The sequence below is a fragment of the Peromyscus leucopus genome, chromosome 4 (assembly GCF_004664715.2).
Source record: "Peromyscus leucopus breed LL Stock chromosome 4, UCI_PerLeu_2.1, whole genome shotgun sequence".
NCBI lineage: Eukaryota > Metazoa > Chordata > Mammalia > Rodentia > Cricetidae > Peromyscus > Peromyscus leucopus.
The window spans coordinates 1,130,659-2,143,658 of record NC_051066.1 but is presented as its reverse complement, the minus strand read 5'-3'; the positions used below and the strand labels follow the sequence as shown (position 1 = coordinate 2,143,658).

The window sequence follows — 1,013,000 nt, the reverse complement described above, 5'->3', positions numbered from 1 at the left end:
TTTCATAGGTGCACATTTTCAGTAGTTTGAGGTTATATTCCTAAGGGTAGAATTGTTGAGTAACAGAGTAACAATGTTTTGCATTTTGACCAACCACCAGACTGTTTTGCCAAAGTGGCACACCATTTTACAATCTCACCAAATCCTTGTTTTTAAGGCTCTGATTTTTGTACAAAAGCATTCAATCATTCTGTCAGACCAAACCAGGAAAAGTAAGCTATAGTTCAGAGCTGTTCTATTCCATTTACTATGCAAAGCCAATCTTGGTGTTTGCAACTCTCAGCCCATTTGAGTATTCTTGCAGTGTTCACCTTTTCCTCCACCACTTTTTTTTCTTCTTTTTTTTTCTGGTTTATTTCTATCTATTACAAATGTATAAAAAATCTTCCATCAACGCTGCTGATAGCAACAGAACCTTGAGAAATATACCTTTGGTTTGCCTCAGAAAAGGAACACATATTATACTGTAAAGTTTATAAAATTGGTGCAAAACATTGTAATAATGTTACAATACCAGTTTTAAGAGTTCAGTGACTAATGGGGAGCCGATGGGATACATGCAGAACTGTGAAAGCGATCTCACTTAGCCAGCTGTACACGTAGACTGTAAATCTACATTCAGATCATTTCTGAACTAAGACTATCATCTCAGTTTATCTGTTGAGGTCAACCAGGAAACCCTAGAATATACCTTGATTTTTGCAAAAAAAAAAAACAAAATAGGGGGAGGGGTTTCTTCAGCATTTCAGTCCACGAGTAACAGTATCCTAACAGGCAAAGTGTTCTCTCACTGTCAACATAGAATGAACTGCTGCTGGAGGTCAACTTGGGCTTTAATTTGCATTAGCACTTACATGCATAGTAGTCCAAGTTGTTGACCTCATGACTTTAAAAAGTAACTCTAAAAAAGTAAAATGGCCCTTCTTGGAAGACTAAAGAAAGACATCCAGCCACAGTTGTAAAAAGTCTCATCAAAACAATATACCCTTTTATGAATTACGCCTCAATTTAAAAAAAAAAAAAAAAGTAGCCCCAAATAAGAAGCAGCTCTGAAAAAGAAAATATAACTTAAGATATTTGAAAAAAACAAGGTGAATACAGGTTCAAAAGTAATTAAGATATATTTTCTTGAGGCTATCTAGAATTAGGCTTTAAAGAATTCTACCATTTCAAGTTTACCACTAGTTACTAGATACCTATTTACAAACAAGATGTTTATCTTTTTTGTTCCTTTATCAAGAGAAAAATCTACCTTCAGACTATGAGGGTGGTTATGGGGAGGGACTAGAAAACAAGATTCAAACAATCCCATGCAAATATCACATTTTTCAAATGGAAGAACTCCAAACTGCACTAGAAGTTCCAATCACTAAGACACTTTCCATTGAAATGATTTAAGTACAACTACATGGCACCAAGGTTTAGGCCTAATATAGGCCTGAAAACCAAGTCCTTGTTTTCTGGAAGAAAGGCCTCAAAAGTCCCACTCAATTCCATATAACAATACTTCAAAGATCAATTAGGTTTTCCTTTCCTTAATATTTTTGTTTTTGACTTCTAATCCTAAAGACTAGATTAAAACTTAGCTCATTTCCCATAAGGCATTGCTTCCCTTTGCTCTATGAAAGAGTCCACCAAGACCTCTTCCTCAAAACCATCTAGCCCCAGCCTCCAGCCTTTGCTTGTGATGCATCTTTCTCAACATCCTGAAAAGGTAATGTAGGTAAAATATGCTCATAAACATTAAAACTAGTTATTAGAAAGACGTAACTAGCTTTATAATTTAAGTTTTAAAGCATAAATACTTGCAGCTTAATCTGCACTGACAATGATTGTCGAAGCCTAGAATTCAACATTTACAAATTCTCATTCACACACACAAGACACACTATTATCACACAACTTGTGTCTTGAGAGAATCTTCTGCTTTTTAAATCTTTGGCCTCCCAGTCAATCCCAAGTTCAACCAACTTTTCCGAGTTCTGGTAGTTACCTGGACCACTGAGGCATTGCCACAAAACTTCTTCTCTTTTGAAACATCCTTTTTCTCTAGATATTAGGATAGCTACACCAGCTTGTTTCTTCTGTGGTGTATGTTTGGTGTGGGATTATCTATTGCTTGATTTGTCATGGATGTGTTTAGCTTCTTTGGGTTGAATTTTCCCTTCTAGTGCTTTCTGTAGGGCTGGGTTTGTAGACAGGTATTGATTAAATCTGGTTTTATCCTGGAATATTTTGTTTACTCCACCTATGGTGATTAAGAGTTTTGCTGGGTATAATAGTCTGGGTTGGCATCCGTGGTCTCTTAGTGTCTGCATGAGATTTGTCCATGATCTTCTAGCTTTCATAGTCTCTGTTGAGTAGTCTGGTGTTATTCTGATGGGTTTACCTTTATATGTTACTTGGTCTTTTTCCTTTGCGGCTCTTAATATCTTTTCTTTGTTCTGTGTGTTTAGTGTTTTGATTATTATGTGGCGAGGGGACTTTTTTTTTGGATTTTTTTTTTTTTTTTTTTTTTTTAATTTTGAAAAGCTTTGGACTGGAGAGAAGGCTCAGAGGTTAAGAGCACTGGCTACTCTTCCGAAGGTCCTGAATTCAATTCCCTGCAACCACATGGTGGCTTACAACCATCTATAATAAGATCCAGTGCTCTCTTCTGGCATGCAGGCAGAACACTGTATACATAATAAATAAATCTTTTTTTAAAAAAAACCTTTAATATTTGATTGTATGTAATATTCTTTGTGTATTAAGTCTTTTGTATGTATATATCCACATAAAGCCCTTGGTCATTTTACAGTAGCCCTATGAGATAGACATTGTATCATTTTTCTCTTATAGAAACTGTATAACTAGGCTGAGCAAGAAAGGAGTGGAACAACCAGTGTACTAGTGCATAGTATAAATGGTGGAGGGTGAGGGTTTTTTTTCTTGTTTGTTCTTGGTGCTGGGGGATCAAACTCTGCACCTCTCACATGCTATGCGTGTGATGTTCCAGTAAGCTGTAACCCCAGCCCTAGGTCTATTATTCTAATTTGGGTTTTTCTTAACTTCAGATTGCATGTTTCATTGTCACAAATAAGAACAGCATTCAGGTGGTCACAGGTTTGAGACAAACCTGGGTTATATAACAAGACCTGTCCCCTTGATACAGTTTAAATGGTACTGGATACCCTTGCTCTAGTGTTTGTCCTGCTTCTTTAATAAACATTTGAATATGCACTGTGTGTCAGACTAAGAGCTAAGACAACAGCCATTAATGAAAAACAGAAAGGAGCATGGGTTTTAATTTATGTGATATTTAAAAACAAAAGGATAATACGTATTAAGTGGTAAAGTGCCATGGAGACTTGTAGAAATGAATGGAGATCATCAACTATTTTCACAAGGAAGTTTGTACTTTATTGTCTATAGAAATTGGAATTAGAGGCTGAAAGATGAAGGACCAAGAGTAGATGGCTTCTTGTGCTAACTGATAAAAATGGAATTTTAAAGCAAAACAAAATTAGTCCATAGTGTCTTAAGACAAAGACTAATTTAAGTCTCTAGATTATTATCAGAAGTAGGCATCAATTTCTGTAATGCTTCCGCATAATGGAGGCTGGAGAGGCTCTTATGGCCTGTCCATGGAGGCTGGAGAGAAGGAGTCTTACTGTATAGTGTTTAATAAACCTCATTCCTGCTGAGGGATTCAGTTAGTTTCAGTTTTGTTTTGTTTTTTTTTTTTAAATCAAATTATCTTAAGTGTGTGTGTGTGTTTTTTTTTTTTTTATCACCTCCTCAAAGAAATAAGTGGAACTTGTGGGCCTTCCAAATCTTTCTGACCCCAGAGTATTGGTAAAAGTTGTTAGACTCTGGGGTTATACTTAAGAGAGTTTTCACAGGCCTTCTGCTATTGTTGCACTATTCAGTTCAGAAATAGGATGAAGACTTAATCAGCATGAAAAACTAACGTAAAATACAAACTGTAAAAGAAACGTCTCAGCACTGAGGCATTAGATATTAAACAGTTATGTTTATCTTAGTAGAGATAAACATAACATTGAGACCTACCAATAACAGTATAATTTTTGTCTTGATTTCTGACAGTTACAGTACCTTGACCAAGTCACACCATCACACTCACATTTATTATCTGTAAAATAGCAATGTGAAGATTAAATTAGGACTCATTCATCATGACATTAACAAACAACATACTGCTAAAAATCAAATCTTGACTGTAATGGGAGCATCAGCAAGGGAAGCATTTCCTTTGACTCTAAGTGAAAATGGGCAAGTGGACCGTGAAGACTCCTGGAAGTAGAAGGGGAAGACCAAATGATCTGATCTTGTACAGATGCCAGGGTTACTAAATCAAATCCGGAAGGTATTGAAGTTTGTTTTCAGTAAAGGTCTAAGTTAGTGCTTACCCAACATGTCTCTTAGTTTAGTACCCTAAATCAGCATCTATTAGCCTGTATACATTTGCTTCTACAGGGGCTGGAGAGATGGCTCAGCAGTTAAGAGCATTGACGGCTCTTTCAGAAGTCCTGAGTTCAAATCCCAGCAACTACATAGTGGCTCACAGCCATCTTTAATGGGATCTGATGCCCTCTTTTTGGCATATAGGTATATATGCAGATAGAGCACCATATACATAAAATAAATCTTTTTTTTTTTTAAAATGCCTCTATGCTAAGACTCTGATTTGCTTCACTAACATGACCTTTACTATACCAGATGTTCAATGTGTATCCATTGAGTGGATGAATGAAAACATTTTTCTATTGGCTTTTCTGAAAACCATTTTAAAGTATTTTCAATCTGGTACTACGTATTCATTTAAATTAAAAAAATTTACATTTATGAATATTTTGCCTGATTGTTTTATGTATGTATACCACATATGTGCTTGGTACCCACAGAGGCCAGAAGACACGGGGTTCCCCTGGAACCAGAGTTACAGATGGTTATGAGCCACCATCTGTATGTTGGGAAGAGAACTTGGGTCATCTGCAGGAACCAAAAGTGCCCCTATTTTATCATTTTTGAAACAGGGACTTACTACATACCTAAGGCTGGCTTCAAACTTAGAGCAGGCCTTCTGTCATAGCATCCTGAGAGTTGGAACTATGAGTGAGGGCTGCTATATTCTTCACCACTATGTATTTATATTTGGACTTGTAAAATATATTCCCTGGATAATCTTTGTGTATTTTCTTGAGACAGAGTCTACCAATGTAACTCTGGCTGGCTTAAAACTCAGCAACTTAAGACCAGGCTGAAAGACCTGCCTGCTTCTAACTCTAGAGTGTTGGAATTAAATGCATGTACCACTGTACCTGGCTCCAAAATCGGGGTTTTTTTTTCCCAGTTATTTTATTTCATGTGCATTAATGTTTTTTGAGTCCCCCCAGAACTGTAGTTACAGACAGTTGTGAGCTGCCATGTGGGTGCTGGGAGTTGAACCCTGGTCCTCTGGAAGAGCAGACTGCTCTTAACTGCAGAGTCATCTCTCCAGCCCCTGACACTGTAATCTTAAAGCAGGAGACATAAATAAAAGGCAACAGAAAGTCCATAAGAGAATCTATCCTTATCAGTGTCATTAGCTGGTTAAGTGATTCTCCTTCTCTTGGGGTTGTTGTTTTCTTATGTTTAATATTACTGATGATTTCTTTTTTCTGGGTTTTTGTGTTTTTCCGTTTAATATTTAGGAATGGTGCAACTCTTGATAGGTGTTTTAGTTGAGCCTTAGAAGAGAAAATAGTATTTGGCATATGATGTATGCTCAGTTACTATATGTTCAATTAAAAATCCAAAGCACAGGGGGTGGAGCAGTGGCTCTACTCTTGCAGAGGACCTGGGTTCAGTCCCAGCACCCACATTATGGCTCAAAACCATCCTTAACTCCAGTTCCATGGGATCTGAAGCCCTCTCCTGGCCTTGGGTACTTGGGTACTGTATGTGGTGTACATACATACATACATATTGAGAAAAAAAGTACACATATAAAATAATCTTTAAAAAAAAATCCAGCTAGGCAGTGGTGGTGCACACCTTTAATCCCAGCACATGAGTGGTAGAGGCAGGCAGATCTCTGTGAGTTTGAAGCCAGCCTGGTCTACGGAATAAGTTCCAGGACAGCCAGGTCTGTTATATAGAAACTCTGTCTCGAAAAACCAAAACTGAAACAAAACACAAACAAAGCCTAAGCCAAAATTTGAGTTGTAAAGATTAAACACTTAGCTTTATTGATGTGATGAACATGAAGCTATAGGTTTTTTTTTTTTTTCTTTTCTTTTTTGTTGTTTGATGTTTTCCAAGACAGGGTTTCTCCAGAACTTACATGCTCTGTCGACCAGACTGGCCTTGTAAGGTGTGAGGGAAGATTGAGTTTCTAATGAAAGATATTTCCAAGCTGTAGAATTTCTGCTTTCCCTGCCTTGAATTTATCTCTTTTGTGTATTAATGTGAAATTCTGTTTGCTATAGTCTTCATAGTATTTAAATTTTTAGTATTGATGATTGTAGGGAAATATAGTTATGACACTTTCACAATAACCAAGTATTTTAACTTTATGTGTAAAGCATTACAAACTAAAGGCCAGAGTACTGTTGAGTTCTTCTTTGCTTTTGGAAGCCAAGATCTGAGTTGTAGTATGTGCCAAAGGCAGCCCTGTTGTAGGTAGGTGGGATTATTATAAAGAGAGTGTTTTATTTATTTGGAATCTGAACTATCTTGACCCAAATAGCACAGAATGCCCTTATTAGAATGAAAAGCCTAAATTACAAGTAGCAGGTGTCCTAATAAAATATTTTACAAGGTGTTAAAAAAAAAGTTTGTTTTTATTTTGTCTGTTTTTTTTTTTTTTTTAATAATAGAGAGTAATCGAATATCTAGCGTACATTTTATGTGAATCTTTGTGGTTTTTGTTTTCCAGGCATTTAAAAAATATTTAACCATTCATGAATTGAACCTCCTTCTTGAGTTATGGATGACAAGGCTTCTGTTGGAAAAATCAGTGTCTCCTCAGACTCAGTCTCTACTCTTAATAGTGAAGATTTTGTCTTGGTTTCCAGGCAAGGAGATGAGACACCATCCACAAATAATGGAAGTGATGACGAGAAGCCTGGACTCAAGGTAAGGCTTGACAGCCTAAATGTGCCTTGCTAAATCCAGTGCACAGCCTGGACTTCATAGGAAAAAGAGTAAGGTGGGGAAACAGAGGATTCATAGGTACACTTCCTAGTGGTGTTGAAGAGTTTTGTATGTACTTATTAGTTATTTTTTATTTTAAAGTTTTTATTTTGACTAGCTTCTCTTAAATTTGTCAGAACTCTTAGGGTATAAACGTTTTTAACTTCAGGACTGTTCTCTTTTTCCTATTCAATCAACAATGCTTATTTCTTTCAGGTTTGTGTGTACAGTGTAAGGACACCAACAGGTCAGCATTGCAATCCATAAAAACATAACATTTAGGCCAAAAAAACAGAGCTTTAAATACCTCACCTTTTGAGCACTCTGTTTATCTTTTCTCAACTAAATTAAGAACCATTATTTCTTTCAACATGCTCTGTTACTGTTCTGCTCTTCATGGATATAAATGGAAATATTACCTGTTGAAATTTTTCATTTAAAATACAAGTAATTTCAATATTCTAGTTTCTACTGTGTCTATTCATTCAACAAATACTTCTTGAAAACTTTCTGTGCCAAGTACTAGTAAAGTGGTGGTGAACAAGGCCCCTGCCTTCTTAGAGCCTGTATACTGAGAATACAGACAAATAAGAAAGTCGTGTGACAGTAAAGCCCTGGGGTTGTGGCTTGGTAGCATGTTGGCCTAGAATGCAAGAAGCTCCAGGTTTGCTTTCCAGTACCATAGAAAGTCAGGGATGTTGACACTTGACAGGGATCTCAGCACTTGTCTGTAGAGGCAGGAGGATTAACAATTAGAGGTTGTCCTCTGCTGAGCAGTAAGTTGGGGCCAACCTTCACTACATGGGAACCTGTTTTTAAAACTAATAATTTAAAACTTATGTAAATATGTTAAGAAAAAGGATATGTGGTAAGGAATGAAAGAGTTTTGTGGTTTTTTAACTGTTGCAAACTTTTGTCAAATTTCTAAAAAATTCTTTTAAAAATGTTTTTGTGTGTTTGTGTGCTAATGGCTAAGCTCATCCATGACTCGCTATGGGGAGTTGGAACTCATGGGAGTTGGTTCTTTCAGTACAACATGTGAGCAAATAAAGCAATATCTTTTGCTGGCCGAGCCATCGCTCCAGCACTTGAAAATATTTTTATTTTCTATCACTTGTAAATGCACAAGGGAATAAATAAGAAAACAGTTAAAATAACTCCAGTTCTAGGAGATCTTACCCTTTTCTGACTTCAATGAGCATCTGTAAAATGTAGCATGCATTCACACAGATGTACACATACATATAAAATATTTAAAATATTAATGACAGTTACTGTTTTAACGACCAGTATTGAGGCGCATTGAGTTCAATCCCCAGGACTTTTTTTTTTTTAAGAGAATTTTTTTTTAAAGGAAAGGAGAAAAAAATAATGCATTTGAAGTGAGCCCTGAATGAAATGAAGAAAACTATGGAGAAACTTTCCAAAGGCAGTACCAGATACAGAGACACTGAGGGCAGCAGATCCCAGCAAAGCCAGCAGAGTCAAGTGGAAGCCATGTGATTTGGGACGCGCAGGGCCACAAGATGGCTTGTTTCTTTTGGACTTTGTTCTAAACGTGAGGAGAATTTTTGAAAGTTTTGAATGGGGACATGATCTAATTTGCATTTTAAAAAGCTAACTGGCTGAGAGTGATGTCCTGCATAACAGCATGACCTACTCCCAGAAGCACTGGTGGCAATTATTAAAACAAAAATAAAAAATAGCATTTAAAGTCTCTGGAAATCTTTGAAAAGAAATGCAGCAAATGGGAAATCTTAGTCATGAAACTTGTAAGAATCTCACTTTACATTCCCCATCTTGTTCTCCCTCCTAACAGTCGGTAACTGTATCTGCTCTACAGACTGGCATAATCAAGAAGATGGCCTGGGAGGAATGGGATCAAAGAATGTGGTCAATACATACTGAATGAAAAAAATAGTAAAAAAAGAAAATAGGGGTCAGGAAGGTTATTGACCCTACTCCTAGTTCCTGAGCAGTGACTAAGATTTTTGCTTTAGGGAACTGCAAGCCATAAGACAGCTCTTCTCATCGTCTTTATTGTCAACAAATGTAAACAATAAGAATTCCAGAAGTAGCCGGGCGGTGGTGGCGCACGCCTTTAATCCCAGCACTCAGGAGGCAGAGGCAGGCGCATCTCCGTGAGTTCGAGGCCAGCCTGGGCTACCAAGTGAGTCCCAGGAAAGGCGCAAAAGCTACACAGAGAAACCCTGTCTCGAAAACCAAAAAAAAAAAAAAAAAAAAAAAAGAATTCCAGAAGTGGAGTCATCAGGATCCTATGTCAGTACAATATGTTGTCTACAGTGTCTGGTTTCCAACTACAAAAAAGATTGTGGAACATACATAGAAACAAAATATATATACACTGAAAAGAAGAAAAACAGGCAACAGAAATTTCTAGTCAGTGACCACTGAATTTAACATATGAAGCATTTCCAAGACAGCCAGAGCTACAGACAAACTGTATCTTAAAAAAGAAAAAGAGAGAAGCGTTTCAAAGTAGTCTTTATTGCTATGTCCAACAAATGATAGACTGTCATGCTTACAGAACAGATGGGTCCATGGCAGTGGCATCAAATACTATAGACAGTATTGATAAGGAGGGCTGGAGAGATGGCTCAGCAGTTAGGGTTCTTGCTGCTCTTCCAGAGCTCCCCAGTTAGATTCCCAGCACTCACATGGTGGCTCACAGCCATTAATGTCTGTAACATTAATTCCAGGAACTCTGCCAGCCTCTTCTGGCCTTTACCAGCACCAGACAGACATTCAGGCAAAACCACCCATAAGGAGCTAGATTGTTTTGAAGGAGCTAGCTGAAAATTCCATAATTAAAATGTATAATGAGCATAAATGTTCGGTAGCAGTATTCAGAATGGCCCCCAATGTAGCCCTTCCTTTTAACTTTTTTTCTGTGTTCATTATTTTATTACTTTTTAAAATATTTCTTGAATAAAGAGTAGTAATTACTTTGTTTTGTTATCAGTATGATTTTTTTTAATTCTTTTTTTTTTCTTTTTTTGGTTTTTCAAGATAGATTTTCTCTGTGTAGCTTTGCCCAGTCCTGGAACTCACTTTGTGCCTTTCCTGGCCTTGAATTTACAGAGATCCACCTGGCTCTGCCACCCGAGTGCTGGGATTAAAGGTGTGCACCACGCCGCCCGGCTCCTGTATGATTTTTTTTAGCATTGAGCAGTCTTGATTTTGCAGTTGTTTACTTCCTTTTTATGAGTAACTAATGATAAACCATTATGGCCTGGGGTATAGATTATTGAAAAAACAAAAAGAAAATCATTGGAATATAGCACTTCTCTTTCTCAGGCCTGACATACTCATGCTATCAGCTTTATTCACATGTCTCAGCACTTTAAAGGCCAATTCATATCAAACAAATGAGGGAGACTTCCCCAGAAATAGTGGAGACTTATTTATAGGAGTCATAAAATATATGTGAGCTTTTACTGTATTTCACATTTCTTTTAACTTTTGGAAGCAAGCACATTTTTCCTTAAAGCTATTAAACAGAAAACATTAATATTGTCATGTTTCTGAATGTTTTAGATGCATTGTACTTTTTCATGGAAAACTGAAAGAAGAGAGCAGCTGTAGCCTTTATTTGTTGATATCATTTGAGAGTGATGTCCAGCATAACATCTTTGCTGATACCTTGCTTCAGAACATGGACCCTCACTTGATGAGGCTGGCCTCTCACTTTGCTGATTGTGTGTATTTGTGACCCTTAGATTGTAGGGAATGGAAGTGAGCAGCAGCTGCAGAAAGAACTCGCAGATGTGCTAATGGACCCTCCCATGGATGACCAGCAAGGGGAAAGGTCACAGCCGGATGGTGAAGGAGATGGGCCGCTTTCTAATCAACTCTCAGCTTCATCCACCATTAACCCTGTGCCACTAGTAGGGCTTCAGAAACCCGAGATGAGTTTGCCAGTGAGACCTGGACAAGGAGGTTAGGATTACTGCATTGCTTGTGTAACTGAGGTTATTGTTTTGATATGGAGTGTGTTCTGTCCTGTACTAGATTCAAGAGCAACATGAAAACTATTGTAGGTTCTCTAAAAGCTCCGAATTCTGTGTCTAAGAAGTTGTCAGATACATAAAGAAGTTTCCTTTAACTGTTTGTTATATCAAAGAATGAAAACAGTAGTTACAAGATATTGAGAAGAAAGTCTTTTTTTTATTATTTTTATTTTTTATTTTTTTTTAGATGTCTTTCAGGAAATTTGTGATGAGTTCAAAGCCAGCCTTTAGTATAAAACTGTGTCTCAGAAAATCAGAAACAACCAAAATTTTCCAGGAAAGAAGACTGATTATCATGTTAGAAAATAGATGTTTGCTCCAGGCATGCATAACCAGTCAGAGAGCAAGCTGGAAATGGGAAAGAAGCCCAGGGCCAGAAGGGCCAGGAGAGCAGTTTATTAGATGGAAAGCAGGGATGCTAAGGGAGATCATGAAGGAGCTAGCTGTTGAGAAAGAACACGGCAGCTGCGATCAGAAGACAGATCAGGACTTGCAGAGTGTTGAATACTAAACCTATATTTGGCTTAGTTGTAAATTATAAAATCAAAACAAATTAGGAGATGGAAAGAGGAGTCAGATCTGATTCTCAGGTTACATTTTAGGTTTGGAATTAACATCAATACCTGGAAATCTTGGTGTTAACAAAGTTCTAGTGTAAGCTGCCTAGCTTCCATGGGTGTATGTATGTATGTATGTATGTATGTATTTATTTATTTATTTCCCCCTGGAATATGGCATACTGTCTTAATTAGTCCTTGATTTTTGAACCTAAATGTGTCTTTTGGATGTTTATTTGCTGTTCACATCAACACTATTTCAAAGAGGAGAAGCATATCCGTACACTTTGTTTCTTTCAGACTCTGAAGTGTCGAGTCCTTTCACACCAGTGGCTGATGAGGATAGTGTGGTTTTCAGTAAACTAACTTACTTAGGCTGTGCCTCAGTCAATGCTCCCCGGAGTGAAGTGGAAGCCTTGAGGATGATGTCCATCTTGAGAAGTCAGTGTCAGATTTCTCTGGATGTGACCCTCTCGGTGCCAAATGTATCTGAAGGAACTGTGAGGTAAGGCTGGCCTCTGACATGCTCTTGCACAAGGAAGCACTAGTAGGTAACATGCCATGTTCATAGACTCCTTAAATTGCAACCCTCCTGAAAAACAAATGCTCATTTGTACATGCTCTACATCTCAATCCTGTTTAGAATATTAGAAATTTAAATGGTTTGGAAATAATTGAAACATACTGACCATGAAAGAAAGATTTTTCCCTTCTTTTGTAAAATGAGAAACAAGAAGTCTAAGAAATGAGTATTGTTTATACTAATTCAAAGAAATAAAAATAACCAAGTCAGATGATTGTTACTAACCAGTTAAATACAGAATTGCTAATTCAGAAAGTATGTTTATTTCAGAAAAATAACATGAACTAAAAAACTCTTAATTTTACTTTCCTGTTGATAAGCAGTTAAAATCTTGGTTCATGTGTACTCTTTATAAAAGCTGAGGAAATAGCTGTGTTATCATGAGGATATGAATTCAAAGCATTATGGCACTTGCTCATAATCCCAGTTCTCTGGGGGGTGGAGTGGGCAGAGACAGAAGGATCCCTGGGGCTCACTGGCCAGTCTGTCTCTGTCTCTGTCTCTCTGTTGTTGTCTGTCTGTATCTCTCTCTGTTTCTGTGTGTTTGTCTGTCATCTGTCTTTGTGTGTCACTGTGTGTGTGTCTCACACAGAGTATAGATGTCTCCCAAGCAACAATACCAAGCTTTTCTTATCTTCACATGTAGTTACAAACACAAAAATCAGTCTTTGTGAATATATGTGTGCTCACCTTTGTATTGGGATAACAGAACCCTAGAGAAATGATTTAAAAAGGAAGTACTCATTTTGGCAAGTGGTTTCAGAGGTTTCAGTCCAAGGTCAGCTTCCCAGTGTCTCTAGGCCTGGTAAGATAATATATATCACAGCAAAAGGCCTTGGTAGAGGAAGGCTTCGTACCTCATGGCAGTCATTCTTCATTTGCTTTTATATTGTGAACCTTTTAACATGTCAGCAGTTTTGCTTAAGTTTTATTTATGATGGTACATAAACAGATTAGTAACCATTTCTTTTTTAAAATTTTTTATTTATTTATTTATCTGGTGCCCTAGAACTAGAATTACAGGCATTTGTGAGCTTCCATGTGGGTGCTGGGAATTGAACTCAGGACCTCTGGAAGAGCAGCCAATGCTCTTAACTCCTGAGCCATCTCTCCAGCCCAACTATTTCTTCTTATTTTCTTTCCTTTTTTTTTTTTCTTTTTTTCCCCTTTGGTCTTTAGAGACAAGGTTTCTTTGTGTTAACAGTCCAGGCTGTCCCCGAACTCACTGAGAGCTGCCTGCCTCTGCCTCCCAAGTGCTGGGATTAAAGGTGTGTGCCATCACTGCCTGGCCAGCCTAACTATTTCTAATGTTAGACATTTTAAGGGGTTTTTCTTTTAATGAGAAAAGTACTGATATTATCAGTTATTGTATAGGTATCTGAGTGCTTTATAAGTGGGTGGGCAATTGGCTGGATCTTTATTTCCTTAGAATACATTACTGATACATTCACTGGCTCAGAAGTTTCCCCATTGTTACTGCTTTTGTTAGTTTAGAAATAGTTGATCCATTTTATACTTTGAGAAGAGCTTTCTGTATTTTACAGTACCCTTAGAAACATGCTGGGTTTTCATAGTAGCAGCATAGCAGCTATATCTGGAAAGTAGTGTAGCAGAAGTTTTTCCGGTCCTACTCAGCTCCACCGTCCCATATCCACTTATAAAATAATCACTCAGAGGCTTATATTAATTACCAACTATATGGCCTATGGCAGGGTTTTTGCTAGCTAGTTCTTTCATCTTAAATTAACCCATTTCTATTTATCTATGTATCACCACATGTTCTGTGACTTTACCTGTGTCCCATTACATTTTGCTCCTTGGACGGCAGTTTGGCATCTCCCCTTGCTCTCCTATCTCCTTTCATTATCTCTCTTGGATTTTCCCAGCTGGCTCCATCCTACCCTGCCATAGGCCAGTGCAGCTTTATTTATCAACCAGTTAGAGCAACACATATTCACAGCATACAGAAAGACATCCCACAGCAGTAGGAAGCTAAATAGTTAATCTGAACATGTAATTTGTCTCTGAGCATCAGTTTCAAAATCTCAAATTCTAATTTTAATTGATTACTTTTAATGTGCATTTCAAAGTGAATGCTTATTCTAACAACTGAAATTATACTTTGTTCTATATTTTCCTTTTGTAAGGAAATGAGAAAACATATCTATCTTACCCCACATTCTCAGTGCCTTTGTGAAAATGTCTTTAACCTGGGTTAGAGCCCCTTTTGGGTTCTTCCATTTTGAACCAGGCTCCTAGGACATTTTCCCATTGATGGCTTTGCCCTGTAGTTCCTTCTTGACTTTCATAACTGTCTTTAGTCCTTTAACAGAGTCTAAAACATTGTAGCTATCACATAAATACTTGTGGAGTTAGTAGATTTGATTGAATGGTGTTTTTTTTATGTGTATTAACTATCATCTTTTGGATTTAATGTGTGTTTTTTTTGAACACTGGTTTTTGTGTTCAGTCATGCACTGTGATTTTTTTTTTAACTTTTATAAACAGAACATTCTTTTAAGAAGATAACCAGATACAAAGGTTTCACAGTCTGTTTAGTTAGTCTTAATTTATGTACTTGTTTTTTCTTTATTTTAGTTGCAGGCTATGAGAGTCATGTTTGCTGATGTTGATACCTTTCTATAGGCCTCTCCCAAACATACAAGTCTCAAACTGGGTACCATGGAATTATATGATCAATATCTTCAGCATCCGTATGTGACTTACATATCACAATTCAACATTAGCATGGCTAGCATACTAAAAGTGGCTTATGTGATCATCTTTCTGGATAGATGTCTTGAATCCTAATATAAATACAGTACAAGTTGCTCATAAGTAATCTTTTTTTTTTTTTTTGTCTGAACAGACTTTTAGATCCTCAGATCAACACTGAAATAGCTAACTACCCTATCTACAAGATCCTCTTCTGTGTCAGAGGGCATGATGGGACTCCTGAGAGTGACTGTTTTGCATTCACTGAAAGTCACTATAATGCAGAGCTTTTCAGGATACATGTCTTTCGCTGTGAAATACAAGAAGCCGTAAGTCTTTCTAAGAGAACTACAGATGAGATTTCACCATTGTCTCTGTTCCTGCAAGTTCTACAGGACAGGGAGATGCACAGTGGGTAAAATGCTTTCTGCACAATCAGTCATGAGGACCTGAGTCCATCCTCTGCATAGGTGGATCCTGGGGCTTGACAGCTAGCCATTCTAGTCTAAACAAGAGTTCCAGGTTCAATGAGAGACTCTTCTCCAAAAATTGAGAATAACCACAGACCTATGCACACACCAGTGAGCACACCCGTGAACTTTCACATACAGTGCTGTAAGAGGCCTGTTGGTGATAGGTTGATAGGGTAAGAATGTGGATCTAATCCAGACAGTGACACATTTGCAAGCTGTTCTGTTGTAAGTGGGTCCTAAACTTGTTAGAGCCATGCTTGTTATTAAAAGTATATTTACATACACTTTTTTCAGTTAGGCTTTTTTAAGTGTGTGTGTGTGTGTGTGTGTGTGTGTGTGTGTGTGTGTGTGTGTGTGTGTGTTTTAACTATCTCTGTTTTTTAAAAATCTCTCTGATGATTTTGTTTTAAAAACCTAACATTAGATAATTAACTGAAAAGGGTAGGTCAGGGAAAGACCAGTAATTACCTTCTCCCAAGCAAACAAACATTTACCCTCAAAAATAAGTAATTTCTATTTATTTTATATATTTATTATGATCACATTTCTGTACATGTTAAGTGTGGAATTCAGTTGACAACTTTGTGCATTGGTCCTCTCCTTACAGATCTGGCTCTGATTATTAGGCTGGCACATAAAGTCCCTTCATCTGCTTTGTCACCTCATCACCCCCAGAAGGGCTTTGTGTAAAGTTCAGACCTCCTCAGAGGACGCCTGATTGGTTTCTACTACTACCCAGATCAAGTTACAGAGCATGCCCAGCATTTGGGAATGATCCCTTTTGTTACACCCCTGTCACCCCAAAAAACCTAGCTGCTATTCTGAGCCATATCCCTGAAAGTTGATTATGCTTGTTTCATGTAAAGGATATTGTGTGACAAATGCTTTTGTGAGTCAGTGGTGGGAGAGAGTGTTTTCTGTCTTAACAATAACATCCAATCTCCTGACGTGTCTGCTTTTAGGTAAGCCGGATACTTTACAGTTTTGCCACTGCCTTCCGCCGTACTGCCAAGCAGACCCCACTCTCAGCCACTGCCATGCCGCAGACTCCGGACAGTGACATCTTTACCTTCTCTGTGTCTTTAGAAATAAAAGAAGATGATGGTAAAGGTTATTTTAGGTAGAGCATCTCACCTTATTTATTTTGTGAATTTATTTAGTACACTATTATCTGTGGTACATAAGAAACTTGTAGCTGGAAGGTTTCCTGTGTCCTGCCTGGATCGCAGTCAGGACAAATCTCTCTCAACCACTGGTCCCACAGCCGCTGGGACCCAAGTAAACACACAGGGGCTTATATTATTTATGAACTGCTTGGCCATTAGCTCAGGCTTATTACTGACTAGCTCTTACACTTAAATTAACCCATAATTCTTACCTATGTTTAGCCACATGACTTGGTACCTTTCTCAGTTCTGCCTTGTCATCTTGCTTCCTCTGTGTCTAGCTGGGACTCCTTACTTTGCCTTCCTCTTCCCAGAATTCTCCTTGTCTGCTTGCCCCACCTATACTTCCTGCCGGGCTACTGGCCAATCAGTGTTTTACTTATCAACCAATCAGAGAAACACATATTCACAGCATAAAGAATGACATTGCCCCATCATTTCCCCTTTTCTGTCTAAACAAAAGGAAGGTTTGAACTTTAACCTAGTAAAATTATATATATCAAGCAAGAATTACAGTTACAATATCTACTCTATTTGTATTTTGTAAAATTAAAGAAAATATCTATCCTATATTTGTGAGTCTAAAGCTTCATGTCTAATTTATCTTTTATCATAACCAAGGAAAATTATAACTATCTAGTCTTCAACTACATCAAAGACTTCAGAAGGATATAATATTACCTAAGTAAACATAAAGAGCAATTTAAGTAACTTCCAAAAATTTTAGAATGACAGAGACAGCTTGCTGCTTGGACAGTCACCCAAAGTTCTTCAATGTTGGGGCTTCCATTTTTCAGCCTACAGGCCTCGAGTCTCTCGGTCACTTCTATCTCTGTCCTGTAGAATGTCTGGCAGTTTCTTTTGTGAAGCAGGAACCTGAAGGAACATCTTGCCTTGCAAAGTTCAGTGGTCACCTTCCTATGGGTCCTGCATGTCCAGTTGATACATTTTGTCAAGCAGTCCAGGCAAGAACAGTTTCTTGCCCAAATGGCTATTTTGCCAAGAAGATAAATTCCATATGGAGTGTCTTTGACGCCCACCTTTCTCTTTGAACTAAATTGCTGCTGCCAGGAACAGAGGTGTCTCACTGTCCAGAAAGTCTTAAGTTTTTAAAACATTTTAAATTCCATATTCTGTAGGTCTTTGAAGTATTTGAAGATTACCTACCTAATTGAATTATATCTATGTATACCTAGAAAACTTAACTAACATGACTATAAGTGTGATTATCATAGATGACTAATTATTAATCGGTATTTTTTAATTGTGGCCATTTTGCAGTTCTTTGCCTCTCATGTCTGTAGTTTCCTTGTAAAGTACACTGGCCAGACTCAGATTCTTTCTGTCTAAAGTGATGGTTTCTTCATATAGCTCACATCAGAAAATGAATGCTCATAATTAATAGTTGCATGCACAAATCTCTTCTGTGATGTCTCATAAAATGGTTAAAATCAAATTATGAGGAAAATGCACGTGGCTGACTGGTTTTGTCTGAAACTGTTGTGTCTCTGTACTTTTCATGACATCTGGTAGAAATGACAATTTCATTTAACAAAAATACATCTTACATTGTTGTAATTACAAAGTAGCTTATAAAAGTTTACTCCTGGAAAACTTTCAAAACGATTGGTTGGTTGGCTAGCTGGTTCGTTGGTTTCTTGATTGATTGATGGATTGATTTGTTCTCATTTAACCTTCTGAGCAACTCAGATGAAATTGCGCGTCAGCCTCCCAAGTCTTGATCTTAGTTCCATAAGTTGTACAGTGGGAATTGAATGTAAAGTTTCGTTTGGGTAACATAGTCACAGGACAAGAAAGCCCCCGGTGTTCAGTTAAGTGATTTCCTACTAACTATACTGTCCATCTGCTTCCTGTAATGTATCCATTTGGTTAGTAACCTCAGAGACATTCTGTATGTACTGAGGCATGTCGTTCCAGGGCATATTAGGCAAGCACTCTACTGCTGAGCTGTATCTTACACAGCCTATTAGTGTTTCAAATTGCTGAGAGAGAGTATATTTGCTTACACTTAACCATCCTTAGACCATTAGAGACTAAGGTACATATAAGGGCAATTGAAAATTTGAGGCCTGTCTGCCAGAAATATTTAACAGATTGGAATGCAAAATATTTCCTTGAACATGGTTGTCATTTCTAAACTCTTTTGCTGGAATTTTTTGCTTTGTAATGAAAAGTGTTACAAAATATTGGATTGGCAAATACACAAATGCACATACATAAATACTACCTAAGTAGTATTTAGGTGATGAATACCTACCAGTTTTCAGCTACTCAATGTATTTTATCTACCAGTAGTTCCGTTGCCATTCGATAGTATTTTAAAGCAATAAGGTAGTTTAGACTTGCTCCCCAAAGGTGAGTTGCCACTGCTGCTGTCACCTGGGAGGACAGTGCAGCTAGAGAGTATGTGGGAGATTAGGTCATTGTTCTGGTAAAGAGGCATTTTAAGACTATTTTAATCTCTCTTAAGCTGGCATTTGTTAGCTAATCATTTTAATAACAGCAGCATTAGTATTGAGACCATAAGGTTATCACTACCTAAGGACAATAACTCGTCATGGTTAGACAATAATAATAATAAACTAGTTACCCTTTTTTCAATTTTGTTATTCATACTCACTTCTATTTTCTTTTTTGCTACTACTAATAAACCAGACAGAAAAGAATCAGAAATTTGAGATCTTTAAAATAATTGTTATGGTTTCTGACAGGAAAATTGTTTGCGACATTAATGAAATGTGTTGACCTTACAGTGCTGTTCCCAAGGACAAGGACAGGCAGTGCTTTAAACTTCGACAGGGAATAGATAAGAAGATTGTCATCTGTGTGCAGCAAACAGCTAACAAAGAACTTGCTATTGAAAGGTAAACATTTCTCTGTATGTTTATCTTAAATATGAATTTTGGCTTTTTATCTAGTGAAATAGTCATACACTGTATTAAAAATTCATTTGCAAAGTATTTTGACTTATTGGTAATTCTTTTTTGGTTTTTCAAGACAGGGTTTCTCTGTGTAGTTCTGGCTGTCCTGGAACTCGCTTTGTAGACCAGGCTGGCCTCGAATTACAGAGATCCACACTCCTCTGCCTCCTAGTGCTGGATTTAAAAGAGTGTGCCACCCTGCCCAACTCTTGGTAATTCTTTTGTACTTATTGTAGTGAGTGTTTCATTACTCTGAAATCACTCTTATAAATCTTCAGTTAATAGTGCTAATCTCCAGTAAATGGTAATAAAAGACAAATAAAGATGTCTCAATAAGAGACATCTTTAGCTCAGGTAAAGATGATGATTGTATTTTATTAGAATGCCCCTTTTCCACCCATAAGAAAATAATTTTTAAGTGACATAACTTAAAATATATGTGTATGCTGTTTGTTTTATCACAAGTTTATGTCAGTTCTTTTTTTTTTTCCCCAGGTGCTTTGGCCTTCTTCTTAGCCCAGGAAAAGATGTCCGAAATAGCGATATGCATTTGTTGGACTTGGTAAGGTTCTTGTTGTGTGTTGTTTTGGCGGTTGGTTTTATTAGCAGGTTACAAACTATTTCTGTTTCATTAATGTATCCGTTTACTTTATCACATTAGACTCAAAACATGTTTATTGTGGGATGTGGAAGAGATCATAAGCTGCTGTAGTTCAGGGTAACTCAAAATGTACAATTTTTGCAGTACTTTAGATTCCTGTATGGTTTTAGTATATAATTTGGAGACTTTTTCATTGAGTATCAAATATACATAAACTCTTAAAAATCAGTACAGTCCTTACCAAAATTATGTATTTTGAGATTCCTGGTTTTTTTTAAAAGCCTCAAGATGAGGATTAGCCCACTTTTATATTAAGGTTAATTTTACTCTTTTCTTTAGGAGTCTATGGGCAAAAGTTCAGATGGAAAGTCATATGTTATTACTGGAAGCTGGAATCCAAAGTCCCCACATTTTCAAGTTGTGAATGAAGAAACTCCTAAAGGTGGTGCAGTTTTAAGACTTACTTATTCCTACTTTACATGTATGGGTGTTTTGGCTACATGTATATCTGTATAACACATTCATACCTGATGCAGTCAGAGGTCAGAGAGGATGTCAAATCTCTTGAAACTGTAGATAATTACAGATAATTATGGGCTGCACTCTCGGTGGTGGGAACTAAACCTGGCTCCTCCCAAAGAGCAGCAAGTGCTCTTGACCACTGAGCCATTGGTCCAGACCACAGGTGACACTCCTTTTGTACTTGTTTGGGTTTTGTGGTTTTGTTTTGTTTTGTTTTGAAGACAGGGTTTCTCTGCTTATTTTTGGAGCCTGTCCTGAAACTCACTCTGTAGACCAGGCTGGCCTGGAACTCACAGAGATCCACCTGCCTCTGCCTCCTGAATGCTGGGATTAAAGGTGTGTGTCACCACCGCCCAGCAGGGTTTTAGGTTTTTAAGACGTGGACTCTGTGTAGTCCTGACTGTTCTGGAACTTGCTATGTAGACCAGGCTTATCTTAAACTCAAAGAAATCCTCTTGCCTGGCCTCCCAAGTGCTTAGATTAATGGTGCACACCGCCACACCTGGCTTGATGATAGAGATTTTTAACATACACATTATTAGGAAACTTTGGTGAAACAAATAATTTGAATAATTCTCGAGTTTCTTTTTAAATTTAACCTAAAAACAATATCACTTTTGCTTATTTATTTTCTTTTCCTTCCCTTCTCATTTTTCCTTCCATTTTATCATTACACGTACGTAAGTGAGCTAGGCAGTGGTGGCGCGCACCTTTAATCCCAGCATTCTGGAGGTAGCAACAAGCAGATAGCTGTGAAATTGAGGCCAGCTAGGGCAACATAGTAACAACCTCTTTTGGGTTTTTTTTTTTTTTTGTTTGGTTGGTTTTTTATTTAATTAACTTTTTTTCATTTATTTTACATACTGACCACAGTTTCCCCTCCCTCCTCTTCTCCCATTCCCTCCTCCCACTTCCATCTACCCCCTCCCCATCCACCCCTCCTCCATCTTCATTCAGAAAGAGGCAGGCCTCCCATGGGCTTGAACATAGCATGGCACATCAAGTTGAGGCTGGACTGAGCTCCTCACCCTGCAGCAAGGCTGGGCGAGGTAATCAGCATGGGGAACAGGTTCCCAAAAGCCAGTTAAGCACCAGGGACAGGTCCTGATCTCACTGCTTGGGGCTTACAAACAGACCAAGCTATGCAACAGTCACACACATGTAGAGGGCCTAGGTCGGTCCCATGCAGTCTCTCTAACTATTGGTCCAGAGTCCATGAAATTCCACAAGCTCAGGTGAGCTGTCTCTTTGGGTTCCCCCATCATGACCTTGATCCCCCTGGCTCATACAATCCCTCCTTCATTTCTTCATCAGGACTTTCGCAGCTTGGCCTAGTGCTTACCTGTGGATCTCTGCATCTACTTTCATCAGTTACTGGATAAAGGCTCTGTGATGACAGTTAGGGTCGTCACCAATCTGATTACAGTAGGTGACCAGTTCAGGCACTCTCTCCACTATTTTTAGAAGTTTTATCTAGGGTCGTCTTTGTGGATTCCTGTGGGTCTCCCTGGTACCAGGATTCTCCCTAACTTCAAAATGGGCTCCCCATCAAGATGTCTCTTTCCTTACTCTACTCCTCCATCCCGACCCTAACCTGCCTCCCATACCTGCACCCAACCCACCCAACCTGTTTCCTCAAGTTTCCATCCCTCTGTTTCCCCCACCCCTTTTACCCAGGAAATCTCTTCCCAGGGAAATCTAAGCATCCCTCTTTGGGTCCTTTTTGTTATATAGCCTCTCTGGGGCTGTGGATTGTAGGTTGGTTATCCTATATTTTACTCCTAATATCCTAATATGAGTGAGTACATACCATGGTTGTCTTTCTGGGTCTGGGTTACTTCACTCAGAATGATTTTTTTTTCTAGTTCCATCCATTTGCCTGCATGAGGTCATTGTTTCTTACAGCTAAGTAATACTCCATTGTGTAAATGTATCACATTTTCTTTATCCATTCTTTGGTTGAGGGCCATCTAGGTTGTTTCCATGTTCTATTATGAATAATGCTGCTGTGAACATAGTTGAGCATGTGTCCTTTATAGTATGATTGAGTATCCTTTAGGTATATGTCCAAGAGTGGTATAGCTGTGTCTTGAGGTAGGTTGATTCCCAATTTTCAGAGAAATGCCATACTGATTTCCAAAGTGGCTATACAAGTTTGCACTCTTAGCAGCAGTGGAGGAATGTTCCTCTTATTCCACATTCTCTCCAACATAAGCTGTCATCAATGTTTTTGATTTTAGCTATTCTGACAGGTGTAAATAGGATAGTATCTCAGATTCATTTTGATTTGCATTTTTCTGATGACTAAGGATATTGAACAATTCTTTAAGTGTATTTCAGCCATTTGAGATTCTTATGTTGAGAATTCTGTTTGGATCTATACCCCATTTTTAAATTGGATTATTTGATATTTTGATGTCTAGTTTCTTGAGGGTTTTTTTTTTTTTTTTTTTTTAATGTATTTTGGAGATCAGTCCTCTGTTAGATGTGGGGTTGGTGAAGATCTTTTCCCATTCTGTAGGCTGTTGTTTTGTCTTATTGACCGTGTCCTTTGCCCTTCAAAAGCTTCTCAGTTTCAGGTGGTCCCATTTATTAATTGTTGATCTCAGTGTCTATGCTACTGATTTTATATTCAGGAAGTGGCCTCCTGTGCTAATACATTCAAGGCTACTTCCTACTTTCTCTTCTATCAGGTTCAATGTATCTGGATTTATGTTGAGGTCTTTGAGCCACTTGGACTTGAGTTTTATACAGGGCTATAGATATGGATATTTTTGCATTTTTCTGCATGCCGACATCCACATTATGCCAGCACCATTTGTTGAAGATGCTTTCTTTTTTCCACTGTATAATTTTGGCATCTTTATCAAAAATCAGGTGTTCATATGTGTGTCAATTTTTGTCAGGGTCTTTGATTTGATTCCCTTGATCCGCATGTCTGTTTTTATGCCAATACCAAGCTATTTTTATTACTACCGCTATAGTAGAGCTTGAAGTCAGGGATGGTGATGCCTCCACAAGTTCCTTTATTGTACAGGACTGTTTTAACTATCCTGGGTTTTTCTTTTCTTTTTTTTTTTTCAGAGCTGAGGACCAAACCTAGGGTCTTGTGCTTGCTAGGCAAGTCCTCTACCACTGAGCTAAATCCCCAACCCCCAGGTTTTTCTTAAACAATTTACTTATTTTTATTTTATGTGCATTGGTGTTTTGCCTACATGTATGTCTATGTGAGGGTGCCCGATCCCCCTCGCCCCTTTTTTTTCACCTCCGGATCCTCTTAAACTGGAGTTATAGACAGTTGTGAGCTGCCATGTGGGTGCTGGGAATTGAACCTTGGTCCTCTGGAAGAGCAGCCAGTGATTCAAACCTCTGAACCATTTCTCTAGCCCCTATTTTTGGTTTTTTGTTTTTCCATATGAAGTTGAGTATTGTTCTTTCAAGGTCAGTGAAGAATTGTGTTGGGATTTTTATAGGGATTGCATTGAATCTGAAGGTTGCTTTTGGTAAGATTGCCATTTTTGTTATGTTAATGCTATCCATGAGCATGGGAGATAGATCTTTCCATTTTCTGCTATCTTCTTCAACTTCTTTCTTCAAAGACTTAAAGTTCTTGTCATGCAGGTCTTTCACTTGTTTCATTAGGGTTACCCCAAGATATATTATTTTTGGCTATTGTAAAGAGTATTGTTTCTCTGATTTCTTTCTTGGCTCATTTATCATTTGTATATAGGAGGGCTACTAATTTTGAGTTAATATTGTATCCCACTACATTATTGAAGGTGTTTATTAGTTGTAGAAATTTCCTGGTAGAAATTTTGGGGTCACTTATGTAGACCATCGTACCGTCTGCAAATAACAAATGTTTGACTTCTTCCTTTCCAGTTTGTATTCCCTTGATCTCCTTTTGTTGTCTTACTGCTTTAGCTAGAACTTTTGAGTACTATATTGAATAGATATGAAGAGAGTGGACAGCCTTGTCTTGTTCCTGATTTTATGGGGGATTGTTTTGAGTTTCTCTCCATTTAATTTGATGTTGGCTTGCTGTATATTACTTTTATTATGTTTAGGTATGTTCCTTGTATTCCTGATCTCTCTAGGACCTTTATCATGAAGGCGTGTTGGATTTTGTCAAAGGCTTTTTCAGCATCTAAAGAGATGAACATGTGGTTTTTTTCTTTGTTTATTTATATGGTTGATTATGTTGACAGCTTTTCATATGTTGAACCATCCTGCATCTCTGGGATGAAGCCTACTTGATCATGGTGGATGATTTTTTTAATGTGTTCTTAGATTTGATTTGCCAGTATTTATTGAGTGTTTTTGCATCAATGTTCATGAATGAAATTGGTCTGTAATTCTCTTTCTTTGTTGCATCTTTCTATGGTTTGGGTATCATGGTTGGGAGACTTTTAATGGCTGCTTCTATTTCCTAGGAGTTATAGTTCTATTTAAATTATTTATCTGGGCTTGATTTAGTTTGGGTATGTGGTACCTATCAAGAAAATTGTATATTTCTTTCAGATTTTCCAATTTTGTGGAGTACAGGTTTTTGAAGTAAGACCTGATGATTCTCTGGATTTCCTCAATATCTGTTGTTATATCTCCCTTTTCATTTCTGATTTTGTTAATTTGGGTATTCTCTCTCTGTCTTTTGGTTACTTTGGATAAGGGTTTGGCTATCTTGTTAATTTTCTCAAAGAAACAATTCTTTATTTTATTGATTCTTTGTATTGCTCTCTTTGTTTCTAATTTATTGATTTCAGCCTTGAGTTTGATTATTTCCTGTTGTCTGCTCCTCCTGAGTGAGTTAGTTTCTTTTTTTCTTTTTGTTCTAGAGCTTTCAGGTGTGCTGTTAAGTTGCTAGTGTAAGATTTCTCCAATTTCTTCTTTTTTTTTAGTTTTTCGAGCCGGGGTTTCTCTATGTGGTTTTGGTGCCTGTCCTGGATCTCACTCTGTAGATCAGACTGGCCTCGAACTCACAGAGATTTACCTGGCTCTGCCTCCTGAGTGCTGGGATTAAATGTGTGTGCCACCGCCTCCAGCTTCTCCAACTTCTTTATCTAGGCACTTAGTGCTATACTTTCCTCTTAGCACTGCTTTCATAATGTCCCATAAGTTTGGGTATGTTGTGCTTTCATTTTCATTGATTCTAGGAAGTCTTCAATTTTTTATTTCTTCCTTGACCCAGTGGTGATTCGGTTGAGTATTATTGAGTTTCCATGAGTTTGTAGGCTTTCTGTAATGTGTGTTGTTGTTGAACTCCAACTTTAACTCATGCTGATCTGTTAAGATACAGGGGGGTTATTCCAATTTTTTTTAAATCTGTTTAGACTTGCTTTGTGAGTGAGTATGTGGTCAAATTGAGAAAGGTTCCATGAGGTGCTGAGAAGAAGGTATATTCTTCTTTGTTTGAGTGGAATGTTCTGTAGGTATCTTTTAAGTCTATTTGAGTCATAACATCTGTTAGTTCCCTTATTTCTCTGTTAAGTTTCTGCTTGGCAGACCTGTCCATTGGTGAGAGTGGGGTGTTGAAGTCTCCCACTGTTAACATGTGAGGTTTGATATGTGATTTAAGCTTTAGTAGTGTTTCTTTTACAAATGTGTGTGCCCTTTTATTTGGAACACACATGTTCAGAATTGAGATTTCATCATGATGGGTTTTTCCTGTGATGAATATGAAATGTCCTTCTCCATCTCTTTTGATTAATTTTAGTTTGAAGTCTATTTTGTTAGATATTAGGATAGCTACACCAGTTTGCTTCTTAGGTCCACTTGATTGGAAAATCTTTTCCCAACCCTTTACTCTGAGGATATGTCTGTCTTTGAAGTTGAGGTGTTTTTCTTGTAGGCAGCAGCAGGATGGATCATGTTTTCATGTCCATTCTGTTAGTCTGTGTCTTTTTATAGGTGAATTGTGTCCATTAATATTAAGAGATATTAACGACAGTGATTGTTAATTCCTGGTTTTTTTTTTTTTTTTGGTATTGGACACCTGTTGTTATTTTTTTTTTAAGCCATTATTAACCAAATTTAAAATTTGAGACTGTAAAGGGTATGTGAAGGAGACTTAAGAGATATGTAGCACTTTGGCAGACACAGTCTGACTGTAACTTTTTCTGCTGGACTGTTGCCCCCTCTCATTGTACTTCTGCGACGCTGCCCAGGATCAGAATTCTGATGTGATGGTTGACCCTAAGATATCTGGAATACTTATAATTAAAACCAGTTACTTCTTCAGTGACTACATGAGCAAATATATTTCCACCTTTATTTCTTTCTTGTTTCTCTCCCTTTCTAGATAAAGTGCTGTTCATGACAACAGCTGTGGATCTGGTGATAACAGAGGTACAGGAGCCTGTTCGATTTCTCCTGGAGACGAAAGTTCGAGTTTGTTCACCTAATGAAAGGTTGTTTTGGCCCTTCAGCAAACGCAGCACTACTGAGAACTTCTTTCTGAAACTAAAGCAGGTACTTTGTCTCCTAGCTATTAAGAAAGTAGGATCACACCTCATGCTGATTGATCATTTATCGTTAGGTCTTTCAAAACAGTCATATGCCTTTTAAATGTATTAAAAGAACCATAATCTCTTAACTTCCGCTCACCTGCTGTAATTCTATACTCTTCCTTTTGTGACGATCCAGGGATCCATTTGTCCTCATCCAAAGGACATTCAGCATCTCTTGAATACATGTCCTTGTGCTTGTCTTTGTAAAATCATCTTCACTGCTCCTCTTCTAGTGTGCGGTTTTCACTGGCTAGAGGGCTCATCTTCCTCAGTCCACTACTGTGTCTGATGAAGGAATTTTTTATTTTTAGTTTTGAACATACATTTTTCATTTCTGGAATGTCTAGCTAGTTCTTTGGTGTGTTTTTCTTTTGTTTTAGTGGTTTTATTTTACCCTGAGAGTTTATTTGTTCTTTTTTGAGTATATTTTCTTTGAAACGCTTGCATAATATATTATCACTCCTTCAGAAATTACTGAATGATCTTAAGGAATGGTGAGTAATATCTTCCTCTTTATTTGTCTGTGTTGTAATTTCAGATTAATTATTTTTTATTTTTCTATTTTTCTTTTTTTTCCCAGAGCTGAAGACGGAACCCAGGCCTTGCACTTGCTAGGCAAGCACTCAACCACTGAGCTAAATCCCCAACCCAGTTTTTTTTTTTCTTTTTTGGTTTTTCGAGACAGGGTTTCTCTGTGTAGCTTTGCGCCTTTCCTGGAACTCGCTTTGGAGATTATTAAGAAATTTTATATTCATTTTACATACCAACTACAGGTCCCCCTCTCATCCCTCCTCCTGCCCCCCAGCCTTTTCCCCCTATGCACCTCCCATTCCCACCTCCTCCAAGGCAAGGTCTCCCATAAGGAGTCAGAAGAGCCTGGTACATTCAATTGAGGCAGGTCCAAGCCTTTCCTCCCTGAGCCAAGGCTGGGCAAGGTGTCCCACCATAGCATTGGGCTTCAAAAAGCCTGCCCATTCACCAGGGACAGAGCTTGATCCCACTGCCAGCTCCCCTCCCCCCCCCCAAACAGTTCAAGCTATACAACTGTCTCACCTATCCAGAGGGCCTAGTCCAGTCCAGTCCACAGCTTTTGGTCCACAGTTCATGGGTTTCCACTAGTTTGCTTGGCCGTCTGTACGTTTTCCCATCATGATCTCGATATCCCTCACTCATAGAATCCCTCTTCTCTCTCATTGATTGGACTCCTGGAGCTCGGCCTGGCGCCCGGCCGTGAATCTCTGCATCTGCTTCTTGCTTTTTCTTAGATGGCAGTTAACTTTGACAAGAGTCACTTGTTTTTCCTGTGATGGCAGTAGGTAAATATGGTATGTTCTTTAGCCTTCCTTGGCTCTCAATTTTCCCACGCATAGTGGTCCTTATTTTTAATCTCTTCATGGCTGCTTCTGCCATTGCAGCTGTCTCCTTGTCCCCTCCCTCTCGTTCTTCACATTCCTCCTGTCTTTCCTCTTCTCCTTTCTTCCTCCTTTATTATTCTTGTGGAGCAAGTAGTCTACCACTGACCTATACCATCAGCCTCTGTCTCCCCTATACTTTGCTATTCCAAATGTCTTGGAAGAAGTCATGGTCCCTGTTGACCTAAATTGCTAATCTGAGTTCTCATCTCTTTTTACCTTTCTGCAGCATTTGACACAGATGATCTCTTCTTTCTCCTTAAATACCTATTCCTCACTTCATTTGTAGGACATCTCCAACTTACCCTCACCCTCAAATACTCTACTTATCTGCCTTTAGTGTTGCAGTTTATGGCCTTTACCTAAATGTTTCTTAGTCCAAGAATTGTACGCTTTTATTCCTTGTGCTCCATATCCAGTGTTTGTGGAATCTGTTGACTCTCTGCACCTTATGTTAGCCGTCATTCATTGCCATCACTTTTCATCTATATTATGCTAACAACTCTTTTGTCATCTCTTTGTTTCCATCTTTGTCCCCTGTAGTCTGTTTTAAACATACCTGCTTTAGGTCAGATCATATAATTTTTTTTTTCCTATTTCAAACTCTATCCTTATTTTTTTAAAGCCAAAATTCTTTCTTTTCTTTTTCTTTTCTTTTAAAGCCAAAATCCTTATCAGACTGTAATCAATGGACTACCTTCTAGGTCCCAGTAGATATGTCTTTCTCATCGTTTTCTTGGCACACTGCTCTAGGCACATTCTTAAGGGCTCAGTCGTCAGCTTTTCCTTATCAACTACTCCTTGGAGTACTTTCCCCTGGCTCTTAGTGGCTAATGCTCATCTCCTCATCCTGTGAGCACTCAGATTCACTCAAATACTCACCCTGAGTACCCAGTTAATTTGCCTACTCTTATGCTGGTACTGCCAGTGTCTAGCAACACAGAGGTGTGTGTGTGTGTCTGTGTGTGTGTGTGTGTGTGTGTGTGTGTGTGTGTGAGAAAGAGAGAGAGATAACATGTATATAACTAGCTTTCATCTTTCCTGGTATACTATATACCATGTAATATATTATGGTTTTTAGCCATTCTATAATCTCTGCTAAGGCAATATTCACTGATTTATCCTGAAGACTTATAGTAGTTCTCAGTAGTTATTTTTATTTATTTTGGTATTTTTTGAATTGAATTTATGTACTTGTAACTTTGACTTTCTACTATACAAAATTAAATTATTATCAATGAAAGTATTATGTGTGGATTTTCTTTATATCCAGATTAGTTATGATGAGTACATTTAGTCAAAAACAAGCCGAGTCAGAGTAAGGGTTTCTTCCCAGCATTGTCTTAAGAGACAGAGTAACACTGAGTCTCTAGGATCAAGAAATTAGCATAAGATCAGCATCCTGGGTTTAACCAATGGCCAACTTTGACTTTGAGCAGATTTCTTCAACTGTGTGTCTCAAGTTTACTGACTTCTAAATTGGCCACAATAATAGAATCTTCCTCATCCTGTTACTGTGACATTAATGAGAAATCCTGTCAAGTTGGATTGAAAATTCTCAAGCCGGGCAGTGGTGGCGCATGCCTTTAGTCCCAGCACTCAGGAGGCAGAGGCAGGCGGATCTCTGTGAGTTAGAGGCCAGCCTGGGCTACCAAGTGAGTTCCAGGAAAGGCGCAAAGCTACACAGAGAAACCCTGTCTCGAAAAACAAAAAACAAAAAAAAGAAAGAAAATTCTCTCTGCCTTTTAGTTCAGAGGTACTATGACAAAATCAGAAAATCCTAAGTCATAAATGAGAACATTGTTTAACATTTATTTATTTATTTATTTATTTATTTATTTATTTATTTACTCATTTAGAAAGCCTCATTCAGTTAAGGGTGGCCTCGAACCCTCAATCCTTCCTCTGTTTTCTGAATGCTGAGAATTAAAGACCTATGCCACACTCAGCAACATTCATTGTTTAGATGGAACAGTAGCACCTAGGGAAGAACACTTCAAAAATTAAACCAATTCACAAGCATTACTGCACATTTAGGGAGTAAGGGGCAATAATTCTTTAAAATATATCTACAGTGGCTCTAGAAAGATGTCTCAGTGCTTAAGAGCAATGTCTGTACTTCCAGAGAACTTGGGTTCAATTCCTAGTACTCTCATGGTGGTTTACTACCATCTACAACTCCAGTTCCAGGGGATCTAACATCCTCTTTTGGTCTCTCAGCCACTTATGCACATGGTACATAGACATCCATGCAAGCAAAATACCCATATACATAAAGATAAATCATTTAAAAGTATCTAGTGCAAGAGGCAATAAATAATTTAATATTTAATTAATTAATAGAAACTAATTATATAATGTTATATAGTAAGAAAGAAACTTGTAAGTTTCTTTCACTAAAGTTGTAGTTTATTAGTCTTGTGTTAGAGGACATAAAAGAACTCCCCTGCTACTGGCATTTTTCTCGGAATTTCTTATTATCTTGGTTTAAGGACTGTGTGACCTACTAGGCTGGAGAAGGTAAGACTCATTTATTTTTAAAGACTGCGTGAGGGGTTGGGGATTTAGCTCAGTAGTAGAGCACTTGCCTAGCAAGCGCCAGGCCCTGGGTTCAATCCTCAGCTCTGAAAAAAAAAAAGAAAGAAAGACTGTGTGTGTTTTTAGGACTATTATGTTTCTAGTTGAGTATAAAATACCTCTTCATGGACATATTTGTTTTAATTCCATGAAAAGATTAAAATATATACCCTATGTTATTCTAGTACTTTTCACTTAACTTTTTAAGTTAGGCTATAAATGACGTATTCTTAGGCTAAATCAGCCAAAATTACACCTATGAAGTAGTTACTAGATTACTCTATGCTCCTCTGTTAAGGTTATAAACCAAACTTATGCTGAATTTCCCCTGTTTTCTTTGTGAAAAAATGGTATATACATGTAAAAGCTGAAAGGAGGGCAGTAACCTAATAATTTTCAATTTTATCTTTTATGGATAAGTCTTATTTTGTGTATGGGCCTGTGGATGTGGCAGAATGGGGAGTGGGAAAATGTAGGTAAAGAGTTGGGACATTCTGTTAGTTTTATGTAAAGTGTATTGAGTCTTTCTCTGTCCTATCTGCCAGCTCCAAAAAAAACTACACAGACACTTCTTATTTGTTATGAAAGCTCAGCCGATAGCTCAGGCTTGTTTCTCACTAGCTCATATAACTTAAATTAACCCATTTCTATTCATCTATGTGCTGCCACATGGCTTGTTATCTCATCACCTACATGCCATGCTTCCTCTGTGTCTCCTCGTGACTCTGTCTTCTTCCCAGCATTCTCTCTGCCCTGAAAATCCTGCCTAGCTATTGGCCATTCAGCTTTTTTATTAAACCAATCACAGTGACACAGCTTCACACTGTGTAAAGGAATATTCCATGACAGTAAAGTATAAAGTATTTAAATAATTTTTCATAGTTTTTTTTTCTTTTTTTGGTTTTTCGAGACAGGGTTTCTCTGTGTAGCTTTGCTCCTTTCCTGGAACTCACTTGGTAGCCCAGGCTGGCCTCTAACTCACAGAGATCCGCCTGCCTCTGCCTCCCGAGTGCTGGGATTAAAGCCAGGTGGTGGCGGTGGTGGCGGCGGCTGCTACACAGAGAAACCCTGTCTCGAAAAACGGAAAAAAAAAAAAAAAAAAAAAAAAAAAAAACAATTTTTCATAGTTTTAAGACACTTGCAAACAGTCTTAATCACACTCCTTATAACTTAGTAGCCTTCATTCATTCCTGTTATAAGTTTAGTGGCCAATTGCTGTCTGTCCTGTGTAACTTTCACAGCAATCCAGTGAGCTATTGTACTATTCTCACGGATGAGGAAACAGTTATCTAGAGATGTAAAATAGTATATTTTACAGAATGTGAACACAATGATGTTTTTGCCTTCTAAGTGCCAGCCACTATTCTTCCACAGAGACATGTTAGTTTCGTCTTTCTACTAAAAAGATTTTTTAGGATTTACTTAAATTAAGCAGTAATTTAAAGTTATAGTCCTTTTGACTTCTGCTCAGACAGATAAGAAAATAGAACTACCTAGCAGATTTTTTAAATATAGAATTTTTAAAAATACAGTCTTCCATTGGGTTGTTGGTTTTTTACTTTTTGTGGGCTTTTTTTTTTTGCACCATAAATATGAGGAAGCAATTATAGAAATGTTGGCGCACGCGTGCGTGTGCGTGTGTGTGTGTGTGTGTGTGTGTGTGTGTGTGTGTGTGTGTGTTCTGTATTTAAAACTTTCTTGTTTTTCTTTCACTAAAATTATCTGGTGATTCAGTAATTCCTTTTTAGGTTGGAAGCCTTCCCATCTGGGATTGTTTTATTAAGCTAGAATCATATTAGAAAAGAATCTTAAATTAGTAGGGAAAGAAAGACTGCATTCTTTAAGCTAAATGGTCAGATAACATTTACTAAAAAGGATCTAAATAATAAATATCCAATGGTGGCATAAAGTGAGTATAAACCAGATATTCTTGGCAGTATAAACTTGTGGGCCTAATCCTGCTAATTGTCCTCTCTGCTCCACACAGGGCTGTGGCCTGACACACATGCACATCACACATTCCCATAATAAATGAATAATCATAAGTTTTAAAGAGACAGAGAAAGGAGTTGAAGAGATGGGTCAGGGGTTAAGAGCACAGGTTGCTCTTAAAGATGTACCAGAGCTAACATTTGTAACTCCAGTTTCAGGGAATCCATCACCCTTTTCTGACTTCTGCAGGTAAAAAATTTTTAAAAAGTGAAAAGATAAATATTAAACTATAGAATTTGGGGGCTGGCAAGATACCTCATATTTGACTACTGAATGCCATGTAAAAAAGCCAAATGTGATCATATATGTCTGTAATCCCAGAACTCCCACAGCCAGAGGAGAGACAGAGACAGGAAATTAGTCCAGAAGCTGCAGGGGCAGCAGTGTGGCACAAACAACTAGATACCAGGATAGTAATTCCTCAGTGCTGCCCTTTGACGTCCACATGCATGCATGTTCACACTCACACATAGTAATAAATTACAGGCTTCTCACTGCCAAATAAGCTGTAAGGAATCTAATCTTGTATGTAATTGTTATTTTACAAATGAAGTTAATATTAGCTGAGAAACTTAAGTGATGCCACCAAAGTCATAGAGGTAATTAATTACTGTAACTAGAGCTGATAACCTGGGCCTTTTGTTCTCGTTTACTCTCTCTCTCTCTCTCTCTCTCTGTGTGTGTGTGTGTGTGTGTGTGTGTGTGTGTGTGTGTGTGTGTGTGTACATTGCATATGCAATAAATATCTACACATCTGCCAAATTTGGAGATTGAGGAGATGGTTTTGTGGGTAAGAGTGCCTACTGAACAAGCATGGGCATCTCAGTTGAATTCCTGTCACCCATGTAAATGGGTGGCTATGGCCCCACAATCCTAGAACCCAATTATTGAGGGGCCAAGGCAAGCCTGGCTGAGAAGGTGAGTTTCTAGTTCAGTGGATGATCCTGTTTCAAGGAAGTAAGGTGGAGAGGGATAGAGCAGTACAGCTATAAAGTCCTCTTCTGATCTCTGCATGTGCACTCTCTCTCTCTCTCTCTCTCCCTCCCCTCTCTCTCTCTCTCTCTCTCTCTCTCTCTCTCTCTCTCTCTCTCTCTCTCCCTCCTCTCTCTCTCTCTCTCTCTCTCTCTCTCTCTCTCTCTCTCACACACACACACACACACACACACACACACACTACACAGACACACACCACAGAATACTTCATAGATATACAGACACACATATAAAACAGACATACTACACAGTCATACATACCACTGAATACTACACACACATCACAGACACACATATACCACAGATGTACTACATAGACACACACCCACACCACAGACATACCACACAGCCACACATACACCACAGACACAGACATATATACTACATATTACATACATATGTACATCACAGACATACTATACACATAAAATAAAAAAATAATATCCCAACATTTTTTAAAAAATCTATTTTTAAAATGTTTATTTTATGTCTGTTGATGTTTGCCCTCATAGATGTCTGTATGCTACAGTATACCACTTGGGTGACTGGTGCCCAAAGAGGCCAGAAGAGGATGTCGGATCCCCTAGAACTGAAATTAGAGATCGATATGAGCCACCATATGGGTGTTAGGAAACAAAGTCGTGTCCTCTGGAAGAGCAGCCAGTGGTCTGCACTGCTGACCCATATTATCTCCAGCTCCTAGGATTCAGCATGTTTTAATATACTAGAGAGTTCTTTCACTGCTAATTTAGAAAATGCATGGTACCGGGTTTTTGCACAGCTTTCAGTAGCAGTGTGATCAGTTAAAGTGGGGTTCACTGGCTCTTCTCTTTTCCCCCTTTGTATGTAGCTGATAGTTCTTGGTATAATACATTTTGTAGATTCTAAGTATTGTGGGTTTTTTCTTTTCCTTTTTTCTCCGTACCCCTCTCCCATCTCTTTCTTTGGTGTGTATAGGCATTTTTAGTTTGTCACATCGTTTCTTTTTATGTACTTGAATTTATCAAGTTTTCCTTTTAAAACTTGTGAATTTGGTATCAAAATTGAAAAGTTAAAAATAACTTTCACATTTTCTATGACTTGCTGTCATGATGTTTCTAGAACAATGACTCATTAGTGTTTGGTGTAGTGATCCTGCTCTTCACTAAAATATGGGGCTGACTTTATCTCCCAAGGGCCATCCAGTTGTCCAGGAGAAATTCATTAACCATTATAACATCCAGTGATTTATGATGCTCCCTTTATCCTGTTTTCATGTAAGTTTGGCCCTCTTTGGGGATTTTTCCTTCCTGATCCATTGGTAATGCATTGATGTCAAAGACTTTATGTCTTTATATGTGGTGGGTCACTTTCCTTCTCTAAATACTCCGGTGTTTATGGACTTTCCTACATACTTTTGTTTATTTTTTAAATAAAGGTTAGAATCCACTAGGTTAGTTCTGGGAAAAGGTTACTTCTATTAAGGAGACATCATCTTACCCAGGAACAGGAGATGTCTTCATCTATCCATGTCTATTCTTTTGTCCTATCAGATTGATTTTTTTTATAATTATATAATTTATATATTATATACAATACATATATTGTAATTTATTTTTATTTATTTGAATGTATAATAACAGTTTAGAAACTTATATATTTAAATTATTCAATATTTATAAAAGATGTATTGCAAAATGTAAATTTAAAAGCTTTTAATTATAGAAAATTCAAACAGAAGTTTTTGGGGTTTTTTTCTTTTTTCTTTTTTTTTTTTTAAAGATTTATTTATTTATTAGGTATGCAGTGTTCTGCCTGCATGCCAGAAGAGGGCACTAGATCTCATTACAGATGGTTGTGAGCCACCATGTGGTTGCTGGGAATTGAACTCAGGACCTCTCGAAAAACAGCCAGTACTTTTAACCTCTGAGCCATCTCTCCAGCCCCCAGAAGTTTTTTAAGTAGTATAATGAATCCTGTACCCTTGAACAGCGAATATTTTCACATGCGATGTTATTAACTTACCAGCCTGATCCCATTCTCAACTCTGTATAACTTCACAAGGCATATTGTTGTTAAAGAGGACTTTCTAGGTGAATAATATTGGTTATCTTATTTTTGTAGTCTTGAAGAAACAAATGTTTACTTGTTTTTGTATTCTTTTAGTAGGTGTTGCTAATATTTGGAGTGTTTCAGATAGCAATTAAGTGATGTTTTAAAGAGCAATAAAGGCCAGGCACGTTGGTGCATGTCTTTAAACCTAGCACTTGGAAGGCAACAGCAGGTGGATCTCTGTTGGTGTCTTCAAACTAGCAGGCTGCACAGTGAGACTGTATTTGGTTTGATTTTCAGAGCAATTTAACAAACTTACATCAAAACAAAAGATTTAAATATTATTTCCCTACCAGGGAAGTTTATAATTCAGGATGAATATGTATCAAGGATTTTAATATAGTTCACTAATGAATTAACCAGTAAGATGATAAAACTTACTCTTAAGTATTTAAGATCTTGGGACTATGCAGTCCTTCTTTTTTAAAAAAAGTTACATTAAGATTACTAAGGTTAATATCCTATAGGTCACCTTTGGGTTGTCTTTTCTATTTGACAGAAATCATTTTCATATATCCTAGACACAAACCTGCAGGCTGCTATGTCACCTCACAGAACCAGAGTCTTTTATTAATTATGAGCAGCTAAATTAGAAACAAATATATTAGTCTAGAAAGCTAAGCAATCCTGGAGTCAGGTGTTAACTAATCAGACAGCCTCTGGTTGTCTGCTCTGCACGGTTACTGTTGGTGGGGTTTTGTTGTGCGTACTGTGTGGCTGTGCTCGGCCTCTCCTGGCGGAGACGCTTCTGCAGCAGGGACTGCTGGCCTTCAGGCTGACTCCTGTGTTAAACTGTGCTTCAGGGTGGGGTAATGTCTCTAAGGAAAAGCCAAGTGGAGACTGGGATGGTAGAGTCACTCTGGTGTTCCTGTACCTTGTGGAGGTCCTCGTCCTCCACTGTCTATCTGCTGTGCGTGCACCTTTCTGTGCCTTCAGCCTCGTTCTCCATATCTCACTTTAACCTTCTCCTCCAACTGGCAATAAATAAGAATGTTATGGTGTTGAAAATATGTATTATACTGACAGGATTGTATATGTATGTCTTACTTTTCTTTAATTAGGCCTTTGTAAATTGTTTACAGTGCTTGCCTAAAAGTAAAAACCAATGTGTAGGTTGATTTCACTTAGCAAAATTGTTGGGATTTTTATTGATGTCTTTTTGGCTGTTCATTCCCACTCATTGTCCTTTTCCTACCCTGAATTGTAGCTTTGGAGTTAAAAAATCTCCTGTGTACTATTTGGATTAACCAAGAGAAAAATAGGATTTTCTTAGAGCTAAATTTTTAGATTGTATGAACTGTTTTGATATGTGGTTTTAAGTAGGAAACCTGAAAAGACACCTTAAATTTATTGGAAAGACACAGAACAGTTAGCTTTCACATTAACTAAATATTGGTGATTATTTTAATGACAGATAAAACTATAAAACACTTAAAGTGTTCAATTTTTTTTAACAGGTTTTTTTGTGTTTGTCTGTCTGAGACAGGGTTTCTATGTAGCCCTGGCTAGCTTTGAACTCACAGAGATCCACTTGCTTCTGATTCCCACATGCTGGGATTAAAGGTGTGTACTATCATGCCAGGCCCAAGAGGTTTAAGTTTTGTTTTTTGGTTTTTTTTTTTTTGTCTTTCGAGACAGGGTTTCTCTGTGTAGCTCTGGCTGTCCTGGAACTCACTCTGTATACCAGGCTGGTCTCAAACTCACAGAGATCCACCTGCCTCTGCCTCCTGAGTGCTGGGAAAGGTTTACGTCTTAACATAAGCTTTTCTACTTGATAAAGTTTACATTTGATGTAGAATTCAAGAAAACACCATTTATTCTTACATTCAATACAAAATCAAAAGTGATAATTAAAACAAAGAAATTTGCTACATAATCTATTCTTTCTTTTGTTGTCAAGATAAAGCAGAAGGAGTGGAAGAATAATGCTGACACTTTATATGAAGTTGTGTGTTTGGAAAGTGAGTCAGAGAGAGAGCGGAGGAAAACTACAGCCAGTCCTTCAGCTCGCCTGCCACAGTCTGGATCCCAGAGCTCCATGATCCCCTCTCCTCCAGAAGATGATGAAGAAGAAGGTAAGTGTATATAGGTTGGTTTGTGTGTAGGGTAGAGGGCTGTCCACACTACTGCAGCTTCATCTTCATGGCGGCTGGTGGTGGGATGTGGTATTGGAGTTCATTCCATGAGCACTTGTGAGCATCCCCCAGACAAGCAACAAGGAGAGGCTGGAAATAGTTGACATTGGCCTGCCCCACCCCCCTCTCTCTGTGTATTTATTTTTGTGTGCACATGTGTTTTGTACTTGTATAACAGTGTACCTGTGAAGGTCAGGGGGCAACTTGGTTGGAATCTGTTCTTTCCTTTTACCCTGTGGGTTGCAGGGATTACCCTGAGGTCACCAAGCATAGCAGCAAGCACCTTTACCCAATGAGCCGCCTCACCAGCCCACATTTGGCATTCTTTAAGGTACTTGTAACCAGATTGGGGAAAATGAGATTTTATAATCTGGTCACTATTTAATGGCAATACACAGAAGTAGAGACTAGAGGAAGTCTCAGGCACAAAAGAGGAAAGCATTCCACAATGGTTGTCTAGCTCCTAACAGTACAAGGGCTTCATTTTTAATGAATGAAGCTGATGATGATAGTAGATCATTTGAGTTTGAATCTGTGAAGTTCATTCAAAATTTGTAAAAGTCATTTTTCACTGTAAGGAGTTTGTGGAACATCATAAGAGTAATTTTTGAGCTGGAATTGAAAGTGCAAAAACTCAGTGGCGATGAATGGGCTTCTCTGAACATTTCTGGCTAAGAAATCACATTAACAAAAATATAAAGGTGCAAGGAATGATTAACTTTGTTAAAAGAGATAAATACCTATGATCGTGTGTGCATTTTCAAGTTAGAGTAGGCACTGGCTTTTTAGGTACTCTTTTTTGGGATGGGGGCTGTAAGTCCCTCTGTCTTGTGGTTATTCACCTTATGTTCGGTTTTAGGACTATTAATGTCTAATGATTAAATGCTTATTGTGTGGTAGCAAGGTGCCTTATTCTCATAATCCTCACAGTAAGCCTAAAAAATAGAAATGATTATTGTGCTCATTTTTCACGTCAAGAAGTAAAATCAGAGAAAAGTACATTTCAGGCTACATGCATAGAAAATGGCAGTCATAATTTGAATCAAATTCATGTACTTACCGTCTGAGTTGAAGTCTGTTTTCATCTTCTGCATTTAGTTATCATAAATCACTGAAATGCAAAAAAGGCCCATGTATTTTTTTTTTTTTTTTTTTTGAAGTCAGGTGCAGTTTGACATTCCCCTGCCAAACCTCTCTCTCTCTTTCTATTAAATTTATTTATTTATTTATTTATTTATTTATTTATTTATTTATTTAATGTATGTGGGTGTTTTGTCTACATATATGTCTGCACACTAGAAGAGGGTATTAGATTCAGTGACCTACAAGTTATGGATGGTTCCTGAGGAAAATGTTTAATTTCCAGAGAGGTTTCTCACCCCTAAGACATCTGACAGGAAATAGAGCACTTACAAAACAATATTCTGAAACTTGAAATGACTTTGCATTCCCTTTCTCTACCTCTAACCTGTGTACGTGGGACTCTAATTACAAATTCCAGATTATTACTGTTGAGATTTGTTGAAGGGTTTAGAGCAGTAGGAGAGAATTGTGAAAGATAGATCTTCCTACTGCTTATGAAGGACTTAACACCCCATGTAAATGTTAGCACATTTTTCTTGACATTACACAGATTTCATTGTATGATTGGATCTCACCAGCAGCACCCAGCCCATTTTAGCACATCTTTTTGTCTTCTTCCCAGGTTGTATGATGGATGTTTTAATGAATGGGAAGTTGAGAAATTACAAAGTAGTGTCATTCTGGCATCCTAAAGAGTTTGGAAAAATTGACCTTAGTGTCTTGAGCTTTTTCTCTTCTTAATAATACAGAAATATCTCATTTATATTCAGTCTGTCTTTCCCTTATCTCACAATCAAAACTATGATAATATCCAAAATGTTACCATGTAGGAAGTTTAATAACAGGTGTCAAAGATCTATGAGCATTCAAGTCAGTGCTTTGTGGTAGTCCTCTCTTGAGCAGAGGTATATGGTGATGCTATCCTCACAGTTTTGCTGTGAAAATGTGTGAAGACAAGTGCTGCTACACCCACTGAGTGAGAATGTAAATTAGTACAACTGTTTGAGAAGGCAGTTGGTCAGGTACTTACTAAGTCCTAAAAAGTAATGGTGGTTTTAACTTAGGAAGTACATTTCTAGGCATATGACTAATAAAGCAGTGAAACAACTTTATCCTAAATACTGAAAGCAAAGCATTGAGAACCTTGCAGTGTCCAGAAAGAGGATTAAGTAGATAATAGCCATTGTCACCTTCTGTTTCTTAAGGTTTGGTGCTGGGTGTGACCCAGGGTCTCAGATTTTGTCTGTAACTGAGCTATGTCCTCAGCCTTACTTTACCACCTGCATATTTTATATTCTCTAAATTCTTGATTAAGTTTTATTATGTTTTTAGTGTGTATGGATATTTTACCTGCATGTATGTCTGTATACCATGTGCATTCTTGGTGTCCAAGGAGGACAGAAAAGGGCTTTAGATCCCCTGGAACTGGAGTTACAGATGGTTGTGAGCCACCATATGGGTGTTGGGAACTAAAACGAGGTTCTGGAAGAGTAGCTGCTGTTCTTAACCACTGTGCCATCTCTCTATCACCCTCTAAATTCTTAATTAGTTAATTTTAGTTATTTAAATTTTAAATTATTAATTTTGTCCTTTTTAATGTTCTGTTTTCTGTTATAAATTAATGTCATTCTGTGGAACATTTAGAAAGTTGTAACATCATGAAAGAACAGAAAAATATTTATGATAATTCATAATTCACTCAGGTAGTGACATTAATGTCTTAATGTGCTCCACTGCCATCTGCTTGGTGTTTTTAACAGATCATACTGGCAATTTAAGTCTCCATATTTTTATTATATCATGATGTAAACACAAACACTTGCATTCAGTTACATTGTATACATGTCATAATTCATTTTTTTAAATTAGTATGCAAAGTATTAGGCATCATTACAGCATTGTAAAATATTTAAATGTAAAAGTGGGGAAAGAGTGTTGGGGAGACGAACAGGAGAGAAGATTCAACAACAAAACTTCACTTACCACTACTCCTTTATTAGACTCTTAGGTAACTAAGTTTGTTGTTTACTATTTTAAATAAAACTGCTAAGTGTGTTTGTATATAAAACTATGTGCTTAGAAAAGGAGAAAGAACATTCCACATTTTGAGTTGTTTATTTTATAGATAAATGACTCTTTCCTATAATTGACATAATAAAGACTTAGATAGAAAGCAAAGGAGAATTAAACAGGTTATAAAAGCATTGTACCTTAGACAGGGTTCATACATTTATACATCAATACTAAGAACATATATTAATGACTTTATAATAATTTAAATATATAATAAGATAAATATATAATAAAAGTTTGCATTTGCTTTTTATATTCCCATTTTTTTATAAATATGAATTTTGCTTATTGCAGATAACGATGAACCTCTCTTGAGTGGATTTGGTGATGTGTCCAAAGAATGTGCAGAAAAAATTCTTGAAACATGGGGAGAACTACTGTCAAAATGGTGAGTTACAGAATTGGTCTGCTGTGCATCCGTCACTCTGATGTCATAGATAGGGAATCTTACCTAGTTCTGAATCTAGAACTGATACCAGAAATCTGCAAATAGAGCCTCATTCTAGAATCTAATAGACATTTATAAGGATAACATTGGAGATGTGGATCAGTTTGAGACTTAGCAGAAGCCTAGGAAAGTCTCATTGATAGAAAAATGTTCAGACATGGAATACAGAGGCGAGAGGGAGAGATCAGTCGGTCCTGGCAGTGAAGAAGATAGGACTGACTGGCTGGCAGATTATAACAACAAAGCTGTGTTGTAGCTGCCAACCCCATTCTCTAAGCCAGAGCTGCCTCACTTGCCAAGGTCTAACTGAAGGAGTATAAGGTCTCTGTACAATGACTTGCACAAAGGAGACTGCCCCACAAATCTACTTGAGGCTACAAAATCTATTTGTAAAAGTGTGCCCTCCACTAGAGAGGTAAGGAAAGTAATGGTCACAGGCCTGATTCTATGGTACTCTGAAATTAGATGCTGTCAGGAGTCCATTGGACTTAGAATTTAGACATCCTTACAGCCTCTGGTGTAAGAAATTCCTTAGGGTTTCAAAACAAATATGTGCTTCCAAAATGTAGCTATTGGGTGCTGTGCAGGAGGCAGATAAGGCCTGTCTTGTTTGCCTTTGTGAAGATACCAATCTGCATATTATCCAGGCCAAATGTTTATCAGTTACACCACCAGAAACGCCCTGTTAGCAGACCATGCACGTGGTGAACTTGCTTAAGAATCCACTATGATGGGATTCATCTTCACAATGTGTTTTCCTCTCTTCCAATTATTGGTAATTCCCAGTGTTAGATAATTTTCCCCATGGAGTTTAAAGGAATCTAAGCACAATTGGCAAGTAGAAAAATTGGGAACAGAAATCAGATATTGGCAGTTTTCCCATTGCCGTTTGTGTGAGAAATTTTAATATAAGTGTGAGGCAAAAAAAACATTGATGTAAGTCAGAGTACTTCTGTGAACAAAACAACAGTTCACCTTTTACAACAATTCTAAATAAATCTGTTAAATTGTTAAAAGGGAAAAAATTATACTCCCAGTGCTAATACCCAAAGATTAGAAAAGTTTAGAAGATGGTAACTCTGTGTGTGTTTGTGTGTGTGTGTGTGTGTGTGTTTTACATAGTAGAAACCTCAGGTAGAGTTTTTCTTTACCTCTGTTACATATGATACATGGAATGGCAAAGCAAAGTATCCCAAGCATGATATGGGTGCCTTGCTGTATCCATTATTTTTATGTTATATGTATGTCCCCAGGTGGTTTTTGTTTTGTTTTGTTTTGTTTTTGAGACAAGAGTTTCTCTTTGTGACAGCTCTGGCTGTCCTGGAACTCACTCTGTAGACCAGGATAACCTCGAACTCACAGAGATCACTTGCCTCTGCCTCCTGAGTGCTGGGACTAAAGACATGTGCTGCCACTGTCTAATTTATATGTTCCCAATTTAGGCTTAGTCTGGGAATATAATTCTGTAGTAGAATACTTGCCAGGCCATAATAAAATAAAAATCAGCCAAAATAAAACGTGGCTGATTCCCAAGATAGGCATGGTGGAACATGTCTACAGTCTTTGCATTGAGCTGTGGAGGCAGGAGGATTAAAACTTCAAGTCCAGCCTGGGCTATATAGCAAAATTGTGTCTAAAACCCAAGAATTTGGCTGGACATAGTGGCTCATGCCTTTAAATATCAGCACTCGCCAGGCATGGTGGCACATGCCTTTAATCTGAGCACTCAGGAGACAGAGGCAGACGGATTTATGTGAGTTTGAGGCCAGCCTAGTCTAGAGCGAGTTCTAGGACAGCCAGAGCTTTTATACAGAGAAACGCTGTCAATAAATAAATAAATAAATAAGTAAGTAAGTAAATAAACAAACAAACAAACAAACACATAAATAGTAAATACCAGCACTCAGGAGGTCGAGGATCTCTGTAAGTTTGAGACCAGCCTGGTCTACATAATGAATTCTAGGCCAGCCAGAGCTTTTATACAGAGAAACTCTGTAAATACATATAAACAAACAAACAAACAAATAAATAAATAGTAAATACCAGCACTCAGGAGGTTGAGGACCTTTGTGAGTTTGAGACTAGCCTGGTCTACATAATGAATTCTAAGCCAGTCAGGACCCTGTCTAAAAACAAACAAACAAAGAGTTTGACAACAGTGTTAGGAGGCACTACTCTTCAGCATGTTTACACAGAGTATATTGCCTTCAGGTGTTGATTAGCATAATTAGAGGTACTCTGGTGAAACATAGATGTAGTATCTTTTTTTCCTTGGTAGGATGTCTTGGAGGAAAAAGCTAAGTTTGAAAGTGCTCTGCTCACGTCTGTATTGCAGATGCTCTGGTTGTTGAGGTCATTAAAGTCCCCTATGGGCATCATACATTAGGCTTTTTCTTTTAGAAGTTTTGTCTGTTAAGTCTTTTCACTGTGTTTTTAGTAAAACTGTGTCTCAGCAGATTTCATGGCCCTAAGGGCCAGCACTACACATGATGATGCTCTCACAATGCTTTACACTTTGGACAAAACACTGTCTGCATTGGGAAATGTCAAATATGTACAAAGGAAAATGGCAGACCAAATCATTCATTGTCTTTAGACACGTGGCCTGCAATACATGAACTATGCAAAAGCCCTTGGCAATGTTTCTTCTTAAATTTTGATGTTATACTATCAAGAGTCATTCTTCTGATACACCTATCAGGTTCAGTTTCAGCTCAGTGAGTTTAGAGTGTGTGGACTGCCGATGCAGGAATTTTATATACATGAGATGTTTCTGGTCTAAACCAGCATTGAAATCAGTATTGACATAATTTAATAATAGCATATTTAAAGTCATCTCCACAGTCTTTACAGTCGAGAGCTCACTTTCTGTCCTGGAACCCACTCTATAGCCCAGGCTGGTCTGAAACTCACTGTGTAGACCAGGCTGGCTCTTTGAATTCTATGAATCCAGCACATTTTGTTTAATGTCTTTGTTTTGTTGTCACACTTTGTCCCTCATAACCAGCTGTCCTCCACTCTCTTAAGTGTGTTAACTGAGCTCCCGTTTGTGCTGTCCTCAGATGTGCTTCAATTGCTTCTGCTGTTGGAGTCCTGTCTTCAGATACGTGATAATCTGTCCTCTCCCACCCATCTCATCGTTTTTGTCTGTGCTCTGTGGATAGTAAGCATTGTAAGAGCATGGAATTCAGAAGTTTGTAAAATTACTAGTAGTCCTATTGTTAAAAATTTTAGATTTCAAGGTTGTAGTAATCCTAGTGTAAACATTTACCATACACCAAGCACAGTGCCAACTTGTATGCACTCATTCAACTATAATGACAGACTTCTGCTTTTTCACACACAGGTTAAGCATTCTAATATGCAGAGCCAGAACTTTTTAACATAACAAACAAGTCTGATCCTGAAGCTAGTTTATTTATAAAAGTAGATTTTCATACAGTATTAGTAAGTAAGTATCTTTGTGTGTCACTTTGCAGGCTCATTTGAATATGATTCTTGGAAGATAGGAGCACTGATGGCCTTAATATAAAATAGTATGCTAGTTATATGTAGAGTTAATATTGTCAACGGCTAAAGTCATTCTGAAAGAAATTTAAGTTAGGGTTACCAGAATTTTCTGTGAAGGACCAAATAGCAAATATTTAAGACATTGTTGCCCAATGACAGTCTGTCACAACTACTCACCTCTGCTACTGAAAATCAAAACAATCATAAATAGTAACCAGGAAAAACCTCATAATTGTATGTCAGTAAAAGTTTATTTACAGCCAGGCGGTGGTGGCGCACGCCTTTAATCCCAGCACTCGGGAGGCAGAGGCAGGCGGATCTCTGTGAGTTCGAGGCCAGCCTAGTCTACAGAGCAAGATCCAGGACAGGCACTCAAGCTACACAGAGAAACTGTCTTGAAAAACTAAAAATAATAATAATAGAGATACTTAGAGTGGTTTGCAGGTGCCATGTTACTGCTTCAGTTGTTATTATTACTGTGTCAGCTTCTCAGGTCTTTGTAAACCGTTTCCTTTTCATTAAGACATTTTCAGAGCATCTTCCTTTGATGAAGTAATGAATTGTGGCTTTATTTTTAGGCATCTCAACTTGAATGTGAGACCGAAGCAGTTGCCGTCCTTAGTGAGAAGTGGTGTCCCAGAAGCTCTTCGTGGAGAAGTCTGGCAGCTGCTAGCAGGCTGCCACAACAACGACCACTTAGTAGAAAAGTACCGAATTCTCATCACCAAGGTCAGAGAGGATATGAATTTCAGAGTGAACAGTCAAATGTTTTGTATTTTATCTTAAATAAGTGAAGTTCAGAGATGTTTCTTCTCTTGGCACAAAGACAAATGTATAAAGTTTACCTCCTCAGTTGAGTTTATCTCAGTGATAGGACATGTCTTCTAAACCCACTAAGTGTCTCAATCCTTTCAGCCTAGATTAACATTATGAGCCACGTTACTTGTGTTATGCAGTGTATACAAATATTTTGTATTGTTGGTGTGGGGGTTTTGTTTTTAATTCTCATATGGGTTTTTATTTATTTGGTTGTTTGGGGTTTTTTTTGTTTTGCTTTTTGTTGTTGTTTGTTTGCTTTTTAAAATGGGTCCTTGGCTTGTCTAGAACTCACAATGCAGCCAGACTGGCCTTGAACCTGTGACAGTCTGCCTACCTAAGGCTCCCAACTGATGGCATTATAAGCATGAACCTCCACACCAAGCTTTATTTTTTTTTTCATATTTTACCAAATATACTTTGGTAAAAAGGGTTTTTTTCAGTTTCTACACTTACAAGAAAATAGTTCTGTAGCATTACACTTAAATCTGCTGTGCCTCATTCCTCTAAGATAAAAAAACCTTTGTTTGCACAGTGTCCCCTGCTCAAGAAGAGGCATTCTTCAAAGTTTCACAAACAAAGCAAGAAAAAAAATATTCTATGTACAGCATACAAAGATGTAAAATGATTTCCTACAAGGTTAGGCAGCATTTGTGCCTTTTTGTACCCATAAACTAGGTTTGGTTTTAGTTTTCTCATAATTTTGAAGTGTTTATATGCTATTAAGTAGTTTGTCTAATAGGTAAATTTGAAGTCTGGGTTATGAATATGCATTTTCTCCAATAGCACTTTAAGTTTCTTAAAATTTCATTTACATCTTATTTATTTTGTTTGCATCTGTATTGATTTGTTTGGCATGCTAGTGCCCCAGTATATGTGTGGGTGGGGGCAGAGGAAAACTGGTAAGAGCCCATTCTCTTTATTCACTATGTGGAACCTGGGAGTTTTCGGACTGAGGCACCTTTAACCACTGAGCCATCTCACCTGCCCAACATGAGAACTTTTGGTATGACAAAAGGTAAAATCTTTGTAAGTAGCTGGATGGTGGTGGCGCACACCTTTAATCCCAGCACTTGGGAGGCAGAGGCAGGCGGATCTCTGAGTTTGAGGCCAGCCTGGTCTACAAAATGAGTTCCAGGACAGCTAGTTCTGTTACACAGAGAAACCTGTCTTGGAAAAAAAAAAAAAAAAAAATTTAAAAACAAAACAAAAAAACTTCGTTAAGAAAATATTTAAACCTTGTTAGGAGCATATATTATCTTTTTAAAACTGTTAACAAAACAATCTTATAGGAAAACAACATACAGAACGGAGATATGATCTCAAGAAAATGAATGTCTAACATAAACACAGTTGTGGGCTGAAGAAGCTAAATACAGGATCAGTTAAATGTCCTTTATTGAACTTGGCTGACAAATCACAGTGGGAGTCATAAAGGAGTGGTTCATTTCCTCAGGAGAACCCCAGGGTGTATGTCATCGGGTGTACAGCTTTTGAGACAGGTCCCTCCAAGGCTCGGGAAGCACTGCAGAAGACGGAGGTGGAAAGGCTGTAGGAGCCAGAGAGAAAGGGAATGGGGCAGGGTTTTCTCCAGGTACAGTGCGGCCAGCCGTGACACTCTTGAACTCTCTCAGTAGCTGAGGACATCTGCCTAAGACTTGCCCATGATCGTGCCTTTGAGTATTCATTCCATCTACAGAGGATCTAAAGCAGTTAAAGATCACAGTGGAAGGGAGACACATTTTCTTCAGTGGTATAAACACTAGTGGGTGGTCCATGCTCCTGAAAATAACCCTTCATTTGTGCTCCTGTAAGTAACCCTAGTTAAGCTTGTTGGTTCACAAGAAGAAAAATGTATACATAAAAGTACAAGAGAGTAGTAGTTGGGAAGAGGAAGGATGTCAACAGGAGTAGGAAGGGAGTATTTGTATGAAAATGCAATATGTGATAATGTCATTACATATAATTAGTACATGCTCATATACCTATAAAACAAAAGTATTGCAGTCAAAAAAATTTCCTTATAAAAGAACCTTAGATGCTGGGTCTTCCTGTGTTGTCTGGTTACATGGAAAAGTCATAAGCTACCAATCATGTTCCAAAAAAGTGTAGCATGTACCATTGCACATAGTCCATAAAGCTTGATAATAACAGGAGATAGTGTCCCTGGATTATATATTTATTACACTTTTACGGTTGTTTTATGGTTCTACTTAAAAAATCTTGAGTCTAGTGTCATTAGCTCGCTCCTGTAATCCTAGCACTAAGGATGTTTAGGCAGGAGGAACTCAAGTTCAGCCTTGGCTATAGAAACCCTATCTTAATCCCTACCTTGCATAAAAATAATAAAGCCTCAAAAAAAAAAAATGTTAAATGTTACCAAAGCATTTTCTGCATGGAGTCCAGAACATGCACTTTGGGTTTTTTGTTTGTTTCAATTTTTTGGTGTTTTTTTTTTTTTTTTTTTTTTTTTTTTTTTTTTTTTTCCTCTTTTGGTCTTTTTGAGACAGGGTTTCTCTGTGTAGCTTTGGTGCCTGTCCTGGAACTCACTCTGTAGCCCAGGCTGGCCTTGAACTCACAGAGATCCTCGTGGCTCTGCATCCCGAGTGCTGAGATTAAAAGCATGCACCACCACTGACTGCCCAGCTAATTTTTTTGGTTTTTGAGATAGGGTCTTACTGTGTAGCCTTGGCCAGCCTGAAACTTGCTGTATGGGCAAGGCTGGCCCTACAGAGATCTACCTGCTTCTGCCTCCCAAGTTCTAAGAATAAACCACTACACCAGCACAAGCAATTGTAGATTCCACTGGTCTTTGGTCCTGACCTCTAATACAGTTGTTTTAACAGAAGGCCAGGAAGTGATTCCCTCGGCCTGCCTCACTGATTGTTGCCTCATTTTTATGTTTGAATCTGGTAACACAAAAGCTGGAGTTGAGCATGAAGGGGAAACAAGACGTTTTCTGACTGCAGCTTCCAGAACCTTCCTCAGTCCCTCTGTCTTTGACTATATTTTATATTTTGTCAATGCCTCTTAGTGTTTCTTTTGATTCAATGTTTAGTATTCAAAATTTACAGCAAAACTTGTACAGTAAATGCATTTTGTAGTGAGAGACTAATGGATCAGCAGCACATCCTGATGTTCCTCCTTTCTACCCCCATGCTCCTTCTCAAACGTGTGTGTTCTTTTCTCTGCTGAGCTTTAGTTTCAGTTGTAAGACTTGCTGTGATTACAAGCTCGTATCCAGACCCAAAGCTAGCAGCAGTTGTGTATCACCAGTATTTTCTCTCTTAGTTGCTTGTGTAGTGGAAGCTGTGGGACCCAGCCACATCTTACAGGTCTAGAATAGAATGCACCAGTGACAGTGTTATCACTGAGCAGACTCTTTCCTTCTTAAAATATCTGTCTGGAATTTAATAGGCAAGGACTGAAATTGCAAGAATGTAGCTCTGGGCACCCAGCGCTGAAAGGCTGTCTGTCTGTTTAGCAGGAAGCACATGGAGTTAGGAAGCCTGAGCACTGGTTCAGTGTACTCACTCCTCCATTTATGAACTCAAATAAGGTTCTGTACCTTGGACCAGCCATTGTGGCATCAGATAAAAGCAGTTTCTGCATTTTGGGGTTCTGTATGCATAGATTTAATCATCAGTGATAGAAAATCTTTTTGAAAATTTCCTTCAATATCAATGATTTATAAACTGTTTTCTTATTATTTCCTAAACAATAAAACAGCAAGTATTTGCATAAAATTTACATTGTATTATGTATTGTAAGTAATTTACAAAGGATTGATGTGTACAGAAATATTGGGGTTTTGTTTCATTTTGGGTTTTTTTGTTTGTTTGTTTTTTAACAGAGCTTCTTTGTAATATAGTCCAGTCTGTCCTGGAACTCACTCTGTAGACCAGGCTGGCCTCAAAACTCACAGAGATCTGCCTGCCTCTGCTTCCTGATGCTGAGATTAAAGGCATGTGCCATCACTGCACAGCTTACAGGAATCTTGTGTATGTTGTATATAAATACTTCCTCCTCCCTCTGTGTTAAAGATTGAACCCAGGATCTTGGACATGGTACACAAGCACTCTACCATAGTCCCCAGTTCCCCACTGCATCTTTTTCTATAAGGGATTTGAGCATTTATGAACTTTAGATCCAATAGAGGTTCTGTGAACCCTTTGGATACTGAGAATTTGCTGTAGTATGTTTGAGTATTACTTCAAAATATAGGCTATGATTCTGCCATTTCAAAGTGGATACTCCTGCTGTATAAGAAATCATAGGGGCTGGAGAGAGATGGCTTATTTGCTCTTGTGGAGGACCTGGGTTTGGTTCCTAGCACCCACATGGCAACTCACAACTGTCTATAATTCCAGTTCCAGGGTATTAGATGCACACTTATATGCATAAAAATAAAAATGAATTAATTTCTCTTAGTAGAAAGATATTATGTTGTGAGTTACCTTTAAAATTCTATTTTCTGAAAAGAAGAGAGCCGTTGGTACTCTGGGGGCAGGGTGGTTATGAGGGAGGAGTGGGAGGAATTTGAACACCAAGTATAATGTTATGAAAACCATTATTTTGTACACTAAAAAGTATATAAATGAAATACAGGGGATACAAACTACCCTGTAGTGCTGCTTCCATATAGCAGTTGCTATAGTGGGCCTCTTTAAATTACTTGTGTAAATAAATATTCTGCATATCTTTGTGAAAATACTTCCATTCCATTTTCCATTGAGTGTCTGCATATCAAATCTGTCTAGGAAGTGCTAGGGTTTCCTGAATTCTAAAAAAGTGAGTATATTGGTTTGACCATTTTAAAATGGTTAGTATTGGGGATTTTTTTTTTTTTTCTGAGACAGATTTTTTCTGTGTAGTTTTGGTGCCTGTCCTGGATCTTGCTCTGTAGACCAGGCTGGCCTTGAACTCACAGAGATCCTCCTGGCTCTGCCTCCTCAATGCTGGTATTAAAGGCGTTCACCACTGCCACCACCACCACCACCACCACCACCACCACCACCACCACCGCTGCCGTCTGGCTTTTTTTTTTTTTTTTTTTTTTTTAAACCCACAGTGATATATCATTTAGCCTGGTATGGATTGAACATCCCTATCTAAACGCTTGCAATCAGAACTGTTTCTAATTTGGGGTTTTCTATTTGGTTATGGTGATGGTGATGTTTCTGATTGTCTTGGTTTGGTTTGTGTAGACTATCAATTAAACCACTATGATATAAAAATATAAGTGCTTTGAAACCTTAGGCTAGTGGAAGTTTTTCAGTGCTTGCTTCTAGGTCCTAGACTTTAAGAATAGGAATGCCTACCTTGTATTGTGTGTACACCAGCAGTTATCATTGCAGCTTTATTTGAAAGCTATGTAAACCTAAAAACAGAATTTCTGTTGTATTTGGCTTGTGTTGTTCATTCACTTAAAAGAAGAATTGTGTCTCTGTACCAGTCCTGAGAAAAGTAGGCAGTTAACTATAAACAAATAAAATTTCATGAGAGTTTTAGAATTCAGTTGACATTAAAGTTTTAGAATTCAGATGACATTAAAAGTTTCTTATCCAGCCAGGCAGTGGTGGTACACATCTTTAATCCCAGCACCCAGGAGGCAAAGGCAGGTTGGAGGCTAGCCTGGTCTACAGAGCAAGTTCTAGAACAGCCAAGGATACACAGAGAAACCCTGTCTAGAAAAACAAAACAAAATGTTTCTCATCCAAGCCTTCTGAAGTCACCCTGGAGGTTGATAATTGGGCACAAAGTCATGTTGCAGTGTTGAGGAGCACTCACTCACTGTTAGAGGTGAGGCATGCTGGGTGACTTCTGTGATGAGACTGAGATAAGGCCAGCAGCCAGCAGGGGCCAAATTCCACAAAGTGACATTAATGGTTTTGTGTAACCAGATAAAAAATTGAATCATTTCATTTCATATTTATTGTATAGCATTTTGTGTTTCCACTGCTGGCTGTACATACAGGGCAAGTGCTTTACTGGTTAGCTGTGTTTCCAATCCCAGCCGAAGCTCTACATTTAGGTTTAAAAGGCAGTGTAACTGGGCGTGGTGGTGCAGAGGCAGGCTGATTTTCGTGAGTTTGAGAGCAGCCTGGTTTATATAGTGAGACTTTGCCTCAAAAAAAAGCAAATAAATAAATGAAATAAAATAAAGTAAAAAACAAGATGTAAGATGATTTCATGTGTCTGACAAAAGGCAGGTTGTCTTGCTTCAAATCCTAACTCCACTGTTTCCTAGCTGCTGTTGGGCAATTTAATATTCCTGGGCTAAAATGGGATGATAATAGAACCTTGCTTGTATGATTGTTAGTATTAATAGGGTAAATAAGTGGAAGTACTCAGAATGATTCATAGTCATATTAAGTGTAAGTAGCTGCCTTGTTACTGTTATTAACTTGTTTGTTTATCATTTTAGTTTTAGAATATTATTTTGGTTCAGTGAAGCATGGCAAAAGATAATTGTGGCTTATTGTGGTCGTAGCAAAGAAAGTCTCCCCTTATTGCTGGGGACATGTTTCAAAACCTCCAGTGGTTGCTTAAAGCATTAGATAGTACCAGACTTGTAACTATTTTGTGTTTTCCATACCTTCAATAAAGTGTAACTTACAAAGCAGGCTTAGTAAGAGGTTCCCAATAGTAGGTATAATAAAATAGCTGTAACAGTACATTGTGATAAGTTCTATGGACATGGGCTGTCTCAAACTGCAGGATTCCCATTCAGTGCTTTCAGACACTGCAGCTCAGAAGACCACTCTGCTGTGTAAGAGACACTCGGAGGTAGAGCCCTCAGCACACCATGTGCTGTTGCATGAGTGTGGAGAGAGACCGGAGAAGTAGGAATAGGAATTAGTACCTCACATAGTCTTTGAGTGACAGTGGCTTACTATAGAAAGACACTGCTGCTCTCTGCTGAGGCTTGGCACTCTGTCAGTCTTGTGCTTCTGTGTGTTCTGAGGCCCTTGCTTTCCTGTGGTAGTGTTCACCATTCACCTTTCACTGAGTTGTGATCATAGACATCCTTTTGCCCACAATGAGAAAGCATGTATAAAGTAAGAATACAAGTTGGATCACATAGTGAGTGCTCTGTTCAGATGTGCAGATCTCCTGGGATTATTACAAATGCCATCATTTGTTTTCTTGTCCTCTGCTGGGAGTGTGGGGCTTTATTCAGGCAGAATTATGTCATTCGCATGGCACCCAATTCCTAGTTATTGAAAAGTACTTTTTATGACATCTGAAACAAAATGCTGTATGATTTCAGTTTGCATTGTATTTGATTGCACCCTAAGATTCAAAGACTTGTACCTGAATATCTGCAAGCTGCCTCAGGCTACCACTTGGGTGCAGCGCCTGACTAGCCTGAGGGAGAGGCAAAAGAGCAGCAACAGCGCTCCCTTTCTTACCACCAGTGCCCAATAAACGGTGAACGAAAACTGAGGCTGAACAGTTCAGTCGTCTTGTGCAGCCGAGTTAGAATTCCTCCACTGCCGTGTACTGTTAACACACTTCCTTTCCTTGATACTGTTCTTTGTTCTTGGGAAATGGTACACAAAAATAGGACTTTCCCCTCACCCTCTGGTCGTGTGCTTCAGCTCAACTCCTGACTCCTCCCTCTCTCCCCATCCCCTCCTCCTTTTCCTCCCTCCCCACCCATCCATCCTTGTATTTTTCTTGCTGGCAGTCTGGATCCTACTCATTTACCTAAGAGGGGGATTCCAGACAGACAGGAGACAGCTTTCAAACGCTGCACTGCTGGAAACTCAAGTCAGTGCCCACAGTGCAGTCTCAAAGCTCCAGAGATTCTCCCCGGCGATGAATTCTAATGAGTTGCCCGAGATGCTAGAGTGTGTGTAAGCACAGCCTTTCCCTTCCCTTCCCTTCCCCGTTTCTTCCTCTTCCCAAGCCCCTTCTCCCCCTGCTCCCCTCCTACTCTTTTATCCCTCCCTCTGTGCTGTAGTTCTGCCGCACAGGACTGAAGCACAATCCTGCCGTGCAAGGCTTTCTGTTTGGGGTTTATTGTGGCTTTTGTTTGGATTTCAGCATGCAGAATTACAGGTAACACTCTGAAATTGAGCTAAGCATTTAAATTCTATTAAGATGTTTTCAGAAGTAAGATAGTACATTGGATTTAATGAAGAAAATTAATCTTGGTTAATTTTTATCAATGGTAATTGTAGCCAAATGTTTTCAGGATTGCTATAAGGAGATTCTCCCACAACAGGTTAAATAAAAGAGAATGAGGGTAAATGGATCTATAATTGCATTCTTTTTTATGTTGATCTCGGAAGTATGGTATAACTACTCCTCTGGAGTAAATGCCCTTTTCGGAGGTGCTGCTGAGGGTAAAGGGGTGGGGGTGGCAGTCAGAGCTAGTAGTTCTTGGACTAGGACGTGGAATGCAAAATGTAAAATGTTCTCTCCTTTTCTTCTGTCAGCTCTTCAGAGGAGACTCATTACAACTCCTGCTGAAGCTCCTAGCCTTCCTCCCTCTGCCTCTCCCCCACCCTCACTTGGCCTGAAGACACTGTCCCCAATCCGCCGTACTCCCTTGGTGATATGTGCATGGTGAACATGGCAGTGTGGCCAGGTCTGGGTTGGCTCTCCCTGTTCCAGGAAGAATCTAAAGGGAAGTTGCACCGCAGCAGAGCAGGAACCTGGTGACTAGGGTTCCTGGCATTGTCACACACAGCCATGCACAGTTGACTGCAGTGACAATAGCTGCTTCTGGGAACTGGGCAGCATGAAGTGAGAGCCAGTTCCTGAGCGCGAGATGAACTCCACCTCGGATGGTGGTCAGAGCAGCCACCCTTTCTGTCTCCTTGCCCTGGGCTACTTGGAAACTGTCAGTTTTTGTCTTTTGGAAGCACTGACTGTTGTCTTTCTAACAATATTGATTATTTCTGGCAACATCATTGTGATTTTTGTGTTTCACTGTGCACCTCTGTTGAACCATCACACTACAAGTTATTTTATCCAGACAATGGCATATGCTGACCTCTTGGTTGGGGTAAGCTGCCTGGTCCCATCCTTGTCACTGCTCCACTACCCTCTTCCTATGGAGGAGGCCATGACTTGCCAAGTATTTGGCTTTGTAGTGTCAGTTCTGAAGAGTGTCTCCATGGCTTCTCTGGCCTGTATCAGCATTGATAGATATATTGCCATCACTAAGCCTTTAACCTATAATACGCTGGTTACTCCCTGGAGACTACGCCTTTGTATTTTTCTGATTTGGCTATATTCCACCCTGGTCTTCCTGCCTTCCTTCTTCCACTGGGGCAAACCTGGATATCATGGAGATGTGTTTCAGTGGTGTGCAGAGTCCTGGCATACCAATCCCTACTTCACATTGTTCATCGTGGTGATGCTGTATGCCCCAGCTGCCCTCATTGTCTGCTTCACATATTTCAACATCTTCCGCATCTGCCAGCAGCACACAAAAGAAATCACCGAAAGGCAAGCCCGATTCAGCAGCCAGAATGGGGAGACTGGGGAAGCCCAGACCTGTCCTGATAAGCGCTATGCCATGGTCCTATTCAGAATCACCAGTGTGTTTTATGTCCTCTGGTTGCCATACATCATCTACTTCCTGCTGGAGAGTTCTACTGGCTGCAGCAGCCGCCTTGCATCTTTCCTGACTACCTGGCTTGCTATTAGTAACAGTTTCTGCAACTGTATCATTTATAGTCTCTCCAACAGTGTTTTCCAACGAGGATTAAAGGGCCTCTCAGGGGCTGTGTGTACTTCTTGTGCAAGTCACACTTCAGCCAAGGACCCTTACACAGTTAGAAGCAAAGGACCCCTTCATGGATGTCATATCTGAGGGGCTCATGTATTTCAGTCACTTTGTCTGCAGAGAGGAAGGGTGGCTTTGATTTTTTTCCATTTCCCTTCTGTCTAGTTCAGTAGGGGATCTAGGACAGGATAATTTGACTCTGAGCAGCTGCAGACTATCCAGATACCTTCTCAGTTCTCAGAAGTTGTTTTCTAAATGAGATTTAAAATTAGAAGAATCAGAATCATGAAAAAAATCACTCTTGATGCAGTTTTTGAAATGTCATGGAAGTAACTACAGTTTCAGATTCAAAAGGAATAAAGCCATAGCTAACACCTCTCCCAGCTGGCGTGACTGAACCTGGGCATGAAAAGCATCAGCACTTAAAAAAAAAAAAAAAAATCACCATTTCTTTTCCCTTTTCTGGATTCTTCCAAGTATCTTGGAATTTATGTGCAGTTGATATCTTTTAACAGGGATATTAAAATAGACTGATGAACTAACAAGGATTTTCTTTATCTGTGCCAAAATATAACTGCACTGCAAGTTTCAGCACTCGTTTAGATAGTGAGATGTCTGGAGAGAAGTCTCCTTGGGATGAATAATGTGAACACTGAACATTACTTTTAGAGTTCTGAAATGAGCCGGGAAGTGCGGTCATACGGTTTGTGAGACACAGCGCTGTGACTCCATGCTTGTGAGCATTGTGTACGCATGCACAGAAGTGATGTGCAGTGCTTTTCTCTGTGCCTCTGTGTGTGTGGTTATTGAGAATATTGACATTGAGCTGAGTTTCTTTTATAACTAAATATTTCATCTAAATAAATAATAGATGGATAGCTGTCCATTGTAATGTGTAAGTGATTTTAGTATTTTCTATTCTTCTTATCCAGTCTTCCATAAGAACTGAATCGGCCCAGTGTTGAGTATACTGTCTACCTTTTAAATAGAATCAGCCAACATCACAGTCACCAATTCATTTTGGAAAACATTCTTTCAGTCCTATCAAGGAATCCTCTTTGAAGGGGAGGAGGAGAATTCTGGTTGGGTCAAGTCACCTACCTGTGGTCCTCTTTTTGGAAAAAGTCCTTTGTCATATAGTTATTGCCTCACTTTTGTCTGTTTTTCCAAAGCACGAGCAAAATGTATAGAATTTTATTGTTTAGAATTACTAGAATGCATTGTGTTGATACATAGTGTTACCTTTGTATTAAAAGTGACTGTCTTGAAAGCCAGAGAATTGTTTGTCTAAAAGGAGAGAGAGCTGTTAGCAACTGGGATCAGAGTCTCCTGGACTTTGTGCTAGTTTTCATTTAAATAGAAGGTATATTGCCCCCCGCCCCCCAGTCTTGTATTGCTCCTAGAGCCTTGTGCAAACAAAGCAAGTACTTTTTTTTATATTCACAGCTGAATTTATTTGTTTTGTTTTGCTTTTTAAGCCAGTGTTTCACTGTGTAGCCCTGGCCACCCTGGAACTCACTATCTGGACCAGGCTGGCCTTGAACTTACAGAGACCCACCTGTTTCTGCTGGAGTTAAAGATTCACCATGGCCAGCCCCTAACCAGCTTTATGTTTTAGACATTGATTTTATTTTAGCCTCAAATTATCCTCTGCTTTAAACTTTTTAAGTGACGGAGAATTATAAAAACTTCAGATTCCAAGTTCTAAAGGCAGGTGGATCTCTGTGAATTCAAAGTCAGCCTAATCTACATAGTGAGTTTCAGAATAGCCAGAGGTATATAGTGAGATCCTGTCTCAAAAAACAAAACAGATTCTGAGTACTTCCCCAAATCTTGCTTGTGCTTTATAGTTAGTATTAGCAAATGTAACTCAGCTCTTTCAGAATTTAGAGCTCACGTTGAAAATGCTGGGTTAGAAATAGCTTTATTACTGGGTGGTAGTGATGCACGCCTTTAATCCCAGCACTCAGGAGGCAGAGGCAGGCAGATCTCTGAGTTTGAGGCTACCCTGGTCAACATAGCAAGTTTCAGGACAGCCACAGGTACTCAGAGAAAAAAAAAAACAAACTTGGTTGTATTTCTGTTTCAAGCAGATTTTTTTTTTTTTCTGCTGGATTCCGAAAATCAGTCTGTAATGTTCTTTTCTCTTTGCATCACACAGCTGAAAGGTTAGCTCTGTAGGTGTGGTTTGGGTGTGTTTCATTTCCTTGTGAAGAAGTCTCCTGTAGTTCTCCCCCCTCGTGCTCCCATGTGCTGGAATTTCAAATGTGCCACCACACTAGCTTTGTTTTTCATACATGCTAGGAAGTTTAATCTTTTCAAATTTGTGTTGTGCTTATGAATTTTTAGTTCAGCAAACATGGAAATCTTGAAGATAGGTTTTATTAAAATGTATTAAATCAGTAGTAAGAGAAAATTTTTCCTTTTAGAAGAAGTTAAGCCCCTTTCACTCTTTGGTTCTGGGACTCCATTTTGTAACAGTGGGAAAGAACATTGTTCTGGTAATGCCAACAAAGGAAAACATGGCTTTTTAAGTAAGGTCTTTTTTTTTTTTTAACAGTTTGCTTAGTTTTGCAAGTAACAAGTTCTGGTTTTGTTTGGTTGGTTGGTTGGTTGTTTGGTTGGTTGTTTGGTTGGTTGGTTGGTTGTTTTTTCGAGACAGGGCTTCTCTGTTTAGTTTTGGTGCCTGTCCTGGATCTTACTCTGTAGACCAGGTTGGCTTTGAACTCACAGAGATCCTCCCTCTGGCTCTGCCTCCTGAGTGCTGGGATTAAAGACATGTGCCACCACCTTCCGGCTAAGTCCTGGTTTTATTAAAGGCATTTTTTTCAAAGTGGATCTATATTTCTCTTTGAAGCACTGAGTAAAGAAGACTCGAGTAGTCGCAGTGACTGTAAGGAAAACAGGTAGACCCTTTACGATGCTGGGAATTGTGGATGTCTTCCCAGTTCATCTTGGCTTCATTGTGCTGTGTGAACCTGTGATCTTCGATTCATTGTCTGCACTGCCTGTTTATTTCTAATTTGCTGTGTGGTCGTGGGGGTAAGAATAGATGAAGGGGCATAGTTACACAGTCTTCAGGGGCTGGGAGAATTCTCTACATGATAGATTTGAAGCATTTATGTTGAATCTTTTTATTCTGGCACATTTAATGCAACATTTGATGACATTTTATTTAAATACCAATCTCTCTAGTTCAAAGTGAGAAAAAATATGTATTTTTAGACTCAGATACCTCGGATAGCTCATTTAAGTCTGTGGTATGTGACTAGATCAGAATACATATATACTTTTAGAGATAGTGTTGAAGTTACTTCATAATAAAGTTTAAAGTAAGATCATACTCATTTAACTTGTAAATGAATTATGTGTTATGCGGTTATTTCAGTGAGGAAGTTTTGGTCTCTTAGAATTAGTTGCATGTGAGCCAGTGCCCACCTTAGAAAGAGCCCTGGACAGCCCACTTCTTCTCAGGTGGCTGCTGCTGCTGCTGCTTCTGCTGCTTCTGCTGCTTTTGCTGCTACTGCTGCTTCACAATCCTCTTTTGGACAGATTTCCTTTTAGCAGTATTGATGGATAAATTCTTTTTGAGTCATTTTATAATGGCTTTTCCTTTGTACTTAAATAGTTTATTTAATATTTTTAGGATTGGGAAACTTGAACTTCCATACTGTGAATGAACTGTCCATCTCCTTGAATGTAAAATGGCAGGTTTACCAGCTCATTCAGTAGAATGATTTGGGGAGGATTTTCTCAGCTTTTCAAAGGTTCCTTTGAATAAATGTGCACAGACTTTGTAGGAAATGTCTTAATTTCATTGACCATGTAATTCTGTATTAAAAAGATTTGTGAAATAAGTTATTGGCAAACCAGAGTTTATTGGTATACGAGCAGTTTGGGAGACATTTAAAGATGGGGGAATTGTGGCATTGTTATGTTATGGTTTTGCATAATATCTCTGTTTCAGGTTGAAGAAAACCCAATGTAAATATATTAAACTGTACATGTTGATACTATTTTTGTAGACTCTAGAAGTGAGGTAGCTATTTCTCTTTTGGGGGTGGGGTTCAAGACAGCATTTCTCTGTTTAGCCCTGACTGTCTTTATATACCAAGCTGGCCTCAAACTCAGAAATCTACCTGTCTTTGCCTTCCAAGTACTGGTATCAAAAATGTGCACCACCGCCGCCTGGCTGAGGTGGCTATTTCTTATGACTATAAATGGGTCACTGGGAATTCTTTAAAATTTGGTGATAAATGGACATCTGACACAGTAACAGTAAACTTAGAAGTGGGAGTGTGGAGACCTGGTGAGCTGGTTAGTAAAGCAGGGAGGGTAAAGGTGCTAGATAGAAGAAGTCCTTTCATCCCTTCCTAGGACTGAGTCAGATAACCTGAAGTGTTTCCTGAGTAAAAGTGACGCCTCTTGCTCATGTCTGCCATAGCTATATGTTTTGGTGTGCTTCCAAAAGTCATTCAATCAATCATGGAGGCTCACTGCTAGACCACTGCTCTGTGCTATTTAGCAATCCCAGACCTGAAGACCATATGAGCACTTGTTTACTTCATCTTATTCCTGAGAACTTAGTGAAGACAAGGGGCAGCATCCCTGATAGCTGCACCCCAGATCTAACACAGAACCTGCTCCAGAGCAGAAGGCTTAGTAAAAAACAGGATGAATGAATGACTTTTATCAGTCACCTGCCTCACTCCCTTCTGTCCTAACGTTCTGTATGATCTGGGCTACTCTAGACTCTTTAGAAATGATGCTGTTTCCTCTTTTCTTTTCCCTCCCCTCCCTCCCTCCCCCCCTCCCCCCCTCCCCCCTCCCTTCAATGAAAAGACTAGTGTGGGAATACTTTCTCAATAACTGTTCCTGAGGCTACCCTTGCCTGCCAATGTTGCCAAACTGATGTTCTCACAGCGTAGATGAAATAAATGCACATAGTCAGAACACACCTTGGCTCTAGAGCCAAATGAAAGAAGCTGTAAAAATCAGCTATAGGAGAGAATAGAGATGTTGGAACCTCTGTCTGGCTATAGGGTTTTACTCTGTAACTCCTTGTCAGTTTTCTAGCTCTGTCTTCTTTTTCCTGACACTGGTAGTTGTATATCTAGAAGGGGGCATTTCCAGTGAAGTGTCATCTCTGTCTTATAGAGCATTCTGGTCTTGAGACATTTCACATGGAAAATTCTGTAATTAGGTTTTTCAAGGAGCCTCAAAGAGTGAACTTACCAAGTGAATTTACCAAGACATCCTTATGAGGCACACAGCCTGTCTTTCATTTGGGGTAAGTTCACATAAGGGTAGTTCATTATTACAATAGGAAGTAATTGTAGTCTTTTCATGGGAGCGCATCATGACCTGCACCATGTGCAGATGGTTGCTTGATGGGAATTGAAGCTCATAATGCCTTTCTGTGATGTGAGGGATCACCTTTGCAGCCAGTGCTGACCTGCCTGTGCGGTTTTAAACCCCATGTTGGTTGCATCTAGCTCTTTTCATCAGATCCTTGCAAGTCTTACTAGCCTCGGAAACAGGATTTCCAAGGAGATTTTATGTCACTGATTTACTCGTCATCATATTACAGCTTTCTGTTTTGTGACACTCCAAAGAGCAGCGGGTTTCATTCAGCTTGTTTGTGGTTCACCTTGTCCTAGTCTTCACACACTGCCTACATGGAAAGCAAGGTATACGGAACCTCTTGGGGAATTTACAGTGTCTTTGGGCACTAGTGTTACCATGTGCAACAAAGAAGAAAGGAGGCAATAATGTAGGAAAGAACCTTGGAAATATTTGTTCTTATTTTGACATTTTACATGGGGCCCGAGCCAACTTCTCCCATGTATTGATAAGAACTCAGACAGCTGCTCCTAGTTTGCTGCCTTCTTCTAGTACACTTGCTTTTGCAAAGAGTTGGAATCTGATTTGACTGGGCCAGCACCTGAACATGCGCAGGTGCGTGTGTGCTTAAATCTAGGCATAAGGAGTAGAAGCAACAATGTACATGTAAACCTGAGGTTATTTGGTTTTAGGAGAATTTCATGAGCACCTTATTCAATCTGTCCAACACTATGAGGTTGTATAAGGAGTGTTTTGTTTTTTGATTTTTTGAGACAGGGTTTCTCTGTGTAGCCCTGGCTGTCCTGGAACTCACTTTGTAGACCAAGCAAGGCTCAAACTCAGAGATCCACTTGCCTCTGCCTCCCAAGTGCTGGGATTAAAGGTGTACACCACCGCATGCACCAGCGCCCAGCTTTTCACAAGAGCGCCTCATTTATCCACCATTGGCAATTTAAATACTCACAGCTTATAAGTGCAAGATCTCAGTTATACCCCAGGCTTTTCTGATAACAGTGCCCAGGTGGCTACCTCATTTACTTCTCAGAGGAACCTATCAGGTATTTGTTTTTAATTTCCTTCTTTTATTGGTCAGGAATGTTTACTCTTAGACAAGAACTTGAAAGTCACACAGAGTAAGTGAGAGCACTTTACTCACTGGGCCATCTTGCTTGCCTTCAGCATGCTTTTTGCGAATGGGTTGTCCTATATTGCCCAGACTGCCCTTGAAATCCTGCCTCAGTCATCTGAGTAACTGAGACTGTAAGTGTGCGCCCTGTTCCTGGCTGCTTCTCTTTTTCTATTACAACAATCAGAGAAGCTTCTTAGAAAGTAACAGAGCCCAAAACAAACAGAAATCAAAGGAAACAGAAGGATGTGGGTTTCCAAAGGAAAAAAGAAACATTTTAGTACTTGTAATTTAATGGATTAGGTTATATAAAAAGCCATAACTTGAGGTCTATAGGACTTGAACTCAGGTTTGTTATTATGTACTACTGTATGTTAATTGTGTATTTATTTTGTGTGCATTTGTGGGGCAGTGGTGGGAGTACAGTGGTCAAAAGGACAGCCTGGAGGAGTTAGTTCTCCTCTCTTACTGTTTTAGCCCCAAGAATTGAACTAGCATCAAACTTGGCAGCAACTTTCTCACAGAACTCAAGTTTTTTGGTTATTTTGTTGTTGGTGATGATTGGTTGGTTGGTTTTGAAATGGGGTCTCACCTAATAACTCTTTAACTACTTAGCTTACCTGAAACTCACTACATAGACCATGCTAGCCTGGAACTCACAAAGATCCACCTGCCTCTGACTCCTGAGCACTGGAGTTTAAAGGTCTGCAACACCATAATACCAGGCCCAGGATTTTGTTCTTAAAGTGATGCTCTATAAAATGTTTAACTTACACAACAAAAACTATGATGCTAAGCTGTTAACCTTACTAGGAGAGTATTTATTTGATAATGCAGTTTACTTGGTGGTAGAATGAAATTGAAAGAAGTGTTTAGAAGTATTTATAGTTACCAAAACATTTGTTTAGAATGTGACTCAGCACACAGTGTTGTGCCTTCTAATTTAACTCAAAACTTGCCACTCTTACCATCACCCACTGCTTTACTTGGAATGATTCTCTGCCTGTTCGCTTTTGTCAGTACAGTTTTTAATGTCTGGTCATTGGGTTCTCCAGAAGTATTGCTATGCAGGAGCATCAATAATAGCCAAGCAGGAAAAGGTTGACCATGTTGTTTGCATTTATGCCTTATCTATACATGATTTGGGGCAGTTTTACCAAACATTGGCCACTTTTCCTGTGGGAAACTTGATCCCTAAAAGGAAATGGACATAGCTAAAGGGCTACATGTCACATGGGACTTAGATTTATTTTTAGAATGGCATTATAATGCCATATTTGGTTTGAAACAATGTGACAGCGGTCCATTATTAAGTACAGAGTCATCTTTTCTGAAGCTGGCCACTTTCCTCTTGTATTATCTACAATAGATAGAACCATAGTGTCAGTGTGGTGCTTACATATTCATGCAGTTGATCCATCCATAAAGATCAGAAGTGCTTGTTGGCAGATATTTCTATAACAGGCTTGCTGAGTTTAGTTTCTATAGTTAAGACACTGTACAAGGTTGTCTTTTTGTTTTAATTTTGGGGAGGGTTGTTTGCTTTATTGGATGTTGGGGACATGAGTGAAGAGGCGGAGGCATTTGACGTTACTCTAATTGTTTGTCCTGAAATGGGTCTGTGCCCTGAAGACTGGTTTAAAACAAAATAAATCTAGCCAGCACAAGTATTTTTTTCTTGAGCTCTACAGTGTTTGGGTCAGTATGATTCATAGGCTAAAAGAAAAAACAAAATCCTATTCTATCATTTATATTTTAAGTGTCAGTTTTTCTATCTTATTTATCTTCATAAATTCATGTGATTACAATGAAGTAGGATGTTGATGACATACAATAGGTTGTTTTTGAATTGCTTACTTTGGTCACAGATCTGCTCCTCCCCAGACCAGGCACTAAGTCCCAAACAGGAAACCTTGCCAAATACATATTTTTCTGTTTTGGCTTCTCCCTCAAGATTGGAAGTAGGCCAGCAACATCAGTAGTAACCCTTCCCACTAGATATGAAATTGATGTACCAGGCCTATGTCTCCCACTTTCTTCCACACAGTGTGTCTTTCCTTTTTATAAACCCAGTGAGGCAAATAGATTAAGTTTTGTAAACACATACGTTTTATAAGTAAGGACCTCAAAGTTTAGCTTAGGTAAGTAGCCTGCCCAAGGTTATGAAAGTTAAGAGAGGCAGTGCACAGAGAGAACTGCCCAAGACAGGGTTTAAGTCCTGCCCGTTGTGCATTCTATCTTCTCTGCTCTTTGTCAAAAGCCCAAATCCAGAGGCCACACAATTGTGGCCAGGTTCTGAAGTACCTCAGTCACCCCTGTGTTCTAGGATAATGGAAATGGATTTCCAGGCTGCTCTGTGTTTTCTGTGATGGAGCTTTGGAAGGGAGACTTTGAAACATTAACTACTGAGTGTCTGTATAGTATTTTATGTTTTTAAATCTGTATAGCTCAATTTCCTGTCTCTCTTTGGTTCAGCTTTTAAATTCTGCTGTTAACTTTAAATTGTTGATAAAGTTATTGTCATCATGGGTACTTCTAACACCTCTCTGGGAACAGTTCTCCAAAATATGTGTGAAAAGCAATCTCTTTCGACAAATTGATTTCTACTATCCATCAAGTTTGATTTCTACCAAAATCCCCTCTATTTGTTGGTGTGGAAGAATAACACTGTAGCACAGAAATCCCATGGTTCCTAGTTGAAAGGCAAATAATGACTTGAAGAACAGTGATGCCAGCCAGTTCATTTGTATAGCTACATAAGGTGTATGTTGAATATTGAAAGCTCAAGTCATCAATAGAGGTGTTTGTTTTGTTTTAGTTTTTTATTGTTAATAAATGAGCCTATTAGTTACATTTATTTCTAGGATTCATATTTTGATGACAAAAAGATAATGGACACTGGGTCGCTTTCCATGGAGTGGAAATGCTTATAATTCTTAGAAGACAGTTTTTTACAAAGACATTAGTAATGTGGTAGTGAGCATCCTCAACACCGTGAAATGTAAAGGCCCTATAACAGGTGCTATGTTTTGCCCTTTCCCTCCCTCTCTTCCTTCCCTCCCTTCCCTCCCCCCCTCTCAACAGTCTCAAAGCATACTGGAGATACAACTTAGTGAGATGGGTCTTTGAGGACTAAGATAATTATGGCTTAAATACATTTCAGTAATTATGATTTAATGAAACTAAAGATGTATATTTAAGCCAAGCAGTGGTAGCACATACCTTTAATCCCAGCTCTGGGAGGCAGAGGCATGCGGATCTCTGAGTTCGAGGCCACCCTGGTCTGCAGAGTGAGTTCCAGGACAGCCAGGCTACACAGAGAAACCCTGTCTCAAAATACAAAAACAATCAAAAGCTATAGCTGACTTTTTAAAAGGAGCTGCAGACTGAAGGAACAGCTTAGCAGGTACCAGCATTTGATACACATGCCTGATGATCTGAGTTAGATCTGCAAAATCTGCTTTTAGAGCTGAGGCAGTCGTCTGTAATCTTCCAGCTCCTGTGGTGATGTGGATCGTAGAGACAGGAGAGTCAGCACAGCTCTCAGAGCAGCTAGGTTGGAGTTCACAGTGGTGGCAGAAATAGGGGACTCTGACTTAACAATGTAGAAAGCAAGAACTGACTCTCAGAAGTTGTCTTCTGAGTTCCACATTCATGCCATGCCACATCTTATATATACAAGTACACACACACAACAAGGATACACAACCAGTAAAATATGCTTTACTCATGAAAATACATTTTAAAGACAGGACATGGGGCAAGGCATGCTGGCACACCCAGAAGGCTGAGGCCAGCCTGAACTATATAGTGAGACCCTGTCTAATGAATAAATAATGTATTCGAGTGGGGTGCTTTTCTGTTTCATTAAGTGTTACATACACTTTTACAGCTTTTATAACGTTTGGAGTTATTCCTGAGAACTTTTTATTTGGGCAACAAACCACTTAGGAAATATAATCCTCTCTGCTCCTTATTTCACATGGCAGCCTTCCATGGCATTTCTTTTGTTTGGGCATTTTCTTTTTCTTCCTGCCATTCTTAGCTTTCTATTTTCCAACTTGAGTTTACAAAGAGTATGTTTTCAAAGGACTTCCTCCAGTTCCCAGTGCCTTATTAATCCTGAGAAGTTACTTAGTCATCCAATTCTCATAGTAAGCTATAAAAATAGACATCCAGAAAGATTAGAGTGTGGGACTACTATGATTTGAACTAATACACAATTTTGACCTGAGGACAAGGAAATACCATGTGTTATAATTTCCCGAAATTTTAATCCACATACGGTTTTTAAGGAGCTTTAAAATGTAAGGAGCTCAGATCCCACCCCCACATCAAGCATGGTGGGAGCCAAGGGATAAGAAATCACTAGAAATGAATCACACCTGGCCTCTAGATCTTGGTTATTAGTGACATCCTTAATGAAAGGAACAAGAACTATGTGGTGGTTTTAAGGGATACTGGTCAAGCATTTTGTATAATGTCCTTCAAGAAGTTGTCTGGTATTTTTCTTGTAAAGCTATGAATTTGAAGCGGGAAGATATAAAGTAAAAGCCATTCTTATACCATGAAGAGTGCCTACTAGCAGAATGATTTACCACTCTTAGTACTGATCTTGCTTGTCTACCCCCACCTCCCATTCCATCACTGTAGTGGAGTATTCCACTCTCACTTCCTTGATGACATAGTATGTACATAAGTTATTTGAAATTCTACCTGGGTGATTTATCTCTTTATTCTATTTATTTATTTATTTAATCCATCATTTATTTTTGTATATACAGATATTTTTGTATATACAGATATTTTTCTCATACTCAAGGCTATAACTCAATATTACCATATTTGTTAGTTGCTTAAATTATTTGGCTTAAGTCACTAGGAATGTTTTTCATTGGCTGTCAATATCCCTCTGACATACTTCCATCAGTACAGACATTCTGTTGTTGGTAGTGTTACTGGTATCAGTTGGTTGGCTTGGTTTGTGGTAGCAATAAAAATTAAGAAGTGTTTATGGGATTTTTTTTTGTCTGTTTCTTTTTTAAATTTTCTGGCAATAAAAATATTCCAGGTTTGTCTCCTGTGTTTTTCACCTCAATCTTAGAGTCACTCATTTATCCAAGTAGCTCTCCTTTTCTTAGCAAATGGTATTAAACTTGTAGAGTGGGGTGTGCTGTGTGATTTACCAAAGTAATTGTATGATGTGTAGGCTTGTCATTATTTGTAAGAGGTCCAGTTGTTGGATTACCTCACCAATGCTTGGTGCTTTCATTTTAGCCAGTCTAATGTGTCAGTGTGTGTGTGTGAAGTTTCTGAGCTACTTATATTGTCTTATTTTGTTGCTTAAAATATGAGACAAATATAACTATTTACAATATTTCATTTAAACTGTTACTACATTTGAATATACAGAAACATACAGATTTCTTGAGAATTGACTTTTGTAACTTGCAGCAAATACTGTTAACATTCATTACTATGTGAAAGATACATATTCAAAAGGAAGATCAAGTTATAGCAGACTCTGACAGTGTTTGGGGCACTGAGCATGTATAAACTTACTTGGCAGCAGCAAGTAGGTGTATTTAAAATCAGTACCCAAATCTTCTCTCTGGTCACATTGTCAAGGACAAGGATTTGTTTTTAGAATTTTGTGAGATTTTTAATATTATTATTCTGACAAGAATTTATTAAACTCATCATTATTAGAATTCAGGGGAGGAACATGTGGTTTGGCCTATGACAAATCAAATGGATTCATTCCAAGTTTCTCAGCATATTTTGTAAGATCAAATAGTTTAAGGCAGTGGTTCCCATAGGACTCCAGTTTGTTACCGTTTTTTGCAGGCTTCAGAAATTCATCCTGTGATTTTTCATTGTCTGGTCCCATGGTCAGTGGGAAGGGCAGTGGATACATGAAAACTGCTGGGGATGTTAGAGCCAGCAGGGCATTGGTATGCCTCATGGGTGACTGCTGGCATTAGTGACACCTATTTACCTTTTTGTTGATTCAAAGACCACTCTTCTCTTCTGGCAGAGGAAAAGAGGGGTTTCTCGTTAGGTGTTTGAACCCAGTGCTGTTTGGCAGTCTCACTCTGCATTCTTGTGTCATTTGCCCCTAGGAAACTCTGGTTAGGGGCCTTGGACCATGGCTGAAGAGATGGCTCAGAGGTTAAGAGCACTGACTGCTCTTCTAGAAGACCTGGGTTCCATTCCCAGCACCCACATGGCAGCTCAGAATAGTCTGTACCCAGCTCCACCACACATGAAAGGAATGTACATACAAAGCCTTGGACCTTTCCCACTTAGGAATGGGCATGAGCTTCATGCCAGAGGATAGATTAAGCATTACTTTATCTACTCAGGTTTTCTATCAGAAGCACTTTCACTCCTCCTTTGAAGTAAACTTGAATGTTTTTCTGAGGGAAACCAGTTTTTAGCAGCTCGTTTTCCTTTGTACACGAAAGTTCACCAGCCTCACCTCCTGCTGTGCGCAGGGAAGACAGCATGCGTGTGAGGAATGAAATGGCACTTTCCTTCTGTCTGGCCCACCCTCATTACACATTACACTTACAGAGGATTAGTCCCTGAAGAGGCAGTAAGTGCAGGCGTGAATATGTGTTTGACCTTAAGCACTTAAAGTACGTAAATAATGGGACCCTTTTGTACAATTCCAAATAGATAACTATCTTCTTAATGGCCCTGGGCCTCTCTTCCTCTGTTTCCACAGGAGTCTCCCCAAGACAGTGCTATCACACGGGATATTAACCGCACGTTTCCAGCTCATGACTACTTCAAGGACACAGGAGGAGATGGACAAGATTCCTTATATAAAATATGCAAGGTATTTCATATTAAAATATAAAAGTATTGGTTTTGAATAACAGTTCTGGTTCTTTGAAATTATGTAAAAGACAAACTACAAAATGTAATTTGGGCTTGTTTGGGGCTTTTATTTTTAGTTTTTTCTGTTTTTTGAAACAGGACCTTGTGTTGTCTAAGCTATATTCAGTCTCACTATACCAGAGGCTGGCCTTAAATTCCTGTTCCTCTTGCCTCCAGTTCCCAAATCATAGATTTATAGATGCATTCCACCATGCTGTCTACAAAGTATTATTTGTATTTGATTTTCAGAATTGGAAAAGAAAGATTAAGACAACAAAAATGAGTATCTGAAAGCCGTAGATAACACAATTTTAGAGTCATTAAAAATCAGGAAATAATGAGTCCAGAGAAATGACTCTCTTTAACAGCCCACACTGCTCTTCCAGAGGACCGGAGTTCAGTTCCCAGAACCTACACCTAGTAGGTCATCACTTCATAAACTCCAGCTACATGGGGTCCAATGCCTCTGGTTCTGCAAGCACCTGTATTCATGTAGGTCATGCTGTTATGCTAGAAGTCACTCTCAGCCAGTTAGAAGCAGGACATGCGAGGCTAGAAAGAAGGTAAGGACAGAAAATAGCATATTCTTGGTACAGTCTAGCCATCTCATTATGACCTCATAACTACTGGCCTGCACAGGACTGTCCGTGTCGGCAGCCAGTCATGGATAGGGCAAGGACCTTTGGAACCCTACTTTCTCCTACTGAACTGATGGATACTGAAAGATTCTGGGCGAGGGCAAGGACCTGTGGAACCCTACTTTCTCCTACTGAACTGATGGATACTGAAAGATTCTGGGCGAGCGTGAGTCCTCTTCAGTTGTGTGCCCACAGTGAGCCCTGCTGGTGAGCCCACCAGGCTCCAGTGGAGAGTTGCAAACCCATGGCCATACAGAATCCTAGTTCGAGCCAGTGGGTCACAAAACCAAAGAGAGACAAATATGGGAAAAGGATTTGTCAGGAGGAGAGTATTGACAGGTACAGGAGGAAGGTAAGGGGTTGGAAAGAAAGTCGTTAGCATGTATTATATACATGCTTGAAATTGTCCAAGGACAAATCTGATAAAGACTGTTTGAAAACCAGAAAGAGAAAAAGAATAACTGCAGCCAGTATAGCTAAATGTGACACTTACCAAGACCAAGTTCTCAGTGTTCAACAGACAGAGGAAAAACAGTTTCAAATTTGGTTTGTAAGGCTCCTGGGAGCCATGGAATGCTTATACACATTCTAGGTGCTGAAGTTGGCTCTGTGGATATGACTCAACAGTAGGATGTGCCAGTGCCCAGGTGGATATGTAGCACTGCTGCTTAATAAATAAGTGATGGTGAATATTCATTCTAAGATCTGTACCTGAACACCAGAAAAAGAACAGCCTATTCAGTTGTAATCTTTTTGTTTTGTTTTGTTTTTTCAAAGCAGGGTTTCTCTATGTAGCACTGGCTGTCCTGGAACTTGCTCTGTAGACCAGGCTGGCCTTGGAACTCACAGAGATCCACCTGCCTCTGCCTCCAGGTGCTGGGATTAAAGATGTGCGCCACCATGCCTGGCTGGTTGTAATCATTTTAAAAACAGATTTGTTCTATTGCACATCAGAACCACAGTGCTAAAAGGTTGGGACCAGACCTTTTCAGTCTTGTCCTGATTTCAGAGCCCGTCTTTGACCTTTTCCTTCTCATAATTAGTTTTTTGTCGTGTGTTCAGACAAGACATAAGACATGTTCTTAAGGAACTTTCACTTAGTTTTTTCTTTCCAATCTTATCAGCTGGCTTTAGGAGGGGCTAGAAATTAAAGGCTTTCCAGTGACATACTAGGTGATTTTAACTATTGAGGACAGTTAGACTTTAAAGAAGTTGTTCTTTAATTTCTCTATAATGCTCAAAGCTGTGATTCTATTGTAATCTTCTTAGGTCTTTTAGCCACTTGTGTCTTTTTTTTTTTTTTTTTTTTAATTTTACAACACTATTCAGTTCTACATAACAGCCACAGATTTCCTTGTTCTCCCCCTTCCTGCCCCCTCCCATTCCCCCCAGCCCACCCCCCTTTCCCACCTCCTCCAGATCAAGGCCACCCCCGAGGGCTGAGATCGACCTGATAGACTCAGTCCAGGCAGGTCCATTCCCCTCCTCCCAGATTGAGCCAAGCGTCCCTGCATAAGTCCCAGGTTTCAAACAGCTGTCTCATGCAGCTAGCCCAGGACCTGGTCCCACTGCCTAGATGGCTCCCAAACAGATCAAGCCAATCAACTGTCTCACCTATTCAGAGGGCCTGATCCAGTTGGGGGCCCCTCAGCCTTTGGTTCATAGTTCATGTGTTTCCATTCATTTGGCTATTTGTCCCTGTGCTTTATCCAACCTTGGTTTCAACAATTCTCGCTCATATAAACCCTCCTCTTTCTCGCTAATTAGACTCCCAGCGCTCCACCCAGGACCTAGCCATGGATGTCTGCATCCAGATTCCTCAGTACTTGGATGGGGTTTCTGGCACAACTATTAGAGTGTTTGGCCATCCCATCACCAGAGTAGGTCAGTCCCTAGCCACTTGTATCTTGTATCTCAGTTCTATCTTCCATACAGTTCCCCGCCATGTTGCAGAATTCCCAGAAATTATGCCAGTGTCCAACGCCTCTGCCTCACTTCTGTATCCAGTTTCCATGTCTCAGCCTCCTTGCAGCTCTCTGCCTTTGACTCTCCCTTCCTGGCTATCCTCCTACCTTTGAGCCTCACCAGTAACTTTGTCTTTTCTCTCTCTGACTGTCCACCCACAGAGACCTTCCCGTGGTACTCAGATGGAATTCTCCAGCTCTACGTGGCCCTTTGAAGTCCCCCTCACTCTCAGAGCAGAAGTTCTCAATTACTAGACAGATGTGCCAAATCTGTGTTAACGTGTTAAATCCTTGGTGCCAGTTGGTCTCTGTCAGAATCATGGAACAAAGTTGGTTTTTCGAGTTCACTTAAAAACATGTTTATTGTGAAAGCTTTCAAACACAGAAATTGATTATTGTGGTGAATTTCTGTGTATTCCCTTCACATCAGCTTCCTTCCATGTTGCTTCATCTGTCCATTAGTACTTCAAAATATATTGCTGCCTGTAAGGGAACCAGCCCTGAGCTGTCTTGGAATCCATGGTGTCAGCGAGGGTAGGAATTTTCTATCTGAGGGGTTTTAGGGAAAGAAAGCATTTACACTCTCTTGATGGTTTCTTTTCTGTATTCTCTCACGTTGTACTACTTCATTGCTCTCCTGTTCCCTTTCCCTGCACAGTTTCAGTACTCTAACAGCATCTCTCAGGCAATACAAAAGTCATAAAAAGTACATTCCATTTCTCCCATTATCTAAGAACACCTGCAGCCCTTACAGGAGCTACATATTCAAATTATCTTCTGTAGCCTTGACTAGTCAGAATTTATTTTTACAAATTGGGGTCAGGAATGAGTGCAAGGAATTAATCATTTGCCAGCTAGCAATAATTAGGCTGTCTTTGTATTTACAACCTAGTCAGACAGGACAGCTGTGTGTCCTTGTGAACAAGAGAGGGAATGTAAACCATAAGCAAGGCATCTGGTCTAATCTAAAGCTCTTTTGAAGGTTTATATCAGCTTGCAGTGCTCATCCATAAAATTAAAGGAATTTGAGGCATTCTGGCTCCCAGTTTATCTTAATATGAGCAGTGATCATAAGCAGTTTCTTAGTGGAATTCAATAGGTCCCGACTGTGTCAAAAGTTACCTAGCATCCTCCTGACAGTCCACAGATACAAATGCCCGGAAGATCGAGATGATTCCATGAGATAAACACATACTTTACAGGCAGTCAGGAATTTTCCCACAATCATATACATTATATCAAATACCAGAGAAAAGCATGTAAAGGTACAACAAAAGGAAAAGATATTCTGGAGTCTCGCAAGCCCTGCTTAAATGAGGTATACCCATCAGAGTGTTTTTCTTCTGATGGGCTGACATGTGCTATTCCTCTGTTATGTCTATTGGCTACCTACAAAAATAAAATTCAGAAATCTTGATTCAAAGTTAGACTATTGTCCATCTCAGCCCTCCAGTGGCAGCTCTATATCCAGACTTCCTTGAATGCCATCACAAAGCTGGCTGTGTCAGGGTCCCTCAAGACCCTCCTTTTAGCTGCTGCATCTCTTCTGATTGATGTCAGTCTTCCTTTCCCACCGTGTCACCGTGTCCCAGGTTGTTTGATGCAGTTGATGACCCTTAAAGTTGCATTTCTCTCTGTGTTTGCCCTCTTATGTTGTTGGCAGTTTTATAAAAACTTCCTTGAATTAGTCGCCCAGCCTCTGGGGTCTAGTCTGCTTTCATGTCTACTCCTAAATTTGTTTCTTGTTTACACCAAAATTAGCTCATTTGTGCAGCTTCCACAGAAATCTTGAGCACTACAGTCATAACACAGTGGAATAAAATAAAAACCCCTGAGTTCATTTTCTGCTTCTGGATAAGGGTAGGTGATGATTTGTAATATATCCTGGTTCATAACTTGCTCCTGCTTCACCAGATAACTTCTGGCTTTACAGGGCTTGGTTGATTTGTGGGAATTCCCTCACTGAAGTAGCACTGCTACTGAGCATATTACAGATGTTCCTTAAGTGTCAATGAACTAATGAAATGACTTGCCCTCCTTTTCTTCATTTTAGACCCTTGAATCTTATACTCCCACTGTCAAGTACCTTGTGTACTTTCAATACGTGTGTGCGTTCATTTGGTCCCTTATCAGCCTGAATATTATGTTCCTATAAGTAAATTTGTTGCAACTCTGTGGGTTTGGTCCCAGGTTTTGGCACCAAAATGTGAGTTTTGCAACTCTGGGGAAAGATATCCTGACTACTGGGGGAGTCAGGCAACACCTTGAGCTGCTTAGGACAGCTCTGACGGCTGGAGCTGCAAAGAGACAGCCCAACCCTAGAGGGCGAGGTATCCCAGACACCTCAAGCTGCTTAGGACAGCTCTGATGCTGGAGCTGCAAAGAGCTCAACCCTGGAAGGGAAGTTTTTCTGACAGCTCAGGAGAGTCAGACCTGGAACTGCTTCATCAGGAAAGGGTATCCTGACTGTTTAGGAATGTCAGGCCTGGAGCTGTCAAGAGCTCTGCAAGGAAAGGTATCCTGACTGTTCAGGAGAGTCAGGCTATACCTGGTGTGATGGGGGATGGTCTCCTGCAGGATATAGCAATCCTGCTCCTCTCCTGGAGAGCCGCTACAGCTGAACTTTGCTCAGCCCCCACTTAAGGGGGCGTCCCAGCAGCAGAGCTCTGCTTCTCGGTCTAAGATGTTGCTTCTTTTGCTTCACTCTGCAAAAGGGGAAACCCCTGCAGAAATGTAGCAGTCTCCTCTGGCAAAGAAAGGTGTTACTTTTTCAGCTCTCTCTTGCTCTGTCCCTGACTCAGCAAGGATCTTCTCTATGTCAGTGAATGAAGATCTTCACACCCAAAACTCTTTTGAGAAAGCGGTTTATTTGGGAAGGAGGAGTCCAGGAGAGTAGCTGCCTCTACCAGGGTGGAGAGAACAGCTGTCTTTTTTAACTGACCAGGAAGGGTGGTTTATATAGGATGTCCTGGGGGTGGAGTCAACCAGGGGTTGACTTGGGGCCCAGGATTCTACTGTCCTGCTCTGTGATTGGTTGGTTTCACAAGTCAGTTGGCCAGGGGCAGAGATGGCTCTGATTTGAGCCAAACTGTGTTTCTTTCACTGGCCTTACTTAGCTTTTTGACACTAATTTTGACTCTGATTCTAGGGACCAGCAATGTTTCTTTGGCACTAGTTCCAGAGTCAGGGCATGTTTCCTTGGTTCTGGGTTTGGGAATAAAGTGTTCATTTCTCTGGCTCAGGTCCCAAACCCACCCTGTATTTCTTTCCCTGGTCCTGGATTCCAGGGCCAGGGTTCTACTGTCCTGCTCTGTGATTGGTTGGTTTCACAAGTCAGTTGGCCAGGGGCAGAGATGGCTCTGATTTGAGCCAAACTGTGTTTCTTTCACTGGCCTTATCTGAGTCATCTTTCTGGGCTCCGGAGTCAGGGTGGGTTTCTTTAGCCAGCCCCTTTTCCCTACAGTTCCCCTCTGTTCTCTACCTATGGAGACTCCATGCATGTATATAAAGTTATTTAAGCTGTGCTGAGCTCTTTGCCTAAGAAGGGTGAGTGAGGACAGTAAGTCAACATCATATTAGTAGTGTATATAAATAATGTGCACAAGATCTAGCAAAACTGACAAACACAGGCCTCTGACTCTGTAACTGAGTCATGATGATACTAAATGCTTCCCAGAGAAGTTGCCTATCTGCAATGATAGTTTTCAACACACTCCTAGCAATTATTGGCTCTAACATTAATTTTTATTAACTTAAGGTGTGGAAAGAGAAGTGCCTCCTGGTGTTATAAACAGGTTCTTTCTAAAGCTCTCATTTTGTATCTTGTCTTTGAAAAAAGGATACGTTCTTCTTGTAGCCCTCTCATCAGACAAGCTGTGAGGAGCCGGAAAGCCTACTAAAACTACAGTGACTTCTACCTGAGTTTATGAAGATAGGATTATAAAGCTATGATGTCTCTAAAAGCTAATGATAAAGCACACACACACACACACACACACACACACACACAGACATCAAAGACCCTAGAAGGATGAAATGTTATCTAACCATAGGGACATCTGGCTGCCTGGACAATCACCCTAGGTTCTCCTGTAACACTGGGGCATCCAACCCTGGCCTACAGGCTTAGTATATCTGACAAGCATTTCTGAGAAGCAGGAATTTTGAAGGAATGTCCTACTTGTCTTGGCAAGTTTGGCAGTCGGTTTTTGTTGTTGTTGTTTTGGGTTTTTTTTTTTTTTCCGTCCTGCTTGTCCAGTTTGGACAGTATACTGTAAGCAGTTGAGGAAAGGACTGTTTCTTTGCCCACATGTCTAGCTTTTGCCATAAAGAAAGCAAACTCTATACAAAGGTTCTTCAATGCTCATCATCTTCTTTGAAGTAAATGGGTGCTGTCAGGAGCAGACATGTCTCACTGTCATGAAAAGTCTTATGTTAGTAAATATATTAAATGTCATAGTCTGTAGGTGTCATCTATGTAAATATATCTCTGTTTGACCTTGAAAACATACCTAAAATGACTACAAGTTTGATGATAATAGGTGACTACTAACCTGCATTTATTATCCTAAATAGTTTGTAGTGACAACTTTTGAGGACTAGAAATTTACATTATATTGTTCAAGGAGCTGCATAGGTACAATAGGTATAAGCTGCATAGGTATAAGAAAATTAATCTTAAATTCATATCAACATACAAAAATCTTAAATGAATAGAAACATATATACACTATAACAAAAATAACCTCAAATTTGTATCATTATACAAAAATTCATACCAATGTAAAATATTCAAGACTGGTTGTTGCTTTTTGGATTAAAGTAGATTTAATCTACCTTTTTATCCTATCATTTCCATACCCCCCTTTTTCTGTTTAGAACAAGATGCCTGAATCTAATCTCCTTTGTTTAGCATTTTTTTTTCTGACCATTTCCAATAACAACTTGTAACTAACCTCCTTAAATGATAACAAACATCCACCAAAATTTTTGGAATGTGGGCACTGTTCCCTAGACTGCTTCCTGTTGTCTGGGGGTGCTGGTATCTTTGGGGAAACCTTGAGAAAATTAGGATAATAATGAAGTCTTGGCTGGAGTGGTCCATGAGGTTGAACCATCTCAGCCAGCAGCCTTGAAGCTAGTTTGGGTGCTGAATTTTGAGGAGACTGTAACAGAGGCATTTTCAAATACTGGATTACCTGGGTCATCCGTTTTCGTTGGTGTCTGGTCGCCTTGTTCTGAAAATACATAAAATTTTAAAGGTAGTATCCATTACAGGTATGGAATGTGTCGCGTGCACAAGTCAGTTAAAGATTTTTTTTGTTTTATGTTTGAGCAGGTAAAATGCACATTTCTTGTAGTTCTTCTAGGTTTATTTTTTATGTCTGTAGCCAGGATTTCAGGGAGGTCTTTCCCAATCAAACCTGATGTTCTTTAATCTGGAATGAATTCACAGCTTCTCATTTCCTGTGGAAATAAGAGCATAACCTCTCCCCCAAAGCAACATACCTTTTGACCTAATTTTTGAAGTATATTTTTAAAATATCAAGACATTTTTAAAATATACAGGTTAGTTTAATCTAGCAGCTTTTATAATCCAGTGTCTCTTAGCAGCCAACAGCATTCAACAGAAATAAATTTGTCATACAGGCAATAGCATCATTACTTTATAGCAGTGGTCCTCAACCTTCCTAATGCTTCGACCCTTTAATACAGTTCATGTTAGGGTGATCCCCAACCATAAAATTATTTTCATTGCTACTCTTATGAATCATAATGTAAATAAGCAATATGCAACCCCAAGGGGTCATGACCCACAGGTTGAGAACCACTGCTTTATTGGCTTTCCCCCTTTCTACCATAGTTTACATGAGAACTACTAATGCTAATCACAAAAAACAGCTCAAGAGCAGCCAAGAAGGGACCATGGGGAATTGTAGATATCAGTGTTCTAGTCAAGATAATGTTCATAGGCAATGAGAGTAATCATCTACTGCCAAGGAAATTAAAAATAAGAATCCAGAGAAAGCCACAAAAGATTTTAGAGCCATTACTCTTATCAAAAAGCCTTTTATACAGGTTGAATAATATTAACTAATCAGTATCTCGTTGAATAACACATCATCTCATCTCTCAGGAGTCCTAGAGAAGATGGACACTTAAAATGTGGCCTAGTAAATGCTATAATAGCCATGTATGTTTAGCAAGTACCACAGAGTTACAGAGAAGAGGGTGATTCATTCTGGTTGAATTGGGACATTTTTTGGGTTTAGAGGAAGAATACATTTTTCAGGCAGAGAAGAGCATCCCAAGATGGTCACATGAACTTTTAGAACAGGAGCTGTTAGAATCTGATTTAATGCTCAACTCATTTTTGATGAATTTTCTCCTTGGCCACTGGAGGTAGCGTGGTGACAGCCCCTTTACTGTAAGGATGACACTGGGACTAGAGAGATAGATTAGCATCATTCTTTGGCCTTCAAAATGGCCCAGTGAAGCTTGGATAGCATCCTCTTACTTTCTGTCTTCAAGGTCCCAAAGAGCAGGCATGGCCCATGAATGAGTCATTCCTTCTTAGTTTTTTCAAGACAGGGTTCCTCTGTGTAACCCCAGCTGTCTTGGAACTCGCTCTGTAGTCCAGGCTGGCCTCAAATCAGAGATCTACCTGCTTCTGCCTCCCGAGTGCTGGGATTAAAGGCGTGCACCGCCCGGTGAATGAGTCATCCTCTAACCGTGGGTCTTTGTCCTTGCAGGCGTACTCCGTGTATGATGAGTCATCCTCTAACCGTGGGTCTTGTCCTTGCAGGCGTACTCCGTGTATGACGAGTCATCCTCTAACCGTGGGTCTTTGTCCTTGCAGGCGTACTCCGTGTATGACGAGTCATCCTCTAACCATGGGTCTTGTCCTTGCAGGCGTACTCCGTGTATGACGAGTCATCCTCTAACCGTGGGTCTTGTCCTTGCAGGCGTACTCCGTGTATGATGAGTCATCCTCTAACCGTGGGTCTTGTCCTTGCAGGCGTACTCCGTGTATGACGAGTCATCCTCTAACCGTGGGTCTTTGTCCTTGCAGGCGTACTCCGTGTATGATGAGTCATCCTCTAACCGTGGGTCTTGTCCTTGCAGGCGTACTCCGTGTATGACGAGTCATCCTCTAACCGTGGGTCTTGTCCTTGCAGGCGTACTCCGTGTATGATGAGTCATCCTCTAACCGTGGGTCTTGTCCTTGCAGGCGTACTCCGTGTATGATGAGTCATCCTCTAACCGTGGGTCTTGTCCTTGCAGGCGTACTCCGTGTATGACGAGTCATCCTCTAACCGTGGGTCTTGTCCTTGCAGGCGTACTCCGTGTATGACGAGTCATCCTCTAACCGTGGGTCTTGTCCTTGCAGGCGTACTCCGTGTATGATGAAGAGATCGGTTACTGCCAGGGCCAGTCCTTCCTTGCGGCTGTGCTGCTCCTCCACGTGAGTACTCGGGTCTCTGTCACGGCTGCACCAGCCTCTCCGGGCTTACGTGTGGCTAAGTAATGGCAGGTTAGATTTCCTTTCTATTTTTCAGAAGATAAGACAAACTTGAGTATTGGCTGACCTGTAGGGACATTTTGGTGTCTGTACAATAGCCACTGTCATTGAGACTGTTTGGAAGTTCATATGCTAGGAAGAGAGCAAGGCTTCCTTTAGTACCATTTTATTCATGCCTTCATTTAATAAAGACCTTTACTCTCCAGCTTTTTTTTAAATCCATAGAAATGTCAGAACTACGTTAAGCTGAATAGCCATATTTAGTAGTCTTAATTTGACTTCCAGTTACTGATTTGTTCTTTATCTTCATTTTCCATGTCCACAAACACAACTTACTATCTTTTAAAAAGAAAGTAGCAAACATTTGCGCTTGTGTCTTGTAAGGACCAGGGTATTCTACATCATAACTGTAATATCACATCCCATACTCACGTCCTGCCTGGCACACAGTCCACACTCAGAGCTCCATCCCAGCACATGTGTGCTACATTAGCTATTGGTTATTCTGCTGTACTAGGGATTGAACCCAGGAACACAAGCATGCTAGGTGAGTTTCTTACCTATGAGCTATATCCCCTGCCCATATGCGAATCCTTTATGGCCATTACTCTGTGATCCAGCAACGAATCAGATGCTGTATTTGTTTGTCTTTTGTCCTTACAGAACCACCCTATTGTCTTTGTTTCAAGCCATTGACTTTTTAAAAAAAATTTAAGTACATTGCCTCATAAAATATGTCACATTCTTAATTTGCCTAATCATTTTCTTATTATTTAACTTAAAAATATGTGGCAAGAATACTCCCCAGGTGGTATCAGCAGTTCTGACTGCTGCTGGAAATTTGAAGCTAAGAGTGAGCACAGGATAAACCTAGTGATTCCACCATCTGTAAACAGACAAGCATGCTTGCAGAGATTTTAATGGCTCCATACGGATAAAATGCAATGAACAGTGTAGGACTGTAACAGAGATCCTTGTTTAGATTAAAGGCTCCTCTTGGCAGATAACCAGTACAGCGCAGTGGACTCTGAAAACAAGAAAGGCTGCCACTCTCTTGTGTGCTTTTCAGTGTCAGTTCACCTTTTTCCTTGTTGTGTTGCAACAGAAGTATTTTAAAAGCATGAAATAGAGTAGACTACTGCTGTCCATGGGAATCATATAGTATGTAAAAGCTGAAGAACTTCAAATGCATGGAATTAAAAGAGGCATAGTGGGACTGCAGTGGGAGAGAGGGAAGACAAAGACCGTGTTAGAGAGGAGAACACGGGCCACAGGAAACCATGCAAGCCAGAGTAAAGCTTACATGTTTGCCTTGAGAGGGCAGGATGTCTTAGGAAGATTTTAAGCCATTTTGTAAAGATGGCCTTACAGGTCAAAAGAAAAGACTCTGTGTTCTTTACTGGGAGCTCAGCTTGGTGATGTCTATAGCAGGTACAGCAGAGTTACAGAGAAGAGCAAGGTTAGTTCTGGATGAATTAGAACATTGTGGGGAATTTGGAGTATATACTAATGCTAGGACATTAATAAACAGATCAGCTGTTTTTTTCTTTAACTTTGATTTATTATTTTAGACAGACTTTATGTCTCACTCTTACACACCTAAATGGTTCATCTATTTATTTGTTTATTGTAGTTTCACACAAAGAACATTTATTCCCATTTAATAATCACCACCCCTTGAAAATGTTTTCCTCAATCGCAGTCCTATTTAGAACTCCTGCTGCTTCCTGAGTGTTAAGTGTGTGTTTTCTTGCAAGAGAAATGGGCAACCCCACATCAGAAATACCACACAAATCAAACCTCTTCTCCCTAACATGTTCCTTTTACAACAAAAATCTCAGAAAATCTAGCATTTGCCCCAAACAGCTAGTCCTTCCCTATAAGATCTGCTATGCTTTGTCCTGTATTGCTTTTGCTGTGCCATTTTCTCACTGGGTCCCATGCTCTGCCGACCTCCAACATGATGTTCCGTGGTAGCTTACCCACTATCTTGACTTTTCTGAGGTTTGCTACTGTTACATGAAGCTTTAACATTGCCAGTGTTAGCCTTCTGTTTTGAAACTTAGACTGTCTCTCCATATTCTTGGAGGAATGTTCCTTAAAGCCAAAGAAGATGCTCTTAGTCCTAAGTGGTCATCTGTAGACAGACACGGAGGAGGGTCTGTGGTAATTCAGCACCACTGCTCTTACATGTTGAGTAATAGCATAGACTGGAGAATGTGAAAAGCTCTTCTAGAATAAGCTATTCTTTTGTTTTTAATACAAGCTACGTTTTAAGACTTATTTTTAATTTATGTGTATTTGTGTGCCTGCATGAGCTTATATGCATGATATACATGTAGGTGCTCACAGAGCCTAGAAGAAGACAGTGGATTCCCAGGAACTAGAGTTATAGATGTTTGTGAACCGCCATGTGGGTGGTAAGAAGCAACTGAGATCTTCTGCAAGAGTAGTCAGTGTTCCTAACCATTGAGCCATCTCTCCAGCCCCACAAACTATTTTTTACTATGATAGGAAAGGAAAAATAATTTGCTAGAATGACATTGTGGCAAAGGGAAGACAAATGTTTGAACAAAGGCCTCATTATTTCAGAAAGCTGACACATAGTGTGTACCAGCCTGTTTGTAGCCACCTCTAATTCTGTCCGCTGAGCAGAACCTGTTCTTGATTCACAAACTTCCCTGTCTTAGGTGCTCACCACTCCTTCTCCCAGTTGATAGTTCATTACACTCTTGCTATGGGGAAGGCAGTGGTAGCACAGAGTAGACCTCATTTAACATTCTTTGCCTGAGTAAATTAATGATATTAAATAAAATTTGAGTCCATATCCTGACAGTGAAGGGACAAGCTAGAGATACTGGAGTAATTGTTTTATATCCCACTCCTCCACTACCCATCTGTTACAGATGCCCGAAGAACAGGCATTCAGTGTTCTGGTCAAGATCATGTTTGACTATGGCCTCAGGGAACTTTTCAAGCAAAATTTTGAAGATCTACATTGCAAGTTCTACCAGTTGGAGCGCCTCATGCAGGTAAGGGAACTCAGACTGGGTTGGACAAATAGGTGCAAACTTAATGGCAGATGGATTGAGGAACAATGACTTTTATTTGTTCTGTTTCTCACTATGTGATAAGGATACAGAGATCCAACAGCACTGGGAATCCGATATGTTTAAGCTGAGTTTTCAGTTGTAGAAACAACCTAAGAACAAATTGTGTAGTCAGGCCCTTTTCTATAGCAAATGCAGGGAGGAAATGTTCCCCAAGGCTACAAAGGGAAACAGACTTTCCCAAAGCATGTCACAACTTAGAAATAAATGGTTTCCCAAATACTTGTCACTGTTCTAGGGAATTCCTCTTTCTTTCAACTAGTTTGTAGTATGGAAAATAACTGTTAAGTGTTCCAAGCACTTCAGAGAGATTTAGAAAAACACAAGTATATGACTTTTTGGGCTACTGCTGGAAGGTTTATTAGCCTCCTAAGAAATATAGGATAGCTGCATATGTGCCCAGGACTAATTAGCTTACTTTTCAGGAATACATTCCTGACCTGTACAACCACTTCCTGGATATCAGCCTCGAAGCACACATGTATGCCTCCCAGTGGTTTCTTACACTTTTCACTGCAAAATTCCCTCTCTACATGGTCTTTCATATCATCGACCTACTCTTATGTGAGGTATGTACTTAGAGTGTGTGTGTGTACTTCCACTATAAGCTCTGTCAAATCTCTTGTCCTCTGTTTTGTTTTGGTATTGCCAAATCCGGGCTGAGGTGGCTTTTCCTGAGGCCAGTGTCCTGCTCACCCTTGTCACAGAGGTTCTCTGCTAAGAAGAGACACATTAGACAGACGAGTTAGTGTTCGGTTGGCCCTGTGACACTGAGTGAATGAAATAGAGGTTTCTTTCTTGTAGCAAGAAATGGAGGAAGACAGAGGTCAGCAGTGCCCTGCCTTCTCAGAGTCTCCCCTTTAGAACTGCCTGTCCCTCCTTCTGAGGGACGTGTGCGTGTTTACTGTCTCCTGGGTCCAGAGAGCAGTTGTGGCCACCACTCCTAACTGCAGTCTTCTGTTTAATGACAGCCTTGCTGGAGGTCCCGCCCAGCCTCTCCATTGGGTAGGCTGAGTTACGTGACCATACCAGCTAATGACTTGATGACTTGAGGCTGGGTGGGGATTTACTGAAAGTAGAACATTGTCACTGAAAAGAAACAAGGCAGTGTGAAAAATGTCCTTAGCCATGACATGGGTTGAGATTTGAAAGGTGTATATGTGTTAAGAAAGAAAGAAACAACTACTTTTAAAAGAATGTGCTTATGGCAGACCTTCAGAAAATATGATAAAAGCAATTGAAGAAACTTGGATCCCCTGTTTGCACAGTTTAACTATATATGAAGTATTGATATGCATTCTTTCCCCTTTTTTGCTCCTGTGTGTATGTGGGGTTGCCATATTGAGAGTCACTGTGTTACGGCTCTAACATTTGGTCTGGAATCATGGGTTGTTTGGGAAAACCGTTCATTCTCTGAGTGTCGGAATAGGGCTGGAGTGGCTTTCCTTTAAGTGCCTTTCCTGGTGGCCCTGCAGCAACCGAGCAGAGCAGACACAGACACTACTGCTGTCTTGTCTCTTGTCTTTCAGGGAATAAGTGTCATTTTCAATGTCGCCCTTGGATTACTAAAGGTATGTCTTTTGGCGTCCTGCCCTATTCCATCGTGTCTGTGGTTTGCATCTCATGCTAAGTGGCCGTTGTGCTCTGTGGGTGTCTTTTCTTTCTTCAAGACTTCCAAGGATGACTTGCTATTGACCGACTTCGAGGGTGCCTTGAAGTTCTTCAGGGTTCAGCTCCCTAAAAGGTACCGCTCAGAAGAAAACGCAAAGAGGCTCATGGAGCTAGCCTGCAACACAAAGGTAAAATATTTGTATTAATTCATTCTTTGTTTTTCAATTAATGTCTCAGATTTTCTGATTAAATTGTTAATGCTTGTAATTTATATTTGACAGTTCACATTGAATGTCCTTTATCTTAAACGTTTGCACATGAGTGTTTAGGAACCAATTAGGGGCTTTCTATTGTGTTTTGTTCTGATAGGAGTGGCCTTGTTGCTATCTTTATTTTTACTGAACTGTCCAGGGGTTAGAACTCAAGTGTGCTTCGCAAATTCATGTGTATTTCGTATATAGTTGGTGATACAGCCTGAAGATAATTGTTTAAGTGTGCTTGTGTTTTGACTGTGATGTCACATGTAGTCAGATATAATGTGATGTCAGTAATAAAAATTTTTCAGATTTATTGAGCTTAGTGATATACACCTGTAGTCTCAGCCCTCGGGAGGCTGAGGCAGGAGGATCTTTAGTTTGAGGCCTGCCTGGGTTACATACATGAGCTCTCAGAAAACCTGATCTGCACAGCAAGACTAACTCACAAAACCAAGTGAAACAAAAACAAAACAGTATCAATTTTGATAGCATGCAGGATTTTCCATTTTCAAATTAAGGACTCACACCCCATAATAAGGACTTGTGCTTTTGTGTTGTATAGCTTGTACCTTTCTGTTTTCAAAACACCTTTATATACACTTGGCTTTCTGTATCTGTGGGTTTCCTGTCCATAGGCTCAACCAATTGTGGATTGAAGGTATTTGGGGGAAAATACATGGATTCAAAAACACAGATTATTTTTTCATTGTCATTATTCCCTAAATAGTACACCAATTAATATGCAGCATTTATATTGTGTTCAGGTGTTATTGGTAATCTGGAGGTCATTTCTCTCTGTATGGTAGAATACATGCAAGTACTTCACTACTTGATATAAAGGACTGAGCGTGCTCTGATTTTGGACCCAGCTCCTGTGGATCCTGGGGGATGACTGTATCTCACATCTTTGAGTTGAAGCTCATTGGCCCTGCTGGCCTGGGCTGTCGGAAGAATGTTACTGTCCAGTTTACAGACCAATGAGACAGAAGCCCTGCCAACACTGAGCTGGTTGGGGACAGAATTTTGTTTTCACAGTTTTCACTGTGCTAACTTCACCCTTTGACATTTGTTGTTGTGATTAGAAATTCTCTAAAAAGAAGTAAAAATATGTGGAGAAGCCTCATAATATAACTTAACATGGCTTTACAAGTTTTATGGGTTTTTATGGTTAAAATATAAACAATTGCAATGTACTCATGTTTTGATAAATTTGTATTTTTAAAGAGCAAATGCTGTGGTTGAGGAGGCTTGAATTCAGAATTTCAGGATAGAGACAGACGAAATAAAAATTGCATTTAGGTTCACATGAGGTACAGTGCAGAGTTTGATATCACCACTGCTGTAGAGCAGGCGCTGGACTCAGATCTGAATACAGAGCTGTTTTCCTCCTTCAAGGCTCTACTTTCTGGTCTGTAAAATAACATTAGCCTGGGTCATGTGTCAGACCAATTTAACAAAGATGACCCTTAGTTAATGCATAGGGAAGTGAAATAAAGTATGATCTAGAAAGTGTCCAAATACATGAATGAGAGAAACGTGAATGTAGGTGCTGTAAGAAAGTAGCTCAGTTAGTGTGTGTGAACCCACACATCCATATCCAAAGCACTGTGGAGCAGCAGCTGATCAGGATCTTAGTACTTACCCATAATCATGTGGGTGTGACTTTGTACCTTGAGGAGTCAGGTAAGGCTCAGAATGGCCTCCTGGTCATTAAAAAAAAAAAAAAAAATCCTATTAACATGAGAAAAGTAAGGCTATCTGAGATTGTTTACAATATGCCACATGCGCTGGGCTAAGTACTTTTATGTGTGGGTTAACCGTGATAGTATGTACATTGATTGATATAGTGCTAGGAATTAGTAAAGGTTCAAGAAGTGAGGACTGCTGCTGGGATTCACTCATCTCTGTTTCTTCAGACAGATAACAGGCACTGTATGGTCGCATGGGGATGGGTTTGTACAGGGCACTGAGCCAAGCAAGCTCTGACACAGAGTCAGTTATGTTCCTCATGGTTCAGCATGTGAGAAGGCCTCTCTTCTGCCCACATTCTTTCTACTTACCCTGTCCTTTCTTGATGATCCTGGGGACCGGGGACGGGAACATTGCTGCCACTCTTGCTTCCTATCTTCACACTCCACAGCCTGTCATTAAAGTGTGTCCTGACTTACTGCCTCACACCACTTCCTTTCTACAGTGGTCCTCTGTCTCTCTTTTCCCATCCCATTTTTCCCTTTAAAATTCTTACAGTCACCTTACCTTGCCCCAGGACTCAGGAGTCCTGCTGAGGCCCCAGGTCTGCTGCAGTCGTGTCCAAGGTCTTGACGGCTCTTGGATTCGATCTCCTGCTTCTTTCACTTACTTGTTGCTTAGACTTCCCTGTGTTCTTCCTTGTGTTCTCAGACATATTCTGAGTATGTTCACCCCTCTGCTCTTCACAGCAGCTAATTCTTCTGCTTATAACTCTTGTGCTAGCTGTGTGCATGGCTCCACCACTGCCTCATCCAGTCTTCCCCTCAGATACCAGAGATGTCTTCTCTAATCACAGTATCTAACAGCTTTCCCCACCCCTTATACCCACAATTTTCATCTGACCTCATTGAAATAGAGTTGACAGCAGAGGAGAGACTAGTTCTTGCTCACTGCTGAGTTCTGCACACTAAGTGTAGTGTCTGACAGACGAATACTGCTTGGCTGGCTGGCTTGCAAGCTGGCTATCTAGCTGGTAGAACATGCTGTTGAGTTTCCACTTACTCTTTTATAAACATTTGGACAAGTCTTAAAAAGAGGTTCCAGCTCTAAGTGTCATTAGTTGAAAACATGTTAGTAAATAGATACTTTCTTCCATAGTTCAGATAAAAGGTGGCTAATGTCCTTTTCCTTGACCATCCTTTTTAGTGAGTTCAGACTAACAATCTGCCTTCATAATATTGGTATACCATGTATATGTTGTTTAGGGTATGAAATTCCTCCCAGTCCTGGAGAAGTTTGCCTGTTTGGGGCATATTTTGGATGATTGCCCCATTTGTTCTTACTCTAGGTAAGGCTAATTTTTCTTGAAATTCATTCTGCAAGGGAAGCCTACAGCTTCACCAGGCTACAAGACATAAACCTTTTCTGCTAAAAGATGAAGTAAAGCATGCACAGGAATAATTCAGTCTTGCTGGTGTACTGAACACCAAGATGTATTGAGGAAAACAGAGGGGGTGGTAAAGTTATTGGCACAGTGGAACTGCAGGATATGGATGTAATCACTAGGAAATGCATCATGAGCCCTGTGTCCTATGCTGTACCTGTGGGAGGAGGCCTGAGGTGGCATAGGAAACAGACACACTGAGCTGTAGGGTTGAAGTCTCCTATAGACATGGAAGGGCTTTGTGCTAGGTAACTGGTGAGGTGTGGGAACTAGCTTGCAAACTTTTAAACTTTTTGGTGTATAATTTTAAAAGTTTGGCTCTGCCATTCACTGGTATCCTATTCTGTTGGGTTTTTTTTTTTTTATGTTTTTAAATTGTGGTTTACTGGGTTGTACCTACTGATTAGTGTGAGAACTGTGAACATTTTGTCTCAAGTGACTAGAAACAAATACTTGTGTGTTAATGTGTTTCAAAACTGTAATAATTCTGTGATTTCTGGTATATGGATAGTCATTTCTTAGAAGTGTTAGGGAGGGAGGATCTGAGGCCAGTGGAAGTCATGTGGCTTCCCAGGTAGTGTGGCGGTCAGGGAAGCTCCAGCCTCTGACCCTGTACTCCCGTGCTCTCCTTATTCCCCCTGTCCTTTCTGAAAAAGTGCACTGAGGATTAAGTTTGCTAAGGCAGTATCTGAAATGGCCACAAGATGGGTGTGTTGCTTAAAAAACTCCATGTTCTCTGGGGCCTGTGAGCCTTAATTTTCTCTCTATTTCTCCTGTGCCCATCCTTTTGGTTTCTTGGGCACTTGATGTCTTCCTTCTCTTTTTTTGTCTTCAGATGAGCTAACTCAGAACTGAAGGGTTTCGTCTCTTGAGAAGTTAGAGCCCATGGCTCTTAATGTTAAGCTTAGTGTGTTATCAAGGCTCACCAGCCAGTCCACCAATCCTGTCAGTTTGTTTATGAGTCAGTAGACAGAGAGAAAACTGTTCCCACTGCTATACAACATCCCCCTCGTGAGTTTCCTAGGAGCTCTGTGACACTTTCATACTCATGTGCCATGCATAATTTTTAAGAGTAAAGAAAGTGAGAAAAAGAGCTTCTAGGCCTTTTAATTTTTTATTCAAGAAATATGTAAGGGTTGGACATCTGCCTAGAATCTCGGGACTTGGAAGGCTGGAGGCAGGAGGATCCCCAGTTCCTGGCCAGCCTTAAATTGTGTAGATGTTGTTTGTTGTCAAGGGAAGGACAGAATAGGGTCTAAACAAGTGTGAGATGCAAAACTAGTTTAGATGAAGAGTCATTTGTGAGGTGGCTCAGCTAGTCTCTTAGATGAAGCCTCTGCTCTTTTATAACAGAATCCTGCCTAAGGCAAAGTGGAGCCTGTGAACCTTTGCATCCTGAGAATGTGGTATTTCAGACATGACATGAATGTGCAGGACTTGAGGCTGCCTGTAAGAGAAGATACTACTGCAGAAACCAGCGATGGCTGGACTACTGAGGTCTTAACTGGGGAGACAGAAACCCCTTTGGAATGCAGGATTTTCTCGTGAGCTAAAAGCAACACCAGTTTGTGCTTCCTTCTCTATCCAGACCATTTGTGTAGTGAACGTGTGGAGAAATCTGAAGGGTTATAGGATAGTGACCTCAATCTTTTTTTTTTTTTTTTTCTAATGTACTCACAGACTCTGAGAAAACAAAATGCTTCACATAGTGAGATGAATCCTCATGGTGACCTCTAAGGTCTGTTTAGAGATGCCTAGTGTGTAGAGGTGAATTGCCAATGCTGTCAGTAGGGGATGACCTGAAGATAAGAGCCCAGTAGATCCAGACTCTTAAAAGTGCTTGTGTTTTGCTGTAAATAAAGGACTGACCTGTCTCAGCATGGACACTTGCTCTCTGAACACAGTCCCCAAAGCTGTGGTACTCCCTAATGCTAGGTAAGACCACAGTGTTTTGTTCATGAGTGCATCCATTGTAGAACTAGATTTTAGTGAGGAAACGTGTGCCTTGTTTCTAGTGACTCTTTTGTCCGTAGCGTGCCCTACGTGCTGCTGGCTAGTGCAAGGCCAACAGCAAACATGCCTCCTCCTTTAACAAGCTAGGTTCCCTTTAGCTGTCGGCTCTTGGGGCCTTGGCTACTAATTTTTTCTTGTATTATAGAAAAGCATTCGGGTTAGATTCAGATGTCTGATTCTGTCTCATGATCTTTAAAGGAATCTGAATATGAGCTATTTGAACAAATAAAAAGCTCAGAACTTTAATATGTTTAATTACATCAGATATTTTAGAGGGCCGGCCTTGGGCCTCTGTCTGCTGTGTGATGCAGGGTAGACTGGACAGCAGTGTTGTAGCGAGAGAGAAAGAAGGATGCTGTGAGCAGCTGCTGTGCACAGGCTCGTCTGGCGCAGCCTGGCGTGCCTCCGTCATCAGATGCTAGTTCAGGTCAGTAACGAGCTGGCACAGAGACGGTAGGAAATAAGAGTCACCCAGACTGTGTTCTCGTGATGTTGCCCATGAACCTCATTTATGCATGCCACAACTGATAAAAAAAAAAAAAGTGAGGCAATACCCTCTGCCTTGTCCACCTCAGGAAACTGTTCTAAGGCGTAAATAAAGTAGCAGGTACAGAGGCACGCCCCTATCTCTCCCAAGCACTCTTGAGCTGGAAGGAGGGCCAGTGTCCAACTCCTTAAATTTACATCATCAATCCTACTCTGCATTAGGATCCCTCCTGCACCAGACCTCTTGTTTATTCCCCACAACCTACCAGGTCATTCAGACATTCAATCTTGTCATGCAGCTCTAACAGGCAGCCTAACTGAACTCCCTGTGGCTCCCATACCAGGTCACCTCCTACCCCTGGAAAACTTTCTTAAGGCATTCTGGAAACCTGCTCTTCTAAAGGACCAGGATAGTTCATGTTTTTCTGTGTAAAATAGACTTCATTTAAGTGATTTGATACATACTCGTTGTCTCAGTTAGGGTTTCTGTTGCTGTGGAGAGATGCCATGACCACAGCAACTCTTAGAAAGGAAAACATTCAATTAGGGATCACTTACAGTTTCAGACGTATAGCCCATTATCATCATGGTGGGAAGCAAAGCAGCATGCAGGCAGACATGGTGCTGGAGCTAAGAGTCCTTACATCTTGATCCAAAAGAAACAGGAGGTTAACTGTCTCACTGGGCTTAGCTTGAGCATCTGTGAGACCTCAAAGCCCACCTCCTCAGTGACAGACTTTCTGCAACAAAGCCACACCTAATGAGCCCTTTGGGGGCCATTTTTTTTCCAAACCACCACAGTGTATTCAGGAAGCTGCTGTGTTTCTTTCAGATAGGTTGCCAGATAATAATTGCAATAGCAAATAGCAGTTACTATTTATTGAAAAGGCTCCCTGTGTGCTGCACATAGAGTTTTTCTGTGATGAGAGCCTCCTAGACACACTCAGAAGCACTATTAGTATTTCACAGATGAGCGAGTCATCTGCCAAGATTGGAGCTGTGGTAGAGAGCTCACAGAGCACATCATTAGAACCCAGGTCAGCAGCCACCGTGACTCACCTCTCTCCATCTGCATGGGCCTTGACACCACTGTCTGCTCCAGAGGCTGACTGGGAGCCAGAATCACCGGACAGATAGCACATGTTTAAGAGTGCATTATCCAGTTCTCGTGACAGATGAATGGCTGAAGGAGAGCTGTTTGAACCACACTGGAACTTACACCAAGTACCAAGTCGGGGACACTGAGATGGCTCAGCAAGCCTGACAAGCCTGCGTTTGGGCCCCAGAATTCACACAAGGAAAGAACCAACCAACTCCTGAAGTTGTCCCCTGACCTACAAATGTGATGCATGGCACGTGTGGTAATGGCACACATACACCTATGTGTGCACACACAGAACAGTGTAAATAATTAATGTAAAAATAAAATTAAGAAAAGAACCAGTTGGCATGCCCTAGGTCTTCACCCTCTCCCTAATGTGGAGATTCTTACCTGAGGACCACAGCATTTACAGAGGTATTTACGGAGTATTTTGCTAAGGGGTAAGTATGACTCTACCCCTAAGAGAGAAGAGGGGTCATGTGCTCAGGAAACCCTGAGTAGGGCTACTCCTCAGAGCTCTACTCTGACTACAGTAGGTATGAACCTGCTTCACTTCAGTTACCACCCCACACTTAGACCAGGAGTTTGGTTTTTCTTGAAAGAAACTTAAAACAGGGCAAAGGTTCAGTTTCTACTTCAGTCTTGCTGAAGGATGACAGTACCTCCTTGTGTAAAGCTGTAATTTTGGAAGCCTTCTGATAGAAGTCAGCTAACATAAGCCTTCTGAGCGCTGGAGCAGAATTCCTAACTCATCTTTCCTTCCAAGTTTAACTATGAGAAATGTGTTGTGGATGTCTGAGTGGAGAGTGTGTTTCTTAAGTATTTTTATGACTACTGTATGACAGAAATGTCACAGTAGAGCTCTGTCTTGGCAGAATGTGTATGTTGGTATCTAGATATTCCTGCGTCACAAATGCTGTATAAAGAACATGGCCTGTAACAGACCCTGAAGGAGGGCCTGACTGAGCCCTATTCAAGTATTGCTCAGACACTGAGGTGCATGGCAAGCAGAACAGACATGGAGCACAGAGCAGGAAGGAAGCGGCACCTGAGTAACTGATCTTGACTAGGTTCCAGGAAGGAGCTGATACCTCACTGGACACCAAGGATGTGGAGTTTTCCAGTTTCAATCAAAGATAATAAAATCTGGAAATTAGCCTTTCAAAATGTGTGGTTATGAGGAAAGTGTTCATTCTTTCTTAGCTTTGCTTGAGAGTGAAACACTGAAGTACCCTGAAGGTGTATGAAGATGCTGTACAGGAGATGGTGTCTGCTCTTTCTTTAGAAGGAGCTCAAGAGAGCCTTTGTCTTGGCTGCCGTCATTTCTCTTTTGCCCAGACTGAGAAGAACACCCGTAGAAGAGCATGCTGCCCATGAGCCTCAATTATTTCCTGATAGAATTGGTTTATGAATTTACTGATCTCACAGATGTTTTATTTGGGTATGATTTTTGTTGGTTTGTTCTGGTGAATCACTTTAGGACCACAATAAAAGTTTAATGGGCATCTTTGTGGCGACTGTAGCCAGAGCCAAAGATTACACCTTGACCACCGGCTTTAGGATAGCAATGCCAGACTCCAGGAGCATAGCTCCAGTTGAGGCACATCTGCTAACAGACCATACAGAAGTCAGAGCCAGTGAGAAAGGATCCTCCAGGGTGCCTGAGCTGGGTCAAAGCTTGACCAGAAGGAAATGCAGGCGCTGCCACAGCGTGCTGCAGATGTGCACCTGCTCCCACTTCTGCATGGATTTCTTCATCGGCAGTTCCCTGGACCTATGGGCCAAGAACAGATTGGAAAATGAGACATTTGGTGCTGATAACTAGAGCTTTGAGAACAAAGAAGCACTATGCTTACTGAACATGTCTGCTTCATCATGCTGTCTGTTAGAGCTCGTAGTTTATATAATTTTTAAAACACAAGAAAATGGCTAGGCGTGGTGGTGCACAGCTTTAATCCCAGCAATATGGAGGCCCAGGTAAGCAGATCTTTGGGTTCAAGGCCAGTTCTAGGACAGCAAGGGCTGTTATATAGAAATTTCAAAACAAAAACAAAAAAACAGAATGAGTTAGCTTTTTAGAAGGAATTGAACAAAGGAGAGCTAAATCTTGAAGTTCACTCTTACTTAGGATTGAAGCAAAAGAAGTGCCTGCCAGTACACCAAGGACTGATAGGTATAGGAAGAAAGTAAAGATTCCCCAGAAGAAAGAGAAGTGGTTGGTCATGATAGAGCATGAAAATCTAGGGAGAAGGAGGGCTTGGGGAGAGAGAGAAGGAAGCATGGTAGTTTCAGAGCATCCTTTGTCTACAGCCTATGGATTACAGTAAGAAAGGACACAGTGGAACAGTGAGATCTGCTTCTAAGGCAAAGAGAAACATGCAAGACACATAGTGGAAAGAGAGAGGGCTTGGGCCTTGACTGGAACCCAGTAGCCAGGCCTTCAGGCCCAGACTTTACCGTCATCCCTTCTTGACATCTTTAGTCATAAGACAGAACCTCTTGATGCCTCAGATGAGGAAGTGGTGTACCTGGGGAGGGAAGGGCTCAGGTGTAAAGCATTTAGTGACACCGCTGGTGTGTGCTACAGAAAATGGTGGCTTATTATTATTACTAGGATCAAACAGACCCCAAAATTACATAGGCAAAGCCTGTAGGTGTTCCATAGTAGAGTTGTGTTATTATTAACTTGGGGGACCAAATATCCCTGATGGAGTCTTGGGCTTATATTTGTCTGTCAAGATTTGCATCCCAGTGTAGTGAGCACCATGTCCACAGTACTTGGGTCTGCCCAGGTCAGTAGCAGTGAGCACCTCCATCATCAGGTTCCTCATCTGTGCTGTGACTTCCTTGGCAGATTAGCCAGAAGAAGCTGAAGAAGTATGAGAAGGAGTACCACACCATGAGGGAGCAGCAGGCCCAACAGGAAGACCCCATCGAGCGGTTTGAGGTTCGTATACAGCCTTTACTTCATAAGCCGTAACTAGCTGTATTGAATCTTTTTTAAATTCAGTTCCACTGTTTCAAGGCTGGTTTTCAGAGCAAGTTTGCAAATGAGAAAATAACAGCTGTGCTGCTTCAAAGCAGCCGCCCAGGTTCCTTATTCTTTCCTCAGCCAGCCAGAGAGAGCTGCTGAACATGGCCACTTCAGTTAGTCGTGTGTGTCTTTGTGGAGACAGAAAATTAGAAATTGTTTATTAAGAAAAATGGATTGGCCGGTGATGGTGTACGCCTTTACAGGACTTGAGACTTTTTTGAAGCTTGACCCTTGATAAACTATCATTTCCATTCGATTTGTTTTTGATGTCCATAACCTACTTCTTTGCCTCCTACAGCGGGAGAATAGGCGGCTGCAAGAAGCCAACATGAGATTGGAACAGGAAAATGATGACTTGGCTCATGAGTTGGTCACCAGCAAGATTGCGTTGCGGAAGGACCTGGATAACGTAAGTGTGACAGATGTGAGGAGACAGCTGACGGCAGTGCCGCTGACGGCTGCGGTTTCCATCAGCCCTGCCCTCTCAGGGAGCGCCGCTGTGCTGCCCTGCCGTCCACCCTCCACATGTGCTCACAGAGCCTGCCTGTTCTCCCAGACATTGAGAGGTAGTAGAGGGCTGTTTGCTTGTTGGTTTGTTTGTTTGTGGGGAGGGCCTTACTAATTCTCATGCTGTTGGTTAGCAGCATTCATCAGAGCTTCCCAGAGTCCACACTAAGATGCACAGAGGTTTTGTTACATCTGCCGGCAGACACTCGAGTTTTGTCTGTCTCCCTCGTCCTGACAGAATGGCTCTCTGCTTTCTGTGTCACGAGCTTCCCTTTGAGGAAGTAGTCTTATTCATGGCGTAGGATTGGCAGACTTATTTTGTAGCAAGATAGTAATGTTTAAGGTCCTTTTTGCTGCTAGTTAATTCTACCATTGATACAAAAACAGTTCACAGATAAAAGGATGAACATGGTTGTTGTCTAATAAAAATTATTTACAAAAATTAGAGATAGGTTGAATATGGCCCCTGAACTACAGCTTTTCTAAGTCCCTGGATTTAATGGCCCAATACCCTGAGATGACTTCTTTGTTGGTTTGCCAAGATCCTAGCAATATACTTAGGCCTCTCACATTCATATATATATATTCTATCCTTAGAGAGAATATGAACTTTAGAAAGTCCTTAACATCCAAGTACATAAACAGTGTGCATGTCATATACTTCCTTGAAAACACACACTTTTGTTTCGCAGTCATTAAAACATTAAAGGAAAATATAGCAGTATCTGCTGATTCTTTTTCATTTTCTTCAGAAATTGAAAATTTCAGACAGACCTTGGCTGTAATCACCTAGTCTGCTTTCTGTCCACCTAGGACACTGAGGTCTAGGCAGGAGGGGTAATGGCTGTGGCCCAGGTAGAGTCGGGATTGCATAATTTGGCATACTGTTTAAAGAAAAAAAAAAGTGGACGCCTTTAATCCCAGCACTTGGGAAGCAGAGGCAGGCGGATCTCTGTGAGTTCTAGGCCAGCCTGGGCTACAGAGTGAGTTCCAAGACAGGCTCCAAAACTGCACAGAGAAACCAAAAAAAAAAAAAAAAAAAAGCTTGCAAAGAACAGTGGGTCAGAATCCCAGCTGCAGTGAGAACAGTTCATGGCCATTAGCTCCCTGGGACAGCACCTGGGCTCTCACTGCTATACTGCCACAGGCCTGCTTGTCAGGTGCACACAGTTGTCACTGCTCAGGCATTTCTGCCTGGAGAGGAGAGGGAGCTGGTGTTATGTGGACAGGGCAGCAGAGCTCACCTCACACTTGCTCACAGCTGTGGACGGTGCTGCAGAAAGGAAGTGAGAGGAAAGAATATTCCCAAAGGCACAGCAGTGGCAGGCTGACCAAAGGCTTAGGTGGGCATCAGCTCGAGCTGTGGCATTTTCTACTCTGTAAGAATCAGTGATAGTAGTCATCTAGTGGGGGGTGGTAAACTCTAGACTTACATTTTTGTTTTGGGGGGGGGGCGAGGCGGGGGGTTCTTTGTTTTTTTGAGACAGGGTTTCTCTGTGTAGCCCTGGGTGTCCTGGAACTCACTCTGTAGCCCAGGCTGGCCTCAAACTCACAGAGATCCACCTGCCTCTGCCTCCCTAGTGCTGAGCACCACTACCACTCAGCTGGACTTGGATTCTTAAGCCTGTCTCTAAGCAGTGTAAACCTGTTTTTCAGATGTCTTATCCTGGCACTGTAGTCAGAAAACCAGGCTACGCTCCTGAGACCTGAAGTAGAAACAATGAAAACTGTAGCAGTTTCTCCCTTGGCACCAGACACAGTTTACAGCACTTCACAGAACTCTGCTAATCTCTTATCTTACCTCTTCCAGGAAGGAAGTTGTTGGTTTTTTGTTGTTGTTTTTCCCCTTTTGAGACAGGATCTTACTATGGAGCTTAGAACAGGCTTAGAACTTTCTATATAAACCAAGCGGGTCTAGAACTCAAAAAGATCCATCTGCCTCTGCTCTCAAGTGCACCTTCACACTAGGCTAAGAATTGTATTTTTAATAATTATGAGGCTCAGAGGGTAAAGATATCCAGAAAGCTAGAGAGCTCTGGAACTCACTGGAATGCCTGAGATCTTTCCTGTGATCTCAGACTGTCTCCATAATAGATACAGAAACAGCCAAAGAGCTATGATCTGATGTTTTAACTACATCACAAGCACAAGCTAAAGAAGATGAGTGAGTCTGATCCGTAAGAGCTGGCATTTCTTTGGCGCTGCTGGGTGGTAGGCCTTGTTCCAGGCACTCTGTACAAAACAGCCAAGTGTCCAGGACCGCGGTCTCCTTCCACTGGTCATGAAGTGGAAGCAGCACAGGTTGTCCAGGGAGTTGCAGAGCCGTCGTCATGGTGAGACCCAGATGGCCTGAATCCAGTGCTTACACTCTAAGGAGGCTAACAGTCTGGCAATAGGAGCCCGTTCCAGCCCCCGCAGTTCTGAGCAGACACCCTTTCCCAGTTCATCTTCCCTGATTAGTGCCATCACTGAAGGGGATGTGAAGAAGTTGGGGTACTCTCACAGTCCTGTGACTTCAGTGGCTCAGTCTTTAAAAGAAGTTCATTCCTTTTGAATCTGTGCTCATACCTCTGTTGTGTTTGTTATCTGCCTCTTTGTGCTGTTTACAGCTGTGGAGAAATGTCTAGTCATTTAACTCCTCGGTGACCCCAGAAATCTTTCTCCTCTGTGCACTGGCGTGACAGTTGTAACATTGGGGTTTCGAGAAGAGGGAACCTATACAAGGTCCCTGACATGGGGCTGGTGGTACTGTCTCAGTCCCCTGTAGCACGATGCTCCTCTGCCTTAAGACAGTATGGCATCGGAGCAGAGAACAGCATGGGAGCGAGGCGCTGGGCCAGCCCATTACTAGACTTTGCTATAGGGCCTCAGCCCCCTTGTCAAACATCAGCTGACTGACTCTTCCTTAATTGGTCTAATTGACACTCTAGCTGTTCCATCCTTATTCCAGGACAGAAGCTTTATATATATATATATAAAATCTTAAAATGAAGTCATTTAAGTCATCTGGCTTTGTTCTTTTTAAAACTTACTGCCAAGTTCTAGAAATAGATGCCTTCTGGGATTTTAAGCCAGGTTTCATGGAATCTGTTGATTTGTGCAAGGCTTGACAGGTGAGCAGCAGCTGAGCCCTCAGCCTGTGGCATGTCACCTTTGTGTTAACATGCCTTCAGTTCCTGTCAGCACAAGACTTGCCCCTGTTTCACTCTGTTACTTTTACTCTGGTTGGTTTGGTTGGTTGGTTGGTTTTCAAGACAGGGTTTCTCTGTGTAGCCCTGGCTGTCCTGGAACTCACTCTACAGACCAGGCTGGCCTTGAACTCACAGAGATCCACCTGCCTCTGCCTCCCAAGTGTGCACCACCACTGCCTGGCTGGTGGTGTTTTCTTAATTTTACTTACCAGTTGTTGATCACTGATTTCTAGAAATACAGGTAATTTTGTGCCATACCTTGCCAAAATCTGATAGTCTAGTTGAGGTCTGTGGGGCTGTTTTTATTTTTCTTTTGAGTTTTCTGCATGCACACACACACACACACTGTTGTATCTGAATGAAGACTTCAGTTCTTCTGCCTTTTCTACTGCTGTACTTTCTAAGGTCTTTAGAGAGCAGGTGATATGGCTTCGTTTTGCTATTAGTTTTGGGGGCAACTTTGAGGAGCAGAGAAACCTTTACTCAGTTTTGTCATGATTCTGTTGAATTTTGCCACACACTTTTCTTGCATCTGTTATAATGGCAAGATATATTTTCTTAGTTTTGTTAACATGTTACATCATGATGTAAACTAACTTTACATTCCTATAAGTCCCAGTTGAGTTTCATCCTTGTTTTATAATAGTAAGAATTGAACATGGCGCTTCACACATGCCAGGCCAGCACTCTACCCTGAGCTGCAACTGAGCTCTTCTTATTTGTCTTGAGACAGGGGCCTTACTAAATTGTCCAAGTGGGCCTTGAACTTGTGATATAGTAAACTTGGTTGTGAGGCTTACAACTTACTTTTCAGGAAATTGTGAGCTGACTAGAGCCTGGAGTTCGGGTAGTTCTCATTCTTCTGTTCCCCCAAATGCTGGGATTAGAGGTGTGCACTGCTTAGCTGGCCTTGGTTTTGTGTGTGTCTGAAGAACTTTGTCCTTAGTGACCGAGGGTGTGGCACTGCAGCTGCTGCCATGCGTTCATACGTCTATAGCAGTGTTCCTTTTGCACCCCTGCCCTCACCTGATTGGTTGTTTATCAGTAAGGCTGGTCTTTCCAAACACCAGCTTTTGTTGTACTGTTCTGTTAATGTCTGTTTTGAGCTAATTTCTTTCTATTTTGTGGAGATTTAATCTATATATTTTGTACTATCTTACATGTTTTAAAGATTACCACAAACCTTTTTAAAAATCATCATTTAAAATTATGAAGCTGGGTAAGCACTGTCTTTATAAGGACAGCCCTGTTAGCTATTTACCTATTTTACTTCAAACTTACAGAGTTTTATGTAGTAGGAGCATCTACATGTGTCTCCATTGTCTCCTTCCTTGTGGAATGGCCACAGCAATCCTCACTGCTCTTATGTCTGTGTGTGCTGCATGGCAGGCATCTTTTCTACCCTCTCCTTTTAACACACCTTTTGTCTTTGTTATATCCAGATAGAAATTTGTTTTCTATCTTGCTTGCTTTTTCTTCTCTTTTGCTGCATCCTTTGTTTAATTAGGTATTTGCTTGGTCTTCCATCAGTCACATTATAGACTACTGTGACTTATCTTTTGCCCACAGCTTCTGCCACTTCAACCACCCAGGACCCTTAACCTTTTAGACATTCATTCTCTGATGTCTAAGACATTCTTCTGACAGAAGCCCCAGTGATAGGAGAATGTACATGGTTTCTACTTCCCTCCTAGGGACCAGTTGTTTCCCGGATGTTTTTCAGCTTTCTGATTACAGTGGAAGGGGAATCTGGAATATATATATATTATCCCCAGATGGTCTCATCTCAGCTGCTTATGTAAACAGTAACTGCAGCAAGTGGGGTCCCATCAGAGGACTGTGGCTATGGCAGTCCAGTAGCCTCAGCACACCTTCCCATCAGCACAGTGCTCAGAGTCAGCTAGAGTGGTGAAGCACTTGCTTTGGAGAGTCTAACTCTGCCACCTGGCTTGTGGGAGCTTAGGAGAGGACACCCCCACCCCCACCCTTGCTCCTGTAGAAGTAAAGCCTATAGCTGGATCATCTCTTCCCCTGGCTGACCCATGCTTGAAGTCAGCTTCACTGAGTCACCTCCTCCGTGCAGTGCTCAAGTGCTCTCAACCAGCTGTATTCTCCTTACTGTCTCCTTGTCTGATGTCTCCATTTTGCTTGTGACTGCCTCTTGGGTTTGCAATGGAGGAGGAAGTAGTGAACTGTCACCGGAAAGGGCAGCACGCACCTCTGTTTACGCCAGCACAGTCTGTAAGTAATCAACAGGCAACTGAGCGTGCTCATGTCATGCCTGTCTCAGTTACACATGGGAAGCCCAAGATTGGAATCAACACTGTTTAATGTCAGAGAAGCTTGGGAAGGTTGTCTAGGAACAGACCAGAGAAGACCATCCCCCTAGCTTTCTTGATTGGTGTCCAGCACGATAGACACTCTTCAGTTATCTGTGGAGGGATCAGAGTCAGGAAGCACATGTATTTCCCCCTGGGATTCACATCTCTACTCACCAGACATTTTGTGTGTGCTAGGAAAAAAGACTAGGGTGGAATATGGCCATTCAAAATGATACAGCGTGCCTGCAGGAAGCAGCCTTCTCTATTGAATAACTTTAGCAAGAACACATATGCAGGACTATTTAGATGCACAAGAGAAAACTGTATTAGAATTCACAGCTACCATTCCAGTGATCACTCTAGCCTAGGCACTATACTGATTGCATGTTATGCTGGAGAGCCTGGAGCTTAGAATGGGTCTCAGTAACTTATCCATGTGTCGAGAGTCACTCAACTATCAGATTTGAGACAAGTCAAAAGCTCAGTTCCTCACCACTGCGCTGTACTATCGCACACTTCAAGTAGTCTAGGTGTGACTTGAGCTATCATTCCTGTCTGGATTGGCTTTTCCTACTTTCTTAAAATGGAATACTGCCCTGTCAAATTCTGAGCTTAGTTGAGTGCTCAGTGATGGTTATCTCCTCAATGTTTCAGGCAGAGGAAAAGGGAGATGCACTGAATAAGGAGCTGCTGATGACCAAACAGAAGCTGATTGATGCAGAGGACGAGAAGAGGCGGTTAGAAGAGGAGTCTGCACAGGTGAGGGGATCCTTGCTCCATATACCTGCATTTTGCAAATACTGGTGGGTTCAGCTAGAACCTCTCAGCACTGGAGAACCTGGACAGTGGCTTTGCTTAATTTTCAAAGGCCTTTTTTATTCCCTCTCTAAAACATAATGGTTCTTAACAACTAAAGCATGAGTTAGTGTATCATTGAGGTGGGAGAGGCTCCTGTATATCAGCATGGAAAGCAAGGGGAGAGTGCTAGTGTCTGCGGGAGAGGGTGCATCTCAGAATGTTCAGTATTCCTGCTCTTGACCTCAGTGCCTCTGTCATACACTGTGAGAGCTGAGAGTGCTGTGGGACCCAAAACAAGCTCCTACCCCCTCCCTCTGCACATCTGCAGAACCTCCACAACTACTGTCTCAGACAGGACTGGCCAGGGTGAGCCTGACTAAGCTCAGAGGCCTGTATAACACTACCCTCTCTTCCTGAGGGTTTCCATCTGTGTGGCCTGCATTGTTTCTTGTACAGTGCTGAACTGACTTCGGCAGAAGCCTCACTGGAACTGAGCACCAGCGGTTTTTAAAGTGTTACTTTTCTCCTTCTATTGTCTTTAAATACAGAAGATTAGTGTTGTATTGAGAGGAGGAGAAGGTGGATGTGAGGGGAACTAAGCCTAGCCAGAGTTAGGTGAGGCACTTTTTGGAAGGCTCAGCACTATGCAGTTAGTAACCGAGCTTCCCTTTTCATTTCATGTGCACAGTTAAAGGAAATGTGCCGCCGGGAACTTGACAAGGCAGAATCAGAGATTAAAAAAAACAGCTCTATCATTGGTGACTATAAGCAGGTGAGTTCCTTTACCAGGGCCTGGGCTGGGTACATGGTGGGGAGACTGCACTCTCGCCTCAGTGCAGAAGCAAACTGGCATCAAGCCCCTGTTCATACCTCAGTCTCACTTGTGAACTAAGCAAGCCTGGGAAGATTTTCTTGTTGGGTTTCCACTAGGCATGCTTGGAAGAGTGCCAGTGTGTGTCTGAATGTCGGCAGATCACCCCTCCAAGGCTGGTACAATTTTACAAACACAGAACCATACTGAACTTGTCCCCTCTATACCTGGGATCTCACAGTGGCCTATAGAGAACTTGCCGGCCACTTCCCATCTGTGAGCGTGTCAACCTCACCTGTCCAATCACAGCGTATTCCAGCTGCTGCTAGAATAGAATTTATTCAAAGTCCAACTTATGTAGGTGACATTGAACCTTTTATTTTCCTTTAGATTTGTTCTCAATTGAGTGAAAGACTGGAGAAGCAACAGACAGCCAATAAAATGGAAATTGAAAAAATTCGGGTAAGACTTCTTGACTAAGCAGATTTCATACCCTCTAGTTCATATTATGGCCTATCCTTGACACACAGGTCCAAGTGAACCAGACTGAGCAGTCCAGATAAACTGCCTGTCACAGGCTTGGATCTGTTTCCTCTGGAAGGATTGAGAATGAGACCACATGTGCCTTGGCTTTAGACCTCACACTTGGACTCCTGTCATAAACATCATCGGGAAAGCTGCACCACGTGTGGCTTGAGGTGGAGATTCTTGCTTCACTGTTCTGCAGACTCTGGATGAGTTCAACCCCTCACACCACAGTTCACATTCTGTTGCATAGTCTTCCAGTCTTTCCTGGTCTTACGTTCCTGGTCTTAGTTTAAAATATAAAATTACATTCATCCCAATTAGGTGTTCTTTAAACATTTACATCTCTAAATTTGGGATATGGATGGGGGGGGGGGTGTATAATAGAATTTCCCAGTGGCAATCCTGTTTTGGTGAAATGTAAAATATTTGTGACTGTTTTACATACCTTTTTTTTATTTTTACTATTTTTAATAATAATTTTTTATATTTAAGTTGTGTTTATGGGGTAGGTAAGGTAAGTGCATCTGAGCACAGGTGCCTGTGGAGGCCAGAGGCATTGTATTACCCTAGAGCTGGAGTGGTGAGAAGTTGTGAGCCACCTGGTGTAGTGCTGGAATCAAGCTTGGTCCTCTGGAAGAGTATGCATGCTCCTAACTACTGAGCCCTTTTTCCAGCATCTACATCCAGATTTTGTGTCCTACTTCTGTGTACTAGTGTTAGTATTTACCCATTCTCCCGTGTTATCAGGCTCCCCTGAACAAGCACTGACTACCATATCCCACTGCTCCTAGTTGGATAGGTATCTCTCTATGCCCAGTGCGTGAAGGTCCTTGTACGTGAGCCTTTGTTCTCTTACCCCAGCACTCCTCACGGTGTACAGCAGGTCAAGAAGGGATATTCTTACTGCTTTTGGTATGGAACACCAACCAGGTAGTCTTCGAAGTAGGTTACTGACAGTTTCCCAAGAAAAACAGGCTTTTCTAGTACTCACAAGAGACACTGAGGCACGTGCAGTATCTGACAGGTACCATCTTTTGGGACTCTCTACTTTCTGTGTTCACTTCAGCAAAAGGTAGATGACTGTGACCGCTGCCGAGACTTCTTCAACAAAGAAGGGCGAGTGAAGGGCACCAGCTCAGTCAAGGGGGTTTCGGATGAGGACACGGATGAAGAAAAAGAGACACTCAAGAACCAGCTACGGGAGATGGAGCTGGAACTGGCACAGACCAAACTGCAGTTGGTAGAAGCCGAGTGCAAGATCCAGGTAACAGCAGAGCATGAAGGCACACACTCCCTTCGCAGTCCAGATTCCTGGTGTGGGCTAGAGACCCCAGAAATGACTTTTGTGGTTTCGATGTCATGTCCATTGCTTAAACTGTGACCACAGCCCTTCTGGGTAGAACACTATCCTTTTTACCTACCAGAGCATGTTGAACCATTTAGCCCGACCTAAGGATCTGGACTTTATCATAGTAAGAATTACCACCAAAGCTTCAGTCTTTCTAGTGGGACACAGAGCTAGTGTTTAAAAACTGTCGCTGCCCCACTCAGGCTGGGTTAGTAATCTCCCTAAACCTCAGGTTCCTGGTGTCCATATAGAAATAAGGATTCTAATCTTGTCGGGCTGTATTGAGTATAAAAATATCATGTAGGAAGGGCCATACGTGGGTATGGGGGCTTAACAAATGCAAACCTCTTTGTCCTAACCTATCACTTTTGTGACCTTGGGCATATTTCCTAATTTATATGAGTTTCCAGCCATCCTTATCACTGGGGCAGCATGAGTGGCAGGAACCTGGTTCAGGTCTAAAACTTCAGACCAGCTCTCCCATGTCACAGGCCATTAATGGACACATCTACTTCTGTCAGGTTCTGCCCTAGATTCTGGAGAGGGTTTGCAGGACTGCCCAGCACAATCAAAAAGTCATCACCAAGATAGCAGTATCTAAACTGTGGTCAGAGAATGGACAGAGCAGCCCCAGAAGGACTGGAGCAAAGAGCATTCTGGGCTGAGGGAGCAGCTCAGACCACAACCTAAGGGAGAAGAGGCCTGCCTAGTGAGGAATCCCAGGAAAGGGATGAAAACCAGGGCCAAGGCTAGTGGTGGAGAGCTTGTGGGTCTGGGCTGTAAGGCATCTCAAATGCCATACTGAGTGATTTGGATTCACAGGGGATTTAACTAGATGGTAGTATGCCTGACAGTGAGTGAATCAAGAAAGAGCTTTACTAGGAAAGCTCCCAGATACATAGGCACTGTACCCTGCCTCAGAATGAATGGATGGATGGAGCTCTTGGTTCAGCTGTTCAGAGGCTCACACTCACTGCTCTCTCTGTAGGACTTGGAACACCACTTGGGCCTTGCCCTCAGTGAGGTGCAGGCAGCCAAGAAGACCTGGTTTAACCGCACACTGAGCTCCATAAAGACAGCAACTGGAGTTCAAGGAAAAGAGACATGCTGAGAACAGCTGCTGCCTCCAGACACCTCCAGAAAACACACCACCTTTGGTTGCCTTCTTTGGCCAGATGTGATTCTGTGACATGTTCCAGGACCAGAATGTACCTAGGTCAGAGCTGTCTAGCATGTTGGTAGGTCAGTGGGCCAGGGCTCCTGCACCAGGCTGCCAACCTGACTGATGTTCTGGACATGCACCTGCCTCTTAGTGCTGTCCAGGCCTCTTGACGTATAGGAGCACCTCGCCCAGTCAGGAGTTAGGGCATCCTCCAATGTGTTTTTGTTTTATTTTCTAAACCCTTTATTTAAAAAAAAAAAAAAAAGAAGAAGAAGAAGAAGACACACACACCTTATCCTTTAGGCTGGGGGCAGGGGTTCAGTGCCGGCAGAAGCCTCCAGAGAGATGAGAAGCACTTTTGAGTATAAGAGTCTCGTAGTAATGGCTCAAGTCACCTAATTTTGTTAACCAGTACAGTGCACAGGTTTTGATTTGGCATTATTCACATTTCTGAGCAATTCTATGCAACTCTCATAGTCCTGGTTTTTTTTTTTTTTTTTTTTTTTTTTCTTTTTTGAAGCATTAGCTGCCAAAACGGCTTCAAAAGGCCGGAATGGGCCACATGACTGAGACTGAATCAATCATGATGTGGACAGCTCTTACTTTGTTTAATGTGTCATGTGTACATATATATGTGTGTGTGTGTGTGTGTATAAATACCTATATATAAATATATATATAAACACCTTTCCTAGTACCCTGCACTGACAGTGTTTAAATCCCAGGCTCAGCCAATAATCTGTACCACTGCCGTCTGTGGTTATGAGGCACTTCATGTTCTTCCTGCCATTGTGGAAGCTGGCGAGAGCTCCTTCACCTTTTAACATGAGGTGCACAAGTGAGGAAGACTGAGCTATGTGTCCAAATACGCACGAGAGTGCACACACTGTATGGTCCCTACCTTCCTGGCCTGTCTCTCCCAGAGCTGCAGGTGTGGATCTGCAGTATGGTCGGATGGGCTGTGGAGTCTCACTTCAAAGTTATGAGATGGTGGTTTCAGCACCTTTTTTAAAAACTAAAAAATGAAGCAAACCTTTTGACTTAATTTATGTGGTGATATGCTGACAAGCAGCCTCACGGGGGTTCACGTCCTTTCTACTGTGTGGAGGTGGCGTGGGTTTGTATATAAGGACACTTGAGTTGCTTTCTTTCCCTGTTGGTTTTACTAATGCTTGATGAGGTCATCTACAGTGGGGAGAAAACAAGTGGCCAACCCTCCCCCAGACCACCCCCCACCAATTCCTGTGTCTGTGTTGTTCAGTTACCACAACAGCTGTAAGCCCATCTAAAACTAGGTGTGTGGACATTGTGCTAGGGTAGTTTGTGCGTCGACTTTATGAACTGAAATATAAACCAGTAAAATTGTATTACTATTTCTTTTGTTTAACAGCATATTCATTAAATATTTTGGTACAAACAGCATTGCTTTGTACAAAGCTGTTTTATGATTGCGTGTTCCTTTCCCATGCTCCAACAGCAGTCAGGACTGCATGTGCTGTCACATGTGCACATCAGGCAGAGCTGAAAAGTGCCAACCACACGGGGGAAGAACACACAGGTACAGGTTGTGTTGTGTAAGAGATGAGTGCAGGTGGCCCTCCCTGAGAAGTACAGTGCTGTGGTTGACAAGTGAGATACCCCAGTGCTTAAAATCTAAGGAAGAAAGTAGAATTATGTTTGGAAAGATAAATCATCTCACCAGCTGGAGATGGGAGAAGAAACAGCAAGGGAAGGAACTGAAGAGCAGAGCACCCGGGGGCCTGGGATACTTGCTCAGCCATAGGGAAAGCAGTGATGATGTCTTCAACTGAGGTTCCTTACCCTCTCTGGCTGGTCCTTTCAGCATCTTTACATCCTGGGGATGCAGGTAGCCAGGTAGCATTCTTTATCTTCACTTCTCTGAATGTCAATGTTACTTTTCTAACCATGCTTCCCACTCCCCCCACTTGCCCAAACCTCCAGAACCACCATAAACTGTCTCAGAGTGGTCTCTGCCTGGCTTGCCTACATAACGGCTGATCCTTAGGCCCAGCCTGTGATAGGTGGTCTTGGAGAGGCCTGGATGGTGGCTCCAGAGCATAGTCGAGACCCTTTCAATGTTTACAGGGTGGAGGACATAGCTAGCTCCATACTTTTCCAGGCTCAAGGGTCCCATGTTCAGGAGTATATCTTGGCAGAAATCTCCATCTTAAAGCTACACCATCTGAGAAAGGAAACCCCATACACCAATCAATCTTAATGTATGGGCCTAAAGTAACTGATAAGGATCTTGAAATGGGGAAATAGCTTATAGGTATGGGACATGTTGCTGGACTGCTGAAGGGTCTGCAAAGGAGACAGACAAGGCAGGGAAACAACTCTGCAGCGACAGATAGGGATATGCTGTGTAGAAACGGGATCAAGGTATAGGAAGGAGAGAGAAAGCAGTAATCTGTAAGTCAGGTGGAGGTCCAGGCAAAGGAGCCTCAAAGTGGTGGGGAAACTACTGGAGATATTAAAGGCAGTTTGCATTTGGGGAAGTTTCCAACTGATCCTTTAGGGGGTTTAAAAAAATGGAAAAAGAAAGTAGGGTGTGAGCAGGGGTGACAGACTAGAAAGAGAACAAGAAAAGGAGTCAGTGAAACTTCATGACACAGAAACACTAGGAAGATAAATTGGCTTTCAGTGTTTGGATCCTAGGTGGCTTTGGACAGAATGGTGGAGATGTCTGGAATGTACATTTGCTAAGGAGTGAGTCATCTGGTAGCACAAGCTTTGTCTACTGATGCTGTCCTGTGTGGCAGTATTCAGCACACAGGACAGGGGAGCACAGGCACATTCAGGGAATGTGCAGAGTACACAAGCACCAGACCCAGACAGGGGTCTAAGAACAGCCACACGATGGGGAAGAGTGGGGCAGGTGTCTCAAGTGAAGGTCTGTTAGTGAGATAGGAAGCAGTGTTGTTAAACTGTTGATGAGGCAGATCCAAAAAAGGAGTGTTGCAGTCGGGGTTACTGGGGTGTAGCAAGGGCAGGAGGAGGCAGACAAAATAGGCAAACAGTTAAGATAGCTAGGACAGAATGTGGACAGGCACTCAAGGGAATGAACAGGTCAAACAGTTAAGAGCTGGAAGGGCAGCTTGCTCTCTGTGCTCAAGGGTAGTAAGAAATACAATCTGCAGCCTGAAGGACAGACAACTTGGAGCAGGTCAGCCCCTTGTCAGCAAGAGCTCTAAAGTGCTAAGCCAAGTTGGAGAGGAAGAACACGCTAAGAGGAACGAAGAAAGGGAGAATCCACACAAACCCCAACTAAGCCCAGAACACCACCATGCCCAGGTGTAAATGACCCAAAAGCAACAAAAACCAGAGCCTTTGTGAAGGGGCGTTGTGGTAAGAGAGTCTCCTCACTATTCAGCGTGCCATATGCTAAAACACTGATCTCAGAATCACTGAGGGGAGGGGTCAAGGCATGAGCTGGAGCAGACAGGATTAAAGCCATACAAAATGACTGGGTGCAGGCTCAAAGAATAAAGGGCATAAGCACTAGGCTCTCTACCTTCCTATTTTATAGGTGACAAGGCCACACACCTGGACTGTTACCCTGTAGTTCTAACTCCCAGGGTGGGGAGGAGATCCATCATGCCTGCCTGCTGCTCAAGTGGTCGGTCTCTTCACTAGATGCACTTTACATGGAAATTAGGGACCATAACAAAGTACAGCACTGAACTCGTACCCACTCAACCTTTCTCTACCTGCCTCATGGGGGCTGCTGAGAGCTACCCACTGCTGGAGGCTCTTGACTCGAGTCACACCTTCTTCCTCCTCTACTCCTTCCCTTCCTGGTTCCCTAATAACCTTTTGCTGTGGGCTGAGCCCTGTGCCTGTTATAGGAAGGTACGCACCCTCAGGCCCAGAGAATGCAGTTACAGCAGAAACCGGCTGCCAAGTCCAAGCTGATGATGTGCAGAGAGAACATGGGGTCCTAAGTTATAAGGTGCTTCAGACACAACATCCAGTGCTACTGTCTACTTACCTAACTGGTGGGCCAGGGGTCACAGTTGTCTCCAGCAGGTTTCCCACAAGTGGCTGCTGGAGAAAGAACTTCACCACCTTTGGAGTCAAACTGCTTGCTGCTGCCCTGTTTCTGGTAATGCCCAAGTCTTGGCAACCCATGGGACAGTTGTAAGGGTTACGAATGAGGGATGTAAAAAGGTTTAGACTGCATGCTGATGCAATATGATATACTACTCAGCGCCAATTGAAAGTTTAACGGGGCAACAGACTATACAGGCCCTGGGCCCACAGCCCAAATCACTGGCTATCTCAGGACACACATACAAAATGAATCCCTCCGTGTGAAGTGAAAAATCTCTGAGATGAACAAGTTTGCCTTGCAGGCCCAGAAAGGGAGTGGGGCTTATAGTTCGTTCAGTTTTATTGATATGTCTCTTTGTGTTTAGTTAGGTATGTATGTATGTGCAGGTGCCCACAGAGTCCAGAAGAGGACAATGGATCCACTGGAGTTGGAATTACAGGCAACTATTGGTGGATGCTGGGAACTGAACCCAGACCCTCTGAAAAAAACAGTGAGCTCTTTTTAACCACTAAGCCATCTCTGCAGCTGGCACTGGAACTTTTCTTTTCAGCAGACTGAGTCCTGCACAGAATAGTTCAGGCCATTCCTATTTTACACATAGCATTTATTTTTATTCATCCAAATGGGAAAGAAATGCAACATGTCAAGGCATTACAAACCGCGGCAGCCAGACAAAGGGGTCTATCTATGGCAGAGTCCAACATATTCAACACAAAGGAGCCACAGTGTAGGTGCTGCTTGCAGGGCTCGGAGCAGCAGGGTCCCTTTGGATGAAGGCCGGGCATCTCTGGGCGAGGCACTGATGATAGTCCACACATGCAGGCTGCTGCTTCAACCACGCTGACACTTGTAAAGTCCAGAGTCTACATGTCACCACAGGCCCAGAAGGCATGGGGCAGTCCATGGTGCTTATGTTTCCAATGTTTAACATAGTATACATCTTGAAGTTATTGCCAAAGACTTTGCACTGCAAATTATACTATTTACACTGTGTACTTGGGAAAAACAGTAAATACAAATGGGTATTTTAAACAGACTCCTAAGCAGTAACTTGACCAACATCAGACTGGAGTAAGCTAAGCCTGGAGAAAAATGCCACCTGTAACTCTGCAATAGACAGGTTTTCTCCTCCTAGACCAGCAAAGTATTTGCCAGGGCCCTGGTGTGCTTCTTGAGGTCAGTACTCCCCCCAATTCCTGGGATGCAGAGCAAGTGCCTTGGACAGGCTGTGAGGATGTTCTGCCCCACCTGGCAGTTTCTACAACTGAGTGTGCTTTCCAGGAACAGGAATATGGATAGTTAAGCACCTCCACACCACCAGGGTGTGGCCTGTCGCTGGAAAGCTGCCATGTTAAGTGAGCTGGGAGCAGGGAGGGGGGGGGCAGCACTCCGAATCCTATTTAGGTGTCTTGTGAGAAGTGGATGCTCCCCAGTGGCACCAGGCTAGCCTGAGCAAAAAGATGAATGTTAGAGAAGGGACTGCATGCATCTGGTAGCAGCACTTTTGTCCTTGGGTCAAGTAACAGCAGAGTACATGTGGAATGTGGGCTTACCACATCTTCATAGATGAATACCATCACTACCTTGAGGGTCAGCTGGGACATGATTATGTCCAGGGAACAAATTTACTTAGATCCTGTGTCTTGATTTCTAACCCAGAATCTTATGTTTATGCCAACAGGAACCAAGTTCCTTGGCCAGAGTAAAAAGGTATGCTCAGTCAGGAAGGGTGGAGCTTATCCACCACTCGGAGGAAGGCAAGGAGCCAGAAACTGGAAATGCAACTTTCTAAGTTACAGGAAGAAACTTAAAGGCAGTCTTCCTAACTACCTTAAACTTCCTAATGCTGTCCTTACTCTTGACTCATTTCCTTGACCACTTAACAAGGAATGAAAACTTTTTTCTGGCTCCCAGTACAGAATAATTAGTTAGGGCAGAGTTTTGTTGTTGTTGTTGCTGTTTTTAATGTATTTTTAATTTTAACCATCTATTTCCCAAAGTAGGAAAACAAAGAGATGGCATTAAACTTATAACTGAATACTAGGACACATGATCAACAGGCATAGCTCTATCATTTACTGACAGCCAGAAGACAAGAACCACCCTATGAGGCTAGAGCACAGCACAGGACTTAGCTGCCAAATAAAAGGATATTCCTGGTATTAGCTATGGACAGAGTGCACACTCTTTAGCAAAGACAGAGCCAGTCTCCATCTACTGCATGCAAAAATCTCTCTTCCATGAACCTAGAAACTTCTCTAGAAATATGCAAGGTATGTTCCTTCTATCAGCCTCAGAGACATGACCAGGCAGCACAGCCCTACTTAGCAAAGGTTCTCAACCTGTGGGTCGAGACCAACTTGACAAACTATGTCCAAAAAAAAAAAAAAAAAAAAAAACTATTTACATTTTGACTAATAACAGTAGCAAAATTGCAGTTATGAAGTAGCAATGAAAATAATTTTATGGTTGAGGGGTCACCACAACATGAGGAACTGTATTAAAGGGTCTTAGCATTAATTAGGAAGGCTGAGAACCACTGCTCTAGAGGGAGCTAAGTAAGGCTCAAGACAGCCAGCATGTCTCCCAGGCACACCAACTGCAGATCACAAAACCTTACTGAGAACAAGCCGTTGTTGCTGGAACTGGGTTAAAAACTGCCCTGAAGTACGTACCTGGAGGAGAGAAGAGGGATTCCAAGGAGTACCCTCCAGGCCCAAGATTCACCTGTCCTCTAGAAGACTGCAAAGCCTGGCCTGAAAGGAGTCTGCATTCCATAGAGTTTCTTTACCCTGTGATTGGTTCTGAAGGGGGTGAGAATGGGAGTGGAGGGGATGACTGGTGTCCATCATTTTACCCTCACACACACAGGCCCCAAGCCAAAACTAGCCTGAATACAAAACAGATCAAGGCCAAAGAAACATTGTTAGTGACCTTTAGGCTTACAAGAAAGAAAAGGCCTACAGAATGATGAAATTGTCATGTGCTGTCATGTAAGAAAACCTTCCAATGCTCCAGCGGCCCTTTTCATCCTAATCCCAAGAGCTCCTCACCCCTTGACAGTCTAGTACACACTAAATGGAAAGGTGTAATTTATAGTTACAGGCATGGTCTACTATAATGAGAGTGACATTCCTCAATGTAGTGTGTCTGTGGCCACTTTACCCTCCTAAACTCATCTGTTGACTGCCCACCACCCGGAGCACAGTCCATGCCCCTCAGCCTGTCACCCAGCCTGTCCCAATCTAACCCAAGTACCTCTTGGCAACATAAAAGATGTGGCTCTGGTACAACCTCCTGACCAGATCATGCCATCCTCTAGGTCCAGCTCCACAGCTGCTGCCTCCCTTGGGCATTCCCCACTCAGTCTTCCTCTTCTAGGAGGTCCTGAGCCCTTCTGTTTCACTCTTTGGTCAGCAGTGTGCCTCCGTCACTTCCTGCTGACAGGATCTGCACCTTCCTTATCCTCAGTAATTGCCCAGGAGAGCTCAGGTGCTGCCACAGGACAGATGCAAAGGCTAAATAATCTTGACCGTCTTAAGGCCAGGGCTGGCTTCTGGCATAGTGTGTAAGTAAGGTGTGACAGAGCCACACTCACCAATGCCCAGATTTTCATTTTAACAGATGGGAAGTTGGCCATGGAGTTCTTATTACTCAAAGATTGTTAGGCTTGGTGTCCCAGATACCTTCTAAAACTCTGACCTAAGGCTTCCAAACAACTGCTACCTCCAGTTCTAGTCCCCAGCAGGGCTACAGAAGCCCATCTTGACCTGCTCACTGTAGAGTAGCAGCCTATTACCTGCAGGCCCTAATTTGAATACCTCCTCCCCCGCAAAGAAATTCTAGCACTGAAAAGAACACAGGAGACACATGGCTAGGTGGAGACTAACACAACTGAAACCCAGAGCAAATCCTTCAATAACCACATAGTTTCATCTGTCCTTAAGAACCTTTTTAAAGATCTCCTTTCCCACTGGCTAGAGGCTATACTCTAACTGAATCCCAAAAAGCAACTGACCCTTGCATAGGTTAAAATCTTAAAAATTGGAAAAAAAATCTAAATGAAAGCAAAAGACAGACCCCAGTAAAAGAGAATATCCAGTATATAGTTGTGATTGGCAAGCCCAACCTTGTAAAAAATGAAAGGGTACAGATGCCAAGTGGCTGGCTTCCAATCTGCCTGATGTCAAGATGATGCTTCTGCCTACAGCCCCAGTGCAGATCGACCTTATCTGCCTTAGTGGCTCTGAACTCTATCAGTACCTTTCAACTCAGAGGCAGCAACAGTCCCTGGTGGGATGGAAATTGTCTGCTTATGCAGATCAGCTGCAGGCCCTGCTCAGGGCAGCAGACAAGTCAAATAGGCCAACATCTCTGCTTGCTCTAGCTACTCCCTTCATCCTTATCTGGGCATAGCCTCTTCCTCCCTCTTCTTGTCAAACAGGATTATAGGTTCTTGGCTCTCTAGATGTACTTCCACAATTTTCTCACCACATCGAAGAGTGGTGATCACAAAGGGAACAGCACCCAGGGCTCTTCACAAAGTAGCTCTGAAAAGTACCTCCAACCTATTTCTCACCCTGGTAACCATTCCAGGCCCCATACCAAGGCATTCACAAGACCTAGAGGGCTGCACCTTTCTCAGCACACAGGCCTCCAATGCCAAAGTATGCTCCCAGACTCCCCTCACTGTTCTACGCTGTCCCAATCAGAGGCCTGGGTCACTTGGACCAGGGCTACTGCAATTGTGACTCAGCTCTATGACCTTCTATGCTGTTAGTCAATTCACAGTTGGTCTGTGAAACTGAAAATGGGCTTGCTAGACATCAGCCCTGAACCCAGGATTAGCATCCCTCTGAGGCGGTGGAGCAGAGCTGCTAGCTGTGGTCATCCCACTACAGAAGACAATTCTGATTCTGTTCAAACCTCCTGATGTTCGCCTCCCTTCTACCTGCCAGTGATCTTCCATCCTTCCTCAGCTCTCCTAAGCTGAAAACCTTGTCATGTCACAACCCCAGCCAAAGTAGAAGGTTACAGTGAACACTTTCCTCAAATCTAGCTCCAGAAAGGACCTATTCCCAATGTCACCCAGTCCTGTCAAAGGTGGTTCAAATGGACATCTGTGGCACATTTTCTTCTACACTATCCAAACTGTTGTTTTGTTTTGTTTTGGACAAGGTCTCATTAACATAGCCTAGGCTGGCCATGAACTCACAATCTTCCTCAAACACCACCAAACATAGCTCATAGCTTGAACATACGCTATCACCATACCACAGCGCTCACTTCTTCCTGTGTTTTTCTGAATCAGCTTCACCTGCCCTCAGGTGGTAACTTCATGTCACACTGCCCACCTGGCTGCTCATAGCTGTCGTTTCCTCTCTGGAACCACATACAAGTAAAATTCTTTAAAATAAATGGTAAGAGTGTCCATGCTTGGCCCAAGGCCATCCCTTCACTAGTCTTGACACATTGGTCCTTTGATCTTGTTTCCAAGTGACTTTAGCCCTTCTGGGTTTCTCAAGTGCACCCTCCGTAATTTGTTTTAACCTCCCAAAGAATGGCATCCATAATTTTTCTTAGTGTAGCCCAAATGGTATGAGAGATTTTACAAAGTGGAACCCTGCATTAAACTGCTCTGGAAAGTGCCACTGTGAGGATGACCCTTTGGTTAAGCACATGCAGACTGGCCAGCATTATCTGACAACCACCCACCCACCCCCCCCCAAAAAAATCACATTTCCAAAGCCTGGGATCGATCTCTCCAAGCAGCACCCACTAAGTCTGCACTTCTTTACATACAGTTTTGAGAACCACACTAGACTATAAATATTCCAGTGTACAGCTAACAAAAACCAGGCATCCTGGCTTAGAGCTGATTCACAATCCATTTCCAAAGGAACCAGGGAGAGCACGAGCTAAGACAGGAAAGGTAGATTGGTTTTGTTTGTTCTATTTTGTAAGGCACACACAGTCTAGTCCCACAGTCTAGATAAAGGGAAGTAGAATGTACCAGAGACAGAGGAAGGGACACTTCTGTGAAATGGCCCTGGGAAGCAGGGTGGTAAGGAGGGCACAGAGCCAGCTGAGCATAGAACAGTCAAGAGCATATGGGCTCTGTCGCCAAGCACTGTGTAACTGAGCAAAGTCACTTTACCTAAAGCCCTTTCCTACTAAGAGCAAACTTTTAGGTCCTTCAGTTGCAGGATTCAAAACCAATCTGCTAGCCCTTAGAACAGCACAAGAAATGTCATTTCCTCTGTGTGGCTCAATACTCACTAATTAGAAGCCACAGTATTTTACCACAAACAAGCAGGGTGGTTTGTAGAGACCTCTGCGTTTTGGTCCCTGTAGAACAATAATCCTCTAGGACTGGGAGCTAGAAATGGACCAAAGAATGGAAGAAGGCTCTGCAGTGCTCTGAGTCCTGTCCAGACCACAGCCTCACGTTTCTTCACATGCTTTGATGCTCTAGAACTTGGTTAAAATAAAATTCTTCCAATTCGTCTCCAAGATTGCAGCATAGCATACTTCCCTTGTCAGCTGTCAAAGATGACAAGAACATGGACAAGGTGGGATTCTGTACTCCGTTCCTATCTCTCTGTGTCCCTAAGCAACTGGCAATGAAGTTGGGAAGTGGTCTGTCTGCAAGCAGCAAGGTGAGAAACAGATATAGCCAGAGAACCCTGGCCCAAGGTGGAAGGAAGACTCACATTCCAAACTGGCAAGTGCTTAGCACTCACCATGGATCTTCTGATGGGTCACTGTCCCTTCTATACCTACGTAGGTCTACCTTCTACCCCAAACCTCTTCCTTCTACCCAGTGAGCCAAAACCTCCACCAGCTCCATCACCTTTCTCAGGCAGAGAGTATGTTCCAGAAAGAAGAGCTAATGAAAACAGGTACCACGGCTTCTTGATACTTCATCCAAACAAACAAAAAACCAAACCAAAACAAAAAAACAAGCTTTAGATACAAAAGCTTCCTCTGTTGGCACAGCCCATTGTCTTCTTTCTCTTCACGCTTTGTTAGAAATCCTTTTATCATCCATCACCCCCACAAAAAACAACCCAAACAAAAATTCCTGTTTTTCAAGATATATTGTCTGCTCTGGAGTGTGCTTAAGACAGGAGGCCTAGAATCCAGCTAGCCTTCACCTTTGCCTTATAATTTGCAGCTTGCTGAGCAGAAAGCAGCACTGGTACCAAACACAGAGAGGGTCCTTCTCTCCTGTCTCTAGCACCTAACCCTCCACATCAGATTCATGTCCACATCAGCACCTCCAGGAAGGCTGCCTGAGAATTAAGAATGTTCCAGTGCCACATACACTCACAATACCAATTCTGGCAATATTCCTTCCTCATTCCTGTTCTGGCTTCTTACATCTACTACACATGCCTCCCAAATAGTTCCTCCTGTCATTTTTTTTTTGGTAGAATTTTATAGGGTTGTCACATGAACATTGTAGGTGACATGTTGTGATGTCAAAATGTTGGGCAAGCCTAAGTCCTAAACAAAAACTGCCATTAACTGAATGACTTGGGACAAGGAAGGAGAAGATCCAACAAAGAAGGACAGCAATGTCCTAACTGCAACAAATGCTGACCCCATGTGCTGCTGTTGGTCTTCAGCAGCAGAGAGAGACAACTGTGGACCACTCCTCTCCAGTGAGAAGGAAGCTGTTAAGTCCACGCTACTGCCACCTGGGCATGGCAGTGGCGGTGTGTGTGTGTGTGTGTGTGTGTGTGTGTGTGTGTGTGTGTGTGTGTGTGTGTGTGCGCGCGCGTGCTTAAGAGCCTTTCTTCAATGCTGGCCAAATGAGATGAAGAACCTACCCATAGTCTCAGCTAAGGAGAAACATAGTAACTTTTACCAAGTAACACAAGTCTAATTTACTCCTTAAAGGTAATCCTTGTCCACACAGTTTTTTCTAAAATTCAACACCTCAGAATTCAATTTGTGTTTCCACTTAACTCACCTCCTACTAACAGCCTGGACCTCAACCTGTCCACCTTCCTTCTGAGGCTCCTTAGGTCTTTGCCAGCATGTATGAGCCAGTCCTTGCATGGTAGTTCAGAAGCAGCAACTTTACCATCACCCCATTTGTCCTTGTATTCAACAGAAACTTTCCAACTGTGTCCAGATAGGTAGACCAACAGGTAGAAACACAATAGACTAACGCTCTAAGAGTCTCAGACAGAAGGGGACCTCATGTGGTGTGAGTGCAGATGCTTTCCACTAATGTACCATGAGACAAGATACAGGGACTTCTCACGGAAGAATCTGAGTGAACAGCATCCTAGGTGCTTCCTTGGTCCTCCTTTTCTTTCCCGAGTTTATAATAACTTGTTCTCTAAAACCAAACACCACAAGCCTTTGAGACTAGATTCTGGCCACTATAGGTTATTACTAAATTGTGGGTAGAAAACCTGAAATCAGCAGGTAAATGTTCTAAGTTCAGCCTTTGTAAAAACTCTAAGCACCTGTAAATCCCAAACAAGTATCTACAAACCATGGCTGCAAGCTGGCTGGTGATTTAACTGCTGCAGCAAAAATATGAGCAAACCTGTCCTGCCAAGTCTGGCCTCAGGCTGGGGGCAGCCCAGGCCTATGAGCACAAAGTAGTAAGCCCAACTCACTCCTAAGCAGACCATGCACCTGCTGCTTAACCGGCAGGGCCTCACATCTATCCTTCTGTCTCAACCAGGGGAACAGCAGAGTCAGCATTCACAAGTACTTCCTGTGTACCAGGTACCATTAAAAGCTTTGAATATATGAGCTCATCAGATTCCCAAGCTCCACAGGAATAGGCTGGAGTGAGAGAAATCCTTTGGTCTGGATTCCACATGGCTTCTATCCTTTATCTCTATCTGTGCTGTAAAGCTTATATAACCCAATTCACATTATGGTTCTATTTTTAAAAACTTCCAAAGATCATTGCTTCAAACATTAATGGAAGCTGTTAGCTCCTAACTGAAATGACAGTGACATGGAAAGGATATCTATTTGTGCAACTAATCCAACACAAATCCTATGCTTAACAGCCTTTCTATAAGACACCATTAGGAGAAGGGGCTGAGTCTTAAACAAGGCTGCACTGTGTGCTGTTAAGTGCTACAGACACACACACCCGTGTTGAAGCTCATCTTAACTTCAGGTGCTTAGGTCTGCTGTTGTCACTGACACCCCATCCATCTCCCTCCCAAGCCTCCTAGTAACACTAAGGAACACTGACTGCATGGCATCAGATGTTGCAGAGAACAGGCATGAATGCCATGGTACCTTTGTGGTTCTTGGTGACTTGAGGCACTGGCATTAAAAGAGTAGAAATGAACGCAGACCATTCATAGAGCGGGCTGCTTTCAGATGTTACTTTGCTCACAATACCCCTGGGTTTACAGGCTCCAGACAGCTTGGGGAGAAAACATCTCTAGCGCATTTCCCTTAGTGCTGACTATTCTCCTCCATTCTAATCATTAGTGAAAAATAAGAATCAGGAAACTTACAGCAAGTGATTTATTATAATGGTAACACTCACCTGCCATTGAAAGAATGCAGTCAGTGTTTACATTGCCCACTGTGTTCTTGGCAGGACTACAGAGACAGCTGCCATGCGGGGCTGCAGTGTGTGCTGGGCATCCCACTTTCTGAACCAACATTTGCACAGAGCATGAGGAGTGTAACCAGAGCAGATTTCAGGCCCTCAAAAGTGCCGAGGAAATACGCTACTTGAGGAAATCTTCAAGTAACATCAAGTTTGTGGTGTTAGAAAGCCTACGATATTCAGTATTTTATAATTAAACTACTAGATAAATTAGTAACTTTTGCCACTGTTAATACACTATCTCCCAAAGGAGGGCATTTATTTACAACAAGGCCAATTCCACCAGCAAGGGAACTTTCAGACTTCAGACGCTCCCACTGGTCAGGGCCTCTTTCTCGGGATCCCAGAAAAGGACTTGGCATCAGCAGGCACAGGACTGCACTGCACTGCTCTGCCTTGTTCAGCCTTTAACAGAAGCCAACCTCATAAACTGCAGGTTCTGTATGGGTACAAAGTTGTCCCAGCAACCTTAATGCTAGAAACGAATAGAAATTGCTACAGAAAGAAATGTAAAACAAATTTTATTTTTATATATCTATCTATATAAATACAGCTTTAGCACAGAACATCTACTATAATGAGGTGTATTTATGGGGTATACTAAAGGAAGCAAATCCTTATTAAAGTATCTGACCTAACCCTCATACCATTTAAATGAATTCTGTTGAAGACTGACTACAGTGAGAAATATTCTAGCTACCTAACCTGAAAAAAACAGATTCCTTAAGTCGATTTGGTTTCAGTGGACTCAGTATCACCTTTCTGAGTCTTGCTCAAGTTGATTCTGCAAATAATTAGCTAAACCCAACCAATTACATATATTTCCCAGTTAATAGTTGTGTTTTTTTAACTTTTCTATTGCTTTTTTTTTCCTTTTTTTTTTTTTTTAAATGGCTTCTTGCTGTTGCTGTATTGGGGCATGCAACACAGGTCCGAGAAGGTTCTCTTCTTCAGAGATTGGCACTTATACCCTCAGCCTGTGTTGCAAGTACACACATGAATCCTATGGCACTGTTACCAATGTTACTGCTTCTGATATCCCAGTTCCTTGGCCAAAGTGCCCTTTCATTTTAATTCTTCTTAAAGTGTTCCTACCACTGAATTATTATATTCCAACAAGTGCCTCTGTATGTATAATTTACATAGACATAATGTAAATATAATATCCTAAATTTCTACCCACATACACTTGACTCAGTGAATGTGAAATGTTTCTCTTGAATAAAAAGCATTTACAAGAGTATTAAAACAAATGCTGAAAATTACTATTTTACATTTAGACCATAAAAATTTAAAGTTAATGCAGTGACATAAGACCTAAGAGATCAAATACATCATATGATTGTCATATATGCAGGTTGTGTTAATCGGTTATTGTTTTTTCTTTAATCAGAAAATAAAAGAGCTTACCTTTGTGAACTGAGATCACAGCTTACAGTCACTATATCTCAGCCTATCTTATACAAGTGATATGGCTACGGAGGTCCGAGGAGAACGAGAATAAAGTGAGATAAACGTGCTGAAAACTGCTTAAAAGTATTAACCTGAAATACACAGAGGGTCCAACACCAGTTTTAAAAATATATTAACGAGGTATTCCCAGCTCTTCAATTAATTATGGTGACTGATGCATGAATTTCAAACATTCACCCAATTAAAAAAAAAAAAAGAAATGGCTAATCCAAGCATGATCAGTATTTCATTCCCAAGGTTAACAATTTGAGATTATTACAAACAATATCAGGAGCTACTTAAACCCAACCCCTTACTTCGCCATACTATGCACCAAACCTCATCGGCATGAGGTATGTTGGAAATCTATGGAACCATTATGGGCACAAGAGATGGGGCACTCCTGCAGCCTTAAGGGACACAGGTTGCCAGCCACACCTCTGGTGAAGCGCCGGCCCCCACCAAGAGATATGGCTTAGGGAGGACACCTACCTGTCTCAGATAAATTATAATACTGCTAGCTGGACAGTCAAAAATGTCAGTGCTTGAATTATGTGCTACAAATGATTAAAAAATGCCAGAGGATAGCATAGTTCACACACAGATTCTAAGTTCTACATTAATTTGTAAACGCCCTGACCAGAGCTACACCAAAAGGATTACATCTAGATATTGCTACGTTTCCCAAAGGAGAGCTTTAAAACAGACATTGTGGCTTTGGACAAAGTATTGCTCTTCTTTAAAATTCTCAGTCATTATTTTCAAAAAGGGTTAGAGTGGTGGATCTGAAAGCTGGAAAGCCTCAGGGGTCACACATTGCTCTTAAGACCGAGATATAGAAATTGCCATTCAAGCCAGACAACCTGATGGTTCTAGAAGTCAGAGAAGAAATCTTGAGGGCCCAAGTGAATAATAAATGGTGCGACGCTCAGAGGCTGGCAATAGGGGCTGTCAATGAAAAAACCACCTACAGTGGAGAAAAGAGCAGAGAAGCAGAGCTTTATGTTAATTTCACACAATTGGACGAAGCTAAGAGCTTCATTTATATTTCTCTGCTCTTTCAGCTGTAAGTGGAATTTTCATTACAAAATGAAGGGTAGGAAGGGCAAAAGGTGGGAGGACACTTAATTCATTACAGATTTAAACAGCTGAACTTGCATGGTTACCACTTCTAACATAGGGTTGACAGCTCCATTGTTTTAAGTAAAGCAGAGAAATGTAAAAGTTTGCAGCAACTCGGCAGGTTTACAACATGGTTAGTAACTTCCAACAAACAACAAAATTAAGAAGAAAGGGGGAAGACTTGGTAGGAACCATTTGAAATGACGGCCATCATGTTGGAGAACAGCACAGCTCCCTCCTCCATCAGAGAGGGGGTGAGTTATGAAGCAGAGTCAGAGACTGCAAAAGTATTTTCTCAAGAGAAATCTCCAGAGAGATTCCAGCCTAGAGTCCAAATTTGATGATCAATTTCAAATAACAATACAACTGCAACTGCCAATTAATAGTGTTTCAAAAACAGAGGACCACTGTAAATATTTAATTAATAAAAACTGGACACTAGCAGCCATGCTTTTTCTTCTCAGTGATGGCTCTGTTTCATCCATAGGTCAGCAAAACAAATCAATGAACATGAGAACTCCCAGCTGAGAGGGCCCTGCTCGATTATGTCTTGCCACTAACACACATGATGAGAAGGACAAGTTCAAGCTATTTCCAGCAAGTGACAAGGTTTTATTAAAGTATCACCCACCACTAGTAGAAACACAGAGTCAAGGAAAAGAACAAACGATTATACACTATACGTCTGAGCAGTGATGCTGCACTTGTGCCTCCATGCCCATCTCGCCTTTGCTTCCAAAGGAGCCTGGCATGTAAAGTTAGTAAAGACCACTTAAAGTGATGGGCACTGCTTGGTTTTGAAAAGGAATTTAACAGAAAAGTAGTTATTTCCTACTGAGTCATTTTTAAGACACGGTGACTTATACATATCTGCAGAGGACTACCTGAATGGGGGTGAATACCTTAATGAAACCATTACCTTCTAGTAACATCATCAGCTTTCCAAACAAGGTGAGAATGCAAGTGAAGACTTGGGTCTGCACCCTTCACAGAACAGCACAATGTTACTGACTCAGTTTCCACCAGTGTAACCAGGTGTCTGAAAAGTAAATGCTGACCCATGGCTGAAACCTGTCACTTTTCACAGCAGCACTCAACAAGAACTGGGACAATCGGAGAGCGAGTTTTTATGGGGATCCTGTTGCTGCTTTAGATTCTGATATCATTGAAGAGGAAAGGAGACCCTTCAAGGAATCCCAGGAAACTGCTAATCGTCTATCTTCATGAAAAAGTCAAGGAGTGAAAGAGTCTTACAGAGTGAAGAAGGCCACAAGAACAAAAGAGGGTGAGTGATTAATTTATTTTTTTTAACTTGGAAATTCGTAAACTAAAATAATCACAATCCTCCTTCCCCATCTTTGGGTGCTGCCATCATTTTAAAAAGCAATGCTTGGATAACAGAATGTAACCTTATCATGGGAATGCTCTTGTACAACTGGAGTACCAAGAGCTTACAAAGTAAGTAGACTGAGTCAGACTAACAATCATCTCTGCTTTGTTTTAGCAGCTTGCTTACAAGTGAATGGGTTTCTAGGGCTAAGTTATTATTAGTTTGCAATTCCTTGAAATCTGATACCAAAACATATCAAAAATAATAAACTAACATTATTCAAACCCATATTTTATTGGCTTTAATTACACACTTCATTATTTACAAAGTTAAGGTTTAAATGAAAAGTTTCTACTGTATTTGGAAAAAAAAAAAATAACTACAGCCCAAATTAAAGAGCCCTGGGGCAAGCACATCAATCAGCTACGACTCAGTGGCTGCATCAGGAACCAGGCAGTACTCTGTGTTACAACAAAGCAGTTTATTTGTGATCAGTGTTGAGACTCTATACATCCTTCACAAATTTAACTTGACATAATCTGATACTCTCTGAGAACGTCAACTTTGAGCTGCTAGACTTACTTCCCTACAACAAAGGGGCTGGTATAAATTATTTCCAGGAATGAGGTACCGTTTCACAGAACTGGTTTCTTTTTGTTTGTTTTCAAGTTTTAGAGAACTGAATTTGCATTTGTTAAAATCAAAAAGTAGGAAAGATGTTCTTTACAAATAATTTTGATCAAGTATGTGTTCAAAGAAAGCAGGATAAAAAGGCTTTTTCTCTAACATTCTGCATTGTACTGTACTGTTGTTCAATAGGAATGAGCTTCTGTCATTTGCTAAAAGAATGAGTAGTGGGGAACAGGATATGTTGGGAATTTCATAACGGGTAACAGAACCATTCTCTTGGGCAAACCTACAGAGAAAAGAAACGGAGAGGACTCCAATAAAAATTTCAGGTTAAAAAAGTTCTTACAATAATTATCATTAACCATTTCCAGATTAGTCAGTCCATTTTATAAACACCATTTTGGAAGAGGCCCACAAATCCCTCACAAATCAATTGCTCTTCTATCTTATAAAAATGCCCGTATCACAGAATGACACTCAGAAATGACATCTGAGTGAGCAGGCACAATTTCTAAAGATCAAAATCAATGCTGGTAATTAACACTTTTGTCCTAAAGTGACTCTGGAAATGCATATAGCACATGACATATTAGGGAGAAATATGTCAAGATATAAGGCTTTCTGTGCGGCCTCAAACAGCTACCAACCAGCTGTTTATCTTCTCATGGGCTACCACTAATGTTGACATGGCAAATCTGGAAAGATTAATATTGTTTTCTTAATTTGTAATTAATACGTTCTTGTGGCCTCACAAACTCCTGCACACTAATTAGGATTTGAAATCTGCCCCTGTCTTTATACTGATGTTTAACCTAGGAGAAATCACAAAGCAGCAACAGCAGGTATTCAAGAGCACCAGATGATCAGAGGGAGATAACCCCACATGCAACAGCTTTACAAAGGCCAAAAGACATATTTACCTTACAGCCAAAATAAAGCATTGTTTTAGTAGATTTGCATCACAGTAACATTTAAAAACCAAATCTTTTATGTGAAAAATGGGGCATCAAATTACACCAGCTTTGGAAGTCAGTTATATGGCACATGAAAGAGAGGAGCCTACTGAGGCTCAAGAGGCCACAGGGTGAAGAATGTTAAGAATGGACCAGGAAAGAAAAATTAAAAAGACTGAGGAAAAACATGGATGTAACTGGAGTCTAAAAATCAAATTTTTTAAAGAAAAAGTCTTTAGCAACGCTTTACTATAATCATCGTTATTATTATTGACTGGCACACAGACTCAGAGCAGAAGCTCACAAAAGGCATAGGCAGAGCAGTAAGTCAAATGTGCTGTGTCTGGGTTAACAACTGACCCCATTCCGGAAGGATGAGGTGTTTGGGACATTCAAAAGATAGAGAAAGGGCAAACGTCAATGGTCAAACTGAAAAGAATCTGACAGTCTGAATTCAGAAAGAACTGTAGATAAAAATGTATTCTTGGACTAGTCCCCAACTCCCATATCTGGGATTGCTGTAGTTCAGTATATGGGGAAGACTGAGCCATATAAATGTACCAGAGAAAACAACCAGGCAAAGTACTTAAGACTAGGATCTGCACTTTGCCCAAACAAAACTTCCTACATGCGTTTGACCCATGCCAAACTATTCAAACTCTACACTTCAGCAGAGTGATGTCTAAGGACCTATAATTGTCATCAAAACAAAAATGGTAAAGCTGATGTGTGAAGAGAAAAGGCACAAGGTGAAGGTCCGAGCTCATGTAGAGGATTCATGCCACGAATAGCGATGCATGGAGGACCTTTGCTTTCCATGTGCATGCATGCCTGGTTTGGGGCTGTGTGGACAGGGACACACACACACACACACACACGCACGCACGCACGCACGCACGCACGCACGCACGCACTTATACACACTCTTTTGCTCTCTTGACAAGCATCATTGACAAGCATCCTGTAGATGGTGGCTGATTCTGTAACATACAGCACCTGAGTTACAAAAGTTGTCTAAGAGCATATCACTGACTCCAAACCTACTGCCTCCATTGCCACATAAACCTCATTCAAAAGTTATCCAAAGGGCCATTGGGGTTCATTCATATATCTGCTGCTTTTTTTTTTATTTTGAAAAGGAAAGAAGGGACAAGCCTAGGATTTTCTAGCATCAGCTACTGACTTCTGGAGAAGGAACAGTTAACATTGACAATAAACCCTATCATCTCTGTGGGACCAATGACACCTATCCATTCCCAAAACAAAATGTATAGCAAAGACTAACGGGTACAAATTTGAAGTGATGGCTTCATTCTCTTGACTCAAATCACCCACATTCATAAAATTCCATACAGAAACTAACAATGTGGCCATGTAACTGGCAGATGGTCAGGCTAAAAACTGGTGTGGCCCTTCAGTAGCCTTTGAATGGAGTATAGTTTTGCTATAAGAATTACTTTGAATATTTAATTTCCATATGGTCAGAAACAGGCAATAAGAACAAGCAGTTCTCCAATCAGGCAAAGCAGAGAGAAGAGCAACTTCAACCAAACCAAGAACCACAAGGTTGTGGCATTTGAGGGAATTTAAGTTGGGTCACCAGAATGAATAGATCTGAGATCCTCCGACTTGTTTATGGAAACCCCTGGTCACAAACTATGTTCTGGGTTGCTGTGACAGATGTGCTAAGAAGAGCAATCAGTAAGAAGGTGTACATACCATATGCAGGGGCAGCTGTGCTGTAACCATATGGTGTTCCATAACCTGGTGCAAAGAAGAAGAGAGTCATCAGTCCAGGCCTAACTGGAGCACCCTGGACTCTCAAAGGCCAGCAGCACCCCTACAGAGTAGTCCAGCTACTTCCTAGCTCTGCTCAGGTACAGAAGCCTCCCTCACACTATGATCTACAGAGATCTCTTTCACTTACCCTAACATCCTCCTCCTCTCTTGTTCTGTTCCTTTCTGTTCTCTCTTCACCCCTTTCTTTTCTTCCTGCCCTTCTCCTCTCTCCCACTCCCTCCATCTGCACGTCTATACTGTTCTCCAATTTATCTACTTGTCTGTATACTCCACTAAAGTGGCAGAGATCAAATTGTAGCTTTCTATCACCTAAACCTAGCAGAACAAACATTCATTAACCAAAATAATACTTAGAACCACCGCAATTACCAAATTCTCAAAGAAGGAACATGGAACTTTCCATAGTTCCTTTCAGAAAAAAAAAGTGCCAGAGCATGCTGCAGCCTCAAATGCCACTAAAGAGCATGTTTGGGTCAGGTCATGAGCCCAGTGACAAAATCCACAACTTAACAGTATCTGAATGCCAGGCCCCAACTCAAAGTCTCCCTGTAAAAGTTGGTAACTTGATACAATAGTGTCTCTTGCCTATGGAAAAAAAAATTGATTGTAGTTAAGCAAAAACTACTAAGAACACAACTGTTTCTGAACGAGTTAATTCTGGCATTAAATGCTCACATATCCTTAAGCAAAGATCATGTATTTTGCCATACTCCCATCTTTTAAGTGGGAAAATCCAAGCTTCTTTATGGTGTTACTGTAAGGTTTAGATACACCATGTTAATAAAAATTATAATTTCTCATCTTTCAGGGAAAAAAAATTCAAAAGCATATAAATAGGCAATGGTTTGGCCAAGTCCCAGGGGACACATTTTAACTGGTCTCTAACTACGACAAAGTCCCATCATGTTTGTGCACACTAGTAATCCCAGCACCATAGATGCTGAGGCAGGTCTAGGATTCATGCAGTAAGGTTCCAGGGCATCCTAAACTATCAATCAAAATCCTGTCTTTAAATACACAGAAACAAAGCAGGCTGGGCATAGTGGCCCACACCTTTAATCTCAGGGTTGAAAGGCAGAGACAGGTGGATCTCTGTAAATTCAAGTTCTATAACTTCACAAGTTCCAGGCCAGCCAGGGCGATAGTGAGACCCTGTCTCAAGGCACAACACAACATGAATGCTATATAAAGCCTTACTCAAATCTATATATTTTTTTTCTGTCATATCATATCAAGTCACAACTGTTTTAGAACAGCTTATGCTTATGCTGCTCAAAATGATTTATCCTTGAGACCGGCATCAAATATCAGCTCCCCAGGACTGATATCCCCTCCACTGTCCAACCCATGATGTTATACCTTCCCAATATTGCACTATGCTCAATCAAATGTCTGTTCCTGCCCCATCTGACCCTGAGTGCTCACTGGAGCAAAAGCCCTTTGCTCAGTTTTTATAAAGCACTAAAGTACATGCTAGACAGGTGCCACATCACTCTGCAGTTAAAATAGGAACAGTACAGTCACCATACTCACTAACTGTAGATTTCAAGAGGACACAACACAGCTAAGATAAACATAAGGAAAAGCAGAGAGTAGCCAAGGTCAAAGTAAAAATAAATGGTTTTAAAAGTCTGTATTTTCATATTTCATAAATGTATTCCAGGAAATGAGAGCTAGTTCCATAAGCTACAATGTCAAAGGTTTTATTGAAAGAGTTGAAACTACAACTAGTTAAGTTGGCCAGTGATCAGGCCACCAGGATTCTAACCCTGACCTTTAACTAGCAAGATGGCTGAGTTACATGAAGACTCTGATCATCCATGCTCCACACAGCAGATCAGTAGTCAGGGAAGTTAAAGTACATGTAAAAACACCTATGCCATCCCTGTGGACATAAGACACTCCACAAGTGACAGAAACACATCAAGATCCAAGTTAACCTTAACCCTTTCTTGCCCCCCCACACACAAAACAACTGGTTTGTTTTGTTTTTTTCAAGCTTCAGGAGGCAAGCCTTGTACAGAGGTCAAAGCAATGGCTTAAGACAGAAGAGCTGGCAACCAGGAAACACACACAATCCCTCTCAGCATCACTGTACTAAACACAGCTACATACTCCTCAGGTAGGAAGCAAATGACATAAGATCTGGCAATGACAGACATTACCAGACTGAGGCCCCAAAGAACATGCCATCAAAAAACAGACTTATCTCAATAAATACCCACTACTGAATAAGGCTAAGACTATTAATTTTCAATAAAGAAAGTAAGGCTCACAGAAAAGTATCTTAACGTTGGACGCAAACTGAATCAAAGTACATGTCCGCATTTCCTTTCACACCTATTTTCGTATTCTTCATCCCATGAAATGGCACAACTGCTCCCCTAGTTCATCAAGCTAAAAACCTGGACAGTACTCTCGAAACTTGACACTTCAGTCTAATTTACTCCACCTATGAACAATGTTGCTTCCTGTAAACTGTTCACATCTTGTCACCCATCTCCCCTCCCTGCATCTACTGGTTTTCAGTCTATTGTACACATCTACAATAGCCTTCAAGCTTGTGCCCTTATGCCTCTGTCTGTCCTTGCATCTACTCTTTACCCTATAGAAGGGTAATATTTACAAATAACATATAATTTTGCCCATTTCTCCTTAAAACCCTTGATGACTTTCCACTGTACTTAAGATTCTAAAACAAAATCCAAGCCTTGGACTCCAAGACTGGGTAACTCATCAACTTTAACTCACAATCCGCCCCACCCCAAGCTCTTCCCGCTGTTATTTGTACACTGTGCAAAAATATATCACTGTGATTGGTGTAATAAAAAGCTGACCAGCTAATAGCTAGGCAGGAGGTACAGGTGGGACTTCACAGCAGAGAGAGAACGCAGGGAAGAAGGAAGGAGGCGGCACGGCAAGCAGGATGTGCAGGAGGAAAGGTAATAGCTGTGCGCCCTGTGGCAGAGCGTAGATCACTAGAAATGGGTTAAGTTCTAAGAGCTAGTTAGGAACAAGCCTAAGCTATAGGCTTGTGCTTTCTTCACAAATAAGAAAAGGCTTCCATGTCATTGCTTAGGAGCTGGCAGGCCAGAGAAAGACATCCCACCACTCAGGTTTCCACCCAGTGTTTCTGCTTTACCAAAGGACCAAGTTCCCATCATTAGCACTTGTGCCAAGGGCCCTCCAAGCGCCAAGAAGAAACATGCAACTCTCACACCTCTTCTGCAGCTACCCTACCTACCTTCCCCTTCCTCCCCATTCCAGCAATTTTAGCCTCACTAACCAGGAGTTTAAAGTACCCATTCAGAATGTAAGTCACCTCACCTAGGAAAAGAAGCCAAAACTGTACAAAACATATTTTTGGGATGTTTAAGGCTCTCTGCATTTTAGGAGCCTCATTTCTCCACCCAGAAAGCCTACAACAGTGGTGAGTTTCTGCACATGGGATGTGCTCTTCCATCCCAGCCTTCTCAGTTCACACCTGCTCACTCTCCACACTCCAGTCCAGTGTCAGTTCTTCAGGGAAGCCTTGGTGGACCCACTGGACTAGACCGAGATACTCTGTTACTCCTGATTCTCAGGACATGATGCCCATATCCTCCCAGACTCATCTGTGTTAAGTTTTGTTACTTGCTGACTTTTGTTACTTTCCTTCCACACTATAAGCTCAACAACAGTAAAATCTGTGGTGTGTTACAAAGCAAGAGAACTCTGTAAGACTTATCCTCTAGGGATGCAACCAGAGTAAACTTGTAATTCCAAAGCCACATCGTTCATAAAAATTCCCAAATGGCAACAACATGCATAGTAAAGCAATTCTAGGGAATTCTTGGGGGTGTTCCCTAAAAAAAAAAAAAAAAAAAAAGACAGGCCCTAATATTCATACAAATTTCATCTTGGTCAAGTACAAATGGCTTGTCAAGTGAAAATTTTCACTGCTTCACCATCACAAAGAATGTCACTTTAACAAGCCAGCTGGACACTCATGGTTAAAACAACATACGGATATGAACAGAAGGCTGATAGTGGGCAGCTTTCTGGGTCTCCCTCAAGCCATGTGGTAAACTAAAAAGGCCAATAGCTTTGGGAATGTTAGCACCTGCATTAAAGTCCTTACTACGCTGCTTGTTCCACCCAGACCTGGTTGCCCTGCCTGGAAACTGACTTCCACCCGAGGAAACACTGAGGAGTAAGAAGTGAAGTAACTTACATGGAAATACCTGCCATACATACATACACACACACACACACACACACACACACACACACACACACACACACACACACACACATTCTCCTCTCTCTCTCTCTCTCTCTCTCTCTCTCTCTCTCTCTCTCTCTCTCTCTCTCTCTCTCTCTCTCTCTCCCTCTCTCTCCTCTCCCCGCCACCTTGTGTTGTATTTCTTTGACTGTTCTCAAATACTGAACTTCATAAGTGCTAATTTAGCCAGGATACACCCCTATTAAGAAGCCCCATAGCAATTCTGATAAACCAAGCATGACTGTGGTATCCGCCACAGAATACACCCTGCTCTGCTGTCCAAGCACCATAGTTTGTAGAACAGCTTTTAGATTCCTCTATCAAAATATGTTCCTTCATCCAAAGTCATCCACGCTTATCTCTCTTCGCCCTCCAAAAAGGCTCTAGTTAGTCAGCACATCCTTTGTTTTTGGGGGAGGGAGGAGACCAAAAAGAAAATACACACACACACACACACACACACACACACACACACACACTCCTCTTACACATGTGCAATATTTCCAGAGACCACAAACAACTTTGGAGTATGAGGAAATGCTGTTCTCCAGACCTGGAATCAAAAAGGCGTCTGACCTTTAGCAAGTGGCACTAACCTGGAGCTATGTAGCCAGGAGCTGCTGTGGCCCCCACGAACGCTCCCCTTGTCAGAGTTCCTCTTCCTCTGCCCCGAACTGCCTGAACTGCTGCAGATACTGCCGTATTCACAACACCCTTTGCCTGTAGTAACAACAATAATAATTTCATCATTGAAAGAATTGTCAGCCTCTCATTTGCTATGGAGCTTCAGGTGAGACAGTAAGCCATCTACAGGTAGAACTCCTCAGTGGACTATCTGCAAAACAGAAATGACATCTGTCTTAATGAGCTATTCTGAAGAACATACTGAACATATGAAAATACTGAGTGACTACGTCTCACTGGGCGGTGGTAGGGGGAGGTTACCCAGGAAAAACCTTCTACACACAAATTTGGGTCAAATTACATCCAAAGTCATTAGAGACACCTGACACATTGGTTTAAAAACATTGAATTTTCCACCCAGAGGTAAAAATATTCCAGCAATAAACTACCTTGAGTTAGCTGTGAACCTGAGTGGGGTTTGAAAAAAAAAGAACAGTCTAAGACAGACAGACCAAAGATGTCCCAGTCCCTTATCACTTCAAGAGGTCCTAGGCTTTCTTTGAGTTTGTTCCTTCTGCTTGTGTTTGCATGTACCAATCATTAAGTAAACACCACCTGAAACCTCCACCTGCTTCAAATGCCATGGAACATGGATGACATCCCATCATCTCTCTCAGGCAATCTCCACCATTAACTGTAAAATGAGGATGAGACCTACTTTGTTTTTCTTACATTAGAAGCAGCAGTGGGTATAAAACAGACATCAACACTAAAAGAAAAAAAAATGACAAGACTCCTAAAATATCACCTTTTCCCACATGAAACATTTCAGAAAAATCAAGCTGTGTCTAGTGTTAAATACTATATGCTTCTTTTTCAGTACAAAAATGCAATAAAAACTCAAACTAGACAGAAAGAGGGCGGGGGTGCACACAAAGTGTCAGCTAGAAACTACTGGATCCCTCCTGTGGTAGAAGCCCACAGCAGGTCATGCCAGGGGCTTCCTTCAGAACCACACCTCAGCTCTAAGCGGCTGTAAGAAACCTCCAAAATAGAATGGATGTGTACATAGAGAGCTATTTCTCTTTTTGCTGAAATTAGCCAAGCCATACACAAAACACTGATTCTTGGCTATAAAGCACACTGAACACATTAATTTTATGGTTTCTAAAAATGAATGGGTATTTTTCAAAAAAGACACAGTTGAGCTCAAAGTAACCATATTTGACTGTGGAGTGACTCCACACAGATCTAATTTATGTTACCACTAACTACATTATCTAATTAATATTTTAACCCAAGCTAAAGATTAAGTTTGTGTATGAGAGTGCTTCGTCTCTGCCCGTCTGTGTCTGTGTATATACATCACATGCATGACTGGTACCTGTGGAGGTCAAAAGAGGGCAAGTCCCCTGGACCTGGAGCCACCAAGTGGGTGCTGGGAACCAAACCCAAGTTGTCCTCAAGAACAAGTGCTCTTAACCACTGAGCCACTGCTCCAGACCCTGAATGTAGGCTTTGTAAATACTAAAATTTACTGATCAAGGTAGGATATCTCTGGTGGGAAAAGCAAACCAAGGTGGCAATGATCTTTCTATATAATCTAGAAAAATAATTGATCCTGTTTTTACTAAAGGAATTGAGAAAACCTTATTTTGTACATTTATACCTCTATAATTTAAAGATTTTACTTAATATTAATTTTAATTTTGTTATTTTCTCTGCTTATATTCTGAATCCTTAATTCTAAATAGTATTTATCATAATTGATAAAACAAATTTAAGTAAATACAAAACAAATGTCCAGATGGATGAAACATACAACAAAATGTCTCTGGCCTTTTGCCGCAGAAGCCCTGGTTTCAAAGGGCATCTATTCCTGTTCTCTTCTTCCTGACTGTGGGCATAATGAGTCAGCCACCTCCTCCTCCTCCTGTCATCATGCTGTCCCCACCCTAATGAAATATAGCCCTGAAATTGTGTCAGTGTCACCTGAGAAGCCCTCACCTACCATTTGAGAATGTTTGTGGAGAAGATGCTACGCCTGAATAAAAAAGGCACCACCAACAGATGTCCCTCTGGCCCCTGAATTACTCAGCTGCTAACTAGACAGCCTCAAATATCAATGCAAGAGACAAGACTCATCTTAACTAACCATGAATTAAAATCCCTTTTGTTTTTACTTTGTACCTATTTACAGACTCATTAGGCCCTAAGTTTCTTAAGCCCACCATCAGGACCACTGCTGAATATACAGAGAGCACCCTTACCCGCCCTCCCTCAGACATCAGCAGACTGCCCTGGAAAACTTAGGCAGCCAATCTCACTGTATAACAGTTTCAAGTTAGATACCAAACCAAGGATAACACATTTTGTACTACCTGGTAGAATTACCTACTCTTCTTTTTTGAAGCAGGAGACCCCTAAAAATACTTACAACCAAGGAAAGTACTATGTGCTCTAATGAAAGAACATATAGCATTGCTGAGTATAGAAGAGAAGGTGGGGGACAGGGGAGGGGGGCGGGGGCACTGCTGCTAAGACAACATAACATGCTCGGCTGTTTTTTTTTTTAAGATTTTTTTTTTTAAGATTTATTTATTTATTATGTATACAGTGTTTTGTTTGCATGTATCCCTGCAGGCCAGAAGAGGGAGCCAGATCTCATTACAGATGGTTGTGAGCCACCATGTGGTTGCTGGGAACTGAACTCAGGACCTCTGGAAGAACAGCCAGTACTCTAACCTCTGAGCCACCTCTCCAGCCCTCAGCTGTTTTTATATGACTCAGAAACTAAAGAAATCTCACAGGGTTCCCCAAATACTGGGTTAAACTCATCAACAGATGTGTAACACTGTTATCACTGTAAGTCTACATAGTTCAACCAGAAAAGGTTTCTTTAAAAACAGGTACCTACCCTATACCATACAGGGTGGCTGTGGGTTGTGGAAACCATGCCAGCCCTGCTTATCTTATAACGGAGTTAGATGGTGGTGAATTGGGAGGAGCTCTACCACTGGGGAAAGGCCATTTGCCATGTGCCAGCAATCTTACATAACTACAACTATTGTTAAGGCTGACACTATAGGAAAAAAGAGCTTGATAATGCCCTGTTCCTATCAGCCTGGGTGTACATCTGCTATAATCCTCAGAAAAAGCAAGAGAAAGTTTCTCACTGTCAGTCTTCCTTCCACAATCCCTATATTATCTCACCAGCTAGAAGTAGTTATGAAGGAAATTAATGATGACATCTAAGAGAGAGTGGAACTGAGCATAGTGGTGAGTGCCCAGCACTTAAAAGGCTGAGGCAGAACGATTGTAAATTGAAGACTGGCCTGAACTACAGAGTGAGAACTAGTCTCAAAGAATCGAACCACCCACCCAAAGCAAAGTTAAATGAAAGAAATAAATAGAAGAAAGATTTAACAGTGGGGAACTGAAGGAACAAGCAATCACTACCATGATTTTCTCAGTTGTTCTCTCTCTCTCTCTGTTTATCTTAAATTTCAGAGTACAGGACTGATAACATCCTGAGAAGCAAATGGGAACTGGCACCTAGGCAGCAATTTTCTCAGTACCAAATGGAGGCAGCCTGTGCCCAGAATTAAAGCAGCAGCAGCAACTTCCCTGACACCTGGAACTCTGTTATGCCACAGCCCTCTGACTTTCCTTCTTGTCTACATAGCAAGTACAACCTAGGAGTACTGCTGTCCCTTGGAGCACATTTCTTAGACTGATTTTTTTTCTATGCATCCACAAGGAAATTAAAGTTGTTTTTCCTATTTCATCATTTAAAAGGAAAAGAGGGACAAGTTTGGGGTTTGGTTTGTTCGTTTTGAAACTCACTATGTAGACCAGGCTGGCCTTGAACTCAAAGAGATCCATTTGCATATGCCTCCTGAGTACTGGGATTAAGGGCTATGGCACTGTGCCCAGCTGTAATTACCACTTTTAATTAGCAAACCAAGTATAGTGGTTTCACTATCACATTCTATACATACTTTGCTTTTCCTTAATCCTCCTCCCCTAACCTCCTTCTTCTCGAAGTGCCTTTGACAGGGAGCTTCATCTATTAATCATGTAACTACCTACAAGTTTCTTAGTTTCTTCCTCTGTAAAATGTGATGGTGTTCTACCCTCCTATAATGGATTTACCATATGTAAAAGAATCTAAATATGTTTCACTGAAGTTCAAATTATCTAAGCTCCTTTCATTAGTCTAAACATTTAACGTATTTGTTTCTATCACATAATATATAGACATTAGTGTCACCACCAGCACTCACTATGAGAAAGACAATGTGTTTTATATCTTACTCACGTTGTCACTTTTCCCTCAGAATTATGTAATTGAGACATAAAATATGTTTTAAAAAATGTCTCTGTGATAACAAAAATGAAAGGATGGATAATACATGTAACTAAGGGGCCATCTTTCCCAAATACCTTATAAAAATCCTAGGCCTCCAGTGGCATTGACATTCCCAAAGCAGTAGTCTATACAGACAACACAGTCATGTTTTGTGCTGCCCTGCCCACAGAGAGTCTCTCTCTGTCTCTGTCTGTCTCTCTCTCTGTGTCTCCCCTCCCCCTCAAACAAATAAAAAACAACTACCACCACACATAAGGGCAGGGTGATAACAGAGTAGATGAGTAGTTACAGACTGGGAGTGAGTAAGCTCCAGCAGGCAGGCAGTGACCTAAACTGGACAAATGTCCTTATCGCAAAGCCCAAATACCTCCATTCCTCACTGTACCAATAATGACTTCACTCTCCATAAAATTATGGGCAGAAACCAAAAAGCCCACTGAACAAAGAAGTAGTGTCTTGATGTGCATTACTTATAACCGATACCAAAGAGAAAGCTACCAAGACATTAAGAATAAACAATTTCACAAAGCTTAAGTAACACATAAGCAAATTTGAGGGCAGAAATCACAGGATCATCTCAATAGATGCAAAAAAAGGCTTTTTGACAAAGTCAACATCTCTTCATGATTTAAAAATAAATAAAATAAAATAAAATAAAAATTCCAGAAGAGGGCCAATGAAATGGCTTAGCAGGTAAGGGTAATTGCCACTGATCCTGATGAAGTGAGTTATCCTCAAGCCCACATAGTATAAAACAGAACCAATTCCTACAAGTTGTTCTAACTTCACATGCATGCCTTCACAGGTATGTATGCCTCACTCCTGTAACAAATAAATGAACATTTAAAAAAAGGAAAAAAAGCCCCCCAAAAACTAGGAATAGAAAGAAAAATGTTATATACAACAAACATATCTGACATTATACTAAATGTGAAAAAAAAATCATAAATGAGATGAGTGTCAATTTTTTCTATTGTTACTTAATATAGTGCTCAAAGTCCTACTTAGAGCAATCAGATAAGAAGTGGGGGACAGAAAAGAAGTCAAATTATTCCATTTGCAAATGATAAGATCCTATGCTTAAAAGACCCTAAAGACTTCACACAAAAAAGTTAAATCTAATAAACACTCAACAAAGTGGCAGAATATAAAAATTAACAAAAATTAGTAACTTTGATATATAAAAGTAACAAACTTGCCAAATTCATAACAGCTTCTAATCAAAATAACCAAAAATAAACCTAATGAGAGACCAACAATCTCTACAGTGAACTTTGAAACTGGATAGCTCATCTCAGATCATACTACAGAGCCATAGCAACAGCAACAGCATGGTACTACACAAACCAGCACACAGATCAAGGGAGTAAACTAGAAGATCTAGAAACAAGTCCACACAGCGACAGCCACTTATTGTTTGACAAAGGCATCAAAATACACATTGGGGCTGGAGAGGTGGCTCAGAGGTTAAGAGCACTAGCTGCTCTTCCAGAGGACCTGAGTTCAATTCCCAGCACCCACATGGTGGCTCACAACCATCTGTAAAGAGATCTGGCACCCTCTTCTGGCCTGTAGGGATATACACAGACAGAACACTGTATACATAATAAATAAATCTTTTAAAAAATAAACAAAAAAAAAAGCTACCACCTCATCCACAAAGACAAAAGATATCTACATGTAGAGGAAGGAAACTAAGACCCAGTCTCTCACCCAGACCAAAAAAACAAAAGTGCTAAGAGAAAACATGTGAAGATCTAGGCACAGGAAAGGGCTTTCTGAAAAAATTCCAAAAGCACTGGAGATAAACTCAAGAACCAACAAATAGAGTTGCTTCCACTACACAGCAAAGAAAACCACCATCAAATGACAGAGAAGACAGTCAGGAGCTGGGCAGTGGTGGCGCACACCTTTAATCCCAGTACTTGGGAGGCAGAGGCAGGTGGATCGCTGTGATTTTGAGGCTAGCAAGTTCCAGGAAAGGCACCAAAGCTACACAGAGAAACCCTGTATCAAAATACCAAAAAAAAAAAAAAAAAAGACCAAAAACAAAAAGAATAAATAAGTGAGAAATCTTGGCCATCAGACAGGGAATTATTGATAATTTGTAAAGAACTCCAAAATTTAAAATAAAAAATAAAAACCACTCAATAAATAGGCTAATGAACTGAATACAGCTCTCAGAGGAAAAATATAAATGGCCATAAATGGTTGAAATAATGTTCAATATATCCTTAAACATCAAAGAAAAACAAAGATAACTACACCAAGGTTCAATCTCACCCAAGTCAGAAGGCCTATTGTTGAGAAAACAGTGCTGGAGGTATAGATACATGGTGAAGTGTTTGCTTAGCACATCCAAGGCCCTTAGATTCACTCACCTGTATGGCCCCACCACCCTAACAACACACATAGAAACAACAAATTCTAGCAAGAATGTACATTAAAGATCCTTATTCATGGGGTCTAGAGAAATGGCTCAGTGGTTGGGAGAACTGGCTGCTTTCCAGAGGACCCAGGTTCAATTCCCAGCACCCAACTGTCTTGAACTCCAATTCCAGAGGATGCATAGCACCAGGCATACACATGGTGCACATATATGTGCATGCAGGAAAATATCCATGGACACAAAATAAGGATTTTATTAAAAAGAAGAATCTTTATTCGCTGCTGGTGGAAATGTAAATTTGATAGCCACTATGAAAATCATACAAAGGTTCCTCAAAAAACTAAAAACAGAACTATAGTATAACACAGCTATACCACTCCTTTGAGTATACTCCCAAAGGATTCTAAGTCTATACTACAAAGATAATTGCATACCCATATCTTTTGCTGTAATATCTACAATAGTCAAGGTACAGAATCAGCCTAGAAGTCCATGAACAGATAAATGGATTAAGAAAATATGATGCACACACGAGAAAGAGAGAGAAAGAGGGGGGAGGAGAGAGATTTTATTTAGCTATAAAGAAGATGAAATTATTTCCAGAAAAAAAAAAATGGATGGAAATAGAGATCATTATGTACAAAATAAGACCATTTGGGAGGAGAAAAGTACCAGCATTGGGTTAGAAGGGATTGGGACAGGGGAGAAGATAGTGGGTTGGGAGAACAAAGTACAATGACAAACATGTATAAAAACATCATAATGAGCCATGCTGTGGTGGTGCATACCTTTAATCCCAGCACTCAGGAGGCAGAGGCAGGTGGATCTCTGAGTTCAAGGCCAGAGAAATTTCCAGGACAGCCAAGGGTCACACAGAGAAACCCTGTCTCGAAAAACCAAAAAAGGAAAGTCACAATGAAACCCCTTACCTTACATGCCAATTAAAAATACGGTGGGGGTAGAGTAATGGTTCAGCGGTAAAGAGTGCTAACTGCCCTGAATTTGGTTCCCAGTATCTACCTCTGGTGCCTCGCCACTGCCTTGACCACCTGCAACTACAGTCAGCTTCAAGGGATCTTACACTCTAGTCTGGGCTCATAGGCACCCTCACCCATGTGACATACATTCAAAGAGACAAAGATAAATATGTAGCACTAATTGGTTTGGAACTCCATATGTAGACCAGGCTGGATCTATCTGCCTATCTTGATTCCCAAATGTGGGTTTAAAAAAAATAAGACTAAAGGAGACAGTAAAATGACAAATGAGGAAATTTAACTTAATATTACAATGGTTGCTTCACTCATACCTGAGGAATGATCTTCTTTTTCTTATTATTTGCAGCATTGGGTCCAGAAAACAGCTTCTCCAGGGCAGCTAATGCTGCACTTGCCTTGGCCACTTTCTTGTTTGGACCTGCACCTCTAAATTTCTGTCCATCTACTTCTACCTGAAATTAAAACCAGCACTTTACAGTTATCTTAGACAACTCCTTGTACGTGGTTTTAATTCAAAGACATCATAGGGCTGGAAAAATAGTTCAATGGTTAAGAGCACTTGATGTTCTTACAGAGGACCTGGGTTCAATTCTTAGCACTCACATGTGTGGCTCACAACCATCTGTAACTTCAGTTTCAGGGGATTCAACAAGCAATGATACACATACATACATGCAAGCAAAACATTAGTACACATAAAGTAAAATAAATCTAAAAAGGAAAAATTTTAAGAACAATCATAATACTGAAAGTCAGAAAGTGTTCTTAAAATAATAAAAGCTAAAATGCTTTTTCAAAGACTTATTTATTATGTATACAGTATTCTGCCTGCATATATCCCTGCAGCCAGAAGAGGGCACCAGATTGCATTATAGATGGTTGTGAGCCACCATGTGGTTGTTGGGAATTGAACTCAGGACCTCTGCAAGAGCAGCCAGTGCTCTTAACCACTGAGCCATCTTCCCAGCCCCTAAAATGCTTTACTATCAGTTCAAGAATATGTCTGTGAGATAAAAAATAAGGTGGGTATGTATCTAGGTACACACCTCCATTACAAAGCGCTTGTCATGGCTTCCACCAGTCTCTGAGATGAGTTCATACTTGAGACCTCTCCTTTTTTCATTGAGCTCCATTACAGGGTTTTTGCCACTTGCTGTGAGGATAGGACCCTGAGTTCTTACCTAAGACAGGGAAGATAGAGGTTCAATCAAGACTTCAAAACACTGAATTTCTTTTTAATATAATTATGCTAAAAGTAAACTCATTAATTCTATTTGAAGACATTTAAGGGCTAAAATGAATCACCTTTGTCCCCTCATGGCAAAACATTATCAAAGGTGATGAAACTCTGCAAGTGGTAATTATTGTAGTCATCTCAACAGCCTGCCTTTGAAGCAGTTCTGCCTTCATTCAAAAACCCAAGGCAACCTTGCTACTCAATCCACAGTAGTCCAGGGTCTGAACTGAACTGTTCATGTTCTGAGACTGTAGGTAACTAGCAAAGCAGATACAACAACTGGAATTTGCTTGATGCTTTGAGGTTCACTGTTTCCATCTTTAGGTGTGCAAGAAATAATTCTCAATTTTGGATGTGAGAGGCAAATGTTTCTATATGCCTCTCAGTCCCTCTAAACATATCTGAAGATAACTAATGTAAAAACAATAGGCTATAAACTATGGATTTTGAAGTATAAAAATAACAATACAAGTAGTCATTCCCTGGTTTCATCACTGTAAAACTGTGTATGTTACTAAGCAGGTGCCTGCTGGGAAAACATGGGAAAACAGACCATACTCTATTTTGTACTGCTGAGGTGAAATCTCCCTTTGAATTCATTCTCTAGTCCAAGCAAGCTAGAACTCAATGCTTTTTGTTGTTTTGTTTTGTTTTGTTTTTTTGTCTTTGTTTTTGTTTTTGAGACAGGTTTTCTCTGCATAGCTTTGGCTATACTGGAACTCACTCTGTAGACCAGGCTGGCCTTGAACTCAGAGATCTGCCTGCCTCAGCCTCCTGACTGCTAGGATAAAAGGTGTGCGCCACCACTGCCCAGTGGAACTCCAGTTTTATATTCTCATTCCTTCTAAGAGCTGGGATTACAGCCAACTACTGCCACATCCATCCACAAAGACCTACTTTTAAAGGCAATCAGGACAGTTTTCTTAAAATTGACATGCACACATGGCTTTAAAGGGATAAGTGCCACACCAATCATGAGTAAGCATCAAGGGAAAAAGGAGAATTAGCAAGTTAAAGGCCAAAGAGAAATATGGCAATATAGGGGTGGGGATATATTACAGCCTTATTAGAAGGATGGGTCCAAACTATCAAACCCTTTTTATGCATACAAATAAGCTTTATCTCCCCCACACACACACATACCAGCACACACAAATCACCCAATTTTGATCAACTGAACTATATTAAATGAAGAAATTAGAGGTCTCCACTTGATTACCATAAAGTGTAAACAGTACCCACTACCAAAACTCATGTAGGTGCTATGAGAGCAGCTCACACTGCTCTTTCCTTTACTAATTCCCTCCGTAATCTAGTCACCTGGACTTCATAATTTATAGGCTCTTCCTTGTCCTGGTAAACTTATCACTGTCAACAAAACAGTATGTGGTCCTTTCACTACCACCAGTAAATGAGCAATCCTCTGCTAGCAGACTCCCTACCGACCCTCTTCAGCAACTTAGGAGAACCTAGTGTCCTCCTCTGACTTTACGCTCCATCAGTGTTCTCCATACCAACTTGGCATTTCTCAGACATGTACTTGCAACTCCAGGTCATGACAGTTTGTCTTCTTTCAGCCCAGAATACCTGCTTCCCCCTACTCCTGGGATGGCAAAATTCCTCCTGCAGAACTGTTCTTGCTGCAGTATTCTAATTTTACATGGCTGTATGTGTATGTGCCAGGAACAACTACTTTTTCCTTTGAGATTCCACATTATTGCATTTATCTGGAGCACCTATTATGAATCTATCTTTCTGCTTTCTGCAGTGGTGCATCTTCAGGTTCTGGACACTGTGTTTGAAGCACCTGGAGCTAAAGTTACTGACAGGGATTTACAGACTTGAGTCTTTAACAATTACTTATTCTTACAACTAAGGGTGGAAAAGTTGATTTTGTTTTTTTTAATGTAAGGATATTTTTTTTTTTGGCTTTCCAAGTCTCCCCTCTGATATGCAGACGGTATTTTTTTTCTGCATGTCTGCTGTGTGTATGTGTGTCCTCATCCTCAATAAAATGCTTTCTTCCTTCAACTGCCTGCCATTCTATCTTTTGGGCTTGAAATTTCTTTGCTGCTATCTGCTGTCTACAGATTTTTCCTACTTTTTACTCTTTTAACTGGCAGAGAAAATAAACTTGACCAAGACTCCTAGACAATATCACTCTGGGGGCTCATCTCAGACTTCTGAAGTTGGTATCATTTTAAGACCTATCTTGGGATTTCTTTTGAGGACCAACTCATCAAGATGCTACCTCACACGACAAGCTCCAAAGATACATACCATCACCAAATAGCTTTCTTGTGCTCTGGATCATTGCCATCAGTTAAATTTTATCATAGTCCCTTAGATGACCCCTCTTTTGAAGCACTGTGACTGCTGCCCACATTGCCAACCCTTTGTCAGCTCGAAGAAGCTAAGAGGAGTTGTCCCCCTTAAACCCTCCCCCGCAGGAAGGGTAATGAGGACTAGGAGTTAGACTCCCTGTTAGGCAGACAGACAGGGAGAGGGGCCATGGCTAGGCAAGAGAGATGGCAAATTTTCAAGATGGCCAGCTTTTGACTTGAGACAAAAGCCTGGCAGCTTAAAACAAAGGCCTTGGTGGCTTTTGTCTCCCACCAGCAAGCCCCCTGTGATGGACAGGCTCAAGTTCAATACCTGCTCAGGACATGTCACACGACAGTCCTGGGCCAATCAACCATCTTGTCTTTCTTCTGACTAACCCTAAATTAAGGAAGGAAGACTCTACAGAGGCTTTAAAGTCCCTGGAGAAGAGACTGGGTTTCTCAGCTTTCTGAGTCCTCCCTCTGCTTTGCAGAGTCTTTTTCTCTGTGTGCTCTATGTCTGCTATGTATATGTGTTTCCTCACCCCCAACAAGCACCTTTCTTTAAAAAATAATAATAATAATAATAATAAAATAAAATAAAATAAATGTGGGTTCCTGCTATTATTCCAAAGCCCGTTCTTCAGAGAGAATGCAGCCAAGAGGAGCTCCTCCCAATGTACTATACAGACTCAGTACTTAGATTCATTCCATTCTATTATATGGGATCACTAGTTCACAGTCTAGGACTGACTCTGATTCTGAAATACACAGTGGGCAGTCTGCGCCCTCCTGCAAGGACGCACAAATTGAATAGTGAACTCATACATACCTTCATGTGCCCCAGCTTAGCATGCATGCACTTTAAAAATCTGTTTCCTCTACTACATCTTTTAGGTTTTTGTTCTTCATTTAGTACCGACAGTCTTGATATATTATAATTATCTTCTATGGCCAGTAGGCTACTTGAATTGGGGTATATATCTTTTTTTGCAGAGGTATGTTGATAGATGCTTTTTGAGTTTGATAAAAGAAGATCAAGATGTAAAGCTATGTTGAAACATGGCTGCCTTCCTAAGTATATTCAGAAATAAATCTGGGCACAATTAAGGTAAAAGAGCCAGATGGGCGCCGGGCGGTGGTGGCGCACGCCTTTAATCCCAGCACTTGGGAGGCAGAGCCAGGCGGATCTCTGTGTGTTCGAGGCCAGCCTGGACTACAAAGTGAGTTCCAGGAAAGGCGCAAAGCTACACAGAGAAACCCTGTCTCGAAAAACCAAAAAAAAAAAAAAAAGAGCCAGATGTTGTGGCAATACTCCTGTAATCCCAGCACTTAGAAAGTAGAAGCAGGAGGGTTACGAGTTCAGTGTCAACCTCAGCTATATAGGGAGTTGTTGGAGGCCAGCCTGGACTACTAGAAGCCCAGTCTCAAAAATAAACAAAACAAAAGCAACCAGAGAGCTCCAGCTGTGGCTCAGTGGTAGAGTGCTTGCCTAATATCTACAGGGTATAGGTTTGACACCCAGTACCACTCAAACTATTAGTAATATATGCCTCTATGAGACACCTGTTCTTTTCCACATCTCTAAGGTTTCCACAGCACTTGCACTACTTTATTCCAAAGAAGAAAAGAACACAAGTATACCTCTAAGGTACTGGAGGTCTCAGTTGTAGAATTTCCAGTATTATTGCTTGAGTTTGAAGACACTGTTTCATTTTTGCTTTCATTATCTGATTTTTCATCGGAGCTCATACATTCAATATCTGCATCAAAACCTGTTGGGTATCCCATTGCCTGTAAAACCTGTACAAATCCCATTAAAACACATTTATTCACTTACCAAAGATCAAAAAGGACAAATGAAATTCTGAGATAAAAAATCTTAGAATCTGTAACATTTAGTTTCCGGAAACACCTGTGAAGAACAAGATGACACTACACCTGTGAATCCTCAATTCAGTCCATTCCACCTACCAGGGTAGCATTGCATGAATACAGGAGAGCTGCCTTGGAGTACCAAGCTCAAAGATTCAGAAATGCAAGCCTAAAGTTACTGCTAGCTCACTTAATTTGGAGAACAATAAAGAAAAGATACAGCATGGTCAAGTTCAACCAATGGAAAAGGGCAAGAGGGACAGTAAAACAGCACTGTAAAAAGGAAATGAAATTAGAAAACAAAGAGACAATGAAATCTACTCCTATCACTCTCCTCTGCTCTTCAACCTCTCCATCTGCAGAGCAGGAAGATTGGATCAGCTGACCTCCAAATTCTATGACAATCATTGAGGAACTGGCCAACAAACAGAATCCAGAGTTATTTCTGTTACTGCTTTGTCCTGTTTGTATTTGGCTGGTCTTGTTTTGTGTTTTACCTTCAAACTGGTTTACCAGTAGAGCCACAATTTCCAGCTGTGTTTCTTATGCATCTCTCTTAAGGCTTCCTAGCTTTATGTCCTGGGGTTTCTCAGTTTTCTGAAATAAAGCTTTCACAATACTACCTATGTGGACCTGTGTTGCAAGGATGTGTGTGCATGCACGTGTACAGCATCTCTGACCTCTGCTTCCAGATCACACTACTTTTACAGTAAACATGACAATGAATTCACTAGAATCTTATTGAGTTTCTTTCAAAGCAGGTTAATATGAGTTACTGACTAAATCTTTTTTAAATTAAAGAGAGTGATAAGGATCAAGCCAAAGGCCTTGCCAGGCTACATACATGCTCACCACTGAGCTATTCTCTCAGCCTTAATTAAAGCAATATGCCCATGATATAGGAGTAGGGTCTAAAAGATCAGCTTTCAGTTGCTGGAGTATATAAGCAATGTCCTATTTCTTCTCCATTATACCAACTGTATTTAATAGGTGAATCAAAATGATGTTACAGTAACCAAGTTACCAAAAAAAAAAAAAAAAAAATTCTTCACAAAAAATGGCATCTATATAAAAGATTTTACCAATGTAGATAAACAGTAATACTCCAAAAAAAGAGGGGGCTTAAGCTAAACTCTGTACAAAGTGAACTGGAAATTAACTCATCCAATTCCTATATGGAGAATCTGCATTCTCACCATAAATAAATTCCTTGTGTTTATTTGGCAACCAAGTCAAAAACCCCTTTTAAAATCTTAAGTTCTAAAAGTACTCATACAGCACTAAGTACACTAACATCACTTGGCTAACCCATCAATATTTCATAAAGAAAACACCTGCTCCACTGAGCTCTGAAAATAATGCTCTCCCTGAGAAAGTTCACCCTGGACAAGAGCCATCAGTACAAAACTAACATTAATAATGCCCACCACGGGTCAAAGTTGAACTGACCAACAATAGGGCTTCTCCCCTCTAGTCAGAGGCACAGAGAGGGATGTGGCTTGGGATGAAGGCACTGGCCTAGATTCAAATCTCAGCATCACAGCAGGGGAGAGAATGTTTCTCAGTTTAACACAGACAACTGAAACCTCAATGCTAATTACTGAATACCACTTCCTGCTTTGCTCTTCTCGATTGTCCTAAGTCATTTATTTATTAACCCAAGTAAAGACAGCAATACAATTCAGGACATTTACAATGTTTAAAAGTGATGTATTATCTCTTAAGGGATACAGTATCCACTTTCAAGATAATTAGATACCTAATAACTTTTGTTGTTGTTGGTGGTGGTGGTGGTTGTTTTTCGAGACAGGGTTTCTCGGTATAGCTTTGTGCCTTCCCTGGAACTCACTCTGTAGCCCAGGTTGGCCTCGAACTTAAAGAGATCCCCCTGCCTCTGCCTCCCAAGTGCTGGGATTAAAGGCATGTGCCACCACTGCCCGGCTCTAATAACTATTTTTAAATAACAGGCTGGTGAGACGTCCAGCCCTTAAGAGCACTGGCTGATCTTGCAGAGGAGATGGGTTAAGTTTCCAACACCCAGGTGATGGTTCACAACCACCTGTAACTCCAGTTCCAGGAGACCCAGCACTTTTTTCTGACCACTACGAACATCAGCACACATACATACATGAAGGCAAAACACTTACACACATATAAAAATAAATAAATCTTTAAAATAGCTAATCAAAGGTAGAGATATAGCTCTGCAGTGGAGCTCTGGCCTGGCATACATGAAGCCCTTGTTTCAGTGTGGGTGGTGGTGTGGTGGTGCAGACACGCCAGGGTAGGGGCAGGGTTTGGCAGACAAGGGACAGGACTAGTAAGAAACTTCAAGTCATTCTCCATCACACACCTTCTCAGAGTACTAGAATAGACTAAAGAAGTCAGAAGTGAAGAGTTCTCAGATCTCTACAATTGGAAAGATTCTTCTGGACCAAAGTCTAGCTACAAATCTCTCTACCATTTTTTTTTTTTTTAAATTTTGAGACAGGGTTTCTCTGTGTAGCCGTGGCTGTCCCGGAACTCACTCTGTAGACCAGGGTGGCCTCGAACTCACAGAGATCCACCTGCTTCTGCAACTCAAGTACTGGGATTAAAGGTGTGGACCACCATACCCCAGCCGGACCACTTTTTAAATTAGGTTCCTCATTCTTAGTAGCCCAATTGCAGCAAGAATCCTGCTGGGGTTACACTGGTTTTGTTCCTATCTTATCATTCACAGTATCTGACCAAATCCTCTCATATCACACAATCTCACGTGTGATGTCCAATTGCCTTGGCCTGCCTTCAGAATGCATCCTGCTAGTCAGGGGCTAGAAAGATGGTTCAATAGTGAAATCTGTTTGCTGCACAATCATGAGAACCTGGGTTTGGATCACAGCACCCATGCAACAAGCAGGGCATCCTGTACATGCCCGTAATCTCAGTTCCATGTGGGGCAGAGACAAGAGGACCGGTGGGACTTGCTGGCTTCAAGCATAGTCCAGGTTCAGGGGTAGACCCCTGCCTCAAAGGAATAAAGCAGAAAGTGATAAAGAAGGGCATCCAAACGCACTCTTCTGTGTTGGATGCCCCACATACACATGTACACATTTTACAGTCGCGCGCACGTGCGCGCACACACGCGCGCGCGCACACACACACACACACACACACACACACAATTTTTTTTATAGAAAACAAATTCTGCTGGTTCTGTTTAGTCAGAAATCATGCTTTACCCCTGATATTTCTTCTTAGTAATTTCCCACCCATTCATCATTCTCTGATCCTGGCAATAAATTATGGAGTGAGAATTCAGTCCAGTTACATACTAAGATGTTTTCCTCACTACCACCCATTGCAATATTTCCTGTGTAAAATCCATTTTCACCTACTTAATAACTGTCCTGGTCTACTTTCTTCAGTAGAACCAAACTTTGTTTCAAATCAATGTTAAGACAAAACCAAGCAAAACTAGTACATCAAAGAAAATCAGCTTAAGTATCTAGAAAACATAGTCAAACATATTAAACACATCAACTGAGCTTAAAATTATCAAGATAATTCACTGAAACAAGGTAACCTGAAAGCAAGTTATGTATGTAACTGTGGCCCATTTTTTCCTGGAAGACAGTTGAGTCTGATACAGGTTAAGACTAAAAGAGATGAGCTACCCTCAAAGACTGGGCACTGGAAGTAAAAAGAAAATACTCCATAGTTCTGTGCTCAAAAGAAACTACGATTCATAGCTTCTGTAGGATGGAGATCTGGTCTCAGGTTCAGAACACCTAATGGATCTAAACACTTCTCTAAAAGGTCTTCACTCATCACCTTTACTCAGGGCCATTTAGAGGAAGAATCAGGCAGATCTCTGAGTTCGAGGCCAGCCTGGTCTATCGAGTGAGTTCTGGGGCCAGCCAGGGCTACACAGAGAAGACCTGTCATTTTTAAAAAAAAAAAAAAAAAAAGTCTTCACTCCTTGTCCCCCTCCACGTTGTCTTTTCTCCACACTAAAGCACAATTACTTTCATGACAGGAGCATGTTAAATGCACCCTGTCAGGGGCTCTCAGAAAAAAAGAGCTGCAGAAGGAGAGGGAAGCTGCAGCTGGGTAGCTGAGCCCAGCTCTCATGGCAGTGACAAATTCCTAGTTGGTTTGTTGTACTCTGACTTGGGAGAGATCTTTCTGAAGATCCTGTCCAAGGATCTACCTTCAGAAGGGCAGCACTGCCTCTGACTCATCTGTAAATAGGTGCACGACCTTCAGGGACTGCAATCTGGCATGTAAACTGATATATAATAGGATTCCCAATACATTTTTTAATGAAGTAATGAATTATTCATTAACTTTGGCCCAGTAATTCCATCTCTAGAATGTATCTTAGAGGATAATCAGACAAGGTCAAAAATATGCAAAGAAATAAACTAAGACATTCAAAACAAGTACTTTATGATAACTTGATAAAAATAAATTTTTCAGCCAGGTGGTGGTGGCGCACGCCTTTAATCCCAGCACTCGGGAGGCAGAGCCAGGCGGATCTCTGTGAGTTCGAGGCCAGCCTGGGCTACCAAGTGAGCTCCAGGAAAGGCGCAAAGCTACACAGAGAAACCTTGTCTCGAAAATCAAAAATAAATAAATAAATAAATAAATAAATAAATAAATAAATAAATTTTTCAGCCATCAGTTAATATTAGAACAATCTTCAATAGAAAAATAACTGTTTAGATGAGCAAAGCAACAGGGAACTACTTTATGTACAGATTTATACACAACATGTAGGTCCACTGCTCTTAGAGCCAATTTTTTTTGAGAATTCTTAAGTTTCTATTTCCAAAACCTAATATAAAACCAAATTATTTGCCAAATCCCAAGTGAATTCTCAGGTACTTGCCTATATTCATATACAGAAACATTAAATGGAATAATAAAGATTTAAAAACGCCCTGCATCAATTCAGCTTGGGTCTTGCCACCCAATTAGTACAAATTCCATGATTACATCAAACAGCTAAACTTCCTTGAATTTTGGAATTGCAAGTTTAAGTAAAAATAAAGCTTGGGAAAAAATAAACACCTTCTGCACTTAATGTAAAACCTGTTGCTGTTATTTCTAACTGTTGGAATTAAGGATGTTTCATTCATTCTCTAAACTACAACAAACATACATGACCAAAAAAAAAAAAAAAGAAAAGAAAAAGAAAAGCCAACTTTTGCAAAGCCAGGTATACAATAAAAACTACCTGAGAAGCTTGTATTGGCAAGATAGAGGATACAGGTACTTGCTGCCTAATCTGATGACCTGAGTTTGATCTGTAGATCTCATAAGTTAAAAATAGAGAACAGACTCCCGAAAGTTGTACTCTGAGAGTCACTCATACCATCACACATGTACACCCTCCCCAACACACACACACACACACACACATTAAAACTTAGAAACCTTAGGAAGAACTCTTTGCCTCAACACAGAAAGCAAACTCTAGAATATAGCTATCCAGTACACAAACTAGTATAAGACTGGGGAGACCCAAAACGAACCACAGGCTACTTCTGACTACATCTCCTTATCACACTGCTGAATAATTATAAGCCAAACAAACAAATTATCCACAGAGGGGTATCCAAAGCTTCAAAGCTGATTTACTCTGATATTTCATCTCCTCTGAGTGGATCAGCAATCTAATTGAGTGGTCATTCAAAACAGGCAAATCTCAACTCTTCTCATAGTTCAGATTTACTACTCAACTGCACATTCTACCCAAACTGCAATTAAAGACAGGAAGGAAGAAGGAAGAAGGAAGAAGGAAGAAGGAAGAAGGAAGAAGGAAGAAGGAAGAAGGAAGGAAGGAAGGAAGGAAGGAAGGAAGGAAGGAAGGAAGGAAGGAAGGAAGGGAGGAAGGAAGGAAGGGGAGAGAAAGAGAAAAAGCAAGAAAGTCATCTTCTTCTGAAACACTAATTATAAAAAGGATGTTAACTCACTCCTCTGACCCAATGCCACTGGGATTATAACTGATGCTTCAGATGTGTGCTTATATACCCTCAGAATGTAAAAAAGCAAAATGAAAAACTCTAAGTCTACAAGTCCACCATTTTTACTAAAAGTTAGGTTAAAATAATCCATCATGTATAATATTGTTATCACTGCATCAAATAAAAATAGCATCTAATTCACTGCGTTAAAAAAATGAACTACAAATTGCTATGAGGCTATTAGCATACAGTAAAAGGAGACAATCCATTAAGGATCACTGGTATCCTAGGTTGTAAAGATCTACCCAAGAAGAAATGCCCACCTGACGCTTAACAAACACAACTGTGACTCTCAAAAACCAACTGACTGTTCTTAGCCATAAACAGTTTACTTCACAAGCTTTTTGTCTTACTCACTACAGAATTTAGCTTTAAATTTTCAGTTCATTCTCAGGGTATTCAGCACAACTCATTTGCAATGGTTTGTTTTTGTCATCTTGACACAAACTTGGGTCATCTGGGAAAAGAGAACCTCTCAATTAAGAAAATGCCCCCATAAGATTGGCCTGTCTGCAAGTTTGTGGAGTATTTTTTTTTTTTAACTGATTGATGTGAGAGGGCCTAGCCCACTGGGGACAATGCCACCACGGGAGGCAATAAAAAAGCAGACAGAGAACGCCACAGGGAGCAAACCAGTTCAGCAGAATTCCTCCATAGCTTACTTATGCTTCAATTTTTCTTTCTAGGTTCCTGCGCTGTCTTCCCTACATGATGTATGTAAGATGTAAGCTGAAATAAACCTTTTCCTGCCCCCACTGATTTTGATTATGGTTTTTACACAGCAATAGAAAACAACTAAAGCAGTTATTAAACTCGTTTTTTTTTTAGTCTTAAGTCTTGGGTTCAATTTGTAGTCTCATTTTAAATTTATAAACAAAGCAGAATGGACTGTCTGGTATTTTTTATCACCTTGTTACTATTTTTCTGTATAGTTCTAATCACTAGCACACTATATACTTTGCATATATGCATTATCTGTAGCTCCATCCTAGCCACACTAAACTCCATAAACTCCATAAACTCTTTCCTTAGCATCTAGCATACTGCTTGTTCTACTTTAACACTATTTTAGCAAATGTAATATCCATGAAAACAGACTAATTCTATTTTATACCATATACTATTAAATGACAGAATAAAAATCAGTCTTCATTGTACATGCATGATCTGTGACATTTTGGCATTAGTCTACAATAAATCAAATTTATTGAGAGATTCATTATTTGGGGATTATCTATATGCATGATTATTCAAACATCATTATTATTCCCTATAAAAATATTCTCAAGAACAAAGCATCACTATGAACCATGTATAAATATTATCTTTGCCTCAGAAATGTGGCATACAATTTCTGTATTGTCTAAATTGCATACAATCAACACATATTATGTCACAACACTAACAAATGTGATGCATAAGTGAAAGAAGTTTCTATGTCACTGTCCTTAAAGCCTTACAGATATAGGTAAGCACTTTATCTGAACAAAACAAAGGGAGCACTGGCAAGTAAAAGAATACTGTACCTTCACTGCTACATGAAGTTTTGCTGTTTTCTTGGATGGTCCTGAGGCTTCATATGTTGTGCCATCCACATCTACAGACATTGTGAAGACTGGGGCATGGACTGGGCCAGACTGTGACAAAAGCTTATATTGTAGCCCAGGCCTGATCTGGTTTAATCTCATTAGCGCATTCATAAGGTCTATTGCTTTACTGTCCAGAACTATGAAAGAAAAAGAAAATAGATTAGAAATTAACTAGAAAGCCAATATATATATATTGTAGGCAAATGCAGGCAAAACATTCATTTATTATGTCTAATAATATAAATATGTTTTTAAATTTCTCATGTGTTTACAAAAATGAGAATTTTAAAATACAAATTCTCTCCATGAGTAGTCTTTAAATTTCTTATACTAATAGGCTGCTAAAAATAATGTCCCATTAATTTCTATTTGTCAGCATTGATGTCTTAAGCAATGAAACTCAAAGTTCAATTACCAATTTTGTCAACTTAGGTCTATTCTTAAAATTCTAATTCAAGTCAATGAAACTCTTCATTTATTATTTTCTGAAGCAATAAACCTTCTCTAGTTCCCACAATCAGAATAATGATTTACATACTTTTCCTTAAGTTTCGTTTCATCTTCTTATTGGGATCTTTATCATCCCCTAATCCATCTTCAAATGGCCTCTTTAGAGCTGAAGATCCAGCACCTACAAACAATGTTGAGATCTTCACTGTCAGTTAAAACAAGAATCCTTTTAATGTTTGAGTAGAAAAATCTCAAAAAGATCACACAAGTTTTTCAATGATCAATTAAAATGCCATAGTTATAATCTAGAATGTGCAATGATCTTTTGAAACCATTTATTATCATTTTTATAAATACCTATTCTACATTTATTCAGATATGTGTATGTCTATGCTAGTCTGGATGCTTCTATCCTCCTAAAATTCACATGCTGAATCTTAATCCCCTATGCAAAGATGTTGAGGGAAGTTGTGAGACACAACCCTAATGAACATTAGAGTTGTAAAATATGCCTGAAAAAGAGTGCCTCTTCCATAATAAGACATATAGCAAGTGCCATCTATTAAGAAGCAGAGGCAGGCACATCTGAGTTCAAGGCCAGCCTGGTCTACAGAGCAAGTTCCAGGACAGCCAGGGTTATACAGGGAAACCTTGTTTTTTTTTCTTTTTTTCTTTTTTTTTTTTTTCTTTAAGGAAAAAGAAGAAAGAGGAGGAGAAGAGGAAGAAAATGAAAAGAAAGAGACTATTACTAAGCGTTGGGCGGTGATAGCACATACCTTTGATCCCAGCACTCAGGAGACAGAGGCAGGCAGATCTCTCTAAGTCTGAGGCCAGCCTGGTCTACATAGTAAATTCCAGGACAACCGGGGCTATGTAGACCCTGTCTCAAAATACCAAAAAGAAAAAAGAAAAGGACCATTACCAGACAACCCAACATCTGTTCTCTTGGAGCACTGGGCCTAAACTTCCAGCTTGCATAACTGTAATTACAAGTTTTCCAGTCTAAGGTACTTTACTGCACAGACCAAACTAGAATGGCATATATTCACATCTGTTATAAAACTGAACAAAAAGCCTATCATCTACGTGTCAGATGATTAAAAGTAGCTAGTTGTTGTAGATTATTTTAGGATGTTTTACAATTGTTTATTCTGTGGAACATTTGCTTAATGATGCAAAGATATGTTGCATTCTTTTTTTGTTTTGTTTTGTTTTGTTTTTCCAGACAGGGTTTCTTCTCTATGTAGCTTTGCGCCTTTCCTGGAACTCACTTTGGAGACCAGGCTGGCTTCGAACTCACAGAGATCCAACTGGCTCTGCCTCCCAAGTGCTGGGAATAAAGGCGTGCGCCACCACCGCCCGGCCGTATTGCAATCTTTTTGCTGCATTTGTTTAATTCTGTAAAGCTGTGTTATTGTGCTTGCAAAAAACACCTGATGGTCTAATAAAGAGCAAAAACAACCAATTACATTTGGCATACCAATGTGAGGCTCAAATATCCCTAGGGCCTGAGAAAGCTGAAAAAAGAAATGAAAAGAGGCACGAGGCACTGATGTTCAGCCAGCAGCACTAAATAGAAACTAGAAACATCAAGCTAAGTAAAAACACTATGGCAACGTAAGTACCAGCTTGCTTAGGCTAGGAAGACTGAATGCAGTTCTCAGTCACAAACCTCCAACCAGGCTACAAGTTTTAGGCTTGGCTCTCACAAACCTAGAAGAAGGTAGAACAAGCCAAGAGAGCCAGGCTTAGCAGTCTAAAGGTGTAGCTTAGCAGTCTAAAGTTTGCCAGTGTGGTCAAAAAAGGCTAAAAGATATGCAGGAAAGCAGGTTCAGATGGAAAAAACCCTTAAAAAGGTTACCATGTGTTTAACAATGGCAGAGGCTTAAAAAAGAAAAGAAAAAAGGTATGGACAGTCATTGAAAGAAAGAATTTAAAAATAAAAAAAAGTCTTTAAAGAGAGAAGTAAAATAATAAAAAAAAGTAAACCACAAAGAGATGGGAAATACACAGGGAGTCTGGATCCTGTACAGTATTGTGTTGATTCTGAATGTTTTGATTGCTAACAAGCAAACAACAGCTGCTGAGAGACATGGAATTGAAAGAGGGACTGATGACATACACCAGCCTAGATATTTTAGGAATGCCTTAACTTTAAAATAGAAATCAAAAATGCTTTGGAGAAGAGGTTTTGCTTTTGTTTCCACAGGAAACAAGAGCTGTGGATTCATTCTGGCTTAATATAGATCAGGTTTGTTCAAGGGAGACCTCCTGAATCTTGACAGGTGATATCTATCAACAAAGGTTACTCCTGTTCTTCCCAGGACTTGGCCATTATCTCAAATCTTCTCTCTGGAACCCTAGAGATGTTTTGTCCACAGACAGCAGGAAGCAGTTTGGAGAACACAACGCCCACACTCCAAAGAGTAGGGTTATGGGAGGCAGCTGATTATTTGGTGGGTTATGGATGTTTGTTATCATTTAGGGGAATATAGTATATTGATACAAAGTTATTTTTGGTACACTGTATATATGTTTCTACTCTTGTTTAAGATATTGCACCTATGCAGTTCCTTTAAAAATGTAAGGTAAAAAATTCTAGTTTTTGAAAGCTATTATTATGAACTACTTAGGATAATCAAGAAACATGGGTCAGTAGTTAGTCATCTATAACAATAAAATTTGTAGATATGTTAGGTATGCTTTCAAGATCATACAGATTTTTTATGTATGTATTTTTAGACAGATAAATGGTTTTCAAACACTTCAAAGACCTACAGAATATGGCATTTAAAATGTTTTGTCAACCTAAGACTTTTTTCATGACAATGAGACACATCTGCTCCTGGCAGCACCAATTTACTGCAGAGAAGACAATAGGCACTGAAGAAACTCCTTATGGAGTTTGCTTTCACTGTGGCAAGGTTAACCACTGGGCAAAGAAACTGCTCTTGCCTTTAATTGCTGACAATGTGCTGTGCAGACTGGACATGCAGGACACAGAGGAAATCAACTGAACTTTGCCAATACAAGGCAGGACAGTCCTTCAAATTTCCTGCTTCACTGAAAAATTTGTCAGATGCTCTAGGCCTGTAGGCTGAAGATGGATGACCCAACATTGCAGAGGAACTTTAGGTGACTGTCCAGGCAGCCAACGGTCTCTATTGTTACATAATATTACATTTTTCTAGGTCTTTGATGGAGCTGCAGACTAGATAGTTATAGCTGCAGTTTTCCTTAGTTATGATAGAGTAAGTTAGGTGTAAAACTTTGGATTCACTAAGGATAGATAGTGCATTACTTTTTCTGAATATGCTAACTACTAATAGACAGAATATTGTAAAATTTGATTCTTTCCTGAAAACTGTTTTTGTTGTGTACAGTTTTACTATGTTGAAGTTGAAACTTTTTTATGCAGACAAAAAGGGAGAAATGTTGTAGAATATTATTTTAGGATGTGTTAATTTGTTTATGCTATGGAACATTTGTTTAATGATGCAAAGATGTGTTACATTCTTTTATGTTGAATTTGTTTAACTCTGTGAAGCTGTGCTACTTTGCCTGTCTAAAATACCTAATGGTATAATAAAGAGCTGAACAGCCCATAGTGAGGCAGGAGAAAGGATAGGCAGGGCTGGCAGGCCAAGAATAAATAGAAGAAGAAATCTGGGAGAAAAAGAAGAAAGAGCAAGAGAACAAGGAGAGGAGGATGCTAGGGACCAGCCACACAGCCAGCCACAGAGTAAGAGTGAAAATAAGATTAAGGAAGTAAAAGGAAAAAGCCCAGCAGCAAAAGATAGATGGGATAATTTAAGTTAAGGAAAGCTGACTAGAAGTAAGCCAAGTTAAAGCCGGACATTTATAATTAAGAATAAGCCTCCATGTGTGATTTATTTAGGAGTTGGGTGGCAGGCCCCCATAAAAGAGTAGAAAAAACAACCAACAATAGTTGGTTTAGAAGAACTGATCTACCTTTTCAAGTAGTTCTAAATTGCTTCTATAAATTGTCAATATATTAAAATCTTACACTTTTATAAATCTGATCATCGAATTATAAGTCTTTCACAAGATTTTATTTACAGTTTTCTATAAGGCTTTTTACCCACTATCACCTTCCTGCTTAATCAGAACACTGTGTAGTATTGCCTATTTGCATATACATTTTATGTGTCCTTAATTGCAGTTGGTGCAGGTCAAAGGTATTTTCTACTTGTCTTCTATTTTATAGAGTATTTTAACATGAGAGGTAGAAACAACATAATGGAAAGGAACCTAAAGAAAATAATACTAATAAAAGTGCTTTGCTGCCAAAGGTTCAAAGGAGAAAGAGAGGAAAGGTCATCAGCCTGCCAAAGTACATTAATGAATTCTGTCTTCAACTTAAAAATTAGTTCACAGGACTTGTCCTAAGAAAAACTATGCTCAAGATATTCATGCCACAAAATTTCTAGATAATTCTAGGAAAAATATGTAATAACAGTGAAATTCTGTATTTTCTCAATATCAAGATTTATTGTCCCTTGGCATAAACAGTTCAGCAATTGCTTGAGTCAATATTTTCCAGTCAGCTCAAACTTGATGTTCTCCAACAAGAAGCAATGTCTACCTAACGTTGCTGTTTTGTTTGCATACAACTATAAATATGTTAGTCTTCTAGAGTGAAATTTTTAAGAAATAGAAGCTTTAAAATAGGAACTATGTTTATTCAATCCTTTTTCCACTCATTATCCTATTATTAAAAGCAGCTCCCTGACTAGAAAGTATAAGCTGGTTAAATACATGGATTTAAGTATGCAAGCTACATGAGTAGAATTCTGTGGCTTCATTTTATCAGCCCTGCCACTGGAAAAGAACTCGAATACCTGGGGCTAATAAGGGAAAATATGGGCTTACATTTATAAAAAGCAAGTCTTATAACCTTCATGGTCTGGTAATGAGATCACTTCTGAGGTCTGGTACCATCCTTAGTTTTCATGTGTAACAACTTTATCCTCAGAAGCACTCAAAGCCAGTACCCCTTATTGTTCCCATTATAAACTCATACATGCATCTGTTCAATAACAAATATTTTCAGCATAATCTACACATAGGCAATTTTAAGTATTTAACATTTAAGGACAAACAGTACCTCTATTCTCTGTTTGCTTAGTCACGTATGATGGAGACTAATTACAACTTGCCATATAACAGTGAAGTAGGCACATACAGGAGTTCAGTACCTAGGACCCCAATTTAGTTTGGGTTATGTATACAGATTCACACACACATGCACATTTTAATAAGTGTACTTGGCAACCTAATTCCTTAACCTGAACATAGTATGTGTACACATGCATCTCAAAAACAATGCACTTAGAAATTTCAGAATGCCCTCACTCCACAAAATGCATTGGCAACATGTACTCCCATCTCTGAACAGTAGTTGAAATTTCTTCACCCCTAGTAGTAATCAAATCTAGAATACAAAGTAGAAAAGAAGGAAAAGAAACCCAGGTCAAAGGCACAGAAAATACTTTCCAAAATAAATAGTAAAAGAAAATTTCCGAAATTTAAGGGAAGGGATGCTATCACGGTACAAGAGGCATACAGAAAACAAAACAAGATGGAGACGGGGTAAGAGACAAAATGATAAAAATTCTAAATGTACAGAACAAAGAAAAGATATTAAAAGCTTCCAAAAAAAAAAAAAAGACCAAGTCACATATAAAGGCAGACTCATCAGAATAACACCTGATTTTTCAATATAGACTTTGAAAGCAAGAAAGACCTGGTCTGACATTCTATATGTTTTTGAATGACCACAGCTGTCAGCTCAAACTACTATACCCAACAAAACTTTCAATCATAACTGGAAGAGAAAGAAAAATGTTCGTGATAAAAACAAATTTGAGGAATTCATGTCTAGTAAGCCAATTCAACAGAAGATACTATAAGTAATACTTTGGTCTAAAGAGATTAAGCATACCCAAGAGAAGGAAGGAACAAAAAACCCCAGAACAGTTAACCATAAGAGGTCTGAAAAAAAAAAAAATCAATACAACCACAACAACAAAATAAAAAAAAATATTAATAAACACTGCTCAATAGTAACTCTAAATAGCAACAGTCTCAATTTTCCAATAAAAACAGACTAACAGCAGGATTAGAAAACAGGATGAGTCTTTTTGTTGCCTACAAGAAACACATCTCCTCATTAAAGACAGATACCACTTTAGGATAAAAGGACAGAAAGAGATATTCCAAGATATTATTCGAATTAATAAACAGGCTATTCTAATACCCAGCAAAATGGATTTCAAACCAAAACAAGACAGAACAGACAGGAAAAGGCAATTCACACTCATTAAAGGGAAAATTCAGCAACAGCACATTACAATTCATTACAATCCTAAACATTTACAAAACAAACAAAGGGGCACACAATTTTGTACAATAAATAATCTGAAACTCACAGGTTGATGCTAATACAGTGAAAGTGTACAACTCCAATAACCGCTCTTGCCGATAGGTTATCTGGACACAAACTAAACAGAGAAACTCTGGAGTTAAATGACATCATAAATGAAATGAACCTAACAGAATATTCTATGCAAACACTAAAGAATTTACTTTCTTCTCAGCAGCCCATGGAACTTTTTCCAAAAATGACCACAATATAAGTCTCAACAAATATAGGAAAACTAAATATCCTGCATCTTCTGGTCACAAGAGTATAAAGCTAAATTCCAACAACAATAGAAATGGCATAAAGCAGACAAACTCATGGAAACAAGGTACTAAATGAAAATTGGGTCAAGGGAGAAATCAAAAAGGAAATTTAAGCCAGGCAGGAGTAACACATGCCTTTAATCCCAGCACTAGGTAGACAAAGGCAGTCAGATCTCCAAGTTCAAGGCCAGCCTGGTCTATAGAGCAAGTTCTAGGACAACCAAGGGGGTGTAAAACTTCTTAAAATTGAATCAAAATAAAAACACAACATAACAACATACCAAAATCCATGCAACACAGTAAAGGCAGTCCTGATAAGAAGGTACTTGAATGCTTAAAAAAACAAAAACAAGAACACCCAAACAAAGTAGACAGGAAAAAATAACACAGGGCTGAAATTAATGAAATAGGAAAGAAAAACAACACAGAATCAATGATGTAAAGAGATGGTTCTTGGGGGGAAAAAAAACAACAAAATTGACAAACCTTTAGTCAAATTAACCAGGAAGGATCTAATCCAAATTGGATCCAAATTTAGAGAAGAGGGCTAGAGAGACAGCTCAGAGGTTAAGAGCATTAGTTGCTGTTGCAAAGGATCTGGATTTGTTTCCCAGCACCCACATGGTGGCCCACAATCATCCATAATTTCAATTCCAAAGGATCCAATGCCCTCCTCTGGCCTCCATGAACACCAGGCACATACATGGCACACAGATATACTTGCAGGCAAAGCACTCATACACAGCCAGGCGGTGGTGGCGCACGCCTTTAATCCTAGCACTCAAGAGACAGAGCCAGGCAGATCTCTGTGAGTTCAAGGCCAGCCTGGTCTACAGAAAAAAAGACCCAGGACAGGCACCAGAAACCTTGTCTTGGGGGGAAAAAAAACAAACACCACTTATACACATAATTTTTAATTGTAATTAGAAATGAAAGGGAGACATTACAACACAAAGTCAGTATTTCCAAAATCACAAAAGACTCAACAAAAGAAGAAAATGATAAGCCATCACCTCTGATAAATACAGTAAAAGTTCTCTATAATATTTGCAAGCTGAATGCAGGCATATATGAAAAGATCCATCAACCATAATTGAGTCAGCTTCATCCCAGAGATGTAGGTATGTTTCAACATATGTAAATCAATAAACGGAATCCACCATATAAACAGACTAAAGGACAGAAACCACATGATTATCAGAGGCAGAAAAGGCCTTTACCAAAATCTAATGTCCCTTCATGATAAAAGTCCTGAAGAGACTAGGGTTACAAGGGTCAAATCTCAACATAATAAAGGCAAATCCATAGCCAATATCATTCTAAACTAAAATCAGGAACAAAACAACTATCTTGTTTTAGTCTTAGCTAGAGCAGATAAACTGAAAATCAAGAAGATACAAATAAGAAAAAAAGTCAAAGTAAGTAACGGTATTGGCAGACAGTATGATTTTAAACATTAAAGATGCAACCAAGAAATTTCTACAGCTCATAAATACATTCTGAAAACTGGCAGGATACAACATTAACACACAAAACTCAGCAGCCTTCCTATATAGAAACAACAAACATGCCAAGAGAGAAATAAAACAGCATTCATATAGCACACACACACACAATCTCAGAATAACTATAAAAGTAAAGCATATAAAATAAAAACTTTAAGACATTAAAAAAGAAATCACAGACATTCCTAGAAAATGGAAAAACCATTTCAAGAACTCCCTGAAACTAACCAGATTCACTAAGCCTCTCTCTGCCAGAGTAAGAAGAACCCAGCTCAAAGAAGATTCTTGAACAAAAAGAGCTGCCTGGAAGAGGTTTAGACCAACTGAAACACCTAGAAAGACACTCTCCAACTTGCTGAGCTGCCTGCAGGCAGTGTGCTCCAGGCTCCCAGCTTTTGTGAGCTGTCACCTGTGCAAAGGTGGGCATTGGTGATGTAGCTGCCTCTGAGTCATTACTGATCCTGTAAGTAATCCCTCACCCACAGTAACCCCAATAAAACTCACTGGTTCACCAAGTTGGACTTTGGTGGTATCTGTAATTTGGTCTGTTTTGAGTTTCCTATCTGGGGTGAGAAGATGAATGTGTTTCATCTACCCAGGAAACATTTTGTCACACAATAAGTACAGGCAGACAAGTACAAACAGGTGGCCGTGAATTTCCCAATACATTTTTCTCATCCCCTATACTTTTGTTTCTCTTTCTTTGTACAAATCACTTGCAAACTTCAGAAAGTTCATCACACTGACCAGTGCACAGAGATAATGTCTCTTCTTAACTTATGGTTTATCTCCTCTTAGACCAGAAGCCTAAAGTATGGTTCTTAAGTCTATGCAGTAACAAAATCTAGCAACACAGGAAAATAAGCTGATCACTAATAAGAACAAACAAGATAGCAGGCTGATATCACTGATATTTTGGATAGAAGCAAATTAAGTTAAGAAAAGCAATAACTGGGATGACCAATGTTTAAGCTCCCTAAACAAGGTGCACACCACCAATGTTAACCCTCAACTCTAATTAAACAAAACAACAACAAAAACCTTTTCATACTCACCTTCTTTATCAGTAACCGACCAGGAATACTTCTGAAAAGGCTTACTAGATGGAAGGGGGTCCATCTCCAGCACTTTATAAATCTGGCCAAAGGCTGATAGTCTAAGTGCATGCTAAAGAATAAAACATTATATTTAATGAAATCTCAATAACCATTCTTGCTTATATGACATTTAACTCAAATGACATTCTTTACATACTGATGTTATTATACTGGTAAAATTCCGTAACTTAAACATACAAGAAATGTAACCACACAGAACAATTCAGAAATGGAAAATATGGTATCTTTCTAAGCAATCAGTGATACACCAGTTTCATACCTGTGCACTATGAGTGATTTCTTCTTTTTGCTGAGTGGTCATGTAGCTCAGAGCATCTGTTGGGTCTCGCTCACAAGGATCATGAAGGCCAGGACCCCCTTCGACAAAGGCAAGAAAAAATAAAAATTTAGAAATGAGTTTAAAACATAGCAAAATAACAAAGAGAGAAGAGAAAAAACTGTAGAACTAAGTTAAAAGTCTGCTCATATAAGTAGAGTATTAAGGACAATCTGTCATTTGCAGTGTTAGCACCTGTCATTTTTTACGGGAAGTCACCTAATACCAAAATGAGCCTTACTCCAAGAATTTACAACAACATGATGAAACTTTAAATAGATTACATATTTAATTTTTCTAAATTTAATAACAGACTTGCAATCAAAATGAACTTCATACTTTTCAAATAAGCATTTACATTTCCAGATTCAGACTTCTAGGTGAAGCAAATGCATAGCAGACACAGTATCTATTAGTACCCTTTATGTTAGTACATATAAAACACAAATTAGAACTATGGAAAAGCTTTATAGCACTCTTCCACACACAAACATTCGAGCTGCTAAAATTCCAAAGATCACAACTCCTACACATCATTTTCCTCTGCAGAGGACAAACATTTAGCATATGTTTAGATAAATTAACTAAAGTAAGACTTTTTTCTTATTCTTCTGCCTTGAGAGTTTGAAACCCTTACCAGGAAGTAGTATTCCAGATGCCAAACACTCCATAACTCGTCTCAAGGCCTCCCCAGCGCCCAAAGGTCTATTACAAGTACCTATAGACTTTTCACATATAAGCTCTAGTGGCTAGAAGATATTAAATTACAAATTAGTACATGCACCAAGTGTTAAAAGGATTCCAGTTAAATGTGAGCTGACATTTCTATCTAAGGGAAGCCAAAAAAGTGTAGACAATTTAATATTTAAGGTCCATTTAACTCTTCCCCCATGATTATCTACTCTAATGCAATCATTTCTTAAATCAAGGATTTTTAGATATATTCTGAAAATATTTGAGACAAAAACTTTATGGTTTTTTAGAAAGAAAATGAATAAATTATAGTCATATAATTCATTTAAGATTAACAAGTTTTAATATGAGCAATAGCTAATAAATAACCAAGGTAGCAACTGGTCTATCTAAATCCCACTTAAGTTAGGAAACACTCACATGATTTTAATCAATTTGCCCTTGCCTAAACAAACAAAATGATTCCAATATCCCTGTAGAAAATCCATTCCTCAATTGAAACACACTGATCATAGATAAGTTTTTTTTTAATGAATTCCAATTAGCAAATAATTTACTGGTTATCAAGCAAACCAAAAAATCAAGTTATGAGAAATAGCAAGTTATAGTTCAGAAAGGCAGGTTTTTAAGCACTCAACTATAAAAGTTGAGTTCCTTCAAATAGCCTTCTCCAAGAGCAACAATTATAATAAACAAAGAACTACACCACTGTATTAGATACACTGAAAATTATGAAGCTGCATAAATATTCATAATTGCTCATTATTTTATAAATGAACCCTTACAACTTTAAATTATTTTCATAAAATTGTAACTTATAGTCCTGACTGGATCAGGCATAATAACTTCCAAATTAAGTCAATGTTACAATATATGTTATGTCTCTAATTAGTAATTAATATCAGGCAAACACTGCACTTAACCTAATTGCTATTAAATACATTGCATTTAACCTAACACATTGGATCTGTGTCTACATTTCATGAGAATTACAAAGACACCAAAATGAGCCTTACTCCAAGACTCTCTATCAGAGTCTCCACAGAAATGTAGCAACACACTGAGGGCAATGGACCAGCCAAGAAGGTGATCAGCAGCAGCAAGTGATTCATGAGTGATCAATCATCAATCCAGAGTTAAAGCAAAACAGGACTTACTTCTAAAAGGTATAAAACCTTTAGATCGGGATTGTGTGTGTGTGTGTGTGTGTGTGTGTAGAGAGAGAAAGGGAGAGAGATTCGCAATTTTCATATACATATATCAAGTCTAAAACACAAATGACAAGACAAAAGAGACAAGTTATATGCATAAAAGAATTTATAAAATTGCATAATTAATTCTAGGGCAAAAAAAGACAATGTATGCCTTAATTAACTCAGAATACAGTCATTCTATAGTAACATCATTTCTAGAATTTCCTCTGCTATAGCTTCAGATTTGTTTTTAATCACTTTTAAGTACTTACCCATCCTTTCAATGGTGCCCATGTAGGTACTCTGTTGCACAAATCACGCAGAATTCGGAGGACAATTACACATGATTTTAATCCATTTGCCCTTGCCTAAAACAAACAAAATGATTCCAATATCCCTATAAAAATCCATTCCTAATTTGAAACACATTGATCATGGATACGTTTTTAAAAAATGAATACCAATTAGCAAATGATTTACTGGTTATCAAGCACAAGTTATGAAAAATAGCAAGTTCAGAAAGTCAAGTAAAAGGAATATAATATAAAAATTGTTTTTGTAAACTCATGGCAACCCTATTCCAGGCACTATCTTAACTTTCAGCCTTTCCTTGTTTAGATTTACAAGTGCCTATTACAAGGCACTATCCACTATTCAGACTAGTAAGCCAAAAAGAATAACATGATAACAAAACACCGAGACACAGCTCAGTGGATAAAGTGTTTCCTATGCAAGCATGGAGGCTTGAGTTCAACTCTCAGAACCTATGTTTTAAAAGCCAGGTGTGGTGGCACACACTTAGAATCTCAGCACTGGGGAAACAGCAGTGGAGGATGCCTGGGGCTTGCTGGCCAGTCAGTGTAGCCTACTTGGTGAGTTGCAGATCTCAGTGAGAGGCCCTTTTTCAAAAAAAGTAAGGTGGAATATTATTTTAAGGTGTGTTACCTTTTGTTTATGTTGCATATGTTTAACTCTGTGAAGCTGTGTTACTGTGCCTGTCTAAAATATCTGATGGTCTAATAAAGAGCTGAATGGCCAATAGCAAGGCAGGGGAAAGGATAGGCGGGGCTGGCAGGCAGAGAGAAGAAATAGAAAGAGAAATCTGGGGGGAAGAAGTAACCAGAGAAGGAGGAGAACTTTAGGGGTTAACCACCAAGCCACCCAGCTACACAGCCAGACAAGGAGTAAGAAGGAAAGACAAGGTATACAGAAATAGAGAAAGGAAAAAGCACTGAGGCCAAAGATAGACAGGAATAATTTAAAGTTAAAAGCTGGTAAGAAACAATCCAAGCTAAGGCTGAGCATTTGTAATTAAGTATAAGCCTCCATGTATGGTTTATTTGGGAGCTGGGTGGTAGGCCCCCCAAAAAGAACAAAAACAAACAACACATTTTGGAGCCCAATGTGGAGCTCAAATTTCCATAGGGCCTGAGAAAGCTTAAAGAAAAAAAAAAGAAATACAGCTTCTTTAAGAGTTTCTGCCAGACACTAAGCCCTTGAGCAGCTAGTATGTTAAGTAGGAACAAAAACTAAGTAAAAATGCTTGCCACAGAGCAAGATTCAGCATTCCAGAACTCTAGGAAAGTAGAATGCAGTTCTCAGTTACAAACCTCCGACCAGGCCTGTGAACTTTAGGCTTCACTTTCACAACCCGAGAAGCAGGCAGAGCCAGTTGAGAATCACTCATGGAGGATCCAAGTGTAGGTTAGCAGTTTAAAGGTTTGCTCTCATGGTTAAAAAATGCTAAAAGATATGCAGTAAAAGAAGTCCAGATGGAAAAAAGCTCTAAACAGGTTCCAGTGTGTTTTACAATGTGTGTAGGCTTAAGAAAGAAAGAATATGGGTATAAACAGTCATAAAAAGAAAGAGTTTAAAAATAAAGTCATTAAACTGAGAGTAAAAGAAAAAAGCCATGCGAGATGGGAAATAGACAGGGAGTCTGGATCCTGTATGTTATTGTGTTGAGTTTGAATTTTTTGATTGTTGAGAAGCAAAAGACAGGTGTTAAGAAACATGGGATTGTGAACTTGACTGCTAAACTGAACCAATCTAGATACTTTAGGAATGCCTTAAATAAAAAGAAGTAAAAAAATGTATTTGACAAATAGAAATCAAAAATGCTTTGGAGTTTTGTTCCCATGGGAGATGAAAGGTTGGGGATTTCTTCAGGAATGTTGATCAGGTGTGATCAAGGGAGACCTCCTGAATCTTGACAGGTGATATCTATTCAGCAAAGGTTACTGTTGGTCTTCCCACGACTTGGCCATTATCTCAAACTTTCTCAGGGACCCCTAAAGAAGATGCTTTTGCCCACAGCCAGCAAGAAACAGTCTAGAGAAAACTATGCCCACATTCCCAAGAGCTGGGGGGTATGGGTTTTTTTGATTATTTGGTGGGTTATGGATGTTTGATATCATTTAGAATATGGTATATTGATACAAATTTAAGTTTTGTTATATATATTTCTACTCTTATTTAAAGGACTTTTGTATATTGATGTAAATTTAGGGTCATTTTTGTTATAACATACTGTATATATGTTCCTACTCTTGTTTAAAGGATTTTTGTATATTGATACAAATTTAAGGTTATTTTTGTTACAACATATTGTATGCATGTTTCTATTTTTGTTTGAGGTATTGTGCCTATGCAGTTCATTTGGAAATACAGGGTGAAATTGTAGTTTTTGAAAATTACTATTATAAACTATATAGGATAATCAGGAACGTAAGTTAGTGGTTAGTCATTTATAATAACCAAAATTATAAATGTTAGGTATGCTTTCCAGATCATATAGATATATTTTGGATGGATGGATGAATGGATGGATGGATGGATGGATGGATGGATGGATGGATGGATGGATGGATGGATGGATGGATGGATAGATAGATAGATAGATAGATAGATAGATAGATAGATAGATAGGTCTTCAAACCTTTCAAAGACCTACAGAATATGGCATTTAAAATGTTTTGTTAACTTAGGGCTTTTCATGACAGTGAGACACATCTGTTTCTGAAGTACCAATTTACTTCAGAGATGATGGGCATCGAAGAAACTCCTTATGGAGTTTGCTTTCAATATGACAAGGCTAGCCATTTGGGCAAGAAGTTGCTCTTGCCTGAATTGCTGGACAGTATGTTGTATAAACTGGACATGCCTGACCCACAGAAAAGTGACTGCTGAACTTTTCAAAACAAGGGTGATAGCCCTTCCAGGGTTCCTGCTTCACAGAAGAAACTGCCAAACACAGAGGAAAGTGACTATTAAACTTTACCAATATAGGTGGGACAGTCTTTCAAATTTCCTGCTTCATTGAAAAGTCTGCCAGATACTATGGACCTGTAGGCTGAAGATGGATGCTCCAATGCTGCAGAGAAACTTTGGGTGACTATCCAGGCAGTCATATTTCTCTGTCATTTCTAGGGTTTTTGGAAGTTGTTTGCAATGTATTTATTGTTTACTCAAATAATATTATATCCTTCTGGGGTTTTTGATGGAGTTGAAGACTAGATACTTAAAAGTTGCAGTTTTTCTTAGATATGATAAAAAGTAAATTAAGTATAAAATTTTGGATTTACTAAGATAAGATAGATTATTGAATATTTTCTTAAATTTACCAGGCACAAATGAATTGGAATTCAGTACATTGTGAATGTAATCTTTACTTGACAATTTTTCTTATTGTATACAGTCTTACTATGTTAAAGTTAAAACCTTTCATTTTTGTTTAGAAAAAAAAAAGGTCAGAATGTTGAGGAATACTATTTTAAAGTATGTTACTTTTGTTTATGTTGCATTCATTTAACTCTGTGAAGTTGTGTTACAGAGCCTGTCTGAAAAAACTGACAGTCTAAAGAAGAGCTGAACGGAGGAGAGCAAGGCAGGAGAAAGGATAGGCAGGGCTGGCAGGCAGAGGGAAGATATAGAAGGAGAAATCTGGAGGGAAGAAGTAGCCAAAGAAGCAGGAAAACCCAAGAGCCAGTGGCCCAGCTACACAGCAAGCCACAGAGTAAGAAACAAAGGAAGTATACAGAAATAGAAAAGGAAAAGCCCAGAGACAAAAGATAGATGGGATAATTTAAGAAAAGCTGGGTAGAAATAAGCCAAGCTAAGGTCAGGCATTTATAATTAAGAATAAGCCTCCATGTGTGACTTATTTGGGAGCTGGGTGGTAGGCGCCCCAAAAAGGGCAAAAACAACAACAACACGGGTGGCTCCTGAGAAATGACACTGAGTTGACCTCTGGCGCGCGCACACACACACACCACAATTGAAGCTATTCTAGGTACTTTATCCAAAGGATCTAATTTATTCCAACAATAACTCTATGAGCTACAAAGTATCTCCGTTTATATAACACACAGAAAACATTAAGTGGAAGGTTTTCCAAATAAAATCAACACAGAACAGTAAGGAAATAACAAAATGCCAACCTGAAACCATTTGGCATGTCGAAGAGAAGCCAAGGCATTTAGGCATTTCTGCCTGTCCAGTAAGTCCGGAGGGTCTTTCATCATAACATTTTCTAGTAGCAAAATGGGATAAAGGAAAACAGATACAGTTTGAAAGGGGATTCTTAAGAAATTATCAATAAAAACCAAAAGAAAGCAGCATTTGTTATAAGACTCCAAAAATTTTCATAACTTGGTTTTTTGTTCTTTTTTAATTAAGTGCACATTATTTAAATAAACAGTCATCAAATTCTGTGAAAAAGTACAAGGAAAACTAGAAGAATTCATTCAGCAAAGGAATCAGTGACCACTGCTTCTTATAATCAATCAGGTATCTTATTAATGAACATGTATACCATCAATGAAAAAAATAAATACATAGCACTTTTTCATTTGGCAAGCTACAAAGAAGGGCATCTGGGAATAATAGCAATAAAAACTTTTTTTGTTTGTTTTTCATGACAGGGTTTCTCAGTGGAGCTTTGGAACCTGTCCTGGAACTCACTCTGTCCTAGACCAGGCTGGCCTCAAATTCATAGAGATCCGCCTGCCTCTGCCTCCCAAGTGCTGGGATTAAAGGTGTGTGCCACCACCATCCAGCAATTAAAAACTTTTTAATAGAAAAAAGTTTGATCACTGATCAGAGTCTAAAAAAGTTGGACCTCTTATGTAATAGTAAAGTTGGATAAGCTGAAAGTATACTGTGTGTGACCAAAAAAAGAAATTATTTGCTTCTATACAACCCCAGTCACTAAAATAACTACCACTAGAAACTTGACTCCACTAATGAGGATCTCAACAGTTACCTTGAAGTTCATTCAGTATTTATTTTTGGAGCCAAATTTTTAAAACTACAAATATAAAATAAACAGAAATGTATTTCATATTTATTGATCTCTTTTTCTTTAAGGCAACTCATAGACTGCTACATAACCATGGTCATTTCATTTGCCTTACATTTCACAATTGTTTGAGATGGTCAAAAGCAGCAAAAATGAAACATGGTAAACAATAAACCCACATACTTGAGATGTTACATGATACTAAATCTAAGTTTCTATCACCAAGTTCATTTCTACTAAGTATAGAGAAGCAGGTTTGTCAACTTTTCAAGTCTTGATGCATTATTTAAAAGCATAGTTCTACAAATGGATTCCTACAGAAGAATTGTCTAACCCTGAGTCAGATTCATCATTCTCTCTTAGGAACGCTTTTAAATATGCATCCTGCCAACATTTCTCAATATTCTCATTAAGAGTAGATATGCAGTATACAGCATGGTCCAAGAGATGTAAATATCTTTAAATGGTGCACAAGAACATGGACACTTTTTTGATTCCTTAGTTATCAGTGACTCTATAGAGGCAAATTTAGTGTTTATTCTACTAGTTAAAATATTTCTAAACCTGAAGGCATAATGCCCAACTAAAACCACAACTATAAAAGGAAGAACTGTGGGTTCCCTGTACTGCTGCAACACTAACCAATGAAGTGCTACACACTTACTTCCTGCCAAGTGAGCTACACAGCAGATGCCTGCATTGTTTCCTATTAATCACTGCCAGCAAAAACAACGCTGGGTCTCATTTCATTAATCTCTACTAACAAAAATCACAAGCTTCTAAAAGAATTATCAATGTGGAGTTGTTTATGAACCCAAACAAATATGGTACTCACAGGTGATCTAGCTCCTGAACTTGTGTTTACAGGGACAAACAATACAACTGAGTCACTTTAATGTTTTATCATCAAATTGTCAATGCAAGCATCTGTGTAAAGCTCATATAGAAGATAAAATATTTCTAAATGAGTTACTAGAGTACTCTTATTCTTTTGTTTTGCTTTTCGATACAGAGTTTCTGTGTGTAGCCCTGGGTGTCCTGGAACTCACTCTGCAGACCAGGCTGGCCTCAAACTCAAGAGATCCACCTGCCTCTGACTCCCGAGTGCTGGGATTAAAGGCGTGCACCACCACCGCCTGGTAAATTATTAGAATCTCTTGAAAGGTAAATATGACAAAGGTTGACTAACTGCTATGGAACATAATCCAAATTGGTTAATTTTTTTTTTGTTATAACTTCAATTTTTAAATGAACAGTAAAGAGTGTTAAGTTTTATTCTACCTATCCTTTTGAGTCAAAATGTCAGAAAGAGGATGACAAAGGAAGAGGGGCATAGGAAGGAAGAGGGGATAGATAGAGGTAAGATCTAAGAAGCCAGAACTCGTTGTTCATCTTGTCAAATGGCTAAAGATGGTAAGTACCTTATCCTAATTGTGACAGATATCTGCAATGGTGACAAGAGAAAGATATTTTTGATTTCTTTCATCTCAAAATGAGATTACTACTATAAACTCTTACTTTAAAAAAAATCAAAACCACAGCTTGCTACAGTCAACATTTGGAAACAGATTTTACTAAAAAAAAAAAGATGAAAAGGAAAAGCACTGAGAACTTGCAGCAGATTCTGCTCACATTGACATCAAAATGGCCATGTTTCTTCACACTCTGAGACTCAAAAGATCCAAAATGTTTTACTATTCATAAAGCTGGAAAGAGCAGAGGTGTAACAATACATTTTATTTTGAAAGATTTTTGTATTATGTGACACACAAGCATATGTCATTACAGCACTACTTATCAGCCCAGCTTGTCTATTTCCTTTCTATAGCTAGTCATATAGTTTTACATATTTTCACTGATTAAAAAAAAAAAAATTAATGTGGCAATCACAGAACTACTACTGGGAAAATAATGACCCTCCTGATAGAACCTCAAGTTTAATATTTCAGGACCTTAATACAGTTGTGTGTGTGTGTGTGTGTGTGTGTTTCAACTTTATTAGGTAAGCAGAGATTTTACTTTTAAAAAATATATTTGTCATTAATTAATTAAAAATAACAGAACTGCTGGGCTTGTGGTCTAAATACTTTTAATCCCAGCACCCTCAGAGACAAGTGGATGGTATCCAGATCAGCCTGGATTTCCAAGCCAGGGGTACATAAGAAAACCCTGTCTCCCTGTGCCCCCAAAACAAACAAAAAAACCTAAATAAATAAATAATAAAGTGCAGAACTATGATCCATTTCACTTGCTTTGTAGGAAACATAAATAGCACAAAATGGACAAGTATTAACAAAAATGCCAAATGCAAAGAAAAATACTGCTTTTAAAAATGTTTTTGTAGCCTGCCATCACCATGTATGTATGTATGTGCACTGGAACAACATTATATGCATCGATGGAAGCACTGGAAAGAGGCTGTCATTCGTAAACCTGCTGCCTGGTTGGAGGCTAGTTAGATCAGTGACCAGAAGACACTGCTCTGCAGTGTTTTCACACAATTTTTCTCAGTGCCTTACATGCAGACTATCTGCCCCGTTAACAAAACACTAGCCTGTAGAGGAGAAACAGGGAAAGCCAGAAATGACTGGCTGTGTTATGTGTCTAGACCCCACTCTTGAAAAGTAAAATAATTGAGCTGGGGTAGCATGGCAAGCTCCATGACAATCTGGACAAAGCCGAGCTCTCAGCTCATCCTGACAGAATTTTTTAGTATGTCTAAGGATATTCTTAAAATCTCCTTTCTCTCAATTCCTTAAAGCTTTCTGGAAAGACATTATGCTTGAACTATACTGTTCATGAAAAACATAAGGACATGGTAATATGAACAAACACATGTAGCAATAAGGTGGAACTGTCCCTTCCCTAGTTGAATTATGCCACCAATGCTATCTTTGTGACAGCAGAGCACCGGAAAGAAAATGACCATGTTTTCTCTGCACAGTACATACCTGGCACCTGGGGAAGGGAGGGAAATAAAGCCTGCAGCACAAGTATGGAACAATCTAATGTCATGACCCTAGCAGGAAACATACCAGTGAACCTCTGCCAAAAAAGAGTCAGAAATACACCCTGGCATCAACAGGTGAAAAAGAACTCACTTCTCTATCATGCTCTTGACTCTACTCAATACTAATGACAGAAAAGACTTGATTTTTCGCTATCTGCTTGGTTTAAAACCACAATGTAAACATAACTTTAAAAAATTTATCACCTCCCCCAATAGCAAACATATTTCTAGTTTAAAGTAACAAGCACCAAAGTTGAGGCTTTGTAATGGTCAGAAAGAAACAATCAGCTAAAGTGTACATGTAGCAACCCCAGGAAGGAAGAAGAAAGAGGATTCCATACTGGACTCTGTCAGGATAGCTGGCCAAAGTACAGTTACATTCCTGCTTATAACAGCAACAGCTACCTCCCTTTTAGGGCTACTGTGAGATTTTTTTTTCCTTAAATAAATCATATATGAGGATTATAACATGGAGGGCATAATATTGTAACAGAAATACATCTTCAGTAAATATTATTTAAGCCATGCAAGATGCTGCTTATTGTTAACTTTCCTTTTTTATACACTGGACTATATTTTCTCAGATAATATGCTGACTGAGAATTCCCTGTGAAGATTCATGTGTGGTACTCTCTGGTAATCTACCTCTGTATCAGGTATGATTCTAGGTGCTTAGGATAAAGGACAGGAATAGGAGGAGGTGGGGGAGAGGGGGAGATCTGCCATCCAAGGAATAGAGCTACACAATAATCCAGCTCAGAGTATACTGCATACTGACTAATACTGGATTTCAAGTGTGGTTTAAAGTTTAGCTATGTGGATGATTGTGGCAGGGGCAGCACACAGAAGGTTTAGGCAGAAGGATATCTGTGAGTTCAAGGTCAGCCTGGTATATCAAGCTGATGTATTTAGTGAGTTCCAGGGCAGACAGAGCTAGCAAGTCCTTGCCTCAAAAATAGATAGATAGGTGGATAGGTAGGTAGCTAGGTAGAAAAATAGATAGATGATAGATAGATAGATAGATAGATAGATAGATAGATAGATAGATAGACAGATAGATAGACAGATAAATGGATAGATAAATAAATAGATGAATGAAGAATGTATGTATGTTCAGCTATGTTAAGGTTCAACTGTCTAAACACAAGCTGGTGTATTTATTGATTTCCAGGGCAGACAGAGCTAGCAAGTCAGAGCTAGCAAGTCCTTGGAGAGAGAGAGAGAGAGAGAGAGAGAGACAGAGAGACAGAGAGACAGAGACAGAGAGACAGAGACAGGGAGGGAGGGAGAAAGAAAGAAAGAAAGAAAGAAAGAAAGAAAGAAAGAAAGAAAGAAAGAAAGAAAGAAAGAAAGAAAGAAAGAAAGAAAGAAAGAAAGAAAGAAAGAAAGAAAGAAAGAAAGAAAGAAAGAAAGAAAAGGAAAAGAAAGAAAAGAAAGAAGAAGGAAGAAGGAAGAAAAGAAAGAGAAAGAGAGAGGGGGAGGGAGGGGGAGGGAGGGAGGGGGAGGGAGGGAGATACATACATACATACATACATACATACATACATACATACATACATAGACAGACAGTTAGGCTATGTTAAGGTTCAACTGTCAGAACCTAATGTGATCACATCACTCTGTTGAGTAGGTAGGAGTGTTTAGTAAGCTGAGTGGTTTCTGAACTTCACTATTTAGAAGTTAGTTGCATATGCCACTGTATATGGAGTCTCTCACTGAACCCTGCAGACAACTTACTGTTTATTATCTTTATTTTGAAATTAAGAAGTATGCCCAATGTCACACAACGCTAATAGAATGAAAAACTGAACACACAGATGTTATACAGCAAGAGCTGTGCTTTTTCTCTTGTACTTTTGTTTTTTTAAAGGAAATACACAATACTAGGGAAATGGTCATTCTACAAGGCCTTCTAGTATTGGAGCATGCTAACACTGATAGCATAGAAGTCTTACTTGTGACAACATTTTTTTAAAAAGGATAATCTTTTATTCACTCTTGACAACTTACAAAATAAATGGTGGTTTGATGTGAATGGCTATCTATTTCTACACAGAAAATATTCTGTCTGTTCTCAACCTTCCTTTCCTCTCGTTTAGATTCTGTCAAAGTCATTTAGCAAAGTTAAGAAAGGGAAGAAATAGATGACTTGTGTATCTACTGCAAACTGTGTATTTGGGAGTGATAAATCAAGTCAGAATACTATGACAAAGTGTCTCGGGGTCATTGTTTAACTCTGAGAAAGAAAATGGACAGAAGGGAAGAGGACACTATCTGTCAGTGCCAGGTATCCCTGAAAACTCAATGTGCTTTGTGTTTCCAATCCTATGGAAATGGAAAGGGTTACATCAAGGCAAAGAGTAGTGTCTAGGTGAACAAACAGAACTGCATAATCCAGATTGCAGATGCTCAATTATGTTGGATGCTCCAAGTTGCCCAGGAATATAGACAAAAATATGACAAAGCCCAGATTAGACAAAATGAATAAGCTGTAAAATATCAAGTTGGTCAGCAGGGCTGGGATGTTAAGAACAGGAAAGCAAATCTTCCTGCCATTCAAAAAGAGAAGTAACATCTGTTAAACATCAGCTCCAAGCTAACCTAAGCTCACATATCAGCTAATGAGTCAGCACATGGAGGCCTTTAGATCATTAGTAACTCAAAACACCTTCAACAAACACTGCAATTCTGTTTGACACAAATCCCATTCTATGATTAACAGTGCTCCACAAAGGTATAATACACTCAAGAGCCTGTTTTCAGCTTCTCTGAAGCAAAATTAAGGTTGTTGTTTTTTTTAAAGCAACAGGATAAGCCTGAGGGAATCAACACTGACAGCTATACAAAAATCCCATGTGAGTACACAAAACTACAAGAGAAAAAGCTTTGTATTTTCCTGATACCTTCAAAGAGGTAACACAAGGAGCAGATCAAACAAACACCTCTCAATAGAAAAATAATGTTTACAGCCAGGTGAGAGCGGCGCACACCTTTAGTCCCAGCACTGGGGAAGCAGAGGCAGGCAGATTTCTGTAAGTTTGAGGCCAACCTGGTCTACAGGGAAAGTTCTAGAACAACCAAGGCTACACAGAGAAACCCTGTCTCAAAACATCAAAAGAAAATTAAAAAAAAAAATCTTTGAAAAATAATGTTTAGTATCACCTATGATTACAGCTCTACATAGAAATGGTTGGTTCTGTATGACAGGGTCAAGGAGAACACAGCTTACCAAAATTAACACATCTTGGTACACCAGAAACCAGAAATCCTAGATCTGATGTTAAAAAAAATTAAGCCATTTAAGAGACTGGTTCTTCCAAGGTGCTACAGACATGTTGCATAAGGGGTAAAGTATGAGTATTAAACCCAATTATAGATTGGATGTATTTTTATTTAAATTATGTCTCAAAAATGTATCTGATTTCTAAAAAATTTCTGATTTTAATCGACCACACAACCTAACCCACCCCTCACTCAAAAAAAAAATTTTTTTTTTTAAAAAGATGACCATCTATTTTAGTTCCAGGATTCTATGATTCATGTCTAGGAACTAAAATTCAAAAATCTACTTCACAGTTAAGTGTGCCTTTTTCTATACTAATCAACAGTTTGAAGTAAACTACAAAACTGACCTATACTACTTTTCACTTTAGTGGTACTTATGGTAAAGGGGTACGCAATGAGATTTGTTGAAATCTGACAAATGGAAAATGGCAAATACCCTACTGGCCCATATATACCATAGGCCTCTAAATTGTTACAACCGAGTGGCCAGTTGGTCAAAGGTCCAACACAGAAAAAGTATCATGTGGCATGTTTCTTTGAACAGTACTAAGAGTACAAAAAAAGCCAACTTGACAAGATTAAAAAAAAAAAAAAAAAAAAAAAAATGAAGCTCACCACACATATTTCATTACTTTTCAAAACTACCAACAGTTTTGGTATTTTAATACCAAATAACAGTTAAGGAATTTCTCATTCTACATTTATGAGCGTGACAGTGTCATATAGTGATTTTTTTTTTTTTGGACATACATCTTATTCAAAATGTAACAGAGTAAAAAGCTTCTCAAAAATTTACTGAAGGCAGGTGGTTGGCCCAAGCCTTTAATCCCAGCACTGAGGCAGTAGAGGCAGGCAGAGCTCTGTAAGTTCGAGGCCATCCAATTCCACATAGCGAATTTCAAGCCAACCAAAGCTATGCAGTAAGATCCTATCTCCAAAATAAAAATTTGCATGTGTATGTATGTGTGTGTGTTTATATATACACTCTCTGAAGATGAAAGATTATTGAGTAAAATATATTCACTAATTCTTTTTCATTATTCTATAAACCAAATCTACACACAAGTAACCAAAATTTTTAAGGGTATATAATTATTAGAAGTCAAACACAACATGCAAGTGAGTAATTTCAAAATAAGCAAGCAAATTTAAAAATAATTGTTTTGAACCACATTTAATCCTGAATCTGACCAGTAGGCCAGTATAATAGAACAGGTTAGCAGATACCAGTAACTTGAAGTTACACTAGACAAGGTAAAGCACTTCATCAAGATGTAAAAACATGAAAGCAGAGTTAAAGCAACACAGCACACAGGTCTCTGAAACTGAAAAATAGACTATGTAAAAACAAAACTTTAAAAATATCATGGGGTGGCATACACAAGCAAATGAAGTCTGTAACCTCCTAAATCTCAAGGATTAGTTAGTATAGTACAGAAAAGAGCTATTAAACAAAACAAAACATAGATATGTATGTATGTGTATATATATATACACACATGTACCTCCATCCTTCTTCTCCAATTCGTCCCTAATTAAAGGGGAAGTAAGTATCACCTTCAAAGTCAGTGTGGGTTCTTTCGTGTTCCGAATTATAATAGAAGCTTCACTTATACACTGTTCCACTTGGTATTTCTCTTCTGTCAGTTTCTGAAAGTCACCAAGATATCAAAAACACTCAATCATATTAAAATCCCTAAAAGGGAAAACTTGTGCTAAGTTCATGAATATTACTATTAGTATCACTAAGCCAAAGAGTAAATGAAATCCACAACTCTAACTAGTTCCTTACTTCAGGGATAACTTAAGCAAATCCATTTTCCATCCCTCAAAAAAGGACCATAATGTCTACCATGTAGACAATTATGAAACAATATTTAAAACCACTTTTTCTTCAATGTAAAATGTAACCAACAGCATTACAAGAGTATAATTATTCTTGAAATGATTCCTGTAAATTATTATACAGCAGTAGATAGCTTGAAATGCTCTCTAAAATTATAGCACTATTTACAGAACAATCAAAACTACTTGCCAAGGACTTATGAAATAGATTATACAAATTTCTTAAGTAAATCAAGAAAGTATGAAAGACTTACATTCACATGAAAGAATGAGTAGAAACAGTTGCCTCATATAATTACAATAGATCTCAGAAGTCATTCCACTGAGACTTATCATTATGAGATAATGCAAATGACATCCACAGGGAAATTTACATTGCTGCTTTTAACATACTTGGAGATAAACATACAATCCTAGGGCTTTCATAAAATAATCCAAATCATATATTAAATATTATTGGACATTAAATTATAACTAAATAAATCCTACAAGGCATTTCTTAATGATCAAGTTTAATATATATTAACTGACATAAAATGGGCTGAAGGAAATAATACAAGGTGTGTTCTAAAAGAACTTCATCATTTACATAAAATATAGTTTTAATATTAAGTACTTCCCAAAAAGTAAGAAAAAGAAAACTCATTATTACCCTAGTGTTGAACAGAAGAAGCCAAAGAAGGAAAAGACCTCACCATGAATGAAAGAACCAGAAGTGAAATAAACAAACACACACACACACACACACACACACACACACACACACACTTACATTCATTATGCCAATGGGGGAAAAATCATTAAAGTTATCTATTAAAGGGCTGGAGAGATGAGTTGGTTATAGAGTGCTTACCACACAAGCACAAAGACTCAAGTCTGATCCCAGCACCCACATAAAACAATAGACAGGGCTGGAGAGATGGCTCAGTGGTTAACAGCACTTGATGCTCTTGCAGAGGACCAGGGTTCAGCTCCCAGCACCCACATGGTGGCTCACGACCATCTGGAACTCCAGTTCCAGAGGACCTGATGCTCTCTTTTGGCTCCTTGGGCATCACATAATGGTGCACACAACACCAAATAAATATAAGTAACAGGCACAGTGGCACCTGCCTAGAAACCCTGAACTGGGGAAGTGGGTACAGATGAATCCCTGGGGCTTTATAGCCAGCCATCCTGCCTATCCTAATTAGGGAGCCCCAGGTCACACACCAAGATATTCTGTCTCAAAAACACGGTGAACAGTACTTGAGGAAGAGGAACACACCAAACTGTTATCTGATCTCCACATGCAAATGTGTGCATGTACGTGTACACACACACACACACACACACACACACACACACACACACACACACGAAGATACCTACTCAACCTGGAGAGATGGTTCAGTTGTTAAGGGTTGGCTGCTCTTCCTGGGTTCAATTCCCAGCACCTACAATACAACTCAGACCTGCCTGTAACTCCAGTTCCAGGAGACCTGACACCTTCACACAGACATAAATGCAAGCAAAGCACCAATGCACATAAATTTTTTAATTTTAAAATATCTATTGGAAGTCAAACTAAAATTGTCAATTATAAGACATATCCAAAGTAAATAAACATAGGAGTTTGGACTAGACTGACTTCAAAGATTACTGAGTTTGTCATCCTCTGCCTTCTTTGTTCAAAGAAGCTCTAAAATCACCCTGGAAAAGAGTACAGAGAAAAAAGGGTGTATTTCCACCTCAATTATATTAAGATAGTAAATAACCAAACTGTTCCTAGAGTAAGTATTCAGAAAAGGTATTTAGTCTGTAAGAAAGGAAGGTCCTATATCAGAGATTATTATTTCACACACACACACACACACACACACACACAAAACTACTAGAGTAGTAGGACATTTGTGAAGGTCACACTAAAAATTATTTCCTGAAATATTACAATAATTATGTATGCTTAGAGAGAAATGTGAGTACATTTGTATAATTTACTCTTAACATCAATGGGCAATTAAGATTACCACTTTCCAATGAAATGTACCTTCACCCAGATACAGAAAATTCATTGTTGGGAAGCTATAATTACTATGTTAAATTAAAATATGTGTCTCATAATATCCACACCCTAAGTGTTAAAGCCTCTTTCACCTCTTCTAATATAACCCTTCAAAGATCTCAGAATATTTGTCTTTTTAGTCCTCTCTAGACTAGAAAGCACAAAGTTCCTAAAATTTGAGATGGTCTGCATAATCTATACTCTCTCTTGGGATTTGTCCTTGAAGACTTACTAGATCAACAATAACATTTTAAAACTGTGGTACCCAAAAATAAAGATCACTTGAGAAAGAAACAATGCAGAGTTCAACAAGTGCAACCTACACAGAGAAAGCACTATTGTTTAGACTGTACTGTATCTTCAAAGCTAAAGAAATGGGATACACTGTCAGAGTAATAGTATAGCAGTGTACTCCTTTTTTCCAGCCTGGAATACCTGAGGATGAATATGACAAAACAAGCCTCACTAATAGAGAACAGGAACCTAGCTGATACTTTAGTCATTACTTCATTATAGACTCAAAAAGTAACAATGCTCATTGCACTAAAGTATAAAAGATAAATTCCTAAACAATAAAAACCTGGAACACACATGGTGGTACATGCCTTTAATCCCAGCACTCGGGAGGCAGAGCCAGGTGGATCTCTGTGAGTTCCAGGCCAGCCCGGGCTACAGAGTAAGTTCCAGGAAAGGTACAAAGCTACATGGAAAAACCCTGTCTCAAAAAAAAAAAACCTGTTAACACAATGTATTGTCATAAGCCAGGTCTGGTAGCACACACCTTTAATCCTAGCACTGAAAAGATAGAAGCAAGTGAATATCTGTGAGTTCAAGGGCCAGCCTGGTTTACAATCAGAGTTCTAGGTCATCTTGGTCTACACAAAGTACCAGGACAGCCAGGGCTATGTAGGAAGACCCTGCCTCTCCTCAAAAAAAAAAAAAAAACTAAAAAGTGTTATTAGCCCCAAATATGTTACTAAACTTACCCTATCAAAACCCTTTATCCTGTAATTCACTCAGCTTATCACTCTCCATCTTCAAATCTCACAATAGTTATAAAAGAAAGATGGAAAGAAGGGAGGGATGCTGGAAGGCAGGAAGAAACTAAATGCTTTTAACAGATTTAAAAAAAAAAAAAAAAAAACACTGCTCTGGGCTAGGGAAATGGCTCAGTGGTTCAGGTCTTCCAGAGGACCTGGGTTCAATTCCCAGCAACCGCATGGCAGCTCACAACTGTCTGTAACTGCAAGATCTAACACCCTCACATAGACATACATGCAGGCAAATTATCAATGCAAATAAAAGTAAATAAATTAGTAAAAGAAGAAAAACACTGTTCCACCAAAATTAAAAATAGAAGTCAAATATAGTCTTATTTAGGAAAGTATATTTTCAGAATATACTTTCCTAAATAAGAAAACAGAATAAAATAGTATCCCAAAAGTTTATAAGAGCCTTTAAAGTCAGAACTTGATCAACAGAGGCATAAAAAAGTTTTGAAGTTCAGTTACTATGTACATGTACAATATAGAGAAAGTGACCCAGTAATAAACTATAAACAAATTACATAACTAGGGGAAAAGGCCACTTTTACACAATAGAATATTACTCAACAAATACTAAGTTAAGTTATATCATTTGCAAGAACAAGGATGGAACCAGAAAGCATCATGTAGACAAAATAAGCCAGGGTCACAAAGACAAATAGTATGTGCAGTCTCTTATTTTTTTAAAGTTTTATTTATTTTCATTTAATGTGTATGAATATTTTGCTTATGTGTATGTTAGTCCACCACATGTGCAGTGCCCATGAAAGCCAGAAAAGGACATCAGATACCCTGGATAGTTGTGAGTCACCTTTGTGAGGGCTGGGAACTGAACTTGTGTCCTCTGCAAAATAGCAAGTGCTTTTAACCACTGAGCTAGTTCTCCAGACCCCACCTTTATGTTCTCTTTCTTATGAGAATCTAGACTTTAAAAAGGGGAAAGCAGGGTAGCAAGACAGCTAGCTCTAGTGGCTAAAGATGCTTGCTCCCAAAGCCTGATGACCTAAATTCCATCCTCAGAATCTACATTGTAGAGAGAACTAACTCTTGTATTTCCATAGCAAGTAAATAGTCAGGAGAAGCATTTGTTTGTTTGAAAGCAAAGGGAAGACATTTGCAAAGGAACAAGTAGAAGAACAGCAAAAGAAGGAAACAAATAAGTGAATAGGATCAAAGTACACGGTCCATATGCATCAGAATCACCCAATAAAATCTAATATTCTATACAATGAATATACACTGATTTTCCTATTTAATTTTTTTAAAACTTGCAAATTAAGCTGGGCAGTGGTGGCATACACCTTTAATCCCAGCACTCGGGAAGCAGAGGCAGACAGGTCTCTGTGGGTTTGAAGCCAGCCTGGTCTACAGAGTGAATTCCAGGACAGACAGGACTGTTTCACAGAGAAACCCTTGTGGTGATATTGTGTTCCCCAATATATTGTGCATCCTAATAAACTTATCTGGGGTCAGAGAACAAAACAGCCACTAGACATAGAGGCCAGAAAATGGTGGCACCCACACCTTTAATTCTAGCATTCTGGAGACAGAGATCCATACGGATCTCTGAGAGTTCAAAGCCACACTGGAAACAGCCAGGCATGGTGACTCACACCTTTAATCCCAGGAAGTGATGGCAGGAAGCAGAAAGGTATATAAGGCGTGAGGACTAGGAACTAGAGCCTGGTTAAGCTTGTAGGCTTTTAGTTCAGCTGAGATTCATTCTGGATTGAGGACTCAGAGGCTTCCAGTTTGAGGAAACAGGATCGGCTGAGAAGTTAGCGAGGTGAGGTTAGCTGTGGCCTGTTCTGTATCTCTGATCTTTCAGCGTTCACCCCAATGTTTTATTAATAAGATCTTTTAAGATTCATGTTACAAACTCTGTCTCGAAAACCAAAAAAAATAAATAAATAAACTCACTGGTTTTTTGTTTGTTTATTTGTTTTTTTTTTAAAGGCATCTGCCTTCATTTAGAAGAAATACAAATTTAAAAAGCAACAAAAGAGGGCTAGAGAGATGTCTCAGTGGTTTAGAGCACTGGCTGTTCTTTCAGAAGACCCAGGTTCAGTTCCCGGCACCAACATGTCAGTTCACAACTGTTGTTAATTCCAGTTCCAGGGGATCCAATGATGTCTTCTGAGCACCCATACACACAGGGAAAACACTCATACACATAAAATAAAAATATTTAATAATACATTATTCTTCAAAAATGAATGAATGAAGCAAGCAAGCATGGGTGGACAAGTGAGCTTTGACCAACTCAAAAGTTTAGACTTACGGGATGACATCTATTTCTGTGACACAGATATGAATACAACCTAAATTACCAAGAAGCTACAGGTAACACATAATTGAAATGAAAGACAATCTCAACTTCCTAATCATTGTTGAACACATCTCTGGGATAGGTGGCAAAGTAGGTCTTAAGGTAGCCAGAACCCAAGAGCAGGCCAGCATTAGAACTTTCTAAACCCAACCCAATGTGAAAAGAATCTGGAAACCTAAGTGACTTTCCATAAACTTAACAAATGAGTGACTTTAAATTAACTAGTTCTTAGGACCTGCAAGAGGGTTCAACAGTCAAAGGCTATCAAAGCATGCTAACTTGATAGCCTGAGTTCAGTCCCCAGAATCCACACAAAGGCAGAAGGGAACCGGCCCCACAAAGTTATCCTCCAGCTTCACATATTAACACACATATGCACAAATACACACACGCACAAAACAATAATAAATTAAAATTTTTAACCAAATCTTCCACTTTGTAAACATTTTTTAAGATCTATTTTTTTTTTATTACTTATGCAGTGTTTTGCCTGCATGTACACCTGCAAGCCAGAAGAGGGCACCAGATCTCATAATAGATGGCTATGAGTCACCATGTAGGATGCTGGGAACTGAACTCAAAACCTCTGGAAGAGCACTCAGTGCTCTTAACCTCTGAGACATCTCTCCAGCCTACAAATCTTCAAATCATTTTTACATTCAAAATAACTTTTAAAGTATCATTATGAAATTATCTACAGTTGTTTGGACACCGCACCCCCACTCCCACCCCCACCCCCCACCCCCACCTCCTGAGACAGGGTTTCTCTATGAATCCCTGGCTGTCCTGGAAATCACTCTGTAGACCAGGTTGTCCTTAAACATAGAGATACCCCTGCCTCCACCTCCTGAGTGCTGGGATTAAAGGCATGTGCCGCCACCACCTGGCTCCAAGAGTTTTATAATACTCAGAGACATACACAGTCTGGGGGTGGGGAGATGAAGAGTCTAAGCAAGACATGCCTGAAAGGTTTAAGATATTGGCCATGTGGTGGTGGCACACACCTTTAATTCCAGCACTTGGGAAGCAGAGGCAGATGGATTTCTGTGAGTTCGAGGCCAGCCTGGCCTACAGAGTGAGTTCTAGGATAGCTAGGACTGTTACACAGAGAAATCTTGTCTCGAAAAATCAAAAGACTGTATATTAATGTCCTTATTTTGGTAAATATATCCTGAGTATAAGTCACCAGAAATGTGCTTTAAGTGTGAGTTCCTCACTGACCAAATCATGCTAGCATTCTTTTTTTTATATACCTATCTTTATACCTGACTTACCAATTCTTGTTAATAGTCATCAAGATCACTGTTTCTCAACCCTTTACAAATTCTCAAATGCAGTTAAAAAGTACTTACCTGAATCTGAATAGGAAGGTTATCTTTGACTGTATTTAGCAGGGTTTCCGTGGGTTTGTCTTTGCACATTAAAACCAGCTCCAAGTCCATATCATCTTTAATCAGCAAGCCTTTTGCAACCAAGCCAATCCTCATTACACCACACAATGTCCGGCCACCTTGATCCCTACAAATAAAAAGCCTGTATTATTATTTCTATAACCTATTTCCCAAGCTACAATTAATCATCACTTGGCTTCCTGAATACCTACATAAATAAACTATTATGTACACCCAGACATCCAAAAATCTACAAATTAAACCTCAGATTTAAGGCTCTCACATTTAAAGTTACTTTTCCCTAAAGACTGAACAAGGATCATATGTCACACTATAGGTATTTTAATTCATTATGACATCTCTTACTCAAGAATCCCAAGAATACTGTAACCCCTCCAACATTTTTTCAACTGCTGTTTTTTAAACTTCTGTAATTTTTAGCAATAAACTAAAGAACCTATGAGAAAGACTGGGGTAAATGGCTCAGTGGGTGAAGTGCTTGCCATACAGCATGATGACCTGAAATCTAATCCCCAGCACCCACAAAAACACTGAGTGCAGGAACACTGGGGATGCAGCTGGTGGTTGGTGACTAGTGAGAGATGTTTTAAAACATTTTAAAGAATGTAGGAGAAAGAGAGAGACAGAGAAAGAAAACCCAACATCAATCTGTGGCCCCAACATGTGAAGCACACATGCCATGTACTCACACATGCACATACACACACCACAACACTATCCCAACACACATTATAAATAAAATTATTTTTTTAAAGTAACATGTCAATGCCTGAACTTAAACTCAGGAGAGCTGACCATAATACTCAGGCACTTTACATTCTGTGGTTGCTTCTCAAGGAAACTGTTACAATTAGAGATGGCAAGCAAGGTTTGATTTGGCTAGACTAGAGGGGTGCGGTTTAGAAGCAAGGAATCACCAGTTAGTCAGAAACAAGTGAAGTTGAGAATGAAATGAAGAAGAGAGTATATTGTGGTGCAAACTAGACAGGAAGTTAAAAATTAACTAGCTACTCAGTGCCTAAGCCATAGGAAAGATTCAATAAACAAAGATAGTGCAAGTTGAGATGGAGATAAGTGCAAGCAACTGTTAAGACTCTCTCAGTCATCTTGGGTTGTTCCTTACTCTACTGTCTCACCCTCTCTGGGTTCCTAATGTGTCCAGTCCAGTCTGCATAATCATCCTCAAAAATTTTGACTTCAAAATAGTGTTGTGGTGTGTGTATGTGCATGTGTGAGTACATGTTCAAGTTCTCAACTGGACTATTTGAATAACTCCTTCCTTATCAGCCTTACCTCTAGCACTTTTGATCTATTCCATGCAGAATACTATATAACCTCCCAAAACTGTTCTTTTGGATGACATCCCATGTATTTCCCTTCATGTCCCTCAGAACATTTCGACATTCAACACAGTAGTAGGCAGTCTAGAAGACCTTCCTGGCTTCCTGGTTTGCATCTTGGCTCTATTACTGTGTGAGAGGGTGCTGCAAGCCACAGGAAATCGTAATGGAATTCAGCTACTCTCACAAAAGCTACTACTTGGAAAAGCCAAGGACTTCTCCAAAGGTCAAGTCATGGCTTAAGAAGTCTTGGTGACCTTGCTCGACCAGGGGATTGCTATTGCTTGGGTTTATAACTGGATTCCTGGGAGACTTAGGAGGAACGTGGAGAACTTAGAGATGGAGAACGGAGAGGTTGGTAAGGAAGATTTTGACCAGAGAGAACGTATGGATGAGATGGAAGATGAGAAAGAGTCAGATGGGGAAGTACTAGCTGGGTGAGAACGAGATGAAAAGGACCTAAATGAGGCAGAATTAAGACAAGAGACTTGAGATAGAACTTAGAGGGAGCAGCAGATAAACATAGAGAGAAATCAGGCAAGGAAGGAGCTAGGCACAAGAACAGAACTGAAACTGCATAAATAGGATGTTATGCCAGAGGAATTAAAGCAAGTGGACTATAGAGCTCAGTGTGCTGAGATTCTATTTCCCAAAAACAGTCTTCACTGTTCACAGTTTCTCTCCTGAGCCCCTGGTAAGTATTAATATTAAGGCTGGTCCCTCTAATATTATACAAGAAGAGGGGATGAATTACACATACTTGATTTCTTTGAGCCTGCTTCCTTCTCCATAAAACAAGACTAAACCTTTTCTCATATAGCAATTCTCATAGAATTCAATGTAAGCAAGGAACTTTGTCAGAGGTTCAACATATATTAAAACCTCAGTAAATAATTTTCTTAAATGTTTCTTAAACAGTCCCTATGGCTATTTCACATCTAAACCTTTGCTGAGATTTTTGCTTTTGCCTTCACTGTTACCAAAACCCTACCAGATCCTCTGAGCCATTTCCAAATACTACCTCCTTAATAAAGTCTTCCTTTTTCTTCCCCCGCCCCTTTTCTCTCCCTACCCCTTTCTTTTAAGACAAGCTTTCTCTGTGTAGCCCTGGCTGGCCCTGTAGACCAGGCTAGCTTCAAATTCAGAGATCCACCTGCCTCTGCCTCCCAACTGCTAGGATTAAAGCTTTTTCTGATTACCAGAAACAACAACATTTTATCTCTCCCTCCTCTGTACTTTAATTATCTAGAGGAAACTGAAGCACAGATACAAAGAAAAAATGGATGAGATATAGCTGAATGGTAGAGTATTTGCCTCGAATGCTCAAGTCTACTCTTAAGTAAGGAAAACAGGAAGCAAGGGGAATCTGGAAGGCAGAGACTACTTTTGCCAACACACACACACACACACACACACACACACACACACACACACACACACACAGAGAGAGAGACAGAGACAGAGACAGAGACAGAGACAGGGGGAGGGAGGGAGTACAGAGTAATCTTCAAGTTAAAATTCATTAATGTCTCTGAGTTAACTCTCTTCATGAGCAAATATAAAATGGTGGAAATTTAATAAGCAAAATGTCAGCATAAAAAAGAGAAACAATAGTAACAGACTAGTTGGTTTATTGAAAGATAATATGAAAAATGATCTGGACTAGTAGGTAGCACACAGTAAATGTAAGTAGCCATTGTTAGCTCACTTCTTAAATTCTAAATCATAGCCATGAAATGTTTGATCTTACATCCCACATGGTTGAGCAGAGAAATTAATCCCTAATTCAGAAGTCCTGAACTTAAATAATGAATTTGAATTTAACAGTTACTGGAAAACAAGCAAACCAATACAATAAATTAGTTAGAACTGAGAAAACAGTTCTAACATTGCTAGTCATGTAAATTGTGAGACCTAGGGCCCTGGAGTCAGACTGTAAAAAGATAAACAAATCACAAACAACAGCTGTGCACAAGTGTCTGACACTAGACTGTGCTTAACAAAGTTCTGCCCATCTCACTGATTTTCATGCTCTTTGTAACACTTATAAACCAGGAGCCCAAATATGGGTGTACATAGAACACAGTTCTAAACCTAAAGACTTATCAGCCCCTGATTCATCATAGAGTAAGAAACAGATCTACTCTGTGCTCCTTGAGTCCCACCAAGAAATCACAGATAAGCACTCAACCTGGGGTTTTTCCACAAATGCAAAGACTTTACACAGACAAAAAGGAGTGTCCAAACATAAAGCTGTATTTTAAAGACTGAATGAAACTGTGGAGCACATATTCTTTCAAAAGCATTTAATTAAAGCATAGTAACTTCATCTAAATAAGCAAAATGTCTGAATGCTTTCTAAAACTATGTCAATCTCAAAAAAAAAATTAGAAGATCCATTTAAAAGGTACAAACTTCCATGAAATATATACTCAAAAATAATATAATAAAGAGTAGGAAGAGGCATGTTATAAAATATGTATAAAACCCTAATTTTTCAAAATTTTGAAAAAGCAATATAAATGCTACAATTTAAATCTGGAAACCATTAATGACTTAACTTGCATAGGAACTATAATATATACAACAAAGAGCCAAGTATAAGTATATAGGTCCCTAGTAATCCAGTCATTGGAAAATACCATTAATTAACATGAGCCCCAAATTAAAGAATTACCATTTTAAAGCATCTTATTTAAGAAAAACTGGATTTGTTACAAGAACCTACAAACTGAGACACAATCCAAATTGTACACATGTGTACAGTTACATGTAACAGCAGCTGCCATGCTCTTCAGCATGAAGCTCACTGCTTATCTTTGAGATGAAGAGGAAAAGCCTGCACTATCTTTCAGTACAGACCATCCATTCACCAATTTTCTCCTACTCTTCCTTGTCTACTTACCACAGTGATGTAAACAGAACTGAAAGCTGGAGGGAAATTCTGAAGCCTTTACTTTCCATTTATATAAGCCAAGACTAAAGTAATGTTTTTAAACCTATAATTATGGTATAACCGATCAAATAAACTTCATTTTCCAGAGTAGGTAGAGACTTACTCTAATCACAGTAACAGGGCTCAAAACAGTACCTCCAAACTGGCATGACATAGAATCTCATGATCTGACTGCAGGCAGCACTGTGGTTTCATCTTATGGATCGCTACTATTGCTACCTTACAACACTTCTCATGTAACTGTTAGAAGGCCAGGCTTCCATTAGTCCTTCCTTCTACAAATATACAAAATGAACATTAACATTATGTAACAATGTGCAACAAAGATATTGATATGTTCTGTGAATTAACAAGGTAAAGATAGTTAACGCTGCTAGTATATTTTCCTATATTCTTCTAGACCATGATTTCAAAATGTCTGACACAAATGGTATTTTTTGCTTTGTTTTGTTTTGAGACAGGTTCTCACTATGTAGCCCTGGCTGTCCTGGAACTCACTGTGTAGACCAGGCTGGTTTCAAAGTCACAGCGATCCAGCTGCCTCTGTCTCTAGAGTGCTGGAACTAAAGGCGTGCACCACCATAAAATGGTAATTTTATTACTTTCTTGAAATAGAAAACATTACTATTTTTTCTAGAACTTAGGAGGCTAAAACAACAGAGCAAATGACCTGTCATAACCTTCAAACATTGGTGTCCTCTCAAAAGGGGTCCTGAAGGACCATCTTCTTTTTTCATCTACTCATGGGTTTCCTATAGAATGTAACTCGGAAAAAAACGCCATGAAACATTGACTTCCTTGGTTATGCCACATATAACAAAATTCAAAGAACAGCAAGCACATCACCAACTCAACAAGACCCACAAGTTTTTTCTGAGCAAAGCTTGATAAAAGCTATTCGACACTCACTTGGAATAGTTTTCCACAGCCTCATCTTTCTTTACTTCTGTCTCCCCCTCAGTTTTTGTGCCTTTATTTGTTTCATCCAGCCAATCTGAGACATGTTTAAGAGCACATTCAACAGTAGACACCATATTTTGAACAGCTTCAAGTTCCTCCGGAGATGGATAGATTGTTGAATGTTTCACCATAACATGGCGATCGTCATTGGCAAAAGATCTAATAGATCTCTGTCAGAAGGGGGAGGAAAAAAACTTTAACAAAAGAAATGTCACCTTGAAAGAATAACAACATAAGTGTTTTAAGTCAACATAGCACCAACCACTGTAAAGCAGTTAATAAAATTATGCTCATGAATAGAAAGTCAAGTCCTATTTTATTAAACCATACCCAAAAATAGGAGTTATTTCACTCATATGATGATAGGGTTCAAATCAGTCACACTAAGCACTGTACACACTATGTCTTTTGGCTGAACCTGTGCTTTCTGATTACCCCTACCAAAAAAAAAAATCAAGCCATCATCCATATCAAATAGCACATGAGATTGTAGCCTCAAGAGTCTCTAGAAACTCTGTGGTGGTGGTGGTGCCACATGTCTTTAATCCCAGCACTCAGGAGGCAGAGGCAGGCAGATCTCTGTGAGTTTGAGGCCAGCCTGGTCTACAGGGTGAGTTCCAGGACAGCCAGGGCTGCACAGAGAAACCCTGTCTCAGAGAAGGAAAATGAATATCTAAAAATGAATAATGGTGATTCACACATGACACCTAGCCACCTCCCAAAGTGCTAGACATTCTCAGACCTTTAATTAAGACTGTATAATACAGTAACAATAGAAGATACAAATTTATAATGTGAATATGGAAAACCCTTCGGTAATGCTTAGTATTTGACATCAAATCGTTGGTGCAAGCCTTTAAACAAGAAGCAATCCAAATTTCATAATGGTGAAAATATGAATTCCAAAGCAATCAACTTCCCCAGCTAATTAACACATGTATTTCATTCACGATCAAAATCACGAAAGGCTTATCCAATAAGCTCCAGATAAACATGTTTAAGTATTAAGATAATTAGATCAGAAGAACTATAAAATAAAACAGAAAAATGATTGTTCAAATCTTAAAACTCAGAAGCAGCAATAAAAAAGAAAAATGATTAATCAAATTAATTAAAACACAAAATTTCTACATCAAACATCTACACTAAAATTTAAAAAAATAAAATAAACTATAAAAGAAAGTTTTATATGTATATATATATATGACATTAAGTCATAGGTCTATAAAGACTACAAGTAAAGCCAAACTAAATTCTGTTAGAAGCAGTTAATTCACAAGGAAGGCAACACAAGTCACACTGTTTTTTCTGTATTTCACCAAAAAAAAAAAAAAAAAAAAAAAAAAAACCAAGTTAACATTTTTCCCCCACCATTCTGAAATATTACAGAATTTCTTCTCTGTAAAAGCAAATTACCTGATTTTAGACCTTGGCAAAATACTTTTTAAAAGCAAATTAACACTTAAAGAAATACTACCATACTTACTAAACAATATATTTCAAAATACACTGGTAATTATTATTTTATGCTTTTTCTCCTAACTTACATCTTTTAAAACCTCTTACTTGAGGGAGAAAATTTACACAGTATCCTCTAGAACTACAATATGAAGGGGGAAACTCAGTAAATCTTATCCTAGGCACCAGCTGATAAAGGCACCTGCAACTAAGTGTCTTGAGTTTGATCCATAGCACTCACATAGAAAAGGAAGTGACCCATTTCTGTAAGCTGTCATCTGACCTACACATATATGCCACGGCATGCAAATTCACACGCACGCACGCACGCACGCACACACGCACGTGTGCACACACACACACACACACACACACACATAATACACAAAAATGTAATTTAAAAATTTAAAGACCAGCCTTTAATCCCAGCACTCGAGAGGCAGAGGCAGGTGGATCCCTGTGAGTTCGAGGCCTGCCTGGTCTATAGAGCAAGTTTCAGGACAGGCTTCAAAGCTACACAGAGAATCTCTGTCTTGAAACAAACAAAAAAATAAAATAAAATAAAATAAAACCAAGACACCAGAGATAATTACTTCATCTAACACCATGAATTCAAAGTCTGACCTCTCACAAAATCCAAGCTTCCTTGACATTCACTCTAACACTCCTTAGTATATTCAACAATTAATTCTATTATTTTAAAAGCATGTAAAAAGGAACCTTTAGAGTTAAAACATTCATGTTTTAGAAACTCCTCCACAATTCATGTGTACAAGTTATTTAATTTTCATGAGAAAAAAATCTGGACTTCATGTAAAAGTCTAGATAGAAATTATTTAAAGTTCAAGGTTACTGAGCTATAGTGATTTGTTAATGCCAGTTTTATTATAAGATACTATTTATAAACATTCCTACTCTTTGTATTTAGTGAGTTATGGTATACAGTAGCTTGGGCTCTAAAATGTGGTTTCTAATCATTTTTTTAAGATTTGTTTATTATTAATTTCATGTATGTGGGTGCTTTGCCAAACAGCATGTATGACTGTTCATCACACACATGCAGTACCCAAAGAAGCCAGAAGAGGGCATTGGATCCTCCAGAACCAGAGTTAGAAATGGTTGTCAGACACCATGTGCTTACTGAGAATCCAATCTAGGTTCACTGCAGGAAATGCTCTTAACCTCTCTCTGAGCCACCTCCCAGCTCCCTCTAATCTTTTCCAATGATTAAAAAAGTCTGACAACCTGAGTTTGATCCATAGGACCCACATAGTAGAAGGGAGAGATCAACTTCTCTTAAGTTGTCCTCTGACCTTCATACACACATCATGTTAAAAAAAAGTATAGTAACCATATTTATCTGAGGCACTGAAACCAAGACAACTGTTCACTAACTACCTTTACTGTTAACATTTCCAATTTTACACTACATAATCTTTTATAACTAAAAAAAATGAAAGAAATACCAGTCATTACTCACCATGGTTTCCTATGGTATTTTAACTTCTTTTTCCGATCCTTCTCTCTCTTTCTTGTCGTCTTCACTAGACACTGTTTTGTGTGACAATACCTCCTCATATGCCTGAATCCCCTGACTGCTCAGTGTCAAATATGAGCAAAGATGTTTGAAAATTGTTCTCTGGATTACACCTGCAAGAAAAAAAGAAAAACACCTTTTCAGCTTGTCTACAATTAGTTTCAAATCTAAAAGTGGAGCCCATAAACATAATCCATGTTGATTTCAAAGAAACAAACTTTACTGACAAAATTTGCCTAATTTCTTTTATTATTTATTTACTTATATTTATGAGTGTTTGTATCTCTGTGTTTATGTGGGTACTCAGGGAAGCCAGAAGATAATGTTGGATCCCTTGGAGTTAGAAGTAGTTCCAAGCCATGTGCTGTGGAATATTTAACTATGTAAAGATGTGTTACATTTGTTTATGTTGCAGAACATTACTTTAACTGTGTAAAGAAGGTGTGTTACATTTGTTTCTGCTGCCTTTGTTACCGATGTAAAGTTGTGTTGCATTTGTTTTACCTTGCCTTCATAAGGTACCTGATTGGTGTAATAAAAAGCTAAATGGCCAATAGCCAGGTAGACAAAGGATAGGCAGGGCTGACGGGTACAGAGAATAAACAGGAGGAAAAAAACTAGGCTTGAAAAGAACAAAGAGGAAGAAAGAAAGGGATGTGCCTGAGGCAAGAAGCCAGGCAGCCTCCAGCCAGACACTAGAAGCAGTGAAAGTTAAGATATACAGAAGGAAGAAAGGTAAAAAGCCCTGAAGCAAAAAGTAGAAAAAGAGAAACAAGTTCATTTAAGTTAAAAGACCTAGCCAGAAAGGAGCTTAAGCTAAGCAGAGCATTCATAACCACTAAGTCACTGTGTTGTGATTTGGGAGCTGGTTGGTGGCCCAAAAAAGCAAGCCTGGTACATACATGGATGCTAGAAATTGAACACAGGTCCTCTGGAAGAACACTACTTGTTCTTAACAACTATGTCATCTCTGGAGTCTCTTCCCCCCCCCTAAATAATTACATTATCTCAAACAAAACTGGCCTAGGTCTAGAAATCTAAGGGATATGGGCAGAAAAAAACAACCCTCCTGGTATTTACAGTGTGGTAACTGAATCCCTAGCCCTCCTTGACAAATGTATTTGCAAAGGCTGACAGACTCTCACTAAAGAGTCACTACCTAAAAAGGCAATACTGCTATAGGTGGCAACAATGCTTCAACTAACCAGATTTACAATAAAAAATTGATACTTTGTCAGACCTGCATGAAAATTCAATGAGTAGAGCATCTTAATCCATCATGATACTTTCCCACTTAATACTGCCATTAGGCTGACAGTACATGTTGGCATAATGTTTATCCTTTTAGTCTTTTGTTTTCAGGACTAAAATTCAGAATACCCTTCTGGCTCTGTGCCTTAACTCCTTAAAGAGACTGGGGGGGGGGGGGAGACAAAACCATAAACTCGAGCATTCCCTTGACCTGAAACCCCACTAGAGTTTGGCTTCATTTCTTCATTACTCCTGGATATCCACTCTCCACTCCCCTGGATTACCTGCCAGAAGCCTTAATAATCACTCTGCTACCCATGTTAGTTCAACCACATGACTGCCTCATCACTGCCTGTAAGTACCGCCCTCCAGGTCTTAAAGGCATATGTCTCCAATACTGGCTGTATCCCTGAACACACAGAAATCTACCTAGCTCTTCTAACCATCACGCTCTTGCTATGGCTCTAATAGCACTGACCCCATGGCAACTTTATTTATTAACATAAAATTAAAATCGCATTTCAGTACAAATAAAATATCACCATAGCAGTACTAAAACATTTCTTGGAAAGAGGTATCTCAAAAATGTTCTTTTCACTAAATCTTTAACATTCATATAAAATCCATGTAGTCTTCAGCACCTCCCATTCTAAACAATATCTTATTCTAAGGGAGTCAACCATTCATTATGTAGCTGTGAATCCAGTAGCTACAAAGATTGCTTTATGTTCAGTAAGAACTCAAAGTTCACAGGCTGGAGAGATGGCTCACCAAGTAAAAGCTAGGTTCACAACCAAAAACATATCTGAACAAACTGAAAGCAAAAAAAACAAGAACAACATGACAAGAATACTTCTGATGTTTCAACGGAACCCTGACTTGGTCAAGGTTTACACAGAGAACAACTCCTCTGCACACACAAGAACCTCTGACAACTTCACAGTATAACAACATATACAGTAATTCATAATAAAAGCAGTGTCTACAGATCTGGGGAGTGGCTATAAATGAACTCATAAATCTCTTTCAACTTCACACTGTTTACAAATGAACAGAATAAAAAATTAAAGTCGCACTACTAACCAGATACAAGGCATGTACATCATGTCTTACAGGCAGGTCCAACATGGGTCACATGCAGCCAGTGACAGCTACAATTACAGTCCAACACACAATTATAAGCTTACTTAAAACATTAAATTTTTGTGAACTTTTTTCATAACTCAACTGTGTGGGTTTTTTTTTTTTTTTCAAGCATGAACTTTGTAAATGACATCATCATGTCACAAAGTCAAAAGTTTGGGCACATTCGAAAAAATCTAAGTCATAGTCCAAGGCTTTTTGCCTCACTTTGTCAATCTAACTTTAAGAGGAAAAAAGGAGAAATGGGGTTAGGAGGGACGAGATGGCTTAGCAGATAAGGGCACTGGCTATTCTTCCAAAGGATCTGGGTTCAATTCCCAGCACCCATACAGCAGCTCTAGTTCCAGGGGATCCAGTGCACTCTTCTGGCCTCCATGGGCACCACATGTGATCACGATACATGCAAGAAAAACAAAGTAATTTTTTATATTTAAATAAATATAAAATAAATAAAACAAAGTTATATTTAGTACAATCTAAGCAGCCAGGGAGAAATAATGAAATGTTTTTCAGAGTTTATCTTTTTTTAAAAATAGTCAATTTAGTGGTTAAAATTCTGGCCTTGAAACTAAAAGTAAAAAATAAACTGCAAGCCAGTGAAGTAGTGCACTCCACTAACCCACTCAGCACTGAGGAGACAAAGAGGAGGCTGTGTGTGCAGGCATTCATGTGTGTCCACATGCATGTGGAAGCAAGGGGACAAATGCCCTTCCTTCAGATACTATCCATGTCCACATATTTTGTTGTTATTTGTGTTTTGGGGACCAGGGTTCTCCCCTTTGGAAATAGGGTCTTGGCCTGGAAATCACTAATTAAACTAGGCCGGCTGGCCAGGTGAGTTCAATCTCTGGGACCCACAGAGTAAAAGATTCTATCCCACAAGCTGTGCACACATGAACACATGCACATAGACTAAAAAATCCGGGAATGGTGGCACACACCTTTAATCCCAGCCCTGGAGAGGCAGAAGCCTGTGGATCTCTGAGTTGGAGGCCAGCCTTGTCTACAGAGAAAGCTACAAAAACCCTGTCTCAAAAGCTCTTCTCACTGCCCCAGGATAATATTTAGTGATTCACTGATAGATGTTCAACTCTATTTCTGTCACAAATCTTTGAATTTTAATAACCACAAAAGTGGTTCTAAAAGTCTGGCATGTTACTTTATATTCCTGTCCTCTACAGATCTCATTTTCTTTTCTATTTTAGATAACTACTCCTCACCAGGCCAGGACCTACAGTCTAACCTGACTGATTACCATTTTTTCACAGTTCCTCCTCCTTTTCAGACCCTCACTTTTATCTAATTTTACCTAATTCAAATTTTGCAATCTATCATTCGCAATTCACATCAGCAATTCCTTTCCTCACCTGACAAAATAGCAGCCCTGGTTAAATCCAATCCTCTTGGCTCCAAAGCCAGTAACCTTGGGCAGCTGAAAACAGGAGAGGCTCCAGTGTCAGCAGCAAGCTAATCTTCTTTTTTATCAACAGCTTTAACCTTCAAAGACTCACCAAGGAAGAGCTCCCTCAAATAAAGGTGGTGCTACACCCTTGGGGGGGGGGGGAATTTAAAATGCTAAATCTGTGGCTAGAGACCCAAGTACGAAGCTTAAAGAGGAGGAATTCAGATCCCTGCACCTGCATCAGGCAGCTCACCCCCACCTGTGAACTCCAGAGAATTCCAAGCCATCTATCTTCTGGCCTCCACAGGCACACACATATGCATGTGCACAAAAACACACACTTTTTTTTTTTTTTTTTTTTTTTAAGAAAATGCTGTTTCCTATTGTGATGTCCTGGCATTTGGAAAAACAAGATCCCTGGTGGTTACCAGCAACCTAAGGCTCTAGATGTGCTTCAGTGTTCAAGGACTGCCCAAGCTAAGAGGCAAATAAGAATCCTCATTAGGAAACCAAATTGTTCAACTTTTTCACTTTTTTTATTACATTTTTATTTACTTGGTGTAAAGGGGGAAAGGTGTGCATATGCCACTGGATACACGTGAAAGCCAAGAGTTGGTTCTCCCCTTCTACTATGTGGGTCTTGTATAGCTCAGCTTTCTCACTCTTGATTTCTTCACATCTTCTCTTGAACATGTAAACTTTTTTCCTACCTCCTTACATTTGACAAGTAACCCTGCTTCCTATTTCATGCAACATGCCCCTATACTAGTGCATTTTATTTTATTTTATTATTTGTTTGTTTATTCGTTCACTTGTTTATTGGTTTTTCAAGACAGGGTTTCTCTGTGTAGCTTTGAACCTTTCCTGGAACTCACTTTATAGACCAGGCTGGCCTCGAACTCACAGAGATCTGCCTGCCTCTGCCTCCCAAGTGCTGGGATTAAAGGTGTGTGCCACCACCGCCCAACTAGTGCATTTTATATCATGTATTTTTCTTTCTTTCCTAGTATTATGAATGAACCATTTCCACTCCTATATAATATAAACCTCTGAACTTCAACCCTACTAGTTCCTATCCCTTTGTGTCTACTCACAAGCCCTGTCATCTATATCATAATTCCCTCCATTCTATTGGACCACCTTCTATCAGCAGCCCCACATTATAGCTACACCCATCTTTAGAAAGAAATTTTCACAAGCTTTTGACCTCTTGCATGGCTATAGCTACAAACACGTTTTTTATGTTCCTCTTTTAAGGGCACAATTCTTTGGGCTTACATTTTTGGTTGACTTTTTTTTTTTTTCTTTTTCTCCTTCTATTTTCCTCTAAAATCCACCCCAGAGTACTGAAAACAGGCCTGGTCACAATCTCCTAGAATCTACATACTGTAAATGCTGTAAATGATTTCATTCTCTTAGTTGACATTTTCAGCAACAGGTGTTCCTTACTTGCTCCACTTTACTTCACTTGGCTTCCATCCAAGACACCAGTCTCTATTCTTGCCCAACTTTATAAATTACTGTATTTGGAGGGTCCAGGGATATAGAAATATAAAATTACAAACTTAAGGAATGGAAACTGACAGCCATCATTTTTGCTAACAAAAAAAAAAAAAAGGATTAACCTTTAACTGGGCCCTTCGATGTTTTACAATGGGCAGCTCTGTCAACAACCCAAATGTTAGTTTTTTACTAAAGATTGCCCTTTTGCAGCCCTGGGGTTAGCTATTCTTCAGTAACCCTCTCCCATTCACTACGGAAACCAAAGTTCACTTTTAATGAGTTCCACGTGACAACCTGCCTTGCCTTGTTTTATATTCCCCGCTATGGGAACCGAGCTGTCAGAAGTTGCAGGTTTGCCCCAGCTGGATCAGGCCCTCTGAATAGGTGAGACAGTTGATTGGCTTGATCAGTTTGGGAGGCAACTAGGCAGTGGGACCAAGTTCTGTGCTCATTGCATGAGTTGGCTGTTTGAAACCTGGAGCTTATGCAGGGACACTTGGCTCAGTCTGGGAGGAAGGGACTGGACCTGCCTGGACTGAGTCTACCAGGTTGATCGCAGTCCTCGGGGGAGGATTTACCCTGGAGGAGGTGGGAATTGGGGTGGGAATTGGGGGTAGGCTGGGGGTAAGGTGAGGGGGTGGGAGGGGGGAGAATAGGGGAACCCGTGGCTGATATGTAGAACTGAATGGTATTGTAAAATAAATAAAAAATAAAAATAAAAAAAGAAGTTGCATGTTTGGACAAACATCAATTAGCTGTATGAAGAAAGACTGCAGAGATATACAAATATTGTTTAGCTAAAACCCCCTAAAACCTTGTTAATAAAAATATTATAAACACCTAAAACAATTTGTCTCTAAAAGTTTAACTTCAAAACTGTAAAAATTCCTTTTCTATGTCTCATGTTTACCCTTTACTATAAAAAGACACTCATAGTCCCCCCTCCAACTGCCATAGCCTCAGAATTCCAACATTGACTGGGGTCTCAGCTAGCTGATAAGCTTTTGTACCCCCACAGTGTTTTATTTTTTAATTTTATTTTTTATTTTTCTGGAATAAAGTTTGCTTCTGGTTTAATAGACTTTGATAGTCTTTCCCCCTTTATTGCAAGACCCCAGCCCCAACACATTGTCTCCCTTTCTCTAAAACCTCTAAGTGTTGGAGTACCTCAGAACTCAGAAACTACACTCCTGTAGATGTCGTTAGTACACTACAGATTCCTAAATTTCTATCAACCCCCAAGTTCCAGACTCAAAGTCAAGTATAGAAACACAGAGACCTGGATGCCTAGTTTATTGTTTCAATCAACTATAAACATACACATAGCCCACTCCTCCAATCCCAACTACCCTTCCCCCCTCCCTCTTTTCCTCTTTCTCATCCCTCTACTCAAAAACTCCATCCCTCTAACTGCTCAGGCCAAACTCCTCTCTTCCATCAACAAATCCTTTCATCTTTAGCTTCTGGCTGTCTAAAATCTGATCAATCCTATCTTCCATAAGTCTGAACCAACAAAATCCTTCATCTGCACTATACTATTGGTTCCAACATGTCTTTTTTTTTTTTTTTTTTTTGGATTTTCGAGACAGGGTTTCTCTGCGTAGCTTTGCGCCTTTCCTGGAGCTCACTTGGTAGCCCAGGCTGGCCTCGAACTCACAGAGATCCGCCTGGCTCTGCCTCCCGAGTGCTGGGATTAAAGGCGTGCGCCACCACCGCCCGGCTTGGTTCCAACATGTCTTAAGTCCCTCCCATATAGTATTTATTCTCAGAAACAGCACAGAGTTGATTTTTAAAAATCTCAAATCTTTGCATGTCCTAGTAAGCACTTGTTCATAATTAAGGATATAAATCTCCAATGATCTGATCCCCACTTCTTGGCCTCTTCTGTCACTGTCTACACTCACTGTTAGATCCACACCAGAATATCTGCTTAAGGTCCACACTCTGGAACTTCTATCTTGCTAGTAGTAGTTTACCCTTCATATCCATGTAACTCCTTCCCCCATTGTTTCAAAAATGTGTTTCAGGAATGCATTCAAATTCCACATTATCACAAACCCAATTCCTTAATAGTCTACAGACAATAGAATACCCATCAAAATACACCTGCTGTATTATTCTCAAACAGATGTATCATTGGTACTTGAAAGCTTTACTGTTTACTTGTTTTCTATACCTATAACAGTTCCTGGTACAAAGGAAAAATTAGAATTTCTCTAAGTATTTTCTTATATGGCACTGCATTTAATGGCCACAACAGTCCTGAGAAGTAGTGAAAAAAAAGAACAAATGGTATAAATTTATTTTATAGCATGAAAGCACATGTTTGATGACTTTTCTACAATCACAGTGTGGTACTGGCAGAACCATCCATGCAACCAGTATGTCCAGATTCCTTCTGAGTTCACATCAATGTCTCCATGAGCATTTGAAAGAGCAAGGATTTAATTTTTGCACAATAATCTGTAAAAGTTCAACTTGACATCTTTTCCTTTAAACCACGCCCAAGCACGGAACAGCAACTCAACTGTGTGAACCACAGCAGCTGTTGATTTTCTTCTCACTGAAAGGCTGGGATACAAGTCATCAGACTATCTTTAGAATTTCCAGATCCTGTGAAAATTCCGACCAAAAGGAAAAAGGGGTGGGGTGGGGGTGTCAACAAACAGTTTAGTGTTTCCTGTCTCCTGCACCCAATGCAGCACACTTATCCCAGAAGGGTAAACCAACACCCTGGTAAACAAGCCAACAGAACTTAATTCTCAAAAACTCTTCTGCTGGTGTTCTGCAGAACAGCGTGACAAAGAAACTACCTGAAGATGGAATAAACACAAATATTTCTCTTAATTAGGCAGGTTGGCAAAAAATGACCTGAGAGCTGCAATCTAGTTCTCAATACCCAATAAGGTTAAAAAACTAGCAATTTAAAAGAAAATAGAAGTTTTGTTTGCACTTAGGCAAAGTATTTTTGCCATCAAAATAAAGTTTAAGTTACACAAAATTACTGAATATTACAAAATATATTAGACTCTTCAATAATCCAACAATTTCGAGCTCTTGCCAGCACTTACTCCCCTTTCCTGCATCCCTCATCAGGTTAGAAGCTGTGTATCTAGGTCAGAAAAGACAGGAACCTTTTCAGGGCAGCTCAGTATCTCTGGCTCATGTGTCAGTATTGTAGTTCAGCCCTTTCACAAACTCCTTCTAAAACAAATTCTGACATAAATCACAAGATTGATATTACTGATAATCTGCGAAAAGCCACAAGAAAAACAAACTTAAGTATTAGACTTAGAACATTAACAGAGATTATGAGCAAAAGAAAAATGGATGTCTACATAATTAATTAACATGAAAGCAACAGATTTATGGTCAGATTTCATTCTAGTTACATCTGAGGACTGAGCTAGTCTGCTGTCAACAAAACCTAACTTCTCTGCGTGAGTCTCAGCTCCTTCATTATAAAATTACAGAGTGGGATGCTAAGATGGCTCAGCAAGTAAAGGTGTTTGCAGACAGCCTGACAACATGGATCCATCTCTGGAACGTAGGGTGGAAGGACAGCAACAACTCCTCAGAGCTGCCTTCTGACCTCCACAGACATGAGCTAACATGCACGCACACACCCACATACATTTACAATAAATAAATGTCATTTTTAAGTTAGACTACACTCAGATTATTTTTTAGGCAGTTTTTTTAAACACAATCCTATGATAAATGACAACTCTCTAAGTACATCTAATAGGAACAGATTTAACTTATTCCTTAAAAGAATATGACTTTTCAACACAATCATATTTTTAAACATTTTACCAAAAAAACTAAGAAACAAACAACAGAGGAAACCTGAACATTATTTCAGAACCTGAACATTTTGGATTTCTAGAAAGTAAAAATGAGGGGCTGGAGAGACGGCTCAGCAGTTAAGAGCACTGACTGCTCTTCCAGAGGTCCTGAGTTCAACTCCCAGCACCCATATAACAGCTCACAACTGTAATTCCAGTTCTAGGGGATCTGACACCCACATGCAGGCAAAATACCAATGTACATAAAATAAAAATAAGTAATTTTTTAAAAAAGTAAAAATGAAATCATATGCGTCTCTTTGGGGGGAGGTGTTCATATCTTTTAGAGATGCATACCAAAGTATTTTACATATGAAATTTTATGAAGATCTGAGATTTTTCTTGAATTTTTTTTCTTTAAAATAACTGAGTAGTAAAGTAAAATATGCGCAAGACATACTGGCCCTAAGTTCTAAAATTGGATGATGGACGGGTTCCTCATACTTGGGGTTTGTTAGGTGCTTTTCATTAGCCTTAAATATATATTAGGCTCTCTAGACATAGGAAAAATGTTCATGTTTTTTTTTTTTTTTTCCCCCCAAGACAGGGTTTCTCTGTGTTGGTTTGATGCCTGTCCTGGACCCTGCTCTGTAGACCAGACTGGCGTTGAACTCAGAGAGATCTACCTGGCTCTGCCTCCCAAGTGCTGGGATTAAAGGTGTGTGCCACCACTGCCTGACCTATATTCATGCTTTTTAACACAAAGCCATAACCTCTGCTATGACACCAAGGTATAAATCTGTCCCAGCTGTTTTACAGACACCTGTTATGCTTTTTCTAAATGTGGATTTCAATACAATGGCAATGCTAATATCTCTAGAACTTTTATCTCCTTTGATAAACTAAAATTCATGTAAGCTTCAAGGAATCAAAGTCATAAGGCTTGGATTCACCTGTCAACAGGTCAAACAAAAAAGTTCCAAATATAAAGTTTTACTTAAAATTCCTGAATTTTAACTTCTGTCTCCTAGTCTGTATCTCAGCAAATTTCTACCTGGCTGACAGACACCATCCAGGGAACACCTGCAAACTGCAAGCTGCTGAGTGATATGAACCAGTCCAACCAATGTGACTGCTCCCTGTCCCTTCACCTGGATCAACTAATCACATGCTTCTGATAAATGCCCCATTGTTCAGCCTTTGACTAGCCTTTCAGCCTTCCTGGGCCCTGACAATCAATGCCCCAGTTCAGCTGGAAGTAGTTACAGAAGTTACATCGTCCTTCTCCTCATAACAGGCCAAAAAAGGCTAAGTCAAAAGAAAACTCCCTGATGTTAGGGACAAAATGGCTACTTATAATCTATAATGCCAATTGATATACAAGAAAAAAATGGGATCAAATTTATCAACAGGTAGATACATTAAGTAAAATGGTTCTACCACGATAGGACACTTGGCCTGCTTTATGCAAAACAAAAATATATCCATCACAGGACCGTGAGCCCTTTTGCTTCTGCTAATTACTATTGGCTCTTACATCACTGATACAGTAACTGAATGGTAATTCCTTTCTGGATACCATTAAGCTAATGGTTGTTAGGTCCAAATATAAACCAGTACCCATCATAGAGTCAAGGATTTGACCCAGGATAAAACTTCAGGGGTGAATGTTAGACCTGAACTTAACCTGTGAGCCCCACCTGCCTGAAGACCAGGTAACTTCCTGGGATTCTAAGAGTTGTAGTTCTTGAAAAAATAACAACAAAACCTCATGGGTACAGTGGCCTATGGAGTTTTATCCATACAAGCCCTGCCAACAGGCATCTCAGGGCCACATAGCTGGAAATTTTCCACATAGTGGTCCTGACCAAATTCCATCTTGGTCAGTATTTAAAATTTTGATAAAAGCTTGCTTAAATTTGGCCAAAATGGTAGAACTAGTTTTTCTGATGAATTTCAGGATTAACAGTGTGCATGAATGTTCTATTCAAAAGTTTTCAGCAGGGAGTACAGCTCAGTTAAACAGCTTGTCCATCACATACAAACAATCCAGCACCACAAAGGGGAAGAGGGTGGGGGGGGGAGACAGGGAGGGAGGTGGGAGAAGAACAAAGAGGAGAGACTGAGGCAGGCAAAGCAAAAAAGGGGTGGGTGGGAAGGGTTTTGTGATCAGAACTAAGATGAGCTATCTTGGGCCCTGCAAGGCAGATGGCACCTATCAAAAGGACATAGGATCAAGGCGGCAGAGGATGATAATGGTAACAGAACAAGTTTATGTTGTATCTTATCTTCCTTTCCTCTTAAAAATACACTGGACATATACTCTGTATTAAATAGTGCAGTTTCTAACAGTATGTTTAAATCTTACATGCCATTCAGAAGCTGTCTGAATTTATATGAAGAGAACCTGACTGATGAAGAAACTATAAAAGGAGGCAACATATGATGACCACAACACATGGAAAAGGTCAACTGCAAATGAAGAAGCTAATGAAAAAGTTTACAGATACAGAACTTGGACTTAAAAATGAGAATCAGACTCTTAAGAACATTTCAACATTTATTAAAAGTAGCCAGAGTAAATAAACCATAAGGATGAAGAAATGATCTTCACCCAAATGCTTCTTATCTGCTAAGTAAATGCTCTACCTCTAAACTATTTCACCAGCCCCAGTCACTTGTTCATACTGGTTTTTCCAGTATAAAGGCCCCTAATTTTTAGAAGTGTCACATGGGAATAAAATATAAAATGTCAAGTATCAGTTGACACTGAGAAAGAAAAAATAATCCCACCAGTCAAGTTTCAAGTCATCTCTAGCAAGTTCAGTTTTTCATATCCCTTATTTTCTCTAAGTACAATATATCTTTTAAGAGACTCCATCATGTGTGTGTAACTTCATTAAGATCAAGTGAAGTCTAGGAAAGCATATCAGAAATAAAAGGCACAATATTTCAACAATAACTGACTATATACAAAGATATTTGTTTGCTAATCTATAAGAAACACAAAGAACACACACACAAAAAAAAAAATGGGTTGTACGACCCTTACACAGGGGGCACATATCAGATATTTACATTATGATTCATAACAGTAGCAAAATTACAGTTATAAAGTAACAATGAAAATAACTTTATGGTTGAGGGTCACCACAATATGAGGAACTGTATTAAAGGGTCAAAGCTTTAGGAAGGTTGAAAACCACTGACCTAAATACTATTATCTAAGAAACAACACCAAGTGTTGATTCTCTGGATTCACATTATATCCCACTGAAAGGCAAAATATCTAATGAAATCATTCTCATCAAAGCAAATCTACATGACTCCTAATAAACAGTTGCCAGATAAATGTTAAAGCACACTTCAAATTACAATTAGCGACTTGTTAGGTTATTTTCCCTAAAGGCATCTGATTTAATGCTGAACTCTCCAAACAGTAAAATAAATGCATAAGTAGTGCCCATTCTTAAATTATTTTCCACTGTCCTTTACTGGCAATATCTAAAGACACTGGCACTTTAATATTGCAAGTCTATACTAGCTTCTCTGACACATCTTTGCATTTCAACTTTGTAAAGATTAATGAATCTTTGCCATATGGTGGTGGTGCACACCTTTAATCCCAGCACTTGGGAGGCAGAGGCAGGTAGATCTCTGTGAGTTCAAGGCCAGCCTGGTCTATAGAGTGAGTTCCAGGACAGTCAGGGTTACACAAAGAAACTCTGTCTTGAAAAACCCAAAGAAAAAAAGATTAACGAACCTTCATTTAAATGCATTTCTTGCTTGTCAGTCCTGATGCTTCAATGGCTTTAAACTATTTCCTGTGGCATAAAATTTTAACAGAGGAGGCAATTTTTATTCTTCACGCTTATGAAAGAAGCTTGGTTAGCATCCTCAGGTTGCAAACAATTTCCTGAAGAGGTTAAATAGTACCTTTAGATAACATTTCTAAATTCATCAACTAAAATAATTACTGTATTTTTCCTATGTCATCTTTAGAGCCTCCTTCCATGATGCATTGCTTCATCACAGATTCAATAGTAACTTCTTCCCTCTCTTTTTAACTACGGATTCTTAACATGGAATGTTTTCTTCATTGTTACTTACCTACAAAATGAATTAAATGAAATGTGAACTAGGAATGATATATAATATGCAATTTTAATTATGATATGAACAGACACTAAGTGAATCACATCATTATTTACAGTTAAAACAGCTTCAACAGTGTTACATTCCCAATCAGGTACAAAGATATGAAAATAAACTCTGATTAAAAATGTGTATCCCATATACATTCTGCTAGTGAGTAGAATTGTAATCCCCCATTTTCTAGGCACTGGGATGAACATTAATAAGCACTTAACTACATAACAATAACAGATTATGTATAAACACTTTAAATAATGTTTTCTGTATTCCTGGCATTATTGTACATACAGCATACATTACTTCATTTAATCTTCACAAAACTACAATTCACAGACCCAAACCTGGAGATTTTTAAAAGGATAGCTGGGATTTAGAGAGATGATTCAGTGGTTTTAAGAGCACTAACTGTTCTCCCATTAACCCTACCAGGGTTCAATTCCTATAACCGTACCAGGAAGCTCACAATTACCTGTTGTTCCAGCTTTGGAGGACCTGGTGCCCTCTTCTGGCTCCATAGGCACCAGGGTATGAACAGAAAAACAAATACACATAAATAAAACTAAAGCTTTAAAAAAAAAAAAAAAAAACCACTAAATTACCCACAATAGCCAGGCATGGTGAAATACATCCACCAATAATCCCAATACTTGTGAGGCTGAGATAAGGTTGCTAGTTCTTGACTAGTCAAAACTCAAAAAATAAAAAATAAAAAGTAATTACTCACATAAAAGTAAGAAAGTGGCAAAGTGATAATTCAAAGTTCTGTTGGAGAATGCTCAGCAGTTGCTGTTTGCAAAGGGCTCCTAAGCTACACAGAGAAACCTTGTTTCAAAAAAACAAACAAACAAAAAAACCCAAATAAAAAACTCAAGTAATTTTTAGAAAAACAACATTGGGACTGGAGAGCTCAGAGGTTAAGAGCATTGGCTGTTTTTCAAGAGGTCCTGAGTGCAATTCTGAGCAACCACAAGGCAGCTCACAACCATCTATAATGATATCTGATACCCCTATATATACAATACAGAGCGCTGTGTAGATAATGAATAAATCAACCTTTAAAAAAGAAAAAAACAACCTTAATACCAGGTAGTGGTGGCACAGGACTTTAATCCCAGCAGTGAGAGGCAAAGGCAGGTGGATCTCTGAGTTCAAGAGCAACCTGGTTGAACAAAGTGAGTTCTAGGACAGCCAGGACAGTTACACAGAGAAACGCTGTCTTGGGGGGGGGGGGGGGGAGACCTTAAAAACTTCCAAACTGCCGGGTGATGGTGGTGCAGGCCTTTAATCCCAGCACTCCGGAGGCAGAGACAGGTGAATCCTGTGAGTTTGAGGCCAGCCTGGGCTACAGAGCGAGCTCCAGGAAAGGCTCCAAAGCTACACAGAGAAACCCTGTCTTAAAAAAAAAAAAAAAAAAAAACACCCTTCCAAAATAAGGAGAAAACCCAATTTATTTTTCAAATGTATGTGTGTGTCCCCAGTACAATGCTTATCCTTTCAAACTAGAAAGTTGTAACTTTTAAAGTTCAAAAGCCCAAGACTTAGTGGAATTAAGTGCTTTGAATAAATTAAATGACTGAATAAATGTATTCTCCAGATGAGATATCTCAGCTAGAGGTACTAACTTATAAGCTAGGGAAAAAACAGTACTTGAAGATGGTACTGGAAGACACAAAAGTCTAGATGAGGTCCTCAACAGGCTCTCAAGGTTTTAAAATGAAAGAAGTGAGAAACAAGGAAGGAAAAAGAAACTGACAAGGACTTGGCAATAACATGTAGGGGTAGGAAAGAAGACAGAAGATAGACAACACAGCATCCTGAAAGCCAAGAGTACTTAAGGAGGTATCAGAGTACTCAACCACCAACTGCTACTTTTACATCAAACTAAATGAAGACTGAAAACAGACTATAAATGTAGGCATGCTGGTGCTACTCATGACCTTGTCAAGGGCATTTTAAGTTGAAAGGCAGAAAAAGCCTGATACAAACTGGCTTAAGAACAAGATAAAGAAAATCTCAAGTAGTCATACACTGTCATATTGCCAGTGGGACTATAAAATCACGCAATCATTTTTTTGGAAACCAGCCTGCCAGTTCTTCAAAACATCAAATATATTACATGACTGAGCAATTCTATTGCTAGGTATACATCCATAAGCATTTTTAAAATACATTTTAAAAAAATGTCAGGCAGTGGATCTCTGAGTTCGAGGCCAGCCTGGTTTAGAGTAAGTTCCTAGACAGCCAGGGCTACACAGAGAAACCCTGTCTCAAAAATAAATACATGTATAGATATTTTTCATAATAGCCATAATATGGAAACAAATCTAATGTTCATTAACTAATGACCAAGTAAGCAAAATGTGGTGTATCCATATAATGGAGTATTACCTGGCCATAAAAAATAACAAAGGGTTAAATAACATGGTATAGTATGAATGAGCTTTGAAAACCACTATGGTTTGAATGTTAAATGTGTTAGAATTCCTAGCCACTCCCCAGCTACACGACCACACAAGCGCTGTCCAGGAGCCAGGCAAGATGCTAGTCAGGATCATGTAATTTGCACGTAGCATGATCACACAATCTATGTGCATGCATGGCATAGCTACATAAGCCCATATGTGCATGTATGGGGGAACCTATAAAAGCGGGTTCATCTATTCCCTCTCCTCTCTCTTCCTGCACGGTCATTCCATAGGCCTATGCACACCCCTTCTGTTCCTTCCCCTTAATAAACTCTTATAGTAGGCTTCGTTGTGCCTCATGGCTTCTCTTGTAAACAGCGCTACTTAATAAGTAACAAAATGTCCTTCATAAAATCATATCTGAACACTTGGTCCCCAGCTAATGGCTCTGCTTGGGAAGGTTCTGGAAGCAGGCCTTAAGGTTTTATAGCCTGGTCTCGCTTCTGTTCACTCTGCATGGATGCAATGAGACCTGCCAGCTTCCTGCACCTGTGCACTATCTTCCCCACCATGATGGACTTCACTGCCATGGAACCATAAGCCAGAACTAATCCTTTCCCCTTCAGTACAACAAGAACATTAAACAAAAACATAATTAGGCAAAGAAACTAGACATAAAGACCATGTATTACATTATCTCACTTATACAAAATGTCCAGAACAGGTAAATCCTTATAGATGTGGCAAGTAGATCAGTGATTTCCAGGGACTGGGGGAAAAAAACGACAGAAATTGTTCAGGGCTTTTTAAGGAATAATAAAAATGTTCTAGAATCAGTGGAATGGATGTACAAGGATAGAATACATTAAAACACAGAATCATACCCTTGAATTTTTTGTTATATCATGTCTTAGTGTTCTGCTGTGAAGAGACACCATAACCACAGCAACTCTAATAATGGAAAGCAATTAATTGGGGCTTGCTTATAGTTTCAGAGGCTTAGTCCATCATCCTCAGGGTGGGGAGATGGTGGCATGCAGGCAGACATAGTAGCTGAGAGTTCTACAACCAGATCCTCAGGCAGCAAAAAGAGAGAGATCCTGGGCCTGACTTGAGCTTTTTACACACTTGACATACCAGAGTGATGCACTTGCTCCAACAGGCCACAACACCTAATCACTCTCAAGTAGCCTCTCAAGTATCACCATTCCCTAATGATCAAGCATTCAAATATATGAGACATTCGTATTCAAACCACCACATATGGATTACATTTCAGTAAAAAAAAAAAAAAAAAAAAAAAAAAGAATGATATCTGGCAGTTAAAATGAGGTCAATTGATTTAACATGAGTAAAATTACATTTATGTGTTTTAAAACAAAACCATGGTCATAGAGGAAAGTTGAAGAAAGGGATTCCTACACCACTATCTTGAGTATTTGGAAGGAGATGATAACATGTAGTACATAAGAATTTGATTTAATAAAAGCACAAGTAGTTCTATGGTTAAAAATGAGGGCGGACGGCCAGAAGTCACCCAAGTGCTGCCCAGGGCCCTCAGTACCACGTGGCCAAAAGCCACCAAGGGCCACTACAATGAACAAATATGTGATGGAAAGGTGAGAAAGGCAGATAAATGGAGCAGTACATGCACTAGGGAGAGAGAACTGGAGACATGATAATGGTGACAGGTCAGAGGACTAAGGTCCACATGCTATCATTGCCCAGTAGGGTTGGCAGGATGGTGTACAACAGCCTGGAGCTTATGCAGATGCAGACACAGCCCCCTAACCTGCCACCCAGTCTCAGGATTCCCCTGGCTCTGGTCAATGATGGAGGCCACAGTTAAGGAAAGGCTCACTTTCTGGACTGGACCTCCTCAAATGACCACCATGGTCAATGACACCACCCAATGTCACATAGGTGTTGGTGGTCTATGCTGTTGGCCCAGGCCAAAATGAAGCCTGAGATCCTGCCTGATGCCTTGGTGACCTCCTCAGGCTTTGCTGCCTCGGAGAGCCATGCTGATGTGAGTGGCCTATGGAGCCACCTGAGACCATGTTGAGGCTCATGATCCATGCAGCTGCTGAGATTCATGAGTGGGTCAGTGGTGGTGATACAGCCAAGGATCTTGCTTGATGTCTGTGGCCCATGTTACCACCAAAGCCTATGCAGATGCCTATAATAAGGACTGTGTCCTGAAGCAATGTTAATGTCTGCTCAGGCCACCTAATGGCTCTCCTCAGCTGATGACTTCTGACACAGATGCAAATGAAGACTCATCCGCCCTTGGGGGCTGGCCACTAGGAATTTGACCATGCTCTGGTGAACATATGGATCACACAAAACTTGTTGGGGGGGTAGTTTTTGGAGGGAAAGGTCAGAGGGGAAAAGGGGTGGACATGGGAAGATGGGGAGGTGAGCATGACCAGGGTTCATGATGTGAGATTCCCAAATAATCAGTTAAAAAAATAATTAAAAAATAAGAATAATGAGGGCAAAAACTGCATAGATACATAATGCTTCATTGTCTTTAGAGAAGTAGGGGGCAAGGTTGGATGGAAGTGAAGGTGTTAGTGATTTAAAAAGAAAGAAATACAAGTCCCTAGTGATGATGCATAGCTTTTCCTCATTGAAAAGAAAGGGGCAAGATGATCTTAAACTCAAGGCCAGGATGAGCTATACAATCTGGACTATATTTTGTTTGTTTGTTTGTTTGTTTGGATTTGTTTGTGTGTGTGGTTTTTTGTTTGTTTGTTTGTTTGTTTGTTTGTTAGAGACAGGGTTTCTCTGTGTTGTTTTGGTGCCTGTCCTGGATCTGGACTATATTGTAAGATGAAAAGAAAAAGAATCTTGCTGGGTGGTGGTATTTTTCTTTAATTAAAAGAATGATGAAATAAGGGATTGGAGAGATGGCTCAGTGGGTAAGAGCACTTGTTCTTGGAGAGGACACTGGTTCAGTTCCTGGGACTCACATGGTTGTTTAAAACCATAGATAACTCCAATTTCAGAGAATATACCACATTCTTTTAACCATCAGCAACAGGCACGCACGCGATGCACATACACACACACACACACACACACACACACACACACACACACACACACGGAGGCAAAACACTGAGACATAAATCTAAAACAGAAAACAAGAATTCATCAAAAAAGATACTGATAGAAAATGTGAGGTAAATAAAAGGAAATATTAGCACTAGGATTGATGTTGCACTGACTGTATAACATTTATAATTATTTCAGTTTCCTGCATGCTTAAGATTTTTCATAACAAAATCAGGGAGAATTATAGCAGTAATACACTGCACTGACTTATTTATAGAACTAGTTTCTATACATATATGCACTCAGGCTAACAGATTATATATGTTGCCCTAGCCTTACAGTGGAAACTCAAAAGAAATTCAACTAGTATAATTAAGTTGCTTCCTTTCTTTAGGCAGTAGTTTTCAAAGTGCTGAGTCTATTTTTCTAGTTTACCTGCTTCTTTTAAGTGACAACCATAAAACAGGCATAGCTTAATCCCAGCACACAGGAGGCAGAGGTTGGGTAAATCTTGATAAGTTCAAGTGAGTTTGAGGCCAACTTGTGCCAAATAGCAAATTCCAAGCCAGCCAGGGCTACATAGTGAGGATATCTCAAACAAGTAAACAAAGAGAAAGACAACAGTGAAGTACAACTAAAATATAAAATAAAGTACTTTCAATTTCATTCCTCTTTAAAACTAGTTTTTTGTTTGTTTGTTTGTTTGTTTGTTTGTTTGTTTCAGAGCTGAGGACCGAACCCAGGGCCTTGCACTTGCTAGGCAAGCGCTCTACCACTGAGCTAAATCCTCAACCCCTTAAAACTAGTTTTACAAAGAAAAATCTAAATCAGTTTTCTATTATCATAACCAGTCAACATCACAACAAAAAAAGAACTTGATGCTTTATGCTAATAACTTTCTTCACAAAGCAAACAGACATAACCAGAGACTCTAAAACTGGTCAAAAGCCTAAAACAAGAACACTTCTCAATAATAATAATAATAATAATAATAATAATAATAATAATAATATAAGCCTCTAGAGAGTGAAGATTCTTAGCAAAGATTACCAAGTAACTTCTTTGTGACACTGCTCAAATCCCAGGCTCATGCCCTTCCCATCCTCATCTACGTTTTTTTTTTTTTTTTTTTTTGGGGGGGGGGGGCGCTATGTGTGAGTCATGTAAAGTACATGCAAAGGCCAGTGCAGGACATTGGGTGCCCTACTCTATCTCTGTCTTACTGCCTTCAGACAAGTTCTCTCACTGAACTGGAAGGTCAGCATGTCACCTGGGCTGACTGGCCAGCAACCTCTCAGGATGCACCTGCCTTCATCTCCCAAGTGCTGGCACACACATTCATGTCCACCTTTTGACATGAGACTGGGCATTGGAGCCCAGGTCCTCATGCTTGCAGAGTAAAATACTCTTTGTCCATTGACCCATTTCCCTAGTCTGCCCTAGTATGTACTTAACATCTTCCTCCCCTTTTCTCAGGGGAGTAATATTACATGGAGTACTTCATCTAGGCAGTATTTTGCATCTGTTTAAGGGCTTAATTCTTATTTTTACTAGACATTCATGTTATTAATACAGGTAAATACAGATATCACATTACGGCCAGGATTCAAATGACCTGTCTTGTAACTAATTATAGCTGAGCTTTATTTAAACGACTTAAAGGTTATTTTAGGCAAATAAGGAGGTAATAACAGAATTTTCCATTCTTAGCCAATGGCAGGACAAAATTTACATGTAACTAACTTTTCCTTAATCTAGCTTTTCCTTTTTACTCAATATGCATATGTTAAAATAACAGGCTACAGAAAGCTAAGTGTTATGGTTTGAAAAAAAAAAAAAATGGCCCCTATAGGAAGTGTGGCTTTGTTAGAGTAGGTGTGGCCTTGTTGGAGGAAGTGTGTCACTGTAGAGAAAAGCTCTGAGGTCTCCTAAGCACAAACTAAGCTCTGTGGCATACAATTGCTTCTGCTGCCTGTGGATCTATAGATGTAGAACTAGAAATCTCAGCTCCTTCTCCAGCATCATGTCTGCCTACATGTCTGCCACAATGATAATGGACTAACCTCTGCAACTGTAAGCCACCACTCCAATTAAATATTTTCCTTTCTAAGAGTTGTTGTAGTCATGGTGTCTCTTCACAGCAATAAAAACCCTAACTAAGACACTAGGTAACTATATTCTTGCAAAACCATCCAAAGAATGCTAACCTGAATGATATAGACCTCAATCAAGCTTCAGGGAATTTATGATATAAATTACTAAAAATTTATTGAAAACCTATCAACCAAAAATTAACTATATCTTCAATAGAGTACACTGTTACTCTAAAAGATTATAGGTCATAAACCAGGTACAAAAAGAACAGTACTTGTGGATTTGGCTATAGCAGGGCCCTTGTCTAGCATGCACAAGGCCCTGAATTTGATCTTGGAGAACATATGGGCAGGGGGAAGGAATATGGTATTTGTCTGTCTGATCTATTCTCATTTATACCAAAACTAAAACTGTAAGGATAGCTAAAGGGCATTTTATTGTAAAGAAAAATAAAATAATGATTCTAGTAAAATTTAGCTACACTAAAGTCATCTTTTCTGAAATAAATTAAGGAAAAGAATCTCTAACAAGGGGCTAGAGAGATGACTCAGTGGTTAAGAGCACTGGCTGCTCTTCCAGAGGACCTAAGTTCAATTCCCAGCACCCACATGGCAGCTCATGGCTGTAACTCCAGTACATGCAGGCAAAATACCAATGCACATAAAATAAAAATAAATCTTTAAAAAAAAAAAAATCTCTAACAAGAGTCCCAAGAAAAGTAATCCAAAAATTTAAAAAGGAAAAAAAGAATAGGCCTATAAAATTTGGTATGTTAAAATGGAGATATCCAGGCATGGTGGCACACATCTTTAACCCCAGTACTCAGGAGACAGAGGCAGGTGGATCTCTGAGTTCAGGGCCAGTTGGTCTACATTACATAGTGAGTTCCAGGACAGCTATGGCTGCATAGTGAGGCACTGTCTCAAAAAGGAGTAGGGGATAGCCTGAAGTTTCCACACTATTTTCATTCTCTCAATTTATTTATTTATTTATTTATTTATTTATTTATTTATTTATTTATTTAGTATGTACACAGTGTTCTGCCTGAAGAGGGTGCCAGGTCTCATTACAGATGGTTGTGAGCCACCATGTGGTTGCTGGAAATTGAACTCAGGACCTCTGGAAGAGCAGCCAGTGCTCTTAACCTCTGAGCTCTCTCTCCAGCTCCTATTTTCTCATTAATAATCCACCTATACAAATAATATTCTGCAACAGCCCACAGCTTCTAATACCTAACTCAAGTTACCAAAAACTCTGCAGCACCACTCACAACACTTTAATACTAAGGAAAATCTTGGATGTGGTGGTAAATGCCATTACTTAAGAACCCAAAAGGCTGAGCCAAGAAGATCACTAGTTCAAACCAACCTGGACTACATAGACACAGTCTCAAAAAAAAAAAAAAAATTAAAAAGCTGGACATGCTGGCACACAACTTTAATTGTGGCACTTGGGAGGCAGAGGCAGGTGCATCTCTGTGAGTTTAAAGCCAGCTTGATCTACACAGCCAAGCCCTGTCTCCAATTTAAAAAAAAAAAAATGCAGAGTATGTCTTGGCTTCTTACACAAAGTTGAAACTATCTAGATAAACACCATATTTCACAAGAAATATACTAACTGTAAACCAGAACTTGGGAAGATCATCTAGAGTTCAAGGTCAGCCTGAGCTACACTGTAAGTTCCAGGTCATCTTGGGCAACAGTGTGAGAAAGAAACTGTCTCGAACAAGAGAGGAAGAGAAGAGAGACATTTACTAAAAGAAAGCATAACTGTTCTAGTTTTATTTCCTAATTTATTTTTATAATTATTTCCTTTACTTAGTTTATGTGTCACTTTATCTCCTAGAAGCAAGGCTTTATTACAAAGTATTACTTCTTTGAGTATAAGAAGCTGGTGGTCCCAAAAGAAAGTCTGACCAGAAGGACTAACAACAATTCTCTTTGAGTATAAGTATTTCATTAGCTGACATATCTAAAGAATTATATCAAAAAACAAAAAAAAATTAGAAGGGATGCTGTGCAATGGTCACTTCACATGCTTAAAAGGAAATTTCTTGTCCCACATTTCCAGTAAGAAAAACCTTGGAGGAATGGACTGAAGATAGAATCCCCATTCACTTAGGTCCCGAAATGCCTTTATAAAGGAGAGCCATGTGCTAATGTAAAACACCTTCCCTGTACTACTATTCATTGAAATCTGGGAGTCTACTCACTGTATTTTCCAGTCTATTTAATAAAACAGGCAACAAGTGTAAGAAGAATACAATTACAGAATCCCAAACAAAAGCGGGTTTCTAATGTTCTCATACAGGGACACATAAAAGAAAAAATTCCCTTGATTACAGTTTCCCAAAAAGGCATTATTTGAGGAGAAATTAAATAAAGCATAGTGGTAAAAAAAGTAAACAGGCTCTGAAGTCAGACAACTTAGGTTCAAATCCCTGCCTTGCTAACTGTGTAACTTTAGAAATGTAACTTCTGCAATCACCTCTAAAGAGGAAGAAAAATAAAAGCAGTACTCACACTTCACGGAGCTGCTATGTTTAAATTTTAAAAATAAAATTAGGTATTGCCATGATTTAAAGCTACTCAGCAGAATGCATGGTACACAACATTCAGTAAATGTAAGGCTGTTCTTATTAAAATTATAAAGTCTACCATGATCCTGCACAATTTCACAAAGCTAATCATCTATCAGTGAAGCACTAAAATACTTCCATATATTCTCTGATGCAGGCTATTTGTACACTGTGTGAAGATGTGTCGTTATGATTGGTGTAATAAAAAGCAGAATGGCCAATAGCTAGGCAGAAGAGGTTAGGCAGGACTTCCAGGCATAGAGGAACTCAAGATTAGAATCTGGCACAGGAAGGAGACACCAGTGAAACACTGAGTCAGTCAGAGGTACATTAATGGAAAAGAGGTTAAAAGAAAGAAAGAAACATAGATTAATAGAATCTGTTAATTTAAGTTATAGGAGCAAGTTGGGAACAAGCCTAAGCCAAAGGCCAACCTCTCATAATTAATAGTAAGTTTTGGTGTCATTATTGGGGAGCTGGTGGTCCCAAAAGAAAGTATGATCAGAAGGACTAACACCAATTCTCTTTGACCTAGTGTGATGTGACATGTTCTAGGAGATATACAAGTATATGAAGATTCCCCTACAGACAAACCAAAAGCCATCTATCCAATTGCCAGTAACATCAGACAGCTACATAAAAGAAGCATAACCTAGGTTCTGGTTATTTAATAAAATCACCATAGCCACCAACAGAATTGTACAAAAAAAAAAATTTCAGTATTGACTGTATAGAAATGATAGAGCTGATTTTCGAGAGAAAAAAATTACCCTAGCATTACTCATATGCACATGATTTAAAAAAAAATAATAATCCTTTAATCCCAGCACTCAGAAGGCAGAGCCAGGAGGATCTCTGTGAGTTCGAGGCCAGCCTGGTCTACAAAGTGAGATCCAGGACAGGCTCCAAAGCTATACAGAGAAACCCTGTCTCAAAGAAAAAAAAAAAAAAAAAAGAGCTGGGGATGGGGGAGTGGAGTGGCGCATACTTTAATCCCAGCACTTGAGGTGGAGACAGGTGGATCTCTGAGTTGGAGGCCAGCCTGGTCTACAGAGTGAGTTCAGGACAGTCAGAGCTACGCCAAGAAACCCTGTCTAGGGAGGAAAAAATTTTAAAAAAAGCTGAAATCCAATTAATCTAAAGATGTGAAACTACCTGTCCAATAAATTTTATATTTTTGGTTGTGAGCCTAGCCTTTAACGGCTGAGCCATCTCTCCAGCCCCTGTCCAATAAATTTTAATACATAAAATCAGAGCTTCATTAATTTACACATATACAACAGGAAAGCCACAGCAGACATTAAAGTCTGTCACAAAAACAACTCACTTTGGGGGGGGGGACCCACAACCACCACCATATACACACTCTGTCTTAGCTTGATTTCTTTTGCTGTAATAAAACAACTTACAATTCCAGGTTGAGTCTGAAGCAAGCTAATCATACCACATGCACAGAAGAGAGGGAGAAATGAACACATGTATGCTCACTTGCTTGCTTGGGCTCAGCCCAATTTCTCTACTGGAACAATTCAGTAACCCCTTGGCTAGGGAATGATGCCAGTGGGCTGAATCTTCTCACATCAATTAACTTAATCCACAAACATACTCACAGGCCAACCCAAGCAAGGTAGATGATCCCTCACTAAGATTCTGCTTCTGTCAAGTTGATAATTAAAACTGCCATACTCCAGAGAACAAATGCCTTACCACCAACCCTGATAACCTAGAGTTTGATCCTCAGAACACATATAGTGAAGAACCAACTTGCCATAGGTTTTCCTCTGAAGGAACAAACACCATACGCACAAACACACACACACACACACACACACACACACACACACACACACAGGTAAATAAATAAATAATGTGATTTATAAGTTAAAGTAACCCCAAAATAAATTCTACATATTATCATCTAGAAATCAGGTACAAGTTCACTAAGTTCAGGCTTAAAATACTACAGGTTTCAGAATGAGACTCTTTAAATGTTAGTAAAATTTTCCCAGCAGCCGGGTGGTGGTGGCACACACCTTTAAACCCAGCACTCAGGAGGTAGAGGCAGGAGGATCTTTGTGAGCTCAAGGCCAGCCTGGTCTACAGAGTGAGTTCTAGGACAGGCTCCAAAGCTACACAGAGAAACTCTGTCTCAAAAAAAAAAAAAAAAAAAAAATTCCCCAGCAAGGCTGGAGAGACTCTTCACCTGTTAAGAACACTGGCTGCAGGCCAGGAGTACACTCAGAGGCAGAATCTCTATGAGTTCAAGGTAAGCCTGTTCTACACTTCAAGTTCCAGGTGAGCCAGGGCTACATAAAGACCCTATCTCAAAGAAAGGAGGGGAAGGAAAGGGAAGGTAGGGAAGGAAAGGGGAGGGAGGGAGGGGGAGGGAGAGAGGGAAGGAAGGTGGGAGGGAGGGAGGGAGAAGCAAGCAAGCAAGCAAGCAAGCACTGGCTGCTCTTCTAAAGAACCTACCTGGATCCAACTACCAGCACCCACATGGTGGTTCACAACCATCTATAACTCCATTCTAGGGGACTGAATACCTATTCTGGCCTTCTTGTGCACCAGACATCCAAGTGATACATAGATACACATATAGACCAAACACTCAAGACACAATTTTTTTTTTATTTAAACAAAAGCCTATAATGGTAGCATGCACCTCTGACCCCAGCACTGGAGAGGCAGAGGCAGATATCTCTGAGTTCTAGGCCAGCCAAGAGACCTTGCCCTCAATAAATAAATAAATACATGCATGCATGCATACATATATACATACATACATACTAAAGTTTCTGCAGCAGTGGCAGTCATATTTATGCTTTTCTGCCATAAACATTTTCTTAATATGGAGCCACTGTCATGTTTTTCCTGGGTTACACTTAATCTCACTGATACATAAGTATTCTGACTTGACTTGTATTTGTATTTGTATCACAAACTTAGGCACAATAGCATACATCTTACATTTTATAACAGCATATGTCTTGGGAATGTGGCTTATAATTGAGATCAAAGACTCCTGAAAGGCAATGACATCTCTTTCTGGTACACCATTCTTTTAACAGGAGTAAAATAATAACACCTACATGCCTAGCAGTGAACCAGAAACCATGCACAAATTACTTTTTAAAAAAAATCATAAATGTGATTATTAATTATCCAAATTATTAAATATTTTAATAAATTACCCAATAACCTTTTCAGACATCAGACATACATATGGTTGAATATACATACATGCAGGCAAAACACTTATTTACATGCAAATAAATCTTTTCTACAAAGAAAGGCCAAGAAACCATCAAGGACTCCAAGGAACATCTAAGGTCACTGAGCTAGTAAAGGATTGTCCTGATTCAAATAAGATCTTCTAACCAAAGCCCATTTTATTTCCAGCTTTATTTTCTTGCTCAGATTTACTCTTCTCCTCTCTCTACTTGAGTCCTGCTTATTCTTCAAAACTGACACCTCACAAAAATCCTCTCCAATTCTTCTTTTGGACTTCTCTTTACACAAAAGTTCAATGAAAGTAAGGCCTACACACCTTTACTCCAGTTGTCTACCCCAAATTCAGCAATATGCTAGACCCAGAGTTATATATACAACACTATATCATAATGCTTCTTTGTTTTGTTTTTTAACTTTTTTTAAGATTTATTTATGTATAGGAGTGTTTTGCCTGCATGTAATACATGTGCACCACATGCATGCCTGGTACCTGTGATCAGAAGAGGGTGTCAGATTCCCTGGAATTAGAATTATCAATGGTTGTGAGTCACCATTTGGGTTGTGGGAACAAACCCAGGTTCTCTGTAAGAGCAGCAAATGAGCAGTGTCTCCCTCCAGTCCATTTTTTATTTTTTGAGATGAGGTCTCACCAGATAAGCCAGGCTCTTCTTGAACTCACTACGTGGCCCAAGTTGACCTCAAGCTAGCTTTGAAATTTCAATTCTTCCTGTCTCAATCCCACAAGAGCGGGGATTACAAGTATGTACTACTCCATTCAGTCCTATGTGGTTAAATATTAAAATCCTAAAATGGACAGTGGTGGCACATGCCTTTAATCCCAGTACTTGAGAGGCAGAGGCAGGCAAATCTGAGTTTGAGGTCAGGGCAGCCAGGGCTACACAGAGAAACACTGTCTTGGGGGGGCAGGGATCCTAACTAGGGGCTGTGAAGGTGAATCAGTCAATGAAAGTGCCTGCCACACAGGCTTAAGGATCCAAGTTCAGCTCCCCAGCAGTCACATAAAAAAACAAGAGTGATGGCACATTTCTATAACCCCCACCTTGGAGTGGAGGCAGCCAGTTTAGCTGAAACAATGAGTTCCAGATTAAGAGACTGTCCCAAAAAATAAGAATAAAGGAAGCCCCTTGACCTCCACACGTATGTACATACACACACATACACACATACACACCCTAATTACTGTTTTCAAGCCGCGCCAAAATCTAAAGAGCCCTCCATTTTCCTTATTATTATCAAGTCAATGAATTGGGGGAGGAACAAACAGAAACCCCAGAGGATGTGACTTTATGAAGCAAGTATCACTAGCCTATTTTCTAACAAATCACTTTTTCACTCTCATTTGTTCTCCTCCTGGTTAGCATTACCAATCAATGCTGATCACAAAATTCCCTTCCATTTCCAGAAGGTACTTAAAATTTTGGTTTTCTATATCCTATCTTTCCATGACTTTTGCCACAAGCACAGTAACTATCTTAACTGCTGGTGTAACAAAATATTGTGACAAAAACAATTTATGGGAGAGGGGGTTTATTTGGGTCACAGTTCCAAAAGGGATACAGTCCATCACAGCAAGGAAGGCATGGCAGCAGGAGTGTGAGGCCTGCAAGAGTAGGGCATCAGCAGTTCAGAAGCAGAGAAAGAGCAGGAAACGAGGACAGGACAGACTTCATAAAACCTCAAGGCAAGCTAGGCAGTGGTGGCACACACCTTTAATCCCAGCATTCTGGAGGCTAAAGCAGGCAGATCTCTGGGTTGGAGGCCAGCTTGGTCTACAGAGTGAATTCCAAGACAGCCAGGACTACACAGAGAAACCCTGTCTCAAATAAATAAATAAATAAATAAATAAATAAATAAATAAATAAATAAATAAATAAATAAATAAACAAATAAATTTATTGGGCTCTGCTGCCTTTAACTCCACTGGAACATAAGGTCATTAACAGGAGGAACTATGTCTATCTTGTTCACCACTGTATTCTAGTGCCTTGAACAGTGTCTGTCCCATGACAGAACTCTTAAGGATACAAAGTGAATAATTGCTTCTACTTCCATTATTGTATTAATGCTCTTTATTGGAAGCTTTTAAAAGTTTAATGTTTTACTAACTATACATATATATATACATATAAAAATCAATACACTTTTAGCAATTTGAGTACTGTCTACAGAACTACTTCCTAACTTCATACCAATCTGTCAAAATCCAATGCCAAAGGGACCCACAGTAAAAATGTCAATTCTCTCCAAAATTATCTATAAATTTACGGAAATTCCCAACATGTTTTTTATGTACATGGATGGATGGATGGATAGATGGACAGCCGGACAGACAGACAGATGGATAGACTATTAGAATAGCTAAAACAGTTTAGAAAAAGAACAAAATGGAACACTCCACCCCATTTAAGCATTATTGTATGGCTTTAGTAACAAAGATTACACAGTATTAAAAGTGACAAACATAAAGAGAACCCAGACACAGATACACAAAGCATACTGAAACAATTTTTTGCAAAAGTATAAAAGCAATTCAGTGGAGGAAGGATAGCTTTTTCAAAAAAAATGAAGCTGAAGGAACTAGGTATCTGTAAGACCAAAAAGAAACTTCAACCTATACCCTACACTTTATTTTAAAAAAAAAAAAAAAAAAAAAAAAACACCTCAAAATGCAGCATAGACTAAAAAGTAAAATTATAAACCTCTTTTTTTCATTTTTAGGGGAAAAACAAAAAACCAAAAAAATCCTTAGAACACACAGCTAGCAGACTTTTTTTTTTTGTTTGGTTGGGTTGTTTGTTTGTTTGTTTGTTTTTCTAGACAGGGTTTCTCTGTGTAGCTTTGGAGCCTATCCTGGATCTCACTCTGTAGCCCAGGCTGGCCTGGAACTCACAGAGATCCGCCTGCCTCTGCCTCCTGAGTGCTGGGATTAAAGGTGTGTGCCACCACCGCCCGGCGCTAGTAGACTTGTTTAACTTGAGAATCAAGACCCTGACAGGGAAGTCTCTCACAGATACCCTCATAGAGATTATAGCCTGTGTTTAAGATCAAGAGACAAGCTACAGGCTGGGAGAAAATTCCAAACCTCAAACCTAATAGAGGATTTTTCACTAGAATATATATATTTTTTTAATTCTCAAAATGAAACAGTAAAAGAGGCAATCCAACTAGAAAATTAGCAAAACTGCTCTTTAAAAACTATCAATTTTTCTGTTAAAATGTTAATGGCAAGCAAATATGTGTGAAAATGTGAAAAGACTGGATCATTTACACAGTGGTGGTGAACATATTTAAAAATACAACAAGATGGACGCCTTTAATCCCAGCACTCAGGAGGCAGAAGCAAATGAATCTCTGAGTTTGAGGCCAATTTAGTCTACAAAACAAGGACATCACAGAGAAACTGTCTTGAAAAACAAACAAAAAAACAGACTTGAAAAGATACAGAAGTGCCTTACGGAACCAACAATACTTTCATCCAACAATTCAGCACCTGCACTAACATTTACTCCAGAGACATAGAAAATTACGGCTATACAAAGGCATGTTCAAACAGCAACTTTATTAGTAGTAGCCAAACTGGAAACAGCCCAAACATTCTCCAACAGGTGAATGATTAAAAAAATTGTGATACATATCTACCTACATGGAAAACTACTTAGCTACTAACACATCATACAACTTGTATGAATCTTAAGGGAATTACATCGAGTTAAAAAAAAAAAAAAAAAAGGATAATCTTAAAAGCTGACATACTAAAGCAGCAGTTCTCAACCTTCCCAACACTGTGACCCTTTAATACAACTCTTCATGTTGTGGTGACTCCCAACCATAGAATCATTTCATTGACAGTTCATAACTGTAATTTTGCTACAGTTATGAATTGTAATATGAATATGATATGCAGGATATTTGATATCTGATGTTTGACCAAAAGGATCAAGACCCACAGGATGAGAGACAAAGGATTCCATTTATGTAACATTCTTGAAACATTACAAATATGGATTTATTATTTTTTACATAATAGCATGAGATGCTAATCTCAAAGTTAAAAGTTTTGTATTTCCCCTTTGAATGGACTGATAAACTTCTAGAACACTGATTCTTAGCCTCAGGTGCATATTGGGACTACTAAAACTCTATAAGGACTTAGGCACCATATCAGATCAATTAAATTAGAATCACTTAAGAAAAAAACTTAAGCATCTATGGTTTTCCAAACTCTCAGGTAATTCCAATCTATGAGTGAGAGTGAGTAGACTCCAGAGCTGCAGAGTACAGAATACTTTTTAAGCAAACCCTGAGCCAGATACTTAAAGTACTTGCCTTTATTGGTTACTTGAGAGGATGAGAAATGATGAGCTGGGCCCAGGAGGTCAGCCTACGCAATACTGGAGAGAGGTGGAGAGAGAGGAAAGAGAAAGGAGGCAGGGAGAATCTTCTATGGACATAAAAATGGAACTATTACTTTGGCTTATCAAAATCTTTCAAGCAGGAAGGATATTATACCCCATTTAATATTAACCTAAAATCAAAAAGACTTATGTTCTCACTAATCTGTGAATAATCTCACAAATTTAACAACCCACACACAAACCATTACCATAAAGTACAAAAGGAAGCATTTCAAGTACAGTGTTCTTTTTCATCTGCATGGGAAAAACAACAGTGGCAGCATGGAAAACAGGCCAGGAGGTAGTGGCACTCCCAGCACTTGGGAGGCAGAGACAGGTAGATCTCTGAGTTTGAAGCCAGCTTGGTCGACAGAGCAAGTTCCAGGACAACCAGCACTAATGAAGGACACACTGTCTCTGGGGAAAAACAAAATTAAAAAATAGCAGAACACTGAACAAACCTAAACAAACCACATACCAAAACTTAATTCAACACATCCAGGGAGCAGTGGGTAAATAATGAAATCTCATGGATTCTACAAGGATTTTAACAGGCAACACAGACACATCCTCTTGCCTTTAACTGTGCTTGTGACTTACTGAAAGTGTTTTTAATTTTTAAGTTTGTTTGTAATGGGGGGATCTAATCATGCTACATAAATTATTGAGATTGTCAGCCCAGGAAATTTAAATAAATGCTATAACATAACAAAAATCTGACAGTTACATGTCGATTAAAATATTGAAGTGATAAGGTCATTTTTAAATGCGTGATCTTCTTACAAGTACAGAAAAACCACAAATTATGGGGCTACAAACCACCAGTTTTTCTAAGGAAAAGCGTAGCTTATAAAATATTGGCTGACTGCCAGTACAAATGAATTTCTTCCTCAAGCTTTCTAAGCCACAATAGTCTTTCAACCATGACTATAACCATATTATTCAATCGAGAGGCAATGTTACTAGATGGCTTAAGTAAGCCAATGCTTGGCCTAAAACCATCTGTAAAAGCCTACAAATGCATCATTTTTGAAAAGAGATCTCAAATTTTTTAACATTACTATTTTACCACAATTTTATCAAGCAAGTAATTAAGTGCTTCGGTAACTTTTTTTAAAGTCAGTGTTAGGAGCCAATGAGATGGCTCAGTAGATACATATACTGTCAGACATGACAACTTTAAGTTCAATCAGAGACCTACATAGTGGAAAGAGAATCAACTACCAAAAGTTGTCCTCTGACTTCCACACATGTGCACGATCGGTCAATTAGATAGATAGATAGATAGATAGATAGATAGATAGATAGATAGACAGACAGACAGACAGCTGTAAAGAAAATCAGCTTTGGAATCTAGGTATCAATTGGTATTTTAAAAAGGGAGAATAACCATCCAACATCTCCCAACATACAGATAACCCATAAAAATTCCATTATAATCCAAATAGTTCCTTCAGTGTACTGCCTAAGTGGAAAGATAAAAGATTACCCTAAAAACAGAGCAGAATAGGTTTAATTCCCAGCTCTACTTTTGTTGTTCTTTGTCTGAAGTACCTTGGACAGCTAACCATTCCACAACTCAGTGTTGTCATTATTAAACAGAAACTTTTGTTTGTTTGGTTTTTGGTTTTTTCCAGACAAAGTTTCTCTTTGTAGCTTTGGAGCCTTTCCTGGAACTCACTTTGTAGACCAGGAGGGCCTCAAACTCAGAGATCCACCTGCCTCTGCCTCCCCAATGCTGGAATTAAAGGCGTTGCTACCCACCTCCTGGCAAATAGAAACTATTTGTCACTTCACGGTGAGATTATGATGCTTTAGAGATGCAATGTACATGAAGCAGGTAGCACAGTGCCTAAACATAGTAACAACATCCCACAGAGGCAAGAAAAGTTCCATTATTATGTTGAACAGAAAAATCAGGCTATCCAAAACATTAAGAAGCCTTCATGTCTTGTATAAATAGTATATTAAGAGGTAATACTGAGCCAGAAAATAACAGCTTCTATGTGAGTGTTTTCTAATGCCAGGCTGGGGCCGGAGAGATGGCTCATCAGTTAAAAACACTGGTTGTTCTTCCAGAGGTCCTGAGTTCAATTCCCAGGAACCACATGGTGGCTCACAACCATTTGTAATGAGATCTGGCGCCCTCTTTTGACCTGCAGGCAAGCATACATACAGGCAGAACACTGTATACATAATAAAAAAAAAATCTTTAGAGTAGCTCTAAAGCCAAGCTGTTTTTTAATCAACCTCCAAGATTGAAACATTCCATCCTGCAAGGAAGCTCTTTAAACAGGAAAAGTAAACAACTCAAAATAGCTTCACAAACTCTCTGAAACTGACCAGATTCACTAGGCCCCCTCCCTACCAGAGTAAGTAATAGAAGCTGAGAAAACCTCTCAGCCAAGGAAGTTGGGCTGCAAAGAAGACTGAGACCAGAGCAGCTGTCTAGGAATAGCAGAAACCAGCTGAGCTGCCGGGAAGAGGTGTAGACCGGTCACTTAGGAAGGACACTCTTCAACCTGTTGAGCTGCCTGCAAGCTGTACAATGTGCTCCAACTTTGTGAGCTGTCACCTGTGCACAGGTGGGCATTGGTGATGCAGCTGTCTGTGAGTCATTTCTGCTCCTGTAAGGGACCCCTCACCCACATTCCTGTAAGTAACCATAATAAACACTTATTGGTTTACCAAGCTGGACTTGGGTGGTATCTGTACTTTGGTCTATTTTGGGATCCCCATCTGAGGTGAGTAGACATATATGTGTGTCCCTTCAGGAAAAGTATTGTCACACAACATAGGCACTTTACAACATTTTTTAATCCTTTTAACAATTCAGTAAGGAAACATGTAAGCACAAGGTATCTTACAAAGCATTAGAACACAGTTTCTACAAAGGAAAATGTTAGCATGAAGATGTTTATTCTGTGTATTTCTTCCCACCAAAGAAAAATCTGAGTATTTTAATCCTACTGTAATGAGAATATACACATATATTTGGTTTTTCAAGACAAAATTTCTTCTTTGTGTAGTCCTGGCTGTCCTCAAACTCAGAGATCCACCTGCATCTGCCTCCCAAGTGCTGGGATTAAAGACATGTGCTACCACTGCCTGGCAAGACTATATATTTTAATATATACATATATATAAATTCATACCCATGTGATCTTAATCTTTCTCTCCCGTATATAGAATATCAATGTTATATGCTAAGGTTAAGGTTTTGAAAAGGCAAAAAATTAAAAAAAAATAAAAAAACCTCTGAAAACACTAGAAATAAGACAAGTGTGGTGATGCATACCTTTAACCTCAGCACTCAGGACGCAGAGGCAGGAGGCCAGCCTGGTCTGCATAGTGAATTCCAAACAAACCAGCCAAAGTAACATGGTGAGATCCTGTCTCAAAAAAGTTAATTAATTTTTTAAAATATACTAGAAATAAACTATACAAATCTTTTTAAAAATAGAATAGCAAAGACAGTACAAATGTAAATTACAACTTAACTTTGCAAGACTACTCTAATTCTATGAGTCTTCCTGTCTAATCTAACTAGAATCAGGACAACTGCCTTCTTTCTCTTCTTGTAGGTCACACAACAGAGAACACTACAACAGTCATCTTCTCCAAATATTATATACCTTCTCTCACCAACTAGACTAGAAACTGACAATAAGGAAATACTTTTTCATAATTCCTATCTCTAAGTAGTAATAATACAATATCTTATCTATAAAAAACATTCAAATATGTAATGGTCAATTCACATTTCAAAATTAAACTGTTCTGTGTATCAAGTAATAAGATGGTTTCTAAGATTAAGGTTTACATCCATTTCACAGTAACATCTAGATCTATTTATTATAGTAAATCTGGTCAATTTGTCTAAATCTGTGGTTTTCCAAGTGTAGTCCAAGTACCCTTCAAAGGCCCTCAAAACCCTACCAGGGATCTTGGTAGGTCAATATTAATTTTCACAGTAGTATAAAGGTACTATGCCTTTTTATTTTTATTTTTGTTTTTTGGGGTTTTGTTTTTTTTTTGAGACAGGGTTTCTCTGTGTAGCTTTGCACCTTTCCTGGGACTCACTTGGTAGCCCAGGCTGGCCTCGAACTCACAGAGATCCGCCTGGCTCTGCCTCCCAAGTGCTGGGATTAAAGGTGTGCGCCACCACCGCCCAGCTGCCTTTTTATTTTTAATTCATGAGAATTTTCCAGAATCTATACAATGTGTGAATATGATTTATGATGAAACATGTCACATTTAGAAGATAAATCTGAGCTGGAGAGATGGCTTAGCCATTAAAGGCTAGGCTCACAACCAAGACAGAAGATAAACCTAATTCAGTGTGCCAGCATTTTCCAAAATGAGCACACATGATTTTATATGTATGGATGCTAGGCATGGTGCCACAGGCCTATATTCCCAGCTACTCAGGAGACTAAAGCAGAAGTTCTTAATTTCAAGGGCTGCCTAAACTACAGAGTGAATTCAAGGCCAACTTGGGTAACAGACTTTATCTCAAAATAAAAGGTCAAAAAAATGACAGCTAGGGATATAGCTCAATGGTAGAAGAGTTACCTAGCATGCACATGGTCTTCGATCCAATCCCTAGCACCAAAAAAATATATAAATAAAAGAAATAATCAAAATGTATAACAGGAGAATAGATTTTAATACACTCAAGTGTGAAAAAGTCACTGATGCACTCACTATTCATATCTGATTTCTGGTTCCCTTAAAAAACTAATACCTAGGCTCAACTGTTATGATCACTAACTGCTCTTGCGGAAGATGTCGGTTCAGTTCCCAGGACCCACATGGTGACTCACAACTGCCTATAATTCCAGTTCCAGGGGATGACCTCTTCTGGAATCTATAGACTTCTGCAGGTATACATGATGGACATAAACTTCTGATGGCTCACATACACATAGTTTTTTTTTTTTTTAATAAATCTTAAAAGCCTGTCAAATACTAGAATAATATTTAAAATATTTAAAATCATCTGAAAAACTACCCTTTCCCAGCTACATATTTGTGTAAATTTTTCATCTTCACATACTTCACCCAGAACACAGTACAACAGACTACATTCATGTAGAAGTAGTTATCTTCTATTAAACTACATTAAATTAAAAATTAAAAAGCAACAGCTACTTTTCTCACTCAGTTTTCTTCTATCTTGGAAAATAACTATTAACATATCACCTAGGCTAACATAACATATAAGTTTCACTGGCATTTTAAAATTAGTAAAAGAGGGGGCTAGAAAGAGCTCAGCAGCTAAGAGTATTTGCTGCTGCTACCATGAGGACCTGAATTTAGATCCCAGTACCCACATCAAGAGGTTCACAACTGTAACTCCAGTTCTAGGGGATCTGACAGCCTCCACAGACATTATGTGCATACATGCACTCCTGAGTGCATACACACACACAAATGTTTTTAATTATTCTTTTAATAAAATGAATACAATTTCCCATAAATAATTTCTGGATACCAATAATTAATAGCACATATAAATAAGAGATCTTTAAGATGCTCAAATTTTTAAGATAAAAGGGTCCTGAGTTGGTTTTTTAAAAAAAGTTGAATCCAGACATGGTGATACATGAGAGGCAGTCAGAGCTCTGTGAGTTCAAGGCCAGCTTGATCTATACAGCAAATTCAAAGACAGCTAATGTGTGAAACCCTGTCTCCAAAAAAAATAAAAAATAAAAAAATAAATGAATATGTCAACACCATACAGGGCAGGTGATAAAAATTTTCAACTCATTTTGTAGTGAACAGTGTCCTCCTCCAATCAACCAAAAACTCTGATTTCCAGTGAAGGACTTTGGCATAAAACCACCATTCTCATCGATTCCCATTTCATAAAGAATAATCACTTAGCCATATGACCTGTTTTAAGTAATCAAGAAAACAATACAAAGACCAAACAGCACTTACTGAGCTCTGAGCAATGCCTGGCATTGTGCTATACTTATCTTAGTTCTCAAGACCCCTACAGAGAGCAGGAAACCGACTCAGCTTTACTTGCCAAAGGCCACACAGTTAATAAGCAGTGGAGTATGGACTTAAAATCAAGTCTGAATGACTCCAAAGTCCAGAGCTCTCTCTACTTTACTAGTTACCTTTATAGTATTCGACTTGAAATCAGTCCTTACTTACTCTCTATGTCCTTGAGCAAGCTACAACTTCTCTCAGCCAGCTTTCTCATCAACAAGATAAGAGGGTTATTCTAGTTGATCTCCAAAGTCCCCTCCACAGCTATATTCTTAGATTATGATTCATCTTAACTTCAACCCTACAGTTATAACGTAAAAAGGCCTTTGGTGTTTTTTTTCTGGACTAAATAAATTATTAAAAAAAAAATTAAAATAAAAAAAAAAAATCAAACAACGCCCGGGCGGTGGTGGCACATGCCTTTTAGCCCAGCACTCGGGAGGCAGAGCCAGGTGGATCTCTGTGAGTTTAAGGCCTACAAAGTGAGGCTACAAACTGGGCTACAGAGTGAGATCCAGGACAGGCACCAAAACTACACAGAGAAACCCTGTCTTGAAAAACCAAAAAAAAAAAAAAAAAAAAAAAAAAAGAAAAGAAAATAAAAAGAAAGAAAGAAAAAAAATTTTACAAATAATAACATTAGAGTGCCAGGCGATGGTGCCATACACCTTTAATCCCAGTACTCGAGAGGCAGAGGCAGTCGATCTCTTGTGAGTTCCAGGACAGCCTGGTCTATAGAGTAAGTTCCAACAGCCAGGGCTGTTACACAGAGGAACCCTGTCTAAAAACAACAACAACAATAACAAATAATAATAATAGAGTAATGAGTAAAATTGATAGGCTAGGATATAGCTTTCCATACTTCATCATTAACCATCATTATAAAATACATTAGCACTGAGTACATACTTTTCATTCATTCCAGACAACCAAACTTTTCTTCTTTTACATAACATTGGGTGTCCTTGGATCTGGAGAGATGGCTCAGCAGTTAAGAGCACTGGCTGTTCCTCGTAGAGGACCAGAGTTCAATTCCCAGCACTCATTATATGGCAAATAACAACTGTCTGTAATTCCAGTTCCAGGGGACCTGACAACCTCTTCAGGCCTCCGCATTCCACATGCACCAGGCACACATAAGGTATGCATAAATACATGAAGGCAAAACATAAAATGAAATAAATTTCAAGAAAAGGAAAACAAACAAACAAAAAAAAAGCTGGCCTTCTGATAGCTGACATAAGCACTTGTTAAGCATGATACAGTTTTCACCTCACTGAAGGACTGCTCTACCGGGCAAACACCTCATCATCAGCTTGGTTAACACCACCTATCCTTTGAAGTCAATGTACAATTATCAGTGTAGACGTGAAGACATTTGTCAAGAATTTCTGAGAAAAGGGTAAGCTGCAGGAAACTGTAAAACTGTCACATAACACTTCAATACACAAGTAGGGAAGAGGACACCGTACAAGTGAAATTTTACTAGTTTATGCAATGTTGAGGTCTAAGCTAACAAAATTTAGGCTTCTGTCTCTAACATCTACATTCCAAACACAATTTATTATGTGCCAGATACTGAGTGGAGCCCTTTAAAAAGATCTTTATTCCTACTCTGCAGAGTTGTGAGATACAATACTCATTTTAAAAGATAAAAGATAGGACAAATTAAAAAAGGGGGAGGCAGGATGTGGTTGTGCAAGCCTTTAATCCCAGCACTAGGGAGGCAGAGGCAGGTAGATCTCTGTGAGTTCGAGGCCAGCCTGGGCTACAGAATGAGTTCCAGGACAGGCTCCAAAGCTATACAGAGAAACCCTGTCTCAAGAAAATAATAATAATAATAATATATTTGAGATAGGGTTTCTCTGTGTAGCTTTGACTGTCCTGGAACTTTGTAGACCAGGCCGTCCCAGAACTCAGAGATCCACCTGCCCCTGCTTCCTGAGTGCTGGGATTAAATGCATGTGCCACCACTGCCTGGCTGACATTCATCATTCTTTTTGTCTATTTGCTAATTTATTTAAGTAGGATATTTATTAGACAGTGTCTCACTGTGTATCCCTTGTTGGTCTACAACCTGCTACTTAGGTCATGCTAGTCGCCGCTGCCACCACCACCTGGCAAAAATTTTTTTTTTTTTTAATGTGAATGATGAATGTCACACAGCTATTGTCAAAATAAAAATTTTTTAACAAATCTGACCAACTTCAAACCTGTCTGTACTCTACGTTTTTTTCTAGTTCCAAAGAAAAATGAAACTTCTTCCTACATCAAATTAGAAAAATGGTGTATAATATTTGAGACAAATTGTAAGAGCATTTTAAAATTTTTTTTTTTTTTTTTTTTTTTTTTTGGTCTGGAGCTGAGGACCAAACCCAGGGCCTTTTGCTTGCTAGGCAAGCGCTCTACCACTGAGCTAAATCCCCAACCCCCATTTTAAATTTTTTAAATAAAAGGTTTAAAAGCAAAAAAAAAAAAAAAAAAATCCATTTATGGCAATACCTACTGCTTGGATATGAGCAAAAGACACAAAGTTACAGTAAAAATCTATACTACTTTGGTTAAATATCAATACACTTAAATGCATGACATCTGCCAGACTGCTACTGCTGTAGCTCATGTTGTTATGCTAGCAAAATCCTTTTTAAAAAACTTCAATCAGAGGTGGCTCTGTGGTTGAGAGCACTTGTTGCTCTTACAGAGGGTCCCAAATCCAATTCCACACACATGATGGTTCACAACCATCCATAACTCCAATTCTAGGGCTTTCAACTCCTTCTAACTTCTGAAGGCACCATGCATGCACATGGTATACAGATACATGTGACTGCAAGTGTCTGTGGAGGCACTACACAGTTATAGGCAGTTGTAAGCCATTCCACATAGGAGCTGGAGATGAGCTCGGGTCCTCTGGAAAAATAACAATCACTAGTAATTGCTGATCCATCTCTCTAGCTCGGGGACTCTTTTAAACAAATAATTGTTTGTGCTGGGCAGTGGTGAAGTACAACTTTAATACCAGCACTAAAAGAGACAGAAAGCAGGAGGATCTCTGAGTTCAAGGCCAGCCTGGTCTACAGAGCAACAGCCAAGGCTACACAGGGAAACCCATAGATGGATGGATGGATGGATGGATGGATGGATGGATGGATGGATGGATGGATGGATGGACGGACGGATAAAATGTTGTTTCTATTCTTCACAGGAACTAACTACAACTTTTTGAGGGCTGAGGGATGGCTCAGTTGGTAAAGCACCTACCTTTCAAAAGCAAAGCTCTGAGTTTCATCCCCAAAACTCAAAGGAAAAAATGCCAGGAATGCTGGCACTTGCTTGTCATCTGAGCACTACAGAGAGAACTAGGCAGATCACTAAGGTTAACTGGCCAGCCAGTCCTGCCTAATTGGTGAGCTTCAGGCCTATAAGGAAGGAAGGTGCTAGATCTCCTGAGGATGCTGCCTAAGGCTGTCTATCCTCTAGCCTAATGACATGTAAGTATGTTCTTAAAGTGGGAAACCAGTTTCAATATTTATAGTAAGTCTACTCAAGAAATCAGTTTATAAATTTAAATATGTTAAAGATTCACTAAGAAATAAATGGGGGGATGGAGAATGTTTTTTCTGGGGGAGGGGGTTCAAGTCAGGGTTTCTCTGTGTAGCTTTGGAGCCTGTCCTGGAACTTACTCTGTACCCAGGCTGGCCTTGAACTCACAGGGAATCCGCCTGCCTCTGCCTCCCCAAGCGCTAGGATTAAAGGCGTGCACCACAAGCGGCAGGGAGGATAGAGAATTTCTGCAAACAAACCTCAGAAGCTACACTGCAATTTTTATATTAATGTCTAGCTGTTTCCTATTTTGTTTTCCCTCTTGGTCAGAGGGGTTCATTGGGCAGATAGATCATTTTACTGAGACACTACTTAATCCCCCATACAAGGCATCTCCTCCATTTTTTGTGAAAAGATACAACTTTCTGAGGCAAATCCATATGAATTTGAACACCAGAATTAAATGAATAAGGAGTTACTGAAACTTAAGTTTTCTCCTCTGGGGAAACATTTAAAAATAAAGCTGGAGATGTACACAATGCATATCTGCTATCAGCATTATCACGACTGACTCCTCTATAAAGTTTTTTGCAAGTATAAAACATTCACCGGCCGGGCGGTGGTGGCGCACGCCTTTGATCCCAGCACTCGGGAGGCAGAGGCAGGCGGAGCTCTGTGAGTTCGAGGCCAGCCTGGTCTCCAAAGCAAGTTCCAGGAAAGGCGCAAAGCTACACATAGAAACCCTGTCTTGAAAAACCAAAAAAAAAAAAAAAAAAAAAAAAAAAAAAATTCACTATTAAGCAGCAAATGGAGAACTTTCTTTATTCCTTAAAAGCATCAAACATGGGGGCTGGAGAGATGGCTCAGAGGTTAAGAGCACTGGCTGTTCTTCCAGAGGTTCTGAGTTCAATTCCCAGCAACCACATGGTGGTTCACAACCATCTGTAATGAGATCTGATGCCCTCTTCTGGCCATGCAGACACAGCACTGTATACATAATAAATAAATAAATCTCAAAAAAGAAAAAAAAAGCATCAAACATTAGCAGCAAAGCACCTGAGGCGGGTAACTTCTAATATAAACTTGCAACAGTCACCTTTAATTTGCAAGATTTGTTTGTTGCTTGGTTTTCTTCCTTTTTTCTCCCTCTTTTTTTTTTAGGATCTCACTGAGTAGCCCTAGCTGACCTGGACATGCTAAGCAGACCAACCTGACCCTAAACTCACAGAGCTCCACCTGCCTCTGTCTCCCATGTTCTGGAATTACAAGCATGTGCCATCACCCCAAGTTTTGTGGGTTTTTTTTTAATTCTAATGATTTAAATTACTTAATTTTCTTTTGCCTCAATATGATAGAAATGTTTTCAATCTACATAAGATAAAGATTGCTTGGCCTTGTGAATACCATTATGTGTTCATTTTAAATATTTTTCAGGAAAAAACTTATTGCTATTCAACATTATTGGTGCTAGTGGTGTAATCATTAAAGGTTTTCTATCCGAATTTCTAACTTTCTCTCTTTTTTTTTTTTTTTTTTTTTTTTTTTTTTTTGGTAAGTAAAGGAAATAGATTCATTAAAGAAAGGTAAGTAACTCCTGGAAGTGGGAAAGGTTTCAAGGGAGGAATACTCCTTCTTGGGTGAACCAAAAGCCTGGATGGGTGGTGGCACACACCTCTAATACCAGCACTCAGGAGGCTAAAGATGGTTGGTCTACAGAGTGAGTTCCAGGACAGCCAGGGCTACACAGAGAAACCCTGTCTTGAAGAACAAAAACTGAAGCCTAATGGAAAGTAAACCTGGAGCACACTTAACTCAAAGTCAAGAAATCCACTGCTTATGTTAGTCACATCTCTCTTGGGAAAGGCCTCAGGAGGATCATAAATTCCAGGCCAGCCCAGGCTACTTAAGTGAAACCCCAGGAAAGAAGAAAAGGGAAAAAAGGGAAGGGAGAAGGAGGAACAGAGAAGTGCAAATCTACCTCTTGCTGCTTCCTACCACTAGCTTGGTATGTGATTCTGGAGTAGTATATTAACCTCTCTGGAACAAAGACAGCTTTAAAAGTTCTCACAAAGAAAAAGGCTTAGGAGAAATGAATCATTCGGTAGGCTCAAGGTCATTCTTTAAAGCAAGTGTTCACCTAATAAACTCAATGATGCCTTTTCTATTTAAAAGTGCATTAACTATAAATATAAGGTATCATTAGTAGCCTATAAATAAAGTGTATATATTAATCAACATTATTTTGCAAAAAATTCCCTTGTTCTTATGAACATTTCCTACTACAAAGCTCAAAAGTACAGAAGTCTAAAAGCATCTTATTCTGTTCTTGAATGCACTTAGAACAGAAGCTAAATCCTTCTGGAATGTTTTAAGTATAGGTTGTTATAGAAATGTTTTGACAACCAACACCCTAACTACCATTAATTAGGTTAGATGGCCAATCCTCTCCCAGTGTGACTCTATGTCTTAAGGGATTTTAAAAGGGGAGATGGCTCAGAACATAAAGGCACTGCCACCAAGCCTGAGTTCCTGAGTTCCATCCCCTACCTATACTCCTATGTCCTCTGGTCTCCACATGGTTAAGGGCACCCATACACATGGTCACATATATAAATGAGTAAATATAATTTAGCCTATCGTTCAAACCTCTTAATTTGAATAAGCATCACCTTCATTTTGACAAAGTAGTCAAGGTTACTAGTTGGGACTCTCATCATCTGACTTCAAAGAGGTAAGACAGACACTGCTTAGGTATGTACAGCCAGTGAAGCAGCAATAAAGGAAGAGTTCAGAGTTTTATCAAGCCACTGAGAATATATAAACTGCTTTTACAGTTTGGAGCAACTTACCAATACACAGTGAAACAAGTTGAGCCACTAACTGCTCAGATGATTTAGCACAGCCTCCAAAATCAATTAGCTAGACTTGGAGATTTACAAAAGGTAAAGGTTGGGAATCTTAAATTCAGTTGAGATGTCAATAAAGCACATAAGTGGAAAATAGCACGTTGGCAGTGGGCTACGGAAGTCCAGAGTTCCAAGATAAAGAAAAGTTAGGCATTTAAAACCATGAGATCAGGCTCAATGGATGATTAAGAGCACTCACTGGCTGCTCTTCCAGAAGACCCTTGTTCAATTCCAAAGCCTCGTCTGACCTCTGCAGGCTTCTGCACACATGTGATTCTAATACATACACTTAGGAACACACACAAGTCTTTAAATATTCTAAATATTTTTCAAAAGAGAAATCAGATAGGAGCACCAAAGGAGGGAAAAGCGGAGACCCCCATGAGGTGGTCCAACAGAAAAAGGTAGGAGCAATGAATCAGGATGGAGGAGGGGCTGAGAAAAGGTCAAAGAGTAGAGAAAAAAAAAAGCATGAAACAGAAAGTATTTCAAGGCAAGCAAAGCATCCACCATGCCAAATGCTGCTACTGGTTAAAATAAAACTTAAACTTGTGGAGCTGGAGAGACAGCTCAGCAGTTAAGCGTCCTTGCTACTCTTTTTTTTTTTTTTAGTTGCTAGAAAGTGCTACATATTTTATTTATTTTGTTTCTTTTGTTTGGTTGGTTGGTTTTTTTTTGTTTTTTTGGGGTTTTTTTTGAGAGCATGCTACTCTTCCAGAGGCCCTGAGTGTGCTTCTCAGGCCTTAACTTACATTGTACTTAATTTTCCCTTTGAAAAATAAACATGATAGGGCTGGAGAGATGGCTCAGCAGTTAAGAGCACTGGATACTCTTCTAGAGGTTCTGAGTTCAATTCCTAGCAACCACAAGGTGGCTCACAACCATCTGTAATGAGATCTGGCACCCTCTTCTGGCCCGCAGGCATACATGCAGACAGAACACCATATATATAATAAATAAATAAATCTTAAAAAAAAAAGTTTGATCGCAGTCCTGGGGGAGGACTTGTCCTGGAGGAGGTGGGAATGGGGGTAGGCTGGAGGTAAGGGGAGGGGATGGGAGGGGGGGAGAATAAGGGAACCCATATGTAGAACTGAATGGTATTGTAAAATTTTATATATACATATATATATATATATATATATATATATATATATATATATATAAACTGAAAAAAAAAGTCGAGTTTACACTTCATTAAAAAAACAAACAAACAAACATGATAGCCAGGCATAGTGGTGCACACCTTTTATCCCAGCACTTGGGAAACAAAGGCAGGAAGATCTTCGTGAGTTCAAGGCCAGCCTGTTTACATAGTGAATTTCAGGACAGTCAGAAGATCTTCATGGCAAGATCCTGTCCTTAACAAAACAACAAAATAAAATATTTTATGATTCATAATTTTTTTTATTTTTAGATTTTTTTATTTTATGTGCCAGAGTGTTTTGCCTACATGTATATATGTTCCATATATGTGTGCCCAGTGCCTTCAGAATTCACAAAAGGACACTGGATGCCCCTGGGACTGCCCCTACATGTATATATGTTCCATATTATGTGTGCCCAGTGCCTTCAGAATTCACAAAAGGACACTGGATGCCCCTGGGACTGGAGTTACACAGATGGTTGTGAACCACCACGTGGGTGCTAGGAACCAAACTTGGATCCTCACCCTGCAACTTCTCTTAACCAATGAGCTTTCTCTCCATCACAACAATTTTCTTATTTTTTCATCTCCATTCTAGTTGTAAACTAGAAGATGTATTCCAATTTTAAACATAAAATCTGTAACAAATATAGCTGATTCTAAATAACTCCATAGTTATCTAAAAGCTAGTGGATAAAACACCATTTTAAAGACCTCACTATTAATTAATCCATGATATCTACTGGTCCATGCTAACCTTGGCATCCTAAGTTTATCCACAGCTCAAAAAACAACTGACAATGTACACACCAAGGGTCTATGTTTATTCTTCCCTGGCTTGCTAACATACATAAAAATTACACCATCTTTCCTTCTAGTTCACTAGCTTTGCTAACTAAAACTTAGTTATGAGAGTTGTTGTAAAGCTACCCAATATCTAAAACCTCATTAGGCTAAAATGTAGACTAAGCTGCACAAAAGTCAATATGTCAGTGCAATAACTGATGAGTTTTAAATCCTTCTAACTACAAACACATCTTTGAATGAACTCTCTAGTGGGGAATGGTAGCACACACTGGTCTGTAATGACAGCTTCTTGGGAAGCTGAAGTAGAGAATCCAAGTTCAAAGCCAGCTAGTCTATAAGCAACAAAACCCTGTTTCAAAAACAAAATCAAAAACTAGATGTGGTAGTTCATTCCTGTAATGCTAACAACTCAGGAGAGGCTGAGACAGGATAATTCAAGGTCATCCTGAGCTACACCGTGACCTCCAGGTCAGCTGGGGCTACGGAGTGAGACCTTGACTCACCACCAAAAAAAAAAAAAAAAAAAGGCATGGCCAGGGAGACTGTTCAGCAGGTAAAGGCCCTTGCCTCCAGATGACCTGAGAGCCCCAGACCCCCACATGGGAGGAGAGAAAAGACTTCCACAACTTGTCCTCTGACTTCTACACACACACACACACACACACACACACACACACACACACACACACACTCTGTGGTATAAGCACACACCACAAACACACAAAATGTAGTAACTTTTTAAAAAATGACTACCTCAAGGCGGGCGGCGGTGGTGGCACACGCCTTTAATCCCAGCACTCGGGAGGCAGAGCCAGGTGGATCTCTGTGAGTTCGAGACCAGCCTGGACTACCAAGTGAGTTCCAGGAAAAGGCGCAAAGCTACACAGAGAAACCCTGTCTCGAAAAAAAAAAAAAAAAAAAAGAGACTACCTCCATCTTATCTTTCAGAAACAAACCACTTACTGTAAGGTTACAGCCTAACTATACTAAAATATACTTTTTTTCAGTGAGGTAACTAAACATAACCAAAGTCACAGGCTATAATTCTGTTAGGTTGGTTAGTTGATTGGTTCATTAGTTTGTTGTTTTTGGTTTTTCGAGTCTGGGTTTCTCTGTGTAGTCCTGGCTGTCCTGGAACTTACTCTATAGACCAGGCTGGCCTTGAACTCAGAGATCCCCGTGCCTCTGTCTCCCAAGTGCTGGGATTAAAGTTGCTCACCACCACCACTGGCAAATTCTCACTTTTCAAATGGAAATGAACCATAAAGTCACATCATACAACACTGTGAATTTATTACTAATCTATTCAACCATACCCTTTCAAGTCATACTAAAGTTAACTTGAGAAAGCAGGTGTTTTATATTGTGTCATGTTAAAAAAAAGAACCTGAACATCAAATAAATAAGATTTAGAGCTTCTTCCTTCATGCAGCCACACATGTAAAAAAAAAAAAAAAAAAAAAAAAAAAAGTATTTTGCAAGGCAGGTATTGCACTTCCTAAATACAAGGTACCTAAAGGACTTGTAAGACAATAAATAATTCAAATTAGGGATGAAAGTGACCGGTCAGATCACTCACTATTCACTATTCAATGTAAGAGTCACTATTCAATGTAAGAGTCACTATTCAATGTAAAACTAAAAGCTAGATTAAAGAGTAACAGGATTCAGTCATAAACCATTTAATGGTTATATCACCATTAATCTGACCTTATTAATCTGTTTCAAGTGATATATAAATTAAATTTATACCTGTAAATAGTTTCCTAAAATTAGAGCATAAAGCTACTCATAGCTACCTGTCAGAAAGTTTTTCAATAGCTAAAATAATTTTGAAAAGCCAAATAAAAACAGAAGAGCAGTAAAATAGGTAACAAGTCCCAAACATGTCACATCTACTAGGCAGATCAGAAGGTACAGTAAGACTACTATCAAAGACAAGCGTTGCCACAGTCATGGCAAATTAATGTCTAATAAAGCAATTTGCTATTTACATGTTTGCAATGTTGATCCTGAGTACCATCTGGAGGTTCCTTATAACAAATAAACCAAGGACAATACTGAAAACGCCTTTAAATTTTTACAAATTGCTCCCCTTCAAGCAGAGTATACATTGTCCATCAATGAAGCTGAAGCTTCTACACACACACACACACACACACACACACACACACACACACTGTGGTATAAGCACACACCACAAACACACAAAATGTAGTAACTTTTTAAAAAATTGTCATGAAGACAATTCATACATTGTCTCATGGAGAGACAGCTCAGCAGGTAAGATCACACACATACCACTCTGCAGATGACCCAAGTTCAGTTGCCAGCACTCAGTCACAACTAATTCCAGCTCCAGTGGATCCAGTGCCCTCCTCTGGACTTTACAGGCAACTGCACTTATATGCACAAACCTTACACTCAGACACACACACACACACACACAATTAAAAAAATAAAGAAAAATATTTTTAATTTATTTTTTACGTGCATTGGTGTTTTGCCTGCATGTATATGTCTGTGTGAGGATGTTAGCTACCTGAAACTGGAGTTACAGACAGTTGTGAGCTGCCATGTGGGTGCTGGGAAATGAATCTGGTCCTCTGGAAGAGCTAGTGATCTTAACTGCAAAGCCATCTCTCCAGCACCAGAAAAGAAATTTTTTTTAAAAAAAATAAAAGGCTCTGAAGTTCGGCATGGTAGTGCATATCTTTGATCCCAGAACTCAGGAGGCAGAGGCAGGTAGATCTCTGAGTTTGAGGCCAGCTTGGTCTACGGAGCAAGTCCCAAGACAGCCAGAGTTATACAGAGAAAGTGTCTCAAAAAAGAAAAATCTCGCTGGGCAGTGGTGGCACACGAATTTAATCCCAGCACTTGGGAGGCCAAGTCAGGCGGATCTCTGTGAGTCTACAGAGTGAGATCCAGGATAGGCACCAAAACTACACAAAGAAACCCTGTCTCGAAGAAAAAAAAAGAAAGGAAAACCTCAATAAATCAGAATAAGAAAGCTTTATGGTACTTGCAGAAGCAATAGTTCTGTTTTTCTGTTCTGAACACTGAGAATCAATTTTCTGCAAAAAAGATATGAAAACATATATGTATTACTCATGATTTAAGAAGTACTGCTTCGCTAGGTGGTGGTGGTGGTGGTGGTGGTGGTGGCGGCGGCGGCGGCGGCAGCGGCAGCGGCAGCGGCAGCGGCGGCAGTGGCACACACCTTTAATCCCAGCACTCAGGAGACAGAAGCAGGTGGATCTCTGTGAGTTCAAGGCCAGCCTGGGCTACAGAGTGAGTTCCAGGAAAGACACAAAGCTACACTGAGAAACTCTGTCTCGAAAAACACACACACACACACACACACACACACACACACACACACACAAAGAAAAGAAAAGAAAAGAAAAGAAAAGAAAAGAAAGAAAGAAAGAAAGAAAGAAAGAAAGAAAAGAAAAAGAAGTACTGCTTCTAGAAATCATGTTTAGAAATAATCTTGGGCTTACACTATAACTCAATGTCTGTACAAGCTTCAGCTATATGACAGAATTCAAATATATATCAAATTCAGTATATTCAATTGCAGAGGTAATGGAAGAAAGCACACAGTAAAACAAGACAACAATGAATCAGAGACATCTCGGATATGCACACAATTCTCATCTCCAAGTTCCTTACAACAAACTTATCTAATAGCAAAATATCCCTACCCTCTCTCCTCTCCTCTCCTTTTCTCTCCCCCCACTCCTCCTCCTTCTTCCTCTCTCTCTCCTCTCTCTCCTCTCTCTCCTCTGTGTGTCTTCTCTCTCTCTCTCTCTCTCTCTCTCTCTCTCTCTCTCTCTCTCTCTCGGGTCTCTCTACATAGCTCTGGCTGCCCTAATATTTGACCAATCTAAAAACCACAAAGGTAAAAGGAATAAAGGAACCTATCTCCATATTAACAAAAGTCTAGTCTTCCCAAGAGATTTAAACTTATGACATGTGCCTTATATCCCAGTACTCAGGAAACAAAGGCAGGTGGATCGCTGTGAGATTGAGGCCAGCCAGGTATATATATATTAGGTTCAAAGACAGCCAGGGCTACATAGTGAGCCTTAGAGAAAAACAAACAAAAAGGACAAACTTGTTGCATATAAACAACTCAACACTCTTGGAAGATAAGGAGTCAAGTTTCTGGAAGAAAAATGAGCACAAAGAGATTAAGTGTCTTGTTCAGCCAGTCATCGGTGAAGATAAAACCAGAATTCAATTATTTAGCCTGCAAAGTCTAAATAACTTACCTTTCTTTAAAGTACCTACAAATTATCACAAGCTGTAGAATTTCACCCAATAAAATGTTTCATCAAAATACTATTTCAGAATTATTTTGAGCAAGGAAATATTGCTCGCCCAAAAACTAATAAAATGAACAGGATGGACTTAAAACTTATTCATATGGTGTAGGTGTGCTGGCTCATGTCTGTAAGCCAGCAGGCAGGAAGTTGTTTCTTGCGTTTGAAGCCAGCCTAGGTGACACAGAGATTTCTATGGGTATCTTAGGCTACAAACAGAGTAAGTCACTATCTCCATAAAGGGGAGGGGACTAAAGGAAAGAGTAGTGACCATATTATGAGATAATTTTCAAAGGTTACTCTAGTCATCTCATATCCTGCTGTTCAAATTCCCTGCCAAGAAGCAATAGGGACACATATGCTCCTTATAATTATATTCTATACATACATCAAATCCCAGCAAACACTAGGCAATGGAAACGCACATTTTTAATCCCAGGCCAGCCTGGTCTACAGAGTGAGATCCAGGACAGGCACCAAAACTACACAGAGAAAGGGGGGGGGGGGGGGGGTGTTTGCGCATGACAGGACTCAACAACCTCTGAGAGTTTCGATCAAAAGTATACTAAAATACATTTCCCTCCAAAAATAAAATCCTTTAACAATGTCTTCTGAATATCATTTACTTCCTGCATAAACAATGCAAATCTGGATTTTAAAAATGATTAACTTTTTAACTACCTATAGTTAAAATTCAAGCTACTTAAAAATTGGTGCTCTACTCCTCTCTTGCTATATCTAGGCAAGATTCTGAGTCCCACTTAAAACTGGTTACTTCAAAGTACAATGCCTACATGAAGATACTTCCCAAGTTGACAAATGAAAACCAATCAATCCAGGAAGTCCCCAAGTATCCAAAGCAGACCTTTTCTCTGAAATCATAACAGTACCATACTACATACTATATGAAGTACATGGAGTAGTAATTCAAGTTACTTCTATAACAAGATGAAATCTGCTTTTTAGCAAAATCTGACAAGACAGAAATTTCAGCTGTCAAGAGAATTCATTTTCCATGATTCTAGGAAACAGTGCTTACTATAAAACAGTCTCAAAGCAGTTTGCTTAATTCTTCCAAATCTCTCTCTCTCTCTCTCTCTCTCTCTCTCTCTCTCTCTCTCTCTCTCTCTCTCTCTCTCACACACACACACACACACACACACACACACACACACACACACACACACACACAGAGCTACAGAACACTAAAGGAGACAAGACACTGAAATGTCTGTGCTCAAACTCCTAAAGGTTAGTTCCCATATATCTGGCAGTCTGATGATGGCCTTTATGTCCACCCAACTCTAGAGGTATCTTCTAGATATATACCATCAAAGCAAGCCAAAATACCAAAGAACCTAAAGTCTACTTTACTCGGGGGAAAAAAGCTGACAATCCAACATCAGTTATTAACATTTTAAAGGTTAGAATCCAAAGACTCCATTTCTGCCACTTTTAGAAGCTAGATGTACATTTTTGTCAGCCTGTAGTATGGGACTCAGGTGTTACATCATCCAATACCTGAATACTATCCCATTAACCAGGAAGCATCAACGTATCCCTTCCTCTCTCAGTGCTCTTGATGCTACTGACCTCTGGGATCTGCTCTCTTGCAGCTCCACAAAGATATCTGCCATGCATCTGCTGCTATCCCATTTACTTTACCTCATGATGCTATATAGCTGTTTGTCTACTCATCAGTCAACAAAGCCAATCAAATACACACCACATACATCCCAAATGGACAGCAGGCATTCAGTTCTCCCTTAGTCCTTCCCATTCACTGTTCTGGAACTAAAAATCAGGTTTCATTATCTCTTTGATCCTAAAAGAATGAACTGTAAGATATGGCACACAATTGAATGTCCTCTATTTTCTGTTAATATCAGTCTAGGATCCACATCCTCTGTCCATTGTCACAAATGTCTAGTCCCTCTAAGCCTCAAAGTAATCCTTTCTAGTTTTTTTTCCTTCTACTCAACTTCTGCACTCTACCTTTTATTATCTCAGTGACCTAATAATTTTGGATCCTCTAATGTCTTAAAACTGTAAATATTCCAAGCTTTCCTCACACTTCTACACCTGAAATCTTCCAAACTCTTAGGTAACCTACTTCTGAACGCTCTCCAACAGTCATTTCCTGCCCTAAACACGAGTATCCGACTTCCCTCACCACATCAACCCCATACAGCTGTCCCTTTCTATGTCAGACATGCATCCAGACATCCCTACCAGGCCCTTCCTTCAGTATACGTTCTACTACAAAATACCCTTTCTCCCGCCGTTCTTCTCACTATCCCCTGCCTACTTCTCCCTCTACATCGCACTCCAGACCTATGCCACCTTCTACTGATTTCCCTCAAACACACCCCCTTCCATCTTCCTCCTCCTCCCCAACTTCTCTCCATACCTCCTGCCCTGGGAATATTTCCTTCCATATGTCCCTACACCTCACCTACAACTCCATAAACACCCCCCCTTCCCTTCTGCCCCACACACCTGTCCCTTTCCACGGTGCCAACCTCAAGGTTCCTCTTCTGCTGTTGCCTACCAGTGTTTCTCACACAAACACCCTCCATTTCACTTCTGCTACTACACACACCTCCTGCCTGGACACCTCTTTCCACCCAATCACCTAACCATTTCTCTCCGAAGCCCCTCAACTCAGTCCCTGTGCCAACCACCCCTCCCCCCATTAGCCTCCACCTCCTCTCCCATGAGTACAGGACAAACATCTGCCTTTCTCCTCTAGCTTGTCAATCCCTTCCGTCTCCCTCCATTCCTCTGGGCCAGACACCCATCAAGGGACTCATCTGGGCGCGCGCACACACGCGCGCGCGCACACACACACACACCCTCCTACCTGAACATTCTCAATTTCATCCGCCACTTGAGAGAACCCCCTCCCCAGACACCCCTTGCCCGCCACACTCCCCGCTACGGACCCCTCCTCCGCCATTTCCCTTCAGGCGGTCCGGTGGCCTTCCCACTCTCCGCCCGGTTCCCTGCCCCTTACATGCAGCCCTAACCGGGGCATCTGCTCCTTCCATTTCAGCCTAGAGGTGCCCATCTTCTCCCTCCCTCCACCATCTCACTTGCCCCTGCCCGCCCCAAATCCCCCTTCACACACGTCTGAACCCCAAAACGGAACGTCCTCCTTTCCTCTCAAGTCCAACCTAGGCCCCCACGGGCCCCCAGGCCTGCCCTTGAGGCCCTGGTCACCGTGGGGCCGGGTCCCTCAACCCTCCCTTCTCCCTAAATCTGCCCACACCCTGTGCCCGCCCCCCGAGCCTCTCCCCGATTCCTGCCCGCAACGTCCTCCAGCACCTGCCCTGCGCCCAGAGCCCTCCCACCTTCCCCGAGCTCGCGCCCCGCACGCTGCCCACGCCCTCGGGAGACTCGGGGCCGGGACTCGCGACCCCGACCCCGAAAGCAAGGAGACGGCCGCAGTCCTGACACGGACCGGCCAGGCACCGCAGCGGCGGCCACAATGCCCAAGCCGCGGGGCCAGGATTGCGCCGCGCTCCTCGCCTCGGCAGCCGCCGCCGCCGCTGCTAAGGACGCACAACAAACAATGCGGGGCCCGGGCCGGCTCCGCCAACCGCCTCAACCGCCGCCTCAACCGCCGCCCGCCCGGGATGGCCCGCCGCGCAGGCGCCGGCCCCGCCGCAGCCTACCCGCGCCGCCGCGCTCCGCCCGCGTCCGCTCCCCGCTCCCGCTCCGCCGCCGCCGCCACCTCGTCCGCCCGCGTCTCCGGCTCCTCAGCACAGCGGCGGCGGCTGCGGCGGCTGCTGCCCTGGTGGCGCTCGCGGATCCGAGATCGGCTTCGGCGGCGACCGCGGCGGCGGCGGCGGCGACCACGTGACGACGCCGAGCACGCCCATTGGCCGAGCTGGGGGAGGGCCCGCGGCTGCTGGGGAACGGAAAGCCCGCCCCCTCGCCCTCCGCGCGCCCCCCTGCACGCGCGCTCTGCCGCACCTGAGAGCTCCGGCCAGCGCCCGCCGCCGCCGCGCCGCCGCCGCCGCCGCCTGCGCCAACTGCGCACCTGGGAGCGCGCAGGGCGCTCCGACCCGCGGCCGCCGCCTGCACCTGCGAGACCGCTTACGTAAACTGCGTCCCGCCCACCTCGCGGCGCCTGGTTCGGGCGGCGGCCGCACCTGAGCCCCGCTGCGCCCGCAACGTAAGCGCTGCTGAGCGGAGGCCAGCTGCTGGAAAGAGGGAAAGGCGCGGAAACTTCGTAACTGCGGAATCTGAGAGCAGCTCCCGGCCGCAATAACGAGCCGGTCTTCCCAGGCTCCACGCCCGGGTGCGGGACGCTTCCCCAGCCTCAGCCTCTACGCAAACGGAGTAAGCGCCGCAATGCCTTCCCGGGTGGAGGAGGGGCAGGCTGTACCCTGGCTGGGTATAAGACTCGAATCCGTCCTAGGCTCCTCTCCCACTTGGCGGTTGTGTGACCTTGGCCAAGTTACAGAACCGCTCTGAGCCTCAGTTTCCACTTCCCAGAAACTAAAACAATAATTCCGATTTAAGAGCCGTTGAGCAGATGACATAAAACAATAGATATGAATTTAACTGGCACATAGCAAGCACGGAACAGAAATCAAAATCGCCTCTCCTCTATCCTTAACGGCCTGGGAAATGTTTTCCCTCCTTAGGGTTATGACAGACTAGCTGAAAACCTACCCACTTTGTTCCAGCAGTGGTACTGGATACAACTATTGGCTGGCATCTTCTTGGTGGCTAGCATTCTGCCAGCCAGATCAGACCTACTATGTATGTGCTGCGTGCTCTGTACTGTGCAGGGAGCTAGAATGCCCTGGAGAATGAGCCAAGGTCTTTAGCCTAAAGAAAATTCCTGACAAAGAACCTGACCACTTAATGCAAGAAGGCAGCAGGAGACTAACCTCCCACACCAGTCAGTCCCCCTGATGGTACTCTTCTCATCTTGTTACACAAATATTAACAGCTCTGGACTGGTAATGATACTCAGTGATAGGACTTGTTTGCCTGGAACGGACAGGATCCAGGGTTGCATCCACAACACCGTCCAAAAATATAACCGCTGTGCTTCATTCACAGAACAATGTGTCAATACTTAGTTGAAAAGCTTTAGCAGTATGGCCTTCAACTTCAGGGCATACACACTTACTTCCCTTTGCCCCTCCTTCGGGCCAACTTGATCCTTAGGTAACTACAAAACTGTCTTTTCCAGAGTATGCGCGGGTCTGTAACAACCTCTGAGCTTCCTTAAGTCCGTGCGAGGCCACAGACCACTATGTCTGATTGGCCTTCTGGAAGGCAGGTTGTTCAGTCAGCTCAAAACATACTCCCTCTGGAGCTCCTTGGCTGCCCAGCTTGCACATCACCCTGTTCAACAATGCATTGTAATGTCACTGAACTAGAGTCTTCCCTGGATCGTAAGCACCTTGAGGAAAGTTCATTCCTCTGTCTGAGTGAGTTGGGGAAGAGCACGTGCACAGAGGATGAGCTCATTAAAGCTGGGTTTTGCAGTATAAAAGGAAGTCTGCCAAGGGAGAAGAAATGCTGCAGTGTAAAGATCCAGGTTCACTGCACACTAGCTGTGTGACCTTGGCAAATCTAGGTCTTAGTGCTCTCCTCTGTCAAATCACACATAATTCTGCATACCTCGGAACACTGTTACAAAGAGTCAATGAGACTACATTTAAGGTATTCGGCCCTTAGAAATCCAACACTTAGAAATTGTATTACTTTTTTTAAAAATAGGAAGAGTATATGGCATTAAGGATTCAGTAGTATCTCTTATTTTGATTTTTATTGGGCTTATAACTCCAAACATTCATAACAAAAATGAGCAAATGAGACTAGGCTAGATGGCTCAGCAGGTAAAAGTGTTTGCTGCCCAGCCTGACAAACCTGAGTTAAATCCCAGAAGCTACATGGTATGAGAAAAGAAGCCCACAAGTCATCCTCTAACCTGCTTCCACAGAAATGCTGGCCACGTGTGCCTACACTCGTACATGACAGCACAAAAATAAAAAATAAAAATGTAAAAAATAAAGCAAGCAGGGCAGTGGTGGCGCACGCCTTTAATCTCAGCACTCAGAAGGCAGAGGCAGGTGGATCTCTGTGAGTTTGAGGCCAGCCTGATCTACAAAGTGAGTTCCAGGACAGCCAGAGCTGTTACACTGTGAAAACCTATCTCAAAATAAATAAATAGCTTTAAAAACAAGCAAATGGCAAAAGGTAAGGAGAGCATAAAAGTATGAATGTGGAGCTGGAAAGATGGCTTAGCTGTTAAGAGCACTGGCTGCTCTTCCGGAAAACCTGGGTTCAATTCCCAGCACCCAGATGGCAGCTCATAGCTGTCTGTACTCCTGTTCCAGTTGCCCTCATACAAACATACCTGCAGGCAAAACACCTATGTACATAAAATAAAAATAATTTATTTTTAAAAAGAATTTTTAAAAGTTCCCATGTAAAAGATGTCATCCTCTGTCCCTGACTTCACTCCATCAATACTTGCAAAGAAAATTCTGTCATGTCTCACATTATACATCCAGAGAAAGATTTAAGTTGTAGCAGGTGTGGTGCTGCCCACTTGTGACCCTAACATTTGGAAGGCCAACAAGGAAGGATCAGAAACTCAAAGTGTGAAACACTGTGAAACTCTGTCTTGAGAAGCCAAAAATAAGGGGGTGAAGTGTGGCTCAGCTGTAGAAAGCTTGCCTAGCATGCACAAAGTCCTGGGTCCCATCCCTGGAACTACATAAATCAAGCCTATAATATTAGCAAATGGCAGGAAGAGACAGGAGGGTCAAGATTTCAATGTCAGCCTCAGGTATAGAGCAAGATCAAGAGACTGAAGCCAGTTGAGACCTGGGTTTTTGTTCTTGTTCTTATTTTGTTGGGTTTCATGTTTTTTTAAAGAAAGAATGAAAAAGAAAATTACAAACAGCTCATGTATCTATAATCTGTATCTTAGATTTGCATAGAAAAAACATCAGAGCCGGGTGATGGTGGCGCACACCTTTGATCCCAGCACTCGGGAGGCAGAGACAGGCAGATCTCTGTGAGTTGGAGGCCAGCCTGGTCTCCAAGGCGAGTTCCAGGAAAGGCGCAAAGCTACACAGAGAAACCCTGTCTCAAATAAAAGAAAAAAGAAAAAACATCAGAAAGTTATTAAACATCAATCACTTCTGGGTTTGCCTAGAAAATAGAATTGGATGTGAAAGTGAAGGACTTTACTTCCACATTGCTTGAATTTTTAAGTATACATTTTAAAATTACATGTATGTATGTATATATGACTATGTGTGGGTATGTGCACATGAGTGGAGGTACCCATAAAGACCAGACATGTCAGATCCCTTGGAGTTGGAATTATAAGCAGTTGTGAGCCACCCAATGTGGTTGCTGGGAACCAAACTCAATCCTCTGCAAGAGCAGCACTGTTCTTAACCACTGAGCATCTCTTTAGGCCCTGCTTTAAACTTTTGAAGAATACAAACACATGTGTAATTCCTTAACAGTTTAAAGGATATCTGCACATCATAAAAACATGCATCTCAACCATAATTCTTTATTATTACTTTGAGGGTGGCTAGGAGGGTAGTTTTTTTATTTTGGTTTGATTTCATTGTTTGAGACAAAGTCTCATTATATAACCCAGGCTGGCCTTGATCTGAAGATCCTCCTGTCTCAGGCTCCCAAATGCTGAGGTTACCGGTCTGAGCCACAACTACTGGCTTAACATAAGTCAGTTTCCGAATACTTGGGATATTTTTATGGATTCTCATAAATTCCTTCTGTCTCCTTCCCTATTCCCAGTCACTAATCTATTTTCTGTCTCATATATACATTTATGTGTGATACAATTTTTTCCCTGTGGTACCAGGAATTAGACTCAGAGCCTCATTCATACTAGGTGCTCATCTTTTTTTTTTTTTTTTTGAGAGCTGAGGACTGAACCAAATCCCCAACCCTCATTCGTACTAGGTAAGCATAATGAAATCAGGGCTGGAGATGTAGCTCAGTTGGTACAGTGCTTGCCTAGAATACATGAAGCCCCCAGCTCCAGCTCAGTGCTACATAAACCAGCAGTGACAGTACATGCCTGTAAACCCAGGACTGGGAAGGCAGAGCAGAGGATTGAGAAGTTCAATATCATCCTCAGTTATATAGAGAGTTCAAAACTAGTCTGGGCTAATAAGACACTGTCTCAGAAAGTGAAACAAAGAAATCCACCATTTATGAAAAAAGAACAAAAGCATTACCTGCTTATCCCATCCAGTGGTAATGGTCACTGTTAATATAACCATTCACTAAATTGGTCCAGTCTTTTTCTGTGCATATAAATATTTATTGTTGTTGCTTGAGTTAGGTTTTCACTCTGTAGCACAGGCTGGCCTCAAACTCATGGGTAATCCTCATGCCTCAGACTCCCAAATGCATGAGCTACCATATCTGGCTTAAGATATATCTTTTACAAAGTAAGATTATTGTATACTGTCTGAATTGATATTTTTCATTTAGTACAAAGTGAATACATCGTTTTTATTGTTTCTTGGGGTTTGGGGGGTTTGGTTTGTTTGTTTGTTTGTTTGTTTGTTTGTTTCAAGACAGGGTTTCTCTGTGTAGCATTGGAGCCTATCCTGTAACTGGCTCTGAAGACCAGGCTGGCCTTGAACTCATGAACTCACAGAGATCTGCCTGTCTCTGCCTCCTGAGTGCTGGGATCAAAGACGTGCACCACCACTGCCCAGCTTTTTTATTGTTTGTTTTGTTGTTGTTGTTTGCTTGCTTGCTTTTTCAAATCTCTGCGTAGTTTTGGCACCTGTCCTGGATCTCACTCTGTAGCCCAGGCTGGCCTCAAACTCAGAGATCCGCCTGCCTCTGCCTTTGGAGTGCTGGGATTAAAGGCTTGTGCCACCACAGCCTGACTTTTTATTGTTTTTAATACAGAGTCTCACTATGTAATTCTAGCTGGCCTGAACTCACAGAAAACCACCTGCCTCTGCCTCCAAGTGCTGGGATGAGGGGCAGGTACTGCCACATCTGGCTGAATACATCCTTTTGTTTGTATGCTCTTCTTGTATTTTTCTGCGTAATACTATACGGTTTTTTTTTCCTTTCTTTCTTTTTTTTTTGTTTTTTGTTTTTGTTTTGTTTGTTTGTTTGTTTTTGGTTTTGGTTTTTCAAGACAGAATTTCTCTGCATAGCCCTGGCTGTCCTGGAACTCTCTCTGTAGACCAGACTAGCATCAAACTCAGACATCCACCTGCCTCTGCCTCCCAAGTACTGGGATCAAAGGTATGCACCACCACCAACCCGCTATAATGTTGTATTTTATGCATCATTTAATTAAACTACACTCCCTATAATGGGTATTACATCCTTCCCAGTATTTCCATTATTATAAACAGCGGGGAGATAGTTGACATGGTAACATCTTAAAGCTTAGCCTATTTAGAAATCACATCTAACTTCAAAGGCCAGCATTGCCTGTTTCAGCCATTCTTAGAACAAACATTAACAGAGATCTTATATGTGGAAGTCCCTAGAGATTTAAAAAAGAAAGAAAACAGTTATGCTGTCCCAGTCCTCATTGATCTGACACAGATAGATAGATAGATAGATAGATAGATAGATAGATAGATAGATAGATAGGTGTAGTTTTGAAAGGAGGAGTGGATGGACTCTGGTACACTGAAAGATGACACTGTGGCCAAGGGAAGAAATATCCAGAGCAGTGCTGTCCATACAATAGATGTGGCCATTTAAATTTAATGTATTTAAAAGTAAATATAATGTGGGGCTGGGGGATACCTCAGTGGGTAGAGTGCTTGCACCACATACAGAAAGCCCTGGGTTCAATCTCCAGCACTGCATAAAGTCAAACAATGTAGCCTATGTCTATAATCCCAGAACTTGGGGGGTGGAGGCAGAAAGATCAAAAGTTCAAAGTCATCCTTGGTTATATAGCAAGTTCCAGGCCAGCCTGGGCTACATGAGACCCTGTCAAAAAAAAAAAAAGAGAGAGAGAGATAAAATTTAAAACAGAGAAACATTAGACACAGTTAAAGCTCTCCAGAAGCAGGTTAGCACTGATCAAGAGCTCAATAACAACAAAGCAATAACAGTAACAGTCATACCTCACTTCCAAGCCCGTGTCCTGGCATCCCAAGCTGGTCTGGCCATCTCTCTTCTTCTTCCCCCACCACCCTGTCTTCCTTCTCTTCTTTTACAAAATCAGATACTGAACAACAGCCCGGTCTCTCTCTGGTGTCTGGTTGCCCCCCTTTCCTACTCCCTAAGGAACATCACGCCATAGCTTGTCCTCCTTTAATGTGGCCAGTCACTCTCTACTGGAAATTTTCCATTATTAAACAGTCCCTTCTATTGTTTGTTTGTTTGTTTTTTAATGAAACAAGATCTCCAGGCCATTCATGTGCATGCTACAGCTTGAGAAGCACTGGCCCAAATGCAACAAGGACAGACCAATCAAATGGAGCCTCCAGTTCCAAGGTAGGATTGCTGTTGCTGACAAGATGCTCCAAAATGGTAAATAACCCTTGGTACAGTCCAGGGGGGAAAAAACAAAAAAAAACAGGGTATAATCTTCATTCACTTTGCATAGCATTTGCCTCCCTGGAATAGTAAATCATGCTGGAATGGACTTTATTCACTTGAAAACTGGAATGAGCTGTCACTCCTAGATAATTACATAGTAAACTTTCCCCTACATAAGTATTCAAAAGTCATGCAGTGTTATGCACACACTGTACGACATCAAGCATCTTTGGTTTCCTCCTATCCCAATAAATGTTGCTACCCAGATTCAGCACAATATCTAGAAGCTACCCCCACGAATCCAGAACTACAGGCTATCATTCAGTGGCTACCTGTGACCCATTTGGATGTCTGCTATGCTTCTGTCAATTGTTCCTAACTGCTGAATCTTTCTCCTAAATCTAAACCCAAGTCAGTTTGTAGAACTTGTAGAAGTTATGTTAGCACTGATCTTGAATAAGCCATAGACAGTAGGCCCTATGTGAACAGAATTTATTGTTCTCTCTTCTCTTCACATTCCCTTAGAGAAGTGTCTTGCATTATTCATATATTATCTGTTGAATGAATGGGTTACAAAAATTCCCATTATTTTTTTTTTTCAAGACAGAATCTTTCTGTGTAACCCTGGCTATCCTGGAACTCCCTCTGTAGACCAGGCTAGCCTCAAGCTTAGAAATATGCCTGCCTCTGCCTTCCAAGTGCTGGAATTAAAGGTGTGCACCACCACACCTGTCTGCATGCCCTTTTTTGGATGACAAATCTCAAACTGATGTCGAGAGAGAAGAATCTACAAGAATAAACCAGGGACTTGGGATGAGGAAGCCTCTAGTTCTCCCAGAATTTGTTCTAACATCTGGATACATCTATTAGAGCCTGGCATGGTGGTGCACACCTGTAATCCAAGCCCTTGGGAGGTTGAGGCAGGAGGATTGCCACAAATTCAAAGGTAGCTTGGGCTACATACTGAGTTCAAGGTGAGCCTAAGATAAATGCCCAGATCCCCTGTCAAGTATTTCTAGAATTCAATTTTCAGTCTTCATTTTGGACCCAAGTGATTATCTAGACTTTAGATTCTAGAGTGCCAGTCTAATGTTAAATAGTGAGTCTTGGCTGGGCAGTGGTGGCCCCAGCACTGGGGAGGCAGAGGCAGATGAATCTCTATGAGTTCAAGGCCAGCCAGATCTACAAAGTGAGTTCCAGGACAATATCCAAAAGCTACACAGAGAAACCCTGACTCGAAAAACAAAACAAAACAAAAATAATAATAATAAAATAATTTTTTTAAAAAGTAAGTCTTATCTGGCTATGATTCTGTCCCTCCTTCCCTTCATTTTTTTCTTTTCTTTTCTTTTTCTTTTTTAAAAAGTCTCACTGTGTAGCCCTGGCTAGCCTGGACTCCCTATGTAGACCAGACTGGCATCAAACTCACAGAGATCCACTTGTCTCTGCCTCCTGCGTGGTGGGACTAGAGGCATGTGCACTATATCCAGCATCTCCCTTCCAGTATTGTCTAGATATCATTGGTTATTACACTTTGCACTTAATAGGTAAGAGCCAGCAAAGCTGCTAACCCTTGTAGAACAGCACAGTGGAATCTTCTGGACTAAAATGCAAATAGTCAGACTTTAAAAGGGTTCCTAAGGAATGATGGATTTCTGGGCCCATTTCCTGAGTGTCTCCTTGCATTTTACCTCAGTCCCATGACCACTCTGCAACACTGTCCTCCCTTCAATAAGGATTTCTACAAAAGAAGTGGTTGTGGGGTAGAATGGGATGCAGTATGGAATCACATAGAGAATATTTGCTCTCACTGTAAGCCAGCTGGTTGTGTAACTAACCCCTTCTGGTTTTAACTGTAAGAGTATTGCCAAGCGACTTGGTTTTTTGAGTGTGTTTTAATTAAAATCAGCCTATTAAGCATTAGTTTGTTTGTTTGTTTTAGGTATTTTCGAGACTGCGTTTCTCTGTGTAGTTTTGGTGCCTGTCCTGGATCTCACTCTGTAGCCCAGGCTGACTTCAAACTCACAGAGATCCACCTGGCTCTGCCTCCTGAGTGCTGGGATTAAAGGCGTACACCACCACCACCGCCCAGCATTGTTTGTTTGTTTTAAGGGAAGTTTTTCTTTCTGTTGGGAGAAACTCATAGTGTGGAAGAAAAAGAATTGGAAATGAGGTTTCTTTCAACAAAACATATAAAGTAGCTTTGACTTTGAAATCACATAAATGATTCATGCAAATATTTAAATCATTAAGTCTTATAAATTTTAAATATTCACTAAGCCAAACACAGTCCCAAATATGAACATAACATTATGTGAGATTTGTAACATGTCTACAAAGAAGAAGGCTCTACATGTCATTACACAGAACTGGACCATGCACCTTTTGGAGCAACAGTTTATCCACCAACATAAGCAGGAAATAACATAAACCAAGCCTGAACCTGGGATGTACAGCCAAGTTAGAAATCAAGGATGCACTCAAGAGCTAAACAAGGCCATTCTCAAAGGCATAAGGAATCAGTTTAAGGGAGCTGTCATCTGGCAAAGACTGGACAATGAGATTATGATAAAGAATATAACACATAACAGAAGACTTTGACCAGACTGTGGTGGTGCACACTTTTAATCCCAGCACTCAGGAGGCAGAGCCAGGCAGATCTCTGTGAGTTCGAGACCAGCCTGATCTACAAAGAGAGTTCCAGGACAGGCTCCGAAAGCTACACAGAGAAACCCTGTCTCCACAAGGGTTTGAGGTGAATGGCTCAGGGCTAGAGTCCTTACCTAGTGAGCAACAAGAGCTGGATTTCATCCACACACTGCAAAAAACAGCTTGTAGGGGTAGGGAGCTTAAGTATTTATGGGAGAAGAAGCCTAATAATAACAATGGTCTTTTATTCAATGCCCTGTAGTTTACAGAGAGTTTTCCTGTACCTCATCCCATCACTGACTGTATACAGATGTTCTTAGATTCTCTGAGAAACACAGCAGCCTCTTCATACAAATAAGGGCCGCAAGACTGGGCTTCTACACTGAGTGCCACTAAATAGGAAAGTTATGTCTTGGAAATTTAACAAAAACTGGAGAGGTTTGTGTAGCTGGAGTTTTCCTGCCTTGCCCACAGTCAGGACCAATCTCTGTTACCAGCCAGTCCCACAGCTGCTTAGACCCAACCAAGTAAACACAGAGACTTATATTGCTTACAAACTGTATGGCCGTGGCAGGCTTCTTGCTAACTGTTCTTATAGCTTAAATTAATCCATTTCCATAAACCTATACCTTGCCACGTGGCTCATGGCTTACCGGCATCTTCACATGCTTCTTGTAATGGCAGCAGCTGGCAGTGTCTCCCTCTGCCTTCCTGTTCTCTCAATTCTCCTCTCTGTTAGTCCCGCCTATACTTCCTGCCTGGCCACTGGCCAATCAGTGTTTTATTTATTGACCAATCAGAGCATTTGACATACAGACCATCCCACAGCAGGTTTGCTTTGCTTTGTTGGTTTATTGTGTGTCTGATCATGCAATATGAAGGTCAGAGGACAGCTTTTTTGTGAGTCAGTTCTGTCTTTCAACCATGTGGATCCTGAACTCAAACTCAGGTCATCAGGCTTGACAATGAACACCTTTACCTACTGAGCCATTTTGCAAGTTCCTTAAAGTTTTCCTTTTAAAAGAAAAGAAAGTTAATTTGTTTTGTTGCTGTTGTTGTTTTGTTTTGTTTTGAAACAAGGTTTCTTTGTGTAGTCCTGGCTGTCCAGCTCTGTGGACCACACTTGTCTCAAACTCACAGAGATCTGCCTGCCTTTGCCTCCAGAGTGCTGGGATTAAAGGCATGTGACACCACTGCCTGGCTAAAAATTACATTTTGAGGGGCTGGAAAATGACTCAGTGGTTAAGGGCACTTGGTGTGCATGCAAAAGACCTAGGTTCAGGTCCTAGAACCCACATGACAGCTCACAACCATAACTCAAGTTCCAGGGAACCTAATGCTTTCTTTTGGCCTCTGTGCATTCATATCCACACTCACACATAGAAATAAAAACAAAATAAATGTGTGTGTGTGTGTGTGTGTGTGTGTGTGTGTGTGAGAGAGAGAGAGAGAGAGAGAGAGAGAGAGAGAGAGAGAGAGAGAGAGAGAGAATGTGCTGTTTTCAGTAAATACATCTGAAATTGCATGACTTTTGCCTGACCCTTCCTGATATCTGGGGCTTCTCACAGCAATAAATATGAAAAGTCATAAAAAAAAAAAAATGAACCTAGGACTGACCCAGCATCTCTTTTATGCTCAGGTGGTCTAAGTAATCACCAGCTAGCCTAGATTCAAAAGGGTAGAAGATGGAACTCAAATAGGGGATTGTAATGATGCCCAGGCAGGAAGGAGACAAGCCCCACAAACAGGCATAACAATTGAGATATGCTGTCTCTCTCTTTCTCTCTCTCTCTCTTTTATCATACAGACTTTTTTTTTAAACATAAAAGCAGGTTATAATTCAAAAGTCCAGGGTTATTTGAAACTGGAAAATATTTTCTCTGTAGTAAAAATGGTTGGGCAGTGGTGGCACACAGCTTTAATCCCAGCACTCGAGAGGCAGAGCCAGGTGGATCTCTGTGAGTTCAAGGCCAGTTTTGTCTATAGAGCGAGATCCAGGACAGGCACCAAAACAACACAGGGAAGCCCTATCTTGAAAAACCCAAAAAAGAAAAAAAAATAGTAAAAATGATAATATTTCCCAATAAGCCATTTTAAGCCAAATAATAGCTAAATTATACATATAAATATTTATTAGATTCTGGGATACAGAAGAAACCTATCTTCATCTGTTCAGAAGACCAGATAAGCAAGATCAAACGAGCAACTCAGAAAGGTGAAGCCGCTCAGTGACTCTCTGAAACATTTAAGGGACAACATTGCCAGGTCCGCTGGTCCTGCCAACCCCTGGACACTGTTCTCCTTTGCAAAGATCACTTCTTCAAAACAGGTCACAGAAATTGCCCTTGCTGAGTTCCAACGAGTTTGAGTTTTTTTAAAAATAGCTCGTTCTTCAAGTGCAAAAAATAACATCTGAGACATTTGTTTAAGTGTGAAACACACCTTTGTCATGACTCAGTACATGCTGAACGGAAGTTTATTAAACTTTCCAAGAGGAAAAAAATCCTCTTGAAGTAAGGAAGCCTGAGAGATGACAGCTTGGGGAACAGGAAGAAGGGACCAAGAAGAAAAGACACAGGTGGAGCCGAGAGCAGAGCAGCCAGCAAATCTTGTCTCTGAGGTGCTCACATGCTCCTTCCACCTTGGATAACCTTGTCCTCCAGCAAGCAGGGTGTGAACTGATCCTGCCTGAGCCTCGTTCCAATGTCCTCCTGTGCGGCCTTCTCTGACTTCAGGCTCTTACTCATGTTCTCTCTCTCCTCAAAACACTCTGTATGCCACACATTTGTGTTTGGCACATTGTACTGAAATTGTCAGTTTACAGGTCTGCCTCCCAAACAGTCAGGGACACTAGGTGAGTCATCTGCGAACCCCTCTCCTGGCACAGAGCGGGTGCTAGGGGAGCATGCTGATAAGAGATGGGTCTCCATGCTTTAATCCTAGAAGTGAATGCATTCATCCTGAGCTTGGCCTCCATTTACAGACAATGGGAGCTCTGTTCCCTCTGCTACCTAAGGCCAGCTGCTGCCCTGTCCCCTGAGTCCAGGCCCATAATTCCTGCAGTTATCTGTCCTCATCCTGTATCATTGGTAATTTTATCTATCCTTTTTTTTCTTTTCTTATTTATTTATTAAGAAGATTAAACCTAGGCAAGTGCTCTAACACTAAGCTGTATCTGTAATCCATAATTTTCTCTTTCTAGTAAATTATTTCTGCCAATGTACAAATACTCTCTTCTCCTTCCCATCTCTTGAGTGCTGGGATTACAGGAATATGCTGCCATGCCCAGTTTATGTAATATTGGATTAAACCCAGGGTTTATCATGCATGCTAAGCGAGTGTCCAACCAACTAACTGAGCTACATCCCCAACCCAAATCGTTCTGTGCTTTCTTTCTTTCATTCGTTCGTTCATTCTTTCTTTCTTCCTTTCTTTTGTTTGTTTGGTTTTGGTTTTTTGAGACAAGGTTTCTGTGTGTAGTTTTGGTGCCTGTCCTGGATCTTGCTCTGTAGACCAGGCTGGCCTCAAACTCACAGAGATCCACCTGGCTCTGCCTCCCAATTGCTGGGATTAAAGGCGTGCGCCACCACCGCCCAGCCATTCTGTGCTTTCTAAGCACAAATACTTACACAGACTCATTTCTCTGCAGTTACCTTATTCTCTCAATCTATTTTGCTCCATTTAATCATATGAATTCCATCCACATTGCCATTTTGAAATGGCCAGTTCTGTCTCTGCCTCAGTTTACCTGGCTCCTCAGCAGTATTCAATGCCATCAGTCTCACCTGTTCTCTTTTGGAAACTCTTACTTCCAGGACTCAATGCAACCCCTGCCCCCTCAAGATTTCCACCTTGCAGGCCACTCCTTAGCCTGGGCCAGATCTCGCATCGCCACCTCTGCATATTGAAATAACCCAAGGAGCAGGCTTAGGGGATTTCCCCCACTATCAAAGCCCTTTCTGAGTCGTCTGTTTTGTCTACAACTTGATATAATTGTTGATTACACTCAAATTTCCTTTTTATTAAAAATTTTGTTTTGGCCAGGCAGTGGTGGCACACACCTTTAATCTCAGCACTTGGGAGGCAGAGGCCAATAGATCTCCGAGTTCGAGGCCAGCCTAGTCTACAAAATGAGTTCCAGGACAGGCAGGGATACACAAAAAAAAAAACCCTGTCTTAAAAAAACAAATTATTTTATATGTGTGGGCACTTTGCCTCCAAGTTTGTCTGTATGCCCTGTGCATGCAATGCCTGCAGAGGCCAGTAGAGGACGTTAGAGCCTTTGAAACTGGAGCTAAGAGATGACTGTGAACTGCCATGTGGGTGCTAGGAACAGAGCCCCAGTCTTCTACTAAAGTAACAAGTGCTTTAACCACTAAGCCACTCAGCTTTCTTTCTTAAATTTTATTTAATCATTTTAAATTGTGTGTGTGTGTGTGTGTGTGTGTGTGTGTGTGTGTAAATGTGAGCGCAGTGCCCACAGAGGCCAAGATCATCTAATCATCCTGGAGCTGGAATTAAAACTGAATGTGAACTGCCCAGTGTGAATGCTGGGAATCGAATTCCTGTCCTCTACTAGAGCAGTAGTGTCTCTTTACTGCTGAGTCAGCTCTCTCCCCCAATACTCAAATTTCAGTCCACACACTCAACATAGCTCCTGCTCCATGACCTGCTGCTTCCTGCTTTGGAGCACTAACAGGTATCTCACATTTACTATGTCCAAAGCCAAACTTGGGTACTTACTTACCTACCCTCTCTGCCACCACCTGAACCTGAGTAAAGAGCTCCACATTTCATCCAGGTGCTACGCCTTCATCTCACCTAATCTCACCTCTCCATACTACACACAGAAATTCAGGAAGTTTTGTTCCCTCTGCCCTCAGAGTACACCCAGACCCTGACCTTTGTTCACCACTTCCCCTACTACAAATGTTATCCAAGCAACAACCTCCTAATTGGTCCCCTGCTTTCAATCTGTATCATCCCAGCATCTAGAATGAACCTTAGAAACACAAGATCAAGGTCAGACTTGCACACACCTGCCAGTGGCTCTCTGGACACTTAAATACAATTCAGACTCATTGTTATGGTTTGCAAAGTCCACACACTCCGACTCCTGCCTCTCCCACCTCATCATCTTTCACTTTCTCTCTCCCCTGTACCCTGACCACACATGACTCCTTGCTATTTCTCAAACAGAAGATGCCTCATACTTCTGCCATAGGGCCTTTGAACTTCTTCTCTCTGCCCAGAACATTCTCCTTTCCACCTCCAAACATACTCGACTCCCTCCCTCCCTCCCTCCATTCAGACTTCTGCTCTGCTTTTATTTATTCAGAGCCCTCCTTTGAGTATAAATGCCACACCTGAAACAAACCTCTTTGGTCCCTTATGTGCTTCCTGTTCCTTCATAAGGACTTATGAATTGTACTTTATGTGATGCATTTATTTGCTTTTTATTGTGTGCTTCCACAAACCCCTAGATCTGTCAGCCCCACAAAAGTCTTGCTCTATCGATGTCCATCACAACTTTCTCCCCAGTGCCTAGAGGAGTGTCTGCTAGGCAGGACTATGTAATAATCACCTGTTGAATGCATGACCTGACTGACTGACTGAGTGGCTATTTTATGACTGCTAATGTGTGGGCCTGAGGAGACCTTGCAGGTTGTTACCTACCTTCATGGAACACTGCCCCGAGATGAGCCTGAAAAGTGATAGACCATTCAGAGAGAAGCAGAGAACACACTACTCCAGATCCCAGCCAACCTGCCAGAGCTGGTTGAAGGAGCATAGGAAAGCCTCACAAAGAACTGCCCAGCCAACACACAAAGTCCCCAGGCACAATAAAGCATGGCTTTAAGCACCTAGGTTTGAGGGTTGTTTTGTTACATGGCAAAGACAACTGATACAACTTGGCCTCCACCCTAAGTTCTGCTTCTCCAATTTTACCAGCTTCAGTTCAGCTCTGAAGATCACCTTCAGATGTAAACTCCCACTGGAGTAAGTACTTCATTCAGAGCTTTAGGGAAGATGATGTCATGCTTCCATTCTGTGGCTTACCATGCCCTCCGTGGCCCAATCTCTGCGGACATCCTTGGCCTCACCTCTGCACTCATTTGGCACCCTCTGAAAATTAGGCCCCTGCTAAGAGACACAGTTCTCAAACACTCTGTATCCGAATTACCCAGGGGAGCTTCAAAAATTCCAGCACTCAGGCTCCTCCCCCGGAGACTCAGATTTAATTGGCCTGAAATGGAACCCAGGCAGCAGCATTTTTAAAAAGCTCCCAAGTGGATGCTAATGTGTAGCCAGGGTTGGGAACCATTCAGCTAGAGATCCAAAAGTGTATTTCAAAACTGCTGACCTTGCCGTCAAGGAAATTCTAAGGCTTCAAGGAAATATCAAATTATCCCCTGTGCCTTTTTAGCATTAAGTAAGCAATATCATGTTCTAAGTTTTGGGAAATTGGTAATAGACTGTAGGAGAATGTTTCTTAATTATTTGAAACGGTAAATTATCAATATTTCATATCCTCAGTTTTAAGACTCATCCTTCTCATATCCTTGATGTTTCTGGAGCAGGCTTTATCTTATCACAAATGTGCACATCTAACATCTCTTACTTCCATAAAAAATGGTAGTGCTAAGTGTAGGCAAGCCTTATCACCAGTGGTGATCGCAACCAGGAAAGCATCTATGAGACACAGCTTTCTTTCTTCCTGTGTGCAAAGTGCTATGACCTTTGTGATCCCTATCGATCTTCCCTCAGTCGGCAAGGTTGAGATTTTAAACCTCATCATATATATAATAACTGCTATGACTTACTGAGCATTTATCACCATTCTAGGGACTTTGAAAATATCTCATTTAAATCTCAGGACAACCCAAAATGTGCTCCATGTTTTATATACAGAAGCTGAAGCCTGGAGATGTTGGGTAAGTGGCCCATGGCCACACAGCTAGGCAGCTTGGGGGGAGGGTGCCATGCTTGCTTCTCCAAACAAAGTGCAGATCCCTTAATGTAGCATCTGCTGCCTTTTTCAAACTTTCCGAACCCGTAAGGCAAAGACCATATAAATCTAAAGCTTCTGGCAGAGAAAGCTGGAAACTGGGACCTCAGTCTCTGTGCACTCACTGTGGGAGCACAGCATCTCTGATACTCCCAGGAACCTCTGTGAGGGCATTTGCAGCAACATGAATGGATTTTGCTGCTAAGCACTCCTTATCTTGCTTCAGGGTTTTCCTTGGGTATCATCTCTCATTCCTTTACATTTGTAGTCCTAGAAAGATTGTCAATCAAGATCCCCCCATCCTCCCTTGTGAAGGAGTGGCCCAGAGACACTAACCAGGCCCTTTACAGTCCATAAATATTTGAAGTTTGGCTTTGTTTTGTTGGATTGTTTGGTTGGTTTGTTTTGTTTTAGACAGGATCTCATGCAGCCAAGGCTGACCTCAAACTCAATATGCAAGGACGACCTTAACTTCTGGTCTTTCTGCCTCGTCACTCATGTACTGGGATTGCAGATGTGTGCCATCATGCCAGATTTATGTGGTATTAGGAATCTAATCCAAGGCTGGGAGCATGCTAGGCAAGCATCTACCAACTAAACTGAACCCCATCCATCAGGTCCTGTTTGTTTGTTTGTTTGGTTGGTTGGTTGGTGGGTTTTTTGTCTGGTTGGGGTCTTTTGGGAAAAGTTCTCACAGCTATCACAGGCTAATATGGAACTCACTACGTAACTCAAGCTGTTTTGAAACTATTGGCAATCCTCCTGCCTCAGCCTCCCAAATGCTGGATTTGTAGACATAAGTCACCATGCCTAGCTTACATTCTTTGTTTTTGTTTTTGTTTTTGTTTTTGTTTTTGTTTTTTTTTTTTTTTGGTTTTTTCGAGACAGGGTTTCTCTGTGTAGCTTTGCGCCTTTCCTGGAACTCGCTTTGGAGACCAGGCTGGCCTCGAACTCACAGAGATCCGCCTGCCTCTGCCTCCCGAGCACTGGGATTAAAGGCGTGCACCACCACCGCCCGGCCCATTCTTTGTTTTTTAATTAATTAATTTGCCTTTGGGTAGATGTGTTTGTGTGTGTGCATGTTCATGTGTGTGCACATATTTCTCTGGGTATGAGTACATGTATGTGCATGTATGCTAGGTATCTTTCTCCACCACCTTCTCCATTTCAATTTCTTTTGGGGGGGTAGGTTTCGAGACAGGGTTTCTCTGTGTAGCCCTCGCTGTCCCAGAACTCGCTCTGTAGATCAGGCTGGCCTCGAACTCTGAGAAATCTGCCTGCCTCTGCCTCCCAAGGGCTGGGATCAAAGGCTTGCGCCACCACACCCAGCTCCACTTGAGTTTTTCATACAGGTCTCTCAATTAACCTGAAGCTGACTGATTCAGCTAGCTTTGGCTGAATGGACTTAACAATCTCCCAGCCCCTTCTTTTCTTTATTGTAGTAAACTATGTAAAGTAATTATCATTTTAATTATTTATAAACATATTATTCAGTGGCATTAAGTAACTCATATTGTCATATCGAGAGGGAAGGTTTATTGTCTCAGTTTTGGAGGTCCTGGCTCAGGATCTAGCAGCCCCGCTGTTCTGAGATGGTAGTAAGGCCATATGCATCATGATAGAGTATTTGACTACTTACATCATGAGCCAGGAACAAAGAGAAAGGAACAGTGGCCAGTCCCACAATCCTCATTCACAGGCATGTTCTCAGTGACCTAAGGACCTCCCACAAGGCTGCTCCTACAGCTCCCAGCATCTTCTAGTAGCAACCCCACATCCCTATACTATGCCTTTAACCTGTGGGCATGTGAGGGACAGTTACCCTAACCACAGCAATACCTAAAACTTTTTGTAAAAAGTCTCCAATATTAATTCTGTGTCAATTAAATAGAGACTCCCTCTTCTTCTCTCTCCTCTGCTCTTAGAAACTTCTATCATATTTTTTTGTCTCTTCATCAAGTGGAGTCATATATTTCATTTACACTGGCTTATTTTCCCTTAACATAATGTTCTCTGGGCCCATTTGTGTTGAGGCATGTGTCAAGCTCACATTCCCTATTCCATGGCATGCATAGACCACATTTTGCATCTCCATTAATCTGTTGACAGATATTTGGGACTTTTCTACCTTTCGGGTCTTATAAATAATACTGCTATGAATAATGGTTTACATTCTGGCTCTAATTTTTCTGGAGTCCCTGGGTCATGTGGTAGCTCCATGGAACTTCTTGAATGTGTTGCCACAGTTGTTCTCGGTGGCCTCACCATGTTGTATTTCTACCAGCATCGAGTAAGGGCTCAGTAGTCCCCACATCATCACTGCTATTTTCTATTAAAATTTTAAGCTGCACTTTTATTTATTTTATGTGTATGTGTTAGGGGACATGTCACAGCACATGTATGGAAGTCAGAAGAAAACTTTCGGGAGTCAGTTCTTTTCTTCCACCACGTAGGTCCCAGATTGTGGTAGTTTGGCTGTAAGCGGGCCCCCATAATCTCACAGGGAGTGGCACTATTAGGAGGTGTGGCCTGGTTGAAGTACATATGACCTTGGTGGAGGAAGTGTGTCACTGTGGAAGCAGGCTTTGAGGTCTCATGTATGCTCAAGCCACACCCAGCGTCCCAGTTCACTTCCTGTTGCCTGAGGATCAAGATGTAGGACTCTCAGCTCCTTCTCCAGCACCATATCTGCCTGCATGTTGCCACGTCCCATCATGGTGATAATGGACTAATTCTCTGAAAATGTAAGTCACCCCAATTAAATGTTTTTCTTTCTAAGAGTTGCCACGGTCTGGGCTGGAGAGATGGCTCAGCCATTAAAGGCTAGGCTCACAACCAAAAATATAAGAATAGCCACGGTCATGGTGTCTCTTCACAGCAATAAAAACCCTAACTAAGACAAAAGTATTGAATTCAAGTCATCAGGCTTCACATGGAGCGACTGACGCTGAGCCATCTCACCAGCCCTATTTGCCATTTGTTAAATTTTTAAAAATTTATTTCATTTTACATGTGTATGAGTAAATATTATATATGTGTATGTATGTGTATATATATTTGTGTATATGTATATATTTGCCTGTATGTGTATATATGTACCACATGCATGCCTGATGCCCATGGAGGTCAGAAGAAAGCATTAGATCCTCTATAACTGGAGTCATGGATGGTTGTGGGACACCAAATGGGTTCTGGGAACCAAAGTAGGTCCTCTGCAAATGCAATAAATGCCCTTAACCCCTGAGCCACCTCTCCAGTGCCTGTTCTCCACCCCAGAACATACATAGCAGTGTCTCACTGTGGTTTCCACAATACTTCATTCGTTTTATGACGGGATAATATTCTATTTTATGAACAGTCTACACTTTGTTCTTCAACGATTGGGAGAGGCTTGGACTACTCTTGCTGTGGGGCTGTTGTGAATAATAAATACTACAGAGAGATTTCAGTTCACGTTCTCATGTGGCCAGCTCTGTTTATGTGTTTTCAGTTCCCCTGGGTGAACACCTACAAGTGACATTGCTAGGTCATATAGTAGCTGCGTCTTTTGAGGAACTAAGTAAGGCTTTTTTTTTTTTTTTTTTTTTTTTTTTTGACATGTGTGGGGGTTGAGACAGGGTTTCTCTATGTAGTCTTGTCTGTCCTGGAACTCACTCTGTAGACCAGGATGCCCTTGAACTCACAGAGATCTGCCTGCCTCTGCATCCTGCTGGGATAAAAGGCATGCAACACCACCACCCTGCAAGGGAGGCTATTCTTTTTTTTTTTTTTTTTTTGTTACACTGTGTTTATGTTTCTACTCTTTTTTTTTTGCATTTTTTTTGATATATATTTTTTTATTTTACAATATCATTCAGTTCTACATATCAGCCATGGGTTCCCATATTCTCCCCCCTCCCACACCCTCCCCTTACCCCCAGCCCACCCTCCATTCCCACCTCCTCCAGGACAAGTCCTCCCCCGAGGACTGTGATCAACTTGGTAGACTCAGTCCAGGGAGGTCCAGTCCCTTCCTCCCAGACTAAGCCAAGTGACCCTGCATAAGTTCCTGGTTTCAAACAGCCAACTCATGCAATGAGCACAGGACTTGGTCCCACTGCCTAGATGCCTAAGGGAGGCTATTCTTACCCTGTATTATAAATAAGGAAATGAGGCCCTGTGAAGTAGGTCTCTCCAAGCCATACAGCTGGGAAGTGTGGCTGGGCTTTGAGACTGCTCTGACTCTCTTAGGGAACCAATAGTATATGCCACTATCCTCTCTGGGGATAGCATTTCTTGTTCTAAAAACAAGCACTATGCCTGGAAATGTAGCCCAGTTGGTAGAGTACTTGTCTTGCATTCATAAAGTCCTGGATTTGACCTCTAGTATTACACCAATCAAGCATGGTAGTACACATCTGATCCCCACACTTAAGAAGTAAAGAGAGAAGGATCAGAAGTTCAATATTGTCCTCAGCTACATAGTGAGTTTGAGGCCAACCTAGGCTACATTAGACCCTGTCTCAAAATAAATAAATAAATAAAAATAAACATAAATAATTACTAAAAGTGTGTGATTTATCTTAATTTTGGCACCTGATAAATTAAGATCACCCTCAATCATCAATACAACAGTTTCACCATTATCCACCTGCTATTATTAATACTGTGGTGGTCTGAATGAAAATGGCCCCCATAGATCATAGCGGGTGGCACTACTAGGGATATGGCCCTGTAGGAGTAGGTGTGTCACTAGGGATGGGCTTTGAGGTTTCAAAAGTTCAAGCCAGGCCTAGTGGCTCACTGTCTGTTCCTGCTGTGCTCTGGGAGGTTTTTCTGTACACTGTGAATATGTGTTATTCCCATTGGCTAATAAATAAAGCTGTTTTGGCCTATGGCAAGAAAGCTTACAGCCAGGTGGGAAATCCAAGAGAGACAGAGAGAGAAGAAAGGCCGAGTGAGAGGGAGATGTGAGTGATCCAGTTACCCAAGAAAGAAGATGTGAAAGTACCAGTAAGCCATGAAGCCACATGGCAAGACATAGATGAACAGGAATGGGTTGAATTAAGTTGAAAGAGCTAGCTAATATAAGCTGGAGCCATAGACCATATAGCTTGTAACTAATACAAGCCTCTGTGTAATTATTTTATCAGTGGCTGTAGGACCACAGGTGGGAGAGATTTGTCTGGACCTTGGGGGCAGCGGGGACTGAAAAACTTTCAACAACATTGCTCCCTATGGATCCAGATGTAAAACTCTCCATTACCTCTCTAGCACCATGTCTGCCTGCATGCTGCCATGCTTCCCGCCATGATAATAGACTGTCTTAGGACTTCGGTTGCTGTGAAGAGACACCATCACCATGACCACTCTTAGAAAGGAAAACATTTAATTGGAGTAGTTTACAGTATCAGAGGTTTAGTCTATTATCATCATGGCAAGACATGGCAGTGTGCAGGTAGACATTATGCTGGAAAAGGAGCTGAGAATCCTACATCTTGGTCTGCAGGCAATAGGGAATGAACTATTTACTACACTGAGTGTAGCTTGAGCATAGGAGATCTCAAGGCCCACCCACACAGTGACATACTTCCTCCAACAAGGCCACACCTCCTAATAGTGCAACTCCCTATGAGGTTATGGGGGCTAATTCAAACCACATGGACTAAACCTCTGAACTGTAAGCCAGCCCTAAACATTTTCCTTTATAAGAGTTGCCGCCGGGCGGTGGTGGCGCACGCCTTTAATCCCAGCGCTCGGGAGGCAGAGCCAGGAGGATCTCTGTGAGTTCGAGGCCAGCCTGGGCTACCAAGTGAGTCCCAGGAAAGGCGCAAAGCTACACAGAGAAACCCTGTCTCGAAAAACCAAAAAAAAAAAAAAAAAAAAAAAAAAAAAAAAAGAGTTGCCGTGGTCGTGGTGTCTTTTCACAGCAGTAAAACCCAAATGGAGACAAAAATCTACCATTTTTTTCTGATATTTTACAGCCTCCAAATTTTAAAACTGGAAGGCTAGGCTGGAGAGATTGTTCAGCAGTTAAGAGACCTCATTGATCTTCCAGAAGATCCAGGTTTGACTTGCAGTACCCACATCAGACAGCTCACCAGTTCACAAACACTGGTAACTCCAGTTACAGAGGATCCGAGGCCTCTGGCCTCTGTGGGCACCTGCACTTGCCTGCACATACCCCCACCCCCACCCCCACATCACAACCACATACACATAATTTAAAAGTTTTTAAACACTTAAAAGGCATACATGCCGGGTGGTGGTGGCACACACCTTTAATCCCAGCACTCGAGAGGCAAGGACAGGCAGATCTCTGTGAGTTCAAGGCCAGCCTGTTTTACAAAGCTAGTTCCAGGACAGCCAGAGCTGTTACATAGAGGAAACCCTGTCTCAAAAACCAAAACAAAACAAAACAAAACAAAACCCTAGAAGGTCCATTGAAGGCTTCAGAGTTAGTGTCCAGGTTTGTGTTTTGTTTTATTTCTAAGTTGACCAATGCAACCTCTCCAAGACTCAGCTTGTGTGTGAAATAGAGACAATATTGGGAAACATCTGACAGAATCATCACAAGATAGCACTGATTAGGTGTGTAAGAGATCAGCAAACATCAGTATAAATGAACTTGTGAAAACATTGTGACACACATTTTACAGATTAGGAAACGGAGACTTAGTGTTGATGTGATTTAGTCATGGTTCTGCAGAGTTATCACAGGTAAGGCTTTTTCTTCTCTGCACTGTCCATTGTACCTGTGGACCGTTAGACACCTAAAACTTTTCAGTCCTGTGAACCCTGAGTGTACTCCTCTGGAGACCCCACTGATTCCCAGCTTACACCCTCTTTTCTCCCACATCAAACTGTGGGATGTCTCTTCCCTTGGTCACTGCATTTGAGTGCAGTTCTGGCTGCAGTGTAAGAGCATGGGCTTACAGACTACAACCCACAGCTCCAGGGAGACTGGCTACAGCAAGGACTCCAGCGAAGGAGAAATAGAAAAGATCTATATGAGCAAACTGGGGTGAGGGGGGTAATGGAGGGCAAGGGATGGGGGATGAGAACACAGGGGAACTGGTGGTTTGAACTAAAACAGGGACAGAGTGGGAGAGCGAGGAAAGAGATACCATGAATGAAGACATCATGGGAATAGGGAGAAACAGAGTGCTAGGGAGGTTCCCAGGGATCTACAAGGATGACCCCACCATAGACTACTGGCAATAGTGGAGAGGGTGCCTGAACTGGCCCACTCTGATGATCAGATGGCTGAGTACCCTAACTCTTGTATAGTATTAGAGGGACCAGCCTTAATATTATATATCCCAGGGGCTCAGGAGAGAGAACTACTAACGGCAAGGACTATTTTCAGGAAATAGAATCTCAGTACACTGAGCTCTATAGTCCACTTGCTTTAATTCCTCTGGCATAACATCCTATTTATGCAGCTTCAGTTTTGTTCTCATGCCTAGCTCCTTCCTTGCCTGATTTCTCTCTACACGTATCTAAGTTCTATCTTAATTCTCTCATCTTAATTCTGCCTCATCTAGGTCCTTTTCAGCTTGTTCTTACCCAGCTAGTACTTCCCCATCTGGCTCTGCTGTGGATATCGTTCTATATAAATAAAACACTGATGGCCAGTGACCAGACAGGAAGTATAGGCGGGACAAGGAGAGAGGAGAATTGGGGAAACAGGAAGAAGGAGGGAGAGAGACTGCAGCCACCACGAGGACAAGCAGCATGTAAAGATGCCGGTAAGCCACCAGCCACGTGGCAAGGTATAGATTTATAAAAATGGATTAATTTAAGATAAAAGAACAGTTAGCAAGAAGCCTGCCACGGCCATACAGTTTATAAGTATTATAAGCATCTGAGTGATTATTTTATAAGTGGATTGTGGGACTGTGGGGCTTGGGGAACCTGGAGAGAAGCCCTCCAGCAACAAATGGCGCCCAACAGCTCGAGTTTCCACCTTAAACCTGAGAATATTTAATAACCAATTCTAAACAGAGCCAAAAACAGGTTCCTGCTTCTTGTCTCATAAGGGCAGCTAGACACTGCAAAACACAGGTTTGAACACTGGCGGGTTCCTGGTGTTTGTGTTTGACCGGCAGTATGGCGGGAATGAGGCGTCTGCCAGAGGCACATTACGCTGTGTGGTAGATTTAGTCTTTACTAGTATTTAAAAAAAAAAAAAAAAAAAAGGTTTCTGGGCTACATGCTGCTTTGATAAAAGCTTAGACCCACTATTTCTGAGACTTGATGACTCACAGAACTGGCGGAAAACGCCATGTTGGTAAACTGAAATGGGCGGAGCCAGCAGCCACACCACCGTTTCAGTCTTAGAATGGTGCAGTTTAAAGCAATAGGCTCAAGGTAATATAAAAAATAAGCCATGTAAAGATGGCTACCACACAGAGAATCTGGATTATGTTCTCTTTGATATTTGTAACTGAAGAAAAACATTTGATTGCAAAAGCTGTTGAGTTATGCCAAAATGTATATTTTAAAGGTACCTTGACTTCAAAATTTGGATTTAAGGATATGTTGCTTTGGAAAAGAGGTTCTGCTTTTGTTTCCACAGAAGCCAGAGGCTGTGGATTTGTTCCAGATTAAGATACATCAGGTTTCACCAGCCAAGACCCCCTGAAAGGTCTCCGATGACACCATAGCCCAGATGATCCAACATCCAGAGTGGTTTCAAGGCAACTGGTTCACACAATACAGCCTCACTACAGCCTCACGGACTACCCCATAGGCCTAAAATTTTTTTTGCATCCCCATAAGATACAGCGCCCCCTCCAGCAGGAAGTAGTAAGAGATGCTACGCCCAAATTCCCAAATATACCAAGCTGGCTTTAGAGGTGGAATTGGCTCACTCCCCCTCTAAACCCAGACATATTGCTTTAAAAAAATGGTTAAGAGATTCTTGTGTCCCAAATCAGAAGAGCCCTCTGGTGTGGGACAGAGAAAAAACAATATTTTTATTTAAAACAGGTTGATTATAAATGTGATCTCTTTCTAAAAAAGAAAAGGGGATATGATATAGATATATAGGAGGATATAGAGATGATAAGATAAAAGGGTAGATTAATGAACCTACTTTTAAAGAACAACTTGTTTAAAATGTTTTGCATTGGTATAGATTTTAGTTTATGTTTAAAATGTTTTACATTGGTATAAATTTTAGTTTATTGATACAAACTTGAAGTTAATTTTGGTATACTGTATATATATATTTCCATTCTTGTTTGAGGTATTATGTTTAACTCATTTAAAATTGTAATGGATAATTAAAAATAGATTAGTAATTAGTCATCTATGATAATCATATTTGTAGCCATGTTAGTTAAGTCTTCTAGGTATACATAGATATATTTCAGATAGATAGGTAATCTTCAAACACTTCATAGACCTAGAGAATATGGCATTTAAATAACTTAAAATTCTGTTGACATGAGACACAATTGCTCCTGGCTGCACCCATTGATCCTGAGAGAATGTTGGGCTTCTAAGACATTTCCATTTGGAAGTTTGTCTTTTTGGCACAAAATGGCCTACTGGGCAAAGAACTGCCCTTGCCTTGATGGCTGACAGTACAAATATAATGCTGTCTTTTCTGGACAAGCGGGACACAAGGAAAGCGACCACTGTACTCTGCCAAGACAGGGTAAGATGGTCTCTCAGAATTCCTACTTCTGAAAATGGTCTGTCAGATACTCTAGGCCTGTAGCCAATTTGAATGCACCAACAATGCTGAGAAACATTAGGTGACTGTCCAGGCTGCCAGCTGTTTTGGTCTACTCTTGCAAGATTCCCAAAAGTTGCTTGCATCCATCTACCATTTCTCAGGTACTATTATGTTCCTTCTCAAGTCTTTGATGTGGTTGAAGACTAAATAGTTGTAATTTCCTCAGTTATGATAAAAGATAAGTTAGATATAAAACCTTAAACTCACAAATATAAGATAGATAGAACATCTTTAATATTGTAACTGTAATTTTTGCTCAATAATTGTTTTGTTATATGTACTTTTACCATGTTAAAGTTAAAACCTTCCTTTTTAAAAAAAAAACAAGAAAAGGGGAAGTGCTGTGGATATCGTTCTATATAAATAAAACACTGATGGCCAGTGACCAGACAGGAAGTATAGGCGGGACAAGGAGAGAGGAGAATTGGGGAAACAGGAAGAAGGAGGGAGAGAGACTGCAGCCACCTCGAGGACAAGCAGCATGTAAAGATGCCGGTAAGCCACCAGCCACGTGGCAAGGTATAGATTTATAAAAATGGGTTAATTTAAGATAAAAGAACAGTTAGTAAGAAGCCTGCCACTGCCATACAGTTTATAAGTATTATAAGCATCTGAGTGATTACTTTATATGTGGATTGTGGGACGGTGGGGCTTGGTGGCTGGAGAGAAGCCCTCCAGCGACATGGCTCTTCCTCATCTTCCATCTCATTCCTCTAGTCCTCTCTTCTAGCCCTTCAATCTAGTTCTTCCCCATCTCAGTTTGTTCCTCGCAAGTTCTTACCCATCTAGTTCTTCCATACTCTTTTCTCTTCTTCGTCCCCCACGTGCCCTGGAAGTCCTGGTATATATACACTTACAAGCAGTATTCCCTTAGCAGTGCAAAACCAGGCTTCCAGAGTCAAACAGCGGGGTGGTAAGAATCACATAGGGAGGCAGTAACTGTTAATTATCATTCGCAACCCCAAAGGGAAGTGACCAATGGGGAAATGAATTAACTAAAGGCTAAATTCAGGTAATATCTAAGAAGAGGGCTCTTATGTGCTCAACTATAGTCTTAAACATGATTAGTAGAAAATGTTAAGAATCTGTAAGTTGCTAGGTCAATGGGAGAAAATAAAACTTGTCTTCTTTTTTCCTGTGGCTCCTATCTGTCCAAGCTATCTGCCGTTTTTCTGCAGGGTGGGGGAAAGTGTGCTCGGTCGCTAGGCAACCTGTGTACAGCTAGATGCCTCTGGTGATAGTTAAAGGGAGATCTGGAACTAGAGGTAAGGTTTGGGAAAGGAGGAAGTAAAGCTTAATTGGCACATCCGCCAGGCCTTCTCAAACAGGTAGCCTGGATGGTTAAGTCTGTTCTTAGAGAGTACAGAGGTATCTCTGATAAGGTACTTTCCTCCAACTGGGAATGGACCTGGCCGGATGCTGCCAATGATGATAATTACAGGGAGGCTTGAACTGGGGTTCTGGCTGAGCATAGCTGTCAGCGCAGAAGGTTATCTAAACATTCCTAGAAGTGGTTAGGTAAGGAGTTAGAGGTCTATAAAGTTAGTAAGGTTGTAAGAAAGGAGGGTCCGAGCTAAACTGTGCAAAGCTATTAATTAACATCCACCTGACCTAAGCGGTGTCTCCTTGTGGAATTTGCCTTAAATCAGGAGACTTGCATGTGGACTGTTATTACTGCTAGTCCTTGAAAGTGGCCAAGGGAGATATCTGATTCCAGAGAAAGCCTTTCCTGAGGCTGTTCTCCAAATACCTGGAATGTGTATGTCCAGAGAGTGATCAGTCCACACTGTTAGCCCTTCTTAGGGAAAAGTCAATTGGGAAAGCTATGAAGGCACACATGATTTTCATAACAGAAGACAGCTGATATATAACAAGCCAAATAACACCAAAAACTTCTTGGAATTTGGATTCCTCTGGGGGAATTCCCTGATCCCTCCAGGTAGTGAATTTGCCATAACCAGCTAGTTCTTATGATATATTCCTACTGCCCACAGTACCTAACTACCATCATAGAGCCCTCATCCAGTGACTGATGGAAACAGATACAGAGATCCACAGCCGGGTGCCAGCAAGCTCCAGGAGTCCAGTCGCTGAGAGAAAGGAGGGATTGTATGAGCAATGAACATTGAGACCATGATGAGAAAAAGACAACTAGCCAAACTAGTGGAAACACATGAACTGTGGACTGTGGAATAGCTGAGGAGCCCCCATGGTACTGGTCTAGGCCCTCTGGATAGGCGAGACAGCTGTTTAGCTTGAACTGTTTAGGGGGTTCCCAGGCATTAGGATTGGGATTTGGGAGCCCAGTGCCTATGGTGGGACACTTTGTGCAGCCTTAGTGCAGGGGGAGGGGCTAGGACCTGCCTCAACTGAATGTACCAGGCTCTGCTGACTCCCCATGGGTGGCCTTGCCTTGGAGGAGGTGGGAATGGAGGGTGGGAGGAGGGAGGACAGGGAAATCTGTGGTTGGTATATAAAATGAATAGAAAATCTCTTAATAATAATTAAAAAATTCATTAAAAAAGAGAATGGGTTTAGCATTTACAGTTCAATCTTGATGCATCACTGAGGTAAATGGATTAATTCCTTGATTAACTTCTTCAAACCTCAACCAAGAGCAACTCTGAAGGTTTACTGAAGATTTGCATGTAAGAAACCTGCTATGGGCACCTCGTCTACCATACATGCTGAGTGGATGCTCATCTTTCCTTAGTCCTGTTAGCCATAGAAGCTGGCAAGAAGAAGCCAAGGCTTCCACAGGGCAAAGCTCAAAAGTGGAGTCTAGTGGGCTGAAAAGCAGCTTGGCAGCTGGAGTCAGAGCAAAGAGGACTCAGGGGTGGCAGAGATCAAAGGCTAAATTATGTAGATTATTCCTTTGTTCCTTGCAGTTTGCACTTGCCTTGGTGCCTCCTGGGGCAGGAGGGGAGGCAAACTCACACTGTAAGCACTCTAATGCACAAAACACATGCATATACATTTGGGCACCACTCTAGATGAACATGAATGTATGCTGCTACACCACAAGCACAAATATATACCACCACAGGCATATATGCTTGTTAACACGTGTGCACGTACACTTTAAACACAAACTCATCTTCATGCACAGGCAGTCATTCAGAAGATCATATGCACACATACAAATGTAAGCATACAACAATACAGGTTTTGCAAGCACATATGCATGCACGTGTGTGTTCACAACCACAAACCCACACAAATGCGTATACAAATGCTTGTCCACATGTGCAAGCACACCCTTTTCAATCCTCAGCTCTAAATAGAAGCATAAGCCGCAGCATATGTGCCTCTCTGTCGTTAGGCGACAGGAGGTTTCAGGAAGACAGTCTTGCAAAAGAATGCAGAGAAATTGGCAGGGGTTCCAGGCGCTGCAGGAAAGATTAAGGGATAGATGACATGGGGGGGGGCAGACAGGAAGTATGATGCTGTTTTAGGGAGAGAATACAACCTTGAAGCCATCAATCACCCACCCAAATCTACCAGAGGATTATACCAGCCCCTCTCCACTATGGCTGGTCAGCACCAAATAAGCTTCATTTGAAACAGTAAACACCTCTAACAGGTCAGGCCTCATTCTAAACCTGCTATATAAACTAACTAGTTTAACCTTCACCAATTAAGCAGATAGACAGTATTTTATGATTAATCTTTAGTATGGTAAAACCCAAAATGCCTACCCTCTTCAAAATGATGGGACACTCAGAATTTGACTTGATCTTCAACCTCTGAGTCAGTCCCTAGACTTGGTAGGTGCCACCCCAGATCCCCTGCTGACTGCCTCCCTTCTCTTTGACAGACTGCTGCTCTTTGCCTGTCTGTGACTTAGGTGTCCTTGCCCTCCAATCCCAGGCTGCACCCTCTGCTCTCACTTACTCACTTATACTATTTACACTAGAGAAAGTTAAAAAGTGATTGAGAGGCTGAGGGGTACAGATGGACAGGGGTCAAGTTCAAGACCTGCCTCACTGGGCTTTGTCCTTTGGCTCTGTTGAAGTGTAATTAATGGCTGACAAACTGGACATGTACAGCGAGGAGCAAAAGCGGTTCACACTGGGCATGGGGCAAGAGAGAGGAGGCTGTTTTAGGGAGAGGATTCCCTCCAGCTCAGGCTCTGGCATAAGAAAAAGCAACTTTCAAATGAGAAGTTCTTTTGTTTTAATTTTTAGATTTACTTAGTTTACTTCATGTGTGTGAATGTTCTGCCTACATGTGCGCCAAGCCTGTGCATGGTGAACCCCCAGGACTGGGACGGGTGATGTTCTGAGCCACCACATGGGTGCTGAGATTCGAACCCAGGTTATCTGCAAGAACAAGTGCTCTCAACCGCTAGACTATCTCTCCAGCCCTACAAATGAGGAGGTTGTAATGGCAAAAGTGCAAAGTTAGGGAGTGGGGAGCGTTGGAAAGAGAGAACGCTTAAGGCCAGTCTGCCCCGGGCCCAGCCTCTGGGCTCAATGCAGTCCTCCCAATCTGGGCCACTCCCAGGCTTCTCTCCTGTTGGTCCCTGGGGTGCAGGCTAGGGAGCCATTCCCAATAGACCAAGAGAGCAGGACTCTGTGGTCCTGAAGCTTTCTGAAGCCCATTTCTGCTACAGACACTTTCTCCATGCTCTCTTCTCCCTTCCTGACAACCTCTGGCTAGCCTGCTCTCACTCAGAGCCTCTGGCTAGCCTGCTCTCACTCAGAGTCTCTGGCTAACCAGTTGATTGAATTTTTTCATCTCAATTTTTTTTTTTTTTTTTTTTTTGGTTTTTCGAGACAGGGTTTCTCTGTGTAGTTTTTGGAGCCTGTCCTGGAACTTGCTTTGTAGACCAGGCTGGCCTCGAACTCACAGAGATCTGCCTGGCTCTTCAAATTTTTAATTATAATTTCTAGGCCAGTTTGACTAAAAACTTTTTAAAGGAACCAGACCAAATGTAAGTATCTATGCATATTTTAAAATTTAACAAGATATTACTCACATTTCCACATTCATAAATAAAGTTTTACAGTATTCTTTTAAACAATTCTTTGCTGTTGTTTCTTTTGTTAATATTCTGATCAGCCCCTTGAAATCCCACCCTGTGTCCTGACAGGAAAGCCTCATTCTAAGGAAAAACTCCTCCCCTTCCTCTCTCCTCTGCTTTTCTTCCCATAAGGGGTACACCTTGGACCTCTCTCTCTCTCTACCCTGTCTCTCTCTTTCCTGTCTTTCTCTTCATCTCTCTATTATAACAAACTTTCCACATGGATGCAGCATCTGGGTTGTGAATTACTGGCCGCTGCCACCATGCCCATGTGTCATGCATCTGCCCAGCATGTTTCCCTGCATGCGCAAGATACTCTCGGGTCCCCCCTCCCCCTCCCATGTACAATAACTCCTAACATCCTTACCCTTTAAAACAAATGTTTTTAGTTTATTTCATGTGGTTGGGTGTTCTGGCTGCATGTCTGTCTATGCCCCACTTGGGTGTCTAGCACCCACGTAGGCTGGAAGAGGTCTCCAGATCCTTAAAACTGGAGTCACAGACTGTTGTGAACCGCCATGTGGGTGCTAGAAAGTGAACCTGGGCCCTCTGCAAGAGGAGCAAGTGCTCTTAGCTGCAGAGCCATCTCTAGCACCCTGTTGTTATTTTCTTTCAAGGCAGGGTCTCTCTGTGTAGCCCTGACTGGATAACTCACCAGGTAGACCAGGCTGGCCTCAAGTTTGCACTGGATCATCTTGTCTCTGCCTCAGTAGTGCTGGTCCTACAGGCATAGGCCATCATGCCCGCCTTAAACAATTTTTTACTTTTGTATTTAAGGAAAAAAAAGTGCTGTGACAGGCATTTCTCAATCATACACCTGTATACAATTCCTTAATTTCCTTAAGATAGCTGAAGAATAGAAACATAGATCTTTAAATCAACTTTATTGATAAATTGCATAGTTTAAAGGGTTTTGACATCTAGCCAAAGAGCTCTTCAGAAAGACCAGACATAGTCAGCCTCAAATGTGCAGGCCACAGTGTTTCACCTGCCACACTGCTGCCAGGACATACTGTTCACTAGCAGATCTCTAAAGTTGACAGGCTAAAACAGAGCATCACAGTGCAGCTTTAATTTACCTTTTAATAATTAACGAGTTTGCACTTCGCATGTTTATTAGTCATTTGGGTCATTTCTACCTTCATGGATTTCTTTGTCCTTTCAACAAAACTTGAAGAAGAAGGAGGAGGAGGAGGAGGAGGAGGAGGAGGAGGAGGAGGAATTTCTTTTAGTCTATTGCTATGCTCTTTTTTCGGAACGTTTAGATTACACTATGAAGAAGAATCCAGCCACACTGGATCTTGGTGGATTTCGTTTTAGATAGTGGAGATTAGAAACAGAGATTACAGAGCAAGCTGGAAACAGAGATTGCAAGTATAGGAAACCAAACTAAGACCATGCTCACAGACTGCCTTTATTTATGAAACAGCAGACTAGGGGTGTGCCTATTTATTTGTTCATTTGTTTTCTTTATTATTGCATGTAGCCCAGACTGGGCTTGAACTCAATATATAGCAAAGGATGACCTTTAATTCCTCACCCTCCACCTGCCAATGCTGGGGTTTCCGGCACGTGGACCACACCAGTGTAGCCTCAGGAGGTAGAGCACTTCTCCAGTGCTCTTTGGATTCTCAAAACCCATAAGCAAAAATAAATAAACGGATAGCAGTAATCTCTCTGTTGTTAAATATTCTTTCATAAACATGATTTTTGTTGTTGGTTTTGGTTTATCAAGACAAGGTTTCTCTGTGTTGTCCTGGCTGGCCTTGAACTCACTGTGTAGATCAGGCTGGTCTTGAACTCAGAGATCCTCCTGCCTCTCCCTCTAGAGTGCTGGGATTGAAGGTGTGCACCACCACTCACCATCGCCTAACTATAAACATGATTTTAACATATCTTAATTTTTTAAAAATAAAAATTTCATGTGAGTGTTTTGCCTATATGTAGGTATGTGAACCACAAACACATCTGGTGCAAATGAAATTCAGAAGTGTGTGTCAGATCCCCTGGAATTGGAGTTACAGATGGTTGTGAGCCACCGTGTGGATGCTGGGAACCGAACCTGGGTCCTCTGCTAAAGCAGAAAGTGCTCTTAAATTCTGAGTTATCTCTCTGGCCCCCGTAAGGATATATTTAATAATTGCCCAAATTCGGACATTTAGTTCCCTTCTAATATTTGCTCTCATTAGTAACAGAGTAATAAGCATCTTTATCATCACTTTTTATTATTACCCTAGACATAAATTCCTAGGCTGGTACCTAGCAGAGATTAAGAACCTGACAAACATTTGAGGTTGCAGAACCAGGTTGAACCGACACATTAAACATGCACACACTGACACAAAAGCCGTCAGTCACTAAAGAAGTACAAATTAGAACCCAAAATTCCTCATCAGAATGTCTCCTGGGAATGGCTGGGTCAGAGCAGTCGGCCAGCAGCTAAGGTGTTTAATAAAGCCCCAGTTAATTAACAAGAGAAAGATTCCTCAGTGGTTTGCTTCACAGCAGAGGACAGCAAGAAGTGTGCTGGAGAGAGAGCCATACTTCACTGCAGACTTTTCAGAACCTTGGTAGTTAAGAGTCAGTGGACGAGCAGCTGGTTCTGACCCTGCCTAGGCTCCTGAAGGACGGCCAGAAGTCCCAGGTGTGCGATCCCCAGTCCTCCACACTCTGCAGCACATTGGCGTTTTCTCTTTGGTGAGTAACTGTCTGCTTCCACCTAGCATTCCACCACTTTAGAGCCAACAGACACCAGTTCAAGCATGCAAGAAAAAGGGTGTGAGAGTGAGTTGTCACCACACTGTTCAGGAAAAGAATAAGTGGATGATGCTTTAGCCAGCAAAAGAATCCAAGCCAACCTTACAAAGAATAAGGCGGCTGTTTGTTCTGAGATGAAAATAAAGTCCTACATGAATTTCCATTTTTTAAAACAACACAGGATGTGGAGATGGCTCACTGGGTAAAGCATTTGCTGCACAAGTGTGAGGATCTGAGTTAGGTGAAACCCCAGGACCAACACTCTGACTTCTACATATAAACTGTGGACCCATGTGTTCATACTTTCACACATGAACACACATGCACATGCACACCAGCAACAAAATACTATAGATTGGAGCTGAAGAGACCATTCTGTGGTTAAGGGTGCTTATTGTGTAATCATGAGGACTGAAGTTTGGATACCAGCATCCATGTAATAAACTTAATAACTTGCACACACCTGTAACTCCTGTGCTCAGGAAGGTTAAGACAGGCCGAAGCCTAGCTGAGAAAACAAGAGCCTCAGGATCAGGAAGAGATCCTGCCTCGAAGAAATAGTGGAGAGTGACAGGAGGACATCTGACACTCTCTTCTAGCCTGCATGCATATGCACACTCACACAAATAAATAAATCTTTAAAAATTATATGGCTGGCCGGTTGGTGGTGGTGCACACCTTTAATCCCAGCACTCGGGAGGCAGAGCCAGGTAGATCTATGTGAGTTCGAGGCCAGCCTAGTCTACAAAGCAAGTTCCAGGACAGGCTCCAAAGCTACGCAGAGAAACCCTGTCTCAAAAAACCAAAAAATAAACCCCCAAAACCAAAAAATGATATGGCTGAATGTATACACATATTTGTATGCATACACATGCACATGGTTGCACACATAGAGTTTTTATTCACAAGGGAAGATCAGCTACAGATACATCTGACCTCTGGAGAGAGAACTGTTGGGGAGGTGAAGAAATGATTTCACCTCTTGCCATCAGACCTGCAGGTTATCTCAATTTTTATAAATATATACTAATTTTGTACTTACAGGGAAAATAAAGCCCTGTGTTTAGCTGGGTCCCCAACTACCTTTCCTTCACAAAGCTTCCTTTCTGCAAACCATGTTTTCTTTCCAAACACATCACATCCATTATGTGGCTTGATTGCCACAATAGACCTGTAAAAGAGCCCCTTGTTCTTACTCCCATTTCATGCGTCTGATTACTCAGGTTCCTGAATTCTCGTCTTTGTTAAATTCATAAAGGAAAACAAAACATAACCAATGATTACAAAAATACTAAAAAATAGGCAACTCATATTTTGCCACTAACAGCATAAATCTGTACAAGCCTTCTGGGGAGCAATTTGACAATATGTATCAACATCCTTTAGACTCTGCATACCCTTTATTCTAGTGACTCTTTTGCTAGAAATGTATCCCAAGGACATAATTAGGATGTGCACAGAGTTTCAGCCGCAAGGATAATCATTTGGAAGATGCTCATGATAGTGAAAAATTAGAAACCACTTAAATATCCACGAATAGAAAATTACTTAAATAAATTATGTTCCATTCATATGAGAGTTACTATAAAGTCATTAAATGGTGGCAAAGAATCTCATTTAATGATGAGAAGCACAGTTCATGATACATTCTAGAAAGTAGGTCACCTACAGTTTGTATTATAGGAGTCCATTTTTGCTTAAAAAAAACCGCAAGCGTCAGTAGCAGCATGCATGGAAAACAGGTGAAGAGACTCAGGCTGTGAGTGCTGTTTATTCCTGGGAGTGGGGCTGACAGAACTTCTTACTCTTCCTCTTTTTCTTACTTGTGTTTCAGTATCTCCCCCTCCACACTAAATTCTTGCAATAAAAGTACATCTGTTGGAATAAGAAAAAAATGTGTATCTCAATATATTTAGCATGCCCTGGGTTTGTTTCCCAGTAACTCCTTCAAAATGTATGAGAGGGAGAGAAAGAGGGAGGGAGGGAGAGAGGGAGGGAGGGAGGGAGGGAGGGGGAGAGAGAGAGAGAGAGAGAGAGAGAGAGAGAGAGAGGGAGAGAGAGAACAAATTTTTAGAGTCAGCTCTCTCTTTCTACCTGGGTTCTGAGGCTCACATCTAGTTTCAGTCCCCAGGCCCATGCAGTAAGTCTTCACCCACTGAACCATCTTGCCAACCCTCCCCTCACCCCATATTAATTTTTAAAGCAAGATTTATCTCTTTCCCCTAAAGCAACTTTCGAGGTCCAGACTATGTGCTTCCCTCTCTCTCCTGGACTGAGGCCCCTCTACAATGTACTCTGTCCATTCTGTGAAGCCAGCCCATCCCAGAAGCCTGCCATGATCTGCATTGGCTTTAGGCTCCCTGACTTATAGCTCACAGTAAGCTTGCTGCCGGTGGTCATGAGACTCTTGCTTCCAAAGTCTGTTCCTCTCCCAGGAAAACTTATGGCATCTCCAAAGTGGCTGCTTGGTCTCTGGACCTTTAAATAGATCTGGCTGCTTCCACAGCAGGAATTTGGTTGCATGAAACCCCTCCCAGTGGTCCCTCCCAGTGGCCTTCATGCAAAGCTCTCCTGCTTCATGACCTCAGTTCATACTCGGCTGGCTGTTCCCTTGGCTCTTTCCCAAGATTTCTACCACCCTGTGGCTTGTCATGCCCCAACCACTTTGAGTTTATCTTTTGGTCATATCGATGCTCTGGGTCACAGCCAAGGTTTCTTCGGGCCTTCAACCTTGTATTAATCAATCATGTAAAGGTCAAAGCCGATGAGCCGATGAAAACCATGGCTCTTGTGTACTACACGTGAGCTGTATGCCAGACACATAGCATCAACATGCAATCCTTAGTCTGTAAAAGTGGTCATGACCACAGCTACCTTTTACTGCATCCTTTGGTGCCAGCTCCAATCGCACTCCACTCTGCACCTCCATTCCCCAGAGGATCAAAAAGGTTCAGAGAGGTAAGGTAAGCTGTCCAAGATTGCAGAGCTAATGAAGAAGCACTTCTAGGTAGACATCCAAGAGGAGCAAAACCGTCTGTTCACCTGAATGTTCCTAATGGCGCTGCTCACAATAGTCAAAAAGTGGAAATAACCCAATGCCCATCAACTGTCAAAGAGACGAAATGTGGTATGTCCATACAATAAAATATTACTCAGCCATAAAGAGGGAGGACTGACCTGTGCTATAAAAAGGATGAACCTTGAAAATACTACTCTGAGAAAACCAAACACAAAAAGGTCACAGTCACATTTTATGATATGAAACATGCAGGCAAACCATAGAGACTTCTAGAAAGCAGAGCCGTGGTTTTTTGAGCAGGGAGTTGGAGCAGTGAGTGCTGGTAGGTATAAGGTGTCTTTATTCTAGGAGGCCATGAGACAGCTCAGCAGGTAAAGGCATGTGCTGACAAGCCTGAGGCCAAAGTGTGATCTCTAGAACCCACATAGTAGAAAAAAAGAATTGGTTATCAGAAGTGGTCCTCCTACCTTCACAGGTACACTGTGTCCTGTTCTTGTATGTACAAACACGCATGCATGAGGTGCATGCTTTCGTGCACACACAGAGATTTGCAAATGGTATTGACGGCTTTACAACCTTGTCAATATGCTAAAACACTGAGTTCTTTAAGGAAGAATTGGATGACATTAAATTGTGCTTTGCTGTTTCAATGCTGGGGCCGAACCCCCAGGGCCTCACAAATATAAGCCAAGTGTTCTCCCTCTGAGCTACACCCTGGCCACAAACTAAGTAAGTAGCTGAGAATGTCCTTGAACTCCTGATCTTCTTTCTTCTAGCTCTGGAGCGCTGAGATTTGAGGCATGTGCCACCATTCTTTTTATTTGCTGCTGAAGATTGACTCAGCGCCCCATGCGATCTAAGCAAGCCGCTTACCAACTAACCCAGCCTGGGAATGTCTTTAAAGAGACAAAGCCAGTGCACACTCCTCGGGGTTCTGTGTATTGTCTCTTCTTGGGTGCCATCTTATTGACTCCCCACAACAGCCTGGGCTTTGTAGATGAGGAAACTGAGGCAGGAGGGTTAATCACTTGCCCAGAGTTGCACAGCTCAGGTGCTATTTGGAACAACCTTGACATGAGGCAAGCCTCTTGCTCCTCCCCATCAGACCCGGGGTCTTCCTGAGAGCGGTGGTCTTCTTCCATCTCCGGACTCAGCTTTTGCTGATGGGTTGCAGCCCTGTGCTGTCTTTGCCCTCTTGGCTGGCTTGCAGAGATATTGGCTTTTCACAAAAGCACAGCATCTGCGGTAAAATCTTCAGGCTGCCAGATGCTGCTTCACGCCCTCCCTGAGGTTGCCCAGACCAGACGAGGCAAGAACCACCTCAAATTGAGACAAAAAGCATTTGTGGTTTTAAAGGAAAGTCGTTAGAGACAACACTGATGTCCAAGGCCAAGGTTGCTTCAATTTTGTTTACTTAAAGTAGAAAGAAGACAGTCTCTGCTCCAGTGGGTGGTTCGGGACCAGCCCGCAGGAAGGAGAGGGGTTTTGTTGTTCTGTTTTGTTTTGTTTCCCGATGAGTACCCACTGCTAACCACAGGAGAGAGCAGGCGAGAGACAGAGGGAGGTACAGCCAGCGTCTTGAAGGCAGACATAACGGGAGGAGACAGGAGTGAGAATAGGTGTGGAGGCCAAGCTGGATGCAGGGCTGAGAGGAAGGATGGGAAGGCAGGAGGGGCTTGTGAGAAAGGGCCCTCCAGAGACTAAGGGTAGTGGGCTCACAACAGAGTAAGGCTGGGTCAAGACTCCTCCAATAGCCTCTTCCAGGGCCCTGAATCCAGCGTCACCCCTCTTCATTTCCCTTCACTTGAACCCAGTTTCTACTCCTCCAGTTTCTGAAAATACTTCCACAGCTCCCAGTGACTAGAGAAGAGACAGACATCCAGCAGAGGCATTCCAGGCTTCGGATGGTCAAGATGCTGGATACTAGGCTGAACCTTTTTTTCTGTCATGCAGGAGTGTTGAACCTAGGACCTTGCACATGTTAGGCAAGCTCTTTACCACTGAGCTACATTCTCAGGACCAGAAACCAACCTTCCCTAAATGAACTCTGCCTTCCCCTATTTTAAGTGTTCTCCTTTTCACAGATATGTGTTGACACTTCCTCAGATAGCACATTCTTTTTTTAAAATTGTATCTATTTTTAATCAACACAATTTTTTTTCTTTTTTTTTTTTTGAGAGATGGTTTCTCTGTGTAGTTCTAGCTGTTTTGGAACTCATTCTGTAGACCACACAGGCCTGAGAGATCCAGTTGCCTGAGTGCTAGGATTAAAGGTGTGAGCCACCTCAGACATCTTATCATTTCTTTGTGTTGGGGACCTTTGAAATCCCTGCTACTTACAGTGACATTGAAATGGCCCACTGTGCTCTCTCTGTCAGCCATCATCACCCCCTGAAGGTCACAAGTTCCTACTGCTTGCAGGACGGTTTTCCACAAATATGAAGCCCAGAGACTGGGGTGTAGATTGTCTGGTAGAGCCCAGACCTAGCATGTGTGAGACCTTGCCATCTCCAGAACTGTGGAACCCTGGACATGGAACCTGATACTGGCCATGGACTGGACACCCAGTAATTGCCAGAAATGCCAATCAAGTAGTTAGAAGTCAGTACACACTAGGGTGCATTCAGGAGTGGCTATCACTCTGTGGGGTTCCATTCCACTGAGGAAACAATACTGTTTGGTATTTGTCTCCATCTTTGACTGAAAGAAATTCTTGGGGGACTTTGTCCTGGTCCCAGGTCAGCCTGTCAGACAGCTGTGGCATGAGCCACAGACACTCACTGCAGCTTTAGAATAGGCAGAATGGGACCAGCAAGGCAGCAACAGTAGCCTCCAAGTTTATCTGAATGTGCTCCCTCCTCTTCCAGCCTCTCTTTTCCTCAGGCTTCTTCACTGGCAGTAAACTCCTACACATCCTGCGTGGCCCAGGGAACATTCTCCTCTGCTAGGCTTCTTCAGACGGGAGCTGTCCTCTCCAACTTCCACAGCTTCTACCTCCCTTAATTTTGCACAAGAGTGCCCAGCTCTCTGGTCTGCTGTCCTCTTGAACGGTGATGGACTATGCTCTTGTCTGTCTGTTCCATGGCCTTCAGGGTCTCTGTCTGGCTCACTGTGTCTCTTGCACCAGCAAATATATGCACCAGGAGTGGCTGCCCAGTGAACCACTGAATGAATAAGCAAAGATAAAATCAAATATTTATTGAGTGCTTACTGTGTGCCAGACTCAGCTCCAACCTCTTTACACATGACAGCTCTCCCTGTCCTTGTTTTTCATTTTGTTGCTGTTGTTTGTTTGTTGGTTTGCTTTGTTTTTTAGACAAGGTCTTGCTCTGTAGCCCAGGCTGGCCCCAAACTGCTCTGTAGCCCAGTCTGACTTCAAATTGCACTGTGTCCCAGGCTAGCCTCAAACTGCTTTTGCCACCTCTGCCTCTTGAGTGTTGGGATTTCAGGTGTGTGACACAATGCCCTGAGGGATGGCTTCTTTAATCTATATGGCAAGGCAAGTGCTTTGAGCATTGCCAAGATATGAAAGATGAAGCTAGACATGGTGACACATTCCGATGTCTGAAAGGCAGAGGCCTCAGGATTGGTTCAAGGTCATGTTTGGTTACACAGTGAGTTGGAAGCCAGCCTGTGCTACAAGATATCCTGTTTCAAAAGAGCAGCAACAAAGTACTTTTTGAAATCGCTGCCTTCTGTTTTTATTTCTGTGTCTGTGTCTGTATGTATATATGTGCCTTTGGAGGCCAGAAGATGTCAAACCTCCTGCAGCTGGAATGGAGGCAGTTGCCAACTCGGGTCCTCTGCAAGATCAGCAGTAGGTACTGAGCCGTCTTTCCAGCCTCTTGTTTATTTGCTTCTCATTGGCCTGGAGCTCATCAACTATGCTGGGCTGGCCAGTGAGCTCCAGGGATCCTTCTGTCTCTGCCTCCCCAACACTGGGATTACAAGTGCATGCTAATATGCCTAGCTTTTTTTTTTTTTTTTTTTTTTTTTTTTTTTTTTTTTTTTTTTTAAGAAGTGCGTGTGGCACCTGTATGCCATGTGGTTGCATGTGGAGGCTACAGGACAACTTGGTGGAGTTGGTTCCCTCTTTCCACCTGTATGTGGGGTCCAGGTTATGAAGCAAGTGCCTTTATCTACTGAACAACCTCACCAGCCCGTTCCTAGCTTTTTCTGTGTGTTTTAGGGAAGGAACTCAGGTCTATGCTTGAGTTACAAGCATTTGACTGACTGAGGCATCTGCCACCCTTGCCTCCAGCCCCACCCAGCTTCCGTTTCTTTCCCACAATCCCACTGTTCTTCACCTTACCCTGAGCCCAGTGGCACAGGATGATTTGGGTGGACAGTCTACAAAGCCGATTACAGAGCCGAACTTGGGGTTCAGATGGTCTACGCTTTCTCCATTCCCAGTCTAGACAGGATGGACCTCACCAATCAGACCTCGCTGTCCTCCTGGCAAGGGACAACCAAGAGCGACCACACATCAGACAAGTCTCATTTCATTCTTATCACAGCTTATGTGAAAAGGACCATTATGCACTTGTGGAGATGGAGAAACTGAGGCCCAGATGGGTTAAGAAACTCAACCAAAACCACAGCAAGTCATTGGTGAGGCAGGATGGAGGGTTTAGGTTTGGCTTCTCGGGTCCCAAGTGTTAGGGTGCAGCAGGCAAACAGGAGAGTGCAATGGAGTAAACCATAGCTCTACCAGGTTGTGCTGACCAGCTGTGCTGACCAGCTGTGCTGTTCCAGCTGTGCTGACCAGCTGTGCTGTTCCAGCTGTGATGTTCGCCTGCAGCCTGCTCACCTGGATGCACCTCACACCTCACCCAGGTACAGGCTGAGGGAACCACAACACACAGCTCACCCCAGACAGCCAGGCAAAGCCACAGTCAAGAGAGGACACAGCGGGGCAGGTAAGCCGTCGTCCCTTCCGGAGCTGCACACTGGACTCTGTCATGTACTCCCTGCGGTTTAGGCACCGCAAAGATGCTTGGTGGCAGCTCAGGGGATAGGCAAGGATTTTGTCATCCTCTGGAGTCCTGACAGAGCCGCAAAATTGTATTTGTCCTGTGAGGAAAGATACATGTCTACCCTAACCCACCCCTCAGTATAGACAAACATTTTGCCAGAAGCTCGGGGAAGCTCATGAGCGACCAGACTTCGGATGTTGGAGTTGGCTCCCAAGGAGGCTGGAGCCTTTATTCCATGAGGAAGTTTGGACTGAACAGATACTTCACCATGAACAGATACTCCACCACATGGCTGGGTGGGATGCACACAGCAAATGCAAAAGGTTTTTGAGAAATTAAAGACCTGAGGCTGCAATGCTTTTGCCTTTGCCACCTTTTTTTCAAACATTCTTGCTCCTGTGGCATCACTGCTGGGCCTGGGCCTGCTGTGGTAAAAGTGTGATGAGTGCTGTACCTAAAATAACAGTTTTAAGGAGGTATAATGCACAGACCATGCAGTTCACCCATCCAAAGGGCATGGCTTGGTGGATTTTAGTGTATTCTCAGAGTTGTTCTGATTCAGAACATTTTCAAAAATAAACTCTGTATCCATGAACAGTTGCTCTCAATTCCTTCTTTCTCCCAGCCTCTGGCAACCACGGATCTATTTTCTGTCTTCCTGGATTTACCTATTTAGGACACTTTATACAAAGAGAATCATATAATGTGTGATTTATAGAACTTCATGCTCTGAAGCCCTAACCCAGAACATCAGAACACGACCTTCTTTGAAAATAAGGTCCTAGACGATCCGATAGTTTAAGATGAGGTCTCTAGGCTGAGCCATAATCCATATGACTGATATTTATACTCAAAGAGGAAAACTAGATACAGAGATAGAAAGGAACAGTGTGTCAAGACGAAGCCAAGGAGCACCAGAGAGTGACAGCAACTGAGAGAAGCTCTGTAAGAAGGCTCAGCCTCAGAAGGAAGCAATCTGGCCAACACCTTCATCTTGAGTTCATAAGCTTCTCAAACTGTGGGACGATATGCTTTTGTAGTTTAAGCCACCCAGTTTGTGGTGCTGCCCTGTGGCAGCCCTGAGACACTAACGGACATGTTCTTCTGTGTCTGTCTTCTTTCACTGAGTATGTTTTCAGAGTTTATCCATATTGGAGCATGAATCAGCACTGTCCTTTTTGTGGGTGAGTAATATTCCACTATGGGGATATATTGCATTCATTTAGCCACATGACAGTTAACCAACTTTTGAGCAGTTTACAGTTTGGGGGCTCTTATGAGATAATTGCTGCCATGTACATCCATGTAAACGTTTTTGTTTTGTTTTGTTTTGGTTTTTCGAGACAGGGTTTCTCTGTGTAGTTTTGGTGCCTGTCCTGGATCTTGCTCTGTAGCCCAGTCTGGCCTCAAACTCACAGAGATCCGCCTGGCTCTGCCTCCCAAGTGCTGGGATTAAAGGCGAGAGAGCGCCACCACTGCCTGGCCATAAAAGTTTATATGGACATGTTTACTGAGCTCCAAGACTTGACTAAAATTACCAGCTAGAACTTGAAAGAACTGACCCTTTCATTTAGACTTTTGATTTTAAATTCAGAGACCATTCAAGTAAAACACACACACACACACACACACACACACACACACACACACACACACACGCGCACACACACACACACACACACACACGCTCATGTACACCCATTCATATATCGTCAAATTATTGGATTTAGAATCACCATGGAAACAGACCTCTGGGCCTTTCTGTGAGGGAGATCCTAGATTAGGTTAATTGAGGTCCCAGTGGCACCATCCCTTGGGCTGGGGTCCTGCTCTGAATGAAAAAGAGAAAGCAAGCTGAACACCACCGGCCATTTCTCTCTCTCCTGGATGCTGAAGTCACCATATGACCCAATAACTGCCTCATGTTCTTGCCGCCATGCCCTTTCGGTCATGGTGGACTATGCATTCAACAACTCCCTTCCCTCATTGAGTTGGTTTTATTAGTCATTTTGTCAGAGTAATAAGAAAAGTGATTAACACGCGCATGTCATATCGCCATAACAAATACTTCTTTGAGCCCATTGCCCTGTCAAAATGTAGCAGTTCAACAGAGAGTCAAACAGAAGTCCTATGACACTGAGGGACAGAGATGAAATTTCCAAAGAATAGAGTAAGTCAGGACCTTGATTTGAGTATTGAGGAATAAAACCATAACATTTAAAGGGGTACAAAGAGGTTAGTGAAGAGAAAATGACCCAGTCTTGGCCTTCTGAGTGTGGACACATCTTCTATGGATTGCTACACAATTTCTGGAAAGAAATGGCCTCTACCAGAAGGATAGCACACAAGTTACAGATGTGCACATGAGGAAAGCACATTTGACATCTCTGCAGGGCTCTGCTGGTGCAAGACTCTCACCGCCTGGTTCCTCTGGAGGGCCTGGAAGCTTACATAAGCAAAACTGCTTAGATCAGGGCGAGCACAGGAAGATTCGATTTCACCGTGTCTGTGAGCGAGCAGGATCAGAAGCTATTCTGAGCAGCCACAGAGGAAAAGTGCCAGAAATCATAAATAAAGCAGTCAAACCCGTCCAGCGGCCGGATCAAATGTGACATTCCCAAAGAATGTGTGAACAGGGCATCTTTGAAGCCACTGATTTTTCAAAAAAAAAAAAAAAAAGGGGGGGGGGGAGCAGAAAACACCTTAGTGGCAGGCAACAGTGGGAACCGTAGGGTTGACCCCAGACGATGTGGTCAGGAGGAGGCGAGAAGAACGCCAATTGGAAAGGCGAGGTTCTCAGCCGTCCGTTGAACAAACATTGATTCTGGACACCGTGCCTACTGTTGGTACTCACTGTTCTCTGGCCCCTCGCCCTTCATTTGTTCATCCTCCTGTTCCTTCCGTTCTTTCTGCTCCCTGGGTGTGCTGTGCTCACTGCTGCTCTCCTGGCTCTGGTGCCAACTCCAGAGGGCAGAAGTCTACCCTAGCTCATTCGCCTCACTTCCACAGGACAGCCCCCATCACATGGTCACTTCTTCCACAGGACAGCCCCCCATCACCTGGTCACTTCCACAGGACAGCCCCCATCACATGGTCACTTCCACAGGACAGCCCCCCATCACATGGTCACTTCTTCCACAGGACAGCCCCCATCACCTGGTCACTTCCACAGGACAGCCCCCCATCACATGGTCACTTCTTCCACAGGACAGCCCCCATCACCTGGTCACTTCCACAGGACAGCCCCCCATCACATGGTCACTTCCTTGCTTCTCCTTCAAACTCTTTTCATTCCATTGTCCAGAAACTACTTAAACGTTTTTGCCCAGGGGGCCTAGAAGATTCCATATACAGAGGTGCCCAGGCTCTTGAATAACACAGAGAGAGACACTTCTAATGTCCTCTCCTTCAGGACACTTCACTCTGTTCCAGGGGACTCCCCTCCTGGAGTGGCTTTGCCCCTAAATTCAACAGAGCTCACTCAGTTAACAAACAGAAGCATGTTTGGTCCCCATGCTCCTACCATTAAGGTGGCTGGCTCTCCCCACCCATCCTGCCTCCGCAATGAGAGGATTCAAGCTTAGGTCCCCAGTAAGTCAGGTCTGCCCCACAAAATGGCCAATGTGAAGTGTGGACAGTGCTCAGTCTACCTGCTGGCCATTGTGAGGAGTACAACGTGAGCAGTATCTTTTGTAGGCTGGGATGGCCTTGAATGCACTATGTAGCTGAAGATGACCGTGAACTTTTGATCTTCCTGCTCCCAACTCCTAAGCACAGGTTCTGGGATTAGGTACTCTGGATTACAGGTGTGCACCTACATGTCTGGTTTAATCATACTCACCAGGCAGGTGGTGGTGGTGCATGCCTTTAACCCCAGCACTCAGGAGGCCGAGGCAGGTGGATCTCTGTGAGTTCAAGGCCAGCCTGGTCTACAGAGTGAGTTCCAGGACAGGCTCCAAAGCCACACAGAGAAACTGTGTCTTGAAAAAACAAAAAACAAACAAACAAACAAAAGGTGTGTACCCCCACCACCTGGTGAGTATAATGTTTTTAAGGTCTGTCCATACTGTAGTATACACCAGCACTTTGCTCTGTTTTTCAGTCAAATAATATTCCTTTGTATAAACATACCACATTTTGTATATCAGCGACCAACAATTAAGTTCTTTCTACTTTTGATTATTACAAAAAATGCTTCTATGAACATACAAGTTTTTGTGTGGACACATTTCCACACTTCATGAGTAGAATTGCTGGATCATAGGGAAAATATGTCTAACTTTTGAGGAACTGCCAGTTTTCAAAAGTAATTGTTTCATCCTACATCTCCCCAGCCATGTAGGAAGGTCTCAATTCCTCCACAACTTGTTAAAATTTGATATTGTCTATCTTAGTTCAGCCATCCAAGTATGGGATATATATATATATACATACGTGTGTGTGTATGTATGTATGTATGTATATAATGGATATGTATGTGTGTATATGTATATGTATACATATATATAAGAGATGGTAAGCCAGGTGGTGGTGGCACATACCTTTAATCCCAGCACTCGGGAGGCAGAGCCAGGTGGATCTATGTGAGTTCGAGGCCAGCCTGGTCTACAGAGCTAGATCTAGGGTAGGCACCAAAGCTACACAGAGAAACCCTGACTCAAAAAACCAAAGAGAGAGAGACAGAGACAGAGAGAGAGTAAATGGAAAGATAGTGGATGATGGATGGGTGAATGAATAGATGACGGATGGACAGATGGTAGATACAGAGATGGTGGATGACTAGATGGTCACTGGATGAGTGATGGACTGATGGTAGATGATGGATATAGTATGACCGTAGGTACAGTTAATCCAATTGACATTTGTCTCGGCCTTTATGGAGCCCAGAATCAGACCTAATCCAGTGGTCATATTAATAGTGTATAGATAGTTCTGGTCCCTTGGTGATAGCTGATTGGACCAAAGGTAATTAAGGGACTCAAACAGAGTCTGTCAGATTGGATCCCTCAGGAATTCAGAAAAGTGACAGTGACATCAGTCTGGTTCTTCACCGAGTGATGACTTAGAGTCAAGTTTGCTTGAGGAAACAAAAGAAGGGAGGAAGAAAACGAGAGGATGAAGGAAGAAAGGAAACATGGGCGCATGGGAAGAATGGGGGAGCAAGGATGGTAGGGGGCCATGCCTCGTTTTAGTTTGACTGGTCTTCTTTTCTTGTGGCTGTGATGAAAACAACTTAGGGAAGAGTGGTTTCTTTTAGCTCACAGTTCACGGTGCGGTCCTCACGGTGGGGGTCACAGTGGCAAGGAGCTCTGCTCACGTCACACCTGCAGTCAGTCAAGACTGACGGATGCTTGCGCTCGGCTCTCTTTCACATCTTTATAAAGTCCCACTGATCTACACCCCCAGATCCATCTCCCTTACTCTTGACTTCCTTGTACTGGCTTCCCTTCATGTCTCTTGGCTACTGCCCTTGCAGAAACAGAGCCTCTGTTCTCTCTGAGGTTCATTCTCAAACCCTGAGAAAAGATGTGTCTGCTCAGTTGGTCGCCATTACCCCTGTGGGACCCGGCTCTCAAGAGGTGCTGCTGCTGTGGTGCCTATCTTTACATCACAGCATACCGTGGGTCAGAAGGGCCAGACAGGCAGTTTCTGTCCAGTAGGAGCTGTGAGTGTGGTAGCTCTTAGAATAATCCATCACCTTCCAACATAGATGGAGAAGAACCAAATGAGGCTGTGGAGGCGGATTTGCCTTGAAAAGCGCAGTGGGATGCCATGGCACAGAAAATCGTTACTTGTTGATGCCATTAACAAGACCATTATTGGGTCAACTAGGGGAAGTTCTGCTTTTCTGGAACACAAGGGCCAAAGGCAATGGTCACTGAGTGCCATGGCATTAGATCCCCAAGTCTACATCAGAGTGGTTGTTAGGACACTTCCTCTGCTTTCTCCCAGGGGTGGGCCTTGCTTCTTCTGGATTTCTCTGAACCTCTTCCTTGCTCTCACCAGAGCTGCTTTGGGCACTCAGGGTCCCTACCCACACACACAAAGCTCAGACCAGATTGCCTTTAGGTTCCCACGGCACTTTCACCTTAGGGTTACTCTTTCTGTGGACACAGTGTGCCAAAGGGTGGGGAAGCAGCTGGCCGCTCTTCCCACTGCTGCCCACAAACCCCAGTTCACACATTCCCGGCCCACAGAGAAGACTCTTCCTCTGTCCCTGTTCAAATCAACTGTGAAGGCACAGGCCACAAGCCATACCAGAACAATGATCCCAAGGCCACACTGCACCAGCATGGTCACCAGGAGCACACCTCTGAATGGATAGTGGTTGAGAGGAGTCACTGGGAGCCTCACAGACACCTCCGGTGATGTCCTTGATGGGGAGAGTAGGGACCTGTGTGACCAGCTTTCCTTTTCCCTGCTACTTCTTGTGGGACCCCAGAATGACCTTTCCCACAGTAATTCCATGGATTGGGACACGGAAAACTCAAATGATACTATGAAGGGTTGTGTACTGGGCTTAATCAAAATCAGGCCCTTCTGATATGTCTGATTCAGAAGGTATTAAAGAAGGTCCGGGAAGATGGCTCAATGGCAAAGTCCATGCCATGCAAGCATCACATCTGAGTCTGGATGCCCAGAGCCCACATAAAAGCCTGGCACAGTAGTGGAAGATATCCAGAGTCCACCTCTAGTCTCCACAGACACAAGCATTGGTAAGTGCTCTCTCACACACACGTACATACACAACACAACACACACACAAAACCATCCCTCAGAGCTTTGGCACAGGAGACAGTGCCTTGAGGGGTGCTACTCTCAATGAGAGTCTGAGTTTCATCAGGGTTGGTTTGGTTGTAAAACAGAAATTCATGGAGTGGCATGAGTCACTATGCATGTTTTCCTTCTTTGATACTCACTCTCCATCGTTCTAGAGGCAGTGTCCACTGCTTTTAGAGCCATTCTTTACCTCTTAGTCTCAGTGGGTTAGTGCCTGAGTCCAGTCCCTGGAGCCAGGGATACGTATTCAGCAATAACAGCAGCAGCAAACCCAATTGAACCTGGGTTTTTGTTTTTGATTTTATTTTTTATGCACGTGTGTGGGCATTCATGTGCCTGATTGTGTGTGTGCACTCATGGAGACCAGAGGTGAACTTGGGTGTCATCTTCAGGAATGTCTCTCATTGGCCTGGAGCTCATTGGCTGACCAGCAAACTCCGGGGACCCTTCTGCCTCCACTTCCCTAGCATTTGGATTACAAATTTGTATCTCTCCATTGGCATTTTGTGTTTTTGAATGTGTGAGTACATATGGGTCTGAATGTGTGTATGTGTGTGTGTGTGCTTACAGAGGCTGATGTTTTATCTTCTCCTATCACTCTGCACTTAATTTACTGAGGCAAAATCTCTCCCTGAACTGAACTTGCTACTTTGGCTAGACTAGTTAGTCAGCTTGCCCTTGTGACCCCATTTCCGAGTGATGTGGTTACAGTGAGCTGCCATGCCTCCCCAGCTTTTGCTCTTAAGTTCAAGGACAATTTTATTTTGAGGGGTTTTGAGGGCAAGCAAGCTATAAATCCTGGCAGCTGCCTGGAGGAGGGAGATGGAGAAGAGAAAGAAAGTAAGCCATGCCTTTTGTAGTGGAGATTGGCAAGAGGTCATGGCAGAATGAGAAGGACGCTTCAGAGAGCAGCGGAAAGCATGGGTAGCAGTGCCAAGTCATAGTTCTGAGTTCAGATGGCACCTAATCCCAGGCTCCTGTGTCCCAGTGTAAGCGACTGTATCAGGGGCTGTGGTCAGGACCAGACATTGAGACAGCTTATTGATCAAAGCACCCCAAAGCGTAGGAGTGGGCTAGTGCACAGAGGAAAGAGCCCCACAAAGCCCCAGATGGCTTGTCTGTGAGGAACAAGGACCAGAACTCCAGTCCATGTGCCATCGGCAAGCACTTTATCCAGCGAGCAATATTTCTAGCCCATGCTTGGTATTCATGTGGGTTAAAGTGTGGGTCCTATGGATAGAACCCAGGACCTCTTGCTTTCAAGGGGGCACTCTACCAACGGAGCCATGCTCCCAGCTCTTGATCTGGGTTTCTGTTGATGATGATAAAATCCTTACCACTAAGTCCATTGTCTTCATCTTTTAAAAAAGTTGTATAGTGTGTGGGGTCTGAGGACAGCCTTGGGTGTTAGTCTTTACATTCTACCTTATTTGAGATGCCATCTGTGGTGATTTGAATAAGGATGGGCCCATAGGTTCATAGATTTGAATGCTTTGTCACCAAGGAGTGGAACTGTTTGAGAAGGATTAGAAAGGTTAGCAGGTGTGGCCTTGGGGGAGGAAGCGTGTCACTGGGGTAGGCTTTGAGGTTTCAAAAGCCCAAACCACCCAAGTTCGTTCTCTCTCTCTCTCTCTCTCTCTCTCTCTCTCTCTGCTTGCAGATAGGAATGTAGCTCTCAGCTACTTCTCCAGCACCATGTCTACCTGCATGCCACTGTGCTCCCTGCTGTGATGATAATGGAATAAACCTCTGAAACTGTAAGTCAGCCCCCAGTTAAATGCTTTCTTTTGTAAGAGTTGCCTTGGTCATGGTGTCTCTTCAATAGAACAGTGACTAAGACACTGTCCTTTATTGCTTGCCACTGTGTGTGCCAGGATATCTGGCCCATGATCTCCCAAGTCTCTGTTTTCCATCTCACCAGAGAAGCACCAGGATTACTTACAGACATGTTCCACGATGTTGAGTTTCACAAAGCTGGTAAACCAAACTGAGGTCCTCATGCTTCTTTGGGGAATCACTTTATTCTCTAAGCTGTCCCTATAGCCTCCCTATTTTTATTTCTATCATCCCAGCTTGCAGATAAAGTTGAGGTTCAGAGAAGTTAGATAACTCTCCCCTGATCACACAGCAGATAAGATGCAGGGTCAAGCTCACAGAACCAGTACATCTGGGCAAAGCCCTGGAGAATTTGCTTCTCAAGACAGGTGAAAAAAGGAAGATGAAGGAAAGAAACGGATGAAGGCTAGAGACCCATGTTGCCTGTGAAATAAAGGGGCCTGTGAAAACTTCCCAGGGGTGGGTTGTCAAAGGAGCCTTTTCAAACAGGATAGCCCAAGGCTCCTTTGAAGTTGTGTGAATTTATCTCTTAAAAGCATCCCTATGGCTTGTCTAAGTCTCCCTCTGCTGCCTCATGCACAAATACCTTTCACTGTGGATTTGGGGGCAGGCGGGAGAGGTGTTGGCTGAGTCCCAGGTCTCAGTTAGAGCTGGGGAAGAAGGAAATATCAGGCCCAGGTCAGCAGCCAACCCAGACACTAAATGAATTTAACAGCTCCCATGCAAAGGGGAGGAGGGGTGTAAAACACAAGCCACCCCGAATCTCCAAAATACTGAGGAGAGCCTCGTCCTTCTACAGCGGATGAAATGTAGATTTCAGCAGATACATTTGAACTGGTTGGGGAGGAAGGTCCAGCTGATAAATATAGGGAGAGTACATTTTGGCTTAGGGACTCCCCCCCAAAAAAAAAAAACTTACTCCTCTGAGTCCCTGCAACTCTACCTGGGGCTGGAATCTGAGGACTACAGGGGGTGGGTTAATGACATTTGTAAGAAAGAGGTAAGGGAGGAGGGTCTTGGAACCTTTGGGACCAGAACATAAAGCCTCCTGTCAGAACTGGGTGTGAGGATAGTCAGATGAATTCTGGGGTCTGGATGTGACTCTGATCACCATGTGGCTCTTTGCTGTCATAGGTGGGAAGGGTCCCAGGGTGTGCCTGGCTCTGTCTGCAGACAGGCCTCCGCCTCTAAGAGTAGGGGGCAGGGAGCCAGGAAGGGCTTAGCAAAAGACTAGGAAGAAGGGAGGCGAGCAGCCTGGTAAACTGATGAGGAAAGGGCTGGAGCGGGAGGGCAGCCCAGGCCTCAGAGCCTGCAGAATGGCTCAGGCTGTGCCGAGCAGCCGCCAAGGCCAGGAGGAGGGGATAAAGGAAACAGGGAGGTTAACTTGGTCCGCTGCCCACTTGGGCAGTCTCAGAGGCACTTAAGTTCCCCACAGCAGCAGTCAGTTGCCAGAGGAGGGCCTGGTCTGGAGCAGGCCTGGCTCTGAGGGCCGTGGGCCTCCCCAGCCAGTTCCCACTCTCACCCTTTTCTCAGGTCAGCCTCTCCAAGGCTCAGAGTCCCTGAGGCCTCTCTTCTCTGTACTCCATGTCTGCAGTCACCAGGTTGCTTCCCTATTTTTCTCTGCAGAGTCCCAGACCTGGAATCCTTTGCCTCTAGTGTATCTCTCATATTCAGAGGACTCCCCACTGAACTCTTTTCTGCAGCCCCTGATGTGGAGTGTATGTAGAGCAGCTTAAGACTTGTGCCCTGCTCCTCCACTCACCCTCCAGGAGAGGGTGGTCCTCTGGGCTCAGAGCTTGTAGACATGTTCCCCAGAATTCTCAGGCACATGACCATGAACCGCTGCCGCTCTGAGGCTCTGCTTCCTTTACAGCCACATGTATTCCATTCTGCTCTGCCTCCTTACGGTGCTGGGAGGTGGTGGTCAGGCCTGGGCACAGCCTTGCTACCCTGGCCCTTCCACCATAGCAGCAAAGCTTCCGGCCCACTCACAGTGACGGCTTCTAAGAGTTAGGTTTAATATTGGAAGGAGAGGCCTCCACACACCTCACAACAACATCCAGAGGGCCTGGTGTGGAGCTGGGCCCCCAAACCGACCGACATCACGATGACTCACGCTGCCCATGGGACTTACGTCTCGTAGCTATGGCTCTCTAGACCTTGTAGGTGAGGACACTTGGCAAGGCAGAGCCAGATCATTCCTCACACCACTCCATGTACCCTGATTCTATCTGACTTCTAGCAGTCACCTCCCTGCCGGTCGGTCCTATCGTGCTCTGTGTTCCTGTGGTAACAGTTTATGGAGTGGTTCCCCACATGACTCGGCTTCCGTCTTCTTATGGCAGTCATCAAGTGGTCTCTGTCACCTCTCCTACTGGCCAGGCACTAGGGACCTCCGATGACACCTTTGTCCACTATGAAGCTTTCAGACACTGGTGATTATAAAGGCAATTGTTTCGCTTCAGGTTTGGTTGTTTTAAGCTTTGTGTGTAACACCACCCACACATCCACACGGACATGCACATGCACACACCAGTCCTCTTGCATCAGATGGAAACCTCTTTCCCTTTGGGCACCTGCTCTGGCTTCCAGGCTTTAAGTTGGGCTATGATAGGTTCAGCTAAAGTCCTGGTGGGCCAATGAAGGAAGTGGGTGGAAGCTTCCGCAGGGCCTGACCAAGGATTGGATTCTCAGCCCTCCTTAGGTCACTGGGTTTCCTCTCTAGACCAGCAATACCTTCCTTCCAGTTAACCCTCAGCTGGCCCCTCAGCTAGTCCCTTCAAGAGAGGGACCCTGCAAGCCTGAAGATCTCAAGCCCTTCTGCCCTCCAAAGCTGCTGCACTCAACCTCTGTGCCTCCTAGGAGCCAGGACCCAAGGAATCATCACCAGCACTGCCTCACCAGACCCCTGTCCGATGGCTCCGGGGCAGATGGCAGCTCACAGCTGAATAGACGTCTTATCAGGGAATGAAAGACAAATGAGCCCCTCCTCTTGAGGTCACCTCACACACTACCAAGAGCTCAGCAGCACCCTGGGCCCCTTTCCTCTATTTCTTAGCTGGGGAAAGAGGCTCACACTGCCATTGTCTGCAGAGGCCTGAGAGTGGAGAAGGTATTTCAGAGAGTTAATTTTTCCCCTTTCTTCCTTTCTTCCTTCCTTCCTTTCTTTCTTTCTTTCTTTCTTTCTTTCTTTCTTTCTTTCTTTCTTTCTTTCTTTCTTTTCTCTCTCTCTCTCTCTCTCTCTCTCTCTCTCTCTCTCTCTCTCTCTCTTTTTCAAGACAGGGTTTCTCTGTGTATCTTTGAGCCTTCCCTGGAACTCACTCTGTAGCCCAGGCTGGCCTTGAATTCACAGAGATCCACCTGCCTCTGCCTCCCGAGTGCTGGGGTTAAAGGTGTGCGCCACCACTGCCCGGCTCAGAGAGTTAATTTCCTCTAAGGAATTTTCCAGGTTTCTCAGCCTTGCTGGTCAATCCCACTAAACTAGTTTGACCTATCTTCCCTTGTGGGCAGAGTCTCTGTGTGGTGGGCCCCCAGGCTGAAGCCTCTTATCAGTATATCCAATGTATGATGTCTGCCTAGCCCAAGGCATCTTCCCAGAACCCAGCTGAGAAACCCAGAAACTGGGCTGAGTTTGTAGCCCAATTGGTAAGGTGTCTTTCTAGCATTCACAAGATACAGGTTTGATCCCCAGCAACTTATCAACTGGGTGTGGTGGTGCACATCTGTAACATCAGCACTTGGGAGGTGGAGACAGGAGTTCAAAGTCAGTCTGTCTCAAAAACAAAACAAATTTTAAAAAAATAGACAAACAAAAACCAGAAAGTGGGAGTCACCCTTGCCACTCTTTGCCACATCTTCTCGGTCACCTGATCCCTTGGTACCTAGACACAAGAATGCTCCTCGCTGATTTCTCTGTTCCAGTTCCTTCTCTGCACTTTCATAACAGTGGGTTCAGTACCCTTCACATCCTCCAATGGCTCCCTACCGAAAGAAAGGCATACATACAGATCACTCTGCTCAAATCCCAGGCTCCTGAGGCTGAGAAAATCAAATTGCTCAGTTGATAAACTGTGCCACATAGGCTTGAGAACCTAAATTTGATCCCTGAGTCCATGTAAGAAGCTGAGGATGGTGAAGTGCTTGTAATCCCAGCACCAGGGAGGCAGAGACAGGAGGGTCCCCAGGGCTTGCCTGACAGCCTGCCTAGTCTAACCACTCAGACTCAGTCTCCTCCAAGTCTGTACCCTGGGCCTCAGTTGACAATACTTGCTAGTCTTGGACCTCAGAGCACTATCCTGAGGGCTGTGAGCCTGAATCGGGGCTAAGCGGGAATGAGGGTGCTGTGGTAACTAGCAATGCTTGTCATGGCCACAGGAGTGGCAGAAGTGCAAGGCTTGCTTCCCTGCTCTCCTGGAGGGAGCGTTTCAAAACGTCCACGTTCCTGCAGGACTCTCCTCCTCATTGCTCAGGACTGGGACATGGAAATCCATGATCTAGGCTGTTATCACCACAATCTTCCCTAAACCTGCTGTCAGATTGGCCCCAGTTGACAGCCATCAAGCTGTCAAGACTGCACATTTTCCCACCCTTCTGCTGAGACTGAATGACCGTGACTATGTTTGCCTGGCCTTGCACTGTGCTGCTGACAGAATCAACCATTCATAATTAGCAGTAGCACCCTTTCACATCCAGACGTGTCCTGGTTTGCACTGTGCACACTTCACCTGTAAACTCAGCATGGATGACACTGAGAGCCCTTGTGTCGTGCTTAGAGATCTCCCCAGTGCCCTTCCTGTATCTGGACCCACAGGGATTGCTGGAGTGGAATGATTCAAGCCGTTGGGAGGAAAGAGAGCAGACAGAAGGGTGAGGTAGGGTAGAATGCGGGTCTCTGTGTTCAGAGGAAGGATAACCAGAGCAGAGAAGGGACTCAGCTTTCCAGTGCTGCAGTTCAGGTCTGCAGGGGAGGAACCATGACAGAGACAACCACAACCAACTTCAGCAAGAAGCCCAGACCCTGCCTGCCCGTCGCTGGCTCTGGAAACTAAACTTACAGCAACACAGAGGAAGTGGGCATCGAGGGGCTGGCGGAGGCCCAGGCTCAGCTGTTCCCACCCCTACCCAATCCCCTTCCAGTCTCCGAAGGGGTCTTCCTCAGGACCTCCTTTTCCAAAAAGTGTAACCCTTATAGCAGGTCTTCTCTGTCCTCCTCCGTATCATTCACCCTGGACAGACTGGCCATTCCTGTTCTACATGGGGACGGCACTATGTGACAGCCCTGCTCTCAGATGACCGTCCGTCCACCTAATGTCCACCCACCTCCATCCTGTGACTCTAACCCTAACCCTGACAGTAGGGACTTGAGGTCCCGCTGTTTACACAGGATGGGCCACCTTGGCCACATGTTCATGCCTCTCGGTGCCTCATCTGTAAAGACTGCCCTTGGCTGAATGACTGAGAAGCCACCAGCAGCCGCCTTGCTGCGTGTTAGGGGAGCGATGTATGAGTAGGCATGTGGAGGCTAGAACTGTCCCCAACTCACCATCGTGTCTATTATTAGTGCTCAGTTAGAATTTCCGCAAGAGCAGGAATCAGTCTTCTCATCACACCATGAGGAACCACGCAAAGTGCCAGGCACACAGTAAACAGCTACTGCACGAACATGTCTTCATTCTCATCTTGTTCCAAACAAGACCTGAGGCCAGGAGATGGCCTACACCATCAAAGCTTTGTTCCCAAGGGACTGACCTCTCCGTGATGTGAATCTCCTGCCCATGTGCCCTCATGGCTCCCAGCTTCCCACAGTGTCTGTTTGTCTCTAGTGAAAAGAAAGGCCTGCATCCATTGGAATGGAACTGAAACTCCCTTCAGGTGACTACAGTGGCCAGTCCTGCCCTTGGGATTAGGTCCCCTGGCTTGGGAAGGCCTGGAGGGATTTGAGAACCATATATGAACTGAATTCTGGGTGTGGATTGGGACTCCAGGGTTGTGTGCTCATGGCTATTCAGAGGTATTCTGGGTGCTGGCTGTCCATCCTGCCCGTGCCTCTGAGGGAGGACAAGGGAGCCACATTTTAGTTAAACCATCTATGCTCTCCATGCTAGCCCTGGGAGCCTGAATAATTGACAGTGTGGTCAGCAGCTGACCACTGACTTTCAAGGTGGTGTGAATCAATCTGGTCCACATTTACTGCCCAGTCCCAGGAGGCCCAGAGGTCAGGGGTGAGAAGCAGTGCCCCAGTCACACAGTGACACCCGAGAGTCAGTGGAATGGCTCATTCCCGCCATGCTCAGGAATATCTGCAATTTTAAAATAGGATCTCATGTAGCCTAAGCTGGCTTCTGATTCACTATGCAGCCAATAAATGACTTTAACTTTTGATCCTCCTGCCTCCACCTACCAAGTGATGGGGTTGCAGGCAAGTGTGACAAGGTTTACGCAGTGCTGGGGATTAAACCCCAGGCTTCTCTTATGCTAGACAAGCACTTTATCAAGTGAGCTTCATTCCCAGCCCCTTCCTGTGCCTGTGAGGAAGCTGGACTCAGTTCCTCATGGGGGACTGCACTGTGTCTACATTATAAGTGTGTCCACAGTGGGCTGTGGGAAGAAGAGTCTGATTTAAGGGTGTCTCTGGGACTGAGGTGCCCATGGGAGCTCTGAGAAAGTCCAGCAGTTGAACAATTGAGTCAGGAATGATAGAAAGTAGAAACTGGGGGACCCCAGTGGTCCCTGAAGACATGAGAAAGGATTAGTGTTGTCTAGGGTGGACAGTGATTAAGGAACAGAAACAGGCATTGGGAGGCCACCAGCTTCTCAGAGATGGACACAAGGAGGACTCAAGACCCCAAGGACAAAGAAGGAGCTGCCTGAGGAACAGAGCTGGTCAAGACAGAACGGGGAAGAGGAGTCAGAGCTAAAGAGAGTCGATGGGCGGCCCCAGGAGGGCAGTTTAAGGATGGCTGCTGAGTGTGGTGGGAAAAGCTGATTTTCTTCCTGAGAGGCCTCTTGAGACAGGGATGGGATGGAGTGATAACAGGCTCCCACATACGGACTTCCACAATGACATCCTGCATGAGGCCCTGGCTGTGATCAGGAGGAGCCTGGCTTTGACTGCTGGTACCAATGTGACAGGTAAGCCTCTTTTAGCCTAGTTCCTCCTGACTTCTCCAGTCTCAGCCACCACCTGCCTCTGGCTTCCCACTGCTGGAGTACAGAAACACCCACTTCGGATGCCATTTCCCCCAGCCAGTGGCTGACTCCTCCACAGAGAACAGTCACTCTCTCCTCTGTGCCTGTGTGGTCTCTTGTGGTTTGCCCATGTCTGTACAGTCACCTCTTCCCAGCTGCCAGCTACACCCACCTTGCACCCATCTCTGTGCCATCTCTGGGGGATTTGGGCTAGGAGCGAGACAGACAGAGGAGCCATGAGTAACCATGTTGCCTGTGGACAGGGCCATGGCCGGACCACGCAGGCAGCCCCCTCACTTACATTAGCTTCTTCTGCCTTGTGAAAGAGAAGCCTGCCTCAGTCCAGAGTGTTCACCGGAGATAACACCTGCTCCATGTGGCTTAGGGAGAGGTCCCCTTAATTAGTTGGAGGAAGAGGGCCTGGAATAGCAGGGCTACTCCAGTGGGTCCACACACACACACTTGAAAGGAGCTGAGAGGAGTTGGTGTCTAGAGGAAGGGGGAGAGAGGATGGGTTTATTCTCACACCAACAAGGGCCTCAGGAAGCAAGACAGGAACATTGTCAGGGAAGCAATCCTGGTCCACAGTCTGGAGGCCAAGGTGATGCTTTCCTTTTGGGCAACCCAGAGCCCTTTGCCATCAAGTGAAGCCTACAGATCCTTCCTCAGAATCATGCCTTTTAACTGCATAAAATCAAATGCCCATGGCCGAGAACAGCAGTTACGTTGATTCTGTCCATGGTCCCCTTGACTTTGAATGTTGGAAGAATGTAAAAAGATAGGAAGGGTATTTACTCAGAATCTCCCACAGGAAAGCCATGGGGACCTTGTAATTAGATAGAGCAAAAGACCCGTGTGGGGTTCAAGCTGGTAGAAAAGGGATTCCTGGTGAGTCCTACTTGAGACCCAAGGGGCAGCAGGGCCGGCTTGTGCAGGGCCTGCTGCCTGGGAGGGCTGGTTCCAGTGTCCCCGAGGGAGCCCTTTGGAAGGGAGTCAGGTGGCACCTGACAGGGAAACTGGACAAACAGGCTTGACAGGACCCAAAGCGCTAGGCCTGCCAAGGAGCCCGTGGGAGGCCAGTGCCTGCCAGACAGTCCCTGGGGCCCCTGCTGGCCGACAGCCTGGAAGACGACACAGTCCACCATTGTAACAGACTTTGAATGTCTGATGGACCTTGGGCCCTGGTGTCACTAAAGATTCAAGCCCTGGAGGGTATGTACACTTGGCCACCCAGTCCCAACGTCTTAGTCCCTAAATCAGATGCTAGTCAACTAGGGTGGTAATTTTTCAATAGCTGATCTATGTGTGTACACAATGGACCTCTGTGTGTATGCACGTGTGTGCGTGCGCGTGTGTATGCACACACTCATGCGTGTACGTGTTCAGAACTGAACTCGGCCATTTATCTCTTCTATGTCATTCTGCTGGGACCTAAAGCCTGCAGTTGCATTTACTGACACAGACTTCTGGTGAAAAATGGGATGAGAGGTTGTTCTAACTTTCAGCTAGGGCCATTGGTTCCCTAGGTTTGCCACAGCCATGCAACCTCATCTCCTGCCAGGGTGTGGGTCCCCACCCTACCTGTGTCAACTCTGCCACCTTGAGATCAAGCATAAAGACCTGGCTGGTGGATCACCCACCTGTGTTCTCCTCCTGGGATCACAGCCAGCTCCACTGAGTATGGCTGGCAGATGGAACACAGACAAAGGTGACCTGGGTCATTCGAGGCTCATAGCCCCCACCACCTGCTACCACCATGTAGTCCTCCAGATCCTCCTACGACCTGGACAGTTCTGTGGCTCTAGGGAGGTATGACCACAGAAAGGAAATCTGCATCCAAGAAACGTGCTGGGTCACTCTTTGGAGGGGACAGCCACCGATCACCTGCTTACGATTCATTCCTGGTGCCACTGAGATAGAGCTCTCTCCCAGCCACTGAGGTGACAGTGGCCCCTTAGAAAACAGCTACTCAACAGTGCATTCTGGACAAAACACCACCCAACCTAGTCAGTCTCAGTTGGTTTTTTATTTTTTATTTATTTATTTTTTTTAGCCACATGAAGAGCTAGGCAAGGAGATGTCCAGAGAGTCCTGTACCTGGGGGTATGTACAAACATGCATGAGCTGTACTCTGGAGGTTGTGTCTACAGGGACAGGTCTTTCTAGTTACCATTTTGCACAAACACCCAAACAAGGAGGGTGGCCAGATCCTTGTTTTTGATGGTCATCGGTGGAACACACATATATGCTACAGACCAATAAAATGCACTGGCCAAGTCCACTGAAAAATATGCTTGCTTCTGTGCGTTTTATAGCTTCCTGGACAACCAAAAGTATGGCCTTCTGAGCCCATGCTCTGGGAAGCCTCTGTGCAATGCTTCTCCTACCCTGTAGGCACAGCAGCGTGGAGGATTTGGCATTTGGTCCTTTGGAACCAAAGGCAGTCCTGCTGATAGCTTCCAGCTCAGTTGGGGCTGGTACAGGGAGAGCCGTGGGCGAGGGGAAAGCAGGGAGACCATGGGAGAGGGTGCTTCCCAGACTCCCAGGACAGTTTCTCTTCTCATTCTAGAGACAGAATTGATATCGGGGAAGCTACAGGGACAGGCTGGGGTGTGTTTTGCTCATATTCACTGCTGTAATTGCCACACCACACACCGGCTGCTCTCCCACCACAGACCACTGCCCAGCCCCAAATGGCTGAAAACATCCTACTTAATCAGGACAGACGTGTGACCACTGCTTCCTCGCTAGGTGGGTCATCTCTCTCTCTGAGCTCCATGACTTCAGGAGAACAGTTCGGGATCGTAATAAGGCGACAAAGCCTGGCACAAAGGAAGAGCCAGCAACGATTTGACTTGGTCTTGTCTTACTCCACCCCAGGCCCTGTTACAGTGCTTGACAGAGAGTCCTTCACTAATCCTCCTCAGCTTCGTCCAGGCCTTGCCCAAGTCTTCAGCTCCTCTAATTACTTATTTAAAGACTATCGATTCTTGGGCCGCTGCTGGGAGGCCTGGCGGAATCGCATGTCTCGTAAATAGCAAGAGAGCCGTGGCCTAGCGACTGGAGCTGCAGCCTGACATAACCAGGCAGGGGTTATTTTTGCCCGGGATGCTTGTGAAATATTCATGCACCAATTTAAATACCGACGATGTCAGAGCCGGAAAGGGCCAGTGAATCACATCAGCAGAGCCTGCCCTTGTCCATGAGGTGCAGCTGAGACCATGGCAGAGGGAAGAGTGCCCAGATGGGTAGGTGCAGGCTCAAGATGACAGACTCAGACAAAGCTGTGTAACCTAGAGAGGGTCCCTAAGGGATTTTTTCTGGGCCCTGAAAGAACAGACAGGAACTAGGAGGCTTAAGTGAGGTGGGCATCACATAGCACACAACAGGCCTACAAAACTGAATGGCCTGAGAGTCAGCATGTCTGTCTGTCTCATCCTGAGCTTCACCCTTTAAAAATTTCATAGGCCTGTAAAGTTATATGAGGTAACAGGTGAGCCAAGCGGTGGCTGTCAATGATAAGTGTGTTTCACTAGCATGTGGGATTTTTGCTTGTTTTGTTTTGAGCATGGTCTCTTGTAGCCCAAGCTCAATAAGCAGTCAAAGATGACCTTGAATATTTTTTGATGTTCCTGCCTCCACTTCCCAAGAGCTGGAATTACAAACCTACGCCACCATACTCTATGGCCAGTTTATGCAATTCGGAGAGTCAAACCCAGGACTTCATACATGCTACCCAAGCACCAGCTGAACTACACTCGCAGCCGACCAGCATGTGCTAACCTCTGCTCAGTGAAAACAGCTTAAACAGGCGAAACGCCCATGGTGAAAGGTGTCATCACCTGAGGCCAGAGATGTGCTGGAAACTGACATTGGGTGTGGGGCCTTATCTTTTTTCAAATTTGTTGATGACCTTGGAATAAACTCCTGCTGTGGCTGAATTCAAACCACCAGTATGGCATCAGTGATGCAGAGCTGAGAAGAGATGTGCACACCAGTGGACCTTACACATGTGGAAACAGGCACAGAGATTATCTGAGGATAACTGAATGAACAGGATGTTTAGGAACCTCTGAAGCTTCCTTCTAAATTACCTCCTTTTCCCCAGGGAATGGTGCTTTGTATAAGGCAGTGTTGGGCCACGTGTGTCCTCTACCCTAGCCCCAAACTTGTTCCAGCAGGTCACCAGAACGCCACCCGCCCTAAGGCTGGGACCTGTGCTGGGCAGATCCACTTTATCTTACTGATTTCTCCCATCCTCCCTGGGAAGTGAGCACTCAAACTGCCAATCTGAGAAGGCAGCTCAGCTGGGGAATTCCAGTGCTTCTAGAGTTGGGATTAAACCTAAATCTATGTGTCTGTCTAGAGTCCACTCCACTCAGGTACCTCTCCACCAAATGGCCTTCACCTGCCCATAGATAGACAGCTCAACCCATGTAGGGCTTTGTGTGGCCACCCACCAACATTCAGACATATCCACTTAAAACCCGGCCCTTTCTCTGCTTCACTAGTGGACATCCAACCACCTAGGATACCTCACAAAATAAACCTACAGCTCCCACCCCAGACCACTTTGATCAGAATCTCTGTGGACAGAGGCGATGTCTGAGTGAGTGGTGTTCACAGCTTTCCACAGGGCTCTGATGTGCAACTGACTCTAGAGACTCCTACTGTGCTCCGATAACTCTAGGTGGAATTTACCAGCTTCAGTGTGTCAGACCAAGGGCAAAGAGCGGATCCTGAAGTAATGACCTCCACATGACCCTTGCGAAGCTGGATGCGCACCGTAGGGTGTTCTTTCTAGGACCTGGGAAGGCCATACACTGGCTGAAACAGTGCAAATCAGCCGCCGTGTCCCTAAAGGGCCCCGCTGTTGGAAACTGAGGCAAAAGTGAGGAGGTTGGGGATTTATGAGGTAGATCCTCATCACTGGAAGCTCACCCTCAGAAGACATTAAGGTGGTTGTGGAAGGCTCTAAAGAGATCAGCAGCACTGGATGCTCTTACAAGGACCCTGTTCCATTCCCATACAGCATATGGTAGCTTACAAGCCCAGGGCATCTGATGACGACCTCTTCTGGCCTCTGTGGGCACTAGGACACTCATACACATTAAAAAATAAATAAATAAAATAAAAAATAAAATAAAATAAAAAACCAAAAACCAGAAAACAGAACACGAAGTCTTTACAGAAGCCCAAGTCAACCTCTCCCTGCTCTCAAGGCCCTTCCCAGTTGAGGTATGATTTCCCAATTCCCACTGACTGACTGATGGAGCCAAGAGGGCCCTCACCAGAACTGAGCCATACCAATGCCAAATCCTCCAAGGCTGCCCGCCAAGTATGCCTGTTTTCTTTATAAAGTCAGGCTCATCTTGGATACCTCCATGTCCCAGAACCAAGGCCACAGACATCAGAGGGCACTGGCCAGCCACGTAATGAAGCCATCACCACCTCACTCCCTCATTCATTCATTTGTTCCTTTACTACCTGTGCTGGTTTGAACAAGAACAGCCCCCATAGGCTCATACATTTGAATACTTAGTCACCACAGAGTGGAACTCTTTGAAAAGGTTAGAAGGATTAGGAGGCATGGATTTGGAGGAGGTGTGGCCTTGTTGAAGGACATGTGTCACTAGGGGAGGGCTTGGAGGTTTAAAAGGCCCAGGCCTAGACTCTCTCTCTCTCTCTGCATATGGGTCAGGATATAGAACTCCCCCAGTTACTGCTCCAGTGTCTGCCTGCCTGCCACCATGCTCCCCACCATGATGGTAATGGACTGGACCTCTGAAACTGTAAGCCAGCCCCCAGTTAAACACTTTCTTCTTAAAGAGTTGCCTCAATTGTAGTGTCTCTTCACAGAGACTAACAATACACAGTAGAACAGTGACTAACCTCATGTGTCTGAGAACTGCCGTTGAAGGTAGCTGTGGTGCTGGATGCTGTGGATGCAACCACCAGCAAAACCACAGCCCACCCCGGGGTATAGATTAGTGGTTTTGATGGTGGAACAGGCAGATGGTTCAGAGGACGGGCAGACACACAGCCACCAAGATGCTGAGCGGCTGTGGGGGGTTGAAAAGAGGAACCAGAAGACACATGGGATGCAGGGATTAGGAGGGGCTGTGGACAAGACTGGGTAGGGATACAGAAGCTCTATGGATGCGAGCTTCTGGGGGGTCCACAGCATTTCTATCTACTTCTTACATACTGGGGCAGCACATTGGGAAAGTTCAGCTTGGGGATCCGAATGACGGCTTATCAAGGTTTCTCCTGCGCTGTTTTGTGTCCACATACTGTAAGAATCCTGTCTCTGTTACATTTACTTGTTTGTCGTGGGTGAGCGGTACCAAGTAGAAGCCAGGGGACAACTGCTCAGAGCCGGCTTTCTCCTTGCACCAGGTGGGACCTCGGGCTTGAACTGAGGACATCGGGCTTGGCAGCAGCACATTTTAGATGACCCCCCTGACTCCTAGGATCATGCATTTGCATGCTTGCAGGGCTGGGGACTTTCCCCTCCTTCTCCCCCTTTTTTGGGATGCTGGCAATTGAACCCATGGCTTTGCACACACCAGACAAATGCTCTACCACTGGGCTCTACTCCTAGCGCTCTCCAAGCGTTTTTGAGGTAGAGGCCATTATTATGCCCGTTCACGACAGAGAAAATAGATGCTCAGAGAGGTAATGCAACTTGCCTGAAGAAACACATGTATCTTCACAAAGGCAGGATTAGAAACCGGGTCTTCTTCACTGGAAAACTTTTTCTTTTCTTTCTTTCTTTTTTTAATGATTTATTTTTATTTTGTGTGCATTGGTGTTTTGCCTGTGTGTATGTCTATGTGAGGGTGTCAGCTTCCTGGAACTGGAGTTACAGACAGTTGTGGGCTGCCCTGTGGGTGCTGGGGATTGAACCCAGGTCCTCTGGAAGAACAGCCAGTGCTCCTAACCGCTGAGCCACCTCTCCAGCCCCTGAAGAGGCATTCTTTTTCTTTTTTCTTTCTTTTTTTTTTTTTTTTTCTTCAAGACAGGGTTTCTCTATGTAGCTTTGGAGCCTGTCCTGGATCTTGCTCTGTAGCCCAGGCTGGCCTTGAACTCACAGAGATCCATCTGGCTCTGCCTCCTGAGTGCTGGGATTAAAGGTGTGTGCCACCAACGCCTGGCAGGCATTCTTATTTAGGACACTGTAGAGTCTGTTTATCCCTTGTCAGAAGATGTCAGGCCTGGGGTTAGAGGAAGGGACAGGACTTAACTGTGCACCATGCTATCCAGTCACACAGGCATGAGGTGAGTGTTATCACCCCTTGTTACCATTGAAGGACTCAGAGAAGGCCAGACTCTTGGCCGGGGTCATGGATGTGAAGGTGGCAAAACCCAGGAGTGCCCCCCCCCAGCATTCTTTGCCCTCACAGTGCTTCAGAGGACGGTGCCCAAGTATGACCTTCAACTGCCCTTGGCATTTGTGCTTGGGGGTCTCCAGGGCAGCCCCACCCAACAGTCCAGACACTACTTCCTCAGCCCAAGAAGGAAGTCTTTAAATGGTGTCAACGTCTTTGTCTTCATTTAGACAGCAGAGGGCAAAAAGCATAGGGAGAAGGAAATGGTTGTTTCCTGCTGGCCTCACACAAGTTTGGCTGAGTCAAATGCAGACCTCCCGGCTTCGGAACAGGATCAGCAGGCATCTTCAGGTGAGCCGGAAGTAACAGCAACGGTGGAGGGAATGTGCCTGGTTTTATGCTCTGGGGTTAGCCTCTCTTCCCACCCCATCTTGCTTATTGCCCATGTTCACTTTTTGAAAATATTACATTTGCCTATGTTGTGTGCACATGGGTACTTGTGTATGGGGCATACGTGTGGAGGTCAGAGGACAACTTGCAGAAGTAAGTTTTTTCCCTTCCACCATTTGGGTTCCAGACATTGAACTCAGATCATCAGGCCTGGCAGCAAGCACCTTTACCTGCTTAGCCATGCTGCAGCTTTCTCTCCCTCCCCATTAAAAAAATAAAATAAAATTATATATATAATCTCATATATCCCAGGCTGGCTTCCAACTCATTATGTAGCCCAGGATGACCTTGGATTTCTGAACTTCCTGCCTTTGCCTTCTAAGTGTTGGAATTACAGACGTGCACCACAATTCCTAGTTATGCAGTGCTGGAACCCGGGGCTTTTTGTGTGCTATGCAAGCGCTCTACCAAGCTACATCCTAAGTCCCCTGCCCATGATGGAAAGGCCACTTGTCTGACTTGTACAGCACTCAACAGTTTAGAAAGCACTCTCGAAAGGAACTCTGTGGTCCCAAAGTGATTTATGATTCTGAAGTGCTTTGGGGATTATAAAAAGCTAACCCACAAGCCTCCCCACTGCAGAGACATTGACAAAAGCCTTTGTAAGAATAACACAGTTGGTAGTTTAGCAAGTTCTGTGCAGCCTAACGTGATTCCCTCTCAAGAGAGGTCTTCCAAGGCCTCAAGCCCTGCTTCCAGGGGCATGCTGGCTCTTCACAGTGGCTCCACAACCCTGTGAATTGTTCTGAGTCTTATTTATGAACAAGGACACTAAGTCACAGTTGAGTGAAGCATCGCAGAGCTGGTCAGTGGAGGAGCTTGGGTTTGAGGCACCAACTTTTGGTAAGCTCTGTACCCATTTCCAGTTAAGGAAATGGTCAGGACAATGGCCCCTTCTGCCCTGCTCTCTGTGAGACTACACCCTGGTCTTCCTTTCCGGTCTCTGCTGAGTCATGGGAACAGGAATGATATGTCCTTGTTCCCTCTAACTCTGAGCTGAGATTGGGAGCTGGGTAACAAGAAGAGCTGACTTGGGCACACACCTTGTCCCTGCTGCCTCTGCCAAGACCATACATGGCAGCCACCCATACTTCACCTTCCCTTGTAGGCTTTTCCTCCTCACTCTGCCACCTGCCATGTACACAGAGACCTCCCATGTCACTGTACACAGGAGGGGGCACAGTAGAGCAGGATGTGGAGGCCTTGCTGATGACTGAATTCTGTCTTCTGAGGACAGCCCTCTAGAAAGAGCACAGAGAAGTCACAAAGTCCATTCCTTGGGGTGCTATACAGATGGGGAAACTGAGGGTTAGGAAGGTGAGGGGCAGGGACTAGAATTTCTCTCCATGCTCTTCCCATGGTCTAGACCTGGGGTCTGGCTTCTGATCCTACTCATTCATTCTATCAATCTGCCAATCAGTAACTGGGTGAGCGAGTGAATTAGTCAGTCAACAAACATTGCCTGAGTGTCCATTACCACTAGACCCTTGTCCTGCCTCTCAGGGACTTTACAGTTTAGACCTGTGCTGTTCAGTATGGTAGTCAATGGTCACATGTAGCCACTGAACACTTGACAGGTGACTAGCTTTTGAAGACTGTGTATAAAAAAGAAAGTAAGCTATGATAAGTTTTCTTTTTTCTTGATAACATAGACTATGTACATATGGTGTTGTTATTACATTATGACATTGGAGACGGGCAGAAGAGATGGCTCAGCAGTTCAGAGTGCACACTGCTCTTAATGAGGATCCAAGTTTGCTTCCTAGCACCCATGTAGAGCTGCTCACAAACACCTGTAACTCCAGCTCTGGGGGATCTGACGCCCTCTTCTGGCCTCCATAGGCTCCTGCACTCACATGTACACATGCACACACAGACACACACACACACAAACATATACACATATACAAATATGTTCACATACATACAAATACACACATATATGTAAATATCCATATACATCCATATACAAATATACACACATAAATACATGCACATACATATAAATATACACACATATGTGATAATATTTTATTTGTGATGTAACAAATAAAACTTATCTAGGGACAGAGTCGACACTAGATTAGACATAGAGGCCAGGCAGTGGTGGCACACACCCTTATTCCTATCACTTAGGAGGCAGAGATCCATCTGGATCTCTGTGAGTTCAAGGTCACACTGGGAACACAGCCAGGCAATGGTGGCACACACCTTTAATCCCAGCACTTGAGATCTAATGTCTTTGCTTGGGAAGTACACCACCTGTAATCCCAGGAAATGATGGCAGGAAGCAGAAAGGTGTATAAGGAGCAGGAACTAGAGGCTTTTAAGCAGTTCAAAGAGACTCTTAGGGGGTGAGAACTCAGAGGCTTTCAGTCTGAGGATTTGTGGAAACAGGATCAGCTGAGGAGTTGGCGAGGTGAGATTGGCTGTGGCTGCTCTGCTTCTCTGGCCTTTCAGTTTTTACCCCAATATCTGGCTCCAGGTTTTTTATTAATAAGATCATATAGCAATTCGTGTTACACACATACATAAATGCATACACATAATTTAAAAGACTTTAAAAAAAAGAAAGAAAGAAATGTAGCTGGGTGGTGGTGGCACATGACTTTAACCCCAGCACTGGGGAGGCAGAGGCAGGTGGATCTCTGTAAGTTCGAGGCCGGCCTGGTCTACAGAGTGATCTCCAGGACAGCCAGGGCTACACAGAGAAACCCTGTCTCAAAACATTAAAAAAAAAAAAAGAAAGGAAGGAAGGAAGGAAGGAAGAAAGAAATGCATTTGGATATTTGGGTTAAATAAAAATATCAAGATTAACTTCATCTGCTTGTTTTCTCTTCCAGTAAGTGGCTATAAAAAGTCAGAATTGAGCCGGGTGTGGTGGCGCACGCCTTTAATCCCAGCACTCGGGAGGCAGAGCCAGGAGGATCTCTGTGAGTTTGAGGCCAGCCTGGGCTACCAAGTGAGCTCCAGGAAAGGCGCAAAGCTACACAGAGAAACCCTGTCTCGAAAAAACCAAAAAAAAAAAAAAAAAAAAGTCAGAATTACTACAAGGCTTGGCTCAATCAGTCAGAGTGAACTTGAGTTCAGAACTCCCATGAAAACAAAGCTGGGCATGGTGGAGGCCCTTGGTGGAAGGTGAGAGGTTCACTGATTCCTGAGGTTCACTGATCAGCCAGCCCAGCTTATGCGGAGAGTTCTAGGCCAATGAAAGACCCTGTAACTCCAAAAGTAAATAAAAACAAGGTGAGGGGCTGGAGAGCTCAGTGGTTAAGAGTACTTGCTGCTCTTCCAGAGAACCTGATTTAGTTCCCAGAACCCAAATGGCAGCTCACAACCATCTGTAACTCCAGTTCTAAGGGATCCAGTATCCTCTTCTGACCTCCACAGGCACTGGGCATACACATGTGGTGTCCATACATATGTAGGCAAAACCCCCATACATATGAATAATAAAAATAAAAGCTGGGCATGGTAGTGGATGCCTTTAATCCCAACACTGGGAAGGTAGAGGCAGGTGGATCTGTGAGTTCAATGCCAGCCTGGTCTCCAGAGTGAGTTCCAGGATAGCCAGGGCTGTTACACAGAGAAATCCTGTCTCAAAAACCCCAATAATGATGATGATGATGATGAAGTTTAAAAGGTGAACCATGTCTGAAGCACAGTTATCTAAGGTGTTCCCGTATCTCCTATGTGCATACACATGTTCACCCACGTTCCCTCCACAAACACACATGTGTTCTTGTTTACCTGTGCTCACACACACAGTTAGACTGCCAGTTGTGGACCGGGCTCACACAATTACCCACGGCAGTACTGGAGCCCAGCAAAAGCCTGGAAGGACGCAAACTCCACCTGCTGCCTTGCGTGGCTCCAGAGCCCTTCCCTCGCTCTTCCTTCTCCATTTTCCTTCCTTCTATTTCCAGAGCTCAGGTGATGTTTTGTTGTACTCTAATAAAGCTTGCCTGAAGATCAGAGGACAGAGTCAGCCACAGAGTTAAACACAGAGGTCAGGCAGTGGTGGCACACGCCTTTAATCCCAGTTCTTGGGAAGGTTCTTGGGAAGCACACACACCATTAACCCCAGCACTAGGAAGGTTGAGATAGGAAGTGAAATGGCTGGGCGGAGAAAGGCATGTAAGGCGTGAGGAGACAGGAACTAGAGGCCTTTTGCTGAGGACTCAGAAGCATTCAGTCTGAGGATTCCTGGAGACAGAATTGGCTGAGGAGTTGGCGAGGTGAGAAGTGGCTGTGGCTTGTTCCTTTGTCTCTCTGGTCTTTCAGCATAAGACCATTTAGGATTTGTGCAACACAGAGCCCTAAGGCCAGATCTGTCCCATCCCCTCCAGAATTGTCCCTAAGGTCACTCACCTGAGCTCATCCCCAAACCCTGTCCATTCATGAGGGGAGGGAGGGGAAGTGCCAACTGGCCACCGCTAAGCACTTGCCAGTCAAGCAGACCACCATGGTCCTGGTCCTGTTTCCAGCTTTTTTGTTTGTTTGTTTGTTTTAGACAGGGTTTCTCTGTGTAGTTTTGTGCCTTTCCTGGATCTTGCTCTGTAGCCCAGGCTGGCCTCGAACTCACAAAGATCTGCTTGCCTCTGCCTCCCAAGTGCTGGGATTAAAGGCGAGTGCCACCACCGCCCGGCCCTGTTCCCAGCTTTAACCCACCACCTACAATATTGCCCAGACAAGTACACCTGCACCCCAGATCCTGCCAGGAAAGCACATGGAAGTAGGTTAATGGGAGGATCTGGTCAATGAATGATCCTAGACAGTCTTCTCTGAGGAGATGGGACTTGAGCTGAGGCCCTTGAGGCAGCAAGTGTAGGAGGTGGGGACAGATGGCCCAGGACAGTACCCAGCCACCTGAGAATTCCTCCTGGGTTACTACTCTCCCAGTTTAGAAACCGCGGGGAACAGCATACCCACAAAGGAACAGTGAGTGCAGAGGCGAAGAGCACTCAGCCCTGGAGAGAGCCCATGAGATGATCAGTGAGGGCATAGCTCAGATAGCTGGGTCTACAGCCAGAGGTGGCCTCCGGTAGTGAGCGGAAGCCAGAAGACAGGAGCTTGAAGGCCGTGAGAAGAAATATGTTCTTCACATGGAAGGCGTTAGGGAGCCATAGGTGTGTGGGTTGAAGAATGCTTAGTCTCAAGCTCTCTCTGGTGTTGGACAAGGATCGAGAGTCAGGACCTGAAGTTGGCTCTCTTTCCTCCTACAGTTGGCCTGTGGAGGCCCTTGGCCTCTCCAGCTCCTCTGTTCCCTGGCTGTGTGACCTTTTCCAGATGGCCTAGTTCTGTTTCCTCGTCTGTAAAATTGGCATGCCAGAAGTGATTGATTGAGAGTGTGGTGAAACATGGTGACATCACACTTTCAAAACACTCCGCACATAGTAGGTCTGCCAGTGGTCCTTCCGTTGCTGCCCCTTCCTGAGAGCCCCTTCACCCCAGGCAGCAGGCAGCCAGCTCGAGGAGCGCGCGCTTCCGCACTGCGGGGTATTTATAGCTGTGTGCTGTCAGCCGTTGTTGTTTCTCGGTTGCATATGTATTTTTACATTCCCCACCATCACACGTGGTTCCTCACAGTGGTTGAGAAGCAGCGGGGGAGGAGGGTGGGGCGGATGGATGCACAGAGCAGCAAGTGTAGGAGGTGGGGACAGATGGCCCAGGACAGTGCCCAGGGACCTGAGAACTCAGCCTGGGTTACTTCTCCCCCAGCTCAGAAACCATCAATGGCTCCCCAGTGCCCTCCCTAGAGTTCAGACTCCTCTGTGGTTCCAGGCTCACACCAGCCTCCTCACCACCACCATGGCTGCATTCTCTTTGCTCCCTTGATGGAAGTCATTTTCTTTTCTGAGTATTTAGGCTGCAGGGGCAAAGCCAGCTGGACTTAGCTCTGCAAGTCCCTGCTGAGTGACCCTGGGCATGTCCCTTGTCCTTTCTGAACCACAAAACCCCTAATTCCAGCCCTGTAATTATGGTGGAGATTATATGTAAATTCACTCAGCTGCCAACAAAGCCAGCCCCTAGGGCCTCTGCAACAGGTTGTTCCCTCTGCCTGGATCTCTGTCCCAATTCCCACTCTACCTCCATGCGGGGAAGTCATCTCTCCAGGCAGCCTCCAGGCTCAGTTCTGCAGGCAGGTCACCATCCCTGTCCTGGAGAGCACTGGGAGAGCTTTTGGCCTGTCTGAGGACAGCTGCTCCCTCAATACCAAGCCTCAGGGACACGGGCAATGCCCCCCAGGTCTCCAGCAGTGAGACTGGTCCAGGAGGGGACTCGGCTTCTCTCAGATACACTCAGAGCCATGACTTCAGAGTGAGGCCTTTGGTCTCAGCCCTCCACGCCACCCCTCCCCAGTTTCAGGCTCGTGACTTCTGAGCAATGCTCCACCCTGCTCCTTCTTGAAACTCTGAGCTCCCAGACTCCAGCTTCATCTGAGCCAGCCCCCGGTGTCCGAGCTCCAGGGTCCTGCTCTCCTTCCTGCCTGAAGTCAGGTCCTCAGAGCTGTACTACCCTGGTCCTGACTGAATGCAGTGGGTGGGGCTGGCCAGCCAGGGCACTGTTACTAGGCAACAGCCTGGCAAAGAATCTGGAAGACTCCTTGAGGGGAGAGACAAAGGGTCTTTTGCCTGGGAGCTAGAGGTGGAGGGAGTGGGTGGGAAGGGCAGTCTCATCTCTTCTCAGTTTCCTCCCCCATCCCCTCACCTGTCACTCACTTGCCTCCACTAGGACTCATTTGTTAGTCCATTGAAATCCTCATTTGTCCTCTGCCTGATGAGGTACAGATGCACCTCTCAGTGCTACATCTCAGGTTCCCTGTCTGTGGCATGTGTGCTCCCGTCCATGGCATGTGTGCTCCATCCGTGGCATGTGTGCTTCATCCGTGGCATGTGTACTACCGTCCATGGCATGTGTGCTCCCGTCCATGGCATGTGTGCTCCATCCGTGGCACATGTGCTCCCATCCATGGCATGTGTGCTCCATCTGTGGCATGTGTGCTTCATCCGTGGCATGTGTGCTCCATCTGTGGCATGTGTGCTCCATCCGTGGCATGTGTGCTCCATCCGTGGTATGTGTACTCCCGTCCGTGGCATGTGTGCTCCATCTGTGGCATGTGTGCTCTATCCCTGGCATGTGTGCTCCCGTCCATGGCATGTGTACTCCCGTCCATGGCATGTGTGCTCCATCCGTGGCATGTGTGCTTCATCCGTGGCATGTGTACTACCGTCCATGGCATGTGTGCTCCCGTCCATGGCATGTGTGCTCCATCCGTGGCATGTGTGCTCCATCCGTGGCATGTGTGCTCCATCCGTGGCATGTGTGCTCCCATCCATGGCATGTGTGCTCCATCCGTGGCATGTGTGCTCCCATCCATGGCATGTGTGCTCCATCTGTGGCATGTGTGCTCCCGTCCATGGCATGTGTGCTCCATCCGTGGCATGTGTGCTCCATCCGTGGCATGTGTGCTCCATCCGTGGCATGTGTGCTCCATCCGTGGCATGTGTGCTCCCATCCATGGCATGTGTGCTCCATCTGTGGCATGTGTGCTCCCGTCCATGGCATGTGTGCTCCATCCGTGGCATGTGTGCTCCATCCGTGGCATGTGTGCTCCATCCGTCGCATGTGTGCTCCATCCGTGACATGTGTACTCAGAGCCTGGCCTTGCTTCCATGGTGCTAACTTGTTTACAGTGCTTCCGTGGTATTTGTTCTGTGGGGACAGAGCCCATGAGCTCTCGGGCTGTCATGAGGGCCAAGCAAACTCTCAATGAACCTCAATCTGAGGATCCTGTCCTCATCCATGTCTGATCACTTTACAGGCCTGACAAGGGAGTAACCACGGGTGGGCTGAGGAACCCGGCACCACGAGTTCATGTTCTCATCTTCCTCTTAATGCTGCCTTCCCAGACAATGGAACTAATGCCTAGCCTTGCTTTTACAGTCTGTATAATGGGGTTGAGCAGCAGTGATTTTCATGGATGTGGCTCCTTCTAAGCACATGGTTGGCTAGAGACACAGGAACCATTGTTGTGACCAGTGTAGAGTGGGAACTGAGTCTTCCCAGGGCCACGAAATCCCATGCACCCCCCCATCCACTCCCATTTTTCTCTTCAGCTCTGCTTCCTCGTCTGCCTGCTGTTCCCTCCTCCGCTGTCTGCTCCTGCTGTCCCTCCTCCGGAAATAACTACATTCCTTATTTCTCCAGGAGCTTCAGGCACCAGCTGGCTGGCTCCCCAGGAAGACTCCCCAGGGGCACACTTTCAAAGACCTCCCCACTTTCCCCTGCTCCAGCCACACACCCCTGGACCCCCAACTACTTACAAAGGTCACACGAGCTGCTTGCAGCCCCCCCCCCCCCCCCCCCAGCCAGCCGGCTCCCTTGAGTATTATTCCCATCCTCCTCAAAGCCTCCATCCCTAGAGGCCAAGCCTGTGGGCTGCCTCCGCACTGTTTTTGCCTACAGTGCCTTGGGGCCCAGAGAGCACCCCCAGGAGAGACAGGCTTTGTTATACTGAAGACATCTGGCTGCGTCTCCCAGCACTTAGCTTGCACTGCACTCGGTTTCGTGGGCATGTTTGTTTAATGATGGGCTTCCTTGGTTGCCCCAATACGACTAGGCCTCCACAATCCCAAGCCGTGGCTGGGCAGGTAGATGGGTGGATACGTGGATGTGGATGGGTGGAGCATCTGGTCTTTGTTCTTCTTCAGATCTGGACAGAAGGTGGAAGAAAGAGTAGCAAGAGCTCTGGAAACAAGTAGGAGCCTCTTCCTAGGCCTCAGTTTCCACAGTAGTGTGGTGCTTACAGTGACTGTGCTTGGTGGCAGCTAGCTCTTGCCTGAGGTAAGGTTGGCCACTTCTCCAGACTCAGGGATCACCTGCCACTCTTTTTAGACTCCACTGGTGCCCAGGGCCTGCTCAGGAGACTACCAGTAGAGGCTCACCACAGGCTGGACAACACAGACCTGCCCCCCCACCCCCCCACCCCCAGGCCTGGGCTTGGATGCTATGGAGAAGAGCGCAGGATGACAGCTGATTGGCTAGTGCTGAAGTGAAGGTGAATTATCTGCCTCTGACCACCTCCTCACTTGAGGATGTCCAGACAGAACCCCAGATGCTCTCTCTCCTGAGGGACAGCAGGATCCCACGCCAGTGCCTAAGACAGAGAGCAGCAGCTGTCGCCATTCTCCAAGCCACCCTTGGCTCCCATTGGGTGGTTCTCCCAGCTAAGGAGCCCACTAAGGTATTTCTGGAAAAGTCATCTGAGTGCCCTGAGGTTCTGAGACGGACTTCCTGGCTGTCTGTGGGTTTGTCTCCTCCTATTCTGACTCAGCCAGGCCGCGCCTTCTCTCCCTCCACTAACCAGCCCTGCTCTGGCTCCAGTGGCCTCAGTTTCCCACAGGAGGCCTGGGCTCTATCTGAACAGGAAAAGGGCTCAGTCTGACAGGGAAGAGAATCAGACTCTGGCTTGGACTAAGAGAGGATCAGGGATCAGGCTCTACTTTGAACCAGAGTTGGGGATGTAGATCATGGCTCTGTCTACCTGGGTGGAGAATCAGGCTCCACTTTGAACCAGGATTAGGGATCAATCTGGGATCAGGATTAGGGTTTAGTTTGGGTCAGGAGTAGAGTGTAGGTCCTGTGGCCTCTGCCCTCAGAGAGGGCCTGGAAGGAACGGGGGCACATCGGCACACACCACAGGGGTCCTTGGAGGGGAGGGAGCCCGGCCGTTGTTGTTCCATATTGATCAGGCACTGGGCACCAGATGTCCCCAGCAGAAGTCCAACCCCAGGAGGCAGCCAACATTCCCAGCAGCTTCTCCCTAAAGACAGGCTCTGTTTCACTGTGTTCCCACCATCCCTCCCGGGGCTCTGTCTCACATCTGGGTTTCAGGGACACTGGGCACTCTGATAGGATAGAACCCCAGTTCCCAATATCCAACATGGGGCCTGTCCAGACAGAGAAGAGAATAGAAGAACATGGAGTAGGCTGGCCACTCAGCTTCCCTAAGAAGCCCAAGAGGGGGCAAGCCACCTGTCTGTGTTCACACAGCTGCAGATGGAAACCCCGACTGGCTGGGTCCTGCACATTCTTAACAGCAGGCAATGAGCTTATTAGAAAGCAAAGGCCTGAGGGGAGGAAAGCCCCTCCCTCCTCCCAGTTTCCAGAGCAGGAGCTGGGTACAGGCACAGGGCCCTGGCACCCACCAACTTTAGCCTCTCTGGCCAGCCCACCAGGCATGGTGCCCAGGAGAGGGAGAGGCATGCTGCTGGCGGAAAACCCTTCTTGGGTAATGAGGCCCAGCCTGTGGTTTGCAGGCCTTACAATGTGAATAATTCATTTGCAACCAAGTCTGGGAATTAGAAACCCATCCTGAATGATTTATTTAACAGGGGGCCACTGCTAGGGAGAGGGGAGGAGGGCTTTGAACTACAAAAGGAAGCACAAGTCTCCTAGCTGGATTTAAAGAGGCAGACAGGCCTGCCTTCCTACCCCAGCTCTGCCTCCTACCAGCTGTGTGATCGTGACTATGTGACTGGACTCTGTGCCTCGGTTTCAGTGGCTGTAAAATGGAGATCACAACAGAGTTATTGGAAAGACAGAGAGCACCTGCAATTATGTCTGGGTCATGTTTGTCGAGTGAATAAAGGAACACTTAGATATAACGATGGGACTCGACTTAACTCAGCATGTATGTTGTGGCCTGCCCCATGCCAAGAGATTACAAACACTATCCCAAATTAGGAAACAGAGTCAGGAAGGAGGCAGAGCTCCATGCCTGATGGCCCTGATGGAAGCTAGGGCCATCTGAGGCAGGTAAAGGCTAGTGGACAGCACCAAACTCCACGGCTGTCTTCTTCATCTCACCCAACTCCCCACTCTCCAAAAAACCACACTGTGGGCTCCACACGCAAGCTCTGGTGGGGCCAGGACAGCCTGGCATGAGCTGGGAGAGATGACGCCTCCTGCCTTTCTGAGCTGCCAGGCACTTGCTAAGGGGCTTTCCATGGGGCTTGTGTCCTTGGCCTTTGTACAGGAGGCCACTGTTCACTGTTGGGAACTCCCTGCCAGAGAGGGGAGGCAGGGGCTCAGGTACCAGGCTTGTGAACCTGACTCAGCCAGGAGGGCTTGGGTGGCATCAGGTGGCACAGCTGTATTCTGACTCAGTCTACACGAGGGGCAGAACACACTATGAGAGAGTAACTACATGTATGTGAGCATTTAGGTGTGGGGTGATTATGTGCATGTTTTGACACATGTATGTGAATGCGATTAGGTTTGTATATATGTGGGTACTCTGGGCTCAGTGTGTGGATGACTAGAACAGCTGGCCAGGTCAGCCTGTCTGTGTAGTGAGTGTATGTGGTTTGTGGGATCTTGAATTACATGTGTACAGGAGTTGGTGTGCCTGAGTTTGGAGAGTATTTTCTGTGTGTGTGTGTGTGTGTGTGTGTGTGTGTGTGTGTGTATGTGTGGTGTGTATAAGATGAGTGTGGTGTGATATAGGAGGTGTGTGTAGATGTGTGTGGTGTGTCGTGTGCATGTGAAGGTGTGTAGGCAGCCATGAATTGTGTAAAGAAGGGTCTTAGCAAATTTGACAGTCCAGTCTTCCAGTTCAGAACACTACAGGATGCCATGTGGTCCCAGCCCCCTGTAGGCCTCAGGAGCAGTGAGCTTAGGTGGACCTGATGCTGTCTGCTCAGTTCAGCTGAGGAGACCTGCCTGCAGGCCTGCCAGCACCTCTTTCCAGGTTAGTGAAATCTGGCTGGAATTATTTTCCCCTCGCATTTGGGCTTTCAGTCAGACTGAACAGGAACGGGTTTCCTATTTCAGTGTCTCCATTTGTTACTTGGTTTTTGTTTTCATAAAAAATTGAAAAGATTGTTCCGTTTAGATGCAAGCATAGATGTATCACTTTCCCCAAAGATTCCCTGCCACTCACCCCCTCTCCTCAGCCGGCCCCATCCTTGACCTCACACCATCTCACAGAGGCTTTCTGAACCCCCTTTTCAGATGGTGCCATCTGGATCCTGGAAAGACATCTCCTTCCCTCCCTCCAACTGCCTGTGAGCCACGATGTGCGCTTTGTTTCAGCTACACCACTCTGGGTCCTCTTCCTGGACCTCTGTGGCCTCCTTTGCTTGAGGTCACCTCAGCCTGGGTTCTCTGTCATCATGTCTGTCCCTCAGGCAAACTGCTTTAACTGATTCCCATCCACCTGTCGGACAGGACGCACTGCATTCTAGCAATTCTCTGTCCATCGCTTGCCCCTGCAGGACTGGGGTTGGGGGTTGGGGGTGGGGGAGAGGAGGAAAAGATGGTTCGGTGGTGGCCCGCACACAGGGAGTAGGGGTGGATATTAAGCGCCGCAGGTATGGGGCTCAGAATCACCTCCTAAGAGTTTAGTCGAAGGAGCCAGCTTAGACTGCAGCTAGAAGCTGGGTTCCTGGATCGAGCTGAGCCCGAATCCTGTACTGAACCCGGACCGGAGACATTTAGCCATGACTCCAGACGGAGTCTGAGATTCACCAACCCGAGGTCTTTCCACCAGGCCGAGCTAGGAGAGTCAATATCTTCACTTCTCCAAGTCCCCACTCCCAGACTGACAACACTGGGAGGTTGTGGCAGGATACAGAGGGGCTCTTGGGAAACGCCGCAGTCCCTTTCTCCCCCAACAGGAGCAGCGAGGCTGCTTGGATCTGACCCTGAGGCGACTTTGGTGAGTTACCCCGCGGCGAGCAGGGTAGAAAGGACAAGCCTGCAGCCCTCGACCTCTGCCTTCCTCCGTCCCCACTTCAGGAAGGTCAGACACCTTGGGCAAATCCGCCTGCAGGAGAGCTAGAAGGCACCTTGGGGAGGAGTGCAGCCTGCCCTGTCCTGGAGCGCCCTCTGGTGGCTGATCGGGGACCTGCAGTTTGTCCTTTGTGTTGATCATGTCCCTCAAAGTCAAGGCGCCAGCCCTCGCCCCTCCCGCCCCCACCCCCACCATCATGATTTACCTAGCTGAGGTCTTGGTTCTGCTCCTGCCTTCTCCATCTTCCCAGCCCCCGCAGGCATCCAACTGTTAGGTGTCCAGCCCTGTCTTAACTCAGACGTCTTCCAGTTTCTTTGTCCTACCCTGCAACGAATCTTCCACAATCATTCCTCAAGGAATTGACCACGTCGCTTCCAGCTTTATCCTCTACCCTGGCTCCCCCAACCCCGCCCCCCCGGACCAAATTTAACTTCTTTGGCACCTTCAAACTCTACACCAACAACCTCTCTCTTGACCCCATTCTTTTTGTTGTTGTTGTTTGTTTGTTTTTTCGAGACAGAGTTTCTGTATGCTTCCCTGGTTGCCCCGGAACTCACTCTGTAGACCAGGCTGGGCTTGAACTCACAGGGATCCACCTGCCTCTGCTTCCAAGTGCTGGGATTAAAGGCATGGGACACCACACCCTGGCTCTTGGCCCCCCATTGTCTTACTCTGCTCTCTGGCAATGCTGGTGGTCTCAGTCCTCCATCACTGACATTTGCCCAACTGGAATTTTAGCCTGCTGCTACTTCTTCACCTGGAAAACTCCTATTCACACTCCACAGTTCCAGTCCACTCTGGGAAATTGCCCCTAGAGTTCGTCTCTGTTCCTGGGGCTCCATGGACTCTGAGTCAGTGCCTTCCTGCTCTGTCAGTATGTCTGTCCTGTTCACCAGATAAGAAAGTGCTCTGCAGAAGTGAGGACGGAATGATCACTGGAGCCATGAAAGCCGGCAGAGGCTCTGGCCAAGTCTGCGATGGGGATCTGAACTCTTCTTTGGGGTGGTGACTCCAGAACCCAATCGTAAAACATCAGCAGGTGTCAATAGTCAGTCATGTGAGCTGGGGTGGGCACTCCTGGGAGCAGCCCTGGCCCTCGGCTTTGTCACATTCACTGGTGGGGAAGGAGGGGAGGGGAGGGGTGTGAGGTGGGGCAGGGGACTGCAGGCACAGGGCAGCTTGGCTTCGGTACCATGGACTGAGGAACTTGGCTTTGGCCGGAGAGTAACTAGGGGCTAAGAGGCAATAGACACAGTTTCCAGTTGGGTAAATCTCGCTGACAGTTGGCATAGAACCCATTCCCCCAGCTTGTGCTATTTGGGAATTTTTGGAGTCTTTTTGTTTTGGTTTGTTTTTCAGCTGAGGATGACCTTGATTTTCTAATCCTCCTGCCTCCACCTCAGAAGTGCTGGGATCACAGGTGTGTACCACCACACCATCTATACACTGGGAGTGGCAGCCAGGGCTTCAAGCCTGCTGAGTAAACATGCTTCCAACCAAACTGCCAACATGGCCCTCTACGGGGTCTTTGATGATCGTGAGACCAGAGGTGTCTCTGGCAGTTAGTGGGTCTTGGATTCGGAGTGATGTGTTTGTAGGACAGTAAACAGTTCACAGAGCTGGCCCACAGACCACCTAACTTGAGAATTTCCCAAGTGCCTTTCCTGTGGAGTGCTATTTAAAACAATAATTAAAAAAATTATCATGTTTATGGTTGTTTTGCCTGCATCCATGTCTGTGCACCATGTGTGTGCCTGGTGTCTGTGGAGACCGAGGAGGTCGTTGGATCCTCTAGAACTGGATTTCTAAATCTTTTATTGTGAGCTGCCATGTGAGTGCTGGGAATTGAACCCAGGTCCTCTAGAAGAGCAGCTAGTGCTTGTAACTGCTGAGCCATCTCTCCAGCCCCTGGAGTGCTATTTTTGATGGACAGTGTCCAGAGCCCCAAGTGGCTTGCTCAAGAATATCGAGTATTTTCCATAGTTATTACTACACATAGAGTGTGCTAGAAATACAACCACACAAAGTGAAGGAAGATGGCTCCTGTCCCTTTGGAAGCATACTGAATTGTTGTTATTTGGGGAAATTATATACCTACTACAGAAACACTTAGGCATTTGAACTGAATTATCTCTTGGCATCAGAAGCTGCTGTCACACTCCAGGGTTCTATGGAGAGGAGCAAGCTTATTCTTGCTTCATAAGATCCCCAGTGTAACCAATAAATATGTATTTCCAATTTGAAATACATGTGGCTTAAAGTTACTTTCTTCATTTTTAATTTAACCAGCACTTGTTTGGCAGTTTTAAACACCGAAGTCTTTAAACACAGCTAACTCGGAAGACAGTTCTCTGGTGAGGGTTTATTTATCTTTTTACTTGGAAGTTAATGTTGGTTCAGAGACGCCAAGTGACCCACCCAAGGTCACAGATCTGAAAAGTGGGTAACTGGGATTTGAATTAGTCCTTTGGCCGACCTTATTTCCCTCTCAAGTGTCAGTTCTACTGAGTTAACCACTGGTATCCAGCTCTTGCTCTTTGCTGTGTCCCTGAGCTCCTTGGTCTCCTATGGCAACCCATGCCTGTAGCTGGTTTGTCCACTGCAGACCTCACAGGACCACTAGGTGTCGCGGCAGCTGTGGGATGAGAGGCGGGGTGGGCTGGGGCTGGGTGAACCCATGCCTGTCTGACCGCCTAGATCCCCTCACAGCCCACCCCCACACCTGGGGACCAGCTATTTGACATTCCAGGTGCTGTCCAGATCCCTGGAGTGCAGCGCAAGTGCCCTGTAAGGTCAGAGGAAATAACTCCAGGTCATTTGGGGGGTTCAGGTGCGGATCTGTTTAGCTGTGTGCCCCCAAGTGGAACATGACTTCCCCAGGGGCTGGTGGGAGGAGTCCCAGGTCAAGTGAGAACTGGGATGGATGGGGTGGATGTCCCAGAAAATGAGGCGTGCCTCTGACCTTGGAGAGAAGGTTGCAGGGCAAAGGTGGGGTGGGGGGGCTGCCCACCTGGGCTCACTCAGGGCTTCAGTCTTTTTCTGAGCTCTGGGGACTCAGGGGCATTTTGGGCTGGTGATGCATGGTGACTGCTGGGTCCTGATACCCTGTGATGTTCATTGCCCCATCTGCTGTTTCTCCAAGGACATCCCAGAGACCCAGTGCTTTGTCAGACACAGCAGAGTCCAGGGCCTTCAGGGCAGAATTCCCCCTCTGCCAGAGGCTCATTTCAAGAAGACCTTTTCTTCCTTCCTTCCTTTCTTCCTTCCTTCCTTCCTTCCTTCCTTCCTTCCTTCCTTCCTTCCTTCCTTTCTTTCTTTCCTTCCTTCCCTCCCTCTTTTCCTCCCCCCTCCCTCCCTCCCTCCCTTCCTTCCTTTCTTTCTTTCTTTCCTTCCTTCCCTCCCTCTTTTCCTCCCCCCTCCCTCCCTCCCTCCCTTCCTTCCTTTCTTTCTTTCCTTCCTTCCCTCCCTCTTTTCCTCCCCCCTCCCTCCCTCCCTTCCTTTCTTTCTTTCTTTTTGGTTTTTCGATACAGGGTTTCTCTGTGTAGTTTTGGTGCCTGTCCTGGTTCTGGCTCTGTAGACCAGGCTGGCCTCGAACTCACAGAGATCCTCCTGGCTCTGCTGGGATTAAAGGCGTGCACCCCCCCCCTCCCCCCGGCTTAAGAAGAGCCTTTAAAAGGAGACTGCCCCACCGGGGTAGCAGGCCATGGAAGAAGGGTTGCTGTGGTATCTGGAGTTTTTTGTTTGTTTGTTTTTGTTTTTGTTTTTTAAGAATTTGGGAACTCCTGGTTCCACCCAGTGCAGTATGTGACTGTGAGGTTAGACAAAGAGAAGGACTTTCCAGGAAGGGGGTGGGGGCAGCAGCGGAGCACTATTTTCTTTGGAGCTGCCACTCAGCGGAAAGGTCCATCTTGGACTGCAGGGACATTATTAAAGTTGCAAACATCAGAGACAAAGATCAAGGGCAATGGGGAGTTAGAAAAGGCTCCGTTGGCTGGTGAGGGTGTGGGGAAGGTAGCAGAGAGTCAGGGAAGCACATGGTCCGGGGCTCAATGCCTACTTACATTTTTTTTACTGAGAGCCACAGGGTCAGGAGCCCCAGTGAGAGGAGGGGAGGGGCCTGCTAGCTCAGGTGTGGAAGGAGCAGGTTAGGAAAGGGCGGGTTGGGGCACTTCCGAGCAGAGGCGGGGCGGGAGAACCAAGGCCTGAAGGGGTAGCTGAGCACTTGGGAGAAGTGGGAGATGCCCCGGGAATCCTGACCGGCCCTTCTGGGGATTGGACTGCCTGGGAAGAGGCTTGTGCACTGAGACCCAGGGTCAGGCCCAGGGCCTTGTCTGGAGCTGAGGCCTCCAAAGGGGCTGGTGTCTGTGAGGGGGTGGTGGGTCAGACCCTCCGCGAGGATCCTACGGGGAGGAGCAGTGGGAGGCGGGGCGGAGGAGGACGGCAGGAGGAGGGGCCGGGCCTCTGTCCACCGCGTCAGTGCTGGTCGGAGGGACGAAGTGAAGGGGCTCGGAGCCCGCCGAGCAGAGGGTTCCCACAGGCGAGCAGAGCCCGCTGCCATGGCGCTGGTGGGGCCTGTGATCTGGAGCTCCAGACGAGATGTCCACCTCCTGTTGCTGCTGCTGCTGCTGCTGCTGCTGCCGCCCTGGGTCCCGGCTGGTGAGTGGCTGGGCCTGGGGGCTTTACCCCAGGCAAACACTGAAGGCCTGGCCTGAGAGTCTGGTAGCCAAGCTAGAGGGAACCGTGTCCCGGGCCCCAGAACGTGTGGATCCTGAGGTTGGGGGTGTTCTGGGACTCACTTGGAGTGTCCTGGCCACTTCATACTGAGGAGCCTATGCAAGCGGGGCCAGGAGGATCAGGGCTGATGTGATCTGCAGAAGCCCGTCTGGGAGACCTGGTGTGTTTGGTGTGGTATAGTTGGGGAAAGCTGAGGATCGTGGTGTAAGGTGTCCCTTGGGGAAAGCGTGCCGGGTTAGGTGGAAGCGAGTGAGTTTTGGAGAAGTTTCAGAGAACCCAAGCAATCACCATAGAGTCTGCTGGAGTCATGCGTGGAGCTAGGGTGCAGGTGGCATGTAAAGTTGCCAGATGGTGGCTCTTGGGGTTAGCCGGCCTATGGAAGTTCTGTCTGAGTGTAGAGTTGTGTACTAGCCGAACTGGCTCTAAGTTGTCTCACATGGTCAACTGGCTTTTCCTGGCAACTGGAGGTGGGGGTGGGGGGTGGGGGCTGGATCCCTCCCTTCTATGGGTCCTCTGTCTGCACTTGAGGGGCAACCCTAAGAGCTGTTCTGGGTCTTTGGGGTGGCTAGGGATTTGGGATCATGTGTGTGTCCCTGCAGCCTACCTCTGGCATTCCTCAGCTAGGCTGGAAAGGCTCCCTGAAGCCAGCCCAGGCAGCCAATGCTCTTTCGCCTTTGTCCAAGTGCATTCAGCACTGAGCCTGGAATTCCTGCTGGGGGGTCTGGAGGACGCTTTGGTTTGGTCACTATAGTTACGGGGGCAGCAGGGAGGGCCTGGGTTCCCTGCAGCTGGTGAACCCCACCTGTGGCTTTCCCTCTGCCTGCCCACTAAGCCTTTATTGCTTCCTCCTCTGGGCAGGAGGGAGAATGGGTATAGCGAGGGCCTCATTTTGTAGGGAAGAAACCAAATGAGGGTCAGAGAAGGAAGGGACTTAGAAGCTGGGTACCTGAAGCAAATGAGGATGGAGAAACCAGGCGACCCCAGGCTGTCTGTACATTAACGGCAGGAGGTTCTGGACTGTGCACTTTGGGTTTGTCCCACCTGTACTACACAGATGCTCATGACAGCTGCAGAGATGTTTGGCATGGACTAGGATACACACCACAACAGGAGACAGGTGTCCACAGGCACGTGCCAGGTCTCCCTGTGAACTCACTGGTAAACTTGCTGATCAACCTTGCAGGTATTGCCATGTGCATAGCACATGCCTGCGTACACCAGCAGACTGCACTGACATTCATGTGTTCACACAGGAGTGTTCATGCACGTGGACTTATAAGGTGGGCAAACAGCATATCAGAGGTGCAAAAGGGAATACCATGTCCTGTGTACCCCCTGCACCCCAATGGCCTCTCAGGGGCCGCCATTTCCCATGACTTCTGTGTGCAGAGCCCTTCTCCAGGGATCCCTGAAGCTGGAGGGGGCACTTACAAACACTAGTACCCAGGGTCGACTGAGGGAGTGGAGATGCCAGGGACTTTGTGACTCGAAAGCTAATTTCCATCCCAGAGAAGATGAAAGTTCTGGAGGCCCAGGACCAGACCTGATGCCCACTCCGGCCAGGCCCTGAGCCGGGCCCCTCCATCCCAGCCACTCTGCAGCAGAGGACTGCTGGTTGCTATGGAGAGGATGAGGCATCTTGGAGTACAAAGGGACACATTGGGTTGTTCCCACCCCCACCCCTTCCCTGAACACCCAGGGAGCACAGTTCACAAAGGGGAAGCCAGTCTTCCCCAAATCTGGCCCCTCCTCCAACTTGAGGGGCGGGGCATAGAGGAGAGAAGCAGGGGTGCCACACACTTCCAACCAATGAGGGGGTCTGCTGGCTACTGGGTGCTAGCCTCCTGCAAAGTTTGCTGATGGGTCACACCACCCATTATGTGGAAAGCATTTAATCCTCCCAGCAGCCAGTGAACCTCGTTCTCTACCCTCTGTTTACAGAACAGGTAAATGAAGCTCAGAGAAGGTCAGCAGCTTGTCTAGGGTCCCAAGAGCAGTGTGTGGTTGGGCCGTGCCACGAGGAGGTGGTTCTTTAGCTGGTTGGTTACAGCTCTTTGTACCTCTGTTAGATGGGGCCCATCGTTCCTTCCAAGGGTCATTTCCAGATTGGATGCACTAATGCTGCCTGTCTGCAATATAGGGGATGAAAGGACCCCCAAACATCAAGGAAATTGTATTATTATTTTAAATACATATTTTATAATTATTATTAGTGTGTGTGCGTGCGCGCACGTGCGTGTGTGTGCGCGTGTGTGCGTGTGTGCGCGCACGTGCGCGTGTGCGCGCGCGCGCGCGCGCGCGTGTGTGTGTGCGTGTGTGTGCGCGTGTGTGCGTGTGTGTGCGCGTGTGTGCGCGCGTGTGTGTGTGTGCGTGTGTGTGTGCGTGTGTGCGTGTGTGTGCGCGCGCGTGTGTGTGTGTGTGTGTGTGTGTGTGTGTGTGTGTGTTTATGAGCGCATGCCTGCGCGTGTGCAAACCCAAGTGTGGAGGTCAGAGGACAACTGTGGAGTTGGTTCTCTCCCTTCATCATCTTTACATGACTTCTGAGGATCAAGCTCAGGTCATCAGTCCTCCACAGCAAGTGCCTTTACCTGAAGAGACATTTCACTAGCCCTCAAGGGGATTTCAGATGGAAACATATTAATAGTTACCAGAGAAACTGTCCACAGCAGCCAGTACAAGTGACAAGTCTGATCCATCCCAGCTTGTGTTCTCACTCAGACCTGAGACCAGGGACTAGCAACTCCAGTATGCGCCAGTGCTGGGCACTGCATCGAAATACCTATCCTCACCACAACTGTTACTAAATTATGCCTTTTGACTTCGGGGTGAACATCTCTGAAAAAATGTATCCAAGCTTCCCTGTCTCCTGGGGTGTCTTTGCCTTTTCCTGATGAGTGGGTGTTGAGTGTCAGAGACCCCTTACTGCACTGTACCCCTTGAGGTGGCAGTTTTATGTGAACTTGACACAAGCTGGAGTCATCAGAGGAGGGAACCTCAATTGAGAAGATGCCTCCATGAGACTGGGCTGTAGGCGACCCTGTAGGGCATTTTCTTAGTTAATGGTCAAATGTGGGTGTGGCTCATTGTGGGTGTGGTCGCCCCTGGGCTGGTGGTCCCAGGGTCTACAAGAAAGCAGTCTGAGCAAGCCATGAAGAACAGGCGGGTAAGCAGCACCCTCCATGACCTCCACGTCAGCTCCTCCTCCAGGTTCCTGCCTTATTTGAGTTCCTGTCCTGACCTCCTTCAGTGATGATAAGCACGTGTGAGCTCTTTCCTTCTCTGCTTGCTTTGGTCATGGTGTTTCATGGCGGTGGTAGCAGCCCTGACTAGGACAGGCCCAGAGAAAGTAAGCGAACTCAGGTAGAGTGGGAGCGCCTGAGGGCCGGCTGAGGACTGGCACAGTGGCATGCCAACTGCTCGGCTCAGGGTGGGCAGGGTGCTGCTGTGGGGCTGCAACCCAGGGCTTTTGCATGTGCTACACAAGGGGGGTACCACGGAGCCACACATCGATCCTCTGGTGAGGGGAGGAGGGCTGGGGCCATGTTAGGTTCACAGTACTTGGGCCTGCAATTTCACAAGCTTCTGCATCTGCAGGTTTTCAGGCTCTTGGTGATGGGAAGCAGTTAGTTTTCTTAACAGTCTCTTTTTTCTACCTAGAACCAAATATACTAAGATGGCAAAAGATGCCTGGCCCTCGAACTCAGCGGTCACACTGGTGGCTGCCAACAATGACTGCATACATTTCCCTCATGCTCTCCTCTGGGTAGGGCAGGGTGCAGGTCGGAGGAAAGGGCCAGCATCCCGTGTCTGTGTCTGTTAATCTCTCCTCTGCCAGGTCAGCCCAGGCAGTCTGAGAGGTCAGGAGGGATTTGTAAAGATAAGCACTGGCCCCTTGTTGCCCTGGCGACAGACTCCGCCCCTCTAGCTAGGCCCTAGGGAGAGCCCTTCCCCTCCCTTTGCTCAATAGACCCTCTGGGCTTACTGTGGGCCGATGGGGCCACCCCGGAGTGCGGTAGGACTGGAAGTGATGAGTCTCTGGGTTATAAAAAAGACAGATAAAACTGTTGACACCTAGATACCTGTGGGACAGTGAATGAAGGTCCCGGCTGCTGCTCAGTCTCTGGGCCTCTTGCACCCTTCTGCTTCGTTCCTAGTTTTCTAACTGTGGGGCTGGTTCTGCCTTTCAGGGAGTTCTCAGAGTAGCAGTCTGCTGCCGGGCTCTCGGAGGACCCATAGAGGAGCAAAGCTCCTTCCCCTGATGCTGTGGCCACTAACAGAGGGCTCCGAGCTAGGGACTAAGCTCCAGCTTGGGGTGAGGGGTGAGGACCTGTGCCCCATGGGATCACAGTGGGAGCTGTTGGCAAGGGCCCAGTGGCAGGTGCTTCATAAGAGACCATATAACCACTCTCCTCTGGGGCCTTTTGGGCCAAGGGTCCCTGGCTGCTATGGCCACTGCCTCTCAAGGGGACTCACTGGGTGTCAAGGCTCCGTAACCCTGAATCTGTCTGCTGCTCCAAAACATGCTTTTTCCTAAAGGTGTTCCATCCACGTCCCACCTGACCATCTTCCCATCACCCATCCAGTCAGCTTCTTTCCCTCATCGGGTATCTGTGCTGGGGCATCCACTGACTTTCCCATCTGCTCAGTCACGGGAGCAGAAGCAGAGGCCACCCACTGCCTGTAAGCCCTCGGAGTAGCCCAGGCTCCCCCTTTGCCCAGCCCAAATGTTCGGGCTTGGCAGAGGCTGGGAATGGATGCCTGGGCTGGGACAGCTGGGAGCAGAGGGCCCTCTTGGCCAGAAAGTATCTCAGACTCCGGAACCTGACCCCCTGCCTGGCTCTGGAGGATGCCAGGCCCCAGTGTACAAGGAAGAACCCTGGGCACTTGAGGAGGCACTGCCTAGCCGCGTCTCCCTGGGTCCACTGTCCCCATGGCTTGCTGTCCTCCATCTTGGGCTGAGGAGCATGGGGATCTGGCCAGCAGCCGCCCTGCCCCATGGAATGTGGATGACGCCTGACAGGCTGCCAACCTTATCGGAGGGAGGGGGAGTCTTCTTGGAGTGGGGGAGGGGAAGGCACAGGCCTGATGCTGCTCACTGCTCAGGTCTGGTTAGTGTCTGCATGACAACCTGGGGGGAGGGTAGGTCCTGGAACTCCAGGTGGGGGTAGAAGGGCTCATGTCCCTCACATTTTTATCTGGCCCCTGAGGCTTTGAATCCTTCTGCCACCCAAAAGGAGGAGGCATTTACCCAAATTCTCATAGCTCACGGTTCTGGGCTGGGGTTTGGACCTGTTAGTGACAAGGCTTTGGGGCCAGGATGAAGTGAAGGAACAAGGCTCTCTGAACTTGGCTTCTAAATCAACACAGGATGCTCCAAGTGTATAGACCCTGGTCAGGTATTCAGTGAGTAGGTCAAGGTTGTTATACCTGCTCTGTCTTGGGTACTTTCGCAGGTATTTGCTTGTGGGGGATGAAGTGAGTGCTAGGGATCCTCTAGAAGTCCCAGGCCAGGAGGCAGGAAGGCGGGACCAAGGGTGGGTAGGGGTGAGAGAGGCAGAGGCAGGCCCTGCCTTTGAAGTCCATTCCTTCTCTGAGGCTGAGGTCGGACATCTCAGGTTTCAGTTGGGAATGGAGTTACCAGACCCCCAGCGGGGGCTTTGGGGGGGGGGATAGAAGCTGTCCCTCTGTCTCCTCCATCCCACTTCAGGCTGCTGAGAGGACACAGGCCTGCAGAATGGAAAGGCCTGGCGAACTACTCCCTGGCAGTGGGACCAACCTGGCATTGAGGTCTGTTCCTTGTGAACTTACTGTGTGATGTCAGCAAGTCTTTACTTCCTTGAGCTCTACTACATGTCTGTAAAGTGAACAAAGGACAGTCCGAGCTTCCTCGGGGTACTGCAGGAGTGGCCAGACAGCATGGGTACTATCTGTTATGTGATGGTATCACGCGGGAGCCGCTCATTCTCTCCTGTCTCTGCTCTCTACAACTAAAACCTGCCTGGGCCTGGGGGTGTAGCTCAGTCTGAAGAGTCTTTCACCAGGGAAGCCCTGGGTTTGACTCCCCAGCACTCCATCAACCTGGAGTGGTAATATATGCCTTTAATCCCAGCATTTGGGAGGCAGGAGGGAGGATCTGGAGTTTAAGGTCATCCTTGGAGACATAGCAAGTTCCAGACTGGATTGGACTCCAGAAGAGTGCTTCTAAAAACAAACACAAAATAAGTAAATAAAACCCCAGTCGCAGGTGTAGGTATCTGCATTTCTGATCAGCTTGTGGATGTGCACACAGGTCTTAAACACGAACAGAATTGTGTTACCTTTAGGTTGCTAACACTGGGGGAAGTGTGCATTATGCAGACCCTGCCCACATTGCCAAATTGTTTTCTTTTTCTACAGGGTTGGTTCCTTCAGAGACTCCAAGTGCCTGTGCCTCAGACCCGTGTGGTGCTGGAACCGAGTGCCAGGCTACAGAAAGTGGTAGCTATACCTGTGAGCCTGTAGGGCTTGGGGGCTGTGCTTCTCAGCCATGCCACCATGGTGCACTGTGTGTACCCCAGGGCCCAGACCCTAATGGCTTCCGCTGCTACTGTGTGCCTGGCTTCCAGGGTCCCTACTGTGAGCTGGACATCGATGAGTGTGCGTCCCGGCCCTGCCACCATGGGGCCACCTGCCGCAACCTGGCAGATCACTACGAGTGCCACTGCCCCCTGGGCTATGCAGGTAATGGGACAAGTCACCTTGGAGGGCTGGACTATGGAGTCCATCAGCTACTCACAGTGTGAGCATCTCTATTTGGCTTTGGCTCAAGTCTAGAGATGCCTCAGGCAGCTTTGGTACCCACTCTTGGGCTGACTGCTAAACTGATGTTTCTTGGGCTAACCTAGCAGGTAGGATTGGTTGGGCTAACCTGGCAGGTGGGATCTGTGTGTGTATGTTTGGTTGTTGGTATGGAGCCTGGCACATATAAGGTAACTGACAAATATTGCTTTTGTTCCTGCCACAGAACTGAGTTTGGTCCCAGTTGGAGGCTGGGAATGACCCTCAGGTAACCCTGGCAGGGCATACCTGCCTGGTTTGGCTTTCATGACGATGCCCAGATGGTATCTCTAGCATTTCCTCAGTCTAAACCTGTGTCAAGCTGTCACGTAGACCCTGTGGGACTCACGTGATGGACCCTGGTATGGCTCAGGATGTGTGGCTCTAGGCATCCTGAATCCGGATACTTTTTTTTTGTCTGTGATAAGGATGTGTCCCTAGCCATCCTTGTTGCCGAGAGTAGATTAATGTAGACACAGGTGCCCAGAAACATGGCTGGCATGGGTGAGGGAACACCTCCCTAGTCTCCTCCTCCCCACACTGCTGCTTTCTGGAGCTGCATGACGTCAGGAGGGACAGTTCGGCTGGGGACAGGTCCTCAAAGGACATTTAATTTAGTGCAGTCTGGAGTCCACAGTGTAGACACTGGGGGTTCCGTCAGCCCTGAATTTAGACACTGTGCTCAAACTGTGGGCAAATGGTATAGACTGGGGACCAAGTTCTAGGAAGGACATAGAGGGATGAGATGAACACTGGGTCCCTGTCTCTTTCCCTCCCAGTGTCTACATTTGTGCAAGTGAGACTGTGGGTCCCAGCTATCTGCACGTGTACGGTAGCTCTAAGGGCCCTGTGAGCACCTGCTGGTGTCATGTCTGTGCGTGTGTCAGCGGGTGTGTGAGCACTGCATGTGCAGGATGCCAGCGAAGATGATGTGAGCAGGGAGCTTTGTGTGACTCATTTCTCTCCTCCTCCTGCACAGAGCAGGGTGGGGGAGTTGGGATTCCAGGCAGCCTGGGCCTGGCTCTCCCTGGCACAGAGGCTGGGAGTGGGGCTAGAGGGTCATGGGAAGGAGGAGTCCTGAGACTTGCTTGCTGGGGAGTAGGAGGGCTCCAGCTGGAGGCAGCTGGCTCCTTAGCCCCCATGACAAAACCTACTTACGTGGCTGGAGAAACAAAAGGCCATGGAAATCTACACTGATAGGGTATGTCTCATAAACACCACACCTGGAGATTCTCCATCTTCCTCCATCTCCACTCCTATCTGGGAGGGCCAGTTTGTACTTAGAGTTCCCCAGAGGCATGGGAATTCCTGGGTGGAATCAGGGACTTCCAGTTTTAAAGCCAAAGCAAGATAGGAGTATGGTGATATTTTATTTGTACTGAAATGTAATTTTAATTTTATGTTAATAAAGTTGCCCTGGGGTCAGAGCTATTAGAGCCATAGCAAGAGCGTGGTGGTTAGAAGAGCTAGGTAGATTTCTGTGTGTTCAGGGATACAGCCAGTATTGGAGACATATGCCTTTAAGACCTGGAGGGCGGTACTTACAGGCAGTGATGAGGCAGTCATGTGGTTGGGTTTACAACCAATGAGAAGGTAGAACAGAAAGACTATTTAAACACAGACAAATAGGAAGTAGCTCTCTCGGGGGGAAGTTAGGAGCACTGCAGGAGGTAAGATTTTATCTCTGAGCTCTGACCTCTCAGCTTTCTCTTTTATATTGACTCTGTGTTTCTTATTTTAATAAGAGGATTGGTTACATCTACATAGGAGTTAGTGACCCTACTCCAGGGTGTCCTGTCCGGGGTGTCCCTTCCTTACATCCTTCTGAAAGCCACCAGTGAGTCTTCTGAACACACTGCTGAGCTGCTGTGTTGCTTACCCTTCTCATTGCTGTGGTTAAATACTTGACAAGAAGCAACTACAGGAAGGAAGGGTACATTCTGGCTCTTGTGGGGATGCTGTCTATCATGATGTGGAAGGCATGGCAGAAGCAGCATGAGCCATATGGTCATACTGTATCACCGGATGTTGGCGCTTAGCTTGCTTTCTTTGATTTTTCTGTTTTTATTCAAGCCAGGTCCCAGCCTTTCTTCCTCAGTTGAACCCTCCTATAAACTCCTTACAGATACAGCCAGAGATGTGTCTCCCAGGTGATTCCAAGTCTGGTCAAGGTGACTGTTATTACCGCTACCAACAACCTACATTTCTTTTGTGTGTGTGTGTGTGTGTGTGTGTGTGTGTTTTCTTCTTCTTCTTCTTCTTCTTCTTCTTCTTCTTCTTCTTCTTCTCCCCCCCCCAATGCTGTTTATTGAAGGAGGGAGGAGGTCTTAAATACAGGCTTACAGCACAATGGGAGAACCCCAGAGGGCAGAAGTTCGATACAGATGTTTTACAATCTTGCATCTAAGCAGTTAACGCCCATTATGCAGGGTACACAGACAAGGAACTTCCCTTAAGCATTCAGGAGGGTGAAACCCGGGAGGGAATTAGCATAGGGAGGATATCAAGGTCAAGGTTAGCAAGCAAGGCAACAGTTATCCAAAACGGGGGTCAGGGCCCTACAGGTCCCCCTTTTACTAATAAATGAGCTTCTGACTTAGGTTGCATGGGATATCAGCAGGTCACCTTACCCGTCATGGAGACGCCTGCCCAGGCCACACAGGTACTCTGTCTTAGGTTGGTGAGCAACCCCCAGGTATTACCTGTCTCTGAATACTCATTATCGTACAGGCTCAATCGTGTGTGAGCTGCAGAGTTAACTGCTGCCAAAGATCTCAAAGTGGTGCTGGGCTTGCAATCTGTGTGTTCAACACAGAAAAGACCAACAGAAGTCCTAACCCACCCATAGCCAGTAGGCTAAAGGCAACTGAGCCATTCCCTTCCTTAACGAGCCTTACTGCAAATTGGAGTCCTTGTAAGATGGTATCCCAAAGGCAAATGGATCTTGAGTTTATAAATTTATAATTTTAAAAGCCAATCAAAATGTATATAACTATTGAATTAAATTTATCTTAAATTTATCATGCCCAAATAGAATGAAAGATTAATTAACTGTGGTAGCTACTTTTGCTGCCAGGGTCTCCACTATGCTAGCTGTAGTAAGCAATTATGAAATGGTAATCCCAGAAACAGTAGCAGCGGTTTCAGAAACTATAACAGCAACAGCAGCAGAAACAATGTCAAATTCTCTTCTGGAGTGTGTGGGCATCCACTGACATGGATACAATTCCAGGAACATAAACCGCCAAGGTCCATTTTTCTTGATCCCAGCACGACTTAATCAGGCAGCTCTGAAAAAAAAAAAAAAAAAAAAAAACAACAACAACAACAACTAAGAACCATAAAGAAAAAACAGGCAGCTCACAAGGAGCATAACTAATGGTCTTATAATGGCTACATTTAGGCTGATAATTTTTTTTTTTCCGAGACAGGGTTTCTCTGTGTAGCTTTGCACTTTTCCTGGAGCTCACTTGGTAGCCCAGGCTGGCCTTGAACTCACAGAGATCCACCTGGCTCTGCCTCCCGAGTGCTGGGATTAAAGGCGTGCGCCACCAACGCCCGGCTAGGCTGATAAATTTTAAGGTATCTTCAAAGGGGGCTAAATGAATTTCAGGAGGCCAATAAATGTTGCACAGAGCCACTCCTGAAAAGTATGTGTTACACCAGCTTGAAGAGGATTGTGAAAATGAAAAAAAGGCTTAGCTGGCATGTAACTGTTAACAAATGGAGGTCAGTGACCTTCAGGGTTAATCTTAATCTCCAAGGTGTCTAAGATTTAATTTTTATCTATGTATATGTCATGTGTATGGGATGCTAGAAGAGGGATTGGAGTGAGGGAATGCTATGAATATTACCTGAGCATCCTCATGAAAGCCCGACCAGGCAGGGGCCTGCTCTTCTAGGTCAAGTGTGGGTGCTGGGAACAGAACTCTGGACTTCTGGAAGGGCAGGGAGTGCTCTTTACACTGAGCCTCAAGTCTGACCAGTCTGGAGGAGCAGGAGGTCTGATAAGTACTGGATGCTCTCATGCCTCTCACTTCTTCCCCTCTCCCCAGGTCCTGTCTCTTTTCCATCCTTCCCCCAGGGCATTGTGCCTCTACCTCAAGAGAGGTGCCACCAACTGTCATCAACCTGTCCTATCTCAGTCTTCAAAAAGCTGTTTCTGAAGAAGTCCCCCTCCCCACCCTCGCTCCCAGCACCCCAGAACAGACCCTGGCTCCTGTACTCAAAGGATCCAATTCTATCTCTTCTTGAGGTCACCATTATTTAAACACCAGCCGTTTCTGGGCCTACCCTGCTGTGAGGCCGCCAGGGCAAGAAGGTCCTCTTGTGGCTACCCAGCAGCACCTCCTCTGAATGAGAGAGCCACCGGCGTCCGGGTAACTGGAGCAGATTGGGACTGCTGGCTGGACCCGATTCGCCCCTCTAGATGTGGTTCCCGTGTCTCCCGCCCCTGTCCAGGCGTGACCTGCGAGGCCGAGGTAGATGAGTGCTCGTCAGCGCCCTGCCTGCACGGAGGCTCGTGCCTGGATGGTGTGGGCTCCTACCGCTGCGTGTGTGCGCCGGGTTACGCAGGCGCTAGCTGCCAGCTGGACGTGGACGAGTGCCAGAGCCAGCCGTGCGCGCATGGGGGCGTGTGTCACGACCTGGTCAACGGGTGAGCGCTCGGCGGGGTGACCTGGCTGCAGGGAGGGTGGGTTGCGAGATGGACACGCGCTCAGCTCCTGCCCCACTCACGCCAGTTTCCGGTGCGACTGCGCGGACACTGGCTACGAAGGTGCGCACTGCGAGCAGGAGGTGCTGGAGTGCTCGTCAGCGCCCTGTGCGCACAACGCATCCTGCCTCGACGGCCTCCGGAGCTTCCACTGCCTCTGCTGGCCAGGTGTGTGCGCGCCTGCGCCCCCCCCCCTCACCCGTTTTCTCTCGTGTGTGTGTGTGTGTGTGTGTGTGTGTGTGTGTGTGTGTGTGTTGGCCAATGTGGTGGGACAGGTATGAAGCCGTGTGCACACGTGAGTACAGTTTGGGCCCTGCACGTGTAACCTACATGCATGAATCTCAGTTCCCTGATCTGCAAACAGGGCTGCTAACAGCACCTGCCCTTTGGATTGTAGAGAGCAGTGACAGCATGCCTGGCACACAAGAAGGGTGTCTGAGTGTTAGTACATAGTATTCGCAGCAATTGGTAGCCGGCCATCACTGCCCCTACTGGCCCTCTGTCAACATCCGCATCCTGAGCTTGTGTCCCTGTCCCGCCCTGGGTTGGCTTGGGTCATCGAAGGGAGGTGCCTGGGCACTTTGCGATTCCTGATGTCTTCATAATACGCCCCAGGCTTCAGCGGAGAGCGGTGCGAAGTGGATGAGGATGAGTGTGCATCGGATCCCTGTCATAATGGCGGCCAGTGCTTGCAGCGCTCTGACCCAGCCTTGTATGGGGGTGTCCAGGCCACTTTCCCAGGAGCCTTCAGCTTCAGTCGCGCTGCTGGCTTCCTTTGCACCTGTCCTCTGGGCTTTGCTGGTGAGTTAACCTCTTGGAGAAGCACTCAGCCAGGGTCCAGGCCCCCAAGGATGTATCCAGCCTAGCCCATGGCCTGGTCCTGCCAGGTGCCACCTTGCCTGAGTCCATACTCCTCTCTTTTTCTCTGGGTCTCAATCTCCCCAGTTTTAAAATGGACTCTTGGTTTTTGTCTGCCTCTGGGGGTGCAGGCAGCAGCAACACCTGATCTTTTTATAGGGGATGACTGCAGTGTGGATGTGGACGAGTGTGCCTCAGGACCATGCCTCCATGGTGGCAGCTGCCAGGATCTGCCCAATGGTTTCCAGTGCTACTGCCAGGATGGATACACAGGTGCACAGGTGGGGTGGGCCTGGCGTGGAGGTGAGGCTGGGTGATATGGTCCCTTCTGACTGAATGTGAATTGACACATACAAGAAATGAGGCTGGAGGTGGATGTGGTGGTACAGGTGACAGCTGGGGTGTGTGTGCTGACCTGGAACCCCAGCTTTGTAAGTGGAAGGGGAGGGACTGGTCAGTTTGAATATAGTCAGGAGGGAAGCATGGAGTGGGTGGTACCAAGGTTGCAAGATGATCTCTTGCCCTGGGGAATGTTGGCTGATGGTTGATTGGTTGGTTGGTGACTTCAGCCCTGTAGATACTGAATGTCTGTGGAGCCAGGGCCAGCCTGGGAAACCAGGGACTAACCCAAGAGAGGGGCCTGGACTGGAGTCATTTTGGGGGTTCACATACAGCTGTCTGGTGGCTGAGGCTGCAGGCTTTCTGGGAGGAACAGCAGAGTGATGACCAGGAAGATGGCCCCTGAACCCTGCCATCAAATCCAAGTGGTCAGAGCCTCAGCCAAACCAGAAGAGAGACAGACCTGTGCAGAGGTGCATGCCTTTCGAAGGACAGGCTTTGTCTCTTGTGCCTGCCATCGGTGGCTGGGTGGGAAAGCTCTCGTTGCACCCAGGAACTGCACACAGACCTCCCCTCTCTGGTGTCCCTGCCCCCGCTGGAATGCGGGTAGCACTCCCCCACAGGCCAGCATTCCTGCCTGGCGCCCAACACGAGCTCCTTTCCCTGCAGGTCCCTGGAGGCAGATTCCTTTGCTTGGGGAAGGGGCTGGAGATACAGTCCCTCCCTTCTATCTTGACCACTTAAAAGATGTTAGAGCTTGCTAGGCATGGTGGTGCACACTTTTAACCCTAGCACTCTCAGGAGGCAGAGGCAGGCAGATCTCTGTGAGTTCAAGGCCATCCTAGTCTACAAAGTGAGTTTCAGGACAGCCAGAGCTACAGAGAGAAACTCTGTCTCCAAAACCCCAAAACAAACAAACAAACAAACAAGCTATGAGAGCTCAGTGGCCCACGCCCCTCTCCACTGTCCCATTGCCTGAGCCTTCTCTCCCACCCACATCCTCCCCCAGTGGCCCACTCCTCCATAGCCTCACAAGGTAGGGTTTACCATCTCCATCTCACAGCTACAGCGATGAAGCCTGGAGGGGGTGTGGCAGTGTCTGTGGGAACCCCGCTCCTTGCAGTGAGACAGTCAGTGGGTGGCAGGGAGGAGATCTCTGAGTTCAGACCCTAGCTCTGGTGGGGGCGTCCATTTGGCATTCCTGAGTTTTCTGGAAGGAGGTAGGCGGGCCCTGGAAGCTCCCTTCTTAAGCCTTGGTGACTGTGGGTCCTGGGCCCCTTTCTGGGGAGCCTATACTGTGCCTGGTGACTGTGAGGAGGAAGCTGTAGCTGTGTGGGCTGACTGATCCTGCCTGACTCCTCTGGGCCTGGGTCTCTCCAGCTGAGGTGTGGGGGTGAAGATGGCCTTGGCTTGTGCTGTGGAGGTTCTGGCTAATTGGGGTCGCACGTAGGCCTTTTGATCTTGGAGGGGAAGAGGAGGTGGCAGACCCTAGGGCAGAGGGACTGAGTGGGCCCTGGGGAGTGCTCAGTGTGCTCCAGGTGTATCATTCACTGTGGCTGGTCCATGTCTATAAAGGCTAGACCAAGTCCTTTCACTGGGTACCAAGGACAGATTCAGGCTTCAGAGGGGAATAGCTAAGTAAACAGATAGTCTCAACTCAGGGCTCTAGGGAGTTGTGTCTGAGTGATGGAGTGGTGGAGCAGTTTGGTTTGGGTCAGGTGTGAAGGAAAGCTCTGGGCCCTCTGAGGGCTTTGTAGGATGAGGAGGAGTTTCAAAATAGTAAGGGAAGTTGAGGCAGAACTTTTTAGAAAATACTTAGAGTAATGGCAAGTTTAAGGATTTCAGGGGGCAAGGTTGAGGCATGAGGGCCTGGTAGGGCCTAGCCTATGACAGTCTTGAATACCAAGGTGAGTGGCTGGGCCGTATGCCGAAAGACACCTTGGAAAGAGACCTCTGGTTACTTTGGAGATGGGTAGGGAGGAACTTCTGAAGGCAGCTGACCTGGAGGCTGCCAGATCAGCTCAAAAAGCTGGCAAGGGAAGAGGCGTGGGGTGGAAGGTAGAGTCAGGGGGTCAAACCCACAGGACTAATCAGGCATAGCCAGGGAAGGCCCGGGGAGTGCGGTCTATAGGGCCACGGGTCAGCATCACCAAGAGGCATGTGTGTTCTGGTCGGAGGCTCTGGCTCTGGCCTGGTGTACTGACTCTTGACTGATTTCTCCCCTTTAGGCCTGACATGTCAGGAAGATGTGGATGAATGCCAGTCAGAACCATGCCTGCATGGTGGGACCTGTAGTGACGTTGTAGCAGGCTATGTCTGCCAGTGCCCTGAGGCCTGGGGTGGACAGGACTGTTCTGTCCAGCTCACAGGCTGCCAGGACCACACCTGCCCACTGGCTGCCACCTGCATCCCCACCTTCAAGTCTGGACTCCACGGTTACGCCTGTCGCTGCCCACCTGGGACCTACGGGCCTTTCTGTGGCCAGAATACTACTTTCTCGGTCATATCCGGAAGTTCTGTGTGGGGATTGGTGCCAGCTGGTGACTCTCTGGGTCTGTTACTGACGTTTCGTACCACACTGTTTGCTGGGGCCCTGGCCACTCTCAAGGACACTCAGGTCAGCTTGGAGCTGGTACTGATGAGGGCCACACTCCAAGCCACACTTTGGAGACACGGCACCGCTGTGCTTGTCCTTACACTGCCAGACCTAGCCTTAAATGACGGCCGCTGGCACCAGGTGGAGGTGGCACTCCGCCTTGGAGCCCTGGAGCTTCGGCTCTGGCATGAGGGCTGCCCTGGCCAGCTCTGTGTGGTCGCTAGTCCCGTGGCTACAAGTCCCACAGCCTCAGTGGCCTCTGGGCCTCCTGGGCCCTACTCTATCCATCTGGGTGGCTGGGCCTTTGCAGGCTGCTTCCAGGATGTGCATGTGGAAGGGCGCCTTCTGCTGCCTGAGGAACTCAATGGAAATGTGCTGCTGGGTTGCAAGCGCAGGGAACCATGTCAACCTCTGCCCTGTGCCCATGGAGGAGCCTGCGTGGATCTGTGGACTCACTTCCGCTGCGACTGCCCAAGACCTTACCATGGGCCCACATGCACTGATGGTGAGGGTCAGCAGGTGGGGGGTAGCATCAGTGCTGGGCCCCTAACCTGCTGGTCTCACCCCAGGACTGTCTCTCCCTGCAGAGATTCCTGCTGCCACCTTTGGCCTGGACGGCACCATGAGCTCAGTCTCCTTCCTGCTCCATCAGCTGCGAGGCCCAAACCTCACTGTGTCCTTTTTTCTCCGCACTCGGCAGCCTGCTGGTCTGCTACTCCAGTTTGTCAATGATTCAGTGGCTAGCCTAACTGTGTCCCTGAGTGAGGGCCAGATCCGGACTGAGGTGCTGGGTCATCCTGCTGTGATCCTCCCTGGGCGCTGGGATGATGGGCTCCGCCACTTGGTGATGCTCAGTTTTGGTCCTGACCAGCTGCAGGACCTGGGCCAGCAGCTGTATGTGGGTGGGAAGCTCTACCTTGATGACGCCCAGCCCTGGGGCGGGCCCTTCCGGGGCTGTCTCCAGGACTTGCAACTCAACGGCCTCCGCCTCCCCTTCTTCTCTTCACCAATGGAGAACTTGAGTTGGCCCAGTGAACTGGATGCTGCTCAGTCCTCTAACCTCACCCAGGGCTGTGTCTCTGAGGACATGTGCAACGTGAGTGCGTGGGAGAAGGTCTTTAGCTAGAATCAGTGCTATGACAAGACAAACTGAGGCTCAGACAGTCATGTGACCTCTCACAATCCTGTCATTAGAGCGGAAGAGTGTAGCCCCTTCCTCCCTGTCCAGCTGTTCTTTCCGTGGCCCCGCGATCCCATTTGCGCCCGTCTGAGAAGACAGCCCGACCTTGACAGAGGAGGGCCTCAGCCTTTCTGTAGTTGGTGCTTGTGGGAAGAGGCGGCGAGGGCTGTGAGCAGAGAGAGCATCAGCTGAATAACCGAGTGCGAGCTAGGCTAGCCTCTTTCCCGCCTGGGCCCTCAGACCAAGTGGCTTCACCTCTCTTGGTCTAGTTTCCCATCTGCAATGTAGGAGTGATGACAAGCTCCCAAAACTTTGTGGTGAGGTGGTCAGGGGGGTGAGATGCTACTTTCCTGATTGCTCACTGGTATCCTGACTCTTCCACAGCCCAATCCCTGTTCCAATGGTGGAACTTGCCACGTCACCTGGAACGACTTCTCCTGCAGCTGCTCTGACAACTTCACAGGGCCCACCTGTGCCCAGCAGCTGTGGTGCCCCAGCCGGCCTTGCCTCCCACCTGCCACCTGTGAGGAGGTTCCCGATGGCTTTGTATGTGAGTTTGGGTGCAGAACACTGAAGTTGGTTAGATTCCTTAGGGTTTATGGGATGGTGGGCTGTGAACCAGGAGTGCCAACAACCCCAGTGTGGCGGGCCACTGCATTCTGAGGGACAGAGAGGGGTTTCCAAGGCAACTTCACAGAAGCCAGAGGAGAGGAAGGAACGTTAGGAAGTGGGGTGGCATGTATGAGGTTTTGAGGTTCTTAAGGATAGCAAAAACACAAGGTTAGGAAGATGCTGTAGAAGATGGATGGAGAAGTTGGTAGGGATTTGAAGCCTAGCTCAGAGACTAAAGGGTCCCACATTGCTCAGGCTAGCCTTGAAATCACTATATAGCAAAGAGTGATCTTGAACTTGTGATTGTAGTGCCTCAACTTCCCTAGTTTAGGGACATCAGGTAAGCATCCCCACACCCAATTTGTAGGGTGCCAAGGATGGAACCCAGGGCCTCCTACATGCTAGGCACTGTACCAACTCAGCTACATTGCCAGACTTACAGAGGGTTGTAAAGGGGAGAGGGATGTGACTGGACATGGGGAGCAGGCTGGACTTCGGAGGAGTTAATATTGTTGCTGTGTCCCAGGCTTTCAGGGTAGCAGGTGTTGTGGGTCCCCTTAGGCTTGCCCTGGAACTGATTCCCTCCAGATGGAGAATGCGTAAGGGGTAGAAAACGGAGGCTGCAGGTGACAGGTGCCTGCCCTGGTCAGTAGTTATGGACAGTGGACCCTACCACCTGCACGCCTGGGGGCCGGGTGGTGTGTGGAGAAGGTGGCAGGTCATTTCCCAGTGGCTCTAACTTCTGTAGGTGTGGCAGAGACTACGTTCCAAGAGGGCCCTCCTGCTGTGTTCAGCGGCCACAACGTGTCCTGGGCGCGGCCCCTGAGCGAGCTCACTCTGGCCTTCCGCACTCGCGACCCCGAGGCTGGGCTGCTGCGCGCCGCGGAGAGCGCCGACTCGGGTATCTGGCTGGCGCTGCACAACGGCTCGCTGGCAGCGGATGTGGCGGGCTCGGTGCTGCCCGCGCCCGGGCCGCGCGTGGCAGACGGCGCCTGGCACCACGTGCGTCTGGCCCGGGAGCTCCCACAAGCCACCGCCTCACGCTGGCTGCTGTGGCTGGACGGCGCGGCGACGCCTGTGGCTTTGCAGGGCCTGGGTGGCGACCTGGGCTTCCTGCAGGGCCCAGACGCCGTGCGCGTGCTGCTGGCTGAAAACTTCACAGGCTGCCTGGGCCGCGTGGCGCTCGGTGGCCTCCCGTTACCCTCTGCGCCTCCGCGACCAGGTGCGATCCCCGGAGCCCGCGAGCACTTCGTGGCCTGGCCTGGGTCACCAGCCATGCGCCTTGGATGCCGCGGTGCGCCCGTGTGCGCGTCCTCTCCCTGCCTGCACGGCGGTGCCTGCCGAGACCTCTTTGATGTCTTCGCCTGTGCCTGCGGCCCGGCCTGGGAGGGACCCCGCTGCGAGGCCCGCGCTGACCCTTGTCGCTCGTCGCCCTGTGTCCGGGGCCAATGCCACGCGCGCCCCGAAGGCCGCTTCGAGTGCCGCTGCCCTCCAGGCTTCGCTGGTCCTCGCTGCAGGTGCGGGTGGCAGGGGACAGAGGGATTAGGAGGGATGAGTTCTCCTTAGCCTCTGTTTGATGCTCAAAAAGATGATACACAGGTTAAAATACAGGCTAAATTTGAATTCAGAAAAAAACATTGTGGTTTGAGGAGAGTTAGGGGCATGATTTGGGGGCTTTGAAGCAAGCTGCCCTTAATGATACCCCGCCTCCCCCGCCAGAGCCTTTGAACTCTCCCCATTTCCTCCTAGGTCTAGAGCTGTCTAACCCTCTCAAGAAGTTTAGGAACTGTTTTGTCCTGCCCCGCCCTTTAATTTCAGCGCGTATCAAGGTCCTCAGCTCTTGTGGGTTGAGAAAGGAGCAGAACCACAGCCCTGTGTTCTGCTTCTGTCAGGGGGAGGGCTGTAGAGGGTGGGCCTGCATTCCCCGGATGAGAGCACCGTGGCCAGCTCCCAGCACCCTACCTCCACCCAGCCTTGCGCTTTCTCTGCAGGGTGCCTGTTCTGCCTCAGGGATGTAGCCTCAACTCCACCTGCAAGGATGGCGCCCCTTGTGAGGGTGGACCTCTAGGCACCAACTGCAGCTGCCAGGAGGGCCTTGCTGGCCTGAGGTGGGTCTGGGGACCAGGGTCCTGGAAGGTTGACTGGGAGGTTGCCCCTGGATTTCCCAGCCTGGGCAAGGGAAATGGGGTCTTTCTTGTCTTGGTTCTTCTGGGACTTCCAAGATGTCAGCAGGACAGTGGCTGTCTAGCCAATTCTTCCTTCCTTCCTTTTTTTCTTCCTTCCTTCCGTCTTCCTTTCTTTTTTCTTTTCTTTTTCTTTCTTTTTTTTTTTTTTTTTTTTTTTTTTGGACAGGGATTCTCTGTGTAGTCCTGACTGTCCTGGAACTCACTCTGTAGACCAGGCTGGCTTTGAACTCAGATTCACTTGTCTCTGCCTCCCAAGTGCTGGGATTAAAGGCATGTGCCGCCGCCGCTGCTGCCGCCGCCGCCGCCACCGCTGCCCCCCTACCTCCCAGCCAACCTAGTTTCTTACAGCCCTTTGTTCTCAGTGGACATGGCCAAGTTTTAACTTCTGGGCCTCCAAGAGGTGCAGCTGTCACCCCTCCCTGCCATGTGCTCTTCCTCACGTTCGTGGAATAAGAGCCCTCCTCAGTCACGAACATTGGGCTCAAGGCGAGTGGGGAGGTGATGGAAATCATCTTCAGCTCTGGTCACTTGGCAGAACTCAGCCATGCAGTGGCTGGATAGGCTTTGATGCTTGGGTGGAGGCAGGGTTGGGGTGGGGTGGGGTGGGGTGGGGAAACTAGGGGAATGGAGGGCAGCTGTGAGGGGTGGAGGTGGCTTTCTCAGCCTCTGTCTCTTCCAGGTGTCAGAGTCCTGACCTACCCTGTGAAGCCAACCCTTGCTTGAATGGAGGCACCTGCCAGGCAGTCAGTGGCATATCTGAATGCACTTGCAATGCAGGATTCTCTGGCCGGTTCTGTGAAGTGGTGGTGAGTGGTACCTAGGGGTGGGCTGCCAGGCCTATTTTGACCTTAGCGCGAGGTCAGTGGACAGGGAGGCTTTGGTCTTTGTGGACTTGGCACTGGACGGGCTTTGCTGAAGGTGTGGGGGGGACCCCATGAAGGATGTATTTTCACTTCAGGGAGAGCTTGGGGAGCCCACCAGCTATTAGGCACAGTCTGGGGCTTTTAGGTGGTATCTAGGGTAGTGGCAGTGGGGGCAGGTTGGGATCTGGGACTGGCTTCTGAGCCCACAGGATCATGGGGCTTATAGTCTCCTTGGGTTCCAGAGCAGTTTCTGAAGCAGATCCGGCACTCCAGGTATCCCTGCCCCAAGAAGGCTCAGCTGACAGAGCACTGGGCCTGTGGGGACCAGCACCGAGCCTTGGAGAGGCTCTGAGACCACAGTGGGTGCCGATACATGGTTTTCTGGAAGGGCAGCCCGGGGAGTGCCTTGATTCTTGTAGGCTCCCAGCAGGCTGGTTGTAAGCCAGGAGTCCCTTTTGCTTCTGGGAAGTGTTCCTTTCAAGTTGAACTTTTACAGGCTTTGCTTTGCTTCTCCACCTACCCACTATATACCACCCCCCACCCACCCAGGGAAAGGAAATGGCTTTACAGCTCCTGCTGAGGTGATAGAGAGGGCGAAGGTGTGAACTTTATAGTTTTGGGGCTCCCTTCTCCAGGCCTGAATGCTGGGGGTGGGGATGCAGGTGACAGCAGGCCGAGAAGCCTCCGAGACGGTGAGTCTGGATTGCGGGGATTCTGATTCCAGGACTTAAGAGCTCTAGGTATGAGGAATCTTTGATGGGCCACCGTGGGAGTCTGTGACTGGAGATGGGGAATGCTGCCCTCACCCCCAAACCAGGCTCAAGTCTGCCAGGAACAGGCTGTCAGAGCAACCCCTTGCAAGCAGGCAGGCAATCGTGAAGTCTCTCATCAGTGGGCTCTGCTTTCTGCTCCTGCTTTACTTCAGCTGACTGTTGTTGAATTTTGTGACACCCCCTAACTCCCACAAGCACGCCTGGAATGTCTACTGTGTACCCTCCTAGCCAGGGCTATGCAGCAGCCCTAGATTGGCCTGGACAGGTGGCTTCCTGGCTCCCGCCTGCACACCCGGGGGCTGCCTCTTGCACTGACTCTGGGAAGCCTACTTCTCTGAGTCTTCTTGTCTCTCATCTCTTGCAGAAAAGCCTGCCTCTGCCCCTGCCATTCCCACTGCTGGAGGTAGCAGTGCCTGCAGCCTGTGCCTGCCTCCTCCTCCTCCTCCTGGGCCTCCTCTCAGGGATCCTTGCTGCAAGAAAGCGCCGCCAGTCTGAGGGCACCTACAGCCCAAGTCAGCAGGAGGTGGCAGGGGCTCGTCTGGAGATGGACAGTGTCCTCAAGGTGCCACCAGAGGAAAGACTTATCTAGGCTGGTCTGGCTGCTGGTGCCATGCCCTAAAGGTCCTACAGGATCACTGCAGAACCTCTACCTGGAGGCTGGGGGAGACTATTTCCAGAGCTAGGACACCCACAAGATGTGCCACCATGGTTGGCAACCCTTGCCCTGTCCATCATGGATTCAGAAAATGGGGAACAACTCAGGGAAGCAGAGGAGGCTGTGGGAGTATGAATGTCTCTGACCTGCTGGGCTGTATATAGGAGGGTACATGTGGGTACCCATGGTATGACTGACAGGTGTATGTATGTGTGTATCTTTCTGTCTGTCTGGGGGAGAGGGAGAGAGAGAGAGAGAGGAGAATGAGGGGTGTGTGGCACATTGCACTGTGCTGTGACGGGGTGTGGGCATGCCCTGAGAGTCTACATGACTGTAGTGTGGCAAGTGATTTCACAGGGGAAGAGGCTGCTTCATGGCCGAGGACAACCTGGGTGCCTCTGAGACAAGGGAAGCCCAAGGCTGCACGCTCTCTAGCACTGGACAGGCCAGAGCTTGCCCAAGCTCCTAGACTTTGGTCTTGACATCTTGTCCAACCTCTAAGGGCAGCCTTTGTCCCAGAGAAGCTGGGGAATAGGGAAGGCTTCTTGGCTTCCAGAACAAAAGCCCTTTTGGGCAGATCTGGTGGACAGTGCCATGGCTAATACCCCCCGGGGCCTGTAGGGCAGGCCTGCGGGAACCAAGGAACAGCTGCCCTTGGCTGTCCCGCCTGCTGTGGGCATCTGCAGGCATGGAGCAACCTTTCTGCCCACCTCACAAGGCTATTCTGAGGATCCGAGAGACAAACAGGCAGAAACTCCAGAAGCTGTTTAAACTCCATCTGATGGAAAAGACTAACTGCCCTTTTGAGTACTGGAAAGTGCCCCATCTGCCTACAGCCAAAGGGGCTTCCTGGAACCCTCGCAAGGCCAGAGGGCAGAATGGAGATGTAGTTCTGTCCCTGCAGCTCTGCGGTTCTGCAGCACAGGCTGACCTATTGCCTGCAGTTCCATTGTCTGCGTATGGCTGTTAACTGAGGGAAAGCATGCCAAGGAAGGCCTCAACTGTGTGCCCACCAGTGCTCGGCAGAGGCGCATTGGCAGCTACTGCACTGTCCTCAGGCTGCAGGGTTACATCCTGTGGCTACACACTCAAGTGCACTTGACTTCTGACTCCACCCCCAGAGGGCACTGCCTGCAGATCCAGCCTCCTTTGGACTTCCCAGGGCCCTCTGTCATCCTTGCTGACCAGGCCAGTGCCTCCTAACTGGGGGCTCCATGTGTAAATGTCAGGGAACTTTTACACAGGAAGCTGGATGTCTCAGGTTTCAGTCACCTCCAGAAGGCACAGACTTGGGGGCACTGGGGTTCAGTAGAAGCTTTGATGAGACCCTGGATGTTGAGAGGCTTGCTTGGTCCTTACCCTGTAGCGGTGGCACCAACTTGCCCCTAGCTGTCTTGGTGTCCCTTGGAAGAGGGGAGGGGAAACGGGTGAACTGTTCCAGTTGCCAGATCCTAAGATGTTTCCTGCAGGACGCCAACAACGAGACATCGCAGCATCACCAGTGTGGGCCGCACAGTATCTATCCACTTGGGGGAAGAGGCTGTTCTTGTGGAGGTCTGGGGGAAGGGTGGAACTTGCTCCTTCCTGTAATCCTGCCCATCCCCAGTTCCCTCCCTGGCAGGGAAGGGGCAAGCTGATGGTGAAGATGGCCAAGTGCCTGCTCAGGCTTCTCCTCATTTGAAGGACTCAGGACCACAGCGTTCTCCCCAACTAAACATACAGTTCATCACTGGGTTCTCATTCTACGTTCAAGTTAAGTGACTGTGTGCACCAGCCCCAGTGGACCGCAGGCGTGTGTGGGTTCCCTGCTGCTTGACACCTTGTCACCGCACTGGCCCACTGGGGTGGGACTTGGAATTTTCTGGGATGGAAGGAGTGGAACTGAGACCTGTCCAGGAACACAAATGCCAGGAGGTCCCCATGACTCAGCTCCTCAGCAGCTGAGCCCCCCCCCCCCCAAGACAGAGCCCTGAGGGGTGCATTTCAGGCCTAGGCCTCAGGGGCCCAAGAGCAACCTCTCAGACAGAGAGCGTTCCCTAGAATGACAGGGGCCTCCAATGACCCCACCCCCTCGTTCCCATCAGAAACCCTGGGGTAGGCTGTCTGACCATTCACACATAGGAAATGAGAAATCAGGTCAAATGTGCACAATTTCCTGCATGTCTCTGATGGATGTTTTCTTAAAGATTTATTGAAAGGAATTAATTTTTAAGATTCATCAAATCAATAAGGTAAGAAGGAAAAGCAAGATCAAAGAAACAATAACAAAACATTTCATTATAACTTTGGTGACTTGGCCTCAGGAATTTCTGCACTAGCGAGAAGCTGGAGATGGCAGGGAAGGCTGGCTTCCAGGCCCCCACTCTCCCCAGGATTAGAGGCCATATTTATTCTCTCCATGGGGAATCTGGGGGGCCCTAAGGCCCACCTCATTCTGACCTAGGAGCCCAAACTGCTGTGCCTCCCCCTTTGTGGCAGGAAGCTTGTCCGTTGAGTTGGAATCTGGGTTATTGGTGCCCAGCTCTGCCCATAAAACTCCAAGTGGCAGGAGGCTGAGCCTGAGCTTTGACTGACATATGGGGGTGGCAGTGAGCTGAAGGCTACTAACACTCAGATTTGTGGGTTTCTCCTATAAATCGGAGTTGCTGGTGTTCCCAAGCCCTGTAAGGGCTGGCTGGAGCTGGGTTTGGAGCTTGGGTCCCCAGACCCCTCGCCCCCAGGAACAACTCAGGTTTGGTGGTTAGGAAAGAATATATTGCTAGAGAAGTTTGGAGACACCCATCAAGGAGAAACGCTAGCCCAGGAGTGGTCACTTCAGCCCCCCAACACCTGTGGTTCCACAACGCTGTGCTCACACGGGTGTCACTAACATGGGCCCTGTGGGGCACGGCCTGGCAGAGGAGGAGAGCTGGGCTTGAGAGAGGCCTTGAGTTTCCTGGCTCCTCCTGGGCTACTGGAGGGACGGCGGTAGGACACAGTTGGCCCAGTGGACCTCTAGTGCAAACGTTATACAGGGTGCCAAGGAGAGTGACAGGCAGCTCTCTTGGGATGGTACCACTCGCAGGACCAGACCTCAGAGATGGGCTGTGGAGGAGAGGGGCAGAGAGTCCCTTTGCCCCAGTGGAGCCTGGTCAGAAATGGGACATAGGGAGGCACAGTACTGGATGGTGGCACAGGCCTGCTCACTCGAAGGTCTCCCACTGCCTGCGGAGCTGCTCCACAGAGGCGGGGGCTGGGGCTGAGCTCGGGCTCACATCTTGCTTGGTTTTTCGTAGCAAATCCTCAAAGGGGTCTCTGGCCTGTACAGGAGCAGAGGGCTGCAGGGCTGGTTCTAGGCCCTGGGGAGGTCTGGGCGGCAGCAGTGGGGGTTCACCAGGCCTCAGGGCCAACCCCTGCTTGGCCTCAGCAGCCCTGGCACTTGAGCGGGCCAGAGGCAATGTTCGGATCCTGGAGGGGGCAACAGCTGGGGGACCAAGTGGCTGCAGGGGACTAGTGTGGGCACCCACGGGGATCTGGCCAAAGAGGTTGGGCATGGAGAGGGCAGACAGGTTGGGCTGAGACCTGTGAGGGGCATAGAAGCCAGAACCAGACAATAGGATGCTAGGTGCATATGCCGGCCTCAGGGACGCTGGAGGGGTCCCAAAAGGCCTGGCTGGTGCAGAGCCCAGGGGCAGGGCGGGCACTGCTACTGGCATGGACGGGACAAAGGGATTGAGTGGTGGTTGTGCAAAAGGGGTGGATGCCACTGTGGGGGGGAAGCTGAGCTGGGGGGTGAGTGGGGCAGCCACACTGGGAGTGGCAGGATGTGGTGGGATGGTGCTACCCGACCAGGCTGTGTTAAGTGGGTCCAGGAGGGCAAGCAGGGCATCACTGCCTGTGCCTGCAGCTCCCGGGGCTGGGCTGAGTGGCTGCAGAAGTTCTGTGGGGCCTTGAGGGACAGCACTGGGGAGCAGTCCTGGCAGTGGGGCTGGGCTCAGGGCAGCTTGTCTTTGCCGGTCCATCTGCAGCTGCTCAGAAGAGAAGTCACCAAGTGGGCCGCCAGCAGCCTGCAGCTTGGCTGTGCGGGCAGTGGGTGGTGGAGGTACGATGCCCAGCTCAGGGGTCTTCCTGCCTTGTGGCCGGGGAATGGTGATGCTGCCTGGAGTTTGGGTGGGGGCTTCCTCCTTGATGCTGGGGCTCAGGATCCCATCCTGGTTCTGGGGGTTGTGAGGCAGGGCTGGGGAAGTACCAAACACAGCTGAGGGCTTCTCAGGGGAGGTGGTGGAAGGCTTGCTGGGGATGGCCATGTCGTCCTGACCCAGACTCCAGAGCTTAGTATATGGATGAGCAAGCTTCAAAGCTGCAGCCATGCTAAGGCCCCTGTCACTTCTGCACAGGTCCAGCCTCTGTGGGGAAGGAGGGAGGGAGTGATGACCACAGGCTGGCCCTGGCAACAGCAGAAAGTACATGCCCATTCCCAACCCTTCCTGCATGCCAGGCACATGGCTCCTGGGACCAGGAGGAGTTGCAGGTACCCAGGCCTTATCTGGACTCCAAGTTCAGACCTGTCCCACAAAGAGAATCCAGAGGAATCTCTTGTCTTTTTACAAAAGCCTCTGCTTGAAAAATAGTTTCAGGAAAATGTTTCCATCTGTGGGACACCTAACAATGGCTTGGGCATTTTTGCTGTTTAGAGATTGTGGTATCTTTCATCACCCTCAAAATGGCTAGTGTGGCTCCAGGCCTGGTTGAAGGCACACAGACCAGAAGGGAGACTGGGTTTGAGTCCTGACTCTGCCTGCCACTTGTGGGCCACTTGACCCGGGCAAGTCACTTCTCCAGACTTCAGCGGCTTCATTCCCAGCAGGTGGGGAAATCTGTGGACCCCAGAGAGGGGAGGTGACTGATGGTCACACTGAGAGAACCAATCTAGAGCCCAGTTTGATCCAAGGAGCCCTGCAGCAGCAGCCTGACCTCTGAGATAAGAACAGAGGCCGCGCTAGTATCCTCCACCCCCCCCCACCCCCCGTTGCTGGTGGCATAGTGAGCTTCTTGAGATAGGGTGGGGTTGGAATGTTGTCTTCAGACAGGGTGAGGAGTAGGGGTGGTGGAGTGGTGTTTCCTCGATCTCTTCCACTGTGACTCAAAGGACCTACCTTATGAGCAGGAGGTACCCCACCAGCTACTAGGCTCTACCCCCACCATACCTGGTAGTCGAAGCTCCCTGGCTGTTCCCGAAAGTCTTTGGGGGCCCGGAGGTCCTCCAAGCTCTTGGCTTGGCCCAGTGGCTGCAGTGGTGCCTCCATGTCCAGGCTGCTGAAGACATCTTGTAGAAGGTCAATACTGGCAGCTCGGTCAGGTGGGGCAGGGATAGGACCCTGGGGCTCCCGCACTAACTGCTCTGGACTCTCATTCTCGTCGCCTTCTGCACTGTCTGATTCTTTCAACGTCCGGTATGGCTGTGGCCTGGGAGGAGACAAAGCCAGCTGGATTTTCCTCCAGGCAATCTATGAGAGGAGCAAATGGCTCTAGCCCCTGACCACGCCCAGGTCCAAGGACCAATGTTTTGCCATTCTTTGGGGGCTGGATTGGGTCTTGGTGCATGCCTGGTGCCCTGGGCAGGATGCCGTGGCTCTCACTTGCTCTGGGGAGACCCTGAAGTGCCCTAGGGCCCAAGGTCTTTGTATGTAACACATACAAACCAGGCAGGACTGGAGGGGCATTTGCAGGTGGGCACATGTATTCCTTTGTCCCATCTGCTCCCTGGATAGTGACCAATCTTAGTCTCAGAGTCAGGTCCAGAGCATGGCTAGCCAGAAGCCCTGGTTCCATCTCTTGCCATGGGAACCTGAGCGAGTCACTTGACCTCAGCTGAGTGTTGGTATGGTTCCATGAACAAGTACAGAGCGTATGCAGAGGCTGGTGACAACCACCCATGGCTGACAACTGCGCTCTATGAGTTCTGTATATCTGCAGACTGTAACCTTGTGGGTGAGCAGGGTGTAACAGCTGGTTCCTTTTGCTTTCCCACTGAGCCTCCGGGCACCGCGGATCTGTTGGGAGGCAGTGCCTGCCCTGACCTCCAGTGAGGTTAGCCAGTGCAGTGCCTGCCCCTCTAGGGTCAGGCTGGCTATGCACATGGTGCTGGTGAAGTGGTGGAGGGCTCCATCTGCTGGTTATATGCAGGCTGACACCTAAGGCCCATTGAAAGATTACAAGGGAGGCAGTCCCAGCGCCATCCCAGACTTTGCTGTTTGGGACTTAAACCCTACGTTGTAGATGAGGAAACTGAAGCTCCGACAAGTTTAGTAACTCGCTCTGTGCTTCACAGCACCTAGTAAGAATGGGAGCCAAGTTCAAAGTCTTCAAGGTCCTTCCAAAGTCTGACCAAGGAACTCAGGAGCCTTTCACCTAATGTGAGCACAGTGCAAAGGGAGGAGGAGCACTACTTCCCAAACACAGGGAATAGCTGTTTTAACCCTTTGTGTTGTGAATTAGAATGGAACAGCTCCCTTGTAAACACACAGGAGGCCCTGAACTGGCTCTAGGCCCAGGATAAAGAAGGGAATTTTAACCACTGCTTAAATAAGGAAACCCTGGGCTGCCTATGTCTCAGCACCTGTGCTTGTCCAACATGTAAGGACCTGGGTTCCATTCCAGCACCATGAAAGGGAGTAAAAGCATCAGTCAATCATTTAATTCGGAGGCTCTAGACAGTCACAAGGGAGGGAGAGGGACCCGAGGAGGCAGCTTTTCCTGACTTGAGGCCAACTCAGATGAGCATGTATTCTTTCAATAGCTTTCTCTGTTCTAATTAGTAATAGTTACATCAGCGGATACATTAGATCTGTGATCTCACAGACATTACTGCTGTGGAAAAGCTGATTCTTCAAACATTGAAAAGGACCAAAGAGGCCGGGTGGTGGTGGCACACGCCTTTAATCCCAGCACTCGGGAGGCAGAGGCAGGCAGATCTCTGTAAGTTCGAGGCCAGCCTGGGCTACGAAGTGAGTTCTAGGAAAGGCGCAAAGCTACACAGAGAAACCCTGTCTCGAAAAAACCAAACCAAACCAAACCAAAACAAAACAAAAAAACCCAACCAACCAAACAAACAAAAAACAAACAAACAACAACAACAAATGAAAGACAGTAATCTATTTGCTGGTTGTGGTGGCACATGCCAGTAGGATTTGCTGAAGGAGGCAGAGGCAGGAGGATCATGAGTTCGAGGCCAGCCTGGGCTACACATTTAAAAAGAAAAGAAAAGGACCAAAGAGAAAGAATGAATATACTGCAGAAGTGTGTGTGGCTCAGGTGTCTTGGACTAAGGGGGGCACTGCCATCACCCCAGTGATCTGGAGCATGGGAGGAGTGTGTGTGTGTGTGTGTGTGTGTGTGTGTGTGTGTGTGTGTGTGTGTGTGCGTGTGTGTCAGAAGGTCCGGGATGAAGCCACAGGGAGAAGACCTGATGTTGGGCACTTGAGGTTAGAGAAGAGAGGGGTGTGAAGGTCGGGGTGGAGGTGTAGGGAGACAAGGCCCTGGATGTGACGGGCCAGTAGCTAGCACTGTGGTAGGTTGTAGGCACATCCTGAGGCTCCTAGGAAGAGCATTTTTAAGGTGAGCTTTCTTTTCCTTTAAAAAAATTGTTGTTTGTAATTTGTATGTGGCTTAGGTTATAACATAATTAAGATATTAATCTTAAGAAATCCAGGGAGACCATAACATGTAAATACACATACCACACACACATTTTTTTCTGAGACAGGGTCTTGTATACAGCTCAGACTGGCCTGGAACTTGCTATGCGGCCCAGGCCAGCCTCAGACGCATGGTCCTTGTACCTCAGCTACAGGTGTGCGTCACCACGCGTGGCTGGCATGCTGGCATTAACATGCATTTCGTGTAACTCAAGTTGGCTTTTACCTGACATCTGCCTTCCTGTCTCCACAGCTTTCTACGGTGCACTGAGCAATGGATGACCACAGCCAGGCTTACTGTGGCCGCCAGTTCCATTACACACATGATTTCCCCTTGTAAGAAAAGGGCTGGTGCTTCCATCTCACCTGACACCTTTGTTGTCACAGCCTTGTGGGGCTGGCACGACAGGAGCCTGAGACAAGGCCTGTAGACAGGCACACACCCTGCACATTGGCACCCAGGAACTTTTCTCCCCATGGCAGCAAGCAGCCCCAGCCCCCCACCCCACCCCATACTCCCCCCTGCACCCAAAGAGTCACCAGGCTGAGCCCAAGGAGCTGGAAGGAGGAAGAGAGACCATTCAAAGGGAGCAGAGAAGAAAAAGCTTTCAGTGAAGCCGGTGCTCGGGGCCTCTTCCCGTCGGCATTCCTCATCAGAGGAGTCTTCAGAGAGAAAAACAGCATAGTGTCGGAAGGGCTTTACCAGGCTGGACAAGAGAGAAGAGAAGAGGCAGTCAGGGCACTGTGAGGATGGAAAGAAGCTCCAGGGCACCCACTGGGGTATGGAGGCTGGCTTCAAGCAGAGAGGAGGCTGGGTTTGCCATGTGCATCAAGAGCCTGGAACTCTCATCCAGGCATGTCAGACCTGACTACCCACTTCTAGTAGGTTAACCCTAAATGAACCATGATTCAGGCCCAGAGACACCCACTGCTCTCAGGGTGTTGCTGGATGAATGCTCCCTTCCCATCACATGTAATGCCAATGAAGAGAATTTTAAACCATGACACAGTTGCTATTTTTATGATTGGCCTCCCCAAACCTGTAGACTCCATCTCTACAGAGTCAATCAGCTGTGAGTTGGAAATGTTTAGGTGGCTGACGGGCAGTGGTGGCACACGCTTTTAATCCCAGCACTTGGGAAGCAGAGCCAGGTGGATCTCTGCGAGTTCAAGGCCAGTGTGGTCTACAGAGTGAGATCCAGGACAGGTACCAAAACTACACGGAGAAAACCTGTCTTGAAAAACCAAACCAGACCAAACCAAAACCAAACGAAAACCAAACCAAACTAAACAACAACAACAACAACAAAAAAAAAAAAAAAAAAAAAAAAAAAAAAAAAAAAAAAAAAGAAAGAAAGAAAGAAAGAAAAAGGGAGAAAGAAAGAAAAGAAAAGTTTAGGTGGTGGTGGTGGTGGTGCACACCTTTATTTCCAGCACTCAGGAGGCAGGTGGATCTCTGTGAGTTTTAGGCCAGTCTGGTCTACAGAGTGAGTCCCAGGATAGCCAAGGCTACACAGAGAAACCTTGTCTTGCAAAACAAAACAACCAACCAAACAAAGAAGATGTTTGGGAAGACTTGCATCTGTACTGAGCATGTGCAGTCCATTCCCATCATTGTTATTCCCTCAATTCAGCTCAACAGCTATCTATATAGCACGTACACTAGATTAGCTATAAAAGTAACCTAGAGGTAATCTAATTATATAGGAGAGTGTGTGGGGTTCTCTGCAAACACCATACCATTTCACAGAACAGGCACGAACACCCTGGATTTCAGCGTCTGGGACTGGTTTCCTGAGGATACTGCAGCCCTCGGCTGCTTGTGGACAACTGCACCAGAGCAAGACTGGAGAAGTGCTTAGATTCCAGTAACAGCAGGTGGGATTGTGGGTGACTCCACTTCCTGCTTCCTTTTCTTTCTCTGTAGCATGCATATCTCTACTTCAATAATAGGGGAAAAGTTAAGGAACCAGTGAGTTACATGGAAGCAAGCCCTGAGAAGACACGTTTCTGATGAGCTGCCCTCTCGGGAGTCTGTCTTGCATGCTTCTTCAGAGTCCTTTTCATCTGTGATATGGAAATTAAATATTCATTGTTATAAAAAATATATCTCCCTTGTCAGCCACCTGCGCTCTAGCTCTATAAACAAACACACACAGCCCAGAGAGCCCACACCTGGCCCCTAGCAATTATGTACAGACCAGCAGTGCCCATGAGAGGCCACAGGCTCAGGAGAGGAGAGCCCAAACTATGGCAGGTTCAAATTCTGGCCTGCCATGGATGCTGTCGCAGCTAACTCTGCCCTATCAGCATCTGGGCTTATTATGAAGATCCCCAAGAGGCAACAGTGAAGGTTTGGGGAGACAGGAGGAGACACAGGCTATCAGGAGGGCTCTGCTCTCACAACAGCCTTTCTGCACTTTCTAGACTGGAATTCCTTTCAGGTTTTATTTAGGGGAGGGCCCTGGGGTGGCCAGTGCTGTGATCCCATTGCTACAGCTAACCTGCTATTACTCCAAGTGGCTCCAGAGCCACCACAGGCTGAGCACTTCAGCTGTGCACCCTCGCTTCCCCCTTGTCCCCACAGGCTGGCCATTAGTTTTGTCCTCAGACTTCAGTGGAGGCTGTGGCTTCCTGGGGAAGCTACTGGCCCAGGGTCATGCACTAGGAGGAGGCAGGGCTACAGGGCTCTGCTGGCCTCCACTCCAGGCGGCCTGGATACCTAGGAGGAGATGCCTCAGCTCTTCCACAGCTGGAGAAGGACTGGTGGCAGATGGCGCTGACCTGGCACAGGACCAGGTCCCTGCTGCTTTCGCAGTCAACAAGGCTGAGTAGAAGGGGGAGGAGAAATACTCAGATGCTGGGGTAACCTGCTTGCTCTATTATCCCGCTCTCTACTGCTTCTCTCTACTGCCCCCCCTCTCGCTCTATTGCCTCTGCTTTCTCTCTCTTGCCCCCACTCTCTCTTGCCCACGCTCCCTCTATTGCTCCACTCTCTATTGCCTCTGCTTTCTCTCTCTTGCCCACGCTCTCTCTATTGCCCCACTCTCTCTATTGCCCCACTCTCTCTATTGCCCCCACTCTCTTTCTATTGCCCCTGCTCTCTCTCTACTGCCCCTGCTCTCTAGCAAGGGGTGGCATCCAGCTGGTGCGAGGCAGCAAGCCCAGCATTTCCACTCCACTCTGGGCAGCTTGAGGTGAATGGTGGGTATTGGTGGGTTGCAGGATCAAGCCCTGAGGTCCCTTCCCACCACTGGCCCACTTCAGCTGCAGAGAACTATCTCAAGCTGGTATCCTTTGTCACTCAGCTTTTGTGCCTGTGTATCCCCAGCACACAGACTGTTCTTTCATCTTGAAGACCTGACCCAAATGTCATCCCTAGGATGTCCCTAGATGTCATCCCAAATGTTCCCAACTCTCCCTGGCTGTGGTCTTGGTGCATCATGGAACTATTTCACAGTTCCTTTCCTGACTGAGCTTGAGGTCAGGGTTCTATCCCCCATTAGTGGTTGAAAGGATGAGAGCTGGCATGCGGGGGATCCCCTCCTCCTCCTTCTGGAACACCTAATCCTTCACACAGACCTTTCCATTACTTTAGAGCTCTGACAGATGTGCCCTTCTTTGGATCCCTCCCTGCCCTCTGAGATGCTTAGACATGGAGTCTACAGGACCCAGGGCAGAAACCTCAAGATAGGGTTCAGGTTAATGCCACAGCACTGGGAGAGCCCTGGGGTGCTGTGATGTCAATGCTGGAGGTAACTTGTTACCTGAAGTGGCTCTGAGCACAGCAACCTAGCATGCAGAACCAGAACACGAGCTTTATGGAGTCCATCTGTCTAGCCATCTCCTGATTTGTCTGAGCACCTATCTACCCAAGGGCCACTTCCTGCCTGTGCATAAGCAGATCTAGTGCTGGCCAGGCACTGGGGATTACTGAGGAAGGACAGAGAAGTGAGCAAATAACCAAGCCAGGAAGCAACTCGGGGGTTCTAGCTCAGGCTACCCTGAGGGTCACAGCATTGACAGTGGACAGGCACAAGAAGACATAAACCCTTACCTGGGTCACAAAAAACTAAGAGCTTGGTGACCCTCAGATGCACTGTGAGTGTCTGACAATCATGTAAAGCATGGGCCCCTTCCCTGGCACAGATCACATGGTGGCTGACCGCCACTAAGTCTGTCACATCCATAGAGAGCCAAGAGCCTTTGTCCTGGGCAGGACTGTGGTGCCATTAAAGTCCTGCAGTGCAGGGCTCTGACACCCAGGGCCTCCCACCAACTACGAATGCAGGAGAGGGAGCCCTACGTTGACCAGCTGGCTCTGTATGCCAGGCCGGCTTGGGTGCTCAGAGCACACCATTGCTTCTTGAGTGACAGGGCACTGGGGTGAAATGTGCCACGTGATTTGGTCAATCAGAGTTTTGTCATGTCCAGGCCACATGGATGGTGATTAACTCATCAAAGAACTCACATGCTGTCCGTAGTTTCTTACTAATTCTTCATGACAAAGAGGCCAAAGCTCAGAGAGGGCGAGTCTCTTGCCTGGGGTCACACAGCAGCTAAATGTGGGGCTGGAATGGCATCTGGATTTGCCCATCTCTGGGCACCACAGGGTCCTGCACCACCTGTTTCTTGGGACAATGAACCGAGAGGTCGGGGGCTTCCCTTCCACTTTTAATGAAAGGTGAGGTTTCAAAATAAACTTATTTAAATTCAGGGCTCATACTCTCCCATGAAAGGTACAGTCAGATATTTGTCAGGGATAAAGGATGAACCATCGAAAACGTCCAGGCTTAAATTTTTTATTAGCTTAAGGCAGAATATAAAAAAATGTACCTCTTCCCTCATTAACCCAATTCAGCTACTACCCTGCAGTCTGCCCCCCACCATTTGCCTGGATTTTATTACACACAAAGGGGCTGTCTGGGAAAAGGCAGGCCTGGCTGAACTTGGCTACCTAGCAAAGACTGTGATGTCACGGCACGAGAGAAAGGCTCTGTCCATCACGGCTTGGACCTATCATCCCCTGCTGCCCCTGCCCCGTCCACCACCCTGCAGTGCAGTTCCCATGTGGATGACTCCTGAGCCCTTTCTAATGTTTGGTTTAATGTGTCGCTGGTTAGCGCGCGTGTGTGACAGTGGTGACAGGCGAGGCTGTTCCTTTTTAAATACCATGTCAGAGACACGGCGTCAGGAAGCCGGGATGTGCTCCGTGCTCTCTGCTGCTCCAGGATCGCGCTGGCTTATTTTTTAATGAGGAAGATCTACATCTCGAGTTTTTTATGTGTCACATTGCATGGACAAATCAGCCGCACGTCACGCTGGCCCGAAATGAAGTGCTGACAAATGTAGATGTTTCCAATTTAATTGACATTTAAATGCACTTGAGATAAAGATGGGAAGAAATCAGCCAGGCCTCGGTCTCCTGAGGGAATGAAGGGACACCGTGACCATTTCAGAAGAATCATTTCACTCCAGCACAAAGGGTCTTCACTTTGTAAATGGCCTGGCTACTTTTGTCCCTTGCTGACACAGCCCTGGTGGGGTAACGTGTGTAGACAGGCACCAGAGAAGGCCAGCTTGTGCACTTTCTATCTCCTTTACCTTTCTTTCCAGACACCTTGGCAAAGTCACTTTACCTTCTTGGACCTTGAGTTCTCTGCAAATGGAGATGCTGCTGCCTTCCCAAAGGTCTGAGCAGAGAAGTAAAATATTCACCAAGGGCTTTGCATGGTGCCTAGCAAGTAGTGACTCCTCAAATCCTCAGCTGCTGTCCAATGCCCCTTCACAGGGTGATGCCAGGCACCTGTATCCTGGTCAGGGATGAAGAGATGGTTGCTACCTTCCAAGTGAGTGGTTCTCTGTTGGCTCTCTCAGCACTTGGGTGTCATCCAGCCAGCCTTAGAGTTTCCACATCTTTCCAACCCCAAGATAAAGGCCAGCCCCCGACCACAGGCTTGACAGTGGCTAAAAAAGCAGAAGGGGCTCTGAAAGTAAGGTGGGTACCTCTGGGAGCTGGCCTGGAACTGTTCCCAAAGAGCAAAGGAAGGGTTGTTGTGCTGAGGGGCAACTGAAGGCTGACACAGGAACTAGCTGCACAGGGAGAGGCCTTTGTACAGTTACATGAATATCTGCTGAGGATGAGGGTCATTGCCATCCGCAGCCACCATCAGAACAAGAGGTATTCTGCTGTCCACTCCTTTGGAGACTGGCTCTGCCAGGAGTCAGTGGGGGTCAGGGATACCCTTGGCTCATAGATCTTGGTTGAAGCTCCCTGGACAATGGTATAGACTCCATACTATCATCCCGAGCAGAGCAAGTGTGGCTTGATGGCCAGAGGTACCTCTGAAAAGCAGCAAGGATGGATGGGGTGTTCAGGAAAGGGTGGACCTGGGAGCAAGGGCCTCATAATAGCATAAGGACTGGTGGCTTGGGAAGGCTGAGTTGCTCTCTGGTCAGGAGCAGGAAGGTGGCCAGTCTCACTCTTGGGCTTGCTGGGCCATTTCTTTCCAGTCTCCACTACTGCACCCACATAGTTCTTCTTCTGTCCCTTCTTTCAGCAGAATTCTCTAATGCCCATATTGTAGGCCCAGACTTGCGGTCCAAGCATGGCCTGAGAAGTCCTTGCCAAGTTACCAGGTAGACACACACAAGAAGACTTTGCCACTCTCTGGGCTCTGTGCTGAAGAGAAGGTGGAAATGGGGAGAATCTGGAAGACATTGTGTGGACTCAGTCCTTCCCCCTCAGGACAGCTGCTGCCTGCCCGAAGGCCACAGCAGCAGTGGCAGAAGGAGCAGTGCTCACGGCAGTCCTAGGTATGGGACTAGACTCAGGGCAAGTTGTTCCATTTGCTGGAGGCCTGGTCCTTTGTGTTTGGGAGGGGCTCGCTGTCCTGGCTGGGCTCAGGGAGGTGAGCCAAGACTCGTGAGGGCCTGGGAATGCAAGCTACTAAGTCGGGGTAACATGGAATGTATAAGAGGCTGGGGTCTCAGGTAAGCTGGTAATGTCTTCAGAGGTGACTGAAAGCTTCCCCGAGGGAATAAACTCCCTGTGGTGACAGCACATGAGAACTGTCCTCCCTGTGTGGGGAGAGGGTATGGATGGGTAAGTGCAGCTTTCCTTGACTGTTGTGGGACCTCTGCACTCAGTCATGTGAAGAGATGCTGAAGCAAACAAGGGCCACTGCTGTCACCAGTCACCATCAGCCCAAGAGGGTGTTCTGTTGTCAGTGGGGGTAGAGACACCCCCAGTTTGGACAGTCTTGGATGTGGGCTCCTGATAGTTCCTGCTTTTCCAGTCCTGGCTCCCGCTCCTTATCTGGCTTCTAGCTTCTCTTTGTCTCTATCACCCAGAATCCACTGGGGAGGATGGGGAGTCAGGCCAGGGGCCTCTTGCTCTGCTAATTGGGTCTGTGACCTTCTGTGAAGGTGTTTGGACTTCTGGTTGCTCAGGCAGTGGGTATTGGCAGCCTTCCAGGGGGTAGCACCAAGACAGCTGCCCTGCCCCCTGGGGCCCAGGCCCAGCTGGCATCCTGGAGACTTGCTCTTGGGCTGGCAGTAGCTCATAGCTCTTCCAGGGTCAGAGAAGGCAAGGTGCAAACAGTCATACTCCATGTGAGGTAGACAGCTTCACGGTCACATTCCACACACAGCTGGTATACAGTAGGTGCCTGGCAGGGGTTTTTGGTTGTTTGTTGATACCTGCTTGATCTCCAGGACTAGTGGACTATGAACAACAGTATCTGCCTTTATCAATTCCCGTGGTCCACCATTTAGGAAACACCTTTGAGCAGAAGACTGGATAAGCACTGGTTTGGGAGTCAAAGTCAGAGCTGAAGAATATGCAACTCTTGCCCTGGAGAAGCTCAGATGTGTGTGTCCATGTCCACATGCACACTTCCATAAATAGGTGCCTGTGAGTGAGAATGGGATATCCAGAGTAATTTTAACAATGCAGGTCCACACAGGGCCTGGGGCATGGGAAGGGAAGTGTGTGGTCCTGGGAGAACACCAGGGTGTTGGAGGATTGAGACTGGCAGTTGCTGAAGAGGTGAGGGTGAGGGAAAGCCATATGTCCCCTAATTTAGGATCCAACTGTGGCTTTCCTGGATACTTTCAGATACGGTGTTACAAGGAGGTGGTAGAGAAGCCTTGGAGCCTCAGAGGTGGCGGGCTGGGATGCCACCTTGGGGAAGTCCACTTGTGCACCAGGCCTCTGTCCAAATGAGTGACTCCATCCTTGGGGTAGCTCTGGGCTGTGTAGGAGGGAAAAGGCTTGGCTGTTTTGATCCAGTACCAAGAATGTGAGGCATGTTCATAGTGCTACAGCAGCTTGTCTTCTGCCAGTAAAGGGGAGTAACCAGAGGAAGTGCTAAGTGTGCTGAGATGCGGACTCTGGGCACAGTCCTCAGCAAACGCTTCTGGCAATGGCTTCTCATCGCTTTTCATCTTCTGGGGCCTTGGTGCAAGGGCCACCGAGTACACTTGAGACAAATGCAGTCACACATGGCTGCCCTCGGCAGTGTGGGCTCCACTTGGGGCAGACTGTCGATGCAGCCAGTGCACCTGCAGCTTGCCCCATCTGGAGAATTCCCAGTGCTGCTGGCTGCCCAGGGGCTGGCGGTGTAGTTCTGTCAGGAGGAAAGGCAGTGTGGCTTCTGTCTGTTGAGTCATGCAGGACAGACATCTTACAGCACTGACAGGGGCACTGGGCTGGGCATCAGGAGGTAGAGCTGAAGGCCAGCTCTGCCACCAGCTAGCTGCGTCACCAAGGGCAGGGCCAGACCCTTCAACTTGGAGCCGTTTCTGTAGGACAAAGCTCATGTCCCCCATCTCCCAACTTCTCATGAGGATGCAATGAAATGTCACACGTAAAGTGCCTTGCACACGATTCTCAGTGAATTATAGTGTTGGGATTCATTTCTTATAGTGATACAGAATGAGAGAAAGCTCAGTGAGCAGGGGTATTACCCTGGCATTTTTCATATGAATGAAACCTTGGGAACAAACTCTAAAGGTATAGTATTGGGGTAGATTTAACTCCCCCCCCCCACACACACTGTAGTCACAAATGATAGAAGTTATCAAGACGTAAGTGACAAGTCCATACAGTTGGATATCACAGACCGAGAAATTCCAAAAATATAACTAGGCAAAGCCTGGAGGGGACTCTACACAAATATATTTGGTTTTTTGAGACAGGGTTTCTCTGTGTAGCCCTGGGTGCCATGGAACTCACTCTGTAGACCAGGCTGGCCTGGAACTCAGAGATATACCTGCCTCTGCCTCCTAAGTGCTAGGATTAAAGGCCTGTGCCAACAATACCCAGCTACTACAAATACTTATGTGTGGTTGAATCAAAGTAGTGTGATTCATAGTGAACTTTTCCCTTTCCTGGTCTCTAAGCTGTCTCTAAGGCTATTGCATTATTCTGACAAAATTTTTTACAAAGACCGATTTCATGTATCTGGTGGGAGTGGTGTCTAAATCTGGGCTCCTCTTTAGCACACAGGAACTTAAATGATAGGTTACTGCCAGCAGAATCTGCATGTAGAGACAAGCCACACAGTCCAGAGAGCTTGGAGGGCAGGTGATCAGGACAGAGCCCCTCATGTCCGCCACCATCTGCAAGTTCCTATCCTTAGGACCCAGAAGGTGGCCCTATTGCTGTACCATGAAGAGGAACTAGGGGCATACACAGGTGACATCCTTCTATACTCAGCCACTCAGTGAGGGCTGCTGCCCTGGTCCCACTGCAGCCTCCTCATGGGGAACCTGAGGGGTACCTGGAGGTCAATGTGCTCATTGGGCTCTTGGCTCAGTCTTAGTGTGGGGTCCTGTGGGTGTGTGTGATGCTGATCACAATACTCCCAGAGCTGTCCATGGACTTTGGCTGAGAAGCAAGTTGGATGGGGGATTCCCCAACACCTGGCAAGCTGGGTGGAAACACCTTGTGGCTTGACAACCAGGCATGCTCTGGCTGGAAACTGAGGCCACCTCTAACAAGGGGGGGGGCAGTGTGACCCCTTTTGCACTCACTGTAGGGGTTGAGGAGCTGCTGAGGCATAATCAGGTTTTGAATAACAAGGCTGGATGGTGGGGAAGCTTCCGTCATGAGCCTGGAGGTCCTACCAGTCGTGGCCCTGGGACTTTGGCTTTACGATAAAGCTGCAGCCTGAGCCTCACCTCTCCATCAAGAACCTGGATCAGCACTACCTACCCACTATGGTCCTAAAGGATGTGGTATTCAGTTCATGTTGCTTCTTTCTCCTTCCCCAAGTGGAAATGCTCAGGCTCCTGTGAGGATGGTTCTGTGACAGCAGATCTGAGGAGACCCATTTCCCAACTCCAGGTTCTAAGGAGCCTGGGAAGAGGGCTGGCAAGCTGGCCAAGTTGTTTTGGGATACAAAACTGGGTCTTTGGGCAAAGCCAGATTACAAAGGGCCCACATAGGTCTTATGCTAAGGAGGGCAGCAGTGTGCAATGGTGAGGATCAGGAGGCAGAACTTAACTGGCCCTGCTACCTCCCAACTGTGGGCCCCTGCCCAGGGGAAAGTGCTAGCACGCAGGATAGATCTGGGGCCCCAGTTGAATGTTTTGCTAACTAGCATCTAAAGGAGGCCTCTCCTGCTTTGAATAATAGGAGCTAATGCTTCTTAGAAAAAACAATGGGGGAGGAGCTAATGCTTCTTGGAGAGAAAGAACAGCTAATTACGTTGTTTTTCATTTTTGAATGTGTCTGTATAGTGTCTGTGTGCATGTGTATGTGTAGGTGTGCACACATGTGCGGAAGCCAGAAGCTGCATCCGACATCTTCCCCTATTGCTCTCTACCTTATAGTCTTGAGATGGTCTCTCACTGAACCCACAGCTCACTGTTGGCTAGAGTGGTTGACCAGTGTGCTCTGTCTTCATAGTGCTACAGTTACGGACATGCTCTACCACATCCAGCTTTTACCTGGGTGCTGGGGATCCAAACTCAGGTGCTAATAGTGACTGAGCCATCTCCCCAGCCCTTAACCTCATGCTAATTAGTGACTGGTGACTGAGAAACATAGACTGTTTCCCTAAAAAATCTCCTGAAGTGCTTATCCAAATGCCAAGAAATGGCCTTAAGGGGCTAGGAAACCTTAATTCATGAAGGAAATTTCATTTTGGGTAAATGTAAGTCAATAGATGAGTCATCATGGGAACTCCCTCTGAAGGCCTCTTAGCATGTGCCTAGTAGGGTTTCAAAGATGTCTGATGAAAGAACGGACATGAATGAACAGATGGAGCAATGGACAGAGGCATGTCAGCAGGAAAGGAAGAAATGGACTTGAGCCGAGAGCTGCCAGCTGCTGCTGGATCTTGGATCTCAGAGTTGCTCAGTTCTTAAGCGGCTCCATCATGCTAAACAGAGGTAACTACTGAATGTGCTGCTGATCTGAGGGCCAGGTAGGAAGAGGGGTCACCCTACAGTGAGGGCCAGGCAGGCAGGCAGGAAGAGGGGTCACCCTGCAGTGAGGGCCAGGCAGGCAGGCAGGAAGAGGGGTCACCCTGCAGTGAGGGCCAGGCAGGCAGGCAGGAAGAGGGGTCACCCTGCAGTGAGGGCCAGGCAGGCAGGCAGGAAGAGGGGTCATCGTTTCCCCACAACTCAAGGTCTCCAGGATCCCAGTGCACTTACACCCAGCAGACCAAGAACCAGGATTCAAAAAAAGTCAGAATGGACGACAGGTCCTGAGTCCACGTGTGCCCCTGGGACCACCCTCAACAAAGACCCACTGGACGCTCCTGCCTGCTGGCCCCTCTTCCCAACTCTCCCAACCCAAAGCCGACAGACTGGTGGCGCTGTTTTCCTTCCCTTCTAGAACAATATTTTATGAGGAATCTGTTTTATTAAAATATTTTCCGCTGGATGCTTCCTGTGTTTCAAGAAGTTGGTCTTGCCAGCTGGAGCTGGTGACAGCTGAGAGAAACACATCCACGTGCTGTTGTGACATGGCATTTGAAGTGGAGGAGCATGGGGGGTGTAGGGGGATGGCAGCGTGGAAGAGATGCAGGAAAATACCCGGGTGGCACCAGAAATGTCACTGGCACGATGGGAGCCCAGCCTCCCCTCTTCCTCATTAAGACAATGTGAAAAGAAACCCTAGGAATGACGTCTTAGGCACTCCCTGCTACCTCCTGGCCAGCTTGAGCTGTGCTGAGCGTTGCTCACAAACCAGTCTTTTAATTCCTGTCACCGTTGTTTGCCAGCCCCTGAACCAGCCCCCACACCCTTGTCCAGTTCATTGCAACCTGATGCTTTCTGGAAAGAAATCTAAGACAGGCACATTCCATGAAAATACTGAGGTGATACCAACAAGGCTAAGGCAATTAACAGAAGAGCTACCTTCTCAACACAATCGGCTCTCTGCACACACTAAAACAGCATAAATAAATGTGTTTGGCAAGTCCAATCTCTAATCAGGACACAAAGTGGGGAATGTGTTTCTGTAGGATATGGACTGCTGCTGGTCTGGTTTGAGAGAGATAGAGATAGAGACAGAGACAGAGACAGAGATAGATAGATAGATAGATAGATAGATAGAATGAGAATGAATGTGTGTGTGGTGCAAGAACATCCTGAGTTTATAACTCAATATCTACAGGTCCATGGCCTCTATCCCAGGACACTGTGTAAAAGGCCACAAGAGGTGGCTAATTCCTCCTCAAGAGAAATCTTTAGGGCAAGGGGAAAACCAGAGCCATGCAGCATTCTCACCACAAGGGGGCAGTCATAATCCATGGCAAGGGAGATGTCCCTCAATATTCTGACCATGGCAATGTGCAGAACCCAAGTTAAACCTGCCCCAACTTCAGGTGTCCCCTCTTCAAAATCTCACATATCCCAGCATCTCCAGAAACACATACATGCATACTCCTCTCTCTCTCTCTCCCTCTTCCCCATTCTTGTGTTCTCTGGGTAAAGACCATTCAAACTGGTTCTATAATAAAGCAGAGGATCAAGGGAGAACTGAAGTGCACCTAGGCTAGATCACAGCCTGACATTTTGGAATCTTTTCTTTGGCATCAGTTCTTTGTAAAGTGGGGCACACAAAGGACAGTGTTGTTGTTGTGTGTGTGTGTGTGTGTTTTTTCCTCAGCCCTCAAACAACCCTAGGCCAAGATGGATTCCTGAACATTCTAAAGATACCCCAGGAAGCTGTTGAGTAGTTGCCCAGTTGTCTGGACAGAGGCCAAGGACTATGTACACTGGGACAGGAGAAACAGCGTGGCCTTCTCCTGCTGGCTTGAGAGTTGAGGCTGTCTCCAGCTTTGACCCTGCAGGTTCAGTCACTCCATCTACCCAACAGCTGCAGGATGTGACCGAAGCTGGTGCTAGGCTGGGTCCTGGGGTGCCATGAGAAGCTGCAGGTCAGAGGGGATATTGAAGCCAAGTCCTAGTAGCACAGGTGCTATAGCCCAGGAGAGACCAAGGGTAAGGATGTCTTGTGTGTAACAAACTCAAATGACAGAGACTTCGAACCCCACCGGGCCTAAAATGACGGGGCCTTGCTAAGCAGGCAACCCCTTTGGTAAGGTAGCTTATTCTAACCTGTGGACTCTGCATCTTCAGTATGAGGGGCCTGGACCTTTGGAGTGTGACTGAGTGCTCTTTGGGCCTCACCAATCAAACATAGTCCAGGTTCTCTGTTGTGGGGGCCTCTTGATAATGTGACAACAGAGCCTCAGACTCTGACACCAAGGACCAAGCCCTGTCCCCCGTTTGGTCTCCTTGTGAAACACCTGCTCAGGGTTTCAAGGAGCCTCCAAGAGGAGGCTGGGACTGCATGCCTGGTCACCACTGGTTTCTTGGGGACAGAAAGGAGGTGGCAACAGTACTCACTGCTCAGGGCTTGAGACAGATGTCCTCCGGCCTTCCACAGTGATGTTGCTCTTCGGTCTCTTGACAACATGCGGACGAGGCGGTCGTACCTAAGGATGAGCATGGGGAAGTCCCCAAGAAGGAGTGATTTGGAAAGGCTCCACAAGTCCATTGTGAACATCTGGATAGTCAGGCCCAGAAGGCTTGGTTAGAGGTTCTACCGGTCTGGGCTTTCAGAGTCCTGCTTTATCACCGAAACACCACCATTTAACAGACAGCATATGGATCTGTTACCTGGAATTTAATGTGAAAGGCTTTCCTCACCCACAGACCCACTGGCTTCTCAGAGGGCTGAGTGAGGTGTGAACTACACGGGAGGTGGATCCCACAAAGCCCTTATAAGTATGTGGAACAAAGAGGTCCCACCCACGCCTGTTTTGGGGGTGAACATATTCAATATAATTTTGCAGCTAAATTATAGGATACTTATTTTCTTCTCTAAAGAGAAGGGGGAAGCAGGTGACAGCTCCAGAGAGTGCCCAGCCAAACCAGCCTGCTCCCGGGGCACCCCATGTCTGTCTTCCAGCAGGGCTCAACTGCATGCTTCACAAAGCACAGCTTAGGGTGTCAGTGGTGCAGGAGGGCAGCAGACACTGTAGATGGGTCATTCTGAGCTGCTACCTCTGAAAACCAAGATGAAGCCTCAGAGGAGACATGCCTCCTTCTTTGACACATTAGAGCCTGTGATGGATGTTAGGTCATGAATTTCTAGGTACTCTTAGGATGCGTCTCATTTGGTCCAATCATCATTATGTAGCTTTATGTGTGGTACTCTGACCACTTCCTCCAATGTCAAAAGGTTTGGGAAGAGAGGTGAGAATGCCCCTCTGTGGCTCTTATTGATCATGAAGACAAGCCAACATTGCAGCAGGCACAGGGGGCTTGCATTCCCTGCAACTGCAATGATACACCAGCCGAGCTCTGCTGACAGATGGAAGGAGAGCACACACTCCATTACCTACTGCCCTTTCCCCACCCTCCGCAACTGGTGGGTAACAGCACCATGGTGAGGAACAAGATCACAGAAGGTGGCTGCATACGAGACCAGTCTTGACAGAGTCTCAAGGAGCCCTCAGGTCTGCACACGTCTGACCAAACCAAAGATTTTCCTGTGGAGCGGCCAGTCTGAGCTCAGCCTCATTTGGCAAGTCCGAGATGTGGTAAAGGCCAAGAACATTCCACAAAACATACTGTCTTCTTCCACGGGGCTATTGTTAAGACTCAACCACAGCGTGGGGGGAACAGCTGGTGTGGACATGGTAAAGAGCAGGGGCTCCAGAAATGCTTGTCTGCTTCTTTGTGATCTAGATGCCCCCTATTATCAACAGCAGAAGGAAGAAGGGAGGGAGGGGGTGCAGGTACGAAGATAGACTGCAGATCGTCTTAATCCTTTCCGCCATCCCGTGAGGTGCCTGGTACATAGTGGAGCCTCAGAAAGATTTGTAGACAGGCCAGCATTACTGTCCGGAATCTAACAGCGGTAAATACTATTGTGGTTGTCATTGCTATTAGAATGGTGCCTGCCACCCAACAGACATTTGGTCAACATTTACTGAATAAATGGATGGCTGTATCTGCCTTCATTCTCATATGGAGCTGGTTTTCCCAGCAAGGCCCCTTGGATCCCTGAGACTATGACTGCAAAGGAGGAGAGTGCAGCTGGGTGGAAGAGGTCTTTTGCCTTTGCCGTGGACCTGGGGATTGCACTCAGAAAGGTCAGACATTATGGCCTGTCGGCTTGTCCTGCACAGGGCTGCTCCTTGCTACAATGAAGACAGGTTAAGAATGTGAACTTGCTACTGAAATGGAGGGATTAAGTTTGTGGCAACTTCAACTGAACTTGCAACGTGGTGAAACATGGGGAAAAAGAACAACAGAGCTAATTAGACGAGCTGAGCTGTCAGAGTGCTGCTGAATGGCTCAGCGCCAACAAACAAAAGGAATGGGTTGGCAATCAGCAGGATCGATGGAGGAGACTGCTTCATTAGGGATGATAAAACAGACAGAGGAGGGAGAGGGGGGGATGAGGGAGGGTGGGAAAGACACAACGGACCAGAGATAGTCACCCCCATGGTTACAGACCCACCCCGAGTCACACATACCTCACTGTTGTAGGATTATCATTACAGACAAACATTCAAATGCACCAGGGCCGGAAGACTATAGTGTGTATAGTTTCACAAACAGACACCCACAAAGGCATGCACAAGAGGTGAACACACACACACACACACACACACACACACACACACACACACACATACACACACACACACACACACACCATGAAGTGGCCGGCTGCAACCAGGCCTAGATACACACAGGGAATGGTTTAATCAAAGCTGAATCAAAAGACAATGCAGATAACCCCAGTGTGTTTTAACAGTACCATCCCTCTTTTGGGGGTGCTTAGGAAGGGTGATGGCTGGGTGGAGGGAAAAAGCGCTCCCATACACAACAGGGGCTGGTTCACCATTGCTAGGATCTCAACAGTGCCAGGGGAGAGAATGCTAAACAGGGCTCTCCAGCTCTGTTCAGGGGACTGGAGGGGAAAGTTGGGAAGCCAGCCAATTCCCCACCGGATTCAAAACCTGAGAAATCTAAGTCAGCAGGGTTAAGTGTGTATTGAATACAAAAGCACCAAGTACATTTGATTTTAATGGTGAGCAAGAAATAATAAATAAAGAGCTTATAAAGTGCTTCGCTTGTGGGTCCACAGCAGCCTGCCTCTCCCTGGTGGCTCCAGCCACTGTCCTTCATCTAGGAGACACCAGCATGATTTTCTTTTGCTCTTTCCTTCCCCTTATTAAGAAGACACCTCAGATCCTCTGGTCACAGCTGAGCTCCAGCCACAGCCGCCGAGTTCCAGGATCCCTGTTGTTAAGGCTGAGCGCCTACCACTGCATGGCCTCGCCACACTGGCCAGCAGCTTAGCCAGATGTCTACATCCAGGTGACCTAGTAGATCCTGACATGGAATCCTGTCAGGTTGTCATTTCTGTGGCCCTTAGGAGTTCTATGTCCCAGGTCTCTCTAGTTCCTTCCCACCAAGTGTGGACTGGTGTCCACTGGACAGGCTGACATGAATGAACAATAGTCTTTGTGGCCTGGGGATGTTGGGCCCCAGACAACATCTTCTAGCCTCCTAAACTGCCTCTCAGTGGCTCTGCTTGCAGAGGAGGGGAACCCTAAGAACATGGCCAGTCAATCACCTCTTGCCCTGCCTAGGGGCAGAGGCAGCTGCTACCCAGTCTTCTTTTGGGGTAACATTTGCTTGCTCAAGTTCTCAGATGCCTGGACACCCCACAATCTACCCAAGTCCCCACACTGGTAGGACCAGGATCCACTAGAGCTGTCTCTAGTACTTGAGTTTTTCTCAGAGACCCTCTTTGACCTGTTGGCTGTCTGGAGCCCAGGCCTCTAAGGCTGCCCCCAACCCAACTCCCCATCTGTGGCTGCTAAAAGCTGTCTGTTGAGAACTAGAGAAGAAGGTCTGGTCTCAAAGGCCAGCACAGTCTCTTATTATCTCTGTGGTCTTGTCTACAAACTAGGGAAATGACATCTGCCTTCTGTGGGCTGGAGCAAGGGCAGATGAGACAATATGGAGTACCCAGCTCAGTCCTAAGCACATTCAAAGGTATTTACAGTTCCTACCTCTTATCCCTGCCATGACAGAACTTTGCCCCAGAGACCTCACAGGAAACCCATCTGGCCAGTGCTCAGTTTTGTTTTTTTCCCAGCTGAAGTCTCTGCCCCAGGACTGCTGAGCTCATTTCATTTCCACAGACAGAAGCCAAGGGAACCTGGGACACCAGGACTGTTGAGTTCTACAATCTGGTGATCCTTGGTAAGGGTTAAGCTACTAAACATCTTCTCTAAAATGGGTGACCACAATGCTTAGCATACAGAGTACTTTGATGCTCAGCTGGGATGAGGTCCCCCAAAATGGTTTGGTGGCTTTAAAATCCTAGGCAAACAATGGCTTTTAATAAAATGTTAGGAAGAGTAAAAGCAGCTACTGTGTGCCCGGTTCTGTTCTGGATGCCCTCCAAAAATCCTCTGTGTTCATTTCTACACTATGAATGAGGGCCTGGTGTAAAAGAGGAGGGCAGGCTGGAGAGCTCTGGTCCTCGCCCAAATATCCATCCTCAGCATTCTGGCCCAGTCCTGATAATCCCAAATCCATATTGCTAAGGTTTGTACTGAAACATTTGCTGTACTATACAAGATTTGACCCGGATATACTTCTGGGTCAAATCTGGGTCCCCCAGAGCATGTCATTTTGATGTTTGTCCCTTCCTTCTGATGATGGGGGTAGAAAATTCCAGGCCCTTGGCAGCTGTGCCAACTGGGATTTGGGCGAATCACATTTTCATAGGGTCACAGGATGGGTCCATCACCTCACATGGCTAGAATGGTAGATTCCCAACTTACATCTCTCTTCTCTATCTCAAACCTCTAACTTCTGTACTCAGTGGGGAAGAAAGAAACAGAAGCACAGGATGTTGACATCCACCCAGACAGTAGCTACCCAGTGGATGCTGGGTGAGTACACCATGGATTCCAACAGACTTCTGGTTTAGCCTTGTCCCTGCAAAGGATGGTCTTTGTGCCTTCATCAGATGGATCTGGAGGGATGCACCAGGAAAGGCTGGCACTCTAGTTTTTCAGGAGCTCTGACTATAGCTGACCCTATGCTTGGGCATGGTTACCTTGGACAACAGACTGGAGACCTTTCCCTTGGGAAGTGGCCCCATCAAACCATTCAGTAGGTTTCTCTCGCACTGAGAAAGTTACATCCCAGGAGGGGAAGGTCTGTGTACACAGGAAAAGAAGCACATGGATGCTCAGCACTGATGCTGCAAGTCAAACTAAGGCTCTGTCATGTCAGTCAAGCACTCTGTCCCCAGGCACATCTCAAGCCCTTGGCATTTCTCTTTAAAATGTGGGCCTTTCTCCATGTCCTACTCTGTTCACAGTGGTTGACTGGTTAGGACTGTACATTGCTGTTCTACAAACCCTTCCTTAGTACTTTTTGTGGGCAGGTATCTCTCTTTGTGAAGCCTAGGAGGGGATAGCACCAGTCTCTAGCTATCTGGGCACTATGTTTTCAGCCCTTGGGAAGATACAGCAAATGTTTCCCAACCAAGACCTGGGGGGAATAAGACCCCTGCCGTCAGACTGTGGCTTCCTCTGTGAGGAAGAGGCATTTGCAGTGAGCCATTAGAGCTCAGTGGCTAGAAATACGACTCTCTCTGGGAGATTCACTTAAATGATGTGAAGCTGCACACAGCAGCCTGGCTACCCATGGCTACGGCCTGCAAGTCACTGAACTGATTTCAGAAAAAGGAGAGAGAAGCCCAGAAAAATGCAAGTTCTGGCTCATGCCACGCAGCGAGGGAAGCTGAAAACCCATTTCCCAGTTTCCTTGTGCCAGGCAGGAGAGTCCACACTCTAGGTTTAGTGAGGCCAGGGGAGAGGGACAGGCAGTGTTAGATGGGGAGGGCACACCATCGGCTACTCACGGGCCTTGAACGATGGATCTTGGGAGGCGGCAGCCGAGTGGGATGGAGTCTTTGTAGCTGCATTAAAGTGGAAACTTAAAACATCAGTTCACATTGAGATAGCTCCATGCAGCTCTACACATGGCCTGGGAAAAAGCCTCAAGGTACCCACATTAGAGCCTGGAGCCAACCAGGTACTCTTCTGCTCCTGACCCACACTCTCTCAGGCTTCCCTCTGCAGGCTTTTAGTTCTGGCCTCCTCTCTGGCCTGGATTGTCACAATTCTCTCTCAGTAGAATCCCTGTTCTGCTCTTTATTTTCTACTCAGGTCAAGGGGGACTTTATAAACTGATGCATGGCATCACACACCACACCACACACTTTAAAAACCATCAGTGGTTGCTCCTGTCCTAAGCTGGCATGCCTATGTTTTGCTAGTAGCACCATGTAGATCTTTCCCAAAGTTTACTCACACCCAATCTGGGAAAACTCCCATGTGGCCCTGGGCTCTTATTCACTTCCTATCTGCCTCTCAAAGAAGAGTGACTGCCCCAATTCTGATCATCCTGGCAAATGTGGTCTTGTCCTTCAAGGTCCTGCACAGGTCAAATGCTGTCTCCAGGGCTGTAAGTGCTCAGGGCCTCTGCTGACATGTGACTGGCTTATGGTGGAGTCTCTGGCCCATTACCCTCATGCTCTCATTTGAAACAGTCTATTCCTTTGCTGTGCCTGCAGTAGGTTGAATGGGACTTGGGGAGGGAGGAACCTGCTTACTAAATGTCTGGTGAACAAATACACTTTGAAGAACATGCTTGGCTTTTGCAGTTATGATGTGGATCAATAGAGGGCCAACTTTTCAGCTTTCCTCATGGAACTTTATCTCTAAAGCCAGACTTTGTCCTCTCAACAGCCCGACGACATATCTTGAACACGAGTAGGAAAAGGGGTGGGCAGAGCAAGGGCCAGAAAAGATCTGTACAAGTTCAAGACTGCAGACTCCCAGGAAGCCCTGCAGGCTTCTAGTTGGCTCTCCCCCATTCAATCACTTAGTTCACAAAGATACACCAACATTTGATAATGGCTACGCCGGCAATGGCCAGCACAGAAGCCAATGTCCATATATGTTGCGTCCAAATTAAGATGTGCTCAAAGTGTAAATACACACTAGATTTCAGTGACTTTAGAAAAGAATGTAAAACATCTCATTACTAATCTTTATACTGATTTCATGTTGAAATGCTAATATTTGTAGAACGTTGGGTACAATATGTTATTAAAATCAGCCCCACTTGTTCATTTTACTCTTTACATGCTTTACTCAGAATTCCCCATGTGATTCAAATGTGTGGCTCACATTACATTTTTTCCTCAGCAAGTACTGACTTGGGCCTCACTTGGCGTGGCCTCTGAACCAGACCCCTAGAAGGCAGAGCCTGTGTCACAGTCATCCCTGGAGCCTAAGGGCCTGAGGGTCTTGGTGGAGGCAGCACTCAGAGAGCAGGTATGAGTGGAAATGAACCGTGGCTTCCCAGATCCTCTATCATTAGCAGGACACGAGGGCTAAGCTGCCTGGTAGTTAGGTAGTTGGCTGCTCATTGAAAGCTGGGGATGTTGCCTAGAGAGATGGGCAGGGCTACTATGCTTCTTCCTCTTCATGGCCTACAGGGAGGATGTAGGGCAGAAGGGGACAGAGTGCCTAAGTCACCCCTGAGGAAGAAGAGGATGGGGAGGGTGCACGCCCCCCTCAGGCCACATCTCCTGCTTCTTTCATGCCTGGAGTTCTCCTGCTGCATAGCCATCTTGTCCTGTCCCACTGTCTTCACTGCATGTCATCATTGGCTACATTATTTCCATCCTTGTTGGTGGCAGAGTGCTCGGCAGGTGGCCTCTGGGATAAACCCCAGCTGCCCACTTTTCTCCAGGTTACTCCATGCTGTTACATAACCAGTCCAAGCTTCCCTGTTCCCATATAAGCACATGGGCAACAGCATCTCCCCCACAGGGTTTAGTGAGATACTGTATGTCCCTGCCTGTGGGCACCAGCAGCTGCCACCAGGAGCAGGTTTCCTCACTTTCAGTCTCTCTGTCTTCCAACCCATATTCTGCACCTAAAGAAATAAAAGTAAATTGCACGCCCAATCATGCCCCTTGCAGCTTACGTAATCTCAGTGGAAGGGGGGCCTCTCAAACTGGCCCCGGGAGATGCACTGCCCAAAGCGGAGCTGGGTTCTGCAGCCGTGAGTCTGGGAAATGCTGCGGGCTGTCCGGTTCCTTCTGGAGACTCACCATCTTTGTCGGCACACTCAGAGCTGCTATGTCTCGCACACACTCAACACCACCAAACAAACTCAAACTATGAGTGTCTTGAACAAAATTATGTCCTACATTCTTGAGGACATTCTTCCCTTCCTTGCAACACTCTCAGATATCCTGGGAAGTCCCAGGCTGTAGTGTTTCATTTGCCCCCTACATCCAACACACAAGCCTTCACCACCAGCGTATTCCTCCCTGTCATAAGACTGGGCACTTCATGGGTGCTCAGTGAGTGATACTGGCTTAAGGTTTCTACCACATGTAGCCCAGGCTCACCTTAAAGTTGCTCTATAGTTGAGGATGAGCATGTCCTTGTCTGGTCCTCCTCCTGTCTCTAGAGCCTCTACACATGGTTTTCTGCAACACCGAGGACTGGGCTCCCCATCCAGTGACAAGGGTATTAGTTCTGCAGGTTCTTGTAAATACCTTATTTTGCTGTGACTGTCATGAACCTGTGTTGGTTCTTTTACAACTGAACTTATAAAGGGGCAAGGCAGCAGCTTGGTGGCCACACTTAGCCCAGAAGCTGGCGGGACTAAAGCCAAGAAGGGATCATGTGAGTACAGATGTCCTGACATGACCAGATAGGTAAAAACAAAGCCCAACCTAAGCAACCAAGAACAGGATCCCTGCTGCCCCTCTGACATCACAAGTTCTCCCTGTAGGTAACCATCATTGAGAACAGAGATCCAGGTGAGTTGCACATGAGAGGCAGTTGTACACACTAATCTAAAGCACATAGCTGTGGGAACACGGGCCAGGGCCACCTTTCCAGGGTGGCTGCTAGGAGGAGAATGGAACACTCTCAGAGGTGTGCATTAAAGACCCCTGGGAGAGGGAGAAGGAAGGGGGTGGCAGCACCAATTATCAGGGCACTCTGCCAGAAGTGTGTGAGGCCCTGGGGACCTGTGCAGAAGCAGGCAGGCACCTGGAAGAGTGATAGGACTGATTACAGTGCTGAGCAGTCTCCCTTTGGCTTTGAATGCTAGAAGGCTTGATTTGTGGGTGCCTCCTGACCTCCCACAGAGGTCAGACTCCACCCAGGTTAGCTTGGTGACTTTGGTGAACCTTGGGCTTCAGTGTCCTCATCTATGAGCACTGTCAAGATAGGGCAGGAGGAAGCTTCTGCTCCTGGGGGACAAAGTGGCAGGGATGCTGGGCTATGGTGGCTGTAGTTGCCCAAATAAGCCAGGACAGATGCCCAGGTGACAAAGATGGGCATGTGGGAGGGGGGTGAAAATAGCCTGTAGTTCAGGTAGAAAGAGGGGATGAAGAAAACCAGGAAAAGACAAATGCAGGAAAACACAGTTTTCCAGAGGACAGCCTCAGTGGGAATAGATGAGCTGTGGCTCGAAGAGCCTACAGAGCTGGGCAGGATTAGTGACAGTCATCACCGTGAACTGGGGGCTCCCTGCTCCACTGACTGTGGCCCCCTGTAAGCAGCTTAGGGTACAGAGGCACAGCAGGGCCTGCTTACAAGGAACAGAAGTGAGAAGCAGAGACCCACTAAGTGTCCCCACTTGTATGGAACATGGTGCTGGGGCACAATGGGCTCAGGCCTCTGAATTTCAAGTTCACATTCTCATGGTCCACAATTGCAGGTGAGAAAGATTGTACCATGGAGCAGAGCATGGCTAGGCAGGGCAGAGCAATCACATCATATGTGCATCTTAGGACCCTAGTGATGGACATGCAGTTACACAGCCTTTGGGGATCATTGGCTAAGAGTTCTATTAATGGTGCACTTGGCACTTCCTGAGTGGCAGGAAGGGTGGGGGCTGAAGGTCTTGAAGGTCAGCTCAGCACACCTGCCTTGCTGAAGGCCACACAGGGAAGGGCTCTTCTCCTGGATGCTGATGGAACAGCTATGCAGGGCTAAGGCCTGGGGCCTCATGGAACAACAAGACAGTTCTCTTCAGCAGTGTATACTCTAGTGAGGTCTGACTTCCATCGGGGGAAATGTCTTTGTGGGCTAAGCCTTTGGGTTGGGAGGGGAGGACTCTCACCTCACAGCTCATCTGCTTCTGGGCAAGTTCAGAACTAGCTCTGTGCATGGGTGCGTGTTAGGTCTCAGCTAACCCCCCTGGAGCTGCGAACAACTCCTTTGTCAGAATACAGTTGTGGACACTCCTAGAGCACAGTTACAACCAGGGGGACTCAGGATGGGGTCCTGAGGATGAGACAAGGCCACTCAATTGCATATTCGTGTCATAATCTTAGGTCTTTCAAAAAAAATCCTGGGGACACAAGGACCTTGGCTTTCCAAGATGTGTGCTTCAATCAGGTTCTGCTGAAGGACATTATACTTCAGACATCTCTTTTATTTATGTTTTCCTTCAAGGAATTTCTACCTTGTTTCTACCTTTTGAGCCCCCTAGTTCTTAGTAAAGCAAGTTACAGGTTTAGTTCCAGTGTGGAGACAGGAAACAGAAGTCCAGAGAGGTTACATTACTGATATGAGGCCACACAGCACAAGAACTAAGGCAGGCACTCTCAGTCCACTGATTGATTCTTGTCCAACTGAGTTTCCCACGTCGTCCGGAACCCCCCTGTCCCATCTGTGTTAGGGATGTGTGCCTTAAGAGAAAACACAGACAAGAAGGTGACCAATATCTTTCCCTTTGTTTCCAAGAAAGGTAGGTGATTCATCAGAGAGTGGAGTCTACACTGTACCAGATGCAGGGACCTACGGGTGAACAGGACTAGAGTAGAGCAGTCAGTCACAAGGCAGGGGGAACACAGGGGTGCCACAGTCAGTGCAAGGGCAGAGGGGGCATTCTTCTACCAGATGTGGGTGGTAGAGAGTTTGGGTGCATGGTACAGGGAGCCACAGTGCTCCAGGAGCAGTACAGTGAGGCTGAATATATAGATGGGCAGCTTTGACTTGGAGGTGCTGGTGGAGTCAGAGACAAGAGGCTTTGAAAGCTGGACTAAAAAGGGTGGTTTTCTTCTAATCTAACGGGAGGGATGCAGTCAGGAACACAAGAAACCATACTGTTCTTGGAGCTTAAAATGGACAGGAAGCCAGGAAGATGATAAGATGCTCCTCTTTAGGCATGAAGGCCTGCCCAACTTCCAGCCCTGGGACCACTGGAAGAAGTGAACATAAGGAGGGAAAGCCTGAGAGTGTGATTGGCACAGAGGTCCCAGAGTACAGCAGGATTCCATGGCCTTTGTCAGCCTTGGCCTGGCCCTGGGTATTTCTCTGCCAGCTGTGTGGGGCCAGATAAGTCTTCATTGTTTGTGAAGCCCACGTTTACAAGGACAGCATCTGATTTGCAGTTAATTTGTTGATGCAGCAAAACACATTGTTTCTAAAAGGTCATGGGGGAAGTGGCATTGGAATATCAACTTAATTACCTGGGCAGCATGGATGAGCGGGCATCCTGCACATGGCTGTGGTGTGGAAAATGTTCATCTGCTGGCACTGAATTAGGGGGGGCGCAGATAGCTTAGTGCACATCCCGACACGTCTGGGGAGCATGTTAGGTGCATCCTGGATGTCCGGGGAGCAGTCTGTATGTGTCTCGGGCATTGCCTGTCCACCTGGCACATTTGCTACCTCAGAGAGCCCTCTACAAGGAGTGAGGGCTCCTGCCTTGGGTCACACAGGTGAGGGGAGTGGAGGCCTTGCCCAGGGACACACAGAACAGGAGAAGACAGGCCTACAGAAGAGGGTCACCATCTCAAGACAATTACTAGCTGCTGGGGATGGTGGTGGTTCTATGGTGTCTACATTGGGATAGAGGTCTATTTAGGAATGAATATGAAATCCCTCTATCCTTAATGGATGATCATCCTAAGACTAACCCTTCAATGTCCTCATGAGGTAAAAGTCACATTTCACTGTGGAGAAAACAGGGCCACAAAAGGAGATGAAATGTTAGTTAGGAGGTGGGGTAGTTCCTGAGGTCCAAGAGGATAAATGCTTTGATGAGACTCAAGGGTGGCGCATGCCAAGCTTGGGTGTGCAAGCAAGCGAGAGGGAGAAGCAACACTCCTGGGAAGACAGCTGGGGAGGAAGCTCTGGACCCAGAAAAGGTGGGCATGACCAGTGGGGAAGTTGCCTGAGAGAACTGGTCTCCTGGGCTGGTCCCAAAGGGACCTCAATCATTTCAGTGCAATTTGTGATCTGCATCGTTCCTTCCCCACCAGACCTCATCTGGGTCCAAAGAAGGGGCTGAGGGGAAGCTAGAAGGTACTGGGTTTCTCAGTTTGTCCTGGGAATGTGCTGGGAACAGAGTGGGTGTGAAAGAATTCACAATTACACTCTGTTGCTGTTTAACGAGGGAAGAGTTCACCTGGTTAATTTTCCTGGCTAGTATTCACATCAATACTCTGACCTGTGTGTGAAGCGGACCCTGTTGGGAGGGGAAGACAACGCTTTCTATGGCTTTACAAAGGGCCTCTGGGCCAGGAGCAAGGCTCTGCTACTCTTTGGGACTGGAAATGTGCTATTATGCAAGGTATGGAAATAAAAGAGGGCTTCTTTTGATATGCCTCCAAAAGGGAGTGTATTGAAGTGATATTTTTATGGAGTGTTTCCTTTGAAATGCCCAACCAGCTTCTCTGAGGCATGGCTCTCTTCTGTCCCCCGACTCCTGTCATTATTTCCAGTTCTCTTTGCCCAGCCACAACTGAGCTAATCCTGCTTGCTGGGGAGGATCAAATGCATGTCTCTGCTTCAGAGCTTCAGCCAGGCCAGCTGGAGCATACCAGGCCCTGGTGATGTGTTCTAGGTCTGAGTGGCTCAGCAGGGCAGGAGAATGAAGCCGGAGATCCTTGGTCCCAAAGCATTTGCAGAGGTAACGAGCTCTTGTCTGGTGGATATTCTTGCAAAAATGCTGAATAGGAGGAACTCTGACCTCACGGCTGAGGATGGAGCGGCCATCTGCTTGCTGAGAGTCCACTCACACAATATGATAGGAAGGGATTCATCCTGGAGAAGGGGGTGTGGGGCACTGTACTCCAGAGACCCTTTGAGAGCTAGGGGTACCCAGAACATGCCAATGGTGCTGACGAGCCTGGGATGAAGGCTCTGCCAGGGTCCTACTTTACAGGCAGGGAAACAGAAGTCTCTTACCTTCCATCCCAGCATACAGGAACACACCTGGGATGTGCTAAAGCCTCTGGCTGTCTGTTGCCTAGAGGGTGGTTTTCATATGCCCCAAAGCTTGCTGTCCTGAGGTGCCACCTGTGTGGGGGCTGAGAGGGTGTCCCGGGACTGAAGGTAGTTCTGAAGGAAAAGTGCAGCACCTGTGCAGGGCAAGTGGTCTCCAGAGAGGACCCAGGGCTTGCTGCCATACCCTGCCTTCCACACCTGCATGCTGCGCTGAAAGCCTCTCAGGCCGCCCTGAATAGCCGCACACTCTTTCCAATGTTGACAGGAGTAGTATTTTGTAGTGGTGCTGGTTAATTTGTAGTGGCATTTGTGGTTTGAAGCCTTGTCAAGATTCCTGATTACTTCCCGTGCAAGGAGCTCGGCTGACGGGGAAGTTCACATGCTGAACAAAAGCAGCCAGGCAGCTGGGAGGGAAGGCTGCTCTGTGGCTGGGTGACCCAGCCAGCTTGGGGGACAGCAGCAGGGGAGGGAGGAGGGCCAGACATGGGTCGGGGGAGGGGAGCCCTTTGTTTTCAGTTGGTGCAGGTGCAGGGCCTGAATAGGTGGCATCCCATTCGCCGTTGGAGGTCGGGTACCAGATGCGGCTGGTGGCTGGGCAGGGGCAGGGGGCTCTGCTGACTGTACCATTCTTTGCCTAAACAGACGCAGGAGGCAGGTGCCCTGCTGCTCCCTCCACTTGATGGCCATCTGGGATCCCATCAAGGGTGCCTGGGCGACATTGTCCAGGGGTCTCAATGGTGGTGAGGTGAGAAGGAAGACCTCCAGATGTTCTCTGATACCAACAGGGGCTGAGGGCTATTAGCACACGCTGTGTACCAGCCTGTGCTAGGAGCTTGGCAGACAACTGGTCTCAATATTGCTACAGAGAAGGTGATGCTGCCTTAAAAGGGAGAAACAGTGGGGCAGTGTGGCTCAGTGACTCCTCATAGCTAACAGGTGGCACAGATACAATGAAGCCCAGGTGTGGCCCTGAGTGCACACACTTTCCATGACACCCAACACACACAGAGCAGGGGAAAGCAGATGGTGACATATGCTGCTGGAGCCCAGGGCACGCTCCCCTCCATGATGCTGTTCCCTGACAGCCTGGAGCTCTCTGTACCCCCACGGGGAGGTCTGCTGAGAAGCTGCCTGCATTCCTCTAGGCCTGAGCCCTGCTTGGCCAGAGTCTGCCCAGTACATTAAGGGCCAGGGCCAGCTCAGCAAAAGGAAGACTCATTTATTATCTCTGGAATGGTGTCCACTCCACACAGCACAGCACCAGGAAATGAAAATAAAAGCTTCCTCCTGAGTTTGCAGTGGTCAAGATAGGAATACTCCACAACCTCTCACTTCCCAGCCCAAGAGAACATCCCTGTTTTTAGCAAGCTGTCAAGACCCAAGCCTTGCCCCCACGGCCTCACCTCTTAGCCCATCACAAGTAGCCTTCTTTTGCTATCCCTCAAAGCACCCGCTCCATCTTTCACATGCCTCTGTCCTCCCAACACACACTGGTCCTAAACCAGCCCTCACTCTCACCTACCTGATGGAGTCTTGCTACCCCTCAAGGCTGTTTTACCTTTCCTGAGTGCTCTCCACTCTCCCCACTCCAAAGAGTGGGGTGTCTTGTTTCCTTTCCTCCCTAAGAGGGAAGTCTTGTGTGTGTGTGTGTGTGTGTGTGTGTGTGTGTGGGCTCTCTCACATGGATACTTCTGATTCTTGGTACAGGCCTGGCGTATGGTAAGCGCAGAATGAATGTCCACCTATGAGTGAGTCGCTAGCTAGCATCAGACTCTTTCAGGGACCTGCATCAACTGGTTGTTATCCCCATCACTCAGGTTACTTTGTCCTCAACACGAGTAGTAACATTCCTGGCTTGCTTCTCATCAGGTACCCTAACCTGCCAGGCTGAGCCCAGGGCTAGTCCCCAAAGCAAGAGTCCCCCTCCCCTTTTGTGGAATGCAGATATTGAAGCATTAGGAAGCTTAGATGTGAAATATCCCAAATTTCCCCAGTGTGACTGTTAAAGAAAGGCAGTTGGGTTGCTAGACAGAGAAGTGGTTTTTTTTTTTTTTTTTTTTTCTTTTCCCTTCTCCAGGAACAAATGGATGGAGAAACTTGGTTTAAAATTCCTGGACCCTGGAATACATTCCTATCTGTGTCAAAGTCTACTATCCAGCGCCTCGGCAGAGTTTAAAATCCTAGCTAATAGGTTAACAACTGTTTTTCTTCAGCTTCAAATGAAGAATATCAGAAGGCTGGGGGAATATGCAGCTTTCCAATTTGTACGGACTGCACACAGCTCCCTGCAATGTGTGTTTGACAGGACTGACATTTTGTACCGCTGTGAGATGGGAAAACGTGTGACATTTTTATTCATGGTGGCGTACGCCCTTGTAATGATCAGCTCTGGTCGATGTGCTTACCGCAGCAGCCCCTGAGCCCTCGGAGAACAAACAGGAACCCGAGGTGCCAGCAGTTCGACTGCCTTATTAAACACCGCCAGGATCCTAACGAAGACCAACTGCTGGAAAATCTCACTGTCAAATCCTCAAGGACATTGTCAGCGCACAGCTAACTGCATATATTTTTCATTTAAAATACTGAAATCCAGCATTGTGCCATTACAACCAAGGGGAGGGGTGCCCACTCCAGTGGCCATTCTGTTAGCTACTTCTTCTGAGTTCCAGATGTTGGAGCCAGATGCCCAGTGGGGTTCACAGCTCAGAGTGGGGTGGCAGAGATGGACACAGACTCTGTGAAAACCCAGCCCTACCTTCACGGTGGGGACTCAAAGTTATAGGGTCCTGGGAAGAGTCACTCAGGACGTCAACTCACTGGCTCCCTTTGCAAGCCAAAGCGAATCTGCATAATTAGAAAATCCTTGGCCCAGTCAGCCATCTTCCTGGAGGTGCAACCCATTACATCCTGCAACTTGGTGCTAATCAGCCTTCTGCTTGGCGGCAGACCTCAAGACATCTGCAGGAACACACGGCCACAGTAGGTGTCATACTTTGGCAGAGAGGCTGTGTGTCAGGCTACCCACCTGCAATCTAACCAGTTGCCTCAAACCAAAGGCCTCAAGGTCACCAGGCAGGAGGACCCTCCTTCCCTGCAGTGGTCATTTCTAATGCTGATGCATGCTGATGGATGGAAGCCAGTCACCTGGCAACTCTTTGCAGCTCCTGCAACTGTTAAACTAGGTGATTTGGTTATGGCTGTACACTAATGTACTGGTACATTTATTTTGTAAATATGCATTATTTATACCAGTATCTCTATTTCCAGACTCCAGCACCTGATGCTACTTATTTATGGGATCCTTGGCATTAAAGACCCAACAAGCTACACTGTGCAGTTCCTACGGGTTTGCAAAAATGGCCAGTGGTTGGCTTGAAACAACCCATGTTCTTGATCCAGCAGCACGGGCTTACACTTTTAAAGGCATGCCTATAAAGCTATTTTAGCAGATGGTAAAGAGCTGGCCGTCCAAGGAGGGAGACTTTAACAGTCCATAGCCTAGGATGGCAGGAGGAAGCCATGGAGAGTTGGAGGAAAAGGGACATGACTGGGAGAACAAACAGGGCTTTAAGAACAGGAAAGCTACACCCATTTCATTGAAGGAGGCCTTGTAGCTTTCAGTTGGGCCTCTGCCCTGAGCTGCAGAGGAGGTACTCAGTAACTGCATAGCCTAGTGGATATTCCTCATCACAGGCTGTGCTGCAAGCCTCAGCCGAGGGTGTTGAGGAGAAATGCAGCCAGTGTCTAGATTTGTGTCACTCTACCTCAAACTCCAATAGCTCCCATGGAAGGCACTTAGCTGCCTGCTGTACTCTGGCCTGTGAGTCTCCTCATCTTCACTCATACAATCAGCATCCTTGCGTGAGCTCCCCAAGCTCTCACCTCAAATACAAGTGATATTGTTAGCGGTCTTTGTAACTTATGCCTGCCCCTGCTGTCCAGGTCCCAGTAGCCAATCCTCTGAATACAACCTGTTCCTGGCTCCAAGCCACTCATGAGGGTGCAATTTAAGCTCCCCCAAGGTTTGGGCACTGCCCAGCTCTTACCTGCTGGCCTCTGGTGCCCATGTTGGCCTCTATTTCCCTGAAGTCTCATTCTCCTGTCTGGACTGCTCACCCCCACTCTGGCTCTGTTCAGTCCATGGTGAGTATTATGGGGAGTCTTTCCAGATCCAGTGGGAATGTTCCCTCCTCTAAGATGCCTGCTCTGTTCTCCATGCCCTGCACTTGTGCTCATCAGTACTTCCTCTCTGTAGTGTTTGTGGACTGCCTCTCTCAGCCACTGAGTGCCAGGGAGGCAGGAAACATTTCATTCTCTGTGACCCAGGGGCCTTGACCCTGTCATGACTCAAATGCATCAGATGAGTGAAGGAGTGAGTTCATGAGGTCCGGAAAGAGTCACCTGTTGTGTTGTCAGGAAGACCAAGGCCTCAGACTGTCTGTTCGCTCATATGACAGGAGTGATGTATGCAGGAGACTGGCATGCAGTCTAGGATATAGGAAACTGCTAGTACCCCCATCTCTGCCAGGTGGGGGAGAGGACATGAGAACACCAGAGTCTCTGCTGAGCACATTGCCAGGCACCTGGTGAGCATTCAGAAATCCTCTGCATTATAGTAACTGGTGCTGAGACAAAGTAATGTCCCAAGTCAAGGCAGCAGGTGTGAGTCTGAGGCAGGAGAGGGAGAAATGCAGCAAAGTGAGCCAACCATGCCTGGGGAAGCAGGTGGAGTTGAAGAGGGCATGGGGAGAGGTGAGGAGAACCTAGACTCTGGCACTGGATGGGTAGGCCTAATTTTGTACCCTTGCCTTGCCGTTTACTGTATAACCTTGATCAGGTTGCTTGACCTCTCTAGGAAAAGCACTTGCATCCACTGTGCAGGGCTGTTGAAAAGGTTATGTGCCATCAGGCTTGGAGAGGCATGCTCCAGCTCAGCAGAGCCACACTATCATGAGAACTTCCTCGGTGCATTTGACCCCTTCTCACCTACATCTCTTGGTTGGTTCTGTGACTCCATTCTCAAGGCCATGGGCAGGTTAATAATTTCCCTGGTCTGGAGGCAGTGCCCAGATCAGGGATGAATGGGGGATATGTGATAGGCACACACTGTGGCCACTGGGCTGGACTTCCTGTCTAACCAAGGATACTGAATTGACTCTCTCATAGTTTATGTTTTATTTCCTTTTCCCTGCTGGTATAAACTTCCCACCTCTGGCCCTGAGAAGTCTAATCTGAGAAAATGCCTCCTTTGATCTCACTGAATTAGACTTCCCACTCCTGTCCTGGTTTTAATACCTCTCTGGCAGGGAGCTGGACTTGGAGCAGCTCCGACATAGACCCTTTAAGAATGATGTTTTAAGGTCCTGGTCAGTGTCTTGGCAAAGGCACTCTATTGTCACCCTGCTGAGTGGGGACAGGCTTGAGGACATGGGAACTGGGCACCAAAGGAAACATACTCCTGTTCTTGGCTCCTGCTCTATTGAACAGATAGGACTCGCTCAAGGCACAAGGTAGGTAGGCCTGCAGTTCCTTTTTCTCACTCACTTCCAGGCCACCCCCCAAATTTTCATGGGGAGCTTGTCTGTGCCAGACTCTTTGAGGTGCCAGGGATAGCCATGAAACCAACACCATCCCTTACTGAGTTACTACCAGGAAGCCGCTGGCAAGGACAAAGCTGGCTCCGAGTGGCCAGGAAGCACCAGGGACGGCTTGGTGGAGTGAGGGTGCTTGGGGAGGGCTGTGGGCGCTGTCGGGTATAGCAGAGGAAGGCATTCCTGGTGGCAGAGATGGCAGGAGCTGATTCATATTGGGGTTCTGACCTGGAGCCGATGTTCATAAAGAGCTGATAAATAAATGAATACAAGGTCTCCAGGGCTAGAGAGAAGGAAGGATTCAGCCCAGTGTAGGGTGAGGTTGACAGAGTCTTACAGGGCAGGCAGGAACTGGCCAGAAGTGGAGTGTGGCTGGGCCTTGAAGTCTGGTATGCTATTCTGATTATACAGGGAATCCAGGGTGGGGTGGGGAGCACAAGCTTGAGGGCTTATGTCAGTACTTGCAATGTTTTATAATGTCCCCTGGATGTAGAGGGGCAGTGGATTGACACCTTGGTGGAACAGGGAAGGGCAGGTTTTAGAAATCCAAGGGCAGAGTAAGCCACTCTAAAACAGAAACAAGTTAGACACAGACATCAGGAGGACTGGAGAGAGCTAGTGGCTAAGGGTGCTCACTGCTCTTGCTGAGGACCCAGGTTTGGTTCTTAGCACCCACAAGGCAGCTCACAACTGCCTACAACTCAAGTTTCAGAGGATTCAACACCCTCCTCTGACTTCTGCGGGCTCCTGTATGTACATGGTGCACACACATACACATAAAACTAAAAGAAAGTGATACTAGGAGATGTTGGAGCAAACAGAGTGCTGGAAGTGGCATGTACATCAGCCCCAGGGCTCTCCATCAGGGGATATCAGAAGGTCAGCACCTTGGAAGGGCACCATCTATGGGAAGGGAGGACCAAACACAGTTCCCAGGCACAAAGCCCATTCAGAGTTTCAATCAGTCAGACTGTTCAAATTTTATTCCTTCGTAGTTTTAGTTGGGTTTTTCTGGAGGTCGCACCTTGGGCTAATACAACAGTTTAAAAGGTAAGAGCTCTCCACTGTAAGCACTGGAGAAAACAAGTGGTGAGTACTCAGGACAGGGCAGGGAGTCTAGGACTTCACATGAAGTTACTGCCCATCCTAGAACGGCCTAAACAGCAGCTAAGTCTAGTTTCCCCATTGGAGGCTTCCCCATGCATCTAAGACACCGCTGGAAGAAGCTGCCCCGTTGGTCTTAGGTTAAGGAATCTTGTCTAGAGTGAGAGGGTTATTGAACACTACACTCAGGTTGTAGTGACATGCTCAAGTTGACTCTGAGGAAGTGATGGGTCCCCCATGAATTAGGTAGGGAAACAAGGCTGAGACCAAACCCGTTGCACTTTAAATAGCTACAGGACTGAGGGCTCTGTGAAGTAAGGGACCGAATTTACTGCCATGCCTGCTTTCACAGATATGGCACAGAGGAGCCATCAGTGGTACTTTCTGATCCATGGCCTAGGCTCTTGGCTTTTTCCCTCACTCCTGGCTGTGGACTGCTGCTGACCCTGCCACTGTCCATCCCAAGAAGCATGCCCACTCCTTTCACCTGGGACCTAACCTCCCTGGCACACATTGTGTTTCTTTTTTGAGACAAGAGTTTTTCTGTATAGTCCTGGCTGTCCTGGAACTCACTCTGTAGACCAGGCTGGCCTCAAACTCAGGGATCCTCCTGCCTCTGCCTCCCGAGTGCTGGGTTTAAAGCCGTGCGTCATCAGCCCCCCCCCCCCAATTTGGTGTTCTACTTAATGTTTGCCTTTGACTCTCTGCATCATAGGCTCCCTCAGCTCTGGCTATGAACTCTTCTCTGGAACAGAACAAGAGACAAGGACAATTTCCTACTGGGCGTCCTGCACATTATTAGATCTTGTCCTCTTCTCCACCTCCTAGCTCCCTGACAGGAGCTACCCCTAATTCATCTCTTAGGTGTGTGCATCCATGGGATTTATCCTCAGCATGTAGGGGACCCTCTGCCATGATAACTGCCTAGGAGATGGGCACAGAATCCAAGCTGGTTCAGTCAGTCAAGGTCATACCTTGTATGGAAGTTTTTCTTTTCATGCTGATCATATACCTAGAAGGGTGTGGACAGCACTGGTTTGCCAGCTTTCCACTGCATAGGAGAGCCTGTTGAGAATAGTACTTGAAAAAGTGGGGAAAGGCCTGGCTAACTTGATCTGATACCAGAATTGGACCATAATCACAGCAGATTGGGTAAACAACTTCTTTTTGGATTTTATATCTCTTGTGAGTCCATATATCCCAATTAATATAAATTCCCAATATATGTCCTTCCTTGGTCTTCAGAGCTGGACTGGCACCTAACCTGGCCAATACTAACCAACTTGTACATATATCCATACAGCTCTCCCTCTCACACACCAGGAAAGTACCCAGCATGCTTTTGTGATTAATGGTGGATTTGGCTTATGGTGTCTCTACCAGGTGTAGGATACCAGTATACTTGTCTTGGCACCAACTGAAGCACAGAAATGTGCTTAAGGAGACCCTTAAGGAGGGTCTGAGGTCTGGAAGGTAACCAGAAACAAAACTTTATTGTGGTCCAGCATCCTGAGATCCTGGACCACTGGCCCAGCTTCTACCCCGGATTAACAGTATGTACCCAGGAAGACACGTTCTCAGCAAAGCTGGGGAAGATCCAAGCTTCAGGCCATCATATGGCCTGAAATGAACTCTGACTTCTCGTCTGAGATGCACAGAGTTGGACAAGTCCTCATTATCTCCATGCCTGTCCTGTTCTCAGTAAGAGGGATAAACCCTGAGACCCCCTCCCCAACAAGATGGCCTGGTGGATCACATGGCAGTTGAAGCTGGAACAGAGGCCTCAGCTCAGCATGGCACCTGGGAGGTAGTGAGAAACTCAGTGCTACTGTTCTCCCTCAGCTGTTCTTGGACCAGCCAGGTGCCCAGTGTGTAAGACAGGTGCAACCTGATGCCCTAGCACACAGGTCCCAGAAGGAGGGTGGTGTTGGGGGAGATGGACTGTCACCTTGACCTTCTGTATCCATCCTTCACCTGTACACATTCCAGAGTCCACTAGGAGCTCTGCCCACACTGCTGAGTTCTCTACTACCTCTAGCTCTGGAAATGAGAGGAGTGCTTCTCAAGGAGGCAACATTGCATGCTGCAACAGAAATCTACTGACTTTCCACCCCAGCCTCCGAGTTTCCATAATCTGACCTCTCTTTATTATTATGATTGATTGACTGACTCATTAGAGCATGTATGTGTAGTGCATATGCATGCATGTGTGTAGGTGTGCACACCTGCCTGTGCATATGTGGAGGCCAGAGGTCAATGTCTGGCCTCAATTACTGTCCACCTTGTTTTTTTGAGACAAGGTCTCTCAGTGAATGTGGAATTGGGAGTTTTGGCTAGACTGGCTGGCCAGGAGGTCCATAGGGTCCACATGAATGGGCCCTACCCAGCCTTGGGCTTACACACACACATGCCTCACTAGCTTTTTTACAAGGGTATTGGTGATCAAATTTGGGTCGTTGCATTTGCATGGCCAGCACTTAAGCGACTGACCTACCCCCAACTTCCAAATATGTAGTTTTTGAGACAGTCTTCCTATGTGGCCTAGACTGGCTTCCAATGTGTGGCAACCTTTCTACCCCGGTGTCCCAAGTGCTGGGACTGCAGGCCTGGTATCTGCAGTTTGTATTCCATGTAACTCAGAGATGAGGGCCTCTCCCTCTGACAGCTCTCCCCTTCCCCCTCACATAGGTCCATGTGGCCTTGGGGTGCAGAGGAAGGGTGTCTCAGTCCTCTGACTTGTCCCCTACATCCTCCACAGGGCATTTACAATTGGCCTTAGGCCTCATAAAGACACAAACAGTACAATGCAACAGGATCCAAGTTCTTACCATTCAAAGCTGCCTCAACTTGGAAACAAATCCCTGTTTATGGAAAGGGAATTTGCAAATAGTTTTTGAGCACTATTGGAATATTCATTGTTTCTTCAAATGATCAGAATTGTAAGTATAGCAACTTAAAATGAAACCAAATAACTTGCTGTACACATAGGGAGAAGCCAAACAATAATAGTCAATTAATTACAACCCAATTTAAACATCTACAGCAATAATAAAAACTCTGCATGTTTACAGACTGCTAGCTCCATGCCAGGCCCTACTTTTGAGTGGGCCTACATGTGGACTTTTGAGAGGCTCATGTTCTCATGGGGAATGATCACAAGGCTATGTGAGAGAATGGTGTGTGCAGAGTCCTAGGGTAGAGTACAGAAATAACCACCTCTTCCTACAGGAGCCAGGAGGCTTACAAAGGGACCTGCTCTGGGTTTGAACACACAGAGGTGAAGGACCTCCTGGTTCAGGTCAAGGGGGAAGATGGAATCATCCAGGGGAGACTAGGAGCAGGGTAGTGAAATAAATGGCTGTCTGCAAGGCCATGTGGACGTTGCAACAGGGGTGTTGATCAGGAGACACAGTGTACTTGATTTGGCTTATTATCAAGGCTGTGAGAGAGGTGATGGAGAGGAGGGGACTGAGCAATGTTCAGGGCTGGTGTGTCAATCAGGTTCTGAGGTGGGAGATGAGGATTTGGAAGGAGTCTGGCAGGGAGTCTATGTTTGAATTGGGTATCTGTGTTTGAGGTATCAGAACATGGGACACTTCTGGATGTGTGTGTGAGGAATGGCTCAATTGCAGGGAATGATGTGTGACTTCTAATGGGCAGAAGGAACTTCTCAGGACATTCGGAGCCAAGGGTGTTGGGGGCATTTGCTGGCTGGGTAGTGTTTTCAGCTCAGCGTGAGACAGGCTCATGCTTCTGGCCATATTCCTAGAGCTGGTCTTGGGAGTCCAAATCTCTGTCACAGTTCACCAGATAGCTACCATGGTACTTGATGGAATTCTGGCTTAAACAGTTTTTAAAAAATGGTTATTAAGGGCTGGGCATAGTGGTCCATGATTTTGATCCCAGGCAGAGGCAGAAGGATCTCAGTGAGTTCAAGGCCAGCCTGGTCTATCTAGCAAGCAAGCTCCAGGATAGCCAGGGCTACATAGAGAGACCTTGTCTCAAAAAACAAAACAAAACAAAATTTAAATTATTTTATATGTATGGGTATTTTGCTTGCATGTATGTCTACGCACCATGTATATGCCCATGGAGGCCAGAAATGGGAGTTGGATCCTCTGGAACTGGAGGTACAGACTGTTGTGAGCCTCCATGTGGGTGCTGGGAATTGAACTCAGGTCCTTTAGAAAAGCAGCCAGTGATTTTAATCATTGAGCCATCACTCTAGCTCCTAAATAGCTTTTTAAACTTTACACTGCAGTAGTTCAGAATCCTTTGTTCAAATGGAAGGGGAAGAGAGGTACATTTCAAGATGTAGTTTTTGGAATCTATACATTGGAAAACAAGCAATTACTCAGTTCACAGATCAATGAATTGTGGAAACATGAAGCAAGTCTGGAAGATCTGAGAACTGGTCCTCCCACTCCACTTCTTTCTCAATGAGCCTTGGCAGCCTGCACTCAGAGCTAGTAGCAAGCATCCCTGGGCTCTAGCATCTGTCTAGTTCTCTAGCAGGGAGGGAGGGAGGGCTGCACATAGCTAAGAGCAGAGGTGCTGCTGGTTCAAGAGCAGACATGAGCACAGCCAGACTGGCTTCCTTGCCAGCTGATGGTCACGACTCAGCACAGATCTCCAAAGTACCCAGTGGCTGGGCCTTTTGACTAGATGCATGCAAAAGTTTCTATAGGAGGTGTGTGTGTGGAGGGGTGCCACCTCTGCTGACTCCTGTCATAGCATGGTGGTGGTCCCTGTGGGTGTTCCCACTCTGCTGGGGAGGACCCTGCTTCCTCTCCCCTTCTAAAGCCAGGGACAGGAAGGATTCCCATTCCCCATCCCAGAAAGCCTGTCTTCTCTGTCTTCTCACCCCTGCCTTAGGAGAAGAATTTCTCTGGGGGTCTGGGAAGGGAATGGACATGCCCCACCCTCCCTTCCAGGCCGATAGCTCCTTCTTGCTAGTGCTTTTGAACAGCTCTGCCACTGTCTACTTATCCGGTGAGGAGTAACTTAGTCCTTTAAACTCGGAAGCAATGTTTTAGCAACCATTTAGCCTCAGGACTTACATACCATTTTCCTTTGACTCTTTCTTTTTATTTTTTTATCTTTGTTTTCGAGACAGGGTTTCTCCATGTAGCTCTGGCTGTCCTGGAACTCGCTCTGTAGACCAGGCTGGCCTCAAACTCACAGAGATCTGCCTGCTTCCCGAGTGCTGGGATTAAAGGTGTGCTACCACCACCCAGCTCTTTATTTCTTTTGAGTCAGCATCCCATGTAGCTCAGGCTGGACTTGAACTCCTGCTCTTCTCACCTCTGTCCCCTCTCAAGTGCTGGGATTACAGGGGTGCAATATCTTGCCTAGCTTTAGTCTCTATTTAAAAGATTTGCATTTTAGGGGCTGGCAAGATGGTTCAGTGTATAAATGTGTTGCTGCCTAGCCTGATGACTTGTTTGATCTCCGGGACTCACATGGTGAGAAGGCGAGAACTAATTTCTGCAAGTGGTCTGCTGACCTACCCACCTACACACACGTTCTCTCTTTTTCTATTCATTATAGGCCCGTCTCTATCATTATGTCCTATAAGGGTGGAGGCTGGTTGCTTTCATGTACATAGAGACATAGTCCCAGCCTTGAAGAGGACAGTGGATAAGAAACTATCTCTTGTCCCTGACAGTAGCCATTCTTGCCACTGAGCTCCTCTCTTGCCAGCTGCTGCACCCCTGCTGAGGGTTTGCACAGGGCATCCTGCTGTCACCCTGCAGGCTGTGTCCACGGGGCTGTCCTGCCCAGGCACCAGTGCTGGTGTTGTAAGACCATTTTAACAGTTCTGGTTTTCACAGGCCAGCTAAGTGAACTTTTTGCTTGTTCTATTTTGTTTCACCTTATTTATTTATTTATTTATTTATTTATTTATTTATTTATTTATTTATTTATTTTTTGGTTTTTCGAGACAGGGTTTCTCTGTGTAGCTTTGCGCCTTTCCTGGAGCTCACTTGGTAGCCCAGGCTGGCCTCGAACTCACAGAGATCCGCCTGGCTCTGCCTCCCGAGTGCTGGGATTAAAGGCGTGCGCCACCAACGCCCGGCCTTTTAATTTTTTTTTTTTCCACCTTATTTATTTTTGAGATAGAGTGCCATATGTATCCCAGACTGGCTTCAAACTTGTGCTGTTCCCGCCTCAGCTTCCCAAGGCCCAAAATTATAGACATGTATTATCAATCCTAGCTCAGCTAAGAGGACTTAAAAAAAATCCACAGGACTGTGAGCCCAGGGTGAGGATATTTAGGAAGTTAGCAGGTATGATCTGGCTGGGTTTGAGTCTGGAGTGCCCACATTGGGGATGTGGCCTGGGCAGGTTCTTTCAGGTATTTGATCAGATATTTCAGCTCTTGATCCACAAAACAAGGCCAATGGTCCCTTCCTTCATGTAAGATATTGTGAGGTCTGTTCCTCTGCCCCTAAGAAGTGCATTGACATTCTCTAACATTACAGACATTTAGAAAAACAAGCTTGTCTAGGATGTTCAATCTGTGATTTTACAGATACCATCAATGAGGCTACAGTCTGGATGCACACCAGGTTCAAACTGTTTAGACAACAACAACAAGTAAAGAAAATACAAAAGAACATAGCAAACACTTGAAAACTGGAAGAAAGCACCTTAAACTCAGGCTGGCCAGAAGGAACTGTGCTCTTGTGACCAGTGGTCCATCAAAGAAGGCACTAAGGAAGGAATGAAGGACAACCTACCAGAGCTGGAAAGAGTTAAAAAAGGGGCAGGTCTGTGGTTTCTCTGCCTCCCACCCCCACCCCAGCTAATCTGTCACCTAATGAAGAAGGGGCCGGCACAAGTGAGCTAGCTGGCAGTTCACTTACAGCAAACTGATTAAGAATGTTCAACCAACAGCAGACTGTAGACCTTTCCAGAGAAAATAAATAAAGTGTAGACTGTATGCAAATGTGTTTGTCACTTTGACAGCACGTCTCAATTAAGGCATCTCGCGGCTGTGGGTAGGCTCTGTGGCTGCAGCTGGAAGGGAGAGCCTGCTGCATGGCTGATACTAGGGGCTTGACCTTAATCCGCATGCATGCATTAAAAAAAAAAAATCCTGCCTTCCTGTATACTTGCATAATGCTGGCAGCCACGTGAGGGAAGTGACAAACGGGGAAAGCCACTTTCATCCTCTCCAGTTTGCAGACCTGTGAAGGCACAGACAGCTCTTATTTCAACAGTTTGGGGTGGTTTTTTTTAATTGTTTATCCCCCTCCCGTGTGAGCACACACACTCTTATTCTGCATTTAGCTGAGAATGACATTAAAGCCTCTCTCTATTTCTTGCTGAAATGGGAAGAAGGCCTCTCTATTTCAAATAGGGCCTCTTTTTTTTGTGTGTTTTGAAAATGGAATGTTTAACACCATGAAATCCCTCTCCCCGCCCCCTCTTTCTCTGTAATGGGCTTCCAACTCCAGCGAGGGCTCCTTTCATGGGCAGGTTCGCATGTGCAGGAATGAGGACAAAGGAAAGCAGGAAGCTGACTCTGGAATGCCAGGCTGGTGACAACCAGGGCTGTGCTTTCAGCAAACATGGCTAGGAACTGGGGTGAGGATTGCTCCAACACGGCCTCAGCCCCAGAGGAGGCAGGTCTTCAGGGTACAGACAGCAGAGAATACAAGGAGTTAGTACTTCTGCTTTACAGTACATGCCAGTTTCCAGAATAGCCCTTCTAAGTGTAAAATTAGAAAAGCGGCAGATTTCCTCAATTAATGAGGTATGGACATACTATCCGAAAAGATGATTAGAATAGAATGATTTTCATGTTCCAGCCAGCCAGTGCTTTATAATGACCCACAGCAACAGTCTTGCTACTTCTCTTTTTCCTTTTACACTTCTATTTGTTTACTTTTTGTATGTGTTTGCTTACACATGTGGGGTATGTGCATGCAATGGCCCACATGTGGAGGTCAGAGGACAAACTGGGAGAAGAGTTGGTTTTCTCCTACCATGCAGTGGCTGGGGACTGAACTCAAACTGTCAGGTTTGGCTGCAGGTGTCTTTACCTGCTGAGCCATCTTGAGGGTCTGGTTCTCTTTATTTTTAAATAGCTCTGGGCTGGGTGGTGGCACATGCCTTTAATCCCAGCACTCGGGAGGCAGAGGCAGGCGGATCTCTGTGAGTTCGAGGCCAGCCTGGACTACCAAGTGAGTCCCAGGAAAGGCAGAAAGCTACACAGAGAAACCCTGTCTGGAAAAACAAAAACAAAAACAAAAAAAAAAAATAGCTCAATGCCTGATACATAGTAAGCACTTGATAAATGTCCCTCAAAACAAGAAAAGTTTTAAACGTAGGACTCTGGGCTCTTTCTGAGGTGGAATAGCAATTCTAGTTCCAGTAAATAAAACTCACACAGATTAGCTTTATCATACCTCATCTAGGCAATGGCTAAAGGATCAGGTGATTTAAGCTCAGTAGTACAAAAGCACTGGCTGAGCAAGTACTCAGTCCTTGGTTAGAGCCCCGGCACCAGAAAATCAACCAACCAACCAAACAACAACAATAAATCTTGGGAACTCTTGTTACAACCATACCTTGCTGACTGAGGCATGTTCCAGATACCAAATCAAACCAAAAGCATCAAACTAAACCACACACAGTACACATACCATGTTTATATTTGATCATTAGAGTGGTTGTTTGAAGAGAGGTAGGGAAGGGTACATTATCTTTTTAGTTGAAAATACAACCACAGGTAGGAAATGGATGAAAATTTCAATTTCTGTAAAGAGTGTATCACTTAAAAGGAAAGAAATAAAATCAAATGAATAGACAATTTTTTAAGCGCTCGGATCCTTGCAAGCTGTTGGGTACAGAGTTGGATCTCTAGACCCATAGCAAGGGTGTTTACTCTGGGAAGCTCAACTCCCAATATTGATTTTCAGGAAGTACATTAATAAAGAACCCCTAATTGATTTTTTTTTAAGCCTTTGCTTGTTGCCTTTTATTTAAAGGTGCAAAGAAGGGCCTGGGATGCCAAAGTGTTCTAATGAGATGCTTAGCTAACAGGCACCTTAAATGCAGTGTCTTGGAGTGGGGGAGGCAGCGGGCACAGTTAATGACTCCATTTAACAGTGGAGCTAGTGATGATCAATGCCATGCTGCCCCCACGTAGAGTTTTGAAAATTCACCTTCAAAACATGTTTGTGTCAAACACTTGGTGATGTGAAGAGCATGGAGTTGCTTTGCTGAAAGAGAGCTGGGGTGCGAACCCATGGCTGCTCATACTTCAGCTTCTGATAAACCCAAACCAAAACCTCAAAACAGCCCTGTGGAAGTGCACAGCACATACCTGCCCAAAGTGGACTGTGATTGGTCTCCGGTCTTCTCGAAGTCTGGGGTCCTTGGCCTCTGCCAGTGGGGATGGCACGGTCTTTGGCAGTGGCTCTTCTGCAGAGGAGGCACAGCCATTCTCAGCGATGTCCTGCAGGGAGAAGGAAGGTCTGGGGTTGGCACTGGGGTCCCAGCCCTTTGTCCTGTCACCTCATCCCCACAAGCCAGGAGGCCTGCTAAGAACTCTCTCCAGGCTTTCTAAGGCTGATTCCAGGGAGAGGTGGAGGAAATAGAAGCTAACTTGGCCTTCTGACATTGATGCACAAAAAAAAAAAAAAAAAAAAAAAAAAAAAAAAAACCAAAACCATCTACACAAAACTATAAACATAATAATTCAGTGGTGAAAAAACCTATCTCATTCTACATTCTTCTATGACTATTTTCATTTTCACATGTTCACTTTGTCTATATGTAGACATTTAAAAATTACTTGTAATCACAGCCCATGCATAATTTTATATCCAGTTTTTTCTCTAATATAAGTATCACCATGGTGCTACCTAGTCATTATAATAATTTCAATAGACACATAATATTTTCATTGAGCAGACATCTAATAACTCATCCCACAACTATTAGGTATTTGTTTTTTATTTTTCCTTTCTAAATGCTAGCAATAAATTTTTCTTTCCTTTTGTATTATTGCTTCTGTGGAAATCCCCAGGAATGAAGGCATGAGGTCAAACATATAAACACTTTTTAAGGCTTTTTATTCATTCTACCAAATTGCTTTCCAATTTACACCAACTCCCCATTATGGGTGTGCTATCGGTTCCACAGTACTTGTTAGCCATATCATTTAAAAATGTATTGCTAATTTAATAGGTGAAAAATTAGACCTCATTGTTGTTTCAATTTGCATTACTTTGATTATTTGTGACTGTCTGCTACTAATGGTGCTACCGATCACATTCATGACTTCTCCCTTCTCCTCATGTTTCTGGAAGGACCTATGGGTCTCTCTGACCTGCAGAGTAGCTACAGGATGAAGGAAAGCTTTAAAAACCTAAACATTTATATTTTATTTGTGTATCTGGGAAATGAAGTCAAATGGTTAGGTAAGAAAACCCCCCACGTGCAAAGGGTCAGCCATGACTTCTTTGACTGTGGCAGTCAGGGAGCACCGGTGTGAGCTAGTCAAAACATGGATGTGTCTCTTCCTGCAATAAGCATTATGTGTTTTATTGAGGACAAGAAAGTTAGTTAGGACAAGTCAGAGAATAAAGGTACAAATAAATAATTTAAATAAAATTTTTTCACCATATAAAAATAACTCACAGCCTGAATTAAACAACATCCAATTCTTTCAATTGTAGAAAAAATTGTACATTTTGGTCAGCAGATTATTCCTCAAATTCTGCATGTAAGAGATCATTGGCCACTCTTTCTCAACTGAACCGAGAGAATCATGAGACAGAAGGAAAGTGGTTACTTAGGATAATTATGTTTTTAAGGAGGAAACAAAGGTAAACTTCTGAACCTCAGTTTCCCTATCTGTAAACGGGTATATGGGAGCCAGGGATGAAAGGAGATAGGTAATATAACATAAATGCCTAGAACTTTATTAGCTACCCAATAAACTATTGGAATGAAACAGATAGCTTCTATACATGTGTGTATACAGGTGTGTGAGTGCATGTATAGTGTTATACATCAACTACCAACCTCCTGGCTTCCTTTCCTAAGGAATTAGCTGCTATTCAGTCAGTCCAGAAGAGTCTCTGCTTGGCCAGAAATACAGGAAGGTGATGATCTTTTGGCCTTACAAACAGGGCTTGGGTCATGTAGCCCTCATTGGATTGGCCAGTCTCAGCTAAGCTAAGGCTCAGTGATGAAAGGGACTACCGACAGAAGTCCAATTAGAAATGGGTTGTTTGGAAAGGGGCTGCCCTAAGGTGCCTGGGTCAAATGGAACAAAGTAAGGATGGGGGGGGGGTGTCTTTCCATGTCAGAGAGCAACAAAAGGGCAAAAGGGCATTTCGGTCATGTGTGGGCGCATCTAGAGGATTAACACGGGCGAGGGAGGCCAAGCTGTAACAAATTCATTTTTGGTCCAGGAAAACACTCCCATACCATGTGTGCCTCTCTCTCTCTCTCTCTCTCTCTCTCTCTCTCTCTCTCTCTCTCTCTCTCTCTCTCTCTCTGTCTCTCTCTCTCCTGTGTGTGTGCACTGAAAAAAAAATGGAGCTACAAGGTAACACGGTAGGAAAATATATTAACCAGGAAACTATAAAATACTTATTTTTAAAAGAAAACATGACAGTTTTGGGGAAAGTGTCTTAGTTGAAGCTTTAAGTAAAGACTGATGTCTTCTAGCTGTATCTGCTCCATCAACCAGCTTCCCCAATCTCTCAGATTCAGCCTCTGCAATGGTTTCTGCTTTGACAACAGGGAGATTCCCAGTTGTTCAGCACAGGGCTCCGGAGAATGGTTTAAATGAGATGAGCTATGAGGAGGCTTTGGGAGATCACAATGCAAAGGACACAATGCTTCCCTGTGTGGGGCACCTAACGCTGGTGGCTACCTTTCCAGACTATTGGCTTCCATTCTCACACTTCATTCTCACGATGATTATGAAATAAACAGGATGGAATTCATACTGGGGAACCTATTCAAGATCACAGAGCTACAAAGAGGAGGAACTTAAAATACGGACTTCTGACATTTAAATCTTATCTATTTATAACAACAGCTCAAGTGAAGGTATCTTGGACCTGAGGAGGCATATGTGATGCTGGGCCATCAAAAATGACTTCCTTTTCCTCCTTGGCAGTCCTTCTGGCTAAACTGATCACAGGCTGCCATGTCCTATGCCATCTACTGTGCCGCTCTCCAGACTGTGAGTTCCTTGGGATCTGAGTTTTCTTGAGTCTAGCACAGCTCTCCCATAAGTCTCTGTTAAGTTGAGCTAGCATTTGGAAGGTAAATGTGCCTTCATGTCTCAAAGTCACGTTTTGTTTAGTTAGAACATCCAGAGATGCCCGAGTTCCTGTACTTTCTCATGGCTCCCCATTGAGCTTTTAGCATCTTCACTATTTCTTCCATGTGGGGAAGGACAGGGAGCAGAGGGGAGGGAGGAGCAGGGGTCAAGAGAGCAATGAGAACAGTGCACATCCTCTTTTCCATCTAACAGCGGACATACTGCATGAGGAGGAGCCAACAGAGCAACTCTGCACTGCTTGATTGAAGAAACTGTGGCCCAAGAACTAACTGACATCAGCTAAGGGACTGGGATATGGGTACCCTGACACCTTCCTGAGAGGAAGACAAGTTGGAAGTTTACAAAAAAATACTTTGAGATATGAGTGCCCTGTGGACCACTAATTCCATTTCTAGAAATGTTTTCAAATGAAGAAACCTAGAAGAAACTCAGGTATCCAATAACAGCATTGATTAAGGTAAGTGTGTGTGTGTGTGTGTGTGTGTGTGTGTGTGTGTGTGTGTGTGTACAATGTGTATGCATGTGTGTAGTATGTGTGTATATGTGCATATGTGTGTGTATGTGTAGTATGTGTGTATATATGCCCATCCAACAAAATGTATGAATTACTTAAAACAAAATGTATGAACTACTTAAAATGGAGGGATCATTTTTAGAAGGCAGGGACATGTCCAGTGCACATCACAAGAAAATGCAGTTGGAAGGGACGTTGTTTCTCTCCTGACCTGCTGAATTCCCAAAAAATATGCATTTTGTTGGTTGGCAAATGGAAAACAAAAAGTTGACCTTTGGGTTTGGGGATTTAGCTCAGTGGTAGAGCCCTTGCCTAGCAAGCGAAAGGCCCTGGGTTTGGTCCTCAGCTCTGGAAAACAAAACAAAACAAAACAAAACAAAACAAAACAAACAAACAAAAAAACTTGACCTTCTAAATGTCACTTTTAAAAAGGGAAACAAGGGGATACAAGAGGGGTGGGCCAACTCCTTCCTGCAGGGTCCCACAGGAGGAAGAGAGAGCTACAACTCAAGGGGCTACCACAGGGAAGCAAATTCTGTCCAGGAGCCTCAAGGCTAAGAGCAGGGAGTGTTCCACCAAGCCCCATCGCTAGGCAGAGCAAAGGAGGCAGAGGAGAACTCTATTTCTGTCTCCTTCCCAGAGCTCCCAGGAAAAAAGAATCCTGACAGCTACCCTCTACCTCTCTGTGGAGAAGACAGGCATAGCACATGATGGATGAGCATACCGCTGTGGATGAGCATCCGTGAATAGGCAGGGGCATGAAGCCAGGGCCTGGTGAGCAGGGGAACAAAGTGCTATTAAGGCCTCCAAAGGAGCTGGGACAGGCTTCCTGAGGCAGAGGAGCAAGGCCAGGCCAGGCATTCACACCTGGAGTTGGAAGTAGGGCCCAGCACTCGCAGAACGGCTAGAGCACCCCTCTCTTTGCTGGGCAGGCTGAGGCTGGCAAGGACAGGGTGGCCTCAACCAAGAGAATATAGCTGTGTCAGAGCCATGTTCTGGAAAGATTCCTCTTGTGGCTGTGTGAGCAATTTAAAGGGAGGTGGTCCCATGGCAGCCATTTCTCAGTGTGTGTACACATCGCTGTTTGGGCAGACTGTCTGTTCTAGGAATGAACAAAGAAATGGAGAGGACACACTCTCATTTATGGAGCTGCTACCTAGTTCTCCTGTTACCACATCACCTCTTCTAAGACAGTTAATGGGTGAGGAAAAGAGAGAGGGCTGGTAACTCCCACCCTACACAACCATACTGAATCTTCTGGTTGGCCTCAGAAGCCCAAATGCCATATCCCCATGAGAGGGCATGGGGGTGGGGTGGGGTGTGTATGGCCAAGGCCAGAGCCTTCTCCTTTCCTCTTTGAGATTTGTGTTGTACTTGTCTTTTCCAGCCTAATTCCCACAACAGCAAATGTAAATTAAAATATGAATACTGGTATCAAACTAGTAGCCAAAATTGGAGTTGCAGTGATTGAGGTTGCAGCATATTTTCAAGTGTCTAAAGGCAGGGAGCCGACAGTTGTGTGATAAGGTGTGAAAATGTCTGTTCTGTAAGAGTCTACCTGTTCTCCCCACCCCCACAGGCTTGCTCATGCCCTTCACTGCACTTGCAAGTGTTTGGCTAGAAACTCAAGCCAACTGTGGGTGTGCTCTTTTAAGTCACAGAGATACTAAGCAAGCTCAATTTGTCACTTAAAGAACAGAGAAACGCCGGGCGTTGGTGGCGCACGCCTTTAATCCCAGCACTCGGGAGGCAGAGGCAGGCGGATCTCTGTGAGTTCGAGGCCAGCCTGGGCTACCAAGTGAGCTCCAGGAAAGGCGCAAAGCTACACAGAGAAACCCTGTCTCGAAAAACCAAAAAAAAAAAAAAAAAAAAAAAAGAACAGAGAAACTTTCCAAATGGCTATGAAATGGGCCCATTTGGCTAAAGTATTCTGATACTAAAGAAAAAAAAATTCAGGGATTCCTTAAGGGCACATAATGACATCCTTCTGTGTGTGTCTTAGCGCGCTCCCTACAGGTAAAGAGGTGTGCAGCCACTGGATTTAAGGTGGCATTCTCTGGACAGCCTGGACCAGGGAAGCAGAATGCAACTTGTTGATGTCCTTCCACAGTAAGGTCTGGTGAGGACATATGCCCAGGGAAGTGCCACTGTCCCCTCAGGAAGACATGCCATTTCTCCTTCCTATCTCTGAGCAGGCTGGACTTCAAAGGAGGCCAGGCTACTGCAGAACTTGGCCACTTTGTTCCATTTATCCAGAGAAATATGTTCTCCATCTTTCTTTTTTGTGCCTGAGCTGAAGCAGAGCAGATGCGGAATAAAGCCACACTATAGGATCTACGAACAATCACTTGCCAGTGGTCACAGATATCCTGAAAGCTATTTCAGAGGCTTTGAAAAATCTATAGCACAAATGAACAAGGGATGGGAAAGGGGCCCTGCTCAGTTGCATTAGAGATGGACCCTCCACACACCGTGGTGACCTCTCCTCAGGTCAGCCTCACATTCTCTATTTGCAATTCAAACCCAAGGCAAGAGCAAAGAGGGCAAGCTTGGGTTCTTGATTATATGTGTGAGGTCACCATTGTTATGCAGAGTTAGAGGGCCAGGTGGCAACCCAGCACATTGGAAAATTGGGTCTTTGCTGGCAACTGGCTCAATTTCATAGCAGAAACCAAACTTGTGATATCTGTGTCAGGTGCATCAAGGGAGTCATAGAGACAGGTTCCATGTAGCATGGAGGGGTGGGTGGAAGGGGGAGAAAAAAGCCAAGGAAATATTTTCCACTACAGTGAGATAGGTCAGGGGAAGCCAAATCCTAAATTAGCTCAAGAAAAAGAGCTAGAGATCACCAGAGACCAGGGGCCTATATATACTGAACAATGCTGGGGTTTCAATTACAAAACAGCTCTTCCAAGAACAACTGCAAAATATCAAGTCTGTGGAAACCTGTAAGAGCGAAGGGGGAAAAGTGAAAATTGAAAAGGGTGCACTAATAGATCTGTCAACAGCCCAATGGTGACAAGCCACATTTCTATAAAATGCCTTTACCATTTGTGTCACCTGAGATGCACTGACACTGTCTATAGAACATTATCTCCTGAAGCTATTCTTGAAAAGACTGGTGTGGGCTGGGGAGAGACAAGGAGAGGGAAAAAACCGGCTTTAGATTCTACAAAGGAAGGGAAAGGTGGAGTGTGTGGAAGGAACACGATCTAGATTGTGTAAATGAGCCTTTGGGCAAACACATGAAAAAAGCTGGGCTTTGCTGGCTGCTGCAGAAAGACGTGAGTAGTGGGAAAAGGCTCGAAGGGGAGTCCCTGGTTCCATGGTCAGCAGAAGCAACGAGACCCATGAAGCCATGTCTGGCGCCTGAGGAGGGACCCGTCTTTGCTTATTTCAGGCAGTATACTAACCAACCACAGCCTACAATCTAGACACTGGGGAGGGAAAAGCTCCCTCCTGGACACATCCAATGCAGGCCCACAAGACTGGGACAGGAGATGAAAAGGAATGATTAGTGACTCAAATAACATCTAGCTAAAGAATCCCACCTGCCAGTGTCTGCCAGGGTGAACAGACTGCCATGGGGGCTGCGCGAATTTGTGTTATAGGGTTTGTATCACAGGATGAGAACGTCAGCTGTTAAGAATTCACTGTCAGCCGAAGCTAGGAATTTTAAATGCTTACTCAGAGCAAATTATTTTCCAATTAAAAGAAAAGAATCAATTCTTTCGACCCATTTCAAATTAATAAGGATTTTTCTGACTTCATAAAGTTGAAACCACTTTCAATTAAAAAAAAAAAAAAAAACAACAACAAATTGCCAAGACAGTGGCACATTTAGGGATGTGGGGAAAATGATCCCAGACATCTTTTGTAAAAGAAAACACTTGTTTGGGAAAGCGGTGAGCAGCAGGGAATGGAAGTGTTCTGACAGTGGAGGTCAACAGATCTGAAATCTAATCCTGTTTCTGCTAGGCTCACACATTGTGGCCTTGGCAATTACTTCACTCACAGCTTTGTTCTATGGATTTGGGGTGACAGCTCCTAGTCTGGCCCACCTTTAACAAAGAGTGGCAATCATAGTATTGGAGGCCATGTTGTGACTGTAAAAAAACGCCCCCTGCTCTGATCACCTTGCTGTACTCCCCATGGACTCAGGTTGGGGAAATCCCAGCCACAGTGACTTCATATAATTTTTCTGATGAACCATAGAGCCTCTGTTTGCCTGCATGGGCCTTAAACAGAGGCTAGGCTGCTCTCACTCAGTGCCGTGTGGTGGGAGACCCACGACATTCTCTTCCTATTCACTCTTTGTGTTTGCGTAGGAACCATGTGTGTGCCAGAACCAGAGGGGTCCTTTCTCTGGACATGCATTTTGCTTTAAGTTATGACCAGTCCTAGGGCAGAAGGGGGTGGTGGGGAGGACACCTGCAAACCCCAGGCCTGGTAGAGCAGGACAGAGGACAGTGGTAACTCTGAACTGGGCTGCCTTTGTGGGTTTAAGCCCACAAAGAGTCTTAATGTTATTTGAAGACAGTTTTTTGTCTGTGAATATTTATAACAGTGTGAAACTCCCGGACAGCTGGTAATGCATTTTGAAGTGTGCTAACAACACTGTATCAAACAGCCCTCTATTGATCACATCCTACTTTTTTGTGGCCACGCATTTCATACATGGTGCTTATACATTTTGAATAAGAACTTCAAGTACCTTTTGCTTCAAGCGGTTTTTCACCTCTTTTATTCCCATTTTTGCATGATCTTTTGCCTGCATGAAAAATTAATTTAAGTTAAGATTCCCTTTCTGTTTCCAGCAGGGTCTATGCTTGATTTCAGTCCACCATGAATCACCTTCTCTGATTACTAGAAAAAGGAAGGAAAAATGGGATCATCAAGTTGAAAATACAATGGCTGTGAAAACAAATACAAAGGTAAAAGGTTAAAAAAAAATCCCTTAAAGGGGTTGCAGAGATTCCATTTTTGCATTTTGATGGCAGAGACTTTTTTCTTCTTTTCCTTCCCAGGCCTTTCTTCTGCTCTCTATAATTATTTACCTTGGCAGCGTGGTGACAGCTACCAGTAAAAGAACAGCAGCTCTACCAGCCACAGGACTCAGAACACCCATGACACCTCACCAGGGCAGGGCCTCAGGATCAATCTCCTCTCCAGGTTGAAGGGTTGAAACTCGACAGCAACTGCCAGCTTTTTATAGTGCCATTTCCTAAATTTCATTTTGGTGGACACTCTGGCTTCTACTTTCTGCCAGTTCTAATGTGTGTGTCTTTGCTGGTAGCCACCTGTCCTTTATAGTTGCCACTCTAAGCAGAGGAAACACTAACACAATTCAAAATGACAATAAAACAAAGCCCCTCTGCATGTGGCTCAGGGTCAAATGATCAAGGAGGAAAAAGCACAAGAACAAGCACTCGAGGCTTGTGAGGGATGGGGTGCCAGGGCTGATGGGTCTGCTCTCACTCTGTGTGGATCTGAGTCTCACATGCACTTCCTATAGGGCAGAGCCAAGAGAGAGGATGACGAATTCGGGACAGAATTGAGGGGGTTTCCCACCATGCACACAGTCATGGTTATAAACAGAGGTCCTCCCAACCCTCTGGTCTCCCTACTCCCTGTACATAACTATACTTGTAACCTGGCATGGAGAGGTTAGAAATGAGGGGGTGGTCTTCCCACCATGCACACAGTCATGATCATAAAACAGCAAAAAGCCAAGCAATTCTCAGAACATTGAGACTGCTAAGAAATGGCATCGCCACCCTTTGGTCACTTCTGCGATCTAGGCATTGATACACTTAAAAGTCATGTTGTGTTGGGTGTAGTGGTACATGTCTCTAATCCCAACACTTGGGAGGCAGAGACAGGGAGATCTCTGAGTCTGAGGCCAGTCTGGTCTACAGAGTGAGTTCCAGGACAGTCAGGGCTATACAGAAAAACCCTGTCTTGAAAAAAACGAACAAACCAAAACCAACCAAACAAAAAAGAGTCAGACTGAATGAAAGAACCCATCCATGGCTTCCAGACTGCCACCAGTACTTACAAACTTGTAGACAGTCTTCATGGCTGGGTTAGCTTTTGTTTTTACAGTATTCAGAATTGCTCCACTTCCTTTCTGTAATAAAAATGTCAATCAGTGATGTGGGCTGGAAGGAGAGTGGGCCAGCACCAACAAAGAGTGTTTCTCTTTAATTGAGCCAGGCAACATTTCCAGAGTGCGTGAGAAGAGAAGTAGGCCCAGGTGGTCACTGGTTGGGGTTAGTTAGGGCTATGGTAGACACGTGTGTGTGTGTGTGTGTGTGTGTGTGCGCGTGCGTGTGCGCGCGCATGTATGGGAACTGGAGAAGCAGCATGTGATAACTAGTCAAGGGAAGACAGTAGGTTCTATGTTCTGCTCAGTACCTGCCCCTGTACAGGCTATCTGAGGCAAGGGTTTCCTTATGGTTGCCAGTAGCTCTTTAAAGGATTTCTAGTTACCATAGATAGTGTTCAGTCATATACCATAACTGAATTATGTAGCTAACTTCAAGCTAGGGAAGAAAACAGAGTTCTGATCAACCAGGATCCCTGGCAATATGATTCATCCCTTTCCTTGGGGAGTATGGGAGGAATCTATGGAGGAAGGTTTTCTACTGCTTAGGAGGCAGCTAAGTGAACTCAAGTGCACAGTCCATTTCTAACTGCACCCTGGGCAGCATGTTGTAAGCTGTAAGGGCCCTGAGCCCAGGGAGGTCTATTTGAAGACCACCAGGCTTTGTGTATGGGTGAGAGACATACCAGGGCTCAAATGACATCTGGATGGTGGCAGCTGCACTGGAAGTTTGGAGACCAGAAGACTGGGGAGGTCTTCGGAGCAGAAAACATTTGACCTGGGCCATGGAGGATGAGTGGAGGTTGATGTGGAACATAGTAGAAATGAATATTTGTGGGAGTAGCAAAAGGAGTACAGAGCTGGGAGCTATGGGTGTACTCTGGGAGGGCAAGGGGTTCTTGACTCGTGGTGGAAATGGGGCTGGGGGGCCAGATGGGGTGGCTTGCACAGAGCCTGGAATGCTGAGCACAGGGTTTATGCTCTGGAGGACTTTTAATCAAATGTGTCACATAGTAGATGATAGTAATTATTGACTTTAACTTTTAGGACAACTTTTGGTAACTGCTTGCCTTAAAGATTTTGAGTTTTAGTGAAAAACATTACAGTTTGACCTATAAATCATTCTGTGTTGTAGGACAATAGAAAATTTTCACCCACTCATCTATTCCATGCTGCCTTCCAAAATTACTCAGAACTTTGTTTAAAGGGTCCTTTGGAGTACTGAAACTCCCTTTATCAATCAATCAACAGGTCCTTATTGCTTGCCTCTGATGTGCCAAGTGCTGTGTTTGGCCATCCAGGAACAAAGGCTGTCTTTCATGGGAGAGCTGCTTACTCTGGCCAACTGCAGCCACTTCCATGGGCCCTGCCTTGGCAGCAGCTGCGGTTGGCCCTGGAGCAGGAGAGAACACTTATCACATTATGCTGGAGTTGCCTGTTTACGTGCCTGCCTCCCTAACAAGGTGGGGAGCTCCCTCCGGGCAGTACCTGCCCCGATCTGGATTCCCAGAGGCTAGCTATCCCCAGCACACAGTAGGCCTTGAGTATATACTCAATTAGAAAGTCATGGAAAAGTCAGGTAAAATTTGACTTCTTTAGAGGCCACAGGAGCTCCAAGCACCTTTCCCAAATTCAACAAGACATTGTTCACAATAGCAGTAAGGGGGTGAAGAAAAGTCACCCAGGGATGCTTCTCCATTTTCCCAGGAGCCCTTGCTGTGAAAGACACTGCAGGGAGGGCACATCTTTGGCTTCCCTGTGATCATGACAACTGCCTGGCCATGGAAGGAAATGTTCTAGAACAATACTACACTCCGTGGGCCTTGGCTGGCCTGAACAGGAGGGCAACCTGTCCTGCCTTCTTCTCCCATTAAGGGAGACTGTCTCCTTCTAGTCTCTTCCATAGGATGGTGGTCTGGCATTAAGACAAAAGTATCTTCAGTTGAGAGAATGGCATACCCTGCATCCTGAGGCAGCTTTGAAGGTGGCCAAGGAGCAGAGGGCTACCAGGAGGCCACAGAGGACAGCAGGTGGCTTAGAATGGGACGTACTTACCCGGACTGTGGACAGCCACTGATGGTACAGCTTATCACTGCCTAGAGGAAGAGGAGTGAGAGAGGCCATCATTGACAGACGTCTTCACATTGCTCCATACAGACTGGAAGCTCACAATCTAGGAAAGGCCAGGAGGCCTCTGTGTCCCACTCTGCAGCATGTGGCAGTGAGTCAGACCGCAGGTTTTCATTCTCAGGGAGTTCTGTGTACCGGTGTCTACAGAGCAAAGCTCCTGCCTCTCTTCCACTGGCACAGCCTTGCACTCTGACCGAGAGGAACTGCTATCCCCTGCCATTTGTGCCAGAGTGAACTGAAAGGCAGCTAAAGTGTCACATCCTCTGGAGCTCCTTTCTCTTCTTTCCTCGATCTATCCATCTATCCATCTATTTTGAGAAAGAGTGTCATGTAGGTGGCCTCCAGCTTTCTATGTTACCTGAGATGACCTTGAACTTCTGATCCTCCTGGCATAATGCAAGGTTGTGTGGCATTGAGGCTTGAACCCAGGACACTATGCATGCTAGGTAAGCACTCTGTCTTACTTAGCCTTCTCCCTCCCTTTGAACAGCCCTCTAGCTCAGGTCACATCCATATTCTTTGATGCACCATGAGTCACCAGAGCTGACTATCACAGTGTAGGAACCCTGCTGGACATTTGCCTGGTGACATGTTTTGTGGGTGAGTCCTGTTCAGTGCATCTTGAGGGCCAAGGAGGTCTCAGCAGGAGACTTTTCAGCAATATACAGAATCCATCTTCTCCCAGAACCCCTTTCCCACAGTGCTCCTTCTGTAAGCTCGTGAGTAGTGCAGTGAGAGTCAACAGAGTGCTATTCCAACCACACATAACTCAGTCTCTCTCTCCTGCACTGGCTTAATTTGTGTTTGTCTTAGTCGTGCGTCTCTTTCCCTGAGGACCAAAGCTAGTACTCACATTGTTTACTCAGCTTGGGGTATGGTATTCAGGGACTGCTTGTCGACAATCTGCCATGACTGTCCAGAGACTTGGTAGAGAGACTTGCTTTAACAATTGTGGTGTAGGCTGGGTGGGTATGTAGTATCAGCAAGTAGATATGAAGTTGCCTCTGTGAGCTTGTGCATGCTGCCCAGGTCATCAGCACAACCCAGAATGGACAGGCTCAGGAGTAACATGGTATCATTATTTTGACTCCAAAGACAGAAACTACATGTACTGTCATCTCTGCCATCAAAGACTGAACCAGTGGTGTATGGGAAGAAGGCAGATTGGGACTAAGGAAGTGCTCATTACTGACACCTCTCAGCACCCCAGATGCTTCCACAAAAGAGAGAGAGAGAGAGACAGAGAAAGAGAGAGAGAGAGAGACAGAGAGAGAGAGAGAGAGAGAGAGAGAGACAGAGAGAGACAGAGAGAGGATGATCCCTCTGAGACTGGCCATCAAGCAACAATGCTCACATTTTATTCATTTGTCTGAGAAAGGATCTCACTGTATTGCCCAGGCTGGTCCCAATTCCTGGGTTCAAGTGATCCCCTCTCAGCCTCCCAATGCCTGGGACTACATATCATTGTACGTGGCTTGATGGTGTTCACATTACACAGAAACATGTGTTGAGCACTGACCCTACAGTAAGGACTGTTTCGGGGTACTATGCAACATTCTGAATGGCTCCCTTCCTTCTGTGAGGTAGTCTGTGGCACTGCCAGCGCACAAGTGGTAGAACACTGGCTGCAAAAGGGACATGAGTTGGCCCAGGCGCCACAGCTAGCAATGAGGCAGGGGCCTCATTTGAGTTCAGCTCCCTACTTCAGAATCTGGAAAGTGTCCCTTGTATCATGCTGGCCATGACACTCTGCCGGACTTTTCTACCCAGGGGAAGTAAGTACTCTGGGTGGGGTCAGAGGCTTCACATGGGCCAAACTACATGCACCCTGTCACAAAACAATGAGGAATTTCCCAACTTCCTCTTCTACAAGGTTGAAGGCAGTCTCCCCCTTCCCTCTCACAAAAATAAAAAAAGCCCATCTGTGTCAGGAACGCCACGGGCAGCATCTTACCGGCATACTCGCCCATGTTGATCTCCTCCTCAAAGACATCGCTGAAACCTTCGCCGGAATTGAGAAGGTCTAGTCGGCCATCAATAAACTGGAAAGAAAAAAAGCAAGCATACCATAGCTTGTCTGTAAACAAGGGAGTCATCCAATTGGGCAAAGTTGTTCAAGATGGGAAAGACCCTTTGAAAACCACAAGTCTCTTGAAAATGCTGGTTGTGTGTTTCTAACTCAGAAAACTGCAAGCCAAGGACCCGTCTGGCACCTGAAGCCTGTTTTACTGCCCCCACCCCCACCCCGCGCCGAGTCCTTTCCAGGCCCATCTCCTCCCTTCTCTCATTCTTAGTGCCCAAGGTGGAGAAAGGTGCAGAAATGCCTATTAGAGGCCTGGCACAGGCTCTGGGAGAGGCTGGGCACCTGTTTGAAGAGCTGCAACTGTGTGGCATTCTGAAGGAACTGCCTCATGGCTCCAGAGCGGTAGTGGGACACGAAGGCTTCCTCACTGAAGGTGATGGGTTCTTCCTGGGAAATGGAGAAGGAACATGATGGTAGAGACAGGCCCCTCCCTTCTGCAGGTTTCCACTGCCTATGCCTTTACACTGTACTAAAGAAGCCATGATTAGCACCAGTCATTCTAGATGATGGCTGAGGACGCTGTTTCAGGGAGGAAGAATCATACTCCAAGTCAGAGAGGACAGGAGGCAGGGCTGACAGGCAAGATCAGCTGTGCAGCTCTACTCACCCCCTTCCCTATTACTGTTGATCACAACCTGCACCAAGCTAGTGCTGTGCCTGCCAGTGTGATGATTTCCAAACTTTTCCTTCAATGTTTAGGGTGGAACCCTTAAGTCAGTCAGCACCTTGTGTTGAAGGGGCCCTGATAAGGCAGAGCTGAACCTTTCAGAGCTGGGTAGGGTTGTCACTGGGCATGGAGGTGCTTGGTGGCCTTTTCTCAGGTACCAACTGCAGAAAGTAGTTTTAAATTCATTTACAAATGATTATTATTTTTGTTGTTCTTGTTTTTTTGTTTTCTGAGACAGAGTTTCTCTGTGTAGCCCTGGTTGTACTGGAACTCACTCTGTAGACCAGGCTGGCCTTGAACTCTTGAGACCCACCTGCCTCTGCCTCCTAGTGCTGGGACTAAATGTGTGCACCACTGCTGCCTGGCTGGTTTTTGTTGTTGTTTCTTTTTTTTTCCCAGACAGGGTCTTGCTATGCAGTTCAGGCTGGTCTTCAACTTGTGAGCCTCCTACCTCAACTTTCTAAATGTTGGGATTACAGGTGTGTACCGCCATGCCTAGCTCACACTAACTTGACCTATAGCAAGTTATGATTTACATAATACTGGCTGATCAAAAATAAAACTTGCCACCTGCAAAAGTTTGTGTTTAAGCTATTTGATGAATAAGTTTTTGTCCACAAACTACATTTTGAGTCAAGAAAATGATGCCCCAAATTTTAAAACAAACAAACCACCCGGCCTTGTACAGTCAACACCTCACTCTCTTTGAGCTCATTTTCAGCACTTGTCTGTGCAGACATGTCTTTAATTTTGGTTTGCATTCCTGGTTCTGAAAGATCGCACTTTTACATCTCAAGCTGTGATAGGGCACTCCCTCCTTTCATGGACTTGGTGGCAACCACAAAGATGTTTGAAGCTCTGCTTTTATCCGTTTTAATGAGTTACGTGTTAAATTTACTGTCTGGCTCCTGTAAGTTCCAAGAATTCCTTTTGCTTCAGTCTAGCCAATATTAACTCAGATACTGGGGCAGCCTCACTGCTCAGGCTGCAAGGATGGCCCGGAAATGTGAGAATGGGGAAATACATTTTTCTGTAGTTAAACCCTCCCTTATTTCACAAAGGATTTGAGGCACTCTGTGCAAGCACCTGAGACAACAAATAAGAAAAATGATTGCTGAGAGGCACACATAGTGAAATGATTAAGAAACAGTTCTGGATGTGCTACTTCTCAGTTTCTGAACTTAAGTCACAGAATTATTCTGGAGCTCTTCCTGGTGGCTAAGGCAGGGCAGGAACCGCAAACTGTGTGGCACACGAGAGGAATAAGCCACTGACCAAAACCAAGTTCAGGTAGAACTCCATCCTCTGCAAGTCTTTCTCCTCGCTGTTGGGGCCACATTTGCTCTAGGATTTTACACACACTAACAACTTCTGACACATACCACCAGCCCAGAACCTCACTAGCCCTCTAACACCTGTCCATCCACATCATGCATGCATGCTCACGGCCTGCTCTCAGTTATGGACCCACATCTCCATTCAAATCAGTGTCTCCCTTTTTTGGTTGTCAGAGCCTCACTGATCCATAGCTGACCTGCCAGACTTCCAATGTCCTTCCTGTCCAGCCTGGGATGGATTATACACACTCAGTCATTGCTTACCACCCATGACCTTGGCATAGGCCCAGACTGCTGTGGTGGGGGTTTGCCTTCATGCTCTGTCCCATCTCATTCATTCTGGTCCCTATCAATTCTGGCCAAAGTTCAATCACGTCAGCATCCTACTCAGGAGTCCAGCTGCCCAGGTGCTGCCTTTATGTGATGACTAGATTTGTGTCCTTTCTACTGTGTTTCCTATGAGCAGATACACTCGTTTGCATAACTTTGCACACCACATATGTGTGACACATACCAGGGTCTCGTCGGAGATGAAGGAAACTCCTTGGCTAGGTGAGTAGCCCTTTGGACAGTTCTTCTGCGTCCCTTTGTGTCTGCTCCTCCACACCTGGTCACATGCTGTATTGTCCATAGCTGTCCTTGCTTTCTTTTCTTTCTCTCTGACTCAGGCCTGGGTGTGGCAACTACTCACCCTTTCTTGGTGCTACCAGATATCATTACCCTTAGACCTTAGGGTGTTAGAATAGTCTTTCCCAGAGTTGTCTTTGACAAGGAGCCTGTGAAGGCAAGTCTCTGCTGAACATATCTCCACATTCCCTGGGGACAGTGTAGAGCCTGGGCCTAGTTACAAGTGCAGGGATGTGAGTTACACAATCACAAAATGAGCTCAATCTTGGTTCTTGCCACAGGACCTGAGGCCTTGGTGTGGCACAGACCCTGTTGTGCCTTGGTAAAGAAGTCTGGGATACCATTTGGGGTGGGTGATTCTTAAGATCAGAGTGGAGGGTGTTAAAAGAGTTGCTCAGCTGAGCTGTCCACTTGTACCTGGAGCCTTGGCCCAGCATCACCAGGAGGATGCTTGATTAGAGTGATGAATTCAAGAAAGGTTGCAATTGGACTTGTATGTGAGGCTAGCCCACGGCAGAGTTAAGCTACAGGAGAGCAGAAAGAGTCTCATCTTCCAGTAGACAGGAATATTTTGGGTTTCTTGTCCACTCACTGGTAGTGATATCCCCCAGGATCAGAGGCCACAAAAACTGACAAAAGGCCACAGGCATGGATGGGAAACCCACAGGGAAATGTGGTAATGAGGGCTTTTTTTTTCCTTTTTTTTTTTTTTTTCCTGAAAAGATCTTAAAAAACATCAGTGGTGTCAGGAATGGAAGCAAATACTGCTAAAAGGTAATGGCACAGTCACCCAGAGCCAACCATGGAGGGCTCATTCTCTGGAGTGCCTCTCCTTCAAAATACCAACAATGGTCACACTTCACAAGTGGGCTCCTGTAGATGTGCCATAGACGTGTCTCAGATGGACAGCATGGAGGGTCTGTTTATCAAATCTTTAGGATGCAGAACACTAGCCTTTCAGACCACAAGCCTCTCTGGGAGATAAGCAGGACTCAGTGAAGGCTCCTTCCACAGGACAAGGGTAAACACACGGAGTTCTTCCCCTTCGCTTTGCATACCTGTGTCCTACAGCTGTTGTGGCTACCACTGCTCCACTCTTCAATAAATTATACAACAGTCTCTTGTTAATTCCCTCTTCTACAAAAATTACAAGCACTGCTGGTTTAGTTCTCTTCTTTGATTGATTAAACCTTTTGTCTTCTTAGGTGACATTCTAGGTGCTGGGGCAACTGCTGATGGCAATGTTAACTTTGGGGAGTCAGGCCGTGAACATTTGTACTTGGATGGCATTAGTAGAGAGTTTTCCATCTATGACCCCAAGGGTAGTAAAATACAGCTGTTCAACCCCATCAAGGACTCTGTTACAAAAAGACAAGTTTTCCCTCTTGGATTGTCTTCTCGACATATGGAATCAATCGAAAACTCCATCACTAATCAGTTGAATCTTTGTTAGCAGGTGAAGCCTGTGACTCCAAAGGTTTGAGTCTTTCAGAAATAATGGCTTCATCCACATAGCATCTTCAGTACTGGTGTAAAAACACGAGCCCCACCAGACTCTTCAAACAACTTTCTTTGTCCTGCTAACTCTAATGCCTCTGTTCCTTAACAAATTTAATTGTTATCAGATCCTAGTTTTACTATATGATTATAAGACAAGAGGAGCAGTCTCCTCTTTATAGACTTTTAAAATTAAAATCTTTTAAAATTAAAAACCCATTATTTTTTGGAAGATTCATCTAGATATTCAAACATTTAAAAAATAGCTCTCATAAGCTAGGTTCTGTGTAAGAAGAATAAAAATATAAAATACAGATCATAAAAATATCAGGTACAAGCCAGGCAGTGGTGGCGCATGCCTTTAATCCCAGCATTTGGGAGGCAGAGCTAGGAGGATCTCTGTGAGTTCAAGGCTAGCCTGGTCTACAGAGAGAGTTCCAGGACAGGATCCAAAGCTACACAGAGAAACCGTCTCAAAAAAACAAAAACAAATCAAAACAAAATGAAACAAAAATACCAGGTACAGGTGGGAAGCAGATGAAGGTATAGACCATATAAGAATGGGAGAACATTCTGTCCACAGCAACGCTATTTGTATGGGTTGTGGGGGAGAGGGCAGTGCTTCTGTGTGTGTGAAGGTATAAAAGGTTGACATCAGACATCCCCTCAATGACTCCTCACTTTATTTATTTATTTATTTATTTATTTATTTTGGTTTTTTGAGACAGGGTTTCTCTGTGTAGTTTTGGTGCCTGTCCTGGATCTCGCTCTGTAGACTAAAGCTGGCCTTGAACTCACAGAGATCCGCCTGGCTCTGCCTCCCAAGTGCTGTGATTAAAGGTGTGTGTCACCACTGTTTGGCTCCTCGCTTTATTTTTAAAGTAGCTTTAAAATTAAAAAAAAATTGTATTTGTGTATATGTGCAGGAGAAGTGAGTATGTGCAAAAGTGTGTGTAGGTCAGTGGACAACCTACAGTGGGAGTTGTTTCTCTCCTTCTAGTATGTGGGTCCTGGGGACTGAAACCAGATAATCAGCCCTGGTGGCAAATGCCTTTACCTGCTTAGCCATCTTGCTGGCCCCTCTCCACCTTACTTTCTGAGATACTGTCTCTTATCAAACCTGTAGCTTGCTGTTTCAACTACACTGGCTGGCCAGCAAGCTCTGAGGTCCTGCTGTATCTCCTCTCATCCCTGGGATGATAGGGATGTAGTCAGGCCCCATTTTTATGTAGGTGCTGGGAACCCGAACTCAGGTCCTCATGCTGTGCAGCGGGACTTCACCTGTTGAGCCAACATTTGGTATTTACATATGTTACACGTGCCTTACAAAGGAATCAGAGCCATGATACAGCATGGATGCCCCTTGATGACACTGTGAAACAAGACAACCAAGAAAACTGGTAACTATGAGTGATCAAATTCATAGACAGAAGACTACTCTTCTTCTGGGGCCAGGGGCAGCTGAGGAGCGGCTCAGTGGGTAGAGTGTTTCAGATTTACAAGATGACCAAGTCTGGGAGATGGATATGGTTGCACACTCTTGTAAATGTATTGAAGGGCATGGGACCGCACGTATGAAATGGTTAAGATGGGAAATTTTATGAAAAACTCCTTAATTTCAATTAAAAAAAAAAAAACAGCAGAACATGTCAGGGTACAAACATTTGCTTATTTGTATTGGCTTGAAAATCCCCCTAGGAGAAGGCCAGCTATTGCAGGGACAGACAGCTGCAGGGCGGGGTGGCACCGGGCACACCAGAGGACCGGGGTTGCTTTTGCTAAAGAGACCCCCACAAAACTTAAAGCTGTGGGTTTAGTCTCTGTAAGGCAACTCAACCTGGTTAAGAGTGAACATGTCCTGGAGTTAAAAGGCCTGTTCTTGAACCCTGACCTGACTGGCAGCCATGTTAACTTCTGGCAACTCAATCTGCCTTCCCTCACTGGTGGTAACAGTGCTACCTCACAGTGTCATTGTGAAGGTTAAAACAGAGGAGCACAGACGGATGCTTCCACAGTAGGTTTCCCACAGAGAATGGTCCTTCTTAAGAGCGATTGGTCTTGCCTGTGACAAACAGGGCCCAGTGTAAAATGAACATTCTTGAAAACAAAAATGCTGTTAAAATCTATTCCTTCCTCCCTGCCCTTCCCACTCCCCTCTCTCTTTCTTTCCAGATCTGTCATGGTGTTTGTTTGTATACAATAGTACACTGACATTCCAAGTAAAGAAGGAAATCAATGTTTGGTTATTAGCATGATTTTTGTTGTTCAATTTTACATCATGTAATATTGGTTTTAAAAATACTAACTTGGATGGGCATCATATTTCATAGCTGGTACATGCACCTGTATTTCTTTCTTTTAAAGATTTTATTTTTAGGGGTTGGGGATTTAGCTCAGTGGTAGAGCCCTTGCCTAGCAAGCACAAGGCCCTGGGTTGGGTCCTCAGCTCTAAAAAAAAAAAAAAGGAAAGAAAAAAAAGATTTTATTTTATTTTTAATTATGTGTATATACACATGACTGTGGGTGCTGGGAACTGAACTCAGGCCCTTTGGAAGAGCATTACACCCTTAACCACCAGGCAAAGCAATCTCGCCAGCTCCCATGTTCTTCTCATCAGTCAATGGAAATGTTGTACTAGATTAGCTCAACTGTTTTAATTTTATTTCTTGATGTATATATAGTCCACACATTTTCTGCCTTACTGATTAGAAAGGAAGAGAGGCCATGATCGCTCTGTCTCTTTCCTATCATTTGTGACAGCTCCTGAGTCACTCACGTCACTGAGAAACCCGTCCTGTTGCTGTGCTTGGAGCAAGTTCTGGTTCTAACCAGAGTGTGGCCATTGCTGATGGTGCCACTTACTCCACTGGAGACCTTTCTATATTTACTTAGTACATGCTTCGAGTCTTGCTGATCTCACATATCATGTGTGCTATGTGGCATGGTGATGTTACAGAACTGTGATGGCTATGCTTAGCTCCTTTGCTGTCCCCACTGTCCCATGGGACTTCACACAAAGCACACATTCACAGGGAAAGTATTAAGAATTATAATATGATGGCAGATTATCAAAGTGAGCACAAGCCTTGTGTGACTGCATAAGGTACAGGCTACCAAGATCATTCCTGCCCTCACCTGCCCCATCTCTTCTAGGTTAAGCCTTTGGTAGGTGGCTTTGCCTCCCTGACTTAGGATCTTAGCTGAAAGATCTTAGCTAGGTTTTTGGGTTTCTGAACTGCTGAGCACACACTCAAGATTCTTGTGCCTTCTACAGCCGCCTTTCCCTGGTTAGTGACACCTAATCTCTCTCCTCCACACTCATATATCCTCTTCCATAGTCTCGGGGCTTCAATTTTGTCACTTTCCTCAGAAAACCTTGCTAGGTGGCTCAGGTGAAGCGGCTCCAGTTCTTTCCCAGTGTCTCCACAAACACTCTCCATGGGCAGGTATGCTTTCCCAGCCCACTGCAAGCTCCTAGATAACCAGCTGTGCTTCTGCTCCAGAGAGGCGGATGGGAGAGTGTGACACACAGTTGGTTCCTGGCCCAGATGTGTTCTTGCTGCCCCCATGTATTACAACTAGCCATCATCTTATTTTTTTTTTTTTAAGATTTATTTATTTATTTATTTATTATGTATAGTGTTCTGTCTGTGTGTATCCCGGCAGGCCAGAAGAGGGCACCAGATCTCATTACAGATGGTTGGGAGCCACCATGTGGATGCTGGGAACTGAACTCAGGACCTCTGGAAGATCAGCCAGTACTCTTAACCTCTGAGACATCTCTCCAGCCCCCATCTTTAATGCAGGCATAATTACTTGCCTCATGGGATTGCTGGGGACCAGGCAGGGATAGGTGGAATCCTGCAGGTCAATCGGTCTCAACCTTAATAATCACCTGGGGGGCTTAAAACTTCCCAATCCTACAACTTTACAAACTACCTCCAGTGTAGAGGCTGAGAACTACTGGCAGAGGTGAGAGCAACCAGCCTAGACCAATCAACAGTCATTGTCTGAAACCTAAGAAAGCTGGAAAATCCCATCCTGGTTGCACTTAATTGAAATATTTCCAAATTCCCTGCTGGGTCTTCAACAGCCCTCCTAAGGCTAGAAAGACAGGCTGTGCTTGTCTGAAGGCCACTCCTCACAGGTCAGCTGGGCAGCTGCCAAGGGACCAATGTGACTTCCCCATGGTGTGTAGCATAGCTCCCAAATCCTCATTTACTGGAACACAGGGACAAAAGAAAGGTGGGAGGGGCAGTGGGTCCCCTTGCCATAACACTGGCAGTGTGAGCATAGAGAGAAGGGATCTATGTTGAGGTCTCATCTTTGCCAGCCAGCATGTCCCACCCTCGCCAAGGCCTTCACTTATCATTCCCATCTCATGAAGAAGGGACACCCACATGGAGAAGCCGTTAGTCCAAAGTCTCAGGGATCTCCAGTCTAATGACTCTCAGGCCCAAGTCCAAGCACTGCACACAATGGGATCATGAGGTGGACGTAGGAAGAAGGATCACTACATAGGCAATTAGATGACCCTGACAGGGCTGGGCCAAGCCATCCTTGGAATAACAGAATCAAGATAGTTTTCTGCAGCAAATGTGGAGTAGCTGAGGTACGTAGGGGGCTGACTCTCATTCCTGTAAATAAGCCTTAAACAAAGAATCAATGTCTCCTTGTGAAGCTGCCTTGCTATTCGGATGATTTTAAGTTAGGGCAAATGTGAGCGCTCAACCAGAGCTCCTCAGATGATTTGTGGGCCAGAGATGGCCGGGCTGCTGGTATTTGCCCATTCTGGCCACAGCTCCAGTATTGACAGAGGCCCCCTGCACACACTCACTAGATTATAGTAAAGACATTCAAATCACAGGAGCGTCAGCCCACGCCTCAGCTCATCTGTGCCAGGAGCCCCTTCCTTAACGGAGACAAACAGGGAGAAGTCAGGAAATTCTGATTAGCACAGGAACGCAGATGAGCAGGGAGGCCTGTGGAAGCCGAGGAGACACAATGAAGTTGTTCTTCGTGCATACTAGCTCAAGATTTTCTTCCCCTAAGACATGCAGATGGGAATCAGCTCTTGGAGGAAAGCAGGTGCAGTGATTAAAACCAACTACCGCTTGCTGAGCACTCCACCAGTGTTGGCTGGTTTTACATGCATTATCCTGCTTATCTTCTGTGGTAACCTGTGAGGTAGGTTTTATGATCACCTCCACTTCACAGTTAAGGAAATCAAGGCTCTGCTAGGTGAGGTTACCTGTCTGAAGTCACTGAGTTGGGCAGTGGCATGGCCAGTGTTTAGAGTCAAAATCTACCTTGATCTAGGCTCATGTAACATGATATTATTTCTCTTGCATTAAGAGACATAATAATAGGATTATATTTGTCACCTAGCTGCCAGTTGGAGCTGCTCTAGAGGCAATCCAAAGAGATAGACTATAGGGGAGCAATGCTAAATAGTCTATGGCTCCACTATGCCTGATGTAGCTGTTCACCTTGTGGAGCCTCTAACTTCTCACTGATACAGTGCAAACAGCAGTTTCTATCTGGTGCTCGAGTGGCAGAGTCATTATGTGGATTAAGGTGGCTCACTGCTGCAGCACAGTGATAGCTCTCCCAGGGTAAGAACCAAATGGGACACACAGGGATCTCAGGATCAAGTACTTAGTGGCTAGAACTCCCAAGCAGAGACAGAGTCAACTCAGGGTCACTGGGAGCCAGACCTGGGATAACACAGTGACCATTTCATTTTAATGCTTCCTTACACAGGGTAGATATGAAGGTCTGTCTTGGCGGGGTGGGAAAAGCATAGTTTGAGAAAGCCTACTAAAGAGATGATAGGTTTGAGGGCCTCATGGGTCTCTGGGAGAGAAGATCAATAGAGCAGCCAGTGCTGGCTGGAGTCATGCAAATCTGCAGCAGCTCACATATGAAAAGGCAAAGGGACATGGCAAATAAACAAAAGAAGCCCTCCCAAGTCATGCAAGGAGCAGCACTCGTCCCTTGGTGACACAGGCCTTGGAGGGGCTGTTACAACAGTATCCACAGTCTGAATCACAGGGCTTGTCTGTTACCCCCGGCTTCTTCATTCATTGTTACCCTCTCTTGGATGTTCTTCTCTGTCTAGTGTTGCCTGGTGCCCAGGAAGCAGGAAGCGTCTGGCTGTGAACAAACGGCAGCACTGTAAAGTGTAAAGAGCATGGGAACCACACCTGAGCTGGCCTCGCTTCCTTTCCTTGCCTAGGCCTCAGTTTCTTTCTCTGTAAAGTTGGGTGGCTGGACTCTTTAAGGAAGTTTCTAACACTGACATGTGTTGTTTCTACACATTGAGGGGGTAGCTCTCTGTGAAGTCTTTTTTGGCTCCACAGAGAAACAGAACACATCAGCACTCTGTGCAGATGCAGGAATGGAAGAAATTGGGAGACAGAGTGCAGGATCCCACCACCCATAGGGTCTGGAACTCAGGGCAGGTTCCTAAGTCCTCTGAGATGGGAGACCCTGCTTTCCAGCTTTGTGAGGATTATAAGTGACTCATGTGAGTGCTTAGCTGAGGGCACAACTCCTAAGTTCTGACATTCTTTGCCTGTTGCACACATTGATTCTACTGCAGGGAGCTGACTCCATGCATGTGATATGTACAATCTATATCCAGCATATGACAGGTTCTGGAAGCAAGACTAAACAAGAGCCAGGGAAAAAGGGACTATCACAAAAGCTGCTTGGAGTGTAAGCCTGCTTTGGGCCCTATGATGAGCCTTGGTTGAAGACTGGCTTCTTGTGGCAGCCCTATGGAGACAGGCTCTTCATCCCCATCCTTCAGAGAAAGAAGGTGTGCCTGGCCCAGGGCTACAGAATAGGAGGAGCCACAGGCCCAGATTTCTCCCATGGCACTGCAGAACTCTCAGAACATGCTCATTTGCCCAGACAGGGCTTTCTTCTGGGTTTCTGGGGACTCCAAGTGACTGCCAATAATCCTCCAAATGAAGCTACCCTTCTCTGTGTACTACAGTTACTACCTAGTTCAATGAGTCCAGTGTTTCTGGGTGCTGGGTTTGGATGATCTGGGGTCTCAACCTCAAAAGGGCTCAGTGCAGCCCAGAACTCCAGTGGAGAAGCAAGAGAGCCTCTCTAAGCCTGTTTCCTCAGGTGTACAAGGGAGAGATTCCTTACTTCATATCCAAGGTCTTAAATGACATGTTTGTCAAAGTGCTATTGTCTACAAGCATATGCAAGGGGCCAGTAATGTCTTTCATGACTCTCTTTTGAGGTTGGGCATCACATCAGAAGTAGGAACTCCAGCGCTCTCCCTGCTCTCCCTTCAACAAATATCTGTGATCAAGATGATCCTCCTGGAAAGCATGGGGAGGGGCCATACAGGTAGGAGGTAGTATGAAAGCAAAGCACCACTGAGGGAGGGGCAGGGATGGGCTAAGTGGAGTAGGATGAAAGGGTGTGAGCAGAGAGTGGGTAGGGCAGGAAGAGCAGGAGCTGGGGTCTGGGCTGTGCAAGCACATCATGCACAGGTGAGTGAGGGAGATGCTACTTGGCCCCTCCCTCATTGGGTACACTTTCTTGAGAGCTGGTGAGTCACGATGGTGGATGAAAGCTCCTCAGAAGACACAAAAAGGTCACTTCTCAGCATGATCTGACTACTTTTTCCCAAGCATTTCCCACCAGCTTGGGAAAGAGGCCTAGGTAGAATTTGCAGGAACTTCCTGAGTAAACCTTTGTTTACTTAGAGCCAACAGCCAACAACCAGTGCCTGCAGAACCAAGTGAAATTCAGATGTGGAGAGAAGCCTGATTGCCAACCATAGCTCCTCATTCCCTAAGTACCCTGTGCTCCAGTAACCAGAGCAAACTACAGTTCTCCAGACAGTTCCACTGACTTCTGCTCTTTCATGTGCTATGTCTGCTGGGGAGTTCTTTATGCCATTCAAGGCCTAACTCAAAGATCTAGCTGACTGGGGACATTTGCCATGGCCTTTGCTGGACCTCTTGTGGGTCCTGAGCACCCAAGCTCTTCACTGCAAGAGCATTTGTGGCTAGTCATGGCCTTGCCTAGCTGCCTGTCAGTCCCCCTGCCCCCTAGGTGTCTGATTCCCCTGAAAATCTCTAGCTCCCCGCACAGTACCAGGATAAGAGGGATGCTTGAAGAAGAGACCAAGAGAGTGCACAGCAGCCAGAGGCTGTGAGGAAGGCTAGGGAAGGAGGAAGGCAGGGAAAAAGAGGAGGTGGTGTATGCTGGGAGGGGTGGGCGGAGGAGGCAGGGAACCCTGGCTAATTAGACCACATGTGCAGAGCAGCATCTGGCTCCAAGTGCAGCAGTTTCCAGCGTTCCTGGAGTTGTCGTGGAGACGACCACATGACCTGCCCGGAGCTGAGGCTCTGGGGCAGCAATCCAGATGCACTCCTAACATATTCTGACAGAGAGCAGATGGGCAGCTATTTGCTGAGCCAAAAAATGCCAGCTCCACTCCCCTCCAGACCCTACATGCCCTCACTGATAATTTTCATTGTGTAAAGTCACTTTTTAAAAAATTTACTTAAATTTTTTTCTATTTTATGTGTATATATGTATGTATGTATGTATGCATGTGTATATGTGTATATGTGTATATGTGTATGAGTGTTTTTCCTGCATGGATGTCTCTACCCATGGAGGCCAGAAGAGGATGTTGAATCCTCTGGAATTGAATTAGACAATTGTTATAGATAATATAAAGCCACCATGTGGGTGCTGGAAATTGAACCAGAGTCCTCTGGAAGAACAGCCAGTGCTTCTGAGAGAGCCATCTCTAGCCCCAGTGTAAAGCTACTCTTATCTGCTCCTATCCACCAGTTCTCTCACATATCAGTGTGGGCACCACACTTGATACCCACCTCCCACTCCCACTTCCAGCCTGGTTCTGTGGCACAGGGGAGGAGCTGTCACCATCTTTAACAAAAGGGCCCTTGAAGTCAGGCTCCCCTGTTTCAAGACTGCTCCAACCTCCCAATTCAAAGTGTATAAGCTCCCCGCTCTGTGGTCTTACCCAACAGAATAGCAGCAATCCTTTGCAGTGTGTGGTGACTTGAGCTCCTATTCTACCTGCACTAGTCTTGGGCATGTTACTGGTTACAGTTTAATGCTTTGTGAAGTGGAGTTTGTAATATCCACCTTCACAGATCTACTTTAAAGGAACAGTGCAATAATAATGGAAGAACCCTGAAAATTATAAATTCCTGAATAAATGTTAAGCTATTCCTATAATGGTAATTTTTGAGTTGGATAAAAAATTTTAAAACTTAAAAAAATAATTGTTTTTTGAATAAAATCTCAAGCTTTCCATGTATATATTTGAGAAAGAGTCTCACTACATATCCCTGGCTGACCTATGTAGATCAGGCTGGTCATGAACTCACAGAGCTCTGCTCGTCTTCTCTTTCTTTCTTCTTTTTTCCCCCCAAGCACGGTTTCTCTGTATAGCCCTAGCTGTCCTAGAACTCAGAGATCTACCTGCCTCTGCCTCTTCAGTGCTAGGATTAAAGGTGTATGCCACCATACCTGACTTAGTATTATTTTTTTAAAATATTGATTGTATGTATGGTGTGCTTGTGTACATGTGAAGGTCAGAAGAAAACTTATGGGAGTTGGTTCTCTCCTTCTTTAATTTTTTTTTTTTTTTTCGAGACAGGGTTTCTCTGTGTAGCTTTGCGCCTTTCCTGGAACTCACTCTGTAGACCAGGCTGGCCTCGAACTCACAGAAATCCGCCTGGCTCTGCCTCCCGAGTGCTGGGATTAAAGGCGTGCGCCACCACCGCCCGGCGGTTCTCTCCTTATTACTCACTCCTGAGCATTGCACTCAGGTCATCAGGCTTGTTAGTAAGTGCCTTTACTTGCTGAGCCATCTCAACAGTTCAAACCTAAAAAAAAAAAAAATTTAAGCAGATACTCTCATCAGCTGAGAAGAAGGGAAATAACAAGGTCTGAAGAGTAGACACTATTGGCTGTGTGCATGCCGAATGTCTCTTAAGGTCTTTGGTAAGCTGGGAATCAGGCTGGGGATTAAATTTTGTTTATAGTGCTTATGAGTCAGGGAATTAAAAACCCTAGACCCTCAGTTTGCCCATCTGTGTAAGAAGAGTATTCACTCCTACCTCCTGTGAGCATATTCCTGTTGTAAACTGCCCAGCACCTGGGAGGCATTCGGTACACATTAGTTTCCCTGTTAATTGGATGGGGTCAAATGCAACTGAGGTTGGGTAGGACAGTGGGAAGCACAGGTTCAGCTAGATGGGGCTCAGTTTTCTCTTCTGAAAAAGCAAGGCAGTGAGAGGAGCTGCCTTGCCATGTTGTTGTTATATAGTTTCAAGGAAACAACATACATGGAAGGTTTAATATCACAGTTGTCCTTACAATCCTCCTTTTCCTTACTAGAGATACCCTACATGGTCCAGGAAAAGCCACAGCTTCTCTGTGGGTGTGGTCTGGGCACTGGTGCCACATCAACTAAAGGGAAACGTGTTTGGTTTTTGATTCTAGGAAATAAAGGAAGGAAGGAAGGAAGGATGCCACTGGTGAGGTGGGGGTGGGCTGTCGGAGGTCCCAGCCGGCTGCCTGAGTAGTGTGCAGCATGGCCCGTACAGGTGTCCAGGCTTGTTTATGAAGCACTGTGGGGTTCCTGCTGCCACACACTCGCCTGCCAATCGCAGGTGTGGAGAAGGCCTGGCTAAAAATGTCACCCAGCAGAGACTAATGATTGTTTTAAGTAAATATTAATTATGATTTACCCAGACAGTGCCAGAGTGGCATGCACACTTCTGTGTCTACACATGTTGTGAAGCAGTTGTTTAGGGAAATGGCTTCTGATACCACTCTACTGGGAAGCTGAAGGGCTTGTAGGCTATGACTACGTGTGGAGTCCTGTTTAAAATAATTGGTGGTGCCTTGATAAGCAGTGAGCAGGAATTTCCTATTGTGACAGATGATCTCCCCTGGACCATTCTATTGAAGCAAATTTCCCATAAACACTATCACAGTGCTATAGAGAACCCAGATTTGCTTTAAGGCCCAGAATGCTGGTAGGCAGATCTTGGACAAGTATGGCCTCAAGAGCCACCCACTTGTGGCTGGGTGGATCTCCATCAGTTTGAGGCCAGCCTGGTCTACAGAGCGAGATCCAGGACAGGCAACAAAACTACACAGAAAAACCCTGTCTCAAAAAACAAAAACAAACCAAACAAAAGAGCCCACTTGTAGGGGCTACTAATCTGCAATGATGCTCTAAGGACCCCATGTCCCCTTGGCCATGTTACCGGCCCCCACCCTTCTGTTTTCTCACTTGGGTGGGAAGTCAACATTTGTTGATCACTTTAAAATTTTTGCATCTGGTGGCCCATGCGCATTCACCCCAGGACGTTTTATTTACTCATGCTTGAGCCATGGCTTGGCCTCCACACAGCTGCTCATATGGTTTTGAGGTACTGCAATCCTGGGTAGGAAGTAGGGGCGATGGCAGTGGTGGCATATGTTGACAAGGGAAATGGTACTTGTGTGTGTTTCTTGTGTGCTAATGCCTTCCCAGACCTCCCCTCCATTTATTCTCCTCCTCCTCATCCTCCTCCTCCTCTTTTCTTTCAAGACAGGGTTTCTCTGCATAGCCCTGGCTGTCCTGGAAGTCGCTCTGTAAACCAGGCTGGCCTTAAACTCATAGAGATCACCTGCCTCAACCTCCTGAGTGCTGGTATTAAAGGTATGTGCCACCACTGCCCGGCTCAGGCATTTCTTTTGTATGTACTCAATTATTTAATCTTCACAACAACCCCATGAGATAGGTAGATACCATTGCTTTGCTCATTTGACAGCTGAGAAACTGAGCTACAGAAATATGAGGCATACAGGCATATTTGTTGATTCCTGTTCCACATGATGCTGCAAAAGAGCAGGTTCTCACAGATTCTTTTAAAGCCTGGGCTCTAGGCCCAGGGAGATATAGAAAGAATCAGTCCTACACAAGGCCAAGGCCCGTTGGGAAGCCCCAGGTTCTGACTTCCTAGAACTAGCCTTTGAACTCCTAGCTCTTGTCACCATGTACCAAGTCCCTTCAGAGATGGTTCTGAGAGGAGGGAACACTGCATTTGACCCTTTGAAACCTCGTATGGCCCAAACCCAGAGAACCAAACTGGACTTCATGCTGCAGAAACTATTATGATCACATTACTGAGCTTTTAAAAGGCCTTTAGGGATGATCAGGGGCATAAGTATTCAGGGAATGGGGTGAAACTCTGTGCCTGCGGATATGTGGTGTTTGGACTTCTGGCCATCTCTCTGCCAAGGCTAGCCCATGGAATAAAGACCAGCTTGGATGCTTTGGACTATATTGAATCACTACAACCATCCTTTATTCCTAATAATAAGGATGATAACGATGATGATAGATTTACTGAGAGCCTGCTAGTCATATTCCAACAGTATTTACTCTAGTTACCAGTAGACATGCTGAATGCTTTGGGGAAGGATCCCAATGTCTTCTTATCCCGAAATGTATAAAGATACAGTGCATTCATACATGCATAATATAAGTTTTCTTTTTTTTTAGTGCTGAGAGTTAAACTCAGGGCTCCTTATATACCAGGTGAAGGATCTACCACCAAGCCGTATTTCCAACAGAGCATGTGACAAAGCATGCATATGGAAATGTTGAATGGGTAATCTACATAGCAGGTATGCAGGTTTTCATTGTAATATTCTTGCCTGTATGTTACAGAAAAGACTTACTTTTGTGTGTTGTGTCTTCTAATTTCATTATAAAATTCTTAGGGGAAAACCCCATAGGGTGACAGTAAGGGCCAAAACTTCATCAGGGGAAGCATGGTAGCAGGATGGGTACTCCACAAGTGGAGGGGAGACCACACATAGCATTCTGCTAATCTAATTTACTTATTGCTAATGCAGTGATGGGGGCAGCATTAAAAGTGAGTTAGTTACAGGGTCATTAAGAAGCTCAGTAGCTGAAGCACTTGCTGTCAGCTCTGATGATCTGAATTTGATCCCTGGGACCTGCATGGTGGAAAGAGAAAATTGACTCTTGGAAGCTGTCTTCTGACTTCCACCTGTGTGAGGTGTGTCCCCCAAAAACAAATGCAATTTTTTAAAAAATGAGTTACAAACTATTTATTATATATCTACTATGAGCCAGGCCTTGTGTAAAAACTGCAATGATCATGACAAAGCCAGTCTAGGTCCCTTTCTAGAATGTGGGCAACCACATAAGTAAAAAAAGTATTTGTGACAGGCATGACAGGGTGCCTGGAGATCTGGAAATAAAGCTCTGAAAGGTCTGGTGACTTTGCCCAAGTCCCTGGAACGAGCAGGAGGGGGTGGGTTCCCAATCAGGCAAGTCTAATCTTCCCTGTCACCTGCCACCACCCTTCAAAAGGTCACCAACATCATTAGCCTCATTTGTTCTTGATGAGGAGCAGTTAGGAAAACTGACACCTGAAGATCACTTTCCAATCACATCCTTGTCATCCTTCCAATCCTGCCCATTGTCAGCTGAAGCTCAGAAGACTTCGGAAAGCAATGGTTGTGATGTCAGCTCTGTTGATTGACACTTTCACCTTTTAAGGGGTTGCTTCATTGACTGAATACAGCTCTGAAAGAGGACACTGGAAGCTTAGAGGTGGGAGTTAAGGCTGAGTTCCTTGTCTTCCCCTCCCTCTGGCCTTGGTTAGTTTAGAAGGAAGAGAAGAAAAGGTGCACAAAAGAAGTCTATGGATGTCAGTGTTTGGTCTGGCTGGTTCCATGATCTCCCTTTAGAAGCTGCCACAGAGTAACTGGTAGGTTGGCAGGAAACTGTCAAAAGATGATCCCAAGAAAGCCTGGAAAGAGTTTTATTTAGAAGTGATGACTGGAGAAGGCAGAGATCAGCTACATTAATTTTACTGGTGATATATTGCCTGGTTTCAGGATAGAAGCTCCCGAGCCTCCAAGTAGGAGCTGTTATTTGGGGCTTAAGAACACTGAACACTCTTGCTTTAGAAGAGATACAAAGTAACAACACCTGCAGCTGGGCTATCTTGTTCACCAAGGCTCTTACCCTGAGGCTCTCCTGCCCCTGCCCCAACTGTCCTAGGCTGGCCCAATAACCACAAATGCTTCCTCTTCCAGGCTCGCTTCTCCTGCTCCTGCTGTCTTGTCACCTGAGACTGAAATCACTTCAGCTTAAGTCCTATCCTGCCTTTGTGACAAGCTCTAAGACTGTTTTTAGGGCATGCCAGCCCTCAACATCCTTCCAACCACAACTCCTGCAAACTGCAAGTCTTCAGTTCTGCCAGCTCCCCAAGCTTCCTGTAAGCTGTACCCCATACTGTGCTAGAGTTCCTTGCTTCAGCTCACACCATTCCCTTTGTCTGGAATGCCCTTCCTGTTTTCTGTATCAGGTTAACCACCCCTCATCTTACAAGTGAAGTTTAGCATCATGGCCTCCACATGTCCTTTCCCCCACAGCCGCACACTTCTGGGTCTTCCACTGAGCTCTCATGAGCCCCAAGCTTACCTGTATCACATCAGGTACCTGTCTATTCCTGTTTTCACTCATGGACATGAGCACTTCGGTTACAGGGGTAAACTGTCTTACTGGGTCCAATGTTCCCTTCTCAGCACATACCTTGGTGTACAAAGTAGGAGTGAACACAGGCTGTGCTGAATGAACTGCCTATTCTTTTCTATGGAAGTCAGTCTCACGAAATGAAGTGGCTTTCGGTAAAGTGAAAGAACACCAACAGAGTTTACATGGTCCCTGAATTCCTCTTAGAGCAGACGGTGCCCCAGCCAGGCTGCAATTACAGACATGAGCACACACACATGCACACATCATTTTAAAAAATTTCACAGAATGCACTTATTGCGGATTTTTTTTTCTTATTGGAAACCTGTTTACAATCTTGTCCACTGTCAGTCTTAAATGTCACTCTCCAGAAAGATGGCTGCTGCCAGGAGGAATTTATTTTCAAATTGAATCACAGCATGTTCATGCAGGGAAGCGCCTCTTTTGAATCTCCAAATTGGAGGGAATTCAGGGAAGAAGGAAAAGTAAGGTGATTAGAATCTGCAGAGGCTGATTCTAGAGGAAAAATTACGAGGCTAAACTATGCGCGGGTGAGCTAAACAGCAGCTATTAGTGGTGGAGATGGAGGGGGTGGGGCGGAAACCACCACCTAGAATCCTACCAGAGTGATGAGCAGGCACAGCAAGGGCCAGGAGAGCAAAGTGGTGGGGAACAGCTGACACCACACAAGGCACGTGACACTTTTTTCTCTGTCCTCCCTGGGCAGGGCAGCTGGGTGCTGTGGACAATGGCCTCTCCAACCTCTGCCCGGCAGCCGTCACTATTTCTTCTCTAAAGGGACTAAACTGCAGTTCTGTGATACAGGAACAGGAGGTCAGGTTCTGCCAGCCACTCCACCACTAGTACAGGTTTATGAAGGTTTACCATAGGCATTCTTGGCTCTACTATTTAGAGGTGAAATGATCCGAGAAGGCTCTGTGCAGGTGGATCACTTAGGCTGAGTGGACTCTGCTTTTTTGTGGTGGCTTAGTAATGGATCATCAGCTTTTAGGTCATGTGGAACTCAGATCAACATCAGTTTTGTTTTGTTTTTGGAGATCTTACTTGTAGCTGAGGCTGGCCTGTAGCTCACCATGTAGCTCCAGTCTGGCCTTGAACTCTTGGCAATTCTCCTGCCTCAGCCTTCCTAGTGCTAGGATTATGGGTGTGAGCCACAGTGCCTGGTTCATTATCTTTATAATTATTTTTTAAGCACAACATTCTAGATAGTGTCCAGTCTGGACTCCTCATTTCTTACCTCCTTGGCCTGGCAAGCATGTACTCATGCTCCATGGCCCAGGCTTTGAGAAACTTACTGAACATCTGCAAGGCAGGGGAGATTTCATAATCTTCCTTTCACTGCTTTAGTAGGTAGATGCACAGAACCTATCTGGACCAGCATGGATCCAGAGGAGGCCAATCTATCTTACACTCAGATACAGAGTTAATGCCTGTGATCTGCTGGGAGAGCTTGCATATAGCAGCTTGCCAAGGGCAAGTCTGGGGGCTGCAAAAACCTCCTCAGGAAAATGACATATGTCCAAAAGTGGAGAGTAAGCTGAATGGGATGGCCAGAATGGCCAGGACACAAAGAGCAGCGTATGGATATAGGTCACAAAGGAACATGAAGCTGCCATTCTCCTAAGGCACCAGGGACTCTAAAACTTGGGTGGCCAGGGAGGAGGTGGGGGTGTAGATGACCACAGTTTGAAAGAATATCCTCTGGCCTCTGCTCTGCTAAGAAGGCAGGGTAGGAGCAGAGTTCCTGTTCAGCAGGCTGCCTAGGGAACCTGGTAATTGGGTGGAAAAGCAATGTGATCAAGAGTGATTTTAGGAGGTGGGAGATGACAGGTCACTATAGCCTGGATCCAGCAGACTGACCATCTCACTTGCTAGACAAGAGCCCTGGAGATGTGAGTAGGAGCGTGGGATTCACTGGTGCTACCTCCTTCCCAAGCCCAGCAGAGGTCTGGGCAGGGATTACATTTGAAGCACAGAGGAATCCCCAAAAGTAGGGGCTGGCACTCACATGTGCTCCATAGGGGCAAGCTGTCCTCTGAGCTCCCTTGTCCACTGCCCGGAGACCCCCAGGTTGCCCCACAAGAACAGTGAACAAATGCTCATCTAGAATATCCTGGACCTCACAGACTGTCTGTCTGAAAAGCATAGGGTCCCAGATGGGTCTGGGGTCTCAGATCCTGGGTAGCTTAATGCTTATACAACTAGCTCTGCCAGAGCTTGCCCTAGGACCCATCTACTGGGATTGATGCTCCCCATGAGGGGTGCTACGTGGCACTGCAGGTTCTGCTATGGGTTGGCCCGAGGCTCCTGGCTCTGTTACTATCCATGTAATGTAGGAGAGTCAGGAGTTTGCCTTGTGTGAAACGGGCTGATATAAGCCCACCACACATGGCTGTTGGGAAGACCAGGTGGGTATATGAAGTGCCTGACTCAGGACCAGACATACCACAGGGACCTGGGGGATGGCAGGTCTTCTGTCTTTCTTCAAGACACATTTCTTCTCAATTAAAAAAAAAAAATCATGCTTGTCTCTTAGGACTAAGTACCTAACTGGCTAGTGTCTTCTATCAATGGTTGCCACATCCAATAAGTGCTAGTAAATATTATATTATACATTTTACAATGTGGCTAAATCTGATCATAGTGACTTGGTTCTGTCTGAGTTGGCATCTCTGATCTCTTGGAAGCCTGCATTCCTATCTTAAAAGTTTCACATCCAGAATCCAAGGAGCTCATGCCAGGAAACTCTGGTCTTTGTGTTCCAAGCCCTTTAGTGAGCAGCTATCTAGCAGGTCACAAGGTGAAAGGGAGAGAGAGAGAGAGAGATGAGTTTGGACTGTAAACCCCACTCCCTGGCATGGACTGCCTAGGGAGAACCCACAAACCTCTCTGTGGGATGGATGGCAGACTCTGCCCTTGCATGAGTTCATGCTCAGGATATATGCATGGACACCATGCAGGATTCTTCCAGGAAGTTGTCTGATATTCTCCCTGCCTTCACTGTGGCTGCCTTCTAGCCACCAACATTTATTGAGCACCTTCTCTGGGTGCTGTACTATGTGCCAGAAAGGTGTGGTGAGCAGAAGCACTAAGTTTCGACTCTTCACGTGAGGGTCTCCCTGTTTGAGCCCTGACCACCTGGCCTGGCTTTCTACCTCTCTCCTTACAGTGTACACTCCAGCTGGACTAGCATTCATGGGGAGTGACTGGCAGGGCAGGCTCTAGCTTATCATGGTTCATTTGCCTGACTGTGAATCCTGCCCCCTCCCTGTGGCACAGTGGCTTGTACTAGCCTCACTATAGGTTATTGGTGTATGTCATGGTGTGACAGGATGACAGGAGCCCAGTGTAAGAGAGGTAGAGGCCACAGACCTGCCTCACTTTCTCTACTTCCACCTCAGCCTAGCACCTGGATAGGTGATGTTCCCTAGCTCATGCTCTTCCACTCCTTTTGAAACTCAGAGCTGGTCATGCCCACAGAAAAGTTGCATTTTGAAGCCTACATAAGACACAAGTCAGTGTAAGGTAAATGGCGGCTGCTATAACGATCTATAGTTTCTTGCCTGTGCCTGGGAACTCCCCTGAGCAGGAACTGTTCCCTTGCTTCTCAGGCTTCCCAGTGTGAGTGCAGGGCTCTTCAGCCTTGAGATGAGCGAATGTCAACTATTGGGGAAACTGCCTCTCATCAAGCTCTTCTGGTGCTGAAAGAGTTAAGCTGTGCTTGGGATTGTAAGCAAGCTCCATTTCTGCTCAGCACTATCACTGGGTGTGAGTCACAAGGCTTAGCAGGTGTGGGCAATAATTAAAGGCTTCAGCAATCTACCTGGGCAAGGTATTTTTGCCTCTTATTCCAAAGAGGAAACTCTCTCTATGGAGAGCAGAGGAGCTCATTAATGAGACTAATTAGGTGGAAAGGGGGTAGAGGCTGGCATCAGCTGCAGCTCGGAGGAGCAAATCATTAAGCTCTGTAATCTCCTCTGTGGAGCAGAGGCAGACCAGGCTCAGGATGTGTAGGGGCTCCCGCACCTGAGAACTCAAGCACATGCTTTGGAGGGCTGAAGGGCCTCACCCAGCCCCTGCCATGTTCCACTGGGAGACCCTGGCTCCCCCCCCCAACACACGAGAGAGAGAGAGAGAGAGAGAGAGAGAGAGAGAGAGAGAGAGAGAGAGATAGAGAACAAGCGAACATGGGACCCGAGAAGACTCTCTTCTGAGTGCTCCTACCTCTGAGGAGCATGTGCTGGTTTACAGCAAGGCTCCATGAATATTAGGAACTGATCAAAGAATCTTCTTAGCTTCCACAGATAAGCTCTAATGTCTAGGCTTCCAATTTTTTTTCTAGCCACCACCCTGTTAAGTCAGTCCAGGGGCTGAGTTTCTTTATGACTCTCCTCCTTGGTCTGGGGATAAGATGCTGACTCTTCCTACCACCATGTCAGTGGTCAGCACAACCAGGTATCACCAGTTCTCAGGCTGTGCTGGATGCATGGGGAACTACTAATGGGTGGGTGAGAATAGTTGGAATGGGCAGATTTGGGAGCTGCCACTTTTTCCTATTTGGCTTCATCCGGGTCACCCTTGATGCTCTAAGGCCCTCACTGGTAAGAGGAATAGAAGGTGATCAAGTGTGCAAGAAAGAGAAAACCATTTAAAGAAGGGGCTTGCTGTCTGTTACTGTGAGTTCAAATTGTGTAGGAGATGCTGAGCATCAGGGAAGTGGGCAAATAATTCCAAAGAAGTCTCCCACATGGGGCCTGAGGGACCCAAAGGGTGATGTGTCTTTGAATAAGGATTGAGACACGGAGCTCTCCAAGGGCTGGCACCAGGGGACATCTGCTTTGGGTTCCGCCATTTCCCCTGACTGAGAGGCAAGGAAGGAAGCAGCTGGCCAGTGCCCTGCCCTGGAGATTACCTGCAGCCACAGCCCCATAGGAACCTCAGCAAGTCGATGCCAATGAACCTCCACGTGTACAACTAGCCAGCCCTAGTACACATTAGTACCTATCCTCTCTGGCCCTCAACCCTCTGGGTACTGCTGACTGCCACTTTTCACATCGTGTGTCCATTTCACTCCACTGTGGATTCTGACTGTGGTTTCAGTGTGAAATGTCCCCTTTGGCTCATGTATCTGAACACTTGGTCTCTAGCCGGTGTGGCTATTTTAGAAGGATATGAACCTTTAGAGGTGGAGCCTTGATGGAGGAAGTGGGCTGGGCAGGGCAGTACCCTGAGGTTGATAGCTTGGTTCCAGTTCCTAGCTGCTCTCTGCTTTTTGACTATGGATGCAATGTGATCAGCTTCCTTCACACTCGTGTAGCCATCACTTCTCTAGCAAGATGGAAGGTTCCCCTCCCACTGTAGCCAAAGTAGGTCCTCTTGTCAGTTGCTTCAAGTAAGTAGGCACAGAAAAGAGGAAGGTAACTAATACAGCAACGAAGCTCACTTTCCCATTGGGGCCAACCAGGAGACTCCATCTTCTGGTCACAGGAGCTGGCCCAGTGTTACTCATGTTTGATTACGCAGGGCCAGCATCTCTTTTACAACAGACTGATGCATGACACAGAGGCCAGAGATTAACTTCAAGCTCAAAGACCACAAAGATCCTTCTCCCTTGATTGCTGAGCAAGATGATGTTTAAAAACAAAACAAATGGGTAAAGAAAAGCAAAGCCAACCAATGGCCAATCAATGAGAGGCTAGACAGTACCATTTGAGCTCTCAGATCTAGCCATGTTGGGAGAAAGAGATAGCTTGGACTTCTCAGGAAGAGACAGAGGACCTCTCCCAACTCTTTTTTTGTCAGTTTCTGTGGGGCTTCTACCATCTATAACCAAGAAAGGCAGTGAGGGTTCCAGGTTCAATTAAGCCTGTCCAGCCAACCTGTAGCTTGTCTATTTATACATACCCAGTATTATGGCTGCTACTACCCTGACTTGAAGCATTTCTCCCCCTTGTGCTTTTCAGTTAGGAGCCAAGGCCACACACAGTTCTTGGCTATTTCCTCACTGAACCACAGGCATCCAGAGGGCAGGACACAAGGCTGCTCTCTAACCTCAAAATGAACACAGGTGGCTTTCTTGGATGGAAATGACCTTTGGCCACTTTGTAGCCTGTTTTTCAAAGATTCCTTGGGGTATTCCTAATGTTTTTCTGTGTCTGAACAGGACCATCAAAATATAAACACATACACATCTTGCAAAATCAAGAGTTTCAACTTAAAACAATTCAAGAAAAGGGGTAGGGGATGAAAAGACCTGTTTCTTAAGGTTATGTAAGCACCAAGACTCCCAAAGAGAGCTTGATTACTGATACCCTGGGCCTTACGTTTTACACATACATTACCACCTCACATTGTAGTATGAAAAAAACCTGAGGCTCAGAGAGGACCAAAGAAGCTGCTTTCAACCATATAGTTTGACAAATGCCTCTCTATCCTCCAAGACTTAGCTCAAGTGTCCATGCTTGCCTTCCCAGAGTCCCCAATCCACAAAGAGCCAATGTTTCCACAAGTAATACTGCCAGCTAGAGGGTAAAATGCTACCACTCCCAAGTCAGGTGCTAACGCTAGTTAGTACTTCATGGTTTCATGTTCCACAGCTTCAGTTTCCTGTGGAAAACCATGGTCTAAAAACAGGAACAAATAATCCATGTGTTTTAGATTGCGTGTTGTTCTGAGTTGCATGAGGAAATCATATGCTTATTCTATTCTATCTTACCCACGTGTGAATCACCTCTGTCCAACGTATCTATACCATATAGGCTACCTGCCCATTAGTCACTTAGCTGTTCTTGAACTTCTGTCATGGTGTTACAGAGCTTGTGTTCAGATACCTAACATATGTCACTTCATCTTACTGTGCAGGTTTGTCACCCCACATCTCAAGGATGAGAGGACCACAGACAGTTGTTTTTGGAGAAGCATGATCATCACACAGCCTTTAGTACAGTCTTAGTTATATTCTACATTATTACTAGTTTTTGTTCATTTCTTCTGTGTCTAATTTACAGATTAAGCATAGTCACAGGTATATATGAATAGGAAGAAAACAGTCTACACATGAAGTTCATACTACCTTGTATGAACTAAGGGTGCTAGACTAGAGGGAGAATACTGAATTTCTCATTCATTCCAGATCCCACCTGCTGGCACAGCGATTGGCTCAGGGAAGAGCAGTGGATGCACACTCATGATTCAAACTGCTTCTACAGCGAGCCTGACTGTGCTTCCCCTCCCACCGCCTCCGTGACTGCTGACACCTCTGAGCCTCTTGCTCTCCCAGAGGGGGCCAGGTTGGGTAGCAGCACTGGTTACAAGACCAGAGGGAGCATGGACAATGGTAATAAATATGTAAAATCCAGAATTCATTATCTCTAGCTAATTCTAAATGCAACAGACACCATGTCCTCTGAGACAGAGTCCAGTGGAGTCTGGTTTATAGCAGACAATTTAGGAAGTGGGCCCAAACTGTTCAGTATAACTTACAAAATTATCCTTCTCTTGGTGACAAGATACCCACAAAGCTCACTGCTCTCTATCCATTCTGTGACCAAGGGGCCACCCCTAGCCTGCCTCTGTGGTAAATCCACAAGGACCATTCCTAAGGTCCCTGAGAGGTCCCCAAATGGCACTGGATGGGATCCTTTGGACACAAATCTGAAACCTGAGAGAAGAGGCTATGGTACTCTTCAAGTTAGCAGGACCTATTACTATAGAGTAAAATGCCCTTGGGGGACAGGGAAAGCATTCCATGAGCCAGAGCTGAAGTGAGCATCCTTCATGCTTGAAAACAGACCCCTTCATGTGGCACCTGCCTTCATCTTATCATCCCCAAAGAAAGAGAGCGAGAACCTGCAAAGCCACCGGGGAGAACTGGCTAATGCTTACAATTCGGCCAGGCAGGAGGTCTGCAGCGGCTCCCTCTAACCCTCATGCTCAAAACAGCTCCTACAGTGAAGGCTTCAAAGGTAGACAAGTGAAAAGAGATCCCCTCTGCCCTGTGCCTGTGAGAGGATGTCTTTCTACTCCCTGTCTACCCGTGCTCATAGGTGTGCACCCACACAGCCCCTGCAGGAGAGACCCAAGGGCTGGAAAGAAGGGACTGTGTTTGAGACCAAAGATGAAGGTCACACACTCGATCTGATGTTAGAGGTCTGGATCTGCTGCTCAAACTTCCTAGGATTAAAGGAGATATAAGGCAGAAAGCAGTACAGTACAGTTTGAGACCCTTAGCATAGCAGGGGCACATACAGGACACATGCCCTGCTGCGAATGCTAGCCATCACCACATGATATGGGTAGGTTCTCCACCAACTTCAGAAACAGCCAGAGAAATGACTCCAAAGGCACTGGACAAGGCCCCCAACCTCTTTTCCTGAGCACCCCTCCCTCAATTTCTCCCCTATTGACTCTACCCCTAGTGTATGAGCTCCAAACAGTTCTTTTCTATATGGTACTGAAGAGTCCAGCTAAGTCTTTTTCTTGTTAGTACAAAGGGGAAGACTGATTGTCATCAGTCACTAATACTTTAATAAAAATTAGTTCATTTGTGTCTAAGAGCAGTGAAGAACAGCAGTCCCACCAATTTTTTTTTTCTTTTCTTTTTTTTGGTTTTTCGAGACAGGGTTTCTCTGTGTAGTTTTGGTGCCTGTCCTGGATCGAGCTCTGTAGACCAGGCTGGCCTCGAACTCACAGAGATCCACCTGGCTCTGCTCCGAGAGCTGGGATTAAAGGCGTGCGCCACCACCGCCTGGTGTGTTTCTTTTTCTATTCCCCCAACCTCTTTTTCCTTTTTGAGGTAGATACATTCCTTATGATACACTGTAGTTTGTCTTCAAAGGACTTGAACTCTTATTTTTTGATATTTTATTTATTATGCATATGTGTGTGTATTGCTGCATATATATCTGTGCACCATGTGCATGTAATGCCTTATAAGCCAGAAGTGGGCATCAGATCCCCTGGGACTGGCATCACAGACAGTTATAAGATGTCATGTAGGTGCTGAGAATTGAACACAGGTACTCTGGAAGAGCCGCTAGTATTCTTAACCACTGAGCCATCTCCCCAGCCCTGGATTTGAACCCTTGGTCCTCCTGCCTCAACTTTCTGAGTTCTAGGATTACAGATCTATGCCACCACATGTAGCTTTGCTTCTTTCTCTTTTTGGTGGTGTATCCTAAACACTCCACCACTGTGTTGCAGACATCCAGTTCTTGTCTTCCTTTTTCTGGTTAAATGGTCAGATGGCTTGGGGGTGGAGCTCAGGCTGAGAAGGGTCTATTTCAAACACAGCAGAGTGTCAGTAAGATACCTGAAAACAGTCTCCTTGTGGGTTGAACAGCCATGGCTGACGGGTGGGTAGAAAGCTGAGGTAAACATGGTGGGTGAGGGGCTTCGAATGCAGTAGAACCTCTATCTGTTCCCATCCCACCAACATCTTAAACAGTGACTTAAATAAAAAACAGAGAAAAATCCTGGTCAAATTTGTAATGGAGTTCAGTAGCAGGAAGGTTAAAAATTCTCAGGAGACTGGAACAATTGGCTGAAACTAACAAGCTGAGATGTATTTGGGACAAATATAAATTCTTATACTTGGATTTTAAAAAAATCAACATTAGAAGTTCCTAGTGAAGGCCAACCTGTGTGAAAGCACTTTATCTGCTAGGTGTAAGAGGCAGAATTTCATGTTCAAAGCACACTCAACAATGGCCAATGTGCAATATTCGTCAAGACGAGTAGTGCAGGGCAACACTATATTAAGGTGGACAGAAAACCTTGGACAATGTTCATGTACAGTTAATTCCAACAGAAATATGTAAGTAAAGGGCTGAACACATGGCTCAGGGGTTAAGTGTACCTGCTGCTCTTGCAAAGGACCTGGGTATGGTTACCAGCACCCACGTGGTAATTCACAACTGTCTATAATGCCAGTTCCAAGGGATCTGACACCCTTTTCTGGCTCCTCATGAACCTGTACTCACGGAGTGTACACATAGACAAGCAGGTAGACACATAAATAAAATATAAAATATGTAAATATATCTAAGAAGGTGGTATATGCCTGTGATCCTAGCAATGAGGAGGCTGAGGCAGAAAGACCAATTAATGTGAGTTTGAAGACAACATGAGACCTTGTCTCCAACAAACAACAACAAAAGAAGGAAAATTACATTACCTATTACATACTAACAACTCAACAGGCAATTGAGAAAACTGAGTTTTATGTCCATTTCCCCCATATCAAACCTTAGAAACTGGTGTGCATTTCACTCTAGAGGCCATCCCTACTTTGACTAGCCACATTTTAATAGCTCTGTAGTCACACACAAACAGAGCTACTGTATGGGGCCTAGAGCTGCTCTGGAGACCACTTCTGGAACACTGGTATCTGAAGGAGGGACAGGGATCAACTAGAGACACCAAGTACTGTTGGTAAGACTGGGACAGTCAAAAGGATGACACTGGTGCTGTGGGGCTGTGGAGCATCACACAAGGACTACAGGACAAAAGCTGTGCTATTTTAGAGTCTTCCTGATACCAGAGATAGTGGATAACCAGGAGCCAGAGGATAAATATGCTGACAGGAAACAGGATGTCCTCTGAAGTCCCTATTAAAAGGCTTTCAGATACTAAGTGTAACCATGAAGTCAAAACATTGAGTCTAGCCAGGAAACCAGAGAGTACCCCCCTAAAGACACCTCCCAGCATTCTAGGACCGGACATCTGTGGATTCCCACTATCTCATGCCTTTGAGGAGCTTGCAAGTGAATGTGCTGAATAAATGGTGTTAACTTGCTGCCTCAGTGCTGAGCAGAAAGGTCCTCTGGCCCCTGTCCATTTGAAGCCCTGTATGTGGGCTCCTCTTGTGTCTCATGCAGAAAGGATACTCAACACTGCCATGTGAATACAGCAGCCAGAGCGCTTGGTCCCACAAACCTCTAGGGAAGCCCAGACCTCTCCAACACTCTGAGATTGTCTCCTCTTCCCCTGAATGTGTGCCAGTTGGCTCAGTAACAACAGGCCTCCTATCCTCACCCCAACCTGTTTCCATATAACTCCAGATTTGGATGAGGTCACCACTGAGCTGGTTGGCTGGGCTACTGACCCCATGGGCTGGCTTTTGCTACATGTGAAGGGCACATAAAACAGGATATGTTCAAGGGACTGCTTTGAAGCAAGAGATGGTGGTACATTCACCTGGGCAGGCCCTTCAGACAGCTTTCTTTTTCCCTCCATAGTATCCAGGTTTGGAGGGTACACCTAAAACTTGGTCATGCTTATCATAGTGGGGCTGTAGGCTTCATGGGAGAGCCTGGCACACAGTAAGGGCAAAAGAGGATTTAGGTGTGAGTATGGGGCTCACTGGATAGAAAGATTCACAAAAGAGGGGACAATTTCACCTGGGCTACTTAGAACAGAGAATAGGGAGGGATGATTTTTGGCAGTCTGCTGAGATAATTAAAAAGGGTATTCTAGACAAAAAGAGAACATGTTGACCAGTTCATGGTGTTCCTGTGCCAGAGTAATTGTACTGGGAGGAGAATGTGAAGGAAATGAAGAGAAGGGGATCTGGCTCTTGGATACCGGAGAACTGAGACACTGTCCCATAGGCACTGGAGACACAGGTGACTTTTAGTTTAAGACTTGTCAGGAGTAATTGTACATTTTTAAATGTGTAATTTTTTTTTGTTCTGCCTTCATTTAGTAAAACGAAGCATTGTAGAGCTGGCAAATCATCTCTGCATCCCAAAGACTGTGCGACATGTGATAATGACTGTGAAGCACAGCTAAGCCTGTTAGCAAGGATGACCAGGGAGCAAGAGCAGGACTGATGCATTCCCCTCCGCCATGGGCTCTTTCTTTGCGGATCATTAAGAGAGAAACCATTGGAACTGTGCTAGCTGGGTAGTGGGAGGGAACAGGTCGGGGAGAGCTGTGATACCCATGGAGAGATTAGTGAATGGGATTCAGACAAGAAAGCAGGACTCTGTGCTTACACCATGAGACTCCTGGGGAATAATGGTGACACCTGTGGCTACTGCTTCAGAAATGGCGGTGGCAGCCACAGACTTGCCAAATTCAGTTGAAGGCTGCAGGTAAACACAGGCCTGGGTGGGTGGGGGCTGCAGGGGAGGGAGCCCCCGTTGTCTGGCACAGAGTCTGGAGGAAGGCAGAACAGTTCTCATCATCCCCATGTCCCAACTGTGGGCAATGGGAGAGAGAGGGTAAGAACTCCATTTCCTTGGCATCCACCCCCATTATTTTGCTTAGTCTCTCCTCCCAGTAAACATCCAAAATTCTGAGGGGGTAGTGGCAGTGAGAGGACCTATCAGAATGCCAACATGGGTTACCCAGAGTGTGGCACCAACACACCAGGCATTCCTCACTTTGTTAACTTTCATAGATGTTTGACTCCTCTGTCCTAAAGATGTTCATAAAATGCCCATTCCAGGAAGCTGAGGCCTTAAACTGCTTGGTTCAAGTCTGGCACTTCTCAAGTATTTGTACATCTTGAAGAAATTTAGTCTGGGCCATGGATCTGATTTAGGAACCAAGAGTTGGACACTTTGGCCAGCAGTACCCTAAAAGGGCATGAGAAGCCACAGAGAGGCACGTGAAGGGGACTGAGGTTGAGGAAGCGAGGCAGGGACCTGTGGGCCCGAATACCCACTGTCACTTTCTTAGTGGTTTCCCGCTCTCCCCGACAGTAGTGCAGGAGAGCAGCAGACTTCCTAGACTCTATAACATACTGCTGGGGTTTCAGGGTGGGGGTGGAGGGTCTTCCCAGGCACTCAGACCTGGAAAACAGGGATGTGGGCAAGTAGCCGGAAGAAGCTTGGTGTTCCCTAGAATATGGCAGGGTACACTGCTCTGCATGGGCCAGGGATGCTGAGGGGCTCTACATGACCTTGGATATTTAGAATAGGTTGCAAACAAGAGTCTGGAACTGTCCCCTGTCACCCCCAAGCTTTCTGCTTTCTTTTTTTTGTTTTGTTTTTTTAATAGTTGTTTTTTTTTTTTTTTTCGAGACAGGGTTTCTCTGTGTAGCTTTGTTGCTTTGTCCTAGATATCGCTCTGTAGCCCAGGCTGGCCTTGAACTCACAGAGATCCTCCTGGCTCTGCCTTCTGAGTGCTGGGATTAAAGGTGTGCGCCACCACTGCCTGGCTATGTTTTTTTTTTTTTGCTTTCTGCTTTCTTAAGGCAACTAACTTTTTATATCAGTTATCCAAAGGAATTGGAACAGTGAGAGAGAGTGGGCCCTGGAGTAGATCTAACAGTTTAACTATTGGTTTGGCCCCTCACGGCAGCTTAGGGTCCTGTGCACAGAACTGCCCCCTTATCAGTGGTTCTCAACCTTCCTGACGCAACCCTTTAACCCAGTTCCTCATGTTGTGGTAATCCTCAACCGGAAAGTTATTTTGTTGCTATATCATAACTGTAATTTTGCTGTTATGAATCATAATGTAAATCTGCATATCTGATATGTGACCCCAGGGTATCTGGTATGTGACCCCAGAGGGGATGTGGCCCACAGGTTGAGAACTGATGTCTTAGATAAAACTGAATCTATGGAGTTGTCAGGGTGTGGGGGGTTGCACAGTTACACAGATAAGAAAATTGAGGTCACATGACCCTGGGGGGGGGTAGGTTTGACACAGTTTCCAAGAAATCAGGCCTAAGGCTGGAATCTAGGACTCCTGATAGGGAATCCTAAAGCCTCTGGGGCGATGGCTCAAAGTAACGGAGTAGTATGTCCTCAGGGTACAGCTAAGAATGGACTCAGCTGGATCAGTAAGCTACAGCCACCCAACTGAGGGAACAGCCTGGTAGGCCGTTTCCAGCCTCTGCACCACTGCCTTCTGCCAGGAGCCCTGCTCGATCCTGTAGGTATTCAGGGAACTCCTACTCATCCCACAGCACCTCTGACAAGCTTTCAGCTTTTGCTGTTTTGTATTCACTTGCCCATCTATTAATCCCATTATTGTCTCATTCTTCTTCTTCTTTTTTATAAATGTCTTTCTCTAACAGGGTTTGAGGATCTTGGGGACAAAGGGCGCTCTCTCTCTCTCTCTCTCTCTCTCTCTCTCTCTCTCTCCTAAGTCTTCAGCAATGAACAGCACTGATCATACACTGGGCATCAAAGGAATACCTGGTCTTAGTAAGGGGTTGGAAGAGCAAGAAATAGTCCCAGGAGAGTTAACTTCCTTAAGGTATCTCTTCCCTCCAAGCTCAGACATTCATATAGCCCACATGGCTGTCTCAACAGCACAGACAAAGGCTCCCTTTCCTTCTCAAATGTAATGATATGGCTGGGGATGTAGCTCAGTAAGTAGAGTGCTTGCCTAGCATGCCTGAGGCCCTGGGCTCCATCTCCGGCATCACATAAACCAGGTATGGTGATGCATACCTATAATCCCAGTGTGTGAAGTCAGGAAGATCAAAAGTTCAAGGCCACACTCCATTACACAGGAGTTTAAATCAGAGATCCTGTCCAAAAAACTAAAAGGAAAGAATAATCCATGGATGCTCAAAGTCACCACTCTCTTCTATCATGGGAGGAAGCTGAAGAAAAGGGGAGTGGGAAAATTACCAGGTCTACATGGTTTTAGACCACAAAAGCCCACAGATGAGTAGCTGGACAACAGGAGGACTCTGTTATCTTTAAAGATGGTCAGAAGCTCTGTCATTAGAGACTCTGGTAGGTCTTGCCCATCTCATTTTTCTGACTTCTCATACTGAACTATCTTGATGACCTGTGACATGTATAGAAAGTAACTCTCTGAGGTTCTTAAAGCGCTATTTTTCTATTGTTTTAATGGCCCCAATAAGGGCACCATTGTTCCTTAGTGGTATACACGCTTCATTCTAGTAATTAGCTGTCAGAGAGGACCCGACAGCAGGCTAATGTTGTCCGCTCCAATCATATTAATGAAATGCAATCCACTCAGATGTCCTGAATGCATATCTGTAATTGCATTAAGCAGAGAGACTGGGGACATCAGGATCAAACTTCAGTCTCTGAGCAGAGCGTTACGATCAAGCACATTAATCCATTACTTCTTCAGAATCTGACAGCCAATTAATATACCAGGCCTTCATACACCAGGCGAAGGATTGATGTCCCTGTCATGATTTTGTTTTTTTTTTTTTTTTTTTAGAAAAAAAAAACATTAAAATGACTGTTTGTACTCAGGGATGTCAAAGTAAATGCTGGGTGTAATGTTTCTAATCAAAATCAATTGTTCAAAGGTGGAAAGGTAAGAAGAAAACTTCAGGGAGCATTGTCATCACTTCCAAAAAAAGGAGATTTAATGTCTGAAAAGCCACACTGCTTTTCTTGGTATTTTAACAACAAAATAGCTAAAAGAGTCAGCATTCAAATAACAGCCATATCAAGCAATTTCTGAGCAGGACATGCCTAGTGTGGAGTCTTTTTCTTTTTTCTCTTAACACAAACAGGCCTTGATTTTAAGACTCTCAGTGGTATTTACAATGAAGCTTAAAAATATCCTGAGCAAAAGTCCCATCCTGAGTTCTTGCCTGACCTCACAGAACATGCTTTGTTAATTACCAAAGCTGCCTTCTGCAAACGAGAGCTTCTGCAGGACTGAATGGGGAAGCAAAGATGAGAATGAATACCCCTTCAGACCTGCACAAATGTCCTATGAATCAGACCCGTTTGGAAGAACTCTCAGGCTAGTGGTGCATTCTGGATGGAAATCCAGTTTAATTAAACACTGCTATGAGGATGCTACCATCTATGTGCTGGAGCAGAGAGAGAGAAAGCTGCCACAGCCCATTCCTTGCCCAGAGCCCTGGGCAGGCACAGTGTCTACCTGCAGCTCATGCTTGCTGAGATCACACTGCCTTGGTTGTCTGGGTTTCCCATGAATGGGGCCCAGGGTATCTGTGCTACCCTGACCACTTAGGCGCCACTTAGCCAGAGCCTAGTGTCTCTGCTATGTCCTGACCACTTAGGTGCCACCTAGCCAGGGCCTGGGTGTCTCTGCTACTTTCTTTTTTTTCTTCGAGACAGGGTTTCTCTGTGTAGCTCTGGCTGTCCTGGAACTCACTCTGTAGACCAGGCTCGCCTCAAACTCACAGAGATCCGCCTGCCTCTCTCTGCTACTTCCTAACCACTTAGGTGCCACCTAGTCAGCACTGCTGCTCACTTCTGTGAATAGGACTCTCCATCTAGTTGAGTGACAACATTCATCATGAGGTATGGTACCCTCCTAGAGAACTGGGTTTGTCATGTCTTCCGTAGGCTCCCCATCTTCCTTTGTGACAGCTTTTACCTTGCAGTGTGGGAGGTGTCTTTCTATACTGATGGCTTACCACCTACCACAGTACCTGGCACTTGGTAGTGCCCTGGAAGGCTTCCTGAATCCAACAAGGTGGATCCTTAAGTCCTTTGCTGTGAACTGCCAAGTAGCATCTCTATTCCCATGAGCAATGACCAAGAGTGTTGTGGGATCATTATTTAAGTTGGGGAAAGTGAGTGTGTGGAGTCTATCTTCTATGGTTAGCTAAATAAACTGCCTATTTTTAGTTTTATTTCCACAGTCTCATTTCCCTTTCACCTCAGTACAACAAAGCCTCATCCAAGGATGTCCCAGACCTTGGGGGAATGCAATGGACTTTGTATTACACAGCACAGACACTGCTGCAGTTGTCTGCTTGCGGAGAAAGCCTGTTGGTCTGAGTTCAGTCCCTTGAAGCCATGGTAGAAGGGAAGAACTGACTTCCAAAAGTTGTCCCCTGACCCATGCACTCACATCATACACACAATAAGTAAATGAAAGAAACTGCAGTTGTCACTTAGACCCCATGCCAGTAGAGAGAAAGGGTGTGATTACTGCACAAGGAACCTGAAGAGGACACTGGGGAAGGTGTTCAGGTGTAGGGCTTCTGTTAGAAATTTCATGTTGGGAACCAAGAGATGGCATAATTACATACAGACTTGTGTGGATAACCACTGGGCAATTCTGGCTACAAAGAAGAGCTGGTGGGGAAGGATGAAGGGAAACTTGAACCCCTACCATGTACCCCTGAAATATGCTAGCTTCACATAATCCTCTTCTTTAGTCCTTGTGACCATCCTTATAAGGTAGCAATTTTGATCTTTGCTTTATTGAGGAGCTTGAAGAGGTAAAGTAATTGTGTATTGATCATTGGCAGAGTTTGTCTTACGTTACCAACTGTTTAAGAATAGAGCTGGGATTTGGAACTAGACCTCCTGGGTCCTGAAGCTCATCTTGTTTGTCCATAGGGTATGTTCCTACTACAGGGTAAGCATTTTTCTCTTTGGAGAGAATTTTAACTCCTACCAAAGCAAGGCACGATTCATAATATCTGAGAGTCTGAGGAGCAGAAGGGACCAGGAAGCAGAGTGATGTGAGCAGGATGGTGTCATAGGAGGGGCCAGAGCTAGGGGACTATCAGGTCAGGGTTCATTTCCTGGTTTGAGCACTTGATAGATGCATAGATTTTGGCAAATTACTTAACCGTTCTCACCTTTGCCTGCTCACCTGAATCATTGGGCAAAGCCACATTCTATGAAGGGGAACAGCTCAGATGCTTAAACCTGGTGTCTGCTCTGGAGCCGTGACTGTTCCCTTCTTCCCAGCTCTTTCTGAGCACCAGGCAGTATGTTCATCACTTTTTAGATATTAACTCAATTAACATTCACAGCAAACCCAACAGACATATTATTATTCTCACTTTATAGTTGAGAAGACAGCACAATGAAATGGAAGACTACGATAGTCACTCAGGGCTGCTGAAAAGACCCTGCTGTTTACTGTTTGCATTCAAAGCCCATGTGCTTAACTACCATTTTCTCTTCAGAGCTGGTAACAGTGGTGGTCACTGATAGGGATGTGGCTAATTCCTCCTTTAGGACTCAGTCACTCTTCTGGGAAGTACTGCTAAGCAGAATTTAAACACCTTTGTTTTTCTTTCTTGAGAAAGGGTCTCACTGTGCTGCCCAGGCTGGTCTTCTGCCTCAATCTCTTGAGTATTGGGACTATAGTTCAACACCATGATACCCAGTTCCTGTTAATTACCTTTCTCCTATGTTCTAGACTAGGTTTCCTTCTTTATACTGTCAGTGCTTGGCACACAGCAAGCATCCTGAAACTGCCCAGTAGACTGATGGCAGACAAGTTTATGCTCACTCCAGCCACTCTGCCATATGAAGGGAGTGCCATCCAAAAGTTACTCATTTTTTCACAGGTTTCATCATTCTAATTATCTTGTTTCATTTTCTTTTCTTTCTTTTGTTTTTTTTTTTTTAGGGGGGGGGGGCGGGATTTCTCTGTGTAGCCCTGGCTGTCCTGGAACTCGCTCTGTAGGCCAGGCTGGCCTTGAACTCACAGAGATCTCCCTGCCTAAAGTTGTGTGCCACCACCACTTGGCTTATTTTGTTTTCAGACAGCTCATTCCATAGCTCAAGCTATCCTTGAACTCAGGACCCTTCTTCCCCAGCTTCCCCAATGCTGGGAGTACAGGTATACACTACCATACCTGGCTACTATATAGGTCAAGAGGTCCACTAGGAGTCTCTTCCTCAACTGCTTACCTTATTTTTAGACAGGGACTTTGTCTGAACCTAGAGCTCACGGATTTGGCTAGGTTTTCTAGCCAGCAAGCTCTGCTGCCCCAGCACTGAGATTATAGCCACTCACCATTGTGTCCAGATTTTTACAAGAGTTCTGTAAACTCAAGTCTTCATCTAAGTGAAGCAAGTACTTTTAACAACTGAACTATATCCTTAGTCTTTTATTGAAACAAATTTAAATTACCCCCCCCCCGGTGTGTGTGTGTATGTGTGTGTGTGTGCAGACCATATCATGTGTGTGTAGGTCAGAGGACAACTTTTGAAGTAAAGCACCTTTACCTGCTGGACCATGCTGCTGGCTTGCAATTTTTTTCCCTTATGTTTTTCCCTTTATTTTTGTTTTTCATGTTTGGGTGTTTTGCCTGCACGCATGCATGTGTGTGTACTATGTGCATGGAGGCCAGAAGAGGTTGTTGGAGCCCTGGGGCTGGAGTTACAGGCAGATTTAAGCTACCATGTGGGTGCTAGGAATTGAACTAAGGTCCTCTGGAGGAGCATCATGTGCCCTTAACCACCAAGCCATTTTTTCAGACCCCTGCAAACATTTTCAAACGTGCAATTCAAGGTGTTAAATAAGAACATGGTGTTGCACAACCATTACTACCATCTATCCCCATCAGTCCCTTTCCCTCTTTTAAAACTGAAATGCTTTTCTGGTTAAGCAATGAAACATTCCCGCCACAAACCAGCTCCAGAGGCTTATGACCTACAGCCACTGCTAACCCATAGTCTTCTGTCTATGTTTGTAATCTTGACTTGTCTTTTTGTGACTGCTCATTTCATAGGGTAGAATGTCCAAGTTCACCCACACTGTCACAAATTCCTTTCTCAAGCTATATAATGTTGCACTATGTGCATGTACTACATTTTTTTGCTTATCACTCATAGCTCTGGGACACCTGGGTGTCCATTACATTCAAATTTCATCATATGAGTGATGTTGCTATGAAAGTAAGTGTACAAATATATCTTCAAGACCTTACTTTCAGTTCTCCTGGGCATGCACTCAGAAGCAGAATTGCTGGACAATGCATGTTTTTGAGGAACTATCAAACTGTTTTTTTTTTTTTAATAGCAACTGTATTATCTTACATTCCTAACAATAGTAAACAAAAATTCCAATTCTGGGGACTGGAGAGGTGACTCAGTTGTTAAGAGTGCATACTGCTCTTGCAGAGGAGGACCTGAGCTCAGTCCCCATCATCCAAAAGTGACTCACAAACTGCCTGTGACTCTAGATGCTTCAGGCCTCCATGAACAACTGTACCATATGCTCTTGAACACACACACACACACACACACACACACACACACACACACACACACACAATATTGGATTAGTAGTTAGAAGGGATTTGGATTTAAGTCCTAGTCATACTGGCCACAATTCCCAAGCAACTACACACACACACACACACACACACACACACACACACACACACACACACACACACTAATACTATTCTTTAAAGGAATGAGGTAAAAAATGCTTTATAGTGAACTTTTCAATAGTAAAAGGTGCTCACTCTAAAATAACAATGAAAAGTATAGGAAGCAAATGCTGGCCAGTAGCAGTTGCTTGTTATTGAGTATTGTAGGAGGCACTTGACTGGAGCTGGTGTAATTCTGTATGACTGGCAGTGGAGGTTTGTTCACACCAGCACCACACCATGACATCACAATGACCACAACAGCATGAGGGCAGGGTTTTTTCAACTGTATTAGAATCTTCAGAGGCCATCAGCATGTATGCCATCTGTGATTGAAACACTGTAATTGATGCACTTTTCTTTTCAGGCTCATCCTCCCATTTGTATCTCTCATATCTTTTGCAGCCACTTCTGTAGCACTAGTGTGGGACTCACTGTTTTGACCTCCTCTGCTGCAGTCTTAATTCTTGCCTGTCTCCCTCTCACAACTGGTAACACTGCACTCACACTTCAAGGCCCAACAAAACATCCTCCCTGTGCTCCTTGCACCGCCTACCCCTCCTCCCCAGAGCAATGGACAGATCCTTTTAGGATGGCATCTTTACTTGCTTTTCAAACCCACTGAGAGAAAGTCCTGGAAGGCAGACTATGAATAACTTGTCTCTCTTCACCTCCTGCAAAGCCTGCAGAGAATGGGCACTCAAGGATGCAAAATAAATGCTCAGGAGGAGCCACTACAAAGGAATAAAAGACATTTTTAAAAACATACATTTAAAACATCCCAGGCTTACAGACTTAAAGACCTTTTGTTTCTCAGGACATAAATCCTAAGCAGCTGACCATAAATTCTTTGTGGATTTAAGAACATCATGTACTTTCTGCTCTACTGAATACAGAATCTGAGAAAGGCAGAGCCAGTGGGCCCCGAGAGGCCTGCTGACCCTTCTCTGGCATATTCGAGATGATGAGAGGAGGGGCCCACCTGGGGCCAGTCCGTCTGTGTTCAGAACAGCCTTTGTTACTCCAACCCGGTGGATCACCCAGGCAATTCCTCAGGGGCTTGCAGGTGACCTGCCACAATCCAAATGTCTCTTTTCCATTGCTGAGCTAGAGGAAACTTCTCCACCATGCTCCCAAAGGTTCTGACTGATATCCATGGTCCCACTGGCCACAGAACGCGTATTGAAAAGGGTTCAAGAAAACGGCAACGATGTAACACAAGATCTCCACCCCCAGCCTGCCTTTCAAAACCTGCCTGGCCAACACAGTTTACTCTTCACATGAAAAGATGAAGTATTGAGACAGCTACATATTTCTTCAAGATAACTGAAAGAACTTCGTGATAATTGGCATCAATATCCAACTTATGTTACCTAACATATTTTAGCAGCTACAACTCTCTGCATGATACATTCTAAATGGACAGCTCTATAGTGATTGGTAAATCACAATATGGATGAGTACAAATGCTTCTAGGAAACGGCCTTTATGAAAATACATGGTATTTTACACAGAACCCACATGACTTATACAGGTTGTTGGGATTGTACACAGATCTACCTTGGAAGAGATAATGCTCCCCTTACAGTGACATGGGCTGACTTTGTCTTCAAACAATGGATGTTGAGGGGGGAGTCACAAGCATCCTGGACATCTTCAGACATGGAGGCAACACAGCTTAAAAACAGTTAACACATCCCTACCAGAAGTCCTCACAAATTGAATCTTATTTAATTAGATATTGTATTTGGGTGGTGGCAGGGGGTGGGGGTGGGGGAATAAAACAAAATTCTTTCATTAACTAAACCAAACTCCCTTAAAGGCAACAATATGTTCCTCCCTGTCAGGACAGAATGGAATGAAATCTTTATTTTAATTGGGGTCAGATGAGGAGCCATTTGGCTTCGGATGCTTTGTTTATCAGCCCTGAGCTTTATGGCTGAACCGGAACGTGAAATATTCCATTACACAACCATTCCACTTAAAAGCCTACTTTCTCACATGTTAAATGCTGTAAATATAGCCCAAACTAGCTTTGAATTTAGAAATGGAATATTTAAAGATCCTCTAGTGACATGATGCTCCTGGGTGGCTTTGGGTCACAGATGCTATTCATTCTATCTGGCAGGGAGACCTCCATGGACAAAGGCCTCACGATCCATCCGGGAGAGCAGGTGGGAATGCTGTCCATAGGCTGATGCTCAGAGTGAGAGAGGGGTAGTTCCAGGAATAAGTACTACTTAAGCCTCTGTGAGGAGCAAAGAACGTCCTGTGTGAGAATTCTGACCCTATCACTTGTAAGTTGTGTGAGGCTAGGCAAGTTTCTGAGCCCTTCCCTACTTTGCAAACTTCATCCACACAGGAGAAAAATATAGTTTACACCTGATAGGGCTGCTGCAAGCATGACATGATGTAAGGTGCTTTGAGCTGAGCCTGGCACAGAGTGAGCACAATTTTTGAGCTGTTGTTGGTATGATTATTCACTCATATTCCCTCATTTATGATCACAATAATTTACCGAAATCAGGGTAGTTAAGTTCCTTTGGCAAATGAGGAGATTGTCTCAGGAGGGTAAGCTACTGATCCTGAGTCACACAGCCAGAAGCTCACATGGGTGGGAGCTGAACCCAGGTTTATTCTAAGTCTTTCCACTAAAAGATGTACTTTCGGGGAAAACAGAATAAATATATACTCAAACTTAAGAACCCGGACACAGTCCAAAACTTCTGCTTCTGTGTGCTTTTTAAAAAGGAAACATAACACACACACACACACACACACACACACACACACACACACACACACAGAGAGAGAGAGAGAGAGAGAGAGAGAGAGAGAGAGAGAGAGAGCATGCTAGGCTAGTACTCTATCCTAGAGCCCCATCTCCAATAGGAATCACAAAGAGTGTTTGCATATGGTAACCTGTCTTAGGGGAACAAGTGAATAGTGCTTTTAGTCATGAGCTTTTTTCCAAGAGGAAATTCCAAATAGCCCTCACAGCCTACGGAAAGATGACCCATGATCTGTGCAGCAAGGGACTGATGCAAAAGGCTGCATCTTTACTACCACCACAGATAACAACCACAACCAGCATATTAACTGGCTCACTATGTGTTTATAGGCAAAGTTCTAGGCTGGGAGCCATTTGACTTGATTATGTGTGATTTTTACTTCTTCCTCCCAAATGAATTCAATCCGAAAATATTAATATAGAAAAGTTAATTTTGTTTTAAAGTAACTAGTGTTGAGAGAGAGAGAGAGAGAGAGAGAGAGAGAGAGAGAGAGAGAGAGAGAGAGAGAGAGAGAGAAGGAGCTTTCATCTCCATCCTCAAACTTCATTTATTCAGTTTCCCCTAAAACATATTCACTCTGGAAACATCTTTTTATCTTTCAAGTTCTAGCATCAAAATCCATCTAGAGTCTCAGGATTCTTTTCAAGCACACTGGCAATGGGTTAAGGATGACATTATGTGACAGCTCCAGAATACCACAGGCAAATGGAGATGGGACTAATCAAGAAAACACCACCATGGCTACACTAGGCAAGGACAGAGCCAGGGCTGTACATGGCAAGGGTCCAAAAGGGAAACTGGAAAAGTAGCAGTAGTTGTGGAAAGAAACACATTTTTTTTTTAACTTCCATTTTCAGTGACGGTGCGATTGCACTTCCTACACCTGTCTGGAAAGACTCAAATGCCAGCATGTCTTTGAAATCAGTGTCCACTCACACTTATAGAAAATAAGACTGTTATAAATGAAATGCATTATTTATGGTTTGTAATTCCAAGCCAACATCCTCAAAGTTCCTTCTTTTCTTTCCCCATCTCTTGTGGAATGCTCTGCTCTGGAAACGCAGCAGGTACTCTGATTGGATGCCAATCTCTTGTCTTTACAGTTTGCATGTAATTGTGCCATGATCTTTTGACAAATTAAAAAAGAAAGAAAAGTAGGCATATACATGTAATTTGTGAATTGAGCATCTCCATTGAGGAAAAAAACCCCAAAACTCTTGTTTTACAAGTTATCTATTCTTAAAGTGAAGAAAGAAAGCATGAATATCTGAATATCAAAGAAGCAACAAAGGTAACCAAGAAGGGACTAGGTAAAATGTGAAGGGTTAATTGCATCTAAAAAAGTAGAAAAGAACAGAGGAAAAAGATTGATACACTGAGCTTCCAATTATCATCATGTTACTTCTAACACATTTTTTGAACTTGGAAAAAAATCACATAGAAAGAAGCCGAAGGAACTCAGAGCACAGCACCACCAGCTATATCTTTCAAATAGCTCCCATGTGTGCACACTGTTTATTCAAACACAAAATTAACATAAAATGCACAATTATGTCATGGCATACCACCACTGTCCTCAAAGCACAGTGAAGAACTGGAGAATGAGATTGTTTGCACTTGTTTGGCAGGGACATGGGTTCTGAGCAGAGGTTGCTCCCTGGAGGATCCCTGCTGAGACACACATAGCACACATGGGAGATCTGAAAATTGAGGATGTTCAACCACGCCTGAACATATATGAATGGGCTCTGGCTCCTATTGCCAAGCAGAAAGACAAACCAGAAACATCCAGGCAGGGTGTGTGTGTATGTGTGTATCTTTGTGTGTGTGTGTGTGTGTGTGTGTGTGTGTGTGTGTGTGTGTGTGTACGTACACAGGATAGATGATGCATCTTTCTAGGTAGCACATGAGCTGTAGGTAGGGTCACTCAGGTCTTACCTTCTAAAGTGCCACTAGATTCCTTACATGTAAAGTGGGGCCAGGAATCCTGGAAAGGGCAGCTGGGAGGAGGGCTTGGTCATGAAGCAGTGTCTTCTGCCACGTCCACTCCTGTGCTCACGACCCAGTTTCCTAGCCCTCTCTGGTGGCACACAAGGGATTGCTCTTGGGTGACAGCTACAAACATCTGCAAAGGTTCTCTTCAAGCTACAAGAGGCCTTCAGCCTTGCAAATGCAGTTGGGGCTACCCCAGCTGCAGACTGCAGCCTCCCCTGGATGACTCCTGTGCCTCCAGCATCTTTCACATTCCACTCTTCTCCTGGGCCAGCAGTTTCCCCTTCAAAGACTCAGCTTTGGAGTCCAGAACTGTCCTTATTATCATACTTCTCTGACAGCCCTAGAGGCCTGCACTGGCCCAGGCACATCACCTCCCTGCCATGTTGCCCTGGTTCTGGAAGACACCCCTCAGAGTCAAGATGTGACAGACTATCAATTCAGTGCTCCCAGCATTAGTGCTGACTGGTGCCCAGGCCAGCAGGGCAGATCGTACTGATCACAACTGTGTACACATGATGTACAGACAGAAACTAAACCAACACAAGGATTCATGGGACAGTAAGAGTGTGAAGTCAAGTGGACCTAGGACTGAGAATAGAGGGGAGAAAGGCTGCTGTGCAGCACTGTCCCTGTAATTGGAAGAATGCCATTTTTGTGAACAGGAGCTACCCAGGATGGGTACAGGAAGGACTGCCATCCTGTTTCAAAGGTGAGACAATGATGGTTCAGAGAAGGGAAGTCAACTCTGTGACAGCACACAGCAAAAGTGGGCCAGGGAGAGGTAACTCTAGCCTTCTGAACTCCATATCCAGAGCCTTCCCACCAGATGATGCTACTAGGCAAACAAAACAGCACAGCTTCATTTCTGTTCATGGTCCAGCCAACTATGCCAACTGTTGCCAAGGTCTGGGTGAGAGGACAGGGAGCAGATGGAGATACTTTCCACTAAGATGAGATCCCTCACAGTAGGAATTTTTAGAGGTGGGACATGTTGCTTCAGGAGTAAGCTCTCTGGCACTAGGGTCTTATAAGAGGCTGGAGAGCTTCAGGGAGGTGCCACAAGAAAGACTCAAGAGCATCCTTGTGGGCTTGAGAACATCTCATGGAAATGCTGTCTAGGACACAGTCATCTCAGGATAGGCTAGAAAGCAGGCTGTACAAAGATCCACTGCCCTCCTTCTGTTGACTGTGGAAGCCCTACATATTATGCCAGCTCTATTCAACCCCTACCTCTTCCATTTAACCACAAAGCCTTCTCAGATGCCTTCTCAACATGATCCTTCCACTATGACCCAATCACCATGTGTAGCGGGCTCTCTAGTTAAGTGCCCATGTAGCTAAGGCACTGGGGTTCATCCTCCTCTGATCTTGGAAGAGGTTTGGAAGGGGCCTTGGAAGACTACCTCACTATGCCAGGGCTGAATGACCTCCATCCCACGCTAAAGAGGGTGAAGTGCTCTGCATTGCTGGCTGGAGAGGGTTGAAGCCAGCAGTCAGTGGACAACTCTCATAGCAGAACAACTGTCTTTCAGGGCATGACTGGTTTTGGTCCTGGCCTGATCACTCATGAGCTCTGAACACCCTTGGTTTCTTCTATTGAGAAACATGGCTGATGTTAATATCCGTGTACACCCACTTATAGTTTGCTGTGAGTGCTATACCCAGCTTTGTGACGCCTGGGGCACCAACCCCACATCAGCTTGTAGTAGAGTGAGGCTGGAAGGGGGATGGCAGAGTGGAGGACTACAACCTAGCCCGGCAGGGGGTGGGGGCTGAGGGCCAGGGTCCACTATCTCCTGGCCCCTCAAACAAAACCCAGGAGTTATCAAGGCCTGGTGACTTGAGGTTTCTACTTTGCTTGTATGTGGAAGCAGTGTGCGGTCAATCATGCAGGAAACCAGAATCAGAGAGAAAAGCGACAAAGGGAGAGGGAGAAGAATATAGCGGATCCAGTGGGTCAAAGTGTTCCTGGAAAATAAAAGCCCCAAACAAGGAGCAGCAGAACAGCAAAAAGGCAAACAGACGATCAAAAGCAAGAGAACAAAATGCAGGCCAGGAAGTCAGTGCCAGAGAATTGATTAGTCAAACATATGAATCTCTCACGCTGAAGCAGAAATATCACAGCCTGACGCCTCACTGTGGAGCCCTCTTCTCATAATGGGAGACATGAAGAGGCCGAGGAATAAAGCAACTTTCATTTTTCCTCCATGAACGCAGAGGGCCAGGCCCCATGAGGACCTCGCCTTGTGCTGGCTTCGAGGGGAAGCATGGCCCCTAGCCACAGGGTGGGGTGCGAGTGAATGGGCTGGCACTTGGCTCACTTCACTTGAAAGCTCAGAGGCTGCTGTAGACGCCGATCTCAGGCAAGAACAGCATCCTGGGACTAGGACTCAAATGAGGAAAGGTGAGTGTCCTTCTCGGCATCATGGGGACTCGAGTTCCTTCGTGTCTCTTTTCAATGCTCCTTCCTTGCTGCATGGCTGCTGGCTAGTCTGGCAGCCAGCAGCGTGGGAGCATCACAGACCTCCCTCAATTGAGCTGGAACCCTATGCCTAGTAGAAATGCCTAACAGTGTGGGGTGGGCCTGAAAGCTGGGCACAGGCTTCCTGGCAAGGGTCAGAACTAGGTTTTCTGGAATAGCAGAGAAGGCATGTTACTGTATTTTGAAACATACCTGGTCTTCTGGACATGAGACATGAGTTTCCTAACTAATTTCTTTGCATTACAGTGAGCTGCAGGAATATGGACCATCCTAAGTCATCAGGACTGAAATGCCACCTGAGACCTACTTGTCTTGGCATCTGGGTGGCAAGGTGGGCTTTTTTGTTGACTTCACTCCCAGTGCAGCCCTCCTTCCCTCTCCACAGGGAGAAGGGCTTGGGCTGTGGAGTAAAGGATTTAACTTGGAAGTTCAAACCCACCACCACCTCACTGTGGTCAAAGTCCATTTCTATGTTCCCTGGACATACTGTGTGTTACTAGGAAATTCAGGTAGGAAGCACATTGTTAAAGGTGGCTGCCAATGGGCACATGAGACCAGAGAGAGTAAAAGCAACTAGAGGACTCTCAACAGACTACTGCTAGGCTGTGGTTTTCCTTATTTGCCTAGGAAGCCAATGGGGGCTCATGGGCAGAGGGTAACAGAGGTGGAGAATCTCTGGATTTGATCCATCTCATCTCTTTTACTGTCAGAGAAACAGAACCCCAAAGGGTGAGGCAACTTGTTTCCAGGTCACATAGAGAATGGAAGCAGTGCTTTGGGTTGATGCTGCTTCTAGCTGGTGCCAAAGTCAACATAATGAGCCCTGCCCTGGACCTAGGTAGAAGCTAGCTGGTTGCCTCACAGACAGGATGCCTGGGTCAGCGAGGCTGGATTCACAGAATATGCTGGCAGAACCTTATTTGTACTGCTTACTGTGATGCCTACTTGACATACATCTCAGGTAAGAATGCAAAACCTTCCATCTTCAAGGCAGACTTGCCCAACATCTGCTTTCAGAGGTGTTGGTTAGTTCCAGGTTAGTTCCAGAAGAAACTTAAAAACAGAATTCCTGTCTCTAGCCCTATAATTATTGGGAAAGTTAGGCTTTGTAAGCTGTGGGCTTGGCTTTCCCCTCCCTCTCTCTCTCTCTTTCTGTGTGTGTGTGTGTGTGTGTGTGTGTGTGTGTGTGTGTGTGTGTGCGCGCGCGCGCACGCGCGCGCGAGATCGTGACTTATTATGTTGGGGGACAAGGGTTTCATTAGAGTTCTGGCTCTGGTATTGTTGTCAGGCCTTAAATAGGGCACGAGGGTGTGTGCGTGTATGTGGGGCATCTGTGTGGAAGGGACAGGAGAGCCTGTTTGAGGTGTTGGAGCCTGATGAGATGGATGTGTGCACAGCAGAGTGAGGGCAGTGACAGTCCAGGATGTAGGGACTCAGGTGGAATCTGTAGGAATCCAGGTAGAAAAGGAATCAGCCTGGGATGGGAAGGACTGTCATGAGGGGTGGACAGTGGAGGAGGCCTAGCTCTGCACATCAGTGTTCAAGGAGGTCAAGGTAGGCATCTGGGTCAGGATGGTGACAAGGCAGGAGAGAAAAGTGGCTCCATATAAATAAGAAAGTCCATGAAGAAAAGAAGGCAGGATGTTTTTACCTTTGTACAACGTAGTCACTTTACAATAAGAAGAAACAGGAGTGACTCCTGGTTGGCCTAGAATTGGAGACACTGATGTGAAGCCAAGCTTTCAGTATGTGAAGACAAAAGTACATTGAGCTGTGAAATTCCTATGGTGGGCTGTTTGTGGGGGCTCTGACCACTGAAGGCTGGCATCAGCAATGCCAAGGAGTAGCAAGCACAGCACAAGTGGCCCCAGACTTGGCTGTTGAATAGCTCTCTTCTGGAAAAGGAACCCTGGCTCCTTGAAGGAAGAGTTGCCTCCAGGACTTAGGCAGGAAGTACACAGACAGACCTTAGGCATCTGGGCTGCTGGAACAGTCATGAGTCAATAGTTAGAACATCTACACTGTAGGACACCAGGGAAGACAGCCGGCTTGGACTCTTCAAAAATGCCAATGTCAAGAAAGACCAAGATAAAATAAAACAGAAGGGAAATGGGCTGGCTCCAGGTTAAAGGAAGCTAAGGAAATACTATAAGCAAATATAATGATCCTTTTCAGATTTATTTACTATCTACCTATCTTATCCTACCTATCTACCTATCTACCTATCTACCTATCTACCTATCTACCTATCTACCTATCTACCTATCTATCTATCTATCTATCTATCTATCTATCTATCTATCTAATCTATCTACCGATCTATCTATCTATCTATCTATCTATCTATCTATCTATCTATCTATCTATCTATCTATCCATCCATCCATCCATCCATCCATCCATCCATCCATCCATCCATCCATCCATCCATCTATCCATCCATCCATCCATCCATCCTCTATCAATCATTGTTTCGAGACAGGGTCTTACTACTAAGTATGTCTGGCTATCCTGGAACTCACTATTTGTAGACCAGGATGGTCTCAAACTCACAGAAATCCACCTGCCTCTGCCTTCCAAATGCTGGGAGTAAAGGTGTGTACTTAACTACCATACCCATCTTGAGCCCAGGTATAATTATTAAATTAAGAAGTTTGTTATGAAAGATACTTTGGAGCCCACCTGGAGACTGAATGTAGATCGTGCATTATTTACTTACATTGGACAACATTATTCTATCAACAAAATATTTTCTGAGAGTAACAATGGCCTTATGATTGCATCAGAGAGAAAGAGTGCCTTGATTCTTAGAAGACTGGAATGTCCAGGAGTTAAGTGTCATGTTGTTGCAAAGTATAGTCAACTGATTCAAAAACAAAACAAAAGGTACAGCATTTACATATTTAGGAAGACAATGTAAGGCACTAATTACCAAGGATTGCAAATGAAGAATAAATAGGTGTTCAATGTGTATTGTTTTCAACTCTCCCATAGCTTTGAATTTTTAAATAAATAAAGGAAAAGGAAAATGTTAACATTTTATTTTTAAGAGATGCTTACTTACTGTAATTTATGAATAAAATAAAATATGTGGAACTGTCCTAAATATTCTAGAAAAGACATGGGAGAATGGTAAGACATGACAAAACATGCTGGCATGATGCCATGTGCCCGCACACAGGGTGTGTGGACTTTTGTATTTGAGGGAAAAATGTCTGAGTCTAGAAAAGATGTATTTGTTAAAAACACTTGTAAGAAAACAGTTAATGTGGGAATTATATGAAAAACTTAGGTAAATAAGAATTTAAAACAGTAGGAAACAAAACAAAAACCCCAAAAGAACAGTAGATCAGTGGACATAGACAGTGTGAATAGTAGAAAAACAGATACTTGCCTAACAGTACGGAAAAAGTTGAATAAAATTAAATTTAAAAAGGAGAGTTAAAACAAAATTCTTTTGTTTTGCATGTGTACATGTGAGTGTAGAAACAGCAACAAGGAAAATTTAAGTTTATATCAAAAGGGGAACAGACAACCAAATTCAACAAAGGAATCATACAACCACTGGAGACTGATTATGGATAATGTGGTATAAGAAAAATATGCCCCAGGACAGCCAGGGCTACACAGAGAAACACTATCTAGAAAAAACAAAACCAAACAGACAAAACAACAACGACAACAACAACAACAAAATCCAAAACAAAAAAACAAAAACCCCACAAAATCATGATAAAAATTACATGAAAGAATGAAAATATTGTATTGATCACCTAAGTTTAATTACGTAAAAAGGCATAAGGTGATTTGGAAAGAAATGTGCTAAACCTAATACAGGTTGCCTGGGGGTGGGGTTGGGTATTGAGTGATCTCTTCCCCTCCTTACGCTTTTCTGTCTTTCACAAATGTTTTACAATGAATTACTTTTATCATCAGAATAAAAGCAACAATACATATTGTTATTTTTAGATGCTATCATAACCTGGCCTTTTGCCCCGGTATACATTCTTATGATTGCTCCTGTCATCACCACAAGAAGAGAAACTTCACAAGTGACTGGGTAGTCCTGAGTGGCATTAGGGATTCACCTATGTGGGATGGGTTTTAACTAGCATAAAGGACCCTGTAAGTAGGAACACTCAAAGGCAATTAGTTGGTAACAATATTATAAATAGAAAAGGAGCCAAATAAATGTTTCCTGGATATCATTAATTTAGTTGTAAAATAGATTCAGAGTTACTCTGATAACCCCACATAAAGGAGGCACTCATTATAAAGACAGCCATGTGTTAAACAAGAAAATGTAGATACAGAGATGGCTCTGCTGTATATAACCAAGATATTCCCACGGAGATTGCAGTTCTCAAAATATCACCCTCAAAAACAAAAGCTTCAGCTAGGAAAATAACCCCGGCACAATGCTAATCAAATTGATCATGCCTACTCGTTCCACATCCAGAATCCAGCTCTTCTCTGGATCTGGCTCTTTACACTCACTGCAGGCCCCTTCTGAGAAATTTCATCCTGTAAAGTGTACATGATGCCTCACAGGAACAATGACTGCCCGGAAGCTCCAGAGAACCCAGAGGAGTGGCCATGACCATGCCCTGTGGATCTTCCAAAGAAACTTGGGACTTGCTTTCAACAGACACACCTGTCTGTCACCTCTGGTTTGTTTCCCTGGAGTGAAAGCTCCTCTCCTTGGGGGGACCTGGGAGCACTTTACCCAACATTCTAGCCTGTCTCTATCAGGATCATCATTTTGCTCATATATCCCAGCATCCCCTTCAAGGACAAATGTTCCAGTCTCATTTCCCAGGCCAGCTCCAGGGGTCTCATCTCTGCTGAGACCACTGCCAGTGACTGCCTAGGGCATGGTCATGTGACTCAAAAGTAGTCAGTGACACAGGAGAAACCACCAGGAACAGCTGCTAGGAAGATAGTCATGTTGCCACTGGAAATGATGGGAGTGTGAAGCCTGTAAATGACACAGCCTCCTTGAGTCCTGGTAGCATGGCTGACAGGCTGGGTTGGAAGACCAAAGGACAGAATAGGGATCCTGATGTCACCAGGCAGGTGCTCGATTAGTCACGAAACTGATCTGATAACCTCCAGTGGCTGTGTCAAGACATAATAGAGCCTGCAGCATTACAGCCAAATCTCCATAGATTCCTCTATTTCGCCACCATTCGATGAAATTTGTCTGAATCAATGGCTCAGAGTGGTTAATGTAGACTATTAAGAATTAAAACAATGGCCGGGCGGTGGTGGCACACGCCTTTAATCCCAGCACTCGGGAGGCAGAGCCAGGCGGATCTCTGTGAGTTCGAGGCCAGCCTGGGCTACCAAGTGAGCTCCAGGAAAGGCGCAAAACTATGCAGAGAAACCCTGTCTCGAAAAACCAAAAAAAAAAAAAAAAAAAAAAAAAAAAAAAAAATTAAAACAATGACCTTGCTGCTAGTATTCTCATTTCTATGAGAACAGTCCACATTTTGTTCCCCTTCCACCCTTTACTATATAAACTACATTAAAATAAAAAGCAGAAAATAAGAGAAAGAACATTCAAAGGTGATTCTCCCACCCTAGCACAGGTCCAGCCTCCTCTTCCCACTGGTCAACAGAGATACAGGCCCTGCTGCCTACATTCCACTCTGGGCTTTGGAGAAAGTGCACTGTAGGCTCAAATTAATTTTAAAAATATCCCAAGAATAGAAGAAAATGTTTCCATTGGCTACTAGGTTTCCTGGAATATTGACAGGCAAGTTTTCAAATGCATATGGAATCTTCATTTTCCAATGAACCCATGGAAGACAGCCTCATGGTAAAAGGACTTTAGAGTCTAACTTGGCTTTCAACTTTGGTATTGACATTCATACTCCAATCATTGCAGGCTAGAATAAAAACTTATTTCAAAAAAAGATCAAGAGAGGGCCATGTAGCATTTAGGTGCTTAAGTTTTCTTCCAAGAGGCTCCTTGGCTGGGTGTGGTGGTACCTGCCTGTCATCTGAGCACTTAGGGGACTGAAGCAGGAGAATCACAAATTTGAGGTCAGCCTGGACTACAATAGCGAGATCTTATCTCAAACAAAAACACAAGAAATATATAGAAACAAGAACTCTTCCTCTACACCACCCAACCTGACTTCTTCCCTAGGAGACAATGCATCAGTAGAAAGGGCACAGGCTTAGGATCAGTCAGGCTAATGGCTCAGTTCAGCTACAGGCTACAAAGGCTCACACTAAATATCTGCATTTCAGTATCCTCACTGGTAATGGTTCTTAACTACGGGCTCCCTCATCTTTACCCTAGGACCAGTTTACTGATGGACTAAATGAGCACATGGGAAGCACCCAGACCAGTTCCTGACATGCAGGAAGGCACCAAATCCACCAGTACCCTCCCCATGCCAGTTCTTACCAGTCCTGCTAAGGTTAAAGCCAAAAGTTCTTACTGCACAATGCATAGGGTCCTCATGGCAGGAGGCCACAGCAATGGTACAGCCGGCTTTAAAAAGATGGCTAAATTATCCAACAATGGCAAACACATATAATAAACCTATCCCATGAGTGTTTTATTTGGTTTCAAGGTCCTGCTGAGCCCACATCCTGCTACCCCCTTAAGCCTGGTTTGCATGGCTTGCTCACACAGGGAAAATTGGTGGTGCCCTCTCTCCTACCAAGACTTGCTTCTTGTACCCTCTGCCCAAGGATGGCAATGTCACAAGGGCAAGGGAGCTGCACAATGCCCAGATATTTATGAAAATACACATGAGAAAGAGGGAGCGCTGTGTGGAGCGTGTCGTGTGGGCAGGCCTGGTGCATGGGAGCAATTAGAGCCAGTTTGCAACAACTCAGTGCTGCTCTATTCAATTGCTTAAAGAATTGCCATGGCAACAGCAGCCACACATAGTAAAGTGGCAGCAAGATGGAGCAAACACTTGAAAAAGCCTCTCTCGTTAACCCTCCTCCCTTCCCCAAAATGAATAAAGGGCCATCTTGCTTCTCTGAAATGGCTTTCCAATCAATGTCCATACTTCACACCAGAGTAGGTGACCAATGCCTATCTTCATTTTTGTCTTCTTGCCTTTTTTTTTTTTTGGTATTAATGATAACAACAGAAGCCCGGCTACCTTTTAATGAGCTCCTAATATGTCCCAGGCCCTGGGCTGGTGAAAATATCACTTAATGATTCCATCAGTTGGCATGTACTAAGTGTACACTGTATCTGCACTGGGGACACTCAAAGTCCTGGACACCATCCCTGAAGGCAAGAGAGATAGAACCACGGTAAAGCTGCTTGAGAGGGGCAGCTTTGGAGCCCAGCCTTAAACCAGCATCCCATGAGGACAGCTATGTGCTAGGGACACAGATGACTAGAAGTTTCCCTCAGAAAGTTCACCATCTAGTAGAGGAGAAGAATGCGGAGGTAGGGCATTCACTCAAGGCCTTGGCCACACATGAGACTACTCCAGGCTTTGGAAGGCTGAGAAGGAATGGAGGACTGTCTTCACCATTTAGAGAGGACTGTCTCCCAGCAGCTGATGGTGAGTCTGTTAGCTCTGTAGCCATGCAGGTGACAGCACAAGAAAGGGAATGCTTAGACTAAGCCCCAGCAGCATGCCCTGTGATGTGTAGAGGAACACTTTACACTCCTCCTGTAAGGACACCCCTCAAGACCACAAAGGTGGTACTTATTCATGGGTTGACTAAGATGAGGAATCAAAATTCAGATAACTGTGATTTGACAGATATAGAGACCTGAACCCAAGTCACTCTGGCTCAAACTCCTGTAGTGTTTACTATGCTGTAGCTTCTGACAGAAGGTGTTTCAGGTGCAGTTTAAGGTGGGACAGCAGAACTGAGAAGCTGAGAGCCCCGCTGTAGTCATAAAATAAACCATGGAAAAGGACCAGTGGAAACTTGAGCGGCTGTTGCTGAAGAGTTTTGAGCAAAGGGCTCTGCTCCCCTTTCTCTTGCCCAAAAAACTTGATCCCCAAGGAAGGGCTGGAATGTATTAACCTGGAAGCAATTCAATGTGTGAGATACCTGCAGGGGCCACTCAGGGTGTACTCCAAAGAACTGACATCATAGTGGCTAGTCACTGATCTCTCAGACTAGAAGTCTGAGTTCTTCTGAGGTGACCATAGTTGGGTTATGAGATTCCCTCATTAAGGGAACTCTAGCGGCCAGCTCTTCGTGCCCGAGGAAGCAGCAAGATAAAAGGTGGTGACAAGAAGATGCAGTGAGAAAAAAAAAGTGAAGGATCTGGTGGTATCATGAGGATGGAAACCACGCAGCCATCAGGTGCTGCCTTGGCATGGTCTCTCTCTCTCTCTCTTTTTTTTTGGTTTTCGAGACAGGGTTTCTCTGTGTAGCTTTGCGCCTTCCTGGAACTCACTTTGTAGACCAGGCTGGCCTTGAACTCACAGAGATCCACTTGCCTCTACCTCCCGAGTGCTGGGATTAAAGGCATGTGCCATCACCGCCCGGCTTGGCATGGTCTCTTAATGGCTACCTCAGACACACTGCTCCTTCTCAACATCTGTCTGGAGAAGGCCACTCATTTCAGCCTTGCCATGCAGCCTCTGAGACAGCTGTACATAGTAGGTATTCAAATAGTATTTAGATAAATGGATAAACCCCTCAAAATATGCTTCAAACACAGGGAAAGGAACCCAAATCCTCTTTCAGTTTTCTTGTGGGCTTGCTTCAGGGATAAAGCCAGGTATGCATCTAGAGCTAAAGGGTGAAGGCTCAGATTCCATTGTGGGTCCACAACGAATATAAACAAGCAAAGGGACTGAGGTGTAAGTCAATAAGTAGCAGAAAATACAGGCTAGATGTGCCCTGTCTTCAAATGTTTGGAGGCCACCAATCACCTGACAGACTAAACACATTAAGTGCCCGCCGAGTTTTCAATGCCTCACCCATGGGCAAACAGTCAGCCTTCTGATAAAGCAATGGGCAGACTCTGTCCCACTTCCATGAGAAACATCTCAGACTGATGGACGGCAGGCAGGAGTGGCTGTGATGGTGGTTGGCACCTGCCGTGGAAACCGAGGAACACAGCCAAATGTATGCCTCCAATTTAGCTACCTTGGAAGAGAAGGTTGGTGATTTCAGCCTAAAGTTTCCCACAGAGAATTATCCTGTAATTGAAACTGGGAAAAGGATAGACAACCAACAGTACCATACAGCTCATAATGCTTGGCCTCTCATAGACATTGGTTTACAGAGAGGAAATATTAGTTTTTGGTCTCATAGATAATAAATCTGATGCTCAGAAGAGGGGACATGTTTAGGTCACACTTTCCTGAGCTGCGGAGCCAGGATCTGAAGCCAGGCCAGTCTTCCACCTACCCATACGTATCTCTCAGGGTGGTGGCGAGGGTAGTTAGGTGGTGGGCAACCTTCAGAAAGAGCTCTGTGTCAGTGTATAGTGCTCACCATAGGAGAAACTTGGTCTGTTAGGGAGAATTCACCTGTAGCATGGCAGAAGTTCCACTGACCTTGGAGGGCATCTGTGGGAGCCATGCCACTATAGAAAGACTGTAAGAGAAGACACCATCAGAGCTGCAGTCACCAATTTATGTAAATACGTGGCACATAAATACCACCAGCCAAGGCATTTTCAGCAGGACCCCTCTCTAGCTGATCACCAATTCTCACCAGTTCACTGAACAATAGCCACAAGAGACACAGGACAAAAAGATTTAAGAACATGTGTCAAACACAGGCCAAAACAAGGAAGGCTGGACAGCACACCCTTCCCCTCAATGGGAAATCTCAGCATTAGGCCAATGAAGATGGGAAGTCTTCCAGGCTCACCCTGCTAGGGTCACTACCATTCTTTGTTTGACCCTTGTCTCTCTCTGCCCCCAACCATTACTCAACACATGCATGTACACCCCTCCCTCCTTGGATATCACAGAGAAAACTGAAGCCATCAGATTAGAATTCCCTCCTGTGTCTGTCTTTACCTAGTTGGCCATCCCTGTTGGCCTCCTTTGCCACTGACACCTTTTTAATCTTTAATTTTTTTTTTCACGTTTGTGTGTGTGTGTGTGCGCGTGCACGCGTGCGCGCATGTGTGTGTTGATCTGCATACATGCACACATGTGCACATCTGTATGGTACTCATGTAGAGGTCAGAGGACAATCTTTCATTGGCTTGGCCTTACCATGTAGGCCAGGCTAGCTGGCCCGTGAGCTCCCAGGTATCTACCTATCTTTGTCTCTGCCTCCTGTCTCATGACTGCTGGGATTTTTTGTGTGCCACCACGCCCAGCTTTTTATGTGTGTTCTGGGGATCTGAACTCCAGTCCTCATAGCACAAGGCAGTGATATACCAACTAAACCATCTTCCCAGCCATAGTTGTTAATACCCTCACACATGGGCTGAGGCATTCTCCTGGTTTTCTCTCACTTCTCTGGATGTACCTTGCTGGGTTTCTTGCCAATTCCTCTTTGCTAGGTTTCGGTGTGTACTTCTTTCTTGCTTTATGCACTCTGGTTGATTAGCATCCAGATGTTAGACACCTCTTAAACCTACTCTGCTCCATACTCAAAGTTGTCAAAGTGACAGCTCTTGGTTACACTAAACATGAATAAAGTTGATGTCCTGCCCTTCACGGTGGCTCTTCCTCCTCACCATGAGGACAGAAAAGCCTTACTCAGTCATTTGGGTTGGTCCTGCTTTGCTTTCCTCACTGGCTTCACTACTTCCCACCCTTGATTGTAGCTGGCATGCTCTGACCGGGGCTGGATAGCCACTCTATGTCTGGGGATCTCAGGTCCTCTTCCCTAATTCTAAGGTGATCACCCATCTTTCAGGTTGCCATGGGTATTGAAGGAGAAGACCTGGGAAAGTACCTGCCACCATGCCTAGTGCATAATAGGTATGAAAAGTGCTTCAAAATTAAGTGAGAATATCTAACTATTCAGAAAGAACATTCTAAGGAGCATGAGCACAGTGCTGGCTGACGAGACACATGACTGCACTCCACCTACCATGATGAAAGGGAGTGAAAGGCGGGAGTCATGATCTTAGTATCAAAGCCATTCCCTGCAAAGGAGAGGATTCCGCCAAAGATATTAAATTAGGGAACTAAGTTTCTCGTGTTATTCTCATTATGTTTCTAACACGCCGCCAAGATGATGGGACCATTCTTTTCTTGGGCAGCCTCTCTAGTTCACTGTTCTTCGGGAAAACCAATATTGTTTATTTTCCTCCGGCTGCTTGACAGAAACAGATGTAAAAGAAACAGCTACCACACATTTGTGGCTGGAACAACAACCATAATCTTCCTACATGCTCCCAAGCTACCAGAGCTCCTAGAACTTAAAAGTCACCCTCAGTGACCCCCTGACTGTCCCTGTCAGTCTACTCCCCAATTTTCTACCTTGATGGAGTTTCCCTCATGGTTACTATTGAGACAGTCTTGCTATATGGTCCAGGCTTTCCGAGTGTTTGTGGGATATAGGCATGCACTACCATATGGACAAGGCCCCTCTATCTTTTCAACCTGGCCTTCCAACCTTTTCAGTCTGGCCTCTTTGCTTTATGTCCATCATGTCAATCATGTCACTGATTCTTCCCAGGGCTGGTGAACAGGTTTTTTTTTTTTTTTTTTTTTTTTTTTTTTCCTTTCCTGGCCTCTGTCTTGGACTCATCTCATTTCAGACAGCTTTTGAGATGGGAATGTTCTGTATTTTTAACTCCTAAAGTCACTCCACCAATGGCTGATGGACACGGCAAGCTCTCTGTAAGGCATGGGAGGGATTCCTGCTGTTATCTTTCAGAAACACATGGTACTCACAGCCTAGTACAACACCTTAGGCTTAAAAAAGGTTTACACACACTGTTCTCTCTCAGAAGACTCCTTTTCCAAGACCCATTTCAAGTGGCCAGTTCCTCTTCTGGGAAGCTGCTCTTGATCGAGCCACACAAAACAAAACTGATCTCTTCTGCTCCAGCCTCTTCTTAGCCAGCACGTCCAGTGCAGACTCTTCTATTCCATACTGTGTTCCTTTTAAGCTCATGCATTCTACTGTCAAACAACTGATGACCAGTACTTTCAAACCAATAATGACACAGCAATGTATATGCCACCCTCATCTTTTGCCCTAATGCCCAAGCAAGGTAGTATGGCTTCCCCCTAAATACTACTGAACTCCTGGAGACAAATTCCAGATATGCTATTTAAGATTAAAAAACAAACAAACAAACAAACAAACAAACAAACTGTAAGGGACACTTTGCACAGTAGCAGTGTGGCAGCTTGAGACCTCCACCCAACTGAAGTGCTACCTGGGGAACAGCACTTTGTGGGTGCTTAACAAATGTTGAATAATAACAATGGACTTTTTCAATTTATAGAATACCATTGTAAACATTTCATCACTTCCCTATTGCTGAAAAATTCTAAGTTTAACAACATCTGCACAATAAAACTAAACCAAAATTCTGCTACTGGAAAGAACAAGTAACATATAGCAAGTTTTGGTAAACAGTAGACTTAGCCAAAAGAATGAGCAAGATAAAAATTTTGTACACCATGATTAAAAAAAAAAAGAAAAAAACTGAAGTCATTTTTCTTAGAAACAACAGAATGAAAATGGTCAAATGTAGCTCCTGATACTTCTCAGGTCTCCTAGCACATGCATCCACCCATGTGACAGGAGAGCATGGTAATCTGAAGCCACTTCATCGTTCCAGGGTTTAGTTTTTGGGAGACTCATGTATTCACAAAAGACAGAACCCAAGCCATGAGAAGCAGGCATGGATTCAGTTTCAGATTGTTTTAACTAGGGCTGCCATACAGCTACAGGATACACATTGTACCCCTACATGTAAACATTTTTTAAAGATAGCAGTTTGGAACATGAATGACAAATTAGAAAATGCCCACATGTCTATGTAGGAGTTTCTAGGCTCAGAAGACACAACCACTACCACTACCACCGTCCCTGTCACACAACAAAGCATAATAGGGGTAGAGGTATAGTTAGTATTTGAGGGGAAAAAATGACCGAGAATATTCCAGAATTTAAAGAAGACACAAGTACCAGGACTGAAAAGGCATTAAATACCAAGCAAGATAAAAATGCTTTCATTTCATTTCATAAAAATGCCTAGCAACAGGTGGTGGCACACACTTTTAATCCAGCACTCAGGAGGCAGAGGTAGGTGGATCTCTTGAGTTCAAGGCCAGCCTGGTCTACATAGTGAGTTCCAGGACAGCTAGGGCTACAAAAAGAAACCCTGTCTTGAAAAGCCATTTAAAAAAGAGCTTTCATATACTATAGTAAAACTGTAAAAATCAAGTGAGAAAGAAAATCTTAGAGAAAAGGTAAGTTTTTATAAAATGACAAATGGACTCATAACAGACTGCTCATCAATAATAAGCCTTCAAAGTATAAAAGAAAAACAACTAGTAATGTATAATTTCATACCCAGAAAAACTATCCTGTAGGCATAAGAGTTTCAGACACAGGAAGAACAAAAGGGTTTGCAGTTCTTCCAGAAAGAAATAGTAAGAAGTAATTTAACAAGGAAAGAAAAAAAAGCCCACAGGGAAGTAGTAGTGAGTACAAAGGTTGATAAATCATGGAATAACTGATCAACTACATCAGTATTTTGTTGGCTTTCTTCAAGTGAAATTAAAGGTACAGTAACAGTAAGATTAGTACATAAGTGAGTATAATATGTTAAAGTCTTTGCATTACTCAACAAGACACTAAATTTTAAAATGGTTAATTTATATGATTTTTATACATGTATTTTTTTAGTATTCTGTGATATTCCCCTCTTAAAAAATATACTCTCAGGAGGCAGAGCCTGGAGGATATCTGTGAGTTTGAGGCCAGCCTGGTCTACAGAGCAAGATCCAGGACAGGCACCAAAACTACACAGAGAAACCCTGTCTCGAAAAAAAAAAAAAAAGTTTTTGAATGGGGCTAAAATGTGTTTTCCCCCCATTATATAGATGTAGTATACTATAACATTTATAAATAGCTTGCACTAAGCTAAACTCATTTTCTTATCTGTTCTATAAAGTTATGTTCAAGATCATGTCTTGTGTTCTGCTTTAGTCATTTTCTCATCTGAATTGTTTCTCTTCCTTTGTTTCTCCTTCCTCATTTGAATTTTGATTTTTAAGAAATCTTCTCTGACAAAATTACATATTTACAGAAAAGTTGCAAGAACAAAAGGAAAAATTAGCCTTCACCTTTCACCCAGATTGCCATGCTCTGACACAACACAAAACTTCATCTTTTCCCTGGCAGAAATATGAGAGAACACTATAAAAACAGCAGCCCATTTGTCACTTAAGTGGGTAAGAAATATAAGGACTACATGAAAATGCCACTTCACCCTGAAGGTCTGGTTTACCCATGGGACTGGGTGGCAGAAGATTATCGCTTCTGAGTTTGTCATGGAATGAACACTGAGCTGGTAAGAGGGCTCCATGAGTAAAGGTGCTTGCCATTAAGCCTGGCAACCAAAGTTCAATCCCAGGGTCCATATGGTAGAAGAACAAGTTGTCCTCAGTCCTCTACACACATGCTGTGACACACTCCTCAAATAAACAAATGTAAACAAACAACCCCGAAGCACAGGTGGTGGACAGGATGGGTGTATCTCCTAATGCATAGATAATAGAGTTAACTGACAGATATTTCAGGAACATACACGTGTTTTTATGAATGAAATTTTAGTAAACTAAGTCAAATAAAGTTCATGTTATGCCCAAATTATTCTGACACTGATTCTCATGTCATCAAGACAATTGTTACAGTAAGTTGACACATTTCCTAAAGTCAAGAATGTTCTTACATAACTGGAGTGCAAAGATGAAAATCAGGAAATCATCAATAAGATGAAAATCTCATCTTCAGATCTGATTTGATTCAGAATTCACCAATTGTCCCCAAATGTCTTTTTATACCAAAGAAAATCTTGGCTCCCAGATTCCTTTCAGTCATCCTGCCTCCTGTGTGCTTTAATCTGGAATAGACCCTGAGCCTCCCTTTGTTGAGTGGCATTAACCTTTTGAAGAGTGCAGGCCAGCTATCTGGTAGAATGTCCCTCACTTCAGGTCAAACCTTCTGCTCATTCTCAATCTGTCACTGTTGCTAAAGCACCATTAATGACTGAAACCCTTCTGAATGTGATTCAAGGGTGGAGGTAGATCCTGTCTTTTATCATTGTACCCTTTGAAAAATCAAGTAAAATCTACATTGGGAAATTTAGAAAATGGAAGCTACCTAACTGCCCTGAGAAAGTCCCTACTTTCATGGGAAACAGAAACTACAAGGCATCAGAAAACTCAGCTACCATAGAAAGAAATCAACCTAACATATTGCTCCATATCATAGGACCTACTTATTCACCAGTCATCTTTAGAGGTCTTGCCATAAGTTCTAAAGACTTAAATGTATATTAATCAACAAAAAAGGAGCTAGGAAGACTGCAGCCTAGGACACAGCATGAATCAAAGATGCTGCATCTTAGATGTGGATAAATAATACAGAGTGTCATCTTCCCACATTCAGAAACAGCGATCATGTGCACAAGTTCATGCAGGACATCTCACGGTGGAAACTCAGAGTTACACACTAATATGTGAATGAACCATCTCATTTTGGCTTCCTTAGTCTCTATGGCAATGTGGGACTGTTTCATCTGCAGAGTGGAAAAGCATGAAGCCCTCCCCAGGGTGGGATGCACTCTGGTCTGGAAAGCATTTTCTATGGAGCCAAGCCCCGCGTCTGAATTGCAATTCTTCCACATATTGCTTTTGGCTGTCAAGAGCCTAGCTTTGTGTGCAATATATGGCAGGGGTGAAAGATAAGTTTCAGAAAACATTTGAAAAATGCTTTCATTCATTATAGTAGTAGGATTTTTTTTTTTTTTCCTAACTGAACTTTACTCTGATTAAAAAGAAAATGGTAAAACGGGCATGGCGGCTCACACTGCAATTCTAATACTCAAGAAGCCGAAGCAGGGGGATTGCAGGGAGTTCAAGGCCAGTTTGGGCTACTACAGGCTAGACTGAACTACATACAGTTCAAAGATACTGTTTCATAAAACAAGCATACGCAATTACTACTCCCTCCCCCCAAATGAGGGAGAGATAATAAATACACACCACATCAGGGCTGTGGAGCTTACAGGAACGTTCCAGGACCTGCTGGTATTCTGAGATTTAGAGCACAGCGGGAAGAGGTGGAATGGCAATGGGCCTGGCTTGCGCAGCCTGCAGAGATGACCTGCCATCAGCTGTGCTGCCCATGAGTTCAGCAAGATGGACCTCCTAGAGAGGGGGTGGTGCTGACTATGGCATCTTTGTGTGTGTGTGTGTGTGTGTGTGTGTGTGTGTGTCTTGTGGGGTGTCTCAATGAGTGAGGAGGACTCCAGCCAATTATGGAGGTATTGGAACAGAGTGCTTGATACTGCATTACAGAGGGACCACTGCAACACCCCACAACTGTTTAAAGCTGCAGGGGGCAATGCGTTGGTCCTAGAGAGGTTTGTAATTCTTTGTTCTTTGAAAGATCCATTAAGTAAGGGGCAAGGGATGAGAGTAAAGACTCAAAATAGTAAAGAATGTTAACACAATCAAGTTGAGTCACCTTACCATGTCCACAGCCACCCGGGGAATCCTAAAACTCAATACATTAAGGTCAATATTTTGGGATCCTTGTGAAGTCTGTCTGAAGTAGCTGAAATTGGAGAGTAGTGGGAGAGAATCTAGGTTTTAAGCATAATATTACAAAAGATGCAATATGGAAATGAATGTCTAATCTATTTTGTAGTGTCATTCAGTTTGTCTTAATTTGTAATGCAATTTATATTTATCAATGAGACTATGCAACTTAAGTGATGTAGCATAACAAGCTGGATACCTGTGAGCTTCATACTTAGCTAAAGAAACAAATATTCCCATCTCTTTACAGTGTCTTCATGATCCTCCTCCTCCTGCCACTCCTCTCACACCCCACCAACTCACTGTTTTTAATATTCTGTTTTATTCATGTGTCTGCACACACTTTTTGTATGTGTACACTGTGTGGGCGTGCATGCCTGTGAAGGCCAGAAGGAGGCATCAGTTCTCCTAGTTCGAGTTCCAGGTGGTTATGAGCTGCCTGACATGGGTGCTGGGAGCCAAACTCAGCTTTTCCACAAGAGCATCAGGTGCTCTTAGCTGTTGAGCTATCGCCCTAGACCCACCCTACCAACTCTAACAGTTTGGTTCCTCACTCCCTAAGGTTCATTCACATGTGTATGAAGCCTCAGGTCACTCACTCTGCCTTAAAGTCACCATCATAGTGCTTGTCTAGTAGCCATGCACATTAGAGCTGGAACACACTAATTATCCTGACCATCTACCACAACACACTGCCATAAAACACATATTTGAATTATTCTCAATGTTTGGAGAATATGAACATTTTCATGTCACCTAGCCAAAGTGAACAAGAATTTCAACTTTATAAGATAATGTCAAACTATTTTCCAAAATCATGGCTTACTTTACTTTTCTACTAGCAAGAGCTTTCATTGCTCCATATTTATCAAGCACTGACTCCCTGACCTTTCCTGATCTAATGTAGTGTTGCCTTAGTCTAGCACATCTTCCTCACTTTATGAATCATCCATGTTGCCTCTCCTGTGAAATATCCATTCATATCTCCTAATTAAAAAATTATTATTTTTTATGTGTCTGGGTGTTTGGCCTGCATGGGTGTCTATGCATCATGTGTATGCCTGGTGCTCTTGGAGGCCAGAAGAGGGTGTCGGAACCCCTGGAACTGGAGTTATAGATGGTGATGAGTAGCCATGTGGGTCCAAGGAACTGAACTTCTGTCCACTGGAAAAAGCAGCCAGTGCTCTTAACTGCTGAGCCATCTCTCTAGCTCAGATCTCTATTTTAGCTTTTGTTTATTCATACAAATCTTTATGTAATCTGAAAAGAGCTCCCTCGTTCTCTCTCTCCCTTCCTCCTCCTGACCCCACTGCACCTATGGTCTTGTAGTATATGACATAGGTTTTCTCTGGCTTTATGGATCAGAATGGTTTGTAAATGTCTCTCAGGAAAGTCAGACGGAGAGCCTGGCAGATGTCCCTCATGCTCCTCTTTCCCTCGGGTCCCACAAGGACAAGTGCTGCTGCCTTGACCTTAAAGCTGACCCCTTCTCATCACTTCCATTGGCCATAATGTCTCTCCTCACACCATGGGCAGCAAGTCAGCTCTCTGACTTTGATGCTATGCCCCCACAGCCCCACCCACACAGAGAAGCCAATAAATGCCTCAAGACTTAAACTGAATCATGCTGCTGCCATGTCTAAAGTCCCTCCACTGGTTTCTTCTGTGTTTAGATTAAAATCCGTGTATTTTCCCCAGGCATACAAGGTCCTTCATGATGGCTCACCTGCCTGCTCCTCTGCTTCCTGTGCCTCCAGTAGTTCTGTCTTGCATTGTCCCTCAGTCACACCAACACACTTCTGCCTTGGGTTTCTGTGCTTGCTCCAAGGTCTGCCTGGATATCTTCCTGTGTATTTCTTCTTAACATTCAGGTTAAGGCTCAGAAGCTCCACCTCTGAGAAGAGAACCAGGAAGCACTGCCCATTTCCCCCGGCTCCCTCTTAACTGTACCTTCCTCAGGTGTTCTGTTCTCCACAGCACTCAGCAGGGCTTGAAATAATCTTAAGTTTTCTGCTATGGCTTCCTCCACTACATGTTTGTTCCATGAGGGCACTTAATACCATCAAGAAAGACACTTTACCTTTTGTTGGATTTCTCAAGGAGAAATAGTAAAAATAGAAAGGGCCATTGCATTCTGGGATTTGGGTGGAGGCAGCAGAGTAGGAACGTTGTGGTCCAACCTCTTTAAAGCTCCACATAGAAAAGGAAGACCAGACAGCAAGTTCTGAGACTAAATGCTGCATACACAACAAAACTATATCAACAAGGACCCCAAACTTCAAGTGGGTGAGCACTTTGTACTGAACCACTGACAGACCCCCTCAGTGTTGGCATCCATGTCAACAAACCTGAGAGCAGCTCCCAGAAGTGCAAAGACATTAGCCTCTGCAGTGGCAAGAAGAGTAAGAGTTGGTGTGGTCTTGTTCTAGTAGCCCCAGGAGACCTCTGGCTTCCCGGGGGAAAGCATCAGGGCTTCCTTCCAGGAGTGAAAGCTCTGGTGCGGGGTCGGGGAAGGACCTATTGAGCAGCACACAGGCTAGAGAGAAGGGAGAAGCGGTTGTAGACCCAAACAATGAGACAAGCTGGAAAAAGCACAGGGCGGCTGCTGAGTTTTAAAGCTGTGAGATTTAGAAAGGCTGTCTTGAGCTCCAGTTCATTCTAAAATCAGGAAACTCAATTTTACATAAGACAATAAGACAAACAAAGAGAAAGCATCAAGGTTAAACCCTATACAAAATAATTATGAGAAAAAAAGAAAGAGGCCTGAATAATATCCCTATGGACCACAACAGCTTTCCTGAAAGATATAGCCACAAAACGGATTAAAACTATATCCTGAGCTGGAAAGACAGTTCAGGTTTAGAGCATGTGCTGCTTTTTCATGAGACCTGGGCTCCATGCCTAACATGTCAGCAGGCTCACACCACCTGTGACTCCAGCTCTGGGGTCTAACACCTCTACTCTCTAAGCTCGTGTGCACAAAGCCTCACACAACACACACACAAACACACACACACACACACACACACACACACACACACACACACACACACACACACAATTTTAAAATAGTAAAAATCAGGGGCTGGAGAGCTGTCTCAGTGGTCAAGAGCACTGGCTGCTCTTTCATATGATCTGGGTTCATTTCCCAGCACCCATATGGCAGCTCACAACTGTCAGCAACTTTAGTTCCTATAGATCCAACGCCTTCTTCTGGCCCCCATGGGCACTGCATGCACATGATACATAGAAATACATGCAGGCAAAACATCCATACACACATAATAAAAACAAAAATAATTTAAAAAGTATGTATCATGTTAAAACTAGCTAAAGATATGAGGTATGAAAGAACTACATATATCTTAATCATAAAAATTTAGAATTCCAAGAAGAAAAAAACTGAAGGATTAAAATTAGAGAAATATGCACTCATCAAGGAATGCCTTAAGAAAATCATTATTAATTTAAATAATTATATGAAATGCTACCAAGGAAAAAATTAGAATTTTAAAGAAAGTAGGAAATATTGAAGACAGGCAAAGAAGACTAAAAATATGGCTAGTTAAGACTCTGTGAAGTAAAAGAAAATAAAGCAACGTTAAAAACCTATGATTTAAAAAAAATCTTGAAGGAAAAGATATAAAATATTGTATGTTTTCCACATAATTAAAACTTATTTCAAATATTCTGAGGGGCTAATATAGCATACATGAGGCTGCAGAAACAGAGAGACCACTCCAGACAGTCTAGTCAATCTGCTGTGTGTGTGTGTGTGTGTGTGTGAAAGAGAGAGAGAGAGAGAGAGAGAGAGAGAGAGAGAGAGAGAGAGAGAGAGAGAGAGAGAACAACAACCATCTAGTAAGAAAGAACACTGACTAGAGAAAGAAAATTAAGATTACCATTAGACTTTAACACAATTGCCAGTCTCAGACACACTTAGAAAAATACTCCAAGGTCTTTCTGTTTCTGCAGCCTCATGTATGCTATATTAGCCCCTCAGGAAATATAAGCCATGGAGTTTCTAGCCGGAAAAATGACTCTATGCATAAATGGCACAGAAAGTTCTCATCCACATTTAACTTCTATGTTGGTTGACTTTTGTCAACTTGACACAGTCCTAGACATATGTTGGAAGAGGGAATCCTAACTGAGAAACTGCCTCCATCAGACTTTTCTTGATTAATGATTGATGTGGGAGGGCCCAGTACATTGTGCGTGGGGCCACCAACAGGAAACCTCCCCCCTGCTGGCTTTCATAATGCCAGAAGGAAGCTTATGTAGGATGTTGGAAGAGGGGAACCATCAACATCTTACCCAGCTGTGAACTCTGGGTAATGCCTGGCATGGCAAGCAGTGCCCACGGGTGCAATAGTGACACAACCCATCACTTCTGAGTGACGAGAAGCAGCCAGGACAGCGCAGACTAGGCAGACTAGCTTCAGTTTCTCTCCCAGCATCTATCTCTCCTGGACATTTTGGCTAGATCCTTTCTCCATATGCCTTTTTGCATCTCTTTCCATTTGACACACACCATGCTCACCATCTTCTCTCCTACCCATGTCTTCCTAGAACAGATGTTTCAAGGGCTGGATATAATTTAGTTTATTTTAGGGGTGTATGTATGGGGCTTTGTTATATTGTCCAGGCTGGCCTTGAATTCCCAGGCTCAAGGGAACTGCCTATCTCAGCTTCTGGAGTATGTTCAACTGCAGATGCACATACCCAGCTCAGGGACTTTATTTTGCTCACTATCGTATATCCAAGCATCAAGAAGAGGGTGTGTAGAGGAAGGCGGAAAACACTAGCTCCCAGTCGTTAACCTAAGTGATTTCAACTCTCCCTGCTTCAAGTTTTGTGTCTAGCACATCTGGAATAATACTATGCACATTTACCCAAGAAAATACAAACAAAGGAAAAACAGTAGAAACCATAAACACCAGGTGCCTTTCTCTCTTATGCTACTTTTGTTTGACATTGTCCATGAAGGGAAACACCAATCACTTCAGGATAAAAGCTCCCTTCAGAAACTAGATGATGATGACCTTTTAAGCTGGCAGCTGACTTGTTCAGGACAACCTCAAGCCCTATAGGCCATTGTTAATGCTGTAAAGATGAGAGTGAAATGCAGCGCAGTAGGAAAAATGGGCGTGGAAAGTCTAAGGCAAGTGGTGTATGAATTAATATCAGTGAGCTGTGACTGATAGGAACAGGGCTGAGTGGAGACCTGCCAGGTCACATTACTAGCAGGGACAAGCAAACCAAACATAAAATAATCTCCAGCTAAAGGCTTTCCAAACTCCCGCCACGCCTCCATGGAATGTGACTGCTGGTGAATTGGGCATTGCTGGATAAAAGGCTTCTTGTGAAGGGCAGGGAAGAACATGGACAAGGACTTTACATCTGCCATTGCATTTGATTCTCAAAGCAATTTCATGAGGGTGGCATTTTTAGCCCCACTTAGCAAATGAAAATCCTGTGGTTCATGGAGGAGGGTGCTCAAGGCTTCACAGCTTTTTAATGCTAGCTCTCCCAGAATGTCAATTTGTCTTTAACTGGTTCCAAATGGATTCCAGAACACATATAGAGTACTTCTCCAACAATGGGGTTACCCAGAGTATGTTTCACAAGTTTCCCCCACCTGCCTGCCTTGAGGAGATGACCACAGTACAATAGCAAATTGAACATCTACTTGCTGATCATCCCTAGGCAATAGACATCAGCAGATTCACTAAAGTCAATCAACACGTGCAAATTTCTGACATTTCTGTTTACTGCTAGGTAAGCCTTCCTCTTGTTTCATAATGAGGTATGAACAAGCTAGACATAGATCACTGAGGTCCCAATGAAGGTGTCTTTTTCTTCCTTATTGATAATTGAGGAAATGGTTCTGGAAGGTATGGTAACTTGTCTGGAGCCACACAGCTAGAAGAGGAGATAGAGTCTAGGTTTGCATCAAATCTACTGAAAACCCAAGGGGCTTCATTATGTTATTCACTGTGTACTAATTGCTAAGGAGGAGGGGGTCCATAAATAGCTAACTATCTGGTTGAGACATGTCCCTATGCTCCTGCTCTGCACTGTACAGATGGGGCCAACCCCTGCACATGGAGCTCCTTGTCTCTAGACAAGCTGGCTGCTCACCTGGTTTGGCCCAGGTGAAACATGGATGAGGCATGGAGGAGGACGTGCAGGAAGGGGAAGCTGGCATGCGGTCGCCCCACTCTCACCGCTGTATGGGCAGGCTGCCCAGCAATGGCTTGTCCCTGCCATTCAAGCACCTGTGGTGCAGTCCTCATGGCACCTTTGCCGCTATGCTAGGCCTTTCCTTGCCTCTACAGGTGCTACTTTTCCTGCGAGTTCCATCCCAACTGCATGCTTCAACCAAGTCAACTGGTCCTCATCCTTGGGAACACCACCATAGCCACTGATGGTCTCTAGGTCCCTTCTGCCATTTTGAGTCTCAGGTCCTCTGTAATATGTCCAGTCATTTCCTTGTATTATTACCCCTTTCTGTTGTCCTAGATAGAATCTGACAAGCTGACTAAGTTGCTGGACCTAGGGAACAAATGGCAGCCAATGGCCCTATGCTACAAAAGCCCAGTGATGGCTGGGACCTGGGTCTCAATGTCACCTGCTGGTCAAAATTCTCTTTTTGATCAGACAAGAAATTCTTTGGAAAAAGAATGAGCTTGCCTTTTTCTAAGATTCATAGTCAGGAATGAGGTAAGAACAACACATCTGGTGTCCTCATTCTACTGTCCACATCAGTTACAGTGGTGTTCCCCAAACCACTGGTAGGAGGTAAGAGCCAGGTGGAATATAGAGGTGCGGCAAGGGAAAGGCTTTGGGAAAGCACTGGGTTAAGCAAAATCAACCTTTTATCGTTCTTTCCTAAATAGCAGGGCTTCATTAAGACACACTGTAAATGTATAAAACAGTCATAGTAGGTGATGGGGACATTCAGTCCGAAGTCTGTGGGGTTAAAAGTCCATTAACCTCCAATTCTTCAAGGAACGCTGTTCTGGAGGTACTAGATCATGGCACTGGGATTAAACCCTTTTCTGTCTATGCCACGTTCCTCCGAGGCTCCTCGCCTCTGCATATGCTGCCTCCTTCCTGCTCCCAGGGATTTCATCCAGGTGCTGGCTTCCCTGGGAAGCTACCCTTCCTTGCCATCTCCCACAGTACTCCATTCTTGAAGTTACCTCCAGACTGCAGCTCTCTGCTCATTCCCCCCCACCCCCCGCACGGTGTCCTTAAAAAATAGTGACCATGTCTGATTTGTTAGAGAATGCCAGCTAGTATCTGAGGACAGGTTTGGTAGCTAGTCTGGGCCACTGGAGGGAGGATCACACATTTCCAGATTTTCAAATGCTTGTAGCATTTTTGACTATCAAGGTTTGATGATAATTGACTTAAAATTCATAAATTAAAATAAAAACTATTGTTACAGGGATCTTTAACAAATCAGAGTATTATAAATGCAGTTACTTTTATTACGGTGAAAATAACTGTTTAAAAAAAAAAATCCTAAAATTAGCTGAACCATCAAGAGCCATGGGCTGATGCTGTTGTGAGGAAGCTCACCACTAGGTGTCAGCACAGGACAGGAGGGAAACTCATGTTTTACCTATTCATCCAATTATCACTATAAATATCAAATATTTAAACAAAATAATAGACAATTAAAATTATTAAGGGAATGTTTTAAAAAATGACATAAAATTTGACTTTTCCCCTTTGCAGAATAGTTTGTAAATGGTGTTATTTTAACCTGTATTTGTCAAGAACCATTTACACAGATTAGAGGAACTGACTCCTGAGGAAAACCAGCTCAGTTTTCTCTGAAAGGCCCCCAAATTTGTATGTAACACAGACCACATGGTCATCCCCACCGTGGAGCACGTATAGGGTGAAGAGCGTGACCCCCAGACTCAGGCAGATGGAGGGGTTGGATCCTGGTTCTGCCATTCTGAAAAAGTGACATTTCCCAGCCTCGGATTCATGTCAGTAAAATGGGGCTATCTCATTTTATCCTCTGCTCAACAAATACCACAAACATCGTGGTCCCGTGGACACTATAAGCCAGGTTTGAAAAGAATAGCATGTCCTGCACCTCAGAAGCTCACAGCCTGGCTAAACATGCAAAGTCACAGGTGGTTCCAAACTGTCAAGTGTTATCACTGAAAATGAACTGGAAAGATTTCCTTTTCATATAATGAAACTGTTCGACTTAAACATGGTAAACTGTAACCACTTCTGCTTGTCTCTGCTTCCAATAAAGACAGAACACTATTGTTGTCACAGCCAATCCTGGGGCCAAGCTCTTCCTGCACACATAACCTAGAAGAGAATATGGACTGTGCATGATGACATCACACATGATCCTTTCCAGACCCTAAATGGCTCTAGTCAGCTACCATACAGTTGCTGGGCCAGGCCTTTGTTTTATGTTGACTTGCTTGTGTGTATGCCAGCTTATGTGTATATCCTCAGATGATGCTGTAGGTGACACATTTTCTCCCCTCACCCCACCAGGACTGGGTTATTCTGTGTAGCCCTGGCTGTCCTGGACTAACTCTATAGACCAGGCTGGCCTCGAACTCAGAAATCCACCTGCTTCTGCCTCTTGAATGCTGGCATTAAAGGTGTGTGCCACCACTGCCCGGCTATTATATATATTAACTAAATGGCTACACTAAAATATGACCACCACTACAAACATAGAAAGCAGGCACCAGCCATTCATCTGCTCACTAACAATCACTGGCTGAACATGTACTGATACTATGTGAGGGACACTAGGCCTGTTGAACCCACTGAAAGGAGCAACACAAGAGAGGAGCTAGGACCATCAAATGAGACCAAGTCAAGGCCGGCTGAGATCACCTGTAACGTGCCAGCTGTAGTGCACTTCTTCAAGTGTTCCTGTAGTATGGGGACTCCCTGTCCTTGGATCCATTGATGGGTGCACTTTGATGTTCAGTTAGGCTTGATCACAGCACTTAAACACATTTCCTGCCAGGCTGCATCTTCTCACACTTAGGGCTTACTCTTTTCAATTGGGCAGCGGTCTACTTCTAGAACAATGGCTCTCAGTTCACCTGGTACGTGTTGTGTGCCTCTGAGGTACCAACCTCCTGAGCTGTGCTAGTACCTGTGCTGTGGCTGATTTGGAGCCAGTGCTGAACCACAGTCACTTTCTCAATGGCAAAATCTCTCTCTCTCTCTTATAAAATAGGAAAAATGTTTCAATCATATTTTTTCTAATACATTTTAAAAACTGACTCTAATGAATGCCTTCATCTCGAACCTGCCTGTAAATGTTGGGAACAACCACACAGATGAACAAATAGCAAACGCTTATTAAAGAAAATCATTAAATGTGGGATTTCATTCAATTCTACTCTGTAGCATTTGAAATAAAAGATGTATTTCCCCTGCTAGCTCAAAAGTGAGGACTGGAACAGCCATAAGCTCTGTGCGCTGCATGGCTACAAGGCCCTGCTGTGCACACATGGACACCACTGTTCTAGAATGCAGCAGCCCCATCCTCTCTTCTTCCCACTTTACCTTCCTGTCACCCAGGAAAGGCCAACTTTTAGCCAATATCTTTATCAGCATTATTTTTCCCAATAATCATACAAGTAGGTGCTATTTCCATTTACAGATGAGAACTGTGAGAATCAAGAGGTGGAAGGGCTTTCAAATACATCCACCAGTAGATGATACAGTCAAGGCCATGCTTCCCCTCATGTGACCTCCTTAGCTCCCTAGAGCCACAGAGCTGCTGTAGTGACCCTGAAAACCCAGTGTTGGGAGCATCATTCTCTGCTCCATTCCCAGGACCAGTAGTTCAGAGGAAGAGGGTGGGGAGTGGGAGTGGGAGGGAGAGAGTGGAAGCTCTAGCTTTTGAGAGCAGGAACATTTCTGTAGTCCACTTTGGACTCCTATTCTTATTGAATCTGCGCAGCTCAGGCTGGAGGCTCTGGCTATAACTCCCAGACTACTTGTCCACACAAATGGGAAAACAAGATAATCTTCCACAAACTTTCCCTACAAATCTGGGCTACATAAAGGTACCACTCTGCATGCAATAAAAGCATGGGTTCTGTGACGAAAACAATTTGGTGGTTCCACAGGGGTTGAGGTGTGGATCAGTGGAGGAGCACTGCCAGTATGTATAAAGTTCTGGGTTCCACCTTAGCTCGACAAATCAAACAAAATGTTAAACTCTGAATTACCACAGAATGTAGCAAGTCTACCACGAGGTACAGCTCTTGTACACATGCCATAGAGTTATTCACAATGGCCAAGAGGTGAGACAATCCACCTTTCTGAAGCCCAGATTTGTAGGAAGAGTTTGTGAAAGGTCAATAGATGAAGGGAAAAACACAATGTGGTTTACCCATGCATGGACTATTACTCAGTCTTGAAAAGGGACAACATTTTGATATCTATTGCAACTTGGATGATCTTTGAATTGATGTCATATGAAATAACCCAGACACAGGGACAAACATAGTGCCATTCTACTTCTAGAAAACATCAATGAGTAATTCACAGATGGTAGATTAGAGGTTACTAAGGGCTGCAGGGGATAGAAATGGGAAGTTACTGGGTAATGAACATTCAGGATCAGTTGAGAGTGATAAGAGACTGAAAAAACATACAGTGGTGATGGCTGTGAAGCCCTGTGAATACAGCAACACCTGAGATGTGCAATTGGCAACGGTCAGAATAGCAAAGCTTACATTTTCTACAACTGAAAAAAAAAAAAAAGCTTGAAGACAGATTTAGGGGTCATTCCAGGATTCCTCATTCATAAGATGTATGGATAGTCACAGGGTCTGTGCATGGTCACATTCCAGTCTCAGTTTCCTCCTTTCTCATCTGTGCTGAGCATAGTGTCTTAAGGCTGCTCAAGTCCTTTCTGGCTCAAGATGGAAACATGGGAAATTAGTCACTGGCCTGTGAGTACTCTAGGAGTCCTCTGTATGCCACAGCCCATTAAGGATCCTGGGTATGTCCCATTCATGAGTCCCTCTCATATGAGTCAGCTGAAACTGGCATTTTCCCTACACTGGGACAAGTTGGCCCCATAGTCAGGCTCCTTCACACACTTGAATTTCTTCTACCCAGAAGGCTTAGGAATAAGAGCAACCCAAAGCTTTATTCACAGAGATGTTTGGTGGAGTATTAACTAAAGTACTAAAAGGTGGGAACAACCTAACAGCCTAGCAGGGGAGTGTGGCCAGGGCAATAATGCCTGTGGCATACTCAGTGACATGCTGTGTAAAATGTATATGATGCCACCAATGTGGGAGAAATAGACTTTAACTTTTAACCTGTTGAGCTCTGGACACCCTTTGCATCATGGGAAACAAGTAAATGTAATACACACAAATATTGGTGGGGTTGTGGTGATGTTTTAGTTTTTCTTTTCAAGAATAATTTTCTATTTTCCATCACTCTAAAAGTAAACATAAAATACAGGTTTCTTTTTGCAAACCCAGGAGATCAACAATGTTACTCAAGCAGGATTCTGATGCGTGTGGTGCAGTTCCAACCTGCTGCAACACAGCCTGGTGCATTCATGCTTGAAAGCCAAGCTATCAATCTGCCTTTATTTTAACTTCTGTGCCTTCGAGGGTTTTTAGATGGATAAATATGACTCAACAGAATCATGTGCAAAAACAAGGTGGATGACACAAGTGTCACTCATCGGAACCTATAATGGATTAGGAAAGTAGGATGGAACTGAGCTGACTGCTACATGTTCACACAGCGTGTTTATAGTGTTCACCCCAGCACTATGGGCAGGATCTGGGCTTCTGTCATCTCAGGGAAGGCAGGCCAGCGGGTTGGCCCTAAGAGGGCCATACTAGCTAACTGAATAAAGAGTACCTGTAATGTTCCACAAACAGAACAAGCAACTTCTCCAGGTGCCAATGTACCCAGGTTCTACTCTTTGAGCAGATATTTCCAAGATCCACAGTGGCCAAATATAGGAGATGTACCCTCACATGCACTGCCTCGAGGTGACTCCATGTAGAGAAGTTAAGAGAGTGCACAGAAGGAACAAATCTTTAAAACTGAGGCCAGTGAGTTTCAAAAGGGGTGGATCAGTTTTGCTCAGATTTCCTGATATCATTTTAAACAAAGAAGCAAGGTAGAATAATCTTTCTAAAAAGCATGCTTCTCCCTAGGAGGTAGAGAGGAGCCATTCAAGGCAAACTCAAGAACCACACTACTGTCCCACCCTGTGAAAGTTGCATTCTTCTACCAAGCAGATAATGGACCCTTGGCCTAGCAATTAAAATCATTTGTCTTTTATCCCCTTCTTGCCAAAAAGGACCCCAGCCCTAACTAGTTAATCCCCAATACACACTGCTGCTCTCAGAGTTGCCTGGCAACTACCAGGAGGCGTGTCAGAGAGCAAGAAAGGCCTAAATAAATGAGCTGGAGCCTGTGCTGTGCTTGACATGGATAAAGAGGTTCTCCGAACGGGGCTTCCTGGCTGCTTGTGGTTCTGTCATTTGAGTGGGAAGAACAAGTTGGCTTGGCCAACACTGTTAAATACCCTGGGCTTTGCCACTGATGTTTTCCAGGTAACTGAAAAGTGGGTCACATGCCCTTGTGATTTGCAGACACCTCCCCTCTTCCAGGGAGAAGCTACCTCTAGAGCCTCCCAACAGGACAGGGAGCAATGCATGCAAATGAAACACAGGCCCAGGGTCAACCCCTGTCTCCAACACTGCTCTATCCATTCATTTCTCACACCCATTCTTCTGTCCAATGGTCCAAAATACACTGGCTGACACCTACATTCTATGCCATGGCCTGTACTTGGCACACGAAACAAAAAGAATTATTAGGATGGAACACATAAGAAGTAGAACAAAAATAGGCAGGAGAGTGCAGTAGGAGGAACCTTGTCTTGGAGTCTCCTCCTGGCTCTCCTACATTTTGGGAAGTCATTGCCAAGGAGAGCCTTTGCCCCATCTGTAAGATGGGCAAGGCAAAGGTCAGGCAAATTGGGAAGATCATGGCTTGGAACCATGCCCTAGTTTGTGGGAAGCCACTGAGGAGGGATAGACAGAGTTGTTCTCTCATCTTCTCCCTTTTCAACTAGGGGAAGTCCCTTTGAAACAACTCACCTGGCCCTGAAAAGACTCACCTAGCCCAAGCTAGGCCCAATACGAAGCAGCCTCAGCAAGAGGGTCTTTCCTTTTCCTTTGGATGCAGATAAAACAAAGCTCAAAGGCACTCTGAATGTTTCCAGTAGGGAAAAACCGACAAAGGTTCTCAAGCGAGCTCTAAGCCACTGGCAAGAGCCTTTCAGACCAGGACTGGTCCCTCTACATGGGCAGGCAGGGATCAACTGGCCCTGCAGGAGCTGCATCGCAAATACTTCTGCCTAGAGAGGAATCCTAGTGAGGAACAGGAAACAGCCTAGCTGTTCCAGGGCTGACTGGCAGGCCCTGGGCTGGGCTTATTCAAGCTTCACTACAATCCTGCAAGGAGCAGGCTCCACATGGAAAGTAGCTGAGGCTCAGAGGTGTGAAAGAGCCCTAAGTCAGAGCTGCTTAGGAGCAGAGTAGAAAGTAGCAGCTCATATTTTCAGAGCAATGTAAGGGGTTACTCTGAGGCCACCAGTTTCCTACCACCACACAGCAGTTGTTCTGGGTGGGAGGCCACTACACCTGTTTGGACAGCAAGTAGCAAGGACAGGTGTGGCAGAGGGGCTGGCAGTGACTCCCAGGCTTTTCAGGTCCCTCTTCTCTGCAGGTTCTCTCTGCTCTCAGTCTTTTGCTCCTCCCCTCTGCCTCTTGGGTTCTGTTCTGTACCCAGCCACCCATTTCTTACCTCCTCAGCACCAAAGCCTTTAATACTCTTGGATCCTTTGACCCAGTAAATCCACACCAGGGAAAATGCTTAAGAAAAATCATTTAAACTACACATGAAGAGTTAGAAAAAGATGCTCTCATCAAGTGTGACTTAAAATTGGGGAATGTGAACAACAACCAATAAAAGCCAGCAACAGGATAATGAGTGGGCCTTGGCCCTGATTTCAGATCTCAGGAACTAGATAAAAATCTGTCAGTGTGCTTACATATTTACCTTTTTTGAAGCCTCCTAGGTAACTGTGGTCCACAGACTTTCATCAAATGACATTTGATAAGACATACTTTATAGGATGTGAAAAGCACTTACTCATACTAAAAGGCAAAAACAGACTAGTAAGTAGGATACTGGATTTGTCAAGGATAGCTCAACTGCTTAAAAGAAGTAAACAAAACATAGCAAAAATAAAACTCAAGACCCCAAACAAAATGAACCAAAAGCAAATAGAAGACAAGAGATAGGGTAGAAACCTGCTGACACACCACTTCGACTCTAGATGATGGGACCAGGGTGCTGCTTCTTTCTAGTTTTGTTTCTTTAAACATTTTAACCAAGAGCAGGTGCTATTTTATTTTATTCTCTCAGTGCAATGGCTAGAACTCAGGTCCTTGTGTATACTACGCAGGCTCTCTACCATTGAGCTATATATCTCCAACCTAACTATCTAGACCTAACTAGATAGATACGGTTCTATCTATCTATCTATCTATCTATCTATCTATCTATCTATCTATCTATCTATCTAGAATATGTATAGGTGTGCCTGTGTGCTTGAACGCTGTTCACATTCCCCAATTTTAAGTCTCACTGATAGTGTTGCTCATGAGGCTAGAAGAAGGTACCAGATCTTCTGGTGCTCAAATTACATACAGGTGGTTGTGAGTCACCTAATGGGTACCGGGACCTGAACTCAGGTCTTCTACAAGAACAGTTTATATTCTTAACTGCTGAGCCATCTTTTCAGCCCTAATTGGTACAATCTGATAAGCATACAAATGATTAAAATATGTATGACCGTGGGGGAAGCATTCCTGTCCTGTAGCACTGTCTGCTCCATACCTCAGATACCTAACATGCCATTCTTCTAGCCTTGCAGCAACTTTTCATGCTCACATGTACTCTGTAGCCATTTTAAACAATTTCTCCTTTTTTCTTTCTTTCTTTTTTGTTTGTTTGTTTGTTTGTTTTTTGAGACAGGGTTTCTCTGTGTAGTTTTGGTGCTTGTCTTGGATCTCGCTCTGTAGACCAGGCTGGCCTTGAACTCACAGAGATCCATCTGGCTCTGCCTCCCAAGTGCTGGGATTAAAGGTGTGTGCCATCACCATCTGGCCTCATTTTAAACAATTTTACATGAGGAATTGTGCTACTCCATTTTTCAGATGAGGAGAAACCATTAGAATTAAATTTACAGCTTAAAAACCACTTAGGTAACAAGGTGACCACTATCAGCACAACGCTTAATTGGGGAACCTCAGACCTTCATGGCTTCCCTCCTTGCTTTACAGACAAAAGCCACCCTTGCACAGATGAATGAGACTGAAAGCATGACAGTTCTGCCATATCTCATTGATTCTAAGATGAGAACTTCCCACTGAAACGTGGATGTATCTGATAATTGATGTCGTGCTCTCTCTTCTTTAACACCACAGCAAAGGTGCATTTACGACAAAGTGTATCTTGTGACCAAATGACAATTAGATTCAAGGAAATACGCCACACCTACAGCCAAACCTGTCATTAGTTTCAGATAATGCTTTAATGGCTATATAGTATGTATGATGTGGACTTACACAGATACAATGCCTCCTGTGAACTGTGCCAATTCATCTCCATAACAAATCCTACTGGTTATGAATACCATGGCATCAGGCTTTCCCCTTTCTTACCAGAGGTACCACGATCCTCTCTCAGCTTCTCAATCTCAGAAGCCACTTAACATTATATGCCATTTGTCTACTGTAGTTCATCTATTACTAGGTCAAGTCCTTTCTTCTACCATGGAACCTTCTCCTGCTTAAATCTGCAATCAGATGTATCACATCTCCACTCGGAACCTTATGATCCTACAGAGTAAAGTGCACACTCCCAGACCAGCACCCAAACCTCTGCCACATCTGGCTCAGTCCATCCTCCTCCAGACACAGCAGTATTGCCACCAAGTCATGGTATGCTCAACAGCCCACACTTGCAGCAGGGTGGGGTGCTTCTGTTCTGTTCTTTTAAGCCTCACTCAGCAGACCCCATGCAGGTCTTACCTTTCTTATGACACATTTTAGGGCTTGTGTGATGCTCACAGCAACAAGAAGTAATAGGCAAGAAGGCTTATTCACATTTTGAAGATGAAGAAAGTCAAAATTAACCTCATGGAGTGACTTGTTCAAGTTTTATACAGCTAAGAAGAATAGAGCCAGGCTTTAAACTCCTGAGTTTCTGCTTTTTAACCCAGAGCCTGTCATAGTCAATTCCAACCAAAACCACCTTTTCTGGGGGCTCATGTGTCCAGCTCATATCTAGCAATATGTACCTGGATTCTAGAAATGCATGTGACAACTGAGGTAAGTACCAGGGTGAAAATGTGTCCAGCTTGCTGGGTCCCACCAACTCTGGGAACTCTCCTTTTAAACAGAGGTGAGGACAATGTTTTCCCTAATGACACCAACTCTTAAAACTTGTTTGGTTTGTCTGGACCCAAGATCATATCTAGACAAGCAGGACACAGGAACTTGCTTTAAGCTGATAGGCATTAGTGGACCTGAAAGGGGGGAAACTAGAAATGGACTGTGTTGATCTAGATCAGTATGACTATACTTGGTCACTCACACAGTCTGCCTGGGCTACATATGCAGTCTGCTCAGCAAAGACACAGAGGTTGCCAGGGTAGAGAGATATCAGGAGGGACATCAGTGGGAAGCTTCCAGGGGAAGTAGGAAGAAGTGGTGGAACTGCCTTTGGTTTCAGGAAGAACCTGACCTCTTTGTACCCACATGACAACATCACCTCACAGGGCAGGCAGGTAAAATGAATGTCCAACCAGGCTCAGGGAGGTGGAAGGGCTAGGTAGGCAGCTAATGCTACTGCTCAGTCCCATCTGTGTGTTGCTGTCATTTATATCATGATTATATATATATATATATAGGAGCCACCAAAAAGTCAATCTCTAGGATGAGGGAACCCTTTGAAAGACAAGGGACAGCGAGGCATAGGACAAAATCATGAGCTTTGGGACTGTTGGTAAATCATTTCTCTTCCCTGAAGCCTTGGTGTCCTCATTTGGAAAGTGGAGCTGATTATCACTATCTCATAGTTGACTTTTGAGCCTTCACTGAGAGCTGGACAACCATGAAGGGCCTGGCTTGGGGTAAATAACATGGACACTCTCACACACTAAGAGGCTACTCACCGGCTCAATTTTCAGTGCATTCCGATAGCTGCCAAAGAAAGCAGCCTGGGCCTTGAGAAAGGCTCTGGCCACACCATCACCTGTGGTTGTAGAGACCTTCTTCAGCCTGTTCTTCAGGGAGGAGATCTGGTGGCAGGAGAAGGAAGACAGTGTGAGAGCAGGTCACAGAGGGACAGATTGCTAAGCCTGGCACCCAGAAAGCCTTACATAATTCCAGGAGGGGTCAATTTGGTAGGGAAAAAAATGTCCTCAGCATTAGGGCTTGCTGTGGTATGTTTCACACATCTCTAAATGCACATTCATTTAGAGAGTACAGTTTGGTGTCTAAGTGTACAACAATCACAACCATCTAATTCTAGAACATTTTTACCACCTCCAGAAGAAACCTCATGTCCCACCCTTGTCTTGACCATCTACCTGCCCTGCCCATGCTGCGTAAGTCATGTGCCTAGAATCACAGGACCAGATTCTTCCATGTATCACTGTTTTCTATAATATTATATATGAAGTCTTCATTCCTGTGGTTGAATAATATTCTACTGTATACCACATTTTATTTGTCAGTCTCTGCTTTGGGGTGATGAATACTGGGGCTATTATAAGGATTCATGGTATGGAGACAGCATTGGTTTGGAGGCAAGAACCTGAATAGCGAAAGTCTTCTGTTGCTGCATCTTGTGCAGTGAAGATCAGTTGAAAGGATCTGTGAAGTCACAGAGCACAATGCCAACACACAGTCAACCATTAAAATAAGGTTAACTGAGTAAAGGGAATACTGCTGTGAGGTTACTAGAAGGGTAGGTTATTTGCTTGGACTATATCAAGGTCAGAAGGGACAGGAACAAGTGCCTGGGGGCTAGCTGCTATAAAGTAAGAGACAATAGAACAGTTTTTATCTGAAAGTAGTTAGGCATCTGTCATAGCATGTGTGTGTGCATATGTGTGTGCATATGTGAGTGCACATACACTGCTCTGCTGTGCTTCCCTGTCTGGGACCACAGACTCAAAGGCCACAGGACTGAGAGCCCCTGAGGAGTGATGCATGTCCCTTGGCCCCAGGTAAGTTCTGCCATGGATTTTCAACTTGAGACAGAAGTATGAAAAAATACGCTTTACTAAAATGTTAAAAAAATATTACCTACTCCCCATCCCCCAAATAATAAAAACCTTGTCCCTCTTGAGGATGTGGGTGACATTTCCATCCTTTGAAACAGTACCTACACTGTCGCTCTTCTTCTGGTTCCTCAAAGGCCTTGGGCCACCTGTGCTGCGGATTATTCCTCACTTAACCTTCCCTGGCCTTTCCCTTTCATTCAGGAGGTGTTTAATTACCTTGGATTCACAAGCTGCACTTCAGGTGAGCCTCCCCTAATGGCCTCATTACCATCTTACACAAAGAAGGAGTCAGTGATGATAACTGAGCAAACAGAAAAGAGCTCCTTCCTGTCTGCCCCCGCTGGTCTGAAGCTAGCCAAGTGGTCCCAGGCTCCTAACACGCTGTGAGCACCTAGGCCAAGACTTCTGAAGACCTTGTTCATCTCGAGCCATGGAGAAGCTTTTGTCTTGACCTGACAGTACTTCAAACTTTGAAACTGCATGTCTATCTATGTGTATCTAATAGCTCAGAATTGCATTCTGTCTCTTAAATAAAAGCAAGGGAAGAAAATGGAAGGCTTAAATAACCCACCATCATACATCTAAAACTGAACTAGCCCTGAGTGTTCCTGGGGTGCTGGTGAAATCACTACATAGGGGCTTGTCAGGGGTAATTTGGGGTGAAAGAAGTGTCAATGAGGATGGCTTCCTCCTTTAATCACCTGTCACAGGAGGAAGACAGAAAAAAAAAAAAAAAGGGAAGAGGGCATAAGACTGCTCAACAGTTCCTCTCTACAGCAGCCCTCTTCCTCTGCAATCCATCTTGGGCACTGCAGTACCATCCAGCTGGCTCCTGAACCACAGGCCAGACTCTGTACCTCTTCATCCCTGCTCTTAGCTATACACATCTCATCAACACCACCCCGAACCTGCCCTCACCATTCAGTGTACATGACCTTGGCCCTGTGAGGTACAGCTCAATTCATTCTCTGGGTAAGCTGTCTGCTTTTACTTTCCTTTTAATGCCATCTACCCACAGCTGTCCTAGTAATATTGTGAATAACCAAATACAACCATTCTCATCCTGGCCAAATCTCTGGCTCCTGGGCCCTCTCCATCACCACCTTTGGAAGAGCTGTCCTGCTTGATCTTATACTGGACCCACTGATATGAAATCACTCTTCAGTCCAGCCCATGCATACAGCTATTGTCTCTTGTCCCTACCTGTCCTGTTGTAGACATCTGCTTACTCTTTGAAAGACTGTCCATATCTATATGACCAGGATTTATGAAATGATCACAGCTTTAAGATAAAGTGCTGTATGTTGGGAGTGGCAGAATTCCAAACCAACATGAAAAGATATTCCTCAAATACTTTCAAATAGCAATGGTGGCACAGGGAGTGGGGGTAGGATAGGGATGGGGATAGATGGGGTGGGGGACTCAAGTTGCAGAGCAGCATTTATAGCATGAATCATTTACTAACTCATGTAAATATATAAATGTGCAGTAAAAACCAGAAATGTCATGTACCAACCGTTAACTATGTAAGGATGCTTTCACTTTGTTTTATAAAATTGATTGTTTTGATTATCCTTTATAAAAAGGCATGTTATTTTCATAATAAAGAAGTAGAGTGAGGTATTTTTCTTTAATAGTCAAATTAGCCACTGCCTTGGGGTAAAGGAAAGGGAATCCAGATGTCCCCCCATCTGTGAATTCTCTTTTGACCACTAAGCTAGGCCTGTGGACCATGTATGTGGTTCTGCCATGGGCTGCTGTCTACCAAATCTCTTGCTAGCCCAGATCCCTCAGTGAAGCACTTCCTGAAGAATAAAAGAACAAGTGAATGAGCTTGGGAAGGGCAATACAGCAGCAGCTTTGCTTGGAATAATGTTGAGCTAGGACCACATTCTTCATGGCTAGGAGCTGATCTCAGTTGGAAAGGACCCAGGTTGGGGAGGAGGGGACAGACTGATACCCATCCACTGCACGAGATTTAGCTCAATGGCAAGGCAAACAAGCACCTACATATGGAATGAGTGGGAGGGAATACACAGGGAGTAAGTAGAATGACAGGGTGGCATTGCCCTCCCTCAGCCTACCCCTACATTGTGTCTTTGTGCTGGGTCCCTAGCCTCTGTCGTCTCTTGGCATCATCAGCTTCCCATTGACTCTTCAGGCTGCAGCACAGGGGTGCAGTCATCTTAGCTAAGGCCTGGGACTGGTGATTTGTCTTCCTACTTTTTCTACCTGTTGGACTTCAGTTCCCTTATACTGGCCATTCACAGACATTGTAGGAATTTGGGTAGAATGGCTATGAAGGGATGTAGTAGGCTACCCAGTATTTTGTTTTGTCATCAGTCCAAATGTTATCTTCCACCAGGACTACTAGAAATGTCCTTAAGCTGGTGTTTCCTTCTCCATTTTCTCCCAGGTCTAATCCATCTTTGAACTGCATAATCTTCAGAAAAGAAAAGAGTGAATCACGCTTCCTCTGAAATCTTCAGGGGCTCCCTGATGCTAATACAATAAGGTCCAACTTCCAAAGCCTTCTACAGCATTTTAGCAAGCCATGCTTTCAGCTTTGCCTTCTACTTGACTTGTAAGGCCTCACATCCTACTACTAATATTCTTTACTGAAACCTATAACAAAATCCCCAATATTAATTTTTTAAAAAGCTATCAAACTTCTGTGAGGCCCCTTATCAAATCCTGTAGATCATTCTCAGGGCTCACAAATCAATGTTGGTACCCAATGCTCAAGATGTGCTAGGATGGAGCTGCAGACAGTGGATGAGGTGAGCTCCTTCTAATCCAGCTCCCAACATTCAGTATGAATGAGCTCACTCCTAGTTAAAAAAGGGGTTCCACATCCTATATATAACCATCTATTATCTCATTTTTAAGCTTTTATTTATTTATTTTTTTAAACATGTCTATGTAGCCCTGGCTGTCCTAGAACTATGTAGACCTGGTAGGCCTGGAACTTACAGAGAGCTGCCTCTGCTCCACCCCCACCCCCCTTTAATTCTGGAATTAAAGGCATGTGATACATAAAGAGCTAAAGGAAGTTAGATGTGGTAACAACAGATTGCAGGTCTTTGTCCACTGAAGGGGGAGGATAACCCTTGCAACACCTAGCAGCACTTAACAACAGGTATGTCTCTTCATTTGGTTGTAACTTGTGGCCTAGGGGTGAGAGAGTTAATATGGCATACTATAATGTATAAAATGTCATATCCAAGATATTCTTAGCCAGTTTTTGCTAGCAAGGCCTGGGGCTGTGTCACTAAGATGAGGTTCTCCCACCTCCTTGGTTACTCTTGAGCTCTAGCTCCACTGTCTTCCCTTCCACCCCAGGACTTTTGCATAGACTACTTCCTATTTGGAGTGCTCTCACTTACCATTACCCTCTTAACTTACAATTTGGAAATTTCCAACTGAATTTTATACAATGATGGGAATGATCTATTTCCTGCTCAATGCTGTTCAAAAATAGATTGCTCAGAGTGCTTGAAATGTGTCTAGTACAACTGAAAAAGGTTGTATTTTACTTTATTCAATTTGAATTTAAATGGTCACATATGAATAGCAGATACCATACTGGATGGCATAGGGCCCTGTTCAAATGCTACATCTCAGTCTGATACCACAGACTAGATCAAGGTTCTCCTGCTATGTACTCCACTGTTCCTTCTCTCTACCACCACACAACAATGAGTAATGATGAATTTGACAACAGCCAATTCAGGCCTGTCTTTTCTAACAGACTGACCAAGGCCCTCTACAGTGTAGGCACAACACTTGACTAGAGATACAGTTCTTTTCAAGTTTGGCTCAAGGAGTTGTACTAACTGCTGCGTATATATGAATTGGAGTCCAGTGTTTGCTAGTTTGACAAATTAGACACCAGAAGGGACAGAGAGTCACATTTTCCCCCAAACAAACTGATTGTCCTCCTTTCTTGAATAAACTACACATTAAGACTTTGTTCCTAAATCCCTGGGGCATGGCTGGGTCCAGAGGGCAGAGTGACTTGCTTTCTCCTCTGCAGAGCTGGGGGGCTCACTTTGTCCTCTTTCCACTTAGTCGTAAAAATTGGCCTAGTCTATTTATTTATTGGTGAGTGTACTGGTTGAGGTCAGAGATCAATGCTAGGTGTCTTTCTTTATTGTCCTGTACCCTTTTATTGGTGTATATATGTGAGGGTGTCTTCATTGATGACTTTCCACCTTATTTTTCAAAGCAAGGTCTCTTGCTGAATCTACAACTCATGGATTTGGTTAGTTTAGCTAGCAAGCTTGCTTCAAGAAGCCCATCTCCACTATCTGCACCCTGAGTTTACAAGTGGTTCACTAAGACCTCCTGGATTTTATGTGGGTGCTGGGGATACAAACTCTGGCCCTTACATTTCTGAACAAGCACTTTAATCAGCTGAACCACCTCTCCAACCTGCTGTGGGATGGTCTTTCTGTACACTGTGAATATGTTTTATTACCATTGGTTAATAATAAAGAAGCTGCTTTGGCCTATAGCAAGGCAGAATAGAGCCAAGCAGGAATCCAAGCAGGAAATCCAATCCAACAGGTCAAAGAAGCGTGGAGCCCAGGGTCAGATGCCATCTAGCTGCCCAAGGAGCAACATGCCAGCAGACCAGTAAAATCATGGCCATGTGGCAATACATAGATCAATAGAAATGAGTTAATTTAAATGTAAGAGCTAGCCAGTAATAAGCCTGAGCCATTGGCCAAACATTTATAATTAATATTAAGTCTCTGAGTGATTATTTGGAAACAGCTATGGGACTGGGCAGGACAGAAAAAAGCCTCCATTTACAAATGTTGCCCAATGTGGGGCCCATACAGCCACATAAAACCCGAGAAAGCTTTAAAAAGGTTCTAATGCATAGAAAGGGAGCCAAACTGGGCTTCCTAGTCTCTCATGCCAGCCATAGTAACCAAGAAATGGAGCTGGCCACGAACTGCCATGAGCTAAGCCATGTGGTGGTTTTCTGCAGTCTCTCACAGGGGCTTCTCACAGAGAGGTTTCTCCTAGCACCTGCCTGCTGGCTTAAGCTATCAGCACAAGCTCCAGCAGTGTGCTTCAAGTCAGGTTAAGGTTTTTGCTTATACAGACAAAGGGTTAAAGACACACAATGGAAATGGATTCAGACAAAAGAAACCTCTCAACAGGTCACAGTATGTTTAAAAAATGTGCATAGGCTTGAGATATAGAAAAGAGAAGGTATAGACAGTCATAAAAAAAGATATATAGTTTAAAAATAATAAAGTCCTTAAAAAAGTAGTAAAGTAATATTTTAAAAAGCCACACAAAGATGGAGAATACACAGAGAGTCTATATATTATTGTGTTGTCTTTGGGATTTTTTTTAACTGCTACGAGACATTTGATTGTAGAGGCTGCTACATTAAAGCAACTTGTATATTTTGGAAATACCTTGATTCCAAGGTTGAAGTCAGAAGATATGTTACTTTGGAAAAGATGTTCTGCTTTTTGAACAAAAGGAAATAAGAGACTGGGCGATGGAGGCGCACACCTTTAAACCCAGTACTTGGGAGGCAGAGTCAGGTGGATCTCTGTGAGTTCGAGGCCAGCCTGGTCTACAGAGTGAGATCCAGGACAGGCACCAAAACTACACAGAGAAACCCTGCCTTGGAAAAACAAAACAAACAAACAAACAAACAAAAAAGAAAGATCATATTTGATTGAGGAAGACCCCCTGAAATCCTAACTACAGACAGGAGAAAATAAACCTAAAATAACTATAAGACACATAACATATATTTTACCTATCCAAACATAAAACAAAAAATTATCTTTGTACAATGCACAGTTTATATTTGTATTGATGCAGATATGTATGTTACTTTTAAAAGTCTATATATTTTCAGGACAAGGGGACCAGACACCAATAAAAATGGATGGCCCAGATGATCTAATGTTTAAATACACCTCTATTACAGTTTCCTCTGAGTTCTGCATCCAAAACAGCTTTAAGGATGGTGGCTGAGATGGACCAGATCACAAAATACCCCAGTCAGGATTTGATCATATTTCTAAATTTTCATAGGTCCCCATAAGATTACCAGTACCCCCAATAAACAGGAAGTATTCTAGAGAATTATGCCCAAATTCCCAAAATATTGTTTATGAATGTTCGTTTTCATTTAAGGGGGGTGGAGTTGGTTATAAATTGTTAGTGGTCATAGTCAATCCTTTGTAAAGAAGAAAGGGGCATATGATATAGAAATGATGGGGAAAAGGGTAGATTATTATGAAAAGAAGGGTAGATTATTGAATCTACTTAAATCCAAAAAACAACTGTTAGTCTTAAAATATTTTACATTGGTATGGATTTTAGCTTATTGATACAAATTTAATATCAATTTTGTTATAATGTATATTTATAGTCTTATTTAAGGTATTATGTTTATACAGCTCATTTAAAAATGTAAACTAAAAAATACAGATTAATAGTCAGTCATAGTCAAACTTATAGCCATAACAGTTAGGTTTTCTAGGTATACAAAGATATATTTCAATTAGATAGGTAATCTTCAAACACTTCAAAGACCTACAAAATATGGCATTTAAGATGTTTTAAGAACTTACAGTTTTCTCAACAGTGAGACACATCTGCTGGCAGTACCAATTACTTCAAAGAGGATGATGGACATCAAAGAAACTCCTTATGGAGTTTACTTTCAATGTGGCAAGGCTAGCCACTTGGGCAAGAAATTGCTCTTGCCTGGACTGCTTGACAATATGCTATACAAACATGCAGGACCCACAGGAAAGTGACCACTAAACTTTGCCAAAACAAGGTGGGATGGTCCTTCAGGCTCCTGCTTCACAGAAGAAATTACCGGACATTCTATAGGACGCAGAGAAGTGACTGATGAACTTTGCCAAAATAGGTGGGACAGTCCTTCAAATTTCCTGCTTCACCGAGAAGTCTGCCAGATACTCTAGGCCTATGGGCTGAAGATAGATGCTCCAATGTTACAGAACAACTTTGGGTGACCGTCCAGGCAGCCAAATGTCTCTGTCATTTCTAGAGTTTTGGAAGTTGCCTACAATGCACTTCCTGTTTACTGATGTAATAGTATATCCTTCTGGAGTCTTTGATGGAGTTGAAAACTAGATAGTTATAATTATATGATAATTATATAATTCATTATGATAAAAGGTAAATTCGATATGAAACTTTATACTCACAAAGATAGGATAGATGATAGAGTATTTTCTTTGATTTTGTCAAATAAAAATAGACTAGATATTGTAACTGATTCTTACTTGATAACTATTTTTGTTGTACATAATTTTACTATGTTAAGGTTAAAACCTTCCGTTTTAATTAGACAAAAAGGGGGAAAATCTGTGGGCTGGTCTTTCTGTACACTGTGAATATGTTTTATTACCATTGGTTTTATTACCACTGCTTTGGCCTATAGCAAGGCAGGATAGAGCCATGCAGAGATATAGGGAAAAGAAGGGCAGAGCCAGGGGCAGGTGCCAGCCAGCTGGCTGCCCAAGGAGCAGACCTGTAACACCATGGCCACATGGCAATACATAGATTGATAGAAATGGGTTAATTTAAATGTAAGACTTAGCTAGTAGTAAGCTTGAGCCATTGGCCAAACATTTATAATTAATACTAAGCCTCTGAGTGACAATTTGGAAACAGCTATGGGACCAGGTGGGACAGAAAAAAGCCTCTGTTTATATCAATCCATCCACCTTATTTTGAGACAGTCTTACACTGAACCTGTTTGGCTACACTGAATGGCCTCTAAGCTGCAGGGACCCTCCTAGCTCTCCTTCCCCAGCTCTCAGACTACTGGCATGCTGTTGTTTTTGGCTTCTTTTAAGTGGTTGGTGTGGATCCTAACTCAGGTTCTCACATTTTATCCACTGAGCTATTTCCTCAGCCCCTGGTTAATCTCTTTATTCCTGTTAGTTCTTGTCTCAAATCTGAAGCAGAAGTGTTAGCATGTGGAGGTAATCTCACAGCACTCTCTTTCCAGTGACAACTTCTGGAAGAACTATGGACCTGTCAAGAGAGAGACGGGAACTCCCTGCTATCTAGTAAACAACACAGCAAGTGTTTCCACGCTCAGCCTCAGATGAAGACCAGAAAAACTGAGTGAGCTCGATCTGTTATTCCCACTACATAGATGAGAAAACTGAGACTTAGGCCTCCATCTTATAGACAATCCAGTGGTGGGCAGAAGCCAGAGTCAAGCCTGGGTCTGTTCCATCCACAGACTATGTTAGCTTGTTAATTTTCACTGCTGCCAGGATCTCTTAGTGCAGCAAATTGCACTCGTCTGTGACACTGGCTTACTGTCTCCCAACCTAATACATCTCCATTACTGCTTCCTCTCATTCCCTGTTTTTCTATTTCTTTCTTGAGAATATGGTTGGACCTTGACCTCAGTTGGGTTTAATTGCATCTTCTGCATCCCATTTCCCCCACAAAGCTCTTGGTTCTCTGTGGGGGAGTGTAGGGCTATACTAGTTATGTGGAGCTCTGTGGTGGTACAGGTGATGACCCTGGAGATCCTGATCTCTGTTTCCTCCATCTCTCCTGACAACTCGCGGGCTACATGTAAGTCAGAATGTTAGACACAAGTGTCCTAATTCTAGCCAGCTTTTTGTCAGACAAAAGGATCAATTTTCATTATGTGAATGCTTATTTCACTATGCCATAATGGTTCTAGTGAGTATCCTATGGAAAAGTCTCAAATTCTTAGAATGCTATTCTTGGAATGAAAAATATAATTAAAAAACCAAAACCAAAAGATTCCTACTTTCACTAGCTACTAAAAATGTCCAGGAAGGGTCCAGTATGTCCACATGTACTCCAGCCTTTTTCCAAGAGAGAAACACACAGTAGCCAAGATGCTTGCACTTTCCTACTCTTCTACTCATTTGCAAAATCCACTTGCTCCAATCCTCCCGCCCCTTTTTTTGGTCCAGAGTAAGTAAAATTGTCTTTGTTTTTTCTATAAAACAATTCAGCTTTAACACCACACACACACACACACACACACACACACACACACACACACACACACACCGAAGCTAGAAAAATCTTATCCAAACTCAAAGTGGATCTGAGCTCAAAGTGACATATTAGTAGGTAGCCATTCAATAAAAAGATTAATTCTAACCAAATATGTGCAAGCATATGCATGTATGCTTTGGGGGAGTATTTTTAAAGCAGCCCCCCTCCAAACTCCTGGCAGTTCAGGATTAAAGGTCAGATTTAAACCATCACCATGCTTCACAATGCAATCTGTGCAGTGCTGCGTAATGAAATGGTTCAGTAAAGGTGCTTGTGAAAATTCTTTTAATTAGGTCTAAGACTTTTCAGTTGTCAACGTGAATAAACCAAGAAGCATTCTCTTGCAAATAGAACACACAAAATAAAATGTAAGTTACCTTTGAAAAAGCAGAGGTGCTTTCAAAAGGAAAGTTAGACACTTGTTTTTTTTTTTTAAACAACATAACCTCTATCACTTTTTAAAACTACCAACATTAACAACAAACAGACTAGGAAATAAAAGCAAAGGGGGACTCAGATTTCTCATGATCCAGGGCACTACTGCTCAGCCCTAATGAAAAGTGCTTAGAAGAAGACCCAGTTGACTACAAATGTTTGTCAAAAGACTGATGACTTTCTTCAAAAGCAAAATCTGCCTTACCAGTTCACTTTAATGACTGTAATACATCAGCCTATCTCTGGAGACCAGTGAATGTGCCACAACAGTACCTGCAAACTAAGTGACACCCACTAAGACCCTGCCTTAGTTCATTCCCACCCTTGTGTTGTAAGGCCCAAGGATGAGCTATCACTACAGGAGCATCCCTAAAACATGCTTTCACTTTTTTTTTTTTTTAAAGAATTGTTATACGGATCAAACATCAAGACTTTCAAAGCCCCTAGATGGTGCCTGGCATACAGTAGGTGCCTAATAGATAGTGGTTTTATTCTACATTAGCCCAACTCCAAAGCCAAAATTACCCAAGCCCCAATTTTAGCATCAAAAAAGAATAATGGGTTCACAATGAACATTTTCTAGGGCATCAATTACTGGAATGTCACTCATTATGCTGGGCTTAGTGGATTTATTTAGTGACCCAAACTCGGTGTGTATTTGGGATTTAATGAAGTGTTTGGTGTTTACCAAGATAAAAGCAGAGTTTGTCTCAGCAGTAAGACAGGGCTGAAGGGATATAGATTTCCATGTTTGGGGAGGCAGTCAGGCCAGATCCATGGTGTATAGCCAGATCACATGGGTATATCCACACAGAGTGAGGTATCTCCCAAGGGGATGTGGGCATCTCTACCTCCTCAGGGGAGGGAAGAAAACAGGAAGTAGGGTGGGGGTGGGAAGTGTGTGTAATAGATGTGTTTCACAGTGTCCCTGCTGTGATGAACAACTTGATCCACTTACAGTTCCAAACACATGATGCATAAAAGAGCTGACAGAAATTCAATTCTTGCAAAGAAAAGCATCTGCTCTCTAGTGGGAACGGCCAAATATTAAGCAGTTTTAAGGCAGGGCGAAGACCTGGAGGAGCACACTTCATTATCTACATAGCACAAGTAAGGAACGCAGAGGATTACAAAGCAAGCGGAGGAACCAGCATTCCAAGCATTAATTACCCGGGGTAAAATGATTCAAGTTAAATCTTTGTTTCAACAAATATTAAACCCAGCTGTGTTTATGTAGCAGTTGTGAAAAAGGAGGGAAAAAAAAAAAAGAAATCCATGTACAATATCTGTGAGCTCTGCCAGTTAATTGAATTCGCTGGCAGCACTTCCTCCATGGTGAGCCAAACATCCTCAAAGATAAAATGTAGCTTTAAACAGACCTGGGGAAAACGGAATCAAGAAATTTCAACCAATAAAACACAACTCTTTACTAGTATAAAAGTGAAGTAAAATTCAGTAATGAAAGGAAGGAAGTCTCTTAAACATTTACTGCATTCCAAAGCTCAGAGTTGTGGTTTACTGCTGAGGGCTCTTCTGATGTCCCACAGTGCTCCTGCCCCGGCGTCTTTAATGAAGCCCCATAAAGCCTTCGATTGTTGACAAATCATATACACACACCCTGGCCAAGGTGTGCTGGGTCATGATGCTCCTTTGCTTCCTGCTTGGAATGCATAAGTAGAGTGGACACTGGTGGTGGGCAGCCCAGTGCAGAACAAAGACAATTCCTTAAAATCTGAAAGGATGAAGGACTACATGCTGGACAGAGGTGACACCATGCATGCAACTGTCTCCCACACTCAAGTCATGTATTTGTTGATGTGGGACAGAGGGAAGCTTTGGCCAGATTTTGGGAAGCTGAGAAACAGTGAAAAGCAGGATCCCCTTAGGACTGGGACACATCATAGGGTGGAACTTGGCATACCACTGGCTTTTTAGTTCATTTCCCACTGACCCCATTTCAAGTCCAAACTTGTGCTTTTGACCAAACCTACCATTGGTCCTTCCTCTGCTTCTTGGGCTCACCTTTTGTCCTTCCTAAACGTCTCTTCTGACTGTGTTGGACTGTTGCAGGAGGAAGTTTCTTGGTCCTGCCCAGGCCCCTGGTCCGGACAAATCTCTCCCACCCACAGACCTGCAGCTGCTAATAAAATAATTACTCAGAGGCTTATATATTAATTACAAGCTGTTTGGTCTATGGCTCAGGCTTCTTAATAGCTAGCTCTTTTTTTTCTATTTTATTTTATTTTTAACATAATATAATTCAAAAGTCCAGAGTTATTTTAAACAGTAAAATATTTTCTCTGTAGAAAATAGTAAAAATGATAACATTTCCTAATAAGCTCTTTTAAGCCAAATGATAGCTGAATTATACATATAAATATTGGTTAGATTCTGGGATATAGAAGAAACCTACCTTCATCTGTTCAGAGAGCTATGTTTTACTTAAGTTGTGTAAGTGAAATTCCTATTCGTCTTTCCCTTCTCTGTTTGATTTACGACAGACATTTTTCTATAGACTAATCCATAATCTAAAAAGATTTTAGCCTCCCCTCCTGAAAGGACGGCCAGTATTTTCTTTCATTAGAAAGTACGGCCAGCATTTTCTTTCATTAGCTTGATACAGTACAAATTCTTATCCTAATAGTGAAATGTTTCACTAAAGCTTGCCCAGTGATTGGGCAACACAAAACTTATTATAAGTCAGAGTCATCCTAACTAAACAAGTGATGGACCTTTTTGATAAGAACTTTAAGTCTCTAAAGAAAGAAGTTGAAGAAGATATCAGAAAATGGAAAGATCTCCCATGCTCATGGATAGGCAGGATCAACATAGTAAAAATGGCAATCTTACCAGAAGCAATCTACAGATTCAATGCAATCCCCATCAAAATCTCAACACAATTCTTCACAGACTTGGAAGGAATAATACTCAACTTCATATAGAAAAACAAAAAACCCAGAATACTAAAAGAATCCTACCTGCCTCTAAGCTTATTTATTAACCAATGGTAGCAACACATATTCACAGCGTACAGAAAGCCCATCCACAGCAGACTGTGATGCTCTTCCCTAGCTCATCTTGCTCATGGATAGTTCCAGCACTCGGCCTCATCTTCCAGTTAACCGTGCCTTCTGCTGGCAGGATGGTGACTGCTTCTTAATTGTTTTTAGTGTGTCCAGTACACTGACCACACACCCAAACCTTTTGGCTGAACAAATAAAGGATGAAAATGTCCATTCCTAAACTGGTCACAGATCTACCCACTGGTGATGCTTTGACTAGACATGCCTTGGGCTCCTATAGACAGAGGCAAAGCTACTGGTATAAAATGAAAGTGGGCAGGATGGTGACAAGAGATGAGGCAGGAGAGGTCAGCAGACTGGACTCGAAAGAGCTATATGTAGCCCTTTAATTTCACACACAGAAAAGTGAGACACCATCATAGGACTGTTAATCAGGGAGTGGTACTTGTGTGCTGGAGTATGCCATCTTTGACAACATGGAGAGTGGGTTGCAACTGGAGAAGTAGGGATAAAACAAGCCACCCAGTTATCCACTAGCTTACACCAACCAGCTTGTGACCTCATGGACAAAAAAGAGTGGCATCTTAATCGTAAAACCTGGACCACAGTTAGTGCCCATTAAATGCCTGCTGCTAAATCAGTAAATGGTCCATTAGACAGTAGAGATCTGAAGGAGGACCCTGCAACACATGTTTTGCATGTGCATGGCTGGGATCATCCACAGAATGGAGCTCTTAGCATATCTCTAAGGGCTGGAGGAATCTTGGCTTCTAGAAAGACATGGCATTAAGAGACTCCAGGAAGACTTGAGATAAACATGAAATCTGTAAGCTGGCTTTAGATCAATAAGGATGAAATATTCTTGCTATATTTCTCCTCCCAAGTTCATAGCCAGGAACAATGCAATACTGTCAGTCAAACAGTATATTGAAAGTTTCATTGAAATTAGCAAAGTAGGAGGCATTAACTGTGCCAGCCTCACCTCCCTTTTCACATAAGGGTAGAGAAGCTAACAGAGCTACAATTATCAACTCACAAGTAAATGGTCACAGTAGCTACAGAAAATCAAGAGCCACCCTGCTCCAAAGTTACCCTTTGCTCAATTTCATAAAACATAAGGACTCAGCTGGCCCAAAAACTCAATATTGGAACCCTTTCTAAATTAATTTCTAAGGCCTCTTCTCTTTAACTTTATGAAGTCAAAACTTATGGTAAGAGAATGTGTGCATTTTGTAAGGGTAGTCTGATGAGTTTTGACAGTTTATACACCTCACCAAGATCAGGGACAGGCCACTTCCTCACCCCACTAACTGCCCCTGAGTTGTTTCTACCCAGGCTACATTGTCTATCTAGGCCATCTCTCTCTCTCCTTTACAATGTTCATGAATAAAACAATATCTATCTTCTTGACTCAGGTTTCTTTTCACTCAGTATAAAGAAATAAAGGCTACAACACTTTATCTATGTAAATCCCACATTCAGGCTGTAATCAGTGTCATGAGCAGTGATTACACTCATGAAAAAGCCTGCTAGATGTTGCTTTTCTTTCTCTTAGATGAGCACCTAGGAGTGGAGCTGCCTGGTATTGTGGTAGATCTGTGTTAGCTTCCTAGAAAACCATTAACTGTTTTCCTATGCCCATGAGCTGTGATAACAGCTCTAGGCAAGCTGCTCTACATCACAGATAATACTTCTGGTGCCAGGCCTGAAGAGATTGGCTCAGTAGCACTCGCTACTCAAGAGCACTGGCTGCTCTTGGAGAGGACCTGTGTTTGGTTCCTGGTATCCACATGGCAGCTCACACCTGTGTGTAACTCCAGTTCTAGGGTATTCAATGCCCTCTTCTGATCTTTGAAGACATACATGTAGGTAAAATACCTATACAAATAAAATAAAAATAAACCTAAAAACTAATTTAAAAAATACTTGTGGTGTCAGTCCTTAAAGTCAGCCTTACTGGGGTGTGACATACATGTTACAACTTATCACTTTCAGTGAATAGTTCTACAATTTGTGTGTATGTGTACTTGTGAGTGGGTGTGCACAAACTTTGAGCACAAGACAGTGGTCAACCTAGAGTGCTGTTCCTCAGAAGTCTACCTTTTTTGTTGTTGCTGTTGTTTGTATGTGTGCTTCACGAGACAGTCTCACTGAGTAGCTCTGGCTGGCCTGGATTTCACAGATATCCACCTCCACCACCACGCCTGGCCTACCTTGTTCTCTAATAGGGTCTCTCTGGGACCTGGGGCTTGCTGATTAGGCTATGCTGGCTGGGCAGTGAGCACCAGAGACCCTACCTCTTCACTGCTGGGATTCCAAGTGTGAGCTGCTACACCTGGTTTTTAAATTGGGTTCAAGGGGCTGGACTCAGGACCTCATGCTCGAGTGGCAAGGACTTTACCAACTGAGATAGCTCCCTAGCTCCTAGATCTATACAGCTTTTAAAGAGACAAATACTCACAAGTCTACCATGACAATCAAGACACAGAACAAGTACATCCCTTTGGGCAATAAAGTCCTGGAAATCTCCTCATCTGATGTCTACCTCTAACTACCTCTAACTGGGTCTATATCAGAATGTTTTACTAGTAGATCCTTTCACTAATCATAAAATAGTGGTGATATCTATTTTGTTGGGTAAATCAGTAGTTTCTTTTGATTGCTGAGTAGGATTCCATTTTATGAGCATACATTACTTGGTTATATGTTTGTCTGATGATGGACACAGGGATCTTTTTTTTTTAAATTGGGGGTAATTATGAACAAAGCTGCTTAAAGTGTTCAATCATCTGTGTGTATACAAGTTTTCATTTTCTTCAACAGATACCTACTAGTGTGTTTGGTCACAGAGTAAACATATGTACAAGATGTAGGGTTATAAGCTTTTATTTTAGCATACCAATGGGTACATAGTCATCCATCACTGTGGTATTAATTTGTACCCTCCACCTAATGATGCTACATATCTTTTCATGTACTTGTTGGCTAAGTGAACATTTTTGTGATGTTCTTCTTGCATCTTTTGTACACTTGAATTATTGGGCTCTCATATTACTGAGTCTTAGTGTTTCTTCACATATTTTGGACAGGACTCTTCCTTTAAAATTTTAAATTACATTTGCTTATTTTGTGTGTGTGTGTTGGGGCAGAGTGGTCACACATGTCGCAATGTATGTGTGAGGTCAGAGGACAACTTACAGGAACCAGTTTTCTCCTTCCACTGCTGTGGGATGGTCTGTATGTTAAATTGCTCTGATTGGTCAATAAATAAAACACTGATTGGCCAGTGGCCAGGCAGGAAGTATAGGCGGGACTAACAGAGAGGAGAATTGGAACAGGAACGCAGGGAGAGACACTGACAGCCCCCTCCATGACAAGCAGCATGTGAAGACACCAGTAAGCCACGAGCCATGTGGCAAGGTATAGATTTATGGAAATGGATTAATTTAAGATATAAGAACAGTTAGCAAGAAACCTGCCACTGCCATACAGTTTGTAAGCAATATAAGTCTCTGTGTTTACTTGGTTGGGTCTGAGCGGCTGTGGGACTGGCTGGTGTCAGAGGTTTGTCCTGACTGTGGGCAAGGCAGGAAAATTCTAGCTACATTCCACCATGTCTCTGGACAGGCTTAGGTTGGTAGGTTTGGAAGCAATTGCTTTATCTATTGAGCAAACTCACCTGGCCCAAAGCTTTATTTCTTTAATGACAAAACTGAAAATATTTTCTATGCCTATAGTTTGTCTCTTTATTAAATGCCAGTGTTTGTTGGAGGTAAGCATTTATCATCTTGAGGTCGACCTCATGATTTTCTTTTATGATGCTTGCCTTTTGTGAGCTAGCTAAAAAATCTTTGCCCACCTCACATTCATTTAGACTTTCATGCCTTCTTCTGCTTGCTTTGCCACTCTAGCTTCATCCACTGTGAGCTAGTATCTGCGTGAGGTGAAAGTCAAGGTCCTTTTTTGCATAACGACACCAGCTGTTTCAGCACATTTATTTAGGGGAAAGAGAACCCAGTCAAGACCAAGCTCCTGCTCATGGGAAGGTCTCCTTCTGAATTCTTCCTGAGTCTATGAGCTGTCTTGGTATGTCACTTTGTTCCAAGTCTCACAGGCAGGTAATGAAAGTCTTACAGCTTTAGCTTTCTTTTCAATACTGTCTTGGCTACTCTAGTTCTTTAGCATATTCACATATATACATGTTAGAATTAGCTTGTCAAGTTTTCCAAAAAAAAAAAAAAAAAAAAAAGCCATCTGGAATTTTGGTTGGGATTATATTGAATCTATAGATCAATTTAGGCAAATTAACATCTTAAAAATATTGAGTCTTCCAATCCAAAACATGGAATAGCTCTCCATTTATTTAGGTCTTTCAAAAATTTTTTTCTCAAATATTTTATAGCTTACAGCATACATTTTTTTTTTGTTGTTGTTAAATGTATTTTGTATTTTGCATGCTATTTTAAATGGCACTCTAAAAATCTTTTTCAATTGCTCATTTCAAGTATATAGGAATATATTTGAATTTTGTATAGTGACATTTTCCTGTGTCCCTCCTAAATCCATTTTTGAGACTCCTTAAGATTTTCTATATACAGGATCATGTTGTCTGAGTAACAACGTTTACTTACTTCATTGTGTGTATGTATAGGCCGAGGGTTGATATCCAGTATCTTCCTCAATTACTCTGGATGTTATTTCTTTTAAGCCAGAGTTTCTCACTGAACCTGAGGCTCATTCAACAAGGCTGGCTGGCCAGTCAACGTGCTCTAGGGATCTGCCTGTCCCTAGCCTTCCCTCAGCCTTGGGGTTAGAGATACACTCTTTGGCATCTGGGTTTTTAACATGGGTGCTGGGGTCAAACTCAGGTCCTCATGCTTGTGCAATAGGTACTGTGCCAAATGAGGCATCGCTCCAGCCCCTACCTAACTTTCTAATCTTCAGAGATTTCCTTCCTTCATTTCGTCTTAGTTAGCTAGCTTGAACCTTCAGTTTCCCCACCGGGCTTCATGTGAGTAGTCCTTCCTAGATGGTCCTCTTGCCTCTTGTCTTGACTTTTTCCTAAAATACGTGTGCTTTTTGCAGCTCTCTTGATCTAGTTTTCTCTTCTAGCCTTTTGATTGGGTAGGAACTCAAATTGATTTCCAAACTGTATTAAACTGATCACTGTGTTTTATTTTTTTATTTATTAGATTCAATTTATTAATATTTTGTTTAAAATTTCATCTTTATTTATAAGGCATGTCAGACTATAGTTTCATTTTAAAAATGTGTTTTATTTTGATCTCAGGGTAATGCTGACTTCATGAAATAAAACTGAAGGTTGTTCTTTTTACCTCAATGTTCTGAAAAACTTTATATATAATTATATTTGTCTTCAAAAGTTTTGATCACACATGCACTTGTTTTTAAACAGAATAATAACATTTACATCTTTTATTCTCAAGTCACTTTCTGGATTTATGCATTTGAAGGAATTTATGCATTTTATCTAAATTGCCAAAATTATAAGCATAAATATAGTTCTAATAACTTTATTTTATTTTATTTTATTTTATTTTTTTTGGTTTTTTCGAGACAGGGTTTCTCTATGTAGCTTTGCGCCTTCCCTGGAACTCACTTGGTAGACGAGGCTGGCCTCAAACTCACAGAGATCCGCCTGCCTCTGCCTCCCAAGTGCTGGGATTAAAGGCATGTGTCACCACCGCCCGGCTTGTTTTCTTTTTTAAAAAGAAGCATTTATTTTGGAATTTTGCAGATTATACAAAGTTGTGAAATAGTACAAATACCCATATCTGTTTCATCAGTTTTCCCCTTGATGTTTCTTATATTGTCACTGAAAGTTCATCCCAACAGGAGTCCAGTGCTGGTGCACTGCTCCAAGCTAAGCTCTCAGCCCCACTGTGACCCTGTGTCTCTCCCACTACTGGTCCTTTCTATCTCAGGACTCCACCCTACACCCCACTGTCACGCTCCCACCTCCTCTGTGAGTAACTGTTTCTCAGTCTTTGTCTTTTATGGCACTGACACACATTGGTCAGGTATTTTGGAAAATGTTCCAAAATTTAAGTATGTACATATTTGTTTCATAATTAGAATACATTTTGGAAAGAGCACCATCATATTACATCAGGTCACATGACAACCACACAACATCATTGTGATGCTAAACCTGTAGCCTGGGTGTTTCTTCATGAAGCTTAATATGGTTTTCTTTACAATCCGATTTTTAATTAATTTTTAGGTTTGTATATAGTACATGGGCTTCACTATGACATTTTCACATGCTGTTTTTATCTTTCCTGCCCATGGCCCTTCCCATCCACATGACCCCTCTTGCTGGGTCCCTTCCTCCCCTCAATAGCCCTCCTTTTGTTTTCATGTCATATTTCTCTATTATTTTCTGGGCAAACTATTTTTTAGAAGCAAATCACTCAAGAATACCCTCCTGGAAAGAAGAGCATCATCAGACAGTCTTTTATTTTCCTCTGTATGGAAGAGTGGTCTCTTCTCACCAACTCTCTTTTGATTAGTGACTACATGGTATATGTTTTTCATTCTTTTGCTTAAACATTTTTTAAAAATTTTATTTATGTGGCATGTCTGTGTGAGTGTATGTACACACTTGTGTGTATGGGTACTCATACAGGCCAGAAGAGGGCATTGGATCCCTTGGTGCTGGAGTTATAGATGTTTGTGAGCCACCTGATGTGGGTGATGGTGCTGTGATCCAAACTCTGGTTTTCATGATTGAGTTTCAAGCTCTCTTAACTGCTAAATCATCTCTCCCAGCCCCATTCTTTCAATTTTTAATCTTACTTTTAATGTCTAAAGAGAAATTCATGGGGATGAGGAAATGGTTTAATAAGCAAGCACGATGATGTAAGTTTGGATACCCAGCACCTAACTAAAAGTCAGGTGTGGCAACAGACATCTGTAACTGCAGTCCTGGGACTGAAGCAGAGAATAGTGATTCTCTGGAGTTCATTGGCCAGCCAGTCTAGCTGAATCAGTGAGCTTAAGGTTCAGTGACAGCCCTGTCTCAAAAAAATGAGAGAAAGAGAAAGGGCTAGAGAAAGAGTTCAGCAGTTAAAAACTGCTGCTGGCTACTCTTCCAGAGGACCTGGATTTGATTCCTAGCACCCACATGGTAACTTAACACATGTCCACAACTCTATTTCCAGGGGACCCAACACCCTCTTCTGGCCTCTTTGGGAACTGCAGCACATGTTATATAGACATACATGCAGGTAAAACCCACACACATTTAAAAAAAAAAAAACCTTTAAAAAAAGGTGGAAAGTCACTGAGGAAAGATAATCCACCAGCCTCCATGTGCATGCACATATAACTAGCACATGTACAAACATACACACCACATACACACAGTGGAACTTATATAGGTAGTGTACAACCAGAAGTAATTAACTATTTAAATGGAATATTTAGATGTGTGAGATGTGGTTCTGATCTGGAGTGTCATTCATACACTCATGTTTAGAGGACTTGTACACACACCCAATTCCAGGGACCAAGTTTATTTATCTTATTTATGTTTATACTAATTTTCCTCTTGTTACAGGGGACATGCCTGATTCTCAATGTATTTTGTACTTTTAAAGCAGCTTGCTTGCTAGTGCATGCTTTCACTGCCAGCACTCAGGAGACTGAAGCAGGAGAATCCCAAGTTCAAGATCTGCCTGGCTATGTAGCAAGATACTGTATTAGAAAATATAAGTAACCAGTCAACTGCCTGTGGCTAATGCAATCTCAGAGAACCTACAACCTCTACTTTACTAAACCAGCACAATCTCTAACCTCACTCTAAATAGTTATACTTATCCCACAGAGAAGGGAAGTTCTCACCTGTCATCAAAGTCTTTTCTTTGCAACACACAGAGACCATTATAGAAAACTACAACCAATCAAAATGCAGAGTTATAGAACACAGTCCCAACTGATAAATCTATAACACAACTGCTGCATCTAAGACTCAGGGATCATTACAGAAGACAGAGTGTGAAGACTGTAAGAGCCAGAGAGTCAGAGTTTGCTGTGAGAGTGTGTCTCCTAGAAATATCAGAGAAGCTACACACGTCAAGTCTCACCTATATGGCTGCCTAAACATGATCTGGACAAAAATGACACCAACAGATATGCTATAGTGAGAGGGAAACCTCATGAGACCTTAAACCTAGACAAAGCACTCTAGGCAACTGAAGAATGCTGAGAGAGGAAAAACAGTTTTCCTCTGGGGAGAGGACACTGACTGGTTAATTCAATACCAAATGGCCAGCCCTAAAAACATCCATATAAGTAACAGCATATAACCAAGCAGGATGTATTATAAATTTAGTGTACACAACACACACACACACACACACACACACAAATGGAAGAAAAAAAATTTGAAAGAAAGCAGGGGAGATATAAAAAAGAGATTAGAGGGAAGAAAGGGGAAGAAGGAATGATGTAATTATAATTTCAAAAAAGTCTATAACAAACTACAAGTATAATGACTAAACAGACAAAGCATGCTGACACTGATGCTGTGTTGTTGAGGGCTGGATCTTGTCCTTCTTTCTTAAGGAGGGTTAAATGTTATTTTGACAGGAGATTAAATTTTCCCCTTTTTCCAGGAAGTTAAATTTCTGGGAAATCAGGTCGAACCTTTGAAGGCTTTACAAACAGGTTTGTTTAAAACTTTTAAGGGAAGTTTATACACACACATAAGCAAGGACTCACATTATTTTTAAACCTGTGTTCAGTGTGATGAATCCTTCCCCTGTGACTGTCACCCGCTGCTCTACTTCCCCTGTGACTGTCACCCGCTGCTCTACTCCCCCTGTGACTGTCACCCGCTCCCGTACTTCCCCTGTGACTGTCACCCGCTCCTGTACTTCCCCTGTGACTGTCACCCGCTGCTCTACTCCCCCTGTGACTGTCACCCGCTCCCGTACTTCCCCTGTGACTGTCACCCGCTCCTGTACTTCCCCTGTGACTGTCACCCGCTGCTCTACTTCCCCTGTGACTGTCACCCGCTCCCGTACTTCCCCTGTGACTGTCACCCGCTGCTCTACTTCCCCTGTGACTGTCACCCGCTCCCGTACTTCCCCTGTGACTGTCACCCACTCCTGTACTTCCCCTGTGACTGTCACCCACTCCTGTACTTCCCCTGTGACTGTCACCCGCTCCTGTACTTCCCCTGTGACTGTCACCCGCTGCTCTACTTCCCCTGTGACTGTCACCCGCTGCCTGCTCCTCAGAAGCTTGCCCTTCTCACTTTGTTGGGAAGAGAAAAAAACATTTTGAAGAGCTGAGTTAGATGGGACTAAGTCTCGGCCTCCCAAGGGCACAAATGATCATCCCCAGAGAGTGTCACAATGACCTGCTCTTGCTGCTCAGAGCCTGAGACTGCCAGCCTACTCCAGCTCTCATCTTGCAGAGCTCATTGGGCATGGTACCATTCACAAGGGCAGATTGGTGTGTAACAGGTCTGTTATATAGTCTCCAACTCCTTTGCTCAGAAAGTGCCCCCTGCATGACAGTCTCACCCAAAACTTTCAATTATTTTCCCCTTAGATGGTGCTTATCAGATTTTCCTTTTATTAAAAAAAAAAACCCTTAAAAAAATCATTGGTCTCCCCCGCATCCCCACCTTTAACCATATGGTCTTATGTAGTTCACGCTAGCTTCAAACTTGCTATGTAGTTGAAGATATCTTGAACTTCTGGCCCTCCTGGGACTACAGACATATTTCACCATTTCTAGTTTGTATGGTGCTGGGGACTGAACACAGGGCTCTGATCACAGTCGGCAAACACCCTACCAACCGGGCTACATCCTCAGGACTGGGATTAAGAGCCTGGAGTAGGTTATGTCAAGGAAGATGTGGACTGGGAAAATGCTTAAGAGGTAGACTCTTTTAGGAGCTTTGGCAAAAAATACTATCAGGTCAACTGTGGACACATTAATACACTGAGAATAGTCTGTGCCAAATGCAGTAACATTGAACAGGACAGGATTTTCTACTTGTGAGACTCTGAAGCTCAGGTAACATTATAGAATCCAATCTATGATTTCCTTTGCATGCACAAGTACCTTTGTGGCTACCCCCTCCCCAACTCTGCAATCCTGAATGAGATGAGGGCCCAAAGCTGGAAACTGCCACTGTGGCCAGCATACAGAAGAGTGCCCCACTTGCCAGTGCTAAGCATATCAGGACCTGGAGGATATGAGTGGTCCCCCTACTGACCTGCAACTCATTATTTTAATGTGTATATCATTTGTGGAACATTGGCAACATGTAAGCATGTTGTCGGGTATCAGATGACTGTTTCCCATCTGCCATAATAATCCTAAGCACCTTCCTGGCAAATCTTTTTCAAGGTAGGAGACAGGCCAGAGAGAGAAAATAATTTACTCAAGTTACTTTCCTTCTTTAACAGCCACTTCATAAAAAGGCACTTTGCAATTTACCATCTTCAGGGAACCTACATAGTGAGGACATTTTTTTTGATAGCATCATTGAACAGTTAGTTACCTGTGACAACACTGAACCTGTTATCCTGTGACATATTAGGCCCTGTACCATACTGTCTCTCCACCTCACAGCACAAGCACTCAGGAGCCAGAAATCACACACATTACCCACCACATCATTTGGGAGGCTCTGGAGGTCATCAAAAGGGGTTTCCAGGGTGTTGGTGTCCACGTTCAAGATCACGACATCATCTAGGGCCATGTTTCTGACCTTCTGCAAGTAAAGAAAATACAGAGTCACTGGAACTGTCACCAGGACACAGGTTACTTCCTCCCGGTGTTTCCCCCCCCCCCCCAAGACAGGGTTTCTCTGTGTAGTTTTAGTGCCTTTCTTGGATCTTGCTCTGTAGACCAGGCTGGCCTCGAACTCACAGAGATCCGCCTGCCTCTGCCTCCCAAGTGCTGGGATTAAAGGTGTGCGCCACCACTGCCCAGGCCCCTCGGCATTCTTTAGAAAGAACAGTACCCCTGGATAAAGGCTTACTCTGCTACAGCCCCAGAAATACATGGCTCACTTTTGTTGCTCATTTAACTGCAAAAGTTCTCCAACTTGTATGATCACCCTCCAAATCTCAAGAGTGAAAGCCATTCACAGAGGTTAGGTAACATGTCCTGGGTCTAATAGCTAAGAAATTTGTTGTCATTTTCTTTATCTGTATCTATATATCTACATCTATCTATCTATCTATCTATCTATCTATCTATCTATCTATCTATCTGATATCGAAGATATTGCCTGACACTCTGACTCTAGCTTCTAGGACAGATCATGGTGCCTAAATAAACATTTCAAGGATCTTTCTAGCAGGAGGATGATCTGTTGGTCAGAGTCTCTCAGAGTTAATAAAAACATGCCAGGAAACAGATTCCTAGAATCTTTCCATGTAATGGTCAGTCTCTAACTTCTACTACTGACATTTTGAGGGGTAGGGGACAGTCCCTAAACCTATGTCTCATTTTATAAGCATCTACTAAGTACTTTCCATTGGTGGAGTACCAAGGAGGTCCAACAAGACTCCTGACTAATGCATTTCCTCTCTTCTGAAACCCACCACCCATTAACTACAGCTTTATCTGCAGGCTGGGTGCAACTGAGAAGGCGCTGCTAATAACACAGCTGCTCAGCACGTGTAAGAACTGCATCTTAACAAGCACAAGCCCTATTTTCAGAGGAGCACACTGAGACTCAGAGTGGACTTCAGGACTTAGCAGCCTTGCTGCACCCCATAGGCTAAATCCTTGGGTGTACCACAACAAGGTTACATGAAGGTCAACCACAATCATCTCTCCACTAAGGCCACATACGTTTCAGAGCCCACAATAGTCCGCCCCACTGGTATTTTATTTTCCACCAGGAGCTAGAAGGTGTGATGTTACCACCCATTTCAGAGACAAGAAATAAAGGCTTCATGAAGTGATGGAGTTGCTCAAGGTGGCACATCTAACTGTATGGCTTCATCTGTGAAACTAGAATAGATGTACCTTTCACTTCCTATCAGTTCCTCTAGTCCAGTGGTTCTCAACCTTTCCAACATTGTAACCCTTTAATACTTACTGTCCCTCATGTTGTGGTGACCCCCAACCATAAAATTATTTTCATTGCTACTTCAAAACTGTAATTTTGCTACTCTTATGAAGCATAATGTAAATACTGTTAGAGATTGAAGTCTGTCAAAGGAGTCATGGCCCACAGGTTGAGAATCAGTGCTCTAGGATGTTATGAAGATCAGAGGTCATATGTGCCCAGGGCTAGGCACTCAGTAGTTCTTAATACATGGTGGTTATTACTATTACTTTTTAAATTTTTTAATCTTCTGGTTTTTTGAGGCAGGGTTTCACTGTGTAGTCCTGGTTGTCCTGGAACTGACTCTGTAGACCAGGCTGGCCTCAAATCATTACTTTTTATTATGTGCTGTCAGAAAAGCTGCAGTGGCAATGGCCTATTGGTGGTAACAGTTTGGCTCTCACTTCAAAGTCTGATGATTGTCATCAGAGGCAGAATTAGAGTGGGGATGAGGGATACCAGGCTGCGGGTATTGAGCTGAAGACCACTGCAGCCCAGCATTTCTTGCCTTGCCTCATCCAACCTTCCCAATAGAAGGGACAGGAGGCAATGGCCACTGGAGAGTAGTCCTGGGGCTGAAAGGTCCTTTGAGCAGGTGTTGAGTGTAGATCAGAACTGGGCCTTGTTTCTGTGTTCCCAGAGTTGTCCCAGCAGCACAGACCAGCCCTTGTGGGCTCTCAGAGGCTGGCTGGAGCAGGCCTGTGATTTCCTTCCACTCCTGGCTGGAGGACTTGCCGGTTAAGCTGTGTGGAGTGTTTACTTTTTCAACAATGGCAGCAGACTGAAGAAGAGGAAAAACCCTGGCCTCCTTTCCTGACTTAGCAGGCCAGGGTCCCCTTAGTAACCAAACTGTCCCCATCACTGGGCTCCAGGCAGGAGCTGGTTGGGCAGTTTCCTCTCATGGGACAATGCTGCCCTGCTGGCGGCAAGGCCTCTTCTAAAGGGGCTGGCGTAGGCTCAAGGGGCTTCCTGAAGCTCAGAGTTCCCAAGGAAAGAATCACAGGCGGCTTGGCTGGAGGGTGCTCTCTGCCCAAAGGTTCAGGGCTATGGGGTGGGAGTGCTGGTGGAGAAGAACAGCTCCTGAGTGCTAATTCATTTCTCTTCAGCATCATATTGAGGAGAGCCTAGTATCTTCAAGGCAAGGATGGAGGCTCAGAGACTAAGCAAATTTCCCAGTGCCATACTGCTAGGGAGGGCAGCAAACCTGGCTGTGGAAGAGTCTGACCCCAACACCTATCTGAAGAGATTCCCAGACCCATGTGCTCAGGATTCACACTGAGCACACATGCAGGCAGGCAGGCACAGCTGACTCTCTCAGGGCCGCTTCCTCTTATGCAAAACCACACTTGCCTTTTGTAACATAAACATTACCTATGCCTACTATGCAGAAACGGAAAGACCCAAAGCTCAGAGAAGAAGCTTATTTTGGGGAGCCATCATTCTAAATTATTTCTTTTTGTGTTCCCTCCTCCCTAGCACCATTCTAAATCCTTCACAGGGCCCCTGCCTCCCTTGATTTTTCTCACTGATTACAGCATAAGCAATGCTCCACTTCATTAAAAGCTAAGTGACAGTTGCTAATTGTTCCAGAGTGTTCTGTTACATGGAGGCAAACTCAACCAAGGCCAGTTGGCTGAGTTACTTCAAGCATTTAAGACATTAATATATATGACATGGTCATGAAGTCTGAAGGCTGGAAGCTCTGTGCTTCAGGACAGATTCCTAGAAGTGGTTTTAGTTTCTACTCCTTAAGAAGTGTCCCTGGTGAATTCATCTTGGAGAGATATCTTTTCTTCCAATTATTTTAAAGCCATTTTATCCACAGCTTGTGTTTCCTACTCTAAGTGAAGAAAAATCAGCAAAGACACGAGCAGATGTCAAAATAGTCCTCCAAAAATCCTACCCAATTAGAACTCTTACGAGTACTGCAGCACACCGAGACAGCTCTCCGGTAGCTTGTCCCACCAACACATTCCCTCTCTTTTTAGTTACAGCATATGCCAAGGCTCCTGCCAGCTGCAAACCCCTCCCCCACCAGACTCCATAGGCTTCTCCTCAGAACGGGAAGAAGGGGGGGAAAAAGCACCAAACAACACTGACATATACACCAGCTTTCCAAATGGCATTTCTTACACAGAAACACAAAAACGGCAGCACCCCATCAATAGTGCTCATTAAAATATTAAAATGTTTTTCCTGCTTGCTTTGTCAGTCTTGGTTTGACCTGTCTTTGGGTCAGGAAAGGGACAACTTAAAGCACATGAGATGCTCAGAAGCAACTGAAAGGACATTACTTTCCTAAGAGTCACCTCTAGCTCTTCCATACCACGTGGGTAGCCTTAAGCACTGTACTGGGCATCACAAACCCTCCAGGTTCCCAGGTGAGAAAAAAGAAGAGGACAATACCAGCCCTATCTTCACTGTGCTGGCTATTTTTAAGTCAACTAGACACAAGCTAGAGCCACTGGAGAAGAATGAGTGACTTTCAATTAAGAAAATGTCTCCATACAATCGGGCTGCACACAAGTCTGTATTTTCTTATTTAGTGATTGATGGGGGAGGGTCCAGGCCAGCCCACTGTGGGTGGTGGGTACACCTCTGGACAGGTAGTCCTGGGTTCTGTAAGAAAGCAGACTGAGCAGTCTTGGGGAACAGGCTAGTAAGCAGCACCCCTCCATGATCTCTCCATTAGCTGCTACCTCCAGGTTCCTTCCCAGTTTGTGTTCCTGTCCTGAATTCCTTTGATGGTGAACTGCATGCAAGTGTAAGCCAAATAAACCCTTCCCTCCTCAACTTGCTTTTTGGTCATGGTATATTTAGCTGCAGCAATAGAAACCCTAAGACACCCACTGTAGTATTTAGAGATGTTAATGTGTGGTAAAGAGTTTCTGCATGATTTACATACAGAACTCGGTGGGCTCTAGGCTCAGGCACTCTGAGAGCCTGTTACATAGTGTGCTTTCTGGGACCTGGGCTTCCCACAGTCAGAACAACACATTGATCTAGGTTTACTCATGCAGTACTAGCTTACTTATTGATCCTTTGCCCTGTCTCTGGCTTTCCTACTTTAGTTCCTACCCCAACACTTGGCCCACAGCTGATTCTTAAATGAGTGAATGAATAAATGAACGAAGATGTGGGGTGGGGAGAGAGAATGAACAGAACCCAGAGGTGAGCAGCACAGATCCTACATCTAGTCTGAATTCTACCTAACCACACCAGCCACACCAATCTGGGCAAGTCAATCTTTCTGTGCCTGTTTCCATTCTTCTGGGTTCAGACAACAGACACTATACTAAGGTTGCTGTGAGTATTAGATGGGCTAACATTTTAAAAGTATTTAAGTAGAGCCTGGCTCACAGGAAATGCAAGGTAAGTGTTAAGTAAAAATTACTGCTCTTTTAGGGGTGATAGGAATGTGCCAAATCATTATGGTAGTGGCTTCAAAACTCAAAATTCATTGAACCATACACTTTAAATGGATGGTTTGTTGTGCATGAACTATACCTCAGTGTAGTTGATAAGCCCATCAGAATGATATCCAGAACACAGAATAAACTCAAAGTAGACCTGGAAAGGCAGGGGTGGGTGCATGACCGTGAATGAGTGTTAAGGACAAGGGGGCTCTTCCCAGGGTCACCCTGAAGACCTTTGGCTCCCTGTGCCCTTCATGTCAACATGAGAACTTTTAAAAATGTTTGCATCTTGTACCCTCTTAGGGTATGCCTAAATACCTAATGACCTGGAAGGGAACTGGGCAGTTATTGAAAAGGCAGGACTCACAGCAAGGCCATAAAATGAAGAGGAAATGATGGCTCTACACAGAATGGAGGGATGTAAATACCAGGAACAGATAGTGCTGGCCAACTTGGGGAGGCAACTGATTTCAAGTTGATGAGCAGGGCCCAGTTCTGTTCACCTCAGTCTCCTCTGACAGACTGCAATGGAGAACAGTATTTCTACACCAGGATGGAGGTGTTGGGTGGGTTGGGGAGCTGGTCACTGTGGTGAATCTTTTCTGTTGTCCTTGTACTAGGACCACCTCTGGGGCAGAGCCATACCTCAATGGTCTGCATGTCCAGTAGAGAGTTAGACACAGGTACATAATCCTTAGCTGGGGAAAGAGCAGACCAGCTGCAACTGGCTCCATTCTACCGAGAGTCCAGCCTTGCAGCAGATGTCAGTGCTAACCTACATGGACCATGCAAGCCCACTAAGAAAACTGGAATCTGCTCTAGGAAGTGTGGTGGGAATAACGATGATGCTGGCTGTGATAACAATCATGTAAAACTGCAATGATTAATTAACACAGGATGAATTCACAGTGGGCAGGGACAGCAGGCACTGACTCAGGAATAAAGATGGCAGGCCCTAGAATCAGACCACTTCATCCAAGCTTTGCCTTGGGACTGTGACTTCCAGCAAGTTCTCCTGAGCTGCAGTTTTCTCATCTATAAAGTGGGGGTGAAGCTGCGTGTCTGTGTTGTGTAGCTAGTGCAGCACGTTTGTGAGGAGTTCAGCACAGGGTCTGACTGCACTAAGGGCCAGCACAGGAGCTACTTCAGATAGTTTCTCTCCTTGTGATTTGACAGGCATGCCAATACAGGGTGAGAGTTCTGAGGAGATACAGTTAAACTTAATTTTCTAAGACTAGTAAGACTCTACTGTCATGATTTTGTGCTATTAAAACCAAGACTCCCATCAATCAGCCCCTTGTTTTCCTGATGCTGGCTCATGCTCTGAGGCCATATTACATGAATCTGAACTCTAATTCAGCCTCCATGCTGTGGGCAAGTCATTTAGCCCTGTATCTGTGGAACTAGCTGCTCAATGACAAAGTGATAACCCCGTCCAGGACAGTGGTTACCAGCAGGCAAGAGGAGACTCTGGCATAGAAAGGGCTTCTGGGGTTGTAATGCCATCTCTCCATCTGGGTGGTGGGAACACAGTGTATCCCCATCACCATGTACTTAGGATAGGTATACTTCCCCCTTTAAATCTTATACATTAGCAAAAAGTGGTGACATGGTCCTATCAGTTTGCTTTGGGAATCAAATAAGTAAATACGAATTATGATACGCAGGATAGTACCTGGCATATAATTAGCACTAGGTATTAAACTGTTCTTGCTATAAAATGAAACAATAATTTTATTAATAAAGATTTCATAGATTGTACACATTACCATCAGAAAACATGTAGGCAAAGACAGACACCTATAGGGTACAACTGCTTCTTTAGGCTGTCCTGCCTCCCTTTAGAGAGGTGTAAAGCAGAAGTTGACTGGGGTCCCACTGAGACACTTTCATGTTCTCAAGATAGCCTGGCATGAGACAACACCAGGATGGAAGAGGAGCAGCAGGAATAAGAGAGGCTGATCTGGATCTTAAGGGCCCAAGACAAGCTTTTTAAAACTAGTCGAATTCCATGTTTTTCATCTAATATAGGTAGGTCCATAGCCACTTGCTACATGTGACTGCAAGAGCATTTGGGTTTTGTTTGTTTGTTTGTTTTTTCGAGACAGGGTTTCTCTGTGTAGCTTTGGAGCCTGTCCTGGAACTCACTTTGTAGACCAGGCTGGACTTGAACTCAGAGATTCGCCTGGCTGCTGGTATTAAAGGCGTGCACCACCAACCGCCCAGCAAGAGCATTTAAAAAAAGAACAAACCAATATGTATTTTGTGCCTGTGTAGTCAGTCATGAGCAAAAGCCATTTTTCACCATCTACTCTGCACAGGCCCTCTGTGGCAGCACCAAACACGGAAATGATAACGGGCTGTGGTGAGGTGTGCAATATCCTCATAACCATGGGCACTATGCTTTGGGTTAAATAAAGCCTAGGCACATTCAGTTCACCTATCTGGGAAAGGGGTAACTGACCAGCCTCCTGACTCAGCTAAGACATCCTGTCAAGTAAGATTTCTCAATAGTAGGTAGCATTTCTTTCTTTTTTAAAATTTTGATGGTAGAGGATATAGTTAAAATTAAACCCAAGTGACATCAATATTTGATAACAAAACAAAGTTTGCTATCCAAATTTTATACTAAGTGACTACTTCTGGACTTCATGTAGTCAGTTTTCCTGCTAACTGTGTGCCTAGGGTTAAATGTGCAGGGCTGGCCAGTGCCAGAAGCTGTTATGCACTCTGCATCCATCACCTCTGCCTGAAGCTCACAGCAGCACAATGACAGTCACTAGTTGTGTCCTTGTGTGGCCCCTTTGTGTATATCCGCTTAATCTCAGACACCTCTTATAAGACAAAGAGGGACACTGAGGGTCACAGAGTGGAGATACATGGCTCAGAAGCATGGGGTCAGCTTTGAACCCAGTTGAACTGCAATCCCCTTGCAATCCCCACTACTTACTTTGACACAATGTTTCTTCTGACAAATACAATAAACCTCCAGACAGTTTTCTCTAGAATATTATACCCATTTGATGGATGAGGAAACCAAGGTTAAAGAGATGAAGTAATGTGCCTGTGTTGTTAGAACTGGTGTGTGTCAGAGAAAGAACATGCACGTGGGTTGCAGTATTCTTTGTACGACCCAGCACATATAAAATGTAGCCAAATGCATGCGCATACATATGAGCACATAACAAAGAACAGCTTGGAGAGCCGGTGGCCTCCTAACAGGAAAGCAAAGAAATGAAAGAGGCAAGTACGGATGGGAAGAGGAGAGGCAAATGGGATCCTAAGCTCTTTATTCTTCCTGAAATCTTGGGTATAAACAGGGGAAAAGTGACACTTTCCTTCCCTTCCTCTGCCCCAGAGGTCACCAAGCTGCCAAGTAGTTGATGAACGTGGTGGCTTTGCTTCCGAGTCAGGAGTCACTGATGGGCTCCTTCCTGCCCCACGAAATTAAAATCTAAGCCCGATGCTCAGAGAGACTTAAGAGCCCACTGGAATTTCCCAGCATGCTTTAAATAGAAACAGAAGCTTGGCAGGGGAAGGAAGAGGGGCAAAAACTAGCAGGTCAAGCCAAATCCACCCCATAAGGTAGTAAGCACTGACGCTCATTAACACGGCTAGAGATCCAGGCCAGCGCAGGGCCTCATCTCCAGTGGTGCCTCTTCTTCACACTGGTTAGCCGTTCACAAGAGCCTTTGGGCTATAAGGACACAAGGGCAATTAGACCATGATCTCTGAACTCTGGCCTCCTTGTGATGGGTCCTAGGGTAACCTTGACATGGAAGAGATATTGCCTCAGTGGAACATCCACATGTACCTGAAGCTTGTCTGCCTGGGTGGTCAGAAAGTCCCAAGATTGGTGTCCTGGCTTTTCATATGCTAGCCAGGTAGCTCTAGGCAAGGCACACAGCACTGGTTCCCTTCTGTGGGCTGGGAATCATAGTCCTTAACTCTAGGAGTGTGGGTAAGATGGTGGGAGGGGGTGTCACTGCCAAGTGCAGGTTTCCTTTAGAGTCAGCCAGCAGGCAGAACCAGCTCAATGTTGGTAGGCCTTCCTTTCTAAGCTGACTTCTGCCATTTCTTCTGATGCCACAATCTACAACTCCATCCTAATACAGCCTCTATCCAGCTGGAGTGGAGGGTGAGCCCTTCACACCTCTGATTCCACCACTGCTGGAGACTTGGTGTTTCCATGTGTAAAAAAATCAAGGAATTGACATTCTTTACTCTCTTTTTCTGTTGCTGGGGTTGGCGGAAGAGAGTACTTGATGAGACAGCCTGGCTCTTTGCGGCTTCCATACCTCCCGCTTTTCTAGGAACTCTTCCTGACTCCTGCTCCCATGACAAGGAGTAGTCTCCAAATCCAGAGATAAGTACAAGGAACAATAGGCTCAGGGATGCTTCCCATGGCTTCATATGTTCAATTACTAGCTCCTTAAAATCATGGTATTAATCCACCTTTTCCACACAGCCCTGTCACCTACAAAGTGCCTTAGAGATTTATAATGTGCTCTAATTTAAAATCTCCCAGTGTCCTTGTGGAATAGACATCCGGGTCTCACTTTTAAGAGTGACAGCTTGGGACTGTACCACACAGAGCCTGGGGTTCTTTATTATTAAACGACACAGCTGGTGCTGAGCACCTACTAGGTCACACATTTCTCTGCAGCTACCACAGACAGGTTGCTACATAGTTAAAGTAAGACCAGTATAACATTTTTGCTTTTGCATGTTAAAACATTTCATGCAGCGTAGTAACTTGGCTCAAATTCTTGTCTTTCACTGTGTGACTTTGGACAAGCTACATAACTTCTCTGTGCCTAAACTTAGTCACTTGGAAAATAGAGTTATCAATACCAGAACACAGATTTGTTAGGAAAATTATTAACAGTGAGTTTGTAATGTATGTGTTGCTTCAAAACAGTACCCATCAATTTGAAACAATGAGGCTTGAATTCAGAAGCTTCATCAGGAGTGTAAGAAGATATGGACTCCCTAATCCCAAAATGGTTCAGGGCCTCTCTACCATAAAACAAGACCTTATTCCTCCTACACAACTGCCACTGGCCATCATTCATTCATCACTAAGTACAGCAAACCCCAACTCCCATCTCCACCTGCCTTTTATTTGAAATGTCAATTTTTAAAGAGTGGAGAGGTTGGAGACCCAATTTAACAAGCACGCTGAAACATTGTTTATTGCCTCCATAAACATGGCTTAGTGAGAATTACGGACTTAATCAGAGGGAACTGATCTCCCATGAAAAGGAGCACTTGAAATTTCAGAACGGCACCTTCATCTCGAAAATCTCTTAACTTTGCAAACAGACTATAGGTGGTCTTAAATAATGGGCAGGTAAGGGATGGCCAGTGCTGCGACTTGTCTTGTGCAGGAGCCTCTGAGCCCTAAAGGTCCACAGCACTTTGAAGATGTAGGAAAAATAGCTGGAAATCACATTTAGGAGACATGACTCCAAAAATACAACAAGGCTCTGCTGGGTGGGAAAAAGGACCTTGCTAGATGTCAAGGGCTGCCCAGAGAGGATCCAGCACCACGACAAGGCTGTGTAGTAAGTAGGTGGGCCAGCCTAGCCTACCTCACCTCCTGTGTGCTTGAGGAAGCATGCGGCAAGAGAGGACTGGGGATCTGCTTTCTAGAGAAGAGGCGCTCTGTACACCTAAAAGGATGCTGCATAGCTTTTGTGGGGACTGTATTCCCTTTAAAACAACCATTTCCAAAGGATGGGATTGTGGGAACCTAACTTCCCAACATGAGGATCCATTAGTGCTGCTCTGATCATTCCAGTGAAGGTTTTCATAAGACATCCACCTTGTACAGAGCCTATCAGCCTGGCTGCCAGAGGCAGGAAAGGCAGCAGATATAAAATTTTATTATTTCAATGCCCCAGTAGCAGCCAGGAGGACTTAATGAAATTGCCAAGATTTACAATCTGAAACAGCTATTGCACAGACAGATATGGTTAAGGGAGTTGTGCCCTCTGACCTTTCAACCCTTTGATCCTCTCCCAGCAGGTGGCCCGAAGCCCCCCTCCTGGGCATCTTCCCTCTCTTCCGACACTGTTGGTCCTTGATGTACAATAAGCCTGACCCTACACAGGTAACTCACATGCTGATCGTAAGCAGTTGCTGCTAATGGAACACTCCAGACCTTGGACTGAAGTCTGGCCCTGAGGTGGGGGAAGAGGAGTGGGTAGACAGGGTCCAGTTGTGCTGAAAGATATCCCATGGTCATTGCTCAGCAACGGGTAATGATTGTCATTTCCAGAAACCGTCCTTAAAAGTGGAATTCTGTCCTCCTCCAGTTTGTATTTTTGAGTTGGGGAGGAGGGGGGCAAAAAAAACGAAAAACAAAACAAAACCCACAACAACCCACCTTTTAAAACTCAACTATAAATCTAAAAAAAGAAAGAAAGAAAGGAAGAAAGGAAGGAAGGATAAAAAATACAACCCTTAAGTCCTAAATGTATCTCTTAGAACTTCCCCCAACCATGTGCAGTAAATTTATACCAACGAAAATCAAAACAATTTTTGGAAACCTAAAATTGACTGTTTTCAGTTCCATGAAATTTCATTTAAAAAACCCCATATGCCAAAATGTCCAAATTCTCTTATTTTTAAAAAATTGGGATGACTTCCAAAAATCATAGCACTTCTCTCTCCTCTCCTCTCTCTCTCTCTCTCTCTCTCTCTCTTTCTTCTTCTTGTCTTCTAAAGCTAGAGATGGGTAGTGCAAATATGTACTTATCATGCTTCATAATTTAACCCAAATTGTCAGCACACACTGAAGAGAACCCTTCCCAGCACTGGCCACTAGACACTGGGGTTTGGCATGGCTGGAGAAGTATCCAGGAGCCCCTGCCTGGACCTCTTAGCTTCTTTTAGGTGCTGGTTTATGAAGCAAAGCATTTTAGCAGGGCATACTCTGTGGGGTATTGGTGGTTTCCAACAAGACTTAATGACACCACTGACCACACTTAAGGCCTTAAACCAATGCCCAGTTTCTACACAAACACAGAACGATGCTCCCAAGCTTTTATTGCCAAGGCCTATGGTTAATTACCATATAACCAAAGGGAGTATCCTTCTATAGCCTAAATCTTTCTGTTCAACTTTAATCTTGAGTTCAACTGAGAATCAAACAATAGGGAAAAAGAGGTTTACTGACTCCAGTTTTATTTATTTGTTTGTTTGTATTTATTTATTTATTTAGTACAGACAATTTATGGAGAAAGTAGTTAGCAAGGTAGGTGAGATGTAGTTATTCATCACAGCTGGGTCACTTTGTACAAACTATTAAAAACACTCGATAATAATATTTGCTACTGAGTGAGTGCTTGCTCATGTGCATAACACTTAATGGTCATCCTTTGGGTAGGTGCTTGCATTTAGCTGATGGGGTTCTGAAGGTACACAATGCCACTACAGTGACTTGACCCAGTTACAGAGACAAAATGTTGGAGCTGGGATTCAAATATGGCTCAACTACCGCTCCAAAATCTATAGTCCATCATGTTATTCTCAACAAAAGCAAAACACAAACCAAACAACACACAGTAATTTGTGTAGAAAATGCCAGATTTCAGCTTGCTTACACATTGCCCTGGCCCATTTAAATGCCTTCCGAATCAATTATTTTAGGTCATTAAGAGGAAGTTTAATTTGGCTGACAAACACCCCTACTGTGGTGACCTCACATATCACCAGTAAATGCCTGATGGTCACAAATTCGTACCATGAGCTGTTGAGCATGGTGTTAAACAGAACCACATGTGCCCAGATCCCAACTGGGATTTGCCTCGGCCAAGGGAACCTCTCTTCAATCATCACTGCCATCGAAACATTCCCATCAGGCTACACCCCAGTCACTCCCAAGGAGTTTATGAAAAGAAGTCCCCAGGCCCATGGGGCTGACCTCAGTTAAAAGTGACTCTAAGTGAATGACAATTTAGGAAAGTTAATCACTGTAAAACAAAGAGGATGAAAAGTGAGGCAAAGATTGTCTTGTGTAGATGAGTTCCTTAATTCTTTAAAGAATTTCTAGTCCACAGTCATGAAATACAGGTAGTTACTTCCATTTGATTTGCACCTATCATGTGATGGACACAGGAATCAATGTGGCTGTGATTGTGTACACATTTCCTCACTTGCTCCTCATTAAAAATGTCTGTGAAGTGAGGAACCTACTCATACAAGGGATGAATGTGAGCCTTAAAGAGTCACCTTAACGCAGCCAAAAGCTCTGTTAAAGTAGTGATCGGGAGGCTGAACTATGTGCACATTAGTAGATCCAAACTTCACCTACTATTTGTTTTCAAGAGGCGTCTCCAAGGAGGCCAGGATTAAGAGCATTTTGCACACAGGGGATGGACTGTGAAATGACTCATACCTTTCCTCTGTTAACCTGATTCTTATTTTAAACAAGAACCTGGTTAAAAGGAATCTTGTCCTAGGGGAAAAGAAAGTTGAACTCAGGGCCTGCAGGGCTCTTTCCACTCTGTTACAGGACTCCTGCAGCATATTTCTTATCTTCATCTGCCAAGAATTTGACTCATTTAAGCATCTCTTGGTAAGGGTTTATTAACTCACTGAGTTTCCTCTGAAGTCAGTTTTAATGTTGTTGAATAGACCTTATCTATAATAGCAGCCTAAGAGATGAAAAGAAAATTGGAAAACAAAAGCATTATCACCAGTGCCCAACAACTGCTCAGTTTCTCTAGTAGGACTGATGGTCAACCACACAAATTAGACTGAGAATGGCTGGATGGCAGGAGATGCTCACCTCTGCCAGAAGCACTTGATTATATAAAATATCACTAAGGCTTTAAATTGTTTTCTATGATCTGATCTCAACATAGGCCAAGTGGTATAGTAAAGGTAGAATGCCACTGTGAGGAAGAGAGAGCTTCCGGGGGAATCCCACCGACAGAACCAGACCTCCTTTGAGGCCCTGGGTAAGCAAAATTTGCATGCTTGTGTTCTGAATTTTTTATTTGATGATATTAATGGCATGTTAAGGAAAGTTGGTCAATACCAAACCACTGTGTAATTATTTCTTTCTTTACAAATAAACCAATCTCTAGGATTTCAATCATCTAAGCTTTGCCTCTTACATTTATACAATCCAACTATGAACACCCGATCCAATGCTTACAACAAGCTCTTCATGTGACAAGGCTTCGAGATGCCATTACATTTCTACAGATGAGACAAGGGGCTTTGGAGAGACAAGGAAGTGGGTCCCATCACTCTGGAAATAGAGCTTGTCTAAGGAGGTTGCTAGACTGTTACAGTGAGTCCTGTGATTTTCTTTCCCAGGACACCCAGAGTGAAGCTCTGAGATGGAAAAGGTCGGCCTAAGTGTGGAGCAGGGCCAGGCCTAGCACACACAGCCTTGTGGGACATGGCCCAGGGGAGCCGCTGTGGGTGGCCAGACCCATTGTTACAGAGAATCATTTTACCCACAGCCTGGCTCTTCCCTCTGCAAAGTGGCTATTTGTACTTTGCAGTAGGCTGAGCCATGTGCCCAAGGGAAAGGAGACACAGTCCTCAGTGTGTGATAACCCAAAGACTTGCAAAGTTCTAGCCTTTGCCTAACCCTCTCCCTCTCCTGCTCAAGTTCTCCCCATGAACCTGCAACTGTATTTACCAAATGAGTTTTTTTTTTCATGCAAACATTGCTTTCTTATTGCCCCAGCCATCAACTCCCAATGGAATTTCTCTATGATTGTGAGGATACACACAAGCCACCATTTATACTTGAACAGGATTATGGCTCGTAGTTTTATAAACTATACTGTGCCTCTGTCTACATGCAGAATTTTGTGAAGCAGTAGAATGCTTCAATGGTTAATAAACACCCACCATTACTCAGTACTAAATGGTTTAAAAATAAGTAAAATAAATAAATAAATATACACAAACAAAAGAATAAAGACTTGCTATCCCAGGAGAAACACAGAAAACTAGCTAAAATACTGCCAACTTAAACGGCAGACATTCAGGCTTTTTGTAGTGTGAAATAACCCAAAATATCTATTATTTCCCCAGTCTATAAGAGAATCGTATGATTTTGTGTCAAAGCCCAGAGGGAACCAAGACCTCCAATGCAGACACAGACTATGTGGCCTCCCCATTCCAGACACCAAGACGAGTTTAGAGTTGACAGTTTGATTCTGTCCTCAGAATGTTACCTTGGTGCATTTGCAGGAAGAACTAGGCTCCTAGGGCCCCATGGCCAAGCCATCCTAGAGAAACAACAATGGACAGAGAGACGATTCCTGGGAGCCTGGCTGTTTGTCCTGAGTACCCATCATATGCCTCTAGTGGTAGCTAGTAAGGAAAGCTGGCCAGGCAGATGCAGCTTGGTCCTGGATCTCATGTTCCCCATTCCTATTGCCTGGAACTATCACTATCTACATTTATAACTTCAAACCAGGTGAAGAATGGATATCTGATGCATAAAAGCACTTGAAGATAGAGAGTAACTGAGGTATGGTGGCTCATGACTATGATTCCAGCAGTTGAGAGGCTGTGGCAGGAGGACTGCTTCAAAATAGTAAAATAAAGTAAAAAGTAAAACACCAACAATAACAGCCAGGGAGGAGAGGACGACACTGAGTAACAGTGGTGTCTAAATCCTCCAAGCAAGGCATCACTGCAAAAGCCTCAACTGTAGCCTAGGAGCAAAGGAAACCATTCAGAAGCATGGGTTGGGGACGCTAACACATCTAAATTTTATACACAGGGTTTTGGTGTGTAATTTCCTCAAGAATTACCTTGATCTTTACAAAAATCAATTTATTAACAGTGTGAAGCAGTTTCCAAGCATTTTATATGGAAGGACTGTTTCTAATGGCCTACAAGGAGAAGGCCTGACCATGTCCCTTCCCTATTTACACTCTTCAATGACTCTCCATTGCCCTATAAAGTTCAGACTCTTTAATGCAGCTTACAAGGCCCTGGATGGCTGGCTTCCCCCTTTAGGCTCCTAGCATGGAACTCCTCATGGGGCCTGGGAAGTCCTGTTCTCCATTTGTAGGCACTGCAAATGTTGTGCCCTGTTTTCCTGGCTTTCCTGATCTACTGGTTGGGCTTCAGTCAATGCATCTCTTTATCTGAGAAGTGTGGCCTTCAGCCCTCCAGGCTAGGGTTTGTGCCTCTTACCACAGCTGACGTCAACCTAAATTCATCCATTAATTTCTACCTGTCTGCATCTATTCCAGGAGAACCTCCAAGAAGGTAGAGACTGGGCATGGTTACTATGAGATACGGACCCTGGAGCATAAGAGCCTTTCAACACCTTACTGTGGAAAGGGCCATGCACTGTGTCACTGCTACAGGCCAGACAATGGGACATGCTGGACACCTACAGGACTCAGAGCTCTCTCCTAGATGAAGAGAGTAAGATCCAGAGAGGTGAAGTATCACAAATGCCACATTCACTGGAAGCTCAAGAAATCCAGCACTTACACAGAACCATAATACACTGCCAGAACTTTTTAAGGAAAAAACAAAAACAAACATTAACAGTCAAATGCAAGGATGTGGTCAGGCAGGGGTCTGGAAGGATACTGACTGAATCTTACAAAGTGTTATTCCCAATCCTGAGACAGTGCAAACCAGGGGACATCAGGCAGGTGCAAGCCAATTTTGCTAAGGCTGTTTCTCTGGGGAACCTAAGAGTTTCCATATCATTATTTCAAAGCCACCAGCTTAGCAATATAAATGACTTTAAGGGCACGTTGAACAAAGAGAAGCAGCTATGGCTACTGACTCTATGGAGCACTTTATGTGCTGGGCACCACACTGTCTCACCAGATCTTTCAAATGATTCTATCCAGGGGACTCAGCCCTCATCCTCAGTTTGCAGGTGAGAAAACAAGAGGCTCATCAGTTGATATCCTCTCCCAAGGTCACCTGAGTAGGAAGTAGGAAAGCCAGACTCTAGGACCCACATTCTAAACATCCTGCCTCTGCATACAGACAACAGGGTCCCAATTACAGAATAGTCTGAGTCTGAGCCTCTCTTCAGAAACATGTCATTGTTATAACATTCCTTCCATCTTCCTGACCATCCTACCAACAAGAGTGTGACATAAAACACCTTCTAGATGTACCTCCTCCCCATGTCACTCTAAGGTTTGCACAGAGCACTGTTTTGAAGCATGTGAGGAAACTCTTCATTTACAAACAGGAGAAACACCATCTACGAGATGACCTGGCACCTGCTACCAGATATGGCACAGAAAAGGGACTGAATAAATGTGTCTTGAACTAAATTGAGATCAGTTGAATGAAAAGAAATAGTCAGTGAGTAATCTGGCCATGTTTTGGGATTTCCTAGCTGCCAACTAACATGATCATTCTCTCCAAGAAGCAGTTAGGCCTATGCCAATACCCTCGGCTATTCTGCTCATTTGCCACTAGCCTCCAATTGCTTAAATGAGAGAAAGAATATCAAGAGGCAGAAGGAAGGAGAGGAAAGAAGAACAGCTACAAACTTGTCACTTTGGAAGAAAAGTGGACTCTTTATAGTGACAAGGTTACCATTTAGCAAACAGCAATGGCATCTTGCTCGAACTTGAAGACTAGAAGTAGGTCTTTCCTCAAAATAACCTTCCTTCCCATGAGAATACTAGGTTATAATTTGTTTCTTTTTGTGCACAAATTTGAGTGTCATAAAAATGGTTAAAAAGTCTTCCTATGGTAGCTTTTTCTAAACTTTTATGAACATCTGCCACATTCATTTGAAGTTTAAAAAATCCTGGCACATATGCAAAGGCATAATAAGGTGCCTATAGCTTTCAAGAAAAAAAATAACAAGCCAGTCAAAAATAAGCCTTTTGCTGAATTGCCAGTAAGAAAACTAGTGTAGTGAGGAGCTGGGCCTCCCCAGCCCCTTCCTTATAGAGCTTCTCCGCCACCAGTTCACACTCACTAGGCATTGGAGACCTACAGGAAAATCTCAGAACAGGGCTGCAACACTGAAGGCCATATCAGAAGCACATGAGGCCCAGAAAGCAAGCACAAGAGGGCCCTGAGCCTGAACTGAAGTTCAGGAGACCCAGAAAAAGAATTTCAACATTTGGTGGTGGTGGTGGGGTGGGGGTAGGGGGTAACACCCACAGGAAACATTTCTGTTGTTATTGTTCAGAAAACTACCCCGAGACTGGAACAACTTGCGTTTTTGTTTTTCTTTTAGTACTGACCACACCAAGAGTTCAGCACAGCAGGGCCACTGCTTCTGAACCTTCTCACCCAAAACCCTTGAAAGACTGGACAGACAAGACTTGCACCTGTTCACCGAAGCGCTTCAAATTTCATCATATGCTGCACTGCATGCTTTACTAGAGAAAAGAGCTTGTTCTGTATTACTTAAAGTCAAATAAGGCTAAAAAATATTTTTAAGCCTCCCTTTTGAGTGTACACATGCATGTGCTCAATCATTTTCCACCTTATTCTTCTGAGATAGGGTCTCTATAAAAAAAAGATAGGCTGCAGACCAGCAAGCCCCCATGACCTCCAGGTTTCTGCATCCAATAGTGCTGGGGTTACATATAGGTGACAGTGGCCTGCCACTGCTTCTGAACCTTCTCACCCAAAAAGGCTGGACAGATAGCCATTTATGAACGATGATGGCACTGAGTGACTTGCAAACAGTGATGCCTGTAGGAGGGCTTTAAAATATGCTCAGTTACAGCTCCTTAAGCACTGACTTTGCCCTTCTCTGAAAGCTGTGGCTCAATCATCTACCTGGCACCCTACTGAAGAAGCTATGGACACCAAAGAAGATGATGCTGTCTTTGCTTCCATGGGATTCATGCTCAGAGGACACACTGGGACATGCAAACAAACAGCTATTGTGTAGAGTGAGAGATCCCACAAATGAAAGATGAACAAGATAGAACACTTCCTGGAAGAGTCAGAGAAGGGCAGGGCTACCTATGGGGATGTATAGGATCTATTTAGTCCAAGCACTGGCTCATGTGTTTTTACAGTGATGGGGCAGAAGGCTTGGCAGTGTGGAGAAGCCATGGGGAGCCTGGGGGCAATGCAGAATGAGAATGGAAGGTGTTCTGTAGTGACCATACCTGGCAACCCATACCATGAGGGGACTAAGGACTGGCCCCCTATTCCCAGACCTCCAAGACTGAGCACAATGCTTGGAACACACAAGGCCCTCATTTTGCTATCAAATCAGTGAATTGGGCTTTGTAAGAATCCAAGAAAGCCTAGGAAAAGAGCCAAGGAAGGCAGTGGGAAGGGAATGAGATTAGAGACACTTTATATAGAGACTTGTGAGTAATTATTGAGAATGCTTGGTGTGCCCCAACTCTGGGGCATCTGCAGGCAGTACCTTTCAAGGGACAGGGAATATCAGAAAGGAATTGGGTGCTCAGAATGTTTATCAGTGTGTTCATGCCCACACTGACATGTAAATAATAAAGTGTTGGGGAAAGAAATTCAGTGGGTATTTGAATTTGGACCTGAAATCCAGAGAGGGAGAGGCAGAGCAGAGCAGTGGTCATAACCACAGAGCAGCTTTGCTGACTTGGACTCAGCACTGAAAAGAAATCCTAAAGCAAGATGGCTGGAGAGCATGTGAAGAAGGAAAAGAAGCCAAGGCCAGATACTGTGGAGAATGCTGAAGGTACTGGGACACAAGGAGGTCTGGAAAAGCCTGGGATGGAGCAGACTGGAAGGCAGGAGGGAACTGAGGACACTGGTAGACCCAATAGTCTTCAGTGCTTTAAACTATAAAGCAGTTGGCATGCAAGGTCCATTAGAAAGGATTTACTTTTAATTTTTTTTGGTATGGGAGCTTTGAATAGATCCCCATACTTAAGAAAGGTAAAACACACAAGCAATTTCTTCAGTCTGATCTAAATACATCATCCAAGATAGTCCATAAACTGTGTACTGTATGTGCTTAGGGCTGGGTGATGACAGGGAGGGACTGTTAACAGAATGCAGGAGCCACATGGCCGTCCTGTCAAATTAGAAATTTGAGCAGATTTCTGTGGTCTATTTTGATCAAGATTCTCGATGTCAAACAAACAGGTTTTTCGATAACCAACTCATTTCATTTTCGTAAGCACAATAGCAGAGCGTGCAACAGTTAGTGGCGAAGCAGGTGGTCCTCGCTGATGTGAAATGAAAGGAGCAGAAGAGAAGTAGCACTTCCTTTAAGACATACTAAGCACCATGGCAGGCGTGGCTGGAGATTTCCCCTCAGGGCCCATACTGTGGCACACAGGCAAGCTGACCAGCCCCACCCTGCTCTGTCCTTTCCAAAGGAAGGACAGCCTGGAGGGCATGCACAAAAGCATAGGATGTTCATTGAAAGCACTGCTGTCTGACTGGTAGAGCCACACTGAGAGCAATCTGGCAGCAGACTCATAGCTCTGACCAACCATTTCTGCTTTAGGGATTCTGAACTAAGGAACTAATACAGATTAAAAAATGCAGATAAAGCCTTTATGCATAAAGATGTTTGCTCAAGTGCTATTTATAATAGTGAAATAAAAATCATCCAGCAACCTAAGTGCTCAATGGCAGGAAAGTGGTTAAGTTATAGGAATGACAGGGAACAAATGGAAAACTGCTGTTACTGAGGGTAGACAAAAAGGCAGGAATTCTCACACCACAACTCTGACAGGTAAAAACATAACATTATATGAAATACATATCTACAGAATAAAGACTAACTGGAAGAATAATAAAATGTTAACAGTAGTCCATTCTGGAATAATGGCAAAGCGGGTAATTTTAATTTTTTTCTTTGTAACTTCTAGAGACCATTTGCATCACATTTCCTACCATGAAAATGTAACACTGTTACAGTGATTCAGAATGAATGTCATTATGAAAAACAAAGCCTTTTCCTTTCCTTATCCAAACACCAATGGAACCTTTCCACCTACCTTCCTACCCTCCCTCTCATTCACCCAGGAAAAACCCACCATTTCCAATCACAGCAGAAAAGCCCAGAATACAGGAGTCAGTTGGAAGGGTCTAGGTTGATGGATGGAGTCTGTGCATCGGGAAGGACAAGGGGATGCACATGAGCAGTTGTATCAGCTGCTCCCGTACGCAGAGCTGCACATACTGAGATCCCATTTTTCTGCTACACAAAGTGAAACGGAAGCCCACATCAAGGACTGGGGAGGACAGAGCCCACTTACCTCCATTAGACTGAAATGGACTCCTATGAGGTAGGGCATGGGAGCACTGCAAAGAGAAACAGACACACAGCTGCTTTAATGTCTGTTGCTTCCGACAGAAAATTACAGATGGCTCACTATTTAGAGAAAAGCTGTTTTAATAAACGTATGCACAGTTACATTTCCTTTCACAACAAAAATCTTAATGTGACATTTTGTTTCCAAGCCTAGAAACGTCAAAGAATTTAAAAATGCAGGCAGCACTGGGAACGGCAGGGCTAGCAGGAAGAGCATCAACCTTGGTGTCAGGTACCACCCCAAACAGTAGTTAGGCAGCTTCCTGGCCTCAGTCACCTTATCTTTATAATGGGATTCTTGGCTCAACCCTAACTACTGCTACTAGACAGAGATAAACACACATAGTACAGAGGTCCTGATACTAATGGAACTCAACGATCATAAAGGAAAAAAAGTGAAGGTTGCATAGAGAGCACAATAGCTTTCAAAGAATCACCCCTCTGGCTATGTTCCACAATGAAGACACATGGCTGATGTTTGGGGGTGTTCAGCAAGCTCTGCATGCCACACCACACATGCAACTGTGCTACTGCACAACAGAGGCCACCACTGTCTGCGTCCTTTGCAGAGCAGAAACAAGTCCAGAGGTTCTAAAAATCTGGGTATTCTATAGTAGCTGGTCCTTCCTTCATTTTCTGAAGAGAGAGAGAGAGAGGGAGAGAGGGAGAGAGGGAGAGAGGGAGAGAGAACATATATTTCCCCCTGGTAATGATAGTGGTTATATGAAGTCACCTTTCTAGCTCACAAAATAACCTCCATTCTACAAAGGAGAAAATTGACCAAAAGAGGTGAAACCACTTATCTAATGCCACACAGCCAAGCAAGCAATAAGCCTTGGGCTGACTGTGACTTGTTCCCAGGTTGCTGAACACATCTTGTCTTCCTTGGGAAGAGGGAGGGCAGGAAGCAGGGAGAACAGGAATGATTGGCAACTTTCTTGGCTGTCTTTCCATGTATGTCATACATCCCACAACACCATTAGGGGCTAGTTTTCAATGAAATTAGAGGCAAAACCCTTGGCTTGGACTGAGCTGTCTGAGTACTTTCCTCAGGGACTGCTGTGGGAGTCACAGTGGAGGGACAAGGATTTACACAGTGGGTGTAGACCTGGGGGAAACAATGAGTCAGGGTGACTACAAACCAGGAGCTCATACTACAGCTGGAAATAGGAGGGGAGGCAACTAAGGCTCTTAGATATTAGATGCAAGCTTAAAAACCATTCAAACATTCAAAAAAGAAGAAAGGTTTCAATTCCCTCATTACAATTCAACAAATAAAATTCTTCAAGCAAAAACCATCCTTTGGAATACAAAATGTCTTCTTTACTACAGATCTCAGCAGTCATGTATCTCAGCAGCCTGGAAGACAGACTCAAATATTAGGTGCAGTCTGAGAACTATTCTTCTAGAAGACTTTGTATTTGATAATAGCCAAAGAAAGAACTGTACAAACAAACTACAGTGGAGAGACACAGAGTTGTCTTTTCTTCTAGCATCTTCTTCTATTTTCCCCCCTTCAAGGTACCTGTGGGGCACATGCAGCTTCTCTTTGCTTCCAGAGGCAAAGAAATGCCCTGCGATATTTTTGCCCCAAAACTGTAAGCCATTAGCTGCCAGCCCCACAGATGCTCCAGCTTCCCAGTGTGCCTGGTTTTGCTGCCTGAGCTTTCTCCAGTGTACACCAAAATGAATGTGTTTCTAATTAAGTAGCTTCAGAAACACGACAGCTTCAATGTCAAAAATACAAAGTCTGAACCTCGGCAGGAAGTCTTAAGACTGCAAATGTCTCATCTAGTGGAGCCTTGCCTAACATAATGAAAGGAAGCAGGAAGAGTGCAAAATTCCAAAAAGAAAAAAAAAAGGGGGACCACTCATTAACGTGTCCAGAGCACGGCCTGACACAGGGAGAGAAGCACAAGCCTACAATATTGAACTAAATCTTATTGACTTCCCAGGTCTTACATTTAAGCACATAACTGACCAGTGACTATGTGTTTCAAATAGAATTTCAGAACCCAAATCCCAACGAGTGAATTAGCAAACAGAAAGAGGGTCAAACAACTGTGAGAAAAGGGTGAAAATAATCCCAATAGCCAAAGCCCATGGTGTAACTTAACCACAGACTGTTCTCTAAAGAGGAAACATTCTCTAGAAACCGAAATGTGTACGTTTTAATGCCATGCTACTTTAGTGTACATGACAGCCTGACAGAGAAGGAGGAAGCCTTATGAAGGTGACTTAGAGATACCAGAAGGGACAGAGTAGGTCTCACTCTTTAACGCTGCTAGGTAGGCTTTGAGTAATTATGGCGTATTCTAGAAAAGCAGCTTGTAGCCAAGGACTGTTAGGCCTGCACAGTCTGTATTTAGACAACATTTAAAGCACACGCACTCTGAATCTGCGCAGCCCTGTGCTTTGCAGGAAAGCGAATCTGGACAAATAGCTTCATCTATTTTTTGTCTATTGTTATCATTTGCTTCCAACACCTCAAATGCTTCCCAGAATCTACATTTTTTTTGGCTCTGCAAATATGTAATTACAAATTCTAAGTGGGGGTAGGGGAAGAAAGAAAAAGGAAGCCGCCTCCTTAACATCTCAACGTGGCAAGTACATAAGTGGGTAATTCTAGGTATGTTCTGAATGTAATTTCTATTCTCTATGTAACTCAATTATTGCAGCTACTTATACATTTTCTTGGAGACCTTTTTCTTTGCCTTTTTACTATAAGAGGTAACTTTAGGAGGAAACCATCTATCCATGGTTAGACCATCTAACACAACTACTCTAATTTTTGGCTCATCCTTTCTAATATTAACCTAAACTAATGGTTTCATATCTTTGAAATTAATTTTATTTATTTTATTGTTTTCTCATTTTTTACACTAACATTTTCCGTATCACTCTATAACTGTTGTGATATTATTTTAAAGGCTACATAATATTCTACTTAGTGGGGTGGACCATAATTTATTGAATCTAATTCCTGGAATTAGACAATAAGTTGTTTCAAATTTTTCATTATTATTAGAAACATTGTAATGAAAACAAACAACTAACTTGAATTCCCAGACAGAGATTACTAATCAAAGGGCAGGACTGATTTTCATTTACCTTTTGCTATATCCTGGCCAGGTGTTTCCAAAAGGGCAGTTCCTGTATCATGGAGCTCTTTCAGGATTAATGCAAGCACTGGAGACATTTCATAAGGTGTCCAGCATGGAGCAGCACTGGTGGACGCTCAGTAAGTGACTGTGAAGTCCAAAGGGGTTCTCTCCAGACCTATGGTGGCTGGCACTCCTGTATTGCCTTTCCTCTCTCTCAGACAATGGTTTATCTCCTTTGTTCCTTCCTTTCCTCCTTCCCCCCCCCCCCCCATTGTTTGTGATAGTCTCACTGTATAGCTCAGGCTGGCCACAAACTCATGGGAATCTTTCTGTCTCAGGCACCTGAGTACTGGGATCACAGCTGTATGCAGGCCGTTATGCCCAGCTCAGACAATGTTTTCCTGTTCATCCAAGGTCCTGATGGACAGCTGGCAGGCCACCAGTGAGTGGATATTCCTGTCTCTTCTACACAGCAGCACTGTGGGCACACGTTCTTGGCACCTGTGCACTCCACTGGTCCGCAGAGTTTCAAGTCACTTTCTCACAGAGGCCCTTCCTTTTTTTCTTTCTCCCCAATATAATGGAGGAATTGGTGATTTGTTCCTTTCTAACCACTTAGAATGGCACATTTAAATGCTACTTTCTCACTCCTAGGCATACATTAAAAGGAAAAATATGGCCGGGCGGTGGTGGCGCACGCCTTTAATCCCAGCACTCGGGAGGCAGAGCCAGGCGGATCACTGTGAGTTCGAGGCCAGCCTGGGCTACCAAGTGAGCTCCAGGAAAGGCGCAAAACTACGCAGAGAAACCCTGTCTCGAAAAACCAAAGCCAAAAAAAAAAAAAAAAAAAAAACCAAAAAAAAAAAAAAACAAAAAAAAAAAACAAAAAAAGGAAAAATATGGCAAAATAAATTTGGTGACCTATTCCTAGAAATGTCCCATTGGGAGGCCTACTTATCTGAGTAGTCTTCTTTATCCAGGTCATCAGTGCCCATGAGCCCATCATGCGGGGCGTCCTCCTGGCTTTTTTGCTGCCATTTAGAACACATGGATACAAATGTTCTTGCTCACTAATGGCAACTGCACCCAGCTTCTATGCAACATTCATAGGTCTTCAGATTCCAAGGCAGATCTCAGTGCCATTTTCAAGATTGTTTAAATGGCAATTAATATAACACACTCAAAACCAACAACACCCATAATTAAATTAAAGCAATTGTAATATTGGCAGTTATGACCACGTACGTGCATAGGTGGGCACGACAACTGTGTCACAACTGCTGTGTGGCTGACAGAGGACTGTGGAATGCCACTGTTCATCTCTGAATAGCAGAACAGGGTACATCTACACTGGCCCTTTGTTCTCTGGGAATTACTGCACTACCTGACTTTCTCAGTTATATTCTGGGGGAGTGCAGCCTACTCTACTCTTTCTTCTTTGATTCCTTCGTTGCTGGTGCTAAGGCAATGACAATATAATGACCTTTACCTGACAGGTATCTTTATTTTGAATCCGAAGGGGGAAAGGAACTGATATTATTGAGTGACTATAAGTCAGCCACTTTCATGCACTGCATACACAATTCTCAGGGCAACTCTGCAAAACAGTGCCATTATCCTCATTCTTGGTAAGGAAACACCCTGAAAGGTGGAACAACTTGCCATGGTCACACAGCTGGGAAGCTCAAACCAGGATGTGCTCATGGTGTCATGCTGGGGCCTTCTCCATACTGAAGCCTTCAAGGCATGAGTACCCAAGAGGCTCTCCAACTGCCCTGGTATAGACTCGGGCCTGGGACAGACAGCATAGTTCATCTAGGTACATCCTTCTTCCCAGAACAGGCATGCACATAGACTGTAGACTTAGTAATCGTCCTGCTATCCCATTCATTATTACTGTACTTTCACAATTTGTTTAATTCCTTTCCCCCAGATAACCAGAGCCCTTTTAATTATGTTCCCCTGAGGTGAGCTGCTACTAATTGGAAATGAGGCAGGTGAAATAAAGGAACACTGGCTGCTCAAACACATAACACACAACTCCCCAGACAATGGGAGAGGGGTGGCTGGGGAGGAAAGCCCACTCCAGGTGAGCATGTCTGCCTAGACATCAGGAAGGAATACAGCCTGGGAAAACACAGGGATTTGGGAAGCCCACACTATTCCCCTGCAACCCTTGTAAACCACTGAGTCGGCCTCATCTTTTTCATGTGACACATCCACCTTTGCTCTCAGAACTATGCCACCTTCATACTGAATGCTCTTCTCTGGCAAAGGGAGGCTGCTCTCAGTTTGCTTTTTTTTGTTTGTTTGTTTAAGACAGGGTTTCTTTGTGTAGCTTTGCGCCTTTCCTGGAACTCGCTTTGTAGACCAGGCTGGCCTTGAACTCACAGAGATCCACCTGCCTCTATCTCCTGAGTGCTGGGAATAAAGGCGTGTGCCACCACAGCCCAGTCAGTTTGCTATTTTTAAAGGGCAAGACAATACCCGAAAGAGGCCTCACTCACTCAAGCTTTCCCTTTGTTGTTTTCAAAGAAACAAAAGAACTACAACTTGGCTTACAGTTTTAAATCCTGCTCTAAATAAAGAGGCCTAGCTTTATTAGAGAGGTTAAAGGACAAATGAATGGAGAATGGACCAGAACAGAGACCATAGCTCATCTTGTTGAAGAACATTAATCACTACAGCTCTGGTCTTCTGGAAGTAACAGGGTGATGGCTCTTCACCTACCATGGTGGCCAGGGTAGCACAGAGAACCCACAAGGGCAGCCACCATCAGCTGACCGTGTGCCATGAGTCAGTGTGAGGCTGAGGCCTGGCAGTATCTCCTACAGCCCTCATGACAATGAAGGATCATGAAAGCAGGCTCATTTTAGGAAGCTGAGGTCATACAGAGCAGACAGTAGCAGAAGTGAGATTGGAAACCACATGACCTAGATTGAGGTAGCACAGGTTCCTGTCCCAGGATACAAATATTGGTATTACTAATGGAGAGAAACAGGCAGAGGGAGGATGGCCTCCTCTAGCCTGAGGTAGTATCATGCCCCCAATCTCCATATCTCTACATAACTTTCTCCAATGCTCTTCCATCACAGGAACCCAATGGCCTCCAAGCTCTCAAGCATGTGCTGTCCCTCTGCTGCCACTTCTTAGGTCACCCTAGTGCTCTCACACCTTTCCTGTGACAAGCTTGGGCCTGGCTCCCCACTGGGGACAGATCTCATACAAATCCATATGTTAATGTCAGCAACAAGAAAACAGGACTGTTTCTTCGAGTGTACAGTGGTGTCGTGTGGAGAGTAGAGAGAACAGAGACAGCTGCAAAGTCCTGCACCGAGCTCATACCAGACACCAAAGGCTATGTGGGAATCCTCAAATCATCTAACTGATACTATTGTTTTATAGATTTAACAGGCATTCTCAGAAAATTCAACCACAGTCACTTTATGAACAGTGATACTACCCTAACCCTTACTTTCTATGGTCTCTTAAACTACTTAAGAATGACTTAACCCAGGGCTGGAGAGATGGCTCAGAGGTTAAAAGAACTGGCTGCTCCTCCAATGACCTGGGTTTAATTCCCAGGACCCACAGGGCAACTCACAACTGTCTGCAATTCCAGTTCCAGGGAATCTGACACCCTCACACAGACATACAGGCAGACAAAACAGCAATGCACATAAAATAAAAATTAAAAAAATGACTTAACCCTTATGCTACATTTAGCAATAATAAAAGGTTACCTTACTAACTAGAATTGACTGTTACTTTCACCTTTATATGTGTAACTGTGTGTATATACACTGTATGTGCACATATACACATGTATGTGTATGCCTAAAATTGTTGAGTGTCTTCCTCAATGCTTTCTACCTTATTCATTTAGGCAGGATCTCTCTCCTTTTTTTCTTTATTAAGAAATTTTCTACTCACTCTACATGCCACCTACAGATCCCATCTTCTCCCTCCTCCTACCCCCCAGCCCTCCCTCCCTCCCAAGCCACCACACATTCCCACAACCCCCAAATCAAGGTCTCCCATGGGAAGTCAGCAGAGCCCTAGGCAGGATCTCTCAATGGATTCCAGACTTTGCTAATTTGACCAATCAGCTTGAACCAGGATTCCCCAGTTTTTGTCCTCTTGGGGTTGGAGTTACAGGTGGTTCTCCATGCTTGTTGGGTGTTTATATGGGCTCTGGGGATCTGGACTCCAGTCTTCATGCTTGCATGGCAAATACTTGATCTGGCAAACAATCTCCTGATCCCTGATGTTCTTCTGAACAGTTATCTAAAGCAATTTATACAAAATATGTCCAATAGTCTCCAAAGTAAGACAAGAAATAGCTCAACCCCAGCACTCAGGAAGCAGAGGTAGGCAGGTCTCTGTGATTTCAAGGCCAGCCTGGTTTATAGAGTGAGTTCCAGAAGAGCTGAGCTACAAAGAGAGAACCCATCTCAGGAAAAAAAGAAAAGAAAAGAAAGAAATGGCTGCCAAGGGAACAGTAGACACCATAGTGATGTTAGTACCTGGGTTTATGCTATGACACACACTTGCTGATCGCCACACATTGAGTTCTGAGCCCTTTGGCTGCCAACCCAAAGAGAAAAACAGGATCAGAAGGCAATGTGTAGAATTTACAGAGGGAAATAAACTACAGTCAGCCCTCATATCAACGAATCCTACATTCAAAGATTTAACCAATTGTGGGTCAAAAATGTTACAAAACTAAAATTCTAGAAAGTTCTAAATGGAAAACTTGAATTTGCTGTAAATTGAGCGCTGCTGAGCCCAGGTGGATCAAGTGTGGTGTGCAGCACAGTCTGCTGTGGCCTCCTCAGCACAGACCCTGGTCTCTCTCTGGCGCTCAGGGTCTTGGCATTGTTTGGCTTGTAATCATTCCTGTGCTGTGCAGTTAGGTCTGCCTCTATACCACATATTTTTTTCTTGTTACCATCCCTCAACAATACAAAATAACAACTATTTACATGGCATTACATAAGGTATCATAAATAATCTAGAGATGGCTTAAAGTATGTGTAGAGCTACATACACATAAGCACCACAGTATAGGGAGATTTGAGCATCAGGAAAAGGAAAACCACTCTCTTTTGTAACTCTACTGTGTGGTGTTTTTCAAACATCTATCAGTCTCACTAAGTGAACATAACATTAGCATGTGTCAGACATAACACTGGGCTGGGAAAAGGGCAGGAAAAGAGACCCACCTGGTCCAGTCCCAGAGCCAGCAGCACATTAGATAAGCACATTACTGTCTGTAGACACACCTCGGCAGGGAGACTTGAGGTACAATGAGGAATCTGCCAAGAGCACCAAAGAAGACCTAACTTCATCTTTGCAGTGACTGCAAAAGGCTGGTCTTTATAAATTACAGAAGACGCTGTGCAACAGAGAGGTTAAGTAGTTTGGCAAAAGCCACAGCTGGAGAGGCATAGAATACAGCCTGAAATGTAGAACTAGTGCAAACGGCCATGGGTTAAGAAAGATTTCTAAGGGTAAAGGTATTAATCATCCTTCCTGGTTCCCAATCTGGTCTTCCCTGATTTGTGATCAGCAGAAGAGGAGGGGGCCCCAAGAGAAGATCATTAACAATTCCAGATTGGAAAAGGCAGAAGGGGGCCTATTTCCCATGTAAATGGCCTCTGATACTTGACAGTGGAGGCAGGCTCAGTGTGAGCCAAGCTCAGTGCTTGGTTGCTAGTGCAAGACATACATATTTCACCATCAGATCAGTGAAAATGGAGAGAGGGAGTGCAATGTGCCTCTTCAGCTCTCTGGGGTGGTCCATAGGGTGTATGTGTGGAGATGCTTTTTCAGAGTACCATGCCAGTGGTCGCAACTGAATGAATGTTCGTTACAAAGATAAGTCCCAGATGAAAACCTGACAGGTCAACATCAAAGCCTGAAGAACTCTGCTCTTTTGTGTCTTCTCAGACTACCGGAAGCAGGTAGACTCAGAAAGCATCAGGAAGGCCCCATGACTAAGACACAGTAGCAGGAGAAGTTAATCATAGAGGGAAGGGTCAGAAGATGGGGCTATCTGCAGCCACAGAGAATCCAATAAAAAGCAGGGCAGCCAGAGTTGGCTGCTAAAGGAAGTCTCAGATGGTAGCTACCAGCAGCCCATGAGACCCTGATAGAAATGCAGGAATGAACAAGGTACAAATTAAATAAGAAAAAGGGGCTTGGAGGCATCACCATCCCTGACCTCAAACTCTACTATAGAGCTATAGTAATAAAAACAGCTTGGTACTGGTATAAAAACCGACATACGGACCAATGGAATCGAATTGAAGACCCTGACATTAATCCATGCACATATGAACACCTGGTTTTTGACAAAGGAGCCAAAACTATACAATGGAACAAAGAAAGTATCTTCAACAAATGGTGCTGGCATAACTGGATGTCAATATGTAAAAGATTACAAATAGATCTGTATCTGTCACCATGCACAAAACTCAAGTCCAAGTGGATCAAAGACCTAAACATAAATCCAGTTACACTAAACTTAATAGAAAAGAAAATAGGAAGCACTCTTGAACGCATTGGCACCGGAGACCATTTCCTAAATAAAACACCAACAGCACAGACCTTGAGCACAACAATTAATAAATGGGACCTCTCGAAACTGAGAAGCTTTTGCAGGGCAAAAGACACAGTCAATAAGATGAAAAGACAGCCAACAGAATGGGAAAAGATCTTCACCAACCCCACATCTGACAGAGGATTGATCTCCACAATATATAAAGAACTCAAGAAACTAGACATCAAAGTACTGAACAGTCCAATTAAAAAATGGGCTAAAGAGCTAAACAGAGAATTCACAAAACAAGAACTACAAATGGCTGAAAGACATTTAAAGAAATGCTCAACATCCTTAATCATCAGAGAAATGCAAATCAAAACGACTCTGAGATACCACCTTACACCTGTTAGAATGGCTACGATCAAAAACACCAATTACAACCAATGTTGGAGAGGATGTGGAACAAAGGGAACACTCCTCCACTGTTGGTGGGAATGTAAACTTGTACAACCACTGTGGAAATCAGTATGGCGGTTTCTCAGAAAATTAGGAATCAAACTACCTCAAGACCCAGCCATCCCACTCTTGGGCATATACCCAAGGAATGCTGATTCATACCATAAAGATACATGGTCAGTTATGTTCATAGCAGCACTATTTGTAATAGCCAGAACATGGAAACAACCTAGATGCCCATCAACGGAAGAATGGATGAAAAAAATGTGGTACATATACACAATGGAATACTACTCAGCAGAGAAAAACAATGAAAGCATGCAATTTGCAGGCAAATGGATGGAACTAGAAAAAATCATCCTGAGTGAGGTAACCCAAACCCAGAAAGACAGTTATGGTATGTACTCACTCATAGGTGGATTCTAGATATAAAATAAAGAACAATCAGACCACAACCCATAGAACCATAGAGGCTATATATATAGCATGGAGGCCCCTAGGACGACTGTGGCATATAATAAATTTCAGTTTTACTCAATTATTGAAAAAAAATAGCCAAATGAATGGAAACACATGAACTATGAACCAAAGGCTGAGGGGCCCCCAGCTGGATCAGGCCCTCTGAATAGGTGAGACAGTTGATTGGCTTGATCAGTTTGGGAGGCAACTAGGCAGTGGGACCAAGTCCTGTGCTCATTGCATGAGTTGGCTGTTTGAAACCTGGAGCTTATGCAGGGACACTTGGCTCAGACTGGGAGGAAGGGACTGGACCTCCCTGGACTGAGTCTACCAGGTTGATCGCAGTCCTCGGGGAGGATTTGTCCTGGAGGAGGTGGGAATGGAGGGTAGGCTGAGGGTAAGGGGAGGGGGTGGGAGTGGGGAGAATAGGGGAACCCATGGCTGATATGTAGAACTGAATGGTATTGTAAAATAATATATATATATATATATATATTATAAAAAAATAAGAAAAAGGGGTTTATAGATAAATATATGCATACTAAAAAATACAAATGCAACTGGTAAACATCAGATTTCCTCTTGTGTTTTTGTAGCTCTAAGACATCCCACATGCCAGGATGCTTAGCAGCCAAAGACCTGTTTAGCCTAGCTTCTCAGATCCAATGTTTATGGGAGACACTCACAAGCACTGAGATCACTCAGAATCTAGAGCCATGCTAGTGCTTCTCCCATTGTCCCTGGTGCTAATCACTGTGGGGACAGAGCTATAAGTATCCCTAAAGCTCTGTCATAAAGCGCACTGATGCACTGCAGAAGCATCCCTCGTTCCCTTGTTCTGTGGCCAGTGATTCCTGCTCTCCCCTTGTTCCCAGTAACAGGCCAAATATCCTTGCTGTAGAGGCTGTAACATTGTGCCTCATCAGTCCCAGGGACAATCAATCACATCAGAACACGAAGGTAAGCGGAAGTCAAGAGTTCGCTGTTTCAGGACACTGGGGCCAGGGAGGAAGGTTCTGTCTCTTACTGTAGGCAGCAGGTGGGTGCTGGAAAAATGGGACTGGCAGGCTGTATCAAGAGGCTCAGTAAGGAAGCAAAAGACCACTGGGATGATTAGGAGGACACCTCAAAGCAAGGTGGGTGAGCCAACAAGCTCTACCATCCAGCCCTGGCAGGCACATTCCTTTGTTCTCTAACTCTGCTAGGGCTTGAGGAGGAGTTTCCATACCAAGCTTATGCTGAGGCTTAAATCCTCAATGTGGCAGTGTTTGGTGGTGGGGCCTACTGGTGATGGAAGAGCTATCATGAATAAATTAATGCCAGGTCTCAGGGAATTGGCTTGGTGACCTTTAGAGCAGGCTGTTAGAAGGTAAGGGTCCCTCTCCTGCTACTTTAACTGTGACCACTTTGCTGGTCTTGCCCTTGCCCCTCTGCTTTCCTGTTTTGTACCACAAATAGATGCTAGTGCAATGGAAGTTAGACTTCCAGAACTGCAAGACAAAACAAAACAAATCAAAAGAAATCTCTCTTCTCTTTATAAATTACCCAGTGTTGGCTGTTAAGAAGAAAGGGCCAAGAAAGACACTCTAAGAATCTTAGCAACATCAGGAAATAATGCTGCTGAGGCTGGTGACAGCAAACTTGCTGCACCCAGGCACCTGTGCCCGCAGGAAGCTCTGCAGGAACCACCATGCTGCTCATCTCTGTACAGCATGGCTCTTTGCTGCATTTCCTTTCCAAATGTTAAAAAATTATGACAAAAATATATTACCCTACTAAGAGCAATAAGAATGTATTAATATCAACTGCATTTGGATTTAGTGGTTTCAGTTATATTGTATACCTTGGATCTACATAGCAATTGAATACATGCACAGTCTAGTAAGATACTTGAAACATACTGTAAGTCACTCAATTATATACTTTCTTCTTTCTATAATTTATTACCATAGTAAAGTTTCTTCCTTTACTTTTATGTATGTATATTTGTGTGTGCCTGTATATACGGGAGCCTGTGGGGGCCAGAAGAGGGAGTCAGGTTCCTCTTGAAATAGATCTACAGGTGGCTGTGAGCAAAATGTGGATGCTAGGAACCAAACCTGGGTCCTCAGAAAGAAAAGCAAATGCTCTCAATTGCTGAGGCAGCTCTTTAGCACCAATTGCATATTTTTAAAAGGGTAAATTTTGACCAAAAAAAAAAAAAAAAAAAAGGCCGGGCGGTGGTGGCACACGCCTTTAATCCCAGCACTCGGGAGGCAGAGCCAGGCGAATCTCTGTGAGTTCGAGGCCAGCCTGGGCTACCAAGTGAGCTCCAGGACAGGCGCAAAGCTACACAGAGAAACCCTGTCTCAAAAAACCAAAAAAAAAAAAAAAAGGGTAAATTTTGTGACATACAAGTTCTCTTTAGACAGAAAAAAAAATCCTGAATGGATTATAGAAAAGTCAGTTTTCTTATACAGTCCACAGGATACTATGTACTAAAACCCATAGAATCTGTAGCAAAGACAAAAGGCTCCAGTCTCTTCCCTTTTGGCCTAGAGGATGGTTTACTCAGTCATGCAAAATGTTTTCTGAAGGCCACTGGCACTTTGTGTTTTGGTACCAATGAAGGAAGTGGTCATTTATCCTAGTGGAGGGCTCAGTGACCATCAGCACCTAAACTGTTTTTGCCCACTTGGCACCAGATTCTTCATGCAGAACAGAAAGATATACCTATATTGCAGGCAATGATTTTGAGGTGAAGGAAATGGGGCACACTCAGTTATTACCAAAGTTTAGATTCAGGACTTTAATTACAATCTTGATTTCTTCTCTATTAAAATCTCAGGAACAAGTTCAGTTAAATTTCTGTTGAGAATTTACTTAGAAATCTATAGTTTCCCTTTGTTCAACTAACACACTTTTGTGTGTGTGTGTGTGTGTGTGTGTGTGCGCGCGCGCACAAAACCTGACCGTCAGGCCCAATACAGACCCAACTTCTCTTGTCTGCCCAATTCTGAAATTCTGGTCTCTTTCCTCACCCATCATCTTTTCTTTGTGGACTCTTCACAGGTGATGCCTTTTTCTGAATCCTTTGCCACTTCTTACCTTAAAACAAGCAAACAAACCACTAAGCTCCATTCCCCATGTCTTGCTGGGATGCCCAATTTTTTTTGTGAAGTAGTGTTTTCTCAGATCCAAAACTGTCTGTGAGTTCTTATCTTCTTTTGCCTGGTGCCAAATACATAGTAAGCACTTATGAGTAGTTAATGTAACAAGGAGACACATAGCTTTTGTGTACATGCTAAAATTCTTTAATACCATCTATGTAGCCAAGAACTGGGCACACAGAAAGAGAATTTTAGCCACACCTGCCTATCTATTCTTCTTCCATCCTAGTTAAGTACTATGAATTTCAACTGGATTTTGTTGGAGAGGTCCCTCTTCATTCTCCCTCTCTCCCCTCTTTTACACACACACACACACACACACCACACACTTCAACATGACTAGCACAAAGTCATAATCTTACTGTTTAGGGAGGAGAACCTTTATGTTAGTAGTAATGACTATTCCCTCTGAGCAAGAGAGTCTGAGGGGCTCAGTGTTTTCAGAGGTAGTAAATAGGGAAGCTAGAGTCAAAGCCCTCCCCCCCAACCTTTTCTTTTTCTTTTTTCTTTTTTTGTCTCTGGTAACAAGACTATGAACTATTCCACTTAGTTACCACTAATTTATCCTCATGAAATTTCATGGCATCAATGATGACAACTAGAATAGACCCAGCCATGACTTGCTGGATGTTACTTTACTGTATCCATGTTGATGGCCTGTTACCCACACAGACTATGTAGTCAGACATACTCAACATTTTTTTTCCCCTTCTAAGTTTCCTAGATAGAACAGGAGATTCACAGGTGGGGGTTGATTCAGTACCCCACATGTAGCCCAGGTAGGTAGCCTAGTACTAGTCAGTATATTTCACAGAGAATCCATGCACCACTGCTCTGGGTCAAAGAATGAATTCTAGAACACTAGGAAATATGATGTATTTTACAAACTCAGATCCAAATTGTCTGACCCACACAGACTTCATTTGACTTTTCAGTTCAATCATATCAACTTGGCAATTGACCTGGCTGTCCTTTGGGGCGGAGAAGATGAACTTGTTTTCATTTGCCTTGAAAATATTTTATCACCAAAGTATGTAAACTAGAATATACCCAACACACAAATTCAGCTTAGAGCTGGTTTGTGGCACTTATTTCAGGCTATTTTTGAAGGAGGAAGGAAGGAAAAGTTAAGCCTATGGGCAACCCCATATGGCTTTTAATAGGACCCAATCAGCATGGTGCTCGCTACTTTTTAAATACTCTATAAACATTGTTGTGCAAACATATAGTTAAATAACAGCAACACAATACCTATAGTAAGTAAGATGTCAACAAGACTAGATGAAGTTTTTCATAAATCTTGGTGATAGCTACGGCTCATTCTCTGACATTTGAAGACACTAGTAAGCAAAGCTTTGGCATCAGAAGGCCTTGGCTTTCAAGTGAAGTCTCCATTATTTTATACATGAGTGACAATCTTAACCTCTCTGAGCTTCAATTTCCTCCCATATATAAGAGGGTCATATATACCTTACAGCTCAATTTTGAAATCCTATAATGGTGTTTAGAAAGGGCTCACCACACACACATTCTCCTTGGATGCTGGTACTGACCCTCATCAACAAGTTAATACTTCTGTTCCCAAATGGAAGGCTTTCTAGGATGGGCTAAACTCAAGAGATGCCATCAGCTAAGGTAGGCAACATTCTCATTCTCACTTTCAAAATAAAAAAAAAAAAATGATACAGATCTAAAGGAACCAGCAGCACATGTTTTTAAATATTCATAAGGGCTGGAAATGTCTTACTCCTTCCGTTTTCTCTGCCATCTGCTTTTGTTTCTTTTCTTTTCATTCTTATGCCACAGCTGCAAATGAAAACAACCATACAATAACTCAAGTTAAATACAAAAGTCAAAATAAAAACAATCTCATGGGTAAAAGAGAAAATGAGTTATAAAGTTTGTCTCTTAAGGCAGCAGAAGCAAGAGACACATCTGATATCAACTACACCCTCTAGAAACTAAAACTCATGTCCTGTGTCTGTGGTGATGGTGACAAGAGCAATCATCGTAAGTAAGTGGATGCTGGCTGTAGGACGTCTTTCTGTACTCTGTGAATATGTGTTGCTCTGATTGGTTGATAAATAAAGCTGCATTGGCCTATGTCAGGGCAGGATGGAGCCAGCTGGAAAAATCCAAGAGAGACAGTGGGAGGAGAAAGGAGAGTGAAGCAGATGCTGCCAGCCACCTCCAGGAGAAACAAGATGTAAAGTATGGTAAGCCATAAGCCACATGGCGAGGTATAGATTCATAGAAATGGGTTAATTTAAGATATAAGAGCTAGCTAGCAAGAAGCCTTCCATGGCCATAGTTTAAAAATAATATAAGCCTCTGTGTGTTTATTTGGGTCTGAGTGGCCACGGGACCAGGCAGAACACAGGAAATCTTCCAACTACAGATGCTCTATAAAACCTGATGATCATACCTGGGATTTACATAGCCACTACTCGAAATAGGTAAATTGTACCCATTTTCCATAAAAACACAATGTACATGAGAAGTTAAATAAGAAGAAACTTAAGATTTGAATCCAGATCTGTGTGAGCTCAAGCCCTAAGCTCTCTCTACTCCATTGCCCTCTGTCAAAATGGTTAAGGGACAGAAAAAAATTAATTTGGGAAATATTTAAGGAAAGCCATTTGTACTAAACTGATTTATTCAGATAATTAAAATTTGTGATTATAGCTCTAATTAAAGTTAACTCAGATAATTGGTTGCTGTATTTGTGAATGTGCAATTAGAGTATTCCACATAATTGCAGGGTGCTCAGCATCATCCTTTCATTTATTAACTGCATGCAAACTACAGCTTTGCTCTTCTAGCTTCTGTTTTACCAAAGTCTGTATACAGCTTCTGGGGTCCCAGGAGCCCAAGGAGCATGACCTGTGATGCTCACAGCAGGGGATAGGTTCACCCCATTTAACATGTCTTTGTCCAGAGGTCAATGAATATCTCCTCTTCAAGTGCCACGTGACAGGCTTGTATGGCCAGCACTGTTGTCCTGAAAACTACTAGCAGCATGTACCTGAAGAAAAACTGGCAGCAGTGGTCCTTATGTGTTAATTACACTTGTGAAGTCTATTATGCATAGAAAGGGCACCTGCTGGCAGTGAAAATGACTAGAGTCTGCCCTTCCTGTGTGGTGAGCAAATTGAGAGTTCATTTCTACAGGAGATAATAGTTTTCAGATTCCACTTGTGTATCCCCTGCAAGGGGATGTACTTGACATTTAGATCATCTGCAGAAGAACAACCCTCTCTCAAATTTACATGTTGTGTGTTCCCAGCCCTTTGCTTAAAATGCTAGTTATCCTTGTTGGCTCCAGCCACCAAGGATTCAGCTCAACCTGGTGACTTTCAAGTCAAGGATCTCAATATACTAAAGTAATTAAGACTGACTCAGTTTTCATGACATTTTTACTTTCTGCCCAGAGCAGTTACATCAGACTAAAATGATCAAGCTAAGCCTTGACTAGAGGGCCTGCCTTCTTCTTCTGTGGTCTTTCCTTTTATCACACGTTTATCTTACAATTACAAGCAGATGCCAATCTCCATTGGCCTGAAATCATCTTTGGTCAGATGTCACCGAGTTCTTTGTGAAAACAAAAGAATAGAAGAAAGACACATTGTACAAACATGAGGAGGACTCATTACAAAGCTATTTAGGCACCACAAAATGCAGAGCTCAAGGGTAGGTTTGGGATGGCAGACTCGAACCCTTCCTTAATAAGTCTTCTATTCCTATGCTAACATGCCTGTGGCTCAGCAGACTAAGACACAGTTTTTGAGTGTTGGAATGAGAGATGACATTGGAAAGAGGATCTGGGATAGTCTTCACTGAAAATTGAAAGGCAGAGAGCAAACCCTCTGTGCAAAGACAGGAAAGGCAGTGGCTAGAACAAACAACTGGCTATGATAAATAACTGGTTTTTGTTGTTGTTGTTTTTTCAAAAGAAAGTATTCAATTATAAAAAAAATCTATTTCATTATAGAAATAATGGAAAATATAATAAAACGCATGCTGAAATGGTCTCTTCTCCATCCGAAGTCATTGTTAAATATTTTGATGTTTCCAGATCTGAACTTTAGGAATATATATATATATATATATATATATATATATATATATATATATATATTTCTTGCTTTGTGATTGTGAGACCAGAATAACACAGGACACAGTGTAAATGCTGGGACAAGTTACTAAACCTTTTGAGGCCTTGGTTTACTGACCTGTGAAGTGGAGCTGATAATACCTGCTTTTCAGGACTGTAGGAGGATAGAGTGAGGTCACAGAGGTAAAAGAAACAGTCCAGTGACTGGGGTCTAGCAGGCTTACCATTGGCATCACAGAGGACATTTTACCTTTTACTCTCTGTTGGGTGGTTCGTGTGTGTGTGTGTGTGTGTGTGTGTGTGTGTGTGTGTGTGTGTGTGTGTGTGTGTTTGTGTGTTTGAAGGTCTTGCTATACAACCCTTGGGGGACTTGGTACTTGATATGTAACCCAGACTAGCAACCTTTGGATTTGAAGCAAACCTTCTGTCTCAGACTTCTGAGGACAAGGAATACATAGGTGTACACTATCACACACAACTTAAGCTTACAGTTTTAAAATAGCTAATAATTTAGCAATGAAACTTTCTAAATAATTAAATGCTGAAGCTGAACTTTTTGGCGAAGAGTCTCTGTCAATTCTTTGAGTGCTGCCATCTCTGAACCCCAAAGCCCACGCACTCCTGTCCAAACACAGTATTAAGCACTGCAAGCAGCTCCTTGTGCGACTCCAGGCTGCCTTTGAAAACACTCTGGGCTTCACTGAAGTGTGTGCGTGTGCGCGCGTACAGTTGGAAAAGTGTCTCTCTCCATGTGGAAGGCTAGAGGGAAAGGCCATGTGTCTGGAAGAGGCTTGCGCCTGTGAGGCTGTTATACATGGGGGTGGGTTCTCCATGCTCACCCTTCTGGGTCACTCTGTGAGGCTGTCTCTATCTTCCCCAACCTTCCCTTTCCCTTTCTCAGGTGTCTCACGCCTTTGCTTTCCTTCTAGCTCCTGTGCCCTCTTCTCTTTGATGGTTTCTTCAGTCCTACAATCTTTTGTCTAAACAGTGACAACAAACACTACCAAATGACAAACATGTTCTTTCCACTGATGGAGTTGTCATTGGAAAAACTAAGAACTGATTCATTTAGAATCTCAAAAAAGAATGACAAATAGGCAAAGGTCTGCCTGAGGAGCCAGGGCCTGCACATCTTCATAGGAAGAGGAGAAAGAGCAGGAAAGGGAGAAGAAATGCCCAATGTACCCCAGACAAGCCCCCACCCAGGTACAGATGCCAGCTTTGGATAGACTGTCCTCCCTCCTCTAGGGACAGAAGAGGAAAAGATAGAGGGTTGCACAAGAGTAACAGGCCTTGGATTTAGTCAGGCCACCTGGTCCCCCAGGCCTCAGCTGAGCAAGAAGCCTCGCCTCTGGCCTGACCATGATGGGTATAGAGAGGGTCAGGGCTGAGAGTAGAGGAGCAGGGAGAGCTGAGAACTGGCAGCACCATTTTCTAGCAGGCCTGCCTGCCTGCAGGGGCCCTTAGAATTCCCTTGCAGTGAGGGAGGGGCTTGGACCTGCCTCAGCTGAATGTTGCTAGGCTTTGCTGACCCCATGGGAAGCCGTATTTTTTCAGAGGAGGGGATGGGGAGTAGGCTGGGGGGGAAAACTGGGAGGGGGAAGCGGGTGGAAGGATGGGGGGGGAATCTGTGATTGGTATGTGTAATAAATAAAAAAATTTCTTAATTACAAAAAAAAAATGAATTCCCCTGCAGTATCTGTCAAAGGAGCAGATAGGAAGATGCTGGGGCACTCCCTTCTCATGCCTATCTTCAACAGCTCATCATCTAAGTAACTCGTGATGGAGACTGACTGACATCTTGGCCTTGACTAGATGTTGCAGTGTCTGCAATACAGTACAAATATTCATCACATTGAGAACTCCATGAAGGTCCTGTGCAAACAGGAAGGCAAGCAAATCCAGTAGGATCAGTGAAAAGAAGGACAGAGAGGCTACAAGGAGGTTAGGAGGAAGCTGTGGCCAAGACAGAAGGTATAAAAAAAACAGGAAGGAGAAAGGGGCAATGGAGGGGCTTTCAAATGGTTGCATGGTGTCAAGAGTCCCTCTGTTGTGTGGCTGACAGTGTGTTTCAGGTTAAAATGTACTTCAATACAAGCAAGTGTTTGGGAAGGATTGAGGAGGCCCTCTTCAGGTAAGGGCACAGATTCCTAGAGGCAAATCCAGATTGTCTAAGTTGTGCAGCCAGTCAATGACAGACTTGAGACAAGGAATTGGTGTTGTCCTCTTAGCTTAGCCCTCTCTGTGCTGTTTCATGGGTTTTTTGAGGGAGGGAGGTCACCTCTGTATAGATGACAAACACCAACAATGTGAGTGGGAGGGGCTACAGTGTGGGTTCCAAAGACAGAAAATGTCAGGGATGGAAAAGAGCTGAGGATGTCTAAACAGATGGGACACAGACTGCAGTAAGGAGACAGCAGTGACAGGGCAGTGAGGCAGGTTCCTAGATGCTGTGTTAGGAACCAAAGGAGGATCTGGCACCATGACATGGCTGTAGGGACACAAGCCTATGACCTTTACCTTGACCAGGAACTGGAGTAGTGGATGATGGAAAGAGCACAGCACTCATGGTCTCCTAGTGGACAGGAGACACACAGAACTTGCATAGAAGTAGGGTGCTGAAGGAGCCCTGGGGTCTGAAAACACTCCTGAGGAAAGCAGGGACCCCAAATAAGGTAACTCTATTACAAGGGCATCATACCTTGATCCTTCTGTTTAAAAACATACAACCCCTCCTAAGTGCTCTGTAAGGGATCAAAATGGAATCTAGACCGTGGTATCTGGAAGGCATTTTTAACGAAGAACAATTTCCAAAATAGAGCAAAGTGTAAAAAGACATGGCAAATACAATGTGGGCACAGTTCCTGATCAATCAAGAAACACTCTACAAGGGGCTGGAGGGATGGCTCAGCAATTAAGAGCACTGGCTGCTCGTGCAAAGGACCTAGGCTCAATTCCTCAGCACCCACATGATGGCTCACAACCATCTGTAACTCCAGTCTCAGGGGATCCAACACCCTCTTTTTCTGGCCTGGGCACTAATATGCATTCAGCCAAACACTCATACACATAAAATAAACAAATAAATAAAAATTTAAAAAAAAAAAAAGAAATGCCAGGATGATGGTGGTGGCACACATCTTGAATTCCACTTGGAGGCCAGCTGGTCTATAGAGTGAGTTCTAGGACAGCCAGGGCTACACAGAGAAACCCTGTCTTGAACTGACCCCCCACCCCCACCAAAAAAGGAAACAGCCTACAGTCTTAGAATTCTGTGCAACATCTAGCACAGAACTGGGAGAGAGTATGACTGAGAAAACCCACCAGGATCAGAAAGATCACCATATGAAGAAATGGGCTAGCTCACTCAGCACTGTGCTCATGAGCATGTCTCTGCTGTCCCTGAGCTATGTCTTTGCTGTACATGTGGCTTTCTTGGGAGGAGGCTGAACTTAAAACATCCAAAACAAAGTGACCACAAATACCTTTAGGCTTCTAGGACACAAGGTGGCTACCTAGAAAAGCCTTTTCAGAGAGAGTATTGAAAATAACAAACATTGCAGTTGACTGACCTCTATCATTCTGAATCAATGGCCTATCTCATGAAGTATCTGATCATTAGTAAGGGCTGTGGTCTCCAATGGAGGCTTTCTCCTGAAGCTCCAATTTCTGGCAGATACCAAGGGCCTTTCGACATATGCACATGACCCCTTATCAACATCTACTGACACGAGCTATTCCAAGACAATGCCTCTTAATACATTATACCTGAGAAAAACCATTCATAAGGAAAACAGATCCAAGTCATCAAATAAACTATCCTCTCCAGCACACTCCTGAAGGCAGTGAGGGGGCTCCAGCAGGTATTACGTCTCCCATGAGTCATCCACCCTTGTATGGTATGTTTCATCTCAAAAATATAATTATGACTAAATAACTTCATGTTGCAGACAAAGGAGAGTCTCAAGCCAATGATGTGCAGACACCAAGGCTTCTTTCCTTTCCTCCACTAATATATGTCCAACAGTGAATTCCTCAAAAGCTTCAGAGGGTTGTGTGGGTGCAGTGACACACTGATAATCCCAGCACTTAGGAAGCTGAGGCAGGAAGACTGCTGTGAGCTTGAGGCTGGTTTAGGATATACAGTAAAATCCTGTCTCAAAACAAAAAAGTAAACTAAAACAAAGAAATGATCAAAAAGAGGGAGGGAGGAGGAGGTCTGCAAGAAGGAAACAGAGAGAAAACGAAATCGGAAGGTTCAAACCACAGCTAAGGGCAAGTCTGGTGGGACATGCTAGCACATGGCTGAAACCCAAGGGATCTTGTAGATCCCAATGGTTCCTGTCACCAGTTTCCAATGTGTCTTAGTGGGAAAAAGCAAACAATTTCTTGGTGCTTGGCTTCTCTAAAGTGAGAAGTGCTAAAAGTATTAGCTACTCTCTTGATCCTTTCAGAAAGTCATGACATAAAGCACCTTGCTCTCAAGTGCTCCAAACCCAGTATCATTTAAACTACTTTTATTTTAGTGTTACCCATTGCAGTTACAAGTTAAAGCCTTTACAGTCTCAGGTCTTTCCTGGAAGAGGAAGCAGAGGACAGGGTCCTGGGCAGCCTTACCAGCAGTAGTCCAGCAAGTGCGGGGGCAGTACAGGAATGTACACATGCTGCCAGTACATGGGGTAGAGCATGGCAGCCGAGCCGTGGATGCAGGCAGTCAACTGCAAAAGAGGAGTAAAAAGTCAGGTCTCAAGGCAAAGCTGAGGGAGATGCTGTCAAAGTTGAGGACTCCAAGTCAGATGTGCCCACTCCAGTGCAATGCAGTGGACTTCCTCTTCAAAATATGCATTCCGTGCTCTGTTCCCTGATTATAAAGCTAACGTAAGGCTGAGGGTGCAGCTCAGTGGTAGTGGTAGTACTTGTCTGTACGTCTGAGATCCAGGTCCAATCCCCAGGACCCCCCCCCTCCCCACACACACACACACAAATGAATGAGTGAATAAAAGACTTTAAAGCACATGTACATTTAGAGTAGAAATTTGAGAAAATGAACGTGATAAAAGAATCAGCACTTTCTTAAGATTATTTAACATTTTAGGGTATTGTACATTTAAGCACTATAGAAACTAAAATGACTGTAAATATAATGCTTTTTCTCTTTTTATATTGGCATTATCTGATAGCATTTTTCCACATCCTTAAATAGTTTTAGGAAGCACCCCCTCACCATCTTCAGTGTTCTCCTCAAACCCATTCTGCCACTCTCTATCATGGAGTTATACACTTATATTTGGATATATGATTTCTGGGTGTAGATTCCAGAGCTAACTACGGCTTACAGATATATCACAGCACTCAGTAGGCAGAGGAATGTATAAGGATGTGTGTGAGTGTAACTGACAGGGCACAGGCTCACACAGTCTCACCAGGACTAAGCATGGTAATCAAGTTTAAACTTACTTCCATCTCACTTTTATTTTCACCCCCAGGATTAGCATGGAGGGTGAATATTTTTTGTCATGTTTCCTGACTCTATTTCTTAGGTCTGTTCCTTCCTTTCCTGATTTTTAAAAGGAGTGCTAGTATCTTTTAAATTGATTTATAAGCAAGCACTGAGGACTTGTAAAGAGCATCATCTGATGTGATGTTTTTGACAAGTTAGCCTTCACTTTCCTCAAGTCTCTGAGAGAAGAGGTTTGCATGACTGTGTAGACAAGCCCCACTCCTTGTCCAAGGAAAGACCTCTGAAATTTCTGCAAGCATTTAACTCCTGAATCTACCTGCAATTAATTTAAGCTTTATACCTGAGGTGAGAATCTACTTCTCCCACATAGTTGATTCATTGCTCCAGCATCCTTTGTGGCCTTCCCCTTCCCCACTTCTTTCAATAAGTTCTTATTTTGTATTCCCTCTCTTTATTCTTAAGAACTGGAGATGGCATACAAGGTAACTGATACAATTAAAAATGGATAGGTAAAGGTAATAAAAAGCAATACAACCTCTATAAAATTCAATATGGCAAAAGGGACAGGATGTAACCCTGCAGACCCAGCTACTAAGTGACAACAGCCAACAACATGTATTCCTGTCTTTTTTCCCTTACGTTTCTTTGGTTTCTAGGAAGCCTGTCACTATGAGGCCTTTAAGTTTTTTGGAAGCTGGTAACTGGCCTTTGCTGACAGAAGGACATTTATGTGGTGAAAGAGTTAAAAGAATCCCAGAAGTTAGTATAACACAACCAGCTTTAAACTGGATATGCTGCTGATGCTTCACAGTTGTGAAAGCTGTGTACTGAAGCTAGAGTGCTATGCTCCTCACCCACTCTTTTCTCCAGATGTCATTCTTTAAATCAGGTACATGTGAGGAGTAGATCAAGGCACCGAGGTCCCTAATCACCTGTCCTAGTTTATTCTGTAGGTTCTGATAGAGGCAGCTGCCATAATCAGTCTTTCTAGAGTTTTGGAAGGACGAATGTAGTTGGAAGCATGGAGTGGAGTGCAAACTACCTTTACTCTGATGGTACCCGCATGTCTGGCTGGAGGGTTACAAGAGCCTGAGCACCAGGGCTTTTGCTCATCTTTAACCAGAGCATTCTTACTGAAGTGCACATCACTTCTTGCTTGCAAGCCTTTAGGGCACAGCTGGAATAGAATGCCTGTGCCAGTCCTGGTCTATCTGAGAAGCAGCATCTCCAGCCAACTTTAACTGCCTCCCCAGCTTGCCCTTGGGACACACCATTTGCAGAAGTAAAAGGAATTATGGACCTCTTTCCATCTCTTATGCCATTTGACTCATCTCTCAAACCTACTGGGGTTTGTTCCCTCAGGCCTCTGAATGAGCTCTCCTCTCCTCTCTCAAGCCTTACCTTGACTCTGTTATTAAATGAACTGGAACAGACTGAAGCTTGTCCCCTGGCTGTGAAGTACACAAAGGCCCTCTTTTTTCATCTCCATACTTCTCAACTGTATGCATCTAAGTGCCTGTCAATGCAGTGTGCACCCTGAATAAACTAAAAACTAATGACCCGATTCCTATTTAGACTATATTTACAACATACAGATAGCTAGGAGCTTGGCTTACATTATGACTTGGCACATCCAGCATTTCATTAGTTTCACAAACTCACATTCCAAAACAAGGACAAGCTTAGACATACAAATATATCACTTTTGGAAAAACTGAGTCATCCATCCATCCATCCATCCACCCATCCACCCATCCATCTATCCAATCCTATGTGTAAACTATAGCTCTATTAAATAGATAAAAATTAAAGATAAAATTAATAGCTAAAATTAATTTTATAAATATATTTATAAACAAATAAGTGCTGCAAAATCTCTTTGGTACTAAGGTAACACCATCACATGAATTTGTTTGTAATTATCATTGTTATTCACTAGGATGGTTTTGTGTGAGGTGGGACTTTATTACCTGTTTCTTGTTTGCTTAAAGTATTTTGGGCCAAATCTTATCTCCAGGCATCATTTTACCATTACTCCTTAATCTCAAAATAAATCTACCAGATTAAATGATTAAGATTTTAAAACTAGCCGGGCGGTGGTGGCGCACGCCTTTAATCCCAGCACTCGGGAGGCAGAGCCAGGCGGATCTCTGTGAGTTCGAGGCCAGCCTGGGCTACCAAGTGAGTTCCAGGAAAGGCGCAAAACTACACAGAGAAACCCTGTCTCGAAAAAACCAAAAAAAAAAAAAAAAAAAAAAAAAAAAAAAAAAAAAAAAAAAAGATTTTAAAACTAGTTATCCTTCATTAAAAACAAACAAACAAACAAACAAACAAACAAACAAATCCAGAAGCTTTTAAGGTGCTCCATCATATCATCAGAGGTTTTCTAAGGCCAAGTCTCTACAATTTGGGTAAGACACATTCACCCATTTGATTAAGAAAACAAACAAAGTAAGCAGGTGATTGTTTGGCTCTTCTCCAAAATACAAAGTGATACCCATTCTGTGTACCATTAAGAACAGTGTCTAAGCTGACTGCAATGGGGGTCTCTGTATATCTACACTGATGCAGAAATGATATATAGAGTCCTAAACAGTATCACCAGACACATGTAGCAGTCTGAAGGACTACACTCATTCCCTATAGAGGATAAAATCTTATGTAATGAAAGTATACAATAAGGAATATAGTCAAAAAAGAGGTATTGTGAATATTTAATTAAAGTGCAAGTTAAAGAAAATGATTCTATCAAATATCTCACTTGGTGGGAGAATAGAGAGATAGTGTGTGTAAAATTTGCCCAAAGTCATTAGTCACAATGAATATTCATCAGAAGCCAATTATCAATCCCATTTAATGATACCCCAAAAGATTTTGCCCTGAAGCAGCAGAATAGTCTAAGGCTCCAGACAAAACCTGACAAATTATACAGCAACAGCCAGTCTAGCCAGGATACAAGCTGTAAAGTAAACTACTGGTGGATAGTGGCGGCACTTTCGCAAATTTTGTCCTCAATTAAAGGTGCACAAGGTCAATTACATCATGTAGCTTTATATATGGCTCCATTCATTTCCTGTGAGGCTGGGAAAAGGAAGAACAATGACGTGGGGAGGAATGAATGGGGAATGATCAATGGTACAGGTGAAGGAAATCGTAAGATACCAGCTGTCTTTTTTGTTTCCAGTTTAAGGTATTTCTCAGAGACAGTAGACAGACCGACAGTTAAATCATAGGATTTCAACCTTTCACTGTTTCTATGATAGCCTGTAATATAGGATTAAAAACAAGACCCCATTCTAAAGCAAAAATCCCTGTAATATATGCAGCAGACATTGTATTAGGGTGGAAGCCCATGGGAATCCTTGTTTTAGAGGTATGCTCATGTGTTTACCCAGGCACACACTACCATACTTTTACAGACAGGGGAACAGTCTTAGAGGCAAAATAACTCGCCCAAGGCCACAAGGTAACAAAGTGACAGAACTGGGACTCTCAAAGAGGTCCTGTCAGATGATAAAGTCTACTATTTCCACATCATGTAAATTATAAAGCATTTTTGTGCCTACCTGGTGCATTGCTGTCCAGAGGATTTCCTGTCAGCACTGCCCAATTACGTAAATCCTCATTTACCTTGCCACTAAGTGACCAAATACCTAGGGCAGAGTACCAGTAACTGGAAGTAATCATTCTTTCTTTTCTTTTTTTAAATGGGTAAAGGAACAGACAAACTTTATTACATGCCTGAGGCATGGGAATACTAAACTAGAAAAATAATCAGTTGAAAAACCACACATTTGATCACTTCCTGGGGATTAGTCAATTAACTAAGATGTCATGGTGACTTTAATCCTCAGGGAATTCTAGACAAGGAAGTAATAACTGCTAGTCAAAGAAAGGTTTACATGTTGGCCTGGACATATGGATCAGACTTGCTTTCTGTCATGTTCCTTCTCACACACTTACAAGGAAGTCTTCCACTAACTGTCTTGTTGATTTGAGCAAACTACTGCCTCTTCTGGGTCTTAATTTCCCCTATGTGAAAAGTTAGAGGCTGGCTGCAAGATCCCTGTGCCCCTTGCAGCTTTGACTCTAGAGGAACTTCCACCCTTTGACATGAAGGATGCCCCTCGTCTGTCCCTCTTGACCTTCTGCAGCTGTACTGGCTAAGCAGAAGTCAGCCAGGGTCTGTTTTCAAAGTCTATTTCTCACCTTTGCCGCCACAAGGATGCCTTCCCCAAAACTCTTGAACTAAGAAGTGCCACCTTTCCCTGCGGTGGAGAGCACAGCTTTCCTTCAGATCCCATCTCCTCTCAACATGTGGAGGTGCTCAGAGGATGATACTGGGAGGAGAACTGGAGCATGGCTCCAGCTGTAGCTCCACAAGGACAGGGACCACATTCAAACTGTTTCCTTATTTCCACATTGCCTGACACTGGCCAGGTGCTGGGAAAAGTGTTTGGGGGAACATGAGAATGCCCTGGCTTAACGTCAAAAAGAATGGTAGGCAAGCAAGGTCATCCGACATTCCGGCAAACTGCAGTCACTCAATAGATCACCACGGGAAACTGCACGTTAGAGAAAATATTGAGACTCCAGGATCTAAAGGCTGGCACAGGGGGATTGGATGCTTGCAGTCATTCTTCACATCCTTGAACTGAGAATGTTAAACAATCAGACTGACACCTGCTTCACAGGGTTACAGGCATCTGGATTTCCCCTCTGTGCTTAACAAAAACAAACTGATGAAATAGAGTAGAGAAAGAACTACAGACTTGTAACTTTAAAGTCGATGCATTTCAACAAGATTCATCTTATGCACAGTGGTTTAGAAAATGTTGTGTCTTGGGGAACTTATTAGGGTTCTCAGCTTGAGAACCAAGTTCTTTACTTACAATCTTTGTAGTTGTCAGAAGTTAGTGCTGTTGTGATTTTTGCTTTTAATTATAAATTGTTTTCAAGTGGGAAATCAACTGCAGAATCAGTAAAAAGTTTTCAGGTACTCTGTGAGTGAACCTTGTCATGTAAAGAAAAACCCTTAAATTATAAATGGTTTAACTATGTTCCATTTGCATTGACTATATGCAGGAGGAAGAGTGGGCTTTTCAAGTCAAGCAGCCTTCTGAGAGTTCAGATAGATGCTGAATGTGAGAAGAGAACAGCAAAGAATTTCCGCTTAGAAGAGGAGATGCCGTGCTCCTCTGTAGAGGACCAAGGAGAGGAATCTTTCTTCAAGTATTTCTCTTGTAGTCAGTGGAACTCAACTTAGCTCTCCTCCTCCATTATCTTTAGGGGAGGAAAACCAAAAACAAACAAATTCCAATGTGGTCAAGTAGAGTCAGGCTTCTAAGAACTCCATGAGTTGAGAAGCAGCTTCTTCAGGCATCTCGCTTAATCCCTTCTCTTTCCATTTTCTTTTTAAAGCTACCTCCTAGCTAGAGTAATTAGAGCAAGTTATTAATCAGAGTAAAAAGCTTTCCTGCCAAGATTTGACACTTCAAAACATCAAAGCAAATACAACTGCCAGAAAAAAGTGTTAGCTAACTAAGCTGAGGCAGAAACTACAGCAAGGTAAGTTACGTCGGGAAGAAGCCACCACAAGAGAGAAAAGCACTTCTTTTCATCTTTAAGGTGAAAAAGAAAAAGGGAAGGTTGCATGATTAATAACAAACCATGTAAAGATGGACAGCAAGTGTATGGCTGTGCCTCTATTCTGTGCCTATGACAGCCACTGCTGAATAAGGAGATGGCTTCAGGATCCCTCCTAATGTGCATCTGTCACCAGTGGATCAAAGCTGGTACTCAGGAAAAAAAAAATCAGTTGGCCATCTCATTGAGTGTAAGTGGATTTATATTCACTTTTAAATCTCATAAGATTATAGTTTATGTTTAATTAATGGATTTATAACATTGTTTTAATAATTTTTTCAAAGAAACCTAGCAAGCCAGACGTGATGGCACATGCCTTTAATCCCAGCACTTGGGAGGCAGAGGCAGGCGGATCTCTGAGTTCAAGGTCAGCCTGATCTACAGAGTGAATTACGGGACAGCCAGGGCTACACAGAGAAACCCTGTCTCAAAAAACAAAACAAAAGAAAACTAACATAACTAAATTGGGAGTCATGAGTACTATCATCAATGGGAAAAGAAGGAAGGACTGTGCGTGTGTGCGTGCGTGTGCATGTGCGTGTGTGAAATCCCGACCTTCCATGGACAGATGAAGACTCCCTTATGGCACAAATCCAAATTCAACCTTAGAAACTCAGAAAGACTAAGACAAAAACATTGTCACAACCATCTTCACACACGACTGTGTTTTGTTCATTCACCTCCCACAAGAGCCCTACAAGGTAGTTGTATTAAGGTCTCCATTTTGCAAATAAGGAAACTTGCCTATCGTCACAGAGCTGAGGACTGAGCTAGGATATGAACCCTGGGAAGCCAGGCTCCCAAGTCTGTGCTCCCTGCTCTCATGAATTTGCCTCTGATCTCTGATCTGTATTAATCGGACAATTACTGAGCATCCACTATGTGTACACACCATGCCCTCGAGCAAGTTAAAATAGACAGAGAAAGATCAAAATGCAAACAATCAACTTCAACACAAAAGCATTATGAAAGAGGTGCTATAATAGAGGTTCAAGTATGCCAGCATATACAGAAGGAATCCCTGATTCTGCCTGGGGCGAGCATTGGGCAGTGGAGACAGGCACATCAGAGCTTTCAGAGAGGCTGCTTATGTTCTTTCCTGTGGGAGGCCAGGTGAAACACCGAGCCATATGAATACAACAGCTCCTTGGGCCACTCAAGCTCTGTTGAATGAGCCTTCAGCCAGTGACTAAGTGACTAGTGAGAAGTGAGTAGAGATGCAAAACCTACATGTTGCTATGATTATTCTTTGTGGCTTGAGGAATTCACCATCACCAACATCAGTCATATACACAGTCTATAAAACTCTCCAGGATCTCTACCACCTTCTTTGCTTCTGAAAGTCAGATTGGGGGTCACTTTCTACAAAGATGAGATTCAGTGTCCAGTGGTATTCATGGAATGAGTAATACATGGCCAGTGCTAGGTTATAGTTTTGCCAGTCCCACTTTTAGACCAATTTGTCCATGGCTATGTGGCCTGAAAATGGCTCACAGGGATTAAGTGCACGGCAGAGGAAGAGGCAGAATCAGAACAAAACTACCCGCACTTGAAGTCTGATTCTCTCTCTTCCAACCTTGCTGTCCTTTTTCTGAGGAATAGTCTACCAACAGGATTGTCTGAGGCATCTAGCTAGGAGATTCAATATAGTCATAAAGCTAGCAAAAAAACAAACCTGTGACTTTCTTTTATGTTTGTAGAAATCCACGAATGCATGGCCTAATCTCACAGCACACCAAAGTGACCATACTTGCCACTTTCAAAACCATCAAAGGGGAATTATAAATCCTTGTCCCATTAACATTGTTGCTTCCCTAACGAATGCCTTTGAGATGTCTGCCAAAGTGGGCCCCATTTAGATATTTTCAAACATATTAAGAGGAAAGTGATTTTAATATTTACCATTTGTGTTTCTTGGGTGGTGGTATGGTGTAGGAGTCATAAGAAATGATCTCTTACTGCTAAAACCAAAAGAATATCCAGGGCTGGAAGATGGCTCAGCGAGTAAACTACTTACCACATAAGCTTGAGTATTTGAATTTGGACCCCTAGAACAAGCCGGTGAGGTGTGGCAGTGCACATGTGTGACCCCAGAGCTGGGGGCTCACTGGCCAGCCAACCTCATACCAACAACCAGTTTCAGGTTGGACTGCCCTGGCCCCACAATGTTATGAGATGCTGGATCATACTGAGTGATGCCCTTCTCTAGATCAACTAAGGTCACAACCAAAGCTTTTCAAAGAGAAGATCTTTCTAAGAACTTCTAAGTGCTAGTCTGTACTCACAACTGTCTTCTAGACACACATACAGTCTCTGATAAGTAGTTTTAAGCAGAGATGAGCCAGTGATGCATAACCACCAACAACGAATTACTATTGTTTCTGCCAGAGAGGAACAGTATGTTTCATGATCCCAAAAGGGGATGCATATCAATCAATGGGGAAATCTGAAAAAAGAAAAAAAAAAAACGAAAAATCCGAGGCTCTGCACTAGATTTTTTGAACCAAAGTGTTTGGAGATGCTATCTGTGAACCGCATTTTTAGCATGTTTTCTGAGTGTTTCTAACAGCATTTGGGAACTGCTAACAGTCTGAATCCTCTCTCTGGTCCAAAGCAGGTGTTCAGTGTTTATTCAAACTACAGAGGAAGTAGAAGAGGAGGACGAAAATCAGTGTGGAGACGGGCTGGCTGAAGTTGTATCAAAGGACCACAGATTCTACTGCTAATGCGCTGTATAGTATTACAGTCTCCTCAGCATCGAAAGGTTCTTTTTGCTCCCGTTACAGTTCAACATGAACAGGAGAAAACCAACTTACACATAATTAAATGAGAACAGTTCAAAAAGCAGTTAATTATATTTATGTTGAAAACCAACATAAATAAAACATAGCAATCTTTTCTCCTATCTCCTATCAGTGGAGGTTTCTTTCATTTAACAGTTTTTCATATTCTCTGAACCACAATAAAATTTTATGTAATGGAGATTAGAGAGGCTATGCCACTTGTGAGTTTGGCTGCCGAGTCTGTATTTCATGCCACTTCATTACATTTTGTTAAGGATTTCCCTCTCTACCAAAAGAATTAGCTTGCTTCTCACTCTTTGAATACTCTTCTTAGGTTGTCAGTGTGACTAGGTTAATCTCAACCCCACCCCTTCTCTCACAACATATAAAAGATGAACAGACAAAATGTTCAATTTATTTTATTTTTTAAATGGAACACTAAATTTAGTCTTAGACTTCACTATTTGGGAAGTTTCCAGTTACAAGGTCTTGGCTTCCCTTGAGCACAGTCTGAAACAAAATAATGCTGTTTGTTCCTAGGGCTGGAACATGCAGAGTGGAGTGTGCAGGCAAAGAGGCCCTGGCTCCAGTCCAGGGTTTCAAACCTCCTTAAACTGCCACTTCTTTGCTTCAAGGGCTACAGATAAGCAAACAGGATTAGTTTGTTCTAGTGCAGAAGAACCAGGAAAGTTCTGTATATGCTGGTAAGTCATCCAGTCACTGCCTGGGCTGACATGGCCATGGCAAGGTGGAATTCTTCCAAAAAGAAGTGAAATTAACGTAAATCTGAAAATCTGCCTTAGCTACAAACTGTCCTTTCTCAGGTCACCAGAGCAGATGGTGTGCTCAGACAATGGCCTGCTGTCTGCATGAAAGAGTGTGATAGGACAGGCATGGATGGGAAAGGACCCAGGACTTCTCCTGAACACTGAAACATCTACAAAGGCCAGGCTACGGGTGCTGGCAAGTAGACACAAGTATCACCTACCACTTGTCCAGGGCACTAGGACACAGGCTCCACCCAAGTCCTACGTTCTCTAGAAAAAAATGTGTGCTTATCTAGCTGGGCAGAAACTAAGAAATGATTTTTTGTTAGTCTTTTTTCTTTTTCTAAATGAGGTACAATCAGAAAAGTATTAATTGTTCTCATAGTTCTGGGAGCAATATAAATAATTACATGTGGAAACTCAATTACATATGGCTTTGCTCCCAATAGGGTTTCCTTCTTAAGCATTTGTTTAACCCATCATCTAGATAGGTTAAATAAATTCCTTAGTAAAGTAAACATGCCTTGTCATCAGTTAACTGGAGAGTCTGGGGTTTTGAAACTTCTTCAGCATGCCTAATTTAGAAAGGGGACAGGCAGGGATGAAATTTAGAACGGTGGAAAGAAGTGCAATCTATGACCCCTGAAGCCACTGTGCTGGCTCAGGGTCCTATAGGGCTTTGCTCAAGGCAGCTGGGGAGACTGGGCAGACATGGAGTCTAACAATGCACTGACAGTGGAAGAAGTAGGGGCAGTGGCTGAGAGAATGAGGTGTGCAACCCCGGTGCCCAGAGTGGTGCCATGAAATGTGAAGTGAAGAGCTTAGCTCTGTGCATGCGGAGGCAACACCAGGTACTCAGATCCATGGTGAGTGGAATCATGCCAAGAATGTTTCTGGGTGTACAGGTGTCATGAGGAAGTCATAACAAATGGAATGTTACCAAGGAGGCAGTATGAGGTAGTCAGAAGGGCTTGGAACCAGAAGTGGGCTTTAATACCATCTCTTTAGCTCATCTTAGACAGGGCATTTCAACTATTTGGTTGCCAATATTTTTGTCTGCAAAAAGAGAATAAAACCAAGTAGTTTCTGTGATTGTTACAAAAGCTAATGAGAATATGATAAACATAGATACCATAGACATATATACATGCAAATATGCCTGTAGATTTGTGAGCATGCACAAGACTGCCTGTTTACATGGCACTTCACAGAGTATATAATTCAGAAAGATGAACTTAAAAGAATCTTAAAGAAGTGCTAGAAAACCAAGGGTCTGCCTTATGAAGTACTGAGCATGGGTCTATATGAAGGTGTTCTAGACATTTATTCTGCACATGCCATCTGTGTGCTTCTCTGGTGGCCCTGGAGCTATACAAGAAACTCTGATTAGTATGTAGTCTGGCCTTAGTCTTCATCCAAATCAGCATCACCAACTCAACCAGTCACTTTATCTGCCAGCTCTTATCATTTTGGCTTTTTATAAACAGAGTTTTCTAATTTTCTTAGTGAGGTGGATACTCTTAACTTTTCTCCAGTTCTAGTGGTAGCTTCTACACAGGTTATAATGTGAAAGAGTCCTAATCAACATAACCTGGTGGCAAAGAATTTTGAAGGGGCTGAAATTCCCTTGTGCATATATATAGTCTCTGGCTGTTTCTTCCTTTCTAAAAGATTACTTCTACATATAGCATCATGGTCTATTTTGTGGCTCTCTCTAGTATACTGACTTCAGGCAAGTTTTTTTTTTTTTTTTTTTTTTTTTTTTTTTTTAACCTTCCCAGATGAACTGGCTGTTCTGTAAAATGAGAATAATTCTAAATACTTGGAGTGATGATGGTATTATAAGGTCTCATTTCTAGAAAGTTCCTATCTTTGACAGGATCGCTATCTGCAAGTATTTCCAAAAAGCAATGAGTTAAACTTGGATGTGAAAATATGGAAGAAAACCGGGATCTTTGTGTTCTAAGAAATCAGAGAACAAGATTTAGCTAAGACTTCCCTATTTATCATTTATAAAGGGAAACAATCAATAAACATTAACTGAGCAAAGAGAACAAAAACTTACATTTATCTTATACAGAATATCATAACGTTATTGACCGGGACACCCTGGGATACCTATTATCTGAACTAAGTAGTGTTAGGTTTGTCTCCAACACACAGTCTGTTTTACAGATGTACTCTGGAATGCTTGGTAGCCTTTATCTTTCAGATCCTCAATACCTCTGAGGAGCATCAAACTATATCTTACCAGGCAAATGGAGAAGATGGGGTTTGTTAGGGTATTACAGACACATCAGGTTAGACAAGAGGGTTCTTAGAATACCTGAAACAGCCTTCACATCTGTCTGGTCTTTGAGTTAAGTAAAAGCTCTGCTGTAGGAAGTCAGAGGCAACAATGGGAAGACCTTCAAATCCTGAATCTGGAGAGATAAAGGCTTGAACCCAACTCCTGTCTGATCAGCTCCTTCGACCCCAGAGACATTCCATATAACAGATGAGGATGCTGGATGCTACTGAGTGACTTCTGGCTGGGAGCAGAAACCTATCTCCTAGAAAGAGGGGAGTCTCATCATCAGTCACAGAGCTCAGACCTCAGCTACAATCAACTATCTGTAAATAACAACAACAACAACAACAACAACAACAACCCCACAATTGCTGCCCCTAAAAGTCAAAATAACACACGTTAGGAACCTTAGCAACAGTCCACTTCAATGTGTGTCCTTACCCTAAATCATACAACACAGAATTAATCTTCTTGTTTCTAAATAATCATTTCTTGGTTTTGACCTCTCATTAAAGCATTTAGCGATTTATCACGAACATACTACATGCCAGACCACCTTCTAAGAGTTTTGCAAGTATTAGCTCATTTTAATTTTACTAACATGAGGTCACTGGTGGCTCAAACAAAAGCCGTTTCAGAGCCGGGGGGTGGTGGCGCACGCCTTTAATCCCAGAACTTGGGAGGCAGAGCCATGCGGATCTCTGTGAGTTCGAGGCCAGCCTGGACTACCAAGTGAGTTCCAGGAAAGGCGCAAAGCTACACAGAGAAACCCTGTCTCGAAAAACCAAAAAACCAAAAAACCAAAAAAAAAAAAAAAAAAAAAAAAAAGCCGTTTCAGTAAAATGGCAAAGAGAGAATGAGAGCAGAGGGACTAGGGAAATAGATGACTTGAGGAATTTTGTTCTAAAGGAGAGAATATAAATGGGATGAAGTCTTTTTAAAGGTGGCATTTATTGATGTGGGTGTGCATGCATATGTACACGTAGAGAAGAGAACAACTTGCAGTAGTAGGGTCTTTCTTTCCACCACCACCACCACCACTACGTGGGTCTCAAGAGATTGAACTCAGGTCATCAGACTTGGCAGCAAGTGCCTTTTACCGTTGAGCCCTCTCCCTAGCCCATGCTTTGTCCTTACTGTTTGGGAGTCAACTATATCATGTTGGTATGCACTTTAGAAAGTGCCAGCAAAGGAGGAGAAACAAAGACTGGGTGAGGCTTATGCTTTCGCTTCTCTGTGGAGCACTTCCTTGAGGACAGCATAACATGGCACTAAGAAGTACCTTCTCAACAAGGTACTTGTTGAGAAATTAAAATAAATTAAAATAAAATCACAATCCCTTCCCCACTCCTCTCTACTCTCTCTTCTGCTCTTTTTTTTTTTTTTTTTTTTTTTTTTTTTTCAGGAAATCAGGATTGTTGTTTGATGTTGACTATTAAAATACTTTGTGGGACAAAGTCATCTGGACATGCAGAGCAACAAACAGTTTGTCCACAAGGGAGGGCACAGTAGACTGCAGACCTCAGTTGTTGACAGATATGGAGAGGCACCTGGACTCTCTTCTGGCTTCCATTAGATGGGTATAGAACTCTGGGTTAGGAGTTTGAGACACTACTTCACTATCTTCTCATTCCAGAGTTGTAAAATCCTAGGCACCACTGATTGTTAACCTTTGCATAGAAACTACTTTGTTTCTATCTCTTGGGCTTGGCTGCTTCTGCTTCTTCTTCTTCCTCTTCTTCTTCCTCTTCTTCTTCTTCTTTTTACAAACACTTTTTGAAATAGATCCACATATAAAAATAAGGACACCGTAAATCAAATTTTAAAGAAAACAACTTAAGATACCAAACTCTGCCACCTAACCCAGGGATCAGTAACCTACAGTGATAAGACCCAGTATGGCCTGCTGTTGGAAGTCAATCTAAGCATCAGCTTATTTATAGTAATGAGAAAGTTAGAGTCCAGCTGCAATGATGGCCACATGGCCTCTAACATGGTATCCAGTACTTGATACTCTGTTGAATAGACGGCTGGACCCTAATCCAGTTGAGGACTGAAGGGGGTTAGGGTACATCTCATCAATGGAGGGCTTCCTCGGTATGCTGAGTTCATTCACATTTAAACATCAATTCATTTGGAATTTATTCTTGCACAAATGAAACAGACACTGTCTCCTTTTCCTTCCCCAGGTAGACAGCTAATACTAAAATGTCTGTTTAATTTTGACAGACAGCCTCCTTTGTTACTCATAGTCTTTGTATACATGTGGGCTGTTTCTGGGCCTCTATTCTGTGCCATTACCATGCCTACATTCTCACAATGCAACCACTACCACAGCAGATCAGTGGATACAGCTTTACAGAAAGTTTTACTAAAGCAAGCTATCACAATCCATTCATTTTCTTCAAGTATGTATTTGGTTCTTTCTTTTGGCTTTTCCATATTCATTTTAGAAACAGCCTGTGATTCTGAAAAGATTCTGTCTCAAAAAAAAAAAAAAAAAAAAAGTGGACAGAGCTTAAAATAGAGACCCAAGGATATGCTCTGGACTCTAAACACAGGTGTATGTGAACACACATAAACACGAATTTATACCAGTGACTAAATGAAATCATATCAGTATTTACTATGAAGTGATTTCAATTTTCTGGAATGCTTACTTGAGAACTTTCATAATAAGATTAATTAGCCATACTTAGCCGGGTGGTGGTGGTGGTGGTGGTGCACACCTTTAATCCCAGCACTCGGGAGGCAGAGGCAGGTGGATCTCTGTGAGTTTGAGGCCAGCCTGGTCTACAGAGCTAGTCCAGGACAGGCTCCAAAGCTACAGAGAGACCCTGTCTCAAAAAACCAAAAAATACAAAAACAAAAAACCATACTTATCAGATGAAAAAATTAAAATGTAAATAAGAAAAATGATGTAAAACACACAATAAAAGTTATTATTAATACACAAAGGATTCACTCTAACTTATAAGAAAAACCTCAGGCTAGGCATAGTGCCCATACTTGACTCTCAGGCTGAAATAGGAGGATTGCCAGCCAATGAATTTGCGGCCAGTCTGGTTACATACATACACACATACATACATACATCAAGGCCAGTTTGTATTATAAAGCAACAATCCTATCTCAAACAGACAAAAACAGTGTTTGAGAGATCAGTTGGTGGATAAAGCACCTGCCATGTTAGTGTGAAGATTGGAGTTCAGATCTCCTAAACCCACACAGAAAAGCTGGGTGGGGTAGGAGCTCTCCAGTCATCTCAGTAGGGAGGAAGATAAGACAGGGAGTCCCTGGCTAAACAAGATGGCTGAAACATCAAGTGCCAGGTTCAATAAGAGACATTGCCTCAACATATGAGGTAGAGGATACCACCTAGCAACCACCTTGGGCCTCTACATGCACATGCACACACATGCATGGGCATCCACACATACACATTCACTTCAAAACATGCAAACACACAGATCACACAAGTTTTAAAAATCCAACAAAATAGAACAAATCATCAAAAACTCTTCAAGTTAAGTGGGAAAAGGTATTAACAAAATACGCACAGGAAATAAAATCATAGAAAATAGTTGCCTTGCCGGGCGGTGGTGGCGCACGCCTTTAATCCCAGAACTTGGGAGGCAGAGCCAGGGCGATCTCTGAGTTCGAGGCCAGCCTGGGCTACCAAGTGAGTTCCAGGAAAGGCGCAAAGCTACACAGAGAAACCCTGTCTCAAAAAAAAAAAAAAAAAAAAAAAAAAAGTTGCCTCTAACCAAAGATATCAAAATTAAAACTTACCATATCATTTCATGACTATTTTTATTGTAAGATTAAAATGTTGCACAAGCACATTGACAAAACATAAAAAGACAAGACAATTCTAGCAAAGGCTGTAGGGAAAGTGGCTCACTTGTATACAAATGACAACATTCCCTGTACAGAGGCCCAGCCCTTCTGGGGAAACAATCTGGCAGCCGCCAATTCCTGATGCTTATCAAAGCCTTTGACTAGAGGTCCCACTGCTTATCATATTTATTATTTACAAAGGCCCCATATACATGTGGGCTGTTCAATCAAAAGGAGCTCAAAGATGTTTGCTGCAGTATCAACTACTAGAGGATTTATTTATGAAAAACCTAAATGACCATCAAGAGAAGAAAACTTCAGTAAACCATGACTACATCCCTAAAATGGAATACGGTGCCAACATTTTAGAGAAATGACAAAAATAAGCTTATGTGGAGATAGGCACATTGTTCGTAATGCACAATCAAGAGGAAAACTATTTATAATTGATCATGAGACTGCAAGAATAAATGAAATGGGCTTTGACACTGTAAAGGCACTTGAATAATTAATGATGGTGATATATTACCATATGAGGGGAATGTGGCTGATTCGTTTTCCTAAAATTTTCTTTAATCTTACCGATACATCTCTCAATTAAAATTAGATGACTGCAAAGCCGTCTCGGGACGGTCTACTCACAGTGCTGAGCTTGCTACAGATGAGGAGGATCCGGCGCTCATACAGCATGCTGGCGTACAGATGCAACATGTTGTTCACATCCACAGCCACAAAATATTCTGTCAGATTTCTCTAGGAGAAAGAAGAAAGCAAGGCTTGTGGCTTATTTTGTTTGTTCTTATTACGAATAGTATCTCATAAAAGCAGGAGAAAGAGCAAATAATCAGAAGGCATAAGCTCTTCTTCCTTTGTCCCACTCTTTCTACCTGGGAGCCCAAGCTCCACTCATGTATGAAATCATGAAGTGCAAAGTTCAAAGAGGCCTTGGAGATGAGCACCCTGAACAAATGCACCCTTGTGTGGTGATTATGGGTTACAACTTGAGGTCATACATAGCACTGTGTTTGCTTTTCATGTTGCTCCAAAGGATGAGAAGCACAAGGAACCCTGCTATCTCAAAAATGAGGAGACTCAGTTTGAAGGAGATTCTCCAAGATCAAATGGTCTAATAAGCAACGAAGACAAGACTCTCCTCTGATCTTCTGACCCTAGGCCCGAGAACTTTTCCGAGATACTGTGCCATACATCCTGGCAAGACAAAGTGCCCAAGCTTCTGGCACAGGGCCTGCTTTTACCCAGTAGATCCTAGCACAAAAGCAGGGCCTTGACCTTTCTGCCAGTATCCATAGCATACACTCCCCAAAACGACTCTGCTAGAATTAAAACAATTTCAAAGACTTACAACTCCCAAGCATTTGACGCAAAGGGGTGTGTGTGTAGATAAAAAGCAGCAAGTTGTGACAAGTGCAGTGTTTTAACCAGCTTCTGTTTCTCCCCAGTAACCTGGGTTTTGTGGTGGTATTGTGTTTCCCAAAATATTGTACACTCTAATAAACTTATCTGGGGTCAGAGATCAGAACAGCCACAATATTAAACATAGAGGTTAGGCAGTAGTATTGGTGAAATTATTAAGGCCACTCAACGTAGTTAAAAGAGAGGTTTATTAGTGGTGTAACTTACAAATGAAGGGATAGGTAGGATGCAGGGTCTGGGGAAGACATAGTGCAGTCGGGCAGTGTTCTCTGGAGAACTGCTTGGTCTACCTCTAGCGTCCAGGGTCCAGGAACCAAGCAAGGGCAGCGCATCCGGATCTCGGGTCTTCAGGGCCCTCTCTTGGCCCCGCCTTGTAGACATGACAGTTACCGAAGCTTCGATGGGGGTTGGAACTTCCAGATCAAAGCTGGAATGGCTACCCACTACACAGTAGTAGCACATGCCTTTAATCCTAGCATTCCAGAGGCAGAGATCCACCCGGATTTCTGTGAGTTAAAGGCTACACTGGAAACAGCCAAGCATGGTGACTCATGCCTTTAATCCCAGGAAGTAATGGCAGGAGGCCGAAAGGTATTTAAGGTATGAGGACAAGGAACTGTAGCAGGTTAAGCTTTTAGGCTTTTGAGCAGCAGTTCAGCTGAGATTCATTCTGGATGAGGACTCAGAGGCTTCCAGTCTGAGGAAACAGGATCAGCTGAGGAATTGGCGAGGTGAGGAAGCTGTAGCTTGTTCTGCTTCTCTGATCTTCCAGCATTCATCCCAATACCTAGCTCCAGGTTTGTTTTTTATTAGTAAGACCTTTTAAGATTCGTGCTACAGGGTTTCATTCTTTTAATTAGCATTATGGATTGGGACTCTTCAAATTTCAGCAGGGAAATGGAGAGCTTTTCATTTCTACAACTCTTTCTACGTCCACCTGACATTAATAATATACAGGAATATGCTAATTTCTTCAACGTTACAGGTATTCAATGCTGTTCAATATAACTCTCAGGAAATGAAAGGAGGTATGGAATGCTGTTGCCACAAGTAGCAGTTTATCATGATTAAAGATCTACAACACATAATTTAAGTAAACTAGCAGATTTTATATGCAAAATGGCATAAAGTGCTTTTCAACAATATTATGGCTGAAGATAAACAAGAACAGGCATTTATCTCATGATTTATTACTGTTTGACCAGAGTATTAGGCTAACCATCAAAGTTCACAAATAAAGGGCAAGTGGATTGATAGTTCTATACACTGACTATTCCCTACATTGTGCCTCCTAGATATTGTTCACTCACTCACTCACTCACTTTCTTTTTCTTTCTTTCTTTTTTTTTTTTTTTCCCGAGACAGGGTTTCTCTGTGTAGCTTTTGTGCCTTTCCTGGATCTCGCTCTGTAGACCAGGCTGGCCTCGAACTCACAAAGATCCGCTTGCCTGTCTGCCTCCCGAGTGCTGGGATTAAAGGCATGCGCCACCACTGCCCGGTGTTCACTCACTTTCTACCAAGGCTTTACACAGGTCACCTTGCTTAACTTTAAATCCATTCCTTGAACTAGATGTCATTTTCTCTATTTAAAGATGTAAAACAGAGGCACAGAAAAGTGATATAATGTGACAAAGGTCACATGATAAGTGGACAACAGACTATTCAGTCTAGGGTTTAAAAATATAACACTTTAAAGTGTAAGTTAAAATATTATATTCAACAAAATATTGAGTGTAGGGGAAACAAGAGCAAATTGTTGCCCTATTTATAGAGGAATCCTTATATGCTAGGCCAAGTGTGCTTTATCTGTGTTCTTTGTATTCCTAATAACCTTTAGGCAGACACTGCCATGTCTACATGGAGAAACTACAGCTTAGAAAGCACCAGCTGCTTCTAAAGATCACCCAGTTAGAAAAGGGCAGAGCCAAGAGCAGGTCTCTCGAATCTGAAGCTTATCTGTTAACTGCCATACCAGACTGCCTCCTAACAAATTCCACGGAAAAATAAAAAGGAGCACCCGGGTGGATGGAGTGGGGAAGAAGCACGTCCCTGCCCAGTGGACTGAGGAGCGCTGAGCTAATGATGTCAGGGTGGGGCTTGTGCTGCAGACAGTGACACGGCAGAGCCCTGTCACAAACCAACAGGAGGCCCTCAGCTGAGCGTTTCAGAAAGAGCTTAACTGCTGATGAATTATACCAATTTTTCTTTTAGAAGAGGATGGAAGTAACAAGAAAATAGAAATGAGGAGCTTAAAGAAGGCCAGAAAGCCCATTAGCACTTTTGACAGATCCAAAGATAACTCTGAAGCCACCAAAACGTGGCCTCAAGAGTCTGCCAAGAAGCTTCACGCTGAGGAGAAATATGTTACACAGCTTGCCGTCCAAATAGGGAGACACAGCGTCAGAGACAAATCCTGTGCCTTATTTTGGTGGGAGAAAAAAAATCACAAGGATACTTTTGTGGAGGGGGAAGGGTGTGTTTCTGAAATAAGACACCATTTGACTGAGGCAGACCCCCATTCCCAGTCAAGATCGGAGTGACTCAGGTGCTTGATCCAAAAACTCTACACAGGTATGTTAAAAATATGTAACATTTAGCCAAATTCTTTCTAAACTGTCATGTACTTTTTTTGGTATTTCTCATCCCATCTGTGCTGATCACCAAGATATTTGTGTCTAAACAGAAGCTGTCTTTCTTATCTGCTTCCTCCCTGCCTCTTTCCTTCTGGGACGCCACCCGCCAGAGTGGGAGGGAGTGCCAACTGCCCCAACCCTGGAACTTCTTGGATGGGGAGCACCTGCAGGGCAGAGGGGCCCTGGTTCACTATTAGTTCCTGCCAAGCTTGGGCTCAGAGAAAGCTCCTTGGAGACAGGGAGCTCCCTCTTGCTGTTAAGTGTCCAATAGCTTGAGCTCCATGGTAAACCTCAACTTCTCAGACTTGCCCTGCCATTTCCCATCCCCAGGCCTTTACTTCCTCCCAGAATATTCTTCTCAGCTCTAAACATGTTCATTTATTTGACAAGACCCAGCCCAGTGTCACCTCCTCCTGGAAGAGTTCTTGGACTCCACTGCCAAACATTCCTTTGTGTTTCCATGGCAATTTGTCCCTATCTAATAGGGACTCAGATTTAAGTTTGTTTTTCTACTAGGCTGAGTACCTTTGAGTAAATTACAAATCCTAACACCTAGCAGTTTGTTGAAAGAATAAACCTACATGTGGAGGAAACAAGTAGCTGAAGACTACCTGTCCCTTGGCTCTGGTGTGAGCCAAGCACAGGAGAATGGTCCAACAGACAGTTTGGCATATCAGAAAGCAAAACAGCACCTGATAGAATATCAGGGTATGAGTCAGATGAGGTGACCAGTGACTTAGTGCTGGTAAAGGGCCCACAGAAAAGAAGGCAGGATCACATTTGTGTTTCATAAAGATCTCCTTGAGACTGGAGAGCTGGCTCAGCAGTTAAGAGGTCTGGATACTCTTCCAGAGGATCCAGGTTCAATTCCCAGCATCCACATGACAGCTCACAACTGTCTGTAACTCCAGTTTCAGAGGATCTGACAGCCTTTTCTGGCTTCTGTGGAACACACACACACACACACACACACACACACACATACACACACACACACCCTACACAGACATACAGACAGACAAAACAGCTACACATGTAAAACAAAAATTTTAAAAAGACCTCCCCAAAGCCCATGGAGGATGGGAGATCCTATTAACCACTTAACTGGTTACTGCCATATTCTGGGGCCAGAGGGGAGGATCCAAATATGTAAACAATTCAGAAGAAAGCTTTAGGGATACATGTGAAAAACACTCTTAACCACAGGACTTGACAAAGAATTAGATTTGGAGAAGGGAGAAGAAAGGCTCTCTGGGTCTATAGCCACTGCAAGGTTCTGTGCACTACATTTTCTGTTTATCAAAACAGTGTCTGTCTGTTTAACAGAGTGTCAATCCTCCTCAACAACCACCATTCCTGTTGAACATGGCATTTCTGCTGCCTGTTCCTCAGCTTTGGATCTTGGACCATTGCAACCCCATCACAGCTAAGCCTGAGTACCCATCCCGTCATCCTCTGCCAGTTATTGCTAGGCAATTCACATGCCAGGAAAGGAGAACCTTGCTTAGAAGACTGTTTCTGGGCTCTGGTCTTAGTTTATGTAGTGCCAGTGTGATTCTAAGCTTAAGGACACTCCTTTCCTTGCTTGGATTTTATTACACACCCTCCACCTCACCCATCCCTTGTAGGGCTGGACAGCAGGGATATGAAGGTGCCCATTTTCCAGTCTGGCCAGAAATCAAATCTAAGGAGGACTCCAGACAGCACAGCATGGAAGGTGAATTTCAGAGGAGGTATATGCTGCAGCAAGTTCTTGAACTTAGCTTCCATTTGTCATCTGTACAAAAAAAATGCTGGTGAAAGTCTCAATCCAGACAAAGAGGGGAGCAGCACCTGGCAAAGGCCATGCTCCTGAGGAGCACCTCCTAATAGCCATTCCTTCCTTGTTCCCTGTTGGCTCCAGCACCAGCCTAGGTGGCTAGGGACTTCACACTCACTGTGATCAGTGCCTGAGGTTATGAAGCAGGTGGAAGTCAGGGGTGGGGCTGGAATGGGTTAGGCCCAGGAGGGGATATCGTGTGGCTTAGAGAGAAAGCGTCTTAGGTTCAATACCATAGGGAAATAAGATAATCCTCAAACTAAAGAACTGCCTCTAAGCTGAGTACTCCTTGGAGCCTTCAAAGCAGATGCTATTCTGCGCCAGTCTGTCATTTGATTAGTTTTTGAGACTCTCCAGCAGGGTACAAGAATAAAGACTCACTGTACCCATTCTAGAGGCAGCTTCCCAGGCCAGAGGTTTGGTTATGTCAACGGGTCTCAGGTCCTAAAATAACTCTTACTCAAATGTTTTACAATATGATTTTTTTTCTTTATAAAGAGAGACAGGGTCTTGCTACATTGCCCAAACTGGTCCCAGATATTGAGCTTCAGGCACTCTCTTGACTGAGAGCTCTGAGTAGCTAAGTGTCCAGGTGTGCTGTGGCAACATGATGCCTAACTTTTTAATAGAAAGAAAACTTTAAATCCTTAAGTCATTTTTTTTTAAAGGATTTAAGTTACCTCAGTGGAACCAGATTCTTAAAAGGGATTTACAGATTTGGGGTTCTAAAATAATCTGCCCCCCCCCAAAAAAAATCCAAACTCATTTGAGCAGTCAAATGAGAGAAGCATATTACAGGAAAGAAAGCAGAGCCCCTGAGGTCAGCTTTATCCCTCTGTGCGAAGTAAAAGACCATTAGAATAAACAATTATCTGACAACTCATAGGAACAATCTTAGTACTTGATAATAGGCCCTCTTGTACCATTTCAACTTTGTTTGTTTTTGAAAGTCATGATGACTTACTTCATAAATCTTTTCTATACCATGGAGCATCTTTTGACAAGTAGAGTCTGGGCAATGTCGCATTTAACCACCCAGCTAAACACTTTTTTTGCATCATTAACCACTTGGTATGACACTGACCAGATAATTAAGACAGGTTTGTTTAATATTTCAAATTAAGGCCTATATGATTATCCATTAATCAAAAGTAAACCTCAAAACCTGGGTGTAAAACAAAAATATATCTTATGCAGCCAGCTTACAACATAATTATTACTACACATCTGCTCATGATCTGTGACTTTTTCTTAAATGCAGGTCACCTGTTTAAAATTTATAAAGATTTATACTCATTTAATTACTGACTGCATAAAATTTACTCCTACATGTGTTATCAAGATAGACACAAAAAACTCTGATGAGAAATTATATAGTAACCATATTTTTGTGTGAAAAGCAAGAAAATATTTTTACAAAGAAATTGGAGAAATAATGAGAATTAACTTCAACAAGGAGCCGAAAGTGGAAAGAATTAGTTTTCCACGTTTGCTTTTCCTTAACAACTTGTAGACAAATTGGTGCAAAAGCCAGCTGTAAGGAGCCATTCTTTTCCCTCTCCCAGGGCCGGCGCTTCGTTAGTTCATCCATCCATCCATCCATCCATCCATCCATCCATCCAATCAGTCATTAATAGCATATAGTTTTATGTCAAGCAACTATAAGCTCCAGGTACTAATCCTCTATCCTTAAAGGAGAGGTGGTATTAACCAGCTATCCATGCAATTAATCATACTGCTTACACTAATGATCTCATAGGGGAGTACAGGTGGCACTGGAGCCGGGACCCAGAAGCATCTCCACACTGGAGTTAGACTCACCCACATGTAAATTCTAGTTTTAGCTGGATAAGTGAATTTACAACTCTGGGTCTCCTTTCTTTTTCAGAGGGGCTAATAACCGTATCACTGGCTAGTGTAAGAGCTTAGGATGTAGCAAATGGTCCTTGGTCTGAGCCATAGTAGGTAATAAACAAATACTAGCTCTTCCTTCTTTATATTAACCCTTCTCTGATGTCAGAAAAACAGAATGCTGCTAGGCTCCATGTCCCAAAGGCCATGCGTCCTTCAGTGGCTTACTTTCTTAAATTTAGATTGACCCTTCCATGACAAGCACTGTGCCCCTGCACTCCACTCACCACACCAGTGATGACAGAGATCACCAAGCACCTTTTGTGGCTCCATGAGAAACATATCCCACGAAAAAGATGGGCATTAATTTGTACAACTAAGAAAGTCACCTAACATTCAGAAAGGACAAGCCACAAGGAATCATGTTCCTCAGCTCGCGGTCACACTGAGAGCTCAAGGATTTCAGAACTATAACACCCAGGAAACTAGAAGAAGTGAAAAGGCTCTGGTGGCACTCAGCACTGTCCTTGGAACTGAACATTTAAAGACTTCTTTTGCTCTTCATGTTTCTGTTTACTATTAGATAGGAATGCTGAGGTTCCAAGAAAACAAGAACCCAAGGGCCCAGGCTCGTGGGGCCCTGTGTCTGGCTATCTCTGAAACTCATGTTCTTTCCATGACAGCAGACTGTATCACATTAACAACCCCGTGGTTATTGCTTGTTTCAATTTGCAATGCAGCAATTTAGTTATTTTAAATTAATCCTTGAAAAATCACCAAGAGATTAAAATGCAAATTTCAACATGGCTAGAGCTCTATAGTGATTCTGTGTCAAACCTACACAAATTGGTCTCACAAAAGTTCAGTGTCTCCTGAGAGGAAAAGCTTCCTTGCTTTGTTGTGTATTTCAGATATAAAATATCATTTTTTCTCATGAATATCACAAGTCAACCCCAGGGGGTCAAACCTTAGAACCTGGGTCGCTACACCCCACTGACCTGCAGACTAAGGCTAGCAACCAGAGCCTATGAGCTCTGGGCTCTGCGCATGTAAAATGGGGCTCTCACAGAGTAGCTGCAGGGATTAAAATGGAATGGTGTGTGTTAGGAGACTGGCAGATTGGTACTACTATTCTGCTTAGAAACAAACAAGACCTGCCCTCTATTGGTTTGCAAAGGAGGATTTAGGGGACAATGGGTCATACACAGGGAATTGGTTCATTAGTGGCAAAACCAGCAGAGAAAAATCTAAATTTCAAAACTGGTGGGGGCAGGGGAGATAACATACAGTGCAGCCAGGAACTGGAGCCAGTGTCATGGAGAAGACAGTTTAAACAAATGTTCCTAACCCCAGCAGTTATGGTGCTGAAAATTAGGGAATTATAAAAATATTCAGCGACTTTAAAACCAAGCTCTTAAGGATTTCTTGGCCCTTTAAATAAACAGACGAGTCAGATCTAAGTAGCCATTTTTATCATATTATTTAGCATAGAAGAACAGGACAGTGCACCTAGCTATTACCTCAGAGAGAAACCCTCTAAGTTTCTCTTTTCTTTCCAATACTACCAAGGCAAGTCAAGTAAAAGCATTTTCAAAGTTATGAATCCTGAAGAATAGAAGAGAGGTGTCAATCTTCTGAACTCTAAAATGATGTTACTAATGAACTGGTTCTCAACCTGGGACCATTTTATTACTGAGGGCATATTGGGTATTTCCTAGAGACATTTCTGGCTATCATGGCTTGGGAGGGTGGTGGAGTGAGGAGCAGATTGATAACAATTATATAGTAAGTACTGCCCAAGAATGCTTAAAAAAAAAAAAAAATCCAACAATGTATAAGACAGACACAGGTAACAAAAGATTACCTGATCCAAGAAGACGTAAGAGTTGATGGAGGATGAAAGGATAAGCTGGAAACTAAGGTTGAGGTGGGTGAGTGGACATGGCAAAAAGTACCAAGCCCTGGCCGGGCAGTGGTGGTGCACGCCTTTAATCCCAGCACTCGGGAGGCAGAGGCAGGCGGATCTCTGTGAGTTTGAGGCCAGCCTGGTCTACAGAGTGAGATCCAGGAAAGGCACAAAGCAACACAGAGAAACCTTGTCTCGAAAAACAAACAAACAAACAAACAAACAAACAAACAAAAAAAGCACCAGGCCCAGCTTACACACAGAGCCTCTGGAAAAATCAGCAAGTGGAGTTGATCAACCTCTAAGGGTTAGGAAAGTACACAAATGAAAAGAAAGTGATTCATTCCCAAGATTCTTCTCTCAAGCCCCCAGCTCCTCAGCTGGCTTCCTGCACCTGTCCATCTGAACCAGCAGGGCCTGGGGATACCAGGTACAGCTGAGGATTGTTTAAAAGGCACCAGCAGCTCTGGAGGCTGACCTGAGAGGGTTGCTGGTATCCACTGACAAGCCTGGACACTGAAAGGAGAGCAGGAAGAGGAGGAAAAAGAATTAGAATTAATTTTTAAATCTGGAAATAAAAGTCTCACAGATGAGGTTTAAAAGAAGGAGGAGGAGGAGGAGGAGGAGAAGAAGAAGAAGATGGCCAAAGTAAGAAATTTGAAAGAAAAATTGTTGAAGAAATGTGTAAAAGAGAAATGTCTAAAAGAGAAATGTGGAAAACAGGACAGAAAATGAACATTAGTGGATCAATACAGGAGGTTTAAATCCTACCTGCCACAGAAAAGAGAATTGAAAATAAAAAAAAAAATTTAAAAAAATTAAAAAAAAAACAACAACAATGATGTGAGAACACTTGCAAGGTGTAAGGATGTGCATTTCCAAAGCAGATAAGATGATCAGTGACCAGGGCAACAGTTGGAAACAGACCCATTAAGGCATATCATTGTTCAATTTCAGAATATTAGAAGCTAATAGGTCATAAAAAATAATAGGGGTTGGGGATTTAGCTCAGTGGTAGAGCACTTGCCTAGCAAGCGCAAGGCCCTGGGTTCGGTCCTTGGCTCCGGAAAATAAAAAATAATTAAAAAAAAATAATAATAGGAATCAAATTAGCCAAACCTCCTAATCTACAAGAGTAAAAAGAAGCCAGTGAACATGCCTTCACATTTCTGAAAGGAGAGTGATTTGAAAACTAGAATTCCCCATTCATGCTATCCAATCACCCAAGTTCAAAACTATTGCCTCCAGCAACAAACACTCTCTCTCAGGACACTGCTGGAGAATGCTCTCACAGAATGAGGGAATATAACCAAGAAAGAGAAAGATGTTAAACCCAAGATCTCATATAAGACAAGTTGTACAAGAGAAGAAAGGAACCACAATTTAACCGCTAAAGATAGAGGAAGAAAAGGAGAAGAGAAATAAATGAGAGACAGTATTTTGTATGTATCTGGGTTTCTGGGAAGGGGTATCAAATTCTTATCTCACATAAGAAAATCAACAGGTGATATATGAAACAAAAGCATCTTGAGATGTAGCAACAGGGACATGTTAAAAATATAATGGGAGCTGGAGAGATGGTTCAGTGGTTAAGAACACTGGCTGTTATTCCAAAGGGCGTAAGATTTGGTTCCCAGCATCCATATGGTGGCTCACAACTGCCTGTGATTTCACTTGCAGAGCATCTGATGCCCTCTTATGGCCTCCTTGGGCACCCTTAGTGATATGAGACATACTCATACAGTAACACAAATGTACACATAAATAAAATCAAATCTTTAAAACGATGGAAAATACAACTGTTAAAAACTTGGAAGTAGCTGCTTCTGTGGAGTAAATATGGAATACTTGAGATTACAAGCCTTTATCAACTACTATGTGGTACCATATGACTTCTAAAATATTTGTACTTTTAAACAAAAATATTAGGGTTGGTTGTGTGGCTCAGTGGTACAGTGTTTGCCTAGCAGCTGTAAAGGTCTTTAAGTGGTGGGACCACAGACATACACACACATCAAACAGGACAGAATAGATAGATGTGAACAACTTTTAGGATAATTCAAACCAGCATCACTTTATATTTAAAAACAAAAGGAATCTAGCCAGGTGGTGGTGGCACACATCTTTAACCTCAGCACTCGGGAGGCAGAGGCAGGTGGATCTCTGTGAGTTCAATGCCAGCCTGGTCTACAAAGTGAGTTCCAGGACAGTCAGAGCTGTTACACAGAGAAACCCTGTATCAAACAACAACAACAAAAGTCTCCTGCACTCACAGATTCTCAGCCATAGTTATCCTGTAAAGTTACAGAGAAAATTCTGGGGAAAGAGTCATCAAACACTGGAGGGAGCACAGCATTAAGGTTGGGGAAGGGATGGTGATAATCACATTCTTTTTTTTTTTTTTTGGTGTTTTGGAGACGGTTTCTCTGTGTAACTTTGCGCCTTTCCTGGATCTCGCTCTGTAGACCAGGCTGGCCTCGAACTCACAGAGATCCGCCTGGCTCTGCCTCCCGAGTGCTGGGATTAAAGGTGTGTGCCGCCGCCGCCGCCGCCGCCGCCGCCGCCTGACTTAAACCTTTTCTATAAATAAGAACCTTGAACATGCCAATAAAGCAAATGGAAAACTGATGTGTGTACAGAGGTGACAGTAGAGACAGCAATGTGTTTATCTTCCCGTTATTCTCCATCCACAGTTTATCTTAACCAGTTTCCAAATTTATTAGTGATGTTTATGTATCTTTTTAAGTTTTTAATATACATTTTGATTAAAATATAATTCCATGATTTTCCTCCCTCCAGTCTCTCCCAATTCCCCACCCTCCAAATTATCTTTTCAAGTTCTTAAGAAGTCTTGATTTGCAATATTATTTTAATAAATTAAATTATTTTTTCTAGTTTTGGTTTATTTGTTGTTACTCTTTTTCTAATCTCTTGAACTGATGTTTTATGGGGCTTTAGAGAAAGCCTAGATCCTTGCACATATTGAGTAAGTGCTGTGCACTGAACTATATGCCCAGTACTTTAATTTCTTGAATTCAAACTCAACTTCATTGTTCTTACAAAAGCAATCAAGGCTAGGAATTATCCTCTTTGCAGTGTGTTTGGCCATATCATTTTAAACGGAAAGGAATTTTGGCACCTGTTACAATACAGATAAGCTTTAAAGGTGTTATGTTAAGTGGAATAAGCCAGACACAAAAGGACAAACAGTATAAAGAGGTAGTGGCGTGTAGAGGTAGTGGCCTTTAATTCCGGCACTCAGGAGGCACAGGCAGGTGCATCTCTGAATTAGAGGCCAGCACAGGCTACAGAGAGAGTTCTAGGACAGCCAGAGTTACACAGAGAAACCCTGTCTCAAAAACAAACCAACCAACCAACAAACAAAACCAACAGTATATCATTCCACTGATATGTGGTGCTTTCAAGTAGGCAGAAATCACAGTTAAATAATGGTTTTCATGCACTAATGGTTATTGGTTGCTGGGTCCACAGCTACAATTTTGCAAGATGAAAAATTCTGGAGACCAACAGAATGTGAACTACTGAACTGTATCCTCTGAAGTGGATAAAAGAGTCAATTTCATGCTATTTATGTTTTACCAAGTACTTTGCTGGTGGCTACTTTAGGCTTTATTCTACATTGTACGATTTATAATCACAGTAAAATATTTTGCAGGTGTGCCCCAAGGTAGAGAGGTCACTCAGCTTGTTTGGGGGCAAAGACGAACCTACAGATCTGTCACTTTAGCTCACTGCCTCTCAGCCCTTAGAAGGTGAGGTTGGGCGTCCTCCTACCTCACTTACTATCAAGTGAAGGACTTTCTGAGAAGTGAACACGTGTGTGTACTTACATACACCTGCCCTAATAAACATTTACATGGGAATTTCTTTGCTGAGAACATCTCATCTTGTAAGTGAAAGGAGAATCTGAGTCTCCACTGTGAAAGAACACCTGAGTTTCCTCAAATGGAGTATTATGCAGTGGACAACAATGATTCTTAACAATGAAAATGCTAAGATGCTCTTCTAATAGGCGATTTTAGCTATGTAAAAATATAAAAATGCCCTAAAAAGACTGGAAAGATTGGAATATCAACCATTAATAAGTGATTACTCTTGAGAAATATGAACACCTCTTCTTGTGTCTGTACGCTGTAGATATTTTCAATTTGCTTTTGCTATTAATAATCCATTTTTCTTTTTATATTTCTTTTAGTGATGTACTATAATTATATTTGAAAACATATTCTTTTGTTTTAAAACATAAGCAGTAAACAAATAAATGTAATGCTCCCTTTCCAAGTACTCACATTCTCAGGTATGCTGGGAAGCTCTCTGGTATCAGGCACAGTGAAGTAAGAATGCTGGAAAAGAAAAAAACACAAGCTGCATATTCTTTCAAGATGAGCTAACTAGCACTTGATTTTAAATTTAGGTAAATGTTGTGAAGCATCTTCCTTACTCAGATGAGGAAGCTGTGTTTTCTTGTAGTAAATATCCACATTATAGCTGCTTAAGCTAATGTTGGATCACACTAGGAGCATTAACTCATAAGCACAAGAGATGAATGTCTTTGGGGGACATGAATGAAAAACTCAAAGAAGCTGAAGTCTAAATTCCCATGTGATATTTGCAGATTTCTGAAAACCAAGAAGTGGACCATTTTGTAATTTATTGCTCAATAGGGCAATGGATTCTTAGAAACCAAATGACACTAGATTCACTCACTAGGTGACAGGATGTCCCCACCAATCCTATAATTCTATTTCAGCATCTGAGGTCCTATCAACCAATACTGTAGTCAAAATCTGCTCATATGATGCTCAGGACAGTCCAGACAAAGGTCACTCCATCTGAGATGGATACAGATGGCTGCCAAAGGAGGATGAGCTCCTCACTTACATTGTGATTGTCATGGAAGAGAGCTGGAGTGGGTGACCAAGACTTCAAAGACATGTAATGAAGCATCTCCATGTTTGTAATAAGCCTGTGTCTATTTCCAAGTTAAATGAAAACTGGCTGGTCTAATGCCACTTCTGCTGCTGATTTTAAAGGCTCAGAAGATAATGGTAAGTGGTAGGGGAAGGAGCCTCATGCTAGACAATTAAAGATGGATTGTGAAAGGCCAGGAAAGCAAGGTTCAGCTCAGCCATGGCCTGAGCTCAGATCTTGACCTCTCCCCTAACCCCTAGCTTCTGGGTAATGGGAGAGTACATAGGTTTCTAGAAAAATGAATTGTATAGTCTTTCTAGAATAAAGGGTCCTGGAGGCAAGCTGTTATGAATGATGGCAACAATAAGCTGCTTGTCTGACACTCAAAAGAAATTTACTGAGTATCTGCTTATGGAAAACTTGACATTAAATACTTTAATCACTTCTAATTTCCACAGTAAAATTTGAAGATAGATATTATCTCCATATTAAAAACAGACCAACTAATGTTCAGAGAGGCAAATAGTCTAGGATGACTATATGGAGGAACTAGGTTGGACCCAGAGTGGGGTAACTAACCACACCCTGGCCCTTTCTGCCACATCACTCTTATGTCTGTGCTTTCATTCACAAACATAAAGGAGCTTGAGTGAGCACTCCATAGATGAGGCATTTAGCACACAATAAGTGGTACTTTATTTACTTACTTACTGTTTTATTTATTTGGACATAGGGTTTCACTATGTAGCTCCAGCTGGTCTGGAACTTGGACACAGACTAGACTGGCTTTGGCCTGGCACCGATCCTCTTGCCTCTGCTTGCAGAATGTTGGCATTACAGGCATGCACTACCACACCCAGCTCAACAAATGGATTTTAATATGCAAGTATTATTGTTCAAACTACTAGTTTGCATATCTATTTTTCTTAATCACCTATATTAGCTACACAGGAACATTCTCTTGTAAAAAGTGGTTAAACAAACAAAGCCCAGGTTTGACATTTCACCAATATTTTAGTATTTCTATTACAAATGAGATGCTAGCCCTTCAAATAGAAATGCATTTTGGGAAGAAGACTATCTACTGAAGAGGGGGAATCAGCCTTTACAGATGCAATGGATTATAAAGAGTGAGCTGGCAAAACTCTAAACCAGCTAGTCCCCAGGCTGTCCTTGGAGATTCTGACTTGCTCCATTGCCCATGAAATGCTGGGGACCAGGGGAGGTCAGAAACATTCCTAGAATCCACTGGAATGAAACAGCTGCACACCCAAAAGTTCCTCCTGTCCCTGAGCTGGCTTATCCTTGAGGCATGACAGCATGCTGCCTGTGCAGACATTTGGGGAAGGAGTGGCAGCTGGTGACCTGGCCAGGCTGCCCCACAGCTACCTGTCGGATGTCATTACAGACTGAAGCAGTGAGATTCAAGCTGTTTAGGAAAAAAGACGGAGACAAAGGCAAGGCTGCTCTGCTTCAGTGATGACTGTGTCTAAAGCACACTCGCTTTTCTGGCAGTCCCTACTCCCCACAAGCAAATCCTCCATAAGTAAATTCCTTCCCTCTTTCCTGCTTCCCACCTCCCTCCCTGTCTCTGTCCCTTCCTCCTTTTAGCTCAGCATTGTAAAAGCTAGGCCATCATTTCTAAACCATATGATTTTGCATGCATACTTTTTCCTCTCTAAATCTTTCTTCTATGGCATGGGAATGTTAACACCTACACTGTGAACAATTTTAAGCACCAGAGGTGTGTATTTAGTATAAATTAGGAACATAAAATAGATTTGTTATTGTTGTCATTATTGACAATACTGTGGCTTTTGATAGCGTTCTGGTAAAACCCATCAGTTTACCTATAAAACCAGACACCTTTCTGATCCCTGAAACCAGCATTGTATCTGTTTCTTGAGAATCTGGAAGAGAAGACTCTCTAACCTGCCAGGGCTGTGGGATAGAGAGACAGGTCTGCATGATAGTGGGTGCTTGGCCAAAGGATGTCTACTACAGAATTCTGATAAAGAAAATGATAGCTTCCATCTAAAAGATCAAATAATTTAGTAACTGAATCATAGAAAAGATCCTATGCACTATCTGACAAATAAGGAAGCTGAGCCTGTATAGTTAGAGGTCATGTCTTAAGTCACTTCAAGCACTAGTAAAAGAGACAACTGGAACAGAAATTTCCCATCAGTTGGCTCAGAGTCTACCTTGGCACATTGCACCATGTGCAAGATGTATCTCAAAGCGCTCAAAGAAACAATGACTGCTGTAGGCCAGGAATTATACTGAGAACTCTCGCTCTGTCTTCAACGGATGGAGACTGGAAACCAGCTTACTCCCACAGGATGGAACTAAGACTCCAAGAGCATGCAAGATTAGGGCCAAAGAGAAGGCCTAATTCAGCCTGTGAGGTCAGGGGAGGATTTCTCAGGAAGCAGAATTGGTTTTGAAGGATGCATGAGTTAACAGGCAAAAAGGAGAGAGGTAATGTTGAACACTAAGGGTCCAGAATGGGCTTTGACTGTGATACAGAATAATATAAGTGGCCAAAGATGGGATGATGAGGCTAACAGCTCCAGCCATCCTATTCCTTGCATCTGTGACTAAGAATATGAGTGGTCATTTGGGAAGCATCTATTCTTCAGTGAATCTCAGAGAGAGGGATAATCCCACACTCCAGCCTGCCTTGAGTCCAGGGCTCACACTAAGTAAGAGTGTGGCTCTGGCCTCTTCTGAAGGGCCATACAGACATTCTTGCTTAGGGTGGCCACCATTCCGCCCCACTTACCACACTGAGATGAACAGACACTCCGGGGTCAGGAATGGGAAGTCGGTGCAGTGTTTCAAGAAGTTCATTCCACTGACTTTCCTGAAAAAAAGAAAAGGCCCAAGTAACAATAGCTGGACCTGCAGTAAGGTCTAGGTGCACAGAGAGACAGATGGAAGACACTGGCCCCAAGACAGAAATATATTTCATATTCAAGTAGGGCTGGATAAAGGACAGTGCTTATGGCTCAAAAATAAGAGCAAAACTGATCCTCCTACATCAAGTTTGACATTTTCTTTTTAGTCAGACACCTACCATGACCACCTTTTATGGATCTTATACCATAAGCTCTCAGCACATCTATCCCTTCAACTCCATAGCAACAACTTCTAAAGGCAAACAATCTGAGTTTCCAGGGCGGGGGTGGTTGGGAGAAATAACAATGACACTGTGGATCTTGTCTTCATCATCATTACCCTCAATTAATTTTATTGAGTGTTCACTGGGTACATGTAGCAGCCTCCAATTATGGAAAGTTAGAAATAAAGCAAGTTCACCAGCATGTGATACAGGACAGCAGTCCTGCATGTTAATTAGGGAAACTGAGCAGCTGAATAACATACAAAGCAACACAAATTATTCGATTCAAAACAGATTCGCCTTTAAGATGCTCAAAACAACAGCACTCACAAAACGATTCAAAAGCCACTTCTATCCCATGGAATTCTGTGTGTTAATAAAAGAAAGTCAAGTTTACATGGGCAGCCATGTCCTAACTACTGGATCCTCTAGCCCAACCACTTGGGAAATGTGAAGGTCTGAAGAGGGAAGCACTAGTCTCATATTGGACAATAGGCTGCACAGCCCAGGAGGAAGGCAAGATTGTTGTGTCCAAGTCTGCAGCCCTCTCTGCCTCTGGCAGGGAGCCTGAGATGAAAGGGATGAACTTAGTTTACAAGCTTGATTCAGTATGTACTCTGACAATCAAGTTTCTTAGAGGACATTTAAGCTTTAATGTGTTCGCACAGGGTTAGTTTTGCTTTGAAGCAGTCTCACACCTACAGAACAATTTTAGAAACGGTCAAAGGCCCCTTCATTTCCTCGACTGTTTGAGAATGAGTTGTTGGCATTATACCTCATCATCTGCATGTGTGCGCGCACACGCGCACATACACACACACACACACACACATGCACACACACGCACCTGCGCTTCCTCCAAACAACCTCGTTTAATCATCACAACCAGGAAATATGCCTCAGTACAGTACTGCCACCTAATCCTGTGCCTGCTGTGCTGCGTATATCCTCATGGCAATAAAATCAGTTGAGTGGCCTTCAGTAGAGCTGACTCTTGTGACTCCTTTTGTTGGAAAAATCCTTGTTTTTCCTAGATTTGTAGGACCTTGATTGCCCATTTTGCAGAATGAATTTCAACTGTCAGATGTTTCCTTGTGAATCTCAGCTTGCCATTTACTGAGGAAGTTTTCTTGCCTCTTGACTATTTCATCTCAGATCTCTATTGGACAACCTCTCCCCCGACATTGAAAAAGCATTTTGTAGCATGATATTTTATGTAAGTATTCCATCCCTCAAGCTTTGAATTTAGCTGTTTATTATTTATCTTACTACAAGTGCATTGCTTTCATTTGCTATCAGTATTTGTCTTGATGCTCCAGACTAAGGTAAATGGGAACCTCTTGGCCCTTATCCTTATTTTTGTGTCTTAAGCACATGTCCCCATCATATTTTGAATACTTTAAACTGGGGCACAAAAGACATTTTAGCATCATCTTACAGTTTTCCTACACGAGTCCTGGAAGTGGTCCATTTTTTAGAGAGCGAGGGCTCCTTTCCTTGGGGAGTATCTGCAGTCAGGTCTGGGAGCATGTGTGCTTATGCTTGTTGTCTTTTGGGAATGCTGACACCAGGCCTTCAGTGGTCAGAGCCACCAACTACCACACAGACAGGCCACCACATGCGCTTCACATCTCAATTCACTTTTCTCTTCGCACACTTAAAGCCTTAGATTCACAAGAATGTCTCCAATTCCAGGCCAACACAGGAGTTACTCCTGTTCCTTCTCTTTGCATACTGTGACTACACTGCACAAAGGTAAAAAAGTCTTGTCCTATCTTGGAGCTAGGTCTTCCTATCTCATGCTCTGGCACCAAGCACTAAGTCACTACTGCTGATTCCCTTCCTGTTTGGATCTCTGAAGATCCCCACTGAGTTCTCACATCTCACATCATGTCTACTCCCACTTTTCCCACATACACACCTTCATTTCCTTTGGCTCCAATACCCAAGCAGGCTGCCACCCAGCTCAGGTTTCCTGTCATTCCTTTTATGCAGATCCCCTTTCTGTCCTGTCCAGGATCTGACAACACAGGGGCCAGGAGGACCCACACAGAAATCCCTACACCCCATCTTGGACTACAACACTTGGTGACTTTCACTGGTTACACATATACCTTTCCAAATAGAAGCTTGCCTCATCCAACAATCCTGTAACTTCTGGATGGGAGAAGGCTGTTTTTAGGGAACAAACATACTGGGGTTTTGTTTGGATCTTGGTTTCCATGTGTTTATGATGTATGTATGTGTTCTTGTGTTTGCATGTGCACATGGACACCTCTGGCCAATGTCAGGCGTCTTCCTAGATTGGTCTCCACTTTATTTTTTTAAGACAAGGGCTCTCAGTAAATCCAGAGCTCATTTATTCAGCTAGGATTTATGTCTAATGGGTTCCAGGGATCTGCCTGCCCCTCTTCCTGAGTGCTTGGATTAGATGCAACAGCTGCTATGCTGGGTGCTGGAGATCCAAGTTAATGTCTTCATGCTTGCTGACCAGGGATACTGAAATCTGTTCTGATTGAGTGGTCAACATCTATTCATCAAGCCAATCGTAGACAAGAGTCCTTACTCTGTTTTATCATAATTCCTTTGGTCAGACAAACTCTATAGGTATGCTGAGTCAGGAAAAAATAGACTCCAGCCAACTAAGCCAGATGACTGATGTCAGCTTCCCATACAGCATAAGGCAGGGGCCTCAACAGCTCAGAGGACAAAAGCACTGGTCCCACAGGGTCATGCTCAGTTTATAGCACCCTCCTTTCCTTCCTTCCCTCCCTTCCCTCGCTTTAAAAAAAAACAAAAAACAAAAAAACAAACCTGAGCTCTCTGATGAAGAAGTCCCACCATCAGGGGAGCTCAGTGTGTTTATTTTACACAGTTGAACAGGGAGGGGAGGTTATTGCACACAGCTGAACCAAGGGGGCGATGTATTGGTGTACAGCCCAGTCAAGGAGGCAAGTTTAGCATTTCTGTACAGGAACAGTCTTCAGGCCAAAATCATCTGGGAGGATAAAGCTATGCTGGGTGTTTTCTACACATACTGTCAACATTTGCACTAGGACCAGGAAGGAAGGCTTTGCCATTTCCCATGGGCCCAAGGCACTGGGTCCTTGATATGGCCATGTCTGTGTCAACAACACACAATTCACTCAGGCTTTTGCACACCCGACGCTTTCTCCACTCCCCACACAGAAAACAGGTATGACAGAGAGAACAGTGCAAAAAGGCATTCAGCATTAAAAAAATAAATAAATAAAAATAAAAACAAAACAAAACAAAAGAAAGAAATATTAGGGAGTCACTTGCCCACAGAGAGAAAGAACTTCTGATCTTTAGCCTGCCCCTTGTAATCAATAATGGTGACATTTCAATCTCAAAAATAAAAATAAAAAAATAAATAAAAATAAAAAAGCCAAGTTATAATGCAGTAACCAGACTTCATGGAAGAATCCATGCCAGCCAGCCAGACCTCATCTAAGAATATAGAAAGCATTCAACATGTATAAAACCCTGTAACAATGCAGGATTTTTTCCCTCCTTTTTAACTTCTTTGAGATAAGGTCTCATGTAGCCCAGACTGGCTTCAAACTCACTTAACCAGCAAGTGAGCTGCAAGCTGCCTAAATCTCTATTTGTAGTTAGAGGATGGTTTTGAATTCCTGATCTCCTAGCTGCCTCTCGAATGCTAGGACTATGGGTATGAGCATTTTTAGATACATTTTAAAAAGAGTACTAGGTTGCACTGTTGTTTTCAAAACTAAATGGAGTATAAAGGTGGGTTACAAAAACATGAGTCAAGTCTCCAGTTCAGAGACAACGTGTTACATACTTTTATTTATTAACGTTATCTTTCAAATTGAGTGGAAACCTGAATGTCTGACCAAAGATAATGTGCAACAGAAATCGATGAACAGATCCCATGGCAGCCTGCTACCTCATTCATCAAAGTTCTTCTATGATAGAATTCCTGACCTGATGCTTCCTTTCACACTGAGTGTGATGAGTGAAAAGCCATTTCTATGAACCATTCCTGCCATCTGTTGTGACCTCTGGATTACATTTGCCACTGAGTACAACTCACTCAAAGAAAAGAGTTATCCATTGTATACTCAATTTCCACTTGCCACCCCTCAAACAGCATTTCCCAAAACATGTTTCAGGGAACTCTGCAAATCAGGATTCTGTTTGTCATGGATTAAAAAAGATTTGGGTTAAAATGAGAAAGAAAGCACCGAGTGACCAAGGTGCCCCACGGCAGGCTTTCTGAGAACCTACATTATATAATAAGTCACAAGGAGAAAAATTAAAACAAACACAGATTTGAGGCCCTTTATAAGCCCAATAATGTAGAACTGTAATTTTTTTAATAGAACATTTTCAGAACCAGGATACTATAGATAAATCAAAAGGAAAAATACTTATGGCATTTAACAATTATGCTATATATCACTTTAGCTTGGTTACTCAGTGCTTTCTTTCTCATTTTAACCCAAATCTTTTTTAATCCATGACAAACAGAATCCTCACTTGCAGAGTTCCCAAAGGTAATTAAGGTACAGCAGAACTGTTAAAGGAATTTTTCAGACCTTTACAAGAATTACTATAAAAATACCACAAAATTTTATCAAAATGGGGAGTGTAGCAACTGTTAAGTCACCTGTCAGTTAAGTGATCTGTAACATGACATACTTTGTGAACTTTCAGGATTGTTGGGAAAATTTGACGTTAACGCTGGGATCATGAGCAGTCTAGTTATTATTTCCTTACCTCAAAAGAAAAAAACAATGAAGAAACAACTAAAAATTTTAGCAATATTTATTTTGGGGATGAGGTAAGGCATACTAAGTGAGAAGTGATTTTCTTTTCCCCTCCACTATTTTCTTAATTTTCCAACCTTTCGAGGAAGGGCATGTATTACTTTTTTTTAATAAATGTTTTAGTGGAATATAAGACACACATTACTTTCATAATCATAAAAAGTTTACTTGTTAAAAACAATTATTTTTTAAAAATAATACCTGTTGTTTTGTCGTGTAATCTGCCAAGATGTTAAGAAGCTTATAAAACACCTCGAACCAGGGGAGGTAGCTGAGGAAGACAAAGAAACACAAGAAATGTTAGCATGCTAGTCAAAAGCCTGAATGAGAGCTTAACCAAACAAAACATTTCAGATTTTCTCTACATCCTCAAGATTAGTCATGACTGATATAAACCCAAACTGCTTAAATGTTAATTATTTCTGGGTTATAAAAACATGCCTGTGTGAGGCAGAACACTAAATGTCCATTATGAATTATTCCTGTGCCTCAAAACTAGGTTCATAGAGAGGAAATTCAAACTAGAGTCTGTAATCAAGTACCATGTTTGAGTAGTGAGGCCTCTCCCACCATTCCTATACTCTCTAGGAAAGTATCAATTCTATTTCTCATAACTGGACACACAGCAATGCACAGCATGCCCATTGTTGGCCTCTGTGTCCCACGTGCCCTGTACAACAAAAACAAATCACATTAGTCCATCAGACCTTCCACCTCTACTGTACCTGTGGTATACGGACTGTAGCATGAATAGATAACTCTGTCCCCTCTGCCATCTAGCAGGTCCTGACTACTGCTGCTCTTAATTCACAGGATGGTCTGCCAGCAGAGTTTATTTGTGAAATTGACCTCCTGTGTGGCTGTCAGAATGGCCTATCAAAAGTGGAAGTCTGGATGGGTCTTCCAGAGAGGGTAAAGCTGCACAGGCAGCCAGTGATGTGCAGCCTGAGGTTTCTTCCCCCCCAGCCCTTCTTGACTTCTTGGCACTCAACTCCTCTGATGACAAAAAAGACAAAGTGAACAGGTTGGTCTGGGGGTTAGGAGGTGGCAAGTGTGTGTAGTAGACCTGGGGACCCTGCACCCCCAGCAGCAAGGACATAAACATTTGTCTGAGAGGGCACCTGTGGGCCCAGATCCAGTACATTCCGACACAGGCGCCAAAGTCCAAGGAGGCTTGGTGTAACACCCAGTGTTAGGAGGCCACTTGGTAACCAAGTGAAGAGCAAAGTCAAGAAAGGGAAAGGAAAAGATTTAGGCCAGGCCAGGACGTCAGAGCCTCTTGTCCTCCCTAGGAGGACCCCCCCACCCCGCCCCACAGGTCAAAGAGTGTCTTCTGTAGTCTTATCAATCATGCCCAGCCTCTGTTCTTTCACTCTCCACACCAAGTGCCCAAAGTGGGGAGGGACAAGGGATTCTGAGAAGCTTAAGCCTCTCCAATGGAGGGCTGATTCCCAGCACCCTCTTTTTGTTTTTCCCCACTCTGATACCTGTTACTAATGAATAAATAATATTCATTATTATGAGTGAATAAAAGGAACTGACTCCCCCACCCCACCGCCCCTCCCCCCAAATCCAAATCTACATAGCACATTCAGTTACTGCAGTGGCATCCCATTCCTATAGGACCCAGAGTCCACACTCCTCAGGAGGGCTTTTGTGGCTCTCCCTTCTCAAGATCTTGCCTCACTCCTCTTGCCCCTACTTTTGTGCCCCAATTCTTTCTTTTCCATGGTGCTCATAAATACACTACTGTTACAATGTCCCCTCCTACAGCATAGCATTCAACAGCATGGTTTTTTTTTCAACAGACTACACAAACAGAGAAGGAAGCATACCTTCCTGTGCTGTATTATTGGGAAACACAAGCACATACATGCACATGCACATACACACACCTGCATATACACACTTAGATGAAGACTAGCAGATAGCAAGGGCCCTTAGAGCTATGAAAAAGCTAGTGAGACTTATCCCTACTCCAAGAAGTATACCCAGCCCCCACTTTAAATGCTTTGTTCTGTCTTAGGAAAACTCCCAAAACTACTGAGAACAGGCATGTGAGAAGCTTGCTGCTTGGTCTTCTCACTTTTACTTTGCTACGCAAATGGCGTTTGTTACTGATAGGCCTGGACCCAAGGCAGGGCCCAGATGTGACATCCTGCCCTGGAGAAGGGATCAGAACCCTGTACAGATTACTGCTGGACCACTGAGAGTAACAAATGAAGTGAGAGGTAATAGAGAGGACAGATAAAGTGCATAAGCTCCTATCTGTGACGTCTGTCTGAAGCCAGAACATGCTACTGTAAAATTTAAGTAGCTTATCAAAATATACTGATAAGCAACTTAACTTTTCACTTCTATGACAGTATTATCACTTATGTTAATACGTTTCCATCAGCTCTGGCAGCCACATATGGACTCTTCCAGAGCAAATGGCTGCTGCCACTCTCCACAGCACTAGCCCTGGCAGAGCAATGTAAACATTCAAGAGGGATTAGGCACAAGATAACATGCTCCCTTCCTCTTCTGCTAAATAAACCTTCATGAGCTAAAAGCCATTAGAGTAGAACAAGAAATGCACTCCCCCACCCCCAAGCAAACCATACAGATTAGAGGACTCTTAGTAAACAAATCCAACCTGGAAGAAAATACCACTAGGTAAAGCCAACAACTGGGAAGCAGAAAAGAGGAAAGGGACAAACAGGGGAGATGCAGAGGAAAGCAAAAACCAGCTCCTTTTATGAAGAATACAGGAAGCAGTACAGTAGGGCTGCCTGCTTCTCTCAGGCTTTGGAACTAGAGTGCATACTAAAGTAGTTTAGGACAACCAGTCAACTCACAGAGCCTGGCAGACACCCTGCAGCCTCAGTAGCCTCATCTGGTGAGGATTGTCTGGCTGACAGAGCCAGCCCACTTCACTCTACCAGCTTCTGCCTCATCAAACCAATTCCTCTGGTTATGGTGGGCAGAACCATTGGCCGTGGAGTGCTCGGTAGTTAGCTATCCGGAAGCCGGGCATTTCTCTCTCCTTCTGGCCTGACCAGATACAACTGTTCCCCACATGTTGTCCCCTGTGTGCTGACAGATGAATGTCTAGTGATGGCAGTGCTAGCTAGGGTTCTGAAACCAAGCTGCAGCTGTCTTCTCCTTTAAAGTGTCCAGCTTCCCCAGCTAGAAGGCCCACGTTCACAGCTGCGCTCTGTCTGTTGGCACTTCCTACCCTGCTTCATTAGTGCTTGCACCCAGCCGCACTACCCGGAGGCTGCAGGTGAAGACATGCAGCCCCCACTCCATCCTGTGCATGTCTGTCAGCAGAAGGTAAACACTGCTTCCCAGCTGACAAGTGCCCTATCAGATAGCTCCTCCCTGGCCACCTTCAGGGTCTCAAACTGTCAGGTTGGGTGCACTTGCACCGTCCTGCAGGAGAGCACCATGTGGTGGGCCCAGTCTGAGCACTGGGACTAAGATGACAAATGACTAGGAAGCTCTGGTCCAGAGAAGAGATGAAGAGATGAAGCTCTGGTCCAGGGGAGAGGGTGTCTACGTGGGAGAAGCCAGCTATCCTTCCCAAGCACTGCTATTTCAGACTTTTGGAGTGACAGAGAATCGTAATGGATCATTATCACGACCCCGTCAACAGAGAGGGAAAAAGCAGAGGAGACCTGCCTCACAGCTACCAGTCTGGGTCCACACACCTCTCCCAGTTCAGGTAGCTTGGTCCTCACGTCAATAGGGAAGCGCTGTTTTGTGGGAATCCACAGAAAATCTTAAAGAGTTGTAGTGCCACAGAAACCTCTCCATGTGGCCTGATGAGTATTGTGGGCATGGAGGCAGTGCAGCCTGGGTTCCAGACATCCCTTTAACAACAGCCCACTTCACAACCATCCTTAAATGGCCCCATGGTGCAGCAGCCATGGCCTGTATGGACATTAACCAACTAGCCTGAGTGTCAGCACAGGCTGGATGAAAACCTTCCACTTTTCAACATGTCAGCTGGATGAGCTGCTCCCTCCAGAACTGATCTTAAGAACTGAGTCTAAATGAAGTCAGACTCTCAGTCTTCTGATCTCCCTTCACTAAATGGATGGTTAGGATAGCCATCTTGCTGAGGGATGTGTGTGAGATATGTCTGCATCCAGCTAACCACTAGAAAGAGAGAGGGGGGAGGGGGAGAGGGAGAGAAAGGGGGAGGGGAAGGGGGAGGGAGAGGGGGAGGGGGAGGGAGAGCGAGAGGGGGAGGGGGAGGGAGAGGGAGGAGAGAGAATGGAAGCTGCAGTAGGATCCTGGAGCTCACGAGGGGAGAGAAAGTGACAACAGCAACAACAATAGTGCAGAAAGTTAAGCAGAGCAAAAAGAGCATCTGGAGTCAGTCAGCCCAGTGTGGGAGAGAGGAGGGCATCAGTGCAGGGCAGCCCGGTGCAGGAATCAATGAGAGGAGGGCATCAGTGCAGGGCAGCCAGAAACTATGCAAGCAGATGGATATGAGAAGGGTGTCTATGGTAGGAGGAGTTGACAGTTCCACCTAAAGTGTCAGTCTAAATAGAGTGAGGGAATGCAGCCATGTAGGAAGGAAGGTGTAGCAGAAGCCTGGTGACATACAAGGGAAGTGATCAAATAACTAAGCATACAATAGAAACCAAGGATCTTGATATCAGACATGTGAATTAGAAATATGGTTAGAGAAGAAAGAAGAATGAATCCTGGTTAGATATGATTGTGAAATAATGGCATAGAGAGATACAAATAAAAATACAAATGTGCACATTTAGATCACAACACACACACACACACACACACACACACACACACACACACACACACACACACACACAGTTTCTAGATTGAATGACAGAAAAGGCCTGTGACAAGAGATGCTTCAATTATAATGGGCACCTTCAGTGCCTAGATGTGGACTTCCAAAGAGCATTCTCTATTAAGAATGAGGGTTCTCTGAAGAAATGTCTGTTTCCAAGGCCGGAGCTAAGAAATACTTTGTGCCATAAGAAGCAAGGCAGTGTTCAACACATGGTCAGAACGTATCAACAGGACACAAAAGTTGGTGAGAGGGAGCTCCTCCTTACTGACAGAATCTGCGACAATCTGAACATCAAAGCACATAATAACAAAGGGATTATATGGAGTCCAGGCAGATAAAAATGACAAGTAGAATATTTGCTGAGTGATGGGGCTATTTGCACAGCCTGAGAGTAAGTCTTCTCAATCAAATTATCCATCACAGGGAAACAGACAGGAAAACCCTAAGGTTACAACCTTCACCAAATAACAGAACAGAACAAAATAGTGTGTCACCAGACAGATGCCACAGAAAACAGCACAACTTTATCACACCCTTGACGTGGAAGCGGAGCCTCATCTCAAGAAAGCATCAGATAAACAGCACAGAGAGCTATTCTCCAATACTAGAACCTGGCTGTCCTGTTCATAAAGGAGGAAACACTGAAGAACCAGGCCAGACTGAAGCACAGACAACTACTAATAGATGCAATGTTAATTCTGAACCCGATTTCTTAAAAACATGAATAGGAACTGTCCAAAGATTTCATTAACTTTTTCATTTTTATGACTAGCATAGTTATATAAAGGAAAATAATGTTTTTAATGCATAATAAGGTGTTTACTTTTATTAGTTATCACTTTAGCAATATATCTCAAATGGGTGGAAAAAAGCATCCCTTTGTGTTGAGCTTCCATTTTTTTTCTATAAGTTTGTTAGTATTTAAAACAATACACACAGAACAGTATCTTCCTCCATCAAAACCAGTGTAAGCACACCAACTAGAGTGTATACTGTAATAAGCATGGCCGAGACTGGGCACACAGCACTGAGAGAACAGTGCTGGCAGCTATACAAGCTGCTCTGTTTCTCAGAGGCTGGGTTCTGAATGAGCTGCAACCAATGCTGGGAAAGTGGGAAGCAGTGGGCACAACAATCAGTACAAACAGAAGAATACTTCTCACAGACAAGGGCTGGAGCAAGGACAATGGTGAAGGGCAGAGGGCAGGCAGGGCTGGACTCGGAAGGACTGAACTAATGGGCTTCATGGTTGCTGAGCACCTGAGATGGGGAGGAACCAAAGAGACAAGGAAAGAGAAGTAACATCCTGGTGATGAGTATTTAAAACTAGCAGAAAGTGGCTACTTCTCTCTTAGTAAACTCAGCTCTATCAGAACCAGTGTCTTATTTGCTTTCCTGAGAGGGAAATCTTAGCTAATGTAATCCAGTCATCCTTAAAACTTGAAAAAGATCAATAAAATACCCTGGCTCTAGTTTAGAAGAAAATAATAAAAGGAATTTATTGTAAAATTTTATCAAGTAAATACTTGGGGCATATTATATAGGAAGATAAAATAAAGTAACAACTGCCTGGCAAGACACCGGACATCTGGAGAGGTGAGTCAAGACTGAGGGCAGCGAGATGGAGCAGAGGCTCCCCACTGTCCCTGGTGAGTTTCTGAGGTGCTCTTGACTGCAATATCAGGGAGAGGACTTCTCTTCTTGCTTCCTATTCACAGATTTTGCCAGGATTCATCAATGGCAAAGTATGTTCTAATTAAGGTTATATGGAATTTGTGTTTAAAATTCTCATATTTAAAAAAAACAACAAAAAACAAAACCTCACATTATAGCTATGGTGGTGCATAGCTATAATCCCAGTGGAGGCAGGAGGATCAAGAGTTCAAGGCCAGCCTCAGCTACACAGCAAGTTCAAGACCAGTCTCATTTATGAGATCCTATTTCAAAGATAATATGATAAAAAGAAATGCTTAATAAATAAGCAATCCCACACTCTCAAATTCCAAAATAACAGGATAGTGTGGCTCATGCCGAGAAGACAGAGGAGTCCAACATCCTCACGTGAGTTCAGTTTTAATACTTCCTGCAATTTGAGAACAGTCTCTCAAAGACTTGGGGACTTCATTGATAAAAGAAGCAACTAGGGCTAGAGAGACAGCCCACTGGCTAGGAACACTGGCTGCTCTCCCAGAGAACCTGAGTTCAGTTCTCAGCAGCCAGGTTGGGTGGTTCACAACCACCTGTAATTCTAGCTCCAAAGGATCTGACTCCTGGACTCTGTGGGTATCTGCATTCACAGACATATACATACACATAATTTAAAAATAACAAAATAAATATTTTTAAAAGGAATAACCAACTACATTGCTCAACATTTTTTTAAGTGTTTGCACTGATAGCTAATTCTTGCCTGAGAAATTTTTACATGGCTCAGGCATTAACAGTGTGTAAAATAGGTGTACAAATCAAACATTTAGCAAGAAAAAATCATAAATTCATCTTTAATAAACAAGTAATTTTACCCTTTACTAAATATAAAAAGCAAATTTGCATACTAATCAGATGGCTGTGCTTGCCTATTTTCACATGAAAAATTAAATATTTCCTGACTAAATATTTGATACTATGGATAGAGCATCATTAATGTTTTTCAGAGTTTACCTTTTTTTTTATTTGTTTGAGACAGAGTCTTGCTATGTAGTGATGAATATTTTTACTTTATGATCGTGAGTGTGGAGAATGCTGCTTCACACAAATATTCAGTACAAAATGGCAGCTGCTTAAACAATTTTTAAAATAAAATATTCTAACACTATATAATCTGATGATATACTAGTCTGATAATTATTGATGGTAGGAAAATATTAAAAGTATTTTGCTTTCCATAACTAAGCCAATATGTTTCTATAAGAGCAGAAATGTTTGTGTAGACAGTGAAAACCCTGCAGTTTACAACATAATAGTTCTGAATCTGAGGTGAGGTGTTCTTGCACTATTGCTGGGTGGTATGACACATGTGCAGTGTGATACAGGCGAGCCTGTATACGTGATGGCAACACTCAAGTTATAGTATAAGAACCAGTAACTAACTAACTTACACACCTGACATACAATGGGAGTTCCCAGTCCAGAGTTTAAACCCCACTCCTGGACCTCTCTACTTATTGCTCTTGCTGATCTTCAACGTGGGGAGTTTTATTTTGAGCGCTGGTATTCTAGTCAGGGGTTCCTCAAGCATATTATAGGAGACCTCACATTCTATGTCAAGCAGAGTGAGTCAGAAAGCAGAACCATAGCAAGAGGAAAATAGTCACCAAGATGTGGTTGCCTCAACGGAAGTTCCCACTCTGTCCTTCTTGTGGGACCTAGCAGCTACTCCTGATCCTCTGCTCATGTCTGTCAGTGTAACTGACAGTGGATAACATTAGCTGTCCATGGAGTAAGTCATAACCTGCACTCAGGATGCGGGATCTCAAGAGCCCTTTTAGAGACACTGGACACCTGCTCAGCGCAGACAAATGAAGACCTGGCAGCGCCAGCCCAGGCAGCAAACAACCCAGAAAAACATGATAAAAACAAGCATAGTGACACAACAGCTACATCAAAAAGAAATGATTTCAATATCAAAGGACAAGAGAAGCCTTTGGGAAACTAAAGTTCTCAAATACTTTAAGGGAAAAAAAAAAGGCTTCTTTTCTGGTTATGCTGTGCAAGTCAAACATGAAGCATTATCAAGGCAGAGAAACCACAATCCCTTCCCTCAGAAACCCAGCTGACTCATGAATTATTCTGTCTAAGAATTAATTCATTGTTAAAATTAAAAACTAGATTTTGTTGAAGTAAATTTATTTTAAACTCTTAGATTCACCCTTCCTAGATAAAATTCTAAACTTTCCTCTACTTTTACTATGCATTTACGGCATCTGTAAAAATAAGCACATTTTAATCCAAAAACATGAAGATGTCTTGGGCTTCCCCTCGAAGACTACCCAGAGTTGACTCTACATGCTTGTCTTTCTCACTTCTCTATTAATGTCAACTTGCTGAATGGTGATTGTTTAACTCTTTGTGTGTGCTTGGCCATGCCAGCCATTCTATACGTCACAGTTTCCTGAGACAGAGAGCAATCATTGCTATAGTCACTACAAAGGCCAGGACCACTGGCACCACAGGATAACAGCCAGTCTGCTCTTGTTAGGAGGTGGAGACCCCAACTCAGTAGGCAACACTTTGGCTAGGAAAATAACCCAGGATTAAAAACCAAACATGCCAACACCCTGTTGGAATCCTGACAAACAATTAGAACATTGGTGAAAATGCTTAAAGTGGACCAAAGGAATAGCTACAAAAGTCTTCTTGCACCTTCCCCAGCTTCCCACACAAGTCAGTCCCATCAGTTACTCCTCACTGTCTTCCTGGGAAATCTAATTTTCCAAGTGCAGATGAGCCTTTAAAAGAATCATGTAGCAGGCAATGTTTCTGCCTCAGGCCTGCTCCTTTATTAACCCATATTTCTCCTGCTTTTTTCTCCAAATGTACTAAAGAGAAAAGCTCTGATAGGAGTGATCTCATCCACTTCTACACCTCTCATCCTTTCCCTTTTTCCCTGACAGTGGGTGGGGAAGGATAATACTTAGGCTCCAGGTGGACAGCCTTCCATAAGATACACCTCCTTCCCCATTATACCCAGCGCTAAAGTACTCTCAACTTTAGGCACAACAGAAACCAGCCATGGGTGCTGGCCTAAGTTCTCTAAACTCAGCTTTAGTGCTGAGCTGTGCACACTCCTCTCCAGGAGAGAAGCACACAGCTCTTTCCTGAGCTAAATGCTTTAGCTTCAGGGAAGATCTCTGTGGAGTTGGAAATGGCAGTGAAGCTCCAAGACCGGCATCACATGTTACAGGACATGCTTTGCAGTATGTGCCTGTGGTCTTGCATCTCAAGAGCTCACAAAGGGAACTCACACCAGCAGAGGATGCAGCAGCACTGGGTCAGTACCGTGATAGAGAGGATCACGAGGGGCAGAGCATAGGTCTCAGAGAAGTGGCACCACCAAGTGCACAGCAAAAAACTCACCAGCTGTGGCCCATGCTTGCTTCTCCTTCCCCATATGGGAAATGGGGATGTGATGCCCACCCTCAAATGGCTGTTTGGAAGCTACTACATAGCACAGTGTGGAAATATACTTCCAGCCATGCCTGGAGCAGCACTAACTTCCTTCACCCTGCTATTGTTGCACTCTTTCTGCTAATGAGACCAAAAGTCAAAGTAAGAGAAAAATTCACCCCCTTTGGGAGATCAAAGCCAGTCCTGCCCAACCTGATCTTTCTGCTTTGCTCACAGCTGCTAATCCTGAATTGTAAATTTATTATAGTATCCAGTTAAGCTCAAGAATCTCAGATTTATGCCCATAATTAACATCCCCATTGTGATAGCTATTATATGTATGCAGGAAAATATATTGTATGTACTGAATGAGTGCAAATATTAATTTGTATTAGGAAGTGAGCACACACCCCTTCTATGAAACACTCGTGTTTATATAGACTCACTGGAACATACACTTGGATTTGATTTTGAAAACAAGGCTCCTTTTTCTCTTGATGGGTACTCAATAATTGCTGCTTTTAGAGGGAGTGTTTGCTGTCTTCCTTTCTGTGGTAGCATGACTGTGATTGAGGGAGATTGCTCTGAAGGAAAGCATGGGGCACTATGCTGTTATCACTGGTGAAATGCTGCTATTGAGAGACCTTTGGGATAATATCACCTGCACTGACAGCGAGCTGTAATTCTCAGTATTTTCCACTGAGTCCACAGAAGGTGAGCACACAGGCCTTTCATCATGCTCCCAGGAGTTTATGGGGTGGCCCACTCCTGTACTCACACACCTGCAAGTTTTCCCATTCAGATCATCTGACTTTATGGCTAGAATTACAACTATAATATAATATAATGGTCCAGCGAGGTCCTAAGCCAGGCCCACCTCGCCAAAGCTTTCACAGCCTTAGAGAGACATATGCTTTCTCTACTATTAAAGCAAAGCAAAACAAAATAAAACAAAACAACCAACAACAACAAAAAAAACAAAAACAAAAAACAGAAAAAAAGGCAAAGGCAAGAAACAGTTCCATAAGAAGTCCTGTCCTACTTTCAGTAGTAAACAACCAAACTAATTATCCCATGGAAATGCTACTTGATATCATTTTACATGAAGTGAAAGCTAGTGGGTAAAGGGGGTGAGCACTTATCAAGTGCTAGGTGCCTTGATATAGTACTTGTTGTAGCTGATGTATGAGGATTGTCCTATTTTACAGATGATAAAACTGAGTCTCAGAAGTGGAACAACCTCCCTATGATGGCATGGCTACTAAAGCACAAAATTAGTCTAGTCTGAGTTTTCAGTTCTATTTGCTCCATACAACCTGAGGTGAGACATAGAATTCTTGCCTTGCGGTTCTCATTGCAACACCCTGATACAAAGCTTACCTCCCAAACCCCTCAGCTATAAAGTACCCTGAGCATCCAACTTTGGCTGCCTCTCAGCAATCCAGTATGTTTTCTTACTCTGCTAGCTCCAGGGATACCAGTCATGTGTCCACTCTTCCTTGCTTTAGGAATTAGAGTCCATGTTACATTGGAAACAAAAATATAAACAGCTCAATTTAAGATGCTTCAACCAAATGGGAATGATGGTGGACTGTATTTCAAGTTTCCAGTGCCTCATGTTGAGACCTAAATGTACATTTTAAAGAACTTACTAGAAAAGCCACAGGTTACATCACAGGTTCTTAGCTGTGTAGTCTTTTAAAATTTAAAGTCTGTGGATCTATGTGCATGCTTGTGGTGACCATTCAGGAAGCACTGGATTAAACAAGGCACCCGGTTTCCATGAACAGCACTCATTTAGTTCATCAGCACCATCATCTCTACTTGAACGCTCTCTCATTCCATCGCAAACCTCCCTATAAAAGTGTCTGGCTGTCTCTTAAAGGCATTTACACTCAATGCTCCAGTGCCTTTCCTTGGTGACTTTTTCCATATGCTCAACTTCTTTCAGGGAAATGGTTCTGTCTCAATTCAGAGAGCAGCACACCAATCAACATCAGCAGGCAGGTAAAGGGAGGAAGGAGAGGCAGGCACGAGGCAAGAACATGAGGTATAAAGGGAGCTGGTCCAATAAAACTAATGTTTTAGAAGGCAGAGAGTTTGAGGCCAAAAGAAAATGAACCTGGCACCTACCCCCAAGCAATCAGAAGGCTCTGAACTTGAATTTATAACTCAAACACTCTGGGACACATGCAACTTGAGACACACAACTGGTAGCACTACTGGGGATTTATGACTTATGACTTGTTCATATTTAATTTGTAACCAAACACTTCCCCTTCCTCTTAGCTACCTTAGAACTCTTGATTAACTCTTGTTTTCACAGGTCAGAGGTTAAATAAAGGAAGGGAAGCACTCTGGGGTGAGACTTCCCAGAGCACCACATCCAAGAGTGACCTTGTGCAAGGAACATTAAAATAAATGATAAGACCAGAGATTGGTACAGACCACTGATGTTCAAAGCCTCCTGGTGGACCCATGCAAAGAGAGTCGGCAACAAAGACAGGCAGGAAGCTGATCTGCTCTTAAGTTACTTCTAGTGACTCCTTGACTTTCTCACTAAGACAGTTCTCCTTAATGTTTTTGCAAATAACACTCAATGTTTTGAGGAAAGGTAAAGGAAGAGTTTTGTAAGCCAAGTAACCCTCCCTCTCTTGCTTCCCTCGACGACAGCAATCTGTCTCACCTACCAGACTATGCTACTCTGGAGAAAACCTCCACCTCTACCTAGCAGCAGTCCTGCACTGGGCAGGCGGAAGCAGAATTCTCCATGAAAGCACAGTAACCCTCAAGAAGAGAGCATAATCTGTTCAACTACAACTGCAAGATCTACCTAGCTTCAAGCACCTTTGCTGCTGTGTTGCTCATGATACACCAAAGAGATCAAAAATATCCATAAGGACTTCTATTTATTTAGGAATTTATTACATGCCAGGAGCTCACCAAGAATTTGCTTATTGACTTATTTCAAGTAGATGCCAGAAAATGGTTTAGGAAAGTTGAGGACAGAAAGGCTAGGTACTAGGTAACTTGCTGGAATCATATGAGCTCAAAGTTCAGGGTAAACCCCAAGTCAGCATGAGTTGCTATTCCAGCAGGTACTCATTCTCCAGAACAGTATAGTTGAGTGTCCTCTGGACAGCTCATACATGGTACACTTACTTCATTAGTGTTTCTAACTGTTGTTAAAATGGAACAATCATTGTCCAGCAGCAATCTTTCATTCATTTCCTAACATAATCCAGGTTCCTGAGCAGAGAGTTGAATGAGCACTAATGCTAAATTTCTGCATGTGAAACTATGGTGTGAAGTTAGCAATGTCTCGAGAGAGGTATAAAGTACCAACCCAGCCATTTTGTACCATAACCAGCGACAGCCACTTGGTGAAGCTGAGCTTTCCTCTATTGCACCCCTCAGCAGAAAAGATGAACCTAGACCTGAACAAGCTGAGGAACTAGGAATCCAGGACATGGTGAGCAGAAGTGGGATACCAAATTGCCATTAGTTACTCTCTGCAGTGACCATGACAGAACCCCTACCACTCAGCCAGTCCTCAGTTTTCAAATAGTCTTTGTGCTCAGGGATTGTTACTTTTAGAAGCCAGGAAAAGATGTTGGCAATATTACAAAAGCCTAAAATTGGCATTATAACCCGCCTCAAAACATGACTGTAATTTACAAAATTTAAAGAAGAAACACTAAAAACCTAACTTTTGGAAAAGGTTACTCAGTCAGCAAAATCCTTGGCAGAAACCAGTTCATTTAATATAATTTCTTAAAGTTCTACAGTATGAACGAGGAAGAAAGTTGCCTTTTAATGAGTAATTACTAAAATTTACAGGAACATCAGAAAATCAATATGTTTTAAACTTATTTTTATCTGTATTAAATCTTGTGACTTAATTTTCGGTAGCATATTATATAAATAGTAGTTATTTCTTCTAATTGTAAAACAAACACACACTTAAACATGTGCTAAGAGAAAATTTAAATAAATTGTATTTAATCCAGACAACAGAAAATTTTGGCTTGATTTTAGTCATATGAAAAAATTCTCATGAAATAAGACAGAAGAAAAAAGGTAGGGCACAGCCACTTTACTATGCACAGCCATGTACTCTCTCACAGAGATGAAATAAAACATTACTAGTATTTATTTCAAGGTAATGAACTATAGAAAACCTGTTCTTTGATTCATATTTTTTTTCTAAATCTATGGTTTTGTATTGAGCACATGGTATTTTAAAAGGTAAAAAGGAAAGCCTTTTTGATACCATGTTAATCACAATTGGAAACATCCCAAGTATACAATAAGAATGATTGCAATGAGCTATGATATTTCTAGGCCTAGCAAAGTATTTAGCATACAAAATATTTATAACATAGATATAAAAGCAGGCTCTATATTATGTACAAATGTTTTTTCATATTCTCCCAGTGTCCCACAACAAATATGTATCACTTTTTGGCTGGTAGTGAAGCTCAGTGGTAAAGGCCTTGGGTCCAATATCTAATACCAATAAACAAATAATTTTTATTAATTACTATATTAATTTTAAAAAGTCTCTTTGAAACAAACTCTTCCAGGCTTCCAACTTCCGGTGTTCTTGTTGGAGTTGGGGAGACAGTCCATAAGGGAGCAGAATGACAGCCAGTTTTCTTGCTCCATTAACATATCTTCACTTCTATGATGACCCAGTTCCCAGACAAGCCCCCATATGAAATGGTAACTGATGCTCTAATACTTACTCATATCCAAGCCTATTTTTTCTCTATACAACTTCTAACAGTTGTGGCTCTAGGGCAGAAGTAGTTAACTAAGCGTCTCATTGACTTTCCTTAGGGTTGGTAAAGCTGTCTGCAGTAACCCCCGCCCCCCAACACTCTTCTTGAGGAAAAAGAGGAAGAGGAGGAGGAGGAAGAAGAAGAGGAGGAAAAAGAAAGTAAACAATAATCAGGGTGAGAATCTACTTTTCCCTGTTATATTTGGAGGCCAAATCTGCAAAGCTGGACCATTTGTACCAGTGTTTAAGAAGCACCTATGGATGTCAGTTCAGAGCTGGACAGCTGGGAAAAAAAGAAAGAGAGAGAGAGAGAGAGAGAGAGAGAGAGAGAGAGAGAGAGAGGAGAGAGAGAGACAGAAAGAAAGAAAGAAAGAAAGAAAGAAAGGAAGAAAGGAAGAAAGAAAGAAAGAAAGAAAGAAAGAAAGAAAGAAAGAAAGAAAGAAAGAAAGCAATACAGAGCTGCCTTTCTCCCAGGAACTTTGAGTCTCCTGGGAGACAGACATGGGAATTGTTAACAGCAATGCAATATATACTGTGACCCAGCTGCCACCAGGAGCTGTGTGGACACCAAGGAAGGGCATTTCAACTAGATTGGTGGGGGGGGGGTAGCCACATCAGGAAGAAAAAAGCTGGATAAGTCAGAAAGACACTTCCATCTAGAAGATCAAAGTATGACAAAGACTCAAAAAGCTACAAATGTCTCACTTTCGGTGGGTGGGGGATAGGATGGTGCTTTGTGTGATGTTTCAGAGAATAAGGACGAGAGTGAAGGGAGGAATCTTGGTATAAGCATTAGGTCAGTCCACTTCTAAGAAGCCTTCCAGACTGAACTCTAAACTAAGTTCGGCTCTTTTCCTGAGAGAAGAGAGTCAGACAAAGCACAGAGCAGATGTCTAGAATCAGAAAGACTGAAGGCTTAGGGCACAGCAGTGGAAGTCCTGTGTGTGTGTGTGGGGGGGGGGTACAGGAGGGGCTCTGGTTTCTTTCATCACTGAGTATAGTTTTAAAAGGATTTGACTCTAGGAGACCAGACCTGAAACTGAGTACCATCAGCCAAGAGGTAGTTGGAACCTGCTAGTCAGAAGGCTGCCCGCCTCCCTCAAAAGCAGCAGATGCTATATGGCTCATGTGGAGACTGGGGGTGTGGAGTCACACACCCTAGAACAGGTGCGGTTTCCCCAGAGCTGTCACCTCCTCTCTCCCAGGCTGCCTCCCTTTGCAAAAGGACAACACTTCCTGTTTATATAAAAAGGTGGAAGTTTAGAATAAGTTAAGCAAAGTATCACAAAAGTGCTGTCAGAGTTCAAGGAATATATCAAGCATTGAAAATCGGTAGCTTCTGCTTTTATTATAAGGCCAGAGATGCCTACCTGCTCTCTCAGGAGAGAGAATGGTGCCCAACCATATTTGCAACAGCTTTTAAATGCCTGTAAAATGCTCAGTGCTGCAAGTATATAGGTATTCTTTATGATTTAACAGACCAGTGGGCTGAGCCAATGGGGATTTCTAAATTAATATTTATTCACTTAACCCAAGATAAAGATTTTATTTCAAAGACAGAATAAATGCAAAGGAAAAAAATTTTTAGGATGGGAGCACACATATATTACCATAAGTAAGGAATGACTGACTCTCTATAAGCTAATGTTACAAATACTTCCTAACTAACTGAAGAAATACCATAGATAGTACTTAGCTAACTAATTAGCTACGACTCAACCCTAGAGGATTTAGTATGCTATGGTGATGTGAAAGACAAGACCCTAAGAGCTTTAAAGATCATATGGATGTTGGCACATGTTACATGTTTCACATGTTACAGCTTAACTTTCATGGCTCTCAAGTAGAACAGCTCCAGCTAACTGAAAGACCAGCTTTACAGGAGGGGCCATTCAAGAGAAGGGAGGAAGGGTGCCTGGCCATCTCAGCCCATCAGGCATGGCCTCTCCCTAACTCGTGTGTGTGAGCTGGCTGTTCTCAGCTGTAGTTGACGGATGAAGAGTCCAAGGCTCCAGGTTAGGAATGACTTGCTCAAGGTCATCATCACACTAATAACAGACAGTGAGGGATCAAAGCAAAGGCTTAAGTTCTAAAGGTTATCATTCTTCTCGTTTAAAATCCACCTTTGACAGATATATGATGAAGCACATTCACTCTGTGTCTCTACATATCCTTAAATGAGTTAGCTGCATATGGCTGCATAAGAACCACCCTCAATCAAAATATATACTTCCAGGACCCCAGAATGTTCTCTTGTGCCCTACCCACACTATAGTCAGATCATCTGTTTTCCACCTGTCTTTCCCACCTTTGCTACCTTTAAAAAAAAAAAAACACTTCATTTTAACATAAAGGAAAATTCAGTCATCTGACAAAAGCACTCATGGGTGTAGCTGTCACAAGACAACCAGGACAGAGAAGACAGCCACTCCCAACAGGCTTAACTGTGCCATGCTAGTCAACCTCACCCTACTCTTGGTTCCTACACCCTCTTATCTGTTGCCTGATCCTTTAATTTTGCCTTTTTCAGAATGCTAGCAAAATGGGGAAATGTAGTACATAACTTTACTCTGGCTTCTAATGTGGTATTTTAAACCATAGTTTTTATTTTATTTTTTTTTTGCTTTGCTTATATTTTGCTATTTATTGTTACCAAAGAAGGACAAGTTTTAAAGGTAGCATAGTCCCATGGGCACATCATTTCTCACACTCATGGTGCAGGTACTCATTCACTCCACATGAGAGGATATTATAAGAATGTTTTCAATCCACTGATGCATTAGAATAGTAGGTTATCCACAACCTCACCATCTATGTTAAAATTAACACATGTGTAAAATAAGTCATCTCTGTCTTCACTGCGCATAAGAACTCTGTATCATGCTTTCTCTTAGCCCAGAGGCCTGGCCACAGTATGGGTGGTCTGTCCAGGTTTTGCTTCTCGATCAGAAAAGTAAAAACCCAAGTTTTTATGACCTGATTCAGTCAGGTGACAAAAAGTGTGAGAATAGTCAGCTGCTCTAAACTGTTAGACTCTCATTCTTAGGAAGAATGTGAGCACAGAGAATATAAGGAATCCCTCTGGACACATCCACAGAATCCAAGGGACATTCAAACAAGCCCACAAATAGTTAGCTGTCCCAAGTGAGTGGAAGCTCACTGATACTACTCTCTCCATCCTTTTCCCACTGTCTCCCACCAAGCAAGGTACAAAAAAGGGAGGAGGGTTCTCTTGCCTGGGAGAAAAGAACTGGAGGGTCTTCAATGACTATAACTGTCCTAAAGCTCAAGGTTACATCCGTATTGAATCTGCACAGCCTCATACTAACCAGGATTTAAAATGATGCCTGTTCATCTCTATCTTCTGCACAGTGTGATAACGTCTCTGATAAGACGGTTTTACACATTAATGGCTCATTTGGTCATCATGCATGCATTGATGATGGGGTCCTTTGGGGGAAGGGTATAGAAAAAGATGGGTGAATCAGACACAATCTCCAGTCTCAAGGATTTCAGTGTCTAGTGGGGAATCAGACCTGCAAGTCAGCAAGTAGCACACCTGAGATAAATGCTATGAAGAAAGCAACACAGGCCCCCAAGATCTCACTCACCAGTGTGATTCCATGTGCATGGGAGGCTATCAACCCCACCAATAGAAGTTGTAATTGTAAAATTAATGTGCTGGAGAGATGGCTCAGCATTTAAGAGCACTGGCTACTCTTCCAGAGACTCAGGTTCAGTTCTCAGCACCCACATGATGGCTCACAAACATCTCTAACTCCTGATCTGAGGATCCGATGCCTTCTTTTTCTGGCCTCTGGGGACACTGCAAACATGTGGTACACAAATATGCATGCAGACAAAATAACTCTATACATATTATATAAAAATAAATAAATACAAAAATCCTAAAATTTGAAATGGTCACATAGGAAAACTTGGCTTTTTATTTATCTTTTACTGGTGTGTGTGTGTGTGTGTGTGTGTGTGTGTGTGTGTGTGTGTGTGTTTGTGGGCGGGGCAGTACTGGGGACTGAACCCTGGACTTTGCAAATGCTAGGCACTCTACCATTCAGCTACATCTCCAGTCCATGTATATACAAGAGGATTGCAGAAGATCATCTACTTTATAGCTGAATAAAGACCACCAGAACCTTGAATCCAACAGTGGTCTCCACAAAAGGCTATCTGACTTTTATGAACAATTTTCTTCTACTTTTTTCTGTTAGTTTTTTTTTTTTTTTAAGGCACTTTTGTCTGGGTCCAGAATATAAAATCAGGAAATAAAATGGCAAGTCTTACAACTGTGAACTTCAATCAGCTCATTACAGACCAAAGAGACATATTTGAATGCACATTGCTACATTCATTTACCTATTCTGCCGAGCCGTTCAATTATACAATTGCAGATTTTGTATAAAAAAATACAGTATGTTTCTTTCAAAAGCTGGTATTTGGAGGAAAGTGATTAGAACAGCATGCTATGATACACTAATACAGAGGTTTCATTTAACGGACAATGGTGGTTTCTGAAATGCTCCCTGTACTTTAAATTACTGCACTTAGAATTCATGACTACAACATGTCTCAACTTTTTTCTTTACTGCTGTACAATATATTCCACTGCCACTGTGAATGCAAACAAAAAGCATTATCACAAGAGTTTTGTTAGTGTTTGTGATCTTTTAAAAAAAGAGCCATTTTTTAAAGGTGAGGAATGGGTACAGTAGGCGGTTCAGATTGCATGAATGCTGAGAAGGATAAAGCACCATAATCAAGGCGCAAAAACAGGACAAGAGAGAAAAGTGAAGCAAGAGGAAGTTTTAAGCCAAAATTTAAGGTCTCCTCAGAGGAACAGGACACAAAAGAGCGGGAGTTTATTCTAACCAGAAGCAGCTGTTGCAGTGGAATTAGAAAGCATTCCTAATGAATCAGCAGTTCTTGTAATACATACATCCCACTTTGAAATGTGAGGACTCTGAGATGAGAATTTCTTTTTGATATATTTTTTACAGAGACTCATTAGATAGAGAAGAGGCAAAGACTGAGCGCACTCCTCTCTAAATTATGTCAATTGTGTCAATCTTCTCTGTGTCAGTTATCAAGGTTAAATAGGCTGCATACTGGAAAAGAAGAAAAAACAGAGGAAAAGAAGCTTCTATCGGCCATACCCTCTGTGAATCACCCCAAGGAGACATCATCAAATGCTGTATAAAGGCTACCTCTTCCTTACCACCACCACATTATGGCCTGTTCTGTCTGAAAATAGAAATTAGAGCTATACAAACAAGAAAATGGTCCTTCCTTTTACATTAAGAGGGACCTCTAAATTCTAACCCAATGTAGATCTGCTTGCAGAGTGCATGTTGTACCCCAGATTTCCAGTTTTTCATTAGAAATTATGCATACATGCAGTTATTTCATACCCCCAGGTTCCATATTCCTTTTTCCCTGGACCATGCCTAAAAGAGGCTCTCTGCAAAAAATGGTGCACTTGACAGTCAGATGGAAAAATTCATTTAAGCTACATGTTCTGTATTATCTAGCCTACCAGGCTCTCTTCAATTTTTATTCGTCAGCCTCCCACTTCTTTCCTTCCACCCTCCCCTTCTGTTATAAGTTTCCAGGATTCCTGGAGCCTTAGTACAAAACCCAAGAAGCCAGGGAGAGACTTGTTGGCTTGTTGCTGAGAGACACAGAAAACACCAACAGTACCTAACCCTTAAACTTGAAAAGGAAAAGGAAAGAACACGATCCACAGAAACACTGCTTTTCACAAACTCTGAGGACTTTTTAGATACTCCTAACCAGAGTGAGAGAATGCAAAGGAGGAACAGAACTACAAATAATAGAAGCTGAGGACTAAGACAAATGCACTCTGTCATTACCATGCCAGACAGCAAAGGCAGAAATGAGCAGCATCTAAAATCTTGGGCCATTTGTGGAGTCAGTTGCCCTTCCCATACAGAACCAGATACCTCATGAGAAGAAGAGGTACAAAGAACAAGCCAAGGAATCACAAAGAGACCCTCTACAAACAGTGTTGTTTCAAATTCTCAGCTATTACAAGCCACAGGAAGTTCTTCATAGAATAGGTGAAATGTTAGAGATATATGTGAACCCAAGTCTGACACACTCTCACAGTACTTCCTCCCATGTGCATCACAAATCACAGGTGCGAATATGCTCCTTGGCCATATGACCTTGCCAGGACCTTTCCCTTGGCAATGAAGCCCTCACCAGGTTATCCTTTCATGACGAAGGCAGGAAAGTTACCTAATGCAATCTTAAAATCATGACTCACTGAGTAGAGACCATCTTGCTGGCTCAACTACAGGTCTGCATTCCTGCAGAAAGACATCCACACTCCTGCTGATCTGGCTCAGACCTTCATGGAACCTATGGTCAGCCTGGCTTTCTGTGCATAGTTTTGCTGTGTGTTTGCTGGACAACCACACTCACTTTGAAACATTCATTTGATGAGGAAGAATTAAATGTATAAAGAACTGGCAGAGGGAGGGACGTTCAGACACCTAAAATGCAGAAATGACTTCTGCACCAAGATATCCTCTTCAGAGATGCTTCTGATAGCAAAACTTATAAGTTTTTTTTTTAATGACAGTATGTATTTCACAAAGACTTGAATGAACGATAATTATAAAACCAAGCTCTACAGATTAAAACTTGGCAAGTTACTTAACGCCCCCTCTTTTTTTCTTTTCTATAAGATGGGGTTATTTATTCAAGCAGTGTCCTAATAGCACAGTGCACGTCATGAGCTCAACACAGCTTCCAGGCCGGAAGTAATCAATATACAGCAGCTGTAGTCACCCTTACTAGTGACTCCAACAGCAGACAGTCCCTAGGTAAAACAAGGGACTGTTCTGAGGGAGAAAATCAGGATATACAGAGAAGTTGGCAAATTAAGGGTATATGATCACAAATGTGACTTTAAGATACATACATATGTATATTATATATTACTACCAAATGAGTAAAAGGAAACACACAAGGATTTCTACCTTTGGAAGGGGGAATTCGAGGTTATTAGTTTTACTCTGTATGTGTATGCCTGTAATTCTAACACTCAGGAAGGTGAGCCAGGGAGATACTGAGTTCAAAGGCAGCCTGAACTTCTCAAAAAACGAAACAAAACATCAGAAAAACAAAGCTAATGATTTTCTTTTTACAGTATCAAAAGTTACATTTATTCAAGTAAGTTTCATTATGTCAACTGCTGGATTAATGTCTATGCTTACTAATCAAAATGCAGAGTTGGGGAGCACAGTCCCAATGGATATACATCTACATAACTCCCATACCTAAGGTTCAGGAAACATTGTAGAGGAGGGGACAGAAAGATTGTAAGATCCAGAGAATCACAAAGTTTGCTGAGATTGCCTCCTAGTAAACTCAGAAGCTATACCCATATGGTGTCACCAACATGACAGCCTAAACATGAGCTAAACATGGACAACAATAGACATACCCAAGTGAATGGGTACTAGACCACAAGGTCTCAAACATACACAAAGAACTATAGGCAATTAAGGAATGCTGAGAGTGGGAGAAAGTTTTCCCCAGGAAAGAGGGCACCAATTGGTTATCTAATGCCAAGAGGTTGGTCCTGAAAACATAATACAAGTAACATTATATAGACTCAGCAGGTTATATTCAGGAATACGTATATATATACATATACATGCATAGATGCATGTAACAACGATTAATGAAGAGTCCATGAATTGAAAGAGTGCAAGGAGAGGTCAACTTGGTGGAGGTAGTCCTCTGTCTATTTTATGTGGACTCCAGGGAGTGAACTCAGGTCACTAGGCTTGTGAGGCAAGTACCTTTACCACTGAGCCTTCTTACCTCAGGCATCCTTATTTAAAATAAATTTTTGTGGTCATTTGTTCTCTCTTCTGTTCCACTGCTGGATAAGCCCATCTTTGCATTGATACCACAATATTTTGTTTATGGCTTTATAGTAAGACTTTAAATGAGGTAATGTGTGTTATATAGATTGTTTATATCATAGCTCAGATCGGCCTTCAACTCACTGCAACTCTCTTGCCTCAACCTCCTGAGTGTTTGGTTTACTCCTTTTACAAATTATTTTACCATGCTGACATGTGAAACTGACTACTACTGCACATTTTACAACAGTGAGTCTTTGGTTCCAAAGGTACGCTGTATCTCATTCATTTATTGAGCTCTTCTTTGAACATAACTCATCAATGCTTGACTTGGGGAATATTGCTGACAACTCAATGCATATGTAACACAAAATAATCAAATAGATAATTAGCATTCCCACCTTCTCAAATATCTATCATTTCTTTATTTAAAATTTTTATTATCATTTATTTCTCTCTGTGTGGGCGTGAGCTTGCACACATATGTGTACCACAATAACTTGTGGAGGGTCTAGGGACAACTTGTGGAAGTCAGTTCTTTCCTTCTACCACGTGGGTCCTGAGGACTGAATTCAAGGTGTCAAGTTTGGAGGCAACTACTTTTACCCACCAAGTCATCTTACCAGCCCAGTTATTTGTCATTTTATGTGTTAAAATGCTTCCAACTCTTTCTTTCTAGTTATTTTGAAATATATTATCAATTGTTATAGGTTGAATTACCCAGTTGTGCTACAGAACACCAGAACAAACCCCTTCCCCATCTGACTGTGTTTTGGCATCTTTTATATAGCCTTTCTCAGCCCTCTCCAGCCTCCCCTTGTAGGCACTAGTGACCACTATATCATGTGTTTCTTGTAGGACATCTTTTTTTTTCTCCCATGAGTGAGTGACAGTGGTATCTGTCTGACTGTGCCTGACTTATCTCACTTAACCTGATTATCTCACTGTGCCATCCATGTTACAAGATTTCATTCTTTCTCAGTTCAATAATTTTATATATTCAAAGATGAGATACTTCTGAAAACTCTCCCAATTGCTATAATTAAATTCTAGACTCTTTATGTTCATAAACAATTATTTGCATGTGTATGGCCCATGAGCATGTGCACACGGATGTCCTCCAAGGCCCAGAGAAAGCATCAGATTCCTTGGAGCTAGAGTTACAGGTGCTTGTGAGCCTGCAGACAGACAAACTGCTGGCTGGGATCCACATTCTGATTCTCATGACAGCAGCAAGCACCCTTAATTGCTGAGTCATCTCTCCAGTACCATAAGCTTAAAATACTTGCTAGTTGAGTGAAAATTAAATACTCCAGAGGCAAAAATAAAATAGGAGGAAAAGGGGACTGTCCCCAACCCCTGCACTCCTCAAAACAACAAGAAACATGAAAAAGAGCAGAAAAGCCTAATGTATCCTAGTCAGATTTCCAGATGGACATAAAGAACAGAAGAGAAACAAATCAGACTACAAAGAATTAATAGCTCAGGAGATTCTAGAATTGCTGGACCAGAAATCTCTAGCAAGATTTAAAAAAATAAAACAAAACAAAACTCACACCAGAGACAAAACATTGAGAGAAGGACAAAAACTCAAATTAAAAACAGCAAAAGAGAGTACATGAAGCAGTTTAAGGGCTACAATTAGAATATGGCAAGTAAACAAGCAAATCAAACCCAGGAAGGAGCTCCCTTGACTAAAGAACACCTCTGGCCTGTCTTAGCATAGATATGTTAAAGTACTTGCTTTAAAATTAGGAGCATCAAAAGGAAGTTCAACATCTTTTTTTAAAACATTTAAAAATTACATTTATTTAGCCAGGCATGGTGGCACAGCCCTTTAATCTCAGTACCTAGGAGGCAGGGGCAGGTGGATATCTGTGAGTTTCAGATCAGTTTTATCTACAGGACTACCCAGAAAAACCCTGTTTTAAAAATATATATAATAACATACATATAAATTCCCACCATCTCAAAAATCTATCATTTCTTCTTTATTTAAAAATTGTATTATCTTCATTTATTTCATTTTATTATCTTATATATATTCCATATATATACATATACATATATACATATATACATACACACACACACACACACACACACACACACACACACACACACACACATATATATATATATATATATATATATATATAAACACATTTCTTTGTATGTGTGAGAAAGTCTGTTCATGTATGAGAGTGTGTTCATGTGCAGGCTCCTGCAGGGTCAGAGGACAACCTGCAGTAGTTGGTTGTCTCCTTCCACCATGTGGTCCTGGAAATGGAGCTCAGGCTGGCAGGCTTCAGGGCAATAAGCCTTCCCGGAGCTATCTCTCAGACCTCAAGAAAATTCACTACTTTTAGCTCTATTCAACATCACAGTAGTTACACCAAACCACAAACAGTCCAGACAAAGAAGTAAAAGTATAAAGAAGAAAGAGACCAGTTAAGAACACTGGCTGCTTCTTCCAGAGGACCCAAGTTCAATTCCCATCATCCACATGGCAGTTCACAACTGTCTGTAACTTCACTTCTAGGTGACCTGACACCCTCATACAGCCACACGTGCAAGCAAAACACTAATGCACATAAAATAAAAATAAATCCTTATTAAAAGGGCTGGAGAGAGATGGCTCAGAGGTTAAGAACACTGGCTGTTTCTTCCAGAGGTCCTGAGTTCAATTCCCAGCAACCACATGGTGGCTCACAACCATCTATAATGAGATCTGGTGCCCTCTTCTGGTGAGCAGGCATATATGCAGACAGAACAATATGTATAATAAATAAATCTTTTTAAAAAAAAAAGAATAAATTGTATTTTTTTACAAAGGGAGAATAGAACATGTAACTAAAATACATTTATAGAACCTATAAAAAATGATTAATAGAGGAAAAATAAGCCAAAGATGTGGGTCATCATGGAGAGTATTTTAAATGTCATCAAAATAAAACCTAAAAAAATTGACACCACGTTCAACTTAGCACTGTTGATTCACCTCAGAGAAGACTAATCAAAATGTCACCGGAATTTTATGAAAGTCAACAGGAGTTCAATTTGCATAGGAAGACAGAAAACCAAGAAAATCAAACTATTATCTGAAAAAAACAAGGTGAAGAAACTTCCTAGAAAGCTACATGGACTGTAGTTAGTTAACATAACAAGATATTGACACAGGGATAATCATATTAACTAATGCAGAATGTAAGACCCAGGCTTGGAGGAAATCTTGATGTATCACAGAGTTGGCACACAAACACACACACACACACACCAAAAAAAGGGGGGAGGGGACACTGGAGACGTGTTACAGCTGAACTTGATACCTAAATGAGAACAAAATATATAAAGCCAGATCCCATCTGTGTACTATCCATAACAAACAATTCCAGGTGGATTAAAATTTTAAATATGAAAAACAGAAACTTAAAACCTTTGTCACAATAGTGGACAAAGATATTACAAAAGATATATAACCTCATCTCTCTCATGAACAGAGACAAAATTCTAAAATACACCAAGTCCAGGTGGCGCACGCCTTTAATCCCAGCACTTGGGAGGCAGAGGCAGGCGGATCTCTGTGAGTTCGAGGCCTGCCTGGGCTACAGAGTGAGTTCCAGGATAGGCTCCAAAGCTACACAGAGAAACCCTGTCTTGAAAAAAAGACTCCAGAATAAAGGAGAAAGCCATGTTCACATCAACAGATGGACCAATATCTAGAACCACTTTAGAATTTTAAAACATTCTCAGTGAACTAGGATAGAAGGGAACTACTTCAACCTATAGGGCACCTCTGAAAAACAATCTATAGTTTATATTATTACACTTATATTATGCTGTTCTCTCTACAACTGGGAACAAGAAAAGGATATTGACTCTCAACACTTCTGTTCAGCATTCAGCATAGCACTTGAGGGCCAGAGTAACAGGAAAGAAATAAAAATGAAAGGCATAAAAATACAAAAGGAAAAATCATCACACACAGGAGGCATGAATCTAGGAAGTAGAACTCATAACTGACATTAGCAAGGTCACAGGATACAGGGTTGACACCCATGTATAAGGACTAACAAATACATGTGTAGCATAGGATAAACCCATAGTACACATTCACTACCATGGAGCCAAAGCAATCCAATGAGGAAAAGTGTTTACAAGAGTATTAAAATGTCTGGGTAATTACACAGGAAACAGTGAACATGTACCATTACCCCATACTACATAAAAATGTTAGTTTTAGATAGTTTGTTGACCTATATGTAAATTCAAAATTCTAAAGTTTGCAGAATCGAGAAAAAGAAAATATTTCAAGACACAAGGTTTTCTTAGAACAAAAAAAGACTAACAAGATAATACTGACAAACTTCATCAACCTGAAAAGTTCTGCTTATCAAAAGACACTTAAGAAAATTAATAGGGCTGGAGAGTGGTTACGGATATTTGCTGCTGTTCAGAGGACCTAGGTTTAGTTCCTAGCACCTACATGGCAGCTTACAACTGCCTATAACTCCAGTTCCAGGGGAACCAATGTCCTCTTCTAGCTGCCACAGTCTTCAGGCATGCACATGCTGCACAAATATATACACAGGCAAAACACTAACCAGTATAAAATAAAAATAAACCTTAAAAAACAAAAAGGAAAAAGAAAATGAATAAGCAATTTCTATTCTGGGAGAAAGTATTTCCCAACTGTAAGGACCTAGAACTCAAACACTAAAAATAATCAAAGATTGGACCAGCTCCTTCGTGTGCCAATAAACACATTTTTAAAATGCTCATTAGTCACCAGAGAAATGTAAATTAAAACCACAATGAGGCATAATGAATGGATAAGATAAAAAGCTGACAACACAAAAGGTAGGTATATGGAGCAACTGGAACTCTTAAAACACTGCTGATGGGAAGGTAAATAGTACTCTTTCATAAAAACGTCTGGAAATTTCTTATAAAACTAAATATACAACCAAGGTACATGATATGGAAATACCAGAGTAAACTCAACATTTTGTACAATATATACTAATTTTAAAATGACAAAAAAAACCCTCATCCTTTGAATTAGCAATTTATTTTGGTTTACCTAAGAAGAGTCAAAAAGCATAGCTACAGACAGCCTTGCATCAGAAAGTTCACCAAAGCTTTGCTCCTTAACAGTCAATAACTGGAATAGCCCAGCTGATGGTCTACAAGAACAATACACAGTGATGTAACCATGCAATGGACTGACATTCAGCAATAAAAAACGAACTGTTAATCCAATAGCATGGGTACATCTCAAAACAAATCCTGGCTAAAAACAGCCTTGTGTAAGAATACATAGGATTTCATTTATAAGAGGGAGAGATGCAGGAGGGACTGTGAAGACTGAGGGAACACCCTACAGGATAGTAACACTTCATGTCCAGATAATGATTTGGATCACAAAAGCATCCATGTTAGGCAAGACACAGAAATGACAGAATCAAGACTGTATTTCATTGTATATAACTTTTCTCTAGAAAGTAGGGGAAAGACTTGTTCAGAAAAGACTCAGCTGTTAGGTTATGAATAGCTCAGCAATCAATGAAGTGCTTACCCACATGCATGAAGTCCAAAGTTTAATTCTTTCATTTCTTAGGGTGGGGTTAATAAAAATATAAAATTCTAGTTAATATATAAATGACAGTTAAAAAGAAATATACTGTTTGTATTAGTTACTTTTCTGTTATTGCTATAAAATCCATGACCAAAAACAACTTGAAGAGTTTATTCTGGCTTAGGATTCCAGAAGACTATACATCCATAATGGCAATGGAAGGAGTGCAGCAAGAGCAGGAAACTGAGAGATCACATCTCAATCACACAGGAAGCAGACTAGGTTATAAACCTTTAAACTCTGCCATTAATGATGTGTTCCTTCAACAAGGCTACACCCTACTGGTTTTATAATATTTTCAAACAGTGCTACCAATCATGGACTAAGTGTACAAATACCTGAGGTTTTAGGGGATAATTATCATTTAAATCACAATGCTGATGTCTGCAACATGTTTTGAAATGCATAAAAAAAGGTGCATTGATGGATAGACAGGCATACAGTAGAGCAAGTGCAATAAAATCCTGGTTGTAAAGCCCAAGTGGTAGGAAGGGAAAAAAAATCACTAAGTGGAAAATGGTAACACAGACATCAAATTTCCTAGGTAAACAGGAGCAAACAGAAAGTGTAGGTAACAACACAGGGAAATGACACAGGGAGATCAGGGCTGATTCTACGTAGAAGGGTCTGGAAGATTTTCCTAAGCAGGTGACATTTGAGCACAGCCAGGGTGGACTAGATAGAATCAGGCAGTTGGAACACAGAGACCAGATTGCCCAGTTAACAATGAGTAAAATGAAGACACAGAATGAAATAACAGGGGTCAGATCACAAAGGTCCTTGTACTGCGGAGACTTCTCTGAAGTGAAGTTAAGAAAGGATTTGCGATCAAGGAGCTGATACTTTTAAAAAACTAGATGCTATGTTAAACACAAGTAGTGATGAGGCTGGGCTGTAGTTCCATAAGTTGCATACTTACCTAGCATGCACAAAGCCCTGGGTTCAACTCCCAGCACACATGCCTGTTGATTCCAGCACTTGGGAGGCAAAGGCAAGAGGATCAAAAGTTAAAGGTCCCCAAGGCCCACTTGGACATTCGGCAGGAACAGGTGGAAGACACCCAAAGGCCCACATGGCACCTCAAAGTACCATCTGGGCAGGAGCCATTACAATGAGCAAACATATGGTAGAGAAATAGGAAAGAAAGAGAGACAGAGCAGAGAGAGGTGGAACTATAGAAGTGAAGGTAGTGAGGAAAAGGCTGGTGTGGGTGGCCCCCGGGGCCACGGTGATGTTCGGCCGAGCTGGTGCTAAGGGCCATGTCTAGGTCTGTGGTTTTAAGGGCCATGTCTGGGTCTGTGGTTTAGCTGCAGCTGAGGTCTTTGTTGATGTCTGTGTCCTATGCTACCACTAGGGCCATGTAAATAAAGCAGGCACGTTGAAATCTGAGGGCTTTGCTGAGCTACCCTACCCTTTGCTGAGACTGGGAGAGCTGGCCCTGACCCTCATCATGGGCATGAGAGAGTTAACTTCAATCGGTATGGGCACAGTACAGCTGGCTCTGCCCCTCACATTAGGGTGTGGTCCTGGTGGAGGCCCAGACTGACCAACTCAGCTATCACCCAGGCCCACATCTAATACTTTGAGTAGGCCCACCTCAACATCTATCGCATCTATGATCTGTTGGAGTACATGAAGGGACTAGTCCTATGGAACTGTAGCTGCAGGATTTCCATGACTTGGGGCAACAGCAGGATGAATTTTGGTGAGGGTCCAATATTGATGGTGTATCAGAAATCAGAGGCCTTGAACCAGAACAACTCATTACAATGAACATTTATTTGCAAGGAAAGCTGTTTGGACAAATGAAGAGGTGATGGAGAGGTGGGAAAGATGGAGAAGCAGAGTGGGGTTTTTTTTTTTTGTTTTTTTTTTTTTTTACTATTTAATTTTTTTTTTTTTTAATTTGGGGGAAGGACGCTGCAAGGGTAAAGAGCAGATACGGAGGGACTGGGGAAAAGAATGGGATTTAGGTATATGATGTTAAATTCCCAAAGAATCAATAAAAAATTATGTTAAAAAAGTTAAAGGTCATCCTTAACTGAACTACACAGTAGTTTGCAACATGAGATAGGTGAGAGTTTCTCTGCTCTGGGAGGACTGCAGAAGAGGAACAGCAAAGAATGTGAGAGTCTGAAGATAGGGAGAAAGACTGCTACATGCTGTCTTCGAGGTACAACACAGCCACTACAGTCATTAACTCACAGCAGCAGTAGTTGCACTAGACCTGCATAAGACTGGGCTTGAACAGACAGAGGAGGGTCTAGTGGGACCTTATCCCACCTTGCTGAATGATTGGCTACTGATGTATTCAGTGGAAGAGGGAGTTGTTACCTTCAGTTGTGTACTGACTGGTGACTCAATCAGGCTCCAATGTATAGTTAAAAACAGGGTCATACAAACAGCCCTAGTTAAACTCAGACCATCACAAAACAAAACAGAAAGATGTGAACACGGCAAAGAGACTTGCAGGGAGAAGGGGGATTAACAAGGGTGAGAAGGAGATAATAGAAGGTAGGAAGTGAGTAATGAAAATGCACTGAATACATGTATGAAAATTTCAAAGAACAGATTAAAAGTAATGAACAATTTTTAAGAATACAGACAATAGGAACAAAAGAACTAAGCCTTGATGTCTTAAGTATTTCCTCATATGTAATGTGTTAACTACTCTCCTATAGAGCTAGAGTGACGCTGGCTTATGTAACCCACTTAGGAGAATGGAGAAAGGTCACTGAAATTCTTTTCTGTGCTACAGATGAAAAACAACATGAAAAAAAAATCTAGGGGGTTGTTCTCATTTCTTCTCTGTTGCTGTGATAAAACACTTTGACCAAAAGCAATTTAGGGGAGTCAAGGGTTTATATGGCCTATAATTCTAGGTCACAGTCCATCACTGAGGGAAGCCAAGTCAGGAACTCGAAGGCAGGCCTGCTTGCTATTCCACAAAGCATATATCTGACCAAGTAACTTACTTCATAGCCAAATAAGCATGGGAAAGAATCATGGAAGATGCTGCTTGATGGTTAGCAGGCAGACTTAGGCTCTGCTAGCTTTCTTATACAGTTTGGGACCACTTTGCCAAGGGAATGTTGCCACACACAGTGGTCTGGGCCCTCAAATATCAATTAATAATCAAGAAAATTCCCACAGGCCATTCTGATCTAGGGAACTCTCCAACTGAGATTCTTTCCCTGAATAATACAGCAAAAGCCAACCAGGACAGAGGTTAAGACTGGAAATAGGAATACTAATAGCACTAACTAACCATTAGGAAATGGTGTTGTCTTGGATGGGGGGGGTAATGTTGAGGTAGAAAGAAGTCATCAAATCCTAGATACATTTGAATATACAGTGAAGCTGAATTTGCTGATAGGTTGGAAACAAGTGTGTGAGCAGAAGACAGAAGTCAGGGGTAGCTTCAAGGCTTTTGTAATGATTAAAAGAAGAGATGGTGTTACCATTAATGAATGGGAAAGGCTGAGACAGAAATAGCTTTTGGGTATTAATTTTATAACTACTTTACAAATAAGTTAGACTCTATCATACGCAAACAATACATGTAATAATTATTTACATATGAAAGTTCTTTTCTGGGGCTAGAGAGATGGCTCAGTAGGTGAATGTCTGCCTCATAAGCAAGAGGACCCAAGTTTAGATTCTTAGGACCTCTATAAAGAGCAGCTACAACATGAATCTGTAACCCCTAGCACTGGAGGAGTTGTGCACATGGAGACAAGTGGGTAGCTGGAGAGTTTCCTGCCAGTCCTGGAGCCCACTTATAAAATAAACACACAGACAAGACTCATATATTTAAACTGTTTGGCCTAATGGCTCAGGTTTCTTGCTATCTAGTTCTTATATCTTAAATTAACCCATTTCTATAAATCTATACCTTGCCACCTGGCTCGTGGTTTACCAGTATCTTACATGTTGGTACTCATGGTGGCGGCTAGCAACGTCTCCTTACTCAGCCTTCCTGTTCCCAGAATTCTCTTCTCTGCTTGTTCCGTCTATACTTTCTGCCTGGCTACTGGCCAATCTGCATTTTATTTATACAGAGAGATATCCACGGCACAAGTGGATCCCCAGCACTTGCTGGCCTAAGCAACCTAGCTGAACTAATGAGCTATGGGTCCAGTGAAAGACCCTGTCTCAAAACCAAGGGACAGACCAACCAAGGAAAATACACGATGTCAATCCTTTGGCTCCACACAGACATGCACACATGTGCAAACATATGAACATACACCCCACCCACCCACCCACATGTTCCACACTCAAATCATGTAGTTCTCTTATAGATGGAAGACTAGGGATGAGAAGTGAACAAAGGAGACTTGCATTGCCCCACTGTTTATTTATTAATTAAATGTGTACTATTTTAGTTATGTACAAATAAACTGTTGATATGCTTACAAAGAGTAGTGGTTTGAAAGAAAATGGCTCCCAAAGGGAGTGACACTAATGGGAGGTGTGGCCTTGTTGGAGGAAGTGTGTCAATGTAGGGGTGGGCTTTGAGGTCTCCTATGCTCAAGCTATACACAGTGAGACAGTTCAGTTCTTGTTGCCTGTCAATCAAGATGTAGGACTCTGAGCTCCATCACTTTCAGCTCTCTGCCTGCCACCATGACAATAATGGGCTAAACCTCTGAACTGTAAGCCATCCCATTAAATGTTTTCCTTTATAAGAGCTGCTGTGGTCATGGTGTCACTTCACAGCAAGAAAACCCTAACTAAGACACACAGTATTTTTGAAACCTAAATTCTGGGGCAGAAAAAATTATGGGTAATTTTCCTTACATTTTTGGTGCTGTGTACTTATTTCAGAACTTAAACATATTCATGACTTAAAAAATAAATTTTAAACAACCATGTGCAAAATGTGAGCATATGAGGAAAACACAAAGAATCTATCCCTATAGTTGCATACAGATGGTAGGGTTATATGGGACTTTCTTCTTCTGTTTCTTTACAGCACCTTTTCAATTGGGCAAGAGGAACAGGGAGAGTAATGAGCACACACTGATTATATAATTGACAACAAGAAATGGAAGCCAAAGGAAAGTCAAATTTCCTGAAGCCTCCAATTGTCTTTTCTTTTAGATCTCACAGTGCCCAAGGCTTGGATTTTAACTGGATAAATGGATTCTTAATTAAGTGACCATCTGATTCTTTTTTTTCATGATGCCACTGGCTTGAGCAGTTTACTTTCAGGTATTTCACAGAAAAAAATGACCCTGGAATAAATACATAACTTGAAATTAACTTATAATGCCAGGATAACCAGCCTAGGCTCAGGCCCTGTTGGCTGTCAGTCAGTAGGTTGCCTACTGTTCTCCTGGAATTGACCTTGAGCCAGCTGGTCAATATAGAAAGAGCTGCCACTCCACAGCGCAGCAGGACTGAAGCTGTCAATGCCATCCTTTCTGCAACCCTTCCAGGGAGAAAGCTTAACTCAGCACACAGGTCTCCTGCCAGCTCAGTGGTTCTTCATGAAGCCACTTCAGCTTGCAGGAAGAACTTCTCTTTCCAGCTTTCATCCTGCCCCATCTCTGAGCACCAGTGCCCCAGTCTCCACAGCAAGAAGGTATGTGCTTCATTCCCATGCCTTTTGGGTGTAATTCTCATAATGACCAAGGATTAACTTTCACCTGGGATCCAGTCTTCTCCACAAACTCCATGCCTCAATTTTCTTGAGTCTCTGGGCATGGCCGGCATTGATTCTGCTTTGCTACATTCTGAACTTGACCCCAGAGAGCCAAAGGCAGGGGTTTTTAATTTTTCACACATTCCCATGTCCACTTCCCCATGTCCCTGTTAGGTTTTTGTAAACAGCCACCTTTGTTTAGAATCACAATGTTCTGTATCTTAGGCATGGCCCACTCTTCAACAACAGCCTAGTCATAAACCTCAACCCCTGCAGGGTCAATTCTGGCAAGCACAACACTGTGACCCAGATTTCTGTCTCCTAAAATCTGAGCACACTCATGAAAACTGGGAAATGTATGGCAAACTGACACAATTTCTAAGAAATGTGGAAAACCAAGACTTCCTCTAGAGAAAATGATCCAAAACTGTGCTGGAATAATGGGTGTGGGTGGATATTAAAAAGGCAAATTTTACTTTATTTTCATCAATAACTATGTGTCAGACATTTGCCTACACTAGTTGCAATTCAAAAAATTAAAAACTGCCACTACTGGTAAAGAATCTGATACTTAGCAAGGTCTAGTAACTTAGCATTCAGCAATTGTTAGATAGGACTCAAATTACACTCTTTCTGATTTCTAAGTTAATTCTCTTTTCACACCACACCGACGTCAAATCTCCAGTACACTGAAGGGCTGCCAAAGCTATCTTCACTCAACCATGTTAATATTACTCCATCACATGTTGTTTTCTCTTATTTTTATTTCATGTGTATGAACGTTTTGCCCAAATGCATGTCTACATATCACATGTATACCTGGTACTCAGAGAGGCCAGAAGATCCCCCAGAACTGGAGTTATTAACAATTGTGAGCCACCATGTGGGTGCTGAGAACCAAACCCAGGTTCCCAGCAAGAGCAGCAAGTACTCTTAACCACTGAGCCATCTCTCCAGCACTCAATTTAAAAAGCACATATCTCAATATATAAAAGTAAGAAAAGATAGTAACTAGTATTATGATGTAAGATTTTTTTTTTTTGCCTCATTCTGTCCTTTTATACCATCAACCAAATTTCTAACAAGGTACTACATAATAAGAATTTTGAGGGTCTTTTGTTCAGTTTTAGGAAACAGTCAATTGGGAAATCATTATCAGAGTCGGAATGCCAAATTCTGAAGGCTGAGTTCAACAAAACTATCTCTCTAGAGAATCCTTTCTGGTCACTTTCCAGCCAAGAAAAGATAACCCAAGTGTAGTTGCACTGCTGACTCAGCTAATGAAGTCTCACTGAAAAACCTTTAGCATCATACTAACTTGAGTTTTCAACAAGTTCTAGTCATTTGTATGTAATGGTGGGGGCCAACTTGTACCACATAAAAATCAAGCTAAAATATCTTAGAAGCAACCATCTCTCCCTCTAAGTAAGTAAGAATGTTTACATAAAAAGAATCAACAAATATGCATTAATATTCATAGGTCAAATTACTTGATTTGCCAATTTTATAACATGTACACCTATCAAAATATTACATCACAAATACATATAATTTTGCCAATTAAAATTAAATACACACACACATTTTTTATGCATGAATTTAGCAATGCCTTTTAACTCCACCACCACTAGGAAAATATTATTTTAAACTTCTGATTCCCATACAGTTTCTTCCTGACTCAGTATCTCAATACTTATTCATCACGAAAAGGAAACCATCAGACAGAAATGGCCTCAACTTTCCAACAGTATATTTATTAAGTGGTAAATACTATCAGAAACCTGAGCACTGGGCCTGAACATCAATGTTCTTATTCTAGCTCCATTCCTTTGTAAACTAACCCTTCTGTGCTTTTGTTCATTCATTTATAAGTTAGATAATTGTTCCAACTTGGTAGACTGGTGGGGAACATGGAAAAGCTAAGTGTATCTGGAGCATTTAGAGTGGTTCCTGAAGGTTGGCAAGATGGATCAGCAGGTAAAGAAGCTTATTGCTAAGACACTGGTCTGAGTTCCATCCTTGCATTCTACATGATAGAAGGTGAGAACCAATTCCTTCAAGTTCTCCTCTAGCTTCCACATACGCAGTATCCCACATCCATGCCCCTTCCCCATGTACACACACTAAACAAATATTTTTAAAGTTTTTAAACCAAGAATGGAGGCTGACACAAGGTAAGAAAATCATAAAGCTAACCAGTACTGCTACCATGGTGACACCTACATGCACCAGATACAAAAGATGTATGTACACAGATCTGTACCTCCCTTGGCTTCTGTATAAGAGGAAATGTTGTAGGTTTAAAACTGGGTTTAGAAAAGGATTTAACAAAACAAAATTAAATGCAGCCTGCTATAAGAAAAGTCAGATGACTAACTTATGAGACCAAAGTTCAAAAAATATTGAAATGCAGAGTTTAGATTATTCATCAATTCTACTTTGTAACTATTCCACTCTGCCCTCAAAATTTCTAATATTTAATTTGGCAGAAAGTTCTAGCTAAATAACTCAGCTCCTGTTACAACAGTGAAGCTCATATCTGACCAATGAGAAATCCCTGCAAAGCAAAAATGGGCCTTTAAAGGCCCCCAAACTACAAGTATGCATAACATCCTGGAAACTAAGGAAGAAGTACTTCTTTCTGAAGGTGGCAGGGAAAGTGTCACTGCCAAGAAGATGCCAATGGGGACATTCTGAAGGGACATATGCAGAGAGTTAACAAGGGACAGGCAATGCCTTGATGGTAAGAAAAAGTTAGAGCTGCTACTGGCAGGAAGTCTTTTGGACATGACAAAATCTGTTTAATGAAAAAAGAGAACATATTAAAACTATTTGGCATGTGGGTCTGAATCAAACAGTACAGCATGAAAGTGCACAGATCACCTGAGGACTCAAAGCAGAGTCCCTTTAAGTGGGGAGTTAGCATTCCAGCAGCTGTCAAGGAATCCCAATCCTTCAAATGTTATAAAGAGGTGATATGAAAGAAGTCTAAGGAGTCACCGTGGCTGTGTCAGATAAGAGATTGCACTCTGTTCACAACACCTGGAGTCACTTAAGAGACATCTGCTATCATCTGGGAATCAGAGATTAGAGCCCAGGACCACTGGCTCAGGTCAGCTCAGAACAGCATTTCCATTTCTCTATAGAGACTCCGAGAAGAGAGAGCACAGAGAGTACAGACTATAGGCTTTTCATCAGTCCCTAACATAAACTCCTCAGTAGGGCATTTAAAACTGCATTTAAAGATAAGTTGGGATAAAAGGGAAAGTAAGAATATTTTTTAAGCTAGACTACACAAATACACTACCCACTAGTCATTACATGTTAATTTAATTCTAACACTGAAGAGAGTGATTGTGGATAATGTATTGAGACAGGTGAAGAGCCCATGCAGAGTCACAGTCACACAGACAGAGCTGAGCAGCTGTGGCTCTAAAAACCTGTGAGCCTTTGCCACTATACCTTTTCATTTGTGTACAGGAGGTACGAGAACCCAAACCAGCGGCTTACAACACAGCCATCCAGAAAATTAATTAAAAATTAATGTACAATTAAAAGCACCTTGCCTGGCAGGTGTCCTGAAAGTGATCAATTTAAGGAGAGTTGCACAACACAGGGACACTTTAGAGTAGAGGACATTTGGCCAGCTGGTGGCAAGCAGTACCTCACCATTCTACAGGACACTCCAAGTCATTCTGGTAGGCTGGGGCAGGCATCCTCCTACACTGCAGCTGCCCTTGATCACAGACACCATCTCAGGCAGCAAGAGGCTGAGAAGGTGTACATGGCTCCCTCCAGGCCACTTTGTCCACCACTAGCCTATGGGGGTGGGAGACTAACATCAGAGGTGACCCTACTACGAGAGAAACAAGGTGTTCTGGCAAGAAAAAAATGACAGTTTCACACACTTTCCCAACCTGGTGTGTGTGTGTGTGTGTGTGTGTGTGTGTGTGTGTGTGTGTGTGTGTGTGTGTGACTGACTGTAGCTATGTAAGAGGGAGTGGCAAGAGGACAGTACATGACACATAGCCCACAGGTTGGTCACCAGAAGCAAATATTTCTTCATAAAAGATTTCACTTTTTCAAATTATTTTTTCATTAATTAAAAAATAAGTTTTGCTCAAAACTTACATTTTCTGGATTAGTAAGAAAAGTAAAAACACAAAGGAAGTGGCTCTGTGGCTTTAGCACCCTGAGCAGCAATGTGTCACCCTGGCTGGAAGTCTAAATCTTACACATAAAACACTACTTTGGTCAGAAAGACAGAACGCACACAGCTCTTTCAATTATTTATTCCTCCTCCATTCATTTATTCATTCATTCACTCCTTCAATCATTTACCCACACCAATGCCTGAACAAAGCAGGTAATAAATAAGCACATGATTATTTATTAGTAAACTACCTAAAACTGTTTTTAAGTTTGTTTGCTTGAATTAAACTTAACTGAAGAAGTCCAGTATCCCGACACTTACAGAGACCAGCAATGCTGAGACCAGGTGCCCAGAGGATGAGAACACTATCTAGATCTGAAAGCTGGGACTCAGGCTGCTCAGAACCATGCCGGATACAAGTTTGGTATGTGATCCTGGCTACTTCCCAGAACCCACAGTGGGTGGGGGTGTGTGTGGGGGAAGCACATTTTCAGCTGTCCCCTTCCTCAAGACAAGACAAGCAATCCTGGAGAGTAGTAGGAAAGTACAACATAAGGGCAAGGAAAATGACTTCTGCAATCATTGTTTTTCAGTTAGCATCCTCACAGATCTCTACTCCTGGGTTAAATTAGAGCTGATCAAGTAGAGAGTGAGCACATGGACAACACTTACCTTCAAAGAGGAAGGAACACTCACAATGCCTATTTGCTTTTAAAGGTTCCCAGACAGCAACAGTATTAAGCTCTCATTTTCAGCATTAGCAGAAAGAGTGTTCAAAGCCTTGAAAAGGAGGGGGAGTGAGGGAGCCTGCCGAGGCATCAAGGCTGCCTTGAAAGCTGGAGCCCGCTGCAGCCACAGTCCATCAGTTTCACGCCTGTGGTTTCCTTTCATTCTCAGTCAATTTAAATTACTAATAACCAGGAATCCTACATGACAAGACATCCATTAAAGACAACTACTAATAAAATCAAAACTAAATATCAAATCGGATCACGCTACAGCTTGCTCCTGGGTTATCATTTAAGCTTGCGTACAGTGAAACCTAATACAGTGGAGGCATTGCTCCAAAGAACAAGACTAATTGCCTTTTTGAGTTCTCCCAGGGAAGTTTTGTTAACAAACAGAAGCCACTTAAGATCTCTAGATACATACATTCTTGATGGGACAGGGAGTGAGAAAGGCCAGCCACCTTACAACACTTACACAAGCTGTCTGTATTAAGGGTATAATCTGGTTTGCAAGTCTGATGCAAATGACTTTGCCTTAGTGAGCATGACTATGTTTTACTTTGCCAGGTGCAATTACTTACCAAATTATTCTAAGATTAAATACTGGTCACAGTATCAACCAGGAAAACTCAGCAGTGCTGCACAATGCCATATATAAAGTTTAATGGAGGGACACCAGCCCCGTAGATGGGTGACTGTGCTCTCAGATCTTGACAGTTACTTTGGGAAAGTAATACCTCTCTTGTTTGTTTTGTTTTGAGCAGGATCTCAACATGAAGCCAAGGCAGCTTTAAACCTGCAGTCCTCCTGCCTCAGACTCCTGTACTGGGAGTATGGTATAAGCAATCATATTCAGGTAAAAAGACTCTCTGGGCCTTCCTAGAAAACTGAAGGACAAAGAGGAATTAAATATTAACCCTGACTGTAAAATCATGAGAGTAGAGGACTTCCTGGTGGCCTCTGTGGAACTTGGGCCTGGTGATGACTCCGGGATGCACACATTAAACAGGAATTCATTTCATCTGTAAAACTGCTGTGAAAGAAAATAATAAACCTAAGTCTGCAAAAAGAAAGCCACTGTCCAAAATCACAGCTTCTGAGTCAGATGGGGATTCAATCCTACATTTGTCTGGCAAAAATCTAAGTTCCTATTTTCCTCCACTAAGAAAAATATACGTATTTCTATGTGCATTCAAAATCTTAGTCCATCCCATAAAGAGGACATGGCACCATTACATGACTAGGCCCTATTTTAACTTGGGATTTTTATATTGTTTATTCTTATGTAACTGTGAATAGCCTGATAGGCGAAGGGACCACTGCAGGAGCCCTTTATACCTTCTCAGAGACTGCCTGAAGTGAACTCCAGTTCCCCCCAGCTGTTGCCAGAATACATGGTTCACTTCCTACCACCTTACTCCACGCTGCTGGAGTGTGTTGCTGGAGTGGCTCCTGTTCCTCCAGCATGTATGGTTCAAATTTTTTGCAGAGCAGCTACAGAGGCAGCTTTGGAAACAACTCTTAACAACTCTCCCATCTGGATTTCACAGCAGTACCTTCCTCCAGAACCCACAGGAGTCACAGTCAGCTCCTGTTTCTCTGGGATGCTAGCTGTCTTTTCATCTTGCTAGGTGTACATTATATTTGTCTGTCAGCAGGGAATGGTCTACATTCTGACAGATACATTTCATAAATGCCTTAAAAGCATTGTGAAGGGAAAAGGGAAATTCTTCTGGTTTGGGGTTCTGGCTATTTGCTCTTTGCAGTGGAGGTGTCAAGGGAATGAGATTTCCCAGGTAGATGTACTAATGTAAAATGCATTAGTGTTAAGGTGGGGGCTCCCAATCCACCCAGGGCCAAAGGGTTAATATAAAATGACAGAATTTAATGACTGCTATTATGGTTGCCAAGCAACACAGAGAAGGTGTGCCATAAAGGCCTAATTAATGAATGAGGTAGCAAGAGTTCCTGTTAAGTTGGTAAGCAGTTCACAGTTCACCATTGGTTGGCTCTGCCCAGATGGTAATGTTCTTAAGCTTTCTTAGCTCCACTGAGCAGCAACAAAATAATGTGATGATAGTCACAGTACTGGCTGAAGTCCTGACATCCTTTCCATACTCATGGCAGTTTCTCAAGGCAGAAACTATAGATTCCTGCAGATTCACACAGAAGAAGGTATGCTTGCATTTTGTTCCTCTGATGAGTCAGACCCACCAGACCGTGACAATGGCTCCTTTCTGTGTACCACTCTGCTGCAGTAACATTGAAAATAGTCAAAATTTGGGACCAAACCAGGTTGCCCATGGAACTAGAAGCTCCATTGGGGGGTGAGGGGAGGAAGGAAGGAAAGTTCTTTTCAAAGGCAAGTCCAGGTGACAGTGACAAGGACTCAGAGACCAAGAGCTAAGCCATGCACTCCACTGAGCCCTGCACTAGTGTTCCACATCACCTTGAGCTTTCCTAGCTCAGGGTTCAAAGTCTGTTCTGGATTCTAAGCCTTCTCCTCACTCCTGTCATGACTATGCTGTCACTGGTAGATGCTGATCAGGAAGATACCTGCTGCCAGGGTATATGCAGGTATCAAAACCCAGAGTGCTTCCTTAAATAACTATTACCTTAAATTCACTTTTTAAAAAAAGGGGGGTTGAAGAGATGGCTCAGTGGTTAAGAGCACTGACTGCTCTTCCAGAGGACCCAGGTTCAATTCCCAGCACCCACATGGCAGCTTACAATTGTCTGTAACTCCAGTTCCAGGGTACCTGACACCCTCACACAGACATACATACTCTAATGCACACAAAATAAAAATAAATTCTTTAAAGAAAAAAAAAAAAAAAGGAAATGAGACTCGGTTCAAAAATTAAGTGAGGGAGCCAGCCCTTGAACTCCTGTCTGTGCTTCTTCCTCACTCACTCTGCCACACGGCCTCAGTAACAGCTGCGGCTCATAAGTAAAGGCTTGTCCTAATTTAATTTCCATGCTGAAAATGGACAATTACTCTTTGTACATTGCCATGACCATCAATTAAACCCACAAAGTTTCTTTAAAGAGCACACCTACTACATTCAAACATAGCTCAGTATCATCATGTATTCCAACAAGAAGGTGTAATAGACTGGCAAGAGAGGAAAAATAGTTTTCTTCACCATAATCACCAGCTAAGTTTAGAAGAAAACAAGAGGGAGACAGGGGTAAAGGGACAGAAGAGGCAGCTGTCTCAGCCTGAAATCTAAGGGAAAGGCTCTTACTCTTCAATGGAGGAGGAGCTGTGCCTGCTGAGGGGGCAAAGGGGAGCCCCAAATGAACAAAGGTAAAGAGAAGAGTAAGAAAGATTGGTCTGAGACCAGCTAAAGTGTTCTCATTAATGGCCTGCAACTTCAAATATAATCAAAGTAGAGGCCTCAGCTCTGTCTAGCAAAGGATCAGAAGAATCGCTCTCTGATCCTTTCATTAACGGAAACCCATTCTTTTCACAAGGCTCAGCAACTCATACAAACACTCACTTTTTTTTTTTTTTTTAAACTACCAGGCTATTTATAATACATTCCAATGCTTTTCAGAAGAACCTTGGGAAGTCAACTTCATCACTGTCAACGTTTTCTCCTATGTGGAGCCATGATTATTTACAGATGACTCTCGTTTATCTATGGAGATGTTTGAAATCCAGGATCAACCTCCTGTTGCCACCCAGGATTTGGGTAGGCTGCCTGAGTTTGCTGTTTGAAGATTCATACATGGGGAACACCAACAACCCAGTGCTACTTTAGGCAAAATGCAATTACAAGAAGCAGCAGTTACTTTTGCCTAAAAGAAATAGCACTCATTCCCCCAACAAAGACTCCATGAGCATTTAAAAGGCAAAGTGTTAGAGATTTAAGTACAAAAATTAGGACCTCCAGGCAGTGATACTCCTTCCAAATGTACGGATTCCACTTCAAATGGCATCATCTCTACACCATGTCCCCTCCTCTCTGCCTTGACCACATAAGTTTCTTATCTTATCTATAACTGGGTCTTCAATAATGTCACCAGAGTGGTCTTCTCACATATAAATCCGACTATGATACTCTCTGACTGAAGATTTTCACTGACTTTTGGATCAAGATGCAAGTTTATCCCAATAGCATGTGAGACTCTTGATCCCTGGGGCTCTCAACCTCACTTCCTGTTATTCCTCAGAGTTCAAGTGGGTTCAGGTACACTGAATGGCTTGACACTCTGCAGAAGCCCTGGGCTCCCCTGGTGATAAGCCTCTTGTCTGTGTTATCTAACCCACCTAGAGTGATTTTCCTTATTATTACTCCAGTTCCAATTTGCCAGCCATGTTGGAGAATCTTCTTAATAGTCCTTCCCACTGTTACAAAGTGAGGCACACTGCCGCCTACAGGGCTTCAAGCTTTTACAGGCCTTCAAGTTTTAGCATGTTAAGATCACTGATTTGACCAAAGCTCCCATAACTACATCTAATCTCTGTATCTCTACTGTTAACTGTATAGTCAGGCTCAAGGTAGAATGCAGGCAACATTTTCGGAGCTGATGATCTGCCATTCCTGGTAAACAGACTATATCTACCATCAAACCTGCTCTTGTATGATCTTTGCTTCTGGTTAGAGTCTTAAGAAAATTCCAAGTTTTCCTCAGTTCATTACTCTTGAAGCTATTAGACTAGCCTCGTCTCTGTATTCTTAGCACTTGGTGCCCCCTCTCATTCTTTAGAGTCAACTAGGTTCTTCTAATTAACCTGCATTTCTCATCCTAACCCTCAGACACAGTCAGCCATACTATAAAACAAATGCCATCCATCAAGAAACACCAAAAGAGGGGACCCATGAGCACACACCTGTGGAATATCTAATCAGCCTCTAACCCAGCACACCTACATTTCCTAGTGAGCCTGCAGTAGGAATGTCACTCTTCAATGGCACTGAAAAGCAAACAGTGTGTACTCAATGCTACTGGCTCCAGGCCAAATCTGACTTCAACTCTGGTACAAAGAGTCAATCACTAGGCACGATGAGGGAAGAGGAGTAGGGAGGAAGGGGAAGTGGACAGACAGAGCATAAAACTGTGAAACGGAAAAAAGCAGAACCAGAAACATCTACTGAGCTTCCTTCAGAAGACAGGATGGGTTTATTCAAAACAAAAGCTAGACTGCAGACAGGAGGTGGCAGCATGGACTTGAGGTGTAAGCATCAGGAGGTGGCAGCATGGACTTGAGGTGTAAGCATCAGAGTGCCTCATCTCAGTACTGTGCTGCAGAATCTGGATCCTATCCTCTCAGATACAAAGAGGAGCAACTCATGCCTTACCCTAAAGGACAGTCTAATAATAAAAAGCTGAAGGAGAGCAACAATTCCCCCAAACTACCAAGCAGCAGATAAACACAAATTATCCCCAAGGGGTTTGACAGCACATACAAAACTGCCAAAACCCAAACTTAAAATTCAGATTTTGACTAGTATTTTCAATGGGCTTTTAATGACTCACAAGTATAAACTTAGCTTTATACGCCACCATTTTAAGATGGCTGAAAAAAGCCAGGAACAAATGCATCTTTTGAGAATTCTTAGCAAAGAGAAAATCAAAAGCAACTCTTTCTCATTTCTGAAGTCACTATTTCAACCCACTCTAACTTTACAGTCAAACATCCCTGGCATTGCAGCGCAACTCAGCACAAGACACCAATTATGCCACAAGCCTAATTGTCTAGCTTTAGCTAGAACTGAAAATTTAGAAGTCGAATATAAAACTCTTGTGACCCTTATTATATTCTTGCTCAAAAATCTTCACTATCAGTAGTGTAAATGCTAACGTCCAGTGATATTCAGAGACAGAATTTACAAAGCCTTTTTAAATGCTTGAAAGCAGAAAAGCCCAGGTCTCTGATGTGACAATGCTTTGCAAACTGACCTGGGAAAAAAAAAGTCCGCTTCTCTCCAGCATGCAAAGGCAGCTGCCTGGACCACAGGCTCTACAGTGTGCTTTGGAAGTGGTTCAGTATCGCCCTCCTCATAACTCAAACCCTGGTTTGTGTCTGTCTTTATAGGTCATTGTTGGCCAGATGGAAAATATTAAGAGAAAGATATTGCAACTGAAACAGCAGGCTGTAGTAGTGCTCAGTCGCAAGGCCCCAGTTAAGCACAAGCAGATCTGCAGGTGGGCTGTACCATGCTACAAACCAGCTCTGGTGCATCCTCTGCTCAGCAGCAGGAGGGCCCTGGCCAGCTGAGAGCCACCACTGTGCCAAACAGACTGTGCGGGCCTCACTGCTCAGATGCTTCCAGAGAAAGAGGAAGAATCGATGGGTTCCTTTGTAAACAACTTGCGCTTTTAGGCTGTGACCAACTTCAAAGGGGGAATTACTTAATCCAGTCACAAAGTATACTGCATACATCTTCAGGATGATTTCCTTTTGAGAAATGATGTGGTCACCTAAAATCTGGATTCTTGCAGGTAAATGCCAAACGGCAAAGGAAAGTTAAGCATGGCATTTAGTAAGTAGGAAATACTGCGCAAGTAGGAAATACTGCACAACGAAATGTAGCTACTATTCCCTGCTTAAACTAGTTTTCAGCAAAATTTTATTTCTTATATTTTTGGTTGTGAGCCTGGCCTTTAATGGCTAAGTCATCTCTCTAGAACAAAATCTGATTTCTTATGAGTGAATGTAGACTTCAACATCAAAGTTTGTGCTGTGTTATGATGTTCCTTCATGGGTCCATCTCTTTATATGAATGAGGCCTTGCTCAAGTGTGGGGCCTATCCACACATATTTGTGGATAATAAAAAGTTCAAGTTGCTACTAAATGGCTAGACTTTACAACAGAAATTCTTCTCAGAACTTTATGTGTAATTCTAATTTGCAAGAAAAGCCATTTTTACTAAGAAAAGCTCTCATTTTGAAATGATGTAGGTAGGGTAGCTACTATCATCAGGAAACACTTTACACCAAGAGTCAGGTACTGGTGAGATTATTAAGGACAAATCAGTAATAACTTACCTAAAATTAAATTTAAATATGAAAAAAGCATCCAGATTCTATGTTGCCCATCTCTATCATGTGAACATACTTTATCCATTTTGATCATAGCCATTTCCAAAATGCACTAGACCATGAAGTCCTTTGGGATAGGGATGATGCTCTTTATTCACAGCCTAACCCTCAAGCAGCCAGCACAAAACATGAAAGAGGAAGGCAGCAGAAGGCAGAGCCTCTGGCTTTGGCAGTGGCCCAGGTACAAGCACTCAGGCTAGGCAGTAGCCAATTTGTGCCGAACTGCCACAGAAAAGGAATAGTATGTTTAGGTAACTCTTGATAAAAGAAGAAAAATATAGCAAGTGAAGAAATTTCTAAGATTTACTTATTTTTATGTTAGTATTTTAACTGTGTGTGTGTGTGTGTGTGTGTGTGTGTGTGTGTGTGCATACAGTGCCTGTAGAAGCCAGAAGAAACTGCCAGATCCCCTGGAACTGGAGCTACTGGTGATTGTGAGTCACTATGTAGAAGAACCGAACCCAGGTCCCCTGCAAGAGAAACAAGTGCTCTTAGCCAATGAGCCATCTCTCCAGGCTCCTCAATATAGATTATCCAGAGTCCATAGAAAGAGTCCTTTGAAAATGCTTAGTGTCTATAAAACTTTGTAAGGACACTCAGAATAATTTGGAGGGAGAAAGTTCTAAGAAATTTTCACAGATCTGAAAATGTATCTTATCATCCAAAAAAAAAAAAAAAAAGTCCCATGAACTAATAAATTCTGGAAGGAATCTTAAGAAAACAAAGGTCCAAGGATCTGTGTTCAAGTCCCGCCAACAGAGCAATCACAGACCCTCATCAGATCACTGAACTCTGCATTGTCATCTGTCATTTGTCACGAGAACTGAGTAGGATGGTGAATGCTAAAAGTATTAAGCATGCTATGCTCCAAGTGAGTGAGGTACACAGCAATAAAATACAGATGGGCCGGCCGTACAAAACCACTGGAGGGAATCTAATGAGGGTAACAGCTGCTCTTATTTTTCCTAAAACTTTTTGGTTTTTTGATTGTCTAAGGGTAAAAACAGAAAATAGTGATTTTCCCTGCATATTTACAATGTAAGTTCATTTCTATCAAATTAAAGCTAATTTTAATTCATAGTTCAAGATGAATTTTTAGAAGTCACAGAAATTGAATGACATTCCCATATGCAAAGGAAAACAAAAGCAGTGCTGATGCCCCGACACTGGTGAAAAGTAAGAAGCACGGGCACTCAGACCCAGCCCTTCTGCCCGAGAAGAACCCTTCAAATCTGCCCAGCTATGTCCTTTGAAGCCATTTGCTTTTGGCATCATAATTACAAAATGGTGCAAGGGCTGTGAGATCACAAACAGATGATGACTCAAAGAAGAATAAACATCAAGAAACAATCTTTTTCTTGCCAAAGACCTTCTAAATGATAAGAGGAAAACACCATTGGGGGGGGGGACCCCGAAAACTCAGCATTCAGGTTTTCAATTATATGATTTAAAATGGCGACCCCAAGAAAATGCAAATAACTAGGAAAGAAACCTTTCTGTCAATCTAATAAAACAGGTGAAAATCACAACCCACAAAACACCAAAGGAAAAAAATCAAAGAATACATAGATAGATGTACTGTGTTTGTAGATGGGAAAAACTGAAGGAAAAAAAAAAACTAGTAAAACTTCAGCTTTCTCAAGTTGATTTATACATTCATGCCAGTATCATTTAAATACCACCAGGATAGATTTTAAAAATCAAGGATTCGAAGAGAAAAAAATTATAAAAGCAAAAGAACTAAAGTAGTTGACTGCTGGAAAACTCATGCTATTTGATTACAAGACTTGTTAAAGCCATGGTAATCAGTCTGGTAGTGATAGACAGAGGGCCATGGAACATGAAGGTCCTGAATCAGACTTCCACAGAGTCAATTTCTCCAAAAGTGCAAAGGTTATTTGACAGAGAGGAATCTTTCTAAGAAATGTTCCTAGGCTCGTGTGTGTGTGTGTGTGTGTGTGTGATGAACAGTGAATAGTTCAGCTTATACTTTACACCCTGCAAAAAAAAAAAACCCCGTGTGTGCACACACACCCACAAAACAAACCCTCAGAGCCAAGCATGGTGGTATACATGAGGTCAGCCTGGTCTACATAGTGAGCTCCAGGACAGGCAGGGCTACATAACAGAGAGACCCTGTCTCAAAACAGAACAAAATGCATTAGAATAGAGCTAAGGTTTGCAGATAACGCATAAAATGACAAAACCTTTAGGAAATGAAAGGGAGAGATCTTTGTGGTCTACAGTTAGGCAAAGAGATTCTAGATATGATATTTAAAAAATGCATTAAAAAAGTTAAGATTGAGAGTCACTGATATGGCTCGGCCAGTAATGGTGCTTGCCACCAAGTCTGATGACCTGAGTTTGATTTCTGGAAAATACTGAAGAAGGAGAGAACAAACCCTTGAAAGTGGTTCTGTGACCTCCAGAACAGAAAGTGGTTCTGTGACCCTTGAAAGTGGTTCTGTGACACACTCTAGCATGGGCATGTCTACTATTTTCCATTTTTGCTACTTTTCTGTTGCTGCGATAAAATACCACGACCAGAGTTTTCAATGAATTTATTTCGGCTTATGATTCCAGAGTGTGAAGAATCCATCATGGTGGAGAGAAGCATGACAGCAAGTGGCAGGGATGGTGCACAAGTAAGAATCTGAGAGCTGAGAGCATCTACAGCAAGCAGAAAGCAGAGATAGCAAAACGGAAATGGTGTGAAGCTTCTCAACTCCCAAAACCCCTCCTAGAAACGTACTTCTTCTAGCAAGGCGGAACCTCCCCATAACTTCTCCAAACAGTGCTACTGAATGAGCACCAAGTGTTCAAATGCCAGAGACTAAGGAGGAAATGTCTCATTTAAATCATCACATTCCAAACAATTATGTGTTTGTAGCTACATCATAATCTTCAACAGTCTCAATAAAAGTTTAAAAGTCCAAAGTCTCTTCTGAGGCTCAAGGCAATTTCTTAATTGTAGACACCATAAAGTCAAAAGGCAAATTATATGCTTTCAACATATAATGGCACAGAATATACATTACCATTCCAAAAGAGAAGATTTGGTCAAAGTAAGGAAATACTGAACTAAACCAAAACCAAAGCCCAGTAAGACAATCTCCAAATCCTAGAAGTCCATGTCCAGTGTCAAAGGGTATAGATGGCTCCATCCTTCCACCTTTGCTACTTGCAATATTCATCTTTCTTTTGGGTTGGTTCCACTCCCCTGTGTGCAGCTCTCTCCACAGCAAATATCACACATCTCTGGCATCTCCAATATCTTGAGTCTCCACTGCAACCCAGGCTTTCCTTTTACAGCTTTACACAATGACCTCTCAAAGTCTGTTATCCTCTCAGGTCTTTATGCATGAACTCCCCTGTCACACTCTACCTGGCCTCAATAACTTTCCTAGACTATGAAGGAAGAATCCCTGACCCCTTTACTCTTGCATCTAAAGCCGGCACCATATGGAGGGAAGATACTGCCAAGTTCAGCTTCCACTTGGGATGAACCCTGGCTCCTTTTGACATTACCAATATTTTTACTTTTTAATTCAGTTGATTTCTAGGAGTAGAAAACTCCTTAGGTTCTTTTATAAGTCAGAAGCTTAGCGGGATGGGGTCTTGCCTCTCGGCACCCTTTTTATTGTTCCAACACAGAGCAGGCAACTCCTTAATGGCACTAATCTAAACAACTATAACCTCTCTTCCAGCACATGTCTTGGCTATAACATTAAAGCTTCCTAGAAATCTTTTTTTTTTCTCCCAAGCTGTACTTCTCTTATTTCTTTCTGTCCCATTTGTTCTTTTATATTGTAGACCTGCATAAGTGTTATATCAGTAACAATAATGCTACAGAGTCAACATTCTGTTTTGAAATCTTCTCTACCAGAAAAATTAGCCTATTTTTAATTTAGCCCCAAGCAAGTTCTTAGGACATGGGCAAAAGGCAGACAGATTTTTTTCCCAAAGTATCACAGGAATGGCCTCTAGCCCAGTTCCTGATACTGTTCTCTGTGACCTCTTGAGTTTTGTCTCTGTGTGCATTGCTCTCAGCACTACTGTCTTTCAGGCTCCTGTTAGTAAGACACTAAGTTCTGCTGCTCATCACTCAATTACTTTTCAAGTCCTAAAGTTCCAAAGTGTTCCACACCTCTCCAAAAAACAACATAGTCAGGGTCTTACAGCAACAGCCCACTTTCTGGCACAATTTCTCCCACATACAAACATACACACAAAATCACAAAATAAGTGCTTTTTTTTTTAAAGATTGATATGTTGAGTCCATCAAAAATAAGACCTTTTGCTCTATAAAAATTTACTGCTTTCAATGAATAAAGATAAATACAAAGTCCAGAAGAAACAATTTTTAAATCATACCTCTGACAAAATACTTCTATCATAAATAAAGAACTCTTAAAATTTAATAAGGAAACAAAGCAAGCTTTTAAATGACAGCAAAACAAACAAACAAAAAAACCAGAAAAAAAAACAAAAAACAAAAAACCAAACTTCTGACTAGGCACTCTGCCAATACAAAGGGCAAATATGCACAGGTAACTAAGTCCCAAATAACAAGGCATCAGAAGTACAAAGCATCATATCTCAGCCAATGCTGCTGCATGTGGAGAATAGGTGACACAATCAAACAGGGGTGATATCAAATTCTCACAAGGATTCCAAACAGCTGAGATTCTTGCATTGCTGGTGCAAATCTAAGTCCAAAAGAACACAGCCCCACATCACACTCCTAGGCATTTACTCAAGAGAAACAAAAAAGAGGAGGAGAGATTCACATGAAAATCTGCTCCCAAAAGTTTAAAATAGCTTTGTATCCTTCTGCGGTCAATGGGTACATTGTGGTTTATAGTACTACAACCAAATATCCAGTTAGCACAAAGGTCAACCACTTGCACATATAGCAACATGGACAAGCCTCACATGTACTTTGCTATGTGCAACAAGATGATTCCACAAAGTAAGGATATCTGATTCATTGTAATGACATTTCAGAAAAGGCAAAACTATCAGAATGGTAATCTGTTGTCATCAAGAGTTCAGGGCAGAAGGGTCTGATTACAAAGAGCAGCATATGGGTATAGGGGTAGTGTTATTATTTTGATAATATTTACCAGGCTCTATGGATTTGTCAAAACTGTAAGTGGACAAAAGAGTAAGTTTTACTGTGTGTAATTAGAAACTAGACTCTGAGAGGAAAAGAACCCTCATTGTAGGCAAGTTTCACTGTGGGTTAGTCCCTTAACTCTCTGAACCTTGGTTTCTTCATCTGTATAATGGGCACAGCAGAGCCCCACATATAGTTAGAATGCAGATTCAACTACAGAATGCATGGGAAGCCCTGGACAAATACTAAGCTTTCAATAAATATGAGCTGTCATTAATTTTTATGCTTATTTTAGCAAGATTTTAAGCTACAGAAATACAGGATGTTGCATTCAATCAAAATGCAGAACCATTTAAAAATTATAATCTGATATTCTGAAATCAATAGAAGGCACCTAATCAGAGGGAACTCCCCTATGTAAAATAAAGTGGGAACAGAGTCATGACTCAGTAGTCAAACACTAGCCTATTATCCATGAGCACCTGGACTCAGTCACCAGTACTGTAAAAATAATGAATATAAATATGGAAGGAAGGAAGAAGAAAAACAGGCATGGCAATGCAGACCTGTTTGAAGGCTGAGGCGGGAAGATTGCAAGTTTGAGGCCCACCTAGGCTATATGACAAGACCTTGCCTCATTAAATCAATCCATCAGTCAATCCACAAACACTGATCATATATATAATCATCTAGAATTCCTTATTGAGGGTCAACATTACAGCTGATTGAAATCTCTGTGCCTGGTCTTCAGATCCCATACCAAGTAAAGGTGGAAAAAGTAGATGTTCCACATGTCACTGTCCTGTTGGAGTCTAGAGTTTCATACTCACCACCTGCCAACACCCAGATGGAGAAGCACATACAAGAGGAAAAAAAAATACAGATTCTAGAGTCAGAACTAGCTTCAAGTACTGACAAATAATCAGTGCCTATTCTGTGATACGTCCTTCTGCTCAATTGTTTTGCTTGATTATAAGACACAGGGTCTCCCTATGCAGCCAACAGTGGTCCAGAAATTGTGACTTTTCTCCACTGAGTTCCTAAGTACTAGAATTGCAGGTGTTTGCTCTATGCCCATCCTTCCTTTCCTTCCTATAAAATGAAGCTATGTGTCCCTGGAAGTGCTGTTGCAAGAGAGGGATGAGACAGAGTGCACAAATGCACAGAGCACTGGCTTCCTCCATGCAAAGTTATGCCTCAGTCCCTGATACTAACACACTCCAGAAGAGTCTTGGAAATAGAGCTTGGAAAAAGTATTACTTTTATTTCATTAGTCTTGCTAGATTTCAAAACCTGTATTGGGATAGATGGCTACAAGGCAACATCATGTTATTATTTGTCCCTCAGAACAATTCTTTGCAGGATACATTACTGTCCTTATTTTCACAGATTGGAAACAGTACTCCAAGAAAATGAGGATGTGCTCATGAGGTGGTAGGAAAAGAAGAGGTTGGACTTCATCCCTCAACCAAGGAACAAATGTCACTCACTTAAAGGCTTGGTGACTTTTCCAGTATTAACTAGCTGGTAAAAATTAAAATAATCCCTTTTCTATTACAACTATTTTATAATATATATGTTAAACAATTCTTCCAGGGACCACATTTCATTTTCAAAGTTTTTATTATCAACCAAGTATTCCAAATCACCAGAACATCCATATCTTAAAAAAAAAAAAAAAAAAAAAAAAAAAAAAAACCCAAAGTCATGGAGGCTAGCTACTTAGATTAGACCTTCTCCACACAGCAGTCTATTTAATGATGTGAAAGGCCCTGGTAATTAAAAAAGCCTTTGTGGAGTTTTCTAGAACTGAGTCATGAGTGTGGAAGAGTCAGTATTTACAGAGGGAGGGAAACTCGGCTGTATGAGAAGTCATACAGCTCACCGGGCTCTGAGTGAGGTGACAATGATAGCCTTTTCCTCTGCCAACCTAGTGGTGCTGCTACCTCAGGAGGCCAGGCAGGAATATTCTATCATGTTGCAAGGAACAATCCTGAGCCCCCTGAAAACCCAAGGGACAGCCATTACAAAGAAGATGATAACAGGACTGAGACAGTACACTTATCTACACTGAAAAATAAATGAGGATGTGTGTGTGTTTAATATCCCACCTAAAAGTCACAAAAATGCCAATAATCAAGTGCAATTTAAATTGCTGCTATGGTTGTGTGTTAGGAAAACAGAACCTGCTCTAACCCCCTAGTCATTGATTACAAATATGCTCATAAGAATATGGAAGAAAACGTTCAAGAAACATGAATCACAGCAATAAATGGCTAATAAGCTCACTGGACCTTCATAAGGTGGCTTTGACTTGATTTTTTTAAAGTTACAGAAGATCTGAGTCTTAGCATCATGGGTAACCAGTTGGTCCAATTCCTTCACATGTACACTGTGGTTGACCAAGTCAGGCGCCATGCTTAGTGTCATGTGGCTCATTAGCAGGGCACATAAGACTTAGATCAGGTCATTGAGCTACTAATCTTTTCTGTATAATACTCTGATGGCAATGTCCCTGCCTTAACTGATCACTGATACCATGAAATCAGCAACCTTAAAGTCAGCTACAGGATATCAGTGCAATTTATTCAATACTTTTAGACAAAATTTTTATTAAGTCTCATCTGGTTAGCTAGTGGAGTATAGTAATTAATCCTGTCTGAGTTACAATCAGTTTTTATGCTAGGTTGGAATTAATTTTGACATCTAATATGAAAAATATTTTTAGATTTTTTTTTTTCATTTGAACTTGAGTTGAACTTGGTCCTTAATGGGTAACTTAACTATGTAACTGAGTAGTTCGAATTATTTTTACTAAAAAAAAAAAAAAAAAAAAAAAAAAAAAAAAAAAAAAAAAAATCCTAGTTGTTTGGAGGAGAGAGCATAATGGAATCAAAGATTTTCATGTGCATCCCTTGATCTCTAAAATAGTGTTATATAACAACAGAAGGCCTCGCTTGCCTGCTCTACCCACAGAAGAATTTTTCAAAATCCATTCTTCCCAGAGGATTTTGCAGCCATCAGCAGCACTTCAAAGGAGGCAGGCAGTGGATATGCACAAATCACAAGCATCTCTCATTTTATGAAACATTTTGAAAACAATACTCTTGAATATAATGTACCTGACTCTCATAGCATCATTCCCACATCTCAGAACTGAGTGAAGAGATCATCATGTAGGAAATGCTGTTCAGGTTTAGTCACTTGCATTCTGAACTGTTGGTACCAACAAATGAAAATATTCTTCTGAGAAATTTATATGAGAAAATTCTGTCAAAGACCATTTAAAAGAGCCTACTAGTGCAACACTCTTAGTTGAGGAAACTTTACAGAAAAAATTAGAAATTGAAACAAGAGGAACAATACTCAAAATGTAAAACCCTGAGCATATTAACAGCTATCAGGGGACTCATAACGAGCATTTGGTAAGAGGATTTTAAGATTAATAGCCAAAATGACATTAAATTTAAGACATATTTAAATAACTGTCCATTTGCTTAGCGCAGATTCAACATAGCAAAATGAGTTGCTAAATATAACTTAAAACCCTAAACAACTGTTTTCTGATTTTCCTTTTCCAAAGTAAAAACCTGAAGACAAATAATCATCACAAGTCGGCACATTGCTGACATCTGGGTCAGATTACATCAAACACTGCCTTCCTGTTCAACATAGCACAAGAGAATTAAAAAAAAAAAAATCCTTAATTTAGAGCCATAAAGAATGAAAAACTGCCGAATCAACAGCTTCTGGGTATGTGTGGGTGCATTCACACACATGTTGTAATGTTTTTGTTTTGTTGTTTTTCATTTTTGATTTCAAGCATTTTCAATACATCTATGTGCTTTTCTCTTCCCCCTTTCACCATTCAGTGGCTGTGAAATGCTCCAAAAGCTTTCAGTGTATTAATGGAACAAGCCTCATATCTTTAAGTGCCAAAAAAACTGGCCACTGGTAAGAAACCATTTGAAGAACACCAGCAACTTTTGTTAAGGCTGTTGTTTTATAGTCAAATGCCATTCAGAGCAACTTGAACTGAACCTTTTTACTATCAAAGAGAGTAATTCACTGGACTGCCTGGGATTTGGCTGGCAGACCATCCCAATATTTATCTGGGTACAACTTTCACCTTTGGCTAGAAAATACTAACAGAGCTTGAAATTGACCAAAGTAAGAAAAGTAAATACTGCAAGACTTACTCTGTACTCTGAGGCTTTTAGTGAAATGATAGTGCCTACAATGCTTTTCTTCTATTGGATGTTCATGTGTGCCTTGGTATTCATGCATGTTCTAACAGCCAGCTGAGCTTTTAGCTAGAACATAATATGCAGCCTTCACCAGGATCCAGAAGTGTGTTAAGAACAAAGTATGAAAGACATAATCCAACTGCCTCTGATGCTGGCACTACTTTTCCTCAGCAGTTAGGAAAAGAGCTCCAAGGCATTTGGGGAGCTAATCTCAGTTTCAAATAATTACCTTGTCAATACTAAGCAAGCAATATGGGGGAGGGTGAGAGAAGCAAGTAACAAGTAAGGCCCTGATATTTATTCCAACTGTGAGGATTCTGGATTTTCTTATTAAAAATAAATGTTAAAGCATTTATCTTTCCTAACTTCTACAATTAACTTCTGAATAAAGAAAATTTCTAGATACAAATAAAACTAAGGGAGAAAGCAGATTTGAAAGCACCTGGAAGTGACGAACAGAGAAAGAAATGTGGTCACCAATGAAAAAACTCTCAGGCCAGCTTTGATAGCATCTGTAGCTGAAAGTTGTTCCAGGTTTTCGGGTTCTACTCTTCTGAGATGATGAACTTATACTACCTTTTTTTAAATGAAAGGCTTGTATCTGCCTTTGATGTGTGAAAGACACTCCCAGCTGGAGGAGAGCACAGGAAAGATCTCAAATATTTGCTTCAGCTGCAAAGAGCTATTAATGAAAGTTTAGAAAATGAAGTAGCATTAGGAGGAAATCTTTAGAAATAGATGACCTATCTCACCTTAAGAAATCTTAATGGAAAATGTTTCAATAAAATAAAATCTGACAAGTAATCTCTCTTGTACACACCTGAGTTCTCCACCCTCCTCCATCTAATCCAGAACACATTCTTAATCCTCTATTATGTTGGAGACAGAAAGGGGGCTTCAGAGAATTTGCTACTCACACAAAACACCAAGGGTGGAACTCACATACCAAATGCAGAGGCCACAAAACTCAACAGCATCAATCAGCAGCTCCAACAGGTGAGAATTTTACAATAAATTCTTAGGAAAACAAGAACTATGTGTGTAAGAATAGGAGCACTTTTGGTGAAATCTGGGCAGAAGGGGACCTCAACAGAGTTCCAAGATGTCTGCAATAACCTCTGGCCTCCTCTCCTTGTCAGAAGAGAAAGGAAAATAGAAAACCACCTTTCTTAACCACCTACCCATTGAATATTTTTTTAATGACACTCTATTTACTCTCAGCATAGTACATCGCAATAACAAAACAAGGATTCAATGACTTCATCAGGCTGCTTCCCTTCCCTCTCAATCAGCCTACAAAATAACTGCTTAACTGATTTCCTGGAATGATCAGGAAGACCATATAGGAAGCCAATTATCTCAGACCTTTTCTTAGGATTTTGAAAGAAGGAAGAACTGCAGAAAAGCACATGAGGAAAATACTAAATTCTTTCCTAGAAAAAAAAATATTGCTAACCCCTAAATTAGGTTTTTATATAACATGATTACATATATGTTAATGACTTACAAAGTAGGTCTCATTATCTTTATTTTACAGATGTGGGAAATGAAGATCAGACAAGTCAAGTGGTATGATGTGCTACATGGCTAATAAATCAGAACTTAGTTTTAACTGATGCATAATATTTGTACATATTTATAAATTACAGTATGATAATTAAATACATAAGTCAGAATGTGAATCTAGTTTTGGCTAAAACTAAAAGCTCTCTCTTTAGAATGTTGGATAATTAAACCTTCTGTGAGAAAAATAAGTGCTCTAAGTTACAGAAGAAGGAAAACTGCACCTACACCTGCATGTGTGCAGCATCTATCTGTGCATGTGTTAAAGGGCAGGTAAATACTGTAACTGAAAATAAGTTATCTCAGCAACTTTTCCTCATGAGGCACTTACAAAGTACTTAACTTTGGGACATGTACTTCTGCAGGACCTTTCTCTTGCAAGTAAATTCTTGTGTCCTCCTAGAAAATCCTATCATCTTTTTTCCTACAAAGTTTCCATATTCCTAGGCCAATGTGACATTCCTGTTTTCTCATCACACATGCCTGGCTGAAATCATGCCAAAACCTCAGCAGCTTTTTGAAGTGATAAGTCTGTTGGAGAATTTGTTTAAAAAAAATAACAATTTCAGCAACATAACTGTAAATAAATACTCTACTTCAACAACCAAACTTTTATACACTGATAAGGAGAAAAAAGATCAACCAACCATTCCATACAGATATCTCAAGATGACAACAGATAGCCAAGACAGCCTCCTGGCCCACCATCAGCATCTTAACAGTATTCAAATCAATGGCCAGTTTAAGACATGCTCCCTCTTTCAGCCCAGTTTGCCCATCTCAAAATTTCATGGAATGGATTTCAGACAATACAGTTTTCTGAATCCCAGAGAAGAACCAGAGGTGGTATTTGTTTCATGTCTCATACGTATGTAAGGCTTATTCTTATTCCTCTGATGGGAGCAGGAGAAATTGCTTAACCTACCGAGCTCCCCAGTTTCCTCAGTAAGGGGAGAAAATGGAAAGATATCTAGCTGCCCTTGATGGAAGCTCTACTTTGTCACAGAGCTGCACAGTGAGTGAGATCAACCCCAAAATGATCATCTCCTTTCAAGTTCTCACTTTTTACTGGAGCAATCCAACACTGAAGGATTTGTTCAAGCATTTCTGAGGGAGAAGGACAAGATGAGATCACCCCCACAAGAAAAGAAAAACCCTCCTCCCCCTGTCCCTTTTTTCTTGTCTTCAACAAGAAACTATCTCAAGATAATTGTGATGAGTCTGTCCCAGCCAGAACGCTTGGAAGACATGTTCAACATTCAATTAGGGCCAGCTCATTGCTTCTCCAGTGAAGGGGGATCACCCTGCCCTGGAGTTCAGTCTCCTCTCCACACACATAAACACAAGTGCATAACGCCCCAATGCTGTTGTCCCCTCAGCCTTCCAGCACTGCCAGTTGGCAAAGCCAAGCCAGGAAGTTGTCAATTCCAATTGCGTTTAGGCCATGTAGCCCTATTAAAGAAGGCTTGCTGGTAAAGGGGCATCCTCTGTTTCCAAAGCATGGGAAAAAAAAAAAAAAAAAAGGTTGTGCTTAGATTGGAGCTGGCAACTTACACTGACTAGAGTTTTCAAGGGGCTGTGAATGAGTTTAACAAAGGAGGTCTGTGGCTAGTTTCTGGCTGAAGTCCATGTCAACAGTTTTTAAGGTCACAGGCCACATTAACTAGCATTTATTCCCAGCAGACCCTGTTCTAAACACAAGCTGTAAGTAGTACAAATTTGGAATTTTTCTGTAATCCCTTGAGATATTCCTGAGCCTTCCACATGTTTCTGCTCAATTAAAAACAATTCTCACTTCTCAGTACAAGAGAGACCACACTTGCAATCTCAGACCATCCTTAGGGTAGATGAACAAAAAACTGGCAAATCAAAGGGTTTGAGTGGGGAAGGGAAGGAATTCAGCTGGATCACACTGAACAGTGCAGACAGCTCCCCGGGGGCTCGGTTTGTGAAAACATAAAGCGGGTTATTGACAGAAATCCTGCAGCCATAAAAAAGCAGGTCTGAGGCACACATTGGGAACAGGCTCCTCGTCATTTTACACAAACAAGACACAAACTTCTAAGAAAATTAAAAGGTCAGTTAGGTGGGTAGAGAATGGTGATGATGTACAGGGCAGATGCTGAACAACCCCACTGTGAATAGTGCAATGATTTCACAATTCAGATGAACTTTGAACATTCTGAAATCAAATGCTTCTTGAGATCAATGTGAGACTTTACTGCAATTTATAGGCAACCCCCCACTCCCACCCCTGGCAAAAAGGTGCTTTTTATCAACAGCACATTTTATAATGATAGCTTTAAATCTTTCTAGATCAGGGCATTGAGCACCAAAGAAGTACCATGTACTGTGTATGACATGTGTTGATAAATAAAAATTACAATCCTCCACATCATCGTGGGAAATACAAAACTAAGGCTCAGGAAGTGATGTGACTTGCTCATAGTCTTAGAGCTGGCAAACTCAAGTCTCTTCTATAGACTTAAGGGGAAACAGCATCACCTACAACTGTGCTGCTTCCCTCCCCTGGCATTCTGTACTTAGAATGGTGATATTTGAAAATAAAAATTTTCTGAATTAAAATATTTATAAATTATAGTAAAATGAGTGTTTAGATTGAAATGGACAGATGAAAACTTCCAGAAGAGCTACTTCCTTAAAGATACAAAAATTCAAAAAAAATTTTTGAATGCTCAAGAAATTACCTAACTATGCCCATTGTTAATATTTTAAATCTTTATTTTTATTTTATGTGTGTGTGTTCTATCTGCAGAGGCAAGAAGAGGGTGTGGGATCCCCTGGAATTGGAGTTACAGATGGTTGTGAGCTTCCATGTTTACGTTGAGAATTCAGATTCTCTGCAAGGCAGCAAATGGTCATAAATACTGAGCCATCTCTCCAGCCTGCTCGTGGCTAATACTTTAATGTTCAATGATCCAAGCCAATTTTCTTATATATTGCTTTATAAAATAGAGATCAGATAACATGCAAAAATCTGTCTCTTGCCTCCTCTTTTTTGTATAGCAATTATGTCCAAGATGTTTCCCATGTCATCAAATAATCATCTACAACAATTGTAATGGTTATTGGTATCTAATTTAACTATCTTTCTAATTCTATAGTGCTAAGCTTTTAAATTATAATTTTCATTCTGTACACTAAGCTAAGTACTCTCATAAATATGTTGATAAGTTATGTATAATATAAATGACATAAAAACTATGGCATATAGTCAGAGCACTACCCAAGCCTTTCTTGTAAATATATTGAGTTTTCCTAGAATATATTCCCAAAGGTAGGAAGATCTTTAAAAGGCTTTAACTATATATTTCTGCTTATACAGGAACACTGGACCATTTTATATACTGACCAAAAATTTAGGCGCTATCAAGTGTCCTCTTCAGATTGCTGTGACCAGGCTCATGTGCACTTGGTAGCATATACATGCCCATACACATCTCATCTATGATGTGCCAAGAATACAACTGTTCTATCTTGTTAGTCACTATTGCAATAAGTAGTGTCATGAAGAGCCATGACCCTTGACATATATATATATATATATATATATATATATATATATATATATACACACACACACATACAGGATCTCTAATTCTAGAGCACACAAATATGAGGAAATGGAGGCTCTGGAAGAGTTAGCAGAGAACTCAAAGCACACTTCCCAGTTAGAAAGCCTTGGATGCCTGGCTCTGACAGTGGGCCATACTTTTTAACGTCAGGCCGTCTGGCAACTCATTTGGCCTTTCAGTATGATCACCTGTTCGTCTAGCATTGTCTGCAAACAACAAATACAGATTAATCTTTAGGGAAGTAAAGAAAAGCAAAAATTAAGAATGAATTATAGAGAACAGTTTGACATTATTCCAATGAAGATCAAGATATATACAAAATTTCATGTGATGACAATTTAACCAGGACATCCATTCAATAATGTTCATGAAAGCTAAGAATTGTAAACAGTCCAAATGGTCTTTTATAACTAAATGCACAAACAATAAATGACATGACATATAAGATAGAACATTATATAAAAGAAAACTACCACAACATTGACAAATCTCAATAGTTAAGTGGGGGGTGGTGGTGAGGAAGATAGCTCAGGAGGTAAAAGCACTTTCTATGCAAGCCTGATGACCTGAGTTCAGACCTCAAAATTCACATAATAACCAGAATGACAGTGGTACACATCTGTAATCCTAGGACTCCAATATCAAGATCAGAATCAGAGACCAGAGAATCTGCCAGAAGCTCATGTGCCAACTAGCCTGAAATTCAGATACAGAAACAAGAAAACCCTGCCTCAACAAGGGAGAGACAAGAATCAATTCCATAAAGTTGTCCTCTGATCCGCACACACATTGGCATGCATGTGCAAACCCACCCCCCCACAATAATATGATTTTTAAAATAATAATTAAAAATAATTCTAAATAATGTAATGGAACTCATTCAGAGTTAAAACCAAAGCTATACTACATTTAGCAATTTATACCAAAGTAAAATTTTAATTTTGAGGTGTTAGCAATTACTTAAATGGTGATTATATAGGCATTTGCAGTGTTTAGTTATTTGGGGGGGGGTTGGTTGGGATTTTTTGAGGAGTGGATTTCTGAGGCAGGTTATCACTGTGTAGCCCGGGCTGGCCTAGAACTCACTATGTAGACCATGCTGGCCTCAAACTCAGAGACCTGCCTGCCTCTGCTCCTGAGTACATGTGCCACCATGCCCAGCCATTTGTCTGTGTGTGTGTGTGTGTGTGTGTGTGTGTGTGTGTGTGTGTGTGTGTGTGAAATCTACAGGTTATATTTCATAAATATCAATTGGTATTATCTTCAATTTGTCAATGAAAGAACAGAAATAAAGAATAAATGATAGATAAGCATAAGTTTCCCTTTCTCCTTTACCACTGCAAACCAATCTCAGCATCTTGTACATGCTAAGCAAGCACTTTACCAGGAAGCTCCATCTCTATACAGAAATCCTATTGGAAGATGTTTTAGTAGTGCTGATGTTCTTTACATCAAAATACAAGTACTGAATCTGAGGAAATGACAAGTTCAGGTGAGTCCCTGAGAGTTAAACTCTCTTCAAATAAAAAGACTTAGAATTTGTAATCTTTCAGAATATTAAAGAATACAAAAAAAAAAAGAAAAAAAATAATAAAGCAAGTATTGTATCTGTGGTCAGGACACAGTGGGCACCTTCATTCAAAAACAATGATCAGCTTTTTGTATATTTTCACATAGTTACAAAAAAGCTAAGTACAAAGTACTGAAATCTCCCTTTCAACACTAGTGTTCAAAATGGCCAACTACACAAAAGTCATAGTAGACAATCCCAGTTCAGTACGGGAGAGCAAACACATTCTCTAGTTTTCATGTTGGACTTGTTTTCACTGGCAGGAGTGGTCTAGTGTTTACTTCTTTGTTTGTTTTTAGACATCTAGAGATCTCTAGCCTTTCTGGAAGAAGAAGAATTTAAAACTAATAGCAATAGAAGGAAACCAGGCACCGCATGTCTCAGCCAACAAACTACAGGATGTTTGTTGAGTTCTCCCAACTTCTTTTTCTACCATACTTTAAAATGTTTTTGCTTTAAAAAAAAAATCAAGTATTTAGAGTCAACCATTTTTGGTGCATTTTGGGCTCATTAATACACACAAAGAACCAATTAAAATATCAGGCTGAATAAATGAACAAAAAGACAATTAACCCCCACATAAAAGGCTCTGCCCCACTTTACTTCAAAGGCATATGAAATAGAATGATCAGAAACCACAAATGATGCCTCCCTGGATTAATTTTGTAATATATATTGCTTGGTATTGTAGATAAGGGATTAGACATCACTATGTGACATTCCAACACTCAGGAACTGAGTTCAAGGACAACACCCTTCATTTTGCCTAAGATTGTTGATCGTTTCAAGTCCTATGAAAAGAAATAAAAATCTATTCGATTTCCAATGTTGACCATAACATAGGATTTCATTTTCTCTGAAATATTTTAGAGTTCCTTGTTTTGGCATAATGTCTTAAGATACATATAATGCTGTCTTTTCTAATGTAACATGTACCAGAGTATAACTACAATGGTCATATGCTACATTACTCTGCACTATGCAGCACTATTCACTCTAATAGAGTCCTTTGATGACACAAGCATAGAAAGTAAAATCCAGGAAAGTAAACTAAGCTGGTTGTTTCCCACTTGATTCATCTAAAGCTTTCTGTAGTTTTACATTTACTGTTTTCAAAAGCTACAAATTATTTTTCTATGTCAAGAGACAATAGACAAGAGATAGCTAATAGTTTACATTTATTGTTTTCCAAAGTTACAAATTATTTCTCATTGTCAAGAGATAAGAGATAGCTAATGGCTGACATGTTAAATTAAAAAATAGTCAAGGAGGTTTTCCCCCTATAAACATAAATACCAAATTATTCATTCAAATGACAAATAACACTATGACTGTGCTTTCAAAAAGAATATACATCTCAGCAAGAAATGTATTTTCAGATCACTAGGAACTTCTTCCCTTATAAAACAACAGCACAAAAATAAATTATGTAGTCTAAAACAGTCCCAAGAAAGATATTTAATGAGATGAAATGATGCATATCCTTTAGTAACTGAAGGAGCTCAATACACAACTATACCTATTGTATACACACCATTCAAAGAATTAAACACCTCAGTCACTATCTGAGTGGTGGGAGGACTTACTTTTCTGAGGGGTTCTAAATTCCTTGAGTGAACAAGTATAACCTACATACTTTCAAAAGTAACATCTTAGGGTCACTGTGATGGCTCACTGGATAAAGACACCTTTTGCCAGTTGATACTGGAATTCCATCCCTGGAACCGACATGGTGGAAGGAGAGAAGTGACTCCATAAAGTTGTGCTATGACACATGCATATCTCATGAACACCCACATACACCAATGCACGTGTACACACACAATAAATAAATGTAATAATTAATTTTAAAAACCAACATCTTAAAACTTAAGTGGCTCATAGTATAAGGTTAGAACTATGGGATCTTGTACACCTAAAGAGAGGTCTGCCCTTCCATCCTCTAGGAGAGAAGTCAGCCTTCCTATTACTTCTCAAACCAATCACTGACAGGGTCAGAGGATCTAAATCCAGACCTGCTCTGTGTTTGCAAATCTGTCTGCCCTTAAGAGTGCAGCTTAGATGCAAAGTGTGCTTTTAGGTGGACAACATAGGTTAAGCTACTTCTATCTTCTGTACAGCAAAAAGCAAAGATAAGGCCCAGAGAAAATAAAGCTGCCTTCCTGAGTTCAGTGGCCCCTCACTGCCCTGTAGGCTTCAGCAGCACCAAGGAAGCACAAGGAAAACAAGGAAGTAACAGTTCCTCGATTCTCTGTAGCTTGTTCCATCTCAGAAATGAACACTTTTGCTAGCAAAAGATATGGAGTGCCAACTCCTGCACCACTCTGGGCTCTGGTCACTTGAGGGAAGCCTGGGCTAGGAGGAGGAGATGGCCTGAGGCTGGCTGCCAGTGTCAGCTACTGCTGCTGCTACAGCAGAAGACACACCCGTCTTTCCCCATGGCCTGCAGTTGACTCCTACTTCAACAGCAGGCCACTGGGAGAGGAGGCTGCTTTTGTTTACTTTCCTTTCTTCTCTGCAAATGTGATTTTCTTTAAGCTGTACAGCTTGTCACTGCCAGTGAGTTGTGACTCACTAGAGGATTATGTTCTAAGTGAGACGGCATCTATATGGGAAAAGAATTGTATATCATTCTTAACCACTTCATTGTTTTATTTATTAAAATAAGGAAGTTATAATGTCCAACAAAATGATGATCTGATGAGAACCCACCACTACTCATTATTTCAAAATCCTGAGGGCTGAGGGAGGGCCCTGGCTTAGGAACCAGAACAACTGCAGACAATCCCAGAGACTGCACACCAGTGAAGTAATAGACTTGCCATGTCAACAGGGCCTCCTTTCTCCTAAACGATCACCCAGAAAAGACAACAGCATGCCATGCATCTTACTTTCAAAGGAAAGAATGTCAGAAGAAATCATACAGCTGGAAAGAGAACAGAAACACTGAAAGACAGAAGAATAGTCCTGTTGAAAACATGGAAACATCCAGGTTTCCAAGATACCTTTTACAACACTGGGGAAGAGAAGCTGAGGCTTCCCTGGCTTTGATGCCTGACTGCCCTAAAATGCCAGGCTATGAATTTCTGTACAGCAGAGTACCCTCAGGCCACACAACCATAAATAGCTTAAAACAGGAGATTCCATCTGCTTATGGATATTTCAGCAGCACCTGCTTTCAAGGTAAAAATCTGGGTGTTGTCCTTACAGTCTTCCTCCACAACTCCCTTTCCCAGCCCCAAACAATTATTTTAAACTAAAGCATCTCTTACACAACCCAAAAGGATATTTGCCACTGTAGGAGGCACCTGCCTGAGGAAATGGTCTCCCTTCACCTTTCTTTTCAACTGTACCTGTTGTTTAAAGAAGCCTGAAACAGCTAGAAGATGGAAGCCAAAGCTCAAAGCCAGACTCCTTGGTGTTTCTAGAGTTTTTCTCTGTGAAAACTGAGCTTTCCTGGATTTATGGTTTAAAAAAAAAAAAAGGCCAATACACACCATGGCTGTTCTGCCATTCGGTTAGAAAAGGCTGTTGAAGGAAGAGGATTCAGCCACGCCCTATTCAGGCTCATATGTCCATGTGCCGACATGCACAGAAAGGACAACCAGGACTTGGGAGCAGTAGTGAGAAGGCCAGTGGAAAGCAAGGTGTTATTCCCAGAATGGCAAGCACTTTTATCCTGGACTACCAATAGCAACAGCTATAATACCCACCTCAGTCCTCAATCTGATCTACTCTATAGGACTATATCTAAACTCTGGGCTGTGGTATAGGCCTCAAATCTAAATCATGTCCCACCAGCATTTCCTCAGTCAGACATTTTGATTATGAACAGATGAGCTTTGTTCTTTTATTTGATATACTCATATTTCAGAGCCTGGCACATCACTTCTCACTGAGTGAGGAGTTTTTCTCAGTTACCACCAGGCAAGTGTCCATCAGCAAAACTTAGAAGCACTGTCTAATTTGTGATCCTACATACATACACACACACACACACACACACACACACACACACACACACACATACACACTAATACTACATTTTATGCATAATGCCTTCTAACAGCAGAAGTGAAATGGGAGACAAATCTCAGTCAGTACAGTATATTTAGAGGCATGCTCACTTTTGGATTTGGTAAAGGACAAAAAGCTCAGCTTAACACAATACTGGGTGAATGTGAGATTTTCAAGAACTTGCAGACATAGACCTCAATATCTACTAGAGGAATTTGATATAAATAAACAGCAAAGACCAAGTGCTATGGAAGGCTCCTTCCAGATAAGAATACATCCTTAGAAACTTCACTAAATAAAGATCTGAAGAGTTAAACCAAAATTATTTTAGATGATACTTTGCTAAAAAGGTTATCTCTTGGGGCTGAAGACGTGGCTCTAATTAATAGCAATTGCTGCTCTTGCAGAGGAGTAAGAGTTCAGTTCCCAGCATACACTGGCTGGCTCAAAACCACTTGCAACTCCAACTCCAGTAGATCCAATTCTGGCTTCTGTAAGCATCTGCATGTGTGCATTCAAAACACACACACACACACACACACACACACACACACACACACACACACACACACCTTTAAAAAAAAAGGTTATTACTTCCCAAAACATACACTAAGTTCCAAGTATTTTTTTAATTAAGAAAAAATTTTTATTCATTTTACACACCAATCAAAGATTCCCCTCTTCCCTCCTATCACCCCTCCAGCCTCCTTCTCCCAACCCACCTCCTATTCCCTTCTACAAGAAGGTAAGGCTTACCATGGGGGAGGTACATTTAGTAGAGGCAGGTCCAAGCCCTTTGCCCTGCCTCAAGGCTGTCCCATCATAGGTAGCTGCTCCAAAAAGCCTGCTCATGCACTAGGGATGGATTCTGATCCTACTGCCAGCCCCCCCCCCCAAGCAAATCAAGCTACACAGCTGTGTTGCTATGCAGAGGGCCTAGTCCAGGTATAAGGACAAGGTATAAGGACAACTGAGTTTTCTCAAAAAGCTTAAATAAGATCTATAAATATAGTCAAGAAAACCAGAAAACTACTGTCTGTAGGGTCCTTTTATGAAGGCTAAAGAAATGTAATGATTATACTCTCTCCTCAACCCTAAAACAACTTCATGACTCAGAACTCTTGTATTCTTTCTGTAGACACCAAAGCAGAATTTGGTTAGAAATAGCACATTTCATTACATTTCTAGCCTTGATGAGGGATGTGGCATTTGGGAAATTGAGGGCCATGACTAATTGCAGTTCCAGGTCACTCTGTTTAATAACTTCAAAAGATTTCTGAGATCAATATGTGTAATGTAGCATACCCAAATGGCACAACCTAAAAATGTTACAATGACTTTTACAATGAAGAACAACAGATTTACTCATAACTGTTCTTTAAGTTGTTGTTTGAAATTTAGTATTAACAGCTGTGCGGTGGTAGTGCACACCTTTAATCCCAGCACTCAGGAGGCAGAGACAGATGAATCTCTAAGTTTGAGGCCAGCCTGGTCTACAGAGTGAGTTCCAGGGTTACACAGAGAAATCCTGTCTCAAAAATAGTAATAATAATAATAATAATAATAATAATAATAATAATAATAATAATATTAACTATCACCAAGCAACTTGTTAAATAATTATCTTGAGAAGAAAAATCCTTTGTGGCAAGAACTAGTCAATCATGGCAGGATATAATGCATTTGATGCTACTGTGACATGGGTATTAATGAGATTTGTTCATACTCCAGTACAACACACTTCTTTCAAGGCCAACTGAACTTTTTAAAGTTTTTTGTTTGTTTGTTTTGTTTTTTAAGAAGCACAGGCTATATAACAAAATTCTGTCTCAATCAAACAACACAGGGAGTGATGGCTCATGACTTTAATCCCAGCACTTGGGAGGAAGAGGCAGGAGGATCTCTGAGTTCAAGGCAGCCTGGTCTACAGAGCAAGTTCTGGGATAGCCAGGGCTACACAGAGAAACTCAAAAACAAAATCAAACCAACAAAAATCCTCAACCTTCATGGAGATGACATTCTAGCAAGAGGGACAAAAACTAAAATTAAATCCAGTAAAGTATATTTCCTAAAGACTATATTTCCTAAAGACTATCTAAGAGGCTTTGACTGTGGAGTTAAAATTTGGTGATATAGATAAACTAGTTCTTTGTAGACACAATGCCCCTTGCTCAAAACTGAATTTCTGGCAGACTCCAAGGAGCACTTACTGCTTTACAGTTGTAATTAGTATGAAATGACTTCCGTAATAGGAACCATGCTTCTACCAGTAAGTATTTTACTTCTGTTCTTTTAAATAATTAGAGTCATCCTTTCAACCACTACCTGTGGACAGCTGCTTCAAGACAGTAGGGAACCTGGTAAGACAGTGGATTCCATGATTGTGGGCTCACTGTCACACTTCTCTGCTGTGAAGTGAGTTCCTTGGTTAGAAACAATACTGTGTAGAATACCATGACAGTGGATAAGGCATTCTGTAAGTCCACAGGTAGTGGTTTTGGCAGAATAATTATGTGCAATAAAGGCAAATCCATAACCAGAACAAGTATCTACTTCAATAAGGACAAAGCATTATCTTTTCTATGGAGGAAGTGGTTCTATATAGTCAACATGCCACCAGGTAGCTGGCTGGTCACCCTAGGGAATAGTGCCATATCTGAGGCTCAGTGTTGGTCTCTGCTATTGGTAGATCTAGCAATCAACAGCAGCTGTAACCAGGTCAGTCTTGGTGAGTGGCAGTCCATGTTTTCAAGCCCATTCATAACAAGATCTCCGCCACTGTGGCCACTTTATTCATGAGCCCATTGGGCAATGACAGGGATGGCCAAGGGAAAGAGGCTAACTATCCAGAGAATGGGTGATCCTATCTACTTGACTACTAAACTCCTCCTCAGCTGAAGTCATCTTTTGATGAGCAGTTACATGAAACCAAATATCTTTGCCCATTTGGAGAAATCTATCCACATACTTCTTCTACAGATGTCTTTCACCAATTTTCCAATCATGTTCATTTCAAGTCCCTGACCATATAGCCAATCCATTTGCTACAGCCCATGAATCAGTGAACAATCGTACAACTGGCCATTACTCCTTCCAAATAAAAAGTATGACCATGTCTACTACCTGAAGTTCTGCCCACTATGAAGATTTCCCTTTGCTAGTATCTTTCAGAATTGTGCCAGAAAGGGGTCATAATGATACAGCTGTTCACTTTGGGTGGTGCATGCATAACACCAGTAAACCAGGCCCTAATCTTCTATTCCTCAGTTAATCTCTCATAAGGCACACCACATGAGGCTACAGGTGAATGCTTGGCAGCATACAGCATTGTAATAGAAATAGAAACCATGGGCATTTGGGCAACTTCTTCATGTAACTTTCTTGTGCCTTCAGGACCTGTGTGGGCCCAATCACATATATAACATTTCCATTTGATGATGGATTGCTACTGTGCAGGTCCTATTTTATGACTTGGTGGTTTAGATCATACCCAGCTCATAGTCACTCAGGCAACTCAGGTCACACAGGTAACCTGGTGGTCCACTGTCAAACATTCAGTTTCCATTAAGGCCCAGGAGCAAGCCAAGAGCTGTGTCTCAAAGGGAGAATAGTTGTCTGCAGATGATGATAGAGCTTTGCTCCAAAATCCCAATCTTCTGTGATTTACCTATAGGGGCCTGCCAAAGAATCAAAATAGCATCCTTGTCTGCCACTGACACCTCAAGTATCATTATGTCTGCTAGATCATATGGTCTAAGTGGTAGAGCAGCCAGCACAGCGGCCTAGACCTATTGAAGAGGCTTCTCCTGTTCCAGACTGCATGCAAAACTAGCAGCTTTCCATATACCAAGTCACTTGGTGTATGGGCCTGAGTAACACCCAAGTAAGGAATGTTCTGTCTCTAGAATCCAAACAAGCCAACTTAATGTTGTGCTTCTTTCTTGGTAGTGGGAGGGGCCATGTACAATAACTTATCCTTCACCTTACAAGGAACATCTTTGCATGCCCCACACCACTGGATCTTAAGATTTCACTGAGGTAGAAGGTTCTTGAATTTTGTTTGGATTTATTTCCCATTCTTTGATATGCAAATATGTTTTTTTGCACATCAAAGTCCAAAGTGGTTGCTACCTCCTCCTCACTTGGTCCAATCAGCATGATGTTGTTAATATAGTACAACAATGTGATATTTTGTGGGAGAGAGATGATCGAGATCCCTTCTGACACAGAGCTGGAGAGTTAATATATCCTAGATGTAAAACTGTAAAGGTTTACTGCTGGTCTTACCAACTGAAAGCAAATTGCTTCTGGTGGTCCTTATGGCCAGGTACTGAGAAAAGGCATTTGCTAGATCCATAGCTGCCTATCATGCACCACGAAATATGTTAATCTGCTGAAGTAGAAACACTATGTTTGGTACAGCAGCTGCAACTGGAGTCACTACTTGATTTGAGTTTTTGATAGTCAACTGCCATTCTCCATGATCCATCTGTCTTCTGCACTGGCCAGATAGGAGAATTAATGGGAGATGTAGTAAGAACCACCACCCCTGTATCTTTCAAGTCTTTGATGGTGGCACTAATTTCTGCAGTTCGTCCAGGGATGTGATAATGTTTTTGATTCACTATATTCCCTGGCAGAGGCAACTCTAAAGGCTTCCATTTAGCCTTTCCAACCATAATAGCCCTCACTACACAGGTCAGGGACCCAATGTCAGAATTCTGCCAACTTATAAATATATCTATCCCAATTACTTTCTGTGATGGGGAAATAACTACAGTGTGAGTTTGGGGACCCACAGGACCTACTGTGAATCAGACATCATCCAAAACTTCATTAATCACCTGACTTCCATAAGACCCTACTTTAACTGGAGGACCACAATGTTTCTTGGGATCTCCCAGTATCAGTGTTGATTCATTATCCAATAAACCCTGGAAAGTCTGATTGTTCCCTTTCCCCCAGTGTATGGTTACCCTTGTAAAAGGCCATAGGTCCCTCTGGGGAAGAACTGTAGAAAAGCTAACAGTAAAAACCTTACGTATTTTATCATGGTACATCCTCAGGAGAACCTGGCCACCCCTTCATTCAAGGGGTTCTGGATCTGCAAACCAGCTCAAGTTTGGAAATTCGTTCATAGGCCAAGATTCCCCTTTGTCATGATCCAACAGAGCCTTTCTTTCGTATGTGCGAGAATTTTTTCGCTTATGCAGATCCAACAAAAATACAATAAGCTTCTTATCTATTTCATGCTTGGAAATACCATGATTGATTAGTCAGTACCAAATGTCCATATAAGTCAGGCCACTAAAATATTCATTGTGCCTCTGCTGACAATTACAGGTCAGGCCATTATGAACATTGCTTTGTCTATGCTGCCCATTGCAATAACTACAATCACCTTGCCTTTGGTAATTCAGTACTACCTCCTGGCCCCTGCTACTTTGGGGCCCAATTAAACCCACTACATTTAATTCATCCAACTGAGCAGCAGCATCTCTAACCCTAAGGTCTGGCACAAGGAAAAGGGTGAAAACAAAGCTCTTCAAATGTACTGATGCCCTCTCACAATTTTACATCTTAAAGGATTAGTAAAGGGCATATCTTCTATGCCTTCCCTTTACACAGCATACCCACTCTAGCTTTGCAATTTTCCTGAGCCTTAAAATCCCCTCATTAACACTAAGTCCAGGGATATCAGGCATCTCCAACTCCTTTTCAGTAGACCATCTTTTGACAAACGCTTCAGCTAACCATTCAAACAGACTTCTGACATCCTACTTTTCTTTAACTATGCAAGCTTTCATATCAAACCTAAACGTTCTATGCAGCCTGATCCAGTTTTATATTCCTTTCACCACTATTCCATACCCTTAAAATCCATTCCCACATACATTTTTCCAGGCTTCTGTTTGAATGAATTCACAAACTCATTAAGCTCTTTAGTAGTGTAGCACATCTCCTTCCTAATGGACTACACTTTCTACCTACCCTCTTAAGAGCCTGCTTAGCCTCAAGTCCAGTTATAGGTCTAGAACAGTGGTTCTCAATCTTCCCAATGTTTTGACCCTTTAATACAGTTCCTCATGTCGTGGTGACCTTCAACCATAAAGTTATTTTCGTTGCTACTTTATAAACTGCAGTTTTGCTACTGTTGTGAATTAGAATGTAGATATTTTTGGAGACTGATGTTTGTCAAAGGGGTAGCAACCCACAGGTTGAGAGCCGTGGGTCTAGAGCAACTATTGGTGGGCCCTGAGGGACATCAGTCTTGTCTTGCCTGGCACCTTCTTCAGAGAAAGTCACTGCTGGTTTAGTAGATAATGAAGGATTAATTTCCTCAGTCAAGGGTGGAAAAGGCAATATTTCAGAGGGTGGAGGGTGGCAGTACGTCTTTTGCTGACGGTGGAGAGATTACTTCCTCAGATGAGATAAATCCTTGAGAATCTGAGGGTTCAAAGTTCTCAGCCTCAATAAGGTCCTCCTATGCATCCTCAGCCCAAGTTACAGGATCCCATTCTTTACTAATTAATACCCTTACTTTACCCTCCAGGCTGGGACTTGAAATTTTCACTGTAATTCAGCCAACCTTATAATGAGGGCTTCGGTTTGATTTTCTGCTGGAGAGAAGATTCTCTTCTAGGGCACACACAGAAAACTTTAGAATGTTTATGTGAATTTGGAGCCAGTCAATTTTATCACCAAGTTGATTGTTATCTTTCACCATATTCTGAGATGTTAGAAGTTAATTAATTTTTTTTTATTTTTTTTATTGAGGTGTAATTCATAAAAGGGTATATTGTTTTGATGAGACTTTTTACAACTGTGGCTGGATGTCTTTCTTTAGTCTTCCAAGAAGGGCCATTTTACTTTTTTTAGAGTTACTTTTTAAAGTCATGAGATCAACAACTTGGACTACTATGCATGTAAGTGCTAATGCAAATTAAAGCCCAAGTTGACCTCCAGCAGCAGTTCATTCTATGTTGACAGTGAGAGAACACTTTGCCTGTTAGGATACTGTTACTCGTGAACTGAAATGCTGAAGAAACCCCTCCCCCTATTTTGTTTTTTGCAAAAATCAAGGTATATTCTAGGGTTTCCTGGTTGACCTCAACAGATAACCTGAGATGATAGTCTTAGTTCAGAAATGATCTGAATGTAGATTTACAGTCTACGTGTACAGCTGGCTAAGTGAGATCGCTTTCACAGTTCTGCATGTATCCCATCGGCTCCCCATTAGTCACTGAACTCTTAAAACTGGTATTGTAACATTATCACAATGTTTTGTGCCAATTTTATAAACTTTACAGTGCAATATGTGTTCCTTTTCTGAGGCAAACCAAAGGTATATTTCTCAAGGTTCTGCTGCTATCAGCAGCGTTGATGGAGGATTTTTTATACATTTGTAATAGATAGAAATAAACCAGAAAAAAAAGAAGAAAAAAAAAAGTGGTGGAGGAAAAGGTGAACACTGCAAGAATACTCAAAAGGGCTGAGAGTTGCAAACGCCAAGAATGGCTTTGCATAGTAAATGGAATAGAACCGCTCTGAACTATAGCTTACTTTTCCTGGTTTGGTCTTACAGAATGATTGAATGCTTTTGTACAAAAATCAGAGCCTTAAAAACAAGGATTTGGTGAGATTGTAAAATGGTGTGCCACTTTGGAAAAACAGTTTGGTGGTTGGTCAAAATGCAAAACATTGTTACTCTGTTACTCAACAATTCTACCCTTAGGAATATATCCTCAAACTACTGAAAATGTGCACCTATGAAACATGTACATGAAGGTTTACAGCAGTGTGTTGCTAATAGTAAAAAAGTTAAAACAACTCAAATAGCTATCAAATACTGGAGAGAAATAAAATGTGGCTTATTCATACAATAGAATATTATTAAGACATAAAAATGAATGAGAAACTGACAGATTAAATGACTTTGGTGAACCTTCATAATTTCATTTGTAGATCTTTCCATTTCTAATTTATAAATACATTTGGGGTTATAAATTATAAATGTACTGCCTCCTGTCAACATTGTATACTTCTATTTGATGATTTCTTTGTCAAACATTATATGGAAATGTTTCCAAGTATTTTCTGTATTAACTGTGAATGAATAGAACAAAATAAATTGCCTGTGATGGAAAAAAATAAAATAAAATAAAGATTCAAAAAAAAAAAAGAAGTTAATTAATTTTATCATGGAGCTAATTCTTTTCCTTTGTCAATTTATCTAGAGATGCTAAGAGCAACCAACCAGCAGCATCATTTATCTTATTCTTCTACAAATTATCTAAAGTTTTATTTACAGAGTTACCAAATCTATTGCCTCTCATAATTGATAAATCAGGATAATCAAATGCATTCATCTCCTCAAGTTTGTAAAATAGTTTACATCATGGGCTTTCAGTGCTCTCTAAGCTCCCAGGAGAGGCTTCGACTGGAAAGGCTTCAAGAACTATCAATGTTGGCAAACTGGAAAGTCTATTCCAGATACTTACAAAAATTCATCCTTATACTTCTGTTGCTCTAGAACTATTCTTGGTACCTGGTATCTGTATTAGTCAGGGTTCTCCAGAAAAACAGAACTTATGGAATGAATCTATATATAATAGAAAGGGGATTTATTAAAATAGCTTACAGGCTGTGGTCCAGCTAGTCCAAAAATTGCTGTCTACCAACAGCAGATCCAAGAATCCAGTAGTTGTTCAGTCCACAAGGCTAGGTGTCTCAGCTGGTCTTCAGTATACACCAGAATCCAGTAGAAGTAGGCTCTAAGGCCAATGAAGGAATGGGCATAACAGTGAGAGTGAGGGCAAGCTGGCAAAGAGAGAGCTTCCTTCTTCCATGTCTCTACATAGGTTTCCAGTAGAAGGTGTGAGCCAGATTGAAGGTGTGTCTTCTCACTTCAAAGATCCAGAGTGGAAGTGGCTCCTCCTACTCCAAATGATTTAATTAAGAATCTCTCACAGGTGTGTCCAGCCACTTGGGTTTTAGTTAATTCCAGATGTAGTCACATTGACAACCAAAAATAGCCATCATACCTGGCTTCTCACAAACACAAAAACCCTGGTAGACATATAAAACTGAACACTAGAAACAAAGGAGTGTGGGTTTATTTATATACTTATTTGTTCATTTTTGGTGGTGGTGCTGGGGATCAAGTATAGGGTCTGTGCATCCAGGCAAGCCTTGCACCCTAAGCTGTACTCAGCTGTTCAATTCACAGTTTTAAAGAAGTGGTTCCCCATGCCCAGACATTTGCTGACGAATATGATAGTGCCAGAGTGTTTGGGTGTGCACACAAGAGCATATGTGTGTATACACACACAGATTCCAACTTGAAAAGAAAAAACGTAACTCCCCAAAATATGAGGAATAAACCCTCTCTTTGTTTTTGTTTTTGTCATTGTCTCACTATGTAGCCTTGGCTTGCCTAGAGCTCAGTATGTATACCAGGTTGGCCTCAAACTCAGAGATTCACCTGCTTCTGCTGGGATCAAGGTTTGCACCATCACAACCACCCAGGACAATCCTTTCTACCAAACTCAAGAACCAGGGCTAAGCATTCCCTCCTTCAAATTCACAATGTAAATATGCAGTATCTTGGCCAAGGCTTAAATACAACAGCCAGGAATGGAAAAGAAAATATGCCCACTAAATAATAACTAAAATAAAATAAAAAATAAAAATAAATTAATAAAAAGAGTTACACCCAGTCATAAGTAAACAACCATGACCATCCAAGTCTAGCTCCTGGGCAGGCAGCACATAGCATTGGCTACTCAAGAACAGCTATGCACAGTCATTGCTCCATAGCAGCCGGCCCCATCCCTCCTCGGGGCTCTGTGCAGCAGGCCTCTGGTGCACAAACCAGAAATGCTAAACTTGGTGATGAGGGGAGTTGACCTCACTAGCTAGGAACGAAAATGATGAGATCTGTTAGAAAAATGCAGAGTTGTGGTTCAGGCTGACAAGAGCAAAGGAACTTCATCAGTTGGGCCCTTTTCTCCTGGTATGGCTTTGGGGAGTGAGTTACCTTGGGAGGATCCTTTACTTGGTGAGAAGAAGAACAAAGTGCAGAGACTGTTACAGCAGAGAACCACCCCTTCTGGACACCACAGAGGGCTTGGCCTTTTAACCCTGGCTGGGCCCAAGCATGGGGCCCGGGTTTTGTCATGGGCACCTCCCTGCTGCTTGTACTGGCTGCTCCACAGCAGATAGAGGAAGGAGGCAGGCCCCCCAACACCTACTTAAGAGAGGCAGATGGAGAGGAGAATGTGTGGGATGCCTTTACCTCCCCCTCAGGAGGCGCCCAGCAGGAGTCCACAAAGCCAGCAGCTCCAAAATCGGATTTCCACACATCCTCCCATCCCAGAATGCCTTACCCCCTTGGCAGGAGGAAATAGAGCATTAAGCAAGTGTGGCTCTGGTTTGCAAAGGGATTTCAGAAGGCCTGAAGTCATCTTCTCACACTTCTGCACGTTTCTGGAACTTCTACAGAGGCAGCCAGGTTGAGAAGTTATTCAGACACTGACTCAAAGAGGGCAAGGGTTCTACTCTAAGGAGCACACAATCAGTGTCTGTAGGCTGTCCTGAGCTAGACACATACTTTATTAATAATCTTACATACACAAAATGTCCACAGGGAAGCCTAACAGACTAATTTCTGACAGCTCCAGATAACAGCAGGAGGGACTGAAGCCCTGCTGACTCTCCAGTTTCCACATACCACTCAGGAGCACTGAGGCCCTTCCCACCCAAGGGATGTGATGCAAATAAATAAATACAATTATCTGCAGGACTTCAAGTGAAAGAGCAACATCACAAAGTCCTTCTCCCCAAGATCACTGACTTGTGGGGAACAGATAGGACACCAAAACAACAGCTGGAAAACTTAATTACAGAAGGACTATGCAAAAGCTGACAACTGTTTCACAGAACCAACCAATGGCTGAAGCCCTTCTCCCTTACCTTAAGATACAGAAGCAGCTCTTGGCCCCTGAAGATAAGCGGCAGAACCCAAATCTCTGTTTGCTGTCAATGTCAGTGAGCACGAACGTGAAGTGCTGGCCAACTTGGCTAACTGTGAGGCTGCAGTGAAGACAGAACAAAGGGAGAAATGAATTTGTGCTAAGTTTCCAGATAAAGTATCTAATCGCCACAAGTCATTGAACCTGTTACATTTCCTTCGTGGACCTTTACAAATGAGCTTAAAATTTACACACTTCAAAAAAGCAGACAAGAAAGGAGAGGGAAATGAAAGAGAGGAAGCAAGGACAGAGCAGGGAAGGAAGAAGTGGAATGAGGAAAGAGGAAGGAGTGGGAAGAAAAGGAGAGAAAGGAGCCTATTCTAATGACCACTAGAAATCAAAATCAACAACACTTTCCAATGTCCCTGAGTTCCGGCCCCAGGTAGCTGTGTCAATCGGCTATCAGTGCTGAAAGAAGCACTCTATCATCCTCATGTAAAGAGGAAGAAAACGGAGACAAGCACTGCCTAAGGTACCATGAGGTTGGTGGTAAAGGGCTGTTTTTTAAAGCCTTTCTGTGACTCCAATGGCCACAGCACCAGCTCACTGTCACCGCTATGGTTATTTACATATCTAATGTACCACTTCAGTTATTCTCATGATAATCTTGGAATTTCAGTAATGTTCCCATTTTACAGAAAAGGACAGTCAAGAGTAGCTAGGGAACTCACTCAGGTTCAGTGAGTGCCAGGAGGAGCCATCATGAACACTGGAATGAAAAAGGGGCAGAGCTATGTGTTGTTCTCCTGGATTCCTGAACCTTTGATACTTTCTGAACTTTGAGGAACATATTTATTAGCTTAGAGGGCAGGAGTACCAAAACGTTAAGCTTGTTCAAGGGACTAAAAATTAAAGCAATGTTTCAAGACATTAAAAAGCCAAAAATTCTTGTATCAGTACAAAATAAGCTAACTACACATAAAAGCAATATAGAGTAGGAAATGTCTAATAAATAATTTAAAAGCATGTTAACAACCAGATTAATCTAAAACTATATTAAGTTACAAAATGCTTCAAAATGCACAATTTTTATTAGTTTACCTATATCTCATGCTTTTAAAAATGTAAACATTTCAAATTCTAATATGTTACACTAACATAATATTTAGAATTTGATAGTGAATTAATCCAAGGAATTCAGTGACTTGTATGTATCTTATACTATATTTATACAAAGTATACTTGAGTTGATAAGACACGGACTTTGTTAAAATATTCAAACTGATGTTAAGGTACCAATTGTCAGTAGAAATGAAAAATCATTCTTAACAGGCCTTTGCCAAAGGCAGGACTGTATTGTTTTTGGGTAAGCTATGAATTAAAATTTCAAATTTAAAATAGACTTTCTTTCTAAAGCTCCCTTATACAAGTCACAAAAGAAAAGTAAAATTAAAGAGATTTTCAGGGTATCCCAGCACAAAGGTCAAGGGCCTTGCCTAGTTATATTTAAGGAAACAATTCTATCCCTTAGAGAGTGCTTCATGCACAGGAAAATGGCTCCAAAAGACAAGGAAGTGTTCCACTCTCCTTATTTAACTAGGAAAGTGAACAAAAACAAGGTGGCAATTTCAAAGCCATGTGGTAATAAAGCAGGTGTAAGTAATGCTATCCCCACCTTATACAGGGGAAGGAACACATTTCCATAAAAGTTATAGAGCTGTCAAGGGGACACCAAATGCTACCTTCTTATGGCTGTTATGTTTTATCTATAAAGCTTGGATACTGTGTTACTATGGTGATTTTAATACTATGTTTTAAAGGGGGATTATATGATTAATTTTAACAAGGTTGAGAACTGAAGATGTGTGAGAAACAGGATTCTAGCTCACATAATTAAAGTGGTCCGGGAGGAAAGTATGCCTCAGTGGGGGAGGGAGAGCCTGTTTTTATTAAAATACTTAAAGCAACAGGTTTTGTAAGTCCAAGACACAAATAATGTCATGTTTCTGGGAGATGTTACTATGTGATCCTACCGAATGTGATTCATTATTTTGCTTTGGGTTTGACTTTAGTCCTCAAATGTGCAAAATGGAAACTAGAAAAGAAGGCTGTCAATAGGGCTGGATAAAAATCAAAACAAAACAGAACCCTAGGGAAGGGTCATGTATGCAAATCACTTCACCTGCAAGTGGGCTGTCATTAATTTTCTAACCCTCACATTGCCATTAAAAATGATTTTTTAAAAAAGTATGCATAATTACATTTTAAGCTCAAAGAAAGATTCATCGTTCACTGGCTTGCTGCAAAACCCAGCTCAGTCACTATTACCTGGGCTTTAACCTAGCAAGTTTCTTAAAACCAGCTTTCAGAGCCTCGATTTCTTCACATGGAATAATTATGAGAAGCTATCAACCCTAAGTATACTTTGGGAATCAGTAGGATAAAAGTTTATTTTTAAAAGGACAGTCCTTAGTAGGAATAATTAATAAAAGGTAAGAAGCAAGCTGCTCCCAACTGACTGAAGATAAAATTCACAGGAAGGTCATGATTTAGAGTCTCCCTGACCAACGCAGCTTTCTAACCCTGAGCACAAGTAGTTCTTTTGCCTCATTTCTTTCTTTCTGTAAGAGTAGTCCTCTAAGGGATCAAGTGATTCAAGTTTGCATTAAAATGAATGATTCTTTTTGGGATGTTGCAGTTTAGAAGGAGACACTTATTATTCTCAATTGAGTCACCTTTTTAATTCCTAGAAGGGTTGAAGTACAGGTCATCAAAAACACAAAAGCAGTCGACTCAATTTTTTTTTTCTCTCCCCTTGGACAACGTCCAATAAACTAAGTCTGTCAGGGGCAGTCAAATAGAGGTTAACTTGAAGGATTCTGAATCTCCATGGAATGTATCACTCACTCCACTAGCTGAGGACTAGTCTATGGGAGTATTCACTATTTTTTTCATTAAAAAAAAAAAATGACTCCGGGTCTTTTTCCTCAAAAGCTATAGTTTGTTTCCTTTTAATATCAGCATCCATTATTTCTATAAAAATCAGGTATTTCACAATGATTAAAGCAAAATAAACCATAGGAACCATGTGATCCAATTTTCTTGTTTTATGGGTGGGAAAACTGAGGCTTAGGGTTTTGTTTTGGTTTTCAAAGTAATTAGGACTAGGGCAAAAATCCAAGCCAACTTGTGGTTCAATGTCTTTCCATCCTGCCATGCTGCTCTAAACACAAGGCCAGCCTTCCCCTAGAAATCTCACCTCAGGTTAAGGAACTAAACTATGACAAGAATGTAGAGTTGTCTTGGCAAATGGACTGTGCTTCTTATTAAGCTCCAGAAAGGGAATCTCAGCACCTACAGAAATAAGCCCAGCTGACCAGAACCAGGATACTGATCACACTTACTTAGGTACACTTAGATGAACGTACAAAAAAGAACTAAGCCCAGACTGTGACCTTCATGCTATGCTCTAAATGCTCGCCAGCTGTTCAAGGTCCTTTTCACCCTATTTTGTTTAATATTGAAGTTGCTTACAGGTTCGGTGCAAGAACAGTACAAAATATGTGGATACACAGTTTTGAGTCTAGTCTTTCAGTAAGAAATGAGGTTTTTACATGTCAGTAAGCTTACTCATTTTGCACACTGAAATGCAACTACACAAAGTGATATAGTATGTGCTGGAAACACATGCTGTACAACAAAAACAGAGATCTTGCAACTCACACAGCTGACTACCTAAGTGGACAACAGCTTCTCAGGGATGACAACATTGATTCAAAGGATAAGAGGGAATGGCCACACCAGGCACAAGAAACTGGGTATTTCTAGCAAAGGAAAAAGCTGCACAAAGATCCTGAGGGTTGAAAGAAGCCAGGCACATGCAGGAATGAAAAGGATACCAGGAGCACCCTAAAGCACAAGAAACAAACAGCAGCCATCACATGAGTTGCTTCATAAAGCAAGCACCAGGCCATACAGAGTACCTCATACACAAGTCATGGTAAGATATTTGCTCTTCAAGGGGTGTCAAGATCATCATGGAGAAATCTTCAGAGGCAAATGAACCAAGCACACAGGAACTCACGAACTTTAGACCAACGACTGTGGAACCCGCATGGGATCAAACTAGGCCCTCTGCATATGGGAGACAGTTGTGTAGTTTGGTCTGTCTAAGGGGCCCCTGACAGTGGGATCAGAATCTATTCCTGGTGCATGAGCTGGCTTTCTGGATCCCATCATCTATGGATGACTTGTTCATCCTTGATGCAGGGAAGAAGGGCTTGGCCCTGCCTCAACTGAATGTACCAGGCTTTGCTGACTCCCCAAGGGAGGCCTTATCCTTTTGGAGGAGGGGATGGGGGACGGATGGAGGGGGAGGTTAAGGGGAAGCAGGAGGAGGGATGAGAAGAGATCTGTGGAAAAAGAATTAAATTTATGGGGGAAAAGGTATTTACTCTTTTAGGTGGGTATGGGGTGTTTGGAGTAATGAAAGGCCACTGAATAGTTCAAATCAAAAGAAAAGCATTCATTTCAAACATCTAAAAGAATGTCAAGTACAGGGTTGAATATACTACTTAGAAAGCCATGAGAATGTTTGAGTTGGAGGCATACATTCAAAAGTCATCTGAATATGGGTAGTGCTAAATACTACAGAAATGATGAGGTCACCCTAGGAAAAGAGCCCAGAGAGGCAGAAGAGCATCTTGGACTCATTCACAGAAATACTAGTGGAGACAGCAGATGGGAAAGGGGCCATCAAAGAAAGAGAGACCCAACAGGCAGAACAAAGAAGAGGGAAGGTCACATGTCCTGATGCATCAAAATGAGAAGGGAAAATGTCTATCACTGTTAATGACAGGAAGGCCTTGGGTGGCCTTGACAAGAACAGTTGTAGCTGAAAGACAAAAACAAGAGAGGCTGCAACGAGCTGAGGAATGAGTTGATGGGTATAGATAACTCTTTCCAGAACTAAAGAACCAAACAGTAGTTAGGTGGGAAGAGTCATTGTCGGGTACTGCTTTGGGGCAGGAGAAACACAAAAAATTGTTTTTAAGCCACTGAGAATAACACTAGAAAAAGAAGACGAAACAGTCAGAGCTGTGCTTTGTATAAAAATCCTAGATCTTGGCCGGGCGGTGGTGGCGCACGCCTTTAATCCCAGCACTCGGGAGGCAGAGCCAGGCGGATCTCTGTGAGTTCCAGGCCAGCCTGGGCTACCAAGTGAGTTCCAGGAAAGGCGCAAAGCTACACAGAGAAACCCTGTCTCGGAAAACCAAAAAAAAAAAAAAAAAAAATCCTAGATCTTCTACTCACAAGCTGTGTGAGAACATAAAAATTACTGTACCTCTCTGATCTCCTCTATAAAAATCAATCATCACACTACACAGTGGATTATAAATCAAGAATATAAGACAACTAGCACATAGAAGGTACACAACAAAAATGACCACGACTGTTACACAATTATAAAGTACATGTCTGGAAGTAAAACACTGTCACCCCTGCTTACTATAGCTTACTAACAAACACCTGAAGAACTGTCTATTGCCAAATTATCCTGTCCTTGAGAGTTTGTGGCCTGCTGGGCAGGAGCCAAGCTCTTATCAAACTGTATCTCCCATCCTGATGTTCCATGAACCACAAGCTTCCCTCCATACATACACTTCGGATTTGCCTGCGCCTCAAGCTTTTTACCATCCCTGCTCAGACAGCCAAGCATTGAGAACAACACTCTCCCAAGAGTTCTGGGCAGTAGGTTGCAGACTGTTAGAAACAGTGTAGCTCTTATCTACTCAAGAAAACCACCAAACATTTCTAAGAAAGAACAAAGATCTGCCCTGACTTTGTCTACATAAGCATTGATGAAGTAAATTATCAATAACCACAAAATTTAAACTTATCAAAACTGGAGGAATAGTAGAGAACTTCTCAGTTCACAGGAGGGACACAGCAAGTCAAGGGGAGCACCCAAAGGAAACCTACACTTCAATAGGCCTCCCCATGCCCTGATGCTGTAGAAATGACCATGAGCCACAGCCGAACCCATCATTTACATTAAACTAAAAGGACTGAAGTCTAGCATAATGAATATATGGAGCAGAAACAGAAGTATTGGAAGATCTACACTGATGCACTAACTCAGACAACGCTCTATCTGTATGGGAACCATTTTCTTCAGTTATTTAAATTTTCTACTTTTCTACAATAACTATATATTATTTTCAACATAAATTATTTTATGCTGTGTTACCTTAATGGCAGCAGTATGATAAATCAAAAAAAAAAAAAAGTTGCAGCAAAAAATGAAGGGCTTGAAAAGCAGTTCCCTCCACATACTAGAGGCAGAATCTTGAGCACATTACTGAACCTACCTGGGCCTCTGCGGCCCGCCTGCAGAATACTGAGCATAACACTACAAATCTCTATGTTTCCACATAAGAACAGAACACTGCACAGTGCCCAGCAATTACCAGATACAAGCTAAAGTGTCAAGTAACATCTGAGCCCCCTTTGCATCTGTGGTTGCATCTAAAACCATGAAACAGTGTCATTTCATTTTGTATACCTATCATTGGTGAGTACAGGTGTATTCACAGGAACTGAGTGAAGCTGACTTGAATTCTGAATAAGGCTAACTAAGCAAAGTAAGAAGAGGAAGAGTTTCCTGGCACCCAATGCATCACAGGCACTCTGACTCACTGAAGCTACTGTCAGCATCATGTGCAACAAGAGGCAACCACAGTATAGAATGGGGCGTGTCTCTCATTTACTCTGAGAAGTGATTTCATCAATAACAGGGAGCCTTTTTTGAGACAATACAGGAACTCATCGCTTACTTTACTACTTCTACCCCCAAAAGCTTCAGAACAGGAGTTGGTAGCAAGAACTCTGGACTGGAAATGAGTTCCTTCCCAGCATTGTGACTGTGGTTATGATAATAGGCAGGACCTTTTCTTCTGTGGATCTTGACTTTTTTCTGTAAAATGGGATGATGAGGCAGATGCTGCACTCTCAAGACCATGTAGGCCTCTCCCACACATTTTCAGAGCCTCCTGTGGCCAGAGCCCAATCTCTCACAGTACACGGCAGCCTCCCCAGCAGGCTCCATCTGCTCTGGCTGAACATCTCCAAGCTCACTCAGGGTTTTCTCCTCTGCTTTGTTCTGTGTGCATATGGGGTGTTAGGCTCACTTTTCCACTTACCTACTTCTTGCTGGCCTGGCAGACTCAACACAAGTCTCACCCACCATAACAAGTTCTCTCTGAGCACATTAGTCTTCTGTTACCTCCCCATCCTTTCAAACAGTGTTTAAAATGCCTTTACAGAATGTCTTGAACTAAACCCAAGACCATTTCTATATTCTGCATATAACCCAACATAATGAGACCGATCCTGGATAAGCCTTTGCTTTCATATCTATCACTTGGCCACTGTGGAAAGAGTAGGGGGGGACATAACCAGCCAGAGTAGCACATTGACTAGAATCAATTAGGTACCCAAGCTAATTTTCCTTTCTTACCCTTAGCCCTTGATTTCTCTATTTCTGGTGACTAGTCTTTCTCCACAAGGTGACCTACTGGGAGATGAAACCTAGGACAGACTATAAGCCTAGAAGGAACTTGGGCAAGTCGTAATTCCTCCATACTTAGACAGTTTCAAATGAAGAACATGTACTTGCTCTTATCTCTTACATCAGATGATAAAATGATATAATATGGGAGAAAGCCTCTCTTCTGCAGAGCTACTAGCATTATTATTTTTGATAAGTCTTAGTTTCAGAAAGAACAATCTTAAAACAGCACAAGAGATGGCAAGACGTCAGTATTGACAGATGATTTGATGATGACTGTGAAAGTCCCACTCCTGTTAACAGACTAGAATGTCAGAAAAGTTGTGTGACTGTTCCTTAGGGTGGAAAAGCACAAATCAGGAAGTCTTTTGTTTTGAGTGCAACCACCTGGGGCACTGCTCATCTCCCATGGCTGTCTATTCAAACAATTCCACAGACCCACCTGGGCAAACTTGTGGGCCTCAGAATCTGGACTCATCTACTTGACAGTGCTAACAACTAATTTTAAAAAAAAAATCCTGACATTAAAACCTCTGAATTTCTCATAAAGGAGTCTGATTGTGACGATCTCTTCTATATTGAAGTATGGCTGCCTAAAAGGTACAAAAGAAAAGAAAATGCCATCTCCCAAATAAAGTTGGAACTTCCTTGTTTTATGTGTTTGGGGCATGAGTTGAAGTTACCTTAAGAAATATAATACAACGTGAAGACAAACTATTACACACTGAATAACCTACATAATGTTGCAAAGGAAAAAATAAGGAATACCACTGGTATGAGTAATTTGCAGAAATGTGTTTTACAAGAAAAATGTTTTTCCAATAACAGTAAAGAAGCATCCGATGTTACAGGTAACAAAAGGAGCGGGTGCTTCAGAATTATCCCTGAAGGAGTTCTACTTTTCTTTTAATTAAGAACATAATCATCTAGATTGGCAGGCAAGCAGGGTGGTATGTACAGTGAAAATGAGAGATGTGTGTTTGAGTGTATACATGTGCATGCATACTGCATTAGGGTGGGGCATGTCTCTAATATTCGAGTACAAAGCCAATTAAAGAATATTTATCCAAACAGACCACCACTCTAACAAGCAATCCTGTCAAAATGTCTTCTTATATATTTTGTTAAACATTTAGCTACATTCAGCTTTAGTAATTTGTATAAATATGTCTTTTTATAATTTGTAATACAGTTCCTAAATGGCTGGGAATTTAATATATTGCTGATTCATACATATAAAATCTCAACAATACCCTACACCTCTTTCTACAGACAGAATGTTAAGAATGGCATGGCTTTTATTTTCTATAGCAGGTTTATAGAAGCAATAGGATAAGAAGGAAAGAAGGGACTCTCATTACAAAGACAGACCCTCTTAAAAATCAAAGCTATTCTGTTCTGAGCACCCACCTGCTACTATAATATCCTGGTACCAGGTTTTAAAAGCTCTGAGTCTGAAAGCAGACAATGGCTGATTGGCTTAAAAACAACACGTAAGAACAAGGGAGGGCACTGATGCTAAGTGGCTGGCAGCATTCCAGAGTTGTCCTTAGGACTCAAGACTCCTTCAGCTACCATCTCATCCCACACCATTCTTAGGCTTATGCCAATAAACCAGGATGATGGTATTACAATGTATAGAAAAGAACTCAGTAGCACACTACTCATATGTACTCTAAACCACCCAAATCCTTTAAATCATGCCTTATTTGTGGATGTTAAGAATACATGATAGAACCTTCCTGAAGATGGACATTTTACACAGCTTTCTTAGAATGTCTTATGAAATTCATTAGACATGCTTCATTCACTTTCCATAAGATCTCTAACACTAAAAGTGGAATTAAAAAAAAAAAAAGATTTTTACAGTTCCAGTTCAATTTCCCAAAAAAAAAAAACGAAAAGAGACAACAAGGGAGTGGACAAATGATCATAAAAATAATGCCTCACTGGAATGGAGGCCACAGCAAACAGCTCTTGAAAATAAGATAACACTCACCACCTTGCCATTTTACTAACATTTATAAGTTACAACTAAAGAAAGTTAAATGAAGCTTTTGAAAAATTGCTGCTATCATGCAGTGGATTATTTATCAAACAAAACGAGCCTCACAGCACTTCGGTTATCCTGGAGTTCTTATAGTTGTACCCTTCCCATAAGTCACTTCTCATGATATGAATACTAAGGACTGTTTAGAGGCTTGTTTATGTTTTAGTATTCATGCCTATAGAAAATGTTGATTTTCCAGAAACACTATACCATTGGTCACCTAAACCAAATGAAAAACATTATTTAGTAACGTATCTTTTAAGCAGTAAAATGCTTCTAAACAAGATAGGGCCATATCTATTTAAATTTGGAGTTGAAACCAAGGGAAAACAAACTATAAGGCCAGTTGTTCATTGTTTGTTTAAGCCAAACATATTAATACTTAAATACAAATTCAATAGTACTGAATTAAATACCAACCATTCTTAATTTAAACCATGGTTTAAATCTAATAACCAAAATAAAAAATTTAATGCCATACGAAATACATCTCAAAAACTATGCAACACATAGCTCTAAGATTTAAACTTTTTGATGGTGTCAATAAAATTCCCAGGAAAGAAGAACACTGCAACTCTCCTTGCCACAGAGGTACTTTAAACCACGGTTTAACAGACAGAATGTTAAGAGTGGCATAGCTTTTATTTTCTATAGCAGGTTTATCGATACTCTTTTTTTTTTTAACTAATAAAGTTTGAAAATCTGATACTACCTGTCCACATAGAAGGGGAAACAAAACTTGGTCAAAGTCTGTAGAACTTCCTGTGGAGAGAAAGAGAGATAATTTATACATCTAATGGGACCAATAAATCTAACATTAATCACAGAACACCATCTAGCAACTTTACCCTAAAGAAAGAGGAGACAGATGAAGAAATATGTGCTTTATCAATTACACAGGAGGAGGACCAGGCAGTCAATCATGAGAAATAATAAACATGATCAAACTTCATTAAAAATGAAAAATTAATCAAGAATCACACATGGGCAGGCAGCAGGAGCCACACAGGAAAGCTCCGAAGGGAGGGAGGTGCTTGGGTTGTCGAGTGTTAACACCCCTCCAGGGACCATCTCCAGCCTGACCATATGGATCAGAGTGAATAACACTGAGCCACATGGGTTTGGCCTGGCAGGGCCGCTGTTGCTGGCACTGTTTTTGACTGTTACCTAGGAACAGAGGGGGCCGGGATTAGACAACGCTTCCCCGCATCAATAGGCCAAATTACAGCAGAACAGAAATCCAATTTGAAAATAATCGTTTATGAACATTCTTAACTCCATTTTTAGAGTTTAAAACTTCATTTAGTTATTTTTCAAGAAGTTACCATTAGGGGCATAAAGTAATTTTAGAAATCAAACTGTGACCATTGTTTTTAGTTAAACATCATTACCATAATTAGACACACTTACCTGCTTATATAACTTATGAAATTCCAAAGCAAACTATTAGTGTGAATAAATGTTTTTACAAATGCTGAGGCACATCATGGCAAGCACTTATTCAGAAGAAAGGCACAGGAAGTAGTGACATCTCAAAAATTTATTTATAAAAGACATTAAGACAAGAACATTGGAACATGCAGCACAATACGGGGTGAGGAACTTTTCCTAATAGACACAATTTACATACACATACATGCACACAGCTAATCATATATATGAGTAATTAACTACTAGTTCTTCATAGAATTTTTTACGTCTTGACTTAATCTGACCACAGGCTTGGACAGCCCACAGTTGGTGCTCATCATAAGGTCACTGACCAGTGTTATAAATTTTTAAAAGTACTCCTTTCATGAATTTGATTTCCTTTTTAACTATCTAAAATCCCAACCTCAAGACAAAATGAAGAACACATTTTTTTGGTCATTGGGAAGCTGGTTCAAATTAAAACAAACCTGCCTGTTGCAAATACTAGTCCAAGTGATAAATTAAAGATCAGTTTACAAATGTAGTGCTTTTCTAACCAATAATAATGAATTATCAATGCTAACTGAATTGATGCTTCTCGCTTCATTTATTTTTAAAACCAGTTCTATCATTCAAGAAATAAACTACATCAATCTAATAACCCAGTCAGTGAAGCAGAAAGCACATGGAATTGCTCTGCCAGAGTGTGTTCTGCCAACACAATTCAATTGAGCATATATCCTAGCTTTAATATCACCTTGGATTGGGTCTACATATATCACAATACTGTTAAGGCATGTCATAAAAGAGTAATGACTGAAAAAGTGGCTAAGAGCATCAGCATGTTCTGAGAAGCATTACCTATCATTGGACATTCTATGTGGCATTCAGAAGTCTACCTTTTGTGGTTTTAAACTAGTAGTATATAGCTAAATTAAAGCACCATATAAGAATCAGTTTCTCAGTACATCTTATTATCACACAAATGCTGGAAAAGAGACTGTATAAAACACTGATTTTAGTGTAATTATAAAATACATTATCCACATACAAGACTCCCATGATACCATGTGGTAAATAATTCCTTCTACTCCAAATAATACCACAAAGCATATCTCAATTTAATACACATTCTTTAAAAGTCAGTACCATGTTCTCACTCATTGCCAACATCAGCAGCTACAAAGACAGTCATCTTTTACTGCTCAAAAGTTTCAGGTGCAGAAAGCACTTCTCTGCTCTATGCTGGAGTTGCACTGGCAAAAGGCCTCAAAGATTTTGAAAGAAAGGACCCCCATGGTTACTAGAAAGCATTGTGCTCTACAGCAGAGTCAAAGGAATCGAATATGCCCAACTTATTACTGACTACAATATAGAAACTACTTACTGCTTTCTTATGTCAGGAGTAATGACCAACCATGAATTTTTCAAATAATATTAGAACAAATATGGAAATGACCAATATAGGCTGAATATAACCCACCTCCCACGAGCTTTCCTTTTCACACCTCAAAACAGTAGGCATGGGAGATGAGGGAAGAGGAGATGTAGGAAAATGGCAGGCACGTGTTTGCATATTACCGTATGTTTCTTGATGTTTGTGGTGCCACAAGAGCTTGATATTTCAATTTAAGTCAAACAAGATGGTGGTGTGCTGTCAGAGGGGAAAAATGAGCATCTATCTGGTAAAAGGCATAATCACATGATTTCAATCAGAACTAAAAGATCTACTGAGTTTGGGGAGGGGACAACAAGAGAGAGGGGAAACAAGCAATATTCTTTGTAAATAAAAGCTGCCAAAATAAACCAATGTTCTCATAATGATGCTTTCATCATACATAAATATTCAGCTACCTTATCCTCTTTGTCCAAAGAAAAACATAATTATTCAAATATGGAAAGACCACTCTCCAAGGGAGGGGGAGTAAAACCTGATTTGAATATTTGAGCCTTCTAGTTATTGTAGAGCATTCCAGAATCTTTCAACACTAATTTTAATGGGGAAAACAATCACTGCCCAGTAACCAACCCCCTTTTCTCTCAAGAACCATGTCTAGCTGGGGAACTTGGTTTGTAGATGTCAATTTCACTGTTTTATCCCCCACACAAGCTCAATCAGCCAGCCAACCTTGGCTCAGCCTCCACTCTTGCACATAAAGGGGATCTTGGAAAGGCAGGGCAGCTGAGGAAATGTAAAGGTCTCATTTCAAAGGGGTGGGGGTTGGGGGGCTGTGTGCCAGTTCTCCAGATCAATTCCCAAGTTTATATTTTCACAAATCTTTTTATGGACAGTCTGATTTTTTAAATTTTTAATGAGAAAAAAAAAAGTGAATCTATAGTAGCCAGTCACTGCAGTTAAAGTGCAGGGCATGAACTAGATCCCAGGAGGAAACCAGTCCACCATGTCACCACTGGCTTTGGGACATTCGCCACCTGGTTCCATGTCCCCAGGTTCCAACTCTTTTCATAATCAAAACACTGCTGACATTATAAACCCCAGATGGGTTTTCTAAAATCCCTCCCAATCAATATATCCAACACGTAACTTATTGGAGACAACACTGAGCTCATTGATTAAGGTGAGTTCAGTAGCAAAGTTTTCAAAATAAATGAGACAAGAATACAGCATTCAACCCCTTTGTGTCAGCAGACAATTTATGAAACAGGCAATTTCCGAAATGCTTTTCTCTCTAACAAAATATATTCTATTTCATGTAGGAAGAAATAGAAACTGAGGAGGGGAAAACAAGGGAGAACAGTCACACAACCCTTTCAGTTTTGTACACATTAACCATCCAGCTGTATGGGAACAGGAAAGCAACATCCACAAAGCTCTGTCCATCAGGAGACTGAGTCAACAGCCAAGGCAAGATGAAACAACACAAGTCAGAAATGAACTCAGGACTCATCTTGGTCTACTCTGGGTTCATCTTACTGAATGGAAAGTCTCACCTCTGCTTAGAAAGCCCATTAAGGAAATTTTCTCCACTGTGGAGAAAGAGGGGTATATTCCAGCACTGAGACATTCTCTTTAAAACTTAATTAAGTTTTATATTTATAATACCCATTACAGAATACTATGTGGGAGTAAAGCTTTGAAGACTAAATTCAATGACTTTATCTGGAACTGTTAATCACACAGGTCTGACTGTGTCACTCTAAATCTGTGTCATGAAGAAGGGGTGTAGGCAATCCTGTAACAAACATCCTTTCCTAAGTCAAATACTTTGTTTTCATTGCTTCAATGAAATCTATAAACAAAAATAACTTTTATTTGGCAGATGAAAACAGCAGTCAGACATAGACATACATACCCCACAAATAAGTGCCATCTGAAAGATAAAAGTACAGGCTGGTTTTATGGTGTCTCCTGGAAGTACAGAATACTGAGAGATGAGGCATATCCTCCATAATTCAAAAGTTGGGGGATAAGGGAAGATGTGCAAGAAAACATCTAAGAAATACTGTGAATAAATGAATATATTTTAAAATGTATAAAACTACAATTAGCTTTTTAGTGCACCCTAAAAGCTAACAGAATAGTTGATAATTTTCCTTTGGGGGCAGAGGGATGGAGAGGAAAACAGCCAGTGGGAAGACAGAGAGACAGAGGTGGGTAGGAGTGAAGAAGAGGAAGGCAGCCAGTGGAGGGGGGGCGATAAAGGAGAGGAGGGCAGCCAGTGGATGGGGGGGATGAAGGAGAGGAGGGCAGCCAGTGGATGGGGGGGGTGATGAAGGAGAGGAGGGCAGCCAGTGGATGGGGGGGTGATGAAGGGGAGGAGGGCAGCCAGTGGATGGGGGGGGATGAAGGGGAGGAGGGCAGCCAGTGGATGGGGGGGATGAAGGAAAGGAGGGCAGCCAGTGGATGGGGGGGATGAAGGAGAGGAGGGCAGCCGGTGGATGGGGGGGTGTGAAGGTGAGGAGGGCAGCCAGTGGATGGGGGGGTGTGAAGGTGAGGAGGGCAGCCAGTGGATGGGGGGGTGTGAAGGTGAGGAGGGCAGCCAGTGGATGGGGGGGATGAAGGAAAGGAGGGCAGCCAGTGGATGGGGGGGGTGTGAAGGAGAGGAGGGCAGCCAGTGGATGGGGGGGATAAAGGGGAGGAGGGCAGCCGGTGGATGGGGGGGATGAAGGGGAGGAGGACAGCCAGTGGATGGGGGGGATGAAGGGGAGGAGGGCAGCAGGTGCAGTGGGGGGGAGGGTGAAGGAGAGGAGGGCAGCCAGTGAGTGGATGGGGGGGGATGAAGGAGAGGAGGGCAGCCAGTGGATGGGGGGGGATGAAGGAGAGGAGGGCAGCCAGTGGATGGGGGGGGATGAAGGGGAGGAGGGCAGCTGGTGGATGGGGGGATGAAGGAGAGGAGGGCAGCCAGTGGATGGGGGGGGGGGATGAAGGGGAGGAGGGCAGCCGGTGGATGGGGGGGGGATGAAGGAGAGGAGGGCAGCCAGTGGATGGGGGCGGGATAAAGGGGAGGAGGGCAGCCGGTGGATGGGGGGGGATGAAGGGGAGGAGGACAGCCAGTGGATGGGGGGGGATAAAGGGGAGGAGGGCAGCCGGTGGATGGGGGGGGATGAAGGAGAGGAGGGCAGCCGGTGGATGGGGGGGATGAAGGGGAGGAGGACAGCCGGTGGATGGGGGGGGGATGAAGGAGAGGAGGGCAGCCAGTGGATGGGGGGATGAAGGGGAGGAGGGCAGCCGGTGGATGGGGGGGATAAAGGGGAGGAGGGCAGCCGGTGGATGGGGGGGGTGAAGGAGAGGAGGGCAGCCGGTGGATGGGGGGGGATGAAGGAGAGGAGGACAGCCGGTGGATGGGGGGGGGATGAAGGAGAGGAGGGCAGCCAGTGGATGGGGGCGGGATAAAGGGGAGGAGGGCAGCCGGTGGATGGGGGGGGATGAAGGAGAGGAGGGCAGCCAGTGGATGGGGGGATGAAGGGAGGAGGACAGCCAGTGGATGGGGGGGATAAAGGGGAGGAGGGCAGCCGGTGGATGGGGGGGATGAAGGAGAGGAGGGCAGCCGGTGGATGGGGGGGATGAAGGGGAGGAGGACAGCCGGTGGATGGGGGGGGATGAAGGAGAGGAGGGCAGCCAGTGGATGGGGGGGATGAAGGGGAGGAGGGCAGCCGGTGGATGGGGGGATAAAGGGGAGGAGGGCAGCCGGTGGATGGGGGGGGTGAAGGAGAGGAGGGCAGCCGGTGGATGGGGGGGATGAAGGAGAGGAGGACAGCCGGTGGATGGGGGGGGATGAAGGAGAGGAGGGCAGCCAGTGGATGGGGGGGATGAAGGGGAGGAGGGCAGCCGGTGGATGGGGGGGATAAAGGGGAGGAGGGCAGCCGGTGGATGGGGGGGGGTGAAGGAGAGGAGGGCAGCCGGTGGATGGGGGGGGTGAAGGGGAAGAGGGCAGCCGGTGCAGTGGGGGGGAGGGTGAAGGAGAGGAGGGCAGCCAGTGGAAAAGCATTCCCTGGGCTTTTTATATCTAATTTATTTGTTGATTTCAAAATTGCAGGTATGTAACGAAAAGAAGCTCAAATTCCTAACACACTGTTTTTGTTTATTTATTTGTTTATTAATTTTGTTTATTTGTTTGTTTAGTGGCAGGAGGAAAAGCTGACCCCCAACTTCTGCAAGTGTGAGCAGTGCCACCGATACGGACAAAAAAAAAAAAAAAAGGCCTTTGGCTGGTGATCTCAAAACTCAAGTTGAAAGCTACAGAACACAAACAATCAAAACATACAAAAAGCTAACAAAATTTGTACTTTAAACCATTTCAAGTTAAATCCAGGGGCTCCAAGGGGAGCTAACAAAGGTTTCTAATGTTTACGATTAAGAAGGGTAAAGCAGAAATTCCTGGAAGCTTAATTAGCAACAAGTTCAAGGATGTTAATCAGAAGTTTCCTAAATGTGAAATCAGTAAATAAAATTGTATTCTTTCAATATAAGCATCAAATTAAATTCAAGATCCATATCATGGTTAAATCTCTGTTTTTCCTCTCCCAGTGAGAAAAAGAGACTTTGAATAAAGGGTTTTTCAGAATGGCCTTTCAACGCTGAACATAAAAGACAGGTCAATTTTGAACAATACTGCTCAAACATACTTTCTGCTAATTTTCTTTTAGGAATATTCAATATTTACTCCCAGCTTACTTTCTATAAATTTTAATTTTTAGTTATGCACATAATTATAATAATTTTAATTAAACCTAATATTTAGAATCAATGTGGTACTTCAAAGATAACATTACAATCAAGTAAATTAATCATACTCAGTATATCATATCAATTTTTTTCATAGACTCTTTTTTTTTAAAGTCATGCTGGGACCAAACCCAGGGCTTGGGGCATGCCAGGTAAGCACTCTACCACAGAATGACTTTCTGTTAAATCATCAAGGACTTTAACATACTACAAAGGAAAGTTCCATCAGCCAAAGACCCACTTCAAGAATCACTTTTACACATTAATCTCTATGCCCTCTCAAGTCCAAAATAAAAATACAGAATCTTGTGTTCTCTAACTTTTTAACAAATTTAGTTTATCATTTTTGTGATCTTTCCTTACTTCAAAATAATTCCCTACAGACAAGTTGTTCCGTGGTCACAAAATTATAAAGGGTTCTTTATCCCAAAACTTCATCTGATGAACTTTAAACCTCAGAGCAGAGTTGAAAACCAGAGAACTATAAAGCCAGTGTTAAATACCAATACAATTCTTAAGGTTGGTTTCAAATAGTTCCAAAGTGAACGAACAATTTGGTTACCATTTTATACAATTAACATTTGGTGATATCAGTAGTGCAGTTCCTTAGACTTCATATTACTCCTCTAAATTGTTTTTACCTAGATGGTTTTATATTCTTGTTATCTGAGCATGTGTGTTACCAACATTTCTAAAAGGAAAGGGAAGGGGCCTCAAGTCAGCCCATACCAAAGGAACAGGGTTCCTGCAGCAAAACTGCAGACAATTTCTGAGAAAGGGGGGAGGGGGAAAGGAAGAAGATGATAACTATGACAAAGAAGACAAGGAAAAAAGAGCACTGATAAAAATACTATTTTGTAAGCATATTAAAAGCTGTCAGCTTTTAAATATTTTAAATGCACACAAAAATGTGCACAGATGGGCATCTTTTCTGCTCACATTAGTCTAGGAAAAAAAATCTTTCATTATAAGCTCCAAGTCCTTGAATTTTTTAAACTTAATTGTGCCTCTATTTCTTAGAATTCACACCCCAAGGCCAAAGCTTTCCTGCCACCAGTCCTTCAAATCTGACTTGGACATTACACGGGAGGAGGCTCCAAGCCTCCCTGAGGTCTCACTCCTTTTACAACACACGAAAAAGCAGTCGATAATGGGCCCATGCTGAATTCACTGCTCCCTACGTCTCCTCTTGGGACACAAGCCTAGCAGATGTGATAAAAACTGTGTCAGAGAAGTGGCTCTAGTTTGTGCCTTAATGACAACTTAAACCTCTAAACCAATACAACCAAAAGATGAACAGAGCTGGCTGTTACCTCTCTCTGCTGCCAATCTTCCAATATCTTGGAACTAAATTAGCACCTCTCCCCACAACTTCCCCTGCACCCCTCAAAATCCATTCTCATTTTAAAGGATGAATGAGTTCAGGAAACACATTGATGGCACAGGTGTCTGGGTGCTGTGTGTGTGGATGTCCTATAATTAAGCCCTGACACATATTTCATAGAGTTTGTATTTTCTCAACGTATGATTGAGCATTTACATGTCATAAAAGACTGCCTAATAAACTCCTCTGATCAGCACCCCAGTAACCATATTCACATATATTGCTGGGAGACTTTACAGGCTCAAAAAAACAAAAACAAAAAAAACAAAAACAAAAACAAAAAAAACAAAAAAAACCCCTAAAGGTCTAAAGATTATTTTTAAATATGTTCAAACAGGAGGTGATATTCTGAGTTAATGAAACATTCTAATTAACAAAATTTACATAGGACAATTTCTTAAACCATGGGGGTTTACTTTTAACTTGCAAGAACTCTTTTGTCTTATCTAATGATATGGTACCATAAAAATCAATTTAAATGTGTACCTCTGATACCATTTTCTAAATTCTATAATTCAGCCTTCAGATGATGGGTCTTTTTACCCAGTCTCTTGAAAGCCCATTCAGCCACAATTGCATACCCACTTAATCAGCAATCATTGTTCTGGGATGTGGGACTTTGTTGTCAAGACAAGCACCAAAACCTTTAAAAAAAAATTTTTTTTTTTCCAGAACTGGCATAAGAAAAAAGTGATCTTTGTCAGACAAGGACAAATTTATGCAAATCTTTTATAAACATTCACAAACATTTATTTAGCTTTTGAAATGTTGGCCTCATTTGAGAGCATGAAAATGAGGGGGAAGTAGGAAAACGCAAAGGACAGCTTAGAAGCTGGCACACTACATAAATATTCAGAAGGAAGATTATAGGATTCATGTTAGGCTGTCTTAGGCTTCTCCAAAGTCCACATAGAATAGCAAAGAACAAAACTAACGAGAAGTGCAGCAGATGTTAGACAATGCATCGGCCTCTTTTCCTCTCTCACTTGGCTATACTTGGACGCTTTTATATTTCCTTTCAATATGGTTAGGTCATTCAAGGATTCTCCTATAGACTCTGTATTGTGGCTAGAGATCTATAAGCTGGGGGTCTGTCAGCTTTCCAAAAGTTTCCAATGAAAAGGCATTATGCAAATTCTACCTCTCTTACCCTCTTTCAGGGGGGAAAAAAGCCTCCAGTATGCAGTCATCAGAGTATTGGAAGCCCCAGCCTTCATTTCTGTATGGCTGTGTTTGCCTCAGGGCCACGCTGCTTGTTTTGACAGTGGATCCCCCTAGATAGTTGGGATTAGTCGAGCTTGTTTAGATAAACTTGAAATCAAGGCCTTCTCTAGGTAGACAGCTAGATGTAGCTACCGAGTTTCCAGCTGCCTCCTCCTTTCATCCCCAAACAACTGCAGATTCACAGTAGCTATCACAGCCACAGGCTATGTCACATACATAAGTACAAAATTAAAGGCTGCTAAAAGAAGCCTTTGTAAGTCTTAGTGCTAAAATAAGGAATCTGTACTGCTTGGTTTAGACAAATTATTCTAGGACTGCCAGTATGGAACTGAACCCATCAGTTAACAAGGCATGTTAATCAAGGCTTCTTCTGATGGACAGGATCATGGTTTGGTAATTCACCTAACCTCCACTTATTAGCTCTTGCATGAGGATAATAGCTGAAAATGTTGAAAGGAAATAGCAGCCTTTATTTATCTAGTGCCAGGGAATGGTAGACACCATCAACAAACACTGCGAGCAAAAAATGGGAATCAAAGTGTAAATATCAGACCTGCTTTGGAGAGAGTATTATTTAGCAACTGATTAGACAAGGTTCCAAGGCACAGTCACCTCTATTACATAACTAATATTTCCCACAACTTACAAGTTGTGAAAGGAAGAGTCAGGACTGAGGAGCAGACTGATAGCTTCCCGTTACAGAAGGCAAGTGATATGAAACACTACAAAATAAGGAAATTATGTAAGAAGTTTCCTAAAAGCTAACATTCAACATTTTAATCTTAAAAAAAATTCAGAAGGCTAGAAAAATATAAAAAAAGAAAGTAATTCAACCTCACATATGTTTTATTTATTCAGTTCCAACACATAGAAACGAGCATTTACCTGTGGCATCCTGAGATAAACCACAGGTAGCAACTGGACCAGCATAGGCTTGAACATTTTTTACAACTCTTCTGTGATACCACACAGTTTGTAAGTCCTTTCTCCCTCCCTCTTCAGTACTGTCAAGTCACACAAGGCAGCTTCCAATCAAATGGTTCACTGATCCCCATGCGTTCTCACCAGTCACCAGGTTACATTACTATTTCAAAGAAAAGCCCTCAAGTATTGAATCTATTCTGGAGCTACACTGTCAGGAGCTTAATTTCTTGGACAACTTAGAACCCAAAGAGCTGTTTAGGAACATACTACTTTTTTCTCTAAAGGGCCTACAGTAAATTTCAGGCCTTGGGAGTCAGTTACGTTTTCTATCACACAGTTTACTTTTATAATCCCTAAGGAGGTCAAAAGGAAATAATAATAAATTGAACCACACACACATACACACATACAAAGCAACAACAACATAGCCCCACAGCCAGGCAGCGTAGCACACATACTTGCAGTCCTAGCACTCAGGAAGCTGAGGCAGAAGGATCATCAACTTGAGAAAAACCGGAGCTACACAATAAGACACTGTCTCAAAACAAAACACACACACACACACACACCTACCAGAAACACTAGTCCCAATTTTCTAGTCAGAATCCTATCTGCTGATTGTAATGTGCAAACCTGAGCAAGATGCCTGCCATACAACATCAAAGAAAAGGAAGAGGAGGAGGAGGGAGAAGAGGAGGAGGAAATACATCACTAATATTATTCAGACTCAGCAGTATCCCAAACTCTAGGAATCCCTAGGACATTGGTTTTCAACCTGTGGGACATGACTCCTTTGGGGGTTGAATGATCCTTTCACAGGAGTCACACATCAGATATCTAGCATATCAGATATTTACATTACAATTCATAACAGTAGCAAAATTACAGTTACAAAGTATAAACAAAATAATTTGATGATGGGGGAGTCACCACAATATGAGGTGTGTGTTAAAGGGTCAAAGCATTGGGAAGATTGAAGACCACTGCCCTAGGAGATAAAAGGGCATTGCTAACAATACTGGTTCTGTGGCAAACCAGCAATCACATGTGATTATTCCTAAATGGCCAACTGTCAACCACATGCCTTTTTTACAGAAAATTTCTTAAACAACAAAAATGTAAGATCCTTTTCCAATACTCAGCATTCACAACTGTTTTGTGATCTGAACTCAGCACAGAAGCATTTATTCCTTTCCTTTAGTTACAATCTCTAGGTGAGGCCCATGACATTTCTAAGCAAACAAACAATTCCATGGTCTCTGAATTTGTCAGTAACTTTCCACTTGAGATTCATTTTGTTTGTAATATTTCTGAAAGCAGCATTAGAGGAGGGGAAGGTTTTCCTGGTGCTCCACTCACCACTCACTCCCACACTGTTACTTGTCGAACAGTCTGTTAGATTAGGAAAGAGGGTGGCCTTCTTCCTGACCCTATTTGTCTTCTGGCCCCCTCTCCAGCCCCTTTTTGTGAAATCTGTTTCCCAGGCCTTCCCCTTCCTTCTCTCTCTGCAGCCTCCTCCACCTACACTTTAGTTTCCACTATACTCACCAGGTAAATGCATCAATTGAACCCTCTCTTCAAGATGGACAACCTCCCCAGCTCTAGGCCTCTCTTACAATGCCTGTTCACCATTCTGTCTTGTGTTCTACAGGTACTCCAAGTTCAACATGTCAAAGATCCAGGCTCACAATCTATACTCCTATGCAGCTCTGACCTTTCACTCAATTAGAGTAAGAAAAGCTTTTTAGAATACCACTAATCCTTGCTGGGGGCAGATGGTCCATTTATGTGACTAAAACTCAAGCATTCACCATGGTTACTGGATTTCAAGATAACTTGTGAAGAAAAACCTTTGGGTCCCTGAAACCTTTCCAAGTGTTTGTAAACATGGCAGAGGGTGAAGCAACCTCTAAAATCAAGTATGCTTTAAGACTATCTTAGAAGTAAACAGCAATGTTTCCCAAAGAATGTCATTTCAACTTGCTACTGAACAGGCTATTTAGTAGCAAACAATGTGCTTCTAGAAGCCAGGGATGTGTCAGACTAGGTATTATGTGGCCTTTGTCCAAATGAAGTGGAAGATCTAGCTGGAGAGACAGAAGCTAATGAAATGAATGCTCACTCAAACTCACCCGAACAGGAGCTATGAGAGAAAACAACAGAAAGCTCTAGACAAAAATAGCAGAGACCTGAATTTAGATGTAAGGATCAAGAAGGACTTCTCAGAAAGTGAATGAGTGAGTGAAGTTTAAGGAGTGAGCAGGAATTCACCAGACAAGAATGGGAAAGGGACAGAAAAGGGAAGGCAAAAGCAGCAGCAGGAGCAAGAGACCTCAGCACAGGAACTTAAATGAAACCCAATACCAAGGGAGGGAACAGCAGGTAAAAATGAGTGGGTTGGCAGAGGACACAGCATGAGGGATCCTACATCCTAGAGAGGAGGCTGAATCTCATGATCATGCACTACGACTCACTAGAGGGGGTGAGACCTTTTGTATCCCACCTACACACGACTTTCCAACTCAAGTTCACTCTCAGCCCATCCAGGCTCTAGGCATGGGTTCTTCCTATTCCTGAGTTCCTACAAGAACCAGTAAAAATAGCTAGCAAACCAGAGACTTGAATTTATAGGAAATTCAAGCTTTAAAAGTTAAGATTTATTCATGGCATAGAAAAATGAAGAAAATGGAGATTATTCAAGCCAGTATAAATGTATTAGTAATTTCTATTGCTTATCATTTATGTCTAAGAATATGGATTATATAGATAATTTCAAAAATTAGATTCATGTAAATTTCTTCTGACTATGAAACCAGCCTACCCAAATTTCATTTCTCATATGCCAGTGGTCATCTGTTTTCTTGAGAGGGTTGAAGTGGCAATTAAAAAGAAACTAAGAGTGGAGTCTTATACTAAAAGTTCTACTATGTTCAGTGAGCCAATTACTAATCTCGTGCATATGTTATGGATGAATTTGACCTTGGATGTGAATAAAATTACCTTCATAATCACCTTATTTGATTAGCATTCTGTCTCCACAGTTTCAAACACAATGCTGTAGCATGCAGGAACAGCCCTCTACACCAGGTCACCTACCTTACTTCCCAGTTGCCACTGTGGAATCAAAGATTTGTGCTGAACAGTCTTAGGGAGGAGCGACTTGCTCCCCTTTCATACCTATGTTTCTGTGTACAGTGTGTTCTCTTTCACGTTTATGAGTCCTAGGTTAGATACTGTGGTGTATCAGAGCCTGAGAGGGGGGGGGGCAGGGAGGCAGGGAGGCAGGGAGGCTACAGCTTGTCTGGAGGACAAAGAAAGAATGCCTATGTCACCTATCTGACTGGAGGAGAAACTGGGAAAGTTAGAAGACTTAGTTTTCAATCACCTGACTCCAGGGTCCTCATCTAAACATTTATTTGTGTTTTAGGACTTCATACAATTTCAAGTATCATCAACTCCATAGGAAGCATCAAATCCTTCTCTGTGCTTTATTTCCCTGTGTAACAAATGGGGATTTCATAAACATGTTATTTATTTGTCCTACCTTGTTCAAATTCTGGGCTTACAGATCACAGCATGAACACTGTTTAGTTGTTATGTATAAAAAATTTGAGCTGGGCGGTGGTGGCGCACGCCTTTAACCCCAGCAGTCGGGAGGCAGAGGCAGGAGGATCTCTGTGAGTTCGAGGCCAGCCTGGGCTACAGAGTGAGTTCCAGGAAAGGCACAAAGCTACACAGAGAAACCTTGTCTTGAAAAACCAATAATAATAAAAAAAAATGAATCTTGGCCAGGGGGTGGTGGCACACCTTTAATCCCAACACTCAGGAGGCATAATTGGGCGGATCTCTGTGAGTTCGAGGACAGCCTGGTCTACAGAGCGAGATCCAAGACAGGCATCAACACAGAGAAACCCTGCTCGGGGGTGGGGGTAGGGGAATCTTAAAACATCCATGCACAGTACCAGGTCCAAGTCCAAGTTCAAGAGCCTGGGACATAAAGCAAACAAGCATCCCAGCTTCCTGCCTGGAGGAGGAAGATACCCCAGCAAGTGTTAAGGGTCTTGGGTTTTCTGACAGAAATATGGCCAAGGTAGGGGCTAGTAGAGATATGGCTCAGTAGTTAGGAGCATTGGCTACCCTTCTAGAGGAGCCACATCTACTTCCCAGCACCCACATGGAGGCTCAAAATCTTCTGTAACTCAAGTTTCAGAAAGTCTAACACTTTGTTATGGCCTCTATATGCACCAGGTACATGATATATGGATATACATGTGGGCAAAATATATATGTACATAAAATGATTTTCAAATTTTTTAAAATAAAATAAATAGGGTCACGGTAAAAAGAAAGTACTCTCGAGTGTAACTGGAGATACAAAAGAGGTGATTTGTAAACCACAACTTTTTAAAATGAGTCAGTATTTACCAGGCAAGCAGGCTGTGTAAGATTTTATGGATAAAAGCAATGTGAAATATTACATCTCATGTTTTTCAAGGTTGATAGGTTAATAAATAATCCTTAATAAATATTTTCTTCAAAGCCAATACCACACACACACACACACACACACACACACACACACACACACACAAACATCTCAATCATTTTATAAATTCCTTTCATTTCCATTCACCAACCCCTGCCCCATGTCCACAGTCTGGACCTTCCTATTATGTCACATTTAAAATCTGAAACTAACTGAAGTTGGTTAGAAATTAGAACAGCCAGAGGAATCTTTACCATACTCTATAGAAGCATTTCAAAATGAAAGGTAATATAGTAATTCAAAGCCCATGCACAACCAACAAGGACTCATTTGCAAGGAGAGTGGGACCTATGAATGAATTTCTGAGTTTTCAACGCCAGAGTCTTGACATGGAGATTTTATAACTGTAATGAAAATGTTAAACCACTTGAAACCCCTTCGTCACCATTTAAAAACCTTTTACATTTTTAGTACATCTCAGAATATAAATATTCAAGAATGGTTTCCCATTCATCTCTTCTTTCCTTGGCAAATCACTTGTGATCACCTTTATGACTTCAAAGTTCATTCTCAACAGTATAGGTTTATCAAGAAGGAATTTTCCAGATTCTTCTAGAGATCTGGAAATTTAGAGGCAAAGGTTGTCTACCATACTCAGCCTGAACAACTGATAAAGGCACTAAACAACATTAGCTTGCCAACCTTAAATCTACTTCTAATAACAATAGAGAATCTGCAGTTACTGGTTACAATTAGATGCTAGGCTGTTTTCTGGTTTTGTTTTTACTTCATGAACTTTGATTCATTAATCCTGACCCACATCCTCTAAGGTCTTTACTGTGACCATCTCTAGTTTACAAGTAAGGAAGTGAAATCTCAAAAGTGTATAAATGGTAGAGCTGCATCCACACTGCATGCTCTTAATCATCACGTCATGCTTCTGTACTCACATAGATCATATTATTCACCAAGCTCCTCATTTGTCTAACACTGGCCATAGCCATTTTTATGCCAAGAAATTTAGACTGACAAAAGAGACAGACACATAGACAACAGAATGTAAGGAGTAAATGTTTCAAGTGTTCTCCAAGCTGAGGCTGCCTTAGTAATAATTCAGTCAGGGCAAGTTTCTCAGGCAGTGTAACATAAACTGAGCAGAAGTGTTCCCAACCATAAAAACAATTTGCATAGAAATGCTAGGTAGGAAAAGAGCAAAGCATTCTGGAAATGGTGGAAGTATACATCTATAGTATTAGAGATAATAATAGGAGATAAGCACTGAAGTTGAATCAAGGTCAAATGTTTGGTGACTGACCTTCAAGCTTTGAAATACCTCCTGAAGTTATCAGCAACCAAAAAGAGGTCCAACTACAGAATTTGAGCATTGAAACACCTGCTTGTAATCCCAGAACTCAGAGGTGGAGGATTACAAGTTCAAGGCCAGCCTGGACTTCACAGTGGGCTGGTGACTCAAAACAAATACTAGGGAGAACACGATAATAGAAAATTTTACCCACAGAGGAGTGATGTGATCTGACTTAGGCTTTAGAACACTATCTAACCATCTTATAGACCAATGATTCTCAACCTTTCTGATGCTGTGTCCCTTTAATACAGTTTCTCATATTTTAGTGACCTCCCCACCATAAAATTATTTTTGTTGCTACTTCATAACTATTTACTAGTGTTATGAATCATAATGTAAGTATCTGTGTTTTCTGATGGTTGTAGGCAACCCCTGTGAAAGGCATTACAACCTACAGGTTGAGAACCATTGTTGTATAGGATAGACTTTGGGGTCACTGGGTTGCTAGATATTAGAAAGAATACACATGAGAAAAGCTGAGCGAATAAATGTAAAAGGAAATAGAAAACTTGGACAAACTAGAGAGCAGTTTAGGGATGAAAACAAACAAAGCTAAATGCAGACTTACAGGTGCATATACAAAGAGCAACACGAACCAATCACATGCAACTAAAAGCAAGACAGACTACAACTCTCAAAAGCAGAGTCAGTGAATTGTTGCAGCCAGTAAAGGTACAGGCTGTCAAGCTTGCCAGCCTGTGTTCCATCCGTTCTCTGGATGGAACACATGGTAGAAGGATAACTCTGACTCCCACAAGTTGTCTTCTAGCCTTCCCACACAGGTACATATATACAGAACAAACATATGTAATTAAATTTTTTTATTTAAAATTCATCAAAAAATAGACCTAGTTCACTGATAATCTTATTGGGTAATTTGCTAAAAATAGACCAACTGTCTATTAGTACTCTCAGACGCTTAAATTTTTAAAGGTTTATTTTATTTTATTGTTGTTATTATTGTATGTGTATGGGTGTTTTGCCTGTGTATATCCCTGTACACCATGTGGGTGCCTGGTACCCACAGAGGCCAGAAGAGGACATTGGCTCTCCTAGGACTAGAGTTACAGATGGCTGTGAGCTGTTATATGAATGCTGGGAATTGAACCTGAGTCCTCTGAAGAACAGCCAGTGCTTTTAATCATCAAGCCATCTATCCACCCCCATCACTTTCATTTTAATGGGCTTTTTGGGGAGGGAGATAAGAATAAAACCAAAAAAATACTTCTAATAACAATATATAAGAAAAGATTACATGGTGGCATGGCTATAATCCCAGCATGAGGTAGGAGACCACAGCTCCCAAGAGAACCTGGCAAAACTCTGTCTTAGTAAATAAAAATAAATGAATAAATCATATACAAAGCAGCAGATGCTTGATCTCAGTTCATTCATCCATCTTCAATTCAATGAATCATTTAGAGAGCTGTTGTAATACAATACACTAAAACAGTCACAGTGCAAACATGGGAACTAAGACCCTGCTCCAAGAAAAATCTGCAGCAAGGCACTATTGGAGCTATTGGGCTTACAGTCCCCTTCAGTCTGGGACTAGGCTAAAGGGATTGAGAATTTATATCTGTGTATACAAAAATTACAATTCCACCCACACTTCCAGAATGCCAAATATATACATGAAAAGTGACTGGGGCAGTTAGTGGAAAACCCCATAAATCAACAGCCAATCTTAGAAAGTACATATGTAACATGGATCTAAAAGAGTATTTCTTTAGGGCAGCTCTCTAATATTTTCACTTGGCACTTCTCTGTACTGTTCTTGATGACTGCTATCATCTAGGGCAGGGATGTAATTACATGGTGGTATCATCACTCATCATTTCCACCACCAGGCCAGGCCACCTCAATGAGTATCATTAACCTTTGGACATCAGTTACTTCTACAGCCTAATACTGACCACAGCTGTAGTCTATTGCTCTTTTCTTCCTACCTTCTTGGCACAGTGTCTGGTCCATGGTGTGCCAACTTACCAATCTCTATCTGCACAATTAAAACCTAGTCTCCTAGACTGATTTTACCATCAAAAATAGTGATGAAGAGGAAAAGGCAGAAAGCATAATTCCTTATTAGTAATGTTAGTGTTAAGACTGGGCTGTTCAATTGTTTTAAAGTGTATTCTACTTCGCTTGCCATCATGATTCAGCAAATCCTTTGGATGAAATGCAAATGAATCCACAGACAAATGATATCTAATGCCATAAAGAACTTGCCATTCCTAGCTACAAGGCAGGCAAATGGGTAGATTACTGGAGTCCCTAAGTGTAAGATCAACCAGTGAGATCCTGCTACAAAGACAGACAGAAAGGTTTCAAAAGTGAAAAGGAGGCCATGGAGGGAAGCGGGGAGGGCAAAAGGAGAACGGGGTAGGTCAGGAGGGCGGATCAACAAGAATTAATTTTGTTTTAAAATGTCATAATTAAAAGTAATACTGTGTATGCTGATTTAAAAAAAGTTTTCAAAATCACATGTAACTCATAATTCAAAATGAACCAAATCTGAATCCACTGCATCAGTGGGCAATAGTATAACCCAGTCTGGAGAAGAACTTCAAAAGCAAGAAAGCTCCGAAGTTTCAAGAAAAATGGGGTATGCCCAAGTCCAATTCCTTTTTCTCTGTGTGAGTCACAAACCCAAGTCTCAGTTCCAATATGAACTTCTGATTATGATTGTAATAGATGAGATGCCCTCTTTATGCTTCCTGCCTGGTAACAGGAAGAAATCAGAGTGTCACTTGTTTTGTATTTTGTGTAAAAATTATACATTGTGTTATATAAAGAAAAACAATAGGGCTATCTTTTTTAGTAAAAATTTTAGTTTTGCCGGGCAGTGGTGGCACACGCCTTTAATCCTAGCACTCGGGAGGCAGAGCCAGGCGGATCTCTGTTGAGTTCGAGGCCAGCCTGGGCTACCAAGTGAGTTCCAGGAAAGGCGCAAAGCTACACAGTGAAACCCTGTCTCGAAAAACCAAAAAAAAAAATTTTAGTTTAGTCTGGATTACATATACAATTATATTATATTTTCAATCAATACATTAAGAAATTCTTGAACAGAATATTTAGTCTCTAGTTTATCAAAGTAACATGAAACTTTTCATATGCTGATCTACATCAAAAGAATAAAGCAAGACAGCCCAGGCCAGCCAGAGACATTACAAGGAACAAATATGTGATGGAGATAGAAAAGATAGAAAAATGGAGTAGTGTGTGGCCTAGGGAGAGAATTGGAACTGAAGATGTGGTAGTGGTGACAGGTGAGAGAGTGGACTGAGGTCTACAAGCTGTCATTGGCCAGTAGGGTTGGCGAGATAATGTACAACCGCCTGGAGCTTCTGCAGACTCAGACTTAGCCCCCTAACCTGCAGCTCGGCCTTAGGATTCCCCTGGCTCTGGGTAATAACAGAGGCCAGAGATGAGGAAAGGCTCACTTTCTGGATTGAACCTCAAGGACCACCACAGCCGGCAATAACACCAGAGACCAAGTTGGTGTCGGTGGTCGATGCTACTGCCCATGGCCACAATGAAGCCTGTAATCCATGTGGACGTATACAGTCTGTGCCTCTGCTGATGCCTTGGTGACCTCCTCAGGGTTTGCTGCCTCAGAGAGCCATGCTGATGTGAGTGGCCAGTGGTAACCACTTGAGACCATGTTGAGGCTCGTGATCCATGCAGCTGCTGAGATTCATGAGTGGGTCAGTGGTTGAGATATGACCAAGGGCCTTGTTTGATGTCCAGATTGAGGCCTGAAGCGTGTTAATATCCGTGGGCAAGGGAGCTAGTTCCTGGCCCTCACTGGCACACGGCACTCTGTGCAGGAAGTGGCATGAGTGCAGGAGAGCTAGTCCAGCCCCATTCTGACCACCACCAAGGCTCTCCTCAGCTGATGGCTTTTCTGGCGCTGCTGTAGGCAGAGAAAAGACTCATCCTTCTTTGGGGTTCTGGCGACTAGCAATTTTGACCATGCTCCAATGAGTATATAGACAACACAAAATGGACTTTTTTTCTTTTTGTTTTTGAAGGAGGAGTCGAAGGCAAGGGGCAGATTATGGGAGGACTGTGAAGTGAGCTCAAACGGGGCACATGATGTGAGAATCCCAAATCAACAAAAATCCATAATTTTAAAAAAATGAAGCAATTACCAATAGGTAGTAGCAATGCTCATTCATTCATTCATTCATTCATTTGTTATTTGTTTATTTATTTGTTTTTGTTTTTGTTTTGAGACAGGGTTTCTTTGTGTAACCCTGGCTGTCCTGAAACTCGCTCTGCAGAGGCCTTTAACTCAGAGATCCACCTGCCTCTGCCTCCTGAGTGCTGAGATTAAAGGTGTGCACCACCACCATCCAACACAATAATACTCATTTATAAACTATCTCTATTGTCTTTCTAATCAGAATCTTTGAATCAATTTACCAAGGTTATCTGTGGATAACAAGAAACTTAGGAAGTGCTTTCTTCAGAGCATTTCTGCAACACAAGCATGAAAACTCATATTCAAACAATTACATACTACTTAAAGATGATGATTTCCATCACAATCAGGCCAAATTATGCAACATATTTGCATTCCTTTTTAGTATCAAGTTGATGTCTATTTTTTAAATTTGCTTAGTTGATTTTAGTGAAATTTTGAAATCACATAGGCCATCTGAAACCACAAAAGATCACTTTTTTATTTTTCCCAATACACCATGTTTCTACATGGCTTACATACAGTTGTAGAAGAAACACTGTTAGTTTCTATATAAGGATTTCCATAAAATTTTTATGGTTTCTATAAATGCATAAAAATTGCTGGCTTCATTATAACCTGTATTTCAGGGCCAGTGGAAAGAAAAATTACCTGTGATTCTAATAGCAATCTTCATAAAAAGGGGTGGGTAGGTGTACACAGACCTCTCCAGGGCACTAAGACACTATTTTATCATAATATACATGAGCTTGATGAAGTAACTTGTAGTATCCTCAACTCTAACAGCCATTCTTAGAAAAAATGGGCTATAAAAAGTTCAACTGTGAGAACAAATTAATAATTCTACATGTTTTATGATAAGAAATAATCACATTATGACCAGTGCACTTTAAAATCATGTATAATACCAGTTTCACTTGATATAGCAAAATGCTATTTAAGGAAATATCTGATAGGTTACTATACCTTTACTTCATACTATTCTATACCATATATCATAATTAGTACCAATTATGAATCTGAAAAATGCATATTGTTTTAAAACCAATAATGGGCTTTTGATGAAAGTATTATCATTTGCAAACATATAAATTTAACTATTATTTTCCATCTTATTTCAATTGGTATTTATTAAAATAGTACTAACACAATAAAGTTTTACCAATTATTCCCAAAATTATCAATGAACAGAGTAAACAAAATGATGAAAGTACAAATCCACCTAGTTGACTACAAAACTATGGTTTAATCTGTGATTCAAAGATAGTCATGGTTTTTCTTATTTCCAGTGTCAGACTAACATGCTAACTTTGAGAATGAGAGAACTGCATTACTATCATGCTTCTGTCCTAGAACAGGAATGTTCTACTGCTTATTGTTGGAGACTGAAAAGAAAAGACTTTTCCCATAACCCAAAGTAATTCAAAATCCATCAATTTCATAACCTTAACTATAAAAAAACTGCCTATTTATTACTTATGAGACAGAGAATTTTTTTCATCTCATACATAATCTGTTGGAAAATTTTTTTTCCAGAAGTACAAGACCCTTTTCATGTCAGAACCCTACCACTGTTGATGTTTTTAGTATTTAAACTAGTTAAGCTTTGAACAAAAGCAGATGAGTAAGTAATGTGAACTCTGAAAAGCCCTTGCTTTTCCCGTTTTTGTTGTTTGTTTTGCTGTTTTAAAAAGCACTGTACTTCTTCCAGGAATTAACAAAGCCTGTATTTTCAGGCTTACAGATAGCAGAATCACTAGATTTTAGTGAAATATTGAGTGCTACAGTGATTTAATGGTTTTTAAACCATAGATGTCATTGTGGTCTGACTGTGTCATAGACAACTTAAGGAAGGAAAAAATAATGGGGCACAGAGAAATCACTTTGTCAGTAATTACAATCAAGAGCCCTAAAATGTAGCTCAGGCTGCTCATTACTTCTTCTTTCTGTATCAAGACCCTTATTTACATTTCAGATTACATTTTTTATGAAACAGTAAGATCTATCAGAGCTGAGAGGACTGAAATAATGAGGGAAAAACATTTTAATAAAATGTGTTGGGTCTGCATTACTTCCGTGACAGAAAGAAAGGCTTCCTCTGTAGTGATGGATCATTTATTCTGCTTCTAAACGAGAAGCAAAAAGATGAAACTGATGAACTTTTACTGCCCATTTGTCTTTAGCAGACAATTAAGACAGAGAAGATCAAAATGGATTATCATACCATGCAGACAACTGGCCCAACAGTAATACATCTCCGAGAGCACAGATTTGTAACTCTCTTTTATCCCTCCCCTTTCTTCTTACTTCTTTTTCCACTCTAAAGGCAGTGCTAGCTTTGTGGCTCAAGGAGAGCCAAAAGGCTGGTCATCATTATTCAGTCACAGATGTCAATCTAACCTCCCTTTTTTCTCAGTTTCTAAAGCAGTGAGGCACAATAATTTGTGACAGATTCTTTTACTGTAAGGTACAAAGAACACACAGAATAAAACATCTAGCATCAGCCAGTGTCTCTGATCAAGTGTGCGGGTACATGGGAAATACACTGTATGTAAAAACAAGCTCTGGTAGTTTAGGCGAATAAGGAGTGAAAACTGAAGGGAGAGGGTATGGGAGGAGAGAACCGGGGTGTTCACACCCGCACAGTAATAAGTGCTATACTGGATGGTAAATTATCTTAAACATTCCTTAAGGACCACATCATAAATGTTTTAATATTTGAAATGCTGTACTTAAAGTTTACAAAAAATAGAAATATTTCTAAAAATCTTTTGTAATGGTATATGGGAGAGACATAATTTGAAAGATATAGATATAATGGAAGAGACAGATAATTTGGTTTATTCAAACAAAGGATAATGCAAAAAAAATAAGCCTATTAGAATATCAATGATTTTAAAAGGCAAATAAGAAATAAGCATTCTGATTCTCAAGTACATTTTGGGGAAGTTGGAAATAATATCTTCAAAAATCAAGTAGTGCCTTTATGTTTCATTTTCTGAGTTGTTTGGGGGTCAAGAAGGGAAATTATATACCTTAAGTTTGAGGAGATGCTAAATAAGACTGTGTTGTGCACATTCTTGCAGGTTTGCCTTGAGTCCACAAGTCTGGTTCTGTGTCACTCCTCCAAAATGAAGAAGCCTAATGCCTCTATCCTATGAGCACCTTTACAATAACTACACCTACTACTTCATAAATACCCACTCTAATTTCAATCATCCTAACTTTGACAGAGGAAATGTGTGCAAGGCCATCTATTGACAAAGGTAAAGGACTAAATTCACTACGCAGTTAACATCACATTAGTCAAATGGACTCGACCTGCAATGAAAGTGCAGAAAACAGTCTAGATTTCTCTATGGATACATCTATACATGTATAGTACATGCACATACACTCTCCTCAAACACATGAATACACACATGTACTCAGGAGAAATGAACACAGATGCTAAAACTCCAGATTGTTCCAGTAGTTTCTTCTTAGTAGTAAAAGACCAGAACAGTTTATATTTTCTTTGTGCTTCTTAAATTTTATTTTAATTTTTGCTTTACCTCTACTTTCTAGAGTTTTGTTACAAACTTATTACCTATGCAGTTTCTAAAGTTATGTACTTCGAAACTCATATTTTTCTTTTGGAAATTGTAAAGAACTCAGTTTGAAGGACTAGACCCAGATGGTAACCTTGCTAGTCTACGTTTTTTCCTACAGAATGGTCCCTCCCTGGATCATTCCAGTCAGAATTACAAAGGTTATTTACCTACTTAAAAGATTTAAAGAACACTCATTCCCTTAAGAGCTATAACCATCAGTAAATTACAAGCAACAGTTTTTTATCCTATAGCTATTACTTAAAGATGATTGGTAATTTTCTTGAAATCGTATAATCTTTGGATTATATTGTTTAATTGAAAGAACTTAATCTCATAGCAACTTAAAACATGATTAAAATTTTAACTCTACTAGTAGAAGATGAAGGAGAGGTGAGGTGAGATTTTAATTTATTTTTAAATCTTATTTTAATCTTGAGGTCAACACAAAGCAAACCAGTCCAACTCCTCCAGACTCTTCTATCCTAACACCTTGTTACAAAGCATGTCACTGCACTGGTTAGCTCATATTCCTAATCACACTGTCACCCCTGTTTCAAAAAGGCATATTAGACCTCTTGCTCTCTCTAGGACAGGCCTCAACATAAAGATGCTGCCACTGCCACTGCATGTTTCTTTTCCATTACACTTACCCTCACTCAAGGACTAGTAACAGAAAACCTTGAATGACTGCATTAGGAACATGCTTTGTATACAATATTCCATGTGTGAAAGTTTTGATAAAGTTGTCAAGGATAAAGTGTGATAGCATTGTTGTAAATGATGCTTTTTTAATATTTAAAAAGTATGTCAAATTACAAATTTAAACTAAAAATGCAATGAGCCAAATAAAGCTACAAAGTGTCTTCAGTATTCCTTGGGGTAGAAAATGGAGCCTTAATATATAACCTGGAACCAACTATAGAGGAGAGTGACATCAGAACTTAACACTTGTGCCATGGTTCCAGAGTGCTGGGACCCCCCCAAGCAGCCTTAGCACTCCCTCCCACAGTCAAAGTCACTTTCTCCCTGTAGGTGCCTTCTTATTCCAAGATGACAACAGGCAGGGTCACCTCCACTTAAAATTCCATGAAATGTCATAAAGCTTCTTCCTTTTTTGGTCAGACTGCCTGACTACTTAAATAGTATATTTAAAAAAAAAAAAAAAAAAAAAAAAAAAAAAAAAAACTTCAGTTCACAGGCAGCTCAGAAAGAATTTCCTACTGACCCACAGGCAGTGATACTCCTAATGTGAAATCTCTTGCTTAGTTGCTGTGCATGGCCTTCTGGAGGAAACACCCCAAATCTAGCAATAATATTTTCAATCCTACTTCACTGTGCTTTCCTTTTTGTCTTTGGTTCCTAATTACCACTTCTATTCCTTTCTAAATTTCATTTATCTCTTTCAGTAAAGAGAACAGTAATAATATGTTGAACAACTCTGAAATAAATTTTGTCATGTAAAAAATTAATTACGCATTCCAAACCTGGTCACTGTAGTCCTCCGGGAATTGCCTCTGCACCTCAGGATCTGTAAATAATTGACAGATAATATTAATTGGCTTTGGATTAGTGAGCAAGCAGAGGATCACACATTAATATTTGATCAGAAGATGATAGCAGCCCTGGCAGGGGATCCAAGGGGGCAGCTGAGGCTGCTATGTTGATGAGCACAAGGAAGGCCTCAGTAAGGCACTCCCACTGCCCTCCTCCAGAAATACAAAAAAGAAGAATTTTAAAGGCCTGATGCTACTGTTAACTTTAGACTATTACCTAATTCGAAAATCTTGCCAGCTGCAAACTACCCTCAATATACTTTTCCAAAGAAAATGAGTCTTAAACCTGCTTGACTTTTCTTCTCTAATCAGCAAGCCTTCTTTTCATCATTACAGATGCTGGCCTGGCCTTGAGTACCAGACACAGACCAGGAAGAAAGGGACAGCAAGGGAAAAATTCTTTCAAAGAACAAATGTAAAAGTCAGCACTTTGGAAAAATAGCGTTCCCCAAGTGCTTATGAAAACAAAGCTACAACTAGAGGAAGTTTCCCTCAAAACAAAATTAGTACTTTTGGTCTGTAAGTATAAAATCAAGTATTATAAGAAATGATTTTTACGGTGACATAATTGACTTGTGTAAAAACTATAAAAATACAAAAGTGAGTAGGGCAGTGATGGCGCATGCTTTTATCCCAGCACTCAGGAAGCAAAGGCAGACGTGGATCTCTGTGAGTTAGAGGCCAGCCTGGTCTACAGATCAAGCAGATCAAGTTCCAGGTCAGGCTCCAAAGCTACACAAGAGAAACCCTGTCTTGGGAAAAAAAAAAAAGTGGAAATACCTCTTCTGACCCACCTCTATAATATGGAGTTACTTAAGGGGATCACTTCATTCTTAAGTCATAATTGTAAGATAATACTATGTCTGTAAGCTAATATAGACATGTACTAAGTAAAAAAACTATTAGCACTCCAACTACAATCCATTAGGAAAGCATGCAATCTTCAATAAGAAAAAGATTTGGTTCCTCGGAGATATGCTGCAGGGGTGAGGGATATTTGGGAAATCACATCAATGCAAAAAGCAATGTTTGGTGATTTTCCTTCTAACAGTATCTCACAGTATGTACTGCTTTGCTTTTCATGTGTCTTTAAAAGCTACTAAAACACCAACTGACTTCTCTGTGAACATCAATCCTCACAAAGGTTCAAATCTCTCAAATCACAATTCTTCAGTGAGAAAAGACCAAAAATAAGTGATTGAGCCACTTACTACTTTTAAATTTTTGAAATATCTGTTTAAAAATCATGAAAGCTATTGGACACTTTTTTAAAATCTAAGCTTATCACAAAGAACAGAAATACTCACAAATACCAAAAATATTGTTTCCCATACAGGTGGTACATAATGCAGATCATTTTTGGCTCTTTGGGTGTTCTCTGCTTAGCTCTGCAACAGATGGCTACTATTACAAAAAACCACAACCAATCAAAAACCAGAGTTGTGGGTCCCAGTCCCTATAGAGACAACTCCCACACCTAAGACTAAAGGAACACTGTGGAAAAGTTGTAAGATCCAGAGAATCAGGAGTTTGCTGTGAGACTGTCTCCTAGTAACCTCAGAAGCTATATCCATACAGTCTCAACAACATGATTGCCTAAACAAGAACTGAACATGGACAACAGTAGACATGACGAAGTGAATGGGGGGAAAACCACAAGGCTCCAACTCTATACAAAAAAATGACACACAACTAAGGAAACCGGGAGTGGGAGGAATAGTGCCTTCCCCAGGGAAGAGCACAGCAATTGGTTGTCCAGTACTAAATGGTGAGCCTGAAAACACTCAAACAGGCAACACTGTACAGACCAAGCAGGTATATTCAGGAATGTACGTGTATATACATGGCCACATATGCATTTAACAACCATGAATTTGAAAGAGAACACGGAAGGGTAGGATTTGGAGGAAGGAAAGGGAATGAGGAAATGATGTAATTAAATATAATCTCAAAAATAAAAGAAATAATAAAAAATGAAATTAAAAAAAAAGACAAGTGGAAATCACCTTCTCTCTTTAACTTCACCTTCAACTACTAAGATGTGACTAATGTGATGTGTCTTGAGACCTGGGGAGCTCTAGAGTAATGCTCCCTCTGCAGCACCGTTGAGGACTGCCCTCCTGAGCCAGATAGAAAAGGTGTTGCCTGTCTTTGGTCTGCTGGCGTGAACTACACAAGGATTCTGCTCTCCTGAAACAGGTGGCCAGAAGGCAATAGCTATGCTGGCAGGCAAGATAAGGATAGTATCTCTTACCCAAAATGCTTGGGACCAGAGTGTTAAAGATTCGTGAGGTTTTCATATTTTTGGAATATTTGCATAGACTTCATGAGCTGAACATTCTTAAGCCAAAATGCCAACATCTGATGCTGGAGCATTTCAGATTCATACATGTTCAAACTGTGTGGGGCCAAAAAAAAAGAAAAGTTAGTATAAAGGTGTGACAGATAGCCCAACAAACCTGGTGGGTGGCAAAGCTAAAAAAGCAGTGACTATCATTCCTGAAACATATAAAACTACCTGACATTTTAGTCTAGAAACAAACCCAAAAGCAGCAGCTCTAAGTCGTTGAGACACACAATGAACCAGAGGGTGGGAAAGAGTCACTCACAACTTGCTCCTTTTCTCCCAAGTTACATGTGGTTAACATAACCCTTCAACTTAGAAAAAAATCATACATATGACCTCATATTAGATCCTTAAGAGCATGCCTTCTATCTTGCAGTAGTTTTTGCTTTGTGGGAATCACAAAACACCAGCAGAAATAAAAGCCACAGGCCTTATTTTTCTACCACCGTCTTGTGAGGAAATAAACACTAGGAATCAAAGTTTTAAATCTCTTTTTAAAACTTCTATTAATAAGAAAGCATATTAATAAGAAACGCATTGCTTTAAAATGGTATTTTAAATGATTTTTTTCATACATACAATATAACAGAATTAAGAAAGGAAAATAGATGGAAAAGATGAATCCAGTTAGAAACACTGAAAGTAAAGATGACTATGGCAGCCAGTAAAGCAGCCATCCCAACCACATTATAGTAAACATTGCTTCAATCGTTGGCAACATAAATGCCCAAAGGCATCCCTAAAGTGAGAGTCCCAGAATTTAACAGAACAATGTTCCAGGACAATACATTCACTATTGTTTACTACAATTCAAGCATGAGACTTTTGTTTGGTGTTCTTTACAGCCCCAGAGGTTTACAAAAACCAAACTTTATAAGTCCTTAACATACTCTAAAACAATACTTTTTTTTTAAGCCAATGCTTTTTAAGACCAAAGTCCAATATACAAAATTCCATTCAATTAGTTCAAAGATCCAGTGTGATAGTTAATAAAACTATGAAAGCCATTTTGTAAAATTTAAGACAGAGACTGCAAACAATTTATTTGAATTGTCTTAAAACATCCATTTTGCACAAGAGGCTGCAATCTTTTTTCACATTGAATTGATCAGGATGCCATAATGTCACCAAAATACCGACATTGGAAACATGTAAGTTAAAAAGGTCCAAAGACAATCTGCTTTTCTCAAGCAACACAGCACCCTCCTTACTAACAGCTTCAGCATGGCACATACAAAACATAGCACCCTGCAGTTAAGCAAACCGCCTTTAAATTTCTGTCTGGCAGCAATCCACTTGCATGTCTGTATGTTTTTACAAGTACTCTGTATTTCATTGCGTCAGCTGCATTTCTTTGAGTTTTAAATGGTCTGGGAGAATTTTATGAAATGTTCTATATATTTATATGGAAAATAATGTACACTGGAAAACAGCATCAGTCTTATATTTACATATCCATGTTTTATCCACCCTCCAGTGCTGTAACTCCTAATGTCCCAAAACACCTTCTCATTCAGAAGCTCACCACCAAATGCAGTGTCACCAGCCAGCTAACCTTTAAGGCTAAAATCAAAGCTGCAGATCAGAGTGCCACAGAAGAAGAGCACTAGTTAGCAATGTGCTGAGGTAGGTGGCCGTTAAGAATAGTAGTAAGTACATGTCAGGCCTTTTCCCTGAGAACTGTCTCTCAGACAGAAAATTAAGAACATAACAGCATACTCTTTTCTTTAACCTCCTGTCTTAGCATTTTTCTTCTGATTCAATTTTAAAAATCAATTATCTCATCTCCCAGGTAAATACTTTTCTTTGGTTGTTGTTGTTTTTAGACAAGGTTCCTGGCCATTCTGGAACTCACAATGTAGACCAGGCTGGCCTCAAAATCATAGAGATCCTCCTGCCTCTGCCTCCTGAGTGCTGGGCTCAAAGGTATTCTTCACCATAACCAACAGGAAAACACTTCTCAATTAAAATTAAAAAAATCTGTATTTAAAATACCTTGTCAACAATATGGATCATCTGATTAAGAGTCCACACATCTTTTAGGCAAAATGTCCTCAAAGAGGCTCTTGACAAGGTTCTACGTCACATCGTTGTAAAGGACACTGCCTTCTGGCAGCATGACCATCTCTAAGTCTGTCCTCACAACACCAATTCTCCTAATGGCCACAAGACAAAACTGTCACAGTGTAGGATTCTCAGCAGTACAGTATCATTCCAGCAGAGAACATGGCTGTCCTGAAAACAGAAACCTGCAGAAAGAAAGGCTGGCTTTCTTCAGTCTCAACAACCCATGTTTTCTAGTCATACTTTAAAATATTTAATAAGATATACCAGATCACCACAGGATGTTTAATTAATAAAATAAGAGTTTGGGCAAGACTCACTGGAAAGGTGCTATCAATTATTTTATACAGCTCCAAAATCCTTGCATTTGCCTTAGGCTTTAAGTTCCCAGAAAACCTGGTAGACAGAGTTTTTACAACTGAAATACAAAATAAATCATAAAAGTGCCATAGTTATGTATGAGATCTCGTTTGCACATTGGTGACTAGTATGTAAACATACACCCTCACACACAGATCATTCCAAATGATTTCTGGTTCTCTCTCCCTTACCCATGACTGACTACATTTCAAGAGGAAGTCATGGCATATTATCTAATTGATTATTGAAAAACATGCTGGCTTTATTTGGTATGAAATGTGTTATAACTGTATACTAACTAAATGTCACCAACTTCCATAACTGGGGCTCTCTGGGGGACTCTTAAAAGAAGCTGCCTACATGGCAGTTCACTTGAGAGCCTACACTTCTTTCACTTTGAACGTACTAGAGATCAAAGCAGAACAGGTTAGATTTAATGCCTGCTGAACTTATCCAATCTTTGTCTATAGGATGTTTCTGGCAATAAAAGACAAAATACTGAATACCTTTGGAATCTTACAATTTTAAAGGCCTACCCTTTAAAAATCAAAGCTTTAAACATCAACTATCAGCTATATAATCTCATTGTTTGATTTCATGGAGTTTAAGTATTATCTCCCTCTCCTACAACCATAAATGTTAATCCAAGCTATAATCAGATTTAATTTTCCAGATGAGAAGATGGGAATATGCTGCAAATAGGATAATCATACACTCGACTGTTCTTCCCCTAATGGCATTTTGCAATTTATACACCAGAACTGTAGGCTGAGAAAACAGCCTTTTGAGGGTTACCTCAGTCTTTCTCTAAATATGTTTAGAAGTAAACTTTACTTTCAAGACATTAATTCTTTGTATAATATGCAGCTAAAGTTTCCTGAGAATATGATTACAAACTAGACTGAGCCAAGTAAAAAGCTTCAAGGATGGATATTCTCATTAAACATATGAAAGCTACAAAAATTCAGCTGTGCTTACTTTATAACTACAAAATACTCAAACTGTTGGTTTAGCATTTAAGTGAACATAATCATTCTAGCAAGGCACTCGTTTCTATCACAGTTAAATCTTATCTATTAAAAAAAGTCACATTTTTAAAAGGAATGCTTCAAATATTTTACATAGTTTTAAATTCAGTTTTCCTTTTCTTGACAATAAAACAAGAACTTGTCTTATTTTTATATTTTAAGTTAAAAATTACTAATCCTAAAATGGAAATTTGGTACTAAAATCTCAGAAGAGTATAAATAAGCCCACTAATTAGAAAAACAACATTTCTAATTTCTTCAAATGAACCTTTATTTGATTTCTGTGTACCAAATGGAATTTATCACCTAGAAAAAAAAATCTACTCCATTATTTTGCCCTGAAACATAAAAACTGAACACAGAAAAACATTGAGTGGATTTTAAATCACAACTCAGTTCTAGCATTTCCTCCCAACACAGGAATTTCAAATCAATTACATACTATTTCATAGCAGTCAGACTGATAACATAGACACAACACAGTTGGCCACAGACATCTGTAATAAAAACACAAATGTTTCTCAATAAAGGACAAAAAACCCACCTCAGTGTGGTACATAATAAAGCATTCACATGCCGGCTGGATTCCTCCTCAGACTAACATACTTGCTCTTCCGACATACCCTGGTCTGACGTAGCTATTACTGTATAAACAGCAGACACTGACCTATTGTTTTCAGCTGTTGGGATTATGAATGTAGTACAGTTACCAATTAAGTGAATCAACAAGTCCTAATGCATCAGCTGTTCTGCAAATAATGAGTCCTTTGACATCACAGAGCAAAATCCAGAGAATTTTCATCTTGCCTTCTGGAAAAACGATAGAATATTTTAACCAGAAAATGCCACCACTTACTGATAAAGTATGTCTCATAACTAACTTCACTTATAAAAGGAATATAAGTCTGATCCTTAACCAAATTTACACCACATACATCCAAAGGGATGTTCTCATTTAAAGTTACCATTTCCCCTACTATACCCCAGTTTTCAACCAAGGCATTTAAATTAAAAGGTTATGGTTTGAAAGGTTGAGGGGGCCCCAGCTGGATCAGGCCCTCTGAATAGGCCAGACAGTTGATTGGCTTGATCAGTTTGGGGAGCAACTAGGCAGTGAGACCAAGTCCTGTGCTCATTGCATGAGTTGGCTGTTTGAAACCTGGAGCTTATGCAGGGACACTTGGCTCAGTCTGGGAGGAAGGGACTGGACCTGCCTGGACTGAGTCTACCAGGTTGATCGCAGTCCTTGGGGGAGGATTTGCCCTGGAGGAGGTGGGAATGGGGGGTAGGCTGGGGGTAAGGGGAGGGCGTGGGAGGGGGGAGAATAGGGGAACCCATGGCTGATATGTAGAACTGAATGGTATTGTAAAATAAAATATATATTAAAGAAAATAAATTTAAAAAAAAAAAAAAGGTTATGGTTTGTTTTTACTTAGAAATTAGGTCCAAACCCCCGAACTAAGATCAAATTGATCAATAATGCATGTAGACAAATATAACCTTTTAAATAGCTATAATTTCAGTTTCATGAAAGTTTTCTGTGAGTTACAATTTATTTTATCTTAAAATTAGATGTTGTTTTCTGCAGTATTGGGAATAGAACCTGGGGCCTCACATATGCAAAGCAAGTGCTCTACCACTGAGCTACAGCCTCAGCCTTATCCTGTTTTTTTTTTTTTTTTTTTGAACAAGTAACGGAAATGTCACATTTTTGTCTATGTGAGTAACTACTTTAGATTTAAACTACAGCTGTGCCTTTTATATTCCAAAGGTGGCATTACTGCATATGGTCTTTATAACTATATAACATCCGTGATTATGTGGGGGAAAAGAGAAAACGTAATTATTTATTCAAAACCCGCTATGTGTCAGCAGCACTGTGACAGACATGTTACACAAAATTTCTGTTTTTCATTTTTATAACAAAGTTATCCTCAGGGACTATCATGTCAGTTTTATTATAAAGAACGCAATAGGTTTGCCTAGGGTTTTACTAACTTGTCCAACATTTAAAAGCCAATATGCATTTGTGATACAAATACTCCATGTCCAGCCCAGGTGATGAACAAGTCCCTCAAGAGTTCAAGTTTAACAGAGCATAACTGGAGAACACAGTACTTAAAAAGCAGCTACCTTGGAACCCACTAAGTGCTAAAACAGGGATTAGCCTAGGGGCAGGGAGCCTTGTCCAAAAGAGAAGAGCAAAGCGTTCCTGTAGGAGAGGCAGAAAAGTGGGGGAGTGTAGGTCTAGACTGATAGTCAAGTCCATGATGCCATGCCTGCATTCTGAACACAGCACAGAACAGAGTCAAAATATTTGATGGAGTCAGGTCCCATGCTTTACTTAGCGTATTTCCCACAAAAATCTTTCCTGTTACAAATAACCAACAAACGGAGTAGAAAACAAAAAAGCGCTAATTAAATACTCTGTCTCTTCAAGTGGATAAAAAAAAGGCCTATTTCAAAACATCCAAAAGCCTTTGGCTGCCATGGGCTTCCTAAGATCATGCTGGCATGTGCTAAGAACACAATAAATATTAATTGCTGGGATATTGTTAACCCCAAAGGAGAAATAAGCAAGCATTATAAATGAGATGACTATAGATGTATAGGTGTGCCTCAAATTGGAAATACGGGTGTTCCTGAAGTAAACTTTTATAAACCCAATTAAAATGTTCCCATTGCCATCTATTACTTACCTAGAATGCTATAACTCTATTAGAAACTGGTTGTTCTAATGTCCGTATTTGCAGATCCTCAAGCTACCATTTCTTTGCCTCCTGGCATCTGTTTGCTAATGATCTGTAAACATCATGCACTAGGGACTCTCCTGATTTTCCGAACCCCTGAGGTGAATCTGTGTAAACTGAAGGCCCTTTCTGTTCATTTCTTTGCTTTTTAAGTTTGCAAACATGATTTCAGAAACAGAATCCCACTCAAAACATTTGCAGAACAATTATAAGACCACTAGCTACTACTTACTGGGTGCCCAGGTACACCAACCGTCACCCCAGACAGTTTAACCTACCTTGTTTAATCAAAGCAAGCCTACCCAGTTAGATGTCTACGTCCTATGAATACAAACTGTGAGGCTCACTGGGAGCAAACCCACAGTGAAGTAACAGAAGCAGGATTCGGCCTGGACCATCAGACACCAAGGAATCGAGCACGGGCTTTCTTCTTTGGCTTTATTTATTTACATCCCCTGTTGATCTGTCTTCTCATCATTATTATGACTCAACAATAAGAATACATGTGGACAAATAACTGCAAAATGCTGTCACAAAACAGGCCTTAGCAGAGTATAAATGAGATCTTTCCAATCCCTCTACTTAGACTCCTTTGCCAAGTTCAGGATATAAAGGAAATGATTCCAAAGAAATTAGCATTCAATTCTAACAAATATAATATTTAAGAGATGAACTCATGTGCAAAACTTACAAGAATTTTTAAAGTTAGAGGTTATCCTTGTATCATCAATGATAAAACTTTTTACTAAAAAGAATAAATAAGACCATGGAGGGGGGATGGTTTCCTGCTCAAAAAAAAAAAAAAAAAATTCTAAGGACCTCTAAATAACACCAAGAACCCAAGGTAAATAAAAGGTAAGTTATACCCTGCTAGCAGAGCTGTAACCAAGTTTTTCTTGGACACAGTAAATTATCTGTAATCCAAGCACTCAGGAGGCTAGGGAAGAAGGGTCGAGAATTTAAGGTCAGCTTGGCTACACAAAGAGCTCCAGGCCAGCCAAGCCAGCTAGTGAGATCATCTCAAAAAACCAAAGTGGAACAAATTTCTTAATGGCAGAATTCTCTGTCCCTGGGAAAACTGATGGGTGTCCTTAGCTATATCATAAGAGAAGTGATATCTATATCTATATCCACACCATAGATTTTTAAGCTAAAATATATGTAACAGTTTCCATTTATTCCAGAATGTTTCATCTTTTCCAGCTGAAGCTCTGAACACGTTAATTACCACCACTTCTTTATTCATTCTTCCCATTTGATTTTTGTGCCTCTAATAATTAATGTGACTATTCTAGGGAGCCCATGTAAGTGAAATCATGGAGTATTTGTCCTTTTGTAACTGTTTTGTTTAATGTGGCCTAATGACTTCAAGGTCTGTGTTATAGCATAGGTAATGATTTCCTTCCTTTTAAAAATGGACACCACTGTGCATCTATCGGCACATTGTCTGCCTCCTATCCCATCAATGGACCCTTGGTTTAATTTCCTTTTGCCTATTCTATATAACACACTATAAATATGGATGTACAAATATCTTTCTAGTGCCTGCCTTCTATGCTGCTGGGTATGAAAAACAGAATTCTACATTAAAAATTTTAACCAGCCATGGTGGCCCATGCCTCTAATCCCAGCACTCAGTAGACAGAGGCATGTAGATCTCTAAGTTTTGCGGCCTGCCTGGTCTATATAGCAAGTTCCAGGCCAGCTAGGGCTATATAGTGAGGCCCTGTCTCCAAACAAACAAAATAACAAACTTTTGAAGACCTCTACCCCTTTTCACATCATGGAAAAATCTTGATCTGTCTCATGTAAAACTGTTACAATCACGAGCTAAGAGATGGCTCAGCAGTTACAAGCACTGGCTACTCTTCTAGAGGACCAGGATTTGATTCTCAGCACCCACATGGCAACCTACAACCATCTGCAACACCAGTCCCAGGGGATCTGACACTCTCTTCTGGCCTCTATGCACCAGGCATGCATGTGATGCACAGATGTACATACAGAAAAAAACACCAATACACATAAAATAAATAACTTTTTAAAATTGTCATCAGTCTAGAATCTTAAGCCAAGCCATTAATGAGCAACCACCAACTTCTGTTTCTTAACTATCAATCCCTAAATCTAAACAACTGAATCAATTTCCTTTTCTAGAAAACACCATCATCTTTCTTCTCTTCCTCTCCTTCCAAACCAAAGCCTTTCAAACTATGTGCTTAGTATCACAAAGTATACATGTGTGCTTATACGAATCACTGTTTAACCACACTGGCACCTTCTTAAAAATTTAAACACAACTATGTTCACCATCAAAAGTACAACAGGGCCAGGCAGTAGTGGCACACCGGTGCCTTTAATCCCAGCACTCAAGGAGGCAGAGACAGGCAGATCTCTGTGAGTTCGAGGCCAACCTGGGCTACAGAGTGAGTTGCAGGAAAGGTGCAAAGTTACACAGAGAAACCCTGCCTTGAAAAACCAAAAAAAAAAAAAAAAAAAAGTACAATAGACTTTAAATAATGATGTCAAGGGACAAACATGCATATAAGTTTATGTGAGAAAGTAGCATGTTCACATGTGTTTAAGTGTATGCAAGCATGTAGCAAGCTCACATACATTGTTCCCAACCCTCAACTCCCTAGCCTCCTCTCCAAAGATGCCCTTCACATTCTTACTGCGATCTAATTCTGGCTATTTTGGGAGAAACTTCTATGGAAATTTCTTCTCTCTACCCCTCCCCTCACTGGCCTGGCAGTAAAGTATATGTCCTCTATTTCTTATTGCCACTTCCAGCTATTCTTTCTTACTCACCAAAACTCAAGCCTTTGCCCTCAGCTCACCAGGATATACCCCTGCACTACTATTTTGTTCTCATATACTAATCCCAAAATCATTCCTATTTCCCAGAACCTGTGGGTATTCACTCTGACACTATTTCCACCACAGCCATTGGTTTACTGTTTATAACTGTCCATCCAAATACCAGGACTTTCCATTCCTTGGCTTCCTCTCCTAACAATCTTGCCTCTATCCAACCTCATCCACCCAATCTGGTATGCTGAACATGAGATATTCCACATAGGCTTACGTGTTAAATGCTTCGTTCGGTTCATGCTTTTGTGAGGAAGTTCTGGAAAATTCACAAGGTGGGCCTATTTATGGGAACTAGGCCAATGGAGGTGTGCCTTTGAAGTTTACAATTGTTCCCTGGTTCCTGCCTCTCTTTTCTCAGAACTTCCTGTCCCTCATGAAGTGAACAGTCTCTATGTTCTCAACTCCATAATGTACTACCACCCTACAAAAAACATGGAGTCAACTAACTATGGACCAAATTTTCTGAACCCATAAGTCAAAAGGAACCCTTTGTCCTTTCGTTTTCTCATGCTTTGTCACAGCGACTAGAAAGGAAGTAGACATGCCCACATTCATACTTTAAACTTTATCATTACTGTACTCAAACTCCCAAGCAGCCTGTTGCAAACATCTGTCTCCAAGTATGCCCTACCAACTTCTATTTCTGGTTCAGTGTCCCTCAATCCCACATGAGTGTACACTCGCAATCTTTCACTGCCTTCTTCATCTCCTCAGATCCACGCTGTCTTCCGTCCCAACTTACATTTCACTGTCACAACACACATCCCTTAACACACATCCTCTTACTCTCTGTGCCTCTCACTTTGTTTTCCTTACTTGGCCAAACCCTAAGCTTTGTTAAATGCAGCTTATCACCTGCCTCTTTGTGGCTAACTATGGCTGGGGTAAATTTACAACGCCAATGACAATGTCACTTTACATTTATGAGCAACTGTGAGCTTCACCACAACTTGGTTAACTACGTAAATTCAAAAAGGGAGTTTTATATTTCTTAATCTCACTTAAATATGACAAGCAAAGCTAGTGATAGAAATGAATATGCTGGGTTGATTTTTATCACATGTGGGGAGCAGGAGGAATGAAAAGAGATGATTCACCTTTATTCAACAAAAAAGTACCGTGGATCCAAATAGATATCAGATCATCTGGCAAGTAAAAGAAGCAAGACAAAATCCAGGAAGCCAGGCAGCCAGCTTTCTTTGCATCTATCAAATACCAGATTTCACAGGGACACAAATCAAAACTTTCACCTAGCCCTCAAAATTTACCATCTCACACAGCAGCTTCCTAGTCTTCCCAAAGCTTAGGTTAGAAAGGACCATCTGGTGCATGCTTCTCCTAACAGCCACAGTTGGTAGGGAAAGAAGTGTCCCACTGAAGTCACTACTGAACTGGACTCGGAGAGGTACACGTGGACAAGCCAACAGAAATCACCTCATGATTCATCATAGAAATCCCATATAACTACTCTCAGATCTTTTTTATATAGTGTTACATTTACTATGATAATTTACATAACATAACTAGTATCAAGCAGCTAAATTTCAATTCTTTGTTCTCTTAAAAAATAGAAACAGCACAGCATTTTAAATTAATGATACGCTTCTGAATACAACCCTATCAGGCATTCTTAAGGAGGTGCTTAACATGGACATTGGTAATTTACCAAATAAATTTACTGTGATCAGTTCTATTATAAAAATTCACAGGGATTATTAATGAAAGCAAGCGTTAATTTACTATTTTTTACCCCTTCCTTTTCCAGCCATTTATTGGAACCTAACTCATAGAGAGTATCATTTTTAACAGTATTCTCTGAAAATGGTATAGGGCAACTACTGTGTAATTATCTCCCAGGCTGCAAATTTTCAGCATTTTGCATACTTTATAGTGTATTTTACATAAACTAAAGAGTGTAAACTCAATGGTCAAGTAAACAAAAAAGGTATTCTTTGGTTTCAAAACTTCATTAAGCATAATAAATTCAATTAGACACAGTATGAGATTTTTCTCAAAGCTATACAATAACACAATATTGTACTGTTCAAATATTTTCATTGTTATACAGGTTTTCACATTTCACTCTTAATAGGAACTGACTCAAAGAGATCTTGGAACAAAAGTATCCTAAGCAAGCAGCAGTTCCCAAAGTGTCATGCTAAAAAAACACCACTCCCCAATTCACACAATTCAAACAATCAAATCTCAGACAATCGCTTCTTTATCATCAGAATAACATGTACTACTTTTCTGTAAACAAGTGATGCTACCTTAAAAAAAAAAAAAAAAAAAAAACTAAATAAAGGGAAGCTAAAGATTCAATACCTGGCATAACATCAATACCAATAACATACTTTAAAAACCGACCAATTACATATTCACAGGATAATTGTTTTGTGAATCTAACAATGATGCAACTTTACTGAAAGCAAACACATTAAAGCTCCCTAAAGGAATTTCTAATGCTAAGAGTCTTCATTTAAAATTAAAACTAAAAACAATTTAACCTAGAAAAACCAACTCCTACTACAAAAAAGGGAGAGGGGGTATGGCTAGGCAGGAAATTAAATCATAATCTGAGTGAGGGTAGAAATAAAACAGTACCTTAATAACAAAAATACAAGCAGCTATATTGTTAAAAATTATTCCTTCAAGATATAATTTGCTCTCCTGAAGTGTCAAAGCAACTGATTTTATATAAGTTAAGCACTAACTACAGATGAACCTTCTGTCTTTAAATTAGCAGGCACCATTGACCAGCAGAAGCAGGATTCCTAACTAGATAATCAGTAAATGTGTAAAGTTGGACACCATCCCTCCAAGCACATTTGACCACACAGATGTCTCAATAAACAACATGACTGTAAACAACTGTAGCACACTGCACAGACCCACTTTGGAAATGATCAAAAAGTCAGTCATGGCAAACAGTCTTTATTCTGAAGATCAGGAATGACTTTTATTACACCGCCCTCTCCCCTACCTCCAAAAAAAGGAAGGATGGGGGTAGTTTTAACGTATGAAATCCCACTCACTAAGAGACCTTAAGCTAGGAGGAGACTAAAACATAAATGTAATTTAGCCTTTCAAAGCAATGTAGCAATCTGTACATACACTAAAACCAAGACTGCTACACCTCAAGAAGAGGAATGTTAGGACCATTTGTTCAAAAGGAATACAGGAAAAAGCAGGTTACCAAAGATCTCTGTGGCACTAGGCCCTTCATAGACTCCCCCAGCACACACACCGGCAACCATCATCCTTAACTTAGAGCTGCAGAGACCCAGCTTAAAGGATATTTGTTATCTCCATAGTTACCCAGCTTTTAAGGGACAGAACTAAGACTGAATGCCAAGTTCATAAGACTCCGAAGTCCAAACTTCTGCACCAAGCTCTCCCCACCCCACCCAAAATAGGCTTTAAGGACTAGCCAACGAAGTTAAATGCTACAGAAATATTGTTTTACAAATCTGTATATGATATCCTTCTAGAAACTAAGAACATTTGAAAATATGTGAGTCCATAAATATCAGAAAACGATTTGGAGCAGAAAAAAATGTCTGGCCTCCAACACTACCCTTGAGGCCGCTTAGTGATTCATTTCAATAGATTCTCATTATCTCTCTATGTGTGTTGTGTCTCTCTCTGTCTCTTTCTGTCTCTCTCTGTCTCTGTCTCTGTCTCTCTCTCAACAGGGTTTCCCTACATAGCTCTGGCAGTTCTGGAACTTACTATGTAGCCCAGGCTGTCCTCAAACTCACAGAAATCTGCCTGTCACTGCCTCCATGTGCTGGGAATAAAGGCGTGTGCCCACCATACCTGGCTCAACAGACTCTTAGGTGCAGCCAAATATCATATAATTTTGAGTTTACAAAAGAAGCACTTTAGGGGTTGGGGATTTAGCTCAGTGGTAGAGCGCTTGCCTAGCAAGCGCAAGGCCCTGGGTTCAGTCCTCAGCTCTGAAAAAAAAAAGCACTTTAGTAGTTTTGAAAGTGTGCTTTAGAATTCATGAAACTGTCACAATACCCAGTAGAAAGATAAAGGGGACAGAGTGGACACAATCAAGACAGAACAAGAAGCATTCTAAATTCGCGCCATAGCACCACCAGTCCCACTGATTCACCTTTTCAGGGGCAAAATTATAGATAGCCCTTGGGGTTTTTTTTTTAGTTACTAGGGGGTCAAACTCAGGGCCTAATACAGGTGCAGCAAGCACACTACCACTAAACTATACCTTGGTCCTGGTCCTCAGCATCATAGCTAACCTCAAAGCTGAAAGGAACAGGGTACTCTTGGCAGAATTGCATGGACTCCAGCAAGAGAACAGTGCTATACCCAGGATTACCCAACCTCACTTTATACTCCAATTTACTATGATCATCCCAGAGAGAACAGCACTGACATCTTAAAGATGAGATGCTCTCCAATGTCACAAACCAAGTTTCAGGAACAAGATTTATGATTAGTCTTTGTCCCTTGTGATTAGTTGTGCTATCAACTTCCCTAGAATAGCTTCTCTATGAAAAATTATTAACCTCTATACCAAAAAACAACAGGAAACCTAAGATTTGCGGTGGGATTTCAGCACCAAGATTACAAATACTGTGCATACAAATACTATGCACACACTGGAAGGCTTGAGGAAGAAGATCCTCCTATCTGAAGAGCTATAACTCCGTGCTAATTATCCACATCCACAGTTGAACTGAAATACAAGCTGGCCAGATGTTTACATTTTCTGTCTGTGTGTGCACATGCAAGTGTATGTGCGCACAAACATGCCACAGCTTAAGTGTGGACGTCAAAGGACAATTTGAATGAGTTGGTTCTCTCCTTCAACCATATAGGACCTGGGAATCAAACTCATGTCATCAGGCACCTTTTATCAGCTAAGCCATCTCACCAACCCCAGACTTTTAATATATTATAATTTTATATCCAAATGACTACTGTCTTTGGAATCTAATAACTTTAACAAGTCAATGTACTTACTTTAATGTTAAACTATTTTCAGAGTCCCCTTTGGAAATTTCCTTGAAAAAACTTTAGAATGTTGACTTAAGTTTTTCCTTTTCTTTTTCAGAGAAATGTAATGAGTACAGCCTTCTAGTACATGATTCGGCATTGCACACTAAAGGTCCTAAGAATGTGCCAACCCTTTGACCAGGTAATTCAATTTCTAGAAATATGCTATAAAGAAATGCTAATAAATGTGTATAATGATGGCCATTATAATCCTGTTTATAATAGCAAAAAAATTTATACAACCTATCTGTCTTAGAATAAATTGACTAAATAATGATACATCTACATAAGAAACTATAATATAGCCATTAAAATCATATTGCAGAACAAATGTTCCCAAATTATGGTCCCTAAGCCAGCAGAACATTACCCAAAAATGTCTATAAAAAATATAAATTATTAGTCTCACAGCAGAGCTACCTAAACTCTGGGCCTGGGGTCCAGCAGGCTACACTTTAACAAGTTCACCAAGTAATTCTCATGCACATTAATGTTTTAGGATGTTGCCAAATGATATTTAACAGCCACCTACTGAAACTATTTCTCCAGTCTAAAATTTTTTAAAGCTATTATTGCATAATTTTCCATCTTCTTTTAAAAAACTTACTTACTATAGAAACACATACATTCACACTAACACATACAGGCACCTTCACTATCTTAATTCTTACCGTCACAACAGAGCACAAACAAATATATGGATGAATCACAAACTCAATTTTTTGTTAGTTATAATTCAAAATTCAGAAACTGAATACTGTGGATTCAGATGACACAGTGGCCTGGATCCTTAAACTCAAAAGACAATGAAATTGAGACAACAAGAAGTGCTTGATATACATTGAACTAATAAATACATTTGTGATAACATTCATTCTCATCAAAATGTAGGGCTATCATCAGAAACTATTCTCATCTTTTGTGTAAGTTTGACAAGTAACTATCTAATACATGCTTATTTTACACTGAAACTTAGAAGATTTAAGGAAATAAATTCCTGCCAAGCATGTGGAATTAAAATACCATGAAAAGCAAGAAAGTGATTTTTCTAATCAGGTAGGTGGGCCAGCAAGATGGTGTGGGGGCCCCCAAAACAGCTTGACCACACAGCTGCCATGACAGACTTACAGGCCCAGACACAGCTTCTAGCAGGCAACACCTGGACCCAGGAAAAGCCATAAGCTGACCCCACCCAGTGGGGCCTGCATCTAAAATGAAATACCAGACATTCCAAACATTCCCTAAAACCTTAGACAAATGTCAGCCAATCAGGGTCCTAAACCCTGGAAATCTCCTCATCCCAACCTCTGCTATGATAAAAACCCCACTCTGCCTGGACTCTAGGCTCTCTGCTTTCACCGCTGCATTGGACACACAAAGAGACCAAGCTCAGAGCTTGAAAATAAAGGCTCTTTGCTTTTTGCTTTTACATATGGGATTTGGTCTCTGTGGTGGTCTTTTGGGGGTCCCCAAGATCTGGGCATAACAATGGCTCAGTGAGTAAAAGCGTTTGTCATGCTTCCAATGCAAACCTGACAATCTGAGTTTGACCTCTAGAACTCACCTTAGGGAGAATATGGAAATTGTCCTCTGTTCTCTACACATGCACCGTGGCATACGTCCCTTCCCCCATCAATAATAAAATAATTAAAAATTTTAACAATTGAGTGGACTCAGGACATCAGTACTATTCTATGTTAGCTACTACAGTAGAGTATCTTCAAAGATCACCAGCTAGTATCATCAAACTGAGTTTACGCCACTTCTTCAATAGGGCTGGCCTCTTGATTGGCTCTGAACAATAGGATGGAGCAGAAATCATACCGGATCCCTTCTGAGCCTAAGCCATTAGCAACTGACAGTTTCTGCTTCTGTCCTTTTATAACCTTGCTGCCATGGACTTCTGAATGAAGAAAGAGGCCATGTGGTCCCTGAGAGACCCAGAAAGATGCTACTGTTATAGTCACCTAGATGAAGTTAAGAGGCAACCAAGTGAAACCATCTTGGACATGCCAGCTTTTGATAAATAACTGACCCCACCAAACACAGCATGGAACAGAACTCTCAAGGGAAGCCAAAACAAAAACAAAAAAGAAAAAACATGAAAATAGTAAACAATTATGTGAAGTCAAAGATTTTTTGTTGTTGTTTCCCATACTTTACAGTGATCATCTTCTGTAGGACTGAAGTTTTTCATTTATAAATCAAGTAGTACAATGGTATTTTATACTCAAAACAATATATGTCTTCTCTTGTGAAATTAAAACAGTTAGGGCAACAATAGTGTCTTCATTGTTTCCCTATGTCAGTTCTAGACTTATATATAAGATTAGTCTTTTTGTTTTAAACTTTGTCCTACCGTTTTCATGTTGGTTACACCAGCCTGGGAAAATGAAGAAGCACAACAAGAAAAGGATATATAGCACAGGCACTATCTGCAAAGATGTGCACAATAGCAAGCAAAGCCATCAGAGCAGGCAACTCTTCAGGAATGATATTCTGACAACTTACTAAATTCTTCTATGAATATTATTCCAGGTGATTTTCTATACTTGTTTTTCAATTAACTTTGGTTATGTGTAGCTTACCTAAAAATATTTGTTTAATTAAAATTCTTCAGGAAAAGTATTTTCTTACATGTAAACAGACTGAAATATAGATAAAATAAGATTAGTGGAAGTATCTCCATGTTGAGAAAATTTTGTATTTTCAAACTAAATTTCATTCTAATTTTTCCAATACAAATACCATACTTATGAAATGAAAAAAAATATGTAACAAATAAAATCATCATTTGGCTCCTATTCTAAGAACATAGCATCTATTATTGGTCAGTCAGCAATGTCTGACAGAACTCAGTAATAAGACATGAAAACTAGACTATGACTTGACCATAACCTTTCTTTATGGTGGAATACAGAGAAGAATTGTATTATTTGAGCATTTGCCACTAAGGCCTACAGAACGGAGTAGCTGTAAGGAAAGGACTACTTAAGCTTGCATGAGATTTCATGAGACCTCATCAAGTCTAAGAGTCCCAAATAAACTACTTAGCAGGACTCTTTGGTGCCTTTTATAATTCACTGCTGTCTCTAGCTTTGTGAGGGACAGAACTCAGCTCCTTACCTAACAATACACAGAGCACAGGCACACAGAGTGCCATCCCAGTGGACACAATAACAGAGCAGCAACCACCAGCTCCAGCCCTTCCTGGCCTCCATTATCATAATTTATGCATCCTTGGAGACTATCTTATAAAACAACAATTAATACTGAGAAAGTCAACAACATCAAAGGTTTTGAACTGACCAGTGGCTTTAAAGAATTAAAGCTTATTTAGTTATGTTTATCAAATTGATATAAAAATATTCACTAAAAATGGAATTAGCTATCAGGGTAACACAAGGGTAAACTATTATTGTCTTAATCCTTAAATGCTCTCGCTCCTTTTGTCTGGGTCTGACTTTTGAGGACTTTATGTATAATCTGGGTATTTGTGTATCTGTACAGCATCTGATTTTACCTAGTAATACTAAAGACCATAAAACCTATGAAACATGATAAAATTTAGTAAGAGCAGTAATTTAAGGTATTAGAGAGTTTCATTATGACAGACACAATATAAAGTTAACATTATCATTACCATCATCATCACCATCATCATATACTTTATATAAGACAGATGTCCCCACATGAAATTCAACAATACTGTAGCTATGTTTTCAAGGTAGTAGAAAGGAAAGTGCTGTGACACACAACACACAAAAGTGAAAATTACTTTGGATTAGAAACAGACTATGTAACAGGGTAAAGTAGTTATCTCAAAAGATTTTTTATGCATGGCATTTATAACTAAGGAGGACACTAAAGCAAAATCATGTTTCTTTAGAAGCAAGCTCACTTCATTGCCCTAAATCCAACAGTGTTGCACAGAAGTAGCACTATCTCATGCTATACATATACGAGTGGCTTCCAAGTTGATTTTTAAGCTATTACCCAACATTAAGAAATAAGTTAAAATTCAGTCAGATATAGTAAATTGCCCACTAGTGGGCCACAATATACATATATACATATAGTTTCATACATATGGGGGGGGGGGACAACAAACAGTAAGCTCATGACATAAACTCACTGTAAAATTCTGCCTACACTACAAAGTCATTCTCACACCAACCTCACCAAGTAATATTCATTCATCTATTCATCCTTTTAACAAATATTTACCAAGTACTTACTGAGTGTCAAGTACTGTGCTAAGCACTTAGAACAACTCAGCCATAAACAGAGACCACAGAATGAAGACATTAACAGGGCAGTAAATGCAAAAAAAAGAAAAAGAAAAAAGAGAAAAGAAAAGAAAAAGGAAGGAGGGAGGGAGAGAGAGAGGGAGAGAGAGAGAGAGAGAGAGAAAGGAAGAAAGAAAGAGAGAGAGAGAGAGAGAGAGAGAGAGAGAAAGGAAGAAAGAAAGAGAGAGAGAGAGAGAGAGAGAGAGAGAGAGAGAGAGAGAAAGAAAGAAAGAAAGAAAGAAAGAAAGAAAGAAAGAAAGAAAGAAAGAAAGAAAGAAAGAAAGAGAGAGAGAAAGAAAGAAAGAAAAAAGCATGGCATGCCTCAGGAAAGGCTGTGGTCTCAGGGCTGGAGGCTTTCTGAAGGAGCTATCACAGGGTCACAGACCTCAAGGAGACAAAGAAATAGAATAAGCAAAAGCAGGCAGAAGTGATCTGTGCAGAGGGACCAGCAAGGACTAAGAAAGTTGCAGCCTCCTAGCAGGAAATTTTTGACAGATTAATTTTTTTAATATGTGTCCTACTACACACAGGAGAACTAGGAGTATTAAATAAGGCTGAAGAAGGAAGCTGCTAGTACCAAGCCATGCTTTTGTGGGCACAATAAAGACTCTGGCCTTCATTCAATTGTAAATGGAAGCCACAGAGATGTTTTCCACAGGAGTGGAAGGCAGAGTAGAGGATCTGTAGAAAACAGACTCAAACTGAGTGAGCAAGAACATAAGACAAGTAAGATGCCCACAGCAGTGTGACTGAGAAACAGCACAACTAAAGGCAACGGAGCTGGAAAGTACAAACCTGAGAAAGGACAGCAGAGTCAGATGTGAAGGTGAGTTTGAAGGGGAGGGAGCTCCCAGGGTTTGATACAAGAAACAAGACTGGGGTATAGTTGGGATCTTAAATGTCCCCAAGGGCCCATGATGTAAGTCTTGGTCCCCAGGCTGGCACTACTGGCAAGTGGTAGAACTTTACGATGAGGAGCTTGGTGAAATATAGGTCACAGAGGGCATTCTTCCTAAGGGCCTGGACCCTTTCTCTTTCTCTCTTACCATACACTCCCACAATATGTTACCTTGCCACAAGCTACCCAATTACACCCAAAATTGTGAGCAAAAGGTCAGATATCTGGTTATGTTAATTAACACAAACAGACTATGGAAGGAGTGAAATTTAGTTGAGTTTCAGGTATTTATGGGGAGATTCAGCAAGGGGATCAAGAAGTCCCTGATGCCACACAGCTAATAAATGGCAGAGATAGAACTGCAATCTGGCCACACTTACATGACACCAAAATCAAAATTCCTTCACAACACTGAGGTCAGCACAGGGATTGCCATGATGGTAAAGGGAATCCTATAGAGCAAAGGGTCACATTTACTGAATACCTACATGTGCTGGGTTCTTACAGTAACTCTCCTGGAGAAACTGAGGCCTGGAGGGGTGAGATGACTTACAGATGTTGACAAGATACTTATTATTTATGTGCCAAGTACTGTGCTAAGCACTCAGAACAGCTCAGCCGTTTAAAAAAAAAAAAAAAAAAAAAAAAAAAAAAAGAGTCCACAGAATAAAGACATTAAATGGGAGAAGTGCCAGAATTTAAACTCATGTTTTCTCAAGTTCAGAACTTATGCACTCAACCTTGAAACCATCCATCACATCTGAACACTCAGGTGCTGGCCACCAGCAGACTCAAAGTGCTTGAAGGTGAAACAGTATTCCACACACCTTTGAAGGCCCTAGCACAAAGCCTCAAGAGTTGTTAGTGAACACACTGTGAAGAAATAGTGTACTTCATTACTGTCAAATCCGTCTTCAGATTTGAAAATTACCAATGAGATACATAATATTTCTTTTACAATGTATTTAAAGTTTTAAGAAATACACTGGTAGCTTAAGAGCTGACAAGATAGAAAGCAAGGAGGAAATGTCAAAAGTTCTTCCATGAGTTTCTGTCTTAGCTGATATTTTCAGGCACTAGTACATCTCAAGAAGGGGTTTTCTCCATGTGGCTAAACAATCAGAAAGAACACAAAGGGGTAGGCAAGATAGCCCAGCTGGTAGAGGAGCTTGCCCATGGGCCTGACCAAATGAGCTCAATCCCTGGATCCCACCAGGTGGCAGAAGAGCTCCAACTAGTGAAGAGTTGTCCACTGACCTCCACATGCATACCATGACCCAGGCACAAACACACACCAAATAAATAAATACAAGCAGACATCAGTACTCTGGAATTTCAGTCAAGAGCAGAAGCATTACTAACCAGAAAGAATAAACACATTAGAAAGGCAATCCCAGGTATGTATTATAAGAAGGTATAACAAAGAAACCTGGGCTCCATTTGCCAAATAAATACTTCAACTTTTTAAAAATAGGCATTTGTTTGTTTTGAGACAGGGTCTCACTATGTAGCCCTGGTAGTCCTGAAACTTTCTATATAGACTAGGCTGGCCTCCAACTCAGAGATCTGCCTATCTCTGCATCTGGTTTATACCACCACACTCACACATTTTTAAGTGTACAAGAAGCAAGTGACCATAGTTTAACAGAATCTAAGATGCCAGTGACAGTAGACTGTTGGACGCTGGGGAAACACACACACACACACACACACACACACACACACACACACACACAGGGGGCAGGGGGAGGATAAGATGTTTGCTTAGTTTATATAGTACCTCCCCAAAAAGGTTAAAACAACAACAAATGAGTCGTTATATTTAGGCAAAATGAATTCTTGTTGTGTAAACTTAATGAATATTTATTGATAAAATTTAGAAAAGGTTTTATATGCACTCTAATAGAAACATTAAAAATAAAGGCATTCCTAAAATTTCTTCACGTTCCAAATGTCCAGGTTTTCCACACAGTTCTACAATCTGCCACTGATGGCACTAGTGATGCACTTTTTTTTTTTTTAACAACAGAAAGGACCAAAAAGTTCTGATATTGCCTTCAAGACTGTCCCAAGCTACAGATGCCTTTGTGTGACAAAGACTAAACCTCCTAGAGATTGTCAACAGAAGTCTTCAGTTGATGTTCCAGACACAGAGTCACTTATCAATGATCCTAAAATAACAGTGGCTGAAGCTATCTAATCATAACCACCAGGACAGACTTGCCCGCACTGAGCAATGACAGCAACAGCTGCCTGGCTTGCACAATCTTAAAATTTATCTAGCCAGGCAGTGGTGGTGTATGCCTTTAATCCCAGCATCTAGGAGGCAGAGGTAGTCAGATCTCTGTGAGTTCAAGGCCAGCCTGGTCTATAGAGCTAGTTCCAGGATAGCCAGTGTTACATAAAACAGAGAAATCCTGTTTCAAAAAAACAAAGCTCCTGCTGGGTGGCAGTGGCCTTTAATCCTAGCTCTCTGAGGCAGAGCCAAGCAGATCTCAGTGAGTTCAAGGACAACCTGGTCTATAGATTAAGATCCAGGACAGGCACCAAAACTACACAGAGAAACCCTGTCTCAAAAAAACAAACAAACAACCCCCTCCCCGAAAAAAAAGACTTATCTACTGTAAGATGCTTCCCAGTTTCTAACTACCTATGGGAGAAACATAATTAATTTTATCTAATACTGTGTTTTGACTAGAAAGGAAAATATGGGTGATAAAAATTTTCTGTCTCAACTTTTCTCTCAATTCTGCAGCAAATTAACCTGAGGTCTGCTGGCGTGAGCTTTCAGTGTCCTCTAGGAGGACAGTGGCTGAAGAAATGTGACTGCAAATGGCCCATGCCAACTCTCAGCCAAAGCTTTACAAACCAAACAAACACACCAGGTCTCTTTCTCCTGCAATGAGAAAGGCAATTCCCATAATGAGAACTGCTTTAGCCTAGGTCCTGAATGAGGGCCAAGGCTGACCCTAAAGACAGACAAAACCAAAATATACTAGGAGGAAGTAACAAACTTGTTTTTCATTGACTACTGAGATTTCCTGAGTAGACCCCTGGATTAGCTTTTGTTTCATTTATAAGGCAGCATAAAAGAGAAAGTTACCTAACACTGAAGATTCAAGGATAATCTATAGATTCTAAAAAACATATGCCCACATGTCTGGCTCAGAAAGGTTCTTCTAAACCTCTCTGCATGTTTTCCTCCCTGACTCTTGGCTACTGTATGGCACTCCCTCCCTCCCGTTAGCTTCCTGCACAGCTACACTATCAAACTACTCTTCACTCCACAGCCTATGCTACATCAAGCTTCTCAACACTAGCTCTCCTGCACATTTTACCTTTTACATAACAGATATGGTTCAAAGTACCATCTTCCCTAGGCTCCCACCTAGTCATTCCTCTTCTCCACTCAGCCCCATCTGCCACATCCCCAGAATCCTACAACTTTAACATAAGCATTTCACTACTATCAGCTATGAGGCTCAACTACACTGTCTTTGCTGGAAACATATCAAAAGATATTTGAGAATTCAAGGGCTTAGGCTAGGAGGTAGTATAGTGACAGAGTGCTTGCTTACCACCCAGGAGTCCCTGGGATATTCAAATCTCAGCACTATCACCAATAAAGAAGGAGGGAAGGAGGGAGGGAGGGAGGGAGGGAGGGAGGGAGGGAGGGAGGGAGGGAGGGAGGGAGGGAGGGAAGAAGTGGGGAGAGATCAATTTGATTGATTTGACTGACTGGTTGATCGATTGATTGATAGATCAACCAGCTGAGTTCAAACATTGGGGCTATAGCGTAGTAGTACGGAGTTTGCCTGGCATGTACAGGGCCTTGAGTTTGGTCCCTAGCATCATAAAAATTAAAATGTAAAAACTCCTCTCTCAAATTGATGTTGTTCCAAAGCAGTGCACAAACAGGCTGCAGAGTAGAAAAGTGTAACTATAGAAATGATTTCATGACTAAAAGCTGGGAGACAATTTTAAAATCTAGCAACAATGACCAATCAATCATATAGCATGAATTAAAAATTATACATAAATATATAGGGGCAGAAAGATGTCCAACTGTTGGTCTGCTAAGATGGCTCAGCAGACACAGGTGCTTGCTACCAAGCCCAACAACCTGAATTTGATCTCCAGGATCCACGCATTGTAGCTAGAGTTTTCCTTCCTTGCCCACAGTCAGGACAAATCTTTGTCACCCGCCAGTCCCACAGCCGCTCAGACCCAACCAAGTAAACACAGAGACTGATATTGCTTACAAACTATATGGCCGTGGCAGGCTTCTTGCTAACTCTTCTTATAGCTTAAATTAATCCATTTCCATAAATCTATACCTTGCCACGTGGCTGGTGGCTTACCAGTGTCTTCACATGCTGCTGGTCATGGCGGCGGCTGCAGTGTCTCTCCGCCTCAGCTGTCTGCTTCCCACAATTCTCCTCTCTCCTTGTCCCACCTACTTCCTGCCTGGCCACTGGCCAATCAGTGTTTTATTTATTGACCAATCAGAGCAATTTGACATACAGACCGTCCCACAGCACTTCCCCTTTCTTTTTTTTAAAAGGAAGGTTTTAACTTTTACACATCTCCAAAGTCAGCTTGGTATATTTGGGAATTTGGGCGTAGCTTCTCTTACTACTTCCTGCTGGAGGGGGGCGCTGTATCTTATGGGGACACAAAGAAAATTTTAGGATCATGGAGTAGTCCGTGAGACCGTATCGTCTGAGCCAAATTAGTCAGTTCATCATTTTTTACCCCAACAATAGTTCCTAGATGAGAAATGTCTCCAAATAATCTTTGAAAGTCATTAAGTGTCTGTAGTCTATCTCTCCATGATGGAGCATTGTCAGTTTTGATTTGTGCAGGTATACCCATGATGGCCATAACTTCTAGCAAATGAGTGATTACAGAATCAGCTTTTTCAGAACTCAAAGCAGTTGCCCATTGAAATCCTGAATAAGTATCGATAGTGTGGTGTACATATTTCAATTTTCCAAATTCTGCAAAGTGAAACATGTCCATCTGCCAGATTTCATTTCTCTGAGTACCCTTTGGGTTACATCCTGCTGGTAATGGCGTTTGATTGTAGAAGGAACAAGTAGGACATTTCTTTACTATTTCTTTGGCTTGTTGCCAGGTTATGGAAAAATCCTTTTTTAAACCTTTACTATTGACGTGATGTTTTTTATGAAATTCTGAGGCCTCCAGCACATTTCCTATCAATAATTTATCAATCTCATCATTGCCTTGTGCTAGAGGGCCTGGCAGACCAGTATGGGATCGAATGTGAGTTATATATAAAGGATGATTCCTTTTCCTGATTGTATTTTGTAATTGAATAAATAGTGAAGTTAATTCTGAAGCATCAGGGATAAATTCTGCAGTCTCAATATGTAACACCACTCTTTCAGCATACTGAGAGTCAGTTACTATGTTGAGAGGTTCTGAAAAATCCATTAATACCAACAAAATAGCATACAATTCTGATTTTTGAACTGAATTATACAGACTTTGAACCACTTTACTTAAATTTTCTGATTTGTAACCTGTCTTTCCTTCTTTGTTGGCATCTGTATAAAATGTACGAACTCCAGATATGGATTTTTGCCGTACAATTCGAGGCAAGATCCAATCAGCTCTCTTTATAAGATCAATTCTATTGCTTTTGGGATATTTGCTGTTAATTTCTCCCAAAAAATTACTGCAAGCTCTTTGCCAAGGTTCACTTTCTGTCCATAATTTTTCAATGTCTTCCTTAGTTAATGGTACGACAATTTCTTCTGGGTCTATGCCTGCTAATTGACGAAGTCTCAATTTTCCTTTGTAAATCAAGTCAGAGATTTTTTTCCACATAAGTTTTTAATTTTTTATTTGGTTTATTTGGTAAAAATATCCATTCCAATATAATATCTTCCCTCTGCATTAATATTCCAGTAGGAGAACGCCTAGAAGGTAAAATAACCAAAATGCAATCCAGCTTTGGATCAATACGATCCACGTGTCCTTCATGCACTTTCTTTTCTACCAAGGCCAATTCTTTCTCAGCTTCAGGTGATAATTCTCTTGGACTATTTAAGTCCTTGTCACCTTCTAAGGTTCTGAACACGAAACAAGGGACTACTGATTCTTGCCAAAACAAGTGTGGTTATGGCTTTATCAAAAGGCATCTTCTGAGACCAGGACAATATGGCCCCATCCCTGAAGTGGCCTTCGCATCCGGAAAAGGTACGGTGCCCTTTTCTTCGAAGGCAGCTTAACAGGCAGAGGGCCGATGGCTTCTGTTGTACAATGGAACAGCAGCTGAAAGCTCATGCCTCTCGAAAGTAGACTGGCATTTAATAGAGAGATGTGGAGAAGGGGATGCTAGGATGAAGCCATATATACACAGCCAAGAAGAATGGACAGCTGAATTTAAAAACTGTCGACAATTTCCAGAATTTAAAATCCTGAATCATGACAGGACACTAGTGGAATTCAGGTGTTTCTGGTACGTGGACTGCTCTCACCCAATGTGAGGTTGAACTGTTGACCTTGTGTACATCCTACATCACAAATGAGTCTGTCAGATACACTAAGCCTATAGGCTGAAGATAATGCCCCAACACTGCGGAGAAACCTCAGGTGACTGCCCAGGCAGCTGGCTGTTTCTGTCAACTCACAAATTTTTTGGAAGTTGCTTGCATGCACTTCCTGTTTTTATTTTTGTTAGCTAATATTATTCCCTTCTTGGGTCTCTGAGGGAGTTGAAGATTAGTTAGTTATGGTTGAAGATTAGTTAGTTATAGTTGAAAATTAATTAGGATAGAAAGTACATTAGATACATCTTGGATTTACCAAAATAGGATAGATAATGGAATTACTTTCTCTGATTTGTCAAATACCTGTTTAGGTATTTATTATTTGTATATATTGTATATAGTTATTGTACTTTTGTATATAGTTTTTCTTTTGTTAGTTATAACCTTTTGCTTTCTTTTTATTAAAATAGAAAAGGGGAGCCGGGCGGTGGTGGCGCACGCCTTTAATCCCAGCACTCGGGAGGCAGAGCCAGGCGGATCGCTGTGAGTTCGAGGCCAGCCTGGGCTACCAAGTGAGCTCCAGGAAAGGCGCAAAACTACGCAGAGAAACCCTGTCTCAAAAAAAACAAAAAAAAAAAGGAAAAAATAGAAAAGGGGAAATGTGGTGGTAATCTAATTGTACTGAAATGTGATTTTGATTGTATGTTAATAAAGTTGCCCGGGGGTCAGAGCTATTAGAGCCATAGCAAGAGTGTGGCGGTGGTGGCACACGCCTTTAATCCCATAGATCTCTGTGTGTTCAGGGATACAGCCAGCATTGGAGACATATGCCTTTAAGACCTAGGGGGCTGTACATTCAGACAGTGACAAGGCAGTCACGTGTTTGGGTTTACAACCAATGAGAAGGCAGAACAACATACTATAAAAAGACGGACAGACAGGAAATAGGTCTCTTTTCGGGAAGCTGGGACACCGCAGGCGGAAGGGTGAGATTTTAGCTCTGAGCTCTGACCTCTCGGCTTTCTCTTTTACATTGTTTCTGTGTTTCTTATTTAATAAGACATTCGGTTACATCGACAACGCATCCACATGATAAAAGGAAAGAAACCTAGCCCCATTTCTACACACATGCCTATTCACATACACTCTCCACTCTCCTCCCTCCCTCCCTCCTTCCCTCCCTCCCTCCCTCCCTCCCTCCCTCTCTCTCTCTCTCTCCCTCCCTCCCTCCCTCCCCCCACACGTAAGTAAATAAATAGTCTTATAATGTAATGGAAAATGTTTTCAGACATTGTAAAACGAAATCTAAACTCTTATAATGCATGGCAAATACTAGGGGAAAGACTTGGACACAGCACACAGGAAACTGAGGCAGGAGAACTGCCATGAGTTCAAAGCCATCTGAGCTACACAATGAGTACCAACACAGGTAGGTATACAGAAACACTATCTCAAAAGAAAAAGTTGAAAGAGAAGTATTTTCCACTTTATAAAAAGAGCTCACACCAGGCAGTGGTGGCGCACGCCTTTAATCCCAGCACTAGGGAGGCAGAGCCAGGCGGATCTCTGTGAGTTCGAGGTCAGCCTGGTCTACAGAATGAGTTCTAGGAAAGGCGCAAAGTTACACAGAGAAACCCTGTCTTGAAAAACCAAACCCCTTCCCCCCAAAAAAGAGCTCAAACTGAGTGTGATGGCACATGACTTTAGCCTCAGCACTCAGGAGGCAGAGGCAGAGGTATTTCTGTGAGTTCGAGGCCAACCTGGTCTACAGAGAGTTCTAGCACAGCCAGGGTAGTTATACAGAAACCCTGTCTTGAAACTCAAAAAAAAAAAAAAAAAAAAAGAAAAGAAAAGAAAAGAAAAAAAGAGCTCAACATGACTCAACAAATTATTATAAAAGAATTCACACACCATTTTTGTGTGTGTGTGTGTGTGTGTGTGTGTGTGTGTGTGTGTGTGTGTGTATGGGTTTTCAAAAGCCTTACACAGATACACTCACATGATACCTTCTTTGGACTCTATTATGCTTATATTCGCTGTGTACCTGCCATATAACAAAAGGATACCTGCTATCTCCAAGCCCAAACTCTGAAAAAGAAGGCTCAGAAGAGGGTCAGTTGGTGCCTAAGAAAATAGATTTTCTTGTGACCTTTTGGGCAATCTGATTAACCCCTTAGGCATTAGTTTCCTCACAAGGGGTTGGGATAATATTATCTTTCTCACAGAATGAGTGTTAAGTCTAGCTAGATTTCTATTCCCAGTGAAGAAGACCAGGATTTATATTGGTATTTACATTTCTAAAAATAGAACAGATGCATAAAGAAAAAAAAACTATTCAAGAATAACAAAGAATTCAAGTATACAATTCTATAAAGCCAGAAAAGAATCTACCAAAGAGGAATTCTGATCCTGGCATTTGATGTCATGTTTTTTCTGGGGTGATACAGAAGGGCAACCAACAGGCCAAATGATGATCAGGTTTCAAATCACAAGGTGAAAAGGAAAAAACTATAATATTTTGTAGGACCAAAATAGAGGAGGTCCCAGAGATTACTCCAAGTTGCAGACTAGGATCCCAAGTAATAACACTCCATGAGAATGGTGAAATGGAAACACACAAACCTCAGAGACAACCTATTTATGGCAGGGAGAGAGGGGAGGAGGAAAAGAGGGGGTAGAGGAAGGGAGGAGGAAGGGAGAGAGGAAGAGAAAAAGGAAGGGGGAGGTAGAGGGGAGATGGGGGATGGGAGGGAGATGGGTGGTATGGGGAGGGAGGAGATGGAGAGGGAGATTATTAGTATAACAAACAGCCTGAAAGCCAAAAGCAAATCCTCCCTAGAGGGGGATATTACCACCTTATGCCTTAAAATATATTTAAACTTTAGAATACATAATAATTGGCATGAAATAAAATATAACCTAGCAAACAAGGACAAAACAAGGTGACTAAAAACTAAAGGGTCTCACAGACCCTAAAAACACCTCAAAGGAGTTCAATTTAGTGGCATCAGATACAAACCTAAAGTAGCTTTCCTTAATACAAGAGGAGGGGGAGGGGATGGGGGGGGTAAATTCGGGCTTAGAAAAAAACAAAAACAACCAAGTTCTTCTTTGACCTGCACCATCTTCCTTTCTCTTCCACTCTCCTTTCTTCCTTCTAGGACAAGCCACAAAAACTAAATTTCTCTTCCTTAAAGGAATTAGTTCCACTTAGCAACCTGTAGACCTCTCAGATCTGCTATTTGAAGGACAGCAGACAGTGTGAATCTCTTCAACCTTTCCCCAAGCCTCTTAATAAAGTGTTTTGACACCAGACAAACTTCAAAAGGGATCCTGTATACACCTGGGAGGAAAAAGGGCAACCCTGGGAGGTCAAGCATCTGAAGAGATGATACTTGCTGTGTGTGTTGGTGTCACTTTTCTCATTCATGGGACAGAAAGAAAACAGCAGCTTCAGGGAGGAAGGGTTTATTTTGGCTCATGTTTTCTGGAAGTACAGTCCATCATAACAAAGATGCATGACTTCCCTGGGGGAGACCACCTCTCCTGCTCCCAGCTTTGCTCAGTTGCCTATAATTCCTTGTGTAGGTTGAGGCCTTATGGTTTTGCTTTTGTTTTTGTTTTTGTTTTACCCTGTCCACTTTGTCATGTCTACTGATGTCATCCTGGTTCATCTTTCTGCTCCCTCTTCCATAATGTTCTCTGAGACTTAGGTGTGAAAGTGTTATATAGATGTGTAGATTGGGACTGGGCTCTACAACTCCATATTTTGATTGGTTGTGGTTTTCTGTAGCAGTCTCCATCTGTTGCAAAGAGAAGTTCCCTTGATGAAGGGTAAAGGTTACATTTATCTGTAGGTATAAGGACAAATGTTTACAGATTATTGTTAAGAGATTATGCAGGGTTAGTTAATTAGTGGTTGTAGATTCTCCAATAACTATGGCTTTACTAGTGCTGAGTAGTTAGCTAGGTTTCCAGTACCAGGCATACTCTCCATCTTGTTTAAGGTGTTTTAAGTTCAATTAGAGAGCTGTTGGTATACCAAGTATACACTACTACTGCAATCTTAGGGTTATCATGACCTCCTGTTTGTTGATGTAGTTAATAGCATTATAGCTGGGTGAGACTGTTGGTTGTTTCCCTCCTTAGGAAGCCTGCATCATGCCTTCTGGTATCATGAAAGCTAGTCCTCAGGGAGGGGGCATTCAGGCCAGCTATAGCTCAAGGGTCTCTAGGCCCTATTTCTGAAGTACATGGTGTCTTCAGAAATGGGAACTGACAGTCCCCCTCTAAGGGTCAACCATGGGCAACAGCAATACGCTGTATATTTTGGAAGTCTTTTTGACAATTCTGGCAAACAATTCAAAAGAGGACTTCTCAAATTGGGTATTACAGTTGTTATTAGGTGATCCTTGGCTCTAGGAGAGAGCACCAGATGAGAAAACTTCATTAAAACTAGACAATAGACAGACAGACACATAGATAGGTAGGTAGGTAAGTAAATAGGTAGGTAGGTACATAGGTAGATAGACTATATATACAAACTATATACATTTATATAGTTTATATGTATTATAGGGTTTTTAAAGTCAATCGTATGATTCTTTATGGCTTTTTCAAATAAACTTAGTGTTATTTTGCCCTTTTCCTTCCTTCTTTTGTATTTACCTCATCCCTAGAGAGCCCCAGATTTCCCATTTCCCCATCAGATCCCTTGTATACTGCTTTACCTCCTCCCACCTTCTTCTGTATTTACCTCACTAAAGAGACCCTCATTTGACTCAATTTTAACATGAAAAAGGAGATAGGTAAGCTTCCAAATCAAAAGAAAATTTTAAAGATACTTAACATTTAAATGAGAACAACTGCACTATACTGTCTAGGGAGGCATTTAAATGGGAAGATGATAAACACAAGAAAGTGACTACTATTTAACTAAGACAGTAGTTATATTTAAAGGTACGAGTTGAGACTGAGATGAACCATAAAGAATAATATCCAACAGAAAGAAATGCAATGGCTCTACAGTGAGTACCAAGGTCCCAGTGAGAGAACCTGTCTCAAAAAGAAGAAACAATAACAAAACACACAAGTAGGCAGATCCTAAGAAATGCCACTCAAGGTTGAACTTCAGTCTCATCATGAACATGCATACACCCAGAAGAGAGGAAGGGAGGGAAAGAAATAAAAGTTTCTAGGTTTAAAAATGGAGGAGGAGGAGAAAATTCTGACATCTGACTCAATATGGATGAACCTAGAGCACACTATGCCAGAGGAGATAAGCCAGGCACAGAAACTGGAACCACATGGACTCATTTATGAATATTTTTAAAAAGTTGAACTTAGGCTGGAGTAGAGCACTTGCTTTCAGTGTGTAAGGCCCTGAGTTCAACTTCTGGTCAAAAAAAAAAAAAAAAAGTTGAACTTGAACTTGCATATAGAGTGGAATGGCAGTTACCAGAGGGGGAAGACATTATTGCTGGTCAAAGGATACAAAATTTCAGAGACATAAAAGTTTTGAGATATACGGCATTATATGTGTGGCATATATAATCATTAAGTACATTTAAAGATATCAACTTCAGCCGGGCGGTGGTGGCGCACACTCTCGGGAGGCAGACCAGGCAGATCTCTGAGTTTGAGGCCAGCCTGGTCTACAGAGTGAGATCCAGGACAGGCGCCAAAACTACATACCCTGTCTCAAAAAAAAAACAAACAAAAAAAAGATGTCGACTTCATTAGTGACCACAAAATGCAATTAAAAACAAAGTGAAAACCATGCATAATCACCAAAAAGACAGGAAAAAAATGAAAGAAAAAAAATTGTTTTAGAGTGCTGGGAATCAAACCTAAGGCCTCGTGCCTCTACCACTGAGGTGGATACACCCAGGCCTGAGAAGACTTTTAATAGAGTACTAGTGAGGACATGGAACAAGAGGCATTCACACACAGCAGATGGGAATGCAAACTGGTCCAACCACACTGGAAAACAGCTTGGCAATCTATGCTCAAGTTAAATATACATGTATGCTAGGACTCAGTAATTTCACTCATATGAACATACGTAGCTCAAAGACACACACATTCCCCAGAAATATTCATAAAAAGCTCTCTTTAGATCAACTGTGGTACAGTCACATAATTGCATACATAATTGCATACACTGAAGATGAATAAGCCACAGGTACACATACAGATGATCTCATAAAATATAATGTTGAACAACAGAAACTAAAAAAAGATACTCATGACTTAATTTACAAAACTATATAATTCCATTTATGTACATTCAGAAACAGGCAAGAATAATAGATGTCACTAAAGCCAAGATAACACACCCTTTACTCAGCTCTCTCCAAGGTGCATTCTCTTTCTGGTAAAGCCAAGACCCATGTTGGAGTGAGGCCCTCACATTTTCTAGCACAGTGCCAATACAGTCCACATCATGGCTCCCCTGTCATCTACCCCACCCCTCATCTTGTATGATGATGTGGTGACCATCACAGAGGATAAAAATCAGCTGGTGTCAATGCTGAACATTTTGAGCCTGTTTTGTTTGCAAAGTCAAGACTGGGAGCCTCATCTGCAATATAGGAACTGGTGAATCTGCCCTAGAAAATGTCCTGCCTGCTCCATGATGCTGCAGCAGCTGAGGGGAAGAAAGTGAAAGCAAAAAAATAACCGGAGGAGTCTGATGAGAATGTGGGTGTTGGTCCTTCTGACCATAGAAGCCTTTTTGGTAACATGCTCAGTAAAAAGCTAGACGCTGAAAACAAAGACCGGTTGTTTTTAGGGAGGACTTAGAAGCTGCTGAAAAGGAAGACACATAAGGAAGGTGTGTAAGGTGCTTAGTATATTCTGTTTCTTGGCCTGGATGGGAATCCACTAATATTATAAGTTTATGATATCATTGGGTTAAGTGATATCTTTATTTGCCTGTCTGCTTGTTCCTGTGCTTTATTTTATAGGAACAGTTATATGTATTTCATAAACAAAAAGTGATTAGTGTACTTAAATTTTTTAAAAAAAGGTTGGACATAGTGGCATACAATTTTAACCTCAGCAAATGGGAGGCAGAGGCAGGCTTCTGTCAGTTCAAGGCACCCAGGTCTACAAATCAAGGTCTGGGATAGCCAGGAACCTGACTCCAAAAAAAAATTTTTTTAAAGAAGAATGTTACATGTTTTAGTAGCCAATTTTCTTCTCCACCAACTCCTTTGGAATAGGGTTGGTGGTAAAATTCCCTTTAACAAAGAATGAACCTGGTAATTCCTAATCAGCAAGACACATTCTGTGTTTAAAAATCATAATGACATAAGCCAAGCATGGTGGCATACATCTTTAATGATTCAGCACTCAGGAGTCAAAGGCAAGTGGATCTCTATTAATGTGGGGCCAGCTAGGGCTATACAATAAGACCCTGTCTTAAAATAAGTAAACAAACTCATAATGAAGCAAGACAGAAAGCCAGGGAAAATTCTGAGAGAGGGAAAGAAACCCCTCATCCCAAGTCTGGTTGAGGCCTCTCACCAGCTGAATCAAGAATTCAAGCATAATTAACACCATTTGCTTGATGACTGCCCATAGAGATAATAATCCTTTTATGGGGGCCTAAGCATACTTGCCTCTTCTCCCTTCCCAGCTGCATACTTGCAATTTTCTAGACCTCTCACAAGAAACACCATTTACATCAAGTCATGTCTTAAACCCCTTGTGCAGCCTTTGTGACCCTTGTTTTATCAGATTAAAATCCTATGCAGAACACCTCTAGAACCTTTCTATAGCCTCATTTAGAGAGAAAGAAGGAGAAAATAGGGTGAGGAGATTCCTCAGAAAACTTCTGAGATGTAACTTCATATGGCTATGGCTAAGACAAGATGATTTGCCCTTGGGAAGCCCACACTTACCTTCTCTGAAAACCTCTCTATTAACCTCTGTGCTTAACTACACATTACAAATTTCTTTCTGTTTTTGTTAAAAACGTATTTATTATTACATGTATGTGTGTGTCTGATATGTATATGTGTGCCACAGCACACATGTGGTGGTCAGACACATACTTCAGGAGTCGGTTATCTCCTTCCACTGTGGGTACTGAGAATGAAACTCAGGTCATTCGGCTTGCATAGCAAGCATTTTACTGGCTGAGTTATCTCAACAGTCCCTATAACCTCATCTTAATAAACTACAACTCTGCTTCATACTGACTCCTCCTGCAATTCCTTTCTGTGGCAAAGTCAAGAATCCTGACTTCACTAGAGTAGAAGTCTCTAAAAAGAATCTTCAGGCTGCTTCAGTACTCTCCAGCTCATGCCCCACTATGTATGACAATAACAGACGGTTTTCAGAAAAGAGCAGAGAGTATCATCAGTTTCACTAGCAGTGAATATTCTGAGATTGCCTCCCTGTAATTTAACTATTTTATTATGTATACAGTGTTCTGTCTGCATATACACCTGCAGGCCAGAAGAGGGCACCAAATTTCATTACGGATGGTTGTGAGCCACCATGTGGTTGCTGGGAATTGAACTCAAAACCTCTGGAAGAACAGTCAGCGCTCTTAACCGCTGAGCCATCTCTCCAGCCCTGTAATTTAACTATTTTAACTAAAGGGAAAAACAAAAATCAAGTTTAAGAGAATTAGTGTCCATGAGTTGGCTCAAAGGATAAAAAAGCACCTAACACCAAGGCTGGGAGCTTCAATTAGACCCACATGGTATAGAGAACCGACTCTCACAACTTGTCCCCTGACCTCCTCATGTCAATTGCACACACATGCTCACACACATACACACAGAATTATAAATAAATGTAATAAGAAATTTACCATTCAGTTTTAAAAAAGATAATTTGTATTAATAACTCACATCCATGGTTCTAAAACCAATACTCAAGTCATATATACCTATTTGTGGGATTGTTTGTTTGTTTGTTTGTTTGTTTTCAAGACAGGGTTTCTCTGTGTAGCTTTGTGCCTTTCCTGGAACTCACTCTGTAGCCCAGGTTGGCCTCGAACTCACAGAGATGTGGTTGATACATTGTGCACCCCAATAACCTTATCTGGGGTCAGAGAACAGAACAGCCACTAGATATAGAGGCAAGAAAATGGTGACACACACGCCTTTAATCCTAGCATTCCAGAAGCAGAGATCTGTCTGGATCTCTGTGAGTTCAAAGCCACACTGGAAACAGCCATGCGTGGTAACAAGAGCCTTTAATCCCAGGAAGTGATGGCAGAAAGCAGTAAGGTATATAAGGCGTGAAAACCAGGAACTAGAGTCTAGTTAAGCTTTTAGGCTTCTAGCAGCAGTTCAAGTGAGATTCATTCTGGATGAGGATTCAGAGGCTTCTAGTCTGAGGAAACAGGATCAGCTGAGGAATTAGCAAGGTGAGGTGGCTGGGGCTTGTTCTGTCTCTCTGATCTTCCAGCATTCACCCCAATACCTGGACCCAGGTTTGTTTTTATTAATAAGACCTTTTAAGATTCATGCTACACAGAGATCCGCCTGCCTCTGCCTCCAGAGTGCTGGATGGGGTTAAAGGTGTGTGCCACCACTGCCCGGCCCCTATTTGTGTTTTATCACTACTGTTAAAGAATCAGCACTTGATTTTTATACCCTTTATACAAACTGAGATAATTAAAGTTCCTTTGCCAAGAAAAAAAATAGAATAAAGGCATTATCTACTCCAAAATTTAGCAAGTACCAAAAGAAACCAGTATATTTAATACATGTGCATCTCCACAGAATCACAAGGCATTGCTAAGCACGTATGTGTTTAAATTTTCTCTTCATCCACACAAACAATACGATAGGACTACTTTCTCCATTTCACAAATATGGAAATCAAGGCTTGGAGATGGCAAGGCTTAAAGGAATTTGCACAGTTCATATAGTAAGTAGGAGATGGGCCATTTTAGTCTGTGGATTGGATCTTTTGGTTCCATGCAAAATATTTTTCTCTTTGTATTTTTCATTTCTCTTATTTCTTTAACCTCTAAATTCTCAACCTAAAGACTATAAATTGCAAAGAATATGCACATGTGTACATACAGTCACATATATGAAGGCTTTTAAAGACCCCAAGTTGCATGCATCCACAAGCTCCCTGGGCAGCACTGCACCCAAAGGAGCTTAGGTTTGCTTGCTTGGGTTTACTTGGTAAGACAAAACGGACTCCTCAGTGACAGAGCAGCAATCCAAAGCGCTGCATATAGTAAGTCTACAAAGCAGTAACTGGATTAATTAGCCAGGGATTTGAGAAGCAGCTTGGAGCTAGGAAACCAAAACACTAAATTGTTTAAATACTTTGGCAAAAGATCAAGGTTTCTAGGCAGCACCGGGTCTCCTTCCTTCCTTGTCCATCCATGTTTTAGCAGACTTAACCTTTAAGTCTGAGGTAGTTTTTCACGATATATGAATGACATTGTCAAAATACAAAAAAAAAAAAAAAAAAAAAAAGAGAATTTAAAAAAATAAAAATACTGCAAGCTGTTACCAATTCTGCCAACATTCAAGAGCCCAGGCAACATTAATTACAAATCAACTGCTTAGGATATAAACAGCTCCTATCACTGGCTCACTCTCCCTCTAGAATAACTGCTTTACAGGAGAAAAAAGCGCAAATGTCCCTGCTATTATACTCCGTGAACTAATCAGGACAAAGAAATAAAATAAGATGGGAGGAAATGCAGCAAACAGAAACGTGAAAAAGGAATCCTAGCTAGATGAATGCCTGGAATGCTCCAGGGACAGCTTTGCATTTAGAAACAACAAAAAGGAAGTGTCAGGATAGGGACACTTGAATGGATTTCTGGTTTCCAGGAAGTAAGAATTTTTAGAATGCAACTGATTTTCCATACACACATGTGGCAACAAAATGATAAAAGAAAGCTCTGATTCACAAGCACGGTGGTGGAGAAGGGGGTCTGCTCTACCTTGAAAGTACTTTATATGGCTAAGCACCCTCACCATTCCCCAGTGCACACAAATTCAAGCACAAACTCAAAGATAAAAGGGGAGGAGAACCCTGGCAAGCTGTTGATTAACTATAAATTAGGGCAGCCATTAAGAAAACAACACAAACGTTCCTCAGAAAAATAAAGGAGCTACCATATGATCTAGTAATCCCACTTTGGGGTATATAGTCAAAGGAATATTCAAAAGATGTCTGCAGCCAGGCATGGTAGGTGGTGCATACTTGCAATCCCAGTATTTGGGAGGCTAAGGCAAGGTCTTCACAAGTGTGAGACCAGCACATCGAAGAGAGGCCACGAAAGTGAAATCCCATTGCCTGCACTCCCATATTCACTGCAGCATTATTCACAATAGTCAAGGTGCTGAAACAACTCAAGTGCCCACTGAGGGATATAAATGGATCTTAAAACATGGCCTTTTATGCTAGAAATTAGGGAAAACTGCTCAAGAGAATAGAATCTCTGCCCTGGGCAGAGATCTAACATTCCAGTTGGACCCAGCCAATCAAATCACCCAGGAAGGTAAGCTCACCTTAAGCCATGTTAAATCGGGAGAATAATTATTTTATTTAATGAGATACTGTACTTTTCCTTCCCAAAATCCCCACCCCACCAGTACAGTCCTTAGGAGTCACTAGGAGGGTCTGCCTACCTTTTGAACCCTGAGTCAGAAAGGCATCACTTTTCCTTTTTTTCTGTCTCTTTCTTTTGGATGCTGACCAAAACCTAAAATACACTCTAACGCTCCCCTCCCTGCCCTGTAGCTCCTTCTGTTCATGTATCTGACCTCCATTCTGGCTTAAATGATACAGAATTTTTTTCCCATCTCTCCTTTATTCTCCTCCTCCAGGCAACTGCAGAGATTCACAGCTGCCATGCCCTGAGTGTTTTCCTTTTAAACTCTTAATAAATTTTTCCTTGAGTTTTTGTTTGCATCCATTCTTAAATTCTTTTAATAATGAGACTAAGAACCTCAAGAAGGTACCCCAATTTCTCTGGTATCACACATACAATGAAATACTATTAAGTCTTTGTTTAAAGGGGTGGAGGAGGGATTCTGACACATAACATGGGTGAAACTTGAGATCATGTGACATATGCCAGGCATTGTGGGACAAATACAATTTCACTTTCATGGCATCTAAAATAAAGTTAAAAATCCCATTAGTAGAGAGTAGGATGAGAGTTCCCAGAAACTGAGGAGGGAATGACTAAGAAAAAGAAGGAAGTTTCAGTGGGATGGAAGAAATAAGCAAGAGGGACCTACTGACAGATGGCTACAGACAGCAACAACATAGTTCAAAACACCTAAGACAAGACTACACAAGCTCTGGCCAAGAACAAAATGATCTGATGTGATTAATGTCAATCTCCCTGATCCAATCATTCTACAATGCACACACTTACTGAAATATCACATGGTGTCAGTCTGTCCACCCACCTACCTACCTACCTACCGTCAATTAAAAACTAAATTTTAAAAGAAAACCAAAGAATCCTTCCAAAAGTCAAATTAATCTTGATCCTGCCCACAAACTACTTATTGTTCTCTCATTCTTTTTCTTGGGTATCTTTGAGTTTTCATCTTAATTTAAACAAAAGGTGGGGGAGGGTCAAATAATCTTTCTATAGAAAAAACGAATCTCAAAATGACCCTCCATGACACTTCACTCATTCCAGAGGCAAGGGGTGGGCAGCAGGTAGGGCAAGGTAGAAAAAGAGAATCTGCTTGCCTTTAGAGCGATCTCTGGGCTTCTATGAATGTAGAGTATTAACATGGAAACACATCAGGAGTTTTGGCACATGCATGTAATCTGAGTACTCAAGAGATAGCCGCAGAGGTATCATTACAAATTTGAAGAGACTTGGGCTAGAGCAGTGATTCTCAACCTGTGGGTCACAACCCCTTTGGGGGAGTCAAACGACTGCATATCAGATATTTACATTATGGTTCATAACAGTAGCAAAATTAGTTATGTAGTAGTAACAAAACAATTTTATGGTTGGGAGTCACCACAACATGAGGAACTGTATTAAAGGGTCACAGCATTAGGAAGGTTGAGAACCACTGGGCTAGAGAGTTCTAGACAAGCCTGTGTCACAAATGAGATACTCCTCTCAAAAAACAAAGTGGGACATGCTTCCAAGTCTAGCAAAGACAGTGTAGTAAAGAGCAGTCTGCTGAATCTCTAGCAGTTAAACAGAATGTACTTCACAGAATTGAGGGTTAAAAGTGCTGTGTGGACCGGCCAGCAGGCTGCATGATACACAGTAGCTGTTCAGTAGTTACTATTATTTCTCATTAGATTTGGACATTAGTATGTTAAGTTTCAAGGAGAAAACTATTTTTTTTGAACCAGAAATTTAATGACAATTACATAAGAGTATAGGGTACTATATGTTCATCTTTTTTCAAGGCCCTATGCTCACAGTACTCATGCCTCAATTGTGCAACTCCACAAAACACCTAAGACAATTAACAAGTCTAAAATATAAGCAGGTTAACAGTAGAGTGAGGTTCATGTAAAATTCCTAGGTATGGGTGTTCCATTTACTGAATTTGGCAGCCTATAAAGAAAAAATCATGTAAGTTTGTTTTCAAATAAAATTATGAAAAGGAAAAATTATGGTTAAAAATAAAAGGCCTAGTAGCTTCTGAAAAAGGAAGAGGAGAAAGAAGACATAATATTAAAATACCACACGAAAAATAGCCAAGAAGTTGGTGAAGTAAAATACATAATAATTTCAGTCTAAGTTTTAAGTATTTTATATTACAGGATTTTTTAAATGGCTTAATATCATATACCATTCAAGTTTGAGAAAACAATAAAATACTATCACAGGTAATGTAGCTTTAGTTTTCCTTCCTTGCCCACAGTCAGGACAAATCTTTGTCACCCGCCAGTCCCACAGCCGCTCAGACCCAACCAAGTAAACACAGAGACTTATATTGCTTACAAACTGTATGGCCGTGGCAGGCTTCTTGCTAACTGCTCTTATAGCTTAAATTAATCCATTTCCATAAATCTATACCTTGCCACATGGCTGGTGGCTTACCGGTGTCTTCACATGCTGCTGGTCATGGCGGCAGCTGGCAGTGTCTCCGCCTCAGCCTTCTGCTTCCCAGAATTCTCCTCTCTCCTTGTCCTACCTACTTCCTGCCTGGCCACTGGCCAATCAGTGTTTTATTTATTGACCAATCAGAGCAACAGATTTGACATACAGACCATCTGGGGGAGAGACACTGCAGCCACCATCAGGACAAGCAGCATGTGAAGACGCTGGTAAGCCACCAGCCACGTGGCAAGGTATAGATTTATAAAAATGGGTTAATTTAAGATAAAAGAACAGTTAACAAGAAGCCTGCCACGGCCATACAGTTTATAAGTGATATAAGCGTCTGAGTGATTATTTTATAAGTGGATTGTGGGACTGTGGGGCTTGGGGAACCTGGAGAGAAGCTCTCCAGCAACAGGTAACAAAGTTTTTAAGCAGATATAGACTTTTAAAGTAATTTTTAATACTATCTTACAAATAAAGTAGGAGTTGTTAACTCATGTTACAAAGTTGACAACATTTCTCCAAAAGAAGTTTTCTGTCATTTTACTACAGTGGCTAACTTGCAATATTGATGTTTCAGAATATTTACTACATAAAGCAGACTACAATATTTCTGTAATGTCCTACAGTTCCTTTACTATATATTTCTTAAAGCACTCTGAACATTTCATGCCATTAAATTTCTTATACAATTAAATTCTCAAAAATAATAAAATAGGCAGGAAAAGGTAACTCCATATAATTGATAAGAAAATTGAACATAGGAAAGGCATATGTTATGGGTTTGGAGTTGAAGTCTTGGTCTTAAGATGGAATGTAAACTGGCTTGTGCCAGTTAACATATTCTATGAAATTAACATAAGGGATGTAACAGTCATCTACATTCACAGACCACAGGATGTCATTGTTCAACAAAAGCACACTCCAATTAACATCCTCTTTGCCTGTTTCCCCAAAAGACTAAGCAACTTTCCAGAAAAACAAAAAAGGTCAAGAAGTTAAAGGTGAAAACAACTTCAAAATAATCTTATTATGGGGCTGAAGAGCTGGCTCAGCATAAGAACACTGACTGCTCTTACAGAGCACCCAGCACCCACTGGCAGCTCACAATCATCCCTAACTCCATTTCCAGGGAGCTCAACAACCTCTTCTGGCACCAGGCACACACATAATTCATATACATGCAACCAAATACTCATAAAAGAAAAACAAATAAAATCTTCTCAAACTATGTAAATAAAAATATTATATATTAGTTTTTCTGAAAATAGAAAAAAAACCCACACTACTTTAAAATTATTCATAAAGAAAGCTGCCAACAGTTTAGGAGCCCTGACTCTACTGATGTCTCTTCTATTCCAATCCTCACAGTCAGAACCTCTTTTAGTAAAGACCATTTAAGAGAAGGCAAAACTTATGAAAACTGAAAACCTGCTTAAACACATGGCCAGGAAGAACACTGTTGGTCTGCTTTGACTTCAGAGAGCATGATTTCAGGCAAGCAAAACTCACAAGCCAATTCAACTGAATTCTTCTGACAAGTCTCCTCTTTGCAATTACCTGAGCTAATTTACACTACAAAAACCAAAGATGTAGTAAAAGACTACACTCTATTTCCTTCCTTAAGCCTCTAGAGTGAGTCCCATTAATCCCATTTTAAAATAAGAATGATAATAACAGTAAGTAAGCTAAAGCTAACTCACATGATCTCTCACATCACTAACACTGGCACCTGAAAGACAACATGCACTTTCCACCAAAGCAACAGAGACAAAATATTGTTCCAACCTAGAGCCAAACATTCTAGAAATATTGAGCCATTATCTTTGGAGATATAGGCATTTCCTCTTGGAAGACATGAAATAAACCTAGAATCCAATTACCCATCCATTACTTACTACCTGTTTTACCTTGGGGCAACTTAGTATCATTGCCTCATTTTGTACGATCGACATCATCTCTAATGGGCCTAGAGAAGAGAAAAAAATCTACAACCAAGCACATGAACTCATGTATATCTATGTGTATATAAACATGCTCTCTATGTGTACACAGGTCAACAAATGTTAACTTAGACCTACCCACGCTCTCATCTACCCCTTGAACTCACTTCCATTTTCAATACAGTATTCATTTTTTATTCATAAAAGAAACGGTCTAAGACCACCAATGAGGTGGGAAGATCTGCCTAAAACTGCAGAGTACTGAACTTTATAAATGTATGCCCTGACTATGTGTACAATTATGAAATTTATGAAAAAAAACTTAACTAGGGACTAGAGTGATGGTTCAGTAATTAAGAACATTTGCTGCTCATGTAGAGGACCTAAGCTTGGTTCCCAGCACTCACAACCTCCGGTAACTCTGACTCCAGGAGATCCAAAGCTCTCTTCTGCCTTCCACAGGCACCTGCATATACAGTACACACACACACACACACACACACACACACACACACACACACACACACACACAGACAAAGATAGATAAATGAATAAATAAATGAACACATGAATAAATACATTTTTTAAGTTTAACTTAAAAATTAGGCACACTAAGAGATGAATAGATCAGTAGAACAGCTATATCCACATACTATATATACAAAGTCATACAAACGTGGTCTCTTTCTCTTGAAAGTGACAAACACTTGTATTTGAGACTGCAAGTAACTGTAGATAACAGAAACCACAGAAAATAAAACTACAGACACAAGAAAAGCAATGATATAACACACGAACTTGAGGAGCAGCTACAGACTCTACCAGTATTCTACAGGCCACTAAAAAAAGAGTTGTTGACAACAGCCATATCAAGAGTCACTAGGCATAATGGATCAAACCCAAATATTACAGGTCCTAAAGCCACATAAAATATTTCTTCCAAGTACCTACCTAAAAAGAAAATCTAACAATGTTTTGTTTTGTTTTGTTTTTTTCTAAACTCAGTTTCCTACCATAGTTGCAAGTAGAACCCCTGCTCAGAGCCCTCCTTGGAAATCTCATTCCAAAATAAAATCATGCCAACTGCCTTTAATGTTATCACCCAAACCATCTTACTGGTTCCTCAGATAGAGATTTTCATATGGGGGGGTTGGGGATTTAGCTCAGCGGTAGCATGCTTGCCTATCAAACGCAAGGCCCTGGGTTTGGTCCTCAGCTCCACTAAGAGAGAGAGAGAAAGAGAGAGAGAGAAAGAGAGAGAGAGAGAGAGAGAGAGAGAGAGAGAGAGAGATAGAGATATTGATTTTCATATGGGCAGTCCTTACCACATTAGGTAGAAACTGTCTTCTTCATGTTTATTCTTATACCCACAGCACCTGAGTGACCAGAAAGACCACTGGAAATAGACACAGAAAGTATCTGCTAGTAGTAGGAAGTCAAGCTTGAAAGATCACATAGACACTGCTTTGAACTAATATCAAGGTAAATGATCAGCAAAGAAAGTCAGTGAAGAAAAAAAATAAAGGACCTCCCTGGCTGGTAATGCAGGTGCAGGCTATCCTCATGAAGCCCACTACATTCTGATCCCTGTCCTCCACTATAAAATAGACCCCTCTACCTCCAACTCTGCCCTTCTTAAGCCAGTTTTATTGAAACTGCAATCCTTGAATTCAAGGCAGCTTAACCAAGAATATTAGACCATTCTTCAGCAGACAGAGGGAATCCACTAGGCACATTAAAAGCAAAAGAAAAACTAGAATATAGCACACATTACAAAGCATCTCATGTTAGATGGACAGTCCCATAATTACAGTTTCCTCACTCAAGTGGTCAAATTTCCCTATCTCTGTTTGTCAACTAATTGCTAAGGAAATAAAAAGTATTTGATATAATGTGACATTTTATTCTCATTCATCATCTAGTAATTGGGCATTCAAAGCATTCATGAAAGAGCAGCTCTATGGTTCATATTGCTCTTCTAAATCAAATAATGTAGATGCCTGTGAAGAGTTCCACCTTATAGCATATTCCCTCGTTCTTGTGCAAATACATGCTGTCTATCAACATATTAGCATTTCAATCACTCTTGCTTTTTCCATAACTGGAAGAAGGTATCTTCATTTATTCCTATTGAGCACCTACCATCTATAAATTATTTCTGAAGTTAAGCAGTAAAATTCAATTTAAATCTAAGTAAATGAGAAACCAGACTATTTTCAAAAATAAATGTAGGACTATGGTTCTAGCTACATCTTCCCAAATATTATAAATAAGTTTTCCAATTGTTAATCTACTTAAAGATTAAAATAATTTCTTCAGAATTATGTTGTTTTAATAAAGGGAAATGGAAAATAATTTTAAATTTTAATTTTAAGATCCAAGAATCAATTCATATTCCTGGAATAAATACATCCACCATTCTTTAAAAAAAATATATAATAAAATCTCCTTTAAGCATCCCTTTAAGGTGCTGACCATAAATGGTGTAAGTTGCCCTGGACATCATTAAAATGTAAAGTTAATGAGGATTCAGCTGAAAAACAGAAGGAATGTAACCTATTTTCAGGCAAAAGTTCTAACACAGCAATCAGAGGGAGAAGCTCTTTGATGTCTCTTTGTCTCTTCTCATTAATTTGTGTGTGTGTGTGTGTGTGTGTGTGTGTGTGTGTGTGTGTGTGTGTCTTAAAAAAAAAAAAAAAAAAAAAAAAAAAAACAAGCTTAAAGGGGAAAAAAAAAGCACCGAAGTTTAAACATGATAATTACAAAAGAACTCCAATGAGGTCCTTATAATATTTTTTTGCAGGACAAACACGAAGCAGCTACACATATATATGTGGAGATAATACCTACCTGGTAGAGCTGCTGTGATTGAAGTGCTCAACAGGATCACTGATGCATAGAAGGTCCTTTTCTGTCCCTCTAGTCCCCAGAGGCCTAGCAAAGTGCTGGTGCAAAAGCTGTACTTAGAGAGTAGCCATTATTATTACCACATATGATGCATTCTCTTTCTTGCTGCAAAATTTACTATATTAACCCTAACCCTCCTTCCAAGATTTATGCAACATTCAGCACCTCCTGTCGCTAGGCAGGTGGGGCTTATCCAAATAACCAGTATGGAGTAAACAGTCCCAAGTGACATTTTATCATGTGAACTGCCTGCACAGGTATAAATATTATATCCTCTCCAGTTTTATTGCCTCATTTTACAATTATACTACTAAAGAGCAAAATAGCATGCAGAATGTTAAGTGGCATTCTGCTGCCTGGAATTTCTTCCCAAGGCTCCATTCAGAATAACAAATGTAGACGCTATTTCATCTCTGCTCTATCTTAAAGAAAGTCATCACCTTTACTTGAAAACACGCAAGGATTTCTGCAACCTATTTTGTGCTAAGTAAAATCTTAACCCAAATGTGGTAATTACCAAGAAGGTATTCTGGTACCTTCCAGAAAGAGCTTGCCCTGCAGGAGTTACTGTTACACCAGCTCCACAATCCTAGTAACAATGTCTAGTCCAGGACAAAGGGACCAGTTCTTAAATAACACAAATATTTGGCATTTCTTTTCACCCAAACAAAGCAACAAACCTGTCAATTCAATAAACTAACTAGTTTAAATGTTAAGAGATAGGAATAACAAACGTTTCTCTGGTAATTTTCATTTTAAAGGCATTTCCACATAAATTATCTCATTTTCCCTGGTTCAGTTATTCCATAAATATGCATTAAGTCTTCCTACTACCCAGCACTACTCACAGCACAGTTAAGAACAGAGTGAGAGGCCCCTATCTTCGTGGGGCTAACAATCAGGTAGAAAAGCTCAGGCTAACTGATGACCACACAATGTAATCACTTCATTACAAGCCACAGTCAGTTCTGTAAGAGCAAACAGTTAAGAGAACAAGTTTATTTTAGGAAGCTCAAAAGGTTTCCTTGAGGATATGATATCCAAGATGAGATCAAAGAGAATGGGAGACTGATATGAAAAAAAAAAAAAATAGCAAGAGTGTCAGTACAATGATAGTTGATCTGGGAAGGAATGCCTTATTTGAAAGACATTAGGATACATCAGTCAAAATTTTCTGTAATGCTGAATGTGAACGGAGAACAGGAAGGAGGGGTCACCAGCATAAAGGCAGTAGATTTCAGAATGGTGGAGGGTTGTTTCTAATGTGATGCATACTGGAAGGGGGCCAGATCTGGGATTATTAATGGGCACAGACATTTCAGATGCCTCTGAGGCATCCAGAGTGGCTACAAAGCTCAGAGGAAAGGTGTGTACCCCATTTATTCAGCAAGCAATTCCTAAGAAACAATTTGAATTGTGTCCCATGCCCCTCATTAGGGATGAAGAAATGAACAAAATCCTGAGCAACCCCTTTTAAAAAACAAGTCAAATGGCAGGGATGTAGGAGTTCCTTGGCAATCAAAAGAAAGACAGACTTAGTTTTCTTGGACAATCAGGTAAGGCTATAAAAGGAAAATTATCTTGACAACAAGCAGCAATTCCTGAAATAGAATAAGAGAAAAGGCAATTTAAATACATCAAGATCGTCTAGAAATGGCAGTTAGTTCACAGTGGCTGTGAATGCAAATAGTGGCAGAAATGTCAAAGAAACCATGAAAACCAAATTTATATAATTAAAGATTATAAATTGATAAATTATTCCAACAAATTAGTTAAATGAAATGGACAAAGTACCAAAATTGACTCAAGAAGAAATAGAAATCTGAACTGATGTAGAACAAAGAAATTGAATTACTAACTTGAAAACTACCCACAGTGCACAGCAGGTCACTAAGAACTTCACACATTTGAAAGTCATCATAAACTCTTTCAAAACTCAGAGTACAAAAGAACAACTTCTCCACTCATCAGTGAAGCCAGTATTACACTAACACTAACAGCCAGCTATAGAACTGCAATTAACCCTCAACAATATACTAGCAGACAAAATCTAGCAATTCATAAGAAGGATAACATGCTATGACAAGTAACCTTCATCCTATGAATTCAAGGTTGGGTTAAAATTCAGAAGTAGATTAATAAACCACAAGAAGAGGATGAACAAAATCACAGGGCTCTCTCAGTAGACACAGAAGAGGCATTTCACAAAGTCCACATTGCTTCATGCTACAAACCAATGAGTAAACTAGGAAGAGAAAGGAACCTCAACAAACTGATGAGCAGTATCTACCAAAGCTTTCCCCACAAACAAAGGCCAGTTAGAACCAGTAAACTAGTTCAGCAAGAATCAAGCACATTTCTATACACCAGCAGATAAGACAAAAAGGAAATATTTAAACTTAATTAATTTAAATGTCAACAAAAGTAGCATGAATGTAGTGGATATCTGCTCTATTTATGACTTTTGAAGTACCTGCCCCTGGGCGTGGCCTCGGGACTATCCTTAAGACCTGAGACATACATACACGCCTCTTCTCTCGCTCACCGGCTTGGATGCTGGGATGGACTCTGGCAGAAAAATAGCATGGGACTGTACCTCAGCCTTTCAGGACCCTATAATAAATCCCCTGTTCGGCAGTGAGTCTTCCTAACAAATTATTTTACTCTTTAAGCAGACTCCATGGATTTCTCGTAATACATGGCTCCCACATGTGGGTGGGCCACCCCATAACCCTTGTCTACTCAGGCTAACTTAATAACCCCGCCTGCTAGCAGCAGCTTAGATCCCATCCACAGAGAACAAATATCCCTACTCTGCCAGACACATGCCACGGTCCCTCCTAAACGGTGCCTGTGTTCCAAGGCCTGGAGCTAGCTACACATGGCTGGCCCCAACCACTCACACGAGATCACTAATGCGGCTACTTGCTTTCCCACTCCAGCAACCAGCCTCCACAGGCTTGCATAGAGGTACCAGTCAGCACAAGAGCTCGCACTGCTGCGTCCAGGGCAGGGATTGAGGCCAAGCGCCAAACACGTTGTCCACCCACTCACCCAAGCCAAGGGAGCCTGCAGGTGCGTAGCATGTAAACCAGGTGGGGTTGCAGGGGGGCTGTTCCTTTACTTTTACAACTGTTTGGTGTAGCTGCTGCCAACTCCATCTTTTGAAACTCCCGCCACTATCGCCAACACCATTCTGCGCAGCTGCTGCCATTGTTCCTCATTTGTGGTGATCTTGGCAGCTGGAGTAAGTGTTTGATTCACAGGAGCTCATTCAGGAGCTAAGTCAGCTCCTACCAGACCTGCTTTAGAGCTACACCTGGAACACTTGCTGGCCAAACATCACTACTACTACACCCAGGTTAAGAGCCTGGGACATCTGAAACACCCAGGACACTTAGGACCATCTCTCAAGGATCTAATCTGAGGTAAATTACTTGATAATTTCACACCTTAAACTGATTAATAAAAAAATTCTTTTACAAATTTTAAGTATTTCTTACACCATGGTGGATAATATAACCATTCAGGAATTTAAAAACTTCTTTGCTTATACTATGAATGAAATTTTACAAGACATATACGACCATCCTGGTACATATAAAATTTTCTCCATAATGGTGATTAACATAGTAATTCATATCATGTCACTGAAAAACTGGTTTAATAATAACACCAAAAATGAGACATTAATGGGACTGATACAGACTTTGCAAAGTGGTAATGAGAACTTAAACAAAATGATTCTTTCTTTGGAATATGGTAATTTACCACAAGAACTTTAGTCCGCTAATAATAACTGGACAACCAGATTTAATTCTATTGATAATAAATGTGAATATCTAATGGATGAAACAGTAAATCTTAGCCGGGCAGTGGTGGCACATGCCTTTAATACCAGCACTTGGGAGGCAGAGGCAGGAGGATCTTTGTGAGTTCGAGGCCAGCCTGGTCTACAAAACTGAGTTCCAGGACAGCCAGGTCTGTTACAGAGAAACCTTGTCTTGAAAATACAAAAACAACAACAACAACAACAACAAAAACAGTAAATCTTCAGAGCAATCTTAATGCCATACAGATAATTTCTTTTTTTTTTTCTTTTTTTTTTTTTTTTGGTTTTTCGAGACAGGGTTTCTCTGTGTAGCTTTGCGCCTTTCCTGGAGCTCACTTGGTAGCCCAGGCTGGCCTCGAACTCACAGAGATCCGCCTGGCTCTGCCTCCCGAGTGCTGGGATTAAAGGCGTACGCCACCACCGCCCGGCCAAAGATTTATTTATTTATTATGTAGACAGGAGAGGGTGCCAGATCTCATTACAGATGGTTGTGAGCCACCATGTGGGTGCTGGGAATTGAACTCAGGACCTCTGGAAGAGCAGTCAGTGCTCTTAACCTCTGAGCCATCTCTCCAGCCCCCCAGATAATTTCTAAGGTGGAATAATCATCATTAATTGATAGAATAAAGTCTTTGGGATCATGTTTCTGATGAACATAAACAAATTGCTTGATTCCATGAAGTCACTAGAATCATTTACAGTACAGGAGGTACAGACTTTAGAAAAAGCTGTGGTTAATCGATTTCAAGCTTTGGAGGAAGGAGTCTGCTAGAACTGATAATAAGGGTGCTAACAAGCAGAAGGTCAAGGCTAAAGAGGTCATAACATTGCCAATGGCTTACAGAGTTAGAGATAACTTACCAAAGGTAACAGGTGATTCTCATGCTATAGTATACCCTATCAACATTTGCATAAAGCCAGCAAATGATAAACATCCTGAAAGATACATAAAATATATATGGTAGCCTATACATATGAGAGATATAAAGAACATCAAGGAAGCTGTAGTTACCTATGGTATACATTCAAAATATGTAAAATAGATGTTAAATACATGGTCTTCTAGAAAAAGAATCACGTCAAATAATTGGAATCAGTTAATATCAGCAGTGTTAGAATATAGCCAGCAATTACAATGGAAAAGCTGGTTGAGAGAAGAAGCTTAAGGCCCTTGAGCAGCAAGGTAAGATTAGAGGTTTTGATATCTCCCAACATCAAATTCTTGGTGAGGACTGTTTTTGCTGATATAGATGCACAATCTACCTATGATGAGCATACATTATCCATATGCCATACAGAAGCCTTAAATGCTTGGGAAAAGATTCCAGAACCAAGGAAGCCAACTGACCTATATACAAAGGTCTTCGAGGGTTCAAACAAACTGTTAACTGATTTTTTTACAAAGACTGACCAAGACTATAAACAATACAATATCAGACTAAGAATTATGACAAGTATTAACTTAATCTTTGGCTTTTGAAAATGTTAATATAGAATTAAAAGGGATACTGGTACCTTTAAAGATCAGATCAGCACACATAGACGAATAGATCCAACACACAAACAATACTGAGTATCTTAACTATTGTGATGAGGTTTGGATAGAAGAGGTGATTTCCAAAGGTGGAAGGAGGCCTCAAAGTACCAAATCTTTTAACTGTGGTACACCAGGCTGTATAAGAAGAAATTGTACACAGGGTGCCCTAGAAGCAATACTTCTAGAAATAACCCAAGCAAGAGACCCCAACCTTCTGGATTATGCAAAAGATGTGGCAAAAGCCAACATTGGACCAATGAATGCATATCAACAAGAGACATACAAGGCAACCCATTACCAGTGGGAAACATCTCAGGGGGCCTCTCTCACATGCCCCCAAATCGAATGTGGTCCAGTCATTTCCAGTCACTGTGGAGGACACTCCTCCCCAGGACAATTAAATAATCCAGTGCTTATTGTAAAGAACAATACTGCACTGGATGATAGAACAGCTTTGATAGATGGATCAAAAATTTCGAAAAACACCATAAAATGAATATTTTGGCAGACTTCAATAAATGAACAAAGACCAAAGCTTAGATAGAGTATGAATAACATTATTCTAGAAAGCTTAGTGAACACAGATGCGAATATGACAATATTTGTGTCAAAATCTGGCATCTAAATTTGCCTCTACAAGAAGTAGATGTTGAATTTCTAGGAATTGGAATCCTATCTCAAGTAAAACAAAGTACAAGATGGGTTGAATGCATAGGGTCAGAAGGACAGAGAGGAAGGCTGAAGCCATATGGGCTAATGTAGCAGTGAATCTTTGGGGCTGTGATCTATTACAGCAATGGAATACCCAGATTAAAATTCCTCCAATCTCAGAAGGAGAACATAGACCAATACATGTCTCTGGGAATAATATTATAGGACACTATAAAAAACAGCCACCAACCATTCAGGCTATACATAAAGAGAGCACAACTGCCATTGAACTATCAGAGGCACCAACAGCCCTACCTTTAAAATGGCTGATAAACCTGTCTGGGCTGGACAATGGCCTATGACACAAGAGAAACTACAAGCCTTAGAACAGCTATTCAGAAGCAGTTCAATGTTTAACATATTGAAGAATCTACCAGCCCTTGGAATTCTCCTGTATTTGTTATTAAAAAGAAATCTGGTAAATGGAGAATGCAGACAGATCTGACAGCCATTAATAAAATAATAGAGCCTATGGGCTCCTTACAGAATAGGATGCCCTTGCCCTCTCTGTTACCCAAAGAATGGCCTATTATAGTTATTCTATTATAATTATTGACTTAAAAGACTGGATTATTAACCATTCCTCTACAAGAAAAGGACAGAGAAAAAATTGCCTTCTCTGGAGAATATGGCATTTAAATGTTTTGATAACTTAGAATTTTGTTGACATGAGACACAATTGCTCCTGGCAGCACTAATCTACTTCCGAGAGAATGTTGGGCTTCTAAGACACTCTGTTTGGAACTTTGTCTTCTTCTTGGCACAAAATGGCCTTCTGGGCAAAGAACTGCCCTTGCCTTGACTGCTGACAGTATGATGCTGTCCTTTCCTCATGAGCAGGACACAAGGAAAAGTGATTACTGAACAGGTAAAATGGTCTTTCAAAATTCCTGCTTCTGAAAATGGTCTGTCTGATATTCTAGGCCTGTAGCCAAGATGGATGACCCAATGGTGCTGAGAATCGTTAGGTGACCGTCCAGGCTACCATCTGTCTCTGTCTATTCTCACAATTTTTTGGAAACTGCTTGCTTGTACTTCTTGTTTTCTCAGGTAATATTATTTTCCTTCTCAGGTCTTTCATGAGGTTGAAGACCAGATAGTTACAGAGCTAAGAACATTTCAGATAATAAAGTTAGATTCTTTAGGATAGGACAGCTATTGGAGTAATCTCTGTCACATGCCATTTACCTATGATCTGAACATTTCTAGATTTTAGTATGTATCTCTTATTTGATTGTTTTTGCTGGTTGTATTTCTATTTTTGTTTATGTTACTACCTTTCCCCTCTCCTGGACAATACTTGATAATCGTTCCTATTGTATACAGTTTTGTATTAGGTTAGAACTTTCTTATTTAGACAAAAGGAAGAGATGCAGTGGATATCTGTTCTATGACCTTGAAGCACCGCCCCTAGTGATATAGCAGGTAACTGTCCTACCTACCTATGACCTTGAAGTACTTGCCCCTGGAGCGTGGCCTCAGGGCTACGCTTAAGACCTGAGACACATATACGCTCTCTTGCTTGTGGGCTTGGATGTTGGGACGGACTCAAGCAGATGAATAGTGTGGGACTGTACCTGAGCCTTCCAGAACCCTACATAAATCTCATATTGTGCAGTGAGTCTTCCTTCCTAATAAATTCCTTTACCATTTAAGCAGACCCCATGGATTTCTCATAATACATGAATTTAATAAATACCCTTGTAAAGCTTCTATTCTAAGAACAAAATACAATAGGAAAAAAAATAAAGGTTACCTAAGCCAATTGTAAGACATCCTCAAAGAGCAGACCTGGCTAAGATGCAATGCTTCTTTCTAGAAATATTCTCTTATCTCCACTGAGTTCCAGCTGACCTTTCGTAGAAACTGACAACTAATTGATAGGAAAACTTATATGGAAAATAGCCCAACAATCTTGAAAATAACATAATAAGAATTCGCACAAATCAATTTCCTAATTTACTACAGAGATAATAATCAAGACAATGTAGCACCAGTAAAAAGACATGAACAGGATTGAGTCCAGAAAAAATTAATGATTGCTCATTATAATTGTCAATTAGTTGTTTTTTTGTTTTTTGTTTTTTTGTTTTTTTTTTTTTTAACAAAAGAGCCAAAATAATTCAATGGAGAAAGAACAGTCCTTACAACAGATGGTACTATGACAATTGTATATCAACATGCAAAAGAATGGTGTTAGACTTCTTCTTAAGGGTAGAGGGGAAGGAATAGGAGGCAGAAATCTCACACTGTAGCCTACACTGGCATGGAACTCATTATGTAGCTCAGGCAGTCCTCAACTTGCAGAGATTCTCCCTCCTCAGCCTTCCATCCTATGAGTACAACACATGACAACAAACCAAGCAGATTAGCTTCCTTCACAGTATACATGAAAATCAACTCAAAATGAATCACAACCCAAATATAAGCACCACAACTTCAAGAGTTTTTGGAAAAAAACACAAGTCTTCTAAACTTTAGGGTGAATATTGGTTTATCAGAAACAACACTCAAGTAGCAAAAGAAATCTTAAATAAAATACACTTCACTGGAATTAAAAAGTTTCTGTCTCAGATGACACTATTAAGAAAATGTTAACCTGCCAGGTGGGGGTGGCACATGCCTTTAATCCCAGCACTCAGGAGACAGAGTTAGGCAGATCTCTGAGTTCAAGGCCAGCCAGGCTACACAGAAAAACCCTATCTCAAAAAAACAAAATCAAAAAATTTAAAACCAAAAAAAAAAAAAAAAGTCAACCTACAAAATGGGAGAAAGTACTTGCAAACCATTTACCTAATAAAAGACTTGTATACAGAATATATCTTTCAAAACTCAAGCCAGAAGACTGGAGAGATGACTGCTCAGACATTACCATGTAAACATGAGGGCTCAAATTAAATCCCAGGCAACCACTCACATCAAAGCCAGGTGTATTGGGGTGTAGACGAATTTCTAAGTGGTCTTATTAAATAAAAAACACAGAGCCACCGGGCAGTGGTGGTGCACTCCTTTAATCCCAGCACTTGGGAGGCAGAGCCAGGAGGATCAAAAAAAAAGAAAAAAAAAACCACACAGAGCCAAATATAGGGGTGAAAGCCTTAGAGATCAGGGAAATAGAAATATCCACCAGTCAACCTTACCTCACCACATCACAGCTTCCCAAGTGTGCTACTTCCTGTCTATCTGTGCCATTATTGCCTTGCTGCTCTGCCCTCTCATTGGCTCTTAGCCCAGCTACCACACTTCCTTGTCACTGTCTGTCTGTACAGACCTCCAGGTCTCTATGGTTGGTGCTGAAATTAAAGGCATGTGTCACTACGTTTGACTCTCTTCCCTAGTGTGGCCTTGAACACACACACACACACACACACACACAGACCCTGCCTGCTAAGTGATAGAATTAAGGGTATGTGCTACCACTGTCTGACTTTTGTGTTTACCTAAAATGGCTTTCTATTTCCTCTGATCTCCAGGCAAACTTTATTTATTAACATACAAATAAAATATCACCACAATGGTGCACTCTTGTAATCTCAGTGCTGTAGAGGCAATGGGAGGATCATACCTGGGACTTGCTCCAGGTTCATGAGAGACCTTATCTAAAAAAAAGTAAGTTGAAAAGAGTTTGGAAACAATCTCTGACCACTACATGCATGCTCTCACATGCTGTGGGATGGTCTGTATGTCAAATTGCTCTGATTGGTCAATAAATAAAACACTAATTGGCCAGTGGCTAGGCAGGAAGTATAGGCGGGACTAACTGAGAGGAGAAAAGAAAGAACAGGAAGGCAGAAGGAGTCACTGCCAGCCACCGCCATGACAAGCAGCATGTGAAGATGCTAGTAAGCCACGAGCCACATGGCAAGGTATCAATTTATGGAAATGGATTAATTTAAGCTATAAGAACAGTTAGTAAGAAGACTGCCATGGCCATACAGTTTGTAAGCAACATAAGTCTCTGTGTTTACTTGGTTGGGTCTGAGCGGCTGTGGGACTGGCGGGTGACAAAGATTTGTCCTGACTGTGGGCAAGGCAGGAAAACTCTAGTTACACTCACACACGCACACACACACACACACACACACACACACACACACACACACACGTGTGCATGGTCACACTCATCCATACACATACACAAAAAGAAACCTCAAACCAGGCATGATAGCATACACTCATATTGTAGAATAATCTTTTTGTACACTGTGAAGAATGTGGGTTTAAGGTTTTGCTCATGCAGACAGAAAAGTTCACAGATACTCAGTAAAGCAGGTTCGGATGGAAAAAAAAATCCTCTAAATAGGTTATAAGACATTTAACAATGTGTGTGGGCTTAAAGAAAAAAAAAATGGGTATAGACAGCCATGGGGGAAAAATAGTTTAATAAAGTCTTTAAAGAAAGAGTAAATTTTTAAAAAAGGCCACATAAAGATGGAAAATACACAGGGAGTCTGGATCCTGTATGGCATATCTTGTTGACTCTGAATTTTTTAAATGCTAATGTACAAAAAAGCAATAGCAGCTGAGAGACACTGGATTATGGAAACTGCTAAATTAAACCAACCTATATATTTTAAAAAATGTCTTAGCTTCAAAATGGAAGTCAGACAATGTGTTGCATTGGGGGAGATGTTATGCTTTTGTTTCCACAGGAAATGAAAGGCTGTGGATTCCTTCTAGATTAAGAGAGATCAGATTGTTGACCGGAGGAGACCTCCTGAGTATCTTGGCTACAGACATGGGTGAGGAAACCAAAAAAGACTACAGGACAGGTGATGTGTAAACTGATCCCTTGACACAAGAATAGCTCTGAGATGAGATTAGACATGACAAATCTTGTTGGCTACAGAGTCCGAGTGACTTATTACATGCCATCCTTTCATATGGCATGAATAGAGATTTAAATTACAGTTTGATTATAGAGCCCAAACTTATAATGTTGGCAGATGCCTTTTATCTGCTCAAACATGAAACAAAAAAATCAACTTTAACTGACTTGTGCATACCACACATTCCATACTTGTGTTAATGTAGGTATGTGTGTTACCTTTAAAAGTTTGTGTTTTCAGAGCAAGGAGACCAGACAGCAATGAAAATAGGTAGCCCAGGTGATTCAATATCTCAGAGTGCCTCTGTTGCAGTTTCCTCAGAGTTATTTCCACATTCAGAACAACTTCAAGGCTGCTGACTGAGATGGTCCAGCCTCACAGACCACTCCAGCCAGGTCTTCAGATAAGCCTTGCACTTTTCCATTGCACAGAGACTAGACAACAAATAATACAGCTAACTCTCCCAGGACTTGACCATTATCCCAATTTTCCCAGGGTCTCCTAAAGATGTCAGTGCCCCCAGACAAGAGGAAAGAGTTTAGAGAACAAGATGCCCACAATTCCCAAAATGTGAGTGGATGGTTTTTGGTCATTGGTGGGTTATGGATGTTTGTCATTTGTTTAGGGGGGTTGGCTACAAGTTTGGTCATAGGAAAAGAAGCTAAATAAAGGAGTTAGATTCAAGGATCTCATTCTGATGGAAAAAAGGGGGGATTACATATAAAAATGATGAGATAAAAGGGTGGATTGTTGAGTCTACTTTTAAACAACCATTAGTCTCAAATATTTTATATTAGTACAGATTTTTGTATACTGATACAAATTTAGGGTTATTTTGTTATATTGTATATATGATTCTATTCTTGTTTAAGATATTGTACCTATGCAACTCATTTAAATATGTAAAGTTTTATTTCTTGAAAGATATTTAGGATAACAAAGAAAATACAGGTTAATAGTCATCTATAACAATCAAACGTATTATAGTAATGTTAGATATGTTTTCAAGGTCACACAAATATATTTTAGATAGATAGGTGATCTTCAAACACTAGAAAGACCTACAGAACATTGTATTTAAAATGTTTTGTTAACATAGGGCTTTTCATGACAATGAGACATGTCTCCTCCTGGCAGCACCAATTTATTTCAAGAAACTCCATATGGAGTTTGCTTTCAATGTGGCAAAACTAGCCATTTGGGCAAGAAACTGCTTGTCTTGATTGCTGACATTATGCTGTACAAACTGGAGAAACAGGACACAAAGGAAAAAGACTGTTAAACTTTGCCAACATAAAGCAGGACAGTCCTTCAAAATTTCTGCTTCCCAGAAAAGTCTGTCAGATATCCTAGGACAATAAGATCAAGCCAATCAATCTGGTCCTTCAGATTTTTGCCTAACTTCATGGAGAGGTGTGTGGAGGAAGAAGAGGCTGCCATGGACCATCCAACCCACACAGAGGACACCATATTCTCAGTAACTTTATGGAATAACTCTCAAGCAAATACTTACAAACCCTACACAATCATGTCATCTAAAAGACCACAGCAGTGTATGGAATGACACTCAGAACAAATCCTTTGATACATACTACCAGTATCTCCCTATAAACCTGCATTTGAATGGCATAATGCAGCTGGCAGTGCACACTTTTGAACCCAGCTCTCAGGAGGCAAAAGCAGGTGGATCTCTGTGAGTTGGAGGCCAGCTTGGCCTACAAAGTGAGTCTCTGGACAGCCAGCGCTGTTACCCAGAGAAACCCTGTCTTGAAAAATAAACAAATCTATCTTTAAAAAATCAAAAGCATAATACAACCTGTGGTGTTTTGAATCAGAATGGCCCCCATTGGCTCATATAGTTGAAGGATTAATCATCAGAGAGTGACACTCTTGGAGAAGGATTATGAGGTGTGGCCTTGTTGAAGGAAGTTTGTCACTGGGGGTAGGCTCTGAGATGTCAAAAGTCCACACCAGATATAGACTGTCTCTTCTTCCTGCTGCCTGCAGATCTGGATGTATTATTCCTAGCTACTTCTTCAGGACCTTTCTGCCTGCACAACACCATGATTTCCTCCATGATAATGGACTAAGTCCCCATTTAAAAGCTTTCTTTGGTAAGAGTTGCTTTTGTCATGGTGTCTCTTCACAGCGATAGAACAGTAACTACAACACAACCTAAAAGCATTCACTGAGCAGTTATACTGGCTTTTAAAAAAATCCCAAAGATGAATTATTTATTTTGTTTCATTGAAAATAATCAACAAAAATTTATTGAAAATAACCAGTAACCACCACATGATAGATTTGATTTCATGACTGTTGTGCAAAAGAGCAATAAAGAAGGAGAAAATATTTCATTTTAAACAATACTTTTGTAGGAAAAACAGAAATAAAACAAAACAAAGCCAAACAACCTTAAATGGAAAACACACAAATTATGAACTTTATTTAACTCACTCTACCCAATACTCAGATTTTAGGAGTCAAATCTCTCTGTGAAATCTTAAGAGATTTGACAGTATAAATGTTTAATGTTTAATGCTTGGGCTAATCAGTCTTTCCTTGTTGTGACAAGCTTATAATATAAAAGCTTGGAAGGTTTACTTGCATGATTTTGTGTTAACTTCAGCACTGACTGGTTTTGTTGCTATGTGTCATAACACAGCAGAACATCATGGTGTCAGGAGCTCTGGGGAAGAGGAGCTGCTCAACTTTGTGGTAGCCAGGAAGCAGAGAGGATGGGTTAGGAAAGAGGCAAACAGCACAAATCTTTCCAGGACACACCCTCAGTGATCTACTTCCTCTAAGTAATCCCACCCCAGCTGGGTGGTGGTGGTGGTGGTGGTGGTGGTGGTGGTGGTGGTGGTGGTGGTGCACACCTTTGATCCCAGCACTCAGGAGGCAGAAGCAGACAGATCTCTGTGAGTTGGAGGCCAGCCTGGTCTATATAGTGAGTTCCAGGAAAGTCAGCACTACACAGTGAAACCCTTTCTCAAAAAAAATCTCACACACACACACACACACACACACACACACACACACACACAGTAATCCTACCACCTCCTATCCTCTTCCAACACTTGCCAAAATAAAATCAAATGAATAATCCATCAGTGGATTATACCAGAGTCTTCATGATTGAATCCACCATCTGAGAAGCTTACCTTCAACACATGAACTTTGAGGAGGGGACTCCACATCTAAGCTATAACAATCTTCCCTTGCCCCCAAAGGTCATAGTCAATTCATAATACAAATTGCCTTTAGTTTGTTTCCAAGTTTCCCCAATTTTTTAGTTAACTACTGTTTAACAGTTCAAGGCCAAAATCTTTTATGAGGATCAATGTAAATTCTTAGCTATGAACCACTAAAAAAATCAACAATTAGGCCGGGCATTGGTGGCGCACGCCTTTAATCCCAGCACTCGGGAGGCAGAGCCAGGCGGATCTCTGTGAGTTCGAGGCCAGCCTGGGCTACCAAGTGAGCTCCAGGAAAGGCGCAAAGCTACACAGAGAAACCCTGTCTCGAAAAACCAAAACAAAAAAAAAAAAAATCAACAATTATATACAAATACAATGCTTCAGAAAGAAAGGTAAACAATCCCATTCTAAAAAGGGAAGAAAGAAGTTATGAAAAGAGGGACAAGACCAATGCAAGAATATGAAAAGTAGGACAAACATTAAATCCTATGCTCCACAGTGGGTGCCATTTGGCACACTCAGTGGTAGACCGTGAGATAAGTGGCTTATATCTTAAAATTACCCCCAGCCATCTCTGATGTCTTGTAGACTTCACCAAATCTTTGACTTCACACTTGCTGTCTCAGGGACAGCCCATAGGGAATTCTGACTATGCACTGCTTGGCCTCCTAGGCTTTTTTTTTTTTTTTAAATATAAATAGAATTTCTACAACCTCAATCTCTTGCATCATACATGGCTGCAAACCTAGTATCACGCAGGTAAGTCTGTCATCAGCTGGCACAGTGGCCACCCTTGGTCCTTGGTCTATGGCTGCTGCACCAGCCTCTGAGTGCCTCAGTGGCTAAGCACAGTGAAATGAATCCTTGGAAAAAAACTTCCTAAGCAGTTCAGAAAAGGCAGGATCCTCCCACCCCTACCCCAAGCAGTGTTCTCTCTTTTAGGGAAAGACTTTCAAAGGCATTTACAGCTGTACATTCTTATGGACCAGACAGGAAGATCCTTCCTCCCTCCTGAATTGCCTCAAGGCATCTTTGCTCCTATCCCAGCACACTGCAAATGTCTTCTTAAATGGCTTTAATCCCTCTAACAGCCACACCCTCCTTGTCTACAACTTTAAATGTGCTTCTTTTCCATTTTTCATTTTCTCATGTTTCATTTCAAAGGTTCTAGCTCATGGTTTGGTGGGTACTCCTTGGCCATGAGCCTGTGGTGGGGAGATCATCATGGCAGTGTGGAGTCTTCCTCCCAACAGCCACAGGAAGACAAGAGGAAGCTGAAAACAAGGTATGCCTTTTAAGGAAATGCCCCAGTGACCTACTTCCTCCAAGTTAGCCTACTCTCAAGTTTCTACTACTTCCCAATAACAGATCATTCCACTGATGATTTCAGAGCCTTCATAATCCAATCACTACGCAATGACTGGATCTCCCAGATGGGCACCAAGGTTTCATTCAATACATAAGTCTTTGGGGTGACACTTCATATCCAAACCATGCTTGTAGCTGCAAAGTTTTTCTCCAGCTCCTGCCAAGCCCCGGCAACTGCTCAGACCCAGCCAAGTAAACACACAGAGACTGATATTGCTTACAAACTGTATGGCTGCAGCAGGCTTCTTGTTATCTAGTTCTTTTATCTTAAATTAACCCATTTCTATTAATCTATACTTTGCCACGTGGCTCATGGCTTGCAAGTACCTTACATCTTTCTCATCATGGCAGCGGCTGGCAGTGTCTCTCTGCCTCAGCCTTCCACTTCCCAGAATTTTTATTTTTTTTTGCTTGTCCTGCCTATACTTCCTGCCTGGCTACTGGCCAATCAATGTTTTATTTATTAACCAATCAGAGCAACACATCTGACATACAGAACATCCCACAGCACCATGCCCATTTCAGATCATGCACACCTCTATAAGATGTCAGCTTCTCAACAAAATGCTTTCACTGAACTAAAACATTTCTCAGATTAAATGCATACCTTTCAATAATTATTACAATGTACCTAAATGAGCTGCTTTCTAGATGTGTTCACGGAAAACACATTAAGTATACATGCTCACCTTTAGGAACTGGCTCATGATGTCTAGGAAGGGAAAACCTAGAAGAAACAAACACTCTGCAGCAATAACTAATGCAGCAAAACAGCTTACAAATCAATTTTTGAGTTGTTATGCTGTCTAAACTTGAGCCTGATTGTTCTCAGCTGAGGAATAAACATCTCCTGTTGCTCTTAACAGGTGACAAGTAGTGAACCTTCACCCCAGCTCTCAGTCAACTCTTCCACCCTTAACTAATGATTACAACCTTTGCAGAGAGCTACTGCACATGACTACATCAGAGGCTTAATATTTTACCTGAGATCTTAAAATGTAAAATTCAAAATGCTCAGGACTCAAACAACGCACAAGCAAGCCGCAGATTTAATCAATGGAAGCAACTGGTTAACTGCCCAATCACTTTGTCTCTCCTCTTTGGTCTCTTGGTTAAGACTGTCTTTAACATAGGTAGCTGGATGGTTCTGGGAATTGCCACCACCCAGTGGTAATAAGCATAGCAGATGGGAAATAGAAGGTAATGAACTGTCATGGTTAATCTTGGTTGTCAAGTTGACTAGATCTGGAGTCAAATAAGAGACAAGTCTCTGGGCACATCTGTGAGATAGTTTCTTAATTAGGTTAATTGAAGTGAGAAGACACATCTTAAATGTGTGTGTCATCATCCAGCATCAGCCCAGATAGAAGGTCTGAGGGAAAAGCTTTTGCTTTTTGCCTACTTGCCTTCACATCTTGTTTGTGGGTTCACCTACTCTACTGCTGCCTCTGTGACTTCTGCTGACAGCTTCCACTGACATAAGAACCCAGCTTCTTCTGTCACCAATGGCATTAAGCATCAAACTGAAGAGCTGCTGGGTTCTCAGCCTCTCTAGCCTGAAAGCAAACATTACTAGACTACTCAAACCAGACCATGTAAGCCAATCTAATAAATCCCCCTTTAAAAGACATTCATTGTATTATTCCTGCTCCTCTAGAGAACCCTGGGTAATACATGAATGAATACTTAATATAATCTAAATCTCTTTTCTACCTTGCCAGAAAAAACAAGGATAAATACCTGGAGACACTCAAAAAGCACTTGAACCATAAAGTGACAGGTAAAAGTATCTTTAAAATGTGTAGTTATAACCTGAAGTTCTCTGTAAATGGGACTTTCAAAGGTCTTACAAACAAATGACAGTAACATCACATTACTCATTAAGATACAACAAACTCCCCTGAATGATAAATTCTCTAAAACAGAAATATCTTTAAATGTCTCTTCCTTAATTAGATTTTTTAACTCAGGATGGGGGACATGCTATGGCACAGGTATAAAGGTCAAAGGACAATGCTCAGGAGTTACTTCTCTTCTCTTCTCCTTCCACCATATGTGTCTCAAGAGATCAAACTCAAGTCACCAGTGCCTTTACCCATTGAACCATCTTGTCAGCCAAAATGTCTCCTTATTTAGTTAGCTACCTATTTGATAAGCTAGCCCATCTGGAAGAATTCAAACAGCAAGATTCCAAGACAAAGGACATCTAACAAAGTGTTTCAAAATAGCAGGTATGGAAGACAAGGTTAGACAGAAAAAGATAACAGGTCTAGAAGAGGTGGCATCTGACCTGAGTTTCAGTGGATAATGAAGTGAAGCAGGGGGATAACAGGAAAGAAAGAAAAAAAAATCAGGTGCTAAGACAGGAATACAAAGAGCCTGGAGAGATTCAAGTAAACAGCACAAGGCTAACAACAGGATGGGAGAGAAGACAGGTCAGGTAGGTCACAAAGGCCTGAGCTCCATGCTAACAAGTATTATGCCATATTATTGGGGTTAAGCAGAAGGATGGCACAATTGCATCTGTTTCAAACAAATTCTGAAAGCATGGTAGAAGACAGATGTGGCCGAAGGAAGCTAATTAAGTGACAGTTGTTAAAGGAAGAATAAGAAAGGCCAGAACTAAAGTAAAAGCAATGAAGTTGTGCATTAGAAGAAAAAAAAATCCAAGAAAATTAAATTTCTCCTCCTCTTCCTACCAGACAATCCTAAAGTCAAGGTACATGTCCACAGATGACAAGACATAGACATAGTGGTTCAGAGTGGAGTACAGACAGTGTTCCCATAAGAGGTGCCAACATGAAGAAGAATTCAAGTGGTGTGAAGAGGGTTCCTATGCTCAAGCAGCAATCTAATATAGGATGTTCCAGAACATAAGAATAACAAAACTGACTACTCAAGAGTGATCCAGTGTGGAGAATCAAAGCCCAACCAAGGAGAAGCAGACATCTAAAAGGAACAGCTACCAGACACAAGGTTTTGAAAGTGAAGTATGCACATAAGTTAACCCAGTGTAAGGTATCACAGCCCCTGAACTGTGTAGGGAGACTTTTCATACAGGGAACACTTGAATGTCCGATCCCAAGTAAGAGAGGCAGGGATCAACTTGGAAAAGGCAGATGTTTAAATGGACATCATCTGTTCCCTACCTCTCTGTCCACTGAGATGGCCTAGGAAGAGCCATATCCCAAAAGAAAAGCAGCACCCCTTATATCCAGATTTGGGGTCTTAAGTTGCATTCTCCACTAAAAGGAATTAGAGCTTCCTGAAGAAATGACAGGTTTCAGAGCTAAGGAAAAGATGAGCTAATAGCACTGTGCCAGAAAGCAAAGAAGTACACTCAAGGAATGAAAAGGACAGATAAAAACAGCACAACTTCCTAAGCCAGTGGTTCTCAACCTGTGGGTTGCAACCCATTTCTGGGGTCGAACAACCCTTTAACAAGGGTCCAGCATATCAGATACTTATATTACAATTCATAAAGTATTAAAATTACAGTTATAAAGTATCAGCAAAAATAATTTTATGGTTATTAAATATTAGATAAATAAAATTTAATGAGAAACACTGTGTGTGTATGAGAGAGAGACAGACAGACAGACAGACAGACAGACTGACTATTTGAGGTACTAGTGGGGAATGCAAAAACAGCTGCTGACAAAACCAAGGAACCAACTCTAACACTTGGGAGCCTGGGTGAAAAGACACAGATTGAGCAATTGTTAGCCTGGAGGTGACAGAAACCCACAGGTAACCATGCTCTCACCACATCCCATAAACAATCTGATGGCTTACAAAAGCATGTCTATGTAAAAAGAAAGCAGAAAAGGACCCAAAAGTAAAACAGAGGAGTGGGGACAAAGAGAGGGTGGGAGGAGGAGCAGCTAACAGGCAGTAAACACACACAACAGGGCACAGCAACAACAGCATACCAACCAGCCTTCTGCAACTTGAAAGGCCTTAGGGCATGTGACCAGAAAGGACAATGTGCATCACGGGAAGTCTAGAAATTACATCTGAACATTTGTCCATGGTATTTTCCTTTGCTACCAAAGACTAACAGTACAAACCTGACATTTTCTTTATGAACTAAAACAAGGGTATGGCATTTTCTGTTGTCTATCATAGTAAGTTATACATCAACATGACATAAATGAAACAGTTCCAGTGTTCTCCCAGTTATAAAACCACATATTGGTATCTACAAGTGTGTTTTCTTCACTTGTAGGATCTAGAATAATTAAGAATCTAAACAATTTAACAGTATTTGCATGGAGTAGTTTGAAAACAGTTTTATCCAATATGTATTGTTTCACTCAGTCCTCATAACATCCAGTGAGATAAGCAAGAAAGAGTACTTTGCGATATTTGATTACATTGTGTAAAGATTTGTCACTCTGATTAGTTTAATAAAAAGCTGAACGGTCAATACCTAGACAGGATTTATGGGCAGAGAGGACACTGGGAAGCAGAAGGTGGAGACTCCAGGAGACACAGAGCAAGCATGATGGGTACTACAGAGATGAGGTAATAACACCATGAGGCAGAAAGTAAATTAATAGAAATGGGTTAATTTAAGTTATAAAAGCTAGTTAGAAACAAGCCTAAGCTATCAACCAAGCTTTCATAATTAATAATAAGTCTCGGTGTCATTACTGCTGAGTCGACGGTCCCAACAAAAGAGTCCAACTACAGAACAGGCCTAAATTCACAGGTTAGCAAATAGGTTCAGAGAAGATAGATACTAACCAAAAATTTCACAACTAATAAGTACAAGAATTGAGTGGAATTCCAGTTTTCTGATTCCACAGTCCACGTATTTACTCATCCACTCACTCAAATATTTATTGAGCACTTCTCAGAAAACACTACCCAACATTTTGCGATGTTGCTGTAAAGACTAAATAAGAAAACACAGTATGAAACCAATATGAACATTAACAATTTTAAAAGCATCAACACTACATCCCCCACGTTAAAGATATTAGCCTATCTTACATCTTCCAAATGCAATATGTATGTAGAAAACATGCACAGAATTTGGTTGGAATATGTTGGAAATGCATTTTTTGGTGAAGCAGAGATGGCTGAGATAAAGTCAGACACATTAGGGAATGGATTGTGGAAGACTTTATGGAAAGCTAGACATTAGCCTGGGTGACAGAGGAACATAGAACGGCACAAGGAAGGGAAACGTGTGTTTCAGCTGTGAGTTTTAAGGACTGAACACACAACAGCATTAAGCATAGATCAGAAGATGGAGAAAAGCCAAATTGGAGGCTATAGGACCCAGCAAGGAAAGAGGACATACACTGGAGCAAAGTGAGAGAAGCCACTTCATTCATACTCATTCTACTGGGCAGTTTTATGTAGTCTCTCTCTGATATCTATGGAAACTGAGGCAATCTTCTCAGTACCTCAGAAGGAGAAACAAGTGTTAACCTATACCAATGCCCTAAGGTGGGGTTTTCAACCTACGGGTTGAGACCCCTTTGGGGGTCAAATGACCCTTTCACAGGGGTTGTATATTAGATGTCCTGCATATCAGATATTTACATTACAAGTCATAACAGTAGCAAAACTACAGTTATGAAGTAGCAAAGAAAATAAGTTTATGGTTGGGGGTTACCACAACATGAGGAACTGTATTAAAGGGTCACAGCATAAGAAAGGTTGAGAACCACTGCACTAAAAACAACTGAAGAACTCAGTCTCATCCCTGGGCCTTTGATTCTACAAGGGAATAACTCAGTGTAATTACTATTCTTATTCATCTATGGGGAGCCTACTTTAAAGTCATTAGATCATTGTTTCTCTTAATCTGAATAATTCTAAATAATTAAAGCTTTTACCAGTTACAAAATTCTCCACAGTGAGAGGGAACCTCCAACTTCAGATGCTTTATGCTTTAAGCAAAAACTAACACACATTAACAAGATTACCTGTTGTGATTAAATAAATACAAACTGTTTGCAAAGTTTGTAAATGGGTAAAACAGCAGAAAAGTAAAACTTACCACTTAGCACACACCTTATTTCCTAGCCTGTATAGGAGATGGAGTAATCCCTCCTTTGCCACAGCTTCTGGTCTCCCCAATGCATTGCCTGATAAACATTTACACTGCACTTTCTGCTGTTCAACCTCAACTATGTCTGCCTATAGAGTTAAAGAGCAGTGTGTGAGCGCATGCCTGCATCCTCTGCCTCACAGCTCCACACTACACTGAGTCTCAAAATACACTAGGCTGTGACAGTTGTAAGCAGTGAAATCTCAAGATGGCCCTTCTGTGGAAAACATACTCATTACATTTACAAGAAGCTCTTACATCTTTGGTTAAAGCTGCAATTAATTTTACAGAAGCATGAAGAGTCTACAAAGGATATCAGTGATACTACAAGAGAAGGGGAAAGTTTCTTCTGGCCTAAAACTGCAAAGTTCATGTCTAATTTGACATAAGAGTCAGACCACAGACTGACAATCTTGGGAAGGATCCTGACGGCAGTCCAGTTCTAAGCTTTCACCCCACTTCCAGACTAAAATCCCACGCAAGTCCCTGGCTGAAGCCCATATAATCTATTCTGCCACCTTCATTTCTTTAAGAAAACTTCACCCTCAAATATTCAAGTTTCAATTTGGCAGTTAATTTCAGGCTGCAGTTAAAAGGCACTAGCTGTCAGTCAGACCTCTCCCCCAGCCCCCTCCTGAAAAGAAAAACTGACAGATCACAGGAGCTTTCTTTTGTAAACCAATTCTGGAACTTTCATGCTTCTTATTTGTTAGGTTAAAGGTTAAATTGCTGACCTGTGCCCTCCTGCTTAGCAGCCTTCCCCTTTTTCTGTAAAGCTTTATTTGGGGGCTGTATTTACATGGATTAGTCCCCTTTCACGCTAAGAAGGAATCTGTTCACAGCCAAAGCCTTAGTTCTGGTTGTACAAAAAGCAGCCACAATTATTCACCACCAGACAATGACCATATTGTGGATTTACAAAAAACCCACCCCAGCCAGGGAAAGATCTGTTCTTACTGCACAAAACAATAGAAGAAAAATCTTATCAAGCATTCAAGAGAAAGCAAACAAAGCAAGCCCACTGTGAACTTGATGAAGATGTCAAGCTCCTTTAAAATATATATATATAACTCAACAAAGAGGGGTTTTCTTGTAAAATCTTGGGAGTGAGACTTTTTCTACTCTGAGTTTCCCTTTCTGGTTAAACACAGTCAGGAGCAGCAGACATTGACAGCCAAGACCAATAAATGCTGCCATTTTCTAAGTACACTTACAAACACTTTTTAAAATGCACAGTGCAGGGAGGCTTTCTTCTCCAAATATGTCCAGTGCAAATTCCAGGCAAAGTATTTTTCAACCACGTACTGAGCTACACAGGCACTTTCAGCAAAGCAAAATTTTTGTCTCAACCTCCAAGAAACACAGACTACTACTCCCCCAGCCCTAATTTACAAATACTTAATTAAAAAATAATAATTTAAACAAATTTTGGGATGCTAGACACAGTAACAGAGGGCTGTAGTTCTAACCGGAGGGAAGCTGAGGCACCTGTTTAATAGAATACATTCATAGAAATACTGAGTTTAATAAAGCCATAGCTCCGCCAAGTGTGATGTTAAGTGTCACTCGCACTGTCTCCTCGGATGGGTTTGAATGGTAGTCCCTCGACATAGAACAAACCTTCACCAGGAACACTTTATATCTAGAAGGTATACATCTCACAGCTGCTGCCCAAATCCAGCCCTGGGCCATAGCTGTCCAGCAAAACCTGACAGCGAATAAAAAAAGCCTTTTCTTCCATCAATAGGTCTTTAGGTAAATGCCTTCTATGCTCGTTAGACTAACATGACCCAAATCCTCCATCAGCAGGAATGTTCCTCACATAAAATAGTAAAATTAGAAGCAAACATTAAATGAAGACTAATAATTGTCATGATATAACTGTTTTTAAAGTATTACTTTGTTATTTTTTAATTTACTTTTATTTTGTGTACATGGCTGTTTTGCCTTCTTGCATGTCACTTGTATGTCTGGTGCCTGACAAGACCAGAAGAGTGTGTCAGATCCCCCAGGACTAGAATTACAAACAGTTATGAGCTGCCATGTGGGTGCTGGGAATTGAACCCAGGTCCTCAGCATGAACAGCCAACACTGATCCAACTCTCTAACCCCCAAATATTGCTACTTTAATTTACTTTTAAAAAATTAATACTTTTTTGCTTTGCTTTAGCTCATTTGGGCAGACAAAATGGCTCAGTCACCAAACCTGACAATCAGAGTTCTACACCTACCTGGCCCCCAAACCCACATGGTAGATGGACAGAACTGACTCTTACCAGATGTCCTCTAACCTCCAAACTTACATCAGCCATGCAGGCAAACACACACATGTATGTGAAAATAAATAAATGGTTTTTTTTAAGAGCTCACATTAGGTTTGCTATGGATTTGGACTGGAGTAAACACTGTAATGTCTAATATGGCTTACCTTTGCATGGCCTCTCCACTTTCCCACTTCCTTCCCCCAAAGGCAACAATAAAAATTTGACCAAATGGATGGAACTAGAAAAAATCATCCTGAGTGAGGTAACCCAAACCCAGAAAGACAGTTATGGTATGTACTCACTCATTGGTGGATTCTAGATATAAAATAAAGAACAATCAGACCACAACCCATAGAACCATAGAGGCTATATATATAGCATGGAGGTCCCTAGGACGACTGTGGCATATAATAAATTTCAGTTTTACTCAATTATTAAAAAAAAAATAGCCAAATGAATGGAAACACATGAACTATGAACCAAAGGCTGAGGGGCTCCCAGCTGGATCAGGCCCTCTGAATAGGTGAGACAGTTGATTGGCTTGATCAGTTTGGGAGGCATCTAGGCAGTGGGACCAAGTCCTGTGCTCATTGCATGAGTTGGCTGTCTGAAACCTGGAGCTTATGCAGGGACACTTGACTTAGTCTGGGAGGAAGGGACTGGACCTCCCTGGACTGAGTCTACCAAGTTGATCACAGTCCTCGGGGGAGGACTTGTCCTGGAGGAGGTGGGAATGGAGGGTGGGCTGGGGGTAAGGGGAGGGCGTGGGAGGGGGGAGAATAGGGGAACCCATGGCTGATATGTAGAACTGAATGATATTGTAAAATAAAAAATATATATCACAAAAAAAAAAAAAAATTTGACCAAAAAAGTCAAACTTAAGAATTATTAATCTGGCCGGGCAGTGGTGGCGCATGCCTTTAATCCCAGCACTGGGGAGGCAGAGGCAGGCGCATCTCCGTGAGTTCGAAGCCAGCCTGGGCTACCAAGTGAGTCCCAGGAAAGACGCAAAGCTACACAGAGAAACCCTGTCTCGAAAAATAAAAAAAATAAAAAAAAAAAAGAATTATTATCTGTCTCATGTCAAAGGGCACAGAACTTGATAAATAATAATAGAGAACCATTTGCTAAGACTAAATCTCTTCTGCAGCCATCAAATAATAAGGTTTCATGCTAAGCATTAAGGTCTAACTTTTCCTCATTTGAACTGTACACCAATAACAGCTACTTAACACAGGAATACTCAAAACTTAGAAATGGGACTTGATGTAGGTGAATTGTACTCTACCTCCTTTCAAAGTTTCCGCAATATTTTGTCTTTTTGTAGCATTTTCAATGGAGTAGCAAGTTCTATGGAAAACAGACAACTCTGGCCAATGGCCCGTGCTCAGAAGACAGCCAGCAATTAAGTATTTCCACGAAGGGCCAAAGTGCAGGGTCCCAGAAGTTTACTTATTTCCGAATTAGAAAATTTATGGTCCCAAGAAAATTAAGGTGGCATTACAAGGACACAAACACAAAGTAGGAAGTACTTAAACTCCTTACCAACTTCTAGGACAAGATTAGGGCACAAGCTACACTGAGAGGTGATTCAAATGGAAATGCTTGGCTGATGGTCTAACAATGATAAACTCCCTCAGAGTTAATGGCTTTTCCCTGAGAGATTCATCTTGCTTTTCAACCCAGAGGTATATTTTGGAGAAAAGGAAGAAACACATGGTGGGGCCTAGAGCAAAACCTTTTAAATTCTTTGTCATAAAAGCTGCAGAGTAAACTACATTTCCTTTACTAATCCTTCAGACACTTGTTAAACTCCAGTGTGCTGACAACTTTGCCACTGCAATCACATTTTGGTTGCTAACAAGTTAAAAGAAAAAAAAATATTGATTGTACTAAATTGTATTACCATCTTCCTTGAATATAGTAAGAATTTACACTGCCTTCACAAACTGTTGAAAGAGGCACTCCCTAGGGAGAAATAACTTGTGGCACCTTGCATAGCAAACTAAAGTTAAAAGCCCAGGCTAAAATAGCTCTTCACCACACTGTCAGAAGTCCCCCCCCCCTCTCTCTTCCTCTATCTCCTATCTATCTATCTATCTATCTATCTATCTATCTATCTATCTATCTATCTACCTATCTACCTATCTATCTATCTACCTATCTATCTATCTGAAGACACTAACTTTAAGTTCAAACTCTGGAAAATTTTTAATTAAGTATATAGAGGATATATATTTTTATTTAATATTTTTATTTTATAATTAACTTAATTTCACATATCAGCTACAGATTCACCCATCCTCCCTCCTCCCCCCCCCTGCCCCCCCCCAAAATCCATCCCTCCCTCTCTCCCCCATTCCCACCTCTTCCAAGGCAAGGTCTCCCCTGGGGAGTCAACCCAGCCTGACAGACTCAGCCAAGGCAGGTTCAGTCCCCTCCTCCCTACACCAAAGCTGAGCAAAGTGTCCCAGCATAGGCCCCAGGCTCCAAAAAGCTAGCCCATGCACCAAGGACAGGTCCGGGCTCCACTGCTTGGGGGCCTCCCAAACAGTTCAAGCTAATCAACTGTCTCACTTATCCAGAGGGCCTGCTCCAGTTCCATGGGGGCTCCTCAGTCATTGGTTCACAGTTCATGCATTTCCACTAGTTTGGCTATTTGTCCCTGTGCTTTTTCCAATCATGGTCTCAATATTTCTCGCTCATACAGTCCCTCCTCTCTCTCGCCAATTGGACTCCCGGAGCTCCACCTGGGGCTCGGCCTTGGATTCTGCATCCACTTCCATCAGACACTGGATGAGAGTTCTATCATGACAGCCAGGGTGTTCAACCATCCGATCACCAGAGCAGGTCAGCTCAGGCACTCTCTCGACCATTGCCAGTTGTCTACAGTGGAGGTATCTTTGTGGATTTCTTAGCACTCTGCTTCTTCCTATTTCCCTGGGGTCTTCATTCATATATATGTGTGTGTGTGTGTGTGTGTGTGTGTGTGTGTGTGTGTGTGTGTGTGTGTGTATACATGATATATATATATATATACAGAGAGAGAGAGAGAGAGAGAGAGAGAGAGAGAGAGAGAGAGAGAGAGAGAGAGTTGTTATTGTTGTTGTTGTTTGTTTTTCGAGACAGGGTTTCTCTGTGTAGTTTTGGTGCCTGTCCTAGATCTTACTCTGTAGACCAGACTGGCCTCCAACTCACAGAGATCCACCTGGCTTTGCCTCCTGAGTGCTGGGATTAAAGGCTTGCACCACCACTGCCCAGCCTATAGAGGATATTTTTTAAAATAGTTTTTCCATGCCATTGGAAATATATGAACAAAAAAGTTCTTGAAACAAAGAGTTTCAAACCTCTATAATCCTTCAAGCTATGAAAAATAATATAGCTGTACTTTTGTGTCAAGAGGCTGAAGACTGAAGAACAATGATTTGATCTGACATGGAGGAAAGAAAATTAACTAGGCACTGTTAATTACTCAGAGTTAGCCCTCTACTGAATCTTCAGGCAGCCCTACAAGATAACATTATCAAACTTACCTTTGCAAAGAGTAGGACTCCCACTAGCTGGAGAGCTTTAATTCAGATACAAGTCACTGCAACCACTGCTTTGCTACAGGATAGGGTAGGGAAACAACTTTTAGTGACACAAATTCCCATGATGCCAGACTACCAGGCTGTTTCCCAGAGGAGGCAGAAACAGTCTATAATGTAAGAAACACGAGCTGCTGCAGAGGCCTGGGTAAATGCCTCATTGTCCTCTGGAAAGTCTGAGGGACACATATTAAATGGAAGGAAAAGGTACTCCTCTCTGGGAAGGACAAATGTGAAGCACGTCTGCCTTTAAACTTTTCATCCTGAGCATATCTGCTTATAGAAAAGGCAGAATGATGTCACTGCAGAACTCCTGGCTCACACACATACCTTCCCTCCCTAGATCTATCCCATAAAAAAAGAGAATACTATAAATTAAGCAGCCATTCAGCCCACTAGAAATGAAATATTTATCAACAATAAAACTGCCAAGGCTCACATACCTATCCAGGCTCTCCAAGTTCAGCTAAAATGATATCAACTTACTCAATGAACCAAGAAATGTGTCCTAGTACCTACTATGTACCAATCACTGCTCTAGATGGTGGAGATATATTGGAAGCAACCTACCCTAAGGAGCTTACATTCTCAGACTGTGCCTGAATATACAGGGTCACCCCTTCATGCCAATCAAAACCTGACTGAAAGCCATCTGATTAATAAAAACAAATACATATTGCACCACAGCTCTGCAAATCTTTCCCTTGTGTCTTAGTTCAGGTCTCTACTCCTGTGATAAAATACTATGACCATAAACAACTTGGGAAGAAAAGGGTTTATTTCACTTGCAATTTCATATGACAGTCTGTTGCTGAAGAAAGTCAGGACAAAAGCTAAAGCAGGAACCCAGAGACAGGAACTGAAGCAGAGGCCATGGAGAAATGTTGCTTACTAACTTGCTCTTCAGGGCTCCCTAATTTCTTATAGAATCCAGGATCACCTGCCCAAGGGTGAAACTGCCCATAGTGAGCTGGGCCCTCCCACATCAACCATCAATCAAGAAGATGCCCTACAGACTTGTTTACAGGCCAAACCTATAGAAACATTTTCTCAATTAGAATTCCCTCTTCACAGCAGACCCTACCAGTGTCATGATGGCATAAAAGCATGCCAGCACATCCTGCCAGGACCCATCTAGAACAGTAAAAACACAGTACCTTACAATAAATATTGTCAAATGGATAAATTGTGATGCTTTTTGTGTATGGATACATGTTCACATGAGTGCCTAAGTGTGGACATGCACTTTCATGTAACTGCAGATATTCTTTCTCAGGCACCATTCACCTTATGCTTGAAACAGGATCTCTCATTGGGCTAGAACTCACTGATTTGGCCAGGCTAGCTGGCCAGGGAGTACCAGGGATCCACTTGTCTCCACCTTCCCCAGCATTTGGGATTATAAATATTTGCCAGCATCACCAGCCTTTCTTATGTGAGTTCTAGGGATTAAACTCAGGTCCTCATGCAGCAAGCACTTTACTGACAGAGATATCTCCCCTGATCCAAACTGTTAATTTTCTCTGCCAGTTAAAGAATTAAAAGGCAGGAAAAATCTCTAGTGCCACAGGTAGCAGCAGAGTAAATCTCAAACACCAGCAGACAGAATCAGCAGTTGAAGAAAGGCATTTATTGAGGGTAAGAAAACAACAATTTTTAAAAGTCTTCCAAAACAAGGGAACATGTGGCAGAGGTCAATTTTATATGGCTTATATTGGATCTATGAGAGAACTAAGAGTTAGACAGACTACCTGTTAGGAAGAGAGATGGGAAGAGGGGCCATGACTAGGTAATAAAAGTGGAGAATTTCCAAAAGGGCTAGCTTCTTCCTCACTCTCCTGACTTAAGACAAAAGCCCGAAAGCTTAAAACAAAGGCCTTGGTGGCTTTTAACTCCAACCAGCAGGCCCCCTGCTGATGGACAAGTTCAAGGTTGGACCAGGACATATTACACAGCAGCTGCTAGCCAATCAGCCATCCTATCTTTCTTCAGACTGACCAACCCTAAATTAGGGGCTTTAAAACCACTTGAGAAGAGATTGAAATTTTTGCCTTTTCAGAGTTTCCACTCTGCTTTGCAGAGTTTTTTCTCTGTGTCTGCTGCATGTGTTGTTTTCTTACCCTCAATAAATGCCTTCCTTCAACTGCTGATTCTGTCTGCTGGTGTTTGAGATTTACTCTGCTGCTACCTGTGGCACTAGAGATTTTTCCTGCCTTTTAATTCTTTAACTGGCAGAGAAAATTAACCCAATCAAGATCCCTAGATGGCATCATTTAGCTGAGCACTGATCCTGAAGAGGATCCAGAAGTCCAAATAAATCTGAGTCACCCAAAGCTCCATTCAATAAGGAAAAACTGGGACAGTTTGTTCCAGAGTCTACCCCAAGAATAAGGATCCTTTTACAAGCCTAAAATGGTCTTGTTGATACTGTTAGAAGCAAGAAAGATGCCTAGTGAAGATTCCCCAAAGCTCTAGCTCTGGAATTCCTTAGCTCAAAAATCCCAAAGCTCAACCTTCAAGAGTATGGAAGCAGAGGCCACCACAGGACTAGGTGATGCTTTCTTAGTTCAAAACCCCAGTGACCACTCCTTGTCTAGTTTGAAGGATCAAGCCAAATCCAACACACTTTGCCATAATGAGAGGTGTTCTGCCATGTTTTGTAGGGGTTTTCTCATATTTGAGCCTCAGAACAAACACTATGAAATGCTGTCATCGTATCTATTTTACAGTCTAGGAAACTAGCACAGTGGGTCTCAACCTTTCTAATGCTGCCCTTTCATACAGTTCCTCATGTTGTGATGACTCCAACCATAAAATTATTTTCATTGCTATTTCACAACCATAATTTTGCTTTTATTATAAACGTAAATATCTGATATGCAGAGTATCTGATATGTGACCCCTGTCATTTGACATTCCAAGGGGTCATGACCTACGGGTTGAGAACTGCTGAACTAGAGCACACTTACGTCATTTGCTCAAAATCAAGTAGAACATACTCTAAAACAAGTACCACACTGAACCCAGTTGTGGTTGTATTGTGTTCCCCAAAATATTGTGTACTCTAATAAATTTATCTGGGGTCAGAGAACAGACAGCCACTAGATACAAAGGCTAGAAAATGGTGGCACTCACACCTTTAATCCTAGCATTCCAGAGATAGAAATCCCTCTGGATCTCTGTGAGTTCAAGGCCACATTGGAAATAGCCAAGCATGGTGACACACGCCTTTAATCCCAGAAAGCCAGCCTTTAATCCCAGGGAGTGGTGGTAGAAAGCAAAAAGATATATAAGGCGTGAGGACCAGAAACTAGAAGATTTTGGCTGGTTAAGATTTTGGCCTGGTTAAGCATTTGGCTGGTTAAGCATTTGGCTGGTTAAGCATGTGGCTGGTTAAGCATGTGGCTGGTTAAGCATTCAGGCTTTGGAGCAACACAGTTCAGCTGGGACCCATTCGGATGAGGACGCAGGCCTCCAGTCTGAGGAGACAAGACCAGCTGAGGATCCGGCGAGGTGAGATAGCTGTGGCTTGTTCTGTCTCTCTCACCTACCAGCATGGACCCCAATAACTCGCCTCAGGTTTGACTTTATTAATAAGAACTTTTAAGATTCCTGCTACACCCAGTCAATCTCTAGAAACCTTTCTCAATCAGATTTCACCAATAATACTCTTGTGGGTATTTTTGCAGGATGGGGGTGGGTCTATTAACCAAAATATTTAAGTAGGAAGAGAAGATAAACTACATGACATACTTAGCTGATTTTCAACTTCACTGCAGACTATGAGAAAGACAGTATTTCTTCATTTTGGCCTGTGTAGAAAATCTTCCCAAATATTCATGTCACTTTTTCTTTCATAAGTACACTCAAACAAACAAAGGGAAATTTCCTTTAATGTTCAAGAAGCCAATTCCATCATTCTGAGTATCAGTGATTGCTGTGGATATCACTCTATGTAAATAAAACACTGATGGCCAATGACCAGGCAGGAGGTAGGTGGGACAAGGAGAGAGGAGAATTCTGGGAAGCGGAAGGCTGGGGAGGAGAGAGACTGCAGCCACCGCGAGGAGAAGAGCATGTAGAGACGCCGGTAAGCCACCAGCCACGTGGCAAGCTATAGATTTATAAAAATGGGTTAATTTAAGATAAAAGAACAGTTAGCGAGAAGCCTGCCATGGCCATACAGTTTATAAGTGATATAAGCGTCTGAGTGATTATTTTATAAGTGGATTGTGGGGCTGCGGGGCTTGGGGAACCTGGAGAGAAGCCCTCCAGCTACAAGTGATCATTATTTCCTAGCATACAACTGGGCTAAACATACACCAACTAGGACCCATGTTCCAGAAGTGGGCTATTGTAATAAGACTCTGATACCAGTTTATTTTCTTGGCATCTTGGTCTTTTCACAGGTAGATAGACAGTGTGAATAAGAACACTGGTGATGATGGCTGGATCACACAGTACTTGTTAAAAGTTTAAACATGATGCACAAATGGAAGGAAAAAACACACAGGTTGACCATTATAAATTATTATGCACTGAACTCAGAAGTAGTCTTCTGTTTTTCTGGAAAAGAAAATTTGTCAACCCAGGCAGTTTTCTCTCTCCATCATACTTTTCACTCAACAATTACTATTCTAATATTTGAATTCTTTCAAAAAGGAATCTATCAAAAGGAAGATTTAATTTCTTTATCACAACTGCCGAAGTTTGATTGGTTATTTTGGAAGTGTGAAGGATTTTTTGTTTTCTGTTTTAACTTGAGGATGATATTGCAAATTAAGTCACTACAAGAATGTATAGTTTATACCAATTTCCATGTTAGCCACTTTAGTATATATTATCTCTAATTTTAAAAAAAAAAAACAAGCATGCCAAGAAGAGAGATATAAGTCTTGTTTAAGCAATGACAACTTAGTATTCAGTTTAAATAACTTTTTCAATGTCAAACAATTGGTGAACAGAAGAAATCTGAACTCAAATCTCATTTCAAAACCTACAGAGTTGCCATTACATTTTTAGTACAAATTATCCCCAAATTTTTTAATGCCATTGTTATAATAAAGACAGTAATTAATTTGCATCTATGCTCTCTTCAAATGAGGTTCATGATAGCAAAAATTTCTACTAATTAAGAACATACCAAAGGAAAAAAACCCTAGATCTGGGGAGCAGCTTATTAAAGCCTCCTGCTGGGCAAAGGAGGCTCATGGTGGTCTCTTCAGTAAAGCTTGATTCTAATCAAAGCCTGAGCAGACTGTTTCCAACATAAAGAAGAAATGCAAAATACACTGTGAAATAGTACTACAAGTTCAAAGACAAGAATATTACTTCCTAAAGGTTTCTGTTCTTTCAAAGCCTTCTAAGCATCTAAAACATGAGGTCTAGGTCTGCTCTACAAAACTAGCATAGTTGCTACTCTACAGTCCAGCACAGAACTCAGTCTAAAGGAAATCTGTACAGGAAGGTGATGATGAGTTCAATCACAGCAGATTTGAGTCATGTGGGGCTCCTAGAAAACCAAGGAAGTTGAAGAGCAACCTTGTTTCTTTTTAGACAGGATCTCATTATGCAGCCCTCAAACTAGTGTCACTCCACCTGCTGCAGCCTCTAACATGCTAGAACCAGGGGACACTGTTCAAGAGTCACATTTCTAAACCCTGAAACCTTGCCTGAATTGTTTGAGTTTCAAATCTTTCCAAACTAAACTAAACACCTTGCTGCTTTTTGAAAAGAATATTTTGGATGCACATTTGCCTGATGCCTGCTGCAACAGTCATCTCTTTTGTCTGCCTAACATCCATTCCTCCCTTCACCAGACTTTCTTCTATGGAAATCCATAGGATTCAAATGGCACTGAATGGCTACCATGCCCATGTGTATATATGGACATGTGTATGCACACATTCACACTAATCACTAGGTTAACATCCCTTTAGCCAGGTGTAGTGGCACATATCTTGAGGTGGAAGAGGCAGGTGGATCTCTATGACTTCAAAGCCAACATGGTCTCCATAGCAAGTTCCAAGACAGCCAAGGCTACATAATGAGATCCTGTCAAAAGAAAAAAAAATTTCCAATGTAGTTCATAGGTGGGAACATGACCCAGATGGGACCTGTGACAAATCACAGACCTGGCTCTCAAGATATTAAGTAGGCAAAGTCTTAGTTTTCTTCAAGATGTTGTTCAAGTTTTTTTTTAAAGCAAATTTAAGCAATGATTTTTTTTTTTCTTATGGTTGCTACCTAACAACTGGTAGCTGAACAACTCAGATACCTGTTACAATCAGCCCTGAGATGATGGCTCAAAACACCATAAAACACTCTTACCATGTGGGTGGTAAAAGTAGTAGGATGTAAGTTGGGATTTCTTCATAGTTAACTTTATCGTTGCATAGGGACTCAATAAAGATGACAGAAAGAGGGAGGCAAATCTCTGAAAACACAAGTTGTAAGCCTAGATCTGGGGAAATCTGAAGCCATTTTAACCACTGGATTTGTCAGTGTGGAGCACTAATAAACTCCCTTTTAGAGTCAAAACAGATTTAATCTGAGTTCTGCCACTTAAATGAGAAGAATCCTGAACAAAACAATGATTTTAAATCATCACCATGATCAATAACTGTGGTGAGAAACCTAATACAAACAAATCCTCAGGCCATGACAGAGCACTTAGGGTATAAGCTAAGGGCACTTCTATGAATAAAAGATTTGAGTTTAAATGCAAGGATTCAGAAATCCACTTAAGCTATTTTTACTTACTTGCTATTCTCTAGGTCTTACTGATAACAGTTGCTGAATAGCAGAGTTTTCTACTTAGATAGGAACTCTTGCCCAACACAAGTAATTTACAGTAACTGTTAAAATAACAGTTCACATTTATAAAGAACTCTCCATGTCCCATGCAATGTGCGTTCCCATTAAAACACCTTAGCTGCATAGAGCAGGTACTATTTGTACCTCCTTTTTTATAGTTGAGAGAACATGGGCTCTGAAATTATAGGAAATTTGCTCTTAAAACAAAAACAACAACAAAGAATACCTCAAAAGCACACTCATAGCAATCTATTAAAAAAAAAATTTCAACACCTTCCCTGCCTGCATGGATTTTAACATTTAACAGATCAATGAACTCCTGGTCCACCTAAAAGTCCAAAGACCTAATACTGTTAATCACAAAAACAGCAAGAAAGTCCACTTTTGAGAATAAAGCAAATATTGTGAGACATAATTTATACCTAGATGGCCCCTAAAGTGCATACTTTAGGAACAAGAAAAAAAAGTCTGGAATCTGCTTCCCAAAAAGTAAGCATTAACTAAGAAAAGAAAATATATGGCTCATTTTCTGTTTCTTCCTAAGAAGAGCAATTCAAATTCCCTCAATATGACCAATTTGAAGTAGCAGCAATACAATAAAAAGTACCAGTTCCAAGCACAAATATACAATTAGTGTAAAATTCAAAATGTGATCTTGGTAGAAAAAGTAAATTAAGGGAGACACAAAAGGTTCTATTTAAACTGAGTGGCAGACACATGTGTTTTTATTTATTCTCCGCAGAGCATATATATGCATACATATATAATTTCTATTACAGCTTTAAAATTTTTCTTAAAGACTATATTCAAACTAGAATTCAAGCTCCAGCTCCATCATTTGGACAGGTCACTTCCTAGCATTGAGTTCTCTCATTCAACACTTGAGGACCAACAATCTGCCAGACACTCTTCTAAGGACTAAAATACAACAATCAAGCAAGATGTAACTTTGCCCTTGTGAAGCCCTAATTTGGACCTATATAATTGAGATAATGTTTATTTCACTGCATGGTGGGCAACCGGTTTTTTTGTTATTATAAACTATTGAGTTCAACTTTAAAGTAATAATCTTTACTATGACCATCTTAAAACAAAAAAGGGACAAGGCACATTGAAATGCTCAAAGCTCTTTGCCTGACTATAAAACCAATTAAAAACTACAATGACAAGTAGCTGTGGTGACACATGAACACCTGTAATCTCAGCATTTTGGAGGAGAAATTCTATCTCAAAACAGAAACAAATAAACAGCAACAAAACAGCCCAATGAGACACTCTAGGCCTGTATCTCAAACAAGACTTTGTGTTTGTTTTGTGCTTTGTTTGTTGCTGAGGTGTGTGCAAGGGCCCTTGGCCCAGAAGTTGACCTTGGATGTCACTCCTCCTAAACTGTCCACCTTTTTGCTTTGTTTTGTTTTGTTTTGGAGACAGGGTCTCTCACTAGGATGGATTCTAGACTAGGCTGGCTGGAAAGCAGGCCTCCACCTCCATAGCACTGGGACTACAAAAGAACACTACCACACTCAGGTTTTTTCACATGAGTGCTAAAGATGGAACTCATATCACCATGCTGAGCAGCAAGCACTTTTCCAGCTGAGCCATGTCCCCAGCTCCAGACAAAACTTTCTAACTACCATGTCAAGTACTGAATTCGAAAAATGTAGAATAAATGAGTGAATGATAATTTGTTCCTATGTGACTAAGAATCAAAGTCCATACCATAATACTCCATAGAGTAGATTAATTTTCACTGGAAGAAACAAAAACAAAAACAAAAAAAAAAAAGAAAAGTGGGAAAGAGTTAACTGTTTGGTGCCAACTTCTCAGAAATAGTAAAGCTTCTCTGTACATTATGAATAAAGCTATCTCTCTGCTGATTTTCTCTTCCCCAACATTAACATCACTTGTAACCACTGCATGTACATGTGCTATTAGGCAGTAACTGTAAGGAAGCTGCCACACAAATGAAGTTAAATGCATAATCTATACCTGTGAAGGGGCCCAGATTGTGCAAATTCATCTAAATTTCTTTAAACCTAAAGACCAGTTTAAAGAATTTCTTAAGATTAAAAATTTAAAAAGTCACAGTGGCTATGGCTTTGGCTCAGTTGGTAAAGTGCCCACCACATAAGCATACAGAACTGAGTTTGGATCTCCCACAACCACAGAAAAGCTGAGGATGGAAGTATGTGTCTATAATCCCAGCACTGGGGAGACAGAGAAAGGACACTCCCTGGAGCCCTCTGGCCCACCAGTCTAGTCAAACTGATAAGCTCCAGGCTTGGTGGGAGACCTTGTCTTAAAAAATAAATTAGAGGGGCTGGAGAGATGGCTCAGGGGTTAAGAGCACTGGCTGCTCCTCCAGAGGTCCTGAGTTCAATTCCCAGCAACCACGTGGTGGCTCACAACCATCTAAAATGAGATCTGGTGCCCTCTTCTGGCATACAGGCATACATGCAGACTAGAACACTGTGTATATAATAAATAAATAAATAAATAAATAAATAAATTAGAATAAACAACAATGACCTGACTTCTGGCCTCCACACACACATACACACGAGTGTACATACACATACGGGGCGGGGGTGGGGGGGGACTATATTAAGGAGAATAACTGGGGCATAATAAGGACGAAAAGACAGCTATCTTTATTACCTTTCTTTAAATTTTCTGCATTCACTAACTTTGTTATTAATGTAAGAATATGATGGTAACTTTAGGTGATCTCCCTCAAGAATATTTTAATCTAAAACTTGATTCTGAAAAGAGCTCCCACATGCTAGGTATTATGGGTGTGTGCTTATAATTCCAGCACTCCAAGATTGACAAAAGTTCAAATCCAGCCTAATCCTCATAGTGAGTTCCAGGGTAAACTACACAGCAAAACTCTGTCTTAGGGGAAAAAGGAAAAAAAAAAGCCAGGTGTTCAGTGGTGGTGGTGGTAGCACACACCTTTAATCCCAGAACTCTGGAGGAAGAGGCAGATGAATCTCTGTGAGTTTGAGTTCCAGGACAGCCAAGGCTACAAAGAAACCCTGTTTTAGAAGAAAGAAAAAAAGTTTCCATGCACTCACCAGAGCCCACATACACTCAAAAGCACCGTTTAAGTCAACTTTGTTTCCTTGTGTTTGTTGGTGGTAGTTTTGTTTGTTTGTCTGTTGCTTGTTTGTTTTTCCAGACAGGGTTACTCTCGGTAGCCCTGGCTATCCTGGAACCCACTCTGTAGACCAGGCTGGCCCTAAACTCAGAGATCTGCCTGCCTCTGCCTTCAGAATGCTGGGATTAAAGGCAGGTGACACCACCCGGTCCTTGTGGGGTTTTGTTTTGTTTAAATCTTTATTTATTTTAATTATGTAGCAGTGTATGTATGTACAACAGGGTATGTGGGTCAGATCCCCTGAAGGTGGAGCTATAAATAGTTGTGAGCTACCTGATATGGGTGCTAGAAACCAAACTTGAGTCCTTTGAAGAGCAGCAAACGATCTTAAACACTTGTGCTGGCTATTTTTATGTCAACTTGACACAAACTAAAGTCATTTGGGAAGAAGAAACCTCAAATGGAAAATGCCTCCGTAAGACTAGTCTGTAGGCAAGTCAATAGTGCATTTTCTTAATTAGTGACTGATATGGAAAGGTCCAGCCCATTGTGGGTGGTGTCACCCCTGGGCAGGCTATCCTGGGTTCTATAAGGAAGCAGGCTAAGCAAACCACTAAGTAAGCAGCACTCGCCATGGACTCTAAATCAGCTCTTGCCTCCAGGTTCCTACCCTGTTTTGAGATCTTGCCCTGACTTCCCTCAGTGGACTGTGATAGGGAACTGCAAACTGAAATAAACCCTTTCCTACCCAAGTTGCTTTTGTTATGGTGTTTTGTAGCAGGAATCTTCAAAGTTCTTATTAATAAAATCAAACCCAAGGCAAGTTATTGGGGTCCATGCTGGTAGATCAGAGAGACAGAACAAGCCACAGCTATCTCACCTCGCCGGATCCTCAGCTGGTCTTGTCTCCTCAGACTGGAGGCCTCTGAGTCCTCATCCGGAATGGGTCTCAGCTGAATTACTGCTCAAAAGCCTGAATGCTTAACCAGCCAAATGCTGAACCAGCCAAAAACTTCTAGCTTCTGGTCCACACGCCTTATATATCTTTCTGCTTTCTACCACCACTCCCTGGGATTAAAGGCTGGCTTTCTGGGATTAAAGGTGTGTGTCACCATGCTTGGCTATTTCCAATGTGGCCTTGAACTCACAGAGATCCAGAGGGATTTCTATCTCTGGAATGCTAGGATTAAAGGTGTGAGTGCCACCATTTTCTAGCCTTTGTATTTAGTGGCTGTCTGTTCTCTGACCCCAGATAAATTTATTAGAGTACACAATATTTTGGGGAACACAATACCACCACAGTGTTTTATCACAGCAAAAGAGCCATCACTCTAGCCTCCTAACCTTTTTTTTTTTTTGGTTTTTCGAGACAGGGTTTCTCTATGTAGCTTTGCGCCTTTCCTGGAACTCACTTGGTAGCCCAGGCTGGCCTCGAACTCACAGAGATCCGCCTGCCTCTGCCTCCCAAGTGCTGGGATTAAAGGCATGCGCCACCACCGCCCGGCTCTAACCTTTTTTAATCTCTAATAAAATGGAGCATCTGTTACTAACACAGATTCAGAGGGAGCTCCTAGACCATAATCATAGTGCAATGAAAGCTTAAGTTCCAAATCACAGACCTGGCTCTCAAAATATTAAGTTGGCAAAGTTTCAGTGTTCTTCACAATGTTGCTCAGACAAAAGTGTAGACGTTTATTTAAGAACAACTTTTAGCAAAGAGTTTTTTCTTAGGGTTGCTGCCTAACACCTGGGTAACTGAACAAGTCAGCTTCCAAAGCATTGTGACTAACACTGCTTTCACAAAATCCCAACAGCTTCTCAACTTTGACACCCTTAACTTTGAAAAGTGGCCATTGAGCTAATGCATTACAAATGCTGCAGGGGGGAGTGCACACAGAAGGAAGCTGATCTGCTGGGCAGCCCTGAAAACCCTGATGCTGCCACTCTCACAACACTAAGCATCTGCCCAGGCAGAGTAGGCACAGAAAGGCCAGCTGTAAAGAGATACTTATGTTGGAAATGCATTCCACAGTTTCTGCATACCTAGTGCCATCTGATCATGGGACCTCATAGGCTGACCACTTCTTGCAAGACAACCTTCTTCTGAGATCATTGGTCACACAGGCTGACTTCACCGCTGGGTGCTTCTGCGGTGTGGAATGCCTATCTTGGGAGCTTTATGGAAGGCCAATTAGAAAGCATTAAATATATAATAACAAGGCTGGGCGATGGTGGCTCACGCCTTTAATCCCAGCAATTGGGAGGCAGAGGCAGGAGGAACTCTGTGAGTTTGAGGGCAGACTGGTCTACAGAGCGAGATCCAGGACAGGAACCAAAACTACACAGAGAAATCTGTCTCAAAAAAACAAAACAAACAAACAAAAAAAAAAACAACAACCAAACTATATATATATGTGTGTGTGTGTGTGTGTGTGTGTGTGTGTGTGTGTGTGTGTATGTATACATATATATATACACACACATATATAATAACAAAACAAAAACAAAATATATACCAAAAATCTACTGAAAACCAGCCAATTTTCTGGATTTTATTTATTTGTTTAGAGGTTTTGGTTTTGTTTTTGAGGCAGGATCTAAAGAAACCCAGATTGGTGTCATATAGCCAAGGAATGACCTTGAACTCCTCATCTTTCTGTATAATACATGCCAATAATTCCAGCTCTTGTAATTATCAGCATGCATTATCATAACTGGATTTCAGTTTCTATCTTAAAAGGTCAAAATCTGATGCCTAAATGACAAGCATCAAAAGAGTCAATGTAAGTAAACAAACATAACATTTGGTACAATAGTTTATAACAAAGTGCTTTCATAAAACTATATTCATATTTTTAAGAAAGCCTTAATTGCTGGGTGGTGGGAGTGCACACCTTTAATCCCAGAACTTGAGAGGCAGAGGCAGGTAGATCTCTGGAGGCCAGCCTGATCTACAGAGCAAGTTTCAAGAAAGGCTCCAAAGCTACACAGAGAAATCCTGTCTCAAAAAAACAAAAACAAAAACAAAGAACAAAAAAGAAAGTCTTAATTGAGGGAGCAAGGAAGATACATATATAGAAGTTTATCTATACACACACACACACACACACACACACACACACGCTACAAGGAAATAAGTAAATCAAAATATTAATGACAGTTATTAAATGGTCATTTCTTTCTAACCTTCAAAATTTAAAAACTTCTATACATGCTCAAGAGCTAATCCTCTAAACAACGTTGCTAAAATTTTAGAGAATAGCCAAAAAACACACACACCAGAATAATCTGTCAATAAATAATAAATTCCTTGAGAAAAATTTTACTATATACATTTTTAACTTACAAGAATCTATCAGGATGGAAGCAAAAATTTTAAGAATGGAATTCTCACAGACATTTATAAAACAAAATGTACATTAAACCCTTCAATTAAAGACCCATAAAGTAGTCTCAGTGCTTTTTAGCCCACCTTCTCACAGCAGGGATTTAATCCCTCTAGAGGGGTGCAAACAAACTTCAAAGAGAAGATTAGGCCCAGACACTAGCACTGTGCAATGTAAGGTTTATATCTAAGTTTGCCCGGAAACACAGAGATGCAGATCTGAGGAACAAAGGTAGATTCTTTACAATCTAAAACAGCCAAATTAATGCCTAAAATAGTAACAGAAAAAAAGGAAAATACACCAAGTACTACTCATCAAGAAGGTTGTAGAAGAAAAAGGTGCCTGAAGCCAAATATTCAGCTACATTTCACTCACTAGGAATAGCAAAAGAAAATCTGACAAATTACCAAAGAGCACGTGTCCTTTTCCAGCTCAAGCTCAGTATCCCTGCAATGTTAAGATTCTTGATGTAGTTTCTATACTGTACTGGCAAACTACAAGCTCTTTCTATTCTCAGAGCACAGCACATGTGAGAGAATTAAAGGTTTTCACTGAAGTGCACACACGTAAGATAAGTCAATGGGAAAAAGACCTACCTGTCTTTAGAGATGAGGATATTTCTCTGAAGACATTGTCATTTGCCTGTTATTCGCTGATTTTAAATGAGGATTTGAAAGCCCTCATTACTTTATAAACTATTTTAAGTAGAGGTAAAGTGTAGCTTAGCAATTCAGCTTTGTCTTCTCAATTTTTACAAACCATGGATGAGAAATCAATTTAGAATTTAACTTTTCCAGATATTAACTAGTTTAAAACAAAAAACAAAAAAAACTTGTCTTTGGTAAATACTTAAATGTAAAAGTCAAAATCAAAATCTATTAAAAGAAATAATTGTATGGGTAAGACTGGAAAAATGTTGATTTTATACTATATTTAGACTAAGAAATTTGGATCAAAGATTCCACAGAGTGAAAAACAAGTCATAAAATAGAAGATATATGCAACACATATAACCAGATAGTATCCATAATGCATACTTCATGAGCCAACAATGAATGGTTACTTAAAAATGAGCAAGATGCTAGTCAGCCAGCCTAGCCAAAATGGCATATTCCAGGGTCAATGAAAGACCCAGCAGGACATCCAATGTCCTCCTGTGGCTTCCTCACACAGGTGAGTATATGAGTTCACACATCCACAAATTCACATGTACACACACAAAAAAATAAAAATATTTTTAAATGAGCAAAGGAAATGAATAGGTACCATATATAAACATATATATGTATGTATGTATATATAGACGTGTGTGTGTGTGTGTGTGTGTGTGTGTGTGTGTGTGTGTGTGTATACATATATGAGAGAGAGAAAGTATTCAAGACACCACATCAATAAGGTGTCAATATAACTGGTCACCAGAAAAATGCAAATAAAAACAACTGTTGGGTTGATGAAAATGAAATCTAACTATGCCAAGTACTGATAAAATTGTACAGCAGTGGGATCACCAAATACTACAGGTAAGAATGCAGAACAGCATGACTTGTTTTCACAAAGTTTGGTATGACAAAGGAATCAGATACATAATACAATCAATGGCAACATACGTCTACACCCACGAGAATGCATGTCTAAGAAAAATCACAGCAGCACTTGCAATAGCTACAACTGGCATGTGACTTCAACACTGCACCTTTACTGTAACAGAATGGACAAGGCTGGGTTTAAGAGCTCAGTAGTGGAATGTTTGTCTTGCCCTAGATTTGATGCCCAGCACCAGTAACAACAGCCACAACAACAAAGCTGTGGTACAATTCTATGAATACAACAGTGATGAAAACAAGTGATTTCAGTGACATATAACATGAAGGGTCCTTATAAACATAACTGAGCAAAAACATACCAAAACTACACAAAGAATAATTCTCCTTCTGTAAAATTGAGAAATGGATACAATTAAATTATTTTTTCAGGGAGTCATACACATGTAATAAAACAATGAACACAAAGGAATGACTATCATAAAAGGATAGTAGTCACCTCTAAACAAAGGGAGGGAGGGGGATCTGGGCTATGAACAAGGCCATCTCTAACATTTACAAGCCTAGCAAAGCAAAGGTACAAAGGAGATCTACAGACCATATAATCTAAAAATTTAAGTCTTAAAGTCAGATAGCTGGGTGTGCTAGTGCATGTCAGTAATCCTAGCACTTGGGAGGTAGGTGCAGGACAATCATGAGTTCAAAGTCATCTTCAGCTACACAGTGAATTTGAGGCCAGCCTAGGATACAAAAAAAAACCCATTTTAAAACAAAGCAAAAAAGTTATAAATCAAGCTTATAACTAATAGATATACTTTACTGTCTACCATGATAAATACACCTTTAAAACTAACTGGAAAAGCAGATTCACAGTGTGCATTTTTGGACTGCTTAGAGCTTGATGCAGAAAAGTAGTGGGAGAGGGAACACTGACTGCCAACTGCTCCTTCCACATCCCACAAGGCAAGAGACATTTCATATAAACATGATGTTACCTCACCCCAAGTCCAGCTGTTCCTGTTAACTGTCCCATACCCCACTCCCCATGTAGGAGCACCCTCACCCTAAAGCCTTGGGTTGAACACAGTCTACCCTCAGGAATACAAAACCTACAAAACAGACTCATACAGGCCCTGGAAACAAGCTCCATTTGGTAAGCCATTACCCTGGGCCATCTGGGTAAGCAATTCTAAGATCTTGGGTTCTCCTAAAACATTCTAAGGTGAAAGGGTTCAAGCATCAAGTGTCATGCTTTAATAGGCCCAGCAAACTTTGTGCCCTATGAAAAGAGGTATTGTGAAAGGAGGGCCAATGTGGAACTCCTAAGACATAGCATAGGACGAGGCCAGAGATCTCTGTTGCCTGGACTAGAATTGGCATAAAAGCACACAACATTCTTAATCTGAATAACAGTCATGTAGTCATTTGTGTTATATTATTTATTAACCCACACTTGTAAGTTTTATGCATTTTTATATAAATAATGGAGTAGCTATCATATGCTTGCTGATAAGATACACTAAGGGCACAAATCACATACACACATCCTGGATATAACCATGAAGACACAGTCAAACAGATACAAATCCAGAGATGAAAGAAAATATCTATATTTTTTAACATATGTCATTAGAAGCAAAGAATATAGCCATGACACTATTCTAGAATTAAAGAAACTAGCCGGGCGGTGGTGGCGCACGCCTTTAATCCCAGCACTCGGGAGGCAGAGCCAGGCGGATCGCTGTGAGTTCGAGGCCAGCCTGGGCTACCAAGTGAGCTCCAGGAAAGGCGCAAAACTACGCAGAGAAACCCTGTCTCAAAAAACCAAAAAAAAAAAAAAAAAAAAGAAAAAAAGAAAAAAAAAAGAATTAAAGAAACTAAACAGACATAAAAACTATTGAGTTCTATGACCCTGTATTAGATTGTGGACCAAAACATTCTTGAGAAAATTAATTCAATTTAAATATGACAACTGGCATTGCATCAGTGTTATTTCAACAACTGGACTAGGATTATAAAAGAAAAATGTCCTTATTCTTATCATTTCTACCCTTGAAATATTTAGGAGTAAAGGGCCACATCTGAAAAAAAGATTACATATGTAGTGACAAAGTAAATGTAACATGATGGTAATAATGGGCTCTAAAAAAAGGGGGGGCACATGCAGCAAACTGCTCTTGTAACTTCAAAATACTTTCAAGTAATGGGTTCACCTTCCATGTGCTGATATTACAAGCACACACCACCATGCCCAGCTATATAACCTTTAAATGCTGGAATATTTTGATATGTGGTCTACAGGTCTCTTTTGTAACCTTGTGAGGCTCTGTACCCCAGACAGCTAGAATAGCAAGCAGGATAAAGGCTCCACTGCTTATTCTTCCATCTCACTTTATAGCTTTCATTTTTTTGTTCATCTTTCAAAAAATAAATTTTAACTTTGGGGAAAATCCCAGAACACTACAGAGGGGAAACAGGTAACTACAGAAATAATAAAATGTTCATCCTTGAATGTATCTATCAGATCACAGCTGTCATCAAATGGGTACGAAATGAAGTCCACTCATGGAGAAGTGGCTACATGCACATCTGATTACTTGCTCCAAAGTCCAGTACTCTCCCTGCACAATAAGATATGGCTTAACATGGACCTTAACTTTCTACTTCCAGAACAACAATAAATTTAAAATATACTTCACATGGGGGGAATCTCATTTTAACAAATACTAGTGATGTGGTGCAAAGCCCTGAAGGTAACATGGAGAGATGCACGTAATACAAGTACTGCCCTTAAGAAGGCAACTTAGCAGTATAAAGTGGAATTGAAACAAGAATCCTAGATATCACACACAGTAGCTACATGGCGTTGGTGAGCTACTTTACAGCTAAGATTGTAGTTTCTCATTGTTATTATGGGGATGCCATTCAACTGTCTTTAAAGATTTCATAGTAAATGTTGACAATATAGATGCTCAGCTGATATCATATGCATAACAGAATAAAGGGCATTTGATCAAAAGTCATGCTGCATATAATTATAATATTAGAATAAAAATAAAGCAATAGAAAACAGTACCCCAGCACTCAGGAGGCAGGGCCAGGTGGATCTCTGTGAGTTCGAGGCCAGCCTGGTCTACAGAGTGAGATCCAGGACAGAGAAACCCTGTCTCCAAAAAAGAAAAAAGAAAACAGTACCAAAAGCATAAACCCAGTTAAGGGCATAACTAATTCAAGTAAATTCATTCCCTCTAAACACCAAATAGTATATGCAAATGTTTAGGTATGAGGACCAAGAGCTAACATTTGGCAAAAGGCACCAAGAAAAAGGGCACAAGGTTATTTTCTCATTAAGCAAAAAGGATTTTAGGTCAAGAAGTGTTCTACATAAGCCAAGTGGTGATGGCACAGGACTTTAATCCCAGCACTCGGGAGGCAGAGGCAGGTGGATCTCTGTGAGTTCAAGGCTAACCTCATCTACAGAGCAAGTTCCAGAACTACACAAAGAAACCCTGTCTCCAAAAAACAAAAAATTAGAAGAGATATACACAGCTTGTACAAGATGTCCTAACCTCATCTAAGATCCCACTGTTCAAGATACTTATGAAATCAAACTAAAAGATAAGGAGAAAGGAGTTTCCTTTAACTAGTCTCCAACCTTCTTTTAGCAATAGTTTTGCTAAAAATTCAGTCTATTTCAGTTTAGTGGCAAAGAATTCTCTTTCTATTAATTTGAATTCTATAGTCTATTTCCAAGCCTTTCCTGTTAGCAAGGCCTAAATAGTTGACTTCCAGAAATCTATGATATATAGACCAACACCCAATGATAAAAATAAACAAAACCCTATTTCAAGCCTGCTAAGGCAGTGGATTCCAATCAAAGTAATCACTATATTTTTATTCTCCAATCTTCCTAGGATGATTTGGGCATAAAAAACATGAGAAAAGGCACTTAAAAGAACTTAAAGACATGACATTATTTATCTATAAAGAAACATCATTATCAAAGTTAGATAAGTGGGTACCTGAAAGAGTGCCACCTGTCCTAGGATAGGCCACTTCCACATACACTTCAAATGTAGTCTCTGGGTTCTGCCTACAAAAAAAAAAAACAAAACATGATTACTGATGAGGATTGAGGCAACATTATGCAAAAGACATGGGATGCAGTGTATAGTAGATCTCATTTAAAGTCAGTAGCTCCACAACTAACTAGCTGTGAAAGTTTGGGCAGGCTATTTAAATCCTGAGCCATAACCTTCAAAGCATACAAGATAAAAACAGCAATCCCCAAGATGTGCAACTTAAAAAAAATACACAAAAGTGATCTGGACACAATGTCTGGATATAGTAAGTTAACCATGATTATGAATTGTCATGTATCATGTTTCTAACTTCCACAGCTGCATGTCCAAAGCTGCAAACATGATTTTTGAGGGAATTTCAGCTCAAAGCACCAACAGCATAAAGTAACACACTCTGCTACATTGTTAGATAAAACACACATATGACAAAAAGACTCCTTACAGCTTTTGAATAGCAGACAAGAGAAACAATCACCTCACTAGAAAACAGTGAACATGGGAAGCTAATCTAAATTTAAGATAGTGTGCCTGCACTGGCAATACCATATGTATGAATGTTCACTATTATATTCCTTTACCTTTTTAATGTCATGAGCATTCATAATAAATTCACGAAAGATCACAGTACTAACAGAATGTTTATAGTTGTTACTTCTGAGATATAAAAATATGTGATTATATTATCTCTTCTGGCTATAATGAAAAGGTAACTACTTTAAGACTGGATAAAAATCATTTAGCAAGCCAGGCACAGTGGTGCACGCCTTTAATCCAGTATTTGGAAGGCAGAGGCAGGTGGAGCTCTGAGTTTGAGGCCAACCAGATCTACATAGCAAGTTCTAGGCCAGCCAGGGCTACAGAGACCCTGCACCCAAAAAGAATTTAAAAAAATGTATTTAGCAAATAATATTATACTCTAACAGAGCAAGTGAGGGACCTGAGGAAAGACAGTCTGAAGAACTTGACTGTTTCCCTTAGCTGACTGGAAACATAGGCAACCCCAGAATTCATGCCATCCTTTCTCCAATTCCACGTTTCACTGACTAGATGATGACCTTTGATCTCCATACTTAACAGATCTTCAGCCCGCTACATTCTGAGATTGTAAATGGCAGCAACTTTTTTCTTTAGTAAAACATAAAATAACATTCATCCCATAAATACAAGCATCTTAAGAGTTGCTCTAATTCCTTAGCAGTAGAAAGAAAATGTTTTATGATTTGTGAAAGATCAGTTTTTTCCTGTAGAGAAACACAGGCTTTAGCTTTAAATAAGTGCCTTAAGTAGAGAGAGAGCTGACTATTCTAAAATTCAAGGTATTTAAATGTACTTAGTTAAATATAGTTACTGAAAAGAAGAGACTAAATCAGAGCATCTTACTTTTTAAAAAAAGGTAAACTTAAGTTTTAAGGGCTTAAAAAAATAAAATAAATAAAATAAAAAGCTTGCATTCTTTTTCCCACCAAGAGGGTAGAACATGACCTTCAAAGTTGACACCAAATGTGTGGGAAATACCACGTGGAAATATCCCTTCCAGTCAGAGACCTAGAGGTAGATCAGCTGACAAAGAGAGCACTTCTATTTCACAAATAATAGATGGTATAATGTGAAAAGCATTAGGAAGAATTCCTCCAAAAATCCAAAAACACCTTTCTTTTGCAAATGGCTAGATTTCATCTCAGAATGTTATTTCTATGGATTAAAACAGATTTCAAAATGAGTTCTACACAAAACTGGGAGTAGTAGCACACCCCTTTAATCAAGCAGATATCTGTGAGTTCGAGTCCAGCTTGGTCTACAAAATAAGTTCTAAAGCAGCCTACATGGAGAGTTACAGTTCTAGGGCTACACAGAGAATCTGACTCAAAAAGGAAAGTAAAACGTGTTCTACACAACCCTGGGCCCCTGTGGAGGCTCTTCATCAGAGCTCCCACACATTATTTTACTCAATTTCCACTTCTTCAGCTTTTTTTTTACATATTCTTAAAATTGAAATGATGAACATGAGCATGTCAAAGTACTACATTCAAATTCTAAAACAATTACACACCCATGCTGTAATCTGTGTCACAGGGCATTTGTAAAGGCCCATCTAAGGAAAAGAACGACCTAACTGGCTATTCTTGTTGCTTCTGGTCCTTCTTTCTTCCTGCAGCCTACTTCAAGCAGGCATCATGAACAACTTGCCATGGTCACCAATGACCTCCAAATGCACAGTTCTCAGTGATTGCTTTATTTTAACCTCATAGCAGCTTTTGGAAGAGCTGATCAGTTTGCCCTGCCCCTTCAAACACATTCTTCCTTTCCCTCCCAGGAGCTCACTCTTCTGGCTCTCTGTTTTCCTTACCGGTGCTTCTTTGCTAAACCCTCACGGAAGAGCGCCTGCTCTTGAACTGGTCAAGACTCTGCTGTCTACACTCATTACCTAGATGATCTCATTCAGTCTCATGGTTTTAATTACTGAGCAAATGCTGGCAAGCCCCTACAGTCTATCTTCAACCTGACTTCTTCCCTGATTCCAGATTTTTAAGCCTACTCAACACTTATGCTTAGGCATCTCAAACACATTTTAATTTAACATATGTTTTTATTTCCCAAACTTGTACCTCCTGAATGCTAACAGTTACTCAAACCAACTCAAACCAAAACTTACTGTTTCTGACCTCTTTATTTGTCACTGCCAACCAATCAGCAAGCTCTGTTGATTCCACTATCAGAACGTATCCAAAGGAAAGAGGAGATGGGAATTTAACATTTAACTCAGAGGTACCATGCCCAAGTGTTTTGCTCCCAGCACACAAAAAAATTAAATAAAAATCCAGAGTTGTGTACTTCTTGGTACCCTCAGTTAATGCATTACTCTCCTGATGTCTCCCTGCTCCAATCTTTCCTCCATGTGCTTATACCTCCATTTTGCATGCAAGAGTCCATTTATTTTAAAGTTCAGCTTGTGTCAGGCCTCCATGGAAAACTTCTCCAAAGCATCCAACAAATTCAAAGTCATACTTCAAGTTCTAGTGCTAGATGGGTGCAGAACAATACAGATGTATCTAACGCCATTAATCTGAGCACTTTAAAATGGTTAAAATGGAAGCTTTGTTATACGTATCATGCCATAATTTTTTTAATGGAGTTAAAAAGAAAGGGGGGTGTTGCACAAAAGCCTACATGACCTGGCCTCTACCTACCTGTCCAACTTCACTTCAGATCTCTCTCCTGGCTCACTAGACCCAGGTACACTGACCTTCTTTCTGCCTCCCAGACACATGAGCTCACCCCTATGTTAGGACTCTTCACACAGAACTTCACATAGTGGTTTTTCCTGTCACCCAAAACTCTGCTTGTACTTGGCCTCAGAAAGATCAATTCCATAATACTTTCCAGCACCTAATTTAATTCTCCACATTATACCAGTCCCAATACTAGTTATAGTTATCTTTTTCTCTTCCATACATAAGCTGTTAAAGAATAGGGGTTTTTGTCTCTCATATACATACCAAGTAAATATTAGTAAGGGACAAAGGAAGTAGAGACTAGTTTTCCAGGAGTCTAAAAGTGTACAATAAATGACAGATATGATCATCCAGTTCCACATGTTTCAATCTTTAGTACGGATTACAATTAATTAAGGACTAATTAAAAGACAGATTTCTGTCCCCACCAGAGTCTCTGAGGTAGAATCCCAGATTTCTCTCCCTAACAAATAACCAGCTCACAGTGGTTGTACTTGACTTGTGACCAATTTTGGAACCACTTATCTAGTTAAATGGAATTCTCCCAATAATTAGTGTATACACAAAAATGTACATAAAGTGAACAGTATACATCTCAATATCCTTCAATGGTATTCTTGTAATGAAAGACATGTTTCAAGGAAAAAGGCCATTTGTAGAAACAAGTATTCCTACCTCTCATCTCTCACTATCTGCGTCACTCTAATGAGTAATAAGCCCCAAAGATTCTCACTCAGTTCAGACAGTAGGCAGAGTTCTAATGCATGGAGCCAAAGATAATAACTGTCTGCCTGCCTGATTGTCTGTCTGTCTGTCTCTCTCCCTCTCTCAAAAAAAAAAAAAGAAAAGAAAAGAAAAGGAGAAAGAAGAAAAGCAGAAACTGACTACAATGATAAGAACAAACTGGTCTATAATTATAAGCTCTAGTCATGCTTACCCATGATGGTTTACATGTTGCCTTATGGAAGAAATGGTGACTAATGTTGTGACAAGTTATATAACATAACAAATATACATAAGTTATTTTAAGGGCCAGTGAAGCCAATGCAGATGGAGGCATTTTTTTATTTCTCTACAAATCAAAAAATAAATTAGAAAGTGCCTCCTCTAAATGCAAATTGCCAAGCATTCTTTTCTTAATATTCTCATTAAGCCTGTAAACAATAAAGGCGGTAGCAACTTACACAGGATCTCTGAGAGCACCTTGAGACCGCTTATTCCTCCAACACTCTTCAAGACACTCAGTATTTTTAACTACTTGGCTAAAGAAGCTGAAAATCCTATTTCTGTCCTATTAACACTCACTGCTAATTTAGAACACGTAATGATGCTGAGAATACCATGTTCAGAGCCAATTTTCCAATATGGACCCAAGTTTTCCCAGAGCCCTTTGTGATACATCTTAGCATATTACCATGGAAATGCCCTGGTTCTGCCATGATGCCCCATTACTAATTGCCTTTTACTCATATATATGCCCTCATCTGGAACCCTGCATACATGCCAAGCATATTCTTTGCCACTCACTAGAACCTCCCATGGTCTTGTACCATAAGCTTCAGCCATAAAGAACCCAGTCTCTAATCAAATCATGTTCCAATTCTAGTAACAGTATCTTTAATATACAACCACCATCACTTACTAATTATTTCTTGGACTTTGTGATCCTAAACAGTGTTTTTGCAGGACCTCATGTAATTTTCAACCTAACCCCTGTAGGTAATATTAGCCCTGGGTTGGAGATGAGGACCACTGGGGTCCACAAATGATACACAGGCTAAAGACAAGGCAAGGAAGCAGAAGGAGGAACTAACACCAGGCACTTTCCTGTTCTAGATTACTCAGCTGCTCTTCCCTTTTGCAAGGACTTATCTTCTCAGCCTTTTAAGAAGTTTCATATACCAAGACTCAGCTCACACCTCCCTATGCTGGCTAGTTTTATGTCAACTTGGCACAGCTAGAGTCACTAGAATGGAGAGAACCTCAACTGAGATGATGCCTCCATAAGATCAGGCTGTAGGCAAGCCTATAGGGCATTTTCTTAATTGGTAATGGGGGTGGGGGGGACATGCCCATTGTGGGTGGAGACACCTCTGGACATGTGGTCCTGGGTTCTATAAGAAAGCAGGCTGAGCAAGTCTTGGAGAGCAAGCCAGTAAGCAGTTCCCCTCCAAGGCCTCTGCACTGGCTCCTGCCTTCAGGTACCTGCCCTGTCTGAGTTCCTCTCCTGACTTTCTTCAGTGATGAACAGTGATGTAGAAACATAAGCCAAATAAAATCTTTCATCTCCAAGTTGATTTGGTCATGGTGTTTCAACACAGCAACAGACGCCCTAACTAGGACACTCTTTACACCTTGAAATTTACTGCCAGGTTGAAATGTTCCTCTGTGCTGTGTTTCCCACTCTCCAGGCTATTTGAATTCAACTTGGGTACAATTATGGTTACCTTTTAAGAATCCTGATGTCCATGCCATATACCTTAGACCCATGGTTCTCAACCTTCCTAACACTGCGACCTCATGTTGTGGTGACCCCACAACCATGAAATTATTTTCACTGCTACTTCATAACTATAATTTTGTTACTGTTATGAAACATAACATAAATATCTGATATGCAGGACATCTGAGACTCCTGTGAAAGGGTCAGTCACCCACAAAGGGATTGCGACCCACAAGAACCCTGCCTTAGACCAAATAAAATCCCCAAGCAGCTGAATTCTTTTTAACTACTCAGTTTATTCCAAAGTGCATCCAAGGCTCATAACCACTGCTGTGTTTCGATTAAGCATCTGTCTTCCCAACAGACTGGCAGCTCCGTGAGGGCACCAACTGTGTTTTCCCATAACCCTGTTCTGACACCTGGCACAATAAATATCTCCTGAATGAGTTTTCTTCCAGCCTGACAAGCAGTTTCCAGCCTCTCCTTCTCTGGCAGGAGGTGATTTACAGAAAACTCACTACTTTCACCGATTACTCTTTACAGATGTTTTCCTTTGGAGTTAAAGGTATCAATAAGTCACACATGCTGACAACAGCCACAGCTCTTATACAAGGAAAAGTGACAGACACAAACAGCTAAAATGTGTTTGAAAGAAAGGAAGCCTTTCCAGTTCTTGCTTCTGGGAGAATGAGGGCTGAGAAAAAGCCAAGAGAACATTTCTATTCACTACCTCTCCAGTGAACACAATTCTCAGTGATTCACAGGAAGAGCCTCGCTCAGTGCTCAGGGCCATGTTCTCAGAATGGTTAAGTACACTCAGCTTGAAGTCACAAGACAGACAAAAGCTTTGACAATATTCAGGCTGCAGGATGGCTTACTGGTTGTTTGCCCTCCCCACCCCACCCAAAGCATCAGGCTATTGATCATTCTACTGGATCATCAGCTTCCAATTAAGATCTGCTTTTCTTCAATTAGAACATATTAGGAGATTAAGAGAAAAATGTGACACTAACTCCTAACAAAATGAGTCTGGGCTGCATAGGGTAATGAGGCCACAGTGCTGAGCTTTTGTCCTTTAAGAGTACAATCCTGAAACAGTGTTCAGACCTCTCATGTCACTGCCTTCACAACTCCAAGCCAACTTTGACAGAGTGCTTCCTACAAATGGAGATGTGAAGGGCTAAGGTATGAAGCTCATACAACTGGCACTGTTTGAACCTGGATAACATGGTCAACAGGAATGGTATACACCAGGCTGGAGAGATGGCTCAAAGGTTAAGAGCACTGGTTGCTCTTCCAGAGGTCCTGAGTTCAATTCCCAGCAACCACATGGTAGCTCACAGCCATCTATAATGGGATCTGGTGCCTTCTTCTGTCTTGCATGCAGGCAGAATACTATGTACATAATAAATAAATAAATCTTAAAAAAAAAAAAAAGAAAAGAAATGGTATACACCTCAAAACTTCCTAGCAAACATCACCTAATAAACATAGATCCTGTTAAGCTAAACAAACAAGCAAAGGTAGTGTTAATATTCCCAACAAGTCTCCATTTGTTTCAGTGAACTCTGAAATTAAAGCCGTTTTTCCAGGCTGAAAATGCTGTATCAAAGGGTGCTTTCTACCCCATAACAAGTTAACACCTTCCTAGGAGAATGCAGTCATTGTTGAGACTTGTTAAGAGTGATTAACTTAGTTGTGCAATTATACAAACAAGCCGTTTCAAGACTTTACACTTCACTTTTCATTTCTAATAATATTCTCAGGATCACATTAGTAAAGATACACAGACACTGCCATGAAAGAAGTTACAAAGCTTTGCCTTCCATATGTCACTAGGGAAAGAGTCACCCTGGTAGCACAGAGTAGTGCTACCAGGGTGACTAGAAATTCAGCTGCATTCCAAACAGAAACAGGGGATGGGCATCCCTCAGCAAAATGCAGAGCTCTACTGTGTTCACAAATTCTCTCACAGGCCAAGCTTCCATGGGAAAAATCTAAGCATGTCAACAGTGGTAACAGCATATGCAAAGACAGTATTTCATTACCAATAAATACATTTTCCCTTTAATAATACAAAAATCAGGGCCAGTGAGATGGCTCAGCAGATAAAAGCACTTGCTGCACAAGTCTGGTGGCATGAATTTAATCCACAGAACACAGGTAAAGGCAGAAGGAAAGAAAGATTCCATAAAGTTGTCCTCTGGCCATATTTGTGCCATGGCATGTACACACACACACACACACACACACACACACACACACACACACACACACACACGCATACACGCACATACTAATAATTTTTTAAAATTTCCCCTTCCCTAACTCGTCTTCTTCTTTTTTTTTTTTTTTTTTTTGGGGGGGGGGTTTTCTCGAGACAGGGTTTCTCCGTGTAGTTATGGTGCCTGTCCTGGATCTTGCTCTGTAGACCAGGCTGGCCTCAAACTCACAGAGATCCAACTCCCGAGTGCTGGGATTAAAGGCATGCACCACCACCGCCCTTGTCCTCTTTTTAACAATTTAATACTAAAGCTATAAGGTAGGCAAAACAAAATGGACACCCATGCTGGTGACCCAGTGTGGGGAGTACCTGAGGAAGTGAGCAAAGGGATGTCAGCACATGAGCAGGCAGCACAGCCATGCCGAGGGGTGGCTTGGTATGGCAGGTAATCTAAGTAGATAAGGAAGGTATCTACTGAGGAACAGCTTGACCCAGAGAGTTAAAGCAGGGACAGAATGAGGAGTCACCAAATAAGGGCAGCCCAACCTATGGTGTCAGAGACAAAGACACTGGGGAGCATTCCAAGTATAAAGGCACCCCTGATTGGATATGAAAGCTCAAACAGGCATGAGCTCACCAGGTATGAGCTTGAGGGCTTGCCCATCATACCTGGCAGTCAGGGTCAAACTAGGCCAGTGGAAGGAAAGGAAAATAGAAAAACACCAAAAAGGAGGGCTGAGATCCCAAGAATAGGAGAGCATCCACATAGATTGCAAAAGAAGAGGTCTAACCTATATCTCTGACAAGAATGATGGCATGTGGATACCTTGCTTCTCATTGCTGAAATTAACAGTAAACAACATGACTCGCATGGAATTAGGCTTGCGTTTAGAGATATCAATGTGAGCTCAAGGTTTTCAATATATATATATATATATATATATATATATATAGTTAGTTAGTTAGTTAGTTAGTTAGTTAGTTAGTTAGTTAGAAAAATAAACTGTAAAAGACTTTTAATACACATGTATTTCTTGGTTCTGTTCTGCCTACTGAGACAGCCTGGAAGGATCAATACCCCAATAGAATGAGCACACTGTGTACCAAAACACTGGCTTCTAAATACAATCTAAAAAGAACCAGTGCTCTTCAAGAAAACAGCTGACTGCAGGACTAAGGAGACAAAGAACAAGATGAGCTTAGAATATCTTATTATACCAGAAAGTGTTCAAATGGAAAGGATGTATCAAAAAGGACAGAAGATGCCCTGAAAGGGCTTCAACTGGTCAAACTTTGGGTATCAGAATCAACAATATCAGTAATAATAGAGTCCAACCTACTAAATACAACAGAAAACCATATTGATATAAATGAAAGTTTAATGAAAAATCAGGTATTGACATTGCTTCAAAGGACCACATCACAAAATAGCAAATACAAAGAAAAGAGTAACTTTTCAGGGTAGAACTTGGTCAAAAATAACCTGAATGATGTCATCAAAGGGACAGGACTAGCCAATTCTAGGGACAGGACAAAGGGCTAGGATGCAATGAAAGGAGCAGAGGCAGAGGCAGCCTGATAAAACAAGGGTTCAAGCAGAGAACTATCAGGCCTGCAATCTGCAAAGTGTCCTGAAAACAAGGAAAGAATGAAGTTCTCTTGCCAGACGAAGGAAAAGAAGGAGACATGATAGCTAAAAGCAACATGTTTTTCTGAACTGCTATTGAGACAACTACTGAAACTTGAGTAGGGTCTAAGGATAACGTGTAATGATTTTGAGTTGAACTGTTGTTACACAGGACAATGACCTTGTTTAAAGGACAAGCACTCTGAAGTGTTCAGAGCTGGTGGGGCATCCCTTTTGCACCTCACTATAAACTGGTGCTTTTCTCTATTAAAAACTTCTATATATTATATTGACAACTTTTCTCTATATCTTAGTTGTTTTAAAAAAAAATTAACAGAAACCTTCATTAATAATAATTTCCCTGATGTGCTTAAAGAACTTTCTCAGGGTACTAATGTGTGGTTTGATTACTAAACATCACAAAACTTGGGTCCAAAATTCCAGGTAGATTCCTCCCTTTCAATGCAATTAGAACAAACCATTTCACCATTCAGTTTCTTCTCTGTCCAGAGGTAACACTGGTCCTGCTCACCAGAAAAATTCTTTTTTTTTTTTTTTTTTTTTTTTTTTGGTTTTTCGAGACAGGGTTTCTCTGTGTAGCTTTGCGCCTTTCCTGAGACTCACTTGGTAGCCCAGGCTGGCCTCGAACTCACAGAGATCCGCCTGCCTCTGCCTCCCGAGTGCTGGGATTAAAGGCGTGCGCCACCACCGCCCGGCCAGAAAAATTCTTTTAAGGATAACAACCAAGAAAAATAAGAAAATAGCTAGGTATAGTGGTGCATGCCTTTAATCCCAGCACTTGGGAGGCAGGTGGTTCCCTGTGAGTTCAAGGACAGCCTAGTCTATACAGTGAGTACCAAGACAGCCAAAGTTATGTAGAGACCCTTTCTCAAAAAAAGAAAAGGAAGAAAGATTAAGTGCTTTGTACACTAAATTGGCATAAAATCTATTAATTACTTATAAAAAATAATTCTCTTGGGTCAACAAGGTGGCTCAGTGGGTAGAGACATTTAAGTGGAGGCCTGACAACCTGAACCTACATTAAAAAATTTAGTTCCACTCCTCCACTGTTGGTGGGAATGCAAACTTGTACAACCACTGTGGAAATCAGTATGGCGGTTTCTCAGAAAATTGGGAATCGATCTACCTCAAGACCCAGCCATCCCACTCTTGGGCATATGCCCAAGGAATGCTCAATCATACCACAAAGATACATGCTCAACTATGTTCACAGCAGTACTATTTGTAATAGCCAGAACCTGGAAACAACGTAGATGTCCTTCAACTGAAGAATGGATTAAGAAAATGTGGTACATATACACAATGGAGTACTACTCAGCAGAGAAAAACAATGAAAGCATGCAATTTGCAGGCAAACTAGATGGATGGAACTAGAAAAAATCATCCTGAGTGAGGTAACCCAAACCCAGAAAGACAGTCATGGTATGTACTCACTCATAAGTGGATTCTAGATATAAAGCAAAGAACAATCAAACTGCAACCCACAGAACCAGGGAGGGTAAATAGCAGGGGGGAACCTAGAATGACTGTGGCTTATAGTAAGTTTTGGTTGTACTCAATTACTGGGCAAGCCTCAATGAAACATTTCACAATTAGGATAAGAATTTATATTGTATCAAGCTGATAATAGAAAAAAAAATTTTAAAAAGTGAAAAAAAATAAAAATAAAACTAGCAAGTCCTAAAAAAATAAAAAAAAAAAAAAGTTCAGTTCCTGAGAACCTACATTTTAAAAAGCCAATGCAGTTGGTGTGCATCTGTAATCCCAATTCCCATTTTGACATGGGAGACAAATACAGAAGCTTATGTGCCAGCTAACCTACAGTATACACAAACATGAGAAACCTGCCTCGAAACAAAATGTCAGAAAAGAAGTTGTCCTCTGACTTCAACAAGTGTTCTTTTCCCTTCCTTCCCCAACCTCTCTAATAAAAAAATAAAAGTATCTCTTCACCTTACCAATGATAGGTCTTGTAAGTAAATCTACATATTATTGTATATTTCAAAGACTCAAACTTATGCTTTCAAATACTACTACTAAATGCAATCCAGAAAATGAAAAATAATCCAAACAGAAACATTAGTGTAGGGAATGAGCAAACTGACTTTTAAGAACAAGGGACAGGGGCTGGAGAGATGGCTCATTAGTTAAGAGCACTGGCTGATCTTCCAGAGGACTCGGGTTCAATTCCTAGAAACCACATGGTGGCTCAAAACTGTCTATTACTCCAGTTCCAGGGCATCCAACACCTTCACATAGACACATATGCAGCCAAAACACCAACACACATAAAAATAAAAATCACTTAAAAAAAAAATAAATAAAGAGCCAGGCGGCAGTGGCATACACCTTTAATCCCAGCACTCCAGAGGCAGAGCCAGGTGGATCTCTGTGAGTTCGAGGCCAGCCTGGTCTACAGAGCAAGATCCAGGATAGGCACCAAAACTACACAGAGAAACCCTATCTCGGGAAAAAAAAAAAAAAGTTGTTAAAAAAAACAGGGAAAAAAAGAAAAAGAATAAGGGACAGACTGTGGCACTAGAGCAACATTTCACATTTTACCAAAACTAAAAGAAAGTCACTCAAATACAAAGGAAAAAATACCAAGCAAAGGCAATGTAAGAAAATCAATGGTCTCAGCCTCCAGCCCCAAGTCATGCTTAACTTGGGAGTCATAGGATTTTGAAGCTAACTGTCAAAGCCTGTCAGATACTGGGACCTATCATTTTCTCGGTTGTACAGTAAGGGAAACTGAGGCTAAAGAGTAAGCAGAGGGGACTGGAGACATGGCTCAGTGGCTAAGAGCTGCTCTTCCAGAGGACATGGTTCCAATTCCCAGTACCCACATGGCAGTTCACACTGTCTGTAACTCCAGTTCTGACACCTTCACACAGATATACATGCAGGCGAAACACCAATGAACAGAAAATTTAAAAATAAACTATTTAAAAAAAGAGTAAACAGAACTCCAACTAAAGGTTGATTTTCAGACTATACCTATGCCTTTCTGCCATACCATGCTACCATGCTACCTATCCCTAAGCCGCTTGGGGTTACTGAGAGCAAGGATACTGGAGGGACCTTAGATGGGCAGCAGGAAGCAGCAGATGCCTCTGAGAACCTCACCAAAAGCTTCACTGTCTCCCCAGAAAAGTGCTCTTAAAGTAAAATATTCGACAAACTATTTTCAGAGTTCGCAAGCTATTTACAGAAACGTGCAACAAGAACTACTTGTTTCACTGATGGCTTCCAGTCTGTCTTGCTTAAGCCTCAAGTCAAGCTTGTGAGAGTTATCACCCTAACTCCCATAAATAATGATGAACACTACACAAGAGCAGAAAGTTTCTAAATCATGCTAAGGATTAAACACAAATATATATCAATGACTGCTGTAAGTACTTCCATATGATCTTACTTATTCTTCCTTAAAGAGCCCATCATAATCTTTCTCACTTTATAGATGAGGCCACTGAAATAAAAGAAAGTTTAAAAAGCTGTCCCCTGGCTTGTAAAAGACAGAGATTAGGGAGCTAGAGAGATGGCTCAGTGGTTAAAAGAACTTACTGCTCCAGGGGACCTGAGTTCCATTCCCAGCAACTCACATGGTGACTCACAACTGTCTGTAACTTCAGTTCTAGGTGACTTGACACCCTCACACAGACATACATGCAGGCAAAACACCAATGCACATAAATAAAAGTAATTTTTTAAAAGACATATTGGAGCCCAAGCAGTGTGATTCCCAGACTCCATCCTCTTTTATTTTTTAAATTAACTAGATGCTTATAAGATACAATTGTACCTAAACAATTATACTTATTCTACTAGGCATATACCAGAATGCACACACTACAAATGCGTAGTTCTGAGTTTGGGCAGCTGCATATACCTAATGCAATCCCTACTTTCATTGATTTTTATTTCCAAGAAATATATATATTTGTAACACAAATCTTAAAAGATCTTATGAAATAAAAAACTCAGTGCCAGCTATTGGGGTAAATTCTGAAAGATCAGGGAAACAGAATAAGCCACAGCTAACCTCACCTCGCCAACTTCTCAGCGGATCCTGTTTCCTCAAACTGGAAGCCTCAGAGTCTTTATCCAAATGAATCTCAGAAGAATTGCTGCTAAAAGCCTCTAGTTCCTGGCCTTATATACCTTTCTGCTTCCTGCCATCACTTCGTTGGATTAAAGGCATGTGCCATCACATCTGGCTCTGTTCCTAGTGTGGCCTTGAACTGACAGAGATCCAGATGGATCTGTCTCCTGAATGCTAGGATTAAAGCTTTATGTGCCACCATTTTCTGGCCTCTATGTCTATCTAGTGGCTGTTCTGTTCTCTGACCCCAGATAAGTTTATTAGTGTACACAATATATTGGGGGACACAATATCACCACATATATTCCCTCCAAAAATGATAATGTCATTCCCTGAAGGCAACTATAAGGGCCTTCAGAACTGCTCAAAGTCCTGAGCAGTCAGACCTCCCACAGAACTGAGGACCCAGGTCAGAGAGATGGTTCAGATGTTAAAGATGTTGCTGCTCTTGGAGAGAACCTGAGTTCATTTCCTAACACCCTCAACAGGCAACTCACAATCAACTTTAACTCCAGCTCCAAGGGGATCTGATACATATGTCCTCCTTAGGTAACTACACTCATGTGTACATATCCAAATGCACATAAATACTTAACAATAATTAAAATAAATATTTTTAAAAGAATATAAAAAGACCCGATAACCAAAAGGATAAAATATACAGTATCTGACATTCAATCAAAACTTTTAGAGCATACAAAAAATTAGCAAAATACAACCCATAATAAAGATAGCAATTAGAATTAGCAAAAATAACTTTCAAATAGTTGATAACTGCATTCTACCTATTCAAAACCTTAAAAGATACAAGAATCAAAAATAGTCTAAACTACATTTCTAGAGATAAAAAACAAAAACAAAATATTAAACCAGGGCTAATGGTTCCAGCCTCTAATTCTAGCAACTAAGGAGATGAGACATTTCCCATTCAAGGCCTACCTGGGTAAGAATTCAAGACTACTCTGAGCAATTTGGTGAGATTCTGTCTCAAAATAAAATGAAAAGTAAAAAGACGGGCTGGAGAATCGGCTCAGTGATAGAGCACTTGATTTACACACTTAAAGTCTAACATTCAACCTCCGGTGTCCAAAAAAAAAAAAAAAAAAAGGGTGGGGGGACTAAATGAGATGAAAAATGTACTAAATAGAACTAACAACAGATTAGACTCTACAGAAGAAAAGACTGGTGGTCTTAAAATACAACAAGTAGCTGAGTATGGAAGTACATGCTTACAATCCCAGAACTCAAGAGGCTGAGGGAGTAGATGACCAGTGTTTGAGGCTGGACTATACAGTGAGTTGAGCCTGGCTTAGGCCACCAAAGGACGACTGTCTAGGCAAAGCAAAAGATGTAATAACAGAACCTACCTAAACTGAAATGGGAATGGAGGGAGGAGACTTAAAGGTAACCAAAACAGTTTCATTGACCCTGAGCCAACTGCATACCACCTAATATGCTGGATTCTCCAAACAAGAAAGGTAAAGTGAAAAAATATATATCTGGAGGAAATAATGACAAAAAACATTCTAAATTTGATGAAAACTGTAACTGCACATTCCGAAAGCTCAACCTTGAGCATGAAAACCCTGAAGAAAACAAAACATATCAGACACAAATTATTCAACACTAGAGATAGAGGTGACATATTAATGTATAAAAAGACACCAGGCATCATGTATAAGTGACATAAGACTGTAATCCCAGCACTAGGGATACTGAAGCAGGATGATCATTATGAATTTGAAACCAGTTTGGGCTACATAGTGAAAACATCTAAAAATATATAATAATAAATAATGTTAGATGTAAATATAGGAACTATACCAAGGAATAAACATGAGAAATGATAATTACACAGATCAAACAAAGAAGACCCATAAAGCCCTCAGTAGATGCAGATAGGCTCACCAAAGAATTCTACTAAACAAGGGAAGACTTAATGTCAACACAATATGAGATCTTTCCGAAAACAGAAAAAAAGGAACAAGTCTCAATATATTTACAAGACCTGTTTTACCCTCATCCAAAAAGCAGATATAGAATGATATGGAGGGACTAGAAGGTAAGCGAGATCAAAATGCATGATGGAAATTTCCAAAGAATTAATAATCATGTTATAAAAAAAATACAGATGTGTACTATACAGACTAACATCCCTCATATAGAATAACACAAAAACCTTAACAAAATATTAGTAAATAAAAATAATAGCCAATGAGTGAGATGGCTCAGCAGGTAAAGGCACTTGCTACCAAATCTGCATCTCATACACACACACACACACACACACACACACACACACACACACACACACAATATGTAACAAAATATTTTAATAAAAATTACATTTGCAGGCTGGAGAGATGGCTCGGAGGTTAAGAGCACTGACTGCTCTTCCAGAGGCCCTGAGTTCAATTCCCAGCACCCACATGGTAGCTCCCAACCATCTGTAATGAGATCTGGTGCCCTCTTCTGGCCTGCAGGCATACATGCAGGCAGAATACTGTATATGTAATAAATAAGTCAGTCTTTAAAAAAATTACATTATCAAATGAAATTCCACAATATTCATCCTGATAAGTGTAGTTTATTCCAGGAATGTAAGGCCAGCTCAGTATTTGAAAATCAATACCACCTAATATTGATTAGTACAATCCAATACTGATAGGCTAAATTAGAACAAAAAAAATTATCAATTGATGCAGGAAAAAGCATTTGACAAAATTCAAAATTATAATTTTTAAAACTTCAAAAACCTGAAAGGAACATTCCTCATCTTGATAAAGGACACCTATCAAAAACCTGCATTTGGAGCTGGAGAGATAGATAGCTCAGCAGGTAAAGAGCACACTGGCTGCTCTTTCAGAGATCCTGGGTTCAGTTTCTAGCACCCACATGGCAATTCACAACCATTTGTAACTACAGTTCCAAGGGATCCAACATCCTCTTAGGGCTTTTGTGGGCACTAGGCGTGTATATGGTACACAGTCATACATTCAAGCAAAAGATTCATATACATAAAATAAAATTAAAATTAAAAAAAAAAACCTACTGCAGTTAACATTATATTTAAAAGTAAAAGACTGAATCTGTTCCACAATTGGGAACAGCACAAGGGAAATCGCTCTTTCATTATATTGGAGAGCTTGCTCAAGATAATAAGGTAGAAGAGAAGGAAAGGAAAAGGAAGAATGGAGAGAGAGGAGGGAAGCGGTGAAGGGAGGGAGACAAGACTATCTCTGTAGACAACACAGTCCATGGCATTAAAGTTGAGATTATTTCATTTCCCTTTGCCTGCCTATAGTTCTTTCATTTCTGTCTAATCTTTCCAGAGTTCCTCCTAGCACTCCTTCCCCAAAGGTATCCAAAAGCCTACACCATCAAATTGCATTGTTAAAGGACTCCAAAATAACAAGCCACAGTGTGGGGAGGGGAGCACACTAATGGATTTGATTCCATCAAATCAAGAATCCGCTCAACCAGAGAGAAAACTGACTTAAAATTGGGACATTTTGTTTATCTGCTTACTTTTTTCCCCAGAACTTGGGGCAAACTCCAGCAATATTTGATTTTAACATTAGCTCATAGAACATCAATATTCTGCATGAACAGTTTGAGAATGGCTATAAATGCATCTATCTCTTAATAAAAAAAAAATGCAGGAACCCCTTTCCCTGTTTAAAAATAAAAGGCAACTGGACATCTGACAAACAAGTCATTCTTCTCTCCCCCAGAGTCCACCTGAGTCTCCGATACGGGGTGGCCCCAGGCCTGGTTCTAAAGCTCAGATCTGTGAGCTGCTTTCATGGGATCATCTAAGACACTTTGAGACTGAAGATTCCTGGCTTCCAATGACTCTGATACAGAGGCTCTGAAGTGGGACCTAGAAAAACTGCTAAAGGCCCTCAAGTGATTCTTGCGTATAACCAGCTAAGTCTGATACCCATTTAGTTAAATAACAGTGCTTAAAACTAACAGGGGACCAAGTAGAGAGAGCTCATGAAAAGGGAGGGAGATGAGAAAGCCAAATCAATTGTTTCCTGAAAGATCCAAAAAGCCTAGGGGCTATGGGGATGGATGTCAAGTAACTGTACAACCTTAACTTCTGAGTGTTGCAGCATCAATGCTCCATGACCCATCCTAGATACCTACTCCAGGTTCTGCTGCCTACAAAAAATACTAACAAAAGGGGAGAGAGAATCTTAATTTTTAATAAAATCTTCAGCTATGGCAAGTCTAAGTAAAGTCACAGCTATTCAAACCTATTCGTACAAGAAAGGAAATCTTAGTCCAAGTCCAGAGACCTTCAAGCTCAACTGGAAAACAAAAGATAAACTTGCCAAGAAACCCTTCAGAGCAGAGTTGCAGTAAAAGCTAAGAGTTTGCACTATAAAACAGCAAGAGGCACAGCTGAAGGGTGCAGGCTTGGATGATGGAAAATGCTTGCCTTGACTCTGGGCTGGCTGACAAGTCTAAATGTGAACAGGTGCAGTCTAGAACATGAGCTTAAGGACATCCCTCTATAGGAGCCAATGCCCTCAACTCTAAATTGCATTCTATCATTCTCAGTCTTTTACCTACTTATAAAGTATTAAGTAACATTTGAGGCATTAGTATGAAGATTTATGATTTATGTTAACTCCCCAAGTTCCTAATGGGTAAAAGTCCCACCAAACAGAACTACTTTTATTATTTTCCATGTCTAAATGGTTTTTTTTTTTTTTTTTTTTTTTTTGTGGTGGGTGGTGGTGGTGGTGGTGGTGGTATGGGGTTTTTCATTGGTTGTTTTTTGTTTGTTTTTTGTTGTTTTTTGTTTTGAGACAGGTTTTCATGTAGCCCAGGATCACCTCAAAGACCTTGAACTTCAGATCTTTTTTCCTCTACCTCCCAAGTGCTAGAATTATAGGCATGCACCATCATGCCCAGCTTATTTGATGCTGATTGAACCCAAAGCTTCACATTGGGATGGTCTAAATAAGAATGGCCCCCACAGGTTCATATATTTAAATGCTTAGTCACAAGGAGTGGATGGAACTCTTTGATAGGATTAAAAGGACTAGGAGGTGTGGCCTTGTTGGAGTAGGTGTGGCCTTGCTGGGAGGAGTGTGTCACTGGGGGTAGGCTTTAAGGTTTCAAAAGCCCTTGCCAGGACATCAACATGAGCAAAGTTCCTATGAACTCACAGAAACTGAAGCAGCATGCACAGGCCTGCAAAGTCTGCACTAGGTCCTCTGCATATGTTATGGCTTCTAGTTTAGTGCTTTTATGAGATTCCTGAGTGTGTGAAAAGAAGTGAGTCTCTGACTCTTGTGCCTTCTCTTGGCCTCTTTTCCTTCTGTTGGCTTGTCTTGTCCAACTTCAATGTGATGGTTTTTATATTATTTTATCTTGCTATATTTTATTATTTTCTCTTAGAAGCCTGTTCTTGTCTAATAAAAGAGAGAAAGGGATGCAGATGGGAAGAGAAGTAGGAGGAACTGGGAGGAGTAGAGGGTGGGGAAGCCATAATCAGGACATATTATGTAAGAAAAAAAAATCTATTTTAAATAAAAAGGGGACAGAGCCCATGCCAGGTCCACTTTTCTCTCTCTGTTTGCAGATCAGGATGTAGCTCTCAGCTACTTCTCCAGCACCATGCCTGCCTTCCCTTATGCTCCCTGCCATAATGGACTATGCCTCTGAAACTATAAGCAAGACCCCAATTAAATGCTTTCTTTTTTAAGAATTGCCTTGGTCATAGTGTCGCTTCACAGCAACAGAACAGTGACTAAGACACATATGCTAGGCAAGCACACTACCAACTATGATTTCCTCAGGCTAAATATTTCATAGCTTCAAATCCAAAAGGTTCAAAGAACATAATGAACAGATAACAAAGCAAACATACAAGACAAGTGTGTTTATTGTCAATTATACTGGTGAAAAACTAAGGTATGGGTCAATTAGAGTAACTGCCTGAAGTCAGGCTCTTAGGAGTGAGGCCACTGCAACTAGAATCCAGGCCACTGAACTCCAAAGTCCAGGCTCCTAGCTGACATGCTACAATCTAGGATGTTACTGCACAGTTTAAAACCAAAGCAAAAGCATAAATCCCCAATGTATTCAGAACTTTAAAAAACAAGATAATAACCAAAGCATGACATGCAAGACTATTTGCAGTTCATCCTCAGAGATCCTTCAACCTCATCTGCCCACCAACTCTACCATAGTCATTTTGAGCTTCCCATCAGACCTAATCTACTCACATGCCTTATACCTGCATTACCATCTATCAAACTATTTGAGAAGGGCTAGATCAATATTACTATCTACTGTGCTATTTCACTTGAAGATGTCTCTGTATTTTGTAGATGTTTTTATTTTATGTGTATGAGTATTTGCCTGTCTGTATGGATATGGAATATGAGTGCATTGCCTGGTGCCATAGAGGCCAGATGAGAGCATCAGATCCCTCAGAACTGGAGTTTCAGATGGTTGTGAGCCATGTTGGTGCCGGGAACCAAATCCAGGTCCCCCTGCAAGAGCAGCAAGTGATCTTAACTACTGAGCCATCTCTCCAACACAAATGTATTACACTTAAGTTTATATATTCACTCTCAATTTGCCTACATGACAATACTACAAGATAGAGTATCTGTAGGATTTTATGACAGTCATTAGAGATTTGTCAGTGGGGATAGGGATTTGTCCTAATGGATAAAGTGCTTGCTGGGCAAGTCTAAGGACCTATGTTCATTTCCCGAGCAGTCACCTAAAAGCAAGGCTAAGTGGCATACACTTGTAACCCCTCCCCAGTGCTGGGGGTGGGTGGGCAGACAAATGTGTCCTGGGGATTTCAGTCAGCCTAGGTGAAACTATACTCCAGGTTCTATAAGAAAAGCAATCTGAAAAAATAAGACAAAGAGCAATAAAAAAATTAATTAAAAAAGTAGCAGCATCAACCTCTGACCTTCTTCACATGTACATACATTGCAAGCACAAGTGCACGTACTTGTGTACATACACATGCATACTTGCAGGCACATGTACACACATATACACTGTCCTGTAGAAATTACAAGTCAAAAGTATCCAGGCAGTGATGGTGAATGTCTTTAATCCCAGCAACTCTGTGAGTTCAAGGCCAGCAAGTTTCAGGACAGCCAGAACTGCAGAGAAACCCTGTCTCAAAAAACCAAAAAGAAAAAAAGGTCAAAAGTAGCTTGCCTGTGGAAAGATAGTACAAACTCAAATACTTCCTTCAGAGTGTGTGTTCTTTCCTGCCATAAATATCTTCTATCTCTTAACAGTATCTTTCTCAGGATGCATCAAGGCCATTCATTGTTTGATAAGTTGGAGACACTTAAGAGATTTACTGAATGAGTGGGTAAGCAAGTAACAAATGCCTCCTCCTCTCTGACTCCCTCACAAAACCCAGTTGCTCTTTCCACATCCTCACAAAGCTCATTTCAAAGCTTTCTGATATGGCTTTCCAGGTGGGTCTGCTATGCTACCCACTTATACATGCACATGTGATATTACCCACTAATCTGGCAACCTTGCTTTGCTTCTTTCCCTGTATTCCCAAGCCCCTAACAAAGGGAATGGCTTTTAACAAGCACTCAGTAAGTTTGTTAACTGGATGAAAGTCCCTGAGGAGAGCAATGAGTAAGCAACCTATGATTCATATTAAAACTTCTTTTTCCTGGAGAAATAAACATTATTCAGAGCTGTGATATACTCAACCGTGCACTCTATAAATATTTCTAGGTTTCAACTATCATCTGAGGCATTTAAATTTAACTCATTCAACACATACTTATGAGTAATCTAAATACATACTGATAATGGCTCTTAAGGAGCTTATAGCCCAGTCAAGGAGACAAAACATAATAAAATATGAAGGTAAACAGACAACTATAACCTGCCATAAGGAAATACACAACTAACTGCCAAGTTATTGGTAAAGCTAAATGCTGTGGGTTTGCAAACTGTAGATACCATTTCAAGCGAAGCCCATGGTCCAGGGTATCTATGAATAGTCCACACAGAAAGAACAAGGTCCTTTCTGATCTGCAACAAAATAAGTAAAGTGAACAGTACATAGTGTTTTCTACATGAAGATATTTAACTCAGTTATGAAACCCCTGCTCAATCTGACATCCTTCTCCTGCCCTTGCAGCATTGAAAAAAAAAAAGTGCAATTTCTTTTCAAAATTTTTGGTGATAACTGTTTTCACTTGGTTCTTATTTTCAAGTTTTTACTGATAACAAACTTTCAAAACACTTCACAAAAGAGTCTTAAAAAGGTGGGACATGAAGTAAACATTTCAAGATTTGGCTAGGTAGAGTAGACAATCTGAGAAAGAGCTTGAGCAGAGCTGTGGACTCCCAGAGCTGTAGATACCCAGAGCTGAAGATACCTATGAAGATGTGGATACCCATGAGGATGTGGATACTCACAGCTGTGGATACCCAGAGATGTGCATGCCCATAAAGAAGCTGATGAGCAGAACCTAAATCAACCTGGCTACAAGTTGGAAAACCTAAGATGAAAATTCTACTGTGGCAATCAGTCAGCATTAAGTACCCTCTGACCCCATAGGAAACAACCATAAACAATGGATTTTCCCCATCTCCTCGAGTATATTGAGGAGGTTGCAAGAAAATGAGGAAAATTCAGAAAAACAAAGAGAAGAATGAAGCTAGTAGGATAACTAAAGCATAAAAACTAGGTTTCTATTGCTGTGACAAACATCAAGACCAAAATCAACTTGGGGAGAAAACGGTTTATTTTATCTTACAGCTTGAAGGCAAGTCAAGGCAAGAACTCAAGACAGGAATCTGGAGGCAGAAGCTGAAGCAGAGACCATGGAGGAATACTACTTGCCGGCTTGCTCTCCATGATTCATTCAATTTGCTTTTTTATACAAACCAGAACCACCTGCCCAGGGGTTGGCAGTACCCACAGTAGGCTGGACCAACCAACATTAATCATTACTCAAAAAAATGGCCCACAGACTTGCCTACAGGCCAACCTGATCAAGGCATTTTCTTCTCAGTTGGAGTTTCCTCTTCCCAGAAGATTTTGCTTGTGTCAAGTTGACAACAAAAACTAACTAGCAGAGGCTATTGTACAATCTAATGCAAGCATCATTCTCCGGCTCTGATAAGGCTCTATGAATACCAGCAAAACTAAGGTTCAGCCTAGGGTGGTAATGGTTAATTTTTTCACTGTCAGTTTGACTGGATTTAGAATCACCTAAGACAGTGGTTCTAAAGCTTCCTAATGCTGCTTCAATATAGTTCCTCATGTTGTGGTGACCCCCAACCATAAAATGATTTTCACTGCTACTTCATAACCATAATTTTGCTACTGTAATGAATCACAATGTAAATATCTGTGTTTTCCCATTGGTCTTAGGCGACCCCTGTGAAAAGGATCATTCGACCCCAAAGGGGTCACAACCCACAGGCTGAGGATCACTGACCTAAGAAATGAAAGGATTAACTGAGGAGAAAGATCTACCCTGCATGTGGGTAGCACTACCCATTGGGCTAAGGACACAGATGAGGTGAAGGAAAAAGGAAGCCAGCTAAGCACTGGCTTCCCCCTCTTCTCCGTTTCTTGATCCTCCACGAAGTGAAAGCCTCTTACATAAGCTCAGCTGTCATGACCTGTGTTGTGGGATATTTGTACACTGAGTGAAAATATACTGCTATGATTGGTTTGATAAAGAACTGAATGGCCAATAGCTAGGCAAGTGGTATAGGTGGGACTTCCAGGAAGAGAGAGGCAGTAGGAGAAGATAATTGGGTTGCAGGGAAGATGCCAACAAGACATGGAGGGAGTTGAACATACAGAAAGAAAGGTAAAGAGCCACATGGTAAAACACAGATTAATAAAAGCAGGTCAATTTAAGTTTTAAGAGCTAGTGGGACAAGTATAAGCTAAGGCCGAACATTCATAATTAATAATAAATCTCTAGGTCACTATTTGTGGACTGGCAGTCCAAAGATAATCCAACAAGAAAGCTTGCTACAGACCTGGTCTGCTCTATTATGCATTTCTCACCATGCTGGACTGAGGCTCTCTGAAATGACAAGCCAAAACCAATCCTTCCTCCTTACATCATTTCTGTCAGGTACTATGGTCACAGCAATGCAAAAGTAACCAATTCTAGTGGAAAGCATAACTACAAATTCTCTCCCACCATTTAAACAAGGACTATAAAAGTGATCAAGAAAGAAACCCATGTGTATTATCTTAACCGAAATAAAAACCACTAGTCTCAGCCAGGCAGTGCTGGTGCACACCTTTAATCCCAGCACTCTGGAGGCAGAGGGAGGTAGATTTCTGTGAGTTCAAGGCCAGCCTGGTATACAGAGCAAGTTCCAGCACATCCAGGACTACACAAAGAAATCCTGTCTCAAAAAACCAAAACCAAACAAATAAAAGCATTATGGGCAAAATCAGAAAAATCTTTCAAGTAACAAGACCACAGGAGGTTGCAAGATGGCTCAGCGGAAAAGGGTGCTTGCCACCAAGCCTCACAACCTGAGTTTGATCCCTGAGCCCCACATGGTAGGAGAGAACCAATTCCTGCAGATTGTCTTCTGACCTCCAAACACATGCCATAGCACACACAAATATACACATGCAACATACATATTTAATATACACACATACATACATCTGTAGAGATATATATGCACTATATCTGTGTGTATATATATATATATACATATATATAAATGTAATAATAAACAATACCATTAATAAAAGGCTCAAAAATAAAAGATGAGAGAATCAAACCTTCTAAGACTTCAGGTACTGAAATTATTAGATGTGGAAAATTAGATGTTTAATTAGCTTAAAGAAATAAAAGACTATGCCTGGCCAGTGGTGGTGCACGCCTTTAATCCCAGCACTTAGGAGGCAGAAGCAGGCGGATCTCTGTGAGTTCCAGGCCAGCCCAGGCTACAGAATGAGTTCCAGGAAAGACTTGAAGCTACACAAAGAAACTCTGTCTCAAAAAACAAACAAACAAACCAATAAATAAATAAATGACTGAAATGAACAAGGAGTAATAAACTATAACAAACCAAACAAAACTAAAACAACAAAATAGTTTCTCAAAATAAGAATTGTCCTAAGAACCAGGTTTATGAAAGATAAGATTTAAAACAATGCTGGTTTAATGATGTAGCTGCATCTCCACGTGTTCACATACAGGGACATATCTTGCTGGCAGCCAGACTTTGTAACGTAAGAGTAATCCACTTGGTATTGATTTTAGAGACACTGAATTGTTTACACTGATGGAATTTGGTTTTCCCCTCTACAAATTATGGTTGTACTCTCTCTGTCTTCATTCTTAAAATAAAAAAGATACTTTAGTTGGATATTACCAGAACACACGGTTGAGAGCTCTTAAACTTCTTTAAAAGAATTTTTAGAGTTTTACAGAAAGTTTAAATAAACTGGATATTTTAATTTATTTTGTTTTATTTTACAATACCATTCAGTTCTACATATCAGCCATGGGTTCCCCTATTCTCCCCCCTCCCACCAGCCCTCCCCTTACCCCCAGCACACCCTCCATTCCCACCTCCTCCAGGGCAAATCCTCCCCCAAGGACTGCGATCAACCTGGTAGACTCAGTCCAGGCAGGTCCAGTCCCTTCCTCCCAGACTGAGCCAAGTGTCCCTGCATAAGCTCCAGGTTTCAAACAGCCAACTCATGCAATGAGCAAAGGACTTGGTCCCACTGTCTAGTTGCCTCCCAAACTGATCAAGCCAATCAACTGTCTCACCTATTCAGAGGGCCTGATCCAGCTGGGGGCCCCTCAGCCTTTGGTTCATAGTTCATGTGTTTCCATTCATTTGGCTATTTTTTTTTCAATAATTCAGTAAAACCAAAATTTATTATAAGCCACAGTCGCCCTAGGGACCTCCATGCTATATATATATAGTCTCCATGGTTCTATGGGTTGTGGTCTGATTGTTCTTTATTTTATATCTAGGATCCACTTATGAGTGAGTACAGACCATGACTGTCTTTCTGGGTTTGGGTTACCTCACTCAGGATGATTTTTTCTAGTTCCATCCATTTGCCTGCAAATTGCATGCTTTCATTGTTTTTCTCTGCTGAGTAATACTCCATTGTGTATATATATGTACCACATTTTTTTCATCCATTCTTCCGTTGACGGGCATCTAGGTTGTTTCCAGGTTCTGGCTATTACAAATAGTGCTGCTATGAACATAGCTGAACATGTATCTTTATGGTATGAATCAGCATTCCTTGGGTATATGCCCAAGAGTGGGATGGCTGGGTCTTGAGGTAGTTCGATCCCTAATTTTCTGAGAAACCGCCATACTGATTTCCACAGTGGTTGTACAAGTTTACATTCCCACCAACAGTGGAGGACTGTTCCCTTTGCTCCACATCCTCTCCAACATTGACTGTCATTGGTGTTTTTGATCGTAGCCATTCTGACAGGTGTAAGGTGGTATCACAGAGTTGTTTTGATTTGCATTTCTCTGATGATTAAGGATGTTGAGCATTTCTTTAAATGTCTTTCAGCCATTTGTGATTCTTGTTTTGTGAATTCTCTGTTTAGCTCTTTAGCCCATTTTTTAATTGGACTGTTCAGTATTTTGATGTCTAGTTTCTTGAGTTCTTTATATACTGTGGAGATCAATTCTCTGTCAGATGTGGGGTTGGTGAAGATCTTTTCCCACTCTGTTGGCTGTCTTTTTTGTCTTATTGACTGTGTCTTTTGCCCTGCAGAAGCTTTTCAATTTTGAGAGGTCCCATTTATTAATTGTTGTGCTCAGGGTCTGTGCTGTTGATGTTTTATTTAGGAAATGGTCTCCGGTGCCAATGCGTTCAAGAGTGCTTCCTACTTTCTTTTCTATTAAGTTTAGTATCACTAGATTTATGTTCAGGTCTTTGATCCACTTGGACTTGAGTTTTGTGCATGGTGACAGATATGGATCTATTTGTAATCTTTTACATATTGACATCCAGTTATGCCAGCACCATTTGTTGAAGATACTTTCTTTTTTCCATTGTATAGTTTTGGCTCCTTTGTCAAAAACCAGGTGTTCATATGTGCATGGATTAATGTCAGGGTCTTCAATTCGATTCCATTGGTCCGTATGTCAGTTTTTATACCAGTACCAAGCTGTTTTTATTACTATAGCTCTATAGTAGAGTTTGAGGTCAGGGATGGTGATGCCTCCAAAGGTTGCTTTATCGTATAGGATTCTTTTAGCTATCCTGGGTCTTTTGTTTCTCCATATGAAGTTGAGTACTTTTCTTTCCAAGTCTGTGAAGAATTGTGTTGAGATTTTGATGGGGATTGCATTGAATCTGTAGATTGCTTTTGGTAAGATTGCCATTTTTACTATGTTAATCCTACCTATCCATGAGCATGGGAGATCCTTCCATTTTCTGATGATATCTTCTTCAATTTCTTTCTTTAGAGATTTAAAGTTCTTATCAAAAAGGTCCTTCACTTGTTTAGTTAGTGTTATCCCAAGGTATTTTATATTATTTGTGGCTATTGTAAAGGGTGATGTTTCTCTGACTTCTTTCTCGGCCCTTTTATCATTTGTGTATAGGAGGGCTTCTGATTTTTTTGAGTTGATCTTGTATCCTGCCACTTTACTGAAGGAGTTTATCAGCTGTAGGAGTTCCCTGGTAGAGTTTTTGGGGTCACTTATGTATACTATCATATCATCTGCAAATAGTGAAAGTTTGACTTCTTCCTTGCCAATTTGTATCCCTTTGATCTCCTTTTGGTGTCTTATTGCTCTAGCTAGAACTTCTAGTACTATCTTGAATAAATATGGGGAGAGTGGACAGCCTTGTCTTGTTCCTGAATTTAGTGGTATCGCTTTGAGTTTCTCTCCATTTAATTTGATGTTTGCTGTTGGCTTGCTATAAATTGCTTTTTATGTTTAGAAATGTTCCTTGTATTCCTGATCTTTCTAAGACCTTTATCATGAAGGGGTGTTGGATTTTGTCAAAGGCTTTTTCAGCATCTAAGGAGATGATCATGTGGTTTTTTTCTTTCAGTTTGTTTATATGGTGTATTACTTTGACTGATTTTCGTATGTTGAACCATCCTTGCATCCCTGGGATGAATCCTTAAACTGGATATTTTTAAGAAAAGGTTTTTAAAATACTTAAATTTATAAGGTTACAGGACATTTTAAAATGTAAAAGATATTTTATTATAATGCCTTTGTTAATATATGATCTTCATAAATAGGTAAATAACAAGCTAAAACTTAGGACCACAGCTAAACACCAGAGAGGGAGGTATCCCTATCTTGTGATGCAGCAAGACAATGACCTAAGCAGTCTGGCAAAGGGTCTCTTCTTACCTAAGTTCTATTCAACCTAACAGAGACCAATTTCAGAATGTACACCTAACCTCCTTGCTTTTACTAGAATTGTTAAGCTGTAGCTAGCTTGGTAAACTAAGTCATACAAAGAACTGCTCTATAATAATGTAGTATAAGAGTCAGGAAAGTTCCCAGTCTCTTTGTGGACTATATGAGTTAAAAGTCTTATCTTGAAGTGAGGCAGTGGTGGTGGTGCACGCCTTTAATCCCAGCACTCGGGAGGCAGAGCTAGGTGGATCTCCGTGAGTTCGAGGCCAGCCTGGGCTACAGAGTGAGTTCCAGGAAAGGCACAAAGCTACACAGAGAAACCCTGTCTCGAAAAAACAAAACAAAGTCTTATCTTGATATTAAAAGAACCTCAAATTGGAAATTGTTATTTTAAGGCTAAACTTAACAGGGATAAAGTCATAAAATCCTAATCTTATAAACAATTAAAGTTAATTAAGACATACAAGTTAATAGTCAAATTCTCTGATGTTCAGATGTAGCTTCTTATATGTTTTCAAAGTTAAGCCTAAAACAAATGACTACAAACAAGCAACATTTGTCTACTTTAAATATACTTAACAGATAATGGTTCTCAAACACTTCAGAGATCTGAGAATATGGTATTTAAAATGTTTAATAAAAAGTTTTTTGTGATAAAGAGACATGCTAGCTCCCAGGGGCATTCCTATCTCCTCCAAAGAAGTTGATGGGCACAGAAGAACTTCTACCTGGAGCTTGCTTTAAATGTGACAAAACTGGCCACTGGGTAAAAGACAACCCTTCATCTCAACTGCTGCCAGGACAATGACCAGACTGTGGACAATGGACAAGCAAGACATTGGGGAGTTGATTGCCCTGCTTTGCTTAGACAAGATAGGAAAGCCTGTCAAATCTTCTGGGCCTGGCAGCTTAAGATTGATGCTGTCCTGGGACCTCTGTCCCCAATGACCACAGAGGAACCTGGGGTAGCTGTCTCGGTAGCCAGTGATATATTGTGTACCCTAATAAAACTTGCATGAGGATCAGAGGGCAAAGCCAGCCACTGGATTAGATATAGAGGCCAGACGGTGGTGGCACACACCTTTACTAAGGAGGCAGGGCTCCTCTGGATCTCTGTGAGTTCAAGGCAACAGAGCCGGCAGTGCTGACACACACCTTTAATCCCAGTACCGGGAAGCACACATGCCTTTAATCCCAGGAAGTGATAGGAAAGCAGAGAAAGATATGTAAGGTATGAGGAAACAGGAAATAAAGCAGTTCAGCTGAGACCCTTTTGGATGAAGACTCAGAAGATTTCAGTCAGAGGATTTGTGGAGTTGGTGAGGTAATAGATGGTGGCTGTGGCTTGCTCTGCTTCTCCGATCTTTCAGCTTTTACCCCAATATCTGGCTCTGGATTTTTTATTAAAAGACCATCTAAGATTCGAACAATATCTGGCATCCAACCTGTGGGGCACAAATTCACCAAAAAGCCACTTGCCTGTGGCTCAGGCCAGAGCTACACACAGCCAGAATCTCCACCCCACCTGGGCTGCAGTCACTACCCTGCTGGGTAAGTTTCTGTTGCAGCCTCTCTGCAGCAAACTCCCCAGGCTCAATCTCTAAACACACCAGAATTAGCTGCTTTCACATGTTCCCCAGTGCAGAAAGCTGGCTTTTTGGCTTCTTTCCTCTCCTGGTGGGTTCTGGCTTTCCTTGGGCCCCTCCTCAGGCTGCTGCCACACCATCCTCTGAATTGTCATTATCAACAGATTTGGTGAGTTAATTGAGATTTCTTAAAGGGAGGAATTGGTTAAAAGAAAGTTTTTTCCCACATTAAAAAAATGGGAAACACTTTTACAATTAAAGAGTGTTTGGTCTCTGTTTAATAATACAATTGATGTTCTGAAAATGGAATAATTAAATGAGGGGAAAATTAATGTTGATGGGACAGATGTAAAGTCAATTGTAAATATTATTTGTTTGATCATTTTTGTTTTATCATTTAAAAAGTTGGTTAATATGAGTGCCAAGATAAGTTTAAAAAAAAAAAAAAAAAACTTGTTAAAACAGATCATAGAGATATTCAGACCCAGACAGAGAAATTTAAAGGTGAACCAATCTCAGCATTCCATTATAAGGTTACAGAGAAACAGCCTAAGGCTTTCCAACAGTCAACCTTAATTTATCCAGTAACCTTATAGGAACTGCCAAATGATACATATCCCCTAGATTGTGTAAGAGCTGAATGGATTCCAATGCAAATGTTAGATTTGAGGAGATTCAAAGGAGCGGTAGTCTCACATGGCGTGTATCACACCTTTTATGAAGCAGATGTTAAACTCTTGGTCAACTTGTAATAGAATTATCCCTCAAGACTGGAGAGATTTGGTTACAGCAGTTTTGGAGGCTGGTCCTCAGTTACAGTGGAGGACATGGTGGAAAGATGAGGCTACGACCATTGAACAACAAAGTAAGGCTAGATGTCTGGAAATCTCCCAAGACCAACTTCTTGGAGAGAGAGAGATTATGCTAATGTAGAAAGGCAATCTCTATCTGATGACCACACCCTGGCTTTATGCTGCCTGCGGCAGCCTTGAATATTTGAAAAAGAATTGAAGAAAGAGGAAAGAAAACTGAGTCATTTACTAATGTCATGCAGAATCCCCTAAAGATACCTTTGCCCCCAGACAGCAGAAAGTAATTTTAAGAACAGGACGCCCACATTCCCAAGAGGTGGGGGTGTGTGGTTTTTGGTAATTCAACAGGTTATGTATAACTGTCACTTTTTAGGGTGGTTGGTTACAAGTTGTTATTGTTAATGGTCAGGAAAAAGGCTAAACAGAGGAGATTAGATTTAGAGTTCTTATTTGAAAAAAAAGAAAAAGAAAAAAGAGAACACAAATGTAAGATAAAAGGTAGATTATTGAATCTACTCTGAAGAGAAAAAAAGATACAGATATGATAAAAGGTAGATTACTGAATCTACTCTGAAAAAAAAAAAGATATAGAAATATTGGATAAAGGGTAGATTATTGAATCTACTCTAAAAAGAAAAAAGAGAATTTGGATAAATTTTTAAAAAGTAGATTATTGAATCTACTTTTAGAAAGCAACTACTAGTTTTAAATATTTTACCCTGGATTGGATCTTTGTATATTGTATACAATGTATATATATTGATACAAATTTGAGATTGATTTTGTTAGAAAATACTGTACATATATTTCTAATCTTGTTCAAGGTATTGTACCAATATAGCTCATTTAACAATATAATGAAAATTGCTAGTCCTTGAAAGCTATTATTACCAACTAATTAGGATATAAAGAAATGCAAGTTAGTATTTAGTCATTACAATCGAACTTGTAGTCATATTTGGTGTTTTCAAGGTCAAACAGATATATTTTAGATAGACAGGTCATCTTCAAACACTTCAGAGATCTACAGAATATGGCATTTAAGATGTTTCAATAATAGATTTTTTTTTTTTTTTTTTTTTTTTGGTTTTTCGAGACAGGGTTTCTCTGTGTAGCTTTGCGCCTTTCCTGGAACTCGCTTTGGAGACCAGGCTGGCCTCGAACTCACAGAGATCCGCCTGCCTCTGCCTCCCGAGTGCTGGGATTAAAGGCGAGTGCTGGGATTAAAGGCGTGCGCCACCACCGCCCAGCTCAATAATAGATTTTTAAAAATAGATTTTTTTTTCTTTTTGACTATGAGACATGTCTGCTCCTGGCAGCACCAATATACTTCAAAGAAGATGATGGGCATCGAAGAAACTCCACATGGAGTTTACTTTCTTTGTGGCAAGTTAGCCACTGGGTAAGAAAATGTCCTTGTCTCAACTGCTGACAGTATGCTGTCCAAAATGGACAAGCAGGACACAAAAGAAAGGATGCCAAACCTTGCCAAGACAATGTAAGAAGGCCCTTTAGAAAATCCTGCTTTACAGATGAGTCTGTCAGATATGTCAGGCATGTAGGTCGAAGATGGATGCCCCAACGTTGCATAGAAATCTTGGGTGACTGTCGAGGCAGTCAGATGTTTCTGTTATATCTCACACTTTTTGGAAGTCACTTCTTTGCACTTCTTCCTTACTTAGTTAATATTATTTCCTGCTTAGGTCTCTGAGGGAGTTGAAGATTAGATAGTTATAGTTTTCCTTGTTATTCACTGAAGAGGTGTATAGTGTATAAGATTGAAAGACATCAAAAGGTATTTTTGGTTGATAATACTAGTTAGGATAGAACGTGAATTAGGTACACTTCGGACTCACAAAAATAGGACAGATAATGGAGTATTTTCTCTGAATCTGTCAAATATTAATGGACTGGACATTTTAATGTAATTCTTGACTATATTGTACTTATTGTGTATAGTTTTTCTTATATTAGTTATAACCTTATTTTATTATTTTAGACAAAAAAAAAAAAAGAGAGAGAGAAAATGTGATGATATATTGGGTACCCTAATAAACTTGTCTGAGGATTAGAGGACAGAGCCAGCCACTAGATTAGACATAGAGGTCAGGCAGTGGTGGCACACACTTTTAATCCCAGCACTTGAGATCTCAAGCCTTTGCTTGGGAAGCACACATGCTTTTAATCCCAGGAAGTAATATGGCAAGGCAGAGAAAGGTACATAAGCTATGAGGAAACACAAACTCACTCTCTTTAGGCTGAGGATTTCATAGAGGTAAGAACTAGTGGCTGGCTGCTCTCCTTCTCTGATCTTTCAGTTTTCACCCTGATATCTAGCTCTGGGTTTTTTATTAAAAGACCATCTAAGATTGAATTAACACCCTTCTTTCCAATCAGAAGAAATGTATCTTATCTTCTCCATGTATCTTATCTTCTCCTCCCGTGCTAGACTCATACAGATGCATACATGAGGGAGGATGCATGAGGATACAGCAGAACAGAGCTAATTAAAGCCCTAACACTGTCTGCCATGACCAAAAATGGGAGCTACGGAAATAGTACATATGAGAGTTTAACTCCAGGATTCACCTCTGAACCTACTGACAGTATATGAGAGCCTTCATTTTAGTCATCATGTCATGAGTATATAGACTTTCTCATTGTACTTTTAATTGGCATTTTCCTAGTGAATAATGATACTGAATAGTTTTTCATGTGCTTACTTGACATAATGTGCTTATCTTCCTTTATTACATGTCTATTCTGATCTTGGGTTGTTTGTCTTAGCAAGTCATAAAATATACAATTTATGTTTTACATGAAGGCAGCAGTAGAAATTGGAAGAGCTAATAAAATATGTAAGATTTTTAGAAATTTGTAAGCTTTCTTTTCATTTCCTTAATGGCATATTTTGAAAAGCAAAATATTTTAATTTTGTTAAGGCCCAAATTATTCTTTCATAGTTTACTTTTTGTGTCTACTTAAAGTAAATTTGAGGCTGAAGAGATGGCCCAGTGGTTAAGAACACTTGCTGACTTTGAAAAAAAAACAAGTTTAGTTCCCAGCACCCACATTGGGCAGCTCAGAACCACCTCCAGCTCCAGGAGATTCAATGCCCTCTTCTGGCCTCAGTGAACAGACACACACAAAGAAATAAATAAAAATGAAAATAAATATTTAAAAAAATATAAAGTTAGCAGTAGGTTAGAACAGGATAGAGGGATAAAAATATTACAGGGATGGGCTATCAAAAACAATGCTTTCTGCATTGACTTAGTAGATAAACAAGCACCTATTATCAAAACTAACTCTTTACTGGGCACTGGTAGCGAACGCCTTTAATCCCAGCACTTGGGAGGCAGAAGCAGGCAGAGCTCTGTGAGTTGGAGGCCAGCATGGTTTGCAAAGCGAGTTCCAGGACAATCAAGGCTACACCAAAAAACCCTGTCTCAAAAAAGAAAAAAAGGAAGACAGACAGACGGGGGGGGGGGGGGGGGGGGGGGGGGGGGGGGAGAAAGAAAGAAAAGAAAAGAAAAGAGAAACCAACTAAACAGACAAAAATCCTCTCTTCAAAGGGCATCAACAACCCACCATGAAACCAAGTTACCCTTCCTAAATTCCCATTTCCATTGAACAAGCACAACACTACTTAATTCTGTCCTTTCCCTTGGATTTCTTGGATTTAAACCTTTAATCTCACTTTGCTCTACTCAATCTTGAAATAATTTTCACAACTTCATCTTTTTCAACCATGCCAATCATGTCCAAATATCAACCTTCTCTTCCTGGGAACGGTGGCAGTCAACATTTATTAACGGCCTTACTATGTGGGAGCCCCTAAGCTATGTTCTCACTGTGTGCTGCATATCTTTCCCTAGAATGTCATTAGTTTACATTCAACCAAATCTATCCTTCTGGATCTCATGGCCAGTTCTTCCTTCTCATTTATCAGTTTCTATGAATGGTTCTTTAACACTTTTATTGAACTTTTCCTGGAGCAAGATAAACAAATGCTGGGCCTTGCTCCACCCCCTCCCCTAAGATAGGGCACCTATGACAGATCATGTACATGTCCACCAAAGTCCAACTTGGGGAACCAATGAATTTATTGGAATTTCTTACAAAGCATGGGTAACTAAAAAACATCTGTACTAATAAACGTCTCAGCCCAGCATAAATAATGACTTCTCCATAGCTGCATGGAGTCTTCCCTTCAGTTAACCTCCCACCCTCTGCATATGCTGCCAAGATGACGTGCAGCTGGAGTAGGACTGTATAAATCTGGTAGAGACATCTCAGGTGAGGGTCTGATGATCTTCACTACCCCTCTCCTATATGAGACAAGGTCAATGGGCCCAAGCTCGAGGCACTCTTGAGTAGTCACAGCTGCTTCTGATGGTAATAATGGTAGTTATGCTCAGAGAAGAGCATTCTACAACTCCCCAATGGGAAAGTGTGCTCTGTCTTCATTCACTCTAGCTTCCCATCTCTCTCCCACAGTCAATTAATTTAATGATTCTCCAGTGTACTTTCCAGAAATGCTGAAAGTTTTATTAGTAGATTAGGTCCAAAATGGCCTTTTCTCAATATGCATTTTAAAAATAAGGTAATATAATTTTGAATTTTCTTACTGTAAGTTGTTCTTAACCCACCCTCACCTGTTAGTTTCTATTCTGCAATACAATATAAAATAGCATCTGATTTAGAGAAAATGTTGTTTGAAGTTTAAAATATAAATATTTCATAACATTCCACAGAATACCATGACGCGGAGGTATTCTACCACCTGAGCATGCTTAAGCACCACTGAACTAATAATTTGCAACTTATATTCTTGCTAAAGTGTTCTTTCCTGTGCAATGTGAAACTTTTCCTAAAAAGAAGTCAGACCAAGGTGGAAAGGTCAGACCAATTTGCCTGAGAAAATATTAAGAAATGGGCCATCAGGACACCATAAATTTCTTCCTCCTTAATTCCAGGCCCTAACTACCCATCCTGTGGTGCCAACCAGCAGACAGGTAGACAGAAGCAACTTTCAGCGATGAGGGAAGAGTGGCTGGTTTTATATTCGGGTCACAGCAATCAAGATAACCTGGACTGCTCTTCCCAGTTAGACCAGCATGTTCTAGATCACCATACTCTGCTGATCCCCAGTATTTACTGCACAGATACAGCCTAACAACACAAGCCTTATAAAAAAAAAATGTAGAAACATAAATATTTATAATCCCAAAGAGAATTGCTAAAGCCAAATGATTTGCAGACTATCAGTCATATGGAACTATCACAAACACAAACAGAGGGAGTTAAACTTATGTACAGACTCCTGATTTAATGTTCTTAAAAACAAAACTCAGAGTTGGATATAAAGGTGTACACCTTTAATCCCAGCACTTAGAAAGCAGAGGCAGGTGGATCTCTGTGAGTCTGAGGCCAGCCTGGACTACAAAGCAAGTTCCAGGCCAACCTCAGCAATATAGTGAGGCCCTGTCTCAAACAAACAAATGAGTGAGATGACTCAGAAGGTAAAAGCATTCCGTGGCCAAACCTGATGATTTGAGTTTGATCTCCAGAACCCACAGGGTGGGACAAGAAAACTGATTCCAGAAAATAGTTCTCTGATCACTACACGTGTACCATCACAAGTGTGCACACACACACACACACACACACACACACACACACACACACACAAAACATACGTAAATGTTTTTAAAAATCAATATCAACTGGGTGTGGTGGCACACTTTAATCCCAGTATTTGAGAGGCAGTCAGATCTCTGTGAGTTTGAGGCCAGCCTGGTCTACAGAGCTAGTTCCAGAACAGCGATGGCAGTTATACAGAGAAACCCTATCTCAAAAAACTGAAGAAAAAAAAAAAGACATGATGTCTATTAGGATGTGCACTGTTCCCTACAGACCAAAGAAGTCTACCCTTCCTCCCACCTTCTATCTGCCAATTAGAGTCCTAAAGTCCCTTTGGTTCCCAACCCACCACCTGAAAACTAATTCCCAAACTATTTTCTTCAGTTCCTGTCTTAGTTTGAGTTTCTATAGCTGTGATCAAACACCATGACCAAAAGCAATTTGCAGAGGAAAGGGTTTATTTGGCTTACACTTCTATACTACAGTTCATCATCCAAGGCAGGAACTCGAGCAGGGCAGGAACCCAGAGGCAGGAGCTGATGCAGAGGTCATGGATCAAAGCTTACAGCTTGTTCAGCCTGCTTGCTTACAGAATCCAGAACCACCAGGCCAGGGATGATCCCACCCACAATGGGCTGGGCCCTCCCCCATAATCACTAACTAAAAAAATGTCCTACATGCTTACCTATAGTTTGATCTTACAGAGACATTTCTCAATTGGGGATCCCTCCTCTCAGATGATTCTAGCTTGTGCCAAGTTCATATAAAACTAACCAGCACAGTTTCCATCCTGCACATGAGCTTTAGGTCCAAGTTCTAACTCTAAAAGTTCTCCATGTATGACATTTAACAGAACCCAAATCAACCTAGCTATTTACTCCAGGAAAATTTCTCCCCAATGGCCCACATATCCTGGCATGTGTGTGGGGGGGGGTGCCATCCCCCAAAGGTAAAGTTGAGGGAAAATTTTGTCACCTTAAATATTGATGTCCATATAAATTATTAATCAATGTTGAGAAAGAAGGAATTTGTTACCTGTGCTCAGGAACTCGGTTTACTTTTTAAGCACTCCTACAAGTTTGATGTTTCGGTGTCTCCTGTACAACAACTAGAACTTGTGTTCCAGCAGACAAAGCAAATCAAAAGCTCAGGGACCAGGAGACAATGGAATCAACTCGGGGAGAGCCTCCATAAAATCACAAGCACCCGTTTCTCTCTGTTTCTCTCTCTTTGAGACAGAGTCTTTCTATTATGTAGCTCTGGCTGTCCTGGAACTCGCCATGTGGACCAGGCTGGCCTCAAACTCAAAGATCCAGCTGCCTCTGCCTCCCAAATGTTGGGATTAAAAGAGTGTGACACTATGCCCAGCCTCACACAGCACCATTTCAAGTTTGAGTGGGGAAACAATATGATAAAAGCAAATAATGTCAGAAGAAAAAAAGAAAATGATGATGACTAGAACTTCAGGAAGAGGGAAACAAAGGGAAGCATACTATGCTAAGAAATAAGATCCCCCAAGTCGATGTCAGACTTCACTGTTTTGCACAAATAAATGCAAACCTTTTTAAATATAGATCTAAAACTAGTAATAAAAGTAGGATGAGCATAATGTTAAATTCTAGATGAACTGTAACAAAGATCGCCAGGCCCTAATGTTAACATTCTTCTCCAAACAGGAAGAAAATGTTATTCTAATGACCTATATGCCCTAGTAGAATTAAGTTTGCTGTGGGATGTTCTTCCAATACGCTGTGAATATGTGTTCCTACCATTGGTTAATAAATAAGCTGCTTTTGCCTATGGCAAAGCAGCTTAGAGGCAAGCAGGAAATCCAAGCAGAGATACAGGAAGGAGAAAGCCTGGGTCAGAAGAGATGCTGAGTGCTGCTGGGGGAGCAAGATGTAATGGAACACAGGTAATGCCACAAAGCCACATGGCAAAACACAGATTAATAGAAATAGGTTGAATTAAGTTGTAAAAGTTAGCTAGCAAGAAGCCGGAGCCATAGACCAAACAGTTTTATAATTAATATTAAGCCTCTGAGTGTTTATTTTATAAGCTGCTGTGGGCCAGGCAGGACACAGGAAAACTTATGCCAACATAAGTTCTTATATTTAAATATTCACAACAACTATTCTATTTCTAGAGTTAACACAAGAAGCAGCATTGAAACTTTGGCTCTAGTCATACATCAAAATTTAAAGGATCATGGCACATGCCTATAATTTCAGCATTCACGGGGCAGAGGCAGGAAGATCATAAATGCAAGGCCAGTCTGTTCTCCATAAGTGAAACCCTGTCTCAAAACACCAAGATAAATAAATATCACATACAGTAAAAGTCTAGCTTAGAGAAGGTAGACCATCAAGCCTGGGTAAATTCTTCTCCTTGCCTTTCAAAGTACTGAGTCAAGAGACACTGCTAAAAGTTAGTGAAACAATAAAGACATCCTAAGTATAATTAACCAATATCATAATTAACATAATATAAATATAGAAAACAATGGACAAAGGCTGGAGATGATATGGTTCTTGAAGGCTCTGAGTTCAATCCCTAGGACCAAAGAAGAAAGAAAGAAAATACAAAGAGAAAAGTACTATAAAGGAACTCTATTTTCATTTCAGGGAATCAGTAGTTACTGTCTAAAATTAACAGAAAGCTTTATCTAGGGTTATGGGTGAATCAACAGAACTAAAAATAGGACCAGTAAACAGTGTTTGATCCAAATAAGACTGGAAAAGAGCAGGGTAGAGGGCTTGTCGTTCTTCATGGGATTAGAAAAGATTTGATTTGTTATCGTGTATTTAAAACTTTGATTTAAAAATTTTTAAGTCTTATGCTGTCCCAACCAGCTTCCAACTATGTAGCAGAGGATAACCTTGAACTTCTGGTCTTCCTGCCTTAATCTGTGTACTGAGATTACAGATATGCGTCACAGCACCTGGTTTATGCCATGATGCAGATCAAACCCAGGGCTTCCTGCATGCTAGGCAAGCACTCTACTGAGTTATATCCCCAGCCCATCAAAATACTTTTTAAGGTCTGACAAACACATCCTGTTGACAAAGCTATAAAGTTAACAGCACCCTCCGGTGACAGTGAGAGTGAACACAAATCATGTGGAAAAAGATTATCTAGCAAAACTACAGATTTGCTTTCTGTCCTTCAGCACTGGGGATCAAACCAAAAGTTTTGGGCATGCTAGCTAAGTTTTACCAATGAGCTACAATACCCCCAGCCCACTATTCCATCCTAAAAAGTACCATATATATATGAGTATTTATTTTTACAAGATTTGTAACTTAAATATCCTTCTGTATGAGACAGGTTGAATAAACCATGATCTATCTACTAAATGGAATACTATGCTGTCTATAGAGAAGGGTGGTTTCTACACACTGCTAAGAGTCATTTCTTTACAGGATGAGAAAAAGTCAAAGGGGGAAGTGGGCTGAGAATGCTACTACTCATCTGAAGGCCTGGCATAAAGATGCATGAATATACTACCTATTTGCCTTTCTTGATCAATTTTAGTGGAATGACAAATAAAAGTCTAAAATCAAACTGGTTACCTACAGAGAAAAGACACAAGGGAAACAGCGAAGGGATATGAGACTTTTATGAATATACCTGTTCTGTAGCTTTATCTTTGAAGCTAGCTATATTATATGCAACGACAAAACAAATTAAATTGTCTTTAAAAGCAATTCCAGCAGTTCCTTATGGAGCTGCAGCACATGGCTGTTAGGTCTGCCTTTCTAACCCAGATAAACTCAATTTGCCTTTTTCTTCTTTCTCCTTTTTTCTAATACTGGCCACAGCCTCTTACTCTTTCTCTCTGAAGCTACTTATTTATTCTCACTTCCACCATGTGGTTGCTCACAAATAGCATGGTTTTCTCTCTTCCTTTTCTCCATCTTCCTCATTGGGCAGGTTCTGAGATTTACAGCTTACCTGCCCTAGGGTTGTTCTTTTAAACTCTAATAAAATTATCCTTGAGCTTAAAAAATTAAAAAGCAACTCCCCCAAAATTTAAACTGTTTTAAGTCAACCATGTTTCTGTTTCAAGTTGATGACACAACCACAAAGAAATTATTTCTACTTGTTTAAAACAGTGATTTGACTATACATTCTTTATGAGGTATGCCCCATGGACGAAAACAAACAAAAAACCCTACCAAATTAAATAATAATAATGGACCTACAAGACAGCTCATTGGGTAAAAGCACTTTCTGAGAAATCTATGTAAAAAACTGAACACGAACTGAAACTAATCCCAGCCACAATATTCAGAGTCAAGCAGGAGGCAGCAACAGAACTGGCTGAAGCTCACCTATGCAGTGCTGGCAGAAGGAACTAGAGACCCTGCTCAAAATCAAGGCAGAAGGAGAGAACCAATTCCCAAAGGTTTTCTCTGTCCTCCACATGTGCACCACGGTACATGAATGCCCTCGGTTTCTTTTACTTTTTCTCTCCCTCCTCCTACCCATTTGTGGGGATGCAGGGGGAACAAGAATAAATCTATAATAATCGTCTTGAGAGACAACTCAGTGATTAAGAGCACTTACAGGCCTTATAGGATCCAAATTCAGTTCCCAACACCCATACTAGGCAGCTTATAATCACCTGTAATGCCAGTTCCAAGAGAGATGGCTCAGCACGTAAATATATACACTTTGTAAACCTGGTGACCTGAGTTCAATCCCTGGAACCTATATAAATGTAGAAGACACCTGACCCTGCAAAGTTGTCCTCTGACCTCCACATGCACACTGTGGCACACAACATATGCACAATAATAAATAGTATTAAAATAATAATTATTTTCAGCAGTCCTCCTGCTAGAGGCAATGCTAGGGCTGCTACTGAGTAGCCTGGGCATTACAGAAAAAGCTGAAGAGTTGTTAGAAATTTAGTATTCGAGTACAATGTTCGAGACTGAGATGAAAGGGTGATTAAGGTAAATAAAACTGTTGTATCTGGAATTGGGAAAGACTGCTATGAACATAGCAAACAATTTCACATTTCTATTATGTTAAAGCAGGTCTCAGTATGTAGCTCAGACTAGCCAGGAATTCATCATCCTCTGCATCAGCCTCTCAAGAGCTGGGCTAAAAGGTGTACAGCACCATGCCCAGAAATACTTTAGTGTACACACACACACACACACGCACACGCACACGCACACGCACACGCACACGCACACCTCCTAACCCCTGCCCAGTTTTGACTCTGGAAAAGCCTAGAAATGACTGACACAATAGCAAACCTTCCCACACTGAAAAACAAAACTAAAACCCAGACCAAGATGACTAAGGCCATTTCCCACCATAAGTAGGCAAGACTCTGAAGGAAAAAATGGTGGAATATAGGTCTGGAGCAAGAAACACTTAAAATGACTCAAACTCTTAGAAACTCATAGGACCTGGCAAAAGGACTTCAAGACTCCCACGGACACGGATGGGGGGGGGGGACGACACACACACACAAATTTAACATCAATGAGTATAATAATAAGTGTGATAGCTTAGGGGGCAGCAAATAAGATTACATAAATATATTTAAAGTGACACTCCCTCAATAAAAAAAAAATTAATTGCCTTCAGAAAATTAAAGGAAGCTGTATGAAACTCAGTAAGGCAAACAAACATCCATCCTGTCTTTCTGGTATGAACTGTATCTGGAGTCATTCAAAGGTTGAGATGGGAAAGGTTTTTTTTTTTTATTATAGAAGCATTCCAACTAACAGAAGAAGACATGACAGAAACAGAATATGGCATCTGACCACCTTAGCCAGTGAAACCAGGACAGAGAACCAGATATGTACTATCTGCTGCCTGGTAGAAGCAGCTCTTACCACTAAGTATTCTTGCCAAGAAAATGAACTTGAATCTCATCAAGTCACTCATTCTAATTAACAAGTTAGAGTAAATATAAAAGATAGGGGAATATATATAATAAATAAATCATGAGGATGCAATGGAAATTACATAGAACCAACAATCAATTTCTTTAAGAAATAAATTGCAGAGCCATGCATGGTGGCGCATGCCTTTAATCCCAGCACTTGGGAGGCAGAGGCAGGCAGATCTCTGTGAGCTTGAGTCCAGCCTTGTCTACATAGTGAGTTCCAGAACAGCCAGGGCTATATAGAGAGACCCTGTCTCCAAAAAGAAAAAAAAAAAGAAAAAAATTTGCAAAAAGTAAGAACAGAGATTTATGAGATACACAACCAGATACAGTGTATAACAGTGTATTCAAACAAATTTTAAGATGGGGGAGGGGCAAGATGGCATAGTAAATAAAGATGCTTGCCACTTGAACAAGCTTGAGCACTGAGTTCCATCTCTAGAACCCACATAAGCAAGGAGAGAACCAACTCCACAAAAGTGTCCTCTGACCTCCACACATACACCATATAAGCCATGGTGAACCCACACATCATACACTAATAATAAATAAAACTTAAACATTTTTATAAGCAAAAAAAAAAACCATGAAATTATGAATAGATATGTAATAATACTAAAAAAGTCTTGTAAATTTTTTAGGTGTGGCATTATTGCTTTAAAAGATCTTTCAGCTCTTTCAGTGACAGGGAAATATTTACAAATGAAATATGTCATTTGGAATTTGATTCAGAATAATCTAGGTGGAAGAGGGAGTTACAAACCATTACCCACAAATGAAACTAAAGCCATAACTTAATGGGTTGAAAGTGAGTGATGAGAGTGATTTGGGAGCTTACTAAGCTGCTCTATTTTTACAGATGTTTATTTTCCAATATAAAATCATTTTAAAAGTCTAAGCACCATGGAAAATGACTGAACAGTGATACAAGCTTTAAAAAAGTATAAATTATTCATGTCTTTTAGAAAATGGAATAAAAATGTCCAGTATTTATGAAAACATAAAATGTTTTAAGTATTGCAATTCTGATTATTTACATGCTCATCTGATCTCTTAGTAGACTATAGACTTTCCTTTCTCCCCAGTCAGCAAGAGAAATGATTTTCAGACATCAGAATCTCCAGCCTTCAAATAAATCCAGTAAAACATACCATACAACTTAACTGTCTCACTAAAGGAAGCAAATATGCTTTTTAAAAAAATACTGTAAAAAGAAACATATTTGCTTGCTTTCTTTTGACCTTTTTTAAACTTCAGGTTTTCAGATGACAGCAAGCTTTATTCTCAACAAGTAAGACTCTTGATAGCTGTCATTTACTAAACAATCAAACAACTTGAGTGGACATATGAATACCCTCAGGCTGGGAAAAGAGACTCAATTTAACACTGAGAATACTGTAAACAAGTTTTAAGCTGGTTAAGTCACGTAGATCTTTTGGGGTGTGGGGACGGGGGCAGATTGATGCTTCAGCAACATATTCCCCATCCCAGCTTCCCTCACACCAGAGTCCAAGCAGAGCTTCTTCTCTAGACCGGTTTCCTTCCTTCCATTTCTTCATGAGGCCTAATAAGTAAGATCAATGCAACATCCCTGAAACTTTTCCTGTGCTGACAGATCAAAAGGTGTTTCTTTCTGTTGCTCGCTCTTTCTAAATCTGCCATGAATATATTTCCTTCTTGAAGCTGGAACCAGCTCACTTTAAACCTTACTTGTCTACCAGAGCTCATACCTTCACTGTGGGGCTCTTAAAGACTCCTTCCTTTCTCTGATTGGTGGTGCACACCTTTAATACCAACACCTGGGAGGCAGAGGTAGGTGGATCTCCAAATTCAAGGCCAGCCTGGACTACAGAGTTCCAGGACAGCCAGGGCTACACAGAGAAACCCTGTCTCAAAAAATCAAACAAACAAACAAAAAAAAAAAAGACCAAAAATGCCTTTCTCGCTGCAGACCAAAATACCTTCTCCCAATTGTAACTTTTCACTTGTCTTCAGAAATGCAAACACATCATGCACCCCATTTAAAATATAACTTGGCTAAGTAAGTTTGCTGGATCATCTTCACCCTCTCTGGGGTTCACAATCTACCTAAAATCTCTCCGAAATTCACCCCTTTTCTTTCCACTGCCAAAACCTCAGATCAGGCCTTCACCTCCTACAGCACAAACTACTGTGTAGTTCCACAATCCATCAGCCTTCCTTTTCCCCACACATTCTTGTCAATAAAAACTAAGCAACACACCTGACATGTATCCACCTATAAACTCTAATGGTTCATTGCTATACTAATAAATTAGAAAATATAGAAGTTCTGAAAGTTGTCATTAAAATAATCTTAAGGTCTAATACATTTTCCTCGTGCTCCAATAGATCACCTTGCACAACCCAGAAATGCTACTGCTTGGCTACTGCTCTCTAACCTGCTGCTCTGCTGCTGGTAGTCTACCTAAAAGCCCCAGTGAGACCCTATTACAACTCTCCAATGGCACAAGCCTATTCTTTTTTCAAATGCACATCCTGTAATCTGTGTCCGTGACCGTGTGTGTGTGTGTGTGTGTGTGTGTGTGTGTGTGTGTGTGTGTGTGTGAGAGAGAGAGAGAGAGAGAGAGAGAGAGAGAGAGAGAGAGAGAGAGAGAGAGGAGAGAGGAGAGAGGAGAGAGGAGAGAGGGAGGGGAGAGAGGGGGCGGGAGAGAGAGAGAGAGAGAGAGAGAGAGAGAGAGAGAGAGAGAGAGAGAGATTCCTGTATTTCAGCTACACTGTCTGGAATGCCCTTGCTCATGACAGCTGTTGATCTGTATTTAATAGAACCAACATACAAATTCTTGAAATGTCACCTGTCTTTTCAACAGGAATAAATACATTTTGAAGACAATTTTTTTTCTTGCTTTTATTTGGAACATTCTTTTTTAAAAAATCTGTTTTCAGCTGAGTGTGGCAGTGCAGCACTCAGGAGGCAGAGGCAGGTGGATCTCTGAGTTGGAGGTTGGCCTGGTCTACAAAATGAGTTCTAGGACAGCCATGAATATAGAGAAATCCTGTCTCAAAAAAACAAAAACAACAAAAATCTGGCTTCTTGTAAAATCTTAAATGCACTAATAAAAATATATTCTGAGAAATGTGTTGTTGGGCAGTTTTGTTATTTGAGCATCACAGATTATAGACTTCTATGGGACTATCAATCGTGTATCCATCGCGTCCTTATATGGCACATGACTATACTTGGAATAAATAGGTATGAATTCAGTAAGAATAAAGGAGATCAACTTTGTTTTGTTTGTTTCTTCCTTATTTATCTTTCCATGTCCCAACAAAGTCCTCCTAAGCAAAAAAGGTATTGCAAATCCAGGGATTAGTTCTCAGAGGGCCATAAAAAAAGGTTAACCTTTGAAACTGCAACCAGCATTCCAGCCTGAATAAAAACATTTATTTACCTTCCCTTGTTCAACCTTTCTATCTGTCATACCACACTCTCCAAAATTGACTGCAAAGGCTAAGACTAGAAGCATAGAGTAGCACAAGCACATTGTTCAGAAAATTCATGAAAATTCAACAGGCTGGCCCAGGGCTCCTGTAACAGAAAACCCATTATCTAAGAAGGCTTTCTCCCACCATTCTAGGTCCTTCTACAGTCTACTGGGGCTGTGATGGAAGCACTATGCTGGAAAGGGAAGACATACAAAGAAAAGTCACATCTCAACCCCTGATGCCATCACAAAGCAGGGTCCAGGCTGTTTGGCTTTAAGTCACAAGAAGCAGCAAGTCTGCCTTGCACTTGGTAATGGGATCCCTTATAGAGCAGTCCAAAAACAGACCAGAGCAGAGCTATATATATGAAGCCAAACTGCCCACCCATGCTCATTCAAGCAGCCTCACTCCACTCAGTGGGACACATATACACAAAGAAACATGAAAGTAGGCATGGCCTAGGTAGGAAGAAGAGGTTCAGTGGGAGAAGAAATAGCAGTGGTGAGAAATATGATCAAAATACATCATGTACATGTATGAAATCTTTACAAAATGTAATTTTTAAAAAGAAGCAAGGCTGCTTCTCTGTACTTGACAACAATGAGATAAGCTATGTCCATTTGCAAGCCACAGGCTTCTATTTATTCTTCGAGAACCTCCTTTTTCTAAGTCTCCCCTTTCTTTCAGTTCAAGCCTCAACCTCTTCTGAGAAGCCTATCCTTCTACTTTGATTCTAAGTTTCCTACCAATTTCATTTGTACTAAATCAGAGCCACATGGAGATACCAATTTATATCAAGTGGCACAACTGCTTTGGAAAATTATTTTAAGAGTCATCAAATAAGATCTAGCAATTCTACTCAGGTATATATACTCGAGAGATAAAGCACATGCTCACACTAAATGTTTCTTTTTTAAAAAAATTTAATCCTAGCATGACTGGACACTGGACAGCCTGGAAATTGAACTTGGTTCCTCTGGAATGTCAGTCAGTGCTCTTAACCACTGAGCCATCTCTCTCCTCTACACTAAATGTTCATAATAACATTTTAATAGTGAAAAAGTAGAAACAACCCAAATATCTAACAACTGATGAACGAAGGAGTAAAATGTGGTATATGTACACAAATACTACCCACATGAAAATGCATGACTCACAAATACTATAACATAATCCTTGAAACCATTATGCAAAGGAACAGTAGCTAGACACACAAAGGGTTATATATTATTTCATATATATGAAATGCCCAGAATAGGTATATCTATAGTAACTGAAATTAGATTGGTGACTGCCTACAGTCAGAAAAGTCTGGGAGAATAGGGAGTGATTGCTAACAGTTTCTTTATAGGGTAACAAAATGCTCCAGAAATAGACCATGGTGGTCACTCATGACTCTGTAGACATGCCATTTACTTTAAAAGATTTTATAAGACCAGGGGTGGTGCTGCACACTTTTAATTCCAGCACTTAGGATGCAGATGCACATGGACCTCTGTGAGTTCAAGGCCAGTCTGATAAAACAGAGTTGCACACCAGCCTCGAGTACATAGAGAGACCCTGTCTCAAAAATAAATGTTATAGTATATGAATTCCACTTTAAGAAAGCAGTTTTGAAGCCGGGCGTTGGTGGCGCACGCCTTTAATCCCAGCACTCGGGAGGCAGAGCCAGGCGGATCTCTGTGAGTTCGAGGCCAGCCTGGGCTACCAAGTGAGCTCCAGGAAAGGCGCAAAGCTACACAGAGAAACCCTGTCTCGAAAAACCAAAAAAAAAAAAAAAAAAAAAAAAAAGAAAGCAGTTTTGAGATTCCCAAGACCTAGAAGTCCCAGTTTAAGCATACTCTAGCGCTAACTAACCTCACCTGAATCCTTTTTCACATCATCAGTTCCTAATATCTTCCCCAGGGTTCTCTTGCTTTGCCCTCTGCTTGAAATAGTCTTGCCCAAACTTGACATGACTAATACCTCTTTATCCTTCAATTCTGAGTTCAAACATCTCTACAGTGAAGCCAGCCGCCACCACTCTATCCAAAACAGGATAGCCACTTGGTATCATCTTCTCTTCAGCATCTCGATTGCTTTATAACACATCCACATTACTTTATGTGAATTTACACAATTTATCTATCAGGCCCATCAGACTGTTAGTACCACAAAAATAAGAACCATCTACTATCCCCACTATAATCCCTGATGTCTAACACAGTTCCTCACATCTAAGTAATATTTTTATTTCCCTAATAGGCCCGTCTTCATACATATTACTCCCTTGGTTAATATCACCACTGGCAATAGCACCATCACCACCCTTACCCCTTTAGGGCTCTTATTCATCTTGCAACTAAAACATTCTCTCCCTAAAGCCTTCTCTTGACACTCCCTCCCAGCCCCAGGGTAGCCAGCCTCACCTTCACGCCATCACCTAGTCATTACTGGCAGCCCTGCCACCACAGCAATTACATTGGATTATGCCTAGGTTTTGGGGGAGGGGCAGAGTGCTATTATTTTGTAGTTGTATCTACTACTTTAGAAAACTTCAGCACAAAAGAAAAACCTTCATTTTTGTACCCCTAGTACTTTGCATACTATCAGGCACAGTGCTACTATAATTGATAGCAGCTAACATTTATTAAATCCTTAATGTGTGCTTGACACTTGTTTCTGTAGTAAGAGGGTAACTGAATTAATGGATTCCTCCAATACCAACCTCAAGGAGGTCAGTCCAATGGGGACAGCAGAATAGCATATGGACAAATGCAGACACCACCACAGGGCCAAAGTTGTTGGCCTATCCCATTCCTATGCCTTCAAATCTTAAAGTATGCTTTTCTCAGAGTCCATTAATGTCAGGACTCTTCGAACTCACTTAAAATACTTCCTTCCATTACTTACAACCCACCTTTTGGACTTGGTGCCTGGAAGCAATTTCTAGGATGTCACCACAAGTAATATTAAACTGCCTCATGGTTTCCTACTGTGCATCAGCATTATCAGTTAAACTGTCCCATATTAACCACATTCCAGTCCACTGGGATCACTCAAACACTAAATAAGATTTAAACATACCTGTCCAAGAATGTCACTTACCCTGTTCCTTTTATGCCTCTAGGAAATACCTGCTTGGGCTGAGAGTTTAGGTCTCAAGTAAACTACCTGAATACTGGTGACTTCTTTCTTTTGTCACTTAGATATTTGGTTTTGTACAAGACACTGTGCCATTATTAAAATGAACACAGACTAAACAAACTCATTAGTAAAGATAACATTCTCCCCCAGACCAGGACAATTTGGCTTAGACTTATTGAATACAAAAACTTTTGAGAGTTATAACAGCAAACTGTTCTTCTGAATTCTATGTACATTTCAATTTGAGAACCTAATGTCTTAATTTAGTATCTTAATTCAGACCCTATTTATGATAAATTCTTCCTAAACAATCATGTTTGATACAAGGAACTGAAAAACAAATCTGATAGTCCTTGCTCTCAAGTTTGTGCCCCACTTAATATAAGCCAATTGAGGAACAAGACTTGGCACTGCCATTCTAATGAACAAGTAGTTACAGAAACACAGAGAGGCACCTCACCTGACCTAGGATGGGGGTGCAGACAATTTGAAGGAACTAGCATCTGATCTTAAGCCTATGGACTCCCACTCTCTCATGTAAAAACAATAGTTAATAAACAGCAACAGTGAAGAGTTGTAAGGGTTTTATAAAATGATTCACATTAAACATTACCATGGTGCCTGACACAGACTGCTTCAGCAGCCTCAGGTTGCCAAATCTCAACAAGCAGTAAATCACCTCCTGGACCCAATAACACACCTGCTTTATCACTAATCATACAGACACCAGCTTCATAATTACAGACAGTATCATTTTTCTAATCAACTTTTATTTTTATTTTATTGTGACATTATTAAGTCTTGCTCTCCATATGAACATCAAAACTGTGTTTTCTATTACCTGAAACATACATTTCTTTGACATTTCTGGCACAAAATACATCTCTGACATTCTTAACTATTTGATAAGATGTAAAACAACCACTAAGTTCTTAATATGGGCCTGGTTTAAAAAAACAAAACAAAACAAAAAACAAACAAAAAAAAACCCTTGTGCTTACTGCTCATAATGATCCTGCAGATCCCTTCCTTCTACCCTAGGAAAATCCAGATACACCGATACACTGTTTCATAGCATAAAAAAGAGCTGGAATTTGAACCCAGATCTGATGCTCACTGTCCTTGTAATGGCACAAGGCATTAGAGACAAACAAAAGAAAATACAGATTTCTTGGGGAAGTCTAGAAATTGCTCAGTCTGCCCCCACTCACCTACCCATCTACTTACTCAATAGGGTCTAAACACTTAGCTTCCACCTCAACCAGGTGAATACCTTGTTCTGCCTGACAGAACAGCCAATAGCAACCAAAGTTATTTTCTCCAATGACAAGGGTGGTACCCAAACTGATTGTTCTCCCACCACTTGTCCATCCATACTCCTAACTATGGACAGAAATCACACAATCAATACTCACTATAAATCACAACTACTTTTCATAACTTCTCTTTTCATACTCTTTCAGACTCACCACGGGTTAACATATTTCCCAGGCCCCCTTTTTTTTTCTGTTAACCACTCAGCAGTCAAGTTTGAAGATCAATAAGGCCATTCTTCATACTAATTTCACACTGAATGCAGTTTCATGCGCCTTGGTAAATTCCCTTGCTCAAGTGCTCAGATATTACAGTCATGTGTTCCACAAAACATACTTAAGAAACATCTTTGTCAACCTGCTACTGTCAAGAGTATGAGCAGATGACGACTAGTCAACTGAACTTCTGCTTGTTTATTTGAATGTTCACTCAAACACTTGATGCCTCCAGTTGGGCAAGTCTCTGAACTCTATGGAACAGGAAAGTAAACATCCTTGCACTTTCTCTGCAGCTCTGAGGTGACTTTAAGAAAGTTTCTGCGAGCTATTGACATCCAAGGTTATAGCTCTTACAGCTGAACTTAGCTTGGAGTGCCTTTTAATGTCAACAGTTCACAGACTACATCATTGTCCCTCCCCAGATTCTCAGACTCCTGCTTAGGTTATGTTCTAACCCCTCCTCCCTTTTCTATAAAAATAAAAGTCACCTTATACCTCCACATTCACTTTCTAAGCAAACTTTTCTAATTTCATTCAGCAGGTATCACAGAGCTTCTTTAACACATACTAGACATCTTTTGTAAATGAGAAACCTAACTGCTAGTGAATGAACTGCTGGGCAAGGGTCACACTTGCATGTGCATCACCTGGACATGAGAAACAATGTTTGAATAATTATTAGATTTTGCCCTTGAGGCCCTTCCTCTTTCAAACTTCCCTAGCACAATTCTCAAAATGCTGAAATAAACACATTCAACTGACTTTCCTATAAGAGGTTTATGGTGTCTTGTGAATGCTGTTTTCCCGAAAAGCCTATGCTGTAAACTTTCTTTGTAAATGTCCCTAAGCAATTCTATTAGTCATAGAGAAAAAGTGAACATTTGCTAATGATTAGAGAGATAAAGCATCTGGGCTGGGGGAGGGAGTGGCCAGAAGAGGTCTTGGCTGTGAGGAGAGATAGTCCAAAGCAACACACCCAAATTGGACCACATAAAAGTTGCACTTTCCAAAGTCAACTTGTAAGTCTAGGAGGAGGGCAACAATGTTTCCGTGGGTTGTGAAGTTACAAGTATCAACAATTTCACCAGAAAAGGAAGCCTCAAACAGGGACTCCAAGTGAATAAAGGAGTGAAGGAATGTGCCAGATTGGATTACAAAACCTTTTCAAAATCAGGTGCTCAGTTACAACCCAAAGGTATCGTCCTTCACAGCCTTTTGGCCCTTGCTTGTGTGGAGACTGAGATGAGAGAGAGAAGGAGCAAGGCAAAGGGCCTTCTCTGCAGGCCATCAAGCCCTCAAATCTACCAGAGCGCCCCCCCCCCCCCAAGAACCTCACACCACTTCTGTAATGGCTACAGGCCTCAAGCAGTCAGACTTCCACCTCTCAGGACCTGCCAACTCTCGGGGTCGCCACAAACACACACGTGTGGGGACTTGCTTCCGGAGACCTCCCCACTCTCAGCAGCTGTGTGACCGTTTTCTGAAGCTCGGTTCGTCCCGCGGAGGGAGCTACCTCGTCATGTCAGCGGTTCCCGCTCTCAGGTGAGGAGAGGACGTCTCATCACCCGCGCCCCTCCACCGCGCACGCACCCCGTTCCCGAGCCTCCCGCATCGCCATGGCAACCGTCCCCCTCCCCGCTTGACGCCTCCACGCGGGGCGCCCCTCCGGTCGGGGCAACAAGTCCCCCAGCGCGGCCCGCGGCCTGCAGCTCTAGCCCGGCCTCGCCTCCCCTGCGCCCGGCCCGGCCCGGCTCCGCCCGGCCGCACTCACTTGATCCTGGAGCCCATGGTCCCGGGGCCTCCTCATGGACCCGCGGGCCCGCTCGGCGCTGCGCTGCCCGCCCGCCCGCGGCCGACCGGCCTCCCTCCGGCGCTCTCCCCGCCCTTTCCTCCTCTCCCTCAGGCTGGGGCCCGCCCGCTCGAGGACAGCTCCCTCGCCGCCGCCTCCCGAGGTTAAAGTAGTCGCTCCTGCCGGGCGAACGCCATGGTCGCGTACCCGGCGCGCGCCGCCCCCTCCGTCTCTCACACCGCCGCCCCCTCCCACCCGCGCAGCCGGCCGCGGGGCCTGCTGGGAAGTGTAGTCCGTTCGCGTGAGGCGGGCCTGGGGGCTAGAAGCGCACAGCCAGACACTCATCTACCTGAGAGAGGCCTGAGGCTTCGCTGAGAAGAAAACTAGAGACTTCTGTCCCACTGCTCTCCGTCAGAATTCACCCAAAAGGCCCTGAAGAAACTTCCATCGTGACCCCTGAGGCCACTGACACAGCCTTCGTTCACGCCCCTGCGGAACCCTTTGACAGGCCAAAACTTGGGGTGTCTCAATTTAAAGGAAGCATTTGTCCTCCCCTCACATATGCTTTAACTCAGTAACCCACAGTGACTCCGCTTTCACTGTGTCAGGCTTCGGGTTCTTGGCTCCTGAATTTGAAGAATGAAGTTCATGGACCATGGAGTAAAGTTTAGCTTAAAAGAGTTTTTAAAACATCCATAGGTAGGAGCTTGAAAGAAAACAGAGCCTTGCCCATCCCAGGAAACGAGGTACTAACTAGCCTCATGCCAGCAGCTGGGGATGAGGTAGAGGTGTCTCCACTCAGTTCCCAAGTCTTGTCCTCACCTGTAACTTCTGGACAAAGGTAAGAGATAACAAGCAGCCAGGACTCTTCTGGTATTCCTGGCCTCCAGCAAGGACATTCTAGGAACTGACACAGTGTTGCCTCCTCAGACCAATGCCTTCCAGACAGATCTCTGTCACACCGTCTACTTCGTGCCCTGGTTTCCTCTTATCCTTTCCTGTTAAGACTGGTAACTCATACCCACAGGAAAGTTACCTAGAAAGATTATAGGACTTGTGATGATTAATATTTTCAACTTGACAGAATCTAGAAGCATATTTTGAGAATTCCTTCCCTGGGATATGAAAACAATATGTACCCTCTCCTTATAAGGCCCCAATAACAAACCAGCATGTAAGTCCACCAAAGTTCAACCTGAGGAACCAATGAGTTTATTGGACTTATAAAGCATGAGTGAGGGTTTCTAACAGGAGTAAGCTGCACTAGAAAGTGTCCACCCTAGCATGAATGGTAGCGTTCTCATAGACATATAATTTTCTTTAGATAACCTCCTATAATCTACTACAATCTATGTACTCTAATACCAGCCCCCACCCCCAGGCACAGAGGAGTGTGCAATCAGAGTAGATTGCATACAAATGGCTGGGAGGAGCAGGTGGATTCTCTGGTGTGGGGCCAATGGCCATCCCCAACCCTCCTTCTCTGAGGAACTGTTAACTGTCAACAGACTTACTCTTGACAACTTTCTGCAAGCAGGCATAGCTGATACAAAAATGAGGCTATTGTGCTGGGAGAATCAGGTTCTACAACCAATCTGCTAAGTAAAAAAAGTTCTGGGACTATCTATGAGGAAGTTTCTCGATCAGTTTAATTCAGGAGGGTGGTCCTATTCCATGGGCTGGATTAAGAGAGAAGAGGGAACTGCCAGGCAGCATTCCTGGCTCTGCTTCCTGACTGGATTCTTTGTGACCAGCTGCCTCCCTCTCCTGCTGCCGTGCCCTCCCCACATGTCATACTGTACCCTCAATCTGTTAGCTAAATTAAACCTTTCCTAAGTTGTTGGCAGTTTGGGGATTTTGTTTGTTTTGTTTTAAGACAGGGTCTCACGATCCAGCCCTGTTGGCCAGGAACGCAGAGATATGCCTGCCTCTGTTTCCTGAGTGCTGGGCTTTTAAATTGCTCTTGTCAGGTGCTTCATCAGAAGAAAAGCAACTAATACAGGACCTGTGGGGTGGCTCTGCAAGGGCCCCTGCTTCCTTTATTGGTCATTATAAGGGCTCCAGTACTGAAATTTTCTCTGATCACAACTGTCCCTGTCAGCAATTAACAAAATGGAAACTATTTGAAAGCCAGGATCATTAACCTACTACCTGTCCCTGCCGAACCCCTCCCCCTGAGACACTCACTTTCATAAACCCCAGTTTCATGGCCTCTAGGCCTGGAGGGCCCACAAAGGAAGCAATAATGACAGATCCGTTTAGTGAGGGCATGAGCATGCCCTTTATGAAAATTAGGCACAATATTCCCTAGGACGGGTTCATGCCAATCCTCATGATGCTCCTGGGAATTTGCCCTCCCCATTTGCAAAGAGGAAACTGAGGCATATTCACCAGGTGATACATTAACAACTAGTGAAGCCAAGATCAACAACAGTGCTGAGTGATTCCAGACACATGTCAGATCTAGTCATTCTTGAGAGTGGCACTTTCGGACACAAGTCAGAAGATGCCATAAGCTCACAGAGTCCCTTTTGATACTGGGCTTTTTCTTTCTCTTCCTTGCCTCCTTCAGTTTTCTCTTCTGAAATGCCGTTCACCCCTTCTACCATTTTAATCTTTATAAATCCATACAAATGTCTCCCTACTCTCCACTCATCTCATAGTCACTAGTAACATCCTAGGCTCCCAGCCAGGAAGAGAGTAAAGAAAACACAATGTAGAAAAACTCCTTCTTTGGGAGCACCTCCGGTTAAAAATAAGATCTCCCTTTTGTCTGTGCCTTGAGGTTGTTGAAAGGCAAAGGGTGAACTTTTTTGAATTAAAAAAAAAACCGAAATATCCAAACTGCCATTTTGAAATCAAAGTCTTTGCATCCAGACACCAACACCAACTAAACACCCCCAGGAGCAGTGTTCTGCTAGACAGGCAGCAGTGTTTATTCACCTTGTTTTCTATGAAACCTCTCCAAGGAGCAGTTGTTATCAAGATCTTCTCTGGAATGAGCAGTCAGTTCAAAAGCTCTGTGCAGGGGACTATAAATAAAACAAAGTTATCTGGTGGAGGGCAAAAGTTGGCTGCTTTTCAAAGAAGGTTGTAGCCATCCTGGCCACAAAAATGTCTGAGTGCCTACTGGGTGGTTGTGTGTGTATATGTGTGTGTTGTGTGGTGGAAGGGGAGGCAAAAGGTAGGGCTTATGTATCTGCCCAGGTGGCCTCTAGACAGCAGGGTGGTCTAGGGAAAGAACACAGAGTGGGAGTTGGGAGTCTGGCCTGTAGTACTGTTTGCAGCACTGTAAATTTAAGCAAATAATTGGCCAATGGTCTGTTTCCACTTCCTCCTCTATAAAATGGGTAGAAAGGATGAAGTGGTGCTCAAATCATAAGACAAGATGTGATGCAGGAGCCGACAGTGCAGGAACCTGAACCAGGCTACCTTGACTCCAATCTCACTTCTGCCTCTTACAACATATGTAAACTTGACTAGTTTTATCTAATCTCTCAATATCTTGGTTCTTTGTAAAACGAGGGTGATAATATCCTATAGTAAGTGAAGATGAGAAATAAATTAGTGACAATGAAGTATAAAGTGACTAGCATGTAGTAAGCACTCAAAAAGTATTGGCAACTAGTATGTACAAAACTCTAAGCACAGTTTAATGTTTATTTCACTTGTTAGTTTGATTATTTTCATTGCTGGGAAATAAACTCAGGGCCTTGTGCTTGTAAGCACTCTGTTCCCACGTTCTACCCCTAGCCCTGACATTCATTATTAATAATAATAAGCATAATAAGGGTTTGGAGGATAGTTCAGTTAGTAAACTGCTTGCTTTGCAAGCATGAGGACCTAAGTGTGATCTGCAGAATCCATGTTTTTAAAAAACAAACAAACTAACTAAATGTCAGGCATAGTAATGTGCCTGTAATCCCAGTGCTGGGGAGAAACACTTGTCCATTCCCTTAAGCTGGATATGTTCTAGGCCATTAGAGACCTTGTCTCAAGGAAAAGGTGGATTATGCCTAAGGATTGACTGTTGTTGGTTGTTTCTTACTCTTTTGGGGGGCCTGCCACCCAGCACCCAGATAAATCACACATGGAAGCTTATTCTTAATTATAAATTCCTGACCTTTAGCTTGGCTTGTTTCTTGCAAGCTTTTCTTAACTTATCCCATCTACTGTTTGCCTCTGGGCTTTTCTTATTTCTGTAATCTTACTTTCACTCTTACTCCACGTCTGGCTGTGTAGCTGGGTGCCTGGCCCCTGATGTCCTCCTCCTTCTCTGGCTCCTAGATCTCTCCTCCGAGATTTCGTCTTCTATATATTTTCTTTGCCTGCCAGCCCCTCCAATCCCTTCTCCTGCCTTGCTATTGGCCATTCAGCTCTTTATTAGACTATCAGGTGTTTTAGACAGGCACAGTACACAGCTTCACAGAGCTAAACAAATGCAACATGAACAAAAGTAATACACCTTAAAGTACTATTCCTCAACAAATCACACCTGAGGTTGCCCTCTACCTACCTACACACACACACACACACACACACACACACACACACACACACACACCTGCATACACACAAATATGTACACATGCTCACACACACAGAAACATAATAGTTCTGTACTTGGGTTCAGGAGCCCAGAATTTTTAACCCTCCTTTACTGTTTATATTCTGTTAGTTTCAATTCAATTCAACTGTAAAGGATAAAAATCAGAAATAACAGTAACTGAAACAAAAATAGAAACTTATTTCTCTTTCATGTAAGGACTGGAGATGAATATTATAGAGATAAGGTAACAATTCCAAATCATCAGAGCTCTAGGATTCCATCTTGCTGGTCTCTTTCTTATTCTTTTTTTTTTTTTTTTAAGTAATTGATGTATTCCTATTTTATGTGCATTGGTGTTTTGCCTGTGTGTATGTCTGTGTGAGGGTTCCCTGGAACTGGAGTTACAGACAGTTGTGAGCTGCCATGTGGGTGCTGGGGATTGAACCCGGGTCCTCTGGAAGAGCAGTCAGTGCTCTTAACCGCTAAGCCATCTCTCCAGCCCCTCTCTTTCTTATTCTACAAACACATCTTCCACTTCATCATCCAGGCTGGCTACTTGAACTTGAGCTATCAACCTGCAACCCAGAAGGAAGAACCTATATACCCCGAACTCTGACCTACAAACAACTTCCCAGGAGTTGCTCACAGCACTTCCATGTTTGTTCCTCTGCCCAGAACTTGATCATGAAACCTCATCTTACTGGGACATATGGTCTTTATTCCAGAGAGTCTTGTGCGCAGCTGAAGGCAGGAATAACATTTCCAAGAAACAAGGAGAGGCAGATATTGCAAGACAACCAGTGTTAGCCATGTTTGATTTTGTGACCTTGGACAAGACTTTGATCTTCTCTAGTCTGTATCCTCACACTCAAAGCAAAAGAATCAGGCCAGTCTCTTCCCAAAATAATTTCCATTTCTGAAATTCTATAATTCAGTGTCTCATTTTTTTCTATAATTCTTTTATCTAATGTCATTCAAATAAAATGAGATCTCCCTGCCAAGTACATGGCATAATCAATGGTTAGAATTAAAATCCTCTTCGGTTCCCAGCACCCACGGCTGTCTCTCCAGCCACCAAAAGAAAAAAAAAAAAAAAAAAGAATTAAAATCCTCCAGTGAGAAGAGGATTGGAAACATTGCCACCCAGACTGTTGTTAAAATGGGCTAAGTGAATGGAACACATAAGAAGTCACAGCACTGTGTGATTCCTCCTGCACTGATGTTCTGATACACCAAAGTTTCTAAACTTGCCTCAAAGCACCGTTGCCTGCTTAGGACTTATGTAGCTGTGTTAGTAGAGGACCTCCAAGCAGCTACCATGCATCCTAATTATACAGTATTAAATGGCAGAATAAATGTTCTGTGAGTCAGGGCTCTGTGATGTGTTGTTTCTAATAGGTTATTTTTTTCTGAAATCTGACGTAGTTAATGCATCATAATATATATGACTTTAAGTTGGGCATGGCTAGCACCTGTAATTCCAGTACTTAAGCTGAAGCCAGAGAATTGCTGCAAGTCTGAGGCCAGCCTGAACTACAGACTGAGACTTCATCTTGAAACACAAAACCATCATGTGGTGATATTTTATTTGTGCTCTAACAAATAAAGCTTGTCTGGGGATCAGAGGAAAAAACCAGCCACTATATTAAGCACAGAGGTCAGGAAGTGGTAGCACATGCCTTTAATCCTAGCATTCAGGAAGCAGAGATCCATTTGGATCTCTGTGAGTTCAAGGCTACACTGGGAACAGAGCCTTTAATCCCAGCACTAGTTAACCATAGAGGCCTGGAGGTCTGTACAGACAGACAGGAAGTGATAGAACTGGGCAGAAAGAGGAAGTGTTGTAGCTGAGCAGAGAGAGGAAGTAAGATGGCAGGGCACAGAAAGGTATATAGGCATGACTATACAGGAAGTAGCTCTCTCTTGGGCTAAGGATTTCCTGGCAGTAAGAACTTGTGGCTAGCTTGTTCTATCCCTCTGATCTTTCAGCTTTCACCAGTATCTGGCTCTGGGTTCTTTATCAATAAGACTATTTAGCAATTCTTGTTACACCATCACTTGAAAATGTGCACATCGGCTGGGTGGTGGTGGTGGTGGTGGTGGTGGTGGTGGTGGTGGTGGTGCATGCCTTTAATCCCAGCACTGAGGAGGCAGAGGCAGGCAGATCTCTGTGAGTTCCAGAAAAGGCTCCAAAGTTACACAGATAAACCCAGTCTTGGGAAAGAAAAAAGAAAAAAGAAAATGTGCACATCAGTAGTTTTTAGGTTAATCTCATCACTACTACCTAATTCTGGAACTCTTTTTCCCCATCCACCCAAAGAAACCCCATCCCCACTAGCAGTCACTCCCCTCCCAATCTTGCAACCAAGAGTTTATATCCTGCCTCTATAGACTGCTCTATTCCAGATACATTGTAGAGGTGGAATCATATGATGTTCGTCCTTTATGCCTTGCCTCTTGACTTCATGTAAGGTTTTCAAGGTCCATTTGTGTCATTGCATGGATGAGTAATTCTTTGTTGCCAAATAATGTCTTTTGGCTGGCTGTGCCACATTTTTTTGATCCACATATTGTCGATGGACATTTGGGTTGTTTTCTCTTTTTTGGGTATTATGGGTAATTAATGCTTCTGTGAACATTTGTGTACACAGTTTTGTGTGGACATATATTTTCAACTCTCCTGGGTGTTGTGGTTATATTCTGTAGAAAGAATCCACAGCTCATTAATAGGGGTGCTGCTCCCCTTCCCACAAAAGGAACTTGTGATATGCAGAATCAAAGTTAAACAAGTTTCTTTTTTTAATTTATTTATTTTTGTTTTATATGCGTTGCTGTTTTGCTTGTGTGTGTGTGTCTGTGTGAAGGTGTCAGATCTTAGAGTTACAGATATGTGTGAGCTGCCATGTGGGTTTTGAGAATTGAACCTGTGTCCTCTAGAAGAGCAATCAGTGCTCTTAAATGCTGAACCATCTCTCCAGCCCCTTAAATGGGTTTCTTAATTTTAGAATTTCTTTGCCTTTCATGTTTAGCCAAATACACTGTGACTCTCCTAAAAGGGGAATGCAGACAGGGTATACCAATAGCTCAGGGAACAGGCTCAGGAGTCAAGCAGACACAGGCTGTTAGTTGGTTGAACTTGGATAAAGTTGCTTAAATTCTCTGAACCTTGATTTCTTCTTTAACAAGGGGGTATGATGCCCATCTTGTAAAGATGAAATAGTGGAAGATTTGAACTTCTTGCTGTGTATTTGTTATTCAGTCAAGAGGAATGTTATTCTACTAAATTTTCCAATTGATAAAGACAAGAACCACATCAGGTTTATCAATATATGAATCTCAACATTGAGTACCAATCTCAGCATGCATGCAGTGTCCAATAAATATTTATTAAATGTGTAAATAAATGGTTTCAAAGCCCTCATTTGAGGCACTTCTCCTAATAACATCAAGTCATAGAACAAGGTTTAGAATTTCTTTTCCTTAAGTTTGAGCTTAGTGCTTACCCCAAAAGCCTAACCTAAGTTTGATCCCCCAGAATTCCTGGTGTAATGAAAACTGATTCCTGAGGGCTGGGGAGATGGCTCAGAGGTTAATAGCACTGGCTGCTCTTCCAGAGGACCCAGGTTCAATTCCCTGCACCCACATGGTAGCTCACAGCTGTTTGTAACTCCAGTTCTAGAGGATCTGGCACCTTCACACAGACATACATGCAAAACAATAATGCACATAAAAATAAATAAATCTTTTTTAAAAATCTTTTAAAAAAATCGATTCCCAAAAGTAGTCCTCTGACTTTCACATACACACTGTGGCACACATATGTGTACACACACACACACACACACACACACACACACACACAAAATCAAAATAATCAAGGACATGGGATATAGTTCAATAGATAGAGTGCTTGCCTAGTAAGTCAGAGACCCTAGATTTGATCTCTAATAAAATTGAGTGTCGTAGCACACACCTGTTCTACTATAACACATGAGACCCTGTTTCAAAATACCTACAGCCAAACCTGACAACTGAGTTGAATCCACCAGCCCCCCCACATGGTAGAAGCATAGCTGAAGGAGAGAACTGACTCCTGCAAGTTGTCTGCTGAAATCTACACATGCCTATCACTCACTCACACACACACACACACACACATACATACATATACACACACACACAAATTAATTAGTGCATTTGTTTACTCCTTTTATCCTTTTACAATTGTGGTAAAATATAGATACCATAAAATTGACTGACTTAACCATTTTTAATGTGTCATTCAGTAGATTTGGTGCTTTTGCACTGATGTAAACATCACTACCCCCATCTCCAGAAATGTGTCACCTCCCCAAACTGAAACTCTACCCACTAAACAAAATAATTCCACCTCCACTCACTTGCCTTCCCTTCCTGAAGTCCCAGGTGACATTTTTCTATTCTGTCCCTTTATGAACTAGTCTTTTCTTCTGTAAGTTTAAGTAGGTGACTGGTGTGTTTCACTTAACACAGTGTCTTCAAGGTTCATTTATCTCGAAGCACGTGTCAGCATGTTCTTTCTTAAAGCTCAATAAAATTTCATTATGTGCATGTATCACATTGTATTTATTCATGAATCAGTCCATGGACTCTGCTTTCAGTTGTTTTGGTTATATACCCAGAAGTGAAATGTCTGGATCATATGATAATTCTATTTTTAACTTTTTGAGGAAGTACCATACTGTTTCCCATAATAGCTGACTCAACCCTTAGTGCAACAAAGTTTGAATGCCTTCACATCCTCTCTAGTCCTTGTCATTTCTATGTTGCATGTGTGAAATAGAGGGAGTAAATTGGGTACCTCATTGTAGGCTCAATTTACACTTCTCTAACTACTAGTAACATTGAGTATCTTTTATGTATTTATTGGCCATTGTATATATATTTTCTTTGGAGAAATAAATGATTCAAATCATTTGCTCATTTGTAAATAAGGTTGCTCTGGGTTGTTTTTGTCCTTTTCTTTTTCTGAGACAGAGTCTCAGGTCACCCAGGCTGACCTCAAACTCAGAGATCTGCCTGCCTTATGATTACCACCTTCCACCTCCCTAATGCTAAGATCACAGGCATATGCAACCATGTGTGGTTTATGTGGTACGAGGGTCAAACCCAAGACTCAAGCATGCTACCATGAATATAATGGCAAGCACTCTACCAACTGTGCTACATCTCCAGTCTTTTCTTTTATGTTTGAGCTATAAGTGATTTTTCTATATTATGAATATGAGCTTCTTATGAGATATATGGCTTGTAGGTATTTTCTCTCATTCTATGTTGACTTTTTAACAGGATCCTTTATTGAAAAAAAACTTTATTTTTAAATTTTTGATGTAGTACAATTTATTTTTTCTTTTCTTGTCTGTGCCTTTGTAATCATGTACAATAAATCATTGCCAAATCTAGTGTCATGGAGTTTCTCCTCTGTTTTCATCTGAGAATTGTGTTGTTTTAGATCTTACATTTAGGTCTTTTGTCATCATGAATAAATGTTTGTATCAAGTGTAAGGTGGTAACTCTTTCTCTCTTTTCTTTTTTGCATTTATTTGTTGGGTGAGAGGGAAGTGGGAGGGGGAGGTATGCATGTCAGCACATTTGTGGAGGTCAGAGAACACTTGTGGAAGTCAGTTCTCTCCTTCTACCATGTGGGTCCCAGGAATTCAGCTCAGGTCATCAGGCCTATATTAAGCACCTTCATCTGCTGAGTCATTAACAGCCTGGGGTGGGGAACTTGGTCATTTATTTACTTATTTATTTACCTATTTATATTTAGACAAGGTCACTCTATCTAGCTGTGACTATCCTAGAACTCATGATATAGATTAAGCTGGCCTCGAACTCACAATAGATCTGCCTGCTTCTGCCTTTCAGTGCAGTGATTAAAGGTGCCTTTACACCTAGCTGGTTTTTGGATCTCAGGTAGATCAGTCAAGCACAGTGTAGCAGAATCTTCACACTATTCTCTCCTTTATTACTGAGCAGTTGGAAAGAGGTAAGCCATCTTTGCAAGGTAGTATAGCTGACCATAATACATCAACAATGATAGGACTGGAGAGCAGATGGCATCCTGGTCAGGACTTCTGGCCACATTAAAAAAAAAAAAAAAAAAAAAAAAAAAAAAAAAAGAGGGGGGAGGACCTCAAACAACTTCCACTTGGCATTTAAAAGAAGGCAAATCTAGTAATGGCTTGTGCTTTTAATCTCAGCACACAAGAGACAGGCAGGCAGATCTGAGTTGAAGGCCAGCCTGATCCACACAATGAGACGAAAGAAAGAAAGAAAGAAAGAAAGAAAGAAAGAAAGAAAGAAAGAAAGAAAGAAAGGAAGGAAGGAAGGAAGGAAGGAAGGAAGGAAGGAAGGAAGGAAGGAAGGAAGGAAGGAAGGAAAAGAAAGAAAAAGAAAAAACCTTGGCCTAGTGGTAGGATCATTGGTAGAGTCTATGCTTAGCATATGTGAAGCTCTGCATTCAGTCCCGTGTGTGTGTGTGTGTGTGTGTGTGTGTGTGTGTGTGTGTGTGTGTGTGTGTGTGATATAAGTATATATATATATATATTGACATATGTATATATATAGATATATATATATACATATACATATAGAGAGAATAAATAGCACATTATTTCCTGGCAGTGTTTTCAACTGCCTATCCATGGATTTAAACTGAGTGCTATTAGAGAAGCTAAGAGGTTGGGTTTTGGAGCCAGACTTCCTAGCTCTGTGTAGAATCTTGGAAAAATTGTTAAGCATTTTCTAACTCAACTCTCTCATTTGTAAAGTGAGGACAACAGTACCTTCCTCAGTGGGTCACTATGAAAATTAAATATATTACTACATGTGAAGTAAATACATTAGCCTTGCATTAACTTAAGCATATATAGTGGCTATATATTCTCTTTTTAACAACCAATTAATGAGTAAAAATCAAATCTGAAAAAAGCCAGAGAGAGCTGGTCAATTGACAAAAACCATTCACTCACTTACCAATTCCCTATGTACCAGGCCCTATGCTTTGTTCCCTGCAGAGGCCTATTCTCCCAGCCTAGTCAGTCAGGAAATTACCCATGGCTTACTGTGTGTATGACACCTTATACTTGGTGCTGGGGAATGGATATTATAAGTTTTATGGATTAGACACAGCACAGGATCTGGCCCCTTTGACTATCCCCAATGACTCACATTGAACACCTTGTAAGAGGACCCCTGAGTTCTTGAGCTTGCTCCCTGCCTTGACCCTGGCCTTAGATCTCTGGGTTCTGCTGTTTCCTAATCTGCCATTCTTTCTTCCACATTGTGTTCCTACAGCCCTAGGGTTGGATATATGTAGCTCTCTCAGCCAGACTTGACACTCCTCAACCTACTTTGGTGACTGATACACTTGTCAGGTGTTCTAGAATCCCCTGACTTAAAGCTGTTTCCATTTCTATCCAGTAACCCAATGATTTAGGCAAGACTTTTTCATCTTGTAACTGGTCATCTTCCATTTTGTAAATGGTCCATCCTAGGTTTTGTGTTCACCTGGATAGTTCAATGACCAGAGGATCTACATTTAAACTGTTAAAGTCAAAACCACTCTGTTTGCATATGCAGCAAAAATTCAGTCGTCTTTTTGAGTCATCAACACACTAAAAGGCCCAGATATTCCTACTGTCTCTACCATTACAACACCAAATTGACACATACTGCTTCTGTGTGTGATATGTGTGTTTGTGCTTGTATATGTATGTGTGTGTTCTTATGTGTGAATGTGGAGGCCAGAAATGGATGGCAGGTGTCTCCCTCAATTGTCTCCACCTAACGTTTTGAGACAAAGTTTCTCTTGACATAGAGCCCACCAACTCAGCTAGACTTACTGGCCAGCAAGCCCAAGGGATCCTCCTGTCTCCACCTTCCCAATGCTGGGATTATAGGTATTCACTGCAGTAGTTGGGTTTTTTTGGTTTGAGGAGGGGGTTGTTTTGTTTTGTTTTTTAACTCTTTGAGGGACTACTACCCAGCTCCCAAAAAAATACATGGAGACTTAGTCTTACTTATGGATGCCCACCCAGCCTTAGCTTGGCTTGTTTCTAGCCAGATTTTCTAACTTAAATTATCCTGTTTCTCTTTACATTTTGCCTCTGGGCTTCTTACCTTTCTTTATTCTATATATCTTTCTTTCCTTACTCCATGCATGGCTGTGTGACTGGGTGACTGGCCCCTGGCATCCTCTTCTCCTTTTCTCTATTTTCCCCTTTCCTCTTGAGCCTAGATTTCTCCTATTTCTTCTCTTTGCCTACTTCTCTCTCCTGCCTAGCCATTGGATGTTCAGCTCTTTATTAGACCAATCAGGTGTTTTAGGCAGGCAAAGTAACACTGCTTTACAGAGTTAAACAAATGCAACATAAAAGAATGCAACACATCTTTGTATCATTAAACAAATATTCTACATCTTAAACTAATATTCCACAACACACTGCCATACCCAACTTTTTACACAAATGCCGTGAATCAAACTCAGGTCTTCAGGCTTATACAGCAAGAATTTTACTGACAGAACCATCTTCTTAGCACCTACAAGTTGCTGCTTTTCTTTTCTTTTTCTTTTGGTTTTGGTTTTGGAGACAGGGTTTTCTCTGTGTAGCCCTGGCTGTCCTGGAACTAGATCTGTAGACTAGGTTGGCCTCAAACTCACAGAGATCTGCCAGTCTCCACCTCCCTACAAGTTGTTTCTTAAAAGTGACATCATTTTTAGATATGCATATTCCAGGCTGTTTCTCAGTACCTTTAAAGTGGTAGTAAAGGCCGGGTAGTGGTGGTGCACACCTTTAATACCAGCACTCAGAGGCAGAGCCAGGTGCATCTCTATGAGTTCAAGGCCAGCCTGGTCTACAGAGCAAGATCCAGGACATCCAGGGCTACACAGTGGAACCCTGTCTCAAAAAACCAAAAAAAAAAGTCGTAGTAAAGATTTGGACCTGTTGATTTGCATGGTTTTTCAGAGTTTCTAGCTCTACTGAATAATAACCTGTTTTTACAAATCACCTGTGAGCTAGTTTCCGTAGTGTAGTGGTTATCACGTTCACCTCACACAAATCACCTGTGGATGCCTACAAAAGAGCTAGTTTCAGTTTTTACAATACCCTGGAGAGGTTGGTACCATATACACACTGGCACACACTTTCAGGGAGGGATGTAATTTGCCCCCTACCTCTCACATGCAGCCAAAAGTGCTAAGGCCTGTGCTTAGGACTGGCTGATTTCCAAGCTGTCTCTTCTGAAGTAATTTATACCCAGTTTTCAAATTCAAACTCTCCACATTCTCTCTCCCTCTCCCCCCTCACTCTCTCTCTCCCTCTCTTCCCTCACACCCTCTTCAGCTAAAAATATCCTGAACAACATCCTTATTAGCTAATATGCATAAATTATTTTTTGCTTTTTGAACATAATTGGTTCATTCAAAGGAAAGGTTTCCACCTACTTGAAAAAGCCAAGTTGTTCAGTAAAGATCTGAAATCAGCAAACGCACTGCCTGTGGATTCCTCTCTGTCTTTGGCCTTGTGTCACTAGCCAGGTGGCACTGTAACAGAGTAGAAAACAAGTCTCCCTTCCTTCACCCACACCTACCACATTGGAGCTGGGGAGTTGGGGCAAGTCTCTTCCTGTATCCCAAGCATCAATCTTCTCAGCTGTTAACAAGAAGTATTTCTTCTGTAGGGTTTCTCTAAAGACAATGAGATCATTCCTGAGTCCTCACAGGGCAGATGTGGCCCCTAGAAAGTTGGGAGATAGCCAGGGCAAGGTGGTGCACACCTGTAATCCCAGCACTTGTGAGGCTGAGGCAGAAGGATAACAGAGCTCAAGGTCATCCCAAGCTACCTATCAAAACTCCATCTGAAAAAAAAAAAGTGATATTGCTCAGAAGCAGGAAAGGTAAGATAGTCTAGTGATTGAATACCTAGAGCTCAGGACCAGAACATGGCATGTATCAAGCCCTAGTTTTCTTACAATAAAGACAGAATCGCTGCAAAAGGCTTAATAACAAAAGGTGGCTACATTCCCAGCAAACCTCTCTACCTAGTGCTGCTCTAATAGCAGTCAGAGTAACTGAGTTCTGCTTCTAGGGTAAAAAATGCACAGACACTAGATTGGGCAAGCATGGGTGCTCTCTCTGGGTAGCTCAAACCCAACTTTTGGTCATGTGACTGATGACAATGTAATGGGCTCTTCATCCTTGAGTGCTAAGGAGGAAGTAACTCATGCATTATAACATATGAATATGATGTATTCTTTCTTTTTTCTTTTTTGAACAATGTGGACAGAGAGCCAGAAACACGTGTTGAGTCAAGCTTACAGCTGGTGCCTCCTCCCTTTTCCTGGCTCTGTCTACAGATAACAAACTTAGCCATTGCAGTTACCCAAGTTAGTCATGTTTCTACAATGTCACTTCAGCTCTGTTTGTATGTATGTGTGTGTTATTATCCTGGATGATAGCAGTTAACTGTGTATATTGTATAGTCAGCTTATTATGAGATGACCATGAATACCTCTACGTTACTGGTTTTCCAAGGATAAGCATGTGTTAGTGCACATGCGTACATTTGCATACATGGACATACATACATACATACAAGTGCATGATATAAAGTTATTATCATGCATATTTCTAGAAAGCTACATCATCCTGACCAGTTAGGCAAGGATTCCTTCTGTGGCTGAAGTCCAAACATTCTTCAACATCATCGTCTGAAAGAGGAGGTTGTGAGAAGCAGCCACTGGCACACTGATTACATGGAAAGGGGCTTGAAGGCAGATATAAGGGCCAAAGATTGTAAAATATCAGTGCAACCTGGTCTTAAAGAATTAGACTGATGTGAATTTAAATCCACCATGCTGATTTTGAGCAAACCTCTTCCTCATTTTAAAGCCTCAGTTTCTCCAGCTGTTACACATACTTCGCACAGTGCTGTGATGATAAATGAAGTGCAGGCTGGGCAGGGAATGAGTCACAGAGCCAGAGTCAGGGTGATCCTGGGTGCAGGGTGGCTCTTGTTCTGAGAAAAGAAGTGCAGGGTCAGACAGGAGGTGTCCCAGCTCACACACTGCAGGAATGTCCCTTCCAGTCACCTGAAGCCTGTAGAATAGGAAACGTGCAGAAATGTGTGGCTCTCCATCTGGTTAATGTTCGCCTGCATTTCCTGCTGGAGAGCATCACTTTTTTCACCTCACCTGGTTTGTTTACCCAAACAAGCTGCTCATTAACAACACAAACTGCATTTTCTGCAATTCTGTTGACAGCACAAATGTCTGCAGTCAGCTTGGGAGTTTGGTGGGAACTGCTACAGGATCCCTCCCGGCCTAGCTAGCAGAGCCTCTCAGGAAGAAAGTCAAGCCCTCCTGGGATCTCAGGGAGGAGGGCAGTCCAACACAAGACAGCTGGCTGGCAAGTACAAGCCAGAGGCTCCAGCCTGGTTGGAGACAGGGCCCTTTCTTCTGAGAAGCTGTGCTCTCTAGGAAACAAAGGTACTCAGGAGCTAAGGAGAGGGCTCAGTGTAAAGTGCTTGCCATGTAAGCATGAGAGCCTGGGTTCAACCCCTAGAATCCACCTAAAGACAGGTATGGTAGCACTCAGTTATAATCCCAAGGCTCCTACATCAAGATGGAAAGTTGAGACAGGAGAATCCCTGCGAGCTCTCAAGCCAGCTAGCCTTGTCTCAAACAAGGTAGAAGGTAAGGACAGACACTCAAGGTTCTCCTCTGACTCTATAAACATGCTCACTCTCACACACAGAAACATATACACATAGAGAAAGGTTGAAAAATAAAACTTTAAAAAAATGAAGGACACAGAAAGATATGTGAAGGTGAAAAATTAGGATCAGACATAGCAGATAGGATAAAACTCCAAACAGAAGGTACAGGATAGGCATGGCCAGGGCCCAATTGACAGTCCCTGAGGACCTCTTTCCTGGCCTCAGGAATTCAGCACCCCCACAATAAGAAATAGGTGAGAAAAATAATCGCCCTTTTAAAAAGATTTGTTTTATTTTTAGTTATGTGTATTTATATATGCCCATGTGGGGGTATGTTCATGTGTAGGTGGGTGCCCATAGAATCTAAAAGAAGGTGTCAGATTCCCTAGAGCTGAAGTTACTGGCAGTTGTGAGCATGGTTGCTGGCAACCCAGGTCCTCTGGAAGAATAGCAAGTGTTCTTAACTACCAAGTCATCTCTCCAGCCCTATGTCTTTCTTCTTAAGTTGGCCCTGAAAGCAAACCTCTGCTGCTTATCTCAGCTGCTCAGGAAGAAAGGCAAGGTTTTTAAATTTCTAAGTTAAATTGAATTTATTTCCCTTATTGTCCTCAGAATGCATCGCTTCTGCCCATTTCTCCTGAGGGTTTCCTGATGGCATAACAATTGGAGTTGAGGGATCTGGGAATGAAAAAGACACAGCCTCCTCTCATGCAATTTACAGTCCAGGGGAAGGTACTATTAATGCATAGGACAGGGACTGAGGAGGTTGCTCGTGAGTAAACACTTGCTATGACAGCATGAGGACCTGAGGATCCCAGTCCAAATACTTAATACCGATACAAAAATATAGGCTTGTGCATGTTACCACGGTGTTAGAAGGCAGAGACGGACAGATCCTGAGAGCTTACGTGCTGGCCAGCCTGGATGCAATGAATAGCTCAGGTTCAGTGAAAGACCCTGTCTTAAATGAATAAAGTAGAGAACAATAAAGGAAGACATGCAGCAGAGACAGGTGGATCTCTGTGTTTTCAAGTCCAACCTTGTCTACATAACAAGTTCCAGGACAGCCAGAGCTACAGACTAGAGAGGCCCTGTCTCAAAATAAATAAATAAATAAAATATAATAATAATAATAATTTACATGGCATGGGACCCTTTAACTGCCTTTAGAAATAGAGACCCAAAGAAATAGGAAAGGGGTCAGGTAGCAGGTAAAAGTGTTTGCTGTGCAAGTGTAAGGACCTGAGTTCAGATTCCCAGAACCCACACAGAGCCAGTAGTGCTAGTCTGTAACCCGGTGCTCCTACAGTAGAATGGGAAGCAGAAACAGGAGAATCCTCCCAAGCTTTCAGCCAGTTTGCCTGGTATATGCAGTGACAAACAGGAGACACTCCAGTCTCTAATGGTGGAAGGTGAGGACCAACAATCCTTCTGCCTTATCTCCATATGCATGCCAAGGCATGTTGTGCATGTCTGCATTCACATACACACAGACAAACACAGAGTTTAAAAACAAACAAAAAACCAGGGACATGTTGGTGGGTTATTCTTGGTTTGGGTATTTACCTCTTAGTAAGGTTTAAGGTGATAAAGTTGTGTAGCTAAAGAGTGGCAGGATACCATGGTGTATGTGCTGGTTCAGGATTTCAAGACAACAGAGCAAGTCATTGTGCTTGTTTTCATGGAAACTCAGAAGTACATAGAATTTGCTTTGTTTTTTTTGAAAAAGCCCAACTATAGTTGCTGGTGGATAGATATTCGTATTCTCTCTCTCTCTCTCTCTCTCTCTCTCTCTCTCTCTCTCTCTCTCTCTCCCTCCCTCCCTCCCTCCCTCCCTCCCTCTCCCTCTCTCTCTCTCTCTCTCTCTCTCTCTCTCTCTCTCTCTCTCTCTCTCTCACACACACACACACACATCATGTATATATATTTAAAAAGAAACAGAAGAAATGAGGATAGAGATCTTATCCAGGCTTAGTGAAGGTTCATGCTCAGTTTAACAATAAACCCCACAAAGAGTACCACACAGCAGCCTACCCACAAGGAGAACAGAATCCAGGCTTCTCTAAAATGATGCTAGCTCTCTCCATCTACTGAAGCCTGAAGCCCTCGCCCCACCCTCACAGCTTGTCTCTCCACAGTGAATGACACTGGTCATCGGTCCAAAGCCCCTGTGCCAAAGCTCAGGCAGGACAGAAAATGCTGGGGGGCGGGGAGGGGGCGTCCAAGGACCAAAGTAGCCTTCCTCTTCTTACTGGGGAATCAAATTCACTTTCTCTACTCCCCAAACAAGGGCTACACACTCTCTGGGACTTCCAGATCCAGCCCAAAGGCAAAGGGATGAGGCACTGACTAACAGAGATGTGCCAGGAGCTAGGTCAGTATTGAGATATGACCCAAACCTGTTCTTGTGCTACCTCATTCAGTCCTCTCACCTCACGAGGAAAGCACTCCATCATCTCTCTTCACAGACAGAAAAAGTAACAAGATTTTTTCTCATGTGTATGTGTGTGTGGTATGTGTACTCCCATGTGTGTGCTCACATGCATGTGTGCAGGTGTGCATGTACTACATGTGTGTGCTTATATGTGGAGACTTAAGACTAATATTGGGAGGCTTCCTCAATTTCTCGCCATCTTTTTTGTTGAGGTTGGGTTCCTTACCTGGGTTGAATCCATAGCTCTTCAATACAGCTTTTCTGGCCAGCTTGCTCAGGGGATCCCTGGCGTCCAGCTCAGAGTACTGAAATCACAGGTGGCCCAGCACACTCATCTGACACTCACATGGGTTCTGGGGAGCTGCACTCCTGTTCTCACACTTGTGCAAGCATCTTAACACTGAGTCGTCTCCCCAATCCTGAGGCACTAAAATTTGAGTGACTATGGATAACAGCACCAAGACACCACCCCGTCCCTTTTCACTCCTCACCTCTCCTGGTGAAGAGTTGACAGTCCTGACTCAGTGACTGTCAACACCTTAATGCACCAGGCATGATGCAAACATGATTTTATTTAATCTTCCCATGGACCACTGGGAGTGGGTAGTTTTAATCCCAATTTATAGAAGGAAACTAGGACTAAGAAAGATAAGAGAGACTCATCCAAACTTGTGGGTCAGAGATCTTGAACCCAAGACTTCAGAGATCTTGAACCCAAGCCTGCTTCTCTCCATATACTCAGTTCCCACTCCCAAATCAGGCAAGAGTTCAGAGCACTAGCTCCTTCTTCCTAACCCCCACTGTTCATGTGTCCCCTACATTGTGCTCACAGCTGGCTGATCTCTTCCACACACAGCTTGGGAAACTCATGGCATGTGGGAAAATACAACCAAGGTAGACTGTGATCCCTACAGTTGGAGGTGAGGATTAAAGTCCCTCAGTGCCAGGATTACTTTGCAGATTGAATGAGAGTCAATCTGGGTAATGGTAGACACATAGAGGCACTTAGGAACTCATTTTTTTTTTTTTTTTGCTTCCTTCCCCCAAATCATTCTCTCTAGACAGTGAGACCATATCAGCTTGTAAGAATCCATCTGGTTCCCATGGGCTCCCATTTCCATCCACCAACCAAGGTAAAATGACCCTCTGGGGCTGACACATTGCCATTGTTCCAGATTCTTCTAAGTATGTGGAGTGCTGTACATACCTCCAGTCCCATACAAATGATCACTAATGGCAGTAATTAACCACCCTGCCTTCATTTACTGCAAGTATGACACATTCTGACATGTCTCCCTAGGAAGGCAGGCCTCAGGCCACACAGACATAGGAACTCATTTTCCCATTAGGCATTTACTTCAGAAGAACTAATTTAGCCTCATTTCCAGGAGGCTACATTGCCTATATGTGCAGGGGTACAGGTTGCCTGGGGTATATTCTAGGCTTAAATAGGACCCAGTGTTCAAAAGGAAGACCCTCACCCCCAAGAATGCTGGACTGAAACCTGCAAGTGGGAAATAAGTCCACAGATAGTGAAAAATAAAGCAGGAAAGACAGTCCTACAGCCGTGGGTGTAGCCAGAGTGTGTGTTCAATGTGTTCAAGACCTTGGATTTGAAACCTATTTTATTCCTTTGCATTGTCATCATAACACTCTGGGCAAAAGCAACTCAGGGGAGGAAATGACTTAATTGGCTTACACTTTCAGGTCATAGTTCATCACTGAAGAAAGTTGGAGCAGGAACTTGAAGGAAAAAGTATGGGGAAACAAAATAATAGAGGAAAAGTGCTTCCTGGATCACTAGAGGGCTTGTAATTTGTTTCCCTTTTCATTCAGCACAGGACCATCTTTGGTCCTGCCCATCAATTAATAATCACTACAACCCCCAGCAGACATACCCACAGGCCAATCTGATTTAGACGATTCTGGGTCATAGTTTCTCTCTCAGGTGACTCTAGGTTGTGTCAAGTTAAAGCTAACTAGAACAATAACCAACAATGAAGAAAAAAAAAAACCATAACCAAAATGCACCTAACTACCTAGCTTGAGACAATGCAAGAAATACTCCACAAACAGGAGGCAATGGCTATGACTTAGAACAGGATAAACCAAGCCCAAACATTTTTAAGACTGCTGCTGAGCATTGTGTAGTCTTTTCAGATAACAATATGGTGTGAATGTTGAACTGCCTTTCACAAGTTCATGATCTTTGGTGCAATCATTTCCTCTCAGAGAATCTACCTGATATTAACAATTTATGATGAAGACAATATAAATGCACAAAGGAGTACTGAGGATATGGCTCAGTTGATAGAATCATTGCCTAGCATTCACAAAGACCTAGGTTCAATCTCCATCACTGTATAAACCAGGGGCAGTGGACATAGACCTGTAATCCTAGCACTCATGAGGTCAACAAAGGAGAATCAGAAGTTCAGGTCATCCTTGGCTATATAAAGAATTCAAAGCAAGCCTAGGATACATAGACCCTGTCTCAAAATATAAATAAATGCAGAAAGATAGTGATTGTAGCTTAGTGTATGTCTCAATTTCATTGAACACCTGTGGCATTGTCCTGAAATAAATGAGACCTCAAGATTTCAAAAGATAACCAAACCATGTCCTTTTTCTGGAAGTTGATATGACAAGATAGCAGGGGCTTGGGAATTAAAGAGAAGTACATTTTAACATTTGCATTTCTCTGTTTAGTACTGGGGATCACACCAAGGGCTTTGTTCATGCTAAGCACATACTCTGCCACTGAGCTACATTCCCAGCCTTTACCTGCATATGTTATTCCTATTTTCTCTTGTTCATTTGCTCATTCAGTCTGTAGATATTTATTTAAAAGCTCCTGTGTGTAAGCATAGAATTACTATATGACCTAGTAATTTTCAAATAATTAAAAACAGGAATTTGAACAATCACTCATATATAAATGTTCTTATCAGCATTGTCCATAGTATCCAAAATTGGAAACATGACCATCAGCTGATGGACATATATATGGAACATTAACCTGCTATAAAAATATTAAGTACAAATATGTGCTATACTGTAGAAGAATCTCATATATATTATGCTTAGTGAAATAAGCCAGACACAAATGGTCATGTATTGATTATATGATACCATTTTCATAAAATATCCAGAATGGGGAAAGAAAGAATATTAGTGCATAGTGCTTACCAGGGGTTAGGGCAGGTGAAAATGGCAAGGGGGGCCAAATAGGGGAGAGAATTCCTTCATGGGCACAAGGTCTTACTTGGGGAGGTAGAAATGCTTTGGACCTAAGAAATCATGGTTATACAACAGGACCAATGTGGTAAAATTCACTAAATGGTGTACTTTAAAATTGTTTATCTAGCCGGGCGGTGGTGGCGCACGCCTTTAATCCCAGCACTCGGGAGGCAGAGCCAGGCGGATCTCTGTGAGTTCAAGGCCAGCCTGGGCTACCAAGTGAGTCCCAGGAAAGGCGCAAAGCTACACAGAGAAACCCTGTCTCGGAAAAAAAAAATTGTTTATCTAGCCGGGCGGTGGTGGTGCATGCCTTTAATCCCAGCACTCTGGAGGCAGAGCCAGGCGGATCTCTGTGGGTTTGAGGCCAGCCTGGGCTACAGAGTGAGATCCAGGAAAGGCACAAAGCTACAAAGAGAAACCCTGTCTCGAAAAACCAAAAACAAACAAACAAACAATAAAATGGTTTATCTTGGGTTAGGCAAATTTCAATCCAATTGCAAATCTTAATTTCCCATGAGTTAGTACCAATCCTAAGAATGAGAAAAAAATTTCTGCCTCTTCAGACTTGGGCATGCAATTGGTAAGTAAATAAACATCAGTCAAAATAAGGCAGTCATGATACAGATAACTCAGAGTAAAGACTTAGACAAGATAGGCAGGGAAGGAGTATCTTAGCTCACATGTTCAGGGGAGGGCTTTCTGAGGAGGTTGCATTTAACAAGTTGAAGGAAGAAATGATGAGGTACCTGAGGGGGAGAACACTCCAGGCAGCAAGAACAGGCATGAAGTTTCAGGAGTAAGCATGAGCTTGAAGTGCCCTAGCTAACGTGGCTGTGATGGAAGCAGATGGAACGAAGAAGGAACTAAAAGAGGGAGAGTTCCAAGGCTGCCTGGAATGCTTTCTCTGAACAGTCTACCTTTGTAAAACTGGGACCAGATACCCACCTTATGGGACTAGGTGACTCAGTGAAAGTGCCTGTTGTGCAGGCCTGAGGCTGAGTTCAGTCCCTAGAAGCCACCACAGCAGGAGAGAACTGACTGCTACACGTTGTTCTCCAACTTCCATGAAGGTCTGTGGGGGGGGGGGGGAGTGTACAGCCATGTAGCTAGAGTTTTCCTGCCTTGCCCACGGTCAGGACAAATCTTTGTCACCAGCCAGTCCCACAGCCACTCAGACCCAACCAAGTAAACACAGAGACTTATATTGCTTACAAACTGTATGGCCATGGCAGGCTTCTTGCTAACTGTTCTTATAGTTTAAATTAATCCATTTCCATAAATCTATACCTTGCCATGTGGCTCATGGCTTATCAGCATCTTCACATGCTGCTTGTCATGGCGGTGGCTGGCAGTGACTCCTTCTGCCTTCCTGTTGTTTCTTTTTTCCTCTCTGTTAGTCCCACCTATACTTCCTGCCTAGCCACTGGCCAATCAGTGCTTTATTTATTGACCAATCATAGCAATTTGACATATAGACCATCCCACAGCACTTCCCCCTTTTCTTTTTTTTTTTTTTAAAAAAAAGAGGAAGGTTTTAACTTTTACACATCTCCAAAGCCAGCTTGGTATATTTGGGAATTTGGGCATAGCTTCTCTTACTACTTCCTGCTGGAGGGGGGCGCTGTATCTTATGGGGACACAAAGAAAATTTTAGGATTATAGAGTAGTCTGTGAGGGTGTATCGTCTGAGCCAGTTGCCTTGAAACGGTTCTGGATGTTGGATCATCTGGGTCTTGGTGTCATAGGAGACCTTTCAGGGGTTCTTGGTTGGTCAAACCTGATGTATCTTAATCTGGAACAAATCCATAGCCTCTGGCTTTCTGTGGAAACAAAAGCAGAGCTTCCTTTCCAAAGCAACATATCCTTACATCCAAATTTTGAAGTCAAGGTAGCTTTAAAATATACATTTTGGCATAACTCAACAGCTTTTGCAATCAAATGTTTTTCTTCAGTTACAAATATCAAAGAGAACATAATCCATATTCTCTGTGTAGTAGCCATCTTTAAGTGGCTTATTTTTTATATTACCTTGAGCCTATTGCTTTAAACTGCAGCATTCTGGCACTGTGGCTGCTGGCTCCGCCCACTTCAGCTTCCCAACATGGCAGTGGTACATTTTCTGCCAGCTCTGGGAGTCATCAACTCTCAGAAATAGTGGGTCTATGCTTCTATCAAAGCAGCGTGTAGCCCAGAAACCTCTTTTTTGTTTTGTACTAGCAAAGGCTAAACTCACGATACAGCTTAATGTGCCACTTGCAGAGGCCTCATTCCTGCCAAACTGCAGGTCGAGCACACACACCAGAAACCCGCCATAGTAGCTCAAACACGCAGGCTGCCACTAACTTGAGAGAAACAACTAAAAACTGTTTTTAGCTCCGTTTTAGAATCTTTTTTCTCAGGTTTTAGGTGGAAACTCTTGCCAACACATTGGGCGTCATCTTATTAAATAAGAAACACAGAACCAATGCAAAGAAGAAAGCCAAGAGGTCAGAGCTAAGAGCTAAAAACCTTACCCTTCCTCTCGCGGTGGTCCAACCTCTCTGAAAGAAAGCTACTTTCTGTCTTTTGTCTTTATATAGGCTTTCTGTTCTGCCTTCTCATTGGTTGTAAACCCAACCACATGACCGCCTCATCACTGCCTGTCTGTACAGACCTCCAGGTCTTCTATGGTTGGTATTGAGATTAAAGGCGTGTGTCTCCAATGCTGGCTGTATCCTTGAACACACAGAGGTCTACCTAGCTCTGCCTACCAAGTACTGGGATTAAAGGTGTGCACCACCACCGCCCAGTTTTCACTATGGCTTGCTAATGGCTCTGACCCCCAGGCAACTTTATTTATTAACATACAAATAAAATCCATTTCAGTACAAATAAAATATCACCATACATGCCAGGCGGTGGTGGCGCCCGCCTTTAATCCCAGCACTCGGGAGACAGAGGCAGGCGGATCTCTGTGAGTTCGAGGCCAGCCTGGACTACCAAGTGAGTCCCAGGAAAGGCGCAAAGCTACACAGAGAAACCCTGTCTCGAAAAAAAAAAAATTATCACCATACAGCCATGCTATACCTAGTTGACAGTGTTCCACAACAGAGACACATCTGTTTCCTTACAAAACAAGCTTGGGAACAGCATCACATTTGGTATGACTGGAGAAGGCAAGGCTGGACCATGGCTAACAGCTTTCACAGCCCTGGTCCCAGAGTTCCAATTTACATGGTTATCTTGGGACTGGAGGAAAGGGAGTGGCTGAAACACCGGAAACACTGTTAGGGCATCTGCACACTGGAAAGTCCAAGTTAAATAGTTTGATTTCTTTCAGTTTTTCTCAGAGAAAAAGAGGCAAAGGTGAGATGTTTATTTTCAAAGCAAGCAACATATTTCTTATGACAATATCTACTTAATGGCCCTGTCATGTCTAATAACTTAGGAGATAAAATACGTTCCTTTGATCTGAGCTAGTCAAGAAGAATGACAGCTGGCAGTCGGCACAAAAATTTCGTGCCTTGTCTAATTGTGTTGACTTCTCATTATTGGAAAGTCTCACAACCAGTAGATGACATTTTCTTTTAATTTTTCAAATTGTTAACCATTTCCTGGCTCCCAACCCCAATACCCACTTGGAGCTTTTTTTCTCATCTGAACCAATAAATCACCTAGGCCAAACCTTAATTAGTGTTTGTGATTTTTTTTCACCCATTCAGCAAAGGTCACAGAGCTCTGTACATGAGGCTTGACTTAACAGATAGAAAAGAGGGCTGGGGAGGTGCTCAGACAAGGCCCTGAGTTCAGACCTCAGAAGCCACATTTAAAAGCTAGGCATGGTGACACTTACAGTTCTAAAGCTGAAGTGGCAGAGATCACTGGCCAGCCAATCTGACCTACTTAGTGTACTCCAGGCCAGTGAGAGTCCCTGTCTCAAAAGATAAGGTAGATGGCAGCCAGCAAGATGACTCAGCGGGGCAAGGTTCTTGCTGCCAAGTCTGATGACCTGAGTTCAATCCACAGGACTCAGGGTAGAAGGAGAGAGCTAGCTAATGAAAACTGTCCTCTGGCCTTCACAGGTGTGCTGTGACACACATGCCCTGCCCAACACACACACACATAAATAAATAAGTAAATAAGTAAGTAAATAAATAAATAAATAAATAAATAAATGTGATTAAAAAAGGAAGGTGGATGCCTCCTGAGGAATGATGCTTGAAGCTGACTTCCATAGGTATGCATACATGTGTAAGCACATACACACTTAAATTCTACATGAAGACCTACACATACACACAATTTTTTAAAGTAATTAACTTAAAAAGTAGAAAGTAAAATAAAAATGAATCAGTCTTGGACCCTCTTGAGGACTCATTGTCTAGTAAGAAGAATGAATACTTAACCAGTTGCAATACTCTGATGGCACAGAATCTTAGCATCTTGGAGAAGTCACTTCCTTGCTTTGAGCCTCAATTTCTCCAGAGAAAAGCAGTTTCCACAAGGGGCAGTGGCTGGCAAACTAGAGGTGCCATCAGAATGACTTGGAGGTCTTGGTGAAATTCAGGCTGCTGGGCCACACAACTTGTTTCTGCAGGTCTAAGATGCGGACACACATCTCTAGGAAGGTTCCAGTGAATGCTGATGCTGTAGATGGTCCCTGTTTGAGACCTAAGCTCATATACTGATAGGGAGGGTGATTTAAGGCAAGGTGTGTAGAAAGCCCAGGGCAGCACCAGGCTAGGTTTTGCTCAGTAAGCAGTCTATCTATATAAAACCATAGACCTGGAAGGCACTGTGCACGGGAAAAAAAGCCTTCCTGCAAGAAAGCTCAACAACAGAGGTCTGAAGACAGAAGATGCTGTGGCTGTTCTGGAGTTAGCATGACCTCTACTCTGCTGAGGAAGTCTCTTCAGCTTTCCCCTCTTGAAGCAATTGTCTGTGCTCGCTCTCTCTCTCTCTCTCTCTCTCTCTCTCTCTCTCTCTCTCTCCCTCCCTCCCTCCCTCCCTCTCTCTCTCTCTTTCGCTCTCTGAGTCTGTGTGTGTGTGTGTGTGTGTGTGTGTGTGCGTGCGCGCTTGCGCGTGCGTTATTTATAGGAGTATTTATATCAGAATTGATGCTGGAAGAGAAGGGAGGCAGGGAAATTTTGTTATATTAGCTAATCCTATGGATGCTTGCTCTAAGTTACATTCAGCTGTAAAATTGAGCTACATTCCAGATAAATGGATTGTCACACATTCTCTCTCTCTCTCTCATTTACATATTTGTTTTTGGTTTGTTTGGTGGGTTTTTTTTGTTGTTTTGTTTTTTTGTTTGTTTGATTGCTTTTTTTTTTTTTTTTTGAGACAGAGTTTCTCTGTGTAATTTTGGAGCCTGTCCTGGATCTCACACTGTAGACCAGGCTGGCCTCAAACTCACAGAGATCTGCCTCCCAACTGCTGGGATTAAAGGCGTGCGCCCCCCAGCTTCATTTATATATTTGACTCACTTAATTGTTTTGGTTTTTGTTTTATTCTTTTTGAGACAGGTTTCTCTGTATAGCCCTGGCTGCCCTCGAAACTCACTTTGTAGACCAAGCTGGCCTCGAACTCACAGAGCTCTGCTTACCTCTCCCTCCCAAGTGCTGGGATTAAAGGAATGGGCCACCACACCCAGTTTACTCACTTGATTCTTATTCGAACTCCCTGACACTTGACTTCTTTCATCTTCATCTAATTCTCCAAAACAAATGATGTCACCATCCATCCTCTTCATTCCCATGTTATGGATGAGCTTAGTGAGTTATGCAGGGCCAGATGATTGACAGGTGATAGGGTTGCCACTCAAACCTAAGCCCCTACCCCAGGTTCTGGGCCACCAGCCACTGTGCCAAGATGCCTTCTGTGCTGCTGGGTTGTAACTTGCACACCAGCAACTTCTCTATGGAGAACAGTGTGGTGGCTCATCTCTTGAAGAGTGCTGCATGTTCGGCAGATTTAAATGGGATGATTCTCAGTGGAATACAAGCAATTTCTTTAAGTGAGTGACTTCTCTTGATCATATAGCTCCTGCGCTGTATGCAGCCCCATCTGGATGTGAAATCTAAGGTCTGGGGAGCCAGGTGGCATCAGGGACTTTCAATTGTATATGTACCTGGCTGGCTGATTCATCCAGATTACCTGAATTACCCTGAATAACATCAGTACCAACTGTGGTGATATTTTCTCTGTGTACCCCAATGAGGATCAAAGGAAAAAGCCAGTCACAATATTAAATATAGAAGTCAGGCAATGGTAGCACACACATTGAATCCTAGCATTCGGGAGGCAGAGATCCATTTGGATCTCTGTGACTTCAAGGCCACACTGGGGAACAGAGATAGGCATGGTGACACACACCTTTAATCCCAGCACTAACCATAAAGGACTGGAGGTCTGTACAGACAAGCAGAAAGTGATATAGCTGGATGGAGAAAAGTGAGATTGCAGAACAGAAAGGCATATAGGCATGGGTATACAGGAAGTAGTTATCTTTGGAGACTGAAGTGTCTGTAAGGTGAGGTTGGTTGTGGCTTTTCCTATTCCTCTACTCTCTCAGGTTTTTAACCCAATATCTGGCTCTGGGTTTTTTTTGTTTGTTTGTTTGTTTGTTTGTTTTTTACTAATAAGACCATTTAGCAATTAACATTACACTTGGCAGCCCAGCATTTGTGGCAAGAATTCACTAAAAAGCCTCTTGTGGCCTAGCAGGCTCCCAGCTCAGGTTAGAGCTACACGCAGCCAGATCTCCACCCCATGTGGGCTAAAGTCTCTTTGGCTTTTTCTCTCCTGGTGGGTGGTGGGCTCTTTCTGGATTCCCATCTTGAATTGCTACCTCACTAGGTAGCTGCTTTAAAACTCCCTCAGACTTCTACTGTTCTATGTAGTCAACAGACTTGGTAAGTCATTGAGGTATCTTAAATGGAGAAATTAGTCAAAAGAGATTTTTTTCCCCACACTGAAAAATGGGAAACATTTTTTACAATGGAAGGAATTGGTCTCTTTTTGATAAAACATTAGGTGGTCTGAAAATGGAACAACTAAATGAGTGGATAATTAATGTTGGGATTTACGTAATATCAATTATGAATATTATTTTGTTTGATCATTCTTATTTTAGCATTAAAAAGGTTGGGAGACGGGGCCGGCGGCGGATATACAGGCCCGGCGGTGGCGGCAGGGACATACAGGCCTGGTGGCGGTCTGCAAAGGTAGACAGGCCCAGCGATGGAGACAAGCAGACGCAGCTTGGAACAGGGACGCCTCTAACCCCAACACCTGGGGAAGAAGCTATCTCCGCAGGACGGAACCAGAACGAATCTGAACACTCCGTCTGAGGACAACCCAGGGCCCAGCTGCTGATCCTGCAAAACCCAACAACTTGGAGGTGTTGGTGAGACTACCCTGTTCAGCTGAAACCCATCTGGGAGAGGATTCAGATGCCTAAAGTTTAAAGTCTGAAGAAACAAGATCAGCTGAGGAGTTGACGAATGAAGAAAACGAGACCTGGGAACACAGAAGAAGGCGCCGCCCAGCCACCAAACCAGATCTCCAGAATCATAAGTATATACTTCACCGACTGAGATCAGCTGCTCCTGAAGAAACAGCCCAATAGCACCAATTTAACCAAGAACTCCTACTAAACCAATACTAAAAATTAGAACAAGAGAGGCACTCTCAGACACAGACACCAGCTGCACCGAGCAGAGGAAGATATGAGTAGACGCCAGTGCAAAAATATAGGCAACAACATAAAGACCTATATGGCAACATCAGAATGTAGTGATTCTACACCTGCAAGACCTGAACATACCAAGACAGAAGAAACAGAAGAAATCAACCCTAAAAATGACTTCAAGAAGATGATAGAGGCCCTTAAAGAAGAAATAAAACATTCCTTTAAAGAGGAAATAAAAACTTCCCTTAAAGAGGAAATGAAAAACTTCCTTAAAGAGGAAATAAAAACTTCCCTTAAAGAGGAAATGAAAAACTCCCTTAAAGAGGAAATAAAAACTTCCCTTAAAGAGGAAATGAAAAACACCATTAAAGAGGAAATTAAAAACTCCCTTAAAGAAATGGAAGAAAAAATGAACAAAAAAGGGAAGAAATCAAAGAAAGCCAAGAAAAAGCAATTAAACAGATGAAAGAAACATTCCAAGATCTGAAAAATGAATTTGAGACAATAAAGAAAACACATGCTGAGGGAATGCTGGAAATAGAAATCCTGACTAAACGAACAGGAACTACAGAAACAAGCATAACCAACCGATTGCAAGAGATGGAACAGAGAATCTCTGACACTGAAGACACAATAGAGAAAATAGATTCGTCAGTCAAAGAAAACACTAAAGACAAAAAAGTCGTAACAGAAAACGTCCAGGAAATTTGGGACACCATGAAAAGACCAAACCTAAGAATAATAGGGATAGAAGAAGGAGAAGAATACCAACTCAAAGGCACAGAAAATATATTCAACAAAATCATAGAAGAAAACTTTCCTAACCTAAAGAAAGAAATACCTATGAAGATACAAGAAGCTTACAGAACACCAAATAAGCTGGATCCAAAAAAAAAGTCCCCTTGCCACAATTATGTAATCAGAACACTAAACACACGGAACGAAGAAGAAATATTAAGAGCCGCAAAGGAAAAAGACCAAGTAACATATAAAGGCAAACCCATCAGAATAACACCAGACTTCTCAATAGAGACTATGAAAGCTAGAAGATCATGGACAAATCTTATGCAGACACTAAGAGACCATGGATGCCAACCCAGACTATTATACCCAGCAAAACTCTCAATCACCATAGGCGGAGTAAACAAAATATTTCAGGATAAAACCAGATTTAATCAATACCTGTCCACAAACCCAGCCCTACAGAAAGCACTAGAAGGGAAAATCCAACCCAAAGAAGCTAAACACATCCATGAAAAATCAAGCAATAGATAATCCCACACCAACATACATCAAAGAAGGACAACACAACACAACCACAAAAAATAACAGGAATTATCAATCACTGGCCATTAATATCCATCAATATCAATGGTCTCAACTCACCTATAAAAAGACACAGGCTAACAGAATGGATAAGAAAACAGGACCCATCCATCTGCTGCATCAAGAAACACACCTTAACTTCAAAGACAGACACTACCTCTGAGTAAAGGGCTGGAAAAAGGCTTCCCAAGAAAATGGACCTAAGAAACCAGCTGGTGTAGCTATCCTAATATCTAATAAAATAGACTTCAAACTAAAATCAATCAAAAGAGATCAGTATGGACATTACATATTTATCACGGGAAAAATCCACCAAGATGAAATCTCGATTCTAAACATTTATGCTCCAAATACAAAAGCACCCACATTCATAAAAGAAACATTACTAAAGTTTAAAACGCACATCAAACCCCACACATTAGTAGTGGGAGATTTTAACACACCACTCTCACCAAAAGACAGATCTACCCGACTGAAACTTAACAAAGAAATAAAGGACCTAGCAGATGTTATGACTCAAATAGACTTAATAGATATCTACAGAACATTCCATCCTAACACAAAAGAATATACCTTCTTCTCAGCACCCCATGGAACCTTCTCAAAAATTGACCACATGCTTGGACACAAAACAAATCTCAACAGATACAAAAAAATTGGAATAACCTCCTGTATTTTTATCAGACCACCATGCCTTAAAGTTAGACCTCAACAACAAAAATTATAGAAAACCCACAAACTCATGGAAATTGAATAATGCCCAACTGAAACATCAATAGGTCAAGGAAGAAATAAAGAAAGAAATTAAAGATTTTCTAGAATTCAATGAAAATGAAAGTACAATATACCCAAACTTATGGGACACTATGAAAGCAGTGCTAAGAGGAAAATTCATAGCTCTAAATGCACACATAAAGAAGATGAAGCAATCCCATACCAATGAATTAACAGCACAACTGAAAGCTCTAGAACAAAAAGAAACAAACTCACCCAGGAGAAATAGACGCCAGGAAATAATCAAATTGAGGGCTGAAATCAACGAAATAGAAACCAAGAGAACAATACAAAAAAAAAAAATCAATGAAACAAAGAGTTGGTTCTTTGAAAAAATCAACAAGATAGACAAACCCCTAGCCAAATTAACCAAAAGTCAAAGAGAGAGCACCCAAATTAACAAAATCAGAAATGAAAAGGGAGACATAACAACAGACAACGAGGAAATCCAGAGAATCATCAGATCATACTTCAAAAACCTGTACTCCACAAAAATGGAAAACCAGGAAGAAATGGACAATTTTCTGGATAAATACCACATACCAAAATTAAATCAAAACCAGATAAACCATTTAAATAGACCAATTACCCCTAAAGAAATAGAAACAGTCATCAAAAGTCTCCCAACCAAAAAAAGCCCAGGACCAGATGGTTTCAGTGCAGAATTTTACCAGACTTTCAAAGAAGAACTAATACCAATACTCTTCAAAGTGTTCCACACAACAGAAACAGAAGGAACACTATCGAACTCTTTTTATGAGGCTACAATTACCCTGATACCCAAACCACACAAAGATGCAACAAAGAAAGAGAACTACAGACCAATCTCCCTCATGAACATTGATGCAAAAATACTCAACAAAATATTGGCAAACCGAATCCAAGAATACATCAAAACAATTATCCATCATGACCAAGTAGGATTCATCCCAGGGATGCAAGGATGATTCAACATACAAAAATCAGTCAATGTAATACACCATATAAACAAACTGAAAGAAAAAAACCACATGATCATCTCATTAGATGCTGAAAAAACCTTTGACAAAATCCAACACCCCTTCATGATAAAGGTCTTAGAAAGATCAGGAATACAAGGAACATTTCTAAACATAATAAAAAGCAATTTATTACAAACCAACAGCAAACATCAAATTAAATGGAGAGAAACTCAAAGCGATACCACTAAATTCAGGAACAAGACAAGGCTGTCCACTCTCCCCATATTTATTCAAGATAGTACTAGAAGTTCTAGCTAGAGCAATAAGACACCAAAAGGAGATCAAAGGGATACAAATTGGCAAGGAAGAAGTCAAACTTTCACTATTTGCAGATGATATGATAGTATACATAAGTGACCCCAAAAACTCTACCAGGGAACTCCTACAGCTGATAAACTCCTTCAGTAAAGTGGCAGGATACAAGATCAACTCAAAAAAATCAGTAGCCCTCCTATACACAAATGATAAAAGGGCTGAGAAAGAAGTCAGAGAAACATCACCCTTTACAATAGCCACAAATAATATAAAATACCTTGGGATAACACTAACTAAACAAGTGAAGGACCTTTTTGATAAGAACTTTAAATCTCTAAAGAAAGAAATTGAAGAAGATATCATCAGAAAATGGAAGGATCTCCCATGCTCATGGATAGGTAGGATTAACATAGTAAAAATGGCAATCTTACCAAAAGCAATCTACAAATTCAGTGCAATCCCCATCAAAATCCCAGCACAATTCTTCACAGACTTGGAAAGAAAAGTACTCAACTTCATATGGAAAAACAAAAGACCCAGGATAGCTAAAAGAATCCTATATGATAAAGCAACCTTTGGAGGCATCACCATCCCTGACCTCAAACTCTACTATAGAGCTATAGTAATAAAAACAGCTTGGTACTGGTATAAAAACTGACATACGGACCAATGGAATCGAATTGAAGACCCTGACATTAATCCATGCACATATGAACACCTGGTTTTTGACAAAGGAGCCAAAACTATACAATGGAAAAAAGAAAGTACCTTCAACAAATGTTGCTGGCATAACTGGATGTCAATATGTAAAAGATTACAAATAGATCCATATCTGTCACCATGCACAAAACTCAAGTCCAAGTGGATCAAAGACCTGAACATAAATCTAGTGATACTAAACTTAATAGAAAAGAAAGTAGGAAGCACTCTTGAACGCATTGGCACCGGAGACAATTTCCTAAATAAAACACCAATAGCACAGACCCTGAGAACAACAATTAATAAATGGGACCTCTCAAAATTAAGAAGCTTTTGCAGGGCAAAAGACACAGTCAATAAGACAAAAAGACAGTCAACAGAATGGGAAAAGATCTTCACCAACCCCACATCTGACAGAAAATTGATCTCCACAGTATATAAAGAACTCAAGAAACTAGACATCAAAATACTGAACAGTCCAATAAAAAAATGGGCTAAAGAGCTAAACAGAGAATTCACAAAACAGGAATCACAAATGGCTGAAAGACATTTAAAGAAGTGCTCAACATCCTTAATCATCAGAGAAATGCAAATCAAAACGACTCTGAGATACCACCTTACACCTGTCAGAATGGCTACAATCAAAAACACCAGTGACAGTCAATGTTGGAGAGGATGTGGAGCAAAGGGAACAGTCCTCCACTGTTGGTGGGAATGTAAACTTGTACAACCACTGTGGAAATCAGTATGGTGGTTTCTCAGAAAATTAGGGATCGAACTACCTCAAGACCCAGCCATCCCACTCTTGGGCATATACCCAAGGAATGCTGATTCATACCATAAAGATACATGGTCAGCTATGTTCATAGCAGCACTATTTGTAATAGCCAGAACCTGGAAACAACCTAGATGCCCGTCAATGGATGAATGGATGAAAAGAATGTGGTACATGTATACAATGGAGTACTACTCAGCAGAGAAAAACAATGAAAGCATGCAATTTGCAGGCAAATGGATGGAACTAGAAAAAATCATCCTGAGTAACCCAAACCCAGAAAGATAGTCATGGTATGTACTCACTCATAAGTGGATCCTAGATATAAAATAAAGAACAATCAGACCACAACCCATAGAACCATGGAGGCTATATATATATAGCATGGAGGTCCCTAGGACGACTGTGGCTTATAATAAATTTCGGTTTTACTCTATTATTGAAAAAAAATAGCCAAATGAATGGAAACACATGAACTATGAACCAAAGGCTGAGGGGCCCCCAGCTGGATCAGGCCCTCTGAATAGGTGAGACAGTTGATTGGCTTGATCAGTTTGGGAGGCAACTAGGCAGTGGGACCAAGTCCTTTGCTCATTGCATGAGTTGGCTGTTTGAAACCTGGAGCTTATGCAGGGACACTTGGCTCAGTCTGGGAGGAAGGGACTGGACCTGCCTGGACTGAGTCTACCAGGTTGATCACAGTCCTTGGGGGAGGATTTGCCCTGGAGGAGGTGGGAATGGGGGGTGTGCTGGGGGTAAGGGGAGGGGGTGGGAGGGGGAGAATTGGGGAACCTGTGGCTGATGTAGAACTGAATGGTATTGTAAAATAAAATTAATTAATTAAAAAAAATTTAAAAAAAGGTTGGTCAATTTGAGGGCCAAGAGAAAAGTTTTAGAAAAACCTGTTAAAATGATTTATAGAGAAATTCAGACCCAGACAAAAGAATTTAAATGTAAACTTATCTCAGCATTGAATTATACATTTTCAGAGAAACAGCCTAAAGTTTCCGACAGCAAACATTAATCTACCTGGTAACCTTATAGGAACAGCCAAAAATGCTCAAGGCTATTTACAAGCTAACTGGACTTCAGTGGAAATATTAGATTTGAGGAGCTTTCAAGAAGCTATAGTATCATATGGTATGTATTCTCCATTTGTAAAGCAGATGTTAAACTTGTAATAGAATTATACCTCATGACTGGAAAGATTTGGTTATAGTAGTCCCAGAGGCTGAACCACAGTTACAGTGGAGAACTTCATGGAAAAGGAGTCTAAAACTATAGAACAACGATGTAGGGCTAGAGGTGTGGAAATTTCCCAGGATCAACTTCTTGGAGAAGGTTATTACACTGATATACAAAGACAATCTTTATATGATGACCACACCCAAATTCTATGCCACATGGCAGCCACGAATGTGTGGGACAGAATTGAAAAAACAGGGAAGAAAATTGAGTCATTTACAAAAGTTATACCGGGTCCAAAAGAAACCTTCATGAATTTCTTATAAAGGTTGTCTTCAGTAGTAAATAGAATGATACCAAATTCAAAAGCTAGACAGATAATAATTGAATACCTGGCTTTTGAGAATGCTAATGCAGCATGCAAAAGGGTAATTAGGCTGTTAAAGGTACAATCAGCACCCTTGGGGGAATGGATCCAGGATACAATTAATATTGAATCTCATGACCATGATGATACATGGATAGGAGAGGTGATTTCAAGAGGTCTGAGGAAAAATAATAATGTTAGATTTTTTAATTTCGGTAAACAAGGTCATTTGAAAAGGCAGTGTAAACAGGGTGTTCCTAGAAACAATGTTTATTCAAGGAACAATGGCAACAGAACTCCCCTCCCTTCTGGATTATGCAGAAGGTGTTGTAAAGGTAAACATTTGACTAATGAACGTAGATCAGCAAGGGACATACAAGGTAAACCTTTGCCTCTGCCATCAGGAAACTTCCCGAGGGGCCTCTCGAAGGCCCCCATGGCAAATTCAATTCAGTCCTTTTCTGTCATCATAGAAGAAACCCCTTCCCAGAGCAATTAAATAACCAAATGCCTATTGTAAAAAACCATACTGCTGGGGGTGATAGAAAAGCTATAACAGAGAGAACAGAAAGTTCAGGAGAAACCATAAAGCGAATTTTTGGCAAACTTCTATAAATGAACAAAGACCAAAATTAAAAATACAAATAAATGACTTTCTCATGAAGGGTCTTGTAGATACAGGTGCAGATGTAACAATAATTGCACCAGAATCTTGGCATCCAAATTGGCCTCTTCAGGAGGTAAATGTTCAGCTGTTAGGGATTGGAACATTATATCAAGTGAAACAGAGCTCAAGATGGGTCGAATGTATAGAGCCATAAGGACAGAGAGGAAAATTAAAGCCATATGTGGCTAATATAGCTATGAATTTATGGGACCATAATCTATTACAACAAAATACCCATATTAGCATTCCTCCAACCTCAGAAACAAACCATAAACTAACACATGTTTCTGAGAGAAATATTACAAGATATTATAAAGAACAGTCGCCACCATCCAGATTGTACATGAACAGGGCACAACAGCTGCTAATCTTTCAAAGACACCAACAGCTCTATCTTTAAAATGATTAACAAACAAGCCTGTATGGGTTCAGCAATGGCCTTAACAACAGAGAAACTGCAGGCCTTGTAAGAGCTGGTATGAGAGCAGTTAAATGCTCAGTATATTGAAGATTCAACCAGCCCTTGGAATTCTCCTGTGTTTGTTATTAAAAAGAAATCTGGTAAGTGGAGAATAGTAACTGACCTAAGAGAAATTAATAAGGTAATTCAGCCAATGGGTTCTCTACAATCTGGAATTTCTTTGCCGACTCTATTACCTAAAGGATGGCCTCTTACACTTATCAATTTAAAACACTGTTTCTTCTCAATACCCTTACAAGAAAAAGACAAAGATTTGCCTTCACAGTTCCTACTTATAATAATTCTCAGCCAATTAAGAGATATTAATGGAGGGTTCTCCCATAGGAAATGTTAAATAGCCCAACCTTGTGGCAATATTTTGTACAACAGCTGTTGTGCATAAACAATTTCCTAAATTTATCATTTATCATTACATGGACAATATTTTACTAACTGATTGAAATGCAGATACCTTAGAAAGAATGTTTGAAGAAGTAAAGAAAACTTTGCTTTGTTGGGGATTTCAAATTGCTCCTGAAAAGATACAAAGAGGAGATTCTATTAATTATTTAGGATATAAAATAGGTCTACAAAAAATTAGACCCCAAAAGGTGCAAATTAGGAGAGATCAATTATGGACTCTTAATGACTTTCAAAGATTTTTTGAGACATTTCCCATCTCTGGAAAAAAATGGGGTAAAAAATGATGAACTGAGTAATTTGTTCAAAACCTTAGAGGGTGACAAGGACTTAAATAGTTTCAAGAGAATTATCAACTGAAGTTGAGAGAGAATTGACCTTGGTGGACAAGAAAATACAGGATGCACATGTGGATCATTTTGATCCATAGCTTGATTGCATTTTGATTATTTTACCCTTTAAGCATTCTCCTACAGGAATTTTAATGCAGAGGAAAGATATTATATTAGAATGAATATTTCTACCAAATAAACAGAGTAAAAAATTAAAAACTAACATAGAGAAGATCTCTAGGTTGATTTTAAAAGGAAAATTGAGACTTTGTCAGTTGCTAGAAATAGACCCAGCAGAAATTGTAGTACCTTTAACTAAGGATGATATTAACAAATTGTGGGCAGAAAGTGAACCTTGGCAAAGAGCTTGCAGTAATTTTTGGGGAGAGATTAACAGCAAATATCCCAAAAGCGATAGAATTCAACTTAAAAGATAACTGATTGGATCCTGCCTCACATTGTATGGGAATCACCCATATCTGGAGCCCCTACATTTTATACAGATGCAAACAAACAAGGCAAGGCAGGTTACAAATCAGAAAATTTAAGTAAAGTGGTTCAAAGTCCTTATAATTTGGTTCAAAAATCGGAATTGTATGCTATTTTGATAGTAATGGATTTCTCAGAACCTGTCGACATAGTTACTGACTCTGAGTATGCTGAAAAGGTGAATGGTCTTACATATTAAGACTGCAGAATTTATCCCTGATGAGTCAGAATTAACTTTGTTATTTATTCAGTTACAAGAAATAACCAGGAATAGGAATCATCCCTTATATATAACTCCCATCTGATCCTATACGAGTATGCCAGGACCTCTAGCACAAGGTAATGTTGAGACCAATAAACTATTGATAGGAAATGTGCTGGAGGTCTCAGAATTTCATAAAAACATCATGTCAATAGTAAGGGTTTAGAAAAAGATTTTTCTGTGCCGGGCAGTGGTAGAACACACCTTTAATCCCAGCAATAGGGAGGCAGAGGCAGGCGGATCTTTGTGAGTTCGAGGCCAGCCTGGTCTACAGAGTGAGATCCAGGAAAGGCACAAAGCTACACAGAGAAACCCTGTCTCAAAAACCAAAACAAAACAACAACAACAAAAGATGTTTCCATAACCTGGCAACAAGCCAAGCAAATGTCCTACTTGTTCTTTTTACAATCAGACTCCACTACCAGCAGGATGTAACCCAAAGAGTACTCAGAGGAATGACATCTGACAGCTGGATATGTTTTATTTTGCAGAATTTGGAAAACTGAAATATGTAAACCACACCATTGATACCTACTCAGGATTTCAGTGGGCAACTGCTTGGAGTTCTGAAAAGGCTGATTCTATAATCACATTTGCTAGAACTTATGGCCATCATGGGTATACCTGTCAAAATTTAGACTAACAGTGCTCCAGCATATGTCTCTGGTAAAATGAAACAGTTTTTTTGCTTATTACAATAGAAAGCATATTACAGGTGTACCACACAATCTTTCAGGCCAAGCAGTCACAGAAAGATCAAATTCTGTGTGTTTAGGATATGCTAAATACACAGTAAAGGGTAACAAAAGCCCTCAGAAATAGATTACATAATGCTCTATTAACTTTGAATTTTCTCAATACTAATGAGAAAGGAACAACAACTGTGGAGAGACATTGGATAATAGAAAAAAAAACGACAGGATTAAATCAGCCTATTTACTTTAAAGGTGCGCTGACCTTAGAATGGAAACCAAGATATGTGTTACGTTGGTGACGAGGTTTTACATTTGTTTCTACAGGAGAAGAAAAGCTGTGGATACCATCAAAATTGATAAATGTTCAATATGAACAAGAGAGACCTCTTGATTAGATGAGGTGATCATTCATCAACCAACATGACCACCCAATTTAAATTAACTCATACCACTAACAAATTCTTTTCACTTGGTCAGATATAACTTGCAAAAAGGGAGCCTCACCAAAGTTAGACTTGGGGAGGGTTTTTGTTTTTGTTTTTCAGGAGAATGAAGGCTAAGGAATATGAAGAATACTGGACAAATGAGACATCTGAAGAAAAAGGACAAATCATCCAGAAAAAAAATGTCCTAAGAAAAAGAATAAATTGGCCTATTGGTATATCACATATAAAATTTCATAAGTCTTCCTAAATATTTGTTTCTGCTCTTCTCTACAGACACTTAACACAAATGGTCTTTATGTAATCCCAGTTCAATTAAAAATTAAAGCTGGCTTTGGAATTGGAGAATGGCTCTCTCCTTCTCTAAACCCAAGCAAGCATGCTTGTTAAAACAAAATGCAGCCAGGCAGTGGTGGCACATGCCTTTAATCCCAGCACTCAGGAGACAGAGCTAGGTGAAACTCTGTGAGTTTGAAGCCAGCCTGGTCTACAGAGTGCAATCCAGGACAGGCACCAAACTACACAGAGAAACCCTGTCTTGAAAAACCGAAAGAAAAAAAAAGAAAATGCAAAAATCTCTATATCATGTCAGAAGAGCCATCTGATATGGGACAGATGAAAACCAAAATTAATAGACTATTCTATTGCCACTAATCTCATAATTCTTTAGTTCTCTTTTGATTCTTTAAAACTTTTCTTAAGGTATAAATTTTATATCAAAATTTATAAGGTTAATATATATATATTTAAATTTTTGTCATGATATTAATGGCCATATAGGGTACTAACTAATTCTAGAAAAAAAGGCTTCATCTAGCTGCCTGTACCTGTTTTCATGTTTGAGTCTTTGTCAATTTTCTGCAGGGAATCATGACCAAGTCTAACAGCGACTTTGAAGTCTACAAAAAGATGATGGGACCCACAATGATGATTCCACATGGACAATAATAATACCACTAAACTGACAAACACCACCCAAAGATCGACTTTGGACTACACACTGCTCAGGACAATTTCAAGATCACTAGGTGAGATGATCCAGCCTCACAGTCTACTAGAGCAAGGACTTGAGACAAGCCCTGAACTTTTGCATTATGCAGAGACTGGACAACAAATGACACAGCTACCTCTCCCAGAACTTGACAATTAACCTATAATTTTTCTTTTCAGGATGCCTTAAAGATGCCTTTGCCCCCAGACAGCAGGAAGTAATTTTAAGACCATGAAATAGATATTCCCAAGAGGTGGTGTGGATGGTTTTTGGTCATTCTAAGGGTTTTGGATAATTGTCATTGTTTAGGATGGTTTGTTACAAGTTGTTATTGTTTTGGTTTTTTTTGTTGTTGTTGTTGTTGTGTCTTTTTGTTCGTTTGTTTGTTTGTTTTTTTGAGACAGGGTTTCTCTGTGTAGCTTTGCGCCTTTCCTGGATCTCACTTTGTAGACCAGGCTGGCCTCGAACTCACAGAGATCCACCTGCCTCTGCCTCCCGAGTGCTGGGATTAAAGGGGTGTGTGTGTGTGTGTGTGTGTGTGTGTGTGTGTGTGTGTGTGTGTCCCGGCTAACAAGTTGTTATTGTTAATGGTCAGGAAAAAGGCTAAACCAATGAAATTAAATTCAGGATTCTTGTTTGGAAAAAAGAGAGAATATAGATAAGAGGTAGATTATTGAATCTACTCTGAAAATAAAAAAAGAGAGAATATAGATATAATAAGATAAAAAGGTAGATTATTGAATCTACTTTTAAATATTTTACATTGGCGGTGGTGGCGCACGCTTTTAATCCCAGCACTCGGGAGGCAGAGCCAGGCGGATCTCTGTGAGTTCGAGGCCAGCCTGGGCTACCAAATGAGTTCCAGGAAAGGCGCAAAGCTACACAGAGAAACCCTGTCTCGAAAAACCAAAATAAATAAATAAATAAATAAATATTTTACATTGGATTGGATTTTTATATATTGTATACAAATTTATATATTGCTACAAATTTGAGATTGATTTATATAGATATGATAAGACAAAAAGGTAAATTATCAAATCTGCTTTTAAAAGGCAACTGCTAGTTTTAAATATTATACACTGGATTTGATTTTTATATATTGTATACAAATTATGTATATTGATATAAATTTGAAATTAATTTTGTTAGAATATATTGTACATATATTTCTAATGACATTCAAGTATTGTACCTATACAGTTCATTTAGCAATGTAATACAATTTGCTAATCCTTGAAAGTTATTATTGCCAACTATTTAGTATATAAAGAAATTAAAGTTAGTAGTTAGTCATTACAATTAAACTTGTAGTCAGATTAGGTATGTTTTCAAGGTCAAACAGAGATATATTTTAGATAGACAGGTCATCTTCAAACACTTCAGAGATTTACAGAATATGGCATTTAAGATGTCTTAATAACATAGATTTTTTTTCTTTCTTTTTTTTATTATGACAATGAGACATGTCTGCTCCTGGCAGCACCAATCTACTTCAGAGAAGATGATGGGCATTGAAGAAACTCCACATGGAGTTTACTTTCATTATGACAAAGGTTAGACACTAGGCAAGAAAGTGCCCTTGCCTTGACTGCTGACAGTATGCTGTCCAAAATGGACAAACAGGACACAAAACAAAGGACTGCTGATCCTTGCCAAGACAAGGTAGGAAGGCTCTTTAAAAAATCCTGCTTCACAAAAGAGTCTATCAGATATGACAAGCCTGTAGGCCAAAGATGATGCCCCAATGTTGCAGAGACACCTCGGGTGACTGTCCAGGCAGCTGGCTGTTTCTGTCATAACTCACATTTTTTGGAAGTCACTTGTTTGCACTTCCTGTCTTACTAGGTAATATTATTTCCTTCTTGGGTCTTTGAGGGAATTGAAGATTAGATAGTTATAGTTTTCCTTGTTAAGAAATTCAGAAAAGAAACTCACTAAAGAGGTGTAAAGTATGTAAATTTGAAAGACATCAAAAGATAGTTTGGGTTATGCAAATTAGGATGGAAGGTAAGTTAGATTCAATCCTTTGGATTCACAAAAATAGGATAGATAATGGAGTATTTTCTCTGAATTTGTCAAATGCAAATGAACTAGACATTGTTGATGTATTTATTGCTTGTATATATTGTATATAGTTGTATTTATATATATATAGTTTTTCTTATATTAGTTATAATTTTTTATTTTAGATCTTAAAAAGGGGGGAAATGTGGTGATATTTTCTCTGTGCACTCCAATAAAACTTATCTGAGGATCAGATGAAAAAGCCAGCCACAATATTAAATATAGAATTCAGGCAATGGCTTGACATACAGCTTGAATTCTAGCATTCGGGAAGCAGAGATCCATTTGGATCTCTGTGACTTCAAGGCCACACTGGGGAACAGTGACAGGCATGGTGACACACACCTTTAATCCCAGCACTAACCATAAAGGACTGGAGGTCTGTACAGACAAGCAGGAAGTGATATAGCTGGACAGAGAGAAGAAGTGAGATTGCAGAACAGAAAGGCATGTAGATGTGGGTATACAGGAAGTAGTTATCTTTGGAGACTGAAGTGTCTCTAAGGTGAGGTTGGCTGTGGCTTTTCCTATTCCTCTGATCTCTCAGGTTTTTAACCCAATATCTGGCTTTGGGTTTTTTTTTTTTTTTTTTAATTAATAAGACCATTTAGTAATTCTTGTTCCAACCACCTCTAGTTTTTCTTTGGGTGTGGTGTCAGGGAGTGCACTTTGGGGGTATGACTGAAAATCTCCAATGTCATTCCTCAGGAACCATCCACTTTGTTTATTTTACATTTTTACTTAGTTTGTGTTCATGCATGTGTGTCATACACACATATGCCAACGTGTGCATGTATGTGTGTGTGTTAAGGTCAGAGGACAACTTGTGGAATTCATTCTTTCCTTTTTGACTGGGCATTGAACTTAGTTCATTGGGCTTTGAAGCAGGTGCTTTTTTTTCCTTTTGTTTTTTTAACCTGTGAGCCTTCTCACTGGCCCCACCTTGTTTCTCAGGCTAGGCTGGCTGGCCAGTTAACCCTGGGATCCATCTGTCTCTGCCTCCCTAGTGCTGGGATTACCAACACATGCCACCATACTCACAATTTGTTTATGTTTTTAATTTTATTTACTAGGGATGGAGTACATTCGGGCAATGACAGAGGACAACTATGGGAGACAGTTCTCTTGTTCTACCCTACATAGTCAGTCCCTGGGATAAATTCCCAGGTCATCAGTTTTGGTAGCTAGTGCCCTATCCACAAAACCATCTCACTGGGCTCCATAACAATTGCTTTTGTTTTGTTGTTTTGTTTCTTTCTTTCTTTTTTTTTTTTTTTAAAGATTTATTTATTTATTATGTATACAGCATATATGACTGCAGGCCAGAAGAGGGCACCAGATCTCATTACAGATGGTTGTGAGCCACCATGTGGTTGCTGGGAATTGAACTCAGGACCTCTGGAAGAGCAGTCAGTGCTCTTAACCTCTGAGCCATCTCTCCAGCCCCCGTTGTTTTGTTTCTTAAAGCATGGGTTCTGGGCATGCAACTCAGACCTTTAGGCTTGCAAGGCAAGTGTTTTGCCAGTGGAACTATTCTTCTAGTCCTGCTTGTTGTTTTTGTTTTGTTTTGCTTTTAATTAATTTAACATTTAATTGTATTTTAATTGAAATAAAATTGCATCACTTCCCCCTCCTTTTCCTCCCTCTAGCCCTCCCACATACATTCTTTCCATGTTTCCTTCCTCCACTCTCAAGTTGATAGCCTCTTTTTCCTTGATTATTATTGTTGCATGCACACACATGTGTATGTGTGCACAAATATGTAAATACAACCTACTGAATCCACTTTTATCAACTGTATGTATATGGTTTTGGGGCTAGCCACTCTTCATTAGACAAACAACAAGCTGGCTCATCCCTGGAAGAGCCTACTTCTCCCTTTCCCAGCAGTCATTAGTTGCATGCAGTTCTTTGGGGTGGACTCCACAAATTTCCCCCTTCTACATTAGCATGTCCATTGATGCTGCCACTGTTCAGTCTTCTTTGTGAAGCCATCCCTAGTAGACACTGCTCCACACCTGACTTCATGGTGTTCTGGCTCTTACAATCTTTCTGCCCGGCTCTTCCTCAACATTTCCTGAGCCATAGATGCAGAAGCTGTGATGTAGGTATGTCCATTACAGCTGGGCTCCCCCCGGTCCATTGTGTCCACTTGTGGTTTTCTGTGATCATCTCCATTGCTGTAAAGAGAGGTTTCTTTGATAAGGAGTGGTAGCTACACTTCTCCAGGAAAGGTGGCTAAAGAACCTGTTTGTTTTTGTTGTTAAGGTCTTGCTATGTAGCCCCAGCTGGCCTTGATTTGAGACAATCCTCCAGCCTCAGCCTCTCAAGTACTATGATTACAGAAGTGTACCACCCTGACTGATCCCCTTATGGTTCTTGTTTCTCTCTCTCTCTCTGAAGCTTGGTCAGTAACATGACAGGCACACTGAATAAGGCATGCTGAGTATTAATAGGGTCAACACTTCAATGGCTGTTCTGGTTGCAGTGGCTCTGCTGTGTGCTCAGGGCAGAGGGAGCTGCCAGAAGCCCCTGTTAAGTGGATTCTGGTCCTGTCTTGATGCCCAGTGCAGCTGACCCCCAATCTGGCTCAGGATGCTGTATCTGGCTTTGCTACCAAGGAGCTATGGCCTAACTCTCTGAGAAGCCTTTCTGCCAATGTCTAAGCCCAAGCTTAGCTTGCTTCCCCAGGTGCGCTCTCCTGTCAGAACAGATTACCTGGGCTTGGCTGAGGAGGGAGCAGATCATGCTGAGTTAGTATTCTAAAGCAGCAAAGCCAGTTCTCTGCATGTCAGTGTCTCCCCCATGAGCCTCTTACTCTCTGTGTGCGGCTTTTTCTTCGAACATTGGATTTCTCACTGATCATTTCCTTATAAATGATAAAGTCTTGAGCTTTGAGCCCAACAGATCTGGGGTTGAATTCTAACTCTGTGTGACTTAATCACTTGAGTCTCAGTTTCCTCAACAGTAAGTGGAAATAAAAGAATGCATATGAAGATCAGCAGGGGTGGGTGTGTGTGGCTCAGGGTTTGCCTGGCATGCTCAGGGGGGAGATGGCCCTGGGTATATTACCACTACAAAATGAGAAAATGAGAAGAAACCAGGGAGGTGTGATAACCAGATGTAGTGCTGCAACCCAGATTGAGCCATGGGACAAAACAAGAGGGTGTTAATAGGAAAACAGATGAAATACAAAAAAAGTATAATTTAGATATAGTATAATATCAATATTAATTTCTTTTGGTAAATTATTTGGTTGCGATGTCAGGTGCTAATCTTAGGGGAAGCTGGGTGGAGTCTAGATGGGTTCTCTTTGTGTTACCTGCAACATAAATATCCAAAGTAAATGGGCAGGGGCAATTATGCATATAAAGCTCTGAACTCAGTATCCAGACCTAGTTAATTTCTTTTCAATGTAAGTGATTACTTTTGTCACAACGATGACCTTATTAATTCCATACAACAACCCCCAAGAGACAGCTCAGTTGTCAGCCTCAGGTGGCAAGCTTAGAAGGGTCCAAGTTCAAACCCCGCTGCAATTTAACTCTGACACCTACACTCACACACTCTCTGCTTCCCACCACCCAGGGCCGTCCACTAGGCCTGTAATGAGGGATGCTAAATAATAAGGAAGAAGGGAAAAAAGGGTACTACACGGAGAATTTAGACCTGGGAATTCTTGAGCTCCAGTGCTACTGCTGCTGCAGACCCCGGGAAGTTACTGAACCCCGAGAAGTCTCTGTATTTAATTACTTATTTGGAAGGGAATGCTCATGCATAACTGAGCTGGAAAGGGGATAACACATAAGAGAGCCTCAGTCGTTGCTAGTCCTTCCAGCAACATCGTCACTGCATTCAGCAACTGCCGAGCTGCAGGAACACAGCTCAGAGCTAACTCTGACCCCACCATTTATCTTCTCATCCCCCAGACAAGTCTCATCACATCTCTCAGTATCAGTTGTTTGAGTGTAAGCAAGTCCCTGCTTCATGGGCTGGGTGGGGGAAGTTCTTGCTATGCAAACATGAAGAGCGATGTTTGATCTTCAGAACCCACGTTAAAAAAGCTGATCTAGGCAGTGTACATTTGTAATCTCAGTGCTGGGGAGGCCAGCTCAGTCTGATGGCCAGGTAAGAGGCCTGTCTCAAAAACAAGATGTTTAGTACCTGAAGAAGGACATCTGAGGTTAACATCTAGCCACACACATGTACATACACAGTATGCTAACCTGTCTATACATGAACATGCACACACACACACACACACACACACACACACATACAATCTTTGCTTTAGGGTATTTCTGAGGGCACTAAGAGAAAAGCCCTCAATGCCTGGCATGTGCTAAGTTCTCAATGAATGACAGATACCATTTAACAAATATTTCAGAATATTTTTCTAGGAACATAGTCAGGCTGCACCTCTTGGCCTCTTAGAGGTGTGTGTCATGTCTTTGTTATAGATATACAACAGATAAGAACACCAGTAGCTAGTCTTGGTGGGTTATAAAGAGAAAAAAGGATATGAGGTTGTAAGGGGGTTGGGGGGGCAGTTCTGGAAGAAATTGGCGGAGGATGGGAGTGTGGGTGGGTATGATCAAACTACACTGTATACGCTTATGAAATTATCAAAGAATAGATAAATAAAAATGTTAAAGGGGCATGGGTCATGTCCAGGCAACAGTCCTTGCTGTCACTGGAGGACATGCTGACTCCTTTTGCCCATTGGACACAATGACCACAAACAAGTTGGCTCTGTTCCCTCAGTCAGAATCCCTTTGTGACCATATGAGCACAACATAGGAGTGAAGTAAACTCTTGTGTTAACAGCTGAAGTTAGAGGTTGCTTGTATTGTAGCAAAACCTTGCTTGCTCTGATCTGTACAGTAGTTGAACTTAATAACAATTAAAATTTTTTTACCTCCTATAATTCCAAAAGGAAGCTTAAAAAGTAATAGATCTGTCATCCTAACAAGACTGTGGTTTATATACATTTCATGAGATCAAGTACATTTACCTAAAGTCACACACTGGAAGCAACTGAGTCCAAACTTGAGCCCAGCCTGCTTATTTACAGCATGGCTCCCAGCCACAAGCTGCACCATTTGAGATGGAGTCAGGTTGGCAAGTTGGACCTTTGAGAGATTTCTGGGAAGGGAGCTGTGCTCAAGGGAAGTGGCGACAGGGCCGGCTCTCTTTGTTCTCTTTCCACCTCTGCCTCTCACATCTTGCTTTGCTTTTTCATGATCTTAATATCTGAAACCTCACACCAACCGTGTAAGTGATGTGGATGTTTTCAGGAAACATGTGCTGGGCATATGATCTTGGCTTAAGCTCTAGCGCTGTGTAAGATCTGATTTTTTTTTCCAACCAGACAGACTTTTCTGCCCTGCAGCTCTGTTGAGTGTTGTGTCTTCTCTGTGAGTTTACTTTAGAGTCTTATCTGATTTCTACATCTTATTCTTTCTGTAGCCCTAAATAATGCTATTTATTGTTACAAATTTTATTTGAAGTGAGATAGTAAAACCAACCTCCTCTGTCTAACCCAAAAGACAGAAATAGGGTAAAAGCCTTTTGCCAACACTGTAGTGTGGACCCAGATTATCAAGTTTCTAGTATTTTAATTATGTATTCAACAGCAGACATTTATTGAGCATGTGCTGTATACTGGGTTGGGGGCTGGAGATAATAGGAGTGAATATACTGTTGTATATGCTGTCAAGAAAGTAGTATGCTATCATATGGAAGAACATGTGATAACATTTGAAGAACCTGGGTTCCACTCTGTGTTTTGGCACTTGTTTTCACTCAGAAGATCCATGGTGATGGTATCAATGTTTGCCTCAAAGTACCACTGTGAGGTTTAAATGAGGTGATGCCTGGAAAGTGCAGTTCCTGGTGGATGGTAGATGTCGAACAGGGCCATTGTGATTAACGTGAATTCCAAGCATAGTAGGAGCTCAAGAAATGCTTTGCTGAAAGGATAGAAAGATGTATGGAAAAAGGAAGGATCTAGCCAGACTGACTTTGGTAAGAGTGAAGGTGAGGCTGCTGAGCTTAGCCCCAATCTCCTTCAACTGTAGAAAGTCCCCAAGGGTCTGGAGATCTTGAAGCCACCAAGGTGTTTTGGTCCCATCGTGTAGTATTAGGAGGCATGCTTCTAGCTAGCAGTCCTCACATGTACAAGCAAGCATTAACATCAGCACAATAGTGAGAAGCCAGCATGTGCAATGGCTAATGCAGAACATAGGGACAGGCAACCCTGCAGGGCACTGACTTCCTCTGTATGCTCAAGTTGGAATTTGCTCTAGGCTCTAATTCTAGAAAACAAGTTCCCAGGGGGTGATAGCTCAGTGTTACACCATGTGACTATTATGTGAAAGTCCTTGAGTCCCAGCACCAAAATATAAAAATTAAAATGGGGGCCAGATTCGATAGCCTTTAATCCCAGTACTTGGGAGGCAGAGGCAGGCAGATCTCTGTAAATTCAAGGCCAGTCTTATCCACATAGTGAGTTCCAGGACAGCCAGGGCTACACAGAGAGACCATATCTCAAAATAAAATAAAATAAGATAAAAACAGGGGTTGGAGTTGTAGCTCAGTTGGTAAAGTACCTGTCTCACACATACAGGGCTCTATCCCAGTAATCCATAGACGGTGCAGCAGTACTCACCTGTAATCCCAGCACTATGATGTGGAAATGAGAGTCCAGGGTCATCTTTGGCTGGATAACAAGTGTAAGGCCATGTCTAAGTGAACGCAGATCCTGTGTTAAAAAAAAAAAAAAAAAAAAAAAAAAAAAAAAAAAAAAAAAAAACAAAAAAACAAAAAAAACAAAACAAAACAAAAAAAACAAAAAAACAAAAAAAACAAAACAAAACAAAAAAAACAAAACAAAAAAAAACAAAACAAAACAAAAAAAAACACCTAAAATAATCTTCAGTCTGGGAATGGCTCAGTGGGTAAAGTACCTGTCACACAAGCATGAGGTCTATCACTGATGTAAAAGCCAAGTGGTTGTAGTAGCTGCCTGTGATCTTAACACTTGGAAGAGAAGGGGGTCCCTTGGGACAAGGTGGCTAGCTTAACCTAGCAGAATTGGTAAACTCTGGGTTCAATTGAGAGACCGCCTCAGTACATACAGTGGAGAGTGATTAAGGAAGACAACCAAACGTCAATTTCAGGCCTCCATATGCTTGCTCACACATATGTGCTCATACACATTGCACATGTTTAAAAAGAAGAAAAGAGCAACAAAATAAATAAATAAATAAATAAATAAATAAATAAATTGCTCAAAACCTAGCTTCTATTCAGCGGTGAGGCCATATGTGGGTAACTGTGATAGAGTCAGGCAGATCCAGGTTTTAAGATTTTTTTTGTTTTGTTTTGTTTTATTGGGAGGAAGCACTCTTGCCACAGCATGCATGTAGAGGTCAGAGGACAATTTTGTAGTGTTGATTCTCTCCTCCATCCTTACTTGGGTCTGGAGATTGAACTCAAGTCATCAGATTTGTTCTACAAGTGAATTTATACAGTGATCCATCTCACCAGCCCCAGCTCCAGGCTTACATCCCAGCACATCACCATCTCACCAGCCCCAGACCCAGGCTTACCTCCCAGCACATCACCATCACACCAGCCCCAGCCCCAGCCCCAGGCTTGTATCCTGGCACATCACCTTCTCTCTGGTTAAATATGACCATGTCAACCCTCTCAGCTTAGATTCCTTAGCTACCAAGCAGAGATGATACCCTGGTGAGTTATTATCCTCAGTTGACAGATTGGGAGATTGAGGCCCGAAGCTGGTGAAGGGCTGAACTAGCACAGTCTCCACCAATGCCCATTTGGTTCACAGCCCTCCACTTTAAATGCCTCTATAGTTGGGAAGACACAGGGAAGGGACTAACCTAATTTTAAAAACAAATTTGAATAATTAAATTTGACAGCAAAAAGCTCAATACTGGAAATACATCTCACCACGCCATTGCTGAATCTGTTTACTGTATTTTGAACCAACTTAGCTCATCTCGTTAGGCAATCCATCAGGAGTTTAAAACTTAAAACTGGCAGCAAAGGGCCACAGGGGCCTGTGTCACGCTTCTCATGAGGGTGGGAGTGAAGCCACCCTTACCTCTGAACTCACCTAGGGTCCTTGGAAGTCCAGAACAGCAGATAGAAGACACCAAGGCACTGAAGGCTTGAAGAAAGCTTGTATCTGAAGCCATTTATTTTCATAACAAGGACTTTTCATCTTCAAAGCCCTTTACAAGCCATAATTAATCTTCACAACACCTAGGTGAGCTGGGTGCACAGCATTACCTAGGTTTTATAGACCAGCGTAGCCCAGAGGAGGTTTTGAGATGGTGAATGACCCCTGGACACCTGACTCAGAAGGAGCGATTAAGCTGCCCCACCTCAGCCTGGCAGGCAGATCCTGTATTTCCCAACCCCAAACCAGACCTTCTCTATTAATCTTTGGAAAGTGTTTCCTGATGCCAAAGCAGGCTCTGGATGGAGGAGAAGACCTAGAGACAGGTACAGACAAAAATGTAAGCCCCGGTGTTATCACCATTTACATATGGTCGACTTTATTGCTATCATACATTGTTAGCCTGATTTAAATAACAATAAATAAGAACACTCATATTTCTATATGCACACTGAGCATTTCCAAGGCTCTTTCCCACACAATATCTCAGGTGATCTTTATGACAGTCATTTTGGTCCAGGTGTACTGACTGGATACCTATTCTGTACCAGGTTGAAGATATAGCAGAGATGAAGGCAGATGAGAGCCTGCTTTCAAGGCATGGTGCTTAGTAGTGGTGAGAGAAATGCCATTTTCTCTGGCATACCCCTTTTTTGAGACAGGGTCTCATGAAGCCTGGTCTAGCCTCAAACTTACCATGTAGCCAGAAATGACCTCAACTTCATCTTCCTGCTGCCCCCTCCTGAGAGCTGACATTACGAGCCTATGCCACCAGCACCACTTCTTCCTGTCCTCCTCCTCCTCCCCTCCTCCTCCTCCTTCTTCTCCTCCTCCTCCTCCCCTTCTAATGGATATTGGTTCAGAGGCTTAAGGCCATACAGTGAGCCCACAGAGGAATTTCCATCCCAGATTCGTTTGATTGTGCAGCTTGTGTTCAGCCAAGATGCTCATTACATCCCTGTTACAATGACAAAGACCTGGGAGAAAACCAGGGTCCCCACAGGGAAAGCGACAGACAATATGGAAAATACAGGAAAAATATCACACCAGTCAAATGGACTGGCTTGTTTTTACCTATGTAAGAAAAAAAAAAATAAGAACATGAGATTGTGTCCACAAATTTTGCAAATTATTGAAAGCAATGCTACGTGCTATATTTACATATATGTGAATAAAGGCACAGAAGAATGATTGAAAGTCCACACATTGGGTATACAGAACCGATGCTTTGGAAGTAAGGTCAGGGTTATGAATTAAAGCCAGACCAAAACCTTGGGGGCTAGGTGGGGACACCAGGTGCCATAAACCAAGGGCTTGGCTGATAGACTCCATGCATGGATTCGCCTTCCCAAAATCAATGCCAGTAAAGCACACGCTCTCTGCTCTTTTGCAGGCTATGGTTTCTGCCTTCAATCTCAGTGTTGAAATTGCCTTTCGAACTTGAACCAGCCAAAAAAAAAAAAAAAAAAAAAAAAAAAAAAAAAAAAAAAAAATTCTAAATGAAAAACAAGAATAAAAAGAGCAAAGTCTGAAACCAACTTGAGAAGTGAACAGTGTGCTTGGGCTGCACATGCGTGCGGAGAGCGTGTGACAGCCTTCGTGGAGCAGGCCCTTCCTCGGCCAGGCCTAGATGCTGGGCCAGCTCTGCCACCATGTCCCAGAAGCCGTAGGGCAGCAACGGAAGTCGTGTTTGGAGGTTCCCCACAGAAGCTTGTTTACCGACTCCTCAGAGCCACGCTTGCCTGCTTCCTCGTTGGTTTCCTGCCACTGCATGATCGATTCGTACAGATATATTTCGCTAGAAGTCGAGTGGTGCCAGGCAACCCGTGCCAAAGCAGTCTCATTTCCATGTGTGGTCTGGGTGGATTGGGAGAGGCTACAGGCAGAACCGCTCCGATTTCAGCAGCATGCTTGGAAGAGTATCTCATCCACCTGAGCCTCCCTAGAGTGGTCATCTGACCTAGTCCTTCCCCTGTTGGAACCCAGGGCGCCACATTACCTGCAATACAGACTGGGAACTCAGCCATGTGCAGGGCCACCAGGAATCTCTGTCTTGGGTGCTATGGTCCCTTCCCGCTGCTCTCCTGAGCACTTGCATCTCCATAATGCAACTCTCCTTTCAGTACTGCTTGAGCCAACCGGAATGCTCTGCCCTGCCTTGTCCCCACAGTTAATCCATACTCAGCTGGAGAGTCCAGCTGAACTGAACATCCCCACCTTCCCTTTCTCTGGTCCACCCAACTGGAAAGAATCAACACCCCAACCCCAACCCCCATGAGTTCTTATATGCACTGTGCTTATGACAGGAACTTGGGACAGGATGTTTCTTAAAATTCAAAATGTTCAGTTTATAAAAGATAGAAAAGACCAAATGCCATATTTTAGTTTATTTTTGAGATAAGGTCTCACTATGTAGCCCAGGTGGGCACCAAACTGAAAACATACCACCACCCCACTAATTTCTCCACAGTCTCACCAGAAAAATGATATTTTCTGTGTTTTGTGTATCTTTTGGGGAGAAATGTTTATTCAAATCCTCACTTTTTAATTAGTCTGAAAAATGATATTTTCTGTGTTTTGTGTATCTTTTGGGGAGAAATGTTTATTCAAATCCTCACTTTTTAATTAGTCTTTTCTTTCATTTTTAACTAAACTTTTTTTCTTTTTGTTTTTCAAGACAGGGTTTCTCTGTGTAGCTTTGCGCCTTTCCTGGAACTCGTTCTGTAGCCCAGGCTGGCCTCGAACTCACAGAGATCTGCCTGGCTCTGCCTCCCAAGTGCTGGGATTAAAGGCATGCACCACCACTACCACTACCACTACCGCTACCGCTGCCGCCGCCGCCACCACCACCACCACCACCACCACCACTGCCTGGCTCATTTTTAACTAAACTTCTGGTTGCAAGTACTGGAGGTTGAGCCTGGGGCCTCACGCACACCAGGCAATTGTTCTATTGCTGAGCTACATTTTCTAGTCTATTATTATTATTAATTATTACTACTACTATTTTATGTGCACATGTGTGTGAATATGGCAGGGCACACCCTTGTGTGTGCATGTGCAGAATCCAGAGCATCAGTGTCAGTGTCTTTCTCTTTTGCTCCCCACCTTGCTTTTTGAGACAAGGTCCCTCATTGAACCAAAGCTTGAAAAGCAGCTGAACTGGCTGGCTGGCTATCAAAATGAGTTCCCCAGCACTGGGGTTACAAGCACATACTATGAGGCCCAAAATTAAATGGGTGTTGGGCATTCAAATTCAGACCCTCGTGCTAGCAGATCAAACACTTCACTCCCCAGGCCATCTCCCCAGCCCTTACTTTGATATAGTGTGCTCCTAAGTTGACCAGGTTAGCCTCGAACTCACTCTACTGCTCGAGGCAGGCCTGGACCTTTCCATTCTCCTGCCTTTGCTTCTCAGTGAGGCTTGTACCACAAAGTCTGACTTAAAGTTTTCATTGCAGTTTAACATGCAGACAGCAAAATGACAGATCATGGAGAGTAAGAACAATGAGTCTATAGTGAACACATTCCCTTTCTTGCCTTGCTTCCCTTTTTCTCATGCACAGGCTGAGCTTAGGGAAGTAGAGGTGAGACAGAGAAAGTCCAGCCTGAGACAGAAGGCCCCTAGTCTAATAACAGAGACACAGAGCAAAGCACATCCAATCTGACCTAACATGTGCAGTGATGGATGTGGGGAAGAGCACAGTGTGGGCATGTAATTCTCCTCTCTCTCTCTCTCTCTCTCTCTCTCTCTCTCTCTCTCTCTCTCTCTCTCTCTCTCTCTCTCTCTCACACACACACACACACACACACACACACACACACACACACACACAAAGAGAGAGAGCTCAATCATGTACACCCTCTGAGTCCTCAGCCCTAAGAGTCCTCCTCAGCTGAGCCTTTCTTCTAGATGGGTATAGAGACGATCTGTGGTGCCAAAAACAGGCATGGAACCTGGCAGATATGGTGAGGCAGGCTGGTAACCATTTGTTTTCACCTGGTCCTCATGCCGCTGAGACATTAGAGCATCTCCATGATTAGCCCCCTGCTGCCAGCTGTGCAGTCTGGAAAAGAGAGGCAGGGGAGATCGTGAAGAACATTTGTGATTCCCTCTAATCTTTTTTTTTTTTTTTTTTTTTTTTTTTTTTTTTGGTTTTTCGAGACAGGGTTTCTCTGTGTAGCTTTGCGCCTTTCCTGGGACTCACTTGGTAGACCAGGCCGGCCTCGAACTCACAGAGATCCACCTGGCTCTGCCTCCCAAGTGCTGGGATTAAAGGCGTGCGCCACCACCGCCAGGCTGATTCCCTCTAATCTTTTGCCCAGTCATTCAGCCATCACTGGCCAGCCCTGACTTGCCCTGTGTAAGACCTGCCTATGTTCAGAGAGGCAGAGTTGAGGCAGGCAAGGTCCAGTCTGAGACAGGAGGCTCCTAGTCTACTAAGGGAGACACACAACAAGGCACCTCCAATGCAGTCTCACATGAGCAGTGATGGGAGTGTGGTACGGCACCGTGTGGGCATGTAATTCCTGTTTGGCTCAGGAAAGCCTGGACCAGGAGGTATTTCCAGAACTGAGTTGTGAGGGTCAGCATGAAGGCCAATAGAGTCTAGCTAAGCAAGAATGAAGAGAAGACACTATATACAAAAAGATACAACAGGTGGAAAGACCTAGAAGCTTACAAGAGCCTATCAGATCCAGAAAGCTGTGTTCAATATGGCTATGGCAGCGCGCGTGCTTGCGTGAGTGCGTGAGTGCATGAGTGAGTGCGTGCGTGCGTGCGTGCGTGCGTGTGTGTGTGTGTGTGTGTGTGTGTGTGTTTGGAGTAGGAATAGGAAGTGAGGCTAGAGAGAAAGGCAAGAGCCAGGTCACATCAGAAAGTCAAAATGAAGCTAAACACCAAGGCCTTGGTCTACAGGGATGAGGGGTTACTAAGGACCCTCACCACAATGTTTGAGTGTTTAGTTGTGTTCTCAAATGACCCCTACAGCTTTAAGCAAAAATAGGAGCAGGAGGGGTAGCAGAAGGCAATAAGGGTACCTGCTTCTCTCTGAGGACCACAAGAGCCAGCCAATCACCTGAGACATACAATCTTTTCTCCATGTAGACCTTCAGAGCTGGAGGAGAGGCAGCCCCCAAGCTGGCCGTTCTGGCCCCTGAATGTAGTCTTACCTTCCAGGTATCTGACTTAATCATAGTGAGGGTGTGAAGAAGGGACATAAGCCACCCCTCTCCTCTGGCAGGAAGGTCCAGAAGTAGAGCCCTATCACCCATCTGGTAACCATGTGTCTAGAGGAGTGTGGCAACCCCCAGTGGCCCTTCTACTCAGTTTTTGGGATGCTGCCTGAGTGTTGTCCTGTTGGGAAGGCCTCCACATCTGCTTCCGACTCACAGCAGGTTCCAGGCTCCTGTCCTGCACCATTGTCTTCTGGCTGTGTAAGTGTGGCATGTCACTACACCTCTTGGTTGCTTTCCTCACATGTAACACAAAGTTCTGCTATTCACCCTGGGGACCTGGGATGTTTCCCCAAAGATAATGTAAGGGTTTGGCTTAAAGTCAGACATTTATGGGCACCATCACCCTTGTATTCTCCAGTGGCCCTGGGTAGGCATTCTCCCTCCTTATGATAGTGGGCAAATTACCCATAGTGGACTGAGTCTCCCCACTGTGCTGTGGAAAGCCACCACAAGTAAAGGACTTCCCACAGAGTCTTGTAGGCACAAGGTCACAGGAGCAGTTTGTAGGTATATAGCAAGCCTGCTAGAGCACCTTGTTATTTGAGTTTCTCACAAGAACTTCAGTTTTGGAGCTCACCACTGAAGCCTGAGAGCCAGCTGCCCCCAGCCTTGACAGAGCACAATTTAAATTATACTACTACCAACTGTTGTTAGCCCATCTGTGATAGCCCAGATCTTGAGCTGTAGAGGTTGGCTAGACTCCTGCCATGGATAAACTGACTACTTTACTTCCTGCCTTCATTGCTGGCCAGACCAGTTCATACCACAGTCCTACTCACTCCACCCCAACACCAACCACCACTCCCCACCTCCCCATCCATGCTGGACTCAGGCTAAGGGTATCACACTGTTTGGGCCTCAGCTCCCTCCCTTGGATGTCCCAGCCTCTGACTTTTCCACTACCCTTGTTCTGAGGATCCAGCATGCCTTGAGTCAAGATTCAGTATGTCTTGGAAAGATTCTGAAGGTCAAGGCCAGCTGTGCCCTCTTAATGCTCTGCACCTTAAGAGCAGGACCTTCTCCAGCTTTCACTTTGTGGCCTGTCCTTCAAACATAGCTGTGAACAGCATCTCAACTATTGTAAACTGCTGTGTAGCTTGAGCAAATCTCATTGACTTTTCCCTTAGCATGGGCATCAGTTGCGAAGCGTGACTGCTAGCACTTCACAATCTATCCTACCAAGTCTATTTGAGGAGTGAGATGTGGATTGTGTTCAGTGAATTATTCAGCTAAGCTTCACACCTGAAGATGCTGAAAGTAACTGTGTGGGAGTGGGCCGTTCGTTTACTCAGTCAACAACCCCGGATCCTGTCTCTGTGCCAGAGAGGGCTGCCGAGGGAAGCACGCCGAAATCACTGCTGCTTATCGGCAAGCAGACGAGTTACTGGATTTTCCTAGGTAGATGATGTAAGCAAACTTCATGTCTCTAAGAGAAGAGCCAAGAGAAAAATTATTTCTCCTCTTCCAACAATTCCATATGATGCTTCCAGGTCTGGCAAAAGCATTCCCTCTGTTTAGAACCACCGAGTAGTTGCTTTCCAAAAGAATTCTAAAGTAGCAAACAGCCCTGTGGGAAAAAAAGTACAATGTCCTTCCTGAAGGCAGAGACCAGCTCACCAGCTAAAGGGAAGGGCAGGACATGATCGTCACAGTGTACCATGCTGACATTTGCAAGGCTCTCTATCCTCTGCTTACCATGATTTTTCTCTTGTGAAATTCTAGCACTGGTGGAGATTGTCTTTAAGAAGGAAGACCTAGCTGGGCAGTGGTGTGCACACCTTCTGTCTCAGCACTCTGGAGGTAGAGGTAGGTGGATCTCTGAGTTCGAGGCTAGCCTGGACTACAGAGTGAGTTCCAGGACAGCCAGAGCTACACCAAGAAACCCTGACTCAAAAAAAAAAAGAAAAAAGGAAAGAAAGAAAGAAAAGAAAAGAAAAAAGAAAGAGAGGAAAAGGAGGAGGAGTATAAGGAGGAGGAGGACAAGGAAGAGGAGGAGGACGAAGACAAGGAGGAGGAGGACAAGGAGAAGGAAGAAGACAAGGAGGAGGAGGAGGAGGACAAGGAGGAGAAGGATAAGGAGGAGGAGGACAAGGAGGACAAGGAGGAGGATAAGGAGGAGGAGGACAAGGAGGAGGAGGATCAGGAGGAGGAGGGCAGGAGGAGGAGGAGGACAAGGAGGACAAGGAGGCCGACAAGACCATCCTTGGCTACATATTAAGTTCAGAGCTATCCTGAGCTATGTGAAAGGGAAGGTGCAAGATGGGGGAATGAGAGAGGGAGGAAGGGAGGAAGACAGGACCCACTCTAAAATAGTCTTTACTAGTGATAGCCATTTCAGAATAGAATCTTATGGTCCCAGCCAGACTGCTCAACAGGTAAAAGCTCCTGCCAGGCTGAGTTTGATCCTCAGAACCCAAGTAAAGGTGAATGAGAGCACCGACTCCACAAGGTTATCACTGACCTCTGCATGCACACCATGCCATGCACTCCCTGAATGCACATTAGGTGCACATATATACAGTGAGAACAATAACAGATTTAAATAATCTCATGGGGCTGAAGACTTAACTCAGCGGTGGAAACCTTGTTCAATTCCATCTCTACCTAGCACCAGAAGAAATAAATCAACAGATTTTTCCCCAATACCTTTGTTTTTTTTTTTCTCTACCAAGGTAATACATGTCTATTTTTAACCATCCTAATGTTAATGGAATGTTTAAAAAATAAAAGTCACAGGTATTGCCCTCCCCAAAAATAACAGCTGCTAACAATATGGGACATATTCTCCAAGTCTTTTGCTATGAAAATATTAATAATGCACAGAAAAATCATAATGCTTGTTAGTATTCAAACACACAACACACTTTTTTAAAATTTAATACTATATTGAGGATGTCTTTCACAGCACTTACATAACCCACCTACTTTATTTTAAGGGAATTTATTTATTATTTGTATGTGTGTGTGTGTGTGTGTGTGTGTGTGTGTGTGTGTATGTGTGTGTGTGTGTGTATGTGTGTTGGGATGGGTGTGCACGCATGTGTGTACAGGTGCATGTAAAGGTCAGAGGTTGACTTGGGGTGTTCTCAATCACTCTCTACCTAATTTTTTAAGACAAGGTTTCTCACTGAACCCAGAAGTCACCAATTTGACTAGACTGGCTGGCCAGCGAGCCCCAGGGTCCTCCTGTCTGCCTTTGTGGTCCTGGTGCTGAGGATCCAAACTCAGGTCTTCGTGACTGTGAAACCTGTGCTTTACCAGTGAAGCCGTCTCCACAAGGCCCCAAGCCTTTGGTTGGTTGGCTTTTGCTTTTTGCAGGGCTTCACACGGGCCAGGCAAACCCTCTACTCCTGAGCTATGTCCTCCACCTTGCTTCATTGTTTTCCATAGGTACACACTAGCCCATTGCATGGATAAAAACAGTTCTCACCATTCCTCTTTGGGTGAATATTTGGGACACTGTCTAATTTTCCTTGTCAACAAATACCATTAGAAGGATTTTTTTCCTTTAGATTTATTTCTTTTTGTTTTGCATTTATGAGTGTTTTGCATACATGTGTGTTTGTGCACCACATGACTGCAGTGCCTGTGGAGGCCAGAAAAGGGGTCTGATCCTCTGGAACAGGAGTTAGCTGACGTGTGGGTGCTGGGAACAAGCCAGAGTCCTCCACAAGAACAATAAGTGCTCTTAATCACTGAGCCATCTCTCCAGCCCCCAAATGGAAAGATATGACTCTTGTCTCTTCACCCCAAATGTTCTTCACTTAAAGAGCTTAATGTAATTTCTGCCAAGGAGCTCCATAAATGTCTATTCAAGATGATCCCCTGCTAACTCTTCAGTTTCTGGGGGATGAAAGGGGTCACATCTGTGTGTTCAGGAGACTATCTCAGAGCCTCATTCACTGCCTGGAACTCACTAGATTCCAATAGATCACTTTCCATAAACAACTGAAGGAACCAACTGCTGGGTGGATCTGTGTACTCTTATGTTCCTGACTGTAGGGCACATTCCTAAAAGGAAAAATGTTGCATCAAAGGTTATGTGTGTTGGAGGTGGTTGGGTTCTGTTGTTGTTGTTTGTTTTTTGTTTTTCAAGAGATATTTTCACTGTGTAGTCCAGGTTGTCCTGGAACTCAATCTGTAGACCAGGCTGTCCTCGATCTGCCTGCCTCTGCCTTCCCAGTGCTGGAATTAAAGGCGTGCGCCACCACTGCCCAGCCCTAGTTTTATTCTTTAGCTCTCAACTTGTCTTCTGAAAACAGTGAGCCAGCATGAAGGGATGGAAGAACTGATCACATACCTCAAGAAAGACAATTTGGGGAACAAGAGGATACAGAGACCTAGTCCATCTAGTCCCATACTGCGTGCTGAGAAACCAGGGATGACTCTTCTGCACCTTGCCCTTAGAGAGTTCTCACCTGCTCCCCAGAGATAAAGAAGAGCACACATGCCCTGCTCCAGCTGGGGAAGACAGCCCCTCCCCAGCCCAGGCATGGCTACCCACTCTTTGCTGTATCCCACCTTGTCTCTGGCTCCTTGGCCTCCTAGCTGCCTGTCAGCTAGCAGTTAAACAGTCTCAGTGTGAACACCCCTGCCCTCTCCTCAAAGGCAAAGCAGGGGCAACACCCATCCTGACTAAATACTCGAAGAAATGCCTTACCTGCACAGGGTTGGACGCTCTGGCCCTGAACTAGGTTTGGTGTGAGCAGAAGCTGGAGGAGTTTGGAGTTTGACCCAGAGGTCCTCTTTGCTCCCATAATGAGTGCAGTCTGGTCACCTGAAGGATCGATTCATGCAGTTCCATATGTATATGTGTACCAAGAATGGAAGTTCTAGATGCATAAGCACCTCATGTCCTGTTCTACATGTATCTACCCCTAGTGGCTGAATGCAATGGGAAAATGAGTCTTTGTTTTAGTGGCAGGCAGCTGGAGTACATTTAAGCTGTACCCCTTCACTCATTCATAACTTTGAGCTGGAAGATTATTACATGCTAGACCCTCCTTGAGACTCTAGCAGCTAAAGTTTCTTTATATCTGACACTCTCCTGAACTTCATATTTTAGGAAGAAGAGGCAGAGAGTTAAAAAGAGGGCTCAGTGAGTGGGTGCTTGCTGACAGTCTGATTCCCAGAGTCCATGTGTCTTAGTCAGGGTTTCAGTTGCTATGAAAAGACACTATGACCATGGCAACTTTTATAAAGGAAAATACTTAATTTGGGTGGCTTATAGTTTCATAGATTTAGTCCATTATCATCATGGCAGGAAACATGGTGGTATGAAAGCAAGCAAGGTGCTGGAGAAGGAGCTGAGAGTTCTACATCTTAATCCTTGAGAAACAGGAAGTGAACTATGACACTGGGCACAGCTTGAGCACAGGAGAACTCAAAGCCCACCCCCACTGTGACACACTTCCTTCGACAAGACCACACCTAGTCCAACAAGGCCACACCTCCTAATAGTGCCACTCCCTTTGGAAGCCATTTTTTTCAAACCACCACACCATGTACAGGTAGGAGATAACCAATTCCACAAAATTATCCTCTGACTCCCACATGTGCATCATGACATTACCCTCTCCAAACATGTTTTAATTCAAAAAAATGAAAGAAGGAGCAAACCATCAGTGCATAAACAAATAAATGTACCAAATGGCATCCATGAGAAATATTTTTAACTGAATAACATAGGGAATAGGATAAAGAAGGGATGACCTGAAGGGCCAGACCCAGAGAGAGTGGACAAGTACCCACTCAAGCAGGGCTCTGTAGACTGTTGACTATCCATCCACTGCTCACTAACACACCCAACTGGCCAGTCAGTTACCAATCCTCTTCTGAGTACAAGGCCTGGGGACAAAGATGAGTAAGACACAATTCCCACACTCACAAGGTCCATAGCCTAGTGATTGGACATGGAGTAGGTGTACACATTTAAATAGGTACAAAGTTACAAGCAGAGGGACACTGGGAACTTGAAGCAGGGAGCATTTGATTCTAAGAGGAAGGGCGGGGAAGATTTACACACATGATATGTGGGCTGTGCCTTGAAGCCCTGAGCATAGCACAGGCACACTGAGGTGCTTACTATGAATTTGTTAAAGCAAGAAGGACCTGGAGATGCTTTTTAGTCAGTGTTACATGAAGCCCTGGGTTCATTCACCAGTACCACATAAACCAGCCATGGATGATTACACACGCCTATAATCCCAGCACTAGGAACACGGAGGCAAGCGAATAGACAGAAGTTCAATGTCAGCCTTAGCTACACAAAGAGTTCCAGCCAAACAAAGGCTACATAAGACCTGTGAAAAGAGAAAAAAAAAGTAAGTCTTTATCTAACACTTTGGAGGATGAGGCCAGAGACTCTAAAGTTCAAGGCTAGGTGCCAGGAAGATGACTTATTGAGTAAAAGCACCTACCTCCAAACATGGTGGTGACCTAAATTCAATCCTTGGGACCCACGTGATAGAAGGAAAGAACCAATTTCTCAATTTATCCCCTGACTTTTACATGTGCAGTTGGTATGTGTGTGACTCCACACATGCCCTGTAACACGAAAGAGAGGGGGGGGGAGGAGGGAGGGAGGGAGGGAGGGAGGGAGGGAGGGAGGGAGGGAGGGAAGAAAACCAGGTATGGTGGTACATGCTTATCCCAGTACTTGAGAGGCAGAAATAGTCTGAGTTCCAGGCCAGCCTGAGCTACATATTAAGTCCAAGCCAGCCAGAGTTACACAGTGAGACCCTGTCTCAAAAAAGATATTTTACTTATATATACACACACATATATAAAAATCCAAGCGCAAGGTCAATCTGGATTACTTAGAAAGTTTGAGGCCAGCCTGAGCTACATGTTAGGGAATGCTCTTTATTCAACCAGGCACAGAGATGTGTTATGTCTTTCCAACATACATACCTGTCTCCTGGACCATCTCTCTCTCTTTCCTCAGGGGAGCATTTGAATTTCCTGTTGTCACACCTCCAGTCTTTTTTCTTTCTACCAGATCATTCATTCATTAGCAAACATTTCTTGAGTCTTCTCTGTGCTGGATGTTGTACTCAGGGATGAATGTACCAAGGTAGATGAGACTTGGCACCTGGTCTTAGGAAGTTCAGCGTCTAAAGAAAAATGTAGACATTTAACACAGTGCATCATGAAAGGGCACGTGTGCACATACCTACGTATGCACTGGGGTCTTATGATTGAAAGTGATTTAACCAGTCTCTCTAGATACTGAAGAATGGACTAGAGTCTGAGGTCCTTGGGCACAGGGCTGTGATTCCAGCTACTTGGGAAGCTGAGGCAGGAAAATCAAAAGTTCAAGGCCAGTCTGGAATAAAAAGTTCAATGCTAGTCTGGACAACATAGTGAAACACTGTTTCAGAACATTTAAAAATGGGGGGTGAGAGGGTTGGAGAGATAGCTTAGTGGTTAGGAGCACAGTTTGCTCTTCCAGAAGACCTGAGTTCAGTTCCCAGTGCCCCATGTCAGGTGGTTCATAACCTCCCATAACTCCAGTTCTGGGGATCTAATGCATCTGGTCTATACAGGCAGCTGCATATATACACAAACCTACACACAGGCATAAACAAATATGAATTTAGAATTTTAGAAGATTTTTTAAAAGAGAACTGAGGGTACAGGCAATGGTAGAGTACTTTCCTAGCATGTGTGAGACCCTGAGTTTGGTCCCTAGCACCATTCAAAGAGAGTGGGAAAAGACTGCATCAGAGTTCATCAGTTGTATAAAACAGAAAGGGTATTATATGGGCAAGATGAATGGGGACAGTGGCCCATGACTCCCTAAAATGCAAAGCTCTCGGGGAGCTGAGTAGCAGGGGTCAGGTGAGACACTCACAACTATAAAGGGTTTTCAGGACCACCTTAAGGGATCTGGACTTTGTTCCAATGTCAATAGGCAGTAGCTTAGCAGAGGTCTATGGGTAGAGGGGAGGGAAGTTGGTTGTAGGAAGTGCCAGGCCACCAGTTCCAGCCAGATGACTTTGACAAATAATGTGACCTGTGCCTCAGTGTCTTCACCTATGACATGGGGCTGACAATGGTGGACACCTCATAGTGTGGCAAAGGGAGATACTCTAAGCCTTGAGGTCTAAGGAAAGCCCCTTGTAAGGAAACTTCACAGAAGGTAAAGCTTAGGGTAACAGATGTGATTATTACAAATAAAGTGTGACATCACAGAAGACAAGAGTGATATTAAGTGTATGTACAGTGCTGGGAGGAACTGTCACATTGTTCCTCAAAACTGGGCTGACTGTGTCTTGTCCTTGCCCAGAAGCCCTCACCTCCCTGTGAGCTGGAGAACAGACAACCCAGGTGATGGGAAGGATGGCTCCCTAAGCATCTCAGCCATAAACCTTGGACCAGGGATGGGCATCTTTGATGTGCAGCTACAAAGGCCTGGCTGTGCCTGCCTGGGATAGCCTCTTCTGCACAGGTGATGACACCCCAAGCCCTTCCCAAGGATGCCTTTAATAAAAGGATCATGGAATGCCCAGCTGTGTCTGCAAGGTCTCAAAGGCCAGTTTTGGGTGAGTCTGGTTAATGTGGCCACAGAAAAGACTCAGGACTTAAAGTGGCCACACCTGAGTCAGGAAGGATATCTCCTAAGGAATGATGTTAAGCTGGGGCCCGAGGCCTGAAGAGTAAACAGGCAACCGGAGGCTGGGTAAGGAAAAGCACAGAGCTGAAGGCAGAAGTGCAGAAGATGGAGGAGATGATACTGGAGGGAAGGCAGAGGTAACTTCAGGATGCACTTTCCCAGACAGAGTTACCACAAAGATCTGTAATGACTCAGTGGTCAGAGTCTCTCAGGACTAGAAAGTGAATTTCTATAGCTTATACATTGTGCATACTGTCACATCATACAAGAGCTCAGATCTGAGAACAGTGTATGTTGTGAATTGCAGTGTTATTACTATTATGTGCATGATCAGAAACAAAATGATTAATTATAGAAACAAAGACTTCTGATAATTTCCTACTATCATTCTGCAGCATGAAAATATTAATTTAGTACATCTTTGGTTTGTTTTGCATTAGAATGTCAGAAAAGGCACATGCCTTTTATCCCAATACTGAGGAGGCAAAGACAGAGTTCAGTGTTGTTTGGTCTGCAGAGTGGGTACCAGATCAGCCAGGACTACATAGTGAGACCCTGTCTCAAAACAAACAAATGAATGAATTGCTGTTTGAGGGCTAGTAAGATGATGTCTCAACCATTAAGAGCACTGTTGCTTGTGCAGATGACCTGAATTTAGTTCCTAGAATCCAACATGTTGGTTCACAACAATCTGTAACTCCAATTCCTTAGAATCCAAACCCTCTTCTGACCTCCAAAAGTCCCAGGCATGATTGTGGTGCACAGATACACATGCAGACAAAACACTCATACACAACAACAACAACAAATTTTAAGCTATGGTTTTATAAAAGGTTGCTATTTCAGAGAAGGGGAGATTGCTGAGTGGGTCAGAGCACTTGCTCTGCAAGCATAAGGACCCGGGTTCAAATCCCCATCACACATATAAAAAGCCAGGCTTGGTCATGTGTACCTATAACCTCAGAGTTGGAGAATGGAGATAGGCAGACCCCAAGAGCTCACTGGCCAGGCTGCCTAGCCAGTTGGTGAGCTGCTGATTCAAATGAGGGATCTTGTCTCAAAAAATAAAACTGAAGAAGTGACTCAGTGGTTAAGAGCATTGGCTGTTCTTCCTGAAGACCCAGGTTTGGTTCCCAGCACCACAGTTCTGGCAGCTCACAGTTCCAGATGATCCTGACGCCCTCTTCTGGCCTTTGTGGGCACCATGCACAGGAGTGGTACATAAACATTTATGTAAGCACAACACCCATGCACATAAAATTAATCAAAAATAGTAAGATGGAGAGTAGTTGAGGAAGACACCAGCATCAGCCTCTGGCCTCTTTGTGCATATCACACAAACACACACACACACACACACACACACACACACACACACACACACACATCATTTAATGAAATTTAGCTTGGATTTAGGACAGAATTTCCAATGATTTCTCACGTGACCTTAAAGACACTTTTGTCATTTTGTGCTATGTGCTATGTGAAGCAGTGTTTTCAGCACCAACAATTATAAAATCAAAATATCAATTGACTCTGAAAAATGTTCAAAATGTTTCACATCCTGCAGTATCAAATATTCAACTAAGAACTTATTCTTTAACTAAAAATAAACAAGCATATTCACAGGTGCAATTTTGCTTTCTTCTTTAATAAATGATAAAATTACACATATATCAAAGAACTGTTTTAAAATAAATATCTTGCTGGGTGGTGGTGCACACCTTTAATCCCAGCACTCAGGAGGCAGAGCCAGGCAGATCTCTGTGAGTTAGAGGCCAGCCTTGTCTACAGAGTGAGTTCCAGGAAAGGCTCCAAAGCTACACAAAGAAACCTTGTCTCAAAAAACCAAAAAAAAAATTGTCTTATGGTTTATTATCAGTTGATGTTTGACTTATACACCTGTATACCGGGTGAGGGTCAGAGAGTTAGTTCAGTGAATAAAGGTGCTGCTGCCAAGCCTAACAACCTGAGTTTGATCCCCAAGACCCACATAATGGAAGGAAGGAACTGACTCTAACCTTCATATACTTGCATGCACATACACACAAAAATAATAAAGTAAATAAGTAAATGTGAAATATTTTAATTAAATTTTTCTCAAGTGTAAGGGGAGCAGAAAATGCTTCAGAAGCCCTTCCTTAGAGTAAACCACTGAACATGATCACCTCTGTCTGCCACTGACTGTGGGGGCCCAGCCAAGGACATCTTCCCATTGACCAACCCACAGAGAATGCTCCCACTCAGGGAGGTGTCCTAGGTATAGATATAGTTTGTATATAAGCACAAGCTTTGAGAACAGACAATCTGGTCCTGAAGCCTGGCTTTTACAGCAGTCAGTTTACACATTTAAGAAAACCACTGCTTCCCCAGAGTCTCAGCTTCTTTACCTATGAAAGGGAATAGTCGCCAACTCTGAGTAGAAAAGCTGAGCTGGCCAGGCAGTGGTGGTGCACTCAGGAGGCAGAGGCGGCAGATCTCTGTGAGTTCAAGGCCAGCCTGGTCTACAGAGGGAGTTCCAGGACAGCCAGGGCTGTTACAGAGAGACTCCCTGTCTCAGGAAACAAACCAACAATAACCAAAAAAAAAAAAAAAAAAAATTAGAAAAGCTAAGCGGAGCCATGAAATCCCTGAGCTCTTTGCCTGGCTCAGAGTAAACATCAGCAAGTTCACCTGCCATGTCCATGGTCAAAAGCTGGCCATGCAGACAAAGACTGAAGGAAGTGGAGACTCCATACCCACCACTGGAGAACACACAGGGCACTTGTGAACAGGGTTTTTTTCAGAGGCCTGGCTGAGAACACTGAAGAGTCTAGATTGGCCAAGCCAAACTCTTCCCTTCCTTAAAATCTATCTTCACTTAAATTTTCTGTTCTTTGTGGGCTGTCAAGATGGGTCAGGGAGTGAGGTTGGAAGCTAGCAAACCCCAGGAGGCAAATAACTATGAGGCATCACTGCACCAGTCTTTGAGAACTAGTGGCTATTGCTCATGCTAGTTGTGGTTGATCAAATATGATACCCCTGCCCCCACAAGGAAAGTGGAATCTATGAATAAGAAATCTTTGGAAAAAGTCATTGCATATATAATTAAATTAAGACCTTGAGATGAGATCATCCTGAATTACACAAGCAAGTCATAAATAAGATAACAAGCATCCTTATCAGAGATAGACAAAGATGCAGGATGTGAGTGCCATGTGAGGATGGAAACAAAAATAGAAACTACCCAGGTATAAGCTGCACCTAAGGCCTCCAGAAGCTGAAGGAGGAATTCTTTTTAAAGAACCCTCTCCAGGTGGATCTCCATGAGTTCGAGGCCAGCCTAGTCTACAGAGCAAGTTCCGGGATAGCCAGGGCTACACAGAGGAACCCTATCTCAAAAAACAAAAGGAATCCTCTCTTGGGGCTAGGGACATAGCTCAATTGGTAGAGTGCTTGCCTAGCATGCACAAAGCCCTGTGTTCAATTCCCAGCATCCCATATACTGGGCATGGTAACATGTGCCTGTAATGTCAGAGCTCAGGAAGTAGAGACAGGAGGGTTCAAAAGTTCAAGGATTACCTGAAGCATTGCAAGTCAGAGGCCAGGCTGTCAAAATTAAATAGATAAACCTTTCCCTAAACACTCAGGGGGGTGAGACAGGAGGATCTCAAGTTTGAGACCATCTTGAGCTACATAAAACCAAGAGCTGGGGGTGCAGCTCAGTGGTAGATCTTTAAGCTCCCTCCATACACACACACACACACACACACACACACACACACACACACACACACACACAGAAAAAGGAAGGAAGGATGGGAGGATGGGAGGAAATAATTCTCCTTCGGGAAGTGGAGCTGTAGCAAAACCCTGGACTGGAGCCCTAGTTGTGTGTGTTGGGAATGGGGGGGGGCATTTGGACATACCCCAAACAGGAAAGTTCATTCCCATGTTTTGAGCCCCACATTGTGGTGATAAGCTACAACAGTCCCCAGCTCTGCCTACTCTTTGTCATAAGCTCTTTGGAGGAGCCTCACTGCCTCAAAGCTTGCTCCCTTAGGCCCCTGTGCCTACCGGTGGCTGCCAGAGCCATGTTACCAAAACACACAATTGTGTCACATTCTCGTCTGAAGCCTGTACTCTGTTCCAAGTGACAGAAAACCTAACCCAAACTGGCTTGAACAAAAAGAAATTTATTGGCTTGTGAAACCAACAGGGCCAGGGGCTAGGGCTGCCTTCATCTTGGCTGGATCTAGGGCTCAAACGATGTCACTGGGGCTCCTTTTGCTTCATTGCGCTGCCTTCTGTGGTGCTGGCTTTGGTCTCAGAATCTCCATGGTCCTGAAATGGTGACAGCAGCCCCAAAGCCTAAATTCTGTCAGATTAGAGACCCGCAGAAAGGATTAAAGACCTCTCCCAGGTCCTCAAGCCAAAGTTCTGTATCTGCTCCCATTGGGTGGACTCACCAACCCTCCTCCAATCACTGTAGCCACTAGAGTAGGGTGCACTGATTGGCTTAGGTCTGGGTGATGTGTTCCCTCCTGTATCATGGAGGTCTTACCTCTACCCAAAGCATGTGGACTGAGGGAAGAAGGGAGGAAGGAGTAAGACTTGACATAAAAAGCCTCACTTTTCACTTTTAAGCATAGCAAATACATTGGAAGCAATGCTAAAAACAGTAACAACCAAGTTGAAAAATAATCAACAATGTCTCTCCAGATGTTCCCTGACATTTATTGGTGGCCCCAGCCAACAGGATCGAGACACAAGTCTTTGGTCTCTACTCAACCACTCTGATTTGCTAAGCATATTGCTATGTTTGGCCATCTGCCTTTGCCCCACATGGGTACTTCTGCCTACATTTTTTTTCTCCTTCCCTTTACCCTTATCTGATTAGTTCTGACTTCCTTAAGAATTTACTCAACAGGAGTATTCATCTCCACTTTGGGCCTCAAAACATCTATTATGATCCTTAACTTGTTGGACTGAACTGACTGCTAATCACTCAATCTCCTCTGCTGGGGCATACACCCCATCAGAGCATGAATTCACTTAACTTTACTTAACAAACATATAAATCCTATTCCAAGAGCTGAACACCATTCTTGGCCTTTACAAATGTGAACTGTTTTAAGCTGGGCATGGTGACATATGCCTATAACCCTGTATTCAAGAAGATGAGGAAGGATTGTGAGTATGAGGCCAGATTGAGCTATATAGCAAGGCCCTATAAAATAAATAAGTCCTATGGTAAACATATGCAGTCAGTTCTGTTATTAAATGTGACATAAAGATGAGAAAGTGGCGCACAGAGATATTATAGGTAATTCACCAGTGCATTGCCCATGGAAAGCTCAGGGCTAAGCATAAGGTAGATTTTTTAATACATATCTTAGGGCTTGGGGTGTGGCTCAATGGTAGAATGCTGCCTAGCATGTACAAGGCCCGAGGTGTGATCCCAGCACTACACAAAACCAAAAATTTTAGTATTTTCAGGTTGCCTCTCCTAGTCATTTTCAATCCCATGGAGGTGTCCAAATCTTAGGAGTCACCCACTTTCCATAACTCATCTTCTGGGGCTTCTGAGACTGAAGACAGGATGTAGCCAAGGAACAATGCAAGCTAGCTTCTCTCTGGTTCTGTTGCTAGATCCACAGGTCCTGAGGAAGGAGCCTCAATATGCCCCCCCCCGTTAGTCTGTGAGATGTATGAGCCTGAGTGACACCAGGTAGCCACCTGCCTCTTTCACTCAGGGCTCCTAATCATCCCCTAGGTTTCCAAAGCCCAGCCTATAGGCCCCATCCCTACAGTCACGTGCCTTCCTGGACTCCTGAGGATTCTGGGATTCTGAGACTTCCTGAACACTACCTCCATTTGCCTCTGTCTGTGTCAAGCCACCTGCCTCTCTCCTCCTCACCTCTGAGAGGAGGGGCTGCCTCAATTTTCCTTCCTTCTTCATGGTCCCTTACTGTCTTCATTTCTCTCTCCTAGGCTTTCTCTCCCTGCCCTTCTCGACCACATCACCTGAGGCGTGTCTCCCTGTTTGTGTCCTTGGCATAGCTGTTGTCTATCTGTCTTTCACCTCAATTCGCTCCATTCTTGGTGACCTGGTATGTCCAGGAACGGAATGTTATATATGGTATGCTAACTGGTATGTCCAGGAATGGGCCTAGGATCTCTTGTTACCTTAACAAAGTGAAAGAATCCTTCTGTGGCAGGGCAGCTTCAGAGCCCCTCCACCCATTATATCCATCCTAAGAGTTACCCACTGGCTCCCATTGCTCCCTGGATCCCCCTTTCCCAACCCAAGGTGTAAGAACCCTCAGGGCCACATGGGCAGGGTATCTGTCTACTGCCCCAAAGACCAGGTCTCTGTGGCTTCTCTTAATGAACCAACCTTTAGTGACACATTCATTATTCCTGTTCAGTCTCTCTGAGTCAAAACTGATTAGTTACACTTACCATCGCAAAGATGTAATGATTTTATTGTTTATCTTCAATTTATTTTGATTAACATCTCCGTTCTTTTCATTGCAAGTGCAATTAGGTGCAATCTAACAGCGACTACTTTAATTTTGTTGAAATTAAGATGAATAAGTGACGGCTTATGGTGCTTTGTTTAACAAATAAATCATAGTTAAGAGGAGTGTATTAGTAATAAATGAAAAAAAGACAGCTTAATTAAAATGCACGGAGCCAGCCTCTTGATGTACATCCAAAAACCAAATCTGGATTCCAAAAATCAGAAGGAGCCGAGGGTTAGAAAGACCCTTGCTGCCTCTGGATAAGGCGATCAGAGGATGAAAGACGGGCTGATCCGGTTTTGAAGCTGCTGCTGAGTGTAAAGCAGGCAGAATATGATGGTCCTCCTGAGAAGGTCCCACTTTGTCACCAGAGGAGCCTGGGGAAAAGCAGGTGTGGGCTGGGGACTAGAGGCTTCATCACCACCTAAGAGACCCGAGGCAGTCCACATCCTGATTCTCTTCCGGAGACTACTACAAGCAGGGGACAGATTCCTGCCCCCCCATCTATGTGTATGGGGAGGGCCAGGTCGCCCAGCCTGGGGAGTCCCTGGCCTAGCCCAGACCCCAGGGCAAGTTAGCTCTCCTCCCCGCTGGGCTGAGAGGGACTTCCCCATCTCTTGATTTGGAAACAAAGTGCAGAAAGTCAGCCCTGGAAAGTTTCCCGTGTGAAGTTTAAAAGCGCTTGTGCCGAAGAGGCCGGCTTTGAAGCAGCTCGCGGGGCCCCTCGGCAGGCTCCTGCGAGTCAGAGGGCCGGCCTCGCCTCAGATCCGCCGTGCCTGCCTCCGCAGGGCTGGGAAATGGGAATTGTTTTTAAGTTGAAAAATTACTTGCGGAGCTAACTCCTTTACCACCGCCTTTCTTTTGTTCTCAGCTGTCTCCTTCTTCACTCTGCCTTCTTTTTCTTTTGCTTCTTCCTTTTAGCGAAAAGGAACCGCAGGCCTGGGTTCAAACCCTAATACAGACCGTGCGGGACTCGGGGTCAGGGGGCTCGCCTTTCTGGACCCTAGCAGTTTATCAGAAAAGGGAAGATAACTGTGCCCAAAAGGCAGGGATGCCGTGAAGGCTGGCAGAGGTTACTGCGCGAAGTGCCTGACACCTACTTACCTGGCACTTGAGGAAGAGCTCCCATGCTCTCTAAAGACCTTTCTGTCTGCTGCTGGCTACCTCTTCATAGGCAAGTCTCCTCCCCCGTAGCTCATTTGAGTCCTGCTTCCTTCTCAACCCTCTGCATGGAAGCTTTATTTTGTTCCCATCCTCTCAGCATGTGTTACTGAGTGTTTGCCTTGTACCAGGCATTGTACCACACCCTGGGGGTCTAGTATGTAAATCAATTCAAGGCAGGCCTACCCTCAGAGAACTTCCAGCCTCAAGCATTCCGTGAGACTTCCTCATACTGGTCATCGATGTCCTGTATTCCAAAGTGTCTATGATTGTTTTGTGAGGGCAGGAACAACACATAGCCTGTCACACAGCAGATGATTCACAGCCACTAGTTGTTCAACAGAGCTGTTTGAGGACAGCTCCTGTGTACCTGGTTGGATGACAAAAGGAACTAACCCTGGCTTTGTGCTCTTGGGAGGGTCACTTGGGTAAAGAAAGAGATGACAGTGCTTGAGATAGGGTGGTGGAAGACAAGAGACGGTAACCTTCAAGAAAGATGAAAAACAAATGGCATGTCTTGCTGGATCCGGCTTCTTCCAGCTCAGAAACAGGAAACTGGGACTGAAGTGGTTGGAGATTAATATTAATATTAACAAAGGCAGTTTCCATCACTGAGGTTCAGATTCCTCCATAAGATCCACAGGACCCGCTTCCTCAGCCTGGACCACTTCTCCAGCCTCACTCTCCCCCCACACGTGGATTTCTGGCCATGGCATTTCTGCCTCTGCCTAGAACACAGTTTTCACCCATTCCTTTAGCATGCCCTCTTCTCTCCCTCAGATCTCAGCTTTGATGACCACACCTCCTTCCAGATCAGTCCCCCAGGGTACTTGTTTCCACCACACTCACTCTGCTGTTACCATATGTATCCCTGCACTCTAGTCTGCCTCCCCAGCTAGGAGCCAGTGTAGATAGGCGGAAACCACACCTGCCTTGTGAGTTGCCATCCCTTCCACAGAACCTGAGTAAAAGCTAGGACAGACTGGAACCCTTCCATAAACTGGCACATTAGACGAACTACTAATAATCTAACTCGTAACACCAAAAAGAAAAGTGGCAATTGTTTCTGTTTCCTAATGAGGAAACAAGCTTGAGATGGTGTGACCTACCCAAGTAAGTCATCTCGAACTCACATCTGTTTGACTCTGAAGACGCACTCCATCTAGGAAGCACATCTTGGTGCCTAAAGGTCAATCAGAGGGCCTGGTAAGAAGGAACCTGCAGATGACACAGCCTGGGATATCAGACCCAGCTCTGGGGCATGCCGACCAAAATCTGGAGCAGGGGTTAAGAAACCACAGTTAGGATTCAGGAGGGGCTTTGGAGAGCCCAGAAGACACCCTTGGTGCTCCCTGCTAAATTGGTCTTAGGGTGCCCTGGTCGCCAAGCGGCTGCCACGGTGGCTGCTGCATTTACTAATGTGTGAGATTCAGGAGGGGATCCAGAGCCACTGGCACATCCTGCTTCCATACCCTGCTTCACAAGCCTCCCTCCTTGTTTATTAGCTTGTGTTAAAGATAATGAAACTGCAACTGAGGGGTTGGGTGACTTGTCCGAGGTCCCAGGGCAGGGAAATGACTTGAGTTGGATTTGGGGGACCTCTGTTCCAAACAGGGACAGGAAAGAACAGCCAGTCTTTCCGAGCAGAGGGAGAAAGGGGTAACGGGGGAGGGGGGCGTAGAAATGAGAGGGAGGGAGAAAACGGTGAGAATGAGCGAGGAGCGAGGGGTAAGAGAGGCAGCCCCACCTTGGGAAAGAGAGGCGCAGTGAGAAAGATCTAGGGACACAGGGAGGGTTCCAGGGAGGACAGGAGACGAAGAGATCGACAGACACCGGGGATGGATGGAGACAGAGGGAGGCGGGCCGAGCCAAACGGGAAGCGGGGACAGCGAAGCCGGTGACGGGGCGGGGGGTGGGGTGGGGTGGGGGGCGAGAAGCCCAGCGGGCGCGGGACGGCAGCGGGAGGGGGCCCAGGCCAGGACGCTGCGGCGCGGTCGCCTCCTCCCAGCGCTCCCTCCGGCCCGGCCGCCCCCGCCTGCACCCGCAGCCTAATGACCGCGGCCGGTCGGAGCACACTCGAGGCAGCCGTCAGCTGGCAGCGCGGGGATCGCGGGGATCGCGCGCCGCAGCCAGGGTGGCAGCTCCCGCGGCTCTGCGGGCCCTGATTGATTTGTCAGCCTAGGCGAGCCAGCCGCCACTCCGACCGCTGCGCCGCCCGGGCTCCCCGGCCGGCCCCTCAGGCTGGAGCGTCCCGCCGGCCCCAGGAGGGAGCCCCTGGTCCCTCGGCCCGCTCCCCGGCGCCCCTCCCCGCCCCCCTGCGGGCATCACCAGGCCCCGGGGCTGCCCTCCGCCCGGTCCCCCCCTCTGGGCACCGTGCCAGCCCTTCCAGTGCTCACCCTGCTGCTGCCCCGGAGTCCTGCACCGCCGCCCCCCGCGCCCCGGCCCTGGCCCGGGGCTGCCCGCAGAGCCGGCCACACCCGCTGCCGAGTGCTCGCCAAGGTAAGAGGAGCCGGGCCGGGAGGGCTGCTCACAGGACGCTGGGCTGAGCCACAGCGTGCACCCGCGGGTCGGCACAGAAGCTTCGGCTGCCACCCAGCCTGGAACCTGCGAGGGACCGCCAGGGACACCAGATGAATTGTGGATTGAGACCCTGGAAAAAACTGGGTGATAGTTACCAGTCTTCTAGTCCTGGGAGCGGAGGGTCTGACTTTCGGGTACGGAGCTCTAGCGTCCACCTCTTTTAAGGAATTCTCTTCCTCTCTCACCATCATCTCTCGGTTTCTGAAGTCACCATTTCTGAAGTCTCTTTAGAGACATGTTTCTTCTCCTTCCCCTAAGCAAGAAGTGGGTCTCTCTATTCTTTTTTCCCAACAAGCATATTTTCTCTCCCTCCCAGTTTAGAAGGTTTGTTTCCTCTTTCTCACTCTTCAGTTTAGAAAGAATTTCTCTCTGCCCACAATTTACAACCGTCTCTGTTGGCAGCACTCTCCCATGCTGAAGGCTAGGCGCTCTTCTCTGTTACCCCTTTACCCCACTTAATTAGATGTGCAGTTGGAGTATTTAACTCGGGGCAGGGGCCTGGTGTTTTTCTAGTGTGGGGGCAATGCAGAGAGACTTTTCACTCAAAGCCGGGTACCAGTCGTCCATCTCTGCCAGAACGGAGGCAGCTGCCCAGCCTCAGTCAGGTGCGCGAGCATTTGCGTCCAGGGGGCAAGAGGGAAAGACTTCGCCCTCAAACAAAGAATTAAGGCCAAGGGAGCCTGTTCTAGCACCTTCCAAGGGGTATCCTCTCAACCTCTGGACAGGGGGCTGCACCTACCTTCTCTCCTGCACCTTTAACTTTAAAGTAGTTTAATGAACACACAGAGAGAAATCATTTGTTTTTCACTGTGTGGTGAGCAGTCTACAAAGAAATAGGAAAGGAAGGAGAGAGCCTTATCTCTGATCCCCGCAATTAGTTCCCTGGGACGAGGGGGGGCAACCCGGGAGCCTCAGTTCTTCAGACACAAAAGCATTTAGATCGCTTTAGACCGGTTAATCCTGAGTCTGGCTCGGGTCTCTTTTGTTTCCCAACTCCATTGTGGGTTTTGTGCAGTTTCTCTCTGTTCGAGTGATTGACTAGCCAATGGATGGTAATTATCCAAATGTCCCCTCTGTCCTTTGACTGACTTTCTCTGTATTATGGGCAACTGTCATGCATTCTGTCATTCCATATCATATTACACGTATTATCATATGAAGTCCTCCCTCCTTTAAAGAAGGGAGCCTCGGCCCAGATGCTGCTGCTTTTAGAAGGAAGCCGCCCCCCCCCCTAATAATTTGTGCTGGGCACAGTTTGCAATACAGAGCAGGGGACTCCGGAGATGGGAGGTTCTGCAGGTAATTTTTTTTCCAGGCTGGAGGTAGGGGTGGTCTCTGGGGTTGAGGTTCTAAGGATTTGTGCTGGGAACTTTGGGTCATATCCCTAGAGCGATTTGAATGTATCTGTGGGTTCCCTTATGGAGAAACTTGGAAACAGTTTTCTGGGCTCTGAATATGAGAAAATTCGACACAAATGGTTCCTTTTGGGGTAACTAGATCATAGTGGCACATTCTCAGGAAATCAGCCCTTAGGATCCTGTGGCCCTTTACAGGACAAGTCCCTGGACTCTTGCCCAGTTTGCTGCCTAGCAGATTGGGGGTGCAAGAATCAGCTGTATATATTTCAAACCACCGCATGCTGATGCTAAAGCTCTGAGAAGGGACCAGCTTCTCGTGCAATGCCTTTGCACAGTAAACTTAGTGTCCCTTGGTGCAATTGTGTGTGCCATCACTTAAGAGAAAGGCAGGATTTATAACAAGGAGGCTTTGCACACAGAGACTCTGGGGTCCTCTGAATCTGTGGGCAGGACTAAGCCTTTCTTCAGCTAAAATGTGAAAAAAGTGTTTTATTATTGCAATGGATATAAAGTGCTGCCCAGATGTACAGCCTTGCAGTTAATTACCTTGTTCTTCATCAAATATATGAGCAATAAATTCTCCAGAAAGGAGGTCTTTCTCTGTCTCTCTGTCTCTGTCTCCATCTCTCTCTGTCTCTGTCTCTTTCTCTCTCTCTCTCTCTCTCTCTCTCTCTCTCTCTCTCTCTCTCTCTCTGTGTGTGTGTGTGTGTGTGTGTGTGTATGTAAATGGATGGATAGATGAATGCAGGAGAGAGAGCAACTCACTCTTTTTTAAGACCACAGAAAGAGACAGACTATTTTATGGGAAGCTTGATATACTGCCAAAGATGCTCTGAATTTTTCAATGATCAAATATACATGATCAAGCTGTGCATGTTAGGGTGTGAGGTGTGCTGATGGTCAATGGATATTGATCAGGCTGTTAAGTATTTCTGCTCAGTTTTAGAAATATAGATAGATCCCAGATGACTTAAAGAATTGGATAACTAAGAAACTAGCATTTGGTTGCTTGGGCAAAGGGAAATGGCTAGTCAATTGAAAAACATCCCTACCGTTGCTTAACACCCATCTGAAAAAAGAAAAGAAAAGAAAACCTTAGAAAATGGGAATCGCATTAGCAGACATGCTCAAGATGAAATAAAAATATTCCAAATATCTTACTTGGAGTCTGCCCAGAGCAATCACTTTAACCTGACCCAGCCTTGTTCACAGGCTCAGAATTTACATCTGTCTGTCTGTCCTGCATCTATATGTTACACACACACACACACACACACACACACACACACACACACAAAACACAATTTTGCAACCAGTTTTGACCCACATTGATGTACCAATGAAGAAATGGGGAGGGACCATTTCTGGGATAGGATCTAAAGTGCCCCACCCCTTCTGCTTAGGAACCACACTAACTGGCCACATAGATTTCCCCAATTAACTATTTTCTCATTAATCTAAAGATTTATTTAGAAAGGTGTGGAGGGCTGGAGGATGGAGATTTAAAGATAATCTCTAATTGGTTTGGAAAAATTTAGCCCATGACACCTAGAAACCCTCCCTTTTTCCTCTTTCATTTCCTCTCTCTTCCTCTCCTACTCCCTTTCTTTCCTATGTCTTTCTCTCATTTCGCCATCTAGAAATTAAAAGTGGACTTGAGAGGAAGGAGTTGCCTTGCATCAAACACTTAGGGAGAGGAGATGGGAGTGAAAATGAACTTTCAAATTTTTATTGTTATAAAATAGCAATCTTATTTATAACCATCCAATTATTTATTTTGTAAAATAATTATATTTAGGAAAATGAGCTCTCACCCAGACTGGAAAACCTAAGTATACAGACAGGACTGATAGTTGGGACTTGTTTTCATACCTTAAAAAGACAGATTTTCAGATTTTTTTTTTTTGTCTGTCTGCAAAACATTCTTTTCCAGCTATGAACCCTCACCAGAGGAGCTCAGACATCCCTATTGACAAATCCCCCCTTGAGATGGGACCAAAATTGGCCTCATGCCCCCTTTCTCTCTCTCTCTCTCTCTCTCTCTCTCTCTCTCTCTCTCTCTCTCTAAAAAAAAAAAAAAAAAGTTGATCCACCCTGAAATGGATGAATCAGCCTCGACTGGGTGGACATGCCCTTTCACCTCATTGTGTCTGACCTATCACTTAATTAATCTCTCCCAGATGCAGAGCTGTTGACAATACCAACGATAAGCAGTATTTGGAACAAAGCAGGAAGCTTTTAAAAGAACAAGCCACATTGAGGTTTGAGGCTCTTAAATATGTGTAAATCATCAGCTTTGGATCTGAATGTCAGAACTGCCCTGTTTGCTGGAAACTTCCTGTGTCTTTCTGTAGCCACTGATGTCTATGCAGATTCACTCTGTGCCTGTCTCTTCTGTTTCTGCCTTGCTTTATTCTGACTCTCCCTTTCTCTGGATCCATGGCTGGTTTCCTGAGAATTGTCTTTTTCTTCTTAGCCTTGTCTTGGGCTCTTCAGATCCTTTTTACACCATTAGGGCTATCAAGGTGGTCAGCGTCAGAGGCTTTGAGTGACAAAATATTGACTTCGTTGGCTAGTACCTACGAACGTTTGTGCTGGAGGCACCTCGGTGACATACAGAGGATAGTTCATTAATTCAACAACTTGATAAATGCTGCTTGAATTACTATATGGACAAAATGAAACAGGTTTATAAAAGATAATTTGAGGAATTCATATTTTTATTTGCTGAAAAGATTTTCATAAACAGATCCTGGAAACTGCTGGTTTTACTCATCTTTAACTATTCAATTGAGCTTCAGTTAATGGTAATATATGGTCTGGGACCCTTAGCGGGGCCTGACTGATGGGAGAGCTTTGTTGGATCTGGTGCAGGTGGCACTGTTTAATAAGCATGGGAAGAGTGGATAATGTACTGCTTGCAAAGAGAAGTAAATGCAAAATAGATCGCTCTAATTATGGCTGCCCCCAGAAATGGAGATGTAAGCTGAACCGGTCAACTGATAGGGACGTTCAAACAGACCCAATTGTGCACTGACTTTTTTTTCTTCTTCTTCCTTTTTTCTTATTTACTTTTGAGGGTGACACAGTGGTTTGAAAGTCAATTTGGATGAGCTCATCTGACTCCAAACAAGCACAAATTAAAAACCTGAGTCTGCTGACCTATCAATGTCTGCCTTAAGTGTCTAGGACCCCTTTATGAGAGGGTCAGCTTTAGTGCTAGTAGAGGACCCTCTGAACATTTCTTCCTACCAGAGATTCTCATAAGCTCATTGCAAACTAGCTTTCATATTTCATTGCAAAGTGTCATAGATTTTGTTTTTGTTTTTTTGTTGTTGTTTATTTTGTTTGAATCTTTTTACGCTTGAAAAAAAATGAGCCTATAGGAAATCAAAGTGTAAATACTTAAGCAAACAGAATTTCCCATATACCTGCAAGGGCTCTAATGATTTCCATTCATGCAAAGATAAAAAATGGGACATTAGTTGTTTTAATTAATGGAAGAATAAAAAAATGCTGGGGGGGTGCCTAGTGGCTGGGCTTCAGCAGAGGTATCTGTGGGAAATGACTCATTCCTCACTTAAAGAGACAATGGCAGCTTCTCTGGACAGCTAATCAGACCTGGGGAAAGTTGGGTTGGAGATGGGAAAGGGTCTTGCTAAGAGCTCTGGATAAGATGGTAGTCATGTTAGCCATTTACTCTCCCAAACTCATTATTCCTGTTGGAAAAATGCCTGGGCCCCGCACTAAAGAGAGAAGATGTCTGAACTCCCAAGGAAAGTGCATTTTGGGTTAAAGCCTAGTATGATCTGTGATGGTAAAACCATGTCAGAACTAGAGAGTCCAAAGCAGTGTCCCTCAGCTAGGGTGATAGAAAGGATGAGGTTGAATTGGTGTACTAGGTGTGGGGTGACTTGCACAGCAGCAAAGGTGTCAGGAAGTGGGTACAGCCTCTTGGACTTTGATGGGGGAATCCAGGGAGAAACCAGGTCCCAGAATCTTGAGGCAAAACCTCTTTCTGTTCTGTGGAAATATTTACCAAACCCACCTTCAGGCTAGTGAGCCATGGCTGGGCACCCAAATCTATTAATGCTGGTGTATGTGAAGCTCATAAAAGATTTATAGAGAAACTTGTGTTTAAAATGGAGTTTAGGGTGTCTTGCATTCTGAAAGGGAGGAAGAGATGCCTTTGAATAAAGAAAGGTTGGTGGGAACTATTTCCAGTATTAAATGGTGAGAGTGGAAGAGATGCCAGCCCCCTGGTGTTTCATCTACATCCTCCCCCATTGATAGGATCCCTACTTTCTCCAACAGAGTTCTCCTGATTCCTATTTAAGCAACTTTAGTTCCCTGTGTGAGAAACTCTCTCTCTCTCTCTCAATCTCTCTCTCTCTCTCTCTCTCTCTCTCTCTCTCTCTCTCTCTCTCTCACACACACACACACACACACACACACACACGTTCACACATGCTCACAAGTGCATACACACTTCACTCTGAAAGACTTGCAGAGCAGGGGTTAGCAAAATGTCCTAGGACTGGTTGTTATTGTGGACTAGATTAAAAAGAACTGACCCTCTAGGTAAAAGATGTAGTTGTAGCACATGAAATACAAGGCCTCTTGTTGCAATATTCACTTTCCTTTTTATTCCAGGGCAGGGTATACCTTTTTGTGGAAATTAGCTGGGGGGGCGGGGGATGCAATTAGCTATTGTGTATTTTGTTGCAATTATTCTTTAAGAATAATTTGATCTGACAGATTTATATTGTTGGCAATGTGATTTGAGGAAGGCTCAGATACAAACTTTCTACACCCTAATCATGATGGTAAATTGTTTTTGCTGAAGGTGAACAATCTCTGGCCTAGAATTCCTATTTCTCTTACCAGTTCCCCGTAATAAAATTGAACATTTTGTCACCACTTTGAGAAACACTGCCAAACACCTTAAAACACATGTCACATGCCAGCAGCCCCTCATTTCCCTCCTCCGGGAGTTTCTACATCTGGAACCATAATCACAGATAAAAACCTTGACAAAACTGCATCTGAGCACATTCCTCTCCACAGCTCTTACTTTCCCATAACGTTTAATACAATATTAATACCTGCTACCGAAAGTCAGCCGGGAGGAAAGGGCTGCCAACCTTCGCGTTTCCTGATGCATCATGTCCAAATCTGAAATTCACACTTCGTGTTTCATTTTAAGTTCAGTGCATTTAGCAGGGAGAAAGAGGGAGGGAGGGAGGGAGGAGGGAGGGAGGGAGGGAGGGAGGGAGGGAGGGAGGGAGAGAGAGAGAGAGAGAGAGAGAGAGAGAGAGAGAGAGAGAGAGAGAGAGACCTGGTAGGGAGAAGAGGAGAAGGAATCGGCTCCTAGCTGACCAAAGCAGTGAGCCTGTTTTATAAAGAGCCATCCCTGAGCAGATTAGCGGCTCCAGACAACCTCGCCCATCAATATAAAGCAGTCTCCCGCTTCCCAGAACAAGGCCTGCAAGCCTGGGGATGGAGGACATCATCGAAGGTGCAGGACTTTTCTACCACCCCTGTGACCCTAACTCCGCCTTTTCCTGGTGCTGCCTCCCCTCCACATTCCTTTGCCTGGCGGGGGAAATCATCATTTCACTTCTCTGCTCCATAAGCAAGAAGCAAAGATTAGAAAGAAGGCAAAAGCGCAGAAGTGTTCCCAAATGGGGTCTCCTGGGGGAACGTGGGGGTAACCTGGAGACTGATTTTCAGATGCTGGCGGATTTGTTCAGTTGATGCTCTCAAAACAGACCAGGCCTCCTCCTTGTTAAAATGTAAGCATCCATGTTTCTGAAATGAGTAACCAGCCTCAGTAACAGTAACCTCAGAGGGGGGGCGGGAGAGAGAGAGAGAGAGAGAGAGAGAGAGAGAGAGAGAGAGAGAGAGAGAGATTTTTTTTTCCTGAGCAAGACCCACTTTAGTTAGCAAGGAGTGTAATTTGCTGAATGGTACAAGCAAGCATAGAGAAGTTATGCTTTACACTGGGGACAGGGTCAACAGTGGCGGGCTACTGGTCCTGTGACTGCGGCCAACAGATTTAAGAAAACAGTTCTTTCGGCTGTGAGGCTGGGAAGAAATGTTGGCATAGCCTTTTACTCCCCCACAGTTGTTATTCGAGAGGTTTCCGGAACCCTAAACCCCAGCTCCATCCTCGGAGTTTTAGGCAATCTTTTAGTAGAACCCTAGCTGGGAACCCTAGGCAGGAGAGTATGGGGCTAAAGGGGCGGTTCCCCTGCTCCAAGCCTTTCCCGGATGGAGCCCCAGTCCGAGGTTTGCTCTATCTCCCTTTCCCTCCCGGGAGACTCCAAAGGCTGCAGAAATCTGGGCGCCTGCTCGCTCGCTTGTCAAAAAGCAAACTGTCTTCACATACTCCAAGAGTAACATCTCTGCCTAGGAAGAGGAAAGGAAGAGGCAAAATAAATAAAACCAGTTAATGTTGTAGTTAACTTGCAAATCAAGTAAATCTGTTGGTGCCGTATTTGAGAAATAAACCACGAGAGCGTCACAGCAAACACACACTTCTGAACGTCTTCATTTTGATTTAATGGTATATCAGCGTCAACTATCGCTTCCTCTGCTGGTACACTCGGCCTGATGCCGCGGGAGGAGGGTGCCCATGTTTATCACCGAGTGAGATGACTAATTACACCTTGTCAATCACCGGCTATGAAGACATAAAACCAGTGCGCACAATGAAATAGTTGCCTGCAGCGTCAATTAGTTGGCGATTCCGAGGGTATTTGCGTGGCTCTGGTTTGGCCGTCTCTAATAACGGGACGAAGCGCCGGGAACAGCTAGCAGATCAATCACCCTGGTTCCGCTGCAGCCCGCGCCCTCCTCCCTTCCATCCCTTTTCGGGCTTGGCTTCACTTCTCCCTGAGCAGGGCACTTCCTCCCTCCGCGGTCCCGGCTCGGTGGCGCCGCCAACCCCGGGAGCCCCGGGAAGTTTGCGCGCCACATCTCCGCAGCCAGCAGCCGGTAGCCCCGTAGCCTTTGGGGAGCGCTGGGGCTGGTGGCCCTTTTGTTGGAGAAGGCGTAGAAGGAGAGCTTTTGTTCTGAGTTAGTCACGGTGGCCGGCTGGAGGCTGCTACCTCATTATGCGCCGGGTCTGCTAGTCTGCGGGGAAGCAGATGGTAGGGAGGTAGGCAGCGGAGACAGTGGCCAGACCTGAATCCGGTTCACCTGTCACCTTCCACAAAACTCAGAGTACCAGGACCTGAGAATGCTTTACCCTTGACCGGGGGAGGGGGTCAAGAGGCCGCCCTTCTATGCATCTGTGAATGTTCCAGTTACCTGTGCTTGCCTGATTACCCCCACTCCACCCCCTGCCTCTCCCTTGGCTGCGGCTCCTCGCACTGTGTAAATGTCACTCACGTGTCAGGATCTGTGTTTACAGCCTGTTCCTTGCCTTGCTTAGTCTCCGAGGACAGGGTAAAGCAGTTGCCCGACGTCCCTCGGTGATTAGCAAAGTTAGCGGCCTCTGAACTCAGGGCCGGGGTGCCCAGATGCCGCCCCGCTGCGGCAGATGCTCTTGAGCCTCAATAAACTGACGTTTTCGCGTCCCAGCCGGATGCAGAGGGATAAATAGAGAAGCGCCCTGGGTGGCGGTCCCAACGGTCGGCCGGAAAGTTCAGGCCAAGGATTGATGGGGACTGCTGGTCAGAGAGGTAGGTCCCGAATGGTGTACATCTCTTTGTGAACATCTCATAGTTCCTTGTCCCCTGGGTAGTTCTTAACAAGGGTCACCAAGGACCCCCTCCCAAGCTACGAAGCAGCCCTTTGAGCCCAGCCAGCACCAAGGACACATATTCCAAGCTTGTTATAAAAGTTTCCTACCCTTTGAGCGACATCCTGATGAGCCCTGGTGGTTCCCAGATTCAATTTTTATTTCCTACTTTCTTTGAAAAAAGTGTCCCAGATGCCCCAGTATAACGTCCCTGCATATTCCGAGAGGTGGGCCAGGGTCTATGCAGTCATTGGTTTTGACTGTCTGAACATGTGCATTCCTGTCTTTAGATTGATAGTCTTTCCCTCAAGTTAGGGCATCTTTATATGTACAGTGTGTACTTGCAAACGTATAACTTGAAGAGTTTTTGCAAATATGCCTGATAGCAGCTCATTGAAGATTAAGTAGGCTTGCCTGAGTACACAAGCGTTAGTGCGTGTTCAGATGTCTCCTTGGATGCGATGTGCCCCTGTAGACACCCTGTGTACATTAGTGCTGGCTATGGTTTTGCCAACAACGATAAAATTAGTGCTAGCTGTATTTTTGCCAAAAAACTTGAGCACCACAAGTGTAACACTTATTCATGTGCAAAAGTTTTGAACAGTATGTGGAAAGTGTGACTTCATACTGACCCAACTGTGTGCCCTGTAAGATAAACTGCAGAGGTCCTGGCTTCCCATTGGTTGTGCCAGGTAGGCAGACTGGCATTTCAGACTACACCCCCCCCCCTTTTACAGGGAATGAAAGTAACTTGCAAATGAACCCCGAAGAAGAGTTTCTGTAACTGACTTGCCCTTTTTTCTTTTTTTCACTCAGAATCACTTTTTTACTTCCCTGTTCACCAGACACCTGGCCATTGCCCTGGGTTCAGCCAAGACACTCAGCCTGGGCTGGCCGTTGGGATTTGCTGGGCAGGCCGTGTTATTGCTGGTCCTTGTGCAACCCGGTGGCTGGGTGGACCCAGATACCATAGGGTACGCGCGCGCGCGCGCGCGCGCGCGCGCGCGGGCGGGGGGCTGTGCTAGTGGAATGGAGTGCCCCATAGGAAGAGAATGGTTCTGTGGTCTTTAAGAACTGCCAAGTGTATCCTAGAGTGAGAAGGTTTTGAATAGGAAAGGAAAAAGAGGGAGCAATTAAGGAATTTTCTGAGAGCCTACTATGTTCCAGGCATTTTCCATTCATTTCTTTCTTTCATCAGACCCAAACACCCAAAAGGAGGGGACCTTCTTGTTTCCCATTGAGAAAGTCAAACAGTGTTAAAGGAGGTTGAGTCACTTTCTTGGGATCACACTGCACATACAAGGGAGAGCTATGGACTCCTTGCTTCTTTTTTTGATTTCCTAAAGACTTCAACTCTTCCAGACTGGAGAGGCTAGGGGGAAATCCAGGAGCAACACGCCTGACGGCACAGTCCCTAGCTCGCTTGGAGAGAGGATTTGCTGCTGGCCCTCTACCCGTAGGAGTCATTGATCCCACGTTTCTTGCGCCTGGCCCCCAGGAGGCCTGCGCCGCGGCCCACATAGTCGGGAGAGCAGTGCCCCAGACCAAAGCAGAGCCGCGCGGGAAACAGCCAAAGGCTCTCAAAACTGTATTCTGGTCCTGTCTTCTCCACCCCCGATTCCAAAGGCAAAAGGGGAGAATGGAGACCTCCTCACGCATCCATTGGCTGCGTTTTCTTAGAATAGAGACCGCAGGAAAGGTTTAATTTTCCTTCCAGATGAAACACAGGAAACTGTTCGTAGCTTAGAAACTCCAAACCCCGCGCTCTCCCTTCTCCCTCCCTCCTGCCCCCTCTTCCAGCCTCGCCCACCAGCTCCCACCACCTCCTCTCTCCGTTCCTTTCCTCTTCTAGCCTCTCCCCTCCCTCTGGGTCTCCCGCCTTCCCGGAGCACGCGCTGCCAAGGCCTGGGGCGCCGGGCGGCCAATGGCACGGCGGCAGGACGTGATGTCAGGCGCGGCTGTAGAAAAGGCGCGGAGGCTTGCGCTGGCGCGGACTGCAGAACCGGGGCTGAGCCCGGCGCGCGCTGCGAGAGCGTAGCGCGCGGCTGGGCAGGCGGCCGACGGCTCCTCCTCCCACTCTGCTCCTCCTCCTTTTTCTCCTCCTCCACCTCCTCCGCCGCCGCCTCCTCCTCTTCTTCCTCCTCCTCTTCAATTCTCCCGGTGGCTCGGCTCAGCTCGCAGGCTTCGCAGAGACCCCTACACCAGTTCGCCTTTGGTTGGGAACACACCCCGAGGGGAAAGAGACATCCAGGCATCTGGGACGCCCCAGGCACCTGGCTGTTTCAGGGTGAACCCCGACTGCAGCCGCCGCCTCCCGAGGCAGAGTTTGCGCCCCTGATTTGCGCCCTCAGCGCCGGAGCCTAGCGAGCGATGCCCGCGGCGTAAAAGCGCCCGCAGCGGGCGCCGACCTCTGCCCTGGTCTCCTGCCCCCACCTCACCCTCTGCCCTTGTGACCCTGGCTTCGGCGCCGCCGCCCAGGCGCCCCACGATGTAGCTGCCCCCACGCCTCGGCGGGAGGCGTCCAGGCCCGCGGGGGCCCGGGGCCCGGAGCCTGGCCTGGGGGCGCAGCCGAGCTCGGGCGGGGCCGGGGCCGCGGTGGCGATGCACCGGGTCGGTTAACGCCGGGAGCGCCAGGCAGCTGAGGCGAGGGGCAAGCCCTTCCTCGGGGCAGCCGCGTCCCCGGTCCCGCCGCGATGCTGTTCCACAGTCTGTCGGGCCCCGAGGTGCACGGGGTCATCGACGAGATGGACCGCAGGGCCAAGAGCGAGGCTCCTGCCATCAGCTCCGCCATCGACCGCGGCGACACAGAGACGGTAGGCGTGCGGCTGTGGAGTTGGGGCTGGGAGCTGGGAGCTGGCGGGGCCGGCCAGCGCCTCTGCTCCCGAACTTTAAGGAGAGTCCTTCGAGACGCACGGGACCGAGGCTGGGGATCCTCTAATAGGGTGCGAGGTCCCGGGCGCCAGACTCAGCGGAAAACTGGCTGCTGGGGCGAAGGAGGGCGTCAAGGTTGAAACCCAGATCTGGACCCCGAGGGTGGAGGAGAACGTTGCTCTAGAAGTGGAAGCCCAAGGCCACTCTCTTCTCCCCTCGCCTGGCGCTCGGCTTCTCAGTCCTGATTCTTCACCACTCGGCTGCTGCGGCTGCGGCGGGCGCCTCAGGAAAAGGGAGGACCGGTGGGAGCCCTGTGGCTCTAGCTGATTTGCGTCGCTTTCAGTCTCCTGGCAGTCGGGCTCTCTCCCTAGCTCAGTTTCAGGGCCCTGGGATTTCTGGACTAGCAATTTTCGTTGATCGTGTCCCGGTGCTCCTAGCTGGCCAAATTTGGCCAGGCAGTGGTTTGGAGTTCAGGCTCTGGCCTGGCTTCTGCGGAAGGTTCTCTGTACCTGGCTCCGCCGTCCCGGCCCCAAATAGCCTCCCCCGGGGCCAGACTAGTAGACGCTGCCTAGGCAGCGGCTGCAGAGTGACCTTTAGAGACCGAGGAGGTGGGAAGCCTGGCCCAAGCTTCCCTTCTAGAGCGAGAGCCACAGCTCAGTGACCTCCCGATTTCCCCTGAGCAGCCCTTCTTTCTGGATACACCCCCGCTCCTCAATTTGGTCAGGAAAAGATTCGGATTGGGCCTGCCTTGCACCCTCTTGGAAGGTAGCCCTGTATCCCACTTAACCTTCTCCCAGGACCCAAGCGGGACCCAGCTGGTGGTGTAGTAGAAGAGCCAGAAGTTGCTGGACCTGCCCTGACTGAACCTCTGGTTTAAGGATCCAGGGACTGCTGAGGCTTAGGGCCAGGAACCCTGCTGCCTTTCTGAAGAGGAGTGTGTGTGCAGCAAGACTTTTAATACTCCCCTTACTTTATACTCCTTAGCTCTTTACTGGGGCCCAGCGCTTTTAATAAACAGTTTGAGGAGTTCCCTTGGAGAGCTTGGGGGAAGAGGCCCTTCTAGCCCAATACTTAAAAGCTGCGGGGACATTCCAGGGGTAAGGGCAGGAGGGCACGGACAGGGAGACCTAAGGCCTAAGAACAACTTAGAACTGGAAACTGGAGCTGCGGCTTGGGTCGGTGGTTGCCTGGAGCTGAGCTCTGTAGCTTGGACCTTTAGCTACTCTTACCCGGCCTGTTAGATGGAGAAAATGGGCTGCCCTTCCAGACTGCCCTCTAGGCGAATTTCGAGGCTAAGCCGGGCCAAGGAAGGAGCTCAGGGCGATTTTCTTGGTGGGAGCACAGCTGTAGGCTGCCGCTTACAGTGTTCTCCCTTCTCCTTTGGTAGACCATGCCATCCATCAGCAGTGACCGAGCCGCGTTGTGTGCTGGCTGTGGGGGCAAGATCTCTGACAGATACTACCTGCTGGCAGTGGACAAGCAGTGGCACATGCGCTGCCTCAAGTGCTGTGAATGCAAGCTCAACCTGGAGTCAGAACTCACCTGCTTCAGCAAGGATGGCAGCATCTACTGCAAAGAAGACTACTACAGGTAGCTCCTACCCAGACCCCGCTGGCCTTCAGGGACCTGAACCTCCCATTTCCTTTTCTTTCGCTCCCAGTAGAGGTTGCCCTACCCAAGACCCTCATTCTCCAAGCCAGCACCCACCAAATTAGGTAACAGCTTTCTACATTAGTAGTTTGGGGCACTCTTGGAAAGAATCATGAAGTACAGGAACAGAAAAGCTGCAGTGACCCTGCTCTCTGAGTTTAGGGCGTGTAAAAACTCAGCTTGGGTGTGTGTTGGGGGGGGGGGGAATCTTCACACTCCTTTCCTTTTGAAGTTTCTTGACTCAACCAGAAGGGATAGAAGGAAACACCCCAAAACTCTGGCAGCCTGGCTGATGTGAAGCCAAGTTGGAGGGAGAGCAGGATAGTGCAGCAGTTCTGAGTCTTTGGGGTTAGGGTGGTGAGAAAAGTTGGCCAGGGCTAAAGAGTAAGAACCCAGGTCCCTTTTTCACCTCCCCAGCTTTAGAGTTAGGGTCTATTTATGTATTCTCTCTGTATGTCTCTGTCTCTGTTTCTCTCTTTCCCCATCTCTGTTTCTTCCAAATTACAGCGATGTGTAGGATTCCCAGGTGCTGGTCTGGAGGGCAGGGGCAAAGGTTGAGGAAGGGGTAAGTGAGGGAGTTTCTCCCCATTCTAAGTAAAGTCTTTCCTAAGACTTGCTCAGATTCTGAATAAAGTAGAATTTCTTGTGGGTGTGAAAATGGTCAAGGCAAACTATTTCAGATAGGGCCAGGCCTGGGTTAAAATCTAGTTCCTTCTCTACTAATCCTCAGTCAAGTCCAGGCTGTCCATGTTGAGGAGGGGATCTCCCTCCCCAGTGGCAGCAGCACCCGGAGAACAGGGATATGGGGGGAGATACCCAACCATTTGTTCCCACAGCCCCTCCCTCTATGGTCCCCACAGGCGGTTCTCTGTGCAGCGCTGCGCCCGCTGCCACCTGGGCATCTCGGCCTCGGAGATGGTGATGCGTGCTCGGGACTTGGTTTATCACCTTAATTGCTTCACATGCACCACGTGTAACAAGATGCTGACCACCGGCGACCACTTCGGCATGAAGGACAGCCTGGTCTATTGTCGCTTGCACTTCGAGGCGCTACTGCAGGGCGAATACCCGGCACACTTCAACCATGCCGACGTGGCGGCGGCCGCAGCGGCGGCCGCAGCGGCTAAGAGTGCAGGATTGGGCGCAGCGGGGGCTAACCCGCTGGGTCTTCCCTACTACAACGGCGTGGGCACTGTGCAGAAAGGGAGGCCGAGAAAGCGCAAGAGTCCGGGCCCCGGGGCGGATCTGGCAGCCTACAATGCCGGTGAGTGCAAGACCGTCTGAAAGCCGTGGCCGCGTTGGGGGAAAGATTTCAATATGTTGGCTTACAGCGGGTACTCTGGCCCCCGGCTTTCCAGGCCCTATGCACCAGGATGCCTGGTAGAAGGAACTTTAGCCCTCTGGTTTCTGGTCGGTTCTCCTTCGACTGAAGCGCTAGGTGAGAACGCAGTAGTTCACTGGAATCCAGGTGCGGGACCTTGTCGCTGGGAAATTGTATTTTGGAAACGCCTTTGGTTTGCCTAACGCGCTTTGCTGTGCAGAAAGTGCGCGGAAAGAAAGCGAGGCGGCGCCGACACCAAACAGTCTCAGAGTGGCGCCGCGGCTGAGGTAGGAAGACTATCAGAGCTAGGCTGCGAGGGTCCCAAGAGAAAAGGCTGGCTGTGGCCAAGGGCACCATTGGGTTTGGCTTGCAGCCCGGTCATACGGAATGTCCCCAGGGCAGCAGGCTTAGAGCTGTTACTAGCAAAGGCTATGGGTCCTTCTGTCCAGCGGGATCCTGGGGCACCGGCAGTTCTCCGAGATTTCCCTGCCCCTCGTAGCAAGCAGCTTACGCCGCCGCCGGCCGCCGAAGGAGCAGGAATTGGCGAGTCCTCACTGTGGGCTGCAGGGGTCTCGATTCGCATTTCTTTGAAGTGCGGGCCTTTCCAGAGAGGCTCAGTCATACTCGCTCACCATCCCGGCTCTGGACAGTGGTGGAGGTTCTAAGGCCCCACAACATCTGCCCGAAAGTCCTCAGGGTTCGGGGAAGGTTTAGAACTCGCCTGACTTCCGAACTACTTTATTTGCAGTTATTTCCCCTCTAAAGTTTGTAACAGCAAAGCTGATGCTGAGATCTTTTTTCTTCCTCCTTTTCCCTCTAGTCTGAATCACAAATGGGGATGAGGGCAAAACCAAAACAAACCCAAGGCTGCAGAGCGCCTGCGGTGGGGAAGGAAGAAGTCGGGGCCCTCAGGATCTTAAATAGTCTGAACTGCTCAGGGAGGGAAAATGGGGGACCAGTGGAGTAGGTCCTTTTTCCGTTCCAACGAAATTGCTGGTTAGAGGGTCCTGGGACCGACTGGGGTGGGCGAATGCAACTCCCGGTTGGAAAAGTGGTAAAGTGGTGGTTGGTTCAACGATGTAAAATTTGTCGAAAGTACTGCTATAGACGCCGTTTCTTTGGAGCTTACATCCTCATCACTCAAGCCCTAAAAGAGTAGATCCGGCTCAGGCCGGTTTCTACCCAAACCCAGCGTCCTCTATCAGGCGCGTCAGCTCCCCTAAGAAAGCGTGTGGGTCTGCTCCAGGGTATCTGATGTGTGGGGAGTAGTCTGATTTTTTTTTTGGACACACAAGGTTAGCACCCGGTTGTGATTGTGCAAAAAGAGTGAGAGGTTTAGAGATTTAATTTTGCTTTTTGTTGCTCAGCCTTATCCTTCCCAGGAGGCAGCGGGAAGATGTGGCTGGTAGCTGGGTTCCGGAGAGGCTCCTCTGCTACTTCATTTTTCTCTTTGGCCCCCACACTCTTTCCTGTCTGTCCTTTCTGTACTTTTCTTTCTGCCTCTGTGTTTCTCAGTTTGTCTGTTCCTCTTGTGTGCGTGGGTCTCGGGCCTTGGCCCGCCTGGACTCTCAGTCCTGGGAGGAGCGGCGCTCGGCCCATAGGCGGTGGCTGTGCGGCTCACTTATTCGGGGCTCCCGGGACTAAGTTGGAAAGAGAAGGTAACTCTCTTTGCCTGCCGGGTCTAGCCAGGCTTCCCCAGATCTGAATTTTGCCTCCTTCTTCTTCTCCCGGCGATGGTGGGAGAGAAATGGCTGCAGCGTGCGCCGTGGGGCAACTGGGGCTGGACCGCGGGATGAATTCGGTGGGTGAGGCTGTGGGCTGTGTGTATGGGCAAGTGCGTGTGGAAGGGGAACGCATGCTTCTGATTGCGAGGACATCAGTTTGCTTGTGTAAGCGCCCCGCACCCAGGGGCCAGACACGCGGACACTTTACAAACCCGTGTCTTGCCGAGGGAAGTGGAACTGGGCGTTTTGTGGGAAGGGGCACAGCGGGGCCCCCGGGGCCCCGAGGCCCTAGTAGGGCGACCTAGGCTTTGGTTAGCCGGATCGGAAAGTCCTTCCGGGGCGGGAGCCGCGGCCGCCCTCCTCCCGCGGTCCGTCTGGTCCTGGCGTGCTACTCCTGCCTCAGAGGCGGGACACAAATTTTCCCGAACCCGGAGCCGGGCTGCAGGTCGGCCGGGGCGCGCGATCGGTGGCCGGAGGCCGCGAGGGGCCCCGGACGTGCACTTTGCGGCGCGGTTTGCGCGCTACGGCCGCGGGAGTCGCGAGTATATCCGTTGGCCGGCCCGGCCTCCCCAAGCCCCAGCTTTGTGTGTGTGTGTGTGTGTGTGTGTGTGTGTGTGTGTGTGTGTGTGTGTGTGTGTGTGTGTGTGTGTGTGTGTGTGTGTGTGCGCCTGGCGGCCTCCCCAAGCCCCAGCTTTGTGTGTGTGTGTGTGTGTGTGTGTGTGTGTGTGTGTGTGTGTGTGTGTGTGTGTGTGTGTGCGCCTGGCGGCGTAATTACTGATTTGATTCCAATCCATTATTTAGACAATTGAACCTACAGTCTCGTCTTTAGTAAAATGAGGCGAAGTCAGATTTGATTACAGGTTCAGTCCCAGCGACAAGAGCTCGAAACCCGATGGGTTAATAACAGATCACGAGTAAATTATTCATGATTTTACGAGCTCTTTAGCTCCATTGAATCGGCCTAATTGAGAGGAAAAAGGGGGGGGGAGAAAGCCCTGGTTCTCCCCCTCCTCTCAGTCCCTCGCTCCTCCCCAGACCCGATCTTGGGGAATCCCCACACGGCCCCGGGCTTTAGGGGTGCGAGTGAGGGGGGTCTGAGCACCGGCGCCTCCTCGGCTGTCTTGGCTCTTACAGCTTCAACCCCAGCCTTCACCGCCCGCAGGGCCTTGGCCTGGCCACCTTGGTCCGCTCCTCAGCTCTTCCTAGCAGGCGCGACTTCCTAGCCAATGGCCGCTTGGAAAAGTCTTCTCCTTAGGGTCCTTGTCTCCTTGAGCCCCAGGATTAGTTCTGTCACAATGATTCCCCACCACATATCCCCCTGTTTCCGGGACTCCCCATTCACTGCCCGCCCCCACCCCCCACCCCCGTTTCTTCCTCTATTTCCCTACTCCTTTCCCTTGGCTCTGTCCATCTTCCCGCCCCCACCCCTTCCATTCTCTAGTTTTCTACCCCTGTCATCTCTGCCCCCCCTCCCTCCCGCCCTCCCTCCTCTTGACACCACCTTCCCCCACAGTAGGCCGTGCTCAGGGCACCTCCCTTGGGCCTACAGGGCGCCAGGGTCCCCACGGAGCTCATTAACAGCAAAAGGCCCAGGTGGGGGCTGGGTAGAGGGATGAGCCCAGAGATTCCCCATGGGGGAGGTCTGCCCCACCCCGGCAGAACTGAGGACTAGGAGAAAGAAGAGGTTCCATTCCCTGAGCGGGTTTAGTGCTGCTAGCTAGCGGGAGTCATGGTCTGATCCCCTTTAAATCTTCGCTCTTGTTGTTCTGGGTGGGAACACTGGTTGGAGGAGGAAGGGGCATCGGAGGCTTTGGTACACGTGGATACAAACCCTGATACAGTGTCGCCCCTGGCTTACAGCTTCAAACTGAGAAGTTAGACCCAAATCGTCTGAGTTTTTCAGAGGCAGTGGCATTTGGGGCAAGGGGAGAGGCGGGTCCCCGGAGAGTGCGTCTTAGGTAGTTGTTGTCAGGATAGCTACTTAATTCTGAATTTGGGGCAAAATATTAGAAATGTTTCGAGCAGTATATAAACCTTAGATAAAATTTTATGATATTTTGGGCCCATGCAATCTTTGGGACATAGGATAATCAAAAACTATCTGTTGTTTATCAGAAATTCAAATCTAGCTGGGCACTATTTGCATTTATTTGCTAATTTTGACACCTCCATTCTAGGCGTGCACTATGGTGAAAGATACCTTCCCGGTTTCTTAAAGAGAGGCTGAATGGGGATCAACATGGGATGAAACAGGAGTTACTGAGGGATCCTGTGTGTCCACATCAGCTGAGCAGTTACTGACGCCCAAAGTTTCTAACCCCTTCCCAACCAAGAGCCCTCCCCAGGCCCCAGTAAAACCCCTAGGGTGGGGCAGGCTCCCTGAAGAGTCAGCCCTTATCTCTGTTCAAGCAGGAAGGGGGGGCGGGACTCCAGTGTTGACTCTGGGCTCAGCCCTTACTAGTGTGTGAGTGACTTCCTTTCCTTGGCTTTAGTTTTCTCACTTCTAAAATGGGGACAGTGACATATAGAAAGCCAGCGTGTAAGGTGTGCATCGAATGTATGTTGCTATCCTTCTTCAACTCCTTCCCCTTCCAGTAAGAGTCTACCTCCTGTGCTCCCCCTGAGGTGGCCAAACTTCTCTAACTCCCCCAACCCCATTTGCTTCTACAAAACTGGGAACAGCTTGCAGGACAGCGCTGAAGATTAAACCAGAAGATGCAGTTAGTGGTGCTGGAGGCCCTGAGCCCACACAGTTCTTTGGGGAGGGAGAGTTGATGGAAGCTGTCAGTCAGCAACTTCTGGGTGCTAGTGCCATTCAGTGCTAAGGGTTTTCCTTAGCGGGTGCTTGGAAAACAAGAGTGCAGGTCTGAACAAACCTGTCCGAAGCTCAGAGCTTGTGGGCTTCCCTTTGTGAGCCACAGTCTCAACATCGGTAAAAAGAGTTGCTTTAAGTGTCCAGCAGCTGTGGCCTTGCAAAGAAAGCCTTTTAGGGGCCAGCAAGCCAGCTCAGTGGGTCAAGGGGCTTGCTGCCAATTCTGTAGAACCTGAGTTCAACCCCCAGAACCACCCCCCACAATAAATACACATAAAAGAGAAAGAGAAAGCCTTTTAGTGCAGCATATGAAATCCCAAAAGCTATCAACAAGTCTCCGCTGTTGCCCTTCCCATTACTCTTGCAACAGGATGGTTTCTGGGTGTTTTGTTTTGTTTTCCAAGAACAGTGCTTGAATCCACTGTTTCCCAGGCAGGTCATATTTTCAGAGAGCTTCATTTTCTCCATATCGAAAATGGGGACATTATCCCCATTTAACGTTGTGTGTGCACAGAACTGGGTTCCCAGACTAGATGTGTTTGTCAGTGGTCGGTAAGGGTGTGGACTCAGAACTGGCGGACCAGGCAGAGTCAGGAAATTCACCTGCCGCTTCTGCGTCCCTTTCCCAGCGTTGAGCTGTAATGAGAACGATGCGGAACACCTGGATCGTGACCAGCCCTACCCCAGCAGCCAAAAGACAAAGCGCATGCGCACCTCCTTCAAGCACCACCAGCTTCGGACAATGAAGTCTTACTTTGCAATTAACCACAATCCCGATGCCAAGGACTTGAAGCAGCTCGCGCAAAAGACCGGTCTCACCAAGAGAGTTCTCCAGGTCAGCTGGGCCGGGGTGGGGGCGTCTGCAGCTGCCAGAGCCTGAGGCAGAGCCGCACACCCTGCAGGACTTTAGAAGAACCTTCTTCCTGTTTACCTTCAGCCTTCTTTTTCTACCTTGGTAGTCTGTCTTAGAATGTCAACCTTTTGGCTTGCTGTCACATATTCCCTGTTTTCATCTCTTTTTTTCTCTGTGTGGCCCTCTGTCTCCATACTTGATTTGTTTGTTTATTTATGATTGTAAACCATTCTTAGTTACCATCTATTACTGAAAGTTCTCCAACTTACTCATGTTTTAAGAGTTTCAAGTATTTCCAATGAATCCAGAGCCCTCCTTTGTCCCCACCCAAGAGACAGTTAGCGCCTCAAGTTGCTCCTCTCTTTCCTTTTGCCTTGGTTCATTCTTTTCTTTATTGGGTTTTCTTCTAGCAGCTCTAATTTGTCTTCTGGGTTGTTGTTGTGTATTTGTTTGTTTTATGTTGTCTGTCTCTCAGACTTTCCAGGAAGCAAGATTTGGTGGTGGTGTGGTGTGCCTGTAGACCTGCTGGTGCAGTGGCTTGTCAATGGCCTTTGAGGATGGGGAGAAGTGAGTTGGCACTTGTGGGTCCCATGGAATCAGGCTTACATAAGGGCACTTTTTTGATAGACAGGATCTGGAACTTTCGTGGGATTTCCGCACCCCTCAGGATGTTGAGAACTCTAGCCTGGGGCCCAGACTTGTGTGCCATGTTGGAACAACAAATTTAAAATTTTCTGCTCTTCTGAAGCTCATCCCCAGAGCTAGCCAAACCTCTTAAGTCCCCTGAACCTCAGTTTATTCTATGTAAAATACACACAAGAAGTCACCCACCCATGCCACAGGTGGGAGGTGCTGCTGAGGTGTTGTGGGTGACAACTGAATTAACATGCTCTATGCTCAATGGATGCTAGCTAAAAATAACATTAAGTTCATTATGTGGTCAACTCTATGAACAGACCTGGTTATTAGACCTGTTTCCCCATGATACAAGGCAGGACCCCCCCCCCAAGAGAGTTCAACCAAAACCCCAAACAAACAAAAATCTGAGAGGCTGTGTAACCTGAATGTGGTGCCACAGCGAGGACTGGTCATGGGATTGAAGTCCAGGCCACGGGGTGATCCACCCTTCAGCCTCAGGTCCTGGGATTGAAAGCTGAGAGGCTGACAAGTCAGAAGGGCTGCATAGCTTAAGAAAGTTTCAGTGAATCTGGCAGAAAGGAGAACAAAATGAAACAAAACTTGTGGGGTGGTAATGGTAGTGGTGGGCTGTGACTGAGATCTGGGCTGTAGGAGCACAGATCCCAGAGATCTGCAGCTCATGGTAGAGCCCAGAGCCCAGCACGCATTCAGCTTTGGGCTCCAGGACTAGGTGATGTAGCAGGGGAGCGGCAGAAATTTCAAAGGCGTACTGCTACTCTCCAAGTCCCTCACTGTTTGGGCCTTTTGTTCCCCAGGCCAGCTCACAGCAGTCATGGTTCAAGTTCCTTTGATCGTTTCCTTCAGACTTTTTGGTCTTGGGGCTAGGACAGGGGACCCTCCTTGGACACCTCTTGCTGCTCCCCTCCGCATGTCCTCTCTCCTTTAGTTCAGGGTCAGCCTGAACTGAGGACCCAAGACTTTTCTCTGGTTAGTAACTTCACTCTCTTTCCAGATTTTTTGTGGGCTAGTGGGAAATAGGCAAGATCTGGAGTTCAGAAAAACATGGACTCAGAAAGACCCCCTGGTTTATTTTACCTGCTGTGTGTCTTGGACAAATCAGTTACCTTCTCTGAGCCATAGCTTTTTCATCTGTAAAAAGGCCACCAAGTAGGGAACATCTCTCTTCCAGCTGTCTAGACTAAATGAAAGTTCACAGTTCAGTCTTAATACAGAGGAGTCTGATCATACTGGCCTTTGGAGGCAGGAGGCAGGCGGGGTTCCCTGGCTTAGGAGCATGTGGAATTCACAGCTTAGCTGTCTCTTACTCTTACTCTCTGACTATCTCCTGGCACTAGGTGCTAGGGCAATTGCATGAACTGGCCATGAAGCCTGTTGGATACAGAAGGACAAGGACACAGTCAGTTTCCCCTGGGTGTAATCAGTGTGTGTGTGTGTGTGTGTGTGTGTGTGTGTGTGTGTGTGTGTGTGTGTGTAAGGACACCAGGCACTCCATGTCAAGCATTAGGACTCCCCCTCCACACAGTGCAGATGAGTACATGATGGTCCCCAAAGCCACACTTTGCTGGTGACTGTCCAGCCAACTGCAGAGTATCCTCTCCTCTGAGCTACCCAGGCTCACTCAAGGCCTGCAGGTTGGGGGAAGGTCTCACTTCCTTCTAGGCCTCTCTCCATCTCCTGCATCCTTTCTGTTCCCTAAGAGCCTAACTGGTCATGACTGCAAAGCACCTTTCTGGCTGTGCATCTATGTCTCCTTCATCTTTTCTTGTCTGTTTACAGTTGAGGTTTTAAGACTTAGCAAGATGAAGTGACTTGCTGTGGGATACAGAACCGAGGACTGGCAGGGCAGGACTTGCTCCCTGTCACCCTGGCTGTCAATGGGATCTGGGCTGGGAGTGATTTGGGATGAGACAACTGGTGAGCAGCTCTGGGAGGTGATGGGCTGGCTCAGATCTCTCCCCACCCCCAGGGTTACCTGCTGTGGGGGGTTTAGTACTTTATTTCTTCCTCTCTGACTCTGACCTGTGAATCTGTAATCTGAAAAATAGCTTACACATGGAGGAATCCAACTTTAAAAGAACATTTTAAGTGCCAATGGCTCAAAACCATTTTTCCAATCACTAGTTAGTTGTCATTAGTGCAGGAGAGAATTCTGAGGGGTGCAGTGAGAACATGTATGGGGGGTCTGAGCTGGTGCAGGAAGTGGTGAAGGCTCCCCTGAAGAGATGGTGCTTTGTCTCTGAGCCTCTGGTTCCCATTTACAAAACGGTCATCGTCCTGTCTGACATTGGACAACTTCAGGATAGATTCAGACACACTGGGAGGGAGTTTCACAGGTGACTTGCCTTGAATCTTTTGTTTAATTTCTTACAGTCACAGGGATCCACATCAGGATCTTGTACATGCTAGGCAAGTGCTCTACCACAGTGCTATGAAGGAGAGGCCACCTCAGCCCACAGAGGTGGAGAAATTCCCCAAAGCCTCACAGCAATTCAGTGACAGACAGAGGCTACAGCTAAGAGCTCTTGAGTTCTATCCAGTGCTCATTGGTTTTAGTTCCTTGAAGAAACCTTTTTTTAAAAAGTTTACAAAATAATAGAACTATCATTCAAATCCATTTGACAAATTTCACAGAGCAGTGCCGCTGTGAAAACACAGGCCAGCGATTCATCCTTCTGAGGCTATGTGGTCAGGGCTAAGGATGGAGCTTAAGGACCCACATCTTAGTTCTGCCTCTTCCTGGTTGTGTCTTAGTCCCCTCACCTGTAAACTAGCACTAATAGTTCAAGCCTACCTCACAGGATTATTACAAGGACCATGAGTGAAGACGGAGCACTTAGAGAGCTCTGCTCAGACAGTGTCTGGCTTTATTACAGAGTAAGAATGACCACCATTATCATCTTCATGAACTGTAACACCAGAGGATATAATTGGGTTGCTCTTTGTTTCCAAAGCATGTTTTTTTTTTTTTTGAGACATGATCTAGTTCAGATTGGCCTTGAACAAGATATATAGCTAGGATGACCTTGAACTTCTGGTCCCTCCTTCCTCTACCTTTAGGCATGTGATACTTCATCTTGTTTATGCTGTGCTGGGGATCCAGCTCAGGTTTAATGCATGCTAGGCAAGTACTTTGTAGATTGAGCTAGGTCCCCAGATTTTGGGGGTGTCCTTTCTTATTTTGTAGCTCAGCCTGGCTTGGCACTCCCTCTACAGCCCCCAGACTGGCCTCAAACTCATGGCAATCCTCTTTACTCAGCTTCCTGTGTGCTAAGAGGCTGTAATTCTTTATCCCTTCTCTTTTGTTGTAAGGCATTTTCTTCAGAGCGTGGTGGAGTGGCTGTGTCATGCTCCCCCAGCCTACCTGGTTGACACTGGGTGCAACCATTGATGTGCTAAGAAATGTCATGGTATTTTTGAGTATGAGGCTTCACCTTTTGCATGAATTCCTTGGTGTTCCAGGATATTTGCTGGGGGTGTCCAGTGGGTCTCTTTTTGTCATCCAGGCTGTCCTGGAACTCATGATCTTGAAGTCCCTTTGCTTTTGCCTCCCAAGCCCTGGGATTGCAGGCAGACGCTATCACGCCTGTCTCTCCCAGCTTTTGTGATGAAAGCAATCCAGGGAAGGAGGTTAATGAGCAGAAAACAGCTCCTCCAACAGTTGGAGCCTGGACAAGGGGCACACACCACAGTGGTGTGTCATCACTCTCCTCGGACTTCTCAGGATCCATTCTGTGCCAGGCTGAGGCACTCATTCTCGGTGGTATTAGTTGTGTCCTAAACTTGGCCTTGCTGTCCCCAGAATGTAACCCCAGAGTTACTGTGTGTAGAATGAAGCTTGAGGCAGCTGACCAGCTAGGGCTCTGGCTTTAGGAAGATGAGTAGGTGGAGCAGATCATTTATGTCCTACTCACAGCTGCCCTGAGATCCCAGCCCATCCATACCACAAGAAGTCACAGAGATGTGGCCCGTTCCAACCCTCTTTCTGTGCAAGAAGGAAACTGAGGCAGACCCAGAGGAAAGGGACTAGTTGAAGTTCACTTGGGTGGTCAATGGCAGAGCCAGGCCTGGAATGCCCTTTCTACTGCCTAAGTTGCTTCATTCATTCATCCATCCATCTATCCATCCATCCATCCATCCATCCATCCATCCACCCACCCATCCATCCATCCATCCATCCATCCATCCATCCATCCATCCATCCATCCATTTACTTGCTGTCCTACTCAGGGTCACATGGTAGGGAGAGCATGGACTTTTTAGGGCAAACAGTCCTGCTTTCAATCAACTTAGCCACTGTATGATCATAGGTAAGTAACTTTTAAATCTATAAAATGGGACTAGTAATAGAAACCACATGCCTGCCTTGTCTCAGGCTTTAACCAGGGAGGGTACAGGATGGCAAGGTGCTAACGCAAGTCATGTTAGCATCATCATTTCTCATGTGAACCCCAGCAGCAGCATTGAATCTTCATTTTCTCTGTCATAGACTTAGGGTTGGACAGGGCCCCTGCCCTCAACATTCTTTGGGGAGGGGACTTTTTGAAATGCCTATAGTTGGATTTTGGTGAAGCCCCACCCAGAGTAGCCAGGTTTAGAGTTGACTTTAGATTTCCATTGAGCAGATTCCTAGTGCCTGGGATCCTGTAAAGCCGAGAAGGCAGCTGTGAAGATGGTGTCACTGTTTACACTCGAGCTGTTGGGGCAACGCCTGGGAAGCAGGGAGCAGGCGCCTGGGAAGCAGGGAGCAGGCGGCAGCTGAGCACTTCCAGCCTTCCCAAGGTCCTGGAACCCCTGAGGATGAACAGTGAACCCACTCCCAGGATCCAAAGGGCTCCACTCCAGTCCCGCCCACATGTGCAGGACGGGACAGTGGCTGGCCTTTCTCATTGCTTGGCCTTTATGTGACTGTGAGGCAGTCTCTCTTAGGCCTGTCTCCATCCATTCCCCAGCTTCTCCCTAGACCACACGAACAGTCTCCCACTGAAGACTCTCGAGAGCAAGCAGGGCAGGACCTGACTAGATGGGCAATGCTGAGGGTGGTCTTTGGAGCCTCACACTGATCTGCTAGCCCCCCCTCCCCATGACTGATAAGCTTCCTTTAGGCAGACAGCTGAGAAATGTGCTTTCTCCTTGAGGGGAATCCGTTCTAGGGAGCCAGCTTTGTTCCCCACTTCATGGGGAACATCTCTCTCCTTCCTGCCAGACTGAGCTGCTAATTGAGCCTGAATTGTGTCAGGATGTCTGGGGGGGGGGGGTGAGGCCACAGGCTTCTTGCTGCTGGGGTGGTCCTGAGGGTGAAGTCAGGAGCTGGCTCATCCCACCCCTGCCAGAGACACTGGGAAGACAGGCAGAGGCAGACACATCTGGAAACACGCAACTGGACAGCCTGGAGCCTTCAGAACCCCCAAGGTCCTTTGTTTTATGGGGAAGCATCTGGCCAGGGGTTCTCTTATGCAGAAGGAAGTGAAGGGGCCCTGCCTTTTGGACTGTTTTCCTTTGGGAGGAATAACTACCCTAATCCCCAATGGTGGCCTGGATTTCCTGCAACTCCTCTTGAGCACAGCATGGGCCCCTGGGTACCTCAGGGTCTCTGCATTGCTGTGGTCAGAGGGCTGGTGAGAATGTAGGTGAGTTTTGTGGGCATCTTTACTGACATGTACAGGTGTGTGTGTGTGTGTGTGTGTGTGTGTGTGTGTGTGTGTGTGTGTGATGTACTCTAGAAAAAGTGAAAGTAAACCTTCAGTCTGTCTTCCTGGTATTCTCTACACTTCAGGGCTTCTCCGGCTGAGAGCAAGCGGGGTCCTGGCCACCTTTTCCCTGGTTATTCGCTGCTGTTTCATTTCCGTGTTCTTCATGCCATTCTAGTGTTTTATGAAGACTGACCGTGGAACACTTAAAAACAGTGTGCTCGTAGGAACCTGTGGGGCACACTATCCACCCCCAGTCTTTCCATTTTATATGGCTCACTCTGGTTTGTGTTTTCAACGACAGATGGGACAAGAGCCACGTATTTAAAGAGTTTTTGTGGTTACATTGAAAAGTACAAGGAAACTGATAAAACGAATTTTAGTATTTATTGTTTAATCCAATATGTCCAAAATAGTTTATCTCAATATGAAATCAGTAATCTTTTCCCTTTTTTCTTTGTTTCTTGCTGGCTTGCTTGCTAAGTCTTCAAGTCTCTTGCATGCTGTCCATTCTACACTGGTGGCATTTTAAGGTTTCAGTCTCAGTACCATGACAAGGAGTTCAGCTCAGAAATGCCCTGGCAGGAAGAGCGACCCCATCATAGACACCAGGGAAAATAAAATTTAAATTTTATTTTGCAAGCAGAAAATGTGGCTGGGACATTCTAGACCTCAGGGGTGGGGGGTGGGGGTGGGGGTGGGGGTGGAGGGGGGCAGTAGAGTTGAGCAGCCCAGAGCTGCTTTCCCAGTTCCTCCCACCTTCCCCTAACCAGTCCCGCTCTGTGGGCCCACACAGGTCTGGTTTCAGAATGCCCGGGCCAAGTTCAGACGAAACCTTTTACGACAGGAAAACACGGGCGTGGACAAGACGTCGGATGCCACGCTGCAGACAGGGACGCCGTCGGGGCCCGCCTCGGAGCTGTCCAACGCCTCGCTCAGCCCCTCCAGCACCCCTACTACCCTCACAGACTTGACTAGCCCCACCCTGCCGACTGTGACGTCAGTCTTAACTTCTGTGCCTGGCAACCTGGAGGGCCACGAGCCCCACAGCCCTTCACAAACGACTCTTACCAACCTTTTCTAATGACTCGCCACCCCCTTCTCCCCAAGGCCCCACGATTTCTTTAAAAAAGAAATTATCTCTAGTTGAATTCCAAGTGTATTTTAAAAATAGAGGCTTTGAGCAACTAACTAACCACGTTTTAGGATCTCGCCTGGAAACAGAGGGAAAAAAAAAAGAATTGTGCGTCGGGCTAACGCATCGGTGTGTGCTGAGGAATTACTTGGGAGATACATGTGCAACACAACATTTGTGTCCCTGTACAGTTTTGTGGACTGAGCGAGGAAAACAAATAATTTAAGTTGGCTGAGAGCTTCCGTATTTTCAAAGACTGCCACGTGCCTTAGGAATACTGTTTTATCTTCATACTTCGGATGAATTGTTCGGGTTTTTTTCTCTCCCTCTTTTTTCTCTCTGTATATTTATGACCAGAGCAAAATGTAAAAAAGGAAAAAAAAAAACCAACAAAAAAAGTTTGTTACTTTGAATAGCCCTAAAAAGAAAAAGAAAAAAAAAATAAGGAAAAAAAGTCAACACCCCCTTCAAGAGTTGCTTTCTTGTTTTAGAATTTTAAGGTGGAAGTCTGTTCGGATATCAGAATTTGTAAAATCTAACCAGTAATAAAATCACTTATGGAAAAGACTTGGTGCTGGTACTGTTTTGTGTATGAGGATGGAGAGCTTTTCTGAAACCTAGGCCAATTCCAGGGTCTTCACCTCCCTAATGTTCTTGGCATCCTTTCTCTGTGTCAAGATTTGGACTGGGATGGCACTGCAAAGGCATTCTGGCCTTATACTTAAAGACTTAACATCAGAGAGAGAGAAGCCATCATGCTAATGCTGTGATCTGAGAGAGGGAGTGGAGAGAGACTGTTAACATTCACATATTCATTCATTCATTCATTCATTCATTCATTCATTCATTCAATCTGTAAGCACTAGAAGTCAGAGTCCCTTGCACCTGTCTCTTCTGCCCCTGGCAGGGGTGAGAATGCACTCAGTGCTGTGGGAGACCTCTTGAAAATGTGCAGCTTTCCCCTGGGAGAAGCCTCTGCCATCATTCAAGGGCAACCTAAGCCCCAGTGCTCCTGATCTCTGTCTGTCTCTGTCTCTCTCTTCTCCCTCTTCTTACACAGATTTTTTTTTTTTTTTTAATTTCCCCAAGAGTTGGGACTGGAGGGATGCCCCAGTGGTTAAGAGCACTGGCTGGTCTCATAGAGGACCAGCATTTGCTTTCCAGAACCCACATCAGACAGTTAACAACCTCCAGTAACTCCAGCTCCAGGGAATCCAATGCTTCTGGCCTCCCTGGGAACCTGCCCTCATATGAACATATTTACACTCACACACACATCCATGTAATTTAAAAATAGTAAAGGGGCTGGAGAGATGACCCAGTGGTTTGGAGTACTTGCTGCTCTTGCAGAGAACCTGGATTTGGTTCCCAGCACCACATGGTGGCTCACAACCGTCTGGAACTCCAGTTCTCATGGATCTAATGACCTCTTCTGACTCCAATCAGCACCAGGCACGTATGTGGTTCAGACATAGATACATGCAAAACAAAAAATAAAATGACTAAATCTAATAAAAATTAAAAAAAAATAACAGCTTCACTCAGGAGGCAGAAGCAGGTAGATCTCTGAGTTCGAGGCCAGCCTGGTCTACAAAGTGAGTTCCAGGACAGCCAGGGCTGTTACACAGAGAAACCCTGTCTCAAAAAACAAACAAACAAAAAAAAAAAAAAAACCCCAAACCTCACAAAAACAAAAACAAAAAATAACATCTTTACAAAAGCAAACAAATTTAGTTTTTCTACAGTAGCTTTAGGGAACTGGATGTCAGCAGTCACCTCATTGCCTCAATAACCCACTAGTTGGAAAACCCAGAGGGACACTGTAGCAGGGAAGACTGAGCAAGTCTGGGGGCTTTATCTTTCCTCCTTCTGTTGTCATGGTGGAAAGAGCAGAGGGAGGAGGCAGCGATGGCCAAGTGCTAGAAGCCTAGGCTGAGCTATTTGGATACATGTTTTAAAAAACCAAAGGCATGAAACCCTGCCTCAAAAAGCCAAAAACCAACCAAACAAACAAAAACAAAGGCACATACATCACTATTGTTACCATTATTTACTATCCAGTAAATAGGAATCTGGTGACGTTTATGAAAGCTTCTAGAAATAGAGCATGCCCACACCTGAACAAAACAGGTTGATTAATGTTTCCATGTGAACACACCCATGTTGCTGCTACCCCAGCCAAAACATTGAACATTATTACACCCTGAGTCTCTGCTGGTCCCTTCCCTGACCACTTCTTCCTCATAGCACCCATTCCCACTTCTCAGACTTGAGATTAGTTTTTTATTATTAAAATATGTATTTATTTATTGATAGTACTCCTATGGGTATTTTGCCTGCATGTATGTCTGTGCAACATGTGTATGCCTGATGCCCAGAGAGGTCAAAAGAGGGTGTTGGATCCCCTGGGACTGGAGTTATAGATAGTTGTAAGATGCCCTTTGGGTGCTGGGAATTGAACTCAGGTCCAGCCAATGCTCTTAACCACTGAGCCATCTCTCCAGCCCTTTAATTAGTTTTATTTGGTTTTGATCAACAAAGGAGACTCAGCAAGATTCTTTCACTTGCTTGCGGTCCCACAGCCAGTCCCAGACCCCCCACGCTTCACACATTCATGGTCACACATGCAGGCAAGAGCAGGGAGTGGCAAGGGGCATACCTTTTCTACTTGTGCATTCTCTACCGGATTGCACGAGGATGCCGTCAGAGGGCCAGGCCAATGGACCCCCAGGGATACATACCCAGATACATTCTCAGAGGACCCTACAGAGACAACCCACCCGCTAAGGTGTTTCTACCCAGACAGCACCTCATGAAGACTCAGACAGATGCTTGCAGACAGACATAAACAGGCCCAGACGCTCCCATGTAGACTCAGCCAGACACCAGACCACCCACACAGGGGGACCTGCACCCAACCCCAGACGTGCATGCACGTGAATGCAAGCAGTACTCATACACCTCCGCATAGCCCTGCTGTGCCCCTTGCTCAGGCCCGGGCAGAGCCTAGCCTGATTACGATCTCATCTGTCAGCACTGCCACCCAGATGGAGAGGGCCTGGGAATGGTGCCCCGGGGTCTCCCGCCCTGCTACAGGAGCAGGTTTAGAAGTCAGGTCTGCTATTGGGCCAGAGATGGGGACCCTGGAGTCAGGTGTGGGAGGAGTTCCTCTCAAGATCCAGAATCAAAGAGAGAGAAGGGGGATAACCAGCAAGGATACTAGAATAGAAAGACAATGATGGAGACACACAGGGTGGAGACAGAGATGCAGGGCAAGAGGGAAAGAGACACACACATGGGCAGCAGGGACAGAAAGGACAGCACCATGAAGAGATGGAGTCAAAGTGACAGAGAGGGACCAAGGGGAAGACAGGGAGACGGAAAGATTGAGACAGAGAAGGGCAGACTCAGAAATGGAGGGAGATCCCAGCACAGGCTCAGAGGCTGAATGAGGCCATTCCAAAGGATAGAACAGAAGACATGAGTCCCTAGGGCTGTTGAAGAGAGACCCAGAGAATGAGAAAGTGGAACCTAGGTCAGAGCAAGAAGAGCCAGGAAAAGCAGGTGGCTAACCACCGTGGCCCATGTGGCAGCCTCTGTCTGCGGACCATACATTTTGTGAATATGGGGTTGTCCTGAGATCCACATACAGGTTTATCACAGGCAGTCTGCAGGGGCCAAAGACTCCATCAAGGGCCTATCCTACTCTATCAGTCCCCGCCCACAGAGTAGGGAGGTCCAGGGGAGATGGAAGAGCAATCTTCTTAGCCCTGAGGACCATGAGTAAGGCACTTCACTACTTTGGCCCTTCCTACCTTCGTCTGTGGTTAGGATATTTATAGAGCTCTCTGTGACAGAACATGCACCCTCTCTGTCAGTGGTTGGCTAAATCCTAGGGAGGCCACAGTGGAGATGGCAGTCTAGTAGATGAAGGCTCTGAGTAGACAGTAGATGGATGATGGGGAAGGCCCTGGGAAGTAGGTTGTTCATTCATGGAAAGAACCACCCTGAGGCCTGTGGGGAAGCTTCTCTGCCTGCTAGGGTCGGGAGAGAGTGAGGCATGGAGAACACTGGAAGCCGAGCCAGTACCCTGGGGAGGCAATGAGACTGGAGTAGCTTCACAACCTACCCCCTTCTGGGCTAAAGTGCTGGTCATGTCAACAGGCCCTGCCCCTCCCAATTTCATGCTGAAGTTCCTGATATGGCCTGCAGGTATAACTGGGCATCTCCTGGCTCCCTCATCAGTTGAGGGCCCACCGAGGGCCTCCCTATGCTACCAGAACACCAGGACTCCAGGAGCAAGCAGGCCTTCAAACTGTCGCTTTTGTCTCCCTATATACCTTCGTTCTCTCTTTGGCACAGTGCCTAGGGACCCAGACATGGAGATGATTTGACTCACAGTGTCTCTTTTGGGCTCCTGGGCTCCCTGGAAGACAAATGAAGCAACAGCCAGGTGCTGACCAGCTTGAGAGATGCTGCCATTCCCTTTCACAGACCAGAAAGTTGAGCAGCAACATAAAACTTGGGGTCTGTTGGATATTCACAGCTTAGATGAATCCATCCCCTACCATACCAGGTACCATGGCTGGGGCATGTGGGCAGTTCAAACTCCTTCTAGCATCCTGCAGAAGCAGAGGAGGTACCAGGGGAGCAGGGGATGGGTTTTCAAGGTGGAGAGCTGTAAGAGGCTGTTTTCTCAGGATGCATGGGGGACTTGTTGAGTTTCAGGATCAGGCAACAGACTTCAAGTGCTTAAGGTGGCTGGAGGCCAGAGGAGGGTGCAGAAGAACCGCATGGACGTAGCTGCACAGGAGAGTTCCAGCTATATTGCTCCTAACAGCTGCTGTTGCAGCTTTCCCAAATAGTCAGAGTAGAAATGCAGTTCAATTGGCAGAGTGCTGACATAACATGTACCAAGCCCTGGATTCAATCCCCAGATGTGGTGGTGCATAGCATTCAAGAGGAAGAGCCAAGAGGATCTGGCGCTAAAGGTCATTCTCCATAGTGTTTTCAAATCCAGGCCTGACCTGAGACTCTTTCTCAAAAGAAACCATCAAAAACAAAAACAAAACAACAGCAGCAGCAACAAAACAAAACAAAACAAAACAAAAAAACAAGAAGTAAATGGTCTCCACCTCCTCCTGTGGATATCTTCTCCAGCAGGGGTATCTCACAGACCCAGAGGAGGGAGAATTCTCAGCATCTACAAAGTTAACCCGAGATCAAACATCCCCTAAGCATTCATTGAACAGTATCTATGCTGGTGCCATGTGTAACCATGAGAGCACAGATGCAGGCCAGAGAAAGGAAAGCATCCTGGGAGAAAGGTTCACTGACAAATTGGATAAGAGAGTAGGAAACTAACTCTGCACATGAGAGGAGGGAGCAACTGTGTGTGCAAAGGCCCTGAGATCCAGAGAGCTCAAGGCACTGTGTGACTGGAGCTTTCAGATCAAGGTCCAGGATGGTGGGAGGTGAGGTAGGAAACATGGCAGCATGCTTGGGTCATTATTCCAAGAGCACCAAAAAAGGTGTGAACTCTGAGTCAGGGCAGGAGGGGTGAGCTGAAGGGAGCCTTCAGCCAGCTAAGTCCTGGTAGATGTCCTAGTTAGGGTTCCTATTGCTATGATGAACACCATGACCAAAGCAACTTGGAGAGGAAAGGGTCTATTTAGCTCACACTTCTACATCATAGTCCATCACTGAAAAAAGAACAGGAACTCAAGCAGGGCAGGAACCTGGAGACAGGAACAGATGCAGAGACCATGGAGGGGTGCTACTTACTAGCTTACTCCCCATGCTTGCTCAGCCTGCTTTATAGAACCCTGGACCACGAGCCAGTGATGGTACCACCCACAATGGGTTGGGCCCTCCCTCATCAATGACTAATTAAGAAAATGCCCTACAGACTTGCCTAGAGCCTGATCTTATGGAGGCATTTTCTCAAATGAGGCTCCCTCCTCATTTTGTGTCAAACTGACACAAAACTACCAGCACAGAAGAGGTCAGAAGAGTTAGCTAGCTGTGAGGGAGGTAGAGGACAAAACAGAGTAGGATCATGCCTGGGCAGATGGGGTCATAGGACCCTCCACCCAGTGAGAGAAGACATTGGGAAGGACAAGGGTCCCCAGGCTTGGTAACTTGAGGTTTTTAATGCCTTTAAAAACATCAAGTATGGCTGGAGAGATGGCTCAGTGGTTAGGAGAACTGACTGCTCTTCCAGAGGTTCTAAGTTCAATTCCCAGTAACCACATGGTGGCTCACAACCATTCATAATGGGATCTGATGCTCTCTTCTGTCCTACAGCATTACATGCAAATAGGAGTGCTCATATATATAAATGAATAAATCTTTTTTTAAAAAAGACATCAAGTACAGGTCCATTTCTTCCTAATCCTTGGGTCCTCCCCCTCTTCCAAGAGGCTCCCAGGCAGGTGGGAGGCATGAAAGGCACCTGGGACACACTCTCCTGAGTCTAGCCCTCCTGAACAAGTTGATCACAGGCTGGATGTGGCTCCATGACAATCAGTCTTGCCCACATCTCTGATGCAGGGCTTGGGACCCGCACCAGTTTCTGGGCTGGAAGCCAGCCAGGTGCGCCAGACTGCACACTGTGTGGGCTCTGCCCCGGGGTCTTCCTCCTCATCTCCCTTTCCAAACTCCAGCCCAAATACCACTCCCTCACCCGCGGATCTTCCCTGTTTAGCACACCTGTCTACCTCAAAATACAGTGCCTACTTTACTGTCATTCCGCTTCGGACCAGCCAGTGTCCACCAGCCTCGTGTGTAAGGTGACAAGGTGAGGACAAGGCTGCGGACATAATTCAACTCTCCTCCTTCCAGCTGCTGAAAAGTTCAAAACTCCACGCCCCTCTTCATCTTTGCCCCCAGCACAATGCCTGGCGCATGGCAGGTCCTTAATAAATATGTCCTAAAGAGCTGAAGTATTCAGTGTTGGAGCCCAGCTTCGGAGGCAGACGCTACAGCAGATTCTGGGCAAAGCACCACCTCTCTGAGCTTCGGAAATCTGTGATGGGTTTGTGTGAAACCCAGGTAGTAACACCCGCTTCGCTTCGTAGTTTGTGGCCCCTGAAGAGTCTAACTATCCTGTAGCCACAGCATTTCGTGGAGAGTCTGGGCAGGTTCTTGCCTTGGAGCAGAGGCTGTTTTGTTTGCCATCTGTCAGCTAATACGCCTTTATGTGTCTTTGCTCCACGGAGAGAGGCGTGGGAGGCAGCCCACAGGAGGATGGCCTTGGTGGTTCTCAGACAGAGCCTGGTGGGGGTGGGCTTTGGGGCGGTTCAGGGCAGAGGGGGTGGCTGCAGTCCTGGAGCTGTCCCAGGAGGCAAGGCCCTGGGGACTGGGGAGGAGGCGGAAGCCGGAGCCGAGGAGGGATCCGGCGGAGTGAGGAGTGCTGACATCCTGTTGGGCGGAGGGGGGGGCAGGGGGCGCCCACCTTCGGACTGGCCAGCTCCGGAGAGAGCTAGACAAGCCCCGCGGGCGTCCGAGGTGGGACCTGGGGTCCCGCCCGGGAGCGTCGCAGTCGGGCGGAGGGCGCCCCCTCGCGGTGCACATCGGCATTGCCCGAATCGAGCGTCTCCTCGGTAGCCTAAGGTCCTCAGGGTGAAATTCTCCAGAGACATCAGAGAGACAGGAGATCCTTTGTAGGCTGGGGGTACTGTCGTCATCAAAGCTAGGGTGATCATTGTTAAGTGTCTGGGTGTACCAAATCCTGCAATAGGCGAAGTGGAGAGCTGGGACAGGACCGAAGCCCAGGGCCTCTGGGCTGGCACACAGATTCCAGCATGCCTGCCTTCCTTTTAGATCCCTTCATCAACAAAACCTCTGGGCCCCAGTGTGAGAGGCAACCTAAGAATGGAAGGAGTGAAGAGCTGTAAGCTATCATCCTTGGCCTGTGGACTCACTCTATTAGTGGCCTCCTTCTGAGTGGTGTGTGTGTGTGTGTGTGTGTGTGTGTGTGTGTGTGTGTGTGATAAAGGACCTGAATGTGTGAGAGTATTTGCATGTGTATGGGGGCAGTGTGTCCCCTAATATCTGTGCTTGTCATATGTAGAGTCTGTGTCGATCCAGGTCGGGTGCTCAGGTACAGATGGCCTGTTCATGTACACAGGTTGGGAGTGGGTGTATCGAGGCCATGAAGGGGGAGGCCACCCTTATCACCTTCCATCCAGCAGAGGGCTGGCTGAACCCTGTCTTGCCTCTTACTCTAGCACCAGGATCAACCCTTTCATCTCCCTATGCCCTCCATGTCCAGCACTCCAGGTTTCCTTTGAGAGATGAGAAATCAAGATTTAGAGGGTCTGATTTAAGGACCCTTGAGCAAAAATCATGGAGCACAGCTCTGTTCAGCCTCCTGGCCTTAGGCTGAATTCTTTCCTCTCCCAGGAGGGCCCTGGACACTCTCTGCCCAGCCTGAAGAAGGGGTGTGGACAGGTTTCAGGGCTGGGCTCTGTGGAGAGCAGTACACAAGAGACCCAGTGTCTGCCCTGCCTCCCCTCCTGGCCCAGCTCCTCTCAGAGGGGTGAGGGAGTGTCCAGCGTCAGACTGGGCAGAGAGGCATGTGACATTCCTGCTCACCAAGGGACCAGCCTGGGTATTGGACCCACTTGCCCATACCAGCCCTCAGATGACTCTTACTATGAAGCAAATCTCTGCCCGGCCTGGGGCTCTGGTGCCAGCTCTTAGCTGGCATTCACCCGGACCCAACGTGCTTCAGCTTGTCCTGCTCTGAGGAGGATGGATGAGTAATTGAGATCACGGTGATACCAACAGCATGTACTAATAGGAGCATGTTCATGGCTACTGTTTGCTGAGGTCTGACTGTGAGCCTTTGCTAGGCTCTTTATATAAGGTCTGGGAGGCAAGGAAACCCAATGTTAGGGTCTGAGACCAGCTGTGTGACTTTGGGCAAGTTGCTTAACATTGCTTTGCCTCCTTTCCTCCACTCTAAAATGACAATTTATTATATAAAAAATATTCAAACCAAGTGTAGTGGTGCATGACTCTAATCCTAGCACTCGGGAGGCAGAGGCAGGCAGTTCTCTGTTTGAAGCCAGCTTGGTCTATGTAGTGAATTACACATTTGCAAGATCCTGTCTTAAAAAAAGGGTAGAGGGGCTGGAGAGTTAAGAGCACAGGATACTCGTCCAGAGAAGGTTCAGTTCCCAGCACCCACATGGGCGCTAACAACTGTAACTCCAGGTCCAGAGAATCCAAGGCCCTCTCCTGGCCTACTGGGCACTGCACACGTGGTGCACAGACATACAAGCAGAACAAAACACCCTTGCACATCAAAATAAAAAAAAATATAAAAAATGAAATTAAAAAACATTAAAAACCCTTCCTTGGCATTGAGTAACACCAGCTCCTGTTTGGGGTCTCCTTGGTGGCTCATGGCAGCCGGGATGGTAGGTTTTGTTGTTGTCACTTGATGAAGAGGAAACCGGGACTGACCGCTTTGAAATGGTCTAAAACAAGGGACTGTCCAAGTTGAGTGTTGACCCTAGCCTGAACCCACTCTCGCAATGGCGCCTGTCTTTAGTATTGACGGGGCAGTTCCTAACTGGTAGGAACAACCCTCTGAGCCCAGAAAGGACTTTCCCATGAATCATTTGACTCGGTCCAGATCCTTAAGAAAGGTGTTTAAAGTCACCCACGCGCTTTCCCTCCCGTCCTGGCTTGCACCCCCTAGAGGACAATATCAGAAAATGATTTCCTTCTGGACTACAAACCAGAGTGAACTAATGAGTGAATGACACTGGACACCTGAGTCAGGGCAGAGGAATTAGGAGGAGCCACCCTGAAAAGCAAATGTCTGTGTTGGAATGGAAGGGGCAGGTGTAGCCCTCCCACACACACACATACACACCCACACAGCCACTCACAATCTAGATCTAGAGACACATGCTGGGTGTAATTTAGGAGCTTTGTAGTCATCTCTTTTAATCCTCAGAATATCTCCCGTAATTCTCAAAACTTGTTTAGTACAAATTAACAGTCAGCCTGGTTTTCCAGATAAAGAGCTTCGAGCCGGAGCCACGGAGCCCACGGAGCCCACAAGGTCATGCAGCTTGTTTAGCTGGCCGGGAACACTGGTCGTCCACATGCCTCTTCCAAAGTCAGGAGGGAACTGAGGAGGTGCGTGTGCAAAAACTGCAGGCCTGGTCCGGCTCTCCTTGGCTTCTAGAACCAGGAAAGGAGGCTTTAGGTGTAGCTCTGATGGCCCCTCACTTTCCTCTTGGCTCGCCCGGGGTCCCACAGCTCGCACCCCGGCTGCTCCAAGCAGGGCAGAGCATGCAGCGGGATAACTGAGTCGGCACTGCGTCCAGGGCGAGGCATTGGGTGACACAGGCAGGGTGGCCTGGAGCCAGATGAACACTGAGAGCCACTCTTGCAGTCTGGACACAGCCCCCACTCCTGGGGGGCCGAACCCAGGGGTTGCTGTGGCCTGCTGGATCCCCGGGGCTCCCTCAGAGCAAGCCAGGAACCGCCCTGCCACCGGGCCAGTGCGTTGTTTTTCCATCAACAAGCGGCTTACGTAAACTCCCGCCGCCGCGCCGCGCCGCCTCACTGCTATGCCAGCGCGGGGGAGGCGCCCTATCTGATCGGGGAGCCGCCAGTGCTGGGGTACCCTGCGTGCCCAGGCATAGGCCACCAGCGCTCAGGCAGGAGAATGAGGTCCCCTCCCCTACATCCACCCAGGGGACCACAACTTCACTCTGTGATTCCAGTGCCCTGTCCTGCACGGAAGACTCTTTCACCTGGCCCCAGGGAGGAGGACAGGTCCCTAGAGAGATGTGGGATGGCAGCCACCAGCTCCCGCCCTGCGCTCCTCCAGTGTGTCAGCGAGGGGAGCGGGGCAGTGGAGGAGGCAGATTGGCATCTGAGGGTGAAGACTAGAGCAACAATAAACAAAAATCCGCAACAAAGCAAAAACAAAACCACTTTTATCGAGAAAGCTTTCCAAAATTATAGAAAAGTTACTATAGACCCGTGAACCTTCACAAGCCTTCCTGGAGTCCCCAGTTGTGAAACTTTTGCCAACAACTTCTCCAAGGTACCTTCGAAGCAACAGCATAGTACTCTTTGCATTTTACAGATGGCAACACTGGTGTCGAGAGCCCTGAAGTAGCTTCTCCAAGAGACCGAGGGAAACTGGAATTTAGATTCATACCTCAGCTGAAAACAATTGACTCTGTGTTTTCTTAATTTTAGAATTACATTTATTTATTTTTGCGTGTGAGAGACATTTGGAGGTCAGAAGTCTGTTCCCACCTCCCACCTCGTGGGCTCAGGGATCAAACCTCCAGGTTCACAGGGCTTGGTGGCAAGCACCTTTATCGACTGAGATATTCAACACTCCCCTTCCCCCTCCCGCCCCCCCCCCCGCCTTTTGCTTTCTTTGTAATTTATTTTTTAAAGTTACATTCCCCACTTCCCATGGCTACCTATACACATAGTCCATGCAAATATACAGAACTTCCCTAGACATTCCTTACCAAGAACATTCTGTGCATTTTTCCACAGACATCCTCTGCGCATGAAAGTGCATCCCAAAGACATTTCACAAAAGGTCTTTGTTGTGTTGTTGTTGTTGAGTGTGCAAGACTCTGCACGTTGCCATAGAGATTTTCCATATCGGAAATTGAAAACAACGCCACTCTTTTAACCAGTGCATATTATTCCACTGAGCTGACACTTGGACACTGCCTTCTCCTCCCCAGGGCTTAGGACGCAGGCGGCTTCCAACCTATCATTAGCGTAAGCGGAGCCGTGGCCAATGTGTGCACTAGAACTGCACATGGGTGAGGATATTTGCATGGTGGATTCCTAGAGATGAAATTGTGGGTAAAGGGTATGCAGATTTTTAATTTACTCAGATATTGCCAAATCACTCCTCAGGGAGGTTGCCCCAGTGTTCCCTCCCACTTACAATGAATGGAAATGCCTGTTTCCCACACCCGTGCCAACACAGCATGCTATCAAACTTCTGATCTTTGTCAATCTGTTAGATAGAAAATGGTATCTTAGAGCTGTAATCTCATTTCTCCTGCTACAAGGAGGTTGACCGTGTTTTCATCTGACTAAGAATCATTTACGTTTCCTGGGAAATGTTTGTTTATCTCCTCTGCCTATCTTTTTAATTAGTTGTCCACCCCCCTTCCTAATACGTAGGAGCTCTTAAAATAACAGAGATAGCAACCCTTTGTCAATAACATATGATATGTCTGCAATGTATGGTGCCTTTGACTTGTTTATGTCATTTTCTCTTGTGGAAATAAAATAATTTTATGTGGCTAAATGTATCCATCTTTCCATTTTTAGACTCAGTTTTGCTTGGAATTCATTCCTAAAGGACTTTAGTGTAGGAATGGCTTTGAAAGTGCGTTCTCATTGTCTTTTTTCCAGAATTTGTGTTTGGTATAAAGTGTGAGGATGAGATTTAGCTATTTCTTTGGGTGGTGCTATCCTGTTGTTCCCCTACCATACTTACCTTTTTCCCTTTTTAATGCTGTGTGTGTGCGTGTGTGTGTGTGTGCGTGTGTGTGTGTGTGTGTGTGTGTGTGTGTGCAAAACACAAGCAAGCCAGAGACCTCAGGTTCAGAATCCTTCTGCTTCTACACTTCCCAAGCTGAGACTGCAAGTGGTCCCACCACATCTGTCCTTGAACTTCGTGTTTATGGAATTATACAGTGAGTACCCTAAGTGAATGGCTTCTTGCTCAGCACAGTCATGATGTGATTCCACATGGCTGCTCTTGGTGGTGTGTCATTTTTGCCCCTGTATAGTTCCTCAGTGTAGACGTCTACCACAATTCATTTATGTAGTCTTTCCCCACTGGGTGTGTAAGTTGCTTCCAGCTTGGGACCTATCTAGTTACTTTTATATTGTTGTGAAGAGAACACCATGACCAAGGAACTTAAAAAAGAAAGCATTTAGATGGCAGTTTGCTTACAGTTTTAGAAGGTTAATTCATGACCATCATGGCGGGAGCATGGTGGCAGGCTGGCAGACATGGTGCTTAGCTAAGAATTTATAATCTGGACAAACAGGCAGCAGGAACAGAGAGGGAGACCTCAAAGCCCACCCCCAGTGACACACCTCCTCCAACACACCTCTGAATCCTTCCTAAACAGTTCCATCAATAGGGAAACAAATTCAAACATATGACTCTATGGGGGCCATTGTCATTCAAACCACCACAGAACAACTTTGAACAAGGCTTTGGTGAGCATGTGCAGCAGATTTTAATGGCGATTACATGCACTCAGGCCTATATTCAGCTTTGAGATGGTTGGGTCATAGGATGCTTGTATGTTTAGGAGAGCAGCTACTTACTACTTTTGTTATACATTTGCAAAAATCAACAAGTGACTAAATATGCGTACAAACAGCACATGAGCCCTGAAGGCCTTCTCAAGGACACTTCTGGTCTCCTTTCCTTGTAGGTCAGAAGCCCTGACTCCATCTCCTGTCTCCCCTTCCTCCCTCCCTTCAATCAACCACCCACTGTGGACTCTGGGCACTGAACTGGGCCCTGTGAACACAGGTGACTTGAGTGGAAGGGAATGACTCATCATGTAAACATGATTAGGTTTCCATCTGCCCATTTGACTGTTTCCTCACTGGGGCAAGAAGCTACATGAACAGTTTGGAAAGTATGTTTGGTGTGGTCTATCTTAGGGACCATGAAATCCTCAGAATGTTTAGGACATGGGAACAGAGGGCAGTATCATAGATATAGGCAGATGCCCCTTGGTGTGTTCAAATGCACAGTCAACAATCACACTTGCTGGCTGGGAGCCATTTGTCTTACAGTTACAACAGAGAAATGATGATCTGGGCTTATTTGTGTGGATGTGTTTTATTCTGCATTGAGGTAAAACCCCTAGATGGCCTTGAACTTACTATAAAGCCCAGGATGACCTTGAATGACTGAACCTCCTACCTCTACCTTGAGATTACACCATACCCAGTTTTAATGCAAGAGGCAGCATCAGGGGAGCACTCTCATGGCACTGGACACTACACAGGGCACTTGATCAGTCTCCTCCCAAACTCTTGCAGTGATGCAGGGCAGAGAGTGGACTTAAGCATTAATGTAGGGAGTTAAGTAGCTCCCCAGCTAGCACAGGGTAGATGTGGAATTCAAACCCAAACTGATCTGTGAGATGCCTAGCCTGTGTTCTACATATCTAGTCTCCATTGCATCTTTCTCTGAGATCCCACAAATCATCATGTTCAAAGCTCCTGCTGGTGACTGGGAAGAGTGACTGAGGAAATCCTCTGGAAGCGGGCTTTGAGATCAACATAGAAAACCCACAGCATGCTTGTTTACTAGCAATGACTGAATAGAAAATGTCACCCTACTAAAATAAGATGGAATGTGAAAACTGTAAGAACTTAGTAATCTGTTGACCAAAGATGTGTAATCATGCTATGGAGAATGTGTAAATATGAATGGAGAACACACACACTCATACATATATATATATATACATAGAATAAAGACACACCTACATACACACACATAAACATATACATGCACATGCATAGACACACAAGTGTATATACACACATACATACCACATAGATATACACTCACACACACATAGGCACACCAGTACATATAATCACAGATACACATATAAACATCACACACACACAACACACACACACACACACAACACACACACACAAGAATCAATAGGGGATAGATCTGGGGGATGCAGCTTAGTTGATAGCTCCATGCATAAGGCCCTGGGTTCAATCTTAGCCTTGAATAAAACCAGGCATGGTGGCACACCTGTTATCACAGAGCTTTGGAGATGAGGCAGGAAGATTACAAGTTCAAGGCATTCTCAGCCAATAGTCAATCTAAGACCAGCCTTGGCTAACATAAAACCCTGATAAAAAGGAAAAAGAAAGGAAAATAACAGAGCAAGTTCATGGAAAGAAATCCAATGTCCTTCATTTTCCACATTTATTCACAGCATCAGTACATATCAGTTCCAATGAGGTTGCTCATGAAATCTGCCAGCTGATTCTAAAATTCTAAAAAGGTAAACACGAGAGGGTAGGAGCAATCTAAGATAGGACTGGCATGGTGCGACCTGGCAAATAATCTGCCTTGTTTGTAGAGCCTGGTTAATGACCCTAGCCTGGCGGTTAGTGTGCGTATGGACAAATGAACCACCAGAAGGAGCGGGGAGCCCACGGGAGAGCAGGGTTACACAGGATGCCATGATGACACTGCATCAGGGCTCCTCCAGGGAACTAGGCACAGTGACGTCCCAGTGCTTGGAAAACTGAGGCAGAAGGATCACCTGAGTTCAGGAGTTTGAGAGTAACCTGAAAAACATAATCATTTTTTTCCTAAAATAAAAAACAAAAAAAAAACCCACCTTTTTTGTGGAAGGTGGATAAGTCAAATGAAGTTTGGATCAGTAACTTTCCCTTCAGGAACTGAAATCAGCCCATCTTACACCATACACCATGTGAAGGATGACAAAACCAACCCCACAGGCATCCTCTGACCTCCACACATTTGTCTAGGGTGGCCTGGAGATCACAGACCCAGCTGCTTCTACCCTCTGAGTGCTGGAATCATAGGCATGCACCACCACACTTAGCTTTTTGTGTTTTGTTTTTAGTTTTGTTGAGATAGGGTCTTCCGTAGCCCAGTTGGCCTCTAACTCACTAAGCAGCTGAGGCTGGCCTTGCACTTGTAGAGTCCTCCTGCCTCCACCTCTCCAGTATTTAGGTTACAGGTGTGTGCCACCAAGACAAATTCTTTCATTTTCTTTTAAAATTCAATGTGTGCCGGTGGTGATGGCACACACCATTAATCCCAGCACTCGGGAGGCAGAGGCAGGCGGATCTCTGTGATTTTGAGCCAGCCTGGTCTACAGAGAGAGATCCAGGACAGGCACCAAAAACTACAAGGAGAAACTCTGTCTCGGGAAAAAAAAAACAAAAATAAATAATAATAAAATAAAATTCAGTGTGTGTGTGAGAGAGAGAGAAAGACAGAGACAGAGACAGAGAGACAGAGACAGAGAGATGGTACATGTGTGTTATGACAATTGTGTGGAGCTCAGAGGACAGTTTGTGAAGTTGATTCTCTTCGTCCACCTTCAGGCAGGTTCTGGGGCTTGAACTCAGGTTGTCAGGCTTGCACAGTGAGCACTTTTACTCACTGAACCACCTCACTGGCTCCACCTGGCTCTTAATTTTTAAAATGTTATATGCTGGGTGGGGAGACAGTTCAGTGGGTAAGAGTGCTTGCTCTGAAAGTGTGAGGACCTGAGTTCAATTCTCAGCACCCGCAGAAAAGCCAGGCATGGCTACAGAAGCCTGTAAGCCCAGCACCAAAGGGTGGAGGCAGTCAGCCTAGGTGGGCAAGCTTCCGGTTAGTGAGAGGCCTGTCTCAAGGTGGTAAGAGTAGTAGAGGAAGACAATATACTCTGGCTTCTGACAGGGTACACATGGGAATACACACCCACTCATCCTTGTACACGCAACACACACACACACACACACACATTGTGCGTTGAATTGCACCACCAACCCCCCGCCCCCCCCTACTCCATATGTTGAAGTTCTAACCATAAGAATCTGCAGATGTGGCTATATTTGGAAATAATGTCCTTCAGGTGAGAGGCCATTAGCGGAGGGGCTGGTCATTATGACTGTCCTTATAAGAAGAGGGCTATCTGGACACAGACACCAACAGAGGAGATGGCCACATCACACCAAAGGCAGAGATGGTCAAGGAACATGGAACTAATGGCCACTGGATGGTAGAAGAGGCCGGGAGGATCCTGCCTTGAATCTTAGAGGGAGCCTGATCCTGCTGACCATTGACCTTAGCAACTGACCTTCAGCCTCCAAACTGTGAGAGAACTCACTGCTGTAGTTTGAAGCCATTCAGTTTGGAATACTTTGTTAATGACACCTTAGGAAAGAAATATAAGTTGAAAGATGCTAAGTATAAAATCACATTATTTATCTAAAAATTAAAATACACATAGAAAATACATACATTGTTTCTAGATTTGAAAAAGTAGACTAGCTAGGCATAGTGGAGCACACCTTTAATCAGCACTCAAGAGTCAGAGGCAGGTGGATCTCTGTAAGTTCAAGACCAGCCTGGTTTCCATAGAGAATTCTAGACCAACCAGGGCTTCATAGTGAGAACCTGTCTCCAAAACAAACAACAAAAACAAAGTAGACCAGAGGATCCTCCGCCTGGTCACGGCTGGCTCTGTGCAGGAAAGGGACTGAATCTGGGGGAAGGGTGTAAAGGGACATCACTATGGAACCTTCGCCCTCTGAAAAAAAATGTGTCTAAGCAAAAATAACAAATATGCAACACTTATCAGGAGGCGCTAACATTTATGTATGTGCAATGTGCTTGCGTGTGCAGGTGTGTGTGTGCATGCCTGCAGAGGCCTGAGCTAGCCTCAGGTGTTGTTCCTCAGGTACTGCCCATCTTCCTTTTTTTGAGCAACTCAAGCTCAGGCATTCCAGAGGACAGTGGCCTCAAATAGGTCTGAGACTAGCTGGCCTCAGAGAGACGGATCTATCCTTGGAGCGGCCAATCCTCAGGGTCTGTCTGGGTTAGATGTCCTGGGACCTTAGCCCTGGGTCGGAGTGACCCTGGGAGCCCTCATTCTGGAAAGTGGGGGTGAGGACCCTAACCTATCCGCTAGTACACTATACTTCAGCACCTTCTCCAGGAGTGGCATCCAAGAATCCTGGGATCCAGTGGGTACTGTGCTTGATGCAAACCTTGAAATTTTAATAAAAAAATGACAAATGGTAATAGCAAATCCACACAGTACTGACACCTCTTGTGGGTGCGTTCTAAACTACTTTACATACTTAATTCATCCAGTGCTCTATGAATGGGTACCATTACGTCTCATTTTGGAGAGGTGTATGTGACCTACAGAATAGTTATGTCACATACCCAACACACACAGAGCTAAATGTCAGAACAAGCATTATGGCCAGGTAAGTCTTTCTCAAGATGGATGCTATCATCCCACCTCCCAGATGAGTAGACAGAGCCTTAGAGCAGACAAGGGCTCCAGCTGCCAGGCACAGCATAACCCAGTGATTTCTGCCTGGACTTACCCCCACTTCAATCAACCCTAGGTCCTTCTGGCCTAGGGGACAGCTGCAGAGCAGGATCTCAGTGCACCAGTACCCCAAGAAGGGTGGAGAGGTGGGCAGGGCCTGAATGAGCAGCCTCCAGGGGCTGAGAAGTGGGGCCTGAGATCTCCAGTGGGTTTAGAGATCACAGGGCTGACCCTGCCTTTCAAGCCAGGTGGACAGGTGAGTGAGGTCTGTGCTGAGCTAGGTCCCTGTGGCCATGTTTGTCCTCTTCCTCAGAGTACAGATCTCTGTGACTATACCAGGGATTGTTTAGATTTATCTGCAAAGAGCTGTGGTGATGGAGCCCTGCCAGAGAAATCAGGGAGGCTTCTGAACACCACCTCACACGTTCACCCACCCAGACTCACTATCACGCACTCTCCACACAGCACACCATCGGCCATTGTAGCCCAACAGAGGCCATCAGCTGCTGACAGATTCTAGGAACTGCGTAGGGAATCAAGAGTGGTAAGAAAGGGAACAGGGAAAGGAGCCAGGCATGGGCGTTTCGCGCCTTTAATCCTAGCACTGGCAGAGGCAGGCAGATCTCTATGAATTCGGAGCCAACCTTTAAACATAAACAAATAACAACAAAAACAGCCTCACAGGAGCCCATAATGATTACTCTAATGTTCAGCCAGTGTGTCAGCCACAGCCAACACGAAGGGGGGGGGGATAAAGGGATTTGGGTCTGGCTCTGCCTGTATGGACTGAACACACAGTGTGGCATTCCTTCCTCATGGGAGCTGCATGCAAGGATGTGTTGCAACAATTGGAGTTTGGAATCCTGCAAATTTATACTTCTCTCCCACCCCAAATCTCTCCCGAACCCAAGCGAAAGATTTATTTTTAGCAATCCGTCCTTATTGCATATTTTCCAAAGCACTCGGTTTAGTTTTTTTCAACACATTCCTTTTGTTATACAGAGTTCATTTCTTTGTGTTTTATCTAGCTAAGTGATGTAATTACAACAATACACACAACACAGGCAGCGCTGTTTGGGTACAGACATCCCTGACTCTGGTAGCGCAGCTCAGTCTGTGAGAGGAAAGGTTGGGCAGAGTGAGGAAGGTTCTAAAAGCTCAAACCATAGGCAGTCAGTGTATTTGGGCCTGAGACTGGAGGATAGCCATGAGTTCAGCAGGCCAATGGTGGTATCTTCCGCTGGACCTAGGTCACAAAGCTGCTGAGACCACAAGAAACCAAGTAGGTCTCTGCCCAACACATGAGGGTCCTCAATGATGGGGCTCCTGCTGCTGCCGGCACTGAGCCCTTGGTAACACTGTCTGCCTGTCGTTAGGTCGGTTACTTTTGCAGTGTTGAGAACTGAACTTAGAATTTTTCCCATGCCAAGTAAGAGCTCTACCATGAAACTCCACCCAAATCCTCTATATAAACTGTCATAGCTCTGGCCTCCAAGGGGTGATTCCCTATGTTACATAGGGACACACATCTGCAGGAATGTCAGGTGGCCTTCTGGAGACCATGGAAGCAACCTGGTATGACAATCTGCCCTGGCTCCTGCAGAGGTAGGAGGATCTCACAGCCTAGCCTGGGCTTTGGCAGGGGTAGGTTAAGCCAGCCTCACATCCATGGCTATGCAATTGCTCTAATTGGAGGCAAGAATGTCCAGCCCTCCATCTGGGCCCCCCTTCCTGTAACCTCATGATACATGCTCTTGACTCTTTTCTCATCATTAAAGTAAGGTACTCTTGATAGACTCATCATCTAATCATTAGTCATTAATACAAACAAAACTGCAATGAGCTACCACTTCAGACCAGAGCAGGTGTTGGGACAAGGAACCTCAGGTGATGCCGAAGACTGCAAACTGGTGCAAATCACTTTGGAAAGCAGTTTCTCCAAAAGTTCAGCACAGGGTTGGGAGGATAGCTCAGCAAGGGAATGCCCTTCCCCCACCAGCCTGATAACCTGAGTTCAAAACCTGGAACCTGAGATAGAAGGAGAGAACTAACTTCCTTAAGTTGTCCTTTGACCTCCACAAGTATGTGGCACGTGCTCACCCATGCTGCCAGACACAAATCATTACATTATTCTCTCTCTCTCTCTCTCTCTCTCTCTCTCTCTCTCTCTCTCTCTCTCTCTCACACACACACACACTACTATTACCACTACTACTAGCAATGACAATAATAATGCTGATAGATGGAATGATTTTTTAGGGAAGTTTAACAAAAAAACTACCATAGGACCCAGCCACTCCTTGGCATCTTCACCTAGGAGGAAGGAAAGCATTTTTCACACAAAGATTCCTATGATGGTGGTAGGAACTACATGGCTTATAATGCCTAGACCTGGAAGGGCCCATCACTGTGGATAGAGAAGCAAAATAGGATGGTATATGCACATAATGGAATATTACTTAGCCATGAAGAGGACCCAAGATTACCACTGCTGGATGGATGAGTCTTAACAGTGTTATGCTAAGTAAAGGGTGCTGGTTGATATGTTATTGCGTTTGTAAGAAGTTTCCAGAAAAGACAGATATTGAGACAGAAAGCATATTAGTGGTCACTTGGAGCTGAAGAAAGTGGGAAAGGGTCTGAGAAATCTTAAGGATGTTGAAGTCTTCTAAAACTGAGGGTTGGTGATGATGGTACTACTCAGAACAATTACTAAAATTCATTAAAATGTGTGAATTTTACAATGTGCAAAATATACCTCAGTGAGGCTTTTTAGAAAGATAAAATGTACACAGATAATAAAAAGTGTCAGCCTCACACAGCTGTGCAGGCCAGCTGCATACATCACCGTACATTGAGTGCTTACCACATGCCAGGCACCACAAGACAGTTGGATTAACAGACAGCCACGTCGAGGCAGTTCAGTTAGATCCCACTTTATGGGAGAGACACATAGAGATGTTAAGGGACTGACCCAAGGCTGCAGAGGGGAGGCAGGAGACCTGGCCTGTTAGGTCTACCTGCTGCCTTGGTAGTGCCACCCACTGGCAGAGTGACATTGATGGATTAGCTTCCACTTCTGCCCCTGTCCAGTGGGAGCAGCCATCAGGAGTCACACTCTCAGCTGGGAGGCCCAGTATGTCAATACTCTGGTCCTCTGCCCTCAAGTTGCCACAAGTGTTTTCAAATCTCTGTAATGGTGGCAGCGGGCAGAAGGCAGGATTTCCCACTCCCCACTTTTTGTTGAGATAGGTTCTTACTATGTAGCTCTGGCTGGTGTGGGACTTGGCATGTACACAAGGCTGGCCTCAAACTCACAGAGATCCACCTGCCTCTGCCTCCTGAGTTCTGGGTTAAAGGCGTGCGCCGCCGCTGTCGCCGCCGCCACCACCACCCAGTTGCTCCCCCTCTATTTTTGAGAACCCTCACACTGCCTGGGCTGAAAGCTGACCTTGCTCCTAGTCTCTAGGAAGTTGGATTGTTGGCTCCTCTGACCCTTCATTTTCTCTATAATAGGGCCACATCCTCTGCTCCTGATTGGTCAGTGCCCCTCAGGGGAGCCATGGAGCTTCTGTTCCTACCCAACTGGGCTCATTCTAGCCAATGATAACTTCTTCAGAAAGAAAGCAGAGTTGTAAAGGTATTTGTGTGTTCTATCTGGTCTCCTGAGCATCTGCCATCACCATTATAACACCCTCTGTATCCACTGCTCTTAAAATGAGAGTCACATGGATCAGACCTGGACTTGACCTAAAATCTGAGCCAAATCCAAGCAGTCCCAGAGAACCCTAGAAGAGCCCAGGCACAGTCTGCTGAGCACAAAGGCAATGTCATCAGACTTGCGGGCTGTTTGTTATACGACTTACTGAGGCAACAGAAAATAAAGAGCCCCAAACACCCCTCTTGTTACATGGTCTTACACCACTGCTTTCTCTTGCCTCTGTGGCTCCAGTGCCCAGGATGGGGGTCTTGGCTCTGAGGGGTGCCATCAAGGATTTGTTGACTATGCAAAATGTAGCTGTGGGCTGCTAGGTGTGCTGTGAGCTCCTTATCTCCTCTTTCAAGGTCACCTGCAGAAAGGTTCCTCCCAGGTAGGGGCTTCCTGTATCTCTCCACCTATGTAGGGACTCATGGAAGGGTCTCAAAGAAAGCTTAGCTTTGAGTCAGACACTATGGATGGCTAGAAGCCTCAAGCCTTGGAGAATCACAGTCCCTTAGACTATCCTTAAAGGGAAGGAGTGAGTGGATAAACATGCCAGCCTCCTTGGTCCTCAGCCTGGCTTCTCCAAAGCAGCCCCATCACAGACTACAAGCTAAGTCAAGCCTCAGCTGCATGCAGGCTCCTCCCTGAACGGTGCCCTCATCAGCTGCCTTCCTCTTTCCCCCTGACCTGTCTACTCTCTTTCTGCTTTGATCATCTCCCAAATTAACCAATCACTCAGTGTAACCAAATTATTTTGTTTGAATAGTAATGTAGCAACCTGTTGTTCTAACAGAGATACAATGTTTTCCCCATGGATACAGAACGTGCTCCCACCTCCATATAAGATATGGAAGGTAGCCTGTCTTCAGATGACAAAGTACAGATGGAGTAAAGTAGTTATTACAGGACCAACTGCAGCTGTCATCTTCTCAAGAGCCTGACTGGGAACTAGTGTCACACACACACACACACACACACACACACACACACGTGCCCCAAGAAATTCTGGGAAGAAGGCAAATTCCACACTAGGATCAGTCTACCTTGGATCCCAGCTTTGCTTGTACCAACCAGACCTTGGGGAAAGATGTTGCCTTCTTCAGGAGCCTCAGCATCCCTGTGTGGTCAGACAGCCTGTATGGCAGCCTCACCCACCTATGGGGAGGACAGGGCAGAGATGAAGGGGAAAACTCTCAGAAAGCTGCTAAGGCATATCCCAAGCCTGATGGAATGACAGAGGGGGCTGTGGGATCTGCAGCTGAGCTCAGATATGGGTGACTGAGGGAATCACTTTGCCTCCTTGGTTTTTCTGCCTGGAAAGTATAGATAATAACCTCCACTGGGGAGATCTCACATATTTGGTCTTAGGATCCCTTTCTCCTCCTCCTCCTCCTCCTCCTCCTCCTCCTCCTCCTCCTCCTCCTCCTCCTCCTCCTTCTTCTCATCCTCTTCCTTCTCCTTCTCCTTCTTCTTCCTCTTTTTTTCCTCTGGGGGTGGCGATTAAGACAGGGTCTCACTATGCAGCCCTGGCTGTCTTGGAACTAGCTCTGTAGACCAGGCTGGCCTCGAACTCATAGAGATCCACCTGCCTCTGCCTGCCGAGTGCTGGGATTAAAGGCATACACCACCATCATCTGGCCCTTTATATTCTTAAAATGGTTATGAATCAGTGTTCGTTAATATTACCTAATGTATTGATTATTAGCTAAGTGATACTTACTACGAAACACCAAAGCTAAAACTTAAAGTATTTATTGAGTTACTTAAAAAAAAAAAAAAAAAAAAAAGACTAAGAACCCATTAGCTGTTCACATAAAAACATAAAACATAAGAACCCATTAGCTGTTCACATAAAAACATAAAACATAAGAACCCATTAGCTGTTCACATAAAAACATAACCCATGTAAAGGTGAAAGGAGAGAATTGACCCCATGGAGCTGCCCTCTGACCTTCACACATGTGCTGTGTCGTGGGCCTCACTCTCCAATAATAACAAGTAAAGGAAAGTAATTTTAAAAACAGGATCTTGGGGCTTGAGAGATGACTCAATGGTTAAGAGCACTTCAGAACACTGGCTGCTCTTGCAGAGGACCTGAGCTCTGTTCCCAGCACCCACTTTACATCTCACAACCATCTGTAACTCCAGGTACAGGGCATCTAATGCCCCTTTCTTACTTTTGAGGGCTCCTGCACATACATGGTGCATATACATACACACATAAACATAAAATTAAGTCAATAAATATTTTTGTAAGTTCAACATAATCTTTATGAAAAATAATATATCCTTTTTTAAAAAGAAAAGTTTAATGAGAAACATGGCTTTCTTTGCATTTTTGAAACTTGCAGAGGTTTCTTGTTGGAAGAAAACTAGATTCTCCTACTGGCTTTGGCCTTTAGTCTGCTGTGATAAATTGTGTTGATTGAACTCTGTGCAAAACATCTGGTCTGGAAGAGGAAGAGCATTATCATAGTTTTAAACAAGATAATTGTTTGATCCTACATCACAACCTGATGAATAGGAGACTTCTTATCTATCTATCTATCTATCTATCTATCTATCTATCTATCTATCTATCTATTCATCTATCTATCTATCTATCTTTCTATCTATCTTTCTATCTATCTATCTATCTATCTTATTGAGACAGGGTTTTCTATGTAACAGTCTAGGCTGTCCTGGAACTAGCTCTGTAGACCAGGCTGGCCTCGAGCTCACAGAGATCCACCTGTCTCTGCCTCCCCTGAGTGCTGGGAATAAAGGTGTGTGCCATCCTGCCCAACAAGTAGGAGACTCTTAAAGAGGCTGGTTAAATGGAGGCTCCAGACCATACCAACCAAAAATTTTTGGTGCTGGAAATTAAACCCAGGGCCTCAAACATGCTAGATGAGTCCTATATTGCTGAGCAACATACCAGCCCCAGCTTGCTTGTGTATGTGTGTATACACATATGTGCATATGTGTTGAAGATTGCCTTTGTGTTGGCTCTTGTAGCAGAAGGGTTCCATGTACATACCCCGTGTGTTACCTAGCACATTAGGAAAAATTCTCAGCAGGTAAAGGTGCTCCAGACAAACCTGATGACCTGAGTCAATCCCGAGATCTATAGGTGTGTGCTTTTGGCATCTGACAGCAAGAAGGCTAGGGGCTGGGAGCAAAGTTGGTCCCAGATCAAGGGAAGCTCAACAAGGATAACTGGGTTGTGTGAATCCAAAGAATCAGGCCCAAAACCCAGAGCCACATCAGGGATGCTCCTCTGTTTGGTTTCTCTGGAGCCAGCACCCACCAGTGAGTCAACATTCAGGACCTGTGTTCAATATGCATTTCAAAACTGTTTTTCCAACAAAAGACCCAGGATAGCTAAAAGAATCCTATATGATAAAGCAACCTTTGGAGGCATCACCATCCCTGACCTCAAACTCTACTATAGAGCTATAGTAATAAAAACAGCTTGGTACTGGTATAAAAACTGACATACGGACCAATGGAATCGAATTGAAGACCCTGACATTAATCCATGCACATATGAACACCTGGTTTTTGACAAAGGAGCCAAAACTATACAATGGAAAAAAGAAAGTATCTTCAACAAATGGTGCTGGCATAACTGGATGTCAATATGTAAAAGATTACAAATAGATCCATATCTGTCACCATGCACAAAACTCAAGTCCAAGTGGACCAAAGACCTGAACATAAATCCAGTTACACTAAACTTAATAGAAAAGAAAGTAGGAAGCACTCTTGAACGCATTGGCACCAGAGACCATTTCCTAAATAAAACACCAACAGCACAGACCCTGAGCACAACAATTAATAAATGTGACCTCTCAAAATTGAGAAGCTTCTGCAGGGCAAAAGACACAGTCAATAAGACAAAAAGACAGCCAACAGAATGGGAAAAGATCTTCACCAACCCCACATCTGATAGAGGATTGATCTCCACAGTATATAAAGAACTCAAGAAACTAGACATCAAAATACTGAACAGTCCAATTAAAAAATGGGCTAAAGAGCTAAACAGAGAATTCACAAAACAGGAATCATAAATGGCTGAAAGACATTTAAAGAAGTGCTCAACATCCTTAATCATCAGAGAAATGCAAATCAAAACGACTCTGAGATACCACCTTACACCTGTCAGAATGGCTACGATCAAAAACACCAATGACAGTCAATGTTGGAGAGGATGTGGAGCAAAGGGAACAGTCCTCCACTGTTGGTGGGAATGTAAACTTGTACAGCCACTGTGGAAATCAGTGTGGCGGTTTCTCAGAAAATTAGGGATCGAACTACCTCAAGACCCAGCCATCCCACTCTTGGGCATATACCCAAGGAATGCTGATTCATACCATAAAGATACATGCTCAGCTATGTTCATAGCAGCACTATTTGTAATAGCCAGAACCTGGAAACAACCAAGATGCCTGTCAATGGAAGAATGGATGAAAAAAATGTGGTACATATACACAATGGAGTACTACTCAGCAGAGAAAAACAATGAAAGCATGCAATTTGCAGGCAAATGGATGGAACTAGAAAAAATCATCCTGAGTGAGGTAACCCAAACCCAGAAAGACAGTCATGGTATGTACTCACTCATAAGTGGATTCTAGATATAAAATAAAGAACAATCAGACCACAACCCATAGAACCATGGATATATATATATATATATATATATATATATATATATATATATATAGCATGGAGGTCCCTAGGACGACTGTGGCTTATAATAAACTTCGGTTTCACTCAATTATTGAAAAAAAATAGCCAAATGAATGGAAACACATGAACTATGAACCAAAGGCTGAGGGGCCCCCAGCTGGATCAGGCCCTCTGAATAGGTGAGACAGTTGATTGTCTTGATCAGTTTGGGAGGCAACTAAGCAGTGGGACCAAGTCCTGTGCTCATTGCATGAGTTGGCTGTTTGAAACCTGGAGCTTATGCAGGGACACTTGGCTCAATCTGGGAGGAAGGGACTGGACCTGCCTGGACTGAGTCAACCTGTGATCACAGTCCTTAGGGGAGGATTTGCCCTGGAGGAGGTGGGAATCGGGTGTCCACTGGGGGTAAGGGAAGGGGGTGGGAGGGGGAGAATAGGGGAACCCGTGGCTGATATGTAGAACTGAATGGTATTGTAAAATAAAATAAAATAAAATAAAAAAATCCAAAAAAAAAAAAAAAAACACCAAAAAAACTGTTTTTCCTTCAGCCTTGGAACTGATGTTGGGTTCTGGTCCTTTCTGAGTTTGCAGGAGAATGAGACCATCCACTTTAACTTCCCGTGGTGAAGTGTGTGACCAAGGAATAGCCAGAGCCCTTTTATCTGCTCTGTCCCACCAAAGAGCTGATATTGAAGTGGGGTCTTGAAGGATGAATAGGAGTTTGACCAGCAGAGAATGGACTTTCTAAGAAAAGTACATGTAAGGAAGGAATGTGGCTAATGCTGTGAGGTGAAAATACAGCTTTATCATGAGATGACTGGATCATCTAATTCAATGGATGGACTGATCCACATTGAACAGACTACTGGGGAGCAGGGGCACTGGTGGTCCCTTGCCTTTGAAGGACGAACTTTGTTCCTGGCCCTTCTCTTCTGTCTCTTTGTTCTTGGCATTAAGCAGCCTCCCTCCACTCCACCCTTCTGGCACGATGTTTGTCTGGTAGCAATTCCCTCTGAACTGAAATGTTCCCTCACCCACCACCCACCCTGAGGGAGGAGGGAGGTTAATCAGATTCAAGAAGCTGTAAATAAGCTGAAATTTATAAGAGGCACAAGGCCCCTCCCCGAGGTTGTAGACACAGTCCCTTTGAATCTGTGGTCGGTGCCCTGTGGGAAGGGAGCAGGTGCTGTCACAGGATGCTCTGTCCTTACCAAACAATGGAGCTAAGATAAATCCTCCTGTCTCAAGTCATTTCCGGAGTATTTTGTCACAGAGACAAGACAAGTTAGTTCGGCACACCTGAACCACACAGTGGGCAAAGCCATCTCACACATAGTACGTTTTAGAAGGTGCTGTCTGCCTCATCGACTTTACTAAACACTGCACTGAATCCGACAGCAGCACCATAGCATGGGTGTACTGTGGTGCTGTTATGGGGTCAGCAAACATAAAGATCTATCTGTGTCAGTTACCATTCTCACTGCTGAGAAAAAACACTGGACAAAAGCGAATTCACAAAAGAAGGGTTTAATTTGGCTCACAGTTTGAGGGTACAGTCCATCATGGTGGGGAAGGCATGGGGTAGCAGGTCACACTGTGACTCCAGTAAGGAAAGAGGGAGAGTTGAATCCAGATGCTCAACTGCCTTCCTCCTTTGCTTCCTTTTTATTCGCCCAGGACTCTGGTCCAAAGAATGGTGCCATCATGTGGGTCTTCCTTTCTCAGTCAACCCCCCCCCCAAAGTTCCCTCACAGACATACCCAGAAGTGTGTCTCCTAGATTATTTCAAATTCAGTCCATGAAGAGGAACATCACATCATCTGCATTTGCTTAGCGCCTATTGTATGCAAGACAGGGAATGTCTGTGTGTTTAAGATGATGGACCAGCTCTCCTTCCAGCTTCATGGTGGATCTTCTGTATGGCCTTGGCCAATCTTTCCTCCTTTCATGGGTCTAAGTTTCTCCATTGGTAACAAGTTCTGTTAGACTTGAAGGTGTTGGTGGCCATCACACTCTGCCCATGTGCTCTGACAACTACCAACTCTGGTCCTGGGCAAGCTCCTGCCCTCTCTAGACTCCAGTTTGCTCACCTGTAAAATGGGAGGTAGGGATGGCTTTTACCCCTGACCCACCGAGCATGTGCATTGTTCCCCAACCTTTTTGCCCAGCCCAGGCTCCAGGTCCCCAGCTCACTTAGCTTCCTTCACCAGCTCATCAGGATGCAACATACTTTAAATAGCATCTGCATGACTGGCTGTTTTTTTTTTTTTTTCTTCCCGGAGAAGCTTTCTACAAAGTGTGCCAAGTGGCAGCTGTCAGGGCCGAGGTGGCATTTCCCTCAGTGATGCTGACAGCAGCTGTCCCGGCACAGGCTGAACGGAATGGAAATGACATCATGTTTATTCAGGAAAGACGTTCCCAGACCCAGATCAGTGTCAGCAAGATGCTGGGATGCAAGGAGTGAACACTCGCCCGAGACCATCAGTCAGTGGGGTTCCTCCCCTGTTGCACATGTGCCTCATGTCACACACCTCACACACCAACGTGAGGCATGCACACTCCACCCTCCTACATTCAATACTTGAAGAGTTCCACATATACCAAACCCCTCACACACACACTAACATGAGTCACATGCCTCACACATACACATCACACATAAATACACATAGTTCATACCACATCCTCCCATGCTCAAGACTCAAGGACCTCCATATACACTACACCCCTCACACATGAACACATGAACACAAGCCATGTATCTCATGCATACATAGCAAGACAGCATACACTTTCCCACACTCAACACCATCAACCTCCACATACACTGCATGCCTCCCACCTCATGTATACATTCCCTCACAAATACACACAGCCTGACCCACATATCTCACACAGTATACCCCACACAAACACACAATGTAAACCACACACTTCACACCTCATACATCTGAAAAACACATGCCACACCCTCTATACTCAATATCCACACCAGCACAGGCCCCACACCTCACACACATACCCCTGACACACAGTCCACATACTTCACACATGCCAACATGAGCCATATACTTCACATAGCATCGCAACACACACACACACACACCATGCCACAAACATAGATCACCACAGGCCACAGCTCGCACATCACTCAAATGAGAAGCCCTAGGTAGTCAGTAACTCCTGTGGGCTGACCAGGTGTGGACTCTGCAGTGAGCAGAGTCTGAAGCTTCTAGAAAGCTCCTCTATAACCAAGCCATGGGGTCTTGCTGTCCCTCCCCTGCCTGTCCCCACCTCAGCTTGGATTTGTCCCCATATTCCCCAATGCACCCCAAAAGTCAACATGCCACTCCTGAGCTTAGACAAAGAACTGGTGGCTGTTATTTGTGGAGTGCCACTGTGTGCCAGGCACTTCCTTCCTTGGGTCATTGAGACTCCCCAGTGACTCCCAGGTACAGTCTCATTTCCATGTGGGGCGGTAGCACTTGAAGCTCCACTGTATTCATCCTGGCCTGAGCACCTCCGTCTCCCTGGACCAAATATATTCCAAGATGGGCTTCCTGGTCCCACATCTGTCCATGGGAGATGACCAGAGATCCAGGCTGGGCCTGGGGGCTCCTGGTGTGGGCCCCTGCTGCCAGATATTTGATCTCACCGTGAACCCAGAGATTGTGTCATTTACTGGAAAAACCTGTTTTAGTTGTGGTGTGGCCCAGCACTAGCACACACCTTTAATCCAAGAGCTTTCTGTTTGAATATTGTAAACAGAATTAAATAAAGTCTGTAGCTGGAGTTATCTCCAGTCCCACCCAGCAGCCATTCAGACTCAAATAAACACACAGACGCTTATATTATTTAAACTGTCTGGCCTAATGGCTCAGGCTTCTTGCTAGCTGTTCTTATATCTTAAATTAACCCATTTCTATAAATCTATACCTTGCCAAGTGGCTCGTGGCTTACTGGTACTTTACATTCTGTTCCCCACGGTGGCGGCTGGCAGCATCTCTCTCCCTCAGCCTTCTTTGACCCAGCATTCTCCTCTTCCTTCCTGCCTGGCTACTGGCCAATCAAGCGTTTTATTTATCAATCAATCACAGCAACATGTATTCACAGCACACAGGATATCCCACAGCAAAAGTCAATCTCAGGTCAAGAGGTAGAGCAAGCAACCTGTTGACAGGAAGTGAACATAGGATTATTTTTAAAAAATTATAGAGTAAGGAGGATGGCTAGAGAGATGCACAGGAGCTAAAGCAAGGAATATCCAGTCTGAGGAGTCTTGTTTGAGGTTGCAGAGGCGAAGAAGGAGGCTTCCGGGATGTCGGCAGAGGAGGAAGTTCAGCTGGGTGCTTTCTCTGCCTCTCTGAGCTAGCAGATTTTCACACCAGCATCTGGCTCTGAGTCTTTATTGGTAAAATCAAACCATTGATACTTTGTTAAAAGCAGCAATCACTGGTCATCCTTCCCCACTCTTCTTTTGCCAGCAGCTGAGAATAGTACAGAAGCACAGGACTTAGAGTCAGTCAGATCTGTGTTTGAATTCCAGCAATGCTGGACGTCCTCAGGCAAGTGACTGAATCTCTCTGAGCCTCAGTTTTTCTCATCTAAAAACTAGAGCTAGATGGAAGATCAGTATACTGCACAGGCTTATTGTGAGGGTTCAGTGATAGATTGTAAACACATGATGCACAAAGGAAGCAAGATTGGCAAAGCAATTACAGCAGCTAAAACTAGGGAAAGGGATTCATTATGCTATACTATTTTTGTGTATGTTTAAGATTTTCTAAAATAATGGGTTTTTTTTGTTGTTGTTTTCCTGCTGCCTTTCACAAAAGTTAGCTATGAGTATAAGTGGAGCCTGCTCTTGGGAGGTTAGGTGTGGGGATGGGACAGGTGTGGGGTGTGGGATGGACCAGGTGTGGGGGTGGCCCAGGTATGGGATTGGGCCAAGTGTGGGATGGACCAGGTGTGGGGTTGGGCCAGGTGTGGGGTGGACCAGGTGTGGGGTTGGGCCAGGTGTGGGTGTGGGCCAGGTGTGGGGATGGGACAGGTATGGGATGGACCGGGAGTGGGATGGACAAGGTGTGGGGTTGGGCCAGGTGTGGGGTTGGACAGGTGTGGGATGGACTAGGTGTGGGGTTGGACCAGGTGTGGGGTTGGGCCAGGTGTGGAGGTGGGCAAGGTGTGGGGTGGGCAAGGTGTGGGGGCGGGCAAGGTGTGGGGGCTTGCCAGAAGAAGATTGTGTCCTCCCCAGCCTGGAGAAGTCCCATGTTTTCCCTTAAGATATATGTAGCCCCTAATGGAAGAGCAGATGTAAGAACTCACAATTTGCCGGGCGGTGGTGGCGCATGCCTTTAATCCCAGCACTCGGAGGCAGAGCCAGGCGGATCTCTTGTGAGTTCAAGGCCAGCCTGGGCTACCAAGTGAGCTCCAGGAAAGGCGCAAAGCTACACAGAGAAACCCTGTCTCAAAAAAACAAAAACAAACAAACAAACAAACAAAAAGAACTCACAATTTGTCTTTAGGTCTGCTCTTTTCCTTAGGGCATTGTCCTCTTTGGTGATATCACTCTTGTGACCAGGCTGGGTCCTTCTATCACATTGCACCACAGTGAAGGTATGACATTTAGTTTCATTTCTTTGTTTTTATTTCTGTCTGATTTTCCTTCTTTCTTTTGAAAAAAGAAAAAAAGACTTATGAGGTATTATCCACATATTGGCCCTTGTGGGTTTTTTGTTGTTATTGTAATTTATTTTTTCATTTTGTTTGACAAAGGTTTCACATTTCCCAGGCTAACCTAAAACTGACTGTGTGCATGAGGATGACCTTGAACTCCTGATCCTCCGGCCTCACCTTCTAAGTAATAGCATTACAGGTTTGCATGTCCAAGCCTCATTGCTGCATTGTTTTGTTTTGTCATTGCTTGTTTGTTTTTTTGGTTTTGGTTTTTTGAGACAGGGTTTCTCTGTGTATCCCTGGCTGTCCCAGAACTAGCTCTGTAGACCAGGCTGGCCCCGGACTCATAGAGATCTGCCTGCTTTTGCCTCCTGAGTGTGGGGCAGTGGTGGCACATACCTTTAATCTCAGCACTCGGGAGGCTGAGGCAGGCAGATCTCTGTGAGTTCAAGGCCAGCCTGGGCTACAGAGTGAGTTCCAGGAAAGGAGCAAAGCTACACAGAGAAACCCTGTCTCCAGAAAGAAAAAAAAAAAAAAGAAAAGAAAAAAGCCTGTGCTACTACCGCCTGACTTTTTTTTTTTTTTTTTAAAGAAAAGAAAAAACCAAAAACCTGCCTTTCCTCAGCTGCCGCCAAGGTATCTGGCGACTAGCCACGGTGCCGGCAGTCCGCAACATGGTCTGTCTCCGAGCTCGCCTGCATCTACTCCACCCTCATCCTGCTCATCAACGAGGTGATGGTCACGGAGGACAAGATCAATGCCCTCACTAAAGCAGCTGGTGTCAATGTTGAACCTTTCTGGCCTGGCTTGTTTGCAAAGGCCCTGGCCAATGTCAAACATTGGAAACCTCATCTGCAAGGTAAGGAGCTGGTGGGCCTGCGCCAGCGGGCGGTCCTGCCCCTTGACTGCTGCTGCCCCAGCTGAGGAGAAGAAAGTAGAAGCAAGAAGGAAGAGTCTGAGGAGTCTGATGATGAAATGGGCTTTGGGCTTTTTTACAAACCTCTTTGGTTAACATGTCCAATAAAAGGGTGAACCTGTTAAAAAAAAAAAAAAAGGAAAAAAGAAAAACCAAAAACCAAAGACCAAGGACTTGCTACATCACTCTGGATGACCTGAAACTTGCTATGTAGCTTAGTCTGGTCTCAAATTCTTGATCCTCAGGCTTCAGCATTTCCAGTGTTGGGATGACAGGTGTGTTCTACCACACCCAGCTTGTAAGACTTCCATGAAAATATGTCTATTCAGATATTGTTTACTCAATCTTTAATTGAATATTTGGCTTCCTATTTTTGAGTGAAGCATTTTTAAAAATACATTTTGGAAACATACCCTTTATCAGATATATGACTTACAAATACTTTTTTCCATTTCATTTCCTTAAAATTTATATTTTAATTGCTATTAGTAATTACTATTTTACATATTCATGCTATGAGGAAAGGTGTGATAATTCAACATAGGCTCATCATCACCAAATAAGGGTCTCGAGTCTGTCTCCAGCATGACTTCGTGTGTGAAGCCTCAGAATTCCTCGCTCCTACTTCTGTATAAAGCAGATAACAGGTTACCATGAACTTTAATTGCCCCACTGTGCTATGGGGTACTAGAACTTAATGATCTATTATCCAACCTCCCTCACCTCTCCCCACCTGGCCAGCACCAGTACTCACCGCTTCACAGTCAGACTGTTTTCTGCCTCCTCATATGAGAAGGAACATGCTACATTTGTCTTATCTAATGTGATATAGCATCCTCCAGTTCTACACATTTGCTACAAATGGCAGAACGATATTCTTTTTATTGCAGCTAATGATATTTCATTGTATATACACATTTTCTTTATTTACCCATCCATTGATGGCACCCAGACTGACTCTAGATCTTGGCCATTGTGAACAAAGCAAGAGTGAACACAAGTGTGCCAGCGTCTCTTCCATTTGCTGGCACCAATAATTAGAAGCTGAATGGCTGGACCATGGGTGTTCTATTTTAGGTTTCTAGACACTTCTGTAGTATTGTCCATAGTGTCTGTAGGGAACCTTGGAAGTTGGCTCAAAACACCCCAAGACCAAGTTCTCAGCACAAAGGAGATTTTCCCCAGAGGGACAGAGGGCAGGGAATAAGAGACAAAGACAGCAGACAGAGGGTGAGGGAGAAGGGGAAGGGAACAAGAGAGAAGGGAAAGAGGTGTTTGTTCTGGAGGGACAGAGGACAGCCTCTGGATAGAGAGGATGTGGTCCTTAGGAAAATGGCGGTTTATAAAAGGTAAAGGGGATGTGGTCCTTAGGAAAAGGTAAAGGGAAACCCCGTCTTAGGACGAGGTGTTCAGTTTTCATTGGGCAGGTTAACTAGGTGAGCCACAGGGGGCTTCTGATTGCTGGACTAAAATGCTTTGATAGCTGGATCTTGTTAGTCAGCCTTAGGAGGAGGAAGTAGCCAAATAAGGGAATAGGCCTCCGTGGCAGCTTTAGGAATGTAACCTAAAGGTTTTTAGCAAGGCAGAGGGAACTGGGGAGAAGGAAAGGCCTGCTGGAGCCATGTTTGCCATACTCAAGCTGGCTAGAGTTCCTTCAGGGTCTGTACTAATGTCCACCCTCATCAGTGTGCACCCTCCCCTCCCCTTACACCCCTACCATAATTTTTTTTTTCTTTTGAGACAGGGTCCCATTACGTAGCTCTGGCTAGTGCTGGCTAGTTTGGAACTTGCTATGTAGACCAGGCTGGCCTCAAACTCATAGAGATTTACTCATCCATGCCTCCTGAGTTGATATTAAAGGCATGCGCCATCACACCCAGGCAACATTTTTTAATAATGGAGGTTCTTACTGGGACACTGTCTCACTGTCATTTGGACTTGCATTTCTGTGATGGCAAATAGGTCCTTGTAAACCCATTGGCATTTCATCTTCTGAGAAGTAGCACTGTGTCTCCTGAGGCTAGAGCTGGATTTCACCATGACCTTAGCTCTACTCAGTGCTTGAAATCTCCCTGGGAGACACCATGTCCTCACTATGTGACCTTGAGCAAGAAATGCAACCTCTCTTAGCTTCATTCACGTCCTTCTGCAAAGAAAGGGCTATGGTGCCCAACTCACTGCCTCACAAGGAGAAATGGCTACAGCAAGCAAATACAACTTTTGAAACATACTTTCCAATAAATATTGCAGTCAGGACCTTCCTTAAATCTACTTTAAAACTGTTGGAGCTGGGAAATAGTTTCCTTGATAAAGTACTTGCCATGCAAACAACAGGACCTGGGTTTGAATCCCAGCACCCACCAGAGTCAGGTTTGCATGTGCACATCTATGATCCCAGTACTGAGCATGTGCACATCTGTAATCCCAGTACTGAGCAGGTGCACATCTGTAATCCCAGTACTGAGCATGTGCACATCTGTAATCCCAGTACTGAGCAGGTGCACATCTGTAATCCCAGTACTGAGCATGTGCACATCTGTAATCCAGTACTGAGCAGGTGCACATCTGTAATCCCAGTACTGAGCAAGTGGGGAAGGAGGCCGTGGGCTCACTGGCCAGCCAGCTTAGTGTAGTAGTTCAAATGTAAGCGGCCCCCATAATTTCATAAAGAGTGACACTATTAGGAGGTGTGGCCTTGTTGAGAGTACTACATATGACCTTGGTGGAGGAAGTGTGTCACTGTGGAAGCAGGCTTTGAGGTCTCATATTTGCTCAAACCATGCCCAGCATCCCAGTTCACTTCCTGTTGCCTGAGGATCAAGATGTAGGACTCTCAGCTCCTTCTTCCAGCACCATGTCTGCCTGCATGTTGCCACGTCCCACCATGGTGATAATGGACTAATTCTCTGAAAATGTAAGTCACCCCAATTAAATGTTTTCCTTTCTAAGAGTTGCCACGGTCATGGTGTCTCTTCACAGCAACAGAAACCCTAACTAAGACAGAGTTGATACCGGGGCTGGGGTATTGTAATAGGCCTAACTGTCTTTTTGTTTGGAGGAATTTGGACTTTGACAATTGGGTTAGGAAAGCAGTCAAATGTAGCATGAATCTTAAATGATCTTATTAATAAGATCAAACCTGAGGCCAGTTATTGGGGTGAACACTGGAAGGTCAGAGAGACAGAACAAGCCACAGCCAACCTCACCTGGCCAACTTCTCAGCTGATCTTGTTTCCTCAGACTGGAAGCCTCTGTATCCTCATATCCGAATGGCTCTCAGCTGAACTGTGCTGGCTCAAAACCTAAAAAGCTTAACCAGCCAAATGCTTCTAATTTCTGGTCCTCACACCTTATATACCTTTCTACTTTCTACCTCCACTCCCTGGGATTAAAGCCTCCTTTCTGGGATTAAAGGCATGAGTCACCATGCCTGACTTGTATCCTTGAACTTGTGATTTCTGCTATGGAATGCTAGGATTAAAGGTGTGTGCTACCACTGGCCCATCTTCTATGTTTAATATTGTGGCTATTGTATCTCTGACCCCAGATAAGTTTATTAAGGTGTACAATATTTCGGGAACACAATACCACCACAGTGGAATGCTTTAAGCAGAGTTCAATAGGCCATACTAGGAACCTACAAGATAATGGTGCTGAGAATGATCTGAACTGTGGGGGCTGAATCAAGAGGTTTCAGAGGAGAAGAATTTTAGTATGCTGCCTAGAGATCATTCTTGTGATATTTTGATGAAGAATGTGACTGCTTTTTGTCCTTGTTCAAAAAGTCTGCCTGAGGCTAAAGTGAAGAGATTTGGATTAATTTGCTAGTTGAAGAAATCTCAAAACAGCCTAGTATTGACTCTGTTATGTGGTTATTACTGGTCACTCTTATACAAAATTATAATGAAAAGGAGCAAGCTAAGCAAATGAAAATACAAAATTCACAATTTGAGGAGAAGAGGAGCACCAGGAAGTGGAATAGAGCTAAATTCTGTGTTCCAGGAGATAAACAGATTAAGAAATGGAATAAAGGGAGTGGTGATCTCAGGGCAAGATCCCACCCAGCTATATTTCCAACTTGTGAAAAGAAATTAAAGAAAAGTTTAGAGCTGGTGTGGTGGTATATACCTTTAATCCCAGCACTTGGAAGGCAGAGGTAGGTGGATCTCTGAGTTTGAGGCCAGCCTCTACAGAGCAAGTTCCAAGACAGCCAAGCTTAGGCAGTGAAAGAAACCATCAAAACAAGTTGGTGAAGATGTAATTGAACAAGGAGGCCATATTTCAGTTCCAGCAAACAGCAGAACTTGGAAGCTTCAGCCACATGGTTCTGACTTTAAAGTCAGAAGATTATGGAATTTGCCACCAAAATTTGTGAGACCAAAATGAGCCATCTTAGAAATAAGACCAAATGTTTTCACCCTAAAATTAAGGCCTAAGATTTCTCCTTTTGAGAACAGGCCAGAAGTTACTGAGACCAGTCAGTTCAGATTCCAGAAACCAGGAAGTGTAAAAGTACAGAGTCACAAGGTAGTCAGGAGGTAATGGCTGCCAGACTATGGAATGTCCTCTCCCTGGCCCCCTAGGCAACTGCTTGACCATAGAATGTCCCAACCCTAGTTTCCATAGTGACTGTGTAATCACCAGATGCCCCATCTGGGGCAGCCAATGAAAAATGTGGTGGGCAACTACTTCCTTAGAAGGAAACTGAATTGTGATTTCTGGAATTCCTAGACACAAGCCAATCAGAATTGTACCTGTACTAGCACCCCTAAATGAACCTTGTGACTTTTCCCTTTAAAAGCTGAGCTTGCAGACAGGTGGCGCTCCTTCCAGCCTCCACTGTGTTGGATGTATTGGATGAAGTCCCTGCCTAGGCTTGTATTGCTTTTGGATATCCAGAATTAAACCTTGCTTTTGCATTCCATGCTTGTCTTTGGTGGTCTCTCTGGGGGTCACGATCTGGCACAACAAATTAAGATGTGTGGTCATGGTGTATCTTCAAGGCAATAGAAAACCTAACTAAGACAGCCAAATCAGAGAGCTCCAGAGGTTCAGTGAAAGAGCCTAACTCAAAAAAACAATCTGGAGAGCAATTGCTGCCCACTTCCAGCCTCTATGTGCACATGTGTTCATGCACACCTGCACGCAAATGCACGCACACAGCATGAACATATACACATACACGCACACAAGTTGCTAAGGTTTCATTATTTAGTGGAAAGTTGTTTAATGCAAACTATATGACATTAAATTACCTTATGCAAAATGACTGTTGACGTAAAGTTATTGTCATCTAGAATCTACAGAATGTAGCCCCATCAATCACTCCTGTTAGAACCTAGGCATTCAGTACTCCCAGTTTAGATGAACACACAGGCTCAACTCTGTCCCTATGGATCTCAACACTTTACCAAAATTAAAGCAAAGATGTTAATTTTTTTAAAAAAGGAATGAGTCCACAGCGACAACAGCAAACGTGGGAAATGGAGATTTATCTTTCTCTTGTCATGATGACTTCAGAAAGCTAAATGGGTGAGAGCGGGCTGGGTGGGCTAGCAGGTAGAGCAGGCCCCGTGTGGAGCACACTCCTGCAGAGCGGCAGGGCGGGGTGCAGGCCCCTGAGGGTTCCACCCTGGAACCCGCAGCTGGGATGAAGGGCTGGAGAGGTTGAAGGCAGAATGTCACCTGTAGGCCTGTATGTGATCACGGCCACTCGTCCCTCCAGCTCTGTCCCTTATCTAGTGCAGAAAACAGGCTGTGGCACTGTCCCCAGGCCAAAGAAAAACACCTGTCTCTTAACAGAGCAGAAGAGTCATCAGGGGAAGCTGAGGCCCCTGCCAGGCCTTGTGGTGTACTGTACGGAAGGTCTCCTCCTCCTGGCATTTGGAAGGTCTTCAACACAGCTGTGAAAACAGACTTCCAAGTCACGTGGCCACTTCCAACACCAGGCCAAGCATCTTCATTAACACTAGAAGATGCTTCTAGAGCAGCGGGCATCTGACAAGGATTGGAGACAAGAAATAAAGATGAAACTAAGGGGAAAACCTGACCTGGAGGAAGCAAAGCCAATGCAGGGGAAGCAAAGACTAAAGATGCTTTCCACAGGAAATCAGTAATTAGAAGAACAGAGATAAGACTGAAAGATTAAAATTAGCATGGGTGGCTGCAGAGATGGCTCAGTACTTACTGTCCAAGCAAGAAGACCAGAATTCGGATCTACATGAACACTGGATAGGTGTGGTGGCCTGCCTGTAATTCCAGCCTTGAAAGGTGGAGATGGTTGTCTAACTAGCTATATTGGCAAGATCTGTGTTTGAATGAAAGACCCCTAACTCCAGAAATAAAGTGGAGCCAGGCTGTGGTGGTGCATACCTTTAATCCCAGCACTCAGGAGCAGAGGCAGGCAGATCTCTGTGAGTTCGAGGACAGCCTGGTCTACAGAGCAAGATCTAGGACAGGCACTAAAACTACACAGAGAAATCCTGTCTCAAAAAAAACAAAAAAATAAAAAATAAAATAAGGCCGGGCGGTGTGGCGCACGCCTTTAATCCCAGTACTCGGGAGGCAGAGGCAGGCGGATCTCTGTGAGTTCGAGGCCAGCCTGGACTACCAAGTGAGTTCCAGGAAAAGACGCAAAGCTACACAGAGAAACACTGTCTCGAAAAACCAAAAAAATAATAATAATAATAATAATAATAATAATAATAATAATAATAAAATAAAGTGGAGGAGAGATCAAGGAAGAGTCCCAACATTAACCTCAGCCCTCCACATGCACACACTTGTGTGCCCAACACATATTCATGCTGTAACACACACACACACACACACACCCACACACACACACACACGAGGAAAAAAACCTAGCATTGTAAAAAATATTTGCCACAAAGCCTGGAACATACCTTCTAGAACTCAGAGCTAGATGAAAATGAACTAGAAATGTTACTGATGGTTGAGATCTTTATGTACCATCACAAGTCCTGGAAAAAAGTGTGTGTGTGGTTGGGGGGGGCAGCCATAAATAAATAACAAAAAATAAATAACAAAAATAGCAGCAGAGAAGTCTCACAGGTGCTTACACCAAGAGGAACCACCAAGTACCCAGCACACATACACTTAGACACGGCATGAAATACCCAGGTAGAGAGCAGATCCTTTCAGAGAGAAAGCTCAGTCTGCCAAGGCAGAATCGACATCAAGCTAGCAGCAGCCTTACTACCAGGAACACCAGCTTCCAAAAGAACATTAACATTCAGAAGGAAAGTGATTCTCAGTTTGGGTTCTCTTACCTTCGCATCGTTCAGATGCAAAGAAAGAGTATTTTGGTTTTGTTTTGTTTCGAGACAGGGTTTCTCTGTGTAGCCCTGGCTGTCGTGCAGCTGACTTTGTAGACCAGGCTGGCCTCAAACTCACTTGCCTCTGCCTCCCAAGTGCTTGGGATTAAAGGCGTGCGCCACCACACCTGGCTGAGAATATTAAGATTCAACAATTCACAGACCTCACTTTCCATGTGTCCCGTGATGGTTGGATTCTGCAATGTTCCTCACAAGCTTGGTCCCAGTGGTAATGCTGTTTGGGGAGGCTGTGGAGCCTTTAGCAGGTAGGGTCTACTCAGCTGAAGTAGGTAATCAGGGGTGGGCCTACTTCCTGAAGCTTATACGCAGCCTCCTTTCTGTCTTCTCTCTCCCTATGATAAAGAGCCCCTGCTGTTCTGATGCTCCAGCGCCGTGACTGGTGTGGCTTTGCCATGCCTGCCCCACCGAGATGAACCAACACTCGGAATTACGAGTCCCAGGTCTATCTGCCAGGTGTTTTGCTCACAATGATATAGGGGTAGTTAACACATGTTCCCTGCCCTCCCCCTTAGGATGGTATATTAAGATTTATGCCAGCAAAAATAAGTCAACAAAGAAAGAGTAAAATTGGACCCTGGAATGTCAGATCCAACCCAAGACTAGTGACCAGAAGTCCCAGGATGACATAAGAATCCAGGTTAGTGAACAGTCTGTCTATTCCAGAGAGAAGGGTTGGGGGTCCTGAAGGAGCTGGTGGTTTGACTGATTACGAAAGGAATAAGACATTTAAAATTTTTGAAAATATAATAAAGTGTGCAGTCAGGATGGCTCAAGTGATTAGCCCAAGTCTGATCTCCAGCCTCTGGCTTCCATGCCTGTACTGCAACATGCATGGATGCACACACGCACGTAGGTGGTGAGAGCGTGCACGCGCACACACAGATAGATAAATAAATAAAAATTTTAAAAAGAGAACGGAAATAAAGTGTGAAAGATAAAAAACAAAGGCATTTTAAAAGTTCAGGAAAGCAAAAATATGTAAGAAAATCATGGTTCAAAATCACAGTTCAGAGCAATTATACTAATGAACAAACCTGTGAAGTCAAGCAAACATGTGAAGGTCTAGGGGTCAGTGACCCCTAGAGATCTGAACTCAGATCCTCAGCAAGCACCTTACCTGCTGAGCCATGCTACCAGCTCCCATGGAGGATTAAAAAATAATGATTAAGCTTTAAACACACACATACACATGCACATGCACACACCCCTTTCAAAAGGGATTATTTAGCTGGGGTGGATGGCTGGAGCCTGTGATCCAAGACTCAGGATGCTGAGGGCAAGGAGAATTGTCATGAGTTCAAATTCAGTCTGAGTTACTTGGTGAGTTTCAGGAAAACTAGGCTACAGATTCAGACTCTGTCTTAAGGAAAAAGAAGCAAAGAGGGTATTTGACAGAGAAGAGGGACACCACTATGGCAATGGGAGCTGTGTGAGGACATCATGATCCCTGGGCTGCCAGGTGCTACCGCATAACTAATTCCCATCTTTGGAAATCTTCCCTCTGCTCTGAGAGCCCTCTGATTGGGGCAGATTCCTTCTCTCAGCCTCAGTTTTCTCTCCTGTAAAAGGGGACAGTGTTTTTACACTGCTAGCTTGTGGAGTGTCTCCAGGCTTGCCCCCCCATTCCACCCGACTTCTTTTCCTCCATCCTAGGCAGGTATGTGGAATCTGAGGTACAAGACTGGTTTAAAAAATCCAGTCGAAAAAGAAAAAAAAAAATCTCAGTTCCTGAGAAATAAACTTTACAGCACAGCAGTGAGGGGGTGTTTGCTCAGGTGTGTGTCAATGGTGTGTGTGTGTGTATGGGGGGTGCCTATGAGCATGGTGTGTATGTATATGGGCTTCTCAAAGGTGTGAGAATATGTATGTATGCTCATAGATACCTGTGAGCATGTGTGTGTGTGTGTGTGTGTGTGTGCAAGAGTGCCTGTGAGCATGGTGTACGTGTACATGGGCATCTGTGTATATGTGCATGCCCATGGACATCCATTAGCATGAGTGAGTGTGTGTGTCCATGATTGTGTGTACATAAGTGCCTGTGAGCACAGTGTGTTCTGGTGTGCTCGTGTGTGTGTGTGTGGTGTGTGTGTGTGTTGTGCATGGGTGCTGTGAGCATGTGAGGTGAGTGTGTGTATGTGTAATATCACTGCCTCTTTCATACTTGGGGAGGGAGTGTCAGATGGAGTCTGTCATGCTGCAAGCGTCTCACTGAAAGTGGAGGGCAAAAGGGTGACTGCTTAATGACTAGATGTTAAGTGTTCCAAACAATTATACATTTAGAATCCTAAGTTTTCAAAACTCAGCGCGCCGCGCCGTTCTGCAGATCTTGTTTATAACACATTCTGCTAAAATTATCCCGGTGCCTCCTGCGCTGCCTGTGGCACAGATGCTCCGGAACCTGAAGCTGTTTGCATTCCAGAGACTCCTGCCCAAGCTATTTGCGTTCGCCGTAAATGAAACGTGAAACGAGGAACCGCGGCTCAGAGGATTTTTATAAATATATGCCTAATCTTCACAGCGGGCACTGGGTTCAAGTTTTATTTACGTGTGTTTTTGCCTTCTAGGGCCCCAAGGGACTTGTTTTCCCTTGTTGTCTGCAAGGGCTTCTCTCTGTTGAAGCGGGGGGCAGGGTAGAGCCTGACTTGATGCCTGAGAACTGTGCCCACGTCCAGGAAGGTGGTCACAATCTCAAGCCTCATGCTGCCCCATCCGAGCAATGGGGACAGTCCTCATTCACACTGGGGATTATGCAAAATACTCAACAAGGCTGCCTCACTCATTCAAAGGACATTTACTGAGGCTAGATGGTTTTTGTTTTGTTTTGTTTCAAATGCCTGCTGCATGTTAGTTTGGGGATAGAGTGCTTTCAACAACACAGGCAATCAGATCAAGCACTCCAGGCGTTGGGAGATTTTGAGGACCCAGCACTGGGAGATTTTGAAATCTCCCAGGTGACTTCAATGTGAAATCGAGTCTGAGAACCACTGACCTAGATAAGTGGCTCTCAGACTTTTATGTGCAGAGCATTCCCCAGGGTTTGTTAAAGAATATCACACAGAGTAGGTGGGAGAGCAGTGTTGCTAAGCCACCGTATATCTAACAAGCCCTTGGGTGATGCTGTTGTGCTGGTGTGTGGACCACACTGAAGTCCAGCATCTGGGCACTGAGGAGAGTTCCTGGGGCGCACCATGTCACACCAGTTGGCGGCAGCTGCTGCCCGTGTGGCTCTGAGGAGAGGCACAGACAATTAGACAGATGGTGACAGTAATACACATTATGCAAGAAGTACAGGGACCTATGGAAGCTCGCCGAAGGGGAGGGGGTGGCAAATGACCAGGCTCTGAGGATTTGGGACAGCCTTCCTGGAACAGGCTAAGCTTTAGCCAATGGAAAGGGGAGGGGGACACAGGCAGAGGGAACAGCAAGTGCAAAGCAGTAGAGCAGTCATCAGAGAGACTGGAGATTCCAGGTGAAGACAGAGTAGGGCTGAGTCCAGAAGTGGATGGGGAGGCAGAGAAGCCTCCAGGGGTCGGGAGACACAGCTGACTGGCCCTGTGGGACCATCACTCATTTTACTTATCCCTCTACTCTCCAACCCACTGTCAGCAAACCTGCGCTGTAAGACGGACGATGCCTGCTGTGTGTGGCACTCGGGCCAGCTGCTGCGCTGGTAACCCTGCCCCAATCTCAGGCCTTCACAAGCTCTCAACTGTGTGTGGTTAGGGAAAAGGGGGAAAGACACACAGATCAGTGGGTCTGGGTAGGTTCTGATAGACCAGAATAAGACAACTGGGGCACAGGAGGTTGTGCCCACAGATGGAGGTCTAGGGAGTGTTCCTGCCAGGGGAGTTTAAAGGGTGACATGACTTCAACTTGTCAGGGAAGACAAAAAGGACAGCCTAGAGGTAGTTGACATGCCAGGAGAATGGTGGTCAAGCCCACCAAGGCTGCATGAAGGAGTCAGAAACCGGTTCTGCCCTTGACATCACTGATGCCCCAGTGCCTGGCACAAAGCTGGCACTAAAGTGTTGTTGAGTGACTGTTGGAGGTAGGCTGAGCTTATGGCCTCCCCAGTCCATGCATTGAAGCCCTTATGCCCTGTTTTGACCCTATATGGAGAATGGGCCTTTGGGAAAAAAATAAGTCATGGGGGTAGAAGAGGAGGACTCACATCCTCTCCTTCCCTGTCGATCATGATGTGAGCATATAACAATAGCCAGAAGGTGTTTGTCTACATTCCAGGAGGAGAGCCCTCCCCAGAGACTCAGTGATTCATACTTGACTAGGGATATCCCAGCCTCCAGAACCAAGGATATAAAGTTCCAAAGGCTGAACCCCCCAGTCTATGGCATTTTTGTTATGGCAGCCCAAGGAGACTAGTACAGGCAGGTTCTGGGGGCACAGGTGGTCCTGCAGGCCACCAGGGCTTAGTTCAGGTGACATCATGAGCTTTTAAGACATTTCTGTTAATTGGCAAATAGTAGCTTACCTCACCTGCTACTACCTCTAATGCCAGACCAGCTTGGGATATCTGGGATATCTATGCCTCTCTACCCTCCAGTTATTAAAGGGTTAATGTTCTATATACTAAGGGCAAAGCCACTGACTGTCATTCTCCCATGATCCAACATTAGATACTAGGAACTTCACCCCTGGCTGCTACTAGCATGAGCCCCCTGGAAAATGATCCACGTGAGGCTATCAAAGGTTGGCTGGGTTGGTGATGGTGGTGAGGGGTGAGTACTTAAGTGATGGACTAGAGCTAAAAGCCCCCCACCCACACCTCCCAAACTAGCCCAGTGGATGTTCTGTGTCTCATGCCCTACACTTGCCTCTAGGCTTCTGGTCCACTGCACCAGCCTGTCACCTGGCCTTTTCTTCTCCTGGATCAGCACGATCAGCCTGATTCACAAGGCCTCGCACACAACAAGCCAGTGAGCAGCACTCCTCCATGGTCTCTGCTGTAGTTCCTGCCTTCAGGTTCCTGCTGACCTCCTGCCTGGCTTTCCCTTCATGATGGGCTGTAACCTATAAGATGAAATAAACTCTTTCCAACCTGCTTTTGGTCATGTGTTTAGCATGGCTAGGACTGGCTTGCTCTCTGTGGCTTGCTCAGCTTGCTTACTTATCCAACTCAGGACCACTGGCCAACTTTGGCACTGCCCACAGTGGGCTGGGCCCTCCTATATCAATCATTAATCAATAAAATGCCCCACAGACATGCGCACAGTCCTTCTGAAGGAGGCAATTCCTCAAGTAAGGTTTCCTCTTCCCAGGTAACTTCAATTTGTGTCAAGTTAGCAAAAGTTAAGCAGCACAGCCCCTAACTGGCCCAGCTTCAGTACCTAATCATCTCATGACTGGTCAACAGTGGTTCATTGGTGGGCCGTGCTGACGGGTGTTTATGATGTAATCCTGTGAATGGAATGCTTGAGTGTGTGCACATCATGTTGTCTGTGTGCTGGAAGCTGGAAACATTTCCCAGAAGGAGAAGACGACAAGCCCTGGATATTAGAGATGTAGGTAACAAATAGTAAGTGTCAAGGAGTGTGTGCTTCATATCCAGGTCCTGCAGAGTCATTGAAGGTTCTGGAAGCATAATGTGGTATGTGGTGGGATTTAGGAAAGGTGGTTCTCATGGTGATGCAGAGAGTGGAGGAGGACAGGAGAAGCCACTGCAGTAGCAGACAGGAAGGAGGAGGCAGGCAGCAGAGATGACAGGACTGGGAGAATCTAGACAAGTCCTGTTCACGTCCCTGGGAGTTGTTGCGAGCAGATGAGCAGGGACCCTACAGAAGAGGGAGGAGACCTGCCTGTGTGATCTGACCAAGTGGTCCTGCGGTCACATCAAAGATCTGATGAGCCGAGCCACCTTTCTCTTCTTCTTCTTCTTCTTCTTCTTCTTCTTCTTCTTCTTCTTCTTCTTCTTCTTCTTCTTCTTCTTCTTCTTCTTCTCCTTCTTCTTTTTGGTTTTTTCGAGACAGGGTTTCTCTGTGTAGCTTTGCGCCTTCCTGGAACTCACTTGGTAGCCCAGGCTGACCTCAAACTCACAGAGATCCGCCTGGCTCTGCCTCCCGAGTGCTGGGATTAAAGGCGTGCGCCGCCGCCGCCGCCACCACCACCACCACCACCACCCGGCTCCCGAGCCACCTACTTATCAGGGTTTGCTGAGCTGCAACCTGTCTTGGGCATATGGTTTTGTCTGAACACAAGACCTATTCTTTGGTGGATCATTTTGCCTGTGAAGCCTAAAATGTCTACTGTGTTGTCCTTCCACAACCACGGATCTCCCTTTCCTCTCATTGCCGTTGTCCCCAGCCCGAGCCAGGGACCAGGCATCGCTTCTTCCACAGGGTAGGACACAGGCAGCCTTTGTATTTTTAATCTAAAAGTGAGTGCTGCCTGGCTGACCAGGACTCAGCAGGCAGTTTCAGCATCGTTACCAGGTTGTATCCCAGGGGCCTAGTGCAGACAGTGCCCTGCACATCTATTAGCCACGGTCCCCACCACCCCCACAGCACCTGGACCTGTGGAGGTGTGGGTGTCAAAGAATCTGCAGAAAGCTGAGGCTGCAGCAATGGAAGGGCTAGCAGGCTCTCTGTAAGCAGATCGTGACAGTACAGGTGTGAGGGGCCAAGGGCGGAGGGGAGAGCAGGGGGACATCAGTACACACACCCAGGCTACTGCCAAGTTCAGCCACAGTGGAAGGAGTAGCATCATTAGGAAGGACTATGGAGAGCAAGAGAAGGTGGGAGCATGGCTTTGGAGGACTCAAAGGCTGGGGTGAAGCCAAACTGGTGAAAGATGTTTTAGAATGAACGAAAGAGGCTTTGGTGTGTCTGGGAAAGAGACACAATCCGATCCCCACTGCTTAGTGACAGGATGAGGCTACCAGAGGAACAGATCATTCTGTGCTCATCCTGTGAGTTCATGAAGGAAGAAGGGCAGTTTTACAGCATGGATGCTGTGTGTCTGCAGCAAGCCAGGCATTAGGCATTCTCTTTGTATCTCAAAGCTCGTTACTAGAGTAAGGCGAACACATGACAACATGCACACATTTGAAGTGGACAGTTCAATAGCTTTGTACAAATTGAACAGGCACACATGTGTGCACATGCATATGCATACAGGTACACATAGACATACACACTTAATATCCACATGCATATATACGATGGATATATAAAATATATCCATGGATATATAAAATATATACACAAGCATGTGCAGACACACATGTAATACATATTTATATATATATGCACATGTAGACACACATCTGCACACATCAACACAGGAGCACATATTCACACACATAGACATACATATATGTGTATAAAGATGACATATATGAATATTCTATACATTTATTTGCATACATACACACAACACATACATCTACTGTATAGATATATGAGTGAATACACATATACATAAGCTCACACAGAGGTACACATGTGTACATATATACACGCATAGGCCACAGGTTATACATCCATGTATGAAGATACGAGGTAGGCACACATGAACAGCCCTATTTTGCTAGCAAAACCTAAGGGAAATTTTCCCCTGCTGGATCCAAGAAGTGGTCCTGCTGAGGAGGCCTGCTGGGCAAGAGTTATGGTGGTCCTCATCCCCTAGCCTACAGTGTTGGGGTCACCAGTCCCCATAACTTCAAATCCCTGCATTTTGCCAAGGACCAGAGGGAGGTTGGTGTGGATTTTCCCAAGCAGAGCCTCTGAATGGAAATGAAGCCTCGTGGGCACCCTGACTCAGCTTCCCAAGTTCTCACATGGGGGCTTGGGACCCATGAAAGCTGTGGGATTGTTTAGGACACTGAGCTTATGGTCAGTTGTTAACCACTGGGGTCAGGGTCTGTGTGAGCAAGGTGTATGTCAGCCAGGCTGTGTGAGCAGCTGGCTAGAGATGCGTGTTTGAATGTTTGGTCTTCATGTATGTGTCTGGGGTGCGTGTTTGTGTTTGTAGATACCGCACGAGAGCATGTGTTGATGTGGCCAAGGTTGTTTTATGTGTGCCTGTGAGTGAGCAAGCGTGTACCACACATGCGTGAGCTGTGCTGCCCCCTCTCTTTTATTACTTCCTCCTTGGGTTTGATGTTGTGGGTGAATAAAAATTTAAAGAGCTCTAAATTTTTTAAAAAGAGCCCTAAAGGAGTGGAGTGCCAGTGCGTGAGTCATTACTTGAAACACCTGTGAACCGTTGATTTTAATTGGGCCACAGCTGTCAGGTTGTGGAGTGGGAGGGATTGGTCCCTTGGCTGGTCTGACTTCAGCACCCTCCCCCTGTCAGTCCCTTTGTGTAGGTAGGAGACAGGAGCAGAAGGGCAGTGTGGTTCCTGAACCCTGGCCCTCAGCCTCCTAAAGGGCAGCAGGAAGAGGCTATGTGCCTGGGCAGGGAGCTGGCTTGGGCCCAGTTGGGTGGCAGTTTTTCTCCTTCCCTGCTTGGGGTAGCCAGGAATCACCCCCCGAGAACCTGTGACCATCCACTTACGCAGAAGCATCGGACTGTGACTGCTCCTAGCTGCAAACTCACCTGAGTAGGAAAACCAGCAGAAGACAATGACTCCTAGCACGGAGGTGTTCTCTCCTAAGCACTGGACATGCACAACCTCATTCCTCAGAGGACAGCCTACCCAAGTGGCACAGATGAACTCCGATCTAAGGCACAGGAGGGCTAAAGACTTTCCAAGGCCTCACAGCAACTGAACAGTCACAGTTATTTTAATCCGCACACTCAGTTATGTCCCCTCTACACATACTCACCCTTGGAGAGATTCCACACATTTGGGAAAAAAATTCTCAGCAGCTCACCATCCTACTCACAGCCACTATTAGACACGGAGTTTGTCCATACACAAGCATGCGTGTGCACACACAGACATACACACTCACACAACACTTGCCAATGTACTTCCTCCACCCATACACAAGCACACACTGGGCCATTCTGCCTCAGACATTCACCCCACGAACTTCCTTGAACACCCTTATGATATGTTGCTTGACACTCACTAATCACAAGCGTGGTGATCTGTGCCTGCTACAAGCTGTCCTCAGGCGCCCTCCAGGACACACCGGCTCCCCTTTCCTCAGACAGGAAGCACCCCCTTGTAGGTCTGCCTCACTAGGCAGCGCTCCTAAGAGCAGCTCCCCCAACCTGCTCCCGTGTGGCAGGGCTGTGTGTGTTTCTTGTAGCCACACAGTGGTCTGCATGCATGGGTACCTGGCAGGTTGGACAGGATTTGGTCATCCTCACACCTGCTGGTCCTCAGGAGCCGCAAGGAAATGACTGACCCCTGTCCCTCTGTCCTCGCCAATTCAATTTGCTGTATCCACACCAGTAGACATGTAAGCTGCAGGGCATGATGCATGCCCTGACATGCCTACCTTTCACCCTCGTTCAACAAATCACATGGAAGGAGAACTGTGTGATCCAGTCATAGGCTAATCGTATGTAGCTGGAGTTTTTCTCCAGTCCTGCCCAGCCCCACGGACCCTTCTGGTGTGGGACAGAGAAACATCAATATTGGTTCCTGGCTCTTGCCACCCTTCACCTGAGCAGTGACTCCTGTCTCAGTGCATCGGCACATGCCACTTGCTATAGGCACAATCACAATGTAGTTAATACAGACTGGAGGCCATCCCATAAGTTACAAGAGAAGCTGGGGTGTCATTCCATCCCTGTTTTGAGGGCCAAATAAGTCTATTCAGTGAGGAACACATCCACTCCACAAAGAAAATACATGCTGATAATCAGGGCTGCTCTCCTGATGATCCACCCAGAGACACTGCTGGCGAAAGGGGCATAGAATCAGACACAGACACAGTAGAACAGTGGTGGGGTAGCCAACTGCAAGGAGGTAACAGAGTACAGGAATAAGCCAGGGGGCCTTCCTGGAGGAGGAGTTCAGACAGCAAGGACTCAAGTCATACCACAGAGCATGGACCAGAGAAACACAATCCACACCACAGATGTCCCCGCTGCTCTGAACTCTCCATCTCTGGAAACCTGGCTTTCCTCTTCCTTA

General features: G+C 42.9%; 6 protein-coding genes, 1 long non-coding RNA gene and 1 pseudogene across 22 annotated transcripts; 5 read left to right on the top strand and 3 right to left on the bottom strand.

Annotated features, from left to right (window-relative positions):
* Positions 1-6,905: 6,905 nt before the first annotated feature.
* Positions 6,906-106,462, top strand: Rabgap1 (RAB GTPase activating protein 1). 2 transcript variants are annotated; one of them, XM_028887929.2, is made up of 25 exons: positions 6,906-7,122; positions 10,920-11,139; positions 12,068-12,272; positions 15,220-15,394; positions 16,501-16,658; positions 19,479-19,589; positions 20,142-20,208; positions 20,587-20,689; positions 27,068-27,237; positions 38,241-38,415; positions 41,926-42,019; positions 46,168-46,318; positions 69,350-69,463; positions 79,497-79,571; positions 82,535-82,660; positions 83,164-83,307; positions 84,268-84,309; positions 84,409-84,537; positions 94,195-94,287; positions 94,673-94,783; positions 101,048-101,152; positions 101,880-101,963; positions 102,393-102,464; positions 103,597-103,794; positions 104,867-106,462. In XM_028887929.2, the coding sequence occupies exons 1-25, from the start codon at positions 6,973-6,975 to the stop codon at positions 104,987-104,989; spliced, it is 3,195 nt and encodes a 1,064-aa protein (XP_028743762.1). In that variant the 5' UTR covers positions 6,906-6,972; the 3' UTR covers positions 104,990-106,462. The 2 variants fall into 2 exon arrangements, with proteins under 2 accessions (XP_028743762.1, XP_037060370.1); XM_037204475.1 differs by lacking the exons at positions 6,906-7,122; positions 10,920-11,139; positions 12,068-12,272; ... (7 more) ...; positions 41,926-42,019; positions 46,168-46,318 and adding an exon at positions 61,166-61,440.
* Positions 52,046-56,591, top strand: Gpr21 (G protein-coupled receptor 21). The gene is made up of 2 exons (XM_028887930.1): positions 52,046-54,472; positions 54,853-56,591. Exon 2 carries the CDS (start codon positions 55,188-55,190, stop codon positions 56,235-56,237), a length of 1,050 nt encoding a protein of 349 aa, XP_028743763.1. The 5' UTR covers positions 52,046-54,472; positions 54,853-55,187; the 3' UTR covers positions 56,238-56,591.
* A 10,074-nt stretch (positions 106,463-116,536) lies between the features above and the next one.
* On the bottom strand, positions 116,537-245,775 carry LOC114705793 (spermatid perinuclear RNA binding protein). 6 transcript variants are annotated; one of them, XR_005091289.1, is made up of 19 exons: positions 245,627-245,773; positions 192,134-192,303; positions 189,145-189,365; positions 183,880-184,045; positions 176,769-176,913; positions 168,109-168,200; positions 163,942-164,037; positions 162,421-162,532; positions 161,727-161,824; positions 161,405-161,516; positions 152,225-152,317; positions 151,624-151,823; positions 143,856-144,014; positions 139,700-139,834; positions 138,965-139,105; positions 130,867-130,990; positions 125,926-125,970; positions 120,130-120,263; positions 116,537-119,214 (listed from the first exon to the last, which is right to left on the bottom strand). XR_005091289.1 is itself a non-coding variant. In XM_037204473.1 (18 exons), exons 2-18 carry the CDS (start codon positions 192,134-192,136, stop codon positions 120,259-120,261), a joined length of 1,947 nt encoding a protein of 648 aa, XP_037060368.1. In that variant the 5' UTR covers positions 192,137-192,303; positions 245,627-245,773; the 3' UTR covers positions 119,593-120,258. The 6 variants fall into 6 exon arrangements, 5 of the variants coding, with proteins under 5 accessions (XP_037060368.1, XP_028743712.1, XP_028743711.1 ...); XM_037204473.1 differs by lacking the exon at positions 116,537-119,214 and having other exon boundaries at positions 119,593-120,263; XM_028887879.2 differs by lacking the exons at positions 116,537-119,214; positions 120,130-120,263 and adding an exon at positions 120,270-121,138 and having other exon boundaries at positions 245,627-245,774.
* An 82,685-nt stretch (positions 245,776-328,460) lies between these two features.
* Crb2 (crumbs cell polarity complex component 2) lies at positions 328,461-352,113 on the top strand. Its single transcript, XM_028887899.2, has 13 exons — positions 328,461-328,703; positions 335,178-335,501; positions 340,059-340,254; positions 340,340-340,479; positions 340,927-341,112; positions 341,329-341,442; positions 343,737-344,609; positions 344,692-345,200; positions 345,669-345,834; positions 346,645-347,413; positions 347,888-348,004; positions 348,762-348,888; positions 350,083-352,113. The coding sequence occupies exons 1-13, from the start codon at positions 328,604-328,606 to the stop codon at positions 350,305-350,307; spliced, it is 3,846 nt and encodes a 1,281-aa protein (XP_028743732.1). The 5' UTR covers positions 328,461-328,603; the 3' UTR covers positions 350,308-352,113.
* Positions 352,114-352,546: 433 nt separating this feature from the next.
* On the bottom strand, positions 352,547-859,744 carry Dennd1a (DENN domain containing 1A). Of its 9 annotated transcripts, XM_028887900.2 has the most exons (24): positions 859,504-859,738; positions 807,557-807,627; positions 714,190-714,233; positions 688,637-688,686; positions 678,306-678,425; positions 601,577-601,646; positions 596,223-596,303; positions 592,816-592,869; positions 579,505-579,615; positions 562,693-562,793; positions 540,191-540,236; positions 519,121-519,222; positions 494,821-494,946; positions 415,025-415,129; positions 414,614-414,701; positions 412,585-412,625; positions 410,482-410,553; positions 409,138-409,194; positions 400,928-401,059; positions 377,482-377,538; positions 371,919-372,007; positions 358,628-358,756; positions 355,560-355,818; positions 352,547-354,758 (listed from the first exon to the last, which is right to left on the bottom strand). In XM_028887900.2, exons 1-24 carry the CDS (start codon positions 859,518-859,520, stop codon positions 353,556-353,558), a joined length of 3,225 nt encoding a protein of 1,074 aa, XP_028743733.1. In that variant the 5' UTR covers positions 859,521-859,738; the 3' UTR covers positions 352,547-353,555. The 9 variants fall into 9 exon arrangements, with proteins under 9 accessions (XP_028743733.1, XP_028743735.1, XP_028743737.1 ...); XM_028887902.2 differs by lacking the exon at positions 377,482-377,538 and having other exon boundaries at positions 859,504-859,744; XM_028887904.2 differs by lacking the exon at positions 688,637-688,686 and having other exon boundaries at positions 859,504-859,732.
* Positions 859,745-904,106: 44,362 nt separating this feature from the next.
* Positions 904,107-935,134, bottom strand: LOC114705801. The gene is made up of 4 exons (XR_003736448.2): positions 934,796-935,134; positions 922,749-922,951; positions 909,060-909,152; positions 904,107-904,569 (listed from the first exon to the last, which is right to left on the bottom strand). It is a non-coding gene; the product is annotated as an uncharacterized LOC114705801 (long non-coding RNA).
* Lhx2 (LIM homeobox 2) lies at positions 934,097-963,085 on the top strand. 2 transcript variants are annotated; one of them, XM_028887894.2, is made up of 5 exons: positions 934,097-934,619; positions 948,064-948,266; positions 949,187-949,590; positions 954,813-955,018; positions 962,180-963,085. In XM_028887894.2, the coding sequence occupies exons 2-5, from the start codon at positions 948,067-948,069 to the stop codon at positions 962,465-962,467; spliced, it is 1,098 nt and encodes a 365-aa protein (XP_028743727.1). In that variant the 5' UTR covers positions 934,097-934,619; positions 948,064-948,066; the 3' UTR covers positions 962,468-963,085. The 2 variants fall into 2 exon arrangements, with proteins under 2 accessions (XP_028743727.1, XP_028743726.1); XM_028887893.1 differs by lacking the exon at positions 934,097-934,619 and adding an exon at positions 945,956-946,618.
* A 29,468-nt stretch (positions 963,086-992,553) lies between these two features.
* On the top strand, positions 992,554-995,710 carry LOC114705844 (annotated as a pseudogene).
* Positions 995,711-1,013,000: the final 17,290 nt, after the last annotated feature.

What these genes read in the sequence shown, in the direction of transcription:
- Dennd1a (XM_028887900.2), bottom strand. An exon ending in AGATCCATCGTTCAAGGCCC is followed by an intron (nt 372,008 to 377,481) that starts GTGAGTAGCCGA and finishes GCTCATCCTTAG; the next exon opens with GTACGACCGCCTCGTCCGCA. An exon ending in CAGGGAGCTTCGACTACCAG is followed by an intron (nt 354,759 to 355,559) that starts GTATGGTGGGGG and finishes CCTTCCCCACAG; the next exon opens with AGGCTGGACCTGTGCAGAAG.
- Crb2 (XM_028887899.2), top strand. Translation starts at nt 328,604, where the DNA reads ATGGCGCTGGTGGGGCCTGTGATCTGGAGCTCCAGACGAGATGTCCAC. An exon ending in GCCGCCCTGGGTCCCGGCTG is followed by an intron (nt 328,704 to 335,177) that starts GTGAGTGGCTGG and finishes CTTTTTCTACAG; the next exon opens with GGTTGGTTCCTTCAGAGACT. An exon ending in GAGGGCCTTGCTGGCCTGAG is followed by an intron (nt 348,005 to 348,761) that starts GTGGGTCTGGGG and finishes TGTCTCTTCCAG; the next exon opens with GTGTCAGAGTCCTGACCTAC.
- LOC114705793 (XM_028887879.2), bottom strand. An exon ending in GGGCACCATTGAAAGGATGG is followed by an intron (nt 162,533 to 163,941) that starts GTAAGTACTTAA and finishes AATATCTTCTAG; the next exon opens with CCACTAGAGCTTATATGTGA. An exon ending in AACTTCATGTAGCAGTGAAG is followed by an intron (nt 144,015 to 151,623) that starts GTACAGTATTCT and finishes GGATTTGTACAG; the next exon opens with GTTTTACAGGCAATGGGATA.
- Rabgap1 (XM_028887929.2), top strand. Translation starts at nt 6,973, where the DNA reads ATGGATGACAAGGCTTCTGTTGGAAAAATCAGTGTCTCCTCAGACTCA. An exon ending in TAGAAGAGGAGTCTGCACAG is followed by an intron (nt 101,153 to 101,879) that starts GTGAGGGGATCC and finishes TCATGTGCACAG; the next exon opens with TTAAAGGAAATGTGCCGCCG. An exon ending in TGGAAATTGAAAAAATTCGG is followed by an intron (nt 102,465 to 103,596) that starts GTAAGACTTCTT and finishes TGTTCACTTCAG; the next exon opens with CAAAAGGTAGATGACTGTGA.
- Gpr21 (XM_028887930.1), top strand. Translation starts at nt 55,188, where the DNA reads ATGAACTCCACCTCGGATGGTGGTCAGAGCAGCCACCCTTTCTGTCTC.
- Lhx2 (XM_028887893.1), top strand. Translation starts at nt 946,499, where the DNA reads ATGCTGTTCCACAGTCTGTCGGGCCCCGAGGTGCACGGGGTCATCGAC. An exon ending in TGCAAAGAAGACTACTACAG is followed by an intron (nt 948,267 to 949,186) that starts GTAGCTCCTACC and finishes TGGTCCCCACAG; the next exon opens with GCGGTTCTCTGTGCAGCGCT. An exon ending in TCTGGCAGCCTACAATGCCG is followed by an intron (nt 949,591 to 954,812) that starts GTGAGTGCAAGA and finishes TCCCTTTCCCAG; the next exon opens with CGTTGAGCTGTAATGAGAAC.